A 1137093-nucleotide genomic window follows, 5' to 3' on the forward strand; every position below is an offset into this window, starting at 1 on the left:
ACCACAAAAATCTGCTAAGCCTACATACATTACTGCGTCTTCAAAGAAACGCTACGACCGTTAACGTCGCTACGCAGTAATGGTTTTTCAGGAAAAAGTTCCTTCATTGCAACCTTTGGTACAAGATTGGATTCGCAAAGTGGACCATACTTGATCACAGTGTCGTAATTTGACTACGGTGGGAATGCATTTTGTTAATTTAAAAATAAATTTGCCTATTTAGACAGCGCTTGAGTTAGCGAGTTTGACGAAATGATTAAAGGATGCACGCCGTCCGGATCGTGAATTATGTAAATGACACCTACGAATCATAATAATTAGATAATTCCTTACCTATACATTTTAGAGTATAAAATGTAGTTCTAACATTGGAACCACTGGGACTTTTGGGAACTGTGTGTCTCCACTAGGAATCTTGGGACTTTTGGGAATGAGATATAATGTTACTGAGCTGTGCGTTTTTTTACTGTAGATAATAGGTTACTTACCTTACCTGCTGAATTGACCGAAAAATGCAGCGCGAGAGTGCCTGCAAGAGGATAATTCTACATTCTATTTAGGATCGGATATAAATTAGTCATAGAAAACTGTAGGTAACAATTTTTCTCACCTTTAAAGGCACGGAAACTGCCTAAGTAGTATAGCGTAGTAAGGGAAGGTACCTACACCTACTATACTTACACATTCATGAGATACCTACATTGAAAAATGCGGAGTGATACGCAAAACCTATTAGTACTTGTTTTTTATACCACGTCGGTAGCAAAAAAGCTTAAAGCCCGCCTGACGATAAGCGGTTGCCTTAGCACATGGCCGTTTGCATCATAGGCCACCCTTTAGAGCCCCCAGAGCAGTGATCACCTATATAGTCTGAATAGTCTCTCGAGAAAACATCGGCAAGAAATTCACTCCAAACTGCCTGTGCATAGGAAGGAGCATTCAAGGGAGGAAGTTTCTCTGCATGTATGCCTAAGGTTTCGGGGGTGCAGATTTAAAAAAAGATGACCATATTTTGGAATCTCGATTGTAGACGTAATTTTTCGTAAAAGTTGTGATGGGTGTCGTTATGTCGCCTAGAGGATTTATTTAACAACTGGAGTCGCCTTTAAGCCCTTCGAAAACCTCGGCCAATGGTCATATGTACCTATTGTATGGTCTGACGTTTATCTAACATGGCTATTTGTAGGTTACGTACCTACAAAGAGCCATACATTTGATGTGCCCCTCCCTCGCAAAAATCGGCAGACTGTTTTATATAGAAAATTACAGACAAGGCGTTTTCAGTTGTCAAATCATCCAAAGGAGAATGGGCAATTTGTCCCATGGATGTATACTGTTGAGACATATCTCGTTTGAAAGGGTTTACTCTTAGCATTATTTTATTGTATGACACCAACTTTGGATAACGTGCAGGGACTGAGCAATTTAAAAAAAAGAGTGGCAAATATAAACTGTTGTTTTACAAAGTACTTGTTATGTAGCCGGTTGTTAGGTGTTTTGTATGAAAGAATATGATAGATTCTAGATTTCTGTTTACCACTAATTACGTTTAAGTACGTACAGGGCTGGAATTAGTTGATATAACATATGCTTGAAGTAAAAATACTGCTATTAAACACTGAAACTTGCTTGTATACTCAAGCCAAATATATCATTTAAAAGACATTTTTATAAGGTATTTTAATATATATATACTTGCACTCAAATGCTTGCAGGGGCGGTAATAAAACGAGTTTTTTTGTTAATTAATTGTGGTAAATGCCTCTTTGTTTGTTCTACCTGGCACTAGATGGAGCCTTGGTAGCAGTTTGGGTAATTTTTACTATTGGTATATACATTTGAGTCATATCCTATTTGGAAGGTCTTCAATTAAGCATTAATTACTTATATGACACCAAAGACCGAAAGTGTCCAGGGAAGATGATATTAATAATTTTGATCATGCGCTGCGGCGTAAACTGGAACTAAAAAATGTCATTAATATAGAGTTACTTTTGTAACCATTTACATCACTTTGCATGCCTGAAATATAATGAAAAAGTAATTTATATATTTTTTTAAATTATTACCGCTCAATAAATGGCACTAAACTACTTAATTATGATTTTTCAAATCCTCTCTAGTACTGACATCTTGTGTGCAATAGGAGAACCGAATGAGCGGCAAATGCTGGATCCGTATAGTCGCTTATAAACGCTAAAAAATGTCACCGAAGAATAAGTTTGTTTAATTCGGAACTTTGACAATAAAACGAGTGGTTACCTTGAACTAGTAAGTTTCGTCTATTTATCTCTCTTGCTCTTACATATTCGAGTGATAAAGGTAGAAAAAGCATTATATTTTTTAAAGTTCGCGTTATGTCCCGCTAGAAACGTTATATAAACTTATTATTAAACATGAAATAAGATTCCTAAGCAATAAGTAGGTAAGTAAATGTACTTATGGAGTAGTTGGAGTACCATAATTAGCAGCAAGAAAATAAATCTAAGTTTATATGTTACGATAAAATAAATCGTAAAAAGGTACTATGTACATACTTGTTTTGTCTCTCTGCAGGAAAATTGTGTAAAAGTGAAACATTTGAGATTGCGTCGCGGTTCAAAGCAACGTTCCCTTCGTTTGCCATATGAAGCAGGATTAAATTGTGTAGTTTTAAGTTCTCATGTAAGTGAATTGTCAAATTCTTAGTGAGAATAAAGAATCTTAAACCTAAAATTAACGCAGTGAATACATTACAAGTATCAGCGACTCTTAACTGCTTGCCAAGCTAAGATAGGAGCGTTCCATTATATATACATATGAAATAAAAACTTTTGAATACATTTAACACCTTTATTTCATATAAATTGAAAAATAACTGACGGCATACATTTTCTTCACGGTCGCACAAATATTATCAGGACGAGTCGACAAGTTACTTTAAAGCAAGCATTGGTGAATAGGTGCATCCAGATCCAGATAAGGGAATGCATGGTTATTGCGCCAATCTCGGACCATTTGCGATTAGTTTTCTAGCTGGAGCGGGTTAACGAAAAACAGTAACTGGCGACGCTAACTGGCGCGGACGCGTGCGACGAATTTTACCTACAAAGGCACCCGCGCGCGTGCACCCGCTCCGTGCACTCGCGCCAGCTAGCAAACGCCCTTAACCTTTTGAGGGCCAAGAATACCTTAACCCTTTACCAGGCCCCGAAGAACCAGCGTGTCTTAATACGTACTTTATATGCTGTTGCAACCGTATTGAACGCCTTGTAAAAAATGTATTTATGAAAGTCGGAGATCTTCCTTTAAACCAGAAATAAAAATGTGGGTTACGGTTATCCCATCGCCTGTCTAAGTAATGAACTGTCATACTAGATTTTGTCTTATTATATTCTTGATCAGGCCAAGGGATATATTCCACCCACATCTTATATCGGTTATAATAGTCAAGGTTTAACTCCAAATCTCCTACGAAACATTATATCAATCACTACTTACTTACGTGAGTTTTTATGACATGATAAGACAATTTACCGGGCCATGGGAAAAATAGCTCCCACACAGTTAAACTCTAATAAGGCCATGGGATAATGTCAACCCACATCCTAATTCTGGTCATACACAATAATGCATGAATATTTAGCAATGTTTACGATTACATTAGCTTTCAACACTCAAAATCTACAAAATATCAAAAAATTGTTCGACCTATGTACTTCTGTTTCATAGAAATTATGGAAAGTGTTCGAATTTCTCCGTAGTTTACTGAAATTAGCGTTCAAGTGAATTTAAACGGCTGCCGAAGATATATTACGCAATTTAGAAGCGTGTTCTGAATGAAGATCATAAAATAATATTTTCAGGGATTGACAAAATATTTTGTAGGTGGTTTGGAGTTAAAACCTGACTACGGTAACCGATATAAGATGTGGGTGGAATATATCCCTTGGCCTGGTAAAGGGTTAAGGCGTCGTAACTAGCTATGCTCAAAGCGTCATAAATACATTTTAGCTGATATAGCCGCTGTCAGAGTAACCTTCACACTTTCAAGTAAGGTTTAGGGCATAGGGCGTCCGCAACGACGCGCGTGTGCATGGAGCGGGCGTGCGGCTTACAGTATGAGCAACGCTAACTGGCGCGGACACGTGCGACTGATTTTACTTACAAAGGCACCTGCGCGTGTTTGCCAGCTCCGTGCACTAGCGCCAGCTAGCAAACACCCTTAACCTTTTGAACGTCAAGAACACCTAAAGGCGCCGTCACTAGACATGATTTAAGGGCCATGAACACATTAATGATTATAGCTGTTATAATCGCTGTCAAAGTCCCTAATGTAATACTCATGCACTTTCAAGCTCACTTGCGCCCGTGACCTTGGCATGTGAGTAACGTTTTTGTTATGGCGTTCAAAGGGTAAAGTATCAATGTCGTAATGCGTCGCTAGTGCGTTATTTTCGAATCGCACCCGTGCTCCCGTGATGGACTGCACACGCGGTGTACACTTCTTGTTATTGTAACCGTTTGTGTGCCTAGATAACACAAGTGCAGGCTAAGGAAATCGCTATGTAGGCCAATTCGAAAGTGCAACTGACATTAAACCAATTTTAGAATAATATTGGAATGATACCAGTTAGCTGTCATTCGTGCGTTCATTTCGCACTTATACGCATGTATTTGTGCGAGCGAGACGCCCGCAACTAACTGATATGATTCCAATATTACTCTAATATCGGTGTGCACGCCCCTTTTTATTCATAAGCAAGGTAAGATTGAACCACTATAGAAGGCAGCGAAGAGGCCGGCAATGGAACTGGTAGCGTTTGATGGAGACAATCAGTTTTCTGTCAAATGCAAGTTCAAATTGGCCTGTCTTACTCGCACACCGGAGCCGCGTTTCATATAAGCGTACTTTGTTATATCCAATCGACCCGCTCTATTCAGTAGGTTTCATTATCTCGATCCATCAGTTAAGTAACAATCTCTTCAATCTGTGGATCGAGATAGTGGATCCTACTGGACAGATGGAACCTATGGATAGGAAAACGTTATGCTCAACAATATGGTAGCAGAAGCGATGTGATTTTTTAAAATCACGACTGTGTCATTGACATAATATATCTGAGGACGGGCCTTACGGGCAATAAGAATGGGGCCAGTACAACGGTGTTACGCACACGAGTTTGAGCCAATCGTGCAGTCTAACGCCACAAGTACCACAACGTGATTGGTTGATGAGTTCGCATTATGCACGCGATTGATCGCATCTAGTTGCGTTAGACAGCACGATTGGCTCGAATTTGTGAATGACACAGACACAACTGAACTAGCACTATCGTTATTGCCCCTAAGGTCGGTCCTTAGATATATGGTAAGCGTCAGGATGGCGGTGGACCTCAGCGAATTTCAAAGAAATATTTATAAACATATTGTACCTTCTGTGTACCTCAGTGTACCTTTAATAGAAACCAGTGTACCTTTTCCCAAAACGAGATATTTTACAAAACGTTTCACCCGCCAACCTGACGTCAGGATGGCGGGTGGACCTATGAAATCTTGCATTATACCGCACTAAGAGTATGCAGTTATATTGTGCATGAGCTTAGCCTAGCTTGTTTTGGGGAGAGGTACACCGGTAGGTATTTCTATTTACAGAGGTACAATGAAGGTACAGTCACCATCATATATATCGGAGCGGCCAAGGTACCCACGAATATCTGAACATGCCTCTACTGTCAAGAGGTTAGAGTGCGTGTTTAGATATCTTTGAGCACCTCGGCCACTCCGATATATCTGATGGCGACTGTACCATATAACTGCATACTTTTAGTGCGGTATAATGCAAGATTTCATAGGTCCAACCGCAATCCTGACGTCAGAATGGCGGGTGGACTTTTTCTTAAATATCTCGTTTTGGGTTAGGTACACAGAAGGTACAGTATATTTATAAATACTTACTTACTGCTGTGGCGCAGCGACCCGAAGTGGATCTTGGCCTCCGACACCAAAGACCGCCATGCTTCTCTGTCCAAAACCGTTTCCATCTAGTCGACGGCGCCGAGTTTAAGGTCTTTTTGCATTTCGTCTCTCCAGCGGGACCTACCTAGGACGTCTAGACGGTCTTTGGCCATTTGGAACTTCAGAGTACGCCCTCCAGGCTGCACGATCCTCACCCATCTGGACTACGTGCCCGAGTCATCGGAGTCTGGCAGCGCGAAAAATCCTAGGACCCACACGTGGAGAGGATGGAACCTGGAGACTCCACAGGAATCAGGAGATTGAAGATCTGGTGTCCGAGCCGAACGTCATTGGATATTTATAAATATTTCTTTGAAATTCGCTGAGGTCCACCCGCCATCTAGACGCCAGATGTCAATGCCGAGTGCGACCGCCCTTAAAGCGGTGTATTATCTCTAGTCTCTCTAATATGTTCTCCTGGTGGGTCCACGGGGTTTATTTTAAGTGTTATCATAAACAGTGTTCACCAGCGGGTCTACGGGTACCTAATTATTAATACCATGGGCCGACCATGAACACGATTCTATTTTGAACCCGTTGCCCGCGTAGCTACTTCAGTCTTAGGCGGTATATACTCTACACCACGTTCACAAAAGATTGATATTTTAGGTAAAAACTCACATTTCGCTATATTTGTCCTTAGTAAATACTAATTCAAAAACTACTGTAGGGCCTAAAATCTTCTGTGATAGTAATGTAGAAATAAATACTGTTGACAGGCGGTCAACAGTATTTAGTACAATAATTACACTAAAACAATTCGTATAGAATACAGAACCTATGAATAATATATACCTAGAGAATCTAACTTTAATGCAATAATATAATTGAACAAAAGAAATACATTAGTACGAGTAGTACGATCAACCTACATATATGTCTATTTTTAATAGTCTTAATGTTCGTGTATCGGTTCTGTATTCTATGGCCAATAATTATGCTTTATTTTTCAACTTTCTTTGTCTACACACAAGTACACATTATATTTGCTTTTTTCTTAAACTTTATCTTGCCCATGTTCGATTCTTCTTATGTCGGTGCATCCTCATTATTGCCGTATGGTTTCTGAAAATACAATAACAGTTTTTGTATTGTTTTCTAATACCTATGTTTGAAGTCGGTTTCCTATTTTTAAGAGAAGTTTTTTTTTCATGTAAGTACCGTCAAGTGGGGTAAATTAGGGCAGATGGGATACCTATCGACAATTATGTCAATAAACAGTTTTACGTTCCATCAAGAATTGAGAGGTTGCCTCAATTCCTCATGGAACCCATGATGTAAGCTAGACCTTTACACAAATATTCCTTAAACCTCGTTAAGCAAGTAGCTTCTTTACAAACATAACAAAGAAGACAAATCGTCTAGCGTGAAATACGCATCGTTAAAGAGTTCTTTTCTGGTCCTGATCAGAAGTTCCACTTCTTCAAATAGCACTTTTTTGAATGGCAATGCCTGGTCTGTTGATGAAACTAAAAAACGCCTATAAGATTTGGGGAGTTCCCTTAATTCCTCGTGGTTTTGTCAAAAATAGGACCATCTTGGAACTATATACCCACTTTCAAACGATAACTAATTTTCAACATTGGTTCAGAAATGACGAAGATCTTACTTAACATATATACATGACTACAAAAAAAGGTTAAAAAGTAGTATCTTTACAATACTTCCGTCCTTTTACTAAGTACTTACTTACTATTAGTATCAGATTGGAGTCGGCTCGAGAGTCGATAAAATGGGCGTCGCTACCCTTTCCGGGTGGGGGAGATTTCACCGCATGAAAAAGAGACACATATAGTGAGTTCTTACTGTTCTACCAAACTACATATATAAAGTAGTCGTACTTTTTGAGTCCGTATTCGAACTGTCTGGCTACCCGGCTAGCCGTGGCTGTGTACCCGGATTTTATACTCTGAAACTGGAACTAGTGACAGATAAGAGTCGATTGATGTTTTTTTTAAAGATACTTATACTTAAATAGAATTACTTACCTATGTTTAATTAAAAGAAAGACTACTTATACATAATAATCCTTACAGTTGTAACCTATTTAACCTACCTACCTACTTTTAATAGTAGCAGTTCGGTTCACTTAGTAGAAATACCTGTTCTAAGAATAATGAAAAAGAAAGAAGAGTAATAAAAATAAAGAATCTGGAAGTCGTTGAGGTGTTCCGTTCTTCATCAGCAATTCTACTTCATCAAATGTCACTTTATTGAGTAAAAATGCTCGTAATATTGATGAAAATCCTAAAATGACTATATGTATGCCTATCCCATACAATATGAGAAGCTCCTTCGGTTTCTCGTAAAACCTATCATCAGAACTGGACCTTGACACAAATGTTCCTTAAAAGCCTTACATGCTATAAACGAAATAAAAAAAAACGCCTAAGGTAACATACTTGTCGTTGAAGAGTTCCATTTTGCTCAATATCAGCAGTTTCACTTCATCAAATGTCACTTCTTCAAATAAAAAAAAACTTGATATGTTGACGAAACTCCTCAATTCCTCCCAATTGAGAATTCAAATCGATTTAAAATCCTCAATTCATCATTGAATCCATCATCATAACTGGACCTTGACACAAATGTTTCCTAAGAACCTAGCTTGCTACAAACTTAACAAAGAATAAGAATCGCGCGCGTTGAAGAGTTCCGTTCTGGACAACATCAGCAGTTCCACTTGATCAAATATAACTTTTTTTAAATAAAACACCTAGAGATATTGATGAAAAAAAAAACTATATGTATTTCTATAAGGTTTGAGCTGTCCATCATCAGACCTAGACACTAGACACTGGTGTCTAGCACAGATATTTCTTAAGAACCTTACTTTCTACAAACTTAAAAGTTCCGAGGAATTGTTCGGATTAATCTCTGCCGCCTCTTTCCGTCACCGCTTTACGCTACATCATTTATATCTTCACCACTTAGATGGTTGGCAATCCTCAACTGTGCATTTCTCTAGAAACTTCCTGCCTCATACAGCTAAACTATGAAATGATCTGTCGCATGCGGTATTTCCGGCCCAATACGATCTTTAAAACTTTAAGGAAAGAGCGTATTCCTATCTTAAATGCCGGCACCGCACTTACAATCCCTATGGTGTAACAGATGTCCATGGCCAGCGGTAATTGCTTACCATCAGTTGATTCGTCTGCTAGTTTGCCTCCTATATCAAACAAAAAAAGAAAAAATCTCGCGCGTTGAAGAGTTCCGTTTTAGTCAACATCACTAGTTCCACTTCATCAAATGCCACTAATGTGAATAAAAAAAGCTAAAGATATTGATGAAAATCCAAAATGACTATATGCCTATAAGAATTGAGGAGTATGAGGAGTTCCCTCGCTTTCTCATGAAGCACATCATCAGAACTGTACTTCGACAAAAATGTTTCTTGAGAACCTTACTCGCTACAAACTTAACAACGAAGAAAAATTGCGCGCGTTGGAGTTCCATTTTGGTCAACATCAGTAGTTCCACATCATCAAATGTCACTTTTGTGAATAAAACTTGATAATATGTTGATGAAAATCCAATAAGTACTATATATATACCTATAACATTTAAGAAATTCCCTCGATTCTTCATGGGACCCATCATCAGACCTTTACCTTGACACAAATGTTCCTAAAAACCTTAGTACTTAAAGCTTACTTGCTACAAATTTAACTAATAAAACAAATCGCGCGCGAGTTGGCGAGTTCCATTCTGGTCAACATCAGCTGTTACACTTGGTCAAATGACAATTTTTTAATAAAAATGGTTGATATGTAAATAAAATCCCAGAAATTATTACATGTATGCCTATAAGATTTTAGGAATTCCCTCGATTCTTCATGAAACCCATCATCAGAACTGTACTTTGTCAAAAATGTTTCTTAAGAACCTTACTTGCTACAAACTTAACGAAGAAAAATTGCACACGTTGGAGTTCCGTTCTGGTCAACATCAGTAGTTCCACATCATCAAATGTCACTTTTGTGAATAAAAGTTGATAATATGTTGATGAAAATCCAATAAGTACTACATATATGCCTATAGCATTTAAGAAATTCCCTCGATTCTTCATGGGACCCATCATCAGACTTTTACCTTGACACAAATGTTCCTAAAAACCTTAATACTTAAAACTTACTTGCTACAAACTTAACTAATAAAACAAATCGCGCGCGAGTTGGCGAGTTCCATTCTGGTCAACATCAGCTGTTACTTTTAGTCAAATGACACTTTTTAAATAATAATGCTTGATATGTAAATAAAATCCCAGAAATTATTACATGTATGCCTAAAAGATTTTAGGAATTCCCTCGATTCTTCATGAAACCCATCATCAGAACTGGACTTTGATGTAATAAGTACACCTTAAGAACCTTACTCACTACAAGCTTAATAAAGAATACAAAACGTGTGCGTTGAAAAGTTCCGTTCTGGAACACATCAGCAGTTCCACTTGATTAAATGTAGCTTTTTTTTTTAAATAAAACGCCTAAAGATATTGATGTAAATCCAAAAAAACTATATGTATTTCTATAAGGTTTGAGGTATCTATCAGACCTGGATCTAGACACAGATTTTTCTTAACAACCTTACTTTCTACAAACTTATCAGGACAAATCTATTACGGCGAGTGTTCCATCGAATTGCTCGGATTAATCCTTGCCGCCTCTTTTCGTCAGCGCTCTACGCTACAACATTTTTATTTTCACCACTTAGATGGTTGGCAGTCCTCAACTGTGCATTTCTCTAGAAACTTCCTGCCTCATACAACTAAACTATGAAATGATCTGTCGCCTGCGGTATTTCCGGACCAATACGACATTTAAAACTTTAAGAAAATAGCGTATTCCAATCTTAAAGGCCAGCACCGAACTTACAACCCCTATGGTTTAGCAGGTGTCCATGGGCGGCGGTAATCGCTTACCATCAGGTGTGACGTCTGCTCGTTTGCCTCTTATATCATAAAAAAAACAAAGTAGAAAAATCTCGCGCGTCCAAGAGTTCCGTTTTGGTCAACATCAGTAGTTCCACTTCATTAAATGCCACTAGTGGGAATTAAAAAGCTTAAGGTATTGATGAAAATACAAAATGACTATATGCCTATAAGATTTGAGGTGTTCCCTCGCTTCCTCATGGAACCCATCGTCAGACCTTTACCTTGACACAAAGGTTCCTAAAAACCTTGGTACTTGAAACTTACTCGCTACAAACTTAACAAAGAAGACAAATCACGCGCGAGGAAGAGTTCCGTTTCTGATCAACATCAGCAGTTCCACTTCACCAAATGTACTTACTTACCACCCATTTATTTGAAACAGTACCTAGGTACTCCATTTTGATGCCGCCAGCTTAAAACTTCAATGGCCTCAGTGTCCGATGAATAACTTAAAAATGCTGAAAGTAATAACAATTATAATAAGTTGGGGAGTAGCGACCTTACACACCCGAGTGCTCCTGGGGAGTTCTGTTACCGGACATAAAATAATAATAACAATAAATAAATATTATAGGGACATTCTTACACAAATTGACTGAGTCCCACGGCAAGCCGAAAAGGCTTGTTTTGTGGGTACTCATACAACGACATAATAATATATAATATACAAATACTTAAATACATAGAAAACATCCATGACTCAGGAACAAATATCTGTGCTCATCACACAAATAATGCCCTTACCGGGATTCAAACCCAGGATCATCGACTTACTAGGCCAAACCGGTCGTGAAAAAAAGAGCAAAAAAAAAGAAAAAAGAAAGATATGTCAAAAGAAAATGCGATTTGGAAACGTTATTCTCCACTTAAAACACTTTACATATCTGGTTCACAGCATTTATTTGGTGCTGATATAATGCCTGCAATATTACCCGAGTACATTAAAATATGAATAAATTATGATAAATTCAAAAGATGGTCCCTATAACAGTTCATTTTTACGTGGAAAAATGGCTTTCATGTAAAATGTTTGTCAGACATTTTTGTAAGTACATAGTACAATCATTAACTTAGATATATAGGTAACATTTCACGAATAAAAATACGGTAACACATATTTTCAATTATTTTTTTAACTTATCCTACGCAAAATAGAATTGGAGAAACTGACATAGGGACTATCATTCCACACGACACGTATAGTAAAGTATGAATCCGCTCTAAGTCCCCTTACATAGACAGTGGGAATTAAAATAATTCTTGTTCTGAAAACAATAAAATGTAAAATGATTCGGTAGGACAATCCAAACTTCTAAGGTCGCGTAGATCAGAAGTAGATATGAATTTGTTCGACAATACGATAGGAAACTTTTCAGCATTTACATTGGCGCATTTTTTTCTGGAATACTATCTAAATTGCACTTTGTATATATGCTACATTTTTTATATAATTTGGAGCCTTTATTTTCCATGGAGTCGAACGCTATATAGCAGCTATACGAGAAAAAATTATACTTTGATCTTACCTACCCCATGAATAGTGAAGATCATCAAGGAGCATACTCTCTGAGATCAATGGAATGCTCAATCCTTTCGATTGGAGAAAATTATAGCGTATTAGAAATATACTATTTTGTAATTACAATGTTGAATATTTTAAATAGCGTGTTTTGACAATTATTGTTGACAATATTACATTCAGAGTCATCTTGACATAACTTTAGAAATCCATAAACTAGTCTATACTTTTTAAAATGATGGAGTAAGACTGACGAGATTACCGCTATGTATAAATGTTTTACGTCAAGTAGAATTTTGCTTTAGAGCGACATCTGGCGTTGAGTAGAAAAGTTAAGGCGTAATTAACTACAATTAATTAATTCATTAAATGGTTTTATTTTGGTCCCTGCAACGATTTGACCCCAGTTATATTATACGAAAAATAGCTTATAAAAATACTTTTCACATGATATACATGGCATTTGTATACACTCTTATTTCGCTGTGTATCAAGTAATTTTTAGAATGACGATTTTTTAAAACTGTTCATTGTGTCCCTTTAAATACTTTATCATTGGTGTTGATACAAAAAACATAAAGCATTTTTTATATTCTTTCGAATAAAATACGCTAAATCTTTTTATATCCCGCGTATAAGGAAATATAACTGCTTATATGCGCAACTTATTTTTTTATATAGCTCGGTCCCTGCAAGTGGTCCAAGGTTGGTGCCATACAATAAAATAATACTACCATTAAGAGCTTTAAAACGACATATGTCTCAACAGTATACATCCATGGGACACTCCCCATACAAAAGTGCCCATTGTCCTTTCCTAGGTTTTGTGAATTTTGAAAATGATGTCCGTTTTACTTTCCAAGATTGCGGCCATGTTTCTCTGAAACTGCGCAGTAGGTAGGTACGTACGCGACCATTTCCTTTTTAGGGTTCCGTAGCCAAATGGCAAAAAACGGAACCCTTATAGATTCGTCATGTCCGTCTGTCTGTCCGATTCTGTCACAGCCACTTTTTTCCGAAACTATAAAAGCTATACTGTTCAAACTTGGTAAGTAGATGTATTCTATGAACCGCATTATGATGTTCACACAAAAATAGAAAAAAAACAATAAATTTTGGGGGTTCCCCATACTTAGAACTGAAACTCAAAAAATCTTTTTTCATCAAACTCATACGTGTGGGGTATCTATGGATAGGTCTTTAAAAATGATATTGAGGTTTCTAATATCATTTTTTTCTAAACTGAAAAGTTTGCGCGAGAGACACTTCCAAAGTGGTAAAAAGTGTGTCCCCCCCCCCCGTAACTTCTAAAATAACAGAATGAAAAATCTAAAAAAAATATATGATATACATTGCCATGCAAACTTCCACCGAAAATTGGTTCGAACGAGATCTAGTAAGTAGTTTTTTTTTAATACGTCATAAAAATTTAAAAAAAAAATTTTTTTCATTAAACCCATACGTGTGGGGTATCTATGGATAGGTCTTCAAAAATGATATTTAGGTTTCTAATATCATTTTTTTCTAAACTGAATAGTTTGCGCGAGAGACACTTCCAAAGTGAAAAAATGTGTGTCCCCCCCCTGTAACTTCTAAAATAACAGAATGAAAAATCTAAAAAAAATATATGATATACATTGCCATGCAAACTTCCACCGAAAATTGGTTCGAACGAGATCTAGTAAGTAGTTTTTTTTTAATACGTCATAAAAATTAAAAAAAAAAATTTTTTTCATCAAACCCATACGTGTGGGGTATCTATGGATAGGTCTTCAAAAATGATATTTAGGTTTCTAATATAATTTTTTTCTAAACTGAATAGTTTGCGCGAGAGACACTTCCAAAGTAAAAAAATATGTGTCCCCCCCCCCCCCTGTAACTTCTAAAATAACAGAATGAAAAATCTAAAAAAAATATATGATATACATTACCATGCAAACTTCCACCGAAAATTGGTTTGAACGAGATCTAGTGAATAGTTTTTTTTTAATACGTCAATAAATTAAAAAAAAAATTTTTTTCATCAAACCCATACGTGTGGGGTATCTATGGATAGGTCTTCAAAAATGATATTTAGGTTCCTAACATCATTTTTTTCTAAACTGAATAGTTTGCGCGAGAGACAGTTCCAAAGTGGTAAAATGTGTGTCCAAAGTGGTAAAATGTTGAACAAGATCTAGCAAGTAGATTTTTTTTTAATACGTCTTAAATGGTACGGAACCCTTCATGCGCGAGTCCGACTCGCACTTGGCCGCTTTTTTAAACTACCATTACCATTTAGATTCCAAGGAAAGATGATGCATGAAAGCGCTGCTAGAGGCAAACGGAGCGGTGTTAAAATGGACCTTCGAAGATTCTCATAGCGCGTCTAGGGTACTTGCTACCATGAAAACGGCTCAGTATTACGCTACAACTGGCTGTTGCACTGATTTTTAGCTTACACCTTGTTGTGTTTTGATTATTACGTTGGTATGGGTAGGGCTTGAAAGCAGTTCCGTCAAGGCGACTTTGTATTTATGATATCAGGCCTGATAAAGTGTGGATGTAATTGGTACTATACGAAAGCATTTTTGCCCAAGCTAAAACAGACACCTTCGCTAACGCTCGGTCAATAATAGATAGCACAGACTACGTAGTTGTCTGTGATGTATAGAAAAGCGAAGTAGGTAAGGACTTGTCTTAGCTAGTGCTTAAGTACAAGGCAATTTGCGCTACGACTTGCAAATAGATCTAGCTGCCCATTACCTTGTTTACGCGTGACTAAGTACGAAACAAACAAGTATTCAAATCCGCGATAATAGCGGCATTAACCGTAACGAATCGAAATACCTATCGGGCTACATTAACTTACGGCTTGTTATGCTTAAAAGCATGCTTACAGTAAGTAACAAGCTCTGCGCTTGTGCTACATCGATAACAAACTCCTAGCATCGTGGGCCGACATAATCTATGCCGGCCCGTGGCTCCGAACAATCTGAAATACCGACGTGTGTGGGTGCGCTACGTTTCGACCGAAGCGGCAGTCCATCAGGAGTAAAAGAGACGCACGCATACGGAGTGAGCGGTGTGCACCAATACGTAGCCCGTGGGAAATGCACAGTAGTGGTCAGATCAGCCAGCGCGCGCGCCGGCCCAATGCACGTATTATTGTATTCAAGTCTCTACATTCACAAACGACGCAACTCCTTTGAAATAACAGCGAATTTCAGGCCTTAAATCTACGTCATAAGACTTAGTTTTGATTTATAAGTTTGAACTGTTTTGTATGCTAATATCGGCTTAAAAGTTATGTAGGTAGTTACGCGTCGAGTATAATGCGGTGATTTTTTTAGCGATCGATTGAGGTTTGCGGCGAGTCGGGATGCAAATGCGTTTACGAAGTTTGCCGGCACACGCCTAGTCGGCGTCGTTATGGTTTATGTTTTAATAAACTCATTATGGCAGAATTTAACATATCGTTTGTTTACAAATTATAAGTGCCTATACATATACAATAAAATCATATCGTTGAGTAATATCAGAATATGAGGATCGTTAATTCTCTAGTCGCTTTATCATACCCGGTAGGTTACAAAGGAAAACAAAATGAGTCACATGGACCGATGGTGGACCGATGCTGAAAAAGAGGCTAAGGTCTTGGTCTCCGGTTGACGTGATACCTAGCGTGTAGCGTCACGCTTTCGTTGATCTCTTTTCATACAATGTCACTCTGCACGGCATCAACCGGCGTTAAACCTAACCTACGAGTAACTATGAAACACTCAAGACGCCTAGGTAGAGTAGGTAGCCCAACTAGGTATTTATCTGGTTGAAAACCAAGCGAAGGGCGTTGGTGTGTAAAGCAATTACTTACCTAGAGACTTCTTCTGGCCAGGGTGTCCGTGTGGTAGATATGGTGGAGGATAGGGTATAGTGAAATAAGTACAAATAATTTCTGAGGATCGTAGTCGTCATATATGGAATATAGTCCTTAACCTTTTGGTATTAACTTATATATTCTGTATTTCGCTTATAGGTTTCTTCGCCTTTTAATCCACAAATAATGACCACTTCACCTAAGACATTGTATAGGGTTTGAATCAGGATAATACCTACTGTAATCATATTATGCTCTTGTTTATAAAAATTTTCCTACTTATGAAACCTTTCCAGGCTCCTGAAAGATATCCCTTTATATATTCCATCTAGCTTGACTCGTTCGTCAAGTAACCTACCCTTACCTCAGATTTAAGCGACTTGCTTTAGCTTTCTTTAGATTTCATATCACATGATCTTCTGTTTGTACAAGCTTTTATTTAGCTTGCCCTGTTATGTTAATAAATAAAGTGGCTAAAGGAAGGTAAATTTGGCCCACTTCCCGATTTCTGATTGAGCTGAATTTTGCATACATATGCAAATCTGATGACAAAGCCGTATTATGATAACATGGAGCTGATCTGATGATGGAGACAGGACGTGGCCATGGGAACTCTGTGATAAAACAAGCAAACTGATTGTTTGGGGTTGTTAGAATTCTCTCGATGAGTATGCCTGTGCAAAGAAAAGTACAGTCAACGATAAAAGGTTGTACCAAAAATGAAATTTTTGCCAAAACTTATTTTGATAGTTTGATAGATTTGAGTCTGTGTACGCTAGCTCGGCACCGTTGACAGAACAAAGTGTTGCGTTGCTTCTATACCTACATATATATATAAAGGACATATTTTCATAGGAATTTAAAGTATAAATACTGTGGCACTTCTATGTCACTGTAAAGTCTGTGTTTGGTCTGAATATCTATAATAATAGTTTTGGAACTCTGTATGTAGGTAACATGCCGATTTTTGACCCATTTTGTATTAGGTACGTATTTGATTAAACCATATATTATATTATGTCGGGTCTAAACTTAAGCATCAGACTCGCTAGGTCAGAGCCAAAAATTATTTTCTGTAATAGATTTATATTTTAAATAAGTAAAATACCATTCGGAAACGGCCCGAAAAACAGATATCTGATGATTCCTTGACCAGATGTTTTTTATGACTTGGTAGCAATTAAATAATTTAAATTAAGTCGATATTTATTAATTTACTAATTCAATTTTCGACGTTCCATTGCATAAAAGCCTGCATTTCAATAACAATGGCCAATAACTTGTATCATCAACCCACGCCGACTTTTCGGCTGGTCTTTAATTAAATACTTAAAGAATATCCTCAATATTGACCTGAATTTATGCATATTAATATTAAGATGGTGTATATATGTATATATATACAAGATATACGCTTAGGTACTTTAATTTATGTGTTTTTAATTTTGAGCTCGTCATTATTACTTGCTTAAAATGTATTGGTTACTCAAAGAATAATTATTATAGTTATTAAGTAGAAATATGCATAACAAGTTAAATTTTTTGGTCCCTAGTAAAAAATACTATGAATATTATGCCTGTTACACTTACACATGTATCACTTATTAAATGAATTGGGTGCGTCTTCATTGAGGAGTATAATAATACAGTTTTAACGTAAATCGATCTACGAAAACGATACATGCAGACAATGATTTCAGTCCCATTCAACCTCACACATGCATGGACAATGGCTTGAAACAACGGAGGGCTGGTCACATCGGATACATATCTTAATTAGGCCTCACAAGGCGTCGATCGGTTTCTTTTTTTTTAACCGTCCGTCTTGGGCGACCGTGACGAATACCTATGTACGTATAGGGTTTTTCAAAACCTTTTTTACATCCTCTAATCAGGAAAAGCATCCTTATTGCCTTGTGAATAAAGACAGAGAAATCTAGAGAAAAAGTAATGATAGCTGGCCGCTAAGAAAAAGTTTCGACTATAATTTAGAAGATCCATTGACAAGCTCGTTTGTTTTTTTCACGGGCGAGTGTTTAATGAATTGGTTGCTATTGGCTGTTGTAATGAAAGACTATGAATGAACTCGTTAGGTGACATGACGTCTTAAAAGGCTTTTACGTGCTGACCTCGAATGGAAACTGAGATAGGTTTATTTTGTAGTTCAGGTCTTTATACAGATGACATGGAAGGATTAATTACTTTGCTATTTAGATAATAATTTGTATTGTCTAAAGATATCTGATATGACATTTAATAATGGACGTAAATATGTAGTTAAATTAAACGCAAAATTGATGTTGTTACGAAATATAGGTACTTTTTAAGAGTAGGTATGTCTTACTCGTAGTGCTCCTTCTTTGGCCAACCCTCTTCCCAGCTCATCTGGGGTCGGGTCTCCTTGTACGTTTGCGCCCGAGAGCTCTGTTCTGGGTTGTTTGCGTAGTTAGGCTGTCCTGGTTCATCTCATTTTGTACTTTGGTCCACAAAGTAGCGGGGGGTAGAATATAGGTATGTCTTATTGCGTGCCTGAATTTAAAATATGACAGATTCTTACCTAATCAAATATATGAGAGCTTAGGTATAACATTTGTTTTTTACCTAAATTTATTAGAGGGGATTCTTAAAGAGCCTTTTCTTTTATGTGTTTCTGTTTCGTTTATGTCATTTTGGAGTCATTCACTTTAAGAAACTTAATTATAAGTATACCTACTATAAGGCTTCAGGGCTATTTTAAATAACTTCTTGAAAAACAAAAACAGGAATAAGGTTAGGATAGGTAGGTACTAGTGCAAGAATATCGAAACAGACGTTAGAGGATACATCTATATTTATTTAAGGAGACTGAATTTAACCATCAATTCAACCCTCAAGAATCGTTAGTAACACTTATAAAAGAACATAGTGATCTTATTAACTTGCTATAAATTTTCCACCAGTAGCCCGTCTTCTATTAATTCTGCATCAACCACGAACGTCATCTATTTGCCCTATTAATACTCTTTCTGCCATCTTACAAGCACCTTTATCTATTTCCATTAAGGTTTACGTTTGCATAGCTGGTGTTCTTAATGATTTAGTTGCAGCTATGGCATGGTGGTTGTAAATAAGGCGAGCGTGAGATACCCTGCAGAGTTCGCATCAGTTAAATGCACCCGGCGTTAGTTTTTCACTTATTGCAATAGTTCGGATGCCTGGCGCTTGCCAAATGTCTCGCGTGCTTCGGAGAAACCCGTGTTTTGTTTCGGTAGTGTTTTGTTTGTAAACATGTCGTGAGTGTTGTGTATGGGAATTATATGCTAGCAACCGAACTGAACACAAGTTAACTTTTGACTTTTGTCGGTCCCTTGCTTTTGTCGCCTTTTTAAGGATAAGTTGTTAGGTAGGACTACTTAAATGCTTTGCAGCACATCAACATAGACAAACTGATAAAAGAGACAGAGAGATCATTGAATATGAAATATGAATTACATTAAAAAAAATACCTACATTCATTTTGCACACGCCGGAGTAGGTCAAGGCGTACGTCGTGAATCTTGCCTAATACTTCGATAAGAAGCATATCTATTTTCCGTTTCTATAATTTAAATAATTATCTCAGTTCGCATCAGCCATTGCACCATGAGACCGAGCTACGCCTAAAACAAAACAATAAATCACCCAAGCCCACCAATAAACGGAATCAATTTGAAACAAAACGTAGGGCAGTGAAACTACACATTACAGGGCCATCTATTCATAAACCTACAGTCCAGTCTAAATCTGACCTTAGCTTACATATAGTCGTTATCAATTTAAAGGCTTAGTTATATTAGGAAGGGTTTCAGTTGCGTATAAAATGTTTACTAGATTATGCAGGGTAAATCAACGGGAGAGTGACGTGGCCGCGCGCTTTTGTGTAATTCCTAGCGCAATATGCACAGATAAGTCGAAAACTTACACCAGTATAAGTACGATGTTCGATTACACATAGTGCTACAGATCATTAGATCACGCTACGCTGGAGAGACATGACTCGTTGCGCTCGCGCAACTATTGGGATGGGAGTAGACGGGCGGTTCCCACGCCGCGGCGCCCGCGGCGGCTGAAACTCGGCTTAAATCCGTTCTATAAATCCCGTTCAGGCTTAACTTTTGTTTTTTATACCTGAGAACGTGCTGATGAGATGGAAATGTCACCTGAAGGCGATCATCGTCACTTATACACGTATTTATACCCAATCACGGATATAATTTGTCGTGTTATTTGGGTAGTTATGTCTCATTTAAACGTGAGAGGATTGTGTATCTATATTTTGGTGCAGTTTTCTCTTGAATCATCGACCTTTTTATTAACCTCTTTATGGAGCAATTAAGGCATGTTAAAAATATCTGGAATAACTAGGTATATTAAGTAAAGTTCCTCCTCACGTACTTTATACTAGCGCGGACCTGTAGGCATAATTAGAATTTCAGCGTCGACGTATTTCAACGTATACTCTCTTTACTAATGAAGTTACCTACCTAAAATTTTTATACTCCTTGGTTTTTGGTCTGAAGCTACAAAAATACTAACTGATATACCTGATCATTATGAATATTGCCGTTGTAGGTACATACTACATACATTTAAATGAGTCATTAAAAATATATGCCGATATTTGAAAATCTACTTAAATCTTCAATGGAAAGTACTTATACTCATCGCTTCTTTGCCTATTTTGGAAACATAGACGCTGGTTAAAGCAATCGCCAAGTACTTTTTAAACGTTTCAAACCCTTTATTTCGACGCCGCCGACATGCTTAAACTACAGAGTAGATACCGACCTATTTGGCTTAATTTGCTGTAAACCTAAAAAATGGCATACGCCAATACTATATTCTTTTGGTGCATGCTCCATTCTTGAAGTGTGCGTCTTTACTCTGTATTGTTAAGTACGTAAATAGGTGCTAGGCGGCACCCTTTGACCGAATCAACTAAAGGTGCGTATACCATTACAATGAAGAATATTTCTTTAAGTATATTTTTTGTGCTTGGTCAATATATATATGCTGAAAATTTATAAAAACTACATTATATTTTCTTTTTTGGTTGCCAGACTTTCAGGTTCAAAATATTGATTATTGCGCTGATATCACTTCCAGATAATTTTCTTTGCACTTGCAGAAATAATGAATGTCAATCCATTGTCCATTTATGTCGTTAATGTCCATTTCGCTATATTGCACCATTTTTGCGGCAACGCTGTTAAGTCAAATGAGTTGGTAGGAATAGGAACATACGACATAGGGTAACGGCACCAGTCATGGGACATTTAAGACCAAATTTGTAGCATTTGTGACATTTCCCTGATACATGTAAACATTCTACTCTTTAGCGTGTTAAAAATTGAATGTCCTATCCGTCTTTTATGTTTCAGGCGTATTGTACAAAAGATACTGTAATTCGTTTTATGTTTTTTATCTTCATTCATGGACCACAAAGATCCAGTGATGGAACCCCGGTAATGGAAAGGAACCAGTGATGGGCCCCCTATAATGGGACATGAGTACATGACTAGCGATCTGAAATATTAGAATGAGAATAGGGACAACGATATTAATTTAAAATAAATGTATTTAATTCCACAATTCAATATGGGCTATTGGGCTCTCATGGGCTAATTTAGACTATGAGAGAAGTCGCATACGAGATTCATTACATTGCGGTATTTGATCGGTCGGCAGAATTCAACGTACTATATCCTCAATATTCCGCAAAGTAGCTAAAATCCCATGCGGGTTTGCGCGCCGTCTAAACAAGACCTTAAGGTACCGTTCGTATTCAGACTGCAGCATTACTGTACAGTATTGCAGCGCGACATGACTACCGATTGCATTGCTGCCTCAGAAATGCGGCCAGCAGTAATGTCGTATTGCAATACTGCTGTAGTAATGCTGCTGACTACGACACCATGCTGCCACAAACGTGACATTTTAAAATAGTTGACAATTAATTAACTACATTTTACTTATGTATTCTTGAAACATGAAATTACGGCATGGCAAGCATCATTGTATAAGATTGTTCCATCATAGGAGGTATGCAGTTTTACAGCTCCTATAATGGGATTTGGCAAAATATCTTTTCACGTCAGCAGCTTGAAAAAGGGTAATTTGCTGCTTAAAACAGTGAGAAAAATCGCATTTTGCTCACCGAGTGAGACAAAATAACATTCAAGTGACCTTTAGATTCGAATGTCATTTCAACGTGCGGGGTCTAATACAAGTTCGAAATATTTGTATTCTATTGTCTTTATCCCTTTCACGTCATTAGCAAAAAGAAAGAGACAAAAAAAGTGCATACGTAATTCAACGGTATATTGACGGTTTATAATAGACCCCCGAAATAAGTCAGACCGCATCGTTCCAAAACACCCTATGAGTCTTCATTCGTAATAATTAATTAATGAAATAAAAGTTTAAAATTTAATAAAAACACCATATTTTACGTATTTTATTATACAATCAAAACAATGAACTTATACAATTTTACGCAATTGTTACGTAGTAAATAATTCTACTTAACTACTTTTAACGATCGATAGTTGACAAATAGTAGTATCCGCAATTCGGACCGGATCTTACAAAGTTTTTTTTTACAAAAAAAAGTTGTCGATTGAACTGTCAATTGATGTTCGTTAATTCATTATTTTCGTATTATTTTATTGAAATTTCTTTTGTTTTGTTTTATTGCGGTAATTAAAGTTAATTGTTAGAATACCTTCAGAAAACATGAGTGAAATAGTGATCCGTCCGTCTGGATTACATTTTTTCAGGTTGTATTTTTTGATGGCTGACTGACGTGAAAAAATGTGTACTACACGAGATCAAAGTTATTTACATCTCGTGCGCTTTTGAGTCCCTCAAAACAAGCACTCGAAGAAATATCAAACTTTGCTCTCTTGTTGTACAAATAACTATTTTTTACATCTCTGGAGTAACAACGTAATGTATTGTATACCTAATCTTAAGGTAAATGCAATTAACAAAACTCATTCTAATTTACACGAAGTAAATATATTATTATAATTTAAAATACGTACCTACTCACCTCTTAGCGGAGTTGTTATGAATTCATACTGATTATTTTTTCAGTTCCACGACAACTTTTGGCTTGGCGTCAATTTCTTAAGAAAAAAGTAAATTTAATGAAACATCAAACTTAAGAAGCTCTATGACTCTTGTTTATGGTAAAATGTTGCCAGTGCTTATAAACTAGTTTTAGTTACTTATTTTACAAATTTTGTGGTTTTTTGTTCCATTACCGGTTCCTGATCCATTATAGGGGTATCTACTATAGCTATAGCTACTTAAGTAGGTATGCTTAGTTAATTTCAGTCGAAATTATTTAGGTACTACATAGTAATTAGAAATTAATAACTTTATGGTATTAATTGATCGTCTCTCTTGAAACTGATTGTACTTAGCTTTAATTTACGCCTACAGAGGTAGTACGAAAATCCTACTTTCCATGCACGCGCCCTACGCTGAAAATCGAGCCCTCCAAAACAAAAAGGCAACTGAAAGAGTCGTTCCACATAACGGCGCAATTACACAAATATAAAGAATCACTTACACGAGCCGACTTTACCGATTGCCGTCGGTGTATTCTAATAAGCAAGTACGGCAAAGTTACGAGTGAGGGCATTACTCTGTCCGTTCCGTAAGTCATCCGTGGAGATGAATGGTCGGGTCTTTACATGTTAGTGCCCGTACCATCGGTGACATAGGTAAATGAATATTCGTAGACCTTATTCCGACTAGATTAAGGTCTATTAATGATTATTCAAATGTGTTGCTGTTGGTACAATGGTTTGCTTGTCCTCCTATTATTACAGGCGGACCTTTTATGCGTACGTCACGATAGGCTTGAGTCACATTGATGTGGGAGATTCGAAATTGGAAGTTTCAGAGATTGAATGGAATTCCAAAAGTCACGTAGGCTAATACGTTCCTTTTTAGTTAGGTGTTCAATGACACGGAAAAACTGACCCCATATATGACCAGCATACATTTGCGTACAGTCATAGGTACTTTTGACGCCTTGTTTCATCCGCTACTATTGGCATCAATAGTAGCGGATGAAATAATCTGCCACCCTGGAATACTTCTCCAAATAAAGATATATACAGTTCTCGTCCAAAAGTGTCAGCGACAGTCTAATTGGTCTAGAAATATAGACATACTTATCTCTTTGAGTTAAGCTGTTACAGAATGTAAGTACCGGGATACTTTTGAACCGCTACTTTCGACGCTGACTGTACCTACGTAGGTACAGTCAGCATCAAAAGTAGCGGATCAAACAAGGTTTCAAAAGTATCTACCATTCTCTAACAGCTTAACAAAAGTTGATGGTTCTATATGTAGACCAATTTAGACTGTAAAAGATATAGTTTTGAAGGTGATTTTTAGAGAATTATCTGTATTTGGAAAAGTTATCCGGAATATCAGATACTTTTGGCGCGTTGTTTCTTCCGCTACTTTTGATGCTGACTGTACATGTAGAATCGAATATCAACTAAACACAAGTAAAACGACGTGCACAATGTAAGACTGCTATATCTTAAGTCTTCCTGGTAGTCGGGTAAAAAAGAATAGGGGAGAGTGGGGGAATTGGGAACACTTAACTTCAAACGCTCTAAAAAGATATAAAAATGTCACAAGCCGAATCAATTTTTACGCTAACCTTTGGTTTTGTTATCTGCCTATCTAATTTTAATAAAATCATAATTTTAAATAAACGTTAGCTTAATTTGGACAATTTACCCAAAACCGTATCGGGTAATTCGAACCAGCCCGCGGAGGAAATGGAACTGAAGATTTTCAATCTAGGATCATTTTTCAAATTTCTTTTTTTATCTCATCAATTTGCAAAGTCAAAAATAGTTGACTATTAATTAGTACCTACGTAGAATGCTAAGGGTAATTGGGAACGTTCGCAAATCCTTAGTTCCTAACTATCCCATATAATGAATATCAATCAAAATGAGCATCACTCATTATTGTATTTTTTATGAACTTGAAATCACTTGGGGTTTGAAAACAGATACCAAATACAAGATAACATAATTTGGAATCTTAAACTTCAAAAATTCCATGCTTACATCTATATATGATGTACATATGAAATTATAACAAAAATGGTGAACCTTTTTTATAGGCTTACTATGTCTTTAATAGCAGGAATAATAGGTTAAAATAAATTAAATTAAGAACTAAACAAATTACACTAAAACTACCTAAAAAAATAAAAGCCTACAAATAGAAAATATTTTATTCGATTAATTGTGACCGCATGTGCGTAACACTGATTTAAACTTTCACGATTTTTACACATTATTATCTAATACAAACGGAAAATAATCGCGTATTAAGTCCCATTTGTATTAGTTAAACACATGTGCGATTTTACAGTCACTAAGGCACATGAAGGCATTGTTTTCTGTTTGTGTTAAACATACTAAAGATTTTTTGTGCAATTAGACGTACTATATATATATACATATACTATATATCTCACTGTTTCTAATTACCCGCCGTTCCCTAATTTCCCCACTCTCCCCCATTTGTCCATACATGTCCATAACATTTTGTCCCATCAATTTTCTTCTGCCTTGAACATGGTACCTCCATATGAACGTATTACTAGTAGATATAAGATATAAATAACCGTTGCATATATCATGCTAGGAATATGTCGACACTATGTCCGGATTACACAGTAATGTCAATGGTATAAATATAATTACATATGTTTTAATATGTGTAGGTACAAATGAATGATTCTCTTCATAAGCTCGTCGCGAGAAGACAGTTCCTAATACATGTTTCGATTTGGCTTATTGACCAGCAACATTAGTCGTCAAGAAACTTTAAATACTTTTATTTACATAATCTTCCAGTTAACTAGGCTAAGGATCGGTTACAATTGGGAGAGGGCGGACACTTGACAGGTTGTAAAGAAAATAACAATGCACATAAGTTAAACTTTTCAGTCACAGTAGAATCTAACTCAAAAGAACCGTCGGTTGGCAATTATGTAAGCAAACACCGTTTATTCGTCATTTACGCACAAAATCATACATCATTGATTGTCAAACTTTGTAAGTCTGAGGTCCTGACCGCCCGCCGGCGTCAAAGCCTCCGCCAACCGGCGGTGGTCTCGCCGCAACATTATTTGCGAAGTGTCACCACCAACGATGAGACACAATAACCTTTGTAAAACACATTTTTACTCCTTAATACACAACCGAGCACCTTATTTCTAACGAATTAAAGCCGAAATTTAAAAACGAATTCATTTTCAGACTGTTTTTGTATCTGGTAGTTTCCTTAACTTGAGGTAATAAAGGCAATGCTATCGGTTTTCCGCACTGTTCCGAGAATATGGATTGATATGAGCGTTTTTAAGACGTCTTGTTTGACTGTGTTTCAAACAATGTTGTCAAATAGGGACTTCCTGTGAGTATGGCTGGTCTTATCTTGCATCCGTTACTTATGGAAAATCTTTGTGGATGGGAGTTTCCTTCGCGTGGATTTTTATCCGTGGTTTTCGTTTACGGTAGATTGAATATTTGTTCCTGAATGTAAATACGCGTTAAAAAAAATTGGAAGCTTCACGAAGAATAAAATAAATAAGTACCAGATTCATTAACAATTTAGATGATAAAATTAGCGCTTTAATGTCGGTCTTTATAGGATTTTAACTGGTTGGTAATCTGATTAAAATCAATACACGTTTGTCTTAAAAAACCTTGCGTGCAAAACTCAGCTTGATTACACACATGAAGGGTATATAAATAAAGGGTATATAATACTCGCTTTTTAAATTTCGTATTTCCACTTAAGCAGATTAAAACGATTACACGAGCAGTTACAATTCCAACCGTCTTCATTGCCGAGCAATCTTTAAAAAACATTATTCCACATTTCCAATTATGACAACATACAAAAAAAGCTTGCCGAACTAGCTCCTAAAACAAAGAGATAAGATACACAAATATTGTATGCAGTTTAAATATCAATCGGATTTTTTCCAATATGGTATACTTTAGTCATTTCGTTTCACATCTCAGATTACAGATCGGAGTTAAGATGTGTTATTTAAGTGGCCTCTAAAGTATCGCTTTACGTCTTAATGGTGACTGAGTCATTGCTGAAGCGTATTAGCATGTGCGAAGAGCAAACAAATTAAATCATTTGGAAAGTTATTTACATTTGCTTGCTTTACAAACAGGGCACACTTACGACACGTGCGAGTTGAATTTGAATATTGGTTAAATCATATGTAGAACATATAAACCAAGCAAATCATGGAAATGTTTATGTTTATCTAGATTTAAAGTGTACGAAAATCCATTGATCATTGACCAAACCGATCTAGGGGCGATTTTTTAATTTCGAGCGCTCGATTTCGTGTGGCTCCCTGGTATAAGTATATCTCCACTACTATTAGGCGTTTAAATTACCAATAGATTTCCAATTTCTATCGCCGTTTTCCACAGATTTTCGAGTGACGAAATAGAGCGCTCAAAATTAAAAAATCGTCCCCGCTCAATAGGTGTTGATGCGGCTGCCCCGTTTCTGCAGCGCATCAGGGATGTTTGCGGAAGCGAGAGTTGACTGCTTTTATGCAACAATTAGAAAGAAATGCGCGTCCCTGGTGCGGCGGGTGCGGGATAGCCGCAACAGCATCCTGGCCATGATAGCGGATAGGATTGATTGTCCTTATATACGACATTGCTGCAGTGTGCACATCTCTAACAATGCTCAAGTAGTGGGGTGATGTGCGCACTGTTGCAATGGAGTATTTATTTATTTGTGTACATAGCCATAGTAATATAAAAACCTTAGATATAAGAATACTAACGTAGATAATAAGATAATGAGCTATTATGTTACTAACCATGTATTATGAATCCTTGTTATTTGAAATAAATGATTAATAATAATAGAGCGCTCATGGGTATTGAGTGTCGAACGACGGCACGGAAAAGATATTTAAATAAATAATGTCATATTTATGAATTCTTGAGATTTCGATGTCATAATTAAAGAATGCGTCAAAATAAACACATACTTTTATCTAAAGTTGCGGAAATAAATTGCGGAGATATTTCCATACCTATACCCCACTGCATATTTTTAACCCCATTTTTACCGCTAATACGGGGTCCGTTTTAGGTATGAAACCCATGTACAATTTCTCAATGTAGTAAGTATGTATTATTTAATAATATATTATGTCGTCTTAAAAGTAAGTTATCAATATCTTAGTTTAAATAATTGAGACTAAGCGGCCCTGCCTCTAGAATTAATACAATCATCATTCGCTTGCCCTTATCCCATTCATTTGGGGTCGGCGCAGCATGTCTTTTTCTTCCGTCCGTCCGTTCCATCCCTCCACATTCATTCGTAATACCTTTCTCGTCACATGACTTTCATCCCTCCGCATCACATGCCCATACCACGCTAGGCGATTCGCTCTTACTTTATCTATTATGGGTGCAACTTTCAGGCTTCCTCTTATATACTCATTCCTTATCCTATCCATTCTTGTCACACCACACATCCATCTTAACATTCTCATTTCCGCTACGTGCAATCTCTTTTCATCCGTCACTTTTAGGGCCCAACACTCTGATCCATACATGACGACAGGTCTTATGATGGCTTTATAAATTTTACCCTTCAGTCGGAGGGGCATCCGGGCGTCACAAATTGTTCCCGTGACCTGTCGCCATTTCATCCAACCTGTGCTAATCCGGTTTTTCACGTCACGGTCAATATCGCCATCGCACTGCACGAGCGAACCGAGGTACTTGAAGTCTGAGCAGACCGGCAATGTAACGCCATCGAGTTCTATGGCAGCGAAACCGGAGAGACCGCCGAAATCGCAGAACATATGTTCAGTTTTAGATCTGCTGATCTTCAGGCCAACATTCTCCAGTTTCCGCCGCCATTCCTCAAGTCTGCTCTGTACCTCGAGTCCGTCTTCACCCACAAGCACAATGTCATCAGCGAAAAGCATACACCAGGGTGCCTCCTCCTGTATATCCGACGACAGAGCATCCATAATAAGCAGAAAGAGGTAGGGACTCAGAGCCGATCCCTGGTGCAAGCCTACCGTGACACTGAATCTGTCGGTGGTGCCGGCAGTTGACCGGACGCGTGTACAACAACGGTTGTACATCGACCGAATTAGCTCCACATACTTCCCAGGCACGCATTTCTCTTTCAGAGCCCACCACAAAACCTCTCGGGGTACTCTATCGTATGCCTTTTCGAGGTCCACAAACACCATATGCAGGTTCCTTTTTGCACGTCTATATCTTTCGCACAGTTGGCGAAGTGCAAAAATGGCGTCTGTTGTACCTCTTCCTGGCATGAATTAATACAATCAAGTTCATGAATTCATTTTTGGAATTAGTCTATTCAATAATGTATTCCCCAGACTCAATTGCTCCTAATTTAAACGCTGACACATCACCCACGTGTGTCTGGGCCTCGCTGATTTATATTAATATACCTGTATAAATTGCGACTAAAATGCCAAAACCTGCAAAAACAGCCGTCCTTCCACGGTTCCCAATGTTATGACTTATTTGTCTCGCCTGTGCAGATTTATCGATTAAAGAATAATATCGATTCGGTCTGCATAATACATTCATTATAGAACATTGTGTCATAATCTGAAATGACGTAAGTGCCTTTAAAAGCTATGTGTTTATAGCTGTTTAAAATGATACGGTGGTACATGTAAATTGATTTTTTTGCAGACAGACACCTGGTCGAGCTTGAGATAAGTCGAAATAAGTTGTAAATTTTGCGTCTAGTGTTGACGTCGGTTGTTTAAAAATAAATGTCGTTTATAAGAATATTGGTTATACGCGCCGGACTGGCTTTGTGATGTGTTGTTTCATTGTAAGGAAATAAAATTAATGTATCAATCATTTTTAACGTAGAAGGTAAACTACGATGTTATCATTATTAATTTTAATAGTGCACAATGCACATTTAATAAGCTAAGTACCTGGGCGACCGAGCTTTGCTCGGTTATAACTATTTATTGTAATATGGTGGTGATAATCTTAACTAAATTGTTTTACAAAATAAACTTGTCTAAAACAATAAAAATAAAAAATAAATATATAAGCTTGAACATATTATAAAAAAAAGTTAGTCACCGGGCGAGATTCGAACCCGTAACACTCGTTTCTAGCCGTCCGCGTCTTAACCCGCTGGACCAGATGAACAGTGGCTGGTAACACGAAATTAGCGACCATATTCTGCGTCGAAAGAAAAACGCATGAAAACTCGAAAACACGCGTTTTCCCAAACATAAGACTAATCTAGATCGATTGTATACTCCCAAAAACCCCCATATACCAAATTTCAGCGAAATCGTTAGAGCCGTTTCCGAGATCACAGAAGTATATATATATATATACAAGAATTGCTCGTTTAAAGGTATAAGATATATGGGAGACCGAGCTTTACTCGGAAAACATATTGAAACTTAAAAATGCGCGTTTTCACAGAGAAGACTTAGCTAGATCGATTTTTCGCTCCCGAAAACCCTTATATAGCAAATTTCATCGAAATCGTGAGAGCCGTTTCCGAGATCCCCGAAATAGACCTAGAAATAGACATAGAAATTTTTTATTCAACATCACATGAAATGGCAGAGTTAACAGACAGTGACATTTAATACAAATAAGCCTTAAATTCAGACTTAAAAACTAAGAAATTGAGTTGTATATATAAGGGAGAAATATTCATGAGTGTTAAAAAGGAGCTTGCCTCAGCATAGTGTTGCAGTGTATTTACTACAACGCTGGTTTTCAGGCAGACCCTTGATATATTATCCCTTACTCGCTGTTAGTCGGAAACTAAATGGCTTAGAGTTATGTTATTATGTTTGAGTGTACATTATATGTATTATAATTTGGACAAAACAAGTGCTAATGTGGTGTGAGCTAAAATGAAAAGTAAAGTATATTAACTTATAAGATTGATACGAGAAAGATAACATAATGTAAGATATACATGCGTGCAAATATACTTAAAAAGGTAAAAATAAATAAATAAAGACATAAGGTGCATAAATATTATCATTATAAATAAAATTGTTGTTAAACCCCTTGTGTTAATATTGTTCGACGAGTAAGCGAAAAAATTGCAAAATTTAAAAGTGGAATCTTGAGCATTGCGAGGGTTTCAATTCCAGGCACGAGGGTTAAATATTCCTAGCGAGTGATAGATACACAAACGTTTTCACCACACCAACGCGAGAAAAATACTAATTGTAAAACAATATATGTAAATCAAGTCCAAATCAACATAATTAAATATTTATCATTCAAAATCATCAGTTAAAAGTCAATTCCACCAGCCAACATGAGGAAACAACACAAATTAAACATCAAATTACTTTGCTACTCTTGTGGATAAAATGCAACTTTCTCAAGTGTTTTCGAAGAATAAAGAAAACCTTTTCAAGCTAGTGTGGTGAAAATGATGTTGATCTCAGGAGGTAAGTGCATTCCTTAAGTATTTGTGTATAGTTATAACAATTAATATATATCGGTAAAACCTAATAAATCACGTCCTATAGTTAAATTCCAAGCTCAAACTGATTTTTATAGTTTATTCTAAAATATCATAAAATAATGGTGTATTGAACTAAATACACAAAAATACGCGTCATATATCTTCCTCATAGCAGGAATATTGAGCTAGATAATATATAGCCGTGCTAAGTAGCGGAATGAGCAGTGGCTATAAAACGGTCATCAGCTAACAATCGTCGGTCACCCAATTATGAAGGGACCCTTTACACTTGCCAACATATGACTGGCGAGAAGACGCAATTTATGGACATAATTTATGAAAGAAGTGAAGTTCAATAGAAATTGTAAATAATGTGAGCAAACCAATTTACTTTAATTACTTTGTTATCTCGCACATTTTATGGACAGCCATTGGACCTTAACAGTTTTTACTTAAATATTTTATTAATAAATCACTTTTTAGGTACCTATAATATATGTTGAGTTATTACTCATATCAGTGAAAAAAACCTTCGTAGATATTTTAGGTTATATGGCAAATGCTACTAAAATCAGTCATATTTGTTTACATTATTTGCAATTACATTAATTCTATTGAACTCCACTTTATATCGTTATGACTTCGCGAAAGGAATAGGACTATAAGGACTAGGTAGTAGGTTGGTACCTCAAAAGTTCAAACTATTACGTACTATTAAGATATACTTAAACATATAAAGTGCTAGGTAATACTTATTAAAATACAAAAATTTCACAACATGAATAATAAACTAAATCTAACTACAATTAAAATAACTAAAGCTAAAAATTAAAAATACCTATCAAAATTTTGCGCCCTTGGTAGGGTGCCCATCACGCAGGCAGCGTTCCCGCGCTGGATTGCGATTGCAATTCTCTGTATTCTTCTAATGTATTTTCACGTACTTTATTGATCTTTGGAAATATAGCAAGTTTTAGTTTCATGGTTTCACTACTTCCTATATTTATTTTCACGTATTAATTCCTAAATCGCAAGATTATAATTTAAATTTTAGAATTAGTATGTTGTGTTAGTAAACTTTGGGTTAACTTTAATTGTCATTTGAATTTGTTTTGTAAGATCTAACAATTTAAGTAAGATGTACTTATTTTTCTCGCGTCGAATGGTCTCTATGATAATTCCTTCAAGTGTCTTTTGGTAAGAAAAAAGGTTTTACCATATTTTTATTATTTACTTAAAAGTCTTAAAACTACATAGGTAACATATTTCTAAATAAATTGTTGTGCTGCCAAAAAATATCTACAAACATTTTACGTGACAGCTACTCTATAAAAACCGGGCAAATGCGAGTCGGACTCGCGCACGAAGGGTTCCGTACCATTATTGATAAAAACGGCAAAAAAATTATGTTAGATGTATGGGAGCCCGCCTTAAATATTTATTTTATTCTGTTTTTAGTATTTGTTGTTATAGCGGCAACGGAAATACATAATCTGTAGAAGTGTCAACTGGCTGACTATCACGGTTTATGAGATACAGCCTGGTGACAGACGGACGGACGGACGGACGGACAGCGGAGGCTCAGTAATAGGGTCCCGTTTGACCCTTTGAGTACGGAATCCTAATGAGCTGTCAAAGGGACCATATCGTTCCACGCGAGAGATACATATAGATATAGTTCTGTATTAGTGATAGAAGTGTAGTGTGCTAGTTCTCTTAAACGTCTCAACGTCGTAAATTAAGCATCACCGTCCGCCATTTGCATTTTTATTGTCCCCTGCATAAGGATCGGACAAAGGTAGTAATTTTATCGGTGGACCGCAAAATTGAATTATTATTTTAGGGCAATTATACCTAAGGCGACCGCATTTTCCGATTTCAATTTGTTTGGGCAGGCCCAATCATTATAAATACATTGACTATTCTTGTTTTTTGGCTTTTGTAATTTAAACGACAATTTTCCGTATTCATCGCATTATTTTTCTACTCGTCGACTTTGGCTTCTTGATCTTACCGTGGAGTCAATTTGTGTAAGAATGTTTTTTTTTTTAATACCACGATGGTTGCAAACAAGCATATGGCACGCCTGATGGTAAGCAGTCACCGCAGTCAATAGACGCCTGCAAATCCAGAGGTGTTACATGCGCGTTGCCGACTCTTTAAAAATCCGTACACTCCTTTTTTGAAGAAGCCCATACTGTAGGAGCGTCTGCGGGAGGAAATTCCCCTTAAACTGCACAGTACGCGACCATCATTTATTTAGGTTCTAGGGTGTGAGGATGAACACCCTGCTGACGGCGAGCGGTGCGGTGATAGAAAGTGGCCGTTGGCATCATGTCAAACAATTCTTCAGAGCACAGCCCATTGTACAAGCGGTAGAACACACACCTAACACACAAGGAGCTTAGAGTTTAGGATTGTCGACGATTCGTACAGCGCGCCCTTGGACTGAGTCGAAGGGACCAAGCTGGCATCTAGGTGCTCCTGCCCAGAGGTGACAGCAGTACTCCATAGATTCGAAGCCGTACCTGTTAAGAGCAGCAGTCGCAACATGGATCTTGTGAACAGCAACACGCCCTTTGACAGTTTTCCCCGCCTTTTTTCTTGAATGGCTTCACGTAGTCGTTCTAATAGTTATGGTAACACCCTTGTTCTTGTAGTGGATCATGAGAATTCCTTTTGAATCCCAAAAAATCGTAGCCATCACCTTTCTGGCCGATTCTGATACCCTGAACCTCTTCGGAGGTGGTGCACTCTTCTTATGCCATTGCATAGACTCTTGTTTCGACTCAGGTTCAAAATGAGGAACCCAAATCTCATCTCGTCACAATTCGTTCCAATATGTTGGTAGGATTGTCACCGCACAGATTCAAAAATTGCTTCGATGCTTCAACTCGTTGTTGCATCTGCTGCGGTTCCACCTAGCACTCACTTTCATCATGCCAAGATGGTCCATGATGTAGGATCCTCGAAATTGTTGTATCTGATACACCAACTAATACAGCTAATTGATTCTTTTTAAGTCGAGCATCTTCTAGTACGAGTTTTTCAACTTTTTGAACGATATCCGATGATGTGACTTCAATCGGCCGTCCTGGGCGAGGATCGTCTTCAATTGACTCTCTGCCATGTTTGAAGAGGCCATGCCACTTGTAAATCATGGTTTTAGCAGGGCACTGGTCCTCGTAGACGGCTTTCATTCCTCGTAGACGGATAGGAAAGAAATATCACGGCACTATATTCAATTTGCTCCATAGTCACTCGTTTATTCCGAAATAATTTGTTTAAAGGGCGATATCTTTAAAACAAATGACGGTTTTGAATTGTCATTTATATTTTTTTTCTAAAGAGTGCTCATACCAGATAAGCAACAAGGTTTTGTACCATTTTACCTCCTTCTACTTCATTCCGCGAATATTTTTACCTCCCCTCGTATGTCTTCGTTTTCTCAGCTGGACATTCCTCAGACTTCTTTCGCGAACTTTTGTTTTTGTACAGCTGTAGTTAAGTATGAAATAAAAACCGTTAGCCCAGACTAAGCAAAGCTTGCACTATAGGTACTAGGCGACGATATATATACTCGTACTTATACAGAGAAATTCATATTCCCTCAACACAAGCCTTATTGAGCTTACTGTGGGACTTAGTCAATTTGTGTAATAATGTCGTATAATATTTATTTATTTATTTTATTTATTTATATTTAGATACATACATAACATCCATAATTTAGGAAAACATATTAGTGATGAACACACAAATAAATACCCTTATCGGGACATACCGACAAGGCTAGGAGGCCGTTACCTTTAAAACTTGTTGAATACGTATTCTTTAAGTTTTGAGGAGTAAAATGAGTAGTTCTAAGGCAAAGTCAGAATTTGAACCCTTTACTGCCCATTGATAGTCGAACAACGGTTATAATAATAGTTATAATGTTGATTCGATGATCATTGTCTCGATAGTCGCTTCTCGTTTCAGCGAACGGTCTCATAGCGAAGAGTCTCGATCTCGACCAACATCTTGAGAGGCTCTCGCTAGGTGGTAAGATCAAGGGTCAGATGCAGAAGCGGTAGTCTTGAACACAGCGCGGAGAGTTCGCATGTTGCTTTCTCTGCGACCCTGACCACCAGCAGCTTGGGGCTTGCCCCGCTGCTATTATTTGTATGTATTTCCGTATTTTATTTTTATATTCATATTATAAAAAAACCTAACTTAAGAATGAAAATGAATAAAGGAAGTTATAATGACATGCTATTTATAATTAATAGGCACTGTTAATCAACAATCTGCCATCGGATTCCTGCATTCCCCGCCGCTCAGGTAGTTCAATGTCGCCTTTAAATCATAACTTATTTTTTTACGACCGTTGCGAAATCTTTTATTAAATTAAAAGATATTGAAATATGATAATATTATTAAATTATCAGGGTATTTAAATTATTAGAATTTAAGCTTTGTCTTTTATAGGAGGGGAATTATTAAGTTTTTTAAAAATCGATGTGAAATTATTTCGCATGCAATGCAATACAAGCAAATGCATAAATCTTCTTCTGCCTTGCCGTATCCGGCAATGGCGACTCCATCAACAGTTCTTGTCCGGGTTGTGAGATGCTCTGATGTGGCTCGCAAAACCAAACTTTGTTTTGAAGATTCAGTCACACGATGCGCAGTGGAGTTGACCATTCGAGTTGCGGGTATACATGTAGGACGTAGGAGGGCTTAGGTCGCGTTTTACGGATATGTCGCTTAGCTTTTAGGTCTTCCAGACGCTGCCACTCAAACCATACTTGGACCGCGGACACATTATTCTCATATCAAGTGGAGCATGAATATAATACATGCCATAATATGTTACAATACATTTTGAAGTTTTGCATTTAGATCTTCTAAATTTGACATACGATGCAATGAGGTAACTTCGAAAAAAACACTACTGTTAGCTAAATGTCCTGGTAAGCTTTTGCGGAATCGTAAGTTTTGCTAAAGTATGTAGTGCTTCTGGTTTTATAGATATTTTCCATTTTCAAAATTACCTCGCTTTCGAACTTATCCCAATGCAACATAAGTAGGGTCTAGGAGGAAACAGCTACTGTTCCCTCTAGAGACGGGACTAGAGGCGGGAAACCCCGTTTCTACCCAAGGTTTGTTTTGCATAGTGCTTTTCTTAAACTCGGAATGAAAAAAAATGTAGTCTATAGAATATACATACTACTATTTAATGGTTGAATGCCAAGACATTGGTTCGACGTTTAAAAACAAAAGAAGGTTGCTTTACAGACCTAGGCGTGAAAAGGGGCCCACTGATTACCAGTTCCCGACAATTGCGAAGAACTGACAGGCCGATATCGTTCGGTGAACTGATAATCAGTGGGCAACTTTATGCCGTATGAAATTCCTTTAGATATCATCTTCACTCATCGCAACGGATACGTAGTATTTCCGGACCTAATTTGAAGTAAGTCATGTCAAACATTGCAAGTCTGAGAAAAGGTTTTTTATGTCATAAAAAAAATCAAGTGATAGCTAGTTTAGTTCAAACTCTAAGATATCCTTTTAAGATCTAAACGACAGCCTAGAAACAGGCATGCTAATCATATCCATCGTGCATTTCGTTGTGAATTTAATCTACCATGACTTTGTAACAATTATGATGTCTGAGGCATCACCTAGGTCACGATTCGGAGTGCAGTCATACATTACGTTGGCATTGAAATCTGAATTAGTATATCTATCGTTAACATATGCGCAATGGAAGGCAGTAGGTGGCCTTTGATGGCTATGGCCCTTTCAAGCAGCATTTGGGCATAGCGCCTCTACTTAAGCTACTAAGGCACGTTAGGTATTTATTTTATTAAAGAAGCAGCATTCTAGGTACCTATATCTCTACATCTTCTCGTTTAATATATGAATATAATACCGTCAACGTTATGCCAGGACCATAGTCACATACTTCCTTCGGAGACCTCTTAAGTCGCTTTGCCGATAGCCTGGAGAAAATAATATGACTGCAGGCTAAGTTGAAAGCATGAGACCTCAGGGCCCTCTCCCTGCTAGATGGTATGCTGAAATGATTGCACCTGTGTACGGCACAACTAGTAACGACGACTTTAGGTATTCTTGATGGCGCTCAAAGGGTTAATTATTTATTTGATTCGATATTTGTAATATTTTTTCAACACACCTCTGCTCGTAATGTGGAATTTATTGAACCGCTTTTAGGCTCATAATCCTAGATATTAAACTCGCGTGCTCATTTCATTCTAATTATCAAACACGTGCGGTAATATTATAATATTCGAACTAATGCGGTAATCTTTGTTGACACTTTTTTTTAATTGTACTTTTACTAAAGTGTGTTGAAAAACGTCGTTTGAAACACGTGTCTTGTATGTACCCCTATCTCGTTCAAAAAGGGCGCTCTTTACTTTTGGAGGATTGACCATGAAAATAAACAACCGGTCTCAAATAAAGCCAATATATTAAAAATAATCCCAAACCCTTATATATAATCCCTATGAACATTTCAATAGCGCGATGCAGAAATCGCTGCTCCCGGTACAGCGTCATCTCGCGTGATATTTGGTAAACAAGTTTATATTAAAGTACTTGTCAGAAGTATAGACGCGAACATGGTCATTACACAAACACATTGGCTCACCAACGCAGCACACTAGTTTGCATCACAATGAATGTACTTACTATTATACGAGTATTAGTTGATAATTTATTTTTATTGTAAAACAACTTGATATGTAAAAACGACCTTGTAGCCTATTTGCTAAACAAATGTTAGAGTTTGAGTTTACCACTATAGGTAACCCATATCAGACATCAGACCAATGGGACCAATGGATAAATCACCCGATGGATAATGTCATGTTAAAAAAAAATGTCGTTATCATATGCAGAACTGTGTCCACCATACGCCCGCAGTGAAGCCAGTGAATGATCAAAACAAATGCGAGTTACCACAAATAATTCCTCCCTTTCCCTCCCTCCCTCGCATTCCATCGAAAATCGCACTCATTCGTTTCGAGCAATTTTAAACAGTCGATCGCCTTACGATTCGACAATCGCAACATCTACTCGTTGTTAACGCTACCGGCACCATAAAAGCGTATCGTATCTCAAATCCCATCTGTACCTTATAAAGTGACTCAAACTAGTCGAACGCCTTCGAAAATGTTTTGGTTCGTCATTAGACCCACTGTGTGAGCTAAATTAATCAAAATCGTATCTCGTTCAAAATTTTCTTGGAAAAGTAACCTTCTCTAACATTAAATAAAGTTTATGTTTTAAATAAGCGGCAGTGCTATATGAGATTGAGAAAGTAAGCAAGTAATGCGACGATCGCTTCGTGCTTTGTCTTTCAATCTTTTTGGACGGTGACGCAATTCATACCAAAACGGAACAATAAAATAGTCAGCACGCAGATTCCAAATTTAATCGTAAAACTAAGGCACTAAGGTCGAAAATTGAATAGAGTCGGCTCAGTTGATCTCAGAAAGAATTGTCCGTTGACAACAGAGACATCGATGTGGTTCTTTTTGAATATCGATTGTAAAGAGCATTCTCATGATGTTGTGAGAACTTTCAAGAAGGCAGTACAGTCGTGTCTCAAATTCTTTATCCTATTATCCGTCGTCAGTGTTTAGCGATGGATTCTACTAAATACAGTCGTACACACGAGTGTTAGTAATGCGCTTAGTTGACGTTCGAACAGTAAGCGACAAAAGTGGTATGTTATCCTCTTTGTGACTGTCAAATGATAGGTCATAATAAATTCATAATAGTCGTCACTGTCTACTTAAAGAATTGATGAGGTGACAACTATTCGATTGAAATATAGAGTAAAAATATTCAGAAAACTGTTCACAAAAAATGATATAACAATGGTTCACACAAATTCCTTAAGATTCTTGACTATATGACTTTAAAATTTCAAACTACAATAATGTATTTATATAAAATTTATTTGTCTTCGAAATATCTGCCTTTAGGTTTGATACATACAAACATACGCGTTCGTGAAAATTATCAACAGAATGCGGCAGTATATTTCTCAACATATTTTTGGACTAACCTGTAAGTGACTAGAGTTCAAATTCTAAATATTGTACCCTAAGATGTCAGCGAGATGTAGAATTAATATAAATATTCAAATGCAATCCATATTATATCTAATAGTAATCATCTTATAACTTTAAACGAGCAATTCATATATATTTAGGTATATTATATTTCGGTGAACACGGAAACGGCTCTAACGATTTCGATGAAATTTGCGATATGAGGGTTTTCGGGGGCGAAACATCGATCTAGCTAGGTCTTATCTCTGGGAAAACGTGCATTATTGAGTTTTTATATGTTTTCCGAGCAATGCTCCGTCTCCCAGATATTATTACATAAATCATAGTGTAAGTAGGTACTATATATTATTTGTATTTTTAAACTTGATTGTTTAAAATACAAAAATGGACAAATAGCGGACCTAATGGCATTCTTTACTTCTTCTTCTTCTTCTTCTGGCCTTATCCCATTTTTATTTGGGGTCGGCTCTCCTAATCAATTTTCTCCAGTTATATCTGTTCCGGGTCGTCGTTGGGTCTATATTCTTATTCTCTAGGTCTTTCTTAACTACGGAAATGGCATTCTTTACTAGTCGACTTTAGGGCTAAACAGATAAAAACAGTAGAAAAGTCATAAAATATGGAACTATTGCAAGGAATTGGAAAACATAATACTTTAACTACATATAAAATACACAAAGAGTTTAAATGAGCGAATATAGAAATATTAGAATGATTTGCATTCCAAGTTCTATACGTTTCCTCACCAATCCCAAATATAAACTGCCAAAATGATATTACAATACAATAACAATGACAAACCGTGCCTAATCGTATTCCTATCTAATCTTTCACTGCATTGGCTTGAAATATGCACTGTAATCTCATTGTTATAAGATTGTTTATAACATTTTAATGCTAATTAAGATACGAGTTTTGGTGAAATATATCGCAGTATTCCATTTCGTTCGACAGGATTTAAAATTGGAAAATTAGCAACGCATATCACTGGCCAGTGTGGTCTCCATTCATGCCAACAACAAAAGAAAATCACTATAGACTATACTCACTTTTTTCTATCCCTCTTGTTTCTGCATTGTGAGCAAACATTCGGTTTTCATTTGTCTATAGTTTCGCAGTCTATAAACGCTTTAGTAGAAAAAAGCAGTAAGTTTTCAAATTTCGAGGCTCAGATGTGTCATTGTTTTTTTAAGGTTTTCACAGCTCCCCGTAGTTTGGAATAATGTATTCCAATTTTGAAAACAATTGGCCGTTAATATGTTTTGATGTTTTCGGGTATTGTCACGTTTGTTTGCATTGTCTGCGGCTGATTGGTTGTATGGCCGTGACGGAGGATCTTTGTAGGCTTTGTGACATTTTGTTTTGTAGTTTTGTATACGTATTTAACGGTCGCGTGTCGGTCCGTTAGTTAGAGCCTAGTTTGAAAGCTCTATGATGTTTTTAGAGATTTTATGTTCCTACTTCTGAATTAGGAACAGAGGTCTTTTACAATATACCTATCTAAATCTACTAACCTTTAGGTATCTTTTTAATACTCTAAAGTGTTTTCCTGACTTTTAAGTAGTTTTGCATGGGAACCGATTTACAAATAACGAGTCCATGTATGTACCTAGGCATGATTTATAAAAGTACAGTACATTTAATCAAAAAAGTAGCTACAATTTAGGTAGTTATAGTTTCGTTAGTTTTAGTTATTTATACTAAATATGTTAGTGGATAGGCCAGGCAATATTTTGCAAAGACTTTGGACATTCTAGGGATTGTTTAAAACAATGTTTAAATTCGAACTTTAACAGCTGTCAATAGAGTTGAATATTTTTTCCGCCATTGGCTTCGTATGCGGTGAAGGGTTAAAAATATCAATCTAATTTTAGACTCACAGCTAATTTGCTGACTGACGGCCTGATTCGAAGAGTGAGATACGATAACGATAAGTTCTGGTAACGATAAGTTCCCATTTAGTTATCGTTTGTATGTCGTATAATTGACAGAAGCAGCTGATTCGGGCAACTAATGTCACTTTGACGTTAGAAATATCGAAGATAGATCATATTGGGAATCGAAATAAACGTCAATTTTGACATGTCCTTTAGTTATTGATCGTTTAAAGATTTTTCCAACATCTTAAACGTGTCTTAATCATTCTTTGAATCGGGCCGTAAGTAAAGTACCTATATTAAAATGTGTTTCATACGCGTCAGCGATGCAATCTAAATCTAATAAGATTGTAGCATCCCTACTGCGCACGCGTTGAAGTCTTTTCTTAGAGCTTCGTAACTTACCTTTTTGGTGCATATCTTGTGGCTAAAAAGTATATAAAGAAGACTGTAGATTCATAAGAAGTATTCCTTTATACGTAACTCTTTTATAGTAAAAAATGTAGGTTGTACTTTGATAATCTAAGAGTACGTAAATTAAAAGAAAGAAGCATTTAATATCAATATAAAAAATAAAGTCTATAGTTGCCTACTGACTGGTTTTCTGAATATATATTTCTTCTGTAAGAAAGTAGGTTGTATTTTATTAATTATCTACACAAAATATTTAAAATATACAACAGTTTAGCATTGAATCAATTATTTTTTTAATTGGAAAATGCTTTCTCTGCAATAAACCAATTAGAAATTTCTATTCGTATTGCACCCAATTTTTATTAAAAAAAAACTTCAATTCAATTTAGAAAAATAGTGCGGAGCATCAAAGTTTAATACACGTATACTTAAGTACTTATACAGTATAGTGCGTTAATAAAAAGAGAAGGCGGTGCGTAGCCCGGTAGCCGCACATAACCGCACGAACACCATTTACGACATTATTATTTATACATGCAATGCGCTAACACGCCAACCTATATAACAACGAGTGCGAAGGCGTAACTCGGTAGCCATCTGCCGTCCCGCTCGCCCCCGCCCCGGGCGGGCGACTAAGCGAGACGAACAACCACAAATTTATTGAAAAAAAAAGCGGCTACTGCACTCCGCATCGGCACAAAACTAGATACATTTTTCCACGTCGCCGTGTGGGAAGAGCTCTTACGTGCGCGGGCGCGTATTAGAGCGGGATAGCAGGAGTTGAGTGCGTGCGGCGCGAACTAAACGGTCGGTGATGTGGGCGCTGCCGGTGTTGCGCGCTGCCGGCAGAACGCGCTTGCGCAGGCTACGCTTAGCCCGTGTGACCTTTACTTGGTGAACTTAGGAAGCATCGAAACGCAACCCCCCTCGTCCCCCAAACGGCGCACTAAAAGGCCTTGGAGCGAAAGGGATGGTTAGCGGTCGTCGGCTGTGTCTTTCAAGGTATTCGTAGAATGCGTGATCTGTATCGGGAGGAGGGGAGCGGGGTCTTTCGGAAGCGGTGGCAGCTCCCAACGACTCCTGGGTTATTCTTCCCCAGGCCACTGCTGCTCGAGCTACGTACCAAGTCAGTTTTTTCTCGCACTCGTTAAGATCGAGCCAACACGAGAAGTCGCCACTAATAAATTACAGTTTTTTACTGCCCTCTATCAGTCTGCGCCGTGAACTCGAGTTATTTATACGTAAAATAAACATTAATCAACAATAACAGCAGTTGTCAGCGCCTGCAACCAGTGAGTACTGATATTTTCATTTTATCGTCTAATCGCATTTCTTAATCGTTTAAGCCATATTTTATGCTGGGAGTGAAATAATCTTATAAGCCGAGCGACGAATAAGAGATGCGATTGGATTCTAATTTTAGATTTGCGTTTTAAATTTAGAATATGTCATGGTTTAAGTGTGTTGTGTTTCGTATATCGGCATATCTGACGATAATTTGATTAAATATTTATTAGTTTTTAATCTTATTGTACTATCGGCCAAAGCCAGAGTCGACCACCTTAAAGTACACTTAAATATCGTACCTATATTTATAATGATACAACTAAAAATCTCCTTTTATTATATTTATCAATATTTAGTCTATTCTTTAAATTTACACTAAAAGCAACGATATCTATTCATCAGACAAATGACAAAAACATGTGAACATAAATTTTATAGTCTAAAACTTACCTTAAGACGTTCAAATATATTTGCTTTCTTCAATACAATATATGTACATATATATATATATAACATTTTCTCTAAATTTATTACGTGCACATGCAATTTTATTTTTATCCATATTATTTTCTTCACACATTGTTTATTCAATCAAATTTAATTTACGATCATTTAAGTCGCCTGTGAGCCTTAATCAACAATATTTATGCATTGGATTATAGGACATAAATAACAGATGGGCCTAAGGTCCTTTGATGTGAGCACGTTATTTGAACAACCGGACCCACGTTATTATGTAAACGGCCCTTAGCGCCAAGAGGCGCTAGTTCCACAAAAACGAAAAAATGTCCTTAATACTTTTTTTACTCCATTCACTGGCCGAAATGACAATTTTATAACGATTTATGGTTTATTTAACAATAAAAGAGGAACGGTTTGTTGGGAAAAGTGGTGTTTTGTGAAGTTTGGGAACGTTTTGGCTGGCTTTGTTGTGCTGAATGCGAGGTGGACGCATCATTAGACACAGCTTTTGACACTTTCGACCGAGATCCGAAACAAAAACAAAATCGTGCGTCATCGAAATAAATTTCAAATATTATTGGAAATTATTCCTAATTCATTTTTTTTACTAATAGTGCCCCATAACAACCAAAAAAGTCCAAACGGAGCACTTATACGATCGCCTCAGTATCTCGTCTCGTCTGATACAGGCGTTTTTAAAGATTATAGTATTTTATTTTGCATTAAACATTACCAGGTAAGTACAAGATCTTTATAATAACTAAAACTTAAATTGGTAGGTTTACATGCTTAACCTCATTTGATGTGCCAAAGGGGTAACTGAAACTAATATTTTAAAACTAAATGTATCATTCTTCTAAATAAAATACATTATAAAATTATGGTTACTATTATCTACTCATTACCTATATAAATATTTCTCGAATACATATTGGGATTGATAAATAATAAAATTAAACCTGTGTATAACGAGGTACGGTCATGTCTGAAAATATCGATACGAAAAAAGTGCGAAAAATATGTATACACGACTTTATTGTCCACATATTAAGGTAGTGTATACATATTCTTGGCACATTTTTCGTATCGATATTTTCAGACGTGACTGTACTAAATAACGCAGTAATATTACCTACAATATCTAACAACACGAACTGACATAATCACATCATGATTACAAATCCTCTTTTTACAATAAATTAATAACAATCATTGCAGCTATTTGCATAATTAACATGAGTATTAAATCACGATTCTTATTAAAACAAAAAGAACGCGGAAAATGGCTAAGAACTAAAATAAATTAACTCTTTATTCGCTTCGCTTTAATTAAAGTTCATAAATAACACGGTTGAAATAAAACCGATGTTTAAATTTAACCTTTAACTGTCAGAAGTGCAAGTGCATTGTACGCTCACTTGAGAATTGCTATTCTTTTGTATAGTCGGCGTAAAATATACGTTTATTCTTATCCTCATTACACTGGAATAAAAATAAAAAGCTAAAGTCTTAACAATATTTAAGGGACACTGTATGTACCGACTTATATTTTTTAATAATTGATATTGAGAAGTTATGGAAGAAACAGCACATTTTTCGGTTTACAAACTTCTGTCCCATTGTAAGTTTTCTGCTTGATTTGTTCAATAAAATCTAAAAAATAAGTTTTTATTTTACGAGACTCTGTCACCAAAAAACGCTGTTTTAAGACATTTACAATGCATAAATAAATAATTTAATTTTAATATTCTGTAAACTTTATAACAGAATAAATTATATAAGTATTATATTTCAATGTAGGTTTACTCTGTAAATTTATATAAGAACTATTTTTTTCTTTTTATCTCTCATAATATTTTCAACAAACTATTTTTTTTTATATTAGAAAAATAGCCATGTTTTTATTATTTAATACGACATTGAACTTATATAAATTTCATTCCGTATACGTTATTATATATAAATTCAAACAAAAAAAGATAATTTATTTTTTAGATAGCTTAATATTAATTATTTATTAACTTAATATTAGCAAACTAAATTGAATCCAAACATTTATCATAATTAATTCCAGGAATTCATTAAGACAGATTTTTATAGGTGCCATAGGTGCCGACTCCAATCACGTTCCTGAAACATAACATTGGTTTTACTTAAATACATAATATAATGATTTCCCAATCGCGCCTAATAACTAATTGACTTTAATATCACGCAACAAAAACAGGGTTGTACAAAATATAAAAAGATTCCATTTAGCTGTCGAGTGTCGGGCTAATTCGCTCTTGCACAAACATCGTAAAGCCCGAGGCCTGACCGAATTTACATCCCTAATTACTAACAAAGTGGGCTTCGTAGGCCAAGAGCCGTCGTCGTTTATGGCAACAATATGAAAACGAAATAGATACCTACTTACATCAGGTCGATTTTGCTTTAAAATATCATATGTAGATTATTTAAAGTAAGTAATTAAGTAAAAAGTAAAACGCTTCTTCAATTCAATTATGCAGAAAAAGTAATACAATTCTGTTATGTGCGTAATGAATTTTATTTAAATATATTCTGCAAAATTGGATGGTGCCTACTTTCGCGTATAAAAAAAATATTTAACTATTTTTACAGGAAAAATCATCATCATAATATGCGATATCTGATATAAATTGTTTAATTAAAATACCGTATCATGTTGAAGATAATAAGAATACCTTTACAAATAAACTAGGAGAACAATATACCTACGTATGTCCGACTAAACATAGCTCACTATAATTTCTCCTACCTAGGATTCTCTGCAGACTAATCTATTTCGGTATATATCTACCATTTTTAGATAGTAACATACGTTATACCTTTGTATAACGTAGATATTTATAAATGGCCGGTCTCTTCGACTACCTCGCGTAACGCAGTGGCACGCACCGCCCGCGCGATCGAGGTATGATTGCGATTTCAACAAATTACGAATAATACCTTTTATAATTCGTAGCGTTGCGTAATAGCTGGGCTATATATGGCTGTGTAGAATAAATAAATACGATTTTATTATATTAGATAATAATACTACGCCTTCCAAATTTTAGTGTAGGATGTGGCAATCTTGTTATTAAAAATAGGTAAAAATGAACTGGGCTACAAGTTAAAGGTTGTTACGCGGTGATTAAAAGTAGGTTATATTACCTATTACATTTTTACTTATATATAATATAATTTATATACAGCCAAGCCTTCAGGCAGTCCATAGTTAACCATAACAACTTTTTCAGACAGTACATAGTTGACCATAATGAGAAACATTATAAATATAGGTGAATAAGTAATGTTTCTTACAGCATGATTGACCTGACCATGATCACGGATTAATATTTTTATGAATCTCGAAGATGTATTATAAATACATCTATTTATAATACAATACTACTATAAAAACGCATAGTTACTATGAAAACACTTTATTATTCTCTATCTAATAAATAATATATCTAACGCTTCTTATATACATTACCGATTACCTATCGTTCGTTTCATAATTGATACTAATATACCTACCTAAGTACGTATTAGGTAAGTATCTTACTTATGTTATAGGCCTTCCACTTAAGATCACAAAAACGCACTTGAATCGACAGTATGTCATTTAAATGAGCAAGAAAAAAAGTTGGTACTTATTTTTTATTGCGGTGATTTTGTTTGTATCTGATATATAAGATTATTTCGCCTAAATATTAACAGATGAAGTTTGAGAATATTCATGCCGAGGCAGCGGGAAGGTGCATAGGAATAGGCCGTTGATATTGCAGCAACATATTTAAAAATTGGCTACAATGTCAGCTGGTACAGGCGCCATCAGATGTATCGGAGCGGCCAAGATGCTCACAATATCTGAACACACCTCTATTGTCAAGGCGTTAGGGTTCAGATGTTTTTGACCACCTCGGCCACTCCGATACGCCAGCCTGTCGTTAGTTAGTGTCAACTTTGAATTCTGCTTTAAGGACCCAATTCCTTTCTCACTTTAAAAATAGCGTTCGAATTTCAAATTTCGAATCGCGTTCCAAACGTCGCGGCGGGGCGCCCGCGCTCTCTTTTGACATCGCCGTCGCAGCGACAAAAAGACGCAGGCCCATCGCTTATGGAGCTATAGCCTCAGAACAACCAGTAGACAAACGTGGTCCAAGGTCCATAGCAACTGTGCTTGATAAGAGATCAAACATATTGGTTCTGCTTAAAGTTAATGCTCGCGAGAGATGAAAACAACATACCAGAACACGTATTAACACATCCCATGTTTATGATCAGGGGAGGAATAATGTCCCGGCAATGATTATTTATTACTGCTTTTGATGTGCCGCGAAAGTTGAATTAGCATTTTGATGCTTGACCTTAGATGCAAACTAGGTTTGATATCAAATAATTGGCATGCAAATGTGATGCAAATCAGAGACGTTGTCTTTGTTTCAAGTTGAATACGTTAAAGGGAAAGTATTGATGTTAATGTACTTTTGCTATTCACCTGACTTAATCAAATTGTTACGCCTGACAAGTTGACTGTGTCTTTATTCAGGAAGTAGGCATTAGGGTCGGGTATTACGGCGTATTTACCTGGTATTCATTAGAGGTTAATGCAAATATGAACTGTAAATTGAACTGAAAAAAAAAAAAAAAATTTCAAGCCGCTGTAATTTTGTTTCTAAGGAAGATGACTTTGGAATTCTTACCGCGATACAAAGTCTTATTATAATATTATATATTCCAATATAAATAAACCTGTTTCATGCTGTTCGACTTTACACCGGTAAATAGAAGTAGATCACTGAAAATTGGTATTTTCCAAATAGCAAGAAAATTTGCAACATCCTACATGCCTGCTTTCGAAACACTTAAAATTACCTCGAAGTTTCGTGCATTTCATAATAAATAACTAATTTAGTATGTTGTCTCTTGAACAGAGGCCTCAAAGCGGCAGATCTCTAGGAATAAGTGATCCTGGGCCCGTCACAAAGATTGCTAATAGAATTTGCGAAAACGAAGCATACCTGTCATAACTATCGTAAAAACTGGGGTAGATATGCGGCTAAAGTGCAACGTACAACGATGAATGTCAGTTCAGTTCTTTGTACGAAGGTTAGGATAACTACAGTTGCAAAAAATGTGTGTTACTTAATTCTAGACCAAGTCGAAAATCAAACAATTTCCTTCGTTCAAAAATCGCATTTGGTATTTGACATAGAATAGAGTAAGAGCTTCAAACGTCCGGCAGTGCTGATCTCTCAACTATTATTGGGCTCAAATTAAAAGTGTATTAAAAGAGAAGAATGAAAAAATATTAACAATTCCAGCAGGTGATGGGCTGATACAGGCAAATATGAAAAACGGGTCCGTAAAAAACTGCCACTGAATGCGCTAGGAAGAAGCTGCCTATCACTTCTACAGAAAAAATAATAAATAAAAAAACCGGCCAAGTGCGAGTCGGACTCGCATAGGAAGGGTTCCGTATCATTATCTATAAAAACGGTCACCCATCCAAGTACTGACCCCGCCCGACGTTGCTTAATTTCTGTGATTGGATGAGAACCTCGAGATTGGAAAGAAATATTTATTTTATTCTGTTTTTAGTATTTGTTGTTAGAGCGGCAACAGAAATACATAACCTGTAGAAATTTCAACTGGCTAACTATCACGGTTCATGAGATACAGCCTGGTGACAGACAGACGGACGGACGGACAGCGGAGTCTCAGTAATAGGGTCCCGTTTGACCCTTGGGTACGGAACCCTAAAAAACTGACAAACATCTAAATTAAGTCGCTTTTATTGTAGTTATTCTAAGAAACCTTATTTTTTTCTCATTCGCATCAGTTTTTTTCATTTGAAATTAACAGTTTTGTTTCGGTACACCCCTTACATTGAAACTTATGCGCACAGAAGAGCATTCCAGCAGAGAAAAACGTCGCTTACATAAGGCCGCCTGGTTATATTTTAATATGTACTTCTGAAAATACGAGATAGGTTTCATGACTTGTCTTAAAAGACTCCCTGGTGGATTTCTTCAAAAATATATATAATAATCTTTACTGCACATCTCAATACAGAAACAATACAAAAAATACCTACAGCACATTAAGAAGAAGTAAATAACAGGCGGTCATATCGCTAAAACGCGAATATAGATATAGGTATTTTCGTAATGTAAGTTTTTTTGAGGATTCAGTATCAACTTTTAATTTGGACAATTTTATTTAGTAGTATTGGTTTCTTAGAGGATATTAGTCACTGACAGAAAATATCGGGCCCTTATGAAAAGAAAAGTAACGAAAAGGAACGACTGTCTCTACCAACAGTTAATATATTCCTAAATCTTTGAACTTATGTATTTACCGACCAGACAGGTAACCAATGTAGCCATTCAAACTTCAAAAGTCAATAAGCGATACCTTATTTGTACATAACAAACGCCCTTTTAAACGCGACTAATTTGTCATCTAGAGAGTGCAAGAACGCCACAGGAAACATTTGTTTGTGCTAGATAAAAGACAAAGCTTGGTCGAGTTTCGACTGAGCTTATCTCTTGGTAATCTTGACGTGATAGATAAACGAATTCCTTTCTTGGGATGTGTTAAATATCAACAAATAGAGCGCTAAAGTTTGAGCGCCATTGCCTTTTTAGGGTTGACAAACATTGGACATACTTTTAAGTGTTTAGTTCTTAGTTGCCTGCCTACTTAGTTCTTAGTTATTTTAATATTTACCTATGTGGCTCTTGCCTATGTTTTTCATGTTTCTAAAATAACATTTAGGTACACAAGTAGATGCAATATAAGTATTTCTGGAAATATAGAGTGGATGGTAATATGCAGAGTTTTTCTTAAATTTTATTTTAATAGGCACAAATAATGCTCTATTTTAGGCCTAATATTTTACTTAATAATCGTCAAAATATACATGATTAAGATGCCAGTTACCTCGTTAAAACAGTACCCACCCATGAAGCTTCCATATTTTTTAAATCTCCACATGCCTGGACACAAAGGCAAACCTTCCAAGTAGTTGAACCAAATAACGCAACCGTCAGATGTTTATCGATAGCTTATCATATTTGCGCGCAGGTCATGAGCTCCTTTGTGACAGACAGACTGCCGACAAAAGAGCCGATAAGTGATAACATTATGCATATGAGGGGCTTTGTAGACACAATAATCGTAGTTTTAGGAGTCAGCTCACGGCTTGAAGATAGATAACCTTGTTTATTATGCAATAGGTAAGTACAAGTCTATTTTCTTCTTAGTCTGTTCATTTTGTCAGAATAGTCAATGGTCAAAGGTCTGAAAAAGGTGTTTATCAGGTAGCTACGTGTTATTAAATTTCCCAGAAACGGAATATGAAGATTTTTTCAGAATAAGAGGAAAAATACAATGATACACCGACCCTACCTCTTGTATCCGTACCTAAAGGTTTTAGTTCCTGAAGACGAAATAATTAGTACATCTTATAAACTAACCACTGCTGTGAGATTTACGTAACAGGATACATCCCTCTATTTTATTATATATTATGACTATATTGCGTTATCTTCATCTTCCACATCAGCCTCGGCAGACAACTTCTTGACATATACTTCATACAAATTGCACCACGAAATTGGTAGGTAACCTACCCGTGTATAGGTAGGTATACGCATCGTTCTAGTTCGTCTTTACCTCTAACATAGTTCGTTTGGGGGCTTAGCCAAGATAGCAACCGTTGATAGAAAACGCTAACCGATTGACTGATTGACTATTTCCATGTATAAATAATGCATGGAAATAGTCACGTGACTATTCGTAGTACCTGTCATCCTGATTTTTTTTCTTTTTCTTTGGAGTTTGTCAATGTAAGTACGATTGATATCTTTGACTAGGCCTCCTTCAATTAGTTGGACGGACAATCCGCGCAACGATTAATATAGTTCCTCATTAACTGCATACAATATAGTTGCTCATTTGATAATTTTATAAAAAAATAGCATATAATGGCTTGGTATATTCCGGTCACCGACTCCACTCTACGGAACTATTCTTTGTTCCAAACTTTGTTGTCATAATCCTAAAATGTGTAAACACTTTTTTACTATTGTGGTTAGCACATTCATTCACAATTCACTCATTGATCTGTTTGTAGAGGTCAGTTCGCGCCGGCGCTGTTTGTCCAAGGCGTTTAAAACAAACACTTTGATAGCGGAGCGCCTCAGGTGAAGTACCTGACGTTTTTTTGGCGACTTGAGAGTTAGTTGACGAAACTTATTTCCTTAGGAAAGGAAGCGAAATATCTAATAGCCAAGCAAAAGTTGTTCTTATTCATCTCTTCTAAGTTATCCATTCGGCGCTAATCACGAAACGTTGTCGTTTTGCCTCTACGAAGCATTTCCTATACATACCGGGAATCAAACAGTAGTGCTCTAATGGAATTAAGCTCAATAATCGAATCCAACTTGGAATACGCCTACAAAGGAACGAAATAGAGAAAAGATATATTTTTCATCCGACTTGATCTAACGTGCGTTAACGTAAATGTGCGTTTGTGCAAAATCGTACCGATGGCAGTGCTTCGGAAAAAATGCATTTTTATTAAATGTATTAATTTAATTCCAGAATGCTCATCTTAATATTGAAGGCAGCCAAGATACTGATGAACTCTTATATGCACAGTCAAACACATTTGTAATTATCACCAAAAACAAAATATCCACGCTTGAGTAAAAACTGGTACCTACGGTATAACCAACTCTCCCCTGCAAAACTTCTATTTGCTCTATTTTATTTGTACGAGTACCTATAACAATTTTTAGTAACAAAAACTAGGACCTTGCGGGCGTAGGTACCTATTATATATGGCTTTATCCACGTGATAAAATAACTGTCACTTTTTAACACCGCGCGATAGAACGTGACGGACGCCGTTTTATCACGCTGTCACGTAGACAAGAATATTACATATATGTTACGTAAATTTCATGACAAGATTCACGTAATTTAAGTATGACGTTTTTGGCGGCGAGTTTTTGTGACTTTAAATCGCTCGCTGCTGCTTCAAAATCGAACCAGGGCTTTCGTATAGCATCACTCAATGGGGCCCATTCATTAGGGCCAAAATCTGGATATACTGTGATTGTTCTTAATACAAATCAATACCTAAAATTTAGTAAAATAAAAACAATTTTCTTTAAAACAATCAAAATGACTACCACTCGTATTCCACATCTTGGCAATGGAGGAAATACACTATTGATATTGGTGATACTGTGATGTCTCTATTTGGACATGCGTGAGCGCTTGAATCAAGCTACCGTGTGCCAATCAGGGAAGGGGCGGGGCGCGTAACTCGGAGGGAAGAGGGTCGTATTTAATAAACCGGTTAGTGAAATGTGACGTTTTCAACTAAAAGGTACCACATTATTAGTTGTCTATAAGGTTGATTTCAAATTGAAGCTTTATGGAAATAGCACCTGAATTGGTTGAAAACGGCACAAATAGTTAGTGGTGTGAGTGGTGTCTATATAGGTGATGTTTAGTGTTGATTTGACGGAAAATAGGCATGGGTTACATTCGTATACCTAAACATAAAAACCATATAATATTGCTGTTCTATAGCACAAATACATGCGTACAATCGCACTTAAGTAAATCACCAACGTGAAAAATATGTCCGCTTTGTTCTCTTCTCATTTGTGGGTAGTCAGACCAAGCTAACTCAAGTTAAGGCAAAGTGTTATCATCATTCATGTTATTTTTTTATGAAAATATGGCGATTATAATCACACCGCTTCACTTTTGTTCTATTTAAATCGGTCCAGAATTAGCTTAGCCGAACTGTTTTATAATAGTATGCAGTAATATCATGTTTTTTTTAAATAAAACTGATATTCTGATTTAAATTACACGGTGCCCAAATCAAACACTGCCATTAACAATTTTAACGGCTCTGTTTTTCTTCCACCGCGTTACGCAATATTAGTCTCTAACGGCTTATATAGAGGTCTCGTGGGTCGAGTCGCGACCTACGAGATCGCTCCAGGAGGTAGAAAGTCGCCCACGCTGGACCCACAAAAATAACCATCGGTGTGTAGAATCGTGTGATTCTGTAAAACATAGGTAGTTAATCGCCCCTATTGTCTGTACTGGCCAATAAAGTACCTATTACCTACGTTCGTGTTGTTTTTAAGTCACTTGAAATATACCTTGACATATTATTCCTCGCTTGATCAACTAAGAGTGACTGTTGGCAGGTAGAGTTTGTAGACCAGGTATAAAACTAGAGTATTAGGATTCTCTACAAGAACTTCTAATATCATTTAAGTAATTAATGTCCAATGCAAAACAGTCGCAACTACCTATACTTTAAAGATTATTGAAGGAACGGTTTGACACACCACACTTTTTTGCCTGTTTAACTTAATAGCCATTAAAAAAGCTTTAGTAGAGAATGCCCAAAGGTTTGTATATCCTCAATGTATATCAAAAAGCCGCGGCTAATTAAAAAAAAATCCTCCGGGATGTCCCGGATATGGTAGAGGAAACCCTATAAATTCCTATAATAAGCCCCAAAAAAAAAATTAAAAAAGTACTCAAAATATTCTTAAGAGGGTATAGCTTTGCGAACAGAACGTACGTATATTTTTGATGAAATTTCCATTTCGGGAGATTACGGTTTCCACGAACTAAATCTTAACAAATTATTTTGCTTTTATTTCGCTTCAACATAATATATTGTAGGTTTATAGATTTCGCTTTAAAAAAATGACACAGTTTTTATAAAACACACGTATAAAATGTGATTAAAACTTAGTCGAATTAAGCCGTTTGTTTTATACATGAAAACTATGTAAAAACTATAATATATTATGCTGAAGCGGTCGACATCAAAATTAAAGTGATTTGTTAAGATTTGGTTAGTGGAAACCGTTTCCTCCCGAAATGGAAATTTCATCAAAAAATGTACGTACTTACGTTCGGTTAGGATCGCAAATCTATTCTTCCCTCTTACACAAATCAACAGTCGTCTAACGCAGTTTAACAAACACTTTATATAAAACAATACGATCAGCTCCCAACATGCGCCCAGAGCACATATGTGGCTCTCCTCCCTTTGATTGGCCGCCGCGTAAGCCAGTAGCGCTCCCGCACTTACATAATATACCTACGTAGGCGTAGCGGCATTTGGTAGCGGTATATAACGGAGGTCCGCCCTCTGAGGAACGAATCTGAAGAGAGAAAGGGGCATGAATACATTTTTTATTGATGATGTTAGACACTTGATTTAAAGTTAAAGTATCTACGAGTACCTACAAGTTCTTTTATGTCGTTGTATTTGAAGTGGTTTATAAAGCTAGAGAGAAAATGAGGAAAGTGAAATACCTACGCTTCTGTTTTTAGAAAAATGGGCTCAATTCGTTTAATTGAAAAATGTGGGTTGGTTGATTTACAACTAACTTGAATCTTGAAGGAAAATCGTGTTTAACATAATAGGTCCCTACAGAAAATCTCGTTAAAGCAGTAAATATTACAAACTTTTCTTTATACCTATTGCTATTGTAACGAAGAATTTATAAATTATTTGTAGCAATAACATAGAACCCCTTTCGGCTAAAATGGTTCACACTGATTTACCGACCTGTTCCCAAAGCTTTACCTTTATTTACTCACAACGCAAAAATAACGATATAATTCTCACCCTGACTTTAAATCCGGAACTTTATCAAGCCCGAAGGCCCGAGATCGACGCGCGGCGCCGGGGGCGATTCGAGCGAGGGCCTAATATATCAGGCTGGTGGGAATGAGAGTGGCGTGGAGACGGGTTAGGACTAAAATTATCTATTTCAAAAATAAATAAAGGAAAACCCTAACTATTATTGTGTTATTTAATCTATTGGTGGGGTTTATTAGATCTTAACACGTTGAAGTAGACACAAATAAGTAGTTATTTTGTGTTAATATTACACTCTTTGTAGGTCGCTTAAAATGTCATTCGTCTGATGACGAATGCTATTGAAGCATAGCTAGTTAAAAAGTAAACTCGTTAATAATTTTATAATAGGTATGTAAGTAAGTTATATGCTAAGGTTAAATCATCACTGAATATCATAGCATAATTTCTTAAATAAGGGGCTTCTATTGAACCTTATTAGTCACAATTAGGGGTTTTTTCGCTTTATTTTAATTTAGATCGGTGCAAATGTGTACAAATGCAACAAGAAATTATATAATAAAATTACATTGCATTTATTAAAATTTTACGAGATTTAAATGTAATACGCAAACGTCCAACACCCACTGAATGTTTTAAACAAGACGATATTATTTAGGTAAGCATGAATTACAAGAAATATTAACAATAACTTGAAAATGATACGTGTACATTATGGTCCAGTACTATCTGAACCATAATGTAGGTCTGGTCTTTATAGTATCTTTGTAAAAAAAATATATTAAACAATGGCGTCTCCACTCCCTCTCCTGTGCCAGCGCATCGCATACCGTTCCTGTGGGAACGCACGAGACATAAACTGTTTCGTTATTTCTGCTCACTCATTTGTATATTATAATTTGGCTCCGGTTTAGCGAGCGAACTTGAATTTAAATTGTTATTATTACCGTCATTATGTACTGCGCCTATGTAATTCTTGAAAGCGATTCCGATTAAATCACGTAGCCACTAAGTTATACCTAGATGACGTTGGAAAATCACTTTTATGGCTTCGTCTGGGCTCAAGCAATTCAAGGGAGTTGGTGACCCTTCAATAACGGAACGAATGGAGATAAGAAAAGTTAAAGTTATGTCTACCATTGTTACCAGATCATGATATAAAAAAGCGAAATTTGCGCTTTGTAATCGCAGATTTTTGTTGAATTAAAAAAACGCGAGAATTACACTGAGTGTAGAAAAAAGTCGAGTTAGACGAATTTCCGAAAAATTTGCGCAGATTAATTGGCCAATAAGTAATAGAGCGGTGTATCTTGCTACACTGTTGTCTATTCGAACAAAATTTAATAGGTGGTTATGTTACTAAATCAGTTGTAAAATACCTAATTAAGTATCTTAAATGATTATAGGTACTTACTTGTATAGCTAATTAAGATACATGAATTACTCTTATTTGTGTAGGCGTGCACGAGGCATCATTATTTATTTATAAGTTGCCTACAGAAGCTGGCAATATTTATTGATGAACATTTTTATCACTACGTACCTATCTTAATTTTTGCTTAGGTAAGTAACCATTGACCTATTTTTTAAATGCTGTTTGAGGATTGCCGACTTAAGAGGGAAGAATAGCTTTTTGATCTAACGTAATAACGGATTTTTTTCTATGAAATTCTATAACGGGAGAAAACGGTTTCCACTTTATTAAATAACACAAACGGGACTTAATCGCGTATTAAGTTTTAAATTTACCTCCGACGTTTCGAGGACGGCGTTGTCCCCGTGGTCTCGGAGAAGACTGGCTAAAGTTGACATCAACATCTTCTAGCCGCGCGAGTTTTTCGAACTACCCGCACTTGATCTTGTTTATTGACTTGAACATTCTGCGCACTAGGGATGTTACTCTGTCGACACACAAAACTAACGATATTTGATTTTTCGACTGTTTTTTTGTAAGCGAGAACGAATATCGACAATCGCAACGCGCATGTAGCGTTGCGATTGTCGATACTGGAGTTGCAGGCGTCCATAGGCTACGGTGACTGCTTACCATCAGGCGGGCCGTATGCTTGTGTGTCACCGACGTGGTATTATAAAAAAGAGACACTTAACTAACCTTCATTTCTATAATTTTCTTAATAATTTTGTAGTACCTACCATCATGATTCAGCTCATATTTCACATTCTATCAACACATTCCGACCTCATATTTTCGTGACGTCGATGTTGTGTCTCTTTCATTCTTGTATCGGTTAACAGTTGAAAGATAAGGAAAGACTTCCCATTGTTCCATAGAATGACACACATATCTTGTTGAAAACATATCTAACCTTTGTGTTGGGCGTCGAAAGGTGTCAACCTGGAATGAAGAAATTGACTTAAATTACTCATACGTAAGTACTTAGTTTTTGTGTCTCGTTCTATCTTAAAATTGTGTAAATTCAATTCATCAAATGACAATTCTTTAAAACGCTAATATATTAGCAAATTAACTTAATATTTTTAAACGGTGTCTATCAGTACATAGTAATAACTTATACGGATTTTAAAACAAACGAACCTGACCAAATCACTCCTGTGGGTATCTACTTATTAATTAACAGCCTGTGTGTATGATATAATGATTTTATCTCGCGGGTTAATAGAAAATGTGTTCTATTTTTATGTGAATAAGGGTTCAACTAGAAAATTAGGTAAGTTTGCCCTTAAATTAATTTCGATACGTGAAGGAGTGACGTGCATAACCTAGTAATGAACTAGATCGAGAAAAGAATTACATTTTTAATAAAATTCCTTAGCCACTATTATAATCAAAACAATTTTTACGCAATAAATTAACATGATTAATTAATCGTTTGTAAATACAAACACAATTAAACCATTTGTTATAGCTAATATTAACAAAGGATACATTCTTGAACGCCGACAAATTCCTAGAAAGCCGAAAGCCGATGGACACACGCTGACTAGGCTATTTCTCACTACAAAAGGCTCAATGCGCATTAATAGACCGTGTTTGATGCAACTATAAAAGCAGTACAATGATAAATACCGCATTTTGACTAGGAGTATTCACGTCAACTGCTATTGTGTAGAATAGGATCTTAGAGATTTCATATTCAGTTTTACATGTGTCGTTAATTAAAGAATGGAACAAGAACAATTCGAAAGGGCATTTATTGCGTTTTTTTTCTATTCGTAAGGATTTTTAATGATATTGATACTCTACTGAAAACTAATGTTGATATTTCTAGTGTAGTACTTAAAAGCACGTAGGTAAATAGGAGGTATAATTTTTTGGGCTCGGTACAGCTGATAAATTGTCTCAATAGATTTTAGGTAATTTCGAACTTATCCTTAGATTCGGGCAACCAATGTCACTTTGACGTTAGAAATATCGTAGATAGATCTTATTGTGATCACAGCCGAATCGAAATAAACGTCAATTTTGACATGTCGTTTAGTTATCGATCTTTTAAAGATCTTTCCAACATCTTAAACGTGTCTTAATGATTCTTCGAATCAGGCCGATAGCTTATGTTATATCTAGACAGTAACATGGAATAACATATACTCCGTGTATGTAGGTACATGAAAAATTAAAACACAATGAACATAGGTAATAAAACTATATTAAATGATAACTATGTTATCTCTGTTAATTATGCATCTATTCTGTAATTACTCATATGCTCCAACGTTCTTTCCCTGCATTTTTGTTCATTATATGTACATACTCAAAATTTGATTAGGTACGGCTTGCTTGCCACCGCCGTGGTATAAAAAAAAAAAACCTAGTTTATAAATTATAATTGGGTACTTGACACATGTTGAATATTATAACAAAATTTAGTTAAATGCATAGAAAATGAGCCATCCATTATAAAAAAAGTGAAATTTAAAAGAAATATATTGAAATTATGAAAAATACAAGGCTCAAAAGTCTCAAAAAAAAAATTTTTTTTGTCTTTCTAAAATAGAAAAGAAAATGGTACTATTCGATTCCTTACATTTTATTGAAAAATAAATTGTATCACAACTATATACATAAACGCAATATTTCAGGGTCAAAATGGCAATTTCCTTGATCTTCCATACATTTAGGACAGACTTATATAATGTGACGTCACATCACATTTTTGTTAGAGGCGTTTCAATGGTCGAGTGCGAGCGTCAGACTTTAACTCTCATTTCTGACCTTTGTGTTGCTTAAATGCCATGAGTCCTATATAGACATTTGATCCTCAGGAAAATCAAGATCGTTTGACATTATTTACAAAAAACCGTCAAGTAGCCAATTTTGAAACTTTAGACTATTCCGTATAAGTTTTAAAGCAAAATATTTTACTGTTTTGCAGAGAGTTTAGGTCGATCTTAAGCAATTTTGTTTTAGAGCCACATCACTATTTCATGATCTAACTGAAGGAGCAAGCAGCGCAACAGCCATAAATTATTCCGAAATGTGCGCAACCGTTGTAAACCAGGCTTCACGAAGCAGTTAACAATCGATTTAGGGCAACAAGGTTCCAACCAGGTGGTCCACACACTAATTTAATTACCTTGTCAAACAAAGAATCTGGACCATCATTGCGCATCGGGGTTGTAAATCAAAATTTACGATTGGTAAATAAAATTAAGGAACACAGTCCATGAAAAGCGGATTGAAAGCTTCATTGGTGCTTACTAAGTATAAGTGGTTGAAGTACACGACTCATGTCGTACTTATTTATAACAGGTTCAAAAAATTTTTATACTTACAAGTTTCGAAACTTAACGCCATCGGAATAGTTAATTCTTTAGTTCATTGTCGTTGCTGATAATGCTGCGTAGTTGAAACATCCTTTGTGACTAAAAATCCTAATTTGCGTATACAGTTGATAACAAGGGAGTAAGGTGAATGGTTGTCAGGACACTTGCTTAGAAGTTTTATATCCTGTCCTTATCTCAAATGCTACACCACGCGCTGGCATTGGTCAGCAAACTTTACGCATTACAATATTTATGACTCAAAAGTCTTGGCTAAAATATGACGAAGATACTTTAGTTATTCATACGTCCTGAATAGAGGAAAATTACCATTGAAATAACGATCGTTTCTGCTTTTTATTCCTTGTGATAAATTTTAATTGCGACCCTTGAAACCGAAGAACAACTAGTAACGTTTATAGCTCTTCCATTTAATTTTGATCCCCGGTTCAATAGTTCAATAGTTCTCGGCCATTAAAGCAAAGACTCGATACTTTTAATAGATTACTCGTTTTTACATGTATGGGAGTGCAATCTTTTGTCCGAGAACATACCATTGCGTTGTTAATTAGTCTGCTGCAGACAATGTTGATTGCTGAAGGAGCGATAGATGCTGAGTTTATTACATTTATCGGGACGCTAACTAAGTTGCAACAAACGAAGGTTTTTGTAGTACTTGCCAGTGCATTGTGCATGTTGTGGAATTTTGCATTATTAACTTTGAAGTGGCACTTTTTGTGCGTAATTATGACTTGAGTAAACGGATGTGTGATATTCGATACAATGTTATTAATAAGTTGCCGAACAATTAAGTTTATTGTGTAGCGAAGACTAGTAAAATGTGAGGTCTATGTAGTATAACAAAAACACGCTGTTATTATATGCTGTAGCCTAGTGTGAAATGAATTATCGCATTATTACTAGCAGATTTTACGATTCATCAATCATAAATTTAGTAAAGGTTTAATAAAATATAAACGCATAATTTAAGTGTTTTCACTTTTAAAGGCATTTCAAAGGCGGTAGCGGATCTTTTAAGAGATGATTAACGCCGACATTCTTCTAAATCAAGATAAAATTAATAGAGGTTTTATTAATCATCATTAAAGTGAGTCAGAGCTTTCGAAACAAACGTCACAACCGCAAGTTTCTGTAACGAGTTACTTTTATTGCGACTTTATGCGTGCAAGGAACGATTACGGTATTTTGTCAACAGTATTTTTTTGTACTTTTATGAGATGCGTGTTTGTATGTTAAGAACACCCGCTACCCGTTGTATTGTCCTTAGGAGGATTGGTGTTAGTGTCTAAATGGAAAACGCACAAGATTGCGTTTTATGGCGCAACATGAATGCTGCCTATGTTTAAGAGTAGACGGGATTTGGCTTCTGATTAATGATGAACAATCAATATAATTTTTTGAGCTTTATGTCAGTTTGTATCTACTTACTAAAACCAGTAAAAAAAGCCAAGGAATTTAGAACGATGGCATTTGATTTTACTTATTTTGAGATATATCTGTTGTTATTGTTAATTCTATGTCATTTTAATACTAGAAATGAAATCTAAAGAAGCTAATGAGCAATTTTCTGTGAAATGTCAATAGTTCAGACATTGTCTTGTGCCGTGAATCATCACGGAATATTAAGATGAGGTCGGTCAAAGACGCGATGACGATGACTCATCCCCACATCCGTTTAGTGAAGCTATTGATTTCATCAATATACTTGTAGGGAAACCAAAAATCATGTTACGGCATAGTTAATATGAATCGTGCAGGACTAGGTAAGGTTAACTCATTTTTATTTCTCAAATGAGAATCGACTTCCAGTGATTCGATCGAGACCACTTGAATTGAAATTACTCTCGTATTACACGAATAGTTTGGAAAATTACGCAAAATAAGAGAAGCTCTTTCATTTCAAAGGTTTCTGAAAAGATTTTGTATTAATGTATAACATGTAACTGCTTAACCACATGTATATAAATTTAGTCAAGGTCTGTAACTACCGCGAGTTAAAAGGTACTTTGATTTTGCTTTATCGTTACAAATCGGTTGACTTGAAGCTGTCTCTATTTGGGGACTAAAACAAAAAAGGCCCAAAAATTCTTGGTGGGTACCTAATGTCAGTATTGTCAATTACCAACAAGTGAGATTGCGGTCAATTGCTTACTGTTATGTGGGGTGGAGTAAAACACAGTTTGACGGTTCAAACTAGACTGATTTAATTCGGGACGTAGTACTGCTTATAAGGGAGACAAGTCTCATTAGGATATTAGGATAAACATGAGAATAATAAACACATTATGGTCTCAGGACCATTTGAGATAAGTTAACACTAATGACAAATAACACATTAAGACATGAGGATGTTTACAATTATTGATGAGAAGTGTAAATAAAGTATTTAAGAAACTAATTATGATTTCAAAGTACAAAACTATTGGGAAAGGTAAACAAATATGTGAGTAGCAACTTAATAACTAAAACTAGGTATATGGATGGATCATATTATATAACACCTCCCCCCTTAGAATAAAGATTGGGCGTTAGCGCCTGATCTTTTAGAAGTCGCAGGAACAATGGAAACGGGTGAGATTGGCTGAGAATGCTGAGGCTCGATGTCTTCGTCTTCATCTTCTGTGACGCAGCTAGTTGAGATTGTAGACATGGGAATTGCGACGTGGGTTCTCTGTTGTCGAGATGAATTTGCGAAGCAGTTATTGAAGATCTGGATGCATCCGTTGGAATCGCGATTTGGAGAATTTGGTGTTCGGCGGCGTAGTAGAAGTCCATTGGGGCAGCGTTTGCAAATTTTAAATACAAGGTAGGCTAACATTATTAGGCCAAGTGTAAAATAAACCCAAGAGAAGGTAGTGGTGTTCCTTTGGGCGAATGTTGTGGATTTTATTTTCTTGATTTCTTCTCCGTATTTATCTATATGGTTTTTGATTTGTTTCAAGGAATCTAGTGGCAATTCATTAATTTTAATTGGCATCAGGTCAGGTTTCGCGATGTCCCTGTATTCTTCGAAACAGTCGTCAGTTCTTATGTCGGGTACGATTATAGGGTAAGTTATATTTTCTTCGGAGTCTTGTGATGCTGATAGCGTGCTGTATCCAGTGTGGAGTTTACAGTTTTTCTGTAATGATAGGATGCCTGCGCCCTGTATCTTGTGATGTGTTACTTCTTTAGTGCATTGTAGGACGCAGTTGGTTTCGCCAGACAGTATGTATAGCCACTTGTTGTTCTCGATGTATTGAAAAGTGTTGATGTCGGCTTCGAAGGTTGAAGTAGTGCAGATTTTCGGAAGGGATTTGGAGATGCTGTGGAGAATTTGTAGTTCACACAGGGGACGAGCTGTAGCGTCGTAGGCGACGAGACCGGTGCAGACTTGTTTTTCGCTGGCGTATGTTTTGCAGGTTTCTAAACTGCTTGTCGACACGTAGGTTTGGCCGCTGGGGTTCGCAGCCAGGTACACGTGCTCAGGGAGGATAGTGGTATGAAGAGAGGAATTCGGATGTTTTATAGGGATGGAGTATACATGGTATAAGTCGAGAGGATCATTCTGAATTAAAGGGAATGTAAGTATATATACAAGTTTATCTGAATATACATATGCTGATAGAGAGGAAGATTCTAAGATTGTGTGTATATTTTGTGGGCTAACGGTGGAAACTAGATGTTTATTCGTGCGAATATGATTCGATAAGAGGAGTTCTTTATAAAGTTTTTCCAAGGTTATAATTGACGGATGGATTGTATTGGACTTTGCAAAGAGGATACTAGTTAGGCATTCGTTGATTTCGTTTTCAAGGTTTACTACTGACTCTAAAATTTGAAGGGAAATAGCTGACACATCTTGGCTGGCTTTTAAACTAAACAGAAGTGATTGAGAAGAGTTAAGGTAATTATTTAAGCGTTCGATATTTTCGTTAATGATTAACTCATCATAAGTGATTTTGAGAATTGATTCGTTGAAGGTTTTGACAGTCGAAGAAATTATTTGAGTTTGTTCGAGCATAAGTGATGAAAGATCGGTTTCACGTTTTTCGAGTTGGTTAATACAATCTTCATAATGCATGGCGTCTTTGGCATCAGGTGTACCAATGAGCCATTTAAGGACGTTTAAAAATATAAGAGTTGTCAATGGATTTTGATTTATAAACTATCATACTTAAATTTATAAACTAGATTTTGATTATAGTACTAGATTTAGATGAGTTTTCCTAACCTAAAATTATCCTAGATTAGTCGCCTTTTACGACACGCTTGCGAGACGCGTTAGGACTATTCTTGACATAGCCGGTCACTACACGGCTAAGGGGTTTAGTCGCCTCTTACGACATGCCAAACATTAAAGGCAGTAGGATTATTCTTTGGTAAAGCCGATCGCTACACGGCTAAGGGGTTTTAGCTTTTAGGATTATTTATATTTACATCAAAAGGTCTGAGTCGGTTGGCATGGACAAGTTGATTCTTACCGGATTTCCTAATCAGGTAGTTTTCATTGAATCCAACTCTGATGACTTCACAAGGTCCTTCCCATTTGGGATCCAAATTGTTGGGATTAGGTGCTTTTACCAGGACTTTGTCGCCTAACGCAAACTTAGCTATGTTCCTAATACTACCATCATAACGCTCTTTGGCCCTTTCTTTCATTTTTTGGACGTTTTGGATTGCCACATCACGAGCTATTCTCAATCGTTCGTTAAGGTCTTTTATGTAGTCGGCTGCTGAGTATTCTGGTACTGTTTTGAGTGAATAAAAGGGGCGTGGTTTGAAGCCGAAAAGTAGTTCGTAGGGCGTATATCCTGTGGAGTTATTGACAGATGTATTGTGGCAAATTATTGCCATGGGAATTATTTGATCCCAATTCTTTTGCTTCCTCGTTTGGTACATACGTATGTGGTCTCGTAGTGTACCATGGAATCTTTCAAGAGCACCGTTCGTTTGGGGGTGATAGGCTGTATTGAATGTCTGACTTGTACCTAGAAACTTTGTTAATTGTTTCATTAGTCCGTTCATGAATTCGGTACCCTGATCAGAATGGAACCGTTTGGGTACTCCAAAGTGTTGGCAAAAGTGAAGAAGATATTTGGCAACTGTAAGGGCTTCTTTGTCGGGAATGGGGTAAGCTTGGACGTATCTAGTCAGTTCGTCTTGTAATGTCAATATGTATTTATTATGATTGTCGCTAATATCGGAATATGAGACTAAGTCCATAGACACGCGTTCGAAAGGTTCTGAAGATTGGGAAGTTATGACCATGGGGGCCTTAAAAGTTCGTCTTTGGATTTTGTTACGTTGACAGATTTCGCATGAGTTTATATAATTTTTAATGTCTTCTGACATGTTTTGCCAAAAATAATTTTCGCGGATCTTTCTACAAGTTTCGGTAATACCTCGGTGTCCCAAAAGTGGTTCATTATGATATGTTTTTAAGATTTGTGGTATTTCTTCAGATGTGGGGTAATCAACCTTATTTTCACAGATTGTGACATTACAATTGTACAGCTCTGCCAGGTAAGCGGTGATATGTGACTGTTGATTTCCTCGTAGTTTGCATGTTTGGTGATGTTTTAGATCTGGGACGAACAGGGTTTCGGGATGGTTTTTTTCTAGACATACTAATAAAGACTTGAAATAACTTTCGGCATCCCAGGGGTCGTAGTATGAAGGTCTAGTATAACAAAAGTAAAGATTTTGTTTAGTTTCTGAGATTAGATGATCGGTTTCATAGATATTTTTACTTTTATCAGGGTAGGTACTAGTTTGTGGGCATAGACCTAGAGCTTCATTGAACAAATGATCGAGATCGGCGTTTTTGCATGGAATTGGAATGAATATATTTTTGTGTCGTGCGTCTAAGAGTCTTTCGGGAGTTGTTTTTAGCAAGTGAGAATTTGGTGTGCAACCTTGTGATACGTATTGTTCATAATGTGTTTGTAAGAAGTCATTTGAAATAGATTTGGAGTCATTGATTCCTATGTTGTTAATTGGTGGACGGGAAAGTGCATCTGCGTTAGTATTCATTTTCCCCGCTTTGTATATAATTTCGTAATCGAATTCCTCAAGTTTGAGCCTCCATCGAACGAGACGGGATCCTGGATCTTTAATTGAAAATAACCAAGTGAGAGGTTTGTGGTCAGTGACTATTTTGAACTTCCTACCAAAGAGGTATGGTCGGAAATGTTTAACTGCCCATACTATTGCTAATAATTCTCGTTCTATAGTTGAGTAGTTCGTTTCAGCTTTATTTAAAGTACGGGATGCGTATGCTATAGGCAAATCCTTACCTATTTCGCCTTGGGATAGGATAGCTCCGATGGCATGAATGGAAGCGTCTGTTGTGAGTATAAATTCTTTGCTAAAATCGGGGTATTGTAGTAGAGGAGTAGTTGTTAAAATGTTTTTACATGAATCGAACGCTTTCTGTTGATCAGGTCCCCAAATAAAAGGTACGTCCTTTTTTAAAAGGCTCGTCATGGGTTTCGTAAGTTTACTGAAATTGGCTATGAACCTACGGTAATAGCCTGCTAGTCCTAGGAATGACTTGATGTCTTTGCATGATTTGGGAGTTGGGAAATCTTGAACAGATTTTACCTTTTCAGGATTTGGCTTGACTCCTTCGCTGGATATTATGTGACCTAAGTAAGCCACTTCTTTTCTCAGAAATTCGCATTTATCGGGTTGGATTTTAAGGCTGCATTTTCTTAGACGATTGAAAACTTCGGTTAGTTTATCTTCGTGTTCTTGGAGACTGGATGCAAAAATAACGATATCGTCTAGATAAACGAAACACCGTTCACCTTGAAGGCCGTAAAGAACGCTATCCATTGCGCGTTGGAAGGTAGCAGGTGCGTTTTTTAAACCAAAAGGCATTCTTAAGAATTCGTAGTGCCCATATGGTGTATTAAAAGCGGTTTTTGGTATGTCCTTTGGGTCTAGTTCTATTTGGTGAAATCCGGATGCAAGATCTAAAGTCGTGAAGTAGATTGAATGACCTAATTTATCCAGTATGTCAGTGATATTAGGCAGTGGGTAACTATCTCCTATAGTGATGTCGTTTAACTTCCTGTAATCGATGACAACACGCCATTTTTGTTTTCCGGAAGCGTCTAATTTCTTAGGCACAACCCAGATGGGGCTGTTCCAAGGGGATGTACTAGGTCTTATTATATTTTGATTTAGCATTTTATCCACTTGGGTCTTAACTTCTTGTTGGTGAATTTGTGGAAATCTGTATGTTTTCGTATTAATGGGCGTATCGGAGGTAGTGGGTATGGAATGTTTTGTATGGTTGGTGAACGTCAAAGGTTCACCTTCAGTATAAAAGATATCGGAAAATTCTGTGACGATTTTATTTAGAGATTCTTTTTCCTCGTTATTAAGGTGGTCTTGTCTAATAAGTTCGTTTATATCTTTTCGGGGTCGAGTGTTTATATCATTACCGCAGTTAAATGTATGGAGATGGTACTGATCGAAGTCTACGTCGCTTATTGAGTTTACATGGATGGTGGGAATAGATATAGTTTTGTCTTCATTGCTAGAATTTACGCACGTTATTAAGAAATGATTATTTTTGATAACAACAAGCGCGTTTGGAAGAGTTAGGTGATCGTCAATGGATTGTTTGTCTACGATTGCTGTTCCATCTGAGATATCTTTAGTTTGGCAAGTGATAACAGTTTCTGATCTTTGTCTGAGGGTTTGTTTATTGTTGTCGATAGGAGGATTTGTAGAATCGTTTAGAGTAAGAAATTTGTATGTTCTGTCGCGTATTCGCAGGGTTTTAGATTCATATGAGATATCGACATTGAATTTGGACATGAAGTCATTACCCAATATGCCATCAGCGTGAATATTAAGGTTAGCTACGTGGAATGTGAACTTGGGCAATTGATCTAGGGATAAGTTACAGATGCCGTAAGTTTGGACGGTGGAGTTTGTGTTAGATACACCTATGATTGAGGCGATTCTAGACGTATCGATTTTATTGTTGCCGATTTTATCTTTATTTATGACTGAGATGGCTGCTCCAGTATCTATTAACAAGGTTATGGGTTCACCGTCAACATGGAATACACAATGTTTAAGATCTTCTGGGGGTATGTTTAACGTGTTTATAGTATATTCTTCCTGGGGAATTTTAGGCTTTTGCTTAGATTTTGATTTCCGCTGTGATTTTGAACGATGTTTTGATTTAGACGATTTTTCACTTTTGAATGGGGTATTCGTGATTTGGTTTAAATTCGATAGATTGTCCATTGATTTAGAGTTAGCAATGATTTGGGATGTTTCCTTAGAATTATTCTCGGAGTTTGTATTATTAGGGTTAAAAGAGGCTGTCGCGCTTATTTCTGGGGTATCGTTTGCATTTGAAGTTTGTTGTAATAAAGATTTCGAAAGAGATTCAGTTACATTGATGAATTGAGTTAGCAGGAAGTCGATGGATTTATGAAGCTCTAGTACTTGATTTTGTAACGTTATAGATCTGGGAGACTCTGAAGCTTGATTTGACGATGCAATAGATTTAGGAGGCTCTGAGACTTTACTTTGTATTGTCATAGATTTTGGATCTTGATTTAGCGATTTAGTGGATCTAGGAAATGGATTTTCTGTGATATTAGATTGTTCTGGTTGATTTAGCGATTTAGTGGATCTAGGAATTTGATTTTCTGTGATATTAGATTGTTCTGGAGTTTGTGTGGATGCGTCGCGCAGGTGTCTCCGATAGACTGGGTTTGTTTGCGGTCGCATAACTTCGGCATTTAAAGTATTTGGAGATTGCTGAAATTTTGAAGATCTAGATGTATTTTTATCTATTGTAGTTGTAGGTTCTGCATGGTTTCGTAAAGTTCCGGGGCTGTGTTTTGTCTTGATGAAGTCATCGGGGTATTCGGGCAATATATCGAAGCGGTTCCCGAGTGAAAGCCCGTTTCCTCGGCCGCTTGTAAGTTTAAATTATTGATGCGAAGAGGGGCATTAGTAGGGCGTTCTATATTATGATTTTTTATATTATTATTGTAAGCTCTCTTTCTGCATTCAGAAATCAGGTGACCGGGTTTTTTGCAATAATTACACGTTTTTGTTGGCCTAAATGTGTTTGGTTGTGCGGTTGAAAGTGAAGATTGAGTCTGATTAATCGGTGGCGTTGGCCTACGAATGGTGCTACTATAAGCTGGGGTTCTAAATAGGACCTGACGTGCGTGATTCATGTTTTGAATCTTTTCTTCTTGAATCGCGAATGTACCAGCCTCGGACAAGGTGGTGAAACCTTTTGTCCTCAGCATCGAACCCAGATTAGAGCTCACACCATTTACAAATATGCTTAAGGCGGTTTCCTCAGTGCTGGTCTTCCGGCCGATCAATGATGCGTCAGAAACTTCGGCGGTTAATTTGTCGAGGATTTTATTACGGCATAAGTCAACTCTATGAAAGTAATCGGTGACCGATTCATTCGGTTTTTGGAATAATGATTGAAGCTCTAAGTTAAGATGTGTCAACGTTTTCGTTTGTGAGAATTTTTGAATTAGGAATGTTTTCAGCTCTGACCAACTTTGGTACCTTTTTGCAAATATATCTGACGAATTCTGCCCAGAAATTCTATTTAACGTATATGTGAGGATCACTGGTTGTTGAGATGCGTTTGCCAATTCAAAAGCGGAGTCGCATGAGCGAACGAACCTATAAACTTGCGCGGGTTGTGCTGTGTCGAAATCCGGTATTAACCGGAGGAGTGTGTTTAAAGGTATTGTTTCCGAATTGGCCTCATTTGATATAGTGGGTGATGTTGTCTCTAGTTTGATTGTATCTTTAATTGCTGCTTGCGCGGCCATAGTTTCAGTGATTGGGGACATTTTTGATTAAATATATATGTCACAAGATAAAGAGATTTCGGATTTAAGATATATATAGTAGCCTGGAGATATAGGATGTGGGAACAGAGCAAACGTGTTTGGCCACTTACCACAGTAACGGGATCCAAATTTGCATCACGGAGCGTTGTTCGGCGAGCTGTTTGAAGCCCTGCAGGCACCGTCTAGGCTGGTGGCGATTTTGTCCTTAGCCCAGGCGTTGAGCTCGTCTGCTTAACGGCGGTGTGACGCGGTTAATGTATCCTACCGACTGCGCCAAAATTGTTATGTGGGGTGGAGTAAAACACAGTTTGACGGTTCAAACTAGACTGATTTAATTCGGGACGTAGTACTGCTTATAAGGGAGACAAGTCTCATTAGGATATTAGGATAAACATGAGAATAATAAACACATTATGGTCTCAGGACCATTTGAGATAAGTTAACACTAATGACAAATAACACATTAAGACATGAGGATGTTTACAATTATTGATGAGAAGTGTAAATAAAGTATTTAAGAAACTAATTATGATTTCAAAGTACAAAACTATTGGGAAAGGTAAACAAATATGTGAGTAGCAACTTAATAACTAAAACTAGGTATATGGATGGATCATATTATATAACATTACCTTTTCCAATAAATAAAAGAAATTGCAAGTTTGACTGAAAATATCTTAGAGCTGACTGCCTATTCAGGTTGACTATTTTTGTCTTTGAAATGTATAGCTACAAATATGCTCAAAACAAACACAACAACAATCAAATATGCTACAAATTTGCTGCTCGCAATGTTGATGCTTGAGAAAGGAGACATAAGCCTATGTCCGAAATATATTGCGCGAGTCACTAAAACATGCGAGTATAAACCGTAAAATAAGTTTAACTATAAATATATTCCATCGAGTTACACCTACTTAACTTAGAACAAGGTACCCGGAGATGCTTCATACAAACACGCCTCGAGGTAGTTTTTCTTAAAGAGTAATTCGTGAGCGAATCAGATGTTTATCGACATTAAGAGCTTTTAAAAATCCCGACTGTCATAAAAAGGCATATTTCGAGCTCTAGATGAGAGATTGCCGAATTTTTCACTTTTATGTAAGACGCGACCGTTGACCCGACCACTGTATTTGGTGCTAAGAATTCGTGCTACCAGTATGCTATTGCTTCACATAGTTTTTAAATTGAAATGTATAGTAATCTCCAATTGGATTTAGTAATGCCACTATTCACTATCAGTAAGACATTTTTCGCTCCATATCGAAGAGCTTCAATGGGAGAACATGTTACTCAGACTTGACTGAGTCTGCGTCGGTCCTATTATGGAGCGAAACATGTCGAGCAATTTTTGACTTAAAATACATGAGTGTTAGACTGTAAATGGAAACAAATTGATAAATGTATCAAATATATTAAAACGGAACGTATGTTTGATATATTTATCCATTTGTTTCCATTAACAGAACTATTAGAGATTATTTGAGAGTTAATCTAACCAAACTATCCAATAGAGTATATTAGAAGTTCTCTAAAGACTACATGAGTAATTGCCACGGTCTAAAGATAATTAATAACCCGGCTTATCAGGAAAAAGCCTGGCAAATACCTTACGGACCCGGCAATTAAACATTTCGAAGTACTGGCCCCTAAAACCCAGATCCCAAACTTGATGATTGATTGATGTAATCCTGGGATATCCATATCATTATCCATATCATTAGGGATATAGGGCTACCAGAAGAATTTTCCATTTGTCGCGATCCTGAGCGGCTGCTTCCAGCTCTTTTCAGCCGAGTCCAGTTGAGTCAGCCTCCTTCTCAACTGATCGCCTCCATGTGGTACGAGGCGGCCCCGACCGTCTACTGCCGGTCGATTGCCAGCGGAGACCCTGCTTGGACAGGTGGTTGTCCGGTCTACGGAGCAAACTTAGACTTACGGTCGGGAAAACTTAGGCATAGCATATTTATCTACAAGCGTTCAATCCATAAGCTACATGTAGGTAATAGGTGCATCTTTATAGTAATATTGTTAGAGATTCATGACAGGTCACCTATTAGGCTTCGTAACACGTCCATTAAAACGGCGAAAGTTCTGTTGCCCAATAAACATTTACAACTCCGAAATAAACAAATCTCAGATAATTAGCAGATACTTATGATCGGTCATATAAAGAAATCTACGTATGAATGCGTTCGTTACTTGTGGGTGCGTTTCGACTTGAGTTGCCTTGCTATTTATTTTAACGGTGAAATGACGCAAGAGACGATGCACGTGTTCGAAGCAAAAAGCCTAACGACTGTCTTTTGTTTAAGTAGGACGCGAGAAAATGAATAAAGTTAATCTAATTTAGTTTTCCTTGATATTTAAGCTTTGCCACAAATTTGAGACTGCAACTGAATAGATAGATAGAGAGATAGAATACTCTTTATTGGCACACCTCAGTAAAAGATTCAGCTTAAAGAAAAAACAATTGATTAGTGATAGAGGCAGACAACAGGCGGTCTTATCGCTAAAGAGCGATCTCTTCCAGACAACCTTTGGGTAACCTTTGGGTCGAATAATAAAGAATGAAAGTCAAAATTGGAATGCAGTGTCTAAGTCAAAACTATTGATTCAGATCTTTGACTACATATTTAATTAGTATTTTTCCGGCCGCTAATTTACTCTGACATAACTGAGTGTTTGTTTATGTCAAATATGTTAAAACATTGCTTTGTTTGATATACGTTTCATTAAATTGGCATTAAAGTCGCAAGTCTATTAGACAACAGTCTTGTCCTGAATCAAGTCATCATATCCCTTCATGCGTGTTGAATACAGGCACCGACATACGTAAATGTCGTGTCGATGTCACTTTCCAAGCCCCGAACTAAATGTTCTAGAAAGCGCTTCCCTCAGGGTGCGGTAATGACAGAAGTCAAAAATCATCAACAATGGAACATCTTTTCAAAATAACTTATCTCCTTTATCACTAATTGTAAAACTAACCTTAATGCTTGGACAGTAAGGTTGAGATTCAAAGGGGCATTTAAATGGAGATGCGTATTTTTGTTAGGAGTTTAATTGCGCGTGAGTGGATCGCACGGTAGCCGCGAGCCGGCCGTTCCCACGTGGCTACTGTAAGTAATGTAATGGGGAATATTTAGGGAAATTGCGAGGAAAGTAAGGAAGTCTAGAAAATCATTCTTGTAATAGACCATACTGTAACAAACACTATAGGTAGCTAAAAATGGTTTGGTGGTTAAATCTTTTAGCATTTGCTAGTACCTATTTTGGTACTAATTTTATTTTCAACACAAGTTACATGTATTAAGAGGCCAAGTAACCAATAACTACTAAAATAAATTTAAATTAACTTACTTATTTAGGTCAAAGAGGTTATATAAATCTTTGCTTAGGCGCACTCTTTTATTTGTGTACGTTTTTCTTCGAGACCACAGGGGCAATGCTGTCCTCGAAACGTCGGAGGTAATTTTAAAACTTACGCGATTAAGCGCCACTTGCACCGTCCCACTAACCCGGGGTTAACCGATTATAACATTAACCCAGTGTCAAATTGTACTAGTTGGTAACCATGGTAACTGGAGGTTTCAAGTTTAACTGGAGATGGTGGAAGTGGCGATAAGTCCTGTTTAAATAAAATTAAATATTAAGTATGCGAAAATCATGAAAATTTAAATCATTTAATAAAATACCAAAATAAAAATCTATGTAAAAAGAGGAAATGACAGTTATAAACTTACACAAACCGGCCTAGCCCCAAATCGCCTAAAATTAAAGTATTACCGATTAGGATGTAAAAAAAAAAACTCAATACAGATAGGTCTGCCTAAAAGCAGGTTAATCAGCGTAGTATAAAAACACTTGTATCATGACTCACCCTTGAATCAATTAATCGACATCAATCCTAGAAAGAACAAAACTGCATCGCAATTTCAAAACAGACCAGCTTACAATGCCATAAAAAAATCACCTTTAAAACAATTTAGCTAGCGCTGGCCGCTCGCCGTATTTCCCCGTCGGACTTTAAAGGAAACTGGGCTTAACTGCGTTTGGAGCTTAAGGATACTTAGGTCATTTTTCCTTGAAACAGGAGGAGCCTACCGTGGCTACTTCATTCACTCTTGCGCACGTGGAGGGGGCTTGCCTTCCGTGTAACGTTATCAGTAGTTTCTGCACCCTCTCGGGCTCAGTTGCTAATCGCCCCTGCTCCTGAACGCACGTCTCGATTTGTCTCTTGACACTTCTTGTTTTTACTACTCCGTGTTTTTATTTCATCTTAATTAGTATAATACGCATAGAAAGCGATTTTTAGTTAAATCAAAGGTGAATGTGGTTGTAAATCAGTGAAAGTGTTAATACATAGATTGCTTGTAAAACGATTAACTCGTCTTCAAGGTGCGTATGTGATACTTAGGTTAATTAAAGTTAGATGTAGGTAATAATTTGTTGAAAGTAGTTAATATTCATTAATTAAATTTGATTGAGAGAAAGAAGCGCTATTATATAACATATGTTTATATTTTTATAGGCACTTGTATCTATTCCATATTCATCTATGCAAATGCGTACTTAGATAACAACAAAAGCAAATCCTACCCACATACCTACACCTATGTACCTACGTCTAAAACAAACACGATTGCAACACTGTAAACACACTTGAATTTAAACCATATAAACTTAATCTTAAGGTGTAATATTCTTTGTACGTGTCGTTTGATAAGTTATCATTGTCGCAGGCCTAGCCCCGCCCGTCGCACAAGCAAGATAGAACAGACAAAATGTTCGCAGTGATGCAAATCGACGAAGACCACACACGGGACTTCAGGCGCAAGCTGCGGCCGAAGTGCGAGTTCGTGTGCAAGTACTGCCAGCGCAGGTTCACGAAGTCCTACAACCTGATGATACACGAGCGCACGCACAAGAGCCCCGAGCTCACGTTCAGCTGTGAGGTGTGCGGGAAATCGTTCAAGCGCCAGGATAATCTACGCCAGCATAGGTAAGTGCTTAAGTAACGGTGGTGTTGATAATAAAATAATAACAATTTAGAATTGATTGGTGAAGGGTAAATGAAAAATCGGAGAAGCAAATGTTTGTACGAAAAAAATGTCATTGATTATTTTGCATTTTCGCCCGCAACATTGAATTAGATAGACTTCATAAATTATTCAGGAAAATACCAGATTAATATTCCTTATGCTACCGTCTCATAACTATTTTATTGAAACTACCTACATATTGATAGCAATCACTCGTAAATAAGTTAAGTTGGTTATAAAAAATAGGATCCGTCGGCAAATTTAGATCGATTTCAGAAGTGTATTTTATTTTAAAAGTGAAGAATACTGCAAGATTATACACTTGATAAAGAGGCCTAGTCATAATTACAATCGTTGAAAGAAAAGTCAATCAAAATGGTTGGATGTAGTCAAGTGACTTATTGTAGCATATGAATATGACATAAAATTTTTCTCTTCGTTCAGTGTTTGTCGATGCACATTTGTCGTCTTAGCTATGCCCCAACGACAGAATATGATCAAGAAAAAATTCATGAATGTTTCTTTCGAACAAAGCACAACCATAACGTACCTTCGTCCTAGATCGCGGTTAAGTCAGGTGCCGCAAGGTCGCGGTTGGCCGTCGGCTCACATTAGGGTCTGGCCGATCAAGCCTACTGCTACATGGTTTCACAACCGTGATCCTTTAGGAATTACGCTTATGGTTATGGGCTCCGGTTTCCGCACTTAGGACGTAAATATTGGGCCGTGCGTGATATGTTGGAAAGATCTACCTTATTATAAATGTCTAGCCAACACAAATACGTGCATAGGATCTTTACTTTAGTATGATGGTGTCAGAAGAGTGGAAAATGCTAAATATAGTTGACATCCTTTTTAGAAAACAGTGGATGAATGCATCTTGACTGAAGGACAGGAAGTTACACTCAAGAGCAATAAATATGGGCCACTGTTTAAGGTGCCGTAGATTCAGAGAGCACAGTTTTTGAAAAATCGTAGTTCTGTTTTATATCGCAATATACGGTTGCTAAAAATTTAGTAAGCAATCTCTTAGAGGTCTTTCTCTAGTAACTATATCGATTCGAAACATGATTTTTTGACTTTCGCTCCAAAGAAAAAAAAAACACGAATAGGTCTAAAATATCGTAACAAATTTTGCATAAAAGCTAAAATAAGAACATTGCTTCTAAAGAAAGCAATATAGTATTATGTTTGATAGACTCGAACTCTATTACTTTTTTTAACTCACAAAAAAATATAATTCAAAAATATGATAGGTACCCCCGATCTCGGGCACGCACAGCCATACTCGCTCACGGTTACGATCACTGAGAGTGAGAGAAAAACCTGAACCTACGGGGCCTTGAGGAAATGTCTCTATACGTTTTCATTCCTTAGGAAGGATCACTGACATTAACAGTCACGTAACGCTGAACGGTGTCACGGTGTGGTCGTTTCAAATAGGATTATGACAGTAATATCAAAACAATAGGCGATGGCTATAGATCAACTTAAATATTACATCTGTTAGGTATGGTTAATTAGTGATCTCTTTTCACTCTCTCCTCTCATCTACTCAAAGTTTAACTGGAAGAGATAAGTTCGCCTTTGTACTTCTTGCTAATTGTATGTTACTTTTAATATGTATTTTTGTACAATAAAGAGTTTACTACTACTACTTAATTAGTTGTCCATCTAATGATAAAATTTGCTTTGGTTGTTCAGCTCTAAATTTAAAGACTTAGTCTTAATATCCCACTTACACGTCCGTCATGCATCAAACAAGACACCGTAAATGCATTAAAGTATAAAACAGACATAAAAAACGTCAACCTCCGAAACGGTAAAATTTATCAAGAAAGATAACTAAAATATGTATGTCGGTACAAATATGCTAACATGAGAGATACGAAACGTTCGTGAACTCAATTTGGGATTTATGATAAAACCTTTTCTAGCGTTTTACACAACAAAGGGATCTAAATGTCATTATATGTTAGGTTACGAGTATTTGTAGTTATCACAAAAAATAAACTGCAATTAAACGCTTTGTAAAATAACTATGATCATTGTTTCATAGTCAAATCGTAAAGGTAGGTTCTCATCTCTTACTAAAATGGATAAAATAAAATGTTTGTCATAAACTCGTAGAATATACGTAGGTTATTATATAAATAATCATATAAATTATGACAAACTAAATAGTAAATGGTACAATTAACATTTATTGACTTACAACTACTACAGATGGCGCTTATGTTTTAGTTCCCTTCCAATAATATCGGTTGCCTGGCAACTCCATATTTTTATTCGACAATCGCATAGGTGAACGACCTAATAATTTTAATTAAATACACAGTAACGCCAACGATCTTTCTTCTTACCAAAAACTATCCCATAGCAGGAAGTGTGCGATATGTAATTATTTCAGCAAACAATCGACAGTCGGTAGCGGTACCGAGCCTAGGGCACTCACGGCGCCACGTTCACACGCCGTACGTACATGTACGTATGATGTACATCATTACGTACTTTTAGGGTTACTCTTCCGTCAATGGGCGAAATTTTAACCGACTGACAATGGAAGGGTCTAATTTTTTGAGTGTTTTTAGTTCTCTGTGGAACCGAATTTGAAATATTAGAAAAGTTCGTTTTTTGTTGCTATTGGAAAAGAAAATATTCTCTCAGGCGCCATGTTTACGCCGTATGATGGCCTAGGCCCAGATTCAAAAGTGCATGGCCACGTCATGAAAGAATTCATTCAGACTTACATTCATTTTCAATAAGTACATTGAAGTCTTAAAAAGGAAACCTTCTAAATTATATTATTACAAATGTTTATTTACTATAGGGCGCGACTGATCTTCTGGTGATAAAATATTACCAAACTGGATAAGTTTAATTAAGGTTTATTGAATTTTATGGATCAATTGTCATAAATTTGATTCGTCAGTGCATATAAAATAACAACACAATAGATAACATTGTCTACCACAAAATGGCTGCAGAGTATCAACTCCAACTTCAGAGATAAGTTCCATAAAGTCCTGCACCACCCAATTGCAGGCTGTAAAGATTGACAAGATTATCTTCCGTCACTGAATGTAGATAAAATTCTAACTGACTATAAAATACGTAGCCCTGCGAAATTGCAGCAAATTGCGGAACTGTTAGGCGCGGTACACATTGTTCCTTGTACGGTCGGCGCATAAGCTGCAAATTATACCGTGGCAGTCACGTGTGCCGAGTCTTGCGGGCTACCGTCCGCGTTCGCACAGTTTCGGAAGCATTAGTGCCCATTAAGAACCGTTAACACACGAGCACGTCACGACTCACGACTCGAGCGTGAGCGATCTATCGACGATCTCGGTAGCGGATGCGATACAGTGCGATGGGTCGCACGGAACGTTTTGTTTTGTCTGTCGACGGTACTTTCTAAGTGAAGCAACGCTTAAGGACGCGCGAAGAACATCGCCGGTCATTAGGTCTTTTTTCCTATTTTGTGTAAGCTTGCAAGGAATGTAAACGTTTATATTGCAAGCTTAACTTGCGCAACTATAAGCCTACCGCAAATGTGTAACGCTGACATTTACCATTATCTAAACCAGAAATGGTCAGAGCATCTGAAATGGCACGCAAAGTACTTTATATTCACGACTCGTCTGCTGCCGCTGGCTTATATGGATGGTATTTAGCGGAGAAAGTTTCGTAACGTCACATTGTCTCTAAGATGATATTTGCATAGGTGAGGGTCGCGACCCCGTCACTATAACTCGTCGCTACCAACACATTGTATGTTAATTGCGGGTGACAACCGCCGGTTCGCAATCTGAGTGACACGAGAGCGCCGGTGTAAACGCGGCTTTACGGCTTGACAAGTTTAATGAACCCGCGTTGACAGATACGTAGACTTTTTAATATCTTACAATGTTATCGGCGTCAGTTGGTGTGTTTGATATTATCTACTGCCATAGACATACATAATTTATAAGCTTAGGATCAGTGAGCAGTCAGTGCTATGATGTACTTAGAATCCTTCCTTTATCCCTTTTTTATTTGCTTTAGGTATGTGTGATTCTATTCTTTCTAAGGGGCATTCCACAAAAAGGTTTACTTTGTTGGGACGCATATAGCTCCTACGTTATTAACTATATTAGGTATATGTCGAATTGAAAGCTAAGTTATCAAACGTTATCATCCCAAAAATCGGCTTATAAAGCTTTATCAAAAGTGTTAAATAAAACGTCACGTACTCGATTCTTTTCTGGGATGCCGACTATTCGCTTGATGAACTTACAGTGCCTATACCTTAGTTACCTATGTTAGGTTAACACGGCGCACGATATTTCAAAATGGTTTAATTGCGCCCGATGCCCTACTAAGTTAGCGCAGTGAGCCATCGGCGCGCTTATCGCCCATCTTAGATTCGCCGCAATCCCCGATAGATTCATTTAATTGGCAAATTAAAGTACAGGGGGCCGATTTCTGAATTTCGGCCGCTCGATTTCGTGTTTTCCTCTTACCCTCTTCACTACTAAGCATTTAAATTCTAATGATACTAAAAATTTAAATAATTTTTGAGTGACGAAATCGAGTGTTCGAAATTCATTAATCGGCTCCCAGGGCTCAGTATTTGTGAACTATATTGTAATATTTGAGGCACTAATATGTTAAAGCGAATTAACGATTTTCAGTGACAAACATTTGACTACAATATGAAAAGGAGCCTGAAAAGTACCTAATTTAATTAAAACCATGTTAAAAATATTCAATACACGTACATTAGTTTACTTGCTTGACGTAAAAAATATTCATTATTATAGACTGGTCGAAGAAAATGCAATTGCTAAAACACGTGTCAAGATTTAACACAAAAATTTAAAATTTAAAAAAATAAATCGTGCAGCGTGCACTCTTTGTAAATACAGATTTACAGATGATAAATACAAAATAAGTCATTGTAAAGTTATTAGAATTCCATAACTATTAACGAGTCCTACCTATAGTTTTATATTTCAATGTGATCCGTATTCCGTTTAATTATAGAGCAAATGGCTTCGAATAGGCAGAGCTAGATTAATGCAGTACTCCCATATAAATCTAAAGCGATCTCGCGCGATTGTTCACGCCGCAGAAAAGGTGGCAATAGAGGCTAATTAGTATTCCTTCTAACTATCACAGGATGTTTGGAAGGAATTAAATAAACTTACGAGTATTAGGTACAGAGTTTTTACGTTTTGTTATAAAATAGCAGTTAAGGTATCTATAATAGAAATCAAAATAGCTATAGTAAGGTATTTTTTTATGGACTAAAAATATATGATTTGTTACTAATATTTTTTGATTTCTTACAAAATAACGATAATAAACCAACATAACTATAATCACGCAAGTAGAATTTACAATAATAAAAATTAGATCTGTATTTGGAGCAGCCTGTATACAGAAACAAAGCGCGCAGTTCCCACAGCCACATACAGGGTGCGCACGAAGTAACCCGCTTGCGCGGAAGTGGAAATGCTGTCACCTGCGCCCTTTACACCATTGTGGCCGTATCGGCCGATCTTAACACTTCGCGGGGAATCGTGTTGAGAAAACTATTCCGAATTAGATCTTAGTACGAAAAATGTAAACGATGAAAATAGGTTGATTTTTCTGCTTTGACAATAAATAAATAAATATTTGCGGACTATCTTACACTGATCAACCAATCTAAACAAAGATTGCACTATGGATACAGTCAATGCCGTCATAAGATGAATAGGTACATATGCTAGCTGTACAGTATTAAAAACCGATCTTGTTGAACAATTTATGTATTCACGCAAATTTTGTTTAAACTTTTACCGAAGTATATCATATGCAGTTTATTCTGTACTTCGTAGGTACCTAATATAAGGCACAAAGTACTTATAATAATAATTCAGAGCGCACTATTCGCCAACAAACTGTCTTCAGTTTGGCGAAACTTTTGTATGTATATAGTCATAAGTATTTAAAAAAAATGTATGTCATAGGTAATAAAAAAAAAATGGGTGCACACATCTGACTAAAAATATGTCCCATAGCTCTTCGAATTACGAAGTATGAGACATATTTTTGTGTAAGTTGTATTATGCGCCCTTTAGGTATAGATGAATACAGGTACACAGAAAACACCCATAGCTCAGGATGAATTGTAGGTACCATAAATAGATAAAGTACCTATTCATTTCATAAAAAGCATAGGTACATATACAGCTAAATGGTTCATCGATGGATTTCCATTTATCTCCGTCCCATGTGACTGCCGCCAAGCGATATCGACAGCGACACACAATACTTAACAGCCATATTTGCCGTGTTTTTATTTTATTAAATTGGCCATTTTAAATACAACTGTTATCTGTAATTATTTTTGGTGATAGCATTTGTGAATATACCGATACATTTTAAAAATAATATTGTATTCATAAATTGAAAACATAACGGTCTAAAAAAATAATCGTATAAACAAAGACTGATTTTAATCATTCTATTGTCTGAACACGCCTGAGTTAATATGGATTAAAAACAACAAAAAATTTATCATCTCACAAAGATTAAGGTGTCGAGCAACCGACGTTATGAAGAGTGAAGACATAATAACATAATCACGACCACATATAATTACTGGCGACATATTGCTTGTTTAAAACTGAAATGCATTAAGTAAATTAGGAAAAGTATTCAAAATTGAACCTCAATTGTATTTAAATTAAACTTAAAATTAAATAAAGGGCTTGTTTGCTTTGAAGCTTTTCCGTTTGAAGTAATATGCAGTTGAATGACATTTTAAAATTATATTAGCAATGTCGCATTTATTTTTACTAGGTATCTATAAAAGCCGTTTAAAATCGGTCACCACTGAGTGTTACAGTAGCTTATTTAGGTAAACCCTGTGTTGAGTTTATCAAAATATAAATCATATATAAGGGTGTTCCCCTTTATAAGCAAATAGATATATAAAGTAGGTATGCACTTTTTAAATTTGTAATTTCGCGACGCAAAAGGACCGTAACGTGCAGTTTGTTGCCAAATATTTTACGACTTACTTTAGCGGACAATTTTCACGCCTTGGAATTGAGTCTTTAGCCACGGTTTAAGGGTTTAATATGAATAACGTTGGCACGTTCGACATTAATCCTTTTTAAAACGTTAAAATCCTTTTTTTTAAGTTGAAACTGTTCATTGTTGCGGCGGAAACAACGAAAATGCGTTTTAAAGTCTTACTTTTTAAGGCGTAAAGACATAATCTTGTTTTAGCGTCGGTTAGTCTTTTTTTTTTAAGTTATACTCGGAAAATCGGCAGATTAACCGAGTACCGCAAGGATGTTTAAAACGTTTTTTAGTGTTTGTGTTTTTGAGATTTACTGTGGTTTAAGATAACAATTATGTCTTTAGTGTGCCGTTTTAGATGATGATGAATATAAACGGTTTTCTTTAGTGTTTACAAAGGATTTACTGTATTTTTTGTAAATTGTGATGGACTCATCGAAATGACATTCTTATAGGTGTATTCTCAACTGACCAGCACCAGGGTAACCATGCATTACAATGCATTAGTACTTGTATTATTTAAGATTTTCCAAGCTTACTCTGAAGCTGGACGATTGAGGTTACAGCTATAGATAATCTGATCTAACTGACAGCACTTGGTTGCACAATTTGCACATAATTCTTCTACGCACCGGCCTAACATCTTTTTCTTCGGTGTATTAATTGCAATTATAACATGAAAATGTAATTTTGTAATTGATTTAACATGTTTTTCTCAATTGTTGTAGATGTAGTCAATGCTTGTGGCGGTGAAGGAAGGAGAAAGCACGATCCAACTCAGCGGTCTCTCTTACACGATAGAGTAAGGATATTTTTATTCCTACTTTGATAACAAATAATAACAGTTATCATAATACTCGACAAGAGAGTTTTACATTCAGAAATGGCATGAGTGCCAATCATTTTTATTTACTTTAAAAAAACAGTGAAGAGGACCGCACATAAAATGTTGCTTTAAATGATCGTGCTACACAAATGCCCAAGCATTTGAATTGTATTCTTAACAATATTTGTGAACTGTCCTTTTCATATGAACTTGCGACTTATCAACTAAGTTTACACGTTTCCATGAAATCGATTTTTACATATTACCTTATTTTATTTTACATAACTAACATTGGTGTTATAATTATGTTTTGGATTCTTCTACTCACGCACTTTAAAATAATAAGTTTATGTATTTCTTGGATTATGTAATCAATATTAAAAACCAACATACATCGTGTTTATTTGGTCACCTGATATAATTTACGGGCTGAATATAAAGGTCACGTTGAGCAACTTTTAATATTTAACCAACCCCGAAAACGCGAAAAAAATGTACTCTCATAGAAAATGTCATGTCAGAGAGCCAATATGTATGAAACAGGCATTTTTTTGTCTTTTCAGAGTTGGTCCCATAGTATAAGTTGCTCAGTATGACATATATATTCTCACCGTAAATAAACTAAATGCAGGTGACTAAATAAACAACCTGTATAAAAAAACAGTAGGTATATCCTAAGTTTTTTTCAAATGTTTATAAAATACAACTCGATAAATAGTTAACATAAACAGGTAGGTATATTATTTATGTATCGGTGTTTAAGAGTGTAATATGTATGTATATTTTCGACATTTTCATTGAATTATAGTCTGTTGTTCATAATTAATTTTTACTTATTTGTTACAGAGAAATCCATTACAATCCAAACAAGGAGGCCGCATGTCTAAGATGGTGATCATTCAAGACTCATGTGTATCCGCATTAAGTAATAATCGGGATAATCTCTACGTAACAGTATTCGTGCTTCACCATTAACTCCGCCAGGATCTTGTTATTGTTCGAATTTATCAAAAAGTATAAGCAAGAAAACGTATAGCTATATGTTTTCGCAGCAAAAACTAAATTAAGAACATTCTGGTGATCTGTAAATAGTATTTATTAGAGTAAGTGATGGTAGCATTTAAACAGCTTAATTGCTTAGCTTATAGCTTAATGTAAAAAATATTTATATGATATTTAAAATATTGTTATGGTTTTAAGCTACTAATGCGTGGAACGTACATAAATAGTTTCAAATAATTATGTATTTCATATAAGAACAGATTTATTTTACAATACGAAAGTATTTCCATGATTTCTTATTTATTAGTACTTAGTTAGTAGCGTTCCATAAACTGCTTGATGTATATTTTGAGGGTTGTTCCTAATATTTAGAATGTTAGTAAAGACTACTTATAGAGTTGTTTGATCTAGATATAGCACATAAGAAATATCTATACCTAAATACGAAATTATGAAGTAATCAACAAAATACATATAAAATGTTGACACATCTCAAATTCAGATGAAAAGCAAAATGTATTAGCATTTAACCATATTGCAAACCTTATTTTTAAACAGTTATTAACGTGCTAGCTATCTTGACATAAAGAATCATTTTTTTGTTTCGTAGTTTTACTAAGCCTATGGTCACCCTCGACAATGAAATGTTATAAGTTTTGTATTTTTTCTACTATTCCACTTGGGCCACTTGCGCCAATTCTGGGTTACCCACTAACTTGGAGTTAACCGCTAACCCAGAGTTAAATTGTACTGGTAACTCCGAGTTTAACAGGTTAACCCCGAGTTAGGGGGTAATCCTGGATGGCGCAAGGGGCCCTTAAACGTAGTTATGTTAATTGAAAATTCAAAATTTTCTTTTAATGTAGAACGATTTAGGAAAATGTAGACAAGTTATTTGTTAAATTGGCTTTCTCAATAACTTTACCTTTATTTCGATGCTTTTGCGAAATAGACTTGGTAAGGTTTTCTGAATATTATCATTTATTGTCTTTACGCACAGTATATAAATATTTTTTTATATATAAAGTGTCACATGAGACACTATTTGACACTATTATATTAAAACATTGGAAATTAACAAATATTGTATTAATTATTGTAATAATAGTAGGGATGGTTAATAAAGAAAATAATCCATGTGCCAATAATGGACAGGTCGCCTGTCTCGTAGCCATATTTTTATAGTGTAGTTGTATAAAATAATATTTTTCGAATATGTTATTATGTATTCCATTGCATTGTAAATCAATGATAATAAAAATTCAGTAATAAAAGTGTAGTATTCTTTATCCACTATGATAAGTGCTTGTTACGCTGGTGTTTATTTCTTAGGCAATTACTTAAACGTTAAAAAATACACTTTATGGCTCCTCTGCACGATGGGCCATCCTACTGGCCCACTAATATGGGCCAACGTGTAGAGAGAGGTGTTGGATAGCTTATGGCGCGGCGGGATGGCCACAGAGTCGGTTTTTCGTCCGCAAAGGTAGTGGGCCAGCGATGGTGCGTACGTATCTGCACGTGGCCCACTGGATTATATATGGATCGGATCTGTCAGTCTCAAAAGTGACATTTCTTCAACCAAAAACGGCGCTTTTGACACTGACAGATTCGATTCAGATCGAATTTCTATCCTAGTTAAAATACGCCTGTAAATTATATATATCTATTCACTGCAGTTTTAAAAGGGGCAAAGTAAATATCCCAGTACTGGACACTATCCCAATCGTTGCCATTGTCTAATTCTAAGCAATAGAGGTGACAAATGGCCTGGCAACTATTAGAATAGGCTGTCAAACACTAGGATGTTTGTTTAAACCTTAGGTATATATATTAGCCTGAAAGGTTTTTTGGTTCTGGTCTAGTAGCACATCATAAGCCTTTAATTTTTTATTTATATAAACATAATAACGTTCGAATGAGTCCTATAACTACCTTAATAACATTTATTTTATAATCACAAAAAATCTTTTAACTATATTGATACAAAACAAGAACTAATCTCAGAAGACAAATACCAAAGTTATCTTTTATTCGACCTTATTCCATTGTATCAAGGCGACACATGTTTACATATTTATAACGTGGAACAGGCTAATTTATGAAGTAAACTGGTTAGCGCGTAACGCGGCAGCAGCGACAGACAGCGGGGCTCCACTTAGTCATCAACTTAGGTACTAACACAGAAAACGATGCATTAAGGGTCGCCAGGAAGCTCGGTCCTAAATAAAAAAAATAGTTACGCTCTCATTCTAATACGATAAGCTAGATTGCTCTGACACTTTGTACTTACAACAGGATAAGACATATCTAGTCCTATAATTCGATTACGTAGCTTCAGAAACAAACGAAATGGAGCAAAAACAACTTTTCCATACAAAACTTGTTTTTGCTCTATTTCTTTTGTTTTATAAACTGTAGCTAAATAAACTAATTACAGGACTAGATATACTCGTACCTCATATCATGTGAAAAGTTACATTACAATCCAAGAGGTAGTTTTAAAATGAGAACGAAATTCCGTTTGTATGAGAAGGTGAATATCGGTCGGAGCTCTAATCTCCATACAACGCCGTGAGCGTTTGCAGAGTTGGGCCAGAGACCAGGTAACGCTGCATGGGATTTGGAATGACAAAGTGTGGCAATGACTTCATTAAGAGAAAAGGGGAGGGCCGCTTCTCTATACAAACGTAGTCCCTATTTTCCTCCTTGGATATTGACATTATGGAAAATATTTATACATTATTTGATGTAGATTAACCATAGCTATGCTCCTGCGTTTGACCCTTTTCGATTTTATCATTATTGTAAAAATATAGGAGCGAAAAACAGATTTCATAAAATAACTAAAAAATATATACTCCTCACACTAACCGCGAAAAAATTAAACATAGGGGCATAGCTGAGGTCATCAGTGCTACATACAGCCTGATTCAAAGAATGATTAAGACACGTTTAAGATCTTGCAAATATTTTTTTAAAAGATCGATAACTAAACGACATGTCAAAATTGAGGTTTATTTCAATTCCGCTGTGATCCCAATAAGATCTATCTACGATATTTCTAACCTCAAAGTGACATTAGTTGCCCGAATCGAGCTGCTTCTGTCAATTATACGACATACAAACGATATCTAAATGAGAATTTATCTAAACCAGCCCGCGTAGCCAACGTGCATATCGTTCACGCTCCGTGGCGAACGAAACGCAACTGTCACAGTCGCACTAATAAGCAAGAGTGATAGAGAGATGACTACGCTATGACTACGCTACGCTACGGAGCGTTAACGATTGTAACGTTGGCTACGCGGCCTGAATTTATCGTTATCGTATTTCATTCTTCGAATCGGGCCGTAAGCTAGCTAAAACAGACTCTACTTGCACAAAAAAATAACATGAAGAGTGCTCACCTCCATACAGCATGCATTTTATTGGGTTAAATGTAGATGGCGCTAAACTTCAACAAAGACGCCGCAACTAGTACAAGTCACCCATTCGTATAGATGTAGTGTATAATTATTTTCCATCGTATTTTCACGGAAACGTACGAACGTGTTTTGCTATTTCAGTCAGTCTCGGTACATAAGAAAGAGCGGGTTCTCCTGATGCAGGTATACATATACTTACAAGGAGGACTCAGATCCAATCGTTATCAAATTGTATAATGTTCAACCTAATAAACTTTTTTGATTTTCAAAAAGTACTGAGGTTGACTGAAGAAGTATGGCGAATACGAACGTTTCGAAGAAAATACGATGGAAGACCATCATCCATCCAACCACATCTGTACCATGCAGTGACGCTCGAAAAATATTATTTAATAATTTTACGTTTTTTTACATAATGAATAGCAATACAATATTTTTATACGAACAATTTTGAATAAAAAAAAACAAAATATTCTGGTATAATATATGGATTAAAGGATCATCAAAATATTTTCTGTTGCTTTATAAATTTTGATTGAAATAATGACTAGGTAATCCTTCGATACATACCTTTGACTGATGTCTATCGATAAAAATATCGACGCATATTACAGCACTATTTACTGCGATTTCTGTCAATTCAGGCAATATATTTCAAAAATACTGACACGGTCACTTCCTATAGAAACCATTGAAAAGGCAGCCTCTAACTTGGCAGTAAGAATGCATACATATCCCTATAAGCCCCCATACATGATGTAGCACTTATTGGCATGAAAACTTAGGGTGGTCCGACTGTAGATAATGGTAATGTCAACACTTTTTAGAAAATTTAATGGTTCCGATGTGACCTATTATTTAAACATCTTAAATGGGGTTCCTTCTGTGTCATTTGTATGTCGTCATCCGAAGGCTATATGCTACCTTCTGGGCACATAGGCTTCTTTGAGTATAAACATGTATGGTATGGTCCCCTTTTTGAGCTTTCTCGATAGCCTATTTGGGTGATGACCCAAAGATAACCCAAAACATGATACATCATCATCTTTGTAGAATGCTTATGTCCTCTTGAAGCAAGTGTTAAATATAAATATCCTACAACTCCTAAAAACTCGGGACTAGCCGAATTTTGAACCCACGGCCGCCAGTTTGGAAGCCGCACGCCGCTCAGCCTACGAAGGTTTTACATCCGTGTTTACGACGACGCCCGATCTGGAAAGTACCAGGACCTCAGCGCTCAGCAAGAGCCGTGATTCACTGAGTCGTTTCGCGACCTATCAGTCATCTTAGATCCTATCTACGGTCAGGTCGTGTATTCCCGATGATAGCGAGCGCAGCAGAGTAGAGAGGTCTCGGTGAAACCAATGTAACGAGCCCTCGAGATCTGTAGCGACTCAAAAGCAGTGAGAATACGTCACTTCGTATAAATATTTCTAGAGATATGAAATCCAAAAGTGAGTGTTTATCAACACAACCATGAGTCTTGCAATTTTGAGAGACGCGGATTGAATATATGAGGAAACGCATTCCGGTAAAAAATATGGGATAAAATGTCAAAATTTTACTTTTAATAACTGGCGCTCTTATTTTCAACTTTATACACGACATGTTGTTTTCTGTATAACCTCTTTCTTCGTTAGAATACATATACCTAATGAAATAGGTAAATTATAGCTCATACGAGACAACTTTTAACTAATAAGCAGCAACCCAAAAAAATAACATCTGATAACCAAAAATACGGTTTTCTGCGTTGTCGGGTTAGTTCCATCCTCAATTTATTGTATATTTTATTTTTTTTCATCTTAAAAAAAAACATATTAATGATATACTGGTTAGACTAAACCTTCAGTTTGCTATCTCGGTAAGCAAATGACTCCGATGTCTCCGGGTCCCAACGGAAGCCTGCACGGCGAGAAAGCAATTTTTTACCAGCTCACATCAGCCTCGGGTTCCCACGACCCAGTTTTCGCAGTGACTAAAGGGTTTTGCAAGTCTAGTCTGGTGGTTTGACACGGATGTTGCGCCAGTCGGACTTCGCCACGCCCGTGTGTCTGTGATTCAAACTTTTTGCCAGTGTTGTGAGTAAACATAGTATAGCCAACTTCAAATAAATTGGGATGACCAAAGTGGCCAAATATATCGTAATACACATCTGTTACTGTAAAAAAGAATGTGTTTCGGTATTTTTGACAACCTTGGACACAACTATCTATATGATCCTGACACCAATTGGCTACCCATTAGTGAATAAGTGTATCCATAACTTAGTAATTTTCCTAACTGCCGAGTTGACATTGAGTTATCAATTAGGTGAGAAAATATTAGAGATTTAACAGACCTATTGTCTGACTTTTAGAATTGAAAGGGGTAAAAACAATCATAATGACGTGACACGGTTAATCAGTCAATTATAAAGGTTACCTATGAAAATCTCATTGCAAATCATAACTTTGATACAGAATTCTACAGATGCAGCCTATCGTAGTCAAACTCTCAAAACTCTGGGGCACACAAAACGTGCAGCATTGCCGTATAAGCCGGGATCTCGAACTGTCCACGCGGTCCTTCCTCAAATCCATAAAATCCAAAGCTGTCGCTGCTGGCTTAGTAGTTAAATAGAGCCCAATTCGTGCCTGGACTACCCAGGTCGAAATACCAATCCACGACCTGAGCTAATTCCCTCGCGGCAGGCACAGACAAAACGCGGAAGGTACAAAACGTGAGCATTATTGCAGCATTGTGACGGGGATTCGGCGGGAAAATTATAGGAAGATTATTCTGTAGGTTGGTGAATTACATTCGGTGGAGCTACCAATAGTAGGGTCAAATAAATAGATATTCAGACTACACCAGAAAAACAGCTGCTGTAACGCTGTCGAATGTATTAATGCAGGAAACGACAATTGAATATTAATAAAATTACCTTTTTGTCATTTCGTGCAGTAAGGTAGTCGGCAGCAGTATTGCAGCGCGACCTAACTGCCGACTGCTTTGCTGCCGAAAATGTTAAAGCCGATGTTGATGCCTGGATTTTTGACAGTTTCGACAGCAATGCAAGACAGCGAATGTCTTTTAACGGTATTGTTTGACAAGAACCAAGCTTCACTTTGTCTTTTGCATGGTTTTAGATTCACTTGGGTTTTCAAGTTAAACTCAACACTTGGATTAAGTACTAGTTTATTTCAGTGCTAGTTTATGTGATAACCGAGCACGGAACTATTGGCTGCTCCGTAGATCTGCGCGCCAAATATACCTGAAGGTTTTAAAATAGGCACTTAAATAAAACCCGATAGGCACTTAAATAAAACCTATATACATAGTTTTCAATATTGATTACATAAAATTATTACATGGATATTGTCGTAATAAATGCGTAATTTGTATAATAAATAATTAATTCATGTATATAATAATCATGTCTGTAGCCTAGTAATTGTGTTTCACTTTTAATGTAAAATATATATATATTTTAATATTGAATGATTTTTTTTCCATTTTATTTTGTAATTTGATGTCATATGGGTTTTAAGATCTGCTTTTTTTTATTAACTTATATTTATGAAAATGCCTTGTTTTTTAATAAGGCGCTTAGAATTTGTGGCAGATAGTTACACCCAGCTGCAAAAGTGCATTAGCTTTAATGAAAGAATTCCATTCATACAATTTTGCAGCTCGCTGTGCTTCACCCACGCATGGCAGGTCACTTGAATGCCAGTAAGGTCACTAGTTCTGAGTTCTGCATTAATTTAATGGTAAGAGAAATTGTTGCACTTAACGCGATATGTTGGGTTGCTCTTTCAAAATTCAGATTGAATGGCCCTTACGTGTTACCAAGCAGAGTGATGGAAATACACTAATAGTTATTTGTTTTACAAGGGGGCAAAGTTGCTGTTTAACCGCTCGTGCTAATATTGATACCCGAGCAAGCGAAAGTGGAATCTTGAGCGTTGCGATGGTTTCAAGGCACGAGGGTTAAACAAACTTTGCCTCCGTGTGAAACACAAAATTTTTCACCACACCAACACGAGGAAAATACTAACTATGAAATACCAAAAAAATCAAACCAAATCAAATCCAAATGAACGCAATAAACAAATAATCATTCAAAATCATCATTTAAAAGTCAAATCTACCAGCTACCATAAGGAAACAACTCAAAATATGCATCTGATTGCTTTGCCCCACATGTAGATAAAATACAACTTTCTTATTTATTTTTGAACAATCAAGAGGGCCTTTACCAGTTGGTGTGGGGAAAAATATTTTACAGTACATATGGTGCTACTTTTCCGCACTATTGCGATAATTAGCACATTACGTAACTATGGAGTTGCAGGCGTACATAGGCTACGGAGACTGCTTACTATCAGGCGGGCCGTATGCTTGTTTGCCACCGACGTAGTATTTAAAAAAATCGAAAATTTAAAGGGCCATATGTACTGTAAAATGTTGTATGATACATGTGCGAATATTTACATATACCAACAATCAATTTCTGCTTTATAATTTGAAGTAAAATTATGGTATTTTTTTTTTGATATCTTAAATATAAATGAAGAGACTTATGTTTGACCATCGTAGGTATTTCTATTTATTTAAAGAGAGAAAAATCATGCCAAAAGCCTTACGAGGAAGCCCTGGTCAATAGTAAGCGTAGGTGTTCTATCGCTAATGAGTGCAGTTCACACACATTGTCTGCTGAAACAAATGTCTCGTTTCCTGGTTAAACGGGCCTGAGCGCCACTTGCCATAAGTTTCAAAAATAAGCTTAGTGTATCTTAAAATAGGGTCGTATTTCCCATCTTATTGCAACGCGCACTTACTTCTTTTTATCAAAGAACAGTATAAATGTCTCTCTCACTGTTTGTAATTGTACGCCTGAGAGTAATCGTGCTTTATTAATGGGTAAAGTTAATTAGTTTTGGAGATCGGGTATTAGTCATTTGTAGAAAGGGAAACCTTTTACCCATACCACAGTTATGACACATAAGTAGTGTTTTAAGTAGGCAAATGTTACGACCATATTAGCTCATCTTGTGTGTTAGAATAAATGATTAAAAACTGTACCATCAAAACACTGTAAAGTGCAGTTTACACGAATGTTAACGTGGTATTCTATAAGCTTATGTCGCTCATTATGCAAATACCTCAATTTAGACTGAACAAACCCAGAAAAATCCCATACCCCATACCCATATCTAATAAACAAATAAAAATCAACCAAAATAACTTAAGATAAGAAACTAATTGGTATTACCTACAACTCGGACAAATCATATAGTAAGTATAAAATTACCTTAAAATCAAAAATATCTAAAAATAACTAAACTATTAACGCATTTTTTATCAACATAGTCTCTCGCATTTGATGCAACAATCAGAATCGTTGAAAAACAAAAGAATTAACTAACAAAAAATCCCCAGAATCGTTAGAAATGAATGTTCCAGCAATTTTCTTTATTGATTTCTCGATTCAACGAATTATATTAATAGCTTTAAGAGACTAGAGATCGAATGTTTTTACCCCGTTTTTACTTTGGAGTCCAATTTAATGAACCGATTTTGTATGGACAATTTTTCGCGTGCGATGTGATCGTTAAATACGTTTGGACAGCTCGCCGCCATTCGGGAAATGGTTCATTCACAAGCTAATATGATACACAAAACTCATTCAATCTAATTTGATAATTACGGCTAAGAATCGTTCATTCATCGCCTTGTGGTTTCTTTAATCAATGGCACTGGGTTATGAATGAAAATCGGATTTCGGGAAATACGAGTGATCGGTCACTTGAAACCGAATCTTTATGTGATTGTAACTAAATACACGTTAAGTTTGCTTACGGTTTTGGTGACAAGATTTATAAATGGGACTTAGATAAATTATGATTCTAACAAAGACATAATTTGTGGCACTTAAAGATTGTCTCCCAACATCACATCATCCCTGCATCTTGGAAGATATATACTACATGTCAAATTAAACATTGCATCGTAGATAGGAAGTCGTAAGTTTTTCTACGAAAAAATGTTGCTAAACAAATGCAGCATAACTTAAGTATCTAAGTAACATACTTAGTTAGGTCATAAGTTCTGTCACAAGGGATTTGACTGATAAATTGTAATACAAACCTTTTAATAAAAAAAGTTTGCCATGATTTGAAAGCTTGTTTTATACTGATAATAACGTAATATAATTCGTTTAAAATTTAGATCGCGTCTTTATTTGGTACTTGTTTACTTCATCGTTAGACGCAAAACGCGGCTGGCTTGTGAAAAAATATACTTTATAAAAGGGAGTAAAATCAGTGTCACATTAATACAATAGGTACAATTGTTTAACGAACTCCTTTATTAGAACGTTATCTTATCACCAGCATTTAGTTCTCCGACAAGTCTGTACCTACTACAGCTGAAGTCTTCTCTTCAAAAGTTCAAACTTAGAGTACTTTTCAGTGACATTTTTGACTGCCATCCAACGAGTAGGTTTGGTAAAACACGTACAGTTGCAATTTTGGCAGTCCAATATACATGAATTATATATTTTAAGAAAGTCAAAAGATCCAGATTTTGGTTTATGTAAGATGAAATCATAAAAAGAAAAATGAATAAATAGGGATCAAAATCACCTTGTACAGGTCCCCTATTTTTTTGCATGTTTTTATACCATTTTTCCGAATATTACATAGAATTATGCAAAACTGAGACAGCAAATTGCGTGAACTTATATTGTAAGAAGTTCAGCATAAAATAAGCTTTTAACCCATATATATGATAATACAGGATCTGCACCTATAGATTTTTAATCAGTAAAAACCTTTTTGAGAGAACTTATGACCTGACTAAGTATTCTGACCGGCTAGCTTGAGTTGCGTTCTCGCGCGCGATTCCATACTTGAAGTCGAGCTAGATGTCGCTTGAAGGCGCGCGAGAACGCAACTCATGCCAGCAGGTCTGTAGTAGTTTCTAGTATAGTACCACGTGTATAGTAGTAGTTCTGTAGAAGAAATGAAATGATTGGTGCTATTCGAAGCAGAATGGCATATCGTTTGATATGTGTAGAAATTGTATGGATAGTAAATCAACATTGTGTAATTCGAAGTAGGACGTACATTTCTAGTCACATGAAGCTACTAAAGCTTCATAGTGAAGCTCTGTTCCAAAGTTTTCAATAATCAGATAACTTTGCTGCATTCCGGATTTTTTTCGTTAGCTGTTATCAGAGACGAAAACGGACCTCAACTTTCAAGATTTATGGAAATAAGATATTCATTTCCTAAAGGTAATATTTGGGTAGTAAAGTAGCTGCCGACTACACTAGCGCAGGTTACGCCAATTTTAGTGGAAATGTCTGTATAAAATGATTTATTTGACGTTTGCTGCAGCAGCTAAACGAATCACGAAACATGTACCGATTTCATCGCCATCATAGTTTAGTCCTGTAAGTAGTACTCCTAGCTTCGCGGCCTTCCACCTTTATTCTTTAATGAGTGGTTAAACTTCGACTGAGCGTCACGCGCAGATAAAAATGTACGGAGTAAAAAAATATTAAGTAGGTCATTTTGGAGTCAACCCTGAAACTGCAAAAAGTTTTCAGTATTTTTCATTTCAGTAGGCAGCTTTTATGTCTTGTCCATAATTATAGAAGCAATTACCAACTTCATGTAAGTCATAGTTCACGGTACTCTCATGTAGTACAAGCTTCGCGGAAGAAATGACTGATGCGGTCAAACTCAGTGACAGAGCGTCGCAATTGCGGTCGCGGCAAATCGGCGATTGCTGGGTTGGTTGCCGCGAACGTGTGAATGATTTGACGCGTAGGAACATTCAGTTCAGCATTAATAAGAGCGTATGAAATCACACGCTGAAAATCTGCCACCCTTGAATACTTTTCCAAATAGGGATATATATTATGTATCTGCACTATACTGAGGTATTACTGCACTGGGGTAATTCTTGTAATAAAAATGATGTGTTTATTCTACAAAAGAAATGTGTTCGATCTATTGCAAGAGCAAGACATTCTGAAAATTGCAAGCCTTTATTCAATAAACTTGATATCTTAACACTTCCCTCTGTTTATATTGGAAGCCGTGCATATTTGTAAAAAAAAAATCTCTTTAGAAAAAAAGAAAAAAAAATGGGAAAGGGACTGGTGACAGACTGACAGACAGCGGAGTCTTAGTAATAGAATCCCGTTGTACCCTTTGGGTACGGAACATATTCATATGCAAACTCGGAACTTGCCCCGAAATCATCAAAATAAATATGACATATTCCCAAAAATCTCTGTAAAAACCGCCTATTATAATAAAAGCTTATATGTACGTAATGATTGCTAAATAATTTAATAAATTACCTGACTCAATTAAAGATCACGATCACAATTAAAGATTTGACGACCGGTTTGGCCTAGTGGGTAGTGACCCTGCCTACGAAGCTGATGGTCCCGGGTTCAAATCCTGGTAAGGGCATTTATTCATGTGATGAGCATGGATATTTGTTCCTGAGTCATGGGTGTTTTCTATGTATTTAAGTATTTATAAATATTTATATATTATATATATCGTTGTCTAAGTACCCTCAATACAAGCCTTATTGAGCTTACTGTGGGACTTAGTCAATTTGTGTAATAATGTCCTATAATATTTATTTATTTATTTATTTAAGATCAGGATGTAAAGGCGTTTAAAAAATCTTTAGTACAAGTTTTTAAAAAGAATAGATGCCTTGCAAATAAATGATTTTTCGACATAGATTTCTTTAAAACTTTGTAATATGATAGCACTTGCCTTATTTTTTCTTCTTATGTAAAACTTAGCTAAAAGGAAAAATATAACAATTACAAACATTGTAAATAGATAGTTTAGATTTATGTAAACTAATATTGTACGCCTGGCAGGCGTTTTATAGTGATTCCACTAAAATACATATTATGTAACCTTTATGTAACACGTATAATTAATGAAGAAGAGAATTACCTATAAGACGAAGAGAATTATGCAATATAGGGTATCTTATCTCTACAGCTCGCGTTCAGAAATAACTGTTACAATCTATTTAATTGTTGAACATAGAGACATATCCCTTTTTGTTAAGTTGTAAGAGTTGTAGATACTTTTGACGCGTTGTGTGACGCTTTTTTGATTCTGACTGCACCTACGTAAACGTATAGGTAGTAAAACCTAACAGTGGCAATAGTTCGCGAGCGTAGGACTCTGGTTAACTGACTGAATGAAGAATACTTTGGAATTATCTCCTAAATGCGAAAAAAAACTGTATTTTCCATTTATGCTCTCAAAAGGTTCCATAATATCGAATACCTAGGACTACATAATAAATAAATAAAAATTGAAAAGATAAATGAAATTCATTCCTCTTTGACTTATCTTTGGAATAGATTGAGAGATTTGAGAGCAGAAAATGCTCACCCATTCACGATTGAAGCTATCAATAAATGTGGTTGTGCCATAAATATCGTCGGTGCGTCTGCATGTTTGATACGAGTGTTAGCCTACATCGTGTACAACATGGCAGAGCATTCAGCACAGCTCATTCAGAAAAGATCGAGCCAGGGTTGTGTTTAGAGAGGGTAAATATGAATAAGAAACGGCTTATCTAATAAAGTACCAATAAGAAGCGGCTATAAGGCAGTCATATGATATTTGTTAATGAATTGAAATTTATCATTTCACATTACAAGAGCAATAAGAACGGGACACTGTATACATACGAAGTGATCATTGAGCATTCTGGTTTGGATATTGCTAGCCATTTTCGTTGTGTGTTCTACCTGTGGGTATGGCACAGAAGCGCCGCAACAGTATCTAAAATCAGTTTTAAAGCGCTGGTAGCCTAGTGGTAAGAGCGTGCTACTTTCAATCTGGAGGTCACAGGTTGGAACCCAAGCTCTTATCAACGAGTTTTTTGGAACTTATGTACGTGTATGATATATTTATACAATTTGATATTTTATCAGTCGTTTTTCGGTGAAGGAAAATATCGTCATTCAGGCCTAGTTACCCATCTGGGTAGGAAGGTCAGATGGCAGTCGCTTTGGGATAAGTTGCCAAGCGGACCACAGGCTCTCATAAGCCGGGCCAAACCCGAGGACGATGAATTTACCATTTTAGATTTGGATATATGGCCCTCCTTAGTGGCACCTGGTATGTGGTCATATCATATGAAACAAGGAGATTAACTGCTGATAACCAGGAAATTAGGACGGGTGTCGCTATCACATATATATGGTTTTGGTGTCAGACGTGAATGCTGAGGACGCTGGTTCGTATGTGGAGGAGTGACGCTCATTTACTTTTTTTAAAAGTATTTTAACGTTTTCTGAACTTTGAAGGTAATACAAGGGTTAACCAACCCTGTTAAACTGGGCAGGGATGCTAGTGTAACCGGAGAGGTTATTTCCATTGAATAAATGGCGGTTTCACGCGAGGAGGGCGGGGAGCGGACGCGTGCCGTCCTGGCCAGGCGTCCACAACTGAAACGTTTGTAATACATTTTCGATATGGTGCGCTTAACTGAATCAAAAGTAATAGACATTGGAGTAGCTAGCAGAAGTGGCTGTTGTTAGTCATATTAACCATAGTAGATGTGCTCTATAGTTGAGTAGTGTGGGGGAAGACGTAAGTATGCAACGTGGCTATACTTGGTTAATATAATCCTTTAGCCGCCTGTAAGTCTACCTGGTAATTGCTACGCGGATTTCAATAGTTCCAAATAGCATCAAACTAAATATTTGTTTATTTTCCATTTCCTATATTTAACTTACTTTTGCAAACACAAGACTAGTACCTACGGGAAATACAACAAACGATTTAAATATCCGTTCACTAAGCGGATTAACACCATTCAAGTTCCAAATGTAAATCAGGCGTATTTATTTAGGCGCTGACCCAAACAAAACTTACGTATTTAGACAAATAGAAAGTTAAGAGCACCCAAATCAATACCGACCATTATAAATGACAGTGTATCTACAAAATTAGACGCACGTGTTAACAATTAAAACTCTTATTTACTAATCACCGCTCTCAACAATTATACTGTACGTGGTCACGGCTATTACGGAGAGGCTAACGGATCGGACAAATCTCAAATTATAGTTTAGCTACGGTGGTTTTGCACCCACACATTTCCGCGTTGCCTTAATGATCCGATATTATGTTACAATATTGTGACTAGCCAGTCCCGTTGTCAATTCATAGAAGTTTAATTGGCTTGAATGAAATAAAGTGGAGATGGACGTGGGCGGATTTCGTTGTGTGGAAGTGTTGATTTTTATGACGGGTGGTTTTTGTTTTAAATTGGTTTGCCAAAGGTTGAGGATGGGGGCTTGCGAAAGATATTGAACGATCCCGTGATGTTATGTCACGAGCGCGGGGCGGCGCGAGCGCCGACCGACCTGCGTGGGCGGCGGCCTGCCAGGGATGGGAAACGCTCAAACTTATCGATAACTCTTAAATTTAGTTATTTGTAATCTCGCTAAAAAACCTTGGCAAAATGTTAGTTCTAAGTTGACCTTGATTTCTAAGACAATAATATCTTTAAGAATATACTTGAAATACATTGATATTAAATAACAAAATAACACATGGATACCAGCGATAATTTACAAAATAGTGCCAATTTCACCTGACAATGTTTGAAGTCATTTTTTGTACAGAGGTTTTTTTGAAATATTTTAAATCACTACTTTTACTAGTCCTTAGTTAGAAGTTTTAAATTATTAATTATTCTCGAATTGTTAAACTTATTAATTCCGTGGCTACAGTTTACATATGTATATAACCTACTATAATTTTAAATAAAATCTCATTGAATGTCCAGTATAATGTATTATCAACTCAACAACTATGATCACGATCACTGGGAGTATCGCGCAGGAACTCGCCACTGCCCCGCGCCCTTTTACTGCTCAATGCGCTTCTGGCATCGACGCCTATGCGACCTAATTGCGTTGCAATGGGCGGCAGTGTATAGTGAATGCTTGAGATTGTGTGAGGCGATGGATGCTAGGTGCTAAACTGTTCCATTTTAATTTGTCAATGTGTTATTATTGTTTTTATAATTGTTAATACTTATAATTATTATTGCCGTTAGTCAGCTTCGTGACGCATTGGTTTAACTGTAATGTCTTGTAAACATTTTTTCAATGAAAAAAGTAGTGTTGCGTTCCCGTTTTACGATTTACAAATACCGATATGGAAAAAACCATTTGTTTCATTCATCCCCAGATATTTGTAACAAATATGCACTTCATCGAAATATCTATCGACCTTGTCACCACGGAGATGGCGCGTCGCAGGCGCAATCTCGCTAACCCGTAGCGGCTGTGGCGACAGACAACATAAGGTCACAATCGGGCCCGTGAGCCCGAGCCTTTAAATATATAGCCTTGTACGTTAAATGTCTAATGCTATTTCATTTACAGCGTGCCATTAAAGATGCGTTCGCTGTGCCGCTTTTATGTGGACGGACACCCATTGACATTCGTCAGGTTTTTGCCAGCCTATGTTAAACTTCAGAGGATTCTACACTCGAGTACTATGAAAACGGGTCATATGGAAAGTTTTTACCAACGTATAATATTGGTGAGTTGGTTTTACTAAAACGAGGTGTCCCAGTTATTTGTAGGTAATTATGACATTATTTGGAAGCGCCGGCTAGCCGCCATTTTACAAGTGTTTGTTCCGGCGCCTAAGCCTAAATAATATTAGTGGGTAGTAAATAGAGGCTCTTTGAGGCGCCGAACAGGAAGAGATGACGCCTTGTTTGTTCCTTTGCTGTTTTAGACTGTGACAGGGCAAAAACTTGGACCATTGTCTAAGTTTAAGTATAAAGTCTTAAGAATACTTTAAATTGTCGGATAATTTCGAAATGCGCCATACAGCGTGGCAACGCTGCGAGTGTGATGGGGACTTTTGGACAAGGCATGTCACAGGACGGGCTTTACGTTAGTTAAGTAATTTTAAGTTTGTGTTAATAGCGGTGCTTTTTTTTTTTTGTAATTGTAGTGTTTTATTTAAGTTTTTTGTGTAATGATTTCGAAATTGGACTAATTTAATTCAACTCATTTTCGGCTTTACATGAAAATGTAAAGTATTTGGAATTACCCGAATAAACTTTACGATACGGTAAAATTCAAAACGAAATTCATATTTTGCGACTAACGGCCCGATTCGATCTTTAAATTGGATATCCAAACCATACCTATCGTGTCGTGCGAGTATGCACCTTTAAATTAGGCAACATTGAAAAGGATGTTGGTATACGTAAATATTACTTATTAAAAAAAAATTATTGTCTTACTAAGATAAAAATGTTACGTGTATTGGTCGTAGCACTCGTAGCTCACAAAAGTCTAAACACGATATTCTAATTGTTAAGGCATTTGAGAACATGTGTAGATATTTCTGAGCTTATGATTTAGACTGTAAGAATTTTAGTATGTAAAGTATTATGTATATGTAAGATTAAAATACTTGAGAAGAGTGAATGCATACATAACTATCTACCAATATGGAGCTGTGTAACGCTGAGACAAAAGTCATTTTGTTCAAATTAATGATCGTCAATAATTTTTGTTTGATTGACTCACGGAGAACATTACATGGGACTCATCATTATTCTGTACGGTGATAGTACTGTCATTGTGTAATGCATATAGAGGCATGCTCGCGAAGCCGGCCGGCGTGTCGGAGATATCCGCTGTTTCATACAAATGCATGTAGTTATGTTTTCATAGTTATTTGAAAAGCTTACCCTAGCTTAGTTAGCTTAGTGTTGCTTAGTTTTTATTATCTCTACAATGGCTGCTCTTGCGTCTTTAGTCAATGAATTTGGCCAAATCATCGGTACAGCTGGTTAGCTACGGTTTTTTTCTTAAATGATTAGTATGCTTTTGTTTCTTTTATGGAGAGGTATTAAAAAGCGTTAAAAAGAAACCATCGTGATCGTATTAAGGTTCAAATTTATGTAACAGCTCATTTTAAGATAAAAAGATTGGGTAATGTAGGACGATCGCCTGTGTGTGGCCTGTCAAATAACAGAATGAGCTAAAAAGTTTTCTTGCCGAAAAAATCATTTCAAAAAATGCATACTTACCTACTATACGAGATCGATAATTCAGAACGTATGTGTCCCTGTTATCTTCGGTTCTACGAACATTATGCTTCGCCTTCTGGCACAAATCTTCTGTCTAAATTTTATCATACTAAAATCTGCAGGATTCAAGAAGATAGGTAACTACTTACATCTATAGATAATTTTTAAGCCATTGTCTAAAACTTAGAACTGGTATATAGGTATATCCTTTTTTTTCATGGGTCCTACATACTTTACACCTCGTTTCTTATTTCTCCCTGTCTTCGGGGTAGTCACGGAAGGCTGTTTGCAATAGGCACTAATATAGAGTGACGGCGTTCTTTCAAAATAGCTGTGTTTTAACCTTTTCGACGCTGTGTCAAACACACAAGCTGTCATCGAAGTGTTAAAATTGAAATTGAACTTTATGGATATGCACGTAGGTCTATGTTGCTCTGTGGCCTGTGACGGATAAATTCGTCTTCGGCGTTGGACCTACGGTGCGGATATATTGGAACATTGAATGCTCATATGTAAATTCGTATGGCAGTCTGCATAGAGCAGCGCATTCGTAATGAATGGACGTACCCTTCGGCGCTCGCGCACGCCGCGCCGCCCCCCATTGTTTTGGGCGACAGATTATAATAATTCCGCAGCAAATCAAGCATTTGGGGATCGAACGATCGGCTTCGTTCGGGTTATTAAATCAATTCGTGTAGCTCGCCTGACATGTTTTGGTAGTTGATTGTTTAGTTTTTTGTGCAAAGCGTTTAATTTGAGGAGTAATAAAATGAAACGTTTTATGCAAATATTAGTTTTGATGAGCGTCGATTAGATGCAGCAAAAACTGTCGCTCTTTAGAAACAATAGACAACGAAAAAATTCAGGTATCACTTGCAATTTAAATCACAAAATATACATTATAACGTCGAAATTTGATACAAAAAAAGTTGAAGTTAATGCATTATAGTTTTAAATGACATTTGCGTACGACATGCTGTTGCGTGCAGTTAAACTGTATGTCATTTTAACTTTATACTTCTGTCATAATAATCCATTTGGATAACCTTTTAACATGTTAAATTTAATATTTTTTGTAGCTTTTATAATTGCATAGAAATTATTTATATAAAAATATGTCATTAAAACAAACCCCGAGTGGGTTCAAAAAAGTGTGTTGCACGTCCAATTAGCTTAAGTGTCATACTCTAATAGTAGGTTCTAATAGTAGGTTAGGTATATAATATATAAGCAAAGACAACAAAACATATGAACACTGAAGTAATTCCAATGGTGTTTATTTTATGTTAAAAATGTTATTGGACATTTTTAGATTGTTATAATTTTAAATATCAAGTATCAAATATTTATCTATACATGAAAGTCATATAATGCACGTACTATGTAGATTTGAGTAAGTATCTGATGCATTGCTTGCTACGTGCATATTTCAAGAACAATGATAAAGATATAAAACCATCACGGGATAAAGTATAGCTTCGGTGAGGCCTTTATTCCTTTTAATAATCCATATCGCTGTCACACGCAAAAAGGTTCTACGAATCCAACCATGAATTCATCTCTCCGATCTTAAAAGCTTTCTTTGTCATTTTAAATGGCCACAATCACATCACTTCAACACAATATAATCTAAATGCAATCAAAAAGCTACCGTATCTACTTTAAGTTGTGGCAGGGATTGCGTTGTGATGTTTCGGAATGCGTAACTCCGGTAGCCTGTCATAAGATTTCTCCGTGCGGCATTTCACCATAACTGACCATTACGTGACATTGCTAAATATGCTTTGAAATAAAGACTTAGAGTGTATTTTTGGTTGTTGTTCAATGGTGTTTGAGGCTGTTTGAGATTGAAGTTGAGCAGGTAAGACCGGTAGCCGGCGGACAATAAGCGATCGCTCATCTGGTTAGATAGCAGGCGGGATGATTACACGTTCACTTTGCGCCTTAGGATAAATCTGAATAAAGCATTGTGTGGAGTGGAATTTTATACGTTTTCTTTTTTTTTAGCAATTTGTGTCATCTAGGGGAGCAACTCGTTCTAAAAGTCGAAAGTTTCGTTTCGTAGTTCTGACTATTGCATTATTAGTCTCGTATTTAGTCTCGTTTCTGATGATACTCGTAATGCCTAAGTACATTACCCTGGTAATTTCAATAAAACCAATTATTCTAAAATACACCGAAACATATACCTGTGATATAGGTACTACGTTTATGATAAAACGGGCTAATGGGTAACATACTACATATGATTTTAAGCTTCTATGCATATCAGCCTCATTTGATATCTACATTATCTACCACTAGCTTTTCCCAAGGAAAACATGTAAGGAAACCTGCATAAATTCATGAAGAAATTTATAAGTGTATGTGAAGTCCAACCAAACCCTTTCGCGCATGAGAGGAGGGCTGTGCCCAGCAGATGGACGTTATCCTTACCCATCATGGAATAATGTTGTTCTCGACATTTGAGAGGCGTGTGCGGAGCCAACACTTAGAGATCCTTCTTACACTTTATCGAAATGTAAATGGTACACCGGGTGAATGCTGCCCTGTGTTATGGGACGCACGCAGAAGAAGCACCCGCCAGGGTGTAAGGACTATTGATAGATGATGGAATCTAATATGAACTAGCCTATCGGGTGAAAGCGATGGACGAAATCAAATACTGGGATATGAGATAAAAAACCGGACGCTTGCGCCTGCTTAATAAAATGGTATGCATTTTTTTTCCGGTAGACGGTGACTCCACTAGTTGAGCCCATACAAAATATGAAACTCTCGCTGCTTAAGGTAAGCTAGAAGCAGAGGGCCCTGTACCACCCACCCACCTCTTGGGTCAGAACTCCCCAGGAGCACTGGGAAACGTGCTCGCCACAAGCTGCCGCCTGCCCTACGTTGACTGATTGCACTAGTGAAACCAGTGGGCGATGGGGTCGTCACATCCCTACGCCATATTATTATTATAACAACAACTTATTATTATATGTTCCCAGCATTGCATCAATGCAATGTGATGGTAACATCACATACTACTGAGTGGTAAAAGGATTGGTAACGCGAAATTTATGATAGCTCATATCGTATCCGCTACATACCAATACATAGTTTCATAACAAAACGAGTATAATCATTGTTCGGAAAACATAGGTACTTATGCATTTTAATTACATCAATAAAAAATGTAATAAACTAAATCCATCAAAAGCTTACAAGAGGTCGGGGTTACTTTACCACAAGGCCAAATTGCAAAAGCTTGTCATCAATATGTAAACGCCACGTACCGTTTTTTGTTGATTCACTAAAAAAAGAATAATGAACATTTTAGCCCAAAAGTTTGAAATGACGCACGAATATACTACCTGTTTGTTCTTGTGTGAGATAGTTTAAGAGCTAGTCAGTTTTTAGCCGCAAAATATTACTTTTTTAAAATTACGAATATATCCTATAGTGACATTGTCATAAGTAATTATAGGTTATTTTTTAACGCCGTGCGTAGAGTTGTGCCAGCGAGAACATTCTCGCTCTCGGAAATTCCTTCTCTTTGAAATTTCCGCACTTTCTCGAGAATGTTCTCTTGGATGAGAATTACCGAGAAAGTTATAAAAATTTGCAAAAACGTTCAAATTTTAGTATTCGTTTATAATTATTTAAGTAATTGACAGATATCTGCAAACATTCACATTCAATACTACCTATATTATAAAGGTGACTTTCTCTACAGTCTCGGAAAATTTCCGAGCATATTCTCGGGAATGTTCTCGCGAGAACTTTCTCGAGCACTTTCTCGGCACTTTCCTTGTCCGCATATTGAAGGAAACATTAGTACGTTTCCTTCAATATGCGAATTTCGACACCAGGTCGCTTTACTAATATCAATAAAACACACATATGAAATTAATTTGAGCAAAAAAATGAACATTATCCCAATAAATTAGTATGTTTCCTCCAATAAACAGACAAAGAAAGTGCCGAGAAAGTGCTCGAGAAAGTTCTCGCGAGAACATTCCCAAGAATATGCTCGGAAATTTCCCGAGAGTGAAGAGAAAGTTGCCTTTAGCGTAACTTGTTCGTTTCCAAATTGTTTTAAACACTTATAGAAAGATACAAAAAAAAAAACAAAAAAATCTGAATTCATGCATATACTTTCTCGGAAATTTCCCGAGCACTTTCTCGCAATGTTCTCTCATTCGGACATGTTCTTGAGAAGGGTACATCTCTAGCCGTGCGTTTTATGTACTTTATCAGTTAAACATTTACCTATAATAAATATTATAATAGAAAAATCTCTATCAGCTCTTCTCATCTAGTATTGGTTATAAACCTATCGATTTCCTGACCAGATCTAATCCATTCATTTCTTTCACGAAGTTCTGATTACCTCAGCCCCTAGTGATGAATCGTCTGATCTTCAATAACTACTCATAGTCTGATCGGATTTTAGCGCCTAGAATATCGATTACCTTCTCAACACTAAGAAGGGTAAAAAAATAGGCAAAAAATACAAAATATACACACACACAAAAAAAATTGCATATAAAAATACGCAAGTACGTATAACGGGTTAGCAATGATTGATTAGCACGTTATCTTTTTGGGGATTAGCAAAGTAATATTTTTTGTTTTATTTAGTATGGATTTCCGTAAAGTAACGCCTGATTCTATTCATTACTAATAAAGGTAATAATTTATAGGTAGTTTTTCAGTGAAATCATTACAAGTAAAAAAGGTCCCCAGCTCTTAGCTTATCTCAGTACAATCAGACAGTTTTATCGCATGTCGAGTCAATGTATAAAATTAATCACGTTTAATAGACTCGTCGTTACTATTCGGATTCAATACATCACACCCACACATAGAAAGTTTTGATTCACTGGATTAAGACTTTAGAAGTAACGATATAATTTTATATGAAAAATGTCCCTTAGATGAATGATCTCAGAGAAGAACTTTGTTATAATTTTTTTAAACAAGTTTTTTTAAGTTATTGATGGAGGTACTATTGTTCTGTTATTTATTTTAGCGTAAATAATTTTCTTTAAGCCAGGATTTGAAAGTAGGTATTCCGAGAAATAATAATATTTAAAAAATCTTAAAAATATCAAATCGAGGCATTTCAAAACAAACCTTAGATTGTTTTGCGAAAATCAGTGTGAGTCATACGCTAAAACATATTTAATTCTGTACCTAACAGCGTCATTCAACTTTCCGCTCCAAGAAAAGAGACATCGTCTATCAAAAACTCCCTAAACAACTATGCCACCCATTCGATTAAAACATTAAAATTAATTCAACCCTCCAGTGACAAATTAATTTTGTTAATCAACAGCGACACAGCCGCCATGCATCACGGAGACAGCGGTCGGAAGATACCGGGTGATATACGAGTGACCATCGAAGGTGTTAAAACGAACGGGTAACACGTTCGCATTTTTGGTCGTCGTTGACACATTTAACTAAACATCCGTAAACCTTACTACAATGACGTAAGGTCTACTGTAAGTCTGTGACTTATTGCTATTGGTACGCTGACAAATTTTTAGGATGTCGGGACGAATAATGGGTGTGGTATTCCAAAAAGGTGTTGGAAATAGTTTGGCGGGTTGTTGTATTCGGAGCTGGTTTGAGTTGATATTTAATGCAAAATAAAGTACGGAAATTACAAGTTATGGGTTAATTTATGCTATTTAAAATATGTTTATATGTGTAGCGTGATAACCAGACAGAAGTTTTTGTGGCAAAATAAAGTGTTTGACAAAATGAAATATCGACCTGTCTGTTATCGATGTTACCTTTAAGGGTAACGTTAATACACCTATATTTTATATAGTGAAGATAATAAATAAATAAATAATAAATAAATATTATAGGACATTATCAAAAAACTAAGCCTAAATTAGCCTGAGGCATTGTTCCCAGGACACTGGCCGCGTTCCCTCTCTGCACAGTGAGGCTAAGTTTTTGTGCGAAAAAAGCGCCAGCTCGTAGGTCGCCAGACACCCAGACTAGTTTAGTAGAAATTTCTTTTACTAGTTTCTTGGTGTCGGACGACCAAGGACAAGGACATTATTACACAAATTGACTAAGTCCCACAGTAAGCTCAATAAGGCTTGTGTTAGATAGCTACCGCAAAATACGCAACACGTTCAATATATTCTTTAATATATTGGTCGATTTGTATTCTTTTAGTTAGTACTGTATACTACGGTTTATGTTGTTATTTTTAAGTACAAAATAAATGTAATAAAGAAATTATGTCAATTAATTTTCATTGTTGAAATTTCTCTGGAATTAACAGCAAGTGAAAATTACATCTCTTAGTTATTAATCTATGACTGACTTACCGATAACAGATTTACCGATGATAAATTTTTTTCAAACACATGTTTTTGCCTTAAAAACTTCTATGTCTGGTGATAATAATATATATGTAGTAACTATAGAAATCAGACCAGCCGGCCAAGGTAGCAATAACCTGAATTTCTTGGTTTAGAAGGCCGTGTCAGATGTTTTTTAGGCTTGCTGCTACCTGAATCATTTGGGGAGTCCGAAATAGTGACAGTTCAGCGATAGATATTGATTTGTGTTATTGGAAGGGCACAGAACTGGACTACACCAAAATGTTGGCCCTAATAATGTTCTCACATATTATGTCACTTATCATTTAAATGACTATTTTTCAATTCACGTTTGGCTTTTTATTGTTCATTAAAAGTACCTAGTTACTGATAAAATGTTGGTTTTATCTAAGTACTTTGAAGTTTATTTTGCCTCGGGCTAAGACCTGAATTAAATGTTGCTCTTTATATTTTTCCGCTAAATCTTTTAACTTTTAAATCACAAAATCTTTATTTCTTCAAGAAGTTAAAGATATAAAACTTTCATCGCACAAAAAATAATCAACAAGGTAATATAAAAATATTTTTAGCGTTGACGTTGAGCAAATAACGAATTAGTCGTGATTATATTTTTTAACAAATTTGTAAAAACTACATTATCTTATAAAGATTCCAGATCAGCAATAAAAGTGTTCACTAATTATTTAATTAATTTATTCAAAAAACTGGAACCTAATCTGGCGTCCAATAATGTTGGTCATTTAGATAAAACGGTGTCCCAACACGGAGTGAATACGAGTCCACCTTATCTGTGGTGACCACCTAGGTGTCCGTATTAATGGCACTGATACTAAACTTTTTGTTCGTTTTTCTTGTTTCTTGACATTATTTACGATTTTTAAATTATTTGGCGTTAAGTTGTGCCGGATCTACGCTTGAGTCCGGAGCATCAGCAATTAATCTAAAAGCTGAGCCTACTCGTTAGTATTGATTTAGATATACCTAATGCGTAAATCACTCACAAAAACAATTCAATGTTGTTCAATTTTTTTTTTAACATTTGCGTCAGGTATTTTTTACCTAAACTATAAGTTTTATAGTCAGGCAGTTGTGTTGGATGTAAAAAATAGTTTCATTAATAAAATCGAACAGTAGTGCTGTGGCGCTCGACCCGAAGTGGATCTTGGCCTTCGACACTAAAGACCGCCATGCTATAATATAATAATACATATTTTAGGGACAGTCTTACAAAGATCAACCTAGCCCCAAACTAAACAAAGCAAAAAATATCTGTGTTCATCACACAAATAAATGCCCTTACCGGGATTCGAACCAGGGACCATCGGCTTCATAGGCAGGGTCACTACCCACTAGGCCCGACCGGTCGTCAAATATGTAAAAGATTTTAAATGTGGTTAACGCGGCAGGCACAAAATTCTATTTAAGAGTAATTTCTTTTATCACTACAAGAAATTTAAAGTCAAGTAGTACAAAAAACAACCCCATTTGAAAGATTCGTTAATTTGTTTGATACCTACCGATACCAACCCTAAAACTAGTTAATTATACTATAACAGTCAATAATGATTATTGACCTTGTAAAATCATCAATAGAACCGAACCCCGCACAAAGGGTTCCGTCTGAAAAGGGTTTGAACAAAGCCAATTTACTCTAATAAAGTATAATTAAAAAACAAATTTTATTGACGGCACCCTTCACGCGTTTAATTAATCAAATAGTTTATGAAGAAGCAAACTCGGAAATTGGAAGGATTGGTTTCTATTGATTTGTTACGGAGGCTGTTAAGTCAGGGGTGCCATAAATAGATTGTAAACGACCCTGAGGCATCAAGCAAGTCGGTTTATTGGAAAAGTTTGAATCAATTCTTAAAAGTTTCATCTCGATCAATACGCCTTTGAAAAAAAAATTGATACAATGTTTTATCGCTGACTGTACTTTTCTTTTTACGTGAAATTAATAGGTACAGTCAGCATCAAAAGTAATGGATGAAACAAGGTGTCAAAAGTCTACCATTCTGTAACAGCTTAGCAAAATTTGATGGTTTTTATCTGTAGAACAATTAAGACTGTAAAATATATACTTTTGAATGTGAATTTTAGAGATTTATCTAAATTTGGAAAAGTTATCCGGAATATCAGATACTTTTGGCGCATTGTTTCATCCGCTACTATTGATGCTGACTGTACCTACTCCTTGAGACAAATATAACAAACCCAAACACAAATAGCTTGCATTGTTTTGTTACAGAGCTCCTATGGCTACTTTCTGCGTTCATCATGGGAACAGCTTGAAGGTACCATGTAAGTACGTATATACAGTCAAGTGCAAAAATATGGGTGTACACATTTTACTCAAAAATATGTCCCATAGCATCTTATTCCAGTCTAATAAGAGCGTGTAGTACCATATTTATGAGACGATTCTCTCGATACATATTTTTGCAGCTGACTGTACATACCGTAATATCGCACTGTCAACTAACATACATATGTACATATTTTTTATTTTTTTATATTACTTCGCTGGCAAACAAGCATACGGCCGGCCTAATGGTTAACAGTCTCCGTAGCCTATGTATGCCTGCAACTCCAGACTAGTCCGCACCCTTGTTGAGCTCTTTGAAGTTTCAACTCATTCGAATAATGGAAAATGGGTGTAATTTAGCTTGCAAGATTTAACCCGAACATACATACCAAAAACATTGCAACGAAAATAAAAGCTTGTAAAAATAAAACCCATAAACACCAGCCCTTTACCTATGTGTAGCACTGTGTTAGATTTAAATTCAAGTAAACTCCCCTAGGGTGGGCCCTACAAATGCAGGTGGCTTAAGACAACCCATATTTTCATATACTTAGTTATATGACTACCACCCCCTGTAATTTACCTACTATTTATATAAAAAACACAAAACTCCCGTTGGTTACACCTTTTTGATCACCAAGGGCAGATAATTGCACTGGTTGCAGCTCACGCTTGACATCCTTATATTACGTAAGAACTTAGCTATCCATTAATATGTAATTATAATTTTGTCCGTCTGTCAAAACGTCCTTCAGTGGCATAAGACGACTGACAACCCCTCAAGCAACCTACTATTACGACTTCGGTTGAAACTATAAAGAAATTCTACCGCTCGGTTTTGAGCAATTAAATGTTATGGATAATTTGATATCAAAAAAGTTAATCAAGCATTGTTTCTCTCAACTGTAGATTGTAGTATCGGCAGTTATATTTGGTAAAACTAACGAGATATAACAACAGTAACTTCATTGAAGTCTGTGGCAGAAAACAATATTTATACTTACAAAATACAATGCTTATTAAATTTTACGTAACTTTGGGACCAAATCAAATAATTTTTTTAATTAATATTTTAATTTGTGTTTTTTAAGTAGTTACACTACTATACATAAATTATAAACTGAAATAGATGTCATATATATTAGAAAAAGTGATGAAGCCCTCCATTGGGGAAGGCTGGATTCGAACCCAGCGTCTTTAGTTAACCGGCCTAACGCCATAAACCCAGCCAATCCTTCACAGTGGGACCGGCCCCAAATTCTTCACCACTAGAGGGCTTCGTAACTTTTTCCTTTATATATGACATCTATTTCAGTTTATAGTTTATTCGATTTAAGTAAATATATTCACACCAAATACGGTGAAATGAGATGGCGGGTCTATTACGTTATCTAATATGTTTTCATCTTCCTTTTTTATTAATTCAGTTTCATCTTCATTACACACTTCGACACAATCGTTCTGTATCAACTTAATTTCTTACATATCAAATCAGACATACCAAGGTTAGGGTCGCTGTTATAAAAATACTTGTTCACAATTTGCACCCTATTCCATTGTGATAAGACGAAAATTTACGTACTTTTGACGTTAAGTGTGCATTGTCGTAATCGATTGGTTCCGAGTTCCGATTGTCCATTTGTGCGTGCTCAATCGTGATTTCCTGTTGTAATGAACCGGATGCGGTGATCGTTTAGCTAAGAAACGTATTTAACTAGTATTATTATGTTAATTTGGTCAGTGTAAACATAAATAGTATTTATTTTTAACATCGGTTCAGCTAGAGCCACAGACAAGCTCTAAAAAACATTAACTTCTCTTATATATATCTAGTTACTTACGTGATAAGTATATAATTATGCGCAAAAATAGCTTTAGTTAAAATTGTACTTTAGCAGGTATAGGAAGGGTTTCCACGGAAGCGTCGAGATCCTTAGTTGGCAGGGTTATATGGACATGAAGCTGAAACCTTTTCAGTGACGCTTAGTAATAAGTTAGTTCTATATGTTACGTAAGTTTAGTTTTTTTGAATAAAGTTTCATCTATTCTAGGTATTCTAAAAAATCGTCAATAATGTTGGGTCTTCACGTTTTACGTAAGTTTAGTTTTCATTTAATATTTTTTGAATAAAGTTTCATCTATTCTAGGTATTCCATAAAATCGCCAATAATGTTGGGTCTTCACGTTTTACGTAAGTTTAGTTTTCATTTAATATTTTTTGAATAAATTTTCTGCTTTCCTAGGTATTCAAAAAAATCGCCAATAATGTTGACTCTTCGATCAAAAATTCAGACTGAAGGAGTTTTTTACCAAGTCATTTTTAAATGATTTATAATTCCTTTTTTTTAAAACAAGCATCTACTATAACAGATTTTACTGTCTAAATAGACTAAAATAGAAGAAATTTACTACAAGGTATCAATAACTTTTTAAGTAGTTACCTCCCTATCTCGTTTTAACAAAGTAGATACATAATTTGTATAATACTGCAAGTAATTTGCTTAAAAATAGCTACAGAAGCAAACCTTTTGTGAGTGATAGCTACAAGTAAAACCCATTAAGGGCTCGCAATAATTGCCTGTTTTTTTGTTCGGTAGGCCTAGCTGACTTATGCGCCCACTAAGTAGGTTCGTCACTTTGACAAGCCTGACGTTTTTCATTTGAGGCGCCTGCAGTCGCTATATAGGTTGTTTAATTTTTGCAGGATATTAAAAACATACATTTGACTGACGGTGACGACGCATTACTTTCGAGAGTTGTGTAGTTTATTACTTATCAATTCAGCCAAAACTCTGTTGCTGTAGACAATACAATGAGAATTGAGTACACAATAATGGCTTTACATAAACAGCACAAATTGATTTGGCATATCCTCAGGGAGCCTAACACCCCCCTGTCCGTAATTTGCCCTGACCTGGAAGATACCCGGAAAATGGTACCATGATCGCTCTAAATTTAGTTGGCGCCGTTCCGTGGAGCAAGATTTGGGTGACTTGGGTGTATTGAGGATGGCATGGGATGGGAGGAGTTTACCCAAGCTGCCCAGGACCGGAGTCAGTGGAAGAAAATGGTTCGAGCCCTACACCTCAGAAGAGGGTAACAGGTGGTGTAGCTTAATAAGACCGATCGGCCTTGTCCAGAATAAAGATATCATAATATTGGGCTAGGGCTAAAAATCATGCGCTGCTCACGTTACATTGATTGTAAAATACTTGAAATATAAATATTCGCATCTTTTTTGATTTGGAAATGTATGAGCGAAACACGCTGTACATGTAGGTCCGTCCACATCGTTGCATCTCGCATTACGTACAGACAGGAGCACAAATGGCTGCGCCTAATGACTCCGCTTAACTTAATCCGAACCGATCGACCTTGCCTTAATGAGAGTAATTGCACTTAAAAGAAATAAAGTCGTTAAATTTTAATTAACTTCGTATTGGTTAATGTTTATGGTACAATATTGCAAATTTGTTGCAGTTAGTTTTTTTTGGTCGAACTTGTTGCTTTTATGAGGGTAATTGCACTTGAAATAAATAAATAAATATGAATACTACTATAAGTAGGTATTTACTTTTATATGGTCATTAAATTCGAACTTGCAAAAATCCCAGCGTTTTGCTTTAATGTAAACACTTGGCTTGGGTATTTGAATTTATATTATGTAGGCGATTTTGGAGGTCATGATCCTGTATGTCAAAAACGTGTAAAGATGGTCATACTAAACGAATTTCCCCTATTGGACTAAGCACAAATTCGCGAAAAAAAAATATAATGTATACCTTAGGGGTCCGAAGTAGACGAAATGTATGGGTCCAGCGGTATATTTTTTCACGATTTTCATATCAGACGTAAAAAAATATTACGAATTAATTTATTCGGATTCATTATGTAACTATGTCGAAAATTTAAAGCGTCATACGTACTGTAAAACGTTGAACAATACATGTGCGAATAGGTAATTCGCAACTCGTGTCGATTTAAAACACTCCCTTCGGTCGCGTTTTAATTTATCGCCACTCGTTACGAATTTCCTATTTTTCGCACTTGTATCGTAAATAACTAATATTGGTAGGTAACTAGGTATATAATAAGAATCCGACAGAACCCTAAACCACCCTTGTTTTTTATCCATCCACCATAGATTGTTTGGAAGATGTAGAGTTGTAGACGATGATCATGCAGTAGCCTCTCTCAAATTGCCGGTGTTACGTTGTTTGACACTTCATTTTAACATTTCAAAATTAATTTAAGCTCAGCAGCTAAGCTTTTAAGGTTAAAAACAGTTTTTTATATAAGTATATCAAAAATGAATGAATGAATGATATTATTGATATGTATTGAATAAAAAGTTAGCTGAAGCTCCTCTTGCATGTAATTGTGTACAAAAACTATGGAAGGTGGAGGTAAGGAATGGAATCTCCATGTACCAAAAAGTGTCATCAAAAAACCTTTAATAGGTGGCGCTACAATACCTAGAATATTTGATAAAACGACGACGTTTTTCAACACACTTGCGAGGAAAAAACAAAACTTATAAATTAGATTTATTTTGTCAAAACAGTAAAAGTACCTACAATTTTCAAAATGGTGGCTTACAGTTTTAACCGCGAATACTCGTAATTGCACCAAAGTGAGCTGGGCTTGTAGGCACTTATTCACCAGTTGATTGAAGTAAGCTACCAACACGTTTTTCATTGAACAAAAGTTTCATATATGCCGCCAATTATTTTTCACCCGATTTTGATGGTAAAGGTTTTGAGGGTTCTCGGCTCGTGCCTCTATTAGTATTACTGTCAGCGTCAATTTGTGTTGTTCTTCATTTTCAATGCTTGAAAATGACATTTACGTCAATATATAAACTAAAAACATGCAAAACTATTCCAATTTTATGACAAATACGGAAAATGGCTGGCGCGTTATTTTTTTTACGCACGATTCCATTGCGCGCGCAAGGCAAAGGCGCGAACGAAATCGACAAATAGCCAATTAAAAAATGTAAAAAACCTAATATTTTTATATTTCTATTCGACGGATGGAGACTAACTGTCAAAATTCATAAGAGCTCTTTTATTAAATAACATCATTTTGAAAACCAAAATGTTTGTTAATATTGGAGATAACTCTGATATAGTCGTAGCGTAGGTAGCGGGATCACAACAGTGGATGAATATTCTATCAAATTGAAATACCTATTAAACAAAAAGGCACAGTTATGTAATGCTTACTTCAATTCATTCGCGGAACCCTTCATTTCCTTGCATTCCCAACAGATAATCCTCAACATACTTCTCACTTGTAAGATTTTATTAAAAGGTAAAGATATCGTTCATCCCATTACATATAATTATCTAATCTAAAACCTTTTAGCCGTAAAACCGAGGAGTTACCTACTTCTTAGAAGCGTATCGCTGATCGTGGGACCTCGATAGTAGCACGGGTGCCGGTAGGAGAATGTTTTGCGTCATTGGGATAAAAAAAATCGCAAATCGCATTTCCATTTTAAATACTTACTAACTTTGGTTCGGATAGATTTTGTTAAAAGTTAACTTAGTAATGGGTCTATAGATTAACTGAACAACTTTAGCGTTGCAAAATATATTATAAAAATAAATCTATAAAATTGTTTTATACTTATGCTTAAATCTTGTATTTACAAAAAATTATTGCATGTATATATGATGAAGTAAAAATCACTAGTAAAACTTTATTTATTCTCAAGTATAAACTTCTTAAGCTATAAAGGTTAAGCTTCAAACAATTAAAATGTTACTGAAAGTAAACCTTATACTAAACGTAGCTCGCCATGCGATTTTTACGTACCTACAAACTACGAGTATTTATACCGATCAAACCAACTTCTCAGAATACGAGTCGACTCTCAGTCTAAAATCTGTATCGGTGTTTAATCACAGTTACTTAATTATTAGTTTGGGCTATCAATGTGTAGACAGTGCATTAACAAAGGTCTCCGGAGAATGTCGACCACTATATTGTGCTTTGACCCCTGATATTTCATGTGGTCGATTGCAAACATGATTGTACTTAGTTATTACATATGATTGTTTCTATTATAAACTGAAATGTATGTTATATATTAACTCTTAAACGGACAAGAAAGGCTGAAAAAGTCTTCAATTCAAGCCATAGCCGATCTAAATATAGTTCTAAAAAATCTGTAATAAAAAATATGATGATATAGGCTGGTCTTTTTGAGACTTCTGCCTTATAAAAAGAAAAAGTGACGAAGTCCTGCAGTGGTGAAGGTTGGATTTATTCTGTATAACATTGTTTCTTTGTGGATGTAATTAGACAAGTACTTCGTATATATACCAGTAGCTTAAAATAAAAATTCGAAGCTGCTTTCATTAATTTAATTTAATTTTTGTGATTTGTTGTTGTAGCGGAAAGAGAAATGAATACCTACACTACTTTGTATAGATTTCAGCTGTTTACCTATATTACAGTTGTTGAGATACAGCCCTGTCACAGATAGAAAAACAGTGGATGCTTAGAAAGGTATAGGGTTCCTTCGGGTACGGAAGCCCATTAATCACTGTATTTCTGTAGTTTGTGAGATTTGTGGGGCGAATACTTTGTGATCATGATCTCATTGTTTTGAGATATGATTATGATGAGGAGAATGGTAAGTTAAATTATATTAAAAAAAGTTTTACTGCATAGCGAGTCCTCTTATTTCTTGTATGTGTAAATATTCAGTATTTTAACACCAAGCTTATCTCGGAGCAGATACACTAAAGATTATACACACATAATTTCATAAACAAAAGTACTCGCTGCACCCAATTTCCCACGGCCCACATAATCGGATCGCCTATAAATCAATACAACTATTGTTCCTGATTGATGGGCCATCGCCGGGCTAAGTAGTTATAATTACAGGCCGGCCCGAGAGGCCATAACGTTTTGACAGTTACACAATGGAGCTATTTTGCGTAGTGCGGTGGAGATTTTGAAGCGTTTCATAAATGCGTAATTAAAGCTTTTAAATGGCTGATAGATCTGTAATCGTCGTGATAAGTGTACGGCCTTGGAAAAAGTTTAGGATATTTGAAATCTTCTAACAAAAATGTTAAATAATTTTCATTTCATTGCGTTTTATCTTTGTGTAATGACAATTATGAGGCAATAGAAGAGTGAGTAACGGGTTGGGTAACTAATTTTGACCTGAGGTATAGTTAGTTTTATCAGTTATATATCGTGTAATTCACGAAGACGCGTGCCTTGACTCGTAATGTTCTGTTAATAAAGGTCAGATCTGCGCGTCATCGTGGATGACACAAACAATAATATGTTTATGGTAGAAGTGCAATACCAAGTGCAATGCAATCTAGTGCCTTTGCTGTCTATTTGTATTTCGTCATATTTTATGCTTTATTTACAAATTAATGTTACCAGCATTAAATTACATAAATATGTAGGTACCTTCTAATCACCTGTTTGTTGTGCTTTAATTAACTTGGAATTTTGAATTTCTACATGTATAGCATCTTCAGCATTCTTCCCCGAAAAATATCTGCGTTTAAATCGTTTTACGCTCTGTCAGCAAGACTTGGTGGACTGTGTCATATAAGATGATCGATCGGCAGAAACATTACGCCCAATTCACGTGTAGGTACACTTACATGGCCAGACAGACACAGTGCAGACAAAGTTTCAATTACAAAGAAACATTTGTAACAAGGGCATGTAACACAATCTGCGAAGTTCACACTGTCATAAAGTGAGATACCAGCAATAGCTCGTTAGATTTTAAGACGGAGCTGGGCACATTCGATATTGAACATGTGATATTTTCCTTGACCAACTCTTTGCCTGAGTTGGTTTATATTGAGAAGCAATTTGTTGCAAATCGTTGGTAGATATATCAAAGAACTAACAACGTTACAAATTCAGGACCAACAGTTCTTAATACATATATGAATGTATACCTACCTTAAACATTGGATAATTTTAATATAAATATTTAGAAAAAAAACAGTTGATGCGATTGCAATTATGGCCCACCCTACCAAGGTTTTAGTTGTTATCCAAAATAACTATTTAAAAATCGTCTTCCTCTTAATAATTCACACTATAGGTACATAAGAATATACTTTATATCTATGTCTATTTATATATGTGTAAGTTTATCAATATAGCTTAATATTCTTATAATGTCTTGGTTACGATTTCATTTACTTTAAGTCCCTGCACTGCATCTACTTAATATTTCTGGTTTTGCCCATTGGTTGACTGCCTATAGAATGCCTTAAGGCATTAAATCGGCCCTTTGTATCATCATGTATTGTGCAATGACTATTACAAAATAATAATAATTAATAAACCCATTATATATTTAACGTATTTTCGCATAGATACTAATTTCCTGGTTTAAATCGATTTTCCAATACCACTTACGATTGTTATGCATGGTGGGGCAGAAATGGCAGGTGTAAAACAGATTCCCTAAAATTTATGCAAATTTGTAACATTGTATAGCCACTTATTAAACGCAAACCCATTTTTTGCCACCAATAATTAACAAGAACCCAATTAACTAAACATTGTATTTCGCAGTTTCGTACTGCACCCTGTGATTACTGCTCCTAACTACCAGTTGGCATAATCATTTAATTTTTAAGACTCATAAAAACATTAGTTTGCTGTTAGCAATTAGGTTTCGAGAGGTGGTGTGTAACCAATCATTAGTTCTATTCACAGATATATGCTATGCTCTGAGATTCTATTAGTAGTATTTTAAAAAGACTGATCTCTCGGTGCACTTTGTATTTTTTTTTTTGTAAAAACAACAAGTTAAAATTAACATAATTTATGACAATCAATGAAATGCGGGTTAAGAATTTCCTCCCGCGGACGCTCCGGCTGTGGAATGAGCCGAGGTTTTCCCGAGGGTCACAGTATGGGGTTCTTCAAAAAAGGAGTGTATAGGTTTTTAAATGGTCGGCAACGAGCATGTAACACCTCTCGAGTTGCAGACGTCCATAGGCTACGGTGACTGCTTACCATCAGGTGGGCCGTATGCTTGTTTTCCACCGACGTGGTATAAAAAAACCGGCCAAGTGCGAGTCGGACTCGCACAGGAAAGGTTTCGTACCATTATCTATAAAAACGGTCACCCATCCAAGTACTGACCCCGCGCGACGTTACTTAACTTCGGTGATTGGATGATAACCTCGCGATTGGAAAGAAATATTTATTTTATTCTGTTTTTAGTATTTGTTGTTATAGCGGAAACAGAAATACATAATCTGTAGAAATTTCAACTGGCTAACTATCACGGTTCATGAGATACAGCCTAGTGACAGACGGACGGACGGACAGCGGAGTCTCAGTAATAGGGTCCCGTTTGACCTTTTGGGTACGTAACCCTAAAAACGGCATTTTATTTATTTTTTTGCTTTTTCCTAATATGTATCTTGTTTGAAGTTAATGAATACTTTTTCTTTACTATTTTTCTATTTACTATTTGAGACTAAAATTCACATGTGCGTTTAAGGGCCCAACTCCAACAGCAGAACTTAATGAAGCTTTACATATCAGTTATCACTTACTCAACCTCGTGGATTTCATAAACGTTCCATGAAACGGAGCGTGTGTTGTGAGCGTTATTGTCATTAATTATTCAATGTGATTCTGATGTTATTATCATGCCGTGAGAGGTGAACACGTAATTGCGCACTGAACACCCATGGTGCCAAACCTGAAAATGCGAAAAAATATTCGGCTGTTTCAGAGATTTCGATGTTTTCTATCGCAATATTATTATATTATGTTGTCGTTTTATAGAAAGTCAATATTGTGTCGATGTTAGGTAGTTAATAAGTGCTTCCGGGCATTTTCCGCAAGTCTACAACCATTGTGCCTATTTTGCGTGAAATCGAGGTAGCGCTACTCCAACCACCCCAGCTCCTCCACGAAGCCTAGCAATGTTTTCAGGTTGCTAACTACCTCTTTTAGTGCTCGGACTCCCTAGGTATTTCCTCCTGTATACTTCTACCTGTTTGCAGTTTAGGAGAATGTGTTTTGTTTTATATCTGTGTCGATGTTTTCTACGGAACTGCTGATTTTTTTATGCGATAAAAAAAGCCGGGGTTGGCCCTATAGTAAAAAAATGTTTAGTATAACATACAATTATATATCCCCTGTATTATTTCTAGTGTTAAGCCCTAACAGGGCTTATTAATTACTAGAAAATAACAAAGCTGTGCGCAAAGCGTCAGTCCCATGTATTTTATTCCAATACATTGCCTAGTGTCGTGCATGTTTCGATTATTGAGCGAGCATCGATACGTCGAGTCGATTATAGTCGAGTACTTCATAAGTTTAAGCCTTCTTCGCTTGTCCGCGACGGCGAGGCTTGGCAAGAGATTATACGACATCACTTTTTGTTTAAATAAAGGATCAGTTGATGCAATAATTAACCAAATATCGTTGATATGATTTTGTTTCGTTTAAGTAACTTCATAAATATAGTCTGATTACTCTTATAATTAAATTGGTCCGGTAAACTTTAACCTTAAATGTGGCAACACTTAAATTGTATTTTATTATAATATTTTTGTTGCAGAATTAATCGATAATACGATCCGCAACCGCAACTTATGCGCAAATATCGTCAAGCTTAAAAATAAATATATATGTTATATTTGGGTTTGACGTAATTCCTGCAATGAAAACTGGCGGAGCTGTAGGTAGATAGGAGCTTTTATTACCTACGAGTATAGGTACTTATTGGTTCGCGAAGTAAATGTATTTCTGTTAGACTTTTTTAAAGATGCGATTAAGTCTCGTTTAATAAGTGACACTGCCACACTTAATGTGTGAAAATAGTAGAAGTATAAATCGAACTATTAGAAGGTTTCTTACACAGCCTTCAAGATGGTTCCATCTCGATTAAACCGGTCCAATCCCGCGCACCATGCGATCGCGACAAATCGCGAGATGCGCACGCTCCGTTGCCTGCCTGCCGTATTCCATGAATAATTTACTCGCACTCTATAACATTAAAGGCATATTAATTAAACTTATCAATTAATAACCAATAAAGTGTAAATTGTAGCGGGTACTTTTCATTTCGTGTGAATTCGTTATTCAAATACAGAATATCTCAAATATTTTTATTAAGTACTTTTATTAAGGTAGGTACCTAAAATCATACCTAAGGAATTGTAAGGCAGCATTGATACTTTAATTTCTCTGGAAAATGGTACATGTATATCACACATCAGACGAATGTAGGTAAACATAGCAAAATTTTGTTGATATCCTGAACAATGGTCCGTAAAGCAATGGTAAGTACAAAGTACAATTTTTCATTGTCATATTAGCATTAGATATCAGAGTAACCTTCTCGCACTACCACAAAACATTGCGGACATTGAGCACCAAAACCCCAAAACTCACCGTGCAAAAATCCATGCGAATACGCACCCATACCATAAACAGAATTACATTTATAATGACTATAAATCTGTATACTAAATCAATTAAATACCGAGTCATCGTCAACAATAAAGCACGCAGGAATTTACATTACACAAACGAGCCAAGCGACAGGGTATACTAAACTAATGATATAAAAGAGGTAACATTTCCTTGCGATTCAATATCACTTACGTTCTTCTCAACCGACCAAAACCTTTTGACCCCACCATCCTAATCCTTCCTTAAGCATTTCGCAAAGCTCTTGAAGCTCTTTTTATACTAGTTTTCTGCACATGAGTGGTTTTGAATGTGTTATCAAGGCTGTACATTAGTGGCGAGTTGACACGACCAGTCTTCTGTAAGGGCATGGGTTGTATTAGTGGCTCCTAATTTATTGGGAACGATAGGACGACGGACACCGGCCACCCTGGCCACGGGCCCATTCACACCGGTTGGGGAGGTGGGGGACGTGAGGACTAAGATGTGAAATGTAAATTAATGGTGGATGAAGTTATTCGATGATGCCTGTAAACCAGTTTAATTCCAAAGACCTAGTAGGCGTTTACTTGATACTTGACATTAAAATGTTTTTCAGAAAATTCCTGTAACTGAATAGTTTTGTGTTATTTTTATTTGAATCGGTCAAAAAAACAATAAATAGATCAATTATTAATTATATATTAAGTAATTAAAAAACCTAAAAAAAACTAAAAAACTGGTATAACAATTATTTATCGATTGGCTCAATATGGCTACATAACCGTTGACCACGAACGCGATAGGGGGTTCAAAATGATGGCATGTATTTTAAATTTCTTATACGCGATATAATCCGTTTACATAGGTTAATTTCATGAGTACCTAACTATTACGGTAACCGAAGTCAATTTTACATCCGGCCCGGTTCAAACTTTAAGATACGTCAAATATTAGGTTTGATATTGAGCGGATATATCAGTGTCAAAAATGACGTTTCTTCAAACAAAAACGACACTTTTGACAGTAACACTATATAAAATTATATTAGTTACCGTCCAAGTAACTTAACTATATGTATATGTTTCACAATGTTTGATACGAACGGAACCTATAGATGTCAATGGAAAGTAACTAAAATGTTGTCGATACCATTTCACCCCAGTCTCCCCTACATTTTTATTAACACCCCAAGCCTGATAAACAGGATACTGGAAATATATTTATTTGTTCACTCATCAAATATAAGGGGTGTTCTCGGGTTACACAAAATGAATCCGGGACGCCCGTGATTTGTTGCGATAATCTAAACTAATAAATAACACACTCCGTATAACGATTGAGCTGCCTTCTTTGAGATATTCAGTCTTTTGTTCGGGTTTTATTTTGGATTCGTGTTTATTGAACGAAGGAGGCGCCTGGATTATCGATTACGATTGTAATACCTACACTCGATATTATAATGCGCATCGAAATCTCGAGGACCTTTAGCATACTCTTTATTGGCACTCCTTAGCAAAAGATACAGCTTAAAGAAAACAATGAATTCAAAGATAGAGGCAGACAACAGGCGGTCTTATACCTAAAAAGCGATCTCTTCCAGACAAGTTTTGGACCTTTTATCGAATTCAGTAATGTTATGAATTAGATTAAATTTTAAATTTTCATGATCAGACCATTTTCATTTTTGTGTTGAACGAGAACGAGAGGCGTGTTAGTGAATCTATAATATTTGTGAATTAGTGAGTATATTAGTGAAAAGACACAGTGAATCTATAATATTTGTAAAATGATTATAAGTAATATGACTGGATTTACAATAGGATAATTATTCGATTAATATATTATATAATATTTAGTTGCTAAATTATATTATGTATTTTGTAAGTGAAAATTAATTTTCACAATGTTTGCCATAGTCCTCGCCTGAAACACAGGGAATCCTAGTTCAGGCACATGTAAACCATCACTATTTTTTAAGTCTTTGTTTTATACGTGTTTTCAAATAAATAATAATAATAATAAAGTGTTTTCAAACTAGTAAATATCTTGGAAAATGTATTCACATTTATTGATTTGTACTTCACTCGATATTTATTTACTACTTACATAATTTTGGAATCATTCTAATATTTACATATATAAATGTTAGGTTACACAGTGATAATGGAATATTTACATATATTAAAAAAGTTATACAAACATGACCAGCTTGAAACATACAAACATAGGTATACTAATTAATTTAAAAATATCTGATGAAAATTCAAATTTTATTAATTATGTACTTACAAGGTATTAAATTAAAATAGGTATTGAATATCGATTCGGAGAAAGTGCCAAAAATATGTACACACTACTTTAATGTTTGGGCAATAAGATCGTGTATATATATTTTTGGCACTTTGTCCGTGTCGATATTTAATAGCTTGACTGTACCTAAATAATTTCTGGGTATTTTTATTGTTTGCAATTAGTAATAATGAATTTTAATTATACATACGAAAGATGACCTAACATTCAATATACCTGATAAAAAAAGTAAATACAATTACTACTACTTATAGATAAACAAAACTAAAAGATGCCAATAGAATAGCGGGGGCCTTAATAAAAAAGATATTAACATAAAACAAAGACGATGTCGGGACACCCACACTCTACTACTTTTATTATGCTTTCTATCGCGTCGTAAAACATGCGACGCGACGTATGGCGATAGCGATTGCGGAAGCCATTCGGTTGCTAAAGTAGGTATCAGTACGTATAAGTTACAAGAGGTAGCGGGGTCTATCACACATGAGATGCTTTCACACGAACCCATACTGTCGGTAGACAAGCAACGAGTGACCAGAGCGATTGCGGAATTGCCTACTCCTTTTTAGTATTATGCTATTTATGCTTACTATCGCGTTCTAAAACATGCGACGCGACGTATGACGATAGCGATTGCGGAAGCCATTCGATTGCTAAAGTAAGTATCAGTACGTATAAATTACAAGAGTTAGCGGGATCTACCGCACACGAGATATCTTTGCAAGAACCCATACTAAACTACCGGAAGACATGTGTTGCGTGATTATGGCAATTGCGGTATAACCTACTGCTTCTATCATGCTTGCTGTCACGTCGTAAATCATGCGACACGAGTCGTGTGCGACACACGGTGTGTCAATAGCGATTTCAAAACCCATTCAATTTTTAAAGAAAAATACAGCTCAGATTGACATTTTGTCCACGGATGATGTTGAATCAAGTTTTCTAACAGAGTGGCCAACAAAAGCATAAGAAATAGAACAAAACTTAATGATATAAATAAATATTAAATAAATATTATAGGACATTATTACACAAATTGACTAAGTCTCACAGTAAGCTCAATAAGGCTTGTGTTGAGGGTACTTAGACAACGATATATATAATATATAAATATTTATAAATACTTAAATACATAGAAAACACCCATGACTCAGGAACAAATATCCATGCTCATCACACGAATAAATGCCCTTACCAGGATTTGAACCCGGGACCATCAGCTTCGTAGGCAGGGTCACTACCCACTAGGCCAAACCGGTCGTCAAATAGAGGTTAAGGTGGTAGTATAGAGGTTAAGGTTACTTAAATGAAATTGCGCAAGCATCTACTGAATGGATAATACATGAATGATCACGGACAAAAAATATGTGAATGGATACCTAGAGAAATAGTCATTAAACATGTGATATTTATAGCGATTGTGGAAAACAGTTTCGTTGCTAAAGAAGGGTCTAGTCGTATCAATCAGCACGGAAGAGATATAAGAGAGAACGCAACCTGTCAAATATTAGATTAGATCATAAACGCATCGTGAGAACTCTTGCTGATGAAGACGTTCAATAAGCAACACGTGACGATAGCGATTGCTTTTTTATTATTTTTTTATTTTTTTATGATAGAGGAGGCAAACGAGCAGACGGATCACTTGATGGTAAGCGATTACCACCGCCCATGGACACCTGCAGCACCAGAGGGGTTGTAAGTGCGTTGCCAACCTTTAAGATGGGAGTACGCTCGTTTCTTGAAGGTTTGAAGGTCGTATCGGTCCGAAAATACCGCAGGCGACACTTAATTCCACAGTTTAGCTGTGCGAGGCAGAAAGTTCCTGGAGAAACGCACAGTTGAGGACTGCCAACTATCTAAGTGGTGAGGATGGAAATGTTGTCGCGTAGGGCGATGGCGAAAAGAAGCGACAGGGATTAATCCGAAAAATTCCTCGGAGCACTCCCCGTTGTACATGCGATAGAAAATGCAAAGCGAGGCCACTGCTGAAGTCATTCAGTTGTTAAAATAAGTATCATTATCTAAAAGAAGATATAAGAGAGAGCGTAACCGTACAAACCCACCAAATATTAGATTAGATCATAAACGTCATCGAATTATCATACATTACCGCACGATAATATAGTTAGTTAGTTAGTGCTTCTGGGCATTTTCCACAAATCGACAACCAGAAATATAATGAAAAAAGCACGCGTATCAAGGAATATGAGCCTAAAGGCAGTTCAATAAGTTCTACGTTACGAGAAAAACGATAAACGGACAAATTATTTACGATACCTTTGCAGAAGACATACTATTTCTAAAGATGGGTGAAGGACGCTAGCAGATGGCACCAATTTCGGCATCTGATTGATAATTTTTTTTTAAGATTATTTACCCAAAAGTGTACATGATTTTCATAGGCATCTGCATAGTAGTCCGAGTCGCGTTATATTCCGTGTCTGATTCGTTCATACTGTTCAAAGTACGGTGATGGTATGAAACGGTGTAATGGATAGAGGCCTTCCCTCTCTCTCTGCGGCGTTAACCAGCCGCTACTGTTGGCAAACTAGGTTAGGTTTTTGTATAATATTTTTATTATTCTCGTATATTTTTAGAAACAAAGCGAATACAAGATGATAAAACTAAACGCATATTTCGTTTCACTTGCGCTGTTTTTAAACACCCCGTTATTTAGTAAGTTAATTTACTTGATGCTAGTGTGTAGATGTAGTAGTGACTCTAAACAAAATAAATGTATTTACCATTAGATTTGGCTTGTCTTTTCGTATTTGCTAGACAGTTACATTATATTACTTGAATGTATTTTGAATATACGTAAGTACGCGTGGCATTTTCTACAACAACTTATGGAAAATGGCTGTGCATATAAGGTTGTAATAACTTCCGTTGTCAATAATGCCATGGGTCACGGGTGGAGTGTGTTATGCACGCCACGTGGTAATTAAGTAGGAAAAATATTTATTTCCTGAATTGTAAACTTTCCCGTAAAATACCAGTAGTTGACAATTTGCTACTCTCCATAAATTTTGTACATTGTCTTGTCAAAATAAACATTTCTTTTTGGAGCCAATTTGTCGAGAGACTATACATTTGAATAGTGATTGATATCCGTAGTGTGACAATGCGAAATCAGCAAAATATTATGGGCGCGTACTAGATAGAAGTTAGCTTTAGTTCAGCAATGCTCCAGTTTAGGATGTATTAATTAACACATAAGTATACCGCGTGGAACAGAATGAAGAACTTTTACAAAAACGGGGTATGGTTCACCCTAAGAGCTTTATTTTTTACCAATAAACTATGTTAATATTCTTTACCGTTTACGAGATAAATCTTATTAAACTTTAGTGCAAAAATCCGCCTGTTTCAACCCTAGCAAGTTGAGCGGGCAATGACCTCTAGAAAATAAGTTCAATGACCTTTAGTATCAAAAATAAAAAAATGACAATTACATGTCACTGCAAAATAAATGACATATTGCCTATACATGTGTAGGAATTGACAGGACGAGATTGCCGATTATGAATAATAAACAAAAAGGTTAAACCAACCAAATTTTGCAATTATAGTTTGGCAAGGAAGTAACTCATTTCAACTAAAGACAAACAAAATCATACTGTCTCTTTATTTTCTAGTACCATCATTCTAAAAAAAGATATGTTGTTTAGAATGATGGTATTTTTTACGTTCTTATTAATTACTGACATTTGGTTTGCCGGACTACACTTATACTTGCTACTTAATTTTTGTTACAATTTTATAATTTATTGACAAGTTAATCTAATGTTTAAATTGTAAAATATCTTCGTCAAGAATATTTAAAAGAGTAACAAAGCTATCATGTAGCGACGAACCTTTTTAAGACTTAATAATACTGGCCAGTTTTTTGCTTGACGATTGATTGAATACAGTTGACGTTGTCATTGGCAAAATATCTGATATGGTATTAAAATTATCTCAAAATGCCTCAATTGAATGCTAGAGGTTATTTAAACTTGCTTTTTTTGTACGCGGAGTGCAATTACAATGCCGCCGAAGCCTTACGCCAGTACCGGAACAGGTACCCACCACCCCATCCAACGGGGCATATGACAATTTTGCGTACTATTGATCGTGTTACCAACAATAGGAACATCGTACCACGAACAGGGCAGGACGACCAACGCGGTGGACGCGTTGTGCAGCATGCTGTGCGATTTGAAGAGAGGGTACTGCGATACTTCGATCAAAATCCAAGAGCAAGTTCGAGACAGGTGGGCCGACATTTTGAAACGAATGATACAAAAATACTACGAATATTAAAACGTGCCGGCCGTCACCCGTACAAAATTCAAAAGGTTCAGGCTTTGCTTCCTAGAGACTGTCCTGTCCGGGAAGCATATTGTCGGTGGCTTTTGGAAAGGTTGGCGGACGATGGAGTACCAACAAGATGGAGCACCAGCTCATTCCACGATGGAGTGCGCCGTAAACTAACTGAACTTTTCGGGCGTCAGTGGATTGGTCCACGCCGTTGGCCACCTCCCAAGTAGCACAAAACTGTAAGACATGGCAGTACTTTTGAACATCGCATGTAAATTGTGTAAAATTGTTTTAGGTATGTGAAGTGATTGACATGTGTCATGTGCAAATGTAAATAGTAACTTTATAGCGGCAGGGTTGTCACCTATAATAAAACGTTTAATTGTTAATGTCTTTTTGTTTTACTTAACCTAGCTTTAAAATGATAATAATTTGATTCAAAATTAATTAGATAACACTGTACTTTCAGCAAATACCATAGTTAAGTGCCACCCTGTATAAGCAGAAGCACTAGTTAGTAAGGAATAAATTAGTCTAAGTTTACCTGTCAAAGGTACTTTGTTACTTCGTTACATAGACTGCCGCTGTCTCTAAATATACTTAGTAGGATTAAGAAGTGTTAAACTTTAAAATTCCAATATCGGACGACTGTTACATATAGGATACAGATACAAGTTAGTTTAAATAGATCCTCATTTCTTATGTTTTGTGTTATATTTACTTTTGACTAAAATTTAGAGCATAGGTAAAAGGTAAGTAACACTTAGATTTAAAGTTACAGCTTGGAACGGCAACTTATCTTAATAATGAATTAACTTATGAGCGTTCGTATAACGTAATAAATTGCGCTGACACCGCGGTGTAGTTAGAAGCGTGCACAGACCACTCAGACTTACCAGTGGCTACAGATGTTCGTAAATTGTGAAACTAAGACACACAGCTCGATTCGAAGAATGATTAAGACACGTTTAAGATCTTTGAAAGATCGATAACTAAACGACATGTCAAAATTGACGTTTATTTCGATTCTGCTGTGATCCCAATAAGATCTATCTACGATATTTCTAACGTCAAAGTGACATTGGTTGCCCGAATCGAGCTGCTTTTGTCAATTATACAAGCGATATCTAAATGAGAATTTATCTAACCAGAACTTATCGTTATCGTATTTCATTCTCCGAATCGGGCCGATAGTTCTATGATCTGTGTACCTACAATTACGTAAGTTAAAAAAAACCTCATTTAAGATACAAAATTATGCGGATAAAATCCTTTACGATAGGTATATATTGGTATCGCCGAGACGGGAAGAGCTATTTGGAGACCAGGAAGCCATTTCGAACTATAATGGAAGTATTTTACACAACATTTACGGTGGTGGTACTCATATCATTCGCATTAAAACACACTGGCTTGCCTGGTGCCCCTGCCCGCGTAGCGCGTAGCCAACACTTTCGTTAGCAAGCTTAGCGGTGCCACTGGTGCGTTGCTGACTCTATAAAAATATACAACTATGTCAGGTTAAGAGTCACACGAACCCACCGCCAAAAAGGCCCTCCAATACAATCGAAGTTACGCTCTCATTTTAAAATCCTTAAATTAGGCACATGAATCTTGGCATGAATATTTACTTAACATATATTTATTTTGAATTTCAATTTCAATTTATTCAACATTACATGTCATGTTCATTACAAAAGATGTTAGTCACAGGTAGTTAGTACATGACACCCCTGATAGGGCACAAAATGTTAACAGGTAGGTCCTTACAACTCTAACGAAAATTATTAAGCTAGTTCAAGCAAAAAACAAAATGGTATGTCAAAAAAAAAATTAAGCAGTATATACAATGCAATGTCATTTTATATTATTATTAACAATTCTTTTTATTCATAATCATCTTAATTCCTACTACATATTATTAATCAAATTAAAATGATTTACAGAATCCATTTTAACAAAGTGTCAATAGTAAGATTTATCGGTGAGCAGCATTTTTAACTTACTTTTAAATATTTTGTCATTACTTTCCTGTTTTAATATTTCGGGTAGTTTTTTCGCTATGATGACGCATCGACAGTAAGGACCGTTTCTGTACATAGTTAGTTTCGAGATTGGTAAGAAGTACTGGTGTTTATTATGATTACGTCTATTTTATGTGATTTTTTGCAATGGGAATAAGTTTGGGTTATTGCTAATGAACATTGCTTCCATCATGTAGATACTTGGTAAAGTTAGAATTTTATGTCGTGCAAAATGCGGACGACAACTGTTAGGTATCTGCGTGTTGGTCAAGATACGTATACATTCCTTTTGAATAACAAAGAGCTGGTGTGCGTCTGTGTTAGCACCCCAGAGTATTATACCATAACTAAGCCAGGAATTTGCTTAAGCATAATATGCTGACAAAGCGGTCTCGAAGTTTGTATTTATTTTTAAATGCTTAGGGCGTATATAAAACGGGATCATTTTGTTTTTATGTTTTGTACATGAGATTTCCAGTTCTATCTGCAGGCAATTTTTATTCCTAGCATGTTGAATTCAGTCACCTCCTCAATATTAATGTATTGATGTCTACTAGTTTTCATTGCTAAAAGTTGGCATATAAATAGAGCGGGTAGACGCTTTATATTTAAAACCACTACTCGCTCTTGTACCAGGTACATCTATGACATTTTACTTGAATGTTTACGTCAAATTTAATGTTATGTATTTTAGAATTTCGTTTTAAAATAAGCGGTGGCTAGGATAGTGTGACTCTTAAGGCAGTGCATCCTCCAGCGCTCTGGCAATTTTATTGACCACGTAGAACAACATTATATTGTAACACACTACAGAGTAAGTAGCAGTATTATTATTATTTGTGACTACATCCTTTAGCAACTCATAGGCCTACATTAAGGGCTTGTACTCGTCGCCCAATGTATTTTTAATATTTGTTTATGACAAGCTAAAAGCATTTGTTAAAAAAAGGCGGTTTTGATTTGTTAATGACTGAAGCATAGACTTAAAGTTAGAGTGTACTGTCCGTATTTAGTTACAAGCCTGCCGGCTATCGTCACAATTTATGTTAAAAGAAGAGAAGTACGTACATTAGCCCGTTTCACGGGTGACAATTGAATTTTATAGGCCCTCTACACGCCTTGCGGGTTTACGAGCAAATCGGCGAAATCGAGGCTACGTTTGAGACGTGCCGAGTTTAATACATTTTAAAGGCACACGGCACTGTTTACGACTACTTTCGTAGTTTTCAGGACTTCTTTGTTCCTGCCGCTGCTTTGAGAGCGTACCTTTAGAAATATTATATCCTAGATTTTATATCTATATAAAAAAATATTGAGGTAGGTTCTAAAGGCACGGTGTACAATATTATGTAAAGAGAATATTCTGAGGTAATTGTAATTTTAATTTATTGTATTGAAAATTTAGTCTATTGTAGTGCAATTTTAATTTTAATTTTAGGTAGGTATGTGTTCTGATGTTTTTCTATTTTCTTGTTTTTTGACATGTTGTTTAATTAAGTACATTGTAAATTATTTGTCTTTATTGTTTAGGTATTGACATGTATTTTCATTTGATATTGTTATTCTTTTTGTGTTTTATCTATGGGCATGTAGACAAATAAATAATTTGAATTGAATTAAATTTAACAACAGGTAAAATAGGGTTGAAATAATTGAAATTGATAAGTTTTTTACTTAATCCAGAGTATACGTAGTATCGTATTTTTTAACATTTGCCAGCGTGTTACGAAAAACAATGTCATCGTTTGACAACCAAAACTTACAAATTACTTAAATCGTACGTAACTTAAAACGAAGGTCATATAAATCGTGATTTGTTCACCTAACTCTGAGTTATAAAACAATTTTACCAATTAGCTAGTAACTTTTGGATTTAAAAGGCAACATAAATGCGATCAAATCCCGTGAGGTAGTTAGTATTCTGAAACATAAATTAAACATTAAGATCTTTCAACTAAACAGTTATTTAATAAAATAGTAGGTGGTCCAAAACCACAATATATTACGAATAAACCCCGTTGACGTACAACGATACATTTGAAAGTGAGAATGTCGTAAAATATTTATCTCGGACATATTTTAGAACGTGAACGGCACGGTTAGAGCTCCTACTTTGTCGGTAGGCGCTTTTGTACTTTATCGGCGATATGAGGCCTACATTGGAGATGCGTAATGTGATATGACTGAGCTTGCGATGTTAGTATCTTTTACATAGGTTTTCTATCGGGAGGGAAGGGAAAGAGCCGGGACTCTTCATTAAGATGTATGGACTGTATTGGTCAATTACATAATTCTTGGCATTGTTTTTGGCTAGTTGATTATTTGGCTTTGATAATCTTGTAACATAGCTCCAATATCTTTATAATCGTAAAAATCTTTACTGACGTAATGTGGGGTAGGTAATCGTATGGCAAATCCCATGAGCTTTTTTCAATTATTTATTTTCAAACCTTTTCAAAATACTGACACGGCATTCCATTAGATTTTTTTCCTAACTTATTATGTGGAGTCGATTACAACATACAAAAAGCAGTGCTGTAGTCTCACAATGGTTCATGTAAATTAAAAAAAAAGTTTTATATTGGTATATATTTATTTATTATTTTATATGGCACCGCGATGCCACATGTCACAAAATGTCACAGTAGAATTACGTGCAGTACGGGTAGTTCGGGCACGAAGCGGGGTCGACGTCGGCGGGGTACAGCGGAGCGGAGGGTAGGGTAGCGGGTCTGTGAAAATAAATACGTGTGATGACCAGGAAATTTGTTCATGGTTTTATCAGCCATTAGACATACCATCAAATTGTAAAGTTCAGTTCAGTTTTTTTTAAATCAGTACGGTTATTTATATATGTATTAGAATGCATGATAAACGTATGAGATTGGTATAACATCATTGGCCATAACACAGTGACCATTAAATAAATGAAAGTAAATATATGACTTTCATCTTCTCATTTTTGAATTTTGTACTTACTCTTCATTATCAGGAGCAGCAACCGGGGCAGCAACAGGAATAGGGGCGGGATCAGGAATAGGGGCAGGAACAGGAATAGGGGCAGCAATAGGATAAGGGGCAGCATATACCATCCGGGCATAAGGGATCTGGTAGTCAGGGATGTAGGGCAGGGTCTTGTAACGCGCCATCAATTCCACGTTGCAGTACGGGTAGTTCGGGCAGAGCAGGGGGTCAACGCCGGGCGGATACTCGATGCCCATGGCTACGGCGGCAACGGCGCAGACGAACAACTGTTAGAAAGATTTAAAAAAGTTAAATTGCACTAGCAATAAAATAATTTGTCGAAGTTTTGGAAATTAGTAATTTACACCGCTTAAACCAAACTAATGTTAATATGATTTTACTCTAATATGAACACAGCCAGCCTATTTTTTTTATACAATTACGATAGATTGCTTCTATTCGAATTAAGCACTTAGGTACAGTGGGACACAATTTTTTTTTTTAATATATATTAAAATTACAAACAGAAATACGCAATACTATACGCAATATTGAAGCTACTGGAGGGCTTGGTAACTTTTTCTTTACGATTTACCTTAGTTCTAAGGCCAGATTTGAACCGGCGTCTTCAGCTGAGATATATATTTTTGCTGAAGTACTGCGTTTTATCATAATTTGCAATAATTACTGTGTACATTCTCCTATTTATATCTCAATATTTTACTTTACTTCTATTTTTGGGCCTAGGTCAATCTGTATAAGATTGTCCCCAAAAAAATATATTTTATAAATAGAGTATATTAATAATTAGTTACTGACCGTTTTGATGAACATGATGCCAGTTATCTTCTCGACGGTGGCCTGAGACTGATGTTGCATTAAAATTTGCACAGTTATTTATTGTCAAATGTCAAACTTCACTATGCCGGTTTAATGATATTTGTAATTAATATAGGCTTGTGTTTATTGACACTATTAATTATGTTGCTTTTAAATATGCTGCTAATGTCGATTAACATTTCAAAAATAATATTAATTACAATAGTCTATACTGTACGACATAAATCATTATTGCACGATAAAAAAAGTTGCATTTATAAGTATTTTTATTGCATAAACTACTTTTCTAACTTTATGCCACTAGCAATTAACATTTTAATTACTCGAATACCACTAATATAACAGCTATTAAATTATCACAATTGGTAGTAGCTAATAGGTAACGGTATGTTTAATGTGTTTACTTAATGTCAAAGTACATTGAATTTCTATTAAGACCGGATCTTGGCCATTTTGGATCCTATAAATTGCACCGGTGAAAATTTTTGGGCATCAGTCTCAAAGAAACCGTTGAGATAAAATCAATCATCATGTTCACTAAAGTGGTAAGCTTTAATTTAGAATAACAATGTATAACCATAGCTTAATTTAAAGTCCCTACCTACCTAAAGAATGGAATTGAATTATTTAATTGTAACAAAGACTAGATATATAATAAATTATTGCAGCTACAAACGTCACATTTTCATATAGGTACATTTAAATTAATGGTGATATTTTCGCACTTATTAGTTGCCAACTCAGTGTAAAGTTTGGGTAATCCGACTCTGCTTTCTTAAAAATATTAGATTTTATAGTAGATACCTTAAGTAAATTCTAATTACAAATATGTAGTGATACAAATATACCAATTTTATTGTCAATAATAGCGTGTCATAACCATGTATATCTATGTATACATTTAACTAATCACATTTTATCACAGTGGTATATTTTTAAAGATGTTTTTAACCTATGCATTAATAACTATTTACCGACCTAACTCAACTTCTTAGTTGCTCGTCTGCGCCGTCGCCGCCGTAGCCGCGGCCATCGAGTACCCTAAAGGCCTCCATCCCGCTATATGCCCCAACTACCCGTACTGCGACGCGGAAGTCCTGGCGCGCCACACGCCCGACGGCATGCCTATTCCTGAGTGGGAGATGCCGTTCGCGTACGCACGCATGGTTTATGCTGCACCAATCCCCGTTGCCCGTGTTCTTGCTCCTGTCCGTGCTCTTGCTCCTGCTCCTGCCCTTGCACCTGCAAAGTAAGTCACGTATTTTATTTTCTTGGGATAGACTAGACTTAGATTTTACCTTATAGTTCACCGCGTTTTTTCACTCGATACGAAATAATAGTAGTAAAACACTTGATAGTACAAAGGAAAAGAAAAAAAAAAACACGACAGGGCAAAAAAAACAACACCAGTATAGCCAATTTATTCCTTCTAGAAATACTAGCGGTACTTCTAGTTCTTAGACCGTGCCTTTGACCTGTTTCATTTCATAAATTATGAAGCGAGGTAGCCCAATCAATGAGATTTAATACATATCAATGCACAAAGCTTACTTTAAAAATGCATTATATTATGCTAGAAAGAGTAAATAAAATAATTTAAGGAGTCAAAACAAAGTATGCACAAAATTATGTTACAATTGTTTTTATTTTGTAGTCAATTTGTCCTTTTATTGAATTCTTAAATCGTGTTGTACATTTTTCCAACAGTATTTAAAACAATTTCAAGTAAGAATTTTAATATCATTATTACTTTGCAGAGCTCCCGAGTACCCCGCCGACGTTGACCCAGCTTCGTGCCCGAACTACCCCTACTGCGCATAATTTTACTGTGTCATTGCACTTCCTTAGCTGATATCTCCTAATTGGATGTGAGCATTGTGTACAGTCATAGTGAGACTAATCTGATGATGTCACGTCCCAAAAATCAATAAACGGTAAAAAAATACATATATATTTTTATATCTTTCACCTTCCTTGATTTACCATCCCTTAATTGTGCGGTAGAACGAATTTTCTGCCAAAAGTTGCTAATGATGATGACGATAACTGTGCGTGTTTCTACTTTGACAATGGTGATTGAGTGATTTTTATTTTCTCCTTTTCCCCTGATGAATCTAAGTAGATTCATAAGAACTGAAACGCGAGATCTGTACATACTGGACTTTCAACATTTTCATAGCAAATCCGCGCCAGTTTTCGTGAATCGACCTATAGGTACATATATACAGGACCTTAAGGGAACCGAAGGATACAATTAAGCTTAGTAAGATGTCGTTAAAAAAGAAGGCATTACTAGTTAGGTAGCATCAATCATTTACACAATTTATATAAATTATAATATACTGCTGTCACCCTACACTAAGTTGACATGACACTGTTTGTACCAGCTCAGCTCCCAATTACTACATGCTTTAGGTAAGAGTAGTGTGTTATAATTCCAAAAACATCTCAAATGTGATCTTAAACTCTTGTTTTTCGACAAGCTAGTATAAACCAACTTGCTAGTATAAACGTAACCAGCCGTAGGACTTCAGTTAAAACTATTTATAGTACTTCAAATGACAACCTCAAAATCAATCAACGATATTGCGCGGTGAAAAAAAATGTTCTTTATTATCGAGGTAGGCGCTATTATTATTATCCACTCCATAGCAATTGGCCACTATTAACAAATCAGAAAGAAACAATGTTATAGAAGCCTTACTGTTAAAAGTGGCTAATTACTATGAGTGGCCAATAACTATAGCAGTCACCCTAAGGTGACCTAGATTCCATGTACGGAACGGCAGTCTCCTTTTTAAGTTGTTAAAAATGCCTATCCATCGTTTATATTTATGTACATCTCAGTAAAAACAATACTAACCTATCATCAAACCCTTTAAATAAATGTTAAATTTAAACATGACTTTTTATACTTAATGATTATAATGAAGAGACACCTAAAGACATGTAATCTTATAATAAACTTAATCAGTGTCATTGCCGAAGAATTGACTAATTTGCATAATTTGCTCATGCATTGGGTTTTATACCAACACTGAGTACGAATTAATTACGTAGTTATAGGTTATGTTAGTGCACGTTTTAGGGTTCCTTGATAATATCAATTGAACCATTAATTAAAATTTACAAGAATTCCGTCTGCCCTATTTTTTATTGCACGTCAAACGCAAAAGTGATGGCAACATTTGATGTCGTACATCATATAAAGTCAGTTATAATTGAATGTAATCCAATAGTAGAGTCAGTTACAATTCGCAAGTGAATAAGATTTTCTTTTAAATTGGCCGGCGTCCTCAAGATAATAAAAAAAAAATCGTTTTTGAGCGTCTGTTCAGCAAAATACATCTTCACTCAGGTAGTTAATCTAAGTATGTAATTAACTAAATGGTTGTTATATAGATATAATGATATTAAACTTTTTCATAACGAAACTGTCGGAAGCTCAGAGGAAGTCGTAATAAAGTATTAAAATTGCTCACTCACGTTTTTAATTGGAATTTACTCGACATGTTTCGCTCTATAACGAGGACTTTTATACACGAGTAAATTGAGGTAGAATATCAAACGTACATAAATCATCCATCAAATACAACTTTAAAAATTTCGTTACTAAATTTCGATTCGTCACTAAAATTGATAATTTTGCTCGTTATTTTGCCCGAATTGCGATATATTTCACCTATAGAGACTTTATGAGTCGGACCTAACTAAATGTAAGTCACAACGTGTAATTAAATGCAGATCGAGGCGGGGCGGCCAGCGCCCGACTGCTGATGTCATTAGCTCATCATTGATATTTTTACTTCTAAATAAATGTTCTTTATTTCAGTGTTTTTAAGCTGCCGTAAATTCAGAGAGCGGAGTTTTCGGTAGATCGTACTGCTTTTTTTAGATAATAATACGGTTGCCAAAAATTAAATTAAATATTCGTTTATTTTAGGCCGGGGGCCCATAAAATATTTGTTAATTAGCAAACATAGAGATTTTTTCTAGCGATTTCAGCGATTCGAGTTCAGATTTTTTGACTTTCGCTTGATAGAAAAAAATCACACACATAGGTCTAAAACGCACTTTAAAAATTTGTAACAATTTGCATCAATTGTAAAATATGAAAATTTCTTCTAAAAATGCGCATATTTATTTTTGAGGGAACTTTTCTTATTTAAAACTTACAAGAAATTAAAATTCAAAATAAATAAATGAATAATATAGGACATTATTACACAAATTGACTAAGTCCCACAGTAAGCTCAATAAGGCTTGTGTTGAGGGTACTTAGACAACGATATATATAATATATAAATATTTATATATACTTAAATACATAGAAAACACCCAGGACTCAGGAACAAATATCCCTGCTCATCACACGAATAAATGCCCTTACCAGGATTTGAACCCGGGACTATCGGCTTCATAGGCAGGGTCACTACCCAGTCTAGGCCAGACCGGAAACATGATAATTATCCGCGGTTCCAAGCACGCACATCGATCTCGCTCACACTTACATTCAGTGAGAGTGAGAGAAAAACACTTAAACTAAATCAAGGAGAACCATTTTTTTTCCAGTTTAAGATCGGTCCAAGTCTGTCACCCACGTTTAATGTGCTTGTGGCTCTTTACGCTACGCCACTGAAATTAAAGTTTTTATAACAAAATCGTTCTCTGAAAGGGTAAGGGGACTAACACGCAATAAAAGATACCAAAAGTACGTACGCAAAGTAAGATGTCCTGATAGATAAATGTTATAGAGGCTTTACTAGTAACTATAAGTTCAAACAGTATAAATTTTGCCGACCTATTAGCTACGATCTGTGAATTAAATACCTACATTTTAGAAGGTCACAAATTATAATTTATATTATAATTTGTGACCTTCTAAAATGAATTGTATATTAAGAACATGTGGTTAAGTTGTGGTAATTATATATAATTACCACAACTTAACCACATGTTCTTTCTGTGAAATTTAATGAATTAAAACTGCTGTAGACGGTGACACCTCAAAAATCAACCCAAAAAAAGCTAACATAAAACTTTATGACATAAAAAATAAAAATGCAACCCTTCACACTTAACCATGACGTCAAAACAATCCAAGTCTCACGACAAATTGCCGCCAGGCGAGACGGAAGCCGCAAAAAATTCGCTCCAATTTGGACAAAAACTGTTTTATTACGCCTAACGAGGCAGCCCTGATATTATCAAGTGTGCCTATTACTTTCATCCCTTATCTGGCCTGTTGACCGTGCCCTTATAATTTGGTTAGGGTTGGCATACATGTTGTAAATGTGAAAGTAAAAATAAATAACTTTCAGGCGTAGGTTTAAAGTACGAATGACGTTATCTATTTCTATTTACCTGTGTAAATATTTTTTTGAACCTGCTAAATTCAATCTAGTAATTGAGATCTTTTATTTTTTGCCTCTGTGAAAGATCAATAATCTTAGGATTTCTTGCGCAATTTCGAATGTAATTTACGGTTGTTATGCCTACAGGGCAGATCTATAGTCAGTTATAAATAATGTCAAATCTTTAGAAAGCAAATATATGTTCTGAAAAGGTTTTTTGTAGTTAAATTATCCTCGATTCGTACTTTCGGTGACAACTACAGAGTGAGCATTCCCATGTGAGTCAACCTTTATACTTTTTGTCCATAGAGTTACCGATAATCATGTCACGGGTTTTTTATCCAAAACCACACAGGACAAAATGGCGTTACCATCAGATTATCATAGCCTTGTGGTCGGATTATTACTTAACTTTTTTAACACTCTACCTGCCGGCCCAAAAGATCTTTACATAGATAGGCCAAGGATATGTGAATTGGTTACACTAAAACCAGTAAAAGTTGACATACATATTCTTAGTATTGATATAACTTACGGAGGCCCTAAGATTCTAGTCAGCAGTTACAAATTAATAAGGCAAGCAAGCTTCTTAACCGGGTGAATATTTTGTTTATTATACTTATTAGAGATTTGTCGAAACATTTTAGGTATTAAGATAAACATGTTGATACGTCAACTATTTCATTATTATTCGTGTTAATATTCGTGGAATGTGTTAAATCGTTGTTCAAACTCGCCATAGGATACTCGCGGGTTCCAGGAGTTTGACATTTTTTTGGTTGAAGTCATCGCTTTCAAGGCATTCATTGCCTGTAAAACTGTTGTAAAAAAAGTTAGATATGCCTCCATTCATAAGTCCGCTTACCATTAGGCAGCCCTCACGTTGGTTTGCAACCATTAATGAAGAGATTTATAAAAGCTTTACCGCGTGTACCGTTTTACCCAATTGTGTAATTTTTTGTTTAATTTTTACAAGTTGTACTCAAGTTGTCTCGGATACTCAATACTATAGGTACTTATGTAATGTGGACTTATAAGTTATCTAGCAAAATGCCTTCGTTTGTCGTTTTCGCACTGTAGCCATAGATTCCCGTGAAATAGGATCGCTAATCGCTGGTGAAATTATATCGTCGTGCGCAAGCGTGAACGATTAACAAGTACTGTCTGCAAAATAAGCAACAATAACAATAAAAATTATTTTTAATAAGCTTCCTTCAAATATTATACATGTTGCATATTACAATTAACAAAAAATAGTTTTTTTTTAAAGAGATGAACTTCTTCCTCTTAAGATATAGGCGCTGAGTGTTTTCTATTATAATGCCTATTATTTTTGACATAATGACGACAATAGGAAAAATCAAATGTTATTTAAAAAATCTCGTAGTGATATGAAATGAAGAGTTAGTATGCCGCAAGTATTAACGATAATAAATAACTGTAAATATATAAAAGTTTTGCAAGATCTTATTCTTTAACTACCTTCCACCACCAACATATTTTCAACTCATACTTCACGGGGCCAGCCCCTAAAACGTATAAAAAATTTAGGTAATGAGATTGCTAGGCCAAAATATATGAAAATGTTTTTTTTTTGCAATTTCTCTTTCGTGGTCGTAGGCCATTAATCTAAATGGCGGTATGAGTAATAAGTATTCGCAGAGTATGGCTAAGGATTAAACACTCTGTGCAAGTAACCCCATACAATCACTAGAAGACTAAAACCTTGCAAAATTAAAATAATAACGTGCTCAGTCAATCAGTGCTAGCCCGTTAATACTTAATTGCGTATTTTTTATTATTAGCTATTAATTTATATGAGCAGTCTTGTCCCGTTTGTGGTGAACGTGAACGTGTAAATATTATAAATCAACATTAATTAATGGAGCGATAAGCATCGAACAATTAAGTTTAATTTGTCTATTCATATTGTCCTTGCGCGCTGTATCCAACGTTTTGACGTCTTTATACGAATGCATGAATGCAATAATATGCACATTATTTAAGCTCTCGTGCAATTTGATCCTGATTTAAGGCCTCCTTCTATTTTCTTACTGAAGTAGCGAGGAAACTTATACCGCGAGGCAAATTATTCATATTTTAGTGGATGTATAGAGCCATATTTCACTGAAAATATTGCCCTTTACTTACTTATTTTATGTGTACAGCTCATTTTGCTGAGTAAATTGTTTACTTCGAGCTAAGTTTATTTTTTTATCTGTAAGAAGCCAGTGTGTTTATGAGTCTATGTTCGTTAAGTACGTTTTGCAACTAAGTAAATAGTAAACAAGATATTACTTGGGTCATTTTCATGCATTCTTTATTACTTGCTCGAAGATACCTCCAGGCATCAAGTTCACCATTTGTGCGTTTGTGCTGTCAGTTTTAAAACTTTTAAATAAATAAAACTTATATACGTGTCATGGAAAAAGAAACGCAACCTGTAGAAAAATAAATATGTTTTTATAATTTGCATAAGTACGTTAGTAAAAATGAAAATTATGAAAAGAAATAGAGGTTACCTACTCTACAATCGATTTTCTCATAAATCATTAATACAATCTAATTGAATAAAACTACAATCTCAATACTTTTAACCCTAATCTTGACGAACATACCACCAAGATTAAAAAAAAAAACAACATTATTATTAGTAGTATCCATGAAAAAAAAAAACATATTGCAGTCGTGAAATGTAACAGGAAACAGCCACCCTAGCGCCACTAAACAACTGGTCAACCCTAAATCAACAAATGTCAACCGGAAGACAATAGATACAGCTGATAACATTACCTAATCGATAATAGTATCTACGAAGCCCGGACTCACACGTAATGTCGTAAAAAGGTGAGAAAGTAGATGGATAAAACCACAATAGACACAAACTTAATATTACCTTTTAATTATAAAAAATCAAACTAAATTGATACTTATTGCTTTGTAATAAGGTGAGGTCCGTATTTGGGAAATGGCCGAGATATCGTAGTGTTGTAAAGTCGCAAAGAGCGTAGCAATAAAAAAGCTGAAATGTGTCAGTGCAGGCGCCGGGTCAGTCCCAACGCGGCGAAAACTGTTGACGAATATTCCATTATTACAGATCAGAGTATATTTTTAATTTCAAATTTGAAGGAGTTGATCAGTAAAGTCTCTCTATCGTAGGTGGGAGCGATGGGACCAGCAGGCAGCCATACGAACATAGTGGCGGGCTACAATAAATGCCAAAGTAGCTGAATTCGAAGCGCGTCGGCGCTCGGAGCTGGATGCCAAGCGCGACGATATAAAAGCCAGACCACCCGCGGCAATGCACTATAATTACGCAAATGATATGTTCACATGCCCGCAATGTTCGCGAATTTTTGGTAACATGATCGGCTATGTCAGTCACTTGCGAGCACACCAGAGACAGCAACGGCACCAGGATAGCAGTCGCCGTGGCCGAATCGGCCGTGGAGTTATTATTAGGTACGGGACGTATTAGAAACTAAGAATCCATACATTAGAGGATTTCTATTTCTTTATTCATGTATAAATAATTCGTGTGTTGATAAATTTTTCAATTATAGAAACAATATAATAAAACTTAAACTCGTAAGAGGCCTCGTTTCTAAAGATTGTGATATCATTTGCAGAAATTTCTGCTTAATACAAAATTAATCTCGTAAAGACAAAGACTCAGGACAATTTTTGTGTAAAATAACAAAACTTATAAACTATTAGGTACTAAAATTAAGTATGAACTAAATAAAAAAAATAAAACTTATACTCACCTATCTTAGGTCCCCTAGATCTGTCCCCTGCGGAAGGGTGCCCATAGGGCTGGCCACATTCCCACTCTGAATAGCTATGGCTATTCTTTGGCCTAGGAATGAGCCAGACCTAGGGTCACCCGTAGTCTCAATCAGCCCCAGCGTCTTTACCGCGAACGCCGCAAATAGAGTACATCGGGGCTTACGTTGTTAACACGTTGGTTGAATTAGGAGTAACCCGTGAGGGCCAAGGCTATATTACCGATAAGGGGACCACCATCGTGGCACAGAGCCCACTTTTAGAGCCATTTTCCGGCTTTAGCATATTAATAAAAGTATGCAACACCTTAACTATAAAATTAATACTATTCGGTACATTATTGTAGATGCTTAAGATTTTTAATGCAAAAATTGTACCTCAGGACTGCAGTAGGCAAATAAGTAAGTAAGTAAGTAAATAAAAACCTATTTTTTTTAATAAGTTTCTTGCATCTGATGTAGGTACTTTGCGATGTTACTTCATAGTTAAACATAAATACCTAATAATAAGTTTCAAAGAGAGGTCACATGTAACACGTAAATAAATAAAATTAGCAAACTACAAGTTTGAGAAACAAATACATTAAAATTTATATTATTGGAAGTCCTACGTAACCTTAAGATGATGTAAAATCACAATATGCTTAACGACGATGCATAGATATTACCTCCTTTAAACTTTCGGTCTTTCTTACTTACACAAATATAACATTTATAAGACGCTTTTACCCACACCATTATATCCCACACTTTTGAACAACTTGTCATCAACCAACGAACACTTCATTCACAATTTCAATATAAATCTAATTTCAAACCGCTATATCGCGTTACCATTGCATGCATTACCGTTTACATTTCAAATTTATCTCAACACCAAATTCTAGACTAGTAAAAAGACCTTAAGCGCCTTCCTGAGAATATGACGCATAGGATTTTTATGAGCAAGAACTCGGAATTGAGCCATAACTTTGTCCGTCGACGGGACCCGCCGCGTGAGGTGTTACGATAATGACGTTTCCAAAAACATATACGATTACAGCAAGATACCAACTCGTTACGGCTGAGAGGTGTTATAAATGTGTTATAATCAACTCTTATACGACATTTAGCTGCAGTAGTGGTAATGGCGTGGTCATCGAATTCAACGCAGTTGGTTATCAGGTGAAATGTAATTAGTTTGGTATAATTAAGTTGTTTCAATGGTGTTAATTTGGCTATTCAAATAGTATGGACGAGTATGGACATATTTTAATGTAAAATACGTAATACGCTCGTTTTAACTAGAGTATGTTGAATAACCTTTTCGTATGTACCTACGCGTACTACGTGTCTACCGTGTACGTACATATAAAGCTAATATTTATATATTATATATATCGTTGTCTAAGTACCCTCAACACAAGCCTTATTGAGCTTACTGTGGGACTTAGTCAATTTTGTGTAATAATGTCCTATCATATTTATTTATTATTTTATTATTATTTATAAAGCTCGTATTAACCAGAACGCGAAAGCGTTACCAAAAAATAAAGCCTCGTCTACCTCCACAAAATGACCAAGAACAACACTTTCACAACACGCAAAAGATTTGAAAGAATATTGAAAACAAAACTTTCCCTCTGTCCCATGGGAAACAACTGTGAAACAAGAAAAAATGAAAGTTCAGGCTTATCCCGCTCCTACTGCCTGGCACAAAGCTTTGGTCAAATATTTGCAAAGTTATTTAGACAAGTCTATACAGGTGGCCGTCACATTGAAAACGAAATTGGTAATTTCAAATAAATATCACGATCCATAACTAGTTGTGTGTTGTGCATGACTCACCCACCATGTGCAAGATATAATAATCATCCAAGGGACACAGTCAGTAGTAATGACTATAATTAACATGATACCTACAAGAGAATAATAATATGGAAAGGGATGCAATTAATTTCATTGACGGATTCACTGTCAAATCGTATAAGCCGGAAGGTACATTAAAGATAAAAATGAATAGTAGTACCTACTTATTTATACCAAAAACCTACCCCTTTCTTACGCATCCGATGCGATTTCCATCCACTGTAACATTTATCGGTCGCTTTTAGATTTGTACGGTAAAACGGTATTTAATGTAAACAATAAGATATTTAATCTATCCGATAACGGTAAAATGCCGTTACCAGATTAAACGGTTTCTCGTAAATTTAATTAAAACTCTGATTCAGAAAACTAAGCTAAGACGGATGTTTAAGATGTTTTAGCTAAGCTAGACAAGATTATAGTTAAACGCAGCGTCCGAAGGGGTCTTACCCAAGCGATTATCCCATAAACAAAAAAACAGTATTAAAGACAGTAGCTAGCTTTAGTTATTTTCTTTCAATTCTAAAGTCATAAATCATGGCTACAACTATTGTCACACGATTAAGATCTCAACCTCTGTTGAATTTTATACTCTATTACTGAGACTTAAAGATCAAAATATAGGACAATTAGTTTATGTGACTGTCCAATTTTTGTCCTTAAGCGTCGTAAATCCATCAACGGAAAACATTGGCTTATTGTTAAGACTTTATTTTAAATATTCCTCCAGTCTGGGTGGGATTATTTTTTAAATAATAACTTTTACTAACACACCAAATCGGATTGACTCGGTTGACAGGACATAATCTTCGACGATTGAGAGACAAAGCGTCTGGCTGTTTGAGGATTTTGTCCCATTTTATTTAAAGGAACTAAACAAACGGATAATACGCAGTTTGCGGCTAGTATGGCAAATAGAGGATAGACATTCACGCAGATGTAACTTTCTTTAATGATAATAAGATTAGAATCAGGAAAACACAACAGAACAGGTTCCTTTAAGTGACATTGAAAAGTGACGATGCGATAAGTCTAGTTACTTGAGTATAACGAGTATACATTAACTTGCATGACTGCTTTACGCGCAATGCCACCGCCTGTCCATAATAGTATATGATATTAGTTTCTTATTAAAATACTTTTGAATGATTAACAGCTTGGTAGGTAAAACACTTCATTATTCAAGTGCATAACATTCCACAGGACATGCTGGTTTTTCAGTTTTTATGCCAATAAATCTTAAATTAAAAATAATCTTTTAAGTAGTAGGTACCTACCTGTTATAAATCTGGCTACTATCAGATTTTCTTAAGAAAGCCTAATAAAATATGCATGTATTGGTTACTGGCCGGAATTGTATTTGCGTGCATTTCATTCAATTAAATTTGTCATGTATTTAATATATACGATCTTCTTCTTCAACCTAGCGTTTTCTCGGCCTAACGCCAGGTTTCGCTTTCCTACTTAATCTTCTCCATTTTACTCGGTCTTCGGCATTCTCAGGTGTGAGATTGTTCTCTTCCATGTCCGTTGTCACGACGTCCAGCCAGCGCTTCTTAGTCCTACCGCAGCCGCGTGATTTAGGGCCTTGAATAGTGAGGTTGAGGTATCTATTTCCGACGTAGTCTACTGGTACGAAATATCAAGAACGATGATCAAAAAAACATTAATTCATTTAATTTTCATTTAACAGAGGCCTTGCTTTGTATATAAAGTTGAAATATACTAAAAAAAGAAAACAAATCTATTTACTGTAAATGCTAAAAAACTTTATCTGTTATTTTCTATAAGTACCTAGTTCCGTATATTTTCTACACCTAAGATACTATAAAGTAATTGCATGGAAGAATGGTGCTCTCTTAGCACAAGTATCTTCTCACTTAAAAAGAGACTCCTGCGCAGATACTCTAATTTGTTTTTAAGCTACAGAATAAAAGTCTTTATTTTATTTTATACTACGCAATTAACATTTTTAGTTGAGTATAAGTGTAAATATTTTGAACTTAATGTTCTACTCTGAGGCCTCAGAAGACACAACCAACAGTATTTATTTACTTAATTCAGTATTAACTATTATTTGCTTTGCAAGTCTACAAGTGTGAAAAACAATGTGTAAATTTCATATTACCTAGAATAAATTTAATGTAAAACGAGCATGGGTGGTAAGTTAATTCAAGAATAAAATAAAATTAACAATAAAAATCCAAAAGTAATGAAAGGGATTCGACTTGAAAGTTGTATAATGTGTAATGCAAACGGTCAGAAGCAAGTTACGCGAAGTTAAAGAAAAGAAACTTTTCTTTTAATGCTGGATATGTTCTAGTTTGTTTTTCTTTTAAGGCTGGATATGTTCTAGTTTGTCATTATAAAATCCATAAACTATAGCTATTGTATTTATTCTCTGGTGTTTGAACTTAAAATTTCTCATTACTTTAAGCCAACTCGTTATATGTTAGTCTGTAAGATATTTGTAATATGGGCCTTGTTATCTGATGTAAATTTCAAATTTTAAATAAATGTGAAACGAACGTATATGCGCAGGATAATCGCTGCCCTAAAACCATCCAAAAATTTTGTTTACAGTGTATGACATAATATGACGAACACTATTTTACACGCAACATAACGTACATAAATAATTTATTAAAAATTAGATAATAATTCCGTCACCATACAGTGCACAAAAAACATTTTTTCACCATCCGTAATTATAGACATGTTAAAACCGATCCAATATTTCGTAACATGATCGCATCCGTTAATGCTGCACCTTAAAAGGCCAGATACGGGTACAGCCAGGCGCCGCCGGCTTTCTCATGCAGAAGACGACTGCCCTGATGTAACGAAGTCTTAATACGCGTTGACGGACACAACAGGGCCTAATTAACGCGTGGATATGTGGAACTAACCACCACTATAACCTGATCTTTCGTACCTTGCAGCCCAAGCGAAGTCAGAAGCCCAGCCCAAACAGGAAGGCTCAAGCAAGCTGGTCAATCGACATCGTCTGATGTCCCCTTATCTTATCGCCTAGCATTGATTTTGAGATTCGAAAATCTCGGTGTGCGGTTTCGTCTCGTATGTTCTGTTATCGTAACTCTTTTGAGTAAGTTATAAAAAGTTTTAGAGATGGATTTGTGTTTCGGAAATATTTTTATGATTGGGAATGATAACGCTATGCAGTCGATTTAATGGTAAATACCGAGTTTGAATAAAAAATCTACCTAGACAAATGTTTTATGGATAATATCACACTTGGTTTAATTATGTGTAGTCCAATATTATTTGTTTGTTCACAACAAACGGCTTTTATTTAAAATACAACTATAACAATCCTAAAACAAAACAAAAACCTATAGATTTATAAATACTCATAATTAAAAAATAAAAATATAAGAACTCTCCAAATCTCTCAAAAAATAAGAATTGGTCAGAGTTAATGTTTCCAATAAACAGGCTTAATCATAATGAGCGTCCAAAATGCACTGACAGGCGTACTAACGTAACTCATACAATAGATCGTTATAAGATTTTATAAAAAGCTTAGCGAATCTACGATAAAATGAAGACAATAGTAATACCACAACAAAAACGCCGTAAGGCCACGAATGACTAAAGCTTATAGGATCATTAGATTTGAGATAAAATAAGGAAGAATGTTTGATAATCTTGTCAGAAACCATGAAGATGTCGGCTTAGCAAAAGCGGTACAAAGATAGCGTTTTTTATCTTATTTGGTCCTACGTTCATTAGTACTCATTCATTGTTACTCAGAGCAAAACACGTTTTTAAAAATAATATTGCCATGTTGTGAATCAATAATAAGTATAAACAAAAAATATATTTTAATGGCGGTGAAGCTCCATATGCGCCACATAATAATATATCCTACATAATTATCTAAACACAAAATATGTCGATATCTTTCAGAAAATTCGGAAACCTAAAAATGACTAGATCTCTGGTAAGAAGACTTTCATTCGATTTAAAGCAGTTGAGGATCTCCCTTCGCCTCTTAACCACTCTCTAGAACACGAGCTCGCCCACTGACGCGTGACAAAACAAGGAACAAGTATCATTTGACAAATCGAATCGCATAAAGCGGTCGCAAAGGGCGCCACCACTTGTAGCTTGTCAGGGCGATTTTTATGCGTCTTCACCTCGCGGGCACGCAATGCGTTTTCATGCTTTTTGCTTTTATAAGTGGGTTTTCTTCTATAAATGTAAGGATGGAGACATTTGTTAATCTTCATTAGTGGTTGAGAAGCTTAATGAGATTGAGTTATCTTTAATCGGAAGCGATGTAAGTGATGTGATAAAATTTGATGATGAAGATTGATTGCAAACGAAACACGAAATTGATAAGGTAGCAGTGGCGGATCGTTCAAAGAACTCGATTCCCACCGGCTTGTCTAATTTCAGCCCGTTGAGTACTGTCACAATCGGTTCATGGAGTAAAGGAAAGCAAAATTAGCTCCGGGTTCCCTACGAATATTTGTGACGCGCCGCCACTGTAAGGTACCTACCATATCATAGGTATCCAATGATAATTTGAATATAAGCACGCGATATGCTATTTAAATTTTCAGTTGGTTATATCTTCTGGGACGGCACTTTTCAAGTTTACCTGTTGTAGGCAAGAGCAAGTTGATCTTCTGGACAAGCCAATGTAACTTGGCATTTGGTACCTAGGCCACGGCTTTTTTGATACCAATTAACGAGTATAAGCCGGAGCAATACCTACTACAGTGGCACTCACCACCACGAATAACATTATAGAACATAGTCCAATCCTATCTGGGGGCACGGTAGTGCCCCAGCCAAGACGAGCAAAGCGAAGCGCAAGGGCACTACCTCCCTTTTCTCGAAACACTTAGTCGTTTTTTTTGTACCCTCATAACTTGGGTTTGGATTATACCAGATCAACAAAATTCTCGGGATATAATGTAAATAGTGGACTTATTAATCAAAAAATAATTTTTACTTTAGATTTTATTCATATCTAAAAAACCCCGATTTCGTCACTGACTGACTCACTCAATCACTCACTGATGATCATCAAAACCCTTAGAGTACTTCCTGAAGTCCTAGGAACTGAAATTTGGTATGTAGGATAGTATACACAAACAAAAACAAAAATCAAAAACTTGAAATTTTTAGCCCCTGAGGGGATGAAAAGGGGGGTGGAATTTTGTACGGGGAATCAATTACCGCTGAACCGATTTAGTTGAAATTTGTTATGTAGATAGTTTTTGTTATGGGGAAAACAACCCCGTAAGGGTGAAAAGGGGGAGGAAAAGGGCGTTAGGGGGAAAATAGAGTTTGAAGTTTGTATCGGGAATCAGTAAAAAAAACAGATTGTATATTGTGCTCTCACCCCGTTGAATACAAACCGACTACCCAGGGTTACAGTCGTGAGATTCCTTTATTTATTTTCAAAAAGCTTGGTGAATCGAGCCCCGCCTGCCTACGCCTCACGCTTTGAATGGTGCATTTTTATTTCGTCACATAATAACCGTAGAGCGCGGGGCGCGACCCGCGATTATTGAAGTTTTTTTATTTGCACCGTAGATACCTTTTACATCGCCGTTCAATTACCGAGAGTGCGGTCGACGTAAGGATTGTATGGATGGAGCTATCAGATGCTCTTGGTCTCATTATTTCAAATCATTGTATTCCATGGCCTTGCAGAATTGTCGCGGTTATCTCTGTGACGCTAATGATTGCGCGTTCGCTAGAGTCTTAAGAAGACAGCGACTAAGCCCTCTAATAATCGAAATTAAACTGTCGGGAGTCAAACTAACATTAAACTAATTTTACGGTTTAATTCACCCGTTGCGCGAGCGACAGTATTCCAACGTGTCCACTGCTGACCACTATTAGTGCTTGAAAATGGAGACCTAAGCTTCTCGTAACATGTCACGTAAGTGAGTTAAACCACAAAACTTGTTAAACATGAAATTTCAGAAGTGTTTTCTTCAAATATGCTTCGAAATTTAAGAAAACATATTTACTATGATTTCATAGAAATAATCAGATCAATCAATGGAATGATATCGTTGTTCATATCGGCCCTAAAAATATGCAAATGTTTTTGCCAAAACATGTTCACTTGGAGCTTGGTGCAGTACTGAGTGGAAATTAAGTAAAAATAAATAAAGGCCAGTCCACATTTGCTAGCATCGCCCACGCGCGTTGATTGCGTTCGCCTTGACATTAGTTCGACTGTCGCGACGCACGCGCCGCCCGGCGAGCGCGAACATTCGTGCTTTTAATGTTATGTTATGTAATGTTATGACTTATGATTGCTGTAAATGTATTACTTGTGTAGTATCTAAACACTAGTATCTTTAGTGAGTAATTGAACTGAAGTTTATTTTTAATTATTTCCTATGTTACTAAAATAAACAAAACAAACACGTCACTCTTAAAAAAAACATTATACACGTAGGTACTGCACGCCCTGTCTTTTGCACATCTATCAATCCTCGTATTTTTTTTTAATAAACCCAAACTCGATGTAGTTGAAATTCCTTTAACCACCTTCCAAAGAAATCTACAGATCAGCTCCTTATCATTTATTCCATTGTATTAATAAAAATTATCTGCTATTAATAAAAAATATACTAACGACAATACATTGAATGAAGCTTTTTACAATATTTTATTTTTTCAAAATAATTATTACGTCACCTTTAAGACAAACCCAGTTTTATGACATACTTTAAACTCCAATTCGTGCAAAAGTACCCACTGCAGAGATGCACCCTCAATGAGCACAAGTACACTCACCTAAGTATAAAATGTATAAAATAATGCAACTGTTAAACGGAATAAAAAACGCGAAACCTTCGAATTCCGTAGTTTGGAGTTCAAGTCTCAATTTCCGTGAAATAATAAAAAGGCCACCTCTTTTATTGGATACGAAAATACAAGGGAAAATAAAAGAGCGCGCGGTTACACAGTCCTATCAGAAAATAAATAACTTTTTACTTAGGCGTTGTTCTGAGTTCTGTGGAACGGGGTCCTAAAATTTATGATTCTTTGAAATATTGTCTTTAGTACGATACAACGTAATCCACTGTTGTTTATCGAATGATATTGGATAAATACGTAAATAAAGTAAAATATAAATAAAGGTAAAGTATAAACATTGTTTGCGCAGTGAGGTAACGGTGACTGACGCTGACGATCATTCGAATTTACTGTTATGAACATTTTAAGGTCTGTACTTGAAATAAATGACAATCTTTATTTTCATTCATACCTTACACCGCTGAGGTAGGTATAAATATTTTTGGAGTAAGCTGATATTTGGAGAATTACTCCTATACTCCTAACTTTCTTGAGTGTCCATTTTGATTCAAAAATATTGATTCAATAATTGACGTTATTCTTTTACCTACTTTGTTATATCACAGCACTACCTATCATTAATGTTAAACTAACATATCTTATCAAATGGACAATTGATTCGATTTGATTGGAATATTTTTATTACAATATTTTTGGAGATTTTTTCGATTTTAGTAAAATGTGCCCATTTTTACTGCTCACGACTCTGTTTGACACATATTCGAATAATTCGAAAACAAAACACAATCTTTTGTCAAACTCGCATCTGTTACCTTTAAATTGCAACAAAAAGGTCACTATAGTCAACCCTACCCTACAATTACGTGTTTACCCAGACTCTGACGCGTTTACCCTGATTACACGTTAACTACTTTTTTTACAACGCTAATGAAAAACGCACTGAAAAAAGGATAGCTCATAATCTCATGATTATAGAGTGAGCTAGAAACATTATAAAACCATTATAAATGCATTCTACCCTTTAACATACTAAGTAGGGATGGTAAATGATGTTTATCAAAAGCAATTGGTCTTAACTCCAATAGATTAAAAATAACATTGTTTCATATTGGACCTGTGGTTCTATAAGGCCGTACGCAGGGGTTACTTACTGATAGTCTTTTAATATTGGTATCTGGTTTTTAGCTTTTTGTTACTGTTCTATTAATCACAGATTGTGAAGGAACTTATCATTTTGAGATTTAAGTGCATGTCAATTTAGGATGGGACCGTTTAGTGTGATTTTGTACGATTAAGTTTTTTTAAGTTCACAATATTAATTAGGTACCTTTTTAAAATGTTATGAAACACCACAGTGATAGCTAGGAAATACGTATTTGTAAATTGACAGTTTTAAGTAAGTAAGTAAACAATTTAAAGAAATATTGATTACATCAAATAGAACATAATTCTGCAGTACAAAGGCGAATGTGTAGTTTTCATACTTTACATCAAAGTAGCTTAGTGTATTGTCGGTTATTTTCGACAAACAATTTTGTATTGTATGTAATTATTAAACAAATAAATAAATATATAAGGGAGTAAGTCCGCCGTTTGTGTTTTCTAGTATTATGCAGTAAATTATAAATAAATAAATAAATCTGACCAGCATAATTATGATTCAATAAGTAGGTAGGCAATTAAATTAATTTGTTATTTTTAGGGTTTCCTACCTAAAGGGTAAAAACGGGACCCTATTACTAAGACTGTATTGTCCGTCCGTCTGTTTGTCACCAGGCTGTATCTCATGTGATTTTACAGTTGAAAATTTCATAGATGATCTACCTACTTCTGTTGCCACTATAACAACAAATACTAAAAACAGAATAAAATAAATGTTTAAGGCTCCCATTGTCTGCCGTTTTTTGCGTAATGGTCCGAAACCTTTGCGCGTGTCCGACTCGCACTTGGCCGGTTTTTTTCAGACTCAAGTCATTCGATCTGTTTGTAAATAAAAAAATATAGTATTACGCTACAATCCCATCCTATCTGAGATCTCCCAGTAATGCACAACTGTTACCAATAGCATAACTTGTATCACCATATCATCCGCATTAGACCATAGTACAGACTATCGCATACCGCGACCCATAAAGCAGTCGGAATGCGCGGACAATCGTTCATTGAGGTACTTATTTATTTTAAATACAATCATCAGGGGGCCTCCCGCCGGGTCGCTCCTGGGGCGCTGTCGCGGGCCCCCAACCTCGGCCCGCTTTCGGCCCCCTTTAATCAACTGTCATGCTGCCAGTACGATACCATTACCCTGCTATAAAATGTATTACGCCCACTTTAACCCTTATAAATATCGAAACAAAGTCGGTTTTTGTTCGGATGAATTAATGTTGATATGTTTGTTTGTGGATTATGGTAAAGACTGAGCGCCATCTTTCTTTATTTGATTGTGCTGTATTAGATCTAGAGCATGTTTGAATGGTGAGAGAAATAATGGAGCTACTTAAGAATGTTGTCACAGATAATGTTTAATGTGATTAAAGTATTCTTATGCCTGCAGTCATGTGATATCTTGTCAACATGATTTATTAAAAGCAATACTATGTTCGCAGTAAAACATAACTTGTCAATCAAAAATGAAATTGTATTACAAGTTGCACTAATGACTCTATTCAACGCTATCAATCGTATCAATGATAATAATTATTACCACAAAAGGCAAACTACCCTGTCTACACCGCATTAACAATAAGTTACCATCATAACATTCACGGCATGACCGTCAAGCGCGCCGCTGATCTGACGAATTTGTTATGGTCAGAAATAACGCGGGACACACGACCAGAACGGTCGTCGAACTGGTAATGATACTCTGTGGAACGAATTTAAAACAAGCAGATTATATTTTAAAATAAAATAGGCAGATACGAATGATGATTAACAGTGAGCTAAATCTTTATATCGCTAAGATTTAGATATAAATTAAGTTTATTATATGTATCTGTAAGTGACTTGTGATTACCATTCTTACCCGTAACAGTCTTAGGTTCATGAGTTCCGTAACTTGTATTTGGCTAAAAAAATATTAAGAATATGTTGTTTAAATGTTTGGGAGCCTACGTAAAAATAACTGGGTAAAAAACAGTATTTTCACAGTCCAAGGGCGTGGAGAATATCGTGAGTGTAACAACAACAACAACAACAAATCGAAACATATTAGTTCGCCATTATTTGACCAATGATACAATTAAGACCAAATTAATTAAAAGTTCAGATGTTGCATTAGAGTTAATAAAATGAGATTAACATTTGCGTTAGGGTAATTTCCTTTGTGACATGAGTTCATTATTTTCAGAAAATGTATACCTAATGTTTAGCGTTGTTATATTATTACTCATAATAATTTATACATAATATTCGAATATATTACGTGTCAACATCAGAAAATATTTAAGAATGATAATTATTTATGTCTGGAATCAAAATTACAATTAAATCATTATGTTCATGGAATTAAAATTACAATTCAAATAATATGCAATGGTTTCCTAGCCTCATCGATACAGAACTTAATTACGAAGCTGGAGATCCCGGGTTCGAATTCAGGTAAGGTAATTTATTCGTGTGTTTATTTACTTGCTCCTGGGTTATGGATATTTGAATACTTACTAATAAGCTAATTTTATGTCAAGAATATAATTATAACGATATATATTGCAGTATACTCGTAATGCAAAATAAAACACATCTTATTAAATAAGACATTTTCAATATGTTTTTCAAACTAACCAGCCGTATGAGCCCTCGGTATTTCTTTTTCGTGTCCTAAACGGCCCATAAGTAAAGCATTGTGCGCCGATCGGCAACAATAGGGCCATAATGGCCGGCCATCGATACCCTTTCTGTCTCGGAATTTAATCGTGTGATGAGGTGTGGTTACGACATTTTTTATTCGTACCGTTCGGCAGGTTCGGGGAGAACAATGTCACATGTTTCGAGGCTTTTGTTACAATAGGTGTAGTTCTAGAAAAATTAAGAAGTACTTCACGTAGGTATGTGCAATTTATCAATTAATGTTGAACGTCAACTTATGCTTATTTTATATTTTATTTATACTACGTCGGTGGCAAACAAGCATACGGCCTGCCTGATGGTAAGCAGTATCCGTAGCCTATGTACGCCTGCAACTTCAGAGGAGTTACATGCGCGTTGCCGACCTTAACCCCCTCCCACCCTCGTTGAGCTCTGGCAACCTTACTCACCGGCAGGAACACAACACTATGAGTAGGCTTAAATACAGACCCATGAGGAACTTGTACGTAGATAATTGATCTAGTTATAATAATGCACTGAGCTTTTAAGTACTCGTAAGTAGATACAATTTTGGCATTTCAAAATAAAACAAAAATACTTGCCCCCTTTTACTAACTTTGTATGTAAATTTCTTTTTATAAATATTTGAATCGGTCTGAAAATGAAAGATAATTTATTCTATTTCTAAAAAGGAATAAAATTGCCTTATCAGTAAGTACACATTAAAAGAGACAGTAGGAGGACACATTAAAATAACCCCTGTGACTGTCACGTCACGTGAAAAAAAAGGCAAACATTAGATAGGTACTTAATGACATTCATTATGAAGAAAACCCAGAACGATGTATTAAAGCTTTGCTTCAAATAAAGGTCACTTACTGCGATTTCGCATAAAATTGTCCATATTTCCACAAAAGTTTATTTGCACACTTTATGCTTATTTAACTTCAACTAAGCGAGTAAATGCACTTAAATTCCACAAACCAACTGTTTCATTGCAAATTACAGGCACATAATATTAATTCCTCGTGCTATATTGTATCATTAAATAACTGCATATCGATGCAACATTAAATACACCCAATGCAATCAATTAAAACATACTTGCAAATTAGTTAACATATAAACATGCGATTTCGTTAACACCATTAAGACAAACATACGTCTTAATTTCTTAGAGTTCATTAAAATCCTTGTTCCTTATTTAGGGAGTGTTAAGGTTGAAATTAAAGTGTTAAAATGAAAACATGATTTTGCAAGATCATATTCGTTATTCGATTACCACCCGCCAAGATGATAACCGTGCACGTGTAATAAACTGTTGCGAATTATTTCATTATGGTTTTAGAACGCAACAGCCGTTTGATATCAGTTTTACGGGAGGATTTCGGAAACAAGTGGACTAATTTTACATTGAAATTGCGTCGTATTATGGTGATTTTTATTACATTCTTGATCTTCCTAATAAAATATGTCTTATATAAAATTAAATCGGTTTTTTTCCAAGTAGCCTACTCCTGACGAAAAAGAAATGCTCTTAATATTATAATAAATAGCTTTCTAGTAAATAAATATGTATGTATATTCAAATAATTAAAGTACTAGAGTTAGACCAAGCTAAGTTGGCAGCGATTGTCATAGCACACACGCGACTGTGCAAATATTTATTTTCATTTATTTATTTAGAAACAGGACAATACATAAAAAAGACCTGGAGGTTAATAAATTATAAATTATGTTAATTATTTATTTTAAACGTCATCATTTCATATAAGTTTGACAGTTAAAATAACACTTGCACAGTTTGTGCTATCAAAATCGCTGCCAACTTAGCTTGGTCTAACCATACACGTCCTTATTGTTTAGTAAGTCTTTTTGTCCGCAAAAATAATGAATATATGCCACGATCACCAGGTCTCATTATATTGTGTATTCTATAAATAAGTTTCAAGGCAAACATAACCCATATTTTTAATTACCTCATTTTCCCTAAATCTATAAATTTCTTCAATTTATTACCAAATGGTTCATAATGAAATCCGTTAACGTAAGTCCAATACCTTGATTCCAGCCCAATAAAATGCTTGAAGCACCATAAATAAATATAATTGCATTTTTAACGATAGAATTTTTAATTAGTGCACTCTATGTATATGAATATCGCTGTCGTTATTATAATATGAAATATAAAGCAGGGAGCTCGGTTCATATTTGTGTAGAAATAAAAACGTGTAACGTCAACAAATTTGTTATTTTATTACTGTGCTGTTGAGGTAGCCTCAAATTAGTAGGATGGTGTTATGCGAATGTACACTTGTACAGTTATAAATGGCGTTGAATCTGATACATAAACATAATTTAAAAAATATTGCCTTCTTTACTTAGCAAATCGTAATAAGGTTTACATTGCTGGCATAGCAATAGGTAATAACAATATGTATAATACATTAAGTAACCAGTTTTACTTTTACTTCTGCACTATTTATATTCTTGAGCATGTTACAAAATATAGGTTGATTCATTAGAGCTGGCGAGAGATGTAGACTCTCAAGATTCTCATATGCCACATAATCCGTGCCTATACTCATAGTACCTATACATATGATTTGTTGTGTTTTGCTAAATGTGACTCAATTCCTGCAACAGATTACGCCAGCTGTCACTTATGTTAAAGTTGGTCGCGTTCACAATTTTTAGATTTATCGCTACGATTCTTTTAATGTATATTCTATAAATTTATTGTGTAAAGTTACTTCTTTACTTTCCAATTTGTTTGTGATGTGTCTAACGATGTGTCATTTTTTAAAATATTTATTGTAAATATTGTGTTAGGCTTCGTGCTGTAGGTACATGGTCATGGCCCCGGCGGAAGACCAGCGCTAGCCCAGCTAGGTTAGCACCATGCTGAGTCGGGACCATTTTGTGGCTAATATATTATGTTACTTGTTCTCTTCTTTGTTGTTATTTTGCCACGAATAAACGCTCTCTACTCTACTCTACATAAGTTATAATAAATCTCAATTGATTTGATATCATAATTTATTTTAGAACTATTATTGCAACTACCTCTATGACCACGACTGCTGTTCCAAACGTACACAACTAAGATTTACTCAGAAACTCTTGGTTCCCTTACGAATTACCCCATTCAAATTAGATATTATATTTTTTGAGAAGAGCATTTCATAAACACAATATGATGGGCCGCTGGACCTTATTGCCTTCTTTACGACACTTATTATATTTATTCAAAATAAGGTTCGGTTCCTGGTTCATTGGAAACTGCCGAATTGAGCATTTATTTGCACCCTGTTGTGAGAATACAAAATTAAGTGAAGTTTTGTTTCCTCGCTTAATGAGTGTTGTATATTTCTGTCGAGCGGAAGGTCAATAGCGTATCGAAATGCGTTGTTTTGCTTGCAAACAATGTTGTCAATGATATAAAGTTATTTCGGTACCAAGTATACTAAAAAATAACTATAGGTATGGCCACTTTAGCCCAGTTGTTAGTGAGAGTGACCCTATCTAATGAAGAGATGGTTTTAGACTCGAACGCCAGTAACTGCATAATGAGTTAGGTTGAGTTTTCAATGTTAATGTTAGTTCCTGAGTAATGGATGTTTTCTATATAAGTATTTACGAATTTATCTGTTGTGGGAATTTCTATATCCTCAACTAGTATCCGCGATGCAAGCTTTTCTGCTCACTGTGGACTACAGAGAATAGAGAGCATCTTTACATTCTTTCCAGATGTTTTTTTCTACTTTTCAAATATTTTCTCAAAATTATAGTATCGATTGGTACCACTAGGTTGAATGAAATTGACAGTAGTAGGTAAGTAAAAATATTAATAAATATTATGAATTCGATCATACCGAAATCAATCGAAATTGAGACTTTATATTATTTTAGATTAAATTTTTTTTATACTACGTCGGTGGCAAACAATCATACGGCCCGCCTGATGGTAAGCAGTCTCCGTAGCCTATGTACGCCTGCAACTCCAGATGAGTTACATGCGCGTTGCCGACCCTAAACCCGCCCCCCCCTCGTTGAGCCCTAAACCCGCCCCCCCTCGTTGAGCTCTGGCAACCTTACACACCGGCAGGAACACAACACTATGAGTAGGGTCTAGTAGATTAAGCAATCTTCGGATAAATATATTATTTTCCAGTTAATAGGCAATGGTTAATAACCAATATCAATATAGATATATATATTTTCCATTATTTACTGACACGGCTGTCAGTGTAATATAAAAAAAAAGTATTATAGGCCATTATTACACTATTTTAATAACAAAACTTCCGTGAGACACAGAGATATTAAATATGTTAAAACGGGTCAAGCTCCTGACAACTCTCCTCGGAACGGAGTGAAACATGTCGAGCGTTTTCGACTTAAAATACGTGAGTGACCCGTTTTAACATATTTAATACATTATTCCACAAATTGACTAAGCCCCACAGAAAGCTCAAGAACGCTTGTGTAGTGGGTACTCAGACAACGATATTATATAATATATAAATACTTAAATACATATAAAACACCTATGACTCGGGAACAAATATTCGTGTTCATCACACAAATAAATGCCCTTACCGGGATTTGAATCCTGCTTCATAGGCAGGGTACTGCCCACTAGGCCAGACCGGTCGCCAAATAATATGATATGTAATGGATATGTAATATGGTAGTTTAGCTCCTCGATACAGAACCTAAACAGTCAGTCATTTTGCATGAAATCATGTCTGGAATTTATTTAACGTTTCTACCGTTTTTGGACTGATTTTTCGCTGGTCGAATACATTTTACATAGCATGTAGGTACTTTAAGAGCAGGCCGTAAACCAAAAAGACGCAAAAAGCTTCCTTCCAGTAACTTCTTTATAATACCTTTAAAGCACTATTATAAAACTCCAAGCGTAGGGAGTCCAATAAAATTAAGACATTTTAATTTTGTGCCCCTATTTTGTAGGTTTATATCAGTAATGACCGCCAATGGACGGTGGTCTAATTCTTTATAAATAAAGCTGTTAATTAAAAAGGCACTTTAGGTAATATTGGCCTCATAAAGTAATAAACTACTTGATCCTTAAATATAAAAAGGACACAGGTGCGGGCCATAAAACCTGATTAATTAACTTTTAGAAACCTTTCAGTATAAAATTTTATGCGTTTACTTCTATTTGCCCTTGGAGCATCTTGAGGTTTAATAAAATGTGATTGCTGATGCTAAAGGTAGCTTAAATAGATCTGCATGTGTATTATTTGTAGAAACAGACACCAGAGATGAATTAGATAAATTGGGTACGTTTTTGCCATTTTGTGTTTGATCTGATCGTGATCGCATATATTTTTTTAGTAAGTGTTTGTTGTTGTGTGTGTATGTTGTCTTGTTTTTAGTGCACAAAAAATGTGATGGAGTGGAGCTTTTTGTATGGGTTAAAAATTTAGTTTTTAATTTTTCGCATGTTAGTTATAATCTACAGCTAAACAGACATGCAATAGCACTTGATTTTTTTTATTTGATTTAAGTCAAAAATACAAGCGTGACAGAGTGGTCAGAAACAAGACGACGAAAAGAATTTAGACCTACATATGTCAGGAAAGTGGATGAAAAATATTAGATACCTATGTACAGTCAGATGCAGAGAGAGTTGACCCACCTGCATACAATCAGTCTATGCAGGGGGCGTGTGACTGTACCTATTGATTTTCAATATCATATTGAAAGATCAATTAATTTGTTGGCAGACTTTTCTTAGTTACCTAAATAAATTCTTATCTTTATGTAGAATTATTAAAAGAGGATGCTAGAAGCAATGCAAGGTTGATATGAGTCTCTATGTAATCGTTGCGCGGATTTTAATAGACACATGTTTATCTACTTTTTATCATAATTACGGGATGAAAATCAAGCACACATCTCAAACCCCGAAACGCCTACTTTCTTGGAAATCCTAATCCGTACCAATACGTCAATTACCGACCAAGATAAGAGCTATTTAACATCCTCGAGACAAACCGACAGACACACGAGCGCCTGTCAACAAACAGCGGTGTTTGAAGCACAAATATGTGATAAGATAGCTTTAGGTGAGGCCGACACAATGGGCGGTGCGGTGTCAATATTTGTCATATGAATGCCTTTCAACGTTGCGAGCGCGTGCTGGTTGCGGGCGTGTGTTACACCGTAACGTAAAGGTGAGGTTCAGAGTTCAGATGGCCGATGGAGACGCAGCCACAGTCATTGTCCTTGATAAATGAGTAGTAAAGAATCCATATAAATAATGAATAAAATAACATATAAATTGTCGGTTAATTTACCTAATGCATTATGAGACTAACATGAATGGTTCGTAAATTGTACACCAGTCGACCTTAGTATGATGAGGACAGGATTATTATTTAGCCAGTTTCCTATAGATCCATAAAAATGCCATTTATTAAAATATCCTTACCGAAAAACATCCCAACTATAGTGCAAAAGCTCTTTCTGGTGACTTTTATTTATGTAAGTGTCATAGTTCTATAATAAAATATGCTTGTTAATGGAAGAAAAATCTTTGACACAACCAAAACCAAAAAGCTCAACGGTCTTTATACTTAATAACGTATTAATCTTGTACACTGTAGTAATTGATTTACTTTGCGGTTCCAACGGTTTATAGATTACTAGAAAAAAAATTGATTACGACGAATCGAGCAAAGCGGTCCAGCACTCAACTTCACATTTTCGTGTTTCATACAATACTGCAACGTTTGTGCTTGATATGATGGATTTTTTTTAAAGTTATTGATTTGATACCTTAACGCAATAAGTATACCTAAAGTTAATAATTATAACACATTCTAGCCATATTTTGTGTGTACCCCTATTAATATTGACCTTTATGCTTATTACAACAAGGTAGAAAACAAAAGCTAAAACAAAAACCAAAGTAGGTATTTAGAAAAATAATCTGTCAAATATAAACATACCTATCTATTATTTGCATAAGTTAATTCTAAATTTTATCTTTGCGAAAATGTTGCAAAATAATATAATTAGATTAGGAGAAAATAATATAATTTAAACTCAAGTTTAATTAACCTTATAACAATACTCGTAATATACACCGTGGGCTGATAAAATCCGTCAAATTTTAAAGGTGTATTCTTGACCGCATTTAGAGACTAAAATGTGATACAAAGTTTCCTGAAATCGGTCTTGTTTTAGAGATAATGACAATTTTTGTAAAAAAATGTTTCTGTAATAACTTAGTGAAAAACGCATTTTTGGCTGCGACGCTGCCACTATGTGACTTGATTTAGATATACCTGTTGGCAGACATAAAAGTTTTATAAGAAACTCGCAATTTTTAGTGTAAATAAAAAAAACTTTAGTTATTCGTTGTAACTAATTAGTTTTTTTTTCGACAAGATGCAAGAAGAAATAACGTGTCGTATGAAGAAAAAGCAAAAAAAAAATTTTTTTGTCTGAAAAAAACATTTTTTTGCCGAATTTTCCCAAAACTTATATAACATTTTTTGCTCCTCATGACCTCAGGAATGCGTGGTTAAAACCTGTCGGGTTTTACCAGCCCACGGTGTATAAGTATATAGATATCCTTAAACTATGCAATTATTGTTACAACACTCATCTTTACTGCAAGATTATGAGTTTGCGGCGCTTGCAGTGGAGACAATGGAACCTTGGTCGGCGGACCTGAAAACCTTCATGGGGGCCCTGCCGGCACGGCTGGTTGACGCCACTGGAGACCATAGGGCTGGCGCTTACCTCTCCCAGCGAATATCCCTGGCAACACAGAGAGGTAACGCGGCCAGCGTTATGGGATCTATGCCGCAGGCGGAGACTTTAGAAAGGGTATTCTTTTTATAACCTATTTGTTAATTAGTATATCTTTTAGTTTTAGTTTTATTTAATAATAGTTTCATTTTTAAGTAGTTTTATTTTATGGCTAGTGTAGTTAAAATTTTATACCTAGTTATTTTTGAATAAATAAATGAATAAATGTATGTATGAATGAATAAATGAATTATTGTTATAATTTTACGAAATATTAATTTTTATCTATTTTATGTTCATGATGATGTAACGGTGTAATACAATGCCACTCTAATACTCATACAAGACTTCACACTTGAGATAGTTAATATTCTTGATAATAGGTGTTTTCTTTTATACTAAAGCTTTAACTATATTTTACAATTTTTACAACCAAGTAAATCTGAAGGTCATCACAACATATATAACAAAGTCCCCCGCCACGTTTGTCTGTCTGTATGTATGTATGTTCGCGATAAACTTAAAACTACTGAACGGATGCAAACCCGCATGAAAGGGTTTCACTTATCAATAGAGTGATTCTTGAGGAAGGTTTAGGTGTATATTTTGTTAAGGTTTTGTGTAATCCCGTGCGAAACTGGAGCGAGTCGCTAGTTTAATATACTTTACAATTTACTACATATTGCTTTACCGCAACGTACTCGTATAGTGGCTAACGAGAGCTGTAGTAGGTTATTTTATTAGCTACTTAGCTTCTGCCTGCGACTTCGCCTGCGTGGGATGATGATGATTAATAAAAACTACCCTATGTCTTTCCCCGGGCGTCAAACTATTAGTTACGATATTTCATCAAAACCGATTCAGCGGTTGATGCGTGAAGAGGTAAAAGACAGACAGACAGTTATTTATAGTCGGGATGTTACGGTGTTGTGCTAAAAGGGATAACTTTAAATGCTGTAACACGTACGTTCGTGAGACCAACATTTTTAAATTGTTTGACAGATGTCAACTACAAAAATAACGTTGGTAAAAATTCATTCATATAGGTCATACTGAGCAACTTTAATATGGCACCAACTCCGAATTTGCAGAAAATAAATTGGCTGTTTCATACATTTTGGCTGTCTGACCTTGATTTTCTATGGGAAGTAATTTTTTTTTTCGCGATTTCGGGTTTGGTCCCATAGTGAAAGTTGATTATATAGGTCATATTAAACCTATATATTCAACCCGTAAATTATTGCAGGTGACTAAATAAACACCGTGTGGATATATCGTTGAACCGTTTACTATTGCTCTGGAGGTCAATGCGAATTTAACAATTTCATATAATATTAGGTTTTGAATTAGTTTTGATTCGTTGATGGTGAGCTATCTTCAAGACCGTAATAAAACCGTATGAAGTTGTTAAATCTGAATTGCGCTCCTTGAAGATGAGATGTTTTACAGATGAGATATTTATATCGCCTCCTGTAAAACATCTTATGATTTTTTTACGGACTCATGATTTTCTTCTCAGTATGCAGTGGCAGGTCTTATCTTCCTGATATCACCCTATCCATACCTAGACCCTACTCATAGTGATGTGTTCCTGCCGGTGAGTAAGGTTGCCAGAGCTCAACGAGGGTGGGAGGGGGTTAGGGTCGGCAACGCGCATGTAACTCCTCTGGAATTGCAGGCGTACATAGGCTACGGATACTGCTTACCATCAGGCAGACCGTATGCTTGTTTGCCACCGACGTAGTATAATAAAAAAAAATATCAGTGTAAGTTCGTATTGGCATTTAAACATAGTGTAAGTACTGAAAACTAAAATTTCCCAATAATATAAGATCTCTAGCAGCTTTCATATTGATTGTCACTGTGTATAGGGTAAACTGGGGAATTGAGAATACTTAATAACTTCCAACGCTCTAAAATTAAATATTTTTTATGGCATTATGTAACTGTCAGTTTGGTTATCTGGCTAGATCGTCACATATCAATTGTTTTATCATAATAAGATAATTTTAATAAAATAATTGTTAAAATAAACGACATGAAACAAAATCAAAAATATGCTGTTCCTATTTACCCGAAATCTTATGAGGTAATTGGAAACAGTTCACAGAGAAATAGAAACACTGAACATTTGCAATCCTAGTACACATACTCAAAATTGTTTTAGTGCAAATAGAAGTACTCTAATCCAACTGTTCCCATTTACTCCCGCCGTTCCCAATTTCCCCACTCTCAGTTAGTTAGGTATTAGAATACCTAAATGTAACTGGAATAAAATATGGCGGATATAAAAAAAAACCAAAGCCATTACTTTTCTGTTGAAGAGAATTAACTTTATTATCTCACTGTTCCGTCGTTCCTAACCTAATTCCCCTGATCTCCCCTACGGTACGACGTGGTACAGAGATCAAATTCCTTATACTTATGTTAGACTTGGTAGTTAGTTATTAGAATACCTAAATGTAATTGGAATAAAAAATGGCGGATATAAAAAAAAACCAAAGCCATTACTTTTCTGTTGAAGAGAATTAACTTTATTATCTCACTGTTCCGTCGTTCCTAACCTAATTCCCCTGATCTCCCCTACGGTACGACGTGGTACAGAGATCAAATTCCTTATACTTATGTTAGACTTGGTAGTTAGTTATTAGAATACCTAAATGTAATTGGAATAAAAAATGGCGGATATAAAAAAAACCAAAGCCATTACTTTTCTGTTGAAGAGAATTAACTTTATTATCTCACTGTTCCGTCGTTCCTAACCTAGTTCCCCTGCTTTCCCCTACGGTACGACGTGGCACAGAGATCAAATTCCTTATACTCATGTTAGTCTTAGTCTCTTAGTAGTTAGGTATGTAATCTGTAATTGGAATACAAAATGGCGGATTTCAGAAACCCAAGCTATTGTTATTCCGTTGAAGAGTTGTTTTAAGATAACGCCGCCTGTATCGCTCGTTGGCTAAGTGCGTTTGGTTGTTTTAGTGTGGAAATTGCCTATTATTTGTATAGGGTTTCCAGGTAGATTAGCTCGCACTATTTATAAATACTGAGGCTGTGTCGTTTCTGAAAAGTGATATTGGATAGGAGCATTGTCAGGGTTAATTTTTTGTGTTAAGTTAAGCACATACCATGGATTGTTAAAACATGCTGTTCTTTAACAGACGTAATACTAATACCTATTAATACAATATTAATACTTAATAGGTTACTATCTGGGTATCTTCTTCTTTAAATTAAGTTTTCTGAGTGCAATTTAAGGGCCACTCAACACTAGCGTCTAGTCAACTCTATGGTAGCTGCTTGACGCAACATTGACGCAACTGCCCAGGAGCCAATTTCTACAGCGCTGACTAGACAACGACGCTCAAGATGCTAGTGTTTGGCGGTCCTTAGATGAGATCAGAGATAACAAGACATTATTAGTATTGGATATTGGAAGCGCTGGTAGTGGAGCGTTATTGAGGCTTCCAAACTGGAGTCGTGGGTTTGAACCCCGCGCCGTAGATGTAGACCACAATAAGTTATGTATGAATACTACGTATGAGCTTGATATTTTCCAGTTGCTTAGTGTCCATGTCCCAAAGCCTGCCAACATGATACACATAATAATTATTTCAATTTGTTATAGGTCTATTTCTGATACGATCACATAACCAATGGGTAATTAGTGTAGGCTTTAATGAACACAATACATATTCATAGGTTTTATAAAAAATGGACGATATTAATTTTTCCTTATTTTATGAAATAATTCAGCAAGCAATATATCACTACTTTGTTTTAACTCAAATACATTGCCGATCGTAAAATTTTACCCAACTATTAATATTACTGTATATAGGTATATAATTATATATTGTAATTGTGTAATATTGTATACCCGAAAAGGGTAGCCGTTGTGACTATGTATCATTTTAACATCTTGTTTGACACGGTAAACAATAAACGAATTCTTAAACGAATTCTTACTCTGGTAGAATTTGTTTAAGAATTCGTTTATTGACGACGACTAAGGGCCGGATTCGAAGAATGATTAACACACGTTTAAGATCTTGGAATGATCGATAACTAAACGTCATGTCAAAATTGACGTTTATTTCGATTCCGCTGTGATCTCAATAAGATCTATCTACGATATTTCTAACGTCAAAGTGACATTGGTTGCCCGAATCGAGCTACTTCTATCAATTATACGACATACAAACGATATCTAAATAAGAACTTATCTAAACCAGAACTTATCGTTATCGTATTTCGTTCTTCGAATCGGGCCGTAAATTAAAAAATCTTTTAGAATTGTTTTATACTAGTAAAACCTACGTCTAGTTTAAGTTTGTGGTTATATCAAAAATACACACTGCATAACTCGTATCGCCTAGTTAACCCATGATTATAAGATATTAAGAATAACTTTAAAAAATAAACTGAAGTTCGCTTTAGAGTTCCCCTAGTAGGTTTCCGAGTTCAATAAATATTAAACCATTTAAACCCTGTTAACATGAAATAGCCAATCATTCCCAATCCCAACTCGATAAAGTATCCAAATCGACAAGCACCAGGACAGTTTGGAGTCGATTAGGAGTTGTTTCTATTGACCATAATACGTAAAATCTATACAATAATAATATAATATTCAGTATCTTAACTGGAAAAGTAATAATGTACGCGAGTACCCATAATGTTATAGCAGATACTCCACGCCACCCTCTCACTCCTTTGGATGCAGCGCGGTCTTCGTCCACCCCGGGCCGTCGGTTTTGGACCTGGACATGGTTTTTGTGTGCGTTAATTGTATATCATGCCAGGTAATTTAACTTCTAGATATATAGGAAAAATAATTTATTTATGAAAAAAAAGCAATTTTTTTGTAGAATGTCCAGGAACCTGCGGTCCTACTAGCATCCATATTACATTCTTATTTTATATTTAAAAAAATGTACAGTTTGATTTAGATTAGACTATTAGGAAGCTATCCTTTTGAGAAGGATGGAAAATTATTACTGGGTGATTTAGGGGTCGTGATCCCCAATGTCCAAAATGTATTGATGTGGTCATAGTGAACAAGTTTTCCCATGGGATCGATATGAAAATGGGAAAAAATATATTTCAGACCCTCAACGGTGTATATTAGATTTATTTTCGCAATTTTGTGGTTGCATCTTAACACATTTTTGACATTCGGGATCACGACGCGACAAATTCAGAGTACCTAATTACAGTATATTTAAAAGGGCAATGTCATTGCAACAACAAACTACGCGCAATATACCAAAGAATCACTTGTTCTTATTGTGGATAATGTAGAAAAATAATTATAACAGTAGGTAATTATCATTATTTCCAGTTTTATTACTTACAGCTAACTAATGACTACCAAAAAGCTTTAGAGACCCCGACAAGATACTGGTTACAAGAATTTAACTGTGCCAAAGTTGTCGGCATGTCGGTATTTTGAGAGATTTAATGCGCTGTAACTGTAGCAAATTGTTGTTGGTAGCGAACATTTAGGGCTGGAACTGAGTTTGACCCGTATGTAATTTGTCATTAAGGCGTTAACTACTTGTCAACAGATTGAAATTGGAGACGTTATCAAATGTCACATTTCCAATGCATTAAACAATGTCAATGCAATAGGACTACGTAATTTCATAAAATCAATGCTAACTTTTTCGCTAATAATACTTACTAGAAACAAACTCTTTTTCAATTTTAGGTATTCAAACTTAAGTATTAAAACAACACTAAACTTGACTTATTTATTACGTAGAAATTCGTAGGGTGACTAAATTGCATATAGGTATTTTTATAAGTATTTTCCATCTATTTCTTTTTCCATTCCTCATGTGTTTTTGTTCAGTCTTAGACCTTAGGTACGTCCGAGGTTAAGTTAGCCATAGGAATGGCTGCCTAAATTAGAATAGGTACCTAGTATCTACCTACAAATTAATGTTATCATGGTAATGTTATTATTGTTAATGGCAAAGTTTTCACTGAGCCACGTCACTTTTTAGAAACTGTATCTCTTATATTTCAGAAGAATTTTAGTCCCATGAAGTTTTTTTTTGTCTAAGATGAGTCATGATTTCTTAAGGCACTATCATTTACGAACTGGCCTGTGTACGTTCTACCTACTTAGATGGTTTAGGAACAGATAATTTATAACTTAACGAAAAAATTCACAAAATAATAAACGATATTCGTTAAAAGGTTACCCATGTGAATGCCAAATTTGACAATAAATAACGCACGATTAAATTCTACAGCGAGTCATAGACAACCGGGATAAAAGAAATGATTAAACATGAGATTTTACGATAATTTCTAAGTTAAAGCACCTACTATTTTACACAAGCCTGTATCCATTCTATACCACGACCATCCCAGTCAATTTTATAGGTCCCTTTACCGTAAATTACAAAGGCCATTTATACAGTCCTTCCCGATCCACAAAGCCATTTAATTGAACTATTAGGCCCTGTACCACGTAAAAGAGCGTTCAAGACTGCGCGCGTTCAATTGAATAGCATTCTTTGCTTATGGAAGGATTGATGCGCGAGCGCAGCGATCGAGCAATAGCAGCGCGCTCGTGCGCCGGTGGGCGGGGCTATCGGTGATACCGCCCACCGCCCCGTTTGTCGATTTTTAGTGATCGGATTACGAACTTTGAGACTTTTTAATCCATAGCGCTCTGAGTTGAGTTTTCTGTTTGCTTGTAAGAATTTGTTGGTGTTAGGTTGCAGTTGTTTTCTGGGTTGTTGTGGTTTTATTAATCAATCTGTGTCTAACTTGGTACTTATCTAGTCTTAGTATCTAATTAGAAAGATGTTGTTATGAATAATTTAGAAAAAAAAAATGTATTAGCAACCTAAATTATTTGAGATAAGTTGAGATAGTAACTAGTTAGGCACATGGTGGGGCAAAGTTGTAACGTATAGCTAGAGGACTTATCTTCTATTACGAGTAGGTTCCTAATATTGGGAAAGATATTGCAAAAGATCTACTGTACCCCACTGTCCCCTAACTATTCTTTCAAATTAACCTATTTTACATAGACACATAATAAATTTGTCAATACCAAAAATCTTTTAGCATTCAAATAAAACAGATAAATGATTAAATATGTTTTTGGCAAAAATAGTTTTGATACAATCTTTTATCGCTGACTGTTATCTACTTTTCCATCCACAGGCAAGTCAATCGAGAAAATTCTAATAACCCCAAACTCAATTAGGTTGCGTTGTTTTCATCACAGAGTTTACTTACCGTCTCCACCATCAGATCAGCTCGATGGTACCATTATATTGCATTGTCACCCGACTTACATATGTATGCAAATTTTCAGCTTCATCGGAAACCGGGAAGTGGGTCAAATTTACAAACATACATAAAGTTACATTGCAAGTTAAATAAAAGTTTGTAATAAAAAACTCATGGATCGCGTGAGTAAGAAATAAGAATAATAGAGCTAAAATTACGGTCCCACATTATTCTTAAAATAATTCAATCAAACTTTAAATTAAGTATAAGTAAATATAAGTTATTAAGTACTGAAATATAGGTATCTACGCTATTCTCCTTCTCTATTAATACCTAACTGCATTTAAAATGCCAAAAATTAACCTTTCACGCAAGTATTTAAAACGCTAGTCTCCCCTTTACACGTGCCTTAAAAATATGGCCATACATATCCATACGGCAATGCAAGTAACGGTATCAGTGCATTGCGAATGCCATTCCTTTAATATGAACATCAAAAGCTTAAGTGCGAAGCGAGCTTGAGATACGGGAGGAGAATGAATATCCGCAGACGGTACAATACAAAGTGATACCGCAGTGCGGCTTATTTTAACGAATGAAATACATTGGTGGAAAACAAAGTTGTAGTTAAGTCTTATGATTCAATTTGTTCCCTTCGTGACACATCTAATATAACTAGATTAACTAGATATTGTAATGGCACTAAGTTGTACAATATCTCTAATTATCATAGCGCGTCAGGTCAGAATCTAATTATGTCGTTTTCGCAGCCCGCGCGTCGGTATCGCGACATTACCGTCCGTCGCGATAGTTTTCTAGATAATGCCCGCACACGACGCGACGTACGACGATTCCATCGTACATACTTTGATCCCACTTGTATAATAATAGCTCGTGATATGGTCGTCATGTGATACGTAAGGCGGAATTCGATATACGTCGGTAGTAATGCCATACAAATATATTGGCCAATTGTAACGTCGCGTCCATCCTGTCAGTCACTGTCTATTTTTTATAGCGTGTCATAATTATCTAACTTATGGTCTCTCTTCCTTTTACCTGGAATTTGTACTGTAACTTTCTTTGGGTTCTATTTCCTTCTCTCTCTATAAAGATGAGATCTCTCTTTTACACTATTAATATTAAACCTATTTAATTTTCCTCTCATCCTCCCACTCTATCATGTATCATAGCATGTCAGCGGTGGCAGCATGGTTCCATTTTTATCACTTGTCACTATGCCCGTCACTTTTGCGCTTACATAGTTGTTAGAACGTGACAGGCATGGTGGCAAATGATAAAGAGCCGACCATCTTAGCCCTACTAGTTAGGTATCAGTATCATACTGTGTCGTGTCTGCGTGCGCACTCTTTGCCTGGTGCCCACGCGCCGGTATCGCGACGACGCCGTTACTGTCCGTCGCGATAGTTCGCTAGATAGTGCCCGCACACGACGACGCGACGAACGATTCCATCCGGGGGGGTTCTATTTGACTTGCCAGAATGGCGTGTCGTGACGGTTCACTATATTTCACTTTTGTTTAAGTTTTATAGGAGAAAAATCGAATAGGTGCCCTGGCCGTGTATTTTCATTGGTCACGTAAGCGTTGGCCAGTTCATTTCTAATAAAATACATAGGTAATTACAAAACTAAGCCATTTTCTCATACTTTAAGCACAAAATAAAGTTAGCTGGTTCTTATCTACTTACGTAGTTACTTTTTGATGCACAAACTTTTCTAAAACAATTGTTTTCGTACGACTATGACTTCGAGTTCAAAACACCAAATGACTTGTTTAGGCGGATTGCTCTGAAGTTGGTTGTCACAGCGCCATCTGTTTCTATGTTGTAGAATATGGGAACTAGCGCGAAAAACTGCTTAATCGACTGGACGCCAAAGCGGCATACGCTTTCAAATTCAAAAGTGACGTGAGTGAGTGTTGACGGACTTGCCTTGTAGACGATCTTGTCCACAGTCACCTTACCTATAAATCACAAAAATAAATAACAACAACTAACAACACATATTCAACAATCAATCAATCACTTTATTTGCAATATTACATTAATAAATGCATGCAAATACAATTATAATATGGTACACAATAAAGTCAACAAAAAATAAAATAAAACAATATGAACAATAACAATGCATTTCAGATTAGGATGTCAGAATTACACATAGGCACAGTATAGATGCCAAATATTATTATTAGAAATCAAACATTTTAATTTATAGCATTTGCATTTTGTTTAATAGAATAATACATTATTTATTTGATAAATATTTTGTTTTTTTTAGCTTACCAATCTTTCATGTTTCAGTTCATGTGCAGTTATTATTAATAATATGCATTTAATGTCAATATCAGTGTTGATAACATGTACCTATGTCCGCCAATACCAACTTTAATGTGTGCAAAGCCCCGAACAAGAAAACGCAACTCAAAGACAAACAAGTCAAGCGAAACCGTGCTTAACATTCGGAACTGCGCCGACGCACGTTCTGGCGCATTGTCAAAACACCTCATACAATTCCACAAAAAAAAAACACAGTGCCGTGTGTGGTCGCGAATAAAAACGCTCCACTAATAAAACGCACTCGAAACGGCAAAAGCAAATATTTTTCAAACACCTTCGAGGGTAAACATAATCCTTTGTGACAATCGTCGGTAATTTCGGTGTCGATGACAATGTGATGTTTGCGAAAAAGGGAAAAAAATAAGCACAGTGACACCAAGCTTACTTTGCCGTTAGTTAACCCTAGAGGCTCTCCAGGAATCTCGACTTTCGCTTTTATTCCTATAGCTTCACGTGCTATGTGATTTTGCTTTGAGTTTCGCGCAGTGCAAATGTATATTTGCCTTTTAAAAGTGTACTATGTTTAACCCAGCGGGATTTCCGATTGGGGTGATTGCTATGTAATTTGTGAATAATTCTCGGCTCGAAAGGTCTAAGATACGGTGTCCCATTATTATGTCTCCGCAGTGCTTAATGTGAAGTGATGCGCTTTTGAATGCTTTTGTATTTGTAATGTAATGTCTTGATCTTTGTTATTGTGTAGTTTTTGTAGGCCTTTTTAATTTAATGTTTTATGATGCCTCTTTAGCCCTTTCCGTTTCGCTATTAAGTCAATAGCAGTTTGTTAACGATAAAAATATCGGCGTACTTAAATTTAGTTATAAAAAGTAGTATAAGCGCGTAGCCAACGTTCAAATCGCTTACGCTCCGTAGCAATCGAAACGCAACTGTCACTGTCCATAGCACGGGCTTTACGGGCACTAAGAATGGTGCTAGTTTAGTGGTGTCACTCTCGAATTCGAGTCAGTCGTGTAGTCTAACAGAACTAGTTGCGACCAATCGCGCGCGTGATGCGAACTCATCAACCACTGCACGGTTGGCTCGAATTCGTGTGCGTGACACCGCTGTACTGGCCCCATTCTCATTGTCCGTAAGGCCCGACCTTAGATATACATATATTTCAATGTCAGTGTCGCGCATTGTCACCTTGGTTGTTCTATACATAATAAACGTAGGTACTATCATCGTACTATTGTTTTTTTCAATTGAATGTCGGCAATCATCTTTGAATTTTTTTTTCGTTTATGACTCACTAGTTCCAGTTATTAAAAAAAACTCAAGTGTTGACCAACGCTACAAATCGATTGAAGTGCATGGTGTCATTAAAAACCACAGTGTAAAATCAAGTATCGGAAAAAAGCTTACAATCAAATAACCACAACGCTGGCTTAGCCATAACGAATCATCCGTCATGTGGTTAAGGTATTATCCAATACTGGTTGTATAAAAAAAGGTCCAGAAAAAGTTAATTTTTAAAATGGTAGAAGTCTTGAACTAGATTGGGTAAGTAAACCACTAGGACAGATAGATTTGGCAACCAACTGTGATATTCTAACTTGCTGGTCTCAAGCAAGCAGAATGAAAAGAGTCTTTTACAGTACATATGGGGCTACTTTATAGCACTAGTGCGAGAAGTAGTATATTATGTTACTGTTTCGAACATTTAAAGGGCCATATGTACTGTAAAACGTTGTACGATACATGTGCGAATAGGTAATTCGCAACTCGTGTCGATTTAAAACACTCCCTTCGGTCGTGTTTTAATTTATCGCCACTCGTTTCGAATTTCCTATTTTTCGCACTTGTATCGTAATGTACTATTAAAATATAAGTAGTTCTTGTAGTAGTTGTAGTACGTACCCAGATGACTCTATTTTATTTATTGAATGAATTCTTATATTGAAATGTAACGTGAATAATTACCAATTGTACATTAAATAAGAAAATTGTTTTTTTATTTGAATTTGTTTCCTAAATCAAATGTAAAAAAAAACATTAAAATGGACTATAAACTAAATAGAAGTAAAAGTAAACAAAAAGAAAGACACAAATACAAAAACTAATCAAACAACCCGTCCCGAGCCCTCCCAGATGCAAAGGTGCCCATCACGTTCGCCGCGTTGCCACGCTGAATCGCGATAGACAGCCTCTGCATCAGGAATGACCCGGAACGAGGGTCATGACTCCTCTCCCTCAACCGCCGCCCCAATTCGCCCAAGAAAATTTTGGCCTCGGCACACCAACACCCGGACGTCTCTACCGCTAACGGGACAAACATATACCTCGACAGCAGCGCCGAGTACTTATAAGAAAATTATAATAAGTACCTACTTGATATTGATCCTTTTCACATTTCATTGTCTAGTCTCAAAATGATACTTAAACGTAAATTGTTTTAGTTCAAGTACCTATTTCAAATAAGTAAATGTAATACAATGTACACAATATATAAATGTAACTTTCCGGTTGTCCTAATACCTACCAGATATTAGTAATAAAAAAAATACAACCTATCCGATAATTAATGAAACAGACAGTAATGTTAAACCTGCTTACTGAATTACTACTTATTGTATTTTTTTTCCTCTGAAGACTAGTAAATAGAATTTAAGTATGGCTCATGATTTCATTTCCTTTATGCTGTTAGTATGTATGTTAACATTATGTACTTAATAATGAACCTCCAGGTCTATGATTCTTAAGTATGTTAAGTACTCTACATTGTAAGTACTTCAATTCCATTTGTATATGTGACTGTTTGTGTTCTTAATAAATAAATAAAATATATATTATCAATGGCTGTGATAAAGGCGGGTTCTTTGTTTCAAGAATGTAGGTTTACATGTGTTAATGTCAAAAAATATTATCATTTAAGAATTAGCATTGTTTGCATCTGTTGCAACATTTAAAGAACCGTGATTCCCAATTTCATGCTTTTCAGCAAATGCCTGTTCCAATCCAATCTGTTATCTGCCTTTTTAACACATCATCTATTTCCAGAAATGTAAAAAATCGAAGACATGTGGGCCATTACAAGGTTATTTTGTATGGTATAAGGTTCTTTATGTCATTTTGATACACTCAAGATCTATTGTGTGAGACGACAATGGGTCCTTTTCTCCGTGTGAATCGGCGACGGTTCTCCATAGATTTGGATGTATTGAATCGATTTTTCAAGCTCGGTAGTCGTTCTTTGTTGTTAATAGACGTGCAAGAGGCGACAGAGATATCAGGGCAAAGTGGACCTTATGCTGTCGTCATAACTCTGTGTAGTTGTATTGTCTGAGTTCTGGTTGACCTTTGTAATTACCACTCATAAGGTCTGTTAATGCGACGTATTGTTCAGATGTTGTGATAGATGGTCTGAATAAAATCGAATGTCTTATCTTAATATAAATAAAATAGGAACTAAGTATGCAGCCAGAACAACTACAGTGTCTTTCATCAGCCACATAAACTTCAGGATATTAGGATCCAAATATATTATTTTGGATTTTAGTTGTTTAGTACTCATTCAACTCTGTTTCAACTAGTTTTTCTATACATAGTTATATTCTAAGCGATCTGCAACAGTACGTGCTTAGGTGGAGATTTCCAACTGTACGCATCTTCACCATTTTGTCATTTGTTAGCATTAAAATAAAAATAGTTTATCTTAAAACATCTGATTCTGGTTCAATGGTCTTAATGATTCATGAGGGTCTAAACGAGAACTTATCAAATATTACATCCATGTGACATTTGACGACCGGTCTGGCGTAGTGGGTGGCGTACCCTGCATATGAAGCCGATGGTCCCGGGTTCGAATCTCAGTATGGGCATGTATTTGTGTGATGAACACAGATATTGGTTCCTGAGTCATGGATGTTTTCTGTGTATATAAATATGTATTTAACTATATACTTACGTATGTATATCGTCACCTAGTACCCATAGTACAAGATTTGTTTAGTTTGGGGCTAGGTAGATCTGTGTAATATTGTTCCCAAATATTTGTTTGTTTATACGTGTTTTTATTGAATTCCGTTAACTTCAGGGAATGGGTAAAGTACCTTTACAGTACATATGGTGCTACTTTATAGCACTAGTGCGAAAATTAGCATATTATGTTACTGTGTCGAACATTTAAAGGGCCATATGTACTGTAAAACGTTGTACGATACATGTGCGAATAGGCAATTCGCAACTCGTGTCGATTTAAAACACTCCCTTCGGTCGTGTTTTAATTTATCGTCACTCGTTTCGAATTTCCTATTTTTCGCACTTGTATCGTAATGTACTATTAAGGAAACTAAATGGAATAGTAAATTTTTCAAAAACATGTTTTTGCTTTGTAACTATTGCAAATAGCGTTGTTGTAACACGGACATAATATTTAACTCGACCAAACAATTGAAAACTGTGACATACCAATGTAAGTTCGAACATCGATCGTCCGAGATATCACTTACGTTTAGTAGCAAATGTATAAACTCGTTCTAAACACTAATTAATATGTAAACAGGCCCTAAGGGAAGTGTACACACTCGTAGAGGCCTTATCAAATAAAAATAAATTATTGATTATCTCCAAAATGGAGTTATTAAGAATACTGGTATCTTTAGAGTGTAACTTAATTTAAGCTCAGAAATGCAGCATTGAAATTAACAGAAATAAAATAAAAAAGCGGCCAAGTGCGAGTCGGACTCGCCCATGAAGGGTTCCGTTCCATTTATGACGTATTAAAAAAAATACATACTAGATCAATATTAGAAAGGGGTTACAATATTAGAAACCTAAATATCATTTTTGAAGACCTATCCACTGATACCCCACACGTATGGGTTTGATGAAAAAACATTTTTTTTTTTAATTGTATGATGTATTAAAAAAAAACTACTTACTAGATCTCGTTCAAACCAATTTTCGGTGGAAGTTTGCATGGTAATGTACATCATATATATTTTTTAGGTTTATCATTTTCTTATTTTAGAAGTTACAGGCTCCCCCCTGTACGGGACATACATTTTACCACTTTAGAAGTGTCTCTCGCGCAGACTATTCAGTTTAGAAAAAAATGATATTAGAAACCTCAATATCATTTTTGAAGACCCCACACCCCACCCCACACGTATGGGTTTGATGAAAAAAGATTTTTTGAGTTTCAGTTCTAAGTATGGGGAATTTATTGTTTTTTTTTCTATTTTTGTGTAAAACTCTTAATGCGGTCCATAGAATACATCTACTTACTAAGTTTGAACAGTATAGCTCTTATAGTTTCGGAAAAAAGTGGCTGTGACATAAACGGACAGACAGACGAACATGACGTTTTTTGCCATTTGGCTACGGAACCCTAAAAACACGGTGTATATGGACTTCACCTACTCTAAAGCGATTAGATATAGAATAATATAGATGTGTTTGCTCTCAAAATGAATCATTTTAAATCGGACCAGATGTTATTATATTACTCCTATCATTACGAAAACTTTTCTACTAATTGTTGTATTATGACATTTACATTCCGTAACTCAAAAGAAAGAACCGAAACCACTATTGAATCACCCGTATGGCGGTCTGTCCGTCTGTCATAGCCACTTTGCTGCAAAACTACTGGATTGATTGAGTATAATTTATAGTACCTACACATATGTAAGTTGGTGACCCAAAGACGGACGAGTAAAGTAAATTAATTAATTTTAAACTTGGCAGTTGGCAGCTAAGTTTGGGGGGGTAAATTTAAAATTTAAAAGAAAAATTGCAAAGTGTGACATACCAAATGAACTTGTTTGTTAGGAATCCAAATAGGTATATTTGTTTGTAGTTTTTTAAATTATTCAAGAAAATTGGCAAAAACTGACCCTCTTGTGACCTGAATTGATCAACCTCCGCAACATTCAGCCAGATCATACCCGACACTGCAACAATCATCTGTATCAATAGATGATGTGGCCAATGATGTTGATAATGAATGAGGTGTCAATTTGACACCATTCCGACATTGACACTGTCAATAAGATACCATAAATGAATTTGGCATCTCAGATTTATACAAATTAAACGATACCAAACTTGGCCAAGTACCCAGTACCTACCTACATATAGGTAAATGATTTGGTGGCTACACAATATCTTAAATAAAACTAGTCATCTAGCCAATTTAAGTATCCCTTTGCCATTTTGGTGACTCAGTCTAAAATCAGCTCAGTTTATATATATATAACTTAATATACCCATGAAAATCATATGACGTCGAGTTGCGGAAACCAAGCCTACCTATGAAAATGTACTAAAATTGACAATGTAATAACTTAAGAGGAAAGTGGACGACTGCTTGTCTAAACAAACGTAGTCCCCATTTTCCTCTATGGATATTAAGCTTCTAATAATTTGTATCAATTTTTTTTCAGTAGTAACTCTTATGATAATTAAAAATTCAAACGACCTATGATTTAATATGCATCAAATTGTGTAAGAATATTTTCCATAATGGACAAGCGTCCCAAAGTCACTATGTTATCGTGTTTTCTGTTGTCGTTTGTGGTGTATTTACTAAAAATAAAATTATGGTTAGACGTATTTTTAGGGTTCCGTACCCAGAGGGTCAAACGGGACCCTATTACTAAGACTTCGCTGTCCGTCCGTCCGTCCTTCCGTCTATCACCAGGCTGTATCTCATGAACCGTGATAGCTAGACAGTTGAAATTTTCACAGATGATGTATTTCTGTTGCCGCTATAACAACAAATACTAAATTAAGACCTTGGTTCATGGGATCATTTCTATAGTAAGCTCTTCAGGCTATCACAATACGTGAGCTGACCCTACAAGTTACAACGATTCTCGAGACAGAATGTTGTATTGCAGGTATACTTGCAGGTATAATTAACTCTAGTTAATTCTGGGATGTCATCTCATCTTAAGTCATACTTGGCCAGTTTCTGTTTAGTCGTCTGTCTGTAGTATTTGATAGTATTTTTCGCTTTTGTGGCAAGCACGCGAGAGTGTAAAGTTAGCAGTAGTGTAGTTGTAATGAAGTAATAGCCATTACATATGTACCTAATACCTGAAGACCCGAACACCTTCAGCTTTAACCTATAAATACGTAGACGGAGTTTTGTCATGCCCTCGGTATGGAGGAGTACTGCAGACGAAGATTGGCTACTGCAGTCTCATGAGGGCGCACGAGCGGGCGGACCGGCTTAATTCCCGCACTTAAGGAATATAATGCAATCGCTGTGGTCGAAATCGCCTAGGATGAGAGACAGACTGCGACTGAAGTACCTTATACATATGTGGGTAAATATTGACTTTAAAAATAATCAAATCAAATAATCAAAATTATCGATTTTATTTACATTAATAATAATTTCCCTTATCAATTCCATGCAAAATTTGTACAGATTATATCCATAATATTTGAAAACATTTTGGATGAAGCTAGTGGCGGAAGACTTAGTTTGATACAATACTTATTGTAGGAATGTACTATATTGGATTGGAATGATTGTATCAAAACAAAAACTGACCTAAAAAACAATATGTACAATTAGTCATTATAAGAAAAAAATACAGTTATGCTTTTATTTGCATTAAGAACAATAACTTAATTTCATAACTACTTACATAAAATTCACTACGATTTCTTAAAAGCTAGAGGACGGCAAAGGTTTTAATTTTCAATAAGTCAATCTTAATACTATTTACAAACATAAATGAGATCAGATAATTTACAGAATGTTACAGTCGAAAATGGTAATACTAAAAGATCCAAACAATTTTTCCAAGCACTAGCGCGATGTCCCAAACATAAAATAACAATATTATAGAAAAACTAAGTAAATGCAGAAAATCTTATTCACATAGATTAGGTAAAAACAGATATATACATATAAGGCACTTAATTATGATGCACTTTTCAGTCTTTTACTTTTACTAAACAATATCATTTAAGTCTTTAATTATATCACTAACAGCTGTTTAGTTTTCATCTTCAGTGTCAAGAGCATCAATTGGAAAGTTTGGATTTAAGATAGGACTCTTGCCATTGCTGCCATTAGGTGAAGTAGCTACGGAAGAGATTCCAACGAGGTTGTGCGTCAAGCTGTGGCGTCTCAAATCGCAGTTCCTCCTGAACACCTTCCCACATGAAGAGCAGTTGTAAGGTTTTATGTCTGTGTGAGTGAGAAGGTGTGTCTTTAAATTCGATCGTTGATTAAAACTTCTGCTGCAAACTGGACACTTGTGAGGCGATTCCTCCATATGTAAAATTTTATGGACGGCTAGTGTTCGGGACTGGCAGAAACCTTTTCCGCATTCCAGACATTTAAACGGCTTTTCCTTCGAGTGTATGTACCTGTAAGAAAGAAATAATAAATTAAAACACCATGCAAAAAAAAAATAAGCCTAATTTACAAGCTACAAGGATAAGTACCTATTTAGTCAGAAGGTTATGAGAAAGGGACAATAAATATATCATGTCTGGGGGCGCCGAAACGCCGGCTTGCGTGTTCCGGACACCTCGTGGGAGAGGCGGGAAGCCTACAACTGCCCTCGGGATATTGGTAATAAATTGGCAAACCCTCTCATTTTTATTCCTGATGTTGTTCATTTACGTCAGCTGGCACATACGATTTTAATACTTATCAGTATATGAGAGTTGTGCTTTAAGTATATGGCTATGTATCAAAACACCAGTCATTAAATTCTCATTAATAATTTGATTTACAAAATTGCACAGCAGAAGGCATTAATTAAAATTATCCAACGCGCACGTACCTATGATTTAAAATTAAATTTAAACATACAAGATATAATTAACACGCGGAACAACGTGTAATCAATAATAACATAAAACGATAAAACCAGCAATCGGCTCTCCGGTTCGAGAAATCATCTCCGTATCGAATAAACAAACAGACTCGAAGCGAGTAAATTACGACGTGTTCAAAGTAACGTAATACGTGTAATAATCGTTGGGATTAGTTAGATCGGCGACGATAAAGAGACGTTTCGAGATGGTGAATGAAAGAATAATTTCAATATTAAAACACGAGATGATGACGGTGATTAGAGCGAGCGGCGTTCGCGCAGTGGAGCGTGGAGCGACAGCGCACCGGCGCATCGCGTTAGGCCTAACTCGATTCAACACGACAACTCTCTGATTAACTAAGCTCGCAATACGTATTGATGGCTCGTGAACAACACCTAAATGGCTTTCAACATCTATAGTGTACTCGCCCCGATCTCTTCACGGTGAGAAATAATAACGCACATCATTGAATGCCAAAATTGGCAGTATGAAAAATGATTCCCAAATTATCAAACGAGATAAAAATTAATTTAAGGTTATTTAAATTTTCAATCGACACAAAAAATACCAACGACCCGACACAAAAACTCGACTGTGTGCAATGTATATTTACTACGGTTTTTATTTTTTGTCGTCCATATTAATCCTCACGTCAAGATCGCCACGTGCTTTGTTCGGTCCCGTCGAAGGCCCGCTCCGGTCCATTATAATGTATCGTGTCAAGAGACACCGATTGAACATCGACAGGCGGCCGAGCCCGGGTTAACCCTCCGGCGTCTACACGAAATTTATTTTATTGCTACAGAGATACGGTGATTTGGGAGGAAATCGCTGAGACAGGTGTTAAAACTTTAACACCTTTAGCTCTTTTTGGGTGTGGATCGACCAGATAAGCAAAGAAATAGATTAACTTAGATTACGAGTTGTTGTTTGGATTATCTCATGTTTTATAGCATTTAAGATCTATGGGATGTTTGAAGTTGGGAATGCTTAAGTGCCGGGTGCTATCGGGTCGACAAAAATGTATGTTATTACATTCTTACCAAATACGCTGGGTTGGGAAGATTATGCGCAAAGATTTCGAAGGAATGCGTAGGAGAAGAAAAACAAAATGAGGAGCCGAAATTAAAACATTGGATCGTCAGAGATTAGCGGCGGTTTTGTGAAATAATTTACGAGCGTGACGGACGACTTGTCGATACCATCGGCCCGTACCATACTTAAGCCTTTTTGTTTTATATGTGTTTCTTCAACGCCATTATTCAAAAGTTCCTAATAAGATTTCGCGTTGGAAATCAACGACCATAATGTTTTACTGATATCTAAAATGGAGAATCGTGGATCTTTTAAAATATGTTATCGGTACAATAAAGAGTTATGCGTGACCTCACCAAATAAGAAGACATAAATGGATGTTTGAGATAGTTTTCTCCCATTATTGATGTAACGATTCTATTTCGTGCGTTATAATTATAAACATGCAATCTAGTTATGACTTTTACATTTTATTACTAAGTGTTATTAATGTTAAATAGTTAACGATATTTCATCAGTTTAACATTGAATACTCTTTTAGTGAAAATATTTTTTTATCTTAATAATAATAGTAATTTTACCTGTGATCTCTAAGGTGATCTTGCCGTCGGAAAGCTTTGCCGCATATATCACAGGAATATGGCCGCTCATCCGTATGAGTTCTTTCATGTATCAACAAATTATATGATTTCGTAAATTGTCGATTGCAAAATTTGCAAATAAACTGCTTTTTTATCCTAGGTCCGCTTCCAGTCGTTTTCTGCTTAGTTGATATATTGCTACCCGTTGAAGATGTTGAGCTATTCGTTGATTTGGAGCTAGATGTGTTTGATGCTTGCGGTGACAAAGGTGCCTGAGACGGACTTCCATTCATTTGTTGTTGATACATAGAATTCATTAAAAGGCTTGGATACCCATTGTCTAAGCTCGACGATCCATAGGCATAACTTTTTGATGTCGATTCCAAATGTTGTTCTAATGTGAAGTCATCTTCGTTATCTAATAAAGCCAAATCTTCTTCCACTTCTTCTGATAAGTCTACATCTTCAGCAGCTATAGCATCAGATAGTTGATAGTCTTCAGGTGTTTTTGGGGAAAAATCCCGAGATGTATTTTCAGTAGCGTCTATTTCGCTTATCTTTGCGCTTGCCGTCGCTATCCTCAATATATCCTGCTTGGACGTCGAATTGTTTTCAGAAGTATTAGCCTGAATTGTGCTACTTACAGATGATACTGATGTTAAACGTTGTAAAGTCAAATAAGATTCCAATGCTTGTAAATTTAAAGCGGCGGCAGCTGCGGAGTTCGAAGGCAGCAAAGCAGCTTGTTGTAATGAATTCATCATGGCGTTTTGCAAGGATAGTACAACACCTTGCAGAGATCTTTGTAGCATATTTTCTTGTAACAACGCCGCTGATGCAATTGATAAGTTCAGATTCGTAGTTGTCGTTGTACTAGGGCTCTTACTTGTGTTGCTTTTCGTATCCGGCCGGGGTGATGGCGGGTCGACGGTTATAACGCTGTTCATGTCTGAGGAGCTCTTGGTGTCTTGTATCTGAAGATTGTTCTTGAGCTTGAGGATTGCGCTTTCGAGTGAGTTCAAGGTAGATTTGCTTGAACGCGACGAACTTTGCTCTTGCATGATTGTTAGTCAAAAAACATCGGTGGGTTGTGAATGCACGTGTTCGCGGGAGGGGCGCGGAGGGTGTCGCGTGCGCGTGCGTCGTTCTGAAGCGCGCGAGCGTGCGAGGCGGTCGTATGACGCGGCGCGACTGAGCCGGCGGGCAGCCGGCGACCGCCCCGCCCCCTCCCCTCGCCTCCTCCCGCCTCACAAAAGCTCTCTATTTTAGGTAACTCTTTGTACGCAGTAATGGTCACCTCACGCTGCCCTAACGACAGACACGTCCATGAGAGCGCGTTGCGCCAGATTTGTTGTAACCCTTTCATGTGTAATGAGATTCCAAATGGAATCGTCCCGTACCTGCGTATGGGAAAACAATGATTGTAGGCCATCGTCTCGGTCAGCCCTATTTTATGTAACAATGGTCGTTGAAATAACAACAAGAATTCAATCAGCTGCAAGCATCAAATTATTCGTATTAAAGTCTAATTAATAATTTATTGGTAAGAAAGTAACTACATATTTAGTTATTAACCTACTGTCCAAAAATATTTAACTGCACAAGTAGGTACACGTTTATCTAGTTAATAAACAAGTTTATGAAAAGTTAAAAATACATTCATAAATTTCATAATCCAAAGATATCATATAAGTCACTCATTTAGGGTAAAGTTTTATGCTTGAGCGATGGATGTAGGCATTAAAATTAATAGTGCCATAAATACTCGAAACATACTCTGACACAAAAGTGGACTCTACCCAAATAAATACCAGTCAGGTTTATGTTTGCTTAGAGTTTCTAAGGGATGGTTTGTATTCCTTTATTAACATGTTTTGGAAATTGGAGTAATCATGCCTGCAATGGCTGTTCTTAATTGTAAAGATAGATAAATAGATTATTTACAAGTTGTATTTACAAATTTCATAAAAAATATTTAAATATAATTTCTTAAGTCTATTTTTTATTCTGACAAAAAAAACAACGTTTAGAATAACGCAGTAAAAGGCACGGATGCAGTCCAAAACAAACAACATTATTTGCTCAAAGCTTGTTTATTATGTTTGACCAATTATCGAGACATGTGTTTTGTGCCCGATTGGCTGCAGCTAAGTTGATAGTATATCGCGTGAAATTTGCATTTTGTAATGCAATAAGGATTAATTGCACAAGGCAGGCGGTGACCTACCGCACCTTGAGCCTTGATTATCAACACTAGTAGATATATACAAATAAGAATATCAGCGATCCGAAAAGAAGCCTTTACCCATATCATATCCAAATCGCCAGAAATTAAAAAAAAATGCTAAAAAAATATATACCTTTGCATTTCCATACTTATTCGGATTGGGGCACAGGGATTTACGGAATACCTAAATAAAATTTAAAATACAAGTATGATTCTGGTAAAATGAATGTGGAGCTAGTTGAACTAAAATGCAAATCTCCTCTTTGTTTTTTTTAACTGCACGCACATTAAAGAGTCACACTCAGAAATAAATTAAAAATTTTAAGGTATAAAATAGATTTGAAGTTATTTTGTTGTCTTTATTCGAGTGTCTATTTAGTATCTACAAGTAGTGTATATCTATAAGTACATCTACTGAATAGTATCTAAGGCATTTAGCAATTGAATTGCTGTAGTTGTGCCAATGGTGTCACGGGCCGTAAACAGAAACAAAAGGACCCATGCTCCAATAGAGCGTGACAATTGCAACAATTGGCATGGGAAACGGGGAAACGTTTAATTTGTGTCTATTCCTTGGCTTATACAATATCCTCAGCACTATGTATAATTACGTCTATAATTCTCGCATATCTCTCATTCGTTTTTATCCAAATGCTTATTAGCTTAAAATACATCCAAACTCAACTTGCGTGTTTTCGGTTTTGATCTCATCTTACAGGTAGTAGGTATGTCGCGCGATAGATTGTCAACACTACGAACTTATTAACGCAGAAAAGCAAACAGAAGGTATGTACTGTTTTGAAACGGCTAGTATATGTATTAACTACTTTGGTGCTGTACTTTTTAGCTAACTGTCTTAGTTCTTCTAGATTTCAGTACGTAGTAGCTTCAACTCTTAAAATGTTTCAACCCTTAGAAAGGTTTCCTAGATTCATGATATTCTGTGTGTGTGTGTGTGTGTGACTCTTGGCGTCCCGCAAGGAGGTGTACTTTCTTCACGGCTTTTCTCAAATTTTATTAATGGTATAAATCACTTACGTTATTATACCATCTTTGCTGGACGACCTATATGCAGCGACTAAGTATAAACGATCTTCACTCAATGATTAGGTACTCAGATCAATTCTGATTTGGAATCCATACGAGATTGGATGTGCAAATTTGGTTTGAAGATTAATGTTCGTCACAGGAGATTGTCATTGGTGGCCCTTACTATGTAGGCTCTCACATGCTGGTACCTAAAATTTTGTTTGATAGGACTGCTATCGTTTTCCTCTACTGTCCTAAAATTGGATATCATCATGAATCAGACGCTTTCTTAGTTTATCCACTTTGGTGAAGTTTTGGATCCATCCACTCTCTTCAACCGCTGTGGAATTATTCCTCCATATTTAGTCCAATCGGTCTTTTACCCGTTCTCTTTTGCTCTCTCTTCTAGACTATGATGACATTGACAGACATTTTAGACATGCCTCCGGAAACACGATTACATTTCTAACTTTCGTTCTCTGATCCGATGCAAAGATGTGCAAGTATCGTTGTTGTTTTTCAACCCCTGTTCCCCATCTTGCCTAACCGAGAGATTACACTATTTGGCCGATTGCATTATACGTATGTTTGATTGCGTTTGATTGTATTGTATTATTATATGTACGTTAAGACTTTTTATCTGTAAGGGCTCTTAATGATTATTCACAAACTCGGCGCATGGTACCGTCCCCAATGTTACAACACACGATGGACCCTCAAAGCTCTGACACCCGTTGACAAGCTAGATGTGGGCTGCATTAGAGGCACGAGCGGTTCTCACGCCGGCACTGCCCGGAGGCACTGTGCGCGCACGACTCTCAACAGATATAAAATTAATTTATCTATACCGTGGTGTTACTATGTTTCAAAAAGGATAGAGACAGGTTACTTGAGGTAAAACAAAATTATGTGGATATATAGAAATAACTTTCCAAGGCTTAAGGAAGGGGGTCACTGATTGTGCACAACAGGTTTCTTTATTTCTACTTAATTATAACTTCAAGACGACTTATAACGTCACCGAAATTCGAATATAATACCTTTTTGTTTACTAGATATCATGATGGTGACAATGGCAATTAATTATGCTTAAAGAATTATGAAAAAAAACATTAGGTTTAAAGATATCATCGGGAGCTGTGGAAATCAAGGGGAGAGGCCTTCGCTCAGCAGTGGGGACACTATATCGGGCTAATAAAAATAAATTAATAAATAAAGATATCACAGGCGTATTGTTATAAAACTGACAACTTGTTCAATTGCTCCTTAAAGAACGCAATGCTTTATTTCAGGAAAAGTTGGTTGAAAGTAAGGAGAAGGTCTAATTCACCTGGCGTAGGATATTCATCAGCCCGACTGTGTCACTCTTGTCCTAGAAAATCGTCACTGGCAAGGTACGAGTACAACTTAGAGATCGCAGACTAAAATAGGAAGTTGTACGTATGACGAACTTCATGATACCACAAACCAATAAAATAGGTAACTAGTCTCTAGAAAAACATAACAAGTGGCTAACCTGATAGAACAGTTCTGACCGTTTTAGCTTTCTCCACGCTATCGCGTGATTTACGAACTCGCGAAACTCGCTCGTATTTTTGGATAGAGTTCAATATAAAAAGTTAACTGATGCTGTCATATGTTAAAAAACATACGCTTTACGACCTATTAGATGACGGTAAACGATTATGCTCTATAATTACACAGCGGGTATTAGACATTTATTTTTTAAATATCTTTGCAGAATTGGAAAAAAAAGCTAATGAAAACATTTTTATGCCATTTATGTCCGTCTGTCTTAAGTAGATTACCTACTTTTAAATATAATATTTAATTAAATAGGTATCACCTTTTCAATTTATATCGGTAACAAAACCATTAAAGTATTAACTATGGCCAGATCCTGCCTTAAAACAAGGGTTAAGTGAGCCATTTTAAAACTGGATTTCCTATTCTGCTTCATCTATAATAACTGTAAAAGGTCTCCCCCTGGACTATTATAGTCAGTATAATACAAATAAATACCTTGATCCCATTCTTTTCAAAGTTCATCTCATGTATAATAAATTCATACACCTAATTCAAAAAACTATTACGGCAAAATACATGTGCATTGTCTACAAGTTCAGAGAGGCCCCTCGCTTCTAATCTGTGTCATACTTCACAGATAGCAACCGAAATTATCCGCTTAATCATAACGAGGTAGAACATTACGGCCCACGCGCCGATCTTCCTCCGCATAAAACTGTACGTAAACTATAATGCATGCGATAGAGATGAGTTAGATGCCGGTATAAGTAATAGCTGATCAGCGGTTATATTACAGAGCATAACTTCAGCATATGTTCTTGGTAATGTTTTGATTTTAACAGTTAATAAATCGATGACAAACATAATGTCAGCAGCGACAGCATATATAGTTACTATTTTCAAGTTGTGCAAGATATAATTATAACGAAGTGGCGGCGGTACTTCACATCGTAGGATAGGACCAACGCATGGTGGATAATGATGATTTGCAAACTTATCGCTAAAAGTTCACTCAAACATTTTCATTTAAAAGTATAATAAAGTTGACCCCGTCAAACTATAGAAAACTGTCCGTTGTCCTATATTTTTAAGGCATTGGTAAGCCATCCACAGCGACTCTCCCTTCTGGTTGGTTTTAATCTCTTGGGGTTAAAGTCCTAATACTAGTACAAAATACCTCCAATGAAATTTGAACCAAAATTAAATTGAACAGAGTTCATTTTGTTCTGTTTTGTTTGATTTTATAACAATACGAATTCAACTCTATTTAAAATACACTTGATTCAAATTTGACGGACAACTTTTCTCGTATGGTGGGTCGCTTTAAACTTAATTTGCTTCGAGATGTATTTCGATATCGATCGATTCGAGATCGCTTCAGTAATTTTCTTCTGAATATATTTTTTATGGTATTGCTTTGGTATGGATTTTCCGTTTATTTTTTATTAATCTTCTGGTATCCAATGCGCAATAATTCTCCCCTTGAAAACATCCGTGACCAATTGTCGCTTCATCTTATGCCTCGTTTACATGTTATGCAACAAGTCAAGCGTGCATGACCGACTCGCACGTGCACTTGATAGACAATTTGCATCAACGTCCACGATATGACGCCTTAAACTCCGATACCGTAAGTGCTAAACTTTGTAATCAAGTTATTTGTAGCCGCCGAAGAGTTATCTGTTTGAATGTTGCTGTGAATTTAGAGGTCGGTAAATTAGAATATCTTGCACAAATACCTTAGTTTTGCCTTGCCTATTTGTAGTTCAAGAAAATCATTGACAATGTCTTCATCAGACATATTATTTTCATACGCGATTAGATGCATTTTATTGCAATGTAATATCACATTTAATGTGGTTGGGTTGCCGTAAGTTGTGTGAAGGTGTCTCGCAAGATAAATTTAAGATACGTATAAGTATGTTCCTGTGCTCACAATGCTACTTGTTACTCGATTTTTAGTGTACCTATTTACTATACGACTATTTAAGAGCGCACCGCCAATAAACTGCTTCACAGTTTGGCGAAACATTAGATTACGGTACCTACTTACAATATTGTATTTTTTGTGAAATATTTAATTTAAAAAACATTTAAAGTTGGCAATACTATTAATCTATAAGGACCTGGGGCCCATTTCTCTAACGGTATAAGACTAATATATATTAGTGTGTTGCCATGGTAACTAGTACGATTTAACATTTCGCGGACTAATAATATTAGTCTACTGGCCCCTGGGGCCCATTTTTCGAACGGATAGGATAGGATAATATTATAAGTGTGTTTTCATGGTAATCCATACGACTTGCCAGTTCGTGGACTAATAATATTAGTCTAGTAACGTTCGAGAAATGGGCCCCTGGTATTGACTTATAAATATACATGGTATTGCTATGTAGCGCTGCTATAGCGACTAAGTACATATCAAAGTCAAAGTCAATTCTGGAATAATTGACATTTCTTGCAGCGATGTAGTTGGCAGCAATGCCGTACACAGCTATGCTGTAGCAATTAAGCTGATGCAGTCCGAATCCGCAAGTTATCTTTACTTACTTCTATAAATATTTAGTATAAAATTATATGATCATCCAAACTCTCACTTCTCACGAGGCAGGTTTGGCAAAATCTTGACCTCCGACCTGTTTTAGACTTAATTTATAGCCTAAACCGGTTTCAGTATCTGAGCCCTTCGATTCCCGATTTATGGGTCGAAACTCCGTCGATATCTTAAGCGCCATCTTCCTCACACTTACTCGGTCAGGGAGAGATGTTAGATATCGAATCGAAAATTGAGTAACGCTTATTTTTGGTACTCTTCGAGCATCTAAAATATTTATTGGGAGATTTTATTGAACCGGTCAGCTGCACTGGGAACTATATGATTTAGTAATTGGGATTGTATGTAATACTCTGCAAACTAATTAAGAACTTACCTACATAATATTTTAACTGAGACCTAAGATTTATTTTACTTATACATTTTTTACATGTTTAACATTCAAGGGCTCCAGGCTATATTTAGACACAGGAAAAAATGACAGTACACATTTTCCGAATATCATCAAAAATTAATATTTTTATTGAAATAAGTATATCCCAATATAAGAATAATTGAATAGATACTAAATTAAGTAAAGTTACTTATATAATTTTACGTAACTATCAGTGCAGTTTAGAGATTTGCTTCGTACTTTGGTTAGGCACGTATACAATATAGTCAGCAGAACAAGCATTTTGTTGGCAAAAGGTCACAAGATTACTCGACAAGAGCTTTCCAAGCATCTTTTCTTTCAAGAGCATCTATTACATATTGGTAATTATATCATGTTTCCATGTCCCCCACGGATCCCTGAAGGCTTTAGTTACACAGATTTAAACTCTTCGCGCGACTGATCGGAGACGACACGGCTATAATGTTTTATGGGACCGCAATGTTTTATGATTGTCACATTTAATTACTTCATTGGCCGCAATTAATGTTTGGTGGAAAGCGATTTTTTACATTTTACTGCCGCATTTGAGTAAATAAAATGTTTAATCAGCCTGTTTGTTTTTTACCACACACGATCTTGGATTAGTGATGGCGTGATTGCTGCTGTATCGATAGGTAGTATCATTGTCTCAAAACTCTCAACCGTCAACTTCAGTTTTTTTTTCTTGGTATTGCTTTGATTATTCCTCAGCCAGTAGAGTAGGTATAAAGAAGCAATAATACGTTTCCGTCTTTATGATTTGTTTTTTTTTTTAAAATAATATCATCTTTCCCTTTCAACCATTACAGTCGACGAGTAGAAAAAAATGGGATATGACACGCACAAGGATAAATGAAACATTGTATCGTATAGTATAGTGTAAATGGAGGAAAGAGCTACGGCACATTAAAATTATGGCTTAATTGTTTGTAGTCTTTGTAGACTGATTCGAACAGACACCTGGGGTAATTTGGCATTACCCAGCCTGTTTCCTACATCTACAACAGTTAAATAATGTGACCTTATGACAATAATTCTTCTTAAATGTTCGCATAACGCATGCATTTGTGTCGGCACGTGCGTTGACTTGACCAACATTGATATATCGATAACTACGTCCATTAATGGCCCAATCGATATCCGTTCTCGATTTATGACAATTTATTTCGGTATTATTATTACATATTCGAAATTATGAATACCTATTAGAGTCCGTCACTTCCAAATATATCGATGTAAAAAAAGTGTTAGCATACAGTTCTAAACCACATACTAGTATTAATTAAATTGAAATCAGAAATCTGCAATACCTTGTCAATTCATATCACCTGCAGAATATAAGTGTCTTGATTGAAATATTATCCAATTAATTTTGACTAGTATCATTACAAGAGTCATACATCAAATTAGATGAGTTATGAATTTGACCTATGCAATTACATATCAAAATGTTATATTCCACTTGCCGTGGTATCTATATATTAAGAAGTGTGGGAGCTGTGTTTAGAAACAACTTTCGTTTCTTGTTCATTTTGCACAACAGAAAACCATGTTGGATCCTTCGATAGTTAACTAAAACAAGTTAAAAATTGCTGTCATACTTTTTCAGTAAAATTAAAAATAGTACTTACTTGTTTTTATATTGTTTCTTGTACCCCTAGTGTAAATAAATTCGATTTCGAAACGTGACGTACGCGTTTGCGCATAGTCTCATTTTGTATTGGATTTAGAAAGAGCGCGCCAAGCGAGACGTTTTGGAAACTCAAAATCCTATACAAAATGAGACTAAACGCAAACGCGTTCGTCACGTTATGATGTCGATCAAATTTACACTAGGGGTACAGATCTGTTGTTTTAAGCCAGCGATAGTAGCAGCGCTGGTCTTGCCAATTTAAAGATGGTCGCAGGTATAATGTATACTAGCCGGTACACTGACATAACAAAAACTCGTATGTTCTATGAGATTAATCTGTAATTATTCCACATTCTTAGGCTAGAAAACAATTAAATAAAACTGACCAAGTTACTACATTCAGGCAATCTTTAAAAAAATTAATATTATTAAAACGGCGGCTGTGTATGTGTGCATTTAACCGTCATGCTGATATATTAAATAATTGGTATGACATTTTTATAATTTATGACACACTTTAAAAATGCATGCGCCATTTTTGACATATCTACTGGACGTTAAAAAGTGAAGCATGTTAATTTTTCTGACAGTTGGTTACGGCTTGATTAGTTATTAAGCTTGACTTGTCTGCTATTTTGGCAATTTTGTCATGTGTGCATACATTGTGAAATAGTGATTAGTTTTACAAGGGGGCAAAGTTGTTGCTTAACCACTCGTGCTAATATCGATACCCGAGCAAGCGAAAGATACTAAAATCTAAAAGTGGAATATTGGGCATTGCGAGGGTTTTAAGGCACAAGTGTTATGCAAATTTTGCCACCGAGTAAAACACAATTTTTTTCATTAGGTACACTAGTGCAAGAAAAATACTACCTGTAAAATATCAATCAAAATCAAACCAAATCAATTCAAAATGAATGTTATTATATACGTATTTTTCATTCCAAATTATCATTTAAAAGTCAATTTTACTAGCCAACATGAAGAAAAAACTCAAAGTTTGCATTTGATTGCTTTGCCACACGTGTGGATAAAATGCAATTTTCTCATCAGTTTTTGAATAACCAAGAGAGATTTTACTAGCTAGTGTTGTGAAAATGTATTTTATTCAAATAGAGCTCGTTCGAAAATCTGAAAAATGAAGCGAGTATATTTTGCACTTCAGCCGCTAGCGACAAAGAGCGTCATTAAAGAGAGGTATTACCAGCTCAATGAACTTACTGTAGCGGCATCGGATAAATAACGTGCTGAGCTAATCTAATTACTTAGCGCAATGTCTTATTTGTAAGTTTGGTCGTGCAATTAAACTTGCTCGCCGTGTAAACAGGGAGGCGTTCGAAATGATTGGCGAGCTCATCGCTCGGACGGACGAGTATAATAACGACCCCCAGTTACGCATAGACATTATAAGTCCCGAGATCACTATACACTGGTTCCCTCAAGAACTTTAGTTGTCCAAGCGTGCGTAAGCAAGGAGAATAAAAGCCAGCGATGCGCCCGGTTCAATTTGTTGTTCTCTACGGGTTCTTCGTGCTAGGTATTATCGTTGTTGGTTTGCAATGCCAGTGTTATTTATTATTATATTGTTTTCTGTTCGGATGATAGAAATAACAACCTACTGTTAATTGTAATTGTAGTGTAGTATAGATACATCTATCTTAGGATAGTAGTATCTTACTGCTATCTCAACCAAAATGATTGCCTAAATAATGTCGATGTTCTAAAATGTTTCAGTATTGTCTTCGTGTTTTAATACAATAGCATCACAATCACGAACACTTGTTAAAGCTTCAGCCTAACACTTGATTTAATTTTAGCAAAATACGTAAACAAATTGCCAACTTTTTGCTATCGTAGCTAAACATATTTAATTCAAATAAATATTATACATGAGTGTAGGGTAGGGCGTTCGATTTTCTAAATATAAAATATAAATCCATCATCTAGGTCTATCTTAACTAGACTTCACTTATACCAATGCAAGTCTGGAATTCATTCACTTATCTAATATAAACGGACACTTTGCAAATAAAAAGGAACAATTCCAGCAAAGCTTGCGAGCGTTCAGACAAAGAGTTCGAAGTTGCCATGTCAACATTTTGTAAATCTAGACATTCCACATATAGGCGAGTCTGAATGTTAGCGAACATCATTGCAGATCGTATTTTATCTAGGCCATTTTTTTTGAGATATTTCCTACTTTTAGTTTTAAAATGCAATTTTTTTATTTTGCAAGTAATTTTGATCCCCTTTGTGAGCCAGCATTTTTTAAAATACATAATTTAATATGACATGACCAAGACAGGCAAGGTCCACGACGCTGGCTTCGTCAATATATATACGTAAACAAGCAAAAAACATTCACGCTTCGTCAACATATGCACCTATCCTACAAAATATATATCCACAACAGGTTTCATCAGCGGCCTAATCTTTCACCCGGACCAAAATTGGCAAAAATACTGGCGGCATTTCCCCGGCTGAATGGCCACTTGGCCAGTGATATTTGCTGGACCTGGAAAGAACCAAAGCGAGGGTCGCAGCTCCTTTCTCTCAGGCGTGGCCCTATGTTCTTGATAAAGGCTTTGGCCTCGCCACATCATGTTATTTTTTTAAAGATTTGGAAATGTTTACGTTTTTTCTACTCTATGGGACTTAGTCAATCAGTGTAAGAATGTCCTATAATATTTAATTATTTATTTTATTTATTTCTATTCAGTATAGGTAACGCGCTGTTTTGATCCTAATAGGAGAAATAAAGTGTATTCTTCCTTGTCAGTATCAATTTTAGCAGCTCATACTTGTCTTCTCTCCTTGCGTGGAGAATATAACTGCCATGAAACTCCTCTTCTTTCTTCTTTTTTTATTGTGTTCATTGACTTTAAAAAGTATTTTCTTAAATTTGGCTTACAGATTTAAAAAGCAAATGTCTATACTTCACTTGATTTTTAAACCGAACATCAATCTTTATCTACATAATAAGTACAATAAAAAAATATTTCTTTGGTATATTTAGCTCTCTGTGTTGGCGCCCACAATCTGTAGTTTATAGAATTTTCATAGATCTGGCAACGCCGGCGACGTCACCAATTAATTCGATTACTACGCTTCAGCGGTCAAAACATGACGAGATAATGACCAAAAATCTATATTCCACTCATTAATCTCCTAGGTTGTTTTCCAGTCAACTTGTTTGGAGTCTGTGATGTTGGTGGTTATTTAAAGATTTCGAATGTGGCAGCTGACAGCTTGCTGTCGCATTTGACGACTGTATAAATATCACAATATTATATCGCTTAGGTACATTTAGTATAAGTATCGTAGGTTCCCATACTTAGGAGGAAATACAAGTTGAGCCCCTTCACAGATTTGAGAATTTTAGGTAAATATCTCCGTCGCGCTGGCGGGGACGGCTCTTAAAATAAGTGCGATAAGGACAATTGCAGCTTAGGCCAAAAATGCGTAATAATCTCAGAAATCGAGGTTTCGTTCTTGACTATTTCCTCCTTCTTAAACCAATCGGAACGAAATTTTGGGAACGGAATGAGAAAGAAATTATCTGTGTGATTTTTACGCTTATTGTTGCCGATTTTGTATACTATGCGTCTGTTTGCGGTGTATTTATTTGGCTGTTTTAGTGTTGTTTGAAGTAACCTATTTCTTATAAAAACAAGAATATCAAAAAAGCAAAACGTACAGACACAAGTACTAGTCATATTGAACTCATATAAAAAAATATATTCACCTAGAGCCAAAATCTAGAGAGGAAAATGTCGAGAACGTTTGCATGGAAAAAATATTACTAATGTTTCCTCTCAAGTATTCACGACGCTTACGCGACGAGTTGTATAGAAAAGTGGATGCTTATGTGAGGGCACCGACTGTATATACCGAGTGGTATAGTCGCGCCAATCATGTGCTAGCCTAGCCGGGCTAGAACATGATTGCCGCGACAGTATCTCGCGGCGAGATAGACTACTCGTCCCTCTTTAATTAATATAGTTAGAAAAAGACGAGTAGTCTATCTCACCACGAGATACTGTCGCGCCAATTATGTGCTAGGCCTACAGAGAAAATTACGTTCCTGAGTGTATTTATATCCTTCCCAATGATAAATAAATAGATCGAATCACAGTGATAACGGAAGTCAATATTTTTCGTCCAATTTGTGACCCGTCACAATAAACACTCAAATGTGCCTCATTGAAATAATAAAAAAAACTTTAATAGATCAATCCAGATTTTTAGACATATTATAACATTAAAATTACTTTTATCGATTGCAAACAAGCAGTCAATAAATAGATCTTATTGAACGTATAGGTACTTCAAGTTAATTATAATAATTTGCAAATTAAAAACGAACTCACAATCGTGAGCCCATCAAAATAATAAATTGTACAACCGTTTTAAAATTATAGAGCTTTAATAGTAAGATAAGTAACTCTTATTTAGAGGCCCTGTGGTAGCACAATAAGAACAAAACGACAAAGTTATTAATGGCATTATTCACATTCCATTATTAGATTAACAGTGGGAGCCCTACTGGTCGGGGAATGCAAATGTATTGTGGAATCATAAGTTTTAATAATGATGCAGACAAGACGTTTACTTCAACGATGTTCATGTTAACGTACAGTGGTGTTTTATTTTAGGTATGTAATATATTGAGTTGCCGTGGTCGCATAAAAACGGGTTGTCATGTTTTTTTTCATGGCAAAGAAGTTGCTAAATATATGGTAACTATAAGTACTCGAAATAGGCAGTTCATTGAGAAACTTTATTTTTATTTAACTTAGGTACTTACATTAGGTAGTAAATACAATATTTGAAAAAAAAAATTACACAAAAAATATGCAAAGTGAAGCCATATTAAGAGCATGTAATAGTAGATTACGATACAAGCGCGAAAATTAGGAAAATCGAAACGAGTGGCTATTTAAAATACTCCCTTTCGGTTGTGTTTTAATTTAAATCGCCACTCATTGCGAATTTCCTACTTTTCGCCATTTTCCACTTGTATCGTAATGTACAGAATGTAACTATTTCACAATGTATGCACACATGACACAATTAACAACATTTCAATTTTCTGACCCTATAATTTTATTGATTCTCTACAATTTAATTGAAACAAGGAATACGCGAATAGTTTATTTTTTTCACTAGGAGTTGTATTTAATTTATTATAATTTTTTTAATGTGAACTTATTCTAAAATGGCGTAACTCCAGTTCTACGCTAGAAGCTAGGTCTTATCTCGATAGAAAAAAAAACATGACTTAACTAATCTGATGTTGTCTGTCATTGTCAATGTTTTAAACTGGTCCGTTTTAAAACAATTTTGATAAAATATCAGATTTCTACGACGATTTGGATATTATAACGGATGCTAAATACATATATACGATACCAGGCTTTCATATGGATACGACGGATCGAGGGATAAACACTAACGAATGTAATGTAATTAAATGTTCGTACCGATATCTTCGACGAATCAGTTTTGCTATTTTTGCAGTAGGTAAGGGACGAAACAGTATTTGGTATACTCTGGAGGAGTATAATATATACCTCATGGATCCATACGGCTTTGTCCATTTTAAAAACGATTAGTAGATAGTAACTTAATTATGTAAATAAATTTCTCTTTGTTTTGAAATTCAATCGATATTTACGTCGTATTTAATTAATAATGTCAAATTCGGGTTAAAGATATTTATTATTCTCAAAAGAAATTAACATTTCACTTCATGAGACTTAAAAACTATTTACATACATGCCATGCAATTGCGCCCGTGAGCTGTGATTTTATACTTAAATTATTAACAAATATCACAATAACAACATTCACAAAGGCAATAGTGGGTAGTTATTGCACTACGACAAATAGAGGGATGGGTAGAATATAATGTGCGCATGCACACTGCACTTAGCGCTCGGCTATTGCTAAGCGCCAGGCCCGGATTCAGGTGGCGGGAATATTAGTGATAACATAGACCTTTAGCTTTTTTTTAAAGATGTTAAATGATTCAACCTCCTTAATATTTTTTGGCAGACTATTATATAACCGTGCTCCTTCAAATGTTATATTTTTATTACCATAGCCTTTAGTCCGGGGAAAGGGTACAAACAGATTATCCGCACTGCGAAGGATCCTTCGGCCTTTTTGTCTATTGGTAAGGAAGGCTGTTTGGCAGTGGATTTGTTTTTTTATGATCTTCCTGATTAAAATACATGTATGAAAATGGTATAACTGGTTAAGGCTCATAATTTTAGTTTCTGCGTATATGTTTTTAGTAGGAGTAAGGAAGTCATAATGGAACAAAACTTTAATTAATTTATTTTGTGTACATTTTATGTCCTTTAAGTTAGTTTTAGCGGAACTACCCCATATTTCTATGAGATAGTCCAAGTGTGACTTTACTAAGGAATTATAGATGTTGTAACGGACTTCGCTCGGAAGATATCTAACTATGCCACGTAGGGATCCTAATAAAGATGTCAGTTTTGATTTCAGTTTACTGATGTGTGGTTTCCATGTCAAGCCACTGTCTAATATCAGACCCAGATATTTCTCCTCATTGGATTGTTTTAAATTGTCATTATCAATTTGTAGAGGTGTGTGTTGTTCTATTTTCTTGTTTTTAGGTTTAAAAATTATATATGAAGTCTTAGAAGTGTTTATGGTTAATAAGTTGCATTTAAACCATCTGTGTAGATTATCAAGATCTTTCTGTGCTGTTTCAATAATGTTGTGAATCGAATGTCCAAAGTAAAAAATACAGGTGTCATCAGCATATAAAGAAATTTCACCATGTATGGTTAGTTCGCTAATAGAGTTTACGTAGATCAAAAATAGGAGCGGCCCGAGTATGGAACCTTGTGGTACTCCAAAATTTAGAGGTTGTGGTGTACTCTGACTTTTGTTAATTTTGACTATTTGAAACCGGTTGGTTAAATAAGAATCGAAGATTTTATACGCCTTACCAGTTATTCCTATGTTGGCTAGCTTGCTTAAAAGGATAGTGTGACTAACAGTGTCAAACGCCTTTCTAAGGTCAATGAACACTCCAAGAGCAATGTTTTTAGCGTCAAGATTTGTTTTGATTTTCGTAATTAAATCAATAGTTGCCAAAAGTGTATTCGATTGCTTGCGAAACCCATATTGACGTGCAAATAGAAAGCTTATGTTATTTAAATATCCATACAAACGGTCATATAAAATCTTTTCAAAGATTTTGGATATAACGGGTAAGACTGAAATTGGCCTGTAGTTATTTGCATCTGTTTTTTTTCCTAACTTAAATATTGGACAGACCTTGGCTATTTTCAAATCGTCAGCGAAAGTGCCTTCTTCAAGATGGTTATTAATGCAATTCGTTACATTTTTAAGGATTAACTGTTTTATACATTTAAGGGCTTTCGTACTTATATCGTCTATGCCAACGCTGGTGTTTGAGTCTAAATTATCAATTATTTTGGAGACTTCATCTTCACTGCATGGTGTAAAATTAGATAGAATGGACTTTGATGCAGCAGCACGTCCAAGAGTATATATTTTATTGTTATGAAATTGACTGGGAATTTGATTCGCTAAGTGAGATCCTATAGTAGAAAAATATTTGTTAAAGTAATCGCACACATCATTTTCATTAGTAATTGGACCAGTGTCAGTTAAAAGTTTTGGAGCAGCACGGTCAGTTTGTATTTGGTTTTGAGATAAATTGTTTATTAAGGCCCATGTTTTCTTTGGGTCACCTTTACATTTTTCAAATTGTTCAAAATAGTATTTGTTTTTTGTTTTAGCTATAAGTTGATGTACTTCGTTTCTTTTCCGTTTGAAACGCTCTTCTATCGCTTTATCTGTCGGGTTTTTCTTTGATGACTGCCAGATCTCATTTCTTTTATTAATGTTGTCAATAATGTTCCTATTGATCCAATCACTGCGTGGCTTATTTAAAATTTTCGTCTTGACCGTTGTATTGCTTGCGATGTTACGTTTGATCTCCGTACTCAGTTCCGTATAATTTTGAGTTACAAGATGACGGTTTATATCTTCAAAGGATTTATACAGGTTTTCATAGTTAACGGCTTCGTATTGGACTCTCTGCAGGGTTTTGGAATTATGCTTTTTGATTGCTAAAAACATCTGTGCATGGTCTGAAAGTGAGGAGTCCAGTATATCTAGGGTGAAATCAAGATCTGTTATGTTGGTGTGAATATGATCAAGGGTGCTTCTGGTTGTAGATGTTATGCGCGTTGAATAATCTGCATGGATATTATTAATAGTCTTATAACCAGATTCTTGCAGCATACCTGTATATCTCTCGGTTGATTTATCTGGTGCTAACAAGTTTAGGTTGAAATCGCCAAAGATTATAGCTCGACGCCTTTGAAGCAGTTGGTGTTCAAGGTCTTCTAAGAAGTTCGTAACATTTGTGTCTCCTGGTTTGTATGCAACTCCTATGTCTAGTGCAGGTTTACGGATATGAATCCACAGGTAGTTATTACCATTCGAGTATTTTTCTTCTATAAGATGGTGGTTTAGTTCATTACTTACAAATATGGAAACTCCGCCTCCTCTCGAATCAACACGGCAGTTGAAGTAATGAGTATAGTTTGGGATTTGCACAGTTGCTGCTTCTTGCTCAGATTTTAACCACGTCTCAGTCAAAAGAATTACATGTACTTTATTTTCGGTGGCATTTAGAATACATTTAAGTTCGTCAAGCTTACCTTGCTTTACAATGCTTCTCACATTGGTATAGAGGAAATTGAGTGTGTTTTTAGTTAGTTTTATATCTTCATAGGATTTTGGAAGGTTATAGTTTGAGTGGGGTCTAGCACTAGTATCTAACAGCTGTCGTTTTTTGCTGGTGTACTTGTTTTTAATATTGTTGGAATTCCTTTGATGTACTTTATTGTTAGATCGCTTTCACCTTTTATCTGTCGGTCTTTAAGTTCATCACGTAGTTTTTGTAGGTAGGATTGCTGAGCTGGTGTCTGATCCGGATATATTTTAATACTTTCGTTGGATATTTTTCCTTTATTTTTTAGTATCAGCTTAGGTATTTTTGCAGAGTTAAAACATACTTTCACGGGCCTATTTTTTTCTGCTGAGTACTTTCCGAGTCGGATTACAGTTATTGGGTTTGGTAAGTTATTTGCTGCGGATTTTATGACATTTATTACGGTATTAGTGTCATATTCTTGTCTTTCTTTCCTGTTATCAGCATTAGATTCCGTAATGCCTTGAATAATAATGTTCTTCTCGCGCTCGGCGCGTTCTCGTATCTCCCGGATTAAATCTTCTTTGTTTGGTTGGGGGGCCAAATACGAAGACGATGACGGTCCACTTAATAAGGAGCTTACATCCCTCTCTAGAAGTTGCAATTTTTCTTCTGTAGTATTATTTTTCTGTTTAAGTTGCTTTATATCTTCTTTGATCGCATTACTATCCTTAAAGAGATTTTCTGTTGTTAATTGCAAAGCATCAATTTTAGTTTTTATTTGGGATATATCGTCACGCATTGAGTTTAAGAATTGTTCTTGGTTTGCCGAGAATGTTTTGAAAAATGAAGTCATTTCTGTCCGAAATAATGCTAACTGATCTGTGCAGGTACAATCCGGCCCTGGTGGCTGCTTACGTTTTCTTGTCGCTTGGTTATCCGCATCGTTCTCGGGTTGTTGTAGGTTTGTGAGGTCCGGTTGCGATGCAAATATATTTCAAATGGGTGATCTTCTACGGTCCATTTTTAATAAAAAATGATGGAGATACCACTGGCTGTATTCATTCGTAATACCTTTCTCGTCACATGACTTTCATCCCTCCGCATCACATTATGCCCATACCACGCTAGGCGATTAGCTCTTACTTTTTCTACTATGGTTGCAACTTTCAGGTTTCCTCTTATATACTCATTCCTTATCCTATCCATTCTTGTCACACCACACATCCATCTTAACACAACTAGAGTTATTGCACGTCTTCTTACGCAAAAATGTTTTATGCCGGTCTTCGCCACATTAACCTTAGTAATAAAAGATAGGTACGGCAATACAATCTGAGTTATAGTATAGATTCATACTGCAAACAAGTACCGACACTGAACTATTTTTACCCAGTATATGTGTTCAGTATCGGACAACCTTGGCCTTAGTTCACTATAATTTAAATAAAAACTCATATTCACTCTTGTTGCCCTTTACACCGACCATAAACATTCGCGGTTATTAAATATTTTAAATACACACAGGATAACAGTAAAGCATATAACTACTGCCACTTGTACTGGCCAGGCTTGATATATGCCGGAGCACGATCAAAATATGATCCTTAATGTACCCGTCAATGCTTCCACCACATACGGTGATGTCATGACTTAAACCAATAAACGTGAAATATCACGTGAGCTTAAGAAGCATGCGTGTCGACTTTCGTGATACAGAAAAATATCACGCAACCAATATTACAAAGAAAACATATGATAGATAAAATAATAAGACAAAATAAAAAATAATTTATATAGAACGTAAGTACTTAACAAAAATTATGAGGCAAACCTTTAAATTAAAACAACTAGAACAGTAATCTGATGACCACCATTGATATATCGGTTATGCTGTAGCGTTGTGATTTGTGATACATCTGATAGACTACAATGACGACGCAGTGATTTAAATCGAAAAATACGCATACTACAGTTGACAGTAATCATGGTCCAACAATAATATAAAATGGAGCTTACGTTCAACGCATTTCGATATCAGAGACACGATCAATTCGTTTCATTTGTCAAGTGACTCAGCATTGTCGTTGACGTGACGTTTACAAAATGCAAATTTTTGAAAAACCGAACAATACAAATCTCGATCGGTCCGTCTTGATTCGTCGACGGTATTGAGCTCTTGTCTCGCCAAGCAATTGAATTCAGTCGATCACTAATCGATGTCTTGTCCGTGATAGGCGCGGTCGGGGGCCGCGGCAGCAGGGTGCCGACTTACCACACAATCCATCGTTAACTTCTTTCTTTCATTAACACCATCGCTTACGATATCAACTTTATGTACTTCTGTTGTAAAGTCCATAATTCTATATTTACTCATTAGTATTGTACCTTTTTGTACTTAATCTTCTACCGCATTTTCGTCAGCATCTTCAAGTGCAGAGTCATGAATCTGAACCATATAACTTATATCGAGGATTAAAATTTCTCTGTGCATTGCGAAGAGATAGTTCGTTTTAGAATTGATATTTTGTATTAACCTCATTACCTATCTTAATACAGGATTTGCCCTTTCGCGCCGACTAATCACAAATGAGCATGTAAAGTCGGTAAATTATGTTGCATCCAGTTCATATGGGTGGTGTTTTTTTACTTATTAAATGCTTATTCATAATTAACCCCCCTTGAGCTTTATTACTTCTGTATGAGTAAATGAATGTGCGCAGTTCTGCTTGAATGGTACTCTTATGTGTCAGTTAGTTGTTCTTGAGTGTCTATCAAATGTAATGCTTTTGTAGATAGGCAGCTTGTGTTAAATAATTGCAATTTCTAGTGCTTCTAATATTTTTGCTGTCCCTTTTTATAATTTTAAATACAATGTTCTATCTAAGTTAAGGATCATATTAAAGGCTTGTCTGTGATTGTTTCCCATCGGTAAGGCACAGCACTTCAAAGCCATCCATTTCCCCCGCTGCCATATATAAAGTGTCGAAGGTCCAGCTGATGACGACCGCAAGAGTTAAGAGCAACCGCGCTCGTGGTAACCCCCCGCCGCCTCTCGCCGGGTGCCGCTCGGCCCGCCGAACTAAATCAAATAATGACTAATCGATTCTCTCTTATATTGCACAGTAGGTACACGTCAAACTTTATTCCCTTTAATTTTTCTTTTTCCTCTTGTTTGCATAAATCCAGATTCGTTATAGACAATGCCGTGATTGATTCGTTGTAACTTTAATAGTTCCTGGGCGCTTGATTGATGTTTATTAGTTCGGTAGTCGGAGTTTTGGGAATCATTAGACGAGTGCAGTGTCTTATGAAGAATGATTATGGCACGGCTTGAGGTACTCAACTTAATTCGAATTTGACTGTCTGTAATTTATGATCCCTGGTCTCCGCGCTGTATGGTCGCAGGCGGATATCTATTAATTTAGTGTTAATTGAATAAATTTCTAATATATCATCGTAGTCCATTCGCGACATACTCGATGGTTAGGATCGAGGTCTCTTATTTATATCGTTCCTAAGGCTACCACGGTCTTATCGGGTGATCAAATGTGAAACTTTAAACTGGAACTTAAACGACACGGAAATAAATTTGAACAATAATTTCGTAGGCCATTTATTCTAAATAGCTGATTTCTGGGCCTTCCTCTACACCTACACAAGTAAATACTAGTTCACACTCAAACATCAATTGGAAAACACTATCGAACAATGTTTTGTTTTGATATCAATTGAAATATTGAAAATAACAATACCTACACTCCTTTTTTTTGAGCATTCGTTCATTGTCTTTCAACATTTCAGTTGTAACGCAATTTTTTTATTTGTTCTTAATGATCATCTGAATGAAGTAAAATATTTCACGTTATTATAATATATTTACAAAATTATACTATTACTACTACTGTTCTTAAAAGTCAAATTTGTCACCTTTGAGGCAAAGAGGTATGAAATAATTATTAACTGGTCTAGTGTCATTCTAAACACACCCTAATTTTAACTGTCGATATACAATATACTAACGCCGTAGTATCGTCAGCCGGAATAGAAATTCAAACATTTAATAGCAAATAAAATGTTTATTCATCGAGCTACACGATTGGTCTGTTATGGCTTCATTTTAGGGCCAGTTTTACTGCGTCTGAGTAGCACAACAGTTGATTGTAATGTAGATTATTGGTGTGAAGTGTCTATTAAATCTCTTGCCGCACAATGATTTGCTGTCCTAGAAATTTTGATATGAATAAGGTTTTGTATGAAAGAGGACGCCTTTACAACTTTGCCATTTTGGTGCGATTTTAGGGTTGGTTCCATGGCAAAGTTGGTTAGTATGATCTACATAACATATATTCAGCTCGTAAATTATTGCTTAAGCTTAAAAATACAATACTATACGATTGAACGTATTAAATTTCCTTGATAAAATGACTGACGAATTTAACATTGTGATTGCGACTACTGTCGGTAATAATGTGGCTACGAACGTCACTCATTTTATTGAGGAAATTGACAGTGAAAACTGCTGTTTTTATCCGAATGTCACTTTAAATAAGTACCTCTTTATGCGATAATAATAATACCTATATTATGACATCTCAACATACACACGTTAATGTTATAGCGCATTTTAACTAGCTGCATCATATTTTCCACCACAAACACAAAACTAGTAAAATCCCGCACGATTTGTTTAGCCAAATGAATCTTTACAGTCTATATTAAATTTTAAGAATGCATGCAATGTACGTCAAATTGATCGCAACGCAGTTAGATTAACAAGGCCCTTGGGTAAGAATGTGTTTGAATAAATTTGTTACCGAGATTCAATACGGCTGAAGATGTTACTAGAAGTTATGGTAATTTTGACTGTATGTTCAATGATTTTGAGTTAAAAATTGATTGTAATATTAAAGGGGTTAAGGTTTTATGGGATGGTGGTCATAATGCGAATCAGCATGTTCACAGCGAGTCTGTACGGGAGTCGGGCGAGGTGACAAATAGTCACGCCGTTCTGGAAAGGTCGGGGCGAGTGTCATGTCGATGTTTTTATTTGTTCAAGTCGATGACTTACTATTGTGTAGTGGTGGCTAATATCGATACAGTAAGTACGATGCTGAAACCTGCGAATGCACTAACATTAAATTAGTTTTCAGAGTAACTAAAACATTAACAAATAATAAAATTAACAATACTTACAACAGAAGTGTTTTAGGTTTACTTTAACCGTGACGACATATTTAACAGATTAATAATTCATTGAATCTAACGTTTTGCCAAATAAAAACGTATTTAGTTCAACTTTAAAATTCTTAGATATGATTAAATTTCGAAAATGTTAAAAAGATGTTAACTGGTAAAGAATGCCTTTTGGCATTAAGTTCGCCATTTGTGTGCAATAAAAGTTTAAATAAATACATAAATATGAATAATTATTGCATTATCTTTTAAAATGTTACTTAGTACGACGTACGACGGATAACAATTTAACACTTTAGGAGACTAAATGTGTATAATAATAGTAGCAACCTTGTTGTCGATTGTCGACAAAAATTCCAAGAACGGCACAGTAGTTTCGCATCCCTCATCTTATAGATTCATATCTCTTAAATGTATGCATTCAGCAGCACATAATTCAGGATTACAAATTGTTTGTTTTAGGCGGAGACACCAAATGTATTGGCGCGATCCCGACTTAAAAAAGTGGTGATAAATATATGAAAATCTGATTTAACGTTGCAAATGGAAGTTCGCATCTTTTAAAAGCGTAACGTTTTTCTTATTTGTCTGTCAAGGAACGAGGAATATTAATTTGTTTGTAGATACAGTCATCAACGAGTTCAGTTTTATTAACTTATGCGTAATTAGCGTTCTCTGTAAACGAATAACTAAGCGGAAACATTTTGTTTGTTTTTTTCATTGAGCTTTAGAGATATTTTGTGTTCATGTTCAACCTCATGATTCACCAAATTATGATATTCCATTAGTGCTAATAAGGAACATAAATAATTTTATCGCCATATAAATTTCATCGATAACCGTTTTGAGGTTATAGTGTTCATTTTGATTTAAGAAGAAATATAATACATCTATATTTATAATCATTGACAGTTCATAGTAAATGATTATCATTTATGTGCAAATTCACTATTCTTTGGTTGTCATCTGGCTTTATGTTTCCTTTTTAACCTGTTTTGTCGTTGTTTTATAATTTATGACAGCGTTTGCGGCCATAATGATAAAAAGTAAAAATATTTTAATGGCAACCTTGTAATCCGTGCATTTAATTGATTTTGGAGGAAAAACTACATCATTAATATTGTTGAGTGGGGTTTTTTCTTCTGTATTGAAAAGATTAGCAATATCTTAACTTTTGCTTTATTTACGAAGCCTTCTGGTTTTTATAAATAAGTACCTATTCAACTTGCAAAAAAAATCCATCTACATTTTTGGAAACTTAGTAATTATAGTAAAAGTCTACTGCAGCGACTTTTTTATACTGTCCTATTTAAAGTAAATATTTATTTTGTCCTCCGTAAATACATATTGCACGATTGGAAAGGCACAAACAACATTTGAAAGCAACTTATTGGGCGCAGCGACGGTCAGAGTTGAGCGTTTGACCCGCGGTGACCCGGCCAATGGCTATTCGTACCGGTCGCGTTTATGTGACTCAGACCGGGACAGCATTTTGGTTATAATAATTGAAAGCGTGTAATTAAAGAATAATAAAGGTAAAGGAGTATGAAATAAAACTATGTAAACGGATTAGAAGAAACGAATTATGTTTAATATAATGAGATTAATGAGTAACATTTGTGGTAACGGAAGACAATATTGTAAAGGAGTATGACTGATAAATATTTTTGATATTGTTTGCAACATGAATCATCATCATAAAAAAGAGGCATTGACCTGAGATAATAGGCGAATACATCACTATGACCCAATACAAATTAAATAGTTTGATGTCCTTTTACTTACACAATTATTTTTATCCATTTATTTGTCTTTTCTGTGCCACTAGTTATTAAACTAACTAAAAAAAAACTAAAAAAAAGCTTCCACTTCCAATTCAACTTGCGCTAAAATGATATTCTTCTTTGTATAGGCCGCATTTTTCAACCGATCTAATGTAAAATTTTGTAAGCAAGTTCTTTAATCATAATATGGATGTTTTTTGAGGATTCAGTTATTGTTGCTTTAAGATTTTCCAGGTCTATTTATATTGCTAAAAATGGAATATGTCCTTTAGGAATCACAATAGGACGAGGATATTCTCTTTGAAAAGGACTAATACTACTAGGAGTGTATAGGACTAGAAGGAGTTAAATATCTAACTTCTCTAAATACTCGTATCTATGATTCGACTAACACAAAGGTATATGTTATTATTAATCGATTAACGCAATTGATGATCGCAACCTTTGTAAAAACTGGTATATATTATTTTCCATAGCTAGCGAAACGTGAACTGACCCGTAAAAAAAACTTTTTTTTTAATTTATTATTTTACCAAAAGAAATAAACTAAGCACGTCAACAAAATTAAAAGGGTAATACATTCAACCCTTCCATTAAAACACTCATAACTATAATTATCGCGCTACTCCATACAAAATCAGCTTCAAATTGTTTGAAACAAAAAATATGTCCTATACAAGAACTGAACACAAACACGATATATTCAAATGAGCCCAGTAATGAGTGGCTGCGGTATGATTTCGGGTAAAATATGTGCATTATTTAGGTGCAGCCGACTGCCGCGGGCGCACCGCTAAATTAAAAACACGTCAAATGTTAAATTGGACCGAGACATCTATTAAGGGGGTAAAGGTGGGGCTACGTTGGAGCAATGCTTAATAATCTTGAGTTGAGTTATCTTGCCTTACATAAAACACACACACTAACTACACTAGTTTCTGTTTGAATGGTAGAGAATGCCTTGAGGCATTAAGTTCGCCATTTGTTCAATTTTATATCGTGCAATAAATAAATAAATAAATAAATATTATAGGACATTATTACACAAATACATAAAGAAATAAAACAAATAAATAATAAGTAGATATATGCTTGAAATGTATGGGAAAATGAAGGTAAATGGTTCGTCCATTTTAAGATTGTTCGTGTCATTCACAATGACGCGCAGATTTGTCAAATCTAACCTTCAATAACATGGCAATACGAGACACCATCTATAAGCTTCGACGTAATCTTAAGTGATCTTAATACCTAATGTGATATAATGCTTACATACAACATAATTTTAGTGGAGTATTATAATATCCAGATATCCTCAAAGGATCTCCACAACGACCACTCATATGCTGCTTGATGAAGTGATTCCCCATGATCTTTACCAGATCGTCGATCCATTTGGTTAGAGCTATATACTGGCGTAGAGATTTTCGGTAAGTACGCGGGCGTTATTCAATAATAAACGAGCTATCGTTTGGTTATTGCAGTCCATCAAAATTAGGATTTTCCTAAAACTGTAAGTATTTCACAATTTTAATTGTTCATTCATTTACTTAAGCATGTCAGACCAAACTTAAACCTTCAACCGTAACCACACCCTAACATCCAACTAGAGGTATCAAGAAACAAGAGCTGGAAGGCTTTTACTTAATTCAGAAGCACAGCGGGTGTTCCCCAAACCATCGGGCCGAGACCGTGAAATATGAATCGGGCAGTCCTGTGATCGCTGATCACCTTAGGCCATGTCCTGCGTGTCTCGAATTCTTTCCACTTGTAATTCTAAATGTGGATCGTTATAAGGGGATAAGGCTATTGTTTTGTTTGTTGATTGCGTTAGTGCCATTAAGTTCATGAATGATTTTACTATGCTTATCTTTGATATTATTTCTTATCTGTTTGGAATTTAGTTGAATTTGCTATCATTCATCAATTAATTAGGTAACTAAATCTTGTTGAATCATCAAGGAAGCAATCTGGTTCATGATCAATATGATCATAAGTAATTTTAAATGTAAACCGATTATTGGGTTGTGTGAAGTCCCTCCCAAAACTTACGTCTCCTCATAATTTAATTTCATAACTTACTAAACGCAGTAAATTGCCCGGAATATCCGTGACGATGCCTTTCTGTCGGCATCTCAACAGAATGCAATTTACGCCAAGAACACATTTATCACCGCAGCAAGTGACGTTTAGAAGTAGCAAAACAAATTGTGAGTCCTTTTTCGGTCCAAAAGCTTATTTAAAATTTATAACTCCCAAGAAAAGTTAATTAAGTTTTAATAGAATTCGAACCGGGAGTGGTTTTGGTAGCCAAAAATAGGCGGAGTTGTTATAAAATATAATTATTTTTTGGGGTTAATGATTCAGTTTTTTTACACGGACTTTTGGCTTCTGAACGGGAAATGTAAACAATTAGTTGGCTTTGTCTAAATGAGATTTGACTTCTGAGTTTGCGTTATCTTTTTTGTGAATTGAGCTGGATTCGAAGAAATTCGTACCTGTATAACAAATTTTAATACAGAAAAATAGTCGGAAAGAACATGACAGTCTAGAATTACCACTTAACGACATGTCGTTCAATGTGAGACATTTTGTCATAATTAAAGTTAATAGAGTTTTGAATTTTAGCATTATTTACGAGTATGCCTGGAAAATTAAGTTTCTTGCACGTATAATGCGTTGCAAAACAAACAGTCAGGTACAATAAACTGGAATCTGCTAACAAGGACCACGACGCACGTGATGTTTATGACTGTTTACTATTTCTCATAAAATAACACGTCTAAAACTTTATTTATTATAATTAAAGACTTAACATGTAAAAACTAACCATAAAATTGTTCTAAAAACCTTTAAACTCAAGTAATCCAGCCATCTAACTTACTTACGAGATCGTTTGTTAATTGCTGTCTCCTAAATGTCATACAAAATAACTTGTTTACACAGTTTTATGCAGGAACCAACACGACAATGCTCCGTAAATCGTCACGGAATTCCTGACGAGTCAACTCGCGTGTAGTTTATGACTCCATTGAAACTTGTGCCCGATCGTTTTCACTACACATGTTTCCTATATTATATTTTTCGTCATAATGGCTTGCAGACCAAACACAGGTCCGGCATTTTGTTGAAAGCAAATGTCTCGAATTCTCGTGATTGATTAAGAGCTGGGGAATCAGAACTCCTAATTTAATTGAGATACTGACTGGTCATGGTCAGTTGAATCTAAATTAGTTTCTCAAATTCTAACACTAAATCGGCCCATGGGCCCAGCCTAAGCCGCAAACTCTTTAAGGGTGTAAGTTTAACCTCTTTATTGAGGTCGCAAAACCTCAAACATAAAGATTTAGGCACCATCGCTGCATTTCTAACGCGCGAGTCAAGTATTGTGAAAAATATTTATGGCAACCGAAACGATGCGGTGAATCGAATCGATTTAATTCCATTCTGTCCTTTGTGCTCGATCAGTTTTACGATTGATTTTGCGTCGGCGAATATTATTGTGCGAGTGGGTGACTCTTAATAGCGTCGCTTTTTAATTGTTACATATAAATCATTATTCCTCGTTAAGATGCTGGTGATTTACTTACTGCTTTGACACGCGTGCATATCCTTTTAAATCAGGGAATGTCAGTGCGTTCGCGTTAAAATTCTCTTTGTCATTCCATGGCGGCTTTATGCGTGTTTTAATGAGATGTTCGGATTGAAAAATATTTGATCTCTCGTCTCGAGAACATTAAACTTTATTGTTAGGTTTTGAAATCGTCTTAAAATAAATTAGTGTCCGGAACCGACCTTGTAAATGTCACTACATCATTAAGCTCATCGAGTTTTAGCGGGTCGCGTTCCAAGTCTAAGCGTGGACTTAAACAAATCTTTGTTTCTTTTATTAACTAGTATAACATTATGGGGCTAGTCATTAATAACTATATTAAGCATAAATAACAGAACGGTTTCGGCGTTCATTAAGCGTCATATTGGACAGGTCGTTTTTCATACGCATTGTTTGTCAGAGTCAATGAGAGAGCAAAAAACTTGTAAACTAGTGTTTGCTTCTCAATTTACAACTGACGGATTGGAACAAAGAAATTAATTGGTGTTAGAATTGAAGAAAAGTAATGAGTGGAAATGTGTAGAGTAGTGAACGTCACAGAGAGAATCCAGGCACTAAATATTTATGTGGCTTTAACTCGTAGTATTTAGATTTTGGCAATGTCTTCTCATCTCCATTATATAACAATAATAATTTTACAAAAAGCTCACATTCATTCGTTAAATAATATAGGATATATTTGCCTCTTATTTCATTTTATTTATTACAAAGGAATAGTACGGAATGTCCGTAAATAGTGATCATGATCGTAGGGTATAGGTACTGAACTAAACCTGTTCCAATTTGTAATACATCTCTGTATCATCGCTTGCTCTATCCCAAACCCGAGGGTAGTCAATTTCATCCATCAACGCTTGCTCGAGGCCATGTTCGTCTCCATCGTGACTTCTGCTATTGCCCATACCTTCCTATATTTATACTTGTTTACTTTTAATTAGCTGACATAGACCATCAGTTAATGTTGCCATAGAGAGTATAAACAAATGAATAGTGCACTGTTCACCGGATAGCGTGGGAATGATATATTGGGTTTGAAGTATCGATTGGTTTCGCATAGTGGGCTTTGATTGTGAAGTAATTGCTAGTAGATTAGTGAGGTTTAAGACAAATTAGCGTTGTCAGTGCATCGTTAAAGTGCCATTTAATAAGTTAGGCTTTGCAAAATTTTATCTGATTGTTTTTATAAAAAATATGTTGCTATTTATTTAGAGAAAATAGCATAGTGGCATCAAGCAACTAAAAAGTTCTTTATAAAGGATAGAAAAAGTATATTGAGTCTACAATTGACAAATAGGTGCCATTAAATGTATAATATAAAAATGCTTAAAAACTTTATTCACTCAAGCAAGTCATATTATATGTGAAAATGTTTCAATTGAAATATGTACCTAAGTAATGTAGGTAAGGTACATATATCTATATAGAAAACATTTTTTTAATACCACGTGGCAAACAAGTACAGGTTCGCCTGATGGTAAGCAGTAACCGTAGCCTATGGACGCCTGCAATACCAGAGATATTACATGCACGTTGCCGACCCTATAAAAACCTGTACACTACTTTTTTGACGAACCCCATACTGTGACCCCTCAGGAAAACCTCGGCAGGAAGCTCATTCCACAGCCAAAGCGTCAGCGGGAGGAAAATCCTCCTAAACCGCACAGTGAACAATGATACACATCCTGAGATATAAGACGTTTAACAAAAGTATTAACATAGTTATTGATAAAAGTAAGTAATACCGACATATAGGTACCAACGTTTCTGGTATTTATGTAATGTATAGAATCAATCAACAATAAAATGGTTGCCATAAGCTCACCTACTCAACTCCAATGAACTGTAACAACCAGAGCCAGCTACAAATGACTTCTCACGGCACAATTTATGCAATTTTTCATTGTCAACGCGCTCCAGATAACTGAAACTTTGAAATAGTGCATAATGACCGGAGGGCAAGTCTTTAATAGTTTCATTCTTAACCTACAACCTTCTATGTGCGTCTGTTCGTGCTGTGGCTATTATTTCTAAAGCCTTACTTCTAAAGAGCTTAAGTCCTTTAGCAATATGAAGACTGTTGTTCTCTTCTTTGCAATGGTTTTAGACTTGAGCCTTCCAGTAGAACTTCCCAGCGGGGAGCACACCCTTAATTGGGTACGCCATATATCTTTGGCAGTGTGATCTTATTTCATATTGGTCAGATGGCATATTACTATGAGTGCACCTGATGTTATTAATTAAGTTTCCTGTTTATGCTTCGGATGATTCGCCTTGTTGATAGAGTATAAATATTGAAGGCGTAAAAATGGTGTCAAAATAGGATTTCATCGCGTAGCTAGGGCGCTAGATGAGATTGATTAGTATTGGAGCAGTGATTTGACGCCAGAGATCTACAATAGTTGGCTTCAAGAATTAAATCAAATACATGATATATTTTAACGTATAATCAATTTTGATCCCAGCCAATTTTATATAAATTATAAAATTATGACGATCTTCTTGACATAATTAAATATTAACAACGACTACAGGTGTAAATGCTTGAATACTAAATGCGCAACCCATTACCGCATTATTGAAGCCATCAATATTTTCAATTGGCATCTACCAGCCTTTAATATTTATAGTTCAAATTGCTTACTGGATATTTATAATATGCATGATAAGTAAGGTTTCGCTTGTCCTTTTGCTTATCATTTAGAATTTTTTGCCTTTAAAATTGTCAAATCACGTATTGTAGATTCTAGTACCTAGTAATAAAGAGACTACTAAAATAGTATAATAACAATTTTGAAGCTTTTTCTTATAACAAATAACTTTAAAATCGCAAGCAGTATACGAAAAATAGCGGCGTATTATGATATGAACCTCGTCACCAATCTTAGCGATTGGCTATGATGAGCTGGCCAATGATGACCACGAACTCTCTCAAGAGCGAAATGACAACGAAGAAGAAGAGAGGTACATAGATACCTACCCCTAATTTAACACAGGCTCCTACTAATCTGGCCCAACTTTTACTTTGACTCGTGGACCTCTCCAGCCTTATCTTATCTTAGGCATCTTAAAACGACTTAAGTGAATCGATTTTTCCTACACTAATGCGACCATTTCGACATGGAAACGACTCACTTCATTACTTCATTAGTTGTTCAACATTTTATCTCAGCTGCATGCGCAAATTGCAATATTCATGGGTGTGGGTCGGAATTCACATTATTTAAGCTATAAATTCTGTTATTTCTGAATCGATTAAATAGCTTGCACAAACTTCTTGGCTAATTTAAGTATTTAGAAGTTAAGTAACCAACAAATTGAGAATTAAGAACTTGACAATGAATTGATCACGAATCGTGCCGTTCCTTTTTGGCTTCATTAATTATCAATATTTTTTACTTATTTAATTCATTATTGGTGCGAGCGAGTATTATACTTAAATGTAGCTAATACGAGCCCGATCCAGATTTAACAACTTGTTACGGTTTTGATCTTATTTTGATCCAAATTTGAAAATCACTCGCTGATTGGTGCAAGCAAAATGAAGTAAAAGTCATGTGTGAGATTCGCCACAAATTAGAAGCGACCTCTAGCAATTGTCGGCTTTTTCGAGCATCCAAAATTCCAGCGTGCCTGATCATCCAACACTCTCCTGTCACTACACATACGTCCAAGTAACTCACCTACATATTCATGAGCAAACGCCGTTATTTTACTTCATTTTTTGACCTGTGACTGACGCCTGACCCAACATCAGATTCAACTCTAACCCCATACATCCCTAATTAAAAATAATGTGCCCACTTCATTCACATCTCATGCTCTTTCAATCACAGACACGTGCGTGCATGGATACTTTTTATTAAGTTAGTAGGCGAAGGAGATGTTGGAAAACGATGGAGAAGGCATTAACCCCTTAAATTCAATTTCTGACTAAAATTATTTGCAGAAATTTCCAGCGGCATTTTCATTCTTACTTTTCCAGCGGCAATAAGTGTTCCTTTGTTTAGATATACTATACTTCAATACGGATATTTTTTTGTGGAGGACGCCTGATTGACTTTATTTTAATACACTGTCAGCTTCATAATTTCATAAAAAAAACCAGGAACTGAGCCAAATTTAACTTGCAAGATTTGATTACATCAGGCACATATACAACGTGATAGGTGAAACTAAAAAAAAGCTTGTAAAAAAACAAAAGAAAAGCCACAACTAATATAATGTAATACACCGACATAACGACATTGAACAGAGAGCAATGCCGTATTTTGGTGCGGTAGGCCAAGATCCACTTCGGGTGTCTTGCCACAGCAGTAAGTTGTAAGTAATAAGTATAACTAACTATATACCACCACATGGATATGAGCGTACCATTAAAATGAGCTAAATAAATCACACCTCCAAGCCTTACGGTTTCCGACATCGACGACACAAATATATCAGTGAATGTATTCAAATTGATGATTGATTCAAACATGGCGTAGTACTGATAGGAATAGAGATACATAATATTAGTGTCGTTCAGTTCGGCAGATGTTAACCTCACGAACTATCTGTGTCGACAGATGGTAGGTGTGCGCTACATGGGATGATTAGGGCTCGGAGAAATAGGAAATTTCTCTGTCAGTGTTCATTTTTGAAAGCACAATCTGACCTTGGTCTCGTAGGTTGAGTGAGTATTCTTATAGAAAATTATGGAAACCCGAAGATGATTCAGTAGTGCTGCTTTGGTAGTGGGCCTTAGGTAATTTTGCAATAAAAACACATAAGATCGAACCTAAGTGTCAAGGGTTCATAGTGTTCATACTATGTTCTATATAAAGTGAAGATCAAGGGATATTTTGTCGAATCAGAACATTCTTCAAAACATATAAGAAAAAGTGTCACCAACTTAGAATCTAATCTTAGAATTTTTAGGAAACATAAAAAAAAAACTTAGAATCTCGAGATATATTTCCAAAATATGGTCACATTCAAAGAGCATCAGTAATTAGTCCATTTTATATAAAGCTAGGTTTTTTTCTATATCTGGTGGAAATGGGATCGAATATTTCAATGTGATATATAGCCGAATTAATTGCTATTATTCATACATGTAAGCAATAATATATTCGAAAATCACCTGAGCCCAGGGGTTCCACTCTTCCTTTTAATATTTTGATTCCCATATTATTCTAGCTATTCTCAAGCCTCTTCATGAGAATGATATTTTTATTTTTTGTCATCACAAAAGACATCGCCGCCAAAAGGTGGCAATTAGCGACAGGTGAACCCATTTTTATAAATCGTATAAATTCCACATTAATTTTTTTCGTTACCCACTTTGGATATGTAAAAAAACGTGTTCTCGAGTTTACCCCAACACCCTTTGTCAATGTCATATTCGCTACTATTTTTGAATAGAACACAATGCATGGTGACATGTGGGGGTGGATCTGAAAAGCGAGGAGTCACGATGAGTTTTGGGATGCTTCGCGATTATGGATGCTTATTCGAAATTCCGTTTTTGCTACTTTTTCTCCGCCCGCTTTTGTTTGTATGAAGGCGACTTATAGTCTGCGAGCTCACAGGATTACATTCCTTTGTGAACATAATTTAATAAACTGTTCTTTTGTTACTTTTTCGCTCGATTTTAAAGGATCTGGAAATAATATTTTGAGATATTTCGTTTGACTAATTTTCAAATTTTTTGACATCAACAGAGGTTGTTTAAGGTGTTTATGACCTGTTGTATGATTATTAAAAAAATTGTGATTTGAAATACCTTCGAACATTATTTTAAACCGAGACTAGGTTTATTTTAAATCGGGGAACTTTGTTTTATTCGCGAATATAAGTAATACTAATCCAGTCAATTTATAGAGATCCAAAACAAGCGTTATATGGAATTAATTTCCAGCATGCTGGAAATCGTTTTAATACCTCCTGGGAGTCCTGGAATTGCGCAAATTCGGCCCAAAACCGACCAAATGAAGGTATTAAAACGATTTCCAGCTTACTGGGAATTAATTCTTCGAAAAAATTCCAATTTGACTGGCCTATACTATTTATATTTGATAATAGCCGACGAGCCCTCGGACAAAAGATCCCAACACCGGACCTACACAAGTACTAGTATACAATAAGTAAGTAAGTAAATATTCTTTATTACACCAACAATTATACATTGTACATACATGTAAAACTACAAATAAATTTTAAAGGAAAATAGAACCAGGTAACAACAGGCGGTCTTATCGCTAAAAAGCTCAAGTTATTGTTAATAGAAACCAAGAAGCTGGTGGCTAAAAAACATCACGTAAAGCATATGTAAGTGATATATGTATATAATTGTAATAAATAAATAAAAGCTACATTCCAAGTTACATTTTCTAAAATTCCTGATAAATTTGAGCCACCGCAGTAAACGATAATGTTAATCGTTCTTGAATACTATTCGGGTGTATTTAAACAACAGCTATATTTAATAGAATTTTAATAACAAACACATAACAATATTTTACCACAACCATCATTGTCTGCCCACGTATTTAAGTACTACATGTAGATTAAACATTCAGTAAAATTCAACATTTCCACGCCTCTTTGGATCGACTTGGACAGAAAAAGTCATAATTTCATTGGGAGTCATCAAGATATCCATGAATTGTATTAAGTGGAGACAATACTTGTACTTGAATTATGTCAACCTAGGATACCTACCTATGTAATGTTTCAACGGAATTACGATTGAATTTAATTCAATAATAATTAGTTAGGTAATTATTTTAAAGTAGACAAGATTTCAGTGGCTACGCCAATTCTTGGGATTAGTTGCCAAGCGGAACCCAGGCTCCCATGAGCCGTGGCAAAAATGTCGGTACAACGCGAGGAAGATGATGACGCAATGCAAAATATTACTATGCCTATTTTCCTTCTTATTAAATATAGTTTCTGGAGTTTGTACCTAAGTTTCTATATTTGTTCATTGTTATTCATACTCAGCCTTATTGTTCGCAAATTATTTCACGATATGATATTAGATTATTCTTAGGACGTTACGTTAAGATATTTTTTAAACACATCACACAACATCAATAATATAAATAAAATAAAACCCTTTATAATCATTTTATACCATATGAGTAAATAAACAAATATTTTTTATCATGGTCAACCTAATAAGTGTCGGACAATAAAAATGCCTTACGGAATCGGTGCACGAACAAGTCGACGCTTTGTATAGTCAAAACGTTAATGTTCTCAATTCTGTTTTGTTGATTTCTATAAAATATTATAAATGGGACGGCTACCACCGAGGGAATGACCAAATATTTCTGTTTGTACGGCTCGACGAAATTGACGAAGATGATGACCATTTGAGGTAATGGCTTAAAATTAACGAAAAAGTTTTACGACTATGTGTCTTAGATCTATATTATTAACTATTACTGCCATTCGCACTATTCCACTAGCCCGCGGTTAATCGGTTAAACCTGGAGATAGCATGGTTACCAGTATAATTTGACACTAGTCGGATGGTGTAAGTGGCACTTAGTGTTTTAGTTATTTACGGTATAATTTAAATACGGAATGGTAGTATTTTCATCATTCTAAACTTTTCAGCACAAACAGCTAAGTTTGTTATGATTATGACAGTTGATATAAATACATAGTGAAAAAAAGATAACGCTTCTTATCTTTCTGCCAAAGCATTAATTGATATGCATATGTCTTATACAGGAGCTTCGAGACTTTCGTTTAGCCATACACCTTATGCAATATGAATCCAGAAAAATGGAATATTCTTTATATTTTATCACGGCTGGGGCTCAACAGGTAAGCATGAATAAATTCCCCGCGATGACAAAGGCCGCGCGCCGTAGGAGTGCGTTTTTCATAAAGTGTCGGTCCTGTTAAACATTTTTTATTTGCCCATTCGCTACCAACTGCGTTATATGAAAAATGATTCGTAACATCGTACCCTTTTCTCGTGTATTTTTTTCTGAATAAATCATGTCATTAAATTTTAATAGTCACCGTAAGGCTGGCCAGGTTAGTTAGGGCTTTTGTTGCGGGGAGTTTTCGAGTATCCTTTGATTTGATTGTTACTATTTAAAGCTATTGTGGTCGTTTGATGGTTAACTCTACTAAATGCCGACTTAATTTCATTAATCTACTCCTTTGTAGAAATTAAGATTTAAGTGAGTCGAGGCTCTTTGTTGAGCATTGTTGTGTTGAAAGCCTCAGAGAATAATGCGCGGAATGCGAGGTATTCTAAAGGCGTCTTAATGATGAACACATGTTTTTCGATGATCGCGTGCTTGGAGTCTTTTATTTTTTAGGTTATTTGGAAACGTCATGGCTTACTTACGGTATCGAGTTTTACGGAAACGTGCGGTTAACTGAGGCTTAAAGGTCGCCGGTCGGCTAACCGACCTGGATTGTTAAGGTTTGATGTGCTTGTCCGATTTTGCCGGTTATCTGTAAAGTCGTGCAAGTACACGGAGTAAGTGGCTTCGATTAGTACTGCATTTCAATCTCTTTTTAAGGTTGTTTCTCCTTTATAAAAACTTTTATTCGAATTCTGTTAAGTTCAAATACAGCATGTATTTTGGATGCGACTACATTAAGCCTAGGGTAGTTAATTTAGGTGCTAATGAATACACTTTCATAGTTTTTATAAAAAAATACGACTTTTATTTTTCCTTATAAAATAATGTAAACATTACAGCAAGCAATGTATAACCACTTTGTTTTAACTCAAAACGTCGCATTTACTGCCGCGACGTCGCCACTGTCCCAAGTAATCACGATATACGAAATACATCGCTGCTCCATAAAATTTTCAAAAATTAATTATGGTCAGATTAAGAGTACATTTAAAATTTGTTTCAGAATCAGCACTTAAACTTATATCTCGAATTAGTTTGTGGTTATGTTACTTTTACACCTATGTGTTTCCCTATACTAACCAGATCAGGAGGCCTACCGCGAAAACCGAAATTTGCAAATTTTACAAGCTTTTATTAAACTTGCAATGTAAGTATGTAGTTATGTACCTATTTATTAACTATGTTTCTACGGGTCAAATCTTGCACGTTATTTTTGATCCACTTCCTGATTTCCGATTGAGCTGAAATTATAAGTGTGCATATATATGTAAATCGAATGATAATGCAATATTATGATGACATGGAGCTGATCAAGGCTATAACCGCGAAAATCGAAGAGAAAGATCCCCTCTCTTTTACTTCACTAAGACGTACTGAATTAGAGTGACATAGAAAAATCCCCGCAATTGACGCACTTCGATTTTCGCGGTTATAGCCCTGATCAGCTCCATGTCATCATAATATTGCATTGCCATCCGATTTACATATATATGCATACTTATAATTTCAGCTCAATCGGAAATCAGGAAGTGGATCAAAAATAACGTGCAAGATTTGACTCGTAGAAACATAGTTAATAGATAGGTACATAACTACATACTTACATTGCAAGTTTAATAAAATCTTGTAAACATATTGAGTTCCCTATTGTGTTCGCCTATGTGCTCAATGTGTATTTGTGTTTTACTCAAAGGTATACACATACAACACATAGGTATATAAATGAAGATATTTGCATTTATATATTTATTTCTTTTCCTATTTCAACAATTTGTCTAGAAATATTTATTTCAGTGACAAGTCTTATTACATATGTAAACTACCTGTACGCATATACGTACCTGTACGTGTATGTGTACATAATTAGGTACCTATACATTCACATAACCTATTTTTATTTGCGAAAACTAAGTACATATATAAAACTACAAAACGTTTGATTCTATCAAATCTTCATTTGTACCGAACACCTTTTGCCATCTGTTTAATTGCAGGTATGAATTTGGTGCCCGACGTATTGATTTTTTGGTTTGATACGAAAAGGGTGTGGGGCGGGATCGCTACAGGCATCGCATGTGGGGGGAGAGGAAGGGGGGAGGATGAGCAGGCGAAGGGCAGAGGTCACGCGGGCCTAAGGTGCGCCTAGTGACGGAATGGCGATTATCGATATCTGATTTATCGAGACTTATTTACAAACCGTCTACTTCGTGATTTAACCCATCGTATAACTTGTGATAAGTTTTGCGTTGCTTTTTCGTCATATATTATGTTTTCTAGCCTGTCTACGAATGAATGTCATTATATCATTATATATTTTATATATCAGACGGCACATTCTCAATCATCATCATCATAGTTAAATAGATAACTTTAAAATGTAAACGTTATGAAATAACAAATATTGTTGTAATATTAAATTAAGTAGCTATGAAAATATGTATTTTGTATTATTTTACAATAATATAAGATTTATTTCCGTTGAGATGATTCTTGACTAGTTTTGTGTGATTGTGTCCAATAAAAAAGTTACCTTTTGCAAGTTTTTCAGAAGCTTTATTAAAAAGTGGCCAAGTGCGAGTCGGATTCGCCCATGAGGGGTTCCGTACCATTTATGACGTATTAAAAAAATTACTTACTAGATCTCATTCAAACCAATTTTCGGTGGAAGTTTGCATGGTAATGTATATCATATATATTTTTTAGTTTTATCATTCTGTTACTTTGGAAGTGTCTCTCGCGCAAACTATTCAGTTTAGAAAAAAATCATATTAGAAACCTCAATAGTATTTTTGAAGACTTGAGGATTTGATGAAAAAAAAACCCCCAAAATTTATTGTTTTTTTTTCCTATTTTTGTGTGAAAATCTTAATGCAGTTCATAGAATACATCTACTTACCAACTTTGAACAGTATAGTTCTTATAGTTTCGGAAAAAAGTGGCTGTGACATAAACGGATAGACAGACGGACATGACGAATCCATAAGGGTTCCGGATTGTTGCCATTTGGCTACAGAACCCTAAAAAGCAGAAGTTTTATTAAAAAATAAGAAATGAAATAAACGTTAATATATGTATGATACATCTGTCTACTATACTGTAACATAATATCTTGATAATTTTTGAAAGGGAAAATAAGAAAATGCAATATTAAAATTAACATTATTTTCAAGTAAAAACTTCCAAAAATACTACTCATTTCTTATGTATGAATTTTGATATTATACTAAGCTAAGGGAACAAACATATTTAGCTAAAATATCGAACTACAACTTGTAGATACACCAGCAGTTAATATTATCGAAATCGATAATGTTGATGGCGCTTCGTCACCGCACGTGACTATGGACCACACCTTGCTCTACCTACATCGTCATGGCGAAAATGTTATTTTAATTCTCCCAGTCATACGAGGATAAACATTCCGGTTCATCTATGTTATGTTTTTTGGACCTGACATGTTTACGTCAAACAAATGGATAAATTGTTTTTCAACACCTTCATGAGGCAATCGAGTTTTCATTAATCACAACTGACTTTAAAACGACATTGCGGAGTTGTTTAGGTGCGTTTTGAATAATGATGCTTTTTGATTGGATTTACGATTTTTTTGACAAGTCTTAACAGGACTCGCTTGATAGTTTGAAAACCAATAATACAAGAATAAAAACATTCGGAAGGTTATTCTGATTGTAATAACAGGAACTGAATTTGATCTAAAATCTGGATCAAACGGAGATTAAATTTATTATCATTCATTTTTGTTACACCTAGGTACTATTAGGTACACATACATATGTTAAAATAATCATAAAATAACTAATATATAGAATACGGACTGTTCAGATATCGGCAAAGGGCATGTGTCACCCCTGAAATTGCAAAAGGCCATATTTTATCAACAGGGCTCTATGTTTGTTTGCCACTGAATGTGGTACAATAAAATGAGTACGATCCTATACATTCCAAAAGCGCAGTTCGTGTAAGTACTTTAAATGTAAATTATACATGGCAATGAATGTAAGCATGAATGTTAGTAACAGTACTTTTCAAACTGCTGTAGATACTTTTATTCGTCAGACCTACATCGATGACGCACATATTTATTCACAACACAAAAGCTCGAAGCAACAATGAATGCGCAAGTGAAAAGAAAACAAAATTAAAAGAGTTGTTTCGATGCAATCTCGACAGAATCGATCGGCGCTATTCGATATCATCGACAACGCAATTCTATCGACACTTGTTAATGGTGACATCCTTATCTCTCCTTACATTAAAGGCCTTGGTGTGAATGAAAAGGAAATGTTGTAATTTAACCGCAGATGTTTTTGGGTATCGAATTGTTTTAGTAACTCGATGCAGATGGACTGTATGTAAATAAGATCGGGTCAGGAAAACAATGAAGGTTCCTGCTGATAATCTTTTTGGTAATACATTATTCGAATAATTAGTACATAACATATCGAATGTTAATAGCGGCTTCACTTTATACATAAGCACTAGGAACGCAAGTAATATGAAACTAAGTGACGTATCTTAGGTGAAATGTTATGTAAATCTTATTTTTATAGTACCTATTAACGTTTAGATAGACGTTCGTATTTGAAATGTGCAATTTGAAGTACTGTTTACAAATATTATGTGGGCCAAATTTTTTTTCGCTTGTTTTTTGTCTCTAAAATTGCGACGTTTTTTGTATGAGATAATTTTTTTTTTTTAATTTTTCTCATGTAAATTATAATCTACAGCTAGAAAGATATGCAATAGCACTCAACTTTTTTTATTTGATAGAATACACAAATACAAGCGTGTCAGAGTGGTCAGAAACAAGACAACGAAAATAATTTTGACCCATTTTTTTAATTTTTATACTACGTCGGTGGCAAACAAGCATACGGCCCGCCTGATGGTAAGCAGTCTCCGTAGCCTATGTACGCCTGCAAATCCAGATGAGTTACATGCGCGTTGCCGACCCTAAACCCCCCCCCCCCACCCCCCCCGTTGAGCTCTGGCAACCTTACTCACCGACAGGAACACAACACTATGAGTGGGGTCTAGTGTTATTTGGCTGCGGTTTTTTGTAAGGTGGTGGGTGGTGTATTTAATTACTTAAAATACTATAGCTTCAGTCCACTTAATGATAGGTGTACAATACAATACAATTCAAATCCACAATCTCTATTGCACAATCTATCTATCTTTATTGCACAACCTCAGTACGTGGACCTTGATAGGGCGCAGCAAAAATCTTAGGTACTACATATAACTATTTTTTATCCAATGCTATTAATTACTAGTAAAATATTATGAGAATTATTACATTATTTAATAATCATTCCATTAAAGTATTTCATAAAAATAATTTGATCGACAAAAAAATATATATTTGTATATTGTAATCTAAAATATCTGAAATATCTGGTGGTTTTTAAAATAACTTTGGAATAAGAGGCGGACATATTTGAAAACGAAAACAGTAAAATAAAGAAGTAATGGAGACATTTAGGTATTCATTTACACTGTAAAAGGACTTTTCTATTAAGTATAATTAAACATTGATGTTCTTATTTTTTATGTCAGTTTTTTTTATTTTATCGCTTACCATCTGGTGATCCGTCTGCTTGTTTGCCTCCTGTATCATAAAAAAGGTAGTTTTTCCTACCACCAGTAAGATTTTTGGAAGTTGCCATTTTCAGAATGTAAACCTAGCCTTACATTAACAGCAACTCTTAACTGGCCATGGGTAGACCTTATATCCATACAAAAGGGTTTACAATGTGTCAGTAATCACAGGACTATTGTAAACGATCAGGCTAATTCGAACGTACTTACACACAGAATGGTATTCGAATTATGGTTATCGTGCGTCTCGCTCGCACCAATGTATGCACGGACAAATGCACGATAACTGAATGATATCAGTTTGACCTAATTCTTATATCAGAGCCATTCGAATAGACCTGGTTGTGAATGCCAGTCTTAGTGTAAACGATATCTACGACAACGTCGACAACGCAGTACGTATGTATGACAACGGCCCGGTATTTGTCGCGGCTTATTTATTAGACTGCGATATATCGCTCGCAAGATATGACCTGGAGATTTATGTTGATTCATAATTAAATTAAAGTTGGTGTTGCAAAAAATGTTGGAGCAGTGAACATTTTTGCAACGAAGTGAAAAAAAAATATAGGACAATTTTACACATATCGAGCTAGTCCAATTATAAGCTCAGTAAGGCTGGTGTTGTCGGTACTAGACTGTAATTATAGTTAACTTAACAGTGTACTAGGTCATACCTGATAGGGTAAACTGTGCCTTCCTTAAATTTGGGTTGTTTTAATTATAAATAGATAGTTAATGTAGTAGGTAGTTAAGTAGTTGACGTATCTACTAACATTTAGTATAAACAACTATAAACTAACAATTCTTTGGATGCAATGATCAGGAATAAAGAATTAATAATATCATGAAAATACATACATAGAAATTATCCATATGTAACTCAGGAACAAATATTTTTGATAAACACACATGACAAATAAATTCCCTCACCAGCATCGAACCCGGGACCTCCTACTTCGTAGGCAGGGGTCACTATAAAACATAAGAAAAAAAACGATGTGCCTTCTTTGGCGCAGATACCTACCTATTCAATATTTTTCGTAGCTTAGGATCATCGTTTAGTTATGTATGCAGAGTGTTAGATGGCGCTCTGAGCGCGTGCGCGCGCCCGCGGCCGCGACCAACGAGCTGTCGACGCGCCCGATGAATGTAGCCACGCGCACGCCGAAGATTACTGCATCTGAAAATTGTGGCAAAATGAAACAAAGTGATATATTTTACACGACCTACATATTTTTGCACGTTATGAACCTACGTTTAACATATTGGCATTTTATTTTCGAGATTACTGTCGTTATTGTATAACGCTATTTTTACAATATACAGGCTCATTATTTGTTCAATTAATACATTGTTTCGTTCGTCTAATAAGGCATCTGCGACCTTTAGTTAGGTGGCACAGAAATATGTCAGATATAAATTAATGTAAATTTGATAGGTCAAAATAGGAATAAAAAAACAGCTGGAATTTTGGAATTTTTAAATTTTGCTCTGATCAAAATGAAAACCTGAGGATATCTGAGGATCCGAGAGGCCTTTTATTATAATGAATCTTAGGTAAGTCAAAAAGGGAAAAAACGTCCACCATCTTGGATCATTTTTGCTATGATTAAGATATTTTTTTTTTTTCAATTTTGACCTCAAATTTATTATAAAGGTCCTCTCGGATCCTAAAATATCGATTTTCATCATAATAAAAGCAAACACGGAGAAATTGCAGATGTCGGGCGTTTTTCCCAAATTTGACCTCAGAATCATAATGAAAGGTCCTCTAGGATCCTCAGATATCGATTTTCATCTTGATCAGAGCAAACATGCAGAAATACGTATTGAACACGTCGTCATAGGAACAGTGTGTATGGGAAAATATCATTATTGTTTTTACTATTTTCCTCGCATTCTATCCATATTTTTTCACCGTTCAAACCATTCCTGGACCTAGAAATATTCTAATACCAAAAATAGCCAAATCGGCCCAGCCGTCCACGAATTTAACGAAAAGTTATAAATAGCAGAGCGACCTCCATCTACAACGACGATTCGTGTTTACTCGTACTATCGCAAATTTAAATTGTTAAAACAACAACCTGAACAAATTAAAAATGAAAGTTTCTTAATATCAAAGGTTTAAAACGCATAACATCATCCCCATATAAAACCATATTTGATCAAGAAAAATAAAAATAATATGATTCTAGTTAAACTATACGTGAAAAGTAATCCCATATTTTTACAGTGTTTGTTGGAACGACTAGCACTTCATTTATCCGCACAATAAGGCATATTTCTTTTGTTAAAGATATAATTTGAATACTTCATACTACGACTGTGACAATGGGCCGCCATTTGCGATCTAAATAGCTCCGCGGCACAATGTTGACGCCCCGCCCGCTTCGGCACAATGTGTGTGGTGTCATTTTGCAGAGCTAGTTTGTCATCTATGTTTATTATCAATCGCTGCCGAAGAACGCTAAAACTGAAAACTGTTAGAGAAAAATGTAATACATAATGTAAGACATTTAATGTTGACCACACCAGTATATACAGTGCTAATAAATCGCAATTTCTAAAACGCTTGACTCCAACTCCTGATTCATACCTCGCTTGCTAGCCAGCTGGAGATAATACGATATTTATTAAAGTCTTGTAAATATTCTAGTGGAACATACGTGTTATATGATATCAGTACCATTTACTACTTTAAATTTGGGATAGGTAAGTATTGCCTTTATTTTTTCGACACGCATATTTTTTTAATAATATAATATAATTTCTTTATTTAAGACCATAAGGGATTATTGTGTTAAAAAATCTTATCCAAGTGTTAGAACTATCTATACATAACTATACTGTACAATTATTTATTACTGCGTGCGTGTATCAAGTAGCAGTTATTATTCAAGTACATGCAATCAAATCTATTTGCTAACATACTTAGCTTTAGCTAGCCGTCACTCTGCGAACAAGGGATGGGATGGGTTCTTCAGTGATGGCGCTACACCAGCGCAGTTTATCGAACGCTTGACTCTGACCTCTGACTTATGCCTCACCTAGCGCTAGCCGACGACAATACGATATTTATTGACACCCTGTATATATTTATTGTAATAGTACTGACTAAAACTGACGTATTTTAAAATGACATTATTTAAGAATAGAATAGAATAGAATAGAATAACATTTATTTGTATAACACAGGTGATACAAAGGGTCTTAATATACAAATATAAACTCTGTGTTTTGCCTATGGGCGTACAAATTTGTTCCTTAACTAACTAACTTAAAACTAATTAAATTTAGTTATAAAAGATTATTAAATTAGGTATTGCTAAACTGGACAAAAAAAATAAGTTAATAAATACAATTCATACAATTAAAATAAGAGAAAATCTAAATATCAATTCAAGAAACAACATATAATTTAACTCAATTCAAATAATATAGAAATAAATACTTTACAATTAGATTTAAATGTCAATGAAAAAGTCATTAATGGAGTAATATGTTTTACTAATTAGAAAAGTTTTTAGTTGCTTCTTAAATCGGTTTATGTTCTGAGTTTTTATATGTTCTGGAATTTTATTATATATTTTGGAAGCCATTCCCAATATACTTTTATTCAGTAAGGCCGTTTTGTGTTTCGTACTAGCTATATTATTCTGGTACTGTGACCTCACAGGAAGTCTGCGTTGCTCAGATACCATTGTGAAAAGTTGCGGGTTACTTTTGACGAAATTTGCCACTTCAAAAATATATAGTGCCGGAAAAGTCAAAATATTTAATGACTTAAAATATGGGACACAGCTTTCTCGCATGTTGATACCACAAATCGCCCGTACGCACCTTTTTTGGGCTATAAAAATAGCGTCTCTATAAACAGAGTTGCCCCAAAAAATCACTCCATACCTTAATATAGAGTCCACAAGGCCATGATACGCAGTTAATAATGCCTTCTTGTCTACCACCTTAGCAAGATTCTGTAGTGCAAATGCTGACTTGCTTATTTTTTACAAACATATTCTATATGATCTCTCCAAGTAAGTTTATCATCAATCATAAGCCCCAAAAATTTTGTTACGCCTATTCTCTCAATTCTAGTTTGATTGTACTGTATATTCATGTCCATTACTGTTTTTCGTTGATGAAAATGCATTACATTGGTTTTGTTTAAATTAATTATTAAATTATTATTATTAAGCCACGTTATCATTTTATTTATTACTAAATTTATGTCATTTTCATAATCAACATTATCATTAAAACTTATAATTGATGTACTGTCGTCAGCAAACATAATCATTGGATGATGAATTATGCTTGGAAAATCATTAATATATACTAGGAAAAGTAAGGGGCCTAGCACACTGCCCTGAGGTACACCATATTGCACAACTTGTTCATTTGAGGTATATACTTGTTCAGATTTGTTTTTTAGTGAGACTCTTGATATTTGAGTAAGCTGTATGCGATTATTTAGATAGGATTCAATAAGATTTAATACATTACTCCTTATTCCATATCTATCCAATTTGTTAAGAAGCAATCTATGGTCAACATAATCGAAAGCCTTAGTCATATCTGTAAATACCGCACAAACTGGTGTTCTTTTATCGACATTTTCTGTAACTACTTTAATTAAGTCGTAAATCGCCATATTTATATTTATATTTTTTCTAAAAACCCTTCTGTTCTTTACAAAGAATATTGAACTTGTCGAAAAAGTCATAAATTTTTTTATAAATTACCTTTTCAAATATTTTAGCAAACACAGGTATAAGGGCTATAGGTCGATAATTTTGTGGATCTTCTCTGTCGCCCTTTTTAAATAAGGGTTTAATTATGGTTTTTTTTAAGCTATCTGGATATGTTCCAGCACTAATAGATAAGTTTATGAGGTAACTTAAATGAACGTCTATAATATCACTAACAAATTTAATAATACGAGTACTTATACTGTCATAACCTACGCTATTTGTGCTCTTTAAAGAACGTATAATTAATCTAATATCCTGGGGTGATGTAGGGGTCATGAACATTGAATTAGGGTTAAAATGCATTTTTGTATGGTCTATGCTAGTTTGTATACAAGTATTTGTCATGTTTACAAAGTAATTGTTAAAAGCATTTGCTATTTTTGTAGGATCTGTCACAATATTACTACCCTGTTTTATTTTTGAAATACTTTCTTTCGGCACACTCATTTTACAACTATTTATAATTTGCCATGTAGTTTTTGACTTATTATCAGATATATTAATTTTATAATTATTTTGCGCCTTTTTAGTTAATCTAATAATTTTTCTGAATTGGCGCGTGTAGTTTTTTAAGAGAAATTTATTTGTAGTAGTTGGTGAGTACCTGTACTGCCAGAGCAAATTTCGCTGTTTTTTACAACATAGTTTAATGCCGTGGGATATCCATGTAATTTTTTTATTAGTTTTGATTGTGACAATTTTCTTAGGAAAGCAAAGAAAGTAAAATAAGCGAAAAGTTTCTAAGAACGAGTCGTATGCTACATTTGGATCACTTGTTCTATAAATATCAGAAAAAGACAAGCATGATAGATAGTTTCTAAATTTTACTATGTTTTCCTGTGAGTAATCATATTTTTCAATTCTCCAAAAAGGCAATATACAAGTTTTTTTAACAGGCACTTTGATCACCTGTGCAGTGTGATCAGATAGTCCTAGATCTAAAACGTAACTTTTGATACCATTATTAAGATTATGTGCAAAGTTATCTATGCACGTGTTACTTGTTAGTCGTGTTGGCTGTTTAATCTGTAAGTTCAAATTATGGCTATATTTAATACCTTAGAATTGGCATTTTGTTGGATTTACCTACTCAAGATTAACACAAGTATCTTAAATACTTAAAAAGAGGCACCAGCACAGCTACTGTAAACCTAATCTTAGTTACTGAATTTTTTTTTTAAAGATCCTTATTTCTTTAATGTAATAACTACTTTGTAAAACAACTACCATGAGAGTGACTTATAAATCTTGAGGAATATTCAGATAGTAATGTATTCTTGTTACCAAAAGGTTATTGATATGATCTGTCAAGTGATATTGCAGGTTGAAGAAATGTCACTATTGACAGTTGACAAATCATATCCGTTACCGTTTGATAACAAAATTATGAGAACACGCCAAGGAGTTGTCTGGGCTACATCAAGTACTAGTAGTAGTCAATCATTATCAAAAAGGAATGGCTGGTAAATAATATTTTTTCAAATATTCACTATCGCTGTTCTTCATCTCGCATGCCCTGGCCAGTAATGGCGCTACTATAGCGCAGTTTGTCGAACGCTTGATTTCGACCCCTGACTTATGCCTCGCCTAGCGCTAGCCGGCGACAATACAATATTTATTGATGCCCTGTCAATATTGTCGTGTCGCGTTGAATTATCAGTCCTAATTTGAATATTTGATTATGGCGTCTTGTTGTCAGGTTGAAAAAATGTCACTATTAACAGTTGACAAATCATATCCGTTACCGTTTTATAACAAAATTATAAGAACAGGCCAAGGAGTTGTCTGGGCTAAAGTAGGTATATCATTATTAAAAAGGAATGGCTGGTAAATAATATTTTTTTAAATATTCACTATCACTGTTCTTCATCTCGCCTGCCTGGGCCAGTAATGGCGCTACAATAGCGCAGTTTGTCGAACGCTTGACTCCGACCCCTGACTTATGCCTCGCCTAGCGCTAGCCGGCGACAATACAATATTTATTGATGCCCTGTCAATATTGTCGTGTGGCGTTGAATTATCAGTCCTAATTTGAATATTTGAGTATGGCGTCTGGCGGAGCTGAGGTTAATTTGAGTTAAAAGGTTAGCTAATCTGTTCTACCACGTGTAACAGCCATAACAGCCTTTGAAAAGTCAGTTTGAACTTACAAAATATTTAGGAAAAAATAAGGATCGGATGAACAAATATGTTCAATTTATCATGCTCTTCAGGATGCTGTTGAAGCTGCCACGACGCTGCAGTGCGTCGGGTATGTTCGCAGAGGCGCGCACTGATGGCTTTCACGCCGTCAGAAGGAAGAGAGTAGCGTCGCTGCTGAACAGAGTACGCGGCAGCTCCAACACCATCCTGAGCATGTTCGCAGAGCGCTTGAACTGCCCCATGACAAAACACTGGGTAGAAATCATCACTGGCTAGGCAAAGTAATGATTTCTACCTAGTGCCGCTAATAATTATTTAATTTATTTTTGTAATCATTTATTATGTTTGCAGCTGTTAAATTTGTTATTTAATGTATTTTTAGTAATTTTATTTTTATAAAAAATAGCAATGTGATATCTAGGACATATCCCAAACTGTTGTACTTTAATTTTGTTGGTACTTTTTTGCGGCTGGAAACAATAACTACATACCTTTATGTACAATAATCTTTATCTAGGTATGTGTATAAAGAATAAGTGTTTACTTATACACTATTAACTATAGAGCGTGTCATTCACGAAAACGTGTGCCTTGACTAATATCATGTTATTAAAGGTTAAATTTGACACATCTGCGCATCATCGCCCTGAATTCGTTTTTAGTATAAGCCTCTTAAGCCTATAATAATAATAAAATAATTTATTTCAGGTATAGTATTCACGTATTTTTTATAGGTTGAATTGTATTTTGTAATGTGTCTTATGGGTTGGTATAGGTATACATACTAAAAACGAATTCAGGGCGATGATGCGCAGATGTGTCAAATTTAACCTTTAATAACATGATATTAGTCAAGGCACATGTTTTCGTGAATGACACGCTCTATAGTTAATAGTGTATAAGTAAACACTTATTCTTTATACACATACCTAGATAAAGATTATTGTACATAAAGGTATGTAGTTATTGTTTCCAGCCGCAAAAAAGTACCAACAAAATTAAAGTACAACAGTTTGGGATATGTCCTAGATATCACATTGCTATTTTTTACTCAACTTCCAATTTAATTTAATACTGTTCTCTATATCGGTGATACCAGATTAAACCAAACCAAAATTTACGTATAAATCATTTGATAGATACGGGTTTCTAAAAGTAATATTTAAAATGCAGTGGAAATATATAATTACCGCATTAAAATCTTGTGAACTTCGGCTTGTTATTGACGCGTGCTATATCAAAAAGAGCTAAGAGAATTACCTTTAAGATCCATGTACGAACGAATTGTTCTAATCTCTTCATTAGTTTATCTAAAGCACTTTTATTTCAACCCACTAAAGATTATTTTCCTTCGCAACTTTTAAAATATCTTAAGACGATTTGTTTTCTTCAACGAGTGTTACCTAAGCCTCTTTGGAGCGTTCTAAAATATCTTAAACGCCATTTTCTTACCGGTATAAATGATACTTTGATAAGTTAAGTTAAGGTGCATATTTGGATGGCTTTATATATAAGGTAGAGATATATTTCACGAGTAAGTAGTGTCGTGGGAAACGAAGCGTGCCCTCAGGCATGTCATGAAACTCCGCAAGTGAATGGGACAGAAAAAAAGAAACTTGGAATTGAGCGCATTTCGATTAGCTTTTATGTAAGAAGTTTTGTGAATTATCGCTCCTTATTATTTTGGTGCTCAATTTCTCCACATTAGTAGTAAATTCTCATGACAAGACAGTTAAAAGGCTAAAAACCATTATTTAAGAACAAGTTAAAACACTCTTAACACTATTTATTAATAATCCGAATACGCTCACTTACTAGAACTATACTATAACTTAATATATCAATTAACAATTAATTTAAACATACCTAATTTAAATTGATAGAAAATTCAATAAGGTACGTAGTGTAATTATGCTTAGAGATAGACTTTCTTAAGTCTGCTCTATGAAAAGAGTTGTGATTTTTTGAAATACATACCTATCTTTACTCTGTATATTTAGGTAATTAAACAAAATTAAACAAAATCTACCCTCGAATGGCTCTTTAAGCCAGTTAAGAGTAGATGGAAATATTACATGATCAAATAATGTAGATTAAAGTCAGGTCGTTCAGTGACAAATCCAGACGCTTTTGTATTTGGTTGGTAAACCAATAAATGTTATAACTACCCGAAAATTTACAAATTGTTTGTTTACTATTTTAAATACCTAAAGATACAGAGTATAAGCTTTAGCATATACAACATTGTTCTAAAGACCCTGCTGACCCAGGTCTATAAAATAAAAGCATAATTTGGCCTTGCAGTTTATATTTACCTTTATGTACACCAATGTGCAAGTTAGTCTCAAACTAAGTTTCCAACAATGTAACTATCACAAAGCAAACCCCGAACCCTTTATTTCCATTCACATTGCTTTCCTAGTTAACCCGCGAATAACAACAATAAAAATTCCATGTAGCAAAGAGGGTAAAAAGAGTGCTGGGCGCACGCCGCACAAAGTTACAGGGCAGGAGGGCGATAAATTCCAATCAGCCTGGCGGAGGGCATTGGGTCGCAACACGGTTAAGAGGGGGCACCACGCAATGCAGCTCGGATATTGAATTGTTACTGACTCGTTTTAATCAAAAACAATGAAATTTGCAAGGCCTAACTCTTAATATTTACAATTACAGTCTTAAATTAATTTGGATTGCTTTCCTAGTTAACTCGTGAATATCCAGTTAGCCCCGAAGAGGGCACTGGGTCTCAAGGCGGCTAAGGGAAAGAACGAATTGTTTACCTAAGTCTTCTAGCCAAGTAGCCCGCAGACCGAGCAAAATTCCGTTCCGTAGCATAGTGAACTAGGAACCCTTATACTTTCGCCATGTCCGTCTATCCGTCCGTTCTCGGCTTTCCGTGATAGTGAGTGCTAGAAAGCTGCAATTTTGGCATGCATCCATAAAATCATGCAAGGCGAAGTGGTGACAGAACGGTTTTTAGGGTACTTTCCACCTCCCATACAAAATGTTTTTTTTTTTTCTAATTCGCTTAATCCAATGGTGTTGGTTATCGTTGGATAGGTCTTTTAAAACGAATACGAATATTCAACGACTATATTTCGATAAAGTGAATATTTTTGGAAATAATCGCTCCGAAAGAATAAAAAATGTATTAAAATGTACATAATGCTTACTAATTTAGCTTGTTCTTACAGAATGGTAACTACGGAACCCTACACAGAGCATGGCCCGACATGCTCTTGGCCGTATTTTTTTCTATTGTGTCATGTAATGTGTCACTCTCGCTTAAAGCTGGAGTACGAATTTTAATGCAAGTAGCAGTTGGAATGCGTATGTAGGCGTAATATTCTTAAGGTAATAAGCGAATTATCTTGTGAGACAAAAGACGTATATTGTCGTTAACCTAAAAGCAAATCATTCTTACAAAAACACGAATTTAACTTACTCTACATAAAACACGTCTTAACTTGACTCAACACGATCTTCATCGATTGAGAAATGACGTCAACCAATGAAGAGGCAACCTTTATCTTAAGCCGGTTTCCCCTTAACGCAAAGATAATGCCCAGGCACGAAGCACGTGTGCGATGGGCGGGCTGGAGCACATGTTTGCACATTTCCAACACAAGGGCAGACAGCCAAACTGATACATTTACCTACAATTTGCAGATTTTAAATTTTTACAGTTTGTAATACGCTTTATCGCTTATCGCTGTTGATAAGGCATCACTAAATAACTTATATCCTTGTCTGGAACGTACGAGGGGTCCTCAAAATGTGCACCGTGACGCCCTGGAATCGGTATGCTCACTTAGCCGGTTCTAGATTCTACACGTAAAATTACAAGCAGATATCTTCCATTAAAAAATTAAATCATTTAAAGTGAGTTGCACTACAAAAATAACTTCTTTGTACATAAACGCTGGTGGTCGTACGTTGTTTTCGCCGAAAAGCAACTGTTAAAAATTAGGTGACATATTTTGTAGATGGTAATCGATTGTAAAATAGGCATATTTTGCTAACTACGACAAAAATGCATTTTGTGTTTGCCTTGTGTGCCTTGACAGTAGTCTCAATTTAATCACTAGTTTGTAGTACGTGATTCTTAAATGACCTGCGCAGCGTCGCAAAACTCAAATTAACTTTCATAGTCGACACAGAACAAAAAGCGACGCATACCGCAATGGGAGTTTACCATTCTAATCGTCGAGAAACGTGAAAAAAATCCAACCACGACGCGTGCGCTCGCCGGCCACAAAAAGTGTAGACTTATTTTATTAGTGGATGTAATATAGAGTGGATAATAAATGTTACTCATTTCATTTATATACATTGGTTTACCTGCGCGAAAAACAACTCAAGTATCAAGCTCTCTGATGAACTATACATTATGAAGGTATGCGCGGTTAATAGTTTAGTAATAGTTTTTTTTTTTTTATATAAAATTTAGTAGGTAGCAAGAAGTGTAAGTCCTAGACGTTAAGAGAGCGTGGGGTACAGTGGATCGTGGGCCGAAGTGAATCTTTTGCAATAACTTTGCTTAATATTAGTATTACTTGTAACAGAACAGAAGTAAGTCCTCGCAACGTTACTACTTTTACGCCCCTCCATGCGCCTAGTTATTATATCAACTTCAGAACAATAATTCACAGTGGTGAGATTCGGCAACTAAGTAGCTGTATAAAATCTTTATGTCCTTATGATAAGATTATTTTTAAGTATTATTTTTAAGTACATAAAATATCGATTTATTACCATATCATATTATGAATTGGACAACATAGTGGATCAAATAAATATCGAAATAAAAGTTATGACAAACGCGAATACAAGTGTCCACGCAAAGAGCGAAATGCCTTTATATTCAAAGTCCTTGAATCTACTTGTCATTAGATTATTTTTAATTAATATTTTTTAAGTTCTTCGTTCGTTTTAAGTTCTTTACAAAAAAAGATGATCCATCGTAGGTACCTACCCCGTTCTCCCGTACTTGGCTGACGTGATATTGAATATGATGGGTTTTAATTTACTTTACTATATTTAGAATTAGGATTTTTCAAACGACCCGTACAAAATTATTATTATTACACATGTCTTTGTTACTTTATACAGCACTCGTTACTTACGGCTGCAAAAATATCGTAATTTTCTGAAGTTTAAATTTTTTTTTTAATTCTATGCAGATGTAATTCCAACTCAATCACTCTGATTTTTTTTCTATTTAAATAGCTTCATATTCATTCTAATATTTCATTATCTCTATTCGTAGTAGTGCATTTATAATCAGACATATGAGTTTTTGCGGAAAAATAAAGTGACTGACAAAATCAATATCGACATGTTTGTTATCGATGTTACCTTAGCGCTATAAATATTAATAACATTTTATAAGAAGATAGCTTCTTTGATATAGCAATTGGTAGTTTTCTATTATTTTGACACTGTATACACTTTACGATTTTATATTTAAGTACTTAATATATGTAATAAAGAAAAATATGGCCCGGTTTGTAATTAAATTCCATTCTTGAACATTTTCGGTAATTTACAGCAAGTTAAAGTTACATCTTTTGATTAATAATCTATGACTGACTTATCTATAACAAATTTATCGATGTTTCATATTCCCAAACACTCGTTTTTGCTACAAAAACATATATATGTCTGTTTATAATTAAAAATAATTGGTTGTAACATCTCTATGTCGATACAAGTATCGTAACGTGAGCCCATCGCAACAATAATCGACATTGTGAGTCCAAAATATGTCGGGCAACATTCACTCGTCCTTTCTTATTCAAGTTGTTATTTGCGAAGAATATTTTCCCACGGCAATTAAGACTGATAACATTTTCTAAATTAATTATATATGTAGGTACCTACCTGGGTATAATAAGGTACAAAACAAAAGAACTTCCTACCTAATATATATAATACGAAATATATCTGAAACTGCTTATATATACTTAAATAAAGAACATGAAAAAAGATCAAATATATAAAATATATAAGGTTAAATAACAATTAGAATAGGGTGATCACGAACGTTGGGTAATCGCGAACGCAGCTGTTTCACTACGTTAGAAAGAGATAGCATTGTTTGACTAGCTAAAGTTAACCTACAAATACTATCTTTTGATTTATTTCAAAACTCGATTAGGTGTTCGTAATTACCCCGCCTTCCCCTACATCGACAGTGTCGACACCAATTTACCAAAGTGCAATTTTGGCACATGCTTTATTAATATCAACATTGTTATCTTCTTTTTCTTTATCTTTCACTCTCACTGAGCGTACGCGTGAGCGAGATGCATGTGCGTGCTCGGGACCGAGAATATCATGTTTTTCAGTTTTAATTTGTTGTAGGTTTTAATAAAAAAATCGATTAGTTCCTTCCAAAATAAAATTGCGTATTTTTAGAAGCAATTTTCATATTTTTAGCTTATATGCATAAATAAGCACATAATTTTAAAGTGCGTTTTAGACTTGTATTCATGATTTTTTCTATCGAGTGAAAGTCGAAAAAATCTGGATTCTAATCGATGAAGTCACTAGAGAAATTTCTCAAGATTGCCAATAAATTTTTGGCAACCGTATTGTGGTCTAATAAACTAATACAATTTTTCAAAAACTCCGCTCTCTGAACTTAAAGCACCTCAAGGTACCCTCCAGATTCGGAATACACCAGCAGTAATGCAGCGCGACATTACTGCCGACTGCATTGCTGCCGCAAAAATCAACAATCGGCAATATGGCAATAATTGGCAGTAATCTTGAGCTGCAATACTGCTGCAGTAATTGCGCTGTAGTCTATTTCAACTTGAAAATTACATATGTGAGATTTTGGGTAACATTCAATGAGTTTTAGAATGTTGCTTACGGTTTTTAAACGCTACATAATTTTATCAATATACATTTTTGGTTTTTATTTGCCCCCTGTGCCTATCAGTCGATTGTTTAATAATTTAACTTTAGATTACTAACTTGTCTTTGGGTTGCTAAAATTATCAGTTATCAAAATTAAGAAATAATTTATTAGAAGTTCTATTTCTATACACACACTGAAATTTCGACATTCAACTACTAGTACTTAAATAAAAAATATATTAATTTATAATAAATTCTTAATAAGATCTATTTTTTCTTTTCGCGCAAACCTGACTTAAAAAGTTCACACAGACCCAACCACAATCACATGAATTATCGTACAGTTAATGACAGAAATCCAGTGGAATGATTTAGTATTGATTGACCAGTGATCGGAGCATTAAAATAGCTCATTTGATTGGTTCTCAGGCTTGCTGTGAGAAACAGGGTAATAGGTAGCCGTGTACAGAAGCAAATGGTAGTAAGTTCGTATGAAATTAGTACATACTTACAGCGTTTTCCTGTGAAATGCAAGGAGCTTTGTTACGTGCGCGTTTGCCCACCGAATGATTCAATATTAACCTACTTTTATTCCAAATGTAGTTATGGCAAATGGTCCTATTGGATCTCGGTATATCAAGGACGAATCTTAATAGAGGCAATTGATCAATATTTGTGACGTTTTTTTGATAAGGTTGATGTCAAATTGAAGTTACATGGAAAAATGCACCCTTTTGGTTGAGAACTACTTTTGTGATTAAGTTGTTTTTATATTATTTTATATAATAAGGAGGCGCACTGAAAGGTTAGAACAGATGTCGCCGCTTCAACTGTTCTTTGTTTACGAATCGTGTCAAGTGTATGGTTGCAATTTTTATATGCAACTAATTTTTACTCGTTCCAAAATATTTATCTTCCTTAAAATGCAGCCTATGAAATCGGTCTTTATCATTTGCCTTAGTTTTCAATCCTCAAAGCTTTTTCTCGCCGATTTATGCATATCGTGTCCTTGAGAAAAAACTGAGGTCCTATATTTCCACAATTCGTCGCAAACATTGAAGAATTTTGGAGATAAGGGAGAATGTTTACAATATCTTTCAAAAATGTATGTGATTTGACAGTGACAGCAGTACTGTTATGAAGTCGCGACCTTGCGGGATATAATATATCAATCTTTAGGCTAATTTAATTACACTGTATTGCATATTTAAAAAAAAAGCGGCCAAGTGCGAGTCGGACTCGCCCATGAAGGGTTCCTTTATGACGTATTAAAAAAAAACTACTTAAACTACTAGATCTCGTTCAACATTTTACCACTTTGGACACACATTTTACCACTTTGGTAGTGTCTCTCGCGCAAACTATTCACTTTAGAAAAAAATTATATTAGGAACCTAAATATCATTTTTGAAGACCTATCCATAGATACCCCACACGTATGGGTTTGATGAAAAAAGATTTTTTGAGTTTCAGTTCTAAGTATGGGGAACCCCCAAAATTTATTGTTTTTTTTTTCTATTTTTGTGTGAAAATCTTAATGCGGTTCATAGAATACATCCACTTACTAAGTTTGAACAGTACAGCTCTTATAGTTTCGGAAAAAAGTGGCTGTGACAGAATCGGACAGACGGACATGACGAATCTATAAGGGTTCCGTTTTTTGCCATTTGGCTACGGAACCCTAAAAAGGTCGTTTTATCAAGACATTGATATTAAATTTGACCTTTCCAGCAGTAAAATTAAATAGCTAGTCATAGAAACAAACCAACAAAATTCAATGAAAGCTTGTTATACCAATACAAATTTTAATTTGAAAGCAGTTGTTTTTATAATTCATTTGGATGCAAAATTCATGTGGCTTCTCCTACATTATCTTCTGTTTACATATAATACAAATATATAGTACCAACTGATATTAAATAAAATAAAAAATATTTACGTACTTATCAGTACGTACCTGTCTGATGAAAAATGCCCAAACATAACCTCCGTGCCATACCGAGACCAGCAGCGGCCAAAACCTGACAAATACGCTCAAAAAACGCCTTGCGTGCCAACACGAGTAGCGTCCAAACACGCAACTAGAGTACGTGATTTAAGAGAGCCGTCGACTAACTAATGACCTTTATTATAGGTAGCAATCAATTTATTGGGTCCTATTGAGATATCCTTAAGGGTTGACATAAGGTAGCCATAGAAATGTTTCGTGTCGGATTACAGAAGGGTGGAAAAATGGGACGACAACACGTGGACACCCAAAAATATATCTTTTTTACAGCCGTTCCAGTAGTCACCTGACATCCTACAATTTGATACTAATATTCACCTTAATACAGGAAATTTTATGAACTCTAATTTCTGCTGAATTGTGAAGCAGATAGAAGATATTAAGCGTTTTGCCTGACCTTTTACTCGTGCAGCCTGTGGATAAATTTTATTATAATTAAAGGGCCTTCAATGCCTTGCACGTCCAGTACAATAATGGGTTCAGATGCTGTTGGGACTTCTTTGTTTTTGCAGCGCGTCAAGTATGTTCGTGGAGGCACGCACTGACTACTTCGGTGCGATGCGACGCAATAGAACTGCTTCCCTGAAGCGTCGCGTGCGTGACAGTTCCAAAAGCTTCTTGCGCCTAGTGTTAGAGTCGACTGCTTACGCTTTCAGGAAACACTGGCATGGTGTACATATGGGATCCTGAGGCTTAGTTTATAATTTAATATAAGTGTAACTAACATAGGATTAAGGGATTGTACACTAATGGACTTTGGACATGCTCTGAAATAAATCACAGACAAAGACAGACAGCGACGGAGACAGGAGAAGCAAACATGATGGTAGTTGTTTAAACTGTTTGCTGCTCATGATGCATCCAATAAGACAATATTTAGGCAAGTTTTAAATGCATATAAGAAGAAAACTACAATGTGTGTAGGTAAACTTTTTTCGGAAAGTAACTTTTCTTTCAACACAAAAAGCTAATCCATATATAAACGATAAACATACGTAAGGTGACAAGCAAAACTTACCAATTACCACCACAAATTCATGGAAATAATGAACCACATTACAACAAAAATAAGGTTGATGTTTTTAGTAATTAGTGAGTTTTGCTTGTCACCTGACGATATCATATAAAATTTATTTTTAAAAACCGATTAGAATTGATACTTACTAGTACAGTGGTTAGATATCACTTTTGTTAAATTGAATATTGTTCAATTTGTGGAGTAAGCGGATTTGGTTGAAACTCAAGCATCCTTAAGGCCAAATAAAATCATTATTAAGTGACCACAAACACGCAATCCAAGCCTTTTTCAAGTAACATGGCTTTAATTTAATTTTCTCGGATAACAAATTGCGATTTATGTGCGAAATTTGTTTACTAATGACAGACGCTGTGTTCGGTTGCTTGTTTTGCTTAAAAGTTTATTGAGCCATTTATCAATATTTTAATTAATCGAATTAGGTCAATTAGCCAACCACCACCAATTAGTACCAATGAGTTTTTCGGAACTTATGTACGAAATATTGTTTAATTTCGGTGAAGAATATCATTATGAGGAATCCTGCATACATCTGCGAAGAAATTCGAAGGTGTATGTGAAGTCCCCAATCCGCATTGGGCTAGCGTGGTGATTATAGCCCAAGCCCTATCGCCCATGAGAGGAGGCCTGTGCCCAGCAGTGGGACGTATATAGGCTGAATTATTGATAAATCAGCAAAGTTTTATTTATCCATTACTTACGTTTGTTATAAAATGCATTGGCATTGTTTGGTAAAGTTAACGGAATTAAGGGAGATTCAAATAGAGTAAAATTTACAACTTTTTGTTCTTACATTTTGCTTTAAAAAAATTACAATTATATTTTGTATATTTCAGATTTGTTTTTAAATCCTTGGTGAACGTTTCATTAGGTAAATTAATATTGACATTAAACAAAAAAATCGAATGATATTAAATATGTGATCAAACGACGCGTCCGTTTATTGTTACTCCGACATTGTTCGTAGTTCCTCAGCTAGTGACAGTTCTATTCTAAAATGTATTTCACTAAGGGCCACTTGCACCATTCCTCTAACCCGGGGTTTACGCCTAAATTCATTACAAGTATATTTCTACTTACAGTCGCATGTACAGTCGCCATCAGATATATCGGAGCTGCCAAGGCGCTCACAAATATCTCGAACACGCCTCTATTGTCACAGCTTTAGAGTGCGTGTTCATATATTTTTGAGCACCTCTGCCGCTCCGATGTATCTGATGGCGACTGTACATTAAGTAATTATGTAGTACTAGTATCTAACTGTTTCAGCTGCGTACTGGCTTTGCAGCGAAATTAATTGGAGCAAAGAACCCGCCCAACGCGCCGCCCCTTCTTATCAGATGGATGCAAGGTAAGACTGATATGCATTTCCCGAGTGCCTTCTTCCGTCAGGATGCGCTCTAGATAAGAGTAAGCCCACACTGGTGCGTTGCGTTGCGTTGTTTCGTTGCATGCGTCGTTGTATTTTTTATGGCATGCCAATGAAGCGACGTAAACGCAACGCACTGCACCAGTATGGCCTCACTCTAATGTTAGAAAATTTTAATATGTAGTAATACAATTTGAATTCTTAAATATATAGGAATAATCTATAAGGATAGTATAGAGATGACGGGACGAAAGGGCCTGCTTTGCATTTTACGAAGGTTTGATAGATGCACTTTTGGACCGCCACCGCACCAAACAGTAACCAGTTTTTTTTACGCAGTTAACGTGTTAAGTCTAGCCCGTCACAGACGGAGCGATAATATATATTAATATACCGTAAGATACTGACAGATATCTTATAGTATAGCTAAGCACCAAAATATATATCGCTATATCGTATATATCGCAAGATGAGACTTGAACTCACGGCCTCTGGATCGATACTCCAGCGCTCTGCCATCTGAGCCACCAAGACCTCATCCATTGGCAGCAAATTTTCCCAACATATGGGTGTAGGGTGTGTAATGTTTTTAATAATAACAATTTGCGAAATTTCATTTTTCATAATTTGAATTGCATAATTTTGATATGCAGAAATTATGATTTGGTATAAAAACAAATACAATAAAAACGAATTGCATAATTTCGAAAGTAATTATAGTTTAGTAGCATAGTAATGTATTTGCATAACAGGCAACCAGTATAATGTTCACTCTGTATACTATTTTATACTCAGAACCGTTTTTATTCATGAAAACCAACAGCATAATGTTGAAGGTGTGGTTTCACAATCAAACCACGGCAAATCGTTCATAAACTTTATTTGATTGAGTTTGCTGAAAGTTTAACTACACTGAATTACTAATTAATAAAAAAACTTAAACATTATATTTGCATGGAACATAATCGATTTTTCTAAGCGTCAAACTGACCTACATCCGTACTTTACGTCTGTCGACATATATCATTTTACCGCAAAGCAGCGGCCAGTGTGAGTTGGAACCTCTGTGGTTCCTAAGGGATTCAGATAAACTTCATATAAACGCCTAGTGAAAATGAACAAGCAAAAATACAATTTCCGAGACATATGGTTCTGCCCATATGGTCGCAGTTCTACCTAACACTCCTCGCTGCGCTCGTCGTCGTACCTAACGGCGACCAGCTTTAAAGTTGAAAGGTAGATTGTTGTATAATTTAATAGTTTGATTGACACCAAGTATATCATAGAACACTATGTCACCATTTGTTAAAATTTAGTACTATATTTTAATTATTATACGAAATGTATGTTATAACAAGTAAAATTATTCCTAAAGATTGTTATGGAGAATGTTTTTATGATTATAGAGCATTCTGTCATTAAATTAGTATGACTAACAACTTTATATGTTTTGTTTTTATACATAATGTTTATTATGAGTTTCAATAGTAGTTAAATGAAATTATGCTAAAAGTTTGTATTAAAATTGAACGGCACCCGGGTCTAGGGGACCCTAGCGACATCCACCGTAAGAACGTTACACTTCTTAGACGTCCCCTAGACCCATATGGTGGGAAAATTTGCTGCCTATGAATGAGGTCTTGGTGGCTTCTGGGCTACAGAGCCACTTCTGGCAGAGCGCTGGAGTATCGATCCAGAGGCCGTGAGTTCAAGTCTCATCCAAGGCAGAATTTTTTCCACTTTTAAATTTATTCTAAGCTTAATAGCATCGTTCGCAGTCGTTGCTGCTTGTTCAAAATCAATATCTTAAGATGCCTTGCTGTAAGATAGTTAAAGAATCACTTTCGCATTTATAATATGTAGGGATTTGGAATAGATTTCCAACGGATCTACTAAGATACTTACTAACCCATTCTCACGCTCTTTCGACAGGCATTTCCATTACGTCTTGACATTTCTAATAAACTTATTATATTACCAAATGAAACGCTTAAGACCACAGTCCCACAGTCATATGAGTCAAAATTACTGTCAATCCATGCACGTACGGTCGCCGGCTTGTAATTTGGACGGCGACGACGTGACCCGGGTTCGATTCTCGGCGAATAGTTCTCAGGCAATTAAGTACATACTATGTTTTCGTAACTTATTGATGAGTTTTGAAGCAGCCGAGAGGATCGTCCGACTTTTAATCCAGAGGTCGCGGCTCCTGGCTCGTACCAATTACTTTTTCGGAACTTATGTACGGAATATCATTTGGTATTTACCACTAGCTTTTCGGTGAAAGAAACCATCGTGCATGCATCCGCGAAGAAATTCAAAGGTGTATGTGAAGTCCCCAAACCGCATTGAGCCAGCGTCGAGTTGTAGCCCTCTCGCGCATGAGAGAAGACCTGTACCCGGCAGTGGGACGTATATACTCGTAGGCTGAATGATTATTATATAATATTAATGAGTTTAGGAAATAATCTTAGTTGTGTCGCGATTTCCCTTTTATTTTTACCCGGCTGTGCCAAAGCGAAATTTGGGCTTTGTTTTTGACACAAATTATTTACATTATATATACATGATCGATTTTTATAATAATGGTAGGTAGCCTTTTCGCTCTCCGATGAGTCTAACAATTAATCGGTACCTCTGATGACAGTTATCGGCATATGACTTTTTTCTACCTTCAGATTAGAAAGGGCCAAAATTTAACAGAGGGTTGCCAAGTTTTATTAATAAGGGGCTGTAAACAAACGTTCTAATTTCCTGTGTTAATAGTGCTTTTGACATAGTTTTATTTTTGGCGTGTAATTTTCTTTTTGCATTTGTATTACATATACAGTGTAAACTCTTTATAGCGACACTTAAGGGTCCGGATGTTTTTTGACGCTATACAGAGTTTTCGTTGTAAAGAGAGAAATGAATACTAAATTAAACCAACTACAGCCAGTGACGTTATATGGAGTTTACACATACCTACGTTTCATACACGTTTATTCTTTGGGAGGAAGTTTCAATATCCGCATGTGTTAACCGCCATATTTTTCCTTTTTCACAACACAGTTTCCTCATCCATTGTATTTAAATACTAAGCTAGATACGTCACCTGTTATCTGATAACAAGTAGGCGTGTTTTACCGTGAAATGTAGCCCACTTCCCCTCGTTAATGCGTTCGCCGCTGTGACGGTAGCCACGGCAAAAAAGGTCTGAAGCGTACTTCTAGCCAAAAGTAGTTAAGGTATTCTAGTCTTACATAGCAGCTGCCGTATCTAGGTTAGATCTATGTGCTTGGTTTGTAGGAAGTAGGTTTAGTGGGAGTGTAAGTGGCGTAAGGTGGAGATAACCGCATTAAAGGTGCTTCCACACTTGATGGTGGTGTTGGATAGATCGTGTTACCTTTTGTTGAATTTTTAATACACTGGGAAAGTATTGGCCGACTTTTCTGATAAAACTGGATTTCTGGTTATATTTATATTTGATTGGTCATTACATAGTTGGCCTATAGGTATGATATAAATTGCGATAAAAATTTCTTGGACCTCTCTAGGTTTCCAGTCTGCGTTTTCTAAAGATAAATAGTATTTTTTTTGGAAGTATAATACTTAAACCTGGAAAAGTTTTTTTCAGAAGGCTACTTTAAAATGATCAGCAACACGCATGTGCCACCGCTGGAGTTGCAAACATTGTTTTGTATTACCAATTGTTTATGAGAAAATCATAAGTCGTCTTAGTTTCAGAAATTAATTTAGTTTACCCGAGTTTATCAAACTATCATTCAATACCTACTCATCCATATGTGCTTACTAATGCTTATTGCTGAATACTATACGATTAATATCAACCAAGCGACATCTGACAGCCAACTAGCGTCTAATAAACATAAATTCCATACAAGCGCAGCGACACTTCGACACCCTACTTATTAAAATTACTAATAACATTCACATAATATCTGCCCCTGAAATAAACTGTCAGTTTGACACTAACAACGCATCGGCCGCTATGAATCAAGGCACTGGCCACTAATAAATAAGCGATACCATAACACCATTTCACTTTTGTGCTCTCTTATACCGCCAGCGGCTGTCCATGGAAATTTAAACTTTGTTCATCTTAATTTAAAGCTGCTTTTACCTCTTCAGAGCGGTGTCAGATATGAGCATGGGAAAGTAAATAACCTATAAGGTAATTGCTCGGTAAATATCTCACCAAATGAGCTTTAATGAGCCAAGCGAGCCGCGTCTTCATTCTTCATTTGATAAATTTATGATCTCATTTTAAAAAGTTTTTCAGGAATGCGATTCGAATTGCGAATGAATATTTTTGGCTGTGAATCATTCATTCATTAAACGAAGTTTTGGCAAATGTACACTTAAGTTTACGGTTCCATGTTAAGTTATTTATTATCTTAGACATGGAATATGGAATGGTATTTAGAGAATTATTATTATATTAATAATAATAATAAAATACTTTATTGCACAGTACTACTTACAAGAGAATATTATATTATTAGTTATTTTGATTTGAAGTCCTGAATCTGTTTATTTTTTTTCTATCAATCAATATATTAATAAATTATGCTATAAAGCACCAAAATCATGACAATTAAATGACTGACTAAGTCCAAGAAAACATACGATTCAGCAATTATTTCGAATATTAATAATAATTTAAAAATAAATTATCGAGCATAAAGACCATAATGACTAATAATTGCACAAGTACCTAATTTTCAAAAAATGTGTAGGCAACTTCTGCCTATACACGATACGTAAGACGCTCATGCTAAAGAAATAGGAGAACAAGAAAAACTCGTTTTGCCATAAATCAAACTCTTAGAAATCTATAAAAGTAGTGAACGCGTCAAAACAACTCAAGTGTTTTGCATAAAGATCGTTACCGGTATGATGGATGACCGCGCGATTTCTAGCGACGAGAGCCGAAGAATGCCGAAGCGCTTAAGTATTCACAGTATTTGATAGTTTTCTATGAAATCGTCTCTATAGGCTAGTATAATTTGATCCCAAGAATAACAGGAAGTTCATCTGTCTAAAAATACGCATTATAAATAAATAAAATACTTCTTATCTGAAGTGCTAGAACCCTGCTTTGTCTACTTACAACGTTTTTTACCTAAAAAAATAGGCATTTTTTTTTGGGAATCTCCCTTTTTACAATCTGGTATTTTCCCCTTTTTTGACGACAAGTAATCGGCAAACGCATTCGGCTGAATTAACAGCTCCTAGCATTTCGACAGAACTCATTCAAAGCATTTACAAAATTGTCGTTCATAATCAAAAACTATGTAACACTTTTACCACTAGTCCCATAACGCAAAAATATTCAATGTAATAAATGTCACATTTCTTAATCTAATCCTACAGGCGTATTATGGATTGCTTTATCGACGTGATAAAATAAGTGTCACTATTTAACACCACGCAATTGAAAGTGACAAAACACTGGCATTATCACAGTGTTGCGTAATAGTAGTTTATGTGACTGCTACATAATAAAAGGCATTAAAATACACGAGTGTGGGTTTAAGAAACGAACGAAGTGAGTTTCTTAATAGGATCAACGATGCCCTGTAATTTTTTTTAATATATATCATAGAAAGTTTATAATATGTGTAGATAAAATAGTGTATGTAACTGTACATAATTAGGCATTAAAACACTCGTGTGATCTTTTTACTTTAATGCCTTTTATTATGTAGCAGTCACATAAACTACTATAATACGACCATCATTAATTGAGTGTTAGCGAAAGTCTCTGTTTCAGCTTGGGCAAAAAAAAAAAGGCTCTTACAGTTCGCAATTCTCAACGGATTCTCGTAAAACTTTGTAAGAAGGTTCGATGATTTAATATAATATATATACTTATTTTAGTTTTTGGAAAGTCAAAGTGGCGGATCCATACAATTATTCAGTTTTGAGTTATATTCGCGAGGTTTACAGCTCAGCTAGCCACCAAATATATACTGTACGGATATGATGGTTGCACTTTTATCGTTTCTCGTATCATGCGTACTTTAACTCTGGCACTTACATACTTATTAAAAAGTACATAACGGCCGCGATACTCGATGACAGAAAAAAATGCGACCATCTTAGACCCCTTAGGCACCTTAGGTAATTTTTCCAGACAAACGATCTCAAGTTTTCCTTTCTGGATTTTGGCCCATGATGAATATGTTTTTATATGAGTTCAATATTACCATTACCGTACCTGTGTCTGTACTTTTTGCTTTTATTTGATTTTGGTTATTTCAAACAGCGCTAAAAACGGCCAAATAAATGCGCCGTAACCGGACGCCTAGCATAAAAAATCAGCAACAATAAACGCATAAATCGAAATGGTCAGATATAGATAATTTCTATCTCTTTCCGTTCCCAAAATTTCGTTACGATTGGTTAAGATTTGGAGGAGGAAAATGTCGTTCGCCTAGGCTGCAGTTGTCCTTATCGCAGTAATTTTAGAAGTCACCACGACTTACCTAAATTCTCAAATCTAAGAAGACTCTTAATTAGGAATATTGGTTACTAGTGATCTTCATTTATTGTTTTCATTGCAGGCACATACTCGTACAAGTCAAAATAAGAGTCTAACCATATTTTATCTATAGTTATTGGATTTTTTTGGACCCGGGTACGTCCTTAAACTACGTCCAAAAGAGAGGTATGGGCATTGTGAATGTCATCTCGCTTTGTGTGGTAGGGTACAGCCAGTGGATGTCATTCCAGATCTAGAGCAGAGCCCAACTGGAGAAGTACTTCCACCTTACAGAAAACAGCAGCCAAATAACACTAGACCCTACTCATAGTGTTGTGTTCCTGCCGGCGAGTAAGGTTGCCAGAGCTCAATGAGGGGGGGCGGGTTTAGGGTCGGCAACGCGCATGTAACTCCTCTGGAGTTGCAGGCGTACATAGGCTACGGAGGCTGCTTACCATCAGGCGGGCCGTATGCTGGTTTAAAAAAAAAAGTTATCACGAATTTCAAGGTGCAGTCACCTGCAGAGAAAAGGTACCCCCTGCATCTATGCTAAGTGTGTACGCAAAGGAGCTAAAGTAAGTATTGCTGACTAAGTATACATACACTGGTTCGCATGAGCGTTCGAATCAATCGCATTGCAATATGCACGGTGAGCGTCGGAGATAGGTGCCTCAGGCGACTGAAGCTATCTCGCGCATTGAGCTATTTAAATGAGTTGTCAATAATAAGTTGTTGGTAATTTAAAATTATATTGCTCGGCAAGACTGTATTCTGTAGCCCAGTTATATTTGTAAATAACTGACGCTTCCCCATCTTAGCACATTCCTTGTTGATTTTAGAAAGAGTTTTGTCTGTTGGGCGATTAAACCCAAGATTAAACCGTAAACACTGGCTTTTCAACTTTAACCTCAACATTTATTCAGCTAATAGACCACAAGGGCACTCTTACACGTCAACATGGAATTTACATTTACAAGCAAAACAAGCACATCAACAATTATAAAATACAATTCATTGAAAATACCTATTAATGCAAATAATTTACAAAGGGATTTCTCTTCTGGTTGTACTATAGGTTCTAGGCGACGATTTACATAAAAAACACCCATGACTCAGGAATAAATGTTTGTGTTCATCACACAAATAAATGCCCTTACCGGGATTCGAACCCCGGACCATCGGCTTCATAGGCAGGGTCACCCACTAGGCCAGACCGGTCGTCAAATATCGCTCAGTTGTAGTTTGTTTAAAAGCTAATCAAAACAAAACTCCAAAGCCGCCGTATAATGAAACAAGATCGTGACAATCATCAAGAGGCAAAACCGTAAACGAGCCTTATAATAATCCTGATGAGACCGCCTTAATGTCTCAGAAACCTAAACTCAAAACCGCTTATGTCCTAAAAAAAACCCGCAAGGCACAGCGTGAGAACGGCCAACGGCGATACAGTGACTCTCGTATGATATATGGCTCTAAACGTGCTATTTAGCGCTTACGCATCCATTCTTAAGTATAGTGGAACAAATTAGAAAAAAAATGTAAACACTACATTGTACGAATTCAATAATTAGATTAAGTTTATAATGAGGGGGTTGGCCGCCCTCGGCGACGGCGAGACGAGGCCGAGAACCGCCCCGTGGCGCCTGCGGCGGGCCCTTTTTGACCCTATTTGTTTTAATTACCGACCAATGATCTTTAGGACAACACGGGCCCTTTGAGCTAGCCGAAAATTTGCCCTAATTGGCGGTAGGCCGTAACCAATCGAGTTAATCGAAAGGTTGTTTGAGGTTGAGGGTGGCAACAGTCCGTTGGTTCTATGAAGGATTTTTAATCAAGTGGGTATTTTATATTAACAGGAAATTTTGCACTTCTGGTTGTACTAAGAAATCTAAAGGTGAAACGTGAGACAGCAGTGTAACATTACAATAAAATAAGTTGGATTTAGTATGTTAACCATCTGTTGTAAACCACAAAATATTGAAACCTATACAGGTATGCGCCTTCTACATTTGACCTGTGAATGTAATTAGGATAGCTATATTAAAGTTATTTCGGTTAAATACTATAAAACAATCAAAGACTTGCAACTTCTAATGCAAAGAGTCTATTATAATTTCATCAAGATATTACAGAATTAAGAAAAAAGTGTTCATGGTTGTCTGTTAACCTACTATCTAACACCCAATAACCTTTCGGAATTTTTATAGTCTCGACAATACATTAACATAACTCGGCTAAACACAATATTTAAGAAATCGTACGTTCCTACAGGAATTCCAGACATTTTCCTCCCTCAATCCCGCGCCCGATCGATTACTGAATAATTCGGTAAACGCTTGTAATCACCTCCGTGGTTTAGTATCGTTATTACGTTCAACGTACAGCCTCAAATTATGAACGTTTACCATTTATAGTCTGGAATCTGAGAAAGGCGACGTTGGATTTCTTCTTAATCCTTTAAAATTGCTTGGTCGTAACCGCAATTTAAGGGTAAATATAGAATTAGGGGTTCTCTATCAACCCCTAATAATGGGGTTATTTTATAAAACATTGGCAAGTAACAGTTACCTATTTCAAATCCAATCATAAAAGCTTAGGAGTTTAGTTAACCTACACCCACTAGCACAAAAGTAAAGATCCCACCATTTATTTTAATAAAAATATATTGAACCTGACTTATACAATAAATTGTCCAAAGAAACCCACAAGCCCAAAAGTTTCACTTATCATTAATAAAATCTTAGCTCCTCATGCTTGTAGTCAAAATCCCACGGTCATAAAAGAAGTTAAAGGTGAGAACCCAGATATCTAGCCTGGAGCAAACAGTAGATCCACTGCAGCAGCCATAGCGACCGTATGTGAGCCTACAGACTTGGCCACTGACTCATCAAACGCAGCCACAGATGAAAATATAATATACAAACACAGTTTAGATACTGGAAGTTTAGAAGTGGTTGGTAAGAACGATTCTTAGTCTATGTGAGTTTGATAAATGTGTGTTTTGTGGTGAACGAGCATGGTTGGTGCAAGAGGTCGCACGCAATCCAAGCATTCGGTGCACGTGGGAAAAAGGCAACCAAGGCGGGGCGCCCTGCGGCAAGACGCCACGGTTGACGATCGGTTTGATAAATATATGTAACATTAGTGGAAGCACAGAGCAGAGTTATATTGAAATAGGTTTGGTTATTAAATACTTGTAGAATTTACCTATAGAAAATTGCAGGATTATCCGGCGCAGCGTACAGAATGATACAATTTAGACAGTTAATGTTAAACATTCGACATGCTAACGGTTGTAATAATGATTATTTTGAAAATATATTGATTTCAAAATACATGCCATAATTTGTTTAAAAAAATGATTAATATACTTTTTGCAATTTTGCGAAGCTCAAACCAATTTTTGTTCCAACTAGGCCCTGTGGTAGGTGGGTCAATACACAAACTCCAAGTTGATCAAAATCTTTTAATGTCACAGTTTCAACAATAACACCAATCTCTACTCTGTACACTTTCTTACAGCCGGAGGGCAAATTCCCCAAAAAAATCCCAGTCGGCGGGGTCAAATGTCGAACAATTTATTGCCTCCTCAGTGAGGCCCAACCGTTCGCGGCCTTTGGGAAGATCCGCGAACCTCTAATTAAGGGGATTATGAAAATATTCACACAGGTGCATGGTACATCCCTAATAAGCATCTTGGCTTGGGGCAAGAGTCGTGCGGGACCTTCGGCTTAATGTTTTGGGTGTTACTGTGCAGGTGATTTTGGGTCTTTTTGGGTCGAGCTATCTAGGATCACATTTTTTGTGCACCTGCAATTGTTTCAAACCATCATCAGCAGAAGTTGCTAAGCAGGCAAAACGTTCAAAATGATCTGAGCGCTACTTTATTTTAAGAAAGCAAGAGCTGTGCAAATTATTTGAACATCTCACTCGGTTGGCTACACGGTGTTCGCGAGGAACCCAAAAAATTTAACCACGCATTTCTGAGCCCAAAAGTAGGACAACATGTTGCATGAGTTTAGGTCAATTATGCCAAAAAACTTGTGACAGTTGTGACGTCGCGTCAATAAGTACGACGTTTGGAATATAAATTGCGCACTGAAATATGGTATTTATAGTTAAATGTCGTGTGCCGAAATATATTTTTTTGTTGAATTTTGCTGACAGTCTCTTACTTGCAAAGCACCCATTATCAGGGCAATAATTATATTAAATGAAGTCTCCACCGAAATTAATAGATATATTTAACGGCACTAAACCAAATTCACGAAATATACGATAACGTAGTTCTCTTGAAGATACGAGTACCATATTTGCTATCTTTGTCGTCGGCATTTAGCAAAATACAGAATTTCAGTAGGTAAGTAACTTAAATTTATTATCATAACTAATAACCCAATAAATTTTTAATGTGCAATCAAACTGCTTTAAATACATGTTTTGATTGTATCAATAGAGCAATAGAGGGCACTAAACTCAAACTTAAAAATCATTTTAACCTTTGACCATTAGCCTAGCGCAGTGGATCTCAAACTATTTAACGAGGAGTCCATTATGGAAAAAATATTTATTGCTTTGCGTTTCGTATCTGTATGTGGTGATTTTTCAGTGATTATTAGACTGCCTTATAGCTTTCAAAGCAGCTGCCTGACTGTTGACGAGTAGCTAGAAGCAAGCAGAGATGAGCGAGGTTTTTTTCTAGGGATATTGTTTTCTCGTAAAATGATCTTGTCACTAACATGAAGTTAGTGATCCACGATGAATTATTAATATATCTTTTATTGACGGGGACTATCTGCAAGTACAATAAATGGCACGAGAAAATCGTCGATCTGAATTACAGGTGTGCAAGTCTCCAAAAAGTTGGAAATCTTTCGGAAATTTAAAAAATATCTCGCAAGAATAAAAAAGTTACATTTCTGAAATGGAAAATTTCGATTCCTTTATTCTGAAGTTACCAAATTTTTTCCAAGTAGAAATTTCGATTTTTTTTTTTGACTGCATATCAGTAGTCTCTATTCGCTAGCTCATCGACAGGCAGACGGCTACCCAGTGGTTCTGCGGAACAATGGTCCTTTGAAACTTTGAGACTCGCTGGTCTAGCGCGTGCCTCACATGAACATCTTATCAGAGAAGAGAGACATTTACGGTAGTTTAGACCACCTATGAGCGCAATCAGGACAATTTATCAGTCGCATTAATTTAATAATGTCCTAAAGATGTGTCCGAGCGCACGCGTGAAGAGCAGGATTTTATTGCTATTGACTGCTAAGAAAGTGGACGGTAAATCTGAGAATCGTGATGCATTATGGAGTTTTAGTGTCTTGATGAAAAAGAGGGGGTAATGTTTTTTGGAAAATATACATGTTCGTTTGTATACAGACATAGTTTTGTTACATCTACTTTGACTTTATATATTGTTACTTGGTCTTTATACTTTTGATTTTCGCCTTATCGCCCTGGTTATTGAGCTTAATATACTATGTACCTAAATTGCGATGACAGTTTCAGACATGCGACTTTTTGTATTTGTGGTGATGTCTAGTAGCAAAATACCAAAAAGTAATTAAACAATTTTAGGTAACGCATTGACAGTCAACTAAAACTGATAAAACTCTAAACAATTTATTTTACTTATTATTAGGTACTACATACTTTTTTTTCATCATCAACAATTATCCAACAGCAAATTTCTCAACGTTGCAAAAACAAATGAACTATTTATACTTTTTTGCAACTTATTTTGCTAAACTTGCCCTTTCTAAATGTCCATTCATTATTTTTTGCATCATAAAATACATTGCAATAATATTCGCAACCGTATCTTTCAAAATCCTACTTCGTAAAATGGCTTCTAAAATTTGCTCTCATTATAATTATAGTAATAGACGTCTGCCTTCGATATATGAACGCCATAATTTTTGACATGTCGAACGTAAGCACCTTCCATTTGATCAATGATAATGTAAGGCAATAGACTGGCCAAATGTATCAATATAATGACATTTATCTTTTCGTGCGTTTTGTGACTTGAGCCGTTTGGACTTTTGAACTGCAACACCGTTATTGCAATAAATAAACAGCTATGTATCTAGGAAAGTCCTCGTATATTTCAAGGAGACAACTTCTCTAAAAAATAAATTTGTAAGGTTATTCGAAAACAGAGTGTCCATGAATTTTTGCTGCCTTGATACATCTATTTTAATAATGCTGTATGTTTTTTGTAGATTTTGCAAAAAAAGAATATTTCATACCCTGTTGCCGCCGAACCCTCCGGAATTACGCCAATGCGTCGTTTAATTCTTTTCTTCTTACCCCCTACTACTTTTTGGTAATGCCTCACTGAGGCTCCCAACCGTTACCTGAGAACCATCCATAATAATAACCATTTATACTTTTGCTCGTTTCCTTAACCTATGGCAGTTTACGAAAATGACGGCATAATGACCGGTTGTTTGATTAGTTTGCGGTGTTTCGTCTGAGCGGTGGCGCCTATAAATTAGTCACTTACTAAGAACTTGAGAAATGGCTTAGGTGCGGAAATTGTTATATTGAGTAGCTTTGGACTTTGTTGGTTCCATTCATTCTTTTTCTTTGTGCCATTTTTGGCGATGCTTTGATATGACGTCTGATGGAGGTTATTGATCAAGTGATTTAGCCATACTATGAATGTCTTTGTTATGAATATCATATCTACAGATATTTTTTTCTTACGCTCTGTAGACAGGATTAGTACACAGTCATTAGAGAATTATTATTATTAGTATAGTAAGAATACTTAGTATAAATATTTAGCGAGTATTCTTAGTTTCTTACTGTATATATTCTTGCTGTATTCGACTCAATGCAATTTGGAAATAAGTATGCCAACAATTAAAGCACATATACATAATAATTCAAACTAGGTAATTTAAGAAAATAAAAAGCAGGAAAATACTATGATATACGAGTAAAGGATGACTCACGCTAGACTGGGCCGGTCCCGGGCCGAGGCGTCCGACAGGTAATTTTTTATGACGGCTGATCGCTGTTCACGTGGTGCTCTCCATAGAAAACGAAGCACCGGTAGCTCCGGCCCGGCCTCGGTCTAGCGGCTCTCGGTTTATTGAAAAAATAGGGAAAATTTGAAATAGCAAATAACTATATTTGGGTCGTCCTTGAGAAAACTAGCACGCCAGGAGGCCTAGCCAAGATGACAGTAAATTTAAATTTCATTGATTTAAATGCAGTAATCACATTTGCAATCACTCATACAATTGTTTATCATGTTCTCTTTTAATAACTTTTTTATTTAAGCGATGTTTCTCATGCAAGTACTAGAAATATCACGTGACTTTTCGTAGCATCTGAATTCTACGACCGGTATGGCCTAGTGGATAGTGACCCTGACTATGAAGAATTAATTCCCTTTAATAAATCTACGTTACAAGAAATACTTGTGTTATTTATTGATTAGGAATCAAAATGAAATTTCAGGGGAGAAATTAATTAAATTAATTAATTAATTCTGGAGTCATATCCACATTATTGCCAGCACTGGCGCTATTCTGTCCGATCTCTGGTCATGGGTATTTTCTATGTGTATTAGTATGTATTTATCATCTATATACGTATGTATATCGTCGCCTAGTACCCATAGTACATACTTTGCTTAGTTTGGGGCTAGTAGGTCGATTTGTGTAAAATGGTCCCCAAATATTTATTTATTTATTTATCTGTCATTCAAGTACATTTTTCTTTTCGTTTGTTGTTAAGTTTGTCAATGTTCGATTGTCATCTTGGCTAGGTGTATTTTCTTACATGGGAGCAAAATGATTCGGGTAGATCATCAATAATGTTTTTTTTTTTTAATACAATTGAATCTCAGTTACTGAGCCAATTATAATGACCATTGTCATTATTTTAATTTAAAAAAACCGGGCAAGTGCGAGTCGGACTCGCGCACGAAGGGTTCCGTACCATTATTTATAAAAACGGCAAAAAAAATATGTTTGTTGTATGGAGGGGCTCCCATACTATAGGTATATTAAGTCGAAAATCGCTCGACATGTTTCACTCCGTATTGAGGAGCATCATCGGGAATACAGAGTATAACATGTCGAGCGATTTTACATCGACTTAAAATACGTGATTGACCCGTTTTAATATATTTAATACGCCTGTGTCTTTCATCGCGTACAATTGCGATTATAATATTATCTAGGAGTTTTATACTTGCTGTCCAGTATCCACTTTAAACACGGTAACCCTATTATTTATTCGATTCCTATAATTTTGTGCCACTGCCATAAAATTACTAGAATCACTTTTTAAACATTCGAATTTGTCATAAAAATTCCAAACAACAATGAAACCGTAAATCTGTCATTCTGGGCGACTTTAATGACAGAAAATTGGCAGTGTCTATTTATTACTAAAATGAATACGACCCTTTTGAATTGTGCCTATTAGTTCGCAAAATGACATAGCCGAGGACGGAAGGCACGTTCGGACTACTAACCGCAAAATGGTTCAGAATTAAATAATGGAGTTAGGGTTGCCATTGCAATAGCGGCTGCAATTGTCCTGATGATGGTTCCAATACTTCTAATTCCAACCAAATGCAGCTAGAGTTTCAAAATTTCAGAATAAAACATTTTAATAGGAATGACACTATCATGTGTATGATTAGGAATTTAGAAATATAATGACGTCATATTATATCGACTTAGGCACTATTTAATATTTTCATAAATTTTAATACAAAATTGTATTAAGTACTAAAAATATATTATTAGGTAGAACATGTTCAAAATTTTGTTTAGGATCAGGTGGGGATTAAAATACTTACGTAGGATGGTAAGTTATATTTTTAGTTAATTTTAATTATGTATTTTTTGGCCAAAGATTTATTTGAAGAGAGGAAAATATGCATTCCTTTATTTTAGTATTACAATTTATTTAATATCTTTAAGTATATATAACTGTTTATTTTACCTATAAGCAATCGCTTATAGAAAAACCTCTTGCCCCATTGTTTCTCCTATCCCACCTAACCTTAATTGATTCGTTTACAATTCAATTTAATTTTCAATTTTCAGAGTGTAATTTTCAACAAGGTGACCCAAAAATATGTTGACAACAGAATAACTGTAACCCTAGTGTTTTTCAAACTCGAAGGGTAAGGGTAGCGTTGAAAGATGGATCAAGCGATTCTAGGGTTGTGAGAGTGCACATTTGAAACGATTTTTCACGATAATCGATTAAATTCGCAAAAATTCCACCGTACCCTTCGCTTTTGAAAAGAGCTATACATAGTCACGATTGGTAGATCATCCAAGGTGAAAACATATTTTTAATTTGCGGTAACCATCCGAACCATATGGCAACCCCCAGGCAAAAAGTCACAAAATTACGTTTCTCTAGTCCCATATCATTCGAGAGACTATTATAACCGCATTTGCTCCTAAAACCTACATTTAATAACCGGTAATACAACGCTGCGAACATTTTGATCTTTTATAATTATAGGTCGGACTTCCAGTTTTTTAGACTTACCTGGTTTTACTTAGAAGGCCACGGCGTGTGTGAGATGCACTTGTACCCTTTGAATTCGTATATTTTAATTATTAGTTACTATTTCACAGTAATAATAGATAAATATTTTGATACACCTATAATTTAATCAAACTTTTGACCGACATGTAGTTATTAACGGGATTTTAGTTAATTATTCTAATTATTTCAAATGGTAAGTAATTTTACTGTCTGCAAAATCAGTAGTAGGACTGATACATAATTATACACCTAGGAATTCAAGTACAAGTAGGTATGTCTCTACTTACCTAAAAGCAAAGAAAACTTACTGAAATATTAAAAATAATCGTTGTTGTTTATATTTTATTATTGTGTCACCTCAAAATAACGCCTTTTATTATTAGATTTGTTTTAGAGTGTATCTTTGAATGCTCTCAATAGTTCCATGGTAGTCGGTAATTTTGAGGTAGGGTAATATATGTACATACCTATATTTAAAAAAAAATTACAGTACATATGGTGCTACTTTTCCGCACTAGTGCTTAAATTAGCACATTATGTAACTATGTCGAAAATTTAAAGGATCATATGTACTGTAAAACGTTGTACGATACATGTGCGAATAGGTAATTCGCAACTCGTGTCGATTTAAAACGCTCCCTTTGGTCGTGTTTTAATTTATCGCCAGTCGCCACTCGTTACGAATTCTCCTATTTTTCGCACTTGTATCTTAAATAACTATTAACACATGCTATTAATCGCAGACCCTTTTGTTTTTAATTTAATCAAATTATTTTTCAACTTCAATCTTTTCTTTTTACCACACGTTCTGATGTCAGCGTAGCACCGTTACATGACCATAATTATTTTACTGCTCACCAAAAAACTGACAGCTTTATCGTTATAACAATAAGGGGTATAGTTGCATAGCTTACGTGGTAGTCATTTATTTGTAAAACGTCCAAGGAAGTATACATTTTGACCGCCCGCTTGTCAAAGTTTGACATGTGTTTGACAGCGGGTGTACTTTGTGTTACTTGTTCTGGTCAAAGTTGTATTTAACTATGAATTGCCCTTTGCCGCCTTAAAAACTTTCGAAAGAAATTAAATTTTGATTATTGAAATATTTGTTTTAAAATGATGATTGTTTTTTGCCGCTTTGGTTTTTATTTAGGCTTGCTTGCAATAATTATTAAAGAAATAAATGTTAACAGTTTAATTCTTTTAAGGTAAACCAAACTATTCTACTTTCCTACTTTACGTAATTGGATACCTACATTTATGTTTTAATTATTGATTAAATAGACAGTTCATTATTTAGTAGGAACATATTCAAAACAATAGGTATGTCTCACTATCATTTAGCAAACCTGGCTATATTTTAAAATGTAGGTAGAAATACGTATATGTTTGTGTAGGTATGTGTTTTGACGATCGGTCTGGCCTAGACCTTGCCTATGAAGCCGATGGTCCTGGGTTCGAATCCCGGTAAGGGAATTTGATAAGCACAAATATTTGTAGGACGTAGTCAATTGTGTAAGAATGTCCTTATTTATTTATTTATGTCTACTTACAAATTAACTTCTAACCTACTATACTTAATAATTAATTAAGCAGGAAACATCGAATTTAAAACTGATTGGTAATAAATAATGTAGGTACGTAGTAATGTATTTTAATTAAAAAACTAAAACATGACGGATAAACAGTTCAACGCGATGCATAAAAGGAAACATTTTGACACTGTTCAATTAAGAAATCGATTAACTGGTAATAACAAACAGTCAAGGTCGAACTGAAGACAAAACAAATATCAGTCATAACATGAGGAAGTCATTTAATGCGATGGGAAGAGGTTAATTTTTTTTTTTACGAACACCGTTTCATAATAATCATTTGTAAGTACATATTTCTTGATCATGATCATACTCGTATTAAGAAGTCATATCTTATTTAATTAAACTCTTGTAAGTTAAAGCAATACCACGCAATAAAACACAGTTACTTACTCTGGTATTTTAGTCACTTTGCGTGACATATTTTGGGGACCTACTTTTTAAATGGAGACCTAAGTTTTTTGAAATATGTCGCGGTTAGTGACAAAAGTTATGTGAAGAAAACCCTAAAATTATTTTTATAGGATCAGTTTACACGTATGAAACACATAAATATGTGTTTCATATAGTGTGTATACACTGGATGTAAGTACATAACTACACGGGGATTGAAATGCTTAAGCAAAGCATTAGCTTTGCTCCCTATACTTACCATAATAATTAATTAACAAGTCAGACACTGTTTTTTCGAAGGCTTATTCCAAAAGTAGGTACTGCCCAGTTTTAACACTACTAACTCATCATCTCAATGGCTGACTACTTTGCTGAATGCACTGGTCGTCAAAAATATATTAGTGCCCTGACAAACGAGTCGTTTTCATATTATCCTGCCCCCAATAAATATAAAAGTTGAAATTTAAACACATAATTTTTAACAGCTTAAAGCTGATAAAGATTTTGAAAATTCTAGGGCGTTACATTTGTTATCAACTTCAATGCAGATAAAGTCATGGGCAGACTCTAGTATAATATATGTAGGAGACTTAAATAGCCATACCGGTAATAGTGGGTGTGTAACTTTTATTAGCCATCATGTCTACTTTTGGCTTCTCATGGCCCGGTGGGTGCGACCATAATTGGGCCAATATAAGCCCTGTATTCCATGATTTGTGCTGACAGCTGTCAATCCATGTTGCGTGTGCGATGACGCTTGAAAGGGATGTTCAGCTGGGATTTAAACATAAATAGGGGGTTTTAACGGCCTCTATTTATATTACGACTACCCACTTATGATTAAGGTATGTTTGTGGAGTTTGATCACTAAGTATTCATTGTATTTAGAGTAGATGTGATGCACGTATAAGTTGTCACACACATTGAATTATAAATACATATAATGGCACAGTTTTTTTTTTATGAGCTGACATCAGATTACCTTTTGGGTTTGGTGCAGTGAAAAACGTTTATCTAATATGTCTAACTTATATTAAGATTGATAAGGTGTTTGAAAAAAAGAGACCTAGGCTCTCGGAAACATGTCGCGCGAGTGCAGTGACAGTGACACGTGAATGAAACTGTAAAATAATCTTAATGTTAGTATGTCGCACGACAGTTTAAATTCGCTGTCTTCCTTATATAGCCCAATTCTAATAGTATTTTTGTCCGTCAAATACGGTTTCCCCAATTGTTATTGTCCCCGGTTTCATTAAAGCTCTCACACGCTATCCTTCTGAATAACAGCTGCCAATGAGCATTGCGTGTTCATGGAGGCTGCGCGTGCGACGATGGGAGTACGAAGGGAATGCTCGGAATTTAAATTCCGAAAATTCCAAAATTAACCTTTTTCCGCTCATTCACGCTACCTGGTGCTGGTTTGTATGTATTGGTGACAAAATAAAAAAAAAGTTATAACTCTCTAGGGAGTTACAGCGTTTTTTGACAATCCATAACTCCCTTAGAACAATATAGGCCTTTGTCCTTCAGTACAGTACACCTGCATGAAATAAGATCTTTTTCGAACAAGTGTGATGAAAAATGTATTTACACTAACAAAAGTAACAGAATTAGTTAATCTGAGACAGTAGATACAGTTACACCACGAATCTCCATCTTGATAAATAAATGAAGATATAGAGATTAAGATTTACTGACCTCTAATAAAGGGGGCAACACTACTATTGTCATTACTGAGATTTCGATATTTTCAGGGCCGGAAACCTTTTTACCCGTCTACCTGCATGTATGAATACTCAAGAACTATTTGTGAAAGCAAATTATAGGTTATCTAATTAACCGAGCAAGCGCGAAGCGTGAACGTACCGTCTCGTCTCCATTTCACCAAGGCTATATGAATGCTAAAAGTCATTCTTCCGGCTGTTCCCGTCTACTCGTACTGATCACATAATAGGTCAGAGGAAAATATATATTTTTTTTAACTTAAAAATTACCTAATAGAAAATAGTTTTTATTCTGTCGATGAATTTGTAGCGGACAGTACTTAGTAGTTTAATTTGTAAACATGTATATTTTATGCGTATAATGTTAGAATAAGTAATTCGTATAGATATTGCAACACCCGAATCGGGTAGCATGTAAGATTTTAATGTAATATCTTTTATACCTACTACATGTGTGCAATTATAAAAGACCTAATCTCGTGAAATTTTGAAAGCAGGTTCGATTCAGTTTTTGTTTTTTTTTAATGTTGGTGCCATTAGGATTCGTGAGGTCTACAGCTCACAGAACCACAATTGGTAAATGGACAACAGAGGGAAGTTAAAGATATAGCAGAAATCTAGTAACCAAAGTTAAAATAAGAATCAGTCGAAATGGAAGAATTAAAAGCTATAAAGCTATCCATATCCCTAGTTTTTCAAACCCAGTCCAAACGCAACAATACATCAAACCACGCGATAAAATCATTAAAATTACCCAAAAAGAAACATAGCTTAGAGCCAAAACATAAATCTCCTTCAAAAATATCGGTATAAGACAATTATTGTCTAAGTCGTAATAAATCTTTATATAATTCACCGATTTTTTGTGTGCTACTTCAGATGGTCGTTACGAGCGCCAGAGGGAGAATCTTCATTAGGGTAAATTTTATTGTTATCAAAAACATAATATCACATAGTCTTATCTTAATATCACAGATAAAGTCACTTACGTCTTTGTATTACTAAGGACGCCGTATGTCAAAAGTTTCGTAGATTGTTTCATGCGTGTCGGTAATGGCTATGACCCAAGTAGCAGCTATTAGAGTACAGCTAGTTTTTTTGTTGAGCAGGAGTATGGCACGAGATCGACTGATGGTATAAAAAGTTCGGTGCTCAAGGAATTTTACCAACAAGAAGATGGCGACAAACAGATATATTTTCGAGAAGTGTATAAATATTTAATAGTAAAAGCTTAACTCAATGCCATTCCTTCTTCCCGTTTGCATGATTATTTATACAATTTTCCTGGAGAGAAAAATACACATACTTAATAAGAATCAATGACATCAACGTTTTTAGATATTCGACATGTTCTAAGAAGGCAAGCGGTTTCATGTGTTACTCCCATGAAAATCTTTCACAGAACATGAAATGTAGTATTTTTTAAAAATTCCAACATGACCACTATTTTCAATTATTTCATGATCTACGATCATAATCAAACCTAGCTACCGTAACATGATATAAACTAGATTGATTTCCTATAATTGAATAGAACTGCCTGAATTTAGTTCGATAAATCAGTAAAGATCGTTCATAAATCAAGACAGCGTCAGTCAGTAATACTGACAGACTAAATCACGTGAAATATGGCAGTGGTTTCTCGAAGTTCGACCATAATCCTCCCTGAATTGCTTTTAATTGGAACAAAAGAAAGATTTAAATGTGCTTAATGCCACCCATTGAAATTAAATAAATAAAGTTTAAATAAATGTTTTCCAAATTAATAGTTAAAATATATTTCACTATTTATTTCACAAGAAAAGGTTAATTTTTGGTAAAGAAAAATGTGATACACATTTAAAGTGATTAGTAATAGGATAAACTCATTTATCTCACTATTCTTCTCAATTTGTATTTTTTTCATTTAACTTACCATGATAATTTCTTTTTATTTTTCGAAATAGGTCAATTACATGTCCGTGATTAAAAACATAAATTCGAAATAGTCATGGGAAGATGTTTGGGTCGATTCTCGAATTCGACCAATTCCAGTGCGATTAGGGCTCAATCAGAGGGATCGTTGCAATTTTCATTGACTGGCAAATTGCGGGCGTTAAGACTTCAGTCATCAATCTAAGACGGGCGAAATTAGTCATTTACGCAATTAAATTGGAGAAATCTAATCGGTTCACACGAAATACGTTTGATCACGAAATAGTTTGGCAGTTTCAAGGTTATATGTCATCGGTTTTATATATATGTAGTTATACTATATTATGTAGATTACTATACATTTGTAGTCCGAAAAAACGTTGTGCGAATGACTCTACGTTTATTCAAATAAAATAGGTAAATAATACTTGAAATTATTTACCTAGCTTTGGTTCAATAAAAAAATCTTTTCAAGTATAGCGACTTTTTAAGAAAGGGTATTAAATCATGAAAAATTAAACTACCTAATATAGAAAATAAAGTAAAACAAGTATATACAATATTATATAATAAGCAAATGAAATAAATTACCAACCGAAGCATCACTATACCTACGCAAAATCACACAGCAATAAATATTTTAGAAACCTTTAATTTATATGTAACACACGTATCACAGTACAAAGTTAATTTCCTGTAGAAATATTATAAATTATAATTTAGATACCTATGAATAAATTGTTATAATTTTTACGTAATATTTTATAAAAAAATATACTACTTGTAGCTCTTTGAGCTGTAGATCTCGCGATAAGATTCATATTATTAACCTTAAAAAAATTAAAAACAAAAAATACTTAGGTATTTCGTTTAGTTGTTATGACAGCGTCACAATGATCTTCAGTGCCATAAACCCTAATGGTACTTAAGTCGTTTATGCCAATTTCCACCATTTTGGATATTTTCATAAAACGAGGCGACAGAAAAATTCTATGTAACTACTGAACCTGCTCACAAAATTTCACGAGAACTGGTTGAGAATTGCGACCTGCAGATGAGAACATCTGAACAAACGAAAGCAGTTTGCCCAAGTCAAAGTGGATACCTTCGCTAACGCTTTGGTCAATTATATACCCAACTTAAGTACTTAAACAATAAACATCGTCGTGCCTATACAATAATATTTTAAATATTAATTCATCAAAGCATTGGCATTTTAAATTATATTATAATTTAAAAAGCCCCGGACAGTCTCATTTCAAAGTATTCCTACCATAAGATCACCCATTCACCGCTGTATTGCGTTTCGGAATATTCCGCTACCCGTAGCGACATCGCGTCGCGACAGATGACATCTCTCAGTTCAGCCATTTGGAACTAGGTGGCGCCACAAACCCGCGGGGAATATAATTTAATATGTAATTCCAACTTTCCGGCCCAAATCGGGTTTAATCATACTTCGCCTATTATGGGCCGTTTTGACCCATAACAGTAAATGAAATTCGTTTCTGTATACTGTGTGACTTTATTATTTAGATTAAATTGGTTTTGCTGATCAAGGGTTTTATTATTATTAGTATTTAGAATGCTGGTTTACTTGTTGTGAGGGTTTGGTTATTTTATAGCTCGTAACCGTTTGCCGTTACTTTAAGTTTTGACTTTGTTGTTATTTTCTATTTTATTAAAGCAAATACATCTAGTAACTTTATTTAAGTTAAATATAAACACTTTCTGAAGCCCGCAAAAAATCGGAGTTAGGTAAATTGACGGATACGCACGGTTTTTAGTTTTTAAGATATGCATGCTACTTTTAAGGTATTTATCTATGGGCCACTAGTTGCCTGAAAATAAAGATTTTTTCATTTCATAGCATTAAACCTGCCTTTTATAGGATGTGTTTTCTTTTGTGTGATAATGATTAAATAAGTAAGTAAATTATAACTATTGATCTATATTCTCCACCATTATTTATCCAAAAAGGATTACTCTTAGCTTAGGAACTCATTAAAATGATGCCCGATAAATCCAAATAATTAATAAATAACTTCTTAAACATTGTATTACCAAATATTACTGCTCTAACCGTCACGAATATGCATTTCGCAAACCACTTTCAATCATCTAAGTTGATTATCATTTCATAATGTCCGGCCCTATAATTATAATTGTTTTTGTATTGCAATATTTATCTGTCTGTCCATGTAACGGTAACAATAATGTCATAGTTCAAGTTATAATGGTACAGTACGTCACGCTATCTTTACGGCCATTATTTTTTTTTATAGTATTTTTGGTAATGATAAATTATGACTCCAAAATGTTAGATGGTTATGTAAAAGATAAAACATGCATTACGGTATGATTTATTGCAAACAAAGTCATAAACCGAAGCAACATTTTTTTTCTAAACTTGCAGTATGTTGAAAATTATTATTTGAAACTAGAGGCCTATTTTAATTAAACTGATAAACAAATGGTATGTCTAAAAGGTATGTCTGTTAACTGCATTCTACAAAATATACAGGGTGATTCATGAGACGTGAGCTGGACTAAGCCTACACAATCAGTAAATGTTAATGAATCGTTCACCATCATATTTAAGTAAAACAATCACGCTTTTTATCTGTTATTAAACTTTTTCTTAAGGACAAATTTGATTATCTACAATCATGGACACCCTACAACACTTAATTAAGAAAGATAAAACCTCTTTAACCGTTATGACAGCACTTTGATTATGAAGAAAATAAAATGTCACACTTGAGTGAGATACGATTTTATAAAAGTAACCAGACTCCGATGACACTCAATTTGTCACTTATTATGGATAAAACAAAGAGGGTGACCATAATTATCGTAAATAAAATAAAACTCTTTTTTTTGAACAGTAATAATTAAATTAACGTTAATCTCACAAATACTGGTACGAAACAGTTGCTGATAATTCACCGAATATGCAGGCTTGATCCTGCTCACGTCTCCTGAATCATCCTGTAGATTTATCCGGTTGTCCAATTAGATACATAGATTGCAACGCAAATGCTCGGTTACCCAATGATAAAAAGCTAGTACTGCAAATTAAGTTAGGTACCTACCTAGTTAGAATTTCATAATTCATATTAGCACCTAAATTGCTTACCAGATCTCGTTTATTTTTCTTTGCTTCTAGATTAGTATAGAGTTTGTAACAATCGTTTTTGGGTACAATAAAACAAGAAAATAAATTATCGACTCCATGTACTTCTCTTTGTACTTAATTAAGATTTTTAATATAGCCTCGTCGACTTAACTTATAACGACTTAAAATAATTTACAAATATATTTACAGGAATGTACAAATTACAACTAACCAGATATTCAAACACACTACAATCATTATGTCTATCAATTTGAATATGCTCAAAACTGTCATAGCCACATAATTTGGAATAAATGATGTAGGTACTTAAAACAAAGGTAATACTTTTCGGTAACTTTAGTTTGAACTTAATTCTAATTAAGTAGTAAGACTATCACAATAAAATAAACTTCAAAGAAAACATAACAACAATAATTATTTGCTAAAACAAATATTTCAGTCTTTACAGAGATGAAACGAGGACCTATTTTCTAAATGTATTTGCATCTTACACGGTTATTTAACTCAGGATGTTCATTACAGATGTGTCTATTGGCTCTAATCAGTCGAAATTAAATTTCTTTGGCAAAATATAAAAACTAATCACTTGACTTGAAGAAATTATAAATCAGTATCTAGCAAGTGATACTACGTAAGATCTTGAATTAGCGATGTACAGCTACTTGTAACAAAACTACAAATACATTAGACATATTAACGCTTCATGATATCTTCTATAGAAAATCCTAATGTCTTCTTTGGCGCGTCGACAGGTGATTGTTGAGCACTAACTTCAGGCTGTTGTTGGTAGGACTGCAGCGGAGGGGAAGGTTTCTGAGAGAGATCGAGTAAAGAGTTCTCAGGATGACTCGTGGATGACACCTCTTGGCATCCCTCAAGGTGTTCCAAGTGATGTTTGTTTGCGTCACTGTGCGTCAACAGATGCGTCTTCAGGTTGGATCTTTGGTTGAAGCTCTTGCTGCAAACTGGGCATTTGTGGGGAGATTCCTCCATGTGCAAAATTTTGTGCACTGCCAGAGTGCGAGATTGGCAGAATCCTTTACCGCACTCGTTGCATTTGAACGGCTTCTCCTTAGAGTGAATGTACCTGGAAAATAGAAAAAGAACAGTAAGTATATTGAACTTTCTCTCCACTCTCACATAAGAGGCGTTAAAAGTAAACAAACACCTAGCAGTATTTATGGCTCAATAAGGCGACGGGATAATAACCGTTTCAAATGAAAATTGAGGTAGGTAATTCTACATTACGGACACATTAGATGGGTAATGAATTTGGGAGGAAAAGTTTGTCTCGTAAAAGCGAAGAAATATAACATGTAATTTGTTCGACGGCGGAGCGAAACAGATATGGTGATCGTAAAAATCCTAACCGGTTCTTGGGACGCGTGCGCCCGCCGCGTCGCGACCTCACAAAAAGGTAAACTTTTTATTCTTTTTTTAACCTCTTATCGTCAACAATGCTTTCTTGAAACACACCTTAAATCACCTGGTTTGTATTAGAAGGAAGTTAAATTTAATTTGTGGTTATTGTGATAACAATTGATTACTAATAGCGTTTTATGGGCCATTATATTGTCCGAGCACGAGGCATTATATCAAGGTGTAATGAATTATCGATATCTTACCTATGATCTCTTAGATGGTCCTGTCTTCTGAAAGCCTTTCCGCAGATGTCACAGGAGTAGGGCCTCTCATCGGTGTGAGTCCTTTCGTGGATGAGCAGATTGTAAGATTTGGTGAACTGGCGGTTGCAATATTTGCAGATGAATTGTTTCTTAGGGCGCGTGCCGGGCACACCGGGAGCCCTCATCGGGGGCGGGTTTCTTCCTGGCATTCTCTGGGCCATCGCTCCCGGGTATCTTAATGAGTGATGATACAGGGCCGCGTTTCTGATCCACTGGTTGACCAGCATGGCGTGGTACGGAGCCGACGGAGGTAGAGTTGCAACTTGAGCTTGGACATAGGCAGACATGGCAGGGTGCGAGTAATTCGGAACTGGAGCTTTCTCGTAAGGGTAGGGTGTTTGCATGGCTGGCCGGGGGTAGGTGGGGTAGTGAGGAGCGGGTGGCCACACGGGGGGCTGGTGGCGGGAGATGACGACTGCCGGAGGCGTGTCGTCGGTGGGCGTATGCGGCGGCGTCGGCAGAGGAGGCGACGGACGCTCGAGCTTCACCAAAGCTTCGATCGGAAAGTCTGGAGGATAGCCTGTAGAAAAATGTAAACTTAAGACATCGTCCCGTTTGACCAATTACGAGTTATATAATATTACTATACTCAATCAAAGTAACATAATTCACTAATTATAACTAAAAAGAACTAATTTCTAAAAATGATAATATGTTTTAAAGACTAAAAGTTAGAAAAAAATGTTTTAAACTAAGTATGTTTAATTTTATTTACTCTGTTCTTCACACATTAAATGTCAATACACTTCAAATGTGAAATTCTCAAAGAGCAAATAAAAGGTCATGTAAATAAAATAAAAAGAAACTATCCAAAATTATTTAAAAACACAACTTACTGTGATTGTCCTCGATTTGTTCTTCCTCTTCTTCAATAACGAAATCGTCAGAACTGTCCACACTGTACAGCTTATCTTCCATTTCCACAAATAAAATGTCCAAACAAAACTAAACACTAGGGCACTGTGTCTTTAGCACTTCACTGTATGCGTCTATAAACCGGTTTCGACACAACCAGCTTGAGGGAGAGCGCGGAGCGTTATGAGTTTGTGTGCGTTCGTTATCGAGGCCTGCGTTTGCGCGTGGGGCCGGGAGGGGGAGATCAAACGCGCCGCGCGGCCGGCGCCTGTGTCGGCTCGGCTCCCGAAGCAGCTGCCCTCCCAGGAGGCGGGGCCTACCGAGCACTGCCTTCGGAATCGATCGGCAATAATCGCGAATCGCTTTAACAACCGACTTGACCGACTCCACTAAGCCCTATGCTCCCAATTTTTCCATTCAACCTTGGACCTTTTTATACTAAAGCTTGTTTTCTTAAGCTGTTCTGGATTAGCTCAATGCAAATTTTTGGTGACACAGCGTCCCCAGTGAAGCTATTAGGTGAGCGGATTGCTCTACTAATTGCGTTTCGTAGGCAAGTCTTTGTAAGCCTGGTTTTGTTCGGTCTCTTTGAAACGTTTTATTGCAGCTAGGTAGGTATGAAGCACGATAGCCTTAGTAGTGAAAGCTGAATCATTTGTATGGACTAATTGGCCGATTTGTTTAGTCTTTAGTTTGTTCAGTGAAAACGTTCTGTAACAAACGTTTGCCGATATTGTAAGGGAACTATTTAAAGATTCTGAAAAGCGAAGAGTTCTATTAACTATACCAACACCCACCAAGGGCTATACATGTGTGGTTTGGACTTAAGTACTTACTTCATAAAACATACATTTGGGTTGCCGTTTTTATCCTATTTGGTATAGGGTTTAAAATATAGGTATAGGAGAACATTTTTCTCTCTATAAGCTCAATCTGAAAAGTTCACCTAATAGGTATTATCTTTACTACATATATGATTTAGTCTTTAATTTTGTGCTAACCTGTAATATGACTACCTTTGTATCCTGTCTGTGGAAACCTGTTATTGGCTTCCCTGATACATATTTATGTTAACCTAGTTTTAGTTTACTTAAGCTGTTGGTTTTCCGAATAAAATAAAATAAAAATAAAAAAAATGACTAAGTCTACATTAGACTGGTTAAAAAAAAAAAACATTTTATTTATTTTCTAACGGGGCACCCCCTTATTCTGTTACACTTATTACGCTGATAAAATACACCCAGTTTTGTAAATTTATCTCAACTACAAGGGGGTGCTCAATTAAGTACTTTGTTTTTTTTTTGTATGAAGTCCAAAAAATATAATTATATAATTTTTAAAAGTATTTGAACATGTGATTTAGAAGTTTTGAAGTAGAAAAACATTTTTATTTCAATTTTTTATAATCAAAAGTTATATTTTTTTCGAATATAACCTATAAAAACAACATTTTTTTTAAATATAATGTGACAACTACTTAAATAAAAATCTATTTTTAATTTTATTTTTTCGTATTTCATACAACGTTAAAAAAATCAAAGTGGTTGAGCACCCCCTTGTAGTTGAGATAACGTTACAAAACTTTCCGTATTTAATCAACATGATACGTGTAACAAAATCTTGTTCGAGCTAGAGTTGGATTTATCGCATACAAACGAGTTTCCTACTCTACATATGGTAAATAGAACTGATTTATCTATTTATAAGCAGCATATAAAATATTGGTAGGTACTAGGTACGGTACCTAACTTAAATTGATATGGAACTCGTTATACTTACTAAGCGTCAATTATTCAAAAAAGCCATCGCAGTAGTGTAGGTCATGTAGGTGGGTCAAAAAGATCCTTAACTATTAACTATGTATAAATATGATGATTTATTTCTCTGATGTAAAGTTTCAAAAGTAGCATTAAATATTATTCAGGTATTTCAATTTCTGGTACACGGTACACATACATCAAAAAGTAACTATAGATAGGTAAGCATTCCGTCTAAATCTGCACCGAGTTTGACGGGACGGTGTTATTACATATAGAAGTTGGACATTTATGGTAACATTTCCTCACTTTTTCAGTGCGCAGTATGCAGAGTAAGATTTGTTAACTCTACATATGTTTATCATCAGCTCACATGTTATCATTTAAGACCCCATTAATCAATTGTTTTATTCAGCATAATAATTCATTAAATAATGCCTAATGATATCAAACGAATATATCAATTAGTGTATGAACTAATAGCTTATTAATCTTATTTCCAGTTTTAATTGAACACACATCGTGTTACAGTGTTACAGTGAAGCAATTAATTAAAGTGCAAAGGTGTTGGGGGTTACCCGGTGTTTCCTAATGACATGCGAATTCCTTAGACTGATAGGGACCAGACTATTTGTAAAAAGGTGCAGCACATCTAATATATTGATAATTATTTTTAACTTACACAGGTATGTTTGGACATAAGTTTTGTACCTCTTACTGCAGAGGAGTGTGTGTTTATGTTTACTTCTTCCAGATTATTCGTAAAGATTTATACTTAGGTAATTGTTCTCTTTAGGCCTTGCCCAGCAGTGGTGCACTAAAGTAGGCTAACACAAAAAAAAAAGTTTTTTTCTTTGGGTTTAGATACCTATACCTATACTTAACAAGGTTAGGAGAGACCGGGGATTGCCTCTAGGAGCAGGTTGACTTATCGTCAATAACTCGAATTAATAAACACTAATTTAAAATTCAGCTGGGCGTGAAAAACTGTTGTACAGACAGCATCAAAAGTAGCGTATCAAACAAGGTGACAAAAATATCTAAATACAATTCTGTAACAGCTTAGCAAAATGTGATGGTTCTATATAATATATATGTAGAACAATTAAGACTGTAAAACATATTTTTGTACGTAAATTTTAGAGATTTATCTATATGTGGATGTTATCCAGAATATCAGATACTTTTGACACGTTGTTTCATACGCTACTATTGACGCTGACTGTATCCCTCCTCTTAATCAGTCATAACGCCGAATCGTATGTGCACGTATTTTTAGAAGTAAGAACGAAAAACCTAACAACAGCACATCAATGTAACTATTTTCTTCACTACATTTTTGGTTTATTACGCCGTCGTAATAATTGCTATCCACCTAAAAACGAAGTAAGAGCTTAATTGTTTATTAATACGTAGGTACGTAGGATACTTTCAGATTTAGCATCAGTTTTAATTTTTTTTAGGATGACCAAAAAGTAAAAGACAGTAAGGGATCAGTTGACCATTGATTATTTTGGGGCAGGTTGGATAATGTATAAGCTTATATTTATATATTATTATTATAGCCTCATTGATTCCTTAATAAATTAAAATACATTACAATGCATAACAATTCGTAAATCATTTCATATGCAAAATAATTTAGATTGGCAATTTCACAATTAATATTAACAGTAAATATATTATATTATATATTAATTGTATATTATATATTAATTGTTAATATATAATATAAAATATAAAATTAATTTTGATTTTTTTTCATGTTTTGCTGTTACTCGTACCAAATGATAAAAATAACTTAAAAGTTGTTTGACTTACTTGAAACTAAACGATAAATGTTCAACGTCTCAATTATTATTTTACAAATTATTTTATAATGTAATTCGACATATTTATTCTATATATATATTTAACTGTCGAAACTAATAATTTTATTATTTGTATAAGAGGACTTTGACTAAAAGCATACCTCAAATATTTTTTACTTATTTACTTCTCAATTTTGCATGAATTATTTGATAAGTCAACTTCCCCCGAGTGACTAGTCAACTTGCCCCACGCATCGGGTCAGCTGATTAGTTTTTTGAGGTACTTGTACACAAAACCGTAATTCATTTTAAGCTTTTTGCAATTTTTGTCTAATACTTGATAAGTAGGTTATTTACAAAATGGTCGACGACTTGACGGTGATATCTACTTAAATAAAAAATACACACAACTTTTAACGAAGAACTAGGCAACTAGCCCCGGTCTTCCCTACTTTATTACCATACCGAGATACCTATTCTCAGTACACCTGTTTGGTTTATTCATGCAATTCTTTGAATTGCTGTAGAGTCGGCACCAGGTCGGTACATAAGTAGGCATATATGTCATTATTTAGGCTGTGAAATGCTGTGGTAGGTAGATATTATAATGTATATTCCAATTACGATGGTTTTTATGCCATTAAGTTCTATGTCAGTTATCTACCTTATCTTGGCCAAACGTAATAGGTAGGTACGAATGTGATTTTTGCTTAATTGATATATCAAATGAAATATACGTAACTCCATTTGATTCTGTGAACAACACGACAGCGATAATTTCTGACTTTATTATTTCGTCGGCTTATGATTTTAATAATCAATGTCATTTTACATTCGTCGACCTCGACATGGGTATGATAAAGGCGTCTCTCGTATTAGCTTAGGGTTGTCCTAAGTTAACTGGTACGTTAATATAATCAGCATATTCCTGGGTATTAAAAGAAAAACTATTTTAATAGTTCTAAGCATTGTTTGGTAACTATTTTACAATACACATAAACAAAAATATAAAATACACAAAATCATTCCCGCACCCAAAACCCCGGGAGACCTATATGTAAGTACATCAGTTTTAATAGTAAAAATGGTAAAAAATACCCAAGTAAATCAACATACCTATGTCCATTCGATTTAGAGCTACTATATCTACTCGTGCCGTACCTATATCTACTACAGATAATACCGAAAAACCGTCTATACCCTTTGTATAATGCTCTCTAATATTGAACAGTAATCTTGAGGAAATCTATGCAGAAATTATTCTCTAATATTCTCGCTATTTTTTTTAACTCCCACAAATACGTCAAAAATATGGAATGTAAGGCTGTTGAAATTAAACACTAAAAATTACTCTAAAACGAACTAATAATATACTCATTAATGAGGCTCAAGGCATGGGGTACTGAAGTGGAATAGTTTTGATAATAATAATTACTAATGTATGTTTTTATTTCATTAGGTAATGAATATAATTGCATGAAGATTAATATGCACCTGCCTGGTTGTAGACATTGCACTCGTCAGCAGTGATCGATGCAATTTTGTGTCATTAGTTAATGCGACAAAGTGGGGGCTAAAGTATGAAATTTATATATTTTTCTGAAGTGGCTCCTTCTGTACATTTTTTAAATTGAATTTACCTAATCAAGTTTATCCAAACATAATTTACTTACTCGTATGTACATACATTTTTCTTATTTGACGATGTTTCCATATCCGTAGGTTATAATATATCCACATAGTTTGAATTAGTACTTCTTACTACAATTATTTAATAAGTTGCTTAAAATCTAAGAACCGTTTCGTTGTAAGTACTAATGAATGATTTCGTTTAGTAGGTATATCATTAAAGAAGAAACAAAATGCCAATAGATATTAATTCTGCGTAAGCGAGTATCGAACTGTGCCAACCCTATCACCCGCACATATTGGACGCATGTCACCATGTTTCACGACATGAGCGTTTTTGATGGCCCACTGCAAACATAGGTCAGGTGGGCGATGGACACACGACCCATCGCGGCGCCTTTTGTGCCGCGATCAAAAGCGCCGACGCAAACATTCAACCACGCAACCAAATCTAACTACAACTTGAAAGCACTACACGCAATTTTAACCCCAATCTAAATAATGCTACGCGTTATAATTGTCTAAGCTTGAGTCGTGATTATAATCTTTAGTTTCAATTGATGCCAGCTGCGCGTTGCCACTAGACACCTTGTTGAGTCTAGATGTTAGTTGTAACGATGCTAAGTAAGGATTGTGTTAGCAAATCAAATCTACGGTCATCTTTATGTTATGTGGCTTTGTTTAATCTGAAACGTGTACTATACACGTATGTGGCATGCGAATAAGTCATACATTTAATATTGCCTATTTTCCTCAGTTATTGTAAGTACCTTGATATCAAACGAGTTCTAGAAGCAAACTCGATGATTGCCTTTGTCCTATGTGTGTTTTGTGTTTGTAACTCGTATGCCTAATGCCTACGAAAGAAAATGCCTAATTGTACTGTTTGCCATTTTGCCTTCATACAGATTTCTGCAACGATACAAACTGCAGAAGGGGGCTGTAACATGTAGAATATACAAATGCTCGTTGAACCAAAAACATGCAAGATTTGGGCTTGGTTGTTATATTTTCAAGGTTTGCTTCTACGTAAGATCTCGCCTCATAACGTTTTAGATTATGGATTTTTCAATAACTATGATCTGTTTAAATATGTTTATGGTCGGGAAGTTATAATAAATATTGTTTTCCAGCATTGGGTAAATGTTGCTTTTATTCTTAAGTATTTGCTGCTTTGTAAATAGGTACATTCTTTATCTTGTTTTCTCGAGCTCTGTTGGTATACCGTATAACTTAGTAGTAGTTAGTGTAGTAGATATCACAGTGACAAAACACCAAACCTAAATAAAAACAGCACGAGAATGTTCGTTTTAAATGACGGTATGTAAATTATTAATAACGCAGTAATAAAATAAAATAAAAAAGAAATGATGTTCGTATTCAATTTAAGTTCACGTTTGAGTTGTACTTACAAGTACTCTGTAAAAATAAAGTGTTAAGTTATTATAGGGATGATGACGCCTCATCTTGAATTTTATAGCATATTCTAGTAAAAAAGATAGAAAATGAGAAATGTATCACAACAGTAGACAAATTGAACACAAATAATATGGAAATTATAATACAAAGCTCTGTTTCAAAACTGTAGTATTTTTTTTAACTTCCAAAATGAAAAAATAGTACCATTGGATTCCTTACATTTTATTGAAAATTGTATGGCAGTTGTTTTTAAGGGGAATTTTCTCCGTTCCGTACGATTGTCAGACTTTAACTATCATTTCTAAGTTTGGTATATACAAAATTGTTATGTAGTATATTTAGTTAATGTATGACGTTTTGATACACGTTAGGGCCACTCGCACTAATCACTAACCCTGGGTTAACCAGTTAAACTTGGGGTTACCATGGTCACCTGAACAATTTGACACTGGGTTAACGGTATAACCGCTTAACCCCGGGTGCAAGTGTTTTAAGATTGTTTTTACTCAGTTTCAATTTTTTTTCTAGCCCCAGAAATGATGCTCAAAAGATATTTTAAAATTAATATATTTAATAACACCCTTTTGACTATGTCGATAGTAAGTATTTAGATAAGTATCTCAAAATCTACAACACAATGCCAAAAAAGACTCCCTGCTGGGAGATCAATCCTAACTTAACCCATTTAACGGATCAAAAGACTCCAACGGTATATTTATTACGTCATTTCTTTAGGCAAATGTCCGTATTTCGTCAATCCCTTTAAATGCAAATTATAAATCTAGTTTCATTTCGTTACATGCCAAATTACTTCCTAAACGACTGTAACCCAACTTACTGTTATTTACCCAGTGATTCTAGTTTATAATATAAATAAACGTTTCACTAATTACTTCTTAACGGGTTTCTCCTTTGTATTATGACATGGTGGAAATTACGTCTATGATTATGATGTTTTATAGCTTCTTCATTACCATGGACTATATAAAATTGTAATCTAGATCAAATATGAAGAGCAAACGAAAATCCATCACAACTCCACTAATAAACTTCTTCATTTACACAATCGTACTTATATCTAATTACAGCAATTGTATGAATTGAAAGCGTCGAGGCCGCTGTTTATTTGTGTAATTTAAATAAGTCAAATTCCTTATCATAACGGTTCGGGGCCGGTTTATGTTGGTTGCGAATTTCTTAAAAATTAAGTAATAACTAACTGCAGTAACTTGTTTTCTAATAATATTGTGTCATCGACAAATAGCTACCATGTTATTAATTTGTTCTATTGCAATCGTTTCGGGAAAAATAACACTGACGTTATTTATATTTCATACAAAATAACAAATATGTATATACAAGCATCTTATATAAAAAAGACATGTTTGGGAGTAATCAAGGAAATAGCTAAGATTAAGAATAGAGAAAATTACTTAAAATAAAAATAAAAATATTTTCAGAGGGGAAACTCCCATACATGCGCCGCTCGCCGTCGGCAGGGTATTCATGCTCACACCTTAAAACCTAAATGGCCGCGTACTGTGCGGCTTAAGATGAATTTTCTCAGCTATACGCTTCACTCTTTTTTTTTTTTAATAGGAGTGTACAGGTTTTTAAAGGGTCGGCAATGCGCATGTAGTATCTCTGGTCTTGCAGGCGCCCATAGGCTACGGTGCTGTTTGTTTACCATCGATGAGGTATAAAAAAAGATAAGAATGTAATTGTCACATTTTTTTGAGCAAATATGGACTTTTTTTTAAATTAGATGTTTGCAAGTGTTTCAAAAGTCCAGCTTTATTCACCTTAACTTTCCGATAGGCATAAACATATATATTTCTCTAATATTATTTTAAATATTTTCTAATTGAAAAAATGTACCGTATGCTGTTTTGCTTGTTTTTATCAGCGTCTACTTTGTCTGTCGATACAACATGACTGAAGTATTTTGTAATGATTTCTTCTTAATCTATGACCAGGGGTCGGACAAAAAGTGCGGATGACGTAAAAATGACGTACTTAATCTTGCACACAGGATGATGTTTGAGTTTGTATTTAAAATTCCGTGTGACATGTAGTAACAAAGTAGTATTAATGAAGTAACAAAATAATCGTAAATAAATCCATGGAATTAATAATACAGGTGGTAGGGTGATGTAGTGAATAAAATAAATTTCACGAAACTTGTTACCATAAGGTATAATTATTTGAAATTAGTTAGAACAAGTCTGTGGGATCCTCAGATAAATAGGTTTAATAGTCAAAAGTGGGAACAGTAGGTAAGATTAGCAGTATACGTGTTTGTCACGTACCTCCAAAAACGGAAAATTGCCACAATATTCGAGTAAAGATGACATTTTAGAGCGTTTTCTTATATGTATATTAGTAAATATAAATTTTAGCTAAATATAATCGTGAGGATACAATAGCTAAACAATAACAAAGTCAATTTATTGTTCAGTAAGCGTCAAATACTTCGTAGCAGTCAAAGTAGCCAAATAGTTCGGTACACCATATATTTAGTATGGTGTACCGAACTATTTGGCCACTTTGACTGCTACGAAGTATTTGACGTTGACTGTTCATCTGATTGACAATGTGTCAGTCAAAAACGTACTTACTCATTTCAAGTGGCGATATCGTTTAATAAAGAGGTCAATAAAGAGATTGATAAATGATACGTGATAATTGTTTATGAAAATCAAAAATACTATTTGAAATCATCCTATAAGTGGTTTGACGTCATTCGCACTTTTTGTCCGACCCCTGTCTATGACGTTTAACTTTGGGTTTTATCAGGAAATAAATAATTTCTCAGGGTTAATAACAAGTAAACCTAAACGACGTCAGTGTAAAATAAACAGATGTATAATACACATTAAATTTAATAGATTTTGACTTTTGACTCCCACTTGTAACATCCAAAGACATCAGATGCAAATCAACATATAAGTAATTATAAGTTCGCACCTAAAAAAAATTGTAAACCTTTGTGAAAGTAGGTATTAACATTAGGTATTTTAGCAACGCACGCCATAACATGTTTAAGCGTCTTTGGCCATCAATTGAGCACGACAACTCAGACACCTCTTTATGGGTTCTTGGCGATCAAAGTGTTAATATCAGTGCTTCACTGTGTATATAGTTAGTTATAGGCAGGGGTCGGACAAAAAGTGCGAATGACGTCAAACCACTTATAGGATGATTTCAAATAGTATTTTTGATTTTCATAAACAATTATCACGTATCATTTATCAATCTCTTTATTGACCTCTTTATTAAACGATATCGCCACTTGAAATGAGTAAGTACGTTTTTGACTGACACATTGTCAATCAGATGAACAGTCAACGTCAAATACTTCGTAGCAGTCAAAGTGGCCAAATAGTTCGGTACACCATACTAAATATATGGTGTACCGAACTATTTGGCTACTTTGACTGCTACGAAGTATTTGACGCTGACTGAACAATAAATTGACTTTGTTATTGTTTAGCTATTGTATCCTCACGATTATATTTAGCTAAAATTTATATTTACTAATATACATATAAGAAAACGCTCTAAAATGTCATCTTTACTCGAATATTGTGGCAATTTTCCGTTTTTGGAGGTACGTGACAAACACGTATACTGCTAATCTTACCTACTGTTCCCACTTTTGACTATTAAACCTATTTATCTGAGGATCCCACAGACTTGTTCTAACTAATTTCAAATAATTATACCTTATGGTAACAAGTTTCGTGAAATTTATTTTATTCACTACATCACCCTACCACCTGTATTATTAATTCCATGGATTTATTTACGATTATTTTGTTACTTCATTAATACTACTTTGTTACTACATGTCACACGGAATTTTAAATACAAACTCAAACATCATCCTGTGTGCAAGATTAAGTACGTCATTTTTACGTCATCCGCACTTTTTGTCCGACCCCTGGTTATAGGTGATGTGCAGTGTATATACACCGTGTTTTTATTGAATTTTAACCGTTAACTTCCAGGCATGAGTAAGTACGTTTTATTGGCAAGGGTAATTAAAGAAAAATATATTTTTTATTTTTGATTATTTTTTAAAAAGTAATTAAATATTGCATATAGCGTTATTGTATAGTTACCGAGGATTGTGTAACTGCAAGCATTTGTACAAGTTTTATATTTTTGGATATACTTTTCAAAACACAGCTGCTTAAAAACGAAGATTTTGTTTTGCAATCCAAGTGTAAGCGAATATACTAACAACTTTTAAGAGCAGGTAACCCTTACTCATCTGTGTACACAATTTGCGACGCCCAATCGGTCCAATTTCCTAACATAAAACAAGCCGACTAGAACAATAAAATGCCGAGGTTGTAAACATACTGAATGATTGTTTACAATGGAACAAAATAGCATTACAGCACCTTCGCTGCCACTGTGGGTCTTTGCCTTACCGACGTACCTGAAATTGCTGATAAGGCACAAAAGAACAATGACCCATTGAGCCTAATCCTAATGTGTGTACGTCTACTGATAATGGGGTCTCGTGAACTATATAACCTTTCCTTGAAGGCTAATACTTTTTACCACGTGAAGCCAAATGTGTGGTTGTTTTCAGAAAGGTTTTAGAGGTCAAATGTGACCTTCCAGGGTGGGTTTTCTGTGAGATAAAGGAACAAGGAATGAGGATGAAAAATTACCATGTTGGTACCTAACCCACCGAGAGTTGGATATATTTATACGTGCCTGGGCATTTTAAAATAAAAGTGCACCATTTACTCTTTTTCGAAAACCCATTTTCTTTTAAATTTTCGTCTACGTGTATTGAAATAATTTCTACATTCTTAAGCCTTTACAGATGTAAAAAATAAACTTAAGATTTAGACTAACAATTATGGATTTTTAGTGTTCCGTGCCCAAAGGGTACAAAGGGACCCTATTACTAAGACTCCGCTGTCCGTCCGTCCGTCCCTCCGTCTGTTACCAGGCTGTATCTCATGAACCGTGATAGTTAGATGGCTGAAATTTTCACAGATGAAGTATTTCTGTTGCTATAAAAACAAATACTAAAAATCAGAATATAATAAATATTTAAGGGGCCTCTCATACAACAAACATTTTTTTTTCCGTTTTTATAGCTAATGGTACGGAAACCTTCGTGCGCGAGTCCGACTCACACTTGGCCGGTTTTTACCTACATCCTCGGAGATTTTAGAAAGAAAGAAAGATTTTAGTCTCCATCTTATCATTCTTTAAATAGGTACCCTAAATATTGTATAAATACACATGGCGATCAATTGATTGCATTGCAGATATTGTAAATAAGGAACTGCTTCCAGGAAAGACATATAAAAGCCATGTAATTGCAGAATGCAGATATACGTAGAAAACTTTACTGCCCACTTCAAAGCAACCGACAATCTTGATATTACAAATACATATCTAGTGTACTAACATCGATACCATCATTTAATTAAATCAACACAGCAAATTGCGGGTAATGGCGTAATGGGTCATCTATTAATTACATCATACGTTTAGGGAGAGGGAGAGGGTCAAGAAAATGTGACATATTGTGACAAGGGGGAGGAGGGAGACACAAACTTTGTGACGTCACTTTAACATCATCAGTAACCGTTTTTTTTTTACTCATTGTAAAGTTTAATAACGAGTTTTTGGAACGATAATCGTTTATATTCATTTAATTTTCTTTTGCAGTCAGTTATGTGTTATGATTGATTAAAATTTCAAAATATTTTGATAAAATAATAATACGTAATTCTAAATATGTGATGACACTGATGTGCACTGGTGTGCACTGGTGTCCCTGATGGGAGGGAGGGAAATGTGACCCAGTGTGACAAGGAGGGGTAAAAAACCTCATATTTCGTATAACGTAATTAATGGATGACACCTAAGAAGTGGCAAGGAAAGATGGCTAAAGTTGTATTCTGAATTAAATTTGATTTAATTATACTTTTATTTGATAAATTCAGGAATCACAAAATACTTCCTCAAACCGCTGTCCTTTTACCCTCTGGCAGCCCAATATACAAGAATAATTGGCAAGCAAATTTGAATCAATGTCAAAATTATCTTCCTCGCGTTGTACCGGCATTTTGCCACGGCTCATGAGAGCCTGGGGTCCGCTTGGCAACTAATCCCATGAATTAGCGTAGGCATTAGTGTTTACGAAAGCGACTGCCATCTGACCTTCCAACCCAAAGGGCAAACTAGGCCTTATTTGGGATTATTCCGGTTTCCTCACGTTGTTTTTCTTCACCGAAAAGCGACTGGTAAATATCAAATGATATTTCGTACGAGCCAGGGTTTGATTGAACCCGCGACCTCCGGATTGCAAGTCACACGCTCTTAGGTAGGTACCGCTATATAATTCAATTATATTTCTAATGGTATTAGAAAATATAATTGAATTAATTTGTTTCGTTTAAATATCGAACAAAACAAATTTCGTTTTTAAATCGAATGGAAGCAACTCTGTTTCATTTTATAATGATTCAATATATTTTTTAATTTATTTAGAAAACAAACAGCCTTTTCCAAATATGTCTTAAATAAATGAACTGAAAATAGGCCTAAAGCTTACGTTACTAAGAAAAAGCAATTACATAGAAATGTAAATTACGCAATTATACATTTTAGGTTTAGTTGTGTACTACACGCAAGTCAAGTAACAAAACATACGAGTACAAAACAATGCAAAATATGACTGGAACCAATTTATCAATTTCTAGAAAACAAAATTTGCCGAACTTTATTCTTGAACACGGCCAAACTATGAACAAAAATATATATATCGTTAAGATATTCATTATACAGTGCGCCTAAAGAAAGATTTCACTGGAGGTAATTTGTACTAGTATCAGGACCGATAATAAGTTTCAGATATGTTGGAAGCTTCATATTCGTGGACTTCATGGTTAATATCATGAACACATGGGTAATATGAAGACATAGCTAATAAAATAACGTATAAATATAGAATTTGACATTTTTAACCCGACTGATTAACTTTTAGTTTAGAGGGTTGTTTTTATCACTGTTTTATGCTCTATGGTACGATTTGCTTCACGAGTTTCAACGTGTGCTGTTCATCAAACGGATTCCATTAGATGGGCAATTTACGATCTACTTTGTAGTTGACAAACGATACTGTCATTTAATATATCAATTGATACTATCTAATAAATAATTACTGGCCATGGGTCTTGCAACATGTGTGGTAGTTAATCTCAAGGTTGTTAAATGGACTAAATTACATGGTGTCCAATATATTATTGTTTAGAAAACATCATACCGTGAGAAGTGTGACTGAGAACATAATCATACGGCTCAAATGTAACACTTAAACACCTATATCGCTACCTAGTGCTATGCCAACAAAACACTTGAAAAATAAACTTCAATAGACCTTCATAGACACTGTTTTAAGTACGAGTATTAAGATTTTAGTCTATGGCATAAATGAATTTATATGTTAAATAGGTACAGTCAGCATCATTAGTAGAGGTTGAGAATATGCGTCAAAAGTACTTATAGGTCTGTATTATATAGGACAATTAATTAGACTGTGGCATTTACTTTTGAACGCATATTGTATACATATATTTCTAAAGTAAGTAGGTATTGAGTATTTCTATTGATGCTGATATTAGTTGAACATGCACACGGAGTCGCATACAGAAGCTAATACCAAAATATAGGCGCTGGCGAACTTCTTGTGCCCGTGAACAAACATGTGACCTTGGCTTTAAGTTTAGTTTAATCCTATTATTATGTACCTACGCGACAGAGATGAATATAAAATACAACAGTGTATTAACAACAGTGTAACTTTGTACTGTATTTCCATCTCTGTCGCGCAAATAATGATAGAATTAAACGAACTTAAAGGCGATGTCACATGTTCAAGAAGTTTGCCGGCACCTGTAAAGAAAGACATATTAAACAGATGTCACAAATATTACTCCTGCAACCTTGAAATTGAATCGGAGTTTTCTGAGATAAAGACAGAAGTAAGAACGTATTACAGCCAGGGTGATTGAAAAAACGGTGCATTCAGAAAATAGATATGGATATGGATTTATTATACAGCCTCTATTTTTAATACAACCGCAACTTGAAATGTATGTATCTAGGTTATAGTGCTTTAAAACGATTTAAAAAGTAATTTTTAATTTAGCATTAACTCTTCTCCTCGCGTTGTCCCGGCATTTGCCACGGCTCATGGGAGCCTGGGGTCCGCTTGACAACTAATCCCAAGATTTGGCGTACACTAACATTAACATTAGCATTAACTAACAGGCTATATAATATTTGGCTTTTTTCGAGTGGTTATTGTATAGCGCACATATACATAGGTAGTCATCGCTTGTGACAATTGTGACGTAGCGTTAGTTAGTGCGATGGTATGAATAAACTGGTGAATTATTTTTTATTTAATAAGGAAAAATAAAAGTCAAATTTTTTTAGTCAAACATGTAAGTTAATTCATTCGGGCCTTTACAAACTTACTTCCTTTGAATATGTGGTCGATTCAAAAATACACACACTGTAATCTCAGTGCGCTCGCGAACTTAAAGACTTAGTGCAAGAGAGCTGAGGGCCTACGCGAACCACATACGAAGTTTTACCTCTCTGATGCACTTTATAAAGTCGTACGTAAGTGCGACAGAGAAGCAAAACTTAGTGGTTCACGTAGGCCCTCTGCCCAAACAATTTTTCTAATGTTGCCCAAACAATTTTTCGCTTTCTATCAAGAGGCCGTATGCTTGTTTGTCAACGCTGTAACGTAAAATAAGATACGTTGTTAGCAAATCCGATTTACGTGACAGATTCTTATTTTTCAATGTTTCACGCCCTTTAAATATTAGGTAGTTAAATTTAATAGGTAGGTACTGAAAATATGTCACATTGTCAAAATGATTCAGTCGATAAACAATACACCCACACATACTACCATTATCAAAACATTATCCATTGTATATAAAGGTGCACAATACTCAGGTAGTCAAAGATATGATTTCAAAGTATTTGATAACAGATCAAAGTGTGCCGGTAAATGATAAGGAAGATCAAAAACACCGACACATTACAGTAGCGGGCATGAAACTAGCGATAATGTTTGCGAAATGTTTTGATGTTACCGGTTTTTGATAGTGATTGGTTGAAATATGTGCGTTATTAATGTACAATTGAGGGTAATGAAGACGGGTCATTTTTTTATGAATTTACTAGCAAAATGCTACGATTTCATTTCAGGTCTTAAAGGCTGCAAATCCGCAACCCACGGTAGTAGTTACATTTTTGAGGTGTTTTGGGTCAGTACGCTGAGCCATGGGAGCCAAGCGCCTTATAGACACAGGTAACCAGACCGGCTAGCGTGAATTTTGGCGCGCGAGTCAACACTTAAATTCGCGCGCGAGAACGCAATTCATTCTAGCAGGTCTGAGGGCTGACAAGAGTGGCAAGTATTTCACTCAGCATATAAGCTTTGCCATACAACATGGCCATCGCCCTGCTTTCTTAGCACACTTCCCATCGGCAGCGATTTGAAGCACGATTTTCGTGAATAAGACCCATATTTTAAGTTTATTATATTAATTTAAAATTCATTTAAATTTTATTTTTACAATTTGTCTAATCCTATAAGTATTACCTACCTAGTTAAACAAATAAACTTAAATAATATCATGGCTTGAAAAAAAATACAGTGTCATATAATTTCCCTAAGTAGCCTGTAGCACAAAATAAATAATAGTAATACGTACAGAAGGTTCACTGCATCACAAAACGTTCACCTGCTTAGGTATAACGAACGTGCCCAAACGTTGCCGATTGGACATACATATTATCTTTCACTAATGTGTTATAACTATTTTTTTTATTGTTTCTGCAACCATCTGCGATGCAGTGTTTACTTGCTCTAGATATATTTCTATGCGATACCAGATTTGGTGCAGGCCACGCGGCGTGGAGTGACATAGGTAACGCCTGTTACGCCTGTAGAACAGATAAATAACACCAGAAAGTACTAATCTAGCGACTGATGAGTACATACAAGTGGTGTGGATAAGCCTTCCGCGAGATCACAAAATGAGATTGATTGATGGACGATTTGGTGAAGTCTTGAGGATGAATGTATGTAGCCAGCATAGGAAACTTTTGACCACAGGACTAGCCAAAATTGACGCCGTGTAAAGGGGAATTTTAACATTGTGTCAATACAAATAAGATATATGAATGCTTTGAAATACTATTCATTCGGTATAGACAAATGACATGGTTTCTAAGACAGTTATGAAACCGATTTTAATAAGACTCGGGGCATTTTTGTTTCTTCGCGCTATGCAGTGAATGGTTGCTGAGTAAACGTCACTCCAAGTTTTAACTTTAAATCGCTTTTTGATATCAGCTTGAAAGCATATTATACGCAAATATTGGTAATTTGCCGTTTTTGGGTAGTAAATATCACTTCTTCATATATTTATCTGCAGAAAATTTAAACCCAAACCATTGAAAAGATGGTATCCATCGACTTAGCTAATACAATGTTAAGATGTACATGAGAATCAAAAACATAAGTACTTATGTTAATCAGCTAATAGCATACGTAGCACTATAATCTACAGCCATAGCCTCCACGGGTATTAACACATTAAAGACCACAATAAAAATAACAGCCCTGACAAGTCTATTGTGACAGTGTTATCGGAACGTCTATCAACCGTAATTAAAGTAAGTCATAAGACACGAGCGTTTGACATGTTTTGATTTAAATACTACTTTAGTTTGCAGATTGAGAAATTGAACATAACAAGTACGTAACGCTATTATTTTATCATAGCTTTTTAGTTTTATAAAACTTATTATGAAGATTTTTATTCTTCAAGTGTACCTAAGAGATCTATGTACTTTCTTAACATAATATCAACTGTATGAACTACATCACAGAAAAAACGTAGAAGGCCAGATCAGTTGTTTGCTCCTAGATTTGGACCAAGCTCACTATGCCCAAACGTACTGAACGTCAGTGACAGAGTGTGGACACTAAGATGTAATTCCTACAAAAATATGAAGTGCATCGTAACACTTCCATATTTTGTCACGTCAAAGTTGGTGCAGAATTCTATTGCAGTTGAGCTCATATCAAATGATTTTTATCACTCCGCCAGCCCAACTGAAAAGTTCGCCAGATATTATTTTACTATATTTGACGACCTGTCTGGCCTAGTGTGTAGCGAGTTAAGCCGATGGTCCCGGGTTCAAAACTTCAAACCCCGGTAAGAGCATTTATTCATGTGATGTGCACAAATATTTCTTCCTGAGTCATGGGTGTTTTCTATGTATTTAAGTATTTTTAACGTTTATATATTAAGAAACGCTCCGCGTTTATATATTATGCGGGTAAACGCTGAATACGGATTAATGTTGTACAAATTTTCGGACTTACCCAAAAGGCTTGGATAATACTAGTTAACTAAACTTGAGTTTGATTATCCTTCTAACATTACCCGTAACATATAGGTACATAATATGTAAATATTAAAAATACTTAAGTACCCCAAAACCTTATTGAGCTTACTTTAGGACATAGAAATTTGTGTAATAATGTCCTATTTTATTTATTTACTAGCTTGGGCGAACACTAGTGACTTGGACCAAATGGTGACTTCGGCTAATGCGTCAGTGTACTCGTAATGTAACGCAACGGTACCGCCGCATAATCAGCGCGTTATAGCAGGAGTGCTTTTGCGATATCGGACTAGTGCCAATAAAGATTTCTGACGTGTGTTGCTTTACTTTATTGAGCCGTCGTAGTTTTTGACACGTAGCTGTTTCGTGAATATTATATGAGGAGATAAAAGGGAGGAAAATGTGAGAGAGGGAATACGAAATACCTACTCAGTATATCAAATCATAATTTATTTACAATATCAATATACATAATGGATATATACAGAGGATTACTATAACTAGCTAAAATCTAAAATAGGCCCTTGAGGCATTACACCAAGGACCCTGGCGGCAGTTCCTCGTTATATCGCTATAGGTACTGATATTTCGTACTCTATACATACTCGTAGAAAAAGAGTTCCTTGTTCAGAAGTGTTTTTACTGCAAGAAAGTTAGGCATTAGATTAGAACTTTAAAAAAATTGCCATTTCATGCTTTTTATGTCTTATTTAACAAATTAGTATTTTTACTTAGATACCTACATGTCTTTTTTATATACTACGTCGGTGGCAAACGAGCATACGGCCCTCCTGATGGTAAGCATTCTCCGTAGCCTATGGACGCCTGCAACTCCAGAGGTGCTACATGCACGTTGCCGACCCTAACACTCCGCACACTCGTTAAGCTTTGGCAACCTTACTCACCGGCAGGAACACAACACTATGAGTTGGGTCTAGTGTGGTTGGAGTACTGGGGCTACGTTTCTTTTCTTTGGGCACTTTAACTAGTCCAACTGTGCGAAGCTTAGTATTTTTGTTTAGTCAATTTGTGTAATAATGTCCTATAATGTAATGTAAAAGAGAGCGTCATAAACCTATTAATAATAAGATTTAAGCTTAAAAAGCAAGCAAGTTTTAATCGAGTTCAAAACTTATTAATCATACGTTTTCGGTACTATGGCGCCCATACAACTTATTACATATTTTTAAGCAAGAATAGCCATGTAATGGGAGTGAGCACTCGAAGCTTATCATTTCTCTTTCTAAAATGTGGTTTTGCACAATGTTCATAATCCTGAGGAATTTCAAAAGTCAGCTGTCGTAAACGATACTCTGATGCATCTTGGTTTCTGCCTTTTGTTTTTTCCTAACTTCAAGGGTTGGAAATTTTCATTCATAAAGACAGTCAAAACCAAATATTTAGTTACACACGTAAAACAAAAATATAAAATAAAACATTAAATTAAGCTCTATTTCAAAAGGATTGAGTGTATTTTAGAATATTTGTTGTTTGAGGATAAAACAAACAAACCAAGGTTGCTTCGCGATGACGCCACTTAAGGACCACCCAAGAAGATTTTGCGCAGTTTTGGAAAGTACAGTGTGTCAAAAATATGTTTAACACACGCCTAACAGCTTGGTGCTAAAAAAGGGACATGGCAATGAGATAAGCAACTGGTCGTTAACGATACATTTGCTGATGCTAAAAGTAAACCAGGATTTTTGAAACACGTGCTCTTAAAATTCGTCCCTGATAAGGTACTCTACAATTAAGAACCGCGTTATTTAAAAGAGGTCGGAGATAGGTACGTTTTATTTTGTGTGGTTTAAAAATTAATCAGTTGCAAAATTTCTTCATACATGTAGGTACCGACCAAGCTACTGTTTGAATTATTGATTGATTTTTTTAAAAATTAATATAATATAGTATTAGGTTCTTCAAAAAAGGGAGGTGTTAGAGGTTTTGAAACTGTCGGAAACGCGCATATTATTAATAACGCTGGAGTTGCAGGTGTCCGTAGGCTACAGTGACCGCTTACCATCAGGCGGGCCGTATGCTTGTTTACCACAGTCGTTGTATAAAAAAAAGTTTTTAATACATTTTATCTAGTTCTTTTAATTTATTTTAATGCCCTAATTTACAATAAGCTTTACTTCTACACAGTGTACAAGGTTCAAAAATAAAATTAAGCATATGCTTGGATCTGACAATGGTAATTCAAAACGAAATTTTATCATTATATCGAGTATCTCAGTACACGATCAATGTAATGCTGTGCCATTCTCAAAGTGATAAAGTACCTTTTAAACCGAAGCTTTATTTCACACTCGATTAACCTAAGAAGTGAGTGCGACACTATTCTTCAATACATTCGTCACTTCACAGCCACAGTTAACACAACAACTATTCTGAGCCACCTATTGTGAAATAGCGTACGAAATATCCATACAAGGTGGAACCGACCGAGGTATTTATCCGACTACAACCATAGATTCTGATGATGAATTTGAGCAAACATTTCTGTAACTTATAAGCGAAAAAGAAAACGATTACCAACTCTGAGATATTATTTATTCAAAATCAAAAAGTCGCAAAATCTTTCGGCAAATGCATCTTCATCAATCGAATTTATATGCTACTTGCTATTAGATTGTAATTTTTAGTATTTTTACTACCGGAGCTTAGATTTCTATCACTTTTCACAAAAAGCTACAGTCCGTAACTTAATTTGAAATGACAATAAAATAATCTATAATGAATACTTTATATAGATACTTATCCTTTTTAAATTTTAACACTTTCAGTAAAACGTTAAGTTTGTTGGATTATTGGGGCCCACAGTGTATCCGTAAATTCACGCCTCTTTGGATTACCGCGACAATGTGACGCAATTTCATGCAATTTTGAGTCCAGTATAATCCATGCTACTCACATACGTAGACCACACAACGCCCCATTTTTTGCAAGAAATTCAATAACATCGATAATCGTTCAGTTAACACGCATACTCGATTAAGCGAATAAAATTGAACTTTAAACGTATATAAATACAGATCATATTCCTTTCCGTTTGTGTGTAAAGCTTTCTATACTTACACCACAAACACTGCATATTTGATACAGATTTCGTTTTCAATTTAATGACAATCGAAAGGTACTTTGCTATACTTACGTGCATTTGGAGGGTACAATTGGTAACGTTACCGAACGTGTGGTGATGTGGAAACCAGAACGAACAATAACAAGAATCCACGCGAATATGGTGACATAGATCTTTTATGACAAATAATCGAGTTTACGGTAGAACAAACAAGCCGAATTAAATGTAAAATATACGATAGGTATGAATATTTAGAATATTTATCAATATCATAGGGCCTAGCCAAGACGAACACCAAACTGAAAATAATGTATTTAAATAAATAAAAATAAAACAAAAATAATTTATTGTGTAATAATGTATTGGATGACAGTCACTATGAAAAGTCACGAGAATATTTCCTTTCCACACATTACTAATGTATGTACTGGCATTTTATGATTCAATATTTAAAAAAAAAATGTTGGTGGTGTTCTTCAAAAATTTAGTTCGGTGAAATCTTGACTCCATTTAACAACTAGGATTGTCCCTCTTGTTATAATAACACTTAAACGGTCACTATAGATGACCATAAAATTAATCCGATACATAAAGCTAACATCACGATACGATTCAATACTAATTTGTAATACGTTTCTGTGACAATAAGGCATCAAGCTTCGGTTCGCGTCAAATAAATATCCTGGAGCTTGAAACATTTTACTAACATGCGGATAAAATGCTTAATGGCAATCAATAATCAACCGTATTCCCAATACATAAGACTTTATTAGTGTTTTATAAAATGTAACAGATCAGTTTTGGCAGTAATGTCTGAATGATGTTTGTCTACTGACGATCCCCTGTTTGAAGAACAAATTAGTTACATTATACTCTAAGTATAGTTACTCAATAGAGACTAAATTAGTAAGGGTGAGCAAGATTCTATCTAAAGATAACATTTGCTTGGTTTTATGTATTACATGCTATACAAATTCTTACCTAAATCCAGAGAGTACCTATTTAAAAATTAAAATCCTATTAAAGTTCAAGGATAAAATAATGTTAACGAATGAAAGTAATTGCGAAAACGTGGGAGGTATTTTTGCAGACATGAAACCTTTTCCTTCGAAAGAGAATTAGTGGATGAACGACTAACAACTCATTCAAAGGATCTTAATCCTCATAGATAAAATTTGCATAACTCCGAACCTTTTTGCGTAACTAAAACCGAAACATAAAAGACAATGGAGCGTGCCTATCGCATCGGCACCTTTAGAAGTCACTTAAAATGTAAGAACAATGGCGTATCGTAAACATCCATTTTTCCCTACAATAAAGCAATTTAGTCCTACTGTGGAGGTACATTGTAAACTTCCGAATTGAAAAGCTGTGTAGCTCCAACACATTAGCGGCGTTTCTTTAGACGAACAGCAATAGACGCAAAAAATCCGAATATTTAACTTTATTGATGCTTTTGCAAAAGGCTGCATTGCATAAAACATTTTCACATTTATTGCACGGGCAAATGTATATACTTACTAAGCTTGAGAGAAATGGCATTATTGCGCAAAAGGTTTTTAGGGACGGAGAAATTGTGATAAAAAGCTGCGCCGGTAATTGCTTTGTTGGCTTTGAAATTGCTTTCTCTTTGGACCCGCTAGAATAAATATGAAAATTACAGAGTAACGGAATTTCGTTAAACTTTTTCAAATTAAAAATCTGGGTCAGATTCATTTTGTTAGCCCCGTACTTATTTGGATTTTGGATATGCCTGACTTCTTCCGGTTTCGAAAATATAATGCCATGTTTTTGATTCGAAGAAAATAAATACATTATTATTAAGCTTGCAATGTCAGCAACTACTTACTTAGTTAAGCTACTGAATATAAATAGAATTAAGACACACAAAAAAGTAGTAGAATAAAAATAAGTTTAGGTACGTAATAATATTGATAATCAAATCAAATAGCTCAATTACTATACAAATGACACAATACATGTATTGCACAGTAAGTTTTAAATACAGCTAATCTTTAAGTTTTCGACCCACTAAAACACATAATTATTAATATTATTACACACATGATATTTCCATCTTCACCACTTAGATTGTTGGCAGTCTTCAACTGTGCGTTTCTCCATAAACTTCCTGCCTCGCACACCTAAACTGTAAAATGAACTATTGCTGTATTTCCGGAGCGATACAGTCTTCAAACCTTCAAGTAGAGAGCGTACTCCTATTTGAAAGGCCGGTAACGCAATAGCAACCCCTCGGCGATGGGTGACGGTAATCGCTTACTATCTGGCGATTCGTCTCTTCGTTTGCCTGATATATTATAAAAAAACTTAATTGTGACCGCGACCAGCTAAACGTCCAACTTTGTCGCTTGCCATAAGGGCGCCTTGTCAGGTTATTCGTATAAGGATAGGAGCGCAAATCTCGTTCTTATGGAAAGCGAAAAACTGGGATATTACGCCGGCCGGTCGCGGTCACAATTTAACATGTATAGGTACTTATACCTACTCGTAATTGTCTGACTGAAGCTGAACAGGTTTGGTTATTTCTCCAGAATATAAGAGAATACCTTCTAGAGTTAGTTTAGTACATTCTATTTATATGATTAGGAAGATAACTTCTACCGTTTTGTACCTTTATTATTGTTTCAGTTCAGGCCTAATTTCTTGCACATGTTCAAATACAGATCCTTCGGTACAGTTAGGTAAACGGTCCAAGGTAGCATTTTATGGTACTTTCGAAACATTTTTATAACCGGCTACTTTCTTTCCGTTAGACTATTTAAACCTTTGAAAATGCCGACAAATGTTACCGTTTGTTTTGTTGTATTGATATTGCCGTTACATTTATCCTCGGAACAGGAACAGTTATATAAATGAACTGTAAACAAAGGATAGGTCTAATAAACTGTTGTTTGAACCCTCTCCTTTCCTTGTATAACTTTTTCTCTCTCTTTGACGAAAAAGTTTTGTGCGTGAATTATTAAAGTTTCATAATATACTTTTTTTTTGCTCACGTGTTAATATTTTAAAAGCTATAAGTATAATACCTATACCTATGATCCTTATGATAATTATGTCCATGATCTATAAATAATTATGATAAAGAATGATAAAGTCTACGTTTACATTGACACACGCTATTTCAGCATTTGCTTCGTATCATTGATTACTAGTTTTTGTTTAGTTCATGTATTGAAACTAATCCACCAAACTTTCAGATTGTTAACGACACCTTTAATATTTTAATAATTAGTTATTGATTTAGAAAGGCAGTGCGAGATTCTTCGAAACACTAAAACTATTTATTATATTGTCAGGTGGGTACGCGTAATTATATCGATACCTATAAAACTTAATATCTAAATCTAAAAATAAATAAAACTAATCTTAAAATAAATAATTAAAAACTATCCCACTGCGGCATGGTGCGTGGTGCCGTAGATGTGCTGGCAGCATTTCCTCGTTGTATCGCAATACTTATTCTTTGTGCGAGGTAGCTGCCAGCTCTACGATCGCCGGTGGCGCCTGCTATTCCTTTATTTTATAATTATGTACTTATTCTAGATTTGTAGTGCGCAAGAGACAACGAGTTAAGAGAGTCATAAATAATAATAATTAAACTCATGAAAAGTAGGTTTTTTGTTACGATAGCTATGTTAATCTTTTTATAAATACCTTTTGTTTTATTTTAAATAGCAACCGTTTTATAATATTTTAATTAATATATTTACTCTGCTAAAATTAATGGTTTTCAATTGTTACGATAAAATGCTTCATGCTCTGGGGAATTTAAAAAAGTTGCCTAAGTAAATATAATTTAACAGGTATTATAACAATAACTTAAAAATAGCAATTATTTTAAAACAACGTTTAATATTCCATGGGTGGGTTATATTTATAGATTACATGTATTTTATTTATTTGTTTTTTAAACATTATTAAATAAAAACTAATTTGTGAACAAAAATAAAAGAAAACGAAGTATCATTATTATTTTTATATTAAAGAAAATTAGGTCTTAATCAATTATAACTTTTAAATTAGTAAACTGTATCAACTTAGGTAAAATGCTACACTGAAGTTCGTTAATAATTATCAACAATACGAGTTGTAGTCGAATTAACCCTGTTTTTTAAGTAGCAGTCAAGTAAACTAAGTTAAGTTTTTCGACGTCAACTAAGAATGCAACTGTTTAGATGGGATGTAGCTACTTCTTTCAGCCAAAGGTAGTAATAGTGTCATATCTTGGTGGATTGTGCCAGTGATAATAGTGCATGAATCAATACCTACTGTCTGACGTGCGTTCGTCTTTTTTGGTAATACGGTTTTGATTTAGGCATGCTATATAAGAGCTATGTAACCTTTATGCATAGTTATCAAAGTAAATTAAATAAACAATATGTTTTTTTTTTATTAAAGAAGAAGTTTCGTGGCATTGCAAAAATTTAAAACATTGCACATTTCTGAAGTTTAACCAAGTTTTTTTTTGTAAAAGTTTACAAAAAGACTATTTATCAAAAAAAGTTATTTAACAATTACTGTTAATGGCATCTTCACATTTTGTCTGCAAACCCTTTCGCAATGCCAAATTGTCCACCATTAAAACCTCAATCTTTTTTAGCAAACAAAAAACCAATGTACCGAAAACTAACGGGTTTAAGCAAAGGTTTATTAGTCAAAGGGTTCGCGAAAAGGCTGCAACGGAGTAAAATGCAATTTAACATAAATCGCGTAACTGCCTAACAATAATTGTAAATAAATAAAATTGAAAATTCACAAGGTCAAAAGCGATTTCACAATTCAAATATTCAACCCTATTTCATTATAGAAAGGGTTTACATTTCTTTGCTTTGAGACAGGACCATCCTTTAGTAGGATAACTGTTATGCGCGAACATTTTACCCTTTTAGTTACCGTAACGAACTGTTTCGTCAAATTATTGTCAAAACAATAGTTCAGAAGGACCGCTATACGGCACAAAAGGAAAGAGTTAGTTGCATTTATTGAGAACAACCGTTTGTGCGTCATTGTTCCGTAATAGTTGTACCCCTTGCGCGAAACAGTGTAACCATAAATTTCACATTTTCTGGTCGTGAAAGGAGTATTGTTGGAGAAAGGGTAATTAGGATGTAAAAGTGAAATTTTGGATGAATGCTGTCGCATTCGCAACGCTCTATTTTGTGGGAATTTTTGGGAAAACAAGGGTTGAAATACTTTCACTCCGGAATTTCTATTGCTCGAGAAATGGATAATTTAAGTGTAATCATTTATATAATATGAAGGCGAGTAACTGACTGTTCGCTCTAATAAAATAATTTGTATTTTGCATTACTATTAACGCTCAGTAGCCTTTATTTTTTTCTAAGTATCGACTTATCTCAATAAGTGAAATATTAATATTTCTTTTAATATATCTATATTTCTTTTTTTTGTGTAATATTTCTTTTGAGACAAATAAAATATCTTTAACCCGAGCTAACATATTAAACACAAAAATCTCCCCGAAACTTTTAAAAATAAAAATAACAATGATAGGAGTAGGTAAGTAAATCTTCATATACCCATGTACGGTCACCGTTAGATATATTGGAGCAGCTGGAGTGCTCAAAAATATCTGAACACGCACTCTAGCGCCTTGACAATAGAGGCGTGTTCAGATATTTGTAAGCACCTTGTCCGCTCCGATTTATCTGATGGCGACTGTAGGTAGGTAGCATGTCATTGAATAATATAAGTATGTGGGACTTAGTCAATTTGTGTAATAATGTCCTATAATATTTATTACTCATATTCATACTCATACTCATTTATTCATAAAGTTAGTTTACATGTCAAAATAAAACTAGATTAAAGTTAAAAATTTATATATTTATTAATATTATTTATTTATTATTATTATTAAGTATTTTACGTAGAGCAATTATGAATCATCATCTAAGTTCACATCAATACGTCTAGCGATTGTTCATTTCTACTGTATTTTCATTGTTTCAATATTTAAAAGCGAAACTTTATTACCCTCACAAACAAAAGAAACGTCCACTGTTTACGAAAAAAACCTATTCGTTGAAAGTAACAGTTATGAACTACCATAGAAGTTGCTCTTATAAATTGCTCCAGTTTTGAAATATTTATTGGTTCTCATAAATGTCGCAAAAAAAAAAACGGTAACTGTCGACGCTCGAGGATCAAACTTGTATAACGGACCTTGACGTGACAAGTTACAAATGCTCAGAATATTGTTCTCAGAAATGGAAACCGAAATTTGGACATACTGCGGTGTCGAATGCACCGTGGCAATTAGACAAAGACGCGAGGCATAAGCGTGCCTTCGTGTTTTGACCGATTCAATAAGCTATAGAAAGACGTTTACCATAGTAATTATTGGTCGAATAGTCTCGTAACTGTAGCCACGCGGGGCGTCTCAGGACAATGTGTGTTGAGTCGGTAAATCAGGCGTTAACTAACAGTCTTAGGCTTCATGCTATTCATGTGGGACAAACAGAATTGAACGTTTCAATGTATTAAAACGGAAAGTGATATACCGTTGTTAAATTAAAATACGCACTTTGGGAGGTTTGAAAGATTCACTTGAAACAGTTTTTTATTTGATATTTGTATTTTTTATCAAACTACACATCCAGCATATGTACCCTCATCTTATCTTTTAGAACTTTGAATCTAGTGGCAACACAAGGATCGAAAATATTTATTTAAAATAAGTATGTATATCAATTGTAAATAACGATCCAAAATAAGTAGCAAAAATGCAAGACACATGTAAAATTAAAAAATATATGTTTAAAACATATGCTTATCTAAACTATTTTAAGTGGATCACAGTAGCTTATAATCTGTTTGTAAAAAAACATAAAATTCACGAGAACGTCGAGAACCACACACAAATTATGACAAAAAGTCATCCACATGTGGCAGGTTGAAATTTGACGCGTGTGACTGTCGCACGGTAGTGAAATCACACCGACAAATTTCACCGAAATGTCAAATTTGAAGGGATGATCCTTACACGGTGTAAATAGCACGTGAAATTATTGGGGTGGCGCAAAAAGTGAAATATGTCAGTTACGCGGCTGCTATTAGCGGCGTAACGGGTGTTTAGTGACGCGAGTTTTTGTCTAATTCTGTAGCAGATGGAATATTATAGAAAAAGGCTATTCTCTAATTACTTATACATTGACTACACTAACAAATATTTCTATACGTAAATCGGTAAAACTAAATAATATACCACTGGCTTAATGGTCAGAAGAGAACATATCTGCGTAACCGCAAGTAAGTACCTACTTTGTACTATTAAAATATGGAAAAGGCATGTGAGTGAAGCAGGAGGCAAGGAATAATTCATTAGGAACAATTCATCAAGATTCATAACGAATCAATCACGTAAATTTAGGTCTAATAAGTATCGTTTTATATTCGGTATTTTTGAGAAGCTTTCTCCATCAGTCCTCCATAGAAACTATGAATCGAACATCGGATCCCTTTGTTTGGCATAATTATTGAAAGTCATAATGTAATAATAGTCATATTATCATTAGTCATAACTCTAAAACCGTTTACTTTTCAGGAATTTCCTTAGGTTATCCCATAGATAGGTTAGATTAGGTTTGTTTTTTGGCAATCCTGAAAAGTTACGCGTTTCTGAGAAAACCCAAATTCTGGCTATCGAAAATGCGGACAAACAATACATTATGACTTAAAACTTTATGGGGAACAATAGGGACCTATCGAACATGCACAGGTGATGTGGTAACTAGAATCGAACGATATTCAACAATTACACATTATTAATTGATAGGTCAGATGACATATACATAGATCGTGCCATTCACACGTCGCGTGCCTTGACTCTTAATGTCATGATGTTAAAGGTTGGATTTGACAAATCTGCGCATCATTGTGGATTACACGAAGTATATAATAAATAAAAAGTGACTAAGCCCTTCAGTGGCTGACGCCGGACTACATAAAACTACAAATTAAAATATATAGTAAAATAATTTAATTTCTTCCTTAAATTGTTTGACATATTTTTTGATATTTTCAAATATCGCAGGAGTCACGCTTTATTGTCCATTTTCATATTATTCATACCCAGTGCACAGAGAAATCGATTACCGCAATCAGTGACACAGGATCAGTGGGCGGACCGGCATCAGCGCCTGCATCTGGCTCCCTTATCAGCCCCAAATGCCACTCTACTGTTATGTTACTCACTACTATTATCACGGGGTCTGTCATGTGTTCATGAGAATTCGGTTACCTAATGGTTGGTATGTTACTGTCAATAAGCGTATCCTGACACCAGGATCAGAAAATCAATATGGGGTATGTTTGAAACAAAATAGCTTACAAACCGATTTTTTTTATTCTTATCTGAATATTGCGAAACAATTTTTTTGATATATACCAGTTGCTTAAGAGGAAAGTGGACGGCCGCTTCTCCTTGTAAACGTAGTCCCCATTTTTCTCTCTGGATATTTACATAATGGAAAATATTTTTACATAATTTCATGTATAACATAGCGTACGGGACTTTATATTTTTTAGAATTTTTGATTATTTAAAAAATTAGTAGCGTGAAACAGTTATCATACAAATTTTTAAATGCTCTTAACTTTTATAATTTAAAAAAAAATCTATTTCAAAATTGAACGTAGGGGCATAGATGTTGTCGATATGCAACAAATTGTGTCAAAAGATTTTCAATAATGCCATTATTATCCAGAGAGGAAAATTTGTCTGACTAGCAAAGTTTAAGGACACCTACTTGAAAGAAGCTAAAAATAATTAACACAGACAAACCTCTTAAAGATATTCTCACAGCATGAAGAACGCTTTTGCCATAATCACGTCAGTTATCTAACAAAAAATAATCTTAGCTGAAGTGACGCGTTAAAAATACACTCCCTCCAGAGACACCTTTTCTGTGAACATTTTCACGTCCTTATCTGGTTGTCAAGATCATACTCTTATGGATTGCACTGACGCAGGTCAATAGAGTTCATAAAACAACCAACGTAAAATGACCTCAAGTTCCTTAATACAACATGCACAAACGGGTAGCGCTCTTGTACTGGTTTTTTTAAAACATCGACTCTCCCACCTTTATCAGGATAGTGTAATAACACACTAGGAGGACTCTGGGATGAAGTGGTGTAAATGGTAAAAACCAAGAAGTTTGCCTACCTTTAGTGATCAAAATAGCGCCATCTGTGATATTCTAAAACATTTGTTGCAGCCATTAAGGCGCCTTGCTGATATCATTATCAAGCTTAAAAACTTTTTGGCAAAAATTTCATTTTTGGTACAAGCTGACTGACTGTACTTTTTTTCCACAGGTAACTAATACTCATCGAGACAAATCTAAAAACCCCAAACACAATTAGGTTGCGTTGTTTTAACACAGAGTTCCTATGGCTAGCTCCTGTCTCCACTATGAGATCAGCTTGATATTACCATAATATTGCATTGTCACCCGACTTACATAATGTATGCAAATTTTCAGCTTCATCGGAAACCGGGAGGTGGATCAAATTTAACTTGCAAGATTTGATTACAAACAGACAACGGTCTGGTGAAAGGAAATAAAAGCTTGTAAAATACAATTGAAGCGCAAAATAGAACTAACGCCTTTGTTGCAATGCAACACATCAACTGTTGTTAAGTAGTACTATGGCAAATAGTGTTAATTACGCGCAAATTAATAGATAAGTTATAATAAAATCAAAATTAAAAATACTGATTGGAAGTGAAGGATGCGAAAGAGGTATCTCAGGATCGTAGCAAGTGGAAATCCGTGGTCTCTGCCTACCCCTCCAGGGAATAGGCGTGATTATGTATGTATGATCGGTTTAGCGTAATTTACTCGGCGCTCTAGTTAGGTTTGCTACCTATTTTTAAAATGTTTGTGAGGGTCTTCGCTAATTTCACTTTGTGCCGCTGCGTAAAACGGAACATTGACATATTTTGTAAGCAAATTGTACATAAATAGTTAGATACCTAGAACGCATCACGATTATGACAAGACTCTTTAAGTATAGCCCCAAAAATATAATGTAACGCGTCTATAATATTTAGCTAAATTTAGAAAGGACGTAACTAACAGTCACTTCTTAATCTGTTACGACTTTTTGTTTGAATTGAATATTATCTCCCTCATAAGTGAGTCTGGCAGATAACCGAAATAATGGCGAGACGTTTGACACATGTAGAATGTTAAGTAGTCGGGTCTAATAATGGTGCTACTTGAAGTGGGTTGCTCACGATGGGAGCACTTTGACGTCGAAAAAGATATAAATTTGAAAAGTTTATGGGCATAGGTTAAAAAATAAGTTGCTAAAGTTCCCGAGGACAAGTTTGATGATTTTGTGTATCAAAATAAGACTGGTAAAGTGATGAAAAAACTAAGTCATTTAAAGTTTCTTAATATTAATAGTAAAAGGAAATCAAAACTCATGATATATTCTCTATTGAATATGGCATATGATAGGTAGCTATATTTCGAATTCATAACCCTCAATTTGAGGTAATTACTCATGCATTGTGCGTTTTCTTATACCTGTAAATCAAGTCACACCTAACTCCCTCTTTGCGTTGCAATTATCTTTTTTTTCTTTGTTTAAGGTCGCTTTTTAACAACAAAAGTCATTATTGACCAAAAGAATTAATTAATGTATATATATATATATCGATTAATTTTGATGTTCATTTAAACTTTATTTAACTTCCAAACTTTTTATATTTTCAACAGTTCCGTTACCCTCATCTGTCATTTTAGTATAAAATTGGTTCGAATGCAATAATTTGATTAGATACTATCTGGGATGTAAAAATGATGACATGTTTGACCGATCAGTAAATATAATTGGGTCAAACACATTTTAGAAAAAGGCCACTTCTGTGGACAACACAATGAAAGTTAACGACTCCGGTACATACAGAGCTAACCCGTTTTTTTTATTTGAGTCTCAAGTACTGAAAAAATGTATCCCGCCTGTAAAGGTGCCGCGTACATATTAGCTTTAGATTCCCTTAAATTTGCGATCTCTACAGGAAAAACGCAAACGAGTTTGCTAAAAATATGTATGACCCTATTTTGGCCACACATATTTTTCAAAACACCAAATATTTTTGGATAACACCAAATATTTTTAGTTTTGCACGTCACTGCACGATTCATTTTTGCCCCCAGTTGAACAATGAAGTTAGTATCTTACATGACGCGGGTAGTTTGTATACCCTTCGGAAATACAATACAAATAGATATCGGAAGATAGTTAAATTGAAATAGAAAATTCTACGATCATAACAGATGTGGTACTGATAGCGAAACTATTAATACCGATACATTAATACAAAGGAGGCCGTTTGCATTCGAGTAGATTTAAGTAGGTATTGTTTACTTTACGATGTGACTTTCAAATCTTATCATATCAACAGCAGTCATCGGTAGGAGTACTACACGGGAACTCCATTAGCTGCAAAATCATGGGTAATTTGATTCATGTCAATGTGACTTTATAGAGTGTCAGGCCGATTCGAACGTAAGTACACCGTCATCAGAATGATATTTGAATCATCACTTAACTGAAGCAAAAAGGCATATACGAACTCTACTATTTTCTTGGAGTTATGATGAGTCAGAAGATATTTTGAAATGACTGTAGTAATCGTCAATATTTATTAAATAATTGCGTCTAATCTCAAAAGATGAATAACTTGTACGGCTACTTTTCTACTATTTTCATATGTATGAATATGTGCGTGTAATATATAGGTATATATTCACATACAAACACATAAACTATAAACATAAACACTTTCACTTACATACAACTTACCGAGACCTTTTTAACACATTCGCTACCAACGTTTTCGTAGCGCTACGCTCGTAGCCGATCCCAGCGTTTTCCCGCTTTGTAGAGGAAAGCGACTACGAACAGAGAACCCGCCGAGCCGGTTCCCGGTACTCGATGTGCTGTCTAAAGTCTTTGTACTTAGTTAGATAGTTAGTCCATAATAAAAAAATCCTATATATAATTTAGTAGCTTTAACAATAATACTCGTATATTCTGTTAAAGTAAGAACCGCACTATTTCAAACTTCTCTGAGATTCTCACGTTACAGGCTGAGCCTAGAGTGGGGATCATTGTATTGGTTCTCTTGTAATGCTAAATTCTTGAATTAAATTTATTATTAATTCTTTATTCTTAATGGTATTTAGTTATCGTGCATTTCGCTCGTACTTATCCGTACATGTATTGGTGTGGGCGAGACGCAAGATAACTAAATAACATGATTCAAATATCATTCTGATGTCAATGTGCGTTCGAATTTGCCTGTAAGCCATTGCTTTCTCTGTACGCAATAAAATTGGGTAAATATTTTTGCGTTCTTATTTTATACAAAAGCAAATGCAACCTAATGATTAGGCAAGTACGATGGGCGCTAAAATTGGGTGACATAATATTGGTTTTATAGTATTACATCACTGAAATAATTTTGAAGTATGTAATAAAATTGTGTGAAACCGTGTATTGCCCAGATTATTTTATTTAAATAGACTTTTTAATCATACTCACAACTTGACTAACTAGTAAGGCACATAACATTCAACAAAAAAATAATTTTGGGCTTGTTCTTGATATTATTATTCGAGATCGGATTCTGTGCCTAAAACAATGCCTTGTAAAATAAAACGAATCATGTCGATCTTAGAAGGATCCTGTATTTTCCATTTCTGATACGGAGCTCTAAGATAACTTGTTTGATACCATAGTATAAGAGATAATAACAGTAACCTATCTCCCGATATCTGTCATAAGTATATTCAATTCAAATATCTGACACAACGATAGCTCGTCCTTCCTAAATCTAATGGAATCCGGGCGAGCGGCGGTACCAATACCAATACAGAGCGTCACATGCTTATTGCTGACAAAGATAGACCTATCTTTGTTTGAACACTCTATGTCAACCTACAATGTTTCTGTTTTACGCCATCTGTTGTATTCTAGCGTGCATTTACTGCGCACACATTGCACCTACCACAATGCACTTTATCGAATGCACATGCTTCTGTTATCTATGGGTACAATAAAAACATTTATTAGGTACATACAGTGTCGCTGTTACCTTTGATTGTATGGCGGCATAAATTATAGGTCTTTAAATGCCTAAACCGAAAGACATAATATATTTATAACTTCGGTCATTATTGACCACCGACTTATACCTAAACGAAATCCGTGGATATAAGACTCAGTAAAGTAATATTTTAGTGATAAATCTTGATTGAAAAATTCAGTGAAGTCTTAGACATACATAACTGCATTATCAGCATGACTGCAGGTATCCTTTATATCCATACCGTAGGTATCTACATAAGTAAACCGTACAAGTAAAGTTCATTTTGGGTCGATGTCCGTAAAAGAGGGGAGGGGATAAATCCACACAGAATTCTTAATAAGCATTATTTAACGCGAGTTAAACAGAAGTCTGTCACAGTATAAGCACTAAAGACAGTAACATATCTCTCCAAGCCTTGTGTAATTTACGTTCGATCGTTCGATGTTTAAATTTTATCATATCTCCATGCTAATGCAGCTCTGATAGCGAGTGCCGCGATTGTTTTTTGCTTGATAGTCTTGATACCCAGCATTTTTTTTCATTTGAACATAAATGACTGTATATAAATCTACTCTGCCAGTATAGTCTTGTGAAGTCACACGTCTGTAACTGCCCAAAGGGTTTTCAAAATGGCTTCCTTGAATTTGAACTATAAATTAAGTTTACGAGTCACAATAAAACGTCAATCATGCGAAGCTACTTTTTTTCAGTAGACCTATAATTTGGCGTTGAACAATATAAACAAATTTAACAAAAAGAGCAAAGAGTTAACAACTGCGCAAAAAGGGACATTTTTTGTTATCCTGGAACATTTTGGTTGAATCGATTTACGATAAACATTAGGGGGTGGCTATAAAAACGGTAGGTCGAATTTTCGGCCAATGAATCGTATGGTATTTATTGGTTATATATCATTAGCAGCTTTACTCCTTTTAAAACTGCACCTGATTCTGTACAAAAGCTGCAGTTTTAGTCCTGACACCAACTGAATGTAGGCAGGATACATTTGAGAATTAAAGATCGGCCCTACTGCTACAAAAAAGACGGTCACGCTGACGCACCGATTAGGTCGTTGCATCAAGTTCCAGTGTCTTCGTCCCTTACATTGCCCTGGCAATGATCACTTGAATTATGTACTGATCGCTGAAGCATTTTCAAGCATTCATAAACCTTATGCCTCGACCACGAAACACACAATTAGACCGTGCACGGTCGACGATGACGCCGACCGTTATAGATTGGTTAAAACCTGAAAACTACGTTAGCGTTAAGCTTGAGTGCATAGACAAGATGCCATTACGTTAACGCTTTGTAGCTAACGAACCGCAACTGTCTTTGTCGCACTAATATGGAAGAGTGATAGATAGAGAGATAACTACGCTACGCTACGGAGCGTGAACGATCGGCATCTTGTCTACGCACCATTACGTTATCTGCCGCTCTATAACTCTTGCATATTCGAGCGATAGAGAGGCAGATGACGAAATTATGATTTTCGCGATGGGTCTACCGGACTCTCGAATCGTGCGTTGCATACTTGCATTTAGCCTTTCTTCCATTTTCCTTTCCCTTATGTGATTCGGATTGGTTTAGGTGGTTTTAATAGTGATTGGGTCATGTCTCGTAGGTAGGTAAAGGGTTCCATAAACTTTGTAGTACTCGTCGAATAGTTGAATCCCTTAATTTGTATGGTCAACTTCGGGCTTTATTAAATACATATTATATCATTTTCGGAAATATGTTGATTTTTTGTCTCTGAAATTAACATTAAGCCACGTAGGTAGGTAATCCAACAACTTTTGAAAGAAACAAAAAGTCACCTGTCGAATCCGAATCGCATCGAAACAGATTCAATTCCCAGTACCGACCAAAAACTGACGTCCAATAATTTTTAATGGTTTTCCTTCGTAAACAAAGACTTGGACACGAGCGACTTATAGTCTCTCATTGTTGACATTGTTCGCGTTAATGTCCCACGTTAATGTCGGGCCGTCTGTCTGTTTGTCCGAATTATACAAATAGTGATTTCGTGCATTTAACACGTGTTAACATCGTCGGGGTTTTTTGTTTGTTGCACCCTGCTGGCTGTTGGCGCTGGCTTGTGGACCTCAAAGGAAAACTTTGGGTGCAGCTCTTTGAATTGAACCTGCACTTAAGTTTCCTTAAGGTTCATGTAATGCACAGCGTACCTACTGTTCAATCACATTTACCTTCGACACTTATTTACTTATATACTCGTGCTTATGCACTCAATGAACCACTCCACGAATGTACTACGAAGGCCTACAGTACGTGAAGAATTGCGATGAATTGTGAAGCTTGCCACTGGCCCTGATATAACGATCCCGACAACTTTGACAAGAGCGTGACGCTCAGCAAGCACAACCCAACACATCACACTCGGACACAGCCTTACCAGGACGCCGCACACGCTAGCTAAGCTACTGGTCGCCTTCACCGCGGCCCCGAAACCTGGCCTCGCTCAAACGGTATCACCAGGCTAGGGGTCGCGGGGTTGAGTAACGTAACGATCAGTAGCGAAGAGCTGGCCAAGACCAGCAGCCACGTCCACAAAACGACGAGGATTGACCTCCCCACATCGGTGGGGAGCGATCCGCGACAGCCATCGCAGCCAAAAGGCGGATACGGCCACTCATACCTCCTACCAGGGAGTTATCGAAGGACATCCACCTCACAAGAGTGTGACGACAGAGAAGAAGAAGGGGTAAGTTACTTTCGTGTTCTGTATGTCACTCATTTATTTTCAATGACTTAATAAAACGCTTGTGAAGGATTTTCGTTTGTCCTACTTAAAACTAACCATAACTTCAAGCATTGAAACGTATCTACTACTGTATATTATAGCACCTTTTAACACCTGTAGCTTTACCACGAGTTTGACACTGACATATTCGCAAACGTCTGCGTAACTTACTTTCTATACATCTCGCTCGCACTAATATGCAAGCAGTTACGCACACGCTGGCGAATATCTCAGTATCAGGTCCGTGTCAAACTCATAGTAAGGCTATACTGAACTTTTATTGTGTCAATACCTACTTAGTATTCTATCCACTCAAAATAAAAGCAAAAAAGTCAACTTGAAGATTTGGGAATTATATTGCATTACAACATCACAGGTATTGACGTGCCGTCGTGAACTTTCCAAAATTGTAGAATTTTTGAAATTTTACTTATTTTCCTGAACTTTTCCTATTTTTTTGACATTTGACATTACAGGCATTTTTATCACCACCGTACATAAGTACCGCGTGTCAAAAAATTCGCCACGCGTCGACGTTTTATAAAACGCAACTCAGACTACACTTTACCAAGAATCGGCAACCGACACAATAATGAATTGTTTGCTATTTTTACCCAGTACTAATTTGCTGTTTGTGTACACACAATGCATTAACAGGTGCATTGTTACGATAAATTTATTCTGGGTGTATCTAACGAGGCAAATACAAATTCTCCGTTGTTAAATAGTTTTGTGTGAATTGTGGAAGTAACGGTATTAAATATATATAATGAAAATGAACAAACAAGTATGATACAGATTGATATAATGTGTAAAAAACCAAACACATCTTTTTAACTTTAACATATTGAATCATAAGTAGGCAATAGTATTTACTGAGGAAAAAGAATGCAATGGAAGACCTATTTATGTACTATCTTTAAAGAACGTTTTGTTTTTCAAAAAACTTGTAATTAAGATTGATATGAATATCGTGCTGACGCAAAATTTTGTAATTTCTTTAAATACGTATGATATCTTACGTCTTCTTATTGCCTTGTTTTATGTAGATAGGCATTGCGTCGAATTCAGAAATAAAAATCTTCTACCTAAAAACAAAAAACAAAGCTTAGTCATAAACACCGGTTCAAAAAACTCTTAGTATTAAGAACTGCCATTAGGGCGACCTTCCGAAAATATTGTCCCTGTATTATGATCCGTGAAGAATTCCTATTATTTATTATTTTTCTAATTGCTTTATGACTATGGCGCGTGGAGGTTTGTGCCATTGGGCAAACTGACCTGTGAAAACACAACTTTGGATATCATTATCATACAGTGATACACTCTAACATAGTAAAGTAAAAATCTATATGATTATTGCCTAATTGCTTCTTTTTAATCAAGAGATAGAGAATACTTTTATGGATTCACTTAGCTAGCCTAATAATAAACTAGGTACCAAAACTGTCCTCACCTCAAAGTAAAATACATTGCGCAATCTTTTGTTTCTGTGTTTTATACGTCTACTATATTTTGTATCATTAACCAAAATAAATTTCTTAGCGAGATATATTAATTTCATATGATTCTAACTCATCTTTGTCTTTAAAAATCCTACCCTATCACGTAAACAAATAACGGAAAAAAAATCTCGTCTCAGAGACATTGTCTCAAATTGTCGCGTTCTTGTTTTTACTGTTAAAGTAATTGTTTATTTACGGAACCAATAAACAGTTCCTATAAGAACACTTTTAATGCACGGACTTAAGGACTATTTTTCTATCATTTTACGAAATCCTTACTATGTTTCATTAAACAATAAACTGTAATAACAGGTATAGCCACGCGACTATTGTCCTTGAAACTGACGTTTAAAATTCCTTATTAACTGTTTATAATGAAGAAGCTAGCGTTAATAAGAACTTACAAAAGAAGGATGAAGAGGCCCTCTTCCTGTACGGTTATGACGGTAATTTTTGTCTACATGACAGATTCATAATGTTAGTTTCCGTCTCTTTCAATAGCTTAGTGTTAAAAAAGGACATATTTTGAGGACACACACACGCAGATAAAGCCATCCATAGTATACTTACCGATTTATTTGTACATTAATAGATTTAAAGTACATACTATAGATCGTGTCATTCACGAATTCGCGTGCCTTGACTCTTATTGTCATGTAAGTAAAGGTTAAATTTGACAAATCTGCGCGTCATCGTGGATGATACGAACTATTCCTACTTATTTACATATTCTTGCTCCGACAGGAGTACACGCCAGCGCCAGTTGTCTCGATGCTGCGCAATCTTCTAAAGCTAAAGTACTAAGAAACCAGAACGTATGCGTTATATATTTCTCTTTACGATTGTAAATATGCAGTCTTTCTCTACTTCAGGCAGCAGCTTCGGTTATAAACTGAAATAGATTTCTTATACTAAATATTAATATATGACAACTATTCCAATTTATAATTTGTACATAGTATGGTGACTATTAAGGTAGCCAGTGAGCATTCAAATGAAAAACTATAATTAAAATTATAGTGTTTAATTTGTTGCCTAGTTCAGATAAATCCATCTGTCAGATTTTGCTATTTTGGTAGTAAGAACAGGTAATAGGGTAGATATTTCCTAAGAGGGTCGAATGGATTTCTCTGAGTTTGAAGTTAAATCGACACAGTTGTAGTACCTTATTAAGTATACCACTTTGGCAACAAGTCAAATTATTCTATCAAATATTTTGATTCGTGTTATTTAAGGTAGTCATATTTTTTTTTTATATAACAAAAATTCTATATTAACAATAACAATATACATAATGGATATATACAGATGATTATTATAACTATGATAGCTTATATCTAAAATAGGCCCTTGAGGCATCGTACGACGGATGCTGGCGGCATTTCCTCGCTGTATCGCAATATTGATACGTTGTACGAGGAAGCCGCCAGCTCTTCGGTCACCAGTTACGTCAACCAGACATTTCGCGATTTCTCCAAAAAACTTATAAATAGAATAAAAGTAAATTATTAAGTAACATAGATGTCCTGCGCTGAAGCGCGGAACTGCGCTCCAGAACTCGAGTTGTAGATGTAGGTGTCTAGACCGCTAAGGGCGCTAAGCTTAAGTGGGACTGGGCTGGATAAGTCTGCCGCATACACCCTGAAAGGTGGGCCAAAATGGTTACCGAGTACACGGAACGCTATCGATGGTGCTGGCCGGGGTGCAGGCCGGCCGAAAAGGAGATGGCGGGACGACTTGGACGTATTTATCTGGATTAGCGGGAAACTACAAAAGCCAGGGTTGAGTAGAGAAAGCGCGGGGAGGCCTTTGCCCAGCAGTGGGACACTAAATAAGGCTAATAAAAAACACATAGATGTCAAATATTAAAGAAAAAGTGAAGAATTTCACCAAGGAAGGAGGGTGAAGGAGGCCAGATTTGAACCGGCGTCTTATGTTATCACCGCTGGAGGGCTTCGTCACTTTTTTTTAGTTTATAATATCTATTTCAGTTCGTAGCAGTTATGTTAATATTTTAATCCAAATATTTATTTATCGAACGAAATTAATCTAAATACACTCCCTCCTTGTGTCGTGTCCCTCGTTGCTGAGGGTCGTGGCCTCCATGAATTATTTTATGGACTAACGCCTTCCATTTGTTGCGGTCTTCGATAGTATGTCATGATCGTCGACCATAGATTTTACGTTGTCGCGGATCTGATTTGACCAGCGCATTGTGCTTTTTGTGCTTCTTCCTCTAGGACGCCTTCCCTGTACTTGTACAGTCACCATCGAATATATATCGTATAGTGCTAAAAATGTCTGAACACGCCTCTATTTTCAAGGCGTTAGAGTGCGTGTTCAGATATTTGTGAGCACGTCGGACGCTCCGATATATCTGATAGCGATTGTCCTTTCCCCGTTACCAGAAGCATAATACACTATAGCATCTGCACGAACACGACTAAAGTTTAGACATATTTTTAGTCAAGAATTTTGCTAATCTTCTTATCATAAGCTCAAATAGTATACGGTAGAGCTACCGCGATCATCCATGGGAACCGTGCTATCTCTGAAATCGTTATCAGTCAAGTGGCACTTCGGCGCGCCGGCTTGCCTGAGATGCCTTCCTGGTCTCACCAAATCCCTGGATTCTAGGTATCTATTGATAATTTTTTGGATAAGTAATACGTATCATATCATCATTTACCTACTTAAAATAAACGTAGTGTAAAATTAAATTCGACAGCAGCAGTGTTGCAATTGACCATTAACCATTACAAATTGAACCGTAAACGGTAACCGTCCATTACGGTTTACGGTTTAATTTAAAATGGTTAGTGGTCAATTCCAATTAACGTTCTGTCAACACCGGACAACACTAAATACTATTATTTACTAATAATTTAGGCTATAGGTAGCTAAGTGAAAAGTGTTGATTTAAATCTTTTGTAAGGGCTATATTTCTGCCAATACTAATATTAACCAGGCTACGATTCTGCTAGATCTAGATCTCTTCAATTCATATCTATTAATTATTTTCATTTATTAGAGGATATGATTGGGTGATTAAATAAGAAGATATAATAGTTATTCGTATAACTTTTTACTTCTGAGTTTCTGAAACATGTTATCATTGAATACAATTCCCACTATCGATAATTTGCAAAGTCATTAACGTTTTCGAGAAAAAAGTATATCTAATTCTGTAAATTCTGTAATACGGGTGATGTTTATGATATCCGACAAGGAAAATAAAACAAAAAAGTGGCTGTGACATAATCGGACAGACAGACGGACATGACGAATCTATAAGGGTTCCGTTTTTTGCCATTTGGCTACGGAACCCTAAAAACACACATAGGTACTTCAGAATCAGTCAGTTTTTATTTCAAAATTGAGAAAGAACTTTCTTGCTTTCTTCCTGCTGGAATTAGCAAGATGACAAACGTTTATATAGAAAACGGAATTTATGAATAGGTATAGTCACGTGACTTTTCGCTGCATTTATCATGTATGGCGTTTGTCGATGTAGTTTTTCGTTTGTTAGTCCCCAAAATGTTGCACTCATAAAATATACTACACTATATCTACTATTAGCCTAAGTCCTACCACGTCCTACTCTGACGGTCGGCGTTTGGCTCGATTCGAATTTTAAATAAGATATGTCAAATATTAGGTCATGGATCGGAGACGTTAGTGTCAAGAGTGATGTTTTTTATTTAAAGAAACGTCAGTTTTGACACTGACATACTGATCCATATCGTATCTAGACCTAATAGTTGACTTGTCTTAAAGTTCGAATCGGGCGGTATTACTTAAAGGCTCTAATTAACACTCCCTAGGACCTATATTTATCTAGACTTGACAGCTACCAAATACACAATGAATTACGTCACAAGTAAGGTATTTTTTTTCCGTTACAATGTATCATTAATCGTCACCATGACCTAACGCAGCTCGTAATTGTTGTGATTCAGAGATAAGATTGTTTTTGTCGGTGTTTGATATCAGTTTATCGTAGACGAGCTGACTACTGATGACCAAAGTTTAGGGTTTCTTCCAGGGGAGATTTATATAGAGCCTGGATAATGCGTATAAGCGTTGTTTTTGTTTTCCGCTGGCTAATACCTTAACCATTCGTCAGATTCTGACAAGCACCTATATAATAACATAAAAAATAACTCAGCCTATATACGTCCCACTGCTGGGCACAGGCCTCCTCTCATGCGCGAGAGGGCTCGGGCTATAGTCCCCACGCTAGCCCAATGCGGATTGGGGACTTCACATACACCTTTGAATTTCTTCGCAGATGTATGCAGGTTTCCTCACGATGTTTTCCTTCACCGAAAAGCTAGTGGTAAATATCAAATGATATTTCGTACATAAGTTCCGAAAAACTCATTGGTACGAGCCAGGATTTGAACCCACGACCTCCGGATTGAAAGTCGGACGTCATATCCACTCGGCCACCACAGCACCTATATATATCCGAAAATAGGAAATGTTTCAATTATGTCTGATGAAAAGCTGATGACATCTCTATAGGTAGTTGACAGTGGTAGTTGACATTTAGTTCAGCAGTACTTTAAACATAGTTACTAACTACACTACAGTACCGTTGCTAGTAAAGCAATGAGCAATGTCACTGTCAATTTCCTTAATAAATTTAGTGAATTGAACGTTCTAATCCCGAAAGCAATGCGGTCTTAACCGTCCTAACGACGTCGGCACAATTTATGGACGAAATTGACACTGATATCGCCCGCCCGAGTCAACGTCGCAGCAGAAACGTCGCTCTGCAGCAGCAAGGCTGCTGCGGTCACTATCCGAAAGTTACCTTTATATATACATAAGTAAATAAAACTACACTGTAGGGCTAAAATGGTCGGCTCATTATCATTTGTCACCACGCCTGTCACGTTTTAACAAGTATGTAAGTGCGAAAGTGACGGGCATAGTGACAAGCGATAAAAATGGAACGATGCTGCCACTGCTGGACTGTAAACAAGGCTGTATAGTTGACATTTATGTATTAATTCATATACAGAACCTACAGTAGGTGTCTCACGGTTGAATATAATTCAGATAGATTTTTCCTCATCGCATACAAAGAATTGATTTAGTACATATAAGTAGTAGAAAATAATCCGCAGAAATGTGTCACCGTCATCGATTCACCATACAGTCTGATACGATAAAGTTTACCGATATGATGTCACATTCTTGATTTTCAAGGAAATGAAAACAATGGGAATCTTTGATAGGAATATATATATTATTTCTTTGTATGGATATTAGTTCTCATAATGTTTATAGTTTAAATTAAAAAGACAAAAAACATGTGTTTTTATTTTATTTATTTTCATGGCTATTTTATACGATGTCAAACAGTTTAAAAAACGTTTATGCCCATGAAATAAATAAAAGTGTTTGATTCTGAAACTATAGTTTTTTTTTCTACACGTGTACGAAGACTAACTACGTAAGACAACATTGAGTTTTTCAAGAGTATGGTTTCATATTGTTAAATTAAGCACTAGTTCTCTTAAACACAAATACATATTAAATATGTATTTAAGTACCTACATGCACACTTCCGAATAACCATAATCAAAGTTCTCACCACTTAACTGTTTACCCAAGATAATTCGTAAGTTTATGTAAATATCATCACAAGTATTCACTGGTTTATGTTTACAATTTCGTCGTGCAAAAATCTACTGGCGCCTTTTCGTCCCACTGAAATAGAATAGGCCCTAATCAACGAGTGAACAAATGAGTTAGTAGGTACCTACAAGTGGCGGATGGTTCATAGAACCCCATTCCCAACGGCTTGCCTAATTTCAGCCAGATGACTATTTTTACTTTAAGGCTCATGGAGAAAAGTTCCTTTACGAAAAAAAGTTCTGTCTGGTCTCTCTAGACCACATCAGAAGGTAGGTATCTACTGATGTGGTCTAGAGACAGGTTGATTTTAACCAAGTAAGAATACAGATAGTTAATAAAATTATATTTTTTCCTTATTATCAGGAAGCGGTGGTAGCCGAGTGGATATGACGTCCGACTTTCAATCCGGAAGTCGCGGGTTCAAATCCTGGCACGAACCAATGAGTTTTTCGGAACTTATGTACGAAATGTCATTAGATATTTACCACTAGCTTTCGGTGAAGGAAAGCATCGTGAGGAAACCTGCATACATCTGCGAAGAAATTCAAATGTGTATGTGAAGTATCCAATCCGCATTGGGCTAGCGTGGGGCCTATAGCCCGAGCCCTCTCGCGTATGAGAGGAGGCCTGTGCCCAGCAGTGTGACGTATATAGGCTGAATTATTTTTATTATTATATTATCAGGTAGATATAAGTAACAAGGCACACATGTTTTTTTTTGTATTCAAGTATTCATCTATATCTATTTATATTTAATTAATTTATCCTTGAAATCCCCGCGTACTTGTACAAGTACAAATTCAATTCGAGTTTTAAATTCTTACACAGATAAAAGAAAGTTCCTGATTCAAAAGTACAAAAGTTGCCTTGGGTCTTACAAGGTTACAAGAACAACGCTACCCTCTCAAGAAGATCGATAATCCCAAAAATTCTACCAAAAGGACTGTTCGTGTATTTCCAATAATTTACAATAGTTTTAAGTCACAAGTGCCCTTAAGCTTTTTTGGCACACATAATAAACCTGAAGTAGCGTACTGTGGGAAAGTCATAGTCACATCACGATGTTTACTTTCGATTCTAATTTCGACACCGACTACTTGAACCGATAAATTTGACGATATCGTATAAATATTTATTTAAGCGCAATGTAAACTGGTACAGAGATGTGATACCTTCTGAAGTATGACGATCTGAAACGTACAGATAATTCAGACTATCTACAGTACCTAAAAGGTGGCCCAAAATAATGTCGACAAAGAATTTTAGGAATATCTTTCTTACAGGTACAGGTACCAGGTACTACATCTTAATAGTCACGTCTCGTGATTAATTGTATTGTATTGTATTGTATTTATTTATTTGCAAAGAATAAGTAGGTACAAAAGTGTCTTAGGTGGTAAGTGACAATTGGTTGCTTATTCTGCTATTTGTACTAAACAGGTTGTACTAGCATGCAAAAATCTTAAAACTACTACAACTCTGGCTGTATATCTTCAGAGAGGAAATCATTTACACTATAATAGCTTTTATCAGATAATAGCTTCATTAATTTGTTTCTAAATCTATGTACAGGCAGTTCTCTTATAGATTTTGGTAACTTGTTAAAAAGTTTCATGCACATAACGAAACAATGATTCGAATATAATGCTGTCCTGGGAACACAATTATGAACCAACCTTCCAGGATCCCGTTGAGTTCTGGTAGAGGCGCTTTCAGCTGTTGTAAATAAATACATATGCCTCTTTACAAACATGCAGATTTCTAAGATGTATAAACATGGCAGCGGTAAGATCCTAAGTCTTTTGAAAGATGGTTTGCATGTCTTGTATGGGGCTAGATTACAAATAGCACGTATACATTTTTTCTGTGCTACGAATGCAATGTTAAAATTCGTACAGTTTCCCCACAAAATAAGCCCATATCTTAACACTGAACTAATATACCCATGATACGCGGTTAACGCCGTATGTAAACCCGATGAGCGTCTTAACTTGCGTAGTACATAAACAAATCTATTTAGTTTACAACGAATCTTTTCTATTTGTGCTTGCCCATCCAAGTGTTTATCTAAAACTATCCCTAAGAAACTTACATTTTGCACTTCTTGAATTGACTCATCTCCGTAGTTTACATTAATCTTAACATTTTCTCCAAGTTTGGAGTTAAATTGTATGTAATTAGTTTTACTCATATTAATTCGTAAATTATGTCTTTCTAACCATTCTATAACATTTCTTAAAGTCTCATTAACTTTACGTTCATGTTCCTCAATATTTTCATTCTTTCTTGATGTAACAATAAAGGATATGTCATCAGCAAACATAACAGATTTATATTGAATTATATCGGGTAATTCATTTATATAAGCAATAAATAATAAAGGCCCAAGTACACTACCTTGCGGTACACCAAAGTCGTTACATTTTAGCTCCGATCTATAGCCGGTTTCTTCATTAAAGTCGTTGAGTTTAATTCCTTTGTTTTTTGCTCATTAATATTGTTAAAAGTGTAATATTATTATACAGTAAACTAATGTGGTAGTGTGCAGTGAATGGACAAATAATTTTGAAACATGTTTAACCACCATTTTGGAGTCAACAGCCGGCAGTCCACGTGCTACTTGTAAAGTCCAGCTATCGCTTTACAAGAGCTAATCAAATCACCGCACAGTGTCTTGTACTAACCGTACAATTTTAGTCATACTTAAAGCTCCTAAAACCTCGATACTGGCGAAATAGTCCCACTGGACTGAAGCCATAATTTTAAAACAATGAATTAATGATCTTTCTTACAAGTACTTACATGTCTTAATTTAAAATTAAAAATGTATCGGGATATTCGAAATGTAAGAGGGTGATTATTTCCTTCCATATTTTTAGTGATTGGCTTTTTTTTTTTCACTTGCCTAGTGGCCACGACCCCAGAGCTTTCAATTTTTTTTGTAGTAGGAGAAGAGACCGGGTATGGTTTTCTCCATCGATTTTAAAATTTTAAATTAAAATTATGTATTTTAAATCGATGGGTTTTCTCAGATGTTACTTGTCGTAGCAGCCATAACAAATAACTAAATGAACGAATAAGCTCATCTTCCGATATTCAAATCTTGCAAGAGGCCTCCTTCTTTACGTAAAAAATGAGCCGATGAGCTTTTTCGTTCTTTTAGTGTAAGTACAACCATACCTACCCGGCCTCCCTACGTATCTCTTTACTTTTCATATTATATTTTCTTCCGATAAAGATCCGTGGTGGAGAAGTGAGCATATAGGTATAAGTGGGTAGAGGTCCCCGACGCCCCAAAGCCGTTAGGTACAATTAAATTATATTCATTCGAATAAATCCAATTTCTAATGACGCAACAATTCTACATTTAACACTAAATATTCCCAGTATGTCGAGAAATTCAATCCAACAGATGCTAACTACAAATTAACGTTATCTCTTATCTGTCTCCCGCTGTGACGTCACGCCCTCTCTTCATGCGATCATAGAGCCAATAATCTCCTTTTTTATTTATAATCAGTTTGTTTGATATGAATAATAGGATCGAAATTGACCTGATTTTATCTTAGTAACAGAAAGTGAAGATAATATTTCGTCGCCTTCAAACTCGGATAAATCCATTGGACACTCTTAGGAAATATGTATCCTACTTATTAGGTACCTTTTATATCGGCAGGGGGGCGACACTTAGTAATGTGGTGTACATTAGTAAAGATGGCGAAGGCGGAGCGGCGCGTGGACACGCATTAGTGTGATAACCAAAATTCAACAAGGTAACATCTTCCACTTCACAACAAAACACAAAATATCGTATTAGGAGAAACGACAACGTTTTAGATAGGTATGGCAGACATTTATGAATATCGTATACCTACTGTAAAGATACCTCGCCGGGTGTAGCGTAAAAATTAGGTATAGCTTTAGATTCCCTTCACTTTCCGATGTGTAATGGAAAAACGCGAACGAGTTAGTACTTACTTAAATGTCAACTATGCACATACCCTGTATACCGTACAATTTGTACAAACAACGCGTTATATAGGACCATTACCCAGGCCGAAAACAAAAAAATGGCTGGCAGCTACCAAAACTCATTCACCGGTACAAAATCACATTAAACAACCCCCCAAATCTCCCCGCTTTCGAGATAAATTAATCTACGACATTTCAGCAGTGAATAATCCGAAAACATTGTATTTCATACTTTACATCTGTACAAATAAGTCTCAATGTGCTTTGTTCTGAAAAGAAAAGCGCCGTAGAAAGAGATCCAAGCAATTTCAACTCGTTTTGCCTGAATACAAGGTAGAATTTTGATTGAAAGGGCATGTCTTTGAAAGAAAAGTAGTTATCAACAGTTACCTTTGAAGTGGCGCTTCTGCATGCAAATTTTTCGTTCTGGTGGGTTGGACTAAATTGACAATTTGCCCGTTAAATGCACGGTAGATTGAAAATCAGTACCTACCTACATTAAACTGCGCTGCAATGTTTCTACAAAGTCCTAAAATATTTGATATGCTCGAAAGCAATCTTGAATATTTACTACAACGCCACACTGTGGTGATTAGTGGAACTACTATTGATTTGAATTGAACATATCAGAAGGCAGACATCTGCAAAAGGGTTTGACTTAGTAGTTTGTTGTAAACGCGTTAGATGGTGCTGTTATCAAAACATAATTAGTAATTAAATTATTGTGATATTAAAACCAAACACATTTGCGATTGTATTTATTATGGATTCCTTATTATCATAATTCATTTTTGTTAAAAATCAATATAGATTCAATTTAGTAGTTTTGATCCTTATAGCTATATGAATTGATGTTACTGCCATCTACGAGAAACTTTAGTAACTAAGCAGGTAGCTATCTAATTTAGGATCAGTGTAGGGTCGATCAACGAGTAAGAACTTCATAGTTTTTGGTTTTAAGTATAGATGGCGGTATAAAACGAAGACTAGTTGCTTTTGATAGTTATAGAGAAACAATGTAACTTTTCGAGCTAATAGATTTTCTTGAAATTATCTTTATGTGAGGAGATTATGAGTGATATAATTAACACTTTAACCTATTTACCCACGTTTATTTAAAAATCTCTTTTTGTGTGTTTACGTACTTACCTAATGTAAACGATAAAAATTAAATTTTGGAACTAAAGATGCTCTAAAATTAGAGTTCTCGGAGATAGTTAAGTACTTATCTGATATACCTACTCAGTTATTTTATATATACCTATCTAAACTTTTTACGGTACCTAAGATAGTAGATACGATTAATTTGTTTTAAAACTAGGGTGTTAACATTGATCACGCTAAACTTTCCCAAAAGAAGTTTCGTGGGAAATGGTCGGGGACAGATTAAGGGCACTTTATGGTTTTGCTTAAATTATTAACAGTTGTTATTAAATTAAATAACTTTTTAAGGGAACACAAGGCTTCTATCGTATTACATAATAATTTAAATTAAACCAAATTAATTAATGTATACATGTTTTAAATTTTAAATAAAGAAAGTACATATATTTAAAACTTGAACTACTAAATCAGGGGTCACCAAATGGCGGACCGCGGTCCGGATCCGGACCGCCGACCTATTTTATGATGTACATTAGATTTGCTTATAAATTCAAGTAGAAACAGACCATTCTGGCCATTTTATTTAAAAAACCGGACCCCTGAAGAAACTAATTACTTAGTGTCCTCTGCCCTAGATAAATAGGTACTAATACTAAACTTCCTTCTTTACGAATACAAATTTCACCACGTTCCACAAATTGACCAGAATTTTGTTTGGATGTATCTGTTAAGCTCTTTTCACCCCAAACCTTAACAAGGACACGTACCTACACTTGGGGACAAATTATCGGCATATCGATTCCGGACGCAATAAAGCGTAGTGTCCACACATTGATCTAACGCCGTTTGCCAACACGGGCCTGTAATGAATCTGATTAAGTAGCTTTTGCCGCCAAATCACCGTCGAAACATTCCAACTCTGTAAGTGTTATATTGATTTGATATCACTCTTGATGCCTGTCACTCACATGATGTTATAAATTAAAGCGAGTTGTACTGAGGGTATAGTTAGATCAAAATTAGATTTTTAAAATTCGAATACCGCTCCCAGGTCGGAATTGGTTGGTGCGCAAATTGTTGTAGCGACCGCAAATAGGTGGTCAAGTATATTTAGGGTTGCCATACGTCCCGTATATACGGGACTGTCACCGTATTGAAGTATTGCGTCTGATATTTTTCCCGTCCCGTTTTTGTCCCGTATATCAATACCGCTGCCACAATCATCTCTGTTTAATCACCTTGTTTCCTCACCTATGCGAGTTACAGCTATGGGAATATAGTGATGATAGTAGATTTAAATTGGAGTGTATCCTGATTATTTTGGCTTTCATTTATTGATTTATGGATAATTGACATTATATGTGGCATTAAATGTTGACTCACTCTAGAATGGCCCGGGTCCGAGCCGAAACATGCGAACAACTTCGTTTTCTACGGAGAAGCATCACTTCGTAGAAAACGAAGTGTTGGACGCCTCGGCTCGGATTGGACCGTTCTAAACATACATCTGTCAAGGACAAAATAATCTCAGGCATAGTCTTTGTCACTTTTAAACAAGTTTACTTAGGTATATGGATTAAGCTGGCCATACACACTAGGGTATGCCTGCGTAGTTTTATCTACTGCACAGGTAAAACGGAGCGTGTATGGCATTCGATTGTGCAGTTTCCTATACAGACTAACAGTTGAACTCTACAGGCATAACTGCGCCGGTATACCCTATTGTGTATGGCCAGCTTAACATAATTATATAACAACCGCGAAAATAAAATTGGGTTAATAAATCTTTTGTTATCAAATTGTGACATAAATGTATCCTTTTCATATTTATTATAATATTAACGACGCCGGTTTTAATAAAGACCGACATAAAACGAGGCGTCTCATAAGGATTATACTAAATTATAATATTCTCATTTACTTTTACGACATTCTGTCAAAGATTATAATATTTGAATGATTCTACTTACTTTATGTAGTAATGGAATGTCATTCAATAACTAGTTATTTAGCAGGCGCTTTGGTAATCTAGATTTGAATTGAATCGAATTAAGGTTGAATTACATTAGAATGTTTATGTGGTTGCCTGTTGCGAAACTCAGACGGTGTCTCTTAACTATCTATGGCTCCTCTACACGACGGGCCATCATATTGGCCCACTAAGATGGAGATAGCGATGGGATGGCCACGGTGTCAGTTTTTCGTCCGCACATCAAAGGTATAATGGGCCAGCAATGGTGGGTACGCATCTACACGTGGTCCATTCCATAGTGCATGCTCTCAACCATCGCATGACCATCTCGCTGGTCCAATCCTGGACCATTGTGTAGAGGAACCATCACCATGGCATGACCATCTTGCTGGTCCAGCGCTGGGCCATCGTGTAGAAGAGCCACTAGATATTATAGGGTCAAAAATTTTTTTAGAATGAGTTAAGGTTATGACAATATCCAATATCAATATCATAATATGTGTGTGTATGGAAGACAAAGGATCAGATGAATCGCCCATGGACACCTGCAGCACTAGAGGGGTTGAAAGTGCGTTGCCGGCCTTTAAGATGGGAGTATGCTCTTTTCTTGAAGATTTGAAGGAGGAATGGACTTTAAAATCTGTGATAAATTTATTGTTGAACCGTTTAAGCCATGTTCGTACCTTTTACTTCTTTAGAGCTGATTAAAGCCTTAGTGAAAGGTACCGAAATCGTTAACTTCTATAATATTTACAGCAAAGGCACCAGTTTTCCAGTTTTTGTTACATTTTTACCCTGAAATACTGTTGGTGCAGAAAAGTTCTTCAATAACCGTTCTTGCGTGGAGTCCGGAGAAATATACCAGAGAAAGTCCCTTGTAAGCTGGACGACGATTTGGTTGAGCTCTCAGTGTCTTCGAGGTACTTATCGTGAGTCCTGCTTATCAGCTTACAGAATGATAATAGATTTGTTGTGTTTCAGATACAAAAACACTATTAACAAATTTTACAGAAAATTTCCATTTGCGTGATCACATTAACACTATTCATTTCAGGCTAGGTACACATGATTATATGTAATATGTGGCAACTAGCAATACTGTAGGGCGATAACTGAATTACACTGGCGGCCGATATTAAGTGTAATTCCGATCGCTTTCAAAATAGATCGCTAGGCTGCTCCATTTGTTAGCAGTTAGCATTAGGCACCTATAGTGAAATTGCAAGGCGGTGACAAGCGGCGCGCGACGAATAACTATATGTGAAAATGAGACGCTATAATGGGAACCCTCGTTCTTACTGATGATGGTCTAGCCAAGATGACCATCGTTGATAGAAAACGCATAACGGAACTTAAATAATGTATGGAAATAGTCACGTGACTTTTCGTAGCATTGTCATCCCGCTACATTTTTACTTTTGGTTTAGGTTAGGTCGATGTACGATTGTCAACTTGGCTAGGTTCCATGGATGGAGATTCACTATTCTAAACTTCGCCCGCAACAGCTGAGATGCCGCGACAATGAAAAATGCGCGCCGTGCCATCCGCTCCCGCCACTCTTGATGCACTGGTCTGTATATTATAAGTACCTAGGTATAAAACTTAGATGACCCTAAAATTAGTTATCCAGTATACTTTCTTCAAAAACCCTATCACTCGCACTCTCTTAATCGTCATGAACGTACGTCATTTGCCGGATTTGGCAATTTGAATTACGTTGGGACGGCTCGTTACGAGCTTACGAGTAGAAAACTTACTTAATCAGGTCTATTTAAAATAGGTATAAAACTAAACTGTCACCAAAGTTACACTGGTTCTCCAAAATTCTCATCGCTCGTACTCTCAACCGTCGTGAACGTACGTCATTGGCCGGATTTGGCAATTACGTTTATGTGTTTACTCGCCTGGGGGCGCCTCGTTACGAGTGGAAACCGGGCTGGCTACGTGGGATAGCGTTAATTTGGCCAGACTATTATTAATTTACATTGCTGAACATTCGGCGATAATTTGTAACAGTGAAACGTTTTGTTTCGTCAGAGACTTCGACAGGGTTGAATTAAATAAATCTTTTTAGTAGAGTTTTTCAATATTTAAAGTAGAGATGGGCTGAATATAGAGTTTGCCGAATAGGAATATTCGGCCGAATGTTCGGTTGCGATCTTACCGATCCAAATATTTATATAAGGTACGTACGCGAACCAGCTCCCCCCCCCCTGAAAAATGTTTGCGTACCATTATTTTATAGTGTTGCGAGTGTTACAATCATAATAATTAAACAAAAATCAACCTTATTTTTGTAGTAATATTATGGCTATGAACTTGTAGTGGTAATTAGTGAGTTTTGCTTGTCACACCTGACGATAATATGATATGATAGAAGCAAGACGGCGTTATTAGCACGTTCTACATCGCGCTTACGGGGTTCCGAATGCCAATTACTATATTTACTATATACACAACTCCTAAGCATCTCTCAGTGAACTTCGGTCCCCAGGCACAACACCCGCCTGGAGAAAGAACTTGTAATTTTTTGCGCCTCTCTATCTTTCCGCAGTTTTATTTAGTAATTTTATACTTTACTAGCTGTTGCCCGCGACTTCGTACGCGTGGATTTGTATGTTGGTGGTTATATATATGAGCATAGAACATTATGCAGGAAAAGGTAGCAGTAAGGACATGAGATTTATCTGACACAACCTACGAAGTTTCAAGCACGTAAGTGAAAAAAAATCTTCTCGATATAATCCATCTCAATCCCTTAAGGCTTTCAAGTCCACTATTCCAATTGAATGCAAACTTTAAACCCTTTTTTACCAATTTAGGGGTTTAATACAAACTTTCAATGAACGCCACTTTACCTCCCAGGGAATAAATTTCAACGAAAAATGCTAAAATCACTTTTCTTGTTTCCTATTATTGTCTTTTACGACATTTCAAGATCACTATTTACAAACTTACAATCCGATGCAAACTTACAACCCTTTTTTCACTAACTTAGGGAATGAATTTTCAAAAAAGGTGATATGTATCAGTTTTCGTTTTTTTATTTGAGTATAGAGGTAATGCCCGTTTACCAAGTTTCAAGTTCCTAACTTAAAAGAAAACTCGTACCACATATTAAACTTCTATCCCCTTTTTAACCTCCTTAGCGGTTGAGTTATCAAGAACGTAATTTTTTTTTTAAATTTTAAAAACGCTGAAATAATTTTTGTTTTATTCTAATAATATGCCCATACTTATACAAAGTTTCAAGTCCCACACTCAAAAATTTTTTTACTTCCATAAAAACATTCAACCCCTTTTTCACTACTTTGGGGGATGAATTTACAAAAACGCTGAAATTATTGTTCTTCTATTTTAATAAAATACCTTTTTACAAAGTTTCAAGTTCCTAGCTCAAAATAAAACTTGAACCCCATACAAACCCTCATCCCCTTTTTAACCCCCCTTTGGGGGTTGAATTTTCAAAAACGTTGAAATAACTTTTATTTGTAATCGGCTATTATGCCTTTATAAGAAGTTTCAAAACATTGGTAATGGATTCAAATTTACAACCCCTTTTTAACCTCCTTAGGGGTTGAATTTCTCAAAATCATCATTTTCTAAACCTTCTGTGGTCTAATACAAACATTTCAATGTCAAAATTAGCTAAATCGGTCCAGCGGTTCTCGAGTTTATGCGCGACTAACAAACGCATTTAATTTTTATGTAGAATAGATAGATAGAATATAGACAGATAGATAGAACGTAGATAGATAGATTACACAAAACCATAAAGAAATATGCGTCAGTTCTATTACCAAAACGCTTATTATTTTCGTAATGGACATCTAGTGTCAAGTAGCGGATTTATCAGTACTGCTACTTTACAATAGGTGTCGCGACTGACGGAAAGTTTATGTATTGTTAAACAATTTATGACTAATATAAGCGTTATGGAATGAAAAGTGATGTATGGAGTGAACACTCTATGCTAACTTATTTCTCTATGCATCTAACTAAAAGGCAAAATATGTGGACTTAATGCCTTCAGTAATTTCCTACTAATTAACTTTAGAATACATCGAAGTGAAGATATATTTACATATAATAATTAATAATAATTCAGCCTATCTACGTCCCACTGCTAGGCACAGGCCTCCTATCATGCGCGAGAGAGCTTGGTCTATAGTACACGGCACGGTAGACGAATGCGGATTGGGGACTTCACATACACCTTTGAATTCCTACGCAGATGTATGTAGGTTTCCTTAGGATGTTTTCCTTCGCCGTAAATCTAGTGGTGGGATTTGAACCCGCGACCTCCGGGTGCAAGTTACATAAGTGCTCACATGGAGAAATCATTTTCAGCTGGTAGGGACGGGTGAAACACTGGAGTGGGTTTATTAGTGGGTAGGGCCAAATTCTTACCCCCTCTTGCCAGGAGAGGGGAAAGGAGCGGCGAGTCCCACACAACGTGCGTAAATGCATTCCCACTCCTTAAAAAAAAGGGTTCGCAACGCGTATGTAACTCCGTATAATTCAAGCGCCCATAGGCTCCGGTGTTTGCTTAAGATCAGACAGGCCGCACGCTTATTTATCACCGTCGTGGTTTAAAGAAAGAAATAAACATAACGTCAACGCAACTTTCAGATCCTGTAGAAGCTATTCCCGACCCATGTACTAGCTACTTCGACCCTTCGTCGGCACCTTTCAGTAACCTGTTTACCCCAACCCCCGGGGTGAGGGCGTGGCGCAGCGGGGGGCGGGCCGCGCATGCGCCCTGTAATCACAATGGCAGAGATGTGATTGATAGTGAGGGTGAGAGTTTGGGGATGACGTTGGGGTTCAAGGTTGAGCTGTCTTGGTTTTTTTTTTAATAAAAAGCAAAGAAACGCACGTTCCGCCTGTGTGTAAGCTGACACCGCAGAAGGGTTCTTTGGCGGGTCGATTTACCTATAAGTTTTGAATGAAATTAGGTACCAACTGATATTGATATGTTTAAACGACGAGTTTGTATCAGTAAAACCAAACTGACTTGTTCATACCTCTGGTTATGACCGAACTTGCGAAATGTATGGTTGAGAAGGTAATAATCAAATATCAAATCATTTATATGCCAAGTCAAGTAGATGTTGTCAAATACATTTCAAAGAACAGTGTATTCAGCCAGCTAATGGACATGCAAATCTTCTGTAAAGAAAATAAATTTAATTTAATAATTAATTAAAAAACCAAAATTGTCGATGAATGTTTCCTGAACAGAGGCATTTCAGATTCTCTTATTAAATTATTTAAACAATTTGGGTGACATGCGCCATGCCATATACACTTTTTGCACGCAAGGCTGTTTTTAATTGCTGATATGAGATTTTGTCACTGCCGTGCACTATTATAAACAGGAAATGTCGGCCTAAATAAATTGTATGTCACTAACCTTAATTAATTTAAAGATTTGTTTTACTGTATATGGATCTTCCAGATTCGAAATACCTAAATAATTGAAATTGAAAAACCATGACCGCGCTCAACGCGTAAAAAACTTTCGTGGGATCAAATTTTCAGACATGGAGTCGGCAGCAATGCTGCGCTGTAATGCTGTCGCAATTCGAATTTTACTTTGAATGTACCAGTTTTCCGCGTTAAAATTTGGAAATATTTTGGAATAAATTATCAAAAAATTACTTCCTCTTAAGATATGAGATGAGCCTCACCCAAATCTTGAGATTAAGTTGCCGAGCAGATACTCGGGTTCTTTTGGATGTAACCAGAAAAAGTTAGAGTGAGTTTTAAGATTTTAGGCTTTTTATCTGTCTTTAGTCAACAAAAATATGATAAACATTAATACAAGAATTAGTAAAACATACAAATAGAATGCCATAAAGCATAATAATATTTCAAGATCAAAACGCCAGTATTTCGGCTTTATCTATCTGTATAGGATTTCAAAACGTTTAAGTATGCGCCCTCCATACCACTGGCCAGTGGTTCTCAAAAGTATACTCCCTTCTGAACTAAAGTAAAAACTGAAATAAAATTTTATTTAAAGCATAGGTACATATTAAAAACACATTATAGGTAAGTAAGTAAGAGCCAGTGCTGTACACGTAGACTTTTTCCAGATTTTGACCCGATAAATTATTGACAATCTCATAAAGCTCTTTATTTCTTTTAATCAATTATTAGCCGGTATAAAATTGCTTACTAGTTTTTTTACGTTACCTGAATAGGCACCGGGGATATAAAATATCTTTTTATTGATATTTTTATCCATAGATAGGTAGGCAAGTTAGGTACAACTGTTTGTAGATAGACTGACTGATAAGCAGGGTTTGTATGTATCTATGGACAACATTCTCGGTACAAGTTTTTAACAGTTACGTTTTAGATTTCATAGTTTATCATATGTATATAATGAGAGTTTACACTTGGTTGTATCTCCAGGATCTACAAGGTCCTCGGATACATTTTAGTTTAGCACGCAACACTATAAACGAATAAAGCTAGGTTAGACAGAGTGTCCACATTATTCTACCTCATTATTTGACATAGTGACATTGACAGTAGCAGTTAGGTTGCAACTGTAATGCCGTTGCTATCCGAATGAAGCCTTTATCAGTACGACTTTGTCAAGAAAATTTCTTAAAATCAAGCAGGCCGCATTCAACATCGGCGGTTTACAAAAAAATCAAGCTTAGTTAAAATTTTGAGAACCACTATCATCCCCGCATTCACAATGCGTTGACCGTGCCGTCGACTGTGACAAAAAAACCATAACCCACCTCCGAGTGACTTACTGTCCCGTTTGTTTTTTAGCCTGACCCGTGCTCGATAAAATACGAGTGTTTTTTGTGGCAGTAGCACGGCCTAGCTTATCGATAGTGTGGTTTTTATCGATGGTTTTGATGGAAATAAAAAATAAACATTCAATTTCCAATTTCTCATACTTATTTACTTATACACGGTGTAAACACGAGAAACCCGAAAAAATTTACCCACACACTTCTGAGACCAACCGAAGAAAAAATGTTATATGAGTTATATGTAAATTTCGCCAAAAAATTTTTTTTTTAATTTATGAATGTATTTGTACATAAAAATTAAATGGTAAAACTGGCACTGAAAATAAATTTTATAAAATCTTGTGTTAAACCTAGTTTTTGCAAAGGTTACTTGTCACTTTTTGACATCTATAAATAAGGATATTTAGACTAAGAAGATGATTTTTTAATTAGTATTAACTTTAAAACTAGGGGAAATCCAGAAGTTTATATGACATTTAAGTCTCTAAATCTCTAAATGTGAAGGAATACCCTGTTAAAACCTTTCGGTTTCCTCATGTTACACCGTGTATAAACAGTCTTATCTACTTATTAAGTTTTATAGAGACCGTGCGTTGGAGGATCATTGAGGACCTCCTGGAGGTCATTGTGTGACCTAATTTGCTTTGTGACTTACTTCACGCCAATATGCTTGCCCCTTCCAGCACTTTCTTGCGCGTTGTCTTGTGAATTGTGAGGTATGCCATCTAGTGGTGGAAATCGAAAACATTTGCACTTCGCGCCAATAAACAGGGGATTTTTATGTTGCTGTATCATTGTGTTATATTACTGTCAGTTATTTTAGATGCTTCAAAATCACGCGCCATAAATTAAAAAATAAGGTGACATTCGGATGACGAATCCTAGTAGAATTACAACTGCAACGTTACTGCTGCGGAGCTTACGAGGGCAATGTCACACACACACTCACACTCACATACACTTTGTTATAGGTTCCTACAAACCTTTTTAGTTTTTACGAATCATTAAATTAGTACAAAATATTGAAGTAAAGAGAATTAAAATAGAAAAGTTAGACATGATATGATTACGGTACTATGTTCCAACTTTTACAATATAGGCTATCAATTTATAGGGCGCACAAGCCTTAAAAATGTTAATACGCAACACAGCAACGTTTCAAAATAATATAAAAGTTAAATATTCTAAATCGAAAGTTTAAAATTGTATCGATATTTAGTAAAGCCTCGTTCGTTGTAGCCATCCCTTAGCTTGGCATATTCTTTTTATGATAATGTGGCATTGTTTGTAGAAAGAGATAGCATCAGAAACACACAACTAGCTAGAAAGAGTGAAAAGGTTAAAGGATATTAAAAACAGTATTAGAGTTTTAGTTGTATATCACCCAGATTAAAGGAATAGGTAAGTAAAAGTAGGCAAGTGCCTTCATAGGTTTTACAATAATAAAATGTAAACTACTCAGCAGTGGCAGCATGGTTCCATTTTTATCACTTGTCACTATGCCCGTCACTTCCGCGCTTACATACTTGTTAGAACGTGACAGGCATGTTGACAAATGTTAAAAAGCCGACCATCTTAACCCTACTGAAATAGACTGCGGGTATACTCAGCTGCAAATATATCAACGCTGGGAATGAACTCACAAATACATATATGTATCTATTGCTTGACTGACTTGCTCGAGAACATGCCATTTCAGACACATTCTGCTCTTTGGCAGCAAAATAGTTATTTGTACAACAAGAGAGCAAAGTTAGATATTTATTCAAGTACTTTTTTCGAGTCCCGTGCAAGCGAAAGATTATATAATTAATAATAAACTATTATTATCTTTATTTTTATCTTGATATAATTGAGTTACGGATTGAACGTTCTAACGCCCCAACAGCAATACAACCCGCCAGATGGTAAACATTCACCGTAGCCTATGGACGCCTGCAACACCACAGATTACATGCGCGTTGCCGACCCTTTAAAAACCTGTGCAGTCCTTTTTTTGAAGAACTCAACTGTAGCCCCTCGGGAAAACCTCAACCTTCAACCTTACATCATTTTGGAAAAGAGCTGATACTCTTCAAACTTCCACCGTAAGGAAACTCACTTTCACGTTAAAAAAATCACATCGAAATTGGTGCATCCGCTTGAGAGCTACAACACCCCAGACAAGCAGACATTCTTCTTCTTGTCCTAAGCCTTATCGCATTATCTGGGGTCTCCATGTCTTCCTTTTCCACTGTTCCTGGTTCTGGGCTACGATGTTACCTGCTCCTATCTCTCTCAGGTGCTTCTGGACCGTCGACATAGGTGGTGGGCGGTCTTCTGGCGCCTCGCGCTGTCGTGGGTATGCTCAGGGCAACTCGTACCATATGGTCTTCAGGTCGGCGGAGTACCATCCATACCAACGTAGGAGACGTTCTTTAACCTTGTCGATTATGGGCGTCATAATTTATAATTCATAATTTATAATGCATAATTCATTTATTGCAGTTACAATTTCATGTACAGTCTGCAAAATACAGCATACAGATCTGGTAGGCAGACATACTAATCTAATATCTTTGCTGACTGTACCTAAACAAAAAATAGAATACAATGCAGTTTTCTTTACTGTTCACCATCATCTTCCTCGCGTTATCACGGCGATTTCCCACGGCTCGTGGGAGCCTGGGATCCGCTCGGAAACAAATCCCAAGAATTGGCATAGGTACAAAGTTTTTGCGAAAACGACTGCCATCTGACCGTCCAACCCAGAGGGTAAACTAGGCCTTATTGGGATTAGTCCAGTTTCCTCACGATGTTTTCCTTACCAAAATGCGACTGGTCAATATCAAATGATATTTCCTACATACCGAAAAACTCATTAGTACGAGCTGGGGTTTGAATTGAAACCGCGACCTCCAGACTGCAAGTCGCACGCTCTTACCGATAGGCTCCCAGCGCTTTGTTTTTCTTTACTGTTCACCAAATTACTAACAACAACACCAAATTATTGACAACATGCGATCTTATCGCTATTACATTTGCCCCGATATTTTTCTAGCTCCTTATGTTTCTTATCAAACTCAATTAATATTTCCTTTATATTCTAAGCCAATAAATCGATTTTTGCAATCCCATTTAATTAGTTTTGGAATACAATATAAGCCTTACAATTAAGCCTCTGCGATACACGATAGTCCAATAAAATAGGCTGTTGCTGTTCATTATAATAATTCATGCGTATACGTTTGTATCTAAGACCGGTTAGGGTGACCATGGTTCGCGGCTAGTTTAGTTTAATTAGGTAACTTATTGAGGAAAAAAAGGCATTTATCATACATTATATTATAGGACTATCAACTTACCACAGTTTTACAAATACCAGGGTCGTAAAACTTTTCATTAAAACTAGCGCAGTTGTAGCAAGGTTGTAGCAATCCTAGAAATTATAGTGAACGTATTGAAATAAATTACCTACATTGACAACTATTTCTGTTGGGTGGCCTAGCGGTAAGAGCGTGTGAGTTTCAATCTGGAGGTCGCGGGATCAAACCCCGGGTCGTACCAATGGGTTTTTCGGAACTTATGTACGAAATATCATTTGATATTTACCAGTCGCTTTTCGGTGAAGGAAAACATCGTGAGGAAACCGGACTAATCCTAATAAGGCCTAGTTTACCCTCTGGGTTGGAAGGTCAGATGGTATTCGCTTTCGTAAGAACTAGAGCCTACGCCAATTGTAGGGATTAGTTGCCAAGCGGACCCCAGGCTCCTATAAGCCGTGGCAAAAATCCCGGGACAACGCGAGGAAGAAGAGGATATTCATAAAAAATAAATTATAAGTTGAGTTAATTGAACCTCTTAGCAGAGTAAATATTTAGTAAATCGAGATTCAGACTTCACATACCAAAGACCTAAAGAGTATGTATCCAAATATTTCATAGTATTAGTTACGTTTTTAACCTATATAGAAATGCCTGGCTTCCAAAGTCTACTGGCTTTTGTCTATTTGAGTTCGAGCGCGAACTTAACTGGCCGCAGTATAAAGACAATCCTCTCGTAACTACCACATTAACCAACAGCCTTTAATAAAAGAGTATAAGTTGGAAGAAAGTGACTTTTACCTCCAAAATATATTATTCAAAATCCAGAAGCCGTTTCCCTGTGTGAAACAGGCAACGGCTTGGTTTAACTTAACAGATTAAGGGCTAAGCCCAACAATCACGTACTCGTAAGGTCCTTGTGGATAAGACCGTCTACAAGCTATTTCGTCGCTTCGAACTTTTTCACTACACATACTCCACTTATATACGGTCGATAGAACAGAAGGAGCGAAGCTCTTCCTTTTCCTCTGCGTCTGAGCGATGTACGTATCCAAATACAAGAGTTCTTGCTCTATGGCGGTCTTTGCAACCAACAATTTTCGTTACAATGACCTTAACTTTAGCACTATAGTAATGCAGATCAGTAATATTCAAAAGCTTGGGCTCCCTAGCCAAGCTGCAGTGCAGGCGGCCGCACTATAAAGGCAACCAAACTGGTTCCCGCCCCAGCGCCCGCCGGTCGAGATCGCAGTTTAGTATACTCGCGCTGCTGAGAAATGGCTACGGCTAGAAAAAGGGAAGTTGAAGCCTAGTTTAGCGCTTGTTTACACCATTTTCCTTAGGCCTGACTAGATTCTGATGCTCAAAAAAAGGCTACTGCTGGGTCGCTCTTAGTCGTAAGGTTACGACACAATGCACACAAGAGGGGAGACGTTAGGTACAGTATTTTGTACCTTGCCTTGTCAAATTTATTATTTAAAAGTGGTTTTGACATAAGAGGAAAGGGGACGGCCGCTTCTCCATACGAACCTAGTCCCCATTTTCCTCTTTGGATATTGACATTATGGAAAATATTTTTACATCATTTGATATATATTAACCATGCCCCTTCACTAGTACTGCACCCAAAAGAAAAGGATGAGTATAGTTTTTTTTTGTTCTTATTTACTGACAAATTGGTTTGACCAACTATATACAACGAATTGTGTCAAAATATTTTCAATTATGTAAATATCCAGAGAGGAAAATGAGGACTACGTTTGTATGAAAAGGCGATTTCGCGCGGGTTCTCCACTTTCATTTCAAGAACAACAGACAGACAGATGACAGGTTGAAAGCAAATCTGTAAGTAGCACCGGAGAGTCATTATAATATTTTAATCTACGTATACAAAACAGTTTATTCAAGATTTAGTAATAAATTCTGATTACTACCCATTTGTATTAATAAAACACGGAATGTAATTCCATTTTAGTAGCTTCAACAATAATATATATGTTCTGTTCCAAAATTCTTATTACCATTACACCATTAGCCATTTACCATTATTACTTCGATATTTCTCTGAGACTCCCATGTAGGCCGAGTCTAGTGTGGGGATCACTGTACAGCTTTTCTTGTAATGCCAATTTCTTGAAATAAATATATTTTTAATTTAAATTTTATGAGTAGTGACCAATCCCCAACAACTGCACTACATAAACGCAGCGCTGGGTGCATTCTGAAGGAATCATAAAACTTTATTAAAATTTCAAAAGCAATGAAGAACGATGCAATTAAAGCTCGCTGTCGGCTCATTTTGCGTTAGTTGGGAAACTTAACTATTTTCTAACATTAAAATTAAGAAAAATTGTAATCTCATCTTTTATGTGGGTAATTTAAACATATAACGCTTAACTTTAGTTAAAGTTACAATCAGTAAGTTCATAATTCACATTTAAAATTTCTAAATTAGCGGTCATCACGATACAGACCTAACCTAATGTGGGATCACTGAGTTTGTTATATAATTTTATCTTGTTTCTTTTAATAAACGATTTTTTTATTCTTTTTTTCGGAAGACACACTTTGTCTATAATCCATTACAAAATGCAACATGCAATTAAGTATAAACCGAAATACTTCCACAGCTGCCTTCCTAAAGAGCCTCCAGAATAACCAATCGAACGATTACCTGCAATATTTACTATATCGCCGGTTTACTTGATTTATTTATTTGTAGTAAGTACCGCTCGTCGCTATAGTCGAGAACGTAGAGGTGTCATGAGTTATTTCGATTCGATTTTGTATTCTTGCTGAACCTAGATGTAAGTGTAGTGTAGGGTCGCCCGGCTGGAAGCAGGCGGGCTGTCAATCACGTATCGCGTTCATTCAGCCCTGAAGTTGGAGCTGCAGGTTCTTGTCCCGGCGGCATTCCCACACTATTCTCATATCTTCTTGTTTTCCTGCAGAACAGCAGGACATCATTGAGTTCCACGTCCTTTAATTCGTTTTCTTTCAGTATGTCAGTATGTTTTCTTGCTGAACCTAACTTTTGTAACTTGATTATTTCAAAAAGTAAATAAGCCGAATATGCCCAAATAAAATAATGGTCAGCAGACCAAAGGCTACTACATATTAGCACATATGACAGAAAAGTTAACTGTTATTATGGTTCTCTATGTAAAGAGCCAAATTTCAATGATTTCTCAGAACCATTAATTTTCGTATGTGTATTAAATTTAAGGTCGTCCTAGGTATATCTTTGGACACGGGTATGTCCTTAAACTTCGACCAAAAGAGAGGCATAGGCACTGTGAATGACATCTCGCTTTATGTGGTAGGGTACAACACTGCGGATATCATTTCAGATCTAGAACCGAGCCCAATTAGGGAAGTACCTCTACCTTACAGAAAACCGCAGCCAAATAATACTAGATCCTACTCATAGTGTTGTGTTCCTGCCGGTGAGTAAGGTTGCCAGAGCTCATCGAGAAAGAAGCTAGAAGCTGTTCGCTAGAAGCTGTAAGATAGCTCAACGAGGGTGCGGGGTATTAGGGTCGGCAACGCGCATGTGACACCTCTGGAGCTAGGCTACGGTGACTGCTTACCACCAGGCGGGCCGTATGCCTTGCCAGCGACGACGAAAAAAAATTGGCCTTCATCGCCCGTACTTAACGCGACACCCTGTGTATCTGCAATACAATATTACTTAACGTTTCAACGTACCTATCAGCCTAACGATTCAGCGAGGAAATGCTGCCAGGGTCATATACATATTATGCCGCAGGAGCCATTTTTACATTTAGTTTTGTTTTACTTTTAGTTTAGTTCTTTTTCTTACTTTATATCATGTTATTTATACTATTAGTTTAAATGAATAAATCCGGCTGTAAAAATAATAAACTAAATTAAGTTAGGCTATTTAATTTAGAATTCCACGAACGTATCTTTTAGGTTATTGGCCCCCTTAAGTATTTTATCTGCAATCCGAAAACTGCCGAAGTCCGCCGAGCCGAAGGTTCGCGTGTCACCGCGACGTAACCGTATCTCGCGATAAAAGGGTCCCCTGCACCGTTTTAATTAGTCGGCTCGGTGTATCCAGTCCATGGCGCTAGGGTTGACACTTGTATTGTAAATATTACCTTTCTGTGTGAATTGTTATAAATCGACATATTATTTGCTAGAAAGTTGTCGTCGTGTGAAATTAATCTGAAGACAACTTTAGCACGATCTCTTGTACACTTTTTATCGAGGGCCACGCAGCGCATGTCTGCTGAAGACCGCCGAGCGGCCGCATTGAGATGCAAAGTATCGGCCGATATGTCGCATGTGAACGCGAAACCGTATCTCGCGATAAAAGGGTCTCCAGCATCTTTTTAATCAGGCGGCTCGGTGTATCGAATTTATGATCAAATATCCTACCTACCTCCTCCTCCTCCTTGCATCGGTTTCCTCATTACTGAGGGTCTTTGGCAATCTGCCCCTATTTATTTCTGTCCATCGCCTTACCTACCTACATATGTGTTAAAAATTAGAATGAAAGACGATATTTGGTTGTAGTAATAATATAAGTAGATCCACTTATTTATCATGTGAGTACCTATTATGTAACGTATACGTTGAAAGAAGAACACAACGGGGAATTTTATCACAGTCGGTCCATTTTATCTTGTATGTAGACTTATTATTTTGTACGACTTGGAATATTGGTTCTATACATTTATTCGGTTTAATGTAACTTCAGAACAAGCTACTCGTACTGTTTGTACCCAACCTATCTATCTTCTTCGTCTATCTGAGCACAGCTAGGTGAAAATTAACCAAAGAATTTGAAGAATTAAATTGTAAATAGAAGTTGAAACAAGATGTACATAGTATTATTATATTGGTAGGTCAGTAGTACCGTTATTTACATTAGTTACATTTTGCACTAGTACCTTCCAAATTATTTAATAATTAAAATATTAAAATGTTAAATACTATCGTGTGAAAATACAATTATTGGCAACCCTACGAGTTGAAATGCGGTATGTAACCGCCTGCGATCCGCTGGCCGGTGCCGCGGCTAATGCGTACCTACCTACGGCCCTCTAACTACTGTGAATACGAACCTAAGATTTTTTCCTATACATACATATAAGCGGTGGTGGCCGAGTGGATATGACGTCCGACTTTCAATCCGGAGGTCGCGGGTTCAAATCCTGGCTCGTACCAATGAGTTTTTCGGAACTTATGTACGAAATATCATTTGATATTTACCACTAGCTTTTCGGTGAAGGAAAACATCGTGAGGAAACCTGCATACATCTGAGAAGAAATTCAAAGGTGTATGTGAAGTCCCCAATCCGCATTGGGCTAGCGTGGGGACTATAGCCCGAGCCCTCTCGCACATGAGAGGAGGCCTGTGCCCAGCAGTGGGACGTATATAGGCTGAATTATTATTATTTATTATTATTATACATATAAGCAAAAATTCAAAATAAAATACTGCGTTATCGGACAAGATTAGAACCCCATACAACCATTTTTTGGTCGCCGTTTCGTACGTTTGTACGTCAACACGTTTTGCATCGACGCCTTTTTTTCAGTAACAGTTTTGGTCGCAGTTCCATCTTTAAGACAACGCCCGACATTAGTACTAAGTAACTGTACAGGTACAACAGTTTATTATATACTGAGTACAAAACAATATACAGGTAGGTAAATCGAATAATGTTCTGTGTTGTTCTTATTTGAACTATCGCTTCTTCTGGACTGTTATATGAGTCGTGAAGCACTAGCGTTTTAAGTTTGAGGAATTACCACTTGGATATGGACGTCTGTGACTAAAAGATTCCGACAAGAATGATCAGTCAGGTTCTTATAACAAAGAGCGAAGGGAAACAGTATCAATTTGTTCAAATTTGGGATAAATATAGGTAATTATGTGATCATCATAAATATTTACTCTTCTTCATTCGCTAAAACAGTATGAACTAAACCAAATCAGTGAAATTTATCTTTGTCAGTATCTTTGAAGTACCTGTACACTCATGTCTGTTGTGAAACTTGCCACCAATAATTAAAATGCGAACGACCACTCTATGAAGAATCAAACGACAGAGTAAATTATAAACCTCTTGGCGAAATGTTGTTGATGAACTAATGTTGCTCTACCTCAAGCTAATGTTGACACCCGAGCAAGCGAAAGATTCCAAAATTGAACCACGGGCGAACCAGTGGTCCAAAAAGTGGAATCTTGAGCGTTGCGAGGGTTTCAAGGCACGAGGGTTAAATAAACTTTGCAAACACAAAATTGTTCACCACACCAACGCGAGGAAAATACTAACTGTAAAACAAATTCGATTCAAATGAACACTTTTAAATACTTATTATTCAAAATCATCACTTAAAAATAAATTTCACTAGGCAACATGAGGAAACAATTCAAAATTTGCATCTAATTACTTTACCACTGTTGTGGATAAAGTGCAAATTTCTCATTAGTTTTTGAATAATACAGCGAGCTGGGTGCGTAGCCAACGTGCCAATCGTTAACGCTCCGTAGAGAACGAAACGCAACTGTCACTGTCGCACTAATAGGGAAGAGTAACAAAAAGAGTTACTACGCTACGCTACGGAGCGTTAATAAATAATTGGCACGTTGGCGTTGGCTAAGCACCCTGGTGTAGTGGATATATTTTTCCTAGTCCATACTTACGGTGGTCAAGCTATACATTTGCACAGTTTATCCGAGCCGGTCGCCGCAGTGCAATCGGCTCAGATCTGACACGGAGCGATAGAATGTCCGATTTTGTCTATACCGCAGTCTAGCTGCAGCTGAGACTGAGAACGCATCTTTTATTTCTAAAACAGCACAAGAACCAACAGATTTCATATTATTATACTACCTTTTAAACCTCCACGAGAGCTTTCAGGCGTCGAAAAGAAAAATGACGTAACTACGTGTTTGGTTTCAGGCTCGTATTACCTCTTTTTATGGAGAGGAATTAAACGTACCATATAAGGCTGGGCCATTACGTCTACAAAACACATTATGTAACTGATTGGACGTTTACACGACAGCAAGTAGCTTTAAAACGTATAAAATAAATAGTTGCTTTAGAGCTCTTCGGCAACTGTTGTCAGAGTACTATAATAAGTATAGACTAAGTAACTTATCAAAATACTAGCATTTGGCTCCCAGATTTGACCCATTATTTATTATACAAGCTGGTAAGGCTGGCTTGCTGAATACGATAAAATACAGATATCTTAATGGTAAACATTTTATATTTTAGATTTTTTATATTATTTCCATTTCCACTCAGAATCAAGAGCTCTTTCGATCCTTACGAGAAAAAAGTATCTTCAAATTTAATAAAAAAAAATTGTCCGTTTTGTAACGGTTATGGAAGGTGGTATTGAAAACCGTGAATTAACTGTTTCTCTTATTTTATTATTATTTTCTCTTACTCCACCTGGCCTTAATATTTACTTTATTTTTACCACTTAGGAACACATAGTGAGCTACAAATAGAGCAAAATGGTTTTCATTAAACAGGGCCTAGAGGCTCGCAACTCGCATATCCGTCCAGACTAGCATGTTTCCGGTGAAGGAAATAATCTACAAGATGCCACTTTAATGTAGCAATTAATATATTGTATTTAAGTTATAGAAATAAAAAACCTCGAAAGCTTCAAGCTGTTTTAAGCCGGATGAGCTTTATATTGGTGTCGCTAAAAACATATCTATCAAACCAGGTTTCGGCAATTAACTATATTTTGTGTTTCAGAAACTTTTCTCGTTAGACCGATCAAAAAAATCACATGACAAAAAAACCTCTGATCGTACAGTAAGCTTTTTGTATTAATTTTATAATATGAGTACAACATATTTTATTTTATTGGCTATAACTAGCCTAAATCTAAAATAGGCCCTTTTGGCATTGTACCAAGGATACTGGCGGCATTTCCTCGTCGTATCGCAATGCTAATACGTTGTGCGAGGAAGCCGCCAGCTCTTCGGGCACCAGTTACGTCAACCTTCTTCGCTTCGCGATTTCTGCAAAAAATTTGTGCACGCTGAAACCTCAATGGATCTAGAGTTTCAACGCTAAATGATACAAAATGACCGAATCTACCGAAGCTCTTATATTAATATTAATTTAAGCATGTCAGTGTGAATCTATTAACAATATTTTCGTTTTTTTTAAAGGTAAGTTTAAAACAGCGTAGCTTGGCTTGAAATAACAGTGATTCTCTACCAATTAGATCTTTTTATAGTAGTTCTAGTAATAAAGCAGCCTTTCTTCCATTTTTATAAATTAAACAGCCAAATTTTAGCAAGCAGAGTCAGGCACGGCAGGCAATGATGAGATGAGGTAGTACTTATATATAATGGTTGGCGTGGCAGGCAATGATGAGATGAGGTAGTAAATATGGCACATGTGAACCACCTCACATGAGAACCGGTTGTGTTCGTAGTCAAGTGCAGTATTTACGCAGCACATAACGTTGCTTTGCTTAATTTAGCTGGAATCGAGAGAATTTGTTTGAACTTACCTCATTAGCTTTATATTAATAATTTATTAGAAAACCCCACAATGTGTTTCCGCACAGGAAAACCTTAAAATTTGTATAAGTATAACAGAAACAGCTTAGAACAGTCCCTATTCAAAATAAGATGCCATGATATGTCATAAACACATTCAACTTCAAAGAAGGTATTTAACTAATAGGGCCAGGCCATCCCACACTAGCGTTTCTCGGCGTGACTAGGCAGTCAACTCTATGGCTGCTGCTCGACGCAACGTTAGCGCAACTACACAGCGACGTAGACGACTAGACTTCGACGCTTAAAAGACGCTAGTTTACCAGAAAGACCGCGCCATAACATCTACGCGCCTACCTTACTAATTATGATAACTTATTGTTCAACTGTATGGTAATACAAGCGCACATTTAACTGGTTTTTGTTGTTTAAACACCAACATAAGTTATCAGATTTATATGACAATATAACATATCCGTTCATTGTCTGTCAAATATGATATGCTACCAGCCAATGACTCATATGACAAAAACATATCCTATTTCATATTTATAAAGCATTTGTCACGCTTTTGAAGAATACTAACGCCTCATTTAACCCGGTTGGAAAAAAAAGTAGTTTTGCTTATCATCTAATTTGATCTTGATATTTACGTCTTGTTTCCAGTTTTGCAAGCGACGTGAGTTGATTACGTTGAACCATAAACCACTAACCCTAAAAATAATACTTTTGTTTCCTGGGAAATCTGCCAGCTTCTTCGCAATCTTCCAAGTTCATAATATATTTATGAGAGGCTTACTCTTACTACCTAATTAGGTACACTCGTGGCCCAGTATCTAGGTATACGGCCATGTTTGTAGTAGGGAATGTAAATTGGTCATTAATTGTATGGGGAAAATGGTTATTAACCAAAATTCCATACAAATAAAAACGGGTTTGCATTTTCTAGTTTATAGGATGTCAACGGCAAACTGTTATTTTTTTCTATAGTATATTCCCTTGCAATCAAAAAAATAAAGTGGCCTGCACTAATTACAAATTCCTGTTTGACCCAATGGTTGACCGGTAGAGAATGCCTTGAGGCATTAAGTCCGCCATATGTACAATATTATATCGTGCAATAAATATTAAATAAATAAAATTAATGTTACAATTATAATAGTTGTTATAAGCGATGTAATTGCACAGGCGCACCTTGATTCATTAAAAGCACCAAAATCATTAAAAGGCCTACCTCCAGCAAGTATGCCTTCATAATAACATTTATTTTATGTACGTCTTGGTTCAGGTACTTACCAACTAAAACAGGTTTATTACGCTCGTAAGTAAAATTATAAAAAGCGACTTACCACCTTTCGCGCCGGCTCAGTCCCAGCCCGCCTAAGTTTCTAGGAAAACGTCGATAAAGTTTTACGACTATATCCCCACATGAGTATGATTGGCCCTCTAATAATTGTGAAGATGTAGTACAGATGCTGGGGGAATTTAATCTGTAACATTACGGATAATAGCAGATTTCCCAGTTAGACTATCGTTTCTAACTCTTGGACTGCTGTACCCGTACCATGAGTCACTGACAGTGTCAAAACTGACATATACGCTATCTAGAACGTAAATTACTTTCTATACATCTCGTTCGCACTTATATGTGAGCACGAGCGAGATGCATAGAAAGTAAGTTACGTTCTCGATACCGTTTATGTCAGCGCCGAACTGGTTGTGGCACTGTTTTCAAGCAAAAAAAATTTTTGAAGTAGTAAGGAAGAAGTGTCTTTCATCTGTAGGTATAAGTCACCCACGGTGTAAAGATTCGATCATAGAAGCACTGCTTCAGATTTAATTAATTGTACAAACCTTGCGATCCACTCAAACAAAATCAAATAATAACATATACTTCACCGTATACATTTTTGCATACCTAATGTGTATAAAAGTGCTGAAAAACATAAAATAAGTCAAAAAAAGGCAATTCATCAATCAGCAAGAATGACTTAATTTACTTAGCAGATCTTTAACCAGATCATTAGTAACATAGACTTATGTAGAAGTATGTAGGTGAACAATTAGAAACAAAGACTATGTTAGATAATACATGCATTGCGAAATTGTGAATGGGTTCCCTAGCTAAGACACGTATAAAATTGGTTGAAAGGGGGTTGAAAATTAATAAGTAAAAAAATATCTGCAATTGTTAACTTTTGACCCTTAACCTTTTTGTCATTTGACCACAAAATACGTCAACTTTTCCAGCGTTCACTCTGATAAGGTTCACGGTGACGCGCGCGCCGCACACTATAGGCATGGCTTTTAAAGGTTTACTTTATATTTGAAATATCAAACAAACTTGCCACACGACTTCTTTGTAACTGTCCCAACAAACCACACCGTCAATAAGTATGCATAAGGCGTTGAATTGATTCATGTTCTCATCTGACTCAGAGAGCCATAAAGCTTTCTACGCAATATTATCAACCTCAGAGTTCTATTGACACACTACTGCCAACTATCGGGTCGTAACTTTAATGATCTCTGGGAGTAGATGAACGATTGTACTCACAAAGGTATACATATTTACGAACATAGGCTTGTATTTACTAACAAACAGTAATATCATTCGCACGCAGTAGTAAAATTACGTGTTAGATAAGGTTAACTCAGTTGCAAAATTACATGACCCGATATGAATGAATTAATTCATATTGTGTCTATACAATTTTGAAGCTCGCTTCTCATTAAGACAAATTCGTAATAATAGTTGACAAATTACTACACAAGACTAGTGTTGCTAATGGTTTTTTTTAAATACGTAATATTACAAAATTTACTGATTTACCCCAAACCACCTTAAACATCCTCGTCATTAAATTGTTCTTCTTTTTTTTCCTTTTTGGTTACCTACTAGGACAGCAAGCGCAACTGTATGAATACATTTCATTCTTAGATGCTTTATTCTATGGGTAAAATTAATCTTACATATTACTTGTTACATAGGTTGTATATACCTTGGTATGAAAGAGATTGCTATTTAGTGATAATATCTCTTGTTCTTACCTCTAACTGTCTTTGTTTATGTTTCTGTACATGTTTATTGTAACCTGTGTGCAATAATATGCGTGCAATAGTATATTATATTGTTAGGTACCCAATTTAAATTCGTAGGTGCTCTAATATTTAAACCACACAATACGAGTACCATAAATTGTTTACGCATACATGTTAATCCGTACTTACATGCTTTTATTTTAATAGCAATAATTACGAAAAAACATAACTCATACTTTCTTACAATTCCCATCATAACTCAAAAACGAATTACAAAAAGCCCCGAGCAGTTCTGATCCCTTTTTTGCCGTTGGTCCTTCTCACCGGTATCAAAGATTACATAATATATAAAGATACACTACTCTTGAAGATTTGAAACATTCTAACTGCACGCACCTTGACGTAGTGTATCTGTGTGATCCCATGTTCCAGGTTCAGCTGCTGTTAAACACCACCTTGTGTACCCATTAACAGTAGTAATGTAGTAACATTACTTACAATTTCAGTAAAATACTATTACATATAATAAATAAAATAAAATAAATATCTTCACACACTGTGCACACCGAGTATTTAATTTCAGCTGTTCTGTTGCCATTATGTAATACCCAATCAGCTTTTAAGTATACGAGTATTGTTTAAAAATGACAATTGGTAGAAGTAGAACTGGCATGATGGCAAATAAGGAGTGTACCGAAAAAAAAAACTGTAAACTTCAAATGAAAAAAGCTGATGCGATTGAGAACAAACTAAGGTTTTTAGAATAACTACAATAAGCCGCGACTTTTAATTTAGATTATTGTCAGTTTTTTTTTCTATAGGAGTGATAGGCAGCTTTTTCCTAGCACTTTCAGTGGTAGCTGTTTACGGACCAGTTTTCCATATTTGCCTGCATCAGCCCATCACCTGCTGGAATTGTTAATGTTTTTTGACTGTTTCATTCTTCTCATTAAATACACTTTTGATTTGAGCACAATAAAAGTTGAGACAACGGCACTGTAGGACGCTTCAGTCTTACGTGGATTCCCTTAATACTTCATGCCGGTAGTTTGGTTTAGTTATAAGTGTGACGAAGACACAGGTTCTGGTGCAACCGCCTAAGGGTTGTCACATAGCACACTCCAGTATCAGACTGGATAGAAAAGATCTGGAAGAAGTGTCACACTTTAAGTACCTGGGAAGTCAGCTCCGGAGCGACAATAGCCTATCGTCCGAAATACCATCCAGGATAGCTAATGCTGCCGCAGCATTTGGAAAACTAAACAACCGTGTTTGGCGATCACATGACCTTAAATTAACAACCAAAATTATGGTATATAGCCATAGCCATACCCACTCTTCTGTATGCCGCAGAAACTTGGTGCTGCTACAAAGCAGGTATTAAAAGGCTAGATTCATTCCATCTACGCTGTCTTCGCTCAATTCTGCGCATAAAGTGGCAAGACAAGATACCGAACACGGAAGTCCTCCGTCACGTCAAGATGCCTGGTATCGAAGCGCTTATTATCAAGCACCAGCTGAGGTGGGGTGGCCACGTTGTGCGTATGGGTAATAACAGATTACCCAAAGCAGTATTCTACTCAGAACTCTCCAGCGGAAAGAGGAAACAGGGGGGTCAGTACTTGCGCCATAAAGACGTCCTCAAGCGTCACCTGACCACTTGCGGTATACCGAGTGATTCCTGGGAGAAACTAGCGATGCGTAGAACGGAATGGCGCGAAACTGTGCATAAAAAGGTAGAGCAATACGAGCAGCGGCGCTTGGAAGATCTAGATGCCAAGCGCCATCTCCGTAAGACGCGACCGAGGCCCTTGTATACCTATACCTACAACCCAGCTAGCCAGCTTCATTGCGCACCATGTGATCGCATTTTCAAAACCAAATTTGGTCAAGTCTCGTTACCGGTGTAATGTCGAAGAGCGTAAAACCAAAATTATATATATTGCAATATATAATATAATAATAAGACTTTTTATCGCGGTAAGAATACCGTAGTCATCTTGCTTAGAAACAAAATTACAGCGTCTTGAAAATTTTTTTTTTTCGGTACAGGCCTTCAGATTTACCACGACAACATTAATTAATAGGAATAGGTACAAGCATATTTTTGACATTTGTCAATGACTTTTCATCTACTATTACAACAGGATTGCCAATGCTGTTCGCGGACGACACCACCGTAATTGTTAGCGCAAAAACCTACGAACACATAGGTGAAAAAATTAATGACACTTGCAGGCAGCTGCAGCGGTGGTTTACAACTAATGGACTATTGCTGAATGTTAGCAAGTCCAACGTTATGGTTTTTTCAGGACGACAAGTCTCACTACCACCATGTATATCTGACGTCCCGATGCCGCTATGTACCGAGTGCAGATTTCTTGGTTTTATGATAGACGCGAACCTGAACTAGAAGTGCCATGTCGACAAATTATGTGATAAGCTGAGTTGTGCCGTATATGTACTACGAAAATTGAAACCCCTCATATCACAAATTGCATTTAAATCGGTTTACTTTGCCATGTTTCACTCTCAAATGTCTTATGGTTCAATAATGTGGGGGAACTCGACGGATGCGAATCGAGTGTTAATCCTACAAAAGCGTGCCCTGCGCGCTATGGCTGGCGTTAAAACAAGACATTCATGTAGGGGTATTTTCGTAAACTACCAAATAATGACACTACTCACTAAATTTGTACGAAGTTTTAATGTTTGTCAGGAACAACTTGTCGTCGTTTTCGAAAGTAAACGTCTCTGGCAAGGTGATTCGCTCAACAGGACGTCTTAGAACCGTCCCGCGTCGCATGGCACTTGCAGGGAAAAACCCGCGTGTCATCGGTCCAACTTACTCCGAGCGACTACCCCAAGACTTAAAAGACGAGCCCTCTAATGAAAAATTTAAGAGCCGTTTGAGAAACTTTTTATTGGATAACCCATTGTATTCTATAAAAGAGTTTTATGACATTACCAATTAGATTTATTTAAATAATAAGCATATTGTCGACATCTGTATTTTAAGATTTACTATAATTTATTTCTTTGTTACGACCCTAATGGTGACATTATTTCTTATGCTGACATTATTTCTGTAACTGTAACTATTTATTTTCTACCTTAATGACGACCCGTTCTTGGTGAATTTATTTATACAATTGAAATTTAAAAACTTTAGTCATTTTAAATGAATTATTAATTGTCACATGTTTTTTCCTATTTATATAAAGTAAGACAAACTGACAATCACAATATAAATTCCTAAGAATTTACCACGCGTAGTTTTAGGTGAAATTGTATATTGTGAGATAAATAAATCATATCATATCAGATCATATTATCTGATGGTTACCTTGATGATGGTCACCGTAGCCTATGCACGCTTGCACCTAAAATTTTGAACTAACTGTAACTGCAAAAAAGGTTGTGCCAGCAGTTGTGGTTGCAGGAAAGCAGCACTCAAGTGCTCAGCTGTTTGCAACTATTGCAATGTTCAATCCTGCGAGAATATACCAGATCGGAGATGTGTGCCGACATTGAAAAACCATTCATTGATGATCCACTATCCGATGACGATTTCGATATGCCTGATCAGGTTGGCGAAGAAATGCTACCACACATGCTGGCCGCAAAAGTAGTGCTGTGGATCCAAAGGACAAGCCAGGTCCATCAAAGATATACAAGAGATACGAGTTATAACAAGTTCCCTCACTGTACTGTATATTATACACAAAATGATCCGAAGGGCTTTCGAGGTGGAAAACTTGGATTTGTCATTACTGTTTCATCACTAATAATATATAAAAAACAGAACTACCTCATTTGGCAACACCTCTTTTTTGGTACGATTTCCATGTATTAGCTAGTGAGAGGTCTCACTTATTTGACTTACTTTTTTTTAATACCACGTCGGTGGAAACAAACATACGGCCCGCTTGATGGTAAGCAGTCACCGTAGCCTATGGATACCTGCAACACCAGAGATATTACATGCGCGTTGCCGACCCTTTGAAAACCTGTACACTCCTTTTTTGAAGAATCCCATACTGTAGCCCCACGACTAACTGATAACTTGGCATATCTGTTCTGTATCAAGTAATCTTCGCTAAGTTTCATATGTCTACCATACCTCTATGTTTCCACATCACGTACAATGTTGGTTTTGATTACCTATACAGGGTTTCCCAGTCAAAACTGAATAGCGAGCGAGTCATCCTCGAAAAGTTTCAATTCGCTTTAGGACTTTGTCGCATTTTGACCTTACATGTTAGTTCCTTGACGAATAGTAGTCAGTTAAAGCGATAAAGTTGTAAAGAGTATGCTTGTGTGGTTATTTTGTAACTGTTGTTGTGGAGTCTGAGCACGTGGCAGATTTACGATTATTCGGAAACCTTTGAGCGGGTGAGTTGGTGACACGGCATGCGGTTGAGTTACACTGGAATCATGCATTGTGTTAGGAATATATTATGTGGAATAGAAATTATGTACACGCGAACAAACGGTTATTTTTATAAGTTGATGTTTTCTAGCTTTTTAGTGTCTCCTAACACATGATCCCATTCCGTCCATTGTGGTTTACTTCCCTTTCAACTCTTCTGGTGTTGCAGGACTTGCAGGAGTCATTACTTACCATCTCCTATATCATAATAAAAAACAAAATCGTTAGCTATATCGTCGGCTAAAGTCGCAAACCTCGTAACTCGTAACCCAACCTGACCAAATTTACAGTACAGGAGGCATGTACAGAAGACACAAAAAACTTAATTAGCAAATATTTTGTATGAAGACTTGTTAAGTTTTTTTTACATAATGTTAAGTTAAATGAAGCCGTCAGATTTTTCACATTTAATCAATAAAAATCTATCTTAATCTAATGTTACCGGTTTTTCTTAAGAAAATTTTAAAACTTGAAAAAAAAAACGGGAGCGAGGAGTGGCAAAATAATAGACGAAAATCCCCGAACAAGAAGTTATTGTAGACTTGTAAAATAAATAAAAAACTTCAAATTTGTGGGTTTGCCACTGGACCTCGGTTTAAGTGTTCCTTATTTCCGCTTTACTTTTACTATAATTTCATAAATCACCTTCCTATTTTCCCTAGTATTGTTGACACATTTCCCATTGTTTATAATTTTCCCAATCGCTTTTTTCTTTATTTTTAATCTATTATGTCTTGGAATATATTCTTGATCTTATTTACAGAAAGATAGAATAAGTCCTATCTTTCTATAAACGACTTGGTTGAGAGTTTTTAAATATTTAGGTATACTGCTAGCGAAATAACATTGAGAAGCAAACCTCGTATATCCAAACGCCTTTGCCAACTCTAGGTACTGAGCGGGGGAGAGATACGTGATTTTAGTTTAATAAAATGGCGGGCGTGATTGCAAGGTTTCCTATTTTGCTTTTGAAATTTAAACGGTTTTTTCTTAGTATTTAAGATTTTTGCCATTAGATGCGTTCAGAATTAGTGCTACTAAAAGTGTCCAAATATGTTTAAAAAAATGGAGTTAGAGTCAGCGACTTTGATAGCCCAGACGGCGCAACTCAAACAAATATAATAGATGCTATACAGAACTCCTTGCACCTGAAGTGGAAGTCGGCCTGCCATGTGGCACGTGCACCAAGGATAGGTGGACTAAAAAGGTTACTACATGGGCTGGCCCAGTTAACTATAGAAATCAAGGACGCCCCCGGTGGGTTGACGACATGGAAAAAACAGCAGGAAAAGACTGGCAAAACAAAGCAGGAGACCGGAAAATCTGGATATCACTGGAGGAGGCCTATACCCGGACAGGGGCCTCAACTTACTGAGATACACATAACTACATATTCAATCAAACAAAAATGAAAATATTTTTTAATTTAAGGAGAAAAAGGCTTACTTATAATAATAAAAGTGTAATGGGGAGCATTTAGGTTAGATTAATAGATATTTCAGATATATTCGAGTCGGAGAGATACTGTAAATTGTTTCTCAGATCTTCCAAACGTCATCAAATAAAAACGAATTGACGTTCGAAATCGAACTCATAAAACCTTTATGCCTTTTAAGTTCTGTCGTTTGGTAAAATTAAAGACAATATAAGTGTTAATTGGTATTTATTGTTTTTAAAGTAATCACCGTGATACGTAATACACTTTTACATTCGATCGAACTAATTTTTGAAACACATAAGTGTTTCAAAAACTGGTCCGAAGTCAGGGTCTCCAAAATAGCCGTTTTGCATGCCTCAACCGCTTCTTCAGGCGTTCGGTACCGTTGACCACGAAGTCGTTGCTTTGTTTTCGGAAAAGTAAAAAAGTAATTCCAGATTTTCGACGTTTTGCTCTTTTAAATACTCAATTGTCTGCCTATCGGTTTGCGAGCTCGCATTATCGTGGTGCTATACGACGTCTGGGGCTGTTTTTTCGGAACTCGCTGATAACTTCTAGTAAACAAACATTGGTATACCAGTCAGCATTGACCGTTTTACGATCCTCTAGCACGGTGGTGGCAACGAGGGCACTTTTCGCTACAAGCGTGGCGACCATTTTTTTCGAAGTGCTCCGTGAGCGTATTACTTTAGTCGGTTTTGGCTCACCTTGGAACACCCAAACAGTCGACTGCTGTTTAGAATCCGGATCGTAGGCATATATCCAACACTCGTCATCACCACTGATAATGTTGTAAACGTGTTTAGAGTTTCCTCGGTTGAATTTTTTTTTATACTACGTCGGTGGCAAACAAACATACGGCCTGCCTGATGGTAAGCAGTCTCCGTAGCCTATGTACACCTGCAACTCCAGAGGAGTTACATGCGCGTTGCCGACCCTAACCCCACCCCCCTCGTTGAGCTCTGGCAACCTTACTCACCGGCAGGAACACAACACTATGAGTAGGGTCAAGTGTTATTTGGCTGCGGTTTTCTGTAAGGTGGAGGTACTTCCCCAGTTGGGCTCTGCTCTAGATCTGGAATGACATCTGCTGTGCTGTGCCCTACCACACAAGGCGATATGACATTCACATTGCCCATACCTCTCTTTTGGACGTATTTTCGTAGAGTTTTGCGACACCATATAACGCGAGTCGTTTTTTGGTCTTCACTGAGTAAATGTGGTATCCAGCGTGAAATCAATTTTTTTACGCATAAGTGGTCATGCAAAATATTTTGAACACCTGAAATGCCCAATGAAGCGTCTATCTCACGATATGGCGCATGGCGATCTTCGACGATTAGTTGCCGTACAATGTTCTCCTGAGTCACGGCTGTTTTTGGTCGACCTTCACGATGCCTATCAGTCCTATCACTAAAACTAGAGCAACCACGTTGAAATTCTAAATACCAACGTTTCACAGTGCAGAGACATGGTGCTAACAGTAGTTAACACTTCAAAGCACTGAAGATACGTTAAATCTCTTTTGAAGTTGTAAAAATATATCGCACATAAATTTTCCTTCGAAATTTCCATTTTCACAACTGACTTGTCAACTTTGAAACGACGATGTACTGAAACGGATCGGCCGACTCGAGTCATTCTTTTATTTGCGAGTTCCGTACCCCTAGTGTAAATTTGATCGACATCATAACGTGACGAACGCGTTTGCGTTAAGTCTCATTTTGTATAGAATTTTGAGCTTCCAAAACGTCCCGCTTGGCGCGCTCTTTCTAAATCCAATACAAAATGAGACTAAACGCAAACGCGTACGTCACGTTTCGAAATCGAATTTATTTACACTAGGGGTACTGAATTCAAATATTTTACGAAGTTACTAGTCTTTTTTTATAAAATCACGGGAAGTTTGCAAACGACAGAACTTAAAAGGCAGCCCTCGCAGCTAGTCGTTCCTAATTTTCGTACTTTATCCTTATCGGTATTTTAATACCTTTTTCTTCGTTATAGGCATTTGAATGACGAATGTCTTATAAAAATGTGTCCAAACCGTTCATTTTTTAATGTCCACAGAAGAGACGCCGATTTTCCCGAACGTTTTTGACGGATCGTACTGGCATTACCTACTGCCGTAAGTAACGAAAAGAAAAACGACAGTCAATCAAAAAAGAACGTAAGTATTTACGTATACTTGGTAGCCGTTCGTGCTAGTACCGCTTTTAAATGACCATTCATTATCCTTATTGCAAAGAAATAAAGTTCATCGAAGATCAGTCAAAAGTGTTACTGTTAGTAGAGCGTGCTAGTCCGTTGCCAAATCGTTCTCTGCTACTTTTTCGTGTCTATTCGAGCTAATCCATTCGGACCGCACATCGCGGATTATTCACACTGCACGAATGCGATCGATAATTGATTGCCACCGCTCCGTTTTTAGTGCTTTCACCTCGATTCGACCGGATTGAAATATCGAAACGACATTCACTCGTAAAATTATTTTTATTATTTCTCATTTGGCGGCGAACGCTTTGCATAAACACCCAAGTAGCAGTCGGAATGGCCTCTGGGAGGATGGCGTAATTTAATAGCAGGAGCGTTTTCGTGTCTTGCTAATTTTCATATCTTTCCCGTACACAGCAAAAAAAAATCGGAAATTCCGGAGGCGTACGCTAACTGACAGCTAGAGATGCCCTTTCGATAATTTAATTAAATATAAGGGACACACCGTCCTACGCCGTTATCATGTCCCATAAAAACTACAGTAAGCACTAGTTTTTATGATAGCGACTGCCATCTCACCTTCTGACCCAGAGGGGAAACTATTAAGCCTTATTGCGATGAATCCGGTTTACTTATACTGAATTCCTTTACCGAAAAGCGGTAAATGGGCATTTTGTATATAAAGATGTTCCCCCAAGTTGCATTGTAGATTTTGTAATTTTAATATTTTTTTCCATTCCATTTCCATCATGGTCACATTTTCATGACTTAAAAATCGACCATCTTAGCCCTATAGAATCACGAACTATTTCGATCCTAATACGAGAAAAAAATTGTTCCCAAAATTGGTTGCATTTTTTGTTTGTCCGTTTTGTTACGCTCAGTATTGAAAACGTTGAAAGTCCATTGTGTGGCAGGACCATATTCCAAACACTGAGGTACTGCATCGTTGCTACATTTCGGGATGTGTAGCATGGAGCCGCTATTGATGCAGCATTAGCTCAGGTGATGTGGGCATGTTCTCCGAATGGACGACCGCGACCTGCCTAAAGCTATATTCTACTCAGAATTAGCAGAGGGTGATCGGAAGCACGACAGTCAACACCTTCGATATAAGAACGTGCTCGAGCGTCACCTAAACGCGTGTGCTATGGATCCTGCATGTTGGGAGGAGCTCGCTGCAAAACGGTCATTTTGACGGTCTATCTTTCAACCCATCAAGTCGTTTGAAGAAAACCACCTTACGACATTAAACGTATAACGCCAATTACGCAAGAAAAGACCTATGTCCTCCTACATATAAACGTACAACACGGCAGGTTAACTTTACTGCCGTGAATGAAAAAGAAATTTTAAGAGCAAGTTTGGCCTGGCCAGCCACATAAGAGCTAATGAGAAGAAAAACCCTTGATTGCTGAAGTCACCGATCGGTGTGGCGGGCTTGTATATGTATTAAAAATGTAATCAAATAGACCAAACAAATTGGGGTCATTATTTTCTCAGCTCGTGGATATGAGTAGAAATAATGTAAAACTTCCAGATTCTAACACAAAAGTTAGAGATACAATTTTAAATACCAATAATTTTTAATAATTTTTCTGTGGAGTATGGGACGGGTCCTGGTTTGGGATGCCCCGTCACATGTCCACCGAACCTCCGTGAGGGCAGCGACAGCGACAGAGGCGGCGGAGAAAGCCAAGGTAGGAAAATACAGGGGTCTCGGCACCGAGTATAATTTTATTCCATTCGGTGTCGAGACCCGTACGTGGGGCCCTGGCGCTCTCAGTCTCTTCAAAGACCTGTCGAAGAGACTCAGAGACGCCACAGGAGATCGACGAGCTGGCAGCTTCCTTACTCAACGCTCAGCGTCTTCGGTACTATGCCACAGGGGCCATTTTTAGTTTTATTTTAGAACTAATTTAGTAATGTTTTAGTTTTAGTTTTAGTTTTTATTATTAATTCTTATCATTGTAACTATTACCGAAATAGAAGAATTTTAAATAGAAACGGTCAAATATAAAATTATATATCCTACATAAATTCCGAATAAGTCATTGGTACAAGCCGGGGTTTGAAGTTTTGAACCCGCAACCTCTGGATTGAAAGTTGCACTCTATTACCGCTAGGTTACCAGCGCTCTTTGAAATTACTGCATGTCATTTGTTTATACTTAGAATCTCTAAGAGGTTACCCTTTTCTGATTATTTTTCTAATATATATATATATATATATATATATATATATATATTCATATTCATTCTTATAAGACGATTCCGTTTCAGTTCATTAAATTGCTACTCACCCGTTTATACCTTGCACCAGCCAGTCAAAGACGCGTGTGAGAGGTTCGCGCGCCGTGTCGTAAAATGGTGATCATAAAAGAAACACCTTTTTGCTTATAAAGGAAGTTGTTCTTTTGCAGTACGGGTATGGGATTTGCCTTATACGTCCAGACACATTTAGTAGTGGCTTTAGGAGTTGCCATATATGTTGCATATTCAATTGTTTTAGGTAGACAGGCACGGCTTCTGAGTTAAGATTCCATATAAGGTTTGTACATAGGTAGATTTACATTCTTTTATTGTTGCTTACTGGCAATTGACCCTAGTGACCCTAGTCTGCTCACCTTATCGGATAGAACGACGGGACAAATAGCATAAAAAATACCGGCATTGGGGCTCCCCGATAATGTTTGAAGCTCATGTTATGTTTATTTTAAATTTAGAAAATTTTACTTATCGCAGGAAATAAACTCTAAAAGGCCTTATTATTTTATTACTTTTAAAGTGATTCACAATGTAACTTGATACTTACATTATCGCATGCTCTCCAGTATATTTTTTATATTATAATATTCAAATATCCTCATCGAACCCTGTCAAGATTAAGACTTCAACGTCAAAATCTCCATAGTACCTACCAAGAAAGGTTTCAAGACTTCGAAATCTTTATAGTCATCAAAGTCTTATATTAGACCACCCATTGCTTTACATATCTACTTCATGTTGAGTCCATAATTTGCTTCTACTGAAATGGGCTTAGATCTGCCCACGGCTCCGCTTATTCAAATGAGCACTACATTGAATTAATTCACCTGCTGTGAATTAGCACTTGAAAGCAGCTTATTATAATAGTAAGACTGCATTTAATACCTTAATTCTGTGGAAATTACACTTATTCTTTACTAGCTTCTGCCCGGACTGTGTCTGAGTCAAAATTTATTTTCGTTGTCTCGTTTCTGACTACTCTGTCACGGTCTCTGTGTCTGTCTTGGTGTCGTCTGTCAAATAAATAAATAAAGTCGAGTGCTATTGCATATCTTTCTAGCTCTGGATTATATTTTACATGAGAATAAAATTTATCTCATACAAAAAGCTACACTCCGCCACATTTTTTGGGGACAAAAAACAAGACAAATGAAAGGAATTTTGACCCATCTGCTTGGAATGATGATGATGGTGATGTCGATTGATATGTCTCAGACTATCTCCATATCTTCATTTTAAATCGTTTCAGCAGTTTTAGCGTAAAGAGGTAACAGATACAAAGACAGAATTACGTTCGCATTTATAATATTAGAAGGGATGAAACTCGAAGACGAAAAAACGTAGCCAAAACGAATTAGTTGAAAGCGTCAATCATTTCATTGCTCTCAGTTGTAATGAAAATAGTTTTAATTCTTAAAGTAAGTAATACTTCTAATACTCGTTTTCTGCCTTCTTAAAAAATGATAATCCCTGATATTTTCTATGTCCTTGGATTTATAATCTGTATGTATTTGCTTGTCTACGTGATGTTGTCTGCCTCTTTCAATCAAACGGCGCTTAAAAGGGACGATTACTTCACCACTTTGATAACGCCATGCATCCATCATACGCCTGCTGATTTGAAGTTTAAGTAGATTAGTTTCAATGAAAATACTTTTTTTTCATCATAATTTATTTTTAAAAATATGATCGTACGTACATACATAAACCGTAAACAAAAGTTTACTAAACATATCTGAGCAAAATATTCTAAAACTAAATTGTAAATTTTTACACAGCTGATGACACAATTTTGACATTTTTTCTTTAAAAATATAAAGACTTGTTATTTTGACATCACAATGTTTCCGTAATTTATTTCGACATTGAAAGATAACCTCAATAAAAGCTAAACTTTATGTAATATAAACCTACCTAAAATATAGTAGGTACCTAAATATTGAAAAAAGGTATTTACAAAAATGATTTTCATATTGCTAAATATTATGCTGAATCACTATCAACTTTTCATTTAACAAAATATCGCTAAGAATAAACTTATTTACCACTAAAGGAATAACTAAACAATAAATAACATTATACTGAATAACTAACTTATACATAGGATTGCGAATGAAAACTAAACCTTAAATAATGTTACAATCAGCATTGATGGGTTCAAACCAAGTTGAGACATAAACTGTTCTGTTCTCCTTATAATATCCAGATAGCCAATTATCCAACAATAACAAATAGAGTTAAACCACAATATTATTTATTAAATTTTTGATAAACTAATTTTTAAAATTTTCGAGGTAAACAAAACACTGCACAAACAAACCTTATGAGATCTTTACGAAAACCAAATCCACATTGCGAATACATACAAACATACCTCTAGGATAGTACATGATGTGAAATCAATACTTTAACTAATAATACTTTTCATTAATCTAATACTCCACTTATAAGTAAATACATGTATATTTGTAAAATGCACCAACTTATTATTTATTATCACTCTTCAACGTCTCATAATGTCTTCTATGCTGAATCCTTTCTTCGGTCCATTGGACTGGCTTGTCCCTGGCTTAGGATTAGTGTTTGGCTGGATGCCTACTATATTTTTTATCCCATTAGTAATGGAGCTCGAACTCGTATCTTCAGTATCTTTTGCATTAGCCTGCAACAAATCTTTGCAGTTAGTTACGCTTGTCGACGTGCTCGGCAACGAATCTTTCGGAGGGGCATGTTTTACAATTAGATCTTGAGCGACCGTTTGCTGCGGTCCAAGCACGGTATGTGGCACGCCCCCGTAAGCAATTTGAGGATGAGGCGGAGGCAGAGGTAAACCAAATTTATGATACGATGGCATTCCCATTATTGTAGGAGGAATGCCCACTCCTACCTCAGCAGTCACAAGTGATTGACGGGGCATTGTTAAGTTTGTCGGTTCTGGTGAACGACTCCTATACACCGGCGCGCATGTTCTGACATTTTCGCCAATATCCGACGGGTGGCTTCTTTTTCTAAATGGACTAAGATACATAGCAGATGGCCCTGGATCTATTGGCATATTAGGTACTTGTCCTATCTTTGATGAATCAGGCGGAGCAACTTGATGTAAGTCTCTTCTTATTTGTAACTGTGGATGACGAATAGGTGGGTCGGACATGTCAGTGTAGCGCATTTCTTTTTCTATAATTTCATCAGATGTGTAACGCCGCTTTTCATACAACTCTGAAGATTGGCCGCGATGTCTTTCTGGATGATGTGGGCGCATAGTATAAGGACTTGCGCGGTCTCGTGGCTCATTATGGTGGCAGTGGGTCTGTTCAACTGCAGATGGCGATAATGGTCGCGGCCGTTCAATGCTTTGTTCTCTTCCGATGCTCTCGATGGAAGAAGAACGTGCTCGTCTTACAGGAGAATGGTCTGGAGACGATAACTCAGCATCGTCATCTTCAAATCCTGGTTCAATGGGTGAACCAGGTCTTCCGATATCTTCTTCGCCTACATCCAAAACATCGCCAGGTGGTACATCGCCAACGGCATGAGTAAGAGCATGTCTCCTCAAGTCACAATTTCTTCTGAATACCTTTCCACACGAATTGCACTCGTATGGTTTGTGGTCGGTGTGTGTTAGCAAATGAGTTTTAAGGTTCGATCGCTGATTGAAACTTCGGCTGCAGACGGGGCATTTGTGGGGCGACTCCTCCATGTGGAGGATCTTGTGGACCGCCAGGGTCCTTGATTGGCAGAAACCTTTTCCACATTCCGTGCATTTGAACGGCTTTTCCTTCGAATGAATGTACCTGAACAATACGAAAAATAAAGTTAGTAAGGATTTTTTTTATTTGCGCTATTGAAGATTAATTACGAAAATTCTGCCAAAGCCCCAAAGGCTGGCAACACATTTGCAATATGAATAAAACCAAAGTTGATTTTGACATACAAAATTACTCTAAAAAAACGCACGAGAGGAAATAGTTTTTTGTTATTACATTCTCGATATTTTTTAGACTATTTGTATGTATTAAGATGCGTACCATAAAGTATCGCGCCTTAATTAAATGTCTGAGAAAGGTGGAGTTAGCTGCGAAACAAGTTCTACAGATCATCATAATGAATCTTGAAACTATTGAGGAGGGTTCTGGCGTATCTCAATAGGATTAAAAGTTATTGGATTATCCTTGATACATAGATACATGGTTCGTAATTTAACTTTATGTGAATAATATTAGGCAGAAATGCCATCTCTCTCTGCGAAGAATTTAAAACATATGTTAATTGTAAATCTCTTAGGTACCTAACAAATTCTATCCATTTTGCAACTTTTCAGTTAAACTCTTTTTGTACGTTTATTTTCTTTATAGTAGGGTAGATACCAGTATTTTTTCCAAATCCTAGATGCCACCCTAAAAGTCTGGTTGAAATTTTCAAACGGCGAACATTTTAAAACGTTGGCTGTCCGGCGCAAACGCACCTTGAACGTGATCCGAGTAACCCGAGATCCCAGACTCAAGGCAAGAGTATACGCATGCGCATGCGCGAGAACCTCTCCACTTGAAAGACCTCCCATAGTTGGACTATTATATGGTTTAAGGAGTCAATTTAAAATGGAGCTGTTCTACAAGTGTTCGGCGTGGCTCAGCCGAATCGAATTACGTTAAAATCATTTTGTGGCCAGTCTGCGATTATTATTATAATGAAACTTGTATTAAGTTACTAGGGTTAAAAGTTATTTATAGGTAAGTGAAGAGTTAATGTCGAAGTCACTTTATTCGTAAGCCAAAGATAATGCGGAGCTTCGCATTGTAGAAGCAAAAAAAACCCTAAAGAATAAATAATATCTCATAGCGTTCAAGTAATAATTTGATATGCTTATAGTTAAGCATTTAAATCGTTCTTTAATGCACTAGGAAGAATCTGTCTTAATTAGTTATGGCCAAGGTAGAAGAAAATTTAGTTATACAAAAAATGTAAAACATAATTGATAATGAGTTTCAAAGGGTAAACAACTTTAACTATCCTTACTTAGATGAGGTTCAGATAAAAAAACTTAATGACAGACGTCACCGTGGCTCAAATTTAATGATAATGACTTTTCAGATTCCTCATCCCGTCAGCCATCTGAAGAATGCGCCACGTAAACAATATATCATTACTCGGACTCTTTAAACAAAAAAGGTAAAAGGCACGAAACTAACGCTTAAAAGAAGAACGCAGTAAAGACATTTGAACTTCATATATTCATACATTTATAATACTTTTTCTTTCCTTGATAGTATAATTTGAAACGTGTAACAGTTAATTTTAATAAGTTCTTGATGTAGTATAATGTAGGAAAATGCAGATATGTAGGTATTTCATGCATTTGTTGAGGTGCATCGGGGTAACTCTTCATTCTCAATTTCATTCTTATTTCTCATTTTACAGTGCAGATTTTGGATATCATAAAAGATGTTTTAAATAAATTTAACTAGTATTATTTATTAAGCAAGTGGACCAGGAGACGAGATGCATTCGGTTTCGGCCCTCAAACATTTACACATAGACATCGAAGAGGCCGCTTTCAAAATCAAATTAACAAGGCAATTACCACGTTACTACGAAAAAGTTCTTAACAAACCGGCCCCTGCATACGATTTTCTGTATCCAAACACCAACCTAAAAACCTTTGACCAAAGTAAATTGCTTATAAAGAACGGAATAAATTCACGTCGCAATAAAAAAACTTTAACGTAAAAAACAGGGGTTAGAAATGACCAAAAATAATAAACGTAATTAATGACACAAACAAATCTTCGTTCCAACGGCGTTATCGCACCAGTTCGATCAATTCTGACATTAAATAAAATATAAGTAACGTCTGTCTCTTCTTATTCGTCGAGATAAGATCAAGTTGGACAGTCGCTCAGAATCCCATCAGGGCAATGGAGATTAAAAAAAGGCTTGAAATTACAGAGAGGACCAAGGCCCGGTGCTAATGGTGTACATTAAAAATACTTTCCATTACTTGCTGGACGAGTAATGCCCTTAGTAACTTGAGCTGACTTGGCGCCGATGGAAAAAAACTTTGGTGAAGTCACTTGTAAAATTGGATATGTTTTTTTTACTTTTATAACACAAGATAAAAAAGTCGTAAAGGAAAGAAATGATCTACTTAAAGCAAACAGGATAAACAAAGTGTTATTAAACGAATACCAAACCGCATAAACGATACTCGTAATGCTAACTCGTACATTGAAGAATTCGTGAATATTTTTTGTCAAAGCAATATTCATTGAGGTAACAGAATCAAGAACAGGTTCCAGCAGACGTCCTCGTTTCGTTTTACAAACAGCGTGCGAGTTGTGACAACACCGTTTATAAGAAGTCAGGAAAAAAAATATCAATCACGTTTGACTTCACTTTATTCGTCATGAACTTCATTTATTTCCTTTAACATCAAGATCAGTTTATAGTTTTAGAGTAAAAAATTCTCTCTAGCAATCAAAACCCTCATTCGAAAGTTGAAACACTAACATCGAATTGCTAGATCCCATCGTAGCTGAACTGACACTAAAATCTCTGAGAGGTATTTTTTCGAAGGTTTTTTTTTCTGTTCATTCGTGCGTTGGAGATTGCCTATCGAACGATCAAGAGTCCGGTAACAAAATGTAGAGTTACAAATAAGACATTTGAGTTATAATTTGCTTAAATAGACAAATGGAGTAATAATTGAGTAGGCAAGTAAAAAAAAAAACTTTGTAATAGTTATGTACGTACTTTAAAATGAATTGGTTTCGCTCCAGCATTCAAAGATTTCTTATTTATTTATTGTAAGGCAATAAGAGCAGAAGTTTGTGTCAACAGTACCTATGTCTTATATTCCCATCTTATATATTCTCAATAAACTACTGATATTTGATGTTTTTGTTTTTGAAACAGTTCTAAAAGAGTTTTAACTCTATACAGCCGGAGTGCCACGAAGCGAATCAATTTCTCTCAAAAGATTTTTTCCATTGCCTACTTGGTCAGAGTGGCCAGATAGCGTCAGCCAACCAAATGGACGATGCTTTTGATAATAGTTATATCGCCTTTAGTTTTTGTCACTAGAATTTCAAATCTAAAAAACGCTACTTTACCTTACTTAGGATATACCTACTTAACTATATTTTGTAGGTACTTGCATTTCGGCGATTCTTCAATAGATTATATTAGTAAATCAATCAGTTATTTTAGTTTACTCTTCAAATAGTGAGAACTCTACAATGAGGCAAGAAAAACTAAAACATTAAAATTTACAAAAAAAATCCTCTTTATAGTCACTATAGAGAAAATGTAACTTCGTTAAAGCCATATTATTCTTCGTCAGATACTCGTAAAAACTAAATTTACGAAACCTATGGAGGCCTATACTTCCCTTTACATATACAAATTTTACTAGGTAAGTGAATGTCAAATGTACTCAAATATATAAGATACGTTTTCATATAAAATGTATAGATTTCACCCGTTTCTAATAAAGGCTATTTCATAAGTTTTCAGTTTATAAGTAAAGAGAGCAAGTCCACCGCACGCTGGAATGCCGCGGCGTGGGTCAGTGCCCGATCCCCCTCCCGCCACCCCCCTCTAGCTCATCTCTCTCCACATCTCTAAGCCTCCTATCGACTAGATTAATCGTACTGGCCTTCTAATTTGTAATTTTAATTATTTTTTTAACGATGTTTATTTTAAGTTTAACTAAAACCTCAGGATTGTTTCGATGCATATTAAAATTGTTTTAATACATTTTCCATGGATTCAAACATTTTTCTGATCTAAGCTACCGTTGCACCGATTTCAATAAATCAAAGTGAGGTTGTGTCATATTTTCACAGAAATTTGACATTTATGATGACATATTTGACATAACTGTCAAATCAGTTTCGTCAACCACCACATTCACAACATCATTAGCGGGTAATGAGTAATGTGCATATGCGTAGACGCGATTAATTGAACCTAAATAATCAACATTAATATGCAGAAATGTCTTTAAATGTTCATGCAGGTGCATTATGGTAATAAGTAAGCAAGTTTAAATTGAATTTTGCAAAACCCACACTAATGCAAAACGGTAGCGGAATTAAATGCATAAATTTATTCTCAGAAACGGTCACAAACCGCAAACAGACTTGTAAGTAAATCAAAACCGCTTATAAATAGCTTGCATTATCATAATCATGCAATTTGTATAATGAACTGACTGATTTTCTTATTGAGAACCACTGTTCTCCCGTATGTTTCAAAAATACATTTTTTATTGATCGTTTAGAAAACGATGATTTTACATTGACTTTGAAAGTTATGTTAGAAAGCTTTGCATAATGTAAGATTAAGCTACAAGCTCACAAGCATGTCTAGTTGCCTGAATAATATCTTCACGAAGATTTGAAAAATAGATGTGATGCTTAAAAGCTTGGATTTCTTGAATATTAATTGCTTAAAGATTTTTCACAGGAGATATGTCCGTACTCCGTCTTTGGGTACATAAAGGTAGAGCTTAAACAACCGTGCGTCTTGGAGCTGTCGCTTGCCCCCACGCACGTTTTATCTCTACAGCCAACTAAGCTGGTTTCCTTTAAGTCGATTTATTGTTATGCTACTAATATCTCAGCGTCAGTAGTAGAACGCCAACGCTCCGCTTGACTTTCGACTAATTAACATGAGAATAGCAGATTTGTTAGAGCTTGTTAACGAACATCTTGAGAAACCTGTCCTCTGAGCATGCTCCAGTTTTATAAGGTACTTTTTACGAGTACTCTTCTAATAAGACTGTTATTTGATACGTATTTATGTTACAAAGCTTACGATGTGATAATGGTTATGCGAAATACGTTAAACCGCAATAAACCGTGATTATCATTCTTGAAGACTTGCTAACCCATTGTCGTAAATAAAGCGATAACAAGCAACGTCACACGTTCAAAACAGATCTTCATAAATAGGTCTCTACTGCAACCTTCCCTTCAGCACATTTGAAGACGATAAAGTTGTAGAACTGACAATTGTAGCGTTTTAATAAGAACTAATTTTTTTTAAATTCATTATATTATAAACCCATAGTTAATCATAAAAGTTCAATTTCGGAGGAGGAAAACGAAACCTCGAAATCGATTTTGATTTGTATGGATTCACCGCCAGCTCACACCTCCTCTTAAGGCTTTAAGAGCATTACAAATTACAAAATCACATTATTTTACCGTACCGTCCATAAGCAGAACCAGTATTGACATCGGTAGCTAAACACATCAAGTAGTATATGACATTATGCTAATCAGGCAGGTTCACATGAATGTTTTAGCAACGACTCGGCTGCATTAGTATTCTAATTATAAGGCGTTTTTTGCAACTCCGGTTTAACAAATGAGACGTCAATAAACGGAGCCTGGTTTTTTTTTGTAGGAATGCTATGTGGATTTTTTAAATTATTTTTTGTAAACTTTCATGTTCTCATTCCACTGCAGTCTATGTTATAGTTTTCTGTTGTTCTTTCTAAACACACACTTTCGTGCTTTTTTACCAGGATTTCAAAAAAATTGTCGCAATAATAAATATTGTAGGTTACAACAGTGTGATAAGGCATAGGTACTTTTTTATCCGACGGTTACCACTACCACAATCCATCACAATCTGAGGGTGTACCGCGAAACAAGAAAATCGAAATTTCATTATCTAACTTCTCTATCACTTTTCCATATTCGAGCGATAAAGAGGCAGAAAACTACATATAGGTATTTCGATTTTCGCGTTTCCCGCTAGGCCCTTTGTAAACAAACCGCCTTGATGCATGAATGTCATATTTTATATGAGAACTTGTCAAAAACAGTTTAAGACACAGTATGCATAAATTACTGCATGGGTTACGACAGGTGCTAGTGCTGCGCTCTGGCAGCAGAATATTGCAGTAACATTAAGTAACTGTCGGTACTATGTAACTATAAAAAAAGACTATCTAACTAGAAAAAAGTTAGGTAATACGAATATAGTCTGAAAATCAATTTGTGATTATGAAAATTAAAAATTACTATGAGAGATAGAATGTATAAGATATACATAATGTAAGTACCTAGCTTACTCATCGGTTTCCAGTCTACACATGCGTACAATTATGTTTATAATTCTACGTTATATGGGTTGCAGTAGGTACTGCAATATATTCGACTTAAGTAGTTTAAATACCTACTATATACAACACAGTCATTATTTTTTATAATGACTGCTATTCTGATGGCTTAAACAGTATGCAATTATTTTAAATTATTATCATATATCAGCGTATCTTGGTGTGTGACCAGAGGAGTCATTACTATGATAGTATATTCGTATGTTAATAGAATCTACGTGGGTGTGTGGCTTTCAATCAGTATTCACTTTAGTACAATGACTCATTACTGGGGAGTCATTCCAATGGCTCTCTAAGCGTAGGCAAGATCGGGCAACCAGTATAAAAACACTATCCAATTACACATAGTTGTTATGAATCACAGGGTTCCTTTTCTCTGGTTAGTTCGATACTCAATACGCTCGTATTCAAGAAATCAAAGGGAATACACGGCCTTTGGTAGACTCTCGGTCTTCAATGTGCCACATGCTACTTACAAACGAGCCTTTCGCTTTAATGAATGTGCAGTATCCAATCAGTACAGTTTGAAATATTATCAACCTGACTTAATGACTAGTTCTTCTAATAAAGGTTTGTTTAGCTGACTAGTCAATAAGCTGCCTTTAAAAACCTTGGGAACGGAATTTTAGTTAAAGACTGCTTTCAAAAGCAATGAATACGTTCATATTATGTAGTTTGTACGGTGAATCCTAACAAACGAGTTCAATGCTTTTCAACGAAATATACTATTAGTTAATCAAATGGGTATTTTAATTTTCTATATTATTGAAAACAGCCGTAAACGATGCTTGATGAAATAACATGACTGTATTCACGGAAGAGTGAACCTTGTAGGTCCATTAGCATAATAACCAATAACGGCATACTTCTGCGTACCATTATTGATACAAAGAGTGAGAAAAAAGTTAATCGAAAAATAATAAAGTCCGCATTATAGGGTTGCGTAGTTTCACGTAACATCATTTATTTTCTGTTACCAAAGAAATTCTGTATTCGTCGCGCGGCGATATAAAAACTAAATCCCCGACGCCGGACAGGTACGAGGACAAAAAATAAATGGAAAATACTAATGGAGCGAGGCAAAGAGGTTGGGCCGGACGCAGTGTGGTAAGTTACAGTAAGATTGGAGCGCTCTCGTTGATATTTTGTTGCAACTCCAAAGCAAGGCACAAAAGAGATAAAAATTTGAAAAATAATTTCTAAAGGAGTTTAGACATCAGTTCCAAAATCATCAAAAAAAACTTTTAAATAAAGTTACCTACCCAACGGCCCGATTCGAAGAATGAGATATGATAACGATAAGTTCTCATTTAAATATCGTTTGTAGGTCGTATTATTGACCATCTTAGAGAAAATCTTATTGGGATCAAAGCGGAATCGAAATAAACGTCAATTTTGACATGTTGTTTAGTTATCGGACTTTTAAAGATCTTAAACGTGTCTTAATCATTCTACGAATCGGGCCGCAAAACGTACTAAAATTGCTGCTTGCCCACTCGGAAATTAAGCAAGGTACTACACTCATTTATAAACCACTAAGACGAAAGATTATGGCAGATATCAGTCAAGATCAAGAGTCACACTTTAGATCATTAAGTATAGACACTGAATCATGTAAGTATAAAAAGTGCGTGCCTGGATTCAATTTTAAGTCAATGGTTGGCGTCTAAGTGTTTTGCTTCTTAAGATGCAGAAGTGCCTATTAAATATAGTAGCCAATTTATAAACACCACAACTTTGTCGTCATCACATTTTTAGGGTTCCGTAGCCAAATGGCAAAAAACGGAACCCTTATAGATTCGTCATGTCCGTCTGTCTGTCCGATTCTGTCACAGCCACTTTTTTCCGAAACTATAAGAGCTGTACTGTTCAAACTTAGTAAGTGGATGTATTCTACGAACCGCATTAAGATTTTCACACAAAAATAGAAAAAAAACAATAAATTTTGGGGGTTCCCCATACTTAGAACTGAAACTCAAAAAATCTCTTTTCATCAAACCCATACGTGTGGGGTATCTATGGATAGGTCTTCAAAAATGATATTGAGGTTTCTAATATCATTTTTTTCTAAAATGAATAGTTTGCGCGAGAGACACTTCCAAAGTGGTAAAATGTGTGTCCCCCCCCCCGTAACTTCTAAAATAACAGAATGAAAAATCTAAAAAAAAATATATGATATACATTGCCATGTAAACTTCCACCGAAAATTGGTTTGAACGAGATCTAGTAAGTAGTTTTTTTTTAATACGTCATGAAATTAAAAAAAAATTTTTTTTTTCATCATACCCATACGTGTGGGGTATCTATGGATAGGTCTTCAAAAATGATATTAAGGTTTCTAATATCATTTTTTTCTAAACTAAATAGTTTGCGCGAGAGAACCTTCCAAAGTGAAAAAAAAGTGTGTCCCCCCCCCTGTAACTTCTAAAATAACAGAATGAAAAATCTAAAAAAAATATATGATATACATTGCCATGTAAACTTCCACCGAAAATTGGTTTGAACGAGATCTAGTAAGTAGTTTTTTTTTTAATACGTCATGAAATTAAAAAAAAAAATATATTTCATCATACCCATACGTGTGGGGTATCTGTGGATAGGTCTTCAAAAATGATATTAAGGTTTCTAATATCATTTTTTTCTAAACTGAATAGTTTGCGCGAGAGAACCTTCCAAAGTGAAAAAAAGTGTCCCCCCCCCCCCTGTAACTTCTAAAATAACAGAATGAAAAATCTAAAAAAAATATATAATATACATTACCATGGAAACTTCCACCGAAAATTGGTTTGAACGAGATCTAGTAAGTAGTTTTTTTTAATACGTCATAAAATTTAAAAAAAAAATTTTTCATTAAACATATACGTGTGGGGTATCTATGAATAGGTCGTCAAAAATGATATTTAGGTTCCTAATATCATTTTTTTCTAAACTGAATAGTTTGCGCGAGAGACACTTCCAAAGTGGTAAAATGTGTGTCCAAAGTGGGAAAATGTTGAACAAGATCTTATAAGAAGATTTTTTTTAATACGTCTTAAATTGTACGGAACCCTTCATGCGCGAGTCCGACTCGCACTTGGCCGCTTTTTTTACTTCAATAGGTACCCATTAGGACGGTGGCATATAGTGAAATAATGATTGTCTTTGAATGAAAATCGTTCTCATTGCAAGTTTAATTTTAGCTAAAGTTTATAAAGATATAATACAAATATTTTTATGAAACCTCAGTTATGTACTTGTACTAAAGCTAGTTTAGTCATCAATGTCATCATATACATATTATTATGATAAAGACATGTTCGTTATTAACTACAGCTGTTTATGAAGGCTTTAATTTTGAGAAACAAACTATCCCGCAATTTTAGCAAGAGTACAGTTCCTGTTAATTCTCAGCGGGTCCCTATATCGTACCACAGCACGCTAGCAGCCGGTTCTTGCGCCGGCGCAGCCCAAGCGACGTATTGGGAGCGACGGCAGGCCGCTGCCGCTTCACACTCAATTTCACCTCTGACGGACGCAAACATTTATTGTGCTGCGTATTTGACTTCGCTGTTCCGCAGGTGCTTTACTAATAAGACCACTTTGACAATACCTACACTTATCTTTGTTCTAGTATCTTTATTTAATTGTCAACCAAGTAAATCTGACATATCAGTCACCTAATATCAGCCCAAAATATCCACTGCTGTAGAAAGGCCTTTCTCAAAAATCTCCACGACGGCGACGACTAGTTGTGCGACGCTATTGCCGCTGCTCCCGAGTTGGCTGTTACAAAATGTTATATAACATCGTGTGACAGGGACAACATAATAAATTACTATCATTACTATCATGATGTCCCTAACACACGATGTTTTATAACATTTTATAACAGTCAATGTGGGAGAACCATAAAGAACAAATAGCAAGTACATATACTCGTATGAGATCCATTTAATTATACTTCCAAAGAAGACTTTTAGAGTGATTTTTCAAGAAACACTTTAATACTGATATCATAACTTTATTTAAAATGATACGCTTACAAGAATCGATACCAGTTGTGATACACATAAAATTGATAAGATTAAATTGAGAAAACACAGCTGGATCATAAAAGTAAATGCTTTAAAAAAGGAAAGAGACGAATCGATTGAAGTAGCTTAGGAAGTGATACTTCAACTTGCTTGAAACAAGTTCTACTTATCAGATTTATAACTCTGGCAGTTGATTCATGACGGTCTCAGCTTGTAATTACGCTGAGGTCTCTCGATACCATTAATCAAAGTATATTGATAGATCCGAGCTATGTACAAATCCAATTAGAGTTTAGATCCTTCCTACAATTTTCTTATAATCAATGATTTAAGATTTACGATACTCGGACTCAGAGCTGCTGAGCTGCAATCAGGCCAAATGGGAAGAGTGTTAATTTTGGTTTAGTCGTAAATTTGGTTTTAGTACTGAATGTAATTGGCTCTAATCGTCTGTAATCGGCGTTTGGTATTCAACACTTGATGTGGTTAAGTCATAACAAGCTTGCTTTTATTAATAAAAAAAAAATATCGACAGAGTAACCACTAGTTGGTAACAGTAAGTGAGATTGTATGTTCTAGGTATACATTCAAGTGCAGAAACCAAACTTAAACAATCTTAAACAAAATAGATTTACTTAGTTACTAGGGAGACTACTAGGTTAGTGGTACGGCCCTTCGGCCGCGTACGCAACCAGAGCTTCGTAACCAGATGCGATCGAAAACTATTTCTGCCTTGTACGAAACCGGTTGCGATCAAAAACTAATTCCGTCTTACTAGTTATCAGTTACGATCGAACACTTTTCTTTGTTGTACGAAACCTTTCGACCGTTGATAAAGTCAGCTAAGATTATATTTATACACCTTGTTATACAGTATAAGTACTGTACACGTTATATATCTAGTCAAAAATCAGAACACAAAAATTGTACCAGTTGATAATATTCAAATACTTTGTTGGCAAATACAATGTAACCTTGTTCCTTAAAAGACACTGGCTTAAGAGACATGGAGCACTGACATTCAGGATAAGAAATTATCATGAGTATCATGACAAAATATTTGAAAAAAAAACCTATAGCTAGATGGCCCAGACATTGGTTTCGTATAAGAACGAGAAGTGTTCGATCGTAACTGGTTACGGGTAAGACGAAATTAGTTTTTGATCGCAACCGGTTTCGTACAAGGCAGAAATAGTTTTCGATCGCATCTGGTTACGAAGCTCTGGTTGCGTACGCGGCCGAAGGGTAGTTGGTAACAGTAAGTGAGATTGTATGATCTAGGTATACATTCAAGTGCAGAAACCAAACTTAAACAATCTTAAACAAAATAGATTTACTTAGTTACTAGGGAGACTACTAGGTTAGTGGTACTTAGTTTCTTAGTTCTTCTAATGAATACGAATTTCAGTGGTCATTCATATCGAATTGAAGATTACTTTAATGTAACTGATCTATTTCGATTCTCAGCCTTACATGACATGTTTTACAAAAAAAAGCTTAACTTTATTATCCACGAACGAGTTATTAACACAATTAAAACATTTAACAGTCTCATTTTAATATTATGCTTGAAGATTGTGAGAAAAAGGATTTTATAAAGCCACTAGACGTTAACTCAGAGCATAGTAATTGGTCTCATTAAGCTCGAATCTAGTTCCAATCCTGTCTCGACTAATAAATGTTTATTGATTTCCAAAAAACTTCTTAGTCGATCGATGCTGTTAATCTCTCATAAAATCGATCTACGCGCTTAGAACAGATTAAAGATGGTTGGTCTCAGCTCAGGCAGAGGTAATAAATAACGTGATTATTTCCTTTTGAAACTGGCTTCACTATACTGTGAGGCGTCTTTTTTCAAGTTAAATCAACCGAAAGACCACTTTGTTAACGGGATTAAGAAGAAATAACCGGTGAGTAGATTTTTTTCTGACTTTATGAAACTGCTACCTTTCATTTAACAAAAGCTGTCTCAGATGAAATTATTTTTGTCAAAAGGCTTTACTTACGTGTTTGAAATGTCTGAAATTAAAATTATTTTCTCAGGCCAATGTATTTAAATAAAAACCTTTGTAATCGCAATTTAAATAACTGCATGGAGGAAAGCCATGGTTATGCGAGTCAAGGGTTCAAGCCATCAAGGACAACCGGTTGAACAGCAGTATGGCTTTTAAGCTCCGTGGTTACCTATCTAGGTACTTACTTTTAAGATACCATCAAGTATTCCTTATTTTTTATATTGTTGAGGTCTCTCAACGTACATCGCTACAAAAAGTTATTCATATCTAAATACAATCTTTCTGCGAAATTAATTTACTGACTTCTTTAAACAGAGCTAGAATAATAACAATATATTACAATTCCTACGTTTATTAAAAAAGTGCAAAGGATATTCTTTACACAAAGGTTTCTTCTACTTATATCCCTCTCATATAGTAAAAAAAACCTATACCAGGATATGTAACCTTACTTGTGTGTCTTGTATACAAATATGTGCTGCGTCAGTGTGTGTGTTGCTATGGATTTTATCTGAGGTAGACGTCGTCGTATGATAAATGATCGTACAGAAAGTCGCCTCAACCTCTTTCTTCCGTAAGTTCATAAATAACAATGGTATCTAAGGCTTAGGAATAATTTCAAAACTTGTTTTGGGGACAGTCAAACAACCATTTCGTTTTAAATTCGACGTCTACTAATGTTCCACGTCACGGGTCAAAAGATAGGATTCCTTCTAAAATAGAATATAAAATGTATCTGTGAGAAATGTTGTTATTTTTTGAAGATAACAATCATGACAACGCTTACTATTATAGTTCTATTACTTAATCATATCCCTTCGGCAATATTACTTAAAATAAATGTATGTAAAGAATGCGGCATTAACATTACAGACACGCATCCTAAAGTAAAAAAAGCATTTTGTAGTGAGACCGCATTCTTATAAAAGATTTCCTTATTCCCTTAAATATAGATGTAATATTAAAAATGATATAAAAAGATGTAAGAGATATCAATTATTGCGCTTAAATTATGATAACATTTTCATCTAACCAGTTATCCAGGTTTCACATAGCATGGTTTCGAAATAGTTTCACAGGTAACGTTTACTATTAATTACAATATTCACATGCAAATATCGGAGGGTCGTAGAGTCAACAAAACGTCGTCAGAGGCCTTAGGTATAGTACCGGTATACACGCCGTCACGTTTGTTTGTTCAACCGACCGGTCACTGTTTGCTCTGAGACTCCTCGAAAGCACTCGGAAATATTTTAAGCTACGAACTCTTGAGCAAGCAATAAGTGCCCGGTGTTGAATTTAAGAATGAACGAAGTACGTAACACACTCGTGGATGAAGGACAAAATATTGTACAAGAAAAAATATAATTTGGTAACAAGGATGGAACACAAAAGGAGACGTGAGAGATAAACGAAACAACATATGTATTACGTAAAGAGTAAAAGTTCAAGAAAATCTAAATAAGTCGGCTAACGGAGCTTCGGAATCCTACAAAAGCACTAATGTAATTATACTGCTACTACAACTTTAACGGCTTTTTAAAACTGGATTAAGTAGCAGAGAAATGCCAAATCGACGATAAGCATACGTCTTGTCAACCCACGCGGTAGGAACGAAGATAATATACCAGCTTAGTCATTTTAACCGCTAAGCGAATCGAAAGAAGGACTAAATTCGGTCAGCTGGTAATTTGAAGCTTTTACCTCCTGTTCTTGATTTCGACATAATGTTGAACACTATTCCTATTGTTTGAACATGGACCACATACCACGAAGAACTCATTAATAACATTTAAAAGAACGTCTACAAATTCGAAACGCCGGTCATGCGAAACTATTGAATTTGTTTGAAAACTTAGTATGCTTTGATGAAACAAGTTTTATTCACACTTTGGTAGGTAGGTATACCAAACCAATATAATATTTTGATTTAAGTAATAACTTGCAAGAATATACCTCCGAAGCGGATTAAAATTCCTCGTGGGATTAGCGCAAAAACCTCGTTCTGAATAGCTACCTTTTCATGCTGGGAATTTATGTGGTAGATGACCTCTGTTCATAATATTATGGTGGACTGGACACGGAGTTATAAGCTCAATATATTCGAGCAACCCGTGAAATAATTTGTAATTTTTTTTAAATTGTTTTAGTAGCTTACATCAACAATAACCTTAATAGAATATGTAAATGACACCATAAGGTTAACAAAATTATTAAAATAGATGATGGATGAACTACAATTATTAAATGCATATAAAACGTCTTAAACAACAATAAATAATGGGATAAAAAATATAAGAACCTGAATCACGCGAATCCTAAACTTAATTGGTTTGATGCAGCGACAAAAACTGTTTTGCAACCTAACACGCAAGCGTGTTGAGTATAATTTAGATAGTAATAATGCCTGTCTGTATCGATTCGATGAAATATGGCAGCATTGGCAGCCAATGCATCTACTATTATAGTTGCTAAGACAGCTGCTATTATAAAAGCGCTTCGTAAATGAATGCAAAATGTAAGGTTAATTCCCGGAAGGTTAATATTTTTGATTGATGTCATTTTCTTTCGCACTTTCCATGCTTTTATAACGTTTCCGTTTAATATAATTGAGATTTTATATAATGTTAGAGGTACAAAAAATGTATACAACACAAACTTAAAAAAGTATGTAACAAATTGCGCAAGACCAAGCATGCCCAGAAAGAGCTTTCAAAAGCCAATAAGAAACTGTGAAATCGACGAGCGGTCCGCGCATTTGTAGCTAATTATTCAACAGCTTAAGTCACGATTATTTCTAACTCATACGTAGATCTACACAACTTAGACTACATACACTTAGACAACTTGCATATAAATTAGTACAATTATTAAAGCTTCACAGAAAATTTCTTTTGTGTATTTAAAAATCCCGTGCTTCAGGCAAAGTCAACGTTTAACATTTAAGATACTAAAATGACTATAATAAAAGAGTGAATTTAGTTTCAAAACCCGGTTTAATATATGAAAATTGGGTCTTAACTCTGTCGTTGATGCAGTTTTATTGTTATAACGATTGGATACCATTATGATAAAAATTCAGAGATCGCGTGACAAAACTCGGATCGATCGAAATGGACCCAACAGATCCGCATACGAGGGTCATGCCAAAAGAAGTTAGATACTCTATGGTCATTTGATCGATACTGGCCAGTTATACACCATTGTAAAGGTAGGTTATTTGCTAATAAATTCAAATATGGAACACTCGGAAAATGTTAGGATTCCTTTTTTAATTATTTTTTTTCTGGGTAATTTTGGAGGGAAATTTTCGCAACAATGGAGCTCACTCGACGTGATTTTCGTGTTATGATTTATTATGATTTTAAAAAAAGGTTTAAAACCTCAAGAGTGTTTTGAACTTTTAGTTTCAACTTTTGGCGAGTCTGCTTGTTCACGTGCAACTGTTTTTAATTGGTTTGCTGAATTTAAAAGGGGACGAGAGACCTTTGAAGATGAGGCGAAGACCGGACGGCCGCCAACCGCAGTCACTCAAGAAAACGTACAGGCTGTGGAAAAAAATGTTCGTGCGAACCGACGAATTACATATGCAGAGCTCGAGCGTGAGCTGGGTATTGGATCAGCAGCATTGCAAACTATAATTCATTATCATCTGGCCCTTCATAAGCGTTGTTCAAGATGGGTGCCGCACAAACTCACCGATTTGCAAAAAGACCGCCGCGTAGATTGGTGCAAATTTATGATAGATAAATTCGACGCTGGCGAGAAAAAAAATGTATATGATATACTTACAGGTGACGAAACATGGCTATATAACTACGACCCCGAAACAAAGCGGCAGTCCACAGTATGGTGTTTTGAAGATGAGCCGACGCCAACAAAATGTCGCCGAACCCGAAGTACACAAAAACAAATGATTGCCTCATTTTTCTGCAAGACGGGACATATTGCTACGATAGTGCTAGAAGATCAAAGGACAGTCAACTCTGAATGGTATGTGACAGTTTGTGCCCCCAGAGTACTGTCAGCTTGGTGTGACAAGCGGCCGAAATCGGGAACTCAGCACCTGCTCTGGCACCATGACAACGCTGCCCCTCACACTTCTGCTAGAACACTTGACTATTTCAGCTCAAAAAACGTGACTATCTTGCCCCACCCGCCATATTCCCCCGACCTAGCCCCTTGCGATTTTTACTTATTTCCCAAAATTAAAGAAAAATTAAAAGGAAGGCGATTTGAGAACAAAGAAGATGCCCTGGCTGCGTATAATTATGAAATTTCTGAGGTATCTAAAGAAGAGTGGTCATCGGTATTTTCTAAGTGGTTTAGACGGATGGAAAAGTGTATACGTGTTCACGGTGACTACTTCGAAAAAATAGATAGCTGTAATAAAGAATAAAGTCGGTAACTTTTGAGTATCTAATTTCTTTTGGCATGACCCTCGTATTGCAGATTTTTTCCACCAATTTGTAAATATTTTAGTGAAAACGGCGCCCGAGGATGCTTGGTGTTACGATTAAATTGGTATTTGCATGATAATTTCAAAACTTATCCGTAGGCTAAAGTGTTGTTCCTGCGACCGAGTCCACCTGCCCGATTTGATTTATTATGGATTCAGTATTAATTTGATATCCCTTTTTGCCGAGGCCCCTTGAGCTATCTGAGCGAGCGGTCCTATTATGTGGTGGTCTCGGGCGAATCATAATTGCATATGAGCGTCGAGATAAAATTATGTTCAGTGCAAAAATATTTTTATAAGGACTTGTTTGGCAAGCGACGCTGTCGGGAGTAAATTAATGATTATTTAATAATATCGATGAGTATTTTTAATTACGTGCTTATTTATCAAAAGCCTCTAAAACGGTGCTTTTTATAACGGATTTATTTACCTTGACCCCGTATATACCTAAATTTCTTTTTTGTATAAATAGTGCTTCAAATCTTGCAATGGATTTTTCGACCACTTCTTTTAGAAGTTTGTTTAATGCAGGCACTACAGTTTCTCTACAAAAGTCTCATAAAGGTTTCAATATTAAGTTGAACTTAAAGCACGTAGCTAACTCGTAGGTAAGTTAAACGAAATGAGTACATGCGCGACAAGAGCTAGTTTCACGTATACCTAGTAAGCAAACCGGCGGATTCGTAGAAACCGCGAATACTTATTACACATCCGAGTAATAATATACTCCAACATTTAACCATATACGCAATCTTCATTTCGGAATAACTACACTTTAGAAACTAAATGTAATTACGCTAACCCGTCGTTTTGAATATTAATGCCGATAGCCGCATCTTCGAAGCGATCGGCTCATTATTTGCTCACTTTTTTATCGAAAAATTAAGTGGTCGAAAAGTCAGATCCGAAACTTTTTTCGATCGATGGCGGATAAGCCGCGGTCGTTATGTTTCTTATTTACGTAAGGCCGGTTGTTGTTCATTAAATATTCATGAATTATCGGCGAAGTTCAATTATTGTACATCGAGAAATTTTCACATGGGATATCGTGGTATGTTTTTGCGAGCGAAATGGATTTTTGCGTGTATAATAACCGTGGTGTTTCTTGTCCTCATATCGAGGACCTTCGCGTTAAAGGCGTTGTGGTTTCGGGTATTAATTATGGCGGGATATAATAGCCTGGTATTATGCAGGTCTTGTGCGGTGCATCTCGATTATACGGCAATCTTTATGTGCTCGCGACAAAAAACGTAACCACGGATAATTACAGCGGAGCTGTGATGAGCTCACATTCCTTTCCATTTTTGATGCTGGTGACAAATATTCAATTGTTTTTAAATCCATTTATTATTGAAAGGCAACGTCCATCATTTTAATGCTTGATACAGACGCACTCAAAATTTTATCCAATTCTGAACAAATTGTTACTATTTAGTAGTTTGGGGATAACATTTTAGAAAAAACACAAACTATATTTTTATAGAGATCTTTTTAGAAGAAAAATGATTCATTAATTTCAAAATACAGTTTAGGCAGCTTTTAAGATCTGACTGTGTCTAAACTATTAAAAGCATTTTGTAACTACCATTCAATACCTGACCGACAACTCTGAAATGATAAGGCGGAGCGAGAGCGAGAAGTATTAAATTGCCTTTGAATTTGAAGGTATAAAACCAGTAACGTCAGCATAGGTAATCAAGCTAAGTTAGAATGTTAAAGTACACTATAAGTGCGAACAAAGATTAATGTAAATGCAGTTTAAATTTAAAAAAACTATATTACGCTCCAAATACCTGAACCGAAACGGTAGAAAGAACAATGAACTTTTTTAAATTTATTCAGTAACATTTGCGCGATTTACATTAGAATGATTCCCAAATATTAAGACTAAATCAATTAAGTTCCTCTTCATACAGTACTTAGTATATGATAGTTAATAAAGATGATTAAAAATCTGTTTAAAAAAAAAAAAAAAAATTGAAACCAATAATAAAATAAGAATGCGACAGAAATGGGCTCTACAGTCTACATGTATACATTAGATACTTTTTTAATTTCCAATCGTCCCTAAATTTTCTATCGTACCGATTGTTACTGCGGACTCTACCAATCCTCTTACATTGCCGAGCCGACCAATAGAATCGGATGAGTCATCAGTATCTAAACTAATTACGAAAAGGAAATAACACGAGTTAATGTGAGACGAAATCTCAGTCAGGCATTTGGGTCCATCAAAAATCATTACATCCGTAATACCAAGCTCTGTTGTTAGGAATTTTGTTTAAGGGGAGGCTAATGTATAATTTTTTTTTTAATTTTATATTATTATAGGGCACACGTTATGAAAAATCATACGGAAACTAGACTTTGCAAGGACAGACTGGCTATACTCTTCTATAGAGAATTTGTATAAACTCGCCATATTTACAATTTAATGAAGTCGAAATCTTATTGAACAAAAAAATAACAACGGGTTGCACTCCGGGAGTGCCGGCAGAAGTGAAAACTTGAATATTTACGTTGTGCATTTTTGATATTTTGGAGAAATTGAGTAGCAGTTTTATAAAAACAGATAATTCTCTATTATACCTACTTAAATAAATTTGAGTGTGGAAGATATTTTGAAATGCGAATTTTAGTGTTTATATATATCATATACAGAGTAATTCATGACACGTGAGCAGGACGGGTTAGTATCACGGGGTCTAATTAGCAACTCGTCTATAGGGCTACTCGTCTAAGTCGCAGCTGGTCTACATCACCTTCGTCTAAATATCAATTGGTCTAAAAAGCAGCTGGTCTACAATTTTCTAAGTAGCATCTCGTCTAAATAGCAATTGGTCTAAAAAGCAGCTGGTCTACTCTTTCTAAGTAGCAAGCATCTCGTCTGAGTTGCAATATTATTAGTCTTTCTGATCAACTTACCACCTATTATTATTTACCACCTCATATTAAAAACGAATTTTGTACGATTATACTGAGGAATTGTTCCAATTTCATCTATGGATGGTAAATTATAATATACCTCTCTTGGTGTCAACAATAGGTAGTTAGCACAACAGGACGTTCGGATTATTTATACAGGGTGATTTTTAATTCACTGGTCAAATTGTACAGCCGCCATCAGATAAATCGGGGCTGTGGAAGTGGTCACAAATATCGCAACATCATCTTTATCGCCTTGAAAATAAAGGTGTTGTTCCGATATTTGTCACCCACCTCCACAGCTCCGAAATATCTGATGGCGACTGTACCAGGTGATCAGGTAGGCCATACTGATCAACTTTTGTTATGGCACTAAGCCTGAAATCTGAAAAAAATATTGGACCCCCCATACAAAATGTCGACTTCTGATCGGACGAAATGTATGAAGCAGGTAATTTTTTAAATGAGATTTCAGGGTTGACAGGTTTGCTCCTTTAATAAAAGTTGATCAGAAAGACTAATAATATTGCAACTCAGACGAGATGCTTGCTACTTAGAAAGAGTAGACCAGCTGCTTTTTAGACCAATTGCTATTTAGACGAGATGCTACTTAGAAAATTGTAGACCAGCTGCTTTTTAGACCAATTGATATTTAGACGAAGGTGATGTAGACCAGCTGCGACTTAGACGAGTAGCCCTATAGACGAGTTGCTAATTAGACCCCGTGATACTAACCCAGCAGGACTACAGCCTACACAATCAGTAAATGTTAATGAATCGTTCACCATCATATTAAGTAAAACAATCATACTTCTTTTCTGTTACTTAACTTTTTGGTAAGGAAAAATTTGAGTATCTACAATCATGGACACCCAACAACACAAAGATACAATACAACACAATTAACAAAGATTAAACCTCTTTAGCCGTCATGACAGCACTTTGTTTATGAGGAAAATAAAATGTCACACTTGAATGAGATACGATTTTTCATTTTTCAAAAGTAACCAGGCTTCGATGACATTATGGAAGGTAGAGGCAAGGAACAAAATCTCCTTAGGCAGAACTGTTGCAAAAGTGTCCAGCTGTCAGCTATAAATAATAGTTCCAAATCTCTCCAGAATAGCGCTAGAGTAGCTAAGAACCTAGGCGTTATTGACGGTGTGATGTGCGCTGTCTATGATTAGATTTTTTTCTCAAGTATTCTAGGTATTGTAGCGCCACCTATTTATGGTTTTTTGTCGGACACTTTTTGGTAAGTATATGGAGATTCTGTTCTTTGCCTCTACCTTCCATATATGACATTCAATTTGCACGTCACCATGATGTCACGTGTCCGTCTTACGAATTTTCAATCTGACGGTCACGTGACACCTGACGCGAGTTTAACATTTTTTCCCCATCACAAAAAGCGCACAGCGCCGCTAAAGAAGTTTTCACTTCAAAAATATTTGAAACATAAAGCAAGAATCATAGATTCTTCAATAGTTTGACGAATTTCTAGCTGATTCTGTGGATTTATGTAAGTCTTTGTTTTTGGGAAAATACAAAAGCCACACAACAATACTTATTCGTACCTACATTATTCAAATAAAATTAACTCCGTCAATCCATACAAAGCTCCTTCATACTACTAATGGTTATTTGACTGTATCATAGCAGTATCTAGAGATCGACGAACTTGATTGACGCGATAAGATTGACAAGGAATTCCATCAAAAAACTATAGGTACCAAAGATCTTTATCACTGATATTATTGTTTTACTGCCTGATACCGAGTTCTAAGTTAATTTACACACAAGTGTTAAAAAGGGACTTTACAGCGTTATCCAAGTAATTAAGAATAATCTTTGTGCTGGTTTACTTAAATAACCGCAATAAAATTTAAACCCCTTCATTTCTTTATTTTGTCTAAAACAAATACGCAAGATGTTGCTAAATGTAGTTCATCCAAAAACGACTACGATTCATAGTCAAGAAAGCTACGTGCAAAATAAATTCTAGCATCCGAAACGTAAATGGTAACTAATCCTTTGAACTCCATATAGCCACATCTAAATTTAACATAAAGGTAGCCATCATAATTAATCAAGACGGACTTCCTAGTAGCCAGCTACAACAATCGAGTAACTTTATAAATATTCCGTTTCCAAGTAGCGGGGCGGATGCACTCGGCTTAACATCTGCAACTCGGGTTACACCGACTGCGTTACGTGCATATAAATTAGAATTTTATACGTATAACTATGATCAGCGCGGCAGAAAATTAAAATGTGCAAGAAGCGGATACAGCGGCCGTAATTACCAGTTATTATAAAGTACATGCGTTGACTACATGATATAGGCTCCGCATTATAAAAAGCGCGGCTACAACACATTCACGTCCTTATAGTACTTTTTGTGTAGGAATCCAGGAGACTTGACCAGGTGGGAGACTTGAACTATTTTATTAAAACTGCTCTATTTTAATTATAATTGAGCTCAACGAGGGTACGGAGTGTTAGAGTCGGCAATGCGCATGTAACTCTGCTCTCCCACCTGGTCAAGTCTTCCGGACTCCCCTATGATAAGTATTTTGACTGATTTAGTCATATTTTTTAATGTTATACAGCGCAATCAAGGTTTATACCCACGATACGTTCTACGCGAAGTATCTTTCCGTTGGTACTGCATAGTCCTTAAAAATCATTTTTCATAAATATTTTTATTTTGAAAAGGTATAAACGAGGACGCAGCAAAAATAAGCATATGTGTTTTCATACTGAATTGATATTAAAGCGCCAAAGCATGGCTGCCTGCAAGTCGTCTTATATCTGTCGTGAACAGACCTTAGAATTGATCATTTCATCATGTAGTAATCTTTTTATGAAATCATCGGTTGGCCACATCGTGAAAAAGTCTAACCTAACCTTATCATATAATGAAGTGATCAATTCTAAAATGGCATTTGATGAAATGATCAAATCCTATGATCTCGCCACGACATATTGACATTTCTATGCTTCACCTAATAGGAAAATAATCTGTAAGTGCATGTCTTACCTGTGGTCTCGTAAGTGGTCTTGCCGACGGAAAGCCTTGCCGCAAATGTCGCAGGAGTAGGGCCGCTCGTCAGTATGCGTCCGTTCGTGTATCAGCAGGTTATAGGACTTTGTAAATTGTCGGTTGCAGAATTTACATATAAATTGCTTCTTCGGTCTAGATGCTCTTCCTGGAGCTCTTAAAAGCCGTCTGTCTAAGTGAGGATGCATTTGGTGTGGTCCAGCGCCGGGTGGAAATAAACCCGCCCCAGGAAATGTGAAACTATTGGTGGCAGTTGGAGATGGCCCGGGAGCACCTAGGAAAGCACCAGGCGGGCCGTATATAGGCGGTTGAGAAGAACCATCAGTCATAATTCCTTCGATAGATGATGCGCGGTGGTGTGGTATAAGCATTGCTGCAGCAGCTTCTCTAAGAGCAACTTCTTTTCGCTTCTCGACCATCATAGCCATTAGATCAAAAGAATTTCTTTTAGGAAAATTGCCTGAAACTCTATCAGGAGAGCCTTTGACCGGTTCAGTTCTGTCCCTATCTAACATTCTTTCTCGTTCAATAATCTCTGAGGGTATTAAGGCTGGATGCATTTCATTGGGATACATCATTGGATGCATGGCTCTTGTTGGGACAACTGGGACAAAGGCCGATGATTCACGATGATTTGACGAAAGCAGTGAGCCTGAAGTCATCTGTCTATGATAGGGCAATGGTGGGGAGTCGAAGCTTCCGCTAGGATTTCTCCCGCTAGAAGATGGCCGTTGGGGCGCTCTTTCAGCTGAACTTGCCAGGAACTGGTCATGTCTCGAGCGTAAGGGGGCCGTAACAGGTGTGTCTGTGACAGGGCGCGGAGTGGACGCCCGAGATACAACCGTGCTTCCATTTTCCGACATCACGACGTAAAATTAATCTGTAAAAAAAGAAATATTATTATAATTTGGATGTTACTTTGTAACTTCGTGAATTTCGTGATCTGAGATACGAATGTGTTTATTTATCTGTTCAATAGTTCACGTAGGTCACCTCACTTGTGTTTTCCGGACGATTCTTATCTATATTGGCTTTCACTTGATCGTAAGTTTGATAAACGATCCCAATCCGACCGGTTGCATGTTCATAATCTCCCACCAGTTAAAAGCTGGTATTGACCATTAAGATTTATGGATCGAGAAACATGCTTAATTAAGTAGCTCTACATTGTTTCCAGGTATCTATTACCATAAAATATTCATTATTTCTCAAGTAGTCTACGTACTTTTTTCAAAGTGCCGACCGAGTAGGTAACAAATTGATGCAGAGTAATTGATTCCCAAGAGTTCTTGGTCTCCGGTTGAAGCTGTCGCTAGGTACAGTGACAAAGTTACGGAATGATAGTTACATTTCTATAGATTGTGACGCTTTACGCAGCGTAGGTGTCAACTAGACGTAAAAGAGACGTGCTATCTTTCTACAACTTTTCAGCTTGATTTTAAAGTAACACCTGTAAAAGGTGTCTCATTGGTGTCAACTTAAGATTGTGTTCTAGAATAGTAATCCTATTAATTATTGCCTAATGCATCATTCATCAGTTTCAATTCCGATCAATTCTTGGCTTCTGGTGATATTAAACATGTAAATGATCGGATTTATATTTTAATACCAGTATTGATGTCGATTCATTCATGAGATCACAGATATTCAATATAATACCAAACGTTTTTAGACAAGGTTATAAATGAGCTAGTCGAATCTGTTTTTCTTTGAAATTCCCTGATATTCTTGTTTCTTTTATAACAGACTTAAACCCGTTAAATCTGTCTTTCTCCGTTTTTCACTATTTGTATAGGCTGAACAACATCTCTGAATAGAGGGCCATCACCAGATTTACGATTTGTCCAACTATTACCAACTGAAATTAGTATCACGGGCCAGGGACAATAAAACTGACGGTTCGCTTTACTGCCGTGGTTGTATAGCGCGCATGTTTTCATAAGATTTCCGTTCCCTGCGACTCGTGTGAGATTTTATGTCTTGCTGGGTTTTAATGGCTGGTAATCCTAATGTGGTAAATATATATTTTAATACAAACTAGTTTTTACGGAAGTCGCAAATGAAACAAAGAATGCATTCATGATCCTTACATACTGCTTCCTATCCTCAAATAATTGTAAATATAAATTTAGTGCCTGCTTCATATTCTATCCAACTGTTACAGTCAAAACTTTTTGTACGTGTCAGTTACCTACGGCTTCGAAAGATTAATCTTAGAATCATTTATTCAAGCGAGATCGAAAACGACGGCATGCCAGGTCCACATTTCACTACGCGTTGCCCGTTCTACCGTAAAAGCCTTCTGATTTTCCATCCCTTTCACTCGACCATCTGGCGTTCATTCTTTCTCGCTTACACTAAGGTTACGCCTGATCGAGTTTCTACCATCTTACTCGCTCCAAAGCGGTGAAATACTTTTATCTCGACTTTGACTCGAGGATTTTAAAGATATGAATATGTATTCAGACACTGCAGTAAGTACCAAATGGAGTCGGATGTAACTGGTCATTTCAATAAAACTTTTAAAGGAGGGTTTTAGTAATCGGGCTGGAGAGTTTAAAGCCGTTTACTGATAGCAATGAGATTTCTTGGGAACCTGTTCAGAGACGGTTTACATTAAGTTAAAAACCTGACATCGTCCGTTACTAAATGTACCTCTATTTATGAAGATGCACATACGTATGTAGTTCAGTTATTTAAATTTTGAATCTGGAACTGTGAATTATGATAGTGTATCGTCACTTCTCACTGAATATAACATTGTGATTATATTATTGTACAAGCAGATGACTTTAATTATCGTTACATAATTTGTATGTAGGTGGCAAAAGCTCCAGTTACTGTTGCCGTTACATCACCAATTGATCCTCGGTATACTAATTAATGGAAACTTGTAGGTAAGCAATTGTGTATTTGTAATTATTACCTATTAAGAATGAATATCTTTCGAAGTAAAGCGTGGAGCCCCTTTCTAAATTACAAATCTCTTATTTAATTGTAATTACATAAAATTTGTACTGAAGAAATAATAGCTGTCAAAAACTTTTCAGTCACGTAACCCTTTAAATCCAAACATTGAGGACGCAATTAAGTTTGTTAGATAATTCATTTATCTATAAACAATTAAGTTTATTGATGGCATTTTACAACGTAGAATTAAACGCCTTCACCGCAAGGTTTTGTTCTATGATAAATATCACTCGAGATATGTGTGATTCTAGTAGATTACCAACCTTATCAGTTGATAGTGAAGATTAACTACTATTTGTTTAGCAATTAAATAGCTTGATGCTTCTACCGTGTTACTGGTATATACGTTCGTAACGTTTTAGCGGTTGCTTTTGTACTGCGATAACGGACCATTATCGTCGATTATTTTGACATTGTGACTAACAACAGCTTTGATAGCTCTTCAACTGTTCTTTAAAAGCATTAGGGATACTGTTTTATATTATTAATCTGATAAGAGTATACATCACACCAGTGGTATTGGGGTTGCTCAATGTTGTATTACAAAGCAAGAGAGTTCCCAACCAGTGGGCTACCCTCTAGGAAGCGTGACAAGACGGTGAGGGGGTTTTTAAATCTCTCACTATTAAAAGAGGTGCATTTGCTTGACACAAATTAAAGGGGTATAAAAATACCTCTGAGCTAAATAATTGAGGACTAACCAATCAAGAGATGAACAGAAGTGAGAAAGCTGTATAACTGTTCCGCTAAGGTGAGCTATGCTTTGAAGAATAAGGAGGATTTGTTGATTTAAAACCGCAACGCTTCTTTACAATGAAGACTTCAATAGGATTGTTATCTCTACTTACCGCAAAAAGCATATCACAGTAGGATTATCATCATAAATTCTCAACCTTGACAACTGAAACGAGACAATCTTACTCCTAGATAATTACTGCGAAACACAGTGGCAGGAAGCATTTAAATAATCATTAAAGACAACGTTGTAAAGCACAAGAACAATGGGTAGGTAAGCCGCAGAACTTATTCTCAGAATTGTTTTATTTTCTACGGCATCTGCTGCGTAAACAATAACACCCCAAGTCACACATGACTTGACTATAAAACAGGTAGCGATAATCAAGTGCACCCTGCCTACCCAATTTATTCCACATCCGTTGTATTAAATTACCTCGTAAAAAAAACTTAACAGAACTCACAAGGAGTCGACGGGTTGGCCGATCGATCGTCAGATGTCCAACCCTCCGGTAGTCAGGTAGTTGCCCACAATGTTTCCAAACGCAAGGTCCGCAGACCCACAATAGAGGCTCATTGCAATTTTTTGTCACATTTCACAGTCCAACCGCAGTGGCTTCAACAGGTGAATAGGAGATTAGTAGATGCGAACATAACAATAGCCGCACTGCACAGGTCATAAAACAGTTAATAGGCACAGTGAGTGAAAAAGTTACTTAATATATTGATCACTTGTCACATAATGTCACGTATCACTTCACTTATGTTCGGTTCACTGTAATCCGTTTTATGGAATTTGGTGGCGTTTCACTTTAGTGTTTATCTGTGGCGTGGCATGCGTAGAGGCTGCGCTTGCGTCGTTGGCGCGCGACTGGTGGGAGTCAAGAGCGTACTACCGCGCCTGCGTCGGAGGCAGTAGCGCTCCCGTAGCGTCGCCCCGCGCACCCCCGCCGCCCGCGCCACCAGATCGAAGCCTTCTGTCACACTGTTTTACTTTTGGAGCGATAAAAAAGGGATATCTCTGGATTGTTTATTTTTCGTGTTAGTAGTTTATACGTCACGTAAATTAACGCCGCCTGGTTCGTTTTTCACGAATATCATACGGCCTTGCTAATTGTTTTTTAACGTCTTCAATAGTTGTATTTTATATACAGAAAGAGGAATATAAATAAAAAGCTTTTATATATTTTTCTCCTTTATTACAACGAAATCTATCGATATAGTCACATAAATATTTAAAAAATCACCTATTACACGAACATGTCCCTTTCTGATTCCCGATCTATTAATGAATAATATGGGGCGTCAATTGTTAACAATATTAAATTTCTACTACATGACACAATATGGCAAAAACCTATATTCTCAAATAAATAAAATTTATATTGGCAACTTCCTTAATATAATCTGGCACAAACTTTTCCTAAACAAAGTTATACTTTTTATAAGACGACGATTCAAATAGGTAAATACGTATTGATATTATTCCCTTTTCTCATTTTTCCCTCTTTAATTACTTACTGAACACATTATAATTCTATGTTTATCTTAAACTTTTCGATAGTTCTATTACAAATAAACATTAAAACTATATTTTATAATGTGCTTTAATATTATTTGGAATTATGAAACAGGATGTTCAATTTGCTTATGCGCTAAACACTCACTAATATAAGGCTACTCCTCTATTTAACCGAATACTTTTAATATTCAAGTCTTTTATTTATTATTTTTAACATATTTGAGCTTTAACGTGATTATTTATGTACATATCATCGTCATGGATTTAAATTCTCTATTATTTATCAGATTAATGCACGATTTAAGTCACCTAGTATGGACCACGTTCTAATGGGGAAATAATATATAGGTAGTGATATTGAATACTTGTGATTCATAAAATACGTTTTTATAATCATAATGTGATGCATTACGCATTTTCCGTAACCCACTACATGTTACAGTACTTACAATTTGTACAAATAAAAATTAAATTAAGAAATTTATACGTTAATACAAAAATCACAACACTGATAACAATCACGAATTTAATAAAGATCTTAATACAAGGGGTTACAGATACATTACCTCTTAAAGTTACATCGACTGTGCTCCGTAAAGTCAAATATTTGAGATTACTTAATTAACAGACTTTGGCACATCTATATTATTAGGAATATTGTATTCTGTCTCCTAATTCTTCTACAGTACACAATACATAGCGAATAGGTTCGTTAGGAATATCCACCTAAATTTACACCCGCAGCGAAAACTTCTCTAAATCTCTATTATAAATATTAACATTATTTAAAGTCATCATTTCGTGACTTCAATATTTTATGTAATTCATTCAAATACATCAATTATGCATATCAGCCCAAAATGTGTTTCCACATATTCATTCTTAACAATAATAGCATCATTTATGTGAGTACGGTTACATATTTTATTAGCCTAAGAAGCGGTATTTACAATAAATTATGCTTCTTTTCTTTCATTTATAGGTACTAATTCCGTAATTAATATATCTGTTGCTAGTTATAATTTCGACAATTTAATTCACGAGCTTCATTTTGAAACCGTCTTCACAGTACATATTTAATCGTATAAGTACTATTTTTTTTTTTGTTTTCATATATCCCACCAATGCAATAAGCGCTACGTATCATTGAATTGTGCTTTTTATTCGTTATTTTGTTCCAAGTAATCCGTCCTTAACCCTTTTCATTTCGATCTTTTCATTCGAAATATTATGTTAGTTAAATGTTATTAGTTACGTAACAATGACAATTTATATCGTTCGGTTTTGCCTCTCCTTATACTGCTATCTAGTGTTGTAAATACATTTCATTTTTAACCATGCTATATCGCACACTAGTCGAAGGCTTTTGTAGTTTCGATTTGGCCTCTAATTTTCCGAAATTCAATACTCGTATTTTAAAGCTCTTTTTGCTGGATTAATTATTATATTCGATGAATTTGTTACAAATAACAATTTTAAACAATTGTCCTAAAGTTTCACTAGTTATAAGTCCAAATATAAGGGGACGTTTAAATCTTCTAATCAGAGATTAATTCCAAAAGGTAGCTTTAAACAGAGGATAATCTAGGTAGGATAACAAAATGTTCAGTTAAAGTTGCAGATTTTTTAACGCTTTTAAGTATAGGTAATTCAATTACAAGGAATTATTAGGATTCCAATTTTTTTAGGAAGGAATTATTAGGATTCCAATTTTATTACAACTCATGTTGATTTAAAATTAAAAGTTATAGCCCACGGCCGCCCCGAAACCGCCTTTTCATACAAACGTAGTCCTCATTTTCCTCTCTGGAGACTCTAGATATTAACATCATTAAAAATATTTTGACACTGTTATATATCAACCACCGCTATTCCCCTATGTTTGATTTTTTTCAGATCTTTAATTATTATAGAAATTAGGTGCATTTTTTTTTATGAAATCTGTTTTTCGCTCCTAATTTTTAATCGCTTTTTCGCTCCTAATGTCAAATATAGGGTATGGTTAATATTTGTACATCAAAATATGTAAACACATTTTAAAAACATCATAACACCAGAATCATAATATCCAGAGAGGGGAATAGAGACTACATATAAGGAGAAGTGGTCGTGGCTTATTCTCTTAAGATCTGAAAGTTGCAACCGCATAAGTTTGCCATAATTATGAAAAAGGAATCAGGAAAAAGGTAAAAATGTATAAAAGAAAATAAAATTAATTAAAAAAATTATAATTGAGTCTAGAATATAAAGAATATGTAGGAGTCCTCTAAAGCAAGACATTGTCGTCAACCAGCCTTCATCCATCGGTCTATAGAATACTCCAGGGCCGCCATCCATCTGAAATAGAAAAAATCGGGTAGTTTTTAAATTACTCTAAATACAGAAGAAAAATAAAATTAATACAATTAGGGATTATAAACCGTAATATTTTTATTTTCTTTAATTTTCAAATACGTTTGAAAACAAAATAATGTATATATATGGTGATAGTGTGGAAAAAGATGCGGACAAAAAAGTTATTAAGTTACTATACTGTACTTTAGTGATGACAATATGTTATTTGCAAAGTCCGTGAGTCCAATTCGAACCACATTTCGATGTCAAAATGATGTCTTTTGTTATCATCGCCCGTGCGTACGTCTTGCTCGCGCCAATACACGTACGGATATGTAAGAGGGAATACAAAATGACATCATGTAAGTCAAAATGTAAGTTTAAATAGCTTCTTCATACTGTAACTAAAACCAAACTATGGGACAAACCCACCAAACCTACTAAACCTAGATCAATCTAAAAATGAACTAAATGTCATGAACTAAATCATGTATCATGAACTAAAATTTGGCTATTTCGTACATTTTGGCTGGCCTGACGTTGAAATTTTCTATGAGAGAGTTAATTTTTTTCGCGATTTTGGGGTTGGTCCCATAGTAAAGGTTACTCAGTACGACCTAAACATTAACGGGTTTGAGTAAATGGTTTTAGTTAACTTACATACTATAGAGATCGAGTTAATTTTACGATTGCCGTAATCTACACGCCCAAATTTTTACGATCCACTTAACGTCTTGCCTTTAACACAACTGAAATCTAATCTCTAACACTATAAAAGCGTTTTCAACCAACCGTTTCCTATCCATTTCGGACTCTGTGTGGAAATAGAAGTGCCGCTGCTTCGGCTCCGTGGGCATCACTTCGAAGGCGTATTTCTTGCCTCCTGGCGCGCAGGTCTGAACTCTGTACCCGTGGAGGCATGCCATACCTGGAAAAAAGTGTTTATTAGTTGACTGTCCAAATTTTAAGGCGATTTAAAAACCAGAGGTATGGATGGATGTCAATGTAAAAAAACACTTTTACAGTACATACGATGCTAATTTACCGCCCTAGTGTGGTAATTAGCACTATACGTGCGCATATCAAAAATTTAAGGGCCATATGTACTTTAAAACTTTGTACAATACACGTGCGAAAAGGTAATATAAAGAAATAGGAAAATGAAAAATATTTAACCTCGTAAGGCCTTATTTAAGGCCTTAAGTAATTGACCGATGTATAGGAATTTTTTTTAGTCATAACGGCTAACACAATCAGGTTTTTCAAAGAAAATCAGACGTTATTCAAAATAAATAATGTCCTACTTTCAAAACAACGTTCCTTATTTCACTTGTCCTAATAACAGTCTTACCTTGCGAGGATGGATATTTTAGTAAATACTTAACACACTTAGATCTTTGCTTGAATACGATCACAGTAAAGGAAATAGTAATAAGCTTTTGGCAAAAAATTCTTTTTTGGTATAAAATTTTATCGCTGACTGTACTTAATAGTGCTCATCGAAACAATTTTAAAAAGCCTAAACACAATTAGGTTGTCAAACATCTCCAGTCTCCATCATCAGATCACCTCGATGGTACCATAATATTGCATTGTCACCCAACTTACATATGTATGCAAATTTTCAGCATCATCGGAAACCGGGAAATGGGTCAAATACAACTTGTAAGATTTCACCCGTACAAACATACGAAGTTACATTGCAAGTTAAATAAAATATTGTAAAAAATCAGCCCCACATTATGAACCCACGCTGCCATACGAGCTGTAAGTATTCTATAGATAAGTAGATAATTACGTTATTGCACCGATTGTACCCACAAAATTTCTTTCACTTTTAGCTCTACATAAGTTAATGAATAATTTAAATTTTTCTTTTCAAATAAATAAAGCATAGGTACACATTTAAGAACTTGATTCAAAGTATACTTAGACTACTTAGTACCCCATCATTATGGTAAATAAGCGTTTCCTACAGGCAGTTCTCAAAACGACAGTCAAATCTTTTATCGATTGTAAAACTTGTTCTTATTGCAGTTTGTGTATTAATGAGGACTGGGGTCCGATTACCATCGCCAGAGGCTGGGCTCAGCCGGTCGCGTGTTTCAAAGGGGCGCTCTTCTAATAGCATTTCGAGTCGAACGCTTTGATGATCCAGCATAAGCCAGTGTTTACCAATTTACCATTATACTATTGACTGTTATAGACAACTGCAGCTAATGGCTCTCTTTATTTATTTATAACTTAGAAATGCATTAATGTTAAGTCTTATTATTTAGGTGCGTAGATTTTTATGTTTTTAAATAATGATTATTATAAAATCGCTTCATAAGTACATGTTTTTAATTTATTTTCCTTGTAATTCCATGTTATTGAGGCGTAAATTACTTGTGTACAATTTATGGACTTTCTTTATTTTATATTTGTGTACAGTTCTCTTCAAAATTACTAATGTATTATTTTATTTACCAAGCAAATATCTTCCCAATAGCTTAATTTTTCCAATTAAATGTATGTAAGTAGATAATAAAATGTGATTTCTAAAGCGGAATTTTACACTTTCTTAGCAGCTACGGGTATTAAGTTGCAAAATGACACTGGTTTTTGGTTTTCGCAAGCATTCGACTCACCTTTGTTCGGTATGCAATGATAAAATTCAGCGAGGCTAGCGCAGAATCTTTTGTATTATCAGCATTCCGAAGACTTGGGATACTAAATATGTCATTCTGAGCCTCTATAGAAATTTGCTTTAAAGAATTTAACGTACATTTAATTACGAATTTTACCTGTATGCTTAAGACATTTTCCAAAAAAAGAAAGACTGAGGTCGCATATTTCGAAAAATTTAAGTGCTGAATGCTTCGCGTTGTAAACATTCTGATACAGGGATATTTAATTAAGTCCGACTTCTACTTGGAGCCGCGCTTCATTAGGTATCCGAAGCAGTCTGGACGGGGTATTGACGATAGGGGTAGGGCAGGAGGGTTAGTTGAGTATGCCGGGGCGGTAGACGATGTAATCAGTTGACGAGCAGGCCCGGATACACGTTCTAGTTCGGAACAGGTAAGTCTGGACGGCGGTTGTTAGCAAGCCGTACTATACCTCTGACCGACGGCCCGGATCGTACCAGCACGTGCATTTGAGCAAGCTAACGCTCAGCTAAAGCTAACAGTCAGTTAACGGTAACGGTACTTACCAAATGCGTTTTTGCTGTTCCCCTCACTATAGAAATAAAGGCAGGCATCCTTCAGCACGCAGTAGCGTTTAGCCCATGATTTCCACTTGGAGCCCAGTTTCATCAGGTAGCCGAAACAGTCCGGGCGGGGTATTGAGGATGGAGGTAGCTTCATGTTCCTCATTGTTACTTCGAGCCAACCGTCACGCTGGGGAACAAATAGTGATATGTATTGATATTATTTGATAGCAAGAATAAGTGATAATTACCTACGCAATTTCAATAGTATCACAAAATGCCTATATGATAACGATGCCAAGCCTTCGAGTTATTTGACGGTTAGTTAAATTATAAATCTGGAGCGTGGCATAGCCACCAGTGGCATAGCGGTAAAGGCGTGCGACTGTCCCCACCCCAGCTTGTACCAACGAGTTTTTCGAAGTTTACGTAGGTACGAAATATTTGATATTTACCAGTCGCTTTTCGGTGAATGAAATAAGTGAGGAAACCGGACTAATCCCAAAAAAAAGCCTAGTTTAAGATCAGATGGCAAACACTTCCGTTAAAACTAGGATTAGTTGCCAAGCGGACCCCAGGCACCTATGAGCCGTGGCCGGGACAGCACCAGAAAGTCGATGATTACTTAAATATTAGATGCTTAAATAGCGTTCCCTATCAATCGACCAAACCAAAGGACGCAAAGAGAAAAGTTGATCGAAAATGTAATCATTAACTAAAGCAAAATTGTTACAATTTTTATGCCATCCAAGTACTTAATCTTTGTCGTTTGAGTATCTTTATTTACTTGATAAGCAGAGACATGATTGTCATTTATTAAGGGCATGCTGTATTCACGATTCCATACGAAGCCATATATGCTTTTCTTTAACATGCATACCTTATCACTATATATATTATCAAAGCCTTTTGGCTGCTCCATAAAGATTGTTTCCTCTAGTTCCCCATTCACGATTCTAAACTCCACTAAAGTTGTGTATTCATATCTACTCTTCATAATTTAATTTAGCATAATAAATACTCGTACATCGAAGTGCAATGAAATGTGTAGTAAATATTTTAAACCAACATAAAACCACGCCACCTCGCGACACTGGCTTTAACTATTTACAAAGGTAGCTCACTGCCCGTCGTCAGACTGGAGACTAATCGAAGCTTTTCCTAAAAGCTCCGCGCAAAATGGCGTCGCTGAGCGTCACAAGACAAACACAATTTTATCGCTTACTCTTTATTGATATTTAAGCTCGATTTAAACTATATCTTACTGTGCCTTTTTACGGTTTTACCTGATTACTAGTATCAATGGCATGTGCCAAAACAGCGCGCCATCTAGCGGCAGCCTCGGCACTATCAGCAGCTAGTTGCAAGCGATTGCCGCCGCCGCGCTGCAGTCGGAAGCCGTGCGGTCGGCCCGCGTCCTCTTCCGTCAGTTGGTAGTTTACTAGCATGAGCGCTCCGACGGGGTGAATGCTCTGGAAAATTGTATGGAAGATTTTATCGATTGAATGAATAGTGAAACTATTTTGTAGGAAATAGTTCAAATCAGATTAATCTGACTTCGTTCTAGCTTAGTGTTAAGATGCGTAGAGTCGTTTAAAATATTGTACTGTTATGGATAGAACTCAAAACTGCTATTATAGAATTGTTCACTACCTGAAGTAGATGGGTCGTAGTGTAAGAAAAAGATTGCGCTACGATACTGTCTATACGTGCAGACATTACGTGATAATTTACGGGTTTTTAAAAGGAACATTGCTCGTCTTTATTTAAAAAATCTCTAGTCTAAAATCCATGATCATAAAAATAACTATACAGTTTCTTATCGAATTCGTCTTATAATAATATAAAAACAGAAGTCCCCCTTCAGGGCGACCCACCCACCATCTCATCCAAAGCGGCGGGTGGTGCGGCCTCAAAAATGCAATTTGCTACAACTAGCCTAGGTGGACACGGGCCTTTCCAGGTCGATCCTTAATTATTCATATTTAATAAAGATCCTAGAGAGAGATAGGTAGATTCTTACCGAATCCGTCTTATAATAATACAGGCAGTTGTCCCTCTTTAGCACGAACCACCGTCTAGTCCACCGCGGCGGGTGATGCGGCCTCAGGGGGGCTGCTCTCCATAAATAGCCTGAATAAAGGGCTGCTGGGCCACTTTCGTGGGCTAAGGAAGCTACCACTTCACATGTTCGTGCAACCTGGAATGCGGAAAGCACAAGCAAGTCAATAATTGAAATGAAATAGACAATATAATTTAAATTTGAATGTTGTATTAAGCCAATATATCTTAATAAAAAAACCGGAAAAATATACTTTTACACCCATTCATAAAACTTTAGGTACTCGTCTCAATTACTCATGTTATGTTTTATACCTTTCTTACAGATCTGTAAGCTAATTGACAGATTATACTAACGATTAATAGGTTGATTGAGAATTGTATCGCATTTAAAAATTAAATGCTCTGTTACTCGTAAAAAACGAGGCTTTAACGTGCCAAAGTTATTAGCTGGATCAAATTTATTGTGTTGTTATTCTGTTCCGTTGTCCCAAGGGTCAGCTAATAACATACTTAGTAGATGGCCCATAATGGAAATAGCTTATAACTAGGTACCTCAAAAATGCATTTTTGATATGTTTAAGTATCATTAAATCAGGGTTTTAAGAGTTGTAGAGAGGAACGTAACAATGGCAACAAGTAACACTAAAAAGTTGATATACTTTCATTATTTGGATAAAAAAGTCTTATTCAGATTTGTTGATAGAACACATAACTTTCTTACCTCTAATTCAAGTATTTCTGAACCGGAGTGCGCTATTTTGACTACTTCTGAATGTGTTTTGTCTAAAACATTGATACCTGTAAAAAAAAGTATAATGATCAGTTAAATAGCAAAGCTTATTTAATCTATAGCCGGCCAATTGGCAAAGGATCTTCTTTAAAGACCTTTCATTCCATTGTTTTTGATCTTTTATTTTGATAACTCAAAATTGCATTTATCTTTGCAAATTTTCATTCGTGGGTGGCTAGATAATAAAAAAATGTCTACGTATATGAGGAAACGCATGATGCTAACGTCATGTTGTATACATATTTAAGTTCAATGTTATTTTGTGAGACCTCGAAGCTGGAGGACTCGGCAAGCGAGTCGAGTTCGATCGTTGACACGATTGGCATTCTCCAGTGTATAGAAACCAAACTCATCAATGGCTGGACTGGACTCACCATTAACACTATTAACAGTTATGGCGATATTGCCGACCTTGAGGCCGCAGGTTCAGTAGGCGTGTCGAGCTCGATCGCTGATACGACTGGCATTCTTCCGTGTAATTATTCAAACCAAAGTCATTAATGGCTGGACTCACCTTTAACAGTTATGACGATATCGCCGACCTCGAGGCCGGAGGTCTCGGCGGGCGTATCGGCTTCGATCTCTGACACGACTAGCTTGCTCCCGTGAACAGAAACCAAACTCATTAATGGCTGGAATCACCGTTAACAGCTATGACGATATCGCCGACCTCGAGGCCGGAGATCTCGACAGGCGAGTCGGATTCGATCGCTGACACGATTAGCTTGCTCCCTCCCGTGTACAGAAACCAAAACTCATGGCTTGACTTACCATTAACAGCTATGACGATATCGCCAACCTCGAGGCCGGAGGTCTCGGCGGGCGTGTCGGGTTCGATCGCTGACACGACGACTGGCTTACTCCCGTGGATCCGGAAGCCGAACTCCTCATTGCCACGGCGGACGACAACTGTTTTGTCGCTTTCTGCAATGTAAATGACAGGTGCTTTACAGAACGTTTATAACGTGGCTCAAAACCAACCTTGATTAGGTATGATTGTAATGCCGAATAATTTACAAGGATTTTTGTCGCACAAGAAGACCCGAAACAGAAAATCTAAATCAAATTTTAACGTTCGAAGTACAGATTAAGCCAAACGTTAACGAACGAATGAAACTTGCTTGAATTGAATGTATAAACTATCAGTACCCCTAGTGTAAATTTAGTCGATAGCGAAACGTGACGTACGCGTTTGCGTTAAGTCTCATTTTGTATGGGTTTTTGAACAGCGCGCCAAGCGGGACGTTTTGGAAAGTCAAAAATCTCATACAAAATGACACTTAACGCAAACGCGTACGTCACGTTTTTATTTATTTATTTTTATTTATTTTTATTGAATTCCGTTAACTTCGGGATGGTACATTTAAGGAAACTAAATTCGAAAATTTGCATTTTTTGGTAGCCCCCGACGGATTTTCTTGGTTTTATTTATTAAGTTCATAGCATAAATTCTTTAAGTCGGGGGTTTCAAAATTATTTTATCCTTTTTCAACTACGTTTTAACCATCGTGAGTTTTTTCAAAATTTTTAATTTTGTTTTTATTTCAAACTTTTTAAAGAGCAAGCATATTAGGTATTAAGTAAATTGTACTTCATATTTATATGTGTAATACGTGCTATAGTTTCGGTTTTACCAAATTATTGTTAAATTTGGTTGTATTTGTAAAAGTTTTGGTTGTGTTTGTAATAGTTGTAGCATTAACAGTAATAAGTAAGTAGGTAAGATTAGGTTAATTGGAATATCCCTCCCCATTACATCATTAGCTCAATTCACGAGTATTGATTTTTGGTTTAATATTTTTCGTACTTCGTCTTGAATTTTTGCCATCGTAACACCTATCTAAGAACATGCACCAATCAAACCCGAACTCATCACTGAAAAACGGCATCAATATCGGACTCGTAGTTGTGATTTTGCACAAATAAATGTTTACTGCAGCGCCCCCTGGTGAGTTGTCACCGTAACACATATCTAAGAACATGCACCAATCAAACCCGAACCCATCACTGAAAACCGCATCAAAATCGGACTAGTAGTTTTTGAGAAAAATGGCAACATTGGTTTGTCCTCTCACCCCAAACGCATATACCGTCTCCGTTCCGTCGTGGGTAAAAATAGCTACTTATTATAAATTGTTACAAATCTAAATTTCAACGACGTGTGCTTGTAAAATATTTGCAAAGATAAAATGCCGTTCGAAACACGTGTTGGTAACAAAAGTGTAACAAGGACGCGTACAATTAACGTTAATGTAACGAAAGACACCAGGGGGCCTACCACGAAAACCGAAAATCGCAAATTGCGGGATCTTTCTCTTTTACTCTTACTAAGACGTAATTAGAGTGACAGAGAAAAATGCCCGCAATTGACGAACTTCAATTTTCGCGGTTATACCCCAGTAGCCTTACTACGAGCTTGACACTGACCTGACACTGACATATTCGCTAGAGTGTGCGTAGCTCGTACTGGCATATTAGTGCGAACGAGATGTATAGAAAGTAGGTACGTTACGCAGACGTTATCGAATATGACTGTCAGTGTCAAACTGGTGGTAGCTGTATAGTAGAGTGAAAAAAAAAACTTTTACAATTTGCAAACCTACAAACCGGTCTTAATCGTTTACTAGGGCTTTGAACTTTAGCTGCATTAAACCGTAATAACCGCGTTTATAATTCATAACACCAACATATAAATTTAACATTCAAAGCATCGTAAATAACTTATTGGCTATCACAAATTATACGAGTAGCAACATTGAAGCATTTCAATTCATATTCAAGAGTTGCAAACGAAATTAGAATTTGCAGACTTCAATTTCGTCGACTATATTTCGGATCTAAATCAAGGTCATGACTTGAACAACTGACCTATTATTTATCTGATCATCTAAATAGTACAGTTACATATAGACGGCAATAAACTTCAAGAAAGGTGGCCATGACACAGTTTTCACTCGCACTTCACGCGGATACACCAGTCCAAATATTTGTGTACAAAACTTAGTGCTAAATGATTTGGCAAAACACCAAATTGTCAATCATGCCTCTTTGTTTCATTCATACTAATTGTTATGTGGGGTAGACGTAATTTGTTAAGTCAGAGGATAAGCAAAATTAAGATGTTTTTCTTGAACTAAACATTTTTAACAACCCGACTGATTGGCTGCGACTGCTGCGAGTGATGATGAGCGGTAACATACTTAACTATCACACCAAGTATTCATTGATTAATTTAATATTAATACAGATAAGGTGTTTCTTTTTTATTTTCTAATCTAAATAAAACTTTTTTAAATGTGAAGGAAATAAACTAACCCAGAAATTCAGGGAGGATTACAAGCAGGGAGAGAGCTCGCGAAGTTACTAAATGCATAAGTTATTAGCCATTCAAATCAGAGGGTAACAAAGGTTTCTTATGGAACTAGCTAATTGACGTTAAATGTAAATCGTTATTCTTTGGAACACTTTCAATCACTTCTCAAGGTATTGATTGACATAAAGTTTAAACGAATTATAATTGTTATTGATGACTAAACATTACCATTCAAGTACCTACCTAAAGACTCATTTTTTTTTTGAATGAGTAGGAAATTATCTGTTAATATGATTAGTATTTAGTATATAAAACTAATAGTTCATTGTTTAAGGATAACGCTTTTATACATTCTTGGTGACGATGACGTGTAGCTGTAGACCCTTATCGGAAGGTGATACTGCCGACGTCTTTATTTCGGAAAGGGTCGTCCTTTTCTTTTGTCAATAAAGTATTCCAAGGATCATCGGACGATGTTTGTAAATAATAGAGTAAAACCGACCAAGAGCATGTCGGGCGACGTTCAGTGTAGTGTTCCGCTTCATAGCGCTTTGTACGTCTTTTTACTAAGAACAGAAGACTTTTTGCAATAGCTCAAAAACGTCTTAAGTGATCATCAAAAGCAGATTTAAGTAGGAAATTAATTAAGATAGCTTTAAGGTTACGTTCTGGACACATTCCGCTTAACAAGTTTGCTTACATGATGAAAAAAGAACCATCGCCAAACTGTGAGGCCTGCAATAAAATAGAAAACGTTCAACATGTTTTGACGGAATGTGTACGGAATGAAGGCGAAAGATTAGCTCTGTTTCGCTTACTCAGTCTGAATAGGTTGGATATGGGTGGATTCCAGTGCATTTTGGCAGAGCCTTCGTCGACTATTTAAGTAGATATAAGACTATAACATAAATATTGACTGTAATATTGATTAAGGTACGATGGGGCTGACATAATCATTAAGGATTGTAAGTCCCTAAATAATAAAAGAATAAAAAAAAAAAAAAAAAAAATGGTTGTTGGAGGGAGACCCTTATTAATTTTGAAAGACCGATCCAACGATATCTCACACTATTGAGATAAAGCGAAAAAAATGCATAAAATGAATATTAATATTAATCATTTTATTTTACGACTTCGTCGGCTTCATTCATATAGATCTATGACAAATTTAAGCTTTCTAGCACTATTGAGATAAAGCGAAAAAAATGCATAAAATGAATATTAATATTAATCATTTTATTTTACAACTTTGTCGGCTTCATTCATATAGATCTATGACAAATTTAAGCTTTCTAGCAATAAAAATCACAAAGAAGTGATTCTGCGGGGCTTGCACAGACATACAGACGGACATGGCGAAACTATAAGGGTTCTCAGTTGACTACGGAACACTAGGTATACTTTTTTTTTTCTTCCTGATTTGTAGCATCCTCGTTTTATTGAATGACGAGTTTTCTGGAGCTTGCGTCGGTATAACTTGGCAATAATTTTGACAGCCCAGACAGTGCAAGTGTCAAACTTCTATGAAGTTATGACGTTTACTTAAAACTTGCACGGGTTATCAAAATCACTGCCAACTTAGCTTGGTCTGCCTCTATGCAATACGTTTTTATCTCCCTTTGATCGTATAAGATTTGTAAAGTAAAAAAAAGTGTGCCCCCGTGTATGACATTGCCCTGTACCTCGCTATGTATTGTGGTAAGTGAAACTTGGTGAAACGTATGAAACTCATATTGTCAGGAGCCGATGAGCGCCATGCTCCTCAAATTCGAAGCACGAAATTGTCAGGCGTTGTTCATAAATGTCTGTCAAATGAAAAATCTGACAATACGGATATATAGATCGTGTTATTCACGAAGACGCGAGCCTTGACTCGTATTGTCATGTTATTAAAGGTTAGATTTGACAAAACTGCGCGTCACCGCAGCTGACACGAACTATAAGTGCAGTAACAAATTAAAACTGTCATTATCTGTAATTAAAAGCACCCTAGCAGCATTAATGTTACAAGTTAATTTAGTAAGTAAGTTGTGAAATTTTAATAATCAATATCGACTTTACCACACAGTTCAGCGGCGACTAGCTTATTGGCTGCACACTGCCGACACCACAGCGTGAGCATGAGTTTAAATATCTCTTCTAGCTTGCTTCTCAAACTGCCCTTCGGATTCGTTAATACTTCGGACACTATCAAAAAAAAAACAATATTGTTTTCACTTATTTTTACTTTTCAATCTAAAGTATATTTGGATTTCTACTTACAATAAAGCCCCATCTTGATAATTTTCCTAAATCTTGAACTTCAATCCTGTTATAACAAACGCACATGCGCTACAAATTACGTCATTTTCTTACAGTACAATGTTCTGAATCAATACGTCCAAATTTATTCACGTTTACCGTACACCAGTCCGTAGTCGCGTGTCTCAAACAACTGAGGGCTGACGTCCGTAGTGTTTTGAGAATTAAATATAGTCTGCTTCAGTCCAGCCGGCCGGTTACGAGTGTTACAAATGAATCGGCTTTCGCTCTCAGTTACCGAATGATAGGTCAGGCCAAGGTACATATAATTCTTAAAACAAAGGGATCCCATAATAGCCAGCAATTTAGACAAATTAAAATAAATAAATAAAACAAAAAAGCCTTTATTTATTATCTGCGAGATTACAGTATATGTTAAATAAATATAAACTTTCTTTACGTATTAAATTTATTCGTAAATACCCCTCTTTGGGTGAAGGCCTCCTCCAGTTGTCGCCAAGTATTTCTATCCTTGGCCTTTGCGGCCAATATTTGCCGGCTGTGGCCACTATTTCATCGGTCCACCTTTCTTTGGACTTCCCGTGTTTCCTGGTCCCGGTGGAGCCACGCCTTTAAGACAAATTACTAACTAATAAACATGCCTCTATAATTAATCATTTCAATTGGAATTTTTCATTTCTCATGAACTGAAAGTAGGTCGTTGTTGTTCTAAATAGTGTGCACAAAATGATACGTTTCAGCACTAGAGAATTTTACTTTCCCAGTACGTATTTTTCTTGTATATTATGATAAGTAATTAGAATCTGATATTAAACGGATTCAATGTACAATTTATATTCTGATACTTTTACTTAAATTGTTAATTGAAAGTATCCTCAAGACATACCATAAATTTTATACTTAGTCATGTTTTTTTGAAATACACAAGTATTTTACTTTCCTCGTATTCGAAATTAGAAGTAGAGTATGCAACTCGGGGGAAAAGCTCCATTTCAGCCTCGGACTATTGGCGAATTTACCTCGACAGGAATGAGTGCATTTTATTACTTTGTTAACAATCTACTACTAAAAGCTTCAAAAAAATATTACGCTGACGAAGTCTATATTGCAATAATTAAAGTTCATCAATCGGTTCTAAATTCTAACATAGCTAGAGAGTGAACAATTTTAAACTCAAAAAGTTATCCAAAACTGTAATATCAACGTTTTTTAAACGGCGACACCGAAATAATTAACCGATAACACGGAATTACACAACCGAGTGTAGATTATTTCCGTGCCAATAGTCGAGATAAACGAAAGAATTCAGCCACTCTCAAAATAATAGGTGACGCTATTTAAAACGAAGTGAGTGCACTAGAAATAGGCGTGTACGTCACTTAGCCGAGTAGTTAACTCGGTGACGCAACGGCGGGTTATGTACGTCCGTTAGTAGCAAGCTAGCAAGCAGGAAATTGAAAAGTTAACGTAAAAATAACGGCGATTTTTAAATGAATTTCTTAATTATTGTTTACATACATCGCATTAAAACCCATCCATCGTGAACGCTACTGGCACATGCACTGTTAGTGCTTGAAAATGGAGAACTAGGCTCTCCGAAACATGTCGCGCGAGTGACTAAAAAGATGTGAATGAAACCGTTCAAATATCTTAACGTTAGTATGTCCCACTTTTTTTAAACTATGACCTTACTGTTTGGCCGCGCCTGGGGCCAGTTACAGCTTTTCGTGTGAGTGACTAAAGATGATGTCCACGCTCGTGTCAGGGTTAATCTCGACTTGCCACAGTCTGCACCAATGCCCTAAGGCATCGGAAGCATCCTGCAGTAGGCGATGAATCCTTTCAGGACGTGGGGAGGTGGCATAAATAGCGGTGTCATCCGCAAATAGGGTGTAATTGGTTTGAGGCAATTTTGGCATATCATTAATGTATAATGCGAAAAGAGTAGGAGAGAGACAGGAGTCCTGGGGGACTCCCGCCTTTATTTGATGGGGAGTGGATCTGGTATTTTCTATTTTGTATCTAAGAGGAAGTTTTCTAAAAGTTTTATTAGCCTGTTGTTAAGGCCTACTTTATGGAGTTTGAAAATTAAACCTTGGTGCCATACCTTGTCAAACGCTTTGCTAATATTAAAGAATATGGCACCAGTTGAAATGGTGCGGCCCCAGTCGGTCATCCAGAATAAAACATGTTCCACAAGTCGGTGAATTTGATTCGCACAAGAGTGATCAGCCCTGAACCCAAATCGCTCATGGATGATTACCTTCTGGTCTGTTAGGTGTTGTTAGAGGCGGGAAAGGATGAGCCGCTCGTAGAGTTTGCCTAGGGATTGGAGTAGGCTAATGACAGTTTAAATTCGATTACATACATCGCACTATTATTACGACATATGTCTCCTATTTTAAATCACCAATAAAATAAAGATCTAAAATTCAACAAGGAAGATATTCAATTACGTACTACTAGGTAAATCAGTATCAAAATGATTACACATAAAATATAACTAAGCCTAGTTAGTCGATTTGGTTGAATATGAAAAATACGCAAATGAAGTAATAACAAGAAAAGATACAAATCGTTAATTGCATAAGTTTTATTGCCTGCACAATTTGCACGTTACAATATGTTAGGTTAGGTTATGTTATTCTAATATTGTGACCATTTGCCAATGCACGTAATATTTATGGGTGCGCTAATCCGGCGTAAGAAAAATTACGATCATTTCACTAAATCGTTGCACATTGAGTCATACTCGTATATACATACGCTTTCCAACACTGCTTGTTCACGCTTATTTTTACTACAGTGGGACTAAAACACATCTGAGACTTCTTGCATATTATACGTTAGCATTTTATTGCATACATCCTCCTTAGGTTCTTGAAAATTTACCACTGACGATATTAACCATTCAAGTGGCGCTAGCGAAGACGCGAAAAGTAGTCAAGTTGCACAGCGATTTGCGCAAAAGCAGTCAAGTGGAGATAGGTGGTCAGCGCGGATTAAGAGGATTTTACAAAATCGACGATTTTAGATTATCTACATATGTATGAAAGTACATATTAAATCATATATCGTTGGAATCAGCGTTAAGCAATTTAAATAAAATAATGAAATTAGTGTAATGTTTATACATTGGACCAGACCTAATCAAACTCTCGAAGAGTGACAGTTCCTTGTTAAAAATGACTACCATTATAAAACCAATTGATAATTGATGGTAATTGCTATTTCATTGTCAAAGTAAGACTTAAAAAACATTTAATCAATAAAAACAACCTAACATACAATTTATTTTACAAAACAACCTCTTCGAAAACAAGACTGAACTCGGACTTGGGGGTCGCTCGCGAATGAATGGTCCTCACCATCTATACCAAGTGTTTTTGATTTTCTTACGGTATGTTATCCTTGTCTAACTCACTACCTAATTCCTGACTCTAGACGTGCGTTACTTGATCAGAATATTCAAATGTTGCCATGATAAGATATTTCACTTACCAAACGTGTTATCAGACTGCCGCCTGTTGAGCTCGATGCACGCCCGCCGATGGACCAGCCGATGCGTCAAGGCCACGTAGCGCTTGTTGAACTCCGTTTCTGACTCCGTGGGGTCTTCGGGACTCATATCGGTGTCTATTAGGTCTGAAAAAATGGGGAGCACTCATGATTGATGATTAACATTATTTCAACAAGCATCTACGAACAATTAGAATACCTTCATAATATGATCTTTCTAATTATAAATCCATTCAAAGTTATAATCGCCTAAAGTCATCATAAGATTTCGGTTTCTTTAAGTACCTACAACAATACTCAGTAAGCACTGTCAGAGTAACCGTTATGCTTGGCTAATCCTTTGAAGGAACCTTTCGAAAGCACAGATACCTGTGAGTTGTCGTACAAAGAACGTCTAAAAGTGATATGGCATGGCCTACGCTGTCAAATTAACCCAGTTTTCTTATTTGCTAAATTGTACTATATATCTAACAATGTCACATACTGGCCATGTGACATTGTTAGACGTGACAAATGATAGTTAAACGGTTAAATCTAAAGTTTATAATTGCAGAAGTGAGCGAGATAGAGTTTGTTTTTCTGTTAGAGTTATAGTATTTTTCAAACTTGATGGGTACGCTGATAGATGTAAATTCCATACAATTTTGCGATATTTGGCGTTTTTAGGTTATAAATTGTATGGAGATGACACTAGTCAACGTACCCTTCCAGTTTGAAATATACTATAGGGCATAACCAAATTTCATCTATCCAAAAAATCCAGCATCCGTAGGCATACCTGGCGGTATCCTCGTCCAACTGTCGTCACATTCAGAGAGCAGGATCCAGTTACCACACCACCAAGGAGCTGCATAGACGCCTCTCTCATTGCGACTCCCGTCGGCTCCTTCCGAACTTACTGAACACTCTTCGTGTTCTGTTGAAAAGAAAAATTATCAAGAGTTTTTCAAAGTCTGATAAGACCAAAAAAGTAAAACAAACGCCTATTGAAACAACAGTAGCAAAGTATCTAAAAGTTACAAATGACATCACAAAAATTATTAGAGAGTAGGGATTTTTTATACAGAAACCAGATTTATATTTAGGAATAGCTTTTACTCGAAAAACAATTCTTTAACTATTTTGTTGCCATTAGACAACCATAATAAATTCTATAGCAAAACCTATTTACAACAAGAACTCGTTACTCACTCAGTACATATTTAGTATACGGATTGATAGATCACTGTTTATTTGCTTGCCCCGACAACGAAATATGAATGTGCAGTGACAGTTTTGCTAATTTTTTTTTATCAACCGGTGATTTGTCTTACCATCAGGATCGACGCTACCGCTGGAGCCAGCTAGTTTATCCAAACTGTTTCCGGCAGATCTTGCAATACGTGTGTCCTGGGGTTTTTCATTGGCGGCATACTCTTCTTTACCTCTTTCTTCAGACTGTAAAATTTAGAAATGTGATATTAGGATATTGTCCCCAAAAAAAAAACCATAAATTATATACACATCGTTTAAAAAAGCATAACCTTTGCTCGAACATCTTGTCTATGCCTATGTTGCCGTGATTTGTCTTCAGAACGATATCTCTTTTCTAGCTTTTTATATAATCTAGCACCATTTCCTTTTTTTGAAGACGTACAGTTTGGGGAGTCAGCAAAGCCAGCAGGCGCGGGGACTATGTCTGGTGTCGCATCTGCGTATGATTCCTGTAAGATGAACCTACTATATATTACTGCTTTAAGTTAAAAGGGAATAAAATACCACTTCCTGTAAAACTAACTTATAGAATTTTTAAATTTAACTAGCATCCGTAACCCATGCAATTTTTACTATAATATCACTAGATAAATGGGTAAGGTTTAACTAACTACATGCGGGGTTATAATATAATCTACCGCTTAAAATGTTACTCAATGTGTACCATTGAGCATCAGCATTAAATCTTATACCTTTAAATGAGCAATTCTAGTATATATATAATTATATATATTTCTGTGATCTCGAAAACGGCTCTAACGATTTCGCTAAAATGTGGTATATGGGGGTTTTTGGGGGTATACCATCGATCTAGATTAGTGTTATGTTTGGGAAAAGGCGTGTTTTCGAGTTTTCATGCGTTTTTCTTTCGACGCAGAATATGATCGCTAATTTCGTGTTGCCGGCCACTGTCCGTCTGGCCCAGCGGGTTAAGACGCGGACGGCTAGAAACGAGCGTTACGGGTTCGAATCTCGCCAAGTGACTAACTTTTGTTTTTTTTATAGTTCAAGTTCATATATTTTTTTTAAAATTTTTATTGTTTTAGACAAGTTTAATTTAGTAAAAAAATGTAGTTAAGATTATCACCTATACACCACCATATTACAATAAATAGTCGCCCAGGTACTATATACCTTATTTTACCACAGAAATATCCATATTCCTATATATTTGGCTACTTTGGACGACACTATCTACCTGATGTTAACTGTACAGGACTCATCGTTCATAAAAACTAAAGACCATTTTCTGAAGTAACTCACGTCTGTATGCGAAGTCCTTGAAGCCAAACTGTCATGCTCATGGGCCGCCGTCACAATGTGAACCTCCTTCCCGCAGTGTAAACAATGCGCTTTCGCTTCCCCATCGGCACCAGCGAAACTGTGCTCCGTTTGCTCTGAATAAAACACAGAGTCTGACCCAGGAGACACCGAGCGGAGGGATTCTGCAGATGCTGCTTTAGCGAATTTCCCTTCTAAAGAAAACCTTATTGAATCGCGAAGTTGTTTTGAATTTTGAAAGTAAGGTTGAAGGGGTAGGCTTGAGACGCGCGGCGGTAAAATGCATTTAAGGTTTTAGCGAGTTTAGTACGACACGGTTGATTCGTCTGGCGGCGTATCATGTAATATTGTAAACGCATATTTTACTATCTTTTGCGGTTATCAACGCCATGTTGAACGTCTGCGTCGTACTAAGTAAGCCCCTAAGAAAAATAATACAGTGCCAATTCATATAATTTAAAGGTTTCGAGGGAATAATTTGCTATCAGTTTAAGTAACGCAAACTTTACCTTTGTCCTGCTTACGATGATGACGTGGTGATGATGTCGGACTTTTGACGTAGCGTAATGGAGTCAATCTAGATCCAGCACTGGTAAGAACCTTAGTCGTTTCAATGTCTTCTGCTTCTAATGAACTGAGACCAGTGGCAATAGGAATAGACTGTTTTCTTCTAGGTAGACTTCCAGGTAGTGATATACTTTCATTAGAAGCACTTTTTCTTCTTGGACGGCAACTATAAAAAATAAAGTGTAAAAAACTGTAAATATATTTCATATCATATAAACATAAAATTAAAAAGAATTTATCCCTATATAATAATATATAAGTTTTTGTAAAATGTGAAAGATAACAAGTATTTAATAAGTAAACTAGTATATTATATGATAAACCTTAAAATTACCTGTAACTTGTATGAGCGTTTGCTGATGTTGGAGAACTAACTAAGTTTGTTTTTTGCGTAGTTTTTCTCCTTGGACTATCCCGTAAACGTCTATGTTTTCTTGGAGATATATTCCCGTTACTTGGCCCTGAAATATGATTGATAAAGAAAAAACAGGTTTATATTCATCTCTTATAATTAAATGAAAATACATCCACAATTTGGGTACATACCATCTTTTCGATATTGTTCACTAGAGTCATCTGAGGTAGGGATATTTAAATGTAATTTCATGTTTGGTCCCACACTATCCCTTCTGTCGTAAATTTGTGGTCTATGATTCCCGTCAACCGGCTTACTCTGAGTAGGACTCTTAGCTTTTAGCTTTGTCCTTTTAACGTACCTTTCTCTCTCCAATCGTTTAGGTTCAGATTCTTTATCTTTTTTCATCTTTTCTTTTATTGCTTTTTCAACGTCAACTGCTTCTCTAGGTGATGACTGGATGCTTTTTGTTTTGTCTGCAAAATGAGTTTTCTTTTTTCTAACTTCTGTGGGTTTCTCTTCTGGAGATTTTAAATTCGCACCTTTTAATGCACTTCGTTCAGACCGTTGGCTTATACTATCAGGGTCTGTTGGCTTCTTACTCCAATCATCCTGTGACGTTGAAACTGAATCATCATAAGACTTTGAGAATTCCAAAGTAAAAGCCTTCTTTTTCCTCCGTTTTTCATCCAGCAACCAAGTTTTTTGCCTTTGTGAGGATCTATATTTTTGTGAGTGTTTATAGGCTGAAAACGAAAATATATGAAGGTAAGTAAAATTATACTATAGTATTTTTCACATAGCTTGTGCACGGTAACAGCTGTCATCTCAATACATATTTTGCATTTTAAGATTATAAATTGTATGGAGATACAACGGTCACCGTACCCCAGGTATATGAAAAATACTATAATGTACAAGTATATACTTCTCATTATACGAGTATTGTGCAAGCATACTTAGTCCACCGTCGTCATCATCATCAACAGGGCTTTCGTAATAGCCAGATGATGAATAATGCACACTTCTTTCGTCATCAGACAGCGATCCCTGAAACATAAACCAGGGCATTATATTCAAAACATTAATAATAAATCTAACGTATGAGGTCTAAATATAAACCTACCGCCCAAATGATGTACCTTTGGGTACTTACCATCATTTTCGGTGCTCGTTGAACATTACTCATAGGACTTGTTACTTTGTCCTCTTTTGTTTTTTGTGAAGGTTCTATTTTATCTGGCAGCTTTGTTGTTTTATTTGTTGGTGTTTTGTCTCCCACGTCTTCGGCCATGTTAGGATTTGAACCACCTAAACTGTAACTTCCACTAGAACTACTTTTACCGCTAACTGCGTCACGTGTCATACTCTAAAATAATAACATAGTTAGTGTATCATTTCGATTTTAAATAAGTACATTCTATTTCAAATCTATTATTATTTTAAATTAACTTACAGGTTTAGGGACTTCATCACTAAATTTATGTTTATCAGTCTTATCTCTCCTAATTAGTTCAGTTCTTGGAGTTATATCTGCTTTAACCTCAATTTTTTCTACCGTCCTCTTTGGCAATCTCTCAGGCAACGGTAATGGAGGGGAGGTTAGATTAGGTACTATAAAATCATCATTGATTTCTAAAGGTGGAGAAAAACTTGGCACAATTAAGTCTTCTGTCACGTTATCGTTACGTGTGGTTGAATATAAACTGGACGCACTTTCAAAAGATGAACCTTCTTGTGTCTTGTTATTTTCAGGATCTAAAACACAAATGTAATTATAATATTGACTTTAAAGTGATTAAAAACCTCACGAAAGTTAGTTTTATTTTAGAAGTACTTACATTGATTTTGGTTTTTACTGGTACTTTTCTTAGAACTATCAGAATTAGCAGTAACATAGTCCTCAGTAGTAGTAGTGCTTTCAGAAACATCAGTAGTATTCGTTTTACCAGAATCAGTTCTTGCTAAGTTAGTTTCACTACTACAAGCTTTTGAAAGCGTCGCTGTTTCTGACGGCGACTCTGTTATTAATGGTGGTACATTTGGCTTGTGTTCTGTTGGTTTAGCTGTAGTCTGTAAATCTCTTCTCCTTGACGGGCTCAGTGCTCTTTCTCTCTTCTTATTAATAAAACTAGGAGTTCTTTTAAATGGAACATCCGCTAAGTCTAAACTAGGATGAGTGATTGCAATAGCCGGCGTATGATTAGCTTTTGAATGTGTAATGGATGAAATAGTCTTTGATATCATAGGTTGTTTTGTTATTGGTAATGTTACATTAGGAACAACGGCTGGCGGTGAAAGTGAAATTCTGGCTTGGGAACTTGAACTGGACGTATCTAATTTGTTTCTAGGCGATGTTGGAGATTGGCTCTGAAAATTGTTTTGAATAAATTATCATCATTTTATTTATATTCATAAATAACTGCACGAATATGTTACTTGTTATTGACTTTACCTGCGAAGCATCAAACTCTTCATCTAATACATCGGTATCTAATGATGACCTTTGCTGGTGTTGTAACAGTAATAACTGTTTTCTTCTAGATGTAGGAGTAAGTAACGCTAAAGCTCCTGGTGACGCTGCTAACGAGCTTAGGTCCGATGAACTGTAATTATAAAAGGATGACACCATTCAATCAACATTAATGAGTGACATTTATTAAGAACTAAACATTACACGACCTACCTAATAACAGTTCCATTTTCAGTTCCCGAATCAACTTGTAAAACAGTTGTTTGAGACTCATTCCACATGCCGTCCGAATGATCCCTTGAAAAAAGAACATTTTTAGTGGTTGCTCGAATAATGAATAAAGGCAGTATTTTAGTTCATTTGAGTTCTATATTACCTGCTGGGATCAACAGTCAATGACTCATTCGATGCACATGGAGATATCTTGTCCAAAGGAGTGAGAGTGGTTGCAGTTATTGAAACAACTGATCTTTTTGTTTTATGGTCAATGTCAATGTCGAGGCTCACTGGCTCTGGAGAACCCGGACTTGATTTAGCGGTGCTGAAAATTTAATAGTAGAGTTGCCTTTGATTTAGTGATTCATCAGGATGTCAATTTAGCAAACAACATTAATACTCTTAGATATTAAGTTCACTTTGAAAATATTTTATGATTTTACTGATATTTAACTTTTAGTTTTGTCAATGGGGCTGATGGAGGTAGGTGTTAAGAGAAGGGGATTTTAGGAAAGATACGTTAACATGCAAAATGTTAACGTATCGTGAAAGTAAGAAATAAATATATATTAAATTTAGCAAGCAGCAATATAAACAGGCATCAATCTATTGCCTCATTGCTAGAATGTGCGCATACCTGATTGCAGGAATTTCATCCTTTTTTACATCAACAGTTTCAATTTGCTCTTCAAAACTTACGCTTCGAATTCTAAAAGAATCATGCTTGTAACTAATGTATTTTTCATGAAAATCTTCGTATGGTGCATTTCCGTCCGAAGAACTATGAAGAAAATTAAATGCATGTGTATGAATGAAAGCCCAACATACCAATTTCAAACACAAGAAAGAACTAGCAGCAGTTGAAGAAATTGCATCAATGGTTCTATATGTACCTATGTATTTTAATAATTTTATTAGCAAAGCAATATTCGTTACAGTGTAGGTGTAGGTCTAACGATAGTGTTATGTGCATGGAAATTGTCTAAGTGCTCTAGCTCTAAAGGCCTATCAACAAGGCTTGAGTATTTTTCTAAAATATTTACCTGAAAGATCCGTCGGGTTCAAATCCGAAGATACCTTCATCTTTTATTGGCGTTTGAACGTAATTTTCACCAATATATTGCAAGTAAAGCGCCTCTCGTTCACGGTCTTCTCGAGTCATATTTTCCTGACTGGTAGACATAATAAGAGGTGCATCCTTGACACCATCTCCATTGGTGTAAATTTCAGTCTTCCGCCTGAACAAAAATAGTAATTAATACTTGGTATACTTAAAATGTTATTGTTCAGTATAATTAACCCTACGATACTCACACATCTAATAAAATTTCACCCTCAGATAAAGTTTTCTGGAGAAGACGTCTATTTCTACGAAGAGTTGTAAACGGTATTGCTTCATCATCTGGCCTCGGTTCAAAATCGATAATAATTTCTTTTTCATTTTTCTCACTATCATCAGTCGTCGTTACGGACGTTTCGGTAGAAGGTTCCGATTGGAATGTAGAAGTTTTTGAAAATGGATGAGAGATTGTTTTTTGAGAAGTATCACTAGTGCTTTTAGACAAAATTGATCTTAATGATCTCTCTCCTTTAGCTTGCTTAGCAATTTCTTGCTGAAGATATTCTAAGTTTCTTCTATTTAGCGCCATACTTTTCTCTATAGTTTCTATGTCATCGTCTATCGTGTCGTCCCTATCACTTTCATGGATGAATTGAAAGTTTTGCTGAAAATATTCTTGAGCTTGCCGTTGCAGTGCGCTTAATTCGGAAGACCTGTCTATTTGTGACGATGCAACTGATTTCAAGGGAGAAGAAGTGGTGTCTTCAGAATCACCTCTTTGTATGTGTGGTGATGGTGGAATCATTGAAGTGGGTGATCGGGGTGATCTTGGAGGTTCCTCTGACTGTGTTCGATGAAGTTTTTCATGATCAATACCAATAAAACTAAAATACAACAAATACTTGTTAAATGACTCTTTTATGATGTTAAATGAACTGTAGCTTAAGACAAGTAATACCTCTCAACAGACGCAGTGATATCATTTTGGGCATCTCCAGCCAAACGGTCTCCACCAACTTCGGAAAAAGATTTCGTTAATCTTCGAGGCCCAACAGTGATTCCATTCGTTTGTACACCTGCAGCTACCATTTTCACCTAAAATCAAGGAGTGATTTTATAGACAAAACTTTAAAAAGTCTTATTAATTATATTAGTATTTTATTTAAATGTAAAATAAACAAATAACCATTTTATTGTAAATGGCACTTTTATTTACCCTTTTAATGGTCCTAGGACTAAGCGACAAGTAATTCGGTGGTAGTGGTTTCCTTCCCAAACACACTTCAGTCTGCGTCGCTTGTGTCCTCATAACCCCCTTCTTTATTGAATCTAAAGAAAATAACCAAAATTACAATCGATTCATTGATAAAATCGAACTAAAACCATACAAGTGTAATTCAAAATATAATTATGTTTATGCTGGGGTGCAATGGCGTCATCGGTTCGTCAAAAGTGTATACTTATGTTGTTTTGTCTTATCAAAATGTTGTAGAAAGTCTAACCTAATGAAGGCAATGCTTATAATTACGTTAGAATAGTACTATTGATTATGATTAAAATAAGAAGCAACTGGAAAAAAGTACTTTACATATACCCAATCACTACTGTATAAGGCCGAGCTCGCTCGATCGTATTGTGCAAAATATTATTTGCAGCTATATTTACATTTTATGCCAAAATATATAATACTAGTACTTGAACAAATACGAGCAAGTGAGGTACCTTACCTTAGCAGCGAAATACCTAGAATCCAGAAAGTGCCAGAAGCTGTCAATAAAATTGTCAGCATGCACAAATTCCTCTAAAATCCTTACTTGTCCTATAAACTTTACCAAGCACGACGACTTTCGGCTGTTCGGTCTGCGTTTGTATGGGCACTGTGGGCGCGTGCTGCTGTAGCGGCGTGATTGGAGGGTAGTGCATCGGCGCCGGCGGCTGTGTGACGTATTGAGGGTACGGCGTGAACGGTTGGAACATGATTGGCAGGGTGGAGTACGGCTTTGGTTCAGGCTGAAAAACAAAAGATCATAATTTTAAAATATTAACATCAAGAGTAATCATAGCATAGGTTTTTATTTGGAGTGACTTCTATTTAGAAGAATGTCAGTGCAATACGAAGAAATGCTGTTCAAACTTAGATTACATTAATAATATTGTAACAGACTTTGTTAGCTCCGAAACAGTAAATGAGGATGTAACAAAGATAAACGCTAACATAGGAAAGATTTGGTAGGAGCTTATCACAAAAAGCCCTTACAACTCTTAAGCAACTCATAAGTGACTCATATGGGGCTTACTGCTTTGATGTTTCATTTATAAGTTTCAAGTGGAGTGTAGCAAACGTTTCAAGCCACAAATTTTGGATTAAAGTATGGCACTAAACGTCAAGTTGCTCTCCTTATAATCAGGACGGCAGAGGATTTTATGTATCTGGCATGGAGAAGCGTTTTTAAGATCATCCACATTCTCGTTTGAAGACTTATTTTTTGAGATAGACTTGGCAGAACTTACCTTAATAACACGTCCGTCGATGAGCCGTTCGCAGTCTCTTCTGAACCTATTGCTGCTAACCGCGGCTGGCATAACGGAGTCGTCGAACGTGGTCAGCGTGTGCGAGCGAGCAAACGATACGTGTTTAGCCCTGAAAATGTACGTTTTTTTGTGGATTACGTTTCCAAGCCTATTAAAGGACCGGTCTGGCCTAGTGGGGTAGTGGGTGGTGACCCTGCCTATGAGGCCGATGGTCCTGGGTTCGAATCCCGGTAAGCATTTATTCGTGTGATGAGCAAGGATATTTATTCCTGAGTCATGGGTGTTTTCTATGTATTTAGGTATTTATTTATTATATTTATCGTTGTGTGAGTATCCACAACACAAGCTTTCTTGAGCTTACTTTAGGGCTTGGTCAATTTGTGTAATAATGTCCAATATTAAAAAAAGCCCACTCATCAACTTTCGTATTGCTTACTGTGTTGGTTTAGCAAATTCTGTATACTTCTCCTAAATATGAAAGGGCCTTTTTAATTCGATATTGTAATGTTATGGGAGGTAGATAGATGGAAAATATCTAATCTGCAAGATTAAGAGGAAGAGAGGTTAAAACGTAGCTGTAGAGCTACTAAATCTGCGATCTCTGGTATAAACTGTTGTATCTACAGAAATGATGGACAATTTTAAAACCGATGTTATCAGCAAGAACCCATTTGAATGTAGGAGAATAATTTATATCTAATAGTTTTGGAGTAATATTTTTTTGTTCTTGGCTCATATAACATTTATTTAACTATACCTAGGTACATATACCTGCCCATTCTTATTCGTTTAGCATCATATTTATTTACTTAATAGTTCAATATTTTCACGCCGTGCTTCTTGCTGCACCACAAACTATAATGTTTGTGCAACATGTTGTTATTGTATACCTTCGATATGAAATTCATTATGCGCATAATATCCCGGCAGTATGGTAACGTTGTTATGCTTATCGTTCACCATGCCCACATGCGCTTTGGCTTTAACCAGCATAAATATGAGCTGTGAGCGCAGTCTTTCAGGATATAAAGGTAACGTGTATACTGCTGTGTTTAAAGTGAACGCTCACCTGTGATATAGTATAGGGACGTTACCTGTGAGGGGGTATTGTAAGAGGTGGCGGCGGAGGCGGTGGGGGTATCGGAGTGTGGGCGGGACAGCTGAAATTAAAAACAAACATCTTTGTAATTTTACAGGAGAAGTTTCCTTTCTTCGAACGTAATCGAATTCACTGAAACGTTTCATGAAGTAGCTGGGTTGCAAGCAGTCAGCCTTATTTATCTGTAATCCGTTGGAAAACAACGACTGTTCTTACCTGTGATCTCTTTAGATAGATACATTTCGAGGAGTAGCATAGATTTAAGGTTTATATTAATCACAATCGTTCAGTCCTAAACGCAATATTCCACAATAAGACTTTTCAATAAACGAAATTCAATCCTCCAATTCCTTCCTTCCAATTCTTCACCAGTTCTCCAAACCCTGCTTTATTTTTTTTATGAAAACTTGCTTTAGATAATTGCTTTTAGCTCTTGCGTAAAATTGTGCACTGACTCAGCAAACGATAATACGAAATATTCGCAATAAAACAAGAGCGATCTGAAAAATCCCAATATGTTTATCGGAGAAAACATTAGCATTGGGATTTTAGCTGTCTTATCCTTAAAGAGCTTAACCAGTATGTTAAATAGAAAGACAAGCATTGTACGCAATGTATATTTAAATGGAAAAAGGTTAAAAGGGTTTTATTGTTCTTAGCTCAGAAAAATATGAATTGAAGCCTAATTGGTCCACTTTTTGAATACGCTTGTTATTCTTTTTGGGTGCTTTGTAGGGGATTTAATTTTGCTTGGAACACAATAAACATAATAAAATTGTACCTGAATTTGTTTTTTATCGTTTGTTTAACGTGATACTGATGAGTCGTGACCTTTAGGGATCTGTCTGACACGAGTAACTTTGGGAGCAGAGGTTGTTATGACCTAGACGACATATATAGCATAGAACTTGAAATATTCATGTACTGTAAGTAGGCACGCGTGTTTGCAGGTCACATAACTGCATAATGAGGGTGTCACCGTTTAAAGCAACCACATTTCGCATTTTCTCAAAGGTTGGATGGAAGAGATCCCTTTTAGGGATAATTTCGCCTTTGTACAGTCAGCGTCAAATACTTTGTAGCAACCAAAGTGGCCAAATAGTTCGGTACACCATATATTTAGTATGGTGTACCGAACTATTTGGCCACTTTGACTGCTACAAAGTATTTGACGCTGACTGTACATAACATTTTTTTCTGTTTTATGTTAACCTATTTATGTGCAATAAAGTGACATACACCCAAGGCCAAAAATATGGAAACAAGGTTGTTTTTTTAATATCTCATGTTTCTGTCTTTGTTTTATAATTGTAACCTAAATTTACATAAGCAACCACAAAAGGTTAAAATACTCGCTAAATATCAAAACATTCTAAAATATTGTCAAAAACATTAAAATAAATAGGAAAAAGTAAAATAATTATACCGTTTTAATTGCTTTGAAAAATGTTGAACTGGCAAATATCATAGCCACAACTTGAGTAATTTACTTTTAAAATGTTCTACTTATATTTACCATTTTGCCTCTAATAAGACTACTTATTAGCGATGTATACTAATACATCGCTTAAAAATTTACACTTTTCTATTAACATATAAGCTTGTTTCTATACTTTCGGGAGTGTACATACATACATACATAAAGCCACAGACGACTGTTGATTTTAGTTAAAATTCACAGGATAAACAATTATATGGAACCAGTCAATAATATATCACCTTCATCTCTCCTCTTCTTTATAAAATTATAATTATATGTTTTTATTTTTCCTCACAAAGGATAATTTTACAAAATAAACTTAAATTTTATTTTTACCTTTGTGAAGGAGTCTGAACTAGGTTAGACCTGTATTTAATTACAAATCTCCAGGCCCTTACACCGGAAATACAAGTTGCAATGATAAAGTTACAGTAAAAAAGTGATTAACAATGGTAATTTATGAGGTACATAAAAGTAAAAAAAGAAAAAACAAGGGCTTAAAAGTAGATAATTGATGAAAATAGGGTAGTGTAAATAACTTTCCTCCAAACTTTTTTAAACAATTTAGGTATATGACTATAGTACCAGTACCTACATATGTGTGTTGTTGCTAATAACCTGTTAGTAACTACCTACTTACCTGTATCTTTGTGTATATAACTGGATGATTTAACTATCGTTTATCGGGTATATGATATTCTGGTGCTTGAAGTACTTAGGGCCTTAAATATTTTACATTTATTGGTACTTACGGTATTATTGAAGGAGGCCTCGGCAACGAGCCCCCTCTTGTGACTGACGCGATTTGGTCCACATTGTAGTTCTGCGGCCAACCCGCGTTATCTTCTATTACCGATCTGAAATGTTTAAATATTTTTATTTAAAACTGCCCTGCAATAATACAAATTAAAAGACATTACCTACTAGCCTATATATGTACTTCCCATAGTTGGGCACGAGCCTCTTATCACATTGAGTGTTCGTAAGTCCCCACTAGGGTTTGCAATATCCGCCAATTTTTCGGATCCATATATTTCGGATATTAAAATTTTACGGATCCGGATAATTCGGATAAAACGGACCCGTATAAAAAAGGTTACGTTCTATAAGGGTTCGGCCAAAAAAGGACTAAGTTTTACTCACAAAATCATATGTAAATGGATTAAGTTACATTTACTTCTTAAATGACAAATTTGTCAAATATGTATTAATCTTTCATATATCGGTTTGATAAAATCACATAAGGCGTGTCACACTAGGCGAAGTCCTTGACTCCCACCTCAACTTTCATGACCATATGATATCATCGACGCATGACTGCTATATGAGTAGTAAAAAAGTAATAGAAATCCTGTTAATTACAGCAAATAATGACCAAAGTTGATCTAAATCATATCAATATTACTCACTGAGTTAGTCAGTAGTGCGTGTTATTTTCCCTTTAACAGAAGAAGGGGAACCGACATGATAAATACACATATAAACAAAATCAGTGATAACGACGCTCACAACCACTGTAATGGCATTCTAAGTAGACGACACAAAGGCGACTGAGTGAAACCCTGATAATAATTACTGGAAACAATAATAATATTCGCCGTGAGTTTTATATGATCGGATGTGAAAATGTGAATTTTCCAGGAAAGCCAACACAAAATTGGCACTTTTGTTTGCCATTATTTCACGAACTATGTGGGCTAGATATACCAGACCTTTTATATTGGGTATGGCCTTTTTACTTTCTATTTTGGATAGTTAAAAACGTTGTTGTATTTTGACGTAATTATACTCAACTTGTTGATTACTTTAGGCATAAAGTCTTAAGTTCAGATTTATAGGCAAAACGTCATATCTAATGAATACCTCACAGTATGTCAACATTTTAGATGCATAAAGTCTCATGTCTCTTAACGCCAAACACAAAATTGAAAGAATTGAGAGGCAAAAGGGTGGCAAGACAGATGTGAAACAATGGTTTAAGCTTCACGAAAATAAGGAAAATCATGAAATATTTATTACCGTTATGTTAAAATATAATTTTTGTTGGATGTTCATATTCGTCGTTAAGGATGTGTTGACAATTAACAGTATATCAGTCAGGAGGTATCCCGATAGCTACTTTTAAAACCTTTTACTGGTAGGTACTACTGTTTAGATTGAGCAACATTCGCATTTATTTTATGAGTTATTGCGTGACGTGATTTACCTATCATAATTGATGTGCTGTAGTATTTAAATTGATTAAATAAATGTAAATACTAATTTTAAATGACAAAATTGTATGAAATTCTTCATAAATTTAATTCGAATTGTTTTTTCTATAGGTCCATGACCACATTTAACGGATCCATAATATCCGAAATATCCGGATCCTATGAGTAGTCGGATCCAGATCTTATATTTGACAGATATCCGGTTATATCGGATATCCGGATCTCAAACCCAAGTCCCCACGCTAATCCAATACCAAAATTCACACTCTCATTAAAATTTCATGTTGTGGTATGCGTGTTTTTAAGATGATTCCCTTTTCCGAAGAGCAACTGGAATGCACAAAATCGGTGCAAAATGTGACTGTATACAATAGGTCTAGAAGAAGTGATTATCGTTATTAGGAGACAGGCTGAGCATAGTGTAGGAGCCACAACAACCTGGTTAGTTAGGTTATATTTTGACAATTGTATTTGATTAGGTTAATCTTAAAACCTCTGTAAATGATTTTGTGTACCTACAATAAACATTTTGAAGTTCTATTTAGGTAAAATAGACGATTTAAAGAGCGGTCGTTTACAGAACTACATACCTACATATTCAATGATATTCAATTCATAATTTTTACCGTAAATCCGATGTTTCTGTTGATAAATATGTGTCCAAAACGTCAGAGTGTTAATTTTATACATCTTTTAAATTTATTAAATTAAATTTAAAAATTTTAAAACACTGGCCTGATAAGGGTCCTGTGAAAATATTGCACAGTTTGGAAGACCGCCAAAAGCTGTTCAGCTTTCAGATAAACTCCGTACTAGAATAAATTACACTGAAAATTCTAGCTCAAAATGAGTACGTAAGCTTGATAAAAATAAACAAATACAGGTAAAATTAATTGTAGAATAATACTTTATCTGAAATCGTAGGCTTTATACACTCGTGAGTTAAAACTTTATGACAACAGTTAATTAATTCTATTACCCTCTAAATTTACTTTGTGGTGAGTCGGCAGTAAAAAAGTTATTTACGAGAGGGCCAACCCAAGGTTATGAGGATTGTAGTGAATTTACTGGACACCATTCGCACCTGTGAAGTTATTTGTGTCGCTCTCAGCCAAAGGTATAATTTATGAAACACTATTGGCCGACATTTATCTTCACTTACATTATTTCTGTATGGACGTTCATGCTTTCATTTTCAACGGCTGTTTGGGTATTATACTCTGTATCTTTAGGTATTTAAAAAAAAGTAAACAAAATCTACCCTCAAACGGCTCCTTAAGTTGAGAGTAGATGAAAATATTACATGATCAAATAATGTAGGTTAAGGTCAGGTCGTTCAGTGACAGATCCAGGCGGTTTTGTATTTGGTTGGTTAACCAATACATGTTATAACTACCCGAAAGTGTACAAATTGTTTGTTTACTTTTATTTAAATACCTAAAGATACAGACTGATAGGTCGGGACTTTTTCAAAGCATGTTGGCATATGAGGCAGATGACTGAAGAGAAGATTAGGAAGTTTTGCGAACTGAGCATCTCAAAACCAATCGGCACGGAGAGTCACTGTGGGCGCTCTCATCCAAACGTTTATATCATAACATGATCCTTCACTATTGGGAATTCTTGACTTGTCTCAATCATAATCAGTTACAATTTTATTTAGTCTACCCTACAGCGCTTACAATATTATACTTGAAGTTTTTTTTTGCAATTAGTGGTAAGTGTGCCTTTTACGACAGTAACCTGGTGGCGTACCTATTTTTCTAATAAAACAAAATACGATGGTTAATGGAGCAGTCGCGAAAAGGAAAGGAAAAGGAGTGCATTAAAATGTCAAAAAATAATTAACTTTTTCATAGGTTAGGATGTCATTTGAAATTTAAATTTCAAGAGTGCTTTTATTGCACGAACTTTAAGTTTAAATTAAATATCAGACTTTTAGCAACAAATGATGAGAGTTACTCGTCGATATGCCCCTATAGACTAATAAGCGAAACTTTTAGCGAACTCGTGGCGTAATACGTACAGTTTTCATAAAGTCAGAACAAGTTCTAGGCCTTTGATCAAAAGTGATACTTAGATACATGGAATAAAGTATATATTATAAGCCAACCCCTAGCTTATATTAGCTAGTTAGCTGTTATTAGCTGCAGTATTTTAAGCACTTCAAATGAAGGTGAAAGTCGTAAGAAACCTAAATAAGGTACTGATTTCCATTATTATGTTTTTAAGAGGTAGTAGGTATATTAAAATACGGAGAGAAAAATATAAAATAATTCATTATTATCCATCCATATTAGCGTAGGTTACGTAACGTGTAATTGTAAGCAGCTAGTAGTTCAAGGGTGATATTTATAAACTCATTGTAGGTTTATAAGTTTCTATGCTTTGCAGCAAATGAATGATGAATTGTCCAAACCGTAGCATAACTGAACTAATCTTAACCAGGCTTTTTGGGTCGAAAAAGTCAGATCAGATGGCAAAACCATTGCGATTAACGTAGAAGTATAAAGAACTATATTTTTTATAAATTGTTATACATACGAGTAAATATAATATGAGCATATTCATTAATACATAAGTTTTTTGTAGATAGGCGTGGGAAAATGTTTAGATTTTACCCGAAACTTTCCGGAACGGTTTAATTTATATTTGCCCACAAAGGATAATTAAGCAACTTTCGATGAGGTCAACTTCCAAACTATGCTGATTCTCGCACCGCTAGATAAATATATTTCACGAGTGATTTAGAGTTGTAGTTGTAAATGACAGTAACTAGATAAGGCAAATTCTATTAAACTCAAAAGTCTAATACAAAAAGTGCTTCCAGGGTTTAGTGGCTTACAGCGTTGGGCGTATTTTTTTAAGGGATTCGCTAGCAGCACCTTATATGAGTCAGTGGCGATCTAGCTATGGTACTACTAAACAGAATCTGCTCAAGTTAATACTGTACCAGTGCCACGATGGCTTTTACCGTGTCAAGAACTAAGAAAACAAATTATGACACCGCTCCATGAAAGAAGATCTCAAATGACCAATCTTAATTATTTTCGATAGCCTTTAGGCCAAACCATCATAACGAAGCTTTCATATGGAAAACTCAATACCAACGTACACTTAAAATTTAATATCAACGTACAACCTGAACTCATATCCACATTTTATTATAGAAAAGCGTGCATTTTATTAGGCACGTTAGGCGTAGGCTATTTATCTGAATTGGCTGATATATTGGCTATGCAGATATTAATCACGATCGTGCACGCCTTATTCGTTAAAATATAACCTCAGACAACATTGTAGGGCGTGTAGGGTGAGATGTATAGTTGGCTGAAGCGTTAAGTTAGGTCGGATGTAGGACGAAGATTCTAGGTCACACTGCGGTCGACCGACCCCACAGCGTGGAATGCGGTGGTCGTCACTTTCCAGTGATAAAACAGTACCACTTAGACTCAATTCGGTTAGCGTGTTGACTCAGGAACAAGATGTAAAGTATGATAAATAATGGTGATAATTATGAAACATTGAAATATTATAAAAGAAGCAAGAAGAAGTTAAAAGTACTAATAGCAAAATTTGAACTTCCTTAGGATACACATCGAGCATATGAGCATTATAAACTTTTGCCATTTTGTACTTAAAGGTTACAACCCATAAAATCATTGCCTATGACTATAGAATTATAAGAATCAAAATTATATTTTTCGACTCTGCTAATCCAGAGAAAAAAAAACTGATTAGGTCATCAGTATATACAAAAAAAATTCAAACTTCGGCTTAACAGTTGGTAATCACATCGACGAAACTTTATAAAAACGGCGACAAATATCTAAAGGTTTTTTCGACAAACGCAAAAGCCTTCGAGAAAATTATTCGAACACCGAGGGCGCGAGTTTGTCAAGTTAACGAACGTTTCTTTATACCCCAGTTATGCAAATTCTCAAGGTGACGCAGGAGCACTTCACAGTTATTTGTATTTGCCTGGAAATGAAGGACCAGGGATATTTTAACGAAGGATTGTTTCAATTCAAAAGATTTTAGGCCTTTCACGGAAATGAGAAGTCAATGTTTTGAAACATGAATATATTTCTTCAAAATAATATTTGTTAAGAATATTATGAGTATGGTAGCATCATCCAAGAAAGTTTTCGGTGGCAACTATGCTTATTATTATGTATCATAACTAAGAATTTTACTTAATTTTCTCTACATACATCTGATTAACAGATGAAAATTGTGTTTATCTTAAAGGCGTTCTGTATGTCTGTGTTATAAAATAAAATGCTCTATAGTTTTGCTCAAATACTTTCAAACTTGATTTATGGAACATCTTGTGAATTTAACTCACTGTGGCCACTCCATCCGGGTGAAGTCTTCATCCTCAGGCATCCACGTGTACCGTTTGGGGTCAGGTTGGCTGCACACGGATCTTGGGCGGCGGCGAAAGTACGAGCACTCCAGGTCGGCGTCGTGGGCACATAGCTCCGGTGGGGCGGGGGAAGGTTGGCCGAACCTTCAACAAATAATTGCTACGATATTGGAACTGGAGGCTTCTAATATTGGGCGTACATAAAACCTTATCGCAACACTAAAGTTTTGATCTGAAACTAAAAACGTAACCTAGTTTTTGTAGCATTCTCTTGGCCAATCGGGGTAAGCACTGATGCAGAAATATTTTTCAACAATTTTAAGAAACAGAAGGACTAAAGTTGCTAGCGACAGGGTACTCATGCAGAGATTTTGAGCTACTTTGGCCTCTTGACATGTAAATTACGACATCTATCACATCAAATTTTTGTGCTTACTTTACATATTCTGCTAAAGTGAGGTGGTCCAGTAACAGACAGACAAAAAGGGACGGTTTTACTAAATATATTCTGATTATTCAAAAAGGTCCATGGAAATAAATTTTATCGAGGGTTCAGCATGGATATGTGTAGCTCAGAAGCACAGCGTCAATTGTTATATACAACCATGCCAGAAAATGCTGTTTTTCCACCATTACCAGATGATATATGCTATCCAATCTGAGTATAAATTCTAGGATCATGTAGGTTAGATTAACGCCACACTTCGGTATTCCTATTTACTTCATGACGTGTTTCCATTCTTACCTGGGATACCTCTGTATGGGTGCATAGTCGGTGTTGAGATTCTCATCTGAGGGCACTCGACGACGGACACATACGGATAGAAATGATGCTCTGAAACAAAAACAAAACAAAATGAGTTCTTGTACCCATAAAGTTTTAAGTGACACAATATAATTTATAAATTGTATATAGATATCAATATGTTTAATAACCGTGACACAACATAACTACGTACTAAATTAACAATCGCAGCGTTAGTTTAATAATGACAATGTGGATTATAGTGTAATAAGTTAATTGGACATTACATAACAGAAGATCATGCGCAAGTAGAACATTGTATGCATAGCGGCGGTTCATTATGTAGACGTGGACAATATACGATTAGCCCCATAATTGTTAGGTAGATTACGCTACCTATCTATAGCTTCCTAACAAAGATCGAAATTATCAAACTGAATATCGCGGCAACTACTATTGTGCAAGCATTATTCATGCTCTCAATTATGAAATCCTTTGCCTGTGTCATGGCATGGCAACACCCAAATTCGCACTGCGCAGTCGCGCGAAAGAACAAGCGTTTAAATCGACCAATCACGGCGGGCTGGACTGTCAGTTAAAAAATGTCTGATTGTAAAAGTTTTCTCGGAGCATAAACCGAATGACTTATATTAAAATATTGTGAAATGTGGACTCATTTAAACATTAAAAGATTTTGAATATAATTCTGAGTGTGTGTACATAAGGATATACGCCGGGCCCGGTCGAACAATTTAAATCTGTGCATGAACAATCCAGCGCATATTACTGCCGTCGTCAAAATCATCAAAGAGGTCTGTGGATTCATTTTTGGTGGTGTGGGTAATGCTAGTAGTTAACAGTTTAACCTATGGTTTACAGTTCGTAATTATTACACCGAAGGCAAAATAATACAAAACAACTACTAACCCCTTGACTCATAAAACTTAGTAAACCTCTGTCAAAATTTTTCTCTTTCTAACAAAATTATCAACGGATTGTTAGATTTGATTATCACTTATAGCCACGTGTTTATGAATGTAGTACCTCATCGATCTGAATAAGCTACGTATTGTTTCATGTTTAGACTTTATAATTTAATAATAAGTTTCACAGCCATTTGCAAAACTTAGCTATTGGCGTGGGCACGTTGTCTCTAACCTTGAACAAACCGAACATTATACATTATTAACGTCATGTAAGTACCGTTAAGGGGCTTCACGACAAAGTGTTCGAGGAGTTGATGTTACTTAGTTAAAACTTGGGACCAACGAGTCAGGGAGCGGCATATCTGTGTGGAAGTGATTTAGATGGGATATTAAGAGACATTACGGTATCACGGTAGCAATTTGGGACATAAATTTCCAATCAAGTTCCGCTGAAGTTCAATTTCAGCTTTTGTTAAAATAAATGTTCTTTTGTGTCTTGTTTTATATATTTATAGACATTGGGTATATACGTCACTACTTTTGTGCGTCTATTTTGAAGCCGAAAACTTTGTTATTTCTTGTTATGAACAGAACTTATATAATTAGAAATATTTGTAGCTCGTGAAATACGGCGTTGCGTGAACAAAATATTTTCTTTGGCAAGGCTCAACTTTATCTTGATATATCATTTAAGCTACAAGCCCAAGTTTGGTATCGTTTTCGTATAAATCGCTAGCGCCAAATTCATTTATAGTATCTATCATATTGACAACATTCTGAAGTATAAATATAAAACGTGGAAAAAAAACTTTTTTCTAATTCCCCTTCCGCTGAACCAATTTAGTTCGAAGAAACTCATGGCTTCTGGCTTGGAAGTTGCACACCTGACCGCACCGCTAACAGTGCTCCGAGAAGAAGTCGTTGTAGAGAGTAGTTTGTTCTTTTCATTAAGAAATATTTGCACATTTTTTTTATAGAATACTAGTGTTGCCAAGACACATAACGGCTATACTCTTTTTACCCTTATAAATATTGAATCTCTTATCTTATTACTGATCCCAACACATTCAATATGGGTTCTACGACTTGTTAGGGTAAGCATTAGAGTACCTTCTGGGTCTCCGGAGTCCTATCGTGCACATGTACATTTCTCATAAATATATCTATTGGTAAGTTCAAAAGGAACTCAAGCCAATGCTCAAATAAAATTCAAGTACCGTCCGTTCACCCCACTTAAGACGTAATACGATTACAAGGGTGCAAAGTATAATAAAATGCTCAATTTGTTACCTTTACCTTTCTAAGAGGTCTCCATTTATTTTGGGAATCTATTTAGTTAAGAACCGGATCCATGGCAAAAGTCGGGAATTGTCTAATTTTGGTTCTAATGAAAACAATCGTAAATTACTCCGAGCCGGCCTCGGAGTTTTATGCGGAACCGTTGTACTGAATAAGAGAAGCACGCTTAGACAATTATTAGCTTAATTGCTTTGGGTGCTAGTCAATTTAGAATATAAATAATTTATTCTTAGGCACCAACACACAAGAGAAAATTATACAAAACGGAAAAGCATATGAAGGAGAAAGTGCCTCGAAATGGTTTCAGCATGATGAATGCGACTTTCAGCGCTGATCTTCCGATGAGACCATGCGGTGAAACAGTCAAGTAGTTTAGTTATTTAATATTGGCATAGCAAGTGCTGACACTAATACTTACAAATAATAATGATTTTTTAACCTCATCTGTTATTCGATTCAGATCAAAACTTGTTAGATTATATAAGTAGCTTCAGCTTACAATTAGTCTGTAGTGCCTGTGATGGATTCAAATTTCGATAACTAATTTCACAAATGTCAATTTGTGCCATTAATTAATTAAATGTTAAAAATAACTACAAACGCTTCCAAATCATAGCGCGGTTCATTCAGCGTTCCAATTCGTATCACATGTCCCGACTAATGACAAACCATAAAATGGTTGTTGTAAAAAAACTGTACCTCAAACCGATAACAGAATTGGTATCAATATTTCTCGTAGTTTTAACAATGTTTTAGATATTTTTCTCGACAAAAAACATTTTTTTTAACCATCTAAACTTTCAAAATAATTACCTACTGGTTGTTTCATTTTCAGTGAGATTATGATACATAGATGACGATTTACCTTTTAAAATATCAATTTTATAGGCACCTACACCTAGCCACCTCATGAATGGCTCACAAAAATTAAATAGGAAGGTTTGGACGAATATAAATAAGAAATGGATAAAAGTTAAAAAAATTTCGGCTAAGCTGCATTTGTCCTTATCGCACTAATTTAAGGAGCAGAGCAGCCCCCGTCATCGCGACGGAGATATAAACCTAAAATTCTCAAATCTAAGAAGGCACTCAGCAGCTCTTAAAAGAATTAGTTATCCTTAATAAACTTTTTTTTTTGCTAGAAGGCCGGTACTACAATAACGCTATACGACTTCGAGACGTTATTACTTAATACTTATAAATACAAATGTTCCATTTGGTTTACCTGAGTTTTTCCTTCCGTTTATAAAAAAAATAACCATTGAACTACTATATTTAAATAAAAGTGCCACCAAAATGAAGATATTCGAGTTAATTTTGAACTATTAGAGCTTTGAACTATACTTAGATGGTTTTACGGTTTTTAATTTTTAGGTACTCACAGAAGTTTGGTAATAAAAGTGGACAACTCTAATAGCTTTTGGGTATCTTGTTACACAGCCAAATTAGCTAAAACTAACTACTACCTACTAGTTGAGGGAAGTGGTTAAGTGTTGGCGAAGTTGGCTATACCCATGTTAGTAACAAACTTCCTATTGGTTCAGAGATGGCTGCGAAATTGTATGCAATGCTACAAATGCAGTCTTTATTACATGCCTCAATAATAGAAAGCGGTATAGATATGACAAGATTATTTAAAGCATTGTTAAAGGTAAGCAATGTTCTGGTTTTCCTCCTTATCCTTCGATTACCTACCTAATCTTATGTAGTGTGCGGCAGTGTCTATTCTTTTCAAAAGTGATTGCCATTGGAATGATCATCCACCGCGAATAAGGTTATAAAAAGTAGAAGACCAATAAGACCAATGCCGGTATCGTAACGGTATACGTTTTTTTTTTTGTGTTTTCAAATTTCATTTTAAACATAACCTTAAGTAGGAATTGCGGCCATGGACCTTGTTATAAAATTAATTATGGTATTTCATAGGGTTTAGGGAGTGCAGATTTGAAAAATAATAATCCAAGATAGCGTCCATGCACTTTGTCGTAAAAGTCGTCATGGATGGTGTTAACCCGACAGGATCGTTATTATGATCCTGGGGTCAAAATTGGCATAACCGGCTGCCATCTTGTATTTGTGCATTTTTGCTCTGATCAAGATGAAAATCGATATCTGAGGATCCGAGAGACCCAAAATGATATCATTTGATCAGAATGAAAATTCTGCTAGCGACCATTTTTTTATGTATAGCTTAAGGTTCATAATAAAGGTCCTTTCGGATCCTGAGATATCATGTTTGACACGTCGTTGAAACAGTTGTTATGGAAAAATAATATTATTGTTTTTTTTTTTTTGGACTAGGTATAATTATATTCTACTCGTAGGATTTAATTTCAGTGGCCACTCGATGCTCAGTTTCTATTGATCGTATTTCAAAACTAGCATTTCAATGTTTTCTACAGATTTAAGGGCACTTTCGATTGATAAAGCCATGAGCGGGGCGGCAACGACGCTCAGGCCGCAAGTGCGGGGATATCGGTTTATAACGTTATTTTATCGTTTGACGAAACATCTTTATACATATAACATTATTTTTTTTGTAATTTAACCGGTTCAAATTTAACGTTAATAAAAATAAAATGAAAAACATTATGAAAATACGTTACGCGAAAATACCGGTATTGAAAGTCCTGGAATTAATATTTATACTCAAATCGTTATTAAACTTTAAGTACCTTGAGACCAGCGTATGATAGATATCCGACATTATTCTGTAATATTTTCTTTCTTTTTTTAGAGCTCCGTACAAAACTTTCTTGACGGAGCTCTTATGGGATCACTTCGTCTTGCAAATCATTAATTTCTTTTCTGTTTCAGCATCTTCTGGGTACAAAATCGGATCAATATTACTTTAAAGAGCTTATAACATCACCGAAACCATTAAACGCTTCCACAAATTCCATCAAAAGTTTTAATCTTTGGTTAAATTAAATATTAAACTTATCCAATATCAAGTGCTTTTTGTTTAGTGAAAGTATGAATTTTGTAGAAATTAACGGCACCAATTGTGGAAGATTTTTTTGATGTTTCATGAATAACTGTAACATTTCTTTTCCTATAGCGTACCGCTAAGCGCGTTAAAAGTTGACTTTCCTACTCTTCATTTATTTTTTGACATGTTTAAAGATACTACATATTTAGTTTCAATTTGATTAACAAATTAAAACCATGATTCTTTTTACTTCAATCACAGTATGGCGCCATTTATTTTATGGAGCTCTATGCCTCTCATTTATAGTAAAATCTTGAAACATTTGGTTTAAGTTTCATTACTGGTGCCATATGTATTCTAGCGGTATTTACCATAATGGAAATACCAACTGTTTCAGATATCAGTACCAGTTCAAATTCCCTATGAAATCACCGATCAAAACCCTTACTTCCCAATAAACCCCCCCGATAAGTTCTTGAACTGTATGGATTCACATCACAATGATCTATTAAAGGACTTACGATGCCGAGACTGTCTGTCATTAAGGGATTCCTCCACCGCAGGATTGTTATGTGCTACAATGGCCTTTCTGAGTATAGGGTCAGCTTAAATCATTAATAACGTGACCTTTCTCTTCATTAGGCTTCCCTAATGGGCCTGAATTATTACGGATTATGCGGATTATGTGCTATAATAAGTAGTTGTATTTTTTGATCTAGTATGTTTATTAATAAATAGTGTACGAAACTTCCCATCCAAACACTTTTTATCCCACACCAGCAGTGTGGCCTAGTGGGTAGTGAGTCGTATACTGCCTATGAGGCCGATGGTCCTGGGTTCGAATGATAAGGGTTTATTGGTGTGATGAGAACATATATTTGTTCCTGAGTCATGGATGTTTTCTAGGTAGGGAAGGGTATTCTTGTATTGGCGCATTTTCAACTACCCACTTTATGTATCCGGCGCATGAGAGCGGGATAGAAGACATGCCAGCGCTATCGTTAGAGGCGCGGTTTACGTCGAAGGGTAGATTAGATTCTACGTTTCTAAGATACCTATCTTTCGGCGGTTTATTGCAATAAATGTTCATTATTCAACTGATATCGTTGTTTACTTTTCCTGCCTGGGCTCCCATACCCCTTAAACATTTTTACCTTCTCACGTGCTGTCTATTACCTCAGTGTAGCATGGCTACCTTTATTCCTGAGCACTAGGTCTAGATACGATATGTAGCGGCTATATCAGTGTCAAAAGTGACGTTTCTTCAAACAAAAACTTCACTTATGATAGTGACATATCCCATCGAATCGGGCCGATACTCAAGAATACCAAAACTTTATGTATTTAGTTCTTTTCTAAAATACCTTTTTTATAAAAATATTATTTCTTGAAAGTTGTGACAGTAATTTCTAGTTACTATTTTTATTTTATTTTATCCATATAAATAGGTACAGGGTCTTGTCCATACATATTCCTCATTGGTTTTGGAGCTAACCTAATGTTTTTATTACAATTTAAGTATAAACTTAACGTTTCAAAAAACCTACTTACTTTTTATTAAGTATTTATGACATACAAGACATACCTTTAACAAAGCTATATAATATGACAATAATATTTGACACCAATATGACTAAAATACAATGCAGAGACTAAACAAAAAATCAAAGTATATTTATAACCAACACATATCACAACATTCAAAGTGCTTACACGAAATATATGTTGCCGCTTCAGTTTCCCAAGATTTTCATAAAACTGGCTAATCGACGTCGGCCAAAGAGATTAGGCACGTAAATACACTTCGAAAGCATTTTCGCAAACTAGCATAAAAGTTTACGTAATAAATCTCGTACCTTGCTAGTTTATGTAACGTTATTGAGGAAAATGGTGGTTAGTTTGTTGGAATGTACACGGGAACTATCATACGGATGGTGCACGATAAGGCGTTTACTTTTATGTGTGTTTTTGTGTTGATAAAAATAACACATTGAAAAATGGAATTGAGTCATGATGAATGATCACGATCCCACGATGGATAAAATTAAATACCTACAACCCGCAAATGCTTGCACAGTCTGCACCAAAAGTAACGGATGACAAAATAAATACGCGTCAAAACAACTATTCTCTGATATCCTAACGAAAAAGTCCCTATGTTTAGAACAATTGTGACAGATACTTTATGACGCGAACTAGATTATTTCGTCTAAGTTATATTTTTAGGGTTCCGTAGCCAAATGGCAAAAATCGGAACCCTTATAGATTCGTTATATCCGTCTGTCTGTCCGATTATGTCACAGCCACTTTTTCTTAGGGGTAACCCGCTTAATGTAACATCTACCACTAAAAAACCAATGCAAATGGGGTCCCAGCGCGCACAAGTTTTTTGCAGAAATCGCGAAGCGTCTGGTTGACGTAACTGGTGACCGAAGAGCTGGCCGCTTCCTCGCACAACGTATCAGTATTGCGATACAACGAGGAAATTCCGCCAGCATCCTTTGTTAGATTTAATCTAGTTATAGTAATCCTCTGTATATATCTATTATGTATATTGTTATTCTATATAAAGGTTTTTGTGCAAATATGTTTCTGAATTTTTAAAGACATTTTTGGGGTTGCTGGATTTTTAATTGTGAAACGATAATTCAAAGTGTATTAATGTCCAATTTAATTTATAATAACATTGCAAATTTTTTAAATGTATTTTTATTATGTTTATAGGAACGGAAAGTATGGACGCACTTCTAAATCAATACTTTTAACCCTTAAAATATTAATAAAATAATTTAAAAAATCATAGGCGTTATTTTATGTTAAGTTACACATTCATACACACTGACTCATTGCCCCACAACGAAAATCGAAAAAATAAATAATTAAAAAATCATTCGCTAAATGCTGACTGTACATAACAAATAGAGTTAAACCAAGATAAGTGTGCAACGATTTTGATAGCACACGCAGGGCAGGTGTTATTTATACGTCATAATTTCATGGAAGTTTGACGTATAATATAACATTTGCACTACGTGTGCTATAAAAATCATTGCAGACTTATCTTGGTCTGACTCTACGTATATTCTTTCACCCTATATTAATTTAACCGGTGTTTAAGCCTGACGTTAACCTTTTGAAGGTTTTCTTTCAATCAGAGGTTGGGAAAATACATTTATAATTAATTTTCTCACAGAATATTTGCAAGGACCTTTAGATATTATATTTAGAAGCTAAAATTATATTGCAGAAATACATTACAAATAACAATAAATTTTAATATAAATTTACGTGAAGGTGGAAATTTTAAGAGTAGGAAATTATTATACGACCATTTATGGTAAATTTAAATTGCTTGATTGCGGTATTTCTGGGGTTGGCATGATAATTTAAGTTTCGGGGATGATCCTGTCCTTATAGCTTGATTTATAAATTTAGTAAAGTCAGACCAAGCTAACTCAGCAGCGATTTTGAGAGCACAGACTGTGCAAGTGTTATTTAAAACGTCAAACTTCTTTTAAATTATGACGTTAAAATAACACTTGCATGGTCTGTGCTATCAAAATCGCTGCCAAGTTAGCTTGATCTGACTCTGATACTAGTTTGGTTTAAACAAAAAAAAATGTTCAAAAGATAATTTTTATGTGTTTTCGGAAAAAAAGTGTAAATTAGCAAAAATGAAAAGCAATTGATACTCGGTTTGTAATTTTGGTGGATGGGTAGATAATGCCCTATGGGATTAAGTACACCTTTTTCAACAGTATATTTTACTGGTCTATAGTGCCTGCACCAAAGAAGGGCCCGTCGTTATTTTTATTTTTTATTTTTCTTATGTTTAATATGAACTTGCAGTCTAGTCTATGGTATTAGCAAACATGAACGTAAAATTTGAACCCATTCAACACACTTGAGACCCCCGGCCTTCTTTGGGGCAGGTACTTACCTAATAAAAAGTTATGCAATGTCAACTTACCGATTGGTTCTTGAACAGGGGCTCTCGATATGGTACTGGGAGAGGCATCCAAGAAATCTGTCCTTCTTGGATTTTTCCAGTTCCAGCAGATCCAGTTGCTTGTTGTTGATGCAGTACTGCTCCCGGAATTCCTATAAAATGATTTATTGATATAATACAACCTTTAGGAAAACATAATAAAAACACTAAAATAAAAAAAACTTTATAATGCTGCTCCGTTGAGCAAAATATTGGGAAGCCCTCTGGCGCATTGATTCTTCTTATAGAGGCGACGCGGGCTAGGCCCCCACGGCCCCAGTGTTTCAACACTTTCAACTCCAAACGCGTCAAATATGTTGTTACTACCCAGGGCGACATATTGCTATTTTTGAGGCTCTAAAATAATTGATTTTAGATTATTTCTTGTAAAATATGGTTAAAATATTTATATATAGTTATATACAAATTTATATTTATTCATATTATACGATAAATAAATATATATAGTTTATTGCTTTAGGTATAGTATTTAATTACTCTTTTAGGTATAGGTTAACGGGAAGAGATGCCTCTGAGGGATAAGTTCGCCTTTGTACTATCCAATTATTTTCTATCTGATGCAATCAATATTTATTTTTGTCGTACAATAAAGTGTTCACTTACATAATAAATACTACGTACTACAAATAAATAAAGAGCTCTTAACCGGTTATAGTTATTTTGAAAATAATTAACTTGTATCGGAAACAGAGAACGTATATGTTGGCCTAACCAAGGTTTTCACAGAGTCGCTCTTAAATGAGTCCTCCTGTCAGGAGGCGACATGAAAGGCCCTGCATTGCAACGATCCCCATGACTACGACTATTCTAACAAAAGTTTTTTTTTTATATTACAACACTGGAGAACATAAGGCGCCTGATAGAAAGCGATAGCCTATGGACGCGTGCAACACATTCAGGAATGTCAAAAGCGCGTTGCAGACCCTTTAAAAATCCTATCCATTTTTTTACATCTTATTCTGTATCTAGTCCCTTGGTAAACCCTCGGCAGCTCATTCCACAGCCGGAGCGTTCACGGAAACAAACTTCTTTGAAACCTCACGTTACGCGACCAAGAAGGTTCAAGGTGTGAAGGTCCTACCCCGTCGGCGTCGTCAGTGAGAGATGTGTTTCAAAAAATGTTTTGCACTACACCAGCTCGTAAAAGCTCTCTTTGTTTTTCAAAAATCGATCATATAGTTGTATTTTATCCACAAGAGTAGCAAAGTAAGTTGATGCAATTTTGATTTTGTTTCCTCATGTTGCCTGGTAGAAATGACGTAAATGTTGATTTTGAGTTAGAACTCTCTTAGTAATTAAAAGCGTTCATTTGGATTTCATTTTGTAATGTTTTACATTTTTCTCGCTTTGATGTGGTGAAAAATTTCGTGTTTCACTCAGTAACAGAGTTTGCTTAACCTTCGTGCTATGAAACCCTTACGACGCTAAAGATTCCACAACAACTTTTCCCGCTTGTAAAACAAATAACAGCTTAACAGTTTTGAATTCACGGTTAGTTTCACTAGACTTATATTAAATATGGACCGTAATTACCTTTTGTATTGTGAACAAGATGCATTTAATTGCGTCGAAATATCGGGAGCTCGAAAACAATACATAAGGTAATCACGGTCCATATCCCGGTCAATATAAGTCTAGTGAAATAACAGATTACCTGCTTAGAGTACATGGTGGTCTTGCTGGCTGGCCGGTCGTCGTTGGCCTTATGCCGCTTTCTGCCCGCGTTCTCATCCTCTGACTCGTAGCCTTTGGCCGAATGTGCTATGTCCGCCTGTTAAACAAACAACATATTTTACTTCTATGGCGTTTAGAGAGTAAGATATTGGGTTTGTTATGTAATAATATAATGAGCACTTTTCGGTTACAACTGAGAGCCTTAGGTAGGTAGCAATAGGTTTCCTGTACTCGATGACACGCGAAATTGCCGCGCGTTAGTAGTAATGCTGAATCAATAGAGTTGCGCGTTTGCATCGATGCAGAAGCGATGGATGCTGAATTAAAAAAGCGCGACTGTAATGCGACAGTCGTGTGTTTGTATCGCGCGTTGCAAATACGAGAAGGCCACATGTAGCAATTCAGTCGCGCATTCACGAAACGCGCTACTGAATTGCTGCAAAAAGTCGCCGAGTGCTACTTGCCTATCGGCCCGATTCGAAGAACGAAATACGATAACGATAAGTTTTGGATTAGATACGTTCTCATTTAGATATCGTTTGTATGTTGTATAATTGACAGAAGCAGCTTGATTCGGGCAACCAATGTCACTTTGACGTTAGAAATATCGTAGATAGATCTTATTGGGATCGCAGCGGAATCGAAATAAACGTCAATTTTGACATGTCATCGACCTTTTAAATATCTTTCCAAGATCTTAATCGTGTCTTAATCATTCTTCGAATCGGGCCGTATGTGTACACACGGATTCGCTTTCGCCCATATGAGTAAGCTGCAAGCCAGCCGACGCGAAAATGGACTCTTCACTCGCAGCGTACTTACTACTACAATATTTATTAAACTTGAAAGGCAAAAACTAGCTATAGTGTCAATGAAGGGCATAAATACATATACATGAGTTAAAAGAAATGTCTTGCAGAAGTTTTGACTTGTTCATACTAGTAGTAGTAGTACTATTATATGAACAGAGTGACCCTTTTTCGTAACTCCCGAGTGCGTCAAAGGCTCAAAGTTTAAAACTGACCGATTTTATAATGTTAACTCAATAACAAGAAGCCTTTTAAATGTAAATAATATAATATACAAAAGCTTTTATTCAAATGAGACGCCGTACAATTAAAGCCATTTTCGAACCACAATGAAGAGAAACATTAACCACTATTTACGTTAATTTTACATAATTAATTCCAGAACCGAAATCTTTATTAATGTAGTAGCTACCGTTGTTTAGGTATAATAACAACTCACTGAATATTCTAGGAAACAAAATCATGTTTCTACTTGTTTCGCTGTAGTCACGTGGGCATAAGATGAAAAATGTATTCACTGCTTATTACTTTTCTGTTATACAATAGTTCTTGTAGTAACGAAACGGCCAAGCCACATATTTTGAGTAAGATGTAGAGTTTGTAAAGTTAGGGCTTGTAGAGTTAGAAGCTTGGCTCTACATGATATCTGATAACTTTTTGACAGTGCGAGCCTTATGGTTTCGCCTTGGCAACATTTTACATGAAAATGTTTTTGGTGGAATCACTTATTCTAGGATTAAGCTATTTTGTGAAAAATATTAAAAACACATCAACACTTTCTTCACTATCTTCTTCCTTTTCAAAATTACCCTCTCTACAAACATTAATTCAATGATAAAATGTTTTATGCAAATAGAAATGCTTGCAGACGCTATCAGGAAAAGTCATTTAAGTTGAACAGCATTTAAGCCCTGCGATTTCTATGTAGTATCATCACAAAAGGCACTTTTAGAAATGGAATGGCCTTCATAATTGAAGATTTGCAATTTGATATCGAATAGATTCTTGTTAATCGTCAAGAGAAAGATTAGCCATCATTCTCTCTTTCGATTACCAATGTGTTATGACTTTGAAAACATAAGGTTGAGAAAGGCCTTGGAGTTTAAATAGTGGTATTAAAAATTGCCAAGAAGCACACTAGTAATACGATGAAGCGTATGATTTTAATAATATCATTTGTTCATAACTTGTGTCCTCATAAAAATAAAGGCAAGTATATCAACAATCTGTTTTTGTTGTGAGTTGAAATATCTGTATTACAATAAATAACTGACCTCATGATACAAATATACCTAAGAAACGACGTTTTTGTTCAGGATTAAATTCCTTTTATAATTTAAGTATTATTTTAATGATTTTTTATTCTCCTTTATTCACAATTTGTATCGTCAAATAAATATTATAGTTCGCAAGATCCACGATGACGCGCGGATCTGTCAAATCTAACCTTTAATAACATGACATTACGAGACAAGGCACGCGTCTTCGTGAATGACACGATCTATATTCTTCTACTCCGCATTCATCATAGAGAATCTTTAATAAATCTTATCACACGTCTGAATAGACTTGACTAGCACTAACAAGTTTCTGCTAGATGCTAAGGAGTCACAGTCAAATGGTAGCCAGTAATGCCACGCAACCTCGGGAGGACGTCAGGAAAGTCACCTCTAACTCCTTAGCGTGACTAGCGTTTTCGCGCGCGACTGCATACTTAAAGCCGCGCTTGACATATGGAGATGCGCGCGATAACACAAATCATGCTAGCAGGAATCGTATTGTAATAACAAAATATGAATATTATTTGGATCCGTTTTGTTATATGGATGCGTGTGGTGCATCGGCGTAGCACGCGTTATCTTCGTAGCGGAGGTATAAGTAAATATTTAAAATTTAATTGACTGATTATAAATAACTTAGAATTACTCTGTTGTTATTTTTTAATAAAAATTGTAGATTGTGTTAATGTATCAACAGTTTTAAATAAGATTAGTAGTATTCATTTACGACGCTAAAAAAATGCTGATATTGATAATATGTACCCGTATCTGTAATAACGACTTTCAACTGTTTATAAAATACCACGACTTTTAAAAATTTCAAATGTCAAAATTATCTGAATAACTGACATGCATAATATGCAAGTATTGAAATCGCAGTCCCTTACTGCACCACACCTACTATGGTATTAAAGGAATCAAGGCACTGGTTCACTCGAAAAGTTCTTTCCAATAGAACTCAATCTGAAATGGAAATGACCGAACTCTCCGGCTTGCAATTATTGCTCTAGTTGCCAACATTTGTTCTTACCTACTTCGAGAGGCAATAAACTGGGAGGGTTTTTATTGTGTTCGAAATTTGCTTAGTTTTATTTTGACGGTAATGTGAAAGTCAGGTTTATGAGCGTAGTTGGAAGTCGTTTGAATAAATTTAGAGCGGTCCTTTATTGCAAAACAGGTATGTATCGCAAGTAGGAGCTTATTGATATTATGGAGATATACTAGAGTCAGACCAAGATAAGTTGGCAGCAATTTTGACAGCCCAGACAATGCAACGGTTATTTTAAACGTCAAACTTCTACGAAATAATGACGTTTACTTAACACTTGCATCGGCTGGATTATCAAAATTGTAGCCAACTTAGCTTGGTCTGCCTCTAGTACTGTTCAGCAAACAACAAACAAAAAGAAATAAACTAACCTTGTGTATGTAGATTTAATATACTTCATCGGTTAACCGGACCTAGATAACTCTAAGTGTGGCCATGCCTTATTTAATATACTTAACTACGAGACGACTTGTAACTATTGTTATCAATAAACATTCATTTTCATTTTCGTGGTCTGACTCTAGTTAATTTAGCAATAAAATGTTGGATATTTTGTAGTTCTTGATATGATATTTTTCTTTCTTTTGTAATAAAGTAAGGTAAGTTCGTTTTATACTGCATACCTACTCGTAGCTCTAAAAGAAGCTTTAAATTAATCAGCACAGAAATAGAAAGTATAATTGTTCTACACAAGTACTAAATATTTGCCTTTTTTGGTGTAAACGGTGGTCTAAAATAGTAGAGTAATAAAATCTTAAATAATGTTTATATCAAATTACAATACTGTTTACTACAAGCTGTTAGAATAGGGATAAGGTTTATTTAAACATCATTTATTAATAACATAGATTGAATTACTTTAAATTACCCTAATAAAACAAAATTAACTATCAAAATCTACGCCAACGAGGAGCTCAAATATTAATTACACAGTTAACTTGAGCGTATATTTCACTTGAAATTTGTTTCATTATGAAGTTCGTGCCGAAAATACGAATAAAAGAGCTAAATTACCATGTTTTCCACCTGAACTATTCCTATCGCTTAGCTGTTCGCCTAAAGTTGTACCAAGTAGTCGTGATTTTCCATTGTCGCATAGTTGTCGATATATATAAATACAAGTATTATGATGATCAACGGCTGCGTTTAGAGATGAGTAGGGGTCAGTAAATACTAAGTATTTACTCGGCATTTACTGGAAGCACCCGATAAATACACGGGTAAACATTTTTTTCTTTGAACTTCGGTGCGAAAATTATAGAGGGATAAATATTATTTCGGCCTTTAGAAACGGTTTTTTTCCAAAACTAAATACTAAATTTATCCAAAAAAGTTTTTAGAAATTATTCAAGTTATTTTTAAAGACCCATTAAATGATGTGCAACACGTTGGTGGTTTCAGACTTTTTTATGACAACTAGTTACATGTATGGAGAGAATGCCTCTCTTAAAATACATTCCTTACAATTTTGAGTACTTAATCCAGTAGCGGCTTACAAAGTACACCTATATTTCAAACTTATATGCCCTTTTCAGTACACCATAAATTTAAATTTGAGTGTAAACGAGTAAATACGTGTAATATTTACCCATGAGTTTTTACTCAATACCCATTTCTAGCTGCGTTTAACATACACTGTTGGCGCTCCCATACAAATTGCAGAAATGATAGTGCGACTGCTTATTTTAATAAGATTCGCGTCCTTGACTAGCAGGTACTTAGGTACTAATTGTAAACTGCAAATAATATTTTACAAGCTTTTATTTTAAATTGCAATGTATGTTTGTATGGGTCAAATCTTGTAAATTAAATTTGACCTACTTCCCGGTTTCAATAAAGCTGTATAGTTATAGCTTTTTTTTACAATTCATATCTCCCGCGGGAACAATATACGCATTTGTCCTTAAGTGCACCTGCATGAAATAAGATCTTTTTCGAGCAAGTGTGATGAAAAAATATTAATTACCACCTAATGTAAAAAAAAAAGATTTACTACGTCGATGGCAAACAAGCATACAGCCCGTCTGAGGGTAAGCAATCTCCGTGGCCTATGTACGCGTGCAACTCCAGATGAGTTACATGCGCTTTGCCGACCCTATTAATACTCTGCACCTGTATTAGTGGTATGTGATCGCCATCGAATGAGAAAAATGGGTTCTTGATCACCGATTAGATTTCACCGTGTTTAAGGAATGCACACCATAGACGCACTTACAAAGGGAAGAAATTTGAACAAAATTGGAACTGAAATGGTTATCTCTAGAATGCAGCTTGTATGGTAGGTTCCATACCAGCTAATACACGAGTACGTATGATTTACATATCATACTTCAAAGGATTTATGCTACGCAAATATTTATGAAATTTATATGCAATAAAGCCTCCTTTCCCCCCTCATTACCTAGTGTATACTTAGAGGTTAAACACGTTTAAGTTTTACATAAGACGACACCAGATGCACGGTATTAAATTTTAGCTCTTATGCTGTGGTAATAAAAGTTATTTCACTATAAAAAGCAGGTAAAATACACCGTTCAATTTTCCTCCATGCTTCAGAGGGTCAAATAAGTGGACTGCCTCGTTAATCTTATGTAATTTGTAATAAAAGAAAATTTACGGGCTCGAAAATTACGTAGTGGATAATAGACGCTTTACCGGTATATTTTGGTTTAAAAAAATCTTACGAGTGTTTTAAATGTTATAACACTATACGCATTTCTATATTGTATGTTTAAAAATAGTAAATTTCACCTTATTGTATAAGAATTTAAGCTTTGACATTAAACAGGCTCTTCAAGCTCACAAACAAAACAACGCCAACATGAGATATTCCTTGTGAAAAAACATTATACCAAACTCAGTGTTATACCTATTATAATTTAGGTAAAAGCGCTACCGTTTATCGTTTGTCAACGTCGCCGTCAGTTTTAGGGTTCCGTACCAAAAACGTACAAAAGGAACCCTTATTTAACAATTGCGAGAGTGACGCATAACACGCGATATACGACGAAAGTACAACCATACATATCGGCACAGAAATTTCTTATTCTATCGTATAATTTCAAGATTTGTTCGCTTGATCGCTGCGCGCGTCGGCTTGCGAATAAAATAGAGATCTTATCTGTTTCATCAACCAAGTGGAAGCGTGATAGCTTTTTTAAATTCCATTACGCTTCAAGTGCATGTCGACCAATCTTCAGTAAATCTTTGAAAGGCGAACGAATCTCGATTCGACCTAGGTAAAGCTTTACATATTCAAGTGTAGCCACCAATATTCTGGAGTCGTTACAATATACAATTAATTCAAAAAATCAAATGCCAAATGGCTTTATATTGCCGAATATCAGTTTCCAGTAGCGTTTAATAGGTAATTAACACATAAAAGACCGTTACCACATATTAACATTTTAAAATACCCATTATCGTCATGTCCTGGCCGGTTTTGGCCACGGCGTCTGGGTATGCACTGACTAGTTTTGAATAATTCACGGTTAGTTTCACTAGACCTAAATCGACCGGGATATGGACCGTGATTACCTTTTGTATTGTGAACAAGATGCATGTAAAGTCAAGTAGGGGGGAAAAAAATTGCATGAAACTATCTGGAGTTTAAAATCCTAATAATAAGACATCTCAACCGCAGGGCAGTTTGTGGCGAGCTGTTGGGGAGTAACGACCCCACGGACCCGAGTACTCCCGAGAGTCGGTCAGGGTCTCCGTCTCCGGCGTGTCTTCGTCGGTCGGAGTGGACCCCAAGGGGACCCGCAGGACTCTCAGCTCTGGCTTGCCTTCATTGGCCCTCCAGAGAGGAATCGTTAGAGCTAAATGCTTCAGGGGTGGAAGTGAAAACTTGCATAAGACGCGAGTTGGCACAGTGGCTGTTCTCAGCCACTGGGTAGAAAGCGGCGTACACCTCTCGACACCCCTGAGCCGGTCACACCGGTGTTGCTCCTGGTCGTCTTCACGACGGCATTCTCAGGGGCCCATCTAGTGGGCGGCGAGTCACCGCCTGCCTCGATAACTAGTGAAAAAGTGTTATGGCAGGTGTCCGGACGTCTTTGCAATAACCCAGTCTCATTGTCCTCCCAAACTTCAATCCATAGACCGTTATACTGTTCATTTTACTACAATAGTTCCAATGCCTGTTGCGACCGGTTCATGGGTGTCTATTGTTGCGCCCGTGAACGCGTTCCAGCAGGCGTTCTACATGACATTAAAGCTCTCCAAGAGGCCTCTACGTGTTGGATATATATCCACGCAAGCCTATCAAAAGACCGGGATTTATAGGCCCGTGAAATCCAAGGAGACAGCTCGTAAGTATAACATATGTTTAATAAACTAAACAGACAGGCTAATTCAAACGAACATTGATATCAGAATAACATCTAACTTATTTTCATTCAGTTATCTTGTATTTCGCTCGTACTTTTCTATTCATGTATTGGCGCGGGTACATGATAACTATATAACGTGATAAAAATATAATTCAGTGTACGTTCGAATTGGCCTGTTGGCCTGAACGTCGGTTTCTCTAACTGAAACATATGACGTCATATGAGCTTCATCTCGACGCCGAATCTTTTCGATCTCCTCTTCTAAACTAACGGCCCGATTCGAAGAATGAGATACGATAACGGTAAGTTCTGGTTTAGATAAGTTCTCATTTAGATATGCGGTTTGTATGTCGTATAATTTGACAGATGCAGCTCGATTCGGACAACGAATGTCACTTTGACGTTAGAAATATCGTAAATTGATCTTATTGGGATCACAGCGGAATCGAAATAACCGTCAATTTTGACATGTCGTTTACTTATCGTTCTTTCTAAGATCTTAAACGCGTCTTGATCATTCTTCGAATCTGACCAGTACACCAGCGGCACAGAACACAAATATTTTATCTAAATACGTTATATTTACTGTTCCCAGGCGAGCTGATACTCGTACTCATAACCTTCAAATGCAATACTATGGATATAGGAAGTGTTAGTATCGTATAGGGATTCGCTTTTATATTTTTGTTGCTCCTTTTCCATCATTCGATGTTGGTACTTCAAATTTTACTATAGCTTGGTAGCGTAACGCTAAGGGCGTGTGACTTTGAAAACGGAGGTCGCGCATTCAAATTCATTCCTGCCGGTGAGTACGAGTAATGTTACCAGAGCTCAACGAAGGTGCGGGGTGTTGGGGTAGGCAACGCGCATGTACATCCGGAGTTACAAGCGTCCATAGGCTACGGAGAATGCTTACCATCAGGCGGTCCGTATGCATGTTTGACTGTCGAGTCTGTCGGAACTTATGTACGATATATCATTAGATATTTGCCAATCACTTTTCGGTGAAGAAAAACATCTTCAAGGAACCGGACTAATCCCAAAAGGCCTAGTTTCTCCTCTTATTTGGAAGGTCAGATGGCAGTCGCTTTCATACAAACTAATGCCTACCCACGCCAATTCTTAAAATTAGTTGCAAAGCAAACCCCACATTTCCATGACACGAAAAGCCGGAAAAACGCCAGGAAGATGATGGTAGTTCAATTTTCTCTATCTTTAAACAATACGTAGAATTCACTAAACAGTAAGAAAGACTTATCAACTACAGGTTTGGAATTATTGAAAGTTGCTTAACTAGCCAAGTTTCACGCGAGCTCTTTTGCCAACTTTCCACTTCAAAAGTCGGACTCTGATGCGTTTTAGTTCACTGGAAATGTTTTCACTGAACTAATATGTTGTTAGTTACTAAAAGGCACTCGTACGTAACATCGTTTCATAATATATATGTTTTTCTAAATATACAATGTTATAAGATTACTATATAAGTAGGTTAGGTTAGACTTGTTGAATTTTAAATTACGAGTAATAAGTACCTAATGTAACTAAGGTAAAATATATATAAATAATAAATTTGAAGTTCTTTGATATTGCAATGGTGAAAACTCAATAGTATTTATAATTTACGACATCTAATATTTCCAATAAAATGATTGACGTTATCCGTCACACTTGTACACATTCCTGAATTCATGATAAAAAAAATACAACCTAGGTAAAATCAAAGTGTGAACAAAAGTAGTTCCGATTGATAATCTCTCCTATCAACTTATATTCAAGTTTAAGGAATACCTTTCCACGACCAAATTTTCACGGCCAACCAGTCTTTTTTTCTACAAAACGTCAGATGTCTTTCTGTTAAAGACTTCCAATTTCCTTTCGTTTCCTTTTTACTGCGTGTTCTTTATTTTTTCAATATTTTCCTCTCCATTATCTTCTATGTCATATTTCTAAGAATCGCAAAGCAAAGGAATGAATTTCCCCTCGACATAGGGCTAAAACCCTTATCTCCTTGTTTCTTGTTCCCTTTTGTACATGTAAACGGATGCCAAACAAGATCGTAAGTCGAAAAGTTGACGAATTTTTTTTCACATTACTCATACGTTCACGTCGTTCATGTTTTGCTCTCGTGTTGTCGTTATTTTACGAGTAATTGCTGCTAACGACTAATAGCTATTTATTATTGGTAATAATGAACTGTTTGATTTTTGGAAATTAAAGGTTGTCTTCTTTTTCCTCTCGTTGTCCCATATTTTTTACCACGGTTCACGGGAGCCTCGGTTCCTCTTGACAACTAATGCCCTAATGCCTAAAAACCTAGAATTGGCGTAACCTCTAGTTTTTACGAAAGCGACTGCCACCTAACCGTCCAACCCAGAGGATAAACTAGGGCATATTGGGATTAGTTCGGTTTTCTCACGATGTTTTCCTTCACCGAAAAGCGACTGGTAAATATGAAATGATATTTCGTAGATAAGTTCCGAAAAAACTCATCGGTACGAGCCGGGGTTTGAACCCGCGACCTCCGGATTGAAAGTCGCACGCTCTTACCGCTAGGCCAACAGCGCTCAGCGCTCAGTAAAATTTAAAGTTAAAGGTATTGTATAATTATTTAGGAAATTTCTTTATTGTCATAGATGTGTCATTTATTGTTATTAATGTAAATGTGACATTCGAAATGATCCAAGATCCCAGAGCCGCCAGACCTTACCTATTTTCTCATGAATAAAATGTATGAGATTATGTATTGTTAGTATTTACTTTTAATGTCTGCATACTTGCTATATTGGCCCGACAGCCATTTGTCCGGTACAACGTGCTAAAGGTAGGTAAAAATAAAACTTCTTTTAAATTCTCATGGCTAAGTTTAATGTATGTTTATAACATTGCCAGACCATTTTCGCCGGCGATAACTTTTACCAGACGCTTTAAATTTGCAAAAAAAATGTTGTGATTTTACTCTTCTCGTCCCCGTAGGGATGGAATTTTCCAAAATCGCTTCTTATATCTCGTATACATTATAAACGTAGCCAATATGTGTAATGTGCCAAATTCAACTTTTTAGCTTTTGTATTTTCGGCTAACTATCTCATAATCACCATTGTACAACATACACTCATACTACTCATTGTACTTCATAGCGAAACTTTATGTGGGTCATGTCCCTCCAATTGGTCTAGCTGCTTACAATATGTCTTGTAATATTTCCCTGAGTATTATATATAAACATCAAGAGTGAGAATATAAGTAAAGTTAAAATATTTTTTTATTGCTTTAAAGCGTCTGGTAAACGTTACCGCCGGTGAAAATGGTCTGGCAATGTTGAAATTTTTAACAATATTTTCTAAATCATACATTAAAATCAGGCATGAGATTTAAGAAAAGGAAGTTTTTTTTTCCTATCTTTAGCACCTTGTACCGGACAAATGGCCGTCGGGCCGATATAGCAAGTATTCAGACATTAGAAGTACTTACTAACACTACATTATCCCATACATTTTATTTATGAGAAAAAAATTAAGGTATGGCGGCTCTGGGATCTTGCTTTAAAACACGAGTGCAGCAACATTGCAGGTGTTGCTACATTACCGCTGCGTAATTGACGTGGGCGGTGCCACTGTTAACCTATTGGCAAAATGACTCACGGATTCAACGTCTTGACGAAGTAGTAGTAACGTGGCAACAGGAATGCTGCTGCAGTCATCATACAAAATTAATGTCACCTTAATAAACTTTTTAAATATTTCTTACTTTATTGTGAATCAACATCAACTTATTAATTATTCTTATATTTATCGTATAATTTAATTACCTAGCTTATGGTGGCTCTATTGCTATTGGCGCCCCTTAGCTGTAATGCTGTAAAATTGTATTTCAATAAATATCAAATATCAATATCAATTTCATGCTTGGCAACTGGTCTGGCCTAGTGGGTAGTGACCCTGCCTATGAAACCGATGGTCCTGGGTTCGAATCTCGGTAATGGCCTTAATTCGTGTGATAAGCACGAATATTTGTTCCTGAGTCATGGATTTTTTCTATGTAATTAAATATTTATATATTATATTTCTCGTTGTCTGAGTACCCACAACCAAGCCTTCTTGAGCTTACTGTGGGGCTTAGTAAAAATCCCTAATATTAATTTATTTATCTAATATTTCTAATGCTGAAACAGCAGTCGCGATCATGAATGTAACCTTACCTATGAATGTAAGTACCTATGTAACCTCTCTACCCCTGTGCAGTTTGTGAATCATACATCATTTTTATTCTCGTTGGCAGAGCAGTCCCATAAAATGCCTCAGAAAGCAAAGTGGCACTATAATCGCGCTATGAAATCTTTAAAGAGACATTAAACAAAATTCAGTTAGTGTTTTTCGTAACGGAAGCCAATTCTGTTTTAATAACTTGATATGGTTTTCAACTTTAATACGACCTTGAGTTATCTTAATCGTCACCTGACGCGCACCAATAATTGCGAGCGAGATGAATAATAGACGACTCCTGATTGCGTGTCGCCAGCACCATTTCGGCGATTCAAACTTCATAAGTGACATTTCAGATTATATCCATAACAATTTCATTTCATCAAACGGCCACATATTTTGACTAAAATGTAGATTTTGTGAAGTTAGGGCTTGTAGAGTTAGAATCTTGGCTCTTGAAGAGAACTGATAACTTTTTGACAGTGCGAGCCTTATGGTTATGTCTTGGCAACACATGAAAATGTTGTTGGTGGGATTTTACTTCTTTTTGTAAGTTGCTTATGACAATCTTCCATCCCCTCATTTAAAGGGTTAGGGGTGATTTACTATTAAAAATCCTGAAATACATATCTGGGGGCATCTTTTATAGAATCTGCTTTTATTGATTCCCCATACAAACTTCAACCCCTTCCCCCCCCCCCCCCCTTCCGTCCTTTTCTTCGGGGTTGAGAACTATTCTATATACCTTAACAAATACTATCTACATACCAAATTCAACTAAATCGGTTCAGTGGTTATTGATTCCCTATCCAAAATTCCACCCCCCTTTTCACCCCCTCTTTACCAAATTTAAAAACAAAATCGGCCTTCCGTTTCATTCCCCTGCAAAGGAATGCTTGTGCGAATTTCAGTGGGAACATAAATTATTTTCTGCATTCAGAGTTTTATGGACGACCGGTTGCAGCAATTGGAATAAAAGTTGTTGTGTGTATGAAATGTGGAAATGTGGACAGATGGTTGTTATCATGCCAGGCTGATTTAGATACCTGCTGACGACGTGGTTGTATACGTGCGATGCGTGCTAATTCCTGGCTACATTTAAAAAAAAAACTTGGTTAATAAAGATTTTTAGCCGAAAAAAGTGAACATCGAAACAAAAATTACAGACTATTTCGAGTTTCAGTTATACTGCTTCCGATATGATACTGATCTGTCAGATAAGTATATCGTACTTCCGGTTCGAGCGCCATCTTGATAGTCACGCCTCGTGATTAATTCCTTTGTGTTTTGCTCATTAATATTGTTTCATGTGTAATATCGATAGCTTATTATACAGGAAACTAATGTGGTAGTGTGCAGTGAATGGAGAATTTATCTTGAAACACGTTTAACTACCATTTTTGAGTCAACGGCCATTAGTCCACGTGCTACTTGTAAAGTCCAGTTATCGCTTTACAAGAGTTGATAAAATCACCGTATACTGTCTTGTACTAACCGTACAATTTAAGTCGTATTTAAAGCTCCTAAGACCTTGATACTCCCACTGGACTGAAGCCATAATTTTTAAAAAGAAGATGAAGATAAGTATATGGGCAACAGATCGAATAACTAAAACTCGAATTGGCCGATTAGTCTCAAAGATCTACACAACAACCGTACTTATTCCGATCGCTTTCAGCGGTTTTCCGCGATGCTGTTTATTTCATTCTTGTATTTAGTGACTTAAAAATCTGCAGGGTTGAAACTATTCACATATTAACTACATGGATTAATTAATATCCGTATAGTAATTCCGATGGTGAAATACATAAATTGTAGTACATAATTACATATATATTATAGGTATTTACATTAATTAATTATATGGATAGATACTGATAACCCAATGCTTTTACATTTCAATCCTCATTATTTATTTAACAAATTACTCAACTAAGCACCGATATGGAATCTGTTTCTTTTCTCATACATAATGCTAATTGCTATTATGAGAAACAAAATTAAGTAGATTGACATATTTCATTTGTGCGTATGTATGTCTGTATATACTTTATTGTACATAGAAATAAATTCATAAATAAACATAAAATTGCTTTCGATATTTAATTATATATGTTACTAATGACTATTTACTAAAGACCAAAGACTTTCAATTGGATTTTAAAAAAACGGTTTAGTCTCCTGGAGCGGGATCGAGATTTTGAGCCTGATAATTTGCATCTCACGCACTACTTCACTTCATTTTTTCATGCACCATTCAGCGTGAGTGATCTTTAAGGTCGTATGAAAATAAAATCAAAACCGTAACCATTTGCGAAAACTGAATCGGGAGCCGGGTCCGCGAACTGACCTGAAATAAAATTTATGTTCCTATTTTCCCATTGTGATTCTCCACAAAATCATTTAGATAACAGCAACACTTAATCAAATCAATTTATCTCAAATATTAATTCCGCCCATTAGGCGTAAACATTAATAATAAACTTCGGGTTTTAATTTAAATAAAATGCCAGAGTAATTAAAATAACGGAGGGTAATAATTATTTCTGAGAGAAAATGAATGCACGCCTGACTGAGCACAACTTGAAGCAGTTGGTTTGATGCAAGTGACAAACTTAAAGCGTTGCAAAATGCATATGGTGGTTTTCCGAAAAACTATTTGAAATAAAGCATTGCATTAAATCTATTTCTATAAATAGCTGTCAGATTAAGTGTGAAAAGAGGGTCGAAACAGCAAAATTGTTATGAACCAATAAAAATATCCTTTAATTCTGCAGATTTTTATGCTATATTTCTGCATCCACAATAAAATCGCTTCCTCCTCATCATCATCATCATTTTAATCACCAGTCGTTATCTCTCCAGTTACTATCTGGACGTCAGAGAACACAGCATAGCTGTCAAATAACAAGAGAGATCTTGTTACGTGTCGAGCAGGGACAGGGAGTAGTAAGTGAAACAAGTAGTTGCCCATAAATTTTACTATAAATAAACCGTTGTGTTACTGCTAAATACTTGAAGTGGCCAATTGCCATATTACACCTGCCTGTCCTAACTTGTTCCCCACGCAAAGGGCAGACACCTGAAGACTTGAAACAAAGGGTTTTCACTTTCCACGGTCCTTACGTTCCAGGAATTTCATTAAAAGAAGATCGCGCCGTAAATTAGCCTGGCTCATCACCGGAATAGGACTTGGTTCATTTCGGTTTCGCTCTATTGTATATTGTCTTAATAAATGTTATTGTAATGATGTGAAATATAGAGGTACATATTTCGAAACGTAGATTAATTGAGAGACCTTTGATGTTAATTCATCAACCAAGTTGGTTAGTAATTAATCTTAATTTGATCTCAAAGATGCTTTCCTAACTAACGAATCTATTATCAATCCATAATTTACGTGTTATAGGTCCATTTATATTTGCCAGTTAAATTACAGTAAATGACGACATCAGCGGACAACATTAGAACTTCACATATTTATCTCTGCTTCATTTGAGAAATTGATTTGACATATATTCCCACTGAATCTTAGTCGTTGCTGTTGCTGATTTATGGTTGTACCCTCTTGACGAAACCTGCGTTGCGGATTTGAATTTGTCAATTAGTTTGTAAGCATTATTATGTACCTATGTATGTGCAAATTGAGAAATAAAATTTATCTTTCGGAATTTATCTTAGTCGTATGTATACATATAGCACGGTATCGCGTTCAGTATGGATTCAACGAGAGTCCGAGATCGAGAAAGGATCTTAAGAACTACTGATTTGACCCTCATAGTGTTCGAAAGTGAAAACTAATGGTTTCAGAAAGCAAAATAACAGGACAGCCTTCATTAATGTTCGTAATTATACATTAGTAACGTATAATTTCGGGTAAACCCCAAACCATGCTGCAGCCCAACTCAGTTTTTAGTTCCAGGTACTTCAAATAATGTTTCACAACATAGTTAGCTGGCTCATATGTGCACTTCTTATACTCGTAACAAGATATGTAGACATTTTTCATTGAAGTTATAATAGATTTAAGAATAGTGCAATAATACTATCACATACCTAGTTACTACAGGATCTCATTGTTCAATGATCTCACCTAATAAGTTATTGTATTGATTTTATTTTTGCTATGTAATGGTATACATAAATAAATGTAAGTTTATTCACTAATAATACAAGAAAAAACAAATAATAGAATTATATAACTAAGTAAGCTATAAAACTATTAAATTATTATATTATTTATATATTTATGCAGATGCACTTAATTTAATGCATCGTATTTAGTAATGTTTCTAAGGTTAGCTACTTCTTTTATAAATCTTGCCATCATGTACAAATCTTGGTTTGACTACTATCTTCTATTTATCTCTCAGTTGCTTAAAGGTTAGCTGGAACAGATTCCTTAAAGGGATAAGTTCGCCTTTGTACACATTTATTGTATTCGCTATTTCTTTATGTACTTGTTTTGTGAAATAAATACCCACGTCTAAAACTTAAAATCGAAATCTAAAAATAAATAAAACTAATTTTAAAATACTAATTAAAAACTATCTCCACCTGCGGCATGGTACCGTATATGGTAGCATTTCTTCGTTGTATCGCAATACTTATTCTTTGTGTGAGGAAGCTGCCAGCTCTAGGATCACCGGTGGCGTCTGCTATTCTTTTAGCTAATTCCTTAATTGTGTAGACGCGTTCGGACCCCACGGGTCACGGGTCTCGACGCCAAAAGGTACGAAATCGTATTATTATTAATATTTTTGTCTTTTTTTAGGCTTCCATACCCAAAGGGTAAAATGGGACCCTATTACTAAGACTCCGCTGTCCGTTCGTCCGTCCGTCTGTCACCAGGCTGTATCTCATGAACCGTGATAGTTAGACAGTTGAAATTTTCCCAGATGATGTATTTTTGTTGCCGCTATAACAACAAATACTAAAAAGTACGGAACCCTCGTTGGGCGAGTCCGACTCGCACTTGTCCGTTTTATTTTTATTTTTTGGTTATTGTTGTTACCTACTACATATACTTAATTAATGAATATAGTAATTCAAATATAAATTTGGTAGTTAAAATCTTATTAGTTATTAAGATGTACATATATATCCAATTTATATTTTGTTAACTCGCCTAGAAATAAGTAAATAAATCAAGCAGATATTTTTAACATTGGCTAGTCTTTTGTAATCATATTACCTACATTTGTATGGCATTTTATTCGCTTGCCCGGTCATGACATGTTATTTGCTCTGTTTTTTTACTTTCCTCTTTCTAAAATTCCTAAAGTGATACTGAAGTTACAGAATCTGAAATACTGTATGGCGTCCCACTAATCTTTTTGTGTACCTTACCCATGTTTGTAAAGCAATACACGTTCCTTGAAACCCGAGAAGCTGTCATTTTGTTTTTATATAAGATATTGGTAAACGTACCTAAACAAATCGCTTACACGTGTTGGATAAATGGATATTAAAATTTGGAGATCCACGCGAGTTTTTACGAGAATTCCTTTTTCCTACTCCTCTACTGTTATCTGTCATTTATGCATTCATTAACACGAATATAAGAACATACATAAAAGGTTTCAAGAAAAGTCTATATTGTCTATTCCTCATAAAAGCTCTTGTGCTTTTAATCGCTATAACGTTACTGCGCTAATGGCTACCAACCTAACAAAACCAAAACGAATACAGTTTTAAACTAAGTGCATTGCTGCCAACTTACAAAATATTCATTTGGTTGCATAGTAAAAATAAATTTCTTCATAAGTCAGAAACACGCATGTGACACCCGTAATATAGCAACACCCATAGACTACGAAGACCGCTTAGCGTTGCTTGTTAGTCTCCGTAGGCTACGGTGGCCAAAATTGAGAAATAAACTGTCCAAAAATTTAATTTAGCAAGTAGCAAGTACCAGGGCCTCATGAGTTACGAGGAGGTGTCGCTGACCGGCCGGCCGCGGCCCGGGGCGGGCCGGGCGCGTAACAAGGTATGCTCGCGCGTCTTGGCTATATAGCTACTTTTGCTTTGTTTACCTAAATTAAGATTTATTTTTGTTGACTCGTAGGAAAAATATTGTATGCAACGTTGTATAAGTAGGTCAAAAAATGCTCGTGGCGTATTCCTTTACAATGTTCGCCTACGCCTTCGGCTCCGGCTCACATTGTAACTCACGCCACTCGCCTTTTTTGACCCTTCTTATACAACTGTTGCATAAAATACTATTATATGCCTCCGTTGAAAGTGTAAGGTCTAACCAATTCGGATTGCGTATAAATGTATTGAATTGGAATAGATCAATTAAATATTTCTTGTTGTTATTTTGTCCCGTCACCCAGGGGAAAAATAGATCAGTTTGATATAAGATATATTGAACCACTCTCTAACGTGTTTAGTAGATTGCCCATTATGGATAGAACTACCGAAAAATTTAATATTTCTTTCATTTTATTACCATAAAACCTAAGTTTTAATAGTGACACAGGGGCTGTAACCATGACAAGGAGTGACAATAAAAAGTTGATTCACACATTGGTATTTAATGCCTCCTGAAGCGGAGTTAAAATTAATTATCTATACTTCGTTTTTTTCGCATTAAAAAAAGGTTAACAATCTTGCCGTGTCTTTTTATTGAAAATTATTGAAAAACGCTTTTTAAAAATGATTTAACTTTACTTATAAAAGCAAATATGTAAATAATCATAAATGATTTATAATTGTTATATATTTGCTGTGACTTATTTAACAAAAGTTTTTTTTTATAAAAATACTGGTCAAGATCGCTTACCTTCTTTCTGATGCCACAAAAATGAACTATAATTAGGTACTATTAAGTAAACCACAGAAATACAAGAAAGGCATGCTTTGAAATGAACAATATTAAAAATATACACAATACGTACAGTAGGAGGAATGTAACTGCTAAACGTTTAACAGTGAAATGTGAAAATATATAACTATCTAAACACGATATTGGCCTGTCAGTTATTCGCGAAAGCTGACAATCGCGAATAACTGACAGCCCGATATCGTCCGGCGAACTGGTAATCAGTGGGCCCCTTTAATTGACATGTTGTAGTGCTATTTAACAGCTGCGAATTAACATCAGCATATAAAGTAATATCAAGTGTAGTAACTATGGACGATAGGTATCAACCACTTGTTTAAGTCTTGATATGGGGCAGTAATGATGTTACGGGGTGGGGAGATGCAAATACGTATTTACATAGCTTTAACTCACATAGGCGAGGAAACACGGATTTATATGATTGTGACCATTTATATAAGTATTCTGCTTATGCTGCAGCGGTATTGATATACGGGACGGAAAAAAATACGGGACGCGGATAATTCGATACGGTGTCAAATCAATTTATACGGGACGAATGGCAACCCTAGATATAGTTTTACTTAATTTATTTTCAAAATGAAATAGCATCTAAAGTTAGTTTATGATCTCCTAAAATTTTGAAATGGCAAGTAAGTGCTTTAAACCACACTGGGAACAATATACTACTTTATATGGTAAATCTACAGTAAAATTTAATAGCAGTTTTGTTTTATGATGCCATTCTAAAATATAGATATGAAACAATTGCTTTATATTGTGAGAATATGTTTCTTTTTTACGATATTATCCTAGACATTAGCAAAAGTGTTTTATAAGTACCAAGTGAATGTGTTTATATATCTAAGTACCTGAATAAGGTCTGATTAAGGAATAAGATAGGTCTTGTTCGTAATTCAACAATAAACTTAACTCATTAAAAAACCGGTCTGTTTGAGCGGCATAAGAAACACACGTGACGAAGTAATTTCCAACGAGTACATTTTAGCTATGAAACCCTAATCAGATACAAAAGATAAGAAAACCAACTCACTGGAATGAAATGTCTACATAAAATGCGTATTTTAATACATTAAAGTTATTGCAACTGGCCCGTCAAATAGATTTAATTAGTGATGATGACACACGTTGAATTTTATAACAAAATCTAGTAAAATAAATAGTTAATGTCCAATTTATCACAATAATGTGTAAATAAAAATAACATATGTAAATGATAAAATAATACGGGACCTGAAAGGTTCAAAATTGAAGGTTTTTTTTTGTAACTTCAAAAAAGGAATAAAGCAAGGATACCATTCGATTTCTTACATTTTATAAAAAGAAAATTATAGAAACTTTATTCATAACCGCAATATTTCACCGACAATATAGCAATTTTCTTGTTTACCATACTTTAAGATGGGCTCAATGTACGAGAAATATAACTGTCGGACTTTGACTATCATTTCTAACTTTTATAATGCTTAAATGAAATGGGTCCCATTTTGATCCTAAAAACAAACGTAATCGATTGATACTATTAATAAAAATTGTCATCTAGCCTGTTAACACTGAAAGCACTCGTTTCAAACAGATTTCCGATAAACCCTCTGAGCGTTTGGATACCTGTATCCACTTCATCTATTTGGATTTAAATGCATTGTTTGAAAAAGCAAAAAAATCATACTGTAAATCCACCGAACTAAACTCTAATAGGTAGTAGATACTACAACTATGGCCCATAAGTTCAATACCCAATTATCACTGATACTTGGCTAACAACGTATCAGGTAACGTAACGGTTCATACAAAACCAAAAATAACATAGGAATTAACTGTAATACCTATGTTATTTTTGGTTTTGTCTTAATCTAAATCAAAGATGTAGATTTCATCTACTTATATCGGTTCAGCGGTTATTAATTCCCTATACAAACTACAACCTCCCTTTCTCCTTTAAGGGATGATTTTTAGGATAAAAACTATGCTATGTTCTTTCCCGGGACTCAAACTATCTCTACGAAATTCAAATTAACTGGTTTAGTGAATTATTTTTCATATTTTATATGACTTCGGAATAGTGTCAAAATGAATTCAGGATCCCCGATTTATATGAAAACGATACCAAATTTGGCCTACAAGCTTAAATAATATAGATATCAAGATAATCCTACCAACGGAAACTTTTGTTCACAAAGCGCGTAGTTCATGAGCTAGAAGTACGACTATAAATTTTGCACTATTGTTAAAAGGTCTTGGAATAATAGGTAAGTAGTAGGTACGTTAGTACTATGGTACGGCTTCTTGTATCACAAACCTAGAAGAAGCTTTTTTTTATGATAGAGGAGGTAAACGAGCAGACGGATCACCAGATGGTAAGCGATTACCGCCGCCCATGGACATCTGCAACACCAGAGGGGTTGTAGGGCTTATCAACAAACTCTAAATACTGATACTATTGGTAAGTACCTATATGTATAAAGCTTACCTGAGTGGAGACCGAAACCCCTTGGCTGCCTACGGCGCCACCTGCAATGAAAAGGGACAGATTAACACTAAGAGCATCAAAATAGTTATTTACGATACAAGTGCGAAAAAAAGGAAATTCGTAACGAGTGGCGACAAATTAAAACACGACCGAAGGGAATGTTTTAAATCGACACGAGTTGCGAATATAATATTTTATTGCCTCTTTGGCATTTGCTAGATACTTTTAGACTTGACTGCATGGAAAATATATTTGAGCACCCCTCAAATTGATTGTCAAGTCATAACAAAATATAAAGTAATAAAATATACGATACCAACACGTAAAAAAAGGATAGGTACTTTCGCTAAACTTTCATCTATAAGCACTTACCACTTTCAGTAGAGAATATTCAAGTACTAAAGTTCAGTATAATAAATTACACTGTCAACTCTCTCGCGTTCCAATTACATCTGCGGTTTCGTTCGTGTGGGGTTGTGCAAATTAAATACACTACTGGCTTCACTTTCCTCTGAAGCTACGCCACGCCGTTTATATTAAAACTCATGGTAAATTGGAGTGGTGAAAGAAGTAGAAAAGAAAATTGTGTCCAGCTGAAGCGGAGCATCATTTGTTTTGTAATTAGAAAATGTTTTCTTTCTCTGGAGACGGGGTATATTCGAATTAGTTGCGTAGTACATCGTTTTAGTCATTTACGATACAAGTGCGGAAAGTGGGAACATACCACTCATAGCAAAAAATATATTTGAACGTGTATCGTACAACGTTTTACAATACATATGGCCCTTTAAACTTTCAAAATAAGACACGGAAGTGCTCATTCCCGCACTTGTGCGGTATATAGTAAAGTTTAAGGGGTTTAGGGGTTTATGGATGAGAACAATTAAATAGGCAAACCCTTGAAAATTAAAGATGGCAAACTGAATGTCAAATAATAAATCAAAGAAATATTGCTTAGATAGGATCCAAACAGGCGTTTGCGACCAAGTTTTGCTTGAAGCCGATGAATCTATGAAATATTTCCGTAACTTAATTTTGTGGCCTTAAAATAAATCTCTAAAATATCTAATAATTATCCATAAATATTCAAACATTCCTGAACCTGTCTCAGTGAGCAGTAAGGTAGAAGTACTAGTGCTCGACGCTGCACTAGTCACCGACATGGGCACTGTATTTCATGGAAATATAGGTTAAAATTGAACAACGAAGATTTTTCTGTATTCGAACTTAATCCTTGTCACTTTGACATAAAATGTCCATGTCGAGTACTACGAGTAGTGCGGCGTCGAGCACTAGTACTTCTACCTTACAATTAGATATAATTTTCTAGCGAATTTGAGGATATTTAATTAAATACAATAGGTTTGACAGACATTCGTGACAATAACATAAATATTTTATTTACAAAGGTTTTCATCGATATTAAAAGAAAAAATAAGTGACATAATTTATCTGGTGATAATAATCAGATTAAAGATTACAACCTGACACGTTCGAGCGCTAATAACATTTGGTAAGGCGTGAAATTCATCCTCGTGTAGGTAAATTGCGAGAGTTTCGTATTCGTCAAAAAGCAAAAAGCTTAATAAAATGTTGAATTTTCATAATTTGAAAAGGAAAAATACAATATGTAGATAATATAAATACACAAGCGGGTGAAGCAGCGGAGAGCGCCGACATTTTGAAACGTAATAAATATAAGAGGCTTGGCAGACAATACCATTTTGTACCATTTGGCGTTGAAACTCTAAGTCCATGGGGTCCCAACGCGCATAAGTTTTTTTTTTGCAGAAATCGCGAAGCGTCTGGTTGACGTAACTAGTGACCGAAGAGCTCGCGGCTTCCTCGCAAAACATATCAGCATTGTAATACAACGGGGAAATACTGCCAGCATCCTTGGTACAATGCCTCAAAGGCCAATTTTACATTGACGCTAGTTATAATAATACCAATTATGTATACTGGTATTGTAAATAAAATTTGATGTTAGAACAAAAAGTTAAATTGTAATATAATGCAACGATACCTACAACATACCGTTAATTGTATGAATATTCCGCTAAATTTCATGAATTGATTGTGACCACAAAAACTGTCGAACAATTTAAACTTTAACATTGTTGACAGAATTGTGCTAAATCACGACTTAAATCGACTGAGCGTTGTGGTTGATAAGTTGTAATTTTCTTTTGTCTGTTTCACCTGGAGGTATTTCCAATATATAATTTTAACCTGGTATAATGAATCTCCTATTATTGCTATATGCAAAGCACTTCAACCCCTCGTTAAAGTGCACTTTTAACATGTTTCAATATAAGTAGAAGCTGTCTTGAGAATTCCACTTGCTCATGATAACTGATGCTCTTGAAATATTAATATAGCCATATCATCTATTCCAGTGTCAGTGCACACACGTGTCCTATGTATTAACCCAAACTTAGCGTCTTGGGAGAGCTCGGTCAACACACTGAATTCTGGCTTCTACCCTCCGGCATACTGTATTACCTAAACTTAGTATTCTAGGACTGTTATGTCTATAGCTTAGCGGGTCTCAGAAGAACTAACTTAAGATGCAGTGAGTTTGACTCCTTCTCCGAACTCAGTTCACTGAGTACTTAGCAGTCCGTGCATGCTCACGATCGCGGATATCATTATTAATGAATTGTTATTATTCAAAAAAATAATCGACGAGGTCAATGAAAACCGTACGCATTTTTAGAAGCAATTTTCATGTTAATGCTTCTGTGCAAGAATAGTTGCAAATATTTAATGGTGCATTTTAGATCTATGCCCGTATTTATTTTCTATCGAGCGAAAGTTGTTAAATCAAGTTTCGTAATATTTTAAGTTTGAGACCAATGAGAATTGTGCATCGGTGTACTACTCGATAATGAATAGTTAGTATGCAGATGTCACACTATACTGGCGAGCAACACTCGCTCGCACATACGCAACTAATTGCAACAAGGTTCGGATTAAGCCTACACGTCTTGCGCCTCAACGAACAAGCCATGTTAGCTGCCAGCCGGCAAATTCGGTGTGCTACTGTGCTCGTCATTTGTCGGGGCTTAGCTGGTGACGTGTACTCGCGTTTGTTTTGTTTCCAGCCAGTCAACGCTAGAAAATGTCAGCTTGCTTTTTTAATTTCACGTTTTGCTATACAGTCAAGTCGAACCGATAGTACATTGTGCAACGAGGTGTGTAAGTGTAATTTTGGAAGGGAGGGAATTAAAGACCCGAGTTTGCAATATGCTTAGCCCCGGAGTTACACACAATGTTTTTCATCACACTTGCGAAGAAAAAACTAAATTATAAGCGAAATAATTATTAAATACGGTGACATTTCAAACATTCGTCTGTAATGCCATTTTGTAATTTTTGACTTTGACAGGTTACGCATCGAATTAAGTAAAAATATTTTAAACGGCTGTTAAATAAATGAAATTAAATAATTTTAAACATAAATTAAAATATTAAACTATAAACGTCAGTATTTTAAAAGTAAAACTCATTTATGCTACTTGGTTTATATGAGTAACCACTCACGTGATTTTGGCAACTGTAGTTACCAGCTGTGCCCTTTTATTTATTATAATAATAAGTTACTGAAAAATATCAAGCACGTGAGTGGTTAAGAGTCATAATTTAAAAAAATCTATAACTCCCTAGGGAGTTTTAGGTTTTTTTTTCACAATCCAGAACTCCAGTGGGAACAAAATAGGCCTTTGTCCTTCAGTACACCTGCATGAAATAAGATCTTTTTCGAGCAAGTGTGATGAAATAGTACATTACTACAGAGGCCGGGACCAAAGGGGTTGCCGGCCGAAGACATAGACGGATAGGTCTGAGGCGGGCAACCCCATATTTCCCGCCGAGGTATGTATAGTGCTTTTCTCAAACATGTTATGAAATAAACAACAAAAAAATCAAAGTTTTATTTTTAAAGAAATTATCAGTAAATAAGACAAAAACAAAAACTAACGTACATACTTCATACATTTATATTTATTATCATGTTACCTACTTCAAAAAAGTACGAAAGCACGTTTCTAAACGAACCTTTAGAATTGACACTTGTCATTGTTGTCATTTTTTTTTAATACGCATAGTGGCAGAATGTCATGACGCCTGTGCCACAAATTTATGTGGAATGGAAATTAAAAAGCGGCCAAGTGCGAGTCGGACTCGCCCATGAAGGGTTCCGTATCATTTATGACGTATTAAAAAAAAACTACTTACTAGATCTCGTTCAAACCAATTTTCGGTGGTTGTTTGCATGGTAATATACACCATATATTTTTTTTAGGTTTATCATTCTCTTATTTTAGAAGTTACAGGGGGGGACACACATTTTACCACTTTGGAAGTGTCTCTCGCGCAAACTCTTCAGTTTAGAAAAAAATCATATTAGAAACCTCAATATCATTTTTAAGACCTATCCATAGATACCCCACACGTATGGGTTTGATGAAAAAAGATTTTTTGAGTTTCAGTTCTAAGTATGGGGAACCCCAAAATTTATTGTTTTCTTTTTTCTATTTTTGTGTGAAAATCTTAATGCGGTTCATAGAATACATCTACTTACCAAGTTTGAACAGTATAGCTCTTATAGTTTCGGAAAAAAGTGACTGTGACATAATCGGACAGACAGACGGACACGACGAATCTATAAGGGTTCCGTTTTTTGCCTTATATTACTTAAAAGATTTAATCACGAATTAACAACTAACAAGATAATGTGAACATAAACAAAAGCTTGTAATAAAACCTGAATCCGTAATCTATATTTGGCTCCGTATTTGATATTTCATAGCGAAACTCGATACAAGCTTTCACATTTATGACATAGGTAAACGAGAATTTCCGTTATATGAATATATGTATGGGATATAGGTATGGGATAGCGGACCCACTAATGCGCAAATACACTGTAACTGTACACATTTTGATGTAGCCCCTAAAGTAAATAACGTAAAAGGTAGGCTAAGTAAGAAATTAAGTGAATGTAACCTACATTAAGTTGCTTTTAGTTCTGTGAAAAGAAAAGCTAAAGTGGGTTTCGGTGTTTGTGCTCTTTAAAAGGATTATGGCATCTAGAATTAATGTAGCGCCATTTACATGCAGATATTTTATTTTATTAGTCACTTATTTCTTTTTAGATTTTTAGTTTACGCCCGCACATTTGGAGATGTAATAAAGTAAAAATTTACTTCAGTTTTGTACATACAAATGCAGGTGTGTATATAATATCTAATGTAAAAATAATATCCCTTTAGGAAGATACAAATACAATCTTGTTAAATTTTAAAAAATCAATAAATGTTATATTGGTTAATAAAAATGGCTGCAAGATAACATGAAAACTTATAATACCTAGCTAGTTTTAAACAGCATTCAAAAACGGGAAAACTATGCCTTGTTTGTTCGTAGTTACTCTAGAAAAATCAAGGATAAACCATGATTGTATTACATTCATGCAGCCGGCAATACCGCGTAAGTATATTAGTGAAGTGGACCACCAACCGCCCTCCCAGAGTACTACACTGGAGTAACTGATGCCGGATAGGGTTTTTCCTTGTATTTCAATTTAGGTAAGTAACGTACATAGCACCTGGCATGCAGATATACTGCCTTGAAATCGGAAAATATCAGCAATTTATGCATAGCAATGGTAGCAAAATACAAGCTTAACCACCATTGTATTTCACGCACGTCACACAGGCCAGGTTTACCTATTCCTCATAGAATTGAGTCCAATCGTTAGATATCCACTCAGTTTTTAGTCTCGAGTAATTTTAATTTGTAGAAGATTTTAATCTTATGTAGAAACATTGAGACCTTTCTAGAAAACGCAACACGAGACGAATATAAGTACTAATTTAATTCACGGTTAAGAAATGCGAATTATTCTACTTACGACAATTTTCATTACTCTCATTTAGATAACACCTTCAAACTTGATGGCATATGGTATATTATATACCTAACTACAGTTAAAGTACTCGAAACAGGATTCGACTCTGGACAGTCACGACTCAATCGCAGTCTCGTAATTTCACTCATATGTTCACATGTACCTTAGACTTCATACTAATCTAGACCCAGTTTCACCGTTAGCATCAAGCGTTTTATCCCTGTAATTAAATGTACACAGTACGTGACTTGCACCGGCCGGAGGCGTGGAGGTACCTACTTTAGGATATTACGTGGTGAGATCGCTGGAATTTTCAGGGAAGTACCTATTACTTACGCTTCATTACATAGGTAGGTGTTATATACTGTGCAGATAACTTGTCTTTGAAGGTGATGTGGTGTTTTATTAGAAAATTCAGTGCAGTAAAATAATGTAAATACCTATGTGTACATTTGTTTAGGTAAATTAATTTAAAAATTAAAACAATAATATGCCAACATTATTGCTTATCTACATAGTTCAGAGTCTAGAAAAAGTATTTCAAAAGCGACAACTTTAATTACTTTTAAGGCATAATCTTGAGTTAATGAGAGAGACTTTATTATAGGGGCCGAATAACTCGACTCAAGGTATACAGGCCGCGTGTCAAAACGCAAATCGCTTACGCTCCGTAGCGATCGAAACGCAACTGCCATTGTCGCACTAATATGGAAGAGTGATAGAGAGACACAAAGCGTTTCGTTGTCGACGCGATACCGATTGTCACCTTGCCTAGGCCGGCAGTATTATGTGACTCTAGACCTTTTTTTCGACCCTATCGAACAGTCTCATAAAACGCAGGGTTCTAATTTTAACCCATAGTCACAGATACATAAGGCTCGAGTTCTTACTAAACGTTAGTCTACCTACATTAGGTACATTGTTTGCAACGAGCATTTTCCCCCTGTAATTCAATGTACACAGTACGTGACTTGCACCGACCGGGGGCGAAGAGGTACCTACTTTAGGATATTGCGTGGGATCAGGGAAGTGCTTCCATTTGATTATATAGATGTTACACATTGTAACAAGTTACCCTAGTCTTTAAAGGTTTATGGTATTTAACTGGGAGGTTCAGTACAGACAATTAATTCAATATTTTGGTATAGCAATAGAACAAAATAAATTTTAGTTGATCTACTTAATTTTTTTGGAATACCTACACAGTAAAGCAAGTGCTAAAAATAAATCTCTCGAAGTCCATAAGGATCTCCACAACGTGTCCTAGCATCTAACAGTTTCCTGTGATCTTGACTGGAACGTTGGCCCGCCTAGTTGGCTACTTTTTCACGTTATGTCCCCCGTTTCGAAAAAAAATAATTTCATAAGTCCAATTAAGCCTTCTTTACAGTGGGTTTAGAAAAAAATACGCGGGGTTTAATTCATACGTATTTCCGAGCCACAAGAGTAAATACTGCCAAAACAGTTTTGCGAAGACAGTTTAATTAAAAAATAATAAAATGAACATCGAAAAATGTACATACCTACAGTAAATGTTCATTATAGTCAGCAGCAGAAGTGGGCAAGTGAACCAGGGTGTTCAAAATGTTCTGCATACTCTTTTATTCTTTTAAGGTGCATTAGGTTCAGAAGACGGAGTTTTAGAAAAGGGCTTTATTGAATCACAATACGGCTGCCGTAAAAATTACCAATCATGAAGCGTTACTTGTGTCCCGCCGAGTTTCTTGCCGGTCCATATTGAGATACCCTCCTCCGATTCAGGGGGGATTTAAATCTTCTCGGGTCAGAGGTGTAGGGTTAGAGCCGGTGTAGGTTTATTTGACGTCCATAAGCGCATTATAATATGCCTACTTGAATAATAAACTATCTTTATCTTATCTTGAGGAACTCCAGCGTTTCGAATCCTAAGTTGTTGACTTTCGCTAAATAGATAAAAGTCACAAACATAAGTTTAAAATGCACTTAATTTTTTTTTTCTATAAGCTAAAAATATGAAAATTGCTTCTAAAAATCGGCCATATTATGCTTCAGGGAAGTCGGTGATTAGGTACTTTTATTATTATTATAACCCCCAAAAAATTACAATTCTAAAACATGATATCCGCGGTCCCGAGCATGCAGATCTATCTCGCTCACGCTTACGCTCAGTAGAAGTGAGAGAAGGACACGAACTTACTGGGCCTTAACAACGAAATTGTGTTCATTTTGAACATCGCACTTTGCTAATTTTACAACTTGACTGAAGAACTGACAACTCACCTCGTGGTATAAATGTTATTGCGTTTCAACTTGCGTCACTGCGACAACGAAAAGTCTTACATTAATAGACACAATAAACGTAACCGCCGTCGTACGATCGAAGTTACGCTCTCATTCTAAAATGATTTTTGAGTATATATGTAATTCATATACATAATACATATAATTTCAGTTATTACAGTTTCGTTGTAAAACATTGTAAAAAAAATTTGTAATACAAAAAAATTAGAGCGAGTAGAATTTTTATATACCTAAAATCAATTTTCAATTTTCCTTGACGAACGAACATTTTCATGTACGGGTGTAGCAGGATAGCCTAGGAAAAATTGCCCCCAGCGATTTTGGGCCGAAACTGTAATCAAACGATGACTTTTGGGGAGGTTATACTCTGCACAAAGTTTCATCCCTCTGTTACCCCCTGGGGGTGAAAAACACCCGATTAACCCCAAAACTGTTTTAATTATTTTTCCTAAACTATGAAAGTGACGAATTTCAAATTTTGTACAAATATTAATAAAACTAAAAGGTATGTGCAAAAAAAATATTAACCCCCTAACCATTGAAATTCTTGTAAAAAAAAACAAAAATAAAAAAAGAATCACCCTGTATAATGTATATCAAGTTTGGCTCATGGTACACACACCATTTTTTTTTTTCAAAAATGAACCAGTTTATATTCTACATTATACAAAAGTTTCATGGACCTCCTCCAGAAGGAACATTGCGAAATTAATATGTATTGGCTCTTTGGTGCGTACTATTCATTGAACTCCCACTAAGAGCCTTGCATTATTAATAAACAATGGCTTGCGATCGGACCGCTGCTCGTGCCCGATTTGAAAAAGGTGGGGATAAAGAAGTATGAATGAAACTCATTTGTATTTATAAAAACATTTTTAGGGTTCCGTAGTCAACTAGGAACCCATAGTTTCGCCATGTCCGTCTGTCTGTTTGTCCGTCTGTCTGTCCGAGGCTTTGCTCCGTGGTCGTTAGTGCTAGAAAGCTGAAATTCGGCATGGATATATAAATCAATAAAGCCGACAAAGTCATACAATAAAATCTAAAAATTTAATTTTTTTTAGGGTACCTCCCCTACACGTAAAATGGGGGTGAATTTTTTTTTTGCTTCAATCCTACAGTGTGGGATTACCCGTTGGAAAGGTATTTCAAAACTAATAGGGGTTTTCAACAAACATTTTTTGATAAAGTGAATATATTCGGAGATAATCGCTCCGAAAGAAAAAAAATAAGTCCCCCCCCCCTCTAACTTTTGAACCATAGGTCCAAAAAATATGAAAAAAATCGTGGAAGTAGAGCTTAAGAAAGACATTAAATGAAAACTATAGCGGACATGATCAGTTTAGCTGTTTTTGAGTTATCGCAAAAAGTTTCCCCTTCATAGTAAAACGACTTACTTTAATTAGGTACTATATATGCAAATTTGCCTATTCATTTAACTTGCGTGAAAGGTACCGTTTCATCCCTTGGTTAATAATTTACTATACTTTAAGCTCCAGTTTAGCTTATTGTGACGGAAGAGTAACTACGGAACCCTACACTGAGCGTGGCCCGACATGCTCTTGGCCGGTTTTTTTAAAATTATTTTGGTTTCGGGACCGAAACGTTGCGTATTAAGCATGATACGAGTATAATGATTAGTGGCTACGAAATAGTACGTTTATTTTAATTTCGCAATGTTCCTTCTGGAGTAGGTCCATGAAACTTTTGTATAATGTAGAATATAAATTGGTTCATTTTTGAAAAAAAAAAATGGTGTGTGTACCATGAGCGAAACTTGATATACAGGGTGATTCTTTTTTTATTTTTGAAAAAAAAATGGTGTGTGTACCATGAGCGAAACTTGATATACAGGGTGATTCTTTTTTAATTTTTGTTTTTTTTTTACAAGAATTTCAATGGTTAGGGGGTTAATATTTTTTTTGCACATAGCTTTTAGTCTTATTAATATTTGTACAAAATTTGAAATTCGTCACTTTCATAGTTTAGGAAAAAATAATTAAAACAGTTTTGGGGTTAATCGGGTGTTTTTCACCCCCAGGGGGTAACAGAGGGATGAAACTTTGTGCAGAGTATAACCTCCCCAAAAGGCATCGTTTGATTACAGTTTCGGCCCAAAATCGCTGGGGGCAATTTTTCCTAGGCTATCCTGCTACACCCTTTAAGCATGTCGTTTTAAAATGAGTGCGTAACTTCGATTGTACAGGAGCGGCGCGTTCGCGTGAGTCTTAAGGCCTTCTTTAAGACTCACGCGAACGCGCCGCTCCCCCGCTCCCGTATCCTTATACAAAAACGTAATACGAACACAAACACCAAAAAAATTGCCTGGTCATAAATATTTTTTCATCATGTTTGTTCTGAACTTATAACTTTAGTTAGTGCTTCTGGGAATTTTCCGCAAGTTGACAACCATCGTGCCTATTTTGTGTGAAACGACGCAGCGCTACTCTAACCACCCCAGCTCCTCCACGAAGCCTAGCAATGTTTTCAGGTTACTAGGTAAGGTATTTGCTCCTGTATACTTCTACCTATTTGGAGTCTAGAAGAATGTGTTTTGTTGTTTCCTCTTCTTCCATGCACGCTCTGCACATAGAGCTATAGGCATAAGCTTTCTGACTCTTGTTGCAAGAGTAGCGATGTGCTGTGAAAACGAAAGATGTTGGTCAAAGAGGATCCCCAGGTACTTAACACAGTATTGTCCCTTAATTTCCTGTTTGCTCCTGTCATGCATTGCATCTACCGTATAACTTTATAACTAAATTAAATTACTCCGTATTAACCTTCTATGTTAGTTAACTATTCAATATAAATTAATGTCAGGCAATAATTTCCAAAAGCCTCCCCTATTCCATCTCAGCACCCACATATTTCTCGTAAACTATTTGCCGAGGCGACCCATTTCCGATCTCTGCCCCTGCAGTCCATCTGTCTAGTGATAGCGAAACCTTATTTATCAAAGAGGTCAACCGATGCCCCTCAGACATATCTAAAAGGCTTTGTCGCTGATATCGAGAATAGTTTTTAGTATTCTCGATGTATTCTTATCCATGCAGGCAGCCATTTTGGTAAGGTACAGGTAGCAGATGTAGTTCAGCGAGCGAGATGTTGAGAAACTTGAGAATTATCTGAAAACAGTCTGCTTCAGAGGGGGCGTAAAGTCAAGAAAAAAAGGTATGCTGCGACGTGCGAGTCTTGCGATATTGGAAAAATATTTTCTGTTTTTAACACTTTTATACTATAGTACATTGAGCAACGAGTTGGGTAAGTGAAATATTGGACACGAGGGTGGTAATTCCCGACAGCCGCAGCCTGGAGGGAATTAAAGACCCGAGTTTGAAATATTCTTACCCCCGGAGTTACACACAATGTTTTTAATCACATAACATCGAATAAAAAACTCAATTTTAAGCTAAATAATTGTTAAATACGGTGACATTTCAAAAATTCGTCCGCCATATTGTCATTGTTTGACAGGTTAGGCATCGAAAGCACAGACCTATCTGGCATTCGGCCACTATTGAAAATTGGGTAAAAATATTTTAAACGGCTATTATATTAATTCAATCAAATATAAAAATATTACATTAGAAACGTCAGTATTTTAAAAGTAAACCTACATAGTTCGTATGAATTATAGTGACATAATTTAAAAAAAAGCTATAACTTCCTCGAGTTTCTTTTTTCACAATCCATAACTCCCACGAGAACAATATAGGCCTTTGTCCTTGAGTACACCTAAATGAAATAAGATCGTTTTGCAGGATAACGACATACAACTGAAAACTAATTAAAATTAAACATGTTATCGTGTTTTTTTTTATTGATCTAAATTTAACCTTTTTAGGTTTAGGTTTTAGATTTTTTTTCGTAGTATTGACCTTTGATTAATACGTGTAAAAGTTCAATATAAAAACTACAATATTGCGTTAGCATCTCTTGATATTAGAACTAACAAAACACTACTGTTTTACTGTTAAATATTCCGAAACATCGATCTATTTCATTTAATCTGGCATAAGTAGGTAATTAAATAGGTCACATAAATGTGGTTGTAAATAAATCGGTGCTGAATTACTGCTTTAACTTAGTTCTCGGTCCTCGCCGACTTGACATAAATCTGCTTTATTACCTACTACGTTAGAGCACTAACTAAAGCACATAGGGGAAACTTGCCTAATTCGTACCACTAAAAGAAAATGCTAATTATGTATCTGGAAATACAAATAAGAAAAAACATTAAATTGATGTTTCAATGATATTTATTTATTCAGTAATCAATTGATATAAAAAATTTAACTTAATTTTTACTTACTTCTGAGAAAAATATTTTTTTAAAGTGGATGGGATTTAAATAGGCTTAAGTATTCCTAAATCGTACCAGTACATTTCCATATCGTACTTGTATACCCCTAAGGCAAACTTGAGATCCTATGATTAATTACAGTCACAGCAATTAACATACATAAGTAATAGTAATTGCAAATCTGATTAATTTGTCAATATCTGTGGCATGATCTAAGATATAAAACGAACATTTTAATGATGAATTGCATATTAACGGTATTCTTAATTCTTTGCAATCATTACAAATAAAATTACGAGCATTTTTGTCAACCCCAACACAAAGTTTGTTAATACAGGTTTGACACTGTGTGCACTGTATCACGTCTTCTTTTACAAAATATTGGTACAAAATACGATAAAGTCATGAGTAGGAATTGGCACAAGGTAACAAATGATTTCAAGTTCGCCGTGTAACAAAATAGCTACCAGGCGTGTGTATGGACGTCTAGTTATTTAAAACGTAAATAAGTATAGAATTAAGCAAGAAATTTCTAAGTTACATAACTCAGCAAGAACAAAATTAAAAACTTATGAATCAACGAAATAAATACTCAAAAACAGCAAAATTACTTAACTTTTGAATATTTTTTAAAGAAGCGGCAGCGTGGAGTCGTTGCTCGGGTCACATCACATGGCGAATTAGTATTTCCATTTTCTAGTACTCGCATTGCCACTTTAGTTTCACGAAACGAGAACTTAATAGGGTACGGTTCAGGAACAAGTACGATTTAGGAAAGTTTCCCCTATACATACGAGTAGAGTTATTTTACTCGTAACTAAGCTAACCTAACAAACTCTGCACAAAAAAAACGATGTGACAAAGTGTACAAGTTTTCATGTTCATGTTTCTTCGATAGTAGTTGTATTACAGTGTTCTTTATTCCTTCAGTTTCCAGCATCAGACCTGCTTGATGGTACAAAAACAATGCATGTTCACTGGAATGAAACTTTAAAGAGGGTCAAATTTAACAAACCCTTTATAAAAATTACATCAGATTGCCAATATACCTCAGTCTTGAACATACATATAAACCTTTAAATTCTAAACCGTGGGGCTAATACTCGTATAACCATAAGAGCTCCATTTGTTTCCAATACGGAACATTCGACAGTGAGTCGAACCATAAATCCACTTAGAAGTTGTCGATTGTTAACCCAAACAGAAACTAAATCGGGCTGCATTTGAAGTCTAGATTAAATTCTGCTCCGATTTAGGAGACATGCTGCAGAATTGTGTATGTAAGGTTAATCGGAGCGATTTTAACATGAGGTTTGGCTTTGAGATTTTTTTCTAGAAGGGTCGATTTCGATGCAGTTTTTTTACGTGAAAGCGAGTTTTCTTGCGGTGGGACTTAGCTATGTTTCATAGAAATAGATCCAGAGTTTGAAGAATATCAGCTCTTCTCCAAAATTATTTAAGGCATTTTTAGCATAAAATGGATTTTGTGGGCATTTGTAGAGTAGTTTGTTCCACCGTGGAACAGTGTTATCAAGGCTCTTGAGTCATATAACCGTTACGTTTCATTTAACGAAAAGTTACATTTTATTGCAAAAGTCAAATAAAAATGGCCAATAAATTGAGTCCAGTCACGCACAATGTCGCACATGTTACACGAAAGTATGTGAAATTTTGTGACAATCTGACAACACTGTCATAGAATCGTAACTACTAAACCGATCATGGTAAATGATGAGCAAATGTTTTTTTTTGTGACATAGGCTACATTTATAACCGATTTTGAAAGAGAAGATGATATCTCTACAGTCCAACCAGTGCCGGGTTAAAGATTGAAACTTCATTCCTTCTTAATGAAATGATTTTGATAATTTTACCTATACTTTTATATTATTAACTTTTATGGTCCACAACATTCACACGGAGCCTATGAAAACTTATAGGTAGGTAAAAGCTATTAGAAATTGCAAACTTTACTCTAGCTATTAATTTTAATGAGGACGGGTTTACGGGTTTTGCTTAAACTCACTTAAATTGCGGAAATAAATTTGCACATGACGTAGACATTAAACTAGAGGGGGATTCTGATTGTAACAAGAGTTTATGCATTTGATATGCATTTGTTTTTGATATGATCTGTCAGCTATTCACAGATACATTTCTTCTGTTATTACGATTGGAACAAACCTCTTGATCAACTTGACTTGATGGTCATATTAGTTTTAATTTTAGCTTTCACTTCGGTTACTCTATAACTGAGAAAATGGGTTGAAACATTTAAATGTTGTTTCTTCATAGTAAATGAAGTGTTTTAAAATACATCTTTATAAAAATGGGATACAAAATAAAATATAAAGGGAAAACCAAATGAACGCTATAAATAAACTAAAGGAGCTAAAAATATGTAGATTATTTAAATCAACCAAACAAAACTGAATTTCAAATTGTCGTTTAAATTCTCTTCAACGAAATCCAGACGGCAAAATTGTCAATTAAAGATAAATTAGTGACAGCAGTCGGCGTAACAGACTCCCCGAAAACAAGATTAACCGACTTAGCACTGGAGCTGTCCAAGAAATTGGCTTTCAATACTTTATTTGAGGCTCCGTTGTTTACCCAACAAATATTTGCTCAGGCTTGAATCTTTTTGATTGAATTTAGGGTCGTTCGCACTCTTTTCACGCTTGTTTTGAATTGCTACGAGTAGTAACTGTGGAACAATAATTGTTTTTTTCTATTTGATAAAGCGTGATTTCTTGGATTGACAGCCTTTTTCCAATACTTAGTTGGAGATCCGTTATGCCCACTCTATTACTTGGAATTAAAAGTGAAGGAGGTGATGTAGTGGCATTGGGGCAATGTAAATAAGCACATGGACATTTACGTTACAAGTTAATTCTTAAAAACGATCCTAACTTCATGTTGCTGCACTTTAAAATATTTATGACACCAAAATAATGTTGTGTACCAACAATGGAACGTAAGAAAAGAAAGTCTTTAATGGAACGTAAGAAAAGAAACTCTTTAGGTACTTGTCCAGGAAAAGAAACAGTGGCCATAAATATCACCTTCATTTGGTTGTATGCTTTTCTTTCTGATTATTCCTCAAGAAATTCCGAAAGAAACTTTTCCTTTAGCGTTGAAGTGCTGTGTCCTATCCTGTTCCGTATTGCTCATAAATTCCGCAGCAAATGATATAAAGTTGTAACGTACTTACTCGTAAAAATATACCAGTGCTTCCGAACATAATGCACCTTTTAGTATGATAATATTGATAATATTTGATGTAGTGGTATATTGTTATAAACTGCTGAAAAATCCAGCAGCCTGTGAAGTTTTATTAATGTAAAGTAAGTAACCTAAATAACTAGCTAGAATTGGAAGTTTTAAATATATTTCGCCTTTGTACATTTTTTTTTTTTGTTTTGTCTGTTTTATGTTAACCTGTATATGTGCAATAAAGTGACATACATACATACATACATATTTCTAAATGTTTTTTTAGTGTCGGATGTGCTTTGAACTCGAGTCAAAAATTGGCGAGATGTAGTGCAGGAGCGAAAAAAGTGGCGGTGTCTTGGCCAAGTCTTATTTTGGGTCACTGAGTGGAGCGGAGTAAGTAGGAGAAGATTTTTTTACTCCGTAGATCAAATGAAGTTTTATATTCGTAAATTATGTGATATCAAAAAAAATCTTGAAATAACAAAAATAATGTTCGAAAACATTGATTCTTAACTAGATGGTTTTAGGTAAAAGGTTTTATATATACCACTGAAATGGAAATGCAGATTTCCTTTGAATTGTCAATAATATAATTTGGTACGATTTCAATTTGAACTAGACTTAAATAAACGTCACGACTTCTAATATCCGGGCCTCGTCTCGATGCCAATGATTGACGACAAATGATGTCAGGATATTTGCTTACGGCAAGGATTCCGCACGGAAATTCTTGAGTTGATAATTTAAAAGGCGCAATGAACTAAAGATTAAGAGATTTTTTGTTCATATTTTAATAAAGACATGTTTTTTATATTTCACAATCCCAATGGGGCTTAATAACTCCACTAAGTACGAGACCATGTATTGTAATAATGTATATCAATTCCAATACATCAATTCCTTAAATTTAAATATGACTCCTTTGGAATTTTAACGGAAAAGCGTTCAGATGAGATAGAGGTAATGAATAAGCATGACTCATATTAAAATAACTCATTCTAACTAATATGATATTTATATTAAATGACAGCCACACGGCTGCCAAATCGAATAAGCCTGGGTGCACAGAGTTGACTATGGGACCAATCGAATGTACACTAACATCAGAATGATTGAAGTCATTTAGTCATCGTGCATCTCGCTCGTGCCAATACATGTACGGACAAGTACGAGCAAAATTTACGATATAATAATATGTGATGACATCATTTTAATGTAATTCTGCTGTCAGTGCACGTTCAAATTGGCATGTATATTAGTTGAAACTAGATCTCCTCAGCACACTTAGAAAGGTCCAGTTTCATAAGAACGTCATATACTGTACGTCCTTCTGTGTTTGGAACGATAGTATTTCAAAGTGTCAAAGTCTATTATAGCTACTATATTGCCTCGCTAGCGATTAGCCTAATATTAAAGGACGGGTCATGCAAGTTGAATAGCGTTTTCGTACTAATTGGGAATTAGTAGCGAAGTGTGGAGGATTATGAAGTGTTTGCACATTTGAGCGTGACGTGATCTGCATTGCTTTTGTCTTTCTATTTGCACCACGATATTCTGAATAGGGCACCGCTTATATGAGTCTCGTTTGAGAACTGGTTTTCAGAAATCAAAGAGAGAAAAAAGTAGGCACCAATCGTGGGACATTAAAGAGAAAATTTGGAGTATTTTGATATTTCACCGACACCTGTAAAATTTCTTCCGTTAAAAGTTGAATTTCCTGTTTGTCCTTTGTTTTCTTTATATTTAATGAAAGCTGCTGCAATTGATTTCAATATTATTAAAACTATGTTTTTTTCGCTCCAGTCAAGGAATGTATGGCGCCATTAATTTTCAAACTAACAAATATCAATGAAAAATTCAAAATTAAACGTAAAATGTTACCGACGGTTAAAACCGGATGGGATTCAAAATTCATCAGCTTTCAGCTGCTAGTGTATTAAACAAGGTAATATAAATACTTATTTTACAGGATTTGTCTACATTGTGCCAGTCTCATCACGATTGTGTTTGCTTTTTTGATGATTTTTTGTAAGTATTTCTATAGCTTTCAGTAGTAGTTATATGCCTTTCAAACGTGTCATTCCAAATAGCACCTCGTTTTATTTTATGTATGAATAAAATTAAGGTTTGCGAAAATGTTTACGCATTTTTACGACTCTTTTTACTTTTCACCGTAAACATGTAAATTGTAAACAAACACCTTTTGTGAAATGGCACCCGAGGCTCTGCCTCTACCTGATTGTTATGTCGGGTTAATAGTCTGTTTGAGACACCTTTAAAAGCAAAGTTGTATCAAATTAACCAACTACATAAGTTCACCGGCAATCAATTTGTTGATTGTGCGTAATGCCCGTCTATCGTCGAATAATCGCTTAATTTTGTAAATAATAGTAAAACGGCATCTATAGGGTGTCCCGGAAGCAAAGAAACAACTTACAAAGTCATATTGGCTGAAAATTTTATTGAAACAATAGTAAAGTTTTGGTGTCATTGCTGCTATGGTTTCATTTTCTGTCATTTCAAGAAGGAATTTCGTTATTGCTTATTAGTTTTCCAAATTGAAGCATCAGAATATGAAGCACTTGCTAATAGGGTTTTTCACAATCGCCTTTATTTTACGAGTCTCATATTAAAAGAAACGGGTGAGATTAGTCTTAAGAAGGTTCCGGGAAGAAATAGGACAATTATGCTAAGTTAAATATAAAGGACCAAGAAACGTGCCAAAAGAGAGCCGAAAAGTTTATAAACCGGATACTGGCGAACCCCAATCATGTTCATGAAGGCAATATTTCGTTACAACCATTCATTTATTTCCATTCAGTCATATAGATGTGACATAGAACCAAAAAATGTATTAAAAGCCTTTACGACATTTTGTAATGCCAAAGGAGTGGCTGCAAAATTGAGAAAAGCCGTAATGTGACGGGACGCGAACAATCTAAGAAAAAAAATATTTTTAAGATGTTGTGGGTGCAAAATCGGCATCAATCTAATAATTTAATTAATTTTCTTACAACTTTCAACCAAAATTAATAGAATTATTACTTTTAATGTTTACCTTATATTAAGTATTTTGAAAATAAATTTGTCTCTTTTCTTCTGGGACTGCCCAGTATATGAGCCGTTTTCATTCCTCAAATGCTCCAAACTGTGAATAGCAACACACATTGCATTCGCGTAAAACGACATGACGTGACACGACGCGTGATGACACTCCGCTATTGTCACCTAAAAATTTCGGATTCGGCCGTTGCACGACGGAATTCCGGAAGTGGAAACATTGGAACCGTCAACCCATTGAAAAAGGTTGCAAAGACATGAGAATTCATGCATAGCTTCAGTACTTGCGGGCTTTTAGTTTCCGCGTCGTGTGACGTTCGTTTTTCGGGGCATTTCAGATGACAGTACAGTTAGACAGTGACAGGATTACAAAAGAGCTCGGTACAGCATACTTAAGCGTGCGGTTGTTTTGCGATAGACGCAGTGTTGAACACATGCGATTACGGTATGTCGAAAAAAAAATTAAAATGCACTTACCGCTGGGTTTAGCGCGTAATAGTAGTTTACGTGACTGCTACATAATAAAAGGCATTAAATTCTACGAGTGTGGGTTTAAGAAAAGAACGAAGTGAGTTTCTTAAAAGGATGACACGAGTGTTTTAATGTCTAAATATGTATAGTTACATACACTATTTTATCTAGACGCATATTATAAACTCTGTATGATATATTCAATAACCCAGATTACCAACGTAGGGGCATCGTTGCTCGCTTGGCGGAACTCGTGGATATGTGGTGGCGTCACCAAAATATTTTTATGCTCATTTTACACGAAACTTTTAGCTACTTTAAAAACAACTAAACAAATCCATTTTATACTTAAAACTTATTAAAAGATAAACTGTACGTCTAATGGCGGTAAATGAAAACTTTTTTCACGCATGTCACGCATCCGTAGTTTTTTTTTTTAATTCAGAGACAAACTAGAGCCGGGGGCCTATTTACGTATCATTCGATACAAACTAACATGCGAGATTTGTCAAAATTGTATGCAATTGACATTTCATTTCGAACAAAAAGGCATCTCGACTGATATTACAATAGAATAGAGGTCAAATCGAATTGCTTTTTTTTCTGAGGTGTTCCAAATTTAAATGCCATAACCAAATCGATTTTGATGTAGTTATGAAGCAATTACAACACTATCACAGACAAGAAATTTGTTGTAACAAAACAGTTTATCGTAAAGTTGGCCATTATTTACGGATTTTGAAGGCATCATAGAGGGTATATGATATGCGTATAGATAAAGCAATATACGGTCATTAGATTATCTTATTTAAAATGGATGTGCCTGAAACGCATCGCGTTTGACGCTGCGTTTATCACATAAAACAACCACGCGCTTTAGGAACTTAAGTATTTTACGTAGTAATGGGCGATGGTATATAAAACTTGCATACCTTGCCTTAAACAGTAGGTAACCGTCCTGGTCTAGGTCCTGTCTAACCGTAGCGATTAACCCCCTTATTCATAAACGTTTACTAAAGTTAACAAGCCGCTAATAATCGTTTGTCCCTTTCCATCATACCAATACGTCGGAAAGAGACAAACGATTATTAGCGGCTTGTCAACTTTAGTAGACGTTTATGAATAAGGGGGTAAGACCTTACGGTAGAGTAGCTATAATAAGCCAGAAAAATCTGCAACATGTAATTGAATTTTTGGTACTTAACTGACTGCCGTCTGGAAGGTAGAATGAAACGTGTTTAATTAATATCAACCCCTTGTTTAGGCTTAGTAAATTTTACATATTCATGCTTACTTTTGCCAAAAACGTAATCGTAAGCATATTTTTCGGAAAATATTGAATCTATAAATTTATATTAAATAAATTGATTCAGAGCTATAAACAAACGCCCCAGAAAGTCCATTACATATTAGATTAACACTAAACAGTCAACATACGGTGTTATTTCAAACACGTAATAATCTTGATTATTAAATTAATATGCCAACTTTATTACAAAATAGCTTGTATGATAGCTTGTATCATCATCGTTTTCGCAATAATCGGATCAAAAGCACAATGGAGCCTCTTTGTATCCTCAATTTGCGAATTGATTTTCGAGTGATTGATCAAATACGTATAATACCTATATTAATGAAGTAGTAGCTGAAGTCAATTACTAACCTGTCTGTTATTACCGTGTTTTGATATACTTAACATGTTATTAGGTATTTAGTTTAATATAATGGTAAAAAGCCAATAAAGAACCTGTATTGTTATTTTTTTAATATAAAAATTTTAAACAGAAAAAACTATAATCGCTAAACAAACTAAATTCTTACAATATACCGACGACCGGTCTAGCTTGGTGGGTAGTGACCCTGCCTATGAAGCCGGCGGTCCCGGTTTCAACTTCTAGGGTATTTATTTGTGTGATGAGCACGGATATTTATATTGTTCCTGAGTCATGGCTGATTTCTATGTATTTATATTTAATACCTATATATATCGTTGTCTAAGTACACAAGCCTTAATCGAGCTTACTGTGGGTCTTCGTCAATTTGTGTAATAATATTATTATTAAAAAATGTGAAGAAGATACAATCATGTTATTCACTGTCACTACCAGTGAATGTAGATCAAAACAATAAGATATCTGTATGAAAATAAATCAATACTTAAAATCCATTTTCAAATATCAATTTTAGTTTTCCAATCACTGATTATTTCAACCATTCCTGCATTTCCGATGAAACTAACGTTCATTAATAAACCATCAGTCACCGAAGACACCCACATACCTAGGCTAAGGGCCTAATCGACCGGAAGGGCGGCAATATCCGCCTGGTGAGAGGCTACGACGCAATTTACAACCTTAAGTCGAGTGTGAAATAAGTGCTTGAAATGCCTTACATGAGTGGAAATTATTGCTCGTGATCGATGGGTTATATTTTGTGAAAATATTATTTATGCTTGAGACTGAAGTTGCTGTACTTTCTTAGTTAAAATAACTTGTGCTGAAATAATATATAAACTTTATTTTTGGGTACATTTACGAGAAATATAATACCTTTTACCTTGTCAAAATGTAAACCTTTAAATTGGAAGGCCATAATTATAAACTAATGATTTCAAGATACAATACGACGTTTTTATTTAAAATGATAGATAGATAGATAGATAGATAGAATACTCTTTATTGGCAAATGAATGCGTCACTTAAATTTAATCGGGAACTTCATTCATTCAGAACCCTTTTCTCAGTTATTTCAATTAAATTTTTCCTCAGCTGAAAATTCTTGAAAATAATTTAACAATATAAATTTAAAACCAATCATACACGAAGCGTACGTAATCCGGTAAATGTTTACCGGATTCCGTTTTCATTTTGTTCCAAATACTAGTCGAGTCAGGAATAACTTCAACAAAGCTAACCAAACGTACAAAATACCACTAAATCGTAAATGAGTTGTAGAACAATATTAACAAATAAATGGAAATCTGCAGAAATGCTGCAGTGGCTTTTAAAATACCCAACACAAAACGGAGAGTAAAGTTTAACAGTTGAATAATTTAGAGATTGTGACTAGTTTCGAACTTGGTACCCAATTAATATTGTTAAGTCGACATATAAATGTAGACATTGTAACATTAAATATACTTAAATGGCCTAAATACAGGCTTGTGGAAATATTAATTTAAATTAATATGATTATAGTTAATTTTTAAATAATAAGTCTCGTTTTAGTTTTATAGTATTGCAAGAATAATGTTGGGGTGTTGCTAAAATAATTACAAAAATATTAATTAAATAAATTCTATTGCCTATAGGCCAAATGAATCGCAAAAATCTTCCGTAAAGGCTGAGGCTGATTTCAAATATGTATTTGTTTTCTCATATCCTCTATACCAGTGGTGGCAAACTACGGCCCGCGGTAGACTTTTATCCGGCTCGCGAACGGTCCGGTGAAATAATTAGTATATGGCATCGGCCCACGATAATCACAAATCAAAATATAGTTGCGCTGCAATTCCAGCCCTCCTCTTAAATTTCTTGAACTTTCTGCCCCCCCCCCCCCCCCCCCCCCCCCCCCCCCCCCATGAAGAAAGTTTGCCCATCATTGATCTATACCTATTCACAGTTTTGACTGAGGCTGTACACACCAGCCCGTACCAAAGTGGTAGTACACAAAACTAGGAATAAGAGTAAATGAAAGGAGTAATTGAACAAAAGACCGTGTTCGGATCAGAGTCAACCAACAGAGGCTCAAAAGACTTAAATATTTTCTTTTACTTTCTGTTTTCGTTTGTGTTTCTCGAATAGGCAAAAAACCTTTTCTAATAATTAAGTACGTTTCATTCAGTGGTAAATCTATGTTTTGGTGTATTCATTAGATGTAAAATTTATAAATAAAACGGGGATAATTAACTTTATTGTACTAAATACTACAAAATGTTAGATATTAACATTTAGATAATTGAATTATATATAATCTTGGTAAGTAATAATTACAGAACATGTAATATTCAAGGAAATTGGTACTTTTTAATATGCATCAATTTAGTAGATATACATACGGTTTTATCTTGACATTTTTATGTGAATACTCGTAGTCTACATGATGAATGAATAAACATCAAAATAACCATAGAAGAAATAACCAATAACCACTTGACCATTTTATTGAGCAACCTCACCTTACAAAACATAGGTACCTACTTAATTTGTCTATCCCTTGTAGCCTCTCTCGTTTTGCCTGTCATGAATAATTGTATTATTCAAACATATCTGCATAAGTTAAATAACTAACCAAACAGACAGTTCTGTTAAGCTGTAATAGAAAACTGTCAAAAGATTTGATTTGATGCATGTCAGTGTGAAATTTGATTGGATTTGGGCCAAACTTCCCTTCCTACATCAAAATTTGACACTTACAGGATTATATCGGTTGTTTGAGTTCTATGCTAAAGCTTTTAAAAGCGTGTTTGTGATAGATGATCTAAAAAACACAATACCTAATATTGTGTTTTTTAGATGTTATTATATTTGTTTTCAAAAATGTTACTACTAGTGTTTATTTGTATGAGACGAAATCTTGAATTGGTATTATTGTTAATTAAATATTTTTTACAAGTAAATATAAGATTTTAGGTTTGGAAAATGAAAAACCTAATATCATATCGTTTAGAAGCAAGATAGCATTAAAAAGTAAGTTCCATCTAACGCAATATAAGCAAGCATTTCTTTTTCCAAATACTCCATAATGTATAACATTAGATCCAAATATTATACATTGTACCCAAGTACATAACGCTGTACAAATACCCAAACAAGGTATCAATGTGCGGATTCTGGACGGCGAGAAAATATCCCAAAATCTTCTAAAGGGTAAGGCAAAGAAATACCTCTTAGAATAAAGGGTGTGAGCCGCGTGAGATTCAATCTACGGTTTACATGGTGCCCCTATAAATATTTATGGAGATGCCAATATTACTCATATAATTCCGAAGGTTACTGAAGGTTAAAGTTCTGAACATCTGACAATTATTGGGTTAAGAAACAAAAGGGTTGAGAAAGGAGTAACTTAATAAACCTAAACTTAGTAAGCCTTACTTTATGGTCTATAGATGTTTCTAATAATTAAAAACATGCAGAGTGGACTGGTACCTGAAGTATAAGTAAGTAAGTTTTAACATATTTAATATACCTGAAGTATACTTAAAGGAATCAGATTATGGCCGTCTACAGCTTCAACAGTATTTATCCTGTCGCCGAAGTTGAAATTGTCTTTAAATATCTAATTTCTTATATTCTATCTATCCACAAGTTGCAGTAAACAATTCCATTTTAAATCCACTTTTGTATTTGTTCTCTTGCATCTGCTATCTCTTTACTTGAAACTGAAGCTCCATAATTCAGCTCGAGCAGGCTTCGGTCAACGCCGACTAAGGATTAAAGCAACAATCCGCTCCAAAGTATTATACGACGCCACTTCGCAAACAAGAAAACTTTAAGATTCCACTTTAAATTAACAAAAAGTATGATTTGAAATGTAACATCGGGACAGTTGCAAATAAAGGCCTTCGTTATCATTTTGACGATTGAAACTGTACGACAGACCAAACGAACGAGGGATGAAGATGAAAATCGGGATGAAGAGGGGGAGTGGAACCTAGTTGACCGAGCACGTAAAAGATTCGATAGAAAGAACTCTCGAAGCCCAATTTTGAACGAAGACTTTAGGGATAATATTGAAGTAAGCGTAACTAATAAAGAAAAAATGCCAAAACAAATCGCACTCTCCAAGATTCTGAAGGCTAATAACATAAAGGGTGTACTTCAAGTAAAATATGTTAATTTATACAAACTACGCTTAATATTCGATACAGAGACAAGTGCGGACATATTTTTAAACTCGGGCGAAATTAACAAACTTGGATGGAGGTGCTACAAATCATCAGATGTGGGAATATCTTACGGTTTAATCAGAGATATTGAAATAGAATTGTCAGAAGAAGATATAACAACGAATATTACAAGTGAAAAAGAACTAATATCTGCAAAACGTTTAAGTCGTAGGTCAAATGACGAGGGTGGCTGGGTTAAATCAGAAAAAGTGCGGTTAGGATTTAAGGGCAATACGTTGCCACAATACATTTATATGAATGAGCTAAGAATAAGAGTGGAACCTTATGTATTTCCAGTCACCCAGTGTTCGAAATGTTGGAGGTACGGGCACACGTCAAAGGTATGCCCGTCAAATAGATTTGTTTGCCCCAAATGCGGAGGATACCACGCTAACTGCGAAACTACGATCTTTAAGTGTGTAAATTGCAGCATGAATCACATTTCGTTAGATAGGAAATGTCCGGTATACTTAAAAGAGAAAAAAATAAGAGAAATAATGAGTGAAAATAATCATAGTTACCAGAAGGCATCATCGCTCTACTCTCCACCTTCTCCGCCTATTCACCAGCCCGCTTTACGCTCCGAAATAACATCTGCGGCCTTAACCGCCAAAAGCTACGCGGCTAGCCAAGAACCGACAAGCACACCAAAAACTAGTGATGCTCAAGAAATTAAGGAATCTGACAACAACGCCTCAGTTAAAATACGCACGCAAGCGATTATACATCACGAAAACACCCAGTCTCAAAAGCCCAAACCCGCGAAGCATACAGTAAAGATAAATAAAAAACAAAGTGATATTGTCGATAATGATGAGTGGGATATGTCGTGTTCGGAAGATACAACTGAATATACAACGGATCAGAAAGAAGAATCAACAACTAAACAACGAAAAACTAAGAGAGAGAAACCCATGACATTCAGACAATTACTTGATAAGATAAAGGGAATATGTTTCTCACCTAATGAGAATGCAAAAACTAAATTCGGCAACATAATTCAAGTATGTATTCAGTGGGCTATTAACTACTTATTAGAAAATATTTCAGATATACCGTTATTAAGTTATTTAGCACGTTCAAGCAACTAAACATTCTTCAATGGAACGCCCAAAGTTTAAAGAAGAAAATATTGGAGTTAGAATTATTACTTCGCCAAGAAAAAGTGCATATTTGTATCATTAGTGAGACATGGCTGCATACAGACATTCATATTAGAATAAGCGGCTATAACGTTTTTAGACAAGACAGAAATGACGGGTATGGAGGGTTGTGTATCTTGACTCATTATTCTATTCAAGCGCAGCGATGTCCAATAAATACATTAAACTGTAGCATTGAAATGATACACGTTCAAGTATTCAATTGTCACGATGTAAGAGATATTATTGGCGTCTATTGCCCACCGAGTATCAATACATCGCAAAATGATTGGGACCACATTTTTTCACAATTTCAAGAAAAAACCCTCATATTGGGAGACTTCAATGGACATCATTCAAATTGGTCAAATAGATTTAATCAGAGGGGGACGCAAATCTTCGACAGCCTGATTGATTACAATTTTATTTCGTTAAATGATGGTCAACCGACTAGATTAAAAATGGTAAATAGCAGGCTACAGAGTTCATCGCCAGATATTTCGATAGCATCAACAGATTTAGGCCTAAAAACAGAATGGACTGTTACCAATGAATCTTTGGGCAGTGATCACCTTTTCATCAAAATACAAATTAAAACGAACTACCCTGCTGATATAAAGAAAACGCGCAACTTTAAAAAAGCTAACTGGGAGAAATATCAAAAATATCTTGATAATACCTTCTCTAATCTCGTGATGTCTGACAGTCCGCAAGAAGCATATGATTTATTCTTAACACATGTAAATGAAGCGGCTGACCTATATATTCCATACATTAAATTTAATCGAAACCCTACAACCAAATTCACCCCAAAACCGTACTGGAACACGGAACTTTCAAGAGCAGTAGCCGAAAGAAGACTAGCATTGGCTCAATTACGAAGAAATCCGACCCCACAAAATCTGGAAAGGTTAAAAGAAAAAACTCGAATTGCTCAACTTAAGATAAGAAAGGCTAGAAGTCAGAGCTGGCAAACCTTTTGTTCGTCAATAGATAAATCTACGTCCTCTAGTGATATGTGGTCTCGTATGAAGTGGCTGAAAGGCATTAAGTCAAACAGGGCTTATGTAGACAGTCAAAAGATCGACGAACTATTGCATAGCTTAGCACCTGATTACGCGTTACCTGCAGCCCCAAGCTTTAAGTCCAACAATTCCTATTTAAGTGCCGAGATTTCACGCCAAGAACTAGATAGCTGCATGAAATCAAAGGATACTGCCCCAGGATGTGACGATATTTCCTATTCTATGTTAAAGTATTTACCCGAGTGTGGCAAAGAAATCTTATTACGTATTTACAACATATGTTTTGAAAGTGGCTATGTCCCACATCAGTGGCGAGATATTAAGGTAGTGCCTATTCCAAAACCTGGTCGTAACTTACAATCCCCTAATTCACTTCGCCCAATTTCATTGATATCATGCATTTGTAAGATTTTTCATTCTATATTAAATAAACGTCTCGAATGGTACTTTGAAAAAAATCTGATGTTTGCTGAGGCTACCACCGGGTTTAGGAAAGGTCGCTCATGTGTTGATAATTTAACTCGCTTTGTGACTGACGCGCAATTAGGAAAGGCAAGGGGACTCATGACCTTGGGTTGTTTTATAGATCTAGAAAATGCATACAATAATGTCGACATATCTTATTTGGTAAACACACTAGACTATTTTGAAATAGGAGCTCAAATATGTAATTATTTATGGAATTTCCTTAAGGAGCGTATAATTAAAAGTTTAATCTCAGACACTTATACCATCAGACACACCGGTCGAGGTTTGGCACAGGGTGACCCCCTCTCACCTTTATTGTTTAATATAGCGACGATTAATATCTGCAGAGAAATAACCAATGTAACAGTATTGCAATATGCTGATGATTATGTTTTATACACTGCTGCCAAGAACGTCAACGATGGTATATTTCAAATACAATCTGCTTTAAATATGTTCAATTGTCTATTAAAGGAAAAGGGGCTATCAATTTCAGCCTCTAAGAGCAAAATATGCGTTTTTGGCAAGCATATAAAGGCCGAGGCAATAAATATTAGCGTAAACGGCACATCCTTACAAGTAGTCGATAATGTTAAGTACTTAGGGTTGTGGCTTGATCGTGGACTGAGATGGAAGCGACATATAGATGAAATAACACAAAAATTAACAAAATATATCAATATTCTTAAAGTTCTCACAGGACCACGTTGGGGAGTGCATCCTAAACACTTAAGACGATTATATATAGCTCTTATACGTAGTCGATTGGATTACAGCAGTTTTCTTTATGACACTAGCGCAAAATGTCACCTATACAAATTAGACAAAGTCCAAAACCAATGTATGCGAGTGATTGGTGGATTTATCAAAAGTTCCCCTATACATGTAATGGAAAATGAATTGCACATACCCCCACTACACATTCGTAGACACTATCTGGCTGGTAAATACTATTTAAAATCTAAATCCATCTTGAATAGCCCTACAATCAATTCCGTTCGCAATTTATGTCAAACTCTTAGCTCTCGACAGTATGGCAGTAAAATGCCTCTTTTAGTTTTGATCCACAATTGTCTAAAGGATGTCCTAATTCAGTCAAAAAAACAACTGGAAATGTTTAGTTTAGATACGTGGATCAATAATATTAAATTATCTGATGTCATCCAAATAAATTTAGAACCCATAACACAAGCCAAAAGACTATACGACAAAAACCAACTCAAATCTAAATGCACACAATATCTGGATGAAACATATGGGTTGCACTACAAAATATTTACAGATGGTTCCAAAAATAAAGAAATATCGGGTGCTGCATTTTATGATCCCCAATGCAAAGTATCGGCTAAGTTTAAAATGTCAGCCAATATCTCAATTATGCAGATTGAACTAGTTTCTATTTTAGAAGCATTATCTTGGATTGGATCAGTGGATGGAAAAGAATTTGTAATCCTGACAGATTCAAGGAGTGCGCTTCAGCATCTGGCTCGATGCACCTCGAATTATCGAGGAGCACCGACAGCCTATTCCATACTAAAAACAGTTCGCACGTTAAAACAATCTGATAAATCGATTACCCTACAGTGGATACCGTCCCATATAGGTCTCACAGGCAATGAGGTGGCAGATATTTTAGCAAATGAGGCGGTTAGCGACGGAATCCCGTTTAGTATAGTACCTACATTTATGGGCACAATTCATCTAGTCAAAGAACAATGCAGACAAATTTGGAATGAATATTTTGACTGTAGATCGGTAGATAAGGCGATATGGTACAAAACGATCCAGCCACAACTCTTAAGGAAGCCATGGTTTGAAGACTCGTGCATGGGTCGACGCGAACTAGTTTTAGCATTTAGACTGCGTTCCGGACACATCCCATTAAATAAATTTGCGTTCCTGATGAAAAAGGTGCCGTCGCCAAACTGTGACGAGTGTGACATGGTAGAGGATGCATACCATGTCATTATGGAATGTGTCCGGAACGAAAGTGAGAGAAAAGATATCATGAACGAAAGCTTTTTTGAAGTTGGGGGTTGCAACCAAATTTTGGGGCACCCACTATCTGAGGATGCAAAATGTATATATAAGCTGGTTTCATTAGGATTAAGTAGAAGATAAGTCACATGTTTGTATACGCACAGAGCGACATCGTCACAACAGTGACAAAGCTCTTTAATAAAGATAAAAAAAAAAAAAAAAAAAAAGCATTATTTTAAGAAGGGAATGATTACGAATTTTCAACCTTTTTATCAAATTCTTCCTCTTCCGGATGAGATACATGGGACGAGGTGGATTCGTGCGAGCTAAAAATATTGCCTTTGTGAGAGTGGAAAATTCTACACTCTGTTGAGTAAATAACATTTAATTCAATAAGGCACGTTGCTATATGCATCAGTCCTTCTATAAAGCACAATCTAATTTTAACTTTAATATTGTATAGTTCATTCTTCTTTTAGAATCAATCAATCAATCAATCAATCATTCAGCAATTCTATAAGCTTGCATTACTTGTATTAAAGTAACTAATAGGATTGTTATTCAAAATTAGTGTTTAATCACTCGCCATTCAGCAGCATATCCAACTTATTCCGTATTATATGTAGTTGGGAGTTTATCATTTTACTCATAACTTTACAAAAAAAACTTTCACAATATCGAAACCCAACCTTTTTGTTATTTCTTGTTAACTACGGGCAACTTATTCTTTCAAGAAACAGGGCGTGACATTTCTCGTTTTGCCCTAAAACTTCGGTTCAGTTGGGCCAATTAGCACCTCGTCCATCGGCACGACTTTAGCACTCCACGGTTTGGTTCTTGACACAGTTTTGAAAATTGAAATCATAAAATTAATATGCGAAGTAATTGATTTTTCTAAATATATTGCTTTCACTTATTTAATTGATTAATTTAATTATATTGTATTTTATACGATGTAAAATGTATAATTATTGGTTCAATACAGAATATTTACTTACTTACAGTATATTAGAATTTAACCCAAATCAGCAATATACATACAATAAATACAATTCTTTAATTATTCACATTGAGTGAGCATGAAAAATGTACCAAACTCACTTGTAGAGGAGGCCCACTGCCGTTTCGATTATATGTATTAAAGGTTATAAAATAATGCTAGGCAGTGGTTAACAAAACAAATGAATAAAGGCATTTTCTCTTTGGTAGAAACAACAGTGACAAGCAAAACAAGGGTAATTAAATAACAACATTCATGATCACAATTACGAAACAAAGAGCCCACAAATGCGGAAATAAATCGCATTATTAAATATGGACGGATCTGTGACATCCTCTGAAGCATTCGAAACAATTAGTATGGAAGTCCTGCTTTTCAATAGCGGCCATTCTGAGCTTAATTGCTTTCAACAATACTGCCGCGCAATCTGGAAATGAGCAGCGCCCTACTGATGTAAATTTCAGCCAGACTTTCATTTTGTGCTAGAAAATCTTTTTAGAGTCAATGAGATTTTTAGGTTTGAGGTGGCAAAAATGTCAGTGTGGCATGTGTTCGCAACACATGCCACACTGATTTGAAAATGTTAGAATTTCATCATATTTTCTTATATAATGTTTCTTGTATGTTTGTTATTCTTACCGTTTTCTATTATTAAAATAAAGATATTGTATTCCATTTTCATAAAGATAATAAAAGATATTGTATTGTAATTTCATAATATTCAGGCTACTACCCGATATTCTTTTTAGAATACTTTCAACACAAGTTGATCACACCATAAGAACATAGGTCATATAATAAAAAAACATAGGTTTAGTGTCAAAAAATACTATTGTAATTAGGTATATATAATTATTATTAGTTTATATTTGAAACATCAAATATGATTATTCATGCAAGCAATATTACTGTCGTCAATATATAACTGGTTCGCCAAACAGGCCAATCAATTTATTTCAGAAACAAGCATATGTACCTTCACCGGTATCTAAATAGCATTAAGTAGCATTAAGTAAATAACAACTATGAAACTTAAAACCCAATGGCGCTATTCATAAACGCGCTACAAGCCTCAATAAGCTACTAATCATTTTTCTTAATCTGACATTTGGAGTTATGGATATGTAAGAAAGAGATAAAGCTTAAATTAGTTAGTTAAGGCTTTTAAAGGTTTATGCATAAAGGCATTAATCCATAATTTATTAGCACATTACAAAGAAAGAGCTGCTGTTTTGACATTTTTAAAATTTCCGATAAGCTTAGTTTGAATGAAACGCGTAAAAAACTGTCACAATCATGATAAAAGGGACAAAATTGACCAGATAAGCATCAAATGATCCTTCGTTTGTAAATTGAGCGAAAGGGGTGCGACTAGCCGATAGTGAATCGGACACTGGCTGGCTTAAGCCAATTTTAGGCAGCATAGTTTGCGTTCCATATGCGGATTTGCGATGGTTAGTGACAAACAAGGATGAAATTTTTAACCGGTATCTGCAAAAAGGAAAGTAGAGGGACACAATTAAGAGGATAACGAGCGAGGGATTGTGATGCGCGAACACAATGCCGGTTGAAGTGGAAAACTTTGTGAAAATGTATGTGATACTCACGATTTCATATTTACGGGTCAGCACTAGAGTCAATCTCTTTCTGCGGTGAAATTAGAAAGTTAACTAATACTTTTGCTAGTGCACATTGATTATTAAATAATTCAAAGTCAGGAAACCGTATATTGAACTCGCAGCGGCAAGCTATAAGCTGCTTATCGTGAACTTAGTTCTGGTCTACAGCGGTGCACACCAATACCTATTTTAGTTAATTAATGCGCATATTTATCTTCTTCTTCCCACATCTTACTCCATTTACTTGTATAGGCATAATTATGACTTTTTAAAATGATTTGCTTGCCGGCATTTTATTTTAGAAAGCAACTTGTCTAAAAAAAAGCTTCAGAATTGAACATTATAAAATTAAAGAATAGAAGATGTTTGGAAGCTCCCACATAAAAAATATATTATTTATATCGTTGGTAAAACAAACTACTTTAATGAGCTCTACACACATCGCTCCATAAAAGGTTTATCACGTTAGTTTCCCCGGAAAATTTAAATTTAGTTATAAAATGCAAATTAGTTCAGAAAATTTAACAAGAGCTTCACAGTTTCCAGCTAATGATTAATATGAGCCATCATTAGTGCCGTTTTTAAATGAGGTATTCATTGCGGTTCATTCATTTGACTCAATAATTAAATTCGGCTTAACTGCTGTCAACTCTTAATTAAATAGCAAATAATTGATTTTGAGGATGGTCATGACATTCTTAATTAAAAAAAGATATAATCTTAATGAAACAGGCCACAGGATTTCATTCGAATAACAGCTTGCACGTCATATATTCATGCGTGCGCGGAGCCGAAGCCAACTCGTAGAGTCCTTTTTGAAACTTTAATAAAATGTAAGGGGTAACACTGAGCGGCTGCTGACCTTGTCCGTGTCATTGGGACGCATACAGAGAATAAGGACCACCAGGGTGTAAGGAATATTGCGAGTTTATGGAATCTAAGAAAATGAACTAGGCTATTGGATATACAGGACGCCTGCGTAATAAAAAGGTATGCAATTTCATTTCCAGCAGACGGTGACTTGCCGCCACAAAATGGGCCCACACAAAAAGCGATATTTAAGATAGCTTAAGGGCAACACTGGTGTGAGGGCTGAGTGAAGAGAAATGTCACTGGATTTTAAACATTCCTATAGCCAACCCACCACCTACGTTGCCAACGTCTACCCTCGAGAACACTGCTCTCGCAGCTCCACTCTGTCTCTGTCGCCATCGAGTTACAGAACTACCCAGGAATACTCGGGTCCATGAGGTCACTACTCCCCAACAGTTGGCCTCATGCTGCCCTATGTTAAGTGATTGCACTGGAAAAACCAGCAGAACTAGATTTTTATGAAAAGATATGAATACGAATTTCATTTTTAGGGTTCCGTACCCAAAGGGTCAAACGGGACCCTATTACTGAGACTCCGCTGTCCGTCCGTCCGTCTGTCTGTCACCAGGCTTTATCACTAATCAATCCGAAACACTCACGAAACTAAACCCCGGACTCCTTTAGTACTTCGTGTGCGAAAAATATTTGAATTTAAAATCGGAAACCGCTGGACACCGTGTACAAAGGTTAATGAAGTCAATTACAAAACTTACTAAAACCGAATATTTACTTGTAAAATCCTACATTCCTTGAAATCCAGACTCATTTCATTAATTAAATCAGTCTTAATTTCATTCGAGGAAAATATTTCTGCATGGTTTTGTAGGTGCGGGGCTCAGCAAAAACATCTCGAGCCAACGGTAATAATGAACGAGGTTTCCAGGCCACATTCATATAAAATTTACCTTCCGCGCCACTGATGGTAGGTAATCTCCAAGTTCTATATATTTTGTATTATCACTTTGATAAGCAAGGTACCTACTTACTGAGACATAAAATAAGGATTATGTGTGGTTTTAAGATTAGGAATGCTAACACATTAAATAAGAATAAACCTTCAAGATTTAAATAAAATACTTATTTCACTATTTGAATACCATCTGCTGGGAACTGATTATTTAGAAATATAATTTTATTAAGTGTAGTTAATGTTCGTACCGTATTTTTACTATACATTATTATGTGTATATGTAAATCCCTATTTCACTTTATTGTGTCAATGTTTTATAATTTTATAAGTCCCTTCCTAATTCATTATTACTCAATCAGAAATTGAGGTTTTGATTCTTCGGAAATACAGTCGTAACGAACTATTATTGTAATTATCTGGTAATATTTTAATACAGTCCAATTTCAAATGAGACTGAGGTCAGGGTAGTCAGAGATGTTTTTGTGTTTCTTATCAGTTAGGCTTTCGAGAATATGCGATTTGAGTTTGAGATTTTAGATTGCGGGCTATTGAACTAACATCTAGTTCAGCCGACCGAGCAAATACCGCAATGTAATCTAATGAAACTCGATGCGACTTTTCGCACCGCCTAAATGAGCCTCAACGAGCATAAAAGCATTTTAGTTAAACAAAGGTTTGCTAAAGAAAGTTTTTGTGTCCCATCTGTTCTATTATCTTTTCTGTAGTAACGTATTGTGACACGGCAATGAATTCCATTAATTTATTAGTTTAATATCTGTATAGATAGATTGAACGTAATAAAAATATCTCTCATAAAGTTCCGTTTTAGGTAGATATATGAACACAGGAACAGGCATTAATAAGCGATTTTATGAACCTATTAAGAGCGAGTGTGCTGGCCGTTAATATTTTACATAGGTTTAATTACAGGGTATTGGAAGGCTATCATTATTGGCCATTTCTCTCCGTTATTGACTTTTCATTTCATTATGTCGCTTGTAACAACCGTGGATTGTATGTGTTGATAGTGACATAATTAAATGAAAAAGAGTCAAAAACATGCTTAAAGCCTATGTCGTAAACAGTGGTAAGCAGTTTACAAATACACATACGTATAACTCTTTCTAGTTGTCTTATATATTTTATAACTTCAATTATAAAAATCATCTACTGGGAAAATATTGCATGCCTTATATTGAGATAGAACTTTTTTCCTACTTTAAGTTCTGTTTTATGTACATTATTTGATTTAATCCCTATTAATACGTCCCTGTTACATTTCTGCCTGTGTGACTATTTGCTCACACTTGATCAATTCACCACAGAAGGGTTAAAAGATAAAAGTGTATTATCACATTCAATTGCGAACTGTAGGTTTGAACCCGACCATCAATCATGTTGGATTCCATTTTCTCGTCCCACAGACTTTCTCTAATAGACAAACAAAGGATACAAGACTTGTGGGTGTACATACTATCGCGTCCAGCAGCGTCCATTAAGCATTTCTTAACGAGAATCGTTTGCAACCAAATCTTTGAGGCGTCACGCCTCTTTTTATGATAACCAATTAAGGTCGTGCAATAAATATATAGCGTCGTTACTTTTGTAGGGTTTTGACCTGAACCTCACAAACACGTGTTCACCATCGTTGTCGGTCGGTTATCATCACTTTTCATCAGTTGTGACTATAGCCAATCGCCGATCAGTTTATAATTTAAAAAAACTGTCGGCACGAACTTTCAATGAACTATCGAACTTTCTTTTCGAAAGAAATCCGTTATTTTTTACAAATAGGGATTGATGTTATACGCCAACTGGTAGTACTCTAAAAAATCGCCACTCCCTGTGATTTCCTATCTGATATCATTTGTACCGTATTGTAAAGGCAGTTTGGGTTCATATTACTTAGAGAATGTTACTGGTCAAAAATCACAGACTAACTAATTCCATTGGTGGATAATTAATAATCAAACGAACTTACCTGTGAAGTTTGATTACAATTATGCGAGTATCCAAATCCAAGACAACAAATATAATTTACTAGCAGCAGTACACGTTATCATGCAGTCCAAGTCACACATTTTAGAGATTATAGTATTTAAAAAACAAGTTCGCGCTGTCCCTCTCACTCGCTACGCTGCGTTCCTGCTTCGACATCGCTCCTCCAGTACTCATTATTTCAGAGTTATTTTTGTGTTATTAACAGAGACTATTTTATTTTCATTTTTGGGGATGGGGGGCGGGTCTTTGTTGTCTTGGATTTGGATACTCGCATAATTGTAATCAAACTTCACAGGTAAGTTCGTTTGATTATTAATTATACTTCGTATCCAAATCCAAGACAACAAATATAATTTACTAGCAGATGTTCAGAGCTTTGTATTTAAATTCAAATCCTGAATGCGAAAATAAAATAAAATATCGATATCAAATCAGTATGTTACGAACATACTGATATTATTGATTTTGACTAAAGAGAACAACGTACCACCTAGAAGTTATTAATTTATATCCAATTTAAATAATTATTTATGTATCTACATAGTATAAATGTAAAATGTATGTATAGCATAATAAAATATTATAATGATAAGCGTCATGCATTAAGGAGTGAAATTGCTCTTGGTATTTCATTTCGTTAATATTAAAAAAGTATAAAACTTTCTTTGATTTCACTGTAGTATATTGATAAAGTTGTATATATCTTAATATTCACAAGGTACAACTATTTTTATGTCATTTACAAGCCAGGACGCCATTAAGTGTAAATGTGTTTTCAAGCTTTAGTTGGCTCTAAATAAGTTTTAGATGGGCATTTTCTGTCTGTAACCATATAAACAAACCATTTTGTATAATTTAGAATTTACCAACCATTCTCTGGATGTAATTACAACGGAGACAAACAAGCATACGGCCCGCCTGATGGTAAACAATCACCGTAGCCTATGAATGCCCGCTACTGCAGAGGTATATTACATGCGCGTTACTGACCCTAAAATATAATCTAATTTTATGTTACGACACTTTAAAGTTAATTTTGAATACAGCAATCAATACTTTCCTCGGTAAATAGCCTTTGAGTGAGGTAGATATAGGAGAATTTTCTTCATTGTAAAGCTACCATAAATATCAAGGCTATATGTAAGTACTTTAAAACTAAGTCTGGACAATTACTAGTAGAGTATCCTGTTGGTATTAAGTATTTGAAACTTATCACTTTGAAAATATAGATGGACTAATTTTAGTTATTACCACAGATCAAGAAATAGTAATATGATATTATTTATAACTAAATAGCTAAACTCATCTGCTTAATGCGTATCTGAACGATGATGGCTACTACGCTAACAAGTGGCAAGGAACTTAGGTAGATTATGTGTTGAGTTATGATATATTTGTGAACAAAATATCTGGCATGACTTGTAACTTGTACTTCATTTTAAGGAGTAACATTTTTTAACGTTACCTACAATAAAACTGTACAGTGTGCATTGCGACGAAAAATGAAAACTATTTAAGCTTTCTTTTACAGCAAGACAATATAACAACCCGAGCATTTACATTTCAGACAATAATAATGTTATTGTTAAAGGATTTCAAGCCTTTATTGCGATTATTAATCTAGCTACTTAGCGCAAGCGACTGCAACACGTGGCAGCATAACTCTAGTTGCATGGTTGCACAATTTACAGCACTTATTTCGCGTCGCGGGATAGTGCATCAACGGCGGTTCAGCTCTTGTTTGATGCGGCGATGTTCCCCTGAAGTTTGGAGCTGGGAATCCGTAAGTAAATTGTACCGGATTTATTACATTAGGCTCGTTGATATGGTATATTCTTGACAGCATATCAAAGCTGACGTTTGAAGTTATTAGGAGTATATAACAGCGTGATATGAGTACGAATCATAAATTTGGGTTAAAGGGTTTACAGATATATTTTTTCCTATATGTTGTTTACATACAGCATTTCTTTGTCTGTAAGGGCAATGACATTGCGTACATTTTGTTTAAGGTATTTTAGGCCGCATTAACACCTATTAAATTACCTCAGCGTAACAAGAACCTCCTTTATATTTCATTATTTTTACAAGTCCTGTAAACTTAAGCTCAACCTTAAATATTTTTGCTCTTTAGTCCCTTATATTTACATGCGTAAAGCTACTTCCAATACTATTAAAGTCTTCAATCATTACATTGGCATCAACACTGTTATAGTAGAGCAACGTTATATATCTTTGACGATATCATTTTGAGATATGTATAATGACCGACTGTAGACCGAAGAGCGAAGTGACCGAAGAGCGTAGCGACCGAAGTGCGAAGCGACCGAAGAGCGAAGCGACCAAAAGGAGCAAAGCAACCGAAGAACCAAATGACCGAAGCATTATAACCTCGACACTTAAAATGAAGCACATATAGCCTCGACGCTGCGGAAATGGAGGCCTCGATACGATTATTGTGGAATTGTAGAGTACATATAACTTAAAGTGCGGCATATATCTTCGTTACTGCGACAGCTGCGACAGCGGACCCCTTGACACAATTATTGTGGAGTAATGATAGCATCCTCACTATGACGTGGGGCAAACTTAGCCTCAACACTACGACAGCAGAGCCCTCGACACAATGATTGTGGAGTAATGATAGCCTCCTCACTATTAAAGTGGGGTACATATAGCCTCGACGCTGTGAAAGCGGAGCCCTCGACACAATATTGTGGAGTAATGATAGCCCCTTCACTATTAAAGTGGGGCAAATATGGCTTCAACGCTGTGAAAGCGGAGCCCTCGACACAATGACTGTGGAGTAATGATAGCCTCTTCACTATTAAAGTGGGGCAAATATAGCTTCGACGCTGTGAAAGCGGAGCACTCGACACAATGGTTGTGGAGTAATGATAGCCTCATCACTATTAAAGTGGGGCAAATATAGCTTCAACGCTGTTAAAGCGGAGCCCTCGACACAGTGATTGTGGAGTAATGATAGCCTCATCACTATTAAAGTGGGGCAAATATAGCTTCGACGCTGTTAAAGCGGAGCCCTCGACACAATGGTTGTGGAGTAATGATAGCCTCATCACTATTAAAGTGGGGCAAATATAGCTTCAACGCTGTTAAAGCGGAGCCCTCGACACAATGATTGTGGAGAAATGATAGCCTCTTCACTATTAAAGCGGGGCAAATATAGCTTCGACGCTGTTAAAGCGGAGCCCTCGACACAATGGTTGTGGAGTAATGATAGCCTCATCACTATTAAAGTGGGGCAAATATAGCTTCGACGCTGTTAAAGCGGAGCCCTCGACACAATGGTTGTGGAGTAATGATAGCCTCATCACTATTAAAGTGGGGCAAATATAGCTTCAACGCTGTTAAAGCGGAGCCCTCGACACAATGATTGTGGAGTAATGATAGCCTCATCACTATTAAAGTGGGGCAAATATAGCTTCGACGCTGTGAAAGCGGAGCCCTCGACACAATGGTTGTGGAGTAATGATAGCCTCTTCACTATTAAAGTGGGGCAAATATAACCTCGACGCTGTGAAAGCGGAGCCCTCGACACAATGATTGTGGAGTAATGATAGCCTCTTCACTATTAAAGTGGGGCAAATATAGTACCATGTCGACATCTCATTTATAAGAAAATATTTATTTAATATGTGTTTTAATTTTGAACTATTAATTAATGTGCATTATAAAATTACATTAAAACTTTAATCAACACAGTTAATACCGATTTTCTGTTTGATGAATATCTTGTTGCACAGTAAACCTAAGCTTCTAAGTACTCACGGAAAGGAGAATTATTATTAGACGGAGTCCACAATATTACACAAATCAAGTATATCTTTCCATAATATATTTCATTTTAAAATTATATTATATTATGTTAATCAAAGCTGTCTAATAATAACAAAGCGGGTAACTAACTGATGATCAAATTTAGGAGGCGACCACATCGATTGGACCCAAGACTCGACGATACCGCGATGTCCGATTAAAGCCTACTACCTAATCCGTCATGATCCATACGATAGATTCACTATGGCCCTCATATGGGGCATGGGGCGCACGGTATCGGAGCACGCATAGCACGTCCCGTTTGTATACGTCGATTAATGGCATTAAACACTTTAAACTGTCAGTCAGACTAAATAGTCTTCCAATGTCTTATAGATTGTGTATTGATTGACATTACTCCTGTATATTTATACCTATAGGTATCCTCATAAGACGCTCATTAAACTTGTTGGTACTGTGTATGTACATTTGCATAAAGACGCGTTTTGTTATCATTCATAGGCACTTATTACCAATCGGCAAGGATTACCATTGTTATTTGTTTTATTATATTGTAGGGTAGATCGGACATGGTAAAAGCCGCTTTCGTGAAACGATTACCTAGTATATATTAACTTTATTCAGATATGGTTTGTATATTTAAATCTGTACGCGAAAGCATCTCGTAAAAAAAAAAATTGTGAGTGAACATTGCATTTTATGCAATCATAAAATGAAATCTAAATAATATTATATTAGTAAATAATACTATAATAGTACGTATTACAATTATTTATAGTTCAAATTGTAATCTATTTGTAGCCCCATACTTATTTTTTCCGTAATTTATTTATTCAAAAAAGAAGGTAGTTGTAGTAAGTGATTTCGTATGAACGTAAAAATTACTTACTTGATTTCTTAGGTAATAAGTTTATTACGCTAAACGAATATACCTACAATTTCAAATTGAAAGTTTAACTGCCATGTAAGTATGGCAAACGAGACTAGACTTGCCGAGCTGAATAAACATCAATTTTTCGTTCGAGGGTACGGCGGTCGGCAGTTCAAATAATGTTTTAATTCTATACTTCTTATTCAGCGCACAATAAACATTAATCGAAACACAATTAGGTACACATATTTAGAGGAACACTATTTTGGCGAAAATACGTGTGACTCGGACTAACACAAAAACATGTAATGAGTACTGGAGGAGCGATGTCGAAGCAGGAACGCAGCGTAGCGAGTGAGAGGGACAGCGCGAACTTGTTTTTTAAATACTATAATCTCTAAAATGTGTGACTTGGACTGCATGATAACGTGTACTGCTGCTAGTAAATTATATTTCCGAAGGGAGGTGGTGGACCCGAGGCCAGTAACTACCGGCCGGTAGCGGTACTGAATGCACCAGCCAAAGTCTTCGAGTCTGCATTACACAAGACCCTTTATTCGCAAGTGAGTTCTCAACTTTCAGAGGCTCAATATGGGTTCCGAGCAGCGCGCAGCACTACAGGAAACCTTTTGCATCTAATGACCCTAATAGTTCCGGCAGTGGATGCAGGTCACCAGGTAGACGTAGCATACTTCGATTTCCGTAAAGCATTCGACACGGTAGACAACGATATCTTGTTGACGAAGTTTGCGAGGGCCGGCTGTAGGCCACATACCCTAAAGTTTTTTGCTAGCTATTGGCGCGATAGACAACAGTATGTGGATTGCTCTGGCAGCAAATCTCGGCCGTATTACGTAAGGTCAGGTGTAAGTCAAGGCAGTAATTTGGGGCCGTTGGGATTTATCCTAATGATTAACGATCTTCCTGACGTAGTGATGGATTGTACCTGCCTCTTATTTGCTGACGACTTAAAACTGGTCCGAGTGGTTAGGGATATCTCGGATTGTCGTAAATTGCAGGAGGACATTGACAATGTTGTCCACTGGAGTGTAGACAATAAATTATACTTTAATGAAGACAAGTGCACGGTAATTTCATTTAGTCGTGCACATAGGCCAATTAACTATCTCTACGATATCGGTGGAAAGCCAATGCAGCGAGTGTCGGAGGTGCGCGATCTCGGGGTCCGCTTAGCTGCCGATTTGTCAATTCGTGATCACGTTATTGGTGTCTGCAAGAAAGCATTTCGTAACCTCGGTTTCTTGATGCGACAAGCAAAGGACTTCACAAACATCGCAGCGATCCGAGCAGTGTATGATGCCCTCGTGAGAAGCCACCTTGAATGTAACGCGGTAATTTGGAGTCCACGCGAAGCTAAATACAAAATCATGATGGAACGCATTCAAAATAAATATGTTAGGCTCCTTTACTTAAAGCTATATGGCGTATATCCGGGGTATCCCTTGCTGTATCCCACGCTGTTCGTGCTGGGAATGATAGGGTATAGCAAGCTAGAGGTGAGGCGGGAACTTGCCCTCGCTTCATATGTAGTTAGGGTGATGAGAGGCGAGTTGTGTAACCCCGGGGTCCTGCACGCCCTGGCGCTGTACGTGCCGGACCGGCACGTGTGGCGTCGCCGCCGCCCGCCGCTGCTGGCCGTACCCCTTGCTCGCACAAAACTGCTGAGGGAAGCCCCGCTAACGAGGGCCATTCGCACTATCAATAAACTTGCGTTGAAATTGGACATATTTACGTGCTCTCTGAATGATCTCACAAAGGCTGCAATGATAACATTAGGTTAAGTTTATAATTATATAGTCAATAACTCTGATTATTGGTTTGTCGCTTATCTATCGCATTAGGCTAAACCTGTAATGATAGATTTAAGTTTTATTAATAAATAAATAAAAATAAAAAAAAATATTTATTGTCTTGGATTTGGATACGAAGTATAATGTAAATAACTGACCGCTTCTTTTGAAAACTGGGCGCATTTGAAAACAGCCTTAGGCATGCCCAACCGACGCTGGAAGCTTTTTATAATTAGAAGAGTGACTAGAAGTACTATCACTTCTAGTCACTCTTCTACTTATAAAAAGTAACTACTTCCATCACAAGTTGCACAGTTTAAATTGTATAACACAACATTTTATACTAAAACAATCCATGGCTATTCCTCAGTTTAAGAGGCTGTGAACATCTTTTCGTGCTTTCTAACCGATAAATAAAAATACCTGACTTTTATTAGCATTCATCCGGAAGTTTCACTATCCAACAAAACCCATATTTTAAGATGAAATTAATCATGTTTTAATTACCTTAGTATAGGCTGTTAACCCCGCTCAGCGCAATCACTCACGCAGCTGTACCAAATAAGACCAAAACAAGTAATTAAATGCACTTTAAAAACAAAATGCCAATGTCTCTTTATACTAAAAAACAACATCTAGACGAAAAATGTGTATGTTTAACTAAAAACAAACAAGCCGTCTAAACGAACAGTTTCAATTATAAAAGCAAAGTCTGCTTCTTCCTCGCGTTGTCCCGGCATTTTGCCACGGCTCATGGGAGCCTGGGGTCCGCTTGACAACTAATCCCAAGATTTGGCGTAGGCACAAATTTTTACGAAAGCGACTGCCATCTGCCCTTCCAACCCAGAGGGTAAACTAGGCCTTGTTGGGATTAGTCCGGTTTCCTCACTATGTTTCCTTCACCGAAAAGCGGCTGGTAAATATCAAATGATATTTCGTACATAAGTTCCGAAAAACTCATTGGTACGAGCCGGGGTTTGAACCCGCGACCTCCGGATTGCAAGTCGCACGCTCTTACCGCTAGGCCACCAGCGCTCCATAAAAGCAAAGTCTGCAGCGTAGTTTATTAAAAAATACAACACAATGCATGACGCACTGCATGCGGGTGCTAACGAAATGCCTTACACGCACAATCTAATTGGCAAGTGACCTGTGGCTAGTTCACACTCGTTGTATCAGTCATCGGGAATGACGGGCCAGGTCATGGGTCCATTGTTGGTGAAATGGGATCAAAATATCGAGGAATATTTGGGATAATATTTACATAAGGGGCTGGTTTTGTGGGTATAAGAAATGTTTGTGAATACGCGGAGTTATTCGATATTTATACTTGGAAATAAACTAAATGTAGAGCATACATTCACTCTCAGATATATAGGAGCGGCCAAGGTGTTCACAAATATCTGAACAAAGCCACAATGATCAAGACGTACAGATAGTTTACTTGTCAAAAAAATTGGTTTTATCCATAAAGAAAATAGGTGTTATTGTAAGATTTGTGCACCGGATCCACGAACTTTTACATGATGACAATGCATTTTGAAATGTATTGCAAAAAATTTAGAAGTCTTGAAAAGAACTCTTAAAGGTCTAAAGAGAATGAAAAGAAGTCTTTAAAAGACTCGGATCCCTGACAACTAAAAATTTCAGTTTCGACTTCATTATAAGATGTGTTTATTTAAACTAACCCAATTTTCACTCATAATTTTATAACAGAAAATGGGAATTAATCGCGCGCACTTACTTTTATTATTTGGTTTTACGTTTCGAACGCGACATTATATATTTCCGTGGCCACAGGCAGACTGGCGAGGAATTGTATCGACATCTTCATTTTGGCCATCTCGTGTACTTTAAATGTTTTGGTTATATTATGTATCTAATTTATCTCGTTTGTAATTACGAATAAAAATAATTCTATTCTTCTAGCTCGGCGCGGGTTATGCGAACTACCTGTACTATTAAAGTGCACTTAGCACGCGATTTAGTCCCGTTTATAGTTTTAATAATTTTGATTTATATAAGTCTTAAAAACTGAGTAAAACAAAGGACTCAATGGACTCGAGTCTTAACCAACACTAACTCAAATCTGTATTTTGTACTTGTCGCAGGCTGCACCTACAATTTCTATTTTACCTTCTGCACATACCTACGTTTTACCGTCCGCTCCTTTTGTTATTTTAATACTAGCGGTTCTTCCATGTACGTTAGCTGTGAGTTAAATTCATGAATACCTACATATTTCAAAATTCAATTTAACTTGGCTTTCCATTCTCGCACAATTGTTGTATAATTAGTAAATGCTAGGAGCCCTTTGTGTTTATTTAAAACGCAAATACTTGCCACGTGTATTGTTCAGGGTTTAGAAATGCTATCGTGCGTAAACTCTTTTATTGTCAAGTTTTTTTTTTATGCAACAAATTATCCTGTCGACTAAGTGGAATACATAGGAACCCTCGCGTGTATTTAATATGCGCCCTGATACTAATTTACTACGTAAGCGCAAATCATAATTTCCGTTCCGTTCAATTACCTACTGTCTCTTACCTGAAATTACCTTGAATATAGGTAAGGTAGAAGTACTAGTGCTCGACGCTGCACTAGTCACCGACATGGGCACTTTATTTCATGGCAATATAGGTTAAATTTGAACAACGAAGATTTTTCTGTATTCGAACTTAATCCTTGTCACTTTGACATAAAGTGCCCATGTCGAGTATTAGTGCAGCGTCGAGCACTAGTACTTCTACCTTAGTTAACAGGACCGCAAATTCGCATTATCTTGATATTGACATCACGACACGTAACGACAATTATGACGTTTAATTTGTACTCATCAAGGAAATTGACAGATACTGCGTCATCAACGCCGCCGCAGTAATGTCGCAGCAGTGATGCATCTGCAATACGGTAGCAGCGACACCTGTTGCGGCGTTTATCGAAGTGGTAGATGTCAAAGCGTCGTAATTATATTAACTTCACCGCTTTACAAATTCGGCTTTCAAAAAACAAATATAAACTATATAATAGTTAAATTAACTCATAGTAGCCGTAACCATAATTGAAAAACACATTCAGTTGTTTACCTGGTCTTGCGCAATATTTTAATTTCATTTGGTTTTCCCAATACTGTTATGGCTGAGGGCAGTGCATAGTAGGGCAGAACTCACACTGCTTCCAAACCAACTAATCTCAACTATGCTTGTTATGTAAGTAAGCTATCGGTTATGTATTAAGCTTGAACTAAATCCAAATACTATAAAATCTGTATTAGTCAAAACTTCCGATTAACTTCAAAACTAGGACGTTTTGGCGATGTCATAACTCAAAACTTGGACTTACTTCAAATGATGTAAGTTTCCAAATTGTATTTGATGAAGTTGCAGCTCACCAGAATAACAAACTAAACTAATCCAAAGCAAATGCATGGACATATTAGAATGGATATGTTATAATGGCCTTTATAAAATTCAATGTGAATTTATGAGCGTCATAAAGCTTGTAATGAAATTCTCCTTAAGGAAGAATATGTAAAGAAAAACAGGAACAAAAGAAGTCACGTTTTCGATTAGTAATCTAAACTTTACGGCATAAACTCAAGTAATCAAGTTCTTAGAAATTTTGAAGTAAGTTGGGAAGTAGCACGCCTTTTGGCGGCGTTTTCAGCTTTTCTTTCAGTTTTTCCTTTGCAGTCAGAGCTTTCTACTTCAAAGACAGTGTTACTCGCGCTCCAATAGCGGACTTATTATCCAGGATGTATATTAGAACAAAGTGTACTTCTTGTATTGGATGTGCTATACTGGTCATTAGAAAACAATGTTGCCGTTCCCTGACACCAGACCTCGTAGAGAAGCGAAAGATGTGTCGAGTTTTGTACTTTTGGTGGTAGTTTATCATATTTTTTGCGTATTTTTTTTTTTGCGGTGAGAGGGTGGGAATATACAAGTAGGTAACGATAACGGGTTAGAACTAATTGACTAGCACATTATTATATTGCGGATTGCAAAGCAGTATTGTTTTAATTAACATGGATTTTCGCAAAGTGATTCAATAAATTAGGTAAAACAAATTGGTAATTCAGCTAATAATGCAAACATCGGAAGATCATTTCCAATTTGTGAATAGATCATGATTTTGATCTAACTTCTGTTAACGGCAGTCAAAGCGGGTCAGTCAAAGGTCTTTAGAACAATCTTGACTGCAAAAATATTTATATCAGTTCATTTACATTCAAATACAGGCTTTCTAGATTAAATACTTGTTCAGTATAACCTGACATTGTTATCGTTTTAGAAGCCTTTATCATAAGTATCAATCGTGACAAAGGACAAGGCTCGTCGCCTGCGTAAAATAACTCGATATAGGTAGGCACCACCTACAAATCGTTCCTAATGTTAAATGTAGCTTTTACTCGTAATATTCAGTTTGCCTCTTGCATCTTAATTATTTCAAAAGAAAATCAACAATAGCAAAAATTCTTTAGTTTTCACTAGTTTTTAAATACTCGTATTTAACTTGCCCTGTTAGTACTCATACTCATAGTTTATTTATAATATAAATTACAGGTTCGGCTTACATTATAGTATGTATGTATGTTTATGTGTATGTGGGTCAAATTTTGGAAGCTAAATTTGACCCACTTCCCGGTTTACGATTCAGTTGACATTTTGCAGACATATGTAAGTAAGTAAGTAAATATTCTTTATTGTGCACCATACAGTTAAAAATAGACAGAAAATTAAAAAACACTTAAAAGTAAGTCGGATGACATTGCAATATTATGGTACCATCGAGCTGATCTCATAATGGGGACAGGAGGTGGCCATAGGAACTCTGTGATGAGACAACCGAACGCAACCTAATTGTGTCTGGGGTTTTTAGAATTGTCTCGATAAGTATTAGATGCCTGTGGGAAGAAAAGTATAGTCAGCGATAAAAGCTTGTACCAAAAATGAATTTTTTGCCAAAAACTTATTGATTTTATTTAGGTTTCTCAAGTTGTAAATCTTACAATGCATGCAATCTGTACCCCTAGTGTAAATTTATAAGTCTCATTTTGTATGGGATTTTGAGTTTCTAAAACGTCCCGCTTGGTGCGCTGTTTCTAAATATCATTAGATATTGAATTTAGTTAATTTAAAAAATTTATATAATCATATTTTATTTATTTGTTATTTCTTAATTTTTACTGTTTTATTTTTGACATACTTATTTCCTTTATTTTTTGTTTCAAAGCTTTTTTGAGACATGTTGCTTGAAATAAATACAATACAATACAAAATATAGCTGAACTCAGTCATAGGCCCAAACGCCGCATTCATATCTTCATAAGTCGCGCCTCCACGGCTTGTAGCCCACGGCTCAGTGTTGAGTATCCTTTGCTAGTCTCTCAGAGACGCCCGTAGTGCAGCAATCGTGGCTAGTTCTATTTGCTGCCTTAGTAAAAGCATGTAGAGGACGTTGAACTACTTTGTACATGTAAAAGTAATTTTAGAAGTGAAAATAACTTCATATCTGTTTACTGAGCACGAAAGGATGTGAAAATAGTTTCATTTGCGGCGTTATTGCATTGGATACAAGACAATTCGGTATTGGCTGACGTTTAATGCACTGATAGTCTAATACAGAAGTAACAAAATTAAAATACTTATATTTATTTTGGGGGGTACTGGCATTAATGAAGGTATATATGAAGATGTTCAATTGACAAGAGACTCTTGCCATTATTAGTAGCGGCGATATTCCTAAATAAGAGAAACAAAGGAAAATGCGACCTGTATCTTTACCACGAGTTTGACACTGACATATTCGCTACTGATATAACTGCGTACACTAACTCACAATCAGGGCTCGGAACCGGTTTTTCTTAAACCCCGAAATAGCCCAATATTTCTTATTATTTTATGCTCTTTACATAGGTCTGAATACTCTGTATCATGTATTTAGGTAACAATTTCGTAGTAATAGATTGTCTTATTAAAAATGAAATAATGAAGCAAAGAACGAATAAGAACAAGAAGAAAGAAGAAAACCGTTTCCGAGCCTTGATCACAATCCATCTATGCTCCCTCATACTGATATTGGTTCACTGCGTCTGAGTTGACGCAGTCGCTAGCGTTTAATGCCGCGTAAAACTCATGGTGATGGTATTCCGCTATTATTGTCAAAACGTTTCCAATAATTAAATTTTAATTGTAAGGAAGCACAGGGCCTACTTATTTATTGGTATCTCAATTTCATGTCATATATTTTTATTGCGACCAAATTCAAGGAATGCAAATAAGGTTGGGTTGAAACACAACTACACAAAATTTTGTAGGTCAATATATTTAAACTCATCATGAATTTTTCTTTGAATTTTGCCCCGGATGCCGATTCTGCCGTAATAATTGGATATGATTTCTACCTATTTTGATGCGATCTTGAGTCATTAAAAAGAGTACTAAAATCGCCGGCCTGCCACTATCCCTAGGGACCTGTTTTGCCATGTATAAGTTTTGAAGAGTCAAATTTCATAATAAAATACAAAGGGCAGACAATAAAATACCTTACTTAACTCTTCTTCGGAGGGTTCCAATTAATAAAACTTACGACGAGTACCTGCAAAAAAAACCTCATTACAATGGCGCTAGAATACCACTAGAGTCACACCAAACTAAGGGCTCGTTTACACGATGCGCCAGCTCGCGTGCGAGTTTCATTACATTGTGGTATTAGATCGGTCGGCTGAATTGGATGTAACCTCAATAGTCCGTAATGTAACTGAAATCGCATGCGATTTCGCGCGCCATCTAAATGAGCTCTCTGTACACACACTGCAATGACAAAGTGTTAAAGTGTCGTCATAAAGGGAGATTTCTCTAAAAATAGGTCGTTTAGTATGACTCTTCCACGCTTTGTCACGCCAACGTTGTCGGTGCAAAGTTTGTTTTGACTACATATTATGTCTATGATAGTGATAGAGTCAGACCAAGATAAGTTGGCAGCGATTTTAGCCCAACCTGTGCAATGTTAAGTAAAATTCATAATATCATAGAAGTTTGACGTTTAAAATAAAACTTGCACTGCCAAAATTGCTGCCAACTAATCTTGGTCTGACTCTAAAAGAATCATCGATAAGTTACAGAAATATTAGATTGGCAGTAACAAAAAAAAGTTAAAGAATAAAAATATAAAAACAAAAACAATTCATCAGTTTACGTTCCTATATTATCCTGTTATTTGCTTCATTTATTAGGGTTCCGTAGCCAAATGGCAAAAAACGGAACCCTTATAGATTCGTCATGTCCGTCTGTCTGTCCGATTATGTCACAGCCACTTTTTCATTTTTGCAGGTTGTCATGTAGGTATCTATAGATGGATTGTTAAACGCAGACTGCGCCAATTGTCATTGTACAATAGATCAAACACAGAGATATAAATTCACTTCATTGCATTCTGTTACTAACTGGTGACAGAAAACAAATAAATAAAATAAATCCACTCTATTATTTGAACCCATCGGGCGCAAAAGCGTATTTTAGTCCGACGAATATAGATTGTTTGTTTTCCACTGATACAAGCTTAATAGACCCATATTTTTTAAATAAAAGGTTTACCCTTACGTATGATATCCATGTCCACTTTAATTTTATAATTTCGTAACTACAGTAAGTGTAAAAACTATGGGTGCATACATCTTACTGAAATAATACGTTCCATTGCTCTTATGTCGGCGAAATAAAAAAAAATTATGGAATGTAATCGAGCAGACCGAAGGCAGCAATAACAAGCAATGCTTTTTTAGTGTTAGTAAAAAGATAAACAATCTAGACGTGTCTTTTTATTAAAAAATAACTTAACGATTAACTGTAAGCGGCGGCGTATAATTTTATAACTTAAGCTACACCTATGAGTAACGGTGTTCGTGACTCTTGGTAAATGTTTAAAAATGCTTTATAAAATGTCTGTATACAATAAACGAATACTTCTAACGTCATACAATTGGTATATTTTGTAGCTTTAAAAACAACAGTGTTGGTGTATAGTTCTACATATGAAGGTATAAGACTTTAAATAAACATTTTTACAATTTCGCTGGACCGAACGTGCGGAAAATAAAGTTTGTTAGATAAAATGCAATCCAAGAAATGTTGGGAGAAAATAAGTGGAAAGACGGGTTTGTGGCAAGGAATTACGTAATAACTACTGATAAAATGCACTTTGTAACTTGATATGAATTTTGGAAACAAATAATAGGACTAGGTCCATGAGGTTCCAGAGCGCACAAGTTATTTGCAGAAATCGCGAACCGTCTGGTTGACGTAACTGGTGACCGAAGAATTGGCGGTTTCCTCGCACAACGTATCAGTATTGCGATACAACGAGGAAATGCCGCCAGCATCCTATTTTAGATTTCAGCTAGTTATTGTAATCCCCTGTATATATCAATTATGTATATTCTTATTGTAAAGAAAATTTAACGTGTCTTAACTTAACTTAACTACTTACTTACTAGGTACTTGGTCGTAATGTCGTAATAATACCTACAATGAAAGTGTACTACTAGTCGTAGATATTATAACTAAAAAAATATAGCAATATTCTCCTCTTTATAATGAATGGAAAAGTCTAGGAAAATGCATTTCGCTGTACATTTTTGGTTTTCATTTTGTAATGTTGTCAATGATACCTTAAGATCTTTTACTGCTTACATATTTTGTAAATACAGCAATTAATAATTCCCAGTAAATACTATTCACGTTAATACTTCAACTGCAACATTTATTCAACAAATAGGCCACAAGGCACTTTTACACGTCAACATGCAATTTACATACAAGAAAAAAAGCACATCAACAATTATAAAATACAATTAACTGAAAATCTCAAAGCAAACCAAAGTTTAATATTAGAGATGTATAAAGTCTCTTCACGTCAACAAAAAACGATCTATAAAAATAATAATATAAAATAAAATAAAACTATCTATACCGAAGATAATTTCACTTTTGCACCTTACTCCATTGTTATAAAGTGAAAATTCTATACGTATATTTGACCACTGCAGCTCTAAACAACAGAGCTCAGCAGCTGTACGTGCCGTCGCATAACACTCCCAAGAGAACCGGAGTGGCGCTGTGCCAAAACTGTACTAAATCAATTATTGGTCGTGACATTGTATGGCGGGGGCAGTGTGGACGCGCCTTTATGACGAGACGTCATTGTTCCGTGTTCCGTTGACCAGTGTTAGGTCGGCTCACTGTTAACTATCAACATATTCGTGAAGTATCTGTTGATTTAATTGACTAGTAGCTTGGGAGCTGTAGACGTCCCGAACCTCCATACCTACCATTTTGTTCCCATAATTTCCAAAAACTGAATGGTTATAAAAATCAATATAATTATAGAACCTGTTCAAATTTCACTTTTGATTTCTATTTCGATCAAAAAATAAACGATACTCGTATGCAGGAGTGGCATAAGCATTAGGTATATGATTTGTAGAATTAAATGCCATTTGATGATACTACATAAGCACTTCTCTCTCTCAACTTCGTAAAAACATCATACGTAGGTAAGTACATCATACATACATATATGTAGATCTTAGTAGAAGCTCCAGATAGCAATCAAATTTTAAAATAATCTAATAAAATGCTATTTTTTTGCATCTCCCTAAATGTTTACTAAAGTCGTAGCCAGTTTAATAATTCAAACCTTTCATTTCAATAATGCGTCTGAATTTTTTCAAAGTCTGACATACAAAGGGTAACTGGCATGTTTCGGCCCCTGGGACAAGAATTTGTATGCAAAAAGCAAACATTTTATATCGGGACGACTAAGGGTCCGGGGACCATGGATCTCGTCACAAATATGGAAAGAGCAAATATTGACCTTTGTTTTCTTTGCATAGTTTTTATAAAAACCGGCCAAATGCGAGTCGGACTCGCGCACGAAGGGTTCCGTACCATTACCTATAAAACGGCAAAAAAATCACGTTTGTTGTATGGGAGCCCCCTTAAATATTTATTTATTGTTTTTTAGTATTTGTTGTTATAGCGGCAACAGAAAAAAATCATCTGTGAAAATTTCAACTGTCTAACTATCACCGTTCATGAGATACAGCCTGGTGGCAGACGGACGGAGGGACAGCGGAGTCTTAGTAATAGGGTCTCGTTTTACCCTTTGGGTACGGAACCCTAGAAATTGTGAGGCGTTTTATCCATAAGTATGCATAGTTTTGCAACTACTTTTGATACTTATCCCTACGCAAAAACTGACGTCAACAATAAATTTTAAAGTTTTCAACAAAATATTTTTGAAGTAATAACTTCTTTAGCGGTGCTGTGCACTTTTTGTGATGGGGAATTTTTTTTAAGCTCGCGACAGGTCACGTCACCTGATCGAAAAACTCCATGATGGTTCTAGTAATGATGATGGTGTAAGAGTCATTGAAATTATGGATGGAAGTTGATTTTTCTGAGTGATAAACTTTTTATGTAAATGAATATTGTATTTTACCACATAAATTATAGTACTTTGATACTGATAATTAAAGCAATTCGTGCATAATTATCCCCTAACCATTACAAAATATCAAAAATGCACGACGTTAATATTCAAGTTTTCACTTCTGCCGGCACTCCCGGGGTGCAACCCGTTGTTTTTTTTTTATACCACGACGGTGGCCAACAAGCATACGGCCTACCTAATGGTAAGCAGTAACCGCAGTTTATGAACGCCTACAACTCCAGAGGTGTTACATGCGCGTTGCCGACCCTTTAAATACCTGTACACTCCTTTTTATAAGAACCCCTTACTGTAGACCCTCGGGAAAACCTCTGAAAACTTAGTGAACATAATTAATTAGTAATTTGTCAATTCACGTAGGTATTTCAATTCTTAATAGTTATTTTGTATGAAAGTTTGACCTTACAAAAATATTTATTGTAATATTAAGAGTATAATATTACATTACATTAAATTACAAATTCAGTTTTCACTTAACATGGTTTAATTACTTAAAGTACTAAAACAATTATTTACATACAATTTCACTGTGTTACTTTGTTGTTCATTTTAGTTACAATAATGCTCTTAAGTGCTTACCACGCCCTGTTGGACTTTCGCAGCAAACAGCATAAAATTAAAAGAGGCACTGGGTACTTTGCCCGTCTATCTAATTACAGTTTTCCCACATCCATTTTGCTGCACCGTACCACGTTACGAAGCATACCCAGTAGGTAACTCAGTTAAATTCCCTAAGTGAGAATCCCATTTCACGTAAACAGCATTAAATAACAGTTAATACAAGCAAACGAGTTTATGCTCACAATAATTTACTTTTAAAGCACTATCATGAACGAAAAGTGTACGAAGATCGTTATTTTATAGCTAACGTTATGATATTTTCATTGAAGAATAAATTGGATGAGACGTCCCTGGCATAATGTTTTAATAGATCCTAAAAGAAACAGCTAGGTTTGGAAGAAATGAGATAATAACGGTTTATGATGCCTCCGGCTGTAACGGCAAAATATCGTAGTCTTACTGGAAGCGTTCTCTTAAGTTGAAATGACGATGCTTAAATGACAAAGAAGATTGACCACATTTAATATTAATTTGTCCAAAATAAAACAATTTATTTATATATAACAAGGAATATAATTTTAAATTTTCATATTAATTGCAAGTTGTTGTAGGTTACACGAGTATTTACCTACGTCGTTATGTAAATTATAAAAAGAAGAATATCGTCGTTTTTTAAAAACACTAGAACATCTCTATATTCAAAGTTTAGGCGGAGTAACTTTCAATTCAACTTTTACCTACCTAGAACTACTAACTACGTTGGTTCCCAGTGCTATTTAAAATATGCATATATTGGTTTTTATGTTATTAAGAAATGCTAAATATCTGTTCTGTGGCTAACCTCAAAATTAGAATGTTGTCACGAAATTCACAGTTAGAATAGTGCAGTAATTTAGAATAGTGCATTCGGGTCACGTAATTCATATACATTTTAGTGCACTGAACCGTTTAAAATTTATAATAACGTTCATAACAATCCAATCGTAATAGTTTTCACTTTATTATAGAATTTAATTAATTCTAAACTTGTTTATTCTAATTTTAGTTGATTTGACCAAAATCTTGTTGTTTTAGTTGATTTGAGCTAACAGGTTAATTAATCAAGACTCTTATGTTAGTAATACACATATTACCATTACATAACAAGTGATACATCTTGTTGATAAGTGATTTTTTTTTTCATTTTTTTCATACTTGTTACATACTCAACACTGGCTTAAAAACGACTCTTGGTTCTATATTTTCTCCAAATAGTCGCCAAGTGTGCTCACGTCTAATATGCATTACTTCGACCTCAATAAATAGTTATTTGTGCAACAAGAGAGGAAAGTTGGTTTTACTAGCGAGTGTTGATTTTGAGTCCCGAGTAACCGAAAAATTCTATAATTGAATTCTAAGTTTGAATCTTGAGCGTAGCGAGAGACTCAAAAACACGAGATGTAAAATAACTTTGCTCTCGTGTGACACAACTTTTCACCTCAGTAGTGAGAACATATTAAAGGTTAAAAAATTCAATATAAAGTAAAGTTAACCACATTTATTTACATTTATGAATGAAAGGCATCATCATTATGACGAAAGCTTCTAGAAATATTCCTGTATTTATGGGTTCACTAAATTAAAAAGCTACTTGGTCTCACTCCCTGGAGTGACGAAAGTCGCACTTTCCTCACTCCCTGGAGTAACGAAAGTGGGCTTTTTCGAACTGCTGAGGTGAAAATAATATTATTATTTAACGTCCTGTCTATAATTTGCATTGCCACATTTAATTTAATTCTATTCTACCACAAACATTTCAGCAAAGAATCTGTAATAGACTTTCGTTACTACGGATTTCACTAGGGCATGAATGCGAGGATTTTAGGCTTGAATTGAGTTAATCAGTCCATTAGACAGACCCAAGTAACCATAACTAATTCTAAGCTGCTAGTTACATTCAGTTAATGAAAACAAAGTATAAGCTTTTATAAATGATTATTTATGGATATAATTTAATTATTTTGAGTGTTCTCTGATTTGTATAAACAAGGTTTTGAATATCGTTATGAATATGATTTTATATATAAAAGACGTAAACTCCTGGATGGAATAAAGTTACGTAGTTATGACATATATCACAGATTAGCATTGGTAATAAGTATACAAGGTGCCCGTGAGCATTGCGAGAGATTTTAACGGTGCATTCCTCCTGATGGCAACAGAAGCAAAAAAAAATTATATGACTTTTTGTGAAATTCTTTTGTTTTTTTTTTTCTTTCCTTTTTTTGAACACTTCTGTACATAAAATGTAATTTTTATGGATAAATACATAACCTAAAATTAACTAAACATTTTTTTTATTTGGGGGTAGCCTAATGAATACATTTTTTTTAATTTTTCGATGTCCATCAATAGATATGTCCAAACTAGACCTCAAAGTGGCAACACCGCAGTCAAAAAGGTGTTTTGTATCGAGTTATGACGAAATAATGATTTCGAAAAACTAATGCAGAAAATTTTATATGACATTTTAGTTTCTAAATATTACCAGGAATGCTTAGTTAAAATGTCTCGTAATGCTCACGGGCACCTTCTATGTGTAGTGTGAATAGTTAATACATTATTTCATAAGTGTAGGAGGTACCTAAATTACGAGTAGTTGCTGATATTACTGGCAAAAAGCCGAAGGTAAAAGGTTTACTTTTCTTTTCGTTGCTTGCATGGATTTTTTATTACCGCCTCGGCGAGTGTACATGCATAATTCTAAGACTTAACCTGGTCATGTAACAGATTTTTGCGGCAGAACGTGAATTGCATACTACTTTCAACGTGAAATTATGCAAAGATGCTTAGTTTGTCACCTAGTACTAGAAAATTGACACAAAAAAACCGCTCTCATCATCATATCATATACAGGATGATTCAGGAGACGTGAGCAGGATCAAGCCTGCATATTTGGTAAATTATCAGCAACTGTTTCGTACCAGTATTTGTGAGATTAACGTTAATTTAATTTTTACTGTTAAAAAAAAAGAGTCTTATTTTATTTACGATATTTATGGTCACCCTCTTTGTTTTATCCATAATAAGTGACAAATTGAATGTCATCGGAGTCTGGTTACTTTTATAAAATCGTATCTCACTCAAGTGTGACATTTTATTTTCTTCATAATCAAAGTGCTGTCATAACGGTTAAAGAAGTTTTATCTTTGTTAATTAAGTGTTGTAGGGTGTCCATGATTGTAGATAATCAAATTTGTCCTTAAGAAAAAGTTAAATAACAGATAAAAAGCGTGATTGTTATACTTAAATATGATGGTGAACGATTCATTAACATTTACTGATTGTGTAGGCTTAGTCCAGCTCACGTCTCATGAATCACCCTGTATTATGGCACTTCATTTCTTAAATTTACAAATATATAGCTAAACTTTAATACTTGTGGCAAAATAATCTGATCATAGGGAGTGTTTTATTGTATATCTTACTTTACTAAGTAAGATGCAGAATGTTATCTACTTATTACATGATTTTTGCCTCAATTAGGGTGTAGGCACTTATTTCCGGAATACATAGTAATTCATTAAAAGTGACGTCTAAAAAACGATTTTTAATATTTCGTGAAAACATGATTAGAAAAGAACAAAACAACATATACCTAGTAACGTAAGGGTAAGTACGTAAAGTTCAACCACAAACGCGAATGGACGCAAATCAGTTGGCTGTTGGCTTGCAATCAGGTCGACTGCACGGTTTGCACAACAAAATGTGTACACACTACACAGTGAGGTCGGAAACACAATTAGGTCTTGCTTCTGTAAGGAAAGAAGACTGGCTAGATTGTGTGGTGCCGTAGCAGAGCATTTGAGGTAAGTTTAGTTTCTTATTCCGTAGTCGAAAGGTGGGAACGGGAGTATGATTTTGGGAGCGCTGTTCCTACGCTTAAGTGTAAATATCGCTGTTTTTTACGAGTTAATTGTATATACATAATTTATCTATAATCAACAAAATGAACAAATTAAAAGTACATTATTTTAATATTTATTTATAAATGAACTAAGTAAGTTATATAAATAATAAAATAAGTATTTAGCCTATATTTATGAGCAAAAAAGTCCACATGGCGACATTAAAATGGTTACACGAAAAAAAATCGGCCTGGATACTTATTAATCATGAAATAAATTAAAGGATCATATTCGAGAAAAAACCTATTTGTGCCTAACGAGTTAAACTGTTTGCTAATTGTACTTTGAGTTAAAACAAAACACAAACGGTTAAACATTTTTTCAACAACTGAAACGAATTACGGAAAGCGGAGATACGAGCCAGACAAATAACCAACTATATTCCGAAGTTTATTTATTTTAAAGTTAAAAGAAAAAGCAAAATATCTCGACTGCAGTGGCCGGCTGCAAAACGAGGAAAATAAACAACTGACACCCTAATCCTGAGTGAATAAATGCGGCCTTTAGCTAAGTGTATTTGACTACTCTCTGGATTGTAGTGGATCCCCGCTTACGCTTGGCCCTGACGTCCCCGCACTCAATGCTGCGCGCTTATTTGCGCCTTAGCTCGAAAATGTACGGAATGCGTGTGCATAGTCCGCATACGAATTCCGTACAATACGTGTACGGACTATGCATTCGATCTTTATTGCCACCATATCATTTAATTACCAGATTCATGTGCTGGAGTAGAAAAACTAATAAAAAACTTAAGAGCAATTCCTAGCTGAGCAACTTTTCAAATCTCGAATTTTTGAAGCTATGTTTCTGTCGCGCTGCGGTGGGCGGGAGCGGGAACTATCTAAGTGTGAGTGCGCGCACACAGACGCGAGACTCGAACGCTCGCTCATTGCGCGCCGTTCCGTCATGCCCGTGAAGTTGACCACCCCAAATCGTTTGCCCGCAAATGGCATATCTATATCGTTTGTTCATCGTTAGTTCATGTTTGTTCAGTAGGTAAAATCGTAAGGACCCGATTTTAACATGCATTTTTTTTAAAAACAAAATGGGGTGGCTGTCTTCACGCTAGCCACCCCAAACCACTTTTTGTAATTTTTTTTTGTCTAAATAGCAAGATTTTCGTTAGTTCATCATTATTCAGGCATTAAAATCGTAAGGACCCGATTCCTTCATTTTTTTTTAATTTTTTTTGTGGGGTGGCTGTCTTCACGCTAGCCACCCCAAACCACTTTTTGTAATTTTTTTTGGTCTAGATAGCAAGATATTCGTTAGTTCATGTTTGTTCAGGCATTAAAATCGTAAGGACCCGATTCCTTCATTTTTTTTTTCATTTTTTTTGTGGGGTGGCTGTCTTCACGCTAGCCACCCCAAACCACTTTTTGTAATTTTTTTTGGTCTAGATAGCAAGATATTCGTTAGTTCATGTTTGTTCAGGCATTAAAATCGTAAGGACCCGATTCCTTCATTTTTTATTTTATTTTTTAAAGTGGTTTGGGGTGGCTAGCGTGAAGACAGCCACCCCAAACCACTTTTTGTAAGTTTTTTTGGTCTAAATCGCAAGATATTCGTTGGTTCACGTTTGTTCAGGCATTTAAATCGTTCGGATCTCATAAAATTTGCCATAAAAAAATAAAATCGAAAAATTCATACGGAGACGCAACAAGCAATCGAGATGGATACAAACGATTCTATGGACTAAATAGAAAACTATAGACCATATATATGGTCTATAGGTTAAAACTGTAACAGTTATATAACCGTTACAGTTTTCAAAGTGGTGTAGCTGTCTTCACACTAACCACCCCAACCCGAAATCAGCCAGAGAAAAATAAAACTTGAAAATTTGAATAAATCAACTTATGTACCTTATTCAACGGCTAAAAAAAATAATGAGAATCGGGTCCTTACGATGTCACTTGCAGAATATCGTCAACTGACCATGTTGATTCAAGACAGATAGGTCATTTGCGGGCGTTAAAATCAGATTTGCCAGAAAAAAATAATACTTGAAAATTTGAATAACTCATTTTATGCTCCAAAGTCAAAGACTGAAAAAAATAGTCAGAGTCGGGTCCTTACGATGCCACTTGCAGAATAACGTCTTTGGACCATGCTTATTCAAGATAGATAAGTCATTTGCGGGCGTTCAAAACAGATTTGCCAGAAAAAAATAATATTTGAAAACTTTAATAACCCAACATATGCTCCCAGGTCGAAGACTGCAAAAAATAGTCAGAGTCGGGTCCTTACGATGCCACTTGCAGAATATCGCCAATGGATCATGTTTATTTAAGGCAGATAAGTCATTTGCGGGCGCTCAAAACAGATTTGCCAGAAAAAAATAATATTTAAAAACTTTAATAACCCAACATATGCTCCTAGGTCGAAGGCTGAAAAAAATTGTCAGAGTCGGGTCTTTACGATGCCACTCACACAATGTCGTAACTAGATCATGCTTATTCAAGGAAGATAAGTCATTTGCGGGCGCTCAGAACAGATTTGCCAGAAAAAAATAATATTTGTAAACTTTAATAACCCAACATATGCTCCTAGGTCGAAGGCTGAAAAAAATAGTCAGAGTCGGGTCCTTACGAAGCTACTTGCAGACTATCGTCACTGGATTATGCTTATTCAAGGCACATAAGTCATTAGCGGGCGCTCAAAACAGATTTGCCAGAAAAAAAATATATTTGAAAACTTTAATAACCCAACATATGCTCCTAGGTCGAAGGCTGAAAAAAATAGTCAGAGTCGGGTCCTTACAATGCCACTTGCAGAATATCATCATTAAATCAAGCTTATTCAAGGCAGATAAGTCATTTGCGGGCGCTCAAAACAGATTTGCCAGAAAAAAATAATATTTGAAAACTTTAATAACCCAACATATGCTCCTAGGTCGAAGGCTGAAAAAAATAGTCAGAGTCAGGTCCTTACGATGCCACTTGCAGAATATCGTTACTAGACTATGGTTATTCAAGGCAGATAAGTCATTTGCGGGCGCTCCAAACAGATTTGCCAGAAAAAAATAATATTTGAAAACTTTAATAACCCAACATATGCTCCTAGGTCGAAGGCTGAAAAAAATAGACAGAGTCGGGTCCTTACGAAGCTACTTGCAGACTATCGTCACTGGATTATGCTTATTCAAGGCACATAAGTCATTAGCGGGCGCTCAAAACAGATTTGCCAGAAAAAAATAATATTTGAAAACTTTAATAACCCAACATATGCTCCTAGGTCGAAGACTGAAAAAAATAGTCAGAGTCGGGTCCTTACGATGCCACTTGCAGAATATCATCATTGAATCAAGCTTATTCAAGGCAGATAAGTCATTTGCGGGCGCTCAAAACAGATTTGCCAGAAAAAAATAATATTTGAAAACTTTAATAACCCAACATATGCTCCTAGGTCGAAGGCTGAAAAAAATAGTCAGAGTCGGGTCCTTACGATGCCACTCACAGAATGTCGTAACTAGATCATGCTTATTCAAGGTCGATAAGTAATTTGCGGGCGCTCAAAACAGATTTGCCAGAAAAAAATAATATTTGAAAACTTTAATAACCCAACATATGCTCCTAGGTCGAAGGCTGAAAAAAACAGTCAGAGTCGGGTCCTTACGATGCCACTTGCAGAATATCATCACTGAATCAAGTTTATTCAAGGCAGATAAGTAATTTGCGGGCGCTCAAAACACATTTGCCAGAAAAAAATAATATTTGAAAACTTTAATAACCCAACATATGCTCCTAGGTCGAAGGCTGAAAAAAATAGTCAGAGTCGGGTCCTTACGATGCCACTCACAGAATGTCGTAACTAGATCATGCTTATTCAAGGTAAATAAGTAATTTGCGGGCGCTCAAAATAGATTTGCCAGAAAAAAATAATATTTGAAAACTTTAATAACCCAACATATGCTCCTAGGTCGAAGGCTGAAAAAAATAGACAGAGTCGGGTCCTTACGAAGCTACTTGCAGACTTTCGTCACTGGATTATACATATTCAAGGCACATAAGTCATTTGCGGGCGCTCAAAACAGATTTGCCAGAAAAAAATAATATTTGAAAACTTTAATAACCTAACATATGCTCCTAGGTCGAAGGCTGAAAAAAATTGTCAGAGTCGGGTCCTTACGATGCCACTTGCAGAATATCATCATTGAATCAAGCTTATTCAAGGCACATAAGTCATTTGCGGGCGCTCGAAACAGATTTGCCAGAAAAAAAAATATTTGAAAACTTTAATAACCTAACATATGCTCCTAGGTCGAAGGCTGAAAAAAATAGTCAGAGTCGGGTCCTTACGATGCCACTTGCAGAATATCATCAATGAATCAAGCTTATTCCAGGCAGATAAGTCATTTGCGGGCGCTTGAAACAGATTTGCCAGAAAAAAATAATATTTGAAAACTTCAATAACCCAACATATGCTCCTAGGTCGAAGGCTGAAAAAAATTGTCAGAGTCGGGTCCTTACGATGCCACTTGCAGAATATCATCAATGAATCAAGCTCATTCAAGGCAGATAAGTCATTTGCGGGCGCTCGAAACAGATTTGCCAGAAAAAAATAATATTTGAAAACTTTAATAACCCAACTGCTCCTAGGTCGAAGGCTGAAAAAAATAGTCAGAGTCGGGTCCTTACGATGCCACTTGCAGAATATCATCAATGAATTAAGCTTATTCCAGGCAGATAAGTCATTTGCGGGCGCTTGAAACAGATTTGCCAGAAAAAAAATAATATTTGAAAACTTTAATAACCCAACATATGCTCCTAGGTCGAAGGCTGAAAAAAATAGTCAGAGTCGGGTCCTTACGATGCCACTCACAGAATGTCGTAACTAGATCATGCTTATTCAAGAAAGATAAGTAATTTGCGGGCGCTCAAAACAGATTTGCCAGAAAAAAATAATATTTGAAAACTTTAATAACCCAACATATGCTCCTAGGTCGAAGGCTGAAAAAAATAGTCAGAGTCGGGTCCTTACGATGCCACTCACAGAATGTCGTAACTAGATCATGCTTATTCAAGGTCGATAAGTAATTTGCGGGCGCTCAAAACAGATTTGCCAGAAAAAAATAATATTTATACAGAGTCGGGTCCTTACGAAGCTACTTGCAGACTTTCGTCACTGGATTATACATATTCAAGGCACATAAGTCATTTGCGGGCGCTCAAAACAGATTTGCCAGAAAAAAATAATATTTGAAAACTTTAATAACCTAACATATGCTCCTAGGTCGAAGGCTGAAAAAAATTGTCAGAGTCGGGTCCTTACGATGCCACTTGCAGAATATCATCATTGAATCAAGCTTATTCAAGGCACATAAGTCATTTGCGGGCGCTCGAAACAGATTTGCCAGAAAAAAAAAAATTTTGAAAACTTTAATAACCTAACATATGCTCCTAGGTCGAAGGCTGAAAAAAATAGTCAGAGTCGGGTCCTTACGATGCCACTTGCAGAATATCATCAATGAATCAAGCTTATTCCAGGCAGATAAGTCATTTGCGGGCGCTTGAAACAGATTTGCCAGAAAAAAATAATATTTGAAAACTTTAATAACCCAACATATGCTCCTAGGTCGAAGGCTGAAAAAAATTGTCAGAGTCGGGTCCTTACGATGCCACTTGCATAATATCATCAATGAATCAAGCTCATTCAAGGCAGATAAGTCATTTGCGGGCGCTCAAAACAGATTTGCCAGAAAATAATAATATTTGAAAACTTTAATATACCAACATATGCTCCTAGGTCGAAGGCTGAAAAAAATAGTCAGAGTCGGGTCCTTACGATGCCACTCACAGAATGTCGTAACTAGATCATGCTTATTCAAGGTCGATAAGTAATTTGCGGGCGCTCAAAACAGATTTGCCAGAAAAAAATAATATTTGAAAACTTTAATAACCCAACATATGCTCCTAGGTCGAAGGCTGAAAAAAACAGTCAGAGTCGGGTCCTTACGATGCCACTTGCAGAATATCATCACTGAATCAAGTTTATTCAAGGCAGATAAGTCATTTGCGGGCGCTCAAAACAGATTTGCCAGAAAAAAATAATATTTGAAAACATTAATAACCCAACATATGCTCCTAGGTCGAAGGCTGCAAAAATAGACAGAGTCGGGTCCTTACGAAACTACTTGCAGACTATCGTCACTGGATTATACTTATTCAAGGCACATAAGTCATTTGCGGGCGCTCAAAACAGATTTGCCAGAAAAAAATAATATTTGAAAACTTTAATAACCCAACATATGCTCCTAGGTCGAAGGCTGAAAAAAATAGTCAGAGTCGGGTCCTTACGATGTTACTCACAGAATGTCGTAAGCAGATCATGCTTATTCATGGTAGATAAGTAATTTGCGGGCGCTCAAAACAGATTTGCCAGAAAAAAATAATATTTGAAAACTTTAATAACCCAACATATGCTCCTAGGTCGAAGGCTGAAAAAAATTGTCAGAGTCGGGTCCTTACGATGCCACTTGCAGAATATCATCAATAAATCAAGCTCATACAAGGCAGATAAGTCATTTGCGGGCGCTCGAAACAGATTTGCCAGAAAAAAATAATATTTGAAAACTTTAATAACCCAACATATGCTCCTAGGTCGAAGGCTGAAAAAAATAGACAGAGTCGGGTCCTTACGATGCCACTTGCAGAATATCATCACTGAATCAAGCTTATTCAAGGCAGATAAGTCATTTGCGGGCGCTCAAAACACATTTGCCAGAAAAAAAAAATATTTGAAAACTTTAATAACCCAACATATGCTCCTAGGTCGAAGGCTGAAAAAAATAGTCAGAGTCGGGTCCTTACGATGCCACTCACAGAATGTCGTAACTAAATCATGCTTATTCAAGGTAGATAAGTCATTTGCGGGCGCTCAAAACAGATTTGCCAGAAAAAAATAATATTTGAAAACTTTAATAACCCAACATATGCTCCTAGGTCGAAGGCTGAAAAAAATAGTCAGAGTCAGGTCCTTACGATGCCACTTGCAGAATATCGTCAATAGACTATAGTTATTCACGGCAGATAAGTAATTTGCGGGCGCTCGAAACAGATTTGCCAGAAAAAAATAATATTTGAAAACTTTAATAACCCAACATATGCTCCTAGGTCGAAAGCTGAAAAAAATAGTCAGAGTCGGGTCCATACGATGCCACTTGCAGAATATCATCAATGAATCAAGCTTATTCAAGGCAGATAAGTCATTTACGGGTGCTCGAAACAGATTTGCCAGAAAAAATTAATATTTGAAAACTTTAATAACCCAACATTTGCTCCTAGGTCGAAGGCTGAAAAAAATAGTCAGAGTCGGGTCCTTACGATGCCACTCACAGAATGTCGTAACTAGATCATGCTTATTCAAGGTAGATAAGTAATTTGCGGGCGCTCAAAACAGATTTGCCAGAAAAAAATAATATTTGAAAACTTTAATAACCCAACATATGCTCCTAGGTCGAAGGCTGAAAAAAATAGTCAGAGTCAGGTCCTTACGATGCCACTTGCAGAATATCGTCACTAGACTATAGTTATTCACGGCAGATAAGTCATTTGCGGGCGCTCGAAACAGATTTGCCAGAAAAAAATAATATTTGAAAACTTTAATAACCCAACATATGCTCCTAGGTCGAAGGCTGAAAAAAATAGTCAGAGTCGGGTTCTTACGATGCCACTTGCAGAATATCATCAATAAATCAAGCTTATTCAAGGCAGATAAGTCATTTGCGGGCGTTTGAAACAGATTTGCCAGAAAAAAATAATATTTGAAAACTTTAATAACCTAACATATGCTCCTAGGTCGAAGGCTGAAAAAAATAGTCAGAGTCGGGTCCTTACGATGCCACTTGCAGAATATCATCACTAAATCAAGCTTATTCAAGGCAGATAAGTCATTTGCGGGAGCTCGAAACAGATTTGCCAGAAAAAAATAATATTTGAAAACTTTAATAACCCAACATATGCTCCTAGGTCGAAGGCTGAAAAAAATAGTCAGAGTCGGGTCCTTACGATGCCACTTGCAGAATATCATCAATGAATCAAGCTTATTCCAGGCAGATAAGTCATTTGTGGGCGCTTGAAACAGATTTGCCAGAAAAAAATAATATTTGAAAACTTTAATAACCCAACATATGCTCCTTGGTCGAAGGCTGAAAAAAATAGTCAGAGTCGGGTCCTTACGATGCCACTCACAGAATGTCGTAACTAGATCATGCTTATTCAAGGTAGATAAGTAATTTGCGGGCGCTCAAAACAGATTTGCCAGAAAAAAATAATATTTGAAAACTTTAATAACCCAACATATGCTCCTAGGTCGAAGGCTGAAAAAAATAGTCAGAGTCGGGTTCTTACGATGCCACTTGCAGAATATTGTCACTGGATTATGCTTATTCAAGGCAGATAAGTCATTTGCGGGCGCTCAAAACAGATTTGCCAGAAAAAAATAATATTTGAAAACATTAATAACCCAACATATGCTCCTAGGTCGAAGGCTGAAAAAAATAGTCAGTCGGGTCCATACGATGCCACTTGCAAAACATCATCACTAAATCAAGCTTATTCAAGGCAGATAAGTCATTTGCGGGCGCTCGAAACAGATTTGCCAGAAAAAAATAATATATGAATACTTTAATAACCCAACATATGCTCCGAGGTCGAAGGCTGAAAAAAATAGTCAGAGTCGGGTCCTTACGAAGCTACTTGCAGACTATCGTCACTGAATTATGCTTATTCAAGGCACATAAGTCATTAGCGGGCGCTCAAAACAGATTTGCCAGAAAAAAATAATATTTGAAAACTTTAATAACCCAACATATGCTCCTAGGTCGAAGGCTGAAAAAAATTGTCAGAGTCGGGTCCTTACGATGCCACTTGCAGAATATCATCAATGAATCAAGCTCATTCAAGGCAAATAAGTCATTTGCGGGCGCTCGAAACAGATTTGCCAGAAAAAAATAATATTTGAAAACTTTAATAACCCAACATATGCTCCTAGGTCGAAGGCTGAAAAAAATAATCAGAGTCGGGTCCTTACGATGCCACTTGCAGAATATCATCAATTAATCAAGCTTATTCCAGGCAGATAAGTCATTTGCGGGCGCTTGAAACAGATTTGCCAGAAAAAAAAAATATTTGAAAAATTTAATAACCCAACATATGCTCCTAGGTCGAAGGCTGAAAAAAATTGTCAGAGTCGGGTCCTTACGATGCCACTTGCAGAATATCATCAATGAATCAAGCTCATTCAAGGCAAATAAGTCATTTGCGGGCGCTCGAAACAGATTTGCCAGAAAAAAATAATATTTGAAAACTTTAATAACCCAACATATGCTCCTAGGTCGAAGGCTGAAAAAAATAGTCAGAGTCGGGTCCTTACGATGCCACTCACAGAATGTCGTAACTAGATTATGCTTATTCAAGGTAGATAAGTAATTTGCGGGCGCTCAAAACAGATTTGCCAGAAAAAAATAATATTTGAAAACTTTAATAACCCAACATATGCTCCTAGGTCGAAGGCTGAAAAAAATAGTCAGAGTCAGGTTCTTACGATGCCACTTGCAGAATATCGTCACTTGACTATAGTTATTCACGGCAGATAAGTCATTTGCGGGCGCTCGAAACAGATTTGCCAGAAAAAAATAATATTTGAAAACTTTAATAACCCAACATATGCTCCTAGGTCGAAGGCTGAAAAAAATAGTCAGAGTCGGGTTCTTACGATGCCACTTGCAGAATATCATCAATAAATCAAGCTTATTCAAGGCAGATAAGTCATTTGCGGGCGTTTGAAACAGATTTGCCAGAAAAAAATAATATTTGAAAACTTTAATAACCTAACATATGCTCCTAGGTCGAAGGCTGAAAAAAATAGTCAGAGTCGGGTCCTTACGATGCCACTTGCAGAAGATCATCACTAAATCAAGCTTATTCAAGGCAGATAAGTCATTTGCGGGCGCTCGAAACAGATTTGCCAGAAAAAAATAATATTTGAAAACTTTAATAACCCAACATATGCTCCTAGGTCGAAGGCTGAAAAAAATAGTCAGAGTCGGGTCCATACGATGCCACTTGCAGAATATCATCAATGAATCAAGCTTATTCAAGGCAGATAAGTCATTTACGGGTGCTCGAAACAGATTTGCCAGAAAAAAATAATATTTGAAAACTTTAATAACCCAACATTTGCTCCTAGGTCGAAGGCTGAAAAAAATAGTCAGAGTCGGGTCCTTACGATGCCACTCACAGAATGTCGTAACTAGATCATGCTTATTCAAGGTAGATAAGTAATTTGCGGGCGCTCAAAACAGATTTGCCAGAAAAAAATAATATTTGAAAACTTTAATAACCCAACATATGCTCCTAGGTCGAAGGCTGAAAAAAATAGTCACAGTCAGGTCCTTACGATGCCACTTGCAGAATATCGTCACTAGACTATGGTTATTCAAGGCAGATAAGTCATTTGCGGGCGCTCGAAACAAATTTGCCAGAAAAAAATAATATTTGAAAACTTTAATAACCCAACATATGCTCCTAGGTCGAAGGCTGAAAAAAATAGTCAGAGTCGGGTCCTTACGATGCCACTTGCAGAATATCATCACTGAATCAAGCTTATTCAAGGCAGATAAGTCATTTGCGGGCGCTCAAAACACATTTGCCAGAAAAAAATAATATTTGAAAACTTTAATAACCCAACATATGCTCCTAGGTCGAAGGCTGAAAAAAATAGTCAGAGTCGGGTCCTTACGATGCCACTCACAGAATGTCGTAACTAAATCATGCTTATTCAAGGTAGATAAGTCTTTTGCGGGCACTCAAAACAGATTTGCCAGAAAAAAATAATATTTGAAAACTTTAATAACCCAACATATGCTCCTAGGTCGAAGGCTGAAAAAAATAGTCAGAGTCGGGTCCTTACGATGCCACTCACAGAATGTCGTAACTAGATCATGCTTATTCAAGGCAGATAAGTCATTTGCGGGCGCTCAAAACAGATTTGCCAGAAAAAAATAATATTTGTAAACTTTAATAACCCAACATATGCTCCTAGGTCGAAGGCTGAAAAAAATAGTCAGAGTCGGGTCCTTACGATGCCACTTGCAGAATGTCATCAATGAATCAAGTTTATTCACGGCAGATAAGTCATTTGCGGGCGCTCGAAACAGATTTGCCAGAAAAAAATAATATTTGAAAACTTTAATAACCCAACATATGCTCCTAGGTCGAAGGCTGAAAAAAATAGTCAGAGTCGGGTCCTTACGATGCCACTTGCAGAATATCATCACTAAATCAAGCTTATTCAAGGCAGATAAGTCATTTGCGGGCGCTCGAAACAGATTTGCCAGAAAAAAATAATATTTGAAAACTTTAATAACCCAACATATGCTCCTAGGTCGAAAGCTGAAAAAAATAGTCAGAGTCGGGTCCATACGATGCCACTTGCAGAATATCATCAATGAATCAAGCTTATTTAAGGCAGATAAGTCATTTGCGGGTGCTCGAAACAGATTTGCCAGAAAAAATTAATATTTGAAAACTTTAATAACCCAACATATGCTCCTAGGTCGAAGGCTGAAAAAAATAGTCAGAGTCGGGTCCTTACGATGCCACTCACAGAATGTCGTAACTAGATCATGCTTATTCAAGGTAGATAAGTAATTTGCGGGCGCTCAAAACAGATTTGCCAGAAAAAAATAATATTTGAAAACTTTAATAACCCAACATATGCTCCTAGGTCGAAGGCTGAAAAAAATAGTCAGAGTCAGGTCCTTACGATGCCACTTGCAGAATATCGTCAATAGACTATAGTTATTCACGGCAGATAAGTCATTTGCGGGCGCTCGAAACAGATTTGCCAGAAAAAAATAATATTTGAAAACTTTAATAACCCAACATATGCTCCTAGGTCGAAGGCTGAAAAAAATAGTCAGAGTCGGGTTCTTACGATGCCACTTGCAGAATATCATCAATAAATCAAGCTTATTCAAGGCAGATAAGTCATTTGCGGGCGTTTGAAACAGATTTGCCAGAAAAAAATAATATTTGAAAACTTTAATAACCTAACATATGCTCCTAGGTCGAAGGCTGAAAAAAATAGTCAGAGTCGGGTCCTTACGATGCCACTTGCAGAATATCATCACTAAATCAAGCTTATTCAAGGCAGATAAGTCATTTGCGGGTGCTCGAAACAGATTTGCCAGAAAAAAATAATATTTGAAAACTTTAATAACCCAACATATGCTCCTAGGTCGAAGGCTGAAAAAAATAGTCAGAGTCGGGTCCTTACGATGCCACTCACAGAATGTCGTAACTAGATCATGCTTATTCAAGGTAGATAAGTAATTTGCGGGCGCTCAAAACAGATTTGCCAGAAAAAAATAATATTTGAAAACTTTAATAACCCAACATATGCTCCTAGGTCGAAGGCTGAAAAAAATAGTCAGAGTCAGGTCCTTACGATGCCACTTGCAGAATATCGTCACTAGACTATGGTTATTCAAGGCAGATAAGTCATTTGCGGGCGCTCGAAACAAATTTGCCAGAAAAAATAATATTTGAAAACTTTAATTACCCAACATATGCTCCTAGGTCGAAGGCTGAAAAAAATAGTCAGAGTCGGGTCCTTACGATGCCACTTGCAGAATATCATCACTGAATCAAGCTTATTCAAGGCAGATAAGTCATTTGCGGGCGCTCAAAACACATTTGCCAGAAAAAAATAATATTTGAAAACTTTAATAACCCAACATATGCTCCTAGGTCGAAGGCTGAAAAAAATAGTCAGAGTCGGGTCCTTACGATGCCACTCACAGAATGTCGTAACTAAATCATGCTTATTCAAGGTAGATAAGTCATTTGCGGGCGCTCAAAACAGATTTGCCAGAAAAAAATAATATTTGAAAACTTTAATAACCCAACATATGCTCCTAGGTCGAAGGCTGAAAAAAATAGTCAGAGTCGGGTCCTTACGATGCCACTCACAGAATGTCGTAACTAGATCATGCTTATTCAAGGTAGATAAGTCATTTGCGGGCGCTCAAAACAAATTTGCCAGAAAAAAATAATATTTGTAAACTTTAATAACCCAACATATGCTCCTAGGTCGAAGGCTGAAAAAAATAGTCAGAGTCGGGTCCTTACGATGCCACTTGCAGAATGTCATCAATGAATCAAGTTTATTCACGGCAGATAAGTCATTTGCGGGCGCTCGAAACAGATTTGCCAGAAAAAAATAATATTTGAAAACTTTAATAACCCAACATATGCTCCTAGGTCGAAGGCTGAAAAAAATAGTCAGAGTCGGGTCCTTACGATGCCACTTGCAGAATATCGTCACTAGACTATGGTTATTCAAGGCAAATAAGTCATTTGCGGGCGCTCGAAACAGATTTGCCAGAAAAAAATAATATTTGAAAACTTTAATAACCCAACATATGCTCCTAGGTCGAAGGCTGAAAAAAATAGTCAGAGTCGGGTCCTTACGATGCCACTTGCAGAATGTCATCAATGAATCAAGTTTATTCACGGCAGATAAGTCATTTGCGGGCGCTCGAAACAGATTTGCCAGAAAAAAATAATATTTGAAAACTTTAATAACCCAACATATGCTCCTAGGTCGAAGGCTGAAAAAAATAGTCAGAGTCGGGTCCTTACGATGCCACTTGCAGAATATCATCACTAAATCAAGCTTATTCAAGGCAGATAAGTCATTTGCGGGCGCTCGAAACAGATTTGCCAGAAAAAAATAATATTTGAAAACTTTAATAACCCAACATATGCTCCTAGGTCGAAAGCTGAAAAAAATAGTCAGAGTCGGGTCCTTACGATGCCACTTTCAGAATATCATCACTGAATCAAGCCATTTCAAGGCAGATAAGTCATTTGCGGGCGCTCGAAACAGATTTGCCAGAAAAAAATAATATTTGAAAACTTTAATAACCCAACATATGGTCCTAGGTCGAAGGCTGAAAAAAATAGTCAGAGTCGGGTGCTTACGATGCTACTTGCAGAATATCGTCAATGGACTATGCTAGGCCGTCTAGATTGTTCAAAAACTGAGAAAAATGCATATTATCCACATATGGGGAAAAGTATTCAGATGCAAATCCTTATGTTAGCTGGTGGAATTGACTTTTACATGATGATTTTGAATGATACATTTTTTATTAAGTACGTTTATTTGGTTTGAATTTTTGGTATTTCATAGTTAGTATTTTCTTCGGATTGGTGTGGTGAAAATTTGTTGTTTCACTCGGAGGCAATGTTTGTTTAACCGCTCGTGCTAATATTGATACCCGAGCAAGTGAAAGATTCATATTTGAACCACGAGTGTACCCCCTTGTAAAACAAATAACTATTTCTATTTCACCAAATTTCAGCATATTATCGTTAACAATATTTAAAAAGTATAAAAAAGCGGCCAAGTGCGAGTCGGACTCGCCCATGAAGGGTGCCGTACCATTTATGACGTATTAAAAAAACTACTTATTAGATCTTGTTCAAACCAATTTTCGGTGGAAGTTTGCATTGTAATGTATATCATATATTTTTTAAGATTTTTCATTCTGTTATTTTAGAAGTTACAGGGGGGGGGGGCACACATTTTTTCACTTTGGAAGTGTCTCTCGCGCAAACTATTCAGTTTAGAAAAAAATTATATTAGAAACCTAAATATCATTTTTTAAGACCTATCCCGACACGTATGAGTTTTATGATTTTTTTTTTTAATTTTATGACGTATATAAAAAAAACTACTTACTAGATCTCGTTCAAACTAATTTTCCGTGGAATTTTGCATGGCAATGTATACCATATATTCTTTTTAGATTTTACATTCTGTCATTTTAGAAGTTACGGGGGGGGGGGGGGACACATTTGAACACTTTGGAAGTGTCTCTCGCGCAAACTATTCAGCTTAGAAAAAAATTATTTTCGAAGCCTCAATATCATTTTTGAAGACCTATCCCTAGATACCCCACACGTATGGGTTTGATGAAAAAAGATTTTTTTAGTTTCAGTTCTAAGTATGGGGAACCCCCAAAATTTATTGTTTTCTTTTTCTATTTTTGTGTAAAAATCTTAATGCGGTTCATAGAATACATCTACTTACCAAGTTTGAACAGTATAGCTCTTATAGTTTCTGTGTCTTAAAGTGGCTGTGACATAATCGGACAGACAGACGGACATGACGAATCTATAAGGGTTCCGTTTTTTGCCATTTGGCTACGGAACCCTTAAATGGTTTATATGGAAAAATATTAAACATTGAACATTTTGGCAATTAGAGAAAAAGTATTTTTTACATTTCAAATATTGTTAAAGTCTGACCAGGAATGATCACGCACCATATTGCGGAATTTCATTGGAACTAAATTTTTCACACTAAACTGAACAACAATGATCATATATTTCTGATAAAGCTTTAACAATGTGCTGATATTCCGTGAAACGAAAAACGATTATCAGGTCCGACATCGGGAATGATTTCGGGCCCGATATCGGCAAGTGTGAATGTAATTGGCGCTATAGGGAGTGTGGATGTAATTGGCACTTAAGCCAGTCTTCACATTTGATACGCCGCTCCCGTCTGCAATTGGGACATCGTTATATAAACAAGTAGCGTTGTCACGCTCATACACCAGAGGCACCAGAGCGATTGTGAATCTGCATCAGTTGTGAAAACCTCTTAAGTGCATTTTTTTCTGTCCGTTAGTCGTACCACGAGCTGACATTTACATTAGACTACGTGAACTTGATAGCATTCCCTCTCTATCGCATCAATGCGTCACTGCGAGCGAGATGTGCTGCGATCGAGTTCACGCAGTCTTTGATAACGTATACTGCATGTAGCAACTGCTGGTAGCCATACAGTAGTCAATTTGTCATGGCCACAATTGAAAAAAGCACGGAGATTATCCGGATAGGGTACATTGGCCAAAAAGTGTGTCCACATGAGAAGTCAAGGTTGGCCGTTGCATCTCTTTCTAATTAGGGTGACCATGAGTTATATGTATCTGGGATATTAGGATATTCGTGCATAGTCAGAGAGAATCTGACTGTCTTTTTCTGTGCTAGTATAATGGCCCCTGAAAAGGGATGGATATAGTTTTTTCTTTTCTGTAAATACTTATTGATTATAAAAACATGTTAAACTACCTTTAGTGGATCTCTAATGAGCATATTTTTGTAAATATTTAATTTAAAATATCTTTTAACACACATCACGTGACCCAAGTCGAAACGACATTGAAGATTCTGATGACATCACAACTCTCGGTTTGACATTGGGCTATAACGGCGAAAATCGAAGTTCGTCAATTGCGGGCATTTTTCTCTGTCACTCCAATTACGTCTTAGTAAGAGTAAAAGAGAATGATCCCCGCAATATGCGATTATCGGTTTTCGCGGTAGGCACCCCGTTGTCTGTTCTCAGTACAAAATTTAATACTCAAGCCATAGCCATTTTGGTGGTGGGCAATTAATTGAAGCTTCGATATCTTCACTAAAAGTTAACATCATAGAAATGCTATTGGATAATGAATACTTTATGATATAACAAAATAACTCAATTATTACAGAAAACATATTTTATTAGTTGGTTAAAAACCCACACGCACACATACACAGCTTGCTTACCACCTAAATGGCTACGGCTTGAGTATTAAATTTTGTACTGAGAACAGACAACAGGGGGCCTTGGTGTTTACGTGTGTATGTACATAGTTATGTATCAAACCGTAAACTGTGACCTCACACAATTTTTAAAGAGTATTTTGAGCGCGAAAGCATGTGTCAAAATATATTTTGTTAATTTGACATATTTAAAGCCGTTTTTAGGGTAAAAGTTGAATTTTAAGGGCAACATTTGATTAATATAGAACGTATTACAAGCGTTTAAAAAAATGGAAACAACCCTATTGACGAACTTTGATTTTTGCGATTAAAGCCCTGATTTACAACCGTGCCGAGTCTTGGCAAGCGTCAGGGGCGCAGCTATAAGGTAGAATGAGATAGCAATATCGCTTGCTTCCTCTAAAGGTGCACACACCAAGCCAACCAACGCCAACGAAACTGTTTTGCCGACCTCCGTTGGCCCTGTTTGGACGCCTCAACAAACGCCAACGACCGTTCGATAATCATTAGTTAGCGTGTGCCGGGAATGTGCTGCGTGGCAGAGTCAATTGCCTGCGTACACACACACCAGACCAACGAACGCCAACGAAAGATATTCGGCGTTGGCTACCGCTCGTTCCCGCACGGTTCTTGAAGATGCGTCCAAAGAACGAATCTTCGCGAACCAACGATTGTGGGGTAGCCAACGTTAATAAAAAATTAACAAAAACATGTCATCGTTACTCCGCTCTTTGTTTTTCTCCACTGTTTATGTTTTTTTTAGTTTGAATCTAATCATTAGGTTATAAAGTCACTACAGTCTGCCAGTTCGACAGCTTCAACTGAGCAGTCGTTTGTTGGCCTTCGGCATCCAGTCCACACCGCTTTAGGTCGATTGCTTCAAATCCTTTGATGTTGCCGCTTCACTGCGGATCACCCGCACACGCCAAACAATCGTTGGCGTTTGTTAATCCGTCCAGACTCAGCCAACGAAGGCCAGCGAAACCCATTCGTCTGGCCTGGTCTGTACGCACCTGAATGGGACCCAACGAACATGCGACAACCAACACTGAAAAACGTTCATTGGCGTTCGTTGGCTTGATGTGTGTACGCACCTTAACGCAAAACTGCGTCAAACATGTATGCCGATATGTAAATCAGGATTAAAAGCCAGTCCAGACGGGAACAATTTTTCGCCAATCTGATTCAATAGGTTATATTACACGAAACTCTGAGCAGGGGGCGCCACTACCACAATCCATCACAATCTGGGGGTCTATTGTGAAACAAGGAAATTGAAATTTCGTTATCTAACCTCTCTATCACTCTTGAGTATTCGAGCGATAAAGAGGCAGTCAACTAAATTTCGATTTTCGCGTTTCCTGGTGTAGGCCCTTTGTAAACAAACCGCCTTGATGCATCATTATTGATGCCATATTTTATCTGTAACACTTGTCAAAAAACAGTTTAAGGCACAGAATGTATAAGGGTATAAGTTACTCTATGGTTTATGAAAGGTGCTAGTGATGCACTCTGGCGGCAGAACATTGCAGTAATATTCCCTATTATCGGATTAAATTAGGTGGTGTGGAAATTAACGCAAATTTGGCACGCCGATTTCGGCCACCGATTATGACAGATAAAAAAGTTGTGTGGACGCAAGAATTTATGACGCTAGTATTTGGGGGATTTTTTGCTTAATTTAGAGCACTAATATATCACCATCACGCCATTTTTTTTTTGTTTTAAGATCAAAAGGCCCAATCTATAACTTAAACATCCATACTTCCCGATATCGGCCCGAAATCAGGCCCGACATCGGACCTTCCAAATCATCTTGCTCGAGCCCGAAATCGGGTCTATTATCAGGGGGCCTACTGCAAAAACCAAAATTTGCAAATTGCGGGGATCTTTCTCTTTTACTTTCACTAAGACGTATTTCGAGTGAGGGAGAAAAATACCAACTATTGCGGTAGGCCCCCAGGTCTGATAAAGCGTGGATGTATTTGGCACTTTTAAAGTTCTTTAGCGCCAAATACATCCAAATTTCCAGATTTCGGGCCCGAAATCAGTCCCGATTTCGGGCCAGATAATCGTTTTCGTGACGCGGAATATCAGCACATCCTTACCAATATTTGAAATGTAAAAAATTATCTACAAATTTTCTCTAATGTAAAATATTGGCATATACGTAATTATATTGACATGTACGACTTGTAATAATTATAAACTAACCTACTAAATTGCTCTCATGTTTCAATTTAGTTTAAACCTAGTGTTGCATGATAATTTTATTATTGTAATTTTTATTTAGGATTAAGTAACATGTCCCATATTGTATGCCCTAAGAGGGTATCATGTACCTACTAAGTCTAAAAAATAAGATCTTTATGTACTGATGAAAATGATAAAACTATGGATTAAATGAATGAATGAAAAAAATACATTGTCTCTAATTGACAAAAATGATAATTTTTTTTGCGTATGATCCATTTTTATACAATTCAAATATTGTAAACGATGTGCTGAAACAAAAAATATTATTTCTCGGAAACGAAATCGGGTCTGATTTCAGACTTGGTAAAGTGTGGATATAATAGACACTTTTGTTTTGTACGAGCCAGTGTTGCCACGCATCAATGGAAACGTAATTCCCGCTACGCGGTAACAGACGGACGTACCGGATCGCAACCTTAGTGAGGGCCGAGGTAGGGCGCGTAAAGTTAGACCAAGCAAACTCTGCAGCGATCGAAAACAGTAGTTAGTATTTTTTGCAGCCTTCGACCCAGGAGCGTATGTTGGGTTATTAAAGTTTTGACTTATAATTTTTTTCTGGCAAATCTGTTTTGAACCCCCGCAAATGACTTATCTGCCTTGAATAAACTTGATTTAGTGATGATGTTTTGCAAGTGGCATCGTATGGACCCGACTGACTATTTTTTTCAGCCTTCGAACTAGGAGCATATGTTGGGTTATTAATGTTTTCAAATATTATTTTTTTCTGGCAAATCTGTTTTGAGCGCCCGCAAATGACTTATCTGCCTTGAATAACCATAATCCAGTGACAATATTCTGCAAGTGGCATCGTAAGAACCCGACTCTGACTATTTTTTTCAGCCTTCGACCTAGGAGCATATGTTGGGTTATTAAAGTTTTCAAATATTATTTTTTTCTGGCAAATCTGTTTTGAGCGCCCGCAAATTACTTATCTACCTTGAATAAGCATGATCTAGTTACGACATTCTATGAGTGGCATCGTAAGGACCCGACTCTGACTATTTTTTTCAGCCTTCGACCTAGGAGCATATGTTGGGTTATTAAAGTTTTCAAATATTATTTTTTTCTGGCAAATCTGTTTCAAGCGCCCGCAAATGACTTATCTGCCTGGAATAAGCTTGATTCATTGATGATATTCTGCAAGTGGCATCGTAAGGACCCGACTCTGACTATTTTTTTCAGCCTTCGACCTAGGAGCATATGTTGGGTTATTAAAGTTTTCAAATATTATTTTTTTCTGGCAAATCTGTTTCGAGCGCCCGCAAATGACTTATCTGCCTTGAATGAGCTTGATTCATTGATGATATTCTGCAAGTGGCATCGTAAGGACCCGACTCTGACAATTTTTTTCAGCCTTCGACCTAGGAGCATATGTTGGGTTATTAAAGTTTTCAAATATTATTTTTTTCTGGCAAATCTGTTTCAAGCGCCCGCAAATGACTTATCTGCCTGGAATAAGCTTGATTCATTGATGATATTCTGCAAGTGGCATCGTAAGGACCCGACTCTGACTATTTTTTTCAGCCTTCGACCTAGGAGCATATGTTAGGTTATTAAAGTTTTCAAATATTTTTTTTTCTGGCAAATCTGTTTCGAGCGCCCGCAAATGACTTATGTGCCTTGAATAAGCTTGATTCAATGATGATATTCTGCAAGTGGCATCGTAAGGACCCGACTCTGACAATTTTTTTCAGCCTTCGACCTAGGAGCATATGTTAGGTTATTAAAGTTTTCAAATATTATTTTTTTCTGGCAAATCTGTTTTGAGCGCCCGCAAATGACTTATGTGCCTTGAATATGTATAATCCAGTGACGAAAGTCTGCAAGTAGCTTCGTAAGGACCCGACTCTGTCTATTTTTTTCAGCCTTCGACCTAGGAGCATATGTTGGGTTATTAAAGTTTTCAAATATTATTTTTTTCTGGCAAATCTGTTTTGAGCGCCCGCAAATGACTTATCTACCATGAATATACATGATCTAGTTACGACATTCTGTGAGTGGCATCGTAAGGACCCGACTCTGACTATTTTTTTCAGCCTTCGACCTAGGAGCATATGTTGGGTTATTAAAGTTTTCAAATATTATTTTTTTCTGGCAAATCTGTTTTGAGCGCCCGCAAATTACTTATCCACCTTGAATAAGCATGATCTAGTTACGACATTCTGCAAGTGGCATCGTAAGGACCCGACTCTGACTATTTTTTTCAGCCTTCGACCTAGGAGCATATGTTGGGTTATTAAAGTTTTCAAATATTATTTTTTTCTGGCAAATCTGTTTTGAGCGCCCGCAAATTACTTATCTTTCTTGAATAAGCATGATCTATTTACGACATTCTGTGAGTGGCATCGTAAGGACCCGACTCTGACTATTTTTTTCAGCCTTCGACCTAGGAGCATATGTTGGGTTATTAAAGTTTTCAAATATTATTTTTTTCTGGCAAATCTGTTTTGAGCGCCCGCAAATGACTTATCTACCTTGAATAAGCATGATTTAGTTACGACATTCTGTGAGTGGCATCGTAAGGACCCGACTCTGACTATTTTTTTCAGCCTTCGACCTAGGAGCATTTATGTTGGGTTATTAAAGTTTTCAAATATTATTTTTTTCTGGCAAATGTGTTTTTAGCGCCCGCAAATGACTTATCTGCCTTGAATAAGCTTGATTCATTGATGACATTCTGCAAGTGGCATCGTAAGGACCCGACTCTGACTATTTTTTTCAGCCTTCGACCTAGGAGCATATGTTGGGTTATTAAAGTTTACAAATATTATTTTTTTCTGGCAAATCTGTTTTGAGCGCCCGCAAATGACTTATCTACCTTGAATAAGCATGATCTAGTTACGACATTCTGTGAGTGGCATCGTAAGGACCCGACTCTGACTATTTTTTTCAGCCTTCGACCTAGGAGCATATGTTGGGTTATTAAAGTTTTCAAATATTATTTTTTTCTGGCAAATCTGTTTTGAGCGCCCGCAAATGACTTATCTACCTTGAATAAGCATGATTTAGTTACGACATTCTGTGAGTGGCATCGTAAGGACCCGACTCTGACTATTTTTTTCAGCCTTCGACCTAGGAGCATATGTTGGGTTATTAAAGTTTTCAAATATTATTTTTTTCTGGCAAATGTGTTTTGAGCGCCCGCAAATGACTTATCTGCCTTGAATAAGCTTGATTCAGTGATGATATTCTGCAAGTGGCATCGTAAGGACCCGACTCTGACTATTTTTTTCAGCCTTCGACCTAGGAGCATATGTTGGGTAATTAAAGTTTTCAAATATTATTTTTTTCTGGCAAATTTGTTTCGAGCGCCCGCAAATGACTTATCTGCCTTGAATAACCATAGTCTAGTGACGATATTCTGCAAGTGGCATCGTAAGGACCTGACTCTGACTATTTTTTTCAGCCTTCGACCTAGGAGCATATGTTGGGTTATTAAAGTTTTCAAATATTATTTTTTTCTGGCAAATCTGTTTTGAGCGCCCGCAAATTACTTATCTACCTTGAATAAGCATGATCTAGTTACGACATTCTGTGAGTGGCATCGTAAGGACCCGACTCTGACTATTTTTTTCAGCCTTCGACCTAGGAGCATATGTTGGGTTATTAAAGTTTTCAAATATTATTTTTTTCTGGCAAATCTGTTTCGAGCACCCGCAAATGACTTATCTGCCTTGAATAAGCTTGATTTAGTGATGATATTCTGCAAGTGGCATCGTAAGGACCCGACTCTGACTATTTTTTTCAGCCTTCGACCTAGGAGCATATGTTAGGTTATTAAAGTTTTCAAATATTATTTTTTTCTGGCAAATCTGTTTCAAGCGCCCGCAAATGACTTATCTGCCTTGAATAAGCTTGATTTATTGATGATATTCTGCAAGTGGCATCGTAAGAACCCGACTCTGACTATTTTTTTCAGCCTTCGACCTAGGAGCATATGTTGGGTTATTAAAGTTTTCAAATATTATTTTTTTCTGGCAAATCTGTTTCGAGCGCCCGCAAATGACTTATCTGCCGTGAATAACTATAGTCTATTGACGATATTCTGCAAGTGGCATCGTAAGGACCTGACTCTGACTATTTTTTTCAGCCTTCGACCTAGGAGCATATGTTGGGTTATTAAAGTTTTCAAATATTATTTTTTTCTGGCAAATCTGTTTTGAGCGCCCGCAAATTACTTATCTACCTTGAATAAGCATGATCTAGTTACGACATTCTGTGAGTGGCATCGTAAGGACCCGACTCTGAGTATTTTTTTCAGCCTTCGACCTAGGAGCATATGTTGGGTTATTAAAGTTTTCAAATATTATTTTTTTCTGGCAAATCTGTTTCGAGCACCCGCAAATGACTTATCTGCCTTGAATAAGCTTGATTCATTGATGATATTCTGCAAGTGGCATCGTATGGACCCGACTCTGACTATTTTTTTCAGCTTTCGACCTAGGAGCATATGTTGGGTTATTAAAGTTTTCAAATATTATTTTTTTCTGGCAAATCTGTTTCGAGCGCCCGCAAATGACTTATCTGCCTTGAATAAGCTTGATTTAGTGATGATATTCTGCAAGTGGCATCGTAAGGACCCGACTCTGACTATTTTTTTCAGCCTTCGACCTAGGAGCATATGTTGGGTTATTAAAGTTTTCAAATATTATTTTTTTCTGGCAAATCTGTTTCGAGCGCCCGCAAATGACTTATCTGCCGTGAATAAACTTGATTCATTGATGACATTCTGCAAGTGGCATCGTAAGGACCCGACTCTGACTATTTTTTTCAGCCTTCGACCTAGGAGCATATGTTGGGTTATTAAAGTTTACAAATATTATTTTTTTCTGGCAAATCTGTTTTGAGCGCCCGCAAATGACTTATCTGCCTTGAATAAGCATGATCTAGTTACGACATTCTGTGAATGGCATCGTAAGGACCCGACTCTGACTATTTTTTTCAGCCTTCGACCTAGGAGCATATGTTGGGTTATTAAAGTTTTCAAATATTATTTTTTTCTGGCAAATCTGTTTTGAGTGCCCGCAAAAGACTTATCTACCTTGAATAAGCATGATTTAGTTACGACATTCTGTGAGTGGCATCGTAAGGACCCGACTCTGACTATTTTTTTCAGCCTTCGACCTAGGAGCATATGTTGGGTTATTAAAGTTTTCAAATATTATTTTTTTCTGGCAAATGTGTTTTGAGCGCCCGCAAATGACTTATCTGCCTTGAATAAGCTTGATTCAGTGATGATATTCTGCAAGTGGCATCGTAAGGACCCGACTCTGACTATTTTTTTCAGCCTTCGACCTAGGAGCATATGTTGGGTTATTAAAGTTTTCAAATATTATTTTTTTCTGGCAAATTTGTTTCGAGCGCCCGCAAATGACTTATCTGCCTTGAATAACCATAGTCTAGTGACGATATTCTGCAAGTGGCATCGTAAGGACCTGACTCTGACTATTTTTTTCAGCCTTCGACCTAGGAGCATATGTTGGGTTATTAAAGTTTTCAAATATTATTTTTTTCTGGCAAATCTGTTTTGAGCGCCCGCAAATTACTTATCTACCTTGAATAAGCATGATCTAGTTACGACATTCTGTGAGTGGCATCGTAAGGACCCGACTCTGACTATTTTTTTCAGCCTTCGACCTAGGAGCATATGTTGGGTTATTAAAGTTTTCAAATATTAATTTTTTCTGGCAAATCTGTTTCGAGCACCCGCAAATGACTTATCTGCCTTGAATAAGCTTGATTCATTGATGATATTCTGCAAGTGGCATCGTATGGACCCGACTCTGACTATTTTTTTCAGCCTTCGACCTAGGAGCATATGTTGGGTTATTAAAGTTTTCAAATATTATTTTTTTCTGGCAAATCTGTTTCGAGCGCCCGCAAATGACTTATCTGCCTTGAATAAGCTTGATTTAGTGATGATCTTCTGCAAGTGGCATCGTAAGGACCCGACTCTGACTATTTTTTTCAGCCTTCGACCTAGGAGCATATGTTAGGTTATTAAAGTTTTCAAATATTATTTTTTTCTGGCAAATCTGTTTCAAACGCCCGCAAATGACTTATCTGCCTTGAATAAGCTTGATTTATTGATGATATTCTGCAAGTGGCATCGTAAGAACCCGACTCTGACTATTTTTTTCAGCCTTCGACCTAGGAGCATATGTTGGGTTATTAAAGTTTTCAAATATTATTTTTTTCTGGCAAATCTGTTTCGAGCGCCCGCAAATGACTTATCTGCCGTGAATAACTATAGTCAAGTGACGATATTCTGCAAGTGGCATCGTAAGGACCTGACTCTGACTATTTTTTTCAGCCTTCGACCTAGGAGCATATGTTGGGTTATTAAAGTTTTCAAATATTATTTTTTTCTGGCAAATCTGTTTTGAGCGCCCGCAAATTACTTATCTACCTTGAATAAGCATAATCTAGTTACGACATTCTGTGAGTGGCATCGTAAGGACCCGACTCTGACTATTTTTTTCAGCCTTCGACCTAGGAGCAAATGTTGGGTTATTAAAGTTTTCAAATATTAATTTTTTCTGGCAAATCTGTTTCGAGCACCCGTAAATGACTTATCTGCCTTGAATAAGCTTGATTCATTGATGATATTCTGCAAGTGGCATCGTATGGACCCGACTCTGACTATTTTTTTCAGCCTTCGACCTAGGAGCATATGTTGGGTTATTAAAGTTTTCAAATATTATTTTTTTCTGGCAAATCTGTTTCGAGCGCCCGCAAATGACTTATCTGCCTTGAATAAGCTTGATTTAGTGATGATATTCTGCAAGTGGCATCGTAAGGACCCGACTCTGACTATTTTTTTCAGCCTTCGACCTAGGAGCATATGTTGGTTATTAAAGTTTTCAAATATTATTTTTTTCTGGCAAATCTGTTTCAAACGCCCGCAAATGATTTATCTGCCTTGAATAAGCTTGATTTATTGATGATATTCTGCAAGTGGCATCGTAAGGACCCGACTCTGACTATTTTTTTCAGCCTTCGACCTAGGAGCATATGTTGGGTTATTAAAGTTTTCAAATATTATTTTTTTCTGGCAAATCTGTTTTGAGCGCCCGCAAATGACTTATCTACCTTGAATAAGCATGATTTAGTTACGACATTCTGTGAGTGGCATCGTAAGGACCCGACTCTGACTATTTTTTTCAGCCTTCGACCTAGGAGCATATGTTGGGTTATTAAAGTTTTCAAATATTATTTTTTTCTGGCAAATGTGTTTTGAGCGCCTGCAAATGACTTATCTGCCTTGAATAAGCTTGATTCAGTGATGATATTCTGCAAGTGGCATCGTAAGGACCCGACTCTGACTATTTTTTTCAGCCTTCGACCTAGGAGCATATGTTGGGTTATTAAAGTTTTCAAATATTATTTTTTTCTGGCAAATTTGTTTCGAGCGCCCGCAAATGACTTATCTGCCTTGAATAACCATAGTCTAGTGACGATATTCTGCAAGTGGCATCGTAAGGACCTGACTCTGACTATTTTTTTCAGCCTTCGACCTAGGAGCATATGTTGGGTTATTAAAGTTTTCAAATATTATTTTTTTCTGGCAAATCTGTTTTGAGCGCCCGCAAATTACTTATCTACCTTGAATAAGCATTATCTAGTTACGACATTCTGTGAGTGGCATCGTAAGGACCCGACTCTGACTATTTTTTTCAGCCTTCGACCTAGGAGCATATGTTGGGTTATTAAAGTTTTCAAATATTATTTTTTTCTGGCAAATCTGAATTGAGCGCCCGCAAATGACTTATCTGCCTTGAATAAGCTTGATTCAATGATGATATTCTGCAAGTGGCATCGTAAGGACCCGACTCTGACTATTTTTTTCAGCCTTCGACCTAGGAGCATATGTTGGGTTATTAAAGTTTTCAAATATTATTTTTTTCTGTTAAATCTGTTTTGAGCGCCCGCTAATGACTTATGTGCCTTGAATAAGCTTAATCTAGTGACGATAGTCTGCAAGTAGCTTCGTAAGGACCCGACTCTGTCTATTTTTTTCAGCCTTCGACCTAGGAGCATATGTTGGGTTATTAAAGTTTTCAAATATTATTTTTTTCTGGCAAATCTGTTTCGAGCGCCCGCAAATGACTTATCTGCCTTGAATAACCATAGTCTAGTGACGATATTCTGCAAGTGGCATCGTAAGGACCTGACTCTGACTTTTTTTTCAGCCTTCGACCTAGCAGCATATGTTGGGTTATTAAAGTTTTCTATTATTATTTTTTTCTGGCAAATCTGTTTTGAGCGCCCGCAAATTACTTATCTACCTTGAATAAGCATGATCTAGTTACGACATTCTGTGAGTGGCATCGTAAGGACCCGACTCTGACTATTTTTTTCAGCCTTCGACCTAGGAGCATATGTTGGGTTATTAAAGTTTTCAAATATTATTTTTTTCTGGCAAATCTGTTTTGAGCGCCCGCAAATGACTTATCTGCCTTGAATAAGCTTGATTCAATGATGATATTCTGCAAGTGGCATCGTAAGGACCCGACTCTGACTATTTTTTTCAGCCTTCGACCTAGGAGCATATGTTGGGTTATTAAAGTTTTCAAATATTATTTTTTTCTGGCAAATCTGTTTTGAGCGCCCGCTAATGACTTATGTGCCTTGAATAAGCATAATCCAGTGACGATAGTCTGCAAGTAGCTTCGTAAGGACCCGACTCTGACTATTTTTTTCAGCCTTCGACCTAGGAGCATATGTTGGGTTATTAAAGTTTTCAAATATTATTTTTTTCTGGCAAATCTGTTTTGAGCGCCCGCAAATGACTTATCTGCCTTGAATAAGCTTGATTTTTTGATGATATTCTGCAAGTGGCATCGTAAGGACCCGACTCTGACTATTTTTTTCAGCCTTCGACCTAGGAGCATATGTTGGGTTATTAAAGTTTTCAAATATTATTTTTTTCTGGCAAATCTGTTTCGAGCGCCCGCAAATAACTTATCTGCCGTGAATGAACTTGATTTATTGATAACATTCTGCAAGTGGCATCGTAAGGACCCGATTCTGACTATTTTTTTCAGCCTTCGACCTAGGAGCATATGTTGGGTTATTAAAGTTTTCAAATATTATTTTTTTCTGGCAAATCTGTTTTGAGCGCCCGCAAATTACTTATCTACCTTGAATAAGCATGATCTAGTTACGACATTCTGTGAGTGGCATCGTAAGGACCCGACTCTGACTATTTTTTTCAGCCTTCGACCTAGGAGCATATGTTGGGTTATTAAAGTTTTCAAATATTATTTTTTTCTGGCAAATCTGTTTTGAGCGCCCGCAAATGACTTATCTACCTTGAATAAGCATGATCTAGTTACGACATTCTGTGAGTGGCATCGTAAGGACCCGACTCTGACTATTTTTTTCAGCCTTCGACCTAGGAGCATATGTTGGGTTATTAAAGTTTTCAAATATTATTTTTTTCTGGCAAATCTGTTTCGAGCGCCTGCAAATGACTTATCTGCCGTGAATGAGCTTGATTTATTGATAACATTCTGCAAGTAGCATCGTAAGGACCCGATTGTGACTATTTTTTTCAGCCTTCGACCTAGGAGCATATGTTGGGTTATTAAAGTTTTCAAATATTATTTTTTTCTGGCAAATCTGTTTTGAGCGCCCGCAAATTTCTTATCTACCTTGAATAAGCATGGATTAGTTACGACATTCTGTGAGTGGCATCGTAAGGACCCGACTCTGACTATTTTTTTCAGCCTTCGACCTAGGAGCATATGTTGGGTTATTAAAGTTTTCAAATATTATTTTTTTCTGGCAAATCTGTTTTGAGCGCCCGCAAATGACTTATCTGCCTTGAATAAGCTTGATGCAATGATGATATTCTGCAAGTGGCATCGTAAGGACCCGACTCTGACTATTTTTTTCAGCCTTCGACCTAGGAGCATATGTTGGGTTATTAAAGTTTTCAAATATTATTTTTTTCTGGCAAATTTGTTTCGAGCGCCCGCAAATGACTTAACTGCCTTGAATAACCATAGTCTAGTGACGATATTCTGCAAGTGGCATCGTAAGGACCTGACTCTGACTATTTTTTTCAGCCTTCGACCTAGGAGCATATGTTGGGTTATTAAAGTTTTCAAATATTTTTTTTTTCTGGCAAATCTGTTTTGAGCGCCCGCAAATTACTTATCTACCTTGAATAAGCATGATCTAGTTACGACATTCTGTGAGTGGCATCGTAAGGACCCGACTCTGACTATTTTTTTCAGCCTTCGACCTAGGAGCATATGTTGGGTTATTAAAGTTTTCAAATATTATTTTTTTCTGGCAAATCTGTTTTGAGCGCCCGCAAATGACTTATCTGCCTTGAATAAGCTTGATTCAATGATGATATTCTGCAAGTGGCATCGTATGGACCCGACTCTGACTATTTTTTTCAGCCTTCGACCTAGGAGCATATGTTGGGTTATTAAAGTTTTCAAATATTATTTTTTTCTGGCAAATCTGTTTTGAGCGCCCGCTAATGACTTATGTGCCTTGAATAAGCTTAATCTAGTGACGATAGTCTGCAAGTAGCTTCGTAAGGACCCGACTCTGTCTATTTTTTTCAGCCTTCGACCTAGGAGCATATGTTGGGTTATTAAAGTTTTCAAATATTATTTTTTTCTGGCAAATCTGTTTCGAGCGCCCGCAAATGACTTATCTGCCTTGAATAACCATAGTCTAGTGACGATATTCTGCAAGTGGCATCGTAAGGACCTGACTCTGACTTTTTTTTCAGCCTTCGACCTAGCAGCATATGTTGGGTTATTAAAGTTTTCTATTATTATTTTTTTCTGGCAAATCTGTTTTGAGCGCCCGCAAATTACTTATCTACCTTGAATAAGCATGATCTAGTTACGACATTCTGTGAGTGGCATCGTAAGGACCCGACTCTGACTATTTTTTTCAGCCTTCGACCTAGGAGCATATGTTGGGTTATTAAAGTTTTCAAATATTATTTTTTTCTGGCAAATCTGTTTTGAGCGCCCGCAAATGACTTATCTGCCTTGAATAAGCTTGATTCAATGATGATATTCTGCAAGTGGCATCGTAAGGACCCGACTCTGACTATTTTTTTCAGCCTTCGACCTAGGAGCATATGTTGGATTATTAAAGTTTTCAAATATTATTTTTTTCTGGCAAATCTGTTTTGAGCGCCCGCTAATGACTTATGTGCCTTGAATAAGCATAATCCAGTGACGATAGTCTGCAAGTAGCTTCGTAAGGACCCGACTCTGACTATTTTTTTCAGCCTTCGACCTAGGAGCATATGTTGGGTTATTAAAGTTTACAAATATATTTTTTTTCTGGCAAATCTGTTTTGAGCGGTCGCAAATGACTTATCTACCTTGAATAAGCATGATCTAGTTACGACATTGTGTGAGTGGCATCGTAAAGACCCGACTCTGACTATTTTTTTCAGCCTTCGACCTAGGAGCATATGTTGGGTTATTAAAGTTTTCAAATATTATTTTTTTCTGGCAAATCTGTTTTGAGCGCCCGCAAATGACTTATCTGCCTTAAATAAACATGATCCATTGGCGATATTCTGCAAGTGGCATCGTAAGGACCCGACTCTGACTATTTTTTGCAGTCTTCGACCTGGGAGCATATGTTGGGTTATTAAAGTTTTCAAATATTATTTTTTTCTGGCAAATCTGTTTTGAACGCCCGCAAATGACTTATCTATCTTGAATAAGCATGGTCCAAAGACGTTATTCTGCAAGTGGCATCGTAAGGACCCGACTCTGACTATTGTTTTCAGTTTTTGAGTTTGGAGCATAAAATGAGTTATTCAAATTTTCAAGTATTATTTTTTTCTGGCAAATCTGATTTTAACGCCCGCAAATGACCTATCTGTCTTGAATCAACATGGTCAGTTGACGATATTCTGCAAGTGACATCGTAAGGACCCGATTCTCATTATTTTTTTAGCCGTTGAATAAGGTACATAAGGTGATTTATTCAAATTTTCAAGTTTTATTTTTCTCTGGCTGATTTCGGGTTGGGGTGGTTAGTGTGAAGACAGCTACACCACTTTGAAAACTGTAACGGTTATATAACTGTTACAGTTTTAACCTATAGACCATATATATGGTCTATAGTTTTCTATTTAGTCCATAGAATCGTTTGTATCTATCTCGATTGCTTGTTGCGTCTCCGTATGAATTTTTCGATTTTATTTTTTTATGGCAAATTTTATGAGATCGGAACGATTTAAATGCCTGAACAAACGTGAACCAACGAATATCTTGCGATTTAGACCAAAAAAACTTACAAAAAGTGGTTTGGGGTGGCTGTCTTCACGCTAGCCACCCCAAAGCACTTTAAAAAATAAAATAAAAAATGAAGGAATCGGGTCCTTACGATTTTAATGCCTGAACAAACATGAACTAACGAATATCTTGCTATCTAGACCAAAAAAATTACAAAAAGTGGTTTGGGGTGGCTAGCGTGAAGACAGCCACCCCACAAAAAAAATGAAAAAAAAAATGAAGGAATCGGGTCCTTACGATTTTAATGCCTGAACAAACATGAACTAACGAATATCTTGCTATCTAGACCAAAAAAAATTACAAAAAGTGGTTTGGGGTGGCTAGCGTGAAGACAGCCACCCCACAAAAAAAATGAAAAAAAAATGAAGGAATCGGGTCCTTACGATTTTAATGCCTGAATAATGATGAACTAACGAAAATCTTGCTATTTAGACAAAAAAAAATTACAAAAAGTGGTTTGGGGTGGCTAGCGTGAAGACAGCCACCCCATTTTGTTTTTAAAAAAAATGCATGTTAAAATCGGGTCCTTACGATTTTACCTACTGAACAAACATGAACTAACGATGAACAAACGATATAGATATGCCATTTGCGGGCAAACGATTTGGGGTGGTCAACTTCACGGGGGTCGTTCCGTCGACATCGCCCGCGAGCCGGACGGAATATATCCTGCGCTGCCCGATCGACGCAAGTTGTTTTTGTTGTTATCACATAATATTGTTTTTCATTTTTATATTAAACTGTATCTATTAATTACTATATAGGTAAGAGAAAAAAAAAGAATGATGTCCCTGCTTCGGTCGTCGTCGTACAGTCAAGTGCAAAAATATGTATCGAAAGAATCGTCTCATAAATATGGTACTACGCTCTTATTACACTGGAATAAGATGCAACGGGACATATTTTTGAGTAAGATGTGTACACCCATATTTTTACACTTAACTGTACCTATCCGTATCAGTAAGTTGGGAGTGATCATGGTGTGTTGTGAAATTTTGTAAGTAGGTATAAATATATGTTTAAACTACAATCTATTTAACTTGTAGTATGATGGGGCTAAACTTGATGACAATGACAATCTGGGTAATGCCGGACAATTTTGGGACCAATTGAGAGAACTCGTGAAAAAAAATGTGATCGAAATGAATCGTGAAAAGTTCATCTAAATGCGAATATAAGTTGTTTATCTTAGTGTAATTTAATAAGTTATAAGTGTTCTTGCTTATTGCTCATATCTATTTCTTGGTCTCTCTTTTTTTATTAATTGTAACCTTGATATATTTCATATTGTAATATCTTGTGTCACATGTGCTTTTGTATCTAGTGTGTATTTTGTTATTATATATACAGTTTCTATTTGCGAGTTCCTGTAATTGGCTCTGTACTACTATCTAAAAAGTTTAATGTATTTTTTATAGCTGTTGGAATTCCTTGTATAAATAAATAAATAAAATGTTTTTTCGAGATCTCAGCACGTGACAGATTCTTGAAGTACGGAGCGAATCGTTAAATAATAACCGTAGATTCGGCCTGAATTTTGGTAATCTTCAATATAGAACGGTTAGGGTAACGAGTGTTTTGCCATTAAGGGAGAACATCGAATGGTGAAAAAAAGTTGCTTCTAATGGAAAGAGAATAAGGTATCACAAAGAAATAGGTCCGGTGTCTACCCTTATCCATTGTATATAAATTACATTACAGCCACCAATAATTACAAACTTAAAAGTTGTCAACGAAAGTTTTTTTTTCGTATTTTTGTATCCGATCTTAACCCTGATACAAAAATTGGTAAAATTGTGGCTCTCAAACTTTGATACCTATGTCATAACTCATAAGGTAATTTGATAAGTAAACAATGTGCTAAGAAACCTCTTATTGTAAGGTTTACTCGAAGTAATAAAACAAGAAAAACCACCAAAATAATTGATAGGTTTCGAAGTTTTGACAATTTAAGATCTCGTGAACTGTACAGGTTTAGTGAAAGTGTAAATGTATTGTTTAGTGAAAGTGTAAATGTATTTAAGGAATGTACTGGAATATATTAAGTACTTAAGTAGGAGGGACAAAAATCAAAATAAAAAATAATCGTGCCCAATCATTTTTAATGAAGGTCGCCAAAAAAATAAGAATCAAACTTAAAAATCAAAAAGACTAAGTAGTTCTTTAAAAAGGTCAAGGTCACTGCGAGCCCATCTTGAACTATGGAAAATAAGTAAAATTGCGATTTTATTGGTTTAATTTTGCAATTATGTGTATAATATATAGTTGATATATAATCTTTTTTTTTTTGATAAAATGTAAGGATCGTATGTAAAGAGTAAAGTAAATATATAGGAAAAGAGAGCCCTCTTGAAGCATTTTAAGGAAACTAATTTCGAAGCCCTATCTCTATTTTGTATCCGAAACTAGCTATGTATGTATGCGTGCACATCTACATATGCATCTGTATGTGTAGGTACTTTATTACGAAAAATTGCTCATTTGCTTCTATTTTACTCGATTTTGTTATAAAATTCAACATGTATCATCATCCCTATACAATATAAATACTCTTTATTGCACACCTCAATAAAAGAAAACAATACAAAAGAAAACAGAAACATAAGCACAGGTAAACAACATGCGGTCTTATCGCTAAAAAGCGATCTCTTCCAGGCAACCTTTGGGTTGCGGAAATTAAAAAAAATTACATTGTCAGTAAGTAAGTGTACATACACATACAACTGGATGGTACTGGATAAAAATAATGGTACGAAAGTGTGATCAAGAAAATAATAAATGTGATAATTAAGTAGGTCAGTAGGTAAATTGAAGAAAATTTAAAGTTTGACAATCACTGCTGTTTTAAATAGGTAAAGATCGGATTGTTTCTTTCCGATCTTTACCTGGATGGGTCACGATCGGATATCGGTCTACAGCAGTGCTAGGTCTGTTAACACAATTACAAAATCAAACACAGTTTCATCACAATACGCAAAATAATGTAATACGGCGGATTATACAATACGACTGCGATACTTATAAGTATATAAATCCCCTCGTCAATGTAATTGCATTAAATTTGCCATCTAGTGGCAAACATCAAAGTAGTTATCTTTTACTTGTGACGCACAAGTGTGAGCAATGTAAAATACTAAGTATATTTCTTAAAAAAAATGCCTTGTTTATTGTGATTATACGTAGTAAAAGAACATGTGATTATTAAATTATAATACGAAAAGTGGTCAAATCGCAAAATGCTGTCGTTTTATTTAAAATAATGAAATAATTAGACCAGTTACGAAAGTACCGGGAAATCCCGGTTCTTTAAAACAGTACCGGTTCTGCAATCCCTAATAAGGATGTTATGCCCATCACTATTTCTTCTGTGTACGTATATTTAGAAACTGTCTCCGCCTCCAATTCGTGCGATAAGGACAACTGCAGCCCGGACTGAAATTCACATGCAAAAAGCTCAAAAATCGAGGTTTCGCTCTCGACTGTTTCCTCCTCCAAAACGCAATCAATCTTTATGAAATTTTGGAAAATGCAAGAGGAAGAAATAATCTATGCCGCTATGTTTTGATTTTTTGGATATTTTTTGTCATATTTGTATACTGTGCCTTTTTTTACAGCCAATTCAATTGAGCCGTTTTTGCGATTTTCGAGGCGCTGTATCTTTTTTCAAAATAAAATAATCCAAAAAAGCAAAACATAGCGGCACAGATATTGATGATATTAATCTTATTTGAAAAAATCACTGCTCTAGGTTAAAAATCCAGGGAGGAATCAGTCGAGAGCGTTTGTATGGAAAAATCGCAACTAGGAATTCCTCTTAATTACTTACTAAAGGCGTTTGATGTCGCTGCAATTTACATTTCAAAGAACCCTTCAGTCACTTTGCACTATACGTTAGTTTAGTCATATTTACATAGCGTAAGCACGTTGAGATGTACGTAAGTGTTAAAGTTACTATGACAAAGCTGACATGAGAGACTTGTGAAAGTTCGAGTGGAAGTAAATGCTAAAAGTTTGTTTAAAATGCGCTGGATAGTCGGGATCAAGAACCATGAAAGACAAAACTGAAACTGAATAAGTGAAGTGGATGTCATATACGACAGAAAAATGACCAAAGCCTTCAGCGCTCGAGGCTGGAATCGAACCAGCGTCTTTGGCATTTGCTGCCGCGACTACTTAGTACTCAGGTTTAATTTTCTAAATTATACAAATTATTAAAGCGTGTGTGTAACATTTTTCTATAAGAAAATGGTCATGCAACTTAAGAATTTAGACACAATTGGGGGAAGTAGTAATAACATTAATTTTCCTTATTGCAGCAAAGTTTTAAAGCACAACCGAAATATGAAACTAATATGAAAAAAAAAAAACTTAAAATTTAATATCTTTGATGTTGATAAAGATGAATCATTAACAAAGGAAAGGACACAAAAAAGTTAATAATCCATGGGGAGCTTCATTACTTCAGATTGGCTTTCGATCAATTTTGGCGCAAAGTATCTCTACATACTGAGAATTGCGTTTACATTTTATTACGGCGACAAATAAAAATCAGATCTTTTGTGCCTTGGAATGTAATCTGCAAAACAGTTTAAATACGAGAGTCAAATTACGAATTATATTCGAATGTACATGCGTGCATGCCAATTACATATTTGTAAGGTATGTAGATTTTGTTACATATCTAAGCCCTTCGTGTACTTTTAGTTAATCTACAATTTAATTGGTTTAATTATGGAACAAAAAATTGTTATTAATTCGGGTCAATATTTGTAAGTTTAGAACAAATGAAACTAAGGTTAGTAAAAAATATAATTAAATTGTAGAAGATTTTTTTAAATCCATCTTCAACATGCTTTAAGACGACCCGCGCGAAATTGCCTTTCCATGCAAACGTAGTCCTCATTTTCCTCTCTAGATATTAACATTATTAAAAATATTTTGACATAATCTGATGCAAATTAATCACAGCTAGCTAATGCACCCTTCGCTTGTTGTTTTTTTTTTTTCGGAATTTTAATTATTATAGAAGTTAGGCGAATTTAAATACCTATTTGTATGGAATTTGTTTTATATAATTTGTAATTGTTTCGTGTAATCAAAAAACGAAAAAAAGTCTAACAAAGGGGCAAAGCTATGAAAAGTTGGCCCGTCTTTGCTGACCCTGAAGGCTAATAAGAATAATTATAATAAACTGCATGCTTAGTTATTAAGTTAAAATAATACAGCATGGTTATATTCAACTGACACAAATGGATATCAAGAGCGAAACTAACTGCCATCTATTTTGATGTAACACATATGTACCGTGTCTTATTAGAATAAAATGATTAATTAATTAACTATTACTACGGCCGAGCGTAGCGAGGTCGAGGATAGGGATACGCGGCCGGCAACCCCGTTTCTCGCCGAGATTTGTATAGTGCTTTTCTCAAACTTGTAATGAAATAATAATAATAAAAATATGATGATGATGATGATAATTGTTTCATGTTCTAATATGATAGGTTATTCAGTGCGTCGAGTTTCAAAGGGATTTATTTTTACAGTCATTTAGAAATTTTTATAGGCCTGTATTTCCTAAACCGTGCGTCGTAGCGCAACAATAATCAAATTTTCGTTCACCTTTGTTACCCTGAAATAATATTTAACAAACACAAAAAAGAAAAAAAGAAAAAAGCATAATGGTAGAATTTAGCTTCTAGGTTGAATGCCAAGGCGTGCCATAATTTAACGTTTAAAAACAAAAGAAGGTTGCCTTACAAGCCTAGGTGTGTAAGGCTGTATGAAATTCCTTTACATATCATCTTCACTCATCGCGCCTGATATGTAGTATTTCCGGACCTAATTTGAAGTAAGTCATGTCAATATTTCATTACAAGTTTGAGAAAAAATATATTCCATACCTACTATCAATATCCAGAAAAGAAATTGGGGACTACGTTTGTACGGAGAAGCGATCGTCCTCTTTCCTCTTAATAGTTCTTTACTACAAAGGGTGGTATAGGAAAAACCGCCTTGTATAAAACGGTCTCTCTTCAGTACCCCTAGTGTAAATATTTTCGACAGCGAAACGTTACGTACGCGTTTGCGTTAAGTGTCATTTTGTATGAGATTTTTGACTTTCCAAAACGTCCCGCTTGGCGCGCTGTTCAAAAACCCATACAAAATGAGACTTAACGCAAACGCGTACGTCACGTTTCGCTATACACTAAATTTACACTAGGGGCACAGTTGGCTCTTTAGATACACCGTGTCTTTTTGATTTCCGTTAATTTCAAAGGTTACCGAGTTTCTTTCCTGAGCTTATATGAAGTAATTTTCTCAAAGACACCGGTTTTCTAATTGACTAACGGAGATAATCAATCGTTTCTTATTATCTGGTAAGGCCCCTACGAGCGTGTACACTTAATTTAAGGTCTGTTTACATATTGATTAGTGTTTAGAACGAGTTCATACATTTGAGTTCAATGTGTTGAACAATGCTATATGCGACATATGTATACTTTTTGTAAAAAAAAACTATGTCACTCAGTTTCCTTAACCTTTGGTATGCTTAGTAGTAGATCTGCTCCATATATTTTCAATTCAAACATGAATTTATCATGATTGCATTATAAACGGCTAATTTTTGACAAGAGCATACGAAAGGTTAAACGTACTTACCCATACCTCGAAGTTAACGGAATTCAATAAAAACACGGTGTATATCACACTTGGCCGGTAAGTCCTTATTTCCCGGCTTCGTAGATCTATTGTGGTAAACATAGAGGCTATAATAGTATGAGTTACTACAATGTGCTACGGCGTAGAATAATCTCGCTTGATAAATAGAAATTGTAGTAAAAAAAGATTCATATTCTTTTTATCGCCATAACGATAATTTTAACTTTTCTCCGTTTCTATTATTCTTACGTAATATTCTAAATTTAGAAACAAAGCTTTAGTCTTCTATGGTGATTAAATTAACATATTGATTTATAACAAAACATTGTCAATTAAATTACAAAAGGGTATTGGTCGTTTATCTTTCTATCTGACAGCCGAAATTGTAAACAACAAATAAGTTTCATTCAACAAATTCAAATTTAAATGAAACATGAGCTTTATGTCCTACGGGGTTAAGTCGATTTTAGTATTTTAATACACAGTTGAAATTGAACAAGTCTATGTACATAAACGAGTAAGTAAACAAGAGTATAAATCAAATTGGGGCTCTTATTGTGTAAGTTCAAACGCAATTGCGATCGGCTTGTCGGCACTTGACCCGCAATAAATATTCTGAGCGTGGAAAGTGCCATCTTCAGGGCGCTGAGTACCACAGATCCATAGACTACATAGACACCGCATTATGAAGCGTTTGCAAAGAGCACGAGGTCACCACACATATTCGAGCAGCACAATTGAGTTATCTTCTATACCAGTTTAAAATGAAAAAAGTTTATTGTATACGTTTAACCATACGGATACAGTGAATCACGACCCTGTGTCCTTAACTAGCAAACCCCGTGTTATTGTATACTATAACAGACAAGGTATATCGCTAAAATATATTTTTTGTAAATATCGTGACAACCAAAACTTACTTATTACATACCTTGTTTTGCTACTAGTACGGTTCAGTATGGCTATGAATTTGTGGTAGTAATTACCGAATTTTGTTTGTCACCTGACGATATTTTGTATGTACCATCAGGTTCAAATTTGCATGAACAATTTATGAATGATTTCAACTGCAACTGATCGAAGCGGTCACGCTCCCTTACTAAATTTGTACGGGAGCGCTTGTGTGTGGTGACCACGATTGTCTTATGTGCTCCGTCTAATAGTTGAGATGGTCTGTGCACAGATCACATAACTTACAGATGGAGCACATACTACACGCGGTCACCACACATTGGTGCCTCCATATCAATTTTGTATGAGACCGCTACCGCTCATTTTAGATACGTCCTCGGTTACGATCAGTGAGTACCTACCTATTTATAGTACTAGTAAACTACGTATGAAAATTACAAATATTTCAGAAGAAATTTTACCTTTAATTCTAAGAGTGAGCATACCTAGTCTGTTTTTTCCATGTTGAAATCCATGAAAACTCGAAGAACTTCATAAAATAAATACTTGTCAATTCTTATATATACTAACTTAGGTACTTCGTAGGCGTACGTAGTGATCAAAGGCTGCAAACGAGCTCATACAATTTTATTACATGATATTAACTTTTCCACTAATGGGTAAAGAACTTTTAAGTTAATTAAAAATAAACTGTCAACGGACGGTTAACTTTCCATAAGTCGATTAATCATTAATTGGGTTACCTAATACTTATAGCAAAAAGAGTCAGCTTCTAAAGACGAAGCTCAAAGTTGATCTAACTTCAATTATAGCAATTACCTGACGGTAAAGAAAATTAGAACCTTTACAAAATAAATAAAGTATTTGTAAGGTAGGTAGTCGTTACGGATACAGTTGACTGTTATTTCTTTTTATTCCGATATATTATAATAAATGTATCCTAGCTAATCGGTTGGAAACCAATTTTTATCATATTAGCCAAAAAATAGTGATTGATACAATTCCGCAAAGTAAAGCCTAAATCAATGACGGGCAACGTACGGCCCGTGGGCCAGCTCCGGTCCGCAATAAGATTTTATCTGGCCCGCCGTCCGGCGTCCTTCGAAATAATTTGTATATGGCACGCAATAATAAAAATGCATTTTTGGTGCAAATCTGGCCCTCCTCTAGGTTTTTTAAAACTTTCTGGTACGAAGAAAGTTTGCCCACCACTGGCCTAAATTAATCAATTCCATTTTGAAAATAATGTATCAGGGGAGATTTATACAACCTTGGTTATATGTATTCATAAAACTTAGCAACCTCTTTACAAACCTGTTAAATTTAATTTTCCTCTTACAAACAAAAATGTCAAAATAACGGAACAGGACAAACAATAATAGTTTGTGATAATGATAATTATTATCAACGGTTTGTTACACTTGACAGACGTTTATGAATGTCGCCATATACTCGTAGACAGTATCATTCACGAAGACGCGTACCTACCTTGACTCGTAATGTCATGTTATTAAAGGTTAGATTTGACAAATCTGCGCGTCATCGTGAATGACACGAATTATAACATTGATAACGGGCGTGTTAACGCTTGGGTGCCGCGCCAGACTTTGTCGATATGTCTAATCGATTAATGTTATTTTCAAAGTAAACGCAAGTATCCTATTTCCCAACACAAAGAAGGCTTGACTGTTAGTCTTACCTGGCTATGTATTCAATTTGCTGAGTAGGCTTCTCGTTAAGTGCTATTACTGCCAAGTTACACAATATGGCTACACTAGTCAGGCTATGTAATCTCATCGGTAGTGAGAGTGTATACGTGCAGAGTTTTAGGAGGACCAGTGTAATAAGACCTTAAGGGAGACCCATTTAGGCTGGTTTAAGGCTACGAGCATTTCTGTGTTGATTGCATTAATTTAATATGTATGTATTAAAAAAATTGCAGGATGCTGGAATGGTTCAAAAAGATCGATCCAATAACTTCTTTCATTCTTTCTTTTTCGATCTTTTTTGTAGTTCTCGTAAAGTACTACATTTTATGCGGAATAAATGATTTGACCGATTTGATAGATTGATTGAAGTTACATTTTTCAATCGGGATTCATCTCACCACAGGGTGAGGCGAATACAAAACTTCGCCTTAAGATCCATTAAAACGATCGTTGAATCGTCGTCGTTGGATGATCAAGGGGTCCAACGATGAAACGATCGTTTACGATCTGAAAGCGTTAGGAATGACATTCATAGCCAGCACATGAAGCTGAGAGCTAGCGTCAGCGGTTATCGGAAACTACTTAGCGATGCGAACTTTCGAGAATAAATCATACAAAGATCGCTTTATCATTTTTGCTTTCAAAACTTTACAGAGTAAAACATTGCGCTTGGGACATTGGGAGTAAGTTACTTTTAATGAGTTGCCGCACCAGATTACTGTTCAAATGTTTTGTGGCTCTCTAATCGTTGCTGCAGCATGGTGAGGATATTTCATTAGATAATTCTGCCGTTATTTTATGAATTTGTTGCTTTATGAAGATATTGAATATCACTATATTCTTTATATGTGTTATTTTCATATTGGTGAGCAATAAAGAATATTTGTATTGTATTGTACACTTAGCTCTATAAACAAACTGGTTTTATGTTACGTATAATATAAATATTTACCCCCATATTCATAAACGTGTACTAAAGTTACAATGCCGCTAATCATCGTTAGTCCCTTTCCATCATACAAATACGTCGGAAAGGGACAAACGATGATTAGCGTCATCGTAACTTTAGTACACGTTTATGAATAAGGGGGTTAGAATACAAAGCAAGAGTAATAAATCAAAGTTAATTTGAAATACAATTACCTCTTTACGCAAAACAATTTTATCTGGTATTTGTATGAAACTCTATTATACACACATATTATTTGTGCTGTTTCGAATCATGATATAACTAAAGTACAGTTTCAGGGGAAAAAAAATATTAACGACTAGGGCGATTGCTGCTTTTGTCTTTTTTAGCTACTTACTAATAAAAACGTGGGAAGTTTTTATTTAATAACACAAAAACAAGTGAACGGCTTATTTTAATAAAAACTGGACTTACAGATTTTTTATACTCTGGAATATAGAATAATTTTGATCCAAGGATCTCCTATAAAAGTATGGGGGTGCAAAGCGGAAGAAGGTATTGTTTTGATAACTTAAGCAACTGGAATTGTGGGCAGAAGCTGAAGTATTAACCAACCGTCCTATGGATTTTTTTTATTCATAATGCATACTTATTTTGTAACGTTAATGAACCGTAGAAGATAAATCCCGATATGCATCAGCGGGAGATCACCCCTACGATTAGGAGAGAGCAATTTCTTAAGCCTTGCGGCTACGAGCGCTCCACGGAATAAGATCGTCTATTTCTTTTAATTGGGGTAGGTTATGTTGATCAAGATTCCGTGTGAGGCAAGATTTTTTTAATTAACTCGATGTTCTAAATTGCCCGTGATTTTAACTATATTCTGTCATCGTACCCGTTAAATTGTAACAAGTCTTTATTTATGTGAATGAGTGACGTATGACACGTATAGACGATATAAACGCAAGAATACTATTCCCAGAAAACAATATTTATTTGACTTTATACGAGTATATAAATTTAGGTATTGCGTGTGGTATTCATAAAAAAATATTTGCATAAAGACTACGGCTTGGTTTAGTGAAACCTCTTTTTTCCAGACCGAGATATCAAGCATCCAGCGCCTTTAGCACGGTCGCATTTTTGTCACTATGTCTGTCATGTTCTAACAAGTATGTATGTGCAAAAGTGACAGGCATAGTGACCAGTGATAAAAATGTGACCGAGCTGCAGCCGCAGGATCCGAATAATACTACCACGCTTTGCTTTCATATGAAAGTTTGATCCCTGTTCTATTAGCATAACAAAAAGCGGTCCAATATAGCTTACTCAGTTTTGTGATCTACACTAATAGTTTTTCAATTGTGTCAATCCTGGTTATTGCTCGTTCCAACTGCGCCATGATAGGAGCCTGACATTGTTTGCTTGAGTCGTCAATCAACTGCCATCTACGACCGAAATTAAATTGTATATCAATGACAGACAGTTCATTATGCGGTGGCAGTGAGTTAGGTAATATCAATATTGAAAGTAAACACGATTGGAGGAAAAAAGTCCCCAGTTTTTGCTGTCGACAGCTATTGATTTTATTGGATGATGTAAGGACTTTTTGCTCCCATTTTGAAAGGCGCTCTTAAAGAAAGTTCGTCTAAATTCGTGACCTTCTATAGTTCTTAACGAAAGCTATTAAGCTTTTGTCGCCGAGCGGCATCTAAAAAGGGCGGCAGGAAATCGGAAAAATAATATTCTTCTGTTGTCAACTGAAATAGAAAAAAACCTCCGAGTATAATGGCCCAATCCGAACTTTAAAATACGTCAAATATTATAGGTCTTGTCAGTGTCGAACGACGGAGATGTCAGTGTCAAAAATGACGATTTTGTTTGAAGAAACGTCACTTTTGACACTGACGTATCTGATCCATATCGTATCTAAACCTAACATTTTACGTATCTTAATACCTTACTGGCCGTAATACCCTGTTGAATGAAGTGGAAACCAGATTGAATATCTATTTGCTTTGATTTTTCATAGTAAAATATTATATTTGTCAGAATATTCTCTCATGAACTTTTATATCAGTGAATGAGCAAAACATTTGGGTTTTGTCTGTAATGGGTACGAATCTCCGTATAACGTTCCACGAAATGCTACCAATCGCCTTAATTGATAATACTAGCCAATTAAGCCCCTTGTTTCCCAATACTAAGAGTTTTCAAGCCCGTATACGAATGGTAACGAAAATAGCCGGTAGGTATATATAAAAATAAAACGGCGAAGATTACGATTTTCAAAGTTTAAAGAGTTGATATTGCATTTTTTTCATCTAGTACAGTCAGAAAGGCTCAGACTACGCAGCAAAAGTATTAGTAAGACATCTAGGTATATTTTTGAAGTAATATAATTTATAGAAATCTGAATCTTTCAGGAAAGGGATCCCAGTTGTTCACCTAATGCTATAAATCAATATTTTTCCGTTTCAAAATATCAACAAAAAGTTGAGCAACACAACACAATATCGTATATGGAGTCTTAAAGCCTATAATCGTATGTGTTAATTACACGCGGTGCAGAATGGCCCCGTATCAAGCCTATAAAGCCCGTCACACAAGATATTACAATGTGTCACATGACGAAACGATTTTAATTAAATCCTGTTAAACTAGGTTTAAGCGCAGACTTTGACAGGGACTATGCAAATAAGCGAGTTTATTTAGTTTGATGAAAGTCGTTTATTGGAAATTGGGTGTAACAAGTTAGGGTGGAATTTGGTGTTGGACGACTTGGACGTTCAGTGTGAAATTAGCCGTAAATTCTCGGAACAGTGTGATAATTTATAGAATGCACGAAAATACTATGTAAGAGTAACCATCATTTTATATGACTTAAGACGTTTCCATAAACAACCATGACAGTTGACCACGGGTATTACGAAGTTGTCTTACAGTAGATGTTTCTATGTGACTCCCTAAGGCGTGTAAGCAGAAAGGAAGGAATGAAAAGATTCGGACGCTTCTGGTGAAAGCTACTGCAGTTGGTAGCAACGATCTGAACCCCTAATGTAAATATATTCGATAGCGTAACGTGACGTACGCGTTTGCGTTAAGTCTCATTTTGTATATCACACAGAACACACGTTTAAGATCTTGGAAAGATCTTGAAAACATTGATAACTAAACGACATGTCAAAATTGACGTTTATTTCGATTCCGCTGTGATCCCAATAAGATCGGTCTACGTATTTCTAACGTCAAAGTGACATTGGTTGCTGAGTCGAGCTGCTTCTGTCAATTATCCGACATACAAATGATATCTAAATGAGAACTCATCTAAACCAGAACTTATCGTTATCGTATCTCATTCTTCAAATCGGGCCGATAGTGGTTGAATCAACAAATAAATCTTATAAACAGAATATAAATTATTTTTACACTAAACTTTTATACTTTAAAATACTCCAACTTGCATGTATCTTCTAGGTTGGCCAGTCGCCAGCACCAAGTTTCAAGTTTAATTTAGAATTATCTATTTTCCGGTAAAGTTGTCTACAACCCTTTATCGGTTACTTGTATCGACACATACCTACTCACGTATTTCACAATATTGACACATGAGCGTCGTGATAAACCTTTATATATGTGACATAGTAGGGCCTCATGGGACGTAGCGAACACTACATATAAATGGTATGTAATATTGCAGTTACAAAAAATGATCTTTATAGGTATGAAAACAAACTTGATACTGCTAATATTGCAAGCTAATTAATAAACACTCGTTGGTACAATTGTTTTGCATTGTTCCATTCTTTTGAATGTATGTATTTAGGCGAAATATACAAGTGAATAAGAAGTGTCATTTCCATGCTCTGAAAGTGTCTCATTGTTTATGTATGAAGCGGATTGAAAGTGACACGTTTCGATCCTAGAGACTAAGATTTCAAGTTTTTATTGTATTTTTCGGTTGAAAATATATTTATTTACTGCAAATCTATTTTTCATCCTGAAATTTAAGTCTTAATTTTATAAATAATTATACTGTCACCTAGACCCAGTCAGTTGAGTCAAAGATATCTTAACACATTGAGTACCGGGAACCCACCCGGCAGGTTCTCTGTTCTTACTCATTTTTCTGTACAAAGCGGGAAAATGCTGGGATCGGCTACGCGCATAGCGTTACCAAAACATCAGCCGTTAAGAAATACGGCCCGTTTCGAACTTATATATACGTCAAAAATTTGCTCTAGATACGATATGATCGGAGAAAATCAGTGTCAAAAGTGACGTTTTTGTTGGAAGGACTCTTTTGACACTGACATATCCGATCCATATCGTACCTAGAGCAAATTTTGGACGTACATATATTAAAGTTACAAACAGACCGATAGGCATACTTTATACTTACGAGTAATAATGATCCTTAAATTATACATGTATTTTGTTTTTCGTATTCGAAATTAAAAATCAAGTGTTTAGCTCGTATGAAACACCCATTCCTAACTAGAACTAAAAGCGTTTCATCTCTTATTTAATAATCTACTATTACTAACCAACACGTAGAATCATGCACGTTCATTTCACGCATGGCTAGTCCATTCTTTTGACGATAAATAATAATTAAGATGAAGTCCAAACTTATGTTTAGCCTCTAATCTTAATAGGAATGTTAACTGACGGGTCAAATCAGGTTTTTATATCGAAATGCCAAAATGACCACCAGTTATGGACCTTATATGCATTAGGTTTGTTCCGACTTGATGTCCATGACTGATGTACTTTTTTCCAACAATTTTGTACATATTTCGTGCCCGGTGTAAAATAATTTATTTATATTACAGTCAATGTGAATTTATTATGCAAAAAAAACTGGGCTAAGATAGAAAAAACAGCGGTACATTTAACATGAAAAGTAAACAGCATGTTGTTCTCGACGAAATTTAGCTGTTTTGTTATATTATCGTATATCTCTTGTATGTTTCTCAACACGCGTTCATATCCTCTCTTGTGTAAAACACGTCATTTCCGCATTCGGAAAGTTGATAAGAAAACGGCTCCCGGGCGACTCGTGAATGTTAACCGAGCCGCCTTAGGTTGTTGATAGCCGTACACAAATCATAGGTGACCGCTAGATGGTGCATATAAGGGTAAAAAATAACATTTATTGCGGACAATTAGTAATCCATATAAGGTCCTATACGTTATACGGTTCAAGTTTTAACTACATTAAACTTAAATTTTTAAAATTAAAATTCAATCAAATTTACATCGATTCTATTACAATGAAAAATTACAAACATTAAAATTATAAATAAATCATATCAAATTAAATTAAACGTATTATACACATTACATGTTTGCATATAATTAAAATTATTATCAAATAAACACAAAAAGATGATTAGAAGCGTCATGGAACGGTAGGAAATCATTGCAAATCTAATACAAATTAGGTACTCTATTTCAAACAGGAGCGTATTAAGATAATATTGGTGTCCTAAAATAAAATACTCGTAAAGCGCACAACACATAATAATATGTCAATAATACATATATATATATACGGTAATGATATTTCATTTTTAACATGTATATGGTCACAATCGCGGTTGGCATTCCCGGGCCTCAAACTATCACCATACCGAATTTAATCTAAATCAGTACCCCTAGTGTAACTTTGATCGACATCATAACGTGACGAACGCGTTTGCGTTAAGTTTCATTTTGTATAGGATTTTGAGTTTCCAAAACGTCCCGCTTGGCGCGCTCTTTCGAAATCCAATACAAAATGAGACTAAACGCAAACGCGTACGTCACGTTTGGAAATTTAATTTAGTTACACTAGGGGTACAGTTCATTTTCGCTTGATGTGAAATGTTGAAATGAATTCATAATATTCAGTTGGATGTGGCATCTACTGGAAGATTACGTATGCCGCCTAATAGCGAATACATGAATTTATGTATAAACTCGAACAAGATACGAAAAACTTTACACGTTATGTTCATTTACAGCTAAGTGTCTGTTATTCAGTAATATGGATCGGTCTGGCCTAGTGGGTAGTGACCCTGCCTATGAAGTCGATGGTAAGGTCATTTATTTGTGTGACAAACACCGATATTTGTGGATAAGTCATGGGTGTTTTCTATGTATATAAGTATGTATTTATCTATGTAAGTATGTATATCGTCGTCTAGTATCCTTAGCACAAGCCTTGCTTAGTTTGGAGCTAGCTCGATCTGTGTAAGATTTTCCCAAATATTTATTATTATTTAGATTTTAATTCTAACTTAATACGTTTCATTTAATATTTTATGCAAAACGTACATTCAGTACGTATTGATTTTTATGGTTTTTTTTTATTGAGGTGCGTCAGTTTCGCTTGACATATCGAGGAAAGAAATGCAATTAACGTAACTCGACAGCAAACCGAAGTTATAACGAGGCATTAGATTTAGCGATTTTTTATTGCAATAATTTCACTACAAGTTTCTATCACTTCAATCATGCATTCGAATTGTAAAAAAATGTCACCGTCACTTACAAAAGGCGACGAGCCGTCACTGAAAAATGTCAAATAATGCTCCTCTTTGTACGAGACAAAACAAGAAAAAATCTAACAAGCAAATTCCATATTGAAGCGTTGTCATTCAAACGTTTGCATAAAAAGGCAATAAGCATCGAGTTATTGCTCCTCGAAAAATGTAGAAATGCTAACTTTTCCACCCAATAAACTCGGTTTACTGCTCAGTTAAATCTAAAAATATATGTATACAGTGCGATACACGTCTATTATTACATCTGTGACCTTTCGATAGGGCTGCAGGATTAAAATTGTAAATCAATCCTGTTATCGGCTTCCATTATACCCTGGGGCAGAGATAGAAAATATCGGTTTTTGTTTATAATTTTATCGTTATAGCATTGGAACCCTCAGCCAGTAATTCGAAATTAAATTACATTTAATATGGTACCCTATGATCTCTTGCCACGATAATTTCTAGAAAATATTGCCCTATTCCAACAACACTGTTGTAAAATATATTACGAACGGGCAAAAGTTAACATTCAGCTTTTGTTGTTACATCGGTATAGCGGGATTTTGCGGGCGTATTTTCATACTGTTATAAAACGAAACATCGTGCAAGGAAAAATATTAACTGGCGGGAATGCGGGAGACAAAATATGTGCAGGCATAAGTTTTGCTTCGGCTGCGAACAGGAAAACGGCTTACTAGCACCTTACTGATACAGATTTAGAAACGTCTATATGGAATAGAGTAGTTTATAAGTCTTACCATATTTCCAATATCTCGAGTTAGAGATAGAAACATAAAGTATTTATGATTGACCATCAGTGATCAGCACGGACGGTTCCACACCATGGGATTCCGAACAAAAATCTTAATATGTACATGAATGGACATGACTCAAATGCAGCTATTTTGTTCGAAAAAGTAACACTTAATAGTGAAATTCTATTGAGTGTTATTTTAAATAGTATTTTTTAAGAGTTTTAGAATAAGATTTTTACTCGGAAACCCACGGTGTGGCACCGTCCGTGCCGATGACTGTTGATCATTGACATCCAGAAGCAAGAAGTGTTAACTGACCAGCAGTTTGAAGAAATATTTCCAGATATTCAGATTCAGACACATGTTTATGTAAAAATATAATTGAAAAAACATGGAGCCAAGTAAATAAAAGTAATTCCAAGATTTGTCAAATAAACGCATGCAACTGTCAGTTTACATGTGTATAAACATACTATCAGATGAGATAGTGGTTATATGCTTACCTTTTTGTAATAAAAAAAATATGAGAGTCAAATATACCCTCATTAATTATATGACTTAGCCGGATAAACGAATATCCGATCAGATCCCTTTTGTAAATTGAAAATTATATGGGATACTAACGCTTGCGACCGGCACTAAACATTTTAATCCCGCGGCTCGGCCATTAAATTATTGCGGGTTGTTTTCACGACTCAGGTTCGCTTACTACCCTCATATAATATTAATTTAGCGGGAAACTATCTTCAGTGCCTACTAATATTTAAGTTTTATGTGGGCATACTCGGAATAATGAAGAGTAAGTTAAAAACAATAAGGTAGGTACTTATATCTTACACCAAGACCCGCCTGATGTTAAACACCACCTGATATTATGCAACCACCAAAGCTTATGGGCGCTAAATATGGCTTATATACTCTGAGGGGTGAATATGTAGGTCATACTGAACAAATTTTACTATGAGTCTAACCCCGAAAACGCAAAAAAAATCTGCTGTCTCATTCATTTCAGCGAATCATCAATGTTTTCAATGGAACTACAGATTTTTTTTTTCGCGATTATGTGTTTGGCTCTATAGTAAAAATTGTTCAGTATGACATATATTATGTATATTCAGCCCTCAGAGTATGGTCAGACATAACAAAAACAGCCTATATAAAGTAAAGCCAGGTTTCGTTTCAGCCCAAGAACACAAAGCTCTAGAAACCCACAAGGAGTCTAACAAAGTCCTCTGTCTGTCTTATCTAAGCATTTATCCCGGTTGCTCTTCTGCTACTGCTTTCGAGCCCAGCTTGCTAGAAAACATTTTTTTTTATCTACTTGCTATCTTTAATTAGTATATAATCCTCCATGTCGTGTCCGACAACGACGTCCTTTACAAATTCCTCTGATGAGCACGTATATGGCTCGCAAAACCGAACTTTGTCTTAAATATCCGGTCACACTGTACACAATAAAGCTGCCCTTAGTCGTTATATGTGTATGCGTAGGACGGCTTAGGTCGAGACTTCTGTTGAAGGCGCTTTTGGTCCAGGTGTTCAAGTATAACTTCTTTGAAAGTAGCTACACTTTCTTTTACCTTATTGCGCCATTCTGATGGCTTAACTGCAAGCTCCTCGCAACGCTCTGATGGGATGTCGCAAGCTTTGAGATGGAGCTGTAATTAGTACGACCATTGTAGAACCATCAACATCCAAGGAAGCCCCTTCCAATACCTGGATCAATATGACTGGGCTTAAACACAATAGATCGTAAATCGGCTGTCTCTGAGCTACCTAACCTATCCGTTCGTGTTAGAACCAATTTACCGCCGATACATGGCGAAGCATCGTGATTTGTGGGGGACAAATGACCTTTCCGATTCTTGTATTTGATGAACAACTTTATGTCTGGAAATTTCAGCGTTTATTGGAAATCGAAGGTAAACACAATTTGAATGTTGCAAGTAGCTCTTTGATGTCTTATACAATTACCTATAAATATATTAATATGGAAGATACATATTTTGCATCTACTGGAATATATGGCTGCTAGTTATCTGTAGGTGCAGCGGTAACTAAGTCTTACTTGCCATTCACGCCAATATTATAAGTCCTAAGTTCATTAAGGAAAAAGTAGAAAAAAAAATATTTTGATGCGAAGAATAATTTTATTTTCCTATTTGGCAGGTCGGCCAACCCTCCAGACAAAGGTCAAAAATTTTCGCGTCAAAAAAATAAAACAAAATCATGTTACATCCTGTAGGATGATAAAGATGAGACTTAAGTCACTCTGGTTCTGTATTGGGTATATTGTCATGTTGCCACAATCGCATAACGTTTTCTCTACAATATCTTAATGCCAATGGCGTGACCTCTAGACGACCGGAGCATTCAGTTTGTTCACCTAGCTTTGACAAATTATTCAAGTCGAAGATTTCGTTGTGTAATCACTTATATAAACGATTTACTCAGGTTTATTACTCAAAGAAAATTAATAGTCTTTAGACTTAAGACAGAAGACCTAAGCTAATATTTTAAGTTGTGCAATAGCGGTTAGTTCACTTACTACTTTGCTTTTCTTTTAGAATAAGAAAATGGAGTGCCTAGGAACTTTACCAGTGCTTTTTTTACATTTATGGAGTGGTACGCCTCGAATATCTTCTCCAAAGATATACTGTTTTAATTTTAATACAGGTATAATTATACAGAATGTAACAAAAATAGTGGGGATTCGTTTAAGAACATATACGATATTGTGTTCTAATTAGGAAAAGAATAAATAAATTTTTTGACGCGAAATTTTTTTGGCCTTTTTATGGAAGGTTGGCTAACATAGACGATCAGCAGCACAGAAAAAAAAATTTTGTTCGCGCGAAAAAAAATGTTTTTCTACTTTTTCCTAATAAGAACACTATACTATACCGAATATGGCTTAAACGGATTTCCAGTATATATGTTACAACCTGTATAAAAAGTATGTAGAAGGAGTACGCGAGACTTGTCCAGGTGGGAGACTTACATTTTATAAAAAAATGCAACAATAAAAATACTTAGGTACTTACCTATTGTAAAATAAGAGTTCCGTATCCCAACTCTACTTGACATTTTTTTATTGACAAGAAACATGGCTTAGTGGACCGTTAAAAGCAACCGACATCACCCGACATCGTTAATGGAAGACGTCCCAAGTATCTAAATAAAATCGTTTATCCTGTCAGAGCACGATCAATATACGCCCGACCCATAGGGCTTAAGACCTTTGCTTAGGAAACTGTTGAACATGGGAAAGTGTGTATGGGTAAATTTGCGTACTTGTTCAAGTACCTATTATCATGGGTGTAGCAATTTAGCGCGAGGCGGCTTAAATGGTGATTTTATGGAATTTCATACGTGTGTAAAATTTTAAATTGGCCCTGACAATTGCATGTCTAAAGGCACAATGTTGACGTATTGTCATGTGCATGGCCAGCTACTACATCGCGAACATTTATACCTAGTGTTCAAAAGATATCTAATAAGATATTAAGCACGTATACAAAAAGGTAAAAATCATATGTGATAGGAATTCTATCCGTTTTATTTTATTTTTAAGTTTTAATTTTCAAACCCAAATACTAGTCAATCACAATAGATACCAAACCATTTTTCAATACAGGTTGAACTTATCTCCACAGATTGCCAAACATGAACAATAAAAATTATAGTAACAACTGTCCACCACACCGTCAAATCTACGATAAATCCGTTAGTATAAAACCTTCAAATAACACAGAAATAAAAATATTCCCGCCTGCAGCATTCAATTGTTTTGAGGCAATATTTGCTCTAGCAATCCAATTTATTCGTCAACTATCCGCCGCCATCTATCTTATTATGGATCTCGTTTTTGTAAACAAAATCATCACTTACGTCGCTGACAACACCCTTGGGACCGGCCTTCGAGCGAATGCCTATGAAAAAGGTCTCACAAGTTAAGGTCAAACTAGATATTGCACTGGGAATACTGTACTTGTAGCAACAAATTTGTTTGTTTACCTGTACTGAATTTGAAAATTGCTGATGGTTAACCCGTTGATCTAATCTGGAACTACGCGTTATGACAAACGGATTTACGCGACGCAATTAGTCAATTTCATTCAGAAATATGCCTCAAACGTCAAACACCAAAGACCGTAAAATATTTTATCACCAAAAAATATTTGGATAATGAAGCCTTTTATAGGTAGGTATCATGTTTTGTTTTAATTTGGGCATCCACTATACATGCAAAGCTTCACACATTAATATTATTTTTGTAATAAACGCATGACGCGTACTTACTGGACCTTTATCCTGGTCCATAAAATTAGGCCACGACTCAAAAGCCGGAGCGTGGTGGGTTCGTTGCCCTGACATTACTTTTTCTGCCTACTCAGATAAAAAGCGTATTTCCTTGTTTCGGATAAGCTCACAGATTTAGAAATGTGTGTTAAGAAAATAAACAATATGTTAACGAGAAATTTTACCTTCTAAATAGCGACGTTTTTCTCTCCTTACACTTTCTGACACCATATTGAAATTTGTCAAAATTTACTTTTAAGCGGCGGACAATAAGCTCACGGAATACCCGAATTATGTAGGTAGTAAAGTATTTCAGTACCCATTCTATTTATTGAAAATGGAACAAAAACACTTATTATGTCGTATAACACAAAATAAAATAATGTTTAGGGTATTGTACCTAAAAGTTATATTGCAAAAAAGTCAAAAGTGACGTACTGCATAGAGACAGTCAATAAGGGTTCTAACAAAAGTGTATAAATAGTTAATACAGCTCAACTACATAAAACCCTGAAAGCGACCATAATTGCTCCCCACTGCTTACGAAAACTGCCTCAAATATTGCCAATTGTCCTTTAAATAAAATATTCTGTGTCACGTACCCAGGCACGTATGTGGAGCTTCCCGCACCCAGCTGCGACCGAACTCAAACATGCCTAGCGGACAACAGCGGGCCTTAAGCTATGATTATTGCAATTTTATGATAGGCCTGGTAATTTCCAACGTTTTCACGACCTATTTTGGACGCTTATTTTGCAACGAATGGCGCAAAAGTATTTTGTATGGCCCGTTACTGAGAAGGGTCGAGCAAAGTAGTCAGTTATTTGTGACGGTATGCGGATTCGACTAAATACTTTTTTGTTTCATTGTTTCCTTTAAACCTAAGGTGGCACGAAAAATATGCATTGTCTCTTGGCAGACTCCTAGGCACCTAACGGCGCATATTGGTCAGATAACATTTTTAATTTAAGTATTTTTATGCGTAAATTTTAATATAACTTAACCCAACTCAGGGTAGGACCTACAGTCAACAAATTTACAACTGGTACTCGTATGTGCGATCTAAATGGGTAAAGATGCATTTTGCGATTGCCAACTTTATCTTTTTTCCATTAAGCAGACGAACAAAAGAATAAAAGTACCTTTTCACATTACCCATTCGAAACAAATTTTACCCTGCTAGGAGGGATAAAAGTGATAATTTACTGCTTTTAAGGACACGATTTTACTATTTTTTTGCATACTTTTCTTTAGCTTGAATAATGCATTATCATATCGTCACATGGTAGCAAAATTATTTCCATCTTGAGCGTTGACACTTAAACCCCTCACTACGCTCAGGATTATATTTTAGAATCCCTGACTATGCTCGGTATTCAAGATTCGGTAGAACCCTTCGCTTCATTCAAGATTCAATGTACGCGCTCGCCGTAAATATGTCATTTCGCTTCCTTGTTACACAATTTACTAATAAATAGCAGAGTTCTTTTTAAAGATACATCACCAATAATTTAGAAAATAGGGTCACTTACTAATGCGCAAGAAGCCTGGAAGCTATCGGGCAGCGACGTTGAAATCCATCACTGGCGGAAAAATAGCTTGACCAGTGAAGATTTCCAATAGATAAATGGCAACAGCAAATTGTGAGGCAATCTGTCTTGCCGCCATTCGGTAAACACTTATTAGAAATGTCAATAACATTTCATTTTATCAGATGTTCAGAGGTCAAGAAAGAGAAAAACCTCAAAACCCTAATTTTTTTTGTTATCATTTACTTAATAAACATATTAAGTAACTGATAACAAGTATTCAGTTGAAATGTGAAATAGTATTATCACTGTTAATTTTGTAATGGACATGATATATATTATTAACGCTTAAGAAGCGCTGGTGGCCTAGCGGTAAGAGCGTGCGACTTGCAATCAGGAGGTCGCGGGTTCAAACCCCGGTTCGTACCTCTGAGTTTTTAGGAACTTATGTACGAAATATCATTTGATATTTACCAGTCACTTTTCGGTAAAGGAAAACATCGTAAGGAAACCGGACTAATCCCAATAAGGCCTAGTTTACCCTCTGGGTTGGAAGTTCAGATGGCAGTCACTTTCGTAAAAACTAGTGCCTACGCCAAATCTTGAGATTAGTTATCAAGCGGACCTCAGGCTCCCATGAGTCGTGGCAAAATGCCGGGATAACGTGAGGAGTAAGATATTATTAACGCTACGAATTAAAATAATTTGATCAATAAATAATTAAGTTTCATAATCTCATAACCTTTGATACACCTAAAATTTCAATCAATGTCAGTTAAAAGCAAGGGTCTGAAATTGCTTCAATAATTAAGTACTTTTTACACGTTACCCTGATGGGTAGCGTGAATAAAGTTTTTGCTAATATGCATTTAGGCAGTGTCTTACCTGAGCGAATAACTCGCGAACGCGAAGCGGCGCGGGTGAATTCAATCCTTTGACACCTATGGAAGTGTCCTACGTGGGCGATCTCCGAATGCCGTTGGGCCGCCGCGCCGCGCCGCACCGCGTTGCATTCGCGAGTCATCGCCCACGCTAGCCGCGCTGTTACACTAAATATCGTATTTGCTTTCTGAATTTAACCCTGCAATTTTATCGTCCTCAGCAGGCACGCATTCCCTCGCCGACGATATATCATTTTAATATTATAAACACCTTATTTATAGGAAAGTTGTGTCGATAATATTGTGTATGGCTAAATATACTGCACTTCCCATGGTGGTATTTATTTCTAATATTGACTATAGCTATGAAGTCAAGCCTTCAAGAAAAGAGCGTACTCCCATCTTAAAGGCCGGCAACGCACTTAAAACCCCTCTGGTGTTGCAGGTGTCCATGGGCGGCGGTAATCGCTTACCATCAGGTGATCCGTCTGCCTACTGTATCATTAAAAAAAAGTAAGATCCTATATTTTTTATAAAAGTGTTAAAATAAATCCGATAGGTATGCATTTACGAAAACCCATATAAAAAAACATAATCTCCACAAATTTTGCAACATTGGGAAAACGCCAATTAGCATTCAAGCAGCTCAAAAGATTTAAGGTATTTGCATAGCGACATGGAACGCGTTTCCAACGTTTCGACGTTTCACACTTCTATAAAATTACTTGCATCCTTCATTACAACAAAAAAAAAAAACAAAAAAAAATCTAACATCGGCTATTGGAATGAAATATTCGAGAATAGCTAAAACAATCAGCAATGCTTCAAAATCCGATCAAGAGCCTTAAGCTTAAGTAGTAGGCAATGTAATGTAAATTGCATGCGGTCTGTCTACGTATAAGCCTCGCTTTACAGGCAAATTCGAGTTTTAGTTATACGATCCGTTTCTGATATGATACGGCTCTGTCAGTGTCAAAAGTGACGTTTCTTCAACCAAAAACGTCACTTTTGCAAGTGACAGATCAGTATCATATCGGAAACAGATGAAATAACTAATTAGCTCGAATTAGCTTAAGGCTCCCAAAAAATGATGTCCCTAACAGTCTTACACTATTAGAAAAAAATTGCGGACTTGAAAAAAAAAATCATAGCGTAGCGTAAGTTGTTTTCATTTTTTAACCCCCGAAAGAAAGGGGGGTGTTTCAAGTTTCACCGCTATTTATATACGTCTGCCTGTGAAACCGTAAATCTTAAACGAGTAAACTGTTGGATGCGGTTATTTTCATTTAAAAGCACTGGATGTAGTTATTAAGTCTTCCTTTAAAACCAAGAAAATGTTGATATGAATTACCAGTACTTCACTAAAGAACTTGAATTTAAATTCAGACTTAAAGCCGCCGACGTGCTAAGTTTATCAAAGGGAAGTCGGAACGATTTCCTAAACGGAAATTGATTCGGCGTATTATTACTTCACCTCCATTAATAAAGCCGCTACAAACTACGAGTACCTACGAGTATACAGCCACGTGCTCCGAAGATATAAGAGGCTTACGATTTAACACTGCAAGAGAAAATCTCTTTGAGCAGAAATTGTATATCATTAAGTGTCGCCTAATGAGGAAAACAGAAAAGCAAATACATATGATTTGCTTATTGAGTCTAAGTGCAGATTTGAGATTGGTTTTAATCATTAACATGATGAATAGATTGTATACAATTTGCAATATTATGACTAATATCTGGGAGATCGCGCTTTGCTCGGAAAACATAAAAACTCAAAAATGCACGTTCTCCCACAATTTTAGATCGATTTTTCGGCCCCGAAAACCCGCATATAGCAAATTTCATGGAAATCGTTAGAGCCGTTTCCAATGATATTGAACGAGTGTATCCCTACTTATATTATAAAGCGAAAGTTTATGTTTTGTCTTTTTGCTTGTCTGTTACGCTTAAACCGCTGAACCGATTTAGATAAAATTACATGTGGAGATAGTTTGAGATCCGGGAAAGAACTTAAGGTTTATCAATCAAGTAAGATGTGTAAAATCTAAGACCGTTTCGTGCTTCGAATTTGCTAGGTAAACGAGCTGGCGCTGTACGGCTCCATACATTTTGCGGTAACTCTGACTGTCAAAAGTTGACGTTTGACAATTCAGTGACCACAAAACATATGGCGCAGTACAGCGCCATCTGTTTTGGATGTCAAACTCAGAGGCAAGTTTTTTTCTTAGACTTTACTTCTCTATTACAATCTATCAACTACAACAACACAACCAACAACATAACAATCTTATCTTTGCTCAAAATAGAAAAGTCGAATACTTAAGTTAATTGATATCTCATATAATCCTTGATATGTATTTATATATAGCCGAAATAATATTAGTCAGGCAAAATCCGATTTCAAAGTAATTACGAAAATAATTTTAAGAATTTTATAAGTACAAACGCAAATATTATAATTCCAACAATATTTGTTAGTCGTTTTAATTTTCTAACGATATCGCAAATGATTTATTGTCTTTTGCGACATTAACGAGTCCCTTGTCTGGTCACTGACTTCACAAGTTTATTACCCTGGGCTGTATTCAGAAACGTTACATATTATTAAAAATATATATATATTAATTTAACCAGTATAACGAGTATGAAGTTAATAGTTTTTCGAAATATTAAATAGATATACCTTAAACTCGTCAGCGTCTGAAACAGAGTAAACAGAGTAAACAGTGCGTCTGAGTAGGCAAGAAACAGTCCTTATAATAATTGCACTAAAAAATCATTACATACCGCTCGCACACTTACTAAACTCGAGGCCCGACGCAAAAAGAGGGGTGTTAAAATATGTTTAAAGCCAATGTCTGTCTGTCTGTGGCATCGTAACTCTCTAGCGGATGGACGGATTTCGATGCGGTTTTATTACTTGAAACCGAGTATTCTTAGCAATTTTTGATGATTGAATCAATCTAGCAGTTTGAACATAATCACCTCTTCCAAAATGATATATGGCATAAAATGAGTAATTTTGAGATGTAGCAGGTTTTTAAAATTTTAAATTTGGTGTTGATACGATTAACGGTTAACGAACTATCAGCAATAGATCATCCGTTCCATAATCGTTTCATACCAATTTTATGACATTCGAATCGCCTACTTACGAGTGTAAAATGTGACACTGATATCAATATCTGTTTCTCAATACGCTCCCTGACTTACGCAGGTCTCAGAATGTTTCCATAACTGAAACTTGCCAAGATTTACGATGAAACTTTACGAAGAGTAATATGACCCTTAATTTCTTTGGCGTTTTTGCCGAAAAGGTAAAGGTGGGAAAAGTTACAAATTGATCACGTCGTACAATCAGTTCGGTTGTAAAATATTGGTTTAAATGTTTCAAGTTAGAGGGTTGAATAACATTTCAGTTGCAACATAATTTTATTTTGTAGGCCTTCCTACCTATAAGATAAGAATCAGTAGCGTTATAGCAATTGTTTTCAAACAGCAACTTGAAAAAAATTTAAAATATACGAATGAAGGCTTACGCAGCGGCTTACGGTATTAGCGTTCGCAACGAAACGTCCACGTAGGAACACGTCCATGGGTGTCAAAGGATTGATTCACTCGCACCGTGCTGCGCCGCTTCGCGTTCGCGAGTTATTCGCTCACGTAAGCCGTTGCGTTATAAAGGTTATAGGCTTTCATAAAATACCTATAAAGACTTTCAAGCCTTAATAATGGCCATGTCTACATGATTTTAGTGAATTCCCAGGAGAACGTATAGTTGGCGCTTACCTCTTTTAGTGTAGGTACGAGTATCACTCTGACACAGAGAGATAACGCGGCCAGGAATTATCGTTCTATGCCGCATGCGAACCTTCTTAGACGGAGTATTCTATTTCTAACTAGGATAATAATGTTAGGTATCTCTTTAGTTTTGTCTAATATTATTTAGAGTTATCATATAAGAAAAACTGCCTTTATTTACATAATAGATATATAGAGGTATTTACTATTAATTATGACCACCTGTCTGGCCTAGTGGGTAGTGATCCTGCCTATAAAGCCGGTGGTCCCGGGTTCAAATCCTGGTAAGGGCATTTACCATTTGGTGTGATGAGCATAGATATTTGTTCTTGAGTCATGGGTGTTTTCTTTTTAGTTAAGTATTTATAATTATTTATATATTATATATTTAAGTACCCACAACACAAGCGTGATTGAGCTTACTCTGGGACTTAAGTCACGTTGTGTAATAGAAATATATAATATTTATTTAAATATATTTAATTACTAACTTAAATTTAAAATAGGCCGTTGAAGCATTGTACCAAGGATGCTGGCGGCATTTCCTCGTCGTATTGCAATACTGATTGATACGTTGTGCGAGGAAGCCGCCAGCTCTCCGGTCACAAACTTGTGTGCGCTGAGATAGACTTAGAGTTATATAATTTTGATGCAGTTTTATTCAATATTAATTTTATTTATTTAAATATACAATTTTAAGTAAGAAAGGATACATTTAATATAACAAGTTTCCGCGCATAAGGCCCCTTTTATTTACAATATACATAGAACAATACTGTAAAAAAAAAATAGAAACAAATCAGCAAATCCGTTATTCTACTGCTGAATTAGAAAAAAGAAATTTCACAAAAAATTAATTCGCGAATTTCGCTACAAAACAGATGCCATATAACAAACCCCAAAATTTGAGGGTCATTATTATAAAGATTCAAATTGACATGGCCTCCTCATTTCAAGTAAATTGACGGAAAAAGACGTCTCAGCTGAGATGAAAGTCGAGAACGTCTAAAATAAATTTGTTTCAATCTAATAAACGGATTTTTTTATTGAAGGAAGTTGATTTACTTTTAATACAGTTTTTATTTGGATTCCGCAGGAAAAAGGAAGAATATGTTATAGTTATGTTTTTTCTTAACTGTTTTTTTTTACAACATTTTATACCTATTTTTTTCGTGGTAAAATGACATTTCTTCGTTTAAAAATTTCAAATACTTAGACAAACTCGCTAGCAAGGGAATTGTATTGAGCGAAACAAAGTTATAGACATTTTGCTTTTCTGTATTATAACGACGCACCGTTTAATTAGTCGTCAACTTGACTTTTTTCTAACTTTTTTATGATGAAAAATTTATTACGTTCAAAATAAACGTTTTTTCTAAATTAACCCTTTCTAAACTTTGTTCGTTTTGAAATTACTCCGCCGGCGAAATGAGATAAAGAACTTTGCCTTTAAAGAAATTAAAGACAAACAGAATTTTTGAACTTAAAAGGTTTTTAATAATAACTAAATGTCTCATAATAACATTTTTTATGTTACCGTACATAGTTTAATTGCTGTTCTTTATCTGCAAGTACACTCAAAAGAAATGTAAATGGATCACTATGTGCGGAAGTCAATTTCAAAGTAACTAGTTTACAAGTTAGTTAGTGAATGTACAAAAAGGAGCTGAGGCTTGCGTAGCAAGATTTATTAACAAAAATAGATTTAATTAATTTAGCCCAGAAACCGTAGTGTAAACATGTCTATCTTACTAAGGCGGAGGACTGGACCCACGCGGCGCGCGGTGCGGCAAGCGTGGCGGCGGGCGGCGCGGCGAGCGGTGCGGCAGGCACCCGCTGTCATCCAAACAGGTTAATTAAAGTCTAGTAAGGTACTTCTTGATCGGATCCGGCCGCCCCGCTCGCCGCGCCGTTAGCCACCAGCGAGGAGTTTTTGCCGAAGAGTGTCAAGTTCCGGCTGGGTCGCGAACTGCATTGCAGCCATAATTGTGTGTTTTTAGTTTTTAGATATATTTTATAATAATACGCATGCTAGTTTACAAAGTATTTATCTAGGGGCCCAATAATTGCCTGAAAATAAAGATTTTCATTCATTCAATACCTAGTCAGAAAGCCGGATTCAGATTTAACCACTTATTCTGTTTTTTTATACGACCTTAAATATCTCTCTAGAAGAGCATGCGAAATTAAGTAAAATGCGTGACATGACCACCAATTTTAAAGTAAAGTAAAAAAGACATTTATTCAAGTAGGATTTTACAATCTCTTTTGAATCACCAAGACTATCGTCAAGGACGTACCAGAATCAGTCCAAAAGCGTAACAAATTGTTAAATCTTAATTTGGGATCAGGTTGTTTCTATTAGACCGCGAGCCAGGAACAGATTCCCATGACCAATCGCCTCCCGGCCGAAAACTTGTGTAGTGGCTAACGGCTAGGTATGATGAACCCTTGTGGACCTCAGCTGCCGCTCCGTTGGTGGGTGGGTAGCAGCCACCGAAACACGTAAAAAAAATTGTCATCGCCTCCCGTTTGATACTTTGTCAAATGATAGTTCAGATGCTATTGTTAATAAAAAAAAAACTGTCAGCCAGTTATATATCGGTGTTCAGAACATCAGCTGGTCGCATGAACATGTATAAAATAAGCGTTATACCTTTTTATGATAGCAATAAAAAATCATGAAACTTTGCATATAACATTTCATCAGGCGTTAACGCCTGGAAAGCCATCAACGGATTACGCAATTTACACATTACGCATACTTTGCCGCACATAAAGTGGTAAGGCGCATATTTTTTACATGTTCATTTTACAACTGACGGTCTTTCCACCGCGATACAACCGGCTGACAATATTTTAAATTTAAAACAGCATCTAAACTATCATTTGACAAAGTATCAGCCAGGAGGCGATGACTGACGAAATAATTCTCCTGGCCCGCGGTCTATACGTAAAGCGTGACGTTTTGCGACCACGGGATGGGTTTTTTAATTTTAGAGGTAAGTGTTTCTCGTATGTTCTCACATTACGTTTGAGCCTCACAGAACTATTGATCCGAGTTTAGTGAGAAGAGTCAATCGATTTATTATTATGGGCTTGTCAAGCAAATTAATAACTGACTCCCAAAAGAGCAATACCAATAAAAATAGTGATCATCTACATGTTAGTTTTTAAATAATTTTCAGGCGCCTATTTCACCAATTGGCTACTTGACAGTTTTTTGTAAGTAATGTCTATATAGGACTCATGGCATTTAAGCAACACAAAGGTGAGAAATGAGAGTTAAAGTCTGCTGATCGCACTCGACGATTGGAACTACGCCTCTAACAAAATGATAGTGTAATGTGACGTCACATTTTTCAATAACATTTAAGGAATCCAATGGTATAATATTCTTTTTTATATTCGAAAGTTAAAAAAAAATTGTTTGAGCTTATGAAGCTTTGTGTTTTTTATAATTTCAATACCTAAATTTTTTAATTCTACTTTTTTTATAATGAATGGCTCATTTTCTATCCATTTAGCTAAATTTTGTTATAATATTCAACATGTGTCAAGTACCCAATTATGCGTATATTTCGCGATAAGTATAGACAGTCGACAGAAAACCTAAATGAACAAATCAATAACAGAGTATACACAAAACTTCTTCAGCCATCAACCACATTACTCGTTTTATCGCCACACTCCGACAAACAAAATTCGAACAATAGCCATCCCTCGTCAATTCGTCACGTTAAATAAATCTCAGTCACAGTATCATTTTTTTGGCGAAACCACAAATGAGGATATTACAGCAGACGACGTTTCATCGCCATCTTTCGAACCAATGAGTTTAAAAACCCTCAGATTGTACTGGCTCCAACTGGAACTTAAAATGATAAAATTCTGTGTAGTTAGCATAACTAATGATTGATATTTTGTTTTTAAAAGATTGCAGCGCTATATGCGTTAAGCTCCGTGAGTTTATCCTCATTTCACATCAATATCTGTTTCTGTGTTTTTTAAGGATGCGTCAAGTTCAGGCATAGGCATTTATTTATTTCGTTACATGTATGGGTGACCCACCCACCCACGTAGAGTAAAAGTTAAATAGAACTACAGGTGCTTTGAAGCTATTCTGTGACTGATATGTTTTATTTCAATTCTCTCTACGTCCGTCCCACTTATTTTTTCCTCATACATCATAAATCAGTTTGTCAATTCTGTATACATCATTTACATTTATAATGTTTATTACTGGTATATATCCGCGTATGTTGGCGGTAGTGCACGATGCACGAGCATTCAATTCAATTCAATTCAATTCAAAATATACTTTTGTTAGCGACGCGACTGAAAAACCTTAGATGACGCTAAGATTAGTTAAGTTTAAATACGATTAAGGCTGTATTCGAAATAAAGATTTTATCCGTTAGGTAGGGCAAATATATAATTAGATTGTTATTAGACATAAGAATTATGTAATCGTTCGTTATATCAGGTATTATTCGATATTTAGGTCACGCAAACCCTAAATCCCAATTCCTTATTCGAAGAGCGAGATGGACGAAGGAATAAGAAAATAAAGAAAACTTATTCATTGGTTCATAATTATAGCCAATCACACGCAAATAAAGACAAGGAAAGGTAAAAAACAGCGAGACAGAAAATCTCGATCGTGATTGGTCAGTCAATTTCCCGTATAGAATTCGATTGCGCTCAGTTGTACTATGAGACGCACATATTTAGGTTATTATCGCAGTAATTACTTTAATTAGACTAATGAATGTTACATATAATCGTAGAGCGTGAATTGCTTAACACCCTAATATAGGTCATATTATCGTAATCCTAGCTATTAGATAATAGCATACCGTAAACCGTCAAGAAACGGGCTATTGTTCCGAGCGCGGGCGAACAATAGGCTTTGTATTCGTGAAGTAAGCAAGTCGGACAGGTGTTATTGTTTTGTTTCACTGACCTAGTAACCGAGTTAGCGTGTTATGCAATATTTAAGTCAATAATTAGATATTTGTGAGAATTATAGTGATGTAAACGATAACGAGATAACACGATTTAACCCGAACAAAGCCGAATCAAGTAACCGACCAATCAGAGGGCTTGATTCAGAACGAATCGAAACGCGTCTTATCTCCTTATCGTAAGGGTGTTCCTTTTCTTCGAAATTCGTATATAAGCGAGGAAGGAACGGAGTGAAATCGTAGTCAGTCGTCGAGTGATCCAGCAACCAGAAGCCTCAAGAAGAAACCAACCGGAAGAGAACCAGAAGCGGTTCAATCGCGTAGTAGGGATTGTAGGAGTATTTTTATACCTTTGTATCGCGTTTAATAAAAGTGAGTTTGTGCGAAACAGTAGTTTATTTAGCTATCTCCTCGCGCATCGAATTCGCTCCTCTTCACGCGGCGACGTAGAGGGCCGTGGTCACGGTTTTGGCAGTAGGAGTGGTGGCGACAGCCCGGTGCCTTCTCCATTGAGCTATCGTCGGCAGATATAGCGCCGCGGGCTGCTATATTTTCCTGGTCCTTCGAGCACCGGATCAACTGTCAGCCCATCAAGACCGTCGAGATCAGCTTCTACTCTGCGTGAAGAACCCCATCGTGCGACATCGTCAAGATGCCGATAATTCGGACCAAGAAGGCTACGTCGGTACAGAGCGACGAAGACAGGCAGCGTTTCCTAGAAGAAGGCGCGGCGGCGGCCCAACATCGTGAGGTTGCCCGCGAACACGCTGAGAGGACTGAGGACGCCGACGCGGAGCGCCCTCCCCTCCCCCCTGGCGAGTCGGCCGACGCGGCAGCGGTCACCCATCGAGCTGCTAGTGCGGAACCGTTAGGCGCAGCGGCTACATTATCGATCGACGACGTCTACCAGAGGCCACCGAGGTCTCCCTCGCAAGATACGATGTTGCTATGGCGGAGGGACCTGAACCAACGCCTGCGACGTCTTGCGAGACCTACACCGATCCCGTTACGTCATTCGAAGACAGTGGTTAAAGACGTTACCACATCGCAACGACCGAAGGATACTCCAAAGGAGGCGAGCACTCCGGGTAGGCACACCCGTGCGCAGTCCGTGTGCTCACAAGCGAGTACCGTCATCGAGGCCAGACTCTCGCAAGCCGAGCTGGAGGCGAGCGAGCGGCTAGCGGAGATTCAGAAGAAGGAGCTGCAGTTAGAAGCCGAGTTAGTGAAGAAGAGGCTGGAAGCCCAGAAGCTGCAAATTCGTGCAGAAGCCAGTGAATCCGACGCGGCATCCGATAGGAGCGAAATCGGACCGCAACACCAGCGCATCCTGACATGGATGGACGAATCGCAGGACAAGACGCTAACCGAGCCCGTCAAGTCCAAGAAGAGGTTAGCCAACGAGCCCCCACCGGATTACGAGACTCCAAGGCGCTCCACGCGGGAAGAGAGGCATATTCGACGTCGCTCACCGAGCCGCGAGGACCGTCGGCGATCGTTATCGCCACCGATCGAGCCCCGTACGCCGCACACGGAGCGTACACAGCTCACTCAAGAAGGAACCGTAGCGGAGTCTATGTTGCAGTTATTCGAGAAGATGCAAATGGCGGCTCGACCGGCACCGAAGGATATCTTCGAACTACCTCACTTCTACGGAGATGTGAGTGAGTGGCGAAGTTTCTACAACACGTACACCGAGACGTCGAGAAGATATAAGTTTACCGACTACGAGAACGTCGCTAGACTGCGTATGGCGCTACGCGGGGACGCGAAGACATGTGTGTCACACGTCCTATCGACCGCAACTCGTCCAGATATGATTATTCGAATACTGAAAAAGCAATTTGGTCGGAGCGAAGTATTGCTAGACAGAGCAATCGAAGATTTGCGCAAGCTGCCAGCGTTGGGACCTACAGCGAACGATCTCAACAGCTTCGCAATCAAAATTATGAACATAGTGTCCACTATTATGGATATAGATCGGAGACACTACGCCGACAACCCGTTGCTGATTCGCGAAGTAACGGACCGGTTATCGCCCCATATTCGAAGCAGGTGGTGCGACTACGCACGCAATCATCGTGATACCGACGAACCCGAGATCCTGCAACTTGCTGACTTTCTGATGGAGGAAAGTGAACAAGAAATGGCGTTTTGTCATGCCCGCGCAGCCCCGAGACGTGCGCAGGTACCGTCAGCAGCACCGAACGCGCGCGCGACCGGCACTCGTACGAATACATCCGCGCCGCGTTATCCGATTCCCGCTACCACACCCGGAGGTCGATACGCCACAGCACAGAAGGTGACGTATGCGACGCGTCAAGCCAGTACATCGAAGTCGACGTGCCTGTATTGCGGCGGCAATCATTCAACGCCGGAATGTCGCAAGCTAGCCGCACAAAGCATAGGCGCAAGATGGGAGTGGGCAAAACTCAACCGAATATGCTATAGGTGCATGGACGCGAAGCACCTCAAAATACAGTGCAAGGCGAAAGGGTGCGGTGTGGCAGGCTGTCCGCACGTGCATCATCGTCTGCTCCACGCGGAGACGACGCAGGAGCTCCGTGATAATACCGCGATGGCGATGACTCATGCTACGCAACGAGCGGCCGTAGCGCGAGTTACTACGGCATCGATCGAGTCGACGGCGGCACAAGAGCCGCAATCTACGCAAGTTACGCCACGAGAGGACAACGAACCACGAGTCTACGTGTCATCGACCCCGAACTACAACGTGTTGTTGAAAGTGTTGCCTGTAACGGTAACAGGCCCGCAAGGAACAGCGCATATTTTCGCGTTTATCGACGACGGATCGACATTGTCGATGATCGATCAAGACGTTGCTGATGAGATAGGTGCAGTGGGTCAAGACGAGCCGTTATGTATTCGAGGAATAAGGAATCTCAAGCACACGTCGATAACACAGACTGTTAAGGCCACCGTGAGACCGGCGAAAGGAGGTACCGAACACGAGATTACCGTCAAGACCGTAGATGGCCTAGGAATCAGGTCACAGTCGCTCAATAAGGAGCAACTACTCAAATATAAACATCTGGCGGACTTAGGCGACGAATGCTACGTCGGAACAGGCGTACCACAGATGTTAATCGGAGGTGATTATAGTCACTTGATTACACCGACGGAAATCAGGCAGGGCGGCGAGAACGAGCCGTGCGCTATGAAAACACCACTAGGTTGGGCGTTTTTCGGTAGAATGCCACGCATCATTCGTACGAACGAGCAAACCGTGTTACACTGCCGTATGGGGGATGAAGATCTCAACGAGCAAGTGAAGAAACATTGGTCGATCGAGGCGTTAGGCGTAACGCAAAAGGAGAACGTGAGTCCGAGCGATCAACGAGCCATCGACATATTTAATAAAACCGTGAGAAAAGTCGGAAATCGCTACGAGGTTGGCCAGCTATGGGCGTCAGACGACGTGAAGTTACCACCGAGCTACGCTATGGCGCGTTCAAGATTACATAGCTTGGAAGCGAGAATGCGTCGCGACAAGGACTTCGCGGAGGACTACGAAGCCCAGATTCAGAAGTTGCTGAAAAAAGGATATGCCGAGCGTATTATGGAACCACCGCAAACCGATAAGACTTGGTTTTTGCCGCACTTTAGTGTTTTTAATTTGAATAAAGGCAAAGGAAGAGCCGTATTCGATTGTGCCGCGAAAAGTCAAGGAAATAGTCTGAACGACTATATTTTAGCGGGACCAGACCTGCTAAAAAGCCTGCTGGGTATACTACTGAGGTTTCGCGAATGGAGCTTCGCAGTAGTAGCAGATATACAGGAGATGTTTCTGCAAATCCAGATTCGAGCCGAAGACCAGCAGAGCCAGCTATTCTTGTGGCGAGGTACGAGAAGAGACATGGAGCCGCAAGTCTACAAGCTAAACAGAGTTTGTTTCGGAAACGTATCATCACCGTTTCTCGCGCATTCAGTGCGCAATCGTAACGCAACCGACAACGAGGACAAGTATCCAGAGGCGGTCTACGATATACACAATAATCATTACATGGATGATTATGTGGCGTCCTACAAGACTGAAGATGAGCTACTGAGAGTGTCATCGCAGGTACGAGACTCTCACGCCGAGGGAAACTTTCACCTACGAGGCTACGCGAGCAACAGCGAGCGACTGTTAGCGAGCATCGAGCCAGAGCTTCACGCACAAGAACCGACGCATCTAGGCGAGAAGCAACAGACCGTTCTAGGAATGACTTGGGATCCTAGCACCGATACTCTAGGATACAATACGAAGATGCTGCGCGTACCGGACGCAGTAAAGAATCACGAGCGATCACCGACGAAACGAGAGTTACTCAGCGCGATAATGTCAATCTACGACCCGATGGGACTTATCGCTCAATTCGTGATAAGCGCGAAGATAATATTTCAGCGAGTTTGGTCAAAAGGAACGGATTGGGACGCACCGCTACCGCACCAAGAAGGTGAAGACTTTTTTCAGTGGCTGAATGCACTGAAACATGTGGCTACGCTACGCATACCGCGACAGTACGAGACACCGAGAGCTGCTACGAAATATACTCTGCATATTTTCACCGACGCGTCAACGGAAGCATATTGCGCTGCAGCATATTGGCGCATAGAAAACTCAGAGCAAGAGGTTCGAGTAAGTTTAGCAGCGGGCAAAAGCAGAGTTTGTCCACTGAAGGTGCTATCCGTACCGAAATTGGAGCTAACGGCGGCAGTCATCGGAGTACGGTTAGCAGAAACAATCTGCAACGAGCAACGATACGACATCGACGAAGTGATTTATTGGACGGATTCAAGAGTCCTACTAGGATGGATCAAAGACGACGCACGAAACTACAAGCCATTCGTATCACATCGATTAGCCGAGATCACCGAGAAATCGAATCGTCAAGCATGGAGATATGTACCGACCGATCTTAATCCGGCAGACCATGCTACACGAGGCAAGCCTACAAGGAGGATCGACATACAGGATGATTGGTACAGAGGGCCGCAGTTTCTCTACCTAGCCGAGGTGGAGTGGCCGAGCCGAGATATTACAGTAAGCCGCACCGAAGATCTTCCTGAAAGGAAGCTGAAAGTCAAGTCAGGAATCGTTTTATCGACTACGACATCGAAAATGGAGCCATCAAGCGTATTACCCAATATACGTCGCTTCAGTAATTACGATCGATTGATTAATTCTACAGCATACGTGCTACTTTTCATCGATAAGCTGAAATCCAAGAATAGGGGACTACAGCTACAAGTGCAACACATTAAGCGAGCAGAGCATATGTGGATACAGAATAGTCAACGGAGAAGCTTTCCAGACGAAATACGTACTCTGCACATCGGACGCGAAATCGACAGGAAATCGAAGTTATATACGCTAGCACCAGAGTTATGCGACGACGGCGTGCTACGTATGAAAACGAGATTGGGCAACGCTCCAGTACTCTACACGTCACTACATCCGATAATACTGGACGGCAGAGACTCATTCACTCGATTGCTGATTCAGAGAGCCCACAGACGATCAGCGCACATACACAACGAAGCCGTGATAAATCAGTTACGTCAAGATTATTGGATTTTGCATCTACGACCGATAGTGAAAGCTGTAGCGAGAGACTGCGCACTTTGCAAGCTACGTCGAGCTTCACCGCGAGCGCAGCCCTTCGGAGACCTACCCCCCGAGCGACTACAGGCTTATCAACGACCGTTTACCTACACCGCGCAAGACTATCTAGGCCCCATGTACGTGACAATAGGCCGGCGAAGAGAAAAACGCTGGGTCTGTTTATACACATGCCTAGTCACCAGAGCCATCCATCTGGAAAGCGTGCATAGTTTGTCGACGGACAGCGCGCTACTCGCCCTACGACGATTCGCTGCGCGACGAGGATGGCCACACACGATGTACAGCGACAACGCGACATGCTTCAAGGCGGCATCAACGGAGCTACGAGAAGCATATAAGCAGTGGCTACCACAGCTACGTGCTTACGGTCTACATCATCGGATGGAATGGAAGTTCATCCCGCCTGGTAATCCCTCTGCAGGCGGAGCTTGGGAACGCATGGTGCGTACCGTGAAGACGGCAATGGCGTACACATTCCATACAAGAGCACCGCGAACAGAAGTCTTCGAAACACTATTAGCAGAGATCGAGAATATCGTTAATAGAAGACCTCTCACACACGTTAACGTCGACCCGCAATCCGAGGAAAGTCTTACACCGGCACACTTTCTACTACTGCACAACGCAAACCTACCTATGATCGGAGTCTACGAAGAAAACGACAAGAAGCAGTGGAAGGTTGCACAGGCGCTCGCAGATCACTTCTGGCGGCGCTGGACGAAAGAGTACTTCCCACTGTTAGCACCACGTAAATCGTCCGACGAGGGAGGACGACAGATCCAGCCGGGAGACGTGGTCATCATCGCAGAACCCAATGGACCTCGCAGTGTATGGCCCAAAGGAGTCGTCGAGGTCGTCTATCCAGGCCCCGATGGACGGGTCCGCTCCGCAGACGTCAGGACGAGGCACGGGACGCTACGCAGGCCGAGCTGCAGACTGGCGGTCATCGCGTCGCAACCCATGCAACAGGAGTCTTCGACTGCGGGGACAAAATGTTAGCGACGCGACTGAAAAACCTTAGATGACGCTAAGATTAGTTAAGTTTAAATACGATTAAGGCTGTATTCGAAATAAAGATTTTATCCGTTAGGTAGGGCAAATATATAATTAGATTGTTATTAGACATAAGAATTATGTAATCGTTCGTTATATCAGGTATTATTCGATATTTAGGTCACGCAAACCCTAAATCCCAATTCCTTATTCGAAGAGCGAGATGGACGAAGGAATAAGAAAATAAAGAAAACTTATTCATTGGTTCATAATTATAGCCAATCACACGCAAATAAAGACAAGGAAAGGTAAAAAACAGCGAGACAGAAAATCTCGATCGTGATTGGTCAGTCAATTTCCCGTATAGAATTCGATTGCGCTCAGTTGTACTATGAGACGCACATATTTAGGTTATTATCGCAGTAATTACTTTAATTAGACTAATGAATGTTACATATAATCGTAGAGCGTGAATTGCTTAACACCCTAATATAGGTCATATTATCGTAATCCTAGCTATTAGATAATAGCATACCGTAAACCGTCAAGAAACGGGCTATTGTTCCGAGCGCGGGCGAACAATAGGCTTTGTATTCGTGAAGTAAGCAAGTCGGACAGGTGTTATTGTTTTGTTTCACTGACCTAGTAACCGAGTTAGCGTGTTATGCAATATTTAAGTCAATAATTAGATATTTGTGAGAATTATAGTGATGTAAACGATAACGAGATAACACGATTTAACCCGAACAAAGCCGAATCAAGTAACCGACCAATCAGAGGGCTTGATTCAGAACGAATCGAAACGCGTCTTATCTCCTTATCGTAAGGGTGTTCCTTTTCTTCGAAATTCGTATATAAGCGAGGAAGGAACGGAGTGAAATCGTAGTCAGTCGTCGAGTGATCCAGCAACCAGAAGCCTCAAGAAGAAACCAACCGGAAGAGAACCAGAAGCGGTTCAATCGCGTAGTAGGGATTGTAGGAGTATTTTTATACCTTTGTATCGCGTTTAATAAAAGTGAGTTTGTGCGAAACAGTAGTTTATTTAGCTATCTCCTCGCGCATCGAATTCGCTCCTCTTCACGCGGCGACGTAGAGGGCCGTGGTCACGGTTTTGGCAGTAGGAGTGGTGGCGACAGCCCGGTGCCTTCTCCATTGAGCTATCGTCGGCAGATATAGCGCCGCGGGCTGCTATAACTTTATTCATGTAGGCCTAGCAACAAGCACTTATGAATAGTAAGACAGTATTACATATAATTATCTTAATCTAATTATCAGAGCAATTTATTGATGTTGTAAATATTATTCCATATATAATACTAATGAATATAATTCATAGATCAAATTTAATACTAAAACTTTCACAAAATATAGTCATACAAAAAAAAAAAATGTATAAAAAATACTAGTCTAGATTGTTTCTAGAATAAATTCTAAATGTCAAACCAATATAATAAAAACAACAAAGGAAATACATGCATTGGAATATCCATTTCATCATCATTATTCAAATATAATAAATAATTAATCATTTCGAATCACAATTAATCCCACGTTGTTTTATCATTCATGTAGTCTTGTGTGGTATAATAAGCTTTAGAAATAAGTTTACGCTTTACATGATTCTTAAATTTATTAATTGGTAACTCAGTAATATGGTTTGGAAGTTTATTATAAAATCTCACACAATTACCCATGAATGATTTTTTAATTTTATGGAGCCGAGTGAAGGGCACGGCGAACTTATGTTTATTTCTAGTATTAATATTATGAATGTCACAATTTTTCTTAAAATCGGCAATATTTTTATGCACATACAGAATATTCTCATAAATGTATTGACAGTGCACTGTCATGATGTCAATTTCCTTAAATTTATCTCTCAGTGAGTCTCTATGGTTCATTTTATATATTGCTCGAATTTTTATATTTTAGATTTATTTTGCTTACAATATAATCTTCTTCCTTAGTAACGTAGTTCCATACCTGCAACAAAATAAATTGAAAATTAAACACTTATGGCTTACCTAGAAATTGAAAAATTGTGGTACTCAAGGGAATTGAAACGATGAAAAAAAATTTTTCACCACACCAGCTCGTAAAGGCTACTTACTACTCTAAATTTGATGAAAATATTGAGTCGTTTGCTCATGTTGGCTAAAATAGTAATCGTAAATAAATATTTAATAACGTTTATTTCAATTTTATTTGTGATAAATAATAATGTTTTACAATTAATATTTTCCTCGCATTGTCGTGGTGAAAAGTTTTGTGTTTCACACGGGAGAAATTTTGTTTAACCTTGAAAACCTCGCAATGTTCAAGATACCACTTCTAAGAGAAAAGTTGCCCCCTAGTACAAATAACTATTAATTTACTGGTCTGAAAATAGCATTTAATTTAAAGCAAGTCACTGAATTTCAACATAAAGCGAAACACTACCGCACGTAATTAACAATGCAATTAGCAAGGTAAACAATTAGAAAGGGAAGAAAGTCCACGGTAAAAATATTCCATTTTATTTGTGTTTATAGGGTCATACTTGTGAATAGCTACTGTTATGTAGGTACCAAAAACTGAGGAAGGAGTGAAAATTAACTGTTTCCTGAATGTAACTATCAAAAGTAACCAAAAAGATAAATGTATTTCTTTCTCATCGTTTTTCCCCTGCAATCTCTATTTACATAAGGTATACAAAGTCGGTCCAAAGATATTAGTCCAGTTTGGGATGAAAATAATGCTGATACAAACGATGTTGTGGGAGGTGTCTGTACGGCAATCTTTTGGCTACAGGTATGATGGTGATAAGTCGCAAAAAATGGTTGATGGATCAATATAGAGACTTTGTTTCATAGTGGACGTCGTTTTATGGAAAATAGAAAATGATTGACACGCTCCACTCCAGTGTACAAGTATCAAGAACTCTTCCGAGTATACGAAGTGCGTACAGTTCGTCTACTGTGGACTTGTTCTACTGTGCAAGAACCTTGCAGTGATATGTCGGTTTGCGGTATCGCACAAACGCGCCGCATACAAAATGTAATCAATTTAAAAAGCTATACATTTTTAACGCACCGCTGGACACAGTTGGTGGGCAATTCCCTAGAAAGTGAGCTAGGATAGAAAATCAGAGTGGTGCAGAGAATTTCTTGCTTCTCGTGATATATTGTAATTCGAGGAAAATCTAGGGAATTATTTTTATATATATCGTTATCTAGGTACTTACAACACAAGCCTTATAGAGCTTCCTATGGGACTTAGTCAATATGTGTAATAATTTCCTACAATATTTTATAGCCTATAGCCTAGTGCCTATAAGGCATTTATTTGTGGGTTTATAACAAATATTTGATTCTGAGTTGTTGATGTTTTCTAAGTAGTTATTATATAATCAACCCACAACACAATACAAGCGTTACTGAACTTACTGATCTGTGTGAAATTGTCATATAATATATGGGGGTGCTTTTAATGAAAATGTACGGCTAAGTGAAAATCAGTTTCATCCTTTAGCTGTAAAAAGGTGACGAACCGACACATAGATAGCGTAACTTTCACATTTATTAAAAATATATTGTTAGTATCGATGATTCGTAAGTTGAAATAAGAACTTAAGAACGTAAAGGTAAGGTTATTTTTGTAACGAAAAATTATATGATGCTTTAATATCATCTACAAATAAGATATTTATAAAAACACATCTAACTTGAAGAATTAGCACAGAAATGCCTAAGACAATTTTACTTTCGCTACGCTTACGCAATATGATAGCGCTTAACGCTTATACATTACATGTACATGTACTCACATGTACAAAAAAATAAGCATAATAAACAAGCAATGCCACTCAAAAAGCCAGTTTCTAAAAGGAAAACGAATCCCCGCGTGTCCTTCAATCCACCTGTCATAAAACAAATAGAATAAATGAGAGTAATTTTTCTTTCGCCGAATTCCCGATAAACTAGAGAACCGTCAATAACTCGTGAATAGAGCTCAGGGACTGTGCGTGGTTGGAATACAGTGGGCGTATAAGTTTGAGAGTCGGAGTTAGGGCTTCTGTAAGAGGGTCATTCTACTTTTCGTTATAGCTATTTCTCATGTTTTTCTCAAATTCAGTAAAATCAGCTTAAGAATATACTGAAGGGACCCACGTCAAAAACGCATCCTAAGTGAGAAAGCACATTACGATGTAAGTGAAGGGCCGCCCGAAACCCTTTTGTCCGGGTCTGCCTAAAACGTAGTCTGACTAATTCGCGTTATGACAAAACTTCATTTGAAATTCGCTATTCGTCTAAATCGCTATTGACCTATTACTTATATTACCTATTTCGCAATATATCCCAAACGCAGTAAGCCTAAGTAGCTGTTTGTCCATTTCGCGATACGCCTAATTACCAGTGAGTAGCTCGATCTACGCCCTAAACGCGTTTGTTCCGCGTAGCGAAATTCCTTGTCGCCCCCCAAAGTGTAATGTTTTCAGGGAAGTCACAAAATTAGTCAGGTTAATAGTTAGATAGGTTAGGTTCGTTAGGTAGCTTCAGATGCCCGGAGGGCAAACTACCCAGAAATAGGAGCCCCGCATTTGCGGGGCTCCGTCTAGTTACGTTTAAGGAGAAATGTTTTTGGAAAAGAAATTATTAGAAAAAATCTATTATAGGAGAAGTAACACTAGATTCGCTTTTGGATACAAACTTAATACATAAGTGTAAGTCTCTCTGTACCAGATTCGCTTTTGGACAATAATGCAAGAGGCCTCCTAAGTCTTCTTGTGCCAGATTTGCATTTGGACAAAAACTCATTAGGCCTAAGTCTCAGTGCGACTATTTCTCGGTTGGTCTAGGCATAACGCGAATTAGTCAGACTACGTTTTAGGCAGACCCGGACAAAAGGCCCGAAACCACCTTACCATACAAACGTAATCCCCATTTTCCTCTTTGGATATTAAATTTATTGAAAATAGTTAGACACAATTTGATATGTATTAACCATATCTATTTTATTATCCATTTTTAATTATTATATGAGTTAGGAGCATTTAAAAAATTGTATGGAATTTTTATTCGCTCCTAACTTTAATTATAATCAATCATCGAAAAAAGTAAACGAAGGGGCATGCATAGCTATGATCAATCAATATACATTAAATTGTGTTTACATTCTTTCTGTAATGCTCATACAGAGAGGAAAATGGAGACTACGTATGTATGGAAAAGCGACCGTCCCCTCTCCTTTTCACTGTGAAAACAAGTTGAAGGGGCCAGTGTTAATGGTGTATTACTTACTAGGGAAATCGTTGGACATATTTTCAGCTCGCTCGCTATATTTTGAAAAAAAAAAATATACAAGGCTATCACTAACAATTACTAATTACTGTACGTAAATGTTCATAAATCGGGTGACTGGTTTTCTAAATCATTATAAATATAAATATTTTGCAGAATGTCATTAAGCAACCGTTTTTTCGCATGATTTCATTTTGCCGAATGATAAAATGGCAACTCAACATAGATAATAATTCGTATTACTTCCTAAAAACATTTTCGGGTACCTCCCCTACACGAAAAATGGGCATAATTTATTTCGGCTTCAACTCTATGGTTTGAGATGTCATAAGATTAATCTTTTAAAACGAACGATTCGAACCCCTAGACCTAGACCAGGGGTCCAAAAAACATGAACCAAAATCATGAAAAGCTTAATAAAGACTACATGACCGATTACGCCGTTTTTGAGTAATAGTATCAAGAAGTCTTCCCATCTTAGTAAAACACTTATGAAGCGCTGCGAAGGTATTTCCTTTCGCTTGTTATATATGTACCTACATCCTACTATATAAGTGCTCATAAGTGGAAAGATCCCTTGATTGCTGAGGTCGCCGTCATCAAAATCGATCGACGGAGAACTATATAATAGTACATTGTTATACAAGTGTGCTAAAAGGTGGTCATGTCACACACGAGGCGATATTGTGCGCGCGAGCTGCAAGCGAGCGCGCAATAAGAAAGCCGATGTGTGTAATGACGATAGCACACGCGTTTCACACGACGTTATTCAACACACTTGCGAGGAAAAAAGAAACTTTCATATCAATCAAATTTTAATTGGTAAATGGCTTAGTAAAAGTCTTGCATATGTCATACTGCCTGCCGCCCCTCGACCCGCCGCCGGTGGCCGGCGGGGCCCGGTGGCGGGGTGGGGCGCCGGCTCCCGCCAGTCCACGTTGTAAAATCTACTCAACCTATTTAAGAAGGCTCCGTTTCCATACATATTATTAGCAATCAGTCACCTTCTTAACTCAGTCGGATAATATAATTAAAAAACACGAGTGTTATAATATACTGAAAAAACACGTTTAATATCTAGGATTATGAGCCAAAAATCGGTGGAATAAAAAAGGCAATTTTGAGCAAATGTATTGAAATAGTTAATACATAATGTGCAAATTTACGCACTAGTGCGGAAAAGTAGTACCATATGTACTATAAAAGAATATTTACCAGACGTACTAGTAAATATTTTTTGTCCACAAAATATAATGGGCCTAACCTAACGGAAAATATATAGAATGACCCAGGAAGGCTGATAGTACACTCGAGTGATGCTCCGGGCATAGATTGAATGAATGTTTATCTAGAATTCATAGACTTGTGTTCAATAAGGCTGTGTTGGTTACATCTATACACCTTGTAAATAGCTTGCTACTTTTCGGGAACCGTTGCAACTTAACATGCGTTTTTACAGCGTAACGTAACTAGACTCAGGAATATTTTTTTTAAACGTCCCTTTTTGTCGCTTGGCATATTCGTATAAAGATACAAGCAAATCTCATCCTTATGGCAAGCAACAAATTGGGACGATTTGCCGGCCGCGGTCACAAATTGATATTTATATGTCATAGGTAGATAACAATATTATACGAGTGCCTAGTGCCTTTCAAATGACATAATACAGGAAACCTAGATAAAAAGAGAAAAAGACAATAAATTGAAGTTTGTAACAATATTTAAATAGTGAAAACGGTCATACCACAACGGTGGTAGTATCAAAACAACGTAATCTGCTTTCATTTAAGTTTCAGAATGTTACGCAGGCCAAAAAAAAATCTAGCATATACAAAAACATATAAGTTAAAAAGCGAAAGCAGGCGGAGCGGATTTTCATTCAAGCTTGAAATTATCTGCCATTAATTAAGTATTTTTAAGATGGTTGACATTTTCCGAATATTTTCACAGCCAAAGAAATTAACAGAAATATACTTTCAAGATTCAAATAAATGGGGGTTTCATCTGCACCCAGCCGGTTTTTGGAGCGAAGCCAACGAAAACAGTTCATCAAGTATCATTACGATGCAAAATCCGCTGAATAAGTGCAAATAGACGTTTTTTTACCCTGCAGTACAACAATATATTAGGATTTTTGTAAACAATGTGAAAGTTGTATTGTAAACGAAAAATTCAGACCATGAAAAACTGGAAACAGAGACATTTCATAGTATTTTTTTAAAACTCCATACATTTTTCGTTCTTTCCATTCCATTACCGGCATACAAAGTCTATGAAATGGACAAAAAAAATCTTGGGACACTTGTTTTCTCCTATCAGGAACGAAAGAGCTTGCTTGTTCAGGAGCGATTCTGAGTAAAATATAACATAAACATTCTCAAATCTGAAAAAAACCTAATATTAATCGACCGTTTCAAAAAGGTATACTGTAGATACTGTTGTGAATGTATTATTATCATCACGAGCCCAGAAAATCACATCACATCATACTTAATTTAATTCGTACATGGTTACACAAAAAAGCTAAATCTGGGAAAATTTTCCCTCGCATCAGTAGGTATTAATGACCGTGAAGTGCTCAAGCGGACCTCCGCTTTTCGCGAAGTGATTTCACAGGTTTTTCCGGAGTATATTCCCATTCGACGTATGCGGGCAGTTCAAGTTCTAAGTGTACCGCTATAGCGTGACCTACTGAAGCTTCTCCTAATATAGAGCGTGCTATACTGGTTCTCCCGAACCATCGACTTGCCCGTGCTCGGTAAAGGAATGGAATAACATCTCTGGACGCGGACTGGGCGTTCCCCTTGTCGCTGCCCACTATGGCCCGTGATTTTTTAAAAAGATTATTGCCGTCGCAATTTTCTGCAAATCGTGGTCAGAGAGTGATTAAGCTTATTTTCAAATTGCTTCATTTAGTTTGCTGGTTTTTTAGGAATGTCTTCTGGTCTTTTGTTTCTGTGTTGAAAACGAGTACTTCTTCTTATTGTGTGAAGGGATCATAGCTAAATAATATTTTAGTTCCTCCTCCAGTAACCCCCAGGATGGTAGCTTTTATGACGTCTTCTGCAGTTCGCGTAGTTGGACGCAGGGAACTCTCCATCATATATTGCTTGTTTGTAGGTCGCCACATTCGCATAGTACATCATACTTTCAAATATGTGCATGTATAATAAATGGGACATCCTCTGCATGCAAGAAACGAATACTGAAATATCTATACTTAATAAGTTCTTGTCTGCATTTGGTGCAACAACATTGATATAAAAAATATAAATACATGTTAATAGATCACATGGCGTTTCGTTTTTTGTGAAAGCGGTCTGGTCCATCATCTTTGACCTTCCAACCTAGAGGGAAAACAAGCTAGACAAAACATCCCAGTTACCAACCCCTAGATTCCTCTCCCATCTAAGTGACCAACTTCATTCAATGTGGCTTGACGACCGGTTTGGCCTAGTGGATAGTGACCCTGCTTACGAAGCTGATGGTCCCGGGTTCAAATCCTGGTAAGGGCATTTATTCTTGTGATGAGCATGGATATTTGTTCCTGAATTATGGGTGTTTTCTATGTATTTAAATTATTTATATATTATAATTATTAGTTATTATATTGATTTATATATTATATATATCGTTGTCTAAGTACCCTCAACAAGCCTTATTGAGCTTACTGTGGGACTTAGTCAATTTGTGTAGTAATGTCTTATAATATTTATTTATTTTATAAATACGTATATATTAGTTTTAAGTTAAATTGCGATAACGTTAAAACTTTTAAAATTAATTTGTATATTAAGCGTAAATGTATTCTATTATAGTGCTTTCATCGTCTAAGTTAAAAGCAATAACAGAGAAAACACTGTTAAAAGAATTAAATTTATCTGCTTACCAGCAATAGCAATTGAGGATTGAAGGCAGCGGTCAATTCAACAATTTACCGCTGCCTTCAATCCCTTTTCAATCCTTAACTGATATTTCTCCAAAGAAGATAATTGTGTTTGGAAGAACAACTTCTTCATGCCGTACCAAACATGGCACACTATAGGTAAGGCCTATACAGATAATAAACTAGATACCAAGTAGAATGCGCCTGCACGGGTGTTTCAGCACTTACCACAATTTATCTTTATCACAGAATGTTCAGGTTTTTAGCGTAATTTCGCGGATTCCCCCGGCATGGGGCTCGAACAAATTGCGCCGGGAATTTCGAAACTAAAATGCGGCAAAACGGGGCTTCATATTTTGGAGCTTTGCAACTTTTGGTTTAAGTTGGTTTTAAGCCACATAATGATGATGCTTCTGGAGGGTAGATAATACTAGACTAGACTTTGCGGCTGGGTGTATAAAACTGCATGGCCACTTTATGGATGAATTTATTTTTATTTTATCCATAACATTAGATAATCGTGTAGAAAGATAGAGGTAATAGATAGAGTTAAAAAAATTACGTGACAAGGCAATAAATAAATTGCAACTATTTTACGATAAAACTTTTATATAGGAAACATAATGATAACATGCTTTCATGAAATGAAAATAAAGTTTAATTGCCGTATTTAATGAGCTTGTAACTGTAACCACTGACGCTAATTGGCACATTGTTTGACAAAATGTAATTCGGAGTCGTGTTTTATTTAATTTTTAATGACTGAGATAGAAGTGCTAAGATTTTATTATTATTTGATAACTGAATTCAATTCAATTTATCAATTATTTATTTAAATCTCGAATCATAGCCTATACAGAAACCGAATTTAGGACCGAAGGACTATAAACATGTATACACACTTTTACCGTTTTCATATTTCAATGGATTTAGGTGACAAAATTAAAACAGATTTATGACTTTGGCTTGTACCTGTAATCTACGTCACTGAGGATTGAGGGCGGATTGTACCAAATCCATCTTTCGGAGTGATTTGCGTAACTCAGCTGTCTTCCCTTAGATAACTAACAATTCTGTAAGTATAATATAATTTCGATGAATCGGTCTAAGTATTGAATGATTAAATTTATCTGACAAGGCCGCCAAAAGAGGAAATTAGCTTGGGGATAAGCATCTCTCAGGAAGGCACTGTAGGATTATACAGATCCTTAAATAAATTGAACAGTACAATTTGCTTGCATAAATAAAGTTCGTAGTCGTTGTTTGATATATTTGATAGTTTATTGCTTAAAGTCGAGAAATAAGGAAAAAATGTTATATGCGTTTTGGCCGAAAACGCAAAAAAAAATTTTTTTTTGCATTTTTTTTTGTATTTTCTGCACAAGAGACCTTATTTATTTTTACACCTAGGTGAAAAAATTCATAACAACGAATAAGTAAAGTTTTTTTTATATATATTTACAGATACGAATTGCGAGTTTACTTCAAAATTTTGATGTCTGTTAGTAGGTATGTTTAAACCAAGTGACAAAGTGGCAGCATCACAGCTAAAAAGGCGTTTTTCACTAAGTTATAACAGAAACAAATTGTCATTAGCTCTAAAATTAGATTGATTTCAGGAAGATCTGCGGGTACCCTCAGTTGGGTTCTAGCTAGCAAGCCATCACACGTACGTAACATTCTGGCTAAAAAAAGCTAAAAGTACTTTAAACAAAGTGTTTGAATGTTTAATGTCGGTAAAATGTAGTAAATTTCATATGGACAAACATAATTGTAAATATTACGTGAATAGGTTCGACAATTGTTTGCTCGGGAATATTAGTATTCAAATGGATGAGTTAATAAGTTTTTGGCAAAAATTTCATTTTTGGTACAAGCTTTTATCGCTGACTGTACTTTTCTTTCCACAGGCAACTAATACTCATCGAGCAAATTCTAAAAAACCCCAAACACAATTAGGTTGCGTTGTTTTATAACAGAGTTCCTATGTCCACCTCTTGTCTCCATCAGCAGATCAGCTCGATGGTACCATAACATTGCATTGTCACCCGACTTACATATGTACGCAAATTTTCAGCTCAATCGGAAACCGGGAAGTGGATCAAATTTAACTTGCAAGATTTGATTACAAACAGACAACGGTCAGGTGAAAGTAAATAAAAGCTTTAATGAAGTCATTTCACAAATTTAAAATACACAATTCTGTGTCTTTCTATATTGGGTTATTTGGGCTAGCGTTGAATGCATGTTGCGGCCTCAGTAACGGAATGGCAAATTAGTTTTGCGAACAGGCACTAGGCGCGGAAAATTCAAAAATAGCATGAACATGTGGCGCCTGCTTTTACATTGCACATTCTAACTATTCGTATGAAAGGAAAATCAGGGAATTTTTGGCTAAAATTAGTCTGCTTTCATGCGATGTATACTTTACATAGAAAAATACGCGGTAGGAAATAGGGTACTACTTTTACAGTGCAATACATCACATCCCAACAGGTGGAATGCGTATGAATTGAAAGTTTTCCCTTAAAGTTTCACTATCTGAATTAATGATTATCTTCTCTGTTAAAATCTATTCAGCGTTAATCACGACAGGTTGTTTTGCTTCTACTTAGCATTTTCACTACATATCGGGAAATCCATGTTATCGGCTACAACATACTGACATCAGTGATACGGAAGCCGCTAGAGACATGCATAGGTATGCATCATATTCCTTGATCGTACTAATGCACCGCGTAATAGGTTAACATCGCTCACTGAAAGTCCTCTTTGCATTCCTCAATTCATTTCCCACCAACGCCCTCACAAAAGCCATTAATTCTTCATAAGGACTGATCAATTAATCAGTTCAAATGCTCTCCAAAACCAATGTCTTGCGGCTAAGTGAAATTCTAACATTTTAATCAATTGGGGTCAGAGCGCGATTTAATTACGTAGCTGATTTCAACCCTGCCCTTATTACGTAAGTGCTATTGCTGTCCGTTTCCAATAATTGTTTAATGAAGACTATTAAGAAAGCAAATAATTCGCAATATCTTTGCTCGATAAAGGTAAATAAATAGAGTTGTCGTTCGCCCATTCAACGACGTGTGCCTCATTATTGTTGTAGAAATATCATATTTTAGAAGTTACAGGGGTGGGGGGGGGGTGACACGACACACAAATATATGAGAAACCTCAACATCTTTTTTGAAGACCTATACCCCACACGTATGGGTTTGATAAAAAAATGAGTTTCAGTTCTAAGTATGGGGAGCCCCCAAAATTTTTGTTTTTTTTTTCTATTTTTGTGCGAAAATCTTAATGCGGTTCACAGAATACATCTACTTACTAAGTTTCAACAGTGTTCTTATAGTTTCGGAAAAAGTGGCTGTGACATAGGGACGGACAGACAGACAGACATGACGAATCCATAAGGGTTCGGTTTTTTGCCATTTGGCTACGGAACCCTAAAAATGGCCGTAGTTAATTCACCGATCTATTACTGACATATGGAATTAAAATTGGAATACAAAATTGTAACGTCAAATGATGGCAATATCGATGACAATTAGGTAAGGTGTTGATAAGGAAAATCTTAAAAAATGATGAAATCTTCCGTAGATATTAGCTTAGTTGTCTATATTTTCAAATGCATACGTAGAATGTCAGATACGCTTGCGATATTCGCACCAGTTGAATGCAACTAACATGGCAATTACACCCGCTCGATACAGCTCCCAAGCCCATTTCCAACTTTGTGGTTTATTGCCTCCTAACATCGGCAAAGGCTTTAATTAGTAGATACCGATGGAAAACAAATATTAGATTTCCGATAGCAATTCTGATAAGACAGCATCACGTGTTATGTTGATTTTGCAAATAAATTTAGTTCTGATTTATGTTAATTAATTTCATCCCTCGGTAAACCGGTTTTGAGTTTGAGTTATGTTTAGGAAATATACGTAGTTGATATGGTATCAGTTAGTGCTTTACAAGGTAATAAATCGCATAAAAAAATCTCGGGAAAACTGTTTTTTTTTTTCTTCTGTGTAATCTCGCACTGAAAAAGACAACAAACGTGTATTACTTTTACAAATTTGAGGATATTTCTTTATTTAATTGAAACCCTAAAAGTATCAAATAGCATATAGCAACGTAAGTAACACGGGCTTTAGCTTCAGTTATAAAGTAGTCGACCTTTTTCATACACTTTTGGTACAGTAAAGTGCTAAAATATGGGTCCACACAAATTACTCAAAAATATGCTCTTAATTTGTATATTTTTAAGTAACCTGTGTGCACAACTTATTTTTACAGTTGACTTATACATCATCGATTAATGTTGAAGTTTTGCATAATAATCTGAAAAACCGAATTTTAAATAGCGTTTACAAAGAATATTTTGTAGGATACACTTGCCCTTTGTGTAAATGGGATTGGTTACAATGTTCACAGAGCGTGGTGTTATGTTTCATTTACATATTATAATTTAAACGACATGACAATGCTTCAGAGTAAATTCACGATGTATTTTCAGCATGTTAATGTAATTAACACTTTCAACACTTTAATATTCACAAAAAGTTAATTGGGCCCAATACAAAATAAAATTTGAATTGATCGTTAAAATATTAACTGAACACAATTAACGAACTTGGCCCACGTCGAAAAGTTTAATTAACATTTTTGAGTTTGGCATTTGAATTATGAATTGTCTGATTCAGACGATGTTAAGAGTAGATTACTCCTTTAACTTAATGTGCTATCAAAGTACGACACATCGTTTTATAATTGAAAAAGTTTAAGGGAGCTGTGTAGTGCTGGAATAAACCGAGATCGTTAGTTGAAATCGAAACCAAAAATGATTTAAATTATACAGGTTTATTTTTACATGTCGTTATTTGTTAAGTAAAATGATCTCATGATTTTTAAGCTCAAATTATCAGAAAAAGCTATGTGAAAAGCAAAAATTGTTTCTAACGCTTTCAACATACTTGTCTAATTTAAGAATTTGAATGCCGTTCATGGTCCTCAATTTCCCACGGAATAATATCATGAAAGGAACGATGCATGAAGATTGATGCGATTTAATATTTAATAACCTGTCGACAATAAAGAAGACATTCAATATAATAGTTCCATCCATCACCCAGTGACGCGTCGCAAATTAGCTGGAAACCCAATTTTGCAAAATTTGGCTGAATTTCCCACTAAAAATTATTAAAGCTTCATGTAATGCGCATAAGTAAGGTGCATATACAGACACGCCGTATATCTAGAAACTCTTAATTTTGTACTAAATTAATATTTGGAGATTGGAAACAATTTTATACTTACAGATTAACCCTATTCTCAAAAGCTAAACTTTTATTTTGAGTGCTAGGCAATTATATATTTATATGTATGGCTACACGTTATATTTTTAACGTGTCTTTCCGCTAACCACATCCAATAAATACTAGATATTAGCTAGTCTAGAAATTTGTAAAAGACAGGGTCCCGTCTGCACGTAGCATAAAGGAGGTGAAAATAGCTCAAACTGTCACTGAAATACAGTTTTTTTATCCCGTTTCGTGTGAATGGATAATGCCTCCTTATTTGGAATCATCTAAATACCTAGTAGTTGCAGCATTATAACAGAGTAACTACAGGACCGTAATTGTGTCTGATTCGGTCGATAATGTGCAATATTGCGCCTTTGTAGGTATGGCATGCCTTGGTTGTATGAAAGATAGTATAATTTAGTGTACTGGATCGTCTTGTTTTTTAGTGAACTGCTAATAATCACGCCATATTCACATCACGTCACATATTTAATTGAAATGTAAAATTTCGCATTAGTTGGTATGAGTTTTTTTCACATGTGCATGTAGAAGAAAGAACTATAGGTCTGTGAATGTTACGAAGTTTGATAAAAAAATATTATTTAAATTTAAAAAAAGAACTTAGATATATATTAGTTATTGGCACGCTTTATAGGAATAAAACCAAGAATTGGAAGAATTAGTTAATGTAAAAAGTATCTCCGATACCGGAACCAAACTTAGGCGCAACCCTAATCACGGAATTTAAGGTTTCGCTGATTACGAAACTGAGCAAAGTTGGGAGTTCAGTGAGGGCCTTGTTAACTATTGTTGTGTTTGGGGCCCACATTCTGAGAACTTTCATTTATTTAAACGAGATTAATGGAAATTGAGCCAATGTGGGTTATTTATGCTACGTGTTATGATGGTAATCTTTTTAAGACTTCGCCGACTGTCCAATGGCGCCCTTATTAGGGGGATTGTGATTGTGTTTTCACACAAACCAATCTATTACTGTATAATTCAGTATATTAAATTTGTAGTCCTACAGATTCCCGAAGTTTTAGTTTTTGTCGCATAGTTTTAATTTGCTTATTCTTTGCTTCATCATCTAAACGGCAAATCGTGGCCACTTTTAGGCGATGAAAACAAGTTATTAATATAGAGCTATATCACATAGATCAGAAATTGGGGAATAAGAACAACAACTGAATTATACAGAAATGAAATGGTGTATTAGAAAACACAAACCCCCTAGTGAGAGCGCCACACAACAGCAGTCAGTAAAATGGTACATACTTTTAGTAGGTGACAAAAACTTACTTATCCACGACGAGACTGATACGGAATATACACTTAGGATAACATATTAGTTGATCTGTGATTATACTATTTTCGAAGGTTGGATAAGTAAATTAATACATACTTAAATCTTATTTATTATAGGGTGCCGATGTATTTTTGTGTCATTGGTGTTAAATTTAAAATTTCAATTAATTACAACACTTTTATTCACAATAACATGCGTTATTAGGTACATGCATTCAAATACATGGATAATGTAGCGAAGCACAAAACAAAAAAAAACTCATGTTTCGTAATATTACTGCCTTATAAGCAGCTGACTAAACTCAATTACCTCGTCAAAATAAAACCAAATTTCATTGGTTCTTGATCGAATTATTTGATTAACGTAGTTATGAATTACGTTGGCAAGCCATAGAAATAAATATGATATTTGAATCCCACACAGATCGGAAGCTTAATTTAACCAACAAGCTTTTGCAAGCGAGCTATCAAAATATACGATTATTACGAGAGAGCCTTTTTTGTGTTCCGCATAAAATTTTATAGAACCATTGTTACTTTTCGTAATAAACTGAAATTTGATAGAAAGCCAAAAATAAACTAATGAAACGGGGCGAAATTGAAAATTCTTTTTTAAAGCTTGGAACATGTTAATTTGGTACAAAACGGGGCAAACAAAGAACACTAACGGCAGGAAATACAGGCAATTTTTTCCATATTTTTAATCTAGGAATTAAGAATACTCAAGTAGAACTTAAAAAAAGAAGCATCAAGAACAGAACTGTCAATTTGGGATGCTACTAGAATTGTCAATGTGTTGGTTTGGAGGTCAAGAGGCAGGAAGACAAACAAACGTGGTCGCTTATAGAAGTCCTGTAATCTACTGATCGGTCGGCCGTTGGACTCAGCTCTTAACCTATACGTAGATAGATGCTGATATTTGTTAATTATGCTAGCGGCCCGATTCGAACTTGATACGTCAAACATTTGCTAAAGATACGATATAGATTAGATCTGTCAGTGTCAAAGTGACGTTTTTTCAAGCAAAAACGTCACTCCTGACACTTATCGTATCTTCCAGAATTTTTTGACGTATTTTAAAGTTTAAATCGGGCCGTGTGTTCCCAACATATAAAAATCAACCGTTTCATGAGAGCTATTTCCAGGAAATTAAAAGGTCTCTTACCAACGCATACTACAGCTACTTACATACTTATAACAAGGCATTGCATATATTTTGATTGCATTTTAAGAAAATGGAGTATTTTTTACAAAAATTAAATTGCAGAAAATATGCGAGTTTAACAGGTACAATCGAAATCATTTCCAAGTATATTTACGAATAGGTCAGTAATAGGTATCTATAACGGTTCAAATTCATCGGTTGGATCGTATTTGTAGAAGCTTAGCAAATTAACCCTCAATTAGGTTCCCTCAACCTTTGCTTTAAGTTATTTACTGAATGAAAGTTCCAGTCTACGCTTTATTTTTCATTAAGTATTCATTAGTCAAGTAGCTTTTATTTGCTAATGATTAACCTGTTGTCTGTGTCCCTACAATAAGGTGCCTGGTCGATTTTTTTGGTATCTGTTTTTTGTGAAAATTTTGGTTAGAAATACGCAGTAGCACTTAGGTAAATTTACACAAGACTAGGCAAGGGAAGGGTAGGCTTCATAACGTTTTTTGCTAAACCTACTCTTCTACCCTAAGGTTTTCTGGAAGAGATCGCTCTTTAGCGATAAGACTGCCTGTTGTCTGCCTCTATAATTAATCAAATGTTTTTCTTTAAGCTGTATCTTTTACTGAGGTGTACCAATAAAACGTATTCTATCTATCTATCTATAAGAGTGTATTTTATAGCCACGTAAACATTACGTGCAGGTACATTAAGTAAACCTTACTTTGTTGTTCCTTATTTCGTCTACTAGTCGCGACTGCTCGCGACTTTGTCTGCGTAAGACTCGTTATTCTCTCATCAGGTTCCCACCATCTGTTAGTAATTCTTTTTATTAATTTTCTTCCAGCCCCTTAGAAGTTAATTTCTGGATTAAAATATTCTTCACTCGTAGATTTCCTAAGGTTATCTAAGGTACGCCTCAGCCAAATCTATTTATCCGTTTTTGCATTTTGGGGCACCTGCAAAACCCCAATGTTGTCACATGCGAGTTATCGTATATACCGCAAAAGCCCCCCTCATTAAGCAGCAATGATAGTACATTGTGCAACGAGGGGAGTAAGCGAAATTTTGGATACGAGGGAATTAAAGACCCGAGTTTGCAATATTCTTACCCCCGGAGTTACACACAATGTTTTTCATCACACTTGCGAAGAAAAAACTAAATTTTAAGCGAAATAATTCTTAAATACGGTGACATATCAAACATTCGTCCGCCATGTTGTAATTTCTTGTTAGGTTAGGCATCGTAGGCACAAACATATTCGGTATTCAGCCACGATTGATAATTATTTCAAAATATTTTGAACGGCTGTTAAATTAATCAAATTAAATAATTCTAAACATGAACAAAAATAATAAGTTATAAAAGTAAAACTCATTTATGCTAATTGTTTTGTATGAATAAGTGACATTATAAAAAAAAAAAACTTTAACTCCTAAGGGAGTTATAGCTTTTTTCACAATCCATAACTCCCGTGGGAACAATATAGGCTTTGTCCTTCAGTAGACCTGCATGAAATAAGATCTTTTTCGAGCAAGTGTAATGAAAAATATTATAATCACCTCCCAAATTACTTAAAAGCAGAGGAAAGGGTCACTACGTATGCAAAGAAGTTGTAATCGTTCCTTGCTGAAAAACCATATTATTCAGTAACCGATTTTCTCACTTTTAGTTTCATTAAGTAAGATAGTTTTGATTTCCTAAAATTGTAAAGCTAGATCCAATAAATGATTATGATTTTATGATTATGATTTATCGACCCTTTCGAAACCCCTCCTTTGTTGAAGAAGCCCATAGTCATTATCGAGGGTTAACCTCAACAGGGTCTTCATTCCACAGCGGAAGCGAAGGAAATTCCTCTGAGACCGCACAGTGCGTGACTATTTAGATTCTAGGCGAGCGTTGTGGTGGTAGTAAGCGACCGTGATGGGCATCATATCAAAGAATTATTAAGAGCACAGAGCCTGTTATGCATATAGTTAAAACAAGCGGTAAATTTTAACGATTTTATGAAATTAATCTTATATAATCCGATAGCGTAGTAAAGCGTAAAATCGGTTATGAAGAATAATGAATACGAACTTCGAATAGTGCCTTGGGCATTAAAGTCAGAGAAGCTAACCTAACTGGGAAGATATCGTAGATTAAAATAAACACAAATTAAACGTTCTTTAATATTTTTAAAAACATTTTCTCTTCTGGAATGCGCGCTCGCATACCCGTTCCATCTGACAGCGAGATCTGATTCTAAAATCTAATGATTATGTAACTGTTGCCAGTCACCGTCCAAAAGGCTGTAAAGTTTGCAAACCTTTACATTCTGTGTAATATTTTCTATTTATAATTTCTTTCAAAATTTGATGTCATTAAAACAAACAGATCTAACAAGTGCAACAATGTTTATTTTCAAACCAAATCCACTATCCAATATTCCACTACCTTACTACTATATATCTTTCGCAAATACTTATGACTTATGACTTTCGACTATAGAGTTAAAAAATGTGCGGTATCCAAAAATAAAAATAAAACATCATGCTCGGTCTGGTTTGCACGAAAATGGTATGAGGACTTTATGGCGGTTGGAACACTTGGAACTTGTTGAGTCGGTTAGGAGTGGAGATTTAAAAAAATTAAACACATTTTTTAAAATAAAGATCTTTATTTTAGTCTGAATATCGTGCTACGTTGCCTAGCAAGTTAAAGAAACTACCTGGTTATCTATTATATCTGACGGATAAAGCAAAGAAATTTAATAGATAGTCCGTAACGTGCTGGTTTTTTCGAATATATGGCCTACTAAATAAATAAACTAAGTATCATTTACTTTGTCAAAGCCTGCGCTGATCCGTAAATTTCCCTACTAAACCAACGTCAAGAGTAAACAGAAAACGTCTCGTGTGCTACAATAATGAGAAGGCTTACCTTTGATGGTTGTTTACCAACTGTAGCTTCGCGAAACAACGTTGTAATTGAAACGTATTTGTTTGATTATCCACTAAGCATTGTACTTCACTTAATTATGTAATGCACACAACATTATGTTTATGATATATGTAAGGATTGTCTGTTACACTAACGCATATTTTTGTTTTTCAAACAATATATTTTCATCTATAAATGTAAAAATGTTCACTCAAATTTATATTCACATTAATTCCAACTTTATTTTGAATTATTTATTACTTTAATTAAATAAATTCACCACGTATGCAAATTACCTATATTCTTAAAATTTGGCAAATGTTTAATATTAACACCCACATATACTAAAGAACACATTTATTATTTATTTACAAACACCATCAACTCCAAATTCAAAACTTAACTTTTTTGAATAACCTCACAATTTCAACTTTCTACACTAAATCCGTTACCCAACTAGTTTTCAAATTGAAAATCCGTTACCGGTTTGAATAGCCGCGGCGTTCCATGGGAGGAGCGTTCGAAGCCGCGGTCTCCGTGCGACTGACGGACGGTGTCAACGCCGGGCCGTGAACAATGCTGCGTGGTGATGTATGTACTAAACTGAAATGCGTTTTTCACCCTACAGTGGGAATTGTAACGGTTTTTCTGTCGGTTCTGTAGCTGAAGTTAGCTACTAGGGCAGATATGTAGATCAGGCAGGAATTATGCATAACATCGGTTTTGGTCTTATTTTGCCGCAAATTATGAACATAATAAGTAAGTGTATTATTAGTGACTCTGTGAGCTGTATACCTCGCGAGCCCTGAGAAAACTCAATTGACAAAAAAAATCTTGCACACAAAATTTCGCGAAAATCGGTCGGTAAATGCGACCTGGAGACGAGACCAGCCGGACAAACGCAAGCATTTTGCATTTCTTTCACGGTCGGTCATTGACAGACCTGATGTAACTGGGCTATATTTGCGGGTTATTGTGCGCTGTTATTGTAGAACTAGAGTAATAAATTCTTGTAATGATAAACCTGTAATACCTGGCTATTTGGTGTTATTATTAATTATAATCTGTTTAAATCAATATAATTTATAAAATATAAATTTCTATACATACTCATATGCAGGTATATAAAGAATGTGTAACATACCTAACACTCATTCTTATTACTCAGATCACTTTTACACACTGGCCACATCATTGAGGTTTCAAGCAGCAACTAGGTCATATTCCAAGTCTGAATGAAGTAAGCTATGTGAATATTCATCAAGCCACACAAAAATAGCGTCAGCACATTTTTCATAAGCTTAAATTCTCCATTACTTTTATGAGCTTTATACTCATGAGTCTGCAAAGGTACGAAATACTTATGTGACAGTAAATAGGCAGTAACGCGGTTTATATACTGAAGAATATAATTTTCAATACGAATACGAGCCAATTTAAAGCTTGAGTCTAGTTGGTTAGGCTAAAATTTGTAAAAAATTGAGTTGCTTCTATTTTTTTCCGGGCACGCGACTTCTTTGTTTGCATTTATTATGCCGTCTAGTCCTATTGTTTTTGCTTTTCCATTTTAAAAAGTACCGCCCTCCGGAAAAGGGCCAGGATAAGCTCGAATGACGGTAATCCAATACAAAAGGACCGCAGGTAAATGCTGTTTCCTTGTCTAACTTTTATTGAATGGATGAAGAAGATAGATAAATACAGCACTACGTGTGGAAAAAAATATGGGCCCTGGAGGGAAAGTGCCTTAAATCCTTATGTTAGTTCATTTTACTTACAGGAAGAATAATTTATTTTGAAAAAGAAACAAAATTGCAATTTATTCATTTTAATTGGCTTGTCTCGCTCGGGAATCGAAACGACTAAAAATTCCAAAAAATTAACTCTAGCTATTTCATACCACACGTCGATACAGTTAATGTTAAAGATAAAATTTCTCCAAGAAACATTAGTCGTACAAAATATCCATAAAATGGAATATTTACTAGACAAGAATATTTTTAGAATGCAGTTATGTTTACAAAAAAAAAACATCAAATTTAATGAGCTAACTTAAGGTTTTAAGGCACTTTCCCTCCAGGGCCCATTATTGTTTTCTACCATGTATACAGCATAGCACATTGCAAAATTTCAATTTCTCAATTGATCATTCATAAAGTGGCCTATGCGATTTTGCGGCTGGGTGAATAACAGACTATATAGAAGAAAGTAATATTAAAATGAAAAAAGGTTTGCTTTCAATCTTCACTAGAACAAAAACTCGACATGCCGTCACGCCTGTTTTTCAAAAGGACAGGCAGAGGATGTAAATTTTAAATTGACGCAACTTACCCGTACATTTCGCTTGGATTTTCTTAGTTATTAACACTCCGACCCTACCGTGTACCCTGTCTCACTTTTTGCTGTGTGCTTAATAAATGTTCTGGTTATTTTACATCACTTGCTTACCGTACTTTTCAGTCGAGAATGAATGGCTTTAGAATCTTCTTTGAATAATGAAATAAAATAAAACAACGGTAGACGAAGATATATAAGTTGCAACAGTCTGAATATAATGAGACGTGTACGAAAGAACAACTCAGAATATAATATGCTTAAAGTTTTCCTAACAGTCTTATATTATAGATTTTTAGGTTTAACACCTTTATTACACGATTATTAATTGTTGAAACAGATATATTAAATACTTCTATATGTATAAGTATACATATATATACACGGCGTCCCACGACTTTGTCATATGGAGGAGAAGTAATACTGTACTCAAGCATAAGAATGTATGCCTTCTAAATAGCGTAGCATTATAGATATAAAAAAAAAGACCAAGAATTTGCACATTTCAGATTTTTTGTCGGGCTATGTAAAAAAATTGTTTACATGAATAAGTATGAGAGTGCTTGAGGGTTTCGATCATGCGGCAACGTCGTGGGACAGCCTGTATATACACACAATTATTGTTATGCGCGTTATGCCACCTAATAAATCACTTTAAAAAAGATTATTTTTGTGCAGTACTTAGTAAAAAGAACTGATTTGGAATTTATGATTATAATTAACAACACTTTATGTCTACTAAGGTATTGTATATACCTCTTTTAAAGTAGAATGGTCACAACAATAACTTTAAAACTGGTCGCAAAACAAAACAAAACAAAAAATGCTGAATATTTCATATCTGTAAACTTTGAGAGAGTAGGGACCTCACTTGAAAGTTATTGAGATTGAGTTGAGAGTCGAGTCTCTTGTCCTCGGATTTATGGACACCGTCGTCCGTGGAAATGGTACCGCCGGGACAAAATGATCAACGGCGCCTCAGGACAAAGGACTGCAATCATAATGGATATGACTTGAGCGGGTAGACATGGTCACCCTATTAATTTTTATATTTGCTAATGTGTTTTTAGATAGACTGATTATTTTGCCAAGATATTCACTAGAGAATGCAGTGCCTATTTAGTTTTTGCAGAAAGGGTGAACAGGTTTTTAGAGCCTCAGCAATGCGCACGTGAAACCCCTGGAATTTCGGGCGTCCATTAGCACATTGATTTGTTAGCTTGTTTGCTATCGATGTAGTTAAAATATGTAAAATAAAACCGTAAAAGCTATCAACTACATTCACATTACGCCATGTATTTTAATTTAATATTTTCTGTACCTAATGTAGACTACATTAACTTGTACGTAAAAAAATAAGGTTTTTATTACTTACATCATGTAATGTGTTTTTTTTTTTCAGTAATTTTCCCAACTTTTTTAAGCCCGTTCGATAATTATCATACATCACGGTTTTTGTTTATTATTTTACAGTGAACAAAGTTATAAATAAATATACGAAATCGTCTTCCGGTTCGAGCGCCATCTTGATGGTTAGCCTCGTGATTGATTCCTTTTTTTTTGCTCATTAATATTGTTTTGAAGTGTAATATCGATAGCTTATTATACAGACAACCAATGTGGTAGTGTGCAATGAATGGAGAATTAATCTTGAAACGCGTTTAACCATCATTTTGGAGTCAACGGCCGGTAGTCCACGTGCTACTTGTAAAGTCCAGCTATCGCTTTACAAGAGCTAATAAAATGACCGTATACTTTGTACTGACCGTACAATTTTAGTCACATTTAAAGGTCCTAATACCTTGATACTGGCGAAATAGTCCCACTGGACTAAAGCCGTAATTTTATAAGAATGAATGAATACACGAAATCATTCCCACAGCAAAAACCAGTATGTGTGATAATTATGAGAGATATAATCTTACTGTCAGTTTTGAGTAGTCATAATCATGTATATGCCTGCAATCACGGATCTAAAAGGCATATAAAGGCTGTGGCGCGTATCCAATTCGCCCGCAGGTACGAACAGTAGCCTGCCATTTGTAGCTTTTGTGCCCTAAAGGCACAAACTGTATGTCCATCAACTTTAGAACTGACTTGTCTTCTACATGTGTGCTGTCAGTTGCTATTTCACTCGGCTACCGAGCGCGGCGAGTAGTAAACTGTGGTAAGTACCCTTCTTTTAAAAAAATATGGTCTCGATCAAATGTATGATAATTTTGCCAATGTCAAGTGCCGTTGTTCTGTAGTAACTTTTAAGTGTGCTCGTAGAGCATGACGTTGTTTGGTAGTTGCTTTTAGTAAAGAGATAGCTGGACTTTACTAAAAGCCACGATGGATTGCCGGGTGTTGATTAAAATATGGTTTAACGCGTTTCAAGATTAGTTTTCCATTAGCTGCACACTTCCATGATAGTTTACTGCATAATAAAGCTATCAATATTGCACTTTACACAGCATTAATGAGCAAAACACAAAAAAAACATTCTCGAGGCGTCTTAGCCATCTTAAATCACAACGACAATTACAATAAAATATTTTTTTTACAGTAACGGTACCTTACTTATTTAGTGAGAATTACACGCTGATAAAAACAATTCATTTCAATTTCATATACATTCGCTCCGTGCATGACTGTGGTGCCGCCCTAGTGGGTGTGGGATTTATATATTCGTAGCCTATTTGACAGTTGGCACCTGCCAAATACTATGAAGATGTGGTCCATCTAAAGTTCATATTTTTACCACATCGTGCATTGTCGTGGCTTATATTTCTCCCACCACCACTTCACACATAGCTAATAGGACATTGAACTATTACTTACGTAAATGTACTTAGTTTCGCATGTATGTAGGTAGTTGTTTTTAAAAGAATTTATGAAACAAAATCCAATGAGCGCCAGAAAGCTATGATAAATATTACTAGTGACTGTGAACTGTAAACCTCACGTTCCTAAGCTTACTTCTTTGAGTCATTATCACAGCGTACTCGCAATGTTCTTAAGTACAATAGATGCTAATGTTCCTAATGCCAATTTCCACCATTATGAACATTTCTCAAAACAAACGCAACGACAAAAAAATCGATTTAACTGCTGAACCTGCATACCAAATTTAACGAAAATTACGACCTGTGGATGATAATACCCGGACATCCGAAAGCAGTTTGCCCAAGCCAAAACTTCGCTAATGCTTCGGTCACTAAAAAGGAAAATGCCTGATCTACGCTGCTGAATGAGTTGCAGATGGCCATGTTAATGTTGAACGATAAAGGGTAGACTGTGGGCATGGCTTTACGGACTTTGAGATCACGATAGTCTGGTTCTTTTAAGAACGTTCGTCCGCGCCTTTACAATCAATAGGAATTATAGTTAGTGGGCATTGTTTCTACAATTAAATTTGCAATGGAAATTCTTGGAACAGAACATGTAACATACAATACGTTCCCGTAATAAAGACGAACAGTCCAAATTTTGATGAAAAGGGATACCTGTAAAGTTTAATTGAATTTAAATGTCAAATGTTTTAAACATCGACTTGTTTGAATTTGAACAAGCGCAAATTACATCGGAAACGTAATTATATAAATATGTTCTGATCAACATGTATAAATTAACCCTTTACCGCATATGCGACCATATATGGCAGTTATATACAACTCTATGGACAGCTATTAAAGTTCAAATATAAACAAAATATTGTTATGACATACGTTAAGGTGTTAATGACATATAAGTATGTCCCGGTAAGTATGTAACGGTGTCCCTAAAGTTGTCTGGAAGAGATCGCTTACAGCGATAATACCGCCTGTTGCTACCTTTCTTTACATTGTAAATCTGTTTTTAAATTTGTTTTCTTTGTGGTGCAATAAAGAATATTTACTTACTTACTTACTTATCTTCATCAATGTGACTATTTTTTAATTAAGTTTGGTTCCTGTATCTTCCTTCATGAAATGCTAATGAGTAGGTACCTATCATTAACATAAAAGTATAAATTTACATACATAAAGTTCCTAGTTAATTACTACGAAAACTGTTCAAAAACATGCCAGCAAAACTTGCCGCTTGAGGAAGACCAGAGCTTCGCGCATATTTTAATATGCATGATATTCTGGGCTTTATAAAATGTAGCTAAGTACACAACTTTGCCCGTAGAATTGTACAAAGATACATGAGTGGCAACCACGTACATACCAAAAATCACAGCCTGCGAAGACCAATAACAAGTAAGACTGAAAATCGGGTCAGGAAAACCCTCTGATAAGGCTAGCCTAGATAAAAATCGTACATCAACGAACGCAAAGCGAAAAGAAAAAATGTTAGGTCAACCGGGATAATGCGTTACTTGTGGTAAAGGCATCTTTTGAAGATATCTTCGAAACACAACATATTATTACCTATAATAGCTGTCTATATTAAAAGTTCGGTTACAATAGTTCTAAAATGTTTCGTGTAGAAGATATCTTTCAAAGATGCATTTACCTCAAGTGACGCATTTATCCCGGTTGACCTTTATGGGAATGACAGTGACAGTTGGAATCATATCAGTGCTATGAAATGTCTATTAGCCTATTAACTAAAGTTCCGATTAGCGTTTTCTATCAACGATCATCATTTTATCTAGCCTCCAAGGGCAGTACACTACCCGGCGATAAAAATTACGACGATTTCCGATCACAAGTTTCATCGATCATCGTATTTATTAAGTATCGTTACATATCAAATAAATACTGCACTTTAATAGTTATTTATGATACAAGTGCAGAAAATAGGAAATTCGCAACGAGTGTTGATTAATTAAAACACGACCGAAGGGAGTGTTTTAAATCGACACGGGTTGCGAAACGTTTTACAATACATATGGCTTTTTAAAGTTTCGACATACGCATGGAAAGTGCTCATTCCCGCACGCGTCTATCTATTACACACGACTGACGTACGTCACATAGGTAGTGTATGACAACGCTCTACGAAGCCGAAATTAGCAATCTCTTTCCAAAGATCGATGTGCAATATTTATCGCCGGGTTCTGTACATATTAGTAATTACTGTACTGGCAATAGCAGATCATTGAAATAAAGTTTCATCTTGCAGTAGACGTCATTCAGCTGATGTAATAATTAAATAAATTCTCGATTAGAACACTAAATGAATGTAAAACGATTAGGAACCCAGTCCCAAAAATAAATGTATTGGAGTAACTTGGAAAGAAAGGGTTAATGTTATATAAGCGTTGCAGTAGCGTAAGTGTTACTAAATAAAGTATAAAGTGTTTCTAGTTTTTTTTTTATGATTTAAGAGGCAAAGGAGCAGACAAATCGCCTGATGGTAAGTGATTACCGCTGCCTATGGACACCAACAACACCCTCAGGGGTTGTAAGTGCGCTGCCGGCGAAATGGAAATACGCTCTTTTCTTGAAGGTTTATTAATAGATATTAGCTATTTTCAAAAATACCCCGCTTTGGAAGTTAAGTGCATTTTGTGTGTACGCCTTATAAATAACTTGAACGAGGTTCTAAAGAAAGTATGTTACTGATACATTACGGCTATGAAAGACTTGATGGTCAGCTATTTATTTTGTAGTAAAGAAGACATTATTGGATGGTTATAAACGATGTGAACATTTAGAATTGGAGCAGGAAATTTAGACTCAATTATAAAAACAACACAAGTAAAATAATTAAAAAATAATTTAAAATATCAGTAAAGCCTTAATACCATTTAGACAGGTCAATTCGACCGTGAACCTGGCATCAAACCGATCTTTGAATGACATTAGAATCATATAGCAGCATTTAAATATCTATGTAATGTCAGGTGCACGTTCGGTGGCTTGTAACTCGCATTATATAATGGCGCGAGCAAGATGATCTGCGGGTAATTTCAAATCAATATCAAATGAAAGTGGTTTTAAAGTCGGAATGCTATTCCACAAAGCAAACTTTTATTTTTTTTTCACGAGATGTTGAGCATTATAGACTGAAACTGACGGGTATTGGAACGCGCCATCTGTTATCAACGTTCAGCAATAACCGCGCCACATACATCATCCAGAATCCCATTTTAAAAGTAATTCTATTCCGCAATTGGATTTCGCCAATCTTACGCAAATTACCTCGTTATATCGGATTCCTTTTATAACATGTGTGATATATTAGGAAGATATTGGTGTGGGTGAAAAAGGTTTTTACCTACTTTATATTTTTAATATCAGGCCATGTTGTTTAAGCAGATTAGTATTTTCAAATTACATCGAAAGATTAGTTTATAATTAGTGTAATATTGTCATTAGTTGAAGTTTCAAGCTATAGTTAAACAACCCACATAAAATGACTCGATATAATTTAATTTCGAAACACTACCTTGCCTTTTAAGGCCCTGCATCGAAAAATAACGGGATCTTTGAAGCGTGGCAGTGGCTAGCCCCGGAAACAAACAAACGTGATTTTCGGATATATGTATCTTGACTATATGATAAGAGATATGATACCAGTCGAAAAACAAAGGCTTTAAATTTTCTCGATGGAATATAAATCCAAAGTTACATCTACATTTTTAGTGTTTACCTTAGTGCAACTATAAGGGTTCCTATTTTACTACGGAAACCTGAAAAAGATTAAGCTTTAATCCTACTTAAATATCTTTTCGGAGCCTAAATTATGCTCATTGATTTTAAGTTAATTTTACAGACGCAAATCTACTGCAATTGTTTCAAAATTAAACAACCACTGTTTCAAAATTAAACAACAAAAATACAAGTCAAACACTACGCAACACTTTAACTCCCATCCACGACACACCACAATGGCGACAATGTAGCTTTCCACAGTAAAATGTAATATTGCCGTTATCACTACGGGTCGGGTGGGCTAGTGTGGATACTCTACTTTATCGACTCTATTCGTTTTTATCTCCCCAAGATATTGGAAACGTATTTTCTAGTTTGTCGTTTGTTTGCAAACGAAACGTGAAATGTGTATTAAAATCGAAAAAATGTATTTAGATTTTTTTAAATATATAGTTTGTACTATACGTAAGTCATACGAGGAAGTTTTAGTTTAATACCTATAGATTTTTTCGGAATACAATGCTATAGAACAAGTGTAAACTAAAAATTCTACCTTATCTTATTAAGCTAATTAAGGAAAAAAACTATATTCGATTATGATCTTCGAATTGATTACTACTGTCAAAATTTTACAAGAAAATTTCCCTGCACAATTAAATGTTGATGTAATTATATTGGTTATCGAATATTTCAGTTTAAAATGGGTTCTTATTTACGCACAAAGGTGATCAAAAACATGACGCGTAACGAATATTACCTCTGAATTAATTTATATGTATAATTGAAAGGTACGTTGATAATACTCGTATTAATTAGGTATAAGTATCACGTAAAACAAAGCAATCATTATGCCCGCATATTGGCGAAAGCAATTTCAAATTTTAACGACAGCCAACGGATTAATTACCGACTGATATGTTAAAATGGCATTTTTATTTGCGAAACCGATTAATCATAAATGCATATTTATTAAATAAATAGTACCTACACATATAGACTCCATCCTGATGATTTCCCATGGTCAATTTCAGATTTCATGGTCAAACAGTTTTAATACCGCATTATGCCACATTTTTGCTTTGTAACAAAAATTTAATTTTATTTCATTTGATTACTATAAGGATTACTTGAATCTTATGCTGCGGAATTTATGGGTTATTTTAGTTAAGGTTGAATAAGTTTGTGGCGATACTTGTGCGGATTACATTTGGGTTTTGCCGAAGCATGTGGCGGATTACCTTTGCATTTGATTATAATTATGATACTAACACAAAACTTTTTCTAAAACGCTCGTGTACCCTCCGTAGCCCCCTAGAGTGCAGTGGACAAATGAAATTGCAGCAACTTTCTCACAGCACAATAATGGGCGCCACGGACGCACTCAACTGAGCAACTTTGTGACACTCTCTGGGGTGCAATGCACCCGTTTTGATTTTTACTGCAAGTCATTCTCTCGGCGGTTTATTTTTGTACGTTTTGCAGGTGTTTGTTATGTTAGACATGAGGTGTAAGGGATATTCTGTAAGATTACTTCACAAAACTTGACTAGTATTCTTTTTTTTTAAACAGCTAGAGGATTGTCTCTTCAAAAGGAAAGGTGTTTCCGCATGAGTACAATCTGGGTCTCTTCAAGGCAAATAGGTATCTCATAGGTAAGCGTGCTCCACCGTAGACCGCATCATCACTTACCATCAGGTGAGATCGTGGTCAAACGCTTGCCTATCGTTATAAAAAAAAAAAAAATTTTTTTTTCGGAAAAACGATACAAACTTCAATCCAAGTTATTATAGTTTTTTATGGTACGTTGCTTTATCTACCTGAATAAATTATTGAAATTACTATAATAGTAATAATATATATAATAATTCAGCCTATATACGTCCCACTGCTGGGCACAAGCCTCCTCTCATGCGCGTGAGGGCTCGGGCTATAGTCCCCACGCTAGCCCAATGCGGATTGGGGACTTAATTAACTACTTAAAATAATGTTAAGGTGGTGTTTAAGTTCGGGTATAATACAATTTTAAAAAATTATACATGAAGTAGGATGAAATGCAAAGTCCAGCAGCTATAAATTTATTAAAGATGTTAAAATAAACCTTAATATTAAATAGACATATAACAATGTTTTCTTACGTGGGTAGCGAGCCAGAAGAGCTAATCAAAGTGCAGTAATAATATCGGCCAAGGAATATTAACTTAGGAAGAAATAAGCACTTTCGTTCCGTACTTCGATAATTGAACTTTTTTTACAGACCAAAATGCGACTTTTTAGAATTTTTTTCTGAAAGAAAATGGATTAATTTCTGTTTACTCACATGAAATTAAAGTTTGTATTAACGTTAATTAACTTACGCGTGCAGCCAAAGCAATGTACTTGTAAAATAAACAAATGCATTAAATGGAAGAGCAGTGTAAGAAAATAATTAAATCTGGAAAATAAAAACAATTAAGATAAACATTACAGGTGTAATTAGTAGCTGCTACTAATGACACGATGTTTTTTTTTTCTGGCGAGACTTTTTCTCTAGGGATGCAAATTAATTACGTGTTTATTTTTCCAATCTTTAATTAAAATAGGTCGGCAAACGCGCCGGTATCATTTCCACTGTAAAAAGGATTATCCGGTTTCAGTATTCTTCTAAGACCAGGATTACTTTTAAGACGATATTTTAAATAACGCAAACGTAGCCCACAAAAAATAATGAATGTCAAACCGGAATTTTAAAATTCAAATATAAAATCCAATTTTGAATATTTAGCTGTATATATTCATTATGCTGATCATTAGGAGTTTTTGTGAACAGTTTCCTTTTCATAGAAAGTTTTGTATTGTGGACTGATTTTGTAAGGGATGGTTCTAATAATTCCATGGTTTAGAGCTTTCCCTTGCTTGTTAATGCTTGATAGTAAACTATTTTTATCTACATTTAATTATACATATATCGTTATATGTATAATTAAATTGTTCGTATATGTATAATTATAAAAAAAAAGAATGATGTATCACCGGTAACGAGAAATGAAAGTAAAACTAAGTGCAATGTTGTGTATTTTTTTTATTTATACAATAAAGTCTAAATAAATTAGCAACGTTTATCCAGTTTACTAAATTAGTAAAAAAAACTTGTGCATTTCATAAAAAGTGTTTGATTAAAATGGCGTATAACGAATGAATGATGTTTAAACAGGTATTTAATTATTTTATGTAAATTGCCTACGTCAATTTCCAGTTTAAACCGTCAAAGAGGTAATGTCTAAAATATAACGGACGATTTTATTTTTTATCTTTTGTCCCTTTTTACCATATCAGATAACATAATTAAAAAATTGCTACCTAGATTAAGTGGAGACATAATTATATTATTTATTTATCTATCTAACTATGATGATATACAATTTCAAATATTTTTTATATGTTCTTGTTTTTAAACTGATGTGGACCAGACACTTCCTTTGATAATGACATTGGAAAACTCCCTTTCACTACAATATATTAGTAATAAAAAGTTATGTCATTTCTATTGATTTAACATTTAACCTATAGACATAACATATAGATAACCTGTATAGTTCACACGTACTTGCAATAAACTAGCAAAACTAGCTGAAAATAGTATCCCAAATCAGCTACAAATCTATTCCCAGTCCACTATAATTTGGATCATTTTAAATCGAGAGTGAATAGATAGAAATCTTTTACGTATGCATGTTCCATCCTAAGCTGCATCGGCACTTACCATCAGGTGAAATTTTGGTGAGATGTTTACCTTTTCCTAATAAAAAAATAAAATAAAATTATGCACATAAACAAATTTTATATCAGTTAAGTTTGACGTGTCCAATATCAAGCTACTTTTTCCTTATGATGCTTGGTTTTTAAACTTCTGTTACAAAATGAAATTCCGCGCTCATCATTGGTCTCGGTCGCTTTTAAGCATTAAGTGGAAACTTTTCAGTTGGAAACTTGAGTTTCAATTACACTTACATAAATAAGGATGTATTGGTTGCCAATTTTAAACGAATTTAAAAGTGAATATAACACACATTTCAAGTTCATAACTTGTACATAACCACACAACACACAAAACTTGCAATTATTTATTTGCTCTGATGTTTCGACGTGACGTTGCGATCTTAGTTACAAAAAGACTTGCAGAGGGAGTCCACTTGTCCATGTCCAGGTGTCCTTTGTTTGGCATAATTATTGAAAGTCATAATGTAATGATAGTCATATTATCATTAGTCACAACTCTGAAAGCGTTAACCTTTCAGGAATTTCCTCAGGTTATCCTATAGATACCTATAGGTTAGATTAGGTTAGGTTAGGTTTGTTTTAAGGCAATCCTGAAAAGTTATACGTTTCTGATAAAAACCAAATTATGGCAACGAAAATGCGGACAAACAAAACATAATGACTTAAAACTTTATGGGAAATAATAGAGGCCCGTCCAGGTATTTATGTTTATGGATTCGACATGTCCGTCTGTACGTCCGTTTATGTCACAGCCACTTTTTTCCGAAACTATAAGAACTATACTGTTCAAACTTGGTAAGTAGGTGTATTCTATGAACCGCATTCAGATTGTCACAAAAAAAATAAAAAAAAAATAAAAAATAATAATTATTATTATAATAATTTAATAATAATTTTGGGCGTCATCAAACCCATGTGTGTGGGGTATCTATGGATAGGTCTTCAAAAATGTTATTGAGGTTTCTTATATCATTTTTAGGGTTCCGTAGCCAAATGGCAAAAAACGGAACCCTTATAGATTCGTCATGTCCGTCTGTCTGTCCGATTCTGTCACAGCCACTTTTTTCCGAAACTATAAGAGCTGTACTGTTCAAACTTGGTAAGTAGATGTATTCTATGAACCGCATTAGGATGTTTACACAAAAATAGAAAAAAAACAATAAATTTTAGGGGTTCCCCATACTTAGAACTGAAACTCAAAAAATCTTTTTTCATCAAACCCATACGTGTGGGGTATCTATGGATAGGTCTTCAAAAATGATATTGAGGTTTCTTATATCATTTTTCTCTAAAATGAATAGTTTGCGCGAGAGACACTTCCAAAGTGGTAAAATGTGTGTCCCCCCCCCCCCCCGTAACTTCTAAAATAACAGAATGAAAAATCTAAAAAAAATATATGATATACATTGCCATGTAAACTTCCACCGAAAATTGGTTTGAACGAGATCTAGTAAGTAGTTTTTTTTTAATACGTCATGAAATAAAAATAAAATAAAAATTTTCATCATACCCATACGTGTGGGGTATCTATGGATAGGTCTTCAAAAATGATATTAATGTTTCTAATATCATTTTTTTCTAAACTGAATAGTTTGCGCGAGAGAACCTTCCAAAGTGAAAAAAAGTGTGTCCCCCCCCCCCCCTGTAACTTCTAAAATAACAGAATGAAAAATCTAAAAAAAATATATGATATACATTGCCATGTAAACTTCCACCGAAAATTGGTTTGAACGAGATCTAGTAAGTAGTTTTTTTTTAATACGTCATGAAATAAAAATAAAAAAAAATTTTCATCATACCCATACGTGTGGGGTATCTATGGATAGGTCTTCAAAAATGATATTAATGTTTCTAATATCATTTTTTCTAAACTGAATAGTTTGCGCGAGAGAACCTTCCAAAGTGAAAAAAAGTGTGTCCCCCCCCTGTAACTTCTAAAATAACAGAATGAAAAATCTAAAAAAAATATATGATATACATTACCATGCAAACTTCCACCGAAAATTGTTTTGAACGAGATCTAGTGAGTAGTTTTTTTTTAATACGTCATAAAATTTTAAAAAAATTTTTTTCATCAAACATATACGTGTAAGGTATCTATGGATAGGTCTTCAAAAATGATAGTTAGGTTCCTAATATCATTTTTTTCTAAACTGAATAGTTTGCGCGAGAGACACTTCCAAAGTGGTAAAATGTGTGTCCAAAGTGGTAAAATGTTGAACAAGATCTAGTAAGAAGATTTTTTTTAATACGTCTTAAATTGTACGGAACCCTTCATGCGCGAGTCCGACTCGCACTTGGCCGCTTTTTTCTAAACGGAATAGTTTGCGCGAGAGACACTTCCAAAGTGGTAAAAGTGTCCCCCCCCCCCCCCCTGTAAGTTCTAAAATAACAGAATGATTAAACTAAAATATATATGATATACTTACCATGCCAACTTCCACCGAAAATTGGTTTGAACGAGATCGAGTAAGTAGTTCTTTTTAATACATCATAAATGGTACGGAACCCTTCATGGGCGAGTTCGACTCGCACTTGGCCGCTTTTTTTGTATTTAATAGGGGGCAAACGAGTACCCTTATCACCTAATGGTTCTCGATGATGTTGATGGGATGATGCTGATGTGTCATGGATACCTGTGGGTAACGTTAGGTGACGATGGAGTGCTGATAAAATAAAAAAATTTTTGGGCACAATCTTTATAAAATGATTGGAGCTGGCTTCAAGTCTCCCGGGCTCTCCCTAAATATGAAAGTGACCAATGTATATGCAGCGATAAGCGATAAAAACGCGCAAATCATTAGCCACCCACCAGGTCAAGGATAACCAGGTCACTCGAGATCTCCGGATATCCGCAGGCATTAATGTCCGCCAGCGAACGCCGGATCAAGAATTATTGTCCTAATTAAGCTGACGACTTAACCGAGCCTCCGATACAGAAACATAAACAGATAGACCATTCGAAACTGCATGGTTCGTTTTATTTTTAATCAAGTAAGAAAAAAATAAAAACGACGATTGTTTATTTTGTTATCATGAAAATACAAAAAAAAACTTTATTATTCCGTGAACATCTACATTGGCAAATATAATTCTTTGCTAGCAACATTAACTCAATTCCTTTGTCTTACGCTAGTACGACACTGTGGGACTTAGAAATGTATCTAATAATGTCATATTATATTTATTTAGTACTGCATCCAAAAGAAAGGGATGAGTATAGTTTTCTTTGTTCTTACTGAGTGACAAGTTATGTTTGCCAGTCTATATCTATCTATTATTTAGTTTACATGTTCTGGCTGTGAGCGTGTCATAATGCAGTATTAGTCCTTAATGCGCACGAGGTTAGGTACTTTGTAGGTTAGGTTTTTTTTTAGTTGTCAGGCCGAAGAGGCGAAAACTTTAAGAAAAAACGCCCTATAAAGAACTTCGTATATACCTACATATAATAGCGATGCATTTTCAGTCTGTATCGGTACTTTGATCTATAAGCTTTGCCCATAAATTGGCTGTTCCTGTAATCTGTGACTAAAGCCTATTACGGGTATCGTTATAACGAAGTGCTCGTAATTCCTATGTGAGTGTGCGTACAGTAAACATCCATAAACATGCTACATAAAGTAATAAGAAGAAATCGCAAAATAAATTATGAATTCAGTCAGAATTATCTAATTTTTGACAATTCCTAATTAAATAAAAATAGCTTTTTTGCGCCAATGAAATTGGTCCTTATTTAGGATTTCATGGCCAAAATAGCAATCGGAACCCCTATTTAATTTGTTAGTTTCACCATGTCCGTTCGTATGTCATAATTACTTTCAACAAGTTACTTGGGTCTTGAGACACCTTCCTTTATCCTATAATATTAAACACTAGTTGACTACGGAACCCTAAAAAAACAATGTCAGTAACTGAATATAAAAATAAGTGTTCCGTGAACAAAGTTTTGTACGGAAAACAAAACAATTCAGCATAAATCAACGCTAGCGAGATAGAAAGATAGCATGTTACAACGCATACCTATCCCGATGTAACATGACTGATCCTGAGATCTGGTACTATAATTAGACGTATCTAGACGTACATATATGAGAGCTCACTATATACTGGTGTGCTTTCACCTGTTCAGTAAGCGAATGCTATAACGACAGTACACGGACTGACAATCACGTGACCTATGTAGGGACTGCCTATTAGCGTCATTATCGTCAATAGTTACGTACATAACCGCGACGCAACCGTGGACAAACAGCAGGCAAACTTGACATGGAGCGATGTGATGGTGATCTCTAAGTTTTTAACTCAGTTTTCACCCCTAACGGAAAGGAGACAGTAACCATATGCATTTGCAGTTACTGTAAGAGGCTATTTGTTACACGGATCGACCTATTTACATGCGGTGTCCTGTAAAACAATTGTGAAAATATAAGGCGCTGTTATAATTTTGCTAAAGGTCGGTCAATTTAGGCACTTTATGGTCCCTGGCCAGACGATACGATAAGATTTGGTATAGTCTTCTTCTTGCCTTAAGCCTTATCCCATTATCTGTGATCGGCTCTCCTTTTCTGCCTTTTATATTGTTCCCAGTTCTGGGCTACAGTGTTATTTACTCCTATCTCATTCAGACGATGGTCCACAAGGAGGAACGTCGTCAATGGACCGTCGTCAACCAGGTGGCGGACCGTCTTCCGGCTGTCGTGGGTATGCTCAGGGCAACTCGTACCATAATATGGTCTACGGGGTGCACATACCATAGTAGGCGACGTTCTTTAAACTTGTTGATTATGGGCGCGACTTTATAACTCTCTTTGACCTACTGGCATGAGTTGCGTTCTCGCGTGCGACTCCATACGTCTTGAACGACTTCAAGTATGGACACGCGCGCGAGAGCGCAACTCATGCTAGGCTAGATCTGATGTGGATATTTCGTTATTTGTCTAGCAGTATGACACCCGCTGACCAGCGTAAAATGCGCATTCTGACGCGTGTAACTTAGACAGCTTCTGTTTATTGGATGCCCATCACTCAGTGCCGTAAAGCATAGCGAATCTAATTGCTGTTTACTAAAGTTTTCCCTTGAGTTTGATGGGCATCTTCTTGTCACACATTACGTCTGTGAGTTGTCTCCACTTCATCCACCCCGTAGCTGTTCTGTGGGTTACATCTCGGTCTAATCTAATCTAATAATCGAGCTCAAATATTCGAAATGGTCCACTGTCGTAATTGGGTGAGTTATCGATGTGGAATTTTATGTTATTTACGTCCGTGTGGCCATCGAGTATACACGACATATGGTCTGTTATTGCGATTGATTTTCAGACCATTATTTTCGTAGACGTGTGACTTCACATATATCCAAAGAAAGTACACGATCGTGATGTAGGCCAATTGGCAGACCCATTACGCGAATTATGCGCTCATCGAATATTTCCCACAATAAATTGATGATATCGCGCGCTGTGTGGCATGTTACACCATCACCATCTTGTTGAAACCCCAGCCCTGTTACATCAATAAATTGTGAAATGGCAAAACGTACTGACCACGCATATACCGCCAACTGTCAAATTTGACAATCACTATAAACAGTGTTGCCAATTTAAAACCAAACCTCTAAAAACATCCTTTTCTATAATACAAGTTAATTAATTATTTTAATAATTAGGTATTTGATTTCTATGGACTGATCACCGATTAGGTTACGCATTAGACTACACTAAAGTTAAGGTGATGAACTAAGTAGTCGATATGAGGTGGTCTGTGGCACATAGCGACGATATTACAGAACGAAAAAATCTTGCACGATTGGCACTGTTTTTAAAATAGTCCATCGAGCTAAAAAAGTATGTGTCTGACGTCATAGGTCTGACCGTAGATGCGGTCAAGGGTTATTGTCCAATGAGTAATGACCGTTTATTGTGGAGATATCTATGTATATTACATATGTCTTTAACTTGAAGTATCATTTTGTAAAGCAAATAAACTTTTCAGCTGATATGACGATAAGGTAACCATTGAGGTAACCTGCAATAGTAGCAACGTGAACTTCATCAATTAAAATACAAAATACGATTATCACGATGTATTAAAGTACGATTTTTGAATAGATAAGACAAATAAAAATATAATCTGCGAACTGCAACAAGATGGCGGGCTTGTTTCAATTAAAATGTTTGAAGCGATTTGAGATAAAAGCTTGTCTCGTTTTTTGCTCTCCTTCTCTGGAGACTCAAGTTAACGACAGTGTTATTTTCGCTACAAAATGTGATTCAGATGCAGAATGAAATACTATTTCAAAGGAGCAATTACTATCTGTTCTTGTAGTTTATTTCGTTTCATTTTTAAATGGCGTTGTCATTTAATGTTGTTTGCCTTAGGTGTTCGAGATGTTTATTCTATGTTTTGTTAACTTGTTTGCTGCGCAATTTCATAGTTTTGATAAGTTAGTTATTTTAAACGATGTTCTTTATGTGAACTGTATTTATTTTCTAACTTAATAAGAAGTATAACACATGGCAAATATCTACTTTAACTACTAACTCTACTTGATATTATATTTCAAGGACTGAAAGTCCTTTAAATCCACTAAATTAGTGAAATCCTAACTGATTATTGTTTGAAATTACTGGGTATTATAGTGAAAATAGATTTCTCAAATAAATTATCAAGTTTCACCCGTATAATGTGAACGTAAAATATCACTACAGACGAGCGCGGAGAAGTATTAAATTAAGAAAGAACACTGAAATAAAAACGTTTTAGCTCGATATTTAACGATCAAAGATTTTTGTAAAGAACTTAAATATGCATTTTGATGTTATTCCTGGGTTTATAAAACATGCAAATATTCAAAAAACGTAAAACCTTTACCTACAACCTAGGATTTAATTAATTAATACGTAATATGTATATGAATTAATATCAATAGGTACCTTTTATCAGGAGGTTAATTCTAACTTACATCCCGATGTCAAAATAATGTCATTATATTATAATTTGCCGATTACACGTACGAGCACAAGTACGAGCGAAATGCACGATAACTGAACGACATCAGTTAGATATAATTCTGACACAATACAATACAAATTCTCTTCATTGCACACCTCCATACAGAAAACAATTCAAAGAATAGGTACTAAAATTAAAGAAGGGATAACAACAGGCGGTCTTATCACTAAAAAGCGATCTCTTCCAGACAACCTTTAACATACGTTCGAATTGGCCTGTCAGTATATATTTTGAGACTGGCGCTAATATTCGTAATTCCAATTCCCTGCTTAACTACAATACACATGCTATTGTTTCAAAAACATTTTCCACTGCATACGAGTAAATTCCAAATTGTTAGTAATCCCTCTTTTAACCAATGTTGAATTCAATAATCATGTGAATTTTTAATTAATCAACTGAAACTGTTACAAATTTATTTTACGCTTTTCATGATTACAATATCCTTCCTATTGTAATCATGAAAACATATAGGTTACAAATTTGAGCTTGTTATACATTTTGATGTGATTAGTTTTGGATATTTAACTACAAAATCCTAGCGTTTCAAATGCAAACTTGAATTATCTGGTTATTATTTATCTGTGCCATAGACATGGCTGCTGTGTCGTAACTTTTAATGATGAGGGTTGAAAAGGAAAATTTAATTTTGTGACGTGGTCGACAGTTGACTTCGGAGTAGCGCAATACGATTTAAGGTAAAGTGGGTTGAGACTAACATAGTTTATTTTGCCTGAGACAAGAAAAACGGTATGAGCCGTATGAGGATTCCATACAAGTGTTTGTCTTGCCCCGGAGATAGTCTTACCACACCTTACCTTATATCGAATTTTAGTTTAGATTATAACCCATACAATTCTCATTAATCTCAGTTTTCTATCCATAAGTTGCTTCATGCTATGAGAAGTGCTGCACGTTATGACAAGGCCCGAAGACCATATGGCCCGTAAAGTGCTAGCTATCGACACCGGTCCAAGAGGTTCCGGAAGGCCCCGTCTCACATGGCTATCGGTAGTAAATAGTGACCTCGAAGCTCTAGAATTAGATCCAATGACGACCCAGAATAGAACAAGCTGGCGAAAAGCGATTAGGAGAGCCGACCCCAACTGAACATGGGATAAGGCCGGAGAAAGAAGAAGTTGCTTCATGCTAACTTGCTTTATTATGTAAGTGGGATCTAATTGACTTTTTGATTTTCTAGCGTAAAAAATTAAAATATAAAAAAAAGGAAAATCGCTACGAGGTAAAACCTTAAGTGTACCTGTACATCTAGTCGTCTGGAATTTAAATGAAAGAAAGTATGGCAACTTGGAGAAAAAATCGACAATTAAAAATTGTACATAAATGCTTATACTTTATCACAAACATTGTTTGCGACAACTCTAAAGGACATCGCAGACCAAAGTAACCAAATATTTAGACGTTCAACTTTTCATCGGGGAAGTGCCCTATCCGTTAATAGGCAGGACAAATTGTGGGCTCCCATTCGGCTAATCAACGGGCGGGTCTTAATTTGCGGTTTGTACCTTACTTGCCAAATAACAAAGTAATTTGATGCTGCCTATTTTGTGTCAGATTTCAGGTAAATAAGTACTTTAAAGAAAGAGCTTTGTATGTAGATACTTTGATTTGTAATCATGTACGGTGTAAATAATTTCATTTAACATTGCTTATATCAATTCAAATGATTAATATTATTCATGAAAAATAAAATTTAATATCGATATTAATTAAATCGGGGATCGGTCCGGTATCCCCTTCGAGAGTTTCGTAAGGCTTTGCTTACCTTTTAAAGCGCTTTTTAATACTTTCTTTTCGAATGTCTGATACCCGTTACTAAGCGCTTAAAAACCTTTTCTTAGGTAGAGGTTAGTGGGTAGGGGTAGGGGTATCCCTTACAAAGCTTCTTTATTTTATTGTATTTATTTAAGGTTTACCAACAGATACAACACTACAAACAATACAGATAAAAACCCAAAAATACATGAGTAAGTGTCTATTCAATTATAGGTAAACACAACATGCGTTAATGCTTAATATATATTTAATCAATTAAGACCTAAAGTATAAAGTAATATAACATACTTATCGTTACATTTAGTACTTCGTTTACATGCAGCTAGCGTTTTTATACTATAGCATTTTTATACAAATAACTCTTGTAACTACTTTGACTTAAGGATAATACGTCGACTCGGGAGGCTTTAAATAACTTGTTATGTTCCCTACATATTCTAGGTATGGTGCCGTGAGATCCGAGGTTGGTTCGGTAAGTTTTAATAGCGAAAGATCGGAAGTTAACTATACGAGAGTTTGGCCTTCTTGGTACTGAAAATCTTATTTTACCTATAAGGTTTTCTAAATTTTTATAAATTCGGGAGATTCAATGATTCCGTTTAATATTTTGTGTAGCAAGAGTTTCAAATTATCTCCCTTAGTGAATCCACCAGCACTTCACTAAGGGAGATAATTTGAAAAAAATTAGTCGATCCTCATATGTCGGAAGAGAATGGAGTCTCTTTTGATGTATGGATAAGAAAAGAAACTGTTTCTGAATTTTTTCTATTCTATCTTCGTGGCATTTATACTGATGTCTTTGATGTCACTGACTTATGTCATTTTCATCTTTTTCTTATTTAAATAGGATAAATATTGCAAATTTATGTTTAATGTGAAGGAAGGACTTGGTGTCTATCGCGTTGACAGCACAGGTGTCATACATCTTTGACTTTGGAAAGGGATACCCTTTTAATGGTAGCGGTAACTCTGAAAAAAAAACCCTTTCCTAGAGTTAGCTCTAGCTTCATTTTATTTAGATAAAATGAACGGGTTATCGATTCAAAGGGAAAGCAAATCGTTGGGCCTATTCGATAAACGACTAAGCCATTCAAAGGCTTTTTTTAGAAGAGGTGGACTGCTCCCTGAATTAAATTGACCATCGACATTCTACCTACTTACCTACTTATTTTAATCAAATTATTCCTTGAAATTCATAAAAGGGTCAAAGTCGAAAAATAACATTATTACCTAAAGTAAACAGCAAACTTCCAACTTTTAAACAACTGTAAAAAGTTTTTTATTATGCGACAAAAATTACTTTTAAACAAACTGGTGAATGAAAACATTTTTCACATGCAACCAAATCTGGAGTAGCATTAATATTCTGCAAAAAAGTTACGCAACATTTTTTACCAACAAAATGACAAAGTAACTAGGGGACGGGAGTAGCTCATCATGATAATGCAAAACAAAAGTTTGCGACAAAGTGTTTATTCAATTGCGCGAACAACAAATTAGGGATCCGTTAAAACTGTGAAACAGCAGGTTCAAATAGTTAAAGTAAAATATAATAAAAAAAAATAAAAATATACCGGCAGCAGCGCCTCCTACCGGGTCCAATGGTGGTTTCAAACCATCCAGGAACCCATTGAAATATACCCTCAAAACTTCATCCAAATCGGTTTTAGCAAATTAAATTTGACGATATACCGACAGCAGCGCCACCTACCAAGTCCAGTTGTTTTTTTTTTCAAACCATCCATGGATACTAAAAACTTATTCAGAATGTAACAAACACTTTTCTGAAAATTGCGGGTCAAACTGAGAACCTCCTTTTTTTGTAGCCGGTTAAAAAGAATCAATTCTTCTTCCTCGCGTTATCCCGGCATTTTGCCATGGCTTATGGGAGCCTGGGGTCCGCTTGACAACTAATACCAAGATTAGGCGTAGACACTAGTTTTTACGAAAGCGACTGCCATCTGCCCTTCCAACCCAGAGGGTAAACTAGGCCTTGTTGGGATTAGTCCGGTTTCCTCACGATGTTTTCCTTCACCGAAAACCGACTGGTAAATATCAAATGATATTTCGTTCGTACATAAGTTCCGAAAAACTCATTGGTACGAGCCGGGGTTTGAACTCGCGACCTCCGGATTGCAAGTCGCACACTCTTACCGCTAGGCCACCACCGCTTTTTTTTAAAGAATCAATGTTCTAAGAAAAAAAACACATAATCAATGTCTCTATTAGGTCGTTCAATCAAGATGTTTCTAGAAAGAAAATATACCGACAGCAGCACCACCCACCGGGTCCAAACGTTTTTCATACCATCCATGTATACTAAAACGTTATCCAGAATGTAACAAACACTTTTCGGAAAACCGCATCAAAATAGGTTCAGCCAAACGTGAGATAATTGCGGACAAAGATAGATACAAACATATGGGTCAAACTGAGAACCTCCTTTTTGTAGCCGGTTAAAAATGATGGGTTACTTACACTTTAACAGCTTTGGAGAATGATTAATGGCGTTATTTATAAACGCGCTACAAGCCGCAATTAAATTAAGATAATCGTTTGTCTTAATCTGTCATTTTGACGTATGTATTTGTAAAAAAGGGGTAAAACATAATTTAACCAATAAAGTCTCGTAAAGTTTTATGAATAAATAAATAAATGTTTGGGGACCATTTTACACAGATCGACCTAGCCCCAAGCTAAGCAAAAAATGTACTATGGGTACTAGGCGACGATATACATACGTATATATATCATATATATCATTGGCCACACCATCTGTTGTAAATGCTTGTTGCGGCGCTTGTGGGTTTATGGGGCTGGGCATCGCCGTTGGTGGCTATAAAGTCCTATAGCATTACATACGTATATGTATATATAAATACATTCTTATTCACACACAAAACACCTGACTCAGGAACAAATATCTGTGTTCATACAAATAAACGCCCATACCGAGATTCGAACCCGGGACCACCGGCTTCATAGGTAGGGTCACTATCCACTAGGCCAGACTGGTCGTAAAGGATTATGAAAGAGTAAGTCAGTAAAAAATAAAAGAAAAATTAATTTTGCCTAGTATCGCAGTATACTCGAGTAAAACAATTTAACACTCTGCTGCGTTAGGGGCCGAAAGACCGCCGTGCGACGCGAAGAGCATTCACGACGGCCGTGAACGATGCTGACACTGTTAGTGCTTGAGAAAGGAGACCTGCTCTCTGAAACATGTCGCGCGAGTGACTAAAAATACGTGAGTGTAATCCGTAGAATTATTTTAATGTTTAGTGTTAAAACATTTTTATTAAAAAGAAGTTTTTTTTGCAACAGAATTCAAAAATTCCAGTTTCATCAATTAGCTTTTCAATTTAATCAGTCAAGTTTTTCATCAGTATTTGCTAATCGGATTCTAGTTTCTAGATAGACGAGCATTTGATCCGGATACCCGGTTTTTATCAAATTACCGTTTCCAGTGGACTGGCGTTTCCGGGATCTGATATCGAGTTTTATTTTGTTAGAAACCAAAAGGCTTCGAAGCTTTTATTACCACTGGATTAGATATTATTTTCGACTTGCATTTAAACTTGAATTATTAACTTAAATGATAATGTTTATGGCAGTATATAAAAGTTTAGCAAAGTTTGTCTCTTTCTAACTAGAACAACTGTAAAAAAAAATGGATAAGGACAAACATTTATCAAGGAGTTATTAGGTTTAACAGACATTTATGAGTAACGCTGTTTTATTTATATTTGCAGTATACATGCTGCTACTTCACCGCATTAATGCGATAATTACCACATTACGTGACTAAGTCGAAAATTTAAAAGACCCATGTACGGTAAAATGTTGTACGCTGCATGTGCGAATAGGCAATTCGCAACTCGTGACGATTTGTCCCCACTCATTGCACTTGTTTTGTAATGTACAGTCAAAAGATTTAATTTGTGACCCATTTCGCACCTTGTATCAGTGACAAACAACATGACCTCATACTTTCGCAATGGACCTCAATCGCAATGGACCTCATACTTTTGTCACTGTGACAAGATAAGGACGAAATAGGTCACAAATCAAATCTTTTGACTGTACTATAATATTATAGTAATTGAAACTTGCTTGTTACTATCTTTATATAACCCGCTTAAATACTAATTTAAAGTATAATGAAGTTCAGTTTTGATTACTTACAATTAGTTTAATGTGAATGTCCATAAATAAATGTTAAAACATTGAAAGGAAACTTATGAAAACTTATTCAATTATATCAAGAGACCCGACAAGGCCCGCATTTACAAGATTGGAATGAAAAGAAGGTCGATTCCGTTGCAAGTATTTGATATGGTTTGATATTGTTTTAATAAGACTTTGACTGTGAGGACCAATCAGTTCTCACGAAATGCGATCAGGAGATCATTCCCCGTGGTTTTGGGTGCGGGAATGTTTATCATAAGACAAAAACTAGGTAAAAACTGTAAAAACAGAAACTATTTAACATTTCTAATTGGAGCTTATTACATACAGGCCAATTTGAATGTGCACTGACATCAAACCGATATTAGAATGATATTGGTATAATATCAGTAACCTAAAATTCACGCGTTCATTTCGTTCAGACTTGTACGGACCAGTTTTAGTGAGAGCGAGCCGCGTGCGTGAATGACAGCTAATTGATATGATTCCAATATCGGTTTGACGACAGTGCACATTCAAATTGGCCTGTTATTTTAAAATTATGGCTAGGTAACTATATACAATAATAGTACATTACGATACAAGTGCGAAAAATAGGAAATTCAAAACGAGTGGCGATAAATTAAAACACGACCGAGGGGAGTGTTTTAAATCGACACGAATTGCGAATTACCTATTCGCACATGTATCGTACAACGTTTTACAGTACATATGGCCCTTTAAATGCTCGACACAGTAACGTAATATGCTTATTTTCGCACTAGTGATATAAAGTAGCACCATATGTACTGTAAATAAAGTTATAAATACACGAAATCATTCCCACACCCAAAACCCCGGGGTATGCTCAATGCTCATAAGGCATTTCGCTCGAACTTACCCATTGGTGCGCGTGAGGTGCCTGCTAACACGATTCCAGGTCGTGTCAAAATGGGATGAAAACTATATCAAATTGTTAAAACAAAATCAGCCTTCTTTAATGAACAGGATTATATTTCATCAAAGGGCCATATGTGACGATGCAGGCTCAAGTTTTACAAAGTTCTAAGACGCTTTTAAAGAGAATTACAAGTGTATAATGTAGGTCTTAAATATACTTTCAGAGTCTAACAGCGAGGAAGTTGTTAAGTATCTTATAAATATATTTTACAATACATGTGGTGCTACTTTACCTCACTAGTGCGATAATTAGCACATTACGTGACTACGAGTATGTCGAAAACTTTAAGGCCATGTGTACTGTAGAACGTTATACAATATATGTGCGAATAGGCAATTCGCAACTCGTGTCGATTTAAAACTTTAAACATTCCCTTAGGTCGTGTTTTAATTTATCACGACTCATTGCGAATTTCCTACTTTCCGCACTTTTATCATAAATAACTAATAACTACACCTACATAACACTTTTTTTTGTTTTGTTTTGTCTGTTTTATGTTAACCTGTTTATGTGCAATAATGTAACATAGGTACATACATACAGTGTTGGGCGAACGTTAATTAGAATTGAACATTAACCATTACAAATTGAACCGTAAACCGTAACGGACGGTTACAGTTTACAGTTCAATTTGTAATGGCAAAAGGTCAATTCTAATTAACTTTCGGCCAACACTACATAATTACATACACCTTATAAAACAATGTCCCCAGCCGTTTCTGTCTGGCTATATTATGTCTGTATGTTCGCAATAAGATATAAATAATGCTAAGAAAGTAATTCTTGAGGAAGGTTTAAATGTATAATTTGTTAACCCGTGCAAAGCCGGGGCGGGTCGCTAGTATCTTAAAAAGTATCACTATGGTATACATGAACCTGCTTTATCACTGTGTAAAATTACACTGGTCCCGATTTACGCTTACCCGCTTAAGATCCGTTTTTGGCGTGAATCTTTCAGAATCGTCTTCAGGTGCAGTGAGTTCAGATCCTTCTCCGAACACAGCTCGTTGAACACTAAGCGGACGGCCGTGCATACCCGGGATCGCAGATATCATTGTTATTATAATTTCAATTTTCAATTACAATCATTTATTTCAGTCATAATAAGACCATATCATTTGTTAGTACTCGTAATACAATAAAATTAATTTTAATATGCTAATGTTAGTAAGAGACAGCTTCAAATAAAAATAAAAATAATTTTTTTTTACATAACATAAATAAGACTACCGCTGCATGTGCAATAGCATCCAATGGTGCTGGAACGGGCAGTCTAACCTCTCGGCTAGCACACGTAGCAGACTGTTGAGCTCCCGCGCAACCGCCGCATCAGTGAGGCACTACGCTTACGCATTATGGCCTGAAAGCCATCGGTTCGAGGCTCCGCGAACATACCTGATGCCCTGCATTAGCGCGGCAGTCCCAACAGTATCCTAAACGCATTATTGTATTGTACTCTCAAGGTATTGAGAGTACTCTGCGTGTATCTTACCCACAGACTGCACGTGTAGAAGCTCAGGCAGTAGGCCTTAAACAATGTAATCTTAACTTCTTTCGTACAGCGTGCAAACCTGCGGGCAAGCATATTACAACGCACAGCCATGGAGCGTCTCTCCCTTTCCATGTCCATGCCATCCGAGAGGTCCACAGTCACCCAATGGCCCAAGTATTTGAACTCTGACACTTGTTTAAGTTCACTGTAAACGGAAGCAAGGTGGGCAGCACCTACGTTACAAGGATGTGCTTAAGCGCCACCTCACTTCCTGCGGTATACCACCCGACAAATGGGAGGAGTATGCTTCTCTGCGGCCAGAATGGCGTTGTCGTGTCAAAACGAGCGTAAAGAACTTTGAAAACGCTCGTCTCATTGACCTTGACGCGAAACGTCAAATACGTAAATCCCGGCCGAAACCTTCCTATAACTACACCTATAATATACTTGGCCAACTCTACTGCCCCACCTGCGATAGAGTTTTTAAAAGTAAGTTCGGCTTTGCAAGCCATATTAGAGCTCACGCTCGTAATTAGCTAGGGTCGCCGTTGCCGATCACGGCATGGATAGCTATATATATATATATATAAGTTCACTGCCGTACAAGTAAACGGGGGGCACTGTCTCAATAGCACCAACATGCGGCTTAAAAACAAGGAGTTTACTCTTGCTTATATTATACTTGAGCCCATGTGCAACTGCGTACCTCTCACATATCCCAAGCAGCTTCCTAAGCGCACCAATCGATGGACTCAGCAACACTATGTCATCAACATAACTGATGTTATTGATGTTTACGCCATCTATTGAACATCCGACCTTGGCATTGCTGAATTCATCGATTAACCCGTTCACATATAGATTGAATAGCTTAGGCGAAGTTAACCTAACCCCCCCCCCCCTGTCTCACACCGCAATTCAACCTATACGTATGCTTCAGAAGTGCCTGCCCACCTAACACTGTTTACTTGGTTGGCGTACCAGAACTTGAAAAGTTCTATTATTTCAGATGGAAGATCTGTCTCACGACGTAACTTGTGCCACAACACGTCATAGCAGACCATATCGAAAGCCTTCGTTAGATCTAAGAAACACGCATAGACCGGGTTTTTCTATCAGTGTAGTACCGAACGGCGGGCTTGAGGCACAAAACAGCAGTTTCCATCGATAGCCCAGGTTTAAAACCAAACTAAGCATCGTGGAGCTTAATGTTCTTAGTTAAAATACCATCAAGCAAGCCGTCCAGTACCTTGGCAACAACGGTGGCTAACGATATAGGTCTGTAGTTGTTTTTATCTGACAGTCTGTAGTTGTTATTGACTTGTCATTTTTAATTACTTTTTTAACAATGAGCTCGATCAAAAATAACATTACGCATTTTGAAAAGCAATTTTCATGTAAATTGCTTTTGTGCAAGTATTTTTTTTAATGGCGCGTTTTAGACTTATATTTGTGATTTTTAGTATTACAATTGATTTTAAAAAAACGTAATAATAAGAAAACGTGATGACATCGTGCTGAAAGATGGATCGCAGTAGACCGTACTCGTGGACGTCACCATGCCCCATGATGAGAATCTCGTAAAAGCCGAGAAGGACAAGTCCAGCAAGTACCACTTGTCTCACGAGATGACCGCCATGTGACTCGACGATCATTGTTCCGATAGTCGTGTCAGCGATCGGTCTCATAGCGAAGAATCTCGACTAACACGTAGAGAGAGACTCTGCTAGGTGCCTGAAAGGTCAGATACAGGATTACCGAATCTTGGACAAGGCGCGTATAGTTACATCGGTTCCTCTCTCTGCAGCCCTGGCCACCAGCACCTCGGGCCCTGCTCCGCTGCTGGCAGCATGGTAGGTTAGGTTTTTTATAATGTGTTTATTATTATGTATTGTTTTATAGACATTTTTATATTCTAATTTTATATTCATATCATAAAAACCTAAACTACAACACATTACATTTCCTTCAGCACAGCAATCCTCTGCCTAAAAGTAAAAGATCCAAATAGTAAAACGTTCGGGCAATCAAGTCTCTTAGAAATTTTAGAACGAATGGCTCAAAGTAGGGGAGATATATTTAAAATCACGCCGCATTAGTACTGGGTGTTCCGTGGGGAACATATAAATATATTTTAGATTACTTTTCTTATTCTAGAAACACATAAAATACAGACATCAATATTTACACTTGCAACAAACTAAAAAAGAATACTTTTAGGATTGTAAAGAAGCTCTTAACAAGTATGATCATTTTTAAAACTGTACTTTACACATAATAATAATAACGACCGACGACCGATTTAGCCTAGTGGGTAGTGATCCTGCCTACGAAGCCGATGGTCCCGGCTTCAAATCCTGGTAAGGCCATTTTTTCGTATGATGAGCATGGATATTTGTTCCTGAATCATCTTAACTAATCGCCCCAAACCCCAAACTAAGCAAAACTTGTACTATGGGTACTAGGCGACGATGTAGATAATTATATCAATAAATTCAAACTTATGTACATAGAAACCACCCTTGACTCAGAAACAAATATCTGTGTTCATCACACAAAAGCAATAAAGTGCGTAAAGTGCCTCACGTTTATCTCTGCTTCTAAAAATATTAACTACATATATAGGCAAAAGATACGGAAGACTAATAGTGGAAAGCCTTTCTGTACAGCGTGTATTCAGAACTGATACCTACAACAGGTCAAGTAGACCTTACCTGTCTATCTATCAATGGCTTCAAGGTAAAAATAAACTTGGTGGGTTCAAAAATCACCCAGCTTAAATTAAACAAAGTACTAAATACTTTTGTAGGTATGTGCAGACACACAATAAAAACAAGACTAACACGACCGCAGAACCCTAAAACCGGGAAAGAATGTAGGTCAGCCGCCATCTGACCGAAGCATGCAGCTAGAGGCTTCGTGACAGACAGGGATCGATAGTCAACTATCCTTGTCTTAGCTTCATTGAAGGCATTCTCTTAATTAAAACACTTTGTGCTGAAAAAATTGTTAAGAGTTCAAAGTGAAGCGTACTAATATTTTTTTTACCCTTTTTAAGTAACTTACAAAGTAGCAATCTTTTGATGTTAGTATTTTTTTAATATTAATAAATTGTTGACAAGTAATGAATAACCCTTTGAACGCCACGCCTATCGTGTGCGTCATTGTGAATCTTGTCCGAATGTTGATTTGGGGTTGAATTAAAAAGTATTTATCCTCTTTTCTAGTTTCTAATGACAGTAGTTTTCGTACCCAACCTTCCCATGTAATCCCTTATTGATTGTACTGTTATGATCTATTTGAGAGCCTTTTGTGTCTGCTGGGCAAAGCCCCAAACACCCCCCCCCCCCCCCGCGCTTTTATTCCTCACGATTTTGAGCAGACTTCGGCCATTCCTTTTAAAAAGGAGTCGCCGAAAGTCTAACTCGCATCGCCATCGCCGACGTGTCTACCAAATTCCCGTTTTTAATGATCTAGAAAGGCTTTTTTATGTGCTTTTAATTATTATTTGTTTAGTTTTAAAAGTTTAGTTACAAATACATTTACAATTGAAATACTTCCACAACATATTGCAAGGAAAGTAGTTTAATCTTAATGGCACTCTAAACTTTTATTTTTCCGCAAGTAGAAGTTGCTTTATACACAATAAATGGGAACATATCCCAAATAGTTTTACAACGATCTCAAAATTCACATTTTGCATGTACTGCACCTTTAGTACCCCTTATGCCATAACAAATCATTAAGTCAGAATTGGCCTCCATGGAGTACCACTTATCTCGATCAATTAATGAAATCTGTTAGACTATTATCACAAAGTGTTCATACTGGAATAAGCTTAAACTGAGAGCGTGTATGCGCACTACATAATTTCTCTATAAAAGAAGTGAACGGAACAACAAACTAGTTTAAAACACCTATTTTACTTTAAATCATTTACCAATGTTATGAGTATATATATACACTTAGCATTTGCATCTTTATCGTGTCTTAGTTTTATTAAAACTATGTTTTTACCTCCTCCGCTAATAAAACTCGTAGTGCTTTACCTGAAACAAAATATATGAAAAATTAAGTATGTACATTTTAAAGCACGCAATATCTTCCATAGCAGTTATTAAGACTTTGACAACTTGTACAAAGTTACTTGAAAACTGTTCTTGTTTGTTCTTGAAAGTTCCATGAAGAATGTCATAATGCTTATATTACATTGCTTCGCTTTATACGCTAGTCAACAAGGGGGATATACCGATAAATCTGGAGACACCGACGACAATATTTCATTCACCTGTTCACCTGTTTTTCAAAATAGCTGTGCAATACAGTGTGTTACGAATATGTCAATTTGTGAAATTGTTATACAAGCGCTTTTTCAGAAATCTTGATATCCAGTCTAATTCAGATTAAGTAAATATCAGCCCGCGTAGCCAACGTGCATATCGTTCACGCTCCGTGGCGAAAGAAACGCAACTGTCACAGTCGCACTAATATGGAAGACTGATAGAGAGAGATGACTATACGCTACGCTACGCTACGGAGCGTTAACGATTGTAACGTTGGCTACGCGGCCAGATCAGATATCGATGGAACTTCGTCGGTTAAGAATATAATATCTATAATACCAAATATAATAAATACCCAGAGATTTTTTTAAGGAATCTGGTGGAGAATCTTTAAGGCTTTTTTATCAGGAATGAAATTGTTATTAAGAACTAGTTTACAAAAAATATTGCTGTTGACTTACTTGACTTACTGACTTGACTGCATACGCCTCTCCAAATCTCCTCCAAGCAGCATGATTGGCTGCGTCTCTCCTCTAGAAATATCATATACTAAAGAAAATGTGACGTAGCCCTCCGTGAAGAGAGTGAGAGAGGAGAGAAGTGAAGGCCGGATTCAAACCGGCGGCTTTAACTATCGCGGCTGAGGCCATGAACCCCTCGCCACCTCCTCGTAACATAATTTTATTTTTTCTCAAAAAGTTGTAGCAATTATTGCTAATAAATAGGCTGGGATACGATTCATACTGTGCTTTTTAAACTGTCTTAAAAAATATATGTTTAACACATTTGTTTTGAAAAGCTTGACTTGACAATACTACTAATAATCATAGCCAAGTTTAACAAAGGAAATGGAATAAAAAATCTTTAAAGTGTATGTGGTAATTGTACCATGATGTTACAAGATGCGTTATCATCGATACTTATTAACTTCATAATATATAGTTTGGCAAACAGGCAGAAAATTTAAAAATATAAGTGAAGGGTCAAGCTCCACACAAATTCTAAAATTCACTGATAAATTGATTTGCGAAACAATAATAACGAATCAATCATTTTGATAAAGAGCTCATTTATCCGATTTGCCTGTTTAGTACACTTCCCTATTCACGTACATCGTTCACAATTGTGTTACGTTAAATCTGCGACGCCTCTGTCACGTATAACCCCGTATATCGCATTTTACGGCATCATGACATGTTGATCCTGAATCACATCAGCACTCTACGTGACCCTCCACTCATGGAATATTCATCGGTCTGAAGTGCTCCCTGACGGAAGATCTTAAGAATATTGTCTATCACATTAGTTGTGCAACGTTTTGGGTTCACGCCAGTATAAGATATATTATTGTACTGTTAATGGAGTCTGTATAATGCCATAAATAAGCCAGTGGGTGCCATAAATGTATAGGCCAAAGGACGAGAAAGTTAAAAGATTCGATGTTACAATTTTTAAAAATCGAAATAACTCGGTGTTTGGACAAAACTTACCTATTTTTAAAGTTTGTTTATACCTTTTTAAGTACTTTTAATTACAGCACTTACCGTCTACTCATCGTTCTAATGCGTAGAAATATTACGTATATTTCCTCAAACTTAACATGACTTGCATGATGTTACAGCTTAATTATGCACTGGCTAACTCCAACAAAGTCATACTTAGATGGGTACCAGGGCACTCCGACATTAACGGAAATGAAGAAGCGGACGAACTTGCTAAAAAGGGCGCAGACACACCCCTGAGGGCCTATCGCGAACCACGTTCGACGTGTTGCCTCTCTGCCGCACTTGTAAATTCGTACGTAAGTGTGACAGGGAGGCAACACATCGAACGTGGTTCGCGGTAGGCCCTCTGGTCGGCCCAAGACCGTTCTGTGGAATCACAAAACGGGATGCATATTCTCTGCTCAGCAACTTAGAAAAAACTAGCGCAATTAATTGGTGGAAGTTCGTCAAAGGACAAGAACACTCGAAAGCTCTAATCAAAGGGTTCAACAGCAAAACTGCTGAGGAGCTTTTAGGGCTCAAAAGACGCAAAACCTGCGCGGTGACTAGAATATTGACTGGATACTGTAAGTTGAACAAACACATGTTTCAAATTGGAACGAAACAAGATGCGACATGCAGGTTCTTCCAGGAGTCCGAGGAGACTGTAATGCACATTTTCTATTCCTGTGGACTACTAATGTCAAAAAGAAGCACCTTACCGGCGGGATGTATTGCAACCCTACGAGGTACAAAACATTACGGCCCAAAGAATCTGGAATTTCCTGGATTCCACAGGCATTAGAAAATAACTTTAAAGGGCCGTCACAATAGATCACTGCTTGGTCGACGTGGCACTAAACGGCCCGCAATACCCCATTAATAATAAATACAGCTTCATTTCTTTGAAATCTATGACGTGCACCGTAAAAAAACTCACGACACGATGTCGTATTGACAAGAAAATGATGGGAAAAAATATTTTTAGTAGAGGAATCTTACGTGCTATGTGATGGCTTCTTTTTACGGTGCTTCTCAATAGCTGTAAAATGACAAACTTGATACGATACCTACATACATAATACGTAAACGATTAGACGTCGGTGTTGTGATTTTTTATCATGCACGACATCGCATCCGAGCCACGTCATGATAACGCGTCCTGGAATCGTGTTTTAGTTTCATAACTTTGGTGCGCCATGCGTGGCATATCGCAAGGATGGCGTTAGCTGTAATACTCGTATAATATTGCTAAATTGCATCTCACATGTCAAGTGTAAAGGAGTTAAGCTCTATCACAAGTTAGTATCTATTAGCGAGAGAATAATTATACGTAATTGCTATCACTAGTGCCAGCCTTAAGGCTGATTGATCACTGACTAATAATTAGGGGCCTATTCTCGATCATATTTGTGTACCAAAATGATATTAAAACGTTTTCGGGTATTTAGAACATAAAAGATTAATATTATATTTTACATCTGTGGTGCTTAGAGCGCAGAAACGTGTGTCTGACACAAAGTGCCTGACATTCATGTGTGTGTCATTGTCCCAAAAAATTATATGTAATTTTCTTTTTCTGCGTAAATCAATTTTTTTTTGTAACAAATGGTAAAACAATTATTCCAAAAATGAGTTCCTCGTCCCTAAATTATACGAAAATGATATACAATGTGTTTGTCCACGTATAGTCGAGCCGTTAACCACGTATAGTACGATGAATTTTATCGACAAATCTCACCTCCCATACCTATGTTTTTTCTCAACCATTTTAAAACTGCACCCCTTCAAAGTTTCATGCTATCAAACACGACTGCATTTGGTTAATGTATCATTTTCTGACCATTTACCTATCGCACATTAAGAAAATAGGTCTTGTTTGGGCTCATGTAACTTGTGAAGTGTTTCAACTAGGGCTATCATTTTGATTTCAACATTTAGCTGGTATCCTGTACTACCATTTAACAATTAAAAAAGTACAGGTCAACGACCTCGTTTTCTAAAAAAAAAAAATGTTAAAAAAAAGTAAATTTTTGAAGATAAGTTCTATTCTCGAATAATTGTGGATAATTCTCTGTGACATTTATGCTTCAAATTTATGCCCTAATTCATAAGCTATCGAATGTTTTTTTTTTTAATGTGCGATAGGTAAATGGACAGATAATGGTACATTAATCGAGTGCAGTAGTGTTTGGCACCATAAAACTTTGAAAGGGTGCATTTTTAAAATGGTTGAGAAAAAACATAGGTATGGTGAGAATTTGTCGATAAAATCATCGTACTATACGTGGTTAACTGCTTGACTATACGTGGACAAACACATTGTATAAATTGTAGAAATATGGCACAGATTGGACCTGGGGAGCCGACCCTTTCCCCCCTCTTTTTGGGGGTAGTCACGGCACACTGTCGTGGTTACCAGTTTAAATTAGCTTTGTCTGACCTAAGGAACAAATTATGCCAAGCGGCGTCGCCTGAGACAAAAGTGCATACTGCTCCATACATTTCTGCACTTACCTCAGTAGGTAATAGCGATGTCTGTGAACGATTATATTTAACACGCCACATAAGCGCAGCCACATGTATGGAAGTAGGTACCCATAATTATTTACCATTTTGGCTTACACAATGTCAATAGCAAACACTCAACCAGCTCGCCTGACACTCCTTGAAATTATGATGAAAACGCGTATTACACAAACATTTAGGTCGCAGACGACGAGCAATGATGTAGAAGGCAAGCGAGGACATCAAATGAATAAAAAATCTCAGTACAAACTTTTTCCGACACATCAGAAAGCGAACCGAAGTTTCTCTTAAAAGTTCAATATCGCTTATAAGTTCAATATTCGCACAGCGCGCTCTTGAACTGAGTCAAAAGGCCCAATCCTTGGCGACAACGTTACTCAATATGGGGTGTAAGTTATTTGCAACCTTTCCCTGACCCGTGGTGAAGTATTGCATATTCCATATGAGTAATAAATATTAGTTTCTAAATACGTACTGATGCTGTTATTTCTTTGTCTAAAACCAGTATGTGTGGTCTCCAAATTATACGTAATAATTACGGATAGAAGGCCACGATCTGGTAGTTTGAGTCCTTGCATTTGACCTGTGAGAGTAGGGAATAATATTCAATTAAACTAAACTAATCCATTGTTCTGATCAAGTTGATTGGAATTGATGCGTAGGTACCTAAATGTATGTTTAACCACTAGACTTAGATTGAGGTATAACAATTATGCAATATGTATGCAAATTTTTAAGTGGGTTCAATTTAGCTTCCAAGATTTGACCCAAACTAACTAACAAACCAACAAACTTACATACCAGAGTAGCTTAAATAAAAGCTTGTAAAATATTTCAATTTTCCTACTAACAAAGAGAATAGTAAATTCCTCGGTAGGATAGTCAGCATCAATAGTAGCGAATGAAACAACGCTCCAAAAGTATCTGCCACTCTGGAATACTTTTCCAAACAAAATCTAATTATTCTACACATACAAACATAATTATATAAATCCCATTTTATAGACTATTATCTGTCTCTTCGTTAGTGTTTCTGTCCGCGTTACTGGTTATCACTTTTGGCAAGAATTATATACGTATTGTATTATATGTATTGTACATTTGTAGATCGTGTCATTCACGACGACACGTGCCTTGAGTCGTATTGTCTAGTTTTTAAAAGTTTTTAATCTAAATTTGCCATATCTGCGCGTCATCCTGGATGATACGAACTATACGTGGTAAAATGATCTGAATAAATGACGTTTATGTTTGATAAAACGTCACTTTTGACACTGACATATCCATATCGTATCTACTTATAGATCTAGACCATCTAGACCTAATATTTGACGTATCTTAAAGCTTGAATCGGGCCGATAGAATTGTTATTTCAAATTAATTTTTCACAGCATTCATATGTTGCATTTAGATAGTCTCATAAAAGCAAAATTTCTAGTCAAAATACTTATTTCAAGCGGATAAATCTGCAAGTGGATCTTCCAATTCAGCAGTTTAAAAGCTTCCGTAGACTCAAAGAAAAGCTGCAAGTTTTGAAATTGGCAGCATAACAATTCTATGAATTCTGAAATAGTTTGAATTTCATTTCCAATTTTCGAATTCTTTACGGTACGGTTTTTACAAATACAATTCAACTTCTTAAATATATATGACCTATTGAAGAACTCTTCGAATTATAGTATGAATTTTTAAATTTTTTGCTTTGGCCCTAATCTGTAAAAAAAAAGGATCGGTGTCAGGTCTCATTTTAATGGCACGTGTTAAAGCAACAATGTCTTTAAAACCGGCCAAGTGCGAGTCGGACTCGCAAAGGAAGGGTTCCGTACCGTTATCTATATAAACGGTCACCCATCCAAGTACTGACCCCACCCGAAATTGCCTAACTTCGGTGATTGGATGAGAACCTCGAGATTGGAATGAAATATTTATTTTATTCTGTTTTTAGTATTTGTTGTTACAGCGGCAACAGAAATACATAATCTGTAGAAATTTCAACTGGCTAACTATCACGGTTCATGAGATACAGCCTGGTGACAGACGGACGGACGGACGGACGGACGGACAGCGGAGTCTCAGTAATAGGATCACGTTTGACCCTTTGGGTACGGAACCCTAAAAAAGCATCTATCGTGTTAGTATTAAGGTTCAAATTTATGTAACAGTTTATTCGAAACCCGATCAGCCATGCGGGTGGCAAATACAACAGTAGGGCTAAGATGGTCGGCTCTTTAGCATTTGTCACCATGCCTGTCACGTTCTAACAAGTATGTAAGCGCGAAAGTGACAGGCATAGTGACAAGTGATAAAAATGGAACCATGATACCGCCGCAGAGCATTATTTTTGGAAATAACGAAACTTGTTATCTCCGAATGGGCTGTTTCATGAATTTGAACAAAATAAATACTATGGTAAAGTTGGTTTTAAAACGGCTTCTTCCCGTGTACTTATTTTTTTTATGATACAGGAGGCAAACGAGTAGACGGATCACCTGATGGTAAGCGATTACCGCCGCCCATGGACACCTGCAACACCAGAGGGGTTTGTAGGTGCGTTGCCGGCCTTTAAGTTGGGAGTACGCTCTTTTCTTGAAGGTTTGCAAGTCGTATCGGTCCGGAAATACCGCAGGCGACAGTTCATTCCACAGTTTAGCTGTACGAGGCAGGAAGTTTCTGGAAAAACGCACACTTGAGGACTGCCAACCATCTAAGTGATGAGGATGGAAATGTTGTCGCGTAGGGCGATGGCGGTGTTTTAGCAGTAGCAGAAGTATTCACTGCATAAAGGAAACAATACCTTTTGGTTAACCTTTTGAACGCCACACCTATCGTACGCGGCGCGTAATCGTGAACCTTGTCGGTACGCATGAAGGTTTATATTGGGCTGTAGCCGCGCGCGTCATATGACGTCTTTGGCGTTCAAAAGGTTAACAGATTAGGGTCCGAGACCGAAAAAATCATTTCATTAAATTCATACTATACCACTATTTACGTTTAAGGGACCTAAACGACTAGTCAGCACTAAATATGGGAGGTATCAGTCACGCTCGACCGTAACAATTCTTTTTTATAATTATTGGCCACTAAATCGCAAAATAGTATGTTATTTTAGGTAAGTAGGTGTATACACTTGAAGAAGAGACTAATAAGTAACTTACATACTGGTGTAAATAGATGTATATACCAAGTACCTTCCTTTAAAGATCTTAATAAAACCAGCGCTAAAGTTATCGCCACACCATCGTCAAAACTTTAATGCAATGGCTTTCTTCTCGAGTCTAGACTACCTAGACTATAAACTAGTCGTATATGGTCACGTCTGAAGATGCTTTCACGCCGTATATAATATACTACATTAAGTGAAACTGAAAATAATCCCAAGAGATATTATTTTAGATTAAGAAAATTTTGTTTGAACTCCCGGAAAAAAAACTGGATAATGATGAGTGGCAAGACTGCTATCAAGGCTGGTAAACCCAAATTAGAGACGACGGGACGGCTTATATGCTTTTTTGTAAAGATTGTTCGAACATTTTAACAAAAAAGTCGAGTGGAGAAAAGAAGGGGAGGTTTTTGTCTACTAATGAGCCACTAAATAGGCTAGCAAATAACGCGCAATCAACTATTTTGTGTTAACGGAATCTTTGTAATATGTACTATTAATTAGTATAATTTTAAATGACACTCCAAGTACAACTAGTTCTTTATTCATTGAAAATTCAACAGCAAAAGAGACGGATTCCAAGTAACTGCCGCTTAAATAACTTCACAGAATGAAGTTTGAATGAATGATCGAATGATGTCACTTGAACTATCAATCACATTACTAATTATTTAAGTTACAAGTTTTATAAATTGAAAATAATAATTAACGTCATCTGAATTATTTAATTCTGAAAACACTAACGGCAAGTGACATCATACGACATAGTTACAATAACCTTAATAGTATTTGCTTACAACTAACACTCGGCTTTTCCTGACATTCAAATTACGCCCTCGTAATTATACAAAAAAAAATCAAACATAAGAGAAACATTACACATCAGAGTTAACGTTAAACCTGAAGACTTATCGTTAAGTGATCTTGTTATCAAAAATGTATTTGTGAAAGATATTATCATCATCAATAAACTGGAAACTACAATAATATACTGTTTACAAAGTGATGAAGTGGGGATGCACATAATTAACACGGAATAGCTTAAGTGCAACTGATTGAAAGTGTAAGTGACTAAGAAATGTTTACACGGATTGTCAAACGACGTATTCTGCCCGGCCTTTCCTGACCTGACTTTACGACCTCGTAATGTTATTATATTTTGATTTTTACGTAATCATTACAGGACACACTCAGTTAATGTTTACGTAATGGGACACACCCGACTGTGATATATCCAATAGATGATCGAGAATCTGGCTCGACCTATGCTATTAGATATATTATTATTTATATGTATGTATATATATTTTTTTTTATTATTACCAACGGACACACCAGGATGGTAATATATGCACTGTAGATTTGATTTAATACTGTAACATAGAAATCGATATAAAAAAATAGAATTATCTGTAAAATAAATACTACTACATGGAATGTGATAATATTTGATTAAATTATAATTGTATTTACTTATAAGAACATTTTTATTCGATAATCCTAATAATGCATGCACATGAACACAAAACATACCTATTTATAATAATAGATGTTAAGAATGAATATTATTATTTTGTACAGATTTTGTCATTTTACTTCTTATTAAGCTATGATAATAAACTAAATAAAAATATTGTGTTGTTGTTTTTATTTATCACCTGTTTACAGTGTTTACCCTTATTATAATATACTTATAGATACGCATTTAGAGTTCATCTTCATCCTCGCTCATATACTGTACAACAAACTTTTTCATTTTATCTGCTGCAATGACATTGTTGTATTTTCTACCACGCGTATTCAAAGATGTAACCCTGTAGCGATCATTATCATATACTTTTATTACTTTATAAGGTCCTGCATATTTATCAACAAGTTTGCCACTAGTAAGGCCTTTTTTTATTATCTTACGTTGTATTTGAACTAAATCTCCTACCTTGTAGTTAATACTGGGTAATCTATTCCTATCATACCTATCCTTACTTTTCTGAGAAGCCTCGATAGTGCAATTTTGGGCATGAGCTCGTAGTTCAGGTAAGTTAACAATCGCCTGCTCCTTATTTGGTAAATCAATTTCAAATCTAGGTTTAAAACCGAAAACTAATTCAAAGGGACTCTTTTGTGTGGTACTGTTAATAGTAGTGTTAATTCCCCTTTCTACTTGTGGTATATACTGCTCCCAATCATCATCATCCTTTTCGCCAGTATAAGCTATCAGTGACTGTAATATTGTACGATTATAGCGTTCAACTTGCCCATTAGCTCGTGGGCAGGCTACCGCATTAAGAATGTGTCGTATGTGCTTTGTGGTGCAGTAAGTTTCAAATTCATGGCTAGTAAATGCTTTGCCGCGATCAGTAATAATGCGAGTCGGATATCCAAATGCCCTAGAGAGTAGATTTATAGTAGCTGTAACATGCATCGTGCACGTATTTGGTACTGGTTGCAACCAGGTAAACTTAGTGAATCCATCCACAATGACTAATAAGTAACTGTTTTTATTTTTTTGACAAACAAAATGGACCCAAATGGTCCATATGCCACATGTGCCATGGAACGTTGCCCTTATCAATTGGATTTAAGTATCCACGTTGTTTACCTGGTGGCTTTTTTGCAAATTGACAAGATATGCACGCCCGAACGTACTTAGTTACGAATTTTCGTAACTTTTCAAATTTCAAACCAATACTCGCGCTGGATAAGTTCTATGACTTTGTTTTCATTTAGGTGACCATTATCATCGTGAAACATTTTTGTTACTCTCCAGCGAACCGATTTAGGTATTACAATTTTTTGCTCTGTACCAACTTTTTTATATAAAATACTATCTTTTACCATGTAATTGTCTTTATAATCGGGGTTTTTGATATTTTTAACAATGTTTTGGATTTTCGGGTCGTCCCATTGCACAGCTGTAACCCAGTTTTCCTCACTAATATGTTGTATCGGGAGGAAACTGCGACTGAGTGCGTCTACGTGCTGCATTTGCACTCCCGGCCTGTAACGTACCGAAAAATCAAAACATTGTAATTCAAGCCACCAGCGTCCTATCCTAGGCAACATATCTTTTTTAGTCCATGTAGCACTAAGTGCTTGACAATCGGTGTATACAGTAAAGGGCCGTCCTAACAAATACACCCTAAACTTCCTGATGCTTAGCACCACCGCCATGGTCTCTAGCTCATATGAATGATATTTTTTTTCAGTATCAGAGGTTTGTTTGCTAAAATAAGCTATAGGTTTTAAAGAACTATCTGGTTGTTTCTGTAATAAAATACCGGCTACTCCGTGACTTGATGCATCTGTGTGTAATTGAGTTTCATATGCCGGGTTATAGATTGCCAGCACGGGTTCCCGAGTTAATGAGGTTTTAATGTCTGTAAATGCGTTTTGTTGTTGATCGCTCCATTGCCATTGCTGATTTTTTTTTAATAAAAGAGTTAGGGGTGCAATTCGATTAGCAAATGACATTATAAACTTTCGGAAATAACTAACAAGGCCAATGAACCTCCTTAAGTCGTGAACGTTCGTAGGTTCTTTAAAGTTGTTTAGTGCTTCTACTTTATCCGAAGAAGGCCTGATTTCACCTTGAGATATTATATGTCCTAGGTACTCTATATTGGGTCTTAGAAACGAACATTTATTACGTCGCAACACTAATCCAAATTTACTTATTAGCTCTAAAGTTTTTTCAAGATGTACAAATGCGTCTGAAACTGATTTTGAAGCCAGCAAAATATCATCAATATATGCTGTCGCAAATTCAAATCTAGATTGATCTAACATCATATTCATTGCCCTCTGAAATACCGCCGGCCCGTTTGCTAAGCCATATGGTATTTTTTTGTACTGAAATTGTCCAAATGGGGTCACGAAACTAGTATATTGTTTGCTGTCCGGATGCATTTTGATTTGATGGTACCCTGCCGCCAAATCTAACTTCGTAAATACTTTGTCATCACTTAACCTATCCAATTGATCCTGTATAACCGGTAATGGGTAACGATCCTTTTTCGTGATTTTGTTTAGCTGGCGGTAATCGACGCACATTCTGTATTCTCCTGATTTTTTTGCAACTAATATGACTGGGCTGGCGTACGGTGAGTTGCTGGGTTCGATGACATCTTTATCAATAAGATCTTGTACAATGTTGCGAACCACTTCTTGTTCCCTAAAAGACATTCTGTACGGCCTATGATAGAAAGGTACTTCGGTTGTTAGTTCAATTTTCATTTCTACGTTACATTCATTTGAATTTGGCCCGGAATAATCGTCAAAACAATGGCTATATTTTTGTAATATACTTTCTAGGTGGGAAATATCTTGTCTATCTAAGTCCATGTTGATTTGTTTACTTTCACTTGATTCATTTATTTGTGCACGAGCTATGCAACGTTGTGAATACATAGTAAGCGGTTCGGTTTGCAAATTAAGTACGTTAATATAACCTACATTGCAGAAAATTTCCGTTGTTTGTTCTGGAATGTCTACTTCCTTACCTAGTTCCCTATGTTCAGAACGGTGAACTTTTATACTACTAGTATCTGTATCGACATTTTCGTCTGTGTAAACAATGATTCGATTTAGGCCTTGAACTATTACGGTGTCATGGGGAATCTTAAGCTCAATTTTTGAAAGAGAAATTTCTGCCGCCTCCTCGCAAGCAAATGGAAGTTCCCGGTCAAAATCGTTACTCATCGTGAATGTTAAAGTATGAGTTGTTTTTGTCGCACAAACCCCTGGCTGTTCACTAAATTTCCGACCAACAATCATATCCGTTTCTTGCATATCATCCCGAACTACCAGAACTGAAGTATTAATACAGATACCATCTACACTTAGGTTAAGCATAGCTTCGCCTTCCGGGGTTGTGATTTTATTACCATATCCTATTATGGTGGAACGCGAATGTGTTTTGAACGACAAAGAAATTTTACTAGCTGCTGATAAAGTAATTGTGTTACAAGCACTGCCTAAATCAATAAACGCAGTCAGTTCATGTCCATTGGCAACAACTGTTTTATAATATTTGCGATCGGTCTGATCTACTGCCTTAATGTTAAACAGTTTGGTCTTTTTGTCGCGGTTATCTTCGGGTTTCGTGCTACTGGCGAGGAGAACAGGGGGGGCTACTGCCTTCTTAAGACTATAACATTCCTCTCGATTATGACCTGCTTTACCACAATAAGAGCACTTTTTAGACATTCTACAGTTTTCTGTTTGATGTCCTAGCTTACTACAATTACCACATCGCAATTTGTCCCTACATTGAGCGGACGTATGACCCCTTCGACTGCATGTGAAACATTTAAGTCTATTATCACTAACTGGGTCAGTATTTTTGGCGGGGGTGGGTAAATCAACGGCGGAATCAGTTAAATATGTCAATAAACTTCGCGTATCCCTACACCCTGTACCACGAGCTCCTGCCTTTAACAGTGGGTCGCCTAAAGTAAAGATTATTACATCACATATCATATCATCATTAAGTTGGCATAATTTACCTTGAGACAATTTTTTATAATAAAAGTCGATTACCCTCTCGTCCTTGCGTTTAGTGACAGTTACGAAGTCGTGTAGCTTGGCTGCCAGACCCCGTCCAACCGGGAAGTATTCCTCCAGTTTTTTTTTCCATTCCGTCCAGGAAAGTGTGATGTCTTGCAGATGCCCGAACCACAAAAGAGCATTACCTTCTAAATTCGCAGTCATATGGTAGATTAGGGTCTTTTCATTCCAGCCATAGATGTTTGCGAGTGACTCCAGCCGATGTATCCATGCATTAACAGAAAAAGTGTTGGAATTACCATCAAATTTGGGTACGTTATCGGGTTTCCCGATAAACCTGACATTGTTTCCAAAGTCTAACACGGAAGGTCGACTTTCAGTGCTCTTAAAAGCATTGTCTTGAATAATAACTGTTTCAGGTAAATGGGTAGGTACAGGCGGTACTAAAGTACTCGTGCTATTCATAGAGGTATCCAAATCGTTGTGCTGATGTGGTGTATGCGTGACACGCGTGGCCGATGCCACAGCATTATTTGGGGTTGCATTTGGTTGGGACGTAGTTATTTCCATAGTGGGTGTCCTCAGAGTGTTGTTTGTTTGGTACGGTACAGTTTCAATAACAGGTTGATGGTTTAAATTTACACCACTGGACGTACCTGCCGTTACGGTTTCCGGTGCGTTGCTCCTTCCTTGTTCAAGTAATTGCTCCAGCATATGCTCCAACCGATCCAATCGTTCCTTGTTGTTAGGTGCCCGTGGATTTCGCGGCTTTTTGGCAGCTGGAGCTGTGACTTCTTCCGCCTCTGCTTCACTATCGAAATTTCGTCGCCGTCCGGACCGTAATCGCTCCGATCGATTACTCATTATTACTAACTACGTCAATACTAGACACGAAGCGGTAATAACGCGTGAGATAAGTATAGAAAACTAACACTTCTGAATTATTAATTAGTATAATTTTAAATGACACTCCAAGTACAACTAGTTCTTTATTCATTGAAAATTCAACAGCAAAAGAGACGGATTCCAAGTAACTGCCGCTTAAATAACTTCACAGAATGAAGTTTGAATGAATGATCGAATGATGTCACTTGAACTATCAATCACATTACTAATTATTTAAGTTACAAGTTTTATAAATTGAAAATAATAATTAACGTCATCTGAATTATTTAATTCTGAAAACACTAACGGCAAGTGACATCATACGACATAGTTACAATAACCTTAATAGTATTTGCTTACAACTAACAGTACCTATCTAATTATATTTCACTCTTATCTACATTACCTACCTAATATAGTTATTTGTTTTACGAAGGCGCAAAGTTGTTGTTTAAACGCTCATGCTAATATTGATACTGGTTCAAGCAAAAGATATCAAAATTGGACTCTTTAGCATTGCAAGGGTTTAACAAATTTTGTCACCGAGTGAAACACAACAAAATTCACCACACCCACGCGAGGAAAATAGTAACACTACACACATATCAAGATATTCACAGCGTATTACAAAACATTAAGACCTTCATAGGTTTAACAACATCTGAAAACGCAACGTCAGTTAACTCAGCAATATTGGAAAAATGCACCAAGGGTTGTGTGAAATCACCTAGTCCTTTTCCATTCGGAGCACTCAAACACTGCAAAAATCCATGGATACTGAGCAGTGAGCAATCCGAAGATACTACAGTATACCGCATTGTTTAACATTACTTGTAAACGTAAGCAAGACTTGTAAATTACTGTATTCTTGAAAATTATCTTGTATTATAATTTGGAAAATTGCTAATCACTACACTTTATAAAACAAAGTTCCCCGCCGCTTCTGTCTGTGTGTATGTTTGCGATAAACTCAACACCACTGAACGGATTTTTATGCGGTTGCACCTATAAATAGAGTGATTCTTGAGGCAGGTTTAGGTGTATAATTTATTAAGGTTTTGTGTAACCCGTGCGAAGCCGGGCGGGTCACTAGTACTTACGCTACTGCAACGCTCATCAAGCCATCTGGCTCACTTGCTACAGTAGAAAGTGCTTCAAGTTCAGATTTTTTTGACCTGTTTGGCCTAGTGGGGTAGTGATCATACCTATGAAGCTAATGGTCCCGGGTTCAAATCCTGGTAAAAGCATTTATTGGTGTGATGTGCACGGAAATCAGTTCCTGAGTCATGGGTGTTTTCTATATATTTAAGTTTATATATCGATGTCTAAGTACCCCCACTACAAGCCTTATTGTGCTTACTCTGAGACTTAAATTTTGCATTCGAAGTTATCCCATTATGCCCCATAAATACTTTTCACATGATAAACGTGAATGGTATATGCTAGCGATGGTAATTATTCAATTTATATTTTTCTAAGCTGTCTATACTTGCACAAGATTAATGATTATTCATTCTTCATTATATATTATATTTATTATTCATTAAGAGGAAAGGGGACGGCCGCTTCTCCATATAAACGTCCTCATTTTCCCATCTGGATATTGACATTGTGGAAAATATTTTTGCATAATTTGATGTATATTAACCCACGTTTGACTTTTCTTCACACTTCAATTTTTTGTATATATAAAAATTAGGAACGTATTATGAAGTGCTCCAAACTCTTAGAATAATTGTAAATTCGAAAAAAAAGCTGAAAAAGAAGCTGAAGCCGTGGTTGACATACAAACAATTGTATCAAAATATTCTCAATAATGTAAATATCCAGAGAGGGAAATGAGGACTACGTTTGTATGCAAAGAAGATTTCGCGCAAGTCCTATACTTTCGTCTTAAGAGGAATTTCTAGTTGCGATTTATTTATTTATTTGCTGAATATGGGTTTACAAAGGTGTACAATAATATATTTTAGTTCAACCATACTCTGCGTAGTGTAGCACGCGATTTTTCCATACAAACGCTCTCGACTGGATTTTTAACCAAGAGCAATGATTTTTTTCAAATAAGATCAATATCATCAATATCTGTGGCGCTATGTTTTGCTTTTTGGATTATTTCATTTTGAAGAAACTTACAGCGCCTCGAAAATCGCAAAAACGGCTCAATTGAATTGGCTGCAAAAAAGGCGCAGTATACAAATATGACAGTAAATATTCAAAAAATCTAAACAAAGCGGCATAGATTATTTCTTCCTCTTGCAGTTTCCAAAATTTCATAATGATTGGTTGTGTTTTGGAGGAGGAAACAGTCGAGAGCGAAAACTCGATTTTTGAGTTTTTTGCGTGGGAATTTTCAGCTAGGAATTGCTCTTAAGCAAGTTTCTGCGGCACCAGAAACACAATTCTAACTAGACAAAAAAACATACTTTACCATTTACATTTACGAAGGAATGCATTTAAACTTCCAAATGCGCTTTGAAATGTTTGCCCTTCTATGACTGACAAGCGAGGGCCCTATGCTAGGGAAACATAATTGTATTCACCAAGTTCCATTTTTCCACGTCTAAGTTAAGAAAAACTTAGCCATCCAGCAATTGTGAAGTTCTATCCCCATTTATCCGCGTAGAGTTCTTGCCCACTCCTCTACAGTCGGGATGACTTATTTCAGTTTTTATTTTATTTGATATCAATCAGCTGAAAGCGATTGGTATCATTGACCTACTTACAAATAAGAAAATGTAGGACAATAGAGTGATATGTAAGTGTCACAATAGACTGATATGTATCAAAAGTAGCGGATCAGAATACGCGTCAAAAGTATCTGCTATTTTGTAATAACTAACAAAACAAGCTATGTTTCTACGTGTAGAATTAATAATTAGATTGCACAGACGGTCCGATTCAAACTTTAAGGTACGTCAAATATTAACTTTTATTGGAAAAGTAATTCAAGATGGCAGATTATTTTGGTGTGTTGTTTTACCTGTTCCTATTGAAGACTGACATATCACTCTATTGACCACTAAAAAAGTTTATGCTCGCACTGAACCTACATCAAGGGTTCCAAAAAGTATCAGTTTTTTTTTTTATGTGTAGTAGTGGAAGAGTCTATATCTAACATTTTCTTCTGCGTCGTTGATTCTTTAGGATGATGTTGCTATGTGAAATAATGTAAATTTTCGTAAATAAGCGTTCTTTACTAACTTTGCATACCTACAAGGTTAAAGGCATAAAGTGTCACAATATGGCAGGATCACTTTGTGAAATTGGTGAAGCATACATTATTTGCATAAATCAATATTCGTAGCGGCGGACCGTGTCAGCTATGTCATCGGAGCTATTTGAGTAACAAACAATATAGAACACACGCTGCCGATACTGTTTGTAAGAGTACTAAGTTTATAGTATGGAGACGCTGTGGGGCAAATTGAACTATTTTAGTTGAGTATCTGTGATTGTTTTGGTAATTTAATTAAGCTTAATTGTAACTCAAAGGCAATGATGATTTACTATGAACATGATTTGATTTTAGTAGAATATAATTTATGAAAAGTTTGACTGTTTATTCGATATTTGAATAGATTAATTTGTTATACTATTTATGGCATGTTGTTAAATGATATTTGGTAATTCATGTTCATACATGAAAGTAATGTGCCATATATTTTTTAAGTTTAGTCTCAAAATACTACAAATACCGTCAACATGTTCTATAAAATAAAGATAAAAAAAGCGTTCCAACCTATTTCGACCCGCTCTGGTTTCGTCCCTAGGGATATTAGTAAGACAATGTTGAAGTTAATCGGAGTCCAAACCACGTAAAGGTTTTTGTAATAATTCAAAATAAGACCAAGCGTTAAAATAAACCAAACCTTAAGAGAACTAAGCAATAAATAATAAATAAATAAATTTCCCTTACATAAAAGCCATCCTCAACGGTATGTAAATGAGATAGGTACGTACTTAAATAAGGAATTCGAATTATCATACGGAAATGGATGTTTATTCCATCAAGTCGATAGTTACTTATTCACGATAGTTAAAAGCATTGTTAATTTTACAACAGCGTTGTTTTTATTTACATTATACCCGAGGCCGAGAGGTGGCGTGAATTCACGCTTGCGTGGACGTCATTTGCGTCGCCGTCATTGTCCATTTAGCGTTATTTTTGGCGTGAATTTACGCTTGAGTTGGCGGTTTTACGTTAGATTGAACTTGGGGATTAGTTTGAGGTCATGGTCATAACTATTTATAGAAATATTCTGTACATACAAACATTTATTACAGGTTTGCTTTAAATTATTATACATTCTTATATGGATCGAAAACCACTGACGAATGTCCCAATATTTCAAAATTTCGCTCACGTAAATAGGGTCTGTTTCTGAAATAGATATGATAGAATAGAATGAAATATAATAATTCGTCCCATAATTGTTAGTAAAAAAAATTGATTTTATTAAATTTAATTTAATATTATAAAGTGGAATAATATTAGGAAAAAAAGCAAAAAAAAAACGAAAAGAAAAAACAATCTATGGGGCTGGTCGTCCAAGTCACAGACCAAAAAAATTTTTGTTCGACATATGCTTTTAAACTGAACCACTGAATACATGAAACTCGATTTTTATCGGTTGCCTAAGTCGTGATTCAAAGATTATGCAAGGCTAATGGATAAGTTTGACACACTAGAACTAATTATAGGTGTTTCGTAAACGACCTTGCTGATTAAACGCTTTAGATATGTATAAATAAATACAAAACTCGAACCGGAACACGTTAAGCATTACTTTTTTCAGATGTTCCCAAACTTCTGATGTTCAATTTACTCGTCTTCCTCTTGCTAATTTATCCCTTGGAAATATCCTGAGTGCCTGTTTGTTGGAAATACTGCGAGCGTTTTACGCATAACACTCATGCCATTAAAAAAATGCCTTTTCTTTTTATGAATAACGTATACACTCGGATGCGATTAGGTAGAGATATGAGAATGGAAAGATAAGTGTGGTTCCGCCTCAGAATCAGTCGTTTTCTTTGAAGCGATGCAATAAGTTGATCCACAGTTGGTGTTAAAGTTGGGGTATTTAATGATGATGTTAATTAAAAGATGTATATAATTAATAATTTTGATGGCAAACTTATTCCGTTATTTCGTTCACGTTTTTTGCTTTAAAATCATATTTACGATAAAAATAGGTCACGATAGCTGATAAATACAAATACCCGAGTTGCACAGCCAACAGCTAATTCAGACAAGCTTCGAAAGCCTTTGCGAGCATACCTTCGACGCTGAAATACATAAGCCCATAGCCCGGTCCGGCTGCTTGTGCAACTGAAGCGCGATTGTCAATGAACTGTTAAGACGCTGTCCATACAGGCAGACTGGCATATACTGATTCAGTTCGAAATGCTGTAGCTTAGTAAGTACTACATTTTACTAATATTTGGGAGCTTTGCTCGGGAAACATATAAAAACTCAAAAATGTACGTTTTATTTCTGATTAAGACCTACCTAGATCGATTTTTGCCCCCGAAAACCCCCATATAACAAATTTCACCGAAGTTGTTAGTGCCGTTTCCGAGATCTCCGAAATGTCTGGATGGTTCTTTGAGGCATAATAGACATAAGAGGCAGGACCGAGCTCATGGCATACTTTTTCTTTTATCGCATGCAGAATATGACTTTGGAGTAGTCGACCTGTATCTGAGCTGGATACGGCTCAGGGAACGGAGATTTGGAAATGCCGTAGCGCTTTTTAGATCACATAATACGGTTGTCAAAATTTTAATTAGCAATCTTGGTGCCTTTCTCTAGCAACTTCAGTTTTTGACTTTCGCTCGATACAAAAAAATCTCGAACATAGGCTGTATAAAATGCACTTTAAGAAATTATTTTTTTTGCACCAAAACTACAAAGTGAGAGAAGAACAAGAACCTACTAGCCTTAAGTGTAGATATTGAGTAAATACCATCGGAAAAAATCAAATAATTAAAATGTACAAATAAAAAGACATGTAAACCCACCAACTCAAACTGACTCAATATGTATGTACCTTTACGGACTGCATCTTAACACTTCATTGAAACTGGCATTCATATCACAAGCAGCCGGTTCGGGCTATGGGCTTATGGTGCCTTCCAATTTGTATAACACCCACCACTAATTGGAGAGAAAAAGACAGACAGTCCATAAAAGAAGCAAAGCTTTACTGGTGTCCGGTTCCACGTGATCACTCAATAGGCGGTTTTCGCACTCGCCGCACCGGTGTGCAAGCGTGACATCGCTATTTCCGCGCATAGCGCTGTCTCACTCACATACCGGATCGGTGTACGGATCAGTGTGATAGCCGCGTTACCTTTCATGAGTTTCATGTAAAGTACCTGGCAGCACTGTGGCAAATACGGCTGAATACAGCGCTCGTATAGTTGGCAGTAAGTTTATCGTAAAATTGATTTTATTTTATGACTTGGAGTAGTAAAATCCACAAACGAGGCTTCTACCTCGCTGTATATTTATAGGGTCCTAAACTAGTATACAGTGTGTCCCTAGCCATTGGACAAAGCCGAAATGTACATATGCATTAGGGTATTTAGAACCAGTGTACAAATTATCATATAAGTATCAAAGTATAAGTATCATATCCGGTGTAGCGGTTTCGAAGAAATTAACAAATTACCATTTTTTACTTTGGAGCAGGCTGTATGTGTTAGTAGCTCCTAAGGTAATATCCTCAAATAATAGTATGGAATCTTCTTCGACCTTTTTGATTATCTTTTTTATTTATGACACTAATAAGCTTCTGACTTTTGAAAAATGTGATCATTATCAAATATTTCGAACAAATTGTCAAAAACACTGCCAAAGATTAACACAGTTTGTTTCTTTTTGTTATCGATTATTGCAAATAAGTTTTGTTCGAAAAAAATATTTTTTTATCTTTTGTTCTAATTAAAAAAATATTAACGTCAGAGCATTTCTGAGAAGTAACCCTACGTGGGATTTCAGGGTTTGTCCAATGGCTAAGGTCACCTGTATAAAGGGTGTAAGGGTGTGGGTGTACCTACCTAGTTTAATAAATTACTGAATTCATTTTACAGCTTTTTTTAGGTCGTTCTAACAATTTAATGTCATACACGCCGTTAAAGTAAGCATCATTCACATCACACTTTTCAAAATTTTTATAATTCGTAAAAAAATGTTTTCCCACTTTTGTTACATTATTATTATGCTTACGTTTAAAAATATATATTGTTCCATAAGCATAAGCAATGAAAAGTATTTATTTAGTGAGAATAATTTACAAACCAATGTTACTAACGCAAATAAAGCAAGCTGAACTTGTAATGTGACTACATCATTGAAGAGAAATAGGTAGGCAGTCCATTAGCGAAGCGAAGCTTCACGGGTGTCCGGCTCCGTATCATCGCATTCTATCATTACCTTTGATGTAAAGCACCTGACGATAGCAAATATGGCGGTGCAGCGTTCACACAGCGCTCAGTTACTGAACAGTACGGTTATCGTCAAACTTACTTTATCCTCCTGAGAAATTGGTAGGTAGTTGTGTGGGAAATATTAGAATTTATTTTGTATTAAAATTGAACTTACTAAGCAACTTTATTGTAAATGCAAATGGTTTAGGGTAGAATCATTTGATGACCGGTCTGGCCTGGTGGGTAGTGACCCTGCCTAAGAAGCAGATGGCCCTGGGTTCGAATCGAATCGAAGGATCGAAGAATATATAAATAAGCGAACTGAAACGGACTCAAAAATAGCTACACTGTAAGGTAAATACATAATATAAAAGCGGCCAAGTTCGAGTCGGACTCGCCCATGAAGGGTTCCGTGCCATTTATGACGTATTAAAAAAACTACCTACTAGATCTCGTTCAAACCAATTTTCGGTGGAAGTTTGCATGGTAATGTACATCATATATTATTTTTAGTTTTATCATTCTGTTATTTTAGAAGTTACAGGGGGGGGACACATTTTACCACTTTGGAAAAGTTTTCAGTTTAGAAAAAAATGATATTAGAAACCTCAATATCATTTTTGAAGACCTATCATAGATATCCCACACGTATGGGTTTGATGAAAAAAAATTGAGTGAGACATTTTTGAGTTTCAGTTCACAGTATGGGGAACCCCCAAAATGTATTCTTTTTTTTTTCAATTTTTGTGTGAACATCTTATTGCGGTTCACAGAATACATCTACTTACCAAGTTTCAACAGTTTAGTTCTTATAGTTTCCGAAAAAAGTGGCTGTGACATACGGACGGACAGATAGACATGACGAATCCATAAGGGTTCCGTTTTTTGCCATTTGGCTACGTAACCCTAATAAGTAAAATAAAAGTATCATCTTCAAACAACGCATCTTTTAAAATAGTTTTTTTTTTGTCACAAAATGTACTTACTACTTACGTACTCAATTTGTACTTACAGTACCTTAGATTAAGAGAATCTTTAGATTGAAAATGTTTCATCATAATCTAACGACAGCTAGCTTTATTGTATTTTGATTTACTGTTTTTAATTTAAACGCTGCGACGGAAGCCTGGCACAGAGGTTAAAAAGAATTGTAGTTGAAAGCGTTCCAGGTTTCAGTGAATGGTTCGTTACATAAGAACGCTTCTGGTCTGTGGTTTATTTTGCAGTTTCTATCAGTAATATCTGAGCGAATATGGATTTTGACTTCTACATCACCAGCATCTGCGTTCAAAGAATCTTGTAAAAGAAAACAAGTATTCATATTATAAGATATATGAAGGTTTTAAATATGGAAGACGGCCAAGGTATATTGCCTTTAAAACGGATGATCGCGCTATTATTCGTATAGTTAAAACAAAGGAGTTTGAAAGGACCTACCACAGGGCCGGCCAAAAATCGGGTGAAGGTTGCTGGAGCCCGTTGGATGAGAACAGCTAAGGTGGAAATATTGAGGCAGTAATAGTCTCTCTAGCTCTCTAGGTCTGACTATCCAAATGTTAATAATATAATGACTAAAAAAAGAAATAAGTAATTTGTTTTCAAAGAACATGTGAATCAAAACTGTGTAATAGGTATAAGTTCTGTAAGGATAGACGTACAGAAACTGCCTTAGCTTCTTAGCTCAACTATGTCGCTGAAAAGGTATTTGTGAGTTTGTATTATGCGTTCAGTGCAGAATTTTATGCGCTCTAAATCTAAATTTCTCAGAAATTCCTTTGTTAAAAGGAACATGTTGGTTTATGGCTAACATCACTAACATGTCTCCGGACTCTGTAGTACTTCTATCTGCATACTAAAGTTACGCTCGGTTGAATTTATATTTACGCTTCAATGGCGGCGCACTTAACCACGCTTGCAGCTTTTGGACCAGTGACATTTTAACTTATTTCTCCAACCTCGTATTTCAAGAGAAAAATCAGCCTTGAAATTTATAAAATAGAGTTTACATTTCGGAATCGGAAAATCTATAGAATGAGCTTTGGAAAGAGCATGGACGTTTTTAGTGTCACGATTTGCTGGAGTTTTCCGGTTGCCGAATATTTGACCCGTGAAACTGTGCTCACCGTTGTTCTCTATTGGCTTTTGCATTTAAATCTAAGCCCCATTCATGCAGTAATTCGTTTGATCGCGGGGACTGGAAGGCTAATTGCTTTGGATATATTACCATTGAGCTTTTCATCACTTAAGTGATGGAGTGATCTTTGATTTCGGAGATTTAAAAATAAATAAATACACATTATAAATACATATAATGGAATAATTTTACACAAATTGAGCACGGCAAGCATCACCTCAAAAATTAGAACAATCAAAGCGAAATTGTTACGCTCTCAATTTTCTTATAGCTAATGTAAGTAAGTAAATATTCTTTATTCCACCAACAATTTTACATTTCATATGTTTAACATTAACAGATCTGTTGTTGTTTTTCCATTACGTCGGCTGAATTAATATGGAGTTCTACAATGTGCTACTAGCTTCTAAACCTAAACAAACCTTTCGCATAAAACGGTTGAAAAATAACGAAACATGAAATGATGTTACACGGTTTCAGTCAAGAATTAACACAGTAGTACCCCGAGCTATATACCGGGTGTAAGCAAACATTTAAACTGTAGGCTATACTCCTCAAACTAACCAACATTAGCTCAGCAACTTTTAAAAATAACTTGTATTTTGATTTTTAGAACACTTTAAAGTTTATTCTAAGACGCAATGTATCGTATTTTAATTTATCGCCACTCGTTTCAAATTTCCTATTTTTCGCACTTGTATCGTAATGTACTATTGTTTTACAAGGAGGTAAAGTTCTTGTTTAACTCCACGTGCTATGATATTCGGAGCAAGTGAAAGAATCCAACATTAGTTGAAATAAGTTTTCTACCTAGTGAAACACAAAAAATTTCACGGCACCAACGCGAGAAAAATCGGATGCGTTTGTTTGACATAATTATTGAAAGTCATAATGTAATGATTGTCAGATTATCATAAGGCATAATTCTGAAACCATTAACTTCTCAGGATTTTCGTAAGGTTATCCTATAGATAGGTTACGTTAGGTTTGTTATATGGCAATCCTGAATAGTTACGAGTTTCTGAGAAAAAGCAAATTATGACTAACGAAAATGCGGACAAACAATACATTGTAACTTAAAACTTTATGGGAAACAATAGAGACCCGAGGAAATTACTAACTTTAAACCATTGAAAATCAAACTTAAAAGACAATTCTACCGGCCACATGAAGAAACAAGTAAAATTTTGCACCTGAGTACTTTGCCAATGTATCTACAAAATGAAATTTTCTTATCAGTTTTTGAAGAATAAAGAGAATAAAAGTACAAGGTGGAGTGAATGAATGAATAAAATACTTTATTGCGACAACCATGATTATGATGACATATGATGGTAAGGACATTATTAAGTAGAAATACATGTTTAACCACAAATGGCATGAAAAATAACTGAAATGATGAATGTGATGAAAAAAACCTTACATATTTATAAGAACAATAATTAAATCCATGTCAAAGAAAACCGTTCTAACCCACCTTCCTGAGCTGTGTAAAAACTCGATTGCCTTTTAACGCTTAACGACTGTTTTTAGGGTTCCGTAGCCAAATGGCAAAAAACGGAACCCTTATAGATTCGTCATGTCCGTCTGTCTGTCCGATTCTGTCACAGCCACTTTTTTCCGAAACTATAAAAGCTATACTGTTCAAACTTGGTAAGTAGATGTATTCTATGAACCGCATTATGATGTTTACACAAAAATAGAAAAAAAAAAAAAAAATTTTGGGGGTTCCCCATACTTAGAACTGAAACTCAAAAAATCTTTTTTCATCAAACCCATACGTGTGGGGTATCTATGGATAGGTCTTTAAAAATGATATTGAGGTTTCTAATATCATTTTTTTCTAAACTGAATAGTTTGCGCGAGAGACACTTCCAAAGTGGTAAAAAGTGTGTCCCCCCCCCCGTAACTTCTAAAATAACAGAATGAAAAATCTAAAAAAAATATATGATATACATTGCCATGCAAACTTCCACCGAAAATTGGTTCGAACGAGATCTAGTAAGTAGGTTTTTTTTAATACGTCATAAAAATTAAAAAAAATTTTTTTTTCATCAAACCCATACGTGTGGGGTATCTAAGGATAGGTCTTCAAAAATGATATTTAGGTTTCTAATATCATTTTTTTCTAAACTGAATAGTTTGCGCGAGAGACACTTCCAAAGTGAAAAAAAGTGTCCCCCCCCCCTGTAACTTCTAAAATAACGGAATGAAAAATCTAAAAAAAATATATGATATACATTACCATGCAAACTTCCAACGAAAATTGGTTTGAACCAGATCTAGTAAGTAGTTTTTTTAATACGTCATAAATGGTACGGAACCCTTCATGGGCGAGTCCGACTCGCACTTGGCCGCTTTTTTCTTATGGGGACGGTAAGTAATTTGTCAGCCTACCTTCTTCCGGAATTCGTTTATTTTACAGAATTAGTATGACAAGGATCCGTTTTGGTCTTGAATATCTGCTTAACACATTTGTATATGTATATTAGAGAAATTCAGTTACCGAGTTATATTGTTCTTAAGAGTGAGAGTCCGTGCAAAGATACGTACCTCTAATTGATGAACCTAGGTGAAAATTTGTGTATATTTACTTGACAACGGTTAAACTTATGCAAGCTAACATTAGGAATTTAAATAATATAAAACAATTTAGCAGCGCGGCCCATGACATAACAAGACAGTTTAGAAATGAATCCCTTTATCTTTATTAGCATCTGAAATACCAAGAATTATTTGGTATAAAACTAGTAGTCTATCTTGGAAAACGAAATTATTCAGCAAGACCTCTTCCTCCATAAAATTGCCTGCACTTCTATGTTATGTTCTTCGTTCGTTTTAACGTATGCAATAAATACCGGTATGTTTACAATGAATAATTGTTATTTGCAAATTTCAGCATTGGGAAAGCGCGGCAAGGGACCAATTATCGTAGTATATCGATTATGATGACGCTTCTGCGTAAACGATCTTGTATTTTAAACCATACGATTATATTTTCTCTGAAGTTGTATAATACCTATTATACAACAAACGAAAAATTTATAAGATTCCAATATTATCCGGAATTTCTAAACCTCATAATGAATTTACGACATAAACAGAACATGGTCGTGCGCTTTGTCCGTTGACATTTGATTATGAATTTAACACTGGTTTCAAGCTCGAGATAGTTCGAGTTATGTAAAGTGGCTAAGTAGGTCACAAAAATAAAGCCCGTGTGGGATGAAAGTAACCAAGTGGGTGTGTCATTTCCTCTGTTAGCCAGCTCTAAGAAATTTAAGTTTCATGAAGTCGACTTGACTGTGTGCCGTTTCGGGACATTCTTCGAGAGTTTTCACATTTTCCGACTTTTCCGCTAGCCTGTTGTATACGGCAAGAGCTTCCTCACCAATGAGATTTAGCAAAAGTGAGATTTTTCTCTCCTCTCTCACTTCGGAAAGACCCGCTTCATTCAAGTATTTATTGAAGTTTTCACTTATCTATATCCTGTAGTCATACTTGCCTGATAAACAACAACCATATCTAAATAGTTTGGTTTAAGAATGATTTTTTCATTTGTTAAATCATATACACAAAAACATAAAAGTCAAAGATAGTTTGTCTAAAATTATAAGTAAATGATCACAATTCCGAAAAAACATTTGCGTCACATCACTGCCACGGCACGCTATAAATGTCCAAATCGATTTTTCTTACTTACTGGATTCCTTGAAGATAAACGAATCTGGCTTAATACAGACATTCGATATAATATTAATAGGGGCATCTGAATAACGCTGGCGTCCTTTCCCCTTCTCAGAGCAATTTAGACGTATCCCAAAATTTATACAATGTGATTACTTGTGTAGGTATATTCACGAAGCCTACTCAAATCTGATCTATAATTGCAAGGCCTCTATCACGTGGACACCCCCACAGGCCCACATGTACGAGTCACATGTCGCCGCAATCGCGCAAATTGCTCTTTTACATCTAGCGACCTTCGTCAATGCGTTCAGAAATACGACTGCCCTTGACCTTTCGTTAACACGTGGGTCGACGTCTCCATAGTTCAGGACGTTCGTTCCCGATGCTTGCGCGAGCAAGAACCAGTTGAGAAACTTTGAGTTTGATATTTTGACATCATGACATCACTCGTATCGATGTTTTTTTTTCCATACGATGGATGCCCATCACTCAGAATAAATCTCGCTGGTACAATCAAATAGATAGTTACTTAGTGACCAAATTTATGTAACAATAATAAATACATAAAGATGTGTTCTAATATATTTCGTCACTTTGTACGCTCTAGTTTTTAAATAGTCGAAACTAGTGTAACGTATGTAATTAACCTTTGGACGCCAACGACGGATTAATCCGTCACAAACCACAGAGCAACATAGACCTACGTACATATGCATAAAGTTCAATACGTGCATATGCTAAGCGAATAAATACGCGTATTTAGAAATTACGCTTACACTGGTGTTCTGAAGAATTGTTAGTATACATACTAATTCTTACAACAACATACAAATTCAGATTCGTCCACTCAGTTTCAATTAAATAGCTGACTGATCTGAAAAAAACTTCGTTTCTTCTTTTTTCCGTGTCACATTGAAGCGTTCTATTAAGTATAGTGCCTTTAAAAGAACTCGAGCTTCAATTTAATCGCTAATAAAGCCTGAGTTGAATTTTAAGGCATTGCGAGTTCAAGTTCTTCTCTCACTCACTGAGCTTGAGTGTGAGCGAGACGGCTGTGCGACGTGCGTGCATACGATCGTGGATATTATTGTTTTTGAATTGTTATTTCGATCAAAAATAAAATTGCGCATTTTTCGAAGCCATTTTCATATTGCTGGCTTAATTCACTTTCATTTCAAAATTGAGGAATTCAAATTTTCTATATCAATATGTTTTTTTTGACATTTAGATTTTATTCTAGAAACATTTTAGACTAGTATTTTTTATGTTTGACGATCTTTTTGCGAAATTCTTAGTGTTAAATTTGATTTGTACAATGCCTCAAATGCCTATTTTAGATTTCAATAAGCTAGTTATTGATTTAGTTTAATATTTGTACAGTTAATGTATAATAATTCAATATTATTATTGAATAATATTAACATCAATAAATTGCTCTATGTATAGGTATGTAATACTATTCATAAGTGCTTGTTGTTAGGCCTAAATGTATAAAGTATATTTGAACTTTGAAATACTATATCAAATTAGTCCTGAAATTTGCTACCAGTCAATTTTTTTTATTTCTCGGTAAGCGAATATAATGTAACAAGGCGGCTCAGTGTAGAATATTGTAACCTTTTATTTTATTAGACGATAATAGATGCCAGCTTATTTATAAATTGCTCGATCCTTAGTGTAAGGCCTGAGTGGACGCTCGAGTTGGGCGTGCAGCGGGAGGAGCGTGCGGCGTGCATATTAAACAAATGCAAACGTATAGGAGCGGCCTTAGTGCACGCTGCTCAAATCGCTTGTGAGCCCGTTTCAAGCTTTCACTCAAGCCTTACACTAAGACCGCAAACCTTGAGTATTTGACAGCTCTTTACGGATTTCAGTTTTTTTTTCAATAGATTTGAAACCAATCCGTATGTTATTACGAGTCTGCGTTATGCGTTTCTTGTTCTTTATAACTATTTTGTTATATTTGAATAAAATTTGGCTGGGTTGAAGAGCTTATCCTGGCTGGAATAAATACGAAACAAATATTTGTATAAAAAATTTAGTTTTTCTTTAAGTTACGAAAATACTAAGAAGATTTTTAGAATATAGGTACTCTGAAATTGTGTTTATATTGTAAAGTGCGGGTGGCGAGACTCACCAGAGTGTGACTGCGAAGCTCTAAAGCAGACTATCTACCACATAACAGTCGACTGCCCTAAGAGAAAGTTTATTGGCAACCATGAAGACTTGCTCGCTCCTAGTGAAGACGCAGCCCTATGGGCCAAGACATTGGATATAGTTCTTTAACTCTTTATTATACTTTCTAATACCTTAAGCGACTCGAATCTTGCCATACGATTAATAAGAAATTGTAAAGAATAGAGAACTCTGTTACTAGATTTAAAAAAAGTACCATTGCAAAATAAAAATCGGCCCATTTAGTAGATCCGTTGGAGTTGAATGATTAAATGGACTAAGCACAGATAGGTAACTATGTAACATGAGTGATACGGCCCGATTTGAACTTTAGATACGTCTAAAATTTACTAAAAATACGGTATGTGTTGGTGGAAATAAATAATTTTCGTTTTATGATTTCTGTGAATTATAAGAACGAAAAGATTTTTGCAAAGTATGAATATTATTATAAGAAAATTACCTATTCATTTCATCCGATCCAGGAAAAATACAAATGGCACTAAGTACCACTAATTAACATGAAATTGGTATTTAATTAATTTAATGCAAGCTAAATAAAGCTAATGTTTAAATGAATGTTATTTAAACAACCTGTGTATATTATATACCCACCTTAAACATGGTTTAAACATCCTTTCATGTTTATCGCATTCCTACTTGCTTTATAAGTTTTAAACTTAGCTAATGGCTTTCCTGCATTCAGTAGTACTGTATATACTAGTTACTAAAGCACATTTAATTAAGTAATGTGTATATTTTTTGATTTCATATTCTCTTACGAATATTGGTTTCACTATGGCAAAAGAACCAATATCTGATAAACAAAGTAAATCAAATATTCCTCGTTCTCGCCCCTTGCCTTAAATTAACAATCTGCTGATTGGAACTAGAAGGCGTCCTCCATTATGGTGATTAGGCAACAGACTAATTAATTCCTAATTACACGAGGTGTCGGGCGAAATTTGAACAGGATTATTAACAATCTCCTAAAAGCATATTCTATGTAAATTCATAACGTGCCCGAGGAAGATGAAATTAAGGCGACCCTTTCCTAGAATGGAGAAGCACGTGTATACTCGTATTTCACGTGACCGTGACCAAAGAGACCTCTGGCGTCGAATATTGGTAGGGACCTAGGTCAGTTCATTTTTATATGGAGTTCGTCGTATTCGTTGTCTAAATACCCTCAACACAAGCTTTATTGAGCTTACTGTGGGGCTTAGTCAATTTGTGTAATAATGTCCTGTAATATTTATTTATTTATTTATGGAGTAGCACGTAAAATGTTTGTAGAACTTTTATGGAAGTATAGCACGTTGATTTATATATAAGTAGAAATATACCATTTAAGTAATTAATCAAAACCATCCCAAATTAATGAATTAATTAAATTTCAAGTTTTTCATTTTTTTGTTATCCCATCCTACAAACCAAATGTCAGCTTTCTAGGACTTCAGGAAGTACCCTAAGAGTTTTGATGATCTTCAGTGGGTGAGTAAGTCAGTAACAAAATCGTTTTTTTTAGATATGACTAAAAAATTATTATGAGACCTATGTAACTTAATTTTTTCATACTTAATAAGTCATCATTATATCCATCAGCATTATATCCCGAGAATTTTGTTTATCTGGTATAATCCCAACCCAAGTTGTAAGGGTTAAAAAAACGACGAAGCGCTTCGAGAAAAGGTAGGTACTGTAGTTAGTGCCCTTGCGCTTCTTAGCGGGTGCACTGCCGTGCCCCCAGATACATACAGACCACGGATTTCCACTTGCTACGATCCTTACATACCTGTTTCGCTTCCTTCACTTTCATAATATTCTTCATACACTCTCGCCGGTTTAGGGTGCTCTTAACCTGGAATTTCTTCAGGATTTTCCAGATTTGATCAGAAAAAGTCCGTCGAGGTCTTCCCCTTCCAGCTCCTTCGTTTACTTCTCCCTTATACACTCTCTTTGTTAGCCTTCCTCCACATGTCCAAACCATAAGTAATAAGAATACGATAAAAAGATATTTTTTAAATTATTTATTTAACCAAACAAGACTTAAAGGAACTATTATTCGTCTCGAGAGGTATATGTAGCTGTTTTAGTGCATTTTGACTATGACATGTGCAACTGAATGAAGTTTTATTTCCGATTTCGTTATAAGAATGTATAAGAAAAGGAATATATTTCACGTTTAAACCGTTTAGTTATAGATATTTACTTATGCTTACGGCTATTTTTTTAACTTAGGATTACGGCTAATTAATAGATATCAAATGGTTTTAGGACTAACATTAAATTCACACGACAAAAAATACCATTACCTAATCGGCCTGCTAATATCTTAATTTAATCAACGACTGTGCATCTGTGCGGCCATTCAAGAGCAATACAAACGGATCATACGACCTATGGATTTTCTACACAAAATGACCGTTTGAAAGTTGGCAATATTGCATTCAATTCCATGTTAAATTTTATTGTCATGTAATACATTCATAGCCAGGATGCAATTTTGCAGCTTGCAGGGTGTACTTGATCATAAAGAGACTAAAATTAAATAAGTTTTTGGCAAAAAAATTACCCCAAACCCCAAACACAATAAGTTTGGGTTGTTTTATCACAAAGTTCCCATGGCCACCTCCTGTCTCAATCATCAGATCAGCTTCATGTCATCATAATATTGCATTGTCATCTAATTTACACATGTATGCAAAATTTCAGCTCAATCGGAAATCGGGAAGTGGGTCAAGTTTAGTTTCTACGATTTGACCTAAACTAACATACGAACAGGGCACGTTAAATAAAAGCTTGTAATACAATGAACGAAGAAAATTAAATTATGACAGATATTTGAAAATACCATGACGTCATCATAAGGCAACCCTGAAATCACCCATAAGTTTCCAAAACTAGGTCAAGTACAGTCAGCTCACACGACCGCCGCTATAACACACCCTCGAACTGGAGACGTAATGTTACTAATGTTGAAACTGAATCACGTAATTCCACGCACGTGAAGGGCTCACGGCACGACAGCTCGTTTAAATACAGCAGCCTGATTAAAAACGGTACGAAAACGAAACATAACACTGATCAGTGTTCGATTTACACTGGCAAACCCACTTTGTCAATTGAAAAAGGCGCGAAATTAAATTTATTTATGGGACTACAACTCTTCGTGCTTCCTTTTTGAAACTTGCCGCGTTTTTCTACTGACGAAAATGGCTGGCCAAACTACATATATATAGTGTTGTTGAATGGACATTAACTTAAGTATTTGTGAAAAAAATCTTGAAATTTACGAGTATTCCTGTTTAGAATACAAATATTAACAATTTTTGTGAATCAACTCGAAATACACCAAATACATACGCTTTTTAGGGTTCCATATCCAAAGGGAAAAACAAGTCCCTATTACTAAGACTCTGCTCTCCATCCGTCCGTCTGTCCGTCTCTCACCAGGCTGTATCTCATGAACCGTGATAATTAGACAGTTGAAATATTCACAGATGATGTATTTCTGTTGCCGCTATAACAACAAATACTAAAACACATAATAAAGTAAATATTTAAGGGGGCTTCCATACAACAAACGTGATTTTTTTGCCGTTTTTAAAAATAATGGTACTAAACCCTTCATACGCAAGTCCGACTCGCGCTTGGCCAGTTTTTTGTGACAGTTATACTCTAGCACAGCCACTTTGTCAGTAGCACAAGGCGGTAAATTTTAAAATGTAGGTAGTAGACTTTGGTATACAATTTCTTCTACTAAACCGTGGTAATACCTAGCACTGCAAACAGTCTCACTTAGATAATTAAAATATTAAACTAGAAATTTATACTGTTTTCAATCTATCCACTATTGTTTCAGCTGAATACTCTATTAGTTACGTCACAGCCTGTTTCGATGTATCTCATATTAACGGAGGCCCAAGGTGTAACCGCTTGAACACCCCTGGAGGGGCCAAATTTCTGGCTGCCCACTTTGTGCTGAAAATATTGATGGATTGTACGTTATTTGTGTGGCCTGGGTAAAGTGTATTAATCATAATCAATGTTTGATAAACGATATACCAGTTATCAATTTTTGGTTGTAATTTCGTTTGCACTGAACCAGGATGTAGTGACGTAGAAAAATTGAGAAAGGTATGTTGAGATGGTTTGGACACGTGGAAAGAATGAGTGACATAAGGCTAACAAAGAGAGTGTATAAGGGAGAAGTAGAAGAGGGAGCTGGAAGGGGTAGACGTCGGTGGACTTTCTCTGATCAAATCGGGGAAATCCTGAAGAAAGGCCAGGTCAAGAGCACCCTACACCGGCGAGCGTGAATGAGGAATGTTATGAAAGTGAAGGAAAGGTTCGAACGTGGTGGCGCCATTTTGCCATGTTGTATTGTAGGACAAATGCAGTCTCTAAAGAATGTAAACATGATAAGATGGAGGTATAAACGAATCGATGTATGTATGTCTGTAACTTATATTACCTACTCCTTTTTAAAATTCGAAATTAATACAGAAGCAACCCTAGTGAGTCGGGCAAGTTTAGGTATGTATTTTCAAAAACGGCGAGAACGGAGGACCTTCTGTTTATTTTTTATTTCGTGATCGGGGTCTATTACGGTTGAGCTGTGAAGCCGTTCACAAGTTAATTACTTAAAATAATAATACCAGCCAGCAAATGTGAGGAAACAACTCAAAAATTCATGAAATAACTTTGCCACTCTAGAGGTTAAAATGTAACTTTCATGCGTTTAAAGGGTTTCTAAACAAGCATTTTACTTATTAAATAGGTAGGACTAGGATTCATTAAAGCACGCTGTAAAGTTTATTTGCATTTAGGCCAATTCGAGGGTGCACTGTCATTCGCGAGGACGTCTCGCTCGCACTAATATTTGTGCGGACAAGTCAAAGCGAAATGAACGCGCAAATGACAGCTAACTGATATGATAACCAATATCATTCTAATATCGGTTTGACGTCAGTGCACATTCGAATTAGCCTGTTAGACTTATTTGAATATAACGGCTGCTATACTTAAGAGGGAGCTAATGCAAAATTATAGTTATTATATTGAATTTTAACACGTACTTATTCATTGAGGGCAAATGCTGTGAAAAAATTATCAAACGGAAACAGGACTACATTTGCAATCCAAATAAAATCTTAAGGTTAAAGTGGGGTCTATAGAAAAAAAAACACGAAATCATTTCTAATGTTCATTTATTTACCTACCCCTGCATACCAAAGCAGCAAAAGTTTAGTAAGTGTAAAATAGCTAGTAATAAAAAAAAATAGTATATTTTTTATTTTTTTTATTCGTCTATTTTTAAAGTTATAGGTTCTCGCTTACAGGCAGGCTTACGGGCAGCCTAAAAAAATTGTAGTAAAGTAACCTATATAAAAGTAAATTTGTTTAATTACATAAAACCAAACAGTTAAAAAAAAGCGAATAAGATATAGTACAGTCATTATATCCAAAAAACCGACCCTACCCGTGAATAATCAGTTCTTAGATTTTTTTTTCGTAGGTCACTGGGAGTGTAAATTCAAAGTTTTTCTTGAATAACTCGGCCATTTTTGATTTTACAGAAAAACCGTGAGGACAAAAATTGTAGGAAATTCGATTCTCTACAAGTTTGGTTCTCACAGTTTTTCTACTAGGATCGATATTTTGGAAATTAAACCTGAAAAACGCGATAAATTCAAAATATTATCATTATCTATGTTCCACGTTTTACTAGCTTCTTCTCACGACTACGTCAGCTTGGGATGCTGACGGTTGATAAAAACTATTCCATATTATAATAGCCGAGGGATTTGACAAGCAAACTTTATCATTATCTCAGAAGTTTATTTTCAAAGTAGGTACTTAAGATAAAAGAATACGCGCGGTTAAGGGTCACATCTTCCATCGCAAGTTTCGTGTGGCGCACCATATCCTTTGTTTCCTTCTGACCTCCTGGCTTTACGCCCCCCTCTTATATAGTATACCACGTACTCGTCCATACAAAAAGAGAAAATGTATTTATTCCACAATAAAAAACTAACTTTATAGGTTTTCCTTTTTTTTTTCAAAATTTGCATTACAAAAAAAAATATATAAACCTAGAATATATTATGCTGAAGCTATCGACATAAAAGTCAAACTGATTTTGTAAGATTTAGTCAGTGGAAACCGTTTTCTCCCGAAATGGAAATTTCATAGAAAAAGTACCGTTATTTCGTTAGGATGACAAGGCTATATCCCTCTGAATCATAATCGATTTTGCCTGTAATTGTTATACCCACCTACGCATTTCAAACCAGAATTTAAAGGTTAATGTAACTTTTAAATTACAACGCCTACATGGTTAATACTTTGTACGTGTAGGTGTAAAATTAAAGTGTCGTTTCGTTACCGTCTGCGCCATGAAAAGCAATAAGAGCTGGTCGGTAAATTGTATTACCCGAAATAGAGAAACAGAATTTAAGTCTATAGGTATCTTTATAGAAGTTTATTTTATTTTATTATAGGACATCATTACACAAATTGACTAAGTCCCACAGTAAGCTCAATAAGGCTTGTGTGCTGAGGGTACTTAGACAACGATATATGTAAATATTTATAAATACTTAAATACATAGACTCAGGAACAAATCTCCGTGCTCATCACACTACCACCAGGATGCCCTTACCAGGATTTGAACCCGGGACCATCGGCTTCATAGGCAGGGTCACTACCCACTAGGCCAGACCGATCGTCTAGTTTATGTGACTGCTACATAATATAAGGGTTCCGTTTTTTGCCAGTTTAAAAAGGCACTAAAATACACGAGTGTGTGTTTAAGAAACGAACGAAGGATCACACGAGGGTTTTAATGCCTAATGATGTACAATTAATTACACTATTTTCTACACCCATATTATAATCGTTGTATGATATATTCACTAACCCAAATAACAGCCAACGTTGGGGCATCGTTGATGTCTTGGCGGAATTCGCTGATATGTGGTGGTGTCACCGAAATATTACTTTTGCTCATTTTACACGAAACTTTTGCTATAGTTACTTTAAAAACAACAAAACATATTGATTTTATACTTAAAAATAATTAAAAAATAAACTGTATTTCAAATAGCGACAAAAGAAAACTTTTTTCACGCATGTCACGCATTCGTAGTTTTTTTTAATTCAGAGACGAACTAGAGTCGGGGACCTATTTCCGTATCATTCGATACAAACTAACATGCGAGATATATCAACAATGTATGCAATTGACATTTCATTTCGAACAATAAGGGATCTCGACTGATATTAGAATAGAGGTCAAATCGAATTGTTTTTTTTTTTCAGATGTGTTCCAAATGTGAATGTCATAACCATATCAGATCAAGTTGATTCATAGTTTGTTAGTTACAGAGTATCTTAATAAGTACGTTAGTGGAACAATTCAAAATTTATTTTTTTACAGATTGATTTTAGTTTCTATATGTTTTGTACGGAATTTTGTTCCTTGCATGTCCCTGAACAATGAAAAGAACCAATATTTAACTAAAATCTCAACAAGTTAAGATTCCTACCTGCTTAATGACCTGAAATGTACTGATTCTAAGTCCATTGCGTAAGTTGTTTCTCTTTATGTCACTATCGCTATAGATTTATATGTCACAAACTAGGGGAAAAGTAACAAAAAAGCAGTACCTTACCTCGTATTACTGTTTTTTTTTTTTTAATTCCCGCACTTAATTTAGTCGATCGTATTGAAAGTACGTAAATACATAATTCTTATATGTTATAAACTTAAACAAAAATAAATAAAACAAATTGAATTATAAACAAAATTGTGCTAGTCTTTACGGTGCGAATTTACCTTAAAAATGTAAACTCGGGTCATATTCAAACTCGTTTTATGAGAATTCTAGTAAAAAAACCATATACCGAATTTCGCTCATACGAAACTTCATGAAATACATTATTTGTTTTCTAAATAATATTTAAATTACCTTCGTTGTTATATTAACACACAAGCAATCAAAATATATCTAGAAAATCCTTGATTCGTTCTGACACGAAACAGGAGACACACGAAAAATAAAATGACCGCTATTTCGTGAGTCGATTTATTGCAATTTTAAGGTATGCATATATTTATTTATTTTTCATATCAAATCAATTACTAAGGAACCCACAAAAACACTCATAAACTTTTATTCGAATGGATTTACATTTTCATACCCGCTTAACAAGTTAGAGCGCGCACCATACGGCTACAAAAAGTGCGCGCATACAATACAGTTGATCGCGGCCAATCGCGGCCGTCTGACAGTTTCGAGCGTCGTATTACTTTAGGTTAGGCACTAAAATATTGGTTCTTGTTTTTTTAAAGAGATTAAATAACACAGTTTTTTTTCTAATGTATAATTTGAATAAAAAATATTGAAATTGCTTAATAGTTGCGCCAGAAAAAAACGAACGTTATAACGTACTATCACGAACTTACGGACCTTTACCTTGCATATCTGGTTTAGGTATTTTAGGCTTCAGTCACAGAATAAGTAATATTTGCTTAAGTATTAAATCTGACATTCTCTCGATTTAGTTTCAGAATTAATCCTCTAAGCATCAGTAATCTTAGTAAGGACACGTAAAAGCTTTATCGATAAACCTTTCGTTCATCACGTTCATCATATAAAATTCAGGTTGCGAATTGGCTATAAAATACTAGAGCAAACTAGATGTAGTAAAACAAACTACGAGTATATATTAGTGGGTATTGGCACTTTTAGGGTATCTCTTTACCGTAAACATTTAATAATATACCTACTAAAGGATAAGGGTTTGGGATTATATTCAGCTTGATAATGTCCATAGATGGAGAGTCTTAAATAAGTTATTATATTATAAGTTTCTGTTTATATTAATAACTTATTTGATCATTATTAATAATATTTTTTAACTGTTTAGAAATTACATGTATAGATTACTTTAGTAAAATAATCAGTATAGACTTGGTATATTTACGCAAACTTCAACCAAAAGAAGAAAAAAAACAATCTGCAAATACTGCAATGCCTGTCACTTTCGCACTCTTCTTACATACATGTTAGAACGTGACAGGCGTGGTGACAAAAGAGAAAGAGCCGACCATCTTAGCCCTACAGGGCGAGTTGCACCACGCACACTACCAACGAACTGGTAAACTTTATAGTAGTTAAAAGCTGGCTGGCTTTTTCGAAGTTTAATACTCAAAAGCACTAAAGTGCTCAATATTTCCGAAGGCTAATGTTCCCTAAAAAACTCTCAACACATAAATGATTTTTAGTACCTCATTTCACCCTCCCTGAGATTGAAATGAACTGACAAGCGCTCCATTATTCCCAGTCGATTATTGAGGTCAAAGTCGAATTTCCTGCTTGAAGTTGATACTCCCCCTGGAAAATTTAAGGCGGCTTAATAAGGAAATTCTTATTACAAAATTCCTTATACATTCCGTTATTTAAATGATAATGGACGGTGGACGTTATTAAAACTTTTACTACTCCCAAAACATCAGAGACTGTTTCTATTTTTGAAAAAATAGTATTGATATTTTTGGCAGTACTTAGGTATTTTTATAAAAAATAACCTAGCAAATCACATCACTGTAGTAAAAGGTCAGTTTGAGTTTATTAAGCAGATATTTTATTCCCCAAACGAGACGAAGTCAGAAGAATGGATCAACGATACTGGCGGAAATGTCATTAGGAGATTTCTTTGCTCAAAAGTCATTAGTAAAAATGAATCTGATTTATATTTAAACTGCTTACTGTGCTAAATCGTGATTTTACTCACTGTCTTCGCTTTTAAAATATCAAGGGATTGAGTGTTTCATGTCAAACCTTTTTGTACCTCCACACAACAAAACCTTTACACAGAAGATCGATGGACTGTAAAGCCAGGGAAAGGGATCATTGTTAGGTTTTCATCCGAATGAGGAAAGTAATGTCTCAAATCCCAAAGCGATGCGGGACGGAAATTTATTCCACTGCGCCTGTTTTGAATTACTTTCTACAAAGGTTCGCGACGTAAAATGTTTGCATCTAAACGTTTTTGAGTTTTACAAGTTCTATCTACGTGATCATGAGATGTTGCAGTAAAAATTTACATACAGTTACCTATGTAGCTACTATAGTAAACAATTGAAGAATTAATCATGAGGACATCATAAAGACCACCCTCACGCACACTCTTCGGACAGTTCAAACATTATACGTACATGTTGGGAAATTTGGGTTAATACTGCGTCGCTTGTAGTGAAGCGCCATTACGACATATGATGTTAATCTATCGTTAAGTAATTTATTCCTATCATCGGCAAAACACTATTGTCACGGTAAAATTACGGCTAACTAGGTACAGGTTTTAGTAGTGAGATACCCATACAACTTCATTGCTCCAATAACACTCAATAAATTTTCTCACAAAGAAAATATAAAACCGAATAACTAAGCAGTCCTATGTTTAACGCTGAGACACTATAATGTTCTGGTTTTTATAGAGTATTCTATGCGAAATCCGTAGCTAACTTCATCAACTACTTATTTAATTAATATATCTGCCACATAAACTGTATATTTTGCTATTTGCGCAAAAAGGTAAACGGCTAGCAAGTAATATTATGGAAATATTTAAATTGCAACAGCTCACGGTGATAATCAAATGAATCTTCGTTGCTTTTGCCTTTATTGTTTAAATAATTTTATCATGGTATGAAAATAAAGCTAGATAGATTATATGTATTTATCTTCACAGTGTACACGTTCCAAGAAGTCAGGGTGGCTGTTTAGATATTTCTCCCTTCAATATTGTAGATAAAATATTACTAATTACTAGTACAGAGAGCGAAAAATAAAATAGAAAAAGCTTTTTCTGCGTAAAGGCTCGATGAATAATGATTGACATTTATAACTTAAATAGATAATTTTCGGAAAAAGAAAGTTCAGAACGTGTAAATACTAATATTAAAACTAGATAAATTATTAATTGAAGTAATATAAACATTTATTCAAAGCCTAGAGTGAAATGAAAGAAAAAAAAAACATCTAAATAATCATAAGCATTACAAACTTTGCGATAAAATGTCAAAGGTTTTTTTTCGAAGGGTTATAAAGCAAAGTTCGTGCATAAATAACCTAACTTCATTTCAACTCGTTTAAATGTTTACTTGGTTGGAAAAATCTATTTGCAAAAGATAGTGGGTGTTCAAAGCGCTGCATTATACGTATCGAGGGTTAAAAGAACTTGTTGGAGCAAAACTTGAAGGGTTACCTTTATCCGAGTTTTGAAAGAAAACGTTTTATATCAGGTCTAGCGTGTGAAATAGAAAAGATTTCTTCATTCATCCAAGCGGCTTTCATTAATAAGATTGTGACAAAGGTACGAAGTGGCACAGAAATTAAGTTCCTTGACTAGTCCTTAACGAGTTTACAAATAATCGACATTATTTAAAGTACAAATAAAAGATTAGGTCCTGCCTTACGTCTCATATCAATCTACTTTTATCTATTACAAAACACATTACCTGGTAAATGTGCAAGTGCATGTGTATGCCACACGCATGGAAGTGATGGAGTCGTTAGGCATCCCACTAATGTATGCATTACGAGTCCTGCACGTGTGCGGCAGTAATGGCGTTATATTGTCCTAATGCACGTAAAGCACGACTGATTGCGTGTGAGCATTGAAAAAATAATAAATGCTAATACCTACGCAATACATGACAAATGATAATGAAGCGCACACAAATAAAAAATATATTTTGGTGTCAATAAAAGGCGTTGTAAAAATAAAATTTTCTAAACACCGAAGTACTAGAATAGAATCAATCGAAACGGGTTGCCTTTAATATTTTCTGAAAGGCTCGTCAATCTAGCAAACGTCAGATACAAATAAACGAGAACTCGTACGTAACCTAGATTTCTAGACGGGTATTTGATTTAAGGAAAAAATCTTCTGAATGTCGTTGTTGTTTTACTATTATGTCCAGTTTTCATTACAGCTTGTAACTAGTAGATGTCAGAAAACTCTTAATACAATTGAATATCAAGTTGGTTACAGTTGGAATCTTTGTTATTTCTTACTTGCTTAGAATTTCGCATAGTTGGCTGGGTGTAGGCTGTAGGTGTACCAATAATGTACCTATATAACTTCTGTGATAAAGCACTATAAATATTAGATACTTGTAAGTACATGATATTACCGTGATGCATTGTATCGGTTTGAGGGTACTCCATTATTTTTTGCTTTTCTCCACCAAAAAAAAAATACTTCTTACTTTTCAAAGAATCTTCAATAATGATTAGTAATTACAAGTATGTAGACTTACCACGACACTACCGTAGCAGTGTCAAACTGACATATTCGCCAACGTCTGCTTAACTTACTTTCTATACATCTCACTCGCACTAAGATGAGAGTACGAGTGAGATGCATAGAAAGTAAGTTACGCACACGTTAGAGAATATGTCAGTGTCAAATTCATGGTTACCGTGAAGATCAACATTCAAATGAATATACGGAAAAACGTTTATTTTCTTTATTAATCCATTATAAAAGAAAAACAAAATCCTCAATATAAACAGATGACAGTAATTTTCCTCACTTCCTTTCTTTTTATCTTAAAATTCACTGTAGACATTGCCTCTCAAAGGACGATTTTCATAAACTCAAGACGCTCAGAAAAACGACGCAAAGGAATTTTCATTATTTTCGTCGCGCAACATGCGTTAAATGTTTTGTTTCAAGGATTCTATTTCTAAGCTTAAATCAAATCAAGTTATTTAGGTTTCGAGAATTAAATCAACAAACATTAAGCTAATTTTACGGTTTAACTCACGTGCACTCGATGCGGCGCGCAGCTGTACGCGACGCGCGCTCATCGAGACCGCTACTTGCTCATGCACTGTTAGTGCTTCAAAATGGAGACCTAGGCTCTGTGATATGTTTCAATATCGCGAGAGTGACTAAAACCACTTAAGTAAAACCGTAAAATTATACTGACGTTGGTATATCTACGACAGTTTAAATTCGAAAAGTGACGAACCTACCTAGAATCCAGCTTTCGACCAAAAAAATGCATTAAATTAAATTGTTCTAAGTCCTTACTATCTTACTCAACATTATAAAATTGCATAATATATTATAATACATATTATATTACGAACTCCACGGTGGATGCTATTTGCGCTATCATAGGTTATTACTTACATAGACTTTATAGTGTCGTACTCCTGCAACATTCTCGCCTTCTCTTGGGTTCCTTAGTTTTTTTTTTATATTTCACTTGAACCGCATATATAAAAGCCTAAACTTACAATACCGAATATATCCGCATAAACGTTTGTCTTGATCCGGTATTAATGACACGAGACACCAAAAGATTCTAAAACGCGTATTGAGTTAAAGGAAAACAAAACTTTTACAGTCATGTCTCCGTTAAGTTAATTCCAAGAGAACATTACGTCTTCAGCTGCACCATTAAGCAAGCTTAAGCATAGCTTAGCTGTAGCCTTCACTGGAACGATCTCTTCAAATTTGACTACAGAGGATTTCGACACCCATTACAAGGATCCGGAGTTCATCCTTACAAATGAATGCTACTTTATGATACTGGGTATTCGATGGGTGCCGAAGTGCCATTATCTGACGACTTTTATCTTTACTAAGATCTTTACAAAAGTGTCTTCTAAGATTCAAATTTACACAAATTCAGGCCAAAGGTCTAGTTTTTCAATGTTTAGCAAATATATAGTTAGCACAATTGCGTGTAAGTACATTAAAAACGTGGATTAGTGGCTGATTTTAGTTATCTCTGATGGATACTTTGGTCGACCGTCGTTAACTTATATCTTATGCGAACTGCCAAGGAGTGGAATGCCCTGCCCGAGTCTGTGTTTCCGCATGAGTACAATCTGAATCTCTTCAAGGCTAGAGTAAATAGGTATCTCATAGGTAAGCGTGCTCCACCGTATACCGCATCATCACTTATCATCAGGTGTGATCGTGATCAAACGCCTGCCTATCCTCCATAAAAAAAAACCATGATAATGTTTTAGGACCTACTGATATGAACCATTAGACGATCTAACACATTGGTCAACTTGAAACATGGGATTATATGGGTCCGGAGTGATTTGATTTGTATGAGCATTTGTCCAATTTCGACTGAGGCACCAATTGTCAGAAATCTCATTACACACTAAGCCTTGGTCTTACTTTTTATCTTATCTATAGACATGTAATGTCACGTCTAAGCGTCCAATAGTGAGATAGTTACAAATTACTCAGTCAGTGTCAAGAAGTATAGTTAAGATTTGTAGAAAACCCACCCCTTTTACTTACCCCTTTAGCTAATTTCTGATAGTAATCCTAATATAAGAGTATAAAACACCAATAAAGTTAATTAAATAAAGATAACCTAAAAACTTACCATCTTTTACCTACTCCCAATGAGTCGTTAGTTCCTTGCTTTGCAGTCTTACTTATAACTATGGCCAGGAGTAGATCGTAGTGGTATCGTTAGGATCCCTAAGTTGTGTCCATTAATAACACCAAGTTCTTTAGGAAAGTAGGGAAAGTCGCTAAAGCAAACAACAGAATAGGGTTTTAAAGCATTTATTTATCAGAAGATGATTTTATACTTATTTTAGTTATATTTAAGAGTTGAAGAGTTTTATTTTATTTAGTTTTAATTGGTTTTAGTCCCTAACATTACCTGCCTGACGACTAACTAAGTGAAGGAGTCTACTGTGGCTTCGAAACTTACATACTGATAGGAAGAAAACCACAAGAAACCTATCAGATGCCTAACAACGAGAGAGATTTCTAATACTATGACTCTAGTTGAAGATAATTATCTAACACTCATGCTTACTATCTAAAAATAATTTATATAATTCTACAGTTTCTTTGTATTGAGCTTCAGTAGATGATAGGAGTAATGCTTTGAGTCTACGCCCTGAAAACACATTGGATCTGGTAGTTTCCTCAAACAATTCTATGTTATAACCTTATGAATCTTATTAGTAACCGTTTAAATTCACTTGCTATTTCAAAACTACTATCCTCATTACATAGACCTCTCTAAACAAACAAATTAGGAAAAAGCCAAAATATAAATACATGATAGATAAACCCTGATTCAATTCAAACTCCAGATTCACTTGTTATAGCATAGTACTCAAGAGTATAGATGAGGTTTTATTACATCCATAAACTTTCAGGAATGCTTTGCTTACCTGATGTACACTATAGGTTTGAATTCTGAATTGAATCTTAGAATATTTTTTCATTCCAGATACTTTATTCAATTTTGCAAGGCCCTTTTCCAACCATGTTCATTCTCTTAGATATATTTTATCCAAAGTGAGATCATATATTAGATCTAGATATATTTTTCAGTTGTTTCCAATATAACATATAATTCTGCTATGGCAAAGCTTAGAGATACTTCATTATTTGTAAATTCATCAACAAATATTTAATTTAGCTGAATATAAGCACACACATTAATTTAAATAAATGTCTCCCTAAGAATAGAACTACAAATAATTCGCATAGCCAACATAATATCCTTCTCTATATAATTTTGCTACATTATTCAAGACCACTCTCAAACAAATCAGTCTAAACATTGAATGAAACTTAAATAACTGTAAATTATTTAGATTTGCCTCTAAACTTCTAAGTTACACTCGAAGTTTGAAATATTAATATACTCAGTCTAAGTGGAAACATAATCACTCACCGGACTCTCGAGGACTACAACCTGTGAAGTTCAGCCGGAAGCTCTGCCGACAGCACACGGAGCTCCGCTGACTGCTTCGGTCCTCCGTAGGGCTTCTGTCTTCGGAGACTGCCTTTCGGCCTCCGGTCCTCCGTAGGGCTCCGCTGGCTGCTCCGGTCCTCCGTAGGGCTCCGTTGGCTGCTCCGGTCCTGTGTAGGGCTCCGCTGGCTGCTCCAGGTCCTCCGTAGGGCTCCGCTGGCTGCTCCAGGTCCTCCGTAGGCTTCTGTCTTCGGCTCCGCTGGTTTTCCTTCTTCTATTGGAGGTCTTCTCTTTCCCGCTGCTGGAGACTGAATGAATCCCACTAGCTTGGCTCTTCCTATTTATACCCTCTAAATTTTAGTATTACAACGTTCATTTCGTCGTGATCGTCTCGATCGCTCTCTTCGTTGCGTTTGTCGCCCAAAGTATCTTCTGTACTCTTCTAACTTTTCATCGACGACATTTTGGCTCCAGAGTGCAAGCGAATTTGAACTTACTGTGTATGAACTTAAGATTCATTTTTTAAATAACTCATTTATTCGGAATTTTTCCTATGGGATTTGTTTTTTCTAATTTTTAAGTAAAATACTTGATTTTTAATGAAATTTAATACTAAATCAGATATATTTATTATTTACTAACAATTTTTAATAAACTTCCTTCTTTGAAATTGCGTATTTTTGATGTTATGAAGAAAATAACCTAGAATAATATTTATCATGTTTTCTCGAATTTCCTGTTATTTCCACTATTAATTATGACTGAAATTATCTTTTAACCATATATCCTAATTTTCTACAGCTTCATTTAACTTCAAAAACCCCAATTTTTCATAATTTTTAACATTTGAATTTTACATGAACAAATAATAACCTAATTTATTATTTACATGTTTTCCTGTAGGTCCTACTATTTCCTTTATTAATTATAGCTAGAATTATCTCTTAAAACATGTGTCCTAATTTTATACAGAATCACTTAGCTTAGAATCCCTCAATTTCCTATAATTTTTACATTTGAAACTTTTCTTGTTTAACTCTTACTAGTAAGAGCAGGAGATGGCTTTCTTAAATAATTGTATGACTTTACATATAATATTCTATATAAATCAACTGGAATATTCTTCTTTTATCTCTTTAAAACACCTTGATTTCTCAGTGAAATTCAGGGTTAGACAATTTTAGGGTTTAAATGTTTACATTCTATCAAATATTTTCCTATGTACAAATTAGCTTATAATATTATTTATTTGGAGTTTCAGTTTCATACTTAACACAATTTTCAGAGTAAATACATAATATTATGATTCTCTAGTTTTATAGTAATTAACATATAATTAAGTTTCCAATTGTTCAGAAATCATCTATGCAAAAGTTACATACATAACTTCGTTTTACATGATTATGTTTCAACCTTATGTGAAGAGACTAGTCTTCTTATGAAATTCTCTGCAATCCCAGCCTATTTAATACTATCCCGCATAGATTCAAACATTAAATTCTTTAATTAATAATGTCAATGAACCCTTTGTGATATTTGATTTCCTATCCAGCTCAGTATTAACAAAAGTATTCCTATATACAATTATATGTCCCTATGTCTCTAATTAACGATGGCTGAGGACATCTGTCTCGTTACAGATTGTTGGACCGGACTTAAATTATGAATTAATTATTTCACGGACCATTTCGTGGTAAATTATTTATTCATTCTGTTTCTTTCTTTTATTTTTATATGTTATACTTTTGTATGTCATAGTTTATCACGAATAAATGCTATGATTTCTGATTTCTGACTTCTGATTATTATTAAATAAACAATGTTTGTACTTACTCTCGTACTATTTCGTACTTTATATTCTATACAAATATGGATCTTCAAATACGAGTAGTTGGCTTTTATGCCATCATTAACGATTCTCTAATACAAGTGCATCGGTTAGCAATATAAGAGGCATTTGCTCTAAGGGCCATTTTTATACGATCCCACACACATTTACGTAACATGTACGTAGCTTGACCTTGCACAGTTAATGACTTTGACTGAGTGGAATATATTACTGTTATTCCTTGGGTAATGTTATTTATTTCTCATGAGGAAAGTGAACTAAGTTTGTATCAAGTTGTGTTTATCATTTTTGTTGTTTCTCAACTGCAGGTCTAGTTTAATTAAGGATACATCCATAAGTGACACTTTGAAACGTAAATAAGAACGTCCATTCTTTTTTTTTTATTTGGTCTGTGTGTTTGTGTGTATGTGTTGCTAATTATGTCTCCAACACATTCAGAATTCACAATAAAGTTTCAAGTTTTAAAATTTTACGTTAATCCTTGTCACTAATATAATAAATTTTACGTTTATAATAGTTTCCAAAATAAATTATTTTAACATTGATTATCCCAAAAAAACGTATGAATTTAAGTTAAACAAAGGTACCAATTCAATTAACAACTTCTATAAAGGCCTTAATACTTTTGAAATTAACCCTTCCCCCGTCAAACGCACCGAAATGCGCCAATTCTAAATCCAAACTGAATTACCACAGTTACGGACACGTCTATCCAAGCTAAAGTTAGTTTCTTTTTGTTGGAACGCAATTTGGAACTCCACTGGACTGTGTTCTTTAGAAAGAAAACGTGATAACTGTACATGTTTTCAATAGGCTTACAATGCCTATCATTATTAAGTGTTGGAGGGTTAACTCAAGGAAAGTTGCGGTTTATCGGTGCTATTATTAATCCAGTGTGAAAATAGCATGTACCTTTGGCACTAAGTTTTTCAATAAAGGTTTTTGGGCAGGGTACGATACACCACAATGATGGGAATAAAAAAATACTCACCATACCACATAGTACCAAAACTCTAACATATGGTCATTGGCATTGGCAAGTCTTTGCTCAAAGGTTAAATTTAAAAAGTTATATAGTTTCATTATTTATTTATCAATCTTATTCTAAGTAAGAATTATTAGATTACTTTTTCTTTTCCCCACATACTTGCGGCCCGATTGGAAGAATGAGATACGATAACGGTAAGTCGTATAATTGACAGAAGCAGCTCGATTCGGATTAGAAATATCGTACATAGATCTTATTGAGATAACATCGGAAACGAAATAAAAGTCAATTTTGACATGTCGTTTAGATAAAAATCTTTCCAAGATCTTAAACGTGTCTTAATCCTCCTTCAAATCGGGCCGATAATCATATAAAATAGACTCGTGTTTACATTTGTGTTTTGACGAAGCATGTGGCGGATTGCATTTTTATTTGATTACCAATAAATGTAATAATTGTTAAAAAATGGACTTAACTTATTCTGAATTGTAAGCATCATATCATGATAGTCTGTTTGTAGCTTTATCTGATACCATGTCTTATGTATCTAGCCTATAAACTCTCTGGTTGTAGTCTATGGTATGATGATTTTTACTAAGAACTGATGATGCGAACGGCGTTGAAGGAAGGCAGAGCAGATCACGTGATCATCAATCGCATCGTTCTCGTCGCAATCGTGTCAGGAGCCGGAGTCATCACCGGCGCGTCTCTGCGAGTGATAGTGAGCGTAGCAGCAGGTCCTGCGAGCGTCGGCGGCACCGTTCACGTCGTAGCCGTAAAAGGAGCCGCAGTTATCGACGACACTGGTCTAGTGAAAGTACATGGAGTAGCGAGTCGGAACAGTACCTACGGCAAGACTTCGTCAGCCGCCGAAACTATCATAAGAAGCCCAAACGCAGTCAAAGGCAGCAGTCGTACATGGTGACGAGGAACCCAAGTGTTGAGACCAGTGAGACATCCCAGCAGGTCAATTTGAGTGATGGTGATGAAGCTAACATGGTAAAAATGTTAACGAACTTAGTCAAAACACTAGCAAGGAAACGACCAGAAGGTAACAAATTTCCAATATTAGGTAACGTTATTCCTGAGTTTGACCCTATGTCGAAAGGGCAAACAATACACATTTGGCTAAACAAAGTTGAAGAATGTGCGAAGTTGTATCAATGGGGGGATGACCAGATAGTTCATTATGCTTTGCCAAAATTGGCAGGGGTCGCTCGTACCTGGTATCAGGCCCTCCCTACAATGTCGTTTTCATGGTGTGAGTGGAAAAAAAAGCTAATTCAGTCATTTCCCAGTAGTGATGATTACGCAGAGCTCTTGACTGAAATGTTGGCAAAAAAAGTTAAGTTCAATGATTCAGTAGAATTATACTATTATGAAAAAATTAACTTATTGCATCGTTGTGAAATTACTGGTAAGCGAGCTGTTGCCTGTTTGTTGCACGGGATAGAAGACCGTTCAATTAGACTTGGGGCAAAAGCTCTAAAATGTGAAGAGCCTGAGAAACTTCTAGAATATTTCCAATCGATAAGACAGCAGTCCCGTGACCAAGTTAAAAATATTCAGGAAAGACGGTCTTATGTCCCAGGCACCAATCAGACATCGAACAACAAAATGATTAGACCACAAGCCAGCGGAACTACAGTTAAAAAATGCTATAATTGCAGGGAACCGGGCCATTTTAGCTATAATTGTACTAAGAAATTACTGAAATGTTCACTATGTAATTTGTTAGGACATGTTAGTGCTGATTGTCATAAACTAAAGAATGAACCTGGTACTAAAAATAATAACAACACTGTTGAAAAGACTATTTTACAAATAAATCTAGGTAACATGAATGATGATAAATATAAAATACGGTTAAAAATTAATGGAAATACTACTAACGCCTATGTGGATTTAGGGAGCCAGGGTACACTTTTACGTTACAGTGATGCAGTAAAATTAGGTATAACATGGAAAATTGATAATTTGCCCATTTTAAAAGGTGTAGAAGATCATATTATATTCCCGATCGGGATAGTGAATTTAACTTTAGAAATACAGGGAATTTCAGAGTGCACAGAGGTAATTATAGTTGAAGATAGTGTTATCAAGTATCCTATGTTGGTCGGACATACTTTTACAGAGAAGCCGGGTATTACAATTATCAAAACATCTGATTCACTGGTTTTCACACGCGACTATCAAACAAAACTGAATTTAACTTTACTAGATGACATTGTGATACAACCAAATAAGACAATTGTCGCACCAGTTGCATGTGACCAGAAGTATTCTGGTAAAGTTTATGTACACGGTTCACTACGGGGGTTGCCTGGCTATAAGTTCTGTTTGATGGCTGGTGAATACAGTATTGATGAGGGACACGGAGGATTATTGTTATTAAATGTTTCAGATAATAACATTATCCTTAAAGCAGGGTCCCTGGTTACACGTGCTTTATGTGTGAATAATGCCTTGTATGTTAACCTATTAAATATAGACGGGACTGATTTTGACAAAAGTTTTAACCATGGTGAACAATTAAATAGGGATGAACTGAATAAGCTTAAACATCTATTAAAAAAATATGAATCCTGTTTTTCAGATAACTTAAAGGATCTTGGACTCACTAATGTAACGCAGATGGAAATAGAATTGACGGATGATAAACCGGTTGTGTACCGTCCTTACAGACTTTCGTATGTAGAAAGGGAACGTGTGCGATCAATGGTACAGGAAATGCTCGATGCAGACATAATCTGTGACTCTAATTCTCCCTACGCGAGTCCTATTCTCCTTGTGAAGAAAAAAACAGGTGAACATAGACTATGCGTGGACTACCGCGCATTAAACAAAATAACAAAAAAAGAGCATTACCCGTTGCCATTGATCGATGATCAGCTGGACATGTTATCAGGGCAATCGTTATTTATAACACTGGACTTAGCGTCCGGTTATTATCAGATACCTATCGCAGAGTCCTCGCAGGATAAAAGTTCGTTTGTGACACCTGACGGGCAGTATAATTTCAAGCGCATGCCTTTTGGTTTAGCTAACGCGCCGTCCGTGTTTCAGAGAACAATGAACAAAATACTTACTAAATCACAACTTAAGTACGCGTTAGTATACATGGACGATATTTTGATCCCAGCAAACTCTTTTGAAGAGGGTATAAGACGTTTAGAAGAAGTCCTTGACCTTTTACAAGGAGCTGGTTTGACTCTCAAGTTAAAAAAGTGCCACTTTTTTTATACTGAAATTGATTTTTTAGGATTTCGGGTTAACAGCGAGGGTATTCGTCCTGGTACAAAGAAAACTGACGCAATATCCAAGTTTCCAACACCAAGGAACGTGCACGATTTGAGACGTTTCCTTGGTTTGACTAGTTTCTTTAGACGATTTGTTAAGGGTTTCGCGCTTATCGCATGCCCGCTTACTGACCTTCTAAAAGCAAAATTCGAATGGAAATGGGACGATGAACACACGAAGGCGTTCGAAACTTTAAAACAAAAATTAGTAGAGCTACCTATACTTGCTTTGTATGATGCCACGTTAGAGACAGAACTACATACGGATGCATCTAAACATGGCGTAGCCGGTATTTTGATGCAACGTGGAAATGACGGATTACTTAGGCCTGTAGCATACTATAGTCGTAAAACGACAGCAGACGAACAGAAAATGCACTCTTTTGAACTTGAAACTTTAGCTGTCATAAGCTCATTGAGCAGATTCCGTGTATATCTCTTAGGCATACGATTTAAAATAGTAACTGACTGTGGAGCGCTACGAACTACATTGACGAAGAGAGATCTTGTTCCTCGAATCTCTCGGTGGTGGGTGCAGTTTCAGGAGTACGACTGCGAAATTGAGTTTAGAGCGGGTACCCAAATGGCGCATGTAGATGCTCTCAGTCGTGGTCCTGTGACTGACCCTGCTCCCGAGGATGATACACATGTAATTGACATTTTACATGTTGATGTAAAAGACTGGATATCGACAGTTCAAAATAACGATGATGAGATAGGTAGAATTAGAGAGGTATTACAAGACAAAAATTCTAAAAGTGCAGCTGACATTCATAAAAACTACCAGCTCAAAGGGAATTACGTATACAAGGTTCTTGAAGACGGAATACGTTGGGTAGTCCCAAAGTCCGTGAGGTGGCAGGTCCTACGTATGAACCATGATGATGTGGGTCACTTCGGCTACGAGAAAACTCTGAGTAGAATCCGTGGTATATTCTGGTTTCCAAAGATGCGACGTTTCGTTAAAAAGTACGTAGAGGCTTGTCTCCAATGTGCTCATCATAAGAGACCTGGAGGATGTAAGGAAGGTATGCTTCACCCGATACCAAAATTGGAAATACCATTCCACACTTTACACGCAGACCATCTAGGACCGTTTGTTCGCTCGAGGAGGGGCAACATGTATATTTTAGTAATAATAGATGCATTCACGAAATATATTAACATTAAAGCTGTCCGCGATACAAAAACCACAACTGCCATTCGAGTCATCAAAGAACATTTCAGTTACTTTGGTACGCCCACCCGTCTGATCACTGACAGAGGGTCGTGCTTTACGAGTACTAAATTTAGATCTTTTACAGAAAGTTTAGGCATAAAACATATATTAAATGCAGTTGCAACACCTAGAGCGAACGGACAGGTAGAACGTTATAACCGGATAATCACAGAAGCATTGAGCACAAAATGTCATGGCCAGAGTGATAGTTCTTGGGATGAACACGTAGGTAGTATACAATTAGGAATGAATACCACCTGGAACAAGGCAACGGGTAAAAGTCCTTCAGAACTCTTGTTCGGGTTTAAATTGGTTACTTCTTCGGAAAACATACTAGGAAACGTAATTAACGAGACAATCGAGCCCGTGACAGACGAAAAGTTACAATCAATAAGATCAGAAGCGGGTGATTTTATACAAAGGCAACAAGAATCCATAAAAAAGGCTTTCGATAATAACAGGAAGATCGGTACGAAGTATAAAGTAGGTGATTTAGTTAGGGTTGAAAGAAATGTGTTCGATAAAGATCTCGTAGGAAAATCCAAAAAGTTAACACCAAAATTTCATGGACCGTACCGTATAGTGAAAATATTGCCTCATGATAGATTTGTTGTGGAAGATACTCCACTTACAAAAAAAGGGAACAAACATTACGAGAATATCGTAGCTTTGGATAAGATATATCCTTGGTTACACTTTAAAAATCTAGATAGCGAGGTCAGTGAAAACGACATAAGTGGTGATGAGAAGGCCAGCGACAATGATGAGTAATTTATGCGTGTAAATTTATAACTCTGTCTTAATCATCGATACGATAATTACTGAGATATAGAATTGATTGTGTATTTTAAGGTATTACCAAACAAAGGTTGTGATTTAATTAAGAGTTGTGATGATAAAGACATCACAGATAATTGTAAGACTGTGAGTATAGTCAATGTTATGGTTATGTGCGATTAGTCAATTACATATAATATAGATCTTAGCAGACTGCCTAGAACAGCTGTGATGGCAGCCTGTCTAGAGCAGGCTATTATACACTAGATAATTAGGTATGAATATTGGCAGACTGTTTAGAACAGGCTTTGATAGCAGCCTGTCTTCTAAAGCAGGCCGTGATGGCAGACTGTCTAGACTAGTTTAGTCTAGAGCAGGCCATAACAAACTAAATTATTAGATTGATTAGGTATGGATGTTGGCAGACTGTCTAGAACAGGCTTTGATAACAACCTGTCTTCTAGAGCGGGCCATGATGGCAGACTGTTTAGACTAGTCTAGTCTAGAGCAGGCCATAACAAATTATATCATTATATTGATTAGGTATAGATGTTGGCAGACTGTCTAGAACAGGCTTTGATAACAACCTGTCTTCTAGAGCAGGCCGTGATGGCAGACTGTCTAGACTGGTCAAGTCTAGAGCAGGCCATAACAAAATAAATTATTAGATTGATTAGGTATGAATGTTTGCAGACTGTCTAGAACAAGCTTTGATAGTAGCTTGTCTTCTAGAGCAGGCCGTGATAGCAGACTGTCTAGACTAGTCTAGTCTAGAGCAGGCTATAAGAAATTAAATTATTAAAATAATTAGGTACGAATCTTGGCAGCATATCTAGAGCAGGCCATAGCAATCTAAATGATTAGGTAAACATTTGGGCAGACTGCCTAGTATGGGCCCTAAATATTCTGATGACTGCAGGTAATTAGCTTAAACCATAACATTAGACATACTTCTGCAATGTGATAATAATGTATGATTAAATGTTGTAATAATGGTTAACACTACATGTCAATTAAAAGTAAGTTGATTGTCATTGTTAATGTCAAACTGATCTCCTGTTAATAATAAGGTAAACTAAACTTATGATATTCTATTAAAATCGCATAGGGAATCAGAGGCTTTAATATATTATATGTTTAAAGGTTGAAACATAGATTATTATTGTTTAAAAAGATAAACATCTTAGATTAACATGGTTGAATGTGCCTGTGATAGATTACTATTGATAAAGTTTAAATTATGTTATCCTTAATTGTTTAGTTGTTCATAGATTCATATAATTGAAAGTGAGAGGCCTCACTTTTTTATTCTGAGGATGGCCGAAGCTGTAAGCATCATATCATGATAGTCTGTTTGTAGCTTTATCTGATACCATGTCTTATGTATCTAGCCTATAAACTCTCTGGTTGTAGTCTATGGTATGATGATTTTTACTAAGAACTGTCAGATATAACTGAGGGAGAGACAAGACTGTAATTGTAAAAGATATTGCTAATTTCTACTTGTTAATCAAACAAACGGTATTATAATCAATAAAAGAGAGATTTACCAAGAATAATAGTTTTTATTCTTCAGAATATAGTTGAATTTTTAATATTAGAAAGTTTAGTTGCCATTTACGAAGTATCCATGGCTACAACCTCATCTCATCTCATCCTGAAAATCATTTTCCATGGACTAACCGCAAAGAAAATTCGACTTTAAACCAAACGAGACTTAATATTTTTCTTAGACATCGTGTCCCATATTTGTAAAATAATATTTACCGCAAATTCAAACTTTATTTTGTAGAGGATAGGGTCAAAAATGCTAATTGAATATTCTACTCAGTTTTTGTAACTTCAAAAGCACGTTTCTGATTCAACAAACACATGCGCATACGTCGTTTTAGATGTAAGCTGAAGGATTGGAGTATCCAGTATGGTGCGAGCGTAGAATTGGGTCAACTGGCCAGCCAAAGGACGGCGACTACCTAATATAATGCTGTGAATGGAATTATTGTTCGCAACGCTACGAGTAGCCTTTTGACAGCTTCTTACATTATGTTTTTTTATTGAAAAGTCAGAAAAACGTTACGCTTGATGTTTTAAGAAAATATTTTGTACTTAAGGCACAGGGCAGTCAACAAATTTAAAATATGAGTTTTAGTTATGCGACTTTCTTGTGGACATCATACAATAAACGGACGCTAAAGCCTGACTTTCGCCCCTTATGTATATATATACAATACGATACAATACAAATCCTCTTTATTGCACAACCTCAGAACAAATGTACATGGAAACACATATAATACATGAAATAATAATATATATATATATATCCCTCCCGCAGGACATGTACTTTAGGTTAGAGCCCAACACCTCGTCTCTACACATAAATTACACAATATAAATTATTAAACGCTTATGTAACCATGATGATGTCCTCCCAGACGTATCCATCGACGACAACACCTGGACATTTATGTAGGTTAGGTTAGTTCTATCAACTTTTACGGGCATAATCGAGCGTGACTTGTAAAACCAAAACTCTGACAGCAACAAAAACCATAAGAATACAATGATTATAGTAGTATTTACTGCCTTAAAGTATAGGTATCTTCAACGAAACTTTTTCGAAGTATATATCGTAACATTAGACAAATACTCTATTATTAATTCACCATCGAAGCTCACCTGTGCCCGGGCTCAGCCTGTAATCCTGTCCGGGATTTTGCTAAGTCCCACACGTCATCAACAGAGGCTGAGGATACAGCTGATACTATAAATTTGGGAAAATGCGATGTTGGTGATTACTACTTGAAAGAATATGTGGATAAAATAGAGGAAATATGTAAGATTAAGAAACAAGTCAAACAATTTACCTACGTAAATAAATACTCAACACTGAACACTTCACGACTAAGTGCCTACGATGTTAAGTATTCTGATTAACATTTTTTTGAAAGGCAAAATCTTCTAAAATAATGATGAGATGAATGTTTTAATAGCTCCTTGCGATAGTATAAAATTGTATGCATAAGTATAAAAAAAACTTGTGTTGCTTTCATTTCTTGACTATTAGGTTAATCGTAATCCCAAGCGATGAAACATCTTTTACTCCTATTATATCAGCATGTATTTGTTTGGTTTAATTCGGCTAGCCCAAGACCGTTTGCCTATTGTTACTATCTTATCTTTTAGTGTAATAAACATCTACTCACCGTGTTTTTTCAAGTACTTAGTTTACTACAACACAAGTAAAAATGCACTAGTGTCAAGGCAAAGTTCATTAACTTAGCTCAGCCGGAGCTCAGCACTAGAGATGTATCTCAGTCTAGATTAAGATTGCTTAATTAAGAAAACTTTGTTAAGGTGTTTATTTTAGAGACTGACCTAAGCTGTTTCGTCTCAATTGCGCTCTCTAACTAGTTAAAGTATGAATATAATTTAGCCTGACATTTTTGTACTGTATCTTTTGTTACACTAGGTAAGTCAAATCATTACATAATTATATATTTTATGCTATCCGTAGTTTCAACCTATAAAATAAAATTCAAAAGACGAAATCAAAACTCGTGGCATTCATTTATTTTTCATTAATTATAAATTACGCGCCGAAATGTGTGAGTAATATTCGAGTCAAGAATTATGTATGCAAATGCCACGATAACAAAGCAAAGGGCCAAGGGCAAAAGACACCATAGCAAAAACAGTAAGACCATACTGTTGTTGCTCTATTGTAAATATAAAGCGTTAGGGCTAAGGGTGGTTTACACTTTGACGGTCTGGCCTAGTGGGTAGTGACCCTGCCTACGAAGCCGATGGTCCCGGGTTCAAATCCTGGTAAGGGCATTTATTCGTGTGATGAGCATAGATATTTGTTCCTGAGTCATGGGTGTTTTCTATGTATTTAAGTATTTATAAATATTTATATGTTATACATATATATCGTTGTCTAAGTACCCTCAACACAAGCCTTATTGAGCTTACTGTGGGACTGAGTCAATTTGTGTAATAATGTCTTATAATATTTATTTACTTAACCGAACTACTAAACTAAATACGAGTATATTGATTGCTAATCTAAATATATTGTTTTATTATTAAACTAAACATATTGTATAGGAAATTTCATAGTTCACTGCTGAACGTTACTCAGTTCTATTGTGGTTGGTGCAACTGGTTCTAATTTTTGTAAATATTTACCCGAAACTTAACAGGGATTAGTATTTGTATACCTAGTGCTCTCACTGTCGGTCTTATTCTCACGCTCGTCTTCAGGTAGTATACTGTATAAAGTAGGAAAGCTTGTGCATATTACATATGACGTCTACATCGCAGTCATATGCAAATATGTATAAATAAATAATAAATAAATAAATATTATAGGACATTATTACACAAATTGACTAAGTCCCACAGTAAGCTCAATAAGGCTTGTGTTGAGGGTACTTAGACAACGATATATATAATATATAAATATTTATAAATACTTAAATACATAGAAAACACCCATGACTCAGGAACAAATATCCATGCTCATCACACGAATAAATGCCCTTACCAGGATTTGAACCCGGGACCATCGGCTTATATAAAAATTAATGTAAGAGCAGAACAAGGGAAAAGATAAATTGTGTGATAGGTGATATAATGATATGAAAGGCAATACATGTTTATAAGAAACATAACCCTTTAGTTATTAATGATAATGACTTACTTACTTATTGCTGTGGCGCAGCGACCCGAAGTGGATCTTGGCCTCCTACACCAAAGACCGCCATGCTTATCTGTCCAAAGCCGTTTCTGTCCAGTCGACGGCGCCAAGTTCGCTAAGGTCTTTTTGCACTTCATCTCTCCAGCGGTACCTAGGGCGTCCAGATGGTCTTCGGCAATTTGGAACTCCATAGTACACCCTCCAGACTGCACGATCCTCACCCATCCGGACTAATGACGAATCCGGATGGATGAATTATTAATGAAGGATATTTTAATTGAAACAAAACTGTTGCAGAAAAAACTAGGTTAGTTATTTTTTCGTATCTAAATTTCATTTAGAATGCGGATATTGTTTTTCCGCTAAGTGCTGCGACAGTAAAAGGTTGGGTTGTTAAAACGGAATTTCGAGCTTCAGGCGTTTTAATACTTTTTTTTTATTTTATACTACGTCGGTGACAAACAAGCATACGGCCTGCCTGATGGTAAGCAGTATCCGTAGCCTATGTACGCCTGCAACTCCAGAGGAAGGAATTGTACCTAGGTACTAAATAAGAACAATAGGTGATGCATATATATAATTACATAGGTATATTGATAGCAAAAACATTAAATTTAGAACCACAAGCAAGTGTTCACGTAACATAACTATGCAATTCTACTAAATAATTCCTTTTATGTTTTTTTTTTGTTTTATTTATTTATTTAATCTTTATTGCACAAACGAAAACCTTATAGTACAAAAGGGTTTTCACCTGTGGCGTCCCCTCTGCGTGCCACAAGATGGTAACAGATGGCGTTAGCACGTTCTACATCACGCTTATACGGAGTTTCAATTGTAAATTACTATATATTATATATAAAACTCCTAACCTAGATTCCAGACTTAATATAGTTTATAGAATGTGTCGAGAAACCTGAAAGTCTACATAGCGAGGAACAGATGTCCATCACCAATCGCCTCCCGGGTGAAAACTCGTATAGTGGTTAACGGCTATATATGACGAACCCTCGTGAACGTCAGCTGCCGCTCCGTTAGTGGGTTGATGGGAATGACAGCCACCGAAACACGTAATTTTTTTTGTCATCGCCTCCAGTTTGATACCTACTTTGTGAGATGATAGTTCAGATGCTATTGTTAATTTAAAAAATCGTCAGCCGGTTGTATCGCGGTGCTAAGAACGTCAGCTGGTCGCATGAACATCTAAAAAGTAAGCGCTTTACCTTTTTATGATAGTAATAACAAAATTATGCAACTTTGCATGTACATAACATTCTACATAAAGTGGTAAGGCGCGTATTTGTTACATGTTCATGTGACCAACTGACGGTCTTTCCACCGACCGCGATACAACCGGCTGACGGTTTTTATTTATTTAAAATAGCATCAAAACTATCATCTGACACAATACCAATCGGGAGGTGATGACTGACATTTTTTTTACATGTTCATGTCATAAACTGGTGGTTGTTCCACCGCGATACAATCGGCTGACTATTTTTTAAATTCATGACATGACAGTATGTAAACTATCATCTGAAAAAGTATCAGCTGGGATGCGATGACTGACGATATATGCGTCAACTTCTGGCCAGCTGCGCTGAACAAGTTGCCGCTTACCAGCTCCTTCGATTGGAAAAATAGTGTACACGCCTCGGCAAAAAGAAAGCCCCAGATCGCATGTAATTGTCGGCCGAAGCTAATCCGAGACGTTTTTTAATTTACTGCCTAAGTGTTACTGTTCGTATGTAATATACTAAGTATTTAAAGTTCTAATAGGCCTTCTAGATTTACCTGCGCTTTCGCAATCAATGAGAATATACGGCCTAATCAACACTACCAGACCTAAAGTCAGGTCACGTTCCAAATTAAACCTCAATGTTTACCGCATCGTTTTATTTCAATCAAGTCGGTAAAACACGTAAACAGGATTTACAGAAGCCAAATTGAATTCTGGTGAGGCCCGTGGGAACTAAAATAATTCTGAACTTTGTACGAACACAACGTACACTTTAATTAATACTTGTATAGAGAGATCCAATGAATCGAAGTCTCAAAAATTACAGAAAGAGAGAATTTTTCGAGGCTTCTAGGCGGATTTGTTATGTGAAACAAAACTGTACTACAGCTGAATGATAATTTTGACCGAGGTGCTAAAATCACGCTTTAAATAACACTGCCTTACCTTATTAGTATTTTAATTTGCGGCGGGGTTTGTTTTGCTTTCGCATATCCAATAGGGCGTCACACCAAAAGTAAACAATTACCTTCAACAACATAGACCGCTAAGCCCGCAGCAATATTAACGTATAAGCCTCTAGCTAGCGGTATAATAGCCAAGTTTCTCCCTAAACTAGAGCAGGTAGTTACAAAAACGAGTTACGGATATTGAGATAAAAGCAATCGCAACTTAGCAAAACTTATCCCTCCAAGTATCCAGGGGTGTCACGAAACTCACGAATAAACTATAAACAAAAACAAAATGTTCGCGAAGAACGTATAACCGTGTAACTTCAGTCGTAAACCGGATGAAATAAAACTGGCCTAAAGTCTTGGGCCGTCCCTAAAGATTGGAGGAGTTTGGAAGCACTTATTATTTCATGATTTGATACTTACTAAGTAAGCTCCTTGTATGTTTTGCTATAAATTTGCATATTGATATTCTCGTCTCGATATTTTTTACCAGTGTCATTTCATGTTCTATACTGTATCTCTTAAAGTGTGTGTTAAAATAGGTATTAGATATAAATTAATTACTCTTCAAAGTGAGTCGCTGCTAATTTGTCAGTAATGATAATATAAAAGTAATAATGAAGCACGCAAATGTATATTTTTCATTTTTTTTTTTTGTAATTTGGTCCTATACAAATAAGGAATTAGAAATTAAGTCACATTCTGCCGCTGAATTTTAAGATCTATAGACGGCTCTTTTTTTACATTTAGGTTGTATAGGTGTAAACCTGAATGTTGTTTTTATGGGGGCAATAGGTGGTTAAATGATGATAATTACTATGTTTAATACGATTATAATCGAGAGTATAATAAAGAGGAGCGCTATCTCGTTTCACGCAAAATAGGCACAATGATTGTTGATTTGCGGAAAATGCCCAGAAGGACTAACTAGTAGTTAGTTAGTTAAAAATTATAATCACAAAACAATTACGTACTTATTACTTTTAGTTTAACGTTATATTTCTAGTTAATGGATGAAATTAAGGAAGTAGTAATTCTAGAATGAATGCAAAATATGTACTCTGTCGCTGCTATAAAGAAGGAGAAGCGAATATCGCTTTTACAGAAACGTACACCATAATCATCAAATTCTTAAAGACTTCCCAACTTAGAAAACACAACCCTTGTTCTCAACTAAACTTGGGCATAAAAGTTACTGCAAAGTCCGAGTGTTAATCCCTTTCAATTTGTAAACACGACAAATTGTAGTGTTTTGTTTCTTTCTCTTTTATTGTGGGATACGTGGCTCGTAAAACTATTGCGGCCGAGTACCTAATAAGAGTAAAACTTTACAAACTTTGTATTACTTTGTCGAGTCTGGATAAAATTATGAAACACAAAAGAAATACAAATTTTGGTAGAAGAGTATTTGTTACTTCAAAAGTATACAATGTTTGTTAAGCAAATCAACAAGGCAAGGTTTTTTAAATTTTGTTCCTTACTAACAAAGACAAATGGCAAATCAAACTATTATTAAGGGCTTCTTAGAGTTGGCAGACGTTTGGAAATAACACCACAAGACTGACAATAAACAAAAGTTGCCGATGAAATAAGACAAAGTCATGTTTCGATGTATGCTCCCTGACGAGCCGTGATGGCAAGCCGAGTGTAGCTACGCCTATTTTCCCGCTATCCTACTATTTCCAAGCAAAAGCTTGGCTGGTTAGAGGCTTTCCCAGAGACAGCATCTTACTTAGCCAATAACATCGTATTTTGTTATGTTGTTTCTATTGACTCGTAAGGTTTTATAGCTCGAATGTTCTTGCATGCAAATACCCACTTTTATTTTAGTGACATTCTTTACAGACATGTCCCAGCATTTAGACAAGAAGCTAATCTCTCATCTACTCAAAGGTTAACTGGAAGAGATCCCTCAAAGGGATAAGTTCGCCTTTGTACTTCTTACTAATTGTATGTTACTTTTAATATGTATTTTTGTACAATAAAAAGTTTACTACTACTACTAATCTTTTTGACTACAAATGTTAAGCAACCATGATGAAATGATCAGCAGTAATATAATAAATAGGTTGTTACCAATGTATGTACTAAATAAGTATTAGTCCTTCTTGATAAATAAATAAAAATATTATGTAAAGTTAAAAAACCGAAAATCTTCTGATATCGTCTCGCCGGCATTAAATAAAATTGGCCCACTTAAGAACATTTTTATCCCCTAGGCCTAATATGCCGCATAATGTGTATATCACTGGACTTTTCATCGCGAATGTTCTCTTTATGGCGGCTGTATATCACGTGGAATGACTTCTCATATCTGAGCGGCTGTTTTAATGCTTTTCTTTGCCACAGATAAAAAATATTTGATGCTTAACTTAACGATGGAATGTAGGGCGTAAATGTTTAACGGATGCCGATAGACTTCATGAACGTTATTGAGTAACATCAAACTGGCGTATCTACTACACACACAAGCATGTATGCTGTAAGTCTGCCGTTTAACTAAAGCGGTCGGTAAGAAGCTATTATAGTCGACTATTTACCGACTGGTTGCATACTTGGCTACATGAAGCTGATTCGTTTTACGTAAAATAAGTAAAAAATGTATATATTTAAATAGTTTTTAAATATATTATTTTTTAGCCCCAAAGGTAGCTCGCCTTCTACTATTTACCGCACAACTTCTTTACTAACAGCCTGAGATAAGTGGTAGACTTATACTTTGAGGACATCTTTCTGAATCAGATAAAGGTCGAATTTCTGATTGACCGATAATGAGGCCATAAAGAAGTTTTGTGGCCGATGCAGTGGGTATATCTACTAGGCAAAAGCAGGCCCATCTTATGTTATGTTACTCAATAAGTTCAATAACCTACCAATCCATATGTAACCCTTTCAGTTCCAGGCAGTTGATATGCGCATTTTGTCTCTTTGTAAAGCATCATATGTATAAGTGGGCCATTGTAGTTGTTCAGTGTCTCAGGAGAAAAAATGGATTCACAATGTAATTTTTAATAAATTAATAGATGATTAACTTCAATGAAAAACACTGATCGGTTTGGCCTACACGTAGTTATATGGTATTATTTGCACTTGAAAGCGATTAAATTTCAGTAAGCATGGCACATTCAGGAAATGAATAAAAACAAATACTTTGTAGTGCCAGTTAAATATAATTACATTTATAGCTGTTCATTTAACATTTGATTTCCCCTCCGTCTTCAATATAACCTCATTTTCATGGTTATTTTGAATTAAACCACAAAATAATTTAAAACTTACGTTGCTTTACAACACTCCCAGTCAAGGTAACGTTCGTATCGCAACTGCAACTGCATAATTATTGCAGCGGTTTTGACTCAAGCTCTCTCATTATCAATGTTCTTGATAAAATTTCGTAGTAGCACTATTGCGGCGACTATAACGTTCAATCCGTCACTCATTTTATCGAAGGAATTGACAGTGACCGCGCCGATGTCAAGGCCGCAGCATTAAAGTCATGCACGATGTAATTTTTTTTTATTTTTTTTTGCACATTACAGTCAACAACCCTATTGGACTTACATCCTATTGTCTCTATTATGCTTTTGGTTTTATTCATTAACGTATTTTTTTTTGCAACAGTATATGACTTTTTTTATTAATGCCGCAACAGTGTTGCAGCCGCAGTTGCGATCCAAAGGTCAAGGTATTGGTTGCTAACTGACAATCAAGTCTCATTATACGGACGGATCTATGTTTAAATCAGTGGCCACTAATGTAAATGTTAGTGTAGCCACCAGATTGGACAAACAGTGTGTATGAGCTAGCCAAGACAGAGATACCGCAAACTAAACAGTAAATTCGTGGTTTACGGTAGACTACTAGCAGTTCTACAACTCGCAAATATAAAAATCAACTCAAGATTTTTGCGTTCAATATCTTTTTGAGTGTTATTTTGTGTTTGAGGTATGAAGTAAGCTGTCGCTATTTATTTAATATTTGATGGTATGACTGAACGAAATATCTCAATGTTGGATCAGTTAAGCAAAACAAATAGCCAATACACAGTTTTCACAAAAGTAGTTTTATGCAAACTCTGGAGAGTAAAATCCCTAATTTAAGGCCAAAAACTAGTAACCAAAAACTAGAGTTGCTAATCAAAAATTAATTAATTTTTCGATATTTAAAAATCTGCTGACAGCCTCAAAAATCATTGTAACATCCCGATAAGAACTTGAATTCACAAATCAATACAAATCCAAAACACCTATACAAGCAACCAACGTCGAAACCTAAACATTTAAAGTGGAATATGTCACAGACTGAAACCGTCCCGTTTTCTATGTACAAATTAGCATTTAAATCAGCAACCCAGTGTTTACATATTCACGTCGTTAAAACCGAGTTAAACTTCCCTGATTTATGTTTTAGTGCCTGCCTATGATTAAAGCACTGTCTTCGAGGTATCCGTTTTTGACTCGGGTAATTCTGATTTCGTATGTCTGGATGTTCTCCTCTACAGGTTGGAATTCTCAACCAATCCTCAACACAAAAATCACTATATGCCTTTAACATTTGAGGAGTTTCCTCGATTCCTCATAGATTCTACCATCTAATCACGAGCTTGACAAAAAATTGCCTTGAACTTAATTTGCCTAACAAACATAACGAAGACGATAAATCGCCAAGCGGGAACTATGCGTTGTTCCATTCTGATCAGCATCAGCAATTCCACTTCATCAAATATCACTTTTGCAAATGTAAATTTGTTAATGAAAATACAAAAATCACTATATATATGCCTTTCACATTTGAAAAGTTTCCTCGATTCCTCATCGATCCTATCATCAGAATTGAGTTTTGACAAAAACGGGACAATTCGGTTAAAATATGTTATTACTCGCAATGCATCTCACTCTCAATATACGCGAGGAAGAAACTACGTCAGAATGAGATCAATTTGTAAGTTCCATGCGTTCGGCCTCCGATGTAGCTTAATGTATGTATATAGATACTTATATACATACATACATTACGCATAGCCATACGGCTACGACGAGTAAATGTGTTCTCCATTTCAGCAGTGTACTTAAGGCCCCCCATAAACGAATCATTTATCGGCTCAATATCGGCAAACGGGAAATGGGATGATGGGGCCGAGCACAGAAAAAGTGCGACCCTGGCATAATGCCGACTGTACACACTTGTAGAGAGACCCCGAAATAGGCTGAGAACGAGTGTGTACATGTAGGTACTGAGGGCCTACCGAGAAAACTGAAATTCGCAAATTGCGGGTATCTTTCTCTTTTACTCCAATGAAAAATGCTCGCAATTTGCGAACCTCGATTTTCGCTGTTAGAGCCCTTTTCCCTCTTCGTCTCGCCCTTCTCGGATTGGGTTGGTTTTTTGCCGATACTCGTACTCATAAGATTACTAGACCAGACGTAACGCACACACTGAGGCACAGCTTTGAACGTACAACCAAACCTTTTATTAAGCAGGTCTCTGTCAGATTCTGTTAGAGGAGGAAGGCCCAAGAAACGCAAATATGACGTCATCAAGCAACGTATCACCATGCAAACCCATTGGTTTGCATTACGATACATTGCCAAGTGTGAAAAACAAATTAGAACCCAAACTCATCTCTCCAAAGCAGTAGTTCAGTTCAGGGTACATCCACCAGACTAACTGAATAATTTGGATATATGGGAACGTATATCTTATTCTCGATGTATGTATTACCTACCAACTCGAATAAGTCTAGTTTTCCTGTGTTTAACACATTCTGACGAGACTGAGGAGCAGCATTAGTCATACCTGTGAACAATAAATAAAGCGATTAATGAATTGCGACAAAGATAAATGTTGCTACCTCTACATGAAGCACAAACAATAGAAGATCAAACAAGATGGGGGAATTGGTATAACTAGAAACTGATGGTGCAACAGTTGAGGTATTTGTGTAGAAATAGCTCAGCTTAATCCTTGTGCAATTCAACTATTCGGTTGTGCTAACTCAACAATTGGATCCTGGAGTGCATACAACGGATATTGTTATTTCGAGGAATGTTTACATTGCTACCTATCTTACCTGGGCAACTAGGTGAGCCATTAGTTAACGTCATTGCAACAATTTAGTTCAGTTAATTAACGATCTCAACATGTTCACACCATGATATATAAAAATAGATAAGCCGATAACCGTGAATTTTAATTTAAGTGTTATTTATTTATTTTTCTTTATGTAATCTTTATTGCACAATACATGAATGTACAAATGGCGGACTTAATGCCTTAAGGCATTCTCTACTTTTTATTAGGTATCAGACACGTTTGTGTACTAAATTAGCTCAATAAGCAGCATCTTCCAGAAGATCATCACTAAAATGGCATGTTGTCACTCTAAGTATATGCTATATAATATTTGTTACCGTATTGTTACCTTTTTAGTGGAAACGCGTTTTCTCTAGTCAAAACTAGTTTTACGTATATATAAACTAATTTTGACTGGGTTTTTTTCAGTCAAAACTAGTTTTTGCAAAGTGCTTTAGTAAAAACTAGTCTTGACTAGCTGTTCAAAAATTTATTTCAGTAAAAACTAGTTTATACTAGATGATGCACGTAACACAATAAGGTTACATTTTCTTTTTATTATAATATATGTACTGAAAGTAGGTTCTGGACCTCGCCGACCGCTGCCGCTTAGTTTTCACTGAAAATCCCAGTTAAAACTAGTTTTCACCAAGAAACTAGTTTCGATTACTAAAACACGTTTTCACTGAGGCGATGCGGAAAACTAATTTTAACTAGGGAAAACGCCTTTTCAATAAAACCGGTTTTTACGGTACATACTCGTATACAATATTGTTAGGCGACGAGATCTAGCACAAGCACTAGTGTTATTTTAAACTTAATCAGTATATTCAATTCAATTCAATGCATTTATTTATACAGCCTGCACGTCCACATTTCCATTTAGGTGACTGTAGTCCAATAAATGCAACAGAAAAGCTCCATTGGGTTGAAGAAGAACGACAGGCCTCAAGTCCAGCGATACCTATTCCTACGCCAGTCCGTTGACCTAATATTAACGCTATTTCCGTATACATCGGTACAAATATAGTCTGGATTTCAATCTAGGTCATACCGGTATTTCAATATTGGTATATCCAACAGTGGCGGCGCGTCACAAATATTCGTAGGGAACCCGGAGCTAATTTTGGTTTCCTTTTCTCCATAAACCGATCGTGAAAGTACTCAACGGGCTGAAATTAGACAAGCCGGTGGGAATCGAGTTCTTTGAACGATCCGCCACTGATATCCAATGAATTCGGGTAATTCGCTCAACGAAGCCAGTAAGTGTTTATTCAAATTTCCTGTTTGTTTACGTGTAACGAGAAATAATATGTTTTTGGGAAAATATGTGGTACTGAAACTTAAATACCATATGTTTATTAATAATTTTTGTATTTCAGTATTGATCCATTTAGGAAAACTAATTTTAAATGATAAAATGCGTTTTTAATGGTAAGGGTTAAACAAGTAATGGAAACTTTTATTCAAGTCAAAAAAATACAAAATGAAAATCTTAAATTCTACTTACAAAAATCTTAACCTAAATTAAAAACTAACAAACAGATGCAAAGGAACCCAACAAGCTCATTGCGTTGTGTTTATTTAAAAAGTAGCACGTAACAAGGTGGTACAAACAAAAAGCGGACTTAATGCTTTAAAGCATTATTTACCAGTCAAACATATACTAATATCACTTCTGTAAAATTATTTAAAAATAATACTGTTAAAATATGATCCTATACCTACTGAAGCTACAAGTTATAATGTGGACGTGGACCTCAGCTAATCCTATTAAAACAGTAGCATCCGCTACGCCAGCAATTTTAAATTACAGACCTTCACAAAAGATTTTATTTCCCCGGGTAACCTAAATTAAAGTAAGCATTCTTTCATTAAATTTAGGTCTAAATAATTAAGGGACTCGTAAAACCAGAAAAGGCCTTGGGAAGAAACATAAACCGAGAATTTTGATACGACGTAAAAGCGTGTTTCGTAGTTTCGTTAACAAGATTAGTTTGTTCTAAGGCGTCTCGAATAATAAACTTTTAGCACATCCCAAGACTTAAACGGCTATTGTTTTATCGAAAACATTTCATAAACTTTTCTTGTCATATAAAATATAGGTAGTCAAAGTTTTAGAACTTGGTACAGTCAGCGTCAAATACTTCATAGCAGTCAATGTGGCCAAAAAGTTCGGTACACCATACTAAATATATGGTATGGGGCATTAAATGCATGAAATTTTCATGGGAATGTCGCTTACGTAACCCCTTTTCTAATACTTCTGAAAATTCGAAGATAGTGATATTGGATCTGGTTAAATTTCATGACTTGGGCGACTTAGCTAACAAATTGGCACTATATTCTCGAGCTTAACGGACTTGACTGACGTAGTTCGACAACCGTTGTGCCTATTTTGCGTGATTCGACTGACGTAATTGCCATGCAAGGCAAAGTAGGGATTTTAGGTAGGAAGCCTAAAAGAACTAATTCAAAAAACGGTTGTAAAAATTATGAAAAATAATTAATTATAAGCGATAATTCACGGGTTAAATCGAATTTTATTAAACAGTGAATATTAGTCGTGACAAAATTCTTTTAATTTTCGAGTTCTGGAATAAATTTACCTTTGCCGCAGTTTTTTCATTTAGTATTAAAACTTCTGCATCTACGGGCCAAAAATCCAATTGAAGTCTGCATCCGTAGGCGACGCAAACGTAGCAAACTGCCGGTTTCAAAAGCTTAAACGGGATCGTAAAATGAGCTTGAAACAAGAAAGTACTTTACTCGAAACGAAATAAGGCTGAAATTGTCTCTTAGCACTACGGAATAAATACGAAATTGTCACAGTTAAACTTGATATTCGGTCCAACAAACGTATTGACTCTGCGTCACGGCAGGTAAGGATATTTAAATTTATTTTGACTGGAAATTGGACAGGTGTCGCCTTTATATGACATTTTATGTTTGACTTTTCCATGAATCAGTGTCAGGTACATGGAATGTGACATTTTAAATATAATTTCAGCTTAAATTTTTTGTATGAAAAGTGATAAATATATTTTGTTTTCAGTTAATAATATGCGCTTGACAGGTTTTCAAAAATTAGATTAAATTTAGTTATTACGAATTACTTCATAAACGAAGAATAAGAAGAAAGCAAAATTCCTCATTTAAAAATTTAGAATAGCCAACCTAAGTTTTCTTTAAATTGCTACTAGGGCGTTTTATAAAAATGAAGAATTACCTTTTTATTTCACTGACTGATTTAACTCCACACTTTACCAAATCCCCAATTAAAGAATGAAATTCTTTTATGTATATCGGCGAGTGTAAATGAATGATTAATAGCCTGAAACATAATAAAATGGTTATGCAACTAACACCCCACGCAAAAAGAGGGGTGATATATTGTTTGACGCCAATGTCTGTCGGTTTGTAGCATCGTAGCTCTCCAGCGGATAGACTGATTTCGATGTAGTTTTTTTTACGACAAAGCTAGTTTCCTTGCGATGGTTCGTAGCTATGTTTGATAGACATCAGTTTGAAGAGTACCTTTTATTTTCATAATTAATGATGTAAGGCATTTTTGTTGTAAAATTGATTTTTTCGCATGAATCATATTATGAAAGGGGTTTTTAATTTATCAGTTATTTGTCATGTGTTAATATGTATTTTTAACTATAGTTAACATCCAAATCTAACTTGTTTATCTATATACCTAAGTACGAGTAGATATTAAATTGTATACTAGACCAATGTGTGTAGTGTGCATAACACTTAACTTCTAACTCTGGAAAGTCGGTCATGTTTACATTTTATCACATCACTATCACATATTTTGCTTTGAAATACAAGATATTATTGCAGCTGAACATATATTTCTATTTATATTTATTAACATCGCGCGTTGATATAATATATACCTTAACAAAGCTTTAAAAATGTTGAACTCAAAAACTACGGAACTGATTTCATGCGGTTTTCACTTACCAATTGAGTGATTCTTGAGGCAGGTTTAGGTGTATAATTTGTTAAAGTTTTGTGTTACTGCCCGTGCGAAGCCGAGGTGGATCGCAAGTTGTTAATAAATCGGGTAGTAAAAACGATAATAAACATAACCTAGTTTAAGGGCCTTGTTAGCTAATCTCTGGCTGACTACATTAAAGTGCGGCCTAAACATGATCATAAAATCTGCCTGAAAATAAAATGCTGCTTGCTACGTACAAGTACTTGCTGTGTATATTTCAAACAATCAAGAAAGTAGGTATTGCAATTTAAGCGAATAAAGGCGCTTTGGTGGAAAGTATTAGTATAGATTAGTCATAAAACCAAGGCTCAGAAACCGTTATTGTCAACCCGTTTAGAACAATAAAAACCGGTTTCTTCCTATGTCGGTGTCTATGTTTACGTGGCACACCATCAGCCCAATCGGCCGCTGCTCATCGAATAAACCAGTTTTTGTAGGTTGCAATAAAGATCTTAAAACGTTCGCGTTTTATAAAAGTTAGAAAAAAAATCGAATCAAACCGATATTTACCGGTATTTTAAAAACCGGTTCCAAACCTTGTATAAAACTTTATATTTAAGCGGCACAGTACATGCTATCAATATAGTACAAATAACTAGTTATGATACTTTGTCTATCTTGGATAGTATAAATATACGTTATTATGTGAATGAAACTTTTTTTCGACACAGATCGTATTTACTTTGAAATGAAATATCCAGTTTTGCAATACAATTCCATCTTAGTACTAATGTAATGTAATCAGGTACCTATGTAGACCTAATACTTAGCCACGTTGGTGTCTGCATCTTTTATCTAATTTAACAGAATATTCATTGGAATGTCGAAAAAGCATTAAAAAGGAATTAAAATGTAGAAAATTAAGTTGAATCAAGATTGTTTAGCTCAAGTATACTTTCAGCGATGTCGGATGTTAGTAATTTTAAAATAGGCATCATGGATGACATTCATCGGTGCAAATAATATTTCTTCTATACTAAGGTGAGATAGAGTAAGACGAACACTGGGTCAAGAATAACACTTTATGTAATCGTAATAGTGTATGTCTTGCCTCGAGCAAAATAAACTATGTTATTCTTACCCCATCTCACCTTATAGCTTTGGTCGTGTCGTAGGAAAAGTTTTTACAACAACTGATTGAAGACGTGGCAATAGTCACTGAAAATGCAAATATATTCAATACAATTTCAGCACGAATGAGCAATCATACACGGAATGGAATTAACCATTGAAGGTGAACTGAATCAGATGTGGGAAGCGCACTCAAACGCAAAACACATTTAACGCTATCTGATTGGTTTCCGCACGATGAAATTGTAAATTAACTTGGGAAATGTGGCAAGGTAAATTTATAACATGTTAAACTAAACACTTTCATTGGAAATGAAAAAGCTATCCAATTGAATGAGGGCGAACACGTTTAATTTCGCCGCTAGGGGCGCTAGTCTAGACGAAGGTCGTTCAAAATGTCAAATAGTATTTTTGGGGGTTACAAGCTTTTTATGGCGAATTTTCACTCCTTATTCATATTTGCGGTAAAAAAAAAACTATTCTTGATTATTCATAGTAAATATTCGATATAGTTCAATAAATGTTAGTGGTTTTTATATTCAAATATATATGCAAAATTAAACAGGTTTAAAAAACGGCAAACTTAGACGGTAAAATACTTTTGTGTATATTAGTACGTATTATATATTTTTTTAAGCATAGCAGAATTTTGAGAGCAATACTTAAGACTTGTCAGCGACTAACTAGAACTACATTCTTCGCGTTTTGATTGACATGAAGCCCGATTCTGATTAAGCCATTTGTTATGGTTTTGATCGACGACCTGAATCACTCACGCTGATTTGAGGCATGCGAAAAGAAGGGAAAGTCGGGCGTAAGATGCGCGTCCATCACCAAACGATCGTATCAAAAACAAAACTAATTGTTAATTTAGAATCAATCTCATAATTGCTATTTTTTTATTAAAAATTATCATTATTTATCCTTACTGTTGTTGATACTGTAAAGTCCCCAGTAAATCCCTTGGGATAATTATATTAACGGGAGCACAGAGAAACACAACCAATTGGAATCTTCATGTATTGCAAGAATGACTTAAGACTACCCCGCGCTGTCAAGCGTTTATTCAAGTATTATTATGTACCTACATTACATCCCTCCACACTTAATTACAATTACAACCCAATTGAAGTACTTATCTAATTAACCTAAGGAAACCTAGTACTTATACTTAGGAGGATTGTTTACACGACATTGTCTCACATGACGTTCAGGGCGAGTCTGGGGCGGTACAGGTGCGTTCGGTACATTAGCAGGGCTCTGCTGTGGATCCTCGCGGTCGGCATCATGCCACGTCTCTTCTTCTCCCTCCGCTTCGAGCTCGCCACTACCTACGCCCTCACTCAACTCTTCGGGCCTCACTACTGGTTCCTGAGTAGTTTGAACCAAATCTTCATTTGGCCCTACCAGCGAACTTAACCTACTTGTCCTCCGTCTCAACTGATCGATATGTCTGTGCACTTCCTTGCCATCCTTATCAATGACCTTGTAATTTGTTCTCCCTAATTCTTTTAAAACGGTACCTGGAACCCACTTTTCACCTTGTAAGTATTGCCTGTACCACACTGTGTCTCCCGCCTCTACCTTCCGTTGCGTCCCTCCCGCCGCCTCCGTTTGTTTTTTCTGTGCGGCTAAGACCTTAGCTCCCCTATCTGGCTTTAAGGCGTCTAACCTAGTGCGGAGTCTACGATTCATTAACAGCATAGAAGGCGTTTCTCCCGTCGAGGAATGTTCTGTGTTACGGTAATGCAATAAATAAGTATTTAGAGATTCTAAAACAGGTTTTTGTTCCGATATAGCTTTCTTTATCACTCGTTTCACAGTTTTAACCGCGTTCTCACAGGCCCCATTAGACGCGGGGTGGTAGGGCGCTGTGAATATGTGCTCAATAAAGTTACGACTGGTATGTTCTTTAAATTCCTTACTAGTAAACGGTGGGCCATTGTCCGTGACCAACTGTTTAGGCAACCCATACCTACTCCACAACTCCGTGAGTATATTTATCGTAAAGCTAGCGGCCGTACTGGGCACTTGATATACCTCAATCCATTTCGACATAGCGTCTAGCACAACGAGATATATTTTACCGTAAATAGGTCCCAGGTAATCTAAATGCAGCCTCGCCCAGGGCCGCGCGGGCCAGGGCCAGGCGCTCGGTGCGTGGCGCGGCGGCTGGTCCGCGTGCGCCGCGCACACCGCGCACGCTCGGCACGCCGCCTCCACGGCCTCGTCTACCCCGGGCCACCAAACGTAACTACGGGCCATCGCTTTAGATTTCACAATACCCATATGAGGTTCGTGAATTACTTCTAATACCCTAGCCCTGCAGCTCTCCGGTATCACTACCCTATGACCCCACATCAGACAGCCGAGCTCTTCGTAGAGCTCCTGTTTCCTATTAAAATATGGCCTTAAGTTAACTATGTCGCATTCTGGCGGCCAACCGTCCCTAACATACGATAAAACCCTACTAAGCATAGCGTCCTTAGCCGTTCTTAATTTTACTACATTATAATCTAACAGTAAAGCCTCTTGAGCGAAATGTAAATATGTCTGCTCCGGAATAGTAGCCTCCTCCGACCGCCCCGCCTCCGGCAACCGCGACAAGCCGTCCGCGCAATTATCCGTAGTTTTGACGTATTCTATCTCGTAATCGTACGCGGACAAAATGACGGCCCATCTCTGTATCCTACTAGCGGTCATTTGAGGAATGTTTTTATGTTCGCCAAATATCGAAACCAAAGGTTTGTGATCGGTGCGTAATAAAAATTTGCGACCGTATAAATATTGGTGAAATTTCTTTAGTGCGAATATTATTGCTAAGCCTTCGCGATGAATCTGCGAATAATTTTTTTCCGCATCGCTCAATGACCTCGAGGCAAACGCGACTGCCCGCTCGCGCCCCCTCTCGTCCCTTTGTGAAAGTACTGCCCCGACGCCCCTCGGGCTCCCGTCACAAGTGAGCACTAGCGGGAGGTCCGGATTGTAATGAGCCAGTACCTCCGCGCTCGTCAGCAATTTCTTTATTTCCTGGAAAGACCCCTCACATTCAACATCCCAGTTCCAGATTACATTTTTCCGCAATAAGTTATACAATGGAGCTAATATGAAACTAATATTTTTAATGAACTTCGCAAAGAAATTGACCATCCCTAAGAAAGAACGTAATTCGGTCACGTTTTGTGGAGCAGCCATTTTCAGAATAGAATTTATTTTTGACTTATCCGCCCTTATCCCGTCTTTGGATACCACGTACCCCAGATAAGTAACCTCTTGAGTTAAAAACACGCATTTACTTTTCTTCAACTTTAACCCGTTGTCTAACAACCGTTGTAGAACCAATTCCAGAGAGTGAATATGCTCCGCCTCTGACGTACCCCCAATTATCACATCGTCCAAAAATACTTGAACGTTCGGAATGCCTCTTAATAAACCCGTCATTATTCTTTGGAAAATACCTACACTCGATGCCAGTCCATAAACTAAACGATTATACCTGAAAAGGCCTCGATGAGTATTTATTACGGTGTACATCTTAGACTCGTCTAGTTCTACCTGGTTGTATGCCTGCGATAAGTCAATTTTGCTAAAATATTTATTACCGTTCAAACCTACTAACACATCGTCAATTTTAAGCAAAGGATAACGATCGATCAGTAAGACGGGGTTCAAAGTAGATTTATAGTCCGCACATAATCTAAGAGTGCCATCCGGCTTAGGAATAGGTACCAGTGGCGAAGCCCAGTCGGAGTGGTCCACGGGCTCGATGACGCCCGCGCGCAGCATGGCGTCCAGCTCGGAGTCCACCCGCGCACACAGCGCGTACGGCAGCGGCCGCGCGCGGTGGAACACCGGCGCCGCCCCCCTCGCGCACCGCCAGCGTCGCCTTGCCGCCCGTGTACCGACCCAGACCGCCACTGAACAGCTCCTTATATCTGTCAAGCAAATTAACAATCTTGTCACTCACATGTTTCAATTCCTCTTTCCCAGATACAAAGTTACAGCTAAATTTGGGAATAGGTATATCTGGAACCTTAATACCTAATTCGGCCAACCATTGCCTCCCTATTAATGTAGTCGTACCGGAATCTATTATAAACAATTGCAAAACTTTCGTTATATTGCCGTATTTTACTTTAGGTCTAATCATGCCGAATGGTTTAAATTTGTAATTATTAATAAATGTGAAAACAGTATTTCCGGATTCTAACTCACAATGGCTAAAAAGCTCGTCATACATTTTTTTACTTATACAAGCAATAGCTGTGCCTGTATCAATCTCCATGGTAACAAGTTTATTGTCTATATACACAGAAACACTTACTGGTTTATAGTCGTTCAAGCACAGATGGTTTAATTCTTGCTCGATGTCATACTCATTCCCGCTGATCTCCGCGTCCTCCATCTGCTGCACACCTCCGAAATACAGGTTACTTCTCTCCGCCTTCCCCCACTCTGGGCAAACCCGGCGTAAATGACCCGTGCGCTGGCACTTGCTGCATATAAAGTTCTTATAGCGACAGCTCCCGTAGGTATGGTTTTGTGCGCCACAGGCCCCACAAGACGAATAGCGTTGTTGTGCCCCGACTATAGGGCCCCCGCTGGACCGGTTGGCCCTCCCGAAGCCCGCCCGCTGCTGGCTGGCCCATGCCGGGCCCGGTCCGCCACCTTGCCGCTTGCGTAGGCCGCTCCCGCCAGCCGGCGCTAGCGCATGCACCGCGGCCGCCTCTCCGCCGCCGCCGCTCCCATTAGCCTCCGACTCCCGTGACCCCTTCGCTTCCACCGCGGCCGCGTCCCGTTCCGCCGCTTCGAGGGCGGTCGCGACCTTTACCGCTCGCGCATAGGTCACGTCGTCACTCTCAGCAAAGAGCCGCTGGCGAATAATGTCACTCCTGATTCCACATACGAACTGATCTCGCATGTTGTCATCCAGTTTATCTCCAAACTTGCAATATCTTGACAACCTTTTTAATTCAGCCACATAACCGGCTATCGTTTCATCCGCGCTCTGTCTCCTTTGTCTAAACCGGAACCGCTCCGCCAACGCCGAAGGCGCCGGTTGTAAGTGATGACTCATGCACTTTACCGCCTCGTCAAATGTTAATGTCGCAGGTTCCTTCGGGCTAGCCAAATTCACTAATAGTTCGTATGCTTCGTCCCCCATAGACGCGATAAGCACTGGTAATTTCATATCGTCCGCCACTTTATTAACCTTCAAGTACATATTGAGCCGATCCACGTACGACGACCACACCCCGCACTTAACGTCGAACACACTCAACTTCCCGATCGACATATCGAACTTCGGTGTTACTTTTATTGTCCGTCGAGAGATCGCTTATTTAATTGACTCGTCGCCACTGTAAAGTCCCCAGTAAATCCCTTGGGATAATTATATTAACGGGAGCACAGAGAAACACAACCAATTGGAATCTTCATGTATTGCAAGAATGACTTAAGACTACCCCGCGCTGTCAAGCGTTTATTCAAGTATTATTATGTACCTACATTACAGATACGGTAGATACTTAAGAGTCCGCAGCAAGCTCGGCCGAAATTCATTCCTTAAAATCCACATCCCATAAAAACGTTCTCATTTAAAACTACGTGTTGGATTGTACGAGTAATAAAACTTTGCACATACAATGAGATGAGGTATATTTGTCACCATAAAATTGTAATCACTCGTCAGTTTATAATCTCGCTAGTTACATAATAAACTGACGGTAGTTAGATTACAAACTAACCTAACCTACGTTAGATTATAAAGTAACGGGTGCACAATCTTACGGTGTCATATCTATAGATTAGTTTATATAGCTCCAGCTTTTAAAAGAAACGAAATAGAGCACAAACCAATTCTGTATGAATTCGCTGTATTTTTTTTACTATAGTAGGTTTCTGAATCTGAATAAACTAATTATAGGCATAGATATACCTTATCCTCTTGTAAGTACAGAGTTTCAAAGCAAACTAGCTAGCCGTTTTAAAATGAGAGCGTAACTACGTTTGTATGATGAACCGAGGTTACTGCGGACTCTTAAAGGTACGTTAAATAATAATGTTATTTTTAACACATCTATAAATAGGCCCGTTAACAATTTGACACAATTTTGATTCCTTAAGAGTCAATTTGAAAGGGTCCTGAAACAATACATCCCCGTATTCCCCGTTTCTATGGGGCTACGGGCACAATTCTCGGTCCAAGCTTTTAAATACATCAATGGACTTATCGCTCCCTTTCAACCTCTCTTCCGCTACTTAGATCTGAAACAAATTTAACCACATAATTATGCGCTTATTAACCTTTTTATCCCATTAGGGACAATGGATCAAGTTTTTAAAAAGGTGGATGACGTCATGTAACGATGACGATTATTCACGCCCCGCCCGCTGGGGTGATCGCCGACACGGAAATTATGACGTCATTAATTCCACCAGCCTTGCTGTAAGGATTTTTTCTGAAAAACAATGTGTATTTTTATTTTGCCCGTGCACTTGTGCAGTGACCTGTGCTGCTCGTAAAATCTGTCCAAAGGAGGAAGGAATTTATTTTCGAAATTTTTCAATTTTTAGGTTTCGGTGTTTTCGTCTACTTTGTTACTTCCATATATGCTGTACCTAGATAAAATCTTTTGTTTATTTCCATATTTATAGGCCATCATTGTTTATATTTTAAATATTATAATCATCAACATCATCATTATTAATCCGCCACTCTAAGTATTTTTAACATGGCTATCTGATCTAAAAGAAATCGTTGCTGGTTGCCTATTAAAACGAATCTTGACCTAAATGACCATTCAGTAATATATGTTTGAATTCTCATCTTCAATTAGTACAGTAATTTTAAAATTGGTTTTAGTCTAGAATCTTCCATGAAGAGTTAACGCTCTATTGAACAGTCTAATGTAGATGCATTATGCTTCAACCACTAGATGAGGTAATTACTTAATCGACCTGCTTTTGACTGCTCTTCTGCTAGTTCTGCTCGGGCATTAGACTGATAACATATCTCCTCAAAACGTAATACGTTTTGGTTACAATCCCCATAATATGCAGTTCGCTGCAAATTGGCCAAGCTTAACGAGCCCCAAGCTAACGGTTTTCATCATCACAGATTTTAAAAGTTGGCAAGCTACTTAGTTGCCTCGGCATGCCTTTGAATACGTAGGGGTTAAACGCTTTAATAAAACAAGGAGACTAAGGTAATCCCTTTTCTGAGACTTTAATTTTATAAGCTATCATATAAAGCCGTCGATCTGAATTCTGACAGATACCTTTTTGAATATTTATACCCATCCATCTCTATAGCAGCCTGCGTTTGACGACTTATTGGTTTACTGATGAGTTACGGTCTCGATCCATCATTACTTTTATTATCAGCTTCTTTCTAGCGAAGATACATTGCACTCCAAAATTACGGTACCTATGGTAATTCTAAATTCGTCAGCAAAGAAGCGATAAAGGCGCGATAATTGATACTTTACAGTCTTCACAGTGAAGTTCTCTTTAAAAATACTTTCAGTACTAAAGTAAGTTTTTAAAATGGGTATTTAATTAACATGGGTTATTGGAATAGAATTGTGTTTTATGGGTTCTACATATGTAAGAAAAAGTTTCCACCAAAATTTATTAGGCTTTATTAGGCTGCCTTAGCTGTATTAAGCCGTAAATTAGTAGCTACTTTGATGTTTTACATTACGATTAACGCAACTTTGTCTCATATATCAGGAGTGAAAGCAAGGACGCTTGTTTTTCGACGATTGTACCATCAGCCGTAAAAGCATGGCGACTTTATCAATGAATTCAATCATAATTTCTCCATGCAATCTCGCAGCTCACCGTACGCAATGGTGTTGTCACTTACAGTTTCAGCGAACTTAATTACGATTACTGACGTTTAGTGCATACTTATGGTAGCCTGGTGGTTTATGCTTAATGCGTTAGTTGCAGACTGGATTGACTAAAAGGGCGATTTCTGACTATTTCATGAATTATTTTGCCCGATTGAACGATGAACGTACTAATGTGGTCCGCTAAATGCCTGTTAAATGCCTAACGACCTGCGAGCCGGTTGCCATGGCAACGTGACGGGCACTAATTGCCAATCGATCTCGTGGTGATAGATGCGCCGGTAGGCGTCTTTTGTTCGGCTTTACCTTGTTTGGTGAAAGCTCACCTGATTACTTTGTAATCGAATCTCTAAAAGCCGTAACACACGATTCTTGCATCAAAATGCTGTGATGAGATTCAGCAGATGGGATTCAGTTTATTATAAGTGCTTCGCTTGACACTTTTCAATCGAATACGTAATAGAAATGGGTGTTATAATGTATAATTACAGTATCTTACGAAAACTAAAATCAGGGCTAAAAATAAATCAAACTACGAACTAAACAAAACTAAACTAAAAGTACCTAAAAAGAAGTCTAGCTACAAATAAAAAATGCCCCCTGGTCTGTGCCGTCTGGTAGGGTGCCCAGAAGGCTGGCAGCGTTGCCGCGCTGAACGGCAACGAAAATGCGCTGGGCGAGGAATGCCCCAGCGTTCCGGTCACCTGTCGCGTATATTAGGCGCTTGGCCAATTCTTTAAATATTCCGCGTGCGCCTAAACCCTACGGCCCTTGGGCGTCCACTCCAAACGGCTCAAACATGGAATGGTTGTTAGAATAACAATGTCAAACATCAGAACGTTTACCTTAAATTCACCGCGTTCTTATCTCGTAAACTCATGATAATGAGGATGTAATTTTTTACGGAATTACGAGTTCTACGTTGGTAATTGTAATAGTAAAAATTAGATAAATTTAATCCCAGCCATTGCGACGATTGCTGTTTAGTATGCAACAAAATGCTCAATGAATAATTCTACTGTATCTTAAACTAGTGAACTAAATTGTAAAATTTATATCTTTATTCTATTTTCATAGTTTCTCAATAGCGAACATAAACTAAAAGTGATGATTATGAATAATATCCAGTATTAACACTATCAGTAATCTGACCCTCGTTTCACCTCACTTGTCCATCTGTCAGAAACTTCCAGTTCTGGCATGCCATTACACTGGACAGGTTAGAAATGACTTCATTGTTGTGGATAACTAAGTTGGACAGCTATGACACTTTATAAACTACTTAACTCATTCCGATTATAAATATACGTGACACTCGTGACAGCATGTTGGTCTCTAAGGATATAAAGTTTTCAATAAGGCAATTTATCTTAGAGAAAATCTTAGAATTCTTTCAAAAGTGTCAAAAGAACTTAACGGGGTTCTCAAGCAATATCTGAAAAATTTGGACTTGGTTTACAAAGAATTAGCAATGTCAATTCAGAAACCTGCAATAACAAAAAGATAAGATAGATAATATGCAACTATTTTACTTTTGGCTGACTTTTATTTGTTGGAACTCTCACGCATAAAACACAAGCTATAGGTATGTAAGTTTAGTAAGAAAGGTCAAATCAAGTCGAGCAAAATATTACAGTGGACACAGAGCTAATACAGTTCCACAGTAATAATCTAGATACATTAGGTAATACATGCTAGCAATTCCTTAATTAACTACTTTTCGCCTTACTGCCTTATTTTTCCCGTCCCAAATAACAGGAAACGTTTCCCACAAATAAAGAAATCAAATTAGCCTTTTTACGAAAGGGTAGAACTTACTCGGTATAAACGATGTCGTCACGGCGTATAATTTATCATGTCTCCCGCCAAGAACAAACTATCGGGTAAGCCTTTTCTAGGGCTGTCATTTGTCTGGGAAATTGCGAGACCCCCATTTTTTATAAAAATTGTTGTGTCATATTTTGCTGCATTTGCATATGCTTTGTATGAATAGCTGGAATGTTAGTCGTGTAAAAAACAGAAATGAATTTGTAAAGTATTATTTCGTAGCTAAGAACACCACAAGATACACTTAGGTACGCAATCGACGAAATAATATCTTTCTGACTAACTTATCCTTTTAACGAATAGGACATAAAATCCAAACTTTTAATCACTTAAGTAAATTTCCTTAGAGGAAGTCGACATCAAAAAATTTGGGAATCACCGCTGGGCCCGCACACAACCGCTGAGCCGCTCTTGGTAAACTAAAATTTAATTCTAAGACAAGCAAGAAGCTCTGGCTGATATTATTAACTTTCAGTACATACGTGATTATGCGCACTAAAACCTTTTACATGAACTCATCAGACCGTTCACTAATAGTTTTAAAAAAAACATGAAAACGTCGTGTGCTGGGTGTCGTGTGTGTACAACGTTTGTTTTGTTCAACGCAGTAAATAAAGATAAAAGGGGCAACCCTACTGCATTTAGTCGGCTTAGGGGCGTATTTTTATTGCTTGCATTTGTCATTCGTTAAGAACAACACCGTAAAGTTGTTTATGGAGTAATTTACGAATAAAAAAACAATAACACTGCTATACATTACGCCTACCCGTGTATGGATGCGAAAACCGCCTAATTCAGGAATACAAATAGATATAAATATTATTCCGATGATTCGCAGGTCAGTGACTAATCGCTCAACATGCCAACCTGTAAAATGTACGAGTATAAGGTTGGTCGTCGACTAAGCACAGTTACTACAGATGTGGAGGTTCAACTTATATTGGTTTTTCTTATGGTTTTAGCAGCGGAAATTCTTGGCCTAATCTTGTTATCGTTGATCCTTCTTTTGTTGCATCTTTGTTTGAGGAGATTGATAGATGGGAAGATTAGGCTGTTGGGAAGCGTGTGGTTTTTGGTCATCACATGTTAATCTTAATCGTGTAGGTTCATTGTAAGGATGAATATGAAAATAATGACCTGTATGCAATATTCAAAAAATATAAATATCACAAAAACCTTGTCAACCAAATATCTTTACATTATAGGTCATTCAAATACTTATTCACCACGCCAATTTGTAAAAGCTCTCTTTGTAAGTGGCAAAGTAATTTGATGCAAGTGTTCAATTGTTTTCTCATGTTGACTGATGGAATTGACATTTACGTGATAATACTGATAATTATAAGTGATTACGTTAATTTGGATTTTATTTGTAATGTTTTACAGTTAGCATTTTCCATACGTTGGTGTGGTGAAAACAATTTGCGTTTTTGAGTTTTGAAACGATCTCAATACACTTCATAATGCTTGCTCGCTTCCTACGTAACATTCCTCAATATCCTCCTTTTACCACGAGTCCTTAATCGTCCACATAGTTAACACAAACGTTATTCAAATACTCGTACAGTGACATAAATGAATTGCCATGTAACACATCAATTCACGCGTACAATGCGCGTCACGGACCACAATACACGGTAAATTGTGAACACCTCGTGACGTGTAAATTGGACGTTGCTGTAATTATTCATATGGAGGTCAATTCCAAAATGAAATTTGGACATTCATCATGATAATTGGACGTGCACCATGAAAATTGGACGTGCACATAAACTTTGTTCAAAGGTTAGAATTCAAAAACTAATAAAACTTAAAAGTTAATATGCTTTTGATAGTTCAAACTTCTTTATAATAATACGAGTATTATACATGAAAAGTAACTTTGTCTGTCTGTCTGTTACCTCCTTCCCGCTTAAACCGTTGAACCGATTTAAATGACATTTGGTAACTGACTGCCTGTTGTCACCTCTGTCTTCATGTATTACGTAAGTCTCTCTGTAAATGTTATTTTGAGGTTGTGCAATAAAGAGGATTTGTAATTTATTGTATTATATAGAGGAGAGTTTCTATCAATAATCATCATCATGCCTCACAGACGAAGTCACGGACAAAAGCTAGTTACAAATAAAGGCAAAAATAAATGAAGTGTAACGAAAAAATAAGTTACTTTTAAGTGAAATAAAAGGTGAAAGGCATTCGTACAAAAATATCGTACCTTGAATTAGTATCCTATTGAACTTTGACTAAAAATTCTAATATTTTTAGTAGCAATTTGTTAAGTATAGGTAAATTAATATTACTAGTTTTGCCCTAGCCCCGATAGCGATATCAAAATCAAATGTGCAAATGCACTAAGTATTATTTACGCATAAATGTTTTAATTTTGACGTACCAAAGTTATAATGAAATTTTACACCAGTACCAAATCTGTTTAGTCTTAGGCGCTAAATGCAAGTTTGCTGAAGCGACTTTCCGTCTTAATAATACATTTTGTTAATGAATATGCATGGGATTGGAGGAGCGGGCTCTTCGACACTAACTACCCACTTAGTAAAATTATCATAAATTAAACTCGTTGAGTTAACACGTTATAAGTAGTAAAGCTTGAGTATACACGTAAAAAATATAAACATTTGTAAAGTTATTTGTTTTGCAAGGGGACAAATTTATTGTTTTACCGCTCGTGTCAATATTGATACCCAAGAATTCAAAATCAATTGTTGTTGTGCATGGACTTGGAACAATCTTTGCCTACAATGGAAATCACCTTAAAATGAAAACGAATTACAATTATATTGAACGTCACCAAATAGTAGGTTTTGGACCCGGATATGTCTTTAAAGAGAGGTATGGGCACTGTGAATGTCATCCCGCTTTGTGAGGTAGGGCACGGCACAGCAGATATCATTCCACCTGACAGAAAACCGCAGCCAAATAACATTAGACCCTACTCATAGTGTTGGGTTCCTGCCGGTGAGTAAGGTTGCCAGATCTCAACGAGGGTGTGGAGTGTTAGGGTTGGCAACGCGCATGTAATTCCTCTGGAGTTGCAGACGTCCATAGACTACGGAGACTACTTACCATCAGGCGGACCGTATGCTTATTTGCCATCAACGTAGTATTTAAAAAAAGGATACTTATTCTTGTTACTATTTTGAACTGGCGTACATCTCACGCGCGACTTTCACCAATCAGCATCAGCGATATTCAAAGTCGTATCAAAACCTAAACAAGTTGTCAAATCTGAATCGTGCTCTGGATGTCCTCAAAATTGTTTTAGCCGCCACGCTGACACTACGTTACTTGCTACGAAGCTATTTAAGCTCTACGGTTTACGACTACGGTGTAGCGTTACTGCTACGAGCGTTCTACATTTTATCCAAGCGACAGTGCGCACAGCGAATGCAGCTACGAGCATGAATGGCAATGAATGTCGCTAATCCTCGGCCATTAGTTTCCGCATATCCCCCTACACATCGTAAAAAGCATAAAGTTCTGTTTCTACGGCCTAATATAGCATGAAGGAAGACTCACGCTAGAACGGGCCGGGCCCGTGCCGAGGCGTCCGACTCGTCATTTTCTATGACGGCTGTTCGGTGATCACGTGGTGCTTCCCATAGAAAACGAAGCGCCGGAAGCTCCGGCCAGGCCCCGGTTCGGTCTACCGTGAATCTTTATGTCTTAAACTTACAACCAATTACCTACTCGTACTTAACTTCTTCCCGAGGCGTTTTCACCATTCCGATTTGGCGAGCGTTTTTGTGGTTTATAAAACGAATTAATCTTTCTCAACTCTAGAAAAGTGTAATCCCTATGAAGGTATTTTTTGCTATAAATTAAATAACTTAGAGAAATGATCACTGGAATTATCTTTAAATTGAGTTTTTTTATATAGTAATTATACTTACGTTCTATATGACGGTATGTATTTTAGTTATTTGATATTCCTGTAGGTAGCTATCACTCTTCAATTATTTTTTTTAATAAATTCCTCCATATATATTTATTTATTTATTTTATTATTTTATTTCACAAATACAAGTAAAAAGTACAATAGGCGGACTTAGTGCTTTATTTCGCTTAAGGCGGGGAGGGGTCCCACTAGACAGTATCTAGCAGGTGCTTGTAGATAATTCATTTGAAATTCAGTTTGTTTGGGGCTTGTCTAATCGTTAGTTAGATTTATATTATATGTATGTATTTATTATGTATGTAAGTGTATTTATTATCTTTATTGTCGCCATATACCCATAGTAGCTTTGGTTATTGGGCTTAGGTCGATCTGTGTACGATTATCCCCAAATATTTATTTATATTTATTTTACACGTTTATTACTAAGTACTAATAATAACAATGTAATACTCGAATATTTATGGGCGCGAGCCATTTATGCTTTATTTCTTCCAATTTTATGGCAATATGTTTCGCTCCGCCTGCCTCTACAGAAACGTACATATTACACAGTGGGCACCAATAAACATTATATTTGACACAAATTGCTTACAATATTGCTAGTAGTTTATGTTGTATGTACAAATATGTATCCGAAATTGCCATATATCTTTTCGAACAAAACAAATTATTTCTGTATGTAGTATATAGCTTCTTGAAAACTGCACCTCAGGTCGCTACACTTTGAATAGAATATCTCTTCTTGCCTGCAGCTAGGTGTCTGATATTATTTTTTACTTCAACCCATAGTTAGCACCGATACAAATGTTATGAAACAACCTGCCACTTCTTTTTCCAAAACTTAAGAAACTGATATCTTAACTTTTCACCTTAACTAATAGCCTAATATTTAACATACCGTGTTGTGAGCCTTCAAATAAATTGTAGTAATGCGTATGTTTCTTCAGTGTTCTTAATTTTTGGGAAGACAAGAATTTTTAAATCTTAATCAGCGTTTGTTCATTTACAATTAGTTAGGTTATATGTGTCCACTCTGTATATCTATGTATGTACGACGTACGTCTACATGTACAGTATGTACACCCTTCACCGCCCGCTTTTATGAAATAATCAAATTGCGCCACGCCGCTATCGCAGACGACGAATTAGTCACACGAATAATGTTTTGGAAACTCGGCCCATGTTTCCAATTAGGAGCGTAATTTCGTTTGAATCAACAGTTTCTCGTTCTTGACATGTGTGTGTTGTATGAAAATAAATAATAAGTTCGAAGACGGCGGAATTATTTGAGTATTCTTGAGATTGGAATAATGAGTGTTTTGTTTCAAACGAAAAAGAGTTTTATTTAAAAGGTAAATCTTGGAAAAAAACACTAATGGAGCATTTGAATTAAACTTAAATTAAAGTTTTTTTTTATGTTATTTATACATATTCAGGATCACGAGTTCTTTCGAATCAAACAGGAGAAAAAGTGTCAAGTATTTTTTATATGTAGCATTGTTGTATAATGGTAACGGAATGGAAGAAACGTGAAATGTATCGGAATTTTGAGACACATTTTTTCTGCTTTATTAGGATTGAAAGAACTTTTGATTTCGGGTACTGATAACAAGCAAAATTAAAATAAGAATGTTAAATAAAATGGCCCTGAAAGATAAGGTCTAAACGAAGGCTCGGAAACGGTTTTAAAAATAGCGGTAAACACTGGTTTATTTCGGTTTTACTCCAAGCTTTGATATATGTAAAGGCAAACGTTTTAAGAACTTTATTGTAACCTAAATAAACCGGTTTATTCGACGAGGGATGAAACGGCCGGCCGGCCTGGTGGTGTGCCGAGTAAACAAGGACACCGGCATAGGAAAGAAAATGGTTTTTATTATTCTAAACCGGTTAATCTGACACGAACTTTATATTATCTTATCTTCTTAAAACCCGGTTTTTAATTAATGGCTTTAGAAACGAAACCAAAATTCCGCCATGTACATGATAACGGTTTGGAAATTTAACCGGTTTCCGAGCTTTGATCTAAACCAAAAGTCGTACATCTGAAAATTCTGAAACCCGCCCCGGCTCGTTTCTATGATGAACAAAATTAATTCTTGGTTGGAAGAGCAGAGACTTTGAAACACTAGCAAGCAGTCTTGTGTTTACACCTGACCGGAAATTAACATAATCGTATCACTTTAACTCGTGTAGGATACCCATAACACGACGAGAAACTGAAACATGGAACGGAAATTAGTTTTAGCTCAAATCCTTGACACTTTTATACGTGTTCAAGTTACATTAGATTTGTGGTCAATACAATACTCGTATAGCTTACATATAAAACTCTTCACTATCGTTGTTAGACCTTACCTTAATATAATACGGGTTATAATTGTTGAGCAATGTGTTTTCTTTGGTACTGCCTGCGCATTTTCCGTACGATTTCTGGACTGGCCTGTAATTTACGAGGGGACCTTTATCCTGTATAGCGATTAATGAGAGGACATTTATAATATTGTAACCACAAGTAAAGTATCAAGAAGACTTTATATATTAGTATCTTTCAACTATTATAGCTTAAGACGTAGAGGTTCCATTTTCTGTGACATTCTCCGTAAATATTCCTCGATAAATGTTTTTTGGTAAAGAAACAAAATCTTCGCTACCCCAAAGTTGCCTAAATAAATACAGATCGCTCTTTAGCTATAATACCGCGTGTTGTTTACCTATACTATATGTTCTGTATCTGTACTAATGTGGTCCGTGTTTTATTCCACCGTCTGTGACAAAATGTCATTATTTTCTCTGTAACTCATATACTGGCACAGAACATAAATCGCCTGAAGCTTACACTAAGCCGAGCAAACCTTGTAAGGCTGGCAAACAATGTTTTTCAGTAGCTACTGAAAACCAGAGCTCTTTGTGTACGTTGGAGTTAGAAAACAAAAGATCCGACAAAATATTTTAGGTAAAAAGACAAAAAGGAAATAATATGAGAATTAGGGGCTATTGTACAGAAGTTAACAAGCTATTTTTAATTCCTTATAACAAACAAACTTTGCAGGCCTGTTATTCCTTCCTCTACTCATGATCATGACCAACTGCCTGACGCCCGGAATTAGTAATACCATCAGGCGGGCCGTATGATTGTTTGTTTGCCACCGACGTAGTATAAAAAAAAGTTATAACTATAGTATACTCGTGGCAAACCAGCTAGGTTACGATGATGATCAGATCAGTTGCGCTGGTGGTAACGAAGAAACGAAGAATCGGTTTAGAATAAGTATATCCGTCCGAATTATTGCATCGGCCATAAACACATTTATTAATATTAAAGAATAAGGGTCTTTTCGGAGAAGTAATTTATTTATTTATTTAAACTTTATTGCACAACACAAACAAAGAAAAATGTACGAATGGGGACTTAATCACTATTCTTCTTTAGTCTCTTGCAGCACCCTGAGACTTTGCGATTAACGAGACAATCAAAAACATGTCAATCATATATAATTGCATTATTAAGTATGCACGCGTACATAAATAAAAAACAATCAGAAATTCGGCTTCTCTAATCTACTGTTCCTTATCAGAATATCTGAAAACCACACACTCGTACCTACTACGTAAACCACAAATCTAACACGCTCAACTCTCCCACGCTGATCATCATAACTTTGCTATTTACACAACAGTACAACTAAAATAGCAACCCTATTTCAAACAGCGTAAAGTCCTGTTTTCAAAGTAACCTAATAATGTGATACCAAGTTTATAATCAGTCTTTATTAACACGCAAATAGATGGCGTAAATGTTTTCCCGTTTTAGTAATTAATTAACCATTTGGCAGTCAACAATACATTAAAGAGCCCATGAGAGGGATAAATGCGCGCAATGTTGTAAGAGGGGTAAGTTTTCACACCCGCAACTGTATAATTATTAGTAGAATAATTATTTGGTTAATCGTGGTAACCGCAATATTACAGTTGTAAGGTACTTGCGCCTAAGAAGACCCATTGTTTAGGTATTTATATTTTAATCTTTATTAAAGTTTATTTTTGACTTGTTCGTTTTAGTCCTATGTTCATGATTTTTTCTATCGAGCGAAAGTCAATAAATCAGCAATATAACATTTACAACTTTCACGATTTGAACACATTTCAAACCATATTTAAAACCAATCGCGAATTTATTTCTGCGTCAAAACGTCAGAAATAAAGGTAACAAAAGCGTTAGCGTAGCGGTACAATTTTTCCAAAACTTTGCTCTCTGAAACTACGGACCATAAGACTATGTTATGCGTCAGGGAGGGACAGCATGATTGGTAATCTCACTGACAATTTGACATCCTGTAAGCTACCTGTACAATATATTCCAAAATCCAACTGATTTGTCAATGGCTGTTACGGCTGTCATGATTGGCGGCGTAGAATTTGGCATCTATCCTATTGTTGTTATTTCTACTATAAATAAAGAGTAAAAACTCACTACACAACTAGAGTTAATCAATCATAATTCATCATTTCTGAGCTTGGGGCTTTTGTCGGTAAATAAGTGCTGGTTCAATCCTCAGACAAGTTTATCTACGAAAGTTTTTCCTTGATTGGATGATAGACAAGGGACGAACAAGACAAGAGGTATTGATTGTTTATTTTCTCGGTCTTTTCTTACTGCGTGTTGTGAACTTGATGGACTAATCCAATTAAAAATGGATTAATAAGTGTCATTTTTAAAATGGCTAATATTTACTAAACCAGAAAGACTTTATATTTAGCTTTACTTTACTTCAGCAACACTTATGCTACTGGAATGCCTATCATGGCATCTTGTTTAGATACTGTTGCTACCTATTATAGCATTAATAGTACTTTCTATTAAAGTGCTTCCAGTATTGTATTGTATATCTTTATTTGCTAGATTTGTTTAGTAGATATTAACAATTAAATTGTGTTTCGTTTTAATTTTGTAGAATATATACGAATGCTAGTCTATAAGGATTTAATAATATAGGCCTTTTTGCCTGATTTAGCTTTAAACCTCTTGAAATCACCTTTACTCATTTTTATCTTACTAAAAAAAAGGTGAGCTTTCTTGGGGCAAAAACGATATAAGACATAACGTATTGGAACCCATAAATATGCATGTAAACAAGGTCCGAAATTTGTTTAGATTACTCATAAATACAAACATAATTTCATTCGAGAGAATCACCCAAAAAGATTACCTCACGTGTCGGAAAAATTTAAAAACCGCTATGAATATAATTTTGGCGCGGTTCAATAACTCGATCGTATCTTGGAAAGTCGCCTTCGTAAACTCGAATAGAGGAGCACTTGAACGGTCTCAAGCTACGGGGAAACTGCAGAGCTCTCTAGAAAGATCTAGAGATTTCGTTCAGGCTTTTACTAAAACGAGTATAATACTGAATTGGTATTTATTTTGACTAAGGTGTTTCCAGGGTCCATTGAAACGACCAGCAGTCTTTTTTTTGTAACTTATACAAAAAAAAGACTGCTGGTCGTTTCAATGTAAAGAATATGGAATTAGCGACAGAACTTAAATATTTAACAAATTTTAAATATTATGTGAATACTTAAACATGGCTCGTGTAGTCGTTACATGGCTACCCTGCATTCAACACGTTAAAAATACCGTTACCTACGGGTTAATGCGTACACAGGTAATCAACAAGGTACCCGTAAATATGCGCGTCATGTTCGTTGAAGCGAAAACGGTGTTACACGTGAACATTAGATTTTGTCGAACAATAACAACGCAACGTAGACACAAGATTATAGGTAGGTTTGCTTACGTTGTGGCGCTCTATGTAAACGGTTCAAAAGGCTGTTTTTTTCAGCCATTAAGCATATTTTGCGAGGTGAATACTTATATAGGTAATTTAGAACAACTTTTACTATAGGACAGAGTCTAAAATCGGGAAAGAAAAAATGGCTGTGTCATACATTTTAGCTGATCAGATGTGTTTCCTACGGTAGAGCCAACATTTTTTTCGCAATTTAAGGGTTGGTCTTATAGTAAAAGTTGCTCAAAATGATATTACCTATATACACACTGTATATCTGCGGTAGCAGCATGGTTCCATTTTTATCACCTGTCACTATGCCTGTCACTTTTGCACTTACATACTTGTTAGAACGTGACAGGCATGGTGACAAATGATAAAGAGCCGACCATCTTAGGCCTACTGGCTAAGGATTGTTAAAAAACTACTTTTATTTCATAAGCAAACATCTAAAATCGAAATTTTGTTATTTACATATTTATCGTTCTTGCATATTTGAGACGAAGAAATGAACGAAGAGAGTCGCGATAGCCTTTATATTATTATAATAATATATTTCTGTTCACCTTACAAAATAAAGTAATTAAATTAAAAGGAAAGTGTCAAAAGATCTAACAATTAACATTCAACGTCACGTTACGAACGGTGACATGCAAGTATTTGAGGAATTCGGATTAAAGCATTACGTCGTGTCGTAAATTGTGTAGCGCGTTTTAATTTAAGTGGGTGAATTGCGAGCCGCGTCTCACTTGAATATTTCTAGTTAAAAACCGGCCAAGTGCGAGTCGGACTCGCGCACCAAGGGTTCCGTACCATTATTTATAACAACGTCAAATAAAATTTTGTTGTATGGGAGCTTCGCTTAAATATTTATTTTATTCTGTTTTTAGTATTTGTTTTTATAGCGGCAACAGAAATACATCATCTGTGGAAATTTCAACTGTCCAGCTATCACGGTTCATGAGATACAGCCTGGTGACAGACGGACGGACGGACGGACGGACAGCGAAGTCTCAGTAATAGGGTCCCGTTTGACCCTTTGGGTACGCAACCCTAAAAACCGGCCAAGTGTGAGTCGGACTCGCTCACGAAGGGTTCCGTGCCATTACACAAAAAATCACATTTGTTGTATAGGAGCCCGCTTAAATATTTATTTTATTTAGTTTTTTTTTTAGTGTTTGTTCTTATAGCGGCAATAGAAACACATCATCTGTGAAAATTTCAACTGTCTATCACGGTTCATGAGGTACAGCCTGGTGACAGACGGACGGACAGCGGAATCTTAGTAATAGGGTCCCGTTTTACCCTTTGGGTACGAAACCTTAAAAAGGAACCATAAGTTAGCAACTAAATTCGAACAACGCTTATAAGATGTAACAGGCGATACGATACCGATCTGTCAGTGTCAAAAGAGACGGGTTTTTTTTATACTACGTCGGTGGCAAACAAGCATATGGCCCGCCTGATGGTAAGCAGTCTCCGTAGCCTATGTACGCCTGCAACTCCAGAGGAGTTACATGCGCGTTGCCGACCCTAACAACCCTCCATCCCCTCGTTGAGCTCTGGCAACCTTACTCACCGGCAGGAACACAACATTATGAGTTAAACACAACATTAGCGGTTTTCTGTGGGTGGAGGTGTGATACATAAGTATAGTTCTAGAGTTTATAATAACGGTGTAAACTTTACTCGCCTCAACGGATGAATATTATTCTAATTACTCCTTGTTCAATTTATGTGGGGTACAATTTATTTAATGCGAAGTTGGTAGCGGCCAAGCGTTGACCATGACTGGTTTATTCCTTTTACCACCAATTCTAACCCTGCATCCTGAATTTAAAGTTTGATTTCAACCTTTTATCGCTATTAAAAGGTTATACGTATTTCTTAGAGAGAATTAGTATTGTACAAAAAATATTTTTCCGAGAAGTAAAAAAAAAATATTAAGTAAGCAACTAGGAACAAACTAATTTTACTAATGGTCAGTGTCAAATTCTTTTTAACTATTTATATCAGAGGGTAGTAAATAACTTAACACTACCTTGATAACGTATTGTTGTGGCAAATATGTATTTTTACTACTTAACAACAACATCTACATACTCACGCTGAAATATCAAATGGAACTTTTTAATAAGTATTCCGACCTCCCAATTGTTTCATTAGTCATAAGAGTATGACTCTTTATATATAAAATATTCTACCTCAATACTGTCACAAGCATCAGTTTTATTAATCCCACCAGATATAAGCAAATAAACTTATAAATAGAAGCTATTAGCTAAGCACTCCGACATTGACAAGTAGGGGCAAAACCCGGGGGCCCGGAGGAATAAACCAACAAATGGGTCGTGAAGCGAGCATCTAATGGCATCGAGGCGTCGACACACAATATCCCATAAACAGGCTAGATTGGATCGCGGGACGTGGCCGCACAGAGTACCGCTTTATTTGTACCATATTTGTAGACCTGTACCAGAATTTACCATTCAACACCGTAGTTGTTTTGTTTATAACGGATGTTATATACACGATACACAATATCCCCTAAACAGAATTTGATTCCAGACCGCACATACCTGTTTACCTATTTATATCATAATTTTTGGAGGCAGGGGAAAACCAAATGGGTCGAGAAGCGAAGATCTCATGGCATCGAGGCGTCGACCGGCAAAATCCCATAAACAGGCTATATTGGATTCAGGGTCGTGGCCGTACGGGGTACCCGGTTTATTTGTACCAAAGAATCTAAGTACTATGTCACACAGTTGGTCTGTTTTTATTTAATTTTGTGACGCCGGGACTCGGAGGAATATCCCATAAACAGAATACCCGTTATACAATTATCGATAATGACTAGTATCGTATGGATAGTAACTACTTTGCGTATTATTGTTAATATCTCTATAACAAAACGGACGTGTAGTGAAGCAAGTACAATATTCCATAATTTCAACACGCAACATCCCATAACTCCAACTTTGAAATTTAAAAACGCCCGACGAAAATACGACTAGAGTTTTATTCGCAATTTCTATCTCCGGTCGCGCTTCGAATAGTGTGCTCGAGAAGACAGTATTAATAAGCACCCCACTCAAGTACCACTTGCGCCCTCGACGTACCGGTTCCTCACCGGTACTCATGCGACATGTCACATCCCTATACACACAGCCAACAATTACGTAATAGTGCCTGATTCGCGAAATAAGGCACAAAACGGTGTGCGTCGTGTTAGGGAATCGTTGTGAGTACACATGTTATACCGCTGAAATTTAGCGTTGGGTTTCATCAGTTGCGTGGAATATAAATGAGTAGTTCGCCCCGAACTGAAACCTCGCGGTTTGCCAAAAACTATATAGAGCGATTGAATTGGTTGTACCTACTTAGTCGGCAATGGATCGAAAACCGCGTGCAATTCATTGCAAAGTCAATGAAGCCATTAACTGATAGATTCAAGTCACCATAGATATTAAATTAAATAAACTGTATCTCTGGTAAGCCGTAGTGTTTATCGTCAAATGCTTATGTTATGTTTATTTTATTTCGTTTTTATCTTGCTAATTATTTTAAAATGTTAAATTGAAAATAATGTTATAAATGTGTAAACCGTGCACTTTCATTTGATACCAAACTCGTCATTTTATTTTCTTGCAAATAAAATGAGAAAATGGTCGATACATCCTTAATGCTTATGATGTAATGTCCTCAACAATACGTTTACCCAATTGCATTTAAATTAGAACAAATTTACTAAAGTTATTGCGTAACAAACTATCCTCTGAAAGCTCAGTTAAAAAAAACATCAAATAGCCGGGAGGTGCCCCAGGCCAGTCGTGTTTCAACTTTCAAGTTGAATGTAAGAGCTTCGCTCACTCGATTGATTATACTCATAAGAACACTATGATGTCAAAGATGTGATTTGAACAGAGTCTTCTGAAGTGTACAGAAGAGAACATCAAAAACAGTAACGAAAGGTTTCGTACCATTAACGTACGTAAAGAACGGCAAAAATATCACGTTTATTGTATGGGAGCTCCACTTTAATATTTATTTTATTCTGTTTTTAGTATATTTGTTATAGCGGCAACAGAAATACATCATCTGTGAAAATTTCAACTGTCTAGTTTCACCGCTACCATCACGCATCGCATCACGTTTCATGAGATACTGCCTGGTGATAAGCAGACAGACAGGCGGAGAGTGGAGTGGAGTCTTAGTAATAAGGTCCTGTTTTTACCCTTTGGGTACGGGACCCTAAAAAGTGACATCATTTAACTTACTTGGCCTGTGGGCTCAGTTGGTAGGTACGTTTTTTTATATGTTAGGATAACGATCGCTAGACACCATTTAATCAAAGCGAAAATATTATTACTAGTTTAAAATTGTTACGTCATCAGTACTTACGCTTTGTTGGAAATATAAATCTACGTAAATCATTATTTTACGCAAACAGTTATTACGCAGTTTCTCCATTTTATAATTATAAATTATTCGCAAAAAAAAATATAACGCAGTTTTCCATTTTACATTTTCAACACAATGAAATTATTTTGTTGCCGCAATGAAGTAAATATAAACCATTTGCGGCTTCATCAAAGTAAATAAAGCACTTGTCTGCCTCATTGAAGTCAAAATTAATTTACCCTTTCATTACTTAAAATCACACGAATTTTCGTTCATTCTGACATTCATAATATTAAAAAATACAGTCACAAATAAGATAAAATAGTATTATAAGTAGTACTCAGTGTTGGCCGAACGTTTGGCCACTAACTATTACAAATTGAACCGTAAACTCAACCGTCCGTTATAAAATGCCCCGGAACTCAGCTTAAGATGTCTATGTGATAAAACCTAGTATCGAATAAATAAGATGCAAAATCAGTGTGATTATGTATAACAATAATTTCACTATCCAGCCAAAGACAAGGTGTTTTCTGTGAAATACAATTTAAATTCCCATACAAAAGTGTGTCTCATACGACTGATATAGTAAACAGACAGTCGGCATCCCATGTCGACCGTAAACACACTATTTCTATTAACGCCCTATGAAAAATACGACCCCTTAGGGCTAGAATTGTGTGCGTATTTTACGGCTACTGTGGCCTCTGGTTCTAGTGGGGTTAATCTGAAATAATTATGTGTGATAACCGTTATTTGTTAAGAAGGTTTTCCCGATTATCATATCACTTATATACATGGTGCCCGTGAGCATTGCGAGACATTTTAACTAAGCATTCCTGGTAATATTTAGAAACTAAAATGTCATATAACATTTTCTGGATTAGGCCTAGTTTCAGAGATAATTAAATGTTTTTCGAAATCATTCTTTCGCCATAAGTCGGTACAAAACACATTTTTGACTGCGGTATTGCCACTTTTAGGTCTAGTCTGGACATACCTATTGATTGACATCGAAAAATTAAAAAAATGTATTCGAGAGGCTACCCCCAAATAAAATAAAAACTTTTAAGTTAATTTTAGGTTATGTGTTTACCAATAAAAATTACGTTTTATGTACAGGAGTGTTCAAAAAAAGAGAAAAAAAAAAACAAAATATATTTTTTTGTCGAATTTTACAAAAAGTCATATAACATTTTTTGCTTGCCATCAGGAATGCACCGTTAAAATCTCTCGCAATGCTCACGGGCACCTTGTATGTACGAATAAAGTCACATTCTACAAAAAGTGTTACATGTGTAAGCGAATCGTTTTAAAAATAAAATAATGTAAAACAAATAAATACATAAATTAATAAGGTTTCGTTTCATTAAAGTCATTGGCTTGACTCGATATGCGAATATCGGTACGGCCATACGAAGACCATTTAAAAAGTGAGGGTAGAAAAGGAAGCCATTTAATTGGGACGTTAACTGGAGGACGGTTGAGAAAATCAGAGTTTTATGTTAATTATTCCAAAAATACAGTAAGCACATTGTTAAAATCACATCGTTCTTTGTATTGAGTCCCACATTAGGCTAATCCCGTGGATTAACCTTACACATGGAGCATTTAAACTAAAGTTTTAGGTAAAAATCAATTTCTTTTTGTTACTTAAGACATTAATACTGGAGTGGAGTTATACACTTTTCGACATAATTATATCCATAATTCAGAATATGTGAAATCGCAGCCTTACGTTAGTTACAATCTTAAATTAGTGACAATTTAAAATTATTTAAAAACGTGCCATTGTTTTTAGTACAAACTTCTACTGAAACATTAAATTTATGACCACATTGATGACCACGTAAGCATACCAATCGTTACTTTTCATTTTCATATGTAAAGTTTACTCAAATCTTCGTTCTAATGGCCATAAATTTCAAACTTCTCTTTCCTTTCAAAACCATTATCGGTAACCTCATCTCGGATTAGTTTGCAGTAGTAATATAACTTTATTATTACGAACTCCAATATTTACTTCCTGAATAAGCTCCAACTGCGTAATAGTATTTTATCTACACTCATATCCTCCCGACTCTAGTTTGTCTCTGAATTAAAAAAAACCTACGGATGCGTGACATGCGTGAAAAAGTTCTCATTTACCGTCATTTGCCGTTCAGTTTATCTTTTAATTCGTTTTAAGTATAAAATGAATTTATTTTGTTGTTTTTAAAGTAACTATAGCAAAGTTTTGTGTAAAATGTGCGATAAAAATATTTCGGTGACGCCACCACATATCTGCGAGTTCTGCCAAGAGAGCAACGATGTCCCAACTGTACATATTTAGGCATTAAAACACTCGTGTGATCCTTTTAAGAAACGAACGAAGTGAGTTTCTTAAACCTACGCTCGTGTGTTTTAATGTATTTTATTATGTAGCAGTCACATAAGCTACTATTATGCAACCGTTGTATAAGAAGGGCCAAATAGATCGAGTGGCATGGATTACAATGTGAGCCGGAGCCGCAGGTGTAGGACACAGGCGTAGGAACATTGTTAAGGAATACGCCACGAGCATTTTTTGACCTACTTATACAACGTTGCATACAATACTTTTTCTACGACTATTGACTACGATACAAAGTTAATTAAAAAAAAGTTATAAGCGCGGGATACGTCAAAATTTTGTTTATTGACGTTCACTAGACGGTGATAACATAAAAAAGTTAGTGTTTGTAAGTTGGCAGCAATGATCTTAGTGTAAAAACTGTATTAATTTTGATTTTGTTAGGTTGGTAGCGATTAATCGCAGTATTTTTTTAACGATTTTAACACACAAAGTGCTGTTATGAGGAATGGACCATTATAGGCTTGTCTTCATACCTATTATGTATGTTCTTATACTAGTGTTCAAGAATGTATAAATGACAGATAACAGTAGAGGAGTAGAAAAAGATATTTAATATCCGTGAACGATCCAACCGAAACCCTTCGTAATGTTCATAATAGTATCACCCACCTTATTATGGTTTTATTATGGAATCGACTTACTTTCCTTCGCATCATTAACAAGCAAAAAACGGTAAAAAAACGTTTACGCTGTCAGTGGCGGATTTTTTTTTGCGCAACTTACGTATATTTTTTAACGAGCAAAAATGTACAACTGAAATGAAAAGATTTCCTGAAATGAAAAGATGTACAACTGAAAAGAAATATTGAATATAAGGCATAACTGTAATGTCAAGTTCTTAGATAGGTCAAAGTATATAAACAATAGTCAAGTATCATTAAGGTTTGTTAAGGCGCAATCTAACGATATAAAGAAAATTATTCATAATTTAAGTGAAAAAAAGTCGCCTGGATTAGATCAGATCAGAGTTCGGGATGTAAAATATTTAAGTGAAAAAATTAGTCCGGTGTTGGCAAAATTTATTAATCTGTGTGTAACAAAAGCTATGTACCCAGAGCTATTAAAAGCAGCAATAATAAGGCCTATATTTAAGCAAGGATCATATACTGATTATACAAACTATCGCCCTATTGCCATTTTATCAGTCATTAATAAAATACTAGAAAAATACTTGACAGCACAAATTAGTAGTTTTTTAGAAAAAAATAATATCATCGCACAGTCGCAACATGGGTTCCGTCGAGGGCGTAGCACGGCGACCGCGCTGGGTCGGTTTACTGACGAGGTCAACGAGGCTCTAGACCAGCGGAAGCAGGTGGTTGTGGTCTTTATTGATTTCAAAAAAGCTTTTGATACTTTGGGCCACAACCAGCTGCTTCAGGCAATGGAAGAGTGTGGAATCGCGGGTCCACTCCACGGGTGGCTTCGCGCATACCTCGAGGGTCGAACCTTGCGCACGGCCGTGGGAGGCGAGTGCGGCGCGCCTGCGCATGTCTCCTGCGGCGTGCCGACCGGCTCGGTAACCGGGCCAGTTGGGTACATAGTTCATGTTAACAGTATGTGTAATGTTGTCAAAAAATGTAGTGTTTACATGTATGCAGATGACACCTGTCTAATATACGCGGATAAGGACCTAGGCCTAATAGAAAATAGAGTACAGGAAGACTTAACTAATATTATTAAATGGTCACATGATAACGGTATTATTATTAATATTGCGAAAACAAAATGTATGTGCATACGGTCACCTTACTCTAGAGATAGGTACAGGCCGCCGTGCATTGTGGGGCACAGTTTCGACTGCCTCCACAGTGCGCGGCCGGCCGGGGTCGCATGCGGCTGTGTCGAGCTTCAGGTTGTGGAACAATACAAGTACTTGGGCTTGCTTGTAGACTATAAGTTCTCGTGGCAGCCACATGTTAATGGCTTATGCAATAAATTAAGAGCAGTACTTGTAAAGTTCCACCATCTGAAGTTCGTTTTAAATAGGGCCACTATGTATGCAGTGTACTATGCTCTAGTGGATTCACTATTGTCGTATGGGCTGTCAAGCTACGGTCGTACATTTAAAACGTATCTAGACAAGATAAAGGCATTGCAGATTAGATTCATGAAATTAATGGTTGACAAAAAAACTAAATTTAAATGTAAAAGTACTACCTATGAACAACTCTTCTTAGAATGTAAAATTTTAACAGTTCATGAAAAAGTCACGTTATTCTTAGCTATGGAACAAATGTATAATGATGAGTTTAAAATACCTATTGTCAATCAAAGGTTAATAAGAAACAGAGATAATAATAAATTGCTAGTACCTAGTTTTACTAATTATTTTGGCCAGAGATGTAGAAAATATTTAGTCCCTATGATCTATAACGAGTTACCATCGGATTTGAAGACCAAAAGGATAACAAAACGAACATTTAAAAAGAAACTTAGCAATAATCTATTAAATAAAATAAAAGGTAAAATACAACCGCTATAAATTGTATACATGCACTGCATTTTTATACTGTATGATCAGATTGTAGCGTTAACCCCTTACTTCATGTCGTAAACAAAAGTATTATATCTGTTTAAAAATAAACTTTAGTAGCTATCAATAGAATTGAATATTATAACTGCCATATAGGGCTGCGCATGCGGTAAGAGGTTAAATAGATAAATGTATAAGTAACATATAGACTACCTAGCTTGCATATTATAGGAGCTTCGTCTGCCAACAAACCACTCTGTGGTTTGGCAGAAGTATATTGTAAATATTTATAAGGCATGAAATGTGAATAAACGTTTATTTATTTATTTATTTTATTTATTTTTTTCTGTAACATCCTTTTTAACGGATTTTTGCTGTGTCCACCTTTGGGTATTGTGTCAATTATTTGAGCTTCAAAGCGAAGGCTAATAAAATTTGAATCAGCAATGAGAAAATGGTGCTTGTACGACAAGAAAACCATTAAGGTGGTTCGACTAGGTTACCCAAAGCTTAAACCTCACTAGATGGCGCCACAGTTGCAAATTTTGAGTTTTAATTTTTTTGTGGAGTAGTTTTGGTATTTCTATACTGTAAATTATATTTAGCGCACTCTTTAAATAAATATTGAACTATTACAACAAACATTGAACACTTCATTGTACAAAAACTACCCCTTAATGTCGACAGAATGTTTCTTGACTCTATTTCTAAGTATCACTCACACATTGAAACAGTCTTACTGGGATCCATGTAGTAGACAATTTGGCACAGCGTGAGTAAGCTTCAATGGCGTTGCGGTATGTACGTGGAAATACATGCAATAGGATGTGGGTTCGAGACTCATTAGAAATTTTTTTGTTATCAGTATTATCAAGTCCCTATTATTATTAAATTATTTTATGAGAAATATGAGCGTTTTCCATGAAAATATTAAAAATCTGATTCTCACACATCATGATATTTTTGGGTTCTTCCAACTCAGAATCACTAGCATAATCAATCCTCGTGCTAAAAAAACCCGAAAATTTGTATTGAAATTTTAGTTTTACATTGTAATTTCTTTCACACTAAAATGTGACGTAATGGTATGGATATTTTAGGATATCTTTTTAGGGTTCCGTAGCCAAATGGCAAAAAACGGAACCCTTATAGTTTTAATGCTAGGGTGGAGAAGATTCTAAGTAGAATGAACCTAAGAAAGTCTAAGTCTATTTGTAAGTCAGATTTTCCGGTATTTTTTTAAAAAAAAAAACGCTGTTTTGTTCTAAAATTAAAGCAATCCCTTACTGCCCAGCCTTTAAAAAAGTAGGTACTATTTTACAGTAGAATAATTAAAACATTTTTTTACGATACATTAAATTAAATTACAGTGAGTTACATAATTGCATGGCCTTCTATTTATAACCATTATAAAAAGAAATGAGATATTTACCATGTTTGTTTATATTATTGATTTCCCGATATTTTGACACAACTAGAAGTTTCACACAATGCCTAGAGATAGAAAATTATTTATTTATTTTATTTATTGTCAATTTCATTCAACGGATCACATCATATCCAATTTATTTTCTACCTAGTTGGTTATTAAATTCTGTTACTGCAATAATCTTTATCTACATAAAATATACCAACGAAAGTTTAAAAAAGTATATATTAAAATGAAGTACACAAAATCAGGAATTACATATGACAATATCATTCAAAATCGCCTCCTCTGGCTTTGACACAGGCCCTCAAACGACGAGGCCAGTCATCAATAGCGGCACGCACGATTGTCATGTCTAATTCCGTCACTGTCTTAACTATGGCCCGCTTGAGGGAGTTAAGATTTGTGTGGGGTTTAGCACAGGCTTTCTCCTCAATAACCTGCTATATGGCATAATCCAGGGGCTTAAGGTCCGGGCTGGAGGACGGCCAGTCTTCGTGGGCAATAAAGTCCATTTTGTTCCTTCGAAACCAGGCTTGAGTTGTTTTTTCCATGGCTGGTTTTGAAATAGGGTGTGGCTTAAGGGCTTCACTATTGGTTCGAGAACGGTTTCCAGTTTCCGGTTTTCACACTTTTTTCACAGAAATGAATCTGTGTTAGCCCATCTACAAATCTTAGGGCATAATTGTATCCCAATAAATTCTTTTGGATTATAAGAACATGTTAAACTGCTTTTAGGGGACCTGTAATGACCATATTTTTATAAAAATTGAATTTAAAATAACTTTTGGCACACATCACGTGACCAAACTCGAAACGTCATTGAAGATTCTGATGACGTCACAACTCTCGGATTGACACTGTTGACAGTTAGGCGATTAACAACAAATGACAAATATCAGTTGACAGTTCGTATCTTCTACGTATGTATGTAGTTATGTGTCAAACCATAAACTGTGACGTCAACAATTTTCAAAGAGCGTCTTGGGCGCGAAAGCATCTGTCAAAATATATTTTGTTAATTTAACATATTTAAAGCCGTTTTTAGTATAAAAGCTGAATTTTAAGGCAACTTTTAGTTAATATAGAAAGTAATACAAGCGTTTCAAAAAATTGGAATACGATTCTCTTTTAGGCCCCAATTCATTATAGATACGACGAGATAAGCGTTATGTGTGGTATATAATTATAGCTCACAAATCCACCACATTATGTCATTTTTTATTTTTTCGGTAGCATTTGTTTTAACGGAAATAAAGAGGTTGCAAATCGAGTAACAGAACTTCAGAACAGATATCATTTGATATTTACCAGTCGCTTTTCGGTGAAGGAAAACATCGTGAGGAAACTGGACTAATCCCAAAAAGGCTTAGTTTTACCCTCTGGGTTGGAAGGTCAGATGGCAGTGGCTTTCGTAAAAACTAGTGCCTACGCCAAATCTTGGGATTAGTTGTCAAAGCGGACCCCAAGCTCCATTGAGCCGTGGCAATATGCTGGGACAACGCTAGGAAGAAAGAAAGAAATCGAGTAACAGAACTTAGTAACCAACTAAGTATAATAGTTATGATGTAAATGTCCATATCATGTTGGAGTCATATATGTATTAGCCAACTAATTATTCAAGATCAATACACTTAGCTCCCTTAGGTATTCGCCTAAGTACAATCTCGGGCAAAATTGAGTTTTATAAAAGTGAACTAGTTTCTAGGTCATATTTTCTATGAATTGGTCATTTTTGTAGACTCCAATTACAGTTACACTTTTCCTGGTTTTTCGCGGACCAGAATATCGATGATTTTTGTAACTTGATTTAGACGTTGCTATCATTTTCAATCCAAAAACACATAAAATCACAATTCAGAACATGCGGCAGCGTTGTTTTCTATCAAGTACCTCAAGCACCAGAGCGGCTACCGGGAAAATCGAAATTCGTCAATTTCGGGCATTTTTCTCTGTCACTCTAATTACGTCTTAGTGAGAGTAAAAGAAAGATCCCCGCAATTTGCGAATTTAGGTTTTCGCGGTTGGCCCCCAAGTCCTGTCAAGTTTCAGCAGTGTTGCCAGGTGAGCGGAAGAGAATTATCGTACTTGAGTGTCAATATTATTGTACCGTTGAAAAAAATATCGTACGCCAATCAAAAAGGCAGCCCCTAAAAATGTCTAGCAAAATAAGCTTAAATTTCCAATTAATAATAAAAAAAAGACAATTTTCGTCTAAATTGCGCAAAAAATCTGTTTATGTTTGTGTATTTTTGGGATAGACTCAAACGGTATACAGGAAATTGTGACATTTTAAACTTTAAACTTACACCAAGGAGCCGAACACCCAAAAGATACTAATTTTAGCCTATTTCTGAGAGAAAGTGTCATATTTTGCTTCAAATTACTAGAGTTTTAAGGTGGCATCATCCAAGGGCTGAAAGTATAGTACTTTAGTGTACGATAATGCTCTTTGGAACATTACGTCATACCGGGGCCCAAATTATCGTACATGTACGACAATTATCGTACGCCTGGTCACACTGAGTGTCAGTGTCGACAAAGTCAGCTATAAACGCGTCAAACATCGCAACGTCGCGCCGATGGCCGGCCGAGGCATGGAGTGGCAACGCCGCAATGTATTTGTACACGACATTTGTCACACACACATGAGTAAAATTTATAAAAATATAACGTTGATTATTGCATGATTTCTGTATGAAACAAAGTTTTTCTATTAATTTAGCGCAAATGAATATTCGAAAGTAGATAGATGCGCAACTATTTATGTAATAATATTGTGTAATTAATTAATTAATAGCGATTGTTTTTTGTATGAAAATCGAACCACCTTAAAGGGAAGCCATAGAGCAGTTCACTGTGTCTAGTAAATTTAAAAAATATTTGTTAAACTACCTCATTTTTAATACGATAAGGCATGGAAATCATGAGAAAACGGAGAGTAACAAATAAATGCCCTTACCGGGATTCGACCATCGGCTTCATAGGCAGGGCCACTACCCACTAGGCCAGACTGGTCGTCTAAACTTACAGACAGATATTTAAAGGGAGTATCATTTTTTTTAAATGTTATTTATCATGTCGATGATACCTAGAATTACTTCTCACTAAAAACTACATGAATTGTAAGGTGGTGAGGTTTAGGTTAAAATATACAAGACGGATCGTGGACCAGGATAGTAATGAAATCTGAAAAAAGGTAAAAAACGAGTTTCTCGGAATGGGAAGGTAATTCTATGATATGTTGAAACATACCCCCTAAGTAATTTTATAATTGAGACAAGCGTAATAAGGAAAGTTAATTAATTTAAAACAAAAATAAAATACACTGAGCACATGAGGCAAACAAATAAGTATCCGCCTCAAGTTGCCGGTTCAGACAGGGGGAAGAAAGACCCCTCTGGGCTTATTCGATAACTGATGCATCATCGCCTCAGCAAACCAGTTTAGGTGTGATCTCCGCTAGTTCATCGTGGTTTCAAAGCTGCATACACACCGACATTTAATCTTTGCCGGCGACAGTAAGTAACTAGGTATGTTACCTAATGTTACCGTATTGCACAGTGTTACTCCATAAAAGTTATTGATGCACTTTTACGGGTGAAACCGACGACCGGTCTGGCCTAGTGGGTAGTGAATCCTATGAAGCCGATGGTCCCAGGTTCGAATCCCGGTAAGGGCATTTATTTGTGGCATCAATAGATATTTGTTCCTGAGTCATGGATGTTATCTATGTATATGAAAACCGGTAACGGGAGCACCCAGTACCCATAGTACAAGCTCAGTACCCATAGTACAAGCTTTGCTTTAATGAACATATTAACTTAAACAGAGTAAAATTTGAATATAGGTACAATACAAACTTAAACTTATCAAGGACACGGTTTGGAGCTAAGTCGATCTGTGTAAGATTGTGATATTTATTTATTTAAAACAGAATACAACGAGCTGAAAAACTGCATGGACACATTATGAATGAATTCATTCATAAAGTGGCCATGCACTTGGCAGCTGGGTGTATCTGTATATCAGTTACATTTGTAAATTATGAGGACTTTTACAAATTCCTGTCAGGTAGGTATAATACAATTTCATCAGTATCGTTGCACTGTTATCTGTTTCATTACAATTTATTCAGTTTCGTGGAGTTTAATGGACATCCTGGTTAGGTGAAACCTGAGGTGGATGAGCTTTCTGTAATGTGACGAAGCCTGCGCTGTGGATCTGATGGTATGCTATTTTTTTTTATTAAAAATAAAAACAAGGTACCTAGGCATTAAGTTTATCAGTTTCGTTACAAAATTATTACAGCTTCGTCACGAATTTATTCGGCATTTCACTCATATGCTGGCTTTGTGTAAGGCGAGACGCTCAGAAATGGGAATAACAATATAACAGTCTTATTTGGCCTACTGGCATAATCTCGTACGTCACGTTTTGTGCGCATTTATACAATTGTTTTACTTATTAGTCTTATACTCGTAGCAGCGTTTTGGTATTATCTCCATTTTGTTTTGTTTCTTGTTTTATTTGAAGAGTAAGAACTCATTGTGTGAAGACTTTTTAATGTTACTGCTATTGCTATTTATGTAATTCAGGATTTGCGTTTGCGTCTTGCGTCGACCTAAGGTATTCGTTCTAATTTGAAAGAATCGTTCTATTTGTTACAACGTTAAACGTTAATTGTAACGTTATATAGTTATATTAAAGATAATTAAATGCCTAATGTTTTTTTTAGTGTAAAGGACACCTGGCGTTCTAAAGCATAAATTATAAAGTTAAATCTAAATTAACCTTGAAAGCCTCGCATACTAGTGTTGAGACAAAGTGTTTTTAATTAATTCTCTAAACAAATTTATTTGTTGACAGGCTCAATTTCTAAGTTTTAATTTCTAGTCTGAAGTGTATTTAAAACAATTTATCTAACATTTTAGGTCGCTATATTAAATCCTAAACAGATTCTTGTGTTTGTAAGCGAATTTTGGTTCCAAATTAAAATAGTTATAATAATATTGTTTTAGTTTCATTAAAATTATTTAATTTCGGTTCGGTTTAATTTCGGTGAAGGAAAACATCGTGAGGAAACCGGACTAATCCTAACAAGGCCTAGTTTACCCTCTGGGTTGGAAGGTCAGATGGCAGTCGCTTTCGTAAAAACTAGTGCCTACGCCAAATCTTGGGATTAGTTGTCAAGCGGACCCCAGGCTCCCATGAGCCGTGGCAAAATGCCGGGACAACGCGAGGAAGAAGGAAGAAGGAGTTTCATTAAAATTATTTACCCGTTTACCTAGGCAGAGAATGTTTGAAAGGTTGATTTGAGTTAAGAATAAGCTCCAGTCACTATTAATTGGACGTAGTTAAAGGAAAAGGATCCAATCCACAAAAATACCAAAACATGAGTTAAGTGTACCAGGCAAGCCTTTAATGTGTATATTTTCATTCAGCAAAAAAGCACTGAGCTCACATAGCGTTTTCATATTTTAATCGACATCGGATACCATCCCCCATGTATGAAAGATTAAAAATGATATTCACCAATAAGTATTCAATACTCTTGGTACCTTGTTGTAAAATTAGGTTAGTGACTGGACTGGTTTATATAAATTTCAACAAGAAAAATCCAAACTGCTTGGAATCTTTTTGAGAAAATGCAATGAATACTATTCGTCCTAAATATATATCAACAAAACTGATCCAACCCATTTGGATCGTTTTTGAGAAACTAATTTGACGATGTGTACATAATTTAGCTAAACAACAAAAACGATTCAGCAAACTTGGATCACATTTGTGGAATTCTTGTTATTCCAGCATTGGTGTGTCAGTAAACAACAAAAACGATTCATGTTAAATATATTAACTTTACTTTAGGCTGACTTTTTAAATTTAAACAGCTTTATACTTAACCTAAAAGGCAGTTTTACTGCTATGATAGGTTAATTTTGAATTTTTAGCTTTATATGTCGACTTGGATCGTAATTCATAAACAAATTAAATAGATGAGGAAAAATAACATAAATAATTCAAACTGTTTGAATCATTTTTGCAGGTTTAAATTAACTTGTACTTATATTCAGCGTCAAACATCAAAGTCGATTTAAGCTACTTAGATCTTTTTTGATAATTTACTCCAGGTATAGTTTCATAGTGGCAAATTAATCAACGGAAAAGATCCAGTTTAAGTACATGAATACGTTATAGGGATTTTTTTATATTTAAAATGGCAATACAATGCTAAATTTTAATAACGATCCATGTTAATTGGGTACTTGACACATGTTGAATATTATAACAAAATTTAGTTAAATGGCTAGAAAATGAGCCATCCATTATAAAAAACTGGAATTTAAAAAAAAAATTGAGATTATAAAAAAATACAAAGCTCGCAAAAATCACAAAAAAAAAATTGTTCTTTCAAAAATAGAAAAGATAATGGTACCATTCGATTCCTTACATTTTATTGAAAAATAAATTATATGACAACTATACACATAAACGTAATATTTCAGGGTCAAAATGGCAATTTCCTCCATTCCATTCCATACATTTAGGACAGACTTATATGATGTGACGTCACACCTTATCATTTTGTTAGAGGCGTTTCAATCGTCGAGTGCGAGCGTCAGACTTTAACTCTCATTTCTTATCTTTGTGTTGCTTAAATACCATGAGTCCTATATAGACATTTGATCCTCAGAAAAATCAAGATCGACATTATTTACAAAAAACAGTCAAGTAGCCAATTATATTGTTTATAAAAAAAATTGCTTTTACTATTAATTTTGTTTATACGTTGCTGGTATTAATAATGTTATAGGAATTATAATTTTGAAACTTTAGAACTACATTGAGAAAAAGGTAAAAGGTAGGCCTCTAGCCATCTCTGAAACTGATTTTTCACTATTGTGGCCTAATGGAAAGGAAATACCTCAAGCAAATTTGGATGATTTAAGATCGATGTTCGATTTTATCCCAAGGGACTGCCTACCATTTTACTATTCCCTTCGAGGAAATTCCACGTTCGAAGAAGACATAGAAGGCTATGCAGGGCCTGTTGACTTTGAAACTGAAGATCCTGAAGTAGAATGCATAGTACCTAATATAGATACAGATTAAAATACATATCTCGTGGAAAATTCAGACTGATTTTTTTATTTAAACGATTAGTGATTATTAGAGGCTTTTATTATCGTTAAACAGAAGTGATCTCAATTTTGTTAATACTCAATACTTTGATAAGCTATTACATTGTTTTTTTAATAAAGTTTTTTATCTTGTCTTGGTGATTTTCTCGTTTTTTTCCAATTTATTGGGATGAATCCTTATTGCTTATTTAAAATGAAAAAGGTTACATGGAAAAAGTATTTTCTCAAAATGGATCCAACCCCACATTTAGTTAAATATCTCAAGAAATACGACATTAAACTAAATCGTTTATGTACAGAATCTTAAAACACGTCAAAACTCATGTTTCATCCAAATAAGTATTATGGGAAAAGTGAATCAGTAATGAGGAATACCATTTCTAACTTTAAACCTCCATAACTTTTGCTCATCTCGCTGTGGATTGAATCCTTTTCCTTTAACTACGTCCAATTCTACTATAAATAAATGTAGCCTGTTGGTATATAAAAATACGTGAGTCAGCTTTGATAAATTAATTATGAAACATAAAACAAAACTACAAAAGCTAGATAGATTACAAAAACATGTCATGATTTATTTTTTACATGACATATTTTATTCGTTACAACAGATTTATTTACCGTCTGGCCTTTTTCGTCAATAATATATTGAATGTAATCTCCTTAAATATTCTATCTCTTTCTAGTATTTTTTTCTGTGACATTTGCCATTATTAAAACAAAAAATTGTACAAAGAATAATGTCAGCTACCTTTTAAACTGATTGGTTGAACTTATACAATGCTTATTTACGAAAATAACACGTCCGTTACGAAAAAAATCCAAGTGTTTTTTTAATAAGGTACACATTCTTACAATGTATACCTTATTAGCAAAAGGTCGTAAAGGGCAAAAAATAAACGTGTTTAGTACCATTGGGCGTATTTAAGTACAACCATTTCCTTACAATATTGGTAACTCAGACGACCCGTCTGGCCTAGTGGGTAGTGATCCTGCCTATGAAGCCGATGGTCCTGGGTTCGAATCCAGGTAAGGGCATGTAGTTGTGTGATGAGCACAGGTATTTGTTCCCGAGTCATGGATATTTTCCATGTATTTATATATTATATAATATCGTTGTCTGAGTATCCACAACACAAGCCTTCATGAGCTTACCGTGGGACTTAGTCAATTTGTGTAAGATTGTACCTATAATATTTATTTCTTTAACTTGCATTTAAAGTAAACCTTTTTTGGGTACAATAAACTACGAGCGATTTTTTTCATAAACTTATAGATATGTATTAATTGTTCAGTATTTTTCCTACCTTTGTTATTTTGCATAATAATCGTGGACAACGACGTCTTTTAGGCTCAAAACCAATGACTATTCAGTACATTTATTATGTACGTGAGTTCTTTACTCCTAACCTATTGTGTCATTATTAAATTACTATTTATTGTTTGATGTTATACTGTAAATATTTTCTAATGTTCCTACTTTGTATTAATCATGACATCCATCCATGACAAACAATCAGATTTCATAAACCTTATTGCATAGAAATAAGGTCCAAATGGTCAGTTAAGAATATTGCTGTACGTTTAAATAGTTGGAAGCACTTGGCGAATACAACACAGAGATATAACTTTGTAGCAACCGCCACAATCAGGTCTGAAACGACTTCCTTCAACTTTTACGACCTCGACGCAGAACTATCTTTTCCAGGACTTAAAGAGTACTCGCCTTTAGCGTACCAGTCTATATGTGACCTTGTATCATTTTGTGTCTTTTGGATGTTAACTGCAGCTGCTTTACTGTTGTGAAATCGTTGTTGCCGCCGCTGTTACCTATCAATTTCCTTGATCAAATGAGTGACATAAACATCATAATCGAACGCGTTGGCGAACGTCACTTACTTTATCAAGGAAATCCACAGACACAGTGACGGCAACAGTGATGCAGCTGGGTCAAAATTATTTTCGTTGTGTTTTTTTATGTCCCCAAAATATGTGACGGAATGGAACTTTTGTGTGAGATGAAATTTTATTTTGAAGTTTTCTCATGTAAAATATTATCTACAGCTAGAAAACCATACAACAGAACTCGACTTTTTTTATTTATTTCATACAAGCGTGACAGAGTGGTCAGAAACAAGACAAGGATTTTTTTTTGACTGGGCTGCAGTTGGCATCCGAAACTCAATTTAACGCATATAACGTAATTTTATGTCAGCTAGTAATAGCATCACTTGCGTTGTGTTGCCATTGCATTACGCATAATTTCACGGCGGGTTCACGAGAATCTTTATACTGGGAGCCGGCCTGGTGCACTATGTTCCTGGTCCTGGTTTGTATTAATATTAAAAGGTGGCGTTAGTTGAAATAGATTTGTGTCGCGCTGGCGTTGGCAGGACTGCGTACTGTTTCGATAAAGAAAACTGCAGCTGCGACAGAAAACACTAAAATACTCAAAAATTGTTTCGTTCTTAACTGTATATTCTCATAGGTGATAGACCACTAGGTACCAACCTAAGGTTAAGTTATCAGAACCAGTACAATCTAACATTATCAACAATTTGAAAACTAGATTACTTACAAGGAAATATTCTATGTCAGTCTGTTTTACTTTTTGTTGTGGGATTTGCGTTTAAGCAAAAACCTATTTACAGCATAAAACGCACAAAAGGTTTGCGGCCTATTTAATTGTATAATTTGGTTTGAAGCACTTTTTGAATGCCTCCTCCTTGCAATGGGTTCCTCGTCACTGAGGCCACTTCTTGGGAACAGCTGCAGATATTTAGACACCCTTGGCAATCTGCCGCCATTTTTTCCGTCTGTCGCTGAAAGTAGGGCATCGTGGAAGGTTGGAAAAATACGAGTACCAATTCATGTAAAATATTGTAATCTTCTTAAAATCCGCAAGAACTCCACGTAATTGGAGACCACGCTTAAACTGGAAGAGCTACAATGCGCTACGTAGGCAATGGAAATAGTAGTCCAGGTACAAGTTTGCTATACCGCGCAAAACAGACTCAACTACGGTCAAGCTTCAAAAGACATAAGACCTTCTAAAACCGTATAGGATAATGCTCAAACTAACATTGTTATGGCAAACTCGGCCGCAGGGAAATGGTGAAAACATTACCTCCTCTGTCGTAGTCGAATAATTACGCAAACTTTCATAATACGCTTCACACCTAGCTAAGATGGAGTGTGGCTTTTACCATTGTGGGAGTTTGGTAAGTTAGGAATGTTGCATTGAATTAGTGACCTGATTTTCGGAGACGTAGAACCTAATACCGTGATAAGTGGTACCGCAGCTTGCGACAGGCAGATGCTAAAGAGGACTATTAGATTTGTGCGGTTACGCCAAACTTTTGGTAATTCGATTTGAGTCATATCTACCGACGATTTGTCATATATGACGAATGTAATAAATAACTAAGAATTTGCTATAACAACGATTTGTTTGGTAGTATATAACCTTTCTGTCAATGTATTAAAGCAAATGTTAATTTATGACTTCGATATTCTTACTTGTTTCAAAGCTCATTTGGTGATACATTTCGAAATAGATGAAAGAACCAGGTTTTGTAAAGTAGTTTCATATTTGACATTACTTAGTTATAAAGGATTGAAATAAGTATGTCATACTTTAAAGAGCAATCCAACACCTCAAAAGTAATATAATATTGTTAGTAGTTTAAATCTACACTTTGCAAAGCGTTGGAGTTCCCTTTCACTAACACGTCAGTTTATACTGAAACTGCTGAAGCTGCAAGACCATTTTCAGAAACGTCGAGTACGTGACCCCTACGCCGTGACCACAAGCGCCCACGATAACTTCATGCTAAAGGTTATTTAGTTGCAAGATAATTCTATCACAGTAACTTCATAGATTTACGACTCATGGATTCCGTATTATAAAGCTTAAATATATAGAGATTATTAAGACTAGACGCTCGTGTAGTGGAAGCTTGGCGGATCACAATAGGGTGAATGCGGTCTACATTAATAATGCTGGAAGTTTAATTATTACGAGAGAATTATTTTATATTCCACATTCTGAAGATACTATATTTATAGTTAAAGACGCTCTAGAACTTTCCCAATCATTCCAGTTGGCTTTTGGCAACACGTAGAACTAAAACCGTTGAAGTGCAGGACCGATTTCAGAAAGGTCGAGTACGTAACATTTCGTGGCCACACTCACAATAGGTCCTAAGTTAATTTACTTTATGCTGTAGGGTTGTTTAGGGTTAAGATAGATAGATAATTATCTTACGTTTTTAATCATTTACAATCCATCGATTCCGTTATAAAAGATTCAGATAACTTATCTAATAAGAACTAGGCATAAGTGCTTTGCCGACGGAGGTTCATTTACTTCAAGCAAGAGGTTTTTTTAAGTTATAAGCGAGATATTTATCTTCTAACATTTTCATTTTCATTTAAGACTTATACCCACCACATAAGCTGACTCTGGAAAAATATTATGTACTGGCTTTTAATTGTTGTAAATACCTGTAAAAAATAGAAAACAATTAATTAAAGATGTGCTTAACACAAGTTTCAAACGTGGACGCAACAAAAGTAAATGGTCGTCATTAGGATGAGAGCAAAAGAGACAAATACGTAGTGAACTAATAAACATTTACCCCCTTATTCATAAACGTGTACTAAAGTTACGATGCACGATCACAAAATAACTAATAGTGGCACGATGCCGCTAATAATCGTTTGTCCCTTTCCATCATACCAATACGTCAGAAAGGGACAAACGATTATTAGCGGCATCGTAACTTTAGTACACGTTTATGAATAAGGGGGTTACTGTCTTCTTTACTCCATCTGTCAAGAAAGTGCTCTGTGAGCCACTCGGAAGCAAGTGCTAATGCAATTAAAGGATTAGTTTATTAGTTATTACGAGTACCTTTGATGTTTCAAGTTAGGGATGAAGCGATTAGGATAAATAGAAGCGATACGATTTAAATGTGACACCTTATAACACAAAGTCTCCCGCCGCGTCTGTCTTTATGTATGTTTGTAATAAACTCAAAAACGACTGAACGGATTTTCATGCGGTTTTCGTATATTTGTTAAGGTTTTATGTAACCCGTGCAAACCCGGGGCGGGACGCTAGTCTTACGTATTCTGTCTTTCCCCAGGCCTAAGACTAGCTCTTTAATAAGTTTCATCTCAATCGGTTCAGCGGTTTAAGCGTGATGAGGTGCCAGACAGACAGACATGTTTTCGCATATAATATTACAATAGGAATACCTACATGAGTTTGTACTTCTAAAAATTTACGACAGTTACGCATTGAATCAGAATATTTAAAGATTATAGGGGTATATAGGTTAGCCGTATGCTTGTTTGCCACGATAGAGGTATAGAAAATCGTTACATTCATAAACTTAATAAGTATCACATACGCGTTGTCAATCCTGATAAATGTAATATATCAACACCAACAATTAATTCTTCTCTATTTTTATTGTATTATTAGGTAGTCCAAAAACTGTACTTTCTATACAAGTAGATTTTCAGTACTTACACCAATTGCACAAGTAATTTTGATGACCCATAAAAATGATCATATCATGCGGTCTAAAAAGCATTATCTCGTGTCAAATGGATAGCAAGCGTGCGCAAGGAAGAGCGCCTACGAGATAGTCTGATGCTGTCAAGAGGGTGGTTGGCGGCAACATGCAATGCGTGTCCCATATGGCTTATGACCTCGTACTATGGAGACGGAGCATACATGGTCGCGATCCTCAGCAATGAGGGACAGAGAAAGAAGACATGAACACAGACACAGATAAGTAAATTGTAATGAAAAAAGGAATGAGAAAAATACTTATTTTTAAAATATTTGAATTTTTTTGTCTAAGGCCTTTTGCCACATTTAACTAGTAACATGGCTTAACCCTGTTAGAACTAAATCAGACTTATTCAAATTTAGTTTAATGCGTAAACAGCGTTGACACTCCCATGGGCACAACTGGACCCACAAGTTGCGACCTGCCTGCCAAACGCTACGATGTTTTTCTAACGACAATCTTCTGAATACGATTTAACAATAAACTTTTCCTTGGTCAGAGCAAATACTTGTTACCGTCTTGGCAAGTGTTTGTAAGTTAAGTTACTGGAACGGGCTCGCGTAGCAAGTAGACCTTGCTAATACAATTATGCTTGGATTTCGGTTGCCATTGAACTATAGTTTAACTTTGAATCAGTGTTTGTTTTGAGTTTGTAGGCCCTTGAAGTGTGTTTGATTATATAAACATTTAAATTGAATAAAGTTTGACTTTGATTCCATTTGAATCATTTGCCTTAGAGCCGTTACGCACTGTCGACTTGCCGTCGGCGATTTGGTCTCTCAGCGCCCAAAACATAGGCAACTAGGGCTAGGAGACGAAGCTAAGCGCAAGCATCACTAAAACATGTTGTGGTCTTCTATATGTAAAACCAGCGGGGAATGAGGTCGTCACATCTCTAAGCCTAGACGAATATTATTATTATGAAATATACGCCCCCAGGGGTGTGCATAAGGGTCAAACGTCCACAATGGTATAAAATACTAAAATAAATAATCATAGAGGCTCTCAGGTAGCCATTGTGAGACACTGTCAGGCCAGATGCCATGTGGAGAAAACATAATGATTACAGGACGCTATTTGGCTAACCCTAACTAGCTGCAGTATAAAAACGAAAATGTTCGGTTTTATCCGATTCTCTCAGTGATCTTAACTACCTTAGTGTACCCAGTACACCCTACTATACTTAGGTAATTGATAATCATATCTTCAAAGTCCTAAAACATTTTCGTTTTGACAATTAAGTAAACAACTCGTTAACAACCGGACGTTACAAACGTAATTATTTCGTTTTCAATCTTGTAAAGTCGACGTCAAAAATATTTTCTCCTTCATTTCAACATTCTCGTAACTTTCTGTAAGTCAGGATCGAAACTTTCAGAACTTCATTACGTTAAACAGGCACCCGAATTAAATTTGTAACTCGGTGCAGCCAACGTACGTGTTAATTAAACATTTCAGTTAAAAGCTGTTTTATTGGTTCCTTTACACTCGGCTTACAGTGATACTACGAACTAACAGAAGGGTAATAAATATAATGGCTGGCTCAATACTTCAAAAATTGTGATCGTGTGTCGTGTGCATTTCTTTGGATTGTTTTTATTTTATACCTTTAGACGAGCAATTCTTGTAAAGACAGTACCGGGTACCGGCCAATAATATACATATCACCTCCATGTTTATATGGTAGTTTTTTTAATATTTGTATGTGATTTCCACCTCACTAGTTTAAGTAGTCTAGTAGTATTGTGCAAGCGATGAGAAAAATTGGTCTCATGTAATGGTTTTTTCATACAGGTATTTTTTAATATATAGTCAGTCTTTTTGTATTAGACCTTTTTTAATAGTATGCTGAATCTCCTATGGTAGTTCACAGTATTTCATTGCAGTATTCATTATATATTTGTATAAATTGACTAGTAAAACATGCAATCTACAAACCAACCCATATTGTTTTACTCTATATAGCCTGACCAGTAATATATGATCACGCGCCATATTGCGGAATTTCATTGGAACATTTTTTTCATACTAAACTGAACTGTCACCCTATACATGAGAATAACAGCGCCTTCTTGACAATGATCATATATTTCTGGTCGGGCTTTATATGCTTATACGAAAAAAACACTAATGTAATATATTACTGGACGTACTGTATATGTATATTGGATATATATACTCGTATGTAGGGAGTTTTCGGAGACAAAAGAAACGGTCTAGCTAGGTCTTATCTCTGGGAAAACGCGCATTTTTGAGTTCTCATATGTTTTATGAGCAAAGCTCGGTCTGCCAGATAATATCTATCTGATAATTATTATTTTTATGTTATCACTATTATTATATATATATATATATATATATATATATATATATATATATATATATATATATATATATACATATATATATATATAGTCCTCCACATCGATTTCGATGACGGCGACCTCAGCAATCAAGGGTTTTTCCTCTCATGAGCTCTTATGTGGCTGGCCAGGCCAAACTTGCTCTAAAATGTCTAAGATCTATACTTAGGATTAAGTGGCAGGACCGTATACCAAACTCTGAAGTTCTGCGTCGCTCCGGGATGTACGGCATGGAGGCGCTATTGATGCAGCGTCAGCTCAGATGGTGTGGCATGTTTTCCGAATGGACGATCGCCGCTTGCCTAAAGCTATATTCTACTCAGAATTAGCAGAGGGAAAGCGGAAGCACGGCGGTCAACACCTTCGATATAAGGACGTGCTAAAGCGCCACTATTATTATATCAGTATTGGGAGCGTGCACGACTGTCACGCAACCTAGTGTCCGCAAGTCTAGGGGAAGACGTCAATTCACTACATCTTATAAAACTACTCCAAAACTAAAAACTACTGAACGGATTTTCATACGACTTTCATCTATCAATAGAGTGATTCTTGAGGAAGGCTTAAGTATATAATTTGTTAAGGTTTTGTGTAAATTGTTTGAAATATAACGATGTTTTCGGAAAAAATCACGCTGGCTAGGAGCTTTAATCGAAAACGCTGCCTAATCCGTTTTAGCTATAACAACACAATATATGGTGGGGTTGTTTCTCATTCATAGGTCTACAAAAAAGTCCGCGATGTTAAATGTCTATCTTTTAAGGATAACTTACTATATCCATTCTTAACTTCTAGAAAAAGATCACGTAATATGTGGCATTTGCAAAGCTATATACATTATTAACAATTATCAAAATAAATAAGTTAGTTATATTAAGCATTTCATACAGATTACAATGGTCCCTTACACCATTCAATTTAAATGAATATTTCAGGAGTAATCGTAAATCAAAGTTTCATTTCGAGCCATATAATTGTACGAAATGTTAAAGACGCTATCCGCAGTTAGTTCAAATTTTTACCACCTTATGCGCTGGGATCGCTTTGCTTACCCCCACCATGCACTTCGCACGGTCCCAATAAGATCAATCGGTTCTTCAACAATAAGTTGTCATACGTAGAATCCAGCACTCTTTATGGTAAAGCGTTATACCCGAATAATTTAAAGGAAAATAAAATTCTTAGCGCCATTTTAAATTAAACGTCGCCAGATGTCGCTCTACGCTCGAGGAGACAAAATAAAGTAAAATGAAATAAATAATGCAATGCCTCGTGCTCTTGGCTTTAAAACGATTCTTTTATGTTTCCCTTCGACATTCCTCTGAGGACGTGCATGAGAAATAAGGACACTTTAGGAAATGACGAATTCAGTTTGCAGGGACCCGAGAGACTTTCAAATTTGAACGTATTTTTTACTTGGGTTACGTTTTAAGCGATGGTGGTCTAGTGGATATGTCGTCCTACTTCCAATCCAGAGGTCGCGGGTTCAAATCCCTATCATTTGACATTCACCATATCGTCTATTAGCTTTCAATAACTGGAAGCATATACTAAAAAAGATTCACTTAAATATTCAAATAATCTAAGTAACCTTACAGAACGAATGTTATTTGGTTTACATGAATTAAATAAATAAATGGAATTTTTATTTTTGTCATTTAAGTATAAGATGTTCAGCGTCTGTAAGATGTTTTATCGCCTGTCGAGTCATGCATACTTTCGCACTTACTTACATACTTGTTAGAACGTGACAGGCATGGTGACATGCGATAACAATGCGACCATGTTACCGCCGCGTTATTGGCAGATGGCCAGACAGACGATTTCTACATCATAATATTTAGGCGTACCTACATATTACATTTGTATTATTACACTTACATCATTCACTAAAACAATATTAAGTAGGTATAAGTAAATTGTATATGGATCTGTTTTCTTCCTGCATTTTAAATTGTATAATTAGACAATTAACTGTTTCCCATCACTAATTTTAACGTTTATGTCAAAATAAAAGTTATATATGTCGGAGTGATGCCATCTATCGGAATGATAACAATACGTAAACCATGATCGATTTGTACATTAAAAAATGTTAGGTAGCTGCCTGGCTAAAATCAGTGTTGGCGTTGCGGAGCTGTCAACTTGACAGTGACAGTTGACGGTGAAGGAGGGCAAACCAGCCCGGGGGCATTATGATTGAGGCGGTCGAGCAGAGCGGTCGTGACGTGACGTCATCTCTGGGATCGCCACGTTTCTTTGTAATTGTTTTTTCATAATCCATTTATATCGAAGTGATCTTAAGTTATTTTGATGTGTAATTAATACTGTTAATTAAAAACAACTATCGGCTATCACGACGTGTTATTATTTCATCACTCATGAATCTACCCGCAAATATGGATTTTCAAGAAAATCCAAGTGCACCGGTAGAAGACGATCCTGCCGATTTGCCAATGGTTCTCCTGGCCCCCTTCTCCACTCGTCGTCATATAAATAAAGGCATGTCAAATAATTATCTCTACACCTTATAAAACAAAGTCCCCCGCCGCGTCTATCTGTGTGTATGTGTTTTCACGATAAACTCGAAAACTGCTCACCGGATTTTTATGCGGTTTTCACCTACCAATAGAGTGATATGATTATTGAAAACGGTTTAGGTGTATAATTTGTTAAAGTTCTGTGTAACCCGTGCGAAGCCGGGGCGGGTCGCTAGTAAGTACAATCATATATTTAAAGCTAAAAAAACATTAAAACTAATCAAAACTAAGCTCGAGAGTCAATTTACCAATGTAATAAGTTATGAAAACAAGTCAAATTCACCTCCAGACTACTTTCAAATCCTTCGCTCTCTAAAAAGAATAAGAAATACGCAATAAATACACTCCCTTTAAACAAACTTTAGATTCAGTAAATTTATATTCTCTCCGATTTCAAATAAATGCTGCCAAAAAGTGTGCATTGGACAGTTCATTTCGTGCGAGATTATTTTCCATTCTGTGAGATAAACATTTGACCTGGTGCGGTGCTACATTCGAACTAAAAAATCCTTATTCGTATGATATTGAATTCATATTGAGAGCATAGTGGACGACCGCTTTTCCGTACAAACGTAGTCTCCCTTTTCCTCCGTGAATATTGACATTATGGATTTTTTTTTACACAATGTATTGTATATTAACCATAACCATGTTGATTTCTTTTTGTAGTTTTTATTAGTACATAATATAAAAGTTAAGAGCGAAAAACAAAGTATACAAACTTTTAAAAGCTTCTAACTTTTATAATAATCAAAAAACCTCAAAACAATCAAATGAAGGGGAATAGCTGTTGGTAATTAAACTTGCGCAAAAACAATATACATAGGTATAGTTCCATAATATTCATATTCAGAGAGGAAAATGGGGACTACATTTGTCCCCTTTCGTCTTGATACTGTGGACCCCAAACCAGAGGTTTAAGCGCTGTACAAAATGAATGGAACTAAGCCCCACTGCTTAAGTGACACCGATTGGCAATAGTTTGAATATTGGAGGAACGCGATTTTGTATAAACAGTCTGTTTTATTCGTCTATCTAAGGCAGCATTTCCCAAATTATGGGTGGCGACCCATTGGTGGGTCGCGAGCAAATATTGAGTGGACCCTAAAACTATGTTAGCTACTAGCTACTATTAAATCTGAGCGGTACCAATTATATTTTATGCCCCATTTTTAAGACTGAATGATCGTCCATATAAAAAGAGAAAACGTTATTCCACTTTTAAATAATTTCCATTATCCATGATTTTTTTTAGTACGTTATTGACACAATGAAAAACTAGGTTTATAGGTTGTCCTTTTTTTCAAAACATGCAAAACAATTTTTTTAAGCGAAACCTAGAATATACAATATTATGCTGAAGCGATCGATATCTAAATCAAAGTGATTTGTTAAGATTTAGTTAGTGGAGAATTAAACGTTTTCTCCCGAAATAGAATTTCATAGAATATAAATACCATTATTTCGCTAGGATCGCACAGCTATTCTTCCCTCTTAAGACCGCCACCAAGAAATGGGCTCATAAAATGGCAGTTATTTTAGGTGAGTCGGAGCCCAGTCAACTTTAGAAACTCTGATCTAAGGTATTTATTAGCCCCAGTTAGATGCTCAAGTACCTAATAACAAATCAATATAAGAATAAAGTTCGAATACCGCATCTGAAGTTGCATTCGGGCAGAAAATACGTTTCAGTAAGTTTCGATAACCTTCAAACCAAGCTAGACTTTTAGGTCAGCCATTTGCCTTTGATAAACTTCTATATATAATAATAACTATCTTAATGCATATAGGTATATATAATAACGACTCCTAATGTATTAAATTAAGTATATATATAAAGATACACAGGAGGAGTCTATTTGAAAAATAATATCAATATAGTTTTGAAATCACCGCGTTTTTAAAATTAATAAGTATATAGTCTTATATAGGTCAATAGTTAGTGTGGCAAGCATACTATACTCGAATACAGAGCAGATATTAGTAAGGACATTACCCTATGTTTGTATTAATAATATGTATACATTTAATGGCTCAAAGTTACTTTTATTTGGACGGTTCCACGCCTTTTCGTAACCCATAACTTACATATTTGGTTTTACTGTCTCTGTAAGTTGGTCAATAAATAAATAAATATTCTGCCGAATTACTCGGTTCAACTGTATCATTCTAATCAACCATTTGAAAATACATCAATTACATTAGCAGCGAATGATGAATCGCTTCCTGGGCGATTCCCTAGAAGCATACAGATCAAAAAGCAAGGAGCTCGCAAACAACCGGCACTTTAACCGAATAATTCGATCGAATACGAACATTGGAAAACTTGCCGAATATGCCGAATACGGAATAATTACCGAATTTTCAGCACATTTCTATCAAAAAATCGGCCAAGTGCGAGTCGGACTCGCACAGGAAGGGTTCCGTAACATTATCTATAAAAACGGTCACCCATCCAAGTACTGACCCCGCCCGACGTTACTTAACTTCGGTGATTGGATGAGAACCTCGAGATTGGAAAGAAATATTTATTTTATTCTGTTTTTAGTATTTGTTGTTATAGCGGCAACAGAAATACATAATCTGTAGAAATTCTAACTGGCTAACTATCACAGTTCATGAGATACAACCTGGTGACAGACGGACGGACGGACAGCGGAGTCTCAGTAATAGGGTCCCGTTTGACCCTTTGGGTACGGAACCCTAAAAACTACAGTAGGAGAATAAAATAACAGAAGAGTAATAGAATAGAAGTTAACAATATTTTCTGAAATTAAAAAAAAATTGAAACTTAAAAAAAAATCTTGGTTGCGCAAATAGGCCAATTTCAATTTTGTTGTAGTTTTTTTACGTAAGATTTTGATAAAATTTGGTAAGCTTGAAGAGTTTAGCAAATTGTTATATCAGAATCGGCCTGTAACCGTCCTGCAGTTGCTGTCGGGCTGAAAATACATTTCAGAAAGTTTCGATAACCTTCGAGCCAAGCTTCGCTTCCGAGCAATTGCCTTTGATAGACGTGGCATAAAATACAGGCTAGTCTCACCACTCAGGACCTAGTAATTGCAAATCGATATTTATTTTAAAGGCGAAAATATAAATAGGATATTAGCGGTTTCACGGCAAGATTAAAGCCGTTAGGTTCGTTTTAGAAAAAAATCGGCGTAGTGCCTTCAGTAAATATTTTTCATATCTGTTCATAAAGGGTGGCATTTAACATACAGACGTTTAGCGGGAAAAATATAATAAGACATATTAATAAATGGCTATTGGAGATGGAGATTGTCTGATTCTATCTTTAAGAACTAAGATATTAATATGTACCTAATAAGTGAAACACTTTTTTTTAATTTAACTTTAAATGAGTTTAAATTTAAAATACTGATTTTATTATTTTATTAATTGTGAAGATTGTGTTTTTGATGATTAATTATTTAATTTAAGATTCTTAATTTGATTTTTAAACTCGTGTTTGGTATTCGAAAGAGCGGTTCGAAATGACCATAATTTTGATGTTTATCTTGGTGGAAATAAATTATTTAATAGCTAATTAAATATATTATACATAATTTTAATTTGTGGCTGTAGATATGCCGAATGGAATCAATACAAAATGAATCAAACAATAAACAAAATGACGAATGATATCTGTGAATTCTGTGAATTTAATGTAATATTGAGCTTAAAACTTTTTTTCTTTACAAGTGTGATGATGATGAATATTGTAAAAGTATGAAAATTGTAAACTTCAAACATAATAACACTCTTTCGTGTTTTTTTTTTATTGACTCTCGTTCACAATTGTGTCCAGGAACGATTTTGTTCTTGTTATTTTGATACAATTTCACATGTACGCAATATTATTATGTTGGCTTTTCGCTAAAAATCGCATTTTATAATGAATCGCTATGCTACTTATAAGCTTTTATGAATAACGCTGTCAGTTCTAGAAAATAATAGTGCTAGTTGGTGAAATAAAGTAAGGAATATCCAGAAACGAACGCGATTTTCGTCTTGATTTCTATAGCTTATGTAACAATGCAAATTATATGCATATGTCACACAATCGGCTAACTTATTGCACACTTATTGTAACTTTTCAAATACCGAAACTTGACAGTATCGGTATCTGAAAAGTTACAAGTTCCCCGCTGCTTCTGTCTGTTTATTTGTATGTTCCCGATAAACTCAAAAACGATTGAACGGATTTTCATGCAGTTTTCATCAATCAATAGAGTGATTCTTGAGAAAGGTTTAGGTGTATAATTTATTAAGGTTTTGTGTAACCTGTGCGAAGCTGGGGCACGTCGCTAGTCTGTATTTAAATATATGGTTCCCCTAAAAGCCATTTTTTACAATTAGGTGCAAATCGCAATGCCATAACCTAAGAATAACGGTCGAAGAACCCTGTCAGTTGTAGCAAATAGTGCTAGTTGGTGAATATGAATTGGTCCCAAGGGTGGCATGGAGTTATCTACACATATCACGTTCGCAGCCAAACTGTCGCCCGCGCTGTCAGAACGTTTAGATAGTTGTGTTTCACGTTACCTTTAAAATGTTATCTAGCTGCAAAAACACAAACTCAGTTTCATCGAAAACGAAGGCAAAATGTGAGAGTAAAGTTCAGACTAGAAATATGTTCTCCGCATATACAATCGTTTCGATATACTTATGCGCCTATGCGCTCCCTACGTTATAAAGTAGGTACACATGATTTCTCCGGTTCAATCAAACAAGTGACAGGAGGTATTATTCGCTTTTATGCCGGCTTATCCACGCGCTTATACACGTCTACAAACAGGTTTAATTGTTGATAAAACGCTAGTCCAAAAGCGCTCTTACAAAGCATAAGCTTCCCAAAATTAAAAGTAAAGAAGGTGCAGGAAATTTTTGCGAAAAATAATAATGTTAACGTATCGTAGCGAAAAAGGTAAAAGCATTTTACTTGGAGATACCACAATAACGTAAGGCTATTTGTAGGCGGGGTGGCTGCTTTGTTTATTGTAATTTTTATTCAGAAATATAAATTGGACCGCTTTTGTGGGTAAAAAGGAAATAAAACGGGGTGCAGAAAGTAATTATCATTTTGCGCGATAAAGCCTTGATCGGAAACAATTTTTCGCTCATTGAATTCTGTACGGGAATATTAAAATAATGTCAAGAGCAGACGTCGTCTCATATTCTCTGGTGCAACGAAAATGCAGTAAAATAAGAAATATTTTCTGTAGACTATTATTACTAGTTATTATTTCGTGTTTGTCTCGTAACAATAGTTTTTTAACGTGGGAGGTTTGTTAACCCGCCGCACAACCCGTAGAATGCCGTAGGACCACACCCTTCATTGGTCAGCGAGTCTACTAGACTTAGCCGGTTAGGGCCACTTGCACCAATCACTAACCCGGGGTTAACCGGTTAAACTTACGAGTTACCATGGTTACCAGTACAATTTGATACTGGGTTAACGGTTTTACCGGTTAACCCCGGGTTGGTGGGATGGTGCAAGTGACCCTTAGTGTACCTAGGATGTACTACCGACCCTTCCCCCATCCACCACACGGAAACGCTCCTCTACGCCGCGCCGTGGAGGTCAGCGCGAGGACTAATAGCTTGAAGACTGGCGAGAAACTGCACAGGGCCGGGATCAATGGCGAGCAGCCGTTTTAGAGGCCAAGACACGCTTTGGGTCGCTGCGCCAGAGGAGTAAGTAAGTACTATTACTAGTAGCTTTGGAGACAAATACTCGTATATGAGATTTTTTCATTTTACTGATCGTGTCAATCACGAAGACGCGTGCCTCGCCTGATATTGTCGTGTTATTATAAGTTAGATTTAACAAATCTGCGCGTCATTGTGGATGACACGAACAATATATATGTCTTTATTGTAATTTTTTTAGAGTATAAGAACCAAACTCTTGATTGTCAATAAATGGTTTTTAGCATGTTTTTGTAATTAAAAGTCGCCCTTATCTACGGAGGGGGCATAAGTTTTCTTAATCTACATGGCTACCACCAGTTTTGACAGTAAAAAAGTCAAAAAAGGTAGCTGTGCTGGGTAGAAGAGAGAGTCGCATCGTTGACAAACATTTATGTACATATTACTCATATTAGGGTCGGTTGCACGAAACCATCTTTCACCGATGAAATTTACGCAATTTTTCATTGTATGGGAGATTTCATAGTTCACTGTTGCTTGCCATTGATTACTCCGTAAATTGTGATTGGTGCAACGGGCTCTTACGTGTACACATCACCTACAGAACTTATGTGTATGTATGTCAGCATTTAATTCCGAAATAAAAGTAACGCAAATTATACTACGAACATATATTACAGCAAATTCAGGGAAAATAATTTTGTCAAATTTGTTTCGCAATTTAAGTACAGACAGCATCAACAGTAGCGGATGAAACAACGCACCAAAATTATCTGCCACCCCGTACAATTCGCGTTCAAACGTATCTGTCACAAACTAATTATTCGACATATAAAGACATCTCTAAGTTATTGGAGAATACTTTTAAGACATAGTTTAATAGAATACTTTTGATGCGGACTGTACATCTTGAGTAGCCTGTGGCAGTGGCTTCATAAATTTACTGCGCACTAGCACCAAAGGCTATCGTCCACCGCAAGGGCCGCATAACGCTGACGGTGTAAAGTTATAACTAGAGATGCACCGGGTATCCGGTTACTATGCGGTATCCGGCCTAGCCGGCCCTTATTTTAACATCCGGACGTATACTGGATAGTCTGCTTGATTTCGGAGTAAACAAATTGGATTTATGGAACAGTCACGGTCTTATGGTCGTACTTGTTTATTATTCTAAAACAGTTTAATCTCTCTGCTTTACCTTAAGGTTGACTGGTAGAGAATGCCTTTTGGCATTAAGTCCGCCTTTTGTACGATAAGTTTTCTTTTGTGCAATAAAGTTTAAATAAATAAATAATCTTTCCACTGACTTGCACGCGCACCCATTTCAAACCTAGAAATGAGTCCGCGCGAACGTTCACTACGAAACAGGTCTAAAGTTCTAAACCTGCACCATGCGCACCTGCAAAACAAAAATGTACATACTTTTAGGTATAGTTCCGCCGGCCGAATATTCAGTGGCTGGATACTGAATATCCGGTATCTGGCCAAACAACTATCCGTCGCGTCTCTAGTTATATCGTTAACATTAACCCATACATGCCCATATGGGGTCGTTTTCGACCCACTGAATAAAACCCACTCGTACACATTAAAATTAGTAGGAAAGAAAGAGAATGCCTGTAACCTCATTGAGACCAAAAACTAGTTCTGGGCATATACGGGTTAATGTTAATGAAGTGTTGTAAACAAATAATGTAGAAGTAGTTCTTACGAAAATGCAAATTAAGCAAGTAGTTAAGGCGCGGTGTATAGTAAAATGCGCTATTTTTAAATCGATATTTACAGGCTTGTACAAGGATTTCATCGATTATTTTCTAGTATGTATAACTTCAGTCTTTGAACTAGCCGTATGCTTGTCAGAAACACGATGGCTCATCTTTTTCTCGATAGATTTTTGCTTTGAAAATATGCTTAAAACTGTATTTATTTCGATATTTTAGAAGTACTATGATGAATATCAATATGAAATTTACTTCATTCAATAGCTTTTAAGTAACTCTAACATTTTGCTTGTCAGTTTATCGATGCGTTAAATTTTTCATTCATAATTATGAATTCAACATTTTGTCTACTAAACGTTACCCTGCGCGGCAATACCGTCAGTACGCCAGTACGCCCGTGACCACTGTCAGCGTCGGACCTGTGCTAGTTTAGCGGACGTTACATAAAATGGATAATCACACTATAAATATACAAATATGTCATACACACAATGTTTTCATCACACTTACGAAGAAAAACTAAAGTTTAAGCTACTTGATTCCTAAATACGGTGACATTTCAGACATCCGTCCGTCATATTATGTTTTTTGACAAGTTTTACACACGCATCATCCGGCATTCAGCCACGATTAACCAAAGGGTGAAATGGTGCCTTGCACCCGAGTTAAACACTTTACTTTTCATTTTTAATACGAGGAAGGTAAAATACATGTACATTTTAAAAAACACTGCTAAGTATAAAATTCAGTAGTACTTATTTCGTGAGGGGTACCTACTTTTAATTATCAATTTAGGTAAAATAATATTTTAAATGGCTATTACAGTAATAATCAAATTGAATACCTTTCAAATTTTTAAACGTAAACAAATAAAATTAATCCGCTTGTTTAATTTATATAAGTCATTATATTGGAACAGCTTCATTTTTAACACATACAGGATGCAGGAGATATACTGGATTTAAATATGTGGGATTTAAATAGTGCTTAGTGAAAGGTACCATTTCACGTTTTTGTGGAAGTGCTCAAATGGCTGTAATAGTTTATGTTATAAGTGTTGAATTTGTTTGGTATTTCTGGTTTATTAACTTTCATATGGTATACACTTTATTTACAACATTTATCAACTATTTTATTTTGTAAGGTGAGCAGGAGTGATATTTACCCTTCAAATTTATGGGACATGCGCAAATAGACGGTTTCTTGAGTACTTCGAACTGTTAATGCGTTGACTTGGAGTTTAGTGGTTTTGTCGATGAGCTTCTTTTGATCTAGGTCAGGTAGCAGCTTGTAGTGCCGAAGGAAATCAGCTCCGAGGATTGAGGTCTTGATGGCAGCCACGATAAACGTCCAACGGTAGTCGCGCCGTAGCCCCAAGTTAAGAGTTATTGTTTTCTCTCCATAGGTCTTAATCGGCGTGTCGTTTGCGGCGTAAAGCTTGTAGGTGCTTGATAACTGGTTCTTCTTGTGATGCGACGATAGTACTGATATTTCGGCGCCAGTGTCGACGAGGTAACGTTCTCGAGAGTTGCGATCGATGACACAAAGGCGGTTGCTGACTGGAGGTACACCGAGGCCCGCCAGAGTCGGTGTAGGCATTAGTTTTCCGATGAGCTAGTCTTCTTGCTACACGGCGATTCACATCTTCGTGCTTTGTCTCCGAATCTGAAGTGATATCTGCACAGCCATCCAGGATCACCGGGCTTGCGTGAAGTTCCATGCGCCGACATAGATCTCGAACGGAAACGGCTGCGAGAGCGAAAGGGACGGCGATAGCGTTGCCGGCCGCCGGACCGAAGGGCTGCAATTTCGAGTGTTAAATTGTCGAGCTTCTGGGATAACTTCTCAAAAAATGTGTTTTCGCTGCTTTGCGGGGCTTGAAAATCTGTGGCTCGTGTGACTGCAGCAACGGTGACTGGCTCGGCGTGCTCTAACATCTTGTCGGCCATGGCATCACGTCGGATCAAGGTCGTACCTTCGAGTCAAACCTTTTCAACGCTCTCCTGAAGAAGCTTGGGACCACAAGGATACGTACCACTGCCTACCACCCTCAGGCGAATTCTCAAGTGGAGAGGCTACACCGCACTTTGAAAGCCGCTCTTATGGCAAGGGGCGAAAGTTCAAGATGGTCCGAAGAGCTGCCTACAGTTTTATTTGGATTACGAGCCGCATTACGCAGCGATAACAACCTAAGTCCTGCATTGATGACGTATGGATCCCCACTACGCATGCCAGCTGATTTCTTCGTACCTACAAAGTCGGCGATTGAAGATGCAGAGTTTGTACGACGTTTGTCAGAGATAATGTCATCACTTGTTCCTGTAACCCGGACGCACGCCACGCAATGGAGACCTTTCGTGCATAAGGACCTTGCGTCGTGCACTCACGTATTCGTGCGTAATGACACCGTACGACCCCCGCTCACACCACCATATGATGGCCCGTTCGAAGTCCTCAAACGCTACGACAAGTATTTCAAGATACAAATGCCACAACGAACTACTGTCGTCACTATAGAGCGTCTGAAGCCAGCCTACATCTACAATGAAGACGTCACAAGCGACAGCCAGACTCCTGCATCTAGCCCAAACACTCAGACGTATGTGACGAGATCGGGCAGAGTCACGAAACGTGTTCGCTTCGCTTGAGAGGGAGTGCTATGGGACATGCGCTCGCATCGACGGCCGGACGCAACTGAGGCGCGCGCAGGCGGCGCGCACGTATTTATGCAGCGGTTGGAGCGAGATGGAAAACAGGGCGTGCTACTCTCGCAAGCGACATTCTCTGCGGTAGTCCTGAATTGCTGTATTTTTTACTACCCACTTCATGCAACCGGCGATTGTGAGCGGGATACAAGATATGCCATCGCACTCTAGAGAGGTGCGATTTACGTAAAAGGGTAGATTAGATTCTGTAGTTCTAAGATACCTATCTTTCTATTTTTTCGTACGTTTAGGAATTGTATATAAGACGACGATACGTTTCAATAAATATTCATTATTTAACTGACTATACCGCTGTTTACACTTGACTCCTCCTGCCTGGACCCCCATAAATTCCATTCAAAATTTTGCAAGTACTCGCTTCGGAAGTTCGTATATATTTGTACCTCTCGCCAATATTTTTATTTCACTGGTTAATTATTCTGTAAATTCAAGAATGTCACTAAATTCCATTTTTGATAATGTTAAACATAAAGTCCTTTGTAAAAGTTTGGTATAATACTTTTATACCATGCTATTTCTGTTTTGTATGAAATGAAAACTGGTGACATTATATTTCTTTTTTCAAGTATAAATTTCGATGACACTCTGCCGTCAATTTCAGGTCTCAGCCAATTTTACCTTCTTCTTTAAAACCTTGGACCTTGTTATGTCTTTGTGATATGCTTTTACTATTTTTCCTGCCAATACAAAATATAAGTTGAAAAATCGATCGAAAGTTTCGCAATATATATTTTCTTCATTTTTGCATTAGGGTGCTTATGTGTAATATGTATATATTAAAATAGTTTATTTTGAAATGAATCACTAGTCAAGGCATATAGTATATCCCTTCAAGTGGCAGAAGCCAAAACGTAAAAAGTAGTCACGTGGCGGGGCCCCGTCGGGTGTTCAGCGCGGATTTAGAGAATATTACAAATTCAACTATTTAAGCTTATCTATGTATAAAAGTATATATTGAAGCATATATCGTTAGAATAAGCACTAAATACGCTATTCGAATAGATCAATTAAATTATTGTCTTCTTCTTCTTGGTCCCTCAATGCTGAGGATCGTGACATCATGTCCTTCTGTTGAAGTTGTCCTTGTTGTTGTTAAATTATTGTAATGTTTATGCATTTCGCCACATGTTTTTTTTGTTACTTTTTGTATGTTTTTAAACATATTAAGTTCATGTTCTTGGAAAATTTATGGATTAATATAAATTGGTACATTTTTTTTATACGTAAAAATTAGTCTATTCAAATGGTACCTTGTGACTTTGATATCTGTCAAGAAGGTAGTCTAGACTAGGTCCCAAAGTGGCGACTGGCGACATAGCCATCAAAAAGGCGTTATGCACTAATACACAACGAAAAATATTTTTTTTAATTGGTATTAACTCTGAAACTAGGCGAATTAAAAAAGTTTATATGACATTTTTGCCTCTAAATACGATCCGGAATATACTGTTAAAATCTTTCCGTTTCCTCGAGGGTACCGTGTATTTACAAAATAACCTCTTTAAAAATCAAGACAGAACTCGACCTAGGCGTTCGATCCCGGATGAACGGTCCTTAGCAACCAAGCGTTAACAAGCGTGTGTATGTATGTTTTCCTTGTCTAACTTGCTAGCTACTTTTGGGCGCTAGAAGAGCGTAAATATACTTCAAAGCCTTTAATTTTGCCACTAAATATGGCAACACCTCACTAACCACCCTCTGTTGGCCGACAGCTTTCTGGCTATCGCATCGACCCGTGAGTGGTGGGCCACCACTTGAAGGGATAAATAACATAGTTGACGATACAATAATTTTGTTCATCGGAAAGTTTTGTATGTTAATTAACTTTACGGAACAGGTCTTAACTGTACTTCTTTCCAAAGGAAAATAATACTCATTGAGACAATTCTAACAACCTCAAACGCAATTTGGTTGCGATATTTTGACACAGAGTTCCTATGGCCACCTCCTCTCTCATGCATCAGATCAGCTCGATGGTACCATAATATTTCATTGTCACCCTACTTACATATGTATGCAGATTTTCAACTTCATCTGAAACCTCAGTGGGTCAAATATACTTGTAATATTTGATTACAGACAGAGTAGACAGACAACAGACTGATTCTTTATTAGACATTAATTAAAGTCAGTCAATTATACTCATTACTATATAACTTCGAAGTAGTAGTAGTATTATAAGTGCATTTTTGCCATTATAAACTTTAAATAATAAATAATAATAGCAGTTTTCTCGACTTTGTATTTAAAATTTATAATCGTCTTCATTGTAGTCAATTCTAAAAATAATATAGAAATAGTCGTTACAGTTAGAGTCTTGGTTCTTTTTTGAGAAGATAGCATAATTTATCTACTTTTTGGAGCTACACATATGCTTGTGCATACCTTATGCTTATGTTTTCAGTTATCTCAATACCAGCAAAAACATGCTACCTTTTTACGTTCACTTCCACAAATTACTTGGCTTTGTTAGTATTCTTCCTTTTTTCACTACTTGCCCGAAATTGACTTCTATTGCATTTTTAAGGTCAACTAAGTTTTGAATAGGTATCTATATATGATTTAAAGCAGACAGTTGTAACTTTTGTCTGAATTAGTAAGTAATATTATTTCGACACAAAACGATTTGGTATCATTTTACTAGGTTCTCAATTTGCCGCGGTATACTCTAGTATTATATAGAATTATCAAATTTTTAATTTCATTAAGTTTAAATCATAATCAATATAAATTTCCGGAAAAGATCCCAGAACTAACAAACCAGAATACGGATGGCGTCAGAATAAGGACGTAGGCTTGCTGCGAGCGCGGCGCGCGGGGCGCCCGCCTGCCTGCTTTACCACTTCGTCTGCTTCACCCCCTCAAAAACCTAAAATCTGTCTATAAGAGCGCCTTAACTAATAATATCTAATTTTTAATTCCTTGAAATTGGAGTAACAATTTCGTCAAAACCATCGCAACTTTGTCATCCAGATCCAAATGCTAAAAAATATTAATGCGTGTTGCCTCATGCCGTGCCGGCAGATACGAGATAACAGAGTATTATGACAATCTGCATTTTAGAGATGTTTAATAATATCGGAAATTGCACATATATCATACAATTTACTAAGAAAACATGCCAAAGTAATGTGGTGACGTATAATAAAATGGATGAATAACGAAAAAAGATTGAAAGAGACCACTAATTCACGATCAATCATTGGCCTTTTGAGTTCACGTAATACTGCGTATGACCTAAAAGATATATCAAGTGTAGACTTTTAGAGGCGTCGTATTTCTTTTAATGGCAAAGGTACGGAACACATTTTTCTCCCATAAGAAACCTATAAGATATTTCTCTGAATGACAAAATCTAGTCTTTCTCAACTATAATTTACGAAAGGTTGCTCGTTTTTCACTTCTTCGAAAAAGTAATATGTCCGGTTCGGAGGATTGAATCCGTCCGGAGATAGCACTGATTATTTACATTAGATGGAGCATTCCAGACGAATGGAACACGAGCTATTCTTAAAGCCAGTACATAGGCGACCGCCATGCCTAGAGTCTAACCAAGATAACTTAGCAGCTATTTTGATAGCCCGCGCACGCACCGGCACGGGTTATTTTAAACGTCAAACATCTATGAAATTTCGTTTACTTGACACTTACACCGTCTGGTCTATCAAAATCGCTGCCAACTTATCTTGGTCTGACTCTACTAATTCTAGTGTGAGAGCACGGCCGCTGATTTCAGTGTTTAAAGTTTAAGTTCTACGGATAAACATAGACCAATTGTTGTAGTGTACGATAATGTTGTGGAATGCCGGTGAATGTAGCAGTTCTTGACACAGTAATTTATAAGTATATCAAGAACACCTCTCTGTCTGATGTGTCGATGCATAATAAAAAAATGCTTAAGTCCGCGTAACATAGTAACAGAATATTTATTTATCGAAATTTTTGAGCACATAGCATTTTGATTTTATTTAAATTAAACTTTTCTTCACAGTGCCACTTCTTTAGGAGGCAGTCTATGGGAACTAGGCTATAGGAATCAATAACTGAAATGAATACTATGAATAGACTTGATAATAACAATGAAGTACGAATCTTTAAAAGATTCGTATCCCTTAAGCTGACTCCACAGCAGCCATTTTTTCGATTCATTAGCATTAATGTCAGTTTTGACGAGTTTGAGCAGAAATCTGTCTTAATTAATTTCTTGTAATAACGATATTTTTATTGCTAGTCGTGTTGTAAAACTAATTACATTTTCTTAACTAACGCAGTCGTAGCCGTGGCAGAAGGTTGTAATTAAACATATATACAAGTAGGTTTTCACCACGACAACTGGTAAAGGCCCTCTTGATTGTTTAAAAACTAATGGGAAAATTTTATGTTACCCACAATTTTGAGTTGTTTCACTTTTAAATAATGATTTTGAATGATATTTTTTTTATTATTTAATTTGCATTTAATTAGGGTTCATCTTTTTGGTATTTCATAGTTAGTATTTTACTATCGTTGGTGTGGTGAAAAATGTTGTGTTTCACTCGGAGGCAAAGTTTCGTTCACCCTTGTACCTTGAAACCCTCGTAACGCTCAAGATTCCACTCATCGAACCAATCGCTACGCTTGTGGTTCAATTTTGGAAATCAATATTAGCACGAGCGGTTGAACAAAAACTTTGCCCTATTGTAAAACAAGTAACTATTTCATTTCAGGATACCTGGAGAAATCTATCGATTGTCATTCGTTGTAGTTGATTCAATGTCAGATCGCAGCAGCGTTACTGCAATATCAAATGTCCAGACAAGCATGGCGCATTATGTCTGCTAAGTGACGAGTGTGACACGCACTATTGACAACCCAAGCCAACCAAACGTCAAAGAGAAACTTGAGAGAAACAGCGTGATTTGTGGAAAGCCCTCAAATTAAACATAGACCACACCTTACCTTAGAAATTCCTCACGCGATTACTTCACGAACTAGCCTAATTGTAAGCTAAGTGGTTATTCGAAGTAATTAATAAACAGGAGATAACTTAGCTGCGCTTATAAATTCCGACATTTTCGAAAACTGAAATAAAACCCGGTGAACTATGCACAAAGATAAATTTTGACAGATCACATAGCAAAACTTATGTATTTAGCTAAAAAAATGTTGTTTCTAAATATTCATAAAATATAATATTGCTAAATATTTATTAGTATTCAATCAAAATCAGTTTTAGGCACTTTAATTTTAATATCTCGATTTTGCTTAGAGTTACTGAAGAAGATATCGATAGTCCAGTTCATCATCATTTTAACTTTCTGTCCCACTGCTGAGCATAAGCCTTTCTTATAGCTCTAGCTTCTAGCTCTCAGCCAGAAGTGCTCCGCGGTCTACCTTATGCCGCCCACCAAACGAGCTAACAGACGCCAGGGGCTGCTTTCATCCGAAAGCGGCCACCAGTCTACATTTTGGTCCACCTGCCATCGCTCTGTCTGGCAACATGTCCCGCTCAATTCCAGTTAAAAAGCTAAGGAATGACGTCACTCGCGGCTCGCCACGTGATCACGTCACCACGATCTTGACTTTCATTACTCGGTCTTCAAGTTCAAGTCAATTCAAAGTTAGGTAACTTATTGGCAGGAGCACCGATTCAATAGTCCGTTTCATAAGAATCATGAGATTTCTTGCCATAGTAGGTAATTGGATTTCTTGCCAAACACATTTAACGAAACCAAATAGGTTGCCCAGTTTTATATTGATTTCGCGTATTTCAGTCTCAGGTTATTGAATTAATTTGTAATATCTAAGTTACATGTAGATATTCTAAAACCGATAACAGCATAAATAGTTTCTGTGCAAGGGGATAACCCCTTCTTGAACCGATATCAAAAGGTTTTAGAAGCACTCTAGCTTTAAAGTTTTATAAACAATTGTCTATGAAACACTTGACTAGAGTAACGAAAATCCATCGCTTCATGTCAAACAAATCTAGCACTAATACCTAAAGTCATACAAAACAAAAAATGATCAGTTGTGCAAAACGATTCACTGTAGAGAAATAACCTATGTACCTGTGTGTCACAAGAAAAAATACAGAATTATTTTTATTACGGAGCCTTCACCTCCCAACCTTATCTTTACGTAAAAAAATCGCAACATTAGCAAGGTTTTAAGTTAAAAATATAAGAATTGGTAAAACAACTCTGATAAAATCACTCCCGTTGTTATCCCAGTGCTTCAATCTGAATTCTTCGCAATAAAATAGGTCTCAAGGTTTTCTCGAGGGACTACAGTATGGGGCAGATATTTAACACCCATGGATTGACAGACGTGCATAGGCTACGGTGACTGCTTACCATCAGGCGGCCGTGTGCTTGTTTGCCATCAGCGTCGTGTTAAAAAAAGATCTGACAAAGTGTCAACCGTTGGAATAATGCTGTTAAACACTAACCCCCTTATTCATAAAACTTTATGGGCCTGATTATAGTTAAATTATGTTTTATCCCTTTCTTACAAATAACAGATAAGGACAAAATATTCATAGCTAATTCAGGCCAGTAACGCGTTTATGAATAACGCCATAAGGCATTGCGTATTTTTATAACACACCTACCTATTTTTATACTGATGGATAGTTGGCTATTAAGCGCTGTTTAAATTCAAAGCCTTAATATAGCACTTTGTCAAAATGGTAAATATTTAAATCAGAACAAAATTAAGTGTTGCGGTTAATACTCGGTTGATAGCCATCAGTGAATGAATTCTAGCAATAATGTATACACAGATTGCATGACCGATACCAACAGATACAGCTTCCGCAAAAATGTATGTGAGACGAAATTATGATATTCGTGAACACGCTAGCGAAAACTACGTAATCTGGTAATGGATCATCCATCGAGCACACATCAAAAAAAAACGGCCAAGTGCGAGTCGGACTCGCCCATGAAGGGTTCCGTACCATTTATGACGTATTAAAAAAACTACTTACTAGATCTCGTTCAAACCAATTTTCGGTGGAAGTTTGCATGGTAATGTATATCATATTTTTTTTTAGATTTTTAATTCTGTTATTTTAGAAGTTACAGGGGGGGGGGACACTTTTTTTCACTTTGGAAGTGTCTCTCGCGCAAACTATTCAGTTTAGAAAAAAATGATATTAGGAACCTAAATATAATTTTTGAAGACCTATCACACGTATAGGTTTGATGAAAAAAGATTTTTTGAGTTTCAGTTCTAAATATAAATAAATAAATAAAAATAAAAATAAAATAAAAATAAAAATAAAAATAAAAACAAAAATAAAAATTATTTATTCTCAGACAATTAATACAGTCCATATTTGTTAGTATCAACTTACATTACAACCTATGTTATGTTACCTTCCGCACAATAATTTACAGAAATTAAATTAGGTAACTTTAGATTGCTGGTTATCTTGGCCGATTTACCGAACTGCACGTTTGTGAACATGCAATTCGATAAATCGTCCCAAAATACCAGAATCTAACCGCTCGGCTATCATTTTCAGGATCCCGTTGGTGCTCCCGCGTATACGGTGTACCACTGATGCATTCTTTTTTCGCATAATAGCATAAAAATCATCTACATGTGCGTCCGCAAACATGCCAGAAGCACTAAATATGGGGAACCCCCAAAATTTATTGTTTTTTTTTCTATTTTTGTGTAAAAATCTTAATGCGGTTCATAGAATACATCTACTTACCAAGTTAGAACAGTATAGCTCTTATAGTTTCGGAAAAAAGTGGCTGTGACATAATCGGACAGACAGACGGACATGACGAATCTATAAGGGTTCCGTTTTTTGCCATTTGGCTACGGAACCCTAATAAAAACGACAGTAGGGTAATGCCGAGGTAGATGGCCATAAGCGCGAGATGGTCAATCGAAATATTTCATAGTTGATGCCGCTTGTTTTTGTTTAGTATTCGTACGCTTCAAATCATACTTAGGAGCAAGGACGTGACCAAAATCTTGGCGAAAAAAATTAAAAAGTACGTAAAATCCTTGTTGATTGTTTTGACTACAAAGTGAAAATCTTTTTTAAAGGGTTCATATTTTACATGGGGGTGTTGCTAGTGTCTTAAAATAATGGTGTTATTTCCTTTTGTTGCAAAGTATATGCTTGTAGTTTTGTTCTAATCTCAAAATAAGGAGCTCGAGTCTCAACTTGTTTCAATTTTAGGCGCAGAAAAGTAGAGAAAATCAGTTTTAGTTGGGGTTCAACTTATTTTTCGTAACAGGAACTTTCCATTTTCATTTAAGCATGGCATATCTGCTATTTAAGTAATAATCTCTACAATGGAACGTGAACTTGGCTTGAAATTCCGGCCTGAAAATATTTGTAATGAAGAAAAGTTTCAGCCGACAATGGCGAATTCGTGGGATTGGCCTATTGATAATGTAAGAGTTTCCTTAAAGTTTCCTATTGAAATTACCCCAGGGCTGTTATTCCCCACGCTTAGTAACTCTCATTGATATTAAATGAAGTAAAAATTACGCCAAAAAGATATATTAAACGATTTTTACGATTTAATTCACGTATTCTTAGTCAGTCGCGCCATACGTTTTGGAGAGTCTAGGCCTCCTTCATTTTCAAGCACTAATGGCCTGTTGAGAGTTCTAGGGTTAGCCATTTAACTCGAAGTTAACCTATTTTTTTAAGGGCCTATATAGTGTCCCACTGCTGGGCAAAGGCCTCCCCCGTAGATTTCCAATCTTCCCAATCAACTGCACCATCCGTCCTGAGAAATGCGTCCAGGTCGTCCCGCCATCTCCTATCATGCCGGCGTTTACGTTGTGGCACCCTCTCCGTGGCTAGTTTAGCCCACGTCTGTGGGTGAATACGTCGTACATGGCCTGACCAGTCCCACTTTAGCCTGGCGGTTTTGACCCCAATGTCGAGGATGGCTATTGGTGCGCAACGTGGTGTTTCGAATCCGGTCAATCCTTTTCACCCCAAGCATGTTGCGCTCCATGGCTCTTTGGCAAACCTTTAAGTTGGTCTTTTCTAACTCGGTAAGGGACCACGTTTGATCAACATAAGTGAGGATTGGCAATTTGCACATGTCGAGGAATCTCCGCTTAAGAGCAGAGCTAATGGAAGGTCTCCCTACAGTAACTCTTTGAGACCAATAGCTCTTCCAAGCGTTTTGGATCCGTCTTTCGACCTCTTTGTCCTGTCTTTGGTTGAAAGAGACTATATGCCCTTAGTTATGTTTGATGCATACGTTTATATGCTGGTTCGATCGAAGCAATGAGTTCGTTCAATTTTAGGAATATCCAAGAAGCGAGTCGCTGAGGCTTTATTGTGAATCGACTGTGGAACTCATTATTCGTCTGTATTGTCGCTAAGGCGAGCAGCACAATGTGCGCTTCTCGTTTGAGAAACTTGCTTATTAAAAAGAAATTCTCGGATCTTCACCCGTTTCTATTGGAATTCCTATGGATATCTGCATTGCTGATATTAAGGACATTCCGAACTAAACAAAAACAGTACAGATGTGATGGACGTTGTGTACACTAGAGCGGATAATGACAGTGTTTGTCTCTTTCAATCGCGTGGTGTTAAAAATATTTTATCACGTCTGCAGGCCAGAGTAAGAGGTATTCAATTAGGAGTTATTCACTTACTACTTATATATGCAGGCATTCTATTTCTTTCTCGGTTTCTCATTATTGAGAATCGTGGCCACCTGGTTATGCAGTTCCTGTAATTTGTCTTCATCGGTTTCGATCTCTCGAATTTAGCATGCATCTTTCAAAGAATTGTAGGGGAGTTCCGTTTGCCCCCCACATCGATCCCTTTCCTCAGCTTTAAAAATGCATGGAGCTCGTGCATGCGAACTATTTAATTGAGTGGATAATTTATCTGACAGGATAGCTCGCTTGAACCGTGAGTTTTGGAAGTTTTGACAAATAACCAACAAAAATGAAAACTTTAAACAAATTACTGTCCAACTGCCAGATGCCAGAAAATTAAGCGCTTGCAGAAAATTATCCTCTGGCTGCTGTTTTTATTCGATTTATTACGGGCGTGTTTTGTTTATTTTTGTTGTTTGGCCAATCTGACGGCGAGAACACCGTAACATACCACGAGTAACTACAAATTCAGGAGCCTCACATGCTTATGTTAACTTGTTAACTTGATTGATAACAAAATAGACATACATAGCATTATACTGTTGTTGTATCTCGTTACAAAATAATTGTTACTTAAACGCTAGTAAAGAATTCTACGGCTATTATGCGGCTTAATTTATATTCTATTAAATCAAATGTTCTGTTTACGGCGCGGCGTAGCGCTACGAGAGGTTCAAGCTACACACCATCACGGTTAGCTATATTACTACATGTACATAGATCGACAATTAACAAATAATACATTGATGATTACTATTCGCAGAAGTCTAAAAATACGAGCAATATGTTCGAGCAAGTTATTTCAAAATGAGATATAATTGACATTTACAAAACTGTTCAATTTATTCATTCATATGGCTTCAATAATAATACATATGCAATCGTATTCGCCACCATTGTTACAGTAGGCGCCAGGGCGCCACACAACGACCGTTTAGCCAGGTTTTAAAGCTATAATATATTTCGAATGGTATTTTAAACCTCACACTATAACTAGAGTCAAATAACTCTCTTAAAGACAAATGGCGTTATTTTGTAATTGTAGATCATAGGTATTAGCAAAAATATCGAAAAGCTTACCTATGAGATGCCACCAGCAATAATGATGAGAACGCGCCCTTGCATTAAAACATCCATTCAACATTATTTCGATGTCCATTCTTCACAAAATTATTCGGCTAGAGATTTCCGATCATGTCATTTATTATTATTTTCCGATTTCACTGCAAATAGCTGTTTTTGACAAATTGCCGCAATACATCGACAAAATCATCGAGACATAACGAAATTGGATATATGGCGGACCCGCTCCAACGTGCTGCGGTTTACGTATCATCTTATCTTTCAAGATCCATTTATCTTTTTCATGGTTTTCCTCCTTCGTCCATAGGCACTTCAAACAAACAAGAGATTAATAGCTCTATTCAGTTTCACGTGGAAAAAAGGATAAGTACTGCGTACGTAGTGTGGATGTACGAGATGTGTACGAGTTTCAACTCTATAGCTTTATCAAAAATAGAAGTGATAAGTCACTTCTATTTTTTATATTCACAGATGGATTAAAACATGATAAAAAGATTTTTTTTATACCAAGACGGTGGCAAATAAGCATACGGCCCGCCTGATGGTTAGCAATCACCGTAGTCTAGGGACGCCTGCAACTCTAAGAGGTGTTACATGCGCGTTGCCGACCCTTTAAAAATCTGTACACTCTTTTTTTGAAGAACCTCATACTGTAGACTCTCGGGAAAACCTCGGCAGGTAGCTCATTCCACAGCCGGAGCTAAATTAATCTCATTTTGACATTAGTAACAGTGCGTCTCACTCGAATTTTTATACAGTGGTGCAAATGGCAAAATGATGCACCTTTACACATATTAGATCAGTTTCTAACATCGAATGCCACTCCAGTCGATTGTGTGATTCACAATAGGTACTCATAAATAAATTTGTATTCTGTTCTTTGATATTTTCAAAGTCGGTATCCTTACAACGAGTTTGATGCTGACAGCATATTCGCTAGCGACTGCGTAAACTAACTTACAATGCATCTTCGTTGTACTGACATTGGTGCAAGCGAGGTGCACTGCGTCTAAGTTGACGCAGTCGCTAGCGTTTAAGGCCGCATAAAATGTGGTGAGGGTACAGTTCTTGCATTTTACTCTATGGCTTTCTGCTTCAGGAGTCCTTAACGAGTACCTACATAACAGTAGTGAGTACAGTGACGGATTTTAATTACGGACGGAGTTTAAACTGGACCCGGGTACGTTCTTAAACTACGTCCAAAAGAGAGGTATGGGCATTGTGAATGTCATCTCGCTTTGTGAGGTAGGCCACAGCACACCAGTTGTCATCCCAGATCTAGAGCTGAGCCCAACTGGGGAAGTACCTCCACGTTGCAGAAAACCGCAGCCAAATAACACAAGAACCTACTCATAGTGTTGTGTTCCTGCCGGTGAGTAAGGTTGCCAGAGCTCAACGAGGGAGCGGAGTGTCAGGGTCGGCAACGCGCATGTAACTCCTCTGGAGTTGCAGGCGTACATAAGCTACGGAGACTGCTTACCATCAGGCAGGCCGTATGCTAGTTTGCCACTGACGTAGTATTAAAAAAAAACTAATTTCGTTGTTTAAGTATCTTGATGTATGTCCAATTAATGTACTCGTAAAGTGAATCCTAAAATGCTTAACAATTAAAACCGTGACGTTACAAATTGATATCCGACCACGTCAAGAAAGCAAATGATGAAAAATCTATAGTCTCTAGTTTTCTTTTCATCTATCTATATGACATGGTCGGATTGTGTAGTTCTGCTACTACTCTTAGGCGATTGGGAAAAAAGTTTTGTGGTAATTTTAGCTGAATTATAGGTCTAAAACTAAATTATAGGTCTAAAATCAATTTCATATGGACCCTGACCATAACAATTTCTTACTCCGCTCGCTTTAGATAAGCCGCCTAAGGTAACTTAGTTGAATTGAAGCTATTTTATAGATCTAACGCGTCATTTTCTCGAGCGCAACACGCAGATAATGAAAGCGGTGTGTAAAGCGAAAGGCCTCCTATTCAATTCCTTCTCATACAAAATGTATGAGTGTCGATTCAGCTGTGATGGATTGCGCGTTTTTGTTCTTGGCTGATGTATCTATGTGGAAGGAGCATCCAGGGTCAAAATCACGGGCGTTTCGAACGCTTCATTTCTTTGGACACATTTTTGATGAAGTGTCCGTCAAATTTGGTGATAATTCTGGTTGTTTGGTAGTAGTCAGGGACTTGTATCAAAAAATCAAAATGATAAAACACTTCTAAAAAAATTGTGTCCCAAGAAATTAGAGGGCTTTTTTAATACCAAGTCGGTGGCAAACAGGCATACGGCCCGCCCGATGGCAAGCAGCCACCGTAGCCTATGGACGCCTGCAACACCAGATGTATTACATGCGCGTTGCCGACCCTTTAAAAACCTGTACACTCCTTTTTTGAAGAACTGATATTAACCGCTCAACAATCTCGTAATTTCTTATTCTCTCACGATACGAAATGTTATAGATTCCGGATTCCGGACTTCTATTGATTTATACAGCTACTAGCTTTTGCCCGCAACATTGTCTGCATGGGAAACGTCCATCGCAGCTCTTACACATTCTTAGCTCGCTTTTAATTCAATCATTATTTATCTTATATTAATATTGTATATAAGAATATATATTGCCACGAGTTCACATACATACATATAAGAATATATGTATGTATGTGAACTCGTGGCAGTTAATAAATAGCGGTCCAAACGAATCCTAATAAAATTAGAAAAGTTTACTTAAGTATTCGTAGGAAAGATTATTTATCACAGTTCAAATTCGGCTGCATGCCTACCAAGTTCTTAAGAGGAAATATGAACTACCATTCTAGCCATACAAAAGGATCTGCTACGAGGATTGAAAATATACTAGAACAGTTTTTGATCCCCTCCTCCAAGTTTCGTTTCTCTTAATGTTTAAAAAAACGTTTGTAGAACGTTTTTTGGTTCCTACAAAGGTAGTGGATGGAGCCCGTCTAAGCTAACTCTGTACCGGGCTTGATAGCATAGAGTGTGAAAGTCAACGTCATAATTTCATATAAATTTGAAAATTTTCGCATATTTGTGATCTTACGTAAGAACTATGAAAACCCTCACCCACCCACTTGTAAGAAACATGAATGGCGCCTTAAACGAATCGACCTAGCCCCAAACTAAGAAAAGCGATGGGTACTACGAGGTTACATGTACATATGTAATACACACTTATAAACCAAGAAAACATCCATAAATCAAGTAACAATATTCGTGATAAATACACGTACATATTATATCTTAATGTCGTTAGCGGGATTCGAACCCAGGATCTCCAGCTTCGGAGGCAGGGCCATTACTGACAAGGGTAGAATGTCGTTATTTTGAAGCGGGAAACATTCATAATCAGCACAACAAAAGTTTTTCAATGGACCGAACGCTCACGTTTCCCCTTAAGATGACCTCTGATAAGTTTGTGTTCTAGATTTGACCGACCTTTTGACTCTGCAGTGACCCTATTTATGTATTAATTGGGGAGTCAGATGTCGCCACGTCGTCCCCTGAAGAATATTTAAATACTGTATAAATATACAGATATACATATATATTGATATGGTCCTCATATCAATAAATACATATGTATCAGGCTTATATGATAAATACCATACGTAAAACCTCTAAGTTTTAAAATCCAAGAGGATCCCAATATGTTCCGTTGACTAATAATACGGGTTTGGATTTATTCACTAATGTATCACTGAATTAACATTTTAAATTAAAATAGCTTTATGCAACTAAGAGCCACTTGCACCAATCCTGGGTTAGCCACTATAACTCTGTAGCTTTATGTATTTAAAAAAAGGTAAACAAAATCCGTTAATCCAGGGTTCAATTATACTGAAGTGATAATAACTCCGGGTTTAACCGGTGAACCCTGAGTTAGTGGCTAACCCTGGTTGGCCCAAATGGCCCTTAGTGCATCTTCATCTACTACGGTCACAGATGACAGCTGTCACGCGCCAGTGCGCATCATTGTAGGTACCTACAATGATAATATGTATCTGAAAACCTAATACGGCAAACTTTGTTATATAGCTAATCAAGAACCGCTGATTGAAAACTTCGGCTGTGGCTCCCATGAATAAACACGACCGACAAATTACTTTCATACATTTCAAAGAAAAAAACTTTAGTTGTTCGGTGCTATTGAGCTAAAGTAATTATATCGATAAAGGAAAGTTACACAATCTACAAAGAGTCGTGGGCGGAAAGTTCTAATAAGCACCAAGTTTCTTCTATATCTAGAACTGATGGATGGCTGTTACAAACAACGAGTATTCTCGCGAAAAATAGTGCGGACGTCAACGATCAGCTGCAAAATAACATTCAGGAGAGGTTATAAACGACTATTATGCACCTAATGCTCGTAGTGATAAGGTTCATAATAAGAGCGATGTAAGGTTTTACGAGCGTCAAGTAATGACCCCAGCAATACAAGCGCAGACTTCATAAAATTCAGATAAGTAAGCCTCCCCTGCATATCACACAAAAGCGTCACATCTGTGCAATGAAAAGCGTCAGAACTTGCTGAAAAGCTTACCTGATCTCGGCTCGTACGGCATCTTGCAGCTTCAACTTGTCACACACACACCCGCATTGCACGCACAACACTCACAGCACTTCGATCACCGATTGAGGTTAGTTGTCAGTTGTTTTGCACCATCACGGTTTCGTTTCGGGGAAACGGGACGGCGCGGCGAAACGTGCGACCGCGACGTGGGTCACTTACGTCTGCCGTCGGAGGCGGCGCGCGCCGCCAGCGCTCCCGGTCGCCATGGTTACGGTCCCGGGCTATCTGCTCTCGGTCTCTTTCTCGAACGAAAACAAAAATAGCAAATTAATTGCGTAATCGTGTGTAGAATTTTTTTTTGTGGTGTGTTAGCTTCGTGATCATCAGGTACGATAGGCTTAGTTTCAATCGCATTTGTATGTAGCATAGCATGAAAGGTTTTTTCAGTTAGTTACTTGATTGGAATTACGTAACGAGATTGTTTGCATATGTCACAACTGACTCGCAGTACGAAGTATGTAGGTTAAACGTTGGATTCAGGAAATCGGGCCAAGTGGGCTTCAGGGACCGCAGTGTGTGGGAAAATTTAGTATTCATTTGTTTGTTGTCAGGCCTAGAATTACTAATAATAGCTGTCATAGTTATTATAAATCGTGCTTGCAAATGTCAAGCCGTAGTAACTGTCATAGCAACGGCAACAATAACCTTTTGTCAAACTTGCAATGCACCATACAAATCTCGGCGAGAAACGGGGTTGCCGGCCGCGTATGCCTATCCAGCCGCGTATGCCTATCCGGCCTCGATACGCTCGGCCGTCTAATATCGTACTGGCCTGCAACCCATCGTTTCGCGGCCTCTAGAGTAATGTACTACTACTGTTATACCACAGAGGCTATTAATATAGTTATTGATTGAGGTAGTTAGGTACATACATGTGGCTATTGTTCCTACATCCACATCTTAAATTGTCGGTAGTCGCACCGTAGATTGGAGTAGTAGACGGTTACAAAACCATTTATTAGATTTATTTACTCTAGCATTAATTGACAGATTGTAAAATGTGTCAATTAATTAACTGACAGTGATATCTAAATCAACTTAAGTGGTGGCTACTTAGCCAGTTAGCAGTGATCTTATGAATATACTCGTAGTACAAAACAACTGTTGGCACTGGCAGTCTGGGGTCCGCTCTACAACTAATCGAAATATTTGGCGTAGGCTCTAATTTTTATGATAACGACTGCCATCTGACCTTCCAACTCATAGGGCAAACTAGGCTATGTAGTAAAAATATAAAAGAATTCCTGGAATAGCATAGTATCAAATTTAATTTTAATGTGCTAGTAGCTATAATGGACAAAAAATGGCGATCTAATGGATGGATGGATGGATGGATGGGTAATTTAGTTCAGTCGTAAAATTCAATATAATATTTTTGTGAAAATATTAATGTCGCCCGAGATTGTGATGCGTGATGAGCTCACTGCAGTTGGATGCAACGGCTAATTGCACAATACAATTTCCTATTCACTTTGGTTTCAATCGGCGACGTGGGACGAATCGGATTTAATCTAGTTTTTATTCTCATCGGCAATGGAACGAAGTTTTTTATGAAGTGTAACACGTTTGATACGATTCTTTACTCCTAGACTCTCTTGGGTATGGGTTGTGAGAAGATGATTCAATAACAAAATAAGGCCCTTGAGGTATCCAGAAAGTTACAATGATACCAAGAATCAATATCTTTATTCGACACCAGATAATACATTTCAATATCTGTCATTCAATCATTATTATTTCTTCATTTGGTTTCAATATCTCTCAACACGGTGATATTGATATCGTATTTTACGTTACTGTTTACTCCGTCTTGGGGATTATTCATATACATAGGTACCTGCACGTGCACTTCACGAGTCAAAGTTATATCAAAAGGAGCAATTGCTCGGTCTAAATCGCAAAACAATGTGTGCAAGGGTAACGCAAGATATCGATATGAAATTAACACATACACTTTAAATATTACATCTACGGGTAATTTTTTGCTACTCGATTTTGTTCTCACAAGGGAAATACTGCTTCAGAAAAAGGCATGACAATCGTAGTAACACAATTGTCAGGATTGAAAGAGTATTAATCCTGACAATTGTGTTACTACGATTGTCATGCCTTTTTCTGAAGCAGTATTTCCCTTTATCGTAAACTTCCTTAAATGATGGCCTATTATACCAAACCTAGGCTAGCTTGATAAACAGCTGGCTAGTAGAAAATCACAGCCAGGCAATGTTAGGTAAGGTTGGCGATGTAAAGCAATTCACGGTAGCAGTAGCAGATAATCATTGCTACTCGCAGAGACATACCGTGACAATCGCAGTAGAAACATAAACCGATTGGTCCGCCTTCGAAGTTCATCCAAGGTGATTCAATATTTATTGAGGTGTTATGTCACAATCACAAGCCATGACACCCTCGAGCGTTTAATTTAAAGCAGTTAGAAAATCTAGTAATTTATTTACGTTTCACTGAGGCGGTTGGTAATAAGTAATTATCGTTTGGATGGGCTAAATGAAGCTGATTTGTATTATGTTTTTTTTTTGTAGCCTTTTGATTGTCCCTCTGCTGCTGGGCAAAGGCCTTCTCTCTTGCCCGCCATTTGTTCTTGTCCGATGCACATTCCCGCCCCTCTATACAGAATGTATCGAGGTCGTCTCGCCATCTCCGTTTGGGTCTTCCTCTGCCCCAAGATACATTCTGTGGGATTCAGGTCCGTGGCTAATTTATATCATGTTAAGTAAGTAAAAATGTAATGTATCAAATTGTTTAAGTCCCAAATTTTACTTCCTTCTAGGTACAATCACCGGGCAACTTATTTATCAACTGCCTGAGACAAGTGGTAAACCTAAGTGTTCAAATTTGAAATAAGTACGGCTACCACCAGTTTGACACTGACAAATTCGCTAGCGTGTGCATATCTTACTTTCTATGCATGTCCTTTATACTCGCATATAAGTGCGAGCGAGATGTACAGAAAGTAAGTTATGCAGACGTTAGCGAATGTCAGTTTGACACTGCTAAGGCGCTCGTGGTAAGGCTACATATATTTTAAGAAAGAATAGAGGTGAACGCATATTATTGCAGATTTTGAAATCTAGCCATCCACTTTAGATCGAGAGATGAGACATGTATGAATCTGTCACCTCAAACGGTTTGGAATCGTCTGATTATCATATGTTGTCGTTAGTGGATTCTTGAAGCCAAGGCAATGTTTGGCATTATAGGCAATGTTACGCAGGTTTCAGGTTTGGGATAGCAGAAAACACTACTACAGAGAGGGCTTGACAAACTTATCCACCTAAATGTGTTAGTTGAACAGGTAGTCCCGCACAATCGATTGGGAGATTGGGACGCTTTCGGCGTTCATCGCGACGTGAATGCAACATTTACTGAGGCGTTATATCACAAGCCAAGCGAGAATGTCATCACCCTTGAGCGTTTTACCGTGTAATTCAGTGTAGATAGAAAAAAGGGTTATGAATTATTATGATCAGATACAGACTAGTTACAGGTTTGGTTGCTGATATGATTTGTTAATTGTTAACCTTTCTTATCAGTTTCGAAGGATCGATCAGTTGAGAAGGAGGCTGGCTCAACTGGACTCGTCTGGAAAGCACTGGAAGTAGCCGCCCAGGATCGCGCGAAATGGAAAATTCTTCTGCGAGCCCTATGTCCCTAATGAGGAATAACAGTATTACATCATCATCATCATTCACCTTTCTTATGCTTCTGTAAAATGATGGCAGCTCAAAACATGAACTTAATGTTCACATGTTTAAGTTGAATGTAGGGATGCACTGATCAGTCCTAAAGGATACCATGGGTTAAGGAAGTAAGGATGTAATTTACGAAAAACGTAGATTAGTTGGGGCCTTATTTTGGTATTAAATAATTTTCATACAACCCAACGAAAATATTGTATTGAACTTTATGACTGAACTCTTAAAATTACATAGATCGCGGTTTATTACAAGCTTTTATTTAGTGTCACTGTCCCGTTGTCTGTCTCTCGGTCTGTAAACAAATCTTGCAAGTTAAATTTGACCCACTTCCCGGTTTCCAATGGAGCTGAAAATTTGCATACATATGCAAGTCGGGTGACAATGCAATATTATGGTACCATCAAGCTGATCTGATGAAGGAGACAGAAGGTAGCCACAGAAACTCTGTGATAAAACAACGCAACCTAATTGTGTTTGGGTTCTTTAGAATTGCCTCGATGAGTATTAGTTGCCTGTGGAAAGAAAGGTACAGTCAGCGATAAAAGTTTGTACCAAAACAGAATTTTTTGCCAAAAACTTATTTTTTAATTATACTTAGGTATATTAGTCTAGCGACAGCGAGGAAATGCTGCTAGCATCTACGGCACCATGCCACAGGGAGATAGTTTTTAGTATTTTATTTTAAGACTAGTATTATTTATTTTTAGCTCTAGGTTTTAAGTTTTGTAGTTTAGTATTAATATCGTGTAATAAGTTTTTTTGGATGTAATTATCTTAGGTATATTAAATTCAAAATCATGTATATGTCTACTAGTCCTATAATATGGCTATCCATAAACACTATTGTTTAAGTTTGAAATAATCATTTTTGGAAAGAGTAGAGGAGAACCCATATTATTGCAGATTGAGAAATCTGACATGTTGCTACCTATTTTTTAACCGACTTCAAAAAAGGAGGAGGTTCTCGATTCGACTGATTTTTTTTTTTTTTTTTGTATGTATGTTACTCGATATCTCCGAGAATCGTAAACCGATTTTCAATTTTTTTTTTATCGAACGGGTATAACCCCGAGATGGTCCCGTTGGCACCAAGTCGGGGTCTGATGATGGGATCTTGGAGAAATAGAGGGAACTCTTCAAATGTTATAGGTACATGTATGGCGCTTTTGGTAATATTTGAAGTCGGTTTTATTTTTTGTTAAAAAGTTTTTAGATTTCGTATTCACGTCAAAAAAATCGATTCCGTCTGGTTTTCTATTTTTGTCATTTGTGGAACGAAGTATTCAATGAAGACTTCCACTTTTATTGCGATTTTTACTTTAAGTTAGTCTCTCCTGGGACCGTGCTGAGAAATGGAAATTCAATACGTATCCACTAAGGGCGCCTGGGGGCTTCAGAAATGTAATTTATTAGATATACCTATTTATTTCATTTCAATATCATTGTGTCGCGGTCTCACTCGTGTAATTGCGTACCGATGTGGGCGAGTACTTAACATTTTATAAGTTACAATATTCATATTCCTTTATTCATAAAATTAAAAATATTACATGTAATTACAAGGGTAATTATAGTAATTAATATTCATAAAATTTGGTCGATGTCAATTGAATTACAATTCATTAAATTAATATTAATAATCGTTAATTAAAGTAAAATAAAACAAAACAATATAAAAAGACTACAACGTGAGTAAATAAGTCCCGTTTATATTACTTAATAATATAAAAATTATCAACACATTCAAAAGGTATCCAAAAATATAGAGTATAATTTAGCTTTTCATTGTTCCAAGTTTGGTGACCCTTTTGTAAACTTTCAATATATACGTAGTTCTTCTCTTTAAAAACAGAAGTCAAGAAACCATTAAAGTATTGATTCAAACAGACGATGGAACAAAGTTTTCTTTAATTAACTTTTATATCACGCCGTTAAGAATCGCTACCGCTGGTGATATTGCGAATAAGAACTGAAAATTATAGATAGCCTACTCTGTGCCTATTGTAAGAAAGAATTATATGTAAAAAATATCGCCCGTTTCACTCGCACTGATAAAGGTGATAATCGGATGGCAACTGCAGCTACATTACTGTTACGGCTTACTGCTCTGGGCTTGACGAAGGCGCTGTCACTACAATTGCCTAGATAAAATGAGTGACGGATTAAACGTTCCAATCGTGAGAGTAATGCGGCGGCGAATATCGAATCATTCATTCATTCATTTTTTTTTTAATTTAGGCATCAGTCCAGTGGGACTATTTCGCCAGTATCAAGGTAAGGAGCTTTAAAAACGAATAAAATTGTACGTTTAGTACAAGATAGTATACGGTGATTTAATTAGCCCTTGTAAATCGATAGCTGGACTTTACAAGTCGCACGTTGACCACTGGCCGTTGACACCAAAGTGGTTTCAAGATTAGTTCTCCATTCCTGTACACTACCACATTAGTTTACTGTATAATAAGCTAGCGATCGCTTCCGCATAATATATTTTAGGTTTATAGGTTTTGCTTTTTTTGTTTTTATTTTGCAAATTTTGAAAAAAAACTGAAAACCCGTAAACCTAGTTTTTCATTGTGTCATTTACATACAAAAAATCATGGAAACTGGAAAATATTCAGAAGTGGAAAAAAGTTTTTTCTTTTTGTATGGACAATCACGACTCTTCGTTAGTATGAAACACAACACATACAAATAGGCATTACCTTGGTAAAACTAAGCGGCTAAAACTAAAGGATTGGCCACACCGTAACTTGTCGTAGCGTAGCTTAGATATTTCTTTGTCGTATGCTTGAGGTTTCTTTTATCTTTAAACAATTTGCTCCATCTTTGCGTGCGTAAATGCATTTGCCGATCTTTAAATCAATTTTATAAAATGATGTTGCATTAATTCTTTTTAAATAATGCTTGCTCGTATATTTTTAACCCTAAACAAGGGGATAACCAGCCGAGGCTGAATATTATTTAACATTGTATAAAAATTAATTAGTCATAATCATAACATTAAGAGCCTTCATAATTACGACATAAAATTGGGATAAAACATTAATTAGTGACTTGTGCGAATACATTCAACACCCTGCATAATCATTATACTGAAATCAGAGACAAGTAATTAATTAAGACTGTTCCTTCTTACAAGGTCGTTTTCCTTGGTTTTTTTTTTTATGTCAGAAATGCTGAATATCGTACACAAATCGACGCGACCTACCTAGCTCAATAAGGTTTGTGTTGTGAATTAGACGACGAAAAAAAAACTTAAATAGAAAACAACTCAGGAACAAATGTCCGTCATAAACACAAATGCCTTTACCAGGATTCGAATACTGGACCTCCAGCTTCGTAGCCAGGATCACTACCAAATAGGCTATGAGGCCGTTACAAATATAATAATATGTAATAATATTAAAATGTCAAAAGGGTCTCTACGTGTTAGCTTCGGCTCCGCGCGTGCCTCCCAAATGTCCGGAACACCAGTGTTTCGTGATGGGTAATGACATACAATTAATAAGTTAGCATTATAAATGTTTTTATTGACTTGTGAAAGAGCCCTTGAACACAGAGTATTTTTAGGTAGTTTTGAATTAGTCGTAGACGCCAAAAAATAATAGAGTTATAATAACTAACTATTTCATATTATCCACATTATACGTAATAAATCGCGATTAATTCGAATCCACATATGAGAGAGCGAGAGAGATACATCCAGATCAATATCAAAATAAAATCATATTACTTCAAATCTCAACGCCTTTGTTTATATTAAATTGTTTAAATTACCTATCGTAGTATTATGCCTCGACACTGAAAAACGCACTTCAAGCGAATTCGTTCGACGCTGCACTAAAAAGGTAATTGTTCGAGCTCCATATTCATAATGCATGTGAAATCAATTCGACGCTACCAGCTTCAGCGTCGCGTCAAGCAAATTTAATAAAGCCTAGAGAGATCTAGGCAATTTTTCATTACGGAGGCATCACGCTGATATTATACATCGAGTTATAACGCGAGGTATAACCATAACCATCTAAAAACAGAAAACACAGATTTCGTTTAACAATAAAGATTGGGTCTTAATATTGAGATTGGCAGTCTTCTTTGTTAACTTGTCTCTTACTAAACGTACCTTCACGAAGTAAACAAAGGCCCTAACTTCTTAAAGCTTTTTCCCTCGGTCACTGAGCGAGTTCAAAATTACTTAGGAAATTTTGAATATTATATTAATTAGGATCCTGTGGTTTTCGCTTTATGACTTCAAAGAGATATAGTTTCGCCATGTCCATCTGTCTGTCTGTCTGTCTGTCCGAGGCTTTGCTCCGTGGTCGTTAGTGCTAGAAAGCTGAAATTTGGCTATATAAATCAATAAAGCCGACAAAGTCGTACAATAAAATCTAAATTTTTTTTTTTGGGGTAACTCCCCTACACGTAAAGTGGGGGTGATTTTTTTTTTTCGTTTAACCCTAGAGTGTGGGTTATCGTTGGAAAGGTCTTTCAAAACTAATAGGGGTTTTCAAGAAACATTTTTTGATAAAGTGAATATATACGGAGATAATCGCTCCGAAAGAAAAATGGTTCCCCCCCCCCCTCTAACTTGAACCATAGGTCCGAAAAATATGAAAAAAATCGTGGAAGTAGAGCTTAAGAAAGATATTAAATGAAAACTATAGCGGACATGATCAGTTTAGCTGTTTTTGAGTTATCGCAAAAAGTTTTCCCTTCATAGTAAAAAGACTTACTTTAATTAGGTACTGATTATGCAAATTTGCCTATTTGTTTAACTCTGGTGAAAGGTACCGTTTCATCCCTTGGTTAACAATTTACTATACTTTAAGCTCCAGTTCAGCTTATTGTGACGGAAGAGTAACTACGGAACCCTACACTGAGCGTGGCCCGACATGCTCTTGGCCGGTTATTTTTAATAAGTCATAAATGGTACGGAACCCTTCATGGGCGAGTCGGACTCGCACTTGGCCGCTTTTTTAATATATTATATCGCATACAATAAAGAACGTCAGTCACGTTTTAATTTCAAAATACCTATGTATATCAAGGATCACAAGCGACCGGAATGCGAGATGAACCCTTTTTCTGCCCCTTTAAAACAAAGAACGACCCGAGAGCCGACTCGAAGCTGGCATGTTACTCGAACGTCTGGAGGCAGGAAATCAGAATTTCAGTTTGAGCGTGGTTCCTATTCATATCGGGATCATTGTATATTTATTTTTCAACGGCCACTGGTTATGAATGGGCCTTAACATAGGGAAGACAGTAAAACAAATGGATATGGTAAATATTCCGTAATATACTAGTTATAGTAAATAAAACTTAAAATTGTACATTGTTAGGTTGGGTCGTTGGGTGAATGCCACTTAGAAGGTTGCGGATCAGGACCCGCAATCTGATCCAGGGATAAGATTAGCTCAGGCTCGGAATAAGCAGTACGAGTAGTTAAATAGAGGCCTAGGCAACAGAATAAATAATATTATTTTATACAGAAATGCTACGGTCAATCCCGCCCGGAACGGAATCACCTCAACCCGCGGCACAGCAAATTGGTTTCAAATTAACGGAATCTCAGTTCGATCAGCAAAGCGATGACGGAAATTGATTATTAGGCCATCTACGGGTAGTTGTCCAAAACACTTAAACATGATTGAAGAACGTAGGTACCCACACATACATGTCGTATAAACAAAGACACCCAAATGATTCCGATCCCCGTACTATGGCGTGACCGACCTGTGTTAATGTCGGAAATTGTCTTTTGGCTCTAAATTTGAATAATTCGTCTCATTTTTACGACATTCAGCGCTTATAAAACTTCCCAGTCTTTGAAATCTCGAGTCCAGTCCTTTGTTGAGTCTTTTCTAAGCACAACTTAAAATGACTCAAGCGCCGGAATAAAGCGTCCATCAATAATTTAGTAGGTTTTATCTAAATAGCAGTAAAGTACCCGTGAATATACACGAAGACAATGTATTTAGAAATTATAGTAAAAAGAGAGATTGTGAGTTCTCTGAAAAAAACACAAGTGTCTACAAATCAAAAGACTAAATAGTTGAACAGAACTTTAGTTTAGACATAATTACATATGAGTCGGAAAACTGTTGACTCTTACAGTAAAAGACTTGACTTAAAGGAGAGTCTTAACCAACACTACAGCAGTTGGCCATAAATTCTGAAAATATGAAATCTGTGCAGATAAATAGTTAATCTCCTCTGGCAATGTGTAAGCGCAAACAGAAAAACCCCCTTTAAGTTAGTTGAGGATAGCTTTACTAGCTGTGAAAACATGCTAGTAAAGCTATCTTTAATACCTATTGCCATGTAAAACAGTAGCTGCTTTGAAACACTCAAAATCTATCAACTGCTAGTGTTGCTGTATTTCTCTTGAGGAAATTACTTACCTACACTATAATTATTCTTGTGCATAAAAATCAAGTGAACAAATGTATCATCGGGCAAGATGTTAAGTTGACGAATGTCAGTTTGGTAACAAAGTTCTCTAAGATACCAGCTGGCTCCAAGTCAAAACAAGTCGCCAACTTAACTCGAGAGCACGAGTACACAAAAACGTGACTCGTCCCTACGCTGGTCTACCCTCGACCATGATATATTCATAGTTTGGCTCAAAAGATGTCTGCTTCAATTAAAACTGCTGACTTTGCGGAATGCAAAAAAGGCTGCGGTAAATGGAGGGTTAGAATGGCTATTTAACACAACGCATCTTCCTTTTTTGCCAAGTTATAAAACGTACGAAATTTATACCATAAAAAGGCGGTAATCCCATTAAGCGCACACCCGCAAATAACAGTTGACTCTACGGTAATTAGTAAAAGTTTTAACAACACATTGCAATAAGTTATCAAGTTGACTCCGCCATTGTTTCATATTATACGTATTTCACGCAGTATACGTGTTTTGCACGAACGGCGTATAACTTTGCCATTAGCGACAGCGCTCGTTGGCTAAAGTTAATGTCATCCCCACAGTCGCGTTTTCACATTCGCGTACTCTTCTGACGTGTTTGTGTTGGCCCCTGAAACTATACAACTATTATGCATTTGTAGCTCGGTGTACCCACACAGAAATGTTTTCGATATAAAATATATTGGGATAACTGCTGTCAGCCCCATCTATGTATGATGAAAGGTTCACCTAATTCTGAGAAATGTCCCAGAGAAAGACCGAATCTTATGAAAAGGTATTTTCCTTACACAATGAACCGTACACAAATAGTCAGCACTTTCCATGAATGTCTAAAATGTCAATTCAATCTCGAAAGAAGAATCCTCTAGCCCACAGCTCTTAAGCAATAACTAATAAGCTCTTAAGAAGTAACATGACCAACTTTATACTACTATTCTTATATATTTTCCTAAAGACTGCTGAAACACAAAGACTAGATTAAACTCAGCAAGCCCCAAGAGGCGGGCTCATGTAGTCCTGTCTTTTAAGTTCATCCACGAAACTTTTAGACTTGGTGCTACAAAGTCGCGTACATGTAAGTATCATTAACTATTTAGGATGTGCTGTGCTATTATAATTGTTTACAAGTTGGACGTAAGAAAACGTTTTAAAAATATATGTCTCTTTTTGTCCACTCGTATCAGATAAAGGCAGAAAATACTGTCGCATACACGACAATTTAATTGTGGATCTCCCATGAATGATGCAGTACTTAGTGCAGTACAAAGTTACAAAACCCATTCCTACATTTTCATTCGCATTCAGTTTCTTCAAAGCATCGTACTATAAATCTGGTCGAGATGATGAAGATCTAAAGCTGGCCATAGGAACTTTGTTTATAAGGCAATATCATACATCAGAAGCAGGGATCGGAAACCGGTATTTTTTGTATGGGAACGAAAACGGTATTTTTTCGTTCTTTGTTAATTACTTCATTTCTAATTAGGCAATCTAATAATACGAAGTCGTTATCTGAAAACACAACTGAGTCCTACATTTAGAGTATAAAATAAACCGAAATACGTAGGTTATTTTGATGTTTTTGCAAAAAACCGGTTCCGATCCCTGATCAGAAGTCTTCCTAAAGAAAAGTACTGTCTGCAATAAAAACTTGTTTCAAAAAATCTATTTAATGGGTCAGCCTCATAAAATGAATGTAGTCGAAGACGTGACAATCCTGCTATATACCAACAAGAAATCTCATATTTCAAATTTTCTCAAGGGCAGTAGTAGTTTCACAGGAAACTATTATATCCATTATTCAGCTTCAATTATTCTCACCAATCCGCACAAGGCCCTCGGAGCAAAGGCGTGCTTTGTCTTCCTATTATCCTCCCCGTATATCGGTACATAGTTAATCATGTTCTGGCTTAATTAAATAAACCTAGATACCGGGTATAAATTTGTAATGTCTTTTATGATGGAAATACAGCATATAACATATATACCTTTGGTATACGTTTTAATTCTTTTTAATAAGTTACGATACTAATTAGAATCATGAAATACGAAATAGAGAGACACTCGAGATATTTTTCCTGTTCATCTTGTGAGAAGTAGTAGGAATCTAAAAAGTGAAATATTGGAATCACATGAGGCCAATTCGAGTTTTAGTTTCATTCATTCATTCTTTTAAAATTATGGCTTGAGTCCAGTGGAGCTATTTTGCCAGTATCAACAGCTTTAAATACGACTAAAATTGTACGATTAGTACAAGACAGTATACGGTGAATATATTAGCCCTTGTACAGCGATTGCTAGACTTTACAAGTAGCACGTGGACTACCGGCCGTTGACTCCAAAATGGTGGTTAAACACGTTTCAAGATTAATTTCCATTCACTGCACACTACCACATTAGTTTACTGTATAATAAGCTATCGAAATTACACTTTAAACAATATTAATTAGCGAAATTAATCAAATCCAAAGGAATTAATCACGAGGCTAACTGTCAAGATGGCGCTGGAACCGGAAGTCCGTTGGATCTGTTTCCGATATGATGTCAAAAGTGACGTATTTGGTTGAAGAAATGTTACTTTTGACACTGACAGATCAGTATCATATCGCAAACAGATCGAATAACTAAAACTCGAGTTGCCCTGTCAGTTGTCAGCTGTCATTCGCGCGAGCGTCTCCGTCACACTAATACATGTGCGGATAAGTTTGAGCGAAATGAACGGGCGAATGAATGAGTTACTGATATGATTCCAATATGATTCAAATAACAGTTTGATGTCAAGTGTACATTCGAATTGGCCTGTATGTGCGTCTGAGACGCGATCAGATATAATATCGTAAGGCAGGAAATTTGGTAGAATACTGAAGTTTTTGATACCTAATTATGTTTCACATCTACATATATACCTACAACAAACAATTTGGTCAACCAACTCGCTTGAAATTGTCTCTATTTTATAGCTCTTGTTAGGTTTAACAATTGACAACGTATATTATTTGTGTAATTTTATTACGTACCAAAGTTCGTAAATCAGCTAATAAACAAATTAGCAATAACTTCTTGGAAATCCGTTGGAATAAAGTGACTATCACATTTCCATTCCCCCATTAGCCAGTTTCCATTGTACGCGAAAACCTTACGTCATTTGTGGGGAAACTACCGTATTGATTTTGGCTGCCTAGGCTAGTTTGTATTCAAAACACGAAGCCAAAGCCTAACTAAAGAAACCTCACACGTCAGGTTTCTCGAAGTGATACCAATTTGAGAAATTGTCTCCGCGATGCATGGTGGGAAAAATATAATTATTCTACTCGTAATAATGTTACGAAGTTACGAACGTGTGACAGTGTATGAAATTTACTGGCAATAATAGTAATGAATTTAAAGAGCTATAACTCGTTGCTGAATAAGCTTGGTAATGATATCTATAAAACGTTATAGAGCGCCACTTCACATGGAAAATTTAATTAATAGTCTCTTTTCTATTATACCATACTAGTAATGAGAAGGTAGACGTGTCAAGAAAATCACTTAGGGAACATTATCCGATATTGCATTTTCTCAGTCTTGTAAAATAAATATGAAAATATGAACTGGCAGCATGAAATAACCAGAAGTTATTAATTTTTTTCAATTATTTTAAGTGCATTTCAAATTGTTTTATCGCTTTGAGTAAGTTAGATAACTAAACTGAAACTAGTATCTCTATAATTTTATAGCGCCTTAAGAAAATGATGTTGCAATGCAATTAGACAGTGAGAACATTGCCATTGTTTTTATGCAGGCGCTACTAGTTAATATAACTGCAACTGCACCCACCAAGTTAGAAACCAAGCCTATAGCTAACAGTTTTGAATGATTCACGGTTAGTTTCACTAGACATAAATCGACCGCGATATAAACAATGATTATTTTTTATATATTTTTGAGCTCTCGATATTTCGCGCAGTTACAAGCATCTTGTTCACTGATAACTCAACAAAACAACACGGGAGCTCAAAAATAATATAAAAGGTAATCACGGTTTATATCCCGGTCGATTTAAGTCTAGTCAAGCCTATAGCTGTTAAATATAGGGATGCAATTTTATAGTTTAGTACCTACATGTGATTAATGGCATAGACTTCCAATAAATTAAACGAAAACTTAATTATTTTGGAATCTTAACGTCGAAACTTAATTCAAACTATTTGTTACAATTAGCACTTTTAGTTTTCCTACTTTTAAAATTAAGCTCTAGCAAATGGGTTTTACTCTGTCGTCTAGACTAGACTCTCGAACTTAATTTTAAAACTAATTAGTTACTACAGACAGGTACAATTAGCACTTAAGCCAGATGTCTAAAATGGCACTATGATGGATTAGATGGTATATAATAGCATTAATAGCATTATGTTGAAAAAGAGAGATGTTGTATGATTCCAAAAGAATATTTTCCCATTTGGTCCATTTATTTGATAACGATTTTCTATAAAGGACTTGGTTCTATAATATAGGTGTTAAGATATTACTTCAACAAAGGAGTGCTCAATACAATAAGCTACTGAATCCAACGAGTTTCCAACTTTGAATGCGTAGGATGTACTTAACGATGCTGCATGGTTGAAGTTTGAAATAGGTCAGAAGATAATGCATAGTTAAATTTTCACGACTCCGTGAGTATCATAAATATATGCACTGCATGTTTTCATATTATTTCAATAACACAGGTAAGTTTAAGACAGTAATTCTTCACAAAAACCCTGCAGATGAAGGAATCGTTGTATAGGATAAAGGCAGAGACAAAATGAGCCTACGTTGACAATTTGAAATTTGTATGCTTGGAAACACTCGTCATGCGTTGCATTGTGTCTAGCAAGTATGTTTCCAAGCATACAAATTTCAGGTTTCCGATTTCGTGGGCTCAGTTTGTCCCTGTCTTAAGGTGAGATCTATAAAGCAGATTATACTTAGCACCGATATAATTATACAAGGTGGCCAAAAAATATGTGCATTCCCGTTGCCAGGGAGGTTTTGGGATTATACTGAGCAACTTTTACTATGGGGCCAACCCCGAAATCGCGAAACGGAATAGGACGTGTCGATTAGGGTATTTCTAACGGAGAAATTAATGATTTACGATTTAATACTTGGAACAGCCTGTGTGTAAACTAGATACACGGTATACCATGTACGATATGTCATGTCACTAGTGTCACTTTAATCTTATCTTCATCGTGAAAGACTAATACAGTATGCTCCTATTTATTGATAATTTATTTGAATTAATTTAACTTAAAAATAAAAGAAATGTTTATTATGTAATCAAATAATTTACCATATTAGGACATTCCTGAGAAGGAACTCTACTCGGGATCTCGGTCAATGTTCAGAGAGTAGAGACACGTTGTATAAACAGTATGATACGAACACAGATACACCTAAGAAAATATTTCTTCCACCCGACCACACAACTCAAGCAAAGACAACGCAATGTCATAAATACTTTACACATTGTTGAAGGGTACCGCCGCAAAAAGTTGCAACAAAGATGTGGTACGACAATCAGATTGTCTTTTATTCGTGTTGTGCTGAGTGTAATGCTCTCTAAGTTTTCGATTTTTGTTTTAGAACTGAGGGTGTAAAGTCAGGAAATTAGAAGGGGGTAAGAGATATGGCGCGCCGCGCGAACCTTACGACGGAACAAATAATCATCGCGCGGGTTTTTTACCTTTTATCTTTCTTAATTACTCTGAAAATATAATTCTGTTTAAAATTTTGCTTTTCAGATCCCTCGGCAATAATTTATAGATTTTATTTTTTATAGATATTATATGCTAAAATTATATTCCTATGGGTTAAGGATAAGTTACCGAAAATAATGCAAATTAGACATATTTTCGTGATTTTTATCTATCGAGCCAACAATGCTGCAATGGCAATGCTCTTGATAAAAATGTGTAAAAATACAATATTGCGTTTTGGAACTTTGAGACTAAATCTATCGTATTTATTGAATTTTTCCAACAAGGCCAAATAATCGAAACGCAGACCTTGTGATGCCATAGTTGTATAAACATATCAAATATTTTACATTTTTCTTACTGGAGCAATAATAGTTTTTTTTTTTACAAGGGGGCAAAGATGTTGTTTAACCGCTCGTGCTAATATTCACGGCACGATGGTTAAACAAACTTCGCCTCCGAGTGAAGCACAAACATTTTCACCACACTAACGCGAGGAAACTACTAACTATGAAATACTTACCAAAAAAAAAACCAATGAAATCAAATCCAAATTAACGTAATAAAATCATCATTTAAAAGTCAATTCTACTAGCTAACATAAGGAAACAACTCAAAATCTGATTACTTTGCCCCACATGTGGATAAAATGCAACTTTCAGAATTAGTTGTTGACCAAACAAGAGGGCCTATACCAGTTGGTGTGGTGAAATGGTTATTTGTTTTACAAGGGGGCAAAGTTGTTGTTTAACCGCTCGTGCTAATATTGATACCCGAGCAAGTGAAAGATTCCAAATTTGAACCACGAGCATAGCGAATGGTTCGAGAAGTGGAATCTTGAGCGTTGCAAGGGTTAAACAAAATTTACCTCCGAGTGAAAAACAAAAATTTTTACCACACCGTGGAAAATACTAACTATGAAATACCAAAAAAATTGAGCCAAATGAAATCCAAACAAACGTACTTAATATAAATTGATCATTCACAATCATCATTTAAAAGTAAATTCTACCAGCTAATACAAGGAAACAACTCAAAATTTGCATGCTGTTCATTACTTTGCCCCACATGTGGATAAATTCAACTTTCTCATTAGTTTTTGAACAACCCAGTTGGTGTGATGAAAAGTTTAATATTTACTTGTACTTACTCGTATATTATAATATTTAACGTTCGTTCTAACACCGCTATTACATATATCATTTCATTATTCATGAACAAACGTCTGACTAAACAGGTAAATGAACTACACAAGGTCGCAAAAATTGTACTAATGTTCTTCTGTGGACTAAATAATCATGTTTATTAATTTAAATAAGTAGCAATGCCAAGTAGGCACATGTATGAAAAACACTAGTTTTACGCTCTAGGAGATTTCGGTGGCCATAAAAGCGTCTGTAAGTTGTTTGTCAGCTGAACGGAAAGCATTTTCTGTGATTTATTCGCGGATAAATTATTCGTGATTAAAAAAACGTGAATTATTGTTTATTCGAATGATAATTCCGATAAAAATTTAGTCGAATTATACCCATCTCTGCGAACCATAGAGTGTATTTATAATAGCTGACTAGATTGGCGTTCGGAAGCGACAAACATTGAATTGATTTTCGTTTACAAAAGATTTAGGCCTGATGGATAACGAGCTTAAAAGTCTAAATATAGGTAAAAATGTGCTTAAATTTTTTTAGAAAAAAAAAACAATGAACTTAATATTAACTTACCGTCAAGTAGGTACCTACTGGTGTTCGCATAATAGAAATAGGTATTCAAACGTGTGTCCCCAAATGACCCATGAAAACAAGTCAGGATAATGTTAGGAAGATGATAATGATGGATTCCTTATGCGTCCTGTGAATCCCAAATACCAAATTCCATTTGAATTGCACAATACCAAATTCTCAGCTTCAGTTCTATGCAAATTATATTCAAACGCGTAATGTGAATATTTCGCACGGTCGGTATGTATGTAGGCGATCACCTGGAATCCGACGTCCCACACGATTGCGACATGACATCTAGTACCGTATTCGACATAGTTAATGTAATTTCGTGACATAAATTAACGACACTGACCATGAGCCGCGTAGGCAACATTTTAGTTATAGTGCTTCTTACGAAGCTTGTGGTCCCAGGTTCTAAGTCTTACTTGATGTTCAGGTTTGATGTTTCATAGGTATAGAGTAAAAATACATACATACTTATATTATATTGCACACTACTATATGTACCTATATTTATACAAGTTTGAATTTATTTTAATATAGGTGTGAAAATGGCACTTATCTTCTTAATTAGAAGCAAGCACTATACCAACACCAACAACAGCATCAACGCGCCTGTAACACCTCTGGAGTTGCAGGCGTCCATAGACTAAGGAGACTGCTTACCATCAGGCGGGCCGTATGCATGTTTGCCACCGACGTATTATAAAAAAGCAACACAAAGCAAGAAACCTTGGTAACCGTTGCAGTAACGGTGAGTAGCGTAAGTAGATATGAAGTGCTTCTGGTTTTATAGATATGTATCTATTTGCCATTTTTAAAATCATCCCGCGTTCGAAGTTACCCCAATGCACCTTACATACCTATTTTCATATCGTTGCCTGGTATAATAGCCACATAATCATCAATACCGCCGTGCTCATTCACAATAGTAGGTACAAAGTTACAAACTTCGCTTTGAGACACAGACAGTGTTCCATAGTTTTTAGGGTTCCGTACCCAAAGGGTAAAAATAGGGTCCGGCCCTATTACTAAGACTCCACTGTCCGCCTGTTTGTCTGTCTGTCACTAGGCTAGGGTATCTCATGAACCGTGATAGCTAGACAGTTGAAATGTTCACAGATGATGTATTTCTGGTGCCGCTATAATAACAAATACTAAAAAAGCGGCCAAGTGCGAGTCGGACTCGCCCATGAAGGGTTCCGTACCATTTATGACGTATTAAAAAAAAACTACTTACTAGATCTGATTCAAACCAATTTTCGTTGGAAGTTTGCATGGTAATGTATATCATATATTTTTTTTAGATTTTTCATTCTGTTATTTTAGAAGTTACGGGGGGGGGGGACACACTTTTTACCACTTTGGAAGTGTCTCTCGCGCAAACTATTCAGTCTAGAAAAAAATGATATTAGAAACCTCAATATCATTTTTAAAGACCTATCCATAGATACCCCACACGTATGGGTTTGATGAAAAAAGATTTTTTGAGTTTCAGTTCTAAGTATGGGGAACCCCCAAAATTTATTGTTTTTTTTCTATTTTTGTGTAAACATCATAATGCGGTTCATAGAATACATCTACTTACCAAGTTTGAACAGTATAGCTTTTATAGTTTCGGAAAAAAGTGGCTGTGACAGAATCGGACAGACAGACGGACATGACGAATCTATAAGGGTTCCGTTTTTTGCCATTTGGCTACGGAACCCTAAAAACAGAATAAAATAAACATAAGTGGAGCTGCCATACAACAAGCGTGATTTTTTGCCGTTTTTTGCGAAACGGTACGGAGTCCGACTCGCACTTGGCCGGTTTTTAAAATAGCTTGCTAAATAAATGTAAATTCATAGAAAATAAGTGATAAAGTATGCGATAGGTAAGGCAATGTCACGCGGTATTATTAAGAATGTGTAACAGCGCCTGATCTATACAATGATAGGACTACAAAGAGTTTTTACCTGGACCGGCCATCTTGAATTTCGTGTTTCATTCAGCAAATTTCCTCGGGAATTCCAAGGAATAGCCCAAATTGCGCATTATAGTAAAAGGTCGATAGGTAAAAGTTCGGCAAGACGTTGGATACCTTTAACAAAATAATTCAATTCGATATCATATTTTAAGAGATCGGAGAAGCAGAAAAACTCATACGTTTTGTGTAAAAGTAACTATCGGCCCGATTCAAAGAATGATTAAGACACGTTTAAGATCTTGGAAGGATTTTAAAAGATCGATAACTAAACGACATGTCAAAATTGACGTTTATTTCGATTCCGCTGTGATACCAATAAGATCTATCTACGATATTTCTAACGTCAAAGTGACATTGGCTGCCCGAATCGAGCTGCTTCTGTCAATTATACGACATACAAACGATATCTAAATGAGAACTTATCTAACCCAGAACTTATCGTTATCGTATTTCATTCTTCGAATCGGGCCGTAAATAGGTAACTATTCATACAACTTTACAAACCTGAAAATCTTTACGTTTTATTTTATCCCTTACCTTACTTACAAAAGTCAAAATGACAGATTAATACTTCACTGTCACAATACAATTATAGTTAGTCGTAATTAAGCACACTTTGCATAAAGTCTTCGGCTCCCCCCGTGTCGTGAACATGTTAAGACAAACTATTTATTAGGCTTATAACGCGTTTCTGAACAACGCCATCCACTACTCATACTCATAAATAAGGTCCGACCGAGATCTCGGTCTCGGTTTCGGCATTCTCGGCCAAAAATCGAGCCGAGATCTCGGTCTCGGCAATTGGTGAGTTTGAATGTACCGTGCACGAGCGCCCGTTTCTAAGCCACCCGTTGGTTGCATCGCCCGGTTGGTGTGACGTTTTAAACCTACATATTACTAATCAAATATGTTCTAGGTGTTGGGATCGGATAGGCGCGGTTGCAAGTAATAACTTGTTCATTTGGATCTTTTCGTTTTGTGGTTGTTGTTATTGCGGAATAGTTCATAAATTAGTGTATATTGTTATCAAGATGTAACTTAAATTAACTTAATGTGAGTGGAAGATGATACTGGATATTTTGATACTTAATATATTTACCTATATGTTTACTGGAAAAAGCAAAGCAATAGGTTATCACAAAACCATACATGTGGTGGATTACTGTTGTGGAATATTGGACATAATTCACATAATTTCGTGCGAACTTGTTATTTATTTATTTAGTTATTTATGTTCAGGAGAACCAACAGCTTTAAACTTACAATATGACAACAAGATTAATACAGAGAGCCAATTACAGGAACTCACAAGTAATACCTCTACCTAGTAGTTACCTAGTAGTTGTACCTCTTTTTGTGCACAACCGTATTGAGTTATAATAGCGTTACGAATTAATTACAATATTTTATTTCTGATAAATCGTCGAAATTTTAGTGCAAAATTCGTGTTTTTTCTTCTATTTTATAAATTCTCGGTCTCGGCCGAGAATCCCATTGAATCTCGGTGTCGGTCTCGGTCTCGGCCGAGACAAAAAGAACGTTTTCGGTCAGATCTTACTCATAAATCCATTATTTGTAAATTTAGTTCTGATTATAACATTTTTTTTATGTTGTTTGTTTTTAATATTTTTGTGAAATGTTTTCACCTGATGGTCTCATCGGAAGATCAGAGAAGACAGGACGCCATTTTTGTATGTTTGTTTGATTATGAATAAAATTAGTTCTTATTCTTAAATATTTAAATAGGTACCTACATTATCCTGTAATGTGTAAAAATTTTAACGTAGTATTTATAATAAAATAATAATACTTCAGCCTATATATAGTCTATTTTTTTTATCCCGTAGACTAGTATGACATTTCATGTGTTGCTGGTTTTTTACGTCTTATAAATAGTGATGTGCTACAACCGGTACTAACCGAAAATAAACTATTGGGAGTTACTTATATAGGCATGTAACACCATTTTGAGACATTTAGAAAGTTTGTATACAGGTCTAAACACAATATTTCTAATATTTAAAAGCGATTCTATTGTAAGATTAACAGTCACCTCGAAGCTCATAATGCAATTTTTAAATGTTTGAGTGGATTAGTAGTGAGTAGATTTTATTTATTATTTACTTCCTATCATGTAGTGAGTAGATTTCATTAATTGTTTATTTTGGATCTAAAATTAATTTAATATTTATCAGTTATTCACAAACCGAAATCAAAGATCAGCACTATTTGTTTTAAGCTGGTCACATTATTTCTGCGTTTGACATTTGTGGTTGTCATTTTAGTCTACGGAATAAAAGAACAGACTATAGGTATATGTCCCACTGCTGGGCCAGGCCTGCGTGAGAGGGCTCGGGCTATAGTCCCGACGCTAGCCCAATGCGGATTAGGGACTTCACATACACCTTTGAATTGCTTCGCAGATGTATGCAGGTTTCCTCACGATGTTTTCCTTCACCGAAAAGCTAGTGGTAAATAAATATTATAGGACATTATTACACAAATTGACTAAGTCCCACAGTAAGCTCAATAAGGCTTGTGTTGACAACGTGTACTTAGACAACGATATATATATATATATATATATATATATATATAAATATTTATAATTACTTAAATACATAGAAAACACCCATGACTTAGGAACAAATATCCATGCTCATCACACGAATAAATGCCCTTACCAGGATTTGAACCCGGGACCATCGGCTTCATAGGCAGGGTCACTACCCACTAGGCCAGATCGGTCGTCAAATATGAAATGACATTTCGTACATAAGTTCCGAAAAAATCATTGGTACGAGCCGAGATTTGAACCCGCGAACTCCGGATTGAAAGGCTGAGTGGAACATAGTATTATTAAATAATTTATCAAAATATATTACTTATGTAACCATTATGATTATGTATACACCGTGTTTTTATTGAATTCCGTTAACTTAAAAAATAAAATAAAATAAAAAAATAAATAAAACTTCGGGGTATCAGTAAGAACGTTAAGGGAAACTAAATGGCATAGTTAATTTTCAAAGAAAAAAAATATTTTTATTTTTTAATTATTATTATTTTTATAAAAAGTAATCAAATGTTGCATATAGCGTTGTTGTAACACGGGCATTACATTTAACTCAACCAAACAATTGAAAACTGACATATCATTGTCATTTCGAACATCAATCGTCCGAAATAGTATTTACGTTTAGTAGCAAATGTGTTATCTCATACTAAACACTAATCAATATGTAAACAGGCCCTAAGGCAAGTGTACACGCTCGTAAAGGCCTTATACAATAAAAATTAAATATTGGTTATCTCCGAAATGTAGTTAATTAGAATACCGGTGTCTTTGCGAAAGTTACTTAATTTAAGCTCAGGGATGCACCCTTGAAATTAACGGAAAAAAAACACGGTGTATAAGTTAAAAATTATCAAGTTGAGTGCGTAAAAAGAACAGAAAAATATTGACATGAACCAAATAGATAATGTTTCCAACACTTAACTATAGTTATTTCGTTTAGTTCAAATAAGCTTTAAAATCTCCAAAACAGACGGTGTAAAAACCTCACCGTTACCAAGAAAAGCTCCAATAAGTTACCCATGATATATTATTTTGTGATAGAATTTCTTGGAATAATCTAAACCGCTTTGAACTGGGCAAAGTAATTTTCAAGTTAATAACTTGCATAAAATTAAATGTAAGATGCAACAGAATTTCAACAAGGCAGGGGGTAAGAGCGGGTAAAGTACGAGGGTAATTCTCATTTTTAACCGGCTAAATTTTTTTTTAAAAGGAGGAGCTCAATTCAATAATATGATGTTATGGGTATTTTATTTTATTTAACGGGTCAAATCTTACAAGCTTAATTAGATCAGCTTCCCGTCATTCGTTGTAGCTGTAATTTCAAATAATGTAAGTTACTTAACTTAATAATAATATTGCATTGTCATTGTCACTTGGCAATGCAATATTACGGTACCATCGAGCTGATCTGATGATGGACACAGAAAGTGGCCATAGGAACTCTGTGATAAAACACCGCATCCTAATTGTGTTTGGGTTTGTTTGAATTGTTTGGATGAGTTCGTTGCCCGTGGAAAGAAAAGTACAGTCAGCTATATTTGACATAAAACTTATTACTGTAACTTTAGTGCACTTTGCTCTCTCTGCGATGTGGAACTGCTGAGAAAATAGTTTTTAATGATTTCTTCTGTTTTTGGGCACATAGTTGACTATTTTATATGCTATATAACGCTGTGGTAATTTTTGCCACATTTCAGAGTATGAACGTTGTAGGTTGTAGCACGTCATAGTTTGTAAGATAGCAGGAACTTTTAATATTATATCTCTAAACGTATCTATATTGTACTGGATTTGGATAGGAAAAATAATGCAGAAATTGCAGAATAAGCTACTAAGCCTTCCACCATACAAGCAAAAAGTTACAGATTTTCCCAACACGGAGCCTCACAGAGGATTCAGACGGCTTAGAGACAGATGCCTGGTACACTCTTGTTTGTGAAAATATAATGGGTTTGTATTAAGTAACAGACAAAGCCACTAGGGTTTGTCAGAACTTTATACAGGAAGACAACATTGTGTACCGACCGATACAGTATCCTTATAATTTTTACCAAAGAACAATTAACAAATAAGAATGATATTACTGTGACATATAATAATTATGTAATTCAGGAAACGGATAGTACGAAATTTTCAGGATTAAATTTAGATAATAAATTGGCGTGGAAAACTATATTTGTAATGATACTATGTGTAAGAAATTAAATAGCTTTTCATATGCATTGTATAATTTAAATAAAGTTGTAAGTCGGACTGAGGTCTTTACTGCCTATCATGCATATGGGACAGCTACATTGCGTTATGGTATCATGTTCTGGAGTAACTCAACCGACCAGGAATTGGTTTTTAAGGCTCAAATAAAGTGTTTGCGTTCTGCTTGTGGACTACAGATACCTGAATCATGCAAGCCATATTAACTGTACCGTGTTTATATATTTTTGAAATTGCTATGTATGTTTAATAAAATATTAATCAATTTCCTGTTTATAATATAAGTTATACACAGGAAATATAAGTTAATAATAGTGCACGGCAGCGACACAAAATCTCATATCAGCAATTAAAAACAGCCCTGCGTGCGAAAAGTGTTTATGGTATGGCAACCAAATTGTATAATAAATTACCCAATTCAATAAGAGAATCTGAAATGCCTGTATTTAGGAAACATTTATTGTTTTTTTAGTACAAAATGCTTTTTACTCTTTAAATGAATATTTTAACCATATGCCGCATAGTTATTAAATTTAGTATAATGTAGTATACATTAGATTAATTCTATTTATGAATATAAGATTTATATGCCCGTTAGCTGGATGAATACACTTGTTCTTTGAAATGTATTTGATAACATCCACTTGACTGTATTCTAGCAAATAAATGATTTGATTGATTCTTTTATTACTTTATATTAATACTAGGTAGGTATATGTAGCACTTCATCGCCAGGCGGACACGCTATACTTTCTTTAATACGGCAATCATTCAAGTATCTACATATGTGAGCACATCATAAATCATAACCATATACGTATCAACGTGTGTGTAAGTTCCTTAGGGCCGGCCGTCCGTCAGTGGACTATCTGCTGCCGCGGGCTTAGGTAATTCCAACAGACGAGGACAGTGCTGGGCAAAGTATGACCCGCGGGCCAGCTCCGGCCCGCGAAAGGATTTTTCTAAAACTTGCAATAAAATGTTGACATAACTTATTTCTAATTAGGTCCGGAAATACTACGTATCCGGTGCGATGAGTGAATGAGATGTAAAGGAATTTAGCACAACGTCTTGGCATTCAACCATCAAATATTATTAGATTCGTAATTTGTTTTAGCTGTGTAAACCTACGAATAAAACAAATTGATTACAATTTATTCTTTATATATTTATTTTATTTCATTGCAAGTTTGAGCAAAGCATTATAATACAAATCTCGACGAGAAACGGGGTTGCCGGCCGCGTATCCCTATCCGGCATCACTACTCTCGGCCGTCTATATCTACTTTGCCTGACATACATTTCTTAACAGGTTAGGCATCGAAAGCACAGACCCATCCGGCATTCAGCCACAATTGAAAATAAGAGGATTTAACTCTTCTCGGGCCAGAGATGTAGGGTTAGAGCCGGTGTAGCTTATGACGTTCATAAGCGCATTTTAACATGCCTTACTTGAATAATAAACTATCTTTATCTTATCTGTATCAAAATATTTTAAACAACTATTAAATTAATAAATTAAATATTATTTAACATAAACAAAATTAAATTAAAAACGTCATTATTTTAAAAGTATCACTCATTTATACCTTGGCTTTAAGCAAGTACTTACATATTTTACTTAAGTTACAACGTTTGACATAAGTATCGACAGAATTTTATTTTTAAGCCAATCAAACTTTTATTGGCAAATCACATTTTTTTAACAGTTTACAGTACATATCCATAACAAATGGATAATAAGAAATTACTATCTAAATAGGACCTGCATACATTGACATATACCTACTAAAGGGCGGACCTTACGGGCACTCAGAATGGTGCTAGTTCAGTGGTGTCACTTATAAATTCTAGCCAATCTAGTTGCGACCAATCACGCGCGTGATGCGAATTCATCAACCAATAGCGTTGTAGCGTTTGACTGCACGATTGGCTCGGATTCGCGTGCATGACACCACAGTACTGGCCCCATTCTTATTGCCCGTCCATACCTGCATATCACAATATAATGTTCACCTCACCAGACGCCTCCCCCTAAACGTGTGATGTAATTAAACGATGAGATTGTTTCGTTATAAATAGGACCTTATTTATGGAAGCATATTAAGGAATCAATCAATAAAAAGCGAATTTTATGGAGTAATCAAATCTCCATCGTTATCCGTTTTACGATTTCTTCCTTCCGCATTATTGATTGAAATTTAATGGCGAGGGAGTAGTTAGACACGGAATAGGCAACTTAAAGAAAAATAGTATTATCACTTAAAACACAAATGTGGCCGTCCATGCCAAGGTTCCTTATGGCAGGTATTGAGTTAAGTATAGATTCTAAATCTACGTTAAATGAGCTATCTAATACAAAAAGAATCATGACCCTAAGTCCCATTTTTTTTTTTAAACATCAAACCTATGTTAAAATTGCAGTTTTGAGAAATCGTTAAAAGAAGTTTGAAACTAATTTTAAGTATGTTCCCATTGGAAATTACATAGATGATGATTGATTCTGTATCTCAAGGTGTTATTCTTTGAAATTAAGTTATGGTTTATTTAATTTGACTTCCAGGTCGTGAAAAATCTCCCTTTGATTAGAAGAAGTCGCTTATAAGAACGAAATTAAGAAACATAAATTTGCGGACTCTTTAATATGTTGTAGTTTGAACCATAGTATATATTTGGATATATTGGAACTCACATCTTGGGATAGAAATAAAACCAAAAGATTTGTAAAATATATAGGTAGGTATATTTTTTTAATAAAACGTCATGATTATTATTTTTTTCATCTTCCTCTATAACATAACAATTTTTGTTCAGTGACTTCTAAATTATATTTAATCGATTTGAGTTATATAAAAATCACAAATTCGCTCCCATATATTTGAGAAAAGGGTCCTTATGATACAGGCAAAAATTGTTGATAATTACAGCATAGCACTATATTAACACAAACTAGAGCCAAAACCGAACCTTTGGTTTCGGTTTCGGCAAAAAAACATGTTTCGGTCGGCCACTAAAGCGAACACATTTGCACCACCAACCACTACGAGGCTAGTCATGATTTACGTAAGAACAACGCGTGAAGAGTACGGCGAGCGAATTGTCGCGTGTAGGAGAGAGACGGTGATAGCGGCGGTAAATGACAAAGGAAGAACGGCTAAGTTTTGCCACGCTGCCGCCAAGTGAGATGTGACGCGAAAATTTTTTGTACCTACCCGTAAAATAAAGTATACTTATGTATATAAATTAAACATGCTTATAAGAAACAGTTACACACCTTTGAACACCTTAAACACCTTTATTAAACAATTTTTATCAACAGATTATCATTCTTGTATATTATTGGTCTGCCATAAGGACCCTTTTCTACTAAACTTTGAACCCAATTTTAATATAGAAATACTCAACGTACACTAGTGACACCGAGCTACAAAAACACGTTTATCTGTATATTTTACTATTTTCCATGCAACAAAAAAAACCATAATTTTGAAGCGTTTTACAAAAACGTCAATGTCTCCGTAACTAGAAACGGCCATAAAAGGGCCCTTTTCTTATGGACGGTCACAAATGTAGGTAAAACAGCTGGAATCCCCCTGTTGACTTACCTCTACTACCTACATAACGAATCAGCATAAAAGTTCAGTAATGCAATCGTAAGTGTTGCAGTAACAAACGTCTATAACCTACGGTGACAACTGGCAGGAGATCCGTGCACTTATTTACAACATGCTAGTATAAAAAAGGCACGTTGCCTATATCACCACCCAAAAATCGTTTAAATGTTTACCTGAGCTCTCAAGATCCTAAAAAAATACTCGGTAGCTTAAACAAGACTGTTTCCTAACAGCGTGCCGCCAATAACCAGTTAAAGTTTGATCCGCGTTCCAGCAAATTTATTATCAATATAAAGGTCAAATTAAAATGGAGCATGTTTGTGAATAAGGTGGCAGTGAAATCCCATTATCGGACTAATAATTGCGCCTCAAGTGCGTCCCTAGGGCTACCTTTTTGTGGAGGCCCTTGCCTTGAGAGGGTACAAATTCTTTGTTTGTATTTTTCGAAAGACCCACACGCTGTGTAGAAACATTGATTAGAAGGGATTTCGCTGTAAATAGGTGTTCGATGAAAGCGTTACGTAGCTACAGGGATATCGAAAATCGACAAATAAGTTATATAATACTTACCTAGGTATCTCCGTTTTTGTCACGCCATCAGCCACTTTAGCAGAAAAGGAGCAGTATCCCATATGAGCGTATCAGTGGCATTTTATTTGAAAAGAAAATGTAATATTATCCCTGGCATTATTAAATAAGAAAAAAATAATTGTACACTTCTTCTTCCTCGCGTTGTCCCGGCATTTTGCCACGGCTCATGGGAGCCTGGGGTCCGCTTGATAACTACTCCCAGGATTTGGCGTAGGCACTAGTTTTTACGAAAGCGACTGCCATCTGACCTTCCAACCCAGAGGGTAAACTAGGCCTTGTTAGGATTAGCCCGGTTTCCTCACGATGTTTTCCTTCACCGAAAAGCGACTGGTAAATATCAAATGATATTTCGTACATTAGTTCCGAAAACCTCGTTGGTACGAGCCGGGGTTTGAACCCGCGACCTCTGGATTGCAAGTCGCACGCTCTTACCGCTAGGCCACCAGCGCTTAAATAATATAAGTACACACAAGCAAACAAACTAGATTCTATTTGTTACATACCTGATGATGGACGGCACACCAGGCACACGGCGACTTAAATTCATCAAATATTTTATTCATCATTTATTTTCGTCTCTCTTTTTCCACCACCGGTGGCCCGTAAGGCGTTGGAAGGATACCGATCTTCTGACCAGCGGGCCAGACTTGTAGCGCTTGGGTTAAAAGTTAGGAAGATCTTCAAAGAATTCAAGGCCAACGTGAAGGTGAAGTCCGTCTGTTCGGTTCCAGTCAGAGTAGGGTCAGATCGAGCAGGTTTGAGAAACACTTAGAAGATCAGTTTTGAAGAAGCACTGTGTACAAAGAAGAAAAGACTAGCTGACAACACATCTTTGAAATATATAAATAGAAGTCTCATGTTCACTAGATTTTTCAATTAAAACAAAAGTTAGTTTTTTTACAATCCGCCATTTAAAAAACCGAAACACGAAACTGCTCTCATTGGTTGATTTTAAATGAAAATGGCGTTTTAAATGCGTTTACGCCGTCCGCGCGTGCGCAGTGCAATGTGCAGAGTTGCCATAGGTTAAGGATTCAAAAGTTAAATAATGGGTAAAATATACGCAAATAGTGGATAATAGTTATTTGTACAAAAACAGAGCAAAGTTTGATATTTCTTCAAGTACTTATTTAGAGTCCGGTAAAAGCGAAAGATTCTATAATACATAGTTAAGATTAATAATTTAGAATCTCGAGCGTAGTAAGAGCGTAGTAAATAACTTTGATGTCGTGTAGTACACAAGACTTTTCACGACAGCAGTGAGAACATATTTGGAAGGTAAAAATACAATCTAAAAAAATTTAATCCTTCTTCATAACTATTTGACTCATATTTTCATAAGGTATTCTAACAATAAAATTTAATTACCGCGATAAAAAACGAAAGCTATTTCAATACAATAATACGGAAATAATGAAATATCGAACATCAATCGTTCAATCGACAATTTTTTTTTAAATATTTGTAAGTTACGGTCTGAACTGCGGATACTACTGTTTGTCAACTATAGTAGAGATCATTAAAAGTAGAATTATTTACTAAACGTAATAATCTTTGTAAATTTTTAAGTTCATTGTTTTGATTGTATAATAAAATACGTGAAATATGGTGTTTTTATTAAATTTTAAATTTTATTTCATTAATTAATTATTACGAATGAGGACTCGTAGGCTGCTTTGGAACGGTGCGGTCTGACTTATTTCGGGGATCTATTATAAACCGTCAATATATCGTTGAATTACGTATGCGACTTTTTTTTGTCTTTTTTTTTTTTGCTAATGACGTGAAGGGAACAGAGAAAATAGAATACTAATATTTCGAACTTGTATGAGAAGTGTCTCAACCGAAACCCTATTTCAAAACCAGCCATGGGTCTTTCAACAGGACTCAGCTCCTGCACATAAAGCAAAAACAACTCAAGCCTGGTTTCGAAGGAACAAAATTGACTTTATTGCCCATGAAGACTGACCGTCCTCCAGCCCGGACTTTAACCCCCTGGATTATGCCATATGTCAGGTTATTGAGGAGAAAGCCTGTGCTAAACCTCACACAAATCTTGTTTCCCTCAAGCGGGCCATATTTAAGACAGTGACGAAATTAGACATGACAATCGTGCGTGCCGCTATTGATGACTGGCCTCGTCGTTTGAGGGCCTGTGTCAAGGCCAGAGGAGGCCACTTTGAATAATATTGTCATATGTAATTCCTGATTTTATGTACTTCATTTTAATATATAGTTTATTTGACTTTCGTTCGTATATTTTATATAGATAACAGTAACATAATTTAGTAACCAACTAGTTATATTACTCTAGACGAACCTCTTCCGTAGAAAAGGCGCGAGAAGTTGACTTCCCGTAAAAAAAATTCAGTTCTCGTAAAACAAGTTGGGTGTGTTTCAGAACACATTATAACTACATTGGAGGCATTGAGTCAGTACAAGTAATATATGAATTAATTATATTTCGTCACTTCATTTTTCCGATATAATTTTATATTAACCATGTAGTTTCCCAGTTGTTCCCTACTCATCTACTTTTTTGATATCTATGTATATTTTTTAGTCAATTTCAAACAAAGTGTTCTAGTTGAAACGGACAAAGCCCATTTTTTAGTCATGTCGCCCTAGTTCTAGTTCGGTTGTTCGTAACCAACTATTCGCCAACTGACATCAGAATCTATTAGTCTGATATGTCGGCGAAGCACGTTGGAGATATGTTCTATTACTTCTAACGATCGTTTAAAACCACAGACAAATATTGATAGAAGACTAATGTAACGCCTGTTAAATTTGTGCAACATCCAATAAATACAAACACGCCTGTGTGTCACTAAACTAACTTGACTTGTATATTAGTGAACGAGCAAAATGCTTGGACCTGTTTTTTACATTATTTAAAACATCACATTTTTTGTGCCATGATTTATAGTTAATAATGTTTCAATAGTTTTCATATTTATATTTTACTGACATTGGTATCAAACACCTAACATAACATAATTAATAACAGTCATCAGTCGGACGGGCGTCTCAATCGTGCCTATAATCCATTGTCAAACAGTCCCTACAGTAGAATGTATAATTGTATATAGATTGTAATGTCATGTGGTTACAGATAATAGAACTTGAAACACTTATAAAATAAGTATCAATATTGGGCTTAAACATTCATTCCTTTGGCGTCGTCTGCATAAATAGGTATGTCTATGTTTCAACCCCACTTGTCCGTTACACGTGCTGGGTTTTTTATAGTACCGCGTCCTAACGAAGCGTATGCTCGGAAACGACCGACGGGACGCCTGCCAGGATATCCTGTTTGAAAATAAAAGACCATCCCCACACCTATAAGTAACCTACCTATAAAACAATGAGGGGAAGTGAAATGAACCGTATCGCTGATAAGTACGGTTGGTTCTTGATTGATGCGGGTGGGGATGTAGGAAGAATTTTGTGCAATGTGGTAGGTGCCCGTAATGATTGCTCTTGGCAAGTGTCTAGTCTGCTGTAGCTATGTAAGTATATCTACGAATCTGTTCCTACGTGTTTAGGTGCTTTGATTAAATTGGATTGTCGTTGTTGAAATTATTTAGTGAAGCTTGTCAGCTTAATACTTAATACCTACCGGTCTGATCCATCTGAAATTTAAAATACTACTGTGGTTAAAAAGAAACGTAAATATTTAAATGGCAATGATATGTAATAAGATAAATAAATAAATATTATACGACATTATTACGCAAATTGACTAAGTCCCACAGTTAGCTGAATAAGGCTTGTGTTGTGGGTACTTAGACAACGATATATATAATATATAAATATCTATAAATACTTAAATACATAGAAAACAGCCATGACTCAGAAACAACAATTTGTACTCATCACACAAATTAATGCCCTTACTAGGATTCAAGTTCAAACCCGGGACCATCGGTTTCATAGGCAGGATGACTATCACTACCCACTAGGCCAGACAGGTCGTAGGTCAGGAGGCCAGATAAGCCGTAGGTACATTCAGCATTAAAAGCGAATTATATTAAATATGTGTCAAAAGTATCTACCTAGTTGGTTACTAAATTCTGTTACTGCAATAATCTTTACCTACATAAAATATACGAACGAAAGTTGAATAAACTATATATCAAAATGAAGTACACAAAATCAGGAATTACATATGACAATATCATTCAAAATGGCCTCCTCTGGCGTTGACACAGGCCCTTAAACGACGAGGCCAGTCATCACTATACAATAGCGGCATGCACGATTGTCATGTCTAATTCCGTCACTGTAAGAACTATGGCCCGCTTGAGGGAGTCAAGATTTGTGTGGGGTTTAGAACAGGCTTTCTCCTCAATAACCTGCCATATGGTATAATCCAGGGGGTTAAGGTCCGGGCTGGAGGACGGTCAGTATTCGTGGGCAATAAAGTCAATTTTGTTCCTTCGAAACCAGGCTCGAGTTATGTTTGCCTTATGTGCAGGAGCTGAGTCCTGTTGAAAGACCCATGGTTTTGAAATAGGGTGTGGCTTAAGGGCTTCACTATTGGTTCGAGAACGGTTTCCTGGTAAACTTTGGCCCCAGTTTTCACATCTTTTTCACAGAAATGAACCTGTGTCAGCATAATGAGTATGACACACCCAGCCAAATCATCACATAAGAGGGGTGATGGCCTCGTTGCACTCTCGGAACAGCCGCAATCGCCTCTTGACTGTTTTTTGCATACACTCTGTCATTCTGGCTGTTACAACATTCTTCTTTTTTCTTTTTCATTTCAAGGTCTGCATTGATAAATTTTTTAGGGAGCTTCTCTTCACAGACATTTGTATTGCCAACAACTTTTGCTTCCGGACGGGGTTTCTTGCATTTCTCGCCTTCACTGCCTTTATTAGAGCTGGGGTCCGAACGGTGCGTGGTCTTCCAGACCTCTTGCGGTCATCGAAGCTCCGAGTACTATTGTATCTATTAATTGTGCGATAGACAAATTGTTTGTTGATTTTTAGGTTTTCAAGCAACTTTAAAATCATGTGTGGCGAGTGCCCACATCTGTGCAACGCAATTATTGCGATACGATTCTCTTTTAGGTCCCAATTCATTATAGATACGACGAGATAAGCGTTATGTGTGGTATATAATTATAGCTCACAAATCCACCACATTATGCCATTTTTTATTTTTTCGGTAGCATTTGTTTTAACGGAAATAAAGAGGTTGCAAATCGAGTAACAGAACTCAGTAACCAACTAGGTACATTATCTAATAATTTACAAAAAAGAGGCTAGACTATATTTCAATACGCGGAACAATTAACACTGTGACATAGTTTTGAACGCGAACTGTAGAGATAAATCCTTATTTGGAAAAGTATTACAGAGTGACAGATACTTTTACTGCGTTCTTTCATTTAAAAATAGCAGGCAAGGGCATGTTGGGCCCTGCTCACGTGCTCAGTATAAGGTAAGGTTACCCGTCAGTCAAAATAGACTTTTTGTAAAAACTCAAAAACGGGTTAACCGATAAGGTTTGCTACACATAGTTTTCCTTGAAAATAGGCTTTACTTTTAAGATTTTTTTTATATTTATTGGTCCCATGGTTCAAAAGTCAGAGGGGGACATATTTTTTATTTTATTTCAGAGCAATTATTTCGGAAAACATTATGTTTATCAAAAATGGTTTCTAAAACCCATAATCGATTTGAAAGACCTATCCAACGATACCGCTTCCATCCCCACTTTTTGTGTAGGGTTAGTGTCGGCATAAATGATTTATATGTCCGTGCCAAATTTCAGATTTCTAGCACTGACTATCACGGAGCAAGGGCACGGACAGATAGACGGACAGACAGATATGACGAAACTAGGTATAAAGATTCATAAGTTGACTGCGGTACCCATAAAGTACCTTTCCAAGTATCCATTAAATACTAACTAGGTACCTTATTTGACAAGTTTGTCCTACGAAAAGTGTTATTTTTAATTAAAATAAGTGTATTTCATTTGTGATTATCTCACTAGTTATTTTATTTAGAGTATCCTCACAGATTATCTATGACTCGTTTTGACACCTTCCTACAGATACCTACAGGGCACAGGCAGTCACATTTTTTTACTTCATTAGCTACTCAATGTTAACTGCAAGGATATAAATTATAAAAATTGCCGAAACAAGGCCCGAATATTCGAGTTCATTGATGTTTTTTTACAAACACCCTTCTCGACTCGACAGATGCGTAAGCGCATACTCACACATCTACAATTCACCCTTCAACCAACACACTTTTTTCTCCTTTACACAATGTTGCCAATTTGGCAAATTCGTAACACATCGCAAATTTAAATACAGTAGAAAAGAAGTGACAAATACGTCTTACTAAGCGGATGCCATATAAAACATAGTTGATCAATTTCTTAATTCCTTCCTTCTTAATCTTCAAAATGAATCATAAATTCTTTTGTGAAAGATGAGATTTATTAATTTTGTTGATACCAATTATCAATTGAAAAAAGTCTGTTTATTTTCATTTCAGTGTTAGAGGTATAGTCAGAACTCAGTTACAATCACTGAGAATCAAAACTAAAACAACTTGCACGCCATACACGCTTCAAACGGTTACGCAGAGAAGGACGGTACGGGACGGGGGATGGCCACGAAAAGCAGCGCATGTCTCAGTATAACCTGGTCATAATTTCTTGAAAATAGGATTTATAGAACATGGTAAGCGATTTGTCACTACAAGCGAAGTCATCTTATCCGACTTTATTACGAATAATTTTATATGAAAACCAAACTTCACACACTAATTACGTCATAGCAAGCGGTTGGTCAAAATAAGCAGAGTCATAATAAACGGATTCTACTGGAAGTTATAACGAGCTAGCACTATAAATTTGATATGGTCCTAAATAAATACGCATTGCATTTCTGTGTGAACTAATATTTCTGAATCAATATTTTACCAGAATTTACTTAAAACAAATAAAATTTTGTTTACCTTTTTTTTTATAAAATATTTAAAAATAATTCAAAACTTTCATTTTGAATCATCTTGGCGAGGTTCACTACCGCGTACCCGAATAAATAAAAATTATCTGCCTATTAGTAAATCATTACAAGTAACAAGTATAATAATAAAAACCAAAGTTCAAGCTTAATGAAGTGCTAATTTAACTATTCTTTGCACTATAAAATTTTGGGGACTTTCATTTAGCCAAAGTGGGTAACACCGAGCGCGGTCGTTCGTTCCGTTTCGTTCATTTCGAGTTCAGTCAGTCCAACGTCGGCAGGCCGATCGGGCGTTATTACGCATGCGCGCAAACTTCGAACTGTCATGCCATCAAACGTAAACAAAATAAGTGAATTTTTGTGATAAACTACTTTAGTTCTCCAGTTTTTTGTATAAAAACTTTATATTTTGTGAACGAGTTGGTGCTTAGTGGGAGTGTGTAAAGGAATTGCAAGTGAGTTTCATTTGTTTTTGCTTTTTGTATGCTTCTTTGACCAAAGCCGGCCGGCGAAATTTTTTAGTTATTTTAGCAACCTAACTATGTATAATGAATCTGAGGGTTAATTTTATTTTAGTAGGCAAGGAATGTGTATTGTGTGCTCGGGAACGATTTAGCGACGGTATTCGAACTATTTCATTGTAAATAAATTGGAAAGCGAACTTAATTAATTTAATTATAACATAACGGTCCACATTTGATCGTGGTGGTTTGTTTACTCGAATTTGCTAACGATTTTTAGGAATTAATTAGTTCAATTGAATTAGCGATTATGGTATTATATAATCACTCGAATATATACCTACATAATGTTTTAAATTATTATTTTTTACCTTACTACATTCAAGCGCTTTAACCTTTAGGTTTAGTTGTCTGGTTTGTATAGTTTATGTAATAGTCTGTTAGACCTTAGTAAGTATAACTACAGTGTTCTATGTAGGTCCAGTCAGCAGCAAAACATAAGACAAAGATTCAGTCTTAATTTTTTTATGTTTTGTGTGATGTTAATAATGTTACAACTGACTATACGTAGACACCTATGTTAGTTAATAAAACAAATTTTATGTCTAAGTTTAGCTTTCTGAGTCACCGGGGAAGGTAAGTAATGTCGAAACATTGCGTGCAAAATTGTTAATACCTCATAGCTCATAGTGTTGCATAGCAGTTAGGTATTTTGTGAGCAATTAGGTAAAGTTTGCACATATAGTATCTGTCTAGTATTACAGTACAAGTACTACAGTAATTGTCAACATTTTTTTTCTTATCCTAGGTGCTCAAAAATATCTGAAGTGACATGCACTGAAATGTTCAGGCGTTCCAGTGCATGTTAAGACTTCAGATATTTTTTATATATCAGGTATTATCCAGACAATAGAAGCTTTGTTTAGATATTTGTAAACACCTTGCCCGCTCCGATATATCTGATGGCGACTGTTCGACAGTGCTAATATTGACCAGCTGTTTTGAAATTAACCCAAATGAGGTTCGCAGTTGGTAACTAAGGCCTCCATTATTTCTGTCATTTTAATACCTACAAAAGGTTCCACACCATTCCGTGGTAAAAGATCGATTTGTATATAATAAAATCTCTATAGCTTTGGCGCCTTATTTACATACTGCCGAAAATAAGTACTATTTTGTTTCCAATAAACGGCACATTTATTTTCGTCCGCCTTGTGTTTGTAATTAAAGGGTTTTCCACACGAACGCAAAGCAGGTGGGGCCTCAAACTCGTCGCGCCAGATAAGCTAAAGAGGCACTTCCGTTTTAATAGTGTTACCATGCTGTTGATTATTTTAGGATAGTCTCGAATTTTAACGTAAATGGTATTTTTTTAAAGGAAATTAATGAAATTATTACGTTAGTCATAACTGAAGTACTAGGTATACAGGATAGTCAAGGAAGGAGGAACTCATCGTGAGGGGTGTTTAATCTGCAAAGCATGCAAAGCTTATTTAATTCCTACTAAATAAATACTCGCTATAGGTTAGGTTAATGTAGTGGAACAATACTTTCGCAAATATTTTGTAGGTATGTCCTTATTTTATTGAATATGATTAAACCGAATATACCTCATTGTTACGTGAGTCACACCCGATACCTAACAAACACTGATATGATTTAAAATTGTGTCATAATAAGCAATAGTGTTGTGTTCCTGCTGGTGAGTAAGGTTGCCAGAGCTCAACGAGGGGAGGGAGGGTCGTTAGGGTCGGCAACGCGCATGTAACTTCTCTAGAGTTGCAGGCGTACATAAGCTACAGAGATTGTTTACCATCAGGCGGGCCGTATGCTTGTTTGCCACCGATGTAGTATAAAAAAAGTGTATCTTAGTTAACAAAGAAATAAAGACAGTAACAAAAAAGAATAAAGGCAATTCATTACATTAAACCACTTAAGAAGTGTGCCTCGAGATAAATAACATAAACTGCTTAAAGAAATGAAAAGGAGTAAAAAGCTAAGTAACTTAATGGATGACTCTCTTCTAGGTTTCCTACATGTGCACTAACATTTAAAGCAGTCTAGACGCTTCGATTTTCCATTAAGCCTAATAAGAACAGATTGCTAATTTGTTGCATGATCTTCGTATTTGTACTCGCCAACATGTAAAGTGGAGACAGATATTGTTGTGCGACTTGTGCGATTAAACGAATCCGATGTTCGAAGGTTTCGAAGGGCATTGTTATATTTTCGTTTTAGAGTTAGACCATGCTAACTCGGCAGCGATCGATAAAAAGTAGTGTTTGACAATCAGTAGGTGACAACGCTACAGAAAAAAAGAATTAAATAGTTTTGATAATTATGATTATTCTACGGTTAACCGATTGTGAAATTTAGGCATCTAAATTTAAATAAAAAAATGCCGTACACGTAGACATTCATAAGTTTAGTAAGCCTACCTATTAGGTGTTGTAAATTTTCTGTGAAATTAAAACCTTGATCTAAACTAATATTATATTTTCTAAATATGGTGTAAATATTAAGATACTCCATTCAAATTACCTGTCATCAACATGTCTTTGTGACAGAGCTAAGAAACATTGCCATATATGTATATATTTTTAAGTAGTTGTCAAATTATATCGCTGCAGATTTGGCTTGGTCTAACTCCAGCTTATTGCATGCTACAGCTGGCATTTCAAAACATTTTGAGTTCACGGTTATTAATTTATATGACACGGTTTTACACCTACTATAATAACACCATAAAGTCATAGAAAGGGTAATTCTTCTGTAATTTCCGTAAATACTCGTACAGAGATATCACAAAATCTGCCTTTTTTTTAATATACTACGACGGTGGCAAACAAACATACGGCCCGTCTGATGATAAGCAGTCACCGTAGCCTATGGACGCCTGCAACACCAGAGGCATTACATGCGCGTTGCCGACCCTTTAAAAACCTGTGCACTCCTTTTTTGAAGAACTCCGTACTGTAGCCCCTCGGGAAAACCTTATTATTTAATTACTTGAAATGCAGATCAAGTGTAGGTAATATTAGATCAAACGTCAATCCTTCCGATGTAAATAAAATTCTTGAGACTCGGATTGCAATTCGGAACTTATGAAGGTCGTGATCGTGCTGAATTGATTTGACCTAATAAGTGTATAAAAATGTATGTACTACTTTAATTAATTTAATACATTGGCATGCAATTTTTGCGTTGTATAATGTTATAGCACTGTTTATTAGTAATTAATTAGATTAGTGTGATCTCGGACGAATACACGAGTATAGGCAAAGCTGTATTATAAAAAAATCTACATGCATATTGAATCAAATTAAACATACTAATGCATGACTTGTAAAGTTATAAACCTAGATATAACTTTGCAAATGACATCAATAAAAAGAAAAAAGTCAGTTGCAATGTTATGCTAGAAATGTATTGAATATCATATTTATGCCTTTAATCCTCCTTGCAATTAATAACTGCAGATAGACAATAGCAATATCTACAGTTAATAATTGCAAGGATAAAAAACTTCTTAGCAAGTTAGCAATAGTATAGGTACCTACATAGCATTTTTTCTCTCAAAGATAAGATATAACAGCAAATCTTGTAAGTTTATTGACTCAAATAATTTCAACTAATAACCGTCTCAAATTAGCGACCTTGATTCTAATTTCCCGTCGGTCTCTAATTTGGGGTGCGGAATTAACAATGAGCCCTGTGACAATTCTAGTATAAAAATGAGGTCACTCTACTTCACACCGAAATGCCTATTTATGACTAGGGTAGCCAAAAACCGTTGGAAATGAACTCGTTTTCTGACTCGGATCTTACAAAATAGGAATAGATTTATTGTTGGAAATCCAGAAAGACGTTTCGAGTTGCTTAAGGCACTTTTACGTTCGTGAACAGTTGTTGTTGCCGGATGCGACAGTTAGCATTAGTGTAAAAGCGCAGAAATGCCATAATATACTTCGTTTCCGAAATATTCGTGTTACTTATCTTTTCAACAAAGTGACGCAGTCGGCGCAAATACCAAAAGGAAGTAGGTATTATGCGGGCAATAATCCTAGAAGTTAATTAGTTGGGTGCCAAATAAACTAATCACTAAAATTATTTTTAAATAATTCAGTATTATATTGATATTATACAATAGATAGACTTATCTTACGCAGGGTCGACAATTTCTCCAACGCTATTATTTTTTAAATATAATAAATATACAGTGGGACTAAAGTGCGACTGGGCTGGACATGTCTGCCGGATGAATGATGACAGATGGGCCAAAATAGACTAGCTGGCATCCCCAGAGTAGTCGTGGCAGAGGCAGACCGAGGAAGAGATGGCGGGACGACTTGGATATGGGAGGATTGGCGGGATCTTGCTCAGCACAGGGAGACTTGGAAAGCGAGAGGGGAGGCCTTTGCCCAGCAGTGGGACACACAAATAGGCTAATAAAAAATAAAAATATATGTATACAACTAGCCTAAGAATAGTGTACGCAGACTTCTAGTACGTATTATTTACCTCAATTATTATTTATTAGTCACTATGCGTCACGGCAACAACAAATAAAACAAGATGTTCAAAATAGTTCAAGTATTCCTATCTTATTCATGAAGTCATGACTCAGAGTGAGTAGACTATGACTACTATGAGTAAGTAGGTTTACGACTATATTCAAATGAGTCAATAATATTTGAGAATCTACCAATCTTAGAAATAAAAAGGGTTTGAACATATAACAAAACCTTGTAGAGTAGGTTAATGGCAATTCTACCATTATAACATTTATAACTTAAGATCGGCTCCGAAATTTCCATACGAAATGACGCTGCCTGGTTCTTGGCAGCAAAGTCGCTGTTATAAATACCTGAGCAATATATAAAAAAAAAATTAGAGGTAAAGTTAATTAAAAATTTAACTACTTTTAGTGTGCTTCAAACATTGTACAGTCGACGTCAAAGATATGTTTAAATTTCTCTCCATATTTCGAAGACCGAAGAAGAAAGGTAAAAAATGTAAACATATCTTTGACGTCGACTGTACAGTAAGCATATAAGTAGCGTATCAGACTTTGCGTCAATATCTACTATTCTCTGATAACTTAACAAAAGAGATACATTTCTAGATACAGAACCATATAATTGTTATACTTACTTAGATACTTACTTTTGAACGCTAACTGTCGAGATATTTTTTTAAATATCATATCTGTATTCTCCAAAGTATTCCACTGTAGCAGATACGTTGTTTGATATGCTACCGTTAATACTAACTGCACAGTGCACATGTACATAGCAATTTTAAATTAATTAGTAATTGTACTAGAACACCACTCTCGTAAGTGCAATGTGAACAGTATGAACTGCAAACAATGAGGGTCTCTGGGGGTCGAGGCCGCGTCGAGCTAATAGATCTTCCGGTCCACATGTTGTATAAAAATAGACTAACAAGTCTTGGCGTGTATACGCGGTTATTACACTTTCGTATCCGCACACCGCTCCGGTGTGAGAGCGAAAGAGCGCTAGGACGTATATCAACTTTTCGCTTGCACACAGCGGAGCGGATCAGGGCTATAGCAGGGATATAAGGTTATAACCGCGAAAATCGAAGTTCGTCAATTGCGGGCATTTTTCTCTGTCACTCTAACTAATTACGTCTTAGTGAGAGTAAAAGAGAAAGATCCCCGCAATTTGCGAGTATCGATTTTCGCGGTAGGCCCCCCGCATCCAATGTTATAACCGCCTTAGATTACACTGAGATGGTCGAATATGTGTGCAAAAGCGCTCGTTTCGTGATGCACACAGGATAAAATAGGCATATATAGCATGAAAATGTGAGCTCACGAAAGTTCACATTTTACGTTAACTCAATCATCGATTTTAGTTCCCCCACGCACATCAAACATAGCCACTACATTAAGTAACCAATAGATACTTAATAATTAGGTTCAATCATTTAGCGAAAGTATTTCGATTGTAATGACAAGTTACGGTGACTTGCGCAATTTCATAGATTTACCAAAACGCGGCAATTTCATGCTAAAACACGTAGGACATCGATTTGTTATAATATATAAGTCGACCCAGTGTATACACGCCTTTAGTTTATTTATAAACAGACAAACGACCATACTACACATTTAAAATTTAAACATGCTAACAGCTGCTAAAAGTTCAAATGAAAGTTAAAATAACCGTTAATAAACAAGAAGAAACCACTTACTAAGTTAACAATGAGACCCTCTCACTGGTCAGCTGCGCTGGCGCAAAGGGTTGGCTTCCAATTACATTTCTTCCCTATTTTCATTGATTTTGAACCTTATAACTACACTTTCAGAGTTGACATTTCAAGGACAGTATTAACCCAGAACCGTTTTTAATCCATTCTGTGAATTTATCGTCAAAAAGTCCAGTCAAGTAGTAAATCTATCAATTTCAACCAACTTTGGGACCCGACTAACGAAACGTGTAGTGGCTGGGGCCCATTGAGGGCAAGACATGATAATAAAATAAGTAGATACCAATATATTTTAAAATAGATATGATAAATTCTTTGATGGACGGAATTGCATCCGCATTGTCGCAGTGACAGAAAACAGAAAATAATGCTTTATCTTATCCCGTTGCCTTAAGGTTGAATTTAGTGTATTCGTAATCGTTTTAAATAATTCGCACTGTCCTTTTACGCATGCATCCGCCAACACTTGAGATTATAACAAGTCAAACAATACAACAATAAAACAAAGGATAGTGAGGCTCTCGACGTTCCGTTGTCTGTATTGACCAAACAGTCCTTACTATTGTCTTGTCTCAAGGGTCTTTTATGGCCATAGACGCCATAGTAGACCTTTTGGATTTTTGTAGGGTTTTTTTGCTGACATCTATTCATGGTTTGTAATCATGACGTTTGTAAGCGTATCGATATTAAGCCATTCAAGTGTTTCGAGTTCCGTAGCTTTTTTATTAACGAACGAATCCTTATTATTTATGGCATGTCATTTTCAATGTGGGTTAGAGGGACGGTAACTAAATTAATTAAAGACTGGCGAATTCCTAATAACAAACTTAAAAGCTTTGCACATTTTGTAACTGTTATATATGTATGCAAACAATTTTCACACGAATGCACATCACGTACGTGAACTTTAAAGTGTTAAACCAAATGATTTCTCGGTAACATTTCTGTTTCTGCGAATCTGCAAAGGTAAATGTACATGTTTACATTATGAGAACAGGTTCAAAACGTAACAGTCAGTAATGTTCCCAACTTAGCACATGTCAAATAAGAGTAGAGATCAAACATAATGTTTCCCAGACAGGAGCATGTTTGGAAATATACCGTGGGAGTGTGGGAGGTGCTAATTAAGACCAACAGCATTAAAGTTTGTGTAGCTTACTAAAAAGTATGAAGGATAGGTCAGGAACTCTGCGTTATGTGTGATTATGATTTTGATTAGGTAGGTTTTTTACATCCGATTGGTGCATTCCTTCTATTGGTATTGTGTTTTTCGAACATAATTAAGTGTTTCTTTGTTTCTGGAGTCTGTCTAGATTAAAATCTATGAGATTACTGCTGAAAGAATGTCCTGGATCTAGTTCTGATCAGTCTCATTGATCATATTATTTACTCAGTCTAACCGTTCTATTTGATTTTGCTGCTCGTTTTATATAAAATAATATGTCATGTGTTTGAAGAATATAAACATGCAAAAATTGCAAAAACTACACTTATTTTTCGTGGAGTTCGAGTAATTCTCTAATACAACGTTAAAGCTTGTACGATATATCTTTGGGGGATTGCAAATGACGCTGCATTCATACCGCGCTAGTATAAAAAGATAATACAAAGAAACTCGCACACACATATGCTGTTATGTTATAGAACTGCTATACAGATACCATAACCCGCATTACCAACTAAATTGTAGGAAAAAATATACAGCCATTACGCGAACCTCTTGCTTCGAGAGCATTCTACTTTACTATTTATATTAGTTTTCCTATTTTTTCATTAACCCAGGGATGCAATTTTGCAAGATTTTTCAAATTTAATAGGTAATGCTAATCAAAACCTAAAATAAACTAACTTATTAAAACGCATAAAATACAAAAAAAAAATATAACTAAAGTAAAGAAACATACCTATATATTTAGGGAGCTAGCGAAGTGTCTCATTAATGCTACGGGTGACCAGAGGGCTAGTTCTTTCCTTGCCCAACGAATTGGCATCGCCATACAGCGCGGTAATGCCACCAGCCTTCTGGGCACCCTACCATCGGGTGACGAGCTAGCCCCCATTTTTTATTTGTAAATGTATGTATATTGATACGTTCCTTTACTTTAGTTTATATATTTTACCTGACCTATTAGAAATATTTTGATCTTATAATTATTATAAACAAATTATCCTGTAAAATCGAGGAAAGCAAGGGTGAATGAAAGTAAAATTTATTGAATAAGAATAGAATAGAATAAGAAATATTTATTAGCACAAAAGTTACAAAATTTAGATTAATATTTAATTATACTCACAGAAAATTGCGCTAAAAGGTCTTCACTCAGCTTGATGTCCCGAAGTTAGTCTTACGACACACTACGGGACGCTGGTTTTCAGTGAAGCCTGGTAAAACTAAAACTAATTATAAGACTAGAACTAAACCTAGAACTAGAACTAAAAAAAAAAAAAAAACTAGAGCTACCAATATCCAAAAAAATATACTTAACACAATAAATATACACAGCATTGGTAAAACTTCTTGATCGCAAAGATCTTTCGGAGTCTGTTTTAATAGGTTCATTCGGGTTAATTGTATTCTCCCATTAAACTTGACATAAAGATCCGGAACTTCCTTTGTTTCGGGCAAATTCACCTTCCAAGACTTGGTTTGTGGAATGGCTTTAAGAATTACATACCTAGAGAAACAGGGAAGTTGTCGTTTAAACAAGCATCCTATGTTACATCATACTACAAGCATATTCTATCAGAGATCTTAACTATCGTAACTATGGCGTGACTTCCATAGAATTCTATTTCCAATTGCTTGTTTACTTTGTGCTACTAAAAGTTTTATGGCCAGAGCCCAGAATAAGCCAAATTCACTATAGTATAGTTTGATTTTAACTAAATGACTGGAACCATGGTGATATCTGCGCGGATAAGTTTACCTATGTAAATCGTAGTCAGAGTAGCCAAGGCAATAGAACAATCCTTAAGAATGTCACTTTTTACACTGAAGGTAAGGGTAAAATAAAAGGTTCAACAGAGGAACTTTGCTGTCGAAGAGAATTTTGAGGAGGAAATGTAAGAAACGAGAAAGACAGTGAAAACCTTTCGAGTCCAGCCAAAATTCCAGCGAAGCTTTTTTGCGTCGCCTTAATTAGTTCAACTCCGATTTCTTTGTAGAAATCAGAGGAGGTAACAGATCATATTGCAATTTCTCTGGTTAGTCCGAAACATGTGCTAACTATGTAGTCGGCGCAAGCAGTCATAATATGAATTAACAAGCAATGAAATATTACCGCCGGGCATTACAAACGTCTGTGACTCTGACTCATCTCATCTGTTTATTCAAAACTAAACATCTTGACTCTAAATAGAGACATGTCGTGACCTGTTAGTACTTGTCACGAACTTGTCTGTACTGTTAGGCGTCTGAAAGTTTATGGATTGTTATAATTATTAGTTGAATTAACGGAGCCGTAGCTCTCTTTGCATTTGATTAATTTAATTGGAACTGTCTATTATTTTGTATGCCTCAATTGCTTCAGTATGATGATTTTCAGATTGAAATAAATTATTAACCGCCTGAGAAAATCTAATAGGTATGTTAAGAAATTATAGTTTTAGCGAGTCTGTAAATTCTTTTGGAAGTTCCCTTATGCATCTCCGATCGCGAGTACAGCTTTTGATTCATAATACTTAAGTGCAATTGACCTTAGTTATCTATCAACTGTTCTATTAATACGTTGTTAACAGTAATCGAATGATTTCGTATTACTAAATCATGAATATGACAATTGGTTTATGTAAATACTAATAGGTTTAAGTTGATGCGTGCCTGATTTGCTTAACTGCGAAATGACGTCGGAATTTCCAGCAATATGTACTTTACTTTGCGGTTCACGGTCATCGTTTGATACAACTTGCATGTAAATTACAATCCAGTCACTTATCAACATGTTTATTGCTGCTAGTGGTATAAATTAATGTCTTGAATACCAAAGGCGCCAGTAATTCCTCATAATGTATTTATTTGCAAGGATATTCTGGCAAAAAGTATGGATTGCTTCGTCCGTAATGACCCCTTGGGTCCGAACGGACATCCTCTACATATGAACACGATAACATGAAACAAAAAGGCATGTTTAATAATATCGAATGGCTACCGTTTACTCAGTGGTTTTTTGCCCAAGGGCTTCATTCGCGTGCCTAAAATTACACTGGGAGTAAAATGAAGGGAAACATTAACGAAGAAACACATTTTAGCAATTTCCTTTCGGTTCGCGTGCCGTTTTTAAGTTTATTTTTGTAATATACCTGCGTTTTATAACAGCACTAATTAGACGATACTTTGTTACATCTTGCCATTGAGAGAGCCACGTAAAGGCTGGCGTCCACTAGGCTCGCCGAGTCGAATCCAATGAATCGCAATAATTCGCCTTCCATACATTTACTATGAATGGTAAATTCGATTCGACGCGCCGGGGCTCTTCGTCAATAGACGCAGTTTCATAGTCAATATATAGAAGGCGAATTATTGCGATTCGCCTCGGCGAGCCTAGTGGACGCCAGCCTTAAGAATGTAAGTAGCTAATTATTAATGCAATTTGTAAAGTTCTAATTAAGTACATTCATTGTCTTACATAATGGCATGACGTCAAAACTACAGGAAAAAAATTGCTTACTTAGAAATTGTAGCGCGGTTATTATATTAGAAGATTAATCAAGATGTACTTATTTACTTTAATAATACCTATTGTTGCGTTTCATTACTTAGGGTATTAGCAATATCTGTATCTGGGTGTGTTTGTATACCTAAACTTGAGAACGGTACTTATTGATCGGCTTTTAAACGTTACTTGCGTGATAAAGATCGACCTGGTACAATCTCCAAAGCAATTAGAGTTTGAAATGAATTCGGCTGTCGATTAATTTTGTTTTGAAATAAGAACTCAAAATCGACATCATAAAAACATAAATCAATCATAATCGACTTGAATTTCGGCTGCAAGTTTGTAGTGTATGTTTAAATAAAGCAAAACGAAGAAGTTAAAATAAAACGTAGAAAGATTTTAGGGTCCCGTATTTACCACTCCGTTTTTGATTTTCATAAATTAACGTAATTAGTACATCACGTCTGAAAATATCGATACGAAAAATGTGCCAAAAATATGTATACACTACCTTAATATATGGGCAATAAAGTTGTGTATACATATTTTTGGCAATTTTTCGTGTCAATATTTTCAGACGTGACCGTACTAAGGTTATTCATATGTTATCTTATTGGTTTGTCAAAATTATAATTTCAGTTGTCTTGACAGCTCATTATTTTTGCACCTTTTATATTTGCCGTTGTCTAATTTGCCGCGGTACCAAAACTTTGCATACCACAGAATGCTTTTTTTTTCTCAATTACAACCTGCAGCAGCTCGGTCTGGCAGGCTAAGCGCTGCTCAAATCACAGATGATGATGAATGATTGCTGGGATTTCATTTAATGATCGTCGCGACTGGCTCCCAACTGGCAAGACGAAATGGTTCGAAATCGTTACAACTTTTTGCTTTACTTTGGGATTCTCTTTGTATTAAAAGTAAGTGTCTGATGTCATGAATTTGTTAGTTAATATTATACAAGGCAATAAAGATGACCTAAATGAAATAGGTTTCATATTTTCATTTTTGAATTCTTGGTGACTTAAGTTACTTAAGGTCAAATAAACCCAATGTTTTGTGCGTCTTTTCAGACTAAAAACTAATTCAAGCGTAATGAGAACATCAAAAGAAAGAAGAAATCTACAAAATAATTGCCTTTGATTTATTAGTCAAGTTGATAAAAAATTGACTATTTAAATTCGATGCGGCACTCCCTGCGAATGTGTTTGTTTAATTCAAGCCGTGTGCCTTTTAAATTATTCTGAATCCATTTGTGAATCGAAGCATGCTGATTTCCCACAAGAAGACGAACATAATAAAATTAATGAGGCACTATGATTTCAGCATATTCTAGCGAAATTAGACTGACACTATAGCTCAGACATATGTATTTGGCATACGAGCCAATTTACGAGAAGAAGAATAGGTTTATAGATATTATCAGAAATTCCGCTGTGATATATAGTTGTGCGTTAACTCTGTACAGCGCATTTTTTGGAACACAAAGTAGGGTTGTTATGTTATTTTATAATCCTTAAATGCATATAGTCTGTTCCTTTTTCCATAGTGTCTAAGTAACCCAAAACACTTATTTTTCATCCATTTTTGCCATATCAACTCTATTCGGGGAAAAACTTTTGGAGGTCGCAGGTATTTTGTTATCTTTGCAAGATCTTTGATTGCCGGCATGTGACACATACTTCATAGATCAAATCAATCGGCAGGTAAAGGACGAATAGAGGTAAAGCATTGACCCGGGGGATTTCAAACTTAGAGAGTAATATGAAAATAAATACTCACAATATTAAACCGAAAACTGATTAAGGATTCCCTCCACTCTCAAGGTAAGCTTTATGCAAATAATATAATGCCGCGAACGGCCGCGGAATACTGGCTTTACAGTCCCGGTGTTGTTTCAGAAACATGGAAAACCATTCTCGAAGCCCCCGCTAGTTGGATAATGAAATTATAGTCGAGGCCTGAAGCAATATTTTCCATGATGAAATAAGTTCTGATGAATTTAATTTACTGAGTGAAATATGAATATTTATCGAACTTTATCGATGGGTATATTTTCAACACGAATGTTGCGTATTGTGATACAATTATAATATTTAATCTGGTTAAAATTTGGCTGCGTCTTCCTGAAATATAAATTACAAGAAATACAAATCTTTTTTTGAATAATATTTTGTAATAAGCCAAAAACCATATATTGCCAAGTATGTTCCTAAAAAAGCGGCCAAGTGCGAGTCGGACTCGCCCATGAAGGGTTCCGTACCATTTATGACGTATTAAAAAAACTACTTACTAGATCTGGTTCAAACCAATTTTCGTTGGAAGTTTGCATGGTAATGTATATCATATATTTTTTTTAGATTTTTCATTCCGTTATTTTAGAAGTTACAGGGGGGGGGGGGGGGACACACTTTTTTTCAATTTGGAAGTGTCTCACGCGCAAACTATTCAGTTTAGAAAAAAAATGATATTAGAAACCTAAATATCATTTTTGAAGACCTATCCTTAGATACCCCACACGTATGGGTTTGATGAAAAAAAATTTTTTTTTAATTTTTATGACGTATTAAAAAAAAACTACTTACTAGATCTCGTTCGAACCAATTTTCGGTGGAAGTTTGCATGACAATGTATATCATATATTTTTTTTAGATTTTTCATTCTGTTATTTTAGAAGTTACGGGGGGGGGGGGGGGGACACACTTTTTACCACTTTGGAAGTGTCTCTCGCGCAAACTATTCAGTTTAGAAGTGTCTCTCGCGCAAACTATTCAGTTTAGAAGTGTCTCTCGCGCAAACTATTCAGTTTAGAAAAAAATGATATTAGAAACCTCAATATCATTTTTAAAGACCTATCCATAGATACCCCACACGTATGGGTTTGATGAAAAAAGATTTTTTGAGTTTCAGTTCTAAGTATGGGGAACCCCCAAAATTTATTGTTTTTTTTTTCTATTTTTGTGTAAACATCATAATGCGGTTCATAGAATACATCTACTTACCAAGTTTGAACAGTATAGCTTTTATAGTTTCGGAAAAAAGTGGCTGTGACAGAATTGGACAGACAGACGGACATGACGAATCTATAAGGGTTCCGTTTTTTGCCATTTGGCTACGGAACCCTAAAAAGGACGGAAGGTACGGTTCGAATTTTAAAATAAATATAAAGAACGAGTTTAGGAAAGGAACGCAACGGTCGGTGTGGGCGAATGAATGGTGCGCAGGAGTTCATTGTAATACCTCGCAGAGCGCGGGCGACGGAAGATCCAGTATAAGAGCCCTTTTCTATTACCCTTACATATTAAGGGTATCGAGGTCACGTTACACTGGTGGGCCTAAAAACACGATTCGCCTGCGCTCGTGCTTCAAATGATAAAACACGGTGCGCAGGAGGCAGGAGTAAGGTTGACTGATCTGTCACTGAACTGAATGATGTAACGATGTTGAGATACAATGTGAATGACTCGTCTATTACGTTGACGCTTGTTAAATAAGCTTATGGTAATGTTGAATAAAATGTTACCTTATTCAAATTGGTGATGACATATCTTTTTTATGAACTGTTTTCTATAATTTGATAAGACAAATATATGCCGAAGAGTCCCTTCATAAGTTTGGGGGTACGGTTAGCAAACAATAATGTAACTATACATGCTAATTATGTACAAGCGCCATTATAGGCGGACCTACGTTTACAATGGCGCTCTAATTTATGTTGTTTGAAGTTTGCACGTTAACAAGTTGGAGCGGTCAAACTACTTAGCCTAGTCAGAAATTAATAAGATGGTAGCTATTTACGGGTAACTAGCAACTTGAAGTCACGAACTTGGAAAATGTTATTTATTTATCTTTGACGTCTTACAGGAAAATTGCAGAGGAATGAGAAAGTATATCCCAACCAGTTAGCATGGGAAAAATCTCTTTCAAAATCAAAATTCAAACAAGTTATTGTGCCAAGCCGCCATTCACTCGTTCCTTTCAAAAACTGGCAACACTACTGTCAGGTGTGTTCCCGCCGTGCCCCTTTTTTTCAACGTCCGTTCCCGCGTTTTAAAAAGAATTGGAAAGGCACAAGCGCCATGTAATACAAGTTAAACTGTTCCTTAGACTTATGTTACACTGCCGAACATCGCTTAGCCTCCATTAGCTTGATAAAAGTAAGAATGAATGGATCGTTTCCCTTACAATATGTTGCAACGGTTAAAAATTCTGCTTGATTGCTCGTAGTTTTAAAGAATGGAATTCAAGCGACTGCAGCATAAGTGTTAAATATTTATTGCACGTAAAGTTATATAGCGTTCTTCTTATGATTGAATTTCTCATGATACCTACAGTACATTTTTGCTCCGCAGAAACCATTTTATCAATAGATACAATATCAATAATCTTCACACGCTACGGGGTATGCTTTCAATTCGAGATATCGGATATTTCTCACGTTAGTAATGTAAAAGTGAGATGACTTTCTAGGAGATTATACATAAACATACTTGGCTGACATTCATTTAGTATATTTATTACATACTTTCGGACGCTGTAAAAGTATTTGATAGGTAAATCAAACCATCACCCTCAAACCGTGCAATAAATAGAAAAGAAGCAGTAAAGAAAGTAAGTGATAGACGAGTGTACGAAGAGTAAATAATAGTGACAAGTAAACGTCTTAAAAACGAACCTTGCCTTTATATAGTTCTGTAATTATTACACACATTGTTTGAAAATTTCAGCTATTAAATTACGGAATTGCTAATACACGATAAACTTGAATGGGATCGTAAATTTTACGAGAGACCAACAGCATCCTGTTTCTTCATCTACAATCAAAACAATCCTGTACCTATCTACTAAAGACATCACTGCATTCAGTCATGAACCAAGTTCTTGTGCCGATATTTAAAATGCCGAAGCGCAAACAGGCCATTTACTCTCCAATACTCATATCATATTCTAGGGCTGAATTCGATAAGAAACTTTGAGCTGTACACGATAAAGCTTAGATTGTCTTCAAAGTTGAAGAGAGATGTGAAGGAAATTGGTATAACTAAGAACAGAGCAACATAGGACGTGGGATGAACGATCGGAGGCATTTGCATTATGCGGACAAAAAGAAAGGAAGTGAAATGTCTGCGGAACATCGATACACTTATCGCATGTCTAATAAAAGCGTTCATCGATTAACAAAAAATGACCCGTGACTGTTAGATGTTTCACGATCTAATTTCTAGGAAGCACATTGATGCTGGTTTTTACTTTATTACTTATCTCGTTTCGCCAGAATTTGATAAAAAATCATTGCGGAAACAGAATTGCAATATGAGAAACACCTCTAATATTGTAAAATATAGAAAAATCTATGAATATTTCCACCGAATTATGTTAAAACCCCAAAAAAAGCCAAGAAATAACGTAGATATGAGTCATAATTTGGTTATTTTGAATTGTAAAAATGGAAAAAGGAATAAAAGTCAATTTAGCAATAGCCTCGCGCAATTTTTTCTGATATTTTAACGAATCATTTGAATCTGTCCCCCGTGGGAGAAGCCTTTCGTAAATGGAAAGCGACTGGCTGGGAATTTTAGATTAGGCAAATAAGAATATAACGTACAATCACAATTTAGCTCGTCCTGTCTAACCAGATTCCCTTTGGGTTTGAACAATTTCTATTATGATTATTTGGAACATCCTGCACTAATGACGCGTTTTTATAATCAAGACTTAATTAAGTAATTTTGTTTCACTATTTGTTGTTAATGAGGCTTATGAATGTAAATTAAATGTTATGGTTATCAAAATACCTGTCATCTACCTTCTGGTTTCTTAAAAAAATATAGCGCTGCGATTTTTAATACAATTATGGTATCATTCCGCGTAAACATCTTACCTACCAATCCTACCACGGAGTAATTGTACCTGTAGATCGTCCACTCGCACCTGTCCATTAACCCTCAGTTTATTATCAGTTTCGTGAAACGATTTACGATAGAGCAAGTCGAATCGGAAACAAGGCCGTGGCGGCGGTGTGCTCCGAATAGTGTTAATTACGGAATCATTGTAGCCGTTTTGCCACGGACGCCGTGCCAGTCATTAACGGTCCCGTAAAGAATTGGTTGGATGGAGCATGCGCGGTGCAGCTGCTGAACGCACGGACTACTTCTGAGCAGGGGTGGAATTACAGTAGCTTCTCAAACTCTAGTGAGTCGAAGGTTTAGACAAACCATTAGAAGCACGCTGTCATATTACCCATAGTTCTTATGGATTTAGAAATCATGTCATATTGGTTTGCGCGTGTACTTGACTCAACAATGATCGTGCAAGCAAAGAGGATATACAACCAGCGACGCTTACTGGGCACATCGCTTTTAGCAAACGAGCATTAGAGTGATCTTCGATTACAAATAATTGTCGCGGATCTTGGGATTAAGTTATACTAGAGATAAGGCTTTTTTTGGAAACTAGACGGCTTAACGCACGAACCACTTCATATGATAGTGTTTTTGTTTTTGTCACTAAGCCATAAACGCTTTCCATAGCCTTCCGTGCTTCGTGGCATTTGCATGTAAACTGTAGCACTTTTGTTATAAGTTCGTGTTTAAAAGAAATATATGTCATGTGAATTGATTGTATTGGCGATCTTTACAAAATGTTCCATTTAAATTTTTGGGTAAAGAAAAAAGTCATTGATCCGTAAAGTTGAATGGGTTTTGCCTTTCCTGTTATCTGGAAGAAAGCCCTAGCAAGATAAAAGTGTGTATTGTTGTTTTTGTGTGTTCTAGTTGGCTCATGCCCGGTGACTAGTGGAATGTTCACGGTCCGCGGCGCCTTTCGTAACAGTCTTCTTGAGCGCTAGTGCAAATGTTTTTGTGTGGATATGGTTTAATGGATTTGTGTCGGTTTCGAAGTGTTGACCGATTTAATTTGTATCTTCAAGATCGATATCTGCTAACGAACGCCTAGTTTTGAGTTTCTGAGGGAAAGTTTGTAACAATGGATCCATCAGTGGATTGATGTTCATGTTGCCAAACTTTGTTCTTCGCTGATTTTAGTTTTACTGGTTAAAGTTACCGGCTAGAAGCATTTTGATTCCATGAAAAGTCATCCAACTTAATCTTCTGCAGTTTTAGGTACAGTTTTATTTATAAAATATCTTATTATCAGCTTTCCAACGATATTAAGTAAGATGTTTTTCAAAACGCTTCAAATTTAGTTGTAAACAATAAATGCTTGAAGAATTTCTAATTTCCATTAAATTGTTCATAACGACTCAAATTGAGTAAAACTGAGGCTGTAAAACGCTGCAGTGCACGCAAAGTGTCTATTAGTCTTACTAAATGAAATTGTGGCGTGTGCGCTAAGCTCATTCAGGGGCTCAAATCCTTTATAATTGGAGCGAAAAGCCTTGCCAACTGCCATTTTTAGGCGCGTTCTTTAATCTTATTGACGATATAAGTAGTAATTACTTATTTAATTAACTATCAACAAATCTGCCACACCGATGCACGCACCAAAATGTATGACTAAACGCAACATTTCAAAACACGTCAAAAATCGATGACTAAACGCAACATTTCAAGAGACATCATTCCGAATACCTACCTATTCCGTTCGTAGTGGTCGGTCCTTATTTCCGCGCTTCGGAAGATTTATTTTAGCCCATCCGGAAGCTTCATTTTTCATCTCGCAGACAGAGCATACACATCCAAAGTTCTCAGACGACTCGGTGGACAAATCGCTCAACAAATCGTCGTCGTGGATCTCCGAATTCGCGAAGGTACGGATGCTGGAATGTCAGATCGTGACGGCAGGTGCACGGGCGTTGCTCCCTTCGCGGTGCCACTCGTGCCGAGTCCGCAATCGGACGCGCTTCTGATTTCAGGGTTCCGTTGACAAAACGAGCCCCTAAAGTGTACTTGAGTGTGAATTACTACTTTGAGAGGATTGAGCTCGGAAATAATGGGATAGGATAATGCGTTTTGCGACTTTTGCGACATTCATCTTATGTCTAAGTCCGTAGTATGTGTATTCACTTTACCGACTTCCAAAAAAATATAAGGTTTATTGTTTAACTGTATATTTTCTAATATTGTCTAGTCGCAAACCCACTATAATGACACTTATGGTGATTAATGTGTTCTACTATATCATTTCCTCACTTAAAATTATAACATGCTTAGAAGGCTCTAGTTCTCTTTTTTTCTTATTTGTTAAAAATTGAAGACAGATGTCAATACATCTCAATCTCCGAGCGGCGAATTCATGGCAAAGCGAAGATTATTCATATACCCGCACAATGTTGCATTGTTGCATCGGCAACTTTGCGAGGGAACAGAGGTTTACTAATGTACAGATGGATGCGCCTTGGAATTCGGAATGCTCTGAGTAGCTGCAGATATTTCGAAGTTAGCAACATATTGAAACTGTAACATTTACGAGTCCCGTGGCATAGTAGTCTTGTAGGAGTTTGTTTTATCCTTCATATCATTGGATACTGGAAGTAGCGAATTATATTCACCGAGAAGAAATCTTATTTATTTTTGAAAATTTCAATCAACTCAAAAAACCTAAAAGGGTTTCAATTTCAAATAATTTGTCCCCGGTGCTAAATATTTGATTCCAGAAAGCTTTTGAAAACTCTGGAAACATTGTCAATCTTTTAATAGAAGTACATAAGTTGTTTTGTACAGAATACTTTTCAGCTATATAGTTTCGTGCTTCACGATTAGTATTAAGAATGTCCTTTTCGATTCGCTCAATGTGATGAGTCATTGAACAAAATTGACGGGTCTGTTTTAAGTGCCGATATGAATTAATAAATCTTTTTATAAGTACCTAATGGTCTGATGATTATATTAAGCGTGTTCTACATATGTTTACACATTTAATTTAATCAATAATAAAGTGGAATAAAAGCTAATTTTGTTATTTTTTCTAAGATAAGGTTTCTCATTCACTTTGTCTCGGTTCGCTCACATAACAGTTTTACTTTCACTTTGTATTAATGAATTTTAATATATCTTCTGCTTTTTGCTATATTTCGGCTCCGTCTCGGTTCAGAGTTCACGTTTAGCTGAGCTACAAAGAAATCAATACGTCTGGAAAGCTATTGTTCAGATTTTCACACAGCTGTTTCTCATTTTCTCATAATTATTGCGAGTAACGTGAGCTGCAAAGGTAATTCCGTCGAGGAATGTGCGTTGTATAATTGACACTGACAATTGAAACGTGGGTAACCTTGGCTTCACTCATGGGTATGTAAATCCATGTGTTTATTTATTGGAATTGTTTGCCTCGATAGTGATATTTAACTATGAAACAATCGATGACCACTTTAGCTCATTGAATTGGCACAGTCAACGGAATCAACTGGTCGTTCCATTTTTACACGTTACTATGATGATATTAAGGTATGATATAAAAGATGACATACATACATATAGTCACGCCTATATCCCGGAGGGGTTGGCGAGACCACAGATTATCTACATTATACTACTACTTGCTACGATCTTTTATTTTTACGGAGTGGGAATGCATTTACGCACGGTGTGTGGGACTCGCCGCTCCATTCCCCTCTCCTGGCAAGACGGAGGGGGGGGGGGGGGGGAGAATTTGGCCCTACCCACTAAACCCACTCCGGCGTTTCACCCTCTTTGCCGTTTGTGAGGGCGCACTGGGATCTAGACCGAGAAAATTTTTGACAACTATACTTGCCGCAAAACTAACTTGCGACTGAGATCATAATGCTATCTCCTTTACCCTTGTTAAGATCGACCAAGAGAAAAGAGATGGCATTATGAATGAATGAATGAAAACTTTACTATACCTACCTATCTACATTATAGGCATTATGGCCTAACTCGCAACCTAGTTTTGCGGCAAGTATAGTCACTGTAGTTAGGTACCTACCAGCTTGTCATGAATTTCGTATGTGTAAAGGATAAAAACATTCACACAATACGATATCATATTTGTATTCAGAATTCAAATTAAGTATTATTTTACAAAATATTTCCGCTCTTATTATATATAAATGCAATAAAGAAGATTACCTATTCGTCACAATTGTTGTAATATAAGGTTGTACATTTGAATGCTTACTTTGTGTTATTATATTACGTGGCTAAGCGCGGCTACTAACACGTTCACATAGATAATTCCTTGGGATATAAAGGATCATATTATTCTTGTGGGCATAATGTCTAGGGAAGGCATTCAGAACTGTCAGTCTTGAGAATAAAAATAATGTTTATATCTTGCAGTATTAATAGCAGACCTTTTAAAAAGAGGCATGGTATACTTGTGGAGTCAGCCTCGAAAGCGATTTGTTCAAAATTATCTACACACGTTTTTGCTATCATTCCAATATAGTCCAGGATTACCTAGATTTTAGAGCACTAAATTATCTCGAGCAATCCTATTCTTAGTTAGAAATTCGAAGCAAGGAAATTGATTGTTATCTGTTCTCAGAGTATAAATACCATACTCGTAGCTACAAAAGTTTAAGAATATATTTGTTCAAGTTGAGAATTTAAATACAATTTTTTTTTGTCTAGACAACAAGTAATTATTAAAACGCCATTCTCTAACAACCGTTACAAACAATTGGTCATAAAACAATTCTGCGCAAAGAATTAAACTTTAGTCTCGTCTAACAAGTTAAAATACCGTGGGAGCTAGATGTCTAGTCTTCGTTGTTTAGGATTAATTGTAATGATTTCGTAACTAAATAAACTGATAATGTTTGTAAATTCTACATTACGTTGTCGATTGTCGAAGGCAACAGTTTGTACACGACTTCCGAGGGTTCGATGAAAGGGGGAGGGTGTGTTGATGGAGAACGGTTCATTTTGCTTCCTCGAATCTCGTGCGCAAAATCTAGTGTAGTATCGGCAAACAGAAGAGTCAGAACTGTACGCCGACCCCTGGCCATTTGGTCACTAAAACTTTACTAAAATGCATGTTAAGTTATATGTGCACAAGAATAAAAAAAGCGTATAACGAATGAATTGAAACAGCTTTTATTCTTATTGCGCGCATTTAACAATGATTGGTGCTTACTGTTGTAAAATAGCTGTTTTCAAATGAAAACCATACGAAAGCGACAAATGCTCCGTAATATCGGATGTCACTTGTCATACTAGAAATGCAGATATGTTCTGTCGTCACGAACAGTACCTAGGTAATGCCTGCACTGCGGTATTTGTGCATATTGAGCTTTCACGGTAATTTGCTGAGTTATGGACTATCTAGCTCAGTATTAGCACGATACCGAATACACGAACATGGTTCCCAGTACACAGTACCGTATATTTGCTAGATGATATAGGTATTTGTTTACGTACTATCTCCAGGGATTAAGGTACATACGTACAAGGTACGTAATGCAATGCTACGATTCAAATATAGCAAACGTAGGAGCAAAATACTTTTTTAAATAAAATTATTAGTAAGCGTTTACCCATCACGGAAAAATGGTGTCCCGGACATTTGGGAGGCGTGCGCGGAGCCGAAGCCAACACGTAGAGCCCTTTTGACACTTTTATGAGATGTAAGGGATGTATGAGCGGATGCTGCCCTTGCCTTGTCATGGAAGGAACGCAGAGGCAGCACCCGCCAGGGTGTAAAGACGATGGAATCTAAAATGAGCTATTGGGTGAAAGCGATTGACTAAGTACTGGGCTATGGGATGGGATAAAAAACCGGACGTTTGCCTAATAAACCGGTATGAAATTTTATTTCTGGCAGACGGTTACTTCCCCCACAAGGTGGGTCCCATACTAAATTTATTAATAAAATTTGTAGTAGCAGTTTTGACAGCTTATGTAGATTGATGTATGTTTCTAAACCACACGTGGTAACTATGTTACCAAGCGGTAAAGTTTGACAGTCGAGTTACCAGTACCACAAAACGAATGACGTCGTACAGCGCTATCTACTTCACCTTTTAAATGCGTCTGAGCACTTTGCAAAAACTACGCGGCAATAATAAGAAGTATTTCGCCTATGCCATCACTCAAACCATTTACATGTCAGCTACCATCATAATACTTATTCAAAATGAGCCTTGGTATGCGCGTTTCTAGAAGCACTAAACTAGATAATATACTGTGAAGATTGATAGCGGATGTGTTTTTGCGCCAAAGCTATGCGTGTTGGCAGACGTGGCCAGAATAATTATCTATTGTTTACAGTTATATTATTGAACTGTTATGTACAGTCGAACGGAGTGTTGCTATCGAACAAAGATACTAAATTGAACTTCAACACTACTTAATATAAACAAAGTAGAAGTTCGATACGTGCTTTTACCTTGTGATTTTATGACAGTTAATTTAAAAAAGTGTACTTCTTCTCATATGCCGCTTAAAGCCGCGTGACTTAGAATATAATAATAGTAAAATTTCTGGAGTTAAAAGTTTACATTTTTGGCACAAATTCGACTTAACTTTTATCGATTAATTTTAGCTAAGATCGATCCGCTGTATTTTTCTAAAAAAAAAAAGATTCATTCAACATTTCTTGCTATAACATATTATTTTTCCAAACGGTACAACACTTTTCAAATAAACAAACCAATACGAGTTGTTCATGATGTAAAACTGTATATTAATATAAACTATAGATAAGCCGCATATTTACTTTAAAAAATCTATACTACTTAATTCAATATGAATGTGAGTGCGCCACGCTCACACGCATTTGTTACTATTGCTTTATTACAGAGCAACCAATGCGTTATTGATTCTTCAAATGTAATTACTGTACAAGTGTACATACTACATAATAAACGTACTAACTTCTAAAATATATCAAACATTATATACGTCATCTTACCCTCCGGCTGCAAGGAAATTAGACTCAAACCAACACGAATCTAATCTTATCCTGATACATTAAAGCGTCGAATAAGAGCTTTTTTACATTGTCCGATCTGATATCGGATGTCGAACACGACTACAAAGAAGCAAAAAGTGAAAAAGTTGCTACATTTTATTATTATTTAATGTTCAAAAGAAAGCATGTTCCTCGCGTTGTCCCGCCATTTTACCACGGCTCATGGGAGCCTGGGGTCCGCTTGGCAACTAATCCCACGAAATGGCGTAGGCACTAGTTTTTACGAAAGCGACTGCCATCTGACCTTAACCCAGAGGGTAAATTAGGCCTTATTGGGATAGTCCGGTTTCCTCACGATGGTTCCTTCTCCGAAAAATTCAAACGAGCCGGGGTTTGAATCCGCGACCTCCGGATTGCAAAGTCCCACGCTCTTACCGCAAGGCCACCAACTCTTCGTTCAAAAGAAAGCGACAATGCAAAAAAAAAAAACAATGGCATAGCGCATTTACTACTGTTGACATCCGATATCGGTTCGGACAATGTGAAAACGCTCTAAGGCTCCAGTTTGTTGTCAGACCAATAATTTCGTTAGCTCCGGCTCCAATATTAATGTACAAAGATAACATACGACTTTGTTTATCAAACATACTTGTTTTTATAAGAAAAAAAGGCATCGGGTTACTTGGGATAAAACAGAGCCAGTTTCACTAAGTAAGGGGACCGTGGTTCGTAGATGTTGCTAGTAAAACAAAGTTATTTACAGGTCAGAACTATTTTACGCTATGAATTATACTTTAAAAAAATGTATCCCTAGGAATACATGTGCATTGTATATGTGTACCTAGGTAGTAAAATTCATTACTACAGGCAGGTAAAATTAAGCAATATAAGGCCCTTATTATTACCTAGTTTATCGAAATCGAATTCCTATACAAACTTATCACGTAATTAATTACACGAATTTAAACTTTAATGTCGTAAAATTATCGACCGAAACGTGAAATTGACTGAGCTCCTTCTCACACTAATAGAACACTAAAAAAACTCGTCTTGACGGAAATGCGGGCTCCAGTCATTTTATTTTCCATAACCAAATTTGTCCGACGATATACAGATGTAGTGAATAGCCCTTTACCATCGTATTCTCACGGAAACACACAAACGTGGTATGGCTTCTCTACTTCTACACGATCAGCCATCATACTGGCCCACTAAGATGGGCCAGCGCGGGTAGTAGTGTTGGATGGCTTATGGCGCGGCGGGATGGGAATGCCCATTCCATAGTGCGTGCTCTCAACCATGGCCATCTCGCTGGTCCAGCGTTGGGCCATCATGTTGATGAGCCATAACCATCGCATGGCCATCTCGCTGGTCCAACACTGGGCCATCGTGTAGAGGAGCTATTATACTTTCAGTCAGTACAAAAATAGTTTCCGAGAAAATACGTTGGCAAAGAATTGTTCACTACATCTGTACAAAGAGGGCAATGTCTTTATCCAAGTGCTTATTATTCGGGTAGAGAAATATTTAGGAAGACATTTGCAATACCCAGAAATCCGTGTAACTGGTACTTTGGTTTGCATGTAAACATGAATTCTTTGGTGTGACTCGCTTACAATGAAACATTTACATACGTATTATGCCACATAAATTCATATTGGCCCATTCCTTTCTTCTTAGGAATATTACACCATTTGATTTTAATTTCAAATCACCTGGTTCTAAGGTGAGTTTATAAATCGGAAATTGCATTCAAAAGAACTAACTTATATTTATTGAATAAAATTTTGGGGATATTTAGACGCAGTGTCTGGCGTTATCTGTTTAATAGTTAATAGGGTTTCCCATTCCATTGTAGTTTTACAATTCAAAATTGCATTAGTCTTGTCAAGTTTTAGTTTGTGTGCGGCTAAATGATATATAATATTGGCAGTTAGATCCTACATAAAAAAAGATTCAAATACAAAGACCATGTACTCGTATCTGTAACCAAAGGCAACGAACAAACTAGCTGCATTCCCTTTCACAATAGGCTATCTAAGTATATTTGCATCTAATAAATATGACCTTTAGAAAGCACATACGCTCAGATAAAAACCTATCTGATGATCACTCGTGCGCAACTAATTAGGCAAATGTAAATCGCAAGTTCCATTAAAGTCGCGAAAAAGAAAGAAACGATTACGATATGGCAAAGAATGAAAAAATATTGTTTAAATGACATGTGTATGGATAGATTAGATTGCTTCTCTTCACATACGAGTAACAATCAGGTATAAAGGTACCCACTCGTATCTTTAATATGACATACAATTTTACAGTTAGATACATATGTCATACCTACGCTTGAATCATGGTTATTCCTAATAAGGGAAATACAGTATTTAAATAGATACAAAGTGCTAAAATTTTAACGACTTTTAAGACTCGGCGAAACTTATCTTCCCAAAATTACTGCTCATAAAGGAGTTGGTATGGTCAAGTTCATCGCTCTGGCGTAAGATATCTGTAGCATTTTAGAATGTTTTATAAGCTGAAAAAGACGCATGAGTCTGCCAAGGGTCTAGAATTTTAAGTATTCATTTATTATCTCTACATACTAGTCGCTGAAACATAATAAATAACAATTATTAATGCCCATTATTAGCCATTCTATAAAACCTGTTCCGCGTCTGGAGCTTTTTCAACACGTCCAATGTCTTAGGAATATAACGGAAGCGCCACAAAAACTGCCAATTGCTGGCACACCGGCCAGAACAAGGGATGTTATTAAACTACCTTCCAAACTCACCAACTCATAATATCCAGTTCAACTACGATCTCCAATCACGCAGAGTTGTTAATGATCTCGATGTCTCAATGTAATGGTTTGACGGAGAGATGGGAATATCGGCCAGAACAAGATCGGAGATCATTATCCACTTACAGGGAGGAAGTTGAAAACCGCTCCGGTAAACGGACCATTTTTGTTGGTTTTGCTTTCGCGTACATATGGGCCTTGAATGAGAATTTCAAAGTCGAATGAGAATTTTAAAACTTACTGTTCTCTAAATACATTTATAACATAACACAAAATTTGTTTCAAAATACTTTTCGTATAAAAGCAAATACCCAAAACCCTATATTCAATTTATGTAATCAACGTGTAGGCTTTATTCTCGTTTGCGTAAGTAAAAGATCAAGCATTGAGTAGTGGAAAGCAAATTCCATGTTACAAATATCTCCGCTCATTTCAGTATCTTTACATAAACAAAAATAAAACTCCAAGAGATTACAATCAGTTACAAAGTGTACGGTCGTAGTGGAATTGATTGTGAAGTTGGATTAAAATTAGATTAGATTTGAAATGAAGCCGGGACGGAGATTGTTGCAACTGCAATTAAACTTCAATTCAAATCGTAAATCCGTTTTGCTGTAGTTTTACAAGATGCTCAGGGCATTTGAAACGGTAATACTTTGAAACGAGTCGACTGCGCTTTTATTTTGGTTGTTACCAACGCAATTTTATTACAAAGATGGACAAAAGCTGAAAATAAGTCCTTAGTTCAATTAGAAATCGCCAACACTGACAACCGAAATGTGCTTTTTCCTAAAAGAATTACCTTTATTAACAATTTTTACTCTGTCTAATTAAAAATTTGAGTGTACCAAGCCATATTACTTATTCACTATTGTATTGTTTAGTGTAACAGCCAAACATAAACTTTGTTTAAATTGTGGATTTATTGATTTAGATATAAGATTTTTATGACATCACCCAAACGTTATTTATGAGCTTAACAAAAAAGTGGGACTTACCAATTTAGCTTTAAAAAACCGATTTATCTGGAACCCGTGCACGTGTAATTAAAATTCCGTGTCAACTAATCACTTGCCCAAAAATGTACCAGAAACAATTTATTACATTCCAGTTTTTTTGCTGCCACTTCCATGAGTTTATTTGCCGGATACCGATAATAGAACTGAAGGTGTTTTAATTTGATGCATTAGTGTAGGGCGGTGTTTTTGAACTTGGTAGTAAAAAAATCCGTTAAGAAATTCGAAAGGATAAAGTGTTCAGGAAACGTCTTACTGTAATGTTCTTCCGAAAAAAGTAAGATCAAACCTACTTTAAAATGTTCAAATATTTTTAAATATATGGGTTTTGTATTATTTTCTAACTTCTAAGCAGCTACTCGTTTTGTAGGTATCTATGTATTAGGTGTGTTTGAGATATTTAAGAATATCAGGCGTGAACTGAAAAGTGATCAGTTTAACTTACTATATAACACTAATAAACATCTCTAAGTGTCACTGACATGAAGTAGCGTGCAAATGGTTAATGTCAGGTTACCACTTGGAAAGTAGGTAGTGCTTTTACGTCTTCTAGTGTATTATTATATTTATCATATGGAGCGCACCGCCGGTTCATTCATTAATTTGTTCACAGTTGAAGTGCTAATGACAGATATTGGGTCTCATTCTCGCCAAGGGATAATTGTTCTTATGACAGTAATTTCACGAAATTACTCTCCATTGGCAACCGTAATTGTATGTTTTTACGCAACGACTATTGGATTTAAAGTTTTTTTTAAATAATGGGATGGTTCCTGACTTGTTGGTGACACTTGAAATATTTTTTTTACAGTGTGTGTAACTCTTATTTTTTTCATCAAAAGCTGCAGTTCTCGTATTTGGAATTTGGCCGCTTTTATTATTCAAGAAGTCGTACATCACACATGGGACATTAATATGATTTATCCTCGAGATACGAGATACAATTGGAAACCGCGCGATCCAAGGTGCCTCGGTAACAGATGGAGCGTGGGATTTTTTGCTCGAAATGAGAGCGTGTTCATTTTAGGGCCCGTAATGAAATGTTTAAAACCATATTTTATAGTTTCAGAAAAGTCTTGGAATCAGTTGGTTGACAGTAAGGACGAGTTCTATTTCATCTTTATGGCAGGAGCCTGTTATTGCGACCGTTTGGTATATTGTGCCTAAATACTCGGGTAGATAGATTCATGTTTGACTTAACCGTATTAAATGTAATAGAAAATGAAGATGGCTGCTCGATGTAGCTTAATGGTGCAGTATCTTTGACACTCTTGAAATGTCAAAAGTTGTATGTTTCAATCTGGGGTTTAAATCTCCATGAATGCCATGTACGAGCATTGCGAACCAGACATAATCACTTAAATCACGAGTTGCGGTACGGGGAAAACTCAACCACAAATGGAGCAAATATGGAATGTGGGTAAGTGAATGTGACTGATGATGTTGATGATCAAAATATGTAGAGCACTTGTGCTTCCTTTTTTTGTTTGTGTGTTGAAGTAATATTATATCATATGTCTAATGTAGTTATTATGGCTATCACTCTCACATTTCATTAAGTAAGTAAGAGGAAAAGAAAACCAAGGAAAAAATGGATGGACTGTGTGAGAGATATGAAAAGATATCAGTATGAATGATGAGGTATGGAGGAAAGAGTCATGCTACGCCGGCCCCAAGCTATAGGAAAAGGGCAAGTGAATCATAATGATGGCTCACATTTCATTCTTAGAATGTTATAGTATACGTATATATTAAATTATTAATTAGGTAACCGATAACATACAATAGTACAGGACCTTGGGAGTTGCAACAGAGCGCACTTGTCTGCGTATTATCTGCAAGCCTCTGCTTTGATTTAAAATTCAAGCAAAAACTTGAATTACTTATTGTAAGCGGAAGCTATATAAATAACTTAAAAATAACCGGTTATTGTAATGTTACATTAAAATTAAAACGAAGCGAAAAGCGCGTTTTTAATCAATTACGGCCAAACCAAAAGGGACTATGATTTTAGCAATCTAATGTAAGTCTACAGTGTCTTCACATTCGTATTTGTTAGTCACATGTATTCAGTCATAGAAACTTGAGCCGATTTTGATAAATGAGCTGTCAACTTGCACCCGAGTTGCGACTTGGCCTACATTTTGATCGATCCAAAATAGGGTACAATGTTCAAAAATCAGTAGGCTATTCAAATTTTTCAAGTTTTTATCTTATCTGCATTATATTATATCATCAAACTTTTGATAGGCAAAGTCCGTCAAATTTAAACAAAAACAATTCTCTCTTTGTTTTAATATAGCCGTTTTCAATTCCACAATAAAAACATTTTACAGTGCCATCTCCGAATTTCACTTAGAATTATTCCGTATATTTTCACTGCCTTTTTATTACCATCCTGAAAGTAGAAAGGGGCATAAAGGGCTACGTTTTTGTTAGGCAAAAGGCTTACGTTGATTTTATGACTGTTCTGTTTTTGCATAAAACTCTCTTAGAAGCAAGATGGTTTTATGGAGGACTATTTGCCGTTCGGATTGATCTTATTGGTTAGCAAATAGCGCTTGAACGCGGGTAAATATTTAAAGGGTTTAAGGGCCGATATGTTTACTTTTAGCACGTGTTTTAGCAATTTATTTAAGTTATTAATTTGAGATCACGTTGTAAATATTCGCAGCTTATGAGTTTAGGTTCCAATTAACTACATATCAGGTGCGATGTTCGAAGATGATATGTAAAGGAATTTCACACAGCCTTACACACCTAGGCCTATTATGGCACGTCTTGGCATTCAACCGTAAAAAACCTATAAGCAAAATTCTACCATTATGTTTTTTTTTTCTTTTTTTTATCTTGTTTGTGTTTTTTTTCTGTTTTGTGTTTGTTAAATATTATTTCAGAGTTTCGAAGGGGAACAAAAATTTCATTATTTTTGCGCTACGATGCACGGTTTAGGAGATACGGCCCCATAAAGTTTTGTTTTTTCAGTCATGCAGAAATCTTTGTAAAAATAATCAAATTTTCGTTCCCCTTTTATTAACCCCAAAGTAATTATAAAAAAACACTAAAAAGTAAAAAAAAAGAAAAAGAAAAGAAAAATAGCGTAATTGCGTGCGTCGTAGCGCAAAAATAATTATATTTTTGTTCCCCTTCAAATACCCCACGCACTGAATAACCTATCACATTAGGACGTGAAACAATCATCATCATCGTCATCCTATTTTTTAAAATTATTTCATTGCAAGTTTGAGAAAAGCACTATACAAATCTCGGCGAGAAAGGGGGTTGCCGGCCGCGTATCCCTATCCGGCCTCGCTACGCTATTATTTATCACCAATAAATGAAATACAACTTTCTTAACAATATATTAAATCTCTTCACATCTATAAATACATTTGAAACGCAAACATCCAACTGCGAACAAGGAATAAAACACCTAATTGAGAGTTGTGTGCGTATCTCAATTTTATGGGACCAATGACTCGGACGAAAGGCGCCGAATTGTGACTAGTATGCTAATGGGCGATTAGTCACCACTACTATTTGTTTTTTACAAGGAGACACGAAGACATAACTATTTATATTAAGTATGTATTTTTTTAAGAACGCCTATTATCTGCCAGGCTGACACGGAAGAGTAAACAGTACCCCTAGTGTAAATAAATTCGATTTTGAAACGTGACGTACGCGTTTGCGTTTAGTCTCATTTTGTATGGGTTTTTGAACAGCGCGCCAAGCGGGACGTTTTGGAAAGTCAAAAATCTCATACAAAATGACACTTAACGCAAACGCGTACGTCACGTTTCGCTGTCGAAATTAGTTACACTAGGGGTACAGATCTAACGTCACTAGTGTAACAATCGGTAATAGTTTACTAAAGCTATGACCGTTGGTAGATTCTATATCGTTGCAATTAGGTTTACGAAAGCAATAAGACAGGCACTTGCAAAAGCAAGCATTGTTCAGAACGAATGACTCCTTACCTACAGCGGTATAATAACAGTCAAACTCATGTCAATATACAGTTAAAGTCATTTCACAAATCTGAACATATGGCCGCCATATCTCTAAAACAGGCCATTACCTCCTGCTGCCAGCCTCGTTATCCAATGTAATCACGAGTTAATACCCTAGTAGGGGCCATACTCCGGAAATAATACCCGTTTAATGATTACATCCGCATGTTATAATTTTTATTATCTTTCATTAGTTGCGTATCATCAGGTTTTGGGGGCCATGTTTTAATTTAAGTGTATCAGTTAACTTTTTTACGGGATACGGGTTTTTTTCTCACGAGCCTTACCTTCAAATTTATTAACCCGTTATTTATTTGCTTTTATTTTTGTTTCAGGACTGATGAGCGAGCGAGTATAAAATAAAAATGCGTCTGCAAACAGTGATCACTTTAGCTGCGATTTTGACATGTGATGCTAAGTTACCGACACATAAAAGCCACATTCAACCAAATGAATTGCCTCCAAATCCAACGCAAAATGCTCAAGCGCTGCGACTATTAGACGTCCAAGCAAAGAGTGCTAAAACTAGTAGAATTGTGAACGAATATAAGCCGAGACATAGGCGAGATGTGTTTGATTCAAAAAGTTACAATGAATCTAGTTTAATATGGGCACATTCAGAACGCCTAGATGAAAACGGGGATGTAGTTCTCCGATGGGTGAACTCTGATTCGAGTATTACCTTTAGGGTTGAAGCGCGAACCCGCGGTTACGTCGGGATCGGATTCAACTCTGCGAGGAATATGCGAGGAGCAGATTTACTCGTCGCCTGGGTCGACGATAGAAACAATCACGCGCATGTTTTGGTAAGTTTGCAATAAACTTTTGTCTCACGTAGTGTGGTAGGTGGTTTTATAAGGTCACAATTAACCCAAGATGGCGTGAACTGATCGACTATCAAGTAGCAATGTTGTACCTGTGTCAAAATCAGTCCTAATGATTTTAATGAAATTCACTGATAATGAATGAAACAAACGAATAATATTTTACATTGATAACTCGTTTCGTTGATTCTATATTAGCTCGGATTATAACGCTAAACGATATGACGCTTCTTTTTTTAACAATATGATTCAAATACTTACAATTCGAACATATTCATAGCGCTAGAATGTAAATAGTCATTTAGTAGTCCAATATACTCGTAAGTCAAATAATCATGCTCACGTTTTGGTAGATTCCAAATGCACCTGTCGTCCCATTCCCACGTAGTTGGTGGTCGATTCAAGGATTATGTCGTAAAGTTTGTTTTGGGGTAATTAAACAGCGTGATGCATGTTTAATTAATACATATGTGTCGCTCGTTAACTTGTTCTGCTCCGAGATTATGTGTTACGATTCGACTTTTTATAGTGATTTTATTTGCACTATGAGTAAATATATAGTGCATTGGGGTAACTTCTAAAGGGGGTACAACAGAACGCAAGATGCCTTGGTAAGTTGTTACCAAAGTATGAAGGGCTTCTGGTTTTAGAGATATTAGCCATATTAAAAATTACCCCGCGTTCGAAGTTATTGCAATGCACCTTACGAGTAAAATCGAGACCATTTTACCTACTATCATATCAAAAAACATGTATCACGTATGATCAATATTCGTAGATATATAAAAACATTTTTAAAAAATCGAAAAAAAAATTTTTTTGACGATATTGACTTGAGAGTAAAGCATGTGAAAACGTTTTTCCACTTCTAAATATTTTCCATTCTCCATGATTTTAATGTATAGTATGCAACAAAAAACTATATTTTTAGGTTCTCCTTTTTTCAAAATTTGCAGGACTAAAAAATAATTTCAAAAAAGCGAAACCTTTAAACCTAGACTATATTATGCTGAAGCGATCGACATCAGAATGAAAGTGATTTGTTAAGATTTAGTCAATGAGAACCGTTCTCCCCCGAAATAACCGTTATTTCGTTACGATCGCAAAGCTATTCTTCCCTCTTAAGCTCGTATAACATTTTTTCCTTGTTTTGGCCTCATAAATGCGTGGTTAAAATCTTTCGGGTTCCTCGTGAGAACCGTGTATACGTACTTACTATCTCTATCTTATTTGACGTTGAATAACGAAGACAAATCATCGGACTTTGGCGAATCTGATAACTTAACGTAATCGGATATCTCCATAAAAGCTGTTCGACATCAAAAATGTCTCTATCTTTTGAAAAAACGAGCAACCGGGCCCACTAAGGTACAGTTGCTAAAATGATTTTGCCATCCTCACTCCGGAATATCATCTGTATGTTTTTAGGAATAAGGGTGTTTTTGGAGGTACACTTTTTTTTCTGAAGGTACAAAAAGACAATAGTCTGTGGTTTCGTTAGTCATGTCAACGGCTGGGAATCGAACCGGAACGTTTTACGGCTCGTCTTGCTTCTTGTTTTACAAATTTGAGATAATTTATACTTTGCACACTATGTCGTGTTACGCTAGTTTTCGTAGCTGTAAAAGTCTTGGTTTGGTATGTACCTACTTATTTGCTAAATGGTTTAAAGACAGATGTGCATACTGCGAAGCGAATTATAGTCATAGTAGCCTTACTACTACTTAACTGCCGTTTTGTAACAACAAAAGTAGGCTATGCTAGGCTATAAAGCTACTTAAAAAGTGTGAAAATAGTAGGTACCATACAAAGGAAAATTCTATACAAAGTTACCTCATTTAATTGCTTTTCAGTGTATTCGTACTACAGATTCAATGAAATCACGTAGTTCGCGTTCGTGCGTAGCGTGCGCAACAGGCTGTTTCCGTTTGCTCTTACACCTGAACTCAAGCTTATCTCGCCGTCGACAACTATGGTAGTTGTTGTTTGTTGTCGAATTAGTTGTTAAAGCTATGTTCAGATGCAACATATGCGTAAGTACAGAAAAATTTACTTAAGTACAAACAGTTAACCAAGTTTAGATCTAATTAGGTACGTAAATTAGCAGGGTAAAGAGTAAATTGCGGAGTGACAAACGATTGGCGTATTAGAACGTGGGTCATGCAGGCGCAAATTTTGTCGGTTATCGTATCCCGGGAGATGGAGATTATAACTCGTAAAGTGGTTAAGAAAGATGTATCCTCGTGAAAATCAGCTGCCGCTCCGTTGGTTGTAATAAGTAATCTACTATCTAATTTCTATAGTAATCTAAATTGTATTTTATTTTTCTTATTTAATGCATGTTAATTATAAAATGTAATGTTTTGAAAAGATGTGTCCCGCCGAGTTTCTTGCCGGTCCATATTGGGATATCCTCCTCCAATTGAGGGGGGATTTAAATCTTCTCGGGTCAGAGGTGTAGGGTTAGAGCCGGTATAGCTTTATTTGACGTTCGTAAGAGCATTGTAATATGCCTACTTGAATAATAAACTATCTTTATCTTTAAGTACAAGAGATTTGTCACGCGTGATTAAATTGGAATTAATTTTAATAAATAGTAAGGGCTTCTGGTCTGTAACAAACTCACATAAATGCTGGATTTGAAATGTAATTGCATAAGTAAGGAACGGAGTGCTTACTTTCATATTAATTTTCACTCTAAGGTTCACACTGAAATGAACTAATTCCATTTTCCACCAGTGCCTAAGTTTAAACAGTCCCTGGAGCTCCCTGAGATTAAAACTTTGGAGATTAGAGACGCAGCAAGTTGCAGGAATATTTGCATACGGAATGCACTATCCTAAGCTAAATTTATGCCAGATGCTAGTCTCGTACCTTCAGACGTATTTGTACGTACATGTATGAATACATACATAAATGCGCATTTTCCCGGAGCCATTACACCTGCTAGAGAAATAGATGCCTATTTGTTGTGGTTAACATTAAGTACTTTGTGTGTTTACATATATTTCTTAGGAAACATATGCAGCTGGGTTCTAACGATAGATACGACTATAGGAAGCTTGTTGGCTTTTATTCCACACTCATACGACGACGAGCGAAGCGAGGACATTAGTTATACGTATTGGAATTACGACACAGCCGACGTGCTACTTAAGAAACAGAATAAAAATAATTATTTTGAACCTATGCAAATTTGACAAATTTCAACTGTATCTGGTGCGCAGTCATATGTGTGAACTTTCTACAACACCCAATCGCCATTTTTTCACAAAAACTAGGGCGGCAGGATTCTGATTTCCTGCTGTATAGATCGTGTCATTCACGAAGACGCGTGCCTTGACTCGTATTTTCATAAGGCTAGATTTGACAAATCTGCGCGTCATTTCGTAAATAGGTCAAAAATGTTTTTAATACTTATGCGATAAGGGTATGCGATGCGACATTAAAGGCTAACTTTCGTACCTTATCCTTATAGGCATGTCAAAAACCATCTAATTATTAAAATTTATACGGTGAAAGTCTTCGAAAAATGTATAACAATCGTTAACTTATGTAATATGCTCAGAAAAGACGCCGGTTTTCCCCAAAGTTTTTGACCCAAATATAAACAAATCCTGTAAAAGTTCGCCATTGCAATTTACCAATCTCATTCTGCATATTTAAGTCGACCTACAGAGCGGTTCCAACTTCGATATGAATACAAAAGACAATGATACGATCCCATTAGAAATACAATGCTGTTCCGAAGTTTTAATCGGGCGGATACGGGGCCTTGTTCCCATGGCTTCCCTTTCGTCTTGGTGGGTGTCCACCAATGTAAGTTGCTCTATAAACTCTGAAATAGATGTCATATAGGTACCTACTGTTTAAAGAAAAAGTGACCAAGCCGTCCAGTGGCAGAAGCCGTATACGAACCGACTTCTTCCCACTGCTAGGCAAAGGCCTCTCCTTTCTTCCGCCACTCATCACGGTTTGGTGCATGGTACCGCCAGTCGCTGCAATAAGCGTCGAGGTTATCCCGCCATCTCTTTTTGGTTTTGGTTTGGTCCTGAATACAGATTAAAAATATATAAAATATATGGTATCTTCTAGAATTGGTCTGAGGGTCTAGCCAAGATGAGAATCGTTAATAGAAAACGCCAATGTATGATTTCGCTAAGCTCATGATATTGTCAAGAAGGCAGTCACGGCAGCCCATCCATGACCATCTCATGGTTCTAAGACGTAGAGAAAGGAGCCATACCAACCTACTTGTTCACAATCTTCAGCGAAGCACGAGGAACTTATAGCGTTTATAAAAGCCGACTTGTAAAGCGATGATAACAACAGCCCTGATAAGAGGAAGGATACAACTTGTTCTCACCTCGTGTGAAGCCATTGTATTCACGTACACTCGTACAGTCGTTGTCAAAAGTAACGAATGTAGGTTTTGTTGTTATGCCCTGGAGTGTAACGCACCGCTCGGAATCTTGTAAGAATAAGACACAGTTACCATTCAAAATAAAACAGCGAGAGAAATTGTTAACCCTATTTCTTAATGGCAGCTTTAAAAAAAAATTACTCAGTATTTATTGTCCGGAACTTTGAAAAAGACTAGGATTACAGGACGTGTTTTAGTTTCGACAAATTGATCATACTTGGATACCAATTGGCAGCATCTCTCACGTGCACAGATTTAGGTTTTTTTTAATCTACCGCATTCTACTATACTAATGTCGCCTACGAAGCCGATGGTCCCGGGTTCAAATCCTGGTAGGGGCATTTATTCCTGTGATGAGCATGGATATTTGTTCCTGAGTCATGGGTGTTTTCTATGTATTTAAGTATTTATAAATATTTATATATTATATATATCGTTGCCTAAGTACCCTCAACATAAGCCTTATTGAGCTTACTGTGGGACTTAGTCAATTTGTGTAATAATGTCCTATAATATTTATTTATTTTATTTATTATTTAATGTTACTGGAAATATTTTTTCTCTTATAAGGACTTTTATTGTTTCATTCATGATCATCAGGATTTGCCTGATATAAATACTTCACTTCCATGGAATTCTATAATTGTGATAGACTGGGTGGTTTTATTTAATTCCAGTGATGGCCATAAATCTCATTTTTTTCCAGCCGAGAGAGACGTTATTGTCCAAGCAATTAAAGTAATATATATCTTTCCGTTTCCTGCAATGCGAGAGAGATAGAATCTATTACTATCCGAGTTTGTATATAGCTTGTGCAGTCGATAAACCTGTTTTGGCTAATATATACAATTGAATATCCTTGGAACCGTAATCAGTCCTAACGTTGGCCAGTCTCACCCGTATTTTTGACCGATAGTAGGCGGGTGGCTGAAATTAGGCAGGTTACGCTAGCTCTCAATTTGAAATTGTGGTTACCCAAGCCAGCTCTGTTTTGCATACGTGCTAAGAATATAAATAAGGTCTCATTGGGACGCCATACAAATGTCGCCCCTGACGTTTTAACGTAACGAATGGTTAACCACTCCCGTGTTAAATCCCTGCTTAAAGTGTCCGTTACTTATTGCTTAAAAGCTAATTGTTTTAATTCAGACTTTATTGTCAAGTTCTTAAAGTTTAATATTAATTTGGTTTTAGCGCGGTATTATGTACATTCGGGTAGAACGGGCGTTGAAATTATTTATTCCCTTTATATATATTCGGCTTCCATTTTAGAAGCGTCGCAACAATATATTATTCAAGTAAAATGATCTGCCAGTATGCCGTGCTTTGGGTGAAACTGAAATGTATTTTGAGAATATCCTCCTAATGTATTTTAGAGGATGAAGTTATCACTTTGCAGCAGTGTTTCTACTGCTTTAAAATCATTATTCCGCTGTCGTAATATTTCAGGGGCGGATTCTCGGTTCATAAATCAAGCTCCATCTCGATTGTGCGATTCCATTGAGCTTAAGCCGAGATTCCTGTGAATTCGAAATCAATAGAATTACTGCAATATCCTATGGTTTTAATGTGTATTTTCATGTTTCTTTTAAAATTATATGTTCACTTTGAACATGCTATCTAAAATAAAACCTTAAGAACCTGATTCTCAATCTAAACCTTGAATATGGCTCGCATAGTAGAAAGCTGTTTAAAGAACTCTGTAACCAATTTTCCATAAAAGATCCGCACTTATTTTTGACTTACCTTATTTATCATCAATATCATCACAATATGTATAAGCCAACGAGGGGACATTTTTAACATTAAGGGCAGAATGTAGTTGGGCTTAGGCTAGTTGGTCACAATACCCTGAACCTTCACTAGAGCGTTAGCCTATAAGTATTCTTTTTTTTTACTTTCGCTGATTGGTGCTCTCGTAATGGAATCAAAGCCTCTCCTCATATCAAGATCGTATTAAAAATGAAAACAGGATAAATTTAAAACAGAATCGACCTCTTGATATCATTGTCATATCACTAAATACTCTAGGTATGTCTCACGTCACGTGATATAGAAAACGACCCTTAAATACGGCGTACAAAGATGTCACATCGACCATTTCGTATCACACGAAGAAAACAAAATCCGAAAAATATCTAGCTAAACTCCTTTTTTCCCCTCAATAAAAATAAACAAATCAGTGCACTCGAATAAATCAAACCGCTTCCATATGCATTAGTATTCCGCGAAAACGTCAATTCGACGCAGTTTTGGGATAAGGAACTCCCCAACGATTGGGAAACCAATTTCCCGCGCGATTGTACATACCACAGATCAGTCGCCCACTAGATAGAACTTATTAACCTCCTAAGTACAGAGTTCCATTTAAAAAAAAACTAATTCAAATTGAACTATAATAGAATAAAAGAAGGTACCAAGTTAAAAAAACAGCAAAAAGATACTCTAGGAGTAGCCCCGTAGGTTTGTGTTCTGTTGTAGAATTCACTCTCACTGTACGTAAGCGTGAGCGAGATGGATGTGGGTGCTCGGGACCGTGGTTTTTTTATTTTAATTTTTTGTACGTTTTTAACAAAAAGTAATCGATGAGTTCCCTTAAAAATAAATTAGCGTATATTTAGAAGACATTTTATATTTTTAGCTTTTGTGCATAAATTATGAATTTTTAAAGTGCGTTGTAGATCTATGTTGGTATTTTGCATCTATAGGTACGTTTAAGACGATGGGCCGATTAATGAAACTTTGTATCTTACTGTGGGACTTAGTCAATTTGTGTAATAATGTCGTATAATATTTATTATTATTTATTTATCTTGTAGAAGCGGAAGTCAGTAAAAGGAGTTACAAAGAGACTTCCACTATTATTGCAAACTACAAACACTTTAGGAAAAAAAATGTTTCGTAGTAAAACATAGGTGATCGTGCGAAATTATGTAGGGTATAAGTGAGTGGTTCGGCATATCTGGCACCACGAGTAAAAGCTTCAATACGCGGAAGCCATAGGAGGTTAATCTATGGTACCTACTCAGCATAAAGCCCTTCACGCCGCAGTACAGTCACGTAGAATGAGTCAGACTGGTGCTATACTTATAAATAATGGCACTAGTCTATGGGTAATATAAATTCTTCAAGGCGTCTAAAGCTTTAAACAGAGCACGTTAGTGGTTGTCTATACTAGATGGATTTAGGAAGAATTTGCATCGAAAATGTAGGTACCTCTACCACTTGCACTTTAGTACAATGAGTACTGTACTTATTTATAGTGTATATTTTATAGTGTCTGATCGAACTCTATCTTTTACTGAAATCTAATGTTAGGTTTCTAGTTTCGGCTGATAGTTCGGTTTCTACATGATTTATGTAGATACCGAAACCTGCCGAAACTGAATTTTCGGCCGGTCGCTACCGAAAATACAGTGTCAGCGTGGCCGAAAGTTCAGGCAGTTTTTTGGGCGAAACCATACCTTCGGCCGAAATATGTTTTTATGCCCATCCATCCCAAAACGAAACTTCAGTCGAAAGCTAATTAATTTACTGGCACGCCCTTCAACTCAAACCGCTCGCATTTTAATGTGTGAAGTATCTATTATTATATTTGTCTCGGATGTCGCAATTATAAGGTTTGGTGGGTAATATTAATATGATCATCCGGGCGGGATTTTGTATTAAATTCTCATACCTTCTTTGTTCTCCAGAATGCAACAATCTTAATCTAGATCTAAGCATAAAAGTTATTTCTTAATAACATTTTTGAACCAGTTAATGAAATGACTTGCTCTAATTACAATAGTTCGTGTCATCTACGTTGACGCGCAGATAAGTCAAATCTAACCTTTAATGACATGACAATACGAGTCAAAGAACGCTTCCTCGTGAATGACAAGATGATTTTACATAATACATAACGTAACACATAGCACATGTCATATAAATGGAAACATATATGCGATTGAGACACGATTGAGACTTTCTCTAAAAATTAGAATAAAATTTCCTCCCTCTTCCTCGCGTTGTCTCGGCATTTTGCCACGGCTCATGGGAGCCTGGGGTCCGCTTGACAACTAATCCCAAGATTTGGCGTAAGCACTAGTTTTTACGAAAGAGACTGCCATCTGACCTTCCAACCCAGAGGGTAAACTAAGCCTTGTTGGATTTAGTCCGGTTTCTTCGCGATGTTTTCCTTTACCGAAAAGCGACTGGTAAATATCAAATGATATTTCGTACATACATAAGTTCCGAAAAACTCATTGGTAAATACGAGCCGGGGTTTGAACCCGCGACCTCCGGATTGCAGGTCGCACGCTCTTACTACTAAGCCACCAGCGCATCAAAAAAAATATAATAAAATGTACTCAAATAAAATAAAACAAAATGGGACCCTGTTTTTTTCTAAAAAGTAATTAATAAAGTGATGTGTTAGCCGATCCATTAAGTCCGTCCGATAAATCGGATCGACCCAGATCTTGTCATACATGTAATTTACAGATGGCAGGCTTACGGCTAGAATGGGGAAGGCTTTTAAAGGCTTTGTTATACGATTTATTAGTTGTATTGCACCTTTTTATTTGGCGACAAGTCTGAGTGTTATTGGGATGTAATATTTTATTAATTACTTATAAAAATGTGTTAAGGAAATTCGAAAAGGAACTCGATGTGTTTCGGAATTCCAGAATTCTGGTATTGAAATGAAATGAAAAATCTTCATTTTCAGGCAACTATGGGCCCATAGATAAATACCTTAACATATCATAAAATATAACTTTAAAACTAAAACACACACTATGGATGCGATGCATTTCGCAACCCCGCTGAGTCAGGGAGCCGGCCGCGGAACCGCCGAAACTTGACACCCTTCGGCCAAAACTCCTCCTTTATGAAGTTCGCTAGACGTTTCATGCCCTACTGCTAGTACCTACACAACTTAAACCTGTCATTAAAATTATAACAATATATCAATATAACAGCTCATCGGCTGTAATTTCATCCAAGCTTTTTGGAATCAACGGGCAAGCTTTTCGTGTAAAAACAAAACAATACCGCCAAAGCCATAACATTAACCACACCGCTACGCTTCGTAAACTATTTTCAACCTTCCGTCCCTCGTAAAAAAACTTAAAAAACTATAACCGCATGTCCGAAGGATATTAAATGTAACGTAGTAATAAGCATTTCGGAATCCAAATTAGTTTAGAAGCAGGAAGTGAAGCTAATAATCTATGATCGATCCTTGGGATACCCCGAAGTCCTAAACCTAATCGCGATCGCTCTGTCCCACTCTAACTCCCAATTCAATGGTATCGAATAAAAGGAACAGCACTATCTTACTTTTGTTTTGAAGTTTTGAGTGTAGTGGTTCGAATTAATGTCCGGGGTGCCCCCCCGGGCGGTAATCGGCCACTAATACGCATTCAATTTTAGTCTACATACCTATCATCGCTGTACTACGTTTTGGAATTAATTTCGATGTGGAATCTTATCTGCCTTCTGCTCGGTTCTCACCCAAGGGATCATTGACTGACAGTGACAGTATCGAAGTTAATGGTGATGAGAGTACGACTCACCACATAATTCCACATACTGTTTATGTTTAGGTTTTCAGATAGTTATTAGTGTAAATTGAAAAAAAGAAGCCAACAAGCTTTTAGTATGTAAGTTATGAATGTCATTTGAAAACCATTTATTTTATTTTTAAGGCAAAAAAATGTTGCAAAAACTTCATTTTTGCAACATTACGTACATGTACATGTACGTTCTAAAAATGAATGCTCTGTGCAGACGGCACATACTCTTAACTGATAGGTATTATTTTATCTTACTTTGATAGCTATAATATAGGTATATTATAATTACTTGCATGAATTGCATGTTTTCCACCATGTAAAAGAGATACGGTCTATCTGAGGTGGGGAATGTAAACGCTCCAGGTAGATTCTAATAATATTTATATATTTTTTCTTGTTTGAGTTAGTCAAAAATATCATGCAAAGATGTGAAAGAGTTGAAATTCGCCTTGTAAAATTGTAGTCCCGGTCCACTAACATAGGCCGCTTCAGCATATTTATTTTGCTCTTCCTTATATTTTTTCACTTAAGAACTAATTTAATTTTGTATTGAATTAAGAAATATTCAAAACGATTGTTCCGCAAAATTTTTCCAACTCCATTTTACGTTTATTTTGCACAACTATACTAATTTACATGGTGGGGTGCTACAATTAGCATAAAGTTTCCCCCAGTTTTTCGCGTTTTAGATAAAATGTGAGGAAAAGTGCTGAATGAGCCCCGACCTCATATCGCACGCCAAGTGAGAAAGCGAAAGAAGAAGCGAAATACAAGAAAAAATATATAAATATCATTAGAATTTACCTGGAGCGTTTACATTCCCCACCTCAGATAGACCGTCTCTCTTTTACAGTACCATGGAGCTGGTCTGATAATAAAAGTGGTAGATGGCAATTAAACTCAGGCTCAGGTGTTGAAAAGAAAAGTAGGTATCAACACAGTTGGCAATTTGGGCATTTATCGAAAAACTTTTAGCAGATTTTTTGAAACAAACTGACAGTTTTTTAATGAAATTTAAACCGTATTTATCCCAATTGCATTGCAGCCCCATTCATACGTTGACAGACATCCGTCCAAAGAAACTCTTAATTTAATCATATTTATCAATCATATTTTACTCCTACTATAATAGAATATGGTTAAATTAGGTATGCAAATAAAAAGTTTGCACTGAACCACGTAACTTTAGATTACATTGCTATGTAAATTTACATTCCTAATACTAGAATTTCCATACGATGAACTCATACTGGTAACTATTGGAATTCAACGTAGGTATCTAAACTAAGGCAACTCGGTTAATAAATTGGGATTTTGGGATCGCATTGAATTACAATCTTTGCTATGGCTATTCTTTACAAATAGAAAATGTTCTAAAACAGTATAATACAATACAACCAACTTAAAATTTCATAAAAGTAGACGATGTTATTGATAGGAAGCGATCTATTCCTGACGACCTCTTAGTTTGAGATAATATAATAACATTTTATGAAAAGCGTTATATATTCTACGTGTATTGGTTAAAGTAGTAGGTCTGCCTCTTGCTCTTATAAGTCTTGCAGGACTGCAAAGTCTGCAAGCAGGAGAGTTTAAGACACCATTTCTAAGACTGATACAAATTCTCCATACATAATACAGCCTAGGTTCGACAATTTGATTAACCCTCTCACGTCCAAATCGGTCTGTTTAAAATTCCTTCAACACTGCAGCATTTTAAATGGACTCTACATATACATGTGTGTTACCGACACATCCAAACGCGCTTTGAATTGGTAAAATTTGGATGACACGCGCGAAACCGTGAATGATTATAAACGTTACAACGAAACCCGTGATTAATTGGTAAATGTTATTCGTGATATCCCTAATTTGTCTTGTTACGCCGGTTTTAACGATTGTTATCAATTATTTATATCCGTGATCAATATATTTTATAAGATAAAGCCATAGGGAGATTTTTACTGGATTTAATAATATTTGAAGCAAAGAATAGCATCGGTAACTTTTATAAATATTATACTTTTAAACGTTTCCAAGAGTCTTTATTCATTAACTAAGAAACTGCTTTAAGAATTGATTGTTTCACTGCTTTCGCAACAAAGAACTTTAGATTAACGTGTCCATTCCTTTCGTGAATTTTAATAAAACAGGAGACGAATACAAAATCTGCGTCTAACACGAAATTGGTTTCCATCTTAACTTTCATTAACGGGAGGGAAAACGATTTAATAGCAGGAATAAAAGTAATAAAAACAGGTTTTTGTTCCCATTAACGCCTTTAAGAGAATTCTTTTCATAATATTTTTACAGGTTCTACTCGTTATTCGCATAACATATTTTTTCCGCTGAATATTTTTTCTGGCGAATTCTTTTTCGTGTATTGTTTTCCTTTAATGTGTTGTACAATTCACTCAACGTTAACGTGACAAGATAATCTTGTTAATGTTTATATATTCTGAGCTTGGTTTGTTTTATGACTTTTCCTGTCAAAAGTATATTTTTTTCACACTGCACCCACCTTAGCAAATTTCTGTTTGGCCCAGTGGTTGACTGGTAGAGAATGCCTTAAGGCATTAAGTCCGCCTATTGTACGTCATACTTGTACTTGTGCAATAAAGTTTAAATAATAATAATAAAAGTTATAGTAGGTATATGTACGCGACGTAGAAATGATTCGGCGAAAATACGGTATGAAACTTAAGTAAAACAATATGGTTTGTTTAAACAAAGGTTATATCACAGAATAAATTTAATAATAGTACTACTGTACAGAAATAACACTTCCTACTAGATCGAAGTTTGACAGCGATTCAGGGAAGAATCATATTGTCCCGTTCTAATGTATGGCACTATACCTTTCGGCTATTTAGGGTTGTCAAATTTCACGTAATTATCTGTGGTTGTGCGCGCAAAGGAATGTCAAATTTTGTCAACCCTAATAATTTCTCGTGGCAATTCTGAGCTGAGAGCGCCCGAAAGGTCGAGTGTCACCCCACTGGTTATATTACTATTGCGCGAAATAGTAGCTGCAAGTCTGTTGCGATCGAGTTTGTGACATTGCAAATGCACCTACAGGATGGACAGGATGCACCTACTCACTGTTTTGTGCATTACAAGAACATTCAATATTTCTGGTTGGTTTTAAGTGTTAGAACAAACCCACAATAGGAATATATGTTAATAACATCTTCCCGCGAGTTCGCCTGCGTGGAGTGATGAAGGTGAATGATAAATATTTTTATATCCTTCCCCGGGCCTCAAGCTATCACAATACCAAACTTCATTTAAACCGTTTCAACAGTTTAAGCGTGAAGAGTTAATAGACAGACATAGTTACGTTATGATTTAAGCAATTTTCCGTGGTTTCATCTCATCCACTCTTATACTTTTACTATCCGCCCTGGGTGCAGATCTTTGATTAGGAAACATACGGATATTTTTGAATCCCGTCGTCGAACAGAACTGGACGACAAGAGGGATGAGCTAAAAGCCCGACCACCAGCGGTGATCAGCTATAATTATATTGATGGTGTCCTCTCGTGCCCGTTGTGCGCACGGGTCTTTGCCAACAAGATCGGCTACGTCAGCCACACGAGAGCACATGAACGCCAAAAAAGGAGTTGAAGCAGTCGCCGTGGCCGAAAACGGTCAGGAGCATATAGTAGTATGCTTTTACTATGAGTGCATTTTTTCAAATACCTTTTTTCACATTATCAACTTTATACCACCTTTTACGATTTCCGTAGAGTCAAAGACTGAACACTAGGCCATTAATTATCAGCTCATAGTTCAGTGGCTCCGGATTTGCATCGGCAAGCGGGTCTATTAGGTAATGCGAAGTGGTTATCTATGTGGCATTTAGTGCCTATTTTACCTTATAAGATATGAATATGTACTTCTATTTATTAGTGAATTCATGTGGGTGCGTGGGGCGTAAGGCCTATTTTGGTTGTATTTCGAATGGAAAAATTTAATTCAGTCTGACCTATGCTAGCCTAGTTGTAGATAGACTCATAAGAGTTATGTTCACGACTTTTTCATTGGTCATAAATGAATTGCTGGTCATTCTTGGACAAATTTATAGTACTAAGTTCTATAATAAATGTTAATAATTGCGTTATGTAAAAAAATACGACGATATATATATATATATATATATATATATACAATCGCGTACATATATCTTGTACCACCTAAATAATATCACCCAGTATACCATCATATATATATATATATATATGTACGCGATTGTACTCATTATTATGATCCATTTTTACTGCAGCAATAACTGAAATCAATAAAAAACCTGGTTTTCATACAATTGTGGAATTGAATTTTAACCTTTTAAAAACCTGGTTTTCAAACAATTGTGGAATTGAATTTTAGTATAGAACACCTGGTCGCGTAGCCAACATGCCAATCGCTTACGCTCCGTAGCGAAGGAAACGCAACTGTCACAGTTGCACTTATATGGAAGCGTGATAGAGAGACACAAAGCGTTTAGTTATCATAGCGCAAGCGGTAGTGGTAGGCCGTCTGATCTTTTTTTACGATTTCAGGGTTAAATGCCCTCATAACAAAAGTTGGTAAAAGTAATGAGTACAATCATGTATTTATATTTTGCATCAGCTAAACAATTGCATTCCGTATGGAAAGCATCCATTACTCAAAAACAAAAAAAAAGTGTTTTTCACGCAAGAAAGCCTTGCCAGGATTTGAACACAGAATTTATTAGCTTAATACTAGACTAAATAGGTCGTCAAATGTTTCTGCTTTCAACGCATTGGTCAACCGATCAAGATACACACCTCAATAAATCTAATTATTACGAAGCCCGCTTCGGACACTACATTTAAACAAGGTGCGTGAGCAAGGTGCATAGGGGACACCTGCACACCTGCAGCCTTGCTATTGCTTCCCAGTGCTTACCAAACACTTAGGTACCTTATCAAATACTTACCTTATATTAGTTACGCAGAACCCAGATATTTCAGGCTTCCTGAGGATATGCCCAATCCAATGCCATTTGCGCGTTAGAAATAATGATTTCATGTGTAATGACACGTAAAGTAAAATATCCTACGCGTGTTCGGAGATCTATCTTATACTGGCTAAAGCACGCAAATTCCCGCTTGCGGTGAAGCGACGGGAATAACCTGCACTTTGATGTTATGTATCCGAACGTGCGAGGAATTAAAAAGAAACGTAAGCGTATGTTGACCTGCACCTGGGTTATTTGTTGTTTAATTCTCCAAACAAAGGGTGTCATTACCAATTTACTAGAATGAGATGTAAATTAAACACAGATTTATGAAAATTAAATATGAAGAATACTTTTTTGTTTCTATTATATACATCTTAATATTCATAATATGTAATAATAACTTTCCTCTTGATTGAAATATCACATTTCCGTGCGTACTGTCTATTTATAGAGCTTCTGTAGATATTCATTAGGAGAGATACGTACAAGGACGTAAACATTGAAAACTAGCGACCCGTCCCGGCTTCCCACGGATCTCACAAAACCTTATCAAAATAATATACCCTAAACCTTCCTCAAGAATCAGTCTATTCTATCCGTTCAGTCGTTTTTGAGTTTATCGCGAACATACATACACACAGACACGCGGCGGGTTTTATAAAGTGTAGTGATAGCGTAGCCAAACTCTAAAAATACCCCCCAGCCTATTCATCGCGTATCAAAAAGACAATGAAGTATACTTTCAAAATTAAAAGCATTTCACGTGCACACGTATTCAGTCTTCGATTAATTGGATAAAAATACTTCATTCGCTAACTAATCTTATCTTCTTCGTACGAACGTAAGAGCATCTCAAAAACAACCACAAGACCACGCAGAGCTTTAAGTTATTCCCGATCTGAATTTAGTGATAAACTAAAGATCGATTTTATTTGTATTCACATCGAGAATTCTTGGATTTACTGTCGATATTTATATCTACTCCCATAATTAAGCCGGACCAAGAATTTTGAGTATTTTAACAAAGTTTCAAAGGTTTAATCTTTAGCCATACCTTATTAAGTCAAAGCGAGAATTTTGAGTATTTTTCAAAGTTTTACGATTGTTTTATCAACGTCGCAGGTGTAAACTGGGGAATTAAATCAGTTGACATAGTGAGGAGATGTTTAACTCCTCTTAATTACGATTCGTGAGCTGAAGGCCATATGGCCATATCAGTTTGAAACTGCTAAGGCAGTCGTAGTAAGGCTAAAGGTTTACGATCTGACAATCGTCACACCGGATTACTGCAGCAGTTATAGTGCCAGTAATGCTGATCTGATGCATTGACATATATCTAAGGACGATGGACGCATCACGCGCGCGATTGGTCTCTACTGGTTGCGTTAGAATGCACGATTGGCTAGAATTCGTGAGTGACTCCACTGAACTAGCACCATTCATAGTGCCCGTAAGTCCTTAGGTATATGTCAATGAGCTGATGTACTTAGTCTGAATCCGAACGATACCTTTATTCAGTATTTTGTACTTCAATATGTTCACACGAGATCTCCTACTGTACTTTTGCGTTCATCTTTATCATGTTGTCATTGTAATAGGCAATGTTCGGAAAAACGCCCGTCATTTTGAAAACATAACCATAATTTAGGACCTATTTATGATTCGAAAATGTTCATTCACAGTCTACGGCATATTTATAATATTTATAATCGTTGACATTGGTATAAGGAAGTCTCTGTTGTACGAAAAAGGGTTGTTTTCAAAATGACGGGCGTTTTTCCGAGCTGTACCTTCCCCCATCTACTACTAAACTAATTAACTAAAATTCAACCAGGATTAAATAAAAATAGGAAAATAAATAAATTTGGCCATGTGATCGTCTAGTGTATTTACGTTGTGAACCTTAGTACCCTTCGTCTTTTATGTGAAAACTGATACGATTTGGATTTTTCAAACCTATCCCTAAATATCCTATGAATTTGTAAATATTCCTACTATATAATTTTATTAACACTATTGTTAGACAAATAAAAAAAATAGTAAATAATATATTTTTTTAGAAATTATCTCCTACCGGGCCCTACCGTGACCAGTTACCGTGAACAGTAGTAAGCCCTTTTTGTTTGTAATTTAAAAACTTATATTTTCCTTTTAATATATCTCTTCGCTAACCTAGCTAGCTAAAGGAAAATATTTATATGTAACCATTGTAACCATAAGTAAATATATTGCAAAGAATAGTAAGTACAAACATACTTTATCTACTGTCACGCCCGGATGAAGACGGGTCTCTAAGCTAATTAATACCCATTTTATTTTATTTTATGTTTAATAGGTATTCCTAAGCACTATGTAATATTACTCTACCAACGTTTCGTAACCTAATTTCAGACGAGAAGAAACGCCAAGAAACTCATCTGAATGTACTATTAATGTATGGAATACTGAAAACAATCGTCTATTAAATATGACTTTATGTACCCTTTAATTCCCCAGTTATAGAAAAGCTCAATTGTCACTAGTGAACTGCTCCGCCGGTCACTAGCTCCCTATAACAAAATTATTTAGTATGTCCTCAAATAACTTTGTTCCCCTATCTCACCCAATGTAAAAATATATAAACCTTCAATCATATTTAATGTACGAGCCTCAGTAACCCATCCATATGCTACTGAAGATAGATTTTAATTTATTTTGTAATTAAAAACAGTTAAAACTCTAATGATTTTAGTTTTGTATACAATCAAATTAAATGTGAAAGAAAATAAATAAACCTAACACCCAAATAATGACTCTACCCTAACTCTACCCCAAATTCACCTATTCTAATGTGTGTAAAACTAGAGGCGAACCTCTATTTTTACAGGGAGGAGTGTGTGTATGAGGGACCCTAATTTAAGCTCTAAACGTTCGGCCGACAAAACCGAGGTATAGCAAACCCTAGTGTCTGTGTGATTGCCTCCCTCCATCTGTGTTAGCCGAAGCCTGGGTACAGATGAATAAGGCGCCCTAACCATGTATATAATGTGTATAAATAAATATATTTAACAAGACAACGCTTCTTCAATTACCAACAGATTTCAATGAGTAAGGATTACTCCTAATGGTCCACACGTGAGACCCTCATATCCCTCTGTCAGACCTTGAAGAGAACGTAAGAGGTATAATCGTCACCTGTGTTGGTAAAAAGGCTGACGCCAGGCCCCTCTCGCGACCTGGACCTAACTCTCTACTGGATTCCCGAGTAAACCTGCTTGTCACCGTCAGGTTAGGTGTACTCGGTAGGTTGACCATGCAACCTGACACTGAACTGGCTCTAAAATACAAAAAATCCACAAAAATAAGTAAGTATTAACACTAAAATAACAATTGAACAGATTGACAAAGAACAGCATAGTAGCTACGCAATGTCAAACATTCAATCGTCAAAATAACAACCTTTGTTTTTACGTCTACGAATAAGCCAGAGAAAGTGACAATCCGACGGTCAAAAATATAATGGCGGTCCTGGCTTAAACTGAGCTATTTATAACTTTCGGCAACCGCTCCAGACGTGTTAGGCGTTTCTCTCGTACTTATCGCAGGGTAAAGGCACCAGTAGCCAGCCCCTCCACGAAATTTATATGTTCAAGAACGTCTCATTTGCCCACTAATTGATCAATAAGAATTATGAATGTTTTTACTCATCAATAATTTAATAAAGTTTAATTTTTATGAAGAATAAAACGTAATTTAATTTAGCTTATGGAAATATTTCATTAAATATAATGCAAGAGCCTTTCCGCCAGCAATCAGCCTTCCGTCTACCAAGACACAGCCTTTAAGTACCCAGTCTACAGCCATCCCATTTTAACGCTTGGCTATTGGATTCCAAGTTCCGTGATCTCAGTGTCCAGTGGTCAGCCACAGGATGACTACTGAGTATTCGATGTATTACAATGAAATAAAGTCATAATAATGTAGATATTTAAAGGTGCTTGATTTAACGACTTACATTGCATTTGAAAATAAAAAAAAAACTTGAAACCTATGCTCAGCCTCTATCGGCTGGCCTCTCGGTCCACGATCCCTTTAAAATTACTGCCTCAAACCCAGTAATCAGCCAGGGTTTACTTTAATATGGATTTATATTAATTTTCCACTTCTTCCAGACAAATGAAGTATTAATTACGTGAAGCAGAGTACATGCTTCTAAAAAAATATCACAATTCGGCTGCCGACGTTTGATCAAAATACCATGTGACGCTCCAAAAAATGGCGCATATGACATATCCCTTCATGTCAGAAGGCAGCACTTCTTTGAAGTAGTGTTGTGGTTTATGCTAAACAATTCTTTTAAAAATTAAGTTACTTTTCAATTCATACTTTATTAATCTATAATAACACCTACTTTTGGCACACTGGTGCATGGCTGAGCACTGATGCATTTACCTTATACGTTTGACTAATTTATTACCCTTTAAACTCGAGTACCAATCTCCTTTTCTGAGTAACGACCCACTACGAAATATGATTTAGTTAAAGTCTTTGTTTGTTGTTTAAAATTTCTCGTGAGAATATTTTGCTTCTATTCCATTAAACTTACGGAATTAATTTATTAGTTATATACATACTATTTACTAGTATTTTGATTAATATTGGAACATAATAATTGAAGTTTTTAGTTTATGAAAATGATATGGACCGATTATTTGTGCCAATTATTTTTATATGTTAACTAGATCTGCTAGTGCGTCTAGTTACAATCGCCCCCTCGAGAATTAGCATTGTATTGTTCCACACATACATGTATAATTCTCGAACCCTTATTCCAATAAAACTGAAAATTATATCCTAAATTTGTTGATATTATCCCCTTCCTTCCCCCCTTGTGTAAATGTAAATGTGTGGTGTATGGTGTGTGTTTAAACCAATACTCATTGATTGTGATTGATTCAGTACAAAACCCGGATCTCTGAATTTTAATAATGTATCATGATTATCTTTTCGTCACGATTTTCCTACCAGCGCAGGATATTGGGTCGTGAATCCAATAAGCTCTAGTAGCTCGATCTCATGGTTTCATCCTAGTCTATGGATCTTTCTATCCGGCGACTTAACCACATTGTCCGGTTAATAGATGAACCAACAAAACCTCCCTTCACAAAGTAGGAAAAACATTTGGTATAAGTACTGGGATATTCATTCTCCATTAGTCAAAGCTCAATCCGAATTCTATTACCCAATCACTCCTTCCAATCAAGTTTTCTTGGAGCATGTCTCATACATGAACCAGATATTTGACTTCAGACTGACTTCCATATTAACAGTAAAATGTTAAAAAAAAACTTAAATTATACCTTGATAACATCCTGATACTTGTACCAAAACATTATCTTTACAAACATAACATAGATATAAATTTAAAAATACTATGTAATGTCTGCAATTAAATACTATTAAAAATAATAAAAATATTCATCCAGACGAACCATTGAAAAATAATAAAATTTAAAATTATCTACCCTACTGTAAACACTTCACCGTTATGACATATGAAAATAAGTCTTACTTATGAACCGTTTAATACTATTATCTATCTTTCTATTTAATAATTAAATACATATAACCATTTCACACTCAAACCCATATTTGAAATAACTTGATAAAATTTATTTAAAAATGATGCATTAATATCTCTTTAGAATATAAAATTGTGATAATGCATGTTCATTGACATGTCATCATCGTGTTTTGCTGTCAAAGATCTCATTCACTATGAGGTGTGTAATTAGTCATGGTCTTAGCTTCTTGTGAAGTGTATAGTCAACAAAAACTACCCTTTGAAAATGGGTCGAATCGTCATACGATATTAGCCTACTGATAAGAATTTGTTGACTATTTTGTGTATTTCTTTGTAATAAAAATATCAACAAATCCAGGTTGATTGCAATCTGACATTTGTCTAATTGTAAAAATCCATATATACAAAAATATTACAAACTTTCACACACTTCTTGCAAAAACATCAAATATCCATTAGTCTATTCTTATAATTAAATAGTTAATCATCTTTCATTGGCTTTCATTTCCCAGTTCACTCAATCTATCCCAGACCATTTCTACAGATAGCCAAAGTCACGATATGCAACCAGAGTTAAAATGCATCCAATAAAACTTACTTTTGAAAAACAATATTTCAGACAACCCCAAGCTCCCTCCTATATATTGTATAACAATATCAAACGTAATGTGTATTGACAAAACTGTTTATATTTAAGTTAAAGTTGTTTGTTAAGATAACGTTAATACCGTACCGTTTTATTTAAGGTTACGTTATTACATCTTATCATGGCAACACTAAAACTCAATATTTTATCATGGCAACCCCGCAATGAAGCGTCCCGGAAGTGACAGAGGGGATGTGTTAAGCTTCTCTCTGATCAAACTGACCGTTGTCACTGGCTCAGTTTTGAATTTCACCCTGTGTCGTGAAGTGAAATGTAATTGTGAAGTGTAATAAATTTTGTTGCTGAAGAAAATAATTGGTAAGTTTTGAATGTATTACTTATTTTTTTTATATCATATCTAATCTTGTAAATTGGTAATTTTTGTTCATTTATGCTAAATTATTTTTTCCCGCCAATTCTAGCCTAAAATTTTATTTATTTAGTATTATCTTCGAATAATACCATGAATATTATAATTTTATCCTCTCTTGCTTTGCAGTATCAGATAAATATTTAATTAACATATTTTTAATATATACTTATCATATTTTATGATAATGTAACAAGTGTATTTAAACGACTTAATTAACTTTTAAGTAATCAAGAGTAATATTTTATTATTATTTTACTACCTTTTTCTAGACTGTTTAATTTTCTTTTTTTCATGTATGCTATAAATACTAGAAATGCCACAAACATATGATAACTATATGGTATTTGACCTATTCGGCCACTTTTGCTGAATATTCAGTATTCGGCCATTACCACTATTCAAATCATTTTTATCAAATACTTGTGTTATTTGTATTATCTAGGTCAATTAAATAACATTCTATCCTTTACTTGTACTCAAAACCACCACGCATTTTATAGTCCAGGTAGAGAAACCCTCGACGCATCGGCAAATTTTTTTTTAGAGACCCGAACATGTGCACTCAACTTGTCCTTAAACTTTTGCGTCTATTGTCTCAATTTTTTTATCACCGGCCGCATTGTCGGTCTTAACATTCTAAGTTTTATTATTTCAACATGTTTTTGTTTTAATCAATTTTTCCATTAACTTAAACCCAAGTTTAAAAAAAAATCTCAGTAATAAATCAAAGATCATTATTAATATATCGGTAAATGTTTTTTTTTTTTTGTACAATGAATTGTAGTTAATATTTTATTTCAATTAATTTCTTTACTAGCAACATCAGTAAATACTGAGTATTTCCCTTGTTTTGTCTATGGCGTCGCTAGAGTATAGCGCTAGTGGCGCCCCCTAGCATAAACCATAGGTCAATTTGTTATACACAAAGCCAAACTCTTTTTGAAGTGCTAGGTTGTGATTGTGACGTGTACATTATTTTTCTTTAAAATGAGACTTACTAAGATTGAACTTTTAATTTGTGAGTTCCCAATAATTTGGGATAGTAACGAGTTATATACTATGGAGATAAATTTTTGGCCGAATTCGCTCGCCAGGACTTATTAAAACTGTGCAAAAATGTAAAACCTTTTTTTAATTTAAATATTTTGACTATGAAAATAAGAAATTTCAAGGATCGTCTTCGCAGGTTTAAGATATAACTACAATTATATGTATGTTTTGTCAAATATATTATTTTAATAATCTTTTAATTATTATTCCAAAACTTTTGTAATGTTAAAAGAAAACATTTCTTATTACATCATGAAGAACATCAAGACCAAGTTTCAATAAGTTTAATTAATTCATCGATAGCATATGATTAATATATTTTATTTATAATTCATTCAATGAATCATACTTATTTCTTTTTAATTTTTCAGGCTCTAATGAATGAATCCGGGTTGCTGGATGAGTTGGGTGACCCTGAATCTACCCTTTAGGTAAGTAATACACTATTCTCTTTACTCTCTTTTTTTTCAGAACATTTTTTCCTAAAAATGTCAACTAGGTAGGACACGTTCAGTTATTTCAGTATATATTAGTTTACCGTAATGTTAATTTAAACTACATATTTAGTTTATATCTATGCTATAATACTATCCTGTTGCCATTATGTTATTAGTTCATTATATATAGGTATGATGAAAAAATTTTAACTCATTGGCCTACAATCTATTCTTTTTTCTTCTGAAGTCTTTTCTGTTTGCACTATAGATACTGATAAGAAAGTGTTGTTACGCCTACTTACTTGTTTTAAATGAACACTATTGCCTATATAATATGAATGAAATTTCATAACACAAAACAAGACGTATTAAGGAGTACCTGCGACCCTTTTTTTTTCCCGACCCTTTAAGTGGCCAAACGCGTCTCGCCTTGAGCGTCAGCTATTTTTAACACATGTAGAAATTTTACGGTTTTCAAATTTTTGCTTAAATATGATTTCAGATACGTAAGGCGTTTTTGAGTAAGCTGATATGTAATTAGTCCTCCTAATTATATGACGACATTTGATAAGTAAGTATACTTTTCCTAACCTAGCAGTTTTTTTATTTCATTTTGTTCATTTATTTATTAAATAAAACAAATTTAGTGAATTTCATCGCAATAACCAAATATTTACTGTAATTATTTTCGAACTAATTCCTCATAGCCAAATTTTTTTTTTGTTCCAAAAAGTGATATTCTCGTATATACCTATAATTAAAATTGTTTTGATAATTTTAGTTTCTTTATGATATATTGAAATCTTAATCTACGAAAATAAATACAAAACGCCTTTGTTCTCTGTTTAAACTGGATACTTCCCAATTTTCAGATGTTCCAAGTAACGAGGTATCGAGTGCCACTGAATGCTGTCCTGTTATTTTATTTTGAGGTAATTAAATTGCTTACTTGATATTAACATATTTTTCCAGATAATATTATGTAATATGATATTCATATTCATATTCATATTTATTATTAATAATGTACACATACATTACATGTCAAAATTACAATTTAGTTAATACTATGATACTATGTATGATTAATATATATTTTTTAAAATCATTTTATGAACTAAAAATCATTACTGCTAGTCTTAGTCTCTCTTTAGTTTAAATATAAAAATTGTTAATTAAAACTATATATATAATTATTTTTTTCCGAAAATTTCACTACCGCTATTTGTGCCTTCGGGTAACATAAGGTAGCCCAACTCTTTAATATACAAGCTTATAGGGTAATATATATTTTTTTTTTGATTAATACACTCCATTTTTATGAACAATACACAAATCAAGTTCATTCATTTTATTTCCTACTCTATGTATAATTGAATGAAGCGACTTGTATATGTGAATAGTGTTACTTCCACACATACAGACTACTGTTATGCCGGATGTGGATTGAAGACCCTATTCTAACCTACCTATATAATTTACATTTCAAAAAAAACTTAAACCTAATTTGTCGTTTGTTATTTATTTTTATAAGTAATTATTAAAAGTTTCTATAACAATATTACTTTTGTAAACATTTTTGGTAACACTTAATAATAATAAAAATATTAATAATTTCAGCTAAACTACCACATTCAGCATCTCTACACTCGACCCGCGACCCCAAGAACCAGTGTTCTTCTACTCTAGACTTGGTAAGTACAAAAATATTACTTTTATTTTTAAGGATACAAAAATATGACTTAATACCTAATACACTTATCATTTTAATATTTATTCTATTTTATAACTATTATTTGATTCTAAAAATTATTTTTCTAGTCCAATCTTTTTATATTGAACCACAACAATACGAAGTATAAATGTTTTTATTTATAATCATTAATTTCAGTCAAACATTACGTTCGCCGGATCAGCTATTTTTACTCAATTCGCCTTTATAATATCTTGACAAATGAATTGCATTATATTTCCCTCTGAATAAATTCGTGTATGGATCAACTAGAATATATACGTTTGGATAGGGAATTGCTGCAATTACATAAGGACCTTCATAAATTGATTCGAACTTTTTTGTAATCTTTTGCTGAGCATTTGATTTATTTAACTTTTTTATTTTAACCCAATCCCCTATTTGAAATTGAATCAGTCTAAAACTTTGATTAAACTTGGCCTGCCTTATCTCAGCTGCTTTCTTAAAATTTTCTCTAACCTTTTGCCTAATGTCCGCTATGTTTTTCTTCATATGACTAAGAATTTCCTTGTCAAATGATAACTGCGTAGGCTGACCATACATTATTTCACATGGGGTGAACCCTGTACTATCGTGTAACGTATTGTTATATAAAGTTTCTATCTTAGGTAATATTTTCACCCAACTTTGATGTCGTTTTTCACAGTAAGTCCTAAATAAAACTCCGAGTTGCCTATTCACACGCTCTGTAGTGTTAGGTCGAGGATTTCTAACTGTCGTATAAATAGTTTTGACCCCCTTTTCTTTCATAAATTCCCTCCATTGACCACTAATAAACTGCGAACCATTATCTGTTAAAACTGCTTTTGGTTGTATAATTTTAAAGAATTTTTTCATGCTAATTACGACAGATAATGCTGTAGCCTTCCGTAGTGCGAATAGTTTGATGAATTTGCTAAATGAATCTTGAACTACCAAAATGTAATTCATTCCGAATTGTCCTGATGGTAAAGGCCCGTAAAGATCTGCCATGAATAAATCTCCAATATCATAAAAATGTGGAACGCTTCACGATTTTGCGTTTTTAATATTGTATATAATAGTCTTCTTCTCTTCAGCAGATAGTTCGTTTTCACTGCCTGAAACTATTTCAGTACACTGTGTATCTTCTAATGGTTGTTGTGATGTTGTATCTGCTGTTTCTATAGCTTCCACTTGTACAGGACTAATTGCCGTTGCAAGCTCGTTCCGTAACTGACTAAGCCCCTCTGTCATTTTCTGTTCAGTCTGTTTCAGCAAGTGATAGAACAATCCACGTCTTACATCCGATTTCTTTTTTATAATTCCACGAGCTACTCGTGCTTTTTGATTAATACGTTTAGTAATGCTTTTCTCGACAGATGGCGTAGCTTGTTGTATGCTTTGACGCGTAGATTTTGATTTAGCTGCTGCCGTTCGCTTCCTTGTGGCCCTCTCCATTTTATTTATTTTTAATAATTTTATTCACTTTATAACACTGATTTAACACTTTTTTCACTTATATAAACACTTATTAAACACACTTATTTAACACATGAATTTTTAACTTTATAAACTAAAAACATAATTTAGTCACTTTTTAAACACTCACTGGATTTCTACACTGTGTTGGTAAAAAAACGTATATGTATACATCCGTACATATACATATATGTACATTTGTTTAATGAAAACGAAACTATCGCACGCTATCTTTTTGTTTGGACTCGCATAACGCATTTTAGTTTTAGCTAATTTTAATTGACTATTTATACTAATGTATTTTTGTGTTTGTTTCAGGTAATATTAGTCCCTACAATGCAAGTTACATCGGTAGAGTGAAGCCAAGAGGAGAAAAAATTATATTGATAATATTATAATATATAGATATAATTTAAAAAAAATTCAAGAAAAATCCAAAACATATTGTTCACATTCCAGTTTTCTTACGGCAGCAAAAATGTAGCCTACGAGGCTACTCTATGTAATAAACTATTTATATATATAATCCTGGTCATTCCGGCACCAAAAATGTACCTTCCCCCATCTACTACTAAACTAATTAACTAAAATTCAACCAGGATTAAATAAAAATAGGAAAATAAATAAATTTGGCCATGTGATCGTCTAGTGTATTTACGTTGTGAACCTTAGTACCCTTCGTCTTTTATGTGAAAACTGATACGATTTGGATTTTTCAAACCTATCCCTAAATATCCTATGAATTTGTAAATATTCCTACTATATAATTTTATTAACACTATTGTTAGACAAATAAAAAAAATAGTAAATAATATATTTTTTTAGAATTTATCTCCTACCGGGCCCTACCGTGACCAGTTACCGTGAACAGTAGTAAGCCCTTTTTGTTTGTAATTTAAAAACTTATATTTTCCTTTTAATATATCTCTTCGCTAACCTAGCTAGCTAAAGGAAAATATTTATATGTAACCATTGTAACCATAAGTAAATATATTGCAAAGAATAGTAAGTACAAACATACTTTATCTACTGTCACGCCCGGATGAAGACGGGTCTCTAAGCTAATTAATACCCATTTTATTTTATTTTATGTTTAATAGGTATTCCTAAGCACTATGTAATATTACTCTACCAACGTTTCGTAACCTAATTTCAGACGAGAAGAAACGCCAAGAAACTCATCTGAATGTACTATTAATGTATGGAATACTGAAAACAATCGTCTATTAAATATGACTTTATGTACCCTTTAATTCCCCAGTTATAGAAAAGCTCAATTGTCACTAGTGAACTGCTCCGCCGGTCACTAGCTCCCTATAACAAAATTATTTAGTATGTCCTCAAATAACTTTGTTCCCCTATCTCACCCAATGTAAAAATATATAAACCTTCAATCATATTTAATGTACGAGCCTCAGTAACCCATCCATATGCTACTGAAGATAGATTTTAATTTATTTTGTAATTAAAAACAGTTAAAACTCTAATGATTTTAGTTTTGTATACAATCAAATTAAATGTGAAAGAAAATAAATAAACCTAACACCCAAATAATGACTCTACCCTAACTCTACCCCAAATTCACCTATTCTAATGTGTGTAAAACTAGAGGCGAACCTCTATTTTTACAGGGAGGAGTGTGTGTATGAGGGACCCTAATTTAAGCTCTAAACGTTCGGCCGACAAAACCGAGGTATAGCAAACCCTAGTGTCTGTGTGATTGCCTCCCTCCATCTGTGTTAGCCGAAGCCTGGGTACAGATGAATAAGGCGCCCTAACCATGTATATAATGTGTATAAATAAATATATTTAACAAGACAACGCTTCTTCAATTACCAACAGATTTCAATGAGTAAGGATTACTCCTAATGGTCCACACGTGAGACCCTCATATCCCTCTGTCAGACCTTGAAGAGAACGTAAGAGGTATAATCGTCACCTGTGTTGGTAAAAAGGCTGACGCCAGGCCCCTCTCGCGACCTGGACCTAACTCTCTACTGGATTCCCGAGTAAACCTGCTTGTCACCGTCAGGTTAGGTGTACTCGGTAGGTTGACCATGCAACCTGACACTGAACTGGCTCTAAAATACAAAAAATCCACAAAAATAAGTAAGTATTAACACTAAAATAACAATTGAACAGATTGACAAAGAACAGCATAGTAGCTACGCAATGTCAAACATTCAATCGTCAAAATAACAACCTTTGTTTTTACGTCTACGAATAAGCCAGAGAAAGTGACAATCCGACGGTCAAAAATATAATGGCGGTCCTGGCTTAAACTGAGCTATTTATAACTTTCGGCAACCGCTCCAGACGTGTTAGGCGTTTCTCTCGTACTTATCGCAGGGTAAAGGCACCAGTAGCCAGCCCCTCCACGAAATTTATATGTTCAAGAACGTCTCATTTGCCCACTAATTGATCAATAAGAATTATGAATGTTTTTACTCATCAATAATTTAATAAAGTTTAATTTTTATGAAGAATAAAACGTAATTTAATTTAGCTTATGGAAATATTTCATTAAATATAATGCAAGAGCCTTTCCGCCAGCAATCAGCCTTCCGTCTACCAAGACACAGCCTTTAAGTACCCAGTCTACAGCCATCCCATTTTAACGCTTGGCTATTGGATTCCAAGTTCCGTGATCTCAGTGTCCAGTGGTCAGCCACAGGATGACTACTGAGTATTCGATGTATTACAATGAAATAAAGTCATAATAATGTAGATATTTAAAGGTGCTTGATTTAACGACTTACATTGCATTTGAAAATAAAAAAAAAACTTGAAACCTATGCTCAGCCTCTATCGGCTGGCCTCTCGGTCCACGATCCCTTTAAAATTACTGCCTCAAACCCAGTAATCAGCCAGGGTTTACTTTAATATGGATTTATATTAATTTTCCACTTCTTCCAGACAAATGAAGTATTAATTACGTGAAGCAGAGTACATGCTTCTAAAAAAATATCACAATTCGGCTGCCGACGTTTGATCAAAATACCATGTGACGCTCCAAAAAATGGCGCATATGACATATCCCTTCATGTCAGAAGGCAGCACTTCTTTGAAGTAGTGTTGTGGTTTATGCTAAACAATTCTTTTAAAAATTAAGTTACTTTTCAATTCATACTTTATTAATCTATAATAACACCTACTTTTGGCACACTGGTGCATGGCTGAGCACTGATGCATTTACCTTATACGTTTGACTAATTTATTACCCTTTAAACTCGAGTACCAATCTCCTTTTCTGAGTAACGACCCACTACGAAATATGATTTAGTTAAAGTCTTTGTTTGTTGTTTAAAATTTCTCGTGAGAATATTTTGCTTCTATTCCATTAAACTTACGGAATTAATTTATTAGTTATATACATACTATTTACTAGTATTTTGATTAATATTGGAACATAATAATTGAAGTTTTTAGTTTATGAAAATGATATGGACCGATTATTTGTGCCAATTATTTTTATATGTTAACTAGATCTGCTAGTGCGTCTAGTTACAGAGCCTTGGTAATATATACCTTTTGTAGCATGTTACAAAGTTGGCTTTTCAATGACTGTCTTACATATGAGGTTTTGTAAATAATTAGTGCCAATAATTAGTGGATGGGTCCAATCAAGCGCAGCCCAAACACTATGTTTTATTTAATGAACGTCGAGTGTTGACATCTAGCCACAGGGTTGATTTGATTTACATTACATTACCAATTGCGTTGTACGAGTACATGGTTTGAATGGTCGTTGCAAGCTGTTGATACGGAATATTGAAATGCATTCCATGTGGAAGTGGACTTTGCGTATGCAGGAATATAAATGGCGTAGTAGTAGTAGACGTTTTATTAAAAGTAGTAGGTAATACAAATATTTTGGTAATACCTTGACTTAGGTTTTGGGTAATACTATCTCAATCTCTCGAATTATCTACATCTTTGGACTTAAAGTACCTAGAACGGCAAAGTCTCTGCAAACTTTTTGACCGGGTCACAAGAGGATTGGAAGATTTGTGAGCCTTCTAGATCAACTAGTATAAGCTCTTGGATTGTGCAAAGTAGTTATTGAAAGTTAAAAAAAGAAAAAAACTCTACTTATATCTTATTTCATTGTGTTCCTGTTGGCTTGTCTTTATCATTAATAAATAAATAATATTTACTTAGCAAAGCTTGTACTATGGGTACTAGGCGACGGTATACATACTTAAATACATAAATACATACTTATATACATAGAAAACACCCATGACTCAGGAACAAATACCCGTGCTCATCACACAAATAAAAGCCCGGGATTCGAACCCTGGAGCATCAGCTTCATAGGCAGGGTCACTACCCACTAGGCCAGGCAGGTCGTTAATATGTATACCTAATTATAGCTTCTGCGCGTGACATCGTCTGCGCATAATTAGTAGTAATATAATATACCGCTTCAATAAAAAAAACTATTCCCTCCTTCTTTTTGCCTCCATAAGATTAATTATTTTAAGATTTCCGGGATGAAAACAATTCTATGTCCTTCCTCGGAACTTAAAATCTCTCCATACGAAATTTCATCTAACTCAGTTCATCGGTTAATGTGTGCCTTTGCCCCTCTATAACAGACAGACTAGACGTTTACTTTCGCATTCATAGTATTAGTATGGATTTAAGTAAACCCTCGCTCTCATATGTTTCAATCCTCAACGATTCTCCAAATCGATATAGTCTCGGCTCAAATCCACGGCGATAAATCTTGAAACCTACTCCCATTTGTACCCACATTATGAAAACATCACGCATTCCCGCGAAGATTACAAATGCCTGATTAGGACCAACATTTTGCTAACGCGAAACATGTAAGGTTGCCGAAATTACATTCTTTACCAGGTAGCTGTTTCACATTCAGAGTATTAAAAGCTTAAATGACAAGGCCATATGGGTAATATTCAACTGACAGGATCGATAAGGTATGGCAAAGGTTCAATTGCGTAATAACAGCTGTAGGTTGATAAAAAAATAATAAGGATTTCTTTTTATTGAGCGCTTTGGATACTTTCTTTATAATATGTGATAGAAGTATATATTTTGATGTTGAGATATTGTTGGATTGTCTACTTGTCCTCATAGTAGTATAGTTGCCTAGGTACCTTTTTTACAAGCTTTTATTTAACTCTCAACGTAACTATGTGTGTACGGGTTAAATTTTGCAAGACAAATTTGACCCACTTCCCGGTTTCCGATGAAGCTGAAGATTTGCATACATATGTAAGTCGGGTGACTATGCATTATTATGGTACCATCGAGCTAATCTGATGATGGAGACATTAGGTGGCCATAGGAACTCTGTGATAAAACAACGCAACCTAATTGTGTTTGGGGTTTTAGAATCGGCTCGATGAGTATTAATTAGTTGCCCGTGGAAAGAAAAGTACAGTCAGCGATAAAAGCTTATATAAAAAATGATTTTTTGCTAACAATTATTTTGTCTAGCAGAAGATGACTGACATTGTATTTGCCCCTAAATCATGTTTCCTTTACAAATTTTTTTTATTGCTCACCAATATGAAAAGAACATAATGACATACAAATTAAACACACAACTTAGACTATGGTAGACAACGGGCGGTCTTATCGCTAGAGATAACTCTCTACTCTAAGGTTGTCTGGAAGAGATAACTCTCTTCCAGACAACCTTAGGGTAATGGAGATGGAGACAAGGTAAAAAAACAAGTAATGTGAGTAGGTGATGCAGTGAGTGATAGAAGTTGAGAACCCAGTGTTAATATCATAATAATCTCATATGTACTAAAGGTTATAGAATTTTCATCCTAAACGCCAACTAGTAAATGGTACCTATTGTTTAGATTGACATAGTTGATGACGATGAACTCGTCTCTACGATTTCTTTCTCATAAAGATGAGTTATTAAAAGCCATACTGTCTTTTGACTTTAATGCTGCATTCTTCACCGTATATTACGCTATTATTTTTATTACAAGTATTAAAACTTGAACAGAAGCATAACGAAGTTAGTCTTTGGACGCAGATATACATAGATACATCTTAGAATACTTTTCTAAGGACCGATATACATCCAATTAATTATACAATCCTGCTTGCTTCCTATTCCTATGTATTCATTTCAATAATTTTGTAGCTAAAAATCGTAAAAACAAATTTTACTGCAGATATTGGATTTGGATTTCATATTCTATACCAAACGATTTTCTAGAAGGCGGTTTCGATATTATAATATGTATAACTATCTCGACAGGCCAGGTGTCGTCTAACCGCAGCTTCGGGCCGTATGCGGGTCTTTCGAGGTATACTTGTGGTTGCGGCTTTTCTGTTTTCCAGAAATCGACCACTTTGGAACTCTAAATAAATGCTCTTCGCAGTTTTAGAAATTGATGATTTCTATTGATTTTTACTACGTGTGGCTTTTATTCTTAAAATGTTGACCCATGGTGTAGGATAATGTAAAAGAAGTCTTAGAATCCACGCATACCTAAATGCAACACTTGTTTGCGGTGAACCTAACATCAGCGTTTGACGTCGATTTACATGCTTACCTATTGTCCCCCGATTCTCATGCGCAAACCATCAGGCTGATTCTCGAAACTTATTCTTTTGTGTGAACGTACAAAGAATTTTAATGTTTCCGCTTGAACTTGCTGTTACACAATAGAATTGCGTAACGTTTTGATCCCATTTTGATCGTTTTTCTCAAGAAGCCGCAAAACCTAGGATTTATGAAGGTGCGGTTGAACTAGTAAAACGAGGGATTGTCTAAGGTCCAGACCAGTTTTACGCTTATTACATCCAATTTTGCCCACGATTTATCGTAAAAAAACTTCTTAGGCATTATTTCAATGAAGTAGAATATTTTATAAGTAAAATCTTTTACCAGTTTTAATAAGATTGAGTCTTTGTAGTAAAAACAATTTTAGACTAATTACACAACTAATGTGGTAGAAAAACAGAAAAGTAGCTTAAATGAATGGGCTGAATTTTAAAACCGCCATGTCTGTCGTATTATCATTACACGAATTACCTACATTAATTGTTCCATGTAACCTATACCTACAACTTAATGACGATTATAATGACAATCTAAAGTCTCTATTATACGTACATTTTAAGGGTTCCTTTGACAAACGGAACGTTATGGAATCACCTGTAGACTTCTGTCTGTCTTTTAAAGGGTTTTCTTCAGATTACCTAATAGCAATTTATATACAGTTAGGGATACATCATACAAAAGAGGACATATTTGTTATTATCTCTTTGAAATACTCAGACGTCTTATGTGGTGGCTAACACTTCATCCTCCAAGACCCAAAAGCACCAGGCATATAAATAGTACTATCAAGAGTAGAGTGCAGTATGAAATAGGTACCTAGAACAAATTGTAAACCATAGAGATTTTTCATTACATTTATAGAAAAATAATGGGGTACAAAAAAGATAATATTTATTACATATCATTGAAACATAATTTCCTTTATTTATCTTTCTTCTTAAGTTAGGCTTTTTACAATAAAGTCCAGTGTTTTGAGTATAAAGTCCAGAGAAGTGAATTTTCCAGTTCACTCTTCCTTTTTTTTTAAATTTATTATTAAATCATGACATCTATTTCAATCCATAATTTATATTAATTTATTGTTAATTTCAAAATAAACATGTAATGCCGGGCCTAGTGTTACTTAAATATGTATTAGTAGGTACACAAGTTCACCCGCCAACCTAAAAGCGCATGGTACCATTAATCTTGATAGTTGTGCAGTATGAAATACCTACAGCAAACTGGTTTAGCAGAGATTCGCAGATTTACGCCTCACGTCCGTTCCCACGATTCAATGCCGATCTTTTTATATCATATCCTCTGTAATTTAAGATTCTATACCAGTTTAATTACCATCGTAATTGTCTGCTATTGTCTAATTGGTTATCCTTATTGATTGAGTGTTTGATTTATTAAACTGATGATTGTTAGGCGGCTTCGATGTTTTAGTCTTTTATTCTAGCAAGTATCGTCATAAATAAGACGAATAATGCCTAGAACTAAAGGAAAAGTGGAAACTGTCTTGCTCGAGGCTCGATAGTTCAGTTACTAGAGAGGCGGAGTCGCGAGTCTTGGCTCAGACAGTAAATTTTTCACTCTTCTTTAATTCCCAAGGATCGTTTGTAGAAGCTCCTACCAAAATACAAAATTAATTTAACTAGAAGTTTTGTTAAGGCTTCAGCAATATTATTCCGGTTTTTAAACCAAACCATCATTCAGAAAAGGAAACAAGGGCTCCAAGGGCAATAGTTTAATAGTCCGTAAAGGGTCCTTATCACAAAAGCTACGGAAAGCAACTGAACTATTTGCCCTTTCCTATCTGTTCCTATGCAAATTGATTGGATTGGAAGTTTCCAAACCGATAACCACGTGACTCTTATTACGGTTGGTTAAATTACTATTTACTACAATTTTAAGGGAGAACAGTAAGAAGAAGGGATGGACGAAAATTAGGTTGACACTTTTCGATATCAATATTGGTAACAATATGACCCTAAGATGATACTGCCAGTCGTTAAAGTACTGCTATTTTTTTTAGCTACCCAGATCAAAACATGAAATATTACATTAACTGAAGTTAGAGAGTTAAGGACCAAATATAATCATAAGTTGAGTCTCGAATGTTACTTTTAATCACCCTTGTGGCTGATCCCTTGTGTTTATAACAGGATCCCCATTCTATTTTGCTGCACAGCCGACGTCTATTAAAAACTCGTATCACTCATCGCTTACCCATTAGTTAAACATAACATGACTATTTTAAGAGCCTGCCAGGCGAGGTATTCTGATAACTCTTCCCATTTTACTTATTTGTATAAAAGCTTCGAGAATAGTTTATGAATGAGACAAATAACTATATTTTGCGTAATAAGAATTAAATATCTCTAAAGCCTCATTTAGACGTTGCGAGAACTCGCATGCGAGTTGTATTACATTGTGGAATTCGATTGGTCGGCTGAATTGGATGTAACCTCAATAGTTCGCAATATAACTAAAATCGCATGCGAGTCCGCGCGCCGTCTAAAAGAGCCTTAAATGAACCTGAAAAACTTCATTTGTCTGTATTTCTTGTTGATTTTACCTATTTGTAAGCTTTCCCTTAAGTCTCAATAAATAAATAAATATTATAGGACATTATTACACAAATTGACTAAGTCCCACAGTAAGTTCAATAAGGCTTGTGTTGAGGGTACTTAGACAACGATATATATATAATATATAAATATTTATACTTAAATACATAGAAAACACCCACGACTCAGGAACAAATATCCATGCTCGTCACACGAATAAATGCCCTTACCAGGATTTGAACCCGGAACCATCGGCTTCATAGGCAGGGTCACTACCCACTAGGCCAGACCGGTCTGCGATGTTGTGGTCAACAACGCAGAAAAGTGAGACTATGACAACAATAAATACCTCGGTCTATCGGGCCTATTGAAAGCTGTGTACGACTATTGCGTTTCGGTCTTCCGCATTACTACTGAATGCTTTATTCTTAGTCTGAGGCCTATACATATATATCGAACAGGAGGTCGACAGGGCAAGATAAAATTCTTCACCCCAACTGACATTTGGTATCATTATTACAAACGCCAGGTGCCCGACATGTGGCACGTGCGTAGACATCTGCGGGCAAAAAAAAATACCTTTATCTTTATTGCACACTTGCACATCTGCCTATTTCAACATCATCTGCCGCTACCGAAGGTATTCTTTTTTATCTAAGCGATTCGAATACAAAAAGGATAGAGGTCGGTTTGGGATAATTTCTTCGATACCCAAATCACGGATTACTTAAGCATTTTAAGAAACATAAAAACAATTTATACCACGTCGGTGGTAAATAAAGTTACCATCCGCCCGATGGTAAGCGGTCACCGTAGCCTATAGACTTCTGCAACTCAAAGGATGTTACATGCGCGTTGCGGACCCTTTAAAAAACTTAAGAAAATTTACTTTTGAAGAAATTTTTTGAACTATTAATATGTTGCCTGAAGTTTTAAGACGATGCATTGTAAATTTTGGCGTCAGGTACCTTGATTTATCTCGGCAATTACAAAACTCATGAAAGTATTGTTTGGTGAACTGGTACGACGAACGCATGGCATCGACTTCATTTCTGTAGTTGCCATTACACGATTGGTTCACTTTCAAAAATTTTTAGAACTATTAATATGTTGCCTGAAGTTTTAATACGATGCATTGTAAATTTTGGCGTCAGGTACCTTGATTTATCTCGGCAATTACAAAACTCATAAAAGTATTGTTTGGTGAACTGGTACGACGAACGCATGGCATCGACTTCATTTCTGTAGTTGCCATTACACGATTGGTTCACTTTCAAAAATGCCTCTTTTTAAACAAACATTTTCATTGTACAGGGTGCAGGGATCGATTCAAGCATCTAATTTTTTTTATGTAGATTAGTCTAAACACACACTTCAATTCTGTAGTTGTGATTTTTCAATTGATGCCTGTTTTTCTTTTACTTGAAACTGTAAAACCCGTTTTGCAACATACGATTCGAGAAGCGAGCAAGCAAGCGCCACATTTTTAGATTTTATTGTTTAACGAGGTATCGAGGTAAGCGTTGGTGGCCTAGCGGTAAGAGCGTGCGACTTGCAATCCGGAGGTCGCGGGTTCGATTCGAACCCCGGCTCGTACCAGTGAGTTTTTCGGAACTTATGTACGAAATATCATTTGATATTATACTAGTCGCTTTTCGGTGAAGGAAAACATCGTGAGGAAACCGGATCAATCCCAACAAGGCCTAGTTTACCCTCTGGGTTGGAAGGTCAGATGGCAGTCGCTTTCGTAAAAACTAGTGCCTATGGCAAATCTTGGGATTAGTTGTCAAGCGGACCCCAGGCTCCCATGAGCCGTGGCAAAATGCCGGGACAACGCGAGGAAGAAGAAGAACGACGTATCGAGATAGAGGTAATTTTAAGTACCAGTTTGTTCCTCGGAATTTGAAATCAAAAGTAAAGTAAAATTATTCAGGACCCTTAAATCATTGCGCTTACCACGACTGCCGTACTTGATTCGGGACCGTGTTTTTTTTCGCGCCTGGCTTATCTGCTGCATTAAGTATTCTGCGCCCAAATGCTTTGCTTTTATTACTTGCGGGTTCGAAATGTTCAGACTCGTCTCTGAAACTTTTGTTTGCATCGCGATCAATTGCGGACGCTTAATCGACGTTTCCGTATCTTTTATTGAGTTTCCAAATACTAATAAACTTGGACCAGAAATAAAATTCTGTTTTCCTTTTATCCCGTTTTGCCATTAGCTGTGGTCGGGTGTTTTATAAATAATAAAGTGTGCTTTAACTTTGTTAGGAATTTAATATTACTTTTAAGGCACAAATCTTAAGTTGGAGTCGGGGGATTAAAGATAGGGCAAGTAAATGGACGTCCTTCGAGCTGCCCGTTTTTCTTGTGGAATAGTCATTTTAACTTTCGGGATCACGTGCAAGTGTCGTAAATTATGCATTAATGCTAGTATTCCAGGTGAAGCTAAGTTTTAATATATTTTTCTTTAATGACATATGTTTTTTTACAAACATGCATGCATATACTCTCTAGAATAACGTTTTCCTTCTATTCCTGACTAAACGGTGGCTTTAGGTAAAAAGGAGTTAACTATAACCACTCATGTGCTTGATATTTTTCAGTGACTTCTATTATTATAATAAAATAAGGGTGATAGCTGGCAACTACAGTCGCCAAAAGCATGTGAGTGGATGATGGATTAAATGTTCAACATATCATATGTTACCAAAAGACAGGCCGTGAAAAATGCTGTTCAACTTATATAAGAATAATCATAAATAACTAGGGTAAGATCAGTGGGAGGAAACTAGGTCTTTCAGGCGTTGTCGACTCCGTTCGAGTCAGCGTTGCTAGTTGCTATGAGCAATTATTAGGGTTGACGAAACTAGACGTTCCTTTGCGTGCACAACCACAGATAAGGTAAATTGCAAGTTCACAACCCTAAATAGCCGAAAGGGATATTGCCATGCATTTATTTATTTTGTGGTAAGAGTAGTAAGGCTGAGTTTTGAAAGTCAGCGCTGTATTTTTAAGACAGCTTGTTTCACGGTAATCAGATCAACTTGATATCGGTCTCAAGATAATTCAATGTAATTTGATAAAAACACAGTTACCTACCAAAAACTTGTTTATTTTTGTAATCTTGTTTCTAATAACTGATTTTTTACTACAATATGAATCTGAAATTAGCTCAAATTCTAGACTAAACACTAATTACTTATTTTAGCGCATAACCCCTCATTTTATTCATGAAATTTTACAAGCCTCATCATCATGATTTGAGGCTAATGCCTGCGGCTGTAATCAGCCGCGGGTGGGCCTTAGCCTGGTCAAGCAGATCTCTCCAGTCCGATCTATTCGAGGCTTTCCTTTTCCAACATGTCACTCCTAAGGCCCTGATGCCCATTACAAGCCTGAATTAGAGTTAATTTATGTGATTATCCCCCTTCTTACAAATAAATAAGTCAAAGTGACAGATTAAGACAAAAGATTAATAGCTTAGCGCGTAGCTTGTAGCGCGTTTATGAATAACGCCATTAGTAATATTTGTTCTATTATTCTAGTCACTTGTGAGCTGTTAATCATTATAAAACTGGTTTTGCGTTAACCAAAATGTACGAGTATCATATTAAAATAATCTTGGAATGCGGTTGTTTATGACCTTGGAGTTGAGAGCACTTTTATAATAGATATCGAGAGCAATTAATTATTGAAGTGTTTCATTTATTAAATAAACAAACAATTTCAAGAGCTGTCGTCTGACAGTCAATCAGCGATTGATTGTTCTTTATTTTTCTAAAAGAAAAAAATACTGAAGATGCCCCGTTAAGTATCTGTGTAAAAAGAACTGGAATTGATACAGTGTTTTTTGATTAAATTAAGTTAGTTCCATATATTTGTCAATAGAATTTGTATTTCGTTTTAACCTCAAAAAATAGGGTCATACGTTATATATGTCCAGTATTTTTAACGTTTTGGCAATAAGGGCTAGAGAAAGTAACTTAGCTTTAGATCATGTAATTCAGGTTTGACAAATCTGCGTCATCGTGGATTTTACGAACTATATACTACCACTTCACTGCACATTTATATTCAGAGTTTACGCCAAGAAAACTGTTCATACAGCAGAATTCAAATATTACCGAGTCCGGAAATGTACAGAACTCGTCTTCGCCGTCACCTGTCTAAGGGCTGGTTATATTTTAGCAACAGACTTCAATTTCCCGTGGAAATGTGAAATAACCTTCCAAATAGAAAACCTTACGAGCCATGAAAGTATATGGTCTATGAAAAGGAATATTTATGAATAAAACGAAAGGCCTGACGTAAAATGTTATGTTTATCATCATTGTATCGAGCGAAAGACTACCGCAGGGCAGGACACAGGCCGTCTTAAAATGCTGTCAGAAAAATCGGTCCCTTGCTACAAAGCTACACTTAAAAAATTAACGACATAAAACTGAGAACATAAACGCTTTTTAACATTGATTAGAAGACTGTTTAAATTGAAACAAATACCTTTACAAAATGAGAACCAATAGAGGAATGGACATACCAAGATTATTCATTTTTAGAACTTTTCCATCTAAAATGTTATGTATCTTTCAAATTTTCAATTACTTGTATATGTTTTTACATATTTTTATAGCGTAATTTATTTTCAGGATTGCCATGGACTAACGTTCGAAGACAGAGCCGTGGCCGATGAAGTGCAGAACGTCGAGCTGGTCTCCGGCTACCAGAATGACACACACACCACTGTCGAGTTCCGAAGGATGCTGGACACGTGTGACATACAGGACTTTGTTATTGGTGTAAGTATTTGTATCTCATTAAAAGCACAGCCATCTTATTGACAACGCAGGATTAACGTTTTCAATAGTTTCAAAAGCAAGTGATAAATATCATACCGATATAAAGAGTACTTACCAGACTAATTAGAGTAATTATCAGATATAAAAGTACTGACATGATAGGGGCAGACGCAGACCAAACAGAAGACAGCGAAACAAATTTGACGCATTTAAGTAATAGCGACGAGTGGTGAAATAGAGGGAAGGCGTTTTAATGTGTATGTGTGACACAATATACTTTAAGAAAAAAAAGCTAGAGGTGGCAAGGCTTATTGTGATGCATGTGTCTTATCGAACAATTTAATATCATCTTGTCTATGAATAACAAGATCAGCTAACCAAATTGAAGGAAGAGCAGAGTCATTAGCCCACCCCTCTGTTATACTTACATAGTTGATCATGCTCTGAATGCAAATCAGGCTTTCATCGTTATCTCCGAAGATTCACTTTGTCGGAGATGCTTAGGTAATTGCTTTATCAATCAGGCCTGGCAGTTAAATTTGAAAAACATTTTGTTTAGACGAAATATTTATTTTTGTATATTGGGTTTTATATATTACTATAGCTTTTGCCCGCGACTTCATCTGCGTGGAATGATAAAATAATTTAATGTGTGTTCTCTTGTACGACAGAAAAGGTTTAATCTTTATTTAATTTCAACAGGACGACACAATGCAAGTGCTCTGGGCGCTCGGCCCCGACGGCTCCGACGGAGAACTGCCGAAACACGTCAAAAGTGGCTCCAGGCCCCTCAGGCTGCTGCTGCCCGTGTCCAAACCGCAGACCATACCTTTGAGGCATTGGGATGTGCGGATAAATAATGTAAGTTCTCTTGATTTCTACCGACTTCAAACAGGAGGAGGTTCTCAATTAGCCGGGGTCTTTTATTATGTATGTTCCCTAATTATTCGAAGACCGTTGACCAATATGGAACATTTTGTTTGTCTGACTTCACAGTTGGTCGCATTGTAATCCGTCAGAATCTTATGCTGGCAGTGCTGATACCCTGGAGAAATCGAGCGAATCCTTCAAAAAATATTATAGGCATACACATACTTTTATTGATTTGGATATTTTTCATATAAGTTGTGGATTTGCCCTCGGAAATCACTACGCACCACCATATGATGACATGACTGTTTTGACTGATATCGATAGTTTTGTAAGTAGGTGTATTGTACTTACTCTCTTTATAAATAAGTCGGATCATTGAGTCAGTTCAGCGACCTCTAATGGCCCTAATTACTCTTTTGATTTGTTATGTTTTCCTTATTCGAGGAAACAAATAATAAAGTATGTTACTGTATACTTTATGTAAAAACAAAACCCTAGACGATTATAAACGTCTTTTGTTACACATTAATTACATTATATTGGTAGAAAAATGCTGTTCTAAATCCCTAAAGATTCCGTGTTTTTAAAATGTAAATTTACCCTTTAGTGTGCTAACTGAGAAGACGTTTGAGCTAGGCTTAATACTTGATCATCGGTGTCAATGTTTAATTTTTACCTACTTATTAATAATATTCTTGAAATTTGATTCCAGCTCACAATACCCCACGATATGGCAACTCTGTTCTGGTGCAAGATCTTCAAAGCACCCGACCTACCCATGAAGCACCACATAGTAGGCTACCAGCCTCTGATCGACAGCCGACCAATCAGAGACGGCGTCCCCATGTTAGAGAAAAATAGCCTCTCTCCCGTTCATCATATGGTCCTATACGAATGTGCTGAGGATCCCGATCAGCACTTGTGGAAAGAATGGGCCAATCAGGATGGCTTCTATGGGCCAAGTAGGCCTAGTGAATGGGCGACGTGTGTTACGCCGGTTGCTGCTTGGGCTATCGGGTCTAAAGGTAAGACATTTTAAAATATAATTTTTTTTTTCTATGTGCCCTTAAAAAGCCTGCGTTTATTATAAATGCGAAAGTTTGTATGACTATCTATTTGCCTTCTGTTGCAGTCTTGAATTTTTTTTTGGTCTATATTCCTTAATGAAAGAAAAAAAATCTATCGAACATTTTGTCACCCAAGAACAATAAGTGGAATTTGCATTATGCAATGTCATATTAATTCGCGGTTTTGCATAACATTTTCAAAATATTCAATTGTTTGTGGCGTTTAGTATAGAATAACGATTGACAAACCACAAAGCCATTGCATCCAGTGCGGTTTCCGGCATCACCAATCAGGTATTCCGACATTCAAATCCAAAACAGCTTAAACACCGTCAATGATACTATACGTAAGACCTTTTGGTCTGGAATACGAGTTAATGTGGTCGGAACAACGGACAGGGCTTCTATGATTTATTATTGGATGAAAGTTTGATAATCGGTCGATTTTTTTAATACTAAAACTATATTTTTGAATAAATGTACAGTCAGCAATACCTTAGCACCTTTGGATACATACTAAAGGAAAAGTTACTAAGGCCTTCATTGTCCAATAGGTACCTACTGTCGCGAATAATTCACAACTGACCTCGGGCCTGAAAACCTAGATTCTCTGATTGTAGCACCTATATTTAGGAAATCTATTTCTATTGCCTAATCTTTCGGATTGTAGGTATTTGATTCCCATTATGTTAAAATTCCTTTAAATGTTACCCCGATGACGAAGGATGAAGACTTCGAGAAATTAATATTGATCACTCCACCCGCATCTACTTTGCAAATCTAATTGTTCATAAACAACGTTAACAATCATTCAAGTGTCTTCAGTTCTCACCTCAAACATCATTGGATTTGCAACGTTCTTGCTTTGATTTAAGGTGTATATTAGTGGTAATTGAATGTTAATTCCAGGCGAATTCCTTCCGGAAAATGTCGGCATCCCGCTGGGCGAGAAAACGGGCGTGTCGTTCTACATGTTGGAGGTTCATTACGACAATCAGGCGCTGCATGAAGGTGGGTTCATTAATTGTTGTTTACAATACTAATTTGTCTTAGTGTTTAGTGTCAGACCGGCTTGCGTGACTTGCGTTCTAATCCATACTTGAAGTCGTGCTAGAATCGCTATATATATGGAGTCGCTCGCGAAAACCTAAGTCATGCATCGTGATATTAGGTCGTTCTTTTACATAAACTGCTATGATATCTGAAAATTCCTAGAAATTAGGTTTTTTTTTAATGTGCAGTTTTGATGAAACCTAGGAGAACTCGCGATTCGATACTAACCTAATATATTATGGCCTAAAGTCATTGGAATTCTTGAAAATAGATTGTAGTCACAAATCTACTTCAAATAAACCTATATTTCGCAGTTACCTAAGCTAATATAACTAGTTAAATTCTACACCATTCATTTTTCTTTTCAGTGTTAGACAACTCCGGCATAAGGATCCACTACACACCGGCCCTGCGAGCGCACGACGCGGCCCTCTTAGGGGCCGGAGTGGGGGTGTCCGCGCTCCATGTGATTCCGCCTAAACAGAAGCAGTACAGGACCGTTGGCATTTGTAGCCCCGAGTGTACTAATAGTGTAAGTAGTCATTTTTTATTAATGTTATTATAGTGATAAATGGACGAGATGGCACATAACCACGTAGACACTCCCTCACTAATAATTTGGTGCATTTTCATGTTTTTTTTTTATTAGGAAAAGGTAAGCTTTTGACCACAATTTCACCTGATGGTAAGTGCCGATTCAGTCTAGGATGGAACATGCTTACCTAAAAGATGTCTATTCACTCTCAATTTAAAAAGATCTAAATTATAGTGGACTGGGAATACATTTGCAGGAAGTGAATTCCACTCCTTAGCCGTTCGCATGATAAAGCTTAGTAGCGTAGCGTTTAGTGCGAATCAGCGGCAGAGTAACGACGTAAGGGTGAAACGCAAGTCCGCGTCTAGTCCCACGGTGGCAGAACGGAGATGGGGGGATTAGATTATGTAATCCCATCGCACACTCCCCGAAATGTATCGTGTAGAATACCGATAAATAGGATAGCTTTCTACGGTGTTCTAGGCTCTGCAGTCTAGCCTCTACCAAACTCGCATCTCCAATAAGCTTCCTAGCGCGTTTGTCTATTGAATCTAAGGCGGCTAGCTGATACTTGGCGAACCCATCCCAAAGTTGGCTGCAATACTCCATATACGACCGGACTTGTGGACTTGTAGGCTGTTTTTAAATCATGACCATTTTTTTGTGATGTACCCAGAACTTAATTTTAGATGCGTGTTAATAACTAATAATCCATTATCCAAAACAGTTTGAAAAATTTGCGCACATTTTCTGAAAATATTTTTCCCTTATTTCAGACCATGCCCGAAGAAGGAATTAACATCGTATCCGTCCTTCTCCATGCGCATGGAACTGCGAGGAAGATTTCATTGAAGCATGTCAGAGGAAATAACGAATTACCGAGAATATCAGAGGTTCGTATTTTACTAATTATGAATCATCAAAATTATCATTTACATTATAATGTAAAAAGTCTAAGGATAAAATTTAATTAGTCAAAATTAGTAGCCACTTTGTAAAACAAAACATCCCCACGGTGCGCCATCTATTAATAGAGTTACGAACGTTTGCCGCGCCATCTAGCGCATTAAACTCTCAACGCGAGGTCTGTAATGCGAAGAAAGCAAACAACGCAAAGGGAACAAACAACTTGCCTGGGATTTGCGTCACTAGATGGCAGTGAAATTAAATAGTGGCTATTTAATATTGTGTTAAGATGAAAATACTGTGGAGAACTACTCTTCTTACCATGCCTTGTTATTTGTAATAATACCGACAGCAATGACAAAAAAACGTTTATGTATTTTTTTATCAAGTGATAGAAATTAGTTGCGTTGCGACCTCTGTCGTGCGAAAGAAGCACTTTTTATTCCCGTCGTCAACAAAACATCTCTCTACAGTAGCTACATTTTAGTAGTACGTGGCGGTTTTTCTAGATGGCGCTTTTATAAACTATTTTATTTACAGGAAAACTCCTACGATGTCCGCTATCAACAATCCCGCATCGTGCCGGGAGGCAGAAGATTTTTGAAAGGGGACACTTTGATCACAGAGTGCACTTACGACAGTTCCAGCCGCGATAAGCCTATTTTAGGGGGTTACTCCGCATCACAGGTAAAGTTATTTTCGTAAGCTTTCACGTATCGAGATCCTTAATAACTTGAAACAAGGTTCAATATCGCGTGGCTTGTGTAAAGGTTAATACGCTATATCTGTGATGGATTTTAATGGACCCGGAATTCTTAATACTTGGAAAAGAAATAAAAACATATATTTTGTTGGTTTCCCAAGGGTTCACTGATATATTATTCTTAGGAAATTTGCTTGTACACACGTGTATACGTAAAGTAACCTAGCTATTTGTAAAGGAAGTATCATAGCTATTTATATATATAAAATAATATGGTAGTTCAAATGTTGTTAACTTGTTACAGTTTTTAAGGACTTACCGGTCTTATAGGGTCTTGCATGTTTTGGTCCATTAATTTTTGAACCAATATACTATTTCAGACACACTGCACTATTTTATAAATTGCATTGCCAAAAAAATTAACTATATTTATGATCCACGGACCGCTTGGGAAGGGGAAAACTGCATTCATTACTCATTAACTTAAATAATTCATGTTTTTAACAAGAATGACTAGCTACTGACATATTCGGTAATACTTCTTAAATGTCACTTGAGTGCATAAAGAAAAGTCAAATTAGATTTTTTTCTTCTAAATGAACACTCCTCCACACAGTTAGGTAATAGAAAGGAAGCTTAAAAAGAAGCTTAAAGTCCGCAGCAAGCTCGGTTCGCCACACAAACGTAATTACGCTCTCATTATAAAACCACTAGCCAGATTGCACTAAAACTTTGTACTTACAAATAGACCAGGATCTCTAGAACTGTGTCGTATGCATAATTATTAGACCGCATTTTGACTTCTGATCCCTGTAGTGGAGTTTCTAGGCCCTCGAAATTGAGCTACTAGTGAGCAAAGAAAAGTACACATGGGAATGACAGGTCCTCTCGGAAATGCTTTTTTTATTGTTTTAATTTGTGTTTTTATTGCCTACAGGAAATGTGCCTATCATTCGTGCTATACTACCCTCGCACGGAACTGGCAGGGTGTTACTCTATGACGCCAGTCAAAGAGTTTTTCGAAACATTTGGCGTTAGAGAGTTCTACGCACTCAGCATGACCGACGTTGAAAACATCTTCCTATCGTCTGGGTAAGTTGGACTTTATTTATAGCTGGTTAAAGTATAAAAAGGTAAAATTAATTTTGCCGGATTATCCTTCATATATGCCCCTATTAAAGTCACATTTTCGAGATAGCCAAAGTTATCAATAACACATAACGCTTTTGAACGCATTATTCATATGTCTACTCAAAAAAATTAAGCTTTATGCTTCATACCTAAGGTTTAAATCTGCATGTAGATATTTATTTATTTATTTTATTTTATTTATTCAGGATTACAACAGCTTATAATAATTACATGTGCAATTTTAAATTTTAAGTGTATAAAGCCAATTACAGTAATCCACAAGGTCAAATCTTGATATAAGTAAATAGTTAAGAAGGTAGTTACAGAATAGTAGGTATACATTAGTGAACATGATTGAGCACTTACTGAGACACAATTAGCTAAACAAATATATAAAAAGAACCTTTTTTTTTTACTCTGATTAATTATTGAATTGAATATTGAGGTAGGCAATACATTATAAAACAATATTTCAATATTATGTGTAAGCTAGGTCTAGAACCAGTACGGATATTTATGTCTACATATATATAGGAGTGTGTGTGTGTGTGTGTGTGTGTGTATGTAATTACATAATTTTAATTAGTTATATAATAAGTTGATTAAGATACCATGAGTAGAAACGCTCATTTATACCATAGCAAGTTACCGATACAATGCATTCTACTGATTACCCCGGCTAGCAGCTGATACAACCTTTATTATTTTAGATTTGAATAAGTGTTTGGATCCGAGAAACAAATCGATATCTTTGAACTTACTATTGTAAATTTTTGAGATGCGTGCAAAGACAGAGTTTTTACCATATTTGGTAGAATGGTAAGGTATGTTTAATAATGCTGTATGTCTTGTGCGACGTAAGGGTGTTCGTAGGGAAATGAAGTTAAGAATTTCAGAACAATCCAAACGTCCACGAATGATATCAAAAAGTAACCCCATATCCAGCAGGAGACGTCGATCCTCCAGCGAAAGTAAACCATAAGCTTTACATTTCTCCTTATACGAAGTATGCATAGCAATTTTCATACATTTGTAGTTCATATGTTTAACAAACTTTCTTTGTATGCGTTCAATGCGATCTTTATATATAGAGTAACATGGAGACCAAATAGGACTGGCATATTCAAGTATACTGCGAACATAAGCATTAAATACAACTTGTAACGTAAGTGGAGATCTAAAAGGACTACATGTGCGGATAACAAAGCCAAGATTACGGTAAGCTTTAGTCACAATTGTGTCTATGTGGCTTGAAAATAACATTTTGCTATCGAAGTAAACTCCTAAATCGCGAACTAAATACACCCTTTCTATTTGTACATTATTAAAATGATATGAGAATTCGATAGGGTTTTTTTTTCTGGTAAAACTTATTGTTTGGCATTTCTCGATACTAATATTTATTCTATTTGCAGTGTAATAATCCAATAGGCTATACAAGTCGTTTTGTAAAAGTTTACAATCATCGACTGACCGCACGCGTAGGAAAATCTTTTTATCATCCGCGTATAACAGATGTTTAGAGTGTTTTATTACTTGGCCTATGTCATAAATGTAGGCGTTGTAGAAAAGAGGGCCCAAGTGCGACCCTTGGGGCACCCCAGAGGGAATAGAAATATAGTTAGACCTGAATCCACCTACAACAACAGCTTGGGAACGATTACTTAGGTAAGAACTTACCCAACGAAGAAGGTCGCCGTGGATCCCTAGGTTATTTAACTTGTGGAGGAGGATGTCGTGATCTACACGATCAAATGCTTTTTCAAAATCCGTGTAGACCACGTCAACCTGACCGCCATTTTCCATTTCGGAAAGAACGAAATTGGAGAACAGAGCAAGATTGGTAACGGTAGAACGACCACGAAGAAAACCATGCTGAGAATCGGGGATACCGCGTTTTATAACGGGGCAAATTATATCGAAGATTAACTTTTCAAAGAGTTTACTAATAGAATTAAGAATCGATATAGGTCGGTAGTTAGTGATTAAAGATTTCGACCCTTTTTTATGAACGGGAACAATTTGAGCTTGTTTCCACTTTGTAGGGAATACACACTCCTTTAGTGATCTACGAAAGAGCAATGTAATAGGTAAGGCAAGACTTTTAGCACATGATGCCAAGAATATTGATGGTATGCCATCGCAGCCGGCACCCTTATCTTTGTTTAGTGAACTTAGTAACTTTAATACGACAGGTTCAGAGACGTTCACAGAGCTAACAATTTCATCATAATTATAAACCTGAATTGGGGAAAAACAGAACAAATAGGGGCAAAACCTTGTTTTCGACATAGCTCATATTGAGTGCTGGTGATCCAGTGGTAACGCATCCGGATTCCAAACTAAGTATATATCGTTAGGTTCGAACTCCGGTTCGTATCAATATTAGCAATACCTTGTAGCACATAACTACGAAACCACATTTTAAAGTTACTAGTTGCTCATTGGAGTAAAGTACAAACTAGTGCTTGCGTCAATATCAGCTTAGTCAATAACAATACCGTCGAGCTAACAATCGCGAGTGACCCGTTTCATTTATTGCCTGTTCGAGTTTCACGGAGGTTCTGTTACTAGCCTTTTGACCGCCAAAGACCTTAACTGACGCACCAGAGTACAGCCCAATATCAACCTTCGTGCATTGCGACAAGGTTCACGATGACGCACCGCACATGATAGGCGTGGCGTTCAAATGGATAAAACATCAGAATAGGTTGCCAAAGTGGTCACTACCGGGCACTCTTAGAATGCGACCGCGCTAAGATAAGGATAATCCACGAGAAAGATTTTCAACATGTCATTTTATTGCAGGAATTTGGAGAACCTGCCACCAAAGATTGAGTTTGACATAAGACAACACGCATCGGAATCAGAAGCTATGCAGGGCGATGACCAAGGTGTAGGACTCATGAGTGAGTATAAATTAGCGGTATTTAGCTTAGTTGTTTGGGATCCTGCCTGTGAAGCTGGTGACCATCAGCTCTGGGATTCGAACCCCAGTAAATACATTTAATTGTGTGATTTTGTTCCTTACTTATTTGTGTCTTATGTAATTTTGATGTACATAAATTCGATATCAATCAGTGATATCAACGCACCATGTAACATACTACATAACCTAAAACAGGACATTTTTTATGTTACCTATATCGCAAAGTGGTGGTAATGGTCCTTGAACATCGTTCAAACATGGCTCTTTTCACTCATACACCTTCTCAATATTACATTTACTTACTTACCTAAGGTACTGCAAAGCTAATTTATTAGTATTGATAGTAACCTAACAAAATATTAACCTAATCACCCACGGCTTCTTCTTTATTTGCCATGCCCTAACGGACGTCGGCGACCACCTTTGCCATCTCTCTTCTGCTCTTGGCCATTCTTGCCAGTATGGCTGCGTTATTCACGTTCGTCCATTTCTTAATATTGTCAAGCCAGATGAACCTCCTTCTTCCCCTTCCCGTCTTGCCATCAATTTTTCCTTCCAATATTAGTTGTAGTATATTATATTTGTCATTTCTGTATATATGTCTAAAATATGATATTTTCCTTTTTTTCACCGTAACCAAAACCTCCAACTTTTTCTCCATTCTTTTAAGTAGTTCCACATTCGTAATTCTGTCGGTCCAGGATATTTTTAGCATGCGACTATATAGCCACATTTCAAATGCGTCTATTTTTTTTTTACTTACGGCTAAAATTCCCAAATCACCTTTCCAGAGGAGCTGATAATCCGCGAGCCCGCCGAGTTTCAAAACAAGACGTTCCTAGCGCATCTCAACCAGATGCCGTGGTCCGAGTCGGTGCTGACCGAGCAGATTGAGAAGACGCTGTATAAGGGCATGCATATGACTTTCTGCAAGAAGAGGGATGATAATTGGGGAGCGGTATGTATTAACAAGATTTTATTTAAATTAAAGTATGGGCCAAAAATATGCGAATGGTCCTGAGACGTTCTAGTTTGAATGTTAGGCGCCATGTATGACGGTAAAAAATGCGTCAACAGAGGTATGAAATATCAAATAAACATTTGTACAGCTAAACATTTTAGCCCAACGACCCTACATCAAAACTGGACGTTTCGTCTTTGCCAATCTGTAGAGACACGAAATGGGAACTCGCGGCACGTTGGAATTACCGTCTTTTTCAGGATTATTCTCTTGAAGCTGCAACGTGGCATGACTTGAGGAGCTTGATTGATTCGGGCCTTGCCATACATCTAATACAATAAGACAATAACTAGGTACTTTGTCAACTAAAAACTAAAACATACTACGTTTTTTTAAATATTTTTTTCATTTCAGTTGGTCCTTTTTCATTTAGAATTTATAGAATTAACTCATATCTTTTTTTTAAGTTTGATAACCCACGTTTCGTCACCTATTTTGATAAGCTTAACTCGAAATTAATGTGGTTATGTACTTATCGGCGCGGAGCCAGATTACCGTACCAAACGCAGTAAGCTGTCTTGAGTAACGCGATTACTGAGGCCTCTGTTTGCATAAATAATATCTCACCTGCCGCTGTAGACCTGAGGGCTGTTATTCTTAGACGATCAAGTGTTGTTTCGGATCAACAATTGTGAACCATATTTTTTTTTAATCTAAGTAAGTTTTTTTTAACTAAATAGCCTTAACAGGTAGGATAGATTAAGAAATTAATGTAATATATTGGAAATAATTGTATATACCCGTATAACTGTATTTTCATGTACATGTACTTATCGCAAATAAATCTGAATACTAGGGTATATTCAATGATTTACAACATTTAATTTAGCACTTCCGCAATTATTTTCTATTTCACGAATATTGTTTTATCATTGTATCAGCGATATATATATATATATATAGCTGTTAAATTGAAATTATTTTTAGATTTTTACAACTCCTCAACAATAACCCTTTCGTCAACCCTCAGTTAATTTTAAATTGAAAGAAACCGTAAAACAATTTAGGCTAGGCTTTAAAATGAAAAAAAAGGTCTTTGTTAATTTACATTTGCGGCCATTTGTCTTTAAATTTCACTCGTAGCAAACCAAAAACATACCTACTTAATTTACACGTTGACCCGAACAGAAAGAGTTAACCAAGAATAATACTCCTCACACAACAAATTCAATTCTATATCAGTTTATTTTTTTCTAAAATCTTCCTATTTTACAGAATTATATGCAAACAATCATGGTGTTTCCTCAAAAAATATAGTTTCAGTAAAAATGTGATTTCCTTTTTTTTCAGCCAATACAAATACAGAACTACCCTGACTACGTGGAGCTGGTCAGCAACGAGGCTGCAGAGAAGTCATGTAACTACAAAAGCGTGTTACCCCAAAACTCCGTTACTAAATCCGCCAATAGCATAAGCAGTTCCTTAATATCCGCCATCTTGGCTGTATGTACGATCATAGTCACGCGGTAATGAAAAAAAAAACTGTATTGTTTAAAACACCGAGGCCAATGATTTGTTGTTTTTCGTTTTTGTTTATATGTACTTACCTACTGCAAAAAATCTGGATAAGACTTAAGCTAGAATAATCGCTTCTATAAAAAAATGGAACAGATATTTTTAACCGGAGGAACAAGGCACTACAAAGCAGACGTAAATAATACTTTGCTAAGTTTTTGACTAAGACAACTGATCCCTAAAGTTGGTACATATTAAATCTGTTACATTTTTATCAAGAAGTCGAGGCAGGTCAGTCTTTTGTGTACAATAAATTACCAATCTGTGAGATTTGGATGATTTTGTTTTACTCATACTACTACGATGTTAGTATTTATTTAATTTACGAACAACTTGTTTTCTAATATAATGATGTCAGTTTGTATGAAACATTTTTAGTTTCGACAAACGTGTGTTAAATTATTAAAAATAAATAGGAATTTATTCCGCATAGGAAGGCGGGATTTCTTAGCATGTTTTTGATGGAGTATATGTATGTGTGTGATTTTTGTACTTATGAGTTTTTGCTCATGGACACGTCGGCATGCGATTCAGTCTTACGTAAATTTACGTAAATACTTAGTTTTTTTAAGGCGAGTAACGATACCAAACGCTTGGTATTATTATATTAATCTATAGTTACACTTAGTGTTGCTTGGACGTTGATAGAACTTATCGATAATTCTGGAGACTTATTATTATGACTGATTTTTTATAAATTCCGTAGTTGCTTTATTCTTTGATAATAAAATAATGCATTTATGAAATAAGTTTTCAATTCTAAGGGTGGATTAAAAATTGCGAATGTTATTTTTGTTAGTGGTATAAAATTGTGTAATTTGCGTTCTATATTTTTTCATTATCTCATAAAATTTGTCACAGGAGGTAATAATATTTTGTACAACTAAATTTCATTTTTTAAATATTTTCTTAAATAAAATTTTTGGTTCCATCCGAATTGTAAATATTTAAATCAGATTGTCATGTCATGACTAGTTTTTCTCCTTGACAGTTTTACGACAGACCAATTAAAATAGAAGTTCCTATTAAAGTTTTGTTTGAGTGAATGAGTTGAAATCAGTAAGTACCAGTAGTGCATAATATTTACAAAAAAAAGAGGATAGTCGGGTCATACACATTCTATAGCAAACTCGTTCATGTATTTCTTTTAGACATCGCAAACTGAAAGGAATCTAAAGCTAATTTTTACGCGGCGCCTTTACAGGCGGGATAAATTTTTTCAGTACTCGAGACTCAAATATATCACGGGATAACCATGTACCAGAGTCGTTAACTTTTATTCTTTTGTCCACAGAAGTGACCTTTTTCTAAAATGTGTTTGACCCAGCACAGCAAATTGATTTAAGAAAATTGTTGTCTGTAACTTATATTTTTTGAATAAAGCAGTTCTTTTTTTCTGCGAAATATGTATTTCACTGTCAATCACTTAGGGCTGTGCATGTTAAATATCTATTTTAGATCTTATTTTACGACTAAGTTTAATAACGCAGACATAATTTGTAAAATCATTTTAAAAATGTAAAATATTTAAAAATGACATTAGGTCAACAATGCAATTATAAAAAAAAACAATGCAATTAAAAACTATTATACATAGTTGTAGAATTCTGTACCCAATGTACCCAAGAAATAAATAAGTAATGTTTTTTCATCACACTTGCCCAAAAAAGATCTTATTTCATGCAGGTGTACTGAAGGACAAAGGCCATGTGTTTCCACGGGAGTTATGCATTGAGAAAAAAACTAGCTTCTTTATTACGTCATTAATTCATACGAACCAAGTAGGTTATAACTAAAATACTTGAATAAAGTCAAGGTATAAATGAGTTTTACTTTTAAAATACTGATGTTCATAGTTTATTTATTTTTGATTATTTTTAAAATTATTATATTTGATTAATTGTATAGCCGTTAAAATATATTCACACAATTTTCAATCGTGGTTGAATGTCGGATGGATCAATGCCTTTGATGCCTTATATGCATATTTAAGAATTGTTTTGCTTAAAATTTTCTTTTTTTTTCTTTGCAAGTGTGATGAAAAACGTTGCGTGTAAGTATGAGGGTAAGAATATTGCAAATACGAGTCTTTGATTCTTTCCAGCTTGCTGTTGTGAATCTATAGACTCGTATACAATATTTCACTAACCCTCCTCGTTCCACAATGTACTATTGAGTCATACTGTGTAGTTGTATGCATTGCATTTTGCTATTATGTGTAATTATATCATCATAAGGTTAAGTAGTTTATAAGGTTTATTTATTTAAAAAGTCAATATATGTGTTTTATTACATTTAATTGAAGTTTCATTAATAATCATAAAAATAATCTGTTCCCATTAGAGTTCCGTAAAATGTTGTGATTGGAACAAAAAAAACATTTTATCTACACAACCTGGATAACCTACTGATCGATTTTACAAATGCGCACCCCGCCAAGTGTGTCCTTGCTGTTGTTGGTGTGTGTGTCTTCCCTTGGCAGCATGTGTAAGATTAAGATCATCATCAGAATTTGTATCAAAAGCGCTAACGCTGTGTACGAGACTTGGGAAACTAGAATTTTGTAGTCCAATATTAGAATTAGTTGCTCCGTTTGCGGTTCCAGTATTAGAATGAGTTCCAAAGTTAGAATTCAGAGGGCGAGTGTTCGCATTAGGTCCAACACTGCTATTTAGAGTTCTAGGATTAGAATTCAAAGTTCCAGAATTCGAATTCGTTCCAAAACGAGAATTCAGAGTTCCAGCATTAGAATTTTGTGTTCCAGTATTAAAATTCGGTATTTCCGCGAACTGACTAGGCCGCTGCGCGAAGGTCTGTGGGTTTTTCCTCTGTTCTTCCAGCGCCTTCCAGTTGAGGTACCAGAAGGGTTGTTTGTCTATGGGAAACTTGCTGATTCTGTCGACCAAGTCGCGGTCACCGTTGGCTTCTACGGGTAATCTTTCTGTGGTGCTGTCGCCTTCACCGAATCTGTAAATAGAAAAGGGTAAAATTGGGTTATGCAAATTTGCAGAGTAAATAAATCCAGTTTCGACTGTTTTGTGAACAATAATTTGTTACGTGATACTTTAAAAACATTTTTAGGGTTCTGTATCCAAAGGGACCGTGACCGTGATAGTTAGACAGTTAAAATTTTCACACATGATGTATTTCTGTTGCTGCTATTAGAACAAATAAAAACAGAATAAAATAAATATTTAAGGGGGCTCCCATACAACAAACGTAATTTTTTTGCCGTTTTTATAGACAATAGTACGGAACCCTTCATGCGCGAGTCCGACTAGCACGTGGCTGTTTTTTTTCGCACATATGTCCTTTGTATGACCCAAAATAAAACATCGTTATAGTTGTAGTTACTTAGTCAAAATAAAATGGGTACTTTAGCAGTTTCAGTCCTTAATAAATATGACTTCATAAAAAAATAATACTTCCGCCAGAAATTGTTAATGAGCTACTTATAGCACATACCTATTTAATAGATTATCTGCGTACAGAGTTTTCACTGTAAAACATCCGATGTTTGATAAAGAATCACGCTGTTCCTCTCTAGAGCATGAGACGCGTTATATGGTATCTTGCTCATTAGACTGTGTGTCTTGTCTCGGAGACAAGCGCTCTCAATTAATTTGAGTGAAATACTACTGCTTATTCCCATAGGTATAACAAAAAAGCGTAAAACCGTTAGTAAAAATAGACCCTCGAGCCATAAAAATGAACGCAAAGGCAAACTATCATGAAAGTAGATAGTAGGTATGTCCACTGGACATCATTTCTTGTATAAAAATATCCCCTCGTGACAAAGGAAAATTCTCGAATTTATGATAGAAAAAATTCATATATTCAGGATCTAGTGTCATTTTACCTTACTTTCTAAAAAAATGTGATTATCCCCGAATGAGGTAAAAAAGGTTTGTAAATTAAATTTTTCCATCTGTATTCGGATAACATCTTACAAACCTTAGTAACATGTGTGCTGTTATGGACGTTTAAAAGTTGCTTGATCTGGCCCGAGAATATAAATAATGGTTCCAACGAACATTTCTTCAACTAATCTCAACTCTATTAATTCCTTAATAAAGTTTATAATTCTTTGTCGTCCTTTTTTCAATATGATTCTATATTTTATCTTAGGTCATGTTATGACGCAAAAAGGCGACAGTCCAACGAAAAAAGTATCAAAATACATTATCTGTAAAGAACTTAGCTATCCTTTATTCAATAGTCGCAAAAGATAACCTTTCCAGATACGGCGATGTAGACGACAATATCAACATATTGAATAGGGATCAGATTATCGACCATGTATGTGAGACACCAACATAATTTTAGATTATGATATAGGTATAACGCATTTTCCTTAAGTCACAGAATAGGTAATAGTATTACCATAAGTGTCTTATTATTTCCTCAAAATTTGCAAAAATATAAGTATAAAACCTTTCCATTTCAACAATGATATACATGATTGATAGGGGTCATTGAATTATCGACTATGAGAGACCCTCGTACCTAAATACTTACCTTCTTTTGTGCCAACTCGATGCGGGCAACAAACAAATTCTGCAATTTCCTGATGTTCTGTGCGGTTGACGTTTTTGTAATATGGAACCTTAGTCTTATTTGCTTGAAGCCTCAAAGGAAAAGACTCAGATAGTTCTTTCTCGTGAACTAAGTTTGTCATGCAGTAAGAAAATGGGTGAAAATCTAACTGGAAAATGCTTATTGATTTTGTTTTGATCTAATAACCAATTATACCCAATTTCTAAGTGTATCAAAGGTGGTCTACCTAGTCCTTAGTTGAGAGATGTCGATTGGCCTCGCGTTTGCGAAGGAGCTAGGAGAAAGACTTGAAAGTAACTTTTTCTAAGTATTACCAACCGATTTCGAAGGGGGTCGACTGAGTAGTATGCTAGTTCAGATATGAGATGCCCATTGACCTCCGGCCCGCAAAGGTGCACTAGAAACCATATCGCGGCTATAACAACGATGTGAATGTAAACCAACATTACCGTATCCCTAGCGGATCAACTCTGTTGAGTAGTTCAGGTTCAGGATAGCCGATCGTTCCTAGCGAAAGAGCCCCGCTAGTCAGCGGACACGAGGACTACGATATCCACGTGAAAAGTAAACAAACATTATCTGTCGATTAACCAGTGGATCAACTGTAGTAGTAGTTCTGTTGAATAGTTCAGAGTAGCCGTACGGCCACCTGCCAGCGAAAAGGCCCGATTGTTACCGATTTCCTAGTGGATCAACTGTAGTAGTAGTCTTGTTGAGCAGTTCAGGGTAGCCGATCGGTCTCTTGCCAGCGAATGAGCCCCGCTGACACTGCACAAGGGCCAGCATCGCGGTTACGATAACAACGTGGAAGGTCAACATTATCTGTAAACAATATTAATAACACGTTTAGAAACAGATACTACACATATAGATATAGGCACAGACCGTAACTTATGTCTTCAGAAGTATTTTTCAATGTTTTAAGCTAATTAATATTGTTTTACCACACCAGCTGGTCAAGGCTCTCTTGATTGTTTAAAAACAGATGAGAAAGTTGCATTTTATCCACATGTGTGCCAAAGCAAACTGATGCAAATTTTTAGTTGTTGTCAGCAGGTAGAATTGACTTTTAAATGATAAATATTTAATAACGTTAATTTGCATCTGATTTGGTTTGTTTTTTTTAATGATATTTTATAGTTAGAATTTTCCTCGCGTTGGTGTGGTGAAAATATCGTGTTTCATTTGGTGGCAAAATTTGCTTAACCCTAGCTCGTTCCTTGAAACCCTCGCAACGCTCAAGATTCCACTTTTCGAACCACGAGCGTAGCGAGAGATTTCAAATCTTCCGCTGCTCGGGTATCAATGTTGGCAGCGGCTAAACAACAACTTTGCCCCCTTGTGAAACAAAATATCTATGATTTGTAATTCCTATTTTTTACTAACGTTTCGTAAGAGTTGATCATAACTGCCCGTGATGATAACTAAATATATAGTGCGGTGTAGCACGCGCTGATAATCTGCTGACCGGCACAATAACATTCGTACATCTTAAAAAAGTATCTAATGTCCTAAATTATGTTCTAACATTGTACATATCGTACCTATATTTTGAAAGAATAATCGCTTGTCGCCGGTAGAATAGGTGTCACTTTGACGTCCCGTTCTAATAAAATCCTTACGAAGTTAAACTGGTTCGTACGCTCGATCCAGATCCATCTTTATATGTCTTTACTTAGGTATAGGGAACCTGTTGTGTTGCAGGTTCTATATAGTACGTACCTATTTAGTTTTAGTTCGTAAAACTTGGTTCATTGTAGCTCGGTGCATAACTGCATAGACTTGGTGCTCGAGAGAAAAGTGTTAATTATTACCTAAATATGTAAATATTTGATATAAAGTCTGAACTTCGAAGCTCTTGTACATTGAAAAATAACTTACATCTATGATACTTACCTGTACGTGCCTGTATAATAGTTTTGTGTGTAATCGTTTACCTACCCATTTATTTCTTGTCTTATTAATTAATTAAACGTTTACGCCTATATAATATACATGTGATCAATAATCGAAAGACTTGAGAGGATTGAGGTATTAAAAGTTATTCGTTATTTTTTTACTAAGATCATATTCAGCGTATTCAGCCCAAATTGTCTACCATGTACGCGACGTGCGCATCTGGCTATTTTCTTATTTTGTGCAACTGAATTGAATTTAAAGTGTTCAAATTGTATCAATTTGGTCAAATAACGTTTTTGTCTGTGGGAATAAAACTATTTCTAAACTTGCCTTAATCAGTGGTAGCTTGGCACGAATCCAAAAGAATAGAAACTTAGTTGTTTAATTTGGAGTCACTGTTTTTATCAGGTTTTTTTTTCTAGGTAGGTAACACACTAAAATTCTTCGTCTCTTTTCAAAGGTGCATAAAGAGAGGTACGTGCAATGACATAATTTAAACATAAAACTATTTGCTAATAAGTTCTGTTGTGTTTAATAAAATAAAATTGACTCGGATAAACAAAATCATAATAAACCTAAACAAAACTTGTCCAAGCCAAGATACTACAACCTCAAAAGATAACGATTGTTTACGTCCACAAATTAACATGTTTACAAACTTACTTGTTATTATTAAATACTTTGATTTCGCACTTTATTTTAATGAGTATAAATTGAGATTAGATTAAACTGTTGGACACAACCACTGCGAAGATCGGCGATGCGAATACTGGTTTATTCAACCCGTTATAAAAACATACGATTATAAGATTGAGGAAAACGTTAAACGGGTCTTAATGTTGTTTAGTCGTTTGAGCGCCTGAGCTTGTATTTGTTGTACGCTAGTTTGCCTGATGAATTTTAAAGCTATTAAAATTAAATAATTGAAACTAGGTTAGGGATAGGTTAAATCGGAAAGTTAGTCTTTACATTGACATTTCACGCCAAAGCAGGTGCTGCCCTCTGCAGCTCTCGTTCGTTTTCTTGTGTATTGTAGGTCCTGCCATCTTGTGGGCTATTTAGGAACTTTAAACTAGACATTTGTACAATTTACTACACAAGTTACTACAATTTCTAGGTAAGTAAGTGTAAATGCGCAATGAAGAATAGTATCTTAAGATACTGAACATGGTTTCCTTCCAATATTAGCTATTCAGCAGTATGCTATAATCATTCACTCATTCATATAAACACTACTCATTTTAAATAGCATGTAGTATACCGACTATACTTATATATCGAGGTTTCAGAGCTTAGGCCAATCCCGAAAATATGAGCTTTCAATATCACATAATTTAAACTTATATTTTTTCCAGAAACGTAATTTTTAGCATCGAATTTTTACATTAGTATTTTACGGAGCAGAATATTTATTGAATCAACGTACACAATTTAGTCACAACCACCTTTATTTTCTTTGTTATTATACTATGTTCAACTATTTATGACTTATTTAATGACTATACATATTAGGAATAACCCAATACCTAACTCAATTATTACTCATAAGGATGATCTAGTGTTTTGTATGAGTCCTGTGATTTGTTTAGGTATTCTACGTAGGTACTTACAGTCGGTACTAAACCTGTTTTCCTTGGTGTTTTCTAATCATGACAGCAATGCGGCAATGACAGCAGAACTTCGCAATTAGTTAAGCCTGGATCACACATAACAAAAATGTAAAGGCACCTAAACATAAACTAATGTTATACCTACTTGGTACGAGTATATATTTAATTTCACCAGAGCTAAAGCAATGTTTTCATACGATTCGCCAATCTATGCTACCTAATTGTATCGAGAAAATTTGTACGGGTGTTTTTTAGTCACCTGCAATAATTTACGGTGTAATTAAAAATTAAAAAACTTTTACGATGGGATCAATACCGACATCGCGAAAAAATTTACTCTCCCATACAAAAATAAACACTTTTTACCAAAGTAATAGGTGACTAAAAAAACAGAATAGAATAGAGAAACTGCCTTTTTCTAGTCTTATCGTGTATTTATACCCAAAAAAATGATTTAATTTTATTCATTAGCAGGTACCTAGTTTCTAGTTAAAAGTTTCCTGCCCAAAGTAAGCTGGCCAAGCGGATGAAAACAAATTACCTACATCGAAAGTGCTGCCAACATCACTGGATTGGATTTACCATCACAGTTTACGTTGCAGTCAGTGGTTTTCACTTCCTAGGAGTTTATTACATACCTGCGAATGAGGACGAAAGAGGTGGCTGATGATGTTTTTTAATCTACATAAATGTATTAAAAGAAAACAACTGATGAAGTACAATAATCTGCAATTCTAGCGGGTGAGACTAGAAGAAGAAATATATCTTTATAAGAAGAAATATAAAGTTGTCCCAAAAAGGCAACCCTAAAAAAATATATTTGACAGCTGAATGTTTAGGGTTTGTAAAAATGGCATGTTGAACAACGCGTTTTCATTATAGAACAATATTTCAAAAGTAATGAAAGTTTGGCGGGCACAGTTCGAAAATTTCGTGCACAATATAATTATGGTCGGAAATGTGGGAATATTGATTTGATTTCGTCAACTGTGAGAAGAGTGATTGCATAATTCAGGGAGAGTGGATCATTTATGATGGTCATTCCGCTGGTCGTCCAAATGGCAATATTGAATCAGTGCGTCAGCCGAATTTATTCAAAATAGTCACGGAAATTTTTGACAAAAGAGTGCGTATGTGCCAGCAAAGCCGTGGAGGTCATTTGCCTTCCATACCATATTTCATGTATTTTATGATTATATAAACAGTTATTCGATCTAATATAAACAAATTATATTATAACGGAAAAATAGTGTTTTCCATTAAATTCAAATCTTGAGTTATTTTTGAGACATATTGGACTCCCATGAGCCGTGGCAAAATGCCGGAAAAACGTGAGGAAGAAGAAGAAGAAGATGGAAATTTATATCTCTACATGTAAAACAATTAAAGTGTGGCAGATGTACCTATGAACCAGAAGTTATCTAGGTATAGTTTGGTCAAGTACTGTCTCATTTCAAACATGTAGGGAGAAAATCAAACTGTTTTTGTCTTACGCACCCAAAACAAAGGGATGAGTATAGCTTTCCTGGTTCTTGCTGACTGACAAGTTGTCTTTGCCAGTCTATGTCTGTATACAGTATATGGTAGCTATACCTATATTACTTGCTTTTTCTTATTTTCTCGAGTCCAATCCGGCCCCTGCTGACTATAGGTACGCTGTGCACTGTGAACTGCTGTGAACCATCAATGAAAACAAACGATATCCGTCGGCAGCGCTAGGCTAAGTTATTGTTTCAACTTTAAAACTCTTCCGGCAAACTTTGGTAGCTTATAAGATCGAATTTTACGGTAAGAATATTGAAAGGGAATTAAATTACTGACACGTATGGACGATGATGTATGGCCCTGTTTAAAGCTGAGGTACAGAATGTTGGATATTGCAGACTCGTTGATCTAGCACATACCATATACAATTACAGTACGTACTTATAATTGATGGCGTCACACTAAATATCTAACCTATGTTTCTGATATTTTAAGATTGTTGTTTACATCGTGTTTCGTTCGTACTGGTATCAATAAAATACTCCAAATTTTCTTCTATATATATGTCTCATGTTCGGTACCTTACGGCAATGATAACCCATGGGTCTTATTTATCAACATAGGGAACATAGCAACTGATATCAATTTAAGTTTCCTACCTGGCATGTAAACAAACTTTAATATTTCAATTTAACTAATAAACTGTACTTAATTACTAAGCGGAGTCAAATTAATTTGTATCTAAGTCAATATTTTGACGAGGAAATTGTAATTCTGAGTACACTTACTACTACGCTGAAACATCGTTTCGTTTAATTACAGAGAATGACTAAGGATCAAGGCGTCTTGAAGCGTAGGTACATTACGTTAGAATGTGCGTATTATCGTAAATTACCTACGCATGTCACAAGGAGTTCTACCTTCTATGTTTATTTCCAGATGTACGACCGACGGCGATCAGTAAGTGAGTGATCAGCAGACATAGAAGTTTTAGTAGCAAAAACGAGAGTTTGAGAAAATGAAACATCGATAAATCTGTTATCGGTAAGTCGGTCATAGATTAATAATTAAAACCGTCTTACTTACTTTCTTACTGCTGTGGCGCAGCGACCCGAAGTGGATCTTGGCCTCCGACATCAAAGACCGCCATGCTTCACTGTCCAAAGCCGTTTCAGTCCAGTCGACGGCGCCGAGTTCGCTAAGGTCTTATTGCACTTCATCTCTCCAGCGGTACCAGTCCAGACGGTCTTCGGCCATTCGGAACCCCAGAGTACGCCCTCCAGAGTGCACGATCCTCACCCATCCGGACTACGTGCCCGAGCCATCGGAGTCTGGCGGTTTTCGTTTCTCTAATGATGTAGCTTCTACTTGCTGTAAATTATCGAGAATGTTCAAGAAAGCAAATCAGTTAGAAATGGGTACATCATTTATTTATTACATATATTTAGTACCTACTTAAAAATTAAACGTAAACTGTATTAGGCACAAGTACAGTGCCAAAAGAAAATTAAGATATCAAATGTGTTGTGTATTTCGCGGTAGCTACCTTATAATACAATATTAAAAATATTTATAACGATAAGGTGAAAATTTAACTTTGTAAATCACTTTATTTTACCACAAAAACTTCTGTCTGGTCAGTGAGTTCCTAATTACCAATGAAAATGTCCTGAAATTTCCGAGTACAAAGTTTGTGAACTTTGTTAAAACATTCCGCAACTGGCACATCTGTCACTAGGAAGCGGATATCGATGAGTGAGTTTTAACTAAAGTCCAGTGTTCGGCAAATTTATAGCCATAAAAGTTTATTTCACAATCCAAGGGCCATTTTTTATTTTTTGGTAGATTTTAATCCAAATAAACACAAAATCCTAATTTGAGACACAAAAAAATATGAATATTTCATTGAGTTACGGAAAATTCCATACGTTTTCCGTAACTCAGTGGAATATTTTGTGGGACTTACGGTAAATTGCGCTTATGTTGAACAGAATAAGGAACTCTGGAGTCAAACCAAGATAAGTTGGCAGGGATTTTGATAGTTAAACTTTTATGAAATTATAACGTTTACTTAACACTTGCACCGTCTAAGCTATCAAAATTGCTGCCAACTTATCTTGGTCTGACTCTATCTATTCACCAAACTAATAACATAACAGGTAACTGAATAGGGCTCCTGGAATGCTTTACCTACGATTACGCTTTTGCTTTTGGTTGTACCTTACCAACACACATTTTGTTCCTCTAGCTAGAAGGTCGGAAATAAATGAACCAGAGCTTCATATTTCAATTGCTTTAAAATGCCTTTTCTGTTTTTATAAGGTATAGCATTGTGGTTTTCAGCACATTAATAATTAACACAATATGGGCTTCTGTCGTACTCCAAACCGCAAGAGATTGCGGCTGAAGAGCCTTTAAGTTGTCTTAATTGTTGTATATCTGTTTATTACAATTATCGTTTGCGGTTAAAGGTTTAATTCTTATAAAGGTGTTAGAGTTTCACCAAGATAATTCTGCAGCGATTTTTATAGCACAGACGTGCAAGTAACGTAACATGGCACTATTAAAAGCAAAAATAGTTCAATTTTCAAATCTTTTACTCCGTTCAATGTAAACAACTGTCTGTATAAGATTCATATTTGGATTACGCAAATATGACCACGTCTCTGAATTTCGTACCCAGCTCAAGTGGCTCCCTATTCGTCATCGCCGTAACTCTCATATTCTTGTACTTCTTTATAACATTCTTTTCAACCCCTCCACCCCTCTATATCTTAAAAAGCGTTTCAACTATCTTTCCTCGGTCCGCTGTGCGGAGATGCATCTCCTTGCTCCACCACCTTCATCATCAAAATTTTATAGCAACTCTTTTTCTTTTCGTGCTGTTCGGTTGTGGAATGCTTTGCCATTAGACATTAGACGTGCTAAATCCCTTCCCGTTTTCAAAAATCTTTTGAAGACTCACTACCTTTCGCTGCCTTAACTTGCCTTTATTTATGATTGTATAATATATAATGTATGTATGTATATATGTATTTATTTTATTAGTATGTAGGTATGTATTATATTGTTTGCGTCTTCATTTTGTTGAATTATATGTATATCGGCACTACCCGTTCAATGTTGTAAGTTCATTGTTTCCTGCTACCCAAAGGTTGTCTGGAAGAGATCGCTTCTTAGCGATAAGACCGCCTGTTGTTACCTAACTTTTACGTGTTTTTTCATTTCCTGTCTATTTTTAAATGTATGGTGCACAATAAAGAATATTTACTTACTTACTTACTTACAACTAATTGTGTGCTTGCGTTTTAAATTGACATTTATTTTCAATTATTTGTAATTTACTGTTGATATTACCTATAGCTAATTTAATATATTTATTCACCTGTAATTTGACATATTTAAATTTAATTTTAACTTAATATTTATCTAATTGTAATTTGACGTAATTTAATTTTACTTTGTATAATTGTGTTATTTAATTCATTTACATTGACATTGTTTGTATTGTATTATCTTGTGAGCGTTTTGGGGTCACCTGTAAGCCCGCAAGAGTTTTTCACTAATAAAATAAAATAAAAAAATAAGTGTTATTTAAATTTCATAATTTCATAGAAGTTTGACTAGTTATCTTTGTCTGACTCAATTATTTTTATTGCGTGTTTGCTGCATTCGGTTACATACTACATACATTTTTTAATGGCGACGTAAAAGTGAGATGTCTGCCAACATATATAAAAATGGCGGATATTAAAAGGGTGCAAATGCCATATGCATATTTTTTCATTCGTTTGTATATGGATAGGTATTCAATAATAGGTACTCTTTTAAGACTTTCTAGGACTTTGAGTACAACAATGTTCTTAGTACAAAAATAAATAATAGTGCCATCTTTTTCTCGATACTATTTAGGGAATTGCATTCAATTTTCGTCTAATTTTGTTATGAATAGAGCTAAAAGCCTTATTTTGACTGTTCAAGAATTGCACAATATTAACATTAGATTAAATTACCAATGTAGATTTATGCAATAAAATTCTACAAACGCGAAAAATTCTACTGCAGGAAACTTTGCCTATTCAACGCGATGGGAGTTCAGTTTTATTTAATTTTGAACCAATAGCGGATTGGGCAGGAAATGCGTCATTGCTTGCGTTTCTTGGCTTCCCGGGATTTACAGGAAATAAGCACGGAATGAAGGCGTTAAAATTATTTGAAGCAAGGAGGGAGGATCTCCGTATTACGGTCAGATGTTTACCTATTCACTAGAATTCTTACTGTGCAGAAAATTTCCTATGATATTCATTACGTGTTTTTTCTTAGAATCCGATGCTAGTTATTAAAATAAGCTGTAAACTTACATAAAGGTATGTAATGGGTAGTATAGGGCATATTTATCCCCATAGCTCATTACCCCAACATATCTGGCTGCGGTATTTGCGAAAATAATAAATGATTACGTTAATTACATTTTCATTCTCATGCTCTGAAACTGGGTTGTTGTTGTTCTAAAAAGGGTGCAGAAAATGATACGTTTCTGCTATAGAGCACTGTTTTTTCTAAGTAGGTACGTTATTTCCTCATTTTGTGCGATAACTAAGCAATGAAAATTTCGGTCTTAAATGAATTTTTTGTACAAATATAATTCTGATAATTAACTTTCGATTTCATAAATGACGATATTTTTACCTAAATTGTTAATTTAAAGAAATAATACTGACGTTTATACCTACTTAGCCGTGTTTTTTGTTTGGACATGTATTTTACTTTCGAAATGAAAAGTAGACAATTTAACTTGGGTGAAATTTTATCCCTTGGTGGTTGACAATCTACTATTGCAATAATAGAAGGAATGTAACAAGCAACACGACCACGTATATTTAATACGCCGTTAGGTTAAGTTAGCGTTTCTTTCCAGAAAAAATGCTAACCTATTAATTTAATGCATGCCGTATTTATATGTATACAAACAATTAATTTTAATTAACACAAAAGGACTGAATGAATGTGAACATGCACATAGAGGTAGGTAGTGAGTAAATACCTACTCAGTATTTATTCAAAATACTTGTATTTACTCGTTTATACCCAAATTGGTAAGTATAAACTATTTAGAGTGCTGAAAGAGTCATATAAATTTGAAATAAATGTATTTTGTAAGCCGCTACTGGATTAAGTACTCAAAATTATAAGAAATATATTTTTACGGGGGGCACTTCATACATTTACATGTGTGTGTCACGAATTGACACAAAAAAAAATCAGAAACCACCAAACGTGTTGCACATCATTAAATGGGTCTTTCAAAATAAAAATATGCAAAGTGTGTTTCAAAAACCTTTTTTGGATAAATTTAATACTTCTGGAAAAAAACTGTCTCTAAAGGCCGAAATAATGTTAATCCCTCTATAATTATCGAACTAATTTTTTTTTTAATATCGGGAGATTAGCCGTAAAATATATTACTAAAAAATGCTTAGAACATGATCGGTTGAGCCAGTTTGGAGTTTTCTTTAAAAAACGCCCAATAAAAGGTCGTAAGTGCAGCGTAAACACGCACTTTTGCGCGACATGCACTTATCTAGGGACATCGATAGAACTTAAGTCCCATATATTTAGAGTTTATACCTTCTTATTTAAAACAAAATTGTTAATTGTTAAATTGCCTCTCACCGATGATTACCTTTTCTTTTTCAAAAATTAAGAGTCTTATATGCTTTTTATTGTGTTGAAATTGTTAATACACGCTAACACTCTTCAATAAAAAACAATTTATTTCTCATATCTCACCTTTTAAATATTTTATCTGCAATCGTTTTTACCCACCTAAATGAGTAAATACGGGTATTTATTGGGTGCTCTGAGTAAATAATCAGTATTTACTCACCCCTACCTCACCTCTCTATGCACAGGTATTATTTAGTTCTTTATAAATAGAGTTTAAATGCAGTGCCGTAAAATTTGCCATGGCCTTATCGTCCATACGGTCGGGTTGACGTTCGAAACAATAATTTGTATAAATAATGGACCTGAAACACGAAGCTACGCCAGTAAAATAAGAAAATATATGTACGTATGCATTATTTATAACTTCAGACGTGTCACTTTCGACTTCAATATGCCGTCGTGTAGAATTTGAAAAAAGAGCATGCACAGCAATCGTAACAACGCTTGTGTTTATTTATTAATTTAAACGTTATTGCACAAAGATATACAGTTACATACAAATGGAGGACTTAATGCAAAAGGCATTCTCTACCAATCAACCATAGGGCCAAACAGAAACACTAAAAGATGGTGTAAACAAATCCAGTAAAGACATTTGACAATTATATTAAAAAGGCAAACATCGAGAACAATCGCAAAGCGCTGGTGGCCTAGCGGTAAGAGCGTGCGACTTGCAATCCGGAGGCCGCGGGTTCAAACCTCGGCTCGTACCAATGAATTTTTCGGAACTTATGTGCGAAATATCATTTAATATTTACCAGCCGCTTTTCGGTGAAGGAAAACAAAATTAAATTTACTTTCGAGATATAAGTGTTATAGCGTACATAGTGTCATTAGTTTAAGTAAGGTTTAGATTGATATACACCGTGCTTTCCTGAGCTTAAATTAATAAATTTCTCAAAGAAATCGGTATTCTAATTAACCCCATTTTGGAGATAATCAATGATTTATTTTTATCTGATAAGGCCCATACGAGCATATACACTTACCTTAGGGCCTGTTTACATATTGATTAGTGTTCAGTATGAGTTTATACTTACATTTGTTACTAAACACAAGTACTATATCGAACGAAAAGCGAAAAAAAATTAACTATGCCATTTAGTTTGCTTAAATGTAAACCATAACCAAAAGTTAACGGAGCTTAAAAAAACACCGTGTAATTAACAAAACCGTACGGTATACGGTGTACGGTCGTACACTTCGTACTTTATTTAGTACATTACTACTAAGGCCGGGAACTAGCAACTTGCCGGCCGAGTCTGATATAAAGGGATGAGTGAAGCGAAGCCATTTTATGAACACAACAAGGCCGGCAAATCCGATCCTGGCCGAGGTACCTATGTATAGCGCTTTTCTCAAAATATGCGTGGAAATATAACTAAAAGCGCGAGACGTGCGGGTAAGGTCAGTTTGCCGGTCTAGGTCGACAATTGTTACGTACATGTTGAAGATATTTATTTCCTAGCATGTTTGAGAAGACAAAGATTATCCTCTCCACTCATCTTCGCAAGCCAAAAGATACCGTTGATGCACTAACAAATGCATTTTCGACTGAAATTCATTTACCTTATGTATGTACCTCCGTCGCTCGTTGCACCTTCGCTCTCGCGAAAAATACGCTACAAAAGCTTTGAATACCAGACGTGATTGCTGTGCCCGGTAGCAAAAAGTGACGTAAATGTGGCGGAGTGTGACGTCAAGTTTCGCTCTTTTTCGTTCCTGTTGCTCATAGACTACTTCCTTTAGATTTCACATTATGAATCACCCACTTTTGGCGAGCCAACAATAAAACAAAACTTGCTTATAGACTCTCAAAATATTTTAATCCCCACACGCAGAAGTGCTAAAGAAAGTCTTGTCCGAGTTTCGTAGTCACCTAGAAATCCTTATAGTTTCGCCATGTCCGTCTGTCCGTCCGCGGCTTTGGTTCGTGATCAGTGCTAGTAGTGGTAGAAAGCTGTAATTTGGCATGGAGATATAAATCATGCATGGCGACAGAACGGCAAAATGAAAACTACAAAAAGAAAATAAGGTACCTCCTATACAAAGTGATTATTTTTTATAGGTGTTTCAAAACAAATAAGTGTCTTCAAAAAAGAATTTATTATATCTTCGGAAATAATCGCTCTGAGAAAAAATGTGTGGCTCTCATTTTTGACTCATGGGTCCGATAAAATATGAAAAAAATCGGGAAACAAGAGCTTAACAACCTTTAATGAAAACTATAGCGAACATGATCGGTCCAGCCGTATTTGAGTTACGAGTATAGCAAAAATATTCTCTTTTTAGTAAACAGACGTACAAAGCGCTGCGAAGGTACTCTCTTAATCCCTTGTGCTTGTAATGTACATCATATTTAATAATAGCCCCCGATTGGCCTATTCTGCCGGAATGGTAACTACGAAACCCTACACTGAGCATGGCTCGACATGCTCTTGCCCGATTTTTTAGGGTTCCGTTCCCAAAGGGTAGAACGGGATCCTATTACTAAGACTCCGCTGTCCGTACGTCCATCCGTCCTTCCGTCCGTTCGTCCGTCCGTCGGTCCGTCTGTCACCAGGCTGTATCTCATGAACCGTGATAGCTAGACAGTTGAAATTTTCACAGATGATGTATTTCTGTTGCCGCTATAACAACAAATACGAAAAAGTACGGAACCCTCGGTGGGCGAATCCGACTCGCACTTGTCCGGTTTTTTATAGTTTAGTTAATAGCTTAATTACATAAATGATATACGATAAATTCCAATTAAATTTGTTTTCTAGCTTCCAAGTGCCTTTCACAGAGTATACGGACGGACGGACATTTAAAACTATACGGGTTTCTTGTTTGCTTGCCTATCCCTAGTAAGCTTTATTATATACTCCATCTACAAAGTAAGTGATCTGTCATATTACACATGCAGAAGCTTTTGGTGCAAAAAGCAATGCTCCCAGACTCCCACTTAGGCAAAATGACGAAGGGAGTTATATTGTCAACGTTAGAGCCATACACCCGAAGTAGATTTAAAAATATCGCAACTGCTTGACTAATTTGTATATCATTCAGATTTTGTATTACCTAAGTAAGAAGACCGTCTATAAAGGAAGACCGTCTACAAGCTCTTTCGTCGCTTTTAACTTTGGCGTTCGTACATAATTATACTCCACTAGCAGGAGGTCGATAGAGCAGAAAGTGTGGAACTCTTCCTCTCTCACTGTATCTAAACTATGTACGTATATGAATACAGCTTTAAATTGTACATGCCGATCATCTTTACACTGACTTTATGGTATTTTACGGCGTAACACTTTAAATTTTCATTGTTTTACCGTTTATCCGACGTTTCAGCCAGCTTGCACTAGCTGTGGTCACGGAAGACTCCAGACCTTTCCATTTCAAAGGCTTCCCATTTAATTCTCCCACTTGAGTTTGTCGGGTGCGAGTACTCGCTGCGGTCAAGGAAGACTCACCACAGGTCTTCCGTGACCACAGCTAGTGCAAGCTGGCTGAAACGTCGGATAAACGGTAAAACTATGAAAATTTAAAGTGTTACGCCGTAAAATACCATAAAGTCAGTGTAAAAACGTCGGATGAAAGGTAAAATAATGAAATTAATATCATTCGACCCGTTAATGATAATTTGTCAATGGCGTAAAGGTGAATAAAGTGTATTTTTAGTTTACTTAATTGACCCAGGTGATTTGAGCTGGGTGAACAGAGTCAACTACAGGATATTTAAATATATTTTACGACGTTTCTATTATTCTTTATCTAGAAGAACAAACTGCCTCTTTGTAGGTTACATGACATTTGACTAACAAATGATAACATATAATTAAAATCGGACAAGTGCGAGTCGGACTCGCCCACCTAGGGTTCCCTACTTTTTAGTATTTGTTGTTATAGCGGCAATAGAAATACATCATCTGTGAAATTTTCAACTGTCTAGCTATCACGGTTCATGAGATACAGCCTGGTGACAGATGGGCAGAAAGACAGACAGACAAATAGACAGACAGGCAGACGGACAGCGGAGTCTTAGTAATAGGGTCCCGTTTTACCCTTTAGGTACGCAACCCTAAAAACTGTCAATAATTGGTGGGCCTTTTAATACAACAATAAATAATTTAAATTTTAAGAAAATATCTAAGCGTGAAGTAAATATGATATATAAAACAAAGTTATCTCGATTGCAACGTCTTTTTCACATCCTGATCCAGAGTGACTGATAAATAGGTAAAGATCGCTCTCGGCAGGCTAATGCACAATTTTTAACAAATAAATAAATAAATCATTAAATAAAAAAAACTGCTTTACATATTCACAATACAATCTGAAAGTAGTTTTTAGCAATTCAGTCTTAATTCTCAATACTTCGCGTTTGAATATTGCCCACAGGACTGGAAAATTAGTTTTTCGGCTACTTATTTCATAAGCTACATTACTCATCTACCTACAAGAAAAACTTTAATTTACCAATGAAAATAAAGTTCCATGAAAATCGTTCCAACGGTGTCAAGGTCCAATAATTCTAGAATACTGGCGTAATATATTGTTTCGTGTAGTGACACGAAACAATAGCTGCTGCTAAAAAAAGTCAAGATAAAATCGTACTTTCCAGGTACCGTGACGAAACTGAAGGTCGCCTGACCAATCGACCTTGGGTTTTTAGTTATTCATACTGATTCATTAACCATCGCATAAATATTACCAGTATAATGCCTGACCCTGAGAACTGTAATTACTAAGCTTAACCGAAGACCTCATTTATACCGGTCTTCCTGTAGCTAAGACCTTTGTGAGCAATGAGAATAAGTAACTTAGTCTCAAGGACAAACACTTTGAACTTTGTAAATGCAAATAGGGTTTTTAAGGAGACTAAATTACTATCTGAAGTGAACATTTTGGAGACAGAAATAAACAAATAATTCACTTTAGCGCTCAAGTGCAAAGGTGAGAACTTAACGAAGTTTGTGTACCTAATATCGGTTTAAGTAAATTATCAATGTTAAATGTGTAGCCAATTAACATGTTATTATGAGAATGTACACTCCTGGCCAAAAGTATAGAAACAAGCTTATATTTTAATAGAAAAGTGTGATTTTTTAAGCGATATAATATATACTACTCATTAGAAACAAACTGGTAAATATAATAGAAGAACATTTTAAAAGTAAATTACTCAAGTTGTGGCTATATTTGCCAGTTCAACATTTTTCAAAGCAATTAAAAGGGTGTACTGAATTATGTTCTTTTTCGTAATTTATTTTTTTGTTTTTCACAGTGTTTTAGGATGTTTTGATATTTAGCGAGTATTTTTAACGTTTGGTGGTTGCTTAATGTAAATTTTAGGTTACAATTAATTATAATACGAAGACAGAAACATGAGATATTAAAGAAAACAACCTTGTTTCCATACTTTTGGCCTTGGGTGTACATATATGAACTGAATTGAGATTAAATAAAACGAGTCCAAATTATTTTTCATATTAATCATTTCTAGCAATTACTTAGACATACATAAATAAGTTCTGCTTTTTAACATGTCGTAGCAATAATATTTATCAGTAAATAAACTAAACATTTAATGGTTAATAGACTTTATAAAAATAACGCGTTGATTTTTGGAGAAATAATCTAAATTACTACTGCTAAGATACTAATACTGTTATAATGTGAACCGTAAGCAAGCTTTGGAAAAGTCTCCTGGTGAATATTGAGGTGGATCCCGAATCATCTACTGGTTCCTTACAACACTTTGTACCGATCTCAACAACTTTTGGATAAAAGTCAGTCCAAAATTCGAAAGCTTTATAGTTAATCGTTTCTGGGGTACTCATCGTAAAATTATTCCTGTCTATTATCAAATACCCTGGCCTTTCCATTTCAAAAGCTTCCCATTCAATTCTGACACTTGAGTTTGTCGGGTGCGAGTACCAAACAAAGTTAGACCACATTTTCATAATTATCTCTGAGATACTTTTATCTCTTTTATCCCATTTGTTCAAATCCTTAGGCTGAGCTAAATGTGGTAAACCGAAAGTGAAAATTAAATCGAAGTTGTGTGGTACTGAAATCCAGTCCGGGATGCCTTCGTTGGCCATATCAGAGAAGGGTTTTAGATCGAATCTGTAGAGATAGACTGGCGCATGTTTGCTCAGATGTTTGGCTAACTCATAAGTCGTAGCCCCGTGTACTTTATCAGTATAAAAGTCCAAGAACAGTTTTCTCAGTATTGTTTCATTCGACGTCGGTGGGATGGGCTTGTAAAAAAAAGAAACTGCGTCTTGAATATGATGCTGATTAGTGAAACATGAGGTATTGTCTACTGTTATATCAGCTAGAATTATCTCTTCTCTCATTGCATCGAACTCTTTTTGACTGATACCAGTATCGTCACTATCCTTAGCAAGCAAAAGTGCATCTTCCATATTAGTGTAACCGGTCAATACTGGTACTGGACTAAAGATTTCATCTTTAAATAATTTGCTTGGCAGGTCAGGCAGAAATGGTGTTGTGACATTGCTAAATCCTAAATCTACAATTGGTTTCCATTCCGTCAAATATTCTCCCTCTTGTAAGAGCGCTTGAAATGGCACCCTTCGAAGGCAACCTAGTAGTTGGTAGGACGGTTTTCGGAAACAACTAAAGGCCGTAGCAACTTTATCAACAGTTATAACTTCTCTTCGAGGCGTGTTTACTGTGTCGGGTGACAAGACATTTCCGCTCATTGCTATAGCTTTTTGGAACAGTCCCGATGAGTAAGATGAGATCAAGTGCAGTCCAACGCTTACAGCTCCAGCGTCGTGTCCAAAAATGCAAACATTTTCAGGGTCACCACCGAATGCTGCGATGTTGTTTTTCACCCAATTCAAAGCAGCAACTTGGTCTAATATGCCGTAGTTCCCAGTAGCCTCTTGGTCTAATGTCGAAAAAAATCCGAAAATGTTCAATCGATAGGCTACTGAGACAAAAATTACCTGAAATGAAGTAATTCCTTTTTTAAGTACCAATTGGTTTCTTTAAAGTAATGTCAAAATAAAATAATACACATGTCCTTACTTTTTGTGATAAGACCAGTTGAAATGGGTTTAAATCGTTGGGGCTGCCTCTCATGAAATTGCCGCCATGAAACCACACCATCGTAGGATAGCCTTCTATTTTGAAACCTGAAACAAAAACGTAGATTTGATCAAATCCAATTATATTTCCAGCATGCTTAGCACTATGCCCAATTAGGGGCTAAATTTTCACAAGCTTTTGATACAAGCTTTTATTTAACTTGCAATGATTGTATGTATGTATGATCGGATCAAATCTTGCAAGCTAAATTAGAATCATTTTTCATTATTCGATTGAGCTGATACTTCACATACATACATACAATACAATTTTATGGTACCATCGGGCTGATCTGATGATGGACACAGGAGGTGGCCATAATAACTCTGTGATAAAACAACGCAACTTGATTGTGTTTGCGTTTGTTAGAATTGTCCCGATGAGTATTAATTGCCTGTTGAAAAAAAAGTACAATCAGCGATAAAACACAACAGCCACAAGCTGCCCTGCGTTGACTAATTGCACTGGAAAAACCACCGGGCGATGAGTTCTTCACAGCCGATGATTATTATTACAAAAAATTGTTGAGTTTGTATAGATTTTTACTTGAATTCTATGTTTAGTGAAATATATATTGCGTATCCGACGTCGTCCTATCATTTAATAATATTATAATTACTATAAACTACTATAGAGTATCCGTTACTAATGACTTAATTTATATGTATGTATGTAGCTTATATCTCAAAAATCGTTCCCGTAATTAGCAAATGACACATGCCTGAAATGGCGACTAAAACTTCGCCAGGAAGTTTTAACGTCAAATTAATCATTCCAACATTTCCAACTCCGTCACAGGCCTACACGTCATATTTAGGTCACAAGTGGGATTAAGGCCAGCAAAGTGGTTTATAACGAAGGGTTAAGTAAATTGGCACGGAATACTTGCATTAACGACTTGAGCCCTGAAGCCTATTTGCTGGCGTTGTGGTTCTAAGAACGTTACGTTATTATTGACCAAGTCATTAGGTCACTCGGTCAGTTTTTGCATAATTTTTATGACGCTTTATTTACAAGTAATGCTTACTTGGCGTAAATTTGCAAATTATTACTAAAAAGGTCTGGATATATGAAAATGCCTACAAAGTGTTATATTAAAAAAGGGCGAAGCTCGGTCGTTTAGTGACACAAGGCTGGAAATTCCCATTTCGGCATACGTTTTTATAAGTAAAGCTTTGTTAAATTTAATTTACACACACTTCGCACTTAATTTATGCTTTGGTAACATTTACGGCATTGCAACCGAATGCTTACAAGGTGTCTTCGTTGGTATTGTAGGAATGATCCTACTTTGGTAGACATTTGCGATTTTCAAAATCATTTCAGTCCTCAATGCAGTACTGTTTATGTTGCCTTTTGTAATAATATTACCTACTATACTAACAATTATTCCTACTAACAATCCAGCCATAATGTATTCTTCATACTGGGAAAATTCGTTTTTACTCATAACAAAATTATTTTATAACAATTAGGTAGGCACACATTGTTAATTCCTATCATCATTAGAAGAATAATTGATTAAATTACCGGTGGGCAGAAAAATGCTGAGTTCAATTCCAATACCTTCCCTAATGATTGTTTGATATTGATTGAATTAATATTGAGCCAGCAATTTTTCTCGCCGTTCTTAAAATATTATGCAAAGGTGCTTACATATATAGTATTCTAGGGAATTCTACAATTATTGTGTCTTTGTACTTACTTGCAGCAAAAAATACAAATCACAGGGTAGTGCGGTAGGCGAACACCGAAGTTCAAATTGCGGGCATCTTCCTTTGTCACTCTAATTACGCCTTAATTGGAGTAAAAGAGAAAGATGCCCGCAATATTATTATGACCAAAATGTGAACGCGGATTTAATTTTTTGAAAATGACTTTATCTAAATGTCGACTGTTCGCTGTTTACGCACTCCATGAATGTTTTCCGCGTTGCGTTAATATTACGCGCTCCTAATAATAAAAAAACCGTTTATTAGAAACAATTCAATAGCATATGCGCCTTGCTCTGCCGGCCAGAGATCCATTGAAACTAATTAAAGCCTGACCAGCAATATATGATCATTGTCAAGACGGCGCCATTTTTCACATTTATTTATATGGAAAAGTTCTAGTTCCACTATATGTCAAAGCCTCCATGACAAGGTTCGTGATCCACTATACGTCCGCCTGTCGCATTTGAGAACAATTTTCACGCGTATTGATTCCTAATCCATCGATTTGTCAACATTACGGAGTGCTCGTGTTATCGGCTAAAGGGTAAACCGATCGTTTTCCATCGTGATGAATCGTCCGGGTGGTTGGTTGCAAGAAGACCGTGTATCTAATGTTGGGTATGGTTTACCAGTGTCGTCGTATTATTCATTGGAAATAAAAAAGTTACATATCCAGACATGACATAATCTACAACTGAAAACAATGTGAGGATTTGTTGAGATAAAGAAGAACCTAGTAGAATGAAATTGTGGTCGCATTACATTTAAGTTAAAAGTACGACCGAATTCTGTTACCTCTTATTACCCATAATTATTCGTAATCGATTGATAGCAATGATAACTTTTACTATCTGGAGAGGCACTTATAAAAGCAGAAGGTTCACTGCATAACAAAATTATTTAATAACTTTTTAGTTACCCCCAAAAATCCTATGACTCTCCCGTGATCAAGACGAACCTAACGATACCTCATACATCAAAATCCATCAAGCCGTTTAGGCTACAGGAGACCACAAAGAAACAGACATACATACACTCGAAAAACATTACCCTCCTCCCTTTGGCAGTCGGGTAAAAATACCTCTCTCTGTCTGGGTGTGTGTTCGAACGTGCCCAAACGTTGCTGATTGACATATGACATATTATATGTTTTTGCAACCATCTGCGATTCAGTGTTTACTTGCTTTTGGCCTTGGGTGTATGTACACCCAAGGCCAAAAGTATGGAAACAAGGTTGTTTTTTTTAATATCTCAAGTTTCTGTCTTTGTTTAAAATAACCACAAAAGGTTAAAAATACTTGCTAAATATCAAAACATCCTAAAATATTGACAAAAACATTTAAAAAAAAATAGGAAAAAGTAACATAATTATACCCTCTTAATTGCTTTTAAATTGTTCTTCTATTTACCATTTTGTTCCTAGTGAGTAGTATATATAACATCGCTTAAAAAAATCACACTTTTCTATTAAAATATAAGCTTGTTTCTATACTTTTGTCCGGGAGTGTATTTCTATGCGACACCAGATCTGGTGCAGATCGCGTGGTACGAACGAAGTGACATATTACGCCTGATATCGCTCGATGAAAAACCAAACATCGTGACTCGTGAGTGTTGTATCTCAACCGGGTCAACCGGGTGATCTGATCCTTTAGATCCTTAGTGTGAAAAAGGTTCAAGTTGATAAACAAGATACTTAAGTTTTAAGTGTATTCTTAAAGCAGTGGCAGCATACAGGAGTATGCTTACTTTTATCATATTGCTAACCAGTAGGTTAGCACTATGTTAAAAGTAAGATTTTATCTACTTTATTTTGCAAATAAACAAAGAAAATAGAAAGAATGCAGTCTAAGCTTTGAGCACAAAGTTTATCAATACGGTTTTACAACTCTCGGCCTTTGTATTCAAAGCAATGCTTCTAATATTAATATTTTCCTAGATGCTGAAACTTATTTCTACTTATTTCCTTTGAAAAATATTTACGCAAAGTCGATAAACATTAATAAGTACCTATATGTATATAAGAAAAAGTATTGGAGTACTTTGTATATTTTTTTTATAAATATTATAATGAAGAATAGAAACGTATCGAAAATTACACACTGTTCATTTTATGTTATTTAATTTTATTCATAAGTATTTAAAATCATTTGTCTAGTCATGACATGATAAACTGTACCAAATAATCCGACGCCTTTAAAATTAAGGCTTTTATTTTTCGACCTTAATATTGTACCATGACCTTAAGGAAGAGTGGGATTGAATCAAATCAACCTAATTTAGACGTAATTCTTATTTGCGTCATCATTTTCACCACTTGTCCAAGATACAAAAAATAGAAATCAATTTATAAATGTTCGAATCACTGTCCAATTCCATGCATAAAAGGGAGAACCAAAAGTCAAGGTGGGTCTGAGAGAATGGTAAAACCAAAATCGTCTCTGCAAGATATTCATTGTCACTCTTTATTAAAATTAAAGAAAGTTGGAACGCCAAATGAGAAATATCGGAAAATTAAATTTCGCTCCAGGAATATTTCATCCTGACAGCAAAACGAATTACCGATCCTCTAGTAACGATAAATTCCACAGTACTTTGTAGCTAAAGTTATCGTTTACGGCAATCATTGCAATAATTTCTTTGAATAACTTTTATTTAGGTAGGTACATAATTTAAATAAATTGGTTAATTAGCAACAGATAGCGTGCAGGAGTTTATCATTATTTTTAATATCGATAGTGTATGTTCAAGTTCAAAATTTGACTGGTTACTTTTTACGAACATGTTTTATTATATTACTTTAATTATGTTGTTTTTGACAAATTTGGTTTGTTGGTACAGTCCGCGACAATAGTATAACCCACCCCCCTATTTTTTTCATATCTACTGTAAAACTAAATATAAGTAAATATATTACTAACGCGTCAGCATTATTCACTTAATTCTAGTATTATGGTATGTATATAGTTACGATCCGATGCTACTTTGTTACGCAGCGGAGAGATTCTTTGTTTCATAGCGCGACAAAAGTATAACCCATTCGTCTTATTGACTCAAGCAGCTCAGTGCACTGGACATGTCAGTTCATGTTTATACTTATTTTGTGTAACTTGTGAGTTTTTACGTATAAATAATTTGCTTGAGTGATTTTTTTTTTATTTTTTTAATCTAAATGCCACGGGGAAAACACTTAAACGAAACTGAAATTGCTATAATTAAAAAATTGCATTCTGAAAATTATTCAAAGGCCAAAAATTGCAAAAAATCATTAACAGAGTCATCGTGTTGTGCAAAATTATTTAAAAAATCCTGAAAATTATGGTAAGAAAAATCGGACAGGTCGACCTAGAGCAACTACACCAAGAGAAAGAAGGTCAATCCTAAGAGTTGCGTCCAATTCTACGCTTACCGCGAGACAAATTGCAGTGCGGGCTGGTGTTAACACTAATTTAAGAAATGTTCAACGTATTATACGTGAGTGTGAACATTTAAAACGTAAGAAATTACGAAAAAAACCGCCATTGTCTGATAAACATAAATTACTTATATTACAATTTGCAAAAGATCATGTTCAATGGAAAAAAAAGTGGCGAAAAGTTATTTTTTCTGACGAAAAAAAGTTTAATTTAGATGGACCTGATGGTTTTAATTACTATTTTCACGATTTAAGAAAAGATAATTTTATATTGAGCCGTCGGCAAGCCGGAGATGGTAGTGTAATAAATGATATGGTCTGGTATTGGATAGGTATTCAGGTAAAATCAGGGATATAAAGTTCTGTTCTGGAAAAATAAATAGTAAACGATATATAGAAGTGATAAATGAACAGGTTACGTCTCATGCAATGCGAATTGATGGTCCTAATTTTATTTTTCAACATGATAATGCCAGCATTCATCGAGCAAAGATAGTAAAAGACTACCTTACTAAAAAAATATTCAAGTTCTTGAATGGCCAGCGTATTCCCCTGACTTGAATATAATTGAAAATTGTTGGGAACATTTATCACGAGCTGTTTATCGTGGATCAAGACAATTAACTTCTGCTGAAGAGTTAAAGAAAGTGATAATTGACGAGTGGCGAAATATAAATCAAGACATAATCAAAAAATTATATGATAGTTTACCAGATCGAATGATCGAGGTGATAAGTAAAAGTGGTGGATCTACTAAATATTAAATTATATGAATGATTATTGATTGTTGTATGTTTCTAAATTTTTTATCTAAATTTCATTACCTGGGTTATACTTTTGTCGCACCGCAAAACCCACAATCATTTATATTTGGTTAATTATGTATTCAATAAATAATGTATTGATAGTATTAAAAACTTACTAACGCCTAAATTTAGTGTATTAGTAATGTATCAATATAACTATAATTCTTTATCAGATATGGAAAAATTAGGGGGATGGGTTATACTTTTGTCGCGGAGTGTAAAAAATAGCCAAGTCACATCTTGAACTGAAATAATGTACATCCCAAGTAAGTTACTTCATATTGAATTGGCTCTAATTTCACATTTCCTCGAATGTTTTTGATGGAATGTTAATTACTAAAATTGCTACCCTTGTAAACTATGCTTTTGCAACTTTTGCATGGAATTGCAAGCAAATGAAACCTCTTAACTCACTGATATTATGGGGCCGACTAAATACCGTAATAAAAAAAAAAATAAGACCAATAACCTGCCCCAAGAGTTGGACGAAGATAAGCCTGGAACAATTTTGATAGCACTTGCAGAGCAAGTGTTATTTATACATCATAAAATCATAGAAGTTTCAAAATCACTATCAAAATCGTTGCAGACTTGCCTTGGTCCGACTCTATCATAGTCATAATATAAATATCATCGTTAATTTTGGTATTATTTAAAACATGCGATAAATTTAAATATTATTTAGTCACATCTAAATGATGGTACTCGTACCTATAAGAGTTAATTTTGGACAATACTCGTAGTAATATTTGAGAGCTGTAAAACAATATTGAGAAGTTCTAAGGTAAAGGTATAGGGTTTTAAATGTAGCGATTTATCAAGGCAATTGACACTGACACCACCCGCGTCTACGCTGTAGTAACGTCTCAACAATAAAGCAGCTGCAGTCTCCATTCGAATGCACTTTAACAACTTTTATTTTCAAGCTCAAAGCAAATAATGTAGTGTGCATACATTAACGAGACCCGAGCTACGTTGCCCTACTAAACAAGAAATTACAAAAATGCTAACGTTCCTTAGCAATTACGTGCATACATTCGCCTTACCCAGTCTAACAAGCCACATGCATGTAGAAAATGCTGTCTAGGACGTGACGACTTTGCTTAAAGATTTTTAAAGGGAATCATTTTCTAGGTATCTACTTTAATTGGTCAACGAATTGCGACACGCAATGAAATTTAGTCAATTATTGTAGGTTAAATAATCACATTATGACACGAGATGCACTTTTTTATCAACTTTTATGTGTAGACTGTTCAAATTAACATAAACGTCAACAGTAGTAGTTTGCGGCGAGAGATCACGCACACAACTGACACAACGCATGTGTTCACGTCGTCTTATATACGGAATTGTTATATTACTCAAAGTAATATTAGGCGCTCAGCACACGGAGCTTAAGCGTAAGCGACGCATAAGACACGCGCGTAGAACGAGAGCGCTACGAGTACCAGCAACTTCAAACATGTCCGCCCACGAAGCGTCGTCGTGGCGTAGTGTATGAGATTTCTGTCGTCGTTATGACAGGCGTAGCGTAATACAGGCGTGAAAAAAAAATCTTCTGATATGACATTTAAGATCGTCGATACATCTGCCGAAGTCAGTTGATGCCAGAGACGCCATGATTTCAACTAATGAGATTTAAATAAATTATAAAACGATTAATACGCATAGGCGACGCTTGGTGCCTAAAACTCTACGAGTCTCGTTTTTGTAACGTTTTTACGATACGCTTACGCGATGCTTACGCTTACGCTCCGTGTATTGAGAGCCTTAAAAAGGATTTTATTTTGTTACCTTTTTTCCAACGTTTCGACGCAGGTCGCACTGGTCGCGGTCGCGGTTAACTGATGTCCCAGCAAAATACGTCGGAAATAAAGATAGTTAACAAAATAAATTCTCGATACACCGAGAACAAATAATTTTCAGTAAATGTTCGAAACGCGAAATTTTTGAATGTTATCTTAAGGGCACTTTGCAATACAAAGTTTATAGGGAAGTTTTCCGTGTGAGTAATTCTATTCATTTTCCATTCGTGCGTAAGACTCTTATTAAATGTGAGTCGTAGAGGCCACTTTGAACTTATAATTTGATATCTAACTGGTATCAATTTGTTATAATTCGCCCATGCGTCGCGCTTGCGCCAATACATGTACAAAAAAGTACGAGCAAAATGCACGCGCTAATGGTAAAAAAATTACATCATTTTGAGATCAAAATGTACCTAAGGTCGAATTGGCCTCTTAGGTATTACCTAAAATACTTAGTTTACGTTACCGCTACGGTTTGGATATCAAACGTCATAAGATTTTTGACATCTAAATAAGCTTTAGTTTAAAGGTAAATCTAGTTCAAAGGTTCCTCCGATATCGTAATACATTCATGTCCAATCCATCGCTCCAACATTACCTTCAAAAGGTACGGTTTTGATTACACAATTGGATATTTTAGAAGGAAACCAATCATTTATGCAAAACTTAAGTAGACGGGAGACGTATCAATTTTCCTATGATCAAAATGTTTCCGAGTCCCTTGTCAATCTAGTGACTTGCACTAAAGAACAATACTCAGGCCTAAGTAAACTTGGGGTCGTGCGGGCGAACGTGTCAGTTCCCGAATCACGGACGCCTTTGATCTTGGCAAATATTAAGCAATAATTCACAGGGAAGTTTATTTTGTTTTTGAGTGTATTCATTTTTAATCGATCTCTAGATTCATAAGACTTAAGCGTTATTGGAGATCACGTTATAATGGTCTGATTCAGGCGATGCTAAGAGAGCTATGAGAAAATTGCTATACAAAATAAGTGATATTTGCGATTGGCCTAAAATAGATGCCAGAAGGTTAAAAGGATATTTTGTATAGCAAAATTGATGATGTTGTGTATTTTTGTACGTAAAATAGATAAGTTCTATTTTCAAAGGTTCCGCAACTTGTAAATTGACGATGAATTTCAATCGTTACACATTTTTCTGATAGTATGATTTATTCTATTAAATGTTATAACCTGTTACATGTTATATTATAATAAATAAATATGTATATTTATTTGCGTACAAATAATAATTTTACTTTGAATAAATAGTATCACATGTCTGTACCCCTAGTGTAAATTTATTCGATAGCGAAACGTGACGCGTTTGCGTTGTCGCATTTTGTATGGAGTATCTGGAATATGATAATATTGTAAGTACTTAATGAGTTTAATGACACATACTGTCCGTGCTTTCGTCTAAATTTACTTTACGACTGTATTAAAAAAATGGTCTTACATTAGCGCTATAGATGCTAAAATTCTTACAGTAGATGTCGCTAGGGTCCCCTAGACCCATATGGTGGGAAAATTTAACAATTTGTTATGGGTTTAAACTAGTTTTGATACGACCTTGATGATCGTCTTGGTGATTGGCGCGAGTCGAACACTCTAGTCACTTAATTCTTATCAAAGTAAGAACAAAACCGTTACAAGTTTTTGAATTAATCTGAATCGTGTTCCTAGTCTATTATTCATATTTCATTACATACTTATGCTAGCGATTCACTGGAGATAAATATGTTCGCTTACGAGGCAGGGCAGGGTGATGGCACTATGTTACCCGCCTGTCCCATCATAATCATAACGTTCATGATGTACTTTGCTTAAGACGGAAGAACAGCTTTGCGATCGTAACAAAATAACGGCACTTTTTCTATGAAATTTCTATTTCGGGAGAAAACGGTTTCCACTAACTAAATCTTAATATAACAAATCCATTTCCATTTATCAAAATTTGCATTTTTTTTAAAGGGAGACCTATAAAGCAACAATATAATATATTATGCTGAAGCGATCGACATGAAAATCAAAGTGATTCATTCATTCAAACCATTCCCTGAAGTGATGAATTCTAAAATGGCATATCATGAAATGATCAAAATCTATGTTCTGACCACGATATCCACACAAGCTGTTAACATAATCATGTGACCACTATTGTCTTAAATATATGACCCTAATGTCTGGCACCATATCGTCTACGATCTCAAGTAACGTAGCTGGTTTATACACGACATGTCTTGTATCACGCAACATGACACGGAACGTCAAGCGTGGTGTGTGTACCATGAGCCAAACTTGATATACAGGCTGATTCTTTTTTTATTTTTGTTTTTTTTTTTTACAAGAATTTAAATGGTTAGGGGGTTAATATTTTTTTAGCACATACCTTTTAGTCTTATTAATATTTGTACAAAATTTGAAATTCGTCGCTTTCATAGTTTAGGAAAAAATAATTAAAACAGTTTTGGGGTTAATCAGGTGTTTTTCACCCCCAGGGGGTAACAGAGGGATGAAACTTTGTGCAGAGTATAACCTCCCCAAAAGGCATCGTTTGATTACAGTTTCGGCCCAAAATCGCTGGGGGCAATTTTTCCTAGGCTATCCTGCTACACCCTTTAGGAGGACCAGAATTGCAGCTAAAAAAAAATTTTGATTTGCGATTCGATTATCGCGGGCCAATGCCATGTATGTACTCATTATTTCATAGGACTGGAGACGGGCCGGATAAGATCCTTTCGCGGGCCGGAACTGGCCCGCGGGACGTACTTTGCCTACCACTGGTTTAAAGGCATATTCGGTATCGTGTTCTGATTAGCACTTAAACATTTTTTTGATGATAAAGAATACTTTGTTTCTATGAGGCAGTTCTTCCAAGTAAGCCAACCCTCCATACAAAGGCCCAAAAATTTTCGCGTCGAAAATATTCTTCTTCTTTTTCATAATTAGAACACGATACCGAATGGAAACCACTACCGAAATGGTTCCCCTCTTTTTTGGTACATCCTGTACAAGGCGTACTATAGGTGCATTATGCAGCCCGCACATCCAATATAAATGAAGACCGCGGTAACTCACGGCCGTCAATTAGTGGCCGGTGGATGGGGCGCTTGATTGCGCACATTTATCACTGATTGTGGGACAAAATGGATTGGAAGGGTTGAGATAAGTTACACAGTATTGACCTGGAACAAATTTACACAACTCGATATTCATAATCATAAAATAAGATTTGTTTTGAAAGGGCACGTTGAAAATCTGTTTTTCAATTGAATAAATAAGAACAAAATAAATAAACCGAAGCGAACCGAACCGAATTCTAGAAAAGTTTAAAGCTTTTAAGAAATACTTGATAACAGTTAAAGATAACTCACGCTAGACCAGCCCGGGCCCGAGGCGTCCGACTAGAGTTGTGCCAGTGAGAACATTCTGGCTCTCGGAAATTCCTTCTTTTGGAAATTTCCGTACTTTCTCGAGAATGTTCTCTTGGATGAGAATGACCGAGAAAGTTATAAAAATTTGCAAAAACATTCAAATTTTAGTATCCGTTTATCATTATTTAAGTAATTGATAGACATTTGCAAACATTCAAATGCAATACTATATTATAAAGCTTATTTCTAGTCTCGGTAAATTAGCGAGCATATTTTCAGGAATGTTCTCGCGAGAACTTTCTCGAGCTCTTTCTCGGCACTTTCTTTTCCCGTTTATTGAAGGAAACGTTCTAATTTATTGGGATAATGTTTCTTTTTTTGCTCAAATAAATTTCGTTTGTGTGTTTCATTGATATTAGTAAAGCGACCTGGTCTCGAAACAATATTTTAAACTTAATAGAGCAAAGTTCTCATTACTCCCAAGAATATTCTCGGGAAAGTTCTCTGACCCATTTCTTTATAAGGCGTCCATAGTATTTTGAATACAAACTATTTATTTCGTATGTGTGTTTTATTACCAATAAAACACACATACGTGGTGATGCTGACTGTCCAGATCTGGTAGCACGAATTGTTCAGATTGCCATCCCATTTGTGCCCAAAATTCTTCTGAGGCCGCGAACTTACAATCTCTTGGCAGCCCCAACCACAGCGCACAGAAACTCTCAGGCCCGAGATGAGAATTCGTGCTACCAGATCTGGACAGTCAGCATCACCACGTAAGACAAACCACTAATGTATGGGTTTGTGGCGATTATTTAGTTTCTTTTTTTAAACAACGTAAACAAATAGCTTCCGTCATCTAGTGATAAAAGCCTAAGCTACGTGGAAATAAAATCTAACATTATATACCTTATATCCCGTTTTGTGAACTAGTCCATGGTTTTGCTAAATACCATAGTACTTAACGTTACTGTAAGATCAACATTTCAGCTATCAGCAAACAAATGAGAAGCAATTAACAACAAACCAACGTAAGAACATTACAAATAAAGCAAAAGCTTGCAAAAAATATCTAATCGTTCGCTTAATCCCACGTTAACATGTTTTTATCTGCACCCTTCGAATCGCCTTTGTCCCGGCAATCAGTCACAAATGCCCGGGCAGCTCCCGATGGCAGCTAATCGACGTCCATGAATTACGATGCAGTCAATGTCATACGGACAAAAGAGACGTGGTAAGTAACTGTTAACTAACGATTTGTGACACTTCACGATCACGAATTATTTTCACCAGTTTTAAACATACTTAAAACCGGGGCCTGTCGCGAATTTATTTTGTTACCTTTATTTCGGACGTTTCAACGCAGGTTGTACTGGTCGTGGCTGCAGATAACTGTTCCAGCAAAATGTCAAACCGGAGTTTTGTGTAGCTACCCGACGGAAAGTCTATGAAAAAGTTTGGGGTAGGCCTCTCAATTTCAAACCACCCACCACAGATGTGTTAAATATTGTCAATAGTCCGACACGCAACACTCACTGTATCCGCACACACATCCGAAGATAAAACCCTTGGCTTAAGCTTCTGGATCACTGGTTCCCAAGTTGACGACAAAATAAAACCATCTTCTATATTAAAATTTGTGGGGTGGGGTAAATTGTGATATAGGCATATTCCCGAAACTTTTTCATAGACTTTTCGTCGGGTACTTACACAAATCTTGTCTGTTTTGATATTTTTCTGTGACGTCAGTTATCCGCGACCACGACCAGTGAAATCTGCGTCGAAACGTCGGAAATAAAGGTAACAAAATCAATTCGCGATTAACCCGGTTTTAAATGTGTTCAAAACGCGAAAGTTTTAAATATTATTTTTACCAATCTCACAAGTTAAATTTGACACACCGACTTTTCTATTAAGTTGATACGGGTGACATACAGGAAAATTCAAGTTTTACGTTACCGATCTGATTCCGATATGATACGGATCTGTCAGTGTTAAAAGAGACATTTCTTCAACCAAAAACGTCACTTTTGATACTGACAGATGAGAATAACTAAAACTTGAATTGGCCTGAATGTGTTGTGGTATCAGCTGGTACAGATGTAGTGAATAATCCTTTACCATCGTATTTTCACGGAAACGTACGAACGTGTCATGCTGTTTCAGTCAGTCTTAGTACAAAAAGGACTGAGGTTAACTGAAGTAGCATGACAAACACGAACGTTTCCGAGAACATACGATAGTAAAGGATTATGCACTACATCTGTATGGTGATGGAGACCGAAGGGACTCTAATAATACAACACTGACTAAAAAAAGTTAATTAAAATTTAAAATCGTCTTGGGGGTGCCAACCTGAAACTTTATTTAGTATAACGTAAAAGTTTGTATCAATTCAAAATTAAAAAATATTTTACTTACCTATTTCCATTTTATTTAGGTTTTTTGCCTTGGGTACCTAATCGTAAATAGTATTTATAAAAAAATTACAAAATACAAAATTATGTCACCACAAAATTAAAGACGAAAATAACGGTTGTTATTAAGTAGTATCGCCTACTTATAGCTGATTAGACTGGAAGAAAAATCTGAAAGTTAGATTCGTGATTATTTTATTATTGGACGATGCAAAAACATGGCAAAAACGAAACATCAAATTATTCAGTTACTTAAGTCTACATTCAATAAAGGAAAGAAAGAAAACAAAAGTTAGTAAAAAGCATGTGTAGGTACTAACCGAGTTCAAAAGTTTTTTTATACGTTCTAAAGATAACAAATAAAACAGAGAACATTCGTCAGTCTGTTAATAAATTTAACGTGACAGATAGTTAATGCTATTTGTTACTCGTTTGGATAAGTTTTGCTTTTTTTTCTAGTTTTTACACTAAAGGGGTAAAGTAATGTTCTAGATTTAAAAGCAATATTCCGAGCACTTTGACACTGCGGTAAAATATAAGCATATCAGTGTAAAATATTGCCTACTCTGGTCGGGGGTAGCGGCGTTCGAACGACACGATTTATAGCTAACAATATTTGAATAAACAAAGCTTTCTTTGTGTTCTGCTTTGTGTACTAAGAATATTTGTTTATAATCAACACGAAGTTTTAAAATGTAGGGTTCATCAAAGTCAACTAGATACTACAACTAACTAGGTAAGTTCAGATCTGTAAAACAAACCTAAATGCATTGGCTAACTCCAACAAAGTCATACTTAGATGGGTACCAGGGCATTCCGACATTAACGGGAACGAAGAAGTGGACGAACTTGCTAGAAAGGGCGCAGACATACCCCTGGTCGGCCCAGAACCGTTCTGAGGAATCACAAAACGGTATGCATATCCTCTGCTCAGCAACTTTAAAAAAAAGAAGACCAATCGATTGGCGGAAGTTTGCCAAAAGACAATAACACTCGAAAGTTCTAATGAAAGGGTTGAACAGCAAAACTGCTAAGGAGCTTCTAGGGCTCAAAATACACAAAACCTGCGCAGTAACTAGAATATTGACTGGACACTGTAAGTTGAAGTTAAAGTTACAAATTCGAAAGAAACAAGATGCGACATGCAGGTCTGCCAGGTGTCGGAGGAGACTGCAATGCACATTTTCTGTCCCTGTGGACCACTAAATGTCAAAAAGAAGTACCTACTTAGGGCGGCACGTGTTGCAATCCTAATATGACGTACAGAACATTACGGCCCAAAGAATCAGGTATTTCCTGGATTCAACGGGCATTAGCAATGAACTTTAAAGGACCGTCACAATAGATCACTGCTCGGTCGACGCACTCAAAGGCCCACTACACCCCAATAATAAATAAGATTTTATTTTAACACGATTAGCTTAATGACATAATCCGTCGATCTCTTGCCACCATCAATGTGCCTGCTTTTCTTGAGCCGACTGGCATTATCAGGGATGGTGGCAAGAGGCCTGATGGGGTGTCCTTAGTTCCTTGGAGCTTGGAACGGATGTTAGGGTGGGGTGCTACCTGCGTAGACACACTGGCACCGTCCCACCTCCAATGGACTAATGTAATAGCGGGCGCAGCGGCGGAAATCGCCGAAATTTTGAAACGTTATAAATATAAGAGCTTCGGTAGAGAGTAACACTTTGTACCATTTGGCGTTAAAACTCTAGGTCTATGGGGTCCCAGCGCGTACAAGTTTTTCGCGAAACGTCTGGTTGACGTAACTGGTCACCGAAGAGCTGGCGACTTCCTCTACTATATTGTTATTGTAAATAAAGAATTATACTATATTGAATCAAAAAAAAAAGAATATAATACCACATAAAATATAAGTAACTAATAAAATGACGAAAAGATGAGTTGTATGTTTGTAAAATCAGAGATAGCAGTGATAACCCGGCATACAAGCCACTTCAGTTACTTACGTATGAAAACGGTCACCATAATGCTGTTTATTGCTGCTACATATTTATTGCTATATAGCCTTAGTTACCTGATCACTGCCAATACATATTAATTTCTACCAAAACTTATTATAACATTAATCACTTTTTAGTCTTACTACACAAGTCGACGCAGACGAATTAAAGTAATAGGTAGGTACATAATTATATTATTATGTACAATTAATCGAAATAATAATGAGTTGTAGGTACTTATTAATTATATTCTTCCATAAATATAAAAAAAAAAACAAGCAAACCAATAAGCGTAACAAAATATAAGCAAACTTTACGAGACATGTCTCATTAAGTTGTCCTGCTACAAATAACTAAAATATGTATTATACATTCAACCAAGACTTATTATACGAGTATGTAACTCACTACGCAAGCCACCACATTCGAAGCTAGCAGAATGCGACGAAAATGGCCCTCCTCGATTCGGCCCTAGAAAACGACCGTCTTATCTGATCGAGGGGGAACCTTGTGAATTTTGAAAACTAGGTTAATGAAGGACTACGTATGCCCATTTTTATTTTATTTTATTATTTATGAGTGTTAATATCGTGTATTTAAGTGTATCGTCACGCCAACTTATTTATGCAGCTAATCCCTTAGTCATAAAGGTCAGGTATTTTTTGTTTTGGTAACTTTGTGCTTGAGGGATTTCTGAGATTATTTTAAGACGTAAATAAAACTTAAGATATATTTAAGAGCCTAATTTATTACCTGCTCAGGCTGAGCTCTAAGTATCTGCATGAAGAATGAGTTATTTAAATTCTTTTATTTATTATCAGACTTGGTTATCAGTCAGACTTTCAACGCCTAACTTGACGCTTAGTCTATTAGTTTTAGAAAATTTCGAAGACACGATAAGAACCCGGCTAATTAGTTGAATATAGCCACTTTAAAAAAAAAACTGTTTCAAATACCATGGCCACTTCGCGGCTCAAAAAAAAATCAAAATTATTATTAATAGTCATAGAGGGGTCATTTTGCCTTACAATATAGAATGTGTCCTTTAAAGGATTGGAGATTTAAGGTATCGTAACACCTTACTTGTTATCCGTCTTATAGTTAAAGCGTAGAGCCTACTCTCCTGTACGAGAAAGATTGAGCTATAAAATCTTGAGTTGAGTAGGTACTTCATAATAATATATCAATTACATTTATGTTCATATTCTAAAAAGGTAGTAGTAAATATAAAATGATATTCCGAATCTATGTCATTCTAAACTAAGGGAATAGACGTACTTATATACATACGCTTGAAAAACATTACCCTCCATTAGTTTTATGTCGGGAAAATATTGCGACAATTTTACTTAATTGCACACTAGCGACTGATAATTATAGCTTAAGGTATGACTGCTACTTTGGTATTAAAGTCAACCTATGGTGCTATAATATTAGGGCACTTCCTTTGTCATTAAGGCTTTTATTGCATGAATCAATTCTAATCCCTTAGTTTATTATTTTAAATGATTTTAGCTTACAATACTTTAAAATTTTATGGAATATCATGTGACATATGTACGAGTATGTCAGCGCTAAAAAGGCGACAAATAAAAAATAAAAATAAACATGAAGTCAAGAAAAAAGTGGACTAAAAATGAGTAGGTAAATACGAGTATAAAATTTGGATTTATTCATACGCTAGAGCACAATCGATTATTAATTAACGATTGATAAGCTGACTTGTTTCTTGTTTGTTGCACTTATGCGAGCTAGATCCACGTACGAGTGATGTCAAGATGAGATAAAATTGGCATCAGTTTATAAGTTCAAATCCTTCGAATCGATGAAATCGGATGAAATCATTGGTTCTAAAGTTATCTACACTAATGCGTATAATAAATTGGTTGCTTTCATTAAAATAATGTACTACCTACGTTTTGCAATAATGTTTGAAAAATGTCCTTTGTGAAATATTTCCAGCGAAATTTACGAGAGTCTCGGGGTTCAAATGAATTCTATATTTATTCCCAGTGATGTTCTGAAAAATATTTAGTGATAAAGAAAGCGCAACTTATTTTCTTTAAAAACTTTTTTTTTGTAACTTGTTATGCTTCGGTCTTTCATTATATCAATCACATATTGATTTTACGATTAAAAATTTAACTTGTGCGTTCCATAAGGGATGACTCACGCTAGACCGGACCGGGCCCGGGCCGAGACGTCCGACACGTCATTTTCTATGAAGGCTGATCGGTGATCACGTGGTACTTTCCATAGAATACGAACCGCTGGAAGCTACGGCCCGGCCCCGGCCCGGTCTCCGCTTCCGAGCTTTATAACAGCAATGAAAATCCCCTTAAAAACGCGAATGTATACAAAAGTGCATTTTGTTTCTATTACTTCTAGCCACCTAAAAGTCTATAAAAAGGCCGTCTATTCTATAGTTTTTTTTATCTTATCAGACATATCTTAAACTTGTCTTCCTGAAACAATTGAAAGAAGACTTCAGAACAAAATAGTCGTAGAAACTCACCATCCGGAACGTAAACGTTCAGATATAGACAATCTTCACTGAATTCCTTCTTCCTAGGCTCCTCCAATTGATCCTCAAGCAGCGTAGCAAACAGTTTATCATGCTTACTCAACTGCACTCTCTGCACATCTCCCTCTTCTTCCTTAGGGTCACTCTGCATACAATCAGGAGCGAACGTCGTTGCATTTCTCACATCGTCCCAAGCCGGCAAAATTGTGAAATCTGGTGCCTGGAATCTTCTTGATTCGATCGGAGGTTGGGCGTAAGGGATCCCTAGATACGCGGCGATTCTCTTTGTTCGAAAACGCGTCATATAAATTCCTGATATCGTCCCCTGATTAACTAGTGTGATCTGTTTTGGTTCCCTAGCAGAAAACACTAAATTTATTGACAACAAGAGTAAAGCTACGCAAATCATGATTGAAATACTGGCCACAGAAAAAAACTATCACAAACACTTTTTCATTTTAAAATATCGAATCGTTCGAATTCGATGTGCACTTGTTTGAAAGTTTCAGTATTGGTGGGTGCTCGTGTTCGAAGGTGGTGCGTTACTGTTCTCGTGCTGACTTCGGCCCGTAAATATGGGGGTTGGTGGTTGTTATAGCGACCAAGGAATCGCTTTTGTGTACCGCAAGTCTCGCAGAAGTGGCTGTTTGTTTAACGTTTTGAGGGGAACGTGATTTGAATGAGGCGTGGCGAACAGCGACGGAAAATATATAGAAAACTCTGTCCATAAAAAAATGTCTTACAAAAATCGCTCACGATCACCGCGCTTGTTTACAATGCAAAACCGGTTCTGTTTAATTAGCTGCCCGCTTATTTTTAGAGGCTGTAGTCGCCGTGCAAGTCAGGATCTTGATGACTCAAATAAAATTGAACAAGTTCAAATGGTTTTAAATTCAGGTACTTCTGGTTGGCCGCGATAAAGCGTATATGGAGCGCTACCATTGGTGATTTAGAAAATAGCTCCGAATATTAGCCGAGGCCGACGGCTGAACTACTTGCATTATAGTTTTATACAATAAAAAGTGGCATTTGCATCAGACGTTTATTTATTTATTTATTTATTTAAACTTTATTGCACACATAAAGAAAAATGTACAAATGGCGAACTTAATGCCAAAAGGCATTCTCTACCAGTCAACCATTGGGTCAAACAGAGACATTTGTGTATGTTGGTGCAGGAAAAAATAATAACAAATAATAAGGAAAAAATTAAACGTGAAGTCAAATAATATCAAAAATATATAAATAGTTAAATACTACTAATTATATAATGTATAAAAGATAGACTAATACATATAATTATGTACATATACATGATGGTGAACCTTATTTAAGTTCTTCTGACAGAAGATGCTTGCGAAGTAGTCGTTTGAAAACGGGTTTGCTTGGGGCTTGTCGAATAAAGAGAGGGAGGGAATTCCAGAGACGGATTGCCTCAACGGCGAAAGAGTTAGACATAAAACCAGTACGGTGTGAAGGAATCGAGAGTTTGAGAGAACGGGAGGAACGGAGTTCACATCCTGGACGGGGGGTGATGAAAGTGAATTTACGTTTAAGATAACCAGGGGAGGAAGGCTCGAACAAAATGGAGAATAAAATAGTCAGGATTCTAAGGGACCTACGACGACGTTATGAAAAATGACTCGAAATCAGCTACGAATCGGTTTCTCGAATCGGCAGTTACAAATCTCGGCTAAAGGCGGTACTTGCGCCCTAGTCTGGGGCCTGAGGGCCTACCGCGAACCACTTTCAACATGTTGCCTCTCTGTCGAACTTGTAAATTTGTACGTAAGTGTGACTCGGAGGCAACACGTCGAACGTGGTTCGCGGTAAGCCCTCTCAGTGTATGCCTTGCCGTCGTCGCACTTGGGGACGTTATTAGAGAACGATTCCCTTGCGTTACACCCCGAAATGCTGCAAATGGTGTTAAATACATGAAAATCAGTACGATTGATCTTTAGACCGTTGAATCAATTAAACCGGGAGAACCAAAAAAAGGAGAGGAGTAAACTTGGTATGTTTTGAAATTATTTTTATTCTAATTAAATTAAATTACTGAAATGTATTGATTTGATATATTTTTAGAAGCGGCTCCAAAAGCCTTTCCAATTAAGTAATACCACACCCGATAGATTTCTAAACAATTTTTTTTCCCATACAAAAAAAAGATGACGTTATAACTCTCCATTTTTTTTTGGTTCTATAGGTCAAATGGATTCAAATGTACCGATTGCTTTTAACACAATTTGCAGCGTTTTTTGGCGTACCTCTAGCACTATTAGGATTGGTGCTGCATTTAGGTTTGAACTTGTACTAGCTACATATATATGATTACCTACACTTATATTAGTGAAAATTACAAAAATACCATCCTTTTCGTAACTAAGTGGATGATTTTTAGGACATACTTCGTATTGCGCTTCTATTGGTACATAATAAGGAACTATCTATTCACCAAATATTATCGAAAATTTCGACAACTAAATAAAAATCAGCCCAAACAAAAATATTGTCAGTTCTAGTAGTGGCAGAGTAAATGTTTGCAAGCAGCGGGGCTCGCGTGACCGGAGTTGAGCTTTAGCGTCATTGCATTTGCTTCTGTTTCTTACGTACATCATCTTATAGTTAGAGGTCGGGGCGGTTTGATATACCTAACTAAAATAAAGCATATGGGACAATCTTACACAAAACTACACTGGTTTGGTAACGTAATGCGCCGAAGTGAGGACCACATGATGCGAGAGGTGCTGACCTAGGCAGCGGCCGTCCAGCAGCCACCTGGATGCGGACACTAGAAATATAAATATTTAAGTTTATATTACTTACTTACTTACTGCTGTGGCGCAGCGACCCGAAGTAGATCTTGTCCTCCGACATCAAAGACCGCCATGCTTCTCTGTTCAAAACCGTTTCTGTCCAGTCGACGGCGCCGAGTTCGCTAAGGTCTTTTTGCACTTCGTCTCTCCAGCGGTACCTAGGGCGTCCAGACGGCCATTTGGAACTTCAGAGTAAGTTTATAATAGAAATATTTCATTATCACAGTAGAAATATTTTCAGACGACGGGCTTAACGCCTAAAATGACACAAAATCGCTAATTGTGGCGAAAGAGAATCAGGAGAGCTGACCCTGAATAGGAATAAAAGCAAGGGATTGATTAAATCTCACACAAATCTATCTAGTCCTACAGTTCGCTCAATAAGCCTTATATTGTGGGCATTAGACCACGATAAACAATTTATAACTCACGACCCATATCTGTGCTTATCATACTTGACGTGATACCCGTCTCTGAGCGGCTAGAGATTAGTGAAATACGCAAATCGAAACGTTAAATATATTAATTCAACATTTTTTTATTTGATTTAATGAGGGTGAGCAAATGATATCATTCACCTTAAAAATAAATGTTATATATTTTTTGGCTTCGCTTTGCTATTAAGCGATCAAAGGAGATACTCTTACCAATTACTTATTTATTTTCTATTGAAATCTGTCTATAAATTAAATACCACAGAATTGTTGCCTCCATGAAGATTATATTTGTAAATGATTGTATTTGAGATAATTCCAGCGTTTAGAAAAATCCATTAGATTTTTATACATTATATCTTTCGTTGTGTAGGTAACTATATAAATAAATACCAATATCTTAATGCATGGTGTGTTTAATGAGATATTGTTGGACGTATAAAAGCTCCTAATCGTCTCTAAAACAGGTCATAGATTTAATTGTCTGTGAAGGGTTTGTCACACGGCCCGATTCGAAGAATGAAATACGATAACGATAAGTTCTGGTTTAGATAAGTTCTCATTTAGATATCGTTTGTATGTCGTATAATTGACAGAAGCAGCTCGATTCGGGCAACCAATGTCACTTTGACGTTAGAAGTATCGTAGATAGATCTTATTGGGATCACAGCGGAATCGAAACAAAACGACAATTTTGACATGTCGATAACTATCGATCTTTTGAAGATCTTTCCAGGATCTTAAACGTGTCGTAATCATTCTTCGAATCAGGCCGACAATCGACATGCACCAATGCGTCTAAAGTGCGCGTTGTGCGATAAACGCTGCGCACATAATATTACACCAGATAATCTAATTACCTACCAAACATTATTTTACTCGGTAAACGCAGCGGTAACCGCACGTTCCGAGCCCTCGTGATTTCGGGTAGAGGACAAGAGAGGGACCGGTCGCTTCTCCTATCAAACGTAGCACGATATTGACATTATGGAAAATATTTTTACAATTTTACGAGTGTGTATATCAATAATATCAACCAAAGCTATGCCCTTTCGTTGACGTTTTCTATTTTTTCATTATTATAAGAATTTATAGGAGCGAAAAACAAATTTTATAGGTACAATTCTTTATTTGCTCCTAACTCTTATAATAATAAAAAAAAAAAAAAAAAAAAAAAAAAAAAAAAAAAAAAAAAAAAAAAAAAAAAGGCGAACTGTGACAGGCTGGCTTTAAGGTGCCAGTTGGGCTGATAAAATCTGATAGGACATTCTTAAGCGCTGGTGGCCTAGCGGTAAGAGCGTGCGACATGCAATCCGGAGGTCGCGGGTTCAAACCCCGGCTCGTACCAATGAGTTTTTCGGAACTTATGTACGAAATATCATTTGATATTTACCAGTCGCTTTTCGGTGAAGGAAAACATCGTGAGGAAACCGGACTAATCCCAACAAGGCCTAGTTTATCCTCTGGGTTGGAAGGTCAGATGGCAGTCGCTTTCGTAAAAACTAGTGCCAACGCCAAATCTTGGGATTAGTTGTCAAGCGGACCCCAGGCTCCTATGAGCCGTGGCAAAATGCCGGGACAACGCGAGGAAGAAGAAGAAGAGAAGAGAGATAGGACATTCTTAATAACAATATTAAAGCCAGCCTTTCGCGTTTAATTATTATAAGAGTTAGGATATTAATCTGAGAAAATAACTTTTTAAAGTTCTGGAACGGTATCAAAAAACTGAATCCTAAACAATGCTTGCCGGATATTGTGGACGGTTTGCAGAAGCCCAAGCTCATAGCCGATATGTTTGCTGGCAACTTCAAGGTTGATCCGTTGAAGTTGAAGTGCAAGTATGATGGACTATGGAAGAAGTGCAGTATGCTGGCGATATTATTTATGGCAAATTATGAGCGTTATTACGTGGTACGGGAAACACGTCTGTTTATGCAAATATGTATGTTTCCTGGACTTAAGGATTTGATTTGGTGAGTTATGATATTCTCTGGAACTAATTGCTCGACACATAGGTACTCGTACCTAAACCTGTCAGGGCTGTCGGATAGCAGGTTTTTGGCCCAGCCAATTGAAAAACTCAAACAATTGCATACTTAAGACCATCTCCGAGAGTCTGTAGGGCCCAATTTTTCGTTCACCATAGCAAGAAAAAAAGACAGTACCAGCACATTGTATTAATTAATGTAAAATAAAAGACTAGTCATATTACGACTGAAGCAACTCTTAAGTTTTATATTGTTATATTAAAATTCATTGTATTTTTATATGGACTTTAGTCTGAAATAAAGTTATTTTATTTATTATTGGAAAAATATATACTAGTTTTTAAACGTTTTAAATGAGTTACTTTGAAGAGTTATAGATATAGTATACCTATATTGGAAACACTGCAGTCGAACTATACGATAGCATGTCGTGCAGCCGGGCAATAATATCGAGAGTGCGCCCTTTCACACTGCGGCATGCCGGCCGCCGCTACACATGTGCACACTTTATGTTAATGTACCTACACTCGAGAGCTGTGAAAAGGTGCACTTTGTATGGGCATTTTAAAAAACGTGACAATTTATCACTGCTCTGGAGTGTATGAATTTAAGCGCTCTGTTTTGTAGAAATAACCGCGGATACATCTGCGAAGAAATTCAAAGGTGTATGTGAAGTCCCCAATCCGCATTGGGCTAGCGTGGGGACTATAGCCCGAGCCCTCTCGCACATGAGAGGAGGCCTGTGCTCAGCAGTGGGACGTATATAGGCTGAATTATTATTATTATTAACCGCGGATAACGTCTTTGTTCTGTAACGTGATTATTGCGCTGGAAGTTCTTAGACATGAAACGACATACGCTACTATCTACCATCTTACCACCTTCTCGTGATCATATCTGACTTATGCTCTGTAGAATCGCGGAGCCTTAGGCTTCGGCTGATTTGTCTTTCCTTTCAAATAGTTTTACAGTGTCCTGATGTCCTTCCTTTCATGTACAGTCAGCAAAATTAGCTAAGCAACCCTGCGTACAAATAAGTATGCAGGGGTGCCAAGCTAATAGCTTTGCTGACTGTAAATGTACAGGAGTACATGCATCTTATCAATTCATTCGGTTTACAGAATATAAAAAAATATATATATTACATTCTCAATTTTCGTTTAAAGGTATTTATTTCATTCAAATATTTCCGTCTTTAAATACTTATAATCAAATTATACAATGACTAACAAATAAATGCATGATAGATATTTGAAAACTTGGTTCGAAAAGTTTCGACAAACTCCCGAATACATGCATACATTTTTAATCCGCCGGAAAGCAAAATCTGCTTGCTGTCTCGATTTGTAAAGAGGTTTCAAATAATATTAGAAATGTTCAATTTGAAGCTTACAGTCTAGGTCCATATAGTCTATATTCGTTCTAAAATCCGTATAGATGCGACCTTTCGAGTGTCTCTTCACAATTTGCGGATACGTGACACTTTAGAATTTCGAAGCGCTGTCGAAACTTATACTCCCAAAAGAGTTCGATTTATAGTTGACTGAAAGCAGCAAAATGAATAAAAATACCTACGCTGTCTTTTTGCTGCGATTCCTCTGGGTTTCAATAAATAAACATTTTTAGGATTTTATACGTATTGAATTCTTTGTTCACGTTTTCAAATTGGCTCACGTTCAATCCGTATAATCAAATTCACTTGTTTGCGCAGTATTCCTTGGATAATATCCAAACTATCCAAACTATCTATTGCCTTTGTTGTTGAGGTAGTACAGTTAGGGCACTGCTAAGAATCGTATAAAACGAGTTTTTTATAAGTACGTGCATTTTTTCGGTTCAACTTCAATTTTTACGTGGAACTGTCTGAAACATAATTTTGTTTGTGGTTGAAATATAGGTACTTAACTTTTTTCTTTTGCTTATTTTCCTTTGTATTCCCATGAGGGCTGTAAACGCACTGAAAACTTCTAATCCTCCTGATTGATGTAGCTTGCATCTTCAATCATGGCGGCATAATAAATCACACTCGGTTGCTCTGGCCACGTATTCCCTTGCCAAGCGCTACTAGCCTTTAAGGAGTTTAAGGCTACCAGTGTAAGTAATGGCCTTTGGATTTTATTAGGGTTCCGTTCCTCAAAAGGGAAAAATGGAACACTTATAGGATCACTTTGTTGTCCGTCCGTCCGTTTGTCTGTCTGTCTGTCAAGATTCTTTATCTCGGAAACGCGGAGAGGTATCGAGTTGAAATTTAATATATTCTAAGTAAAAAAATGCTGCAGGCATTATGGGTACTTTTGAGCCAGGTACGATGCAGGGTGGAGGCGCATATTAATATTGATGTTTGTTCGATTACACTATAGTTTTGATAATTTAAATTTAAGTTTGTTGAATCGGTAAATTTGTGAAATATTTGTCGAATATTAAAAAATATTTTGTTAGTAAAAAAATAAAATATTCAGTAATTCATAATATAAAAAATATATATATATCTACAGTCTATTAAAGCTGAGAAATAAATCAAATTTCTAAGCTAACGTACAAAAAGATACGGCCGTTTATGCCGCAAAAAACGATTTCGACATTCTCAAGGGAATCAAAATTCATAAGGAAATTCCAAATTTGGCATGTAATAATATCTTCTTACACTGTAAATACAGGAAAACTAAAAAAAAAAAAATTGTTTCATTTGTATGGAACCCTCGGTGGGCAAGTCCGAGTTGCACTTGTCCGGTTTTTAAACCTTAGGCGACTCGAATCTTGCCATACGATTAAATAAATAAATTGAGGCTACAGATTGAATGCTTTCAAAGTAACCTACGGCATAGAGATATAAGTAAGCTTTGAGCACTCACTCTATAGATAAAAACCCATTTATAATATGTTTTAAACGAGCTTTGTGAAAAATTATTTGTAATAAGATTTAAGCTTAATAAGTATTAACTTATAAGCTAAAATGTGTGTGCAGTTTAAGAGGAATTTTCTCCCGTGGACGCTTCGGCTGTGGAATGAACTGCCGAGGTTTTCCCAAGGGGCTATCGAGTTCTGCAAAACCGGAGTGTACAGGTTTTTAAAGGGTCGGCAACGCGAATGTAATATCTCTAATGTTGTAGGCGTCCATAGACTACAGTGACTGCTTATTGGCCGTGGGCCATATTGTTTGCCACCGACGTGGTATAAAAAAAGCGCACAACTCATTTATAAGGAAATTGAGCAGGCACTTAAGGCTTACTTATTTCTCTATGCCTACGGGAAGAGCAACTATGTTATAGATGCAAAATGGCGTATTTCTCCACCAAATACAATTCGCTTTTGGCCTTCTGTTCTTAAACAACTATGTTATAGGCAAATATTACATGAGCCATTAAATCATGCGCTGTCTGGCCTTGGCACGGCTTGGCTGGACGATGTTTCACTGTAATCGACTGCCCATAACTTTGGGTCCTTAGCAGCCCTAATCGAAAATATTTTGTTTTTGTTTAAGCATCCCTTTATCGGGCAGCAAAACTGACCAGCCTATAACATCATCTTTTTGTATTTTTTTCTTATGCAGAATTTTATAACATTTTAGGTGTTTACTGCTGTCTTATATTGTGTGCACCGTTACAGTATAACATTTCAAGTTTAATTAAAGTTTACGTTAAAAATGGAATCGATAAATAAATGGGAAATGCACTGCGTCAAATGAAATTTATTTATAATAAGGTTTGATGGGGTAAGAGAAATTCATTTCATAATCTATAATTCATTTATTAACAGGTATTCCATTAGAGTAAGTTCACATATGAACCCTGTTAGGGCAAAGCAAGTATTTATTAAAACTAAACTAAAGCTGGGAGGTGCAGGCACATACATTAAATTAAAATAAACGCATTTTGACACTTATGTCCAAGGTATAAGATTAAAAGCTAAAACACTGGCATGAGAAAAACTTGTAGGTAGGGAATCTTCAAACTGTTTCTTGCCTCGAGCAAAATAAACTGTGTTTCTCTTTCCGCATATGACCTTATATACTTTATTATGAAAATTGTAAATAAGTCAGAAACACACGCATAAGGAACTAAGCCAAAAGCTGATCGATACTTAACTACCGGTGACCAGAGAGCTGGCAGCTTTCTTTCGCAGCGCAAAGTATTGCCATTCAGCGAGGGAATGCTGCCAGCATCTTTTGCACAATGCCGCGGGGGCTTTGTTTAGATGTAATTTAATTTAGATAAGTTTTTAATTTTATTATAATTAGTTTTATATATATGTATAGTTTATTTACTGTCATGTACTTTAGTAGAAGTAGTAGGTAATTTAATACTTTATGTTTCATTTAAGAAACAGGCTTATAACGTATAAAACAGTTTAAATCAAGGAAAGCCAATCTAATGAAACTTTCAGGTAACCAATCTTAAACCTAACCACTAAGCACTCAATTTGACTAATCTGCAATTAACTTTAATCCCAAAATGGCTGCCCTCCAAGAAGGGCTAAATTAATTTTTGGCTCAAGTTTTTGATGACTTGTAGGGGTACACCGCAAATCTAATATCCTACAGCCGAAGTTGGTTGTTTAAGAATTTACCGCGGGGCCCGGACACTTTGGAATTTCAAGTAACATGGAATATTTGAGTTATTGGAAACGTGCCTTTCATAATATTGGGCCATCGATTGATTGGACTGAAATTCATACCTAGTATTGCTTGTGGGTTTTTGGACTAACAATTTTATAATTAATTACGATATTTAATGTATAGTCTTGGTGTAGCTAAATCAAATAATAGCTGTGGGTACTTGGGTAGATTATCATATCTACTCAAGTAGGTATTAATAGTACATTACTATAGAGGACCGGAAACGAAGGGTTGCAGGCCAAGTAGATATCGATGGCCGAGCGTAGCGAGGTCGGCTAGGGATACGCGGCCGGTGACCCCGTTTCTCGCCGAGATTTGTATAGTGCTTTTCTCAAACCTGCAATGAAATAATAATTTAAACAAAATAGGATGATGTTTGTTTCATTTCCTAATGTGATAGGTTATTCAGTGTGTGAGGTATTGAAGAGGAACAAAAATGTGATTATTTTGGCGCTACGATACGACGCACGCCATTACGCTTTTTTCTTTTTTTTTCTTTTTTGTGTTTTTTTATTATTACTTTAAAGTTGTCGGAACGGGAACGAATATTTAATTATTTCTGCATGACTAAAAAAAAACCTTTATAGGGCTGTATCTCCTAAACCGTGCGTCGTAGCGCAAAAATAATCAAATCGGTCCCCTTTGAAACCCTGAAATGATATTTGACAAACACAAAAAAAGCATAATGGCAGAATTTTGCTTATGTTTTTGCTTATAGGTGCCATAATTTGACGTTTAAAAACAAAAGAAGGTTGCCTTACAGGCCTAGGTGTGTAAGGCTGTATGAAATTCCTTTACATATCATCTTCACTCATCGCACCTGATATGTAGTATTTCCGGACCTAATTTGAAGTAAGTCATGTCAACATTTCATTACAAGTTTGAGAAAAAGTAAATTCATCATTGTAGATACAAAAATACGTACCTAAGTAATAAAAGTACTTAACTACTTTTTAGGTCTTTGAATTTTCTTGTGTATATAAACAACTCTATTCAAATTGTAATTTATGAAATGCTTTTAGTGAATATAATGCAAAGTAACAGGAAGTATAAGTAGTTATAAGAATGATTTGATTTATCCACAACATTTATTAAGCTACAAATTAATCAAATTTGTACGACGAATTAGTAGGTACTAAGAAGCAATTAAGGTGCAGTAGATTCATCCAAGGAATTCGGAGTTTTTGAAAATTCCTAGCGCTCTAGATTACAAAAACTTAATTACCAATCTTGAGGCCTTTCTCGAGAGACTATCGATTCGAATTCTAAGCTTTTGACTTTCGTTCGATAGAAAAATTCAACATAGTACTTAAAAAAAATGTAACAACTTTTGCACAAAAGCTAAAAATATAAATTGCTTCAAAAATTTGAAATATCATTGCGAACTTACAGATTATTATTTTATTTATTTAAAGGTACACAAATTAAATTTCAGAAACCTGATATCCGCGCTCCTGGGCCCGCACATTCATCTCGCTCACGCTTATGCTCAGTGAGTATGAATATGAAAAACTTTTACCAAGAAAAAAATATGTGTATGCCAAGTATATGTGTATGTGTATTGTTGATTGGTGATTTGTATTCTGTATTCACTTAACACGTGAATAATAAATAAATAACTAGGTAGAAAGATCACCATATCAACGAAACTCCGTAAATAAATATTTCGTTCTAGCCGTGTTTGAGCGAATGTAGTACATTATAGGTAAGTACATTGTACACGTTCCGAGACGGATTTATTCTTGGTTGTGTTTACACATTTTAGAACAATAATTATATTCTTGACAAAGGGAAAGGTCATAATCATAATACTGAAACTAACAAGAACTGTTTAAGATCCCATGAACAATAATTTTATGTATACGCAATACGCATAGCATAAGAGGGATTCTTCATAAGCGCGACTGTCGTTTAGTGCGACCCGCAGCAAGCTCGGCCGAATTTTACCTCACCATGCCTGTAATTAGTGTCTATAGCTCCAGCTTATAAAACAAATGAAATAGAGCATAAACAAGTTTTGTATGAAATTAAAACTTGAATTCGCTGTACTTTTTAACTTTTGTATCTTAAGCTACATAAACTAATTATAATCATAAATATACCTTATCCTAGTAAGTATAAAGTTTCAGAGTAATCTAGCTAGTAGTAGAACCGAGCTTGATGCGGACTCTTAAGCCTACGTCCACCGTAGGTATATGCGCGCCTTATTTTATTTTATTTTATTTTATTTTTATATTGGATGAAGATTACAGTGATTGTATTGTTTGTAAATTCTTAAAAATAATGTTAGTATGTACTTAAAAGCTAAAATCGATTTTACACTTAAAATAATTTCATTAATTACAGGTCAACAATGCACACATGATCAGCAATCATCTTTAGGATGCTGTTTGGGCTATCCCTTGTTCTGCTCAGCAGAGACGATGCTTTTTTGCACAAAATTGCTGCAAATCCATCGGTGCGTGACTCCGCGAACATGGTAGATACGCTGCAGAATTTGGGCAGGTCAATCAGCATCTTAAAGGTATTGTTGTACTGCACTAGGGTGCAAAACCCAACCCGACATACCTAAAAGTCATACAATGCTGTTAAAGCAGCATATGTCGGACCCACAGGCTTATATTATGACACTCGTGCGATTGTTTTGTTCTGTCGCGCAACAATGTGCAGTTTTTGCGTAGTTATAGATAAGGAAATGCTAAGACGCGTAAATTAGTTAACAATATCGTAGGCGGGGTTTTGACAACGGACGTTAGTAACTATATTCCCGTATAAAAGCATGGCGCCGTACATCGCCATCTACTCTCAAAACTTCGGCTACAGTTTATTTTACTTTATGCGTTTAATATTCCTTAGACTATGATCTTCGTGACACAATAGTATGAAATTTGAAAAATAAACAAATATTGGTAAGTCATTTAAAATGTTTAAAACCAAGTTGAAGAAATATATCAGTGATAATGTATATTAAGTATCATCGACTAGCTGGATGTGATTGTAAACCACGTATGAAATTGTTTATAGTTTAAGCTCATTGTAAGTGAACTTTTGTTCTTTATGAGTAATAAAAATCTTTAAACCCATATCTCGAATCCAGCAAAAATACAAATATCTTTATTTTGAATTGTTAGAAATAGTTCTGAATTCCAAACAGAAAAAATGCGGTGGTTGAGTTGAAACTCACCTATTGTAAAATCCTTTTTATCTCACCGTCATCTTTTTCATGGCCAGTTTCAGTACCTACAACGGCTGGTAGCTATTACCATAATAATGGTGGTTTAAACATTACCAATCCTAATCAATGGCATCTAACCTTCATACTGGGGTTTAACCGTCTACAGCTATAAACGTTTCAAGGCTGTTTTGCTATTCATTTAGTCCATGTACTGCAGACCAGTAAAATATAAAAACCGTAACAGCGTGCACGCCTTTCCTTCTAGGAATCTGATCTTGGAATAAAATCTTATCTCTCTGACTCTAACGATAACCAGTTGGGTTCTGCTCTAGAACTGGAATGTCATCCGCTGTGCTGTATCCTTCCACACAAAGCGAGATGACATTCACAGTGCCCATACCTCTCTTTTGGACGTAGTTTAAGGACTTATCCGAGTCAAAACTTCATTTCATAATCGAAAAGAATATTTAAATCTTTAATATAATGCTTTATACTTTAGTCCGGTGGTAATTTTCGTCAATATCCTCGTCTTAATATTGTGATAGTGAATTTCAACCCTTCAAAATCTTCAAATCGATATATGTCGTGTAATAAATAGCCGATTCCCCAGTATCAAAGCTAGGCTAATCGACGTTATGGTATTGCAATATACTGCTAGCATCTGCGGGGTATGCCGTGAGGGAAAGTGTGTTTTGAACGGGCCGACCCCTTCCCCATTTATTACGTAAGAATCTAAAGGAAAACAATAATACACGTTGGGTTTGGATTAGTTCTTATGTAAAAACATTGGAATGTTTATTTGTACCTACAAAGGTACTGGAGTCCTTCTTAGCTAACTCTGCACCGAACTTGATAGCAAAGAGTGTGTTGAAAGTTATAATCTCATAGAAATTTGAAATGTTTCGCATCTTTGTGATCTTTCGTAAGAACTATGAAGACCCCCTACATGTTTTACCCTCCTCCCTCCTAAATCGTCTTACGTAATAAACGAATGTCGCCATATAGAACTGAACCTCGCTAAGTAAGTTGCGACTGATGGTCCGATCACAACAAAGTCGAGAACCACAAAATTACAGACTGACAGTCTATATTACGCTGTTGTCTTTGTCTGTGTCCAGTACGTTATCTGATTGAGAAAATTGCTAACCGGCCAGTATTTCAGTGGGAAGACTGATTGCTTTAGGCCGTGAGTCACGCTGTCCTTCAATTTATGGTTAGTAAAAAAGAGACCAAGTAAAATGATAACTAAGCTATAAGTATGTAACATTATATACCGATCATTAACGTAGTCAAGATCGAGCAGCACACGGCCTGTCATTGTAGAGATCTTTACTAGAAACCTTTCACTGAATTGCTAATGATGATTCTACCTATGTAGGTAGGAAGATACTTTAGTTCTAGGTCGCAAGTACCGGGACAGAGTGGTGATAGAAAAAAGGTTTAACATTTTTTCTATTTTGGCTTCGAAACCCTAATAAAAGTGGAAATATTGCTAAAAGGGCGCCCGTTCTATACTGCGTAGTGCTTAAAAATAATAACTGTCGGTCGGCACATGTTGACTGTTTCCGTTCATTTTATAAGCTCGCCGGCGAATGAAATAGTTCGTATAAACTTGAGTAGATGGCGTGATTTTATGTTTACTACTGGAGGCACATTAGGCTTGTTTTCGAGATCGTTCCTAACCTGCCGACCGTATAAGTTTTGGTGAAAATGACTTATTCTCTGGCGAAGTACTTTCAAAATATAATCTTATTATTTCTATTAATGACGACTAGTTTTATATGGATGATATTTTATGTATGATGTAGCTCTGTATTATGAAAGTTTTTACCAAATTGATAGGTAATTTTCCGTCTCACATATATAAGTTAAATGTACATTGTTCATTTATGTGCCAAATATATTCAATATGAATTTGTTCCAGTTCATTATAACTTTCATCGATTCGACTTTTTTTGCAGTAAAAATAAACAAACAACTGATCAAACGAATGATTGCAATCCCAAGTTGAGAGTACATATTTGTTATTTTTATTATAGGGATTCGACTATTTACACAGATAAGATATGTACAGAAAGTTGACTTCATATCCAGCATAAAAATAGAATGGGCTGTTGCAAAAATATAATTATGTAGTGCATATGAATTGAGGAAGGTGCATGGTATACATACTCATACAAGGACGTAGTCAACCAGTGAACTAGGGCGGGGGGCGCAAGTTGATATCGGGGGGGGGGGGGGCAGACGCAGCAGAGGGGCATACATTGTATGTACAATTTGAACTCCAGGGGGGTAGCTGCCCGAGTGCCTACGCCTATGATCTCAAACTAAAAAAGTAGCAAAAAGTAGTTCGCCATATTTTTCTGAACAAAGGTAAAATTCATGACAACAACGAAATGTGATTAGCGCTGTATGATTGATGTCAGACACAGCTATTTTAAACTAAACCGACACCTAGCAAATGTATTTAAAAACCTCATCTATTTTTAAAATGGCAAGCATTTGTTACCCAGTTTTCAACAATTTAAATAAGGCAGCAATACAACAAAACTGATTATCAATAGACACGCAAAGCTTGCACGCGAGCGCTATCAATTCGGACTAGGGCGATTTCGATTGGATCCTTGCTTAGGAAAGGGGGCAACTTTGTACACTTTATGTCAGACTTACAACCTTATCATAGATAAACTGCGAGTGTAGCGTAGATATATCAAGGGTTTTGGTGTTTGTAAGTTTGTTGATAGCAAATAAGTTTATTTTAGACGCTATCCCTAAATGTGACTACTCGTATTTTGAAGTACTCCAAAAATGTATTAAGCTAGTAAGATAATAAGAAAGCTACGGAAGGTTTATTTTTACGGAAGGTCAATTTATGTAATAATGTCCCATCAAATTAAAACAAGAAATATTACTTTGCTAATCCGCGAGAAAATAACGTGTTAGTCAATCAGTGCTAACCCGTTATACTTACTTGCGTATTTTACATGCAATTAATGTTCCCACCCTCCCACCGCAAAAATAAATACGCAAATAAATATAACAACCCACCACCAAAAGTACAAAACTCGACACGTGTTTCGCCTCTCTACGAGGCATCCTCAGGAGATGCTGGAGATGTTGACGGTCGGCCATATTTATACCTTGACCAGTCCCCCTACTGTGCAAGTGTGAGTGAGATGGAAAAATTCGTAATAATTCATAATTCATAATTCATAATTCATTTATTGCATTTTAATCATGTGTTACATATGGTCTTACAAAGAGCGTTTTACAGCTAGTGTTCACATGAACCCTGTTAGGGTATATGGCAATATACTTATAACTAAAACTATTTACTAAAACATGATATTTATATATTTAACATTTAAACTATTTTTATATATTATATATGCAATATGACGTCTTTTTAGTGGAAAAATATAAGACATTTTAAAAATTATTAAAAATATTTTTCATTTTAACTAACAAAGTAATTGGTGAAATTAAACATCAGCAAAAAAATATTTTTATAGATAATAATTAAAAATTCCATTTATATCTTTCAATTTGTAAAAATCTTAATTTATTAATTATTTGTCAATGGGGTATATAAGAAAATATGATTTACATTTTATTAATATTTACATTGTTTTTTAATTGGATAAGGTTGTATCATTCAAAAAATCATCAATAGAGTAATAGCACTTTTTAATTAACAGGTCTTTAAGTTTTCGTTTGAACAATTCATCTTTGGTTTCATTTTTTATTACTTCTGGTATTTTATTTGCTATAAGTATACATCTGTAATACGGACCATTTCTGAACATTGCTAATGTTGAAGTTGGTAATTCTAGCTGATTTATTTTATTTCGTCTCTGTGATTTTATTACTTTTTGTTTAAATAAATTCATGTTCTTCCTAACAAATAGAGCTGCTTCGAGAATATAAATAGAGGGTAAGGTAAGGATTTCAAGTTTAATAAAATGCGGACGACAACTATCTGGTACCCGGGTATTTGATAGAATGCGAATGCATTTCTTTTGTAATATAAGTAATTGGTGTACGTCAGTGCTGGCTCCCCATAATATTACACCGTATTGGAGCCAAGCGTGGGCGAAAGCAAAATAGGCTGATAACGCGGTTTTCTGATTTGTATTAACCTTGAGGACACTTAATGCATATATAAAGCTACTCAATTTACTTTTGACAGATTGAATATGATATTTCCAATTTATACTTGAATCAATTGTTATTCCTAATAATTTAAACTCAGTTACTTCTTCAATCATTGTCTTGTTTATCTGTAAAGTCATTTCTAATGCGGCTTTCTGTATGGGTTTAAATTGTATTATTTTAGTTTTGCTAAGATTTATCTCTAAATTATGGTTTTCTAGCCATTCGCAAACTGTTTTTGATACTTCTGACAAGCGGTCGTTACATTCCTTACTACTATCACTACTTATGAGTATGGAGACGTCATCAGCAAACATCACGCTTTTAGTGTTTAGTATTTTTGGCAAGTCATTTATATAAGCAAGGAATAGGAGACAACCAGTTACACTTCCCTGTGGGATTGAACATCTTACATGTCGCATTTTTGAGGTTACGGTTTTTGTTTCTCCCGAGTTTTTATAGTACCAGTTGATTTGTACACATTGTTGCCGATTTTGTAGATATGTTTGAAACCATCTATATGCGCTACCTCGGATCCCCATGCCATATAATTTTCGCAACAGAATATCATGTGATACGCGGTCATAGGCTTTTGACATGTCCAGAAGTAATCCTATGGCGTAGTTTTTGCAATTTATGTGACTAAGAATTTCTTGAATGTAGTGGTAAACGGCTAATACGGTAGAATGTTTTTTTCTGAAACCAAACTGATTTTTATCTAAAATCCCATATTTTTCAAAGAAATTATACACGCGATTCACCATAGCTCTTTCGAATAACTTTGAAATGGTGGGCAGAAGTGCAATCGGCCGGTATTGGCTTGGGTCAGTTTCCAGACCTCGCGGTTTTAGTACGGGTTTAATTATGGCACATTTTAATAAGTCAGGGAAAACGCCATCGCTTAAGGACTGGTTTATTAGGAGCCGTAAGGGCAGCACTAACTCATTTGAGCATAATTTAATTAAAACCGCAGGAATTTCATCTGTACCAAAACTCATTTTATTTTTCATTCGGCGGATAAGTGTATTAATTTCAAGCTCAGTGACTTCACTTATCATTATAGAATTAATACTGGGGGTAATCACTGACTGGCCGGTCGCATGGGTATAAATACATGCGCGCGCGCTGCACCCGGCCGTCGCCGTAGTGTGCGTAGGTTGTAGTGATGACTCACCCACCGACGCGAAGTGCTCATTAAGAGTATCCACTATTTGGTTGGGCGTTTCTAAAACAGTATCTTGAATTTTTAAAGACATATTTTTAATTTTTGATTTTCTTTGACGATTAGTGGTAGTTTTAATTATATTCCACATTGTTTTAATTTTGTTTCTTGATGTTTGCATCTGTTTTATATAATTAAGCTTTTTAGATAAGGTTACGCATTTTTTCAAGATTTTAGTATATTTTGAGTAGTACACTATAAAACTCTTGTTTTTTGTATGGTTTCTAACGATTTTAAGAAATCGTTTGTTTATACATGAAGTTTTGAGTCCTGGTGTTAGCCATTTCTTATTGTCGATTTTATTTTTAATTTGTATACGTTTAATTGGAATATTTCTTGTAAGTAGGTATTGTAGTTTATTATGAAAATTAGTATAATTAGTATTTATATCATTTTCTGGTGTTATTATATTTAACCAGGATATAGTTTTTAGTTCTTTTTTAAATTTTTCCATGTTTACTTGGTTATAAATTCTTTTATAAATAAACTGTTTCCTTTCTTCTATTTGTTGGTTATTTGTTTGCTGTTTGAAACTGTATGTAACGCTTTTGTGGTCAGAAATGCCGTAGTCCCTGATACATACCGAGTAGTCTATTTTGTTAGTGAATACTAGATCTATACATGTGGATGATATGTTATTTTTCCCTTGTCGGCTCGTTAACTGTTTGTCTAAAATTTTGGGTCAACATTTCTGTGAGAAGTGTTTGGGAATGTAGTGAATTCTGCATAACATTAATATTAAAATCTCCTCCAATTATTATATGCATTTTTTGTTGCTTAATTTTAATTTTACATAGGATTTTGCTTAGTGTTTCGAAAAAGGTATTTATTTCTCTGTCCGGTCTATATATATTAATAATAAAAAGATTAAGCTCGGGTATTTCAATCGCACAACATTCTACAATAAATTCAGTAGATAATTCTGCAATATCTGTTCGCTCGATATATTCTAGGTCCTCTTGTATTAGAATCGCCACTCCCCCTCCAGGTCGCTCAAAACGATGATATGACGCTGCAAACTCGTAGCCGCTAATGTTTATGAAACTCTTTTGCGCTTCCGATATCCATGTTTCTGTTAAGCATATGACTTTATAGTCACGGTTTGATAAAAATGATTCTAATATGTATGTTTTGTTTTTCAGGCTTTGCATGTTTTGGAAAAGTATATTTATTTCTAAAGGAGTTTGTAAGGAGTGTTGGTCCATGCATTCTGTAATTGACAAATTATTCACGAAAGGAATCTCGTTGTGATATGTCTATTTGTTTACTGTTGCCCTGTTCGGCTTGTTCTGGTATGATGTAACTTTTGTTGACGTTAGTAGCAGAAAGTTCTATTTGCGGTTCGTAATAACGGCGATGACGCAACATTCAACTGTTCGTTAAGAATCATCCCCCTATTGTTGTACCTAATTATTTCCAACTGTTCCAGAACACTCAAACGCAATCCTTTCTCGCAAACATGTAAAATATCAAAAGAATGATTCTCAGGTAAAGCATGGCCACTGTCTATCAAGTGCTTCGCAAAATTTGACTTTTCTGGATGGTTGTGTCTGTATGACGCAACATGCTCCTTATACCTGGTAGTAAAATTACGGCCTGTTTGCCCCACATACACTTTATTACAATTATCACAAGTAAGCTTATAAACTCCAGATTTTTTTCCCTTCTCGATCTTATCTTTCCCATTGCAAAGTTTAGAGTGCAAAGTGTTGTTTGTCCTAAAAGCCACAGGAATGTCGCTAGATTTTAAAATTTTGTAAATTGCATCTGACAATTTGCCAACATAAGTTATGCTCGCTTTGAACTCATTGAATTTTCTGGATTTAACAATTTCGAGAGTGAATAATAGGCATCATTTCCAAATTTACCGTAAGCCTACACATACTGATTCGGTTATCCCGGCTTCTTCGACGCATCCATGGCAGCATAAGTTGGCTGCTTTTCATTGTTATGTGCATCGGATGTTGACTGTGCCTCTTTCTGATGAACACTATCGAGCTGAACTAAATAATATTTATCATTTAGCAGTTTCGAATGGCTATGATAAGTCTGTTGTGGATGGAATCATCAGAAAAAAGCGAAATAGTATAGTCAACAATATGTTGTATGCTGCACGATCCTCTGAGCCGATTAAAAAATACAAAGCGAGCATAACTTATGTTGGCAAATTGTCAGATGCAATTTACAAAATTTTAAAATCTAACGACATTCCTGTGGCTTTTAGGACAAACAACACTTTGCACTCTAAACTTTGCAATGGGAAAGATAAGATCGAGAAGGGAAAAAAATCTGGAGTTTATAAGCTTACTTGTGATAATTGTAATAAAGTGTATGTGGGGCAAACAGGCCGTAATTTTACTACCAGGTATAAGGAGCATGTTGCGTCATACAGACACAACCATCCAGAAAAGTCAAATTTTGCGAAGCACTTGATAGACAGTGGCCATGCTTTACCTGAGAATCATTCTTTTGATATTTTACATGTTTGCGAGAAAGGATTGCGTTTGAGTGTTCTGGAACAGTTGGAAATAATTAGGTATAACAATAGGGGGATGATTCTTAACGAACAGTTGAATGTTGCGTCATCGCCGTTATTACGAATTTTTCCAACTCACTCACACTTGCACAGTAGGGGGACTGGTCAAGGTATAAATATGGCCGACCGTTCTAGACAGCTCAGTCAGTTGTCGGGTGTCAGACCGTCAACATCTCCAGCATCTCCTGAGGATGCCTCGTAGAGAGGCGAAACACGTGTCGAGTTTTGTACTTTTGGTGGTGGGTTGTTATATTTATTTGCGTATTTATTTTTGCGGTGGGAGGGTGGGAACATTAATTGCATGTAAAAATACGCAAGTAAGTATAACGGGTTAGCACTGATTGACTAACACGTTATTTTCTCGCGGATTAGCAAAGTAATATTTCTTGTTTTAATTAGCATGGATTTCCGCAAAGTAACGCCTGATTCTATTAATTAATGTCCCATCATATTTATTTTATTATTTATTTATTTCTTCATTCGTTCCTCTAACAATTTCGACATCTGTAATAATGATCAGAAAAGAAACTTTACAAATAAAGACAATCTTTTTGTTAGCATGTTCTATAATAATATCCCTAAATATTTTTTTCAATTTAGTAAAAAAAAACAAAATGTCGGAGCCATATGGGGGTTCGTTAGGTTTATTGCAGTTCACATAGTCTATTACGGCCACCCCACACTAATAGCGTCTCCCGAGCGTCGGCGTCAAGTCAACTCTATGGCTAGAACGTTGGGCGTAACTGCGAAACGACGCCATTTTCCTTAGCGCTCACTGGACGCCGACGCACAAAAGACGCTATTAGTGTGGGGTGGCCGTAATAAATACTAGTATTTTAATAGGTATCTTATGTATATTCTCTTTTCTTCTGTGTGTGAAAAGTACGAGTAAAAAGTACATCAATGTGTTTCAATTAGGTACTTGGAAATATTTTTATTCAAAGCTGAGGCAGCAAAAGTTAACTCAAAGTGCTTGTTAGCTCTCGCCAAGCACTTAAAGTAATAACCTACAAATTAAACAAGTTTCAACAAGTTGCGAGGTAGGATAATTGCCAAGTTGGGGAAGCTAGTAATGGGCAGCTGGATTGTTTCATCACTTAAATCATTGAAAGATTTGTGTGGTTGCAATTTCAAAACAATTTCATATCATGATTACGAAAAAAGTCATGAATAAATAGTTTTGACAGGCTACGCATATAGGGTTACCCAGGCTTATATCAATTGTAATTAACGCATTATATACCTAAGTACCATATATATTTATACTTTAGGCCTCACATGCTTACGGTAAATAGACTATTAATTTGTAATTATTCATTGCCATCAAATTTAAAAAGATAGGAACCAAGGTAAGGTATGAAGAACAGCTTATTATTCAATCTGTCTGTGTCGTTCATTTTCTACGAAGAAGTGATTTGTTCAAGTGCATATTTTCAAAGGACTTTAATTTTTAAGCTCTGTGATACACGGGGTAGAATATTATTCTTAAAGAATGTAAATTCTGTTCAAATGAAGTTTTTTAAGTTGAATTTAGTAAAGGTAGGTAAAAATATAAGCCTAAAAAATATAATCATACTTTTTTTGATAAATGCCTTATTCTAATATTTAATTGGATGTCTAGAGGAAAATTGTTGCTGCTTTAGAGGCTTTAGAGCTGATTTTTCGGTCTCCAATTAAAAAGACTGATAGGATTTATTCCATTGATATCACGATTCTCATGTGTCATAACATCGGACGAGTTAAATGGTATATGAAAAATCGGCCCTAAATCAAATAAAAATCTAGGTAAGGCCGAAAGGAAAAAACACTAAAAGAGTGGCGAATAATACCGAAAAGGGACTGGTAGAAGTCATTATAACTGAAAATGAGTAATTTGTAACGATTTACCCGAATACACCTGACTTATTTTTACTTGATAATAAAGATATGAATGATAAGATTGTTGTCGAAGCTACGTCAGTGATATACATTAGTTTATTTGATAAATTTAGGGCTTGTTGCACCAACTACTATCTGTGGTTCAAACCACAACCTTTTAAAACGTGGAAAGCCAAACTACAAAACAACTAGAAAGCGACAACAAACTTACACTTTTTCATTCATCAGCCGAAATGTTGGTCTCATTTAACGATTTCAATTATTCATTCTTAAAATTTGCTGAATTTGATATGAAACGAGAGGAAACATGTTTAAGTATCTTTTATTTTCGCGTTTCAAACTTTTGCAAAAGACGCAATTAAATTTGACTTTCATAAAAGTATTGATAAAAATAAGAATATCTTCATCATTAACAATGTATTCAAAGTTTTAAAAACTCCTCGCAAATCACATTGAAAGGTCTAAATTGTAAAGTCGAGAGAGCGCTCACAAACAATTTAAGTTAAGAGGGTTTACGCAGGACGAGTGCATGTTTGTCATTTTTTCACCATTTCGTTGATGTTGAATTTACTTTGAAACAGATTTGAATTTATATAAATGAACTAGTGCTTAACTTAAAAAATGAAATGAAATTTTATCAATCACTTTTTTTTATTATACAAAACATACCAAATGTATCAACTGTATTTTTTTGTTGACTTCATTGCTACTGTGACAATGCTACTGTTATAACAAATAATTTATTCGATTCATCCCCACTATCCAGACTTTTTCAGGGCGTTGTCAAAGATGCTGGTGGATGCGACCGGGAACCGTAGAGCTGGCAGCTACGTCACACAGCGCATTAGTATTGCAATTCAGCGGGGTAACTAATGCTGCCAGCATCTACGGCACCTTGCCGCGGGGCGGGAATAATTTTTATTTTAGTTTACGTTTAGGGGTGTTCAGACTCATTTAGGTTATTATAATTTTAGTTAAGTAAGTTTAAGATTCGTTATTTTATTAAATTGTTTGCTATGTGTGAATTCATGATTATTTGTTTATTTATTCGATAATAATTAGCGTTTCTTAGCATAACGCGGTGAACTTAAATGATATGGAAATCTACTAACGCCTGAGATCTGCCTTCTCTCAGGAGGGAAGAATACGAGTAGCTTTGCGATCCTTACGAAATAACGGTACTTTTTCAATGAAATTCCATTTCGGGAGAAAACCGTTTCCAGTAATCTTAACAAATCACTTTGATTTCGATGTCGATCGCTTCAGCATAATATATTCTGAGTTTATATAAACTTCGCATAAAAATAAAACTTTGAAAATTTTGAAAAAAAAAACCTATACCTAGTTTTTCATTGTGTCAATAACATTGTAAAAAATCATGGAGAATGGAAAATATTACATTTAACTAGAAGTGGTAAGACATTTTTTTTTGTTTGGACGCTTCGCTTGGTGCTTGCTGCTTTTATCGGTTCGAAACTTTAACAGCGTAAGACAAAGACATTCTTTATTGGTAATAATAACTTACAGGTTACAACTTACATACTATTCAATTCCCTAGATGACTAGATGGATGTTTGCATTTTTGCACGTACGTGAAACATTTTTGCCGACTAGGTACTTCACAAGAAAATAAAAATCAGGTAATCATCCAGACCCTTCCTAATCTGAGGGCCTACCGCTTACCAATTTGGTCATTATCTTTATGCTTCTCAAAAGCGATAGAAAGGCAGATAATAAAATTTCGATTTTCAATTATCCCGGTATTTCCTCCCTTTGTGGTCTAAGAGGCAATTTATAGAGGAACGAAATCCCTCTAGTTAGTGTAGCATACTATCATTATTAATTAATCCGGGCACCTAGCAGCTAGCTGTTCAGCGGTGGGTGTGACAGTGGTTGGGAAACAAAGGGGTTGTAAAATCAATTGAAGGTGTGCAATTTATAGAGCTTTGTGTTTAGTGTGATATTATAGCTAATTATGTTTTTAATTCAAATACCTATAACAATGCCAGGCTTTTTACTTGGGGGAAAAGTAGTGCCAGGTGACGTCCAAGGCGCGAGCTGAAGCCATTTGCTCTTTGTCGTTGCCTGGCGGGGTGATCGACTGAATATTTGCGCCTGATTTGGACACATCATTTTAAAAATATAAAAGTATAGGCCCAGAACTCTATAAATGAGATGAGTTTGGCAGTTTTACCGCATCTTGGACGTCACCTGGCACTACTTTTCCCCCAATTAAAACGCCTGGCAATGTTACGAGTATATTCGAATTAAATACATAATTAAGCTCTTATATCACATCAAACTCAGAGCTCTGTAAATTACACACCTTCAATTGATTTTACAACCCCTTTGTTGCCCATCCACTCTCACACCCACCGCTGAACAGCTGCCAGGCGCTTGAATTAATTAATAATGATAGTATGACACACTAACTAGAGGGATTTCGTTGCTCTATAAATTGCAAACCTAGTTCCTAGCTCTCTGTCTATTGCAAGCGTTGCACCGCCGCTGCCGCGATGCTTAGCAGGATGCGTGACAGCCGCCAGCCTCTTGGCCGTTGCGGCTAACAGGTGGGACAGTGGCCTTCTGATCTGAAGCACTGGTCCTCCATGCACGTTAGCCTTAACAATTAGTTTAATTTAATTTAATATGATATATCTATCTATTTATTGATTATAAATTTAAATGGTTTTAATTTTATGTTAAAGTGTTAAGTACAGTCAGCGTCAAATACTTTGTAGCAGTCAAAGTGGCCAAATAATTCGGTACACCATACTAAATATATGGTGTACCCGAACTATTTGGCTACTAACTACTAAAAAACATAATATGGGTGACCTAGCCCAACATGTTTATATTAAGCTAGATCACCCAGGTCTGATCCCTGTGGAAAAGTTCCCATAAGGCTGGCTGCATTCCCCCTTTGGATCGCTATGTCGATCCGTTGCGCGAGGAAGGACCCAGCCCTACGGTCCCCCGTGACATCAATGATTTTTTTTAATAGTTGCCGAATTAATTTAAACAAACAAAAAAACTATCAAAATGACATTGATGTCACAGGGCTCCGTCGTCGCAAGACTTTTCTTCCTTTTCTATGGTGTTAACAGCCAGACCCTCGAGTTTCGCTGTCGACGCCTAAGGAGCTTTGGATTGTTTTGGATTTGGATTATCAAGCTGCTGTGAGAACCCTATGGATCGAAGTGTATCCGCAAGGGCCCCCGAAAACCATAAGATAAGAGATCAACTAGGTCTGTAGAATATGAATAAGTTTTGCATGAATGCTAAAGTCGCTTTGTGACCTGTAGGTCATTCGAGGCCTGTGAAATTTGCTATAAGATGAAATCTAACGAAAAGTATGTAAAGTTTAACCTAACCTCTTATGATTAAATAAAGGAAGATGATAAAAAGTTATAAATATAACTTTATTTGAAACAACACAACATAATCCTAAACCTAAATGAAGACATTGAACATGGTGGTACAGTCGACGTTAAAGGTTGGTTATATTTTAGGCGTTAAAACAAAGGAATAAGGTGCAAAAGTATAAACATATCTTCAACGGTACATTTTGACGAACATCGCTAACATCGGAATAAGGTACATTCAACTATACTCAAAACTTTTCTGTAGAACATAAATATCCAGTATTTTGAAAATTATCTTTGATACTAAAAATAGCAGTTTTTTCATCCGACGCCGACGCGATCCTTAATCCACGGACCAATGCCGTTATAGTATTGTACTCGCTCAGAGTATGAGCAAGCCGATGGCTAAGGGAAACCAGTATATGTGCGTTCTCAGATCACGTCTACTTATTACATATATCGAAGGTTAAGATAAATTTTAATAGCGATTATTGTCTCTATAAAACAAATTTACTGGCTGAGCCTTATTAAAGTGTAGTGTGTGTACCACGCCTTAACGTATTGAAGCGCATATACATACATATTATTTAAGTCATTTTACGTTTATACTCGAACCTACTTGTTTCATTTAACGCCCCACATCACATGGCGATCCTGCCACGCACAATACAAAAGGCCTCAAGTCCGAGTCACTAAACTTTTATAAGTAGTCTCATAACATTGAGTATCGTGGGTATAAAACTCGAATTCCTACCGACTCATCACACTGGCTCGCCCTTAGTCGTGTGACCAATCAGAATACAGGACCTGGATCTTGAGTCCGCTAAAATGTTAAAAGCTGCCATTTTCCCGGATTAGGTTCAATGAAGGATCAAGGAATTATTAAAGAAATGGTAAAAATTCCAATTTGGGGAACAAATTGGGTGAAACGTTTTATAAGGATATCAGTGTCCCTAAAATTCCTTCGTAAATAATTTACAAAGAAATATTATGTCTTAGATTTAGTTTCTATTCGGTTTAGCATAGTTTTAAATTAAAACTTTAAATGGATCGCTTTATATCAAGCATACCTGTAGGTACGGGTATGTATATAATAACTAATATTCATGGTCACGTAGTCAATTAGACCGGAGAATTCAATGAAGAAAATCGAATTGACACAAAATCAACTGAACCCCTAGTGTAAATTTATTCGATAGCGTGACGCGACGTACGCGTTTGCGTTAAGTCTCATTTTGTATGGGATTTAGAAACGGCGCACCAAGTGGGACGTTTTGGAAACTCAAAATCCCATACAAAATGAGACTTAACGCAAACGCGTACGTCAAGTTTCGCAATCGAATAAATTTACACTAATGGTACTGAAATAGGTTGACGGACGCTAACTTAGACTTCTTGTTTGTACATTAAGGCAAGCCCGATTAATGAATATTCTTCTCTGTATTGAGTAACAGCTGCCAGGCGCTTGAATTAATTAATAATGATAGTATGACACACTAACTAGAGGGATTTCGTTGCTCTATAAATTGCAAACCTAGTTCCTAGCTCTCTGTCTATTGCAAGCGTTGCACCGCCGCTGCCGCGATGCTTAGCAGGATGCGTGACAGCCGCCAGCCTCTTGGCCGTTGCGGCTAACAGGTGGGACAGTGGCCTTCTGATCTGAAGCACTGGTCCTCCATGCACGTTAGCCTTAACAATTAGTTTAATTTAATTTAATATGATATATCTATCTATTTATTGATTATAAATTTAAATGTTTGGAATTTAATTGATATATTTTAATGGTTTTAATTTTATGTTAAAGTGTTAAGTACAGTCAGCGTCAAATACTTTGTAGCAGTCAAAGTGGCCAAATAATTCGGTACACCATACTAAATATATGGTGTACCCGAACTATTTGGCTACTAACTACTAAAAAACATAATATGGGTGACCTAGCCCAACATGTTTATATTAAGCTAGATCACCCAGGTCTGATCCCTGTGGAAAAGTTCCCATAAGGCTGGCTGCATTCCCCCTTTGGATCGCTATGTCGATCCGTTGCGCGAGGAAGGACCCAGCCCTACGGTCCCCCGTGACATCAATGATTTTTTTTAATAGTTGCCGAATTAATTTAAACAAACAAAAAAACTATCAAAATGACATTGATGTCACAGGGCTCCGTCGTCGCAAGACTTTTCTTCCTTTTCTATGGTGTTAACAGCCAGACCCTCGAGTTTCGCTGTCGACGCCTAAGGAGCTTTGGATTGTTTTGGATTTGGATTATCAAGCTGCTGTGAGAACCCTATGGATCGAAGTGTATCCGCAAGGGCCCCCGAAAACCATAAGATAAGAGATCAACTAGGTCTGTAGAATATGAATAAGTTTTGCATGAATGCTAAAGTCGCTTTGTGACCTGTAGGTCATTCGAGGCCTGTGAAATTTGCTATAAGATGAAATCTAACGAAAAGTATGTAAAGTTTAACCTAACCTCTTATGATTAAATAAAGGAAGATGATAAAAAGTTATAAATATAACTTTATTTGAAACAACACAACATAATCCTAAACCTAAATGAAGACATTGAACATGGTGGTACAGTCGACGTTAAAGGTTGGTTTATATTTTAGGCGTTAAAACAAAGGAATAAGGTGCAAAAGTATAAACATATCTTCAACGGTACATTTTGACGAACATCGCTAACATCGGAATAAGGTACATTCAACTATACTCAAAACTTTTCTGTAGAACATAAATATCCAGTATTTTGAAAATTATCTTTGATACTAAAAATAGCAGTTTTTTCATCCGACGCCGAAGCGATCCTTAATCCACGGACCAATGCCGTTATAGTATTGTACTCGCTCAGAGTATGAGCAAGCCGATGGCTAAGGGAAACCAGTATATGTGCGTTCTCAGATCACGTCTACTTATTACATATATCGAAGGTTAAGATAAATTTTAATAGCGATTATTGTCTCTATAAAACAAATTTACTGGCTGAGCCTTATTAAAGTGTAGTGTGTGTACCACGCCTTAACGTATTGAAGCGCATATACATACATATTATTTAAGTCATTTTACGTTTATACTCGAACCTACTTGTTTCATTTAACGCCCCACATCACATGGCGATCCTGCCACGCACAATACAAAAGGCCTCAAGTCCGAGTCACTAAACTTTTATAAGTAGTCTCATAACATTGAGTATCGTGGGTATAAAACTCGAATTCCTACCGACTCATCACACTGGCTCGCCCTTAGTCGTGTGACCAATCAGAATACAGGACCTGGATCTTGAGTCCGCTAAAATGTTAAAAGCTGCCATTTTCCCGGATTAGGTTCAATGAAGGATCAAGGAATTATTAAAGAAATGGTAAAAATTCCAATTTGGGGAACAAATTGGGTGAAACGTTTTATAAGGATATCAGTGTCCCTAAAATTCCTTCGTAAATAATTTACAAAGAAATATTATGTCTTAGATTTAGTTTCTATTCGGTTTAGCATAGTTTTAAATTAAAACTTTAAATGGATCGCTTTATATCAAGCATACCTGTAGGTACGGGTATGTATATAATAACTAATATTCATGGTCACGTAGTCAATTAGACCGGAGAATTCAATGAAGAAAATCGAATTGACACAAAATCAACTGAACCCCTAGTGTAAATTTATTCGATAGCGTGACGCGACGTACGCGTTTGCGTTAAGTCTCATTTTGTATGGGATTTAGAAACGGCGCACCAAGTGGGACGTTTTGGAAACTCAAAATCCCATACAAAATGAGACTTAACGCAAACGCGTACGTCAAGTTTCGCAATCGAATAAATTTACACTAATGGTACTGAAATAGGTTGACGGACGCTAACTTAGACTTCTTGTTTGTACATTAAGGCAAGCCCGATTAATGAATATTCTTCTCTGTATTGAGTAAATTTTAATTAAACTCGATAGAAATTACTAAGAATGGGCATGTACCTAACTAATCTCCTCAAATAATATCCTGTCAACACTTTAACATTAACGTGATCTAAATACAAGAAGATGAAACGTTCCCAAACTTATTACACGTACAAACGAGACTAAAGAAGGTGTATCCCGCCTTTAAGCTAAGGACACATTGAAGCCCATTTAAATGCCTGCTAAATACGCTGTTAGAGGACGCAAGGATCTCATTTGCCATTCTCTTAGAACGGTGACACGCGTTATTTAAGTCCTTTCTAACAAATTTGGGGCGTCAAAGTCACAATAAGGATTATTTTTTCAGTAAGACCATTGAGTACTTAAAGTACTCGTTTTTGCGAGATTCTAAAAAAAGAGCGCACTTAGCTGAGGTTACGTTTGGGTAGACGAAATATTTCATTACAATTTGAAGGTTTCTTGTCATACTATACATTCTCTAAAATTGGACAAACGTACAAAAAAACTAAGTATATTGAAGAATTCGAGTACTGTTGTTATTCAACTCAAACATGGATTAATAAAATCAGAATTTTATAATACTCGTACGTTACTATTATATTTAAATTACAATAAATAAGTAGTTTTCTTCATATGTATATGAAGAAGAAGAAGAAGAAGTATATGTATACTTACTTTTTAGCACAAAAAGAAGCAAAGTCCGAGAAACTAAGTAATTCAATGATTTAAACAACAGTGAAGAACGTTGATTTTGGCACTAGTTACTGTTTTTAATCCGTGGATTGTTATCATTTCATCCAATTAGAATTTCAGAAAATCTTCTCGGTGTTTCCCAAGGTTCCCACCTCGGGCCAGGCTTATTATGGCATCTGTCGATCACTGTTATTAACATTTATCTACAGAGCATTTGGAATTTTGAATTTTTTAATACAATATAACTTGAGAGAAAAATTTGACAAAGAAAACACCAACAACTTTCTTTCTCAGATTTTTATTTCAGTTATTGCGTTCTTCTTCAATAATTTATGCTTGCTTTGTAAGTCACAATATCTCAAGCACAGCTCTCAATAGGTAATTGGCAGTTACGAGGTTACTCGGAACCAGTTTCAAATATACCGGTGAAAACCGGTTTATATATTTCGTTATCGCTCCGAACTATTAAATATTTTCTTCTTCTTCAGTCGGTCCCTCAAAGCTGAGGATCGTGACATCATGTCCTTCTGTTGAAGACCAGATTCCTCTTTAGGCTTCTATTCCTCGCCAAGCCCATGGCCTCGTGTGTGCTAAATATTTTAACGTAACCTAAATTAACCGGTTTATTTGAGGGGACGAACTGTGGGAAGGTGGGTAAATAAAAGATACGCAGCCTTTCTCCGATGGCACAAATTTTTTATACCCTTGTTAAAGGGTTCTAAACCGGTTAGTACTCAAAACCTATATAATTATAAACCTTCTCCATAACCCAGATAAATAGGAAGCAGGATTCAAGGGTAACGGCCGTTTTGTCTGTACCATTGAGGTGCAATAGGACGGCAATAGTTCTTGTAACGGACGCGTCCTTTTGATTGATCTTTTGAAATCTTTAGGTATTTGCAATGCAATAGACGGTACATGTATCGCTACCGCAGGTATAGCAAACCCTAATACATACTACATGTTACAAGTAGGTATTGTTGTGCAATTGCAGATTAGACGATGAAATATCAATGGGTCCATCACACAATCGGAAAAAAGACGGCCCTTTAAATCTTGTTTTAAACATTTTTTTTTCTATTTTTATGGCCTCATAAAAATAAAAATTAAGAAAATACTTTAATTGTCTATCTATTTTCATAAGATATAGTCCGAAAACAGACATCGGTCCTTTAATAGTATATGATAAAATAAATAGGCAGACATATAATTTAATCTTTCTCCATCATATTTTAAGTGGGTAATATGTATTCCCTGAAGTAACAAATAGCACCTTACACGCGTTGAAATACTGAAATCTGTGATAATATATTAAAGTCCAACTTTACGTGACTGGGGAATGAAATATTCCTGGGCGAGTTGAAAGGGTCCTGCAATACTCATATCGAGTTATCCGTGATGTTGTCCGTTATGTTGTGATTAACCGCCTAATACTTACAAAGTTTAATTAGTGAATGTCACAATAATCATGAAATATTTTGACTGAATTATTATTGATACTTACACAAATTTGAATGAATGAATGCATGATGCTTTTATTCGAAACACACACAAAAAACATTAAAATAGGCTTCAATTTAGGTCAATCAGAAATTACAGTGCTGCGGGTGGTTCCAGAAAAGGATAACACTCAGTATGTATCGCAGCATAATAAAGCTAAATTATCAATATCAACTTAAATTCAGACTGTGAAATATAATTAAAGCTTTTACTGATTATGAAAGCCCTAAATTATGATATAATGAATATAATCGCGAAAACAAAGTGTTTATGGAGCTGTAAATTATACCGCTTTCATTTTCAAGGTGTTCCCGCAAAATTAGAACCGCGGAACATAAAATACTTTATCTCAAAACAAAAGTTTTTACGATCTCTTTTTGCGAGATATTTTATACGCTAATTTAGTATTTTTTACGTCGTTGGAGGAGATCAGTCGTTTTTGAGTAGAAATAAATCGTGATATTCCTAGACATATCGTGAAACGTGAAAATCTTCGTCTCATTTTCTGAGTCGACAGCGGGGCTCCTATTTGTGGACAGTTTGCTCTTCGGACATCTGACTTCTGAAACAACCTAACGAACCTATCCTATCGGCCCGATTCGAAGAATGAGATACGATAACGAAAAGTTCTGGTTTAGATAAGTTCTCATTTAGATATCGTTTGTATGTCGTAGAATTGAAAGAAGCAGCTCGGGCAACCAATGTCACTTTGACGTTAGAAATATCGTAGATAGATCTTATTGGGATCACAGCGGAATCGAAATAAACGTCAATTTTGATATGTCGTTTAATTATCGATCTTTTAAAGATCTTCCCAAGATCATAAACGTGTCTTAATCATTCTTCGAATCGGGCTACCTACTACCGTCAAAGTATTACACAGGAAAATTACGATCTGCCTGGTTTTACGATCAGCCGCCGACATATATACATATATAATGTGTTTGTGAGTAGATATGTAACTATCTTTTTTTAGCTTTCCGCTCATTTTTGCCATTGCATGCGCTGTCTTCTGGCTGCCTTGCTATACTATGGGGTGTAGCGAAAGTAATCAATCCATGAAATTGTTTACGTTACTTCTCGATCGTGTTTGTTTTTAGATTATCTTTTACGATAAACGATTGTTACCTTGGCAACGCTCTCAGAATAGGTGACATAACAGAGTCACACAATTTCTTTATTCGTAGCCTGTTATAGTGCCTAATGGGACAGTGCCATTGTGCCGTCAATAGTAGATTGTTAACCAAGGGCTGAAAGGCACTCATTTCTGTCAAGGTAGTTTGGCGCCTAAACGCAGTGAGAACGCCAATAGTCCGAGACTGAAATGGTCCCTTTCACCCGAGTTAACACTCTACTTTTCATTTCAAATACGAGGAAAGTAAAAATAATTTACGAAAACATGACTAAGTATAAACTTTTATAGTATTTCTTGAGGGTACTTTTAATTAACAATTTAGATAGGTGTCGTGATTTATGGAATGAGGGGTTAAATATTAGAATGAAAATTGTACAATGAATCCTTTTAATATCAAATTTTAATTGCTTATCGTAATATGAACGAAAAAAACGTGCTGTAAAAAGTAAAATGCTCTTGTGCAGAAACCTATCATTTTATGCACACTTTTTAAAGCAACAACAAGAGTTCTAATATTTGTCTAACAATACGAGTAGGCTGCTATTTGTATCAAATATTTTCTAGTTTTTTTGTGAAAGCGAATGCCATCTGGGAACCCAGAGGAGAAACTGGGTCTTATCGGGATTAGTCCGGTTTCATCATGATGTTTTCCTTCACCGAAAAGCGATTTAAATATCAAATTCCGAAAACTCAGTGGTACGAGTCGGGGTTTGAATTGATCTCGCAATCTTCGGATCGAATTTCACACGCTATTACTGCTAGAAGTGCTAGACTACCGGCACTCTATTTAATATATAATAAAAATAAACATTCAACGGAGGTACACCTAGTTACACAAAAGTTTCTTATATTTCGTTTTTTTTTTATACTACGTCGGTGGCAAACAAGCATACAGCTCGCCTGATGGTAAGCAGTCTCTGTAGCCTATGTACGCCTGCAACTCCATAGGAGTTACATGCGCGTTGCCGACCCTAACACTCCGCACCCTCGTTGAGTTCTGGCAATCTTACTCACCGGCAGGAACACAACACTATGCGTAGGGTTTTATGTTATTTGGTTGCGGTTCTCTGTAAGGTGGAGGTACTTCCCCAGTTGGGCTCTGCTCTAGATCTGGAATGACATCTGCTGTGCTGTGCCCTACCACACAAAGCGAGATGACATCATCGTTTGATCATTTAAGACTTGAGTTCTAGTAAACTTGTTTTTATTGCCGACGAAATCAGTGGTATCACAATAGGCATCACAATTATTCGCGTTCATCAGTTACCCTCGTCGTTACGAGTAAGCAGGTGATTGATCATTTCAGGTGTTAAATTGGGGACTTATTTTATTTACCTGTATACGCAGGTAAATAAAAGGTAAGGTTTATGATATTTTGCAATTTTCTGTCTATGCCTTGTTAAAATGTTATATGACTTTAAGAGGGGGCTAACGCAAAAGTGCAGTTTTTATATTGGATTTTTACACGTTTTAATCAAGGACAATTGAAATGTAAAAAAATACTCGGAAATTAGACTATATATTCGCGAAGGCAGACTCTAAGCAAAACCGAAAAAGGTAAAAGTTGGTTTAATACAAAAAATCCCGAGAACTTGTCCAATTTTCATTTATTTTAAATTGTATATCTTTACCCTGCCTACTACTACTACTACTAATTAAATTTCGTAATACTCGAGGGATTAGACAAGCACAATTTTAATCAGAAGTATAATTTCAGGGTATTTGAGCTGAAACGTCAAAAGTCATACCTTCCGTCAAAAATTTCGCACGGTATCTTTGGTCCCTTTTTAATTTCCTGGCTTTAAGAGGGCGCCCTCTTAAATGGACCTTAAGTTCAAGCCAGAAGTTGAACAGAAACTGTCCCTTTCACTCGGATCTTAGGATGCTTGGAGCGACTCAACGGTTTTTACAAAGTATCTCTAGCGAACCGGGAATGACGCGACCGGGAACGGGTAATGTATCAGAGAATGTTAGTAATGTTACATTCGGATGGCGACACTGCAACAGAGTTGCTGTTGCGACGTTACTTGATGATGTTACTATTCATTTACTTGATAAATTGCATCGCTGTCGATGTCGCATTGTTGGAGCGATAAAAACGTTCATTTCGTTACTCATTTTATCAAGAAGATTGACATCGCCCGCTTAGCATTGACATATATATCTAAGGACGGGCCTTACGGACAATAAGAATGGGGTCAGTACGGCGGCGTCACGCACACGAATTCGAGTCAATTGTGCAGTCTAACGCCGCAACGCGATTGGTTGATGAGTTCGCATCACGCGCGCCATTGGTCCCAACACTCCCAACTAGTTCTGTTAGACTGCAGGATTGGCTCGAATTCGTTAGTAACACCACTGAACTAGCACCATTCTTAGTGTCCGTAAGGCCCTTAGATATATATGTCAATGCTGCTTAGTGTATCAAAGCCAATTAACTAGAATAACTATAGAAGTCGGACTAGAGCTCAAAGATGACCCCACGGGAATTGTGCCGCGAGCCACTCAACTGTGTCGTGACATCCACGAAGACGCGTGCCTTGACTCGTTTTGTCATGTCATTAAAGGTTAGGTTTGACAAATCTGCACGTCATCGTGGATGACACGAACTATAGGTACAGCACGTATTAATATTGTTATGCCACGCAAGAGTTGATATGGTATATAAGATTTTATTTTAGCTAATCATAACTTAGTTTATTTATTTAGTTTTGATTGTATGGTACATAATAAAGAACATTTACTTACTTACTTACTTATGTGCTATGGAAACGCGTTAATAGCGCGTAAGGAGTTATTGTCTGCCTTAAAGTTCATCACACATAAACTAATCGAGCAAATGTTCCATTTACCTAAATCGAGCAATACAGTTCTTAAAAAAATGTTACTCATAGAATAAGAGGGTTAGTAAAGCTTTGTTTGCATATAATCATCTCTAGTGAGTTTTAACACTTTTTAAAATATGCGCGACCTTTATACTGCCTCATACTTAAGCAAATGATGGATGGTGTTCAGCAAAACTGACATATTTTTGCATTTGCGTTCGAGCTACTTTTTTCATGTATCTGGTCAAAATCGTTGGGAAACGTTGAAATAGCTTCATATTGTTATTGTATAGATAGATCTCTTTGACGATACCTTTGTATCGTCAAAAAGATCATCCAGCAGTAGACTTATTTCGACTGTTATGGTTACAAATGGTTCAGTTGGTGATATTCTAGCCCTTACAGTTTACTTTATTGTAGTTTTTATTCTTCTATTAGTTATTTGAAATAATGATTCAAAGACATATTGTGTTGATTACGAGTATTTTGTGATGAAATGTATACACATTTTACTTGCAAGTACTTATTTCTAAGGCAGTTACAAAAACAAATTTGTGCTAAAGAACATGTGAAAAATGAATGGCTGAAAGAAATAGTTAAAATTGTTTTTTTACAGAACTAAACCATTCACATTTCATCTGAGACCCTTTCAAGTACCTACTTGCTACCCCTTGACCGTTTCAAATACCTACTCGTATTTATTAGCAATTAAAACATTCTTGACCTATTTCCGCATAAAGCATTCCGGCATACTTGTGGCCAAACTCCCACATTATCAAGGCGAGGCAAGAGTTACAAATTGTTATCCGCTCTTACCACAAACTTTGTATCCACTGGCTAATCTGATGAAGGTAAACTCGGGACAATTTGGTTTAGAGTTCCGTTTGATTATTATGCGTATAACTTTGTTATAATTTTAGATGGAACATGACTTTGTGGTGTTTAAATGTTCTTGTTGACAGCCGTCATTATTACTCGTGCGGCTTGGGCGTACTGATTTATTTGGAACTGTACATCTGGCCTGTAGGCATGACCAATTTTTATCAATCATACTTTATTGCATTACTTCATCCAATTTCCACAATGACCTTGCATTGTAAAGCTATAAAGATTATTTACTTAGACTAATTAAGTATATCTCTCTACGATTAGCAATTCCTAATTTCGAACAAACTCAATAAATCATAAGGAAAATTCTGTGAAAATCACAAGAAATGAAATACCATTCAGTTCGCCCTAATCACCTGCCTCACGTTACATATTTTATATATTTTTATCCTTTTAATTTTCTATCCTCCTGGCTGATACTCATCTGCCAATGGAAAATTTGTATATAACAGACTATGTTCCTACTATCAAGTTTCATCAATGTTGACATTTAACAATTTTTTATGGGTTTCAACTGGTTTTGACATCACCTAAACGATCGTCTTGGTGATTGGCGCGTATCTCACGCGCGACTTTCTCATCGTGCACCCACCGCGTGCATACCCGGAAGGGGGACTGCTACGCGGCCACTCAACTCAATGTACTTGCAACATAGCACCGCAGGGGCGGCGTTAGGTTAGGCGGCGTGGGTCACCGGCTACAGACTCGCGGTCTGAGTGGCCTCGCGCCCCAATGGTTTATTCCTAATTCGGCCACCATATGGCCTCGCAAAATCTACCTTGCCTACATTAAATTTTGGTCTAGCGCCGCCACTGCAGCACCGTAAACCATGGCGCACCTGTTGGCATACCCCGCCCCGCGTGCCCGTACATCTGCTCGGAAATCTCGGAATCTTATCTGAGGGATGAGACGGTCAGGGCTGTCAGCACTGCTGATTTCTGGGCATCCACTCTTTAGGGGAGCCTCGACACGAAAGAAGAAGATCGTGCACCAATCAACGTGAGAGATTTTTAAGGTCGTATCAAAATGAGATCAAAACCGTTACAAGTTGTTAAATCAAAATCGGGCACACTTTCTAACAAAGTAACAAACATTAAACATACCAACACGAAAAGCGCACCCTCAAATAATAGTCGATCTACGCCCTAAGCTTTCGCTATTTTAATGATTCCTGTTTGTCTATACCACATTTCGGTAAATTTATTCGTATCGTTCTTCAGTAAACCTTACAAGAGCAGATCCCGTGATAAATCCTCGGAAAAATGGCCGAAACCCACCCGGAAGTGCCTGTTTGCCCGGCTGAATACAAAGTGGTGATTATAGTGCGGGAGATTAGCTGAAGGATGATAATGGCGCGTTTTTTAGTTTTCTCCAATCCAAATCTTGTAAACAATCCTGGTAAGGGAATTTATTTCTGTGATGAGCACGGATATTTGTTTCTGAGTCATGGGTGTTTTTCTATGTATTTAAATATTTATAAATATTATATATATAATATATCGTTGCCTAAGTACCCACAAGACGAGCTTTATTAAGCTCACTGTGAGACTTAGTTCATTTGTGTAATCATGTCCTATGATATTTATTTATTTATCAAATACTAGAAAATATCCATGACGAACAACCTCTATATACGACTACGTTCCTAGAAGCCTTTTTTTACTTTCTTTTTCATTTTAGAAATGCAGAAAAGTACAATTAAATCATATTCTTTTAGAATTTCAGGTATATGTATGTAACTGTCTCAATTTTTGTGACTGCGGTCAGCCAAGTCCAAAATATGTGGATATTATACTATAAGAGGAAGCATTAACAAACTTTATCTTATACGTGGCGACATTTCATGATATGCCTAGGAATTCAATGATCTGGCGAATTTTACGATCGGCCGCTGGTATAAGTATATACCGGTTGTGTAATGTTTTTAATAATACAATTTTGGGAAATTTAATTTTGCATAATTTGTATTGCATAATTTTGAAATGCAGAAATGATGATTTGGTATAAAAATAAATAAAATAAAAACGAATTGCATAATGTCGAAAGTAATCATAGTTTAGTAGCATAATAATGTATTTTCATAACAGGCAACCAGTATAATGTTCACTTTGTAAACTATTTTATACTCAGTACCCCTAGTGTAACTTTGATCGACATCATAACGTGACGAACGCGTTTGCGTTAAGTGTCATTTTGTATGAGATTTTTGACTTTCCAAAACGTCCCGCTTGGCGCGCTGTGCAAAAACCCATACAAAATGAGACTAAACGCAAACGCGTACGTCACGTTTCAAAATCGAATTTAGTTACACTAGGGGTACAGAACGGGTGTTGTTCCACAATCAAACCACGGCAAATCGTTCATAAACTTTATTTGATTGAGTTTTCTGAAAGTTTAACAACACTGAATTACTAATTCATACATAAACATAAACATTATATTTGCACGGAACATAATCGATTTATCTAATCGTCAAACTTACGTCTGTCGACATATATCATTTTACCGCAAAGAAGCGGCCAGTGTGGGTTGGAATCTCTGTAGTTCCTACAGTACTCCCCCCCTAGACCGTGGTTACGGTCGATGATAATCCTGGAGGTGTGCTGGAAATCGAACATGTCGACCGCTCCGCGTCCTTGGTGCCAGGTCTTGGTTTGGTGACGTTTCCTCATCTGTACCACGATCCTGATTCGAATCTGAAGCTGTTTCATTGCCTGTACATGCAGGTGATGAGAAAAGGGGGGACATCATCTCTAGCTAAGTATGCTGGTTTCAATCGGTCGATTGTAACCGTAACCATTTTCCTGTTGACTTCGATGTCAAAGGTTTTAGCGTGGCGTAATACCTTGAATGGCCCTTTAATATGGTGCTTCGAGTGATCAACGTTCGGGGCCAACAATGTGGTTTCACAATGAAACCACGGCCAATCGTTCATAATCTTTATTTGATTGAGTTTGCTGAACATTTAACAACACTGAATTACTAATTAATAAAGAAACATAAACATTATATTTGCATGGAACATAATCGATTTTTCTAACCGTCAAACTTACGTCTGTCGACATATCTTTTACTGCAAAGAAGCGGCCAGTGTGGGTTGGAACCTCTGTGGTTCCTACAAAGGCATATAAACGCCTAATGAAAATGAACAAGCTAAAAAAAAATAACATTTCCGAGACATATGGTTCTGACCATATGGTCGCAGTTCTACCTAACACTCCTCCTCGCTTCGCTCGTCATCATACCTAACGGCGACCAGCTTTAAAGTTGAATAGGTAGATTGCAGTATAATTTAATAGTTTGATTGACACCAAGTATATCATAGAACATTATGTCACCTGATCATTTGTTAAAATTTAGTAAGACTACATTTTACTTATTATACGAAATGTATGTTATAACAAGTAAAATTATTCCTATGGATTGTTCTGAAGAATGTTTTTATGATTATCTAGAGCATTATGTCTTTTAATTAGTATGACTAACAACTTTATGTGTTTCGGTTTATACATAATGTTTATTATGAGTTTCAATAGTAGTTAAATGAAATTATGCTAAAAGTTTGTATTAAAATTGAACGGCACCCGTATAAACCATTTCAACTTAGAGCGCCATCGTCGCCGAATATACTATTCATTCTTGTTCATATTTTAAAGCGAAGTTCGATAGAACTTGCGAATAATATAAATAGACCGATTTACTAGTACTTCGTAATCGCACACTCTTTAACTACAACCATTATCTTATTAACAGTTTGTGTAGGTATATAAATATTTTATTCGCATAAATTTCTTGGTAAAACAGTGTCAAAAACCTGTTAGTTTTATTTTAAATGCTAGCAAATTATGTCATATTGATTTACTACATTTGCGATTTGCGAAAATTGTAGCCAAAATTCAAAAACAAAATCCTGCTTCGTCCATGCCGCAGCCTGTATCCCGCTGACAGTTTTGTCAGAAAGTATGAAATTAATGAAAATTTTGGCATTTCAGAATTCATCATAAATAATTGTAAGCTAAACTTAGTTTAAGCTTACTGAGGCAGTAGCAACCAGGACAAAGTCTTAGAATTTATAAATTTATGCCAATTAACACGGATCGCCGTGTTATGGACACCGAATTTACCCGTTTTAGCGCATTTCATTAGGCACTCGCTGAGCTGAGGTAAAAGCATTGTTAGAGGCAAATAATGGCGCCCATGAAGAGTGCAAACATTACCAAAATAAAACTAAAACTCTTACGCTAAAACTACACATGTGTCGCTCACGAGTGAGTGATTTAAATGAACTGTATATTTTGATTGAACTCCCTCTTCAACTCACTTGAGATTTAACTCGCTCAGTAACTCATCTGTGTTTGCTCGCTCTTTTTCACTCGTTTGGAAATGAGCCGGCCAAGCCAAACGAGTAAAACGATGCGAATAAGCGAAACGACTGTTTCGGAGCGGTTCAGAGGGTGTCGGGAAAACATGGCGGGACTGTATGGCGTGAGTCGCCGTTTTGGTCGCACTTATAGTTGTGAGTATTATAATATCTTTTATGCACTCTACAGATCCACTGAGCGAAATGAGTGATATATATCTTCGTGAGTGAAAGATATTAATAAATATTTTCAACTTAGTGAAGCTGTCGGCGTGATGACCCAATCCCCTTGGGCCTCACCATAATGCAGCGACGGGAGAACCAAACTGATGGCAGCGCCGGCGCCCAGGCCGGCCGCCGTGAAGTTTAGCCGCTCCGTGCGGTTGGTGATGATCCTATCTAGGTTGGTTTGAGCTTGGGTTGATGTATTTCGTTCACCAAACTGATTGCACTTATATTTATGTATCTATGAATAACACGTACCTAACGTAATCTAGTTCGCTCTACTGTACGGACCGCCACGGCTTTAGTAGGTACATCATGAGACACATGGCTGCTGGTATCCGACCAGCGTTCCATCGACGCTCCTAGCACGCGTTCACTCGCGTCGAGCTTCGCATTTGAACAAGGGTGCGCGCCCCGCGCACGTGCGCTCGCGTCGAGCATCGGGTTTGAACAGGGGCCGATGCCAGGGACGAACCAATGTCACAGGGCATCGAATGAATGAATGAATGAATTGGCGAATGACTGACCACACCGGCTGCAGTTCTGTCTCGAATGTTTTTAATTTACATTGAGCCTTGGATTCTAGACCATTTGGCATGAACAGAAGCCTTTTGCGCATCTCTAGCTAAAACCGTTAAAGTTATAGCGCAAGTACTTGACTTACAATTTAATAAAAACCACAAACTACAATGTATACATATTTATTAGCAGAACACAAAAAAGCAAACGTGTCTCTTGTAGAGACCGATCAGTTGACGTCGTCATAATAGCCACGTAAGCGTCTCAGCCTCTGCCTTAAAGATGGCGGCGCCTTGATTTTCGGGATGGGGGACCTACTTGCGGTGATATACCAGTCGAGAGATAGAACTCCACTAATCAATCCGAATAAAAACACTGAAAATAAATAAAAAGAGTTGCTGTTTATGTCGGATAAACAAACATCAATTTAAATGGAGATATTTATTTGTTGGCTCATGGGTTATCATTTTTCAAGGCATAAAACTTCACACACCGGACTTATTCAGTCATCCTAACTAGGATCTTAAAAAAATGAATTGTTAGTTATTACAGTCAGACCCTTACTAAACGCGGTTACATCTTTACAATTTAGGATTAGGAAGCGGAAGTTTTGAAAAATCGTAGGTACCACTTTTTTTAAGATCACTATACCAAAAATATAAGTAGCAATCTTGAGGGTTTTCTCTGGCAACTTCATCGATTACATCTTGGAGAATCGAAAGTAAAGTATTTTTTTTATTATTTACAGATAAAAGTTTCCTTAAAAGTTTAATGTCTAAACCAAGTCACATAGTGACACAATCGCAGAAAAATAGGCGGAAATAATTTTACAGAACAAATTTTCACAAGAATTGTCACTATCTCGAAAACGAGACAGATTTCAGAATGCTTTTTATACCATTTTAGCCCTAAATGCGGTCAAGAATATAAGAGAATAATCTTTAAAATTTGCCATGTTTTTCCAGCCCACGGTGTATATGCATATAAAATCCAAAGAATACTTACATATAATGAAGGGCTTCATCTTGTGTACTCTGTCACAATGCGGAACACAGTTGAATCGTAGGACTTATATACCTCCACAGTAGGTACCTTTTTAATGGCAAAATGTAGGCAATTTTTGTAATTTTTATCTACTCCGTATTCCGTTACTAATTGATTTAAGTAACATACGTCCTCCGTTGTACAATTATAATAATAATCGACCGCGAGCAAGCAATATAGCTAGATTTATATGATACTTTCAAGATTAAGAATTTATCAAATTTTAGATTTAATACCCTGGTGATTTCATTATAATGTATTTTTTTTAATTTGCATTTTTAGGATTCCGTACCAAAAAAGGGCCAAAGGGTTCCTTTTGTAGTGCGTCCGTCTGTCTGTAACATTGCCAAATATCTCGAGACCTACTTCCGTACATTCAGTTATCCGGCACTAATATATAGTATAGGTAATCATTCTATGTCCAAATTTACTATGTGTGCATTATCACTCTTGAATATCTTCACAAATGTCAAAAATCCAGATAATAGTAAAATTTTCTTTGAATTTAGTAAATTAGTTTAGTTTATCGCTTCACATTACTAAAAAACACATATATAATAAGCAAATTTGCTAATTTCCAGTGATCCGAATTTTCCAGTAATACGGCCCTCAAGTGTCAGCATTAGTGCCGGATTATTGAGATTGTACTGTAATTATGAATAATGCTAATCATCCAACCCAGACACATTGAAAATGTATTCTTTTAATAATTAGGTATAGTAAATACCTAATATAAAGAGGGGGGCAAAATTTCAATGTTACTAGGTCAAGTGGGGTATCATTTGAAAAAACACACATTGAACATTCGAAAACAATTTTTGTAACGAAGTTCCTTATCGAACACTTGGCGGATGGGGGCTAGGCGTAAAAATTGTGTAAAATTTTTGCGTCACGACGCTCTTTTGTTTTAAATTATTTCTTGAAAATAAGTAGCCTAATTTTATCGACTTACGTATATCCTATAGTGACGCAACACATTTTTTTCTGTGGGTACAGGATTTGTAGAAACAGGCGGTAACATCAACCATCCGGGTTCGATCCCCGGACGAGTATTTCATATTTTTGATTCGCTAAGCGAGTGTGAAGCTCGAGCTAAGCGTATCAGTTTTAGCTTCTACAAAAATGTATTCTTATGTTTTGTTTTTCTCCCTACCTGTAAATCGCATTTCTGAACTGATTTGTGAAATTTTGTGAGCAGTTTCGTTAGTTATTATTTTGTCAATTAAGTATTTTTTGTCTTTGTTAATCAATACTATAATACGTTTTCAATAATAATATGTTTCGTGCCAACCGAGTATTCCGGTTCATTTCACAGTTTCACTGTGGGGCTTTTATCATAGTTTTCGTGGTGGTCCAGTCCTTTGATAGAATATTTTCCGCTCTGTATCTTCCAATCCAATATACGCAGCCTACGGATGCGCATTGAAAGCGGCATCTCTAAGGAAGTCTGTCAGAAAATGTTCATGGTTTTTCTACCCCTCCCCCGATATTTAGCAAATTAGTATTAAACCGCCATACAAATCCATTAAGTAAGCTAAAACGAGAGCTTAACTTCAATTGTATGGGGGCGGCTTTTTGACGACGAGTTCTTGTGACTCTTAAAACTAAATTTAAATTTATTTAAAAATTAGTTATATCATACAAAATAGATTATTGAAACTATTAAAAAATACATTCCTGAGAAGCAACATACATGTGTACTTATATTATAATTTTAGAGAATTTTAATGTAAAATAGGTGTACCTATTTACGTACTTATGTTTTGTCATACTAACATACTAATAAAATTATAACTAACCACCTAAGAATCAGTGTTGTCCAAAATTAGGTCTTTATTATAACAGGTAATAAAAATTAGCAAACTTTACTAATATAAATGATAATTTTTGCATTTAAAATATATTCTGGCCATGTTTTTAAAAGTATTAAAAGCTCTAAGACTCATTAAAAGTTGTCGGCAAATCAGAACAGATTATTTCTTGAACAGCCTGTAAGTAGGTTTTAAAATAGATTTACTCGTAACTTTTGTAAGTTGTTACTTTTTGTTTGTTACTTTTGTAAGACGATATTATTGAAATCATTTATGTAAGTACCTATACCTTTATTTTGATTAAAACTTTTTGTTTAAGAATGCTGATACGTTATAGAGGAATAAGTAAGCATAGAGTGCGCACTCCATACATCAGTTTTGGTACCAAAAACGCTTATTTGCTAGTCGACATCTAACCATCATCGGCGGAATTATTATTGATACTAGATGTCTCGAGTATCGCGACTCACGAAAATTGTATTGCTCAACAATTTACAACTACTTTATTCAAGCAGGAGTTGAAAACAGAGTTCCGGTTAATCCAGTTATAATATTAGCTGAAAATTGTTGAGAATTAGACTATTCGTTCGTCGCAATATCTATTGTCAAGTATCAGTATTGATAATTCCGCTACTCGATGCTAGATGTCGACTACGAAAATAATAAGCGATTTGGTACCAAAACTGATGTATGGAGTGAGCTCTCTATTAGTACATTACGATACAAGTGCGAAAAATAGGAAATTCGAAACGAGTGGCGATAAATTAAAACACGACCGAAGGGAGTGTTTTAAATCGACACGAGTTGCGAATTACCTATTCGCACATGTATCGTACAACGTTTTACAGTACATATGGCCCTTTAAATGTTCGACACAGTAACGTAATATGCTACTTCTCGCACTAGTTCTATAAAGTAGCCCCATATGTACTGTAAATATTTTTTTCACTAGGGTTACATATAATCAGCTGGAAAAGTACATACTAATTTTATGAATTGAATTGACAAATTAAGTGATGATTCATAAATAAATAGGTATGCACTATTGCTGCTAGCAGTACCTATCTACTTATATTGTTTTCAACTTCTACGACTGAGTAGTACTCTATCATATATCTATACTCGCAACAGATTTTCTGAAGTCTCGTTAAATATCTCGTAAAATTTAATATTTCACGGATAATTGGGTATGAGTACCTACTTATGTACAGTCAGATGCAAAGAGAGGTGACCCCCCTGCATAGACTGATTTGACTTTTTTTTATTAATAAAACTATTTACAAACTTGTTATCCTTTCATATTTATGTTTTTGATGGGATAACCTGAGGTTGTGACCTATATTCATCAGAATGAAATCACGTAAGATAAATTGTGTCGTTATTAGCATAGTTTCAGTTCAGACACACTTAGTAGTAGAATTTATCACGTACGCGGCTTTGCGATATAATACATTCGGTGTAGAAAGTGTCGAACTAATGGATGTCGAACTTAAAGATGGCCTTATTTTCTCCTGGAAAATAAGAAGATTTGAGAAGATGGGAATGCCGCCGGGACAGTAACCTGCAGCTCCAACTTCAAGAAATTGGGCTGAATGAACGCAACACGTGACCGACAGCTCGCCTGCATCCAGCCGGGCGTCCCTACACTATATCTACATATTCTACATCTACAATACTATACATAGATAGAACACATCAGAATGAAATTACGTAAGATAAATTGTGTAATTAGTAACACATTTTCAGGTAGTAGGTATAAGTATTTCAAATTAATATTATTATTAATTAAGATATAGTGGGCTATATTCTTCCTGTATGTATTTACATATAACAGTAGGTACATACTTTGAATTGACTAAAAAATCCTCTAATTTTTAAATAGATCCACGGATCAAATTTAACCATAAGCGTATTTTTGGCTGGCACGATGTTATCAATAAGGAAAAATAAAACTTGAGGATAAGTTTCTAAGATTGTAACTTCGTAGCTCGGCCCCACTTCTTTGAAATAACTCTATAAGGAATAAAAGAAAAGTTGTATACAATCACTTCTTGCTTATATTTCTTGTGAACAGAAGCCTAACTTAATAGAAGGAGGCATATTTAATTTTTTTATATCAACACGTTTTATGACTATGACGTGATATCTCGGTCGCACGGTCGCATTAATCAACTGGTGTGAGAGAGGTACACTGAAATTTGTACAATGCTGGTAACACTTTTGAAAACCTGAATATATCTCAAGGTGGTTCATTATTTACTTTGCGTTACGTGGTCTTAATATTTTCAGACTCAACCCGGAGCTTTGCTGAACGTGACTGAAATATGAGAATAGTACTTGATGGTTTTTAAATGTCTTTCAAGTTCTAAACGATGAACTGTTTGAAAATATTCAGGAACCTCTTTTCCTTATTTAAATATGATTTGGATTAAAATTTTCATCAAGAAAGGGGCAAATAAAATTACCTTTTTTTATAGAGTAAGAGTAATATCAAATTAAATCACTTTTTATAAAAACACTACAGTAGCTACATAAAATATTTAGAGTTACATTACACTTACTGACTTGACATAAATTTATTAAATTCCGCTACCTAAAGGTTGTCTGGAAGAGATTGATTTTTAGCGATAAAATCGCCTGTTGTTTTGCCTCTTCTTAATTTTCTGTATTCTTTGTTTTGTTTTCTGAATTCAGTACCCCTAGTGTAACTTTGATCGACATCATAACGTGACGAACGCGTTTGCGTTAAGTCTCATTTTGTATAGGATTTTGAGGTTCCAAAACGTCCCGCTTGGCGCGCTCTTTCGAAATCCAATACAAAATGAGACTAAACGCAAACGCGTACGTCACGTTTGGAAATCGAATTTGTTTACACTAGGGGTACAGGTGTGCAATAATAGTAATTTACTGCTAACTTTTTACAAATCATTTTAAAGTCACTTTGTGTCAAAATGATCACTTTCTGACACTAAGTGTATTGAAAATTGACTTCTACTAAAGCGGCAAGTGACAATAATCGGTCACTTATTGTGACTACATTTAATGTAACAGGAGTTATTATGCGACAACAAAACAATCCTAAATAAGTTTTTGCTAAAAAAAAAATTTTTTTGTGTACAAGCTGAGATTGTACTTTTTCCACAGGCAAGTAATAAGTTGAGCCAATTCTAAAAACCCTAAACACAATTAGGTTGCGTTGTATGACCACAGAGCCTCCTATGGCCACTTCCTGTCCCTATTTTCAGATCAGCTCGATGGTACCATAATATTGCATTGCCATCCGATTTGATACAATACGTACATATGTAAATTTTTATCTCAAACAAAGTTATCAAACCTGAAGAAGACAAGACAAAGTAGTGAATTCAATAGGTACACGAATAAACTCAAATACGATATTCGAATTTGATTTCAGTAATACCGACCGAAGTTTCAACTTCAAATTACCTTTTCTACAGAGAAACGTCACGTTTGTGTGATAGCCACTGAAGTTGTGATGATATCTCGTTGGGCCCGCAACTTTGACTATATTTCAAACAGAAATTAAAGGACATCGGATGAAATCTTGTGAAACTTTTGACGGGTAAAGTTTAGAGACATAAAATAGATACATGAAAATATATAAATGTTTATTGTTTTATTTTATTTATAAGGCACGCAAAGCAGAAAACATTCAAAATATTAATATTCGATATAAGTGGTAGGTTTTACATAACAATGCCGTCCATGATGTGCATGCACAGAGAGCAAAACCGATCCCAAAAAAATACAAATTCAAAAAAACATTAAAACTACACTTAAATACAAAATTACATGGTTAATTATAATTGCAACGTATTTAAATTGTTAAATTGTCTATTCTTGTGATGTATGATGACCAAGAACTCTGATGACTTGCTTCTTAAATACCATTGCAGAAATCGCAAAGCGTCTGGTTGACGTAACTAGCCGCGTAGCCAACGTTACAATCGTTAACGCTCCGTAGCGTATCGTAGTCCTCTCTCTCTATCACTCTTCCAAATTAGTCCGACTGTGACAACTTGCGTTTCGTTCGCCACGGAGCGTGAACGATAGGCACGTTGGCTACGCGGGCTGGTGACCGAAGAGCAGGCGGCTTCCTCGGACAACGTATCAGTATTGCGAAATGCCGCCAGCATCCTTGGTACAATGCCTCAAGGGCCTATATTAGATTTAAGCTAGTTATAGTAATCCTCTGTATATAAACGCGTAACATAAAATTAGGGATAATAAGCTAGGAGAGTGAATTTTATGAAGAAGTTTGCGTAAAATGAGTGTATTTTATAAAATAATGGACGTGGTCAAATATTGCATTAAATGTGTAACAGTCAAAGACAAATTAATGCTTAGAATTTGACGGCTAATGTGGGATGTATAACAATATGTGTATGATATGTAAAAAGATGGCTTTACACGTCGTATACTCTTTCCGATAACCTCACTTGTTATAACTTCAAAAGTTTAATTAAATGTCCAACTTTCGTTCGCAACAATTCAGAATCATGTCTAGACAACATTCTAACTAACTTTCCCGAAGAGTATGTAGGTCTCCCTGAGGTGGATCACAATGGTCTGGCCGATGGGCACGCAGCCCTAGTTAGTGCCATTTCTATCGACGATGGACGGACGGATAAACACGACGAACATATATGGAAGGAAATTATGAAATTTAGTGAGAGTGAACAAGTAATGTTTAGAAATGAGTTAATAACAGGTGATTGGACTAACATAGGGGTCAACACTTTCATCAAGAAGTTCAATCATGTTTTTGAAGTATGTTTTAAGAAGCACAAAAAAAGAGTTAGTAAGAGAAATCTAACTAATATTAAATGGATCACGAAAGGCATTAAGGTGTCTAGCAATATGAAACGTGTTTTAATGACAAATAAGAATTGTATCCATGAATCGATATTAAACTATGGCAAAAAATATGCAAGTATTTTTAGACGAGTTATCACGGACGCCAAAAGATTAGCAGTTCGGGCACAAATTTCAAAAGCCAAAGACTCCTCGAAAGAGATTTGGAAGGTTGTCCACAAACATCGAAATAAGATGACAACTAGAGCACAAGAAAATTTGGTGTTAAAAACCGAGAATGTGAATGGGGACTTAAAAGTGCTTAGCAATCCTACAGACGTTTGTGCTGCTCTGTTAGATCAGTTTACTCACAAAAAGGATGTAAGCAATTTTTCACAACAATCTCTCGCTCTCCTAAGAGCGCATGTAGAAAGAGTTAGAGAAGATAATAATATGTCATTAGAGCCCATAACTCATTTAGAAGTGATTTCTCTTGTTAAAAAGCTCAAACCAAAAAGATCGTGTGGATATGATGGCATTCCGATCACTGTTATAAAGGATAACATCGATGTACTTGCGGATCCGCTAGTCAGCTTTTTTAACAAGTGCTTTGAGGACAGCGTCTTTCCGGACCAACTTAAGGTGGCTAAGCTTTTGCCTTTACACAAAAAGGGTTCTAAGTTCGATTCCAAAAACTACAGACCTATCTCGCTATTGCCAACTCTTTCTAAGTTGCTCGAGAGGCTGATGAAGGACAGACTCGTAAAGCATCTTTACCAGAATAAGATAGTCTGTGAAAGGCAATACGGATATCAAAAAAGTAAAGGCACTAGCGATGCAATTGGTACATTTATCAAAGACGTAGTTGATAAAATGAATGCCAAGAAAAAAGTAGCAGGGGTTCTGCTTGATTTGAGCTCAGCTTTCGACAGTGTAAATCACGGCACACTATTAGGTAAGTTAGAACATTATGGAGTCAGAGGAAAAACATTAGCTCTTTTTCAATCATACTTAATGAACAGGAAACAATTTGTAGAGATAAGATGGACGCAAGACAATCATGAAAAAACCTACAGATCGAGTGTAGCCAGCATACACAAAGGAGTCCCACAGGGTTCAATACTAGGCCCAATCTTCTTCATCCTGTTCATTAATGACATGATTCCATTCTTGCACAACAATGTACCCGACAGTAAACTAGTCGTCTTTGCTGATGACACTAACGCTGTCATATCGGCAGATAACATTTCAGAGCTGAATACAAACGTAAATTATGCTCTTGAAACTTTCCAGTACTGGTTAAAGATAAACAATCTCAAATTGAACTGCAGTAAAACTAATGTACTTCTCTTCAAATCCACTACAAGAGTTCGTGATTCTCTGCAGCCAAATCTTGAAGGTGAACCAGTGAAACAAGTCGAAACGGGAAGGTTTCTGGGCGTTAATGTCGATTGTTTACTCAACTGGAAACCAGAAGTTTTGGCGATTGTTAAATCAATTAATTCATCGTGTTATGCTCTCAGAAGTCTGCGGGATGAACTGCGCTTAGCTGAGTTAAAAATGGTATACTATGCACTGGTTGAATCTAAGTATCGTTACAGTATTAAATTTTGGGGCAACAGTTACAAGTATAATATCCAGGCTGCATTTGTTGTGCAAAAAAGAGCAATCCGCATTATTGCCAGAATTCCGCAACAAACATCTTGTAAACCCTACTTTATTCAATTCAAAATTCTAACCATTCCTTGTTTGTATATACTAGTAGTTCTGACAGATTTGGTTAAAAATATCAAGTATATTGAAACACAAGAACAGAAGGAGAGACGTCTTGCATCTCGGAGGAAAGATTTGCCACAACCTATTGTGACCAATCTAACAGTGGTCAAACAATCCGCAAATTATCAAGCGATTAGACTGTTCAATCAGCTACCCATTGACATGAAGTCAATCTATAATAGATATCTATTTAAAAAGAAGTTAAATGCTTTCTTGTTGGAAAAATGTTACTACTCTGTGGAGGAATATTTTAGTAAAAAGTAGAATTAATGTAACAATTACGAGTACTTATATGTGTTTATAAATGAAATATTATTATTATTGGGTTGATTATGTTTTAAATTTAAATTTTCCTCTTAATGAAATTTAGTCTCAGTATTTATTCTTCATGACATTATAATTTTCTGTTTATTTATTATTATGTCTTAAATTTAATTTTACGTTATGTTATGTTTTATAAGTAATTTATGAGATTTTTTTTTTTGTGTCTTACGGAAATTTATTTTATAGGAATTGTTTGTGTATATTAGATAAGAAAATTTATATGTAAATTAATTTCAAACACAATGTAAATTGTTTATGAATAAATATGACTATGACTATGACTATGATTACTTATTGAACATCTGTGATGTACCGTATCAATTGTGATAAGTAGTTGAATGACAACGACACATAGGTACAATCATGGACTTTAATTGTTGAGCCATTTAGGTTTACTGTACAATGGACATTGCATACCGATAGTATTGACAACCAAATTAGCTTGAACCCTAAATGGATCAAAATGTCTTAAACTCGTTTATTAAATGTCGTTGCAGTTGACTTTTAGTTTCCATTGGATTTAAGCCGTGTGGCGATGTAGGATCACTGGATAAAATCATTGTATTTGGATAAAATGAGATTTCTTATATATTAATTTGAGTATAATTTGCATAACATTTTTATATCAGCCACAAAACATACGCTGCCAGACGAAGGCAACAATTTTTTTTATTTAAACCTTCGAAAAACCGAAATAAGTATATAAATATATACAGACCTGTCAGCTGTCAGTCTATGTAATTAAATAAATCAATATTTGGGACCCAGCCGCTGAACCAATTTACATTAATGTTGGTATGGATGAAGATAGTTCTACCCCAGGAAGGACGTAGGATAGTTTGATCAATCATCATCATCATCCCACGCATGAAGTTGCGGGTAGAAGCTAGTACATTCACCAGAAATTATATATAACAGAACGAGGACCGCAAAGATATCTGACACGATCTTATTTATAGCGCAATAAGAGCGCGTCACATCTTTTTGCGGCTCTAATTGTGTCACATGTTATTGCAAGTGACTGTACTTAAGGGGAAAGAATAGCTTTGCGATCCTAATCGAACGAACGTACATTTTTGATGAAATTTCCATTTCGGGAGAAGACGGTTACCACTAACTAAACCTAGAATATATTATACGTTAAGATTCTTCACGAGAAGAAAAGAAAACACCCGTAGCCCAGGAGCAAATATATTCGAGATAAACGCACAAAAAAGTTTCTCGTTTGGTTCGGGTTTAGGAACTCTCCCCTAACAAAAAGGTAGGTTACTACAATATTCCTGCCCTTTTTACTCGTATTTTTCATTCCTTGCCAACTTTTTCACTTTAAATTTCTCACGTTTTTAATTTGCCGGCCAGGTAACAAAGAAAAAAGTTGCATAATAAAATTGTTTTACACCACGAGGTAATTACTTGGCTTTTAATTAAGAGGATTTGATTTTAATGGTAGTTAGGTTAAGTGAGGACAAGTATAATGGAAAACAAACAAACAAGTTTTTTTTATTTAAAAAAACAAAATTCATTTTAATTTATTAAGTATTAATAATCAGTTTTATTCATTATGTATATGTAGGTACGTGAATTAAAAATATATACCTATATAATAAAATGAAAGAAACAGAAACTAGGTACCTAATCGAATATTACTATGACACAGAAAATTTAAGTATTTTGTACCAACAATCAAATCAATTAAATGTATTTATCGACTTCCAGTATTACAAAGTTACATGATTGAATTTTATATCGTCATGCATGCGTTTTGTTTTATAATTTAACAATCATATTTTAATTTATTTTTAAGCAATGTCCTTATTTGAACAATATGACGATGGATAGTATAATGATGAAGACAATAAAGTTCTCGTCTTCTATTAACCGGAGTCAATCTTTATCATATCCCTCTGATTGAGTCCACCGGACGGAATCGGCCTGTCATTTAGAACAACACACACACACACATACACACACACAGTTGAGTTGACAGTTTCGAACAACTGACAGGCCGATATCGTCCGGTGGACTGATAATCAGTGGGCCTCTTTAGACGGCGATGAAAGGGTGACCCACGAAGCACTCTGACGCTTCGTTTTGTATAATGGTTGATCGGTGATCGGTTTATTAAGCGGATTTAATATATCAAGTAAATTAATTATGCTATCTTAAGGTAGCTTCATATCGGCTGAGAAAAACTCGAAGCCCATAAGTATATTTTTATTTGTTTTAATCAATTGTACTATTTCTTGCTATAAATTGTGCGTTAAACATTAATTCCAATATGCTCAAATAGGTCTCATTGCTTATAAAGCGCCCGTTTATACCAATAACAATTATACTATAAAAGTAAGAGGTAGTGACTATATCGCAATATCAAACACTGGCTTGGCAGGAAGTTGCTCTTCCAAAGGTATATGAACAATCTTTTGTACTTTGTTGCCTTGACTAACAAGATAATATGCATTTCAATGTTTATTTCATTTCATTTGTTGGTTGATTCACGGTCCGATTAGAAATTTAAGAAACGTCAAAAATTTCCTAAAGTATAAAATTTCTCATAACGTATGTTATGGATTGGATATGTCAGTGTCAAAAGTGAAGTGTATTTTAAAGTTCTAATCGTGCCGTTAGACTGCAAATACTTGATCTATTCCCTAATTCACATCAAATTCAATCTCGACTTTAAAATTTGACGTTAAAATTGAATAATACTTAAGAATCCTTCGGCGAAGGAAAATATCAAGACTTAAAAGTGTATATCAAGTCCTAGACTCATTTATTTAAGCCACCGTAAGGACTACACCTTCTTATAGAGCGGAGGCCTTTATATTATTCTCAAATGATTTAATGTAATGTAGAACGATCGACCACCTCAATGTAGGCAAGCGCTCATATTATTGCATAAATTTGAACCTTAAAACCACCACGATAACTGTATCAGCAGTGGCTTTTTAAACGATATTGTTGCTTTGGCACGCGCTCAAAACGGGAACCCATCGTTCGCACTAAAGAAGCCTTTGTTTAACAGTTTAGGGTCTTAGGCGAAACAATCATTTGAGAAAATTCATACTATACCCAGGAGTGAGATGTCTAGAGCCTGAGACTATTTAATAATATTTACTGTACCTACATAGTTACATAAATAACGTCTTAATTGCAGTGTTTATCAGTAAAGCCACTCAGATGAAAATCAGAGGTATTCACAGGAATTAAGTAGCTAGTATGTACCTATCTTAAGGTCCCTTAGGTTCAGGTTCTTCTTTCTCTCACACACACTGAGCGTAAGCCTGAGTGAGATTGCTGTGCGTGCCCGGAATCGCGGATATCATGTTTTAGGTTTTTTCTTATACTATACCTAGTTTAAACAAAAAAAAAAGTAATTGACGAGTTGGATCAACCATATTATTGCTAATTTTTAGAAGCAATTTTGTATATGCAAAAATTGATACACATTATTAAAGTGCGTTTTATACCTATGTTCGTTGTTTTTTTAAGTAATTTACTAGAGAAAGGCCTCAAGAATGCTAATAAGTATAACATTTTATTAACAATAACAACAACATAGTGGATATATACAGAGGATTACTATAACTAGCTTAAATCTAATATAGGCCCTTGAGGAATGTACCAAGGTTGCTGGTGGCATTTCCTCATTGTACCGCAATACTGATGCCTTATGTTGATGCACCAGTTACGTCAATCAGACGCTTTGCGATTTCTGCTTCGCGAAAAAACTTTTGAAACTATTAAGTTTCAAAATTTTGGCGCATTCCGCCGCTGCGCCCGGTTTTACATTAGTCCGTTGAAGGTGGGACGGTGGCAGTGTGTCTACGCGGGTAGCATCCCACACTAACATCCGTCCCAAGCTCCAAGGAACTAAGGACACTCCATCAAGCCTCTTGCCACCTCTTCTTGAGTCAACTGGCATAATCATCCCTGATGCCAGTTGGCTCAAAGAGAGCAGGCACAGTGATTGTGGCAAGATACCGACAGATTAAGCGTCATTAAGTGACGCATGTCTTGAAAAACGAGCTGCGCTTTTTTGACGAGATAATCCATGGTGTCCCAGTCGGTCTACGTCCGTGCCACAATAACACCTTGCGAAAACTATATTTTATGAAAAAAAGGAAAAAATATTTTAATTGACAAGTTAACTAATAATACTTGTTAAAAAAAAGGGGTTGTGACATAATCGGACAGACAGACGGACATGACGAATCTATAAGGGTTCCGTTTTTTTGCCATTTGGCTACGGAACCCTAAAAAAACTAAAAAAAAAACAAACATTTTTTTTTTCAGAAATGCATGGATAAAATCTTTTGGGTTCCTCGTGTTAGACTGTGTATAAACTGGCCATGCTTACTTACACAAAACTTTACAAGTCGGCCGTAACAGCACCTATTATTATAAAAGAAACCGTGGTGCTAATCAGCTGGATAAAGATCAGGCTCTCAGACTAATGTTGCAAATGTAACCCCTCATTTTAATTTCAGATCAACAATGTTGCAGTTGCATCTGAGCCTTCTGTGCCTGTCAGTAACGATCGCATGTGTCATTTGTCAAGAGCATGCTCTGGACCGTCAGCACATTGCTCAACAGAATTTTGATTATATTTTAACCTTGAACAATGTGCCAGAATATAGCTATGATCACAAAAAAACGCGAAGTGTCGCTGCAGATCATACTTATGGTGATAAAACGTTGAAAACTCCTGAGGAATATAATATTGATCATATGCCCTTAATCGGCATTCCAGAAAGTACTTATGGCGACAAAAAAAAGAAAACCATCGAGGAACACAATTATGATCAATTAAAAACTTTAAGTGACGTTTCAGATGTTGTTTCTGGTGGCAGAACACTGAAGAGTGTTTACAAACACAACTATACTCATAAAAAAACTGTGAGCGGCGTTCCAAAAGTTACATATGGCGATCAGCCACTAAAAAGCGTTGGCAACCACCACTATGGTCATATGAAAACTTTGAGCGATATTCTAGAACCTACTTATGACGACAAAGCAACGAGTAAAAATGATCTTATAAAAACGTTGAGTGACGTTCTAGAAAGAAATTATGGAGCTAAATCACTGAAGAGTATTGACGAACACAACTATGATTACATAAAAACATTGAGTGACGTTCTTGAAAGTACGTATGGCGATAAATTACTTAATCACATTGACAAACGCAACTATGATCATAAAAAAGCCAAGAGTGGCGTTCCAGAACATACTTATGTCGACAAAACATTGAAAAACAATGACAAACACAACTATGATCATATGAAAACTTTGAGTGATTTTCTAGAACGTAGTTATGACGACAAAACACCGAAGAACATTGACAAACATCAATATAATCATATAAAAACTTTAAGTGACATTCTAGAAAGTACTTATGACGACAAATTACTCAAAAGAATTGATGAACACAACTATGATCATATAAATACCTTAAGTGATTTTCTGGAACGCACTAATGACGACAATGCACCGAAGGATATTAACAGTTTTTATTATGATAATATTAAAACTTTGAGTGACATTCTTGAAAATACATATGGCCAAAAATTACTCAATCGCATTGACGAACACATCAATGCCCATAAAAAAACTCTGAGTGGCGTCCCAAAAGTTACTTATGGTGATAAATCACTGAAGAGTATTGATAAATACAGAAATGATCAAATAAAATCCTTAAGTGATATTATAGAAACTACTTATAATGACAAAGGCCCAAGTGACATTGACAAACATAATTATAATCATGTAACAACTTTGAGTGACATTCTTGAAAATACATATGGCCAAAAATTACTCAATCGCATTGACGAACACATCAATGCCCATATAAAAACTCTGAGTGACGTTCCAAAAGTTACTTATGGTGACCAATCACTGAAGAGTATTGAAAAATACAAAAATAATCAAATCAAATCCTTGAGTGATATTCTAGAACCTACTTATGATGACAAAGGACCAAGTGGCATTTATAATCATATAACAACTTTGAGTGACGTTCTTGAAAATACATATGGCCAAAAATTACTCAATCGTATTGACGAACACATCTATGACCATATGAAAACTCTGAGTGCCGATCCAAAAATTACTTATGGTGACAAACTGAAAAGTATCGAAAAATCCAAATATGATCAAACAAGAACATTAAGTGATATTCTAGAACATACTAATGAAGATAAAGCATCGAGGAACATTGACAAACATAATTATGATCATATTAAAAGTTTGAGTGACAAATTATTCAATCGCATTGACGAACATAACTATGATAATATAAAAACTTTGAGTGATTTTCTAGAACGTACTAATGATGACTTTAATTATGATAATATAAAAACTTTGATTGACATTCTTAAAAATATATATGACGGCAGATTACTGAATGGAATTGATGAACAAAACTATGATAATATAAAAACTTTGATTGGCATTCTTGAAGATATATATGACGGCAAATTGCTTAATCGAACTGATGAACACAACTATGACCAAATAAAAACTTTGAGTGACGTTCTAGAAGACACATATGACGACAAAGTACTTAATCGTATTGACGAACATAATTATGATCATATAAAAACTTTAAATGATGTTCTGGATCTTGTTTCTGGTGAAACATCACACAAGGCCGTCGACAAACATAGTAATGGCCATAAAAAAAGTCTTCATGGCGTTTCAACAGTTACATACAGCGACAAAACACTAAAGCGAATTGGCGAACACAAATATGGTCAAATAAAAACCTTAAGTGATTTGCTAGAAAATTCTAATGATTACAAAGTATCGAAGAAAATTGATAAACATAATGATCATATAAAAACTTTGACTGACTATCTTGAACATAAATATGGCCACAAATTAGTCAATCGCATTGACGAACACAACTATGATCTTATAAAAACCTTGAGTGATTTTCTAGAACGTACTAATGACGACAAATCATTGAAGAACATTGACAAACAAAATTATATTCAAACTTTGAGTGACGTCCTAGAAAGTCCATACGAGTATGATGACAAATTACTCAATCGAATTAATGGACACAATTATGATCATGAAAAAACCTTGAATGGAGTTTCAGAATATACTAATGTCGACCGAACACTAAGTAACATTGAAGAACATAATCATGGTTATGTTAAAACCTTGAGTGGTGTTCCAAAACAAATTTATAGCGACAGTGAAGAAACAAAAATGCCACATTATTACTCCTACATTGAAATTTCATAAAAATTGGATGCGTCAATAATCAACCGTATTTAATGACTTCAAATGCAGAGAAATCAACTACTTTTTGTGGGTATTAATCTAGAAATAAGTAAAACGAATGTTCGAAGCAATCTTATCATCTTTTATTTCGTTTAAATTACAAAGTATTTATTGTTTTGTTATTTCATTTACTCCGATAGATAGCACGTATCGCTAAGCAGTCTTAACATTCAACACGCTGCTTGGGCATGCAAGCGGAACATATTGTGTACGTGTATAGCGCTGTCTCGTTTACACTCCGGAGGGCCGCGCTTTACGCTTTAGACAGCATATAAATATACTTTAAGCAGTTGCTTGCTTGCTTTTTATCTTCTATCTATATTTTCATAGTCAGACCATAAGTTCTGTCACAAAGGTTTTTATTGATAAAATTTAATACAAACCTTCTTATATAAAATTTTAGCCATGATTCTATATTAATTGATTAAAAAATTTGATTGCAATTAACTATTTATTTACCTTAGGATTGTTATTAGACTCGAGCACGCGGCTGGATTGCGAAAATGTATACTTCACAAAATTCAGTGTCACATTAATAAAATAGTTACAATTGTATTTTTTAATGAACCTATTTTATCAGAGTACATTTCGTCATAAGCATTTAGTTCTCCGACAAGTCTGTACTTCAGTTTATGCCCTTCAAACTTAGGGTACCTACTTTTCAGTAACACGCTTAGATTTGAATGCCATACAAGAAGTAGGTAGATATAATAAAACATGTACAATAGCAGTCCAATTCAACTATAAAGTAAAAATAAAAATCCCAGCTTTTGTGATATGCAAGTTTTAAGCTCGTTAAAAAAAAAAAAATGAATAGGGATCAAAATGACCTTGAACAACCAACTAACTTGGCCAACATTTTTTTTGCTTTGGCCGACTTAGACAAACTGCCTCATAGAAAAAAAATCTTTCTTTTTTGTTTTCCTAATCGCAACGCGATACAGATATGCCCTTAAACGGATCTCCACTATCTTCGTAACACCCTGTATGATTATACGAAACTGCAGAAATTAATTATGTTCAATTATGTTGCAAGTAACTAATTAACCATTAAATAAGCTTTTACTTACATCATTTATACGAATAATAAGTACCTACATATAACTTTTTGTAAAGATTTTATAGCTTTTAACAGCTATTATTTTTTTGGTTGGAACACTTGAAATACAGAGCAAAAACAAAATTGCAATCTATGAAAGATATTTTCTTCTGTTTTACACCATAAATAATGTCATATCCGCAAATGCCACCTCACCTGACACATTCTGTATTACCTTTAGGTTCTGCTGGCGGTAATCCTTCAAAATATCTAACTCTATTAACCGTGGCACGTATGGTTTTAAAATAGAAAAATAATCATATATGGAGGGTCCAAATCCATCCAAAACAACCTCGACCACCTGATAAGAGTGTACGTCTAAAAATGTGGATACGAACAAAGTACCAAAAATATGTATACACTACCGTAATATATGGGCAATAAGGTCGTGTATAACGCAAAATAGGCACAATGGTTGTCGAGTTGCGGAAAATGCCCAGAAGCACTAACACTAAGGTCGTGTATACATATTTTTGGCACTTTGTTCGTGTCGGTATTATTAGACGTGACTGTACGACTGAGAAGAAGATTACATTAAGCGGGTGCCCCGTAGAAAAATATAACCTCGACGAAATAAGGACCACCCTAATCTCTGAGGTTTATAAATGTATAAGAACAGCTGGTGTTCCTAAATAAGTGCCCTGATAAGGCTCCAGCTTCATTGTATCGTGATTAAATTGCTCATAAAGTATTTAGAGGCCCGTATTATCAGGGTTCGTTTTATATCTTTTTTACGCACGGGTAATCCTCGCGACGAATTCGGCTTGTAATTTGGACGGAACCCCTATTTTACTGCTATTGTCATGACGTTGCTACACTGTAAATATCCGGAGATAAATAGGGCGAAATTGAGATGTTGGATTGCTCTGATTCGACTCTGCTGATAATATAGGGGACGTTGGTAAATAAATCGCTGGAATGACATGGAAGCATGGTAATTAATAAATTTATACAGTAAGTATACAGTTTAGCCAAAGGCGTTGTCAGGGAGCAAACTCTGAGTCATCATCATAACAGTTGCCCAATGTGATAATATAGCAAATAGTCATCTAGAAGACATAAGTACACCTATAAAATTATAATTAGGTACTTTTAATTTGGTTCAGAGATTCATTTCTTTGAGATATTTTCAACTCACAAGCTCGTACTAATTGTATACTTACCGATACACACGATCGCTTCATTCAATAGACATCAAAGCACGGCTGTTATGGGCGCGAAGTCAAACCTCGAACCTATAGCAGCTTGTGCCTCAAGGGTCTATGATGAGTAATAATTTTTTTTTTTATTATTTAGTGACACTATAACGGCGTGCTCTGAGCCTAAATATATTATGTTCGTAGACGACATGTGCATAATATTGGATGCAGATAATTTTAAGAACTTAAAGTTAAAGATAATAAATAAGAAGCGCACTGGTGGCCTAGCTGTAAGAGCGTGCGATTTGCAATCCGGAGGTCGCGGGTTCATACCCCGGCTCGTACCAATGAGTTTTCCGGAACTTATGTACGGAATATCATTTGATATTTACCAGTCGCTTATCGGTGAAGGAAAACATCGAGAGGAAATCGGACTAATTCCAATAAGGCCTACTTTACCCTCTGGATTGGAAGTTTAGATGGCAGTCGCTTTCGTAAAAACTAGTGCCTACGCCAAATCTTGGGATTAGTGGTCAAGCAGTCCCCTGGCTCCAATGAGCCGTGGCAAAATGCCGGGACAACGTGAGGAAGAAGAAAAAACCCAGTGCCCAGGGGTTTCCTTCTAACGGCATGATTCTAAAAAAACAATATTATACATTATAAACTTCTAAAAAATTGGTATATGTCCACTTGAAATTATAGTAAACAACATAAAACTCCCACAGGTCGAGCAAGCAAAATATATTGGTTTTACTATAGACTCGGGACTAACCTGCAGTGGTATCATGGTCGCATTTTTATCAACTGTCATGTCATGTGTCACTTTCGCACTTACATACATGTTAGAACGTGACAGGCATGGTGACAAATGATAAAGAGGCAACCATCTTAGCCCCACTGGACCCCCATATAAATGCGGTCTCTGACAGGCTAGCGTCAGCATGCTTCGCCCTTTCTAGACTCACACCATCACTAACGCCTCAAAATCTTAGAATAGCCTGCTACGGATATTTCCACTCAGTTCTAACTCAAGGTGTAGAATTAAGGGCCACTGAAGCTGAGGATAATGATACCCTATGATACCCAGTTGACTTTATTTAAAGAGCACCAAATCCTCACGCTAGTGGCGGGGCAAGACCAAAATTTTATGTGGGCAAGGTACATTTTGTGAGGCCCTCTGGTGGCACTGGCATTTTTACCTTACCCAGATATAGGTACTTACATATAGGAGGCGCGAGTGAAGTTGAGCGAAGGCAAAGTTGTTAATATTAATAACATTTTAAATTGATGGTTCCTTCTAATTCGTTGTTCTTAGTTTTAGTATTGACATTTGAATTGTGTTGTATATACCTGTCTATTTTGTTTGTATGTCCTAGAGTTTAAGGTGTACATTTGCATGCTACTATGTAGTTAATCATGTGTTACCCAATAACAATAGTATAAGATCCACTGTACCATGTTTAATGCAAATAAAATGAAATGAAATGAAAAGGTTCATCTCTAATTAGTTGTTCCAAAGACTCCTTCGCTGTCTCGTTTTTCAGCGGAAATACCAGGGCTAAACAACTACGGCTCGCTATTGAAATTGGTTTATACAGTCGACGTTAAAGATATGTGTACACTTTTACACCATACTCCTAAGGAATAAGGTAAAAAACGTGAACATACATATTTGACGTCGAATGAAGGTACTAAATACAACATTACTTAAAACAAAAGCTACTCCCATTAACCAAGGTTTTACTGACGAAGCACTAATTGAAACAATTGCCAAGCCATTTATTTAACTTCATTAACATATGAGCGTTTCTCAGAAAGTTTACGAATAATTAACGCAAGATGGCAAGGTAAGTTAATGAATTAATTTAATTTTCTTATTTGGTTACCACTAAAATGTCATATGAGAGGTGAAATGTTTGTCGAAGGTAAATTTAAAGTAAACATTACGTATACCTAGTTATTATTGAGCCTTTATTTAATTTTACTTTTTATGGGTTCTATTTGATTATATTATTATGACGAGCAAATGTAAAATGCGAAGGATATCAAATTGATTCGACACACACAGACGCACTAAAACTAGTGATGCAACGAAAAAGTACTTTTAAGAATACAAATAGTAGGTATGATTAACGTAAAAACTTAACCTTTCAGCTGTCCTCATACAACGACATGGCAGCAGCAAATATAACTTTGTCAACTAAGAACTATACTATTGTAGATTTTTCGGTTTTTTTCCTTTGCTTGTGCTTGTTCTTGCCTAATATAAAAATAATTTAAATATACCATATGAGGAGTCTCGACCCCCGCTCCAGCTCCCAGCACAAAGGTTGTCCATCACGATTCAACGCGGAAACGCTGCAAGCGTGATGGGCACCTTTGCGTCAGGAGCAATGCGGGGTGGGTTGTTCGAATAGTTACTAATACCTTTTTAATATTCAGCAAATACGAATATTAATATTCTAATTCTAACACCGCCTTAAATTTAGACTGTTCCTTTCCTATATATTAGAGACCAAAAGTGGATCACAAACGCTCACTTATGGAGAATAACCGGACAAGCACCCGTACACAAGGAGATCCAAACGCGCAGATGGCATTGGATTGGGCATATCCTCAGGAAGCCTGACACCCACCTATCCAAAGTGGCCTTGAACTGGAAGATGCCCGGAAAACGGAAACATGGTCGGCTTAAATTTACTTGGCGCCGTTCCGTGGAGCCATTGTTGGGTGTATTAAAGATGGGGTGGGGGGAGGTTATCCAAGCTGCCCAGGACCGGAGTCTGTGGACGAAAATGGTTCGCGCCCTACACCCCAGTAGGATGTAAGACGATGGAAAGAAGAAAGAGCAAGTAGATAAGCGTAGCATTTACTGTATATTTTACTTAAGAGGGAAAAATCACTTTTGCGGTCCTAGCGAAATAACGGTACTTTTTCTATGAAATTCCATTTCCGGAGAAAACGTTTTCCACTAAGTTTAAACAAATTACCTTGATTTTTGACGACGATCGCTTCAGGATAATATATTATTCTAGGTTTATAGGTTTCGCTTCAAAAAAAAAGGAAACCTATAAACCTAGTTTTTCATTGGGTCAATAACATACTAAAAAATGATGAAGAATGGAAAATACTTAGCAGTGGAAAAACGTTTTCTCTTTGATCAATCACGTGATATACTTAGCTCTTAAACAATTGTTACATATGCAGCACTGTTTTCCGTAGGTACGAGTATTTTGTTACGACGCATAAGGAATATGTATTATGTACTATAATATGTATGTATTCGTAAGTTCCGAACAAGTCTTTAGTTCATAGTTATAACATTAACCCAACGAAGAAGTTACCAACTTCTACAATCAATCATCCTCATAATTTCTTTGTTTTTTGGAAATAATCTAGAGTTTTATTCTGATAGCTATTTAATGAGTTTCCCAGATATTCGTTTTCGTACAACATTAAGAGTACAAACCTGCTGCTAAATAGCCGCTCCCATTCTCTCGAAAGCGACAAGTGTAAAAAAATAGAGCGAGTAGATGTATTGTATGTATCTAAAACTATCAGCCCGATTCGAACTTTAAGACACGTTAAAAATTTCCTAAAGATACAAGATATTATTGAGATAAAGATGCAATATGAGTTGGATATGTTAGTATCAAAAATGACGTTTTTGTTTGAAGAACAATGCTCAACTGAAGTGCTTAAACGTATCTATAAATCGAAGCATTTCAGGTGAGCAGAGCACAACTTTGTTAATGCGGATAGTTCAACATTTTAATACCAACCAAAAAGCACAATATACTATCGCACCTGTCTACAAGTATTAATAATGTCACCTCTTTACCAAGCTCTTCAGATAAATGATATGTAGACTCAGACCTTACCAAATTCGAGGCGCTTCTCACATCATTTGTTTTCATTGCTTACTCAGAGCCGAAAGTATTCTCAAGGGATGTGTCAGTGCTAGCGATATCGTATTATTTAATGAATTTATTGTAAATATGATTTCGATATCCGTATCAACTACTTAAGCATAGCGAAATTTTTTGGCCTTTGTATGGCGGGTTTTGAGGGTTAGGGTTGGCCGACTTGAACAACCTGACTAATAGATTTTTTTTTGTTATTTTCTTTTTAATTTTTCCTAATCACGATACCAAACATGCCCTTAAACGCGTCGCCACTTATTTGTTACACCCTGTATTACTGTAATTAAACTTTAGACAGGAGTACCTACCAGCTTAGCCCTTGGACTATATGGTCTATCTGTTCAAGGCACATTGTTTCAGTCGATTATCGACACGAACTCCCAAGCTATATTGAACCTATAATTCGAAGATACTTTTTCTAATCCGTTGCGAATAGAAGAATGACTGCAACGAACTGAATTCCACGGCTGCGCTTTTCACCAGTGTCGCTGTTGATCCAGTGCGTTCGCCTCAATCTGGAATCTAAAAGGTCATACGTAGGGTTCAATTTCCGAGGAATACTTTCACAAACGCATCGGTTATGGAACGTAGATATTTTCTGTTCTCCAAAAAAGGAGTAGACTGTTTTAAAAGTTTCAGGTAACGCAGACCCGGGAATACCCTTAACCGACGTTCAAAAGAGAGGTATGAGCACTGTGAATGTCATCTCGCTTTGTGTGGTAGGACACAGTACAGCAGATGTCATTGAAGATCTAGAGCGGAGCCCAACTGGGGAAGTACACCTTACAGAAAACCGCAGACAAATAACACTAGATCCAACTCATAGTGTTGTGTTCCTGCCGTTGGGCAAGGTTGCCAGAGCTCGACGAGGGTGCGGAGTGTTAGGGTCGGTAACACCACGACTACGGGGACTGTTTAGAATTAGGCTGGTCATGTTTGTTTGCCATCGATGTAGTATAAAAAAACGCGCATGTTCTTGACCATCATGCGCTGTTTGCTTGTTTGCCACCGAGCAGTAAAAAAGTAACCCGTGCTCGGTAAAGGTGAAGAATAACAGCGCTGTTTGCACATCGTTAGTTTGAGGCTTTGGGCGCTGTAACCAAGGTTCTCGAGGGCTTGGACATACTTAGTGTCAACTGCTTACGCTGCTGCTTCTTTTTGTTACGAGTGATACTTATCCATAGAAACGTAGGTTAGCAACAGAGTTTGGTAGAACGAATAATTACGTAGTTGTACTGAACCTATATACCTAACTTTTATAGCACCTGTCTGTCACGTTCCAACAAGTATGTAAGTGCGAAAGTGACGCATGACATGACAAGTGATAAAAATGCGACCATGATACCGCCGCCGCTGATGGACTTGGCTTAATAACAATATAGATTTGTCAGATAGACTAATTTTTTTTTTGCTAGTAACTAAAACAAAGACGCCTAAAGTTTATCTTAAAAAAAAAGTTCAATAAATACAGTCTAGGTATTAAATTCTGACACAAAAAAGTGCCCAAAACATGTACTCACTACTACCTTATCGCATGGGCAATAAGATCATGTACACAGTACACGTGTTTTTTGTCAATTTGTCGCGATATTGACTGTACTCATAATAAAAAAAAGCCTATTCACCGACTACATTGTTGTGGTTAAAATCTTGCTTGATTAATATTTTACCCAAATAAAGTAACAAAAATGTGAAATGTGTACTGTTTTTCCTTGGATATTATAGATGTGTGATAGAAACTTGCTCTTAAGTGTACATATTGAAAATGACTTAAGTATTCACAACATCATAAAAGGAACAATATGCTAAAATTTTCCTCAATTGAGTTTGCGCTTCGTTAAGTTGTGTGTAATATAGGTAACTATTTGTATCTGGGGGTACTTCCTGAAAGCGTAAAAAGCTAAAATTTGGTACGTAACCTACTATTATTTACACAAACAACAAAAAAAATCTACAAGCTACATATTTTGACTAAGATGTAGAGTTTGTGAGGTTAAGCCGTGTAGAGTTAGAAGCTTGGCTTTACATAAGTTCTGACATTTTGGCAGTGCGAGCCATTAATAATATGGTCTCGTCTTGGCGACATTTTACATGAAAATGTTTTCAATGGGATTGAGCTCTATAGCAAAAGCAAGGTTGTTGATGTTCTACAAATTACTTATTTTACTCAATAATTGACGCGTGTACTGTTTTCATTAGCGCTCATTTCGATGGCGCGTGAACTCGTATGTGAGTTTCATTACATTGCGGTATTTGATCGGTTGGCTAAATTGGATGTAACCTCATTAGTCCGCAATGTAACTTAAATCGCATGCGAGTCTGCACGCCGTGTAAATGAACCCTTAATTGACGCGTGTACTGTTTTTCCTTGGATATTATAGATGTGTTTAATTACGTTGTAGTTTATTATTTCTTTGCAACTTAAACGCCACACCCCCTTGCGCTGTTCTGTAACCCGTACAATTTGTCATAAAGAAACCTTTTTTTAGAAAACTTAATTCTCTATATAGCAAAGAAACTTAAGAAAAAGCATAGCCTTTGTTTTCAGGCACTTTAATTATCCTTTCTTAGCGAGAGACTAATTATGGCATCAAAGAATCTAGGGTAAGTCTTACACTTTGGAAAGCCAAGTTGGGGGCACATTCTAGTTTTAAAAGTGGGCTTTAAGAGGAAAGAGGACGGCCACTTCTCCATACAGACGTAGTCTCCGTTTTTCTCTCTGGATATTGACATTATGGAGAATATTTTTGCATGATTTGACATATATTACCCATAGCTATGCCTCTACGTTTGTCTTCTTTCGATTTTTTAATTGTTGTAAAGATTAGCAGCGAAAAACAGATTCCATACAATTTTTTAAATGGTCCTTTTTACTTTCATAATAATTAAAAATTCGAAAATAATCAAACGCAGGGACATATACAACAGTGGTTGATATACAACAAATTGTGTCAACATATTTCCAATAATGTTAATATCCAGAGAGGAAAATGAGGACTACGTTTGTATGAAAAGGCGATTTCGCACGGGTCCTTTCGTTTTAAGCCAGGAAATTAGAAGGAAATATAAGATGTGATGCTCCGTACAAAACTTGTGACGGAAGGTATAACCGTCGCACGGGTTCTTACCTAAAATTTGGCTCGTCAATTTCCTCGGCTATACCACTAGCTATTTGAAACTATACTGCTATAGTATGCAGCGTAAATATACTACTGAAAACAAATGAAAATTAGACATTTTGTCGTGATTTTTATCTATCGAGCTAGCTATAATCTTTTAAGGTTTTGGTGTAGTCTGCCCTTGTAAATATAATCATCATTTATTAATAATAACTATAAAATAACATGTCAAATTGGTACTACAATATGTAGGTATTACTTCATATTATTTTTATTCTATGACATATGTTTGTTTACTTATAAATAACTCTTTGTGGTCATAGACCGTCTGCTCGAGGAGCCATTGTCTTAGTCTAGTTTTAAACATTGACGCTTTACGACCATGGGTTAGCTTTTATGTTTTGGCAAGCCTGTGCGATGCAAGTGGCAGCATTCCAGCCCGCGCGCTGCGTGTTCCGTACCTCCGCGGAGCTTCGTTGCTTGGATTTGAGTCTACCTTTTCGCGTGTGTAGTCTAGTTTGTGTGTTTTTTTAACGGCAAATCAACTAAGTTAGCTGTAGATGATGAAATCTTGAAAAAACAGTAAGCTGTTATACTTCAATGCCTTGGGCACTCGCTCTGAATACAATACAATTTAATTAATCAAATAACTGAAACACCAAATTGGCATACATTAAGAACAGGCACTTAATTTATATCTTACAGATGCCTCCAATTGGTAAATATATTTATCTTAGTCATTTAGACAAAACCACGGCAATTTATTCGTTTAGAACCGACCAATTACTTTGACTCAAACTTTAGATACTTAGCTTATCATTTGACTTTGAACCATAAATGAACCACACAAGGTTGTTATTGACGTGTTCTCGTTTGTGAGAATTTCATCTTCCAATTCCCGGAACCACTTCTAAGCCTGATAATAGACTGGGACTTAATTTACATACCTAGGAACTGAGGCAAATGGGCAAAGCAATAAAGGGCTTTTAAAAGGCTCATGTATGAGGTATCCCAGCCGGGCTAGAGATATAGACTACCCGTCCCTATTTAATTAACATAGAAAAAAACGGGTAGTCTATCTCGCCGCGAGCTAGCTTAACAGGTGCAATTAAGTAGCTATTTTAGACTACGTAATTAATTACAGAACGCACTTAATGCACTATTTATCATTGGTTACTTATTTGTTATTTTCATTTCTCATGCTCTGAAAGTGGGTCATTGGTGTTCTACGAAGTGTGTAGAAAGTGATACGTTTCTGCACTAGAGCATTTTACATTTCAAGTAAGTAGCTGTTTATTTTTTCTAACGACGAGAAATTAAAATTTGGTTCTAAATGGATTTGTTATCCATTTTACATTCTGATATAATTCCCATTTCATAAATAACGATATTTTTACGTAATTTTTTTGAATACACATGTATTTTACTTTCCTCGTAAGTCGAAATGAAAAGTAAAGCGTTTAACTCGGGTAAAAGGCATCATCTCGGACTAGTGCCCTTCATCCCTTTCCTTGGTTAAAAACTTACTTTGTCACTTTTAATAAGCCGTCTTCTATTAAAAAGTTTAAGCGGGTTTTAGTCCATCTATCATCTCCAACGTGAATATGATCAGTGTTGGCCGAAACGTTAACGCAATTGACCAAAACCATTACAAATTGAAAAGTAAACTGTAACCGTCCGTTACGGTTCAAATTGTAATGGTTAATGGTCAATTGCAAATATTGCAATTAAAGTTCGGCCAACACTGAATAATATGATCTTACCAAAAAAAAATTACCAAGAGAGCAGCCCCAAAATGGCAAAAGCGTTTAAGGCCATCAGTTCAAACTAACAAAATAAACCAACTTAATGTGAATAATAAACGTGCTGCTGTGATTATTAACCAATTAGTACTAATAACTTCTCATATAATTTCACGAGAATGGGTTGAGAATATCCGGACATACATACGAAAGCATTTTTCCCAAGCTGGTTTCAGCTTGGTTTCAGGTCAGAAATAAATATCATAAACGGTCCGAGCTTCAGCTAAGGTTTTAAAACGGAAACCTTATTTAGCCTTATTTCTGTCCTGACCTAGGGTAACATATCACTTCATTTAAAGTCACAACCCCAATTAGTCATGTGTTCTAGTGGCTCTGTGAGCTGTACACCTCGTGAACCAAAACTACATAGTGTGCACATTAAGTGACATATATCTAGGAAGGGCCTAACGGGCAATAAGAATGGGGCCAGTACATACAGCGGTGTCACGCACACGAATTCGAGCCAATCATGCAGTCTCACGCCACAACACGATTGGTTGATGAGTTCGCATCACGCGCGCTATTAGTCGCAACTAGTTGCGTTAGACTGCACGATTGGCTTGAATTCGTGAGTGACACCACTGAACTAGCACCATTCTTAGTGCCCGTAAGGCCCGTCCTTAGATATGTCAATGAAATTAAGGCGTTATCACTCTTAACAAGTAGCCTTACTACGACTGCCTTAGCTGACATATTCGCTAACGTCTGCGTAACTTACTTTCTATACATCTCGCTCGCACTAATATGCGAGTACGAGCTAGATGCATAGAATATGTCAGTGTCAAACTGGTGGTAGCGGTACAGAAATTAAGTTCCATTATGTCAGCGGGCTATATTTTATCATATTAAGAACCTACATTTTACGTTAAAGCAATAAGTAAGCTAATTAAATTATATTTAAAAATGGAGTTGTCGAATGTTAAACATTAAACATATTATATTTTGCGGTTTTTTGGACATATACCTGAGTTTACTCGTGAATATCGTACTTGACATGATTCTGTAACAATGTACATAACAACAAATACTTCTGAGTAGGTATTCTCATGAATTCAAAACAACAAGTTACGTATTATCAGTAACGCGCTAAAAGAAATACCTGAAATACCTAATCTCTTTTTGGAGGCTGTTCGAGAAATTATTCCAGAAATTTCTATTGACCGTAAGGACTTCTCAAGAATGCCACTTCAGTCGCCCTTTTGGGCCTTCCCATATATTTAATCCATACACGTATTATAAAATTCAGTTATCCAAATCACATAGATTATACTACTGCCACTATTGCGGGTTCCGTACCAATATCTGTCAAATGGATCCAATTTTTAAGCTTTATCTCGCCGTCCGTCTATCCAACTACTTATTACACTTGCTCCAGAAAAGGTATAATAAATATATACTACTATATGTAGACAGTGTTAGGCCTATTACGCAGTAGTCATACCGAGAAGTAGGCAAAAAATCCAACTAGTCATTTTGAGCAACCGGAGACCAACCCGTTTTGTATCATTCATAAGATTTCATTCATAGATTGTGTATTTCTATTGCCGATTTTAGCATTCAATAAAAATCAATTTAATTTAGCTTTAACAATAATGTATTTTGTTAAAATGAGAACCGCACCATTTCGATACTTCTCTGAGATTCCCACGTGACAGGCTGAGCCTAGTGTGGGGATCAATGTACTGCTGGTCTTGTAATGCCAAATTCTTGAAATACATATTATTCTTATTCTTATTCTTATTTAAAAATGGATGGGGCCCTCAAACAAGACGTGTGACTTATTGCGGTGATATTTTATTAACAATTACATATTTACTAATTAAAATGTTGTTTGAAAGTAGCTGGCGCTGACTTAACATACTAAAGTAAGTCGTAAGACCTGTAACTGCCAAACGTGGCATAAATTTTAGATTTAGATCAGAGGTTGACCTCTGATCAGACTGAAACTATTCAAGGCCGTGTTCAAAGTTGGCATCTAACGTGGGTTTAACATGAGGGTCTAGGATGTGGATGCCGAAATAACTAATCATTCAAAACAGTGTGAGGCAAATATTTCAATATTATACATGTAGGAGTAATTCTTTTACATACCTATACCTATCATACAAATGAGGCACAAAATGAGTACAATAAACATTTCAATTTAATCTAGCCTACCTTCTAATTCCAGTATTTTATCTAATAACTATCTAAAATAGGCCCCTGTGGTATTGTGCCAAGGATGCTGGCGGCATTTCCCTATTGTGTAGCAATGCTGATACGTCGTGCGAGGAAGCTACCAGCTCTTCGGTCACCAGTTACGTCAACCAGAAGCTTCGCGACTTCTGCAAAAACCTAGTGCGACCTGTGACATCCAGTGTACAAAATTACTTTTTAAAAGTTATTTTAAAATTGAAACAATTTAAAAATATTTTATATCTCAATGGTGGAGGTTTTCCGTTGATTAACACCTTGCGTAGCGGCTACGGAAAAATTTGCTGAACTTTCTAACTTTAATATCTTTAATGTTCCTTGTTTATCTTGTATATTTTGATTTTCCTTAATCTTTTTTGACGACCGCTCTGGCCTAGTCGGTAATGACCTTACCTATAAAGCCGATGGTCCTGAGTTCGAATCCCGGTAAGGGCATTTATTTGTGTGATGAGCACAGGTATTTGCTCTCAAGTCATGGGTGTTTTCTATGTATTTAAGTATTTTTTTATAATAAATATATTGTTATACCTATATGTACCCACTACAAAAACCTTCCTTTCTTCGTTTGGTGGGCTTAGTATATTTGTGTAAGATATTGCCAGTTGCCAATTATATCAAGAATAACATTATATATGCGGTTGATTCATTGATATAAAAGTATGCCATTTATGACATTATTCCAACTAACGGTATATCAAACTATAATATATTAATAGTAATTATATCAAAAGTTATGCATCCGATAAATGGGAATACACCAAATATAAGAGTACTATATCATTATGTTTGCATTTTTCACACAACTATTAAAGTGAGGTGTTTAGTTAACTATCGGCCAAATTGGAAGAATAATTAAGACACCTTTAAGATCTTGGAAAGATTTTGGAAAGATCTTTAAGGGCCTACGCTAGCTGACGCGGACGCCCGCCGCGTGCGCACGCACGCGTGTGCTATTTGTAGGTGAAATCCGCCGCACGCGTCCGCTTCAGTTAGCGTTGCTCATACTATTTTTCGTTAACCCGCTCGTCTGCTCCGTGCACCGCCAGCTAGCGTAGGCCCTAAAAGATGGATAACTAAACGACATGTCAAAATTGACGTTTATTGCGATTCCGCTGTAATCCCAATGAGATCTATCTACGATATTTCTAACGTCAAAGTGACATTGGTTGCTGAATCGAGCTGCTTCTGTCAATTATACGACATACAAACGATATCTAAATGAGAACTTATCTAAACCAGAACTTATCGTTATCGTATCTCATTCTTCGAATAGGGCCGTTAGTGTGTACCAAAATAGCTCGCGTAGATCCCTATACACGGGAGAAGATTATGGGCCACAAGCAATTAGTACCTAATTGGAGTAATCCGTGTTTAATCTCCTACTGACATTTAGAAAAGAAACGAAAGGTAATCCGATATTGCGAAGCGAATATAGGTGGCTTGTAATATTTGAGCTTTCAATTTCGTCTCGATAAATCTACGAAGTTTTGTTTAAAATGTGGGCGTAATAATTTTTCGAAATGATAATCTATTTTTGGCCCACCTGGTGCTATCGCGTATAAAAGTTCATATTAATTAATTAAATCAATACGCCAAATAGTAATAATATTAGGGGTAATTGAATTGGAAATCAGAAATACATAAAAAATATATTTTATTGTTTTTTTCCGTATAATTGAATAAATTTCATTGAATGCGTAAGGATGATATTTAAGATACATGTTCGTACAAATACAGCAACAAAAGCGTTGCCGTTGTCAACGTCTTTATAGCATTGACAATAGTACATTGTGCAAAGAGGGGGGTAAGTGAAATTTTGGATACGAGGATTAGGGATTAAAAACCCGAGTTTGCAATATTTTTACCCCCGGAGTTACACAATGTTTTTCATCACACTTGCGATGATAAAACTAAATTGTAAGCGAAATTATTCATAAACACGGTGATATATCAACCATTCGTCCAACATATTGTAATTTTTTGACAGGTTAGGCGTCGAAGGCATTCAGCCACGATTGAAAATTACGTAAAAATACCTTAAACGGCTATTAGATAAATTAAATTAAATATTTTTAAACAAAAATAAAAATATTAAATTACAAACGTCAGTATTTTAAAAGTACCTAAAACTCATTTACGCTACTTGGTTTGTATCAATTCTGCACTGTTCGTCCGATTCCCCGTTCGTCTAGTCGGCCTTAGTTTGTCCATTTCTTAGTACGCAATATTTTTTTCTGTCAAAATATTTGCATGCAACGCCAACCTTACTAAACTTTATTTCGTTGAAAGAACTGTTAAAATGGTCAGTCATCAATCTGTTCCCTCTTCTTAGAAGTAACTTCCGAACAAGATCAAAATATTACTTTTTATTGTGAGTATACTATTTCAGTTTCATTTACTTGTCAAAATTAGCCTATTTTCTTTTAAAAATCCATAATACTTTTACGTGCTTTTACATAATAGTGTGAGTACTAAGTATACGCTTTTGTGTATAAAAGTTTTTCTTGTCATGTTCAAGTTATTTTGCAGGATATCTTAAAATTTCTGTCTTATTTAGTGATTTTGTTTTCACCATCATAATCTAGCAATTATATCGATTAATTTTCTATGTATACGTTCAGTTTGACGAGGGGTCCAAACAAGTTAGTAGATAGCTAGTATTAAAATTTGATGAAATGAAATCTGAAGAAGGTATATTGAATTATTAAGTCAATGTATTAAAAGTTATGTCTGAAAACATGTCATATATAGCAATCAGGTTCAAGTCTGTTTTGTGGACATGCTAAAGTTAAGTACTCCTTTTTATTAACCTGATGTGTGATAAAATCATTACATATATAATATTATCCACGTAAAAAGCTTTTGTTTTAAAATCTGTTACTTTTGTTATATATATATATCGATTTTCTTCAATAACTGTAGGAGACGGCTACTTACTTGCACTTAAAGTCATTTTCTTAAACGCTTGTTATCTCAGTAATTCTCCACTCATCCGGTTTAAAAGATATAAAAGGTGATACATACCTGCACTATACCATATTTTTCCTTAGACGGTGAAAATGAAGACGATTGTTTTATTATTTTTGCTCGTCGCACTCGCAGCTGGTAAGTGACACTTTTATGAGTTGCGGTGAATTATTGTTCGCCGTGTCTCTAATAGCCTCGTTTATATGATAACAATGAGCGGTAGACGTGTCGTTAATTGTGTATAGTAAAATTCAGCGAAACATTACACGGAAAGTAATGTTTGTACCATTTGGAAATAAATATTGCATATACCTATTGTAATCCTTAGAAAGGTTTTTCAGGTATTGTAATCCTTAAAAAGGCATCAGGATTATAATACACAATCTTAGGATTTTTTAATCACATGTAGTGATGCTTATGTGAAGTTACGTATGCCTCCCGAATAGTGTTAAATAAAGGTGTAATTAAAGTATAAAATGTTGATGTATTTAAAAAACTTAACTGTCAGTTAGAAAAGAAACGAAAGGTAATCAATCCGACATTTTGAAGCAAATATAACCTATATGAACTCTGTAGTAGTTATATTAAAACGCAGTAATCATGTCTACAGAACTTACAGAAGGTGCTTTTTATCGGCAAAGATCAAAATTTATTTCTTTAAGAAGTGGTTAAGCCGAGAGCAATGTCTTTACCACACGACCACACTACACTACGAGTACATATATGTTACTAATCTGAGCTCCGAATCAGTGACTTTAGTAATCATATGCATAAACGATCATGTAAAGATAGTTCGGTAGAAAATAGAAAATTTCACAAATCTGTCGGTGTTGATTTAGCTAATTGTAACAAAACATAAGTTTTCTAACATAGTGAAGACAACGATAATACCTAAATGATCCGTTTTACCAATTCTGATAAAAGACACTAATGTAATAGTTAACATGAGTTTATATAAGTAAAATATGTCGCAACAGAACTGAAAGCGTTAAAATGCTCGTATAGAATATTAAAATACCACGTTAAACCGGGTTCCTGGGAATTGCAATACGTGAAGCGTAACTTTTAATTGAAGTGAGCCTACCACGTGTGCTGAAAATGCGCGATTATCGAAGCGATAGATATTATCTGAGAAGTAGGGGTAGTCAAAAAAATAGAATAAAATAATAAGAAACTGATTACAAAATTAGCTTACTCGTATGTCACTCCTTTGATTATGAATTTAATGAAATTTGATTTTCTATTCGATTTTGAAAAATCGCTCTAACCGTCAGTTATTTGGAGCTGTGAGGTGAGTTGTGAGTTAAATTCGAGTATGCTCTTTTCTTTGTTAGTTGATTGAAACAATCGAGATGGCTCTGTTTAGTACGTCATTTAGTATGAGGTAGCGCATTGCTACTAATAAATTTAAATTACGATTTTCGAGCCAAATTTTTTGAAAATGTACCATTACGACAGGTGTTGCTATGCGCTTCCCGAGACGTGAAGGTTAACCGGGTAATCTATTAGATATAACTCAGTTGGTAGATCGCGAGTTCACATTTCGATCGAGGCGATAAATTTTTCTATGATAGATGCCTGTATGCAGACAGTTCTTTTTACTAGGTACATTGTCACGTTACGTTTTTAGTATAGAAGGTGTTAGTATGGCACTTTATAGGAGTAGCTTAGCGGATAAATCGGTCAACTCCAAGATTAAACGAACTCTTCCAAGAGCTTGGAAAAGTACGGAATGTGACAACATATCAGTATAATATTGCAAGTTCGCGAATTCAATAAATGACATATACATATACTATATCAACACATGTACATTACACTCTATAGAACATTAAAGAAAATTATCACTAATTGCCCTGGCATGACTTGCAGTATTTAAAATTTACTTAACGTACTTTAATCTTAATTCTCGTTACTTTATAACTATCATTAAATATCACATGATTGTCATATAATGTCGCTCACTTAGATACTGCCCAGTCCTCTTAGGTCGTTTCTGCCCACGTCACAACTCTGAAGCATACCATCAAAACTACTCGTTGAATATTCAAAGCGCTGTCAAAGTTTCTGCTATTCACTTCATGATATCAAGTCTTCTGCATACATTATTTGCCCGTATATCCCTATCCTTAATCTTTCCTAATAAAGAAGTATTTCCGTTCGCATGTTTGTACTTATAGGGGGTAGTGATGATATACGGAATTATATCGACAAATTGGAAAGATATTTTCATATTACGTGAGAAAAAATTTGAATATAAGTATGCTTTATGATAGACGTTAAATATTTAAAAAAAGCAAATTTAGCATCCTACCTAAACTGTTGTTACTTTATTCGCAACATTGGAAACGATAAACCTCAATGAGTAGCCAAATTCATAGCTGAATTGAACAGTATTTTTTTGCTTATATTTCGCCGTTGATATCGTCCGTTTTCACAAAACGAATGGCCATGTCACGAATTGCCACAAGCTGTCAAAACAAATCGAATTTTCCTCTTGTACGTCATTTACTGTCTGTCATAATTTCGCTGCTGCTATTATTTGTGATGTTGTGCAGTACTTATTCGGTCGAATAAAAGTGACAGCTCGTAACCTGGCTATATATTATTATTTATACTTATATACTTTCCTTATAAGTGTATCTGATCTAAAGCTATAAAAGCCATATTACACCTTATCGCCTGTTGTCTGCCTCTACATTTGATCAATGGTTTCTTTTCTTTTCTTTTTCATCTTTTTACTGAGATGTGCCGATAAAGATTATTATATCTACACATATCTATCTATTACATCTTAACGTTGACGAATAAAACGACCCCTCTAATAGCTTTTGGGGAGCGTCAAAGAGCATTTTGCTTAATGTTATTATATTAGGGCATTAAAAAAATATTTATTTAAACTTTATTGCAAGAAATACAACAAAAAATACAAACTTAATTAAAAAGAGAAACTTAATTAAGAAAATTAAATAGAGTGATGAAAAAAATTGACCACTTTCTACCTTTCTAGACACGCGGTAGCGGTTTTTATAGGCATAGGCTATATTTATCTACGTTACCTACTTTTATAAAATTTGGTTTGTTGGTAAAAACAAGCCAAATCAAATCCTTTATAATTTGAAGATTTTCTACAAGGCACAGAACTTGGTACCCATATAGATCTCCTTTAGATCTCAATTCTTTTGTCGGCGAGTCAACAATGACACATAATGTATATTGAACTTGGCTCTCATTTCACATTTATGTTTTGTTGGGATTCATTTTACTGTATTCGTACATTGTCGTCAACGTTATTTCTCACGATATAAGAAGCCAGCCTATTCATTTTCATATACTAAGGTGAAAAACTCTGTAACCGTATAAATTATTCTCATGGCAGATAGATTTCTTCTATATATAAAAGAAAACCATGTTCCGTGACTTATGCTTTCCTTTTTATTATGCTGACGTGAGGTACTCGAGACACATTACGGCGAAACTGACGTGTATTAAATGACGAGCATAAACCGCGTACTCAAAGAACGTGGTTACTATGTGATTAAAATTCTTGATGCTTAAAATATTAATGATGTCAACACGATGTAGTACTTCACAGTATTTTAACTTTTTATATCAGTTGGTACAGTTAAATTATCTCTCAATTATTCTGGATTTATTAGCACTCTACGTTGGCAATGTAGTTATCAGCCCACGTAGCCAACAGCATCGCTCCGTAGCGTAGTCATCTCTCTCAATCACTCTCTATATTAGTGCGACAGTGACAGATGCGTTTCGTTCGCTACGGAACTTTAACGATTGGCATGTTAGCTACGCGGGCAGGACGCTTCGAAGTACAAATTTAAAGAGTTTTTTTTTAAGAAACTTATTAATCTGTTAAAGTCCCCATGTATGATCCACGCGTATTATGTATAGGCCTTTTGAAAACCACTACAGAATATTATTCCTTATACAAGTTTTCGTTTTATTTCAAATTATTGAACAATTGAAGCAAGATTTTAATAATTATTTTTTTTACCTACGGGGGCCCATTGATGTCTATTTTAAATTAAAAAAATACTTTTGTATGTATACGTAGTTGAAACTTAACTCGTCTCGCAAGGTTAAAACACTGGTTAGAGACAATAATTATATTGTGTCATAAAACCGCAGAATAAACTAGGTTAGCCTCTTCCTGCTGCCTGTTTTGATATAATTAGAACAGTACCCCTAGTGTAAATTTGATCGACATCATAACGTGACGAACGCGTTTGCGTTAAGTCTCATTTTGTATAGGATTTTGAGTTTCCAAAACGTCCCGCTTGGCGCGCTCTTTCTAAATCCAATACAAAATGAGACTAAACGCAAACGCGTACGGCACGTTTCGAAATCGAATTTATTTACACTAGGGGTACAGCTTTCAGTGGCACTCTGACAGTGAGAACTTCTTGAAGTATGGTTGAAACATTACTTAAAATTGGCTTAAGCTTAAATAAACAAGCGTAAATTATTATTTTTCCTTAATTACCAGATAACCTCAACTTATGAAAAAAGATAAAGTCAAATATGGTAGCCTCTGCTTTGATGGGTGAAGTAGATGATTTTTACTTGCTATAAAACCATAGTCCATGCTATATATACGTGATAACATGGAGAGGTTCGAGGGTATGAGGATGAACGCCTGCGGTGCGATGATAGTAAGCATCCGCGATCCGCGAAATGTATTTTTGACCTAGAGTACACGAAACGCGAACAAAACGGGGGTTTTTAGCATAGGCTGTTCCCCTTTATTTTGTCGCATTGGGCGATATCTTGTCAGAGGTTCAATAATAATATGTATTTTTGTTGATTTAGTTTTTGGATTCGTCTTGAAAAGGCGGGGTCATTGAGGTTCGTGGGATCTACAGCTCACATATTTTGATTCCTATTCAATGAAAACCTATTAAGACCGTAAAAATATTGCCTATTATTCGAAGCGCATTAAGTAATATGTGTTGTATGTAGTTATCACTAAATGCGCAGCAAGCAGACAGAACAGGCTTGAGTCTAATAATATAGTTAGTAAGTATTAACATTTGACTGACCTAACTCGCAGTCCCACGAGATTCACTTGAGCGTAGTACTTTAGTTTGCTCTACACTAATTACACCAAATGCTTGGCTGAATAAAGCGCTTACATGCTTGAGGTCAGGCAGAGCTTTGGAGAGAGGGTAATTGAATTCCTGTTCTATTGTTGCGTCTTGGGACATAAGTCAAATCAATTTATTTGGTATTCATATACAGTGTGTAAATCGATTACGGGCGAATATTTAAACGGTGGCTGGCATAAGTCCTATGAAGTGTATTGAGATAAATTTTGCTTCAAAATATAATGAAAATATTACAAAATAATTTGGCCCGCAATGTAAAGAAAAAGAAAAGTTACGAGATACGAGCTTTTTAAATTAACTGTCAACGTTTGTGACTAGAAAAAGCTCGTTTACTGTACTGTAGGTTCTGCAAACATTACTTGTCGTAATGTTTGCAGAACCTACATTGCTGCTCCATATATTTCTTTTTTTTTTAATTACGGGGTCATACATTAAGTGTAACTTAAAAAAACATTATATGACATTCTTACACAGATTAACTAAGTCCCACAGTAAGCTCAAGAAGGGTTGTGTTGTGGGTACTCTCACAACGATATATATAATATATAAATACTTAAATACATAGAAAACACCCAAGACTCAGGAACAAATATCCGTGCTTATCACACAAATAAATGCCCTTACCAGGATTTGAACCCAGGACCATCGGCTTCAAAGGCAGGGTCACTACCCACTAGGCCAGACCGGTCGTCAAAACTTCTTAATTAATGATTACACGGATACATTCTATATCTGGTTTAATTAATACGGGAAATTGGATTTTCACACTGTATTAGAGGTTAAAAAACTGCAAAAGTATACCAGTAAGTACTAGTGATTGTAGCCGTTGATGTTATGAATATTTGACAAGGGAATACCTCCTTGGTCTCAATAACAAATTCTTTATTTCTTATACACTAGTGACGCCCCGGTTTCGCACGGGTTAACCTTAACAAATTATACATCTACCTTACACAATAATCTCTCTATTGATAAGTGAAAACCGCATAAAATTCCGTTTATTGGTTTTTGAGTTTATCGCGAACATCACACAGACGCGAGAGGAGTTTTGCGCATTTAAGTTAACTAAGTGAAAAAGGGATTGAGCATCATTTTGACTATTGTCGCAGGTTATCCAAGACACATTTTTACATTTTCAAATGCTCAATATTAGGTACGAATCTTTTTGCAGAATTTATGCGTAGGTAATATCAATTTTATCGTTCAGACAATCATGTCCATATATCAAATATATCAATAGTTGGATATTATATTATTCTTCTTATCATCATTCCGTTAAATTTGATCACACGTAATTTAAAATGTCTGACAGTACATTAAATAATTGCATTGAAACGGAAGCTCTCAAATTGATCCATGATAAATAACATTAGAATAATTCAGTTTAAGACCCTTAAATTCAAAATGTCAGCCTTATAAATTACAAATAAGGAAATTATCCTTTGTTGACATAACCTTTGTTTGCATATGTCAATGTCGTATAGCGGCTCTCTTTTTTTACTACGTCGGCAAACAAGAACAGGTACGGCCCGCCTGATGGTAAGCAGTCTCCGTAATCCGTAACCTATGTACGCCTGCAACTCGGAAGAGTTACATGCGCGTTGCCGACCCTAACCCTAACACTCCGCACGCTCGTTGAGCTCTGGGACCCTTACTCACCGGCAGGAACACAACACTCGATCGTGTTTTTTAAGCATAAATTACATAATAATATATCGAAAATCAAATCGCTTTTTAACGCGGCTATCGATAATAATATATTCTCGAAACGCGTCTCTTTGCGTATCTAGATTTGGTTATATTGTTATCTGTGATATACCTCAGGTTAATTTTATTACGCTAAGGGGGCGTCCATTAATCGCGTCATATTGTATAGGGGGGGGGAGGGGGTCAGCAAAAAATCACCAATGATCACCACAGGGGACGGGGGGGTATGGACACGTATCACGTGTATTTTTTTTTTCATCTGTGCTATACTGTATTATAGTCAATAAAATAAAAATAATAGTTTTCCGCCCTTCAATTAACCAAACTGTCAAAACACGTGTACTTAGGTTCATTTGTTAGAAAACTGTTCTTTAGTTATCGAAAAAAATACACGTCATATTGGATGGGGGGGGGGGGTCCTGAAAATATCACCAAAGATCACCATGGGGGAGGGGGGGGGGGGGTCTAAAACAAGCCAAAAACGTATGACGCGATTAATGGACGCCCCCTAATGAACGAGGCAGAGTGCTTCGAGGCAACATTTTTTAAATTGGAAAAATTGCCAACAATATATATTTTAGGAGAATTTTGCAATACCAACGATACGCAAATTAAATTTACGTAATAAGATAAAAACCCGGCAAGTGCGAGTCGGACCCGCGCATGAAGGGTTCCGTACCATTATTTATAAAAACGGCAAAAAAAATATGTTTGTTGTATGGGAGCCCCCCTTAAATATTTATTTTATACTTTTTTTAGGATTTGTTGTTATAGCGGCAACAGAAATCTCTGAAAATTTCAACTGTCTAGCTATCACGGTTCATGAGATACAGCCTGGTGAGAGACGGACGGACGGACGGACGGACAGCGAAGTCTCAGTAATAGGGTCCCGTTTGACCCTTTGGGTACGGAACCCTAAAAATGCTAGGCAAATTAAATTTTCTGTATTTATTAAATAACTATTTACGTCTGTATCTGACGACCGGTCTGGCCTTGTGCGTAGTGACCCTGCCTACGGAGTCGATGGTCCTGGGTTCGAATCCCGGTATGAGTACCTACTTAATTGTGTGATGAAACACAAATATTTTTTCCTGTGTCATAGATGTTTCCTAGGTATTTAAGTATCTGCATGTTATATATATTGTTGTGTGACTACCCACAACACAAGCCTTCTTAGCTTAGGAATTAGCCAATTTGTGTAAGAATATCCCCATAATATTTATTTATTTATTTGTATTCAATAGCATAGCTAAACATATTTTTAGAAAAAAATAAGAAAGTAAGAATGTTTATATTAGTTCAAAACCTATCTTTGTTAATTTGCAGCGAGCCGAAATAAACACAAGACGAAAGCGAGCGACAACGGTGGCCCAGAGAGTTCAACCGATTGGCCGAAACCGGAGAGTATAGGAGACTTTAACGTCCCGCCTGAGTATGGCGGACCCCCTCCTGCTGACGGGGATGAGCCTGCACCTCCAGCTGGCAACGATGTAAGAACAATCATCTTTAACCTTTTGAACGCCAAGAACACCTTAAGTCGTCGTTACTAGTCGTGCCCATAGCGCCAAGGACAACTATAGGTATTATAGCGGACTCTGTCAAAGTAACCATGAGTACCATGACACTTTCAAGTAAGGTTTACATTATCTCTTTTGCGCCCATTACCTTGGAGTATGTCGTTTTTGTTTAAGACGCATATCGATCTCCGGAACCCACGAATCACTTTGCAGAAATAATTGAAAGACCTGATAAAAGAGGAATTTAAAAGGTTAATATTAAGCTCTTGTTTAGTTGACCTTCTTCTCTTAGTTTTAGTTTGGGTAAAAATGCTTTCATTTTCTGCAATCGGTAAGTCGCAATCGATTTTCGTGAAATTTTGTGAGCGGGTACCATAGTTATAAGTATAGGAATATTTCGTCGATTTAAGATTACGGTTAAGGTTAGCAGAAGTAGTTAAGCAGATGAGGTATCCAAAATTACCTGCACAATAACAAAGTTATATTGAGCTCATTTTGAACACGGGCTGCTTCTAAAAACTTTTGCTACAAATTAATTCAGAAATAGGTATTCGTGAGAATGATATGTTACATACTTCACAAACTTGAAAGTTTTAAGTTGTGTTTAAATCGTTTTCAACACTTTATAGCTACTTACTGTGCAATACATACATTATAATTTATCAGTGATCTGGTCTTATAATACAGACGGTGGGGAAAAACATTCTATCTTAAAAATGAGGGCCCTGTATCATAGAAAATGTCTTTGGGGTTGCTTTATATTATCACAACTCGAATGATTTACTCACAGTTAGTGTCACTTGTATGAATATATAAGAGCTTCGCAGGGAAATGAGTATCTCGCACAGAATAATGACTCTGATGTATTATGACGTGAAAGTAAAACATATGTCATTTGAAAATGGTAAGCTCGAAGAAGTAGATAAAAAAAAGATAGATGGATTTTCAGAGAGGTTATGATCAGGATGGAAGTAATTTACGAGATAACGTGTAAGAAATAAGCAGGTATATATCTACATTCGCATGATAAAGGTAGGTACCAATCAGATTCAGATAATACCAGCTCGACGGTTTTCTAAGTGCAGCAAGGATGTAAAAACCACACTCTTCAAGGCGTACTGTTTAGGCATGTACACCTCCCAGTTGTGGATAACGTTCACGCAGAAGGCAATGAGCAGAATAAGAGTTCAGTACAATGACGTGTTCCGGGCTTTTATGCAGCTGCCGCGGTGCTGCAGCGCGTCGGGCATGTTCTCGGACGCGGGGGTCCCCGACTTTTTCGCGGTAACGAGAGTTGCCTCGTTCTGGAGGAGACTGCGTCGTTCCGACAACAAAATACTTGTGGCTGTTTCTGACGATATAAGGAGTCCGGTGTTTAAGCGCTGGATTTCTGTTCACATGGATCAGAACAAAAAATGACTGCACATACCATGTGCAATTTTAATTTTATACTTAATTCTAATTTAATTTTAACATGAGTGGCACCCCTTTACAGTGTCAATTTAGTTTAGTTTAGTTTTAATTTAGTAATAATAACTTTGTATGCACTATGGGTACTGACTGCCTGAAATAAAAGCCTTTTATTTATTAGTGCAGAAGTATCAGTAATATTGGCCTAGTCTGAATTTGAACATCTTAAGTAAATTTTTGTTCAGGTCAGGTGAAAACCGCCTGACGACCTGTCTGACCTAGGTGACCCTGCCTATGAAGCCAATGGTCCTGGGTTCAAATCCTAGTAAGGGCATTTATTTGTGTGATAAGCACGGATTTTTGTTCCTGAGTCTTGGGTGTTCTCTATGTATTTAAGTATTTATATATTATATATAATTATATATCGTTGTCTAAGTACCCACAACACAAGCATTCTTGAGTTTACTGTGGCACTTAGTCAATTAGTGATATTATGAGCAAGGAGCGGAATTGTCAAAGCAAAAATTCAAATGTCAAGGGCAGCGGCCAATTTATTATATCGAGCGTCTCAACGTGAGAGTTCGATTAATGACATTTTATAAGAATAAGAAAGTTTTTATTGTCCACTATGTAGGTATACTTATAGATGATCTGCATAAAAAATGGTATCAACAGCTGCCCTTTGCGAACATACAATAGAATTCTTAAAATCACTTATAAACTAAATTTACAGTTTGTTGGCACATATATTACCTTAATATGACAAGTATTGTTGTGCTTCAAATATTTTACGATTATTTTGATCTGTCCGCTGTCAAAGTGAGAACATATAACACTTTCAAAACAAGAGCGTTTAGTCTGATTGAATCTTGGTTATCAACATAGTATATATTAGTTAGCATAAACATATAACACGTAATTCCAAACGTTTCGTCAAGAGGAAAGAAAAACAAATCTTAATGAATTTTTGCCATAAAATCTCGATCACTGGTAAATTCGATTAAATGTCCTTCCTTCTTATTCATTTTATTATTATGATAGGTAGGTACTTAAGATTACTACTTGTTTGATGTGCTGCTTTAGTTATCGATAGACATCAATGTCGATAGACGATAAAATAGATTGTCCTCCCCCTTTCACATTAGGATTTTTGCTGTGATAATTATCCACCTCTTGGTTTCAAAAAGGTTTTGGACAATTTGTCATTGTCACTAATCTAAAATATAAATTCTTTTTTTATATTAACGAAAGGGATGCCTACTTTTGCAACATTTTCTAAAGTTTCTTAATTACTTATCTACCAAGTGCTAATAATCACCTTTTATTGTGATTGACATTGAAATCGACAGGGATGATCTAATACGGAGTCGTCTAGTTTTTTGAACTCCGCTCGTCAAAAGAATCTATTCTGTCATCTTCCTCGTGGCTCCCACTGGGGTCCACTTGGCAACTAATCCCGAGAATTGGCGTAGGCATTCGTTTTAACAAATGCGACTGCAATCTAACCTAGAGCCTTATTGGGATTAGTCCGGTTTCCTCACGATGTTTTCCTTCACCGAAAAGCGACTGGTAAATATCCTAAAAACTCATTGGTACGAGGCGGGGTTTGAGCCCGCGATCTATGGATTACAAGTCGCACGGTTTTACCGCTGGGCCACCAGCGCTCCAGTATTGTGTTAAAAACCGCAAACGGGAGGCGCCATAAAAAAGTTTCAGGGTACTGTTTAATGTTTGTCAATTATGATCTTTATAGCTGTAACCAGTATATACATATTGAATTGTACCTACTAACCACCGGAGGGCCTGGAGTGCCACGCGTCTTCTTAACACCTATCGACTACCCGCTACATCTGATTGTTCATTTTGAATTTATTGGCTAACACCATAAAGTTGATAATTGATTGCACATCGTTCTGAACCTTTTTTATGGCGCCTTTGGTTTGTGGTTTTAAGAACAATACTGAATAGATCGTTTGGATGAGCTCAAATTAAAAACTAATGACTATTACTTGGTTGAGCATGTTTAGTGTGTGTTTAGTGTTATGTGTAGAACGACAGTGATGTCCTTAACCTCAAAAAAAAAACTAGGTATAACCTTTCGATAATCAGCCTTTCTCGATACTCGTGAAGAGAAGTGCATTATCCACATAAACGATATTACGTTGAACACCGCTATCAGTCTCAACTTGAGTGCACTTTACGAAACCAAGTTACGACTCAAGTGAGCGACCGAAACTTGGATCTCAGTCAGTGAATTAATTGCATTTGCTAAATCAAATAACGGAAATTCATATTGTTCAGTCAGCTGCAGAGAAAGGTGACCCCTATGATTTTTTTTATGGGGGGGGGGGGACCCCTGCCTCTGCAACTGACTGTACATAGTGTATACAGTAAGCATTACTCTGCAACTGACCATACAGTAAGCATTACGAGTAGTAGCAGTTGATGAGACTACGCGTCGAAAGTATCTATAGTCGTTAGCTTTCAAGCTGGCCCCTTACAGATAACCCTTTGTCTATTGTAAGTACGAGTGAAACCGCACGTGCTCTATGAAATAGCATATTAAGAATCCGCAGTAAGCTCGGTTTTCCATGCAAACATAGTTACGCTCTCATTTCAAAACTACTAGCTAGATTGCTCTGAAATTTTGTACTTACGATAGGATAAGGTATACCATGGTTTAAATAATACAGCAAATGTAAGTTTTCATGCAATAATGTTTTTGCTCTACATATTTCATTTCTTTTATAAGCTGGAGTTAATACATAAACTAATTACATGCATAGGTATACCTCTTGTCATTGTATGCGCAAAGTTTCATTACAGTCCAACTCATTTTAAAATGAGAATGAAACTCCGTTTATATGGTAAGGTGAAATTTTGCCGAGTTAGCTGCGGACCCTTAACTTTCTTTGGAAATCTAACCCTTACGACATACTTGTAAATTTTCAAAAGGCGTATGAGCCTCATGGGCGTATTTGACTTGAAAACTTTCCACACTTCCTACTTGCTACTCGCTGATCGCTGGCAGTCGAATACCTGCCTAGCCCACAAAATATTCATTCAAAAATTTATTACAATAACGTCTATTAATATTATAATTACATTCGCATAAAGTAATAACAATATAAAACGATAAATAGTTTCAATATTTCAAAAGCAGACATATTGAACTAAAATTATCAATTATATGACTAAATACTATTAATTAATTCTCTTTGTTTCAGCGTCCAGGACGGCCCTACAGGTCTGGCCGCCGCCATTAAACCACTAACCAGCCGAAAGCCTATATAAATACGTATAATTAAAGTAAATAGTGCCTTATCCTGATTTTCATTCTCTCCTGTTTAGGTTTTCCAACATTTTTTCCCTCTTCGCGCGATTTGATTTTAAGGAATGACAGTAAAAATTAGTGAATTACGGTCGCGAAGAAAATAACCTTGAGTGATCGAGCTTAGATTATCCTATCTAGGTTTAAAGATAAGATGAGGTTTGACTTGCGACAACAACATGGTAACAGGGAAAAAATACAAAAAAAATATTCCCGCTGCAAGTGTACCTAGTTTGTTTTGGGATGGACTCAATGTTGATGTCAGCTAGCTATTCAATTACTTATACCTCCACATTGAAAACATTAATAGTTGCGTCATCGATACAAGTTACAGCTATATGACAAAAATAATCGTTTTGGATCACCTCCAAACTGTCTTCAATTGTGTCGGAAATAAAAGAAATCAAATCCATTGCGTCATTTCTAAAGAGCTTCGGTTTTGAAGGCGAAGCTAAATCGCGAGACAATAAATAGTAGTTTCCTATTCTCTGCGTCACAAACTTAGCCTTGGCATTGATATTATGTCGTTATCGATCACTATCGGATGTCTAAACGAATAACTTTTCTAAAAAAGTTAAATGGTTTCACGACTAGCATAGTTATACAATTGTGATACAATGGAGAGATCTCGGACCTTACTTAGGCTAAAACACGACTAAAAAACTTGATACTTGAGCTTATCAATATTGTATACAGTATGTACGTTTCCTAAGAGTCAACGAAAATAATACCTTTTTCTAATTTATAACTTAAATACTTACTGCTGTGGCGCAGCGACCCTAAGTGAATCTTGGCCTCCGAAAGACCGCCATTCTTTTCTGTCCAAAGCCGTTTCTGTGAAGTCGACGGCGCCGACTTCGATAAGGCCTTTTTTCACTTCGTCTCTCCAACGGTTCCTATGGCGTCCAAATGTTCTTCGGCCATTTGATGATTAGCACAATTACGTAAGTATGTCAGTAGATAAAAGGATAGAACAAAAGACAACGAACTTCTTATTCATTATAAGAAGCTCTTGTTTTGTTTGTTATTATATTTACGGCTCGATTCGAAGAATGAAATATGATAACGATAAGTTCTGGTTTAGATAAGTTCTCATTTAGATATCGTTTGTATGTCGTATAATTGACAGAAGCAGCTCGATTCGAGCAACCACTGTCACTTTGACGTTAGAAATATCGTAGATAGATCTTATTGGGATCACAGCGAAATCGAAATAAACGTCAATTTTGACATGTCGTCAAGTTAACGATCTTTTAAAGATCTTTCCAAGATCTTAAACGTGTCTTAATCATTCTTCAAATCGGGCCGATGGTTAAGTTTATTCTTGAAATGGTACTTTACTAGCTTGCACTTGATAGCCGTATTGCTACGGTAAGAAAAACAACCCCCCTTTTTCATTTACGGGCGCCATTTTTAAAATATCACTACCACAATTGTGACGAACGACCCTTCATATGTCAAAACTCAAAAGTGCCAAAGGACGTGCCAAAGAAATGTACATACATACCTACTCTTCTTTCAGGACGCAGTCAGGTAAAAAAACACAAAATAGTTTCAGGCGGTAAATTATTTCAATGGGAGCCCATACTTACATTATATTTTGATAAACGAAGTTTTAATTCAACCATTAAAGTCGACGAGTAGAAAAAAAAATAATCGAATTTAAATGATTGAATATTAACCAATCGTTGGCCTCGGGAATTAAGTATACGTCATTATAGCGTAGCTAATTAGATTTTAAATTCTAACGCTAAAATAATCAAAACCCGAAAAATGCCTAAGTTTGAGGAGTATATTGTAATTATATTCAGTAATTACAAGGCATTCAATATTAGTCCTAGGCATTTAGCGTAGGCTAGCGTAGGGTAGCGTATCCTCAGTAAATATAAATTTCATTTTTTTTTTGCGAAATATAGATGTTACATGGAATAGTAATACGAGAAAAACAGAATGTAGGTTTTAAAAGTATGTTCCGTTACACGAATGAGTTGTAAAATATTTACAACGGCTCTTTCAAAGAGCGACGTGCTATGTTTTAAGTTTATAATACTCGTATATGCATTTTATTTTATGTGTATAAAAGTTGCTTTTTTTTTATATAAATTATTACATTTATTAGTACAATAATATAACCTTATAAACAATTAAAAATGTAAACTAAAACTAAAATATGACTAAATTAAATCTAAAGTTGCTTAGATTTGTTTTCTTAAAATATTCTTTCATAAATAACAATTGTACAATAGTACTACAGTTAAATAATTAAATAATGTCAAATTAAAAACAAAATAATAGATTAGAGACAATGTAAAAAAAAGAAATAAATAGCTTGAAAATAAAAAAATATTAACAATTTACATTATATTAACATATTCTTTTACTAAGTAGAGGGATTCCTTTACTAAAAAGATTTTTAGTTCGCATCTGAATGTTACATCACATGTCATATTTTTTTTTTTATTGAAATATTGTTTTAAGCGAAATATTTCTCAAAGAATAATTAAGTACCTATACAAATTACCCATTCATTATAAATACCCGGCTCCTATACTTTTTGATCCGTCGTTTAAAATAAGCTTTGTCCCACAAAATTTATAACGGCTAGGGCTGCGGAAAATAACGCCTCAAGTTACATAAGATCTTCAAGATGTTTCAGATAAGTCTATTCTTCTTATGATTCAGTGCTTGCCTCTACTGGGATTATTTGTAACTCCCGGTCCGTTCCATATGCTATCCAACTTTTTTCGGAATAAATACAAGCCAATTGTCACAAATTCGTGCGATGCGACAAATAATTCAGGCTTATTCTCTGCTGGGAATTATATTCCCGACCCCGGATTATCGCGGCAAATGTGGAATAAGATAGGTTTTAGGTTCATGCTGTTGGAATTTCCTTTGTAGATCAATTTCAATACAATTTTATGAGTTTATTTTCCATCTTTTAACTTATCAGAATCGAGCAAGATACTTTAGGTCATATGTACAAAAATAGATTAACCGGATTTGTTGGAATAGGTATTCAAACCACCTTAGCCATTGCCAACCTTAGGTAAGAAAGATAAGATGGAAAAACTTCGCGAAGTAGTCAAGCGTAAGATCGTAGTCATCTTTTTTTATTTTAAATGTAAGTTTGCGCCTATTAATTAAAAAAAAAAAGTTTGTATTCTCGAAAGATTAGATTAGGTAAAAAGTAGTGGTACGTCAAGTGTACAAATAAGGGTGCACATATGTTGCTGAAAAATATGTCCCGTAGCTCTTATGTCGACGAAATAAGAGCTATGGGACATATTTTTGAGTAAGTTGCGTGGACCCATATTTTTGAACTTGACTGTACATGAACAATTTTGATACATCCAAAAACTAGGTCAGGGCCGGTATTACCATAATTTTAAACATAATAATAAATAAATAAATATTATAGGACATTATTACACAAATTGACTAAGTCCCACAGTAAGCTCAATAAGGCTTGTGTTGAGGGTACTTAGACAACGATATATATAATACATATATAAATATTTATAAATACTTAAATACATAGAAAACACCCATGACCCAGGAACAAATATCCATGTTCATCACACGAATAAATGCCCTTACCAGGATTTGAACCCGGGACCATCAGCTTCGTAGGCAGGGTCACTACCCACTAGGCCAAAATGAGGTCAAAGTATCCATGTATAAAAGTGTCACATTTTTATCCAGTATCGCAACCGTCTTTTTCATTTGACTTTAAAAAAATGATTAGTTTCTAATTCATCAATATCTATGTTTTTAAAGCATTAGGTGAATGATTAAAATATCGCCCAAAAAGACTAATCACATTTAAAAATTACTTAAAATAATTTAATCAGGAGGCACTCTTAGCGTATCGTGTCAAACATTTGTTTGTTGTACACGTGTGCGGTAAGAAAACACACATCGCACACGCTTGTTATCGTAGGAGTAGAACTACAACTGACCTTGATCAAGATTACCACACCCTTCAAACGCACATAATCGTTCACGCAAGTAACTCAAAGCTGTCACCTAAAAGCTTGTGGCCTGTTTATGCCTAAAATGTTTCGATAAATATAATCAAGGCTGCTGTCACTATGTCCGTAGTTCGACAGCCAGCCCCCACTCTTAATTAAAACATCGCACGTTATTCCAGTAAATTTCCAATATTGACAGCAAAACGACCACGATTTCAGAAGCGCTACGATTCGTTGGTTTTGCGGTCTTTTATGTCATTTTGAATTTAAAGCTGATTTGCTTAAATTATCAAGCCGTTTGGAACGTACTTGTAATTAAATTGTAAATATGGCTATTTTGTGGTTAATTTTGTAAGTTTGGTTGCATAATGATGTGGCTAGGATAGCGCATATCAAAAATGTTTTGCTGTCCCAAAATTGTAAGTAAATATCTTATCGTACTAACAGTTTGTTATATTTTACTATATTCTTTATTGCCTTTAATAACAAGATTTTATAGTGAAAAATTGTATTTAGCTTAATAATTGTTCCGTGGTTGTGTTGTGTACAATTGTAATCGTGGTGTGGGTAGTGTATAAGATACTTATATATGGAATATTTTAAAATGTTGTTGCCTGCATTGTGTTATTGTACCTATCAAAATAAAATAAAATAAATATGATTATTTAATTTTAATGAAAATTACTATTGAATCGTATAATTTAAACAATGCATGTGTTAATCCAGTTACGTAATAACAAAGTTGCGCTCGAGGTTACAAACTTGGATTATTCACTGAGCCAACATCATAAATGGGTTTGCAAAAAATCAGAACAATCAGGGCTGTGACGCAAACGAACCCCATTACAAAAGTCCTGTAAAGCACTAGCTTGACAGCGCTAAGTACATAAGTATGCATTGACTTTTGCCAAATGTACTCTTACTTCTTCTTTTACTTAAACGGAGGAATGTGGCCAACATTTGCCGTTTAGTTTATAAAGTAAAATAAAAATATGTGATAAAGACCAAAAGTTGGGGAATCAGTGACTTAAAAGTCCTATGTCCCCGCGGTGGGGCGGAGGGCGTCCACAGTGCGCCGCCATATCGTTCTGTCTTGGGCTGCGTACGACACCTCGGGTTATGATAGCCCGATTGCTGTCAATTCGGATGGCACTAAGCGCCGCCAGGATTGTTAGAGAATCATTAGGACAACAATATACTGTGTTTTTTTTTCTTTTTTCTACGTCGGTGGCAAACAAGCATACGGCCCAGTAAGGTAAGGTAAGGTAAGGTAAGGTAAGGTAAGGTAAGCAGACTCCGTAGCCTATGGACGCCTGCACCTCCAGAGGAGTTACACGCGCGTTGCCGACCCTAACACTCCGCACACTCGTTGAGATCTGGCAACCTTACTCGCCAGCAGGAACACAACTTTATGAGTCGGGTCTAGTGTTATTTGCCTGCGATTTTCTGTAAGGTGGAGGTACTTCCCCAGTTGGGCTCTGCTCTAGATCTGGAATGATCTCCGCTGTGCCACAGCACACCCTACGACACAACACGAGATGATATTCACAGTGCCCATACCTCTCTTTTGGACGTATCCATTAATACAGAAATTATTGTTACTTATACAGAACTTATTGGTTTATTAGAAAACAATTCCCCTAATGAGGACGCCACTGGACGGTCGACGAAGTCTTAAGGGACTGCAAAAAGGAGGAGGTTCGTCTTTATCTTTTTTATGCATGTTTTTCGGTTTCTCGGAGATAAGTAGCTGGACCGATAAATATAATATTAGTTAGAATTGAAAATAAAATATAAACATCATGCACCCATCTGCTTATTAAATATGTATTAGCTCTATTTTATATTGGTTTCCTCTTAGTCATTCGATGTTCCCACACATTCTCTTACGCAAGCAGAATTAGGGGACAAAATCGTTGCTGTATCACTGTATATTTACACATGGCGGATGGGAAACACAGTAGTAATATAACAGTAGTTACCTACTTCGAAATATATATAATGAAAAAACCGGCGTAAATTCACATTGTATATTAGATTTCGCACTTTAAGACATGGCAGTTCTAAACGCTTCTCACTGCATCCGCTTTTATTTTATTGTTTGGTTCTATGTGTTGTGTCTATGGTTGAATGTCAGAAAAACTAGAGAATACCACGAAGCAATAAGTACGCCATTTTTAACTTTTTTTGATGATCTATAACAGCCTATTTTGAATATACAATTTTGAGTTTGGCTGACTTTTTAACTGGCTTGACTGGAAATAGTACATATCGCTGTGTTTTGTCCTCATCCTTTCCATTGATGAGTTTTTGACGCAACAGGCTCCTCAATAAGAATGTGTCTCCACCTCTTTATATCTGCAGTCGAATTCAGAATATCGAGAGCTGAGCGGTTATTGGTCAATGCAGGTCATCGGGATTTGCCTCTGAGCCTAATGCCTTCAACTTTGCTGGTGTCTACTTGTGTTTATAAGTATGAATAGAATTCATTGATTGTACTCTTTAGATTGTCGCTACCTTGTCAAAAAATTGTTAAGTCTAGTCGTTTAAGGACTACTGTTTTCTTTCTACCGTGTTAGGTCTAGGCGACTGCGGCGTCGGCGTCCCTTAATTTATTTTATCCGCGTTCGCCACGCGATATTACAGAAACATTAACACTCAGCTAGATGCTTCAATAAACGGCAATTAAGGGACGAATATCTGTGTTAATATTGAGTAATAATGTCAACACAATTTGTGTGGATGTTTATTGCTTTATCGTACCCAAATACGCAATATTCACATTTTACACAAAGGGTTAAGAAATTAAATTCGATAACATAGAAGTTAGGTATTTAATCCAATACATACTTTTGTTACAATGCATGAATAAAAGTAGCCCGCGTAAAAACGAGTTTTTAAAATTACCTCCGACGTTTTGAGGACGATGTTGTGCCCGTGATCTTGGAGAAGACTGGCTGGCTATTTAAACTTTAACCAAACTTATATACGATTAAGTCCCGTTTTGTTAAATAATAATGTGTAAAAACCGTGAAAGTTTAAATCAAAGTATACCTACTAAATACTGATGGCATTGAATGATTCCTATATTAAATTCTTTACGCAAATTTTCACCTATTTTATTCAATCTTGAAACGTTGATCACCGTTATCAATTTTATAATAACTAATCCGTAAGTCTTACAGAGATTATTCAACTCAAACTATAAAAACGTCTTCGTAGCTCAGGCTAAGATTCATTAAGTTCGTTAAAGCAATACATATTATTCTTAATGCCATAAAAAAGAAGCAGGCCAATTTGAACGTGCCCTGACATCAGACCTCATCCGCGCATTCATTTCGTTCAGACTTGTCCGCCCAAGTATTAATTCCAATATGGATTTGATGTCAGCACGTTCGAATTGATCTGAAGGTTATTGTAATGCTTATTCCATTTGTTCTTCGGCAGGAGCAGCAGTAGTCCCGGCAGTGGCAATGACAGTAGTAGAGGGTTGTGTAGAAGGCTCTGTCGGTCGTTGGGTAGTTTCCGCAGGGGAGAAGCAGGAAAAGTCGAAACCGTTGCAGATCAGGCAGAAGAATGGCTGTCGACAATCGTTTTACACATTACTAAAACATACTTAGAACGCTTATCGTTGAATTGTACGGGTATTTCAAAACTAGAAATGGTGTTTATTCATACTTTTGATTCAATCACATATACAATAAATTAACTGTTTAAAACACACCGCCCAATCGGATAAAGCTTGTAATATTGACTTAATAACAAGGCAGAAAATAAGAAAATTAAATGTATAAATATCACATATTTATTCCAAAGGGATAAATGAGCTAAAACGTATGTATGAACTTATAGTTTTTACATACCTATTACCTATTAATTCTTATTCTTATGTTTTATACGAAATAAACCTATAAACGGAAAATAAAGATTATAAACTGAAATAGAAGTCAGACATAATTTAAATAGGTACTAAAAAACTCGCCCACCAAGGGTTCCGTACTTTTTAGTATTTGTTGTTATAGCGGCAACAGAAATACATCATCTGTGAAATTTCAACTGTCTAACTATCACGGTTCATGCCTGGTGTCAGACAGACGGACGGACAGCGGAGTCTTAGTAATAGGGTCCCGTTTTACCCTTGGGTACGTAACCCTAAGAAACGGGCCTAAATATTGATTTGCTCTCTAAGTAGCTGTACAAAGTAAATATCTTTCAGACAAGTAGCTATTTTTTGTTGCAACAGAGGTTTACCCTGGTAAAAATAATTAAGTGCTTCGATAAATACTTTATTGACTGAGAATTATGATTCGCTTTTTCCAAGTATTTTTATTAAAAGAATACCTTAAAAAGGAAAACCTTTTTGAAAGATTGCTTTCTCAATTGCATGTTTCAACAGAGGTTATTCGCCCTAAAGCGTCGGTGTGGCTGATGAGATTCAATCTGGGGAGAAAACAACTTACGCATGCTTTGTACAGGAGACGACAACCTATATACTAGAGCAATGACACCGGGTCACTTTGTATGAAAATTCACGTGCAAAGTGACTAGCCATCATTGCTTCTAAGTGTATTTACCTTTCAAAGAATGAATCACGTTACACTGTACCGCGTTACTTTTATTCTTAAAGGCCGAAACACATTAAAACGTTCCGCGACGCAACCCGATGCGACTCGTCTTGAGTCGAATCAAATTGAGCCTATTATGTTGTACGACCAGAATCACACTATTAACATGTGATGCGACGTCACGTCGGAAGTCATTCGGAAGTTCATAGTTTTATTCTGGGCTATAACCGCGAAAATCGAAGTTCGTCAATTGCGGGCATTTTTCTCTGTCACTCTAATCACGTCTTAGTGAGAGTAAAAGAGAAAGAACCCCGCAATTTGCGAATTTCGGTTTTCGCGGTTATAGTTCGATTCGACTCAAGACTCAACCCGCGTCGCGTTTGGCACGCCCGAGTGTTAACCGAAACACGGAGATGAGACATTAGTCAAAATTACGCAAAATAGGTCAATAACTAGGCAACAAAAGTTGGGACTATAGTCGCGCCGCTTAGGTTGCAATTATGAAACTTTCATTTATTTCAATAAATATGCTAGAGATAGATGTGTGATGAATAAAAGTCCTTGGTGCAATCAATTACTTTTATTTTACTGCAAGTTCCTATTTCAACGCTCTTAAACAATCTTAATTTAACAAGTAGCCTTCGAACTAAATATGTTTCAACCGCCACAGCAAAAATGATCCATCCACCCTATGGTAAGTTATATATATTTATACTTTTTCATTATAGAATTGGCGGGTAGGAGAGTAGGGTAATTTTCGCGACTACCGACAGATTAATTAACAAATATACGGGTAAACACAAATCACATTTTAATCACTACTAAGTACTCATTGAATGCTAATGCTAGTTTAGCTTATCTCACCACTAAATAATTATAATTTATTCTCGAAATCTGTCCACTTAGTGTACTTACCTACATTTTAGTTTACCGCCGTTAAAAGGTAAATTTTACAGGCTGTTATTTTAATATATTTATTTGTGTCAAAAAAAAAACAATTTTAAACAATGTTGGCTCTAAAATTAGGAAATATCACAACTGTAAATAAGTACTGTTCATTTAATCCAAGTGCCATGTTAATAAAAACAAATTTTATTTTATTTTAGTTTAAATTTAACCTGTCAAAATTAACTTTTAATAAGCGACGGGCCGTTATAACGCTTAATTAAACACGTAATTTTCATAAGCGTTTCAGCCACGGTTCGATACAGATCGTCACGTAACGTCCATTAGTCAGATCGAACCCTTTTTAAGATTCTTTGAAGAGATTGGAAGGAAGAGAAACTGATCAGCAACATTGATTAAAATATATAAAGGCCTGCTTAAAGTCCATTTGCTTATGAAGAAAAGAAGAAAACAGAGAATAATGTTTTATCGAAAAACAGGAGTTAAATAAAGTTGGCTAACATTATTAAGTTATAGGTAAATTTTAGCGGGTCTTGTTCTCGGATAACTGATGTCCCATCAACATGTCAAAATAGATATTTATGTAGCTACCCGATGTCAAGTAATGAAAACATTGGTTGTAGATCACAAAATTCAAACCACCCACCACACACGCAACACTCACAACATTCGCATTCATCCGAAGATAGATCCCTTGGATTTAACTTCCAATCCATTTTACTTGGCTAGCCAAGGTGAAAATCGCTTGCGCTACGATAACGAAACGCTTTGTCGCTCTATCCCTCTTCCATATTTGTGCGACAGTGACAGTTGCGTTTCCATCGCTGGCATGCGCATGGCTATGCGGCCTGCCCGCGTAGCCAAAGTGCCTATCATTCACGCTCCGTGGCGAACGAAACGCAACTGTCACACTCGCACTAATATGGAAGAGTGATAGAGAGAGATGACTACGATACACTACGGAGCGTTAACGATTGTAACGTTGGCTATGCGGCCTGGTCTCCAAGTTGACGATAATTTAAATCTTCCCTATTTAAAGGTCGGAAATAAAGGTTGACAAAATAAATTGGCGAATGGTCTGCTAAAAATTATGTTTTCATATGTGTTCAAAACGCGAAAGTTTTAAACGTTTAAAGTTGGCTAAGACGACCATATTTAGTAGGTTAGCTTAAGTTTAAAAATAGTTATTTACTATATCTGATCTTGTACAGCAGTGGTAGCATGGTTCCATTTTTATCGTTTGTCACTATGCCCGTCACTTTCGCACTTACATACTTGTTAGAACGCGACAGGCATGGTGACAAATGATAAAGAACCGACCATCTTAGCCCTACTGGTGTGTTTTTTCTATTTATGTCTAAAGTATGATAAATTATACCACAATATTCCTCCAAACGGGTTGTTTACACGCTGTTTGAGCACTGAATACGAACAACAAAAATAATAGAGGAGAAAAATATTTTGTCAATCGAAGCACCCATTCGCTACCACCGAACTTGGCAACGTGCCCAGGCGTGGACTGACCCGTATTTTTTGTAAGGTATAGGTTTACGTTATTATCCCAAGGGATACTTACATACTTTATCTGTAGGCCCTATGTAACTCCTTATTTCTCAAGGAAAAAATAAGCTCGTGTAGAGTATAGGTAAAGTGTATGATTTGTAATTCATTTCCTTTCCAGGATGTTTTTATGGGGATCTCAAACGCTTCGTTATCGTAATTGCAAGTAATTCCATCATATTTCATAATTACAGCGCCATTAAAAAGTTTCCACAAAATACAGTATGGAAAACACCAGTCAATAATAAATATATATTACTTAACACTTATAATACAAGCAATATTACTTAACACTTATAATACACGTTTAAATAGCAAGAATTTTAATATAAAACCATGGATTACCCCAGGACTTCTTCGATCCATGAGACACAGGGATAAACTTCACCTGAAAGCTAAAGCAAATCCAGACAATCTTATATTGCAACTGTCGTATAAAAGATATCGTAATTTTTGTAACAACCTATTGAAAAACGTAAAAACAAACTACGACAAAAAACAGCTGGAAATTGCTGGAAAAAACAGTAAATTTGTTTGGAAATATATTAAAAACGTAACATACACAACAAAACAACGTGAATCATCTGCAAGTTTGTTGAAAGTAGGCCCGTCTGAATTGCTAGCTGCAAATAGCACAAATGAATTTTTCGTTAACATAGGCAAAACCTGGCTGATAAAATCCAGGAGGATCCGTCTTCACCCCCCTCAAGAATACATTTTAGTACATATAAATCCTCGAAATCATTTGTCCTATTAAACACGGATGAAGCTGAGGTTGAAAGGATTATCATGAGCCTAAAAGACGATTCCGCGGTCGGTTGGGATGGCATATCGAACAAAATAATAAAGGCATTCAGACATATCCTGGTTCCACCACTAACATATATATTTCAAAAGTGCATCTCTGAAGGAATATTTCCGAAATGTCTTAAAAAATCCGTTGTAATCCCTGTCTATAAATCTGGAAGCAAAGTTCAAGTAACAAATTATAGACCGATTTCTCTTTTGCCAGCGACATCAAAAATTCTGGAAAAAATTATTAATAATAGACTTGTGCAATATTTGGAGAAGCATGCTTTTTGTCAAAGACGCAGTTTGGTTTTAGGTCCAAGTTATCAACTGCAGATGCTGTACACGAATTGACAGACTATTTAGTTCAGGAACTAGACAAGGGTAACAAGACAATTGGAATTTTTCTGGACCTCGCAAAAGCTTTTGACACCGTTTCTATTTCCATTTTACTGCACAAGCTTGAATCACTAGGTATTAGGGGCACACAGCACAAATTAATCGCGAGCTACCTAAACGGACGAACTCAATGCGTAAAAATAGATAACATCATCAGCTCAGATTTAGAAAACACATCTTACGGCTTGCCACAAGGGAGCGTTTTGGCCTCTACCCTATTTTTAATTTACATTAATGACCTATGCAATCTAAAGATAGATAGTGGCAAAATCATTTCCTACGCAGATGACACTGCGCTACTTTTTTCCGCAAAGTCAACAAACGAGGTTTACGAGTACGCACAACGAGGATTCAATGTTGTAACTAACTGGCTAAAACTTCATCTACTAACACTGAACTCTGACAAAACAAACTTTATAAGCTTTTCCATGCGGAAATCAGATCCAATGTCAAATAATCACACACTTTACGCACATAACTGTGAGGACGAAACAAATAAGCCCTGTACATGCCCATCTATAGCTATTACTGACAACATTAAGTATTTGGGAGTCATTATTGACGAAACTCTCTCTTTTAAAAATCACATTGAAGCATTGTGCAATAGAGTTCGAAAATTAATATTTGTATTTAAAAAACTTCGATCGATAGGTGATCAAACTTTAATCAAGCAAGTATACTTTTCACTGTGTCGATCGATACTAAGTTACTGTATTTCTTCCTGGGGTGGTACAGCTAAAACAACACTAATAAACCTAGAAAGAGCCCAGAGAGCTGTACTAAAGGTAGCTACTTACCGCCCATTCTTATACCCCACTGAACTCCTTTATAAAGCATGTGAAGTACTAACTGTTCGTCAACTATTTATATTAAGCTCAACACTTAAGCAGCACACCAAAATTCCTTTCAACACTGCATATACTAACAAAAGGCGCAAAGATATTATATGTATACAAACCGTACAAAGAAAACACGTATTTTCTTCTAGATTTTTTGTCTTTTTGGGCCCTTATTTGTACAACAGGTTAAATTCAAAATTAGACTTATACCCTCTTAGCTATGTTGGTTGTAAGAATATTCTACGACGCGCCCTTCAAAAAATGACATACGATGATACAGAGAACTTACTAATAGTCGTAAAATGATTTCTTACTGTACTTTGATATAGAATACTTAAATAAGTTATTTTGTTAAGGTTATCACCCTACCAGATTTTTATTGTGTACTATTTATAATTATAATTAAGTGAATAATTACAAATTAATTAATATGGTCCTATTCTGCCTGAAACACAGGATCCTTATCCTTAATCCTTAGTCTTTAAGTGCTAACACTGTACTTATACTGGTTTCAATAAAATTATTTGTATTTGTATTTGTATATTAGAATGACAGATGCGAACTAAAGCCGATAATTGGCAGGACAAAATCTGATAACTCAATATTAACATCACAGTTTGTTCTACAGACTTATATGCGTATGTATGAAAACACATATATAGGGGGTATTTGACTGTATTTGAAATATTTTTTTCCCACTATGTATGAAATAAAGCACCATAACCTCAATCGAGAAACGAAGCAGTTATTTTTAGACACTATTTCTATTTTATAATTCGTATAGAACTTTAAAGAGTAGGTAACTTGACCGCGACGTCATTTGCTAGTGTTTCATATAAATTCCATTGTTTTGACAGTTCGAAAAAGAAACTGATTTGACTAGTAGTCAAATACCCTATTGATACGATGCCCGCTTCATCGACAAAATATATCATTTTGGCGAAATATCTCCACACTGTAGGTATTACGAGTATACTGTAAATACAATACAATACAATGCAATACTGTTACTTTTCGTTTGAAGCAAACCTTTTCAGGATAATTTTCTGACGGTTTAAACGCTTCATTACCGGGACTGCACTTATTTAAGATTTTTTAAACATTCAATGCCATTAAAAATGCGAGATTCGTGCTGAAATGCTTGTTGACTCTATAGGAAAAGCAACGTAATGAAGCGGTCGAAACACTTCGAGAATAACTAAAGACACTACCACCTACCTACCTACCACCTACCTAATCACCACCTACCACCTACTTTATCTTTCTGGTTTAACCCATTGGTTGACTGGTAGAGAATGCCTTAAGGCATTAAGTCCGCCATTTGTACCTTCATGTATTGTGCAATAAAGATTAAATAAATAAAAATATAATACCTTTTTTAACCACTTAGAACTTAGTTTACCTGCATTTTTGTTTACCGCCATTGAATAGTCAATTTTAGAGGCTTTTATTTAAATAAGTATATTTATTTGTGTTAGAAAAAAATTGTCGATTTGAAACAATGTGTTGACTCTTAAATTAGGTACATCAAATTTATACATACTTCTAAGCAGCGGGCAGCAATATGAGTAGGTGTGCAATTGTCTTAGTCTCTCATAGACCAACTTTTGATCATTGTTATAATAAAAACTGAACAGAATCATACCTTATGTTTGACGTCATGGCACAGACGTATTAAAGATGGTGCAGCGATCCTGATATCTGAAATAATGTTACAATTATTGCACTCCTGAAAAGTCTCTTACGGTGTACTGGAAAATGAACTTTATTTGGTAATAAGCAAAACTTATTCAACAAATATGCTTGATAATATCAAGAGAAGCTGACATAATGCCAGGTCATTATGAAACTATACTAGAAAGTTGGGGGTAAGTATGTCACAAATAAATCTGTATTAGTGGTTTTTTCATTTGTTTGTGCGCTGTTCAGTTGAAGACTCCGATTATTGTAAGATATTGGTTGTAAATATCACATTGACTATATATGTAAATGTATTTTCTCAAAATGCAATGAAATATTGATGTTATGTTCCTTATAATAAGGCTTCGAAGTATGACGTTTCAGGTGCGGCTAGGACAAGAGGTCGTTAATGGACTTTCATACAAAAAAAAGAAAATAAAACAGCACTGAATAACCTATCACATTAGGACATGAAACAATCATCGTCATCATCCTATTTTTATTATTATTTCATTGCATGTTTGAGAAAAATCTTTATAGGGCTGTATCTTCCAAGCCGTGCGTGGTAGCGCAAAAATAATCAAATTTTTGTTCCCCTTTAGTAATAATAAAAAATCACAAAAAAGAAAAAAAAAAAAGGAAAAAAAGCGTCCTGAATGGTGTGCGTCGTACTAATGTCGTCGTAATACCGCACGCACTGAAAACCTTGATAGGTTATTAGGTCATGAAACAAAGCATTTATTACATCATCATCATCCTATTTTTATTATTATTTCATTGCATGTTTGAGAAAAGCACTATACATACCTCGGCGGGAAATATAGGGTTGCCAGCCGAAGACATATAGACGGCCGAGCGAAGCGAGATCGCATAGGTCTAAGGCGGGCAACCCCTTTCGTCCCGGCCTTTGTATTTACTATTGTTGACATATCTGTAGGTGTACTAATAATAAACTATATTTTGAATTGTATTGATGAGTCTCCAGCTTAGTCCATTAAGTATATATATATATACGATATATTATGTTAAAGCGTTCGACATCAAAATCAAAGTGATTTGTTAAGATTTAGATAGTGGAAAACGTTTTCTCCCGAAATGGAATTTCATAGAAAAATGACCGTTATTTCGTTAGATTCGAAAAGCTATTCTTCCAAGTCGGCCTAGCCAAGGTGACAATCGCTATCGCTATGACAACGAAACGTCTTGTGTCTCTCTATCACTCTTCTATGTTAGTGCGACAGTGATAGTTGCGTTTCTATCGCTCTGGAGCGTATACGAAATGCATGTTGGCTACGCGGCCTGTTAAGAAATTATTTACAGTCAATAATTATAGCCAAATAATTCCAGGTTCAGTGCACAAGAATACTGCGGATTAATAAATATGGAGGAAGTATATTCAGTCAGGAATAAAAAAAACTGTCCAACAACTCTAAGGTCCTCTGTGGGTTAAGGTCGTGGAATGATGAAAAATATAAAAAGGGCAAGATCGCTTCGGCAAAGCTACAAGTTGAGATAACTCGTTTACGGAACTAAAAAAAATAAAATCATCCCCTAATATAAACAAAAAGCATGTTTGCTATGTGCCACGGGCGACCACGGCGCATAAGGAGTCGACTCATAAATATTTGATCTCTTGATGGGTTGTTTTGGCATCTTTTGGTGTAAATATTTGATATTGGATTATTGTGCAGGAATGTTTCCGTAAAACAATATAGAACTTCGCAATAATAAAAGCTAAATAATCATGTGTATTTTTGTTTCGTCTTAATATTACTACAAATTGAATGTACTGTTAAATAGGTAATGCTCATTAATATAAAGCTACTATACTATTTATCTTCAATGCCTGATTGTTTTGGATAGCATCTATGCGATTAACTACAACGTAGATAAAATCATATAAAGATTTTGTAAAAAACTTGTTGAAAGCATTTTTATCTTGTCCCATTTAAAACAATAGAACACTTCTTATTGTCTACGTTTCTTTGTCCTTGCGCTAGTCTTTTGTGACGTGACGTGTATGTACTACATGTGACTACAATTAATCACATCATAAGCGAAGAGTTATTTTTTCGTGAAATTAAAAAAGTTTCAGTTTTATATCAAACAGTTTTTATCAGAGGCCATTCCAATTATTTATCTTTACTTTTTTCCTTTTTATTTTTTGAACGACACACTAAATTTAAAGATAAAATAAAAGTGTCATACACTAAGACGCGTGCCTTGACTCGTAATATCAGCGAGTAATCTTTGACACGATATCTACAACAATAGACGGAAACTCACATGGCAGCAGATAGTTTTCTTGAAATAGATTTACATATATGTGGATCAATGATGTATGTAGAACGAATTATAATAAATAAATTAATAAAAAGCTTTTATTTCAGACCAGATATCGATATTACAAACACAACAAATAATTAAAATATTTACATATAAATTAATTAAATTAAAAAAAATATATATTTTTTAATTTACTTAATACCAACAAAATTATCATTTAGATTAAATTAAAATTAGCAACTAAATTAAAGTTATCAATTACATTAAAATTATCAATTAAATTAAACCTGTCATTTAAATTACAATTATTAAATAAATAAATATTATAGGACATTATTACACAAATTGACTAAGTCCCACAGTAAGCTCAATAAGGCTTGTGTTGAGGGTACTTAGACAACGATATATATAATATGTAAATATTTATAAATACTTAAATACATAGAAAACACCCATGACTCAAGAACAAATATCCATGCTTATCACACAAATAAATGCCCTTACCAGGATTTGAACCCGGGACCATCAGCTTCATAGGCAGGGTCACTACCCACTAGGCCAGACCGGTCGTCAAATAATAATAATATTTCTATAAGTGCTACCTTTTAGAAAATACTAACATTTCAGCACATACCTTTTGTTTCCCCGACAAGAGGTTAAAATTAATCACGGCGGTCGTAAAATAAGAAAAGGTACATAATACTATATTTGCAGTTGGGTTCGTTTGAATAGAAGGTTTTATTACGCGTCATATTGTGTCACGTAGTGGACAGTTGAAGGGTGACCATTTATCTGGAGAATTGTGACGCTCGACAACAGGAGACACAATTGCGAATATTGCGACCCGCAATTAGTAATCTCAAGCCGTGGCTTTGTCATTTGTTTTCAAAGCTGGAGGAATAAACAGAAACAATTTTTGCTTTAATTTGTTTGCAAAAATTAAATTCTAACGGAAGTTTTATACAAACGTGACTTACATTGAAAGCAATATGCAAAGAGAGTTTGTCACTAAACAATATCCGAAATAATACAGACAGCCTTTACTAGTGAGGTAAAAAAAGAGATTTTAGTCAAGCACGCGAAACTTTGTTCGTTATTTTTTATTGACTGAAAAACTATAATTCACGAAGCTTTTTAGAAAATTGAATTGTCATTACAAAAAAGTTCTTAAAACAAAGCTTCATAAGTTTTAATTTGGACAAATTAGCTATTATTATGGTTTAACAGACTTTGCCTCACTTCTCTCGCTTTTCTTACCTTCATTTTCCCTGGCACACTCCGTGACAGTGTAGACGCAGAAAAGCACCGCAACAGTTAACAACGCCATGTCGCTCGAGGTAATGCCGTAAAATCCTTTGCTAGTACGGTAAAGTCCTTTTATGACAATTCTTGCGTAACAAAAGATAAACGGTTGCAGGAAATCTACGGAAGGACACGCTTTGAAATTTAGTATAGATACCAGGAGTTTACGTTAAAAATGTTCTAAATGAGAAATTAAGTTTTTTTTAAGAATTTATTTTCCGAACATGATTTGAGGACGCGACATGGACGTCACGCTTAGAGGGCCTAGCCAAGTTCATAGAAAACGCCGATCGAAACTTACAAAATTATGTATTCGTAGCATCTGTCATCCCAACGTTTGTCAATGTACGATGGTCATCTTGACTAGGCCGGGCAGTCAGAGCTGTCAAAACCGAAGAATTATCGGAATACATCGTTTGAAGGAACCTAGATCTTAGTGGAAACCTTTTGAACTACATAAACATAACATAAACATAATTTATTTAAAAACACATATTCCATGGTTACATTCATATAAAGACGACCGGTTTGGCCTAGTGGCTAGTGATCCTACCTATGAAGCCGATGGTCCCAGGTTCAAATCCTGGTAAGGGCATTTATTCGTGTGATGAGAACGGATATTTCTTCCTGAGTCATGGGTGTTTTCTATGTTTTTAAGTATACATAAATATTTATATATATATATCCCAGCCACAACACAAGCCTTATTGAGCTTACTGTGGGATTTTAGTCAATTTGTGTAATAATGTCCTATAATATTTATTTTTTGTTATTTATCTATTTATATAAAACAAAGACTTAATAAATAGTGATGGTTTACACATGTAAACTAGGAATATGCCTGAACTAGAATTCCCTGTGTTTAGGCGACAAAGGCAAACATTGTTCATGAAAAATAATATTCCCTTACAAACGCACAATGTGTGCTAAAGCAACAATATATTGATCGAATAATTATACTATTCATGCTTATAATCATTTTACTACTATTAGTAGATTCTTCGTCATATTTTGATGAGCTTTTCGGAGCGTTTCCTTACACTTTGTGTAGCTAAGTGTAAGGAAATGCAAAATATAAATCTAAACTTGCGTTAAACCTGTTGTATAGGACAGAACCCAGAGCAATGAAAAATCTTATAGAAAAAGTACAACACTCGCGCAAACAAAATTGCGCTTTTATTGGTCGATACCGGATACCGGTGATTTAGCTATATCATCATAATATTTTATATCTTGGCTGTACCACAAGTTATGTTGGAAAGCAAATGGATTCCATTCATGATTATATACCTAGTACCAAGTACCCTCACTATCCGGGTACTCCTGAGATATATATTGTGTTATTGGATTTTAGAAAAAACATCAACTCTGGAAATCAAATTATATTCTTTGTTATTATGTCTGAATGTTCCAGCTCTTAAATGCAACTATAGAAAACGGGGTGAGCGAAACTATTACTGTTCTGCTGACATAGGAAGCTGTCAGATCCTACACGTTCTCCTCGCGGTCGCCGTGCCTAGCTGTCTGACCGCCGACCACAAAGCTTGGGACAGCTATTTCCGGTTTTAGCTTGACATAGTACATTGTGAATCTTCAGCGTTGTATTGAATATATATTCAATAGACTTCTAAATGAGACTCTGGAAACGTGACTTAAATCCAAATCACAAAAATACATTTTTATTTTGCATGCATATCGTAAACTGTACGCTTTTTGGAAAGTGTTTCTTGGCTTGGAAAGAAACTATTATCTAGATGAAACTAGAAATTAAAATAACTTGTCTAGAGTAATTTGATTGCTTAATAAGTTTACGAGGAATTAATTTATGTTTATCATCTTCAATTATGTATAATTCGTTCGAAAATGGATTTAATACCTCGAGTTTACATTTTGACCGACATAATAAATTAAGCCGTATAATTTCTGTTACAGAATTCATAGCTCCTAAATATTAATAAGAGTGAAAAAGGCGGCTCTCAATTTACAGCATCCCTAAAACTGCAATAAAAAACGTCCAAATTGATCCACATAAGTCAACGTAAAATTCGATACTAATAAATACAAATATTTGACACGCTTCCTCTAAGCGTGTACATTCCTGTTATCTTTTTGTGTTACATTTTTACTGCTTGCTGTAAATTAGATAGCTGATATATAACGTGGCCAATTATGAGAAAGCTTTGTCGTCAATAAAGTTCTTGTGACGGGTAGTTCACGCCTCACTGGTTGGTGTTTGAAGGGTTGATAGGGACAAAGCTTATTGCATAGCAGTTGTCACGCGTTTCGGTGATTGCCGGGAGTCGTTTTGTTTTATGGGAGGAGTTGTCGCCGATGTTATTGCAGTTATAATCAGTTCATTTATGAATATAACGCCACGATTTTATGTCTTTGCTGCTTTTTTCTCCTTGAAAATATGCTTGTGTGTAAAAGTTTAAAATAAAATACAAATCTTAAATAACTTTTTAGGAAATATATTTTGACCGACCTCGGCGGATTTCTTTGATCAAATCGGGGAAATCCCGAAGAAAGGCCAGGTCAAGAGCACCCTAAACCAGCGAGCGTGTATGAGGAATGTTATGAAAATGAAAGAAGCGAAAGAGGTATGTCAGGATCGTAGCAAGTGGAAATCCTCGGCCTCCGCCTACCCCTCCGGGAAAAAAGCGTGATTATATGTATGTATGTATTTTGACAGAATGTTCTAATGCTGAGGACCAGAGGTTAAATTTTCATGTCCTGGTGGACAGCTACTTAATTTAAACATGAGTTTTATCATAAGCCTTGACTGACATCTCATTTCCGATGGAGTAAAAAGCAGCGTCTGTAACCTATCATATTTGCAAAGACACAGGCTTGCCTTGGCTGAACGATTTTTCTTAATTGAAATAAATCGCTACGGAACACGGATATAACATGGGGATATTTATAACCCATTTTATCCTCGACTTTACGCCCTTGTCGTGCAATCTACTATTTTACTGCAGGAAAATTGGCTGCGTACAAAGCAGAGTAGTAATTAACTGTAGCTGAAAGTTATTATTTTTGGTGAATCGCCAAAATTGTTATTTTCTTATATACTTGTGCTTTTATTTTCCTTCGTGTAAGTATTTTGTATGTTTGATATAAACATTGTAACTTATATCTTAAAAGCGCTGGTGGCCTAGAAAAGCGCTGGTGGCCTAGCAGTAAGAGCGTGCAATGCGGAGGTCGCGGGTTCAAACCCCGGCTCGTACCAATGAGTTTTTCGGAACTTATGTACGAAATATCATTTGATATTTACCAGCCGCTTTTTGGTAAAGGAGAACATCGTGAGGAAACCGGACTAATCCCAACAAGGCCTAGTTAACCCTCTGGGTTGGAAGGGCAGATGGCAGTAGCTTTCGTAAAAATTAGTGCCTACGCCAAATCTTGGGATTAGTTGTCAAGCGGACCCCAGGCTCCCATGAGCCGTGGCAAAATGCCGGGACAACGCGAGGAAGAAGATTGTAACTTAAATCTAAACTACTTTCCGATATCGGTATAGGCTTCGATTCGAGCAACAACGTTCTGCATTTTTTTGTTCTGCCGGGGGAAACGTGCACACAGTCGCAGATCTCACTCACTACATATAAAATCCAATCTATAATGATGACACAAATACATAGAACATGACACACGTCAATGACAAATCTTGCACATCTCGATCTCTTTTTATGTACGGACGACTAGACGCACCGCGCTATGCCCAGTTGGGCATGTGCTTCGGCAGAGGGGAAATAGTGCGAGTGCCGACTCCCTTCCCGGTGTTGCTCGGAGGGTATGTATAGTATTTTTTTTATAATATCATGACGATGACAAACAAACTCGCGGCCCGCCTCATGTTAAGTGACCATAACACTGCAAAGGTCTAGAAGGCAGGAAGTGTAATCTGAAAATACTAAAATAAAAGCGAGTATTGCATCAAAAAAAAATTACAAACAAATAAATACGTTTTCAAAAAACCGCACCATAAAGGTTCCTTTTATAGGTACTTTTTTGGTACGGAATCCTAAAAACGGATAGATTAAATATCGACGTGTGTTAACACTCCCGTTCCATTTCACTAAATAAATACTATCTATTTAAAAACGGAATAAATTATTTCAGCAGACTAAATAGTAGCCGTGTTCGAACTTTGCCATTTCTACTTTCATCATCATCATCTCAGCCATAAGACGTCCACTGCTGAACATAGGCCTCCCCCTTGGACCTCCACATGTACCGGTTCGAAGCGACCCACATCCAGCGTCTTCCGGCGACCTTAATAAGGTCTTAATAAGGGATTTCTACTTTATTTGAAGTTAATTCGACATTAATTGCATTTCACATGCACATAATAAGTACGAGCGAGTTGCACAGTGATTCAATATTAAATTTTTCATATCTATTTATTCATGTTTAATAATATAAAGGTATACAAAAATTGATCATTGATCAGGTGATCCATCTGCACGTTTGCCTCCTATAACATAAAAAAATATAAAAAATATAAATAGTATGGTGTTTTTTCTTCCTCCTTTTATGGTGTCACTTAATTTATATTGGCATAAAAAATTAAGTAAGTACATGTTTTTAAAATTCTAGTGCTTAAACATTGTTGGAATTTCTAAACAGATCTGGAGTGCACTCATACGCTGCGGGTTTGCCTAACGAACTAAACGGTTTGGAGAGAGCGCCGTTGTAGAGAACGGAATAAATTGAAACGATTTACCTTTTTTGAAGACCCTATCTTATAACAGAGTGAGTTTTGGGGTTAATTTAACCGTCATTGTTGAATTTTAGGGTCCGTTTTGTAATCAACGTTCTTTTATTCCGTGCCATTTCGATTTAGACATGCAAACATTTAGATGATTGTGTGCATTATTGAGTCATTTTTAATTATGTACATGAAGGTTTGTTTCTCTCATAAACTACTTTCCAGAAAGAAAAAAAATACTAAGTTTAGGTGGGGTAAGACTATCACCGGGAGAAGACAAACACTGGTATGGAATCCTCATACTGGTTGTCTTGCCCCGAGCAAAATAAACTATGTTCGTCTAACCCCATCTTACCTTAGTACAAGGGTAAATTAATTATACATATAATAATAAATTGACCTTTTTCATTGTTCTTAAAACTAAAATATTTATTTCTACAGCACGCAGCAAGTCTCCCGTCTCCCTTTACTAGTTACTCGTTAGATTTTAATGTTTAGTTAACTGACATATTACATTAGGTGCTTCGCGAAACGGGATACTCATAAATGTTATGGTTCTCTATAACATTATCTGCCTTATTGCTTTTTTATGGGCTATTTAGTGTTCAGCTGTTCGTGAAACACATAAATTATGGTTATCTATTACTAATGACGGTCAGTATAATTTATACAATAGTTATCCCCATATGCTCTGAAGGCCAGAAAGTTTTAGCTACTTACTCTAGAACCAGTTTAAGGGATAATACTTGTTTTTTAGTGTTCCGTACCCAAAGGGTAAAAACGGGATCCTATTACTAAGATTTCACTGTCCGTCTGTCTGTCACCAGGCTGTATCTCATGAACTGCGCTAGACAGTTGAAAATTTTCACACATGATGTATTTCTGTTGCCGCTATAACAACAAATACTAAAAACAGAATAAAATAAATATTTAAGTTGGGCTCCCATACAACAAACGTCAATTTTTTGCGTAATGGTACGGAACCCTTCGTGCGCGAGTCCAACTCGCACTTGGCCGGTTTTTATTTGATCAAGCCTAAATAAAATCCAATTGAGACATATTATTTTAATGTAAAGCTAAGATTACAACACACAGCTAGTTACTTATTTTTAGTGTAGTGTAATATAGTTTTTTTTTGGAATTTGAATATTTTTGATCATATCGATAAACATCACAAGTTACTCGTATCTTAAATAAATAATAAATAATAATAAATAAATATTATAGGACATTATTACACAAATTGACTAAGTCCCACAGTAAGCTCAATAAGGCTTGTGTAATTGAGGGTACTTAGACAACGATATATATAAATATCTATAAATACTTAAATACATAGAAAACACCCATGACTCAGGAACAAATATCCATGCGCATCACACAAATACATGCCCTTACCAGGATTTGAACCCAGGACCATCAGCTTCGTAGGCAGGGTCACTACCCACTAGGCCAAACCGGTCGTCAAAAATCTTAATCTTATAATACAACATTTTCCCATACACAATCATGTCGTCTGACATGTCATGTATGGGCCATTTATTAAATAGCTTTACATAAATACTACATTATTTTACAATTAGGTATTATTGTTTTTTCTTTTCAAATTCCCGAGCTCTTTCGAACGTAATACGGGAAAAAATGACCTAATAATTCCATACATTTTTTATTCCTTCCACTCCGCTCCGTTACCATCATATAAAGTCTATAAAAATGGTAACGGAATGGAAAACAAATCTTGGGACACTGTTTTCCTTCTATTAAGATCAAAAGAGCTCATGATTCTAAGTAGAAATAATATAAAAATATCCAATGTTCAACTTTAAATAAAATGGCCCGTATGTATACTTATTTAAGAATTGTTGTAAAGATATGTGTTAGGTAGGAATATATTATTTCATCTAGCAACTTTACGTCAAATTCACATTCTTTCTTTCTACCGGACATCCGTCATTCGAAACTACATTCACTTCTTCCTAGCGTTTTTCCCGGCTTATTGTCACGGCTCATGGGAGCCTGGGGTCCGCTTGGCAACTTGTCCCAAGAATTAGTGTAGTCAATAATTTTTATGAAAGCTACTGCCATCTGACCTTCCGACCCAGAGGGGAAACTAGACCTTATTGGGATTAGTCCGGTTTCCTCACGATGTTTCCCTTCACCGAAAAGCGACTGATAAATATCATAGATCGCGTGCATACGATTCGAAAAACTCATTGGTACGAGCTGGGGTTTGAACCCGCGAACTCCGAACTGAAAGTCGTACGCAAGTAGTATACAGGACCAGCATATCTAACGCATTACCAATGTATCAAAATGTATAACTTTAGTTTCGAACTCAGAAAATTCATTTTCAACTCCCTGGATCTTAATAAATTCATTATATTACTAAAAATAACCAGGCTTTCATCTCTCCTAATTTAAAAACATAAGTGCAGAAAGTTCCTAGTTTTTCTAAAATTTATTAGATGTGACATGATTTTGCTCTCATCTTAAAATATAAAAGCTAAAAGTTCAGTCCGCCGCACTTTTGTGAATTTTTCGGGCTCTCAAGGGCTTTAGTTAGGTCTGCAAAGTCATTGTTTGTAACTTCTTTTATTTTTTTGAATTGTAGGGGGAGTCCGGGAGACTTGAACTTCTTTTTACTCACAAGCCACTAGAGTATTATATGTAAGTGTTAGCAACTCGATGTTTCGCGTACAGATGATATATCTAAATAGGTATCTTTAGATCATAGCAGAGCGCTGATAAAGAACAAAATTTAAGTTCTGCAATTTCTTTTTTCTTAAACGGGGTATTGGCTCAAGTCTCCCCAACCTATGGGAGAGTTGACCAGGGGGTGAGGGAGATATGACCATACATATGTTAGGTAGGAAAAACAGTTAACCAAGGGATGAACTGTGGATGTACGTCTTTTACTATGAAGGGTTAACTTTTTGTAATAACTCAAAAACAGCTAAACTGATCATATCCGCTATAGTTTTCATTTAATGTCTTTCTTAAGCTCTACTTGCACGATTTTTTTCTTATTTTTTGGACCTATGGTTCAAAAGTTAGAGGGGGGACACATTATTTCATCATTATCTCCGAACATATTCATTTTATAAAAAAATGTTTGTTGAAGACCTCTATTAGTTTTGAAAGACCTTTCCAACGACACCCCACACTGTAATGCTGAAGCAAAAAAAAAATTCACCCCCACTTTACGTAAAGGGGAGGCACCCTAAAAAAAATATTTATTTTATTGTACGACTTTGTCGCTTTATTGATGTATATACCCATGCCAAATTTCAGCTTAGCTAGCACTGACTTATTCATAAACGTGTACTAAAGTTACGATGCCGCTAAACATCGTTTGTCCCTTTCCGACGTATCGGTATGATGGAAAGGAACGATGATTAGCGGCATCGTAACTTTAGTACACGTTTATGAATAAGGGGGTAAATGTTTATAACTAGGTAACTTAGAAGCTGTCCTAGTGGCACTATAACAACTCTGCTTCCATATTCACGCAGTATTACGACTATAACTTTGTTAATAGTTAGTTATTGTTTTTTTAATAGCAGAGCAATGAAGAATCAAGGTTTTTTGTTGTTAATGTTGTTTTGTTGTTGTTGTTAGGGAAGTTGGTATTAAATATAGTGATGTGTAAATTGGTACCGTTGGCAGTACAAAACTTGATTTCGCTCAGGTTAACAAGTAAATTAAGTATAAAAACAAAAAACCCGACTGCGACATATATTTCTGAAATGGTAGTTTCACTAGCTTTCCTTTGATATAAATACTATAGGGACATTCTTACACAAATTTAAGTCTCACGGTAACCCAAGAAGGCTTGTGTTGTGGGTACTCAGACAACGATATATATGTATAATAAACAAATACTGAAATACATAGAAAACACCCATGACTCAGGAACTATCTATCTGTGCACATCACACAAATAAATGCCCTTAACGGGATTCGAACCCAGGACCATCGGCTTCATAGGCAGGGTCACTACCCACTAGGCCAGACCGGTCGGTCAAATGAGCTACGGTAAGAAAAAAAACGTTGAAACGTTGAAAAGAAATTGTGGAACGAGTTGCCCCTATCGCTCAAACAGTCCCCGTCTGTAGCGTCACTCAAGGCTAATCTGATAAAGCTTTTGCTTTCCAACCAAGCGTGATTTGATTAAGTGGTGAATTTCTATTATTTTTGATGACACTTGTGACATATATAATATAACGTTTAGTATTTATTCATGCACGAAAATGTTATCTGAACATCTTATGTCTATTTAAGAGATCCCTTATAGGGATAACTTCGCCTAAGTATGTCTATTTTAGTAAATTTTATGTGTATTGTGTAACTATAATAAAATGATTACTACTACTTCTACTGAAAACAATTTTATATAGCGTATGCCACTATCATAATTCTGACGGATCTAGCCGTTTGGGGTGCTAAAGATATGAACATACATACATACATACGCTCGAAAAACTTTACCCTCCTTCTGACTTATGACGCAGTTGAGTAATATCGCCACTCGTTAGCAACTGCTTACTTTCAAAACATACGTAACAAACTACTTTCTAATAGCTCCGTTAATAAATAATTAGGATAATCTTTGCTAATCTAAATTTAGTCTCGGTCTTGAATTTTATTGGATTTATTAACGAGAGTAGGAATCAGTGAGTAGAGTTTCTGTGCCTACGATATTATTAGACATACCTAAATATTTGCCTAGACTGGCCTCCATTTTCAGGGCTCCCTATTCAACTATATAGTTTCGCAATGTCCGTCTATCCGCGGTTTTGCCCAGTGATCTTTAGTGCTAGAAAGCTGCAATTTGGCATGGATAAATAAATCATGCAAATCATGCATCGCAATTGTAAAAAAAAAAAAAAAAAATTGTTTTTTTACTTACTTTCCTCCCATATTTTTTATTTCTTTTTCGCTTTAACCCAACGGTGCGGTATCGTAGAATAAGTCTTTTAAAACGCATAATTATGAGCTTCTAAAAATCATGATTTGATAAAGTGAATAATTTTGGAAATAATCGCTCTGAAAGAAAATAAATATAACTTCTCTAAGTTTTTAGCCATGGGTCCAAAAAATATTAAAAAAATAATAACACAAAAAACTTTACAAGTACTTTCAATAAAAGCTGTAGCGAACATGATCAGTCCTGCCGCTTTAGAGTTATTGCAAGATGTCTTCTCTTCTTAGTAAAAAGACGTACAAAGCACTGCGAAGGTACTCCCTTATGCTTATAATGTAATATGACCCCCCGTTTGGCTTAATCTGACAGAATGGTAACAAGGGAACCCTGCACTGAGCATGCCCCGACATGCTCTTGGCCTTTACCACAGCTGCTCATAGATATTTTGTATTAACTCTTAAAACCTGAACGTACATCGTGTTTTTTTAAAGATGTCATTTAATACGGAGGCATAATGTGATTGTCTTAACAGTGAAATTTGTGTAAAGCGTGAATTTTTTTTAAACGAAAACGGGTAAATTGATTACAAAATAAACATCTAACTATTGGACACACACATCCTAATATAGTACAACATTGTTCCATTTTTCTTGGGAAAAGTGTTTTTTTTTTAAATATTAAATACTTTCTTACACTTTTTTCTTTAATAATGCTGGAAACTCAAAACGTTTAACAATATTATCATCACTCACGTTACTGAATTCAGCCTTAACATCCTTATACTTAGGTAAGACTTCTCTTACAACACAGTATAAGTACAACGATAGTAGCCTTCCAGACTTCCATCCATTTATTTGAGTATTTCTTAGGGCGCAAATTCTAATACGCAACGATCAACGACGTCAAGAGAATATGTAAACCCAGGAAGAAATGGTAATTTGAAAAACACAAATTATCGCGCGGATTAAAAAGTGTTTGAAGATTTTACCCTTATTACTCTGAAAATACACTTCTGTTGAACGTTTTGGTAGTGATTTCCTTCAGCTATATCACCAAGTAGCTATTTTATAAGTTTCATAACTAATGTTATACTGCTATGGCATGCAAGGTAATGATATAAAACTGGAATCAAATGAACATTAGACTATTTCGTGATTTATTTCTACTGTGCCATCTGTAGCTTAGGTCTTGGTCAGAGTTTGAAAATGTAACATAATTTCCTCCTTAGCTCCTTCTATATTATTTATTTTTAGTGGTGCCCTTATGAAAAATACTGGACACAACACAAAAAGAACTTAAATTAAACAATAGAAAATGGTAGTGATACAGCGATCTTATAACTAAAAAGCGATCTCTTCCCGACAGCCTTCCGGCAGTTGCTTTTTGCACGCTGAACCCGTAGCGCACGTTACATTTTTTTTAAATGGTCTACTCAGAAAACATATGCTCTGGTAACCGTCAGTTTACTTAACAAAATGGATTGTCGAGAAACCACTCTATTGTCTGCTTTATAAACTCCCTGATTTCCCTTACAATGAAGCAACAGGTGGTTAATATTTTCAAAGTGGCGCGATACGCATTCTTTACTCAATTTATTTCCAAGTTTTGGAAATTACTTTGGCAGATGCAAATATATTTTTAAGGAATTAGATTATATTATTATATTTTCGATCTCTGTTTTTTATGTTTTTTGATTTACATTTAAAGGCGCAGAGTCGTAGTACTCGTAGTACTGTGCTGTATCGTGATTTTTTCTGTCTGTTCTTGGGATGAGAACATTTTGTATAGGGTCGTGGGAAGTTATAGTACCTATGTAATTTTTATGCGTCGCACATTTACGTAAATTTGCATTAGTTACACTGTTGTAATATGCAAAAAACTTAGAACTGTTATCAAGCTACAAAAAACATGTTCTGAGTTTGGGAAATAAATAATTATTTTACTCATAATCTGAGTTTAGTAGTTAGTTTAGAACGTTTTTTGCTTAATATATTAGGTTTAAATGTTATTTTATCCCCTCACTTTCGAAAACGGGTACCTTCCTTATGGACGATATAAAAGTTGAGGATTAGAGTATATTTAACAGCTTTTCAATCAACTCAAATCAAATATTTATTTTCAGGCAACTAAGGCCTATAGGTACCTACATATTATCTTATAGACAAACATAAAAACAATAATAAGAAGTCGATGGCACGGGCAAGGACAGCCTCCGCTTGGTGTACCCCTTACATTTCATTAAAGTGGCACTTTTGCCCTTTGGCTTCTACGTGTTTTCTTCAGGTCCGCGCAGGCCTCCCAAATATTCGGAACATCATTGTTCCGTGAGACATAAAGGAAGACAGAAGTCGGTGGTTTGAACATGTATATAAGGGTTCGGACCCTCGAAAAGAAAATAAAGAAAGATCTTAACGCTGAAAAGTTTTTGCCCCAACTGTGATTTGATATACAAAAACACACTTCCCCATAGACGCAACTGACCCGGTTACCTAATAAATTTCCTTTTTTAATCAATGTCGATGTTCTATTGTTACTGTTATTTCCATTAAATACTGATCTTTAATTTTTAATTACGAAGGATTATGCCCGAGGGAATTTGAACCAATGTTACTTTGCTTAAAAATACAGCCTTATTGAGCTTACTGCGAAGCTTGGTCAATTTGTGTCACATTGTCCTATAATAATATTTCTTCTACTCGTTGACTGTAATGGTTGAAATAAAAGGTTTCGTATAGGTACCAAACTATAATATTTTCGTGTTTTTCATATATGGGCTCCCAACTCAACTATAATATTTATTTCGTGACGCTGTAGTCAACTATAAAAAAAATACCAATCACGTGCCGCCGCGTTCCCATAGAAAAGACGGGGGACAGCCGGGCGGGGGTTCGCGCGTGTATGTCGTTTGTACTACAGTTTTGTCTACTGAGATAGTTACCAATTTTCATTACTTATTTAGGTTTTATAGTAAAAAAAATATTTTATATAATAGTGATATCATCAGGCTCTCACGTTTGTATAAAACACTATTACAATTTCCCAACGATATAAAATAAAAAGTGCTAATAACATCATTACCATGTAATGATGATGACGCCGATCAAAATAACCACCCTGCGTGCAAGGGGTCTTTAGTGTGTCAAATTAACCCTTCGTGTTTTGTTGGTATTAGATCCGTGCATATCGACCGCGTCCTAGTTGGAAACTGGCTTTTCGAATAATGCCTAAGGTTGATGTCAACTCCACTCTCCTTTACTTAGGCTAGAACGGTCTGGATCCAGGCCTCGGCGGCCGACGAATTATTTTCTATAAAAAAAATCACTTGATCACAGATCACCCCTCTAGTGAGTTATCCTTAACTGCAACCGCCTTTTCAAGTATGCACTGGGGTGTTTGTCCCTTAACCTGTTATCATAATCATCATAATATCAGTTTTTTATTGCCCATTGCTGAGCATATGAATCTCTTCGATTAGGCCACTTGAGCTAATCTCATCCTTGAATCCTTGTATATTTAAACGATCCGCCGACCGCCACCTGTGTGCATCCGCTGAACTTGCAAGCGTCCATAAGCTGTGGTGGCCGTTTACCATCACGCGGCGCGCACGTTTGTTTGTCACTGTCGTAATCATGATAAATAGGGGCTCAATTTTACTGTTAGACATCGTAAACCTCGCAACCACGTTTGCAAAATTCGCCCTAATTAATATTTGTAAATATCATGCTATTTCAAAGGATTTAGGTACATATTTGGTGTACGTTTGAACCCTCGGTTAGATAAGCACTTACTGTTTACTGAAATTTGGCGATTTTATCCTTTATTATTGTGTTTGTTGAAAACCCGCACAGTGAAAGGGATGATCTAATCAAAGTTTGTTTTTTGCGAATATTGAATGAATTAGAAGCGCATTCGGAATTGAAAAATATGATTAAATGGGTATCATCCATTAAGACCAACAATATACGAATATGAATGCGAGCGACATGCACAAAGTTATTGAGTTAAAGTCATGTTACAAAATCTAAATAGGCCTCTTAAAGAAGTTAATTTATGCGAACAATCCAACTGTTCAATTGCGTTTGAAATTTAATTTGGCTTTAGGAGGAAAGTTCGCTTGGAACTTTTGTTTGCATTTTACGCAGGCGCTTTCGAAATGCTGTACTGAATATTATTTAGGTCCCAAATATGGACATTTGTGACATTTTCAATTAACTGAACCTACATTTCAGGCCTATCGAAAGGGCGATTTATTTTACCCTCAGGTATAATATTGGGTGGTTTTTGGGGTCGTGATCCCAAATGACAAAAATGTATTAAGATGGTCATACTGAATAAGGTTTCCCATGGGGCCCATACGTTTCGTCTACATCGGGCCTTCAAGGGGTCCATTAGATTTATGTTCGAGATTTTGTGGTTAGACTCATGAAGAAAGTTAAGTATCTTTACACATTTTACACATTCAGGATAACGACCACATAATCACCCATTATAACATTAACGCCACAGTACTACATACGTACAGAATTATCACTTCTTAAGTAAAACCGATGTTTGACAACGAAAAACGTTGTCTCTCGCTAGCGCACGAGTCACATGACGTATTTCCAGTCTCATTTATTAGACTACCTTAACGACTGCACGGAGCAGACTTGAGGCCAAATTGAGCGTATGTACATTCTGATATATAAACGATGTCGTTTAGTTTTCATTCGCGCGTGCATTTCGCTCGTACAGTCGTTAGTTTTCAAGCTGGCGCTTACAGTTAACTCATTGTCTATTGTAAGTAAAACCGCACGTGCTACTTACTTGCATAAAAAAGGTTCGGTAATTTTAACCGGTTATTGAATTACAACTCTTACTCCTACGGAAATTGCAATAAGATTCAAAATTATCTAATGAAAAAATATGTTGCGTGGCTGTGTGTTGTCCCTCTACGGCGACTGAGTGCCGGCGAGTCGAACGCTACAGATCCAGTCTAAAATGTGTAATCAGATGCGTAACAAAGGCGCGTTTCAGAGAACTTACATTGGTTATTTGAGCATTGGACTAGCCCGCGCTCAGGTGCCAATTATGATTATTTTTTGCAGGCAGTAGTAGCACGTGCGGTTTTACTTACAATAGACGAAAAGAGTGTTACGCAAGGGACAGCTTGAAAACGAACAGGCGAATAATAACAAAATGACATCATTTTGATATCAGAATATAAGTTTAAATTGGTCACCGTGATTTTTTTCGTATATTTCTTGCTGTAAACAAAAAACTGACTAAAGGTAAACCAATCTACTTACCGACGAAAATATTGTAATAAACGGTGAGAAAAATGACTTTCTTCTGATTCTCGACGCTTTTAATACATTTTTATTTAAAAGAAACTTCCTGAAGATAATTCCTGAGTTGGATTTGACATAAATTCAATAAACATCTTACGAAACCATCTTGTAAATTAAAAATATGTATAATATGAGTTATATATTTCTGATATTTCCTGAGAAAATGCCGGCGGCAGTTTTGACGGGAATTCAATAAACGTCTCACAAAAAAAGACATTTCACGGAAAAGGACAATGGGCACTTTTGTATGGGGAGTGTCCCATGGATGTATACTGTTGAGACATATGTCGTTTTAAAGCTCTTAATCGTAGTATTATTTTATTGTATGGCACCAACCTTGGACCACTTGCAGGGACCGAGCTATGTAAAAAAAGAAGTTGCGCATATAAGCAGTTATATTTCCTTATACGCGGGATATAAAAAGTTTTAGCGTATTTTATTCGAAAGAATATAAAAAATGCTTTATGTTTTTTGTATCAACACCAATGATAAAGTATTTAAAGGGACACAATGTACAGTTTTAAAAAATCGTCATTCTAAAAATTACTTGATACACAGCGAAATAAGAGTGTATACAAATGCCATGTATATCATGTGAAAAGTATTTTTATAAGCTATTTTTGGTATAATATAACTGGGGTCAAATCGTTGCAGGGACCAAAATAAAACCATTTAATGAGTTAATTAATTGTAGTTAATTACGCCTTAACTTTTCTACTCAACGCCAGATGTCGCTCTAAAGCAAAATTCTACTTGACGTAAAACATTTATACATAGCGGTAATCTCGTCAGTCTTACTCCATCATTTTAAAAAGTATAGACTAGTTTATGGATTTCTAAAGTTATGTCAAGATGACTCTGAATGTAATATTGTCAACAATAATTGTCAAAACACGCAATTTAAAATATTCAACATTGTAATTACAAAATAGTATATTTCTAATACGCTATAATTTTCTCCAATCGAAAGGCACTCCATTCCATTGATCTCAGAGAGTATGCTCCTTGTTGATCTTCACTATTCATGGGGTAGGTAAGATCAAAGTATTATTTTTTCTCGTATAGCTGCTATATAGCGTTCGACTCCATGGAAAATAAAGGCTCCAAATTATATAAAAAATGTAGCATATATACAAAGTGCAATTTAGATAGTATTCCAGAAAAAAATGCGCCAATGTAAATGCTGAAAAGTTTCCTATCGTATTGTCGAACAAATTCATATCTACTTCTGATCTACGCGACCTTAGAAGTTTGGATTGTCCTACCTAATCATTTTACATTTTATTGATTTCAGAACAAGAATTATTTTACTTCCCACTGTCTATGTAAGGGGACCTAGAGCGGATTCATACTTTACTATACGTGTCGTGTCGAATGATAGTCCCTATATGTCAGTTTCTCCAATTCTATTTTGCGTAGGATAAGTTAAAAAAATAATTAAAAATGTGTTACCGTATTTTTATTCGTGAAATGTAACCTATATTTCTAAGTTAATGATTGTACTATACTTCCAAAAATATGTCTGACAAACATTTTACATGAAAGCCATTTTTCCATGTAAAAATGAACTGTTATAGGGACCATCTTTTGAATTTATGATAATTTATTCATATTTTAATGTACTCGGGTAATAATGCAGGCATTATTGGGACCGTGCGAAGTGCATGGTGGGGGTAAGTAAAGCGATCCCAGCGCATAAGGTGTTAAAAATTTGAACTAACTGCGGATAGCGTCTTTAACATTTCGTACAATTAATGGCTCGAAATGAAACTTTGATTTACGATTACTCCTGAAATATTCATTTAAATTGTATGGTGTAAGGGACCATTGTAAGCTGTATGAAATGCTTAATATAACTAACGTATTTATTTTGATAATTGTTAATAATGTATCCATGTAAATAGCTTTGCAAATGCCACATATTACGTGATCTTTTTCTAGAAGTTAAGAATGGATATAGTAAGTTATCCTTAAAAGATAGACATTTCACATCGCGGACTTTTTGGTAGACCTATGAATGAGAAACAACCCCACCATACATTGTGTTGTTATAGCTCAAACGGATTAGGCAGCGTTTTCGATTAAAGCTCCTAGCCAGCGTGTTTTTTTCCGACAACATCGTTATATTTCAAACAATTTACACAAAACCTTAACAAGCTATATACTTTATCCTTCCTCAAGAATCACTCTATTGATAGATGAAAGTCGTATGAAAATCCGTTCAGTAGTTTTTAGTTTTGGAGTAGTTTTATAAGATGTAGTGAATTGACGTTTTCCCCTAGACTTGCGGACACTAGGTTGCGTGACAGTCGTGCACGCTCCCAATAGTGAACCAGATATATATTAAGTGGCGAATAAGGTTTCCAAATCACATTTTCTTTTGACATATTTTTCTTTTTTTTTTGCTCTTTTTTTCACGACCGGTTTGGCCTAGTAAGTCGATGATCCTGGGTTTGAATCCCGGTAAGGGCATTTATTTGTGTGATGAGCACAGATATTTGTTCCTGAGTCATGGATGTTTTCTATGTATTTAAGTATTTGTATATTATATATTATTATGTCGTTGTATGAGTACCCACAAAACAAGCCTTCTCGGCTTGCCGTGGGACTCAGTTAATTTGTGTAAGAATGTCCCTATAATATTTATTTATTGTTATTGTTATTGTATGTCCGGCAACAGAACTCCCCAGGAGCACTCGGGTGTGTAAGGTCGCTACTCCCCCAACTTATTATAATTGTTATTACTTTCAGCATTTTTAAGTTGTTCATCGGACACTGAGGCCATTGAAGTTTCAAGCTGGCGGCATCAAAATGGAGTACCTAGGTACTGTTTCAAATAAATGGGTGGTAAGTAAGTACATTTGGTGAAGTGGAACTGCTGATGTTGATCAGAAACGGAACTCTTCCACGCGCGTGATTTGTCTTCTTTGTTAAGTTTGTAGCGAGTAAGTTTCAAGTACCAAGGTTTTTAGGAACCTTTGTGTCAAGGTAAAGGTCTGACGATGGGTTCCATGAGGAAGCAAGGGAACACCTCAAATCTTATAGGCATATAGTCATTTTGGATTTTCATCAATACCTTAAGCTTTTTCATTCCCACTAGTGGCATTTAATGAAGTGGAACTACTGATGTTGACCAAAACGGAACTCTTGAACGCGCGAGATTTTTCTTCTTTGTTTTTTTTTTATGATATAAGAGGCAAACGAGCAGACGTCACACCTGATGGTAAGCGATTACCGCCGCCCATGGACACCTGCTAAACCATAGGGGTTGTAAGTTCAGTGCTGGCCTTTAAGATTGGAATACGCTGTTTTCTTAAAGTTTTAAATGTCGTATTGGTCCGGAAATACTGCAGGCGACAGATCATTTCATAGTTTAGCTGTATGAGGCAGGAAGTTTCTAGATAAATGCACAGTTGAGGACTGCCAACCATCTAAGTGGTGAAAATAAAAATGTTGTAGCGTAGAGCGATGACGAAAAGAGGCGGCAAGGATTAATCCGAGCAATTCGATGGAACACTCGCCGTAATAGATTTGTCCTGATAAGTTTGTAGAAAGTAAGGTTGTTAAGAAACATCTGTGTCTAGATCCAGGTCTGATAGATACCTCAAACCTTATAGAAATACATATAGTTTTTTTTGGATTTACATCAATATCTTTGGGCGTTTTATTAAAAAAAAGCTACATTTAATCAAGTGGAACTGCTGATGTGTTCCAGAACGGAACTTTTCAACGCACACGTTTTGTATTCTTTATTAAGCTTGTAGTGAGTAAGGTTCTTAAGGTGTACTTAATACATCAATGTCCAGTTCTGATGATGGGTTTCATGAAGAATCGAGGGAATTCCTAAAATCTTTTAGGCATACATGTAATAATTTCTGGTATTTTATTTACATATCAAGCATTATTATTAAAAAAGTGTCATTTGACTAAAAGTAACAGCTGATGTTGACCAGAATGGAACTCGCCAACTCGCGCGCGATTTGTTTTATTAGTTAAGTTTGTAGCAAGTAAGTTTTAAGTATTAAGGTTTTTAGGAACATTTGTGTCAAGGTAAAGGTCTGATGATGGGTCCCATGAAGAATCGAGGGAATTTCTTAAATGCTATAGGCATATATGTAGTACTTATTGGATTTTCATCAACATATTATCAACTTTTATTCACAAAAGTGACATTTGATGATGTGGAACTACTGATGTTGACCAGAACGGAACTCCAACGCGTGCAATTTTTCTTCGTTAAGTTTGTAGCAAGTAAGGTTCTTAAGAAACATTTTTGTCAAAGTACAGTTCTGATGATGGGTTTCATGAAGAATCGAGGGAATTCCTAAAATCTTATAGGCATACATGTAATAATTTCTGGGATTTTATTTACATATCAAGCATTTTTATTAAAAAATTGTCATTTGACTAAGTGTAACAGCTGATGTTGACCAGAATGGAACTCGCCAACTCGCGCACGATTTGTTTTATTAGTTAAGTTTGTAGCAAGTAAGTTTTAAGTACTAAGGTTTTTAGGAACATTCGTGTCAAGGTAAAGGTCTGATGATGGGTCCCATGAAGAATCGAGGGAATTTCTTAAATGTTATAGGTATATATATAGTACTTATTGGATTTTCATCAACATATTATTAAGTTTTATTCACAAAAGTGATATTTGATGATGTGGAACCACTGATGTTGACCAAAACGGAACTCCAACGCGCGCAATTTTTCTTCGTTGTTAAGTTTGTAGCGAGTAAGGTTCTCAAGAAACATTTTTGTCGAAGTACAGTTCTGATGATGTGTTTCATGAGAAAGCGAGGGAACTCCTCATTCTCCTCAATTCTTATAGGCATATAGTCATTTTGGATTGTCATCAATATCTTTAGCTTTTTTTATTCACATTAGTGGCATTTGATGAAGTGGAACTAGTGATGTTGACTAAAACGGAACTCTTCAACGCGTGAGATTTTTTTCTTTTTTTGTTTGTTGTGATATAAGAGGCAAACTAGCAGACGAATCAACTGATGGTAAGCAATTACCGCTGGCCATGAATATCTGTTACACCATAGGGATTGTAAGTGCGGTGCCGGCATTTAAGATAGGAATACGCTCTTTCCTTAAAGTTTTAAAGATCGTATTGGGCCGGAAATACCGCATGCGACAGATCATTTCATAGTTTAGCTGTATGAGGCAGGAAGTTTCTAGAGAAATGCACAGTTGAGGATTGCCAACCATCTAAGAGGTGAAGATATAAATGATGTAGCGTAAAGCGGTGACGGAAAGAGGCGGCAGAGATTAATCCGAACAATTCCTCGGAACTTTTAAGTTTGTAGAAAGTAAAGTTCTTAAGAAATATCTGTGCTAGACACCAGTGTCTAGTGTCTAGGTCTGATGATGGACACCTCAAACCTTATAGAAATACATATAGTTTTTTTTTTCATCAATATCTCTAGGTGTTTTATTTAAAAAAAGTTATATTTGATCAAGTGGAACTGCTGATGTTATCCAGAACGGAACTTTTCAACGCACACGTTTTGTATTCTTTATTAAGCTTGTAGCGAGTAACGTTCTTAAGGTGTATTTATATCAATGTTCAGTTCTGATGATGGGTTTCATAAATAATCGAGGGAATTCCTGACATCTTATAATTTCTGGATTTTTATTTACATATCAAGCATTTTTATTAAAAAGTGACATTTGACGAAATGCAACAGCTGATGCTGGCCAAAATGGAACTCGCCAATTCGCGCGCGATATGTTTTATTTGTTTATTTTGTAGCAAGTAAAGTTCTTGAAGACATTTGTGTCATAAGGTCTAGTTCTGAGGATGGGTTCCATGAGAAATCGAAGAAATTCCTCAAATCTTATAGGCATACAATACATAAGTACAGTAATGTTTGGATTCTCGTCAACATATCAAGCATTTTTATTTAAACGAGTTAGTGATATTGACCAGAACGGAACTCTTCAACGCGCGCGATTCTTATTCTTTGTTAAGTTTGTAGCAAGCTAGGTTCTTAGGAAACATTTGTGTCAAGGTCCAGTTATGATGATGGATTCAATGAGGAATTGAGGATTTTAAATCGATTTGAATTCACAATTGGGAGGTATTGAGGATTTTCGTCAACATATCAAGTTTTTTTTATTTGAACAAGTGACATTTGATGAAGTGAAACTGCTGATATTGAGCAAAATGGAACTCTTCAACGACAAGTATTTTACCTTAGGCGTGTTTTTTATTTTATTTCGTTTATAGCATGTAAGGCTTTTAAGGAACATTTGTGTCAAGGTCCAGTTCTGATGATAGGTTCTACGAGAAACCGAGCTTCTCATATTGTATAGGATAGGCATACATATAGTCATTTTAGGATTTTCATCAATATTACAAGCATTTTTACTCAATAAAGTGACATTTATTGAAGTAGAATTGCTGATGAAGAACGGAACACCTCAACGACTTCCAGATTCTTTATTTTTATTACTCTTCTTTCTTTTTCATTATTCTTAGAACAGGTATTTCTACTAAGTGAACCGAACTGCTACTATTAAAAGTAGGTAGGTAGGTAGGTTAAATAGGTTAAAACTGTAAGGATTATTATGTATAAGTAGTCTTTCTTTTAATTAAACATAGGTAAGTAATTCTATTTAAGTATAAGTGTCTTTAAAAAAAACATCAATCGACTCTTATCTGTCACTAGTTCCAGTTTCAGAGTATAAAATCCGGGTACACAGCCACGGCCAGCCGGGTAGCCAGACACTTCGAATACGGACAAGTTATTGTGAATAAAAAATCTTATCGTCTTGCAAAAGTTATTGTCATAAATGTATAGGTTTCGAATACATGAATATAAAGTTAAAATGCTGGTAAAAGTATTAGTTTTTATCATTAACCATTTTATATCCCAACAAAACTGTTACCCTTACAAAAATAAAATGCTTTCATTACCTAATGTAGGTTACGTTAGGTAATAAATAAATAAATAGGTAGGGACAATCTTACACAGATTGGCCCCAAACTAATCAAAGCTTATGCTAGGGGTACTATATGGGTACTAGGCGACGGTAAACATACTTATTTAGATAAATATATATTTACGTATATACATAGAAAACACGCATGCCTTAGGAACAAATATCTGTATTCATCACACAAAGAAATGCCCTTACGCGATTCAAACTCAGGACCATCGGCTTCATAGGCAGGGTCACTACCCACTAGGCCAAACCGGTCGGGAAAAGGTAAAGATAATTAGGTGAAGACAATGAATAATTAAACGTATTATAAATTGACACCAATATCCATCAAATAGTATAACTAGGTATGTAAAGAGCGGGCTTCAGGCCATTACGTCGCACCTTTAGAATTAAACTAATTTGACTCAAAAAGTACGACTACTTTATATATGTAGTTTGGTAGAACAGTAAGAACTCACTATATGTGTCTCTTTTTCATGCGGTGAAATCCCCCCCCACCCGGAAAGGGTAGCGACGCCCATTTTATCGACTCTCGAGTCGACTCCAATCTGATACTAATAGTAAGTAAGTACTTACTTAGTAAGTAAATTGTAGTAGTCATCCCTCTTAGTAAAAGAACGGAAGTATTGTAAAGATACTACTTTTTAACCGACTTCAAAAACTTTTTTTTGTATATATGTTAAGTAAGATCTTCGTCATTTCTGAACCAATGTTGAAAATTAGTTATCGTTTGAAAGTGGGTATATAGTTCCAAGATGGTCCTATTTTTGACAAAACCACGAGGAATTAAGGGAACTCCCCAAATCTTATAGGCGTTTTTTAGTTTCATCAACAGACCAGGCATTGCCATTCAAAAAAGTGCTATTTGAAGAAGTGGAACTTCTGATCAGGACCAGAAAATAACTCTTTAACGATGCGTATTTCACGCTAGACGATTTGTCTTCTTTGTTATGTTTGTAAAGAAGCTACTTGCTTAACGAGGTTTAAGGAATATTTGTGTAAAGGTCTAGCTTACATCATGGGTTCCATGAGGAATTGAGGCAACCTCTCAATTCTTGATGGAACGTAAAACTGTTTATTGACATAATTGTCGATAGGTATCCCATCTGCTCTAATTTACCCCACTTGACGGTACTTACATGAAAAAAACACTTCTCTTAAAAATAGGAAACCGACTTCAAACATAGGTATTAGAAAACAATACAAAAACTGTTATTGTATTTTCAGAAACCATACGGAAATAATGAGGATGCATCGACATAAGAAGAATCGAACATGGGCAAGATAAAGTTCAAGAAAAAAGCAAATATAATGTGTACTTGTGTGTAGTCAAAGAAAGTTGAAAAATAAAGCATAATTAATGGCCATAGAATACAGAACCGATACACGAACATTAAGACTATTAAAAATAGACATATAAGTTGATCGTACTACTCGTACTAATGTATCTCTTTTGTTCAATTATATTATTGCATTAAAGTTAGATTCTCTAGATATATATTATTCATAGGTTCTGTATTCTATACGAATTGTTTCAGTGTAATTATTGTACTAAATACCGTTGACCACCTGTCAACAGTATTTATTTCTACATTACTATCACAGAAGATTTTAGGCCCTACAGTAGTTTTTGAATTAGTATTTACTATGGACAAATATAGCGAAATGTGAGTTTTTACCTAAAATATCAATCTTTTGTGAACGTGGTGTAGAGTATATACCGCCTAAGACTGAAGTAGCTACGCGGGCAACGTTTTCAAAATAGAATCGTGTTCATGGTCGGCCCATGGTAAAAATAATTAGGTACCCGTAGACCCGCTGGTGAACACTGTTTATGATAACACTTAAAATAAACCCCGTGGACCCACCAGGAGAACATATTGGAGAGACTAGAGATAATACACCGCTTTAAGGGCGGTCGCACTCGGCATTGACATCTGGCGTCTAGATGGCGGGTGGACCTCAGCGAATTTCAAAGAAATATTTATAAACATCCAATGACGTTCGGCTCGGACACCAGATCTTCAATCTCCTGATTCCTGTGGAGTCTCCAGGTTCCATCCTCTCCACGTGTGAGTCCTAGGATTTTTCGCGCTGCTAGACTCCGATGACTCGGGCACGTAGTCCAGATGGGTGAGGATCGTGCAGCCTGGAGGGCGTACTCTGAAGTTCCAAATGGCCGAAAACCGTCTAGACGTCCTAGGTAGGTCCCGCTGGAGAGATGAAATGCAAAAAGACCTTAGCGAACTCGGCGCCGTCGACTAGATGGAAACGGTTTTGGACAGAGAAGCATGGCGGTCTTTGGTGTCGGAGGCCAAGAGATCCACTTCGGGTCGCTGCGCCATAGCAGTAAGTAAGTATTTATAAACATACTGTACCTTTTGTGTACCTAACCCAAAACGAGATATTTAAGAAAAAGTCCACCCGCCATTCTGACTTCAGGATTGCGGTTGGACCTATGAAATCTTGCATTATACCGCACTAAAAGTATGCAGTTATATGGTACAGTCGCCATCAGATATATCGGTGTGGTGGTATCGAGGTGCTCAAAGATATCTAAACACGCACTCTAACCCCTTGACAGTAGAGGCATGTTCAGATATTCGTGGGTACCTTGGCCGCTCCGATATATATGATGGTGACTGTACCTTCAGTGTACCTCTGTAAATAGAAATAGAAACCGGTGTACCTCTCCCCGAAACAAACTAGGCTAAGCTCATGCACAATATAACTGCATACTTTTAGTGCGGTATAATGCAAGATTTCATAGGTCCACCCGCCATCCTGACGTCAGGTTGGCGGGTGGACCGTTTTGTAAAATATCTCGTTTTGGGGAAAGGTACACTGGTTTCTATTAAAGGTACACTGAGGTACACAGAAGGTACAATATGTTTATAAATATTTCTTTGAAATTCGCTGAGGTGCACCGCCATCCTGACGCTTACCATATATCTAAGGACCGACCTTAGGGGCAATAACGACAGTGCCAGTTCAGTTGTGTCATTCATAAATTCGAGCCAATCGTGCTGTCTAACACAACTAGATGCGATCAATCGCGTGCGTAATGCGAACTCATCAACCAATCACGTTGTGGTACTTGTGACTGCACGATTGGCTCAAACTCGTGTGCGTAACACCGCTGTACTGGCCCCATTCTTATTGCCCGTAAGGCCCGTCCTCAGATATATTATGTCAATGACACAGTCGCGATTTTAAAAAATCACATCGCTTCTGCTACCAAATTGTTGAGCATAACGTTTTCCTATCCATAGGTTCCATCTGTCCAGTAGGATCCACCATCTCGATCCACCAGATTGAAGAGATTGTTACTTAACTGATGGATCGAGATAATGAAACCTACTGAATAGAGCGGGTCGATTGGATATAACAAAGTACGCTTATATGAAACGCTACTCCGGTGTGCGAGTGAGACAGTCAGGCCAATTTGAACTTGCATTTGACAGAAAACTGTCTCCATCAAACGCTACCAGTTCCATTGCCGGCCTCTTCGCTGTCTTCTATAGTGGTTCAATCTTACCTTGCTTATGAATAAAAAGGGGCGTGCACACCCGATATTAGAGTAATATTGGAATCATATCAGTTAGTTGCGGGCGTCTCGCTCGCACAAATACATGCGTATAAGTGCGAAATGAACGCACAAATGACAGCTAACTGGTATTATTCCAATATTATTCTAAAATTGGTTTAATGTCAGTTGCACTTTCGAATTGGCCTACATAGCGATTTCCTTAGCCTGCACACCGGATCGGCGTGTGGGCCGGCATCTAGCTAATGTAAAGCCACCTCATTAGGTGCTTTTAGCCTTTTGAACGGCAAGAACACCTAAAGATGTGGTGAGAGAAAGCCGCGCGTCCCTCATGCACTGCACTAGCTTTACAGCTTGCATTGCGACCAATGTATGCCGCTCACCACCCCGCCGGTCGCGTGGGTCCAATCCGCGGCCCTAGAAGACGTACTTTACATATAAACAAGAGCACGCGAGCATTTTGCGAGTTGTCTATGTGTACTTGTGTTATCTAGGCGCACAAACGGTTACAATAACAGGAAGTGTACACCGCGTGTGCAGTCCAACACGGGAGCACGGGTGCGATTCGAAAATAACGCGCTAGCGACGCATTACGACATTGATATTTTACCCTTTGAACGCCATAACAAAAACGTTATTCACATGACAAGGTCACGGGCGCAAGTGAGCTTGAAAGTGCATGAGTATTACCTTAGGGACTTTGACAGCGATTATAACAGCTATAATCATTAATGTGTTCATGGCCCTTAAATCATGTCTAGTGACGGCGCCTTTAGGTTTTCTTGACGTTCAAAAGGTTAAGGGCGTTTGCTAGCTGGCGCTAGTGCACGGAGCGGGCAAACTCGCTCAGGTGCCTTTGTAAGTAAAATCAGTCGCACGCGTCCGCGCCAGTTGCTCATACTGTAAGAGCTCGTTCCCACTATGTCGGATGTCGTGGCGATTTTTAATCGTACGTTCCACTGGCAGAACATTTTATATGAAGCTGTTCACACTCGTCCGACAACGATTTTGTGTCGGATACGACATAAAATGTCGTGCGTTTTGCCAGCCCTCCCAGCCCGGAAAAAAATCGTGTCGTGTCCCGCTCGCGTACGAGTGAATATAGCGCTGTTCACATTTTGTCGGATGTCGGAACGATTTCGCCCGCGCCGCCCGCGCGGCACCCCCTCACACAACCACGCGTCGCTGCCGCGTCGTTGCGATCGCTTCTTAATTCAGCTATCAAATTCTGAAATATTCCTAAGGTAAATCTTTCCCTGAGAATTGGGTGTACCCAATATCTCCTTTTTTTAACTGCCTCTAATCGTTTCTTTCGCAAATAATACAAAACCACAAACATTTCGTCGACGTTCATCTTGTACTAAGCCTCGCTACCCACTCGAAAAATACACGCCAGCTGCGATCGTGCACGACAGACGACTAGTGGGAACAGTACCGCCGACACCCGATTGAAATCCGGATCCGACATCCGACATAGTGAGAACAGCGGCAACGACACACGATTAAAAATCGCCACGACATCCGACATAGTGGGAACGAGCTCTAAGCCGCACGCCCGCTCCATGCACACGCGCGACGTTGCGGACGCCCTATGCCCTAAACCTTACTTGAAAGTGTGAAGGTTACTCTGACAGCGGCTATATCAGCTATAATGTATTTATGACGCTTTGAGCATAGCTAGTTACGACGCCTTAAGGTATTCTTGGCGTTCAAAAGGTTAAGGGCGTCTGCTAGCTGACGCGAGTGCACGGAGCGGGTGCACGCGCGCGGGTGCCTTTGTAGGTAAAATTCGTCGCACGCGTCCGCGCCAGCTAGCGTCGCCAGTTACTGTTTTTCGTTAACCCGCTCCAGCTAGCAAACTAATCGCAAATGGTCCGAGATTGGCGCAATAACCATGCATTCCCTTATCTGGATCTGGATGCACCTATTCACCAATGCTTGCTTTAAAGTAACTTGTCGACTCGTCCTGATAATATTTGTGCGACCGTGAAGAAAATCTATGCCGTCACTTATTTTTCAATTTATATGAAATAAAGATGTTAAATGTATTCAAAAGTTTTTATTTAATAAGGTATGTATAAGTGCTCTGTGCATCCGCACCAGCTAGCGGTGCCCTTAGCAAACCAATCGCAAATGGTCCGAGATTGGCGCAATAACCATGCATTCTCTTATCTGGATCTGGATGCACCTATTCACCAATGCTTGCTTTAAATTAACTTGTCGACTCATCCTGCTAATATTTGTGCGACCGTGAAGAAAATGTATGCCGTCAGTTATTTTTCAATTTATATGAAATAAAGGTGTTAAATGTATTCAAAAGTTTTTATTTCATATGTATATATAATGGAACGAAATACAGCTACTATCTTAGCTTGGCAAGCAGTTAAGAGTCGCTGATGCTTGTAATGTATTCACTGCGTTAATGTTAGGTTTAAGATTCTTTATTCTCACTAAGAATTTGACAATTCACTTACATGAGAACTTAAAACTACACAATTTAATCCTGCTTCATATGGCAAACGAAGGAAACGTTGCTTTGAACCGCGACGCAATCTCAAATGTTTCACTTTTACACAATTTTCCTGCAGAGAGACAAAACAAGTATGTACATAGTACCTTTTTACGATTTATTTTATCGTAACATATAAACTTAGATTTATTTTCTTGCTGCTAATTATGGTACTCCATAAATACATTTACTTACCTACTTATTGCTTAGGAATCTTATTTCTTGTTTAATAATAAGTTTATAACGTTTCTAGCGGGACATAACGCGAACTTTAAAAAATGTAATGCTTTTTCTACCTTTATTACTCGAATATGTAAGAGCAAGAGAGATAAATAGACGAAACTTACTAGTTCAAGGTAACCACTCGTTTTATTGTGAAAGTTCCGAATTAAACAAACTTATTTTTTAGCGTTTATAAGCGACTATACGGATCCAGCATTTGCCGCTCATTCGGTTCTCCTATTGCACGCAAGATGTCAGTACTAGAGAGGATTTGAAAAATCATAATTAAGTAGTTTAGTGCCATTTATTGAGCAGTAATAATTTAAAAAAATATATAAATTACTTTTTCATTATATTTCAGGCATACAAAGTGATGTAAATGGTTACAAAAGTAACTCTATATGAATGACATTTTTTAGTTCCAGTTTACGCCGCAGCGCATGATCAAAATTATTAATATCATCTTCCCTGGACACTTTCGGTCTTTGGTGTCATATAAGTAATTAATGCTTAATTGAAGACCTTCCAAATAGGATATGACTCAATTGTATATACCAATAGTAAAAATTACCCAAACTGCTACCAAGGCTCCATCTAGTGCCAGGTAGAACAAACAAAGCGGCATTTACCACAATTAATTAACGAAAAAACTCGTCTTATTACCGCCCCTGCAAGCATTTGAGTGCAAGTATATATATATTAAAATACCTTATAAAAATGTCTTTTAAATGATATATATGGCTTGAGTATACAAGCAAGTTTCAGTGTTTAATTGCAGTATTTTTAATTCTAGCATATGTTATATCAACTAATTCCAGCCCTGTACGTACTTAAACGTAAGTAGTGGTAAACAGAAATCTAGAATTTCTCATATTCTTTCATACAAAACACCTAACAACCGGCTACATAACAAGTACTTTGTAAAACAACAGTTTATATTCGCCACTCTTTTTTTTAAATTGCTCAGTCCCTGCACGTTATCCAAAGTTGGTGTCATACAATAAAATAATGCTAAGAGTAAACCCTTTCAAACGAGATATGTCTCAACAGTATACATCCATGGGACAAATTGCCCATTCTCCTTTCATCATAAAATGATGCGAGTATTTTTTATCACTTTGTATCACTTTTAAATAGGAATGTAACAATTATAAAAGATCAGCGAAAATTGCGGTGAATAAATCGTTCCATTAATAGACTTATCAATGAAGAAATAAGTATCATATTTCCTTGAATTATGGGATAAAGGAATCAGGCCTTACGGTAATTTTTCTTGGAACTTTCAAAATGAGTTCCCCTGAGGTGTTTTCGCCGAACTGTGAAATAGGTTTCCTCAAGATGCTCAGTAAATAGGGGTCCCAGAGGTCGGAGCCTTATGTTGCATTCTGTAGATCTTATTATAAGGATTATTTATATACACAGTATTTGGTTGTTTCAAACGGGTAAATGTAGTAATGTATAGGTATTTTGTAGGTTAGATATTTTCATGTTTGTCTGATTTATTTTTCCATAAAGTCAATATCCAAAGAGGAAAATCGGACTACATTTGTATGGAGAAGCGGCCGTCCCCTTTCCTCTTTCCTTTGCTTTTGTGCAAAAATTGTTACAATTTTCTTAATAGTGCGTTTTAGATGTTCGTGCGAAAGTTGTTTAATCAGGTTTCAAATTGATGAAGTTACTGGAGAAAGGTCTCAAGATTGTTTATATATTTTTGGCAACCGTGGTAATACTATTAGTGCCACTTGTACCATCCCACTAACCCGGGATTAAGCCGTTAACCCAGTGCCAAATTGTACTTGTAAGTACGATAACTCCAGGTTGAACCGGTTTAGTGGGATGGTGCAAGTGGTTCTTAATGAATTACAAAAGCGGTATAATTTTTCAAAAACTGCTGGTTAAACAGCACCAGCAGGTGAAATGAAGCTATGCGTTGTCATTTTAACCCTTTTTTTGAACATTTCGTTCTACACTTAAAACCAAGGAAAATCGTTTCACGTATTTAATTCCCCTTACAAATTTCCACTTCAATTTTCACGCCCTTAAGAGATGATTTTTGGGATAAAAACTATCCCATGTTCTTCCTCAGGTCTCAAATTATCTCTATGTTAACAACACCAATCATGGAACATATAAGAGAAAAATTGGAATATTTTTGATATTTCACTGACATCTGTAATTCCTACCGCTTTATGCTTTAAAAATTGAATGTCTAATTTTTGTCCTCTATGTTTTCTATTTATTTAATGAAAGCTAATGCAATTGGTTTCAATATTATACTTACGAACCTCACTTGCCCGTGTATCACACTCGTACTTACATATAATAATAAATAAAATAATAAATATTATACCTAGGACACTGATACTGTATTGGTGTGACCGAGATGCGCATCGAGTAATGGTGTATCAATAACAGGTTTTTAAAGTTGGAGTACCGTCTATGCTTGTAACACCTTACTGTATTATGAACATGACTACAGTGAAATAAAGAATAAAGTTTGAAAGCTCCCAAGCTAGGTCAACTTATTTATTTATGAAATAATAAACAGTAGAAATACCTACTTAGTTTAATAAAAAATTAATGAGTGTATAGGTATATTTTGTACCCAGCGCGTCTGCGAGTGCTGCTACAAATCGCGAATTCGAATCTTGCCCGAAAATTAGTCAAGTGTAGATAAACTTTTAAATTTTATATTTCAAGTGTCATTATGGACTAGCGACTGACACTGGGTTCGCACGGGTCACACAAAACCTCAATAAATTATACACTTAAACCTTCCTCAAATACCATTCTATTGATAGCTGAAATCCGCATGAAAATCCGTTCAGTAGTTTTTAAGTTTATCGCGAACATATCTACAAACAGACGCGGCGGGGCACTTGGTTTTATAAGGTGATGTAAAATAAGAAGAGTGCAATTATGCATGCCAAGCCACTCCCGAGGAGTATAATTATTTACTCAAATTGTAAGTCGCAACTTCTTTTGAAAAAAGTGTCTTTATTTTCAGGAAAATGTTCTATCGTAGCATCCGGAAAATCTGGAAGGTACTGTCGCCAAAGAGCCAAAGGATACTCATGCTGGGCTCAGCGTGCACGAAGCGTGGGTTTGTTTGGAGAACACTCAAATCGAATGATAAATCACCGCCATGTTCATTAAGACTGAAACAAAGGGAAGTCCAGTTATTTACCGGGATACGAATTAATTAATTGTGTTATTTATTGGAAAAGTAACGGCTTAAATCGTGTAAGAGCACAAATTTAAATCATTTAGAGATGAAAAAAAAGTTTGCATTATAATAGTACGAGTATTATGCTGGATCAATTTTTTAAAAGGTATTAAAGAGAGAAAGTCTTAAGATAGAAGGAAAGAGGAGGGTTAGGGAGGGAGGGAAAGAGAGTTCTTTTTATTAAAGTTGCTGTCGTCTGACCTTCTCCTCGATTTTATATTGGCATAGGGTAATTCTTGGAATACCTACTTAATCCTGGATCCCAAACTTCCCAAATACGCCTAGGGAAAATGCTGGGGCAACGCTACGAGGATAGCCTCGTAGCGTTGCCCCAGCGTATTCCTTCTCTCCCCCTCCTTTCTCCTTCTCTCTTATGACTCCCTCCCTTCCCTCCCCCCACCCCTCCCTACTCGTACAACGAGACCCCTCTCGTAACATTGTAAGGAAACCGGACTATGTCCAAGTTAATAAAATTCCGTACGGGGGTATTGAAACACAGTTTACTTAGCAACTCAGGGCAATCGATTTTTATTAAAGTAGCTGTCATAAGACCTCCCAAACCAAAGGAGAAACTAGGGAATTTTATTAACTTGGACATAGTCCGGTTTCCTTACAATGTTTTCCTTCACCGAAAAGCGATTGGTATTTACCAAAATACATGACATTTCGAACATAAGTTTCAAGAAACCCACGTTGTTGTTTGGGTTAGAACCCACGATCTTCAGTTTGAAAGTCGCACGTGTTACCTAGGCCACCAACGCTCCTAATTTGTTGCATAATGCCATCCACGGTTAATTAAATTCTATAAAGTTTGACATGCAAAATAGCTTGAACTCGGACAGTTTGTAGGAATCTGAATTTAAAATTAAAACGAGAAAGTCGAATAAACGATTGGGAAAATACAGATGAGATTGCGAAACTAAGATATTTGGCTGTTAGTCTAATTTGGCATTAAGATTGATGATCAGCCAGTCGGTTAATGGTATTAATTTGACTAGACGAACAATTTGTCACTGCTTGAATAGTTAACCCTGAAGCGGTATTCCAACGTTAAAAACCTGTTATTGCATTGATACACAATTACTCGATGCGCATCTCGGTCACACCAATACAGTATCTGTAAGTACGAGTGTGATGCACGGGCAAGTGAGGTTCGTAAGTTCGAATGGGCTTCCAGCTTCAGTTTTGGCGATGACCTCTTTGATAAGGAACCGAAAGGGTTACTCTAGTTAATATCGTATTCGGCACAGCCGGCCGGCTAGACACTTTCAGTTTCAACTAAAATAAAAACCATTATTGAAATAGTGACCTTCACATTATTTCAATAATGGTTTTCTTTTTAATGACGTATAAAATTATAATTAGTTTGATGATATCAGGTTATAATTTTTATTATGCTTCGGATTAACATTATCCTATATGATATTGTGATGGTACCTTGAAATATCCTACTTATGAGATACGGAAAATAATGGAATAATATTATAGGTATGAGTAGTTATATATTTTTTAACTTAATCCTACAACTAAACCACTAACATACTTTGCCACACATAATGTGGTAAGGCGCATGTTTTTTACATGTTTATTTAACAGCTGACGGTCATTCCACCGCGATAGAACCGGCTGACGGTTTTTTTATTATTTAAAACAGCATCTAAACTATCATCTGACAAAGTATCAGCCGGGAGGCGATGACTGACGAAATATGCTCCTGACCCGCGGTCTATAAGTTGATCGACAAATACTACCTAGTGTAATTTTAGTCGATAGCGAAACGTGACGTACGCGTTTGCGTTAAGTCTAATTTTGTATGGGTTTTTGAACAGCGCGCCAAGCGGGACGTTTTGGAAAGTCAAAAATCTCATACAAAATGACACTTAACGCAAACGCGTACGTCACGTTTCGCTGTCGAAAATATTTACACTAGGGGTACTGAAAACTGTATTAACGTATGTGTAACGAAATCAAAAGGTTTCGATGAGATTTTCGGTATATAAAATATGTTAAAACTCTCTCACGTATTTTCAGTCTAAAACGCTCTACATGTTTCATTTCGTACCGAGGAGTGTCGTCATGGCTTGCGTTGACGGACCGGCGCAGACAGCGGACTGGGGGGAGATTTTCGGTACCTAAAGTGATTAACGGAGATGAGACATTGGTTAATAGGCTACCTTTCCACCAAGGCAGAGCATTAGCGGAGATGAGAGGAATCAACCAATAGCATTGGTTGTAATCTAGCGGAGCGGAGCTCGAAGAAGAGATGCACTTACTCGTATAGATTACACAATATAATTATTTCAATTTACCTTCAATGAATTCTTGGTATTTAAGAAACTACTATACTTAGGAACCTAATAATTATTTGAATAATAAATTGGTTTGTTTTGTGAGATCTAATCCAACTAAATGTCTTTTTGTTATAAAAAGTAAATATATATACTATCCTTCACCCGCGACTTCTTAAGTTTATAACTATTACCTATAGGTTTGTTAATGTCTCTGTTTTATACATAATTTATTGAAAATTATTTGATATTGTTACTTCAATGCAAACTAGTACATTGTATTTGCGTTATAAATAGACAGGTTTCATAAAATAATATCTAGGTACTATTACTTTCATTGGGTTTAATTAACTCACGCTAATCTGAATATTGTGCTAATTTAATTACTAGGTATATTGTACATTATTTAATAATTCAATTATTAGAATGTTAGATATAAGAATCCCAACAATAAGTCCAATAATATTTTTGTAAGTTAGGTAGAAATAAGCAAGTTATTATTGCCAACGCTAATTTGCATTTAACAAGAACCCTCAACTACTTATTTTAACAAGCACAAACTTCTCCAGGTTATTGTTTTATTACAATAGCTACGTTATTATACCAACTAACGGAGTATATGTTATATTTCTGTAATAACATACCTCTATTGTAACTAAACTTACGTACCGTATTTCCGTAAGCATATATTAAGAAGCGTGTATTTATTTATTTATTTAAACTTTATTGCATATAACTAATAAAATGCAAATAGCGAACTTAATGCATTCTCTACCAGTCAACCATCAGGCTAAACTGAAACTGTAGTATCAGTGGTATCAGTTTAATGTAGATTAAGATTAATTTATATCCGAATTTTGTAATTTGTTACTTGAATAAATATTAAATTATAACTTTGTTAATTACCAAGTTTTAATTAATTGTGACGCCAACTGGTGGTTGAATAAATTAATAGTCAAACAAAAACTTACTTTTTAAACCAGCCTTTATTTAAATACCGTGAGCTGTTTATTACCCGACATGGTTTATTTTTCCGCGGTTTATTTAACCGGACGCTTAGCAAGACATTCATTAAATCGCCGTCGCTCCACGAAAAGCAAAAACCGCTGCAGTGTTGCCTTGTATCATAGACAAATAAGAAATAAGAATATTAGCGGAAAATCGTTGAGCATTAGACTTTTTGTTTGCCGCGATATCTATCGTCGAGTAGCAATACTGATAGTTCCGCTACTCGATGCTAGATGTCGACGGTGATGGAGGTGTTGACGACCGGTCTGGCCTAGTGGGTAGTGACCCTGCCTACGAAGCCGATGGTCCCGGGTTCAAATCCTGGTAAGGGTATTTATTCGTGTGATGAGCATGGATATTTGTTCCTGAGTCATGGGTGTTTTCTATGTATTTAAGTATTTATAAATATTTATATATTATATATATCGTTGTCTAAGTACCCTCAACACAAGCCTTATTGAGCTTACTGTGGGACTTGGTCAATTTGTGTAAAAATGTCCTATAATATTTGTCCTATAATATTTATGTCCTATAAATATTTATGTCGACTGCGAAAATAATAAGCATTTTGGTACCAAAACTGATGTATGGAGTGGGCACTCTATTACTTCTTATTTCTCTATGCTTGTATGCAGGCAGTCGCAAAGGCATCGCTTACTAGTGCAGCCCCAACCTTAGATCATTCTATTCAATGTAAAGATAAACTTTTACGTCGTGTATCAGAAAGTTATTCTTGTTGATTTTGGGGCTCAACATCCTTTCTCATTCACCGTGAATATTCTAGAGAAATTCCATTGAAACGGAACGTGCACAAAAAATAAAACAGTCAATCAAGCGTTTTCATTTCACGCCACAGAAGAATGGCGTTACAATACTTACAATGAAAGCCTTTCGGGTTTTCTTGTCTCGGCTTATCCCGAACCATGCGCATATTCCCGCCGCCAACGTTTTACTCCAGTCCATTCTGTGAGACTCGGCGCTGAGGTCGCCTCTACGGGTACGCGCAAACATGAAAACTTTGAACGCAACCATTTGAATTTGGAACATTTTATTCGAATTGCTGTAACGATTTGATTTATTAACTGCCAATCTTAATCTAAAATGGCAAATTGTTTGATGACTTTTAACTTGTGGTAGTGATTTAAAAGTTTAAAAAAGTTTCTCTAATTACTTAAATATTTTAATAGGATAAGAAAGTAGTTTAAAATAATATTTCGAGATCGGTTTAAGCTGATGTTATTGTTGGACGCATGTGCGTAAAGTGGCCGACTGCATAAAGATAAAATATGTGGAAAGTTTGGATACCTGCTACCGTATGACGCCAGTTCCGGTGAGTTTATTTTAAAATTATTATTATTAAATGTTGTTTATTTTCTTTTATACAGCAGTTTGATAGAGATACAACTCTTTAATAGCTTCCACCATCTATGTGTACGATTAATGTAGTTTTTACAGTGATTTTTCATAATAGTTAGGAAACAAAAATAAAATAAAAAATAAAGTACCTATATGACATTTATTTAAGTTTATACTTTTTCATAATCCTTTATATAGGCACATACATTATTATAAAATATCCTGTGTTGAAACAAGTACAGTCAGCGTCAAATACTTTGTAGCAACCAAAGTAGCCAAATAGTTCGGTACACCATTATATTTAGTATGGTGTACCGAACTATTTGGCCACTTTGACTGCTACAAAGTATTTGACGCTGACTGTACCTATTTTTACACAATAAATGTAATTGTGTTATCTAATCGCGGTCAACAAGCCGGCTACTGAAGTTGTAACTTGTTTTAGTTTTGTAGAATGAAGTTACGGGAGATATCGAATTCTGAACGCGGATTAAATTTTCGACAGTTCGGCAAAATTTTGCATTTTTCTTTTGTGTCGTTAAATATATTGAAATAATGTCACAGCTCCTCTGTTCATAATTGTCACGCATATTTAAAAAGAGGCATTATTATTTAAAAGAGCCAGTATGAAAAAATATTGGAAAAACATGGTTAATTAATTTACTTTAAAAGACACTGCACCTACTTAATCTTTCTGGTTTAACCCATTGGTTGACTGATAGAGAATGCTTTAAGGCATTAAGTCCGCCATTTGTACATTCATGTATTGTGCAATAAAGATTAAATAAATAAATGCTTTATAAAATGATGATTTTTAAAACAAATATTGATAAACTGACGTTTATGTCAAATTTATTATTATTTATTATTGGGATGTTGCGGGCCTTAGAGTGCCACGTCGACCAAGCAGTTATCTATTGTGACGGCCCTTTAAAGTTCATTACTGATGCCCGTTGGATCTAGGAAGTTCCAGATTCTTTGTGCAGCAATGGTCTGTACCAATTGGGGGGCAATACATGCCGCCCTAAGTAGGTACTTCTTGTCATTGTCATATAAGGTAACTATAAAACAATTTGGAACATCAATCGATCACATTTACACATCTTTTACATAATAAAGCTTCTTTAACCGTAAAAAATGAATTATAACCGTGAGATATATTCAACCCTTTTTGCTCAACCTAAAATCGTGCACATTTCATGCACGAGCTTTCCCAGCGAGGCGCGACTGACTGAATGCTAGTTATTTTTGTAATGCTATAATTCATTGCTATAGCTCACTAAATAAAAATGCAATAGACGCGCGTGAAAGGTCATCAAAGTTGTAAACAGTTTGAATAAAACAGTTTTAGTAAGTTATATGTTAGATTATTTTGAGCCTTGGAAAATATCTATAGGTTACAGTGGTCCAAGTTGCTATGTTTTTGTTATTTGCAATAATCTCATACAACCAAAAAAATAGAATCTAATCCAAAAGTAAAAATTTCAGCCAATATATTTTTATATATCTACTTATAAAATAGATATAACGTATAAAGAGCCATTAAAAACATCATCAAATTATTAATCATTTTTGTACGGCAGAATTGTTTCAATTATAGCGATCTCTAAATGATAATTAATTCGTCATTATAATTTCTTTTTTTAAATACTATGTGGGTGGCAAACATGCATACGGCCCGCCTGATGGTAAGCAGTCTCCATAGCCTATGGACGCCGGCAACACCAGAAGTTACGTTGAAGTCGTCGTTGAGTTGTTCTTTGTCTTGGTTAAAATAAAACCTTGTGGGAAAGGAATATTCATCATTTTACTTTATTGGACTACCCTACTGTAATGGGTTGGCAGTGACCTGAGACTGGGCAGACAGCCGTGGCGGTATATGACCGAACACTATTGCACCTTGAATTTACTGTACTAAACTGAAAAGATTTAGTATCCACATAAAGAAAGTGTTACCTGTTACAATATCGGTTAATATAGGATATTGAGCAAATGTATTTATTTATTACGTAAGTTGAGTAATTGTTTGAATAGTTAGTTAAATGAGGTCGGCTAATTATTTTTTTGGTGCCGGCTAATTGCAAATAAATATAATTACGGTGTTCGACATATTTTTTTTAGAGGAAAAAAGAAGAAATAGCGTTTTTCAAACAAAAACGTCTGACATATCCAATCCATATCTTATCTTTAGGAAATTTTTGACGTATCTTAAAGTTAGAATCAGGGCGTCCATATTTAGGTTTAAATGCACAGACATTTTGTGAATATATGGACTACCCCGTTACACCCTAAGAATATTAAGAATCTCGGTCCTTCAATTTAATTAAACTTTATTGCAATTGGAAAATTGAATGTAAAAAATCTTCACGATCCTTTCAAGCCAATTTTTAAAGTAGTTTACAGATGTAGTGAAACAGAAAACGTTCCTATTTGTCGAGTTAGTTCAGTCAATGGCAGTATTTTTTGTACCGAGAGTTTCCGTGAATATACGATGGAAAATCATTATGCACTACATCTATAGCTATAAAACATTTCGCGTTTCATTTATTTTGTTCAATGTAGGTATTAAAAGCAGTGTGTAAAAAAATGTTTTTAAAATATCTTTATTTACTATCTATCCTACTTATACAAAACATATATGATTAACAGAATATATATATTAATAAGTATTATAGGACAATTTCACATGGATCAACCTAGTCCCACAGAAAGCTGAATAAGGCTTGTGATGCGATGTGATGTGATGATATTAGACGACGATATATATAATATAGTTATATATAAATACTTATATATATAGATGACATCCATAACTCAGGAACAAATAATTGCGATAAACACACTAAAATGCCCTTACCAGGATTCAAACCCGGAACGTCCTGTTTCATAGACAGGGTTACTAACAACTAGGCTAGGTGGTAATAACAGAATCGAAGTTTAAAGACATTTTCTATCATACTAACATTCGATTCAAAACATAATTATTTGGATAAGGATATATCCAGAGATAGTATGTTAAAAAAATGCAATAATCACCTAAATATGATTTCTTAAGATTTTTAATACATTTATTTCTTAAAAGAAATATAACCTGTTGTTAGAAAAGAATTTTGTTCTGTTAAATTCTATTATGGTTTCGTATTGATATCAAATAATCCTTTTAGAAGAGACGGTTCAATCACGCTTTTTGGGCTTCTGATCTTTGCAATTTATTAATGGTTTTACTACAATATGAAATAAGTAGGTACATACATACCTATAGCTATGTAGCTTTAAAACTCTGCACTGTTTTCATCTCAACGAAGAGGTTTTCATATTTTTGACAAAGCCCGTTACGTTCTGTAGCGGAGATAAAAGATGCAGCAAAAATGAGGACTATTTTAAAATCTACAATTACGTTAATTTTTAAAGTCATTCAATTATTATCTGCTTACGAAAGGAGGGCAATTATTTTATGAGTATATACGACCACGATGCTGGTCAAATTGGCTGAGCGCAGCTTCATTATGGAAGTAACATTGGGTGAAGGAACATATCATATCGAGGGAAAAACTTTCAGTTATTATACTTGGCAATTAAAGACATGGCAGACTCAAACAAATGACATTGAGTGTGACGAATTTTTGTCGTTTGTATTATTTTCGTCAACGTTTTGGCGGATATTCAATTTAAAGTAATATAGTCATGATAGTTATAACACTCACGCATGAGAGGAGATTTGTGCCCCGAAGTAGGTGTTAAATGCATATAAGCTTAAATTATTCATTTATTAGTATTTTTTAGTCATAAGCTAACAATGTATGTTTGCGTTAAAGGAAACCTTTTTATGTGGATTTTTTCCCATCACAAAATACGAGTAAGCCAGAAATTGTTGTATTAGACGTGAAATGCATAGCCACAATACATTTTTAGACAATATTGATATTTTTTTTCTTGAATTTAAATATTTTAATAAGACAGGTGGCGAATAGATTGTTTGCTTTTAAAATTAAGTAATTATGTTAAGATATTTTTAATGTTGTAATGTAAGCGTGTTTGCTATTGTGACCGATTGTGATTACGGATCTTAATATGTTTGCACATAATTTATTAAGGAAAATCCAGGTTTAGTCCTATTATAATGGTCACCACTGTAAGTCATGTTTCATAACCGTTTGTTTCTCAATAAATAAAACAAAATAAAAAGTATAATACGTATTCGCATATTTTTCGCCAAATATTTTGCTGCGTATTTAAGTTCGGAAGAATAAATCGAAGACACTGAATGTTCGATTCCTTTGCAAATGACCCAATACGAACTTTAAGATACAAGTCATACCCAACCCAATCCATATCTAATCCATATCGTACCTTTAGGAATTTTTTCACGTATCTTAAAGTTCAAATCGGGTCGAAAGTAATTGCGAAAGTTTTAATATCAACTGAAGATTGAATGCAGATGCATGATGAGAGCTTTCTGGTATCTCTCACCTATCAAGTTACTTCTATAAATAGATGCTGTTGAAGTAAGACTAACAGGCCAATTCGAACGTACACATCACTCTCTGTTTCGCCCGCACTAATACATATACGCATAAGAGACCGAAATGCACGATAACCGACTTAGACTGTTACACTAACACACTAACTAAAATTAAGGTTGAGAGAAGTAATAACGATAAAATGGGAAAGTGCGATATACCTTAATATTTAATATTATATCACTTGACGTTAATAACAATGTTACACTTGTTTTAAATTAAAAAAAAATAGATCATTTTAAAAATATAACTAAGACTTTCTTTCAAGATTTTCATATTGCAACCGTCGGATTAAGAAAATGCATGCTTACATATATTGTCAACTTAATTATTAGCACAATTATAGATCAAGGTGGACAAAACTAAGTTCACAATCTACTTACCAACCGGTTGCATTGCAACATTTGCAACCCACCAATAAACGGCTAAAAGCGGTTAGACTCCACAACTAGACATTGCTCAAAACTGAATCTGACACGCTCGAGTCACTACAAAAATCCCCTTTTGGGCTCCCCTAACATTGATAAAATGTGTGACGTTTTATAAACTGCAATTATTGTCGCGATTAGAACGATAAATCCGTCACTCGTTTAACACAGGAAATTGATCATTATTTCGATATGTACCATTGTACATATCGAAATAATTTGGTAATATCAAAGTTATTTTTTACATGTGTAAGGGTTCAGCGGTTTCGAATATAATTGTGAATAACGCCTTAAAATACTTATACTCGGACCAAGCTAACTTGTACAAAAAGTGGAAGAAACCATGGACTAATTAATTTATTTATTATTATTAATTAGTCCATGAAGAAACATAAATTTGACGTTTGTCATTGCAAAATCTGACTACGACGTCATTAAAAAAAACTACTTTAAAATTCCACAATTTTACAGATCGATAGCGTTTTTTAAGGCAGTATTTATGACAGCAACATTTCTTCCTAACGTTTTTAAAACACGCTAAGGTGTGTTGGGTTTTACATACTTAGTTATTCATCGTTCTTAGTTGTTCCTACAAATATTTATAACGTGCTGTGTTATACTTATTGCTACCTACACGCAAGTAAAATGTGATTTCGGTAATTTTTAATTAAATTAATATTCTCAAAAATTTTAATAGAAATAATTTATAGCCTACCTAGCTTTTATGATTGCAATGCCTTTTCGTTTATTCATTTTGGCCGTGAAAATCTACAATCGGTATTGAAACTGAATACCTACTGATATAAAATTATAAATATATGGCGGAATTACAAATAAATGTACGTAGTTAGGCATAGTTAAGGAGCTATACTTAGTCTTAATTTCATTGATTCCATTGTGTTGCGAAAATTAATCTGATATTCCGGATAAATTTTCCAAATAACACTTTTTATTTAATAGTGTAAAATTAATGGTACATACAATCATATAAAATATAGATAAATCTCTAAAATTTACGTTCAAAAGTATATCATCTATAGTCTTAATTGTTCTACATATAGAACTACCACTTATTGTTAAGCCGTTACAGAATGGTAGATACTTTTGAAACCTTGTTTGATCCGCTACTTTTGATGCTGACTGTACGTACTTAAGTTATTACACACATGTTGCTTATAGTATACACTTTCATGCCAGTAACTTAAATATAAACTACTTAATTGTCATAACACAATGGAGTCAATTAACTTAAGGCTCCTTAACTATGTATTTTTTTGTAATTCATCCATATGTCTTTTCATTCCTCACTGTATTTGAAGCAGGAACAAAAATGTACCGTCTTTAAATAAGTATCCAGGCTGGTGTTTGAATAAAATATTATTCCTTAATAATCATAAGAATGTGAATGTAACTCTGTCTATCTGTTTGTTATATACTTACCTCATAACATTCAAACTGCTGAACCGATTTAAAATGGTAAGAGCAAAGAATAATATTTATTATTAAGAACATCATTCATTCTTCACTCTAGGTCGCGGACAGAAGCTACATAAATTATATGTATAATATTAATTAACCTTTTAACCACTTAGGATTTCTAATCGAGCGTGCTTGTGTTGCCGCCGGTACGACACGAAATTACACGAAGTTTTGTCTTATTTATCAGTCTGCGGCGAAATGAGCTGGATATTATATGTCTTATATATCAGACTAAGGCGGTTAAAAGGTTAAAGTGGCATGCAAGGTTATACACACGAAAATACCATTACAAAAAAGCGGCCAAGTGCGAGTCGGACTCGCGCATGAAGGGTTCCTTTATGACGTATTAAAAAAACTACTTACTAGATCTCGTTCAACATTTTACCACTTTGGTTTGGACACACATTTTACCACTTTGGTAGTGTCTCTTGCGCAAACTATTCAGTTTAGAAAAAAATGATATTAGAAACCTAAATATCATTTTTGAAGAGCTATCCATAGATACCCCACACGTATGGGTTTGATGAAAAAAAAAATATATTTTTATTTTATGACTTATTAAAAAAACTACTTACTAGATCTCGTTCAAACCAATTTTCGGTGGAAGTTTGCATCGTAATGTAAATTATATTTTTTTTTTTAGATTTTTCATTCTGTTATTTTAGAAGTTACAGGGGTGGGGGGGGGACACACATTTTTTCACTTTGGAAGTGTCTCTCGCGCAAACTATTCACTTTAGAAAATAATTATATTAGGAACCTAAATATCATTTTTGAAGACCTATCCATAAATACCCCACACGCATGGGTTTGACGAAAAATTTTTTTTTTTTTAAATTTTATGACGTATTAAAAAAAACTACTCACTAGATCTCATTCAAACCAATTTTCAGTGGAAGTTTGCATCGTAATGTATATCATATATTTTTTTTAGATTTTTCATTCTGTTATTTTAGAAGTTACAGGGGGGGGGGACACTTTTTTTCACTTTGGAAGGTTCTCTCGCGCAAACTATTCAATTTAGAAAAAAATGATATTAGAAACCTTAATATCATTTTTGAAGACCTATCCATAGATACCCCACATGTATGGGTATGATGAAAAAAAAAAATTTAATTTCATGACGTATTAAAAAAAAACTACTTACTAGATCTCGTTCAAACCAATTTTCGGTGGAAGTTTACATGGCAATGTATATCATATATTTTTTTTAGATTTTTCATTCTGTTATTTTAGAAGTTACGGGGGGGGGGGGGACACACTTTTACCACTTTGGAAGTGTCTCTCGCGCAAACTATTCATTTTAGAAAAAAAATATATTAGAAACCTCAATATCATTTTTGAAGACCTATCCGTATGGGTTTGATGAAAAAAGATTTTTTGAGTTTCAGTTCTAAGTATGGGGAACCCCCAAAATTTATTGTTTTTTTTTCTATTTTTGTGTGAAAATCTTAATGCGGTTCATAGAATACATCCACTTACTAAGTTTGAACAGTACAGCTCTTATAGTTTCGGAAAAAAGTGGCTGTGACAGAATCGGACAGACAGACGGACATGACGAATCTATAAGGGTTCCGTTTTTTGCCATTTGGCTACGGAACCCTAAAAACCTCATTACATTATACTCGTGATTTTTCTTTCTTGTGCTATAAAAAGCTGATAATTCAGTGAGTCACATTAGCAGCAGGCTTTTTCCAAATTAATGTAATAGAATTTGTCAATGTCTGGGCCTTGGAACAATTTGAGACATAAATTGTCGCAATACACTCGTACGAGTAACGATACACGACTAATTGGAGACGTGCTTAAAAGGAAAGTATACCACTTGATCGTCTATGGTAAAAGAAAAAACGTTTTTCCACTTCTAAATATTTTCCATTTTCCATGATGTTTTAGTTATGTTATTGACATGATGAAAAACTAGGTTTATAGGTTTTTTTCAATAAATCGAAACCTATAAACCTAGAATATATTATGCTGAAGCGATCGACATCAAAATCAAAGTAATTTGTTAAGATATAGTTAGTGGAAACCGTTTTCTTCTGAAATGGAATTTCATAGAAAAAGTACCGTTATTTCGTTAGGATCGCAAAGCTATTCTTCCCTCTTAAAAGTCCCACGAACCTAGCCGCCACCATACAATGAAATAAGCTCTAATTTTAAAATAAAATTCTGGATAATTTGGCATGAACTGGCGGGTTAATTTTCGAACAGAAATTTGTACGTAAAACAAGTACATAAATCAGAAATTATTTATTTGCATTGATACAGTACGGGGATGTTACAATAGGTATATTGTGTTACAGTTCATGTATCTAGCTAGAAATAGTTGAAAAAGTTACTAAAAAACATTGCATTAGCAATCTAGTGCGTCAAATTTCCATAAGAAAATATCTACTGTGTGTTATTTTGTAATTTTTATTTAAATTCCACATTCATTTCAATTGTATTTTTATAAGTGTTAGTTGAAATAATGTGTCCCGCCAAGTTTCTTGCCGGTCCTAAATATTGGGATACCCTTTTAAAATTTTGGAGGAATTTAAATCTTCTCGGTCAAAGATGTAGGGTTAGAGCCGGCGTAGCTTATATTTGACGTTCATAAGCGCATTGCAATATGCCTACTTGAAAAATAAACTATCTTCATCTATATCACTAATTTTAATACTACTAACTAGAATTCGAGATACGACTTTACGCTGTAAAAACCAACGCTCTAAGAGCCAGTGTTTTAGACTTTGTTTAATTTAAAGGCGTTTAGTTCTTCCGGGAGATGAATTGTTCTACATAGAGAAACATCACATTTTGTTAAGCTGTTACAGAATGGTAGATACTTTTGAAACCTTGTTTGATCCGCTACTTTTGATGCTGACTGTACATACCTAAACATAAGCATGTTATTTAACTATGTCATAAAATGTTTTTTGATTGGTTTTTATTTCTGCTGACCTCTTAAAAATGCATGGTAATGAAAATGCCTTTATTTATTTTTTCGATCCAATTAAACCACAAGCCTATACTTTCGCTGTAATCTTAAAAGAATGTTAGTGAAATGAAATGCAGCGCCATTTTTTCTAAATAAGGTTGCAAGCCAGGCATGTGTATGTAGTGAGCCATTTCAAAAAGCCGGGGCGAAGAGGAAGACGAAGATATCGTCATCTTTGTCTTGATGTGTAAGCTTCTATTTGTACTGAGTTAGTAGATCATCGCATATATTAGAAGTCGGTAATTACCAGTAGGGCTAATATGGACGGCTCTTTATCATTTGTCACCATGTCTGTCACGATCTAACAGTGTAAGCGTGAAAGTGACGGGCACAGTGACAAGTGATGAAAATGGAACCATGTAGCCAACGCTGGTTATGATTTATTTTTGTTCGTTTTCTAACTTACATTAGGTGTACACTGTGAAATATTGGTGACCCTAAAATTGCTAAAATTATACTACATACTCATAATCCGATGTATTTAAGTAATAAGATGAAAAAGCGTAGGTAGGTATGAGTATATGCATATGCATGGGCGTGTTTTAAAAAGTAAGAACCTCTCAATTTCACCTAAAACTTTTTATGATGAACAAGAATTATGAAAGTGAGATTAAATTACGTGTAACTTTTTTCATTTAGACCAATCATTTTCTCAAAGTATCCTATACTAAAAAAAGTTTAATTTTAATTTATGGTACGGCGTCTAAAATGCATCTTTAAAGTAGTTTTCTAACTCCGTAGGAGTACAATAAACATAAATTACAATGATGAATAATTATTAGTTTACTTTAGATGAGTAAAATAGTACATTGTGATATAAGTGTGCTACGTTGGTCAATACACACGAGGCGATAATGTGCGCGCGAGCTGAAAGGCCTGAAAGTAAGCGCGCAATAAGAAAGGGAGAAAGTGTGTAATGACATACGCGTTTCAAACAATGTTTTTCAACAAACTAGCGAAGATAAAAAATATTTTCATATTAATAAAAAATTTATTGATAAAACAGTGTTAAGTGTTGCATCTGTCATACTGCCTGGTGGCCCTTTGACCCTGCCGCTGGCAAGGCAGCCCGGCCGGCACCCCCGGAGGCAGCCGCCAGGATGGCCGCACCGCCGAGTCCATGTTGTAAATTCTTCTAACTTTAAGAAGGCTCCTTCTCCATACATATTATTAGCAATTAGTTACAAACTTAATTCGATCGGATTATCATACATTAAAAGAGCACGCGTGTGTAATATCTAGGGGTTATGAGCCTAAAAGCGGTCCAATAAGTTCCACGTTACGAGTAAGTGTGATGAAAATAAAATTAGCTCTATTCTAGATTTGATTATATAATATATTCGGCGTGTAGCGAAGCTTTTGTTAGTTTATAACAGCCCAATTGCTTTGGCTAGATACAATAGTTATTTGTGCAACAAGAGAGGAAAGTTGGTTTTACTTGCAAGTGTTGATTTGGAGTCCCGAGTAAGCGAAATATTCTAAGTTAGAATCTTGAGCGTAGCGAGGGACTCAAAAACACGAGATGTAAAATAACTTTACTCTCGTGTGATACATACAACTTTTCACCTCAGTAGTGAGAACATATTAATGGTTGAAAAATTTAACATCAAGTAAAGTTAACCACATTTATTTACATTCATGAATGAAAGTCATCATCATTATGGCGAAAGCATCTAGAAATATTCCTGTATTCATGGCCTTCTCTAAATTAAAAAGCTACTTTTCTCACTCCCTGGAGTGACGAAAGTCGCACTTTCCTCACTCCCTGGAGTTACGGAAGTAGGCTTTTACCAGCTGCTGAGCTGAAAAAGAATATTACAAGACGACTGTTTTTTTCATGATAGGTTTTTTCTTTGTTTCTATTAAGTATAACTTCAAAGTATATTTGCTCCTAAAGCTTACATTCCATATTAATATGTAGAACGTTACTGCTCGGAAGCGACGGAAGGTATCGCTTTAACTTTCATATAAATTAGTTGCTAAGTTTTCCCATCAGCCAAAAGCTGATACAAATAGCCTACCTTGGCTACCTTCTGAGTTTGCGCCAAAGTAATAGCAACACAGAAGTGTCTTCTAACCGCCGGAGACGAGACACATTAAATCTTTATTGATAGTTTGAAGATTCATTGTGGACTCTCATACAAATTCTATGGTGGCTAATACGGCGCAGGTAATACAGATAATATCTTTTCTGCTTTCACTGTATTTCTTCCATTTGTTTCTATAAGTGATACTTATTGAGAATTTGAGATATATCTTTGCTCCCTATGTTAAATTAACATAATATTTTTACCCTGAGTATTTTTAAAGGCGTAGGGGAGAGCGGGGCTAGAAGTTACTAGGGTATGTTTTTCAGGCAGTAATAACTACACAAAGATAGCGACATATTTAAAGTGCGTATTACTAATGTCTGGTAACGAACAGCTTTGGCAGCCATTTTGGTTATATCGGCAACGATAGTTGAGTTAGTTTACGCGGTACCCCCCGACAGGTGGAAGGGGGGGGGGGAGGTGCATCTTCCGTACTGCACGCTGGGCTCCATATTTGCCCCCATATAGCTATCAGATCGAGTTTGGTGTCGTTTTCATATAATTCGAGAATGGGTAATTCATTTCTGGGACAAACTTCTTACCCGTCTATAAAAATAAACGAGTGCAGTACGGGAGATGTGTCTTCTGTCGGGGGGTGCCGCGTGTCAACTGGGCTATATCAGCTCAGAATGACCTAAGGTACAACTGTGCCAAGTGGCGTATTTTAAGAAAAAGTAGTAGCGTCACTGCCAAGCACTATTTCCTCTACTAAAACGTTTTTTAATGAACACTTTAATTCCTCGACTGAGAACAAAAGCAACGAGTGTTATAGTTGTATCTACGGATTGTCTAATGAAAATACTCGTATTTATTTTTCTTACGTATGTCACAAAATAGTGAGTGAAACCCCTCAGTAAAACAGTTGAAATAACCTTATGAGCCTATAATGGCTTAAAAAAATAACCTAGGCAATGAGACTATAATAATGTGTACAAAATAGTGACATCAAGGTTGTGCCAGGCGGAAACGTGCACAGAATGCTTGGCAAAATTGCTTCGAGGTAGCGCAATGCCGATGTAATGTGCCAGAAACATAATGAATGGGTCTACAATACATGTCACCAATATTAGTTTATGAACATCCCTTTTTGTTCAAAATAGCCAAAGTGTCCATAAATATCTACAACATATTTTGAGTGAATGAACTTACCTTATATAACATGACAACCTTTAAGCTTTGATAACATGACAATACAAATCAAGGCACGCGTCGTCGTGAATGACACGATCTATCGTTTTAATATAAGCAAGTTATTTTTCGTGAGCCGATATCATTTGCTCCGCTTGGTCTTAAAAATTAATCAAAGCGGCGTCAGTACCTATCTACTTACTAATTAATCTCATTTTGACAGCACTCACTTTGTGGAACCTTTTAAGTACGAATACCGCTTCTGAAGGTATGCCGATTTAGGTAGCAACTTAGTTTTTTGATATTTACTTTTCCCCTTATTCATAAACGTCTACTAAAGTTACGATACCGCTACTAATCGTTTGTCCCTTTCCGACGTACCTATTGTACCTATTGGTTGGTTGCTAGGACTTCAGGAAGTTCCTTAAGGGTTTTGATGATCATGAATATAATCTAAAGTGCTATTTTAAAAAATCGTGCTTAATAAGCCCACTATTGACATTATATCCCGAGTATGTTGTTTATCTGGTATAATCCAAACCCAAGTTACGAGGGTTCAAAAAAAAACGACGAAGCGCTTCGAGAAAATGTAGTGTAAGAAAGGTTCGCTTTGCTCGTCTTGGAGGGGGGCATTACCGTACCCCTAGATTTATATTTGAATTAGTCTTGGTACATACTTGCTGTAAATCAAATCTGCACAAAATAAATACTGAGTAAATAAAATAAAAAGGGTGTGTCACCTTAAGAAAGTAATAGGTACCTACCTACAGGCAACGATAAACAATATTTTGCTTTCTTTTTGACATTTATTGCCTTTTTACAGAAATTATGATCTTCGTATCGATATTCGCCCACTCTCTTCAGTTTATTATAAGGCTAGGTATTGTCGTCTTTAAAAGTCCTTTGATGTAAAGAAAAATGTCTCTCACCTTCGATGAGTTGAGATTTTATTTTAGGCTGATGCCTTTTTTACGGAATTTCTTTTTAAAAATAGATTCGATGAAAAAATATGTGTCTGAAATCTAAATCGCTGTAGGCTGTATAAGCAAATTTGTTTTGATAACTATTCTGGTAAATAGTTAAAGCCGGAGTTTCTTTTTTAACACTTTTTATGATTAGGAATTTTTTTTTGAAAAAAAAAAGGCTTATTTGAAACTAATACAGTATGATACCTTTGAGTATGGTGCTGTTTCATAGATATAAGAAGTAAGCGCTGTTTGCATACCAGCGTCCCCTCTCCTCCCCCTGACGCAACGCCCCCCTTTAGCATGAAATATGTCCCGGATGACTTTTTTTTTTGGGAAAATATCTAACTATATATTTTAGGAGTAAAGTTAAAATATTTCTTATTCAATTCCTAACAACACATTTCATACTGAACGTCAGGGAGAGGGGATCGGACGCTAGTGTGCGAAAGCACCATAACCAAAGATATCATACAACATTCGTTTCAAGCTGGATATAATTTGTATGTATTTCCCATACATCAGAACATAACTTGACCGAATCATTGGTATCAATATAAGTAACAAAATAAAGTTGTTCGTAGGCTAGTTAAATAGTAAAAGTACTTTACACAAAGATTAGAAACAAATGACACAGACACACGCACATATAGAATATCAAAGCGCTATAGAACTCGAACGAAGTGTTGCTTTGTAAATAAGCATTTTATCTTGCAACACTTAAATTAGCATAGATTCTTTGGTGTCAACAATAAGGTGAACTTTTACAACAGCAAAATAAAAAAAAAGAAACTCACCCATCGTTACTAAAATAGTGTTGTAGGTACATTTTGTGCATAATCAATATCATCATTGGCCACAGCATCTGAGGGCCTGCTGTTGAGACCAAAGTTAGCAAATTGCTGGCATCTTTCTCTGTCACTCTAATTACGCCTTAATTGGAATAACAGAGAAAGATGGCCGCAATTTGCGAACTTTGGTGATAGGTCCGGCGATAGATCTTCTGTTGTAGATGTTTGTTGCCGACGCTTGAGGGTTTACGGGATCATGCATAGAATCCTATAGCAGCGCGGCATTTCTTGTAATAAGTTACCTACTATACTGTATAACTACTGTACTATCTTGTATAAGTTATCAACAAATAAAAAATATTACTTATTTTGTGTTGAGGAGTAAAAGCAGAAACACCAGACAAAAACGTACTTAATTATTATTTATTTAGTACCTGGGATTACAACAATTAGGGTGAGTTGTTAAGGAAAAGTTAATCACTACTGTCAGTTTTGTAACGACAATTAATCATGAAATCTTTGTGGGTTATGGGACCTTTTGCCTTTTTTTGGGCTCCGTACCAAAAAGGGTACAATAGGATTATTGTGCGACTCTGTCTTTCCGTTCGTCTGTCACATTCACATCGCTAAATATCCCGAGAACTACTTAAGCTATCGATTGGAAAAGGTATGAATAACACTAACCCAGAAACGTGGAAAGTGCCTTTTTTATTAACTATGGTAAATGTTTTTATTTAAGGTTCACCAACAATTGTAGACATCGATTCACTAAAAACGTACAAGCTAATACATGTAGGGAGTGATGTCACAAGCACTTACAGGTAAACATCGCATGCAAAACAAATATAAGTAAACAACTATAAAATAGTATTTTATGCAACCGTTGTATAATAAGACTAAAAAAGTATACAGCTAAGATACGAGAGCTAACATTCTTACGCGCTTGGCCCGCCGCGGCCCGGCTGGTCAGCGACACCTTCTCGTAACTTTTCTCTTTTCACTACTGACGCTAATTGGGTACACTATTTTCTGAAATTTCCCACCTATGTTTCGTCGGTCCTTTCATAATTAAATGAGTCAACGGATTGATCTTTGTAAACAATAACGTAATAATTGGACGAATATGATAACGAGGGAGAATGTAATTGGGTTTCGTAAAAGATAAGACAATAGAGGATCCTAAAACTTCTCTTTGACATGCGCAATCACGGGTTGGTGATAATCCCCCTTGGCTGACTCATGACTATATTTCGTAAAGCCTTTTCTATATCCGTTACTGACTTCAATCAATACAGTAACAGTAGAACACGCTTAAAAAATCCGACGGGATCACGTCAAAATCACATCATAAGGGATACAGGGACTAATGTAAAATGGATAAATAGACGTATTACTTATTGCAAACGGTAACCAACCCCAAAAACATATTATTTTAAATTGAACCTTGAAAAAACAAAGTAACAATTTTAATGGAGATTTTGTATAGGTTAGTTTCTGTTTTCAGAATCAAGTTCAAATGGCATATCACGCGGTTCGTATTAAGCGGATTCTACTATAATTGATTAAAATGTTTCGATGACGTCCACAGTATGTCTCGAATATACCTATATCATGACATCTCAACTGTGTCCATTTTGAAACAAATAATCACGTCTTGTTTAAATTGGCTAGAGTTTCCGAAAATTTAAACGCAAAACACTCCCGTTCACGTCTCTAATTATCCAGTTGCACAGCGTTAAATATAGACGCTTAAATCGTGTCATTTATCCCTATTCCACCTCAGATCAAACCGTTAGGGGCTGCAAATTGCATCCACATTACTGTGTGTGCCTAGTGTGAGTTCCATCAACTTAGTTTAATGGTGCTGGCATTTGTCAAAGACTCGATATATCGCGATATTTTTTTTTATGTTTAATTTGTACAATAAAGTATTTGAATACTACTACTTATACTATTTTTGTTGCCAAAGGTTATAGTCAACGGTGAGTCAGTTAGTCAAACAAATAATCCAAATTACATTCTGTTACAATAATTCGACCAGCAGCGGTATCATGGTTCCATTTTTATCACTTGTCACTATGCCCGTCACTTTCGCGCTTACATACTTGTTAGAACGTGACAGGTATGGTGACAAATGATAAAGAGCCGACCATCTTAGCCCTACAGGACGCACAAATACTCTTGTTGAATTGTTATTACGCATATTACAGTCCGGATGGACTGGTGAATCTGTTTTCGTATTCGTCCAAATTGCGAGGAAAATAGTAAATACGAATGTATGAACGCAAGAAAAACGGATATGTCGCTACTCAACTCGCCACTCACAAACAAGAATGGTAACCGCAGGGTTTTTGTGGATTTTATTATTTTCTTCTTTACTGCCCAGAGTGATATAGAATTTCTTGTCATTTCACGAAGTACAAGTGAGGTTTCAATTATTATTAATAATATTATTTGGGCACACAATGGGTACTTTTATCGTTCCCAACGTTGCTTTTAACCCAATATTCTGTTTAATGAGGTACTAAATCTGTACAAATAATTGTTCATGACTCTGCCTAATCCAAATATGAATTGGCTTTTCTGTTTGAACTTATTCTCCCAGCTGTATTAATATTTAATCAGTCTAATAGCACCAATCAACGGGCATAAATTATCAGAAATAAAGATGAAAGGGTTACCGAATTGAATAGGGTTACGATCGTCATGCATAAATGATTAAACATTGAATTGTTACGCAATGGCTGACTTTCGGAATATTTGCAATTCGGCATTATAAAATGTTATGATTATGGTACCGATATGGTACGATCGTTTGCACTTATGAGTACCCGCGATATGCAGTATGAGTCGTTTCAAGATCATATAGTACGTATAATAACGATAAAGAATGGAGTAAAATTGGGGGCATTATGTTTTAACATCATTCAAAATTGCGTAGTTTGGCCATGAGGCCATGCGTACTGTTGACTCAAGAAAGTCAAATGTTGACTGCAACTTCTTAAGTCAAATAGCTCCGGAAAGCTCATCGTCATCATCTTCGCCGTTCAACATTTGCCCTTGTTTTTTGTTGTTTATAGAAGGTTATGCATGAGCCAGAACTTTTTAATATATACACCGTGGGCAACACCAAAACCACAAAAACCGCATTGTGGGTAAGACCACAGACAAAAAGGCCTTTTTCACTAAGCTATTACAGAAATAATTTTTCAAAAGAATTCTCATTATGTCATTAAACAAGACCGATTTCAGAAAACTCTGTAAGACATTTCATTCTCTAAATGCGATCAAGAATACACATTTACCCCCTTATTCATAAACGTGTACTAAAGTTACGATGCCGCTGATCATCGTTTTGTCCCTTTCCGACGTATTGGTATGATGGAAAGGGACAAACGATGATCAACGGCATCGTAACTTTAGTACACGTTTATGAAAAAGAGGGTTAAAATCTGTCGGCTTTTATCAGCGCAGGGTGTATAAGACAAATAAGATCAATTGCTCACTAGTTTCCTTGGGGTATTTTTGATAAATTTAACTTCTAGCATTATTGGTAATTTAAATTGCATCTTGTTGTTACATCTTTATTGAGGCTTTATTTCAGCATTAGTTGAATTGTTGACGGATAACTCAAAATAAGAGGAAATAAAGTACTCCTTAATTATGAAAAACAAGACAGTGTCTGTGATTCAGCATTTACACAAGTTTTATTTAAAGAATATGATACTGGAAACAATTTTCATCTTGCAAAATTACTTTTAACGGAAAAAGAAAAAGGTTGTGTTGTACCAGAAAGTAAACCTTTTGAATGACGAGGGTTCAATCCATTGATATACTTACTATTTTACTTACTATAAGTCACATCACAATGAAAAAAACCAGACAAAAAAAAAACATTGTGCTAAGTAACTCGCGGTTAAATAGGAACTTTTGTGTGACTAGAAATCGTACAAATAAATAATAAATATTTGGGGACAATCTTACACAGATCGACCTAGCCCCAGACTAAGCTGAGCTTGTATTTATGAGTCCTAGGCGACGATATACAAACTTAAATAGATAAACAGATACTTATATACATAGAAAATACCTATGACCTCGGAAAAAATATCTGTGTTCAACACACAAATGAATGCTCCTTCCGGGCCTAACCCGGAACCATCGGCTTCATAGGCGGGGTCACTACCCACTAGGCCAGACTGTTCGTCAAATATTTTCCACATCTTCCGAAAAAAAGCCCGAAGGAGGATTTAAGAGAGCTATTTAAATGGGAGAATAATACGGGATGCGGCTGCTTACGTACTAGTTTATAAACCCTTTGAACGCTTTATATTATAAACACAAACATCACTCAAAAACTAAGTGGCGCAAGGGAGCGAATATAAACTTTACTTGAAAGTGTGAAGGTTACTTTGACAGCGTCCGCCATAACACCTATAGGTGTCCTTGGCGCTGTGGGCACGACTAGTGACGACGTCTAGGTGTTCTTGGCGTTCAAAAGGTAAAGTGCAGTAGGTTTAGCCAGCAGTTTATGAAAGAAAAATGCGCTTTTTTTTAGATAACAATACGGTTGCCAAAAATGTAATTATCAATCTTGAGGCCTTTTTCTACTAACTCGAAACTCATCAATTCGAAAAATAATTTCTTGACTTTCGCTTGCTAGAAAAAAATTACGAACATGGGTTAAAAATTTGTAACAATTTTTGCACCAAAGGTACAAATATGAAAATTGGTTACAAAAATGCGCAATTTCATATGTGACCGAACTCTTCGATTAGGTATTTTTTTACAAAAAATAAAAATTCTAAATCACGCACAAAAAAAGCGAAAAAAAGGAAGAAAGGAGGGTAAAGGAATTCGAGTAGAAAAAATCATGAAACTGCCTTGTTTTTTTTTAATTAGGGACCTTTTTTTGTTGACGGAAATGAATTCCCAAACTATGTAAGTATACAAGCAAAATTAAGTGTATTTTATCTAAGTAGTGTTTCTTATATATATTTTAATAATAATGTAAACAGTCATATATTTAAACATATGAGCAACTTAGCTAATAGCTACAAATAGACCTTCCTAATTTAAAAATATCGATGTACAATTGAAGAAAAATATAAAACTAACGATATAACTTTTTTTTATATTACTAACTGTAATACTAACCAATATTTATATTTCTATTTTAAATTAAAAAAAAAAAAAACTTTACTGATAGCGGAATTATGTACAAACTTTAATACCAATTTTATTAAGTATCTCTTTTTTGATAATCTTCATACCCGTATATGTGGGTATTTGTGATGATTATTATATTTTGGTCCTGTATTGCATGAACATTTTCATTATCGTGCAATGGTATGAACTCCTTGCAATTCACTACCATACAGACGTTCTCGTATTAGTTTAGAATACTAAGAACAGATGTCGCTCGCAGCGGAGCGTAGACTATTTATTTTCTAGTTTAGTTCAATGAAAGTTTTGCAGAACTGAGAATATGAATTTTAGTAAAGCATTAAGAAGTGATTGCAAGAATTATACCTAAATAGAAAATAATACATTTAACAAAAAAAGATTAACTCTTTTTGGCATGAATACTATTGAATACCCGTCACAAACTCTCGAGGGAGCTGGCGGCATTAAAATTGCCACGCTGTATTGTAAATATTGTAATTAGCGAAATTTAATAAATGATAATTAAATCGAACGTTTCGAATACGTAGTTGCTTGAATACTCAACAGGGCAATACCTGCCTACCTAACTAATAGGTGGACCCGGGTATGTCTAAACTACGTCCAAAAGAGAGGTATGAAAATGTGAATGTCGTCTCGCTTTGTGTGCTCTAGCACAGCACAGTGGATGTCATTTCTGATCCAGAAGTACCTCCACCCTACAGACACCACAGCCAAATAACACTTACTCATAGTGTTGTAGTAAGGTAGCCAGGGGGCCTACCGCGAAAATCGAAATTCGCAAATTGCGGGGAATATATATCACATTACAAGCATGGATGGAATGGAACATATAGGTATACATGTGACACCCTGTAAGGGCACAGCAATATAATCTTCTTTCTTCTAAGAGATATTTCTCTTTTACTCATACTAAGACGTAATTAGAGTGACAGAGAAAAAAGCCCGCAATTGACGAACTTCGATTTTCGCGGTTATAGCCCAGAGCTCAACGAGGGTGCGGAGTGTTAGGATCGGCAACGCGCATGTAACTCCTATGGAGTTGCAGGCGTACATATGCTACGGAGACTGCTTATCATCTGGCTGGCCGAATGTTTGTTTGCCATCGACGTATTATTAAAAAAAGAGTTTTATCTGGTGTAGGAGAACATTAAAACATTGAAAACCAAATACCTACCAAACAATGTCATCATCATTGGCCACAGCATCTTGACACTGACAAAATTAACAAAATAAGTAAGTATCCAGTTTCATCCAATCATTAGTATGCCGAACCGAAGCCTCCTTTGATAAGAGGCCCAGTTAAAATGCAATAAGCATCTTGGAAGGCGATTAGGATAGGCCTGTAGAATTCAATTGCCTTTGTTACTTAGACCGAAATCAATGTAAGTAATGATCGGTTATCACGTTTAAACTGTGTGCGTAAATACATTATCATCAAAAGGAGCACATATTACAAATTTGAAGCTAAATATATGTACAAAAAATAACATACTAAAACACAAAAATGATTCACTGACGAAAACTGATAGTTGGGTCAAAATTCTTTTCGTTGTCTTGTTTTTTGTCCCAAAAGAATGGTGACGGAGTGTAGCTTTCTGTAAAAGGTGATAGTTTTTAATTTTTCTCAAGAGAATTATTATCTACAGCTAGAAAGACATGCAATAGCACTCAACTTTTTTATTTATTTGATGAAATACAAAAATAAAATGTGACAGTGACAGAGTGGTCACAAACCAGGCAACGATAACAATTTTTACCTAGTTACTACAATTGGGTACATGACACATGTTGAATATTATAACAAAATTTAGCTAAATGGATAGAAAATGGGCCATCCATTATAAAAAAGTGGAATTTAAAAAGAAATATTGAGATTAAGTATAAGAAAATACAAGGCTCCAAAGTCAATCTTATTGTGTTTTTTTTTTACTTTAAAAAATAAAATAAAACCTATAAAAGGGTGAACAAAATTAAAAACTTGTGAGAGCCGCTTGTTATTTTAATGTAAACGCGATCGACGGAAGCCCAATGCTAGCCTTAAAATAACCAGCTTATTGACCGGAATCAATAGACCCAGAGAACCATATTTTTTGCTGTTATGCGAGAAACATAATTAAAACGCGATGCGTCCCAATAAGTTCAGGATAATAATTACATTTTCCATATCTACAATTTCGTTATGAATACTCGATGCAACTATATTCGTGCATACGACTCAATTCCGACTTGCCAGATCGACTTCTCATAGTGTCACCCATGTGTTACCGGTCCAGACTGGTTGAAGGCTTGACTGCATGAAGCTGATATTTGTATCGATTATGCAGTAAGTGCATATGTTATATATCAACATAAGTCTAAAAACTCAGCTACCACCTATTACCTACTAAAAAAATCAGCGCAACTTTTTACGAACCGCCTGAGATAAGTGGTAGAGGATATGGGATTAGTCATTTCTCCATACAAACGTATTCTACTTTTTTCCCGTGAGTTTTGATCGCATAGGAATGATTTTTCAACATATGAATATTATTAATATTTTTGTTGGACTATTTTGCCTTTTTATATTTTTTTGTTATTTTAAGCGCTAGATCACTTCAAAAATTCATAAAAACAGCCTAATTGACTAGGCCGTAAAGAAACGTACGGTATTTAAAACTGATATCAATTAGCCTAAAAAGCAAAACAGTCTGACACAGATAATTTAATTGCCATCAAAATTTCGTTACGATTGGTTATGTTTTGGGGGAGGAAATAGTCGAGTACGAAACCTCGGTGTTTGAGTTTTACGGAGGAGTTTTCGCCCAAAATACAGTTGTCCTTATCGCACTAATTTTATGAGCCGTCCCCGTAGTGCGATGGATAGGTATATTTACCTTAAATTCTCAAATCTTAGCTCCCATATCCTCAAGTTTCTATGCCAAGTCCGACGCAACGCGGTAAGGCGTGAATACAATATTGAATTGAGATGAAATTGTAAACGTGTCTTGGCATCGTGTATCGGTAATTTATTAACATGGAACACATTGTATGTGGGGTATCGCGTCGCGATGCAATTGGTAGTGTTTTCACTTACAAAGTAGATACAGTCATGTTGAAAATGTTTTTGCAGTGTATCTATAGAAAATAAACGTAGAATGATCGTACGAATTGTAACCTTGTGTGCAAGCTTCAAAAATATGCATGCTACGGTTAGATACGTGATACGATTTCTAAACAATTAAATACTTCGATTAAGCTAGCAAGGCACGTAGTTTTTACAATTCTTATTTTATAAGAGTACATAAAATATTACTACTGTATTGTTAATTAATCAGCTGTCATTGTGACCTTTTAGTCTTTGATCACCCATTGTCGTCTGGTAAGTTTTTTGAAGATTTGCATTCCGTTTTCGTAACTTTGTGGATTAAAATATTACTACTTATACATAATTCTATAAAAGAAGATCTGTCAAAGCTATAAGCAATACTTCTTTAGATATTACGAGTTGTCAATTTGTAATATGTGTAAATTGGATTTTATCATCATACTGGGCCTAGATTTATCTAGGCTGAATAAATATATACCATTATTTTATTCATTTTAGAACATACTTAAAGGTCATATCATCACAGGCAGCTCACTGTACATTGGTTGGATGGAAGCGTTACCTAAGTTCTTAAACTACCCTTGCAGATGCAATTGAAATAATGCATACATATTAACATAATTTATAATAATTAAAATAACATATATGGATTTCCGCAAGGTAACGCCTGATTCTATTCATTATTTCAAAACGGCATGCGTATAATTTATAATATATTTCCCACCTGATTTTGAACTTAAATTCAAAGTGATAGGGTTCAATTTTGCATACTTTCTGACACACTTATTCGAAAGCACTGATAAAATTTCGTATCTCATTTCCTCATCATGATGTGATCAATACTATTTTCTGGAAATTCGATAATAAGATTATTTTTTATTAAATACATATTTAAATACAATAATCGATATATCAATCGTGTAGCGCTAGCGATCGAGTTAGATCTGTTGTCTTGTTCTTTGAAGGAATTGTCAAGAGCCACGCAATATGAGTTGCGCTACTATAATCTGTAATACCAATGTATGTACCCATGTTTCTGTGTCAAATTCCATACAAAATACATAATTAGAATATTCTGTAATGATGGCTGTGTGTATGTAATAAATAAAAAAACATATAGAAGCGAATTCAACAATATCCACAGCAAAAAAGGTAAAAAAAATATCTCATAAACGCGTTTAAGTAAATAATTTAAATTTATAAGTATGGTTAAGTATTTTTTAATTATTAAATATCTATCAAACGTCCCTACGCTGTACACCGACCTCATCTTAAGTTTATTACCTTGAAATTGTTTATAACGCCGTAATAATTTACCTATTCTCGACCTAATTTTCATGTTGGTAAGCTAAGCGCCACTTGCACCATCCCAGTAACCCGGGTGCTAACCGGTTAAACCTGGAGCTACAATGGTTACCAGTACAATTTTACACTGGATTACCGGTTTAACCCGGGTTAGTGAATGGTGCAAGTGGCCCTAAGTATCTAAATATCTGATTAATCATATAAAGCAAAAGCCAATGTTACACTATTTTTTAAACTAGTCACATTACTATCTGTTTAACTGTTTACTAACAAACCGACATTGGACTGATTCTGTTAGAATTTGTCAAGTACCGTGTCCGACGGATGATGAAATAACTGCAATTGGTTTAAGGAGCTGCTATTTCCAACGCTCATGAACGCATAGTGTGAACTAACCGGTATACAGTTTATATTCGGATGTGGCCTAGCCATAAGAGCGTGCGATCGTTAAAATATCGGTTGGATGTCAGGTGCACGTGCGAATTGGCCTGTATGTCAGTGTTCTGCAACGTCGACATCCATTTTGACATTTTCTCTAGTATTACTCTGCAGCATAAATACTGTAGCAGTAACGCTGGTGCACTCTGAATCCGAAAGTCAACCGATTTATATATAGTATGACCGTTCCCCTAAACTACGTTCTTTTAGATTTGAAAAAAGATAGTTTATTTTTACACTGCGTTAGCTTTTTCCATCACTAACAACTTCATAAAACAAAGTCCCTCGCCACGTGTGTCTGTGTGTATGTATGTTCGCGATAAACTTGAAAACTACTAAACGGATTTTCATGCGGTTTTCACCTATCAAAAGAGTGATTCTTGAGGCAGGTTTACTGATAGACAGGCGCGGCGAGGGACTTTGTTTTATAAGGTGTAGTAATTTCCCATTAAGTAAACTTTGCGCCTGTAAGCAATCGTAACACGGGAGAGGAACGTAACAGTATTCCACGCTGTTGAGTATTTAAAAATAACTGCGCTCATAAAACTGAAAACGAACATTCAGCCGTTGACAGATGGTTGTTTCGAAAGTTCAAATAACAATTATTCGAAGTTAAAGCCAATCTAACACTGTTCCAAATCACTCCGATTTTCTTCATTTTTGTGTAACAAAGTTTGAGAACAATAACGACTCATAAAACTCCACGGATGCTGGTAGGCGGATCTTGAGTGCGAAATATACTAACAGATTTTCTCCATCTCCATCTTCTGAATGATCCTATAAATCGTGAATCACTTACATAAATACAATCTCACGCTGCTATATTTTGAGGTTTATTACCTTCTTTTATTAAGATAAAGACCTTAGTCAAGTCTTTATTAGCATACGCCAGATTTTTTTTATACGGCTAAATCAACGAACAAGGGTGCGATTTTTGAATTTCCAGCGTTCGATTTCGTCACTTGAACATCTGTGGAAATCGGCAAAATGCTATTTTTGAAATACGAAATATATAAATAGGGAATTTAGTGATACTGACCACTCCACTCGTTTTCAATTCTGTTAGTAGTATTCAAATGCCTCGTACTAAATTAGAACACGAAATTGAGCGATCGAAGTTCAAAAATCGGCCCCCAGAAAAGGCGCATTTCTTCCTAACGATATCTAAACAGCCCTGCACACGTAACAGTACTATTATCAGTGTTTTTCTTATACATTGGCTGTATTATTAGAAGAATGTTTTGACTAAGGAAGTCCACTTAAATATTATACGTGAACTCTGAATAACGCATTACCTTAGGTAAGTGTGATAGCTTCGTATGAACCCAATACCTACGGGAAATACTGTTGGTAGGTTTGTCTTTTGATGGATTCATGAGTTGTTATTTATTAATAATACAAGTTGTAACCAACACAAGGCTTTGCTTCCAACTACCAAGGCCTGTTCAAGTAAAATATCGGTTCCTCCTACGTGTTTCCATCCGAAATAAAATTGCAAAGGAGGTTACATATTTTAAACGTTTCGCCACGTTTGACGCGTCCACAGGTAAAGTTGAACTTGCATTTCCCCGGCCGACGATACGTCGATACCTGCAGCTATCATTGTAAATTCATTGAAATGTGTACCTTATCGCTTAAGAATAAGGAAGAGAATATAATAAGCTGTCCATTGTAGTTACGACTTACGACATATGTTACGAGGGTTAGAACATGGCCGAGCGGGCTATAACTACCGGAAGGTCTGGCAACTGTTTTTTGCTATTTCCTGCTATTCTAACTCTTTATTCGAGCTTTACTTATTTTCACGTTTTTCTATTTATATCGGCTACAAAAAGTAGGTAACAAGTAGTTGTTTTTGTAGTAGTTTTTGTTGTGTTATTTATGTTTGTGCAGTAGATTTCAATAGAATAAATTTACGAAGTAAGTACCTGTCAATGACAGAGATAAATTAAGGAAAAGCATATAAGGTAAGGTGGGATAAGATAACAATAGTTTATTTTGCTCGGGGCAAGACAAACAGTATGAGGATTCCATACAAGTGTTTGTCTTGGCCCAGTGATAGTCTTACCCCACCTTACCTTACATAAAAATACCTACATGGGGGACGACCGAACGATAATCAAAATAATAAGCTTGTGGTGTCGTGTAGCGAGCTGTTGGGGAGTAACGGCCCTACGAACCCGAGTACTCCCGAGAGTCGATCAGGGTCTCCGTCTCCGGCGTGTCGCCGTCCAGAGAGGAGTCGTTAGAGCTATATGCTCCAGGGTTGGAAGTGAAACATGCATAAGACGCGAGTTGGCACAATGGCTGTTGTCAACCATTGGGTAGAAAGCGGCGTCCACCACTCGACACCCCTTAGCCGCTCACAGGTGTTGCTCCTGGTCGTCTTCACGATGGCAGTTTCACGGGTCCATCAAGTGGATGGCAAGTCACCGCCTGCCTCGATAACTAGTGAAAACACTGTTATGGCAGGAGTCCGGACGTCTTTGCAAAAAACCCAATCTCATAGTCCACCCAAACTTTAATCCATAGACTGGTATACTGTTCACTTTTCTACAATAGTCCCTATGCCTGCTGCGACCGGTTCAAGGGTGTCTATTGTTGTGTTGGTTTCAGCAGGCGTTCTACATAACATTAAAGCTCTTCAAGGGGCCTCTACGTGTTGGATCTATATCGCCAGCCTATTAACAGACCGGGATTTATATATAGGCCCGTGAAATCCAAGGATATAAAAAAAAAATGATATTTGTTAAATACGAGTATGTGAAAGTGCGTGTTTCTATTTACGACACGAATTAAGATTAAAGATAAAGGTACACTAATTATTCATTAAGTGAAATAGCGGTTTTTTTCTTATCGGTCGGTTTCTTTCGATCGGTTCTGTCCTTAATCAAAAACTATCAAATATCCGGCACGTATGAAGTTTCCTGTCCCGCCTTCCTTTACCTCACCACTATAAAAATATCTTTGTTTGGACTTTCCTATAACACCAACTTTTATGATGAAATTATATTTCACGTGTACAGTCGACGTCAAAGCTAGGTTTACATTTTTCGTCTTATTACAAAGGCGTAAGGTGCAAAAGTGTAAACATATTTTTGACGCCGACTGTACACTTTACGAGCCATACACATAATTACCGGCTCATGTATATACAGCGAACGCGGTCGACGACCGATTATATTTCAGCCTTTTATTTTTTGCTGTGTGTAAATCACATTTTATAACAATTTTCTGGCTGAATAAGCAATCTGAACAAATCCCATATTGCTGGAAGGCTTTCGATAAAATTCAGAATAATTATTAAATTCCGAAGGTTTTTTTGGCGGTAAACGTTAATTCCTCCTAAATATCCAAACCGCCAGCTTGTTGTTATTACATTTTATTGTACAGTCTGAATGGATAATGACATAAAAACAATAAATGGGTCTAAGTAAAAGTATCCTAAGAAATATGGAAAATGTAAATGGAGAAGTAAGCGTGTTACATCTACGAGCAATACCGAGAGTTACATTACATTAAACGAGCCAAGTACGAGTATTCACTTAAAAGTGTAGCATTTACTTTTTCGAAAAACCATAACTTGTTGGGGTTATATCTACTCAGAATCACGAGAACAATCGCAATTACAGTTTTACGATGAATTTTCACGTACATTTTGTATGGACCGTCACAAAACTGACACCCAAAATTTGTATGAAAAACTGGGGACATTTGTTTTCTTTGTTTCGATCAATAGTCGAAATAACCCGAAAGTGTTTTTGTATGGTACACTTTTTTTGTAAACCCTCGTGCCTGATTCGTATGATAAATATACGACATTCTTACACAGATTTGTTGTCGCCATGGCATTTTGACAACACCACGACGACTATATCCTACCAATACTGCGCGTGACGTACATCCGGAGCTGTCAAACCCAACGTCATAAAAGGGCAAGCACAAGGCGGGAGCGACCTCTTGCCATCTAGCAGCCACCAGCGACGGAGTATTGTACATATGGTGCATTGGTGTCCTGAGTATAATTGTATCATACCTATTTGCTTTATCATTCACGGTCGTATTAACTCTTTGTGTCACAGATTTTTGTTTGTTATAATAAAAACTTATTTTTTGCATTTATTTATTACTTTGGGCTAATAATATGAAAATCCATGACTTTTTTTCATTTTCTGTTTGAAGGGGGTGTTTTACAGGATGGTTAGTAGGCGTAACCACCGTGAAACAAGTACACAGTTTTATTTGCAAAAATATTGTATTATATACAAAACAAAATTGTGAATTAAAGCACGCATTTCCCTCTTTACGGTAGCAAAGTGGTACTTAGCATATTTTGCAGCTCCACACAGTGCATCGTCGCGATGTACCTCTTATTGGTAGATGATTGGCTACTTGCATGCCTTATAGAAGTTGGTACAAAGGGTTTGTGTTTTTTTATAGATGCATAAGTCGGCGAGTTAGTGTTGCTCTTCCTAGAACTGCTGTTTGCTCTCCCGCTGCTGGCATTAACATAAGCAGGGGCTAGCATGTCTTGATAAACATGACGTCTGAAATCCTTTAGGCACGGTCTATCTAGGCAACAGTTCGGGTCTTTTCGGAGTTTTTTGTAAATACTATCATTATCTAAAGGTATATCTTCATATATTAAAGCGTTTTCGATTTCTCGATCGTTAAATTAGTATCTAAAACAGAAATAATTATTATATTTATGACTGTTTTGACGTATATTATTACCTAAACCTTTTTTAATACCTAAATATTTGTGTCACGGTGGTCATCGCTGTTAACCACCTTGAATAAGTCAGCTTTTACCTAAAGGTACCTTTTAAAACCTGAATATTTAACACTTTTTATTACATGTGAAACTATTTTTTACAAAAAAAAAAAAATCGAGTAAAAAAAAACAATTGTGCCACGGTGGTTATCGCTGTTAACCACTTTGAATAAGTTCACTTCTACCAAAAGTTATAAATCTAAATGTAAATATTTTTCACTTAAAATAAATGAATAAGTATATTTCATAATACGTATCACAAAACACAGTAAAAAAACGATTATTTATAATTTTTTTACTTGCCAGCAAAATCACACTTTCACATTTCCGTAAACGGCGGTTTTCGAATAAAAATTTAGTTCCACAAACAGCCGTCGAGCGAACTGCGAATGACATTGTTATCCAACTTAGGCCTTCTTGTTGACCACGTAATAGGATACTTTAACCATAGATGGCTCTGTTACTAAACAAATTGGTCGATAAAAGGTGGTTATTGCAGATAACCACCAGAACGAAAAGAGTTAAGTATAATATGGTTTACATATTATACTTAATACGATCAGTTCATTCCTTGTATTATTATTACGTGAATAAATAAATAAATGTATTAATGTTGCTTGGGTGTTTATTTCATCAGAAGTGAAGAGTAGCACCACGCCATGCCACGCCATCGGAAGAGGTCGAGGCGTCACGGGAAGAAGCGTGACACTAGCTCAAGCTCATCGATATCAAGCACATCGTCCAGTTCGTCTTCTCGCTCTGCAAGTTCGAGCTCCAGCAGTGACCATGCCTCAAGAAAAAGAAGGAAACGTGGCCGTAAGGGATCGCCAACTGTGAGTCAAAACGTTGTCTTATCATCAGTTATCCCCGAATATGATCCTCTGGTAGACGACATAGACATGTGGCTCAATGTGGTTCAAGCTAACGCTCGTGCATTTGGTTGGTCGGATAATATGATTAAATACCAAGCGTTGCAAAAATTACGTAATTCTGCTAAAACGTGGTTAGATTCTCTTCAAAAAAATGAGACTCGGTGGACGTCATGGAAATGGCGACAATGGCGTAATACGTTGTCGGATACATTTCAAACAAAACGGTGTATGTACAACTTGATTAAACAATTAGTTGACACAAAGCCGTTGCCTAATCAGTCTCTTTACGAGTTTTTTTTTCAACAAAAGGGAAAAATTTATAGATTACAGTTAAGATTTAGTGAAAGAGATATTAATTCAATCATTGTCGGTTCGATTGGCGATAGCAGTATAAGTACGGCGGTTGAAGCAGGGAACTTTAGATACTGTGAAGATTTAGCTGCATTTTTGCACGGTAGAACGTACGTTGCGACTGATAAGCCCCCGATTCAAAAGGCTCATTCGTATACAGCACCTAAGCCTTCATATCGTAACAGTGGTTCATCAAGCCTTAATAGTGTTGATAGGTCGGACCCCGCGGTCAAAAATGAAGCATCTTCTAGCAGTAGCAATCATTTCAATAACATGGTTTGTTATCGTTGTGGTGAGACAGGGCATAAAAGAAATACATGTACTGTGAAAGATACAATTCGTTGTACCCTATGCAGTAAAATAGGTCATTTAGAAGCTGCCTGCAAATCTAAATTAAAATCGAAAACTGAAAAGGAAGTTGAGGTCAAAATGATTTATTCCGGTTCGCACTCAAAACAAAAGTTTTATAAAAAGGTAGATTTAAATAATACAGAGTGCCATGCGTTCTTTGATATGGGGAGCGAGTGCTCACTTTTAACGCCGGACGTAATAAAACGTTGCCAATTACAACCGTTCAAAATAAAACCTATTACTTTAGTAGGGTTTAGAGATGAGGTTTCTTTCCAAGTCACCGAAGCAGTCGCGACTAACTTGAAGGTAGACAATGTGCAACTATTTATAACATTGTATGTTGTTGACAGGTTAAATGGGTGTAATTTGTTAATAGGACGTAATTTCACGGAAAACAAAAGCATCATGTACACGCGTGCGGGAGATACCTTAACATTTGATCCTGCACATGTCTTAAGCGTAAATAATGTGGCCATTAGTTTGATTAGTGATTTATCTAGTGAGCATCAAGCTATCGTAAATAATATTTTTTCAAGGTACCCTCAGTGTACATCGCAAGAGTTGACTAGCTTAGGCAAAACATCTTGTGTAGAATTGTCAATTGAATTGACGTCAAATAAGCCGGTTTGTCAACGGCCTTATAGGATGTCGGAAGCAGAGAAGGCAAAAACACGGGAAATTACAGACGAACTTTTAAAAAACGGTATCATTCGCCACAGCTGCTCTGCCTACGCTAGCCCAGCCTTGTTAGTAGATAAATCATCGGGAGAAAAACGTTTGTGTATAGATTATCGGCAGTTAAATAAAATAACAGTTAAAGAAAAATACCCAATGCCGATGATAGATGATCTTATAGATCGGTTACGAGGCTGTAAGTTTTTCACCTCCCTTGATTTAAAAAACGGGTACTATCAAATTGGCGTAAAACCAGAGGATACACACAAACTTGCGTTTATTACTAGTGACTCTCATTTTGAATTTATTAGGATGCCGTTCGGGGTCTGCAATGGGCCGGCGGTATTTCAAAGGCTAATGAATACTATTTTGGGCGATTTGCGTTTTGGAAAGGTAATATGTTATATGGATGATCTACTAATAGCCACAGAAACTTTGGAGGAAAACATAGCCTGTCTAGAACAGGTACTAGATTTGTTGGTGACTAACGGATTAACTTTAAATTTAGAAAAATGCTCATTTTTTCGTAATAACATTACTTTTCTCGGCTACGAAATATCTGAACACGGCATTCGGCCGAGCTCAAAAAAATTAAAGGCTTTAGTAGATTATCCGACTCCTAAATCAGTACATCAATTGCGCCAATTTTTGGGACTAGTCAACTATTTTAGAAAATTCATTAAAAATTGCGCCCTAGTTTGCAAACCTTTAACTAACTTATTAAAAAAAGGAATCGTTTGGCACTGGGGTTCCGAACAAGATAAAGCTGTAACCGATCTAAAAGAGAAACTGATTAACAATGCGGTGCTTGAAATTTTTGACCCTAAATTACCGATTAATCTCTATACTGACGCTAGCCAGGACGGTATAGGTTGTATTTTGATGCAATTAACTAAAAATGGAGAAAAACCAGTTCATTTTTATAGCCGCCAAACTACAAAAGACGAAAAGAAGTTTCACTCCTTCGAATTGCACTACAACGATTCCGTCATTATTTAATAGGCACTCAGTTTAAAATAACTACGGATTGTAATGCGGTCAAATATGCGTTAAGTAAACAAAATATAGTACCACGCATAAGTAGATGGGTGTTGTATACGCAGGAATTCACTTTTGACATAACTCATAGAGCTGGCTGTCAAATGCAACATGTAGATGCCTTAAGCCGGAACCCGTTGAAAGAGGAAAACGAAACTGAATCCGTAATGTCTATTACAGAAGGTGATTGGTTATTGTCAGTTCAGTTACAAGATGCAGCTATCTGTAGTATTCGCGATATTCTGTTGTCAGGTGAGGCCGAGTCTAATAAACGGATTTTTAATGAATACGAGGTGTTAGGTAATAAAGTGTACCGACGTACAGAGTATGGAAGGCGCTGGTTGGTTCCAAAAAGTTGTATATGGCATGTAATACGCGCCAACCATGATGATGTAGGACATTTTGCAGTCGATAAAACTATTGAGAGAATTCGAGCAAAATTCTGGTTTCCGCGTTTAAAAAAGACAGTCACAAAATACATAAAAAATTGTATAAATTGCATTTATTACAAAAATGTACATGGTAAAAAACCCGGTAAATTATTTCCAATTCCCAAATACGCAAGGCCCTTTCATACTCTGCACGTGGACCATCTTGGCCCTTTCGTAAAAACAACACAACAGAATAGTTATTTATTAGTTCTTGTAGACTCTTTCACAAAATTTGTGTTCATATCGCCGGTTAAAAATACAAAAAGTGCGGTAGTCATTAATGAATTAAATAAGATTTTTAAGATTTTCGGTAACCCTAAACGGTTGATTTGCGACGCGGGTAGCGCATTTACATCAAAGTTATTTACAGAATATTGCAACGCTAGGTATATAAGACGTCATATTATCGCGACAGCCGTACCTCGCTCGAACGGTCAAGTGGAGCGCTATAACTTGACGATTTTAGAGGCCTTACGAAGCATGGGAGCTAATACAGAAAATAATAAATGGGATACGCACATACCAAGTATCCAGCAAGGCATTAATAGCACTGTAAACAAAACCACAGCCGCAGTACCCAGTGAGGTTTTCTTTGGATACCGAATTAGAATGAATAATGATGCGATTATTGATGATAATTTGGAGAATAATATCGATGTTACTGCATTAAGAAACACTGTTGATAATAATATAAAAAAAGATGCGGAACGACAAAAGGCATCATTTGATTCAAAAAGAAAGGAGGCAATACAGTATAATGTTGGCGATCTAGTTGTGCTGAAAATCCCTAGTCAGTCCAATGATGGTAATAGCACTAAATTATTACCTTTGTACAAAGGGCCCTTCCAAATTACTGAGGTTTTAGGACATGATAGGTACAAGGTCGCTGACCTAAGAGGCGCTGAAAGAAGTTCGAAAAGGTATGATGGAACGGCTTGCGTGGAGAATATGAAGCCGTGGATTCATATAGAGGAGTAACCGGATGTTGTCGATGAAAGGTATTTCTACATTTTTAATTATTAACTTTATTTAATTTAAATACAAATAATTTGTTTACAAATAATATCAATTATAGCTTCATCATTCCTTGGTGTCTTTTGGTGCAGATAACTATATTAATTACGTTACAGATATCCTTTTAATTCGTTTAAAAAAAAGGCCTAATGCTAAAGCTTTGAACGTTCCATGAGCTATGATTTGTAAGATAACATGCGATAGGAATCTGTGATGAACGCTATTGCATAGTGTTTGGTGATAAGCGACTAGAGTAATTATAACATTACTTAGTTGAAACCAAGACACTTTCAAACACTTCATACGCTATGGAACTAAAAGCTATTTCACTGTTATCGTTAACATATGCTATACCTATGTGTATTTCTGTTCACAGCTTCCGCATCAGGCCCTAACGAGTTCCAGGAGTAACTCGTGGCACAGGACGGCCGGATGTTGTCGCCATGGCATTTTGACAACACCACGACGACTATATCCTACCAATACTGCGCGTGACGTACATCCGGAGCTGTCAAACCCAACGTCATAAAAGGGCAAGCACAAGGCGGGAGCGACCTCTTGCCATCTAGCAGCCACCAGCGACGGAGTATTGTACATATGGTGCATTGGTGTCCTGAGTATAATTGTATCATACCTATTTGCTTTATCATTCACGGTCGTATTAAGTATAATATGGTTTACATATTATACTTAATACGATCAGTTCATTCCTTGTATTATTATTACGTGAATAAATAAATAAATGTATTAATGTTGCTTGGGTGTTTATTTCAGATTCACTAAGTCCTTCAGCTAATCGGATAATCGGAAATAAACAAAATGCTTCTTACATGGTGTTCTTCTCTCCTTCACGTTTGGCAAACATAATAAATAAAGATATTCTATTGTTTAGTGAGCGATCGGCTCTACTCTACCTGTAACTTAATTGGCAGAAAAGTGATCGATGTGTTCTTCACTGTCACATCAGCTTGGTGTGAGCGGGACAGATGATGTGATTGATATTGCAACACGACGTGCCTCATACGTCGTGACTTTTGCTGATTTGTGTGTCGTAAATGACAAATTGCTGAGTTAAACTAAAAGGCATGTTTTGATATAAATTGTGTCATTCATGATGACGCGTGCCTTGTCTCGTATTGTCATGTTATTAAAGGTTAGATTTGACAAATCTGTGCATCATCATGGATGACACGAAATATAGCAGTGTAGTATATAACAAGAAAAAACATTTGAATTTCTCAATTATTGTTAGCTTTGTGTATTAATTAGATAAAGGGGCGAATTGAAACGTTCATATTGAGGTCAAAATGATTTCTTTTTTTATCATTCGCGCGTGTATTACGTTTGTACTTGTTCGAATGATATCAAGAAAACATTATTTTGACTTCAAAATGTACGTTCTAATTGGCCTCAATATCATAGAGTTAAAGTAAAGGGCTTTAAAATTGTCCCATTACCTACATACTGTGAATAGAACCATAATATACGCAATTACTACGAAACTTTTTCAAGGAAATGAAATACGGAAAGGGCTATGAGTTCAAATTATGCCAAAAATGATGCAAAATGGCAAAAACTCAACACGCAATATGTCGCATAACACAATTTACTTGGGTTGACTTTATTACGTCCCATCTAACCTTCGTGGGACCTACATTAAACGTCAAATAAGGGGACAAAGTATTTTAACAAGGCCAGAAAAAGCTTTCCTCAACTTGCTCGGAGATTTTCCCAGTTGAAGAACAAACGAACAAAGTGCTTAGCTCATTTTATTTTTCAAAGGTAAAAGGTAGCAATTACGTAACTTTTAACTTTTCAAATATTTGAAAACTACAAGTTTCAGTAGTTAAAAGTTTTGAATCTGCTTTAACTACATATTTTTTAACAAGTCGTTGAAATAGGTTTCGTTATTTCAATTTATCGGCCCGATTCGAAGAATGATTAAGACACGTTTAAGATCTTGGAAAGACTTTTAAAAGATTGATAACTAAACGACATGTCAAAATTGACGTTTATTTCGATTTCGCTATGATTCCAATAAGATCTATTTACGATATTTCTAACGTCAAAGTGACATTGGTTGCCCGAATCGAGCTGCTTCTGTCAATTATACAACATACAAACGCTATCTACATGAGAACTTATCTAAACCAGAACTTATCGTTATCGTATCTCATTCTTCAACTCGGGCCGTAAGGTGCAGAGAACGGAGTTTTAGAAAAGTCGTAGCGCTTTTTGAAATCACAACACGGTTGCCAAAAATTTTCGAATCCTGAATTTTCGCTCTATAGAAAAAAAATCACGAAATTAGGTCTAAAGTGCATTTTAAAAAATTATAATAAATTGTGTGCCTGAGGAAACTCAGCGATTACTGTTTTATTTATTAAAACACACAAGAAATAAATAAAAAAAACACAAACATGATATCCGCGGTCCTGAGCACGCACATCCATCTCGCTTACGCTTAAGCTCAGTGAGAGAACACAAATCTACTGGGCCTTAAATTTGGAATAAGATTTATTTCAAAATTCTGAAGAACACGAACCTACTGTGCCTTAAATTTGGAATAAGGTTTCTTTCAAAATTCTGATTCAGAATGCTAAATTAAAAAAGCGGTAGGTAGAAAACAGTTACATTTAAAAATATTTACCTCCGACACAGCAAAATCTTCATCCAGGTGCCTGCAGTCCGCTGGGTGAGCTAATACTAAGGCACTAGCTAGGCCAGTGGTGGGCAAACATTATAGGGAGCCAGAATGTTTAAAAAATTACAGAGGAGGGCCAGAATTGCAGTAAAAATGCATATTGATTTGAAACCGTTAATTGTAAAATAAAAATATGAAAGTTTTGAACCGGAGGCGGACCGGATTCAATCCTTTCGCGGCCCGGAGTTGGCCCGCGAGCCGTAATTTGCCCACCACTGAGCTAGGCACTAGCTACGAAATCCCTTTCTAAATAAACCACTTCAGCCCGCGTAGCCAACATGCCAATAATTAACGCTCCGTAAGCGTAGCGTAGTCCATCTCTCTCTATCACTCTTCCTTATTTATTATAAAATAAAAACATTTTATTATTTATTATTAGTGCGACAGTGACAGTTGCTTTTCGTTCGCTACGGAGCGTCAACGATCGGCGTGTTGGCTACGCGAGCCGCTGTTATTCCTTGATGACTGCCCACAATTAGATCTACCCACATGCGTTCATAATTAATCAAAATATTTCTCCAAGCAATATCAAAACTATATGATATTGGTAGGATAACATGTTCGTTGATGTTAGTTAATACAGCAACAACAACATGCCTTATTAATTAGTGGAAACGTCAGGCTAACTTTCGTTAACTCATCACACAGGTACCTACTTATTACGTCGGTAAACAAAGTTACTGTACAATAGCGTTCTTGATAAAATTAATAATTTTTAAACAATAGGGCAAGGGCAGTATCGAATTTTATTTATTTACGGTGAAAACTGGTTAATTGGGGCCTAAATAAATGGCAAAACTTAATAATTATTATTTGGTAGTCATTATATTTGTAGCCGATATTTATCACGACTTGCTTAAATGGGAAACGTAGTTAATTGACACAAAATTGCCGGTCCCTTGAGCTTTCAATTAGATTTCGCTATTTAAAAACGTCCCACTGATGAGCAAAAATCTTCTGTTTTTTCACTTATTCTCTCAGGTCCCGCTGGTTAGCAAGAAACTTCTATTCGTCAGTTTCTCCATTAAGATACATTTAAAGAAAACAGATTTTTGTAATTAGTTTACCCAAGTAATTGTAAGTATCTAAAGTTTATAACTTCTTTCGCTTTAGAGGCAATTCAAAAATATCCCTTAGGGATATCCACCACGATCTGTCGCTTGAGAACTCTTCTGGTCGATTTTACGGCCTTTTGGACATCATACCCCACCACCGCTACTCTCTGGAAGGGAATGCTCCCAGAACTGAATGTGTATGGCGAGGATCGGAAGTGACTGGTTCTAGGACTGAATTTGTATAAAAACTAGTACTGAGCGCACACAAAGTCGTATTTTCTAAAATCCATTAAACTATTTCCTGTTCCCTTACATACATGATACAGTTTACATTTTGTAGTTTGATATACGAGTATTGTCTGTGAAGCTTTGATTAACACCCACAGACTCCGCATTAAGAAGTGTTTACAAAGGCCTTGCGGCACTCGTTCTTTTACTTGTACCTAAGTACATAGTTGTCTATTTTAGAAAGGTACCAGGTTGTTGTTCTACCCTTCGTACCAATATTCATACCCGAGCAAACGGAAGATTCCAAAATTGAACCCCAAGCATAGGGCGTGGTTCAAAAAGTGGAACTGTGAGCGAATTAATGCTATTGAATATTTTTACCATTCAAAATCATTACTTAAGTTCACCCTACCTGCCAACGTAAGAAAACAAATCAATTTTTACAATCAAAATACTATACCACTCTAAGATATACCTTATACAATTTACTTACTCTTACACCACTCAGTATCATACTAAATCAATTTATACCACGAGAGCTCACGTTCACTTGACTCGTTGAAAAACTTGAGCAATAGGTAATTTTAAACACTTTCGCCATTTCAGCTATATTTAGGTATGATATCGTTGGTTATAAATCCAATAAATAAATGTCAATCCGTTCCAGTTTTATTGTAACATTACAAATTCATTTCATATAAAAAAAGGAATGGTCACGTAATCATGAACAAATTGTGAAATGTAAAATAAATGTTGATTAATATTTCTCATAACTTCACATTTTCCGTAACTTAAAGCGAGCCGACTGATAGGCCATTTTAACCAATTTTGCATTTTTCTAGTCGCCAACTGATTGCCGGCTAGTGGGCACATCCCTAAATATAACACATTAAACAAACACCTACATAATATGGACAAAACAGATTGTACCGACCAAGCATGGAAGCAGAAGAAACAACAAAATATATTCTCCCAGACTGTAAACAGGTATACAGGAGTATCCGTCAGTAACCTAGGGTATCCGTCTCGTAGGGTATCACACTAAAGGAGCCAGTTAGCAACCTAAAGACATTGCTAGGTTTTGAATAGAAACTGGGGCGGTTAAAGTAGCGGGTTTTTCATGCAAAATAGGAAAATTAGTTGTCAATTTGCGGAGAATTCCCTCCAGAACTACTCATAACTAACTACAAGGCATGGATGTGTGGTGACTGCGGGTTGTGCTATATGCTTTTCTATACTTCGTTTTTTAGCATTAGAATTAATTTCGCAGAAGTAAGCTTAAGGTTCCAATTCGGGCTTTTTTTCGGTAAAATTTTGAATTAAGTTTTATGCTACATTAGATAATTTTTTAATTATTAACACTTAAAGAGCCTGATAAAATCTGCACGCTTACTTCTGTGGAGTTCTTTCTAATGCTAAAAAAAAGAAGTAAGTATAGTACGTAGATAATCTGGAATCTGTGACGTAAGGATACTCCGTAAATCAAACTGCGAACTAACACAATGGTTGCTAGACGGAGAAGTATTTACGGTCTAAATATAGCTTTATTGCAAAAATCACGGAATGTTCCATTGTGCTTACGAACCTCTCCGGGATTAAGGAATTTTATGAATTAACGTTTATGGTTTTAGCAATAAAATGAGACATAAGAAACATATTGTTTATTTGGTGATACAGCACCGGTAGCACCGGTATCATTTTTATCACCTGTCATTTCATGCGTCGCTTTCGCATTTACGTTCTTGTTAGAACGTGACAGGCATGGTGACAAATGATAAAGAGCTGACCATCTTAGCCCTAAAGGAAGCCAATTATTCACAGGTAGTAACATAATACTTACCTACCTAATATTAAGTACTAAGGTTACGCACTATCGCAACAGCATATGTTAACAAAACGAATACAAATGATACCTAGCTTTAAAGTATTTACTTAATCTGAAGTTGTTACTAACTAGTGCACTTAATTACATTAAAAGTACGTAATGAGGATAATTTGGCAGAACAAAGCCACACAAAATGAAACATATAAATGCTATTTTTTGTCAATTCACCGCAGTAGATGAAGTTAAAAAATTTACGGCGCTGACTTCAGACTTTTATCACTACTTATACATAATTAACTTGGTAATCAATCCGTTTTACCTAGTAACACAAGTTTTCCGTATCGCCTCAGTGAAAACGCGTTTTCACTAGTTAAAACTAGATTACCGTAAGGCCTTTGCAAAAACTATTTTTAGTTTTTTCTGGGAATTCCGAGTCAAACTAATTTTTGCAAAGTACCTTATATATTTTATATCATATTATTTTACAAAAATTAGCTTTTCTCCTGCTGTGTCGTTTGGTCAAAACTAGTTTTCACTGAAGTGCATTGTTGAACAATCAGTCAAAACTAGTTATGGGCACGGGCCGCAGGTAATAAGCAATTTAATTATCTTTGTGATTTGCATATTGCTAGCTTGCATGTCGCAAACGGGGTTATTGTCATGACTGTATAATTATTCAGTGCATAATGGTGCAATATGGTGTGTGAACGAGGCAGCGCTATACACGTACTATAGTGATGTTCCGCTCGCACACCGGAGCGGTGTGCGGATCTGCTTCCAATGTGAAGACCACCTGATGCTAGTAACATATTTGTTATTTTCTCTTAAAATTTTCTTATTTAATTGGCTGACCTTGAATAATAAGGCTGAATAAACTAGAGATACATATTATGAGGTATCTAAACAAGATCAAAGCTAAACTAATGAAACTTTGAAAGCAACATCTATTCCTTCTAAGCTAAGAGAAACCGCCTAGTGTTCCTCCAATATGTGTTTCCTTTTATTTACGTTGTGTTGTATACTTTCTCACTAGTGGACTCGCGGAAAATTAGGGTTGAAACGAATTACCGTGTTCAGCAAACTCAAACAAGTTCTTACTTTGAAACGCCTATTTCTACCAGATAAAACTTAGGTACATATCTTTAATCAATTAATTACTAGCTTTTTCATGTAACTTGAATAGATATTTACATTAATGAAATGAAATTTGACATAAATCATTCATCATTTATTGCAAATTAAATTTCCATATTATACAGTATGTATCTGAACGTAAAGCAATTACTTAAACCCCTTAATACTTGGGTCATATATAGTGCTTCTTATTGCATGGTTACCCTAAACTATTACTACTACAGCAATCGGGATACTTGCAGGTACTCTGACCTAACCAGTTCATTACGATGCTTCCTCTTTGACAGCCTCAACCCAAGTGTACGAGCCTGTCCAACATTTACCGTGTCCCCACCACCTGCTAAAACTACCGTGTTTTGACATAATGTTAAATCGTGTTCAGTATAATGTTATTTTTCCAACTACCCCTGTATTAATCGGGGTAACATAATAATGTTGTCACGGTATGATTATTATTTAACTGCTATCTTAAATGTAAACATAAATAAATCATGACATTCGGCCATCCAACTTCGTGCATGACTCCGGCGCACGAACCTTCTCACTAAAAGCTAGATCGATTTAAATCTTACACCAACCGTGAAAAATTATTTAAAGCGTCAAAACAGTTTCTAATGAAGTAAATTGAAACTTAACTTATCACAATTGATACATTTACATAATCAGGAAATGTATTAAATAAAATTATAATGAGATACATGAAAATAATATCATGACATTCGGTCTTCTGTTTCCCCTTGTTCATATAACTTACTACTATGCCGTGACATTAGCATTTTGCTACGTTAATGAAAAATCTTAATACCTGTTGTTAATTTCGTATAACTAAAAAAAAAACAGACAAAGCTCAGTTTTTATTATGTATAAAGTTTGTTTTGTTTTCTCAAAAAACCAAACATTACTTCTGTCCGTTAAAACTTGTCTTTGATTTAATTCAATACCCGTTGTTTTACAGGCAAAAGTGGTTCGACTTCAGCACTATCTGTTTCAGTTCTACATTTAACAATCAAACCTTTCTTGACCCAATATTGTATTATACTACATTGCGTTAATGTAGACTTCATCTTACTCCATTCATGTATTAATCGTTACGTAACGTAGCAACAGGTTAGAGATAATATTTAACCCCTAAATGGCTTTAACTCTGAAGTCGACGTGACAATCTTTATAGTCACTAGTCCTGTGTTCAGCTCAAAACTATTAAGTTCAGTTGAAATTTTACACATTTACAATATTATGTCTCTGGATCCATATCTGCACGTGAAGTGTCAAACTTATATAAACGTATAATTGGATTGTTATAGGTAACAATACCTATAACAATGTTCAAGTTTTTGTACTTTTTTATTTAAAAGGTTGCTCTGATTGTTAATAATACTACTCATTTCATAATGGGTGTTCGTATGACAATAACACACGACAATTTCTTTATTCAAATGCCACCTTGAATAACATCGCTTTCAGAGGCTATTATACAACTCTGCTAGGGGTGATACTAAAGTGTCCTTGAGGTAATTAAATTTTGTGTCTTGAAATTTCAAAGGATGCCAAACATTTTGCAAAAGTTTCAGTTTCAATAATTGGTTGTATTTATACATTAACATAAGATTCCCGTATACTGCTTTTAAGGTGACTAAAGCACTGCTAGATACGCCTTTGACATCAATGTAAAATGACAAGTGTCAATACTAAAAACTCAAGTTCATTTAATTTAAACAATGATTGAAACTACCAAATCAAATTATTGTCATATCCAATAAAATCCATTTATTTCTTTATATATATATTTTTTTCTAGGACTACATCTATGCCATAATATATTGTTCATGTCATTGATCGAAGTTCACATTTTTATTAATATTATCTTGCCTTAAACCTCTACGAGCTTTTTTTTTTTCTTCCAATATCTTGTATTACTTTTGTAAACAATATAAATTATGATAATTAGCAAACCATAACAGATATATCTTTACTAAAAGGACAATAACCCCAAATGTGCCTCATGGCATTAAGTCCGCCTTTTAATAAATAAGGTTTTCTTTTGTGCAATAAAGATTAAATAAATAACTGTTCTGTCAAACCTATATCTATAGCTTATTTGGGCGTTACTTGTTATTATCGTCAGGTAAATACTATATTAACTAACTATCCTCATTAAGCTTATTACATACAATTTATTGCGTATTTACCTTGTAACGCTACTAATAACTCTACAGATACGTCAAATCTCTATCGTCTATGCACTCTTTTCTCACACATCTCTTTTTCATTCGTTTTTTTTTTATAAATTATACATCGTTTTTTACTACTTCCACTTTTGAATTTCAGGAACTACGTAGCAGTTTAAAACGTTTTCTGGATATCTGTATCATATTTTTATACTTTCAACTTGCGAAATATGACCATGTACATTTGCGTTCAACTCAATTATCTTATCTGTCCCGTCGTAATTATCTAACTTTAACATCGCTACTAACTGATGCTGTTACAACGCATACTCCCATAGGTACTACAAGTACAAATTATATTGAATCGTTCGAACTGAACACCGCGTTTGCTAAGTTTCAAACGTTAGTTATGTAAATATAACTTCCAACCAATTCTAGATAATCACCATTCAATCTGCAAACAAAAGATTCGTCTCTCTATTGATCTTTCTGAATAATTGTTCCTTTATCTTCCCTGTTTCCCTACGTAATCTATATTTAGGGCAATTATCATCATCTACACTCAAGTGCCTACTTTTTTTCACTTGTTAGCCTTTGTCACAAATCCCATGGATACAACAAATCGTTTGCAATATGTCCGATCTGTTGTTTACTTTACAATCTCGACTACTCAAAATCTGTTTACCTGAGATACTCTTGTACTGTCTGAAGTCTACTCTATACTATATTTGTTCTATATTTAAGTCGTACAGTAAAACATATTTATTATACTATAACATTTGGTATTTTGGTAATCTCCATAGGTAGGTATACATATGCTTATATAGGCACTATCCTGTTACTGTTTATTTGTTAGCACTTATCACTTCAACATTATGCGTCCATCTGCATTCATTAGTTTTATTAATAATAATTAGTTTTATTTAACGGAATATCTCTTTTAATCCATGATAATTACCTCTGATCTCTTATTTAATGCATTTCTATACATTTAACACCTTTTTATTCGAATAATAATTAAAGTTACTTCAAAATTATGATAGTTAGAACTTCGTGTGCATAAAATATACTCATACAACAATGTCTCTATTGTCTAATGTCTGTACAATATCTCAAAATGCAATATGAATATCGTCTAATCTATCGAAACATGAAAATAATTAACAATTATTTAAAATTTCACATATATATATAAAGATATTTCTTCTAATACTGATCATCAACAACATCGAGGTAATTATCCCAAAAGTTTAATCAATTTCACGAACTCGCTGTCACAAGAGTTTGCGACTCAAAAATTCAGTCAAAAACACTAAACATCCATAGCCAATATAAGATGTCAAATGTTATCACAATTTCATTTTACTATTTTTAATACTATCATATTTAGCTTGTTGGATACTAAAAAGGAGCTACAACTCTAACACATGTATCTTTCCTCAAGACTGCGTATAAGTAGTCATTTAGTCAACTATGTTGTTCTGAGTGGATTAAATTGAACAAAAGTTTATTTTTACATCGATAAAGCGACGTGTATACTATAATATTTACAAAAGCTCAACTAAACATGGATAGGTTTATTAGCATCCACTTCATTTGATAAACTCCTGATCATCAGCTAACTCGAATCAGTCAATCGTGTCATGTCTTTTAAGTATTTGATAGGATACAATCATCTTTCTATACTCCTATTTTGTTCCATATTCCTCTCGATATCAATTATAAAGAAACAGCTGTATGTTATAACATACCCAATCTCTCTGCTCTATTGTTTTTGTCTTTTTTCAATAAATTTAATAATTCCTTTCTTTTACTACGTTCAACACTTATTTATTAGTTATCCTATTGTTCGAACATATGCGTTAAATTTTTTCAGGCATCATATTTTCAAATCTTCTATTATACCTCTATCTTGTCGCCTCTCTTTTTTTAACTGTTTGGGTAATGACCCAAACTAAAATAATAATGATTTACGTTTCTGTTTCTCATTTCACTATCGACTCACAAGAGATCACGAATTGTTCTACTATAAGTAAGCTAACAAACTACAGCAAACTTTTGCAATACTGTTTCGTGTCTTAATTATTGGTTGCATTAAGAAAACCCAGAATTCATTTATGAAAATACTACTAGCTTGTAGTTAATTTCATGTTCAAACTGGGTAACTTGATACTTTAGTCTGTAATGACATCACCTGTACACAGTTTGTCAATAAAATATTTCTATTCTATTTTAACTATGCATTTTGTCCACCTCTCAAAAAGATTACTCACACTGCTCTGGTCTATCCATTATAAGTCTCTTTATCCCGTCAAATGACAATTAATTTCTGTTATATTTATCAATCTCGTATAAACTTTCAATATCTTTTTCTCTAGTATACCGGCTTCTGCTTACCTACCTAAGTACCTCGGTAATTTTCAATTTCCTGCTTAACGCATTCATGTTCAATTACGTTCTTCATCTGGCTCAACACCCGAAATTCAAACAACTGTTTTTTCCTAGAAAAAGAGAAAAACTTCCCCAAATTCTAACAAATTTTTTTGTAAAAAATATTAATTGTAACACACATTTCAATCGAACAATAGTCACAGACATACAGTATCTGTTCTCTATGTACAACTTGTCTCTCTTTTCATTTTAGCATCTATTAATAGTATTAACCATTTCAATCGGACAATGCTCACACACATACAATATGTTTTCTATGTATAACTTATCTCTCTTTTCATTTTACCATCTATCATTAGGTAGATGTAAACCATTAGGTTTTGTTATACTTTTTTTTTACTTCATTTCATAAAATAAAATATTTGATACTCTGTATTATAGAATTTAACGGAGATCAAACTTAATTTCGATCTAACTTGTAATCAAGACGCTGTCTTACATTTTACCCACTTATACTTTATATTCTCTTCTCACAAGGCCACTGTAAATTCTATATCTAAAAAAATCGCGTAAGTATATCTCCACACACGACAGTCGTGAAACTGCCAGCGTCGATAAAAATCTATAATTCTTATCTTCATAAGAGTGTAATTTCACTAATTCATCCTTCGTTTGATTCATCTCTCCAAAATTTGAGGCGTATGCTCAGGGTTATTTTAATTTCAACCATATATAAAATAAAAAAATATATGAACCATTTCAAGATAACGAACGTTCGCTACAAACGTTCCGTTTTTTTCATATTTCACTTACAGCTCTCACAAGACACTATTGTGATTCTGTATCTCCGTTTAATCAATACATACGTATGCTTGTTGGAATTAAAAATCAATATAAGCTACAAATTACTTTTTTTATTATCATTCCATCAATAACCAGTTGCATTCTCGTCATCGTACTAAATACTGTAAATATTACTTGCAATGTCACGTTAGAATATAATTTATGAACAATCAAAGAAAAGATTAGTCATCTTATTTGGACTAAAAAAAAACATCCGTCGCGTTCTCGCGACCACCATAGTCAAATCTTTAGCAACTAGTCATACAGAATTCACCATTCGCACATTCGCATTTTATAATTCGCATTTTCAATGTGTACACTTCCGTCAAAAAACAAACAATTTCATCTAATTCTCAACATCCGTGACGAACCCTCACGTCAAACAAAAATAAAATATTAAGATGTACTCTCACGTACTTTAATGTTTACTATCCTTGACGCACGCTCACTTCACACAAAAATCAAATTTCAGATGTACTCTCACGTCAAATAACTTCTAACTACCTTGACGTATGCTCATGTCAAATAAAAAACAATTTCCTTGACGTGCTCTCACGATAAACAAAAATCAAATTTAAAACGCACGCTCACATCAAATAAAAATCAAATTTAAGACGCACTCTCTCGTCAAATAATTTTCAACTTCCTTGACGCACACTCACGTCAAGCACAAATCATATTTCAGACGAACTCTCACGTCTAAAAATTTCCTACTTCCATGAAGCATGCTCACGTCAATCGATAATCAAATTTTAGACGCACTCTCACGTCCAACAAAAGTTAAATAACTTGATTGAACAATAGTTATTTGTACAACAAGAAAGCAAAGTTTGATATTTCTTCGAGTGCTTGTTTTGATTGTATAATAAAATACGTAAAATATGGTGTTTTTATTAAATTTTAAACTTTTATTTCATTAATTAATTATTACGAATGAAGACTCGTAGGGTGTTTTGGAACGATGCGGTCTGACTTATTTCGGGGGTCTATTATAAACCGTCAATATACCGTTGAATTACGTATGCACTTTTTTTGTTCAAATATTCCGAACTTGTATTAGGCCCCGCTCGTTGAAATGACATTCGACTCTAAAGGTCACTTGAATGTTATTTTGTCTCACTCGGTGAGCAAAATGTGATTTTGCTCACTGTTTTTAAGCAGCAAATTACCCTTGTTCGAGCTGCTGACGTGATAAAATATTTTCATCAGTGAAACAAACAAATTCGTTATAAATTATATTTCTTTCGCTCTTTGTTGTCTTTCACAAAACTATCATCTGGCACTGACACTGAATAGTTCTGTATACAACAAACTCTCAATACTCGCTCTCATGCTAATAAGTATATTATTTATTATTGTCATACAAAAACTTGAGTTAATTTCTCTTAAGTTACCTTCGCTTATGTTAAGCTACCATAATGCTCTCTCACATTGTTATTATATATCGTGTACCTGCGTAACTTTAAATCATACTAGTAGACCATATGATTGACCAGCAATTTTACACAGACTCTGCATGAGTTTAATTATCATAACTTCTTTCCAAGTTCTATATTGTCGTTTAATACTAAATAAGTGATTTAGAATCAATGCATTTAAAATTACACACTGTCAAAATCCATTGTCACATTATACATAAGTATAGTGTCATTTAACCCAATTAAATTATCTCATTAATAATAATAAAAAAAAGGATTGTCTATTTCAGGCTTCTAGCCCATAACAAATCTCTTTATGTTTCATTAAGATCTCTTAGATACGCTCATTTAAAATTACTAGTACCTGGGCGACCGAGCTCCGCTCGGCTACAACTATCCATTGCAATATGGTGGCGTATAATAGGTGATAATCTACATAAACCTAAAAAGTAAAATGTGAACTGACAATTATTATTATTTACAATCGAATTCAACCTTACAGCACTTGTCACAGAGTAACGCCATCTATTGCCAATTTCTCTTATTACATAGCTCATTTTTTTACCAAACCAAACCTGTCCAAAACAATAAAAATTAAAAATTATATATAAACTTGAACATATAAAAAAAAACAAAGGTTAGTCAACGGGCGAGATTCGAACCCGTAACACTCGTTTCTAGCCGTCCGCGTCCCAACCCGCCGGACCAGACGGACAGTGGCCAGCAACACGAAATCAGCGACCACATTCTGCGTCGAAAGAAAAACGCATGAAAACTCGAAAACACGCGCCTTCCCAAACACAAGACTAATCTAGACCGACTGTACACCCCCAAAAACCCCCATATACCAAATTTCAGCGAAATCGCCAGAGCCGTTTCCGAGACCACAGAAAACTATATACATATACAAGAATTGCTCGTTCAAAGGTATAAGATAATGCAACGTTAGAACGTTATGTCAAACTATCATCTTCTAATTTACATACGCTCATGTAAATTTACCATAATGTACGCTCACATTATGAAGAACTATCATCATCTAATTTACTTACACTCAAGTAAATTTACATAATGTACGCTCACATTATGAAAAACTATCATCATCCAATTTACATACGCTCATGTAAATTTACCATAATGTACGCTCACATTATGAAAAACTATCATCATCCAATTTACATACGCTCATGTAAATTTACCGTAATGTACGCTCTCATTATGAAGTACTATCATCTAATTTACATACGCTCATGTAAATTTACCATAATGTACGCTCACATTATGAATCTGCTATTCTATTTATCTCATCTTTCACGTCCAAACTCTTAATATTACTCATGTTATTAAAACTACATAAGTATATACTACACAAAACGCTTGTTTACGTTGTTGTACACTAGCTTACTTTAAATAAGTATCTGTATTTACTTATATTTTTATGCTAGCCCGCTTTCAACTGTAAGGCTTTCATTAGCATAAATAAACTATGAGTCTCATACAATTTTAGCTAAATTGGAGTAAAATTTACAGATAACATGTGTAACACTGTCACCTGTATAACACTGTCACTGCCACCATTAAACGTAGGTATTTATTTCGACAAAAATATGTCTATGAATAGGTACTTATTATTTCGCATTTTAGTGCTGTCCAACGAGGTATTCTATTTTACTACTACCAATTCACTGATTTCGTATAGATTTAACTAAAACTGCTGCATTTAACATAAATCATGACGTGTACAACAATGAAATACATAAATGCTTTTAAAAATTCTTATCAAAGAAAAAATATATATAGGAAAGCATAACCTACTCCATGTGTGAAAATGACAAAACTAATTTATTTCTGGTCATGATGCCTCATATACTGATGTCTTAAAGGAACTTTGATTATCATAATATATATTTAATTAACTTTCTTGGGCCATCATATGATTTACAACAATCATTTAATATTATCTGTCTAAATTATCATAAATTCATTATCTATCACAATAAACTACCAGCCAATTTATTGTTTTCAGTTGCTTGCAAAGAAGTGGTAAGATATACTTCTTAATGACTATTTTTACTCACGAGTTTTAAAGCTACCTGCAACTTCATCATGCATTTTTTTAAATTGCTAATACATATAATAGTTACTTACAAGCAGTCGCCAAAAACATATATCTGAAGCATGTAAATCGTCCTAAACTCATGAAATAAAATACTTTTTATTTCTATAACTTACGTTTCATAAAACTTAGGAATCAAAATAAATCTCAAAATCCCAATGTGGGTTAGTGGTACGTTAACACTTCTGATTTATAGTGCTTCTTATTGCATGGTTACCCTAAACTATTACTACTACAGCAATCGGGATACTTGCAGGTACTCTGACCTAACCAGTTCATTACGATGCTTCCTCTTTGACAGCCTCAACCCAAGTGTACGAGCCTGTCCAACATTTACCGTGTCCCCACCACCTGCTAAAACTACCGTGTTTTGACATAATGTTAAATCGTGTTCAGTATAATGTTATTTTTCCAACTACCCCTGTATTAATCGGGGTAACATAATAATGTTGTCACGGTATGATTATTATTTAACTGCTATCTTAAATGTAAACATAAATAAATCATGACACATACTAAGCAACTTTCATGGGATCAACCCTGAAATAGCGAAAAAAAATTGGCATTTCATACATTTTGCTGATTTGATGTTGAAATGTATTCCTATGGGAGTCTTTTTTTTTCCGCGGTTTCAGTGTTGGTCCCATAGTAAAAGCGCCATCTACCCTATATATCTACGAGTAAACTACTACTTACTCTAATCTAATTTCTTTATATATGGAAACTAGTAACAGAAATAGATTTACATATATTATTTGAATGTTCCTCTCAAATTTCGTGTTATTTTAGAATGTCGATTTAAAATGGGAGCGTAAATCTTGGTTTGTGTAGTCGCGGGTAGGCGCTAGTTTCGTTATAATCTAAAAAGAATGCTTGTGGAGTTTTCTATCTAGTGTTTGAATATGTTCGCTGATATTATTATCAGTATCGATTTTCCGTTTACAGTGCTTTCAATGCTCTGTCCATAGCGCCCGCCTCAAGTGCTCCGATGACGTCAGCGGTCAACATTTCAACATAGCTTCCATATAATTTATGTTGATGCACACCGTTACGAGCTTTCGGTTTTACAGCCACTGTTCTACTAGTACTATTATGGGAATTATGACACTGACGTGACTAAACATTATTTCGTTTTTACCCCGTATTTATATTCACGGAGATTACAAGCAGTGAAACCGATTTGAAACAAATTAAACACAAAAAGTTACGTTTACAGAAAGTATTTGAATTAGTGGTTTTTTGGTTATATATTTGTGATATGACATTTTAAATTTATTTTTTTGTAATGTACATTGACTATATATTTGTACGCTTGCATACAAGCTAGATATATGAAAGTAAACACAATATATTGTAACATCCCTATACTGTAATTAAAATCAGAGATTATTTATTAACATTAATACATACTAATATTAATAAATAATTTCCGTGTGTTTTAAATATCGTTCACGATTTAAAAATATATTTATATTTATTTGTTTCTTAATGTTTCAGTTAAATACAATTTAAATTGCTTATAAGATATCTATCTGACTAACAAATGTGGTCCACTGAGTTATCTGAATAAATAATGAGTTTTGCACGTTTTTTATTTATTTCAGGTTAGTCCGTGACCTCAAGGGCTGAAAACAGCTTAAATCATTGGTAAGTACATTATAAATATAGTGTACCTACGTAAAATATTTCAATAAGTACCTAGATCACGCGGAAACAGCATAAACATGTACGTATAATGTATCAATGGATAAGCTTTGTTTTTACGGTAGTAATCGATGATTCAAAAGTAGTGATCGATCACATTTGTTCGCTCAGATTTACGATCAAAATAAAATCTATTCGTGATGGAATGTTAGCAACAGGTGTACGAGTACCTATTATTTTTCTCACAACTTCATCTAGGCACACAGCTACATGTCTTAATTCGACATCTGAAACAGGCAAGGTATCATCATCATTGGCCACAGCATCTTTGGATAGTTGCAGCGACTAAGGAGGTATTTTGAAGAAGTAGTCTACAGCCGACATCGACTAAGTACGATGACTGTATAGACCAATGGCCGATCGGCATTTCTTGCCACATTGATCACACATGTGTCTTCTACTGGGGTGGTCCAGTAGCTCTACGAGTTCGTTTCTGCTTGAGTTGGTCCAGCCAGTGCTCGTCGTGATTTGCCATGCCTTCCCGCAGGTTACGACGCCACTCCGGTCCCATCCCCGCCACGATGACGTCAATGGCTTCGACATACCTATTAATAACAAAGAACGTATCTATTAGGTTCTGGTTTTCTAGGATAGCGGTGCCATCATATAGCGGCCGTATTTAGAAGTATGAAAGCAGAGCTTTAGAGAAATTTTTGGTCCTTAGAATTAAAAGTAGATATCCTTGTGTAAGTACAATATACATGACTTTTAAAATATTTGCCTAAAATGGTGGAAAAAAGCACATAATCAGTATAAGCGGTATCACACATTTAAGTAGCTAACACCGGACCGATCCGAACTTTAAGATACGTCAAACATTTGCTAAAGATACAATAATAATAATAATTCAGCCTATATACGTCCCACCTGCTGGGCACTGGCCTCCTCTCATACGCGAGGGCTTGAGCTATAGTCCCCACGCTAGCCCAATGCGGATTGACTTCACATACACCTTTGAAGTTATTCGCTTCGATGTATGCAGGTTTCTTACGATGTTTTTCTTCACCGAAAAGCTAGTGGTAAATTCAAATGAGTATATAAGTTCCGAAAAAGACATTGGTATGAGCCAGATTTGAACCCGCGACCTCCGGATTGAAAGTCGACGTCACACTCCGATCCACACTCGGCCACCACCACTTTTTTAAAAGATACGATGTAGATTAAGATATGTCAGTGTCAGAAGAGTGAACGTTGCTTTAAACAAAAAACGTCACTTTTGACACTGACATATCCAATTCATATCGTAGTCTTTAGGAAAATTGTTGACGTATCTTAAAGTTCGAATCGTTCCGTGCTAGGAGCTAGTATTATATCGTAAACGAAAATACTGTGTTTACATACATAATATAACTCTCTAGCTTCCGATCTCTTTGATATCAGGAATAATTTAACCTGATTGTGACAAACAAGTTAATGGGAATGTTAATATAGTATAAAGGCAAACGCACGTAAAGGGGAATTTGAATTAACGATACTATTTAATTGCCCTTAGAGGGAAGTATACCACGTACTCGTATCATACAAGTATCATACAAAAAGAGAACTTGAATGTCATTCATTGGATTTCAAGTTCTCTCTAAAATTTGCAATGCAAAAGAAATTTTTTTTTTTTAAAGTGAAACCTAAAACCTAGAGTATATTATGCTTAAGC

At 35.9% G+C, this 1137093-nt stretch overlaps 15 protein-coding genes and 2 long non-coding RNA genes across 23 annotated transcripts in view; 6 read left to right on the top strand and 11 right to left on the bottom strand.

Moving 5' to 3' along the window:
- Window positions 1-43061: 43061 nt before the first annotated feature.
- Window positions 43062-85497, top strand: LOC133526243 (protein drumstick). 4 transcript variants are annotated; one of them, XM_061862780.1, is made up of 4 exons: window positions 43340-43557; window positions 75040-75299; window positions 83124-83197; window positions 84068-85497. In XM_061862780.1, the coding sequence occupies exons 2-3, from the start codon at window positions 75082-75084 to the stop codon at window positions 83146-83148; spliced, it is 243 nt and encodes an 80-aa protein (XP_061718764.1). In that variant the 5' UTR covers window positions 43340-43557; window positions 75040-75081; the 3' UTR covers window positions 83149-83197; window positions 84068-85497. The 4 variants fall into 4 exon arrangements, with proteins under 4 accessions (XP_061718763.1, XP_061718761.1, XP_061718764.1 ...); XM_061862779.1 differs by lacking the exons at window positions 43340-43557; window positions 83124-83197 and adding an exon at window positions 43062-43267; XM_061862777.1 differs by lacking the exon at window positions 83124-83197 and having other exon boundaries at window positions 43318-43557.
- Window positions 62620-64535, bottom strand: LOC133526568 (uncharacterized). The gene has a single exon (XM_061863247.1). The coding sequence runs from the start codon at window positions 64513-64515 to the stop codon at window positions 62962-62964; it is 1554 nt and encodes a 517-aa protein (XP_061719231.1). The 5' UTR covers window positions 64516-64535; the 3' UTR covers window positions 62620-62961.
- On the bottom strand, window positions 69044-70294 carry LOC133526598 (uncharacterized). Its single transcript, XM_061863288.1, has one exon. The coding sequence runs from the start codon at window positions 70292-70294 to the stop codon at window positions 69257-69259; it is 1038 nt and encodes a 345-aa protein (XP_061719272.1). The 3' UTR covers window positions 69044-69256.
- Window positions 85498-133082: 47585 nt separating the features above from the next.
- On the bottom strand, window positions 133083-134419 carry LOC133526566 (cuticle protein 1-like). The gene is made up of 3 exons (XM_061863245.1): window positions 134292-134419; window positions 133488-133759; window positions 133083-133240 (listed from the first exon to the last, which is right to left on the bottom strand). The coding sequence occupies exons 1-3, from the start codon at window positions 134349-134351 to the stop codon at window positions 133159-133161; spliced, it is 414 nt and encodes a 137-aa protein (XP_061719229.1). The 5' UTR covers window positions 134352-134419; the 3' UTR covers window positions 133083-133158.
- A 324-nt stretch (window positions 134420-134743) lies between these two features.
- LOC133526567 (cuticle protein 1-like) lies at window positions 134744-136257 on the top strand. The gene is made up of 3 exons (XM_061863246.1): window positions 134744-134857; window positions 135308-135561; window positions 136070-136257. The coding sequence occupies exons 1-3, from the start codon at window positions 134843-134845 to the stop codon at window positions 136131-136133; spliced, it is 333 nt and encodes a 110-aa protein (XP_061719230.1). The 5' UTR covers window positions 134744-134842; the 3' UTR covers window positions 136134-136257.
- A 44383-nt stretch (window positions 136258-180640) lies between these two features.
- On the bottom strand, window positions 180641-190183 carry LOC133526356 (protein sister of odd and bowel). The gene is made up of 2 exons (XM_061862946.1): window positions 183737-190183; window positions 180641-181664 (listed from the first exon to the last, which is right to left on the bottom strand). The coding sequence occupies exons 1-2, from the start codon at window positions 184795-184797 to the stop codon at window positions 181289-181291; spliced, it is 1437 nt and encodes a 478-aa protein (XP_061718930.1). The 5' UTR covers window positions 184798-190183; the 3' UTR covers window positions 180641-181288.
- A 78810-nt stretch (window positions 190184-268993) lies between these two features.
- Window positions 268994-272684, bottom strand: LOC133526369 (protein odd-skipped). The gene is made up of 3 exons (XM_061862967.1): window positions 271434-272684; window positions 270538-271117; window positions 268994-269999 (listed from the first exon to the last, which is right to left on the bottom strand). Exons 1-3 carry the CDS (start codon window positions 271513-271515, stop codon window positions 269606-269608), a joined length of 1056 nt encoding a protein of 351 aa, XP_061718951.1. The 5' UTR covers window positions 271516-272684; the 3' UTR covers window positions 268994-269605.
- An 83724-nt stretch (window positions 272685-356408) lies between these two features.
- On the bottom strand, window positions 356409-385953 carry LOC133526353 (protein bowel). Its single transcript, XM_061862943.1, has 3 exons — window positions 385519-385953; window positions 381329-382229; window positions 356409-358535 (listed from the first exon to the last, which is right to left on the bottom strand). Exons 2-3 carry the CDS (start codon window positions 382210-382212, stop codon window positions 357245-357247), a joined length of 2175 nt encoding a protein of 724 aa, XP_061718927.1. The 5' UTR covers window positions 382213-382229; window positions 385519-385953; the 3' UTR covers window positions 356409-357244.
- Window positions 385954-388788: 2835 nt separating this feature from the next.
- LOC133526347 (uncharacterized) lies at window positions 388789-780439 on the bottom strand. The gene is made up of 37 exons (XM_061862915.1): window positions 780233-780439; window positions 455526-455566; window positions 434516-434632; window positions 432823-432953; window positions 423696-423785; window positions 422930-423094; window positions 417121-417225; window positions 414884-414949; window positions 413769-413898; window positions 413090-413267; window positions 412474-412586; window positions 412216-412352; window positions 411512-412141; window positions 411241-411435; window positions 410835-410978; window positions 410358-410522; window positions 410195-410278; window positions 409964-410114; window positions 409350-409878; window positions 408965-409266; window positions 408665-408877; window positions 408468-408558; window positions 407700-408254; window positions 407488-407614; window positions 407096-407319; window positions 406569-406780; window positions 405575-405754; window positions 405365-405488; window positions 404830-404967; window positions 404034-404177; window positions 395729-395881; window positions 394889-394965; window positions 394127-394303; window positions 393390-393575; window positions 392107-392293; window positions 389703-389838; window positions 388789-388913 (listed from the first exon to the last, which is right to left on the bottom strand). Exons 1-37 carry the CDS (start codon window positions 780252-780254, stop codon window positions 388862-388864), a joined length of 6471 nt encoding a protein of 2156 aa, XP_061718899.1. The 5' UTR covers window positions 780255-780439; the 3' UTR covers window positions 388789-388861.
- On the bottom strand, window positions 710995-712632 carry LOC133526447 (uncharacterized). Its single transcript, XM_061863081.1, has 2 exons — window positions 711448-712632; window positions 710995-711058 (listed from the first exon to the last, which is right to left on the bottom strand). Exons 1-2 carry the CDS (start codon window positions 712417-712419, stop codon window positions 711053-711055), a joined length of 978 nt encoding a protein of 325 aa, XP_061719065.1. The 5' UTR covers window positions 712420-712632; the 3' UTR covers window positions 710995-711052.
- A 41-nt stretch (window positions 780440-780480) lies between the features above and the next one.
- LOC133526352 (MOXD1 homolog 1-like) lies at window positions 780481-902827 on the top strand. Of its 3 annotated transcripts, none has more exons than XM_061862942.1 (13): window positions 780481-780589; window positions 848166-848636; window positions 888651-888800; window positions 889503-889661; window positions 890386-890698; window positions 891650-891751; window positions 892162-892325; window positions 893105-893221; window positions 893775-893921; window positions 894875-895029; window positions 897877-897977; window positions 898789-898955; window positions 900309-902827. In XM_061862942.1, the coding sequence occupies exons 2-13, from the start codon at window positions 848196-848198 to the stop codon at window positions 900486-900488; spliced, it is 2196 nt and encodes a 731-aa protein (XP_061718926.1). In that variant the 5' UTR covers window positions 780481-780589; window positions 848166-848195; the 3' UTR covers window positions 900489-902827. The 3 variants fall into 3 exon arrangements, with proteins under 3 accessions (XP_061718926.1, XP_061718923.1, XP_061718924.1); XM_061862939.1 differs by lacking the exon at window positions 780481-780589 and adding an exon at window positions 816089-816272; XM_061862940.1 differs by lacking the exon at window positions 780481-780589 and adding an exon at window positions 843396-845237.
- Window positions 869088-875323, top strand: LOC133526364 (uncharacterized). Its single transcript, XR_009800718.1, has 6 exons — window positions 869088-870152; window positions 871629-871688; window positions 872197-872265; window positions 872567-872626; window positions 873315-873388; window positions 875206-875323. It is a non-coding gene; the product is annotated as an uncharacterized LOC133526364 (long non-coding RNA).
- Window positions 902814-941731, bottom strand: LOC133526632 (fatty acyl-CoA hydrolase precursor, medium chain). The gene is made up of 7 exons (XM_061863324.1): window positions 940947-941731; window positions 922859-922965; window positions 921449-922776; window positions 919267-919302; window positions 918949-919021; window positions 905767-905912; window positions 902814-903500 (listed from the first exon to the last, which is right to left on the bottom strand). Exons 1-7 carry the CDS (start codon window positions 941362-941364, stop codon window positions 902951-902953), a joined length of 2658 nt encoding a protein of 885 aa, XP_061719308.1. The 5' UTR covers window positions 941365-941731; the 3' UTR covers window positions 902814-902950.
- A 41616-nt stretch (window positions 941732-983347) lies between these two features.
- Window positions 983348-984536, bottom strand: LOC133526527 (uncharacterized). The gene is made up of 2 exons (XR_009800745.1): window positions 984187-984536; window positions 983348-983556 (listed from the first exon to the last, which is right to left on the bottom strand). It is a non-coding gene; the product is annotated as an uncharacterized LOC133526527 (long non-coding RNA).
- A 10786-nt stretch (window positions 984537-995322) lies between these two features.
- On the top strand, window positions 995323-1000356 carry LOC133526337 (extracellular matrix-binding protein ebh-like). Its single transcript, XM_061862902.1, has 2 exons — window positions 995323-995358; window positions 997442-1000356. Exon 2 carries the CDS (start codon window positions 997449-997451, stop codon window positions 1000200-1000202), a length of 2754 nt encoding a protein of 917 aa, XP_061718886.1. The 5' UTR covers window positions 995323-995358; window positions 997442-997448; the 3' UTR covers window positions 1000203-1000356.
- Window positions 1000357-1036820: 36464 nt separating this feature from the next.
- Window positions 1036821-1047929, bottom strand: LOC133526517 (uncharacterized). Its single transcript, XM_061863190.1, has 3 exons — window positions 1047830-1047929; window positions 1044252-1044307; window positions 1036821-1037128 (listed from the first exon to the last, which is right to left on the bottom strand). The coding sequence occupies exons 1-3, from the start codon at window positions 1047897-1047899 to the stop codon at window positions 1036973-1036975; spliced, it is 282 nt and encodes a 93-aa protein (XP_061719174.1). The 5' UTR covers window positions 1047900-1047929; the 3' UTR covers window positions 1036821-1036972.
- Window positions 1047930-1083143: 35214 nt separating this feature from the next.
- The window catches only part of LOC133526357 (neuropeptide CCHamide-2 receptor-like), a 213162-nt gene continuing 159212 nt past the window's right edge, over window positions 1083144-1137093 (top strand). For both annotated transcript variants that reach the window (XM_061862947.1, XM_061862948.1), the window contains exons 1-2: window positions 1083144-1083926; window positions 1135343-1135385. The gene's annotated coding sequence lies outside the window, so the exon portion shown is untranslated. The remainder of the gene's footprint in view (window positions 1083927-1135342; window positions 1135386-1137093) is intronic.

The sequence above is a fragment of the Cydia pomonella genome, chromosome 16, assembly GCF_033807575.1.
Source record: "Cydia pomonella isolate Wapato2018A chromosome 16, ilCydPomo1, whole genome shotgun sequence".
NCBI classification, from domain to species: domain Eukaryota; kingdom Metazoa; phylum Arthropoda; class Insecta; order Lepidoptera; family Tortricidae; genus Cydia; species Cydia pomonella.

Coding starts and splice junctions, on each gene's coding strand:
- LOC133526568 (XM_061863247.1), bottom strand. CDS start 64,515: ATGCATTATGAAGATTGTATTAACCAACTCGAAAAACGTGAAACCGAT.
- LOC133526598 (XM_061863288.1), bottom strand. CDS start 70,294: ATGTCCCCAATCACTGAAACTATGGCCGCGCAAGCAGCAATTAAAGAT.
- LOC133526243 (XM_061862779.1), top strand. CDS start 75,082: ATGTTCGCAGTGATGCAAATCGACGAAGACCACACACGGGACTTCAGG. Junction 75,300..84,067: donor GATAATCTACGCCAGCATAG/GTAAGTGCTTAA, acceptor TATTTGTTACAG/AGAAATCCATTACAATCCAA.
- LOC133526566 (XM_061863245.1), bottom strand. CDS start 134,351: ATGCAACATCAGTCTCAGGCCACCGTCGAGAAGATAACTGGCATCATG. Junction 133,760..134,291: donor GCATCATGTTCATCAAAACG/GTCAGTAACTAA, acceptor TCTTTCTAACAG/TTGTTCGTCTGCGCCGTTGC. Junction 133,241..133,487: donor GCTGCTCCTGATAATGAAGA/GTAAGTACAAAA, acceptor TTATTTTCACAG/ACCCGCTACCCTACCCTCCG.
- LOC133526567 (XM_061863246.1), top strand. Junction 135,562..136,069: donor CCTGCCCTTGCACCTGCAAA/GTAAGTCACGTA, acceptor ATTACTTTGCAG/AGCTCCCGAGTACCCCGCCG.
- LOC133526356 (XM_061862946.1), bottom strand. CDS start 184,797: ATGCAAGAGCAAAGTTCGTCGCGTTCAAGCAAATCTACCTTGAACTCA. Junction 181,665..183,736: donor GATCACCTTAGAGATCACAG/GTAAAATTACTA, acceptor TCTTTCTTACAG/GTACATACACTCGAAGGAAA.
- LOC133526369 (XM_061862967.1), bottom strand. CDS start 271,515: ATGGAAGATAAGCTGTACAGTGTGGACAGTTCTGACGATTTCGTTATT. Junction 271,118..271,433: donor ACAAATCGAGGACAATCACA/GTAAGTTGTGTT, acceptor ATTTTTCTACAG/GCTATCCTCCAGACTTTCCG. Junction 270,000..270,537: donor GACCATCTAAGAGATCATAG/GTAAGATATCGA, acceptor TCTATTTTCCAG/GTACATTCACTCTAAGGAGA.
- LOC133526353 (XM_061862943.1), bottom strand. CDS start 382,212: ATGTCGGAAAATGGAAGCACGGTTGTATCTCGGGCGTCCACTCCGCGC. Junction 358,536..381,328: donor GACCACTTACGAGACCACAG/GTAAGACATGCA, acceptor CGTATTGTTCAG/GTACATTCATTCGAAGGAAA.
- LOC133526447 (XM_061863081.1), bottom strand. CDS start 712,419: ATGTCGATCGGGAAGTTGAGTGTGTTCGACGTTAAGTGCGGGGTGTGG.
- LOC133526347 (XM_061862915.1), bottom strand. CDS start 780,254: ATGCCGTACGAGCCGAGATCAG. Junction 410,115..410,194: donor GAAAATGGAACTGTTATTAG/GTAGGTCGTGTA, acceptor TTATAATTACAG/TTCATCGGACCTAAGCTCGT. Junction 407,320..407,487: donor AACGCTCATACAAGTTACAG/GTAATTTTAAGG, acceptor TATTTTTTATAG/TTGCCGTCCAAGAAGAAAAA.
- LOC133526352 (XM_061862942.1), top strand. CDS start 848,196: ATGCGTCTGCAAACAGTGATCACTTTAGCTGCGATTTTGACATGTGAT. Junction 888,801..889,502: donor TACAGGACTTTGTTATTGGT/GTAAGTATTTGT, acceptor TAATTTCAACAG/GACGACACAATGCAAGTGCT. Junction 892,326..893,104: donor GCCCCGAGTGTACTAATAGT/GTAAGTAGTCAT, acceptor CCCTTATTTCAG/ACCATGCCCGAAGAAGGAAT.
- LOC133526632 (XM_061863324.1), bottom strand. CDS start 941,364: ATGATTTGCGTAGCTTTACTCTTGTTGTCAATAAATTTAGTGTTTTCT. Junction 919,022..919,266: donor GTGGTCACGGAAGACCTGTG/GTGAGTCTTCCT, acceptor ATACGTACATAG/TTTAGATACAGTGAGAGAGG. Junction 905,913..918,948: donor TGCTAGTGGAGTATAATTAT/GTACGAACGCCA, acceptor TATTGTTTACAG/ATAATGTTGACCTTCCACGT.
- LOC133526337 (XM_061862902.1), top strand. CDS start 997,449: ATGTTGCAGTTGCATCTGAGCCTTCTGTGCCTGTCAGTAACGATCGCA.
- LOC133526517 (XM_061863190.1), bottom strand. CDS start 1,047,899: ATGGCGTTGTTAACTGTTGCGGTGCTTTTCTGCGTCTACACTGTCACG. Junction 1,044,308..1,047,829: donor GTGTGCCAGGGAAAATGAAG/GTAAGAAAAGCG, acceptor ACATTATTTCAG/ATATCAGGATCGCTGCACCA. Junction 1,037,129..1,044,251: donor GCCATGACGTCAAACATAAG/GTATGATTCTGT, acceptor GATTGTCGACAG/CCATTCTTCTGCCTGATCTG.